The 1,153,433-nt window shown below is 43.7% G+C and overlaps 1 protein-coding gene and 1 long non-coding RNA gene across 2 annotated transcripts; both read right to left on the reverse strand.

Moving 5' to 3' along the window:
• Positions 1–10,833: 10,833 nt before the first annotated feature.
• LOC144761312 (uncharacterized) lies at positions 10,834–84,435 on the reverse strand. The gene is made up of 3 exons (XR_013595669.1): positions 84,366–84,435; positions 26,751–26,819; positions 10,834–11,097 (listed from the first exon to the last, which is right to left on the reverse strand). It is a non-coding gene; the product is annotated as an uncharacterized LOC144761312 (long non-coding RNA).
• Positions 84,436–101,255: 16,820 nt separating this feature from the next.
• Positions 101,256–727,571, reverse strand: LOC144762238 (adhesion G protein-coupled receptor F5-like). The gene is made up of 16 exons (XM_078647382.1): positions 727,434–727,571; positions 649,666–649,724; positions 596,122–596,270; positions 529,698–529,898; positions 407,335–407,541; positions 341,801–341,968; positions 306,621–306,818; positions 282,405–282,614; positions 246,697–246,840; positions 236,245–236,417; positions 176,802–176,972; positions 170,704–172,122; positions 161,315–161,356; positions 161,159–161,209; positions 103,964–103,981; positions 101,256–101,402 (listed from the first exon to the last, which is right to left on the reverse strand). Exons 1-16 carry the CDS (start codon positions 727,569–727,571, stop codon positions 101,256–101,258), a joined length of 3,495 nt encoding a protein of 1,164 aa, XP_078503508.1.
• Between the last annotated feature and the right edge of the window lie 425,862 nt (positions 727,572–1,153,433).

Here is a 1,153,433-nt window from a genome sequence, read left to right on the forward strand (position 1 = left end):
CATGAGTCCAGTGCTTACACCCAAACTACGCTTTATCTGGAGCCTGGGTAAGGAAGGAGTAGAAAATCAAGGTTATTCATGCTTTAGAAACACATTTGGAGAACTGTTAAGCTACGGACTCCAACACCAAAAGTTGGTATTTCTGTACATCATGACATTTCTGGAGAAGTAGACATAAAAGAAAGACTAATTAAACTTTCACACTATTATGATATTTTAAGAGTACATTGTTTCCAAGTAAATGGTGCTTTCTTACTCACTTACTTACTCAAAATGGTTGAGACTTCCATACATTTTTCTCCTCATAATCTTTACCTATTCTTTCAAACATATTTTAAGCTGTTTGTCTTCTTAAAATTCCAACTTGTGATTTGAATTTGTCATCCAGAACTGAAAGCGGCATCAAAGATTTAAAGAAGAAGTATTGGCAAAGGCAATGGGCCTCATTTATGTTTTTTTTTTACATAGGGCAGCGCAGCAGGCCTTGCTGCTGCGTTGCCCTATGGCAAAAGAAAAGGGCAGGAATGCTCTGTATCTATAAGATACAGCGCATTCCTGTCCTTTTCCCCTCCGCTGGCACACAATGGGCTGCTGTGTACCAATGCAGGCACCTTTGCACCATGGTGCAAGGGTGCCTGCGTTGCGGGGATGATTATTTTTGTGCAGGAAGGGAACCCTTATTACACAAAAACAATCACAAGAGGCTTTTGCAATTTTCTATGTGTGCTGCAGAATGCGTTACATGGCCTTATACATATGCCAGTGGCACAATGTGCCACCAGAAAGGAAAAAAAATAACGTTCCGGTGGTGCAATAGTGCAGGTGGAGCCTCATAAATGTCTGGCTTAAATATGCGGAAGTGTGCAAGCAGCATTTTTGCAAGCCTCTGTTGGCATATTAAAGCCAGTCTTATTGGTTTTGCCCATCAGCGTTCCAGCAGGCAAAAATCTTTAACTGTGTAAAACATGCTTAATACGTCTGCAACACAAAACAAACAAGTATTGCTATCTGTACACATTGCAAAACTGACAATGAATTAATGAGTGATGATTCTGTGTAAATTTCAGATATAAAATAGCCCCCTATGCAACATAAGCACTCCAGAGGAGGAGGATTGAGACTCCTAACAGCAGAATGAGGTGAAAAGAAAATGCTCCTCTGGGCGCAGGCAAAACGCACTCAATATGTATTTTACAAACAAATGGTAAGCATAGATCTTGCTGACAGTTGTGTTGTCAAGCCAGAGCAAAATGAGCTGAATTTTGTTTTAAAGACCATATATATGTTTTGTGTGTGTGTGTATATATAATATATATATATATATATATATATATATATATATATATATATATATATATATATATATATATATATTCTTTTCTCCTTTAGCCCGGGTTCAGGTTATGTTAGGCGCTCTTCGACGGTGCAAACGAGCCACGGCAGGGCCCCGCCGTCAAAATGCATTCCTGTTTCCTCCGTAGAGAAGTTTGCTCTTGCACTCCGGAATCGTTTTTCCAACACAGTAATTACTCCCAATTCGGTGGTTTTAAGTTTATTTGATCATTACAGCTCAGCCAGCAGCAACTCTACGCGTTTCAGTCTTAACCAAGACCTTGCTCACGAGGTCTTGGTTAAGACTGAAACGCGTAGAGTTGCTGCTGGCTGAGCTGTAATGATCAAATAAACTTAAAACCACCGAATTGGGAGTAATTACTGTGTTGGAAAAACGATTCCGGAGTGCAAGAGCAAACTTCTCTACGGAGGAAACAGGAATGCATATATATATATATATATATACGTATATATATATATAGATGCACCTGACTATCTCGCCCTGTATCCTCCTATGATTTATAGAACTGACTAACAATAATACCCTTACACCTTCATACCTATATACATATACGCTTAATTAGCAGTGTCCAGTGACCTAGCAGTGATTCTGACTAGCGTACACTCCAAGTTACATATATACCTCTTAATCCTACCTCACAAAACCATAAACTTTATATATGCCGATTCTGCACCCTTTCAGACCTGCCTTACATGTCTATTACTTCGTTTCCATCTGTCACATACATGTACCTACTAATCACATACACAACCCCTTACGCATGCAATACTGATGTTCCCGCCCACCTACACATTTTTTCTTCTTCCTCCATTCTCTAACTGTATTAAAGGCAATATATTTGAGAATCACCACATTGTGGATGTGTCTCAATTACTGATAACCTTTGAGGCTGTTTTATATCCTAATGAAAGTAGAGTTAGTCAGGGGATGACAAAGTAACAATTATGCTAGTACTTTCTACTCGTGCCTCTATGGTGGGAGAGCTAGCAGAAGACCCTGTCACAGTGACACGTCCGTTTAAAGATATATTCATTCAGAATGAATACATACTTCAACGTCATGATAAAAGACAATTCACATTTCCTCTTAGCCTGCCTAAGGTTTTCAAGACATATATGGGAGCTTCCCCTTATGCTCATATTAATGTCCTCATCCCTTCTTCACACAGTGAAAGAGACTCTGTTAGTCTCCTCAGGGCGACCCATTGATGACCAGCGGCAACTCAAAACCTACATGCAAAAAAGTTTTGCAAAAGCTGTAGGATCAATTTTACGTTTTTAAATTCCATCGGGCGCACTTTAATTTGAATCTTAGATCAAGTAGCCCCGCCTCTTTGAAATTAATGTCAATACGAGCATGATCGGATACATATAGAGAGGGAAAAAATAAAGAAGAGAGGGAGATTTTCTATATAAGCCTAATTAAATATTTAAAATCTATCAGTAAACTAAAAGCATCTAAAACTGGCTTCATAAGGCCCTCGTTGTCAAAGCTGCCTGCAGGACATGAAGGCATGATTTAAATAGCTCTGGTCTGCAAAAAAAGCCTGAGCTGCAGGTGGTTTAGCATCCAAGAAAGTCGAAAAACTATCCTTCTTACGTTCCAGGGAGATGTTCCCCTAAAGACTCCTGCCAAAGTTAAACCCGGAATGGACATCTTCTCAGACTACCTGCTGTCCCTAGGCTTTGTTTACTCATCAAACATAAACATCCACACCATGTGTCACTGCCTGTACAAGATGTTAAGTGCAGCCCATCAACTAAGGCCCTCATTAAGGGTTGGCCAGGGCAGCATCTACAAGGGAGGTGTGTGTGTGGGTTGCGGGGGACGACCATTGATTCGGGTGTTGCACCGCTCCTTGCAACTACAATTTTTCAGGAGTCTCCGGGTCCAGATTTAGAGGTCCCTCCAACTCCAGATTTGATATTTATAGGCCGGGAGACACCGGACTGAGAGCCACCTGTGGGGCTGTGTCACCACCACATCCCCCTCCCCTTCCCCTAATACCACCTGCCTGCATCCTTCAGCATGGAGATGAAGCTCCCCCTCAAAGATAAAAACTGCTTTCCCGCTGCCCCCAAAACTCCCATTTTCTCCTCTGTCACCCCCCCAGGGGCATAAGAAAAACAAAAATCGGCATAGCCAGCAGGTCTCACCTTTGGGACCTTATAAGTGTTTAGCCATGCAACAGTTTATGTTGTTGCACCAATGATATTATGCTGCATAACCAAATACTTATAAGGTCCCAAAAGCGAGACCTATTGGCTATGCCAATGCTTGTTCTTTGTAGCAATTATTACTGTAATTCTAAGCGCTCATATTTTGGTGCGTAAGGAGGGAACCGAGGCACCGACAGATAAATTGGATGGCCCAGGATCAGACAACAGTCCTAGAAACGTTGTATAATCTCCTTGGCTGGCTCCACAGTTGGCTAATTGCCAAGTAGCCCACACTGCCTCCCACACTTTTGCCGCCAACCCCACTGCACACAGGTCCAGGAGGGGCAATAATGTACACCCTGCACCACGTCTAGCCAACTGGTCCGGGTGAACAGAGCCCGCGGTGCCACACACACTCAAAGACAGATCAGGCAATGCAGAGATATGCAGGCACACTCTATCACCAATTAGGGTTTCAATCCGTCTGGGGTTTGTTCTAATTGCTTGTGGCTGGCATTCCTGGAGTGCAGTGAGTCGGACAGCAAGAGGTGAACAGAGTGAATATGTCTCAGCAAACACAGAGCCTAGCAGGGCGGTGCCAGTTCAGGAGAGTCACCCTAGACTCTGCATAACCATTTTGCATCTTGAGTGTGTATGCGTGTGTGCCTGGGCTTCTATCTGTGTGTCTAATGGCCTCTCTAGGTACACATCCCAGTGGGTGTTATAAATAGGCCAGTGTGCATCTGTGGGAGTTTGTTGTTGTCTGTGGGTAACTGTGTGGTGAAACGTATTTGTGTGTCCTTGTGCTGCTTTCACAAACAACAAAGTGAATGGAGGGATACTTTAAGCCTAATTGCAATCCATCGTTTTTTGCTGCACTCTTGACAGAGACCGGCCACGTGCAAACCTGCCTTGGGCCTGCGTTTATGTGTGTCTTTGGCAATCAGTGTTGTGTGTGTGTGTCTACGTGGGTTGAGAAACAAAGGGGGTGTGAGTATATGTCTGTAAATGTGAGGCTTTGCGAGTCTGAGTTGCTGCACGTGTCATGCGCAACCATGTACCCGATTCTTTAGAGTGCATTTGGTGTTGTGTCGTTTATGTGCCTGCGTGGCTGTGCGAGCACGTGATGACACGTTGCGCTGTCTCAAGCATTCCTATCCTTTCTCTTTGTTGTATCAATGATTATAATAACGCGTGTGCGCGCGCACACTTGGTGTTGGTGAATGCAGCAGAGTGGCGTAGCGGGGGGGCGGTGTAGTGTCGTGATGCAGTCTAGTGGTTAGGGTGGAGCTAAGGGGAGGAACAGGAACAGGAGGAGCGAGGGGGACGAGTTGAGGGCAGTTAGAGTAGGGACAGGGTCGAAGCAGGATGTAAGAATAAAGGCTCCATATAAAATACATCCTGTGTCTGTTATACTTTAGTAGTGAGATACTACAGCTGGTGACGAGGATGGGATCCGGTACTCTGTGCACTTGGAATTGATCCCGTGACACTGTATGACCCTGTTCCCCGGTGGTGCAGAGGAGGAGCATGCCTTTGCACCCACCGCGATTAAGAAGAGCGCCGCGGCGAAGGTTGAGCCGCCCAAAATACCGCCTGCCTGTCCCGAAGCTCCGTGGCTGTGGAGGCTGCGTGGAGCGTGGCCTGCTGTGAGCGAGCGCCGGCAGGAAGCGGCGAGCGCGATTCGCACGCGCCAAGAGAACCGGAAGCTCACCCCTGAAGTGTGAGGTCCAGGACGGGTGACGCGACGTGTCCCCGCTGCTCCGTGACCTGCTGGTCACGTGGAGCCCAAGTGGAAGAGCGCTGGTAAAGCGCCAGAGATGCCCGTCTAGGAAGCGCGCGTGAGCGCTCGACTGGGTGCTCACCCCGGATGCGGGAGAAAGAGTGGAGTGCAGCGGTGACGTAAAGGTCGGGATCCCACTCCGATCCTACCTGCTGGTCTGGCGAGTTTGTGGCCTGGTGACCTGGGAAGGTGCCATCGTTGGAGAAACCGGCTGTCGGTGAGTGCCGGTTGTGGCAGTGTAAGCCGGAAGTGTGGAAAAGCCTGAATCTCGTGGGAAACGAGATTCCCATATCGGCGGCCATCTTAAGGTTAGGCAGTGAGACACAGCCCCATCAAAAGCATAGAGCGTCCATTTTAGAGTCAGGCGGCAGAGCATTGAGCAGCAAGCACATGCCAAGGCAAGAAGCAGAGCAAGAACAAGCCTAAGCCAAGACAAATACAAAAGAAAAGCATATGCTAATGCAAGAGTGAAATACCAAACAACTACGAGCAAACGTAAAGCTGAAGTGATAAATAAGCACGAGCAAGGGCAGCAGCAAATATAAACAAGCACAAGTAAATGCAAGAGACAGATGAAAGCAACAAGTGGACACCAACAAGCACGAGCAAATGCAAGAGGCGAAACAAACACAAGCAAATGCAAGAGAACAGGATAAGCAAACACGAGCGAATGCAAAAGAGAAACAAGAAAGCAAGCGCAAGCTGATGTCAGAGGTGAAACAAGTAACCAAACACAAGCAAATAGAGGAGTTACCAAGATCAAGCAAATGCGAGTGGTGCAAGAAAACAAGCACAAGCAAATACAAGACTGAAACAAAGACAACAGCAAATGACGACACGCAAGCGAGAAGGAAACACAACAAACACAAGACAGCGCAAACTGAGAAAATAATTGATCAAGAAACGCGACTAAACAAATGTCAAGGAAGCGGTCTATCATCAACTAATAATAATAATAATAATAATAATAATCCACATTTGTATAGCGCACAATCACCCGTTAGGGTCTCTAGGCGCTGGGGGCCGTCGGGAAGATTAAGCAAGCTATTGCCCAGAGTCGCATGGTGCTGGGCTAACCTCCCGCCGGAGCCGGGGATCGAACCCTGATCCCCAGATTCCAGCGTCAGTCACCCTGGCCGCGGCGCCACACCTCTCCCACCTAAGGCAGTGGATAATCTGCACATCATCGCGGAAGAGCCCGAAACCACTTTCAGCCAGCACACAACACTGAAGAGAGTGGGAAGTTGCTAAGCCACGAGTCATGCATGGTGTAGCTGAGTGGTGGCCATCCTGAACTTAAGAAATCCAAGCTTAGATCACTGAAGCATACCGAGATAACGATCAGAATCTTCCTCCCTCATGGCAGTGGGAAAAGCAACTCAACGGTCTAATCCCTGCATTGAGGTGCCGCCTCCAGTGACACAGACTGACACTCGGAGTTTGGGTCTCGAATGGAACCGGTGGCTGGAATCACTGGACGATTTTCTTGAAGCTATTGGGGAGCGAAGAGATAGAAAATGTCTGATGCTACTACTCCAGCTAGTAGGTCATGAGGGCCGACGTTTGATTAGAACATTTCCTGAAAAGGACACAGAGACCTATGTAAGACTCCAAGAGAAGCTACGTGCCCATTTCCATGCTCGCATCGCATTCACTACAGCACGGCAGGAACCAGAAGAACTATTGCCAAATTTTATCACCCGGTTGCAAAGTTTGGTACCATGCTGCTACTTCAATACATTTACAAATGAAGAAGCAGTTCGGCTCCGGATCATCGAAGGCTGTTCAAATGCTGACACGAAGCGCAAGATTCTTCAGGGGCAGTGGTCCCTAAAGAGAATCATCAGAGGGGCCGAGGTTGGAGTGCAGATCAAAGCAAGAAACATATCAAAAGACGTGCACTCGAATGCAAGACACAAAGATGTCTGGAAAGAGACATCCCTCATGTCTGGGGGCAAGGCCCAGGAACCAAACATAACCAGAAAAAGGGAGGGTGAAGGCAGATCAGAGCCAAGACAAAACAAGAGACAAAGTGTCATGAAATACTTCGAGTCAACAACACAAAAGACCAGGATGAGTCAGGATTGTGATAGCGGCACTGATACAACCTCTAAGAGTTATTCAACCTCAAGGAGTCAGTCAACAGATGGTGCAAACGGTTCTGAAGCAGATGAAGTGTCAAGTGGGACAGATCGCATCAATGAACCAGATGACAGTCTGTCTAACAAACGCGCAAGAAAGGCAAAATATAGAAGACTGGACCAGTCAAGTCAACCCTGGAAATCGGTACACGACCACACACAAGCACCTCACTGTTTGCCAAATTCGAAAGACGAGTCCGAGGAGACATCAAACAGGAGAACACACCACACCGGTAACACAGATGTCAGTACATCAAACAAGTGTGAAGAGGAAGGGAACTGCATAAGATGGACTGATTCACCCAGACAACGAAAGGGGGAAGACAAACGCATTCATGACATCCAAAATAATGAAGAAACAGAGAGGAGGTCATTACCATCAGGCGAGAGAGGCAGAAATGAAATACCTTGGGATCAAACCCAAGACATAAGTACGTGGTTATCGAACAACCTCTCCAGTGAATTGACAACGAAGACACCTCGAGAATCAGGCGAGAGAGGCAGAAATTAAATACCTTGGGATCAAACCCAAGACATAAGTACGTGGTTATCGAACAACCTCTCCAGTGAATTGACAACGAAGACACCTCGAGAAAGATACCCAGAAAAACGCCTCAAAGACAACTCTGACGTGGAAAGCAGCTCGTCACGGACTACCCATTTCAGAAGTCCACCCGTTAAGACATTCTCAAAGGAACGTTCTCAAAGGAAATTGAAAGAGAACTCCTCTGATTCAGAAAGCATGTCGGTCCGATCTTTCGAGTCGACAGAGTCGTGGTCCCGACTACGGCCATGGCGTCAATCACCCGAGCACACCAGAGAACCAAGGGACATTCCTCCCGTCAAGAGCAACACGTCTCACACCAATGTCCATGAACACTCAATCACTCCACCAGACGACCTGTCATGTCAGTCACAGGTGTATCAAGACATAACTACTACACCGTCACCCCGGATGGGGGCAGCGAGGCTGACTCAAAGGTTCTACAAAAGGAAAACAGATATAGTGGCCATTATTAATCAGATGGAAACGGACCAGCCAGTCGATCTGCAAGGGAAGCCAGACGCGTCAATAGAGACAGGTCATCATCGGATGAGAAAAAAACATACAAATACCCAGCCGGTCCCAGGGTTCACCAGTCACAAACGTGAGCGGGAGTGGATGAGACAACCAGAGACAGCAAATCAGTCCCCAAGCCATACCAAGATGATCTCCTCTGATATTACTCTACCGTCTGGTATCCAGGACTCTGAACAGGAAGACAGCGTTGCTTTCGACCAGACAAGACAAAAGGAAGTAAAAATACATGCGGGCGCTCGGAAGAGAACCAGAACAACATCCCCTCAGAAAAGAGGTCGAGCGTCACTTAAACAAGAGTCACAAAGGAGGACAGACTGCCTATATCAAGCGGAGTCTTTCACAGACACCTCAGACACTGAAAGTGAGTGGATCACCCAGAAGTTGAGTGAAAACCACCATGAATCTGAGCATACGCACCTCACACGAGAATTCGTGCAAATACAAAGATGCACTCTTGTAATGAAGGATGCTCTCGTCAAGGCGACAGAAAGCCACACAACGCAAACTGAGATACGTCTCCATAGCTCAAACGAACAGCCCGCGGACTCGTGTGGCTGATCCAGGAACTCTAAATATGTTGGACTCTAATTTCATTTCGTTAACAAGGGGGGGAGATGTAGTGTCGTGATGCAGTCTAGTGGTTAGGGTGGAGCTAAGGGGAGGAACAGGAACAGGAGGAGCGAGGGTGACGAGTTGAGGGCAGTTAGAGTAGGGACAGGGTCGAAGCAGGATGTATGAATATTGGCTCCATATAAAATACATCCTGTGTCTGTTATACTTTAGTAGTGAGATACTACAGGCGGTAGCCACCCTTGGGTCCATTTTAGAGGCTGGACTGTTGCCTCCCCTCCCTCACATGCGGCTGGGACGGCAAACCCCCATCCGACACGGGCGGCAATAGTAGCTATGCCACTGATGCAGCATCAGCACAAACGGGCTGGGGCCATCTCCATGACAGCTACGAAGCCCCCTCCCCAGCAGCAGTGAAAAAGAGCCTGCAGCAGCACTTTCCTCTGATGGAGTTGTGGCTCCCCTCCCCCATCCACCTCTGTACAACCCGCAGGCAGATTACCTTCTTTGCACGGTAAAATATTGCGGCCTTTTAATGACTAGCCGCCCCTCCCCAAGGGCGCACACAGTAAGCACAGTGGACACCTTTCAAACTTCATCCCATCTGTTTTTCTCAGCATAGGAGGAGGTCAGCTTTTCAGTGAAACTACAAAATGCACGCAGAGCGATTCAAAGCCAATCAATCTCAGGCGGCAACCGCGCAGCGGTCACACATTGGCCCGAAGAAGTGAAAGCCGTTAAGCAACGATTCGGCGTCCAAACGCGGCCATTTAGGGCTCAGAGAACAGCACCTTTAGCAGCTCAGAGCCAGCCAGCAAGTACAAATCACTCAGTGCTCGAACAACGTGAGCGGTGTGCTCCGCAGCTTTCAGATACCGGTCACTTTTGATGTGAAATGTCACTGGCTTGTGTATTGATGTATGACATTTATTGTATAATTACTGTCTTTACAGAGGTTAAAGCATAGCACAAATGATAATTTAAAAATTGTGAGAATATAAAACAAGCGCTGAAACACAAACACGGCCCAGCGGTTGCAAAAGTGAAACAGTACTCCGGGTTAACAAGTGGGAGGGTGAGGGGAGTGCGGCCGAGAGAACACACAGCGATTCCCTTGCGGGAGCGAGCCTTGGGCACCATCTGTTTGGAAGTTAATTGCAAACAGATGTTGCCAAAGCTCGCTCCCACAAGGGAATCGCCAAACGTGCACTCGTTGCCATTGAATGCAATGCAACGCGTGCATGTTTTTGGGGACAACAGAGGATCGATTCCAGGAGGTCCCCCCATGCAACGCATGCGCGCTGCGTAGGCAAGATCTAATAATCTGTAACATTTACAATCTGCTCCAAACAGGTGCTGACTGTCCTGGGGGCTCCAAGCAGGTGGGAAAGGGTGTGGGCTGGGACTCATTAATGCTCCCAAAAGGGGGGAGTGCATGCGGAACAGGACCCCAACAGGCCCGCATGTAATTCCTAACGGCGTTAGAAAAAATCATATATTTCGTGTTAACTAACAGGAAGACGCTGTGCGAATAGATAAACGAATAATTAAGACCCTGGAATGTCCCTGCTGGGTTAATGGGGAAAAATGATGAGGGCCTCAGCATCCGAAGTTCCATTGAAGAAGCCCAAGAAATATTAACTTGGTAGGGTCCCTTTTATTCTCAATAGCTTGGTTTGTCAAAATGAAACTCTTCTTTCATAGGAATACCTGGAACTGATGTTCCAATGGACAGAGCCTTTTAACTTCACAGTTGCAGCCTGATCACAGTGGTATCAGTGCCCAAGTGTTTATTACTTGTTTAAATATATGAGCCATTTGTATGCCTACGTACAAACGATTTTCATGATACAATGTAGTGTGGAGTCCAGAACACGCATTATTCGAAGTAGCTTCTTCATCTCTCAATAGAAATATCAGCGCATCTTATTGTCACTCATTTGTTGAATGCAGTTGTGATCCGCTTTCACTTCAATAGGACTGGAATGAAGAAGAATGACTATAGAAACCTGTATACAAGTAAAACAAAAACAAAAAGTTATGTTGGTACCATGTGGCTTCAAGCTACATTTCTGACTGCACAGTTATTTGTGTTATGGTTATTATAGAAGTTTTCCATCAAAAAATAATTTTCTAAAAATGTAAAACTCTGATGTATAGTAGATGTTAATCAGCAGTCAACATTTGAAGCCGCAAGTGGTCAGCTGCCTTTAATAAATCTGCACCGTCTCGGGTGGCTATTGTTTTAAATAGAAACCAACAAAACTCCTATTTGAGAAAAAGTATATGCTGAATAAAATGAAAAACGAAATCTTAAAAACTATTATTGCAATTGTAACTGCAAATACATTCAATTTGCTAAAGGCACTCTGCATGCATGCATTGTAGCGTGAAACGTGAACCACCAAGCTATTGCTAAATGTGTAATGGTGTTCCTTTCGTGTGCTGCAAATGTATCAGAAAAATATTCACACATTAGAAATTAAGCTGTCTAGCCTTGATAAGCCGTGCAATAGTATAGTCTATATCATTTTTAATCAGCCCCCCACGTTAGATGGCGTTGAGTGATAGATGAGAGAAGACTGAGGGACTTAGCCAAAAAGAAAAACTTAAACATACTGGCAGAGATGTACCTGTCTTTCTGAATGTGTTTTAAAGCTTATTTTTTACATATTCGCAAACTTTCCAAATAATGATGCACATGCATCAAAATAGGCATTTGCGATTCTTTAATTGCGATTTTTGAAGAATCGCAATTGTCTATGCATGTAGGAATCGCAAAAAATGTTGCGATTCCGAAACAATCCCTAATTGCGACTTGCAAATTGTGAGTCATAATGAAGGAATTGCTACCCATTCATTCCTAATGGAAATTGCATGCGCAATTTGTGAGTACCAAATAGTACTACTCGCAAATTTCACATGCAATTTCAAGGGTGCAAGAGTGCCAAATGGACACCCTGATGCACCCCTGAAATTGCCATGTAACCACATGTTGCACACACACATGCGCCAAGGGCATGTGTGTGTGTAACATGTTATTTTGAAAAATCCACTTTAGTGCATTTTTAAAAGTTTTCGCTAATTACCGTCCAGTTTCATTTGACGGTAATTTGCAACCCCTAGTAATGAAATCGCTATTTCAATTTGCATCATGCATTACATTAAAGGAATCGCAATTTGCAATTCCTTAAATGCAACTGCAATTTAAGTAATCGCAAATGCGGAGATTACTTAAATTATGATGTTTGCATTTGGGATGATGCATCCCAAATGCAAACAATATCAGTCGCAAAGGGGCAGATTCTGAGAATTTGCCTGTTTGTGACTGGTTTTTTTCGTTGATGCATGGGGCCCAATATGTCTGAAAAGCGACACCTGGCTCGGAAAATGTGGAAGAAACCGTCCACACTTTTTCCATCGCGATAGCAGTCTTGACTTTGATGAACAAGGGGCTGATTTAAAGTTTGGCAGAGAGGGTTCTTTGTTGCAATGGCAACAGAGTACGTTCTCTGTCAAACTCACGGTCCGCCCACCCAATTTACAGGTGGGCAGCCTACTTCATCTCCGATCTCTACATACTCATTTGACGGCCCGTTGGAGTACCGGCCATGGGGTTAGCCATCCAAAAGTTCTGAAAATTGGGAGTGGGTAGTCAGATGTCCAAAGGACCAGCAGACATCTCTAAATTTGTAAGAGGGTAAGTCTGCCAGACTTATATTACTTTGACCTCCAAACTCTAAATCAGGCCCCAAGGTAATTACCAGCTGTAACTCTCTTTCCGTTGGATACTCTATCTAACCATAGATTCCTCACCTTTGGAATGTCCCCAAGTGCCAGACTGTATCTGGCGAACTTCAACAGCAGTGCTCCTGCGCCAGCAGGTGGAGTCGCACAGCACTGCATTGGCTACGTACCACCCTGGAAGCAAGGGAGCCAGCCAGATTTAACACTTCATGTGAGCACTGATGTCAGTTTTATTATCTCTTGCCTTATCCACACCCTCAAACACAGAGTGTAGAACAATTATTCGTGATAGTGTGAATATTACTTATTCAGGGCTTTTTCACAGAAAACAGAGGTAGGAGTGCAGTAGGTAATCTGTGGGTATATTGAATAGCTGCTATAAACAGCATTACAGAAGATAATTAACTTGTTCTTCTTAAGTATACTTCCAACCATAGACTCCTTAGAATAGATACCAAAGCAAAACCTTCCAAAGGTGGAGGGTCTGGGAGTGGGCGCAGACCAAAACATCCTACAGTGGTCTTCTCATCGGACCTGGCAGCCAAGGAAGTAGTGCTTAGGGAACACCCACGTTGCAGTCTGGTAGATGTCAAAAACAGGTATCCCTTGTGTCAACACAGCCCTGGTGAAACTTGCTCTGAGATTTTCAGGGGGCTATTTCCCTGTCATCGTGTTTCAGATCTGTTGCTCTATCTTTCTTTACTCCTGAAAACTGACGAATGTCTCATCATCCACCTGGTGGTCTGTCATGCAATCCGTACAAAGGCTTAATGCCCTCTTTGAATCAAGTCGATGGAGCCTCTCCTCCTCTATCGAGGGGTGAGGTGGATCAAAAAAGTAGACAGAGTGATTGATTGCCCTTCATGGAATGGTGTTAAAACAGCTGTTCTATTTCTTAGCACCAATTTGCCCGAAAAGAAGGTGGTGTCAGGGAGGGGTAGGAGAAACAATGCCTGCAGTTCACTCACGCTGTGTGCTGATGTAATGGTGATAAGGAACACTGTTTACAACATCAAGAGCGTCAAGTAAAATTGTGCATAGCTTGAAAGGGTGTGCACATCAAGAAGCTGCCTTGTATATTCTTGCAGGAGGTGTCTCCCCTACTGCCATTGCCTGAAGACCTCCTCCCATCTCACGAAGACTCCGACCAGCCATGACTGGCCAGGGCAACAACATCTCAATACATTTCCCAGCAGCCCTAGAGGAGGGACCAGATAGGACTATCTCTTTTACACCTATGGTGCAGGATATAGGGTGCCTGCAGCTCCAGCATCGTGGGAAACTGCCTTGTGTATTCTTGCAGGAGGTGCCTGCCCTCCTGCCATCGCCAACAGATATGGGAGACCCGCCCGCTCCAGCTCAAAAGGAAAAAAATCTGGGCGTCATCATAGATAGCCAACTCTCTTTCAAACCCCAAGTTATGGCGTTGACCTCGTCCATATTTTGGCTCTTGAAAACCATTAGGAAAGTGCTCCCCTTTTTACCTGAGGGAAGCAAAAAGACGGTAGTGACGGCACTCGCGCCTCGACTATTGTAATAGTCTTTTTCTTGAGGCCCAACAGGGAGTCTTGAACAAGCTGCAAGTCCTTCAAAACGCGGCAGCCCGCCTTATTGGAGGTCTGCCCAAATTTGCCTCAGCTACCAAAGAACTGGAGAAATTGCATTGGCTCCCGATGCGAAAGAGGATTATGTTTAAAGCCCTTTGCATTGTCTTTAAGGCACTGCACGGATTGGGCCCAGTGTCTCTTCAGGATCAATTCCAATGGTATAGACCAGAGAGACAGCTGAGGTCTGCCAGTATGGGACTGATAAAAATAGCTAGGATCAGGAAGGCACGCTGGGGGGGCAGGAGTTTTGTCCAAGGAGCAGCAAAGGCTTGGAACTCTCTCCCCCTGACCCTTAAATCAATCACCAATCTGTTAGCGTTCAGAAAACATCTCAAAACATGGCTTTTTACCCTTTAGCCGGGGAATCTTAATCTCAGGGAGTTACCACTTCAGCGCCAGGACACCGGTTGGTATTAGTGCGCTTTATAAGTGTTAAAATAAATAAATAAATAAATAAATAAGACCCCCTCCCTCCATCCGAAGCTGCCCACCAGCCATGACCGGACCGGGCGACCACAGCACACTACATTTCCCAGCAGCCCCGGAGATGGGGCCAGCTGGGCATACCTCTTTCACTCCTCCATTGCAGGATATAGGGCGCCTGAAGCTCCTGTTTTGCAAACGATGTGCAGGCGGTGCCCATGCAATGCCCGGACGGGCCCATGAGTGCCCTGGAGTGCCGGCCACACCCTCTTTTGCCTGACCCTAACTGGAGGTACGGTACTCTGTTGTCCCTGAGCTTCCCACTACCCCTGTTCCTGCACTGCCTCATGTCCCTGTGCTGCCTGCTGTCCCTGCGCTGCCCGCTGTCCCTGTCCCTCCTATCCCTGTGCTGTCTCCAGTACCTGTGCTGCCTGCTGTCCCAACCTCGGTGTTGCCTGCACCAGAACCATCCCCAGGATCACAAATGAAGGCTCTAGCACAACCACGCAACAGATGCGTGCTGAGGGAGCGTGCATCACCCATGGTGCAATGTCCAGTGGCAGGACCCCGTCACCCGATGGTACATTGCCAAGGAACTCCTGGACCCCAGATGTCAAAACAGCTGTATTTCCTCCTCCCAACGATCCACCAAAGGACCATTTACCTGCCAACACTCCACTTCTCGTGTGACACAACCTACGAAAGAACCTGCACCCCTCTGGGCCACAAGACCAAGACCACCCGTTGACCGCTCCACTGTTACTGGCTCAACACCCGCTCACTCTGCAAACAAGCCACTGAAATCTGGGACACCCTTACCACCCTCTCCACAGACGTAGCCTTTATCATCGAAACATGGCTCAACTCCTCCTCAAACTCAGACATCACCACCGCCAACCCTGAATGCTACAAGATGATACACTGTGATGGCGCCAACAAACAAGTTGGAGGCATTGCCATCATCTTCTTCAAGGAAACCATCAGATGCAACATCACCAATGACTACCTCACATCTTGCATGGAATACCTCAACTTCCTACTACAAACTAATACAAAGACCATGATAAGAGGCACCTTTGCCTACAGATCCCCAGGATGACAAGCAATATTCTACGATGCCACCTCCAACCTCATCAACCCCTAGCAATCGACTCACACCACTACCTCCTACTTGGCAACATCAACTTCCACATCAATGACCCCTACAATGCCAACTCCATCACCCTCCTGAAGAACCTGAACAACTTCGGCCTCACCCAACTGGCTACTGAACCCCAGCTCAAAGCTGGACACACTCAACCCCATCTACACCTCCAACAACAGAATCAAATTCAGTCACAGCACAGAACTCGCTTGGGCTGACAACAGCATTGTACACTTCACCATTACCAACGCCCAGCACACCATCACCAGGCAGCCGATCTCCCACCGCAGCTGGAGCAAGGTTACTGAATCTCATTGGTCGCAACCCTCACCACCTCCCAACCCGATGCCTCAACAGACCTCAACCAGGCCGTCCAGAACTACGCTGCCTGGATCATCGACTGCGCCGACAGAGTCACCCCACTGAAACCTACAAAATCCAACAAGTTCCCCAAACATGCCAGCTGGTACACCCCAGAACTCAGGACCACCAAGTGCAATTGCCAGAAACTGGAGAAACAATGGTGTGCCACCAAGAACCCCGCTGACAGAACTGCTCACAAAACTGCCCTCAGCAACTACCACTGGCTCATCAAAGAAGCCCAGAAAGCTGCTATCACCACCTGCATGGACTATGCCACCCACTACACACACAAACTTTTCAAAATAGTCAAAGAATTCTCAACCCGACAGGCATAAAAAACACCATCCACCCTTACCAAGAATTCTGCAACACCTTCTCAGACTACTTCCACAGCAAGATCATCAACATCTACAACAATTTCAACATCCAACCCACTACTATCAACGCCAGCGAGCTCAACCAACCCAGCAAACACCAGCCAAGCCATTACCATCTAGTCATCGTTCACCACTCAGACCACCTCAGCCATCATGTCTTCCATCCAATCCAGGACACCCACCGACCCCTGCCCCCACCACCTCTACAAACAAACCCCGTCAGCACACAACTTACAAGCATCCTCAACACCTCGATCTCCACAGCAACCTTCCTGGACAGATGGAAACAAGCAGACGTCAGCCCCTTCATGAAGAAAGCCTCCACTGACCCCTACAATCTAAAACATGATCGTTGAATCTCCCTGCTCCCCTACCTGGCCAAAGTTCTCAAGAAAGCCATCAACAGGCATTGCCATCACCTTCAAGGAAACCATCAATGATGATCTTGCATGGAACAGCTCAACTTCCTACTACAAACTGATGCAAAGACCACAATAAGGGGCACCTTAGCCTACAGATACCAAGGATCCCAAGCAATATTCTGCAATACCACACCCAATCTCATCGCTCCCCTAGCAAATGACTCACACCACTACCTCCAACTTGGAAACATCAACTTCCACATCAATGACCCCTACAATGCCAACTCCATCACCCTCCTGAAGAACCTGAACAACTTTGGCCTAACCCAACTGGCTACTGAACCCCAGCTCAAAGCCAGACACACTCAACCCCATCTACACCTCCAGCAACAGAATCAAATTCAGTCACAGCACAGAACTCGCTTGGGCTGACAACAGCATTGTACACTTCACCATTACCAACGCCAAGCACACCATCACCAGGCAGCCGATCTCCCACCGCAGCTGGAGCAAGGTCACTGAATCTCAGTGGTCGCAACCCTCACCACCTCCCAACCCGATGCCTCAACAGACCTCAACCAGGCCGCCCATAATTACGCTGCCTGGATCACCGACTGCGCCGACAGAGTCGCCCCGCTGAAACCTACAAAAACCAACAAGAGCCCCAAACATGCCAGCTGGTACACCCCAGAGCTCAGGACCACCAAGTGCAATAGCCACAAACTGGAGAAACAATGGTGTGCCACCAAGAACCCCGCTGACAGAACTGCTCACAAAACTGCCCTCAGCAACTACCACTGGCACATCAAAGAAAGCACAGAAATCTGCTATTACCACCTGCATAGACTCCGCTACCCACTACACAAATAAACTTTTCAAAATAGTCAAAGAATTCTCAGCCCAACAGCCATAGAAAACATCATCCACCCTTACCAATAATTCTGCAACACCTTCTCAGACTACTTTCTCAGCAAGATCACCAACATCTAAAGCAATTTCAACATCCAACCCACCTATGTCAATGCGGGCGAGCTCAACCAACCAGCAAACACCAGCCAAGCCATTACCATCTAGTCACTGCTCACCACCCCGAAAACTTCAGCCATCATGTCTTCCATCTACTCCGGGACACCCACGGACCCCTGCTCCCACCATCTCTACAAACTAACTCCAATAGCACACAACTTATCAGCATCCTTAACACCTCCATCCCCACAGCAACCTTCCCGGACAGATGGAACATGCAGACATCGGCGCCTTCCTGAAGAAAGCCTCCACTGACCCCAATGATCTAAAAAATTATTGTCCTTTCTCACTGCTCCCCTATCTGGCCAAACTTCTCAAGTAAGCCATCAACAAGCAGCTCACCGAATTCCTGGAACAAAACCACCTACTGGACGCCTCCCAATCAGGATTTTGTGCCAACCACAGCAATGAGACCATGCTGATTGCCGCCACATACGGCATCAGAACACTCCTCGACCATGTAGAAATGGTGGCTCTGAACCTTTTTAACCTCTTTGTGGCATTCCACACAGTCGCCCACAACACCCTCATAAACAGACTCTACAACATTGGCATGCACCAAGAAGCCCTCAGGTGGATTTCCTCCTTCCTTATAGGACATACACAGAGCATCAGGCTGCCCCCTTCATGTCTGGTCCCAAAGACTTCATATGTGGCATTCCATAAGGAAAATTCCCTCAGCCCCACCCTGCTAAACACCTACATGACTCCCCTCACAGACGTCATCAGATCCCACAGACTCAAAATAATCTCCTATGCAGACAACACTCAACTGAGCCTCTCGCTCACCAAAGACCCTATTTATTTATTTATTTATTTATTTATTTAGTGTGTTTTGGTATCGCGCACAGCTACCCCAACGGGGTGTCCCGGCACTCCTGTATAACTACATGCAAACCGTTGATGGTTAATTGAGGCAGAAGTAACTCAGCAGAACAGGTGAGTTTTGAGTGCTCGCCGGAAAGGTTGTTCGTCTTTGATCAGCCGGATGGCATTAGGGAGTTTATTCCATAAGGCCGCTGTCAACACTGGGAAAGTTTTCCCACCTGAGCGGGATTTCCTGAATCTAGGAACCGACAGGAGGTTTTTTGACGAGGAACGTAGAGTCCTGAAGTTATTATAAGGGATCAAACAGGAAGACAGATATGCGGAGCCTTTACCCTGCATTGCCCGATGAGCTAGTACCAAAGCTTTAAATTCGGCCCTCTTTTGCAGTGGTAGCCAGTGGAGGTTGCGGCGGTGAGGGGTGATGTGCTCACGTAGGGGGAGACCGGTAACCAATCGCACCGCCGCATTCTGTACTGTCTGAAGGCGATGACTGAGCCCTGCAGACAGGCCAGAGTAGAGGCCATTGGCGTAGTCCAGGTGTGAAGTAATCAACGCCTGGACTACAATCTTCCTGGTGTTACTCGGCAGAAAGTGAATGAACTTTTTTCTCATTCTAATCTTGGCTAGACAGGCAGTGGAGACTGTATGCACTTGATGATGAAAAGTGAGGTTGGAGTCCCATCTCACTCCAAGATTCTTCACAGAGTCTTTTGGGAGGGGGGGAGTACTTAAGTCGGTAGGCCACCAAATATTAGGGTCCAGTGGAGAAGGCTGGTGAAAAAATAGAACCTCCGTTTTCCCAGCATTCAATCTAAGAAAATTATTGTCCATCCAGTGAGCAATTGTACGAAGACAATTTTTTAATGGATCAAAAGTTGAGGGAGAGATGTTATTGAAAGAAAACATAAGCTGGATATCATCAGCATAGGAGGTGACCTTTATACCAGTTTGGGCGATGATATCAAAAAGTGGGGAAAAATAAACATTAAATAAGAGGGGGCTCAGCGAGGAGCCCTGAGGGACTCCCCACCGAAGCGGACGACTTTCAGAAATGAATGGGGGGGTAAACACTGCCTGCGTCCGGCTAGACAAGAAGGATGAAATCCATCCTAAGGCCGTGCCCTGAATACCTTTTGAATGCAGGCGATCAAGGAGGAGGGGGTGGGAGACGGTGTCGAATGCTGCCGACAAGTCCAGCAGCACCAACACCGCTCTTGATCCCTCGTCCAGCCTCCATCTTACTGCGTCTGACATCTCGATGAGAGCCGACTCAGTGCTGTATCCTGGTCTAAAGCCGTGCTGAGAATCGTGAAAGGCACCTGATGTTTCGAGAAAGCTAGCTAGTTGTTGTTGAGCAAGTCTTTCTAGTACTTTAGCAGGGGCAGGCAGTAGAGAAATGGGCCTGTAGTTGGCAGGATCACAGGGATCGGCGCTGGCCTTCTTAATTATCGGAACCAGGCGTGCTTGTTTCCAGGTGTCGGGGAAAACTCCCAGCTGTAATGAATCATTCCATATTCTGTTCAGAAAGGGATTAAGGATGGGAGCTAAGGATTTGTAATGTTTAGCCGGCCATGGGTCCAGCGGAGAGCCAGATTTAATTTTAAGAAGTTCTGCAAGAGATTGTTCCAGAGAAATCTCTGCAAAATCAACGAACAGGAACTCAGAGCCAGATAGAGAGACGGGTATAGGACTTTTATATACTGAGGTGTTGGTAGGGAAAGAGTCATGAATGGTGGCTATTTTATTCTCGAAAAAGACAGAGAGATTATCACAGAGAGTCTGTGATACCACTGGAGGTCGTTTCAATGCCAGGGGATCTGTGAAGGACCCTACCAGCGCCAAACCTAGCTGAGAGACTTCCATCGGCACCCAATCCAGAAAAGATGCCAGTTTAAGATCCTCATGCATGCCTACAAAGCCTTCCATGACTTAGGACCTGTCTACCTCATCCAGTGACTGAACTTCCACCAACCTGCTAGACACCTACGCTCCTCTTCACTCACACTTGCACACACCACCTGCATCCGCCACACCTGCAGCTGCAGCAGCTCCTTCTCCTACATCGCAGCAAAGGCCTAGAACGACCTCCCGCCCCAGCTCCGTTCGCACGCTCGTGGGCACACTTCAGAGACGCAAGACCTGGCTCTTCAATGGAGACACAGTGCCCAGATACCCCGAGAAATGAAAGAGTTGCACTTTAAAAATGTGGATTGATTGATTGAAGATGTCAAAACAAGTTTCAGGTCCTAGTGAGGCATCATGTATGGCTTGAAAGGAAATGTGTCAAACATTTAGTGAAATGCATTACAGCTGGTGATTTAAACAAAGTTTCTTTGGGGCATATTTAATCAGATTTCACTCAACACTGCTCAGCAGGCGAAGTTGCTGTGCTTGGTTTCATGAAAGGGAGAGAGCTGTACAGCTCCATATTTCCAAAGATATGGCACAGTTCAACTCAATCATAGCACCGGGGCACTTGTGGCTTCATAGTGCCATTGCAGGCACCTTTGTGCCATGGCATAAGGGTGTCTGCTTTATGAGCAGAAATGTTTCTGTGGAGGAAGGTCTACCTTTCAGCACAAACACAATCCTTACAGATATATTTCTCTTTTTGGGAAAAAGTGTGCAGGGGCTCAACTGTCTATAAATTGCACTAGCACTTTTTCCTCAAGGAGTCAGTACTCATTGAAAGGCAATTCATTAAACATGCTGGCACATCACTTGAACATCAGGTGGAACTAATTCATGCATGCCATCTAAGCATGTTGCCAATCTCCCTGTCAGTTACTTTGATAGTATCCATGGATGCACGGATAAAATACGTCAATGCAGCATGATTATCTTGTAACATCTGAACCAGAGAAGCACTGTGGTTCTCTGGGAGCACTGGCGCGGGCTTGCTGTCCATGTCCCAGGGAGGATGAGTATACCCCAGTAAACAGCATTCACTATTGGATACAGGGGCACAGCTTGAAGAAGAAATCATGCTTTGCCAAATGTGTTGAGACGTTTTGATTCCATATCAGGAGAGTTGGCTGGGAAGTAGTTAGCATTGACCTTGGTAGTAGAAGCCTGCTCAATGAGTCTTTCAGGCATAGGGTACTTTGTTAGGAAGTCTGAATCACTGGATGGAGGTATATTTCAATGGGATACTGAATAGCTGGTGGGCAAGATCAAGGCTTGGACCATGATGCCATCAAAGCATCAGTAACAGCAATCTTAATTAAATAGTAGCAAGGGCACAGGTGACATTGTTAATTTTTCTCTAATTGAAGGCCAACTGCACATCTAGCACCTCAGCATCCTTCTGGACTACCAGTGCAGATGAGGGACTTTCTTCTGTTGGTGGACCATGTGGCTATTCAAGCATTGTGTAAATCCAAGTATAGTGCATCATCAGTATGGGGGGGGAATAAGTCATGCCCACCACTTCATCATCAGTATCAGGAGGTCCCCTGTGTGCTTCTTGTAAAGGGTTAGAAACAGAACCAAAAAGAAAGTGGGCCTCTGTAGATGGTTGTGTCGCAGAAGAGGCAGCGGATTAGAGTCCAGCAGGATAACAACCAGTTGTATTTTCGTGATTTCGTAGCATGACATCAGTCAAGCCTGAGCCAATGCCTTTTTGAGATCTGGCATGGGTGTCACAACCGGGTCTGCTACCAGTGCCAGTGAACTCAGCATTAGCGTTGGTGCAGAAGAAACTGGCATGGGTCTTGTGAGTGAAATGCAAGTCAGTACCAGAATTGAGATGGGCCTGGGAAAGGGCTGAAAGTTTCAGGCCCTGCAATGATCTTCAACTATTTCAGCCCATGCTTCCTGTAAGCCTTTTTCATCATCCTTCATGTCTGTGCACACCATCTACCATCATGTTTGGCCCCCAGAGAACCAAGGTTTCCCCCGGTGCCCTCCAAAAAAGACCCCCATTTAACAGTAACCATTCTCAACGCGTAGGGTAATTTAAGTTTTTACATTTCACCCAAATGTAAATGTAAATGTATGTGTCTTGTAAAGCGCACTGCTGCCCTGAGGTGTCATGGCGCTGTAGACCGCTGGGGAACCCGTCCTGGCTATCCCTGTGAGATGGTCCCTACTGGGTATCTCCAAGGTGAAACCAGGCATCCCCGGCGAATGTGGGGGGCCGTTGTAGAGATGAGGCAAGCTAATGCCCAGAGTTGCCGAGTGTGATCCCTGGTTAGAGTAGGCACCGAGGCGAGAATTATTGAGTCCGCTGACCCTGGTCCACGACCCTGCCGCGTCGGGAATTGAACCCTGGTCCCAGGCCGTTCTCTGCTTCCAGGTCTGCCGCCTCTAACCAGTGAGCCACACCACTCCACTTGTCAAAGTCAATGCCATTCAAAGATTCCTTGTTTCCCTTTAAATTAGACTTTTGTACAACCTGTCACTCCAGTGGTCCCCCTCCATTCAGTGATAAAGAGGGAGTGTGGTTTATATCAGGTCCAGTATAGGACCACTTTGTCATGAACACCAGAATCAGCGCCATAAATACAAAATGCAAAGTGTCAAAATGGAACAGAGTAAAGAAATATCACCAATGGAGTCATGAACTACCTTTCTTGAAGACTTTCCAGGAATTATTGTTTAAGTCCGGTGGAGGATATGGAGAAAGAAATTCAGAGATAGAGGCCACCATAAGTTGTAACTGAGGTCAGCGGTCTAGACTAAAATCAAGCACAAGCTGACCAAGGTATCATTGAGCTTTCATGAAGAGTGTGTCATGTACTTTAACAGTTTTTCTGACAAAATAAGTAGTAGTATAGTTGGTGCACCTGCTCCTTGAGAGAAACATTAAACAAAATCCCCATTTTCCAGTTATCTCCACCCCTTTATTGAGGAGTGCTTACCAAGGGTATTCCTAATTTTTTCAGTGGAGTAAGTCTTATGAAATTCGTTTGTGTTTATATTTTGGATATTGGAAAAGACATCAATGTTTTGAAGAGAGCAGTACATTGAAATAGTCTGCAAACCACATATGTAGAGACTGAAATGTAAAATTGCTTAAGCGGAGTAATCTAGAGCACATTTAAAGAGGCAACAGAATGCCACATTCATTATTTTCCATTTGTTCAAAATGTCAAGATTGAGTAATCAAATGACCTTAAAATTCTAATGAATATGTTCGTTGTTATGCCTGATTGTAGATGCTGAACAATACCTAGTTGCCCTCCCCTCCAGAAAGTTCAATCAAGAATGAGGTGCAGATATAGAGCCTTACTATGACAGCATCGCAGACTACTGAGTGATATATTTCCTCTATTTTGGGTCAATAGAGCCATAAAAGGTAGAATGTAAAACATTTAGAATTGAGATATTATAAAACATATAAATTCATTAAAAAAATGTCTTAGGAAATACAAAATCATGTGGGAAATTACAGACCGACAATACAAGTCTCATCACATTTTAAAATCCCTAATAACAAATGAAAATTAGTAGAGTATATTAAAAAAAAATACCACAGCAAATAATGTCAATTCAGTACCTGCAAATAAATTTTGGTAAGACATCAATAAAAAGGATTTGAAACTAATCATGAATACATTTGAGACAAGATATTAGGTGTGAAAGATAAGCTTTATCCTTATGTGCCATATTTCAGAGAGGTATCTTGTGATTGAATACAGCATACGGTCTCTGATGTTGGTTTTATATTCTCTAGGGGCTGTGTGGTGGTCCCTAAAACTGAGAAGTTTACAAAGAGTAATAATCCAATGTAATTGTTGTTTAGCACAGCCCTTACAGAAAAATAACAAGTGTTCAGTACTCTCTGGTACTTAACAACCCATCTGGCACAGATTCAATATAATTCAATTTTTCGTCCTGGAGTGGGTAAACGCGGTCAACGGTAAGATGCCCAATTTAAATTTCATATAAAGTGCACGTGCAGCAGGGTCAATAACCATATTCCGGTATTACTCATACTCCGGTACACATTTAAACATCAAGAAGGAGTCTGCCAGGGTACCAGGGGATGCAGCAGAAAGTTTGGCTCCTAATTCAAATATGGAAACAAAAATCTTACAGACCAAACTTAAATAACCAATTTTTAATATGAACAAGCCATGGAGGTCTCCTAACATGGTGGTCATCTAATACAACTCAAATACAATCCCTGTAGGGACCTAAATCCTCATTGTTCCAGACACTTTCCAATATTGGATAGGTTGCAGCATAGCAATGTCTGAAATGAATCGTAGGTTTAGGTCAAGTCTAATTAGCAGCGTCTGCGCACTGGTGGGGAATATCAAAAGGGTCTTTATAAATGGATTTTCAGCTTTTTCGAGTGTGTTAAGGTACCAGTCATAATACAATACATCTACCCCATACATAGCTCTACCTCAAGCTTGAATCTTATATATCTCCAAGGGATGGGTGGTAGAAAAAATGGGTGATATATTGGCAAATCTTATGACAGACCATGCTCTTGGTTTTAAAGTCATAACACTTTGCGTCCTAAGAGTCAACCCTGTACCCTGTCCAATGCCTCCCCCTAAGAAACCTTACTCTAGGAAGTTTTCCTCCTGGCACCAAAGACCATGTACTTAGTTTTGTTACTATTAATTTCCAGGGAATGCTCTAAACAAAAAGTGTTAGATTTGTCCAAGAGAATTTATAGACGAGGAGTCTTTGATAATAAAAAAGTATTATCTACAAAAAGGAGGGATAGTATTTGGTAATCCTTTACCTTTGGGGAGCATTTTCACAATTTAAAAGATACAGGTTGCAGCATTTATATACAAAAGAAAGAGTGTAGGGGCCAAAGTACACCCTTGTCTTACTCCTCTCCTGATTGGAATGTTTTCTGTCAATTTCCCTCTGGGCCCCTCCAAACCCTCATAAAACATTCCGTATTTAAAGCCTGTATTAGGGACAATAATCCATGCAAAACCCCTATCTTATGCAAAGCAGCCACCCAAAGTATTGCCCTTGGTGCAAGATCAAACGCAGCTCGCAGATGCAGAAAGGCAACATACAGCAATCCCCTATCAATGTCTACTATCTTCCACTTAATAGACAGGAATCTCACAATCTGATCAATGGTACAAGTATTGTATCTGAATCCAGTCTGTAAGTGGGATAACAATTTAGCTTGGGAGATCCAATCCCATAGTCTAGATACAATTTGCATACTGTAGACTTTCTGGATATTGTCAAGCATACTTATGGGTCTGTAGTTTCCCAGTGTAGATTTGTCACCCTTTTTATGATTAGGGATTATTTCCACTCCTTTCCAGGACCTTGGGATGTTGCCCCCAGCCATCAATGCATGAGGCAGGCAATTTATAGAGAGTCCCCTGATCTGAGGCTCATTGTGTAATAAGTCAGCAGGGATTCTATTCAAGCCAGGGGCTTTGCCACATTTCTGGGTCTGGATAGCATTTAAAGTTTCTTTTAGCGTAAATGACTTGAACTCCTCAGTCTCTCTTGTTTATCTCAATCCCCTATCCCATCTATGAGTGCATTGCAGCTAATTTTAACTATTCAGCTGCATGTGATCATGGAGGGCATTTTAATTCAGATTTTGACCCTGTAAAACCACCGGGCACAATGTCAGTCTGTAACACCTGCTGCAGATCCTCTCCTGCCCTCAGTGTCCTGTCTCTAGAGAGATTTCTCAACAATGATCTCTTTCAAGTTCCCTCAAGAACTCAGCTCCCCAAATCTTGGAGCCCATTTTGGGCAAGATACTATAAATACTGAGCCCTACATTCCAACTGTTGCTTGGCTTTAAATGCCCCAATAAGATACCATAGGAAGAGGATTCACCTGACCCTGATGTGGAGCTATTGTTGGTGGCGATGACATCAGGGAGTGTCCTACAATCATTGATAAACTCTGAAACAAAAGAAAGAACAATACAGTAAAGCAAAGACTCCACCTGTGAAGATTCAAGACAGGTTAGTGCACTACATTGTTTTGAAAGATGGGGTGAATGGTGAATTAGTGAGCTTTGTGAAAAAAAGTCAGGAGAGGAAGCAAGAAACTTTTGAAAATCCATCACAGAACATTTATAAGACAGTGAGACAAGAGTGGACTATTGTTTTGTCACTGACATTTTCACACACTACAAATTTGTTTAAAAAGAAATGGACTAGACAGAGGTTATTGAACAGCATCTTATGATCACTATGTTTCTAGACTCGTGGAAATCCTTGCATTGTTATTTTGAATGCTAAGCTAAGAAATTAAAGATAGCTGTGAGTCTGTTTTTTGGAGGACACAGTTCTGGGCAGAAGATCAACACGAGGAATTTGATATGGAATAGGTCCAAGAGAACACAGCATTAGGAAGAAGCTGTAGCTTCTAGAAACAAGTGAATACCTGTGCTGTTTCTTTATTCGCTCCCTATACCCCATACCCCTATTGAACTGCAGCCATGGTGTTGTTGTTATTCCTAATACCCTGAATACAGCTCACTTGGGAGTGGATATACAAGTGTTGCTCCTACAGGACTGCTGGGTTTCACTCTGGATATTAAGATCATTTATTGTTGCCAATATGTAAATGTTTACACATGTGAGCACACCTGGGGAGCTGTGTCAGTCACAGAAATACTCACTGAATTAGTTTACGAATTTCAAGAAAGTAATACATTTATTTCATGCCTAGGAGTTATCAACCAGAAGGATATTATTGACTTTCTTTGAGAATTATATAACTCCAATGTTGGAAAGGTGATGCACACTAATAAAAGGTGATACTCTAAGAAATACCTTTCCAGAATTTAATGATTGGTCAAAGGACCTGGTAATGTGCCCATGTGATGATACCTCCCACCAATGTAATATTCACTGTATTTTGTTCTGCAAATACTATCTGATTCAGAGGAAAGGTTTCTGAAAACTATATTAAAAAACTGGGGGATAAGGAGCTGTAGAGTGGCACTCTTTAAACTAAAACAACTAGTGCCCGAATATGTAATTAAGGCAGCATCTTCGTTTTAAAGATACTCATCAGCTTCCGGAACACCATATGATGTATGTGCATGTCTTTCTCCTTTAACTGGAATGTTACTTGAATGAATGTATATAGTGTATATTTAATCTGTAACACTCTGAATTGAATATGTATATACCATACTTCTTCGTCCTTACCTTGACACTGGCCAAATGAAATTAACTGTTTTGTGCAGTGATTTTCACAATCCATGGGCTTTGTATGAATTGTATATTAGTATTTTAATACTGTCATGTTTTTTACCTTTGTATAGATCTTTTAATATTGTTTTAACATGTGCTTTCATGATTTTTCAATTTAAAATCGAATAAAGCTTTTTTGACTTGATTTGATTTGACGTACTAACAATAAGTAGAGATAGAAAAACTAACGTACACCCGACATAAACAGATTGAAAATTGTTTTTGTGCATGCATTAACTAACAAAATAATACACGAAAGAGTTAAACAGTAATAACATTTGTGATTTGAAAGAAAGAAGAAATGCTGCATGACTAGGCCGCATGTGCATCAGTAATTTGCATGTTGCATCCTGCTTTGGAATAAGAAATAGTGCCACTTTTGCACAAAGCTTATGCTAGGTAACATTAATGTGAATAGTGCTAGGTGGGTGGTAAACAGTGAAGGTTTCATTATCATATAATTGATAAATGTCCATTTTCATTTAATTTAGTGTGCTGGATAAAACAGCCATCTTCCTAAAGTTGGCTAAAGTGGGAGGGGGTGATTCGAGGAGTGAGTCTGCTCTGTCAGAGGCAAGACAGATGTGCTGTGCACCGCAGATGACATGAGAAAGTTGAAGGCCAGAGTGTTGAACAACTGCCAAGTGAAGTGCCCAGTCGTGGGACCGGAGATTCATTCTGCAGATGATGTTAAATCATGAATAGAGAATGTTTTAAATTCTATCATATGTAATAAAGTGAGAACGAGCTAAGACCTAAACCCTGGGAACAAATGAAGAACAATAACTTAGTTGAATTAGAAGTGAAGTCACAGTGGTGTCACAACGCCACCTCCCAAGTCCTCTAATCCCCTTGCGAGTTTTATGGAGGTTTGCAACAAATGTGAGACGGACATGTTAGTTTTAGGGTATGAATGGGGTGCCTTTAGGGGAGTGGTTTAAGCTTAGGCTGACAGGAGAGAAAGAGGGGAGAATCGTCGCTGTCCGTCGGTTTGCAGAGAGGTCTAGCTGTTCCTGACTTGTCCTATTCCTATCCTTTTACCCTTTGTTCCCTGATTCTATTTCGGGAAACACCCACCATCTCCTAGGCCAAGGAGGTGGTTTTTCTACAGACCAATAGGTATGTATTTAGCCTAACTAGTTCTCAGAATTTTACTCATAGATGTATTTTGTCTCTGAAACTTTTGTCTCTTTACCTATCCACTCTGTCAATTATATATTGATATGCATTATTTAGATGAAACTATTGTCTCTTCATCTAGCCCCGCCGTTAGGTATATTCAGTTTCACATATCATTTTTGCTGAAACATTTGTCTCTTACTCTATCCACTCCTTCATTGCATAAAGTCATTGCTTGTCTGGATGAGTTTGTATTCATTTAAGTTTGCACATGTAATTTCTCCTTTTGTGAGATTCAGTGTTTGTATTTTGTGACCAAATGCAGTTGAGCATAATCCTTAACCCCCTGGCTGCGGCTGGAATTCCGCGCCGGTGCTGGACATTCTGATCACGGGCGTGGTCATGATGGCTCCCGGTCGTCATCAGCACACGTCCACCGTAACTCATGAAGGCCGGGAGCCGTCATCAGCGCCGAAGGGGTTAATATTAGAGATACATTCATTTTTACCTTACTGAGAGTCTGTGATCATTAAATTGTCTAAATTGTTGGTAATTTAGTAGTTATCATTGCCATCAACGATTTAACTAATTGGTCATTCGACCAAGTGGAAGGAAAGTTGATGTAAAAGTTAGTTATGACGTCTCATTTAAATCGATGAAAAGGAAAGAATTGAATGCACATATAAATTGACTCCAGCGCATCAGGGATTCTGGGTGAATGTGTATGGGCCATTATAATATGATGTTCTTGAGTTTTGATCCCATTTCAATTATTGGGGTCGCGCTGGATCATGTGTACAACACAAATAAGACTGTGAAAAGGAATAGATTAATGTAGGTTTAATACACACTTTCTGTCATGAGACCTTTCTTGCACAGACTTTCACAAAATACAACCTTCACTAAAGTATTTAAAAATGTTTAAGTGAAGATTCTCCAAATTTAACAGGAAATAATATAATTCAAATTTGAAATCACTAATTCGGTCTTTGAACTCAGGAGTCAATTATATTATGACATGGAGAATTGGATAAAGATAGCGAAAACACAAATTCCAAGTCCTTTAATCTGAATTCCCTCATCACTCATAATGGTGATCTCTGTTTTTATTGTTCCTACACTGATATTTACCTCAATTTTTTATTTGTTTGTCAGACTACCCTCAATGGCTTGCAGCCTTTTTCATTTTCTTTTTATGCTTCCTGAATTTCATTTACAAATCTTTTGGTTCCAGTTCGATTCTAAGTACTTAATGGAAGTCACATTCCATATTCATTTTTACTGAGAGTTTTCCATAGTAGGCCGGGATAGACGTACAAAATGATTTTGCAGTTGCACACCGTGTGTTATGCAATATTAGATGGTTTACATCTGCAAAATCAGGAGGAGGAAACATTTTCCTGTCCATTGTCATAAGCACACACAAACAGCTAAGAGGCCTTTGCTTCCACTCCACCATTTCTAAATTATATTTCCAGTAAACAATGATTTTGCAATCTTCTAAACCTCATTTTGCAAATCAGAAATCTTACTAAATGGCAAAAAGGATTTACTGACTCATTCCAAATCATTATTATGATAGACCATGAAAGGGGCTTGTTCTCCGAATTGCAAATCACAAAGAGATGTATTATTGTTTTGTGGCTTAAATTTAATTCGCAAAACCAGTGATAAGTTAGCGACCACTCAAAGGAGGTGGTAATCCATTTTCAAAGGGGAATCTATCTTTATTAGACAGCTTCCTTTCTGGGGAATGTGTTGGGTGGCCTTGGGGGTAGCAGACAGTGTTACCAATTCCAGAGCAACACTGCCTGCTATGTCGCCAGGTACATGGAGACACTCAAATAGCAAACACAAGGAGATGATGGATGGAGCGCTGAAAATTTTCAGACACTCAGCCCCAGTCACAGATCTGGGTTGAATGCATCATCGTTCTTTAGCTCACTTCACCACGTCAGTTCAGATCCAGATATATGCAAATCAGTCTTGACCCTGTGCCTTCTTGAGCGCATCATATGGGTTTCAATGTTTACTGAACTGATTCCTATATACTATGATGGCTCACAGTTGTAATGTACTGGTTATATATATTTGATCAACTCTGTAGCATATTGGTTTGAAAGCTTTACGTAGTGGTTTGCATTCATAATGTACTGGTATACTTGCATAACTGTAGGGTTTGTTTACATATTGCATTGGCTCACTTTTGCCATATTCTGGTTTCTACATATCATATATGGGTTGTGGTGTACAGTCTATTGGTTTCAAAGCACTATGTCTGGTTTGCATGAATACTATGTTGATTTGTATTTGTATTATACTGGATGATCCACATATTTCTTTACATTATATATTGGTTCATTCTTGTAATGTGAGTGGACAGTGGCAGTGTCCCTGACGGCTTAGACGGCGCGAGTACTGCGCGTGTGCTGATGCTGTTATAAAGCGGAACCATTGTTATTTTAACAAGCTGCTTTTAAAAGCGGGGCATTAGGAGGAGAGCGCTCAGGCTTCCTTTGTATGCTGTCATCTTATGGTGACTTTTAACCTTTTTTGGGGGCACTGTGCACTGCACTGCTGAGGTCTCTTACCTGAAGGCAGTTGCAGTGTCAGGATCATCGTGCAGGAGGGCTTGGCTCGTTTCCTCCTTCCCGCCTCGTTCTGACGCCGGTGACTAGCACCGTTCGAGCAGAGGGCGGGGAAGGTCCGAGCAAGCCACTTCCGGTGCGCAGGGGAGGACGGGCAGCGCTCTAGTGTTGCTGACGCTGTGGGGGGATAAAAGGAGGATGCCTGCCCGGCAGCGCAGCGGACATGCGCAGCGGGCGCGCCGAAGGCGCGCCGAAGTTGCGCCTAAGTTAAGCCCATCTGCGGCCGTCCGCGGCCGGGCACGGTCCAGGGCCATAACCCCTGGTCCCTCGGAAAGCCACTTGCACTGGAGCAGGGCCCAGCGAAACAACTAGCCCCTGCTTACATAGCATGAGGGTGGACGAGAATGAGGGATGCAGACATTGTCAGTTTGCCTACAATCTAGGAAAGGAGACTGATAGTGAGTACACCGAGCTGTCTTTTGGTCTGCTCAATGTCCGCTCTTTGCGTGGGCACAAACTGGATGTATATGATCTGATCACTGAGCGGCAGTGGGATTTACTGTTTCTCACTGAAACTTGGTTGGATGGGGATTCTGCACCTGATGTAATTGAGGCTTTACCTGAAGGATACACGATGGTCAGGCAAGATAGACCTATCGGCAGAGGTGGGGGCATATCTATTGTAGTTAAGCAGTGGCTGTGCTGCCATTTAGAGCAAACAGCAATAAAGGATAGCGAGGCAGGTGCTTTTACCATCAAGGTGAATGGAGGGTACACATTGAAAGGCTTTCTCATTTATAGACCGCCTGGCTCCTATGCCAAGTTCGGGGATAGCCTGGTAGAAGGTATTACAGAGGCGGCTCTGCGCAGAGATAAGTTCCTGGTACTAGGGGATCTAAATCTGCATCTGGAGGATCATATGGATACAGCAGCCATGGATCTCTGTCAAGAGCTGCATGCCCTTCAGTTGGATCAAAAAGTGAAAGATCCTACCCACCAGCGAGGCCACCTATTGGACCCCTTATTTGCCAACTGGGGGGAGTGGATGCTCTAACTCCAGTCCCAGTCCCCTGGTCGGATCATCACTTAGTGCCTTTTCTGGTGCGGATTCCAGGCGTTAGGCGACCGGAACGGGCACCACTTAACTACCCTAGTCGGAAATGGGCCACCTTTTCTCAAGCAAACTTTAGTGAAGCGCTTATTAGAGGGGGCGACCCAGGGGGGGCTGATGTGGATACAGCTAACATGAACCTGGACAAGCGGATTGCTGAGGCTCTAGATTGCACCGCCCCACTCTCCCGGACAAGAGCTTGCCGTCGCACACAGAGAACGGCCCCGTGGTATAGAGATGTACGCCGGGCAGCAAAGGCAGATTGTAAACGCTCAGAAAGGCAGTGGCGGGTGACCTTCAGCATTCAGGCTAAACAGGCATATGTTGTAAGGAGACGGTCTTACCATGGACTAATTAGGAAGGCTAAGGCAGCTTACTACGCCAACAGGATCAGGGAGGCGGAGAACTCCTCAAAGGAATTGTTTTCTAGCTACAAAACTCTTTCGGTTGGGAAGTCCTCTGCGGTACCAGCTGACTGCTTGGTGCACTCCTGCAATCGCATTGCGGACTTCTTTGCCGAAAAAGTAGAAAATATCTACGCTTCCTTCCCAAGCCAACTGTGGTATCTTCCACCAAACACCAACCTATAATGGGGCCGGTGTTTGTGGAGAATCTGAGGGGAAGGGGGGAGCAACATATGCTGACTAATTTTGTCATCCCACCCCCTGAGGAGCTCATAAAGATCTGTGGCTCAGTAAAATCAGGCTCTCCCAAGGATCCTACATCGACCTAAACGGCTATTTGGTAGTCTGGCGGCTCTGGAACCCTACATTAGGCATGTTCTGGAAGTTTCCTTTAGGACCAATACAGTACCAAGAGAAACAGGCGGTGGTTCTCCCTCTCCAAAAGAAGCCAAACATCAGCTTCGAGAAATTAGAGAACCTCCTGCCCATCTCCTTGTTACCATATATGGCTAAGGTGGCAGAGAAAACCGTGAACATCCAGCTGAGGGATTTCGTGGAGGAGGCCAGCCTCCTACACGACTCCCAGTTTGGATTCTGGCCACGCCACTCTACCGAGTCGGCGCTACTCATGGCAGTTGAGACCATCCGCCAGGGAGTGGACGAGGGCCAGACCATGGCCCTGATCCTTCTGGACCTTAGCGCAGCATTCGACACTGTAGCTCATACCACCTTGCTACAGTGTCTGAATGACGGTGGGATCTCAGGGGCTGCGCTAAAATGGATCCAGTCCTTTCTAACAGGCAGAGGCTTTCAGGTCAGACAAGGAGACTGCTACTCAAGGGAGATCAGTCTGACTCAGGGCGTATCACAGCGCTCGTCCTTGAGCCCAACTTTTTTCAATCTGTACGTCTCCCCGGTGGCAGCCATTGTCCAAAGCTATGGGCTGCACATAGTGTCTTATGCCGATGACACGCAGCTTGTCATCTCCCTCTCGCACGCGCCTGGTCTTGCTGCGGACAACTTCAGAGCCTGCATGCAGGAGTTGGCTACCTGGACGTCTTCCAACTACCTGAGGTTGAACGGCAGCAAGACGGAGGTGCTCGTGGTGGGGGGGGGCGCGTCGCTGTGGTCATCGGCATGGTGGTCATCCTGCCTGGGGGAAACTCCCACTCCCTGCCTGGAAGCTAGAAACCTTGGGGTATGGCTGGATGCGGACCTGTCATTTGGACCTCAGATAGGCCGGGTGGTGGGGACATGTTTCGGTGTCCTGAAAAGCCTTCGGAAAGTTCTCGATCTACTTCCCACGGCAGCTCGGAAGACGCTGGTACATGCCTTCGTAACATCACGTCTAGATTATGGCAACCTGCTCTATCTGGGGGCAACGGGCAAGGTCATCAGCCGTCTTCAAGTGCTGCAAAATGCAGCGACCCATTTGGTTTTGAGGCTTCCGAAGAGATCGTCCTCAAAGACAGCTCTCCAAGCACTCCACTGGCTTCCAGAAAAAAGCAGGGTTGACTTTAAGGCTCTTTGCACATGCCACCGCATTCTGTGCGGGAAGGCACCTGCACCGCTACAGGACCTGGTTACTCGGTACGAGCCTGCGCGCTCCCTGCGCTCTTTTGGATCAGGGCCACTGAAGGTCCCCAAAGTAAAAAAGCGCGCATGGGGGGGGTAGGTCCTTCAGGTACTTGGTTGCCAAGAGCTGGAATGCTCTGCCAAAGGCACTGCACCTGGAGCTCTCTGAGCCCAGATTCAGGCAGAAACTTAAAACACATCTGTACACCCGGTAGGAAGTGACCACTGCCGGGTGAGGCAATCCTGCCATTACCACTTACCATAGCGCGGGGACACGCCGGTGCGCGTAACCAGGCGCTTTATAAAATTCCCTTATTATTATTATTATTATTATAATGTTCTGGTTTCTATGTGTAATGTTAAAATGTTCATTCACTGGTTTTAAAATGTTACATGCTGATTTGCATGCATGATGTACTGGCTCTCAATTTAACCTTTGTATGTTTACCATGTTGGTTTGCATGCATAAAGTACTGTTTGGTGTGCATCATTCCATGGTCCACATGAATACAGACTAGTAAATTATCAATATAATATTTTCTGAACACTGTATACTGATTGGAGTACACAATATAAATAAACATATTTTTGGCATGTCTTCTTCACACCATTTGTTTTTATTTGCCAATCACACTGGTTAATGAACAGCAAACACCCTGCTTTGAAAGGGTTTTGCAATTAAACCTGGACTTCATGTATTGGTTTGTTTGCATTCTACTATTTATTTAATTTATAAAGTTTTATATAGCGCAAACATGACCCACGGGGGTATCAGAGCGCTTTACAATACACAGGTTATTACATCTTAGGTGGTTGAGGTAGTATGCATACATTCAATATTCGTCATTCAATACAAAAGAGGTAGACCGTGGTATAAAGGTAGCATAGGATACTGGTAGTCATCATAGAATTACAGTCTTAGGATGTGAATTCGTTCATTAGGAGCAGTTTTACTCATTTTTTAAGGAGGTAAAGGAAGTTATTCTGCGAACCACTGGAGGTAGGGAGTTCCAAATCTTCGGAGCGATCCCTGAGATCGCTGAGTCAAACTATGGTTTGACTCAGCAGGTGTGAATGAGTGGAGCCAATGACAGGGGCCACAAGGGGTCTGGAAGCCGGAGGCTCAGTTTTCTCAAGCCCTGGGGGAAGCCATTTCCTGTGAAGCACTTGCTGGCAGCCCAAGCAGCTAAACACGTTGTGGTCGTTTTCTCATGATACCTGTTCACAACTGCAAAGTCATACTAAAACTAATTTTACATTTTAAACTGCTTTGGATTTTCAATGTAAAGTTTTATTGAGCACATTATAAATTAATATTTGAACATGATTTAAGCAGTGTGTGCACATTTCTGCCTTGTTTTAGGTTTTCTCATGTGTGACATGATCATGTTACTAGTGTCTTGGTATGTGCGATTAACATTTTTTGATCCTTTATCATTAGTGGAGCTAAGTAGTTGTGTCGTTTTCTGAAACAATCACTTATTCTGAAACGTAACGTGTCGAAAAAAACCTTAAAATGCTCCTCTAGCATGGCGCAGCGTGCATGATAAAGAATATATATATACACATCAGAACTTCAGTCTGCCATGAAATAGACCCAGGTACCCACAGGGAGGCAGAGTATGCACAAACTGAAATCTGCAGCCTTTCCTGCCATATTCAGTCTATCAAACATCAGTCACAGGGAAAGTACAAAGAGGCATTACAGAGCAGCAGGCCTCTGCAGTCAATGTTTGACACTTAGATCCACAGGGAGTATTTCCAGGGGTGTAGCTCCCACCGGTGCATCGGATGCAGTGGCACCAGGGCATAAAGGGCTGAAGAGCCTGCTGAACCCTGATTTTTGTTGTATTTTACAGTTCAGTTAGTGGTCAAGCAGCCAATTTTCCTCCTTGCACTTGAGCCTACGACATACAGGCTGCACCACTGAGTATTTTCCCCATGATACTAGCCCTTTGGTGAAATAAATTAAACCAGTGGATTCACTTCATGGATTCACTTCAAGATGTAGGCCTCCCTCGAGGTATCAGAGGATACTCCATAACCAACATGTCTATCAATGGTATGCCACAAGGAAACTAGGGTAGTATCTGTGAGGCACTAGCCATTCTTAATATATTATACATTAGGAATCTCCTACCACTATCTTGACCTCTCACCTTTCTTTGTCCTTCACTATTCCCTTTCTATTCCTCATCTGCATTTTTTTCCATCATACATTCCCATTCTCTGCCCCACCCTCTTCTCTTACACCCTGTACCAATTGTTCCACTTCCTAACTACTCACTTTGACTACCCTTCTTTTTTCCTCCACCCACTCCACTGTTTCATCCCTCTCCCGTTTCTTTCTTTTTTCTCCCTCATGCCTCTGCTTCTCTGAATGTCTCAAACTCCTCTTTTTCTCCTTCCCATTTGCTTACTCACACTTCCTCCTCTTTTTGTCTCATTATTTACTCCTTTCCAATCTCTTTCATTTTTGTGTCCTACTCTCCTTCCGTTGTATACCTTTCCTTCATTTTTCTCTTTCTCTCCTACATATTACTGGGGAATCTTGTAAATATTTTGTGCTCCGATGTCTTCCAACATGAACGTGTATAGCTTCCATGAGGCTCTTTACTTTGTAACACATTCTGTTATGGCCTTTTACACAATACCACATAGCATTTTGAGAATAGTCGTCTCACTCTTTGGATTATCAGTTTAAATGCCCAAAGTAACATGATTCTGACCAAAAAGCTGTGCTTATGGCTGACAAATGGTCTTAAACTTGATACTACCTAGGTGGCACTGTAATTGAAGCAACTCACCAGTACCGGGGAAGAGATCAGAGTTCCTTGCAGGTGGGGACAGGTCAATGAATTGTTGCTTGATAAAGTAGTTCAGTAGGCTGAACACCTGATCATCGCCTTGCAAGACAGCATGTGAATTTCATAAATAATCAGCATAAGTAGAGAAACTATGGCTTCCATAATTTCCCCAGAATATATGTCAGCCATTACCCTACGTGTGCATATTCTCAATCAATCAATCAATCAATCAATCAATCATAACACTTGTATAGCGCCCTACTCACCCGGAAGGGTCTCAAGGCGCTTGGGGGAGGGGGTCCGTTACTGCTCGAACAGCCAGGTCTTGAGTTGTCTCCTGAAGGCGAGATGGTCCTGGGTCAGCCGAAGGTGGATGGGGAGGGAGTTCCATGTCTTGGCCGCCAGGTAGGAGAAGGATCTACCTCCGGCGATGGCTCTTCGGATGCGTGGCACGGCGGCGAGGGCGAGGCTAGTAGATCGTAGCTGGCGGGTGGGCGTGTAGAAGGTCTGGCGGTCGTTGAGGTACTTGGGGCCCAGGTCGTGGAGCGGCTTGTGTGCGTGGGTGAGGAGCCTGAACGTGATCCTCTTGTTTACGGGGAGCCAGTGCAGGTCCCTCAGGTGGCCGGAGATGTGGCTGCGTTGGGGGATGTCCAGGATGAGTCGGGCGGAGGCGTTCTGGATGCGTTGGAGTCTTTTCTGCAGCTTGGCTGTGGTTCCGGCGTAGAGGGTGTTTCTGTAGTCCAGTCGGCTGGTGACGAGTGCCTGGGTGACCGTCTTCCTTGTTTCGGTCGGGATCCATCGGAAGATCTTGCGGAGCATGCGAAGGGTGTGAAAGCATGATGAGGAGACGGCGTAGACTTGTCTGGTCATCGAGAGGGAGGAGTCCAGGATGAAGCCCAGGTTGCGTGCGTGGTCTGTTGGCTTGGGAGTGGTGCCCAGGGCGGGGGGCCACCAGGAGTCGTCCCAGGCGGAGGGCGATGGTCCCAGGATGAGGACTTCCGTCTTGTCCGAGTTCAGTTTCAGGCGGCTGTTCTTCATCCACTCGGCGACGTCTTTCATCCCTTCGTGTAGGCTGGTTCTGGCGGTGTCGGGGTATCTGGTGGGGGAGAGGATCAGCTGAGTGTCGTCGGCGTAGGTGATGATGTTGAGGTTGTATTGGCGTGCGATGGCTGCAAGAGGTCTCATGTAGACGTTGAAGAGGGTGGGGCTGAGCGATGATCCTTGCGGGACGCCGCAGATGACTTCGGTGGCCTCTAATCGAAACGGGAGGAGGCAGACTCTCTGTGTTCTTCCGGCGAGGAACGAGATGATCCACTCCAGTGCCTTCTCTTGGATGCCGATGTTGCTGAGGCGTTGAACTAGGGTGCGGTGGCAGACATTGTCGAACGCTGCAGAGAGGTCCAGGAGGATGAGTGCCGCTGTTTCCCCGTTGTCGAGCAGGGCTCGGATGTCGTCGGTGGCTGCGATGAGGGCGGTCTCGGTGCTGTGGTTGGCTCTGAAACCGGACTGTGAGGGGTCGAGGGATCCGTTTGTCTCCTTCTCCACATAGCACATATTCCACAGGAACTGAGTTACTGCAAATGTGTAAGTATACTTTTTTTCTCTGACATAAAAATGCATGTTTGCATAAAATCACTTCCACTTTGGTACATATTGCTTAATTCACAACATCACACTTGCCTACATGACATAGGTGTAAGTTTAGAAGTTCGAAGCGTGCACTACCAGCGTTAGATAATACTTTCACATTTGTGTGTGCTCAGTATACTTGTATGATACTTACATGTGACCAGCTATACTAATGTAGGAAGAAACAATAGTAATGTCAGGCATATGTGAAATGTCTATTATGCTGGAGCAATCTAGCGAATTTCACTGTTACTCAAAATTCACCAAATTTAGACATTATACTATGAGGGGAAATTACTACTTGGTGCAGAACACGAACAACCAAGAGTCTGTTTGTGGCATTTGTGTTTTATGCCCTTTTTTATGAGAAGTTGCTTAAGGTAAATAGGGGGAATCAGCACACAGGAACCCAGGCTTCAGCCATTCTTGAATGCCTCTCAGTCATAGTTTCCAGATTTGACCCACCACCGGCAGCTGCCAATCAGTTCTGGAAAGCACATGTGCAGCCTGACCTTCAAAATGTTATTTATTGCTACAGTACTATCATATTGGCAGTAGTTCTGAACAGGCAGGCCATTCTTAAGTATGTGAGTGCATTTCATCATGAAACAGAGCAAATGCATTGTAGTGTAATTCCTATATTCCCAATAGGCTCTGCGCATTGGAATAATATATCCTATAGTTTAGACGTAGGACTGAGGTCGACTAGGTCTCTATCGAATATATTAGACTTAATTGTGTGTGCCAGCTAGCTCAGAGGTCACTAGAAACTTTCTCGAATAAACAAGAAGGGATTAGTTTCTGACAACCGCATAAACATGACAACTTTTTTTTCCAAGAATAAGAAATCAGTCTCTAGAGTCGTGGAAACAATAGATAATTATTTCACTCAGTCAATCGTGCATGCGTCGTTTCACCAGAGGTGCTGAGAAATAGAGAGACGGGCGTTTTCAATAAAAGTATTTATTGAACAGACTTCTTTCTCGAGCATAAGAAATGAACTGCCACAATCGTAATACTGGTTATAAAGTACAAGGCATATAATACGAAAAGTATTGTAAAGTAGTACTGTAAAAGCATGGTATTGGTTCTAAGCCATATAAAATAACATATAATACATACAGTAATAAATAATGACTAAAAGTACTCAACTGGTGCTTCTAAAATATGCCTACACCGGTGTACCTAACCTAGGTCTAGTACGAGGGAAGAAGTAAGTGAGGTGTAGCTTAAGTTTATTATTTCTCTGCCAAGAATTTATCCAAGAATTCTCTAAGGGTCTAATCAGCTCCGTACCTTGGTTTTAGAATGAAGGAGGTCTTGTAACTCTCTCTCAGGACTCGATTTCCCAGCAACCCGAAAGGGTAGCCTGGAAACACTGGAGCTGGATTTCTCAGCAGGAGAAAAGACAGAGTCTCTCAGTGCGTCTGCTGGAGGGTCGGCTTCCCTCAGCACTTGCTGCTGCAGCTGCGTCGGGCAAGTAGATAGTCAAACTGCTCCAAACCCCCGTGTGTTTGTCTGGGCAAATATAGGCATATTTATACCTTGAAGGTGCAGAGTTTGACGTATGATTGGACATAATAACGTCATCAAAGACTCAGTTCTTTGAAAACTCCATGATTTCCTAGATAAATTAGTATTCAGGCAAGGGGAAGTCCTTGCCTGAATACTAGCTGCAGAAGGGGGTTTTTTCTAAGAAAAGTAGCCATGCCGTATTTAGGCTGCATAGGCTCCGTCTAAATATGGGTATGATTTCTATACCTATATAAGGATCGGGTAAATTATACCTATATATGGGCATGAATCGGGAAAATTACACTAGGGTCCTAGATTCGTACATAACAGCATTGTTGTGGTGGATATGTTTGGATTCCAGTCTGCTAATTTAGCTGATAAAGTAACATTGAGGTTTATATGGCTTTAGAATCGCAGAGTGTACAAAATGATTGGCGTTGTAGCCCTGTAAGCAAGAGGTTACTATAGTGTGCTGTGGGCCTTAGGCTTAAGGTGGGGCATGAATGAATGAATGAATGAATTTGGGATTTGTATAGCACGACTTAACCCGGAGGCATCAAGGCGCATCTGATGGAAACAGCTGAGTGGTCGGAAGCTCCCGAGAGAGGCGAATTACAGGTAGGACTCTGTGAAAAGCCAGGTTTTTAGATTTTTTCGAAAAAGGGCAAGAGACGGCTGGCCCTTAAGGTCAGCTGGAAGCGTATTCCACAGTTTAGGGGCAAGGGAGAAAAAGGCCCTCCCTCCCCACCTGGCCTTGACGGTTCGGGGGATAATCAGAAGGTTTTTGTGGGCCGATTGCAGGGCCGTGCCCCGGGTGTAGAATGACACGAGAGACCCGATGTCCTCAGCACCCAGGCCGTGTAAGGCACGGTAGGTGAGGTCAAGAACCTTAAAATTAATCCTGGCCTGCACAGGCAGCCAGTGGAGGTTTTTTCTGATCCCCGAGACGGAAACACGTCTGGGGGCATCCACTACAAACCTGGCTGCAGCGTTTTGGACAACTTGGAGGCGATGGATAAGCTTTTTGCTTAAGCCAAGATAGAGGGCATTGCAGTAGTCCAGGCGAGGAGAAATGAGGGCCACTGAAACCTGTTTCCGGGCGTCAGGGGAGAGGTAGTGTACAAGTTTCCTAAGGATCCTCAGTACCCCACAGCAGGTGGAAACAGTCTTATTGACTTGTTTGTCAAAAGCAAGTGTGGTGTCAATAGTGACCCCCAGATTCCGGGCAACAAGGGACGGCTTGGGGCATGTTCCGAGGGCAGGCGGCCACCATTCCTCTGACCAGAGATCTTGTTTACCACCAAAGACGAGGACCTCAGTTTTTTCCCCATTAAGTTTGAGGAAATTCGAGGTCACCCAACCTGCCACAGCTTCCATGCAGTTCTTAAAATTTAAGGTCGTGGACTCCACAGAATGAGATAGGGAGACCATTATCTGAGTGTCGTCAGTGTACGACAGGACTTCCAGTCCATAAGATCTAACAAGTCTTGCAAGTGGGGCCACATATATGTTGAAAAGTGTGGGGCTCAGGGATCCTTGGGAATATACACTCTACTTTCTGCATGTACTGACGGTATGCTGCCACCAGAGGGAGTAACCTCTAAACTTTTGGTTTTAAACTCCAACTCCCTCAAAACTTGTTCATGCTCAAACTGTAATTTCTTTTCCTCAATGTCTAATCTTCTATTTTCTATTTCCAGTTGCCTAATCACCGTGAACTTGGTCATCTCCATTTCATGCCTTCTGGATTTCTCTCTGTCCTCCAACTCCTCTGGAGACAGACTTTTGTTAGAACCAATGCTACCTGCAGGGGAAAGTACTTTCCTTCCTCTTGAGCCCAATGGCTCTTCCTGTTGCACATCTGCCTGGTTATCTTCTTCCTCAATCTCAGGAGTTCTCCTTGCTTTTACCCAGGCCCTCAGTGTCTTGTAGAATTCCTCCTTTACTTTGAATCCCGAAGTGGAAACCTTGAATTTCTAGCAAAAGTTCTTCAGCTGCTTTAGTTTGTAGCTTTCTAGCCTCTCTTCTTCCCATTCACAATCCATGGCGGCCACAGATTCTGTATCTCCCATGATAACTGATTCAGACATCTTCAAAAATAGAAAATCTCAAAAAGGTAACTACCAAAAAGTATGTGTTAGCATTATGGTCTGCACTCACTAAGTAGTGTTCACCAATCACTGTACATGAGTCACAAATGCTAGTCCAGAATCCTCACAGCTGACCACCAATGTTAGATTTGGGGGTCTCTAGTTGGCACAGGTAGGTACTTGTGACAAATAGGGACCCGTGCCTCTATGTCACGATAAGGGGATTACACTCCTAAAATAACCCTGTTCACCCCCTTGGTAGCTTGGAAAGAGCAGACAGGCTTATCTCAGAGGCAGTGTGTAAAGCATTTGTGACCACATACAGTAACCCAGTGACAACACTACAGATGGACACCACACAAGGTTTTATATCAAAAATAAGTATACTTTATATAGATTTACCACAAGACCATAAACAACAAAAATACACAATACTGTTACTTTAAGATGGTAGATTTAAGCTTAGTTCAGTTCTTAGATGCGACACTTTGCGTCAATGTACCTTATGTTGCGTTGCGATTCCACGACAAACAATGTCGCAGCGAGGAAAATGCAGCAAAGTTCAGGTGCAAAGAAATAAAGACGTGAAAATCTTCCAGAAGCGGCACGCTTCTCGGGGATGTGAGAAGTTCTCGGTTCGATGCGTGGACTGCAGCGGCGACACCCTTGTTCCGCGATGCGACGGCAGCAGCTCCAGCGGCAACACTCTTCTCCCACGATGTGTGAAGCTTCTGCACGATGCGATAACTACAGCGGCGACATCCACGATGCGACGGCAGCAGCTTCAACGGTGGCACGGTTCTCAGGGATGCGAGGTGCTCTTCTTCGATGCGGTGCAGTGCGAGAGTTCCAGCGGCGACACTCTCCTTCGGAGTTGCAACGGCAGGCACAGCGACGGCGACACGCTCCGACCTTGTTGTGAGATTCTTCTCTTGATGTGGTGCAATGCAACAGGTACAGCAGCGACACCCTCCTTTGGAGTTGCGTCGACAGCAGCAGCAACGGCGACATGCTTCCTCTTCATTGCGGCATGCTTCTCTCCGATGCAGTGCAATGCGACAGTTCCAGCGGCGACACCCTCCTTCGGAGTTGCGACGGCAACACACTTCTTCTCGTTGAGTCGCGCTTTCAACTCCTTGCGACACGCAGTCCCTCAGAAGGCCCAAAATAGCATCAGGCACTTCCAAAGAACTCTGGGGAGCTGGGGGTTGAAGTCTGTTGTCCCTGAGACTTCGGCAGGAGGCAAGCTCTTTTCCAAGCCCTTGGAGATCCTTCACAAGTTGAAAGCAAAGTACACAAAGTACACAAAGTTCCTTTCTCCTTCCTTTGGCAGTAAGGCAACCACTGCAGGCCAATCCCCCAAGCAGCACTTCAGCTTGGGAATAGTCTCTCCTCAGTTTCTTCAGGTTCCTCTCCTCAGTAAAGGTTTCTTCTTGTGGTCCAAAAGTGATCAAATTTTTTGGGATCAGGGTCCCAATATTTATACCCCAAAATCCTTTGTTCTCTGAGGGGAGAGGGGCCTGTGCCCAGTCCAAACCAGTTCCTGAGCACTCTGTTTACCAGACTTCTCCTTCCCTTTCACAGTGCAGGGCAGAAACATCAAACACCCCACTGGAGGTGGAGCCGGCATTGTGGAAGGCAGGCACAGCCCTATTCAAAGTTTAGGTGCAACTCCTCCCTCCCATCTAGATGCAGATCTCTCTATTAACCACTGGGCTGACTCATCCTGTCTCTTAGAATCCCCCAGCCCTGTCACTCACAAAACCAGACAAAGGAATCCACAACCCAGCAGAGGCAGGCTTGAAAGGTTAGGCAAGCAAATACCTACTTTCTAAAAGTGGTATTTGCAAAGACAGAATATTAAAACCAACTTCACTAAAGTTCAAGCATACTAAACTCGAATGTCTACCAAACAGATCAAATTGGCACAAAGGGGAGCAGACTATCCGGTGCTGAGCATTGAAAAACTGGAATGATTGCCATTTACAGTCGCTGAATAGCCAGCTACTGAATAAATTATACATGGAACAATCACTCTGCTTGTTATAATTTTCCATGTTCAGTATTGCCTAAAACACATACCAGCAGGCGCATATGAAAGGTTGGGTAAAGAATACATGAAGACATCCTGGGAATTGCCATACTCTAACAGATGTTGGAGTGGGGGTCGTGAAGTGTTTCTTAGCGGGAAAAACTGTGTGAACGCATTAAGCGGTTCCCTCCTTTGTCAGGGTATTAACTTACACGGGGCCTGCGATGGTTCCTCTAACAACTTATCCTGCCACCTGCAAGGTTCAGCAGCCACGGTGATTGATCCAATTTTTGGACAACTCTCGAATGAGAGTTACCTTATGTTTAATGATCACAGCTGCTGTGGCATGTTGCCAGGAATACCATATCTAGTAACTGTGTCAGCCAGGGTCACTTGCTGTATGCAAGTATTGTTTCCTAAAACCAAGACACACCGGGACTCGCCACTTTGGGCTTCACTGAACATCTCTTCTATACAAATTGATACTCTGAGCAGAATGAAAGCCATTCTTTTGCAAAAAACGGTGCCACTGACCTCGGCCAAAGAAACCTATGATCTGCAAGTCGCAAGGACTTCTGCAGAGATACATGCCCTCTTAACTACAAATTGCCCTATACATTTCTCAGAATTGTTAAGTTGCACCCAGTTGGAAAAGTATACAAAAGAAATTAATGAACGCAAACTACGCAAATTTAAACGGGACACCGTAGATTATAAATTAGGGGAGGTGTACAACTGGGCTGAGATATATACAGCCAGACGACAACAAAGAACACAACAAAATAAATCTACAGAAGGTGACACATCCTCTTCAGATGACTCCACCCGCTTCCGACAACCAAGACCTCCACCTCGTCAAACCCCACATCAACAAGGAGGCGCCTCGGCGACCTTTCAACCAGACCTTTCAACCACAAAGCGTGGCATCCACCAGTCAAATCACTATCCAAAGCACTGGACCGGTGCCTTTTTTAGGGGTAGGCACAGATGCAACCGGAGATCCCGGAGAACGCAATATAACAGAACAGCAACGTCCTATTGCACAGTCGACGAGGAGCCACAGAACCTAATTATAAACATTTCAAGCACGACCATTTCAACCACTCAAAATAGAGTTTTACAGAAGGGGATATCGTTTGTCCCGACCTACAACTTGAATGACCTTGAAATTCAGACCAGCCTGTTCAAATTCATGCGAAAATTGCGGCTAAGACATTTCTTTTCTAACATTTGTCCTACTCCATCTAATACGGAGGAACATACATCCTTGGACCTACGTCCCAAAAGCAACTTCATGGCTCCAGTGAGCCATAAAACATTGGACTTGTTCGAAACTTTGGTACAAAAGGATCTTAATAAAATTGGTAAATTGCCCATAAGACACAAGCAAAATCTGAATAACCAAGAGAAAATGGCTTTAAAGCAATTAGCTACCAATGAGAACATCACTATCTGCTCCCCAGATAAAGGCGGATCCTCGGTCATTATGGACAGTCAATTTTACTTGGACAGCGTACAAAAACATCTTTCAGAGACCAACATCTACACAGAAATTTCATCAGACCCTACTAAAGAATATGCTGCTATTCTTCAGACAATCGTTGAAAAAACCGTGTCCTCAGGAACCATTACCACCAGAGACCGCAACTATCTTATCAAGAGTCATCCCAGTGTTCCATACTTATACATGATTCCTAAAATTCATAAGCATCCGACAAAACCACCATTCAGACCAATTGTTAGCACCATAAACTCAATCCATGAACCAATTGGAACCTACATTGACCGTCATCTACAACCATCAGTCAAGTCCATGACCAGTTTTTTACAAGATACCACAGATTTCCTAGCCAAACTCAGTCAAGTCATCATTGACCCTCAAATACCCATTCTGTTGTGTACAATCGATGTAAACTCTCTTTACACTTCGATTCCCCATAATCTAGGAATACAGGCAGTAGAAGCGGCATTGTTGAAAACTGACAAACCACAAACTTTGCAAATTTTTCTAATGGAACTGATCGAATTCACTTTAATGCATAGCTATTTTAGATACAACAACAAATTCTACAGTCAACTATCCGGAGTAGCCATGGGCAACTGTGCCGCTCCGGCATATGCCAATCTGTTTATGCAGGATTTCGAAAATGAACACATCCTCTCAGTACCACATTGGAAGAATCACCTGCAAACTTACCATCGTTACATTGACGACATTTTTCTAATTTGGACAGGTACAGAAGAACAACTCATTTTCGCCATCACTGATCTGAATAACATTGATGAAAGAATTCAATTCACTCACCAATACAACAGTTCCAACATCACTTTCCTGGATGTTAACATTACCAAGACAAATCACAAACTGGAAACATCCATGCACATCAAATCAACCGACCGCAACAATTATTTACATTATTCCAGCTTCCATCAATCCAGTCTCAAAATCCATTTACCCTACTCCCAACTTCTCAGAGCAAAAAGAATAGCTTCCACCAATGAATCATTTGAACGAGACAGTACCAACATCATGAAAAAATTCACGAAGAGAGGGTACCCACAAAGGATTATAAACAACGCTTACCAACGTGTTAATTCCATTGCTCGTTCCACACTACTACAACCCAAAGAGAAAACAAGTGTGGATACACAACCTAACGTATTTGTCTCTAAATTCTCCACCAAAAGTCATCTGATTAAAAAATCCATCAAAACTCACTGGCAGATGTTACAATCAGAACCAGACTTCAATGATATTTTCAAAGACATGCCTATATTTGCATATCAAAGATCTAGAAATTTACGATCATTCATCAAACCACAGAAGAAGGAACCTACAGTATTCAAAGGAACCATCCCATGCCATAACTGTCAAAATTGTCATACCATCAACCCAGGGACAAATATTAACCATCCCAGTTCTGGTAAACTTATCTCATTGAAAACCAATGCCACCTGTGATTCCACCAACGTGGTATATCTTTTAAAGTGTCCTTGTGGATTACCATATGTAGGAAAGACAGAACGCAAGATAAAAACACGCCTCAATGAACACAGAAGCAACATTAGGAATAAAAATGTGAAATCTTGCGTGTCTGCCCATTTCACCCAACTAAACCACACGAACAGCCAAATTCATTTTTTGATTCTTGAAAATGTCAACAAACCGGAGGGCTTGGACCCCAAAAAATATCTTCTACAAAGAGAACTATTTTGGATCTTTAAATTGGGAACGACCATGCCCTATGGTCTCAACGAACGCCTGGAATTTAGCAGCTTTATATGACTTTGTGCATAACAGTTTGAAGTTTTTATAGCCCGCTGGTTGATCAATTTTTTTGCGCATGGGTTCACCTGTATTGTACCATAGATGCCTCCCAGTTTATTCTTGGTTTTCCTTCTTTATTTTCATTCATCTCGTTCATGTTTATTTCATCTCCTCATTTCTGCTTTCTTCCTCAATTTATTGTTTCATATTTCACACACATGTCCTTTTTTAATTTTTATTTTTTCGCCCTTCAGTCACACACGTCTTTTAGCCCCTTGGTGTGTTTACGTTAGTCTTTTGTTCATGTCAATCTGTTTTTACCCTCGCGTTCAGTCCTTTTTTCATTGCTACCTTCCAAATTCTTTAAACGCCACCGCGGTTCACTAATCAGTTTCACTCGCGTTTACTGGCGTCCTGATCACTGGTTTTCCTGCGGAGACTTGTCTTTCTGCACACTAATTCTCGGTAAGCATATTTGAAAACTAATGTTATTGCGCACAATTTGCAGGTTACACGGGGCAGTGTATTTCATTAATCGCATTTCTCTTGGTGACGGGTGTTTACCTTTTCACGCAGTCAGTTAAAATCTCAAGGACAACAGAGTTCACCGATCTTCCAATTCTTCCACCTCTTTTTGTTTTCACCCACGAATCTCACTTTACTTTATCTATGCGTGCAGCATGTGTACCGTCACCCGATGCATCTGGTTTTAGAGTTCTGAAGCACTGCATGCTAGCAGTTTATTATCGAATCGTTTGCCTGTTAGTTTCCACCCATTTCCGGTTCATATACTGATTCTACTCCCTTTCTACTTGATTTTCAGCTGATACCCCCTGACGAAGAGCCTCCGGGCTCGAAATGCATTGGGGTGAGGAAATGTGTATATATGATGTCACCGCATTGAATGGAACCATTTTGGATAAGCTCCATCTTATAAACAGAAACGTGTTTATCATTTGACAATGATTTGAAAAATAGCCTGTGAGCTACATTTTGAACACATTCAACTCAAAAAAAGAAAAAAAGTGAATAAAACTTTTTGGAACAATACTTTTGGATTACAGTGGCTCATTATAGCAGACAGGTGTGCTCAGGTCCAACCACCCTGTGCCTACAGGGTTCTCTCACATTGTTTAAGTTGTATCTTAAACATGTCTGATACGAGCGGTATTGTACGTGTCTTTCTGGACTGTTAGCACCTTTTAAAGCAGTCCTAGGAATATTTCCAAACTTCGTGCACTCTGTGTATGGCGGATTGCCTCTCATTTGGGACCCGCTGCAGGGATACTATTGTTGCTCCTACTGCTGCGATATGGCAAGTCATTTCACAAACGAAACCCAGTTCTCCATGGAGACAACTCTACTGGCGATGAAGTGTTGTGAGCGCATCGTCCAAATTTTGGGACTACCTCGTCTGAGAGAATTAAATACCACATGGTTTCTATCATTCAGACCAATTTGGCAAGATTGCATCTTACCTGTTCTATGCTGCCTGCTATGCGGAGAAGAATGTGTGCTAGACACATGTCTCACACTCCCACCAGCCATGCCAACGGATGATGATACTTTGCTTGAACCAGTAACGGCCCACGCACTGTGTTGTCCCCAGCGGCTACCAATTCTGATGACGGCATTCATTGAGATCTCACAGACGCAAAATGCTACTACTGAGGTACGAGAAACGACAGGCACACAGGTCCCTTCTGATTCGAACATTGCTAGTGCGACCAATGCTGATGGTGATGCTTCACATCTATGTGCATTTGATCTTCTAAACGAGGTAATCCAACTTTCACCTACAATGGTATATGACTTTTTTACAGACTTAGAAGATTTGATGTTTTCTCCAAACATCAACACTGACTTTTGAATTGGCACACAGTGTTCTGAGAGACTCTGAATTCGACCTTCATTTTTTCAAAACAAAGTTCTAACTTTGAAACTCCTTTTTCTATGATTATCAATTTTTCCAAATTAGTATTTTTCGTTTTTGGGACAGATCATTCTGCTTAAAGTAGAATTATTCATAGAGAACTAGAATTTTTTGAAAAAACTTCCAGAGACAATATTTGACCTTGTCCTCATACCAAAAGTTATATGTAATCTGACATGAAATGGTTTCGGCACCTTTCTCTTCTGTATTTACGAGCCATTTCATATATGTATTTTTCATGATTCATTTGTGTAGCATTTCCAAATGTCAACTATATGCTTTGAATGAAACATTTGCTTTGAATGCGTACAGCACCTATTCTCGTTTGTGTACAACCAGTACGAATGCATTTTTTATGTATTTTGGGTGGGTTTTAAACACTTGTTGCATATATAGGGTCTCATTAGGATGGCGGGCGGACTTTGCCCGCCCGCCATCACGTGGTAAATGGGACCACCTGCCATAAGGGTGGGGGTCCCGTGGGGGACATTAGGATGTGCCTGCCACAGTGGTGGGCACATCCTGTATTTTTAGTATTGTGGCTGGCGGTGCTCTCTGCACCGCCCGCCACAATACTAAAAATGCTTTGCAGCACTTACATAAACAAAGCGGCAGGCACCGTGCGGTGCCTGCCGCTTTGTTTATGTAAATGTCGGGGGGTACCACAAGTACCCCCCATGTTCATGTCCCCACTCTGCGTCACTCTGGGGGCCCGCAGGGGGCCCCCAGAGTGAACACCGCCTGCCTTTCCGTGGTGGCATTGCCGCCGTGGAAAAGCATGACACAGCCCATGTTAATATGGCTGGCGGTGTCTAATAGACACCGCCACCATATTAATCATTTTCCGCCCCGGCCGCAAGGCGACCGGGCGGAAAACAGGCGGGCGGTGTTTTCTCCCGCTGCGGTCCCCTCCGCCATTGTAATATGGCGGGGGAATTCAGGGAAGGATGTATGGCGGATTGCCTCCGCCAGACATCCTAATGACCCCCTTAGTATTTAGTAGCAGTCATACATAAGAAAGTGGAGTGGGTGTTGTATGGAGTTTTAGATTCCGTATGAATTTTCCCAATTCATGCCCTTATATAGGTACAATTCTTGTTGCCCTTATATAGGAATAGAAATCAAGCCCTTATTTAGACATAGCCCATGCTACCCAAATACAGGCATGGCTACTTCCATCCGTTCACCTTCGTCACAACGATTTCTTGGAAAACCAGACTCTTAAGCCATTAGAGACTAACACCTTCAAGGTATAAATATACCTTCACTTGCTATGGCAAAGCACGGTGTGGTTCGGTGCAGTTCAACAACCTAATTGCCCTACGCAGCTCGCTACAGCAAATGCCAAAGGAAGCCGACTCTCCAGCTGACGCACTGATCAGGAAGCTGTCCTCATCTGCGGAGATTCCAGTTCCAGTGTTTCTGACTCCCCTTGCGGGGTGTTGGGAAATCGAGTCTGAGATAGAGATACCAGATCTCCTTCATTCTATGGTATGGAGCTGATTAGAACCTAGAGAAACCTTGGGAAAATTCTTGGCAAAACTAAACGTATGCTAAAGACCATACTTACTTCTTCCCTCGTACTAGACAGGTTAGGTACATTTGGTTAGGCGTATTTTAGAAGCACCAGTTGAGTATTTTATCCTGTCTTATTTATGTATGTATCTTTATATGGCTTAGAAACCATACAATGCTATTACAGTATTATTTTATATTACTGTTCACGCTGTACGCATTATACTTTGCATTCTGTCGAACTTTTATTGAAACTCCCGTCTCTCTATTTTCTCTGCAACTCTGTAGAAACGAAGCATGTTCGATTGACTGAATAAAATAGTTATCTATTGTTTCCACGACTCTGAAGATAGTTATTCCAGTCCTAGGGAAACAAAGTTGTCATGTTTATGCGGTTGTCAGAAACTAATCCCTTCTTGTGAATTCTAGAAAGTTTCTAGTGACCTCTGAGCTAGCTGGCACTCACAATTAAGTTTAGAATTTTCGATAGAGACTTAGTCGTTCTCAGTCCTACGTCATAGCAATAGGATAAACTATTCCATTGCGCAGAGCCTTTTGGGATTATAGGAACTACACTAGATGGCGCCCAATGTTTGGTAAGGCACTAATTTAATGGTAGATACTAAAGTAACTCAGTCGTGCATTTCTCAGAGACCCCTTTTCCATAAATACTCCAATAGACGTCTGGCGAGGGTAAAAGGATCAAATATCCACCATAGCTGAGTAGGAAGAAAGTCCTATGTATTAGTTTTTGGTTTGTTCAACGTTGAAGGATACAGTGTTCCAAAATATTGTGAACCTTATCTTTGTTTCCTTGAAACTTGCTCTGCAAACTTTCAGTCAACACAATGTCCCTCGATAATAATACCGAGGCTGGTGGAACTACAGGCAATAATGCCGTAACAGCTTTTGATGTAACAGGCTTTAATGAAGCCGAAGAGGATGCTATAAGCATTCCAGAAAATTTAAGGAAAGCCATCACTATAAAACTTATAAAAAATGGCCTATCATCAAGAGGTGGTAGGGTAATTTTTGTGATAGAGGCACATAAATATCATCAGACCGAGGTATTCTCTTCATGGATTATCTTCCCTGAAGCAAATCCAGTAACACATGTATTTCACTACTACAAAGAAGATGGTCCACCAACGCAATACATTCCTTTCGAGGAGCACGCGCTCTGGTTTAAAGGCGCCCTAAAACATTTAAATCACATTACCAGGCTCGGTCCACTAGGTAGACCAAGAGCAACATGGCTAGCTTTAGCTAACTACAGACCGTATCCGGACATTGAAGCAATGTAGGACGATGAATTACTAAGTAATATACAAAGATTAGTAGAATTACACAGCTAAAGGTCTTTATTAAAAGCACTCCTACTCCTCCTAAAAAGAAGTGTGAAAACACTAAACAAACTTCTAAAGAGAAGCGTTCTCAATGCAGAGATAGGTCTCCTCAAAAGGAGCCCTCTGAAAGGAGGTATAACCTCAGGAATAGGGATAATTTGAGAAAACCTGATAGATATCAAGATACTGATACACGTTCCTCTCGTACATTTTAGACTTCGTCACAGAAATCCAAAAGAAGAGGGCGATCAGAACACAAGGAAGAATGCGTGAAGTCCAAAGACGATCAACACGTTCAGAAAAATAAGAAAACTCAATTCACCAAAAAGAAGGTAGCAGGTCTAAAGATCAGACATGCCGAGGATCTTGAGGACACAACTCAAGAACGGGGAATGGGCTCAAACGATGTTGGACAGCGCAGCAGAAGCCACCATAGCTCGCAAGAACTTGAAGGATCATCTGGAGACAGTGGACTTAAATGAGTACATCCAAGTTGAAACTGCAGATACCAGGGTTAGTGTCCCACATAAGTTATATGAAGTAACACTCCGGATGGAGGGGGACATATGAAGAAAACTAAGAGCACTCTTTGGGAGAAGCTCTCTCAGGGTTATGACATTCTTCTAGCTGAACAAGACTGGCCACCTGAATTTGTCAGGGAGTGCCCACATGGCAAAGACATCATTATGCCAGCCTTCCCTAACCATATTCCAATTCATTTAAAATATAATTATGCCAGAAAATGGGCAGTAGCCCAGGCTCCAGCATTATACAAAAATCATGTAGGATGGGATGAGGATTTTCCTCGCCATAAAATCCAATTGAAAACTCAACCTACTGCACAAAGGCAGTATCCAGTTAAGCAAGAAGCTAAAAAACAGGTCAGGGAGATCTTAGGTCAACTTGAATACCAAGGGGTGATTGAAACATGCACCTTGTCAATAAACAAGCCTTTGTTTCCTGTCTCCTAACCAGACAATACATATCGTCTAGTATTAGACTACAGGCATTTAAACTCTTGTTGCAAAACCTTTGCATTACAGAATGCACACAGTGCAGCACTAATGAATAACATTGTGCGTAAAAAATATAAAACCACATTAGATATTTCTAACGGTTTCTTCTGTCAAAACATTGCACATGAAAGCATGTTTTTGACCGCTTTCTCAATTATGGGGACACAGCGTGACTTCTGTCGTCTCCCTCAGGAATTCAGGAACAGTCCAGGATTATTTTCAGCCAGAGTAACAGAGTTACTACAAACCTATGATGATGAAGCATCATCATATGTGGATGACATCTATCTAACAGACGCCGACTTGGATCAGCACTTGAACAGAGTGAACACCATTATACTGGGTTACGCCTCTGAAGGGTATAAATTCAATTTTAAGAAATCGAGGATTGCCCACCTCAACATCCTATTTCTAGGATTTGAGTTATGAAGTGAAGGCAAAAGTCTGGTAGAAACTTTTTAGAAAAAAGTGCGCTGCTCCAACCTCCAAAAACGCTGAAAAACTTACAGTCAATTCTAGGTTTCCTGAATTTTGGAAGAACTTACATTCTAAATTACGCAGAAAGGGTTAAACCTCTCTACGAATTAATCAAACCTGATTTCAAAACAGTTAATTGGACTCAAAAAGACACTGAAATTTTGCGTTCAGTCCAAACAGACATGTTAGCGGCAAAACATTTACAAACACGCCTAAACGTACGCAACTTAGTGATCCGAATCATTCCAGGAAGACGCAGATTCAAGTACTTAACCTTCATCGAAGGAGAAAAAGTACCAATAGCGTACAAATCACACTTGTACACACAAGCAGAAATGAAATTCACTTCTACAGAAAAAATTTGGTTCAAACTGCAGTAGCAAAAGAGAGATCCCTCGCACAGGGAAAACACATTATGGTCGCTACACCTGAACCAGCCTTAGAGGCAGTGACAAAACCGAGCATTTCAAATGCCAAAGCATTATATCCGAGATGGATACAATGGGTTAATTATCTCGCTGCAACAGACGTTGAATATGTTTTTGACCCATTTTTAAAAACACAAGAATTTCTACAATATGAACAAGAATGTCCTCTGCCAACTGAGATTATGCCTCTAGAAAAGTATGAATGTATCATTTATACTGACGGATCAGCACAACCCGCAATTGGGGATAAACAAGCTTATAGTGCTGCGTGCGCGATCGTTAAAGGTAACTGGCGAGATGCCAAATTCGAACCTAGGGTCACTAAAACTCAATCTCTAGGAGATTGTACAGCTCAGCTAGCTGAACTACAAGCATTCAAGATAGCACTTGAAAATACTGATCGCAAATTCCCCACACTCATAGTGTGCGTTCGTATTACTGTGTTCAATCTTACAATGAATACTTGCAGAACTGGAGTCAAAACGGTTTCAAAGATGCAAAAGGTGGCACAATCAAGCATAATTTGCTTTGGGAACAGATAGTTCAGTTATGAAAGGAACTACAAAACACTCACATGATACATACACTGAGTCATCAGCGAGATGGTGTTCACGTTGCAGGGAATTCATTGGCTGATGAAGCCGCGAAGGCAGCTGTGCAAACGGCTTCCGTAGCTGCAATCACTTGTTCAAAAACAAAAATAGACCGCGAAATAATGCTAGCTGTCAATCCTTCATGCAAAGGCAGCGGTGCAGCATTACCTAATACATTTCCACTCACATACTCATACATAATTGATGCAAACTCCGTTCCTTTTGCTCGTATCCCTGATGTGGGGGATAGAGTAATTCTAAACAGGAAACGTAGAGTAGCTTTGATACACAAAGCACATTTGGGAGAGGGTCTGATACATCAGGGGATCTCTAAAACTATATTAGAGTTAAAAGAGTTGTACTGGTGGCCAGGAATGAATGCACACATTCACATATTTGTAATGAACTGCAAAGACTGCAATAGAGATCGCAGCACAGAACGCCGCCAGATACCTGACTATAGCATAGCCAGCCCAGTACAGACACCATTGTTAGACAGCATTAAACTTTCTTCACGCAGACGTCCATGTGGACAAATGCAATCCCACAAATATTAAGGCAATATTCATTTGGATGTGGCCTCAGCCCTCGGCTGACGCTCGAACTGTTATAAAAGATTTGTGAGTCTTTATCGGCTCATACGCAGTTGGCATGCTACATTCTGAACAGGGTCCTGTGTTTAGCTCTCAAGCTTACAAAGAGGCCATGGCCAATCTGGCCGTTGCATTGCGGTACTCTAGTCCATTCTATCCTGAGGGAAATTCGGTAGTGGAAAGACAAAAATGGGACATAAAGCAATCTATAACAGCTAGGGTATTAGGCTCGGGTGACGGGTGGGTCAAACATCTAATAAGTGTCCAACATAGTCTTAATAATCTGCCAGATAGTTCTCTAGGGGGCATCACTCCATATGAAATCCTTTTTGGTACCAGAATTATTGTGTCGGACCTCGATTGTCACACTTCAGTGGTACAACAAAAACCCTTTGATATCAAAGATCGTTTGGCTGTTTTGCAGGACTTAAATGAAATACGATCCAAACAGAGTAACGTGATCCTGAAGCCAACAACCACTGAAGAGAAACCGACCGTCCCAGCAAGGCCTGTCTGGATTCCAAAGATAGGGGATCTAGCCAGAGAAAAGACCGCGGACAAGAAGGAACTTGGTCCTTCTTACAGACAACCAGTACCTGTCATAGCCATCCACGGATCAAGAAGTTTTACTGCCGCCCCTTTGCTGGTAAAAAGGAGAACAGGTTTGTGTCCATCGACCTGGTCAAACCACATCATGTGGCCGATCATAAATAGTAGGCCAAGTGGACTCCAAAGATGTAGCAGACGCCCTAATCTGGCTACTATCCAAGAGGTTCAAACTGGGAGACTCATCACCTTTGAAGAATCTACAGTGCCGAAAGAAGGACTATGCAACAAAGCCGTGGAACTTGTACCTCTTGAAACCCAAATAACAGTTCATCAAGAAACACCTGTCTACAATGAAAAAGCATCTGGCTATACAAATGTAACAAGTGATCAAGTAGTTCAAGGGATTTCAACGAATCCTGATGCAATCCCTCCAATTGACAGAACTGCCTCTGGCTATTTCATTAACTTTTATACATTTTCCGAGAATCCCAGCGAACCTGAAACGACGCCAGCAAAAAGAACTTTTAAAGAACAAGCAACAGAACTGTTCCATCACCTAGAAAAGACTTATCTGGTTTCACCATGAATTGAACTTTGGAATGTGTTGGGTGTACTTTTTCTTCTACTTTGGGAATGCTTTAAATGGAAGATATGTTAAAAAGGAAACAGCAAGTAAGAACATCAACTTACTACTCAAGCCACACAAATCATCTCATCGTGAACAAGAGACTTGTCATCAGTGAACATCACTGCCGTTCCTATAACTGGTGGTATAGCATGGGACAGAACTGATTATGACATTTTTGACCAGTCAGAGCTGTTGAAGATTCAACACCAGTTCTAGATTCCCTTGAGTGACTTTGTTTCATCTAGTACCTTTTCTTATGATTGGGACTTCGAGACTATTAATAATATGATGTTAGACTTAGTAGGTTCATCAGATTATGAACAAATGTATTGTTTTATAATTACTGTGGTCATCATTTCTTGCATAAATATGCAAACCCTAGAAATGTATCAACTTATCACTAATGGGAACATTGTCCTACGCCACCAAAGGGTAACTCAAGAACATTTTATGGCAAATTTACGTACTTTTCAGCTTTTAATGTTTCAAATCCAGATTCATTTTACTTTAAACATGTTAATACGACAGGAATGAAAAGTATGTTGACAAATACCAAGCAAATTTATTCTGCTGCCTTTTATGCTCAGCTGTCTTCTTTAGGTTTTGACTTTTGGAACGACAACATTGAGACAAAAACTGTCCGGGGCACAATAGATTGGCAAGTGCAGGGGATAGAAGCTTGATTTAGAGCCTGTATCATCCCAGAGCAAATAATGTTTTTGAATGGCACTGTCCAACAGACATCTTGTCTTGGGTTAGCCAAGATAAAAGATTTAAACAAACCGTCCATACCTAAAACTACACCTGATAGTAATAACACTTCAGAGGGGGAGGTCGACGTACATACTATTTTGCATCACAACAGAACAGATCCAGATTGAAAAAAATTGTTAATCTGGACCACAGGCACAAACACATGTCAAGATAGATTACTGAAAAAGACACAAGGGTTCACATTCACTAGGCCAGATCAAAGATATGTTCAAAGATAGAATCCAGGGATAGTAATATCATACTGTGTAGGGAAACTGTGCCTTGAGTGGCTACACAAATCTACACTAAAGGAAGTAAAACAACACTTTTCTTTACTTAAAGATGGCGCTGACCTGTGTGACTTCTTGCAAGGACCTGCTAAACCGCATCATAAACATTTTATATACGCCGGTATCTATGGCATGTATAATAAAGCATGGCAGATTACGCAAGCAGAGACTGCAGAACGAATACGAGAAATTGATCGTATTAATTTAGAGAGATCTCTCTCTGTAGTTGACAATGGGTTAACAACTCTGTCATCCAGGAAATTTTCTTTGGACAGCATAGTATCCTTTATAACAATGTCAAACGCACACAACATGCACCAGTTAATCGATTTAGTTTCGTAATCAGTCAAAGCAAGTATAAGATCCGACTCCAATGTTCATAACCTCTTGGGTGTTTATTCATCCAGTATGAGTCTTTGTTTTACAACAAAACCAGCAGACACGTGTTTCGTCAATATCGGGGTGAACCCGTGACTCTTCAGGGCTGGGGAAATAAAGTAGAGGATGAAACAATACTGTTTGGGGGGGGTTGACCAGTGAGAGGAATCTTAGGACGGGGAGGTGGGTGGCCACGTAAGTGGATGATCGTTGAGTGCGTGGAGGATTGGCTGAAAGCCTATCCAAGAGAATGTGGAAACCTCGAAAGGGTGTTGGGGCAGTGGACCGGGTGTGATAAGGAGGTTGTAAATAACACCCTAGTGAAACATGGAATACAAAGTGAGTGTGTGTATGTGGTGGTGAAGTGCAGTGTTATAACATTAAAATGCAGACACGCAAGTGGTGGACCACATGGTGAGTGTCATGTGGGGAAAGGTATTGTGACAAGCTGAGAATCACTGATAAGTAGAATTGCAAAAAAACTTTTTAGTAATATCCTGAGGAGAAAAAAGAAAAAAAGCATAACAAATATATATATATATATATATATGCAGAGACGAAGTTTGTGAGCATAGCTAAGGTATGGGTGTATGTGGCATGCAGTGTCGCTTCAAAATTTGTGACCAGCTATTTATCATAAGCAGTATAGGTATGCCTAGTACAGTTAAAATATCCTGTGTAATCAAATTTTGTACCCCGCTGTCAATTGCCTTCAAAACACAGTATGTACAGTATCATTAGGATTCAGACACAACATCAATGATCTACATTGCATGAAATGAAAGTAGTATGGGATAACTGCTAAACATAACAGGGTGTAAGGTAATTTGTGACCCGCTATATATCATAAGTAGTATAGGTATGTCTGGTACCGGTAAAATATAATGTGTGATCAAATTTTATACCCAGCTGTCAATTGCCATCAAACATAGTATGTACAGTAAAATTCGGATTCAGAAATAACATCAATGCTCTACATCGCATGAAATGAAAGTGGTATGGGGTAACTGCTATAAATGATAGGTAATTGGGTAAGTGCGGTAAAGTCGATTTATCCTGTGGAGTGAGAAAAAGTCAATAGTGACGATGCAAATTGTAAGGATAATATGGAACTGTGTCCTCTCTATATCACAGGGTATCAAAAATTATTCGGACTCTGTGGTATGTGCCTGCGACTAAGTGGGTTATAAATCTGAGAAAAGGTGATCGTTAAATTTTTCAAGGAGTCGTGATAGAGTTTAACATTTGCGGAGAGAAAATGAAAAAAGGATAAAGAATGTGCCGTTGTAATACGTTAAAATATAACTAGACACTTGCGATTATAAATATCTGAATGCATTTACCATGGCCAGGTGTGACCATTCCGTTGTGATGAAGGCGTTAGCATGACAAGTGTGTGGTAATATATGCGCGGGTAGTTGGAAACCTTAAAGGTGGTAGGTGTGGCAGAGTTAGCGTAAAAATAGATTCGTAGTGCCGTATTATAAATAAAAACGACATACCTGAGGAGTAATAGGATGAGGCCTGTGTCTATATAGATACAGAAAAAGGGAAATAAAATGGGCGCACGGATGTTAATGGTATCTAGGTACTGTCACGCTAATAACTAAACACAGTGGGTAGTTGGAAAGTTAATAATCGAATTAGGACTTACAGTCGGACCGGTGATAATTCCAACCCGGTCCTAATCGGGTGAAGAAATGAAAGACGCTCGAAGTGGTTGCTTCTTATGCGTCTCAGTGGCGAGGGTTGGTTGGAAAAGTCCGCCGCCGGGTGCGCGGTCGGAAAAAGTAGGGAAGCAAATCCGCTAACCCTAGCTCTGAACCTGTGGTCAAAATTAGAGAGTAGATGGGCAGTGATCAAAGGTTCAGAATCAGTGAGGGTCTCTATGAGAGGTGTGGGAAGCAAGGCATCCCGAATAACCTCAAAGTGTATGTACGCAGAATGGCTTACCTTCAGTTTGTACTATGAATATGGTAGGAAGTCCGTGCTCGCTCGGGTATCTTAGATGCCGAGTACGATTCAGTGTAAGCCTAAATAGGCGGAGGTTGATGACGTATAGTGCGCGCCAAAAAAGGCTGTAGCACTAGAACGTCACTGGAACTTCTCAAAGTAAGGGAACTTGAGAAAAATAGAGAAAGGACTGGCCGGAGTGCGGCTGTGTGATATGTCGATATATGTCAACATTTGCAGCGCTGGGGTTATTTTAAAAGAGTGTGGTTCTCCTCTTCTGCTCAGGATGAGATAGGCGTCAATGTGATAGGTACGGCGCGTAAGAAGTGTTGGAATATAGGTGGGGGTGGATGGACATTGTAAAGAACGGGGAAGGGGAAGGGGGGTGGGGGGAAGGGGATAGGGAGGAGAAAAACACCCGCCTGTGTGAGGCAAGTGGCTCTAGGATGGGTGGAATGCGCACGAGTCTGAGAATAAAAGGTGAAGTAGCGGATCATAGAGCTGAAAATAAGCGAGATGAGAAAATACGAGAGTAAGGGTGCCAAGCCATGCACGTTCTAAAAGACAACATAGGCTGTTGGTAAAGGTATTGAAAATCAGGCGGGAGCCTAAGTAAAGGGCCAGGTAGTTAGTTAAGTAAAGGACAACGGCAGTGCAAGGGCCTGAAAATGGGGATAACGTGGCAATTAGAAGCCTGAGTAAAGGGCCAGGTAGTTAGTTCAGTAAAAGACAACGGCAGTGCAAATATGAAGGGCCTGAAAATGGGGATAACGTGGCAATTAGAAGTTATCACCCAGAAGGAGAAGGATGTGGTATGCCTCCAGTAGATGTGGAGACGATCAGGGGTAATGTGTTGTCGTGTTTTGCGTAGTTTTTATGTCAGAATATAAATATGAAAACGATGCTAAAAGGTTACACTCATTGACAACAATATTCATAGGCAGTACCGTATTTAAAGGAAATAATGAAGTTCATCCTCCGTATTTTGGCCATGCTTAAGGCTATGGGTTCGCATGATCCAGATTGCTTCTTGGCGTCTAAGTCTTAGTTCTCTATTTCCGCCTCTGGCCTGGGCTTCAATCATGTCTATGCTGTAGAAGGTGAATTTTTTGTTCTGTCCTTGTGAGGGGCATGTAGACATGTGAATCGCCATGGGGTAACGTGCATATTGTGTTTGGATTGCACGATCATGTTCTCTGATTCTTTCTCTCAAGGGTCTAATAGAGCTACCTATGTATTGGCTCTGGCAGAGACATTCAATGATGTAAACTGTGTATCTTGTGTCGCAGGTTATATTTGATTCATGTTTAAGGTGTCCTTTGAATGTTCTGGTGCCATGTTTTGCCCAACGGAACATGCTGCAGCAACCACATCTGTAAAAACCTTTTGATTTCACTGTGAGCCATGAGGGTTTTGCTGTGCGTGGCATAGTGGGGCATAGCCTGGTCCTAAGGTTTTTTCCTTTGTGGTAAGTGATTTGAGGTCTGTTGGTGATTGTATCTTTTAAGGCTCTGTCAGCCAGCAGTATCCCCCAGTGTTTGTTGAGGCTTTTCTTGACTGTCAGGTTGATGTCGTTGTAGTCCATGATTAGTCTCACTGGTTGTTTGTTCTCTTTACGCTTGTTCTTGTTTAGCAATGTCACTGATCTTTCAATTTGTTGTATTTTTCTCTTTGCTACTTTTAGAGTGTCTTGTTTATAGCCTCTTCTTGAGAAACGTTGGGTCATCTCTTCAAGACAATGTTCGAATTCTGTGTCCTCGCTACAGTTTCTTCTTGCTCGTACGAATTCACCATATGGGATTGTGTTGATTTGGTGAGCAGGATGAGAGCTTTCGGCATGCAGTACTGCATTGCAGGCTGTTTCTTTACGGAAAAGACGGCTATGCAGAACGTTGTCCTTGATGTATAGTTCTATGTCTAAAAAAGTCACATTTGTTTTACTGATATTACTGGTGAATTTCATGTCCATTTGATTTTGGTTGAGGTATTCACAAAATTCCACAAGAGAGACCTGAGAGCCTGACCAGATGAGTAAGCAATCGTCTATATATCTTCCCCAGTAGATTATATTGTCAATCAATGGTTTGCCCTTGTTACCCCAGATATATTCCGCCTCCAGTGCACCCATGTAAAGGTTTGCAAAGGAGGGAGAGAATCTGGAGCCCATGGCCACACCTCTTATTTGTCTGTACCACGTTCGGTCATATAGGAAAAAATTGTTCATCAAAATGATATGCATCATTGTAGAAAGCATTTTGGTATGTTCAAAAAAAGTGATAGATCTGTTGTTCAGACAATTGTTGATTGCTGATAGACCCATTTCTGGGTTTATGGAAGTATAAAGTGAGACCACGTCCAAAGTTGCCATGATTAGATCTGGTTGCCATTCGATGTCATTTAAGATGCTCAGAATGTGCTTTGTATCTTGGATGAAGGAGGGAAGATTTTTAACCATTGGATTCAGGAAGATGTCAACATACTGGGCTAGTTTTTCAGTTGGTCCGTCAATACCGGATACAATAGGTCTACCCGGGGGAAAGGCCTCTGTTTTGTGAATCTTTGGTAGGGTGTATAGGTAAGGATATGTTGGTCTTGTCACCCTCATGTACAATGATTCTTCTTCGCTGATCAGGCCTTGTTCCCTCCAGTTATTAAGGTGTCTATTAATCAGGATGGTAAGGGGTCCTATAGGGTTGTACTCTAAAGGCACATAGCAAGACATGTCTGCGAGTTGTGTCATGATTTCATTGTGGTAGTCCTTCCTATTCATGATCACCACATTACCACCTTTGTCCGCATCCTTGTTCGTTAGCTCCTGGTCTTCAGTAAGTGCTTTCAAAGCAAGCCTCTCATCTCTGGTGAGATTGTCAAAGTGTTTTCTTCTTTTATTGAGAAGTTTCACCTCCTCTTTATCAATGTCAGAAAGTACTAGATTGTAAAAAGTATCAACCGGGTTGCCGCCTGGTAGGGTGGGGGTCCATTTTGATTTGTTCTTCAGTCCGCTGTCTTGACTTTGATTTGTATCAAGTTCTAGATCATTCAAAAGATTCTCAAAGAAGTTAGGAGGGTCGTCAAAATCGGTGAGGGACAGAAGAAGGTGCGTGGCTTGTACATCTTTAATGCTCAAGCTGTTGGGCAATGTTTCTATTTGACTTTGTGGTGTGGTGTTCACAGGAACATCTCTGCAAGCAAAGTGTCTTTTAAGTTTTAATTTACGGACAAATTTGAATAGATCTATTCTAGCTCTACAGGGATCCCCTTTATCATGAGGATTGAAACTGAGGCCCTTTCTCAGGAGTGAGATGGTATTGGTGTCGAGTTGTTTGTTAGAGAGATTGACAACTTGGACCGCATTGTCATTAGGTCCTCCTACTTCTTGTTCCCTGACCCTAATTTCTCTTTGTACCCTCGTTGTACCGTTACCTATAATTTATAGCAGTTACCCCATACCACTTTCATTTCATGCGATGTAGAGCATTGATGTTATTTCTGAATCCGAATTTTACTGTACATACTATGTTTGAAGGCAATTGACAGCGGGGTACAAAATTTGATTACACAGGATATTTTAACTGTACTAGGCATACCTATACTGCTTATGATAAATAGCTGGTCACAAATTTTGAAGCGACACTGCATGCCACATACCACCCATACCTTAGCTATGCTCACAAACTTCGTCTCTGCATATATATATATATATTTGTTATGCTTTTTTTCTTTTTTCTCCTCAGGATATTACTAAAAGGTTTTTTTGCAATTCTACTTATCAGTGATTCTCAGCTTGTCACAATACCTTTCCCCACAAGACACTCACCATGTGGTCCGCCACTTGCGTGTCTGCATTTTAATGTTATAACACTGCACTTCACCACCACATACACACACTCACTTTGTATTCCATGTTTCACTAGGGTGTTATTTAGCGCCAAGAAACCGCTGGTGTATGCACGTTTTTACAAATAATTTTAAACTCAAACTCAAACTCAAACAACCTCCTAATCACACCCGGTCCACTGCCCCAACACCCTTTCGAGGTTTCCACATTCTCTTGGATAGGCTTTCAGCCAATCCTCCACGCACTCGACAATCATCCACTTACGTGGCCACCCACCTCCCCGTCCTAAGATTCCTCTCACTGGTCAACCCCCCCCAAACAGTATTGTTTCATCCTCTACTTTATTTCCCCAGCCCTGAAGAGTCACGGGTTCACCCCGATATTGACAAAACACGTGTCGGCTGGTTTTGTTGTAAAACAAAGACTCATACTGGATGAATAAACACCCAAGAGGTTATGAACATTGGAGTCGGATCTTATACTTGCTTTGACTGATTACGAAACTAAATCGATTAACTGGTGCATGTTGTGTGCATTTGACATTGTTGTAATGTATACAGAAGGTTGAGAACCTCTCTCCTTCCTTTCTCTGAGACAAGGGTTAGCTCAGATCAAACAGCACCAACCACTGATATTCCACGAATTACCCCCCTACCACTACCTGTAGAGCGCCATTGTATTTCTGAACTGCTCTATAACCCTTCGCTGAACTTTTGAGCATAGTATCCTTTGCCATAGACATATTGGAACTTGGTCATGCTGCAACATGGTCAGTCGCAATTACGTTCTATGATGGTATTAGGCTGGACGTTACAAAACGTACGTTCAGGCTATGTGCCTTGGCGTCTAATCAATACCACGTCACTGTTTTCAGAATTTAATCTCACTGATAAACTGATCAAACTGGTGCAGAGGGGAGCAGACTATACAGTGCTGAGCATTGAAAAACTGGAAAGATTGCCTTTAACTGTCGCTGAAAGACCAGCAACAGAATGGATAATACACGGAACAATCACTCTGCCTGTTAGAATTTTCCATTTTCAATATTGCTTAAAACATATACCATTAGGCATATATGAAAGGTTGGGCAAATAATACATAAAGACATCCTGGGAATTACCTTACACACTCAGATGTCGGAGTGGGGGGAAAGAAGTGTTTCTTAGTGGTAAAAATTGTGAAAACACACTAAAAGGTTCTCTTCTTTGTCAGGCTATTAACTTACACGGAGCCTGTGATGGTTCCTCCCACAACTTATCCTGCCACCTGTAAGGTTCACGAGCTACAGTGATTGATCCAATTTTTGGACAACTTTCAAATAGAAGTTACCTCATGATGAACGACCACAGCTGTTGTGGCATGTTGCCAGGTTTACCCTATCTCGTAACGGTGTCAGCCAGGGTCATTTGCTGTATGCAAGTATTGTTTCCTAAACCCAAGACAGACCGGGAGTCGCCATTATGGCCCTCACTGAACATCTCTTCTATACGAATTGATACTTTAAGCACAATGAAAGCCATTCTTTTGCAAAAAACGGTGCCATTGACCTCGGCCAAAGAGACGTATAATCTGCAAGTTGCAAGGACTTCTGCAGAGATACATGCCCTTTTAACAACAAATTGTCCTATACATTTCTCGGAAATGTTAAGTCGTATCTTAAACATGTCTGATACGAGTGGTATTGTACATGTATTTGAGACAGTTTTTCGGGACTGTTAGCACCTTTTGAAGCAGTCCTAGGCATATTTCCAAACTTCGTGCACTCTGTGTTTGGCGGACTGCCTCTAGTTTTGTGACTTGCAGCAGGGATACTATTTGTGCTCCTATTGCTGCCAGCCAAATCACCAGCGATACACAGTTCACGGTGGAGACACCTCCACTGGCGTAGTCCAAATTTTGGGATTAACTCGTTTGAGAGAATTAAATACCACATGGTTTATGTCATTTAGACCAATATGGCAAGATTGCATTTTACCTGTTCAACGATGCCTGCTATGCGGAGAAGAATGCATGTTAGATATTTGTCTTACACTACCATCAGTCCTGCCAATGAATGTTGATACTTTGGTTGGACCAGTAACGGCTCATGCACTGTGTTGTCCCCAACCACTACCAATCCTGATGACGGCATTCATTGAGATCTCACAGACGCAACATGCTACTGTTGAGGTACGAGAGGAACACGGCACACAGGTTCCTTCCAATTCGAACATTGCTAATGCGACCAACTCTGATGGCGATGCTTCACATCTATGTGCAATTGATCGTCTTGACGAGGTAATCCAACTTTCACCTGCAATGGTAGACAAATTCTTTACAAACTTAGAAGACTTGATGTTTTCCCCAAACAATAACACTGACTTTTGATTTGGCATGTAGTCTTCTGAGAGACTCTGAATTCGACCTTCATTTTTCCAAAACAGAGGGGCATATTATCAAGAAAGGCAATAAAATTATCGCCGCATTAGCGGCAGTAAACTGCAGCTAAAGCGGCGATAATGGCTTGATAATATGCTCTATGGAATTCCAATTGAAGCTCATGTTAGATGTCCTTCAAATCTAACATAGGCTTCAATTGGAATTCCATAGAGCATATTATCAAGCCCATTATTGCCGCTTTAGCGGCCGTTTTCTGCCGCTAAAGCGGCGATAATTTTATCCCGTCTTGATAATATGCCCCAAAGTTTTCTAACTTTGGAACTCTTTTTTCTATGATTACCTTTTTCTTTATATGCTTCGAATGAAACATTGCTTTAAATGCGTACAGCACAAATACTCTATTCGTGTACAACCAGTACCATTGCATTTTTATGTATTTTTTGGTGGGTTTTTAACACATCATGTTTAGATATGTTTTTAGGTGTCTAGAACTTAGTAATGTCGTACATAAGGAAGTGGATTGGGTGTTGTGTGGCGTTTTAGGCTGTGAGTGAATATTCCAGATTCATGCTCTTATATAGGTAAAATTCACATTGCTCTAATATAGGCATAGAAATCAAACCTTTATCTAGGCATAGCCCATGCTACCCAAATACAGGCATTGCTACTTCCATCCGTACCAAACGTCACAACGATTTCTTGGAAAACCAGCTTAAGCAGTCAGGGACTTCCCCTTGTTTGAATATTGATTTCTCCAAGAACTCAGTAACTTTACAATGAACAACTATTCCCAAGGGGTTCATTATGATGTTCATATGCCCGACTTTACGTCAAACTATGGCATTCCTAAACACCTTCAAGGTATAAATATACCTTCACTTGCTATAGCAAACTACGGTGGTTCGGAGCAGTTCGACTATCTACTTGCCCGACGTAGCTCGCTACAACAAGTGCCGAAGGAAGCCGACTCTCCAGCTGATGCACTGATCAGGAAGCTATGGTAAAGAAAACTAAAACCTATGCTACACAATACTTACTTCTTCCCGCGTACTAGAATTAGGTTAGGTACATTGGGGTAGGCGTATTTTAGAAGCACCAGTTGCATGTTTTAGTCTATGTTATTTATGTATGTATTTTTATGTGGCTTAGAAACCATACAATGCTCTTACAGTATTATTTCATATTACTGTTTACGCTGTACAAATTATACTTTGCAGTTTGCCAAACGATTGTAGCAGTTCACTTCTCTTGCATGAGAAAGAAGCCTGTTCAATAAACCTTTTTATTGAAAACGCGCTTCTCTCTATTTCTCTGCAACTCCGTAGAAACGAAGCATGCACGATTGACTGAGTGAAATACCTATCTATTGCTTCCGCGACTCTGAGAGATATATTCTTATTCTTGGGAAACAAAGTTGTCATGTTTATGCGGTTGTCAGAAACTAATTCCTTCTTGTCAATTCCAGAAAGTTTCTAGTGACCTCTGAGCTAGCTGGCACTCACAATTAAGTTTAGTACATTCGATAGAGACTTAGTCGACCTCAGTCCTACGCCGTATCTATAGGATATACTATTCCAATGCGCAGAGCCTATTGGGAATATAGGAACTACACTACAATGCTTTCATGCACAGTTTTTTTTCTTCCTCTCCGTATAATGGCCTTTTTCTTTTTGTTCATATTTCTTGTATCTGATCTGTATTGTTCTTGTAATTGTGTCAACATGTCTGGTATCACCTCTTTGAACTCCTCTTGGATGTGGAACTTTAGTCTTGATCTGCTTCTTCTGATTTCTTATGCGTTCTCTTTTCTTTGTTTTATCTTTTTTCTTCTTCTCGCTTTGTTCTCTGTTGGTGCTTCAATGACATATGTTTTCACTTTTTACCAATGTTTCTGTCCCGTGTTTTACTTAAAAACTGTTGTCATTGTGTCACCATTCCCATTTTTTGCCGCTTATCCCCCATCTCTACTGTTATCCGATGTTTGGAAAACTTGTAATCCTGATAAATTAGATTTTTTTTTCTAATGTATATCATACTATGTCCAGAATTGTTTATATTTTACTCACTAAATAAATGCTCCCAACTATACAATTCTCTGAAATAGGCTCCCATTTTATAACTGATGATGCCCCAGTTATTTCCTCTTTTGATTTTTTCAATTTTGACTGACAGATAGAGTTCAATAGCTTCTTATTTTAATAAAAACAATTCATACCTGAAGCTACTACTTGTTTACAAGGATGTTGTCACTTTAATAACTCCAATGATGCCTCTATTTCCAATCATTGGGATGCCTTTAAGGCCGCCTTTCGAGTTTTCACTATAGTTTACTCTGCCAGAAGGAAAAAAGGCTTAAAATCTCAATATCTCTTCCTCCTCCAATGCATAGAGACACTTGAACATGGTTACTTTACCCCTAGATCTTCATTTATGAAGCATGACTTGATGAAAGCTAAATCTGATCTTAACAAACTTGCCATTGTTGATGCCTGTAATATTTTACTTATAGGCAAATCTGATTTAAATCCGAGTCAGAATAAAACTGGTAAAATGCTGGCTAACTATTTAAAGATAAATAAAGAGCATAAGACTTTAGGTCCCATTACTAATGAGCTTGATAATTCCACACCGATCTCCGATCCAAATATATCTACCGCCTTTTAATCCTTTCATAATACACTATATACAAAGGATGTCACCCCTTCTACACTCAGTATACGCTCTTCTTTGATGACATCCTATACCACCATCTCTTGCAGACACATTTTCTGAGTTGGATGCTGACATTACAATTCAGGAGGTTTTGGCAGCAATTAAATCTCTGAAAAGAGCTAAGGCACCTGGTCCGGGTTCTCTATTTAACTTATTTTGTCTCTCCCCTTATTTTTGCAGCTAAATATTAGTAATTTTCTCCCTGATTCCAAAGTTAGTGGCTCCTTTTTAAAAGCCCTGATAGTCCTAATCCCCACTCAAAACAAAGATCCAAAACTCTGTAAAAATTATAGGCCCATTTACCTGATCAACTACGATTGTAAGCTCTTTGCCAAAATGTTAGCATCCTGCCAAGAAGCCATTTAACTTCTTCTTGTTAAATCTAACCAATCTAGCTTTTTAAGAATAGCCTATGTGCAGACAATGCCAGAATCTTTTCACATTCTAACCTTCACTGGTTTGGTTTTTGCCCGACATTTATTTAGTTTATAAAATTACTGTATTCCAAACCTCGTCCTAGTAGTTTCGATAATGGATATTTTTCTCCTTACTTTAATCTACACAGACATACTAGACAAGGGTGACCTGTTTCCTCTTTGTTATTTGTCCTTTGTTTAGAGCCATTCTTGGAAAACATAAGATGTAATTTACTTATATCTGGCTTCAAACAAGGCTCTCTGGAGGTTAAATTGTTTGCATATGTGGATGACATTCTAATTTATATGCCTAATCCTTTCACTTCTCTGGATCCCTTTTTACAAGAGATATAATTATATTCTAGCATCTCAATCTGGTGTTATAAACGTCATTTGACTAAAACAATACTTTACCATTGAATTCTCTTTACTGTCAATACAAGTATGTCAGCTTTACATGATGTCCCTCAAAGATACCTTGGCAATTGATTTTCTCCCACCAAATCAGACACACTTTGCAAAAACTTCACCGTGCTAAAATACAAATTGCAAGCATTACTCCTAACCTGGTCTCCGTTACATCTATTATGATGGGGGAGACTTGATACCATTACAATGATGATTGTTCCACACGTTCACACGTTCTTTATACCATCTTTATGTTACCTTTTAAAATCACTAGCTACTATTTCAAGTAAATTGGCTCAATTTGTATGAAATTCCTATGGAGCAACTAGCATCCACGTATTGCTCTCTCTAAATTCAAATGCCCGAGATGTGAAAGGGGCATTCAATTCCAAGATGTGGGGCTTTACCATTCCTTTTTTTTATGCACCAATTTGATGTTATAATTAACAACTGTCAAGCTCAATCTATTCCAATGTGGATTACTTTTGAATGTTCTTTACAGAATGGCTTTTCCTTTAAAGATGTCATTCATTTGTCAAACTTTACTTTTATCTCCAATACCCCATCTTAATATATCCCACCATTTACTTCACAAACTATTTGTTACTAAGATTAATTTCCAATAGTGCTTTTTGTCCTCCTCTATTTTACTTTATACGTTGAATGAAGAAGGGTATTATCTTTGTTTACCAATTGTGACAGATAATTATATTGTATCATTTGACTAATTACAGCTACACAATCAATTACCTTAATCCTTCTAAAAGGAATTTAAGCGGATGTCCTATTCTCTCCAGTGTTGCTTTACAAAAACCCAAATGATTTCCGACTTAACGACATATGTACCTGTTACATTTCTAGATACCGTTTTACACAACAATAGTCCCAAAGCTGCCTCATATACAAGGTATTAATGTCCTCTATTTCCATCAGAACTAAAAGACTTCTTGAATTGGCATTGGAAACTGATGTATCTCTTTCGCTGTCTCTACAATTCTGGGACAATATTTGGCTTACACTATTCAATATCTCTAAAACTGTTCGCATTATGCAGTCGCTCTCTTTTATCTACAATAAAGCAGCTCTCACTACAGAATCAGACGCACAATTAGACTCATCTTCTTCTTCTTTATGCTGTTCACGTTCTAAATATATTGGGGCCCGATGTAGGTAATTTAATTTTACCACTTCTTAAATACCGAATCATACCGATTCGGTATTTAAGAAGTGGTAAAATGTAGGGGGGGTGTAGGTATTTCAGAATCGGTAAATACCGAATCGTTGAGATTCGGTATTTATCGATTCTGTAAATACCGAATCGGTAATGCCCATTGATTCCTTTGGGCATTAAAGCCCATAGGAATCAATGGGAATTACCGAATCGGTATTTACCGATTCAGTAAATACCGATTGCAGCAAGGGTGCAGGGGGTGTCACTTTGACACCCTCTTGCACCCCAAATACAGGCATGTGTGCCATGTGGCACACATGTGGTATCGGGTTCTATCAGGTCTACATACTTGCAGAAACACTCGGACACCATAAAACAGAAGTTGGCACGGAAACTGAAAATGCAAAGAGACAAGTTTATTAGGACTCCATGGGGTGGTGGTACATTCCTACAGCACCCTTCGGCATTGCAAGAAGTATCACCCCGAACATCGGTGCGCGACCTCTTTTATACAGTTTAACAGCAATAAAAAGGTAGGTGGTATACTTTAGAACAGTTTTAGGTACATATAAGGGCATTTTTGGAACACAGCCAACATGTGGGAGGGGTTTAATACCACTGGTCAGTTGGGAGGAACATTCCTAAGGAGTGACCACTCTCTAGTCCAAAGATCAGATGTACGCATGCGCGAGACTGACCATTGCTAAAAATAGCCTGTTGCTGGGTAGGGTAAAAGGTTCATTGGCATGAAGGAAGGACGAAAGGGCATGCTGACCACGAGGCCGCATGTTCATACAAAATTGAAGCCACCGAATACAAAATGGCCCCCGCACGTTTAGTCAAGTTAACAGAAATATTCGTGTAGCTGAGCTTAACGCTAAATCAGGTACTGCCAAATTACGACAGACGACCCTTTTAGCGTTTAACTGAAGCTACCTCATAATGGAAGTAATCCGAATGTTCATCATTAATATCGATCAGCATAATTTGCTTGACTTCAGCATTACTCATCTGTACATTTTTAGCAATAGCTCGTTTGGATGGGATACAGGCTGTAATACATACAGTACATAAAGTAGGACCACATTGAATACATAGGCAACAGAAGAAAAATATCCCAATAATCACACATAGAACAGTTAGCAGTTTCCAACCCCAGGTACTAAGCAAAGCCCAAAACCAGCTAGAAAAAGTCCAAGTACCATTGTCAGTGTGAATTTCAGAGGCAATTTTTTGCAACCTAGAGATAGCATCATACACAGATGGTGAATTATCTGGCACATAAACACAACAACTACTTCCGATGATGCGGCATGCACCCCCACGATCAGCTAACACTACGTCCAGAACCATCCGGTTCTGAAGCGTAACGATTCTTGTAATCTGAAGCTCTTCAGTTATATTCCCTAAAGCGGAAGCAGTTTCATTAGCAACTGCCTCCACAACACGTGTTAACCGTCTAATTTTCCTGCTGTTTAGGGCAGCACCTACAAAAGAGAACAACCCTAAATTAAAATCCACATATTGTTGTAGTGAGGTGTCGGTTTGGTCGACATCATCAATACCCAATGTTCTCTTAACTCTATTCAATATAAAATCGTGATACAATACAAAATCATTATGGTACATAGGTGGGGCAATAAACACAGGGGGTAATACAAAAGATATATAACATGTACCTAACCATCCAAGAGGAAGACGATGATAACCTTTATTACCGCAAATAAAGTAAGTGTTTCGTGAGGCCACAAATGAAACACCATTGGGTGTATCAAAGGCAAGAGTAACATTGCATTCACTTCTCCCCACCGGAATTGTTCCCTTATTCCTAATACAAAGGTCTGCTTTTGTATCAATAACTGTAATTACATGTAAACTGGTCATATTTGTAAGTCTCTGATTGGTGAAGATACGAGGCGTAGATACATTGTCCGGTCGATATTCTTCCCACTCGAATTTAGTTCCTTCTGCTTGTGGATAGCCATCTCGATCGTTATAGCAAACCTTGTTCAATCGAAAAAGTAGTCCACCTTTTGTTGGCCATCTCAATGTAAAGAGAAGTGTGTACCAAGCATTACATGAACCATTGTGGGAAAATGGAAGAGGAATAAGAGTTGTTCCTCCTTTCTTTTGATGTCCCGGTAACATCCCACAAACCCAACAGTTGGATGTATTTGTCATATTGTGTGTGTGATGTAGAATTTGAATGAAACTGTTATTCAAGTAAGTCTGTCTATGTCTCTCCTCATGATAGGGCAAAGTAAAATGGAAATGTTCAGATGGAATTGGAGTGGTAGGCAGTAAATAGTCCCGTGCAGGAAACAGTCTTTCTATAGTCCAAGCTATTACTGCTATTACCACCATAGTCGTAGCAAAAAGAACTGCACCCAAAATTTTTCTATTTCTCAATGTCATAGGTGCCATAGTACAAAGAACGAAAGTTTCAAAAACCAAACTAAAAATAAGAATATGGTGCTGAGAACCGAGGCTGCCGCTGGTGTCTTCTCCGGGATTCAAGACGGGTGTCGCTACACTGGACAGAACTGATCCCCCCCCCCTTGATATTCCCGGCTTCCGTTTTCACAAACCTCGGAACGGTTACCAACCAGTCACAAAAATACAAAAATGTATTATTTCCTTGGCCGTAGATTGTACTTCACTCTGCCAGAAACAGCGTGGTCCGGGAAGGCTCCCTCCGACTCGTTGGGCATAACAGCTGGGCTTTTCTCCGCATTCAAGATGTCTCTGTAATCGGACAGCACTTCAGGGTTCACCAGATCCGGAGAGACACGTCGGCAGTGCGTTCAATGGATCCACCGCTTCTTATTCGTGACTCGCACAGCCGTTGCCGGCAGCACTTGTTCAGGGCCACGCCATCTCAGCTCCAAACTGCTGGATCTCTCAAACACCCGGATCATGACATGGTCGCCAGGACGAAGATTGTGAGCCTCTCCAATGGAATTGTCGGGGAGCGCTTCTCGAACCTGTTGATGAATAGAAAGTAAATCATTTGTTAATCGTGCCAAATAATCGTTCATCATTATACAAGGCACATCATGTATCAAACGAGGCTTTGGAACTCCCCAGATATTCATGGGCCTTCCAAACACCACCTCATAGAGTGTGAGGCCAGTTCGAGAGTGTGGCACTGATCTAATAGACAATAACGCCAATGGCAAAGCATCCGGCCATTTCAAAGACGTGGATGCCACGAAATTTGCTAGCTTCAGCTTCAGAGTCGCATTATACCTTTCTACTAGACCTGCTGACTGCGGGTGGAATACAGCGTGGAATTTTTGTCTAATTCCCAATCCTTTCAGGACATGCTCCACTATCTTCCCAACAAAATGAGGACCATTATCATTCCACAAGAATTTACAAACACCATAACATGGGAAGTACTCTTTGAGTAATATCTTAGCTGCTGTTAAGGCTGTATTGTCCTTTGTGGGGTAGGCTTCAACCCATTTACTAAAAGCACACACCACCACTAAGACATACTTGAGGTTATTACAGCGCTCCAGTTGGATATAGTCCATTTGGATATAGTCCATTTGCAGTACTTCGAATGGTGCAGTAGGTGGAACAAACCCTCCTTTAGGAGTAGAGGTCCCTTTAGCAGGATTGTACTGTAGGCATATCAGACAGGTCTGCACTACTCTCCTAGCCGTGCTGGCAATCTCAGGATGCTCCCAAACTCGTGTAAGCAATTTCGTAATTGCAAGAGCTCCAATATGTGCCAGCCCATGCGTCATTTGAACCATTGCTTGCAAGTAAGCAGCAGGTAATTTCCATTTCTCCATGTCTTTGCTTCTCCAACAACCCTCATCATCCAATACTCCCTCTGTTGCCCATGTTGCAAGTTCTACTTTAGATGCTGACTTTTGTATGTCTAGAATTTCTTCTCTAGCATCATGCCATCGCTCGGCTTGCGATCTCACCACATACATAGGGGAGTCATTTTGCAACATGGCAGTCTCTCTCGCTATGCGGTCTGCAAAAGCATTTCCTTGCCCTATTTTGTCTGTCACTTTCTATGTGCACTACATTTTATTATCGCCACCTTCTTTGGACATAATAGTGCATTCAGGAGGTCGCATACCAACTCTCCGTACATGATGTGTGTTCCGTGTGAGGTCATAAACCCTCGTTCCCTCCAGAGTAGGCCAAAATCGTGCACTACTCCAAAGGCGTAACGACTATCAGTATAGATATTCACACATAGACCAGCGCTTAACTCACATGCTTTTGTTAAGGCTATCAATTCAGCCGCTTGAGCAGATTTTTGTGGTATTCGTGCTGTTTCTACCACTGTCTTAAGTGTCATGATCGCATAGGCTGCGGAAGCCGTACCATCTGGCAATCTCACACACGATCCATCAACCCACAGTTCCCCATCTACATCAGGAAGTGGCGTGTCCTGTAAATCGACACGACCCTTTGTTTGTTCGTCAGTCAGAAAAACACAATCATGTTGTTCTTCCTCCTGGGTCTCAGTAACAGGATATGGCAATAAAGTAGCGGGATTCAAAGTGGCGCACCTCTTCAATGTAATGTGTGGCGCCAACAGTGTTAATTCGTATCCCGTTAAACGGGCACTGGTTAGATGCTGCGTTTTCGTTTGGTTCAGCAAAGCATCTACTGCATGGGGAACTAACACCAACAATTTGTGTGACAAAACTATTCCCTCACTCTGCCGTATAGCTACTGCTGTTGCTGCAACTGCTCGAAGGCATCCAGGCAGTCCTCGAGCCACAGGATCGAGTACCGCTGAAAAGTATGCGCAAGGCCTCTGTTTATCTCCGTGTAACTGTACCAAGACTGACAATGCGCACCCATCCTTCTCATGTACATACAATGTAAAGAGCTTCGTATAATCTGGTGTACCTAACACTGGCGCAGAACAAAGAGCTTGTCTCAATTGTTCAAAAGCATTTTGACATTCGTCCGTCCATTCGAGGGGGAGTGGTGCAGTTTTGGACAGCAACGCTAACAAAGGTTTTACAATGTACGAAAATCCTAGTATCCATTGCCTACACAAGGACGTCAAACCTATGAAAGCACGAACATCCTTCTGCGTGCAAGGAAATGGTGTATCTAAGATTGCTTGAATTCGGTCTGATGTTATTGCACGTCCCTCCTTAGACAAAAGATGACCAATATATGTCACTTTTGGTCTACAATATTGTAGCTTCTTCCGCGAAACCTTGTGATTGTGTTCCGCAAGGAAAGAAAGCAGGGAGAGTGTACTCTCCTCGCCATGCTCCTGTGTGTCTGCTGCAAGCAGAATGTCATCAACATATTGGATTAGTGCCACCACAGACTGCAAATCAAATGAATCAAGTTGTCTTTTCAAAGCCTGACTGTAAATGCTAGGACTTTCTGTGTAACCTTGAGGAACTCGACAAAATCTATAAGATGTATTATTTAATGTAAAGCCGAACAAATATCGGCTATCAGGATGAATAGGGATTGAAAAGAAAGCGTTTTTCAAATCAATCACTGTAAATGTAGTAGCCGTGGGTGGAACCAAAGTAAGTCAGGTGGTAATGTCAGATACTACTGGATACTGCGGTACAACTATCTTATTAATTTCCCTCAAATCAATAATAAAACGATAGATCTTAGTATCTGTGTCTTTCTTTAGGATCGGAAGAATTGGACTGTTGCAAACATTATAGGGAACTTCCTCCACCACCCCTGCCGTTATCAAGTCATTCACAATATGTATCAACGCTATTTCGCCTTCTCTAGAGATCTTGTACTGAGGAACACGAGGTAAAACCGCTCCCTCCTTCACAGTAATGCGCACAGGAGGAATAATCATTTGACCCACATCAGTATCGGAAGTAGCCCATAACGTACTTGGAAGGGAAGCTAATGCGTCGGCCTCTTGCATGAGGTACGATCTCTCAATTTCTGGGTAGTTTTCATTCAAAATGACCCGCACCCCTTCAGGGGCACAGCGTATTGTTGCACGAAAATGCTCTAGCATATCAAGTCCCATAATATTATCTGGTGTATTTGGAGATAATAAAAACGGACATGGGGCAGTGAATTTATCAACATGAAATGTAAGGGGTTGAGACAATGGGCTTAGTGAAGGTGTTCCATCGAACCCTATTGCTGTAATCGTTTCGCCAGACAGGGGAGCCCTTGGAACCAAGTGTTTAGACAGAGCACTACGAGTAGCTCCTGTGTCGACCAGAAACTGATCAGTAGAACCCAAAACATGTGCTGATATATATGGACCCCTTTGATCGACTGGTACTTCAACCGATTCCACACCCCATCCTACGCAATCCTATGCATATCTATTATCCTGTGATTCAGTATCTTCTCCTCCAGCTAACTGGTATTGATTCCGCCGATCAAAAGTATTATGTTCAACCTGACCACGACCCCTCTCTTCAAACCTACCACGATCATTCGCTCCACCTCTTGATCCTGAATAACTATTCCGTGACCTTCCACTTCCTCGACCCCTCTGAATACGCTGTTCACGAAGTACCGGACAATCTGCGAGCCAATGTCCAAACTGCTTACAGTATGTACACTGATCCTCAGAAATGTCGGAACGAGGGGGAGACGTAACGTACGATCCTCGTCTACCCCTATTGTTCCCTCTCGATTGCGTAGCACAAACCTGTGCCAACATCACTTTCGTCTTTAGGTCCTTCGCTTTCTTATCACTACTTTCTTTAGCCTCTAGTTCCTGACGTTCATAATACTGAGCCATAGTTAATAAGGAGGCAGGCGTTGCCGTGGTCCATGAACTTTCACTAGCCTTTAATCGCTTTGCAATCTCCGGTAGGATATTAGCCACATACTTATCTACGAATAAGTGCCTGCCCGTGTCCTCTGTTAATGATTGACCACTGTAATCATGGAATGCTTCCTCAAAACGTGAAAAGAAATCAGAAACCGATTCGTCTGACTTCTGCTTACAAGACGCTAACACTGTCCAATCTATTTTCTTAGGGGGGACAAGCGTTTTTAATTTATTCAAGATAGCTGTTGGTAATTCTAAAATCAACTGACACGGTTTACATGCAGGTTCCCTATCTGAATCAGCTCTCACTATGTCCTTCCAATCTGCACCTAATATCGTTCGATCGTCAAACTTACGAATCACCCTCCACATATCAGGAGGCAATATCAGCCCAAAGAAAAGATCGATATCAACTAACGTCATAATACACGAAGAAATAGCACCCTCCACACCTTCATAGAAAGCTGCTGGATTTTTACGGGGGTCAGGCAAAGCGTTCTTAAGTGCCATAACATCTGCTCTATTCCATGGCGTATAAACCCAATTATATATAAAATAGCCCCTTGAATCCTTAGATGTCTTATCCTCATCCGTACCATCCCCTTTTGGAGGGACATACAAAGGTGCAGCTTCCCGCATAGGCAAAACATTAATCGCAACACTCTTATCTGATCCATAGATAGGGCACACTCGGGAATTTTCCGTCGATCCAGATGCTGATTGCTCTGATGCCTTGTTCGCCGCTCGCAATCGTGTCGCCTCATCTCGTAACTGAACCAACCGTCGGAAGAATTCGTCCGCATCTGAAAGAGCAAAAATACCTTTACGAAGATTCTCACGACCAACTGATATATCTTTAGGTTCCAACTCAGGAGAGTGTTTTCTAAACCGCTCAACAACTTCATTCGTAAAATGATTTAAAAAATTACAACCGTTCCTTGTCAGACCACTGACTCATAAGATCATTAACCCCTGACACAGTTATAGTATCACTGTTAAGTTTACGAGCAACCGAACGTAATTCCGTCATACGCTCGGTATGTAACCTGGTACGCTGTTTATCCTGGTTATCCTCGTCCGAGTCCTCATCCGGAGCCGTAGGCTGAACATACGGAGGCGGGCAACGATCTAACAATGAAAAATCATCTAATTCATTAGTAAAGACAGGATAAAGAGGACGTCTAATAGGAAACTGACCATTGACCTGCAAGTTACGTTCTCGACTCTCTTTCTCTTTCTGTTCCTGCAATTCCTTCTCCTGTAGCTGCAAAGCTTTATCCCGAGCAGCCTTTCGCTGCTCTTTGTCCGCCAAGGCTTCTGCACGCTTCATTCGTTCACGCACCGCTTTCTCCCACATACGCACACAATCAAACATATCCTGTCTAGACCTGCGCTGAAACAAACACTGTTCTACATACTGGACTTTTCGCAAGTCGAATGACCCATGTAGTGGCCATTGCAATTCACGATCAGGTTTAGTGTATTTGTGCCATAACGTGCTATACATTATGGGAGGAAGGCCAAATTTAATGTACATTTCGCGATTAGGAGTCCCCTCTGGGGGAGCCGGCTGAGATTCATTTAATCGATAAGTGGCACTATTTCCAAAGCAGCACATTCCTCGGAGTGTGCTGAGAACAGGCATGTTCCAAATATCACGGAAAAACGTGATATTACATAAAATGGCACTTAAGGGTACTTACGCACGATGTGCCGTTCAAACAAATTCAAAAGCAGAGAAATATCCCTACATGCCTGCCTATGTGAGGTGCACTCCACATATAATTCAAATCATAGGTCCAAACGTTAGCTAACTCATACAAATTCAAATTCAAATTCAAAAAGCCACAGTAAGTGTCAATAGACTACCTTACCAAACATAAGCTTACCAAATATCTTCAAAAATGTCCAGATTCCAACTGCCAAGTTCCGTAGCCGAATCAGCCAAAACAGGCACTACACGACAAGCCAAACGATCAGAATCTCAGTCGAGGACCGGCGCCACCTGGAAGGTCAGATCAGAAGGAAAGGAAAAACACCGTGGGTACCAAGACTCGGGTCACTCAGTGGCAGTGTACGCGTCCATAGCGAGTTTCCAATCCTTCGTCGTGACCTCTCCTTCGGGCATCCGAGTCGTCGATGAGTCCCTTCGTGGTCGGCAATTGTGGTATCGGGTTCTATCAGGTCTACATACTTGCAGAAACACTCGGACACCATAAAACAGAAGTTGGCACGGAAACTGAAAATGCAAAGAGACAAGTTTATTAGGACCCCATGGGGTGGTGGTACATTCCTACAGCACCCTTCGGCAATGCAAGAAGTATCACCCCGAACATCGGTGCGCGACCTCTTTTATACAGTTTAACAGCAATAAAAAGGTAGGTGGTATACTTTAGAACAGTTTTAGGTACATATAAGGGCATTTTTGGAACACAGCCAACATGTGGGAGGGGTTTAATACCACTGGTCAGTTGGGAGGAACATTCCTAAGGAGTGACCACTCTCTAGTCCAAAGATCAGATGTACGCATGCGCGAGACTGACCATTGCTAAAAATAGCCTGTTGCTGGGTAGGGTAAAAGGTTCATTGGCATGAAGGAAGGACGAAAGGGCACGCTGACCACGAGGCCGCATGTTGATACAAAATGGAAGCCACCGAATACAAAATGGCCCCCGCACGTTTAGTCAAGTTAACAGAAATATTCGTGTAGCTGAGCTTAACGCTAACTCAGGTACTGCCAAATTACGACACACAGACATGCCCTAAGGGCATGTCTGTCTGTCACATGGCACAGGTATACATGCACAGATGTGCATGTACACCTGTATTCGGTATTTTATCACCCAATAGGATTGGGTGGTAAAATACCGAATTCTGAAGGCCTGTAGCACTGTAAACAGTGCTACCTACATCTGGAATTTACCGAATCGGTAAAATTACCGATTCGGTATTTTACAGAATCGGTAATTTTACCGATTCGGTAAATTTACAGATTGTGCAAAATATTGCCTCCTACATCTCAATCACCAAATACCGGTCGGTAACAGCCGAATTCGGCCGTTACCGACCGGTATTTGGTGACCTACATCGGGCCCTTGGTTCTTCAATCCATATTAGTTATACAACTGTTTTCTTGTTGCAACTTTTTGAACATGCGTTTAGTCTAAATGTTTAAAGATTTTCAATGAAATGTACCACTCACATTACATAATGTTGTTTTAGGTTTTTTACGGCCACATTTTGATCATTTACCTCCCAAACCTCTATTGTTTGATCTTTCATCACACTAAGGGGCCCATTAGGATGGCGGGCGGATTGCCCCCGCCAGGTTGGCAGTAGCCACCGCCGGCCTGGCGGGGGCAATCCGCCCGCCATCCTTGCCCTGAAGTTCCCCCGCCATATTAGGATGGCGGGGGTGGCCGCGGCGGACGTAGACCGGGGTGGAAAAGTCCTAACATGGTGGCGGTGTCTATTAGACACTGCCAGCCATATTAGGATGGTGCAGAATGGATGCCTTTCCGTGGCGGCAGTGCCGCCATGGAAAGGCATGCGGTCTTCACTTCGGGGGCCCCCTGTGGGTCCCCGAAGTGAAGTAGAGGTGGAGGTTGCACACAGGGGGTACCTGTGGTATCCCCCAGCCTTTGCATTGACAAAGCGGCAGGCACCGCGCGGTGCCTGCCTCTTTGTCAATGCAAATGCAACAATGCATTTTTAGCATTGTGGCAGACGGTGCTGAGAGCACCGCCCACCACAATGCTAAACATGCATGATGCGCCCACCACTGTGGCGGGCGCATCCTAATCCCCCCCGGGACCCCCGCCCTTATGGTGGGCGGTCCCTAAGACCGATAGGATGGTGGGCGGGCTAAGTCCGCCCACCATCCTAATGACCCCCTATGTGTTGGAAAGACTTTTCTAAACTGTACTCACATGGTGGAATTTTGTATGTGATTAACACAGAATACATCCTGTATCTTCTTTAACTTGACATCAAAAGATTAATTCTGATCTATTTTGGTTCCCCTTTTATACTTTGCTCTCTCTGCACTTATCAATCTCTTAACTTATTCTTCTCTTCATCTCTTCTTACTCCATATCTTCTTTTTCTATTTTGTTTATTTTTCTTGCTCCTAAATCCTTTCTTCTTTTTCATTTTCTTTACAAAAACAAAAAATATATTTCTCAATACATATGTTTTTCTTTCATGCCTACAATGTTCTTAATTTACAGCTATTTATTCAAATGTTATTTATATTATGATTGCTGCCTGTTTCCACAATAAAAAATATTTAACAAAATAAAATACTTTATTGATGTTATGTTACACTGGTGTAAAACATTTTATAATCATAAGCCAAGTCATATCTGCATTTAAGTTAAACTTGTTGTAGAAATTATGTTCACAAATTGTTTCTTGTTTGCACCCAAATATAAATTAGGAGGGTATAAATCTTTGTGAACACCTTCAGAGTAGACAGAGCATTGTGCTAAAATAAACATTCTCTAATTATGAATAGTTTAGCTTAATTATGTGTATTTCTAAGCAAGTGTGAAGAATACAGCAATGCTGTAGTATTCAAATATCAAGAATTGTACAGATGATCACTATCAGTTTGAAAACAAATGTGTAAGAACATACATAAAAAGCAAACCCTATTAAGAAGTACATTTGTCACCATGAGGGTAGAATTAGATCCAGAACAGAGATTATGAATATTACTTTTGATCCAGTCTTTTTTCAGCAGCATTCCTGAAAATACAATTATTCTTTTGGCCAAAAATATAAATAAACTCCACATACTTAACTTAAACAAAGGCCCCCAATCCAATATTTTGAGTCACCAAGGGTTGTGACAGCTAATCAGTCCCCTGGAAACAATACAACCTACTTTGTTAGACATAGATTTATCACTCCAACCATAGATGGTATATTATTCTGTATCTACAATTTTTGAAGTAACAAAATCTTATATTAATTAAGTGTCTACTATGCCAAAGAGAGCCATACTCTCAGTTACAGAGTCTAAAAAGCTTTGCATTGGGATTTCTTGTGCCATGTGATGAAAATATAGTCAAAATATGTTAATGTCTTAGGCCCCATTTTGACTGGTCTCTTAATGCTGTTGAGGCCAGTAACAGCAGTTACCCCATTAGAAGTGTAACATAGTGTTGAGAAAGTCTGTAAGAAAATGTGGAATAACTGGGGGATTGTGTCCAGAATTATTGATTCCCTGATAATTTCTAATTTTTAAGGGGAATCTCATTGTCCATATCCTTTTGAACTGATTTTCTCCACTCGGGAATTTACGATACCCCCGGCATTGGTAGTTGCATCTGGGTCACCTGTAATGAAGGCCATGAGTCTGATAACTGTAATGGTTCTTGGGTAGTATAGGATTAACAAGACAACTTCGGATGCCTAGACTGTTATTTCAGAAATGTAACCCCCTATACTTCTAACAGTCAGTATAGTCATTTGATTTCTGCCTGAAAGCTAGCTTGTTTTATTATTTGCTTTATTCTCTGTTTCTAACCCTTTAATAATTTATACTCAATAATTCCAAATTTTAATGGTGACATTTGTAGCATTCATCTAATGGGAAGTGCATTTCTTTATTATTGTGGTCTAGTATCAAGATGCATCTAAGAGTTGTACTGCACTGAGGAAAATAAAATGTAGACAAAAGTAATATTTCAGGTTTGGTAACATTGATACAGGGGTTAGGTGGATAGCACTGGTCACAGGGGGGACGTGAGGGGACAAGAGGGGCTATACAATTAGAGTGCATCAGTTGAATGGAGGCCTAATGTATTCAAATAAAGGTGGCACATATAATACAGATTACTGTCACAGCCAGAAAATAATTCTCCTCTATAAATCCTGAACAAGGTTATTTTGCAAGCATGAAGATGTTTTGTGATGCATAATAAAGACAAGTGGGACATAATTCACATACCTCCTCTGCCAATGACATGTGCTTTTGGTTTGGTCACAGTTGGTTCTGTTTCATTACTGCGGGTGCACAACTGAAAAATAAAAACAAGAAAGTAAAGCTCTTCATAACAAAGGTGTGAAAGGGAACTGTATTAGAAAAATAAGAATTGTATTTTTGAAATACCATATTTATTGCTTGTGAAACACAGAAAACATTTAGAAACATATAGTAAATATGTAATGCATTTGTTTAACATTCGGGTTAACAAGCATGTGCCAGAACTATTATTAGATTGCCTACAGACAAGTTTCAGTTGTGTGGTAGGAATTCATGTCATAATACACAGTGTACGCCCACATGTACACACAGATACATAAAGGGCTTTTGTATAGGTCTGGATGTAATTCAAATTAGCTGGTGACATGATTCACTAAGTTGGGACACCCAAACGTGTCCATTGCTATGTTCTGTTCTGTTGCTTTGTACAATGCACAAATCCACTGAGCGAGTACCCAGGCATTTGAGTAGGTGTGCATGTATGTGGTTCCCAAGGTACTTATACAAAGAGGCAATTCTTGGGCTCCCTGCAGATCTTAAGTGAGGAGGAGGCTCTAATGTGTTGAGGGAGGTCATTCCATGTCTTGGGTACAATGTAGGAGAATGGGCGACCTCCAATTTTGCTTGTATGGATGCAGGGAGTGTGTGTAAGTGAGAGTGAAGCTGGGTGTATGTGTCTTGTGGGTTAGTGAAAGTCAATGCGGTTGTTCAGGTATTCTGGTCCTGGGATGGATAGGCCTTGGTATTTCTGCATGATAAGTTTGAAATGTCTGCGCTTGTGATTGGGGAGCCAGTAAAGCTTCCTGAGGTGCACTGTGATGTGGGTGTGGCATAGAAGGTCAGGTATGTGTCTTGCGGTGGTGTTCTAGATGGTCTGGAGCTGTGTAGTTCTTGTTTTGAGGGTTTGACGTAGGGAGTGTTGCCATAGTCCAGCCTGCTGGGGATGAGTACTTAAGTGACAGTCCGTCTGGTGTTTTGAGGCAACCATTTGAAGATCTTTCACAGCATGCATATGATGTGGAAGCAGGAGTTGCACACTGCATTGTCTTGAGCTGTCATGTTGGGCTTGTCATTTAGGATGATACCTAGATTTCTTGCATTGTCTGTGGGGTGGCTGTTGGCCATCAGTCTGACAGCCACCAGGTGGAATCCCATAGGGAGATCGTGTTGCCAAAGACAGTGATTTCCTTCTTGTTGTGGTTGAGCTTCAGGAAGTTGGCTTGAATACAGTCTGCTACCATGGTCATGCAGTTGGTGAAGCTGGTTGTTGTGGTGGTGTCTTGTCAGTCAGTGATAGCATGAGTTGGTGTTATCGGCATAGGAGATGATGTGATGTCTTTTGATCGGATGATGTTGGTGAGTGATGCGATATATATGATTAAAAGGGTGGGCTGAGATAAATCCCTGTGGGACTCTGCATATCAGTTTCCTGGTCTCCGATGTGAGTCTTGCAGTCTGACCCTTTGGGTTCTTTTTGTGAGGAAGGAACAGATCTATTTGAGAGCGGATCTTTGTATTCTAATCTATCTTGTAGAGTTTTCTGATGAGGGTGCAGTGTACGACAGTGTCAACGGTCGCAGAGAGGTCGAGCAGTATGTTTCTCCTCAGTCCAGGAAGATTCAAATCTCATTGGTGGTTGCGATGACTGCTGTTTCAGTGTCCTGGTTATTCCTGAATCCTAATAGAGTGTTCTCTAGAAAGTGGTGAAGGTCTAGGTGGATTATGATTTGCTTTTGATGGCCTTCTCAATCACTTTGGCAGTAAAGGGGAACAGAGAGATAGGTCGGAAGTTGCTACTTTGATTCCAGTTTCAATTCACCCAGGAAAATGGCGGATGTGATGGAGGTGTTGATGATGTGGGTCAGGGTGGTGCTGATTGGTGATGTTTCTAAGTTGCATATGTGGTGGGGGCATGGGCCCCAGAGAAAATGGCCCTTATGATTACTGCTGTGTTGTAATTAGTGAGCGTGGTCCATTTGGTCTAGTGGCCATCTTGGTTGGTGGTAGGTAGGTTAGCAATGAGTTCTCTGAGGTTAGGTTGCTTTATAAAGTTACTGTTGATATTTGTAATTTAGCTGTCGAATAAGTTAGATGGGTTGTCGCAGAGTTGTTGGAAAACAGAAATGTTGTTGACAGTGGATGAGGGTGAGGTGAAATCTCTGACAATTGAGAAGATCTCCTTGCAGCTGTTGGAGCTTCAATTGATGTGGTCCACTAGTGCTTTTTTCTTGAGGTCTCTTATTTGCTGGTGATAGCATTGAGGGCAGCCATGTAGGGAGTTCTGTTGATGGTGTCACGGCTGGCTCTATATTTCCTTTCTAGTGGTTTACTGCGTTGTTTGCTGTCTTTCATGTACCAGCTAGCTTAGATGTTAGATCTCCTGTGTTTGGCCAGTTTGATGGGTACGAGGGAGTCGATGCAGCTCTTGATCTAGTTGGTAAAGTTGTTAATATCCTTGTCGAGGTTGCCTGTAGGGCTAGGTTGATCCATGCTGAAGGCGCTGAGACAGTGTGCTTTTGTGATTTTGCCTCAGCTACAACTTGGAATACTGGACCTCGCGGGGGTGTTGAGTTGAAGTGTGTTGATTTGGAAGTGGTTTGTGGAGTGGTCTGTCCATATGAGCAATGCCGCAGAGTTGTATTTTATGTGGTCACTTGTGGTGAAGATGGAGCCCTGCGTGTGCCCTGCTGTGTATGTTGGTTCTGAGATGAGCTACGCGAGTCCAAAGTTGCCCAAGCTTTCTAGGAGTGTTGTTGAGGAGGGTTTGTTTCAGTCTTTGATGGTGAGTGGAGTGAGGAAGTCGTCGATGAGGTTGATATAGGTGGCTCACAGTCCAGGTGGTAGGTAAAGGAGGGTTCCATTCAGAGAACAGTTTTTGGGAATTTGCAGCTTGATCTGCAGGTGTTCCATGAATGAGGGTGGCGTCCTCGGCTGATGTGGTGTACTGAAGGACGGAAATTCGGTTTCTCTCCCTTTCTGTAGTATTAGACCCAGTTATATAGTTGTTAGCATGATGTACATATATAGTCCCTGATATATGCTATATACGTGTATTGTTTTATATACCTTCCCTTGATCAAATACGAGTGTTTTTGGTGTAAGTGAACTAGGCCGAAAATCTATATAGACGCCATTTTGCTGGCCCTGTTCTGTGTTGAGCTGAAGTCACGTGTCCTCTTCCTTGTACCGATAGAACACTTTCTTCTTGAGTAATAGAGGAGCAGCTGAAGGTGGATTGCCTTTCCCTCTGTCTGAAGGCCCAAGGTTACATCTGGTTTTGAATGCGATAAGCACATTCCGGAAGACTCTGTGCCAGTACTCCCGAGGGCCGGGGCGAGGGGAGTCAACCTCTCTGACCTTACTATAATGAATAGAGTTATTCTGAGCCAATTCTGTGTGCCTAATATGGTCTTTCCTTGAGGCCCCTAGAAGCATCTTGTAATTTTCCATATATGGTGACCGCATGTGTGTTCGAAAAATATATATGACCTGTCTTGATTGTAAGCCAGCAGTCTTCACTGCGAACCTCGGAGTAGTTTGTATAATAAACGATTGAATTTCTTCACTGCCAACTGACTGATTATTTGGTAATTACTCATCGGGTGAGCTAGTGGTAAGTATAGCTCCATAGGTGATTTATTTGCAATATGTCAGTTGGAGACTCTGTTGGGGTCGTCCACCTGTACCAGGGTGAAAAGGACAAAGAAAGGGGTATTTTTGTTCGAGGGGGTGGACCGACCAGAGATTTGGATTTACTCTGCTCTCACGATCAGAGAGCCTCTGCTGCTAGTGGCCCCTCACCGGAGTCCTACGGGCATAACCCAGGAGCTGACCGTGTTGGTCTACGAGAGCTGGTAGAGGAGAAACCGCAATCAAACCTGTGCGCACTAGGTGAGTGAATCGTCTTGTTGGTAGGGTCAGTGATTTTTTGGAACAGTTAACTGTTTTGGATTTGGTGGTCAGTGGACCATGGAGAACTTTTCGGAGGTCTGACTGGGCAGCATTGCGGCTGCACGGGTAGATGCTCCACAGGCTTGCTTGGTGAATAATAGAGATATCGACCGGACGCCTTGGTGTGGCTTGCGAGGTGCACACCCGGCCGGGCTGCTCTCGGAAATGCCTGTAGTTACGCCTGGGTAGCCCTTGGACACATCTGGAGCAACGTTAAGACAGCGGGCTTAGTCAGAATAGTCCAAAGGGTGAACCGGGGGGGCTGCAGGATGGTCCGTAGGTCGGTCTGTGGTTAATCCCTGTGCGGTGATCTCTTGGTAGTTTCTGGACTGCCTGACTTTGGTATCTGTTGGCCTGGAATCGGAGTTGATTAAAGTTCTCTATGAACGGGAGTGAACGGGCTCCGTTCTTTTGGTTTGGAAAAGACATGTCTGTTATTTGTGTCTGTTTATATTGTCTTGTATTGTCTTGTCTGTACCTTTGAATGAAATAGACTGAAAGTGTGAACATGGTAATGTTTGAGGGATTGTTTTTCTAAATGAAATTTGATGGTGAGTGAGTACGACAAAAATGCTGTGTTTTAGAAAATTGTGCTTTGGATGTGGTTGCCGAAAAGGCACACGATTGGATGAAAGTCTGCCTGCCCTCCGGTAGGAAGTCCGAGTCATGATATGTATTGTAAGCATGGTATTACACCCCTTTTGTTTAATACATTATGGTACAAGTATACAAAGGATAATGTGGAATAACAATGGCCCTTAACAGGGTCTTTCGATGAGAAAAAGATGCAGTATTTACAGGATCGGTTGTTTTCTAAACATAGCCGGCAGGCAATGTTCGATACCCTAAACATGTGGCAGAAGGAAGCAAAGCGTAGATGCATTAGAGAAGAAAAATTATGTAAAGCGAAAGCAGGACAGACAATTACACAGAAAGCTATTGCATATGATAAAAGTCAGACTGAGCAGAATATTGATTACATGAACATACAGTTTAGGCTACAGGTAGATAAAAGCTACGTAACTCGGAAGGAGCAAGAGGATGAATTAGAGGATTTGCTCGATATTAGGCCCCCTCGTCTGTATGCCCCTCAGCAGGTGTATCCTGCTGTCCCTTTAATTTCGGATGCAGTTCAGTTGGCCCAAGCCTCTGCAGTAACCCTTCCCGCCGCCCCTACAGGAACTTCTCTCGTTCCATCTACCTCAGTGGGGGGAACGGCTACTCTGATGCATTATCTCCCTCTATCAGGTCCTCTGTTGTCCTATCCCTCCGACTCCAGTCTTGACTTCTCAGTCGGAGGTTATTAACACGGGCATCAGTAGGGTTGTGAATCAAGCGTCCCAGTGGATGCGGAATCCTATATATACAGTCACTGACATATGGAGCACCATGAGAGATTATGAGCAAGTGATGCAGCAATATGCATTGGAACATATGGCTAATCGACTTATTTCTAAATGGGAACAGTGTTTCCCAGATGGAAGAGCCCCTCAAGAGATATATGATATTTTGGATCGAGCCCATAAGTTTGAACTGAGTCCAGAGGATGTGTATAAGAATGTTGAAACTTTAGTGAAATACCGAGAGCAACTGTTTTTGAAATGTGCAAATTGGGATTCCCAGCATCCTATGCGGGAAGTGCATCCCATTTGTCATCCCGAAATACCCGAAATACGAAATGATCAGAATGTGGTTACTAGGGCGCGTGTGGAAGCACGATTCCAGGAACAATGGGTCTACACTCCTTGGAAAAGAAGTGAGGTCCTTTCTCTAAAATCACAGCTTCCTGATCCCCGAAAAAACCCTACGGCTTACTATAAAGAACTGACAGAGGCTGCTTCTTCAGCCGTCATGACTTTAGCTGATGTAGAGTTGTTCTTTGGCCTCTTGGTTTCGATAGATGTGTGGCACCAGGTGCATGACCAGGATCATGCCGCTGAGTTGGGAGAAACTTGGGAACAGTTTAAAAGACTGGGACAAGGATCAGAAACCAGGTGATAAACCCTGAGCTGAAATAACGGATCTACCGGCTAAAATAATTACTTACATGCATTCTCTAATTCCGCCCCGAAAACTAGATTGGGATAAGCAGAAAAAGGAGGAGAGTGTTTCGGATTTCTTCACTAGATTTGAAGGTGTATTTATCGATTTTAGTGGTGAGGATCTATCAACGAAAGGCGGCATTTGATTGTTTGTTAATAGGTTTGTAACTAACTTATTGCCTGAGGTCCCCGCCCAATTGCAAGCTGACAAAAGCACTTGGACTACCTCTACGCCTTCGGTAATACTGAGCATAGCTCAGTATTACAGCTTAGGGAAAATGAGATTAAGGACAAAATGGAAAAGAAAGCTAAAGATCTAAAAACCCGAGTATTGATGCAGCAAATCGTTAGAGGACGAGGGAGGGAGAGAGGCGGTAGAGGATTCACCTCGAAGGGGGTGGGAAGTGGACGAGGCGGAGGTCCGGCTGTTACTTTAGGAATAAACCAATGCGCTTATTGTAAACAGGAAGGGCATTGGTGAGCTCAGTGTCCACTGTTGTTGGCTCAGAATGGGGCTGTGAGAGGGAGAGGGAGAGGTCGAGGCGGTACCGATCAGAGCGACATGCGAAGGGAAGAAGTGACCCGTAGTGATTCTGAGAAAAACTGTTTTGACAATCAAAAAGGTAGGCAGTATTACAACGAAGACTGCATGTTCGGGGGAACAGATGGGTATACATATGCATAGGACAGCCATGAACAGAGTGGGGGGCAGTGTCCGTACCCATCGATCAGCATGGACCTTATGTGAGAGGGCATGTGATGGGAACTTCTGAAAAAGTCTTGATTTACACGGGTGCGATGAATAGTTCCATTGCTCGTTCGCTGGTCCCAGGGGCTGCTCTGTCCGGGCAAAATAATGTTTCAGTAGGATTCTCTGGAGTTCCGGTGGTGAGCCCATCTCGAAACCTCTCCCGTGTACTATCGACCCTATGACAGTGGACTCTCCATTTCTGCTAACTTCACATTGCGGGGAGAATCTACTAGGATTGGACCTGTTGAAAAGGTTGAATGCTAAGATCCATTGTTCTCCCGATGGTGTCTATTTAACTATACACTCTCCTGACAAACAGAGTCGACAGTGTTTTGCTAAAAATGAACCAATCCCTCCGGAGCTGGCCGCTGTCCCTTCTACGTTGTGGGCAACCGGGGACGCGGATGTTGGTCTTTAGAACATTCCGCCTGTTTCCATTACTTTGAAACGGCATGCAAAGTTGCCCCGGATACCACAGTATAAAGTTTCACCGGCTGGTGAACAAGCTTTGCTTTCCATCATACAGGATTTGATTGACAAGGGCGTAGTAGAAGAAACTGCTGCCAATATTTGTAATAGCCCGATTTTACCGATCTTAAAAAAGACTCCTGCTGAAGACGATTCTGGTCATATCGATAAATATCGTTTTGTAATTTATTTGCGGGAAGTTAAAAAAATCGTAGTGCCTCAGTACCCTGTAGTTTCAGAAATTACCACCATACTCACTATGATTCCTCCGACTACTAAATATTTCTCGGTTATTGATCTGAAGAATGCTTTCTTTAGCATTCCTATTCATCCGGATATCCGACAAATCTTCTGCTTCTCATGATCTGGTCGCAGCTTCAGATTTTGCCGCGCTCCTCAGGGGTACACAGAGAGCCCCAGCATATACAGTCAAGCTCTGAAAGCTGTATTAGATGAATTGATGTTGCCCCCAGGAAACGTGCTCTTACAGTACGTTTATGATCTTCTGGTAGCCTCCGATACAGAGGAGGGTTGCAAAGAAGCCACAGTCAAATTGTTACGCCATCTGGCAGCTAATGGCAATTAAGTATCCCTCTCCAAATTTCAATATTGTCGACAGGAGGTGACGTATCTTGGTCATCTACTGTCGAAAGTGGGGAGGAGATTAACCCCTGAGCATGTTACTACCATTTCTAACATGTCTGTACCTCGTACTCAACGTGATGTTCGTGCTTTTCTTGGCATAACTTCTTACTGTCGCCAATGGATTCCTAATTTCTCTCTTCCTGCTAAGCCTCTGCTGCATTTAACTACTAAAGATGTGCATGAACCTCTCCCTTGGACTGATGAATGTCAGCAAGCTTTTGACTCTTTGAAATCTGCGCTTTGTTCTGCACCCGTCTTGGGTACTCCTGACTACTGAAAACCTTTTGTTCTCTATGTACACGAGGTGGACGGTTGCTCGCTTTCTGTGTTAACACAATTATTTGGAGGTAAGCAGAGACCTTGTGCTTATTTTTCAGCAGTATTCAATAATGTTGCACGAGCACTTCCTAGCTGTCTGAGGGCCACGGCTGCGGTAGCGGTGGCCATCCGACAATCAGAAGGGCTGGTTCTAAATTCTGACCTCACAGTGATGGTACCGCACGCTGTAGATATATTATTAAATAAAACGAAGACCCAGCACCTTACGAGTGCACGTCTCACTGGATATGAATTGACTTTGTTTGTACCCCATATTACAATTAAACGTTGTGCCACTCTGAACCCTGCCACGTTACTACCCCTCCCTTCTGACGAAGAAAATAATGACGTGCATGATTGCATATTTTGGACTGAAGAAGAGACCAAGGGACTGGTGGACATTACAGACATTCCTCTATCTGACCCCCAAGGGGAATTGTATGTGGATAGCTCTTGTTTCAAGTTAGCAGATGGCACAACGACAGCTGCATAAGCCATTACAACCCTTTGCACTGTAGTTGAGACTTCCCGAGTGCCCTATCAATCAGCCCAAGCTGCTGAGTTAGTGGCACTATTATGGGCCTGTGAATTGAGTCAAGTATTGAGGGTAAACATTTACACAGACAGCCAATACGCCTTTGGCGTGGCTCATAGTTTTGGGCTGCTGTGGGCAGAAAGGGGTTTCCTCACTCCCCATGGTCAACGATTGCGATTGCTGACCGCATTAACTGTACCTAAGATGGTGGCAGTGGTGAAATGTAGTGCTCATAAAGCAGTGGTAGATGAAGTTGGTGATGGTAATGCTTTTGCCGATCAAATAGCTAAGGAAACAGCTCAGTCCAAAATGACCCAGATGTTTGTGATTACATCTGCTAGGTGGGTGGTGGACTCAGAAATGTTTGATAACACCGTGGAAAGTGTCCGGGAAATACAAAAAGAAGCTACTCTGGCCGAACTGGCCTATTGGAAAAAAAGAAGTGAGAAGGTTGGATGAGAAAAACTGTTGGGTTGATTTGACTGACAAACAAAGATGGCTATTACCCAATGCATTAGTGAATGCTGTAGTGACTATGGCACATGGCCCAGCGCACATTGGTGCGAAGGGAATCTGTGCACTATTAGATCCTGTGTGGAATAACCCAAATATAGCAAAGACAGCTGCACATTTAGTTTGTATTGCATGATTTGTTTACAACATAATCCGGGAGGCAGGGAACCTGTCCTTAGCAGAAACTTTGCACCACCTACCTTGCCTTTTGAAGTACTCCAAATGGATTACATACATATGGAGGGTGTTAATAATCTGAAGTATGTTTTGGTTGTGGTATGTGCTTTTAGTAAATGGGTGGAGGCCTATGCGACCAAGGAAAACACTGCTTTGGCAACAGCAGAAACCCTGATTAAGGAGTTTTCCTCCCGCTATGGATTGCCTCGGGTGATCTGGACAGATAACGAGGGACATTTTAATGCAGAACTCGTAAAGCATGTTTGTAATGGGCTACAGATTAAACAGAAATTCCATGCAGCTCGACATCCACAATCTGAAGGGTTAGTGGAAAAGTACAATGGAATACTGAAATTGAAAATGGCTAAAATACAGGAAACTACGGAACTAAAATGGCCTGACACTTTACCATTAGCTTTGATGTCAGTAAGAGTTACCCCTCATTCCCGATCAGGACTGTCACCTTATGAGGTTGTCTTTGGACGACCAGCGAATGTCTGGGGGGTGCCAAGACCTAGGTCATTTAGAGACATTGAGTATCCTATGTTGACAGACAACTTGTATGCGTTGACTAAAGATCTTCGTTATATTCATCAGCAGGTATCAGCAGTACTGCGGCCCCTGCCGGAGGGTCCAGGACATCGTTTGGAACCTGGCCAGTGGGTACTGGTCAAGAACTATCAGCGAGACTCCAACCTGGCTCCCAGATGGTCTAAGCTGCACCAAGTTCTTCTGGTCACGCGAACAGCGGTGAAAGTGGATGGAAAGAGACATTGGATCGATGTCTCTCATGTAAAACGGATACCGCTGCCGCTTCCTTGTGATCGATAAACAACAAAAATGCTGACCCTTAAAATAATTTATCTCTCTGATTTGTGAGAATACAAACAAAGAAAAAATCTTCAGTTTGTTTGGGGTTCATTTATTTCAACCCATTCAAGTTTTTTTAGATCATTTTTAAAATTTTTCATGAACGAGAAAAACACTTTACACAAAAACATTTACAATATTTACAACTATCACACAACTGACATATATACAAATAAATTCACATTTATATACAACCTTCCTTTTCAGTGAAAACAATAGAAATAACAATTCCACAATTAGTTATTTTTTGTGAAAAAATGACACCATTGTAGTGCCCAACAAGGTAAAGATAAACAAGCAAGGCAACAAGCAATTCAATTTAAACACTTTCAAAGTAGTTGAAAGAAATGAAAATTAATTCAAGCCACTAATAAGTTGTGCTGCCTATTTGCCGTCTGCCGACGCGTTTCGAATCTGGAGACAATTCACAGATTCTCCTCAGGGCTCTGTCATTGTAGTTATCTAGAAAGGTAAAGGAGGTTCGTTTTAATTACTAAAATATAAGAGTATACAATCCCCTATGTACAACTGAAGCTAGCTGATTTGAGTTACCTTCACTCGTGTGTGGCGCGATGCCGCCGTTCGTTAATTTCAGGTAAGGACGGGGGCCTTGGGCTTATGGAGTTTGGTTGAGAAATCTGTGTTTAAAAAAATGCGTAGTATTTACAAGGCCATCCATTGCAGGACAGTTGGGTTATCTCTAGGAGACTAAGGCGCATGTTTCCTACCTTTGCTTTTAGTAATTAAAATGAACCTCCTTTACCTGTGTGTGGAGAGAATGCTTATACATGGCTCCCACGTGGATGGTCAGGACGCTGTTATCTGTCCTTCTTGTATCCACCAGTATATATAGCCACCTCCAACTATCACAAAGATCATCATCTAGATGATCTGAGCCTGTCACTCACTAGAAATCGGAGACAGATAGATACTTCTGATATAGATCAGACTGATACTCCTCTGCAACTGTTTACTGATATTGTAAAGGGTATATTGCCTATATGGGGTCTAATAATAACAAGTAGAGAAGTGCGACAGTTATCTAGAGTAGTTGAGCGAGTTATTAATATTACTGCGGATATTTTCACTAATCTGACAGTGGAGCTTCAGGCGACGAGACTTGTCTTGCTTCAAAATCGAATGGTTTTAGACGTTATCTTGACTGATCGAGGAGGAGCATGCCGCGTGATCGGCAGCTCCTGCTGCGTGTATATCCCTGACTCGGCCCCCACTGTTCATTTGGCTATCCAGAAATTACATCGTTTATGGCACGTGGCCCCTCTCTGGGTGGTTCTGGGGATTATTGTCCACTTGGGGTTGGAAACTATTAATGATCCTTGTAGGCATAGCTGGGGTTATATTTACCTGCTGCCTTTGCATACCATGTGGGCCAGCATGCTGTTCCTATTGTGCCACTAGACTTTCTTCCGCAATAGTTCCTTCTCTCTCAGCTGTGAAGAAGCAGATGGTTCAGCAAGAAATAAACGAAATAATGAAGATTGATGAAGGTATTTTTAAAGACTGAGTTCCAGTTAGTTAGCTACATCATGCTAAAAGGGTGGATCTGAAGGACGGAAATTCGGTTTCTCTCCCTTTCTGTAGTATTAGACCCAGTTATATAGTTGTTAGCATGAAGTACCTATATACTCTCTGATATATGCTATATACTGTTGTAAACGTATCTAGGACCCTATTTAAATATTCCCGATTCATGCCCTTATGTGGTTATAACAAATAATATCCTTATAAAGGCATAAGAATCATATCCATATTTAGTCATAGCCAATGCAGTCCAAATACAGCAAGGCTACTCCCATAGACTCCTAGAAAGTACAACGCGTTCTTTAATCAAACCAAGCCTCCAGCAGCCCGGGAATTCCCCCTGCTTTTATTTTGATTTGTGCAAGAACTCCTGGAGCCAAGAAAGAACTGTAAGTTCTTCGTGACGTCTTATGTCCAACCTTACGTCAAACCCGGCACCTTTCAGGTATAAATATACCAGCATTTGCCTTAAGCATACACACAGTGGTTTGGATCAGAGCGGCTATCTACTTGCCCAACGCCCAGCTGATGCGAGTGCTGAAGGAAGCCGACCCTCCCATTTGACAAACTGAGAGAGGCGCTGTCTTTTCTCCTGCCGAGAAATCCAGCTCCAGTGTTTCCAGTCACCCTTGCGGGTTGCTGAGAGATCGAGTCCTGAGAAAGAGATACAAGACCTCCTTCATTCTATAAACAAGGTACGGAGCTGATTAGATCCTTAAGAGAATTCTTGATGCAGATTCTTGGCGAAACTATCTTAATTTACTTACTCCTTCCCACGTATTAGGCTTAGGTCAGGTACACCGGGGTAGTCTTATTTTAGAAACACCAGTTGAGTACGTTTAGTCAACCTTTTATCATTGTATGTATTTTATGTATTTTATCCGTTTTAAGTATCATATGGCTCAGAAACCATATCAATGCTTTTACAGTATTATTTCATAATATTCCTTTTATTGTACACACTTTACTTTATGACAAGTATTGCAATTGTGGCAATTCACTTCTCTTGCACGAGAAAGAGGACTGCTCAATAAATAACAACTTTTATTGAAAACGCCCGTCTCTCTATTTCTCTGCACTCTGGTGAAACTAAGCATGCACGATTGACTGAGTGAAATAGCTGTCTTTTGTTTTCACACGACTCTGGAGATATACTCCTTTTTCTGGAGGGAGAAAAGTTGTCATGTTTATGCGGTTGTCAGAAACTAATCCCTTCTTGTCTATTCAGGAAAGTTAACTCCTTCCTGTTCACTCGAGAAAGTTTCTAGTGACCTCTGAGCTAGCTGGCATTCATAATTAAGTCAGTAGAGACCTAGTCAACCTCAGTCCTACGTCTAAACTATTGTTTATGTTATTCCAATGCGCAGAGCCTATTGGGAATATAGGAACTACACTACAATGCGTGTATCGTTTTATACACCTTCCCTTGATCAAATACAAGTGTTTTTGGTGTTTTCCTTATGTAAGTGAACTAGGCCAAAAATCTATATAGACGCCATTTTGCTGGCCCTGTTCTGTGTTGAGCTGCAGTCACGTGTCCTCTTCCTTTTACCGATAGAACTCTTTCTTCTTGAGTTATAGAGGAACAGCTGAAGGTGGATTGCCGTTCCCTCTGTCTGAAGGCCCAAGGTTACATCTGGTTTTGAATGCGATAAGCACATTCCGGAAGACTCTGTGCCTGTACTCCCGAGTGCCGGGGCGAGGGGAATCAACCTCTCTGACCTTACTATAATGAATAGAGTTATTGTGATCCAATTCTGTGTGCCTAATATGGTCTTTCCTTGAGGCCCCTAGAAGCATCTTGTACTTTTCCATCTATGGTGACCGCATGTGTGTTCGAAAAGTATATATGACCTGTCTTGATTGTAAGCCTGCAGTCTTCTCTGCATACCTCGGAAGATGAGGTCGAGAGAGGCTGCTCTATAGAGTTTTTTGAATAATAAACGATTGAACTTTCTTCACTGCCAACTGACTGATTATTTGGTAATCACGCATTGGGTGAGCTAGTGGTAAGTATAGCTCCATAGGTGATTTATATGCAATACGTCAGTACTTGATGGCTTCCTTGAAGATGACATGAGAATGAAATTTCACTAGTGACATTGTGGCCAACAGAAAGCTGACAAGCAAACTGGTGGACTTCATAAAACCTGCCAAATCCTTTTGCCGAGGTGCCAACCTGCCTCAGGCAGTTCCCTCTGGCTCACACTGCCGGCCTTCAGGAACCAAGCTTTCTGGGGTGAGCCATGGCTGTGCCCCTCTCTCATAGGGGATTATGGGAGCTGTTCAGCATGCAGGACCCCAGACTCCTCCTCTGTCTGACAATAACCTGTGTAGGTAAGGTGAACATGCCTTGTGTGGGGACTGACCCTCCCAGGCATAAGCCATGGCATAGCATGACTCCTATTGAGGATTACTGGAATTGTTTAGCTTTATAACCCCCAGACACCTCCTTGGATCGACGCAACTCTGCCCTGGGATATGCCTGTTAGATGGGCCTTCATGAGGGTCCAGTTTCAGCTCCACCCCCCATCTGCAGCCACCATGTTCTGGGTAGTGACTATAACCCTAGTCCATCAATTATGGTTGCCCCAGCTCGCTGCCTTCCACTTTCCTTGGTAACCCCAGCTTGCGGAGCTAAGAAGTGTAAAGCCTCCAGACAATCCCGCTCTCCCCATGGGCCTACCTGGGGAGTCATTTTCCTCAACAATTAAGCCCTCCACAAAGTAGGGGCTTACAGAACCTTTGGAAAAACCAAAGTCAGAGTTAGTTGTGCCCACCGACCCATCGGTCATCTTGTTGGCCACTAATCAACAGGGTATTTGGTCAGCCAGCCACTGACTGTTCATCTAATTATCCATCCCGGTGACCCGATGGCTTATGCCAACCTGTCAACCAGAGTGCCCAGGTAGAAGCTGACAATGAAGTTATCACTCAGGACGCTCATTCCTAAAGATATCCACCAGATTCTTGTCTCCTGGCGACTCCGCTGGATCCCACTGAAGCCATGAGGCCATGCTGCTGACCTGAGAGTTATTGTACCCATATCCCTGCACCTGATAGACTAGGGTGGGGGGGGATATGCTCTTGTGCAATCCTGCAAGTTGGGGGGAGTCAGCCTCCTCAGGGCCCGGACCTCGTCCCTCCCATGGGTATGGTAGCATGCTTGGATTCGGCACTGGGCTCTCCACACTTTACTTGCTGTTACTGAGGGAATCCTTCTTTGTTTACTTTCTTGTGCCTAGTAGGATACTTAAATTCAGCTGGTCACCACTTCTGACCTGAGTTTGTAGTTGAATGCCAAAGTGTGGGGAAGCCCTACGGATTCCCTGGGCTGCAGAAGCAGGTAGACCGTCTTTCGCACAAGGCAGTCATAATAGAACATCATTCAGATCAGAGACTCAAGCCAAGGGGCCATCACAGACACTAGCACCCATGGACAGGTATGGTCCTTTCCAGCCACAGAAATTGTGTTTTCTTCCCATGTAGGCATAATGGCCTCTAATTATAATTTCACATAGCCTCTCTTTCGAGGCGCTCATTTCAGCTATTGATACCGTTGTTCAGTTGGGGTTTGCCATTTGCTAACATAGTGGTCCATCAGCATTGGTATCAGTCCACAGAATTTCAATGATATGAATATTTAAACCGTATTTTGTACAATCATCAACTTTAAATCTTTAGATTTATATCATGTTAGAACTAACCCATAGCCTGATAGTTGCCTTTTTCTAGAATTGTAACAGAACTCTGCAGATTTTCCTTTTCCCTGTCATGTGCATGTCATATACATTAATAATGTTATCATTAATTTTACAGGTGCATTTTGTAGCTGTGTACTCTTAAAGGGTGTTCAATGTTTCCCTAACAGTGAACAAGTGAACAGTGAACAAGCTCTAGCTGCATGTATTTCTTAGTGAAATAAGATTTTGTCAACAACTCCCTGGGGACCAAAGGTAACTTTTCTGGTACATTGGAAAATGCCTCTTTCTGCATAATCACAATGATTCCTTTGGACTGGATGCTGCTGGCTTTTTGACTCTATACAGTGGGACTCGGCTAACTAGGTTTCTGTGCGTGTGCATGTGCTCTGACCCCTAAAACATGTCAAAATTGGATTTTTCTCCTAACTGACAAATTCAGTTTACATGAAAGTCCCAAGTATATCGTACCAAGTGAATCCAGGGCCTGTAAGTTGAAAGTCACTAGTGGAATGCAGCACTAATTGTGCCACCGACTGACGTGACAGTGTAACATGACCGCCAATCTACCACTATAGCCTCACTGTGCAGTTATATAACTGCAAATTCCACCTGTCAAAATATCCCTTTTGGTAAGCTTAAACCTTCCTTGGAAATATTAATAAGCCACTCCTCCGTAGGCGTTACTTCCTATAAGGCAAGGTGCATTTTTTCTAAAAGTTTAATGTTAAATATGTTCTTACAGAGAAAAGGTCCCAAAAGCTATTTCCACTGTAGGCACGCTAGGTGTTCCATAGGAACTCATTGGGATACAATGTTCAATTTAATAATGTTATCTCCTGTTTGGAAATACCTATATCTTTAACTCTGGGACATTTTAAAATATTCATATCAATGTTAATTCACAGGTAAAGTTGGATTTGTAATAAATATTTTGGAAAAGGAACTTTTAGAGGTTATCTTTTCTTTGTCAAAGTCTCAGTAGGCCCATTTGCATTAACTCTGTCACCCTGGAGCTGAATAGACCCCTTGATAAGGTGTAGATTTGCACCCTGAGGTCTTGCATGTGGGTAGGTGTACTTTTCCTCTAGAAGGATGACCATTAGGGCTGTATCCAGGAAACTGATTACCTTCAAAGAGACTTACCCTGGCATAGGCAAATTTTAGCTGATATGTTACAATGTGTGCAGTTCCAAAACATGGTTCATGCTATCCATTGTGATAGACTGAACATGGGCAGGTCATCAAAGGCTTATTACGAAACATGAGCCCTCTCGGACCAACGGGTGACACAGTACCCGATGGGATACTCCATGGGACACTTTGCCTGATTTTCTTTCACTAATCAGAGTCCAGAATGCTTGATTTGATAGCTGTACAAGGTAGATTGGCCACACGAATGAAGAAAACAGGCGGTACATTAACTAAGGAGTCCCTTGCAGACTTTTTAATCACAGGAGTCTTTGACAATACTAAAACAGTGGGCACCTTGTAGGAAATTGTTTTATGAGTTTAAACTTTGGTCAACATATTTCTTGCCTTTTAGTGTATGTAACAAGAACAGTAGGAATTTATCAGGACATCTACAATAAAAGCTCTGCCTGAACTGAGTGGGGTCTCTACACCTAGGGGCATATTTACAAGCCCCTTGCAACACCCATGGATTTTGACACTTCTCCAGATTTACAAGAGTATATGAACCTGGGGAAGTGCCAAAAACATAGACCTCCTGAGGTGAGGCGTAACAAGGAGAAATAGCTATTTATCCTCATGTTTTTCTTCTTTCTATGTGTTCTGCATTCTGCAGCAAACATAGAAAAAGGAAACACGTCTTAGTAGTGTTTCTGTGCAGTAAGGTGCCCCTTTCTGCACAAACAAAACCCTGCCAACAACACTGACATCCTTGCACCTTGGTGCAAGGGTACCTGCATTGGTGCTAGGCTGCCAAAAATGCGCCAGCGCAGGGGCAAAGGACAGAAATGCAGCACAGTAAGCTGACTTGCTGTGCTGCCCTACAACAAATCCCCATAAACGAGGGCCCTAGTTTGTTGCTGAAATAAACCCCATCCCAAGTTCATGTTAGCTGGCTTCAGGGAACCCAAATCTGTGGCGCCAAATGATCTGAAACTTATGTTGAGTCAAGCCCCTTGGGTCTCCATGGAGGAGAAACGTACCTACGAAATATTTGTTCTTTGCTAAGTTCCTGCCATTAGCCTACCTGCCTCATATTCCGGACAATGTTAGTTGATCCCTGGGGAGGGCCCTTCTTTCTTACCGAACCAGGCAGGCATTATTCACAAAGGGCGAGGAGTTTACTGCAGAATGGGTTTGAAGAGATCACAGAGGAGTGGTTGCTCATTTCTCTGGGCACACCTCTGGGATGGGCATACTGGCTGTGCACAAGAGGAGAAGAGTTTCCCCATCTTCAATTTGGGCAGAGCGAAGCGCTGTTTTATTGTTTGCAGTAGGTCACACAGGAGCTACTGCAAATGTGGGCGGGGTTACCCATGTGAAAGGTTTCCCTCTTGGGTAGGGAGGGGCCAGGAGACCCACCACAGGCTCATGCCAGACATAAATGTGACACCAGTGGACATCCTCTTCAGAATACTACTGGACCTGTTGAAGACAGAAGAAGGAATGAACCTGCTGTTGAGGTCTGTGCAGAGACCTGAGAGGAACCTGGGCCGGTTCCCACTTGTACCCAGAACAAAGAAGTCGACTCCAAGGATCTGTTGGCTGACCTCTTGTTAAGCTACAAGGACATAAGAAGCTGCAAGAAGCTCCTTTTCCTGAAGAGCGAGCTGACCAATTCCAACTGGATATGACTTGGACCCCAATGGTGGCTTCTGCTGGAGTGAATCTTGACCCGCAAGTGCTGTTCCTGATGTCCTGGAAACATTGGCTGTGTCAAAGTGTACTCCCCTAGCATTATGAAACACCTGGGCCTTAAAACCATTTTGACTGCAAAGACTTCCAAAGGACTAAGACAAACCTACCAAGTCAATCCGACAAAGGTGTAATGTTGCTGGGCAAAAGATTCAGGCTGCTCCTACTCTGAGCTTTTTCTCATTCTGAGCTTTTCTGCTGCAGCAAATTTGTTTCAGCAAAATGTAAGATTTCTGGCTTGTGGAGCTCTGTTTAGTTTAAGTTTAAATCCTTGCCCCACAAGATACATCTGAGCTCCAAAAATGTGACTAAGTCTGAACATAGAAATGTTCCCTGGGCAAAAGGCAGCAAAGGTATCTGGCCAGATGGGAAGTTCGCGACACAAGAGGAGGCACAGGAAACCTTTAATTTAGGGTTGGGTCAATTTCTACAGTATGGGAAAAAATCCAGGGTTCCCAGAGGTGCGTCTCACAACTAACAGGCACATGCATCAAGCGTTTAGGAAGTCGGTAAAATTGCGAATCGCAAAAATATGGCATTTGCGATCGCAATTTGAAGTGTTAATATGCATGAACCTTAATTTAGCGAAAATCTGTAAATTTTCGCTAAATTAAGGAATCGCAAAACATTTCAATGATGCATGTACCTGAATGATTCTAGAAGTAATGTTAAACATGGAAACAAGAAAAAAAGTCCCAAAAGTATTTGGCCAGCAGGGGACCTTCTAATTCAAAGGTAGGATACTCTCTGCTATGAATAGAGAATCAAGGGGACGATGAAATAAACTGTATCCTTCGACCTCATTCAGAGGTTGGAAGAGGAAAAAAACTCAGTTTTATTTACAAACCTCACTCACTCTAGTAGTTGCATGCTTCATCAAGAGGGTCACCCTGACTCCTACAGGTCAGAGTGGGCTCGACCATATTCCAGGGAGGACTTCGAACACACTATGGTTTTATTATATGGGGTTTACATTTAAATTACAAATCCCTCGCTTACCCCAGGTATCCCTATATATATAAGCAGGGTGAGTGGGGAAGTTAAAAGCTACGGGAAGGGGCAATGAGGATGATGCGTCACCTTGTCATTGTTATCAAAGCGAACGTGTGGTGCCAGAGATTTTCCGTGGCAAACAAATAAACACAACATTTAAAAGTACTTACTGTGTTTGTGAGTTTTCCCTGTAGAAAAAAGCACAACAGAGACAATAAAATGATTAATTTCACTCTGTTAATCTTGATCTTACTTGTAACATACATTAAAAGTGCATAACTTTTGGCATATATTTTTGTTTTATCATCTTGTCAAAATGTTTTTGTGATTATTTTGTGTTTATAAACATATGCACTGGTGACCCTTTTTTTCTCCGGATTTTCCTCGGGCCAGTGCCTAGACAATATTAAAATGTTTTCAATGTCATAGACTAATACATGACTAATACAGACATGATACCAAAGGTAGTTGTGCATAAAAGGGAGATTGTGCATAAAAAGGGAGCATAAAAAGCTCGTTATGAGTTGCAGCGCGGCATATGCTTTTTAATGTTGTCGTTTAAATTTGGGCATTTCAACAGCAGAGGGTGTATTCAGGTGCATTCTCTCGGTTTCACTCACCCCATCTATGATCAAAAATTACTTGTCAGGGGGCAGTGGGGGCAGGCCCTGTAGTCACACTCTAGTCTTCAAATGGAGATAAAAGGTTTTTAAAGGACGTACCGTTAATGTTTGTTCCACTCGTATTGACAGGAAGGACAAGGGGAGAGCCATACTCACTAGTCCAAGGGTCCCAGCCCGCCGGTGAACCAATACAACCAGAACGCTCCCTAGGCTGGTGGTGTGTAGGTGAAAGAATTACGAAATTCTTCTGCTCTGAGCTTTCCCTCTAAAAATTGACAGCTTCACCAGGACACCATCCAATGGCTCTCTGTCCTCTTGAAGCCCTTCTCTGCCACAGCCTGGTGCCTTGCCCCACTGAGCATTTCAGAGATTAAGGGGCCAATTTATATGTTGACTGAAAGGGAACTCAGTTGCAGTAGCGATGACATAGCGATGCGCCTACCAAATTTAATTTCGGGTGGGTCATCAGTGTGTCCATGGTGGAGACTACTCTGTCTCCACCTTGGCCAAACTTGTCTGATGGCCCTGGGGAGTGAGGTCAGTCAGAAAAACGGCTACTTGACCACCTGCCCAATTTAAATGGGTGTATATGTTGTCCAATTTTACTGTTTCTCATCACCATCAAAAACCTGGCCGATCTCGATAGAGCATGGGTCGGATACAATTAGCTGTAGGGCCCGGTCAAGTTTTTACCTTCTAACTTAGTCACTATTTTGGAGATTTTTTCTCAATGTTGAGTAACGTTCCTCATCATGCCAACTTTGGGTTCAACAACAGCGGATAGGCTCAGCACGATGCCTCAGTCAACTCCTAGAAGTCTTGTCAATGACGAAAAGCTATAGAGCTTCAGCTGGTCAAACCTGAATCTCAAGCCAAGTTGCGATTCAACATTTCCGGCTTGACTCTCGACGATGAGTCAGTCAACTTCTGGAGCTTTTGACAAAGAAACTCCAAATCTTCTCAAACTTCTGGATGTTCATCCAGAAGGACTTTTTTAGAGGTTTCAAAGTGCCCACAACACCAATCCAAAGTTCAAGAAACTCTGAGTTGCAGCTTGGGATGTTGGGACTACGTCTCCCACAATGCACCTTTCCCAAATCCTTTTCAGTCCAGCTCAGGGTGGTCAGCTTGTTTCTTCTAGCTGGAGATGATGCAGATGGAGCTCGGTTCACTCCTTCACTTTTCAAAGCAAGGCAAAGTCTTTAGGGTTGTAGTTCCAAAGTGTGCTGCAGGTTCAGTCATTCAGAGTGCAATCACATCACAGTTATAGTTTGTATCTTTTAATAGCGTGACTATAGATGCTCAGTCACTCCTTTGTTGCTATTATATAGATGCTTACAGTCATCCCACAAGATCCTTTTGTTGTTCCCCTGAAGAAAGGATCATAGCGATCGCGAAATGCTTTGGGAGTCTCAACGAAATCTATTTAAAACATATTTGTAATGTATGCTTTGTATATTTGTACATTGAATTGAATATTGATTTCTCATCAAATACTGTACTCATGAAGAATTGAATGAGCACAAAGACTTGCAACAATAAATTTGGTTGAAATTGAATTTATAAAATGTTTTTGTGTTAAAGTTTTGTAAAATTATGCGTTTAACAATTATCCAATAGCAGGATTAGGTGCCCCCAAAAAGTCAGCAAACCAAGTGTTGGCAATAGCAGTGCAGGAAGGGTCAGGTGGTCAATTGTCACTTGTTTCCTATACATGTTACAAGGAGGGTAGCTACCTCCTCCCAGCCTAGCATGCCCTGTCCATAACATTTATCAAAAATTGAAACGGTACAATAAAAACCCTGTAAAAATATATTGTGCAGAGTACAACCTCACTGTTTATCCATTTGGGAACTGTGCCAAAGAAAGAGGCTGAGGGTTACAAGATGACACATCCCCCATTGTTTCTGGAATGGGAGTTAGTGAATGACTACACTGCAAAAGAATACTGTCCAGGGAACTATACCGTAATTGACCAGGAGGTGGTGAAAGAGGTAGCGATGGAAAGTACAGACATTTTGTTGGGATTCCGACTGAAACTGTGCAACTAGCTGATTTTCTCCTACTAGGGTTACAAATTAATGCTTAACTACATTATGGGCATGACCATGCCCATTGAGTGTTCAGTGGCCTATGCAGCATTTAAATGCCTTAGCACCTTTTGTGAATGGGCAACACAGAACAGGTGATTCATCACTATAATAACTTCTTTTTTTTGTGGTACGATCAGGAGATATAATGAAGTGTGAGAGGTTAATGACGGCAATTCAGCAAGTGTTCCAAGAATTGGAAGTGTGATTGGAAAAAGGGAAAAAAGTGCAATATCATTATTATTAACTTGGGTGGGCAGTTGCACACCTCAATGAATAATGACACTAACTTGTCAGGGTAAACCCTAAAGTCACTATATTAACCTGAACTCAACCCTATGGTAGATATTTCACAGAACTGACAGTCTTAACATAAGCAATATGTAAAGTATTTATGCAGTACCAAGACAATATTAAAGTCAAAACACCTAAAAATGTTAATCTCAAATGATCGGATACACAAATCAAAATTTTGTCAAAGATTTTACCTTCTTACCTAGTCTTTTCAATGGAGATTAAAATCATCGAGCAGGGCAAGTCTGAAGCTGTATCTGATTAAGTGGATTTTAAAAAGTAGACATTGAGCTATGATGCAAATGTAGAGTACAAAGAATACAAAAAGGGAGTAGCTTTAAAGATGGTGCTAATGCTTGAGAACCAGATCAAGAGGACGGGCAATACACGTGTAAGGTAAGGAGCCGGCAATCCTCTAGGGGGGACCACCAGAACTACAAGGGAAGGGTAAATAGAGGTTGCTATCACCCGCATTATAGATAAGTCACAAAATATAAGGGGTAGATAAATTAACAGATACCATTGAACATCCTCATAAAGTTAATGAAAAATGTACCCTACATGCCCGGAGCTGTAGATGGCGGGCATTGTAGAGAGAAATTGGTTGAAAATGATGGGCAGTTTGGGTATATATAGGCAACCAGGCTAAAATGTGGGATTTCTCCATTATCCTGCTCAGAGAGCAGGATGAACATATAACAAGTCCCCTACTGATCACACAAAAGTCAATGAAGGTGGAGAAAAAAGTAATTATGGCCCCCTTCTTAAAAGAGAGCTTCAGAGGGGAAACCAAAGGGAGTTCGTCCAATTTATAGTGCACTATAAAAGTTTAAAGATGGGGTAAGTCAACCCAGAGAAATGAATATAATAGTAGAACGTTGTTCCGAAAAATAGGAGTCAAAAATACAAATTGAATTGTTTCTGCAATCTCCCTACAGAATAAGGACATGACGATAGGTGGGCCAGTAAAAGTGAAAAGGTACCGCTTTTCTAATAATAATCGGAATGCCAACCCTACATGCAAATAGTAAGTTATATTATAGAACAAATTGTCAAATGATTCATAGTTTTATTCTCTTAACAATTAAGATATACCATAATGTATTCCTCTAGAGAAAGTGATATCTCTGAAGTGAACCCAAGAGTGAAACATAGCAAGGAAACAGGCCATGCAAGAAAATCAAGAGCTTTGATCTTAAGACATGTGGTGCAATTTTTGAGTGTACTGAATGGGTAGGCTCAAGGAGAAGTGTGTGGTAAATATATCTCCCAGGAACTTAGAAGATCATGAGTGTGAGGTATTTCAATATACCATAATTGAGATGCAGGAAAGTGCTAAATTAAAAAGTATTGTTACTCTTAAACTAAAAAAGCATGTGACAAAAGTTGTGTGTATAACATAATGGGCATAAGGAATGATCTACACTATCACACCACACCGAGCTAATTTTTGTAAATTTGTCTAAATATGTAGGTCCTAGACCGGGTCATTGAATCAGATTTTTTGGACTTTTAGAGACTATATTTGACCCATAATATTATGTCCTAAAGAAGGTGGGGTTAACCAGTATAAATACAAATATTGACGGTATTTGGTTAATTTGGGGTTATTGTGAAAGGATGTATATCTAGAATTGTTGTCATTATTGAAAGGGTTTTAAACAAACATTGATGAATATTACATGTGGTCTGATAAAGTGTTTGTAAGGCTTTATGATAAATATTGAATGATTTCTACAAGTGTGATAATGATGAAATTAATTGTACGTAATGAATTTTATGGAATGTTAATATTTGATTATGTTTAATAAAATTAGACATTTTTAAATAAAACAGTGTGTATTGATAATACAATGATTTTAATATTTTTGTGGTGGTGCATCTTGAATCCTCCTAACCGCTATATGGATGAATGTGATGAGTAAGTGTTGCAAAAGGGCCTCCTCCTTTTTATATTATGTTGATTTGAAATTGGAAACGTTTGCCACGAGGTCCTATTAACTGCTCTGGAGGTTTTGGAAGTCCAAAAATGTTAAGGTGCTAACTTTCAGGGGTTTCTGGAACAACTGCTCAACAGCACTTCCAAGGCTGTTCCACACTGAAAGATTGATAATGAAAAACAATTCACCTTCTAGGCAAATCACCTTTACTTAGGAAGATATGCCCTCACTCACAAGCATCATCATGGCGGGCATCTTGTGATGGAGCATCTTAATTTTATTTGAATCTCCATTCCATGATGACTGCAATGCATGTGTGTCAATGCATCCTGCATCTCTGCATCAAAAAGAAAATTGGCAAAAGTAAGAAGTTGGCAACTGGTAGCAAATGCAAGACCTACTGGTTTTGGCAATGCTTGTGCATACTATAATTGGAAACATTTGTAAGAACTTTGTGTTAGATGAAATCAGTAACAGTAAATAATGCAGAAAATGCTTGTTCTGAGTAACATAGCATGTCTCTGATCAGAGTGAGGTAAGTGCACTTGCTCTGGTTAGGACAGTTCTGCAAAATGTTGTCCTCTGATTAAGGCAAGTCAACCATAATGATTGAGGCAAGTCTATTGTGCCTTTCCGATGTGTCCTCATATGTTCCAATTACTTGCTTGCCTTTGGAGCCACTGACTCTGGGTGCTCCTCCTACATTTTAGCACAAAGACTTAGACCACATAGGCCCCTGGCGGTGCAATAGGCAGGTGGAAATTGAAATATATGTAAATAACCTGGGCATTGTAAATAACAACAGCCCCCACATACATCATGTCCAACTGTGGAAAAGGTACATAGATGATGTACTACTGATCTGGGAGGGCACTGAGATAGAAGCAACTAACTTTAAGGTTTGGCTGAACCAACAAGACCCCTATCTACAATTCACCTACACAATGAGCAGATCACACCTTGTCTTCCTTGATCTCAATATACTGGCATGACAAGGAGCGTTAGCTACCACCACTCATTTTAAGCCTACCGCCAGAAACTGCCTTCTCATTTATGACAGCTTCCATCCTAAACACCTAAAAGACAACCTCCAATTCGGGCAATTTTTGCGCCTAAGGAGGAACAGCACCGACAAACAGGTATTTTGAATATACACCATTCCAACACACGTCCCCTAAGCTGGGATAGAAATTTTCAAAGCAGTCATGAGAAAATCTAAACACCGTCTAGCCAGCCTCGTGGCAATAACATCTAGGAAACGGAAAACACCAAGATCAACAAACTTGATCCTGTCGAGTTTCACTGTACCTAACAGTTTCAGAAGGCGAGCTCACCTCTATAATACAGTAGTACATGATAAAACATTCCCTCAAACAAACTATCTTTGTAAACACCTGGTTTTCTATCTTTATCTAAACCACTACATGGCAACAATATCTGTGCTGCACAATAATGGATCTGCCAATCATGTGACACCATTTGCTCTGTTCATTACTTGAGCGAGTGCTCCTCTCCACAATACTGAGCCCTGCAGAGCACCTGCTTACATGATAAGACCCCTCCTACAAAACAGAATACATTTAAAATTACCCGTTTTTTGTAACTATCTGTTTAATTAAATTTTTTAATTTTGTAAATTTCTCATCCTAACTACGTAAAATCAACATGATTTTCTGGGACTTTATCCATCTGAAAAACTTGGAGAACACTGTGCATTACAGAAGGATACCACGGAGCCCACTCGCATATCCTTCAATCATGGCCGCCACCTTTGCCATTTGTGACGGCCATTTTGTGATACTCCACCCGCGGTTAGTCTCCTAGACCACAACGTGGACAAAGCAGGAAGTATTTATTGAGTCCGCCGCCGAAGACAGGCTAAGATGCGGTCTGACGGGGAGACAAGTTGGTGTCCAGACGCGAGGCTTCTCATAATGAAGTAAGTGCCTTTTCCCTCCGCAGGAACGGGACGACAGGACAGGAGTCCGTTTCATTTACGGGGGGGGTTCAACCAGCACTAACGATTACCTACCCGTTTTTTCTCAATTTACAGATAACACTTTCAGGGAAACCCCGCCCCCACGTGTCCATGAAGCACAGTTTTACTCGTAAATAAGTATGTGTTAAAAGCCTGGTGTAACCATTCTTTCCCTGTGTTTTTGTGTGTGTTGGGTGTTTTTAATGTATAACCAACCACTATGCAGCACGTTTAGCCAGCATGTTTATACCTATCTAGGTTACAACCATGCTCTGAGCCTGGACGACTGCTCGCATCACTAAGGGGCATCTCACTATCATGGAAGTACATTGAAATGTGTACCCACCTACTCTACAAAAGAGAGGGGGTTGTCTCCTAACCATGTCTCTTTCTATTGTTGCAGCCATACTTCGTGACATCGTGATCGTATGTATAACCACACATGCTTTATTATTTTTTTGACTTAATTCTTTATTTCCACATTTAGGTTTATTAGGAGTGGCATACACAGGGCTGGTCCCTGTGTGGTCCTGACAAAGAGCTAGGGGTAGGCTTGAAACATGTTGATCTTACACTGAACTTCTAACCCATTATAGTTAGTTTTCTCACTGTATCACCCCCTTTTAGACATACCAACCTAGGAGCGATAATAAAGTATTTTAGCCCACTAGCAAGGTATTTTTTATCATTTTAACCCACTCCACCACACTATGCACTACACATAGTCTTCCACTTAAGGTGCTCCTGCGTAGTTTCCGCAAGTCGCAGCATGCCCCAGTTCGTAGAGAACTGGGATGGCCCCAATGATGAAGCATGTCACCATGGGGAAACCCTCGTGAGTGAGGGGACTCAAGAAAGAATTTTTTTTTCCTGAAGGCAATCCCTGATCGCACTGATCTGATTCCGTATCCTTACCCCATGACTAGGTCCTCGAACCCGGGATCTCGGGTTTCATTTAAAGCATTGTAAATGACAAACACCTGTGTAACATCCCTTGCCGTCAGCGACTGATGGTGGGGATGTTTGCCTCAGCTGTCCTGGGGAACATCTGACTTTGAAACCTGACCAAATACAACCCCTTCAGCCATTGACTCTCAAGGGCACTGATGGTGATCAGTTGCAGGCTCCTCAGAAAGGTAGTGTGGGAATGTGTCAAGCTCAAAACTGAACAATAACCCAGTAGTGCTATAACAGGTTGTCCCACCCAGTGTTTTTGTTGTTCAAATAATTACTTTAATGCACACAGAACATTCAACCCTATACACAACAGGTAACAAATGCTTCACTGCCACTGGTCAATTGCGCTCAAGCCAGTATTCCCCCTTCCCTCCAATTTGCTCTCTCTCCGTTTCTCACAAATTCGTGTTCTATCTTGTCAAGTGTGAAGCACAGGTGCGGTTTACCCTTTTTTTTTTGTGTGCTCAGTAACTCTTTTGTCCCCACATATTCTTTTCTCACCACAGTAGAGTCTGTCCATTACTCTGGCATGGCTGACTGGAAGCTGATGCACACTTCTACTGTCTGAGAAAACAACTTCACCTTCATCGTGTGCATATGAACAGGCCAGGGCTTACAAATGGAACCTGGAGACCTCCATTACTCTGGCTCACTCATACACGGAATGCATGCCCTGTATATACTACATGCACACACAGATATAACACACCATCAGTGATAGGATCTGGGTTAGATTGTAGAAGCTGAAATTTCCACATGTGGGCCAGTAGGTCTCCTCTCCAGTACCACAGAAAAAAAGGTCTGGTCACACCTCCTGATTCATACAATATGGTGCCACCATCCTCTCTATATCTTAAACCCATAACAGGGATGGTAATCCATTGCCAGTTAAAGGATGCAGAGTTTATGCATCCTTCTAGGTTAAGACCCCACTCATGATATAGATCTGAAATATGTTTTAATGCTCACTCTAGTTTAGCATGAGGCTAGGTCAAACATCAAAAAACAGAATACCTTATACTGGACAAGGGGCAAGGGTTCTAGATGGTGGGCTTCGGAGACCGGTGTGTGCCTTAACGGACCGTTCAGTTTCAGTGGCTGGCAGTGGCCTTGTTTTGAATTTCTGGGTCTGCCTCTGCAAGTGGCTATTGGTTGCAGCATGACTGGTGGGGTCGCCTGGGTGGTCATCAGGGGCGTGGTAGGGCAGGTTATATAATGGGCAAGGTTGCCTTCTCTTGCATCGCTGCCCGGTTGCCCCTGATGACTGCTGACCTGGCCACTGCCCCCCTTTCAATCATAAAAGTGCTTCTCTCTGCAGAGTTCTGCTTTTGGAATCTTGGCGCTGGCTGACTATGCCAGCCTCACCACCTGTTTTGATCACTCTGTCGGACTGCTGAGGGGCCACCTCTGAGGGGCTCCGGCAGCGGGCACAGTTGAACAGCCTTCCTCCTTCATATTCAGAGGCCTCACCAGTTGCCGCCGTGTGGACCTTGTGTGGATGCGGCCAGCGTCGGATTGGTAACTCGGGCACCCGGGCAATGCCCGAGGGGCTAGTGTGCAGTTCCAGCTGTGGGCTGCTTTTTGAGCAGTCTGGGGGGCCAATTTGGGTGGTGTCGCTGTTGTTCGGGTACAGCCAGCGGCCCAAGGGGTGTCTGAATGGCCTTTCTGGAAGCAGATGTCCATTCTCTCCCTTTTATCAACGGCAGAGGTGTCATTCCATTCCTCTCGCTGGGCCGGCCCATTTATGTATGTATACGGAGCAGGGCAGGGGGCCTGAGCAGAAGTGGCCTCGCTTGTTTCAGGTGTGTTTCACCAGTGTGAACTAATCTCTGCAATTTTTTTTACCCCCTCCCCCATTTTTTAAATGCAATTTCGCCGAAGGCAGTATGCAAATGTGGGCCACTTTTTTTAACGTGCTCGGGCCGATTTTTAATCCCAATCCAACCCCGGATGCGACCAGTGCAGACGGAGAGGTGAGGTGGGGATGGTCGGGACTGGGGGCACGTGAGCTCTGCAGCTGACTGAGGCAAAGCGATGCTCTCTTGTTTGGCCAGTACTTTTGTCATGTTTTGTTCGGTGCTGTATTGCAGTTTGATCGCAATTGCGGAAAAAGGGCAGTTACAGCCAGATTCATCAAACCAAAATCGGCTCGCAAAGGGCCAGATTCTGAGAATCTGGCCCTTTGCGAGCGCTATTTTTGCATTTGGGATGCGTCATCCCAAATGCAAAAATCGCTAAATAAGAATTCGTTAAATTGCGATTCTTTGCATTTAAGGAATCTCAAATTGAGATTCCTTAAATGCAATGCATGAAAGTGAAAAAATTAGCGAATTCGCTATTAGGGCACGCAAATTACCATGAAGTTCAACTTCGTGGTAATTTGCAAAAACTTTGAAAAATGCACTAAAGTGCATTTTTCAAAGTTTCATTTTGCGCACACACATGCCCTAAGGGCATGTGTGTGCGCAACATATGTGCAAACATCAATTTCAGGGGTGCAACAGGGTGTCCTTTGGACACCCCTACACCCTTGAAATCGCAATCTCAATTTGCGAATCGCTAATTGCGATTAGCAAATTGAGATTGTCTTCCCATTCATTCCTATGGTTCTCTAGGCCCATAGGAATGAATGGGGAGATATTCCTTAATTGCGACTCGCAATTTGCGAGTCGCAATTAAGGAATTATTAGAAATCGCTATTTTTTTTGTGATTTCTTGATGAATAGCATTTTGCTATTCCTTAATAGCGATTCGGTATTTTTTGCTATTGGACTCATGGACTGACCTGCCTGCTAACGAGGATTGCTGTTCAACTCGGGCGTTTGTTGCACGTTAGCCCTGCTTGCTCCCTGAGGCTCCCTGAGGCATCCCAGCTGGTGTGAGCGCGTTCCGCAGTCGGCGGAAAATCAACTCGCTCCTAGTCTGGTACCGCCCAGGTTGAGGACTTTGCCGTGTGTATAGCGAGAGGAACCTACCGGGGGACTGCGAGGCCCAGCATTCTCCATTCTGCACAGCTGGTGCCTCTTCCCCCGGCGGCCACGCCCCTTGTCTCCAGCCCTGATAACCTTTAGCGACACCCGCTTTGCGGGTGCCGCTCATGGACTGACCTGCCTGCTAACGAGGATTGCTGTTCAACTCGGGCCTTTGTTGCACGTTATCCCTGCTTGCTCCCTGAGGCGTCCCAGCTGGTGTGAGCGCGTTCCGCAGTCGGCGGAAAATCAACTCGCTCCCAGTCTGGTACCGCCCAGGTTGAGGACTTTGCCGTGTGTATAGCGAGAGGAACCTACCGGGGGACTGCGAGGCCCAGCATTCTCCATTCTGCACAGCTGGTGCCTCTTCCCCCGGCGGCCACGCCCCTTGTCTCCAGCCCTGATAACCTTTCGCGACACCCGCTTCGCGGGTGCCGCTCATGGACTGACCTGCCTGCTAGCGAGGATTGCTGTTCAACTCGGGCGTTTGTTGCACGTTATCCCTGCTTGCTCCCTGAGGCGTCCCAGCTGGTGTGAGCGCGTTCCGCAGTCGGCGGAAAATCAACTCGCTCCCAGTCTGGTACCGCCCAGGTTGAGGACTTTGCTGTGTGTATAGCGAGAGGAACCTACCGGGGGACTGCGAGGCCCAGCATTCTCCATTCTGCACAGCTGGTGCCTCTTTCCCCGGCGGCCTCGCCCCCTGCCTGCCTTCACGTTTTTTATCGGCGTAGCTCTACCGCGACGCGGGACGGAGCTCGGGGCGAAGACCGGGCAAAGAGCGGGCCGTTTGAGGCCGTTCGAGGACCGGAGAGCCCGGACCGGGCTAACCCACTAACTTTTTCACCTGACCAATTTAACTTGGAAATCATTGTCTTATTATTGGCCTCCACAACTATATCTGCGGAGTGACTTATCTCGAACAATGGTATCAACCAGGGGAAATAAGGGTAAAAACAAGACTAAAGGGTGTGGGGACAAACTGCTAGGCCCAATGGATGACTTCATCACCAAGGCTAACCTGTTTATTGACCAATGTATTACTCTGATAGAAGGTAGGGTGTCACTAGACTTGGAACATGCTAGGAGATCCTCTATGGGTCACTTAGCGAAGGCAAGATCTCCCGAAATAGATGATAACCCAGGAGAAGGGAGCCGCTATGAGGGTAGACCTAGCCTAACAAACACTGTCGACCTCTCGGTCTCCCAGCTTTCAGACGCCCAGATATCAGTAGACCAATCTATTCTAGACCTGGAAAGGACCCCAGACCTCCCTGTTCAAACCACCCCTGATGAAATAAGACTAGTTAGAGGGAGGAGGGAGGGTGCAGTAAGTAAGAGAAAAACTGTCCAAAAACTGGCGAAAAATCCACTAATACTACTGAGATTGCTGATACCCCCATTGGAGATACACCTACTAGAGTTCATCCCGCATCTCCCAGGCCAGAAAGCATATTAGTTACGGCAATAGTAAATCAACCAGTGCATGACTCATTTAGTCTAATCTCCTCAGAACCCCCAGTTCTCATACCACGTAGTAACGATACAATGCCTAGTAATAATGCACAGTTCTTAGATACCATCAAAGACATGGTGAAATCTTTATTCACCCCAGTAGAGGTTAGACTAGCGAGGATAGAGAATCAGATAGCTCACCTAGTACAGCTTGTAAAACCGGCACAAGTCCCGGCGGAACAAAAAAAGGGGGTAAACAAGAACAGTAAGCAGTTATTGCCCAACCAAATAAATATGCAAGACAATCGCCCTATATTGCCAAATACAACAACTAAACCAGGCCCTGAAAAGATAAATAAAACCAGACCAAAACTACCTACTAATACCACAATAACCACTACACAAAGTAATCCCTTGCCGTCACCAGTAGTAATTCCCAAAACACCGGTTTCGAAGACACCAGCCCCTAAAAAATCTGCACCAAAAACAATGGCATCTAAATCACCAGTAGCCAAAACTCCGGTTCCCAAACCATACCAACAAAAGAATCCGACTACAATAGTAAATAGAACCGGACGTAGAGGACTGCCCGAAGGGAGACTTCCCGTTGAGATGCCCCCAGAAGCTTCTCCTTTCGTGGTGGTAATGACTGGAGTTCTAGAATTAGCGGACCACAATCTGGAACCCACATGGTCATTACAAAATAAAGCTCAGCATTGGCTAAACAATAATTGTCCAATCCCACCATCCTGGCCATCAAGGATTTTAGCGGTTCGTAGATCGACCTAGGTGGAAAACGGTAGAAAGACTATCCCGGGAGATTGTATTATCATTACATTCGAGGGCCCCAGAGTCGTAGATTATATTTGCTCATGGGAGCCCTCGGGTGGAAATGCGGGTATAAGCACCAAACCACTCTCCTTCTTTTATCCAGTAAGACAACAAAATGACCTCTATAACAATTATGAAACGCCCTGGGAACTCACAACTTCACGCCACTTTGATTATGGCAATATAAGACAACCAGTGATCCCGCGTTGCCAGAACTATGAGAACCCCTGGCAAACAGTAGGACCACGCTATAGGCGAAGGGGGTGGGATGATCAAGGTCCATACCCGCAAAGAATAACCTACAACGAACAACCACGCTGGGACACTTGGTATAATATCCCAACAAGGAATAGATTTAGTGGCCTTGAAATGGTCGATTGACTACTAGAGGCGACTGGACAAATTATTCCTACCTCACCTAAAGCAGTAAACTTATCATCCTCCCCAGAACTAGGCTCAGTAGTAGAAAATTTAGATACACCTCCTCTTTCCACTTTCTTTTGGAATGTAGCGGGTCTCCGCTCTAAAATTGAAGATGGGACGGCCCTGCACTTCCTGGAGCATGGGAAAATAATCTGTCTACAGGAGACGTGGTCCACAGTGGAACTTCATCTCCCAGGTTATAAAACTTATTTTATCCCAGCCCTTACTTGTAATGCGGGCAGACCAAAAGGGGGGATTACCACATATGTAGCTAACATCCTGAATCTCAAAGTAACATCAGTTGATTCTAACCCAAATTACCAAATACTATGCCTAACCTTTAAGAACGAGGATTCAATCCTTCTAATAAATCTCTACAATAATTTGGAAGATGGACAATTTTTGGCCCTCCTAACAAATATACATGAGAAAATAACCCAGTTCTACCAAACTAGGTTAGGCAAAGGGGTAATCCATCTTCTTTGGGGAGGGGATTTTAACATACACCCATGCCCAAGAGGAAAGACTATTCAATGTGGTATAACAGATGACCTAGACTCCCCTTTGATTCATTTTGAACACACCAAAATAGGGGATGCCATGAACAATATACTATCAGAGCTAGATCTAGAAATTGCTAACACCATAAGTGCAGATACAGACTGTCTGCAGCCAACTTACGTTGGCAGAGGATTCCAAACAACAGTTGATTATATCCTCATTTCTCCCGGATTGGCATGCAGACTTAAAACTTTCGAGGTCAGACATAATACACTAAGTGATCATTCCGCCTTAAAAACTGACTACCAGATAAATCAGGTCAAAACGATAACCACAATTATAGAAAAAACGCTTGCCCAAAACCGGTTGGAGCTGGGAAAACAAAACGGTTATACACTAAAATGGGAAAAGGTAAATCCAACAGAAATCACCGGTAAGCTGGTAAAAATGGCATATTCGAATATAGTTAAATGCTTAGACTTACAAGAAACAGATGAGACCGTTCTAAGTAATTTTATTCAAATACTGGAGAAAAGAAAGTGTCTCCTTACCTCTAACCTTAAAACCCAAAATACGACTGTTAGAGGATGGTTTAATCCTAGCTGTACAGCGGCCCTTACAAACTTAAAACTAGCCCTAAAAACTATCCCCAGAGATCAGACCCAGATCCAACTTTATAGAAAGCAATACAATAGGGCACGTAAATCAAGAATAGAAGAACTTAAGCAAAAACTCTGGAATGATCTCCATATCAGTGCTCTTTCTAGAAATAGCGAGAAATGTTGGCGTACCCTTAGATCACCCTACCTTGCAGACGATAAAAGTCCAAAAATAGAAGTGGCCATTGAGGAAAATATCTGGGTGGCTCACTTTTCAAAAATTTTTAAAAATCCAATAACATCAGGTAGGACTGAAAACATATTGACGAAGGTTGAATACCCAATTTCCCTACAGTTTGATATCTCTGAGCTAATAGTTGCATTGGGTGCTAGCAAGAATGGGAAGGCACCGGGCCCAGATGGGGTTCCGGTGGACCTCTTCAAACATAATTTAGATCTGTGGGCCCCTATCCTCACCAGAGTATGTAGTGCAGCAGCAAAAGTGGGCCTGATAGAATCCTGGTCGAGGTCTATCATGGTCCCAATTTTTAAGAAAGGGGACCGCCAGGACCCTACATGCTATCGCCCCATCTCACTGCTGGACTCTCTGGGCAAAGTTGCTGGTAGGGTAATCCTCCAGAGACTCCAGCAGTGGGCTGAGGCGAAAGGCATTATTTCCGATCTCTAGTTTGGATTTCGAGAAGGCTTCGGCACAGTGGAGCAAGCTCTTAATCTTAGCCTCTTAATTAGCAAATACACCCAAGCAAAAAAGGGCAAGGTCTTCATGGTTTATGTGGACCTGTCCGCAGCATTTGACTGCGTCTCTCACGCAAAACTCTGGATAACCTTGAGGGAAATGGGAGTGGATGCCATTCTCCTAGATTTTCTGAGAGAACTATATTCAGCAGCGACCGCGAGAGTGCGTTTTGGCCTAAAGGGGGAGCTGACGGAGCCGTTTGGGGTGGAGCGCGGAGTCAGCCATGGTTGTGTCCTGGCCCCCTTCTTATTTTCTCTGTACACCAACGGTCTCGAGGAGGAGATGTTGAGGGGGGCACAGGACCTCCCACAGGTAAAAAAGCGTCTGATTCCTGCTCTGCTCTACGCAGACGACGCCGTCATCGTGGCACGCACCCCGCGTGAACTGCAGAAGTCCCTGAATAGATATACGGACTACATGACCAAACTGGATTTGCACGTGAACATTAAAAAAACCTTCGTCATGATAGCAGGGAGTAAGAAAAAACAATTTAGGATTATCCACCTAAATAACCAAAAACTTGACATAGCTGATATATATCCGTATTTGGGCATTATGATCGATAGTAAACAGAAGTGGCGGGCAGCTGTGGACGCAAGGTGTCACCAATTTAAAAGAGCCACAGCGGCATTGATCAGTTTCTCACAGAGATTAGGGAAAAGGGCTCCAGTAGAGTTATTAAAAATTTACAGCGCTAAGTGTCTGTCAATTGCATTATATGGGGCCAGCCTCTGGGGCCATGCTGACACAGCTACTTTGCAGGTTGTAGAAAACTCTTTCTTTAGGTTCCTCCTAGCAATACCAAGTTCAACTTCCATATACGCAATCCATGTGGAACTTGGCGTCTCTTATATAGAGGACCTTATAAAGATTCAGGCGCTATTGTTGTGGAGGCGTATTTGGACCTCCGAAAAAAACCTACTAACACAGTCAATTGTAGCAGAGCTGATGACACTTGATAGAGTAGATAACATTCCATGGCTCCGGTATGTCAGAAACTTTCTTAAAGATCTAGGAAAGGAGAATTATTATCTACAACCTGAAAACATTATCGACATATCGAAGAAAACACTGAAACAACTGCCATTAAGCCACCTAGAGTCACTAAGGTTGGCCGCTGAGTTCCAAAAACCCTCGGTCCTCCATGCTAACATGGTTCAGGCTTCAGAAAGCATTCAGCCTTATCTAACACTAGAAATTAGTTCTTACGAGAAAATGCTGCTGACCAGATTTAGGCTAGACCTCTTCTTCAGGCTTGTAGCCTTTTATGCAGGAAACAGGTGAGAAAAAACTCTTCCTGTTTGTCCGTGTGATGAGAATTCAAAACAGACCAATTTACATACTACATTGTTTTGTAAATTTTACACCCCACATCGGAAAATATGGTTATTGCCACTGTTGAGGCAATGGGGTTTGAGACAATGCCGTCCCGCAATGTTCCGCCTACAAATGTTGGAATCTGAGTCTGCCTGTTACCATGTTGTGAACTTTCTGAAATGTGTCATAGGGCATAGAAAAAACCTGTAAATATCACAGCTTGATTCTGGCCCTAGAAACCATAACGAACTAATCTTTTCTAGTTTTTAAAATGAAAAAAACCTAAAATGCATTGACTTACTCTGCATCAAATATTTGTATGAATGTGTAGATTTTATATATTTTTTTTAGACTGTATTTTAAAAAAAAATGTGCTTTTATGGTATGCCAACATGTTAAACCGAATAAAGGAATTTATATATTAAGGATTAGCAAAATGTATTCTTGATGAATCTGGGGGTAAGTGATGCTGTATCTATTTCTGGTAAAACTTTCTGGATAAAAGCAGTTTGCGTGCATGTATCCTACAGCAGCTTGAAAAGTTTTTGTCTTGTGACACGCTGAGATTGGCTCCTTTTGTTTGATTGAAATTCGACAGAGGCTCGGTCGGGCATTGGAAATCCTAAAGCATTGTTTTTCTCTTATTTCCTGGTGAACTGATCTTCACTATAGTTTGAATGTTTTCCGTGCACTGGGAAGTTGTTGTTCTCCAGTGAAGTTCAAGGCGTGGCCAGTCTGATCCGGCCCGTGCTCGTCTCTGGGGCTTGCCCTCCTTGGCCCCTTGTCCAGGAGTAAAACAGTGTACCAGAGTACAGGGGGGTCCCAGGATTGGGCCAATCCCATGTAATTGTGACAGGGATCCCACCATTGATGCTTATTATTTGTTAGAACTCTCGGAGGAGAGGATTTGGTTTAACGACTAAACCTGTTGACTTTGAATGTGGGGATCCGGGTTCAAGCTTGGGGAAAGGCTTAACAACAGCCTAATATTCTGTGCAAATCACTTAATATCAATCTCTGTGCCTAAATATAAATGTCTTCATCTGTAATGTGACTGGAGCTCGTGTAAAGCGCTCCGATTCCTTTGGGTCTTGTTCTCGCTATATAAAAACTTCTAAAAAATGGCCCAATAGGAGAATGACAATATGAGCAGATCAAAAACCAAAACATCCAGTACTCGTAGAAAGCACCTCGAATATGGCCAAATGATATGTTTTGCACAATTGAGCAAACCACAGAACAACTGTAGGGCACGTTTACCCTGATGTGCAGTGCATACTGGCATCACAGCAGAGAATATGCATCCATCTCCCACAACGCATCTTCCTAGGCTTCCTTGATGAACATCTTACGCAGCGGCTGTCGTGATATACAGATAGGTTCACCAGGCACTTACATTTAATTGGTATAACTGATTCCAGTGGTGGAGTACGTTTTTGTGTTTGCACAGTGATTACAGTTAGCACGTTCCAGTGCTTAACCTGCATGCTCAGTTTCCAGTCTCAGGGGCCCCAACTAGGTTTTTTATCCTTCTGATCTACAAAATTAACATCTATCAATTATTTTCCAATCTATGTGCCTCCACAGACAGGTGAGACCAATTGAGAAACTCATGTTTTTAAGACATGGGGGATGCAGTGTCCTGAGATAAGCCTGTACTGCATAATACTTCTGTAGCACAGCTTTCTACATATCCTGAACTTAGAGAAGGATCGGCAAGTCTTAGAATTCAGTGGTGGTGAATAGCACTTGTTACAAGGCATGCGTTTACAACGCATTTCATTAGAAAGCAAGTCATTACAACAACACGTTGTTACTTCGCATGCCATTGCAACGCAAGTCGTTACAATGACTTGCTGTGGGGGGGGGCACTTAAGTTTGGAATAGTGTAATTTACTATTCCAACTCCAATGTGTGCAACAGTAGGGAAGGTGTAAAATCCAACACCTTCTGCCCCCTACAGCAAGACCAACACCTTCTGCCCCCTACAACATGCGATGTAATAACGTGTCATTGTAACGTCTTGCGTTGGTATGGCATGCGTTGCAAGCGTTGTTTACCGTGGTGGCAAGCTTAGAGTCATGCTTTCACTTATCCCTTTAGTAGTCGCACAATAAGTGCAGAAGTCCACAACTGACTTTTAAAGTTCAGGCGCTGGGTAGACTGAGTGACATATACCAGGGATAGGGGGTTTATAAATAAATTAAATATGCCAGTCAGGGATTCTCCAATTCAACATGTTTTTAGGAGTCATGGCACATTCACTGGGTGCTGGATGCAGCACCGCTGGGTTCAAAACATCCATACACTTGCAAGATCAGTCTAAAAATAGGGGTGTAAACATGCAAAATGTGAACTTTCCTTACATGCTCCTCCAGATGAAAGGAAGGGCGCAAGATAACCATTCCCTTAGAAATTCTCATGATTGAAGGGGAAGTTGACATTCTCTGTGTCCCTGGTCCCATGTCTGTGTTCCACTGTAAAGACCACACCCTGTAGGGAAGTGAACCATCCAACAGTTTGGGGGTTCCCCTCACATTTCCACTAGTCTTCTAAGAGGCATTTGGTCAGTGTGACCTTTGAAGTAAGCCCCACAAAGGTAGTGTCTCCGCTTCCTTATGGACTAAACTACAACAAAGGCTGTTCTCTCAATGGCATTGCAAAACTGCTCTTTGGGGAGGACTTGCGTACTAATAAAGGCAACTGGTTGATCTTGGCCTCATTATTTAACTGTGAAAAAACAGCCCCAATCCCACCTTCAGAAGCATCCATCTGGACATTAAACTATCTGTTGAAGTTGCATGCTATGAGTACAGGTGGTGAGCACATTGCCTTTTTCAGGATGTCGAAGGCCTTCTGGCGATCTATAGAACCTTCTTGGGTTATTTTTTGGATGTGAGTTCTGTCAGGGCGGCTACAATACCCCTTCAAAAATCTCCTGCCATACACTGTCATGCCCAGGATGGCCCTGGCCTGGGCTTGGGCTTTTGGGAGGCTTGATGGTTAGGTTCTTAGCTTGAGCGTAAACTACAAGGTGGCCCAGGTACACAATAGACCCTACCCTTGGCAGGGTATGGCGAAACATGGGTCCCTTGCTCACTTTGCCACTGGATTCAAGCTAGCCTGGCTGATGAGGGGTGTTAGTCCAAAACCGGTCCCAGGATACTTTTTTCCGGTTTAGGGAAGACCTGGCTTGGCAGTTCTGGCTGAACTGTTCCCATGAGGCACAGGGTCAAGACTAATTTGCATATAGCTGGGTCTGAGCTGAGGTGGCAAAGTGAGCTAAAGAACGATGATGGATTCACCATGATGGAGCAGTGGAGAGACAAACATTTTTGCATATCCCCTGTAAAGTCATTCTCTCATAACTGTTATAATATTAATTTTGTGAAGCATGGAGACTAATCAACCAAGTGCACCTAGAATCGACACAACACGCGGGAAAACTAATTGCTGTTTTGCTCAAAATCAATATACTAATAAAAACGTGTCATACTCATATAGAGCTGTGGTATTTTAGATTTAACTGAATAAACATGTGTATTTGTGCCTGTGTTAAAAGTTTGTGTGGCAAAAAAAATGCAGATGGTAAGACAATGACACATATTTATGTGCTTTTGCTAGGTAACTATTAACAGGGAAAATTAGAATGGGTGGGAGGTAAACAGAAGGGCTAAAATTCTATATTTAATTTCTGTTGTGTTTGTTTTCATAATAGTTCCCATTGAGGCCTGCGTGGCCTAGTTTGAAAGTGACTGTTTAAACAAGACAATTAAAGCTGACTCCGGGAAAAATGGCCCCCACACATGTGTGGAATAAAGATGAGAGATGAGTGAACAGCCTAAGCTCGGAGCGAGAGATGTCAAGGCTAGCTTGGCCTATGAACGGGAAATATGCCAAAGGAAGCCTGCATTTGAAATCCTGGGAAAGGAAGAAGATGTAATTTTATTATGAATGAAAGATACAAGAAGTGAATGACAAGTACAAATGTGAACGTTAGGATATGAGACAGCCTTGGGAATGACAGGGCAAATTTGTGAACTGGTTTGAACTAGGAGGACATGAGGTTATCATCACCACCCTTTTAATGGACCAGTAGGAAATGAGTGCAGACCCTAAAAGTTTCAATTTTGGGTTAGAGAGTTAGTGAAAAGGGTATAAAAGAGCTTGCACGAATGAGGGAAAAGGTTGGTACCGTGGATTTTATTTTGCACCACGACATGCTGTCGGTTTGAACAATTTTATGGTGCAAAAGACTTTGAAATATTTTTGGACTTTAAATTTTGATGGGACAAAGAGATCGATCACGGAGGTCTATGTCGGGAGGGAGACATCGAGGAGGTTAGAAAGACAGTCAGCTTGGGAACCTGTTCTATGCAGTTCTGTCATCTTCCTATGGCAGATTGGTAATATGCTTTCTAAATTTTCATTTCTTGATTGTGTTTAATAAATACTTAAAATTGTGCTTGTCTAAAGAAAATGCTATTTTCGTTTTCCTAATGAATTTAGATAAACTTCTGTAAAATATAAACTCAAGTCTGTTTTTATTAGAAAAAAAAGTCATGACAAATTTAAATGCTAAAAGTTATGGGAATATTGTGATTGAGCTGGTCTTAATCGCCATCAACTGACTTCTGCTAGCTGTCCATCTACCAAATAGCAGAGTATCTTGATGTTTTATTTCTTATGACTGTTGAATAATTTTAAATGTATAAAATGTATAAAAGATAGAATTTAGGTTAATGAGGTACCCCGCTATCCAGCACCTCGCCTTCTCCTTCACTGATTCAGGGGAAGTGTGGTGTGTGAATGTGTGACTAGCGGTGTTATGGGCCCCGCCGATGAGTAAAATAGGTTGCTCCTGGGTTAAGTGAGATGAGTTTGAGGGTTGTTTAGGAGCCGTGCTGCATCAACTACAGATCTGTGACTAGGGGTGAGTGTCTGAAAAGTTTCAGCACTCTGTCCATCATCTCCTTGTGTTTGCTTTGTTCGCCCTAAGTTGGCAAGGTATGCCCAGACATGGGTTCCTTGCTCACTTTGCCACTGGATTCAACCTAGCCTGGCTGATAAGGGGTGTGTGGCATTCTATGCCTGTGCTGCCTATTATGTCATACTGTCATGACAACCTGGGAACATGCTTTGTGGTTGGTATCTGTTGTAAAGGAGGATAAAAAGTAAAGCTGTATAGTTGAGTAATCCTTTATTGTAGCTTGATTCTGGGATAGGTGAGTAGGAAAAGATAGAAGGTATAGATGCAGCCCCACCAGGAGCAGGCTCCTAGCGTCTCAGCCTGGGTTGACCAACTGACACCCAAGCCACAGAGAGGAACTCAGGCATTCTATGATGTCATCATACGTTGTAACCAAGCTGTGCAGTGGAAAGAGCTAAGAAGTAGTTTACTACAGTATCCCAAGTGAAAGAATGTTTTTATTGGAAACCTAAAAGAGAGCTGTTTGCTGTTCTGGCTGGGACCTGGATGGGTTTCTTCTAACCTAGAAATAAACCTGAAGCTAAACTACAATACCTGCCTTTTTGAGTGATCCTTTCCACGTATTCCAAGGATCTTACACTGGCGTAGTCGGCAGCTTCAGTTTAAAAGTTTATTCAATGGGAAGAACAACCCAACAGCCTCAACAATATTGATCTGTCTCTTCAACAGGTAGCTTGCAACTATCTTCTACTTCAGGTACTGTGTTCTTTTCATCATTGTTCTTTGGGATTATTCTATAATTGGTGGAGGAATTGTCTCAACAACTTGAAGAGATACTGAGATGAAAGAACCATTAACTGTCTCCTTCTCTTTATAAGACATTTATTCAAAGAAGAAGTTGTTTGTATTGCCACCGGATAGGAATTGAAACTGGATGTGCAAGCTTTCTTTTGTGTACCTCGCAGCATAAAACTATCATTAATCTTATGCACTTTTAAATGCTGCCTGGATTCAGTGATTGCTGTTATTTGTGAGAAATGTATCTAATTTCAGTTGGATTTTAATTAAAATTAAAGGCTGTATGAGGTTCTGAAAAAGGGTGTACTTTGTGTCTGAAGCCACGTCTGAAGTGCAAAGCCACGTTTGATTTGTGCTAGAGGAGAGCAGTGTTTTCAAACGAGATTAACGTGCAGTTGTATTTTTGAACATAACGCGTAAGGTCAAGTGCGAGGCGCATTGCAAGAAAGCTGTCTTTCAAAAATACACAAAGCCAAGTGCGCATCTAGCGTGTGTAGTCAAGGGTGAGGCACGTTCATGGAAAGCTCTGCATTTCATCTTCAGTGGCATTTTCTTTCATTACACTGCCTTTTGCCAAACTGTTACAGAGATCTTACTGTTTTCTACTATTTAAAAAAAAAGGCATTCTTTACTACTGCGAGGTTTCTGTTCCAAGTTTTTCCGAACTCTGCCTCTGTAGTCTCTCCTCTCAGCGTTCTCCAATATCGACATTACGCATTTGAGAGAGTCTACATTGTTTATTCATTCATTTTTATGCTGCCTGCTATCTCTGGGACACACACACATTTGGGAGAGTGTACACATTTGTTTCATTCATCTGACTCTGCGTGTCTCTTCTGTGACGCGCACACATTTACACATTGAGGAACTTGGTGTTTCTTCTCTCCTTTATTTTCCAATGTTGTGACATTTATATTTTTATAAATCATATTTGTTTCACAGTTGTAACATTATTTTGTTCGGCTGTCAATCCAAGGATAGGGAGGATTGTTTGTATCGAATATGCAGAATGTAACTGCCCCTCCGTTTTTCCTTATGTCACCTGGGGATCCTCCCATTAAATGGCAGAAATAGAAAAGAGTGTTTGAACATTATGCTAATGTTTGTGTGGTACGTTTAAGTGCTGAGCATAGAACCTCGCTCCTTCTTCACTGCTTAGATTCTGAAGGGCAAGATGTCTTTGATCATCTTCCTGAACTTACTGATACAGAAGCAAGGACTCTAAGTGAGTTTGAAATATGAGTAAAAAACTCAATAAACATTATCTACCCAAGATTAGCACCATTTTTAGAAGGGTACCAATTTGCTAGGAAGTTGCAAAATTAAGGTGAGACTGTGGAGAGTTATATCTCACATTTAAGGAAGCTTGCTGCAACCTGTAAGTTTGCAGAGTTGGTGGATGAAAGAATTAGGGATCAATTCATGTTGGGATGCAACATAGAAATAATCCATGAGGAGCTATGGTTGAGGGATGAATCCTCCTTGGATGAAGTCATGCAAGTAGCAAAAAGGGTTGAGCACTCTTTAAAATGTGTAGCTACCATTAAAAGAGATAAACAAGTTGCGGTTCAGGTTGTTAAAGAGGAATCTAAAACTATGTCTAAAGCTGAAAGTGTGGTTAAAAACACAAGTAAATCTTTCACTCTTAAGTGTTTCAGATATGACAAACATGGACACTTTGTGAGTGATAACAAATGTCCTGCACGCCTTGCTGTGTGCTCTAAGTGCAAAAAGGAAGGTCATGTTGCCTCACTGTGTAAAAACAAAATTTATCACACCTAATATCAAATGTATTGAAACAGAGATTTCTAATGAAGATTTTGTTTGTGGTCAGATTGTGGTTCAGGTAGATTCTGATGTTTCTAAGAAAACTTGCCCTATTGATACCATTTTGGTGGAGGGAGAATCTACCAAAGTTCTCTTTGATTCAGGTGCCAAAATAACTATTATCTCTAGGCTTTTCTTCCAGAGTAAATTGGTTCACAAGGTATCTCTACTCAAACCAGACATTCGTCCTTTAGCGTATGGTGGGGAACCCATACCCCTGTGAGGGTATTCTATGGGTCTCATTGAATATAAAGGACGCTATACTTTAGGCAAGATCTATGTGTCAGAGAAGGGGGACAGTATCATCAGTTGGTTGCACTAAGGGGATTTGGGCATTATGCTAGACCCAAGCAGCTCTTTTCCCATTAAGTTAAAAGCGAATGTCAATTCTGTTCGAGAAGACTCTCCCACTTATATTGAAGATCAGATCAAACAAAAATTTTCAAATATACTTAGGAATTAACTTCGCTGTCTCAAACATTTTAAATTGGAGATATGCCTACTTCCTGATTCTCAACCATCCAGCTGCAAGGTGAGAAGTGTTCCCTTAGCTGTTAGGAATGAGATGAAGAGAGAATTGGAGAATCTTCAGCAGGGTGGGATCATTGAGGAAGTTGAGGGAACAGATTGGTTGGCTCCTGTGGTTGCAGCTCTTAAGGGCAATGGATCCCTTCGCCTATGTGTGGACTTGAGACAATCAAACAGATGTGTCATAGTCGATCATTATCCCCTGCCAAACATTTCTGAACTGTTGGTCTTACTTGGGGGGCGGGCAAAGTCTTCAGCACGATTGACTTAGCTTCGGGGTACCATCAAGTAGAATTGGCTGATGCTTCAAAAGATTATACAGCCTTTATAACCCAGTTTGGTGCATTTAGATTTGTGAGGATACCATTTGGCCTCAAACTCTCTTTCAGGTTTCCAATAAAAACATTCTCTCACCTGGGATACCAACCACAAAGCAGGATCCCAGCTTGTCATGACAGTATGACATAATAGGCAGCACAGGCATAGAATGCCACAGGGTGTTACCCCAAAACCAGTCACAGGATGCTTGTTTCTAGTTCAGGGAAGACCTAGCTTGGCAGTTTGGGCTGAACTGTTCTTACGAGGCACAGGGTACGAACTGAGGTGGCGAAGTGAGCTAAAGAACTTTCATGGATTCAACCCAGATCTGTGACTGGGGGTGAGTGTCTGAAAAGTTTCAGTGCTCTGTTCATCATCTCCTCGTTTTTTTTTGTTGCTATATGGTAACGAGTCACTAGTGGAATGCTAGAAGGCATATGCAATAGAGAGCATGGAGAAAGTATATGGTAGAACAGTGGGTGTATTTCCCACAATTGTTAAAGACTCAGACAAGAAGAAATCAATTGATGACAAAGATGAAAAGTAGGTGAATGAATCACTTATTAGTGATTTTGATGGAGACAATGGCCCACCTCAGTATAATTAGAGAGACGCTATGGAACCGAGACCTACTAGGAACTAGTCCTAACTCAATGGCTGTTCATCCAGGACCAAATGCTGTCATAGTGTCAGTATTGCGGTGCACCAAGTGGAACAGTGACAGTAAAAATTGATGTTTACAGACTCAAATGCAAACTTAAAGAAATGATCAATCGCAATATTCAATTGGACAGAATAGCCTCATAAAGCAAAAACCAACTGTGATATTGGAGTAAAGAAGCAGCATGGTGTGCATGTGAAGTATCTGAGGTTGACTAAGTGGCACTGCAAGCAGCTGGGAGGCAAGTGGTGAATGAGCCAAAATATTGCAAACAAAAATGTCTTCAAGTACGCCCTTGGATGCAAAGATGGAACGCCAAGCAAACAGCACTCACTGACTGCATAGACTATGGCAACAATAGCAGCTCATAAATCATCTGTATCAGCAGAAATGTGCCGCACCAGCAGCCACAACCAGCAACATACCACCCTTGCAGAATATCTGCAATGATCTCCAGCCTACTTCTGCATCAAGATCCAATCCTAATGTGACAATTTCAACCCCCAATGTAATCCTATCAACCTCACAGCTGGTCTTCCTCTTCCAGAAGTATTTACCATTAAAAAACGAAAACTGCTCAGAGGTACTACATCTTCCATATTGCTTCGAAACGCTTGACAAAAAACAGACAGGAAATGACATCAGTAATTCAAAAAGTTCTTTACTGGTTGTTTGTTAAGCATAACTAGGATTGTGTTCTAGGTCTTATGTTAAAACCAAAACACGTTGGTCAGTTGCCTTCACCCTGACCATGAGCTAAGAAAATTAAAATATTGCAAAATTCCTACATGAGTGTGACCCTCTTTCTTCCCCGTCGGGAAGGATTTCTGATGAATAGAGAGCGGTCAGACTCGACCGTGGGATCCCACACATGAATGAGCGCCACTGACTCCGACGACCAGAGACAAACTTGGATGCAATATAGATGTAGATATATATGTAGATATACATATATACATACATCAATCTTTATATACACTACCAGTCCCAGAATGCCTTGGGTGTAATCAACAGGTGGAATAATGGAAATATAAGAGGGATTATACTATTTTGGTGCTTCCTTGCCGTCATTTGCCTCACCCTGCCCATGATGAAGGGCGTTTATCGCCCGAAACGCGTTGGCCAATTGGGAAATAGTGCCTGCATACCTACCCTGTGAAATGGAGTAGTCCTGGGTGTGCCGACCAACAAAGGGGTAACTCAGCGAAAATACAATAGTGACTAGCCCTTGGTCACGGTCTGGTACCACCACCTGTGCCTCGGAGGTCCGTGTGCCCCTGGATGCATTGGACACACGGAGTGGTGATTCCAACGGAGGGTCAGTTGCGAGGAATCCCACCTTCGCAGCCTCGTGGGTCCGCCGGCTGTCTGAGCGTGCAGCTGGTGTTGAACAGGAGATGTCGGGTAATGACACCGGGAGGTTGCAGGACATGGTTTTCCCTATGATTGTTTGAGGGAGTGACTTTGTGACGGCGCCCATTTGGATTTTGATTTGAACACTACCAGTCCCAGAAGGCCTTGGGTGTAATCAACAAGTGGAATAATGGAAATAAAAGAGGGATTATACTGGTTTGGTGCTTCCTTGCCGTCATTTGCCTCACCCTGCCCATGATGAAGGGCGTTTATCATACCTACCCTGTGAAATGGAGTAGTCCTGGGTGTGCCGACCAACAAGGGGTAACTCAGCGAAAATATATATATATATGTGAACAAGCTCCCTAGTGGAGTGAAACACGTTGTCTTTAAATTGAATAAATCGTCATCCTGCAACTCACTTGAGGAGTGATTCTTCTTTGTTGAATATTCTGAATATTCGCTGCATTGAGAGGGGCTTTTGGAGGTCCAGACCTGTTGGGTTCCGCCGGTCATTGACGGAACAGGAGTGCTCTTTCATATATCTATTGGAAATAAAGCGACATCCAGCAGGTTGAGGCTCGAGTCGATTACCTCAATTGACTCGTGGGCACAGCGCTCTACAAAAACGAAGCATACTGGAATGTGACACGACCTACGAAGGTATTTAAAAGAAAGCATGATTTTAAATGAACACACAGACCTACTTAAGGAAATAATGACTATCGCCTATCGGACTTCAAGTCCCAGCAATGCCCAGTTTGATGATGTATGCAACCAACGCCTACTGGGGGACTTGATTAAATTCAGCCGGAAATGAAAGAAGGCGTTTTCTGTGTGTCATTTCAGCTGCCTCTGAAGAGGGGTCTCCGACCCTGAAACGCGTCAGGCAATTTACTGTGTGGAGCAGGAAGGCATGCAAATGAAAGGAAGGCCGGATGGTCTAGAGCCCTGTCGAGTGCTGTGACGAATGCTTAGGGCATTTTGCGTTTTGACAAATTTACACGGCGGCCCGTCCGTGGCCACAGCACCATCGCCTATTGGAAATAAAGCGACATCCAGCAGGTTGAGGCTCGAGTCGATTACCTCAATTGACTCGTGGGCACAGCGCTCTACAAAAACGAAGCATACTGGAATGTGACACGACCTACGAAGGTATTTAAAAGAAAGCATGATTTTAAATGAACACACAGACCTACTTAAGGAAATAATGACTATCGCCTTTCGGACTTCAAGTCCCAGCAATGCCCAGTTTGATGATGTATGCAACCAACGCCTACTGGGGGACTTGATTAAATTCAGCCGGAAATGAAAGAAGGCGTTTTCTGTGTGTCATTTCAGCTGCCTCTGAAGAGGGGTCTCCGACCCTGAAACGCGTCAGGCAATTTACTGTGTGGAGCAGGAAGGCATGCAAATGAAAGGAAGGCCGGATGGTCTAGAGCCCTGTCGAGTGCTGTGACGAATGCTTAGGGCATTTTGCGTTTTGACAAATTTACACGGCGGCCCGTCCGTGGCCACAGCACCATCGCCTATTGGAAATAAAGCGACATCCAGCAGGTTGAGGCTCGAGTCGATTACCTCAATTGACTCGTGGGCACAGCGCTCTACAAAAACGAAGCATACTGGAATGTGACACGACCTACGAAGGTATTTAAAAGAAAGCATGATTTTAAATGAACACACAGACCTACTTAAGGAAATAATGACTATCGCCTTTCGGACTTCAAGTCCCAGCAATGCCCAGTTTGATGATGTATGCAACCAACGCCTACTGGGGGACTTGATTAAATTCAGCCGGAAATGAAAGAAGGCGTTTTCTGTGTGTCATTTCAGCTGCCTCTGAAGAGGGGTCTCCGACCCTGAAACGCGTCAGGCAATTTACTGTGTGGAGCAGGAAGGCATGCAAATGAAAGGAAGGCCGGATGGTCTAGAGCCCTGTCGAGTGCTGTGACGAATGCTTAGGGCATTTTGCGTTTTGATATATATATATATATATATATATATATATATATATATATATATATATATATATATATATATATATATATATATATATATTCCTCCAATCCCGCCCTGGTTAAGAACGGGTCCGACACATGCTGGGGTTGCTCAACATTAATTTAATGCCACCAAGATACAGCATAAATAGCGCGATGTGCACACAGTTCTCTGTCCCTGGCAGACGCGTTTCGGCGGTTGTCTTCTTCAGTGCCGGGTGTCTGGTGTGTGCTTCAAAATGATAGTCTTTCGCGGGGCTTTTTCATAAGTCCTGCCGAGGACTGCCATTGGCTGGATGTTATAGCGATAGAAAGCGGACAGGGAAAGTTCCATCTTTCAAGTGTTTTTGCCGCTTTCTTACTCTGAAGTCCCCAGATGCTGTGACCAGATCCCGCTACCTGGAACATGCCCTTGGAGTCCAAAGCAAGGTACAGTGACCCACCCTGGCATACAATAATGTTCTCCAATATGGCGCTCCTATAACTTAGCAGGATCTGCTTGGCGGATTGCATCGTTGCCAGGCAACCCCGTCAGCAGACCATCTGCTCCCTCTCCCCGATACCTTTACCAACAGTCCAGGTCGGGGGGGCGCCACGTTGTGCAGTCCGTATATATATTCTGGAAAATCGCCACACTGCAGACTGCCGCTGCCAAATCCAAAATGACGAGGAGTCAACCCGTTAGTTGCTGGTGCATAAAAAGTGTTTTTTATTCAATAAATGCCAGCGCTGCCGCCATAATATATATATATATATATATTCACTGAAAAAAACATAGGTTTCAGACACATTATAATTGGGAATTAGCATTTCAAAAACCTTAGAAATTCACTGGAAAAAACCATAGGTTTCACACATGTTATAGTTAGCTGGACATTTCACTCATACAAAACCATTGAACTTCCCCCGTTATAGTTAGTTCAGCTAACTATTTCTCGCACGCCCGCAATGCACTGCTGATGACGTCACATATTACATCACTCATGACATGGTCAGTGACATCACTCATGACATCACTAATGACATCTCAAATGACATCTCTGATGACATCATCCAGTGAATGTGTGTCTTTCTGAAAAATAAATATTTTTTATATATGTATATCTAAAGGTCAATGGAAGAATAAATGGGTAAATAAGTGTCTAAATTGATGTTTTTTTTGTAAAATTGATTGTATAATTGACTTTTTAAGTGTAATGTTTAAATATTTAAATATCTGTATCAGTGTCTCACTTTGTGTATAAGTGGCTGCATGGGTTGGCGAGTAGCTACATGAGTGTGTATATGGGGTATTAGTTTGTTTTTGAGTATCAGTATGAGTGTCTGTATCAGTGTTCCCTCTAACCCGCGCGGCTGGGCGCCCGCGCACCTTTAAGGCACTGAGCGCGCAGTGCCTCTTGTGAAGCGCGCACACGTTCTGGCCGCCGCCCGCTTTCACAACGCGAGCGGCGAAAAACGGCAATTTACTGGTTGCCTGACTCTGAGGCCTTACAAATGCCGTCAATCAGCCCGCAGCCTCTCTCTATTCAGAAAAGACACGCATAAATTCCAAAAGCATGACGTGTGCTTTACACATCATGCTTTTGGACTTGCTGCATTTCTTTTCTAAATAGAGCGCTGCTGGGTGCTGATTGCGGGCCGTTGTGAAAATATTCCTGTTAATTGCAGCACTGTCATGTGCTGCAATTAACAGGAATATTTTCACAACGGCCCGCAATCAGCACCCAGCAGCGCTCTATTTAGAAAAGAAATGCAGCAAGTCCAAAAGCATGATGTGTAAAGCACACGTCATGCTTTTGGAATTTATGCGTGTCTTTTCTGAATAGAGAGAGGCTGCGGGCTGATTGACGGCATTTGTAAAGTATTCCTGTTATCATCGGGGAGAGAGGGGATGAGGGCCCCCCGTACCACAGCTGTGTTGAGCAGATGCATGCAGCATTAACCCTACAGCCCCCACACACATAAACACACCCTACGGCTGGACGGGCTTCAGCTGCAGCCCAAACCCCCTTCTGACCACCCACACCCTTCCAAACTCGGGGACACAGGAGCAGCCTCGCCACACCCACTGGGACAAACAGGAACAACCCCGCCCCACGGTGCCACCCGTCGTCAGAACTGGGAACTGTTTGGGATTGCATCCAGGCCCGGTTCTAGGAGGGGGGAGGGTGGGGGCGGGGGGCCAGGCCCACCCAAATATGAGCCTGGCCCAACCAAGCAGGAGCCTTGGCCCTCGCAGTGAGGGCTTGAAGGCAGGCGCGCAATGGCATTGGGTCAAAGGGCTGTCTGTGTGTCTGTGCGCCCGGCTGAGACAGCTTCCAGAGACAGTTTTTGTGATGATCGCAGCTGCACCAGAGAACTTCACAGGTCATTAAAGACCATTTACATATTAAAGAGGCATTATTTATTTTTTCACCCTTTCATCTCTTTATGGCGAAAGGCAACATCCTTTCTTTGACATGGGTAACCTTTGGTAACCTTTGTCTACTGTCCTGCTGCGTTTATATTTCTTTTCCTATGCAGCACAGGAAAAAATAAGTTTGTTTATTCCTAGTCACCTTTCCTGACCCCTTATCACATCAGGCTGTGACACAAAGTTTGACTACTGGAGTAGGTAAGAGAATGTGTTATGCATTTTTTTCATTTTTAAATCTACGCAGGCTCAGCAGGACACATACTTCATGTGTGCTCCATTTAAACAGTTTTTATCATTATCATGGCTGATGCAGGACAACAATAAGACAACACAATATGCCCAGATAACGCTGGTGATTAATGATCCTGCTGGTGAGCAATCATTTGTCTGTTAGTAGTTTTTAAATGCAGATGAACTGTATTTTGTGTGGATAGCTCAGTGGGTTACTGCCTTTGTCACAGATATCCTTGTGCTACTTGCAGTTCAGCAGTTGCAATCGTATCATAGGACAGTGACCTATGAACTGTCATCCAAGAGCTGCATACAAACATGAATGGTATAGTTAGGACTTCGCTTTTTTTGTTTTGTGATATAGTTAGAACTTCCCAGTCTTTCATTATTCTAATGTTGCTAAAAAGAGTATGTTTGGACAGATATACATTTTTATCAGTAAATCTGACCCCCATGGAATACTCTTTAAATCCTAAGGTTGTGTTTCCCGGACCAAACCCTCCTAAAATATACAGCCCACCAGTATGGATGAAATGTGATTCCCACACCTTGTAATCCTCATTGGCTAATGTGAAATTCCCTGTAGACTGGTTTACATACTTTCATGATTGATGTCTCTGTATAATGTGTGCGTGGTGTAAAGTACTGACATCCACTACACTGATATGAGTATCGCTATACAACAAATAAAATGAATATGAGAGAGGGGCTACGTAAAGATGAGGGGCGCTGGTGGAGGGTGGCAGTGAGGGAATCTGAGGAGGAGGTAGTGGGAGAGGCTGTGGAAAGATGAGGGGCACTGTTGGAAGGTGGTAGTGAGGGAAATTCAAGGAAGAGGTCATGGGGTAGAGGGAGGAGCTAGGGAGAGATGACGAGCACTGATGGAGGGTGGTAGTGGGAGAGTCCGATGAGGAGTTCAATAGGGGGGACTACGGAGAGATGAGGGGCGCTGGTGGAGGATGGTAGTGAGGGAGTCAGAAGAGGAGGTCATGAGGGGGAGGGGCTACAGAGAGATGAGGGGCATGGTGGAGGGTGGCAGTGAGGGAATCAGAGGAATAAGTCAATAGGGAGGCCATGGAGGGATGTGGAGCACTATTGGAAAGTGTTGAGAGATACTTAGGAGTATATTTATGAAGGGGTTTTGGGTCTTGTTTGCACCACACAACATGGAGAAAAGAAATGCAGCAAGTTTTTATATAGTGCGAACTCAACCGAAAAAGTATTGCAGCTCTTTACATGATTTATTATTATATATTTTTTTGTATGCATGGGGAAATTAATTGATTTGCCCAGAATCACAGGATTTAGGCTGACCTGAGACTAAAATCCCATCTCCAAAATCGACAGCTCAAGCATTAAGCCACAACCCCAACCACAAGAGCGGAAGCATTTTCATTATTATATACAACTTGATTCAAAAAACAACTATTGATAAAGCCAATTGTCTTGGCCAGGGCTCGAGTCGGGGTACTACGCGGGTGGACGGCATCCCCCCACTTATTTTAACTGGAGCAAATGGAGCCACACATTCACTCTTTGGCCTCTCTGGGGTGAGATCGGAGCCCATTCAGAACGCTGCTCACGCGCTGGCTTCTCTGATGCAATCGCATCCAAGGGGTGAGTGAGGGGAGGCAATGACAGAAGCAGCAAAATATCAGTAGGGTGGCACACTATATGATGCACTCATTTTTAGCTTAATTGCTTTGAATCCACACCCTTAATTGCATCAGTTACGCCCCTTTAAAAGATCCCTGAGTATTTTCATCCCACTCAAAGCCCTGGTCTACAAGCGTGGTCAGGTTCTTGGCGCACATAGCCTTGGCTGCAGCGCACAGAGACCTTACTCTGCCGCACACAGAGGAAAATAATTAGAGGGAACATTGGTCTGTATAGTTCGGTGGGGGATATTACTTAGCGTATAGATGCATGAATGAGTGACTCACTGTTTGTATGTGTTTTGAAGAGAGCTTGTGTACAGGACTTCATGGGTGATGAGTGTGTGTATGGGTATGTTAGTGAGTGAATGACTGTCTCAATACTGTCTTTATGAGTAACTACATATGTTTTAAACTAGTATATGTGAGTATTGATGTATATAAGGGAGTATATGTGAGAGTGAGAGTTTGGAAGCGTTCCTATATAAATAAGTATGTGTTTCTATTAGTGATTGTTTAAGAGAGTAAGTATGTGTGCGTTTCTGTAGAAGTAAGTATAGTGGTGTGTGTATAGCTGTATAAGCAAGTAAATGGATGTGTGATTATGTGTGTAAGTAACTCTAAGGATGAGTATCAGTGTGTGACAGGATGTATAGGTGTATGAGTACATATGATGAGTGAGTACATGTATGAGTGACTATATAGAACTGTTGGTGAATGAGTGGATGTGTATGTAGATGTTGGAATTACTGAATAGGTTGTTGTAACTGGTATTGGTATCTCCATTTTTTTGAACATTTTAGTTTCTATTTTTGAATGAGTGTATCAAAGGTTATATTAGGGTGAGAGGAGGTCTGCCACTCTTTCACAAGGATGGTGTCATCAGTGATGTCTTCAGTGATGTCATTTGAGAAGTCATCAGTGATGTAATGAGTGATGTCACTGACCATGTCATGAGTGATGTAATATGTGACGTCATCAGCAGTGCATTGCGGGCGCGCGAGTTATAGTTAGCTGAACTAACTATAAAAGGGGATTTTCAATAGTTTTGTATGAGTGAAATGTCCAGCTAACTATAACATGTGTGAAACCTATGGTTTTTTCAATGAATTTCTAAGGTTTTTTAAATGCTAATTTCCAACTATAACGTGGCTGAAACATATCGTTTTTTCAGTGAATTTCTAAGGTTTTTTAAATGCTAATTCCTAACTATAACGTGGCTGAAACCTATGGTTTTTTCAGTGAATTTCAAAGGTTTTGTAAATCATAATTTTTAAATGTATTAACTGTTACTTTTTTATACTGATTTACTACATTGTTTTAAAGTATTTATTTTTAGATATTTTATTTTTAAATTACATTACATATTTTTAATATAAATTGAAAAAAAAATGTTTTTAAAAAGAATGAAATTGTAATTTTTTAATTTAATTTTATATTTTTTTTATTTATTTATATTTCATATACCAGGCTATGATATCCTATGAAAAGAAATTCAAGTTACTGGTAAGTACGGTTAGAATTAATTTTCAGGCTCAGTAGTGGGCTGAAAGATGCAGCACTGAGGTCTCACCTGATAACAAGTGAGTAAATCGGAATTCGTAGTTCGGCTGATTTTTGAGGAATTTTTTTAAGTTCCAAAACTCCTCACTTAGAAGAATTTTCGAGTGAAACCAGTCAATGTTAGCCTATGGAAGGAAATTCAAGTTACTGTAAGTATGGTTAGAATTACTTTTCAAGATCAGTAGTGGGCTGAAAGATGCAGCACTGAGGTCTCTCCTGATAACAGGTGAGTAAATCGGAATTTGTAGTTCGGCTGATTTTAGAGCATATGGAAGGAAATTCAAGTTACTGTAAGTATGGTTAGAATTACTTTTCAGGGTCAGTAGATCCTCGCTGTTCTGGTCACCATTTGATTCTGCCATGCCCAGTGAGTGTCGAGGTCACTACGCCCCATAATCATGGGCTGCTACACAGAAGCGCTGACAACTCACCCTGTGAATTTTCCATTCTTCATTTATTAAAAAAACGATGCCAGTGGGCGTGTCTCACAAAGAATGCCTGAAGGCATGATGGTCGTTGTGGTCCAACAGGGGTGAGTACTATTAATTGCCTTGAGTAGGTTCAGAGCCCCTGTGTCCATTTCATGCATAATTAGATTCTTTAGTAGGGAGGGTTAACAGAGCTGCAAGCAGTTTTGTCTTTCAGAGCAGCATGCTTTTCAGAGAGAAGCCGTTTCCCTCCAAAGCCTCTCCAATTCCAGCCTTTCCAGCTTTCAGGAGATGGTGCACCTCTACCACGGTCAGGAATGCTGTGTGTACTAATTGTCCAACAAATTGCCCTTGAGCTTCGAGAGGGCACACAAACTGTTCCCACCATCCGGTCTGTAAGTCTCATAGATGCTCGCTGTTCTGGTCACCATTTGATTCTGCCATGCCCGACGCGTTTCGAAGCCACTACGCCCCGTAATCATGCTACACGGAAGCGCTGACAACTCACCCTGTGAATTTTACATTCTTCATTTATTGAAAAAACCGCCCCCGTGGGAGTGGCTCACAAAGAATGCCAAAAGGCATGATGGTCGCTGTGGTCCAACAGGGTTGAGTACTATTAATTGCCTTGAGTAGGTTCAGAGCCCCTGTGTCCATTTCATGCATAATTAGATCCTTTAGTAGGAAGGGTTAAAAGAGTTGCAAGCAGTTTTGTCTTTCAGAGAAGCATGCTTTTCAGAGAGAAGCCGTTTCCCTCCAAAGCCTCTCCAATTCCAGCCTTTCCAGCTTTCAGGAGATAGTGCACCTCTACCACGGTCAGGACTGCCGTGCATAGTAATTGTCCAACAAATTGCCCTTGAGCTTCGAGAGGACACAAAAACTGTTCCCACCATCCGCTGACCAGAACAACAAGCATCTATGAGGCTTACTGACTGGATGGTGGGATACAGGTATATAGATATATATATATATATATACAGGTATATAGATAAATATATATATCATTTGAAATGAAGTGTATTTATTTTATGAATTTGTTTATCTTATTAAGAGGGCAATCCCACATCCCCCATTTTTTAATTAGCTATACTCCCCCATAACCTTACCCAGTACTAAAGCCAAAAAACCCTAAGCCCTAAAAAAATCCATAGCACCCATACCCTTACAACCCCTGAACCCTACAAATTCCCTTATCAATCATAAGCTTACCTACGTCAAAACCATAAAAATACCCTTACCACCCTATGCCCCTACTCACACCTATAGCCTACAAATACCCTTACCACCCTATATCTCTACCCACCCTAAAATACCCTTGCCATCCTATGCTCTAACCCACTCCTACACCCTAAAAATACTTATATATATTCCAAACAACACATCTCCAAACTCCAATAAGAGAGAGAGCTGGCACTCGAAGTCAGGGGGGATGGAACCATTTAATGAATCAAAACTCCCCAGAAACAGGAACACATGAAAGACGCATTTTGGCAGTAGCACTGCCTTTGTCAATTACAACATGCGCCATATTGTTGCTCCTTTTAATTCTAAACCACAGTAAACATACATAACATGCTTCACTTTTTGACAGCATTGATTGTGCTATGTGGGGAAGCTTAACACATTTATGTATACACAAAAAAAGTTTATCTGCAACTTCTCAGCAGGGTAAACATATTTGACTCTTAAGTAAGTTAATTAAAATAACATACTGCTAGTGCAACTGAGAATTAGTCCTGGATTTGATAACATCTGCAAGTGTATCCAGAAACCTCCAATGGAGTAGTATTTAAACCCTCTGCTGCTAAAAACAAAATCAGTGTTTTTAAAAACATGTCACTTATTTAATTTTCTTTAAAACAAAGAGCACAAAAACGGCTTTTGTTATAGCTGTGCTACCCTTCTGAAATGTTTAGAAACTCTAATCAGATGACTTATTCACATCCAATACTTTGTGGGTAAACATACATCTCTCTTGCAGTCCCACTAAAATATCAGGCACTTAATCCACAGTCTTTTAATTAAGTTTCCCATTGGAATGTTCGCATGGCAACAACACAAAACTTAGCTTAGCGTCCTGCGTTGGGGAACAACAATCCTTCAATCCATGTCATAGTCCACTGACACCCACTCCGCCAGTGCCTTCAACGCGGTACCCAGCTCCTATCACAGGTGGCATTTCCAGGGTGAGGTCAAGGTATATTGTGGTGGATTTTAAGTCCCCCCCCAAAAGAGCCTCTGCCCTCAGCGCCAAACCTTCACCACCGCCACTACCACCATCTTCTCATCTCCACTCGTCTAACTCCATGTAGGAGTCAATCCTCCCTTGTATATCATTGGCATAGCCAATAGGTTTCGCCTTTGGGACCTTATAAGTATTTAGTTATGCAGCACAATATCCTTGGTGAAACAACATCAACTGTTGCTTGGCTAAACACTTATAAGGTCCCATAGGAGAGACCTATTGGCTATGTCAATGCTTGTTATTTTATCCACTGGATTAGTAAAGTCGGCCTCAAACTGCAGAATCCTTTTGGCTACTGCCAGTTAGTAGAATTTATGCATAGAAATATGCTTTCTGTCAATAATCTTTTTCGGGCCAATACAACATGTACACACGCAAACCAAGTTTACATTCATAAGCAGCTTTGAGATAACTTTTTTGACTGAGAGAAACCAGCAGGTGTAAAAATGAAAAACTGTAATTGACATAATACTCAATATGGTGACCAACTGGCATGGGTGCAAATTGAGGACGGTGAGTGTAAAAAGTCAGGACAAAGGGTCAAAATTCAGGACAAAAATTCAGAACAGGAGGTTAAAACTTCGGGACAATGTAAGTTTTACAGGCACGTCAGAGGAAGTCGCGCAATAGTATAAAAGCAAGTAAATAGACAATCACTTAAGTACAAGTCAAAAGAAGTGTATATTCGGTTGAGACAATTGTGCACTTCACAGTTTTTCAGTATGCCCGCAGCTTGCTACCTTAGACGATTCAAAACTCGCATCTCGCTCCAGCAGGTATTAGTCACCAGACAATGGTGAACCACACCTGAATAAAAGTGTGGCCGCTGTTATTGTTGATTGAAAACTACTGGATATACAAGGAACTTTGCGTGGAGAAGCGTGGCTCAGTGGTCAGAGGCGGCAGACCCGGAAGCTGAGATCGGCCGTGGACCAGGGTTCAATTCCCAGCCTCGGTTGGTCTCGGGCTCAAAATTCCACGGACTTGACAATTCTCGCTCCGGTGCCTACTCGACTCACGGGGTCACACTCTGCGACTCTGGGCAATAGCTTGCTTAATCTCCACTACAGCCCCTCGCGGCGGGATGCCTGGCTTTCACCTTGTGGATACCCTGCGGGGCTATCTCACAGGGGAATACCAGGACGGGTTCCCTAAGCAAGCGCCTTGAGACCCCTGGGTGATTCGTGCGCTATATAAATCGAAATACATTTACACATTTACAAATACATTTACTTTGCAGTGCCAGCCCCCAGTCACAAACCCCCCACCTCCTTTCCAACATCCCAGGGAAACACCCGATGCAATCCGGCCTTGCTTTCACCCTCAAATGGTGCCCCTCATCTTCACATAGACCGTTTGTCATGTGTATTTAATTTCTTTTATATTGCTACTCATCCCAAGTATGTAGTACAGGGTGTCGGAGTGCGTTACTTCACACGCACATCATATAGAGACAATGACTCATATAAACGTGAAAGTCAATGTATAGGAAATGTTACTAAAGATAATGGGAGCTACAAGGTGTAATCACTCTGTTATCTATCATTCAGTCTTTCACCATTCATTCTGTCCTTTCATCTGTGTGCCCATCTATATTCAAACATATTCAACCATCTGCAAACCTATCCACCATGTATCCTTCCATCGATCATTTCACTCATCTAACCCTCCATCCACCCTTTCACTCATCCATCCATTCTTCATCCATCCATCCGCTCACCTCATCCATCTGTACACTCATCCATCCACTCTTCCACCCATCCATCTATTCACTGATCCATCCAGCCATTTACCCTTTCACCCATCCAGACATCCTTTCACTTACTCATCCATCCACCCACTTACTTATCCTTCCACCCATTCCCTCTTTCAGTCATTCATCCTCCCTTTCTCTCTCCCCATTCCCCTTTCACTTATCCATCCATCCTTCCACCCACCCATCTATTTATCCATCCATGAATCCATCCATTGACCTTATAACTCATCCATCCTTTCACCCATCCATCCATCTGTTCTCTCATCCATCCACCCTTTCACTTCTTCACTCATCTATCCATCCTTTTGTCCATCTAACCCTCTTTCACTCACTCATCAATCCTTACATCCACCCTTTCACTCATCTATCTATTCACCCTTTCACTTATCAATTCATCAATCCATCCATCCTTTCACTCATCTATCCACTAATCCACTTGCCGATCATCTACCCTTTCACTCATCCATCCACCGGTTTACCTATCCACCGATTTACATTTTCTCACATCATCCTTCCACTCACTCACTCATTTCTCCTTCCTTTCATTATCTATCCATTCACCCTTTCATTCATCCATTCATCCTTTCACTAATCCATCCAGCCATTCACACATTCCTAAACTTATTTACTCACCCACCTTTTCACAGTATGAGCTGAGCCTTTGTCTGAAGAGTTGCAGATAGAAGAGGCCCATCAAGAACTTCACCTCCCTGTAGTTCCTAAAGCAAGGGGTGGGGGAGGGTTCACTATGCCCCTACAAATAGGCAATCTGAAAATGTAGAAGTCATGCATGATGCACAGTGCCAGTACATGAGGTGACAGTGACATGGTGTTGTTTCCAGTGCCTTAAGAGGGGTAAAAAAACGGGGGCGCCTCTTCATAGGGGATCTTGGATGTAATTAAGAGCGTGGTTTAAACACCTAGGCTAAAAATATGTGCTTAGCATAGTGTTCCCCCCCGACTGGTATTATGTTGTTTCTGTCATTGCATCCAGATATATAATACAGCATGTATCATTACACCAACAACAAGCCAAGGACTATTGGCTTTGTCAATGGTTGTTATTTGCTTAAAATAAAAAAGCAGCAACCATGGCTTTGTTGAATATAATATTGAAAATGTGTCAGTTCTAAAATGGTGAGACAGGGAAAGAACTATAAACTGTTCTTTTTAACTTGTTTCACAGGCTTCTTTATATAAACTGTTTTCTCACGTTGCAGCTTGGGTGTTTTAACTTTCATCCATCTAACAGAATGCCCTGCTCTACACCGAACAAGAGGGATAACTAGCTGACTATGTAGATATGCTGTCATCAGTTAAGCAGACTCGGTCCAAAATCCTTAATAATTTGATCCAATCATTTAATCATTGAAGTTTTCTTTTGTTTTCGATTAGCTTCAATATATTTAGTACAAAAGAAGGACAACACTTAACAAATTACACAACTTCCTTCACAAATTACAAAAAATCCACATTACCAAATTCACATTAAACACAATAATACAATACAAAGTTCACACTGAGAGACAACTTGTTAAATTATAAACATCCAGACTTTAACACATATGTGCAAATTCAAATTGCTACCAGTCAACAATAGTACATCGCAAAGGAAATCCTATAGAGCAAACTCAGGTTACTATCCAACAGGAATATTTTAGTTTTAGCAATAGAATATCATCAGATTTAGATTACACATTTTGTCACTTGCTACTTAGTTTTGTCACTTGCTATGTCTGGGCTGGTCAGGACTCAATTTGATGTGTGAGCCCTGGTGGTCCGCAGTTGAGGTTGGAGGCTGCGGACAGCGCAGGGCCACATACACATGGCGTTGATGACCCAAAGGCCATCGTCTCAGAGGCCATCCAATATTACAAAAGAAAGGGTCCCTCACTTCACCAGCACAGAGTTAGTGGCCCTGGATGCACAGCTGCCGGCACAGGCACCCAGCCACGGAACACTGGCTTGCGGTGCACTGAGGCAGGGCCACAGAGACTGTCCGAGGTTAATTTGGCTGGGGTTGTGGTGGACAGTAGAAGCTGTCCTCCAGGGCATAATGTAAAGGGCAGAAGCTGCCCGGAAGCAGCAAATGGAGGAGTGGAATGCTACAACCTCGTTTCCACCAACATTTCAGTATCAGCGACATGAGGATGAAGACAACCTCCCAGTCCATTGACTTAGACACCACCAAAGTTCAACCAGAGAGAGTCCATGAATGTCAGGGAACAGACTTATTGGCACCTGGGCTGAGAGGGGATGCAGTCTGCAATGATGCCAGTACAATGATAGGAACTCCGCCAATGCTAAATCAAGACTCAGTCCCAAATGTGTGACCTACTCGACCGCAGTGTAGGGCGGAGGCATTGGTCAGCATTGGCCCACAGCCATGTGTCATTGGCTCGCGATGCACAGAGTCAGTGACACCAGGGCTACTAAGACCTGGTGGCACCACATTGAAGGGAGTATAGTGACATAAAATCAGCCATAAATATTGTTCTCTGCCACAGTGTAATCAAGACACAGTTCCACATATGTGACCTACTAGTCCGCCGTATATGCCGGTTGAGTACGTCATCGTGAGAGGAATACTGCGGGCCTTGCTTGTGGAGGCCGTGATGGTCGTAGCAGGTTGCCAGGTTTGTGTGCCTTGGGCTTGGAGCTTGCTGGGCCCTCTTTGACGCACGCCGATGTCAGCAAGTGAGCAGTGATGCCTGGGTGCACAGGGGCGGGCAAGTCAAGTTTGGGAACCAGCAGCCTGGGGTGCTGCAGGCGCACAGGATCGTAGGCCACATCACTCACGGCGACGGCCTCATGGCGGGCTGAGAGGTGCCGCCCTTGCAGAGACGTTAGGCAATCCGGAAGAGGACCACTCCCAGAGATACGTGCTTTTTATTCACACCCCTACGCTGGCCAGGCCAGCCCACTCCGCTCACGCTTATGGGGTGGATGTAACAATCTACATTTCTGTGAGCTTCCCAGTGGCTGGGGTGACATGGGTGCATCCACTGTCCACTACACTCCATACACCAGCAGTGTATGTCGACATGAATATGTTTGTGGTCTGCATACTGCAGTCAGGCCATAACATCCACGCCACACTTGGCAAAGGGTACCTTCTCATTCATGGGTCACTTGCCTCCTTCTCACATGTCTGGTTCCCACCTCTCCCCACATTCAGCTATTGGGTGGCTGAGGTGCCATGACATTGATGGCTCATGTACATGGCTGGCCCGGTGTTGTGTTTCGATTTAGATACCGTATATAGATTTCCCGATTTATGCCTTATACAGGTACAATTCACATTGCCCTTATTTAGGCATAGAAATAAGAAATGTTTAACCTGTTGCGTGCAGCCGTTTTTCCCGCTGTGTGCGGCATTTTCATAAATACCATGTTACATGACGAGCTCACCTTGTCCTCCGCACAGGGTAGGTAATGCTGATGACGAGCTGATGTTTTTAGCACTTCGTGTGTAGTTATTTTTTAAGTATGTTTAACACCTGTAGGATTTAGTAATGTTGTTCATACGAAAGTAGAGTGGGTGTTGTGTGTCGATTTAGATACGGAATATATAGATTTCCCGACCCATGCCCTTAGATGGGTACAATTCACATTGTCCTTATTTAGGCATATAAATCCTGCCCTTATTTAGACTTTGCTCATGATTACCAAATACAGGTATGGTCAACTACATCCGTTACTCTTCATCACAACGAGTTCTTGGAAAACCAGACTCGTAAGCGTTTACCTGGATACTGATTTCTCCAAGAACTCATTTATTTTGCATGAACATCTATTCCTAAGGGGTTCATTCATGACGTTCTTATGCCCGACTTGTATGTCAATACTGGCATTCCTAAACACCTTCAAGGTATAAATATACCTTCACTTGCCATGGCAAACGACGGTGCGGTTCGGCTACCTACTTGCACAATGCGGCTTGACACAGCAAGCTCGGAAGGAAGTCAAGTCCCCAACTGATGCACTGACCAGACGCTGTCATCCTCCTCACAGAGAATCCAGCTCCAGTGTTTCTTACTCCCCTTGCGAGGTGTTAGAGATCGAGTCCCGGAAAAGAGATTCCAATCGCTCTCATTCTAAGGTATGGAGCAGACTAGAACCTATAGAAACCTTTAGAAACTCTTGGCAAAACTAAACTTAAACTAAACCAGACTATAGCTAAACAGCACCTACTTCTTCCCTTGTACTTCACTTAGGTTAGGTACATTGGGGTAGGATTATTTAAGAAGCACCAGTTGAGTATTTTAGCCTGAGTTATTTATGTATGTATTTTTATGTATGCCATTGCTACAGACCATGCTATTGCAGTATTATTTTATCTTACTGCTAACGCTGTACGTTTTATACTACACATTCTGTCTTACGATTGTAGCTGTTCATATCTCTTGCATGAGAAATAAGACTGTTCAATAAATCATTTTATTGAAATGCTTGTATCTCTGTTTCTGTGCACCTCTGTAGAAACAGAGCATGCTCAATTGACTGAGTGAAACTGTTATCTATTGTTTCCACGATTCTGAGACTGTTCCGATTCTAAAGTGAAACAAAGTTGTCATGTTTATGCGGTTGTCAGAACCTAATCCCTACTTGTTCATCCGAGAAGTTTCTATTGACCTCTGAGTTAGCTGGCACACACAAGTAATTAAATTTAATGCACTCAATAGAGACATACTGACCTCAGTCCTATGCCAACTATGGTGTATATTATTCCAATGCGCAGAGCCTATCAGGGATATAGGAACTACATTACATGGCTCCGAACAGTTTGGTAAGGCACTAATTTAACGCTAGATACTGAAGTAACTCAGTCGTGCTTTTCTCAGAGACCCTTTACTCATAATACTCCATAAGACGTCTGGAGTGGGTAAGGAATAATATCAGCCATAGCTGAGTAGGGCAAAAATTCTATGTATTAGTTTTTTTGGTTTGTTCAACGTTGAAGCATACAGTGTTCTAAAATATTGTGTGCCTTATGTTTGTTCCCTTGAAATTTACTCTGCAATTTTCATTAAACAATGTCTAATTACGACAATAACACCGAAACGGTGGAGCTGCGGCTCACCAAACTGAAGCAGCTTTTAATTTTACAGGTTTTGATGAAACCGATGAGAATGCTATAATCATTCCTATTAATTTAAGGAGAGCCATCACTCTAAAACTTATAAGACATGGTCTAACACTAAGAAGTGGTAGAGCAGTTTCTGTACTAGAGGCACATGAATCTCACCAGACAGAGGTATTCTATTCATGGATATTATTCCCAGAATCAAATCCAGTAACAAGAGTGTTTCACTTCTACAAAGAAGATGAATCACCTGAGGAATATATTCCTTTTGAGGGTATTGAAATTCCACTCACATACCAGGAGCATGAGCTCTGGTTTAAAGGCGCCCTAAAACATTTAAATCACATTACCATGCTCGGTCTACTAGGTAGACCAGGAGCAACATGGCCGGTTTTAGCAGGTTACACACCTCATCCTGAAATCGAAGACATGACAGACGTAGAATTACTTGTTCAAGACAAAGAGTTAATCAAAATCTACAGACAGTTAGTCCAATATGTCAAGCAGACTTTTACAGTCCAACCACCAATAGTTAATCAAAACAAAACTCCCACCTCTGGAATACACTAAAAATCACTCCACAGACTTTACACGCAGTCATGCGTAAATTACCCACAAAACGTGAACAAATTCCGTTCTGGATAGCTCCAAAAATTACACAAATCGAAGCAGTATTTCCTGATACTAGTCCTTACGATAAACACAGGATCTTGGTGATCTGTTTACCAATGGGGATCACACCACATCTGTAAGACTGTACCACTTGGGGCACAGTCTTTGCTGCAATCTACACTAAAACACATGGTGTTCCGGCTATGGCGGTAACACCTGATGTCCTGAAACAGATTCAAAACAAATACAGGGCAGAGCCTGCTCTGTATTTGGGTATGAAATTACTGAAAAATTTCGAACAGGTCTCAGCAATAATATTATCTAATAATAAAGGAGAAGCAGCATCAGTGGCGATCCACCAGAAATTAAGGGAATGTGATGTAACAGAACAACAGCAAGCACTAGCCAGAATAATTGAAAAATCCTACAAAGAATTTGGCAGAGACAGTTTGGGTGGGAAACCAGTTAAACCACAACTGTCTGAGCGTTCTGAAAAAGACTACTAAACACACTCCTACAGCTTCCAAAACAAAGTGGGACAATAGCAATCAACCTTCAAAAGAGAAACATTCTCAATCCCGAGGTAGGTCTTCTCAAAAGGAGCCCTCTGAAAGGAGATACAAACTCAGGAATAGGGATAATTTGAGAAAATCTGACAAGGATCAAGATACTGATACACGTACCTCTCGTACCTTTCAGATAACGTCACAGACATCCAAAAGAAGAGGACGGTCAGACCACAAGGAAGAACGCGTAAAGTCCAAAGACGATCAACACGTTCAGGAAAGCAAACCAAAACCTCAATTCACAAAAAAGAAGGTTGCAGGTCTGAAGATCAGACATTCAGAGAATATTGAGAACACAACTCAAGAACGGAGAATGGGCTCAGACAATGCTGGATAGCGCAGCAGAAGTAACAATAGCTTTCCAGAACCTGAAGGGGCTTCTGGAGACAGTGGACTTGAATGAAGACATTGAAGTTGAAACAGCAGACACCAGGGTTAGCTCTCCACATAGGTTATATGAAATAGCACTCCGGATGGAGAGAGACATACCAAGAAAAGTGAAAGCACTATTTTGGGAGCGACTTTCAAAGGGTTGTGATATACATCTAGCAGAACAAAACTGGCTACCAGAATTTGTTAGGAATTGCCCACATGACGAAGACATCATTATGCCAGCCTTCTCCAACCATGTTCTAGTACATTCAAAATATACTTATGCCAGGAAATGGGCAGTTGCCCAAGCCCCAGCATTATACAAAAATCATGTAAGATGGGATGAGGATTCACCTCACCATAAAATCCAGTTGAAAAATCAACCAACTGCACAAAGGCAGTACCCAGTAAAGCAAAAAGCTAAATAACAGTTCATGGAGATTTTAGATGAACTTGAATACCAAGGGGTGATTGAAACATGTACCTCACCTATGAACAATCCTTTGTTTCTTGTTTCCAAACCGGATAATACATATCGACTAGTTTTGGATTACAGACACCTAAACTGTTGTTCTGAAACATTTGCAGTGCAAAATGCACACAGTACAGCATTAATGAATAACATTGTGCTTAAAAAATATAAAACCACTTTGGACATTTCAAATGGTTTCTCAAAACATTGCACCTGAAAGTAGGTATTTACCGCTTCTCAATAATGGGGACACAGTTTCACTTCTGTCGTCTCCCTCAAGGATTCAAGAATCGTCCTGGGTTATTCTCAGCAAGGGTAACAGAGTCACTACAAACTTATGATGATGAGGCATTGTCATATGTCGATGATATCTATCTAGCAGACGATGACCTGGATAGGCACTTGAACAGGGTAAACACCATTATACTGGGCTTCGCCTCTGAGGGATATAAATACAATTTTAAAAAATCAAGAATTGCCCATCTCAACATCCTTTTCTAGGATATGAACTATCAAGTGAAGGCAAACGCCTAGCAGCCAACTTTTTAGAGAAGTGCTCCAACCTCCAAAAACGCTGAAAAACTTACAGTCGATTCTAGGTTTCCTGAATTTTGGAAGAACTTACATTCTAAACTACGCAGAAAGGGTTAAACATCTCTACAAATTAATCAAACCTCATTTTAAAACAATAAATTGGACACAAGTACACACAGAAATTTTATTTTCACTACAGTCTGACATGTTAGCAACTAAACACTTACAAACACGCCTAAACGTATGCAACTTAGTGATCCGAATCATTCCTGGTCAATGCGGATTCCCCAACATAATTTTTAACGAAGGTGAAAAAGTACCAATTGCATTCAAATCACATTTGTACACACAAGCAGAAATGAAATTCACTTCTACAGAAAAAATTCTGACAGCAGTTCAAACCGCTGTAGCAAAAGAAAGAGCCCTAGCACAGGAAAAACGCATTATGGTTGTGACACCTGTACCAGCCTTAGAGGAAGTTACAAAAGCGAGCATTCCGAATGCAAAAGCTTTACATCCGAGATGGATACGATGGGTTAATTCTCTTGCTTTGACTGATGTTGAATACGTTTTTGATCCTTATTTGAAAACACAAGCATCCCTGCAATATGAATGAGAATGTCCTCTGCCTACTGAAATTCTACCTCTTGAACAGTATGAATGTATAATTTATACAGATAGATCTGCACAGCCTGCTACGGAGGGGAAACAAGCTTATAGTGCAGCATGCAGGATCTTTAAAGGTCGCATGCGCAATTGCAAATTCAGACCTATGGTCACAAAAACGCAATCTCTAAAAGATTGTACAGCTCAGCGAGCTGAACTACGAGCATTAATCATGGCCCTTGAAAATACGGATCGCGAATTCCCCACACTCATAGTGTGCGATTCTTTCTATTGTGTACAATCTTACAATGAATATTTACAGAATTGGCTTAAAAATGGTTTCAAAGATGCAAAAGGTGGCACAATCAAACATAAAACACTTTGGGAACAAGAAGTTCAGTTGCAAAACAGACTACAAAACATTCACGTTTTACACACGTTGAGTCATCAACGTGACGGCATTCACGTTCAAGGGAATTCATTGGCTGATGAAGCCGCGAAGGGGGCTATGCAACCGGCTTCTGTAGCTGCAATCACTCGTTGAAAAACAAAAATAGACAGTGAAATAATACTGGATGTCAATGCTACAAGCAAATGCAACAGGGTAGCGTTACCTAAAAAGTTTGCACTCAAATACTCATATATAATTGATGCAAACAGCTTTCCGTTTGCTCGAATCCCTGGAGTGGGGGATAGGGTAATTCCAAACATGGAACGTAAGACAGTTTTGATTTACAAAGTACATCTGGGAGAGGGTCTGATACATCAGGGGATCTCTAAAACAATATTAACATTAAAAGAGATGTACTGGTGGGCAGCGATAATGCATATATTCACCATTAACTGCATAAATAGCAATAGAGGTGACAGCACAGTACGCCACCAGACACCTGACTACAGCGTAGCCAGCCCAGTACAGACACCACTGTTAGACAGCCTTAGACTATCTACGTGCAAGCATCATTCTAGACGAATGCAGTCCCACAAACACTAAATCAAGGTTCATTTTGATGTGGCCTCAGCGCTCGGCTGACGCTCGAACTGTTATAAAAGATTTGCAAGTCTTTATTGGCACATACGCAATAGGCACACTACACTCTGACCAGGGCCCTGCATTCAGCTCTCGAGCTTACAAAGAAGCCATGGCCAGTTTGGGCGTAGCATTGCGGTATTCTTCTCCATTCCATCCTGAGAGAAATTCTGTTCTGGAAAGACAAACCCGGGACATAAAGCAGTCTATAACAGCTAGAGTATTAGGTTTGGGTGATGGGTGGACCAAACATCTGTAAGGGGATCAATGTGCTTTAAGCAATTTGCCAATATATTCTCAAGGGGGTATCACTCCATATGAGGTCCTATTTGGGACAAACAATTTTATTCCGAATCTTGATTGTCATGGAACAGTGGTGGAAAATAAGAAATTTGATATCAAAGATCGTTTGGCTGTTTTTACAGGACTTAAATAAACTAAGATTGAAACAAAGCAACGTGTTCTTGAAGCCAACCACCACTGGGGGAAAAACCAGCCGTCCCAGCAAGGCCTGTCTGGATCCCAAAGCTTGGTGATCTAGTCAGGGAAAGGATCGCGGACATGAACGAATTTGGGCCTTCTTACAGACAACCAGTACCTGTCCCAGCAATCCACATATTAAGAACAGTACTACTACCGCCCCTTGCTGGTTAAAAGGAGAGAAGATTTGTGTCCATCGACCTGATCAAACCACACTATGTGGCCGATACTAAGTAGTAAGCCAAGTGGACAATGTAGCAGGCGCACTCCTCTAACTACAACCCAAGAGGTTCAAACTGAGAGACTCATCACCTTTGAGGATTCTACACTAAGAAATGAAGGACTAAGCAACAAAGCTATGGAACTCCTACCTCTTGAGACCCAAATAACAGTTCGTCCTGATACACCTGTCTACAATGAAGTAACAAGTGATCAAGTGGTTCCAGCGATTTCAACAAATCCGGATGCAATTCCAACCATTGACAGAATTGCTCTGGCTATTTCATTAACTTTGATACGTTCTCTAAAGATCCCAGCAAACCTGAAACGACGCCAGTACAAAGAACTTTCAAAGAACAAGCAACAGACTTTTATCTTCACGTGAAAAAGACTTTCCTGGTTTGACCATGGATTGAACTATGGATTGTTTTGGGAATATTCTTCTTTCTACTTTGGTTAAGTCTGGTAATAACTCTGAGAATGCTGATAAATGGAAGATATATTCAAATGGACACAGCAAGTAAAAGAGTGAACTTACTTCTCCAGCCACACAAATCATCCCATCGTGAACAAAGAGACTTGTCAGCAGAAAACATCACAGCTGTTCCTATACAAGATGGTATAGTTTGGGACAAAACAGAATATGACATTTTTGGCCCGTCTGAGCTTTTGAAGATTCCACACTTATTCAAGATTGCCTTAAGAGACCATATTACCTCTAGTACCTTTTCCGATGATTGGGACTTCGAAACTGTTAATAACATGATGTCTGATCTAGAGATGTCCGCAGTATTCACAAATCCTAAATATTTAGAAGGTTCATCAGACTATGAACAAATGTATTGTTATAACCATTATGGTCATCATTTCTTGCATAAATCTGCATTGCCTAGAAATGTATATATGTATAACCAATAGGAAGATTGTCCTACACCTGCAATGGGTACCTCAAAGGCTTTTGCAATGAAGTTTCCATATTTTTCAGGGTTCAATGTATCCAGCGCTGTATCATTTTACTTTAAAAATGAGAACAAAACAGGAATAAAAAATATGTTAACCAATACAAAACAGATTTATTCTACAGCCTTTATTGCCCAACTGTCTAGACAGGGTTTCGACTTTTGGAAAGACAACATTGAGACAAAAACTGTCTGGAGTACAAAAGATCGGCAAGTGCAGGGGGTAGAAGCTTTGTTTAGAGCCTGTATCATCCCTGAGCAAATTATGTTTTTGAAAGACACTGTCCAGCAAATGTCTTGCCTTGGGTTAGCCAAGATCAAAGACATGAACACACCAACCGTACCTATACCTGCTAGTAATAGCACTACACGGGGGAGGTCGATGTACATAATATTTTGCATCACATTAGATCAGATCCAGATTGGAACAAATGGTTGCTCTGGCCCACAAACAAAAACAACTGTCAAGATCGATTCCTGAACAAAACACAGGGTTTCACTATCAATAGGCCAAAACCAAGATATGTACAAAGACAGCATCCAGGGGTAGTTACAGCATACAGTGTAGGGAAACTATGCCTTGATTGGCTACAGAAATCTACACTTGAGGACGTAAAACAACAGTTATCTTTACTTAAAGATGGCACAGACGTTAGATAATTCTTGCTAGGACTAAGAAAACAGTGCCAAAAATGTAAAACTAAATGGCAGTATATATGCTGCATATAACGAGTTATAGAAGATTACCCAAGCAGAGACTGCAGAACGAATACAAGAAATTGATTGTATTCATTTAGAGAAATCTCTCTCATTGGACAGCATTGTGTCTTCTGCCATAGACATCATGGAACAAGACTTGGTCAGGTTGCAACATGGTCAGTCTCAATTACGTTCTATAATGTTAATAGGCTGAACGCTACAAAACTTGCGTGCAGGCTATGTGCCTTGGCGTTTAATCAACACTACAATACTGTTTTCAGAATTCAATCTCACTGATAAACAGATCAAACTAACACAAAGGGGAGCTCACTATACGGTGCAGAGCATTGAAAAACTGGAAAAATTACCATTCACAGTGGCAGAATAAACAGCTATTGAGTGGATCATACATGGTTTAATTACTCTGCCTGTTACAATTTTTCATTTTTAGTATTGCCTAAAACACATAGCAGCAGGCAAATATGAAAGGTTGGGTAAAGAATACATCAAGACATCCTGGGATTTACCACACACACACAGATGTTGGAGTGGGGGGCTTGAAGTGTTTCTTAGGTATACTAACTATGAAAACGCACTAAGTGGTTCTCTCCTTTGTCAGGGTATTAACTTATACGACGCCTGTGATGGTTCCACTACAAACCTAACCTGTCACCTGCAAGGCTCACCAGCTGCAGTGATTGATCCAATTGTTGGACAACTTTCAAATGGAAGTTACCTCATGTTGAACGATCACAGCTGCTGTGGCATGTTGCCAAGTATCCCATATCTAGTGACTGTTACATCCAAGGTCACTTGCTGTATGCAAGTATTGTTTCCACAAACCAAGACAGCCAGGGAGTCGCTTTTGTGGCCTTCACTGAACATCACTTCTATACAAATTGATACTCTAAGCAGGATAAAAGCCATTCTTTTTCAACAACCAGTGCCACTGACCTCAGCCATAGAAATGTATGATCTACAAGTCGCAAGGACTTCTGCCGAGATACATGCCCTTTTGAATACAAACTGCCCTATACATTTCGCAGAAATGTTAGGTCATATCTTAAACATGTCTGATATGAGCGGTATTGTACATGTATTTAAGAACATGTGTTCCGGACTGTTAGCACCTTTTCAAGCAGTCCTCTGAATCATTCCAAATTTTGTGCACTCTGTGTATGGCGGACTGCCGCTCCTTTTATCACTCATTGCAGGGATACTATTTTTGCTCCTACTGCTACAAAATGGCAAGTCAAATCACCAGCAACATCCAATTCACCGTGGAGAGAGCTCTACTGGAGATGAAGTGTCCTGAGTGCATCGTCCAAATTTTGGGTTTACCTCATTTACGAGAATTAAATACCACATGGTTTCTGTCATTCAGACCAATCTGGCAATATTGCATCTTACCTGTTCTACGCTGCCGGCTTTGTGGTGAAAAAGGCATGCTAGACATCTGTCTAACACTCCCATTAGTCATGCCTACGGATGTCGATACTCTGCTGGACCCTGTAACGGCCCATGCTCTGTGTTGTCCACAGGGGCTACCAATCCTGATGACGGCATTCATTAGGATCTCACAGACGCCAATTATAACTGCTGAGGTACGAGAGGAAACAACAGGCACGCAGGTAACATCCGTGCCTGTTGCGCGAATATTTCCAATGCAACAACTGTGTTGGTAATAGGCGATAGCGAGTTTAGCTACTGCTTTCAGTCGCTAACAGGTTGGGAACGCCCACTTTGCATGTCATTAGCGATAAATATCGCTGACATGCAAAGCGGGCTCCAAACCGCTCGCTATCGCCCAAAAGCTGTCGCTAACTGCTGTTAGCGACAGCTTGCTGATAGGACGATAGAATTATCGCTGCTTAGCGGCTGAAAACGGCCGCTAAGGCGGCGATAATTCCCTATCGCCACCCTTGATAATATGCCCCTGAATTCTTTTGAATACTTCCAGAGACAATATGTGACCTTGTCCACACCAATTGATTTATGTTATCTGACATGAAATGGTTTCGGCCTATTTCTTCTGTATTTACGAGCCATTTCATAATGTGTATATATACTTATGATTCATTCATGTAGCATTCGAACGTCTACATATGCTTAGAATGAAACATGCATTTTTTATGCTTGCAACCAAATCTAATTCATTTTTTAAAATGTATTTTAGACATGTTTTTAGCACTTCGTGTGTAGTTATATTTTAGATATGTTTAACACGTATAGGATTTAGTAATGTCGTTCATACGAAAGTAGAGTGGGTGTTGTGTGTCGCTTTAGATACCGTATATAGATTTCCCGATCCATGCCCTTATATGGGTACAATTCACATTGTCCTTATTTAGGCATAGAAATCCTGCCCTTATTTAGACTTTGCTCATGCTAACCACATACAGGCATGGTCAACTACATCCATTCATCCTCATCATAACGAGTTCTTGGAAAACCAGACTCTTAAGCCTTTTGGACTTCCCCTTGCCTGGATATTGATTTCTCCAAGAACTCATTTATTATGCATGAACATCTATTCCTTAGGGGTTCATTCATGACATTCTTATGCCCGACTTGTACGTCAATACTGGCCTTCCTAAACCCTTCAAGGAAAGTAGTCAAATCCCCAACTGATGCACTGACCAGACGCTGTCATCCTCCTTGCAGAGAATCCAGCTTCAGTGTTCCTGACTCCCTTTGCAGGGTGTTGGAGATCGAGTCCCGGAAAAGAGATTCCAACCTCTCTCATTCTAAGGTATGGGGCAGACTAGAACCAAGAGAAACTTTTAGCAACTCTTGGCAAAACTAAACATAAACTAAACTAGACTATAGCTAAACAGCACCTACTTCTTCCCTCATACTACACTTAGGGTAGGTACACTGCAGTAGGATTATATTAGAACCACCAGTTGAGTATTTTAGCCTGTGTTATTTATGTATGTATTTTTATATATGTCATAGCTACAGACCATGCTATTGCAGTATTACTTTATCTTACTGCTAAAGCTGTACGTATTATACGTCGCATTCTGTCTTACGATTGTAGCAGTTCATATCTCTTGAATGAGAAATACAACTGTTCAATAAACCCTTTTAATGAAATGCCCATCTCTCTATTTCTGTGCAACTCTGTAGAAACAAAGCATGCACAATTGACTGAGTGAAACTGTTATCTATTGTTCCCACGATTCTGAGACTGTTCCGATTCTAAAGGGAAACAAAGTTGTCATGTTTATGCGGTTGTCAGAAACTAATCCCTACTTGTTCATTAGAGAATTTTCTAGTGACCTCTGAGATAGCTGGCACACACAAGTAATTACGTTTAATGTACTCGATAGGCACATACTGACCTCAGTCCTATGTCAAAATTATAGTGTATATTATTCCAATGTGCAGAGCCTATCAGGGATATAGAAACTGCACTACACCAGGTTGTCACAGCAAGTTGTGCTGTCGTGTCACATGGGTGGGCATGTTGTATGTGAGTTTGTAACATGTGCATTCCCAGTGTTGTGTGTTGCATGATTGTGGAGTTGAGGTGTGTGTTGTGTTCATTTGGTACTTGCCAACGAGCAGTGCATTTCCATGGGTGCCATCCTGATAGCGCTGGTTGCTGATGGACTGTCGGGAGATGTAGGAATCATGCACACTGCCTGGGTGGGTGTCATAATGTTGACGGAGATTTTCCAGGGGACCACTATTGCCTGCACTTTGATGGGATGCGTGTGCTTTCTGTTGCAGTTATTTTGTGCAGTGTTGCCAGGGAGCACCAGTAGCACTCATGTGCAGTCAATTGCACCCACAACGTGGGAGAAGCCAGTTATGGCGTAGATGCTTTGCTTTGTCTCCAGCTGTTCCTGTGCAGTGTGGGGAAAGTATAGGTACTGGGGTGCCAAGCTGATGATGGCATCAAAGACAGGTTTGAGGAACTTTTATAGGGCTCCTCCAACTCTGGCAGTTGTTGGTTGGTAGGTACTAGAGGCCAACAGATGCAGCACGGCCATCAGCTTTGTCTGTGGTGGCATGTTGGTTGTCCCTTTGAGCCTGTGGTGTGTAATGTCATTCTGTTGGGTGTGTGAGGTTGGTGCGTTTTCAGGGGGTCGCTGTCTTAGCCTATGCTGCCTCAGTGTTGGTCTGGGGGAGTGGTGGGGGTCTGGGTGGGGTGGGTTGTGGTCCTGGGGGTGGTGGTGGTGGGTATTGTGGCCCTCTTTGGTGTCCGCGCTGCATGGTCAGTTGCTCGATGGCATCTGTTGTCTTTCAGGTGTTGCACTGGGCTGGGCTCCCTTTTGTGGTGCAGGCTGTCGGCCGACTTTACACCAGGTCGGAGCAGGTGTTAATTTCCTGCTGCTAACGTGTCTTATCACATGTTTTATGGTCTTTTTGCAGATCTGGCTTCTTATTGAGAATGTTGCGGAGTGGTGTTGCTGTGGCTTTTGGCACAGGAACGCCTACTCTGCATCTCATTAGCGATAGATGCTGGGGTCATCTGTGGCGATGTTTTTTACGGCTGATATTGTGGGTAAACTGGTGATATTGGCTGTTATCACCTGCTTTTGAATAGGGTGTTAGTTTTACCGCAACTTTGGCTGCGTTAAAATGCAGATAATGTGTCGATAGTTCCTTGAGAATATGCCCCGAAATTTTTTATTTTCAATGGGAGTGTGTTGCAGTACCAGTGGTTGGCCATGTATAGTGCTGAACTTACTACAAAAGTGTAAGTTGCACATGTAAGTAACTAAGGAAAGGTAAGTTACCATCAAAGTACTGTTTCTGAAAAGCACTTTGTAGTAAGTTATGTAGTACTACAGGAGCAGCCCAAAAAATACTACAAAGTGCTGTTTGTGAACTTAACCCATGGTTAGCGGACACTGGCCCTGATCAAATTTAGAGAGAACAGATTACTGTTTGGAATTCTGCTCTGCTTGATTCCCAGTGGGCAGTGTTCCCACACATGGTTTTCCAGGTTCAGTAACAATAGACCCCATTTTTCTGATTGGTTGTTTCCTTGGGAACAATTGCATGAGCATAATTTCCTTTTTTGGTAAGGGAAAATATACACTGTCCCCCCACCAGAAGTTACCTTTCCATACTCTCCACTACTTCCAAAACATCCTCTTCCTCTATGAGGCTAAAGCATACATTTAACATCTGCTAAGAGCAAGTTACCATTGTAATTTTCTATTCCATTGGGTTTAACTTGTAATTTAATTGCAATGAGCAGACTCCTTTTCAACACTGTATCCAGAATCATGCTACTTGTACCGAGTCAAATTGTATCCACGAGGTTTCAGAATCAGTGAGGTGTTTGCATAATACTCGCTACTGGTTGCACAGAGTGCTCTAAATTTTAAATGGATTCAGCAAGTTGTAAACTTCATATTGATGAAATAATTCGACTTTCTGGAGCCATATATTGTAATAAAAGGTGTGTATTGTCTTTGGTATGCAAAATTTTGTTATTTAAAACAATGTAAACGTTATTTGTACCCTCTTACCAGTAGTAGACAATACTATGTAGGACCAATGTGATGGATAATATTTAAAGACTATGTGGCAGATTAACAAGAAAGTGACGCATCTGTACAGATGCATCACTTTCCCTGCTCCACCAATTAGAAACCCTTGCGCCACTATGGATGCGCCGTATTTACAATACGGTGCACCATGGAGCAAGGATTAACAGATGAGTCAGAAATTCTGATGCATCTGTAGACGCAAAAGCCAAGCATTGCTGGAGTTGTGTCACAAGCACGTCACAACTCCAGCAATGCAAGGCCTATCATCATTGTACTGCGTCACTCCTTACGCCTGCTTCAAGCAGGCATAAGAATTTGACTCAGTGGTGTCCTAGAAATCTACAAGATTTCACTGAGTCACTTCTATGAGGCTTTTATGCGTTGGAGCGCCCACCCTGCATACATTATACATGATGCAGGTGTAAAGTGACGCAGGGCTTTACAACGTGACGCATCTCCCTAGAAGCCTCACGTTGTAAATGGGCTGCATTTATACGCTGCTGCTGCGTCACAAAAAGTGATGCAATAGCTGCACAAAAAATGACGCAGGGGGCTTGTAAATCTGCCCATTCAATGCAACTAGCACCTTACCGAAACAATGTCACATAAGATAGTTAAATGCAAGACAGTGTGTCTTAATCTGTAGATTACAACTGTTTTAGGCATTTGGGTTGACACTGTATAACCTTGCATTGCTAATCGTCTACTGATTGCAACCCTGGGTGGTTTTCCCACAGATCATACAACTTGTGCTTCATCATGTCACTACATTAAACATACCTTGGAGATTAAGGAGGCTGATCTTGATAGTGAGACTAGTGCTTCCCGTGTCTGTTTTAATTAATGGAAAAGCAAAATTATTCTAAATGAACACTGACTGGCTACATTACAATGACAATTGATAGATATTTGTACCAAAATCATCCACAGTCTTACCTTTGTATCCACAAGAGAGCCAAACACCAGAATGAAGAATCCCTAAAACATTAGGTAAAACATATATTAAAGGCACATAACGTGGTTCATGACATAATTACAGGACACAATGTTCCAAGTAAGTACTAATAAATTGCACTGAAATCAAATTGTGGACGAAAGATGGAGTGAATTTTATGCAGCAAGGTAAAAGGCACATATGTGGTTATTATCTACAAAAGTACTTATGAGCACCACGAACATCCATCCAGTGGATGGGGCCATCCTGGCACGGACTCATGTTGGGCGCACTGGCACAACACCCCTGCAACAAGCCCCTACCCTTGGCGATTTGATGACATCAACATGCCGACCTTATCAAATACTCCTGGGGCGCAGTGGAAGCCATTTGCTTCCATCCTGTCAGAGGAAGAAGGTAAATCCTTCTCTGAGGGGGCGGGGGAAAGAGTTTTTCCTTTCCCCCATTTCTGTTTGAGGTGGATTCCTGCTCCAATCGCGGGTTTGGCAATGATCATGGAGCAGGAATCTTACCCACTAGACACCAGAGCTTCTTTTTGGTTGGGGAGCAGCTCCTAGAGTAAGGGTTGCTGCCTGTGGGGCATAACTTTATATCAATGGCTTGGTCCCCCATTTCTCTCAATGGCTTGCCCTCCCCCGGCATAGTTCGGACATTTTTTGGAGCAGTCAGCACCCCAACGGAAAGTTGAAACCTGCTAGACACCAGGCATCATTTTTAGGACAAAATTGAGGGCAGGACACTTTGCCCAAGAAGTCACTCATGTTGGGGTCTAATTTTTATTTCCAAATAGCCCCTCCCACCCGCCAGTAAAAAGGGCAGATCGATTGTTTTTAAGGCCGATCTGCTCTCTGGGAAAGGGAGGGGGTGTAGGCCCACTAGACACCAGGCATTATGTTTGACTTTTTAAATAAGGTGACAATTTATACATTGATAACTTCTACACTAGTGTGTAGTTGTTCAAAATATTATTCAAAATGGACACTGTTACATGTGGCACAATCCACTCTAACCATAAAGGTTACCCTAATAAGCTTGTATGTAATAAACTTTAGCAGGGACAATGCATATTAACTACTAGCTGTGAAATTATCAGACAGGAGAGATGTCCACATGCTGAAAAACATTCATGATGAGAGTACTTCACCTATGCCTGTTTGGGGTCAGGCTGCTGAATTGCGCAAACCTGTCTGCATTTTAGTCTACAATAAGCCACATCGGTTTTGTAGATAGAGTTGATCAGAAGTTGAAGCCTTACAGTGCTGTTTGAAAGTTACACATTTGGTATAAGAAGTTGGCTGTCCATCTTTCTTATTTGGCAACCTTCAATGCTTTTTTTGTATTCAGGTTCAAAGATGACTTTTGTTCAATTCAATTTCAAACTGTATTTCACTTTAAAAATGCATAAAAGTACATAAAAGAAAACTCACTTCATACAAATACATTTTGGATGGTATGTCAATTGATGTATTGCCTGGGCTACCTCAAATGACAACAATAGATACAAAAGTTAAATTTTCAATTAATATTTGAAATTCAAATATTACTAAAAGAGAAGAAAAAAACATTAAAACTTTGTGCAACAAGATCGTAATCTATGAAAGCCAGGATGTCAATATTGCAAAATATACAGAACATTTTGATACTACTTATTTTGATAATCTACTAAAAGGTCTCCTAATCTGGCAAGGCACAAATCATTAGTAAGGTGCTCTATATGTGTATGCAGGTGCTGTCCATAAGGTGATTTAGCCCAAAGTTAATTTATGAAAGTGTGAACTGTATTCAAGATTGAGGGCCAGATGTAGGTAATTTTTATTTACCGACCTCTTAAATACCGAGTCATACCGACTCGGTATTTAAGAGGTCGGTAAATAAAAATACCGAGATGTAGGTAATTGCAGATGTGCAATTACCGAATCGGAGACAGTCGGTAATTTCCGATGTGGTAAATACCGACCAGTCAATGCCCATGCATTCCTATGGGCTTTGAAGCCCATAGGATTGATTGGGCATATACCGGTCGGTATTTACCACATCGGAAAATACCGTCTGTCACAAGGGTGCAGGGGGTGTCACTTTGACACCCTCTGGCACCCCCAAAAGAGGCTCGGGTGCCATGTGGCAGGCATACCTGCCCTAAGGGCAGGTCTGCCTGTCATATGGCATAGGTGTGCATGCACACATGTGCATGCACACCAGAAATGGTATTTTACCATCAAGTAGTATTTGATGGTAAAATACCGATGTTGTACTGCTTGTGGGACTCAGAAGAGTCCCACCTACATACCAATTGTCCGGAATCAGTAATGATACCGACTCGGTATTTTACATACTCGGTAAATTTACCTACCGGTAAATTTACCGAGTCTGTAAATTACAGGGACCTACATGTCAAATTGCTTTTACCGGGTGGTAACGGCCGAATTCGGCCGTTACCACCCGGTAAAAGCCTACCTACATCTGGCCCTGAGTACTTAACTTTTAGATGTGAGCAAACTTCCTCATGTTAAACTGTTAACGCAACACCCAAGAGCAGACCAACTCACTGGGCGGAGAGCAAAAGAAATTTTTAAAGACTAGTGCTGAATATGGAAAATGTGGACAGGTTCCTGCAAACAGGATATGGGGGCATTCAATTTCCCAGCACATCCTCTCAGATAGTTTCAACATTGTCATTTGTGTTTTGCACTTTCTGATCCCTTCTTGAAGGAACAATTCTTACCCTATTTCTTTCGTGTATGTCCACATTTTTCATTCTTCATCACTATATTCTTAAAAAATTTCTTTTGCGCTCTGCCCAGTGAGTTGGTCTGCTCCTGGGCGTTTGATGCAGCCCAATGATGAAGCATGACATGGAAAAGTGTGTGAGGGCAGTATTAAGAAATTAGATTTCTTTCCCTTGTCTCTTTTCCCTTCCAGACTGGATACTTAGAGAAGTCCAGAGTGATAGTATGCATTAGCATGCCTTTGGTAGATATCCAAGTTGGAGTCCAAAGCCCCTAGTTTTTCTTGTTTTCTCGGTTTGTTGTCCTTTTCTTCGCTGTGAGTAATAAACCATGTAAGTCGCCCTACCCTAGACACGCCTGGGTGTCTAGATTTCAAAACTGTGCTGGCTTAGTAGGTTTCCTTAGGTGCTGGTGGAGCTGTGGCTCAAAATCCACACCTCACATTGCAAAAAACATTGTTTTTCAGTGGAAAATGTGATCTGTCTATGTTGCATTTTGTTATGTATGGTATGTTATGTGATATGGATTTATAAAGCGCAAGTTTACCCGGAGGTGTCTTGGTGCTGTGGACAGTGGGGGTATGTACTTGCATCTAGTTCTGAAACAGCCAGGTTGTCAGGCCCTTCCTAAAGGAGGTGAGGGTAGGGGCGCTCCTAAGTTCAAGAGGTAGAGAATTCCAGAGCTTGGTGGTGTGAAAGTGAAATCTGCGGCCGCCCCATTGTAAGGTGGGGATTTTAGGCACCCGAAGAAGTTTAGTGCCGGAGGAGCGTAGATGTCTGGTAGGCTCGTACCAGGTGAACAGATTCTGTAGAAAAACCGGGCCTTTTTGGTTCAGGGCTCTATAGGCTAGGGGGAGAGCCTTGAATTTAATCCGTGCAGTTTGCGAATTTCAGCAGAAATTGAGTCGTACTTGGGGATGTTAGATAGTAGCCGTGCTGCTGATTTTTGTACACTTTGTAGTTTTTTCAAACATTGTTTCTGTACATTCCCCAGAAGTCCGTTACAATAGTCTAGTTTTGACTGGACTAGGAGGTACGGTAGGATCTTCCTTACTTTTTTTATAAGGAAGTGGCTGGCTGAAACCGTGGCGTTCGTGTGTTGGATGAAGGAGAGTTTGTGATCCAACCACACCCCCAGGTTCTTAGCTTCTAACACCGGTTTTGGAGGCTCGCTTTATTGTGATGGCCACCATAGGTTGCCCCAACTAGGTAGGAAGTTGGCAAAGATCAGAATTTCATTTAATTTGAGGCAGTGTGTGTTAATCCATTGATTGATAGAGCGCATACAATTTAGAAATTGTAGGGTGGGGGGGGGCTCATTTTTGTAAGCTGTTACTACAATCTGAGTATCGTCAGCGTAGGACGTAAGGCTGAAACCAAAACTCTGAATTAGCGGGGCCAGCCCTGAAACATACACATTGAAGAGTGAAGGGCTCAGCAAGGAGCCCTGTGACACACCACAAGGAAGGGTTTAGGTGTCTGAAAGAAATGTGTTGACCGAAACCGTAAGCCTCCTGTCTTTCAGAAAGCAGGACAGCAGGAACAATTCAGAATCTCCTACCCCTAACCTCTCGAGCGGCTCATGCAAGTGAGAGTGGTCCACCGTATCAAAGGCGGCTGACAGATCGAGGAGTATTAGCACCGCTGTGCCGCCTCGATCCATCACCGCCCTGATTTCTTCAGTGGCCTTGATAAGTGCGGTTTCGGTACTGTGTACGCGACAAAAAGCCAAACTGAGAGGCATCTAGCAAGCTGTTCTCATTAATGAATTGGGTCAGCTGGGAGTTCATGATTTTATCGATTATTTTAGCCGGTAGTGGTAGCCAAGCTATAGGCCGATAGTTATTGGGGTCTAAAGCATCCAGAGAGTTTTTTAACAAAGGTAGGATGGAGGTATCTTTCCAGATGGGGCAAAAGGAACCGGAAGTGACCATAGAATTGAAAATGTCAGTAAGACTTGGACTGATCAGGTCGGCATATTCTTTAAGAATGTTTGGTGGACAGGGGTCAGTAGGGGGCCCAGATCTAGTCTTGGATGAGTTTAGCTACTGTGTCCGAGGAGATCAGTTAAAAGGAGAGAAGTGTGTTGGCGTTGGGTTCTCTTGTGGTAGGTTTTCCTTGGGGAGGTAAAGGTGGAGTCCTGAAAGTTTTTAAAAATATTCATTACTTTTGTTTTAAAAGCGGCTGCGATGTTATCGCATAGCTTTTGGTCACTCTTGATCCCTGGGGATTTTGCAGTAGTGAGTTTATTCACCACCGCAAAGAATGCTTTGGATGAATTTTTAGCTGTTTTGATCTGATTCGTGTAAAAGTCTGTTTTTTTAAATTATAAGATGGTGTTTGTATTGTGCTAGGGATAATTTATATATTTCTTTTTCATTCGGGCAGTAATTGGCCCGCCAGAGTCTTTCTTATTGTCGGCAGAGCTGTTTTTCCTTCCGAAGATCTTCGGAGAACCAGGGTGCTGAGGGGTTATGCCTGTTACTAAGTAGTTTTTTTAAAGGTACGAAGGTATTGAAGGCGTCGTTCAACCATTTAGTATATATCGGGGCTGTGATCTCGGGAGGCCGATGAGTTGCGGGCGAGAAGCCTCCAGCTGGGAATGGAGAGAGTGTCTGTCCATTAAGTCCCAGTTTCTTTCTATCGTGGCCGTGGTCTTAACTGTCTCAGTGGGACTCAGGGGGGTAATGGGTAAGGTAAATTCAATGAGCGAGTGGTCCGACCAGATTAAAGGCAGGGTTTTGGTAGGGACAAGATTGTTGACTGATGTGAAGATACCGTCAAGTGTGTGCCCTGCTTCATGAGTAGGGGTCTGAATTTTTTGTGTGAGGCCCACTGTGTCCAAGGTTTCTAACAGAGCCGCTGTCTCTCTGTTTAGCTTATCTTCGAGGTAAAAATTAAAATCACCTAAGATGGTGAAATCGTCATTTTGTAGGGTAGGCTCAAGCAGTCAGTCTAGATTAGAAGTGAAATTGCTTCTATAGCCTGGTGGCCGATATAATAGCATACCCATAAATGTCTGCTTGGTACTTAGCTCAATTACAAATAGTAGAGCCTCGTAGTACAGTGTAGAGGCCGAATAGAATCTGACTGTGAAGTGTTCATTTAAGATAATGGCTAACCCTACACCTCGTTTCAATGGCCTGTCCACCCTCAAAGCCTGGTAACCTGCCGGGGTGGCTGTCACGAAATCTGGGTCGGAAGCTGTGTCTGCCCAGGTTTCGGTTAGGCACAGTAGGTCCAGTTCATGGTCAGAAATGAGGTGTGAGATTTCATATTTATGTTTGGCTAGTGATCTGACATTTAAGAGGCCGCCCTTTAAAGCGGAGTTCTTATTGAGTAGGGGGGGTTGCTGTGTTCAGGGATTTTGGGCTGGTTGAAAGGCCAGAGTCCTCTGAGGTTCAGGGAGGGTAAAGCCACAGGGGCAGGTAAATTTATCATTGTCCGGTAGGAGTTCACAGCACTTGTCAACAAACCTGTTAAGGCGGAGAAGGTCAGTGAGGCTGTAGCGGAGTTAACCTACTTTGGGGGGAGCAGGGGTCCTGGCTCTTGGCACGGGTTTGCCAGTGTTGTGCTTTATGCTGGCCTTCGCCCTCTAGCCCAGAAGTGCACCCGCCTGGCGCTCCATCCACAGCAATCGGAAAAACCCGTGGAGGACCGGGGAGCGCGAGGCACAGAAGGGCGTCAGAGAGCGCTGGAGGAAAAATGTGCAAAGTAGCAGGTAAAAACAGTATTAAAAGTTAGTAATATTACCTGGTTAAAATAGCAGGTTTGGATGTCAGTGTAAATGCGAGCGCACTCTCACCCACTAGTCCGCAGCGCGAAGCACCCAGAGAAGAGCTTTATGCTGGCCTCCGCCCTCTAGCCCGGAAGTGCACCCGCCTGGCGCTCCCTCCACAGCAATTGGGAAAACCCGTGGTTGACCGGGGAGCACGAGGCACAGAAGGGCGTCAGAAAGCGCTGGAGGAAAAACATGCAAAGTAGCAAGTAGCAGGTAAAAACAGTATTAAAAGTTCATAATATTGCCTGGTTAAAATAGCAGCTTTGGATGTCAGTGTTTGCGCCCGTTCTTCCTGCGTGCCCTTGGCCCAACCACACAACTGAGGCAATGTTTTTCCCAGAATGCTGCGGAGAATGCAGGGTGGTAGAAAATGTGTGGGTCCCACCAGATTCTACGAGTTTTCTTCACATAAATGCAATAAAAAATAGTTTTTTAAGCAAAGTTTGAAATTTGCATGGGGTTTTGGGTATAAACACCTGGTAAAAGTCATGCAAGTCAACCCACCCTGGACCCCCACATGGGCCTAGTTTTCAAAGATGTATTAGTGGTTTCATAGGTTTCCCTAGGTGCCAGTTGAACTGGGGCCTAAACCACTGCTCCTAAACTAAAAATCTGGTGTCTATTTCAGTCTTTTTTCAGTCTTTATAATTTTCCACATGCATTGCTGCATATTTGGTACACAATGAAAAACTATTGCCTTTCGTTTTTTGGCTCTGGGTACCTTAGTTTCTTGTAAAACCTACCTAAAAACCTTACAAATTCCCACAACTGGAATGGTCTAGCGGATATAACAGTATATTGCTTTTGAAAATCTGTCATAATAAGAATGCATTACAAATGCAAATATAGGTTCACATGTCTGTTCGTTTCAACTCAATTTCAATATTTTTTAATTTCAACAGTTACTTTCTATAGGAAGCCCTTAATGGATCCACAGAAATGACCCCATGCGAAATTCAGAATGTTGCCTCGGTTTCAGAAATGTGTAGCTTTCTGTGACCTACCATGGGTTTCACACCTGTTTCCACCCCAAACTGGAAGGAGGTTAAAAGCACACAAATTTGCTATCTCCCAGTAAAATGAACAAACTGTGGTAAAAAAAATATTTTCAGAATCAAGTCTGCCATTTCCTGAAAGCTAGAAAGATGGTGATTTTATCACTGCAACCCTGTTGTTGATGCCCTTTGTAGGAAACAAAACAGCCACTTTCTGCTGAACTAAGTCACAAGGCAAAATGTAAAAAAAAAAGAAAAGGGGGCCAGAGAGAAACACACTGACCCGCTATGCCTTTTGGGAGAGACACACGGAGACCTCCCAGGGCCAAAAAAAGCTGGATGGAGTCGGGCTGGTTCCTAGACTCCCGCTGAAATAAAAAGAAAAAAAGGAAGCGGGGGCTCCTGCGCTTTGTTAAATATTGGCCCCCGGGAGGGCCAAGTTTTTATAGTAATGCGGGGGTGCCCATGCAGTACCCCCATGCCACGGGGACCGCCACCTCCTCGGGGAAAAGATATGAAAAGTGCTGCAGGGCGCCTCCATGACACCTCACTGCCCCAGGGATGGCCACCTCCCTGGGTCTATTGACTAAATGAATGTGGGGGAGGTCCTTATGTCCTCCGCTGCAGCCTTTGCGACTGCCACCAGCCCTGGGGATTGCCAACTCCCTGGGACAAGTCTTTACAATTAACTACGCGACCCCCGAAACCGGGGATCACCACCTCATAGGGGGGTAAATAATAAAGGAGGAGGGCCATGCGTCCCCCCTCGTGGAGCCCTAGATGGGGACTGCCACCACCAATGGCAGGCTTAAGCAATGTCCTAGGATGCCCTTCCCCAGGACATTGCAGTTAGCTCCTGCTAAGCCATAGCAAACACTGCTCCACATTCAGCAAGCGAGAACAGAAAACGCTCTCTCTTGCTGAAAGCGGAGCATGTCTGTTTCCGAGCCCCCTGTCAAGCGAGCAAGGAAACAGAAACATTACTTTGGTATCCAAGGCACATGTTCAGCAGCTCCCTGGGTCTCAAAGCAATGCAGGTGCCTGACGAAGGCAGGGAGCTGGCATGGACCGCAGGGGCCTTCAAGCTCCCCTCTACAACATTTCAAATGTGGGTGCCCTGGGTGGGACCAGCGCAGCTACACTACAGGACATGCCTTTGGGCCAAAATCGGCTCTCGATGGGGGCTGCGCGGCCCGCTCTCTTTAAATAAATAAGAAATATATATATTTTACAAGGGTCTGTCCCTGGGGGATGGGGTTCTCCAGGGTGAAAATGGCTCGGGGGGGCCACTGGCCCCCCTCCCTTTAAATGAAAAATAAATAAAAGTAAAGGCCAGGCACCGGGGGATAAGTCCCTAGGGCCTAAAATTGCCCAGGGAAGTGGGCTGCCCTCCCCCCACCCCCTTCCCTTATTAGAAAAAATAAAATATAATGGCCCAGGGCCAAAATCAGCCCAGGTAGGGGGCCACACTGCCCCTCCCCATTCTTAACATGCCTGGCCCCGGGGGCTGGAGTTTGTGCCGAATAAAGTACCTGCAACAGTCTGTGTCAGCATCACTGAAAACAGGATTACAGAAAGCAAAGAAAAATAACTGGGCATGATAGATTATTCACATGTAGACCTGGGAAACTTGAGAGTTCTGCAAAAAGTTCTGTTTTAGTTAAAGGGGGACTAAGGTGTTATCTGACGACATGAGTGAGAGCATGCTTGGAGCTGCAGCAGATCCCTTTCAGTAAATGATTGCCTAATAACCATTATCACAATTTCACAGAGAGTGTGACAAATTTGGAAACAACTGTTGAAGCAAACAAATTATGCTCAATGCATCACATACAATAGTAAAGACTTGGCAGTGCATCACATACTAACCTGTAGTGAATTCAGAAGAGAAAATATTACGTTGAGCACAAAGTTGTTTGTTATCAATATTCCTATTCCAAATCCCCAGGTTAGGCCTAACAATGGTGTTAAGATGGCAACACTTTTAGCAATCTTGAGTAGTGTGTTCTTCTCTTCCTTTCTTGGCTGAGCTCCAACAGAAGGTCTCAGAAGAGTAATGATGACTAGAGCAAGTATGATAAAATTTACAGCAACAATGGTTAAGGCGGGTATGACAAAGGCAAGGAATGCCCTGGTATTGAGCATGTTAAGCCAACAGCTATTGCCTTCTCTGTAATAGTTCTGTGGACTTGTAACAGCTACAGTAACAACTGCTATGATGAGGGGGCATCCATAGCCCAGGGAGAATGCTAGGGCCAGCATAAACGTGTTGGTCATATAATGCAAAACATAAACCAGACGATAAAAGAGTATAAGGCCCATGGCCAGCATCCAAAAAAACACAGCAAGGTAGAATGTGTGAGTGAAAAATGTAGCAGCATCACAGGCTTGAGTATGTTTGGTTGTTGCATTGGAGATGGTGTGATTGGATAAATGTGGTGTGAGGCTTGCTCCAACGATGAACCAAATATCAGCAATCAGAAGTGACACAGCGATGTTCACCAAGCACACATGCCGCATGTATGACGTTTTATTCTTGGTAACAGACTTCCAAGAAAGTGTCTCGATTATAAGGCAAATAACTAAGCTTCCCATGGAAATGGTCACACCAATGTAGGTGATGTACTCTAAGGTAACCTGTCTCTGTTTTTCTTCCTCCATTGTATTGCCTCCAGATGGCGAGGATCGGGGGGATGACATTAATATTGTAAATGGTGTCAAATGATCACATGTACAAAGGACTTGATCTTCTTGTTCAATGGTTGTGCAGCCAGTTGTGTCCCACTCGCCTGATCCATAGTCATTGAACTTCCAGAAGACACACGAGGCATTTGATAGCGAGCTGTTGATTTTTTCAAACATCATTGATATGTTAAAATTATCTCTTAAGTTAGCACCCTTTTGTTTACTGACCACCATTGACATAACCAACCCATTCACAGTCTCACTTTGGTTTACTGTCAGAATGTCGTTCAATGAGGAGTAAGCAATAGTGAGTAAACGGAAGTTACGAATAGTTGCTAGAGTCTCGCTAGAAATGTTCACCTTCCCTGTTGTGTTTCCAAAAGCAAAGTCCTCATAGTAGTCGTTAGTAGCGTTGTTTGCAACAATCCCATGAAAAATGATTGTGTTACTCAATTGTGTGACTGTGTCATTTATTTGAATCCCTTGTGAAAATGTCTCCATTGACCGAAGAAGCTGAGAACCACCCTCAATCCTCTGCATTTGAGTCACAGATGCCCAGGTGCCTTGCTTCTTCACAAGTACATCTGTCGTATTGAGAAAATTCTGAAATAAACAGAGAGAAAACCAGTAATAGGGCATGAAATCACTGAAAAGTCATGCAACACAAACGCAACCACTGTAGACATACCAGCAAAGTTCTCATATTACTTAAGTGTGGCATTTCCATTCTTTCATGTGTGACATTTGATTGTCTTACCTGTGGAAATTTGAGTGACACTTGTCTTGGTTAACTAAAGTCAGCTGAGAAGCTTCATCCTCACAACACTGAGAGATAAGTAAAGATCATTATTTATGGTCTGAACATAATATCTACCAAGTGGATCCTTGTCACATGTGTGGCACCACCAGACCAGGCAATACCAACTTTTAGCCTAGCTTTTCATTATGGATGTTCAAGACTGTTTATGATCTAATTAACTAGTATGAGGTTTGATGTACAAACTCACGGCTGTCTGAGTCATCATACGACTTTGTCGAAGGCTAATAAACAAGCATACTTGAGATGAGATTTCAGGTTAAAAGCTCATGGGTTCAGTAAAAGATTTTGATCATTACAGAAAGCAAAAAGTAATTAGTAAATTAGAATCTTCAAAATGTTTCAAAATAATCAAGTTATAGGTCTGAAAAAGAACTACCATGAGGTGTACCTCTGAAGAAACCTCTAGGAAAGACTAAGGGCCTTATTACATCCATTGAACCGCAGTAGTCGTGATGGAGGTTCCTGGTCCTCCAGACTGGCCATCTACCCACCATATTCCAACTATGGCGATTGGAGCGCAACAGAACCACTACTACCATCAGCCATCCTCGATCCATGGTGGTCTTGTAGTGGTGTGAGGCTGGTAATATGCTGGTGGTGCTGCTGCGGCACAGTCAATCATATTACTAGTTTCTTCATAGCCACAGTGTTCATGGAGGTGAGCCCGGCATGAAAAGTGTGGCAGTGAGGAAACTAAGGGGGCGTTACAGGCCCCCTTGTTGCCTCAGGGTCATGGCGTGCATGCAGGGGGGAGCACATGTTGCATGCACGTCAGTTCCTCCAGGGCATGGACTTGACAGTTCTTGCCCTTCAGGAACTGCCTTTGACGCTCCCATTGCAGTACCTCTTTCATAGGCACTGCAGAGGGACCACCGAAGTACCGCCCGCCAGAGACTAAAAAATTTGGAATCTGACAGGATGTTTCTCCTGACTTTGGTGGTCTTGGAGTGGGGCGGCGGTGTGGTGGCGTTGTGGCCCAACTCCAAGACCACCAAAGTCATAATAAAGGCCCTAAGTACACAGCAGTAAAAAGTCAGACGTAGGGATAGTCTATGACAGGCCTAGTAGTAGCTTGTCCACATAATACCCACCAGGCCCCACTACATCTCCCTAGTATAGTGAAACTACTAGCATTGCTAGGCACACCAGTGGATTACTAAAAGCAAGTCAGGGCCTCGTCATGGATTGGAAGCACTCTCTATATATGCAATACTGCACTGCTAGGGTGGCTTTCAAATGCTATGCGTACACTAACCCCAAAGTGTGGAGTGGACTACTCAGACTGGTTGTAGTGGGACGGGCTGCTTTTGGAGGGAAATTTATTTTTAAGTCTGACGTTATCCAAGACGATTTGACTGTATTATATTTTAGGTACAACATACTTATCTAAGGGGCTTTCAGCTACCACTCTTCATCCATTGGTTTGTTCTTGCATACAGCATGGAACAATGGGTGAGCCTACTTCAGTTACTGGCTAACTTCTCTTTGAGTGACTGCATTTAGCCCTTTCACTGGGAGTATAGTTCGGACACAAGTTAGATGTCTTTTTTGTTTTTGGTTTATTATTTCTACAGTATTGCCTTTGATTGTGGAGCCTGATGTGCGAGCAGGACCATTTCCACCATATGAGAGCACAGGGCTCATTACAACTTTATCAGTTTGTGTCTCCTGCCAATGCTATTGTAATTTACTTTTAAAGTGGCCTTTGTTTATCAGACTGCTGTTTTTTCACTCCATTCCAGTCACATGAATTCCTTCTTTCTGTCCTTCTTTCCATTTCTTTCTTTCCTTCCCCTATCTTTCTTTCTTTACTCTTTCTGTCCTTTTTTCTTTCTTTACTTCTTGCCCTTTCTTTCCTTATTTCCTCTTTTTTTCTATTTCCTTCCATCCTTAATTCCTTCTTTCCATTTTCTTACTTGCCTTCCTCTTTTTTCCCTTTACTTTTTTCTTTCTTTCTTATAAGTTATTTGCCTTCCTTCATGTTTATGAAACTGCCTGATATGCCTGGAATTTGGTCAGGTGGCAAAAATGTGGGCAAGCATGGCATCCTTTGTAAGCTACCACCACAGAATAACCAAGCGTCGCCCAACACAATGAAAGCAGCTATCCATCCCATCTTCAACCACAGTGGTAACCCATGGTCACAACACTTACATCTTGCAATTGATTCTCTCCAAATTGACCAAAGGGTGTTAAACAGACCGCATCTCTTGTGGGCCATGTTTAAATATGCCCTGACAAACAATCTAGGCATCTATCCCCAAAAAATAATGTGAACAAACATAGAAACTTGAAAGCACTGCGAGCAGTGGAGCATTAGTATTGTAGCTCAGAATTATACTGTCTCAGGCCACAGTCCTATCTGTCAAGTGCACTACATAAAGGCTGCTTAAAACAAATCCATTTTGCCAGGCTAATGGGCCTACAAATGAAGGAATTTAACCCAAGAAGGTGTACTCTCACTGCAATAGGAAACTGACGACTTTGCTGTTTTCCTGTTCTCTTTACACCATACCGCAGACTGTTAAAACCACTATTCATCCCTCATGGCACCTGAACTTGCAACGAGGCAGTAAATGTGGTCTTCAGCATGACAGAGCAGGTGGACTTAGCAAAATGTAGTAAATACATGGAGATCATGAACCTGAGATTTGACCACGCTATCCCCCAAAGAATGGGCAGGATCGTCTCGTCTGGGATACCTGCTCTGCTTATTAGGAACTGCTATTTACTTGCCATTAACTTGCAGATCCAAGTTGTTATATGCTATTACAATCTGTCATCATGTTGCTCATTTTCATTTAGTTACATTGATATGCACTTACCACTTTCTTAGATGCTGCTATTACACCTTCATCCTAGCTCCACACCCTGTACTTATTATGCTGAGCCAGTTTTCCTCTTTTAACTCACTTTTGGGGTTTTATGGATTTTATGCATAATGTTTTATCTATATTGTAAACATTTTTATTATTATTACAATAAAGATTACTTGACTAGTTGAGTCACAGCTTGTTGACCTTTTACAAGGAGAACATCAACACACATAACGGCTCACTTCAGTTCCAGGGAGTACTATGACAATGCGTGCTTGTTGAGACCAAAACAACATTTTTGCTTTTAGCCAATGTTTATGTTCAGATTGAGGGCCCTATGGCTTCCTAACAATAGAGCGTTTTGCAAAAATCATGACAAAAACATATATCACCAAATGGCTGGAAGCCAAAGGCAGACCTATTGGTTTTGCCACTGCCTGTTTAAGGATGCTGCTATGTGTTAAATGGCAGCAGAATTGGAACCTCTCCACAGCCCAGAAGTGATTAGGCAGACACTCATGAAATGTTAACCAATTATCATGGCTGGTGACAGTGAACAGGGGTTCTGCTTGTGGCAATTAAATATTTATTAAAGAGTTTACTTACCCGTGCCCTCATCCTTCCCTCCTATCAGTTTCTCTGAGTCTTAATCCTACCTTTAGGATTAGGAGCAAAGAACAATTCTGTGTGTTTTGGGATGATATTTTTGCTTTTCTTAGGAAACCAACACCAGCAATAACTTGTAACATCTGAGCCTGTAGCTGCAGGAACTCATTTCTTTAAAGCTGCATGACCTCAGGTCCGTCTCAGCATATGCAACCTTAAGTACAATAACAGTCGGTCAGGCACTGAAGAGGTAGGAAGAATGGTACACAGGAAGGCTGTTCATGTATAAACCATGGAATTTCTTAGAATCCCAGGGGAAAATAATGCAGAAATGCGAAAGTAGGATGTAGAACTTTAAAACTAGCAGGCCCTTACAGTGACTATCACTCAACGGCTAATTTCAATATAAGAAGGCTCTTAGCTGGCCCATAGAGAAACATTGAGAAGTGATATAAAATATTAAGTCTGCTAACTCTGGTTAGGGAACAGCACAAAAACAAATGATACTATGTTTTTTATATTTATAGAATGCCTACCATAATGATGAAGTCAGATATTTAATAAATATTAAGAAAAAGCAACTTTTAGAAATGTAGCTTTTCCCTTCCTGAAGCTCTGGAGGTTAATTCACATTAGCTCTCAAGCAGTGGCCTGTCAAGTTATTAGCCCTGGTGAGGTTTGAAAACTCCTCCCAGAGCAGAGACAAGGGCTTGGGTGCGGGGAGGTGTTTTCTCTTCCTCTGGCTGCAAGACCGGTGGGATTGATCAGGACTTCATTTATTTCAATGGGCCCCCTGTTATAAACGAATGTTTGGTGAAGCCAGGAAAGGCCCCATCTTTTGTCCTTTCACTCAGTCTGTCATCAAACCCTTGTGATGAAAGTATCTCCCAGTATGGGTCTGAGTGACCATAGGGGAGGGACTGCTGATTACCCTGGTCACACCTCTTGGTGGGAACACAGGCACACAGAGAGTTTTGAAAGCTGCTGTGTCTGCCATTTCCAAGGAAAGATAATTTCAAGTCTAGATGGTGGTAGCTTACTTGCATCATGGTGACATCGACACTAGTGGTAACTTCTGAAACAGTTTTCAATACACCAACTAATGCATTCATGGTTGCGAATGTATTTATGTTTTCTTCAGCTGCAGTCACATTAGAAACAAAATTCTCAAGATAAATTGGTATTTCTGATGGTGGCAGGAAGCGCAATTCCTAAAAAAGAACAGAATGTTGTTATCAATGACACTGCCCGTAGTAAATTAGAGGATAGAAAAAGATAGCTAACATTACTTAAAATGGTGACATAAAAGTACTATTGGGTATGCTGCTTATGCAATTATTCACAGTAAACAATGTTATTAAAACATATGAATACGCACATAAGTCAAATGGGAGAAATGCATTTTCATCAGACATCATTTTACAGATTAAGTGTGCTGTTAGATAAACATTTGTGTTGATCTACAAAGAGATGTCACCCCACAACATTTTTTCACAGCCACCATAAGAGTTATCCAATTATGTACTAAGACGCTTATAAAAATGTCAGTATGTTAAACTAATTACATTTTTTAATTTACCTTGTTACCTCAATGTTTACCTTCACAAAGTTCTATAAGTAAATTGTGTGTATTATTTTTCAAGCTAAAGGTACACATGTTAAGAACTGTGCTAGAATAAAAAGATGAGTCACTCCACAAGGTTCTCTATTATGATAAGCCCCCTGCTTCAAAACAGACCAAGCACATGTTTGTTATGCACATTAAGTAAAGTGAATTCACTTTAATGCAATATTTCTCTGAGTTTATGTCAGACAGCACAACTCAGAAAGAGGGAAACTTGTCTCACTGTTTCAAAGCAGTACTGTCTGAAAATGGTGCTAAGGGCCTGATTACAAGTGTGCCAGTTAATTCTGCCCCATACATACACCCCTGTTTACACACACTATTTGGACCATGTGTATAACTCTGTTTTCACGTGGGCCACAGTTATGAGTTTGGCTATATTTAACACATCCAATAACTATCAAAGGTCTTAAATATCTCAACTGTCCTTAAATTTTGGTAAGACAAGCCTGCTGAAATTTAAAAGGGGCAAATCATATGGTATGGATGGTACTATATGGATTTTGGTGCACTAAACTCCAAAATCTGCATGTTATTCCCATATAAATCATAATAAGTGTTATTTATCGCACCTGATAAACAACATACCCTGTTGTATCGGTGCTTACCAGGTATGATAAATAGCACCTAAACTCGTAATCAGGTCCGTAGTTGGAGTACCAACGAGTTAAATGAATTCACTTTACACACCGCAGGTGTATAAAAAGGGGTGGGCAGCTCTGCACTGAGCCAGTTATGCCCATCGTGATACGGGTCCAGGTATCAAGTCTGCGGACACCTTCGTGCCCACCACCCTCTTCTGTGACAGCATTGACTCACTGAAACATCTATGGCCCTAGACTGACTTCCTTAGGAAGGTATTCGTTAAGTCAAAATCTATGAACGTGGTACACATAGAACTCAAGTTGCATCATAAGTGTGCCCCAGTAGTTTCTCAATTCACTTAAGTATACCCTCAAAATGGCACACAAGCACCATAGATAGCTTCAATAGCGACTGTTTAATCTCACAGGTATTATCACAGATCACTGTAGAGAACGTTTCAGGACAGAAAAGAGGGTTGTTCGAAGGGGAGGGTGGAAAACGGATTGTGCTTGTTATAATAGAACAGATATATAGGGAGGGAAATCAGAGAGTAGTTAAAAAAATCAATTACGCATAGGAATGTCTTTAGTAAACTGGTCATGGTTTGCAGTAGCACCAGTTTTACAGTGGGGCCTGTCTCACATGAATCTGAAAGTACTTTACTGGTTCATGATGTTGTATAGAGTGTGATCATCTGTAAAGAAGCAGGGATGGAGTGACTTTTTTTTTTCAGACTTTATTTGACTTTATTTGTTTTTTCACAACCTTAAAGTATACAATAAATAACCATAAATGTAAAAACAAGATAAAATTACATAAATCACCAAAACTTTACAGTTCCTAAAACACGATCGCTTTCTAGATTCAAAATGTAATCCGTTTCAATTTTTGATAGTAAAGTCTCTACAAGAGTCATAAATTTCACTCCACGGCATATTAGAATGTTCGAAGATGCACCCAACCACCTTGTGACCGCCTTCCTACAGGTGCATATTCCTAGGGCGTTTAGAACTGATTTCAGCATAGTTCTTCTTTCGGCTTTTAGGGTCTCGCAAGTGCACAATAGATAATACAAGCTTTCTGTGTGGTACCCACAGAGGCGGCATGTCTTTTCTTGCTTTTTTACTTTCCAGGTTGGGATTAGGTCCATTGAGCAATGGTCGCCCAGTCTATATGCCATGAATTTCATTTTTAGCGATAGCCGGAAGTGAGCTTCTAGATAAAATTGTGGTTTTAGTCTTTTATATGAATTAATTACTGTCCAGGCATGTCGGCAATTAGCCAAGGTTCTTTTGTCCTCTACCAGGGATAGTGACTTTGCATTTAATTTACAAATTTTGTTGAACGATGTTCGTTCCAACTGGCTTTTCCAAACTTCCTCGATGTTTAGTTCTTCGAGGGCAGTTCGCAAATAGGTGCCCCAGGTGTTTGGTTCTTTTTCCTCGTATTGTTTCTTGATTTCTAGCCAACATAGGTTGTTTAGTGTACCTATTTCCGACGCTTTAAGTGTCCAGCACCATTTTGCAAAGATAGCTTTCTTCTGGTAGACTTGGTTTTGTAGGCCGAATTCCAAATTTCGTATTTGTGCTGGGGATGCTCCTTTGAAAAGATTAAACACAGATTTGTATACTCTTATCTGTAATTTATTTAGGATGTCGATTTCTTTCCCTTGCCATATTTCTAACCCATAAGACAAGGTAGGCACCACTTGAGCTGCCATTACTTTTAAAATGTGACCATATGAGGGGCATTGTAGTTTCTTTTGGAGCAGTTTATAGGCAAAAATGAGTGATTGGGCTTTGGCCGTGATATCCCGATTTTGATCCACCATGGACATATTTCTGCACAGTTTAATGCCCAAATATTTATATGTGGATATCTCCTCGATTTGATTATTCTTTGCGCAGACGTTTAGAATCAATAGCTTCCTCCTGCCTTCTTTTGTGAGTTGTTTATTTTCTAACTTTATAATTTGTATCCAATTTTCTCCTGAATCCATTATCTCGGACTTCCAGGTGAAGTTATTAGTTATATATGTAGACAAACCCCCCCTTGGATGTCCATATTTTGCGATTTTTTCAGCCATCACATGGTGTTCTTCATATCCTATGATTTGTCTGGGGGTAACATTCCATTTTTCTTGCAAGAATATTAAATCGAATGTTCCCAGAAAGGCAATTGTCTCTTGATCTTGTTCCATGTTTTTAAAACCATGTACGTTCCAAGAGCAGATACTTATTTTCCTTTCAGTTTTCTTACATTCATCGATGTTTCTTATTTGCTCTATGTGGCGTGGACTGATTCCATCAGGAGCAATGAGAATTCAATGCTTGTGGAATCCAAGACCAATCCTGGTCTTCCTCCGCTCAATGATTAAATTGCCCTGTTGTTGTCTTGTTAGGCACGGGTTCCCTCCTTATTTGTTAGGTGATTGTCTCATTTCTCGCTGCTCTTAAGATGGAAGATGTTTTTCCTTTTCTGTTTGTTACTAGGGGGGCCACACTGTTTAGTAGAGGGTATGGATACTTTATTGAAGTTGGGTAAACTAGTGTTATACTCCATGCTGCAAAGTCTGTTCGTGTGGAAAATATGAGGTCTGTTATCTCCTTTGATGCCCACGTTGTGCTGCTCATTTCACATTCTGTGTCCTTGTTCGTTTGAACGAACTCTACTACTAGGTCGTTTGAAGTTATTTCCCTTAATTTTGGGATCTCTCTAAATAGCCTCAGTATATTCCTCCGGTTCAGCGTGTCCATTTTTCCTTTTGTCTGGTATTCCGGCCTGAATAATATTATGCGTCCTGTTTCTTTGGCAACCATTTGGGGGTTCTGATTCTGTCCTCTCTTTGGACTAAGGGTGTCTCTTGCCCTGGATGTTCATCAGTGAATACTTCGAAAGGGCTTGGCCTTAATGTTGTCGCCACTTCTTTGTGGAACATTACTGATGATTTGACTGATCTATGGGTCGTGGTCGGCCTCTCTAAATCCATTTGTGATACTTCAAGAGGGACATTATGTAGACCTCCTTTGTTTCCAACCGTGATTATTAATTGGGAGTTCATCCTCATCGGTTGTTCTGTTTGGACTTCGTGACTAGTTTCTTTTTTGACTTGGTTAAATTGTTTTCCATCGTATTCCCCTGCGGTCAATTTTAAATGTTATTGCTTCTTAGAATCCCGTGGGCCTTCTTGTATTTGCACTTTTTCCTGAGATATTTGCTGTTTATTTCCTAATCCTCCTTGAATTTTTACTGACTCGTCCATTATTCTTTTTGTTTTATATGTTGGTTTTGTTTCTGTGCTAACTTCATTTTTTGAGTTCTGTTGAGTGATTTCCGTTGTCATTGTATACCTCGAATTTTTCAGCGGCTCAGAAATTTCTTCTGTGTTTACCTCGTGGTTTTTTAATTCTGTTGAGTCCATTTTTTCTTTTTGATCAATTAGACTCTTATTCCTCCTTTGAGTGAATATAGGATAATTTAGACTTTCATGTTTGGATTTGGCAACATTCTTCCTTGCTTTCCGAGCTTGTTTACGTTGTCTTTTGGTTTGGGTTTTGAATATGACAGATGACGCATGTGCTTTGCTTTCACCTTGTCCTCTTTCGTTTGTTTCACTTTCTTTGTCTGGAGTTATGACCATTTCTTTCTCAATAATTGAGCTTTTTCCATTTTGCTTTTCGATCGTTGCGACTTCGCCCCTCAATTCTTGGTGGAAGGCTTCTCCAAAAGTCCTTGTTGTACGTGTCACACGTAGGATTTCAATCAATCAATCAATCAAGGACATTTATAGAGCGCACTACTTACCCGGAGGGTCTCAAGGCGCTAGGGGGGGGGGTGCTGCTACTGCTCGAACAGCCAGGTCTTGAGCTTCTTCCTGAAGGAGAGGTGGTCTTGGGTCAGGCGCAGGTCGGTCGGGAGGGAGTTCCAGGTCTTGGCGGCCAGGTGGGAGAAGGACCTTCCTCCTGTTGTCGTTCTTCGGATGCGGGGGGCGGCGGCGAGGGCGTGACTGGCTGATCGGAGGTGGCGTTTGGGAGCGTAGAAGTTGATGCGGTTGTTGAGGTAGCTCGGGCCTAGATCGTGTAGGACTTTGTGTGCGTGGGTGAGGAGACGGAAGGTGATTCTCTTGTTGACGGGGAGCCAGTGCAGGTCTCTCAGATGTCCGGAGATGTGGCTGCGTCGGGGGATGTCGAGGATGAGTCTGGCTGAGGCGTTCTGGATCCGCTGGAGTCTCTTCTGGAGCTTGGCGGTGGTTCCGGCGTAGAGGGCGTTGCCGTAGTCCAGTCGGCTGGTGACGAGGGCCTGGGTGACCGTCTTCCTGGTCTCGGTGGGGATCCACCGGAAGATCTTCCGTAGCATGCGCAGGATGTTGAAGCATGACGAGGAGACGGCATTGACTTGTCTGGTCATGGAGAGGGAGGAGTCCAGGATGAAGCCCAGGTTGCGTGCGTGGTCTGTCGGTTTGGGTGCGGTGCCCAGGGCGGGGGGCCACCAGGAGTCATCCCAGGCGGAGGGCGAGGAGCCCAGGATGAGGACTTCCGTCTTGTCTGAGTTCAGTTTCAGGCGGCTGGTCGTCATCCACTCGGCTACATCTTTCATCCCTTCGTGAAGGTTGGCTCTGGAAGCGGCGGGGTCGTTGGTCAGGGAGAGGATCAGCTGGGTGTCATCGGCGTAGGAGATGATGTTCAGGTTGTGTTGGCGTGCGATGGGCGCGAGGGGGCTCATGTAGACGTTGAAGAGGGTGGGGCTCAGCGAGGATCCTTGAGGGACGCCGCAGATGACTTCGGTGGCCTCTGACTTGTACGGTGGTAGACGGACTCTCTGTGTTCTTCCGTCGAGGAAGGAGACGATCCATTCCAGTGCCTTCTCCTGAATTCCGACATTGCTGAGGCGCTGCACTAGGGTGCGGTGGCAGACAGTGTCGAATGCCGCGGAGAGGTCTAGGAGGATGAGGGCCGCTGTTTCTCCGTTGTCCATCAGGGCTCGGATGTCATCGGTGGCAGCGATGAGGGCGGTCTCGGTGCTGTGGTTGGCTCGGAAGCCAGACTGTGAGGGGTCGAGGGATCCTTTCGTCTCGAGGAAGGCGGCCAGCTGTTTGTTGACGGTCTTCTCGATGACTTTGGCTGGAAACGGGAGGAGCGAGATGGGGCGGTAGTTCTTGAGTTCGGTGGGGTCCGCTGTTGGTTTCTTTAGTAGAGCGCTGAGTTCGGCGTGCTTCCAGCTCTCCGGGAAGGTGGCGGTGTCGAAGGAGGTGTTGATGATGTCCCGCAGGTGGGGTGCGATGACAGCGTCGGCCTTGTTGAAGACGTGGTGAGGGCAGGGGTCGGTCGGAGATCCGGAGTGGATGGAGTTCATCATGCGGACGGTGTCATCGGTGCTGATCGGAGTCCAGGCGCGGAGGGTGGTGGTGGGCGGCGTTGCAGCGGTCGTTGTGTGCGATGGTTGAATGCTGAAGCTGTTGTGTATGTCCGCGATCTTGTTGTAGAAGTAGGAGGCGAGGGAATTGCAGAGGTCTTGCGATGGGGTGATGTCGTTGTTTCCGGCGTTGGGGTTGGAGAGCTCTTTCACGATTCTGACAAAATTGTTGGTAAAGAGGCCAGTTTATCTATTATCTTCCCACAGACACAGTTTGGTTCCATTGTTTTAGTCTTTGTTTGAGTTTCCTTTATTATTTCTTTTGCAATATGTTCTGAAATTGTATCCAGCTTAGTATTTATTTTATTTATTCCTGCTATATGCGTAGCGATTAGATTCATCGAGTCCACCTGAATGTCCAGTTTATCAGATTGGAAATTCAGGACATCTATTGCTTGTTGTAAACTCTTTAAAAGAGATTCACTCCAGGGAACCATCTGTGTGTTTATTGGTCGCATCGGGGCCTTTGTTATGGACTCAAAACCACTGGCGGAGGAAATTGTTATGGGTGAGTGTTTTTTAGTGTTTCCCTGTGGTAGGCAGCTTTTCTCGGTCTTGTACTCCTTCCATTGACTAGAACTGGATTTTGATTTTTTGGGGGTTGAGGTGATTTCCCGTGTATCTACCTCTTCTGTTATTTTTGCCCGGTCTGTGTCTTTTTTTACCACTTGCATATTTCCCCCTATTTCCTCTGTGTTTTGTGTGTTTACTTCTAGCATCTTCAGGAGTTCCTCTTCTTCAAAAATTGAGAATGATCTTGACCAGACTATCTTTTGTATATTCCCTTGAGATATTGTTTGACATTCAATTTGACTTTGGTCGTTTTTTAAAGTTTGAGTTTTTCCATTTTCTTCATTGTAAGTCTTGTCCGGTGTGGACATTAGTTGGCTAGTGGGAGCGTGGATCTGTGCTGTTATTTTTAGCAACCAGTTTTTTATCGTTAATTTTTCTCGTGGCAGTGTACCCATGCTGCCTCCCGGATCTTTACTTTGATTGAGTTGTGGCTGCTTTTCTCGCTGTGCCTGATCTTTTGTTTCCCCCCTTACTCAGTGTGTTCATGTTTATTGGTTTTAGAGGGCTTTGTAAACTTTGTTCTTCTTCTGTTTTCACATAGATTGCCGCCATTTGATCTTTTAGGAAATTAAATTTGTGCCTTAGGTTTTTTTCCTTGAACTTGAAAGGTTCTGGGCAGGGGACTGAAATAAGGCTCTTTTGCTCCTTACCGGCAGTCTCCTTTGTTTTGTTTTTGCTTTCTCGTTTTTAGCCACTCTTTTCTTATGTTTATATGTCGGTACTTGTCGAATTTTTCCTGACCTCATGTTCCAGAGGCTGTGGTTCGAAATGATTTCCTACCAATTGGTTGACTTTGAAATTTTTGCGTGTTATGTTAAAAACCTCCTGCCGATGTAAGTAATGTTTCGGCCGACTCTGGTGTTCTGTCGGACTGACAGTCTGGCTTAAAATGTTATTGACTTACTATGATCCTCTGGCGCTTAAGTGGATTCACTCAGCCCCTACTCTCACATCCACTCCACTACTTCTGCCAAATCTGCAACGGCAGCTCCCCAAAGGGCTCTTTCCCCTTGTCTATTTTCCCTACGCTCTGTTCCCTATGTTCTTTTCGCGTTGTTCTCTACCCCCCTACTCCGCCAACTCAACAATCACGGCGGACCCAAACACCTAGGCTTACCTCCAAGTCTGTCTGCTCTTCCAGATTCACGCCCGTCAGCCTATCACGGCTAGCTGTTGGATATAGCAATGGACCATGGCAGTGTGGAGGGGCGATGGAGTTCAAAGTTGAGCAGCTGCCGTCAGGAGGATAGCCGCTTGGGTGCTGGTAAAGGCTGTTATGGCAGATGGGAGGGTATTTATTCTTTCAACACGGCAAAAAGATCAGCCTCAGTGGCAGCCTCCGGCAATGTGGCTGGTATTTGACAAATGGCCGATCTGATGGGGCTTGAGGGATGGGCGTTCCTGGTGCAGGCCACTAGCTCCTGCCGCCTGATGATTGATGCCTGGTGCCTGATACTTGCCAATAAGTTTATCGCACTGTGGTGGCTCTTTCTCAGCAATGTCTTCTCAGCAGAACTTTTGGAGGCTCCGCGCCTCAACTCCTCTGCTCCTTTGACATGCGGTAGCTTTTCTTGCTACCCTACTTCTCCCCACTGGCTCCCTTGGCAGGGGCAGAAGTACACATGGGACACTGGGATCTTGTGCCTTACTCACTGCTCACTGCTCTCCGCGCTCCTCAGTGGTTACAGACCGCTCTGCTGTAACCTGGGCTGTGACCTCCGTTGACATCTGCTCCACCTGCTTTCATTAGCCCTCTGCCCCTCAGCCGGCTCTTCTGCAGGCTCCTCGCCTCGTGTAACTAAGGGCGAGGATGGGAGCTGTAGTGGTGGCAGCTGAGGCAGGAGCAGCTCGGTTCGCACTTCACTGCTGTTCCAGGGTTATTTTTGCTCCCCCTTGCTCACCGGTATTTCCAGCTCCGCCGCCGTGCCTCCTCCGCTCCTCCACTCCTCCACTCCTCCTCAGAGGCCCCCTCGCAGCGCTGCGGGTGGCGATGCGGATGACAACGAGAGGGGGGGGACCAGGCGGTGGGAGGAATGCTTCTGTTCTCCGGCGGCTCTCCGCGGCTACAGCAGGCTCCAGCGGCTTCCGCGGCTTCCCCGGCTGGGATGGCCGGGACAAACAACGAGCCGATAACCTGTAGCCTGCAGCCGATCAGACGCCTGGAACCGGGGTTGGAAGCTCGTTAGAGGCACGTTGGGGGCACGCTTCTACGGCTTCACCGACAACGGCAGCAGCGGCTCCGTTTTGCGTGCTGGTGCTCTGGTTCCGGCTCTAACTCTAGCGTTCTGACAATCGCAGCTCTCAGCTCACTGGCGCACTCTGGTTGGGCTCTCAGGATGGAGTGAAGTAGGTATAGGCCCACTAGGGCAAGATGTCCACGTTTCGACCCCCGCCCTACATTGCACATGATCTGTGACCCTCCCTCAAGAATGGAAACCATATGAGGAGAAATGCGTTGGTCTTATCCTGCAAATTATAAATGATCCTCTCATAGGAGACTGTTTTAAACATCTCAATGAGCCACTCTTCGCGTGATGCCACCTGTGTGGCCCGCTAGTGATTCAAAAGAGCTGAGGGGAATCCACTGCGTGATGAAGCAGAAGCAGACCTCACAGCAACAGAGTGGAGCGAGCTATATTCCCCCTCATCGTGGACCCTACTGCATCCCAGACAGTGCACGTCAGGATAGTCAGAGCATACATGTACAATGTTGCAGTGGACATGCCCACACCTCCAGCAAGAGGAGTGGCCAGCAGCCCTGCTGACTTGAACCTTGTCAGCACCGAGTGCCACTCCTGCAGGATTTTAAAGAGGCAGAGCTTCATCTGAGCCTCCCAAGCACCTTGGCTAAGGCTGTTGAGGATCCTTACCAAGTATTCCACCTTGTACTCCACATGGTGGCAGCCCTGCTACCTCTCAAGCATGCATGTCACCTGCGGCAAGATCAGTAGAGTAAACAACAAAAGGTGATGGGAGGCAACTTGCAATAAGTCTAACCACTGGCAATCGCTCGGTGTAATACTCCAACCCATCGTTCTTTTGCTCACCATGCCTCCTCATTTTGGACCCAGCTATATGTAAATAAGCCTTGACGCTGCTCCTCACGGTAACAGTCCAGTCCGAACTGCCAAGCCAGGTCATCCCTGGATCAGAACACAAGCAACCCAGGATAATTTTTGCCCTTGTTATGAGCTCATCAGCTGGGCACAACTTGGTTCCAGTGACAGAGGGAGCATGTGACCCACCTTTGGATACACCCATGCCACTTAGGGTAGTATATAAAATGCACAAAAGGTGATAGAAGGCTGCTTGCAATAAGTCGAACCACTGTCAATTGATCAGGTAGTACTGCAACACATCGTTCTTTTGCTATCCACGCCACCTCAGTTTGGACCCAGACATATGCAAATGGCATCGTGAGCTAAAGAACGATGGGAAGGAGTGCTACTCCGAGTGATTGTATGTGGTTAGACGTATTGAAAGCAGCCTCCCATCACCTTTTGTGTGAATCAGTAGATTATACATACCGGACATCACGCCCTTCAATGGCCCCTAGGCACAGAGAAAAGTAAGCACCAGAGAGGAGGAGATGTCCCAAGGCCGTGGGCCCAATCAGCGAGTCAGACAATGGCGTACTTGCTCATACCTCCTATAGTGGCTGAAGGGGGGCAAATTTGTCCCAGAGAATCGCAAAAGACTTAAGCTCTCATCTGGAGATCAGGTGATCCAGATGTGGATCCCCCACCTCACACCAGGTGGCCAATTGAGCAGTTCTCCCCCAACACGAATACTGTTGTTGCACGATATGGGTACCTTTTCATGAAGGTGAGCATTCACTTATAGGAGTCTATAGACTCGTGCCTATGTCCTAGACATGGCTTGGATTAAGGGATTTACTGTCTCATGGGGATTGGACATATACAGGGCTCGCAGCCTCGTAGGACTGCGGAGGACACTTTTCTCTACCGCAACCCAAATTGGGGGCTACCGAACATAAGAATGCATAAAGGCCAGTTGCGCCAAGGACAAGGCAATACAATAACGTTTTTTAAAGCGCTAGCTAGACCCGAAGGTGTCAGAGTTCTTTACATATAAAGTGAGATTATTAGATTGAAGTACATGCAAAAAAAAACAGATAAAGAAAATCATTCGACCGCAGCGGTAGTTACAGTATGCAGACATAGGAATCGCTTGAGCTGAAAGAAGTACAAGACATAGTGGACCGCTGAAAAACTAATTTAACCGATACAACTGGTCAAGGCAGAGTGGGTGTGACCTTTGGGACCATAGCTCAGTTAGGGTGTGTGTTAAAGTTTTTGTTGAGCAGTAGGTGTTTAAGGTCCCATTTGAAACAGGAAAGTGAGGGGTTGCAGCGCAGGTCACTAGGGAGTGAGTTCCATATTGTGGGAGTATTTCCAGAGAAAGAACGTGTCTGGGAAGATTTCTTTTTCAGTTTGGGAGGTATAGGGAAAAAGTGCATTGGAGCTTCTTAGAGATCTTGCTCTTCCAGCTTTCGGAAGTTTGTTCTCCAGATAGTTGGGGTTATTTGTGTGAATCGCTTTGTGGGTGATGCAAGTGGTCTTGTAGAAACATCTTCCTTCGATTGGGAGGCAACTGAGGCTCTTGAGGGCCGGTGTGATGTACTCAAACCGATTGCAACCTGTTATTAGCCAGCGCTCCATGTTCAGAACTGAACTTAAGGGGGCCAGGTGAGTTTTCGGAGTTCCTGTGAAGATGGCGTTACCATATTCCAGTTTTCAGAGGACTAGTGATTGCACTACCGCCGTCTTCAATTCTTCAGTGGGAATGAAAGGTTGGATTTTCTTGAGGTGTTTTATTGTGAGGAATGATCCTTTGGCTGAGTTTTTGATGTGGTCTTTCAATTACATATTTCTGTCCAGGGTGATACCTAAGGACTTAACAGTGTTAGAGAACAGTTTAGAGCGTCCACATTCTTGAGCCATACTTGGATTGGTAGCAGGTTCTTTTTCGGGGAGAAAAGTAGTGGTTCCGTTTTGTTGGGGTTCAGCTTTAAGTGGTTGATAAAAAGCCAGGTTTGTATCTTTATTAGTGTGGTATTCAGATGTAGGATATCACTGGGTGATTTAATCTTGTAATAGAGTTGGGTGTCATCAGCATATAGGTGATATTTGAACCTTGCTTGGTTCAGGATAATCGTAAGGGATTCCATGAGGAGATTGAAAAGGGCCGGAGATAGAGTTGTGCCTTGGGGTACACCATGAGGAACTAGTGTTAGTTTTGAGTAACAGTTGATTTTTATTTGTTGCGAGCGATGTTGCAGGTAAGAAGTGAACCATCTAAGGCCTGTGCCCATGATCACAGTACGGGTCTTGAGTGTCTCAAGTAAAGCAGGGTGATTTACGGTATCAAAGGCAGCTGATAGGTCAAGTAAGATTAGGAGGCATGCATCACCTTCATATTGAGCATAGCAGATTCAGTCCTACAGCCTTTTGCTGAACCCCGATTGGAAGGTGTCATGAAGGTTGAATTCTTCTATGTGTGTGTTTAGTTGTTGTAGGGCGCACTTCTCCAATGTTTTGGCTAGAAAGGGAAGGTTGGTGATAGGTCTGAGGTTATTGAAGTCATTGGGGTTGGCACATGTTTTTTTTAGTATGGCTGTGATTTGGCCTAGTTGGAGGCAGTCAGGAACACTGCCTGAGGAGAGTGATGAGTTGATGATTTTAGTCCAGAATGGGGCAATGATATGGTTGAGGGGTTGAACTATTGTGGAAGGCATAGGATCCAAAGTGTGAGATGTGGGCTTTCACTTTGCAATTATATTGAAATACTTCACTTACAGTCATAGGTTCAAAATCCATACGGTCCTTGGTTGCATCAGGAGGGGATTCTGCCATGTAGGGGAGTGAGGCAGAGGGGAAAGTTAGTAGGGAGGTCAGGTTTGTGACTTGGGTGAGGGATTGTTCAATTTGTGCAACTTTATCAGTGAAGAAGTTGGCAATTTATTCACAGCGTTCAGTGGTGGCTTTTGTTTCGTGTGGGGAGGAAAGGGTAGTTTGCTGTTTAATAAAGTCGAAGAGCTCTCTGGGTCTGTTCTTAGTGCGGTCAAGTCGGTTGCAAAAGAAAGTGTCTTTTTCTCTGAAGATAAGTTTCTTGTAGGAAAGCTGAACCGTTCTTAGGAGTAAGAGGGTCACTGTAGAGGGGTTTTGTCTCCATAACCTTCCTGACTGACTGAGTTGTCTCCTCTCGTTGTTAAGATCTGAGTTGAAACAAGATTTAGATTGCTTCGATCTAGACTGCTTGAGTGGTGCCATTTATTCCACAACAAAGATACCACTGTGTCATAGTGGGCAGTGAGTTCATCAACCATGTGAGAGGGAGGATGGTGCTGTAGTTGGGCACAGATCCTCGTCTCCAGTTCTGCCATTGATATTTGCTTTAAGTTCCTGACCCAGTGCTTGGGTCTGTCGGAGGGGGTTCTTTGGGATCTGAGGTAGATCTCCATATTAAACCGTATGAGATGGTGGTCTGACCAGTTAATGGGTGTGAAGGATTGAAGTGAGACAAGATTATTTTTTGTGATAATTGCATCTAGAGTGGCGCTTTTGATATGGGTCGGTTCGTTGCAAAGTTTGTTGGTATAGTTAATTTTACAAATGTTAGTCAGTTTGCATACAGTGGGATCTTCAGCATTGTTGCAATGAATGTTGAATTCGCCCAAGAAGACATCCTTTGAGTCAGCTAGGGAGAACCATGTCAGTAGGTCAGTTATTTCTTCCAAGAAGAGGGTGCGATCACCAGGAGGGTGGTAGATGGTGTGAAATTTGATAGGAGAGGATCCTTTGGCAGTGAGTTCTACTTCAAGGTATTCGAAAGTTGAGTATTTTGTGGTTGTTGGACTTGACCCTTTTTGGCAAGTTCACCCCTACTGGGGGTTTTAGGCCTTTGTGCTCCAGTGTAAAGTGTGTGTGCTCTCTGTTACATTTGTAAGGTTGGCCTGCCCTCCCATAGGAATGCATTGGGGATTCCCTGATAAATAAATAAATCTACATTTTGTAAAGCGCACAATCACCCATAACGGTCTCTAGGCGCTGGGGGCCGTCAAGAAGATTAAGAAATCTATTGCCCAGAGTCACATGGTGCTGGGCTAATCTGCCGCCGGTGCCGGGGATCGAACCGTGATCCCCAGATTCCGGACTCAGTCGCCCTAGCCACGGCTTTGTGTGTCAGTGGTATTTCCTGTTATGAGAGGAGCAGTGTGGTCAATTCTGGTATGTATGAAATTGTGAGAAGAAATTCTATGCAATGGTGTGCACAGATTTATTGTGGTTATTTTAGAAATGACACTTTTAGAAGTTGGCATTTCTGTGTGCTATGTGTCTGCCTGCCTGAGGTGAATTGCATGTCTGGCTGGTGTGTGTGTCTCCATTAGGGGCAGGGTGAGTTAGCGCTTGTCTGAATAGACATCTGGTCTGGGAGTAGTGGGAGGGGTAATCCCCTGACTCTGAATAGGATGGTGCCTGCCCTAGTGAATGCTGGCTCCGCCCCCTGTGGTGTGTTTGATCTCCTAGCCCCCACCTGACAAAGGGGACGAGGAGATTGCAAAACAAAGTGCTCCAATTCTCCCTGGAACCAGTTGCATCTGATTCCTCAATGCCCTGCACTAAAGACAAAGGAAATGTTGGTATAAGTAGAGGGGCTGTGACCCCATGAATCATGTGTCTCTTGTTCTGGTGTGCTGTTCCTAACTTGGGGGCCTGCTGCTGCTGGGGCCCAGGAGGAAATTTCCTGGGGGCTTGCTTACCTAGGCCCAGGTATGCCCACTGGACCTGGAAGACCTTTTTGCTTGGACCCTTGGGCTTTCATTGTCATCCACCAGGACCCAGTACGTTTGCTGCATATTTTGAATCCCTGTGAGCACTATGCTTTAATTTAATTTTCACCAAAGGGAGAGCATGAGCTTCACAGCGTGAAGCTGCAGTTCGAGGGAATCCCAATGTAGGGATTCCCCTGCATTTTGGTGCCTTGTTCAGCGGGTGACCACCCCGCTCATTTGGTTATTTAATCCGTGGGTTCCCACCCCACATGGCCGCTTATTGGTTTGTTTTGGCGGGTGCCCACCCCGCCATTATCTTTAACTGAAGCGGGAGCCCACCCTGCGTTTCGTCGTTGCGGCCTGAGCTGCCAAAGAATTCCTCACCGGGCCGCTCTCGACGTGACCCAGAAGTCAGGTGAGGAGCCTCGTGAGCTCCATTTCCACCTTCCCCCGGTAGCTGAAGAAAAGGAGAAGGCAACCCAGAAGCTACCCGATCACCTGAAGTGCGGGCCCCCATGTGGTTTTGGGAGCCCCGCGGAACGGCAAGGGGCACGGACGGTGCCTTGACTCCAGCGCGAGACAGGAAGAAATGACGGAATCTACATGCAGTAGCCCGGGGAGTGGGGCTGCATGCTGGCACTAGCGAGTGCCTGTTCCGAGCGGTCCCACTGTTACGGGCCACTCCATCATGTGGCATGTGTTGTGTCAAGAGTCTGTGTGGCTCCAACGTTGCGGACCATTTCTGTTTCCTCAGAGTCCCAGAGTGGGACTCAGTAGGCACGCGTAGGGCCCGTGACATTTTTCTCTACGATGGTGGCCAATTTATTTTTAAAAGCCCAGTGGGGCCTCGAGGGCACAGATGTGCCAGGGCCCCTTCATTTTGTTTATCCCAGCTGCCCTGTTTGTAGAGGGCAGCTGCACCAATGGGGTAACTTTATTTAGAGAGCCCAGTGGGGGCCCCGAGGGCACCGTTGTGCTAGGGCCCATTTTGCCTTCTCCCCATCAGCTGAGTACAGTGTTTGCCAGTAATTACTGGATGTTTTCTATATTTATTATATGTCTAAATGTACTATCTTTACTAAGTGATGTTTCTGACAGTGGTCCAAGTGGCCCTGTCATGTGTATATAATCCCCTGTAAATATTGCCCAGTGCCAGTTGGCACAGTGTAAATTGTGTGATTACTATTCTAATGTGCTTTATGATAATACAAAGGCTATTTTTGATATAACCGTGTGTGGCGTTCCTTTTGTGGTGTGCCTAGTATGTTGTTGCTGTGTGCGTGTTGCACAAACGCTTTCCACATTGCCTCCGGGATAAACCTGACTGCTCGTGCCAAGCTACCAAGGAGGTGAGCAGGAGTTATCTTTGGCGTGCAACTCCCATTTCTAACATCGGTGGCAGTGGTGGGATAGGACTTGCGTCTGCGCAGTACCACAGCAACAACTGGTTACACTACAAACTCTGCATTTTGATAGTCACATGTTTGGGGATTATTGTGTCTGAGTTTGTTTTAAGTATCATTTATTTTCTTTTGAAATGTGTTTTCTTGTTGCACTATGAGTTGGGGTTCCTGCCAAGGACAGAAACCAGAGAATGTGGAGGAATTTTGTATTCCCCTTGTGCAGACTGCTATTTATGGGGTTGGCCTGCAGCGCAAGCTATAGGAGTTTTGTACTTTCCCTGTACTGTCTGCTATTTCTATGGTTGGCCTACAGTGGTAACTTAATTGTCATGGAGTAACTAGCTAGGGAGGGTAGATTATCCCCTAAGTGCAGTTGTAGTTTTCTGGAATCCCCAGTAAGGGTGGGATCCAGTGGTTGCAGCAATATGTAGTCCAGTGCAGGAAGTCCCATTCCCAGTTCCCAGAGGATGGTACCTGGTTCCAGGTTAAGAGGGGGACAGGTTAAGATTCAGGGGAAGTAAGATACTGTCTCACCAGTCTTGTTGGGAGAGTGTGGCTGAATGTCGTGGTGCGCTGGACTTTGGGTGATTGGTTAGCACGGTAAATGTGTTAAAGGGCTCTTCAATTTGTTTTGTCGGAGAGAACCTGCCCCGTAATTGTTTTCCGTAGTCGCATCAACATCCGTTGGAGTGTGTAAGTTCTTTGCTTCTAGGGAGTTTGCATTGGGAGTGATACTAGAAGCATGGTGCAGTTGTCTCCCAATCCAGAGTGGTGGAAGTGGTTCAAAGTAACCCAGCTAGGTCACCTTATAGTGATGAGGTTGTAGGGACTCACATCCTGTCTCGCAGTAGAAGGAGTGAGATTGGGCTGTGTCCCGAAGTGCCCGCACCTCAGTCACCAGTACTGGATGGTTCTTAGAGGGAACACCAGGTAGGGAGCCTTATCTGTCCTGTTGGACCATTATTTGAGGGGGATCTCCCTTGTTAGGTGAGCTGTCAGTGTCTGTAATCAGGACACCATCTGGTCTCGTGCCTGGCAGTGCCGCTCCTAAGTGGAGGGTGCAGAAGTCCCTAACGTGGGGGCTGGCTGCTGCTGGGGCCCATGAGGAACTGCCCTGGGGGCGTGCCTAGTTATGCCCCCTGGACCTGGAAGACCTTTTTGCTTAGACCCTTGGGCTTTTCTTGTCATCCTCCAGGACCTAGGACCTTTGCTGCATCTTTTGCGCACTGTGAGCACTATGCTTTAATTTAATTTTCCCCAAAGGGCAGCTGATAATACAAATGCTATTTTTGACATAACCTTGTGTGGCGGTCCTTTTGTGGTGCGCTTAGTATGTTGATGGTGTGTGTGTGTGTTGCGGAAACGCTTTACACATTGCCTCAGAGATAAGCCTGACTGCTTGTGCCAAGCTATCAAGGGGGTGAGCAGGGGTTATCTTTGGCTTGTAACTCCCTTGCCCTGACTAGAGTGGTAGTCTCTGCCTGGCTTTGGTGCACGCCTTAGCCAACCAGAGATCCCATTTCTAACAGTGATCTTGAAGGTGGGAGACTGATTCCATCTTTGTGGATGATTGCTAGTCTGCCACCTTTCCTCTTTTGTCTGTCCTGTCTAATGATTGAGTTTCCAGGAGGTGCTAGCAGGTCAAGTATGGGGGTTGAGTGTTCGTTAAGCCATGACTCGGTGATGAATGTGATGTCTATTTCTTTATCAAGAATAGATTCGGCAATATTTGTGGCATAAGCCAGGTCTGGTGGCTCAGTGGACTAATGCATCCACTGCAGGGGCCTGTGTTCGACCTCATGGTTACAGGTTCAAATCCCAGCAGATCCACTCAGTCTTTCATCTATTTGAGGTTAATAAAATGAGTACCATTGAGTTGGGTAACAATATACATCTGTTATTTCAGCGCCAAGATGCCCTGTTGCTGGGGTGAACGTGCGCTTTAAAAATACACCTGTTATGTTATGGTATGTTAAGTTTAAACTGCTGATCTGCAGTTAAGGAGCATGCAGGTTAGTGAACTAGACCCATTATTAGTGGTATCAATTGTCTGAATAGCGGTATATTGAGCTGGTGGTCTGGGCGAGGTGATCATTTGAGGGATTCTATTAGGTCCCACGATAACTGGAATTGTAGACAGAAGCTTGTAGACCATTTTCTGGTTCATTGTAATGTAGGATACGCAGAGTACATCAGCTTTACTAGCTGATACGGGGCTAAAGGCTTGGTGGGGTCTCTGGGATGATCAACTCAAGGGAATAGAGGTCCAGTAGGTATGTTGGCTGACAATTGGAGAGCCTATAAGGGGAGACAACTTCTCCAGGCCCGGGGTGTGGTAATGGGTACACTCGGCCTGGATCGCGAGGTCTATCTTTACTTGCGAGAAGTCTTTAGGTATGTAATCAAGTTTTTGTTCGAGTCATTTCAGGAGCTGGGTGATTCTGTCAGTGAAGGTTTCAGTTCTTAAATTGGACTGATAAGCGTTGGGTCTTGTGTTAAAAGAAGGCGAGTGAGCTATGCTATAGGGAGGGTCAGTGCCATTGAGGTTGGAAGACAGTCAGTTTGTGTGGACTGAGTCGTGTCTGCATTAAGAGAGAGTCCAAAGGGGGCTCCGTTGTGGAAGTTCTTGAATTTGGGTTGGTGGCAACTGGCTCATGGAATGAGTAAGCGAGTTGAGTTGCTGTGTGTTCGTTGGGTAAGGTAGGTTTGATTGAAGTTATTTTAGATAAGACTTGTTGAAGGCACACATCCAGGGGCGTAGTCAGGTTGCTCATCTTGTCAGAGGGTGCAGCAGTGGTGCATAGTGAGTCAGTGGAGCCAAGGAGGCGAGAAGGATTGGGGTTGGTGTTTGGGAATGTAGGGGAAGGCGACTGTGGGCCACAAAGACATGTTTGGTAAAAGAATCTACAAGTGAGGGAAAGTGTCGGTCAAAGAAGGTGCGGTGACGGTGTGAAGCTTGAATAAGTATGTTCCCGGTCCTGAAAAAAGAGATGGAGATTTCCCTTCCAAAGGTTTGTGAGGGGGAAGCAGTGAGGTTGGTTCCATAAGGGATTTTTATATATTTAGAAATTTGTAGGTGGAGAAGGAAGGTGTTTCTCCAATTTGCAGGCTGTGTAGTGTAAAAGACGAAGTTGGTCTTCTTGCTGCCGTTGGTCCCACTTTGGAAGGTATCGACTATTAGGGTTTCTGGAAGTTGTTTGAGTAGTCTTCGTTTGAAATTCTTTTTTGCATTATTCGAGAGATTTTAAGGACAGCTTATGCTCCATGAGTTGGGGCCATATCTCTCGAGCATAGTGTCGCTGGGTTTGGTGCAAAGCATTGCAAGAGATGTTAACATACTGGATATGGTCACCGAGTCAGAAAAGGAGAGGTAGGGATGCGTTCATAACTTCCAGGCTGGTAGGGGCTGCTTCGAAGGAGTAATGATTCACTGTGAAACCATAAGTGTAAATAATTTAAAGCGCTGAGGCACTTCAATAGTGAAAGTAGCTCACTAGATTGTCAACAAGGGATAGGTAACTGTGGAGAAGATATCCGCTTGCTATTCTAGTATTTCTATATACCACCTGCTGAATGTTGATAAGCTATCACAAATTAATACAAAAAAGCATAGAGGAAGATCCAGAATGAGGGTTAAAGGCAATAAGATCCACAAGTAAAGAGTGTGGGCCGATGTTCATAATTATGCCACAAGGTAGAGCTCCAGGCTAAAGCAGGATCAGAGAATTCTCTTTCCCTGCTGTTAAAAACAAATCTAGCTGCATGTCTGTGACAGAGTGCTCGGTGTGGGCGGCATTTACACGACAACGGCCTAAATGCTTGGTTTTTTTCCCACTTAACCTAATGCGTGTTATAGTACTTTATTCGATACAAATTTATCATAAAACTAGAAACATTTTCCAAGTACAAACAACCCATAAAATTCATAAAACAAGAATACAGATCATAAATACAATAAAAAACACCGGAGGGACTAAAATACTATGGCAATAGAATTAGGTACAATTAATAAGGATTACGTTTTATTTGTCTCGCACAGATTCTTCTTTATCAGCTTTGTGCGTATCTGCCAGGCTTTTCCCGGAAATTTTACAACCCCACATACAATAGTCAGAGATGTTACATTTGTTGTGAGGATGCGCAGGGCCTTACTATGTTGTCTAAAGCCCAGATCTCATATTAACATATGTTTGGGACCCCCTCTGTGTCTACTTTGTCGGTCAGGGAAAGAGAGGAACAGCAGAAGCAAAATATAAAAAAGATTCCCTCACGACCTTTATACTAGAAGTAATAGCTACTTCTATATTTTTGCATTTGTTATTTCACACAGTATAGCAACAACTTCTTTTCATTTGTGTTTTTTTTATTTTAAATTTTTTTGAGTACAAAATCGCATTCGTCGTTTTTTCATTTATAACATATACATTTTCAATAATTCATTTGGTGAAACATATAGTGATTTGTTTAAGACAATAAAAATATTTTTTGTCACTCCGTGCAGAAAAACATATAAGAATAAACAATTTAATCAATTTCACAACACTCAAACTCTCTCATTCATACTCCATTCACTCCTTATTCTGCGTCTAAGGGATCGCAGGTTGAGACGCGATATAACTACGCGAGGTCGATGCGTTTCGGTGGTATGGAACCACCTTCCTCAGGACCTTCTGGCAGAATAGACAGGTATTCATAAACCAACAATAACCACTGCACGGTATGATATCTGTAACAATAAAAATATGTATATTTGTATCATGAACCTTACAGATTTATTCATTTTGATACATCTAAGTACCACACTTGAAGTCGCCCTGTGTTTGCAACAGAAACTAACATTTCATCTTAATAATTCTAATACTTTATATCTGGCCAAATTGAGACATATGCAGTATGCCCGTACCTGTCTTAAACATGGTAAATTCTATCATAAAGACACATAGAAAAAGTGAGAAAAGAAAGAAGAAATTCCCTAAATTTCCACAAAAGAAGACAAAGTTTTCATTTTGGGGACTCATTTATCATGTGTATGCTAGATTTTTTCAAGTGAACTGATCAGTAGCTCGAATTTCTATTGTAAAAACTAGGTTAAAAGTTGTTTACTTGTTCTTACCCACAAAAAACGTTTCTTGGGGAGAAACTTGGTTCCGTCACCCAATCATGACATAAAGATGTAAAGTTCTTTAAACGATCCTAAGTTGAATAAAAAAAACACTATGAATCAGTGCCCATTGATTATAAAGTCATGACAGTACTGCGTGACATGTGTGTATGACAACACTTACCACGCACTAAAACCAACTATTTCTCAATGGGTTCATGACATCAAAGTCTGTCTTGAGTTTTTCTTTTTTCTTTGGCCAAGCAATGTTTTCTGAAAGAAACCATCAATTTTCTAAGGAAAATATCTATAAAAGAATCTCTATAGTTTGTTGGGCTACATTACTTTCCTACTGACCTTTTCGACGCACTTGTATCTTCAAAAGGAAGGGTCTTTTCTTGCGCCTATATTGATAACGTGTCTCCCTTCTGTATTTTGTCTGCGTCTGTATTAAGTTTTTCGTTGCTGAAAACCAATAGAATGCTAATAATTAGGAGCTACTCTAGATTTTAGTGAGTGTCCTCATAAACAAAGCCTGGTATCCCCATTTAATTTGACCAAACGACGGGAAAGTTTACTTTAGCAGATATTCACCTCCCCATACGTCTGAATGCGCTACTCCACTACGATAAATCCCAGAGCAAACCCCCAGTATTTGTCAGACAGGAACCTCCCCATTCAAAGGATGCACTAATCAATAACGATAAAGCCTGGTAAAAAACTGGTAAAAAACCGCCTCGCAAAAAAATTAGACGCTGCGCTCTCTGTCCGGGAAGTGCTCACATGATTTCAAACTAATCCCTAAGTTGCACTTCCTCGTTCTTGCTCGGACTTAAACCGCTAGTTTTTATCAGACAGGACCCTCCCCATTACAAGGTTGTACTGCTCGATAACGATGAGTCTTAGTGAAAAACCACCTATCCAAAAAACTAGCCGCTACGCTCTCTGTCTGGGCATTGCTCCCACGATTTAAAAATAATAATCCCTAGGTTTTACTTACTCGTTCTGACTCGGACTTGATCGTTATCTCGGTTCCGCCGGCATTTCTTCGTTTGTGTAGCGTGGGTCAGGAATCCTACAAATCACGTCTCCTTTTAAATACCATTTATTTCGCGCCAACCGGTGCGGTCACGTGATCGCCATAATGGTCGCCATTATTAAGTGGTCCTGTTAAAAAAACTAGCTTGTATGTTCTGAACTTAATGCTATATTCTTACTATTCTGTTTTTGTTTTACGGTCATTCTTTCCTTTTATTTAGTAAAACGAGGTGAAGCATTAAAGAACTGTAATGATATTTACGTCTTTACCGTCTTGTGTACTGATGTGGTCACGTGCACACGGTATTGGCAGCCATTATTAAGTGGTGTTTTTTCTTAATGTTTTTATTACTTTCTATTTTTCATCGTGATAGTGACCAAAGGGTCAACTCGATCTTATAATTATATTCCATCGTGCCCCTTTGACAGAATGTATTCCAAATAAAATACATTCCAAGTGTATAACCTTCAGTCTCCCATTACTCCACATACGTCCTTCTTATGTATCAATACCCCCAATGTATCTATTTACTGATCACCTATGCATAGAAAAGATGTTAGACGTGTTTACTGTATTTAGTTCAAACTCTTTACTAAGAAGCTGACATAAAACGCTCTAGCGCGGGTTGTGTAGGTAGGCGCCATTATTAAGTGGTGCCTATCTTAAATTGAGAGAACTCGTTTAATACCCAAAACATGCATTAGCAACAGTGTTGGTCATCATGGTTACACAGGGAATTACCCTGCTGGGACTCTGAATATGATGCCAAGATACCAACGGTGACTCAACCTGTGAATAAAGATAGGGGGGGATTTTTTCTCCAACCTATTTATCTTACCTAGTCCTATCTCTAAGCATGATATAAAGATATCCAATTAATACAAGTTTATATCTGGGATGTCAAATCTAGTTCTTGATTAAGTCCCTAAATTTATTCTCTATATTCTACCCCTTATGACATTTTCCTGGTCTATGTCATAAAAATGAGTGCCAGCCATACTTTCTTATTCTGAATTATTCTGTCACATACCAAGATATATTTTCGTTAAGACCTCTTTTAACACTATCAAAGAAGAAAATCCAGTAGCATTCTCGTTTTTTTCGGGTTCTCTCTGCTTGTTCCCCTTTTCTGCATTGAATTCTTTCTAGGATGCACCACCTTAAATCTGTTTCTCTATGATTTAGATCAATGCAGTGTTGGGTCAAGGGTGCTGTAATCTTGTTAGTTCTAACTGACGATTTGTGTTCACTGAAACGTTGTCTAAATTCTCGTCCTGTCTCGCCTATATATGCGAGGCCACATGGGCAGACAATGTAATAGACGATGTTCTTACTGCGACAGTTGGTGAATGATCTTAATGCAATGGTCATGTTATTGTGTTGGAGATTGTTCCCTACAATCGCGGAATCACACGCGTGGCAATTGCCACATCTGTGATTACCACGAATGGTATCTCCATTCATTAGGGTAGTTTGCTTTTCAATTGAATCGTTCCTAGGTCTGGTATGGACCAACCGGTCTCTGAGATTCTGATTGCGCCTGTATGTCACCAATGGTTTCTCTAAAATGGTTTCATTATCAACCTCAAGAATCCGCCAGTTTTTGTTGATTATATTCTTGATTTTATAGTTGAGTGTTGAATGGTTTATGACACAAACAATCTTCTCCTGAGTCTTACTTCTTTTGTTTTTAAGTAGTGCGTCTCTATCATAAAACCTCGCCCTCTTAAACGCTTGGCGGACTAAACGATGGGGGTAACCTCTATCGATTAGTCGTTCTCGTAACGATGTGCTATGTTTATCATAGTCAGCCAGAGATGTACAGTTACGTCTGGTGCGAAGGAATTCCCCGAAGGGGATAGAGTCCTTCTGACAGTGAGGGTGAAAACTCTCAAACTGCAGGATGGTGTTTTTCGCAGTGGGCTTTCGGTAGAGACTTACTTTCAGCTCACCATCCTTACCTTCAATTACAATGTCTAGATATTCAACTCTTTCGTCGCTGTGGTTCGAAGTGAATTTAAGATTTTTATCACTGGCATTTAGCCACGAGATATATTCTTCTAGTTGTGTGGTATTACCATGCCAGATAAAAAAAATATCGTCAATAAAACGCCTCCATTGGGAGACGTTCTCAAAGAAAGGGGCATCTGTGTTATAAATATTCTTCCTTTCCCATTCACCCATATAGGTGTTGGCCACGCTTGGGGCACATGAAGTGCCCATGCTCGTGCCCTTTATCTGTTTAAAGAGGTTACCCTCAAACTCAAAAAAATTATTTAGGAGCACAATTTCCAAACACTGGATAATGAATTCATCTGGTCTGTTATTTGGATATCTCTGTAGCAAAGCCGTTACTGCCTGTAACGCTTGACATTGAGGGATGTTGGTGTATAACGCCTCAATGTCAAGCGTTACTAAGATGTCTGTCACAGGGTTGAAGGCCAAACCTTCTATTTTGTTTATCATATCACCTGTGTCTTTTACAAATGACTCATACTTCTGAGTTAAAGGACATATAAAGGTATCTACATATTTAGATAATGGTTCGGTGTTCGAACCAATGGTGGAGATGATAGGGCGTAGTGGAGGATCGATTTCATTCTTGTGGGTCTTGGGAAGACCATACATAGCTGGAGTAATGGGACAGATCTCATTTAGAAATTGCAATTCTTTGTCACATATATAACCGTTAGAGAAGGCTTCTTCAGTTATTTCCTTAATGTGACCATTAAGTCTATGCATTTCTCTAACACTGGCGGGTCTATAATGTTCTGTGTTAGATAACATCTCTCTCATTCTGGTGTCATAGTCTGATTTGTCAAACACCAAAATCCCCCCACCCTTATCACAAGGTTTTATCACTATGTCGGTGTTGTTTGCAAGATTTTTAAGGGCTGAGTTCTCCTGTTTAGTAAGGTTATATTTATACTTTTCAGGTCTTACTAAAAGTCTATTAATCTCTGTCAGAACTTGTTTTTCAAAGATCTGAACTTCAGGGCCAACCATGTCTAAGGTAGGGGAAAAAATAGACGGAGGTTTACCCCTATTTAAATCCAAGTTATTTCCAAGCTAATAACCCTAATGAATATCCACCAAACTTTACCTATAAGAAAAATTACACTAATTTCTCTGACACCGGCTCATCGGGGTCTGACAGCGACAATTTTTCTCACCCTGGCCCAAGCAGAGGGGGATACAACCCTGGGCCGTTTAGAGGACGACAAGGACAGAGAAACTACCACAATAGGGGCTTTTTATCGAGGGGTCCGTACAGGGGCAAACAAGTTCATTGGCAACAACACAATGGGGGCCCCAACACCTCGAGTCCCCAACCACAGCAACGGTATGTGAAGACCAGGAATCAGCAGTACTGGTGGTAGAGGAAACGCAAAAACAGAATAGGGTTAGTGACATTCTTCCAATTTACAACTTATCTTCTAACATCTTAAAGGAAGAAGAATCCTCAGTTCTGAGTAAGGGCCTCTCCTTTGTCCCTTTTTCAACATTAGACAAATTTAAACTACATGTCGACCTCCATGCCTTTTTTCGAAAGGTAAGACTAAAAAAATATTTTGAAGGGAGAGACATGATTGATGAGGAAGAGAATCTTTCCCGATGTAAACCTCCGTCTATTTTTTCCCCTACCTTAGACATGGTTGGCCCTGAAGTTCAGATCTTTGAAAAACAAGTTCTGACAGAGATTAATAGACTTTTAGTAAGACCTGAAAAGTATAAATATAACCTTACTAAACAGGAGAACTCAGCCCTTAAAAATCTTGCAAACAACACCGACATAGTGATAAAACCTTGTGATAAGGGTGGGGGGATTTTGGTGTTTGACAAATCAGACTATGACACCAGAATGAGAGAGATGTTATCTAACACAGAACATTATAGACCCGCCAGTGTTAGAGAAATGCATAGACTTAGTGGTCACATTAAGGAAATAACTGAAGAAGCCTTCTCTAACGGTTATATATGTGACAAAGAATTGCAATTTCTAAATAAGATCTGTCCCATTTCTCCAGCTATGTATGGTCTTCCCAAGACCCAGAAGAATGAAATCGATCCTCCACTACGCCCTATCATCTCCACCATTGGTTCGAACACCGAACCATTATCTAAATATGTAGATACCTTTATTTGTCCTTTAACTCAGAAGTATGAGTCATTTGTAAAAGACACAGGTGATATGATAAACAAAATAGAAGGTTTGGCCTTCAACTCTGTGACAGACATCTTAGTAACGCTTGACATTGAGGCATTATACACCAACATCCCTCAATGTCAAGCGTTACAGGCAGTAACGGCTTTGCTACAGAGATATCCAAATAACAGACCAGATGAATTCATTATCCAGTGTTTTGAAATTGTGCTCCTAAATAATTTTTTTGAGTTTGAGGGTAACCTCTTTAACCCCTTCCACGCTCATGACGAGCTGGGCTCGTCATGGTGTAGCCTCCTCGCACGCTCATGACGAGCCCAGCTCGTCATGAATAATGGAAAATGGAGGATCCCAGCACCGGGGGGGAAAACGCATAGCAGCCAAGTGGTTAAACAGATAAAGGGCACGAGCATGGGCGCTTCATGTGCCCCAAGCGTGGCCAACACCTATATGGGTGAATGGGAAAGGAAGAATATTTATAACACAGATGCCCCTTTCTTTGAGAACGTCTCCCAATGGAGGCGTTTTATTGACAATATTTTTTTTATCTGGCATGGTAATACCACACAACTAGAAGAATATATCTCGTGGCTAAATGCCAGCGATAAAAATCTTAAATTCACTTCGAACCACAGCGACGAAAGAGTTGAATATCTAGACATTGTAATTGAAGGTAAGGATGGTGAGCTGAAAGTAAGTCTCTACCGAAAGCCCACTGCGAAAAACACCATCCTGCAGTTTGAGAGTTTTCACCCTCACTGTCAGAAGGACTCTATCCCCTTCGGGGAATTCCTTCGCACCAGACGTAACTGTACATCTCTGGCTGACTATGATAAACATAGCACATCGTTACGAGAACGACTAATCGATAGAGGTTACCCCCATCGTTTAGTCCGCCAAGCGTTTAAGAGGGCGAGGTTTTATGATAGAGACGCACTACTTAAAAACAAAAGAAGTAAGACTCAGGAGAAGATTGTTTGTGTCATAAACCATTCAACACTCAATTATAAAATCAAGAATATAATCAACAAAAACTGGCGGATTCTTGAGGTTGATAATGAAACCATTTTAGAGAAACCATTGGTGACATACAGGCGCAATCAGAATCTCAGAGACCGGTTGGTCCATACCAGACCTAAGAACGATTCAATTGAAAAGCAAACTACCCTAATGAATGGAGATACCATTCGTGGTAATCACAGACGTGGCAATTGCCACGCGTGTGATTCCGCGATTGTAGGGAACAATCTCCAACACAATAACATGACCATTGCATTAAGATCATTCACCAACTGTCGCAGTAAGAACATCGTCTATTACATTGTCTGCCCATGTGGCCTCGCATATATAGGCGAGACAGGACGAGAATTTAGACAACGTTTCAGTGAACACAAATCGTCAGTTAGAACTAACAAGATGACAGCACCCTTGACCCAACACTGCATTGATCTAAATCATAGAGAAACAGATTTAAGGTGGTGCATCCTAGAAAGAATTCAATGCAGAAAAGGGGAACAAGCAGAGAGAACCCGAAAAAAACGAGAATGCTACTGGATTTTCTTCTTTGATAGTGTTAAAAGAGGTCTTAACGAAAATATATCTTGGTATGTGACAGAATAATTCAGAATAAGAAAGTATGGCTGGCACTCATTTTTATGACATAGACCAGGAAAATGTCATAAGGGGTAGAATATAGAGAATACATTTAGGGACTTAATCAAGAACTAGATTTGACATCCCAGATATAAACTTGTATTAATTGGATATCTTTATATCATGCTTAGAGATAGGACTAGGTAAGATAAATAGGTTGGAGAAAAAATCCCCCCCTATCTTTATTCACAGGTTGAGTCACCGTTGGTATCTTGGCATCATATTCAGAGTCCCAGCAGGGTAATTCCCTGTGTAACCATGATGACCAACACTGTTGCTAATGCATGTTTTGGGTATTAAACGAGTTCTCTCAATTTAAGATAGGCACCACTTAATAATGGCGCCTACCTACACAACCCGCGCTAGAGCGTTTTATGTCAGCTTCTTAGTAAAGAGTTTGAACTAAATACAGTAAACACGTCTAACATCTTTTCTATGCATAGGTGATCAGTAAATAGATACATTGGGGGTATTGATACATAAGAAGGACGTATGTGGAGTAATGGGAGACTGAAGGTTATACACTTGGAATGTATTTTATTTGGAATACATTCTGTCAAAAGGGCACGATGGAATATAATTATAAGATCGAGTTGACCCTTTGGTCACTATCACGATGAAAAATAGAAAGTAATAAAAACATTAAGAAAAAACACCACTTAATAATGGCTGCCAATACCGTGTGCACGTGACCACATCAGTACACAAGACGGTAAAGACGTAAATATCATTACAGTTCTTTAATGCTTCACCTCGTTTTACTAAATAAAAGGAAAGAATGACCGTAAAACAAAAACAGAATAGTAAGAATATAGCATTAAGTTCAGAACATACAAGCTAGTTTTTTTAACAGGACCACTTAATAATGGCGACCATTATGGCGATCACGTGACCGCACCGGTTGGCGCGAAATAAATGGTATTTAAAAGGAGACGTGATTTGTAGGATTCCTGACCCACGCTACACAAACGAAGAAATGCCGGCGGAACTGAGATAACGATCAAGTCCGAGTCAGAACGAGTAAGTAAAACCTAGGGATTATTATTTTTAAATCGTGGGAGCAATGCCCAGACAGAGAGCGTAGCGGCTAGTTTTTTGGATAGGTGGTTTTTCACTAAGACTCATCGTTATCGAGCAGTACAACCTTGTAATGGGGAGGGTCCTGTCTGATAAAAACTAGCGGTTTAAGTCCGAGCAAGAACGAGGAAGTGCAACTTAGGGATTAGTTTGAAATCATGTGAGCACTTCCCGGACAGAGAGCGCAGCGTCTAATTTTTTTGCGAGGCGGTTTTTTACCAGTTTTTTACCAGGCTTTATCGTTATTGATTAGTGCATCCTTTGAATGGGGAGGTTCCTGTCTGACAAATACTGGGGGTTTGCACTGGGATTTATCGTAGTGGAGTAGCGCATTCAGACGTATGGGGAGGTGAATATCTGCTAAAGTAAACTTTCCCGTCGTTTGGTCAAATTAAATTGGGATACCAGGCTTTGTTTATGAGGACACTCACTAAAATCTAGAGTAGCTCCTAATTATTAGCATTCTATTGGTTTTCAGCAACGAAAAACTTAATACAGACACAGACAAAATACAGAAGGGAGACACGTTATCAATATAGGCGCAAGAAAAGACCCTTCCTTTTGAAGATACAAGTGCGTCGAAAAGGTCAGTAGGAAAGTAATGTAGCCCAACATACTATAGAGATGTTTTTATAGATATTTTCCTTAGAAAATTGATGGTTTCTTTCAGAAAACATTGCTTGGCCAAAGAAAAAAGAAAAACTCAAGACAGACTTTGATGTCATGAACCCATTGAGAAATAGTTGGTTTTAGTGCGTGGTAAGTGTTGTCATACACACATGTCACGCAGTACTGTCATGACTTTATAATCAATGGGCACTGATTCATAGTGTTTTTTTTATTCAACTTAGGATCGTTTAAAGAACTTTACATCTTTATGTCATGATTGGGTGACGGAACCAAGTTTCTCCCCAAGAAATGTTTTTTGTGGGTAAGAACAAGTAAACAACTTTTAACCTAGTTTTTACAATAGAAATTCGAGCTACTGATCAGTTCACTTGAAAAAATCTAGCATACACATGATAAATGAGTCCCCAAAATGAAAACTTTGTCTTCTTTTGTGGAAATTTAGGGAATTTCTTCTTTCTTTTCTCACTTTTTCTATGTGTCTTTATGATAGAATTTACCATGTTTAAGACAGGTACGGGCATACTGCATATGTCTCAATTTGGCCAGATATAAAGTATTAGAATTATTAAGATGAAATGTTAGTTTCTGTTGCAAACACAGGGCGACTTCAAGTGTGGTACTTAGATGTATCAAAATGAATAAATCTGTAAGGTTCATGATACAAATATACATATTTTTATTGTTACAGATATCATACCGTGCAGTGGTTATTGTTGGTTTATGAAAACCTGTCTATTCTGCCAGAAGGTCCTGAGGAAGGTGGTTCCATACCACCGAAACGCGTCGACCTCGCGTAGTTATATCGCGTCTCAACCTGCGATCCCTCAGACGCAGAATAAGGAGTGAATGGAGTATGAATGAGAGAGTTTGAGTGTTGTGAAATTGATTAAATTGTTTATTCTTATATGTTTTTCTGCACGGAGTGACAAAAAATATTTTTATTGTCTTAAACAAATCACTATATGTTTTACCAAATGAATTATTGAAAATGCATATGTTATAAATGAAAAAACGACGAATGCGATTTTGTACTCAAAAAAATTTAAAATAAAAAAAACACAAATGAAAAGAAGTTGTTGCTATACTGTGTGAAATAACAAATGCAAAAATATAGAAGTAGCTATTACTTCTAGTATAAAGGTCGTGAGGGAATCTTGTTTATATTAAAGCCCAGATCTCTACATATCGGCTTCAGCCATCTACTTCTGGCCCCCTTACAGGCTTTACAAGCAAACAAAAAGTGGGATAGAGACTCTTTAGGGCATGGACAGCATGGGCAGGTAGCCTGATGGTGCCGTGAAGTTTTCCAATTCTCAGTAAATGAGTTTATTCGTAATGTTCCGTGTCTAAACTTTAAAAAAAGAGCTCTATCTCTGGGGGTTTGGATAACGTTATAACAACTACTCGTAGGGGAGGGTCCGAGGGAAATTATTTAACGACAAACCAGGTAAATACCCCCAGTGTAACCGCATAAACAACAAGAAACCTGTAAGTCGAATAACTCTGAGAAAGTTAAACTAACACTGGATATGTTGCACAGAAAAAAGATTAAACTGGCTATCAACAAATGCTGTTAAAGTCCTATCAGACCACCCAAGTGGCGGAGCCTCATCATGTAGGACACCCGGACCTTGGTTTGTGTGCAAATGCCCAGATGTATTTTGGCATTGCGTCACTTGGCCATGGTCTGGTCACCGCAATTGTTCATATGGGTGGTGAGACTGATATGTGCAGTGCAAAAAATGAAGTGAAGTGTATAAAATGGCTGAACAAGCAAACAGGAAACTTTAATGGCGTTTGCCTGAACGTCAGATTAAAAAATAGTGAGGTGACAGTGTGACAAAATCACTGTCTAGCTTGCTTGGTAGAGATCAAAAATTAGGGCCAACATGTTTCTGCCATATTGTGAAAGTTCACTGGCATTCTTCAGGGCCAAGCTCTTGGATGCTACTGCAATTACACTATTGAATGTGCTCTAATAAAGGCGTGTAAAAAGAATAATTCATAACAAAATCAAATCAGAGTGGTCATACAAGACCATCCTACCGCATCTTCTTATTAAGTCCAATAGATGCAGTTGGTCTTCCCTGAAAAAAATATAAAAGGAGAAACCATATAGAAAATATAGACAGATAATGTTTGTTGAGACATGAATATTACTGTAAATCTAGTGTGCACTTATTGAAAAAGTGCTAGTACTGTGCAAAAACCAGTGCCAGTTAAACAAACACTGAGACAGGTCCATCTCAACTTAGCGATGGCCACATTAAAGGTGCGCCACCTAGCGTCACCAACAGATAATCTGTGTATCATTTATCATTAGTTTGAACACTTACCCATCAGTTTTTGGGAAGTAAGCCTCACCTCACCCGGCAACTGCTCGGAATGATAAGGCCCCGCTCTAAGCATGTAAATAAAGACAGTTCCCATGTTAGATATCTGTCCCTAAGATGTTACTTCTGCATACTGTTTAAAACCCAGTCATTTTCTGTTCTGTCTAAAGGAGGTCCCCCCCAAGGGCAGAACTGGTGGAAACATAAGGCGACTGACGCAGACAACCCTGTAGGACATATGGTCAGTTGTGATGTATATTGGTATTAATATTGAACAATAATGCTGTTCTGACACAGACCACCCTTTTGTACGTGTGGTCAGTTCATGCTGGATATTGATAATAGCATTGATCAATAATTCTGTTATTATCTGTAGTGGCCAACTGGGTGATATTAATAGTGAACAAACATAAAGAACAAACATAGAAAAAGGGGTTTCCCTTTACTACCATCTGCCCTTGAGTTCACAAGCCAACTGTGTATAACCAGCCAACCAACAACCCAATGGTCAACCCACCTACCCAGGACTCAGCAAAGGCACCCTGCTCCTGTCTTACCTGTCCGTCGGTACCTCACGGCGGGAACACGAGCCGAAGGGGAGGCACCGACGGGCAGGTTGAGCGCGCCTTTATACACCAGTGGATTGTCCAATTAGGCTCAGCTGTTCTATCGATGGAGCCGCCGCGCATGTGTAGCTCACCAACACTATACGCGACGCATGCGCAGTCAATGGAGCCGCCGCGCATGTGTAGCTCACCAGCACTATGCGCGACGCATGCGCAGTCACTGATGCGGATGCACATTGGAGTAACACTCCGTAAGTGCAGTCGCGCATGCGCGGTCAGGCAGACGCGCCATACAGCACCGTGCATGCGCATAAAGCGTGTTTGGCTAGCGTATAGCTGTGCGCATGCGCAAGCGCCAAACACACATCATTGTCGAACTAGCATGGTTTAAAACAGCCCATGCCATTATTCACACATTAGCAGAATCCTGCAACACAGAAACAAAACCTGTTGTTCAGTGCGCCGCCTGCCCACGCTCTAATCAACGTACTTTGTAGAATTCGGCGATTAGTGCCGGCCCATATGCGAACAGCAGGGTCTAGATTAAATCTTCTTGATCAAGACGATCTGATTAAGCAAAATCAGTATCATCCGGTATTATATATTGTGATGGACGATATTAACCCGATGGGTGTCACTAGATGCCATACGCCCACCCATAGTTTAGACATAACCAGAAATGGGGAATATACCACCCATTCATAGCAAAAACATATCAACAAGATCGCAATGCCATTGGGTAGATCTCGTGCAGGTATAACTATAGAACTAAGTCACACCAAAACCATACTAGCTGGAGTACGGTAGCAATAGATTGACTTCGAGCAGGTGTCACTGTAGAGTCAAATGAAAGAATAGTGCGGTCACCCCATTACGAAAAGTGCCAGGTTTGAGGGTGATGTGTGACCTGGTTGTGGACGAAAGCGTCAGATCCCACTAATGATAAAGCAATTGTATTCATCTGTGGAAATAGAAATAAAAAAGCCCTCCAGATCAAACCAGAAATTATCTATAAAGGATCATATGGAGGCCTCCTTACATATAGATGTAAAGCAACGGGGGGGTACCAGATGGCAAATGTAGCACTCAGATCGATATCCACGAAATGTTATCATTTAACCCCTTGATGTCAGACTTCAGCTTGAAGATCCATCGTTGTTCTCTGACAAACAGAAAATGCGAAACATCCGAAATATGTGGCGGGATGTGAGGCTGTTCTAGGACCACCCACATTAATTCCTCTGCTTTGTGTTTTGCTTCAAGGAAATGGTTTGTTAGGCCTGTCGCCTGTTTCTTGCAACGGATCGTGCTTTTATGTTCGCTGATGCGGGACTTGATCATTCTCGTTGTGTGGCCCACATACTGCTTCTTGCAGGGACAAGTGATTAAATAAATCAATTTCTCTGAATTACAATTGGTGTGTCTCATGAGCCTCCAGGGTCTATTGGTACCAATGTCAATTGTTAGGGTCTTGCGTGTCTGTGGACATGCTGCACAATTGCCACATGGGTAGTGGCCCTGTACAGGGTTGGTGTTCCAGAGGGTATTCGTGGCTTGTCTGATCTCACTTCGTGGTCTAGTATGGACCAAGCTGTCCCGAATAGATGGTCCTTTCTTTGTAGGCGAACAGGGGGCGAGGTATTGTACCTGCACCGACGTTCAGAATCTTCCAGTGTTTGAGTATGATCTTCTTCATTTTTGATAACGTCCAAGAACGGTTCAAGTTTTCTAACAGACTTGTGATCCAGAAAATGGTCGGTTAGAGACCCCCACTTTGGCCCCTGTAATTCCTCCTTCTGTACCCAATCCCAGTACATTTTCTTGACAGTCTGTTTGGGTGGGGGGGATTGGGACAGCCAAGACTCACCCAACCCCATATGTATGACCAACTGCCTCAACTTGCTCAGCCACCGGATCTTGTTGCAGCTGTTCAAGTTGATAAGTTTGTCAAGCACCACTGCATAGTTAGCCAGTTCTGGTGACCTTCTTAGGCGCACCCAGAACAGTAATGGACGAATGCAAACTATGTCCTTGATTGAGCGTCTACCCATATCAAACAGAAGGGGCTTTAAAGGGGTTGAGACTGGAAAGGGAGACTAGATCTCTCATGAACTTATTCTCTGCTCTGACCAGGTCTGTGATGTTCTCGAACCCCACAGTTCCGAACCATAGACTGCTGAGGCCAGTGCCTTCCCTTCATATACCGCGAGGGCCGGGGCTATAGGTCTACTGATGGAGCCTCGCTGGTCTCCTAGAATGGCTCCCGAAACTCTCTTGTGGTTTAAAAGCATTTTCGCAACATGGGAATTCCAATTCATTTTGCTGTTAACTCTTATTCCCAGGTAATCGAATGCCTCAACCACCTCCAAGGGAGACCCATTGAGGGAAATATTAGGCCTTTTTAATTTTTTAGATGAAGACAATGCCATCAGCTTTGTTTTGGAGGTATTGATAGTTAATCCACGCTCTTCACAAAACAAGCTAAACCTGTCCAGAAGTTTCTGGAGACCTATAGGTGTTTTAGACATCAGGAGGGTATCATCTGCGAAGAGTAGGGTTGGTGTTTTCTCCCCGGCGAGGACTGGGACGTCGGCCGAGTCCTCCCTCAAATGGTCCACCACCCCAGAATAACCTTCTTTTTCCCCAAACCGACAGAAGGTATAAACGGTGTTCATTTAGAACCCAAGAAGCGGTGTCCTTATTTCACATGGTAAGAACTGTGCACAGGGTGCTGTTTCTGACTCCTCTTGTGACATTCATCATCATGTGCAGTCTTACCCTGCCATGAAGCCATCAGCAACGCTGTCTACTGTCCACATCCAACAAACGCTCTTTGTTCCGCTGTCACTTTCGCGCAAGTCTCTCTCCAGCTCAAAGCGTCTTCCCTGTCGGGGTGGCTCCCCTCCCTCTGCTCAGTGTCTGGACTCTGAGAGTCCTTGGCCTCCCACCTTCGCGCCATGTGTGCTGTGAAGAAAGCGCCTCAGGCTACAAGCCGTCTGCAGCCACAAAGCATTATTCATTGGTAGGTAATCTTATGTAAACATTGTTCCCAATGTTCACTTTTCACATAGTTTTACAGTCTGCCTTTATCCAACTCTTTTATCTACTGAATAAGATTTTCACAGCTTAGCCCCAGTGCTTTAAATGGGGAAAAATAAGTGCAGGTACTCATTTAAATAGAGTGTGGAAAGTGTGCGGGTCAATGGCACAATTTGATCATACATAATTACTACTGTACCAGTTGCAGCACATATTAAAAGACATGAGAAGTGTGTTTCTGTGAAAAAACGAAAAACAGATTAACTCCTTACACAAGATAAAAGTCATGATGACACTTTCACCCGAATGGTTGCTCGAACCTGATTCACAGTGCAGCGTCTGTCTAGAGACCCTGACCTGTTAATCAATCAATCATAGCATTTGTATAGCGCGCTACTCACCCGGAGGGGTCTCAAGGCGCTTGGGGGGGGGGGGGTCTGCTACTGCTCGAAGAGCCAGGTCTTGAGTTGCTTCCTGAAGGAAAGGTGGTCCTGGGTCAGTCCGAGGTGGATGGGGAGGGAGTTACATGTCTTGGCTGCCAGGTAGGAGAAGGATCTTCCTCCCGTGGTGCCTCTGCGGATGCGTGGAACGGCGGCGAGGGCAAGGCTGGTGGAACGTAGTTGGCGGGTGGGAGTGTAGAAGGTCAGGCGGTTTTTGAGGTACCTGGGGCCCAGGTCGTGGAGAGCCTTGTGTGCGTGGGTGAGGAGTCTGAACGTGATCCTCTTGCTGACGGGGAGCCAGTGCAGGTCTCTCAGGTGTCCGGAGATGTGGCTGTGTCGGGGGATGTCCAGGATGAGTCGTGCGGAGGAATTCTGGATGCCTTGGAGTCTTTTCTGAAGTTTGGCTGTGGTTCCGGCGTAGAGGGTGTTCCCGTAGTCCAGTCGGCTGGTGACGAGTGCCTGGGTGACTGTCTTCCTGGTTTCGGTGGGGATCCACCAGAAGATCTTTCGGAGCATACGCAGGGTGTTGAAGCATGACGACGAGATGGCGTTGACTTGTCTGGTCATCGTGAGGGAGGAGTCCAGGATGAAGCCCAGGTTACGTGCGTGGTCCGTTGGCTTGGGAGCGGTGCCCAGGGCAGGGGGCCACCAGGAGTCGTCCCAGGCGGAGGGCGATGTTCCCAGGATGAGGACTTCCGTCTTGTCTGAGTTCAGTTTCAGGCGGCTGTTCTTCATTCATTCGGCGACGTCTTTCATCCCTTCGTGTAGGTTGGTTCTGGCGGTGGCGGGGTCGTTTGTGAGGGAGAGGATCAGCTGGGTGTCGTCGGCGTAGGAGATGATGTTGAGGTTGTGTTGGCGTGCGATGGCTGCGAGGGGGCTCATGTAAACTTGAAGAGGGTGGGGCTGAGTGATGATCCTTGAGGTACGCCGCAGATGACTTCGTTGGCCTCGGATCTGAACGGGGGCAGGCGGACCCTCTGGGTTCTTCCGGTGAGGAACGAGATGATCCATTCCAGTGCCTTCTCTTGGATTCCGATGTTGTTGAGGCGCTGCACTAGGGTGCGGTGGCAGACCGTGTCGAATGCTGCGAAGAGGTCCTGGAGGATGAGGGCCGCTGTTTCCCCGTTGTCGAGCAGGGATCTGATGTCGTCTGTGGCTGCGATGAGGGCGGTCTCGGTGCTGTGGTTGGCACGGAAGCCGGACTGCGAGTGGTCGAGGGATCCGTTCATCTCGAGGAAGGCGGCCAGCTGACTGTTGACAGTCTTCTCGATGACCTTGGCAGGAAAAGGGAGGAGCGAGATGGGACGGTAGTTCTTGAGGTCAGTGGGGTCCGCTGTTGGTTTCTTCAGGAGGGCGCTGAGCTCGGCGTGCATCCAGCTCTCCGGGAAGGTGGGGGTGTTGAAGGAGGTGTTGATGATGTCCCGGAGTTGGGGTGCGATGATGGAGTCGGCTTTGTTGAAGATGTGGTGGGGGCAAGGGTCGGTTGGTGATCCAGAGTGGATGGTGTTCATCATGCGGGTGGTGTCTTCGGTGCTGACCGGAGTCCAGGCGCAGAGGGTGGTTGTGGGGGGCGTTGGCTCGGTGGTAGGGTGCGTGGTCTGTGCGTCGAAGCTGTTGTGTATGTCAGTGATCTTGCTGTGGAAGAACGAGGGAGGGAGTCGCAGAGGTCTTGCGAAGGAGTGATGTCGTTGTTTCCGGCGCTGGGGTTGGAGAGCTCTTTGACGATGTTGAAGAGTTCCTTGCTGTTGTGGGCGTTGTTGTCCAGTCATTCCTTGAATGCTGTCTTCTTGGTGGTGCGGATCAGCTGGTGGTGTTTGCGGGTGGCGTGCTTGAGGGCAGTCATGTTGTCCGTGGTCTGGTTGTTGCTCCAGGCTTTCTCGAGGGTGCGGCAGTTCTTCTTAGAGTTCTTGAGTTCATCGGTGAACCAGGAGGCTTTCTTGCTGCCGTGTCTGCTGGGATGGGTCTTCAGTGGTGCGAGGTAGTCTGTGCAGATGGTGATCCACTGCGTGAGGTTGCTGGCAGCTTCGTTGGGGTCCGTTGTGCTGGCGGGAGGGTTCTGGCTGAGGCAGGTGGTGAGGTGGTCGTCGGTGATCTTGTTCCAGCTCCTGCTGGGAGCCTGTTGCGGGTGGTGGTGGGTCGTGGTTCTTCTGAAGCTGAAGTGGACGCAGCTGTGGTCCGTCCAACTAAGTCCGGTGGAGTGGTTGAAGGAGATGTGCTTGCTGGAGGAGAAGATGGGGTCAAGCGTGTGGCCGGCATAGTGGGTGGGGGTGCTTGAGTCCGAGGTTGGCGAGGTTGTCCAGCAGGGTGGTGGTGTTGGTGTCGTTGTTGTTCTCTAGGTGGAAGTGTGACACAAGCCATCTCTACCCCCTGCAGTTTGGCCCATTCAAATGGGCGCTGCTGGAATCTTCGCCAGCAAATCTGCAAAAGGCTGCTTCATCCGAATTAATTGCTAGCTCCTCGGAAGCAGAGCGGCCTCTGCCCTGCTGGAAGAGAAACCTAACCTGAGCCTGCCGTGCTGTCGATCACGGTACCGGTACTATCCATGGCTCCAGAGAAGTGCCGGTACTGATGGCAAAAAAATTCGGAAGTGCCGGTACTCAGTACCGGCGAGTACCGGCCCATTTAAAGCACTGCTTAGCCCGATATTTTTTTACTGTAATGAAACCTGGCCATGTATGAAAACCTATGCAGAATTTGCATCTACAAAGCCGAGCTTTTCCAGATACAATGGTATTGCGTGGGAGAATTGTCCACCATTATTTCTGTGAAGAGGCTATCATAGAGGAGGCTATGGGCCCGAGCAGCCTCTGTTCCCTCCCCGCCCCCTCACTACTGTTAGCCACATCACCACCCCCATCTTCAGTGTCAAGAACGGCACCCGCACGTTAGATTACGATTTACCAGTTGTTAATGTTTAAAACTGGTCGTGGCTTCGCGTGCACAGTGGAGATTGCATTGGTGCTTCCCTAGGTGGAGTTTCTTCACCCTTTGCTCCGCATCTCCACAGTTCAATCACTCGCCCATAAAAATCATTACTAGTGCAACAGATGAAACTGCACCTGGCTCCATGCGTGCAAGGGGCCACCTGTACCGCAGTGTAGCTATATTTTACTAACTAAGCGGGTGTCAGAGAAGCTATTTCCTTGCCTGCATTAGTCCCATGGCACCTTTGCACATGGTGTTTCTCTTTTGACTTCGGTTATGGTATTTCAGCCTGCTACATAAAAGACGTGGGCGTTTGAAATACCGTAGTACAGTGGCTTGTTGGAAGACTTTGCATAGTAAATTACTTTATAAAAGTTTTAGCATCCACAATACCATATGTGGGCAAAAGAGGTACCCGCAACATGCAACATATGGTACTGCACCAGCAACATGGCTAGGTAAACAACCATCTGCAATGCAATAGGTATTGCATTTGTTCGTTAAAGCTGTTGGTGTTAAAAAATGACAATGTTTTTCACTTTTGCTTTTTCATACCAATAGCAATGGCGCTATGCAAATATAATTACTCAACTGCACATATAAAAAAAACAAAAGTAAAAAACATTGTCATTTTCAACGATAACAGCTCTAAATTTAACAAATGCGAGACCTATTGCATTGCAAATGCTTGTTCTTTTTGTAAAGCATCTCGTTTTCCTTTAAGGAAAACGGGCTGCATTACAAAAAAGAGATTGCTTTATTTAAAAGCAATCATGGACATGGTCGTCTGCTGATCACAGCAGGCCACGATCCCCATGATTTTTGCGATTCCTAGGGGGTCGCATATTGCAACCTACCTCAATATTCATGACTTAGGTCATCTGCTACCCCCTAGGAATCACAAAAGGTGTACTATACACCTTTATACATTGATTTAGCGATTCCCTAATTGCGAATCCTTGTGATTCTAAATTAGTGAAAGGCAAAATGCTATATTCATACATCTGGCCCTATGTTTATTTATAAGTGACAATAATTTTGTTTCCAATATTTTTGTTTGTGATATATGTTAGTTTAGATATTTTGTTGTTGTTGATATTACTGGCATTTTTTTAATTAAGTATATGGTCACAATATTTTTGTTAACAATATTTAGGTCTCGGTAATACTATATCTCGATATTTGTGGTCTCAATATTATGTCAGTGAACCGTTTGTTTTTGTAACAAACACATTTTTTAACATTGCTTGGCTATGTAGCTGCGGGAAAGAAAGTGACAGGATCTTCTCGTTTTGTGTGTATCCTAATTGTAGCTGACTGTTTTTACCTACCTATACATAAAGACCAATTTGATCCTCTAATGTGTTATTTAGTTTTTCATGCAGTATCGGAGTCTCAAACCTAGCACCACCTCAGAGAGTAATACTTGATGGCTCTTCCGGAATACTGCTCGAGAGTAAAGTGCCCAAGGCGGTTACTAGTTTATCCAGTTGGACTGCACCAGTGGTAAAGGTCAATACTTATAAATAGTGTGCTGCAAGTATGGACTGTCCAAGCACACAAAGAAAAGGCCTTATAAAGTTTGTACTTGTTAGTGTGTCTGTTGATCATTCTTTGGGTGTGTGGAAACACTGGGGCAGATTTATGAGGCCCTTGCGCCTCTTTGCGCCGCAATTGTGTCATTTTATTTGACGCAACGGCGGCGCAAACAATGCGCCCTATTTACAACATGACGCATCTAGGAGATGCGTCACGTTGTAAAGCCATGCGCCATAAGGAGGCGTTCCTGCGCAGGGGGGGGGCGTTCCTGCGCAGGAAGGCCTCCTAAAAGTGGCTGAGTGAAATCTATAAGTCACTTTCAGGCCAATGCTGCGTCAAAACCCTGCGCCTGCTTGAAGCAGGTGTAGGTCTTGATGCAGCATTGTGAAGATGGGGCACCCCCGAGCCTTGCTGGAGCTGCATCGCGCTTGCGACGCAACTCCAGCAATGCGCCATCTTTACGGCACAGATGCGTCATGCATCTGTGCCGTTTTTGCCCCATGGTGCGCCGCATTGTAAATGCGGCGCACCATGGGTGGCGGAGCTGTGGCGCACTGTGGCACACATTAACTGGCGCATCCCTGGGGATGCGCCAGTTAACATAAATCTGCCCCACTAATTTTACCTTCAGAAGCAGAAAATGAAATATTGATTAAAATGCCAATTCCCATCCTCTATTAAACACAAAATAATTATATTTCTGTGAATATCATAATTAAATAGGATGTATTGAATGTTAACCATTTTTTATCAATTTTAAACCATGTCTATGTGTTAAAAATAGGGTGAAGTGTAGGTTCAGCCGTCTAATGCAAAGTTGTACAAAGTAGAGACATTTCCTTCTCCAGACAGGTGGGTGAAGATTCCCAACTTTGCTCAAAGTTGCAGATGCTAAGATTAACTTCCATGCAGCTTGCTTATTGGACTGTTTGTCCTGCCTTTGGCCCACGCAATGTTTTGTGCCATTTGGCATACCAAGGTATGGAACGGGGTGGTACAAGGGGTGGGGGGAATGAGGAGGATCCAGCTCTGGGGTTGCGCCAGGGAGCTAAGAGAAAGCTAGCTTATCAAGGAGGGAGTTAGGGCTCATGGAGCTGTGGACTGTGTAGGATATGGGTCAGAGTATGTGAAGATCTATTGGGCTCTAAGGAAAAACAGATGCCAACTTCACAAGCCCACAGATTTAAATTCACAGTAGCAGAATTTGTTGCTTTATACTGTGAACGTTGATGAAGATTCCTTATTGTTTTAGATTAACACTTTGCAAACCTTTTTAAGCTTTAAACAAAAATACAGTTTTTAAGATTCACTGGAATTTGCAGCATTACACACACCTTATTAAAATTTCAGGTAGATTAGATAATACAACACATGCCGTGTAATTTGCCTTTTTTCATTTAAAATGACTCACCCTGACATGTAATTTAGTAAAGCTGCCTCCAAATTGCGCATTCCTTTTCCGCTTATTTCTAGTAGCTACGGTCACAATGCCTGATATTCATCAATATTAATATTAATATCTTGCATTGATTGCTTTAACATATGATGCTTGCCTTCAACTATTAGTAGTTTGCAATACATATCATTTAATAGTAAAAATAAAACATCAAAAGTATTAAAGGTGTGCAACATTTCCATAATTTGTTTTTGCATAGTTACACGATATTGCACTAAAATTACATGCAATTACACAAAATGCAAATATGCCATTTTGTGCTCTATTTTGGGGAAAAATGCATATTTACATCAATTTTTGCTGCAGGGATGCATTTTATCAAGAGCACTGTGTACAACTGCTGCTCATGTTCTGCAATTCCTGTGCATTAGCAGAAAATGCCATTCGCAGTACATTTGTACCACAAATGGTGCATAATACATGAAGTGCTATAATGGTGTAACTTTAGGAATTTCACATAGCAAGCATAATGTAACATTCAGGAAAGTAAACAGCATAATGTACATTTTACCAATAATAATAATAACCAATGACTAACGTCGCATCATTTTCTGAAGTGGATGTTATGCTTATTTGCAGATAACTGAAACATCATGTAATCTAAATGGAGTTAACTGTGTAGTGATCAGCAAATAATTTCAAAACCATTAAACAATCCACATGTTAAACAACAAATAGAGCACAAATGGCGGATAGGCTCTTTAAGTATTCAGCAAATCATCGTTGAATCACAAGGAATTATTGAAAATTGTTGATGGTTGTGAAGTAATCAAAAGCTCATTTTCTAGTCATCCACAGCTCACCAGGAACAATGGTAACTTGTCAAGAAAACATATAGGGCCAGATGTAGGTAGCCAAATACCGGTCGGTAACGGCCGATTTCGGCCGTTACCGACCGGTATTTGGCTTTTGAGATGTAGGTGGGTTGGAATTTACAGACTCGGTATATTTACCGATTCGGTAAATTTACCACTTCCGTATTTTACCGAATCGGTAAACATACCGATTCTGTAAATCCATATGTAGCTGACACTCCTAAGAGTGCCACAGGCCCTTAAGAGTCGGTATTTTACCATCCAGTCCTATTGGGTGGTAAAATACCGAATTCAGGTGTGCATGCACATCTGTGCATGCACACCTGTGCAATGTGACACACAGACATGCCCTTAGGGCATGTATGTGTGCCACATGTCACACAAGCCTGTACTTGGGGTGCTAGAGGGTGTCAAAGTGACACCCCCTGCACCCTTGCAGGATTCGGTATTTACCGATTCTGTAAATACCGAATCTGTATTTCCCATTGATTCCTATGGGCGTCAAGGCCCATAGGAATCAATGGGAAATACCGAATCGGTATTTACAGAATCGGTAAATACCGACTCTTACAGAATCGGTAATTTCTTACCTACATCTGCCTCCTTCCAATTTACCGACTCTTAAATACCGATTCGGTATGAGTCGGTAAATCGGAATTACCTACATCTGGCCCATAGTCATCCCTGGATCATCTGGATCAATCATATCTTGTGAAGTCATCAGATACTCATTTTTAAGTCATCTTCAAATCATTAGGCTCAAGTTTCTACACTCTGCTAATGAGTTTAAGACATTGTTGATAGTGGATGATGTAAAAATTACTTCTAAGGTTGTTGGACGATCATTCAAGGACTCTGGGATGGTTTCTAACGTAATGCTGTTTCACCTAGGCTGACCTAGGCTGCTACAAACTGTATGTGTCAGTTCCGTGTTTTAGCGCAGACCCAAAACAAAAGTATTGGGTTGGTCTTTACAATCCAATGCAAATCACGATTTTTGCCATAAAAAAGTGTTAAAAGGTGTAGTACTTTTCACTCTGTATAGCATAATATATTACTCACATGGACACAGCAGATATTTGGGATCACATAGTTAATGTGATTTTAGCATTGTAGAGCACCAACCATAATGTCTTTGGCAAAAAGAAACCCACCATTTTATTCATTGACTGCAGTGTTTACAGCTTTGATTCTGTCAAGATGATGTTCAGCTGTGCCACATTTTTGTCATAAATACAGAATGTTAAAGCTCTAGTTGTTCATTAGAACACTGTGATGAAGATTCCTAACAACAATGAGGAAACAATTGCTGCTGCTGTTACAAGTGCATATCTAACTCAGGATATCAGACTTTGTGGCTGAGTAGTATAGTATTAACCAATTGAACATGTGCTCTCATTTTAGCTTCTGGAACATCTTCCATAATCTCCATGGGAAAATCATAAAATTACTATGAGAGTTAGCAGTATGGGTACTTTAAGGGGGATACCTTCTGCATGTGCAGGAAGCAGCCCTCTACTGTAGGATGCCGCTGGGAATGGCTAGTGTAGTGTTTGGGGAGGAGGTTGGCCCGATTAGTGTTGGAAGGGTTGGATGTTACTCTAGTTTTCCTGTGTGACAAGGAGATGGTGCCCAAGGCTCACATGTCTAACAATACAAAAAATGAAAGGCAATGGGTCACCATCAGTGGGCAGTGATGGAGGTTCTGAGAAGCACAGGAACCAGTATGACTACAGTTAGATGTCATCTGATGTCCTCAGAGGAGGTAGTGCCTAATACAGCCCAGCAGGTTGTCACTGCAGACAACCAGGTAAGCCATGATCCAGCTCCTCTAGCTGTGAGTTAGGACATGCTTGTTGACTGTTTGTTAGGGAATGACCTATCTCTGACCTATCTCCTGAGGCGGAAAGCCGGGAGTGTATCTTGCACTTTAAAAAAAAATATTGATTGTCACGAATAACTGTGTTTTTTAATCTCACCTGCTAGGGAGTCTATCACAGGGCACTTGCTTGTCCCTGTCCGGCCCGCACAGCGGATCTTAGCGCTGCCGCGAAGCCACCCAACACACCCTCTGACGCCATTTCGGCGAGGACAGAGGCCACGCCCCCTTTTTAGGCCACGCCCACCGTCGCAGGTATAAAGACGCTGATCAAAAGCGCCGCATTCACTCTGACCTATCTCCTGAGGCGGAAAGCCGGGAGTGTATCTTGCACTTTAAAAAAAAATATTGATTGTGACGAATAACTGTGTTTTTTAATCTCACCTGCTAGGGAGTCTATCACAGGGCACTTGCTCGTCCCTGTCCGGCCCGCACAGCGGATCTTAGCGCTGCCGCGAAGCCGCCCAACACACCTTCTGACGCCATTTCGGCGAGGACAGAGGCCACGCCCCCTTTTTAGGCCACGCCCACTGTCGCAGGTATAAAGACGCTGATCAAAAGCGCCGCATTCACTCTGACCTATCTCCTGAGGCGGAAAGCCGGGAGTGTATCTTGCACTTTTTAAAAAAATATTGATTGTCACGAATAACTGTGTTTTTTAATCTCACCTGCTAGGGAGTCTATCACAGGGCACTTGCTCGTCCCTGTCCGGCCCGCACAGCGGATCTTAGCGCTGCCGCGAAGCCGCCCAACACACCCTCTGACGCCATTTCGGCGAGGACAGAGGCCACGCCCCCTTTTTAGGCCACGCCCACCGTCGCAGGTATAAAGACGCTGATCAAAAGCGCCGCATTCACTCTGACCTATCTCCTGAGGCGGAAAGCCGGGAGTGTATCTTGCACTTTTTAAAAAAATATTGATTGTCACGAATAACTGTGTTTTTTAATCTCACCTGCTAGGGAGTCTATCACAAGGCACTTGCTCGTCCCTGTCCGGCCCGCACAGCGGATCTTAGCGCTGCCGCGAAGCCGCCCAACACACCCTCTGACGCCATTTCGGCGAGGAAAGAGGCCACGCCCCCTTTTTAGGCCACGCCCACCATCGCAGGTATAAAGACGCTGATCAAAAGCGCCGCATTCACTCTGACCTATCTCCTGAGGCGGAAAGCCGGGAGTGTATCTTGCACTTTTAAAAAAAATATTGATTGTCACGAATAACTGTGTTTTTTAATCTCACCTGCTAGGGAGTCTATCACAGGGCACTTGCTCGTCCCTGTCCGGCCCGCACAGCGGATCTTAGCGCTGCCGCGAAGCCGCCCAACACAGCCTCTGACGCCATTTCGGCGAAGACAGAGGCCACGCCCCCTTTTTAGGCCACGTCCACCGTCGCAGGTATAAAGACGCTGATCAAAAGCGCCGCATTCACTCTGACCTATCTCCTGAGGCGGAAAGCCGGGAGTGTATCTTGCACTTTTTAAAAAAATATTGATTGTCACGAATAACTGTGTTTTTTAATCTCACCTGCTAGGGAGTCTATCACAGGGCACTTGCTCGTCCCTGTCCGGCCCGCACAGCGGATCTTAGCGCTGCCGCGAAGCCGCCCAACACACCCTCTGACGCCATTTCGGTGAGGACAGAGGCCACGCCCCCTTTTTAGGCCACGCCCCTCCCTCCCCTCCATAAATCATGTGCCTCGGCCGGAAGCGCAGCGGACGAGCGCAGCGGGAGCGCCTAAGGGAAGCCCGTCTGCGCCCGTCCGCGCCAGACCGAGCCCGAGGCCCAGGTCCCCTGCCCCATCCGACTCGTTACCAATTAGATATACTCGGGAAACCCTCCTTAATCTCAGGAACGCAGAGTCGAAGCCCTGTCACAACATCATCTCTGTAAAAGACGGATCTCCCCGCTGCCCACACTGCCCATTCAGACTAACACCTCGTCTCCCCCAGAAAGCGCGATCAATCGGGATGGCGCTGCTTAATTGCAGATCCCTCCCGAAACATCAAGTTGAGATCAACACAATTCTACAAGACTCGGCGATTGAGATCCTTTTCCTAACAGAAACATGGATCAATTCCTATTTAAAGACCCGGACATAGTCCAAACTCTTCCACCGGGCTATCTTATCAAGCACCAGGATAGTCCCTCCGGGACGGGAGGTGGAATAGCAATCATTTACAGAGATTACCTGGTATGTCACTTCAAGTACAGCCCTATTCAGGACTGTGAAAATGTCCTGTTCTCCATCCACCTACCCCCAGCCACCACTCTCTCAGGGATTCTAGTGTACCGCCCCCCAGGGCAGCAGCGTTCTTTCTGCAACTCTCTTGTGGAAACCACCTCCTCCCTTTCCTGCCTGTCCCCGAACTTCACGGTCTTAGGAGATCTAGTTCTCCATTTCGACAACCTTGCAAACAACACCGCCGAAGACCTAAAAAAAGACCTAGCCTCCCTCAACCTCCACTTGAAAGGCAACCAACCCACCCACTCAAAGGGCCACTTGTTGGATCCCATCTTTACAAACCTCATTAACCTAGTAGTGAGCAACCCCCTTCCCCTCCCTTGGTCAGACCATTTTCTTATCCCGTTTAAACTCCAACTGTTATCTGAAACCCCGGCGAGAGTCCTCCCTCTAGCACCTTCCCGCCCGTGGCAGAAACTGAACACAGCCGTATGGGCCCAAACCCTCACCGCCTCCACACCGGTGCTCGATCCGGACCCATCTAGAGGGGACATGCAACTCCATGGCTGGATTGATCAATCCCTTGACGCCATTCTCCCGGCCATTCCCCTCGCCAGCAAAAAGAGAACTCTCAAGTCTCCCTGGTACACTCAGGAACTACGGGAACTGAGAAAAAAATGCAAAAAGCTAGAACGCGTGTGGAGAAAGGACTGGGCCACAGAAAATAAAAACGAATACAGGGCGGCCATAAAGCAATACAAAACCTGCACAAAAAACACTCAGGCAATCTTTTACGAACAAAAAATTCAAGCCGCAGCCAACTCAGCTAAAGAAACATACCGTATCATACGGCTCCTCACCAAAGCCCCTGAGCCTCTGCCCTCACCAGACCCTTCGGGCACCAGATGCAACAAACTAGCGGAGTTTTTTTCATCCAAAATCCAAAACATTCTCAATGCCCTTCCCCCCCCTTCCACCCCACCTCCCTCTGTCATCACGCCAACCTGCACGGAAGCTCCATGCCTCCAAACTTACTCTCAGGTGACTACGGACCTATTCCTTACCACTCTACAATCAGTGAAGAGCGGGGCTCCATCGGACCCAGCGCCGATGAGCAAACTACAATTGGTTGCCACCACGTTGGCTCCCCCCTTCACCAACCTCATCAATGCCTCCTTGACAACGGGCACCGTTCCAACAAATTGGAAAAAGGTCACAGTCCGGGCACTCCTCAAAAAACCCCACCTCGACCCCACGGACTTGGCCAATTTCCGACCCATTTCCCTCCTCCCGGCAATTAGCAAAGTGGCCGAGCGAATAGTGAACCACCAACTCTCGCTCTTCCTGTAAACAAATAAACTTTTACGCCGTTCCCAGACCGGGTTCAGACCAGGACAGGGCACAGATACTGCATTACTTGCCGTGGTCGAAGAGGCAAGGTCCATCATAGACATAGGAGGATCAGTGGCAGTGATCCTCCTTGATCTAAGTGCCGCCTTCGACACGGTAGATCACGCTATCCTCATCCATCGGCTCAGTGGGGCAGGAATATCTGGCACTGCCCTGTCCTGGATTGAATCCTTCTTGGAAGGGAGAACCTTCCAGGTAACCGATGGCTCAAGCACGTCCAAAGCCCTCCCATTACAGTGTGGGGTACCCCAGGGCTCCTCCCTGAGTCCCACACTGTTTAATGTCTATATGTCCCCCCTAGAAGACATTACATCACCGTTCGGCATAAAAACAGTTATGTATGCCGACGACACACAACTGGTGGTGTCCATTAGCCAATCAAAGAATAACCTAGACAACTTGGCAGTCTGTCTCGAGAACATCTGCAAATGGATGAACGATTCTCGGCTTAAACTAAATGGCGAGAAGTCTGAAATTCTTCTCCTGGGTAATCCTCGCAAACTCCCTCCATCCCTGATATGGCCGAGTTGTATGGGCCCACCCCCCACTCCCAAAACAGAAGTCAAGAACCTCGGCATCTGGCTAGACCGAGAGCTTAATTTCAAAACTCAGGCCAGAAAAACCACCGGCACTTGCCTAGGCCTCATCAAAACAGCACGGAAGGTCCTCCATTTAGTCCCTTTCCAATCCAGGAAACTGCTCATGCAGGGTTTGGTGAACGCCAGACTGGACTATGGAAATGCCCTATATCTAGGGGCACCCGCCTTGGTCATCCACAGACTTCAGTGTGCTCAAAATGCCGCAGCAAGACTTTTAACAGGGACCCAACCCAGATGCTCAGCCAAACCAGCGCTCAAAAGCCTACATTGGCAACCAGTCAAAGAGAGGATCTATTTTAAGACTCTATGCATCTCACATAAAATAATGCATGAGAAAGGTCCGCCGATCCTGAACGCCCTGATCAAACCCCATCAGTCGAACAGGCAGCTCAGATCGGATTCCCTCTTATTGGCCAGCATCCCCAGAATTCAAAAGGCCCGTTCTGGAGGGCGCTTGTTTTCCTAGAATGCCCCAAAGCTGTGGAATTCCCTCCCCATTTTCATACGAAAAGAACACAACCTTCTGGCCTTCCGAAGACAACTAAAGACATGGCTCTTCCCATAAGATCTTTCCCCCCTAGGAACATAGGTCCACTGTTAGTGCTGGGACGCCTCAGGGTAGCTACTCGCTCTAGAAATCCAATCCAAATCCAAATCCAATGACCTGGGCCTCGCCACCCGGAAAGAGGTAGAGATTAGGTCCAACCTGGAGATGGTGGGGTTTGCCTGAGTGGGTGTACCTGACCACAGGGTCCATGGCAACCTGTCAGTGGAGTCAAAAGGACATGATGCCTGCAAAAATGGCCCAAATACCTGCCAATAAGTGGAAGGACTTTGTCTGCCCCTCAACTAATACACAATTTCTTACCACCCTTTACAAGTTAATGACATGCTTGGGTCAAGCCCAACAGGTCCCCAGCCAGGAACACCATCAAGAGCTTAGGAATATGGCTAGACAGCACACTATCCTTCGACACCAGGCAACCAAATTATCTGCCACCTGCATGGGCATTATAGGACTCATCCGAAAAATCCTACCGCTTCTCCCCTACAATGCCAGACAGATCATGGTCCAGGGCCTAATCCTCTCCCGGCTGGATTTCGGAAACGCCCTTTATCTAGGCGCCCCTGAATCTACCTTGAAAAAACTCCAGGTGATTCAAAACTGCGCTGCCCGTACACTTCTGCGCATTCCTCGCCGCCTATCAGTGAAATCCGAACTAAAATCCCTCCACTGGCTGCCAGTAAAAGACAGGATCAATTTTAAAAGCATGTGCATTACCCACGTGCCTACTGGAGGAAAGGAGCAATCCACAACCACACCTTGATTACCCCCTACCACCCCAACAGACAGCTCAGGTCGACTCATAACTTTCAAGTCTTCAGACCTAGGTTCAAAAGAGAAAGGAGTGGAGGAAGAATGTTCTCAACAAACGCGGCAAGACTCTGGAACTCCCTCCCAATCTCTATTCGCTCAGAACCCAACCTTCTGCACTTTCGGAAAAAATTAAAAACCGTTCTCTTCAGCAGATAAAATTACCTGCCCCACACACCTGTATTTGGCTAAGCGCTAGGATGCCTGCAGGTAGCTATCGCGCTATACAAAAACCATATCCAATCCAATCCAAGGGCATGAAAATCACTTCCCTACACCTAGGCCATTTTCTCTGCTCTGTGAGCAATGTCCATACCTCATTAATGTCAAGCACTGCTAGACAGCTAATGCAAATATGACTCCAGGAGCTTCAGAATGGTGAAATGTAACTTTCCAAAAGCCACCTTTTCTAAACATTTATTAAAAATCCAATACCACCATTGAATTGGGCTTTTAACAATTATTAAATATATTAGTTCGAACTGGTCCCAAACCCAAGATTGAAGAATGAATATTTTAATCTATACTCTAGGTTACTCATATGAGAGCCAAGGCCTTCCACATTGAAAATAGCTTTTGGCGCCTTATCACTTTAGGTACATAGCAACATTAAATTCTAATATGTCCCACTTTTAGGTAACATGCCCCATGCTTTCTGGTCTACAAGGCCTATGATGGGGTGATTTGTTATTACCTAAAAAGGAGGGATTTTGTGTGCAAAAGGTTTTCTTGACAGGTGAGGCTACAGGCTTGAACGGCAACAGTCAACTACAATAGAAGTCTTAAAGCCTTGCTTGGCTGTGTCACACTAGTGAATGGCACAGTAAGTGATGCAGTCCACAAGTGACAATTAACTTTCCATACTATGAGTGTTGTTTCTATACCATATACTATGTCCTTGCAGGCGAGTTAAATATGAGAATCGAAGATTTGCCATTTTCTACAAGTTTTAGGTCATAGCACGTGCACTTGGCACTTGACAGCAGTCCCCCAATGTGCCGAGTGCAATAACCAGCAAAAAATTCAGCAAAAAATGTAGGAGCTCATTAAGCATGGACTATGAAAAAGTGATAGGGTCAAAATAGTGATTTGCCATCTTAATTCCCGTAGTAAAGTGTGCTCTCTTATACAGGAAAAAACAGCTGCATGGAATTACACCAAATTTTTACTAAACATTGGAACCTATTTGGTGTAGATATGATCAGTGCTTTTTGAGAAACACAGTGTTTAAGAAGGTTGACAGGATGGGAATGACGGTGTTAACGCAGGTAAAATGTTGGAGATACCTGGACCATTGGTGTCTAAATTTCCTCTGCTTCGCCCATTCAAGGTGAATGTCGATTGACTAGCCACAACATAGAGACAATGTTGTGGCAGTATTTGCAGAACTCGGAGACTCAGACCCTGAGACCTGGAAAAAGTGCAAAGGCACATAAGGTGGCAGGGTGGCCCTAATGCAAGTTCCAGGGCCATGTAGGTTCTCCCAGAGTGACTCCCTCTTAAGACAAAATTTTAAAAAGATATATTTTGGGTTGCTGTACCGAGAGCAACATTCAGTGTGGTAACGCAGTACTGGTATTGTTCAGTGCCCAACACCCCCCTAACATTGCACACAGCTGAAGGTAGCACACAGTGGGGCTTTGGACACCCACAGGCACAAGGGCTGTCAGGAGAATGGGTGTGAGCACTGGGTTAGGTGCCCACATAGGGGGGTAGCCCTGGGGAATGGCCAGAGGCCAGGCCAATCAGCCAATTGCCGATTGTAGACAGCCTAAGGAGGGATTGGCTGCAGATTCCCCAGTCAGGTTGGGTGGGAGAACAGCCATAACAACGCAGGGATTACCCCGCACTGCCATTACAACGGGGGGATTACAACGAAAGTCGTTACAAGGACTTTCGCTGGAGGGCGCTGTTGGATAGGGAATAGTTTAATTTTCTATCCAACACCTTCCCCACTGTCAACGTGGGCTGGAGTTGGAAAAGAAAATTAAACTATTCCACTATCCAGCGCCCTCCAGCGAAAGTCGTTGTAACGACTTTCATTGTAATGCCTGCGTTGTAATGGCATGCGGGGTAAAAGCCTGCGTTATATTGACATACAACCGGGTGTATGCTTAATTTTGAATATTATCAAAAATCAAGAAAATTCATTGCAAACAACAAAGGTTAAAATGAAGTTATTCTTAGAAATAGTGTGGCCCTTTCTGCAGGGTTATCCCAAACATTTTGCTTTCCTCCTCCTCTTTTCCTGACCTGCTTTTTGTTGGCTTAGGAGTCTGGGCACTTTACAACTGCTGACCAGACCAGTGCTAAAGTGTATATGCTCTGTGCTCTAAACATGGTATTATTGGTTTACACTTGTTTGGTGTATTAGAAATACTTGTAAAGTGATATACCTTATAAACAGGGCCTGTAAATGAAATGCTTCTAGTGGGCCTGCAGGACTGATTGTGCCACCAACAGAAGTAGCCTTTCAAACCTGTCTCATGTCTGCCACTGCAGGGGCTGGGTGTGCAGTTTACTGCCACTTTGACGTGGCATTTAAAACTACTTGCCAAGCTGGAAACTCCCCTTTTCTTACACACAGTTCAAGCCTAAGGTAGAATGTGGATAGCCCTAACGGCATGGTGCTGTGTAAGTAAAAAGTAGGACATGTACTTTAAAATTGTACATGTTCTGTTCAACAGCATATTCCATTTTTCATTACTGTGAGGCCTACTCCTCTCATAGGTCAGCACTGGGAATTCCTTAATATGCTTTAAAGGTGTCATTCTTGCTCAGAGAGGAGTAGCATTTCATGTTTGACATGTTTCCTTACTGGGGAAGTAGGATTTAACATTATTGTTTTAGAAACACCACTTTTAGAAAGTGGACATTTCTCTGTGCTTATAACTCTGTGTGCCCTGCAGCCTGTCTCTAATACCTATCTGGGCTGGGTGACAGTTACACTTTGTGCATTTTCTCTAGATAGCCACAAACACAGAACGGGCTGGGTGTGACAGAGGACTCATCTGCATTTATCTCCATTCTGATAGCCTTCCTGGACAGGCAGGGGAAGAGGTAGCTCACATTTATATCTTAATAGGCTGTGTTCTTTACTCACACAAAGGGCTGATTACCCCCACAGATAGCCTGGGAGACAGGACTAGTTTGAAAGGGGTCCTTGTGCACTATGGAGGGTTCCTTTGAAGTCATTCCCTACGTGAAAGGCACTTTTGGGAATCTGAACTGGGGGCTCTGACCCTACCAAATCAGTACACTACTAGACCTGGGAAGAACTCTGCTGGAGTAAAGACTGGCTGTGATGTACGAAATGCCAGTTTGCCTTGACTGATTGTTCTGAGGAACTGCTTCTCTGCTTTGCTGTGCTGATCTCTGTCCTGCTGGGGACAAGGAATGGACGCATCTCACTTGAACCCAGAGTGACTCCAAGGGCTTGCCTCCTGTTTTCTGAATTCTCAGGGCCATAAAAGACGTCTTGCAACTCTGCTGGTGCTGCCGGACACTGTTATCTGTGAGGCTTACACTTGCCTGAGGTACCCCTCCAGTCCTGGGTCTCAGAAGTGTTTTTTTGCAGCTTTTCTTACATCGACATCAGCAGTCACTTTGCATAGATAGGAACCAATGCATCACCTTCAACAACGATGCAGCTCAGCTCGACGGCATTGTTTCTACAGCCGGTGCAGCTCGACTCAGACAGACTTCGTGACTCGACATTGCTGTAGGGTCTGCATCGTAAAGGGGTTCAGCATCGAACCTTCAATCTACGTCCCGGATCGTGCCGACGCTCGCCTCCATCCACAGATTGACAACGATGCAGCGCATCCTCAACTCCCCGAGTCTACGATGACAATGCTTTGCTCCATCCAAGTACTTTGTTAGCGTGAAATGTCTGAGTCATGTAGCCGGCTTGGCTCCATCGCAGTCTGCCTTAACTTTTGATTTGCACCAGTCCCTCGCGGCATCAACTAACCTTTTGACCCCCAGTGACTTCTAAGCACTGTTTTCACATTTCATCTTTAAAAATTCATATTTCAAGTTCTACCTATTGGATGTTTGTTATTTTGGTTTAATCAGATAAAGATTCTCAATTTTTTCCAACTGTGCTAGAGTCTTTATGTGGTGCTTTCACTGCGTTACGGTAATTAAAGTGTGCACAAATACTTTGCACATTGCTTCTCAAGGTAAGCCTGACTGCTCTGTGCCAGGCCGTCAAAGGTTGAGCACAGCTTAGTTTAGGTTGTGTATCTGACTTACCCTGACTAGGATTGTGACTCCTGCTTGGACTAGCTGTATACTCTACCAACCAGAAACCTCAATTATAAACACATACTAATAAGATCTTAGCTTAAGAGAAAGATGGAGCTTCAACGAAAAAAGCAACGGTTGAAGTGATTTTGTAGTTTGGTGTTGAAATGAGATAAGAACTAATATTTAAAAAACAAAAACACTGAAAATCACCTGTTAGAGTTTAGTGAACTAACTAAATTGCACCTCATCATACACTGCTTATGACTTTGCATATTACATCACTCATGAAATATTACATTTCGTTGTTGATAACATCACATAGGACATGTCAAATGATATCATCAATGACATTATCCAGTCATTGTGACAGAATCCTATAGGCTGGTAGATTTAAAATAGCCAATTTTGTATTACAATACATACACTGCATTAGTAAGTGGAAGGATACACTAAACAGTCAAAAGCATTTATTTAGAAAGAAATGTGGCAACCCGCTTGCACTTTTAAAGGGTCATTGAGATGCCCTTGCAGACGGGTGCAGTCAGTGACTGCACCTGCCTGCAAGGGGATGTCTGGGAGTCCATGAGACCCCCTTTAACCCTTGCAGAGGGCTGTTTTCAGGAGGCACACTGGGGGCTTCTTTGCCTATGCATCCACCTAAGTAATACACGTCGGTAATACAGCGCGGGCACAGAGGCAAAGGGATTCCCTCATTTGCATGGAGCACACCCCTGTGCAAATGAGAGAACGCCCCTTTGACGATAGCGCTGGTGCTTTATGTGCGGCAGCGCTATTGGCATTACAGAAAGGGCTACAGAAGGGGATACACAAGCGTCTACAGCCCCATCTGTAATACCAAAGTGCTCCGGGCGCGCATGCAGGCACTTTATTCAATACGACCTCAAGTAGTGAAAAACTCTTAAATTTATTTTTTGTGATTGGTTCATGTTCAGTGTCTCTGGAATTATAATTTAAAACACCAACTTATTGTGAAAACGGATTTTAAATTACAATCCTGAAAATGCCACTTCTTGAAGGTTTGCATTTTCTTATCTCATCCATATTATGTCTGCAGTCAGTCTATGGTCACATGACTAGTTGTACTTAGCAGTTAGGATTTGTGTATTCCTCCTAGAGAGCCACACACAATGGGAGTTTAGGTGTGACTTGATGGGCCATCTCGGCTGGATGGCAGGGAGGAGCTGCCCAATACATGAATAGGCCGTTCCCTGTCTCCACACAAATAGCTGCATATCCCCTGTAGTTAATCTGGAGCTAGGGCTGGCAGGGCAGGGCATTTTTGCACCTCAAAGGCATGCGTCTAGAAGCACCTACCCACTTCAAAGGCACAGATGTGTATACAGAAGGACCTTGGACACCACAACTTCATTACACCTCTGGGTCTGTGGATTCTCTGCCAGGAAGAAGGATTGTTGTGCTGCTAAAAGGACTGCCACTCTGCTGGACTGCCACTCTGAAGGAACTGCTGCTGCCTTGCTGCTCTGGCCAGCTGCCTGCTGCCCCCTTGCCTGGGGAGGAGGAGCTGGACCTGGAATCCATCTCGAACCCAGGTTACCGGAGGCAACCCAGCACCTGAATACCCTCACGAACAATTAGCCGTGCTATACATATCTAAGAGCGCTCAAAGGGCTAATCTGCTGGCCTCCTGATCCAGCTTTAGGTACATAACAGGCTCCCCACAGTTCCTGGTCCAGTCTTCAATGAGCTCTTGACCACCAAGTGGTGATTCTCAGTTCCCTGGGCCCTTGGAGTGGTTCTTTAGCTCTTAAAGTCAAGCTTTTGTACTCTACGCAAATGGGCCAATTCTCTCTAGAAACCATGCTTCTCGCAAAGAGAATCAACGTGAGCTGCAGCAAGTTTGTCTCTTCGCACAGCAATTATTGTCACCGTGAGGCTTCAGCCCGCCCATCGATGATGCCCGGACTACTCTTTAAGCCATTCAATACTCTATCATCGGGAGGTTGCGGATGGCCACTACTGCTTGCGTAGAAACACATTCCGTTCATGTTGAAGAAGCTACCGCTCGTATTGAAGATCTGTTCAAGCAGCTGAAAGAAGCTGCGCCCTCTTGCTCTGCTCATAGTGCAGCTTGCACTGATTTTCCAGCATGGGACAAACACCAAGTGCTAAAAATCGATGCGATGGGCATGACCTAATGCACTCTGCCACTTGCGGATCTCCGCGTAGCATAATTTTTTGGCTACTTTGTGGAGTTCCACATAGCGGAACTCTGGGTACTGCCCCCAGGACTGTTTTTCTGGTTTTTGTATAAAGTGAAAGTCCTCTGCTCAAAATTCTCAGGTGAACAAGTCAAGACGCCAAAGTTAAAGACATCTTCATATCAGCCATAAGGCACTTCCACCCTCAGATACGGCACACCAAGTTCACAACTCTTTCTGATCCCAGTGACACCATCATCTGTGTGTCTTTTGCTTACTCGCCTTAAGTGCACTGGGTATGCCACTGGATTCAACCTAGCCTGGATGATATGGGGTGATGCCCCAAAACCGGTCCCTGGAATCTTGTTCAGATTCCCGGGAGTACCTGGCTTGGCAGTTTGGTCTGGAGTGTTCTAATGAGACACAGGGTCAAGACTGATTTACACATGGCTGGGTCTAAACTGGGGTGGCATGTTGAGCAAAAGAACGATGTCTATTGACGGGCGGAGAATGTTTGATTTGCTCTGCATTCCGTCCATCATCTTTGTGTCTTTTGCTTTCTCCTTCCAGTGACACCAGCACTAAAAGCAGCAAGGAAATATTTGCCATCAACAAAGGTTTCACTGTGCCTCCTGCTACCTTCAGCAACATCAACCCTCACAAGACTTTTGCAATAAACTCTCGGAATTCTTCTGTAACAAAATCACATCCATATACAACAACTTTGACCCCAAACTGAACCCCATCTCCATCATAATTCTACTTCCCATCAGGACTGCAGGATTTCATCAACACTAAAATATCTTGCTACCATGAAGACCATCCACTTAAGGGTCCCATCACGCCTTCACCCAATGACTCCTACCAATCAGAGTAACACTAACACTCATCCTTGCCATCTCCATTAAGTCAGCCATATTCCCGGACACCTAGAATCATGCCACCTTCATGCCGATGCTCAAGAAAGCATGTGCTGACCCAGCCACACTTTCCAACTACAGAACAATCTCTCTCCTACAATACCTGGCACAGGTCTTAGAGAAAATACTTAACTGACACCTCATCAAGCACCTGGCTACCACCAGCTCCTCCATGCCCTGCAGTCTGGATTCAGGCTCAACCGCAGTACAGAAACAACACTAATTTCCACCACAGACAAAATCAACATGATCTTTGACAGAAGAGACATGGCAGCCCTCATTATTCTGGACCCCTTTGCAGCATTTGACATGCTCTCACAACCCCATCCTCATCAGACACCCGCACAAGATTGACATCCAAGGACCTGCTCTCCACTCGATCTGCTCCTTCTTAACGGATAGAGCATAGGCTGTCAGCCTGGCACCTTACTTCTCTAAAGCCCGCAAAGTCATCTAAGGTGTGCCTCAAGGTTCATCACTCAGCCCCATCCCTTTGGCCAATGTTTTGCAACGTGTACTCTCCCCCTTGGACAAGACCCCCCACACCAGAAACAAGTCACCACGTGCATGACTGAAGTAACTAATTGGTTAATAGCCAACAGTCTCAAGCTCAACACCAACAAGACAGAAGTTGTGATCCTGGCAAGAACACCTAACTATGGTACTCCAACGGGCAGCCAGCCGAACTTGGACCCACACCCAGCACCCATGCCAGGAACCTCACAGTAATCACCAACAACAAACTGAACATGACTGCACAAGTCAACGCTGTCATTGCATCCAGCATTTACACCTTTAAGATGGTAAAGAAGATCTTCAAATGGCTCTCACGCTGTTGTCACCAGCAAGTTGGACTATGGGAAAATCCTCTACACTGAGATCACTAATCAACTCACTAAAAGACTGCAAATAATCTAGAACTCAGAATCCAGACTCATACTCAACCACCCACACAGAAATGACATCACACCACACATCTCAGGTAGCTCCCCTGCCTCCCGCTACACATATGTGCTCATTTCAAACTCCTCACACACTCTTTCAATGCACCACACAAGTTAGGCCTCACTTGCATGAGCAGTTTCATATTCTTGCAACAACTAGCCATACACCTCTTCTAAGCAGGACTCCTACTCACACACTTACCAAGCATACACAGAACCCGATCAGGAGGAAGGATGTTCTCATACATTGCCTGTAAAGCACAGAACAGCTTCCCTCCAAATCAGAGCCTCCTCTTGAATTCCACAAGAAGCGGAATAACTGGCTTCTCTATTAACTGTCATACTATAGTCAGGGCTAGCTGTACATACCTCAGCACCAGTATAATCTTGTGAGTGATTCTGTGCTTCACAAATACATATATTATAACAGTTAAAGGAGACAATCTAATTGAATCTGCCCCTTTTTCACTTTTATTACTGATTATTCTTTCAGGTGCTTAGTATGCTAGCTTAATTTCCTTTTGAATCACTGTAAATGTATAAAGCGGGCTAAGATATACCTTTCATTAATACGTACCTTACTTTCTGCCACCAGTTGACTGAGCTTTTGAGGGATGCAGGAATTGGTCGGATTGCCCCAAACAGAACTGTTGCAGGTGTATGTGATTGTCCCAGCAAAATCAACTGAGCATGGAATAATTATGGTATCGCCTTCCTGCCCTATTCCAAATCCATTACATGTAGCTTTACCTGAAATTTTGATTGACAAAACAATTAGAATAAACATGCACCTATAGCAACCATATAACAGGTGACTATCTAGAAACATATTTCTAGCTTCTTTATAAACAGCATAATCTGTATCATGAAGGTCTTCTACGCCTATTAAAAAGCACTGAACTGAACTATGGTAATGTTTTTCAAGAATAAGTGCAGCCAGCAGTGCATGTGCTCTCTCGGTAATTCAAGAGTTATTGCATGAGCAGCAGACAACACAACTTTGAAGCTGGCGTGGTGATTGCCTCCTTGTGCTTCTGAACTATGGTAGCTGCAGCCTTCAGCTTGTGCTGAAACATGTAGGGTTACTAAATGTATGCGATGTATAATTTGCAATTTTATGCATATCCAGCTCTGTCAAAGGCAGTGGCTTTATAATAGACTAAGAGGCAGATTTATGTCAGACTTGAGCCACGTTTACGCCGCCATTGCGTCATGCAACGGCGGCGTAAACGTAGCGCATCCCTGCAACCAATTTACAAGGTGACGCATCTAGGCAGATGCATTATGTTGTAAAGCCCTGCGCCACATGTGGGCGTTCCGGCGCAGGGTGGGCGTTCCGTGGCAGGTGCGCCTCACAAAAGTGCCTGCGTGAAATCTAGAAGATTTCACGCAGGCACTTGTGCGACGCTGCTATGTCAATTCCTTACGCCTGCTTGAAGCAGGCGTAAGGACTGACGCAGCGCGTTAAGTATAGGGCACACCCGAGCATTGCTGGAGTCGCCTCCAGCGATGCGCCGCCCTTACGTCACTAGATGCGTCACGCATCTGCCTACCCTTGCGCCACGGCATGCCGCATTGTAAATGCGGTGCATCCGCCGTGACGCAAGGCTAGTTTTACGTGACGCATTTGTTCTAGCGCATCCCTGCTGAACTTATAAATATACCCTCCATTGTTTTCCGCCAGGAGATTTGGCCTGCTGAAAGTAGATCAAATGGCAGGGCATAACACAGGGGAAAATTTGAAAATACTTGGGGAATTTGGTATGGTATTACTGATTCCATGATCATACTTAATTTCTTAGGGAACCATAAGGGTTCAAATTGTAATCCTCGCATTAACATTGTCTCTTCGCAGTTTCTCCTGGGATCAGTAACTCTGGATGGGAGGTGTTAAGGGTGACTCCAAGAAGGTCCTACGCAGGGTAAAGGTGATAAAAACAAGTTTATTGTACAGAAGATACTACAGCCAAAGTCTCTGCAAGGTAACTCCATAAAACTGCTTATCACAGCCTCAGCATTAACAATAAATATTCTACTCAAAACTTGTCATGGAAACAGCAGTATCTGATGGAAAACACAAGAACATAGTTAAAACATTACACATAGCTAACTACACATTACCACATACCATCCCCCTTTAACAAATCATAACTGTAAAAATTACACACAAACTATTTGTCATTTACTACAATTATCATAATGACATTTTTAGATACAGCAATCATCCATTTTGGCTACCCCTCGGAATACCTTTGTCACATTGTATGATCTGCTGAACTGTGAGATACCTCCGATTCTCTCAGGCGTCGTTCTTTTAATTACATCTCTAACTTTTATAAGCATTGGCTTAACTGCCTTGCGACAGTCATACCTCTCATTTCTCTCTGCCTGCAGATGTGATTCTCTTGCTTTAGATTCCTCCATCACATCTTCAAGACTCATGGTATTTATGTTGTACCTCTCCACACAGAGAGAAACCAGCACTGTATAACGTTTATGTTTCTTGAACAGGAGAAAAGGACTCACCTCCGCAGTAGATTGAGGAGTGAATCTATGCCTCTCCACATGCCTCTGGACAGCTTGAACCCAATCACATACATAATTCCTTGCAATCTGAATGGGTTCTTTTAGTGTCCTATTAAACCCTTCCACCTTTTTTATGAGCAATGCCCCTACCATCCAAAAATGTTTCTACTTCCTTCAAGGTTAATTGCAACCCATTGTCCATTAGTATAATTCTGGGATTGTAATCCCTTGCAAATGTCTCGGTCAAGAATTTTATGACCACAACAGTGTTGATTTCATTGGTTACTCCCGCCTCTGGCCACCTGGACTGCATATCAATGCACACAAACAAATACTTTGTAGTGCTTCCCACATTGATGGGCCCAACTATGTCTAATCCAATCTCCTCCCAAACCTCAAATGGAATTTCCTGACAAACCATGGGAGACGGTCTAACTTTCATATTTTTACTGCTCATCTTGCACTCACCACATTCTTTTACCAATCTCGCAAACATGGTGTGCATCTCTAGCTACCAATATACACATCTAAGCCTCTCTTTAGTTTTAGAAATGCCTTGATGCCTCTGATGTGCCAGTTGTATCAGACATTTTCTGACTCCCTGTGGTGGAACCAATTTACTCTCTCTTATTAGGATGTCATTAATTACCGATAACTCATCAAATATTTTCACATATCCAGCAAATGTCCATTTTTTTCCAACTGTTGTCTACATACAGAACAAGCTGTCGTGTTTCAAAATCTCATCTTCCATCTTTTTCCCCCATTCATTCTCTGACACACAACCTATCGTGACACTGCAAACTTTGACTGTATGTTCTTTCCACCAGTTTTCTTCAACCACTTTAGTTCCCAAATCTACCTTCAACCTAGACAGGCAGTCTGCAACTTTGTTTTCAATACGCTGCAGATAAGAGATGACAAACTGAAAATCCTGAAGTGCCACCAGCCACTTGCAAATCCTAGATGAAATACAGTTAAGTCTCTTCTTCCCAAAGTCTGTCTTCAAAGGCTTGTGGTCCATCTGCACTTGGAACTTCATAAACCACACAAACTGTTGGAACTTTCTTATTGCCCTGTATACTGCTAGGGCTTCCTTTTGAATACTGAATTTCAGCCCCCCCCCCTTTAACGGCCCAGAGGCAAAGCCTATGGTAACCTCATCTCTGCCTTGCTTCTGCTTCAAACCAGCACCTAGCCCTTCTTTACTAGCATGTGTAAGAACGATGAAAGGCATACCTGGGACAAGCTTCTTTAGAAAATTCTGCTGATTACAGACATTTTTAGATTATCATACTCCTTATGACAATCTTCTGTCCATGCAAATTGGACACCGTTTCTGAGGGAACTCCTAATGTCCACATTGTGACTCTCAACATTGGGCACAAATCTGGAACACAATTCTGTCATCCATTTGTACCTCTTCTTTCTTGGAGGGTTAGGGTAGTTCAGATATTGTGGTGATGAGATCAGTCTTGGGTTTAGCTCCACCACCAGATATTACTTGTTCCAAATGTTATCTCAAATTGCCCAAATTTACACTTGCTAATCTTGAGTGTTATTCCTTTCTGTAAAAATATATGCAAAACTTCCTTGACCCTGTTTACAAGATCATGTACCTTGAAACTGAAAATTAGTCTGTCATCTTGAAAGAATTTCACCCCAACAGTCCCCTTCAACAAACTGGTCATGAGTTTCTGAAAGACAGACGCAGAGGAATAGAGTCCAAATGGCATCCTATTGAAACAGAACACCCCCCAAGGTGTAATAAAGACCGTTAAATTTTTTGAATCTTCACCTAATCATGGGGTCTTCAAACGGTGGGGCGCGACCCCCAGGGGGACCGTGGAGCGATGCAAAGGGGGTCGCGCCTTCACAGTCATACTTCTTCCCAGGACCAAGGGCTTCAGCCCCCCTCCTCCCTCATGGTGTCTCTCAGCCTGGATGCTGGTGCAGTGTAACTTGACCTGCTTTAGGCTCGCTGGGCAGTGTCTGGAGTCATCTCCAGCACACCGACTTTTTCACAGGTCTTTAAAGACCATTTGCATATTTACATGCCTTTGTAAACTGATTACAGAGCTTTAGTTTTTTTCCTGGTTTCAGTACCCCCTGGGCCCCCACTGGGCCTGTTCCTTACATTTGTACTTTGCAATTACTGCTGTAGTGTGAGAATGCATTTAATGAAAAGGAATATAAAGTAGGGTTGCCAAAAGAAATATGCCTGCCTGTTTTGTTTAAAGAGCCTGCAAAGACCTCTCCTTGACACTAAATAGACTTTTAAATACAAAAGTATCTATGCATTAGTTATGTGACTTTTCTGTCTTTTTTTTCTCTTTGTCGGTCAGTGATCATTGAGGCAGCCCTAGAACACAATTAAAAGTGCTTTTCATTTATATTTGTTGTTCGAAGTATGCACAGATAAGTGCTTAAAATACAGTTTTAGGTGTCTGCTTATTTTTATACCGATTGGGCCATCAAAATAATCTGCGTGCAACCCTAACCATAGGACTGTACGGTTGTTGCAGGATCAGCACATTATTTATTTCCTCCACCCTCGATCCCCGATTAATGCCGCAGTAGTTTAACTTAGATCTTAAACCCTACGCTGCTGTCAAGAACATGCTGAGTTACTTCAAGTGTATGGAAATGCATCCTGCATTCAGACAACTCGCTCCTCATTCTCGCCCTTCCCTTTCACGCTCACCCTGCACTCACAATGATCACCATGCACTCACACCATTCACCCTGCACTCACAGTAATCACAATGCACTCACACTGATTACCATGCATTCACACCATTCACCTGCTCACCCTGCACTCACAGTGATCACTCTGCACTCACAATGCACTTGCGCTGTTCACCCTTAACCTCACCCTGCAGTCACACGAGTACACTACTCATCCTGCACTCATGTGACACTTCACTCACCTGACCCCCTCACTGCTCAATAAACAACTCACTCAAACAAGCCCATCAGTATTCATACATTCATTCGTCCCATTCTGAACTTGCATCCGCACCCAAATTCATACACCACCTCACTCACCCTGCAGTCACTCCTCTTACCCGGTTGTATGGCTTACAACGCATACTTTTACAACGGATTCCATTACAACGCATGCCATTACAACGAATTGTCTAAAACGACCTTTACAACGCATTCCATTACAACACATACTACCTTTACAACGCATACCATTACAACGCATGCCATTACATTGCATGTATGGTAAGTATTGGATAGTATGGGGGTAAAAATTACTATTCTAACTCCAGGGGGTGCAAAAGTACAGTAAGTGTTGGATAGTGTAGGGATAAAATTTACTATTCTAACTCCAGGGGGTGCAACAGTAGGGTAAGTGTTGGATAGTGTAGGGGAAAAAAATACTATTCTAACTCCAGTGGGTGCAACAGTAGGGTACGTTTTGGATAGTGTAAGGGTACTAAGCATTGTAATGGTATGCGTTGTAATGACTGTGTTGTAATGACATGCGTTGTAATGGTGTGCGTTGTAGTGTCATGCGATGTAATGGTTGCGTTGTAATGGCATGCGATGTAAGGGATGTTGCGATGTAATGACTGTGTTATAATGGTAGTGCGTTGTAAAAGTTGCGTTGTAAAGGTTGTTTCCCGCAGAGGGTTAATGTGCCTGCTACAAAGAACGTGTACCATGCAGATCACAGAACTGAGTGTGAGTAAACTATGAGTAGCGCTATAAAAAAATGAAATGTTTGCCAGAAAGTGCTATAGAGAGATGAGGTGCATTGTTAAAGTGAGAGGTTGAATGGGGAGAGTTCAGATGTTGTAAAAAGGGGTGAAAGAAAATGGCCTGCAAAGTGAGAGAAGGATCCGGGGTTAGGAGAGGAGAGAGGGATGGAAGGGAGGGGGAGAGGAAAGCTGCATGGGTAAACTGCTTAACTCTGCACAAAACCGCCAGGTTATTAAGGGACCCCTTCCTCTCCTGGCCAGGGCCAGGTAAGCTTCTGATGTGGCAGCACGTATTCCTGCGGAGTGAAAGGCCCTTCTAAAAGGTTGACTAGAAATCTTTTTGATAATTGCTGTATTTTGGTCATAAACGTGTACTGATGGGGTGAAATCTTTCCTCAGTGTTTCTGTGTGTAAAAAATGTCAAAATAATGAAGCAATGCTATCCAAAAATACGCGGCATCACATAACATCACTTACATTTTCTTCCCACACAATTTAGTCAAGTCTGTCGTGTAATTTGGTCCTCACTTGCCTCATAATTCTAGTAGCCCTGCCTACAGGTTTAGAAATTTTTGTCAGGAGGGGGTCCTTGCGCCTCAAAATGTTGACGGGGGGTCTCTGCATCCAAAAGTTTGAAGACCTCTGACTTAATCGGACCTGGTGAAAGGCAGACATCAAGTCAAGTGTAGTGAAAAACTCTTGGTTGCCCATCAGGGTCACCATCTCCATTATGTTCGGTAGGGGAAATATGTCTTAAACTACCTCCATTGTTGAGATGCTTGAGGCCAACACAAAGATGAATCTCCCCAGAAGTCTTGGCAGCTACCACTACTGGTGCCACATATTGTGAAGCCTCCACTGCTTCAATTATGCCTTCCTTCTTAAGCCTGTTAAGTTCAGATTCTACTGCCCCATACAGGTTCAAGGAGATATTTCTAACCCTACACACAACAGGCTTGGCTCCCTCATTAAGCCTGATATGATGGATATAACCTTTTACACATCCAACCCCAACCGTTTCAGAGAATACTTGTGAAAAATCATGTAGCTTTTGTATCAACTGTCCTGACCTGCATTTGTGGATTTAATTTGGGATCCAGAAAAATCCCTAAGAGTTTCTGGTGCGGCCAAATAAAAATAGCATCACCTTTGACAGGGACATACACCTGCCCAGAAACATAATTTCCTTGGAATTCAAAATCTGCCTCAAAGTATCGAACCAAATCGATTGGTTTTCCCTCATAGCTGTAAGGTGTCACATCAGGGGTATGTAGTATAACCTTCCCATTAAAATCACTTTCATAGTCGTTATCTGAGATTAAGGACAACATAGCACCTTAGTCCATATTCATGACTACACCAACTCCATTCAACCGGACTACATCAGAGGGATATGTACAGTTTACATTTGATACACCACTAACATCATCGTAAATGTTTAATATATTTAATTGATGTGTAGTACAATAATAATGACCAAGACTGAATAATTGGCCAAGTGATTATAAACATTTTCAAGGACCTTTACCTAATCAACAGTCGTAAGCATTATGATTAGACATATCAGTCTGGGTATTATACAGAATTGTAAATGAGGCATTGAGTCACGACCAAAATTCTGCATTTTTATTGTTTCTTAGCCAATTGACATCTACCCATGACATGTATTATTTGAGCGAAGTTCCTTTACAGGTTCAGTCAGCATGTCTGTACACCTTCTTCCCTAGCAAATGCCATTTGCATGTAGTAATGTATAAGCTAAAAACACATAGACAGATAAATATTTTTATGGAAAAAAATATATATTTTGACTCTGTTTTATCATTTCCCTACAGTTAACCCTCAATACAATTATTTAGAAGGCTGTGTACATTCATGCAGAGAGATTCAACCACTCACCAACGATAGTGGGAGAAGCAAATAGAAAAATAAACAACGCAATTTACAAAGGTAACTTGCACCTGTGAGTTAGATAGACATATCAGTTTAATCTTACACATTTGATTAACATTACTACTTTTGGCTATTCACCATGTGAACATTTAAATACACTCAAAGGTGTAGACGTTCATGTCTCTGAGCCAAATTTATGAGGATCATTTACTACAGGCAAAAGGAACAGTGGTAACTCCAGCACCATACATGGCCAACCACTGATACTGCAAAACCTCCCATAGGAAGTGATGTAGACATGTACTTAAAATAGAACCTCAATGGAAGTAATGTAAATGAAATTAAGGTATTTCATTGTTTAAAATATATCAGCATTGAATTTATTTAAAAAATGTATATATATTTAGAACAATTGAAACATTATTTCATAATAAAATATTTTGCAAACCTTTTCTTTTTTGAAAATAAATGTTACTGTAATTTGTAAAAAAATAAAAATAAATGAATTCCATAACTAACTTTAAAAAAAATATAATAGATAATAAATAAATAGAAACTTTTTCCTTTAGGCAGGATTTATAATTTGATAAATCTTAAGAAAACATTTTTGTTAGTTTAATATACGGTAAATAATTACATGTTACATTTAAATTAAGTGCTGTAGTGGTTTCCTATTTTGTTCTACATTTAGAAATAAATAAATAAAATTAATTTACATTAGGTTTTGGCATAAAATATTTGCACTCATTTATTTGTTTATTAAATGTTCCCCCTCAAAATGATTTGTGCAACCTTCCACCACAGTAGTACCATGAAAACACCAAACATGCCATGGAAATATGGGAAATACTGCACAACCATACTCTGAACCTTTCAACAGAAGCCCGGTGGTGGAGTCACCATCATATTCAAAGATACCATCAGCTCCATTGCCTAAATAGCCACCCTCACCAGTGATATTGAACACCTCACATTCAAGATATGTGTCAAAGCCAACTTCTCCCTAGAACCTTTGTATAAAGACCACTAGTACCCTGCACCAATTTCGCCAGTGACATTACAAACTTCATTGCACCCCTCATTATCAATGCCCCTTCATGGTCCTCAGAGACCTTAACTTTAACCTAGAAGACTACACTGATCCAACCTCTATGGCCCTTCTAGAAAACCTTAACAACCTTAGCATCAACTAGCATGTTACTGAACACACCCATACCTCTGTCTCGCAAACTTGCCATCACGCAAGCAAGATTCAGGGCTAACTACAGTACAGAGACAGCACTTTTTGCCACCACAGACAACATCCACATGATCCTTAACAAAAGAGACATGGCAGCACTCATTCTCCTAGACATCTCTGAAGGGCCTGACACATACCCCATCCTCATCAAGCATCTGCTCAAGATTGACATCCATGAAACTACTTTTTGCTATATCTGCGCCTTCTTAATGGATAGGACACAAGTTGTCAGCCTGGAACTTTACTCCTCAAAAGCCGCAAGCTCACCTGTGAAGTGCCTCAAGGTTCATCACCCACCCTCTTCCACGCATACTTGATTCTTCTGGCCAAACTAATCTGCACAGAAATCAACATCCTCTTCTATGTTGACAATTCATGCTCTGCCTGTTGGACAAGACCCCCCCAACAAAGGAAACAAGTCCACTGACTGGATGACAAAGTCACTAACTGGATTAAAGCTAACTGTCTCAAGCTCCAAAGTTACAAGACTGAAGTAGTGACCTTTGGTATCTCAACATGGGATCCCAACTAGTAGCCAGCCACACTCGGACCCACAACCACACCAAACACTCAAGGCAGGATTCTTGGAATAATTATCAATGGCAAAATGGACATGACCGTACAAGTTAATGCCATCGCTGCAATTCGCTGCCACACCCTAAAGATCCTGATGAAAATTTTCAAATGGTTCCCAAGCAATACTGGTAAAAGATCTAGTCGCCAGCAAGTTGGACTACAGGAAGACCCTTTTTCCTGGGAAAACCAAACACATCTCTAGAAGACTACAAATCATCCAGAACTTGGCAGCCAGACTCATCCTCAACATTACACTATGAATTCACATCACATCTCAGGGATCTCTGCTGGCTCACAATACACAAACATGCTCATTTCAAACTCCTCACACACATACACATTCAAGGCAGTACGCAACTTAGACCCACCTACCTGAACAACAATTCCTCTCACCAACTAACCAGATACTGCCATGCCCCAGGACTTCTACTCACACACATCCCATGCATACATAGAACCAGATCAGGAGGATGAGTGTTCTACATTGCTTTTAAAGCATGAATGGCCTCCCACTATACATCAGAGAGTACTCCTTTCTTCTTGAATTCTGCAAGAAGCTGAAGAACTGGCTTTTCAATTAATTAACCTGCACAGGCAGGTCTGGGAACATACAGCTGCTCATCTCAAGGATACCCATGCGGTTAGCAAGCTTTATAAATATGCATAACATATGAAAAACACTCCATCTATCAAACAATTGTGTTACTTGCATGTCAAACAATAAAGGTCTAATTTACAATAGTGATATTATCCAAGAGGCTTTTTGCGGGCTTTCCCAAGTAATTATTGACCGGGGTGAAGTAAGACACGGCGCTTTGCCTCAGGCTCTCTTATTCCACACTTGTCAGTAAGTACCCGGGAGTGCTCTCCCCTTGAATAATGCTTAAGTATTTAACCATAACTAAGTCCTTACCTGGATCGAGGTCACTTCAAGCAGTTGTTTCTCAGTACCTGACTTGCCTTTATGGTCAGTTGGCATATAATATTACCGAAAGTCTCAAACTTGTAGAACATCTACATATATCAACATATAATCATAATATCAATCTGCATCCAATGCATTTACAAGTTTAAAATTTCCTACCTTTTAGAGGTCTCACAATCATACTTTTTGTGGTGGATTTCAGAGTATTATTCACAATGCAATCAATTACAGTTCTGTCCATGTCACAGCTTGTATAATTGTACGTAGTTTCAAAACACTGTGTTTCTGAAGAAAATTCATTTACTGTAAAAAAACAGACACATATTGTACTTTTTTAACTTTCAGCTTTTTATTGAAAAATATTTTTATAAATTACATACTGGGCCTTCTAACTTTAAATAATGATCTGGTCACTGCAGCTGTGAAAAAGAGCACTGACACTAAAATATCCTTCCCATGAAGGACTTAAGCAGAGAGTCTTTAGAAGCACTACAGTCCCAAATCACTAGACATTGTTTACTGAAAACAATACAATTGTGTATAATACACATGCTATTAAAATAGACAGCAAGCTTTATTCTATGAAAAGAAAGAAAAACATCTATGGCTTGCTTCAGTGGTCGTTCCACAATTGTTATATAATTTTAGTATACCTATGTTGTAAATGTAAAAAGATTCATTTCCAAGGGGATAAACATCACAAGATGGAAGTTGTAAATCTGATGGCCATCACATACTGGGCGATTTCAGGGTAAATATTGGGGTAAGTGCTTCAATCCATTATTTCACAAAATGTGTGTAGTAAATGATGTCGTGGACAAGGATTATGTTTTTCTAGAGCCGAATAAGAAAATGATTGAAAATAAAATTGCTCTTTTCTAACCGAGTGGATGTTAACTTTCTGCAGTGCAGAAATTACACTAGTATGTTGACGCAGTATGTGGAGGATTCCTACACACTTCTGCAATAGGCTTTCACACGTAACCCCTCTTTTACTGCTCCATATACTTCCCCGACCATTTATCAAAGGTACAACAGGGGCTGCTCCTTCGTTATGCCGCAGGAGCGTCGCCCCCCGCTAAAAGCCAACAGAGGCAAGGGACATTAATAAAATGATAATACAAATTTGCAAGACTGCAGGCCAAGCGAGGGAGGGGCGGAGACATCCCTTGTGATGTGACACTTCAGAAAGCACCAGGGAGGAGTGGGGAGTTGTGGGAACTGCTAAGTGGGAAAGACAGTTTGTCCGGCCCCAAACAGCTGACCAAATCATCATGTGCACTTAGCTTTTCTCCAACCCAAGTTGCGTTGCACAAGAGGGTGGACATGCTGGTGGACATGCTCCCAGTATCTTTCTGAGCGCCAAACCATGGCACTCAGACCAATCCCAGCGCTGAACAGTATTCCTAACATGAGAGCAGCGCTGGGCTTTACTGCAGGGACTCTGCACAGTGTGCATCAGCTCATGGAAGGAGCCGAGGATCACCTGAAAGATGGCAGCCGTCGGAGCAGGCAAGTGCCATTTTATGTGTTCATAATTGTCTTTTTTTGTGTTCCCCCTCCTGTGCCCCACCACATGTGTACCCCAGCACGAGCGGCTGTGACTGGGGTACGCATGAACAATCCATCTATAAAGTGGCCTGAGTGGCAGATTAAACTATAATCTTTCATACATTTAGGTAATTTAACCCAAAAAACTGGATTTGAAAACAGAATCATCCCCTTTTATCACTGAGATATGAAAAATATGGTTTATTGTACCATTTTCCGTTATCGTATATGAATGCAAGGCCCACCTGGGCTGGCAAGGACCTTGCAATGAACATTTTAGCCCTGCCTATCTTAAAATGCTTTCTACAGAAAGGCCAGTTGATTATCGGAACAGAATTCTTACTTATTCTTAGTACACCTTTTTATTCCACCTTGTTTATTAGTAAATGTGGGTAATCTTAGAAGAGCATGTGAGAAACTCGAGAGCTGCGAAACGTAGACGCCAAAAACGCCGAAACACCACAGTGAACTGCCACACCACGCCATGGGCTCCGTGTAGGCGAGTAACCATAAGGAGCCATAAGGAGCCACAAGGAGCGGAAAAGCTACGGCGGTCGGCATCTGATTTTTAGCAGTAGCAGATGCTGGGGTGAGAACTTTGAGAGCTTTGAGCAGGAGCAGAGCGGCAGAACCGGCGGAAGCGTAGAGCCGGTACGGAAGGGGCCCGATGAAGAGAAGAGGTGAGAGGTGGCCCTGAGGCGTTACGGGAATTATGGGGGATAGCTGACAAGGGGGAAAGCTGACAAGCATACAAACTGCGATACCGCTGCAATACCGATAGCAGTGGAAGCAGTGATCCTGGCAGAGCTGAGCACTGCACTGCACTGAGCACCGAGGGAGAAAATAAACTGCATAAACCGTGTGCGGGTGCACGGGTGCTCTGCAGGGACTGCAGGGACTGCTTGAACTGTGATTACTGCAAGTACTGTATCGTGAGAGCCCCGGTTCCTGTAGCGTGTAGCGTGTTGCTACAAGAGTCTTAATCACCATTCAGCTGTATCCCTGAATCCCTGCTTTGGAGTCGGGATGTCGTTTTGTTCTCCAGACCTGGAACCCTAATGAACTCTAATGAACTCCAACTAATAAATAAATAAATAAATAGACTTCACACCACAACTAAAACACCTATATAACCACACCCAAAGAAGATGTGCCATCATTACTGAGAAGCCGAAAGTTGCTGTGAGACCAGTTTAGACGCGGGAATGCGGAGCAACCGCACTTTCCGTACTTTCCACACTTTCCACACTTTCCACACTTTTGGGTTATTGATTTGCTGCCTTGATTTGCTGCCTTACTGACTAACCTACTGCTAGTACCACTCCCTATCCCCGATGGCTGCTGCTCCTGGTTGCCTGTCAGTACTTGCCTACTGCCATTACGTCGCTCCGCCAAGCTGTCTTGTGCTGTGAGGTAGTTAATCCCCCTAAGGCTTGGTGGTTTGTTTCTGGCGGTTGAGGGCGGGGTGCACGGGCAGTGAGCAGACAGGCTGGGGAGGTAGAGAGGTCTGTAGTTGGTATACGGGATTGCGAGACCCGGAGGGACGCTGAGCCTATGCGTGACTCACTGTTTTTTTCAAACAACCAGGCTGAAGAGGCAGGTTTGAAGTACCCAGTGTTTAGTAAGAGGGGAAGCAGCCATGGTATTCGCTGGTTGTGGTGACTGAGAGTACGAGAACAGGAAGCAAGAGAGCAGGAAGCAGGAGACTAGTACTATCCTTCACGGGTACACCGTCCGCACGCAGTAAGCACAGCAAAACATCTCTACAACACAGCACTCACCGATTCACATTGAATAAAAAGCAATAGCAGAATACAACTCCTATAAAAAGGAAAAACTAAGTGAGGTATCAATCAGAAATGCGATCAGGAAAAGAAAGATCATTGGGTAGTCCAAAGAAACGCACCTGGAAAAATCATGCTCCCAAGACACTAAAGAAATCTGGAGCTAAGGCAGATATGAGGGGGACGACTCAGACGCTAATTTCACCTATAACGAGGATGTTTGAAAGGTCTACTAAAATCCCGCAGAAATTTGACTTTATGAAAGATCCAGCTATGGCACTTATATCAATGCAATTAGAACCAGAACTAAAAACATTACAGTCCCCAATCAAACCAATAAATATATCGAAAGAGAACTTGGACCTATCTGACGAAGTTGGGGTCAGTGACCGCACTTTAAACCAACAAGTAACCTTTGGGAATGGGCAAAGTGAAGGACAATTCTCTATATTTATTGAATACACAGATGAAAGACCAAACGATCTCAATGAACTTGATACCATCAAGAACACATTTAACGAAGGAGCGCCAATCCCAATAGAGGCTAAAGTGGTCTTTAGACAAAAACAGGATAACATATCGGATGATTATCTACAAGCTTCACCAGCAGGGCACTGAGAGATCTGCGAGAAGGAAAAAATTGAGTATGTACGAGGTAAACAACAAGCTAACATTGGATTATTCAAACTGGAACATGGCCTAACCTCGCAAACAAAAGCTGGCAGAGAAAGCATCACAGTACAAAGCCATGGAACTAAAGAACAATTACAACAGACGAATTTTAACCAATTACAGACACCACTTAACACTAACGACACAATAGGAAGTAATGATCTCATAGCATCTACAGATGATTTTGCAACTATATCTAAAAGTCCTAATAATAAAATCAGGGTCCAAGTGTCAAAATATGTATCACCAATCGAAGACAAAGAACTTCTAGAGAGCGAAAATAATCAGGAAGATACCCATAAGACGTTGGATCTCAATGAAATAAATGGGAATAAAAAAACAAAAGAACAAGAAAAACTGGACGCAGGAACTATATGGGACATACACTACCAAACCTCAGTATTAACTCTTGAGGCACTAACAGCACAATCAAACAAAATGGACTTTCAAATAGATATTCTGGGATTTATGGCCAACGCAGTTGCCGGAATTGAGAATAAACTAGCTGAATTAAATAATCTAATAACAAAAGTACAAAGCACAACAGCACCAAGTTACATCGAGTGCTCATGTGCCCCAATAATCAATAAACTGGTATATATACCGGAGGTCATGAAGACAATCTTGGAGGATGTCAAAGAAAGTGTCTGCATAAGAAAAAACGACACAAGTAAGGAGGATGGTCAACAAACTAACCTTAGTGAAATTAAACCAGTAGAAAAACAAGAGCAAGAACAACTAAAAATGGGTACTGTTAACACATCAAATGGGATCGTAAAACCGAACACAAACCAAGAAATAAATACCATTGAAGATGACAGAATACTGTTGAGCTCACAATACGAAACGATTAGAGTAGGAGTAAAGGAAGAGGACATGTTAGCCTTTGAACCAACGAAAAGACAGAGAAAAAAGCTCCGTAAAGCAAGAAACAAGGCAATAAAGGAAAACACTTCACAATTTTATACTGAAATGGCCACATTTAACAAAGAAAGAGGAACATCAATAGACACGAAGTCTGACTCATTGCCCATTAGGAATGAAGTAGGAAAAAAACATATACAAATAAAATCAAGAGATGGTACCACAAATGAAATGAATAAAACAAAAGGTAACACCAATGGGAAGAACTAAACAAAAGGTTCAAAAACTAGCGAAGGAGATGATAAATACTACGAGATCTTTTCAAAACCAATAGCTTCCAGTAGTAAACAAAAAATGGTTCAAGTTAACATCAGTACACTAAATGAAAATTCCCGTGAAACCAAACAAAGCAAAGCTCAGAAAGAAGGAGTAAAGCAAAAAATAATGGAAACGGTTGCATAATAAAAGAGCCTATCGATTCCGATATTCGAAGTGACCAAACTAAATGTATGACCAAAGAAAAGGTGTCTGGGACTATATCGGAACCCGGAACAACATTACCTAACGAGAATGACCGACAAAATCACGTAAGTCCATCGATGCCAACAAAACAAGATAAAAAACCTTTGCTTGGCATCCTTAGGAATTGTAACCAAAAAGACCATTTGGTGGCAATGGACGAAACAGGGATTAAGAGTATAAAGTTAAAATCTTGGAATGAAAAAGAATCAACAGATGATTTGATATATTCAAAAATCCAAAATAACCTAGTAATCGAAAGAAGAGGTCAGAACAGGCAGATCATTTGGAGTAGTGTGGCTCACTGGTTAGAGGCGGCAGACCCGGGAGCAGAAGTCGGCCCGGGACCAGGGTTCAATTCCCGACGCGGCAGGGTCGTGGACTTGGGTCAGCGGACTCAATAATTCTCGCTTCGGTGCTTACTCTAATCAGGGGTTCCACTCGGCAACTCTGGGCATTAGCTTGCCTAATCTCCACAACGGCCCCATCAATTCCGGGGATGCCTGGCTCCACCTTGGGGACTCCCAGCAGGGACCATCCCACAGGGAAAGCCAGGACGGGTTCCCCAGAGTTATACAGCACCAGGAAACCTATGGACAGGTAGCAGTGCGCTTTACAAGCTCAAATACATTTACATATATACGGAATACAGAAGAAATGGAGACACCAATGGTGATAACAGTCACCTAAAAAATAGGTCCACACAACTTGTCCTTAAACCACTTTACGAATCAAAAGGACCACATGATGTCCTAAACAGAGGAAATATCCTCCGATTGTTGAAATCAAAAACAACGCTTGAAATTATAACTTCAAAAGACATTATATGTGTGGGCTTTCAGCCTAACCCCAAAGGAACCCTACAATCAACGTTACTAACAGTGGCCACGGGACCATTGGCGGACTTAATCCTGAAAGAGCATGGTACCTTTCTTGAATGGGGTATACTGAGCAGCCAGCCACTTCCAAAGGTCTATCCAACTCTACTTCTACACACAGAAATTCAAACAAAAGAATCTTTCTATCCTAAAAACCCTCTTGGCAAAACAATCATTGAAGATAAAAAAAGTCCCAATAACCTAAAAAAAGGAGACAGCAATGAGGTAAACGAAAAATGGATTATGGCAGCATTGCATGGTAATAAGGAAAATTGACAACACTCCTCACAAGTACTACTACAAGAGCAGAGTACTGCCACCTTTATAACAAAGATATGCTCATGGAACATTAAGGGGATTTGTAGCAAGTTAAGTGATGCCCAAATAGAAGACCACACGGATCAAAACCAACTAATATTCCTGCAGGAAACATGGGCAATTGACCCACCTATGTTAAAAAAACTACAAGGGATATTTTGTACCAGCAATCAAATACAACAAATTTGTCCGCCCCTGCGGAGGTCTAGCAATATATGTTCCGTTGGTATTAGACGTGAAACATGAGCAATTACAGACGAACAATCCAAATCTACTCGTAGTAAAATTACGATATAAAATGCTCAGAAGTGGGCCATATAAAATTTTAATTTTAGTCAATATATACATACCTCTGAAACAGAATTCAAAGAACGAGATGACTACTGCCATAAATAATTTGCTTCTTGAGCTAATTTTGGAAGAGCCGTTAGCGGACTACATCGTAACAGGTGACTTTAATTTAAACTTGTTGACATCCTTTGTACGGGATGACTTTGTCCAATCTCAAAATCAACAATGGGAAATTCCAGATCCAATAATGGAACCTAGAAAACTTAATAAACAAGATAGAATAGGGAGAAACTTGGTAAAGGACATGGAAGCACTAGGTCTCAGGATATTAAATGATAGATTCACAACGGACTGTCCACCGGCTTGTTCTTTTTATTCAACCAATGGTAACTCACGTATTGATTACACACTTACATCATTGTGTACTTTCAACAGAGTGACATCCTACTGTCTGGAAAACGTTTTGAACAGTGATCACAGTCAGCAAATTATTGGGATAAAGCTATTCTGCCCAAAATCTGAAAAGTACTTGACAGTTCAAGGTGAGACTGGCACCATCAACTGTAAGAAACTTACATGGAAGCCCGTAAATACGGAAGAGATTACAGCAATGACAAAAAATCTAGTTAAAGAATGCTTTGATAAACAAATAAAGTTTACTGCCCTCGACCAGTGGGTTGAATTTACACAGAAAGTAGTGACCTACAATACAAAAATAATAGGTGAACAAAGGAAAAAGAAGAAATACAAGGCATCCAGAGAAACTAACATCTTTCTTCCATATGCTATAAGGAAAACTAGAAGTATGAGAAACAGGCTTAGGAAATAGCTAACCAAGTCCCCACTCAACGAGGAAATATTGGCATCATTAAAAAATACAAATTGCGCTTTAAGGAAATTAATTTGGAATGAAAAAAGTAAAGCCAAACAAGAGCTCTCGACAAAAATCTTCCATGCAAGCACTTTAACAAACTCTCGGGAGTTCTGGAGACTAATTAATGGCCTAGCTAGACCAAATAAAGCTTCTATAGGATCTAGCTTATCGGAAGAAGAATGGTTGATGTTCCTTAAAAATCATCTAAATTCGGAACCCAAAGCACACAAACAATCGGGTAACAATCCGAAGTATACAAAAGCTGACCAAGAAGGCGATTGTGAAATCTTAATATCCAAAACTCAAGTGGCCGGACTAATTAAGAGACAAAGGGATGGGGTCCCTGGCCCAAATGGCATCCCATTTGCATTATACAAGGAAGCACCTGATTTCTGGTCTACTTATCTTACAGTTGTTTTTAGAGAAGTCGTTGAAAGTGGCCAAATCCCTAAATCATGGAAAGGATCGCTGATAACACCTATGCTGAAGAAAGGAAATTGGCAACTACTGGAAAACAGCGCCTAATTACAATGCAGGATACGGACGCAAAGTTGTTTGCTGGAATCCTACTGAAGAATTTAACGGACTGGGCAAAGGAGAAACAGGTACTGCCCTCGAACCAAACAGGCTTTATCAAAGGCCTTGGTACATCCACAAACATCCTAATACTATCAATACTAACAGACAAAGCAATTACAATTAAAGAACTACTATACTTGCGTTTCGTAGACTTTAAGTCTACGTTTGACTGTGTCGACAGAGAACTTTTATGGGAAAAACTTAACAACCAAGGAATTCCGCATAACCTGTTAAAGATGATCCAGCTCCTGTACTCGGAAACTTGGGTAAGGGTGAGGTTAGGTGAGGGAAAAACATTAACCAATATAATCCCAACATCAAGTGGTTTGAAACAAGTGTGCGTTCTGGCCCCCTTACTTTTTAATTTATTTTTAGCTGATCTTTCTACAGAGCTAAACGAAATGAATGCACACCCTCCAAGGTTAGCTCACAAACTAGTATCTAACCTATTATATGCAAGTGACGTTGTACTTTTAAGTCAAACTAAAGTTGGCATGCAACGATTAATTGATGGAGTTTTTAGGTATTCACAGGAAAATGGCATGCAAATAAATGAAGCTAAGACCAAGGTAATGGTCATTTAAAAAAATGTGCATCTTAAATTCAAACATAAATGGTTTTTGGACGGCAAAACATTGGAGCAAGTAACTGAATATAAAAACTTGGGAGTTACTTTTAATGACAACGGCAACTTTCAGACACAAAAAACAGATAATACAAAGAAAGCAAACTCCTTTGTAGGTGCATTTAAAATAATTCAGAAATCGACAGGAGATTTGTCTTATCACCCTTTATTAAAAATAATTGCTGCAAAATTATTGCCTACCTTAACTTACGGTAGTGAGGCACTCAATGGTAAAGATGCTGAGATTATTATTATCGCCGTGGCCAAAATGTATAGATCTTTATTCTCTCTCCCGAAGAATGCCTCAGAAGCCCAGGTGAGATTGGAGTTTGGGCTAAACAATCAATACTACGCAAGGAAAGGGCACATACTAAAAGTATGTACCAGAATAAAAAACGATCAGGATAATGAAATGTCCCTTTATTGTGGCAAGAAGTAAATAATAAAACGAATACAATTGTCAGCTCCTACCTAAATAGCGCAATTGAAGAATTTGGTATGACACCTATCTGGAAACCCACAATTACGTCAGAGAGCTTTAAAAAAACAATAAAAAAACTCACTAACTACCTCTCACTGATTAAGGATAAATATATTTTGGTTAAACGCAGCCATGCATGGTCAATAGTCTCTGGATTTAAGAATAAAAAGGTTCAAACTTACCTGGAAACACCATGGTCTAAGAAAAATAAACACATTTTTATTAATGCTAGATTTGGCTCCTTTCCAGGCACATGTCACTTAGCTCCATGGAAAAGATTACAAGAAAATAACTTATGCAGGCTTTGTAAACTAGGAGAAGAAAACATTTTACATCTATTGTGTCTTTGTCCGGAACTGGAAATCGAAAGGATAACTCTGCTTAAAAGAATGTTTAACATGCGTGGTGTATGGACATGTAGACAGGCATTGATAGCAAGTCTAAATCCAGAAGATCTGCCAATGAGTTCTGCACTTGTCAAATTACTTTGTGCTGTACAGAAAAAACTAGAGGCTTCCGTTTGACCAAACAACAGTCTATGTGAATATGGATTTTATAAAACAGTTTTAGAAACGATCTTAAAGGACCGACTTATTACATAATTAAATGTGTATGATATATATTTAATTCCTTGGAAATTAATTGAAAAAACTGATTGTTTTATAATTTTAAAAATTGGTGAAGTTTTAGCTACTTTTTTGTAAGATTTTAATTAATCAAACAAATACAAATAAACTTAAAACTTGAATGTGAAAAACTCCATTGTTTCTGGGGGCTGAGGTCATACTGGTTGGCTACACATGCAGCCACAAGCTATGGGAAGAAGTGGTCAAAAGGAGTCAGCTCCTTCCCCAAAGTCCATTGGTACACCACACCATCTTATTTTCATTTTAATTTGATGTCAATGCAACAAACTAAAATATTTTCCGGGGATTGAAACACATTTTTTTGACTCTGGAAGTCACAGATGCTGGATCCTTCACCAATGCCCCTAAGTTCCCCAAACTCCCTTTGTTTTGGGCTTTCCGTGACATGGATCAATCAGTACATGGCCTAAGCTACCAGCTATTTTCATTACCATTATAAAAAGGAGTTTACTGTAGAGATTGCAAGTACGGAAAACTCCCATAAAAAATGTATAAACAGCTCCACCTTCCAACTTACTAAGTGAACCTCCAATTTCCATGCTAATTCCTTGCTCAGGTCAAAAAATCTTTCCCACTGATTAAGATTGGAGCACTAACCAAAAACATTTCTAAAACATTATCAACTTACAGCATTTAATGTTCTGTCAATTATGAAAGGGATGATGAAGGTTTAAAAAATGTATTTTCCTATTAAGAAATCAGTCTGTATTTTTGTCTTTTATTCAAGTTAGTCAGATAAGTCTGTTTACAGACATATCATGAAAAAACGTGGCCAGAAACAGCACACAAAATAACCGTGAGTTCCATAAAGGAAATAGTCCCTATCTGAATTTAAAAAGATCTAACCTAACCTATCATGAAACCCATAAAGAGTTCCTTTTGGAAAGGAGCAAGGATTCGGGGCATCAAGCTAATAATTGGAAGCAAGCAAACTCCTCATTAAGAGCAGTTCTGTATACTGAGCTGAGTTCCCCAGCAGTTGCAGTAGCAGCTGGGAATCCAGTTAAAAGGAAATTAATCACAGAAGTAGCTATGGTGGAGCATAAAGATTGAAAGTCTCCTCAAAAAGGGTAAGGAAAATAAGCAAATCACTGTTAGTAGTAGCTTACAGTAATTTGGACTAGCACAACAAAGTGACATGTCAGGGTAGGAGTGCATAGAATGCATCTCTCTAGCTAGGAACCCAGACTATATAGCAAAGTAAAAAACATGCAGCAAACTCTGAATGTTATTAGAAGCAAATAGGAAAGGATCTTCCAATGGTCCGTCGTTTTCTCTCTCAATTCCCACAGTAAACGTCCATGTTGACATGATGTTGTTTGAATGTGGCCGAGGAGCATTAAAAAACATACAGCTAGGAAGGCTCTCATGAGAACCTTTGCAAACCTACTCTGTTAGCTGTTCAGTGTCCCATTGTGTAACAATGGATTGCTCTATGAAATGAAACATTACATCTAGAAAGCCCTGGTTAGATCATGAAATTCAAATCTATAGCTAGCATTTTCTTTCTTCAATATACATGTTGCTTATAAGCATGCGGCCAAGGAAACTTTCTAAAATACAATGAAGTTATATGGTGTGAGTAAATAAATACATTTTGCAGAAAACAGACAATTTTACGAAGATGTCAAGTTCTGCAGTTCAATTATAATGTTGAATCAGCATTTACAAAAATCTTTTATTTTATTAAAGGGATAAGAAAGAATAAAGAGAGATATTGAGGCCCAGCAGTGAAAGAACAATAGAAATCGAGCTTTCTGCAGAAATAAGAAGCATTTTTCTCTTTTTGCAAGTTTAATGAAAAGGCACATTTTCTCTAACCATTATACTGCCATGTATTTTCTTTGTGAACATTAAGGTACATTTCTACATTGTTGAGAGGTAAATTTAGGTACACATGTTCAACTACACAAGATGATCAAATAAACATGACATTGGATACTTGTATGTTATCAAAACCACATCCCATATGCTTTAAAAAGAACACCAGCAGTATATTCTAACATGTAGGGACGCACCTCGAAAAATTGTCTCTCGCAGATTACCCCTTTTGAGGTTTTAGGGGCATGTTTCAATTTAACGAGAAAGCTGCCTAGTGATCTATATCGTTGTCTTGTAGAAGTAAGCTCAGCAACTGACAGAAGACCTTATTATTGCAGACGTCGGGGATCGATATTCCCTGTAAAAGACACTCTCGAAGTAGCACTGCTTATGAGGCCTAGATCTACATGTACTGAACATGTGGGACTTTCTGGGTTTCTAATAAATGTGCGGTATGTTCTGTGTTCCTATTTGTGTAACAAAAATAACTTTTTTTATGTCAAAATTCCTTAATAAGTTTTGATTAGAAATTTGGAGGACTACCGCAATTTTGAGCGCATTCTCTTCAATGACCTAAAATATCAGAGGCATTTCTATTGAACACCCTTACCTCTGATTTTGAATGTTGATTGGATTTCCAAACCCTAGAGTTGTTTACGTTCATTTGAAAGGTTTCTATGTTTTGCCTTTTTTGAGTCATATTAGATGATGGGTCTTCCTATGTTTCTTCTTCTGTTACTTGCAGCCCTCTCTCTGTTCACATGTGACTCATGTTTTGTCTGCCTTCCTCTTCCAGCATATTGAGCCTTCCCCTAGTCAGGTATATTCGCTCCTGCTTCTTTGCCCTGTCACCTTCTTTCTGTTCTTTTGTCTGCTTTCCTCTTATGGTCTAGTTTCACTTCTTAATCAGTGGCATGCAAGGGCATGTCTTTCTGTTCTTTGTCTACTTTCCTCTTTGGCCCTACTTTGTCTGCTTGATCTCTGGCATGTAAGGGTGCCATGGTCCTACTGCTCCTTTTTGGCTGTAGTTTGTTTTCTAGATCAGTAGCACGTTCTTTGTCTACTATCCTCTTTTGGCCTAGTTTGTCTTCTTGATCAGTGGCATGCAAGAGTGCCATGGCCCTAACACAATAAAGGGAAATGCCCCACTCCCTAAATTTGTAGTATACATTAGCTATAACTGAGGTGCAGTGGCACCTTCAGACCCCTGAGTCCTGCTGGCACTGCAACTGTTGCATTATTGATAGCTACAGCCTTGATCCTGCTAAACCCATGTGCACTCTACCTCTTTAACCTGCTCTCCTTTTTACTTTTCTTTGCTTCATTTTCCTGCGCAAAGTTGGATTTTGGGCTGATGAACTAATGAATAATGGGAGAAGACTGAACTCTATTCAGGCTTTTAGTCCAACAGTTTATTGTCTCCTGGTATAAAGTTGGCCCTGTGGTGCTCAGCAGGATGATTTAAACTATTAGAAATTACAGGTTGAACACAGGACACAGGAGTCAGCGCAGATGATCATTATGGAGCTCTTTCTTTAGATAATATTTCGGCTTGCAGACCCAATCAGAGTGATTAGATCAATAATATTGGTGTGAATTTTCATTGATCTCCTAAACAGCACACGAGACCCTAAACCAAGTCCAGAATATTATAATTATTGATGGTCAGGGGATCAACTTCACCACTGAGGCCCTCAACTATTTTATTAGATAAAGTACCAAGGCTGTGATGGCACCGAGCCTGGTGCGTGAGCATTCCAAACCTTTTTGAAGAGGGTGGCAACTATTTGCCTCTCTACATCATAGTTAATTATGCTGAGGCTGGGCAGCTTCAAATATCAATAACCTACTCAGTAACTTCTCGATATGTGTACAAATAAAGTATCAGCTCAAAACGAAAGCCTCTGAGTTACAGCAGAAGAACTTTCAGGATGACAACACAGAATGTCATTGAAGTGCTAGTTGTATCAGAATTCACATATTTATTCATTCATCCACCTATACATTCCTGCAGCATTCACTGCAGATATCTGTCTATAACTGGCATGCCACGCATGCCTAAACTGTCCACGTGTAGTCCTTTATGAAGGTTTGGTCCCCTCTTGAGGGTCACACCCAAAGTTTTTGTCCATTTACCTCCAATGTTTGCTTACATCAGTTTTTGTTAGCCTTAGGACTCTATACACTTTAGCCCTGCTAACCAGTGCTAAAGTGCTCATGCTCACACCCCTAAACATGGTTTGACTGGCACACATTGAAGCATCGGAGAAGAACCCATAGTTTATTTCCTTATAGGCAACTGGGCTGTCATATTCTGGGAGTTGCCTTGCTCCCATCCTTGCATGGGGACATATTGGAGGGGTGAAATCCTTCGTTTTAGTCATTTTATGTTTTGTGCTTTCCCACTGTTCTTTTAATTTGGTTTTAATTTACTGGTAGCTTTCAGTCTGCAGGAGAGCCTGCAACTGAATTCAAAGGATGCTGGACCCTGGTTCCATTTTACGTTGCCCACTCGATTATTTTGCTTGATGCTCTGCCAATAGCACCCTCCACACCCCCTGCCATGCCCCCTGGCATGGTGGGCTATTCCAAGGACTTCAACGCATGTCTGCACAGCTTTGAAGCTTTGGAGTAACACCCACAGTTTATTTGCTTGTAGGCAGCTGGGCTGCCATATTCTGGGAGGTGCCTGGCTCCAGTCCTTGCATGAGGCTATATTGGAAGGATGAAACGCATCATTTTATGTTCTGTGCTTTCTCACTATTCTTATTTATTTATTTTGGTTTTAATTCACCAGTAGCTTTCAGTCTGCTGGCGAGCCTAACACTCAATTCAAGGGATGCTGGCCCTGGTTCCAGTTTACATTGCCCACTCAATTTATTTGCTTGACGCCCTGCTGATTGTACAAGCCACACACACCTCCACCCCTCCCCCCCTGCCTGGTGGGCTTTTACAAGGACTAACAATTGCATTTACTGTTTATTTAGATCGTTTAGCTACAAAAATGAAACCGTTACTAATCAATTCTGAGAATTTTAAACCCCCTTAAAGCATATACTCTCTGTTGTACTTATATCTCATTGTATTTATCTTTTGCTGATGTTTATTATCTCTCTTGGTTTCTTCCAATGTTTATTGAGATAACATACAGTTTTTGCAGATTGCCTTTATTCCCTTTACCTCTTTTATTGCCTCTGATTTTCTTTTTCTTTCTTTCTCCACTTTGCTTTCTCCTCCTTTCTCTCTTTCTTCCCCCAATCTTTCCCTTTAAAATTACATAAAATGCTTTCTTGTGCTCTAATTTTGACATTAGGAATATAATGCTTTTTACTTTCCCATATATTTTGTATCTCCCTTCCTTTTGTCAGTTGTTACCTTTGATTATATTAATAAAGCTCTTCAAACATAAAAAAAATTGCATGCATGGAGTGGACGCGTGTAGAGGGAGTACCAAAGGTGCGCCAAAGGCAAGCCCTTCTGTGCCCGTCCACGTCCAGCCTGCACCTCGTGCCTGCCATATCGGCTATTTTGGACCGATTTATAGCTTCAATCTTACACACAGGATGAGCTGCTCTCGTTTGACTCAGGTAAGAACACTGGCTGCCATAAACCTGACTGCTGTCTCACTATTGACAATGCATTGAACACCTGTCAACGTTGTGGAGCTCTTGTACCTCCGGCTGTGCCCCAGGCTTTAACAGTACAAACTTCTACCTTTGCAGTGCCCTTACACCCTTTCAGCCACCACACCAAAGCTATCTTGCGTAAAAACATGTTGCTCTGCATTTCAACCAACGCTAGATCCCTCGTTGAATACAGCTCTGATTTCTCCTGTTTATTGACACCTACAATCTGGCCCTGGCTTTCGTTATGGAAACATAGGCCAATCCATCCTGTAATCCGGACCTGCTGGCAGCCTTACAAACACAGGATTTGCCATTGTTGGACAAGATAGGCCACTTAAGCGTGGAGGAAGCACAGTGATTGCTTATAGAGCGAACCTACCCCCAGATTCATCAAGAACACATTTTGCTAATCCTTAATAGCGAAAAATACTGAATCGCTATTAAGGAATAGCAAAATGCTATTCATCAAGAAATCACTAAAAAAATTGCGATTTTCTAATAATTCCTTAATTGCGACTCGCAATTTGCGAGTCGCAATTAAGGAATATCTCCCCATTCATTCCTATGGGCCTAGAGGCCATAGGCATGAATGGGAAGACAATCTCAATTTGCTAATCTCAATTAGCGATTCGCAAATTGAGATTGCGATTTCAAGGGTGCATGGGTGTCCAAAGGACACCCTGTTGCACCCCTGAAATTGATGTGTGCACATATGTTGCGCACACACATGCCCTCGGGGCATGTGTGTGCGCAACATGAAACTTTGAAAAATGCACTTTAGTGTATTTATCAAAGTTTTTGCAAATTACCACGAAGATGAACTTCATGGTAATTTGCGTGCCCTAACAGCGAATTCGCTATTTTTTTCACTTTCATGCATTGCATTTAAGGAATTTCAATTTGAGATTCCTTAATTGCAAAGAATCGCAATTTAGCGAATTCTTAATTAGCGATTTTTGCATGTGGGATGATGCATCCCAAATGCCAAAATAGCCCTCGCAAAGGGCCAGATTCTCAGAATCTGGCCCTTTGCGAGCCGATTTTGGTTTGATGAATCTGGCTGCTAGTGTTCTGTTGCAATTCTGTCCCCTCACAGCATTGTGAAGTGGTTTCCTTCAGTATTGAAATAACCAAAACTCAGACTTTCAAAGGCATGGTCATATATCGCCCACTTAATCCCAGACAAGATTTTTCTCAGGAGATTGGCAGTTTCCTTGAGGGATATATCCTGTCCACCGATTAAAAGGTCTTAGGTGACTTAAACTTTCACCTAGAGGCACACCAACACACCCACCTGTCAGCTCTTCTTCAGACCCTGTCCGGGCTAGGCCTGTCTCAAATCATAGCAGGTTCCACACACCAGGCAGGATACACAATAGATGGGATCTTTACCAACAACACGTCACAAGGCAAAACCAGTACTCTTCCTTTAGTCTGGTCAGACCACAGTGCTGTCCTCTTTGACCTAAATGTCTGTCATCCCAGTACCAGTATCAACGCTCAACTAACTATCTCCACCTCTCGGGGCAGGTACAATATCCAACCGGATCTCTTCTTTAAAACACTAAATGACTCATCACTTGCACTCTCAGACAACATGGACGCAGCTGTCTTTCAATACACTCAATGGTTCAACAACGCTGCCAGCCTTCTGGCTAAAACCAAAATGGTTACAATTAAATGTAACAACACCTCAGCCACTGGGTTCACTGCTGATCAAAGGCGCATTAGCAAAGCTGTAGAAGACAGGAGAAGAAATGGAGGACCGATTATAATGAGGTGGAGAAAGCCAAATACATGCTGTGTTTAGCCGCTTACAAGATTCTAATTACAAAGGAAAAGGCTTCTTATTTCATCAGACTGATAGAAGAAGCTAAAAACTCAATTAAATAATTGTTCCAAATGGTCATTTAGTTAACTACGGACACTGAAAAATACACTACCCTTTTTGCCAAACTTTCTGTAACACCCTGGTCAACATTTTTCTACAAAAAGTGGAAGCAGTGCATAGTATGTTCACCTTTTTGCCTCCCCTACTTTTAGCGAAAGGTCCTCTGCCACCTTATTTTAGGAGCAGATAATGCTTAATGAGTTTGCCACATCCTCCTTAGAGGAAGTCACCAATCCTGATCCACATCCTCAGGCTGCCCCAGGATCTTTGCCCTCGGCTAAGCTAGCAGCAGAGACTATCACCTCTAAGCTCACAACTATTTTCATCTCATGCTTAAGTCTAGTCTATTTCCACCAATTTGGAAGAAAGCCCCTGATCTTCAGCTCCTACAAAAAGCTGCCTTGGATGCCGGGAACCAGCTACGTCACCATTTCCTGTTTACTTTGTCAGCGAGGAACACAGAAAAAATCATGACACCCAACTAGTTGAGCACAATCAATCAAACAATATTTTGGGTGCAACTCAATTTGGCTTCCACAGCCGCCATAGCACGGAAACTGCACTGATCAAGGCTATGAGGAGATCAGGCAGGTGCTAGATCAGGGTGGGGGACAGACCTCTTCCTGCTTGATCTCTTAGCAGCCTTTAACACTGTCAATCATGGGCTGCTGCTGGATCGACTAGCAAAGATCGAGACCACTGGTTCAGCCTGGGATCTACTGTCATCCTCCCTCTTTGGTCGAGAGCAGTCGGTTCAGCTGGGTAAATTCACTTCACAGCCTTTCGCTCTCCCTTGTGCGGTCCCTCAGGAGTCCTCGCTTACTCCGACACTTTTTAATGTCCATGTCACCCCCCTGGCTGGCATAATAAAATCCTTTGGCTTTTCCCTGACCTCTTACTCAGACGCCATCATAATTGTGGTCTCTCTGGCCAATGATGATAAAGGCACAGGATACAGATTCTGTGACTGCATGCAGGTAGTTAACATTTAGATGCACATGAATTGTTTAAAACTAAACTCAGGAAAGAAGGAAATGGGCCCTTTACCGGCACCTGTAAGAAAACCCTAAAACTTGGAAAATGAATTGATGACAAACTGAGCTACGCGGACCAAATTAATGCGATAACCTCCTCTGCTTTTCTCACGCTCAGGGGAATAAAAAAGATACTACCACACATACCAGCGTACCTTCAGAAAACAATTGTCACATCACTTGCAATGGCAAAACTAGACTACTGCAATGGATTACTTCTTATTGTTCACCAATACTGTTAATCCTTAACATGCCTAGCCCAGCCAGAAGTTTTTGTTGGACCCAGGCAAAAACTAGTTTCAGATCCCTGACCTTTAGACATTAGTTTAAGTAACAGTATTCCAGCTGGACCAAACTATGTACTCTGGCAAATTACTTGTCTTCCACCTGAAACTTTTTCCAAGATCATTACATTTATGAGCATCTTGACATAAATCAATTCAGGAAATGCACTGTAGATCAACCTCTATTGTATATAGTTTCATAGAACATACTGTTGCTCCATCTATAACAGCAATAAAGGCCTTGTATAGAAGGAACAGGACAACTGACTTGCCTCAAATCAATACAATTGTCATCAGGAAAGGAGGGGAAAGGAATGTGATACCAAGCTTGACTAAATAGTGTCACCCACAGCAATACAAAAATGTCACTAGGCATCCTTTTCTGTGATCATCGCATTTGAGAGCACCCTGAAACAATTCAGTTCTGGGCGCACACTGTTCAAGAATCTGTCTTGTGTATAGAATAATGGACCATAATGTTGCTTTGTTTACAAAAATGAAAGCTTTTTCTGGCGAAACAAGAGAACTGACTTACCTCATGCATAATAAATAAAATTGTGACAGCATAAAGAGTGTGATTCACTACTTCTAATAAAAACCAATCAGTGCTGTGATATAATCTAAGCTGCTAAAGTGAAACAATACAAAATACAATTTCTTAATGTAAACGGTTGCACCTTGGCTATAAAAAAGGGACAGTCAGTGATACTTGCAGCAGGAGGTCTAGGCTGACTTAAAGCTGTTGTCTTCAGCCTCCATGGCACTGCTTTTCTGGACAGAACGCAACACAGATGAAGCTGTGGAGAATTATAGGGCACAGCTGTCACTGCCCTTGCTGCACTGCCCTATTGGTACTGGTAGCAAAGGTAGGGTCTATTGCTAAGCCCTCCTGTGTTTAACGTTGTGGTAGAGAGGCACCAGTAAAAAACATTCTTAGATCACGCACATACAATTTTATTATAGGTCTGACAATTTAACAAAGGGAGAACATAAATATAGACATAAGGAACATAGTCTCACCTAAGCTAGAGAACCCACAACCAAGAGACTGTAAACACAGTGAACAGGACTATTCTCAAATGCCTCCCACGGCAAGATATGGAATCCATTGAGGAAGCATTCCACACTAGTTAGGTGAGGGTTCCTCAATCTATATGAGTAAGAGGTCCTATAAAAAATATTGGAATTGCATGAGAGGCTTGGCTATTTCTTCCAGGAGTTTATGCCTGCTTACTAAAAACAGTCCTTTACCACCTCTCTCTCTCTCTTTATTGAGTTAGCTACTTGCATTGTACTTGTCCTGTATGTGCCTGAGAATCACATGATGTTCCTTCTGCAGCTTCCACCTGCCTTTTACTTGTTATTTCTCTTAAGGAAGCTTGGGTTGCGGTGAACAAGGGGCAAGATGGCGTCCACCGCGCGGACGTTTGTGTGAGGAGCTCCTGTGTGCGGATACTTGGCTCACCTTCTGCGTGCTGATAGCTCGTTTTGACTGGGCTGAGGGGGCGCGCGACGCTGTCTCGAGTCGGCCAGCACCTTTACCGATCAATTAGGTTGCTTGCGGACTGTGCTGTGCTGTTTTCATTCGGCCGACAGACTCCGGTACTGTCAGAGCAGGTGCCGAATGTTGGAGTCGGAGCCAGTGTTGGAGGGCGAGCACCGAGTGTCGAAGCCGGAGTTCGGGGGCAGGACATCCCGCGGTCAGCCGCGCGAACATTACTAACGGCTCGACGGCTCCCGGACAACAGTGAACAATACACGGCTTTTGGAAAGCTGCTGGCGAATTCGTGTCCGCTAAAAAGGACAGAGGTGAGCGCTACAATATCGCAGTATTGGAGACTTTGTGGCAACATTGCCTGACGCGCAGCTCTCCTCTTTTTTTTACGAACTCTAACTCGCTCCACATTTTGTAATGCGAGTTGCGAATTCGATAATATTTAAATTGGGGCTAAAGAGAAGCTACAAGAATAAAAGATAAAAGGACAAAACGACAAAAAAAAATAGACAGACAGAAAAAAAAAAAAATTAAAACCAAAAAGGGGAGTGTACATAAGCTTACGCCTGCAACATAATTCGAGAAGGTTCACTATGCCTCCTAAGGTTGCCCGTGGGGGGAAAACCCGACCCGTAGGTGATAACATTGTTGGCACGCGGGCCGCTATTGCTGCAAAACAGAAAGAGCTACATAAAGAAACACAGTGTCTACAAGTGGCTGGGAGTGCTGCTCAACCCAAAGACTCTGCTGCAGGCCACCCGAAGATATCTCAAATGTTCCAAATGGCTACTGGACTATCAAAAAGTAGTACTTTAATTAATAAATCTATAGTGGCCAGCGGGGCTGACGGTATAGATAGTGCAACTGGAGGGGAGCAGGATGAGTTGTTGCAGTCACTACCAAATACTTCCATGCCACCATCTCCTGCGCCCTCTGGTTTGTTAGTGGCCCTAGAAGACGCAGAGGTTGCAATAGGGCCAAACACTGAAGAGGTAACGGAGGAGGTGGGTGGTGTAACCAGTGACCACGAAACTCAAGATCCGCTGAGCAGTAAGGATGGTGAATTTTATTCACTTTCCGAAGCCTCTGAAGGATCTGATTTGGAGGAAACTTCATTTCCAGAAGATGTGGTGGGGGAAAATACCCCAATTATGCCGGATCATACTTTCTCCACTAATACTTCAGTCCAAGCCTCTACCATTCGGAAAAAGGATAGGGCTGGTGCTTTAGACTCTACCATAACTCCAACTGAAACAACTGATTGGGATTTATCTGTAGGTACACAGGTACTTGAGCAGCTAGATCTGTCTGGCCAAGCTTGCGAGGCTGGTGAACCAGTCAATCCTAACCAAATGCCTGGGTCCGTATCTTTGAAAGAAATTTATCGATCCATTAACGGCCATCGATTAGAGGCTAGGGCGGAGCATTTAAAAACTCATACTCCCTGTAGAAAGCTCCAAAATACTGTTCGGCGCTTGGCAAAAACCTGCAACGACTTTACAGATCGTATGAGCGAGGCAGAGGCGCATATTTCAACACTTGAAGACCAGATGGTGACTCAAGTAGCCGACGTGGCCGACATTAAGGCGCATAAACAAGACATACATGACAAAATGACTGAATTAGAAAATCTTCTTTGGCGCAACAATTTGCGGCTACTAGGGATACCGGAAAGGCTTGAGGGCCAGGATGTGCGCAAATTTGTTATAGAATTATTTGAGGAAGCATTACCTGAAATCACTGAATGGACATGGAGCTATGAGATACAGCGAGCCCACAGGTTTCCTTTTCGGCAGCGATCAATGCGAAGCGGACAAGCTGGCCCACAACAACCACGGGCCATTTTAATATCCTTGAATAACTTTTTGGCAAAACAAGTTTTGTATGACAAGGCCAGGCCCGATAAAAGGAGAGCTGGGAAAGGCATTCAGTTCTTCATAAGGCCAGATTTTTGCCACTCTACAGTGGAAAAGCGATGGAAATTACGTCAGTTAATTGCTCCAATACAAGCAAAAGGGCTACAAGTTTTTCTACTGCAACCTGCAACTCTAAAAATTGTGAACAAGGGCCAGAGTCGATTCTTTATTTCTGAGGCTGCTGTCAATGCTTACATGCAAACTGTTCCTTGAAGGGCTCAACTATTGGTCTGACTGTTGTTGACTGCTTATCTTTGCCTTTTGCTCTAATTTGTATTGGCTTATTTTACATTCCACATTTCTCTTGCTATTTAGAATTTCAATCAAGGTCAAAAGAGATATATATTTAGTTTTTTTAATTTTCTTTTTGATGTGGTGAGCCGAGCTGCATGGGAACCACTCACCGAGCATCACAGGGCTATTTGCCCAATTGCCTTAGTTAAGGGGGGGCACTGTTTGAGACGGGAGGGGGTTTGGGTGGTGTTGTGTGGATCTGGGGTGGCTGGGGGTCACTGGGGGGTATGCTGGGATAGGGTGGTCGTGGTTTGTGGGGGAAAAAGGGAAAAAAATATCAGTTCATAGCAGCAGTTCTAGATTTGTTGGAGCAAGGGTACAAATATGTATGTTTATTAACGACCTGCAAGTAATTTTTACATATGGTGGCTAGGAAGCTACGCATCTGCTCCTTTAATGTGTGTGGTCTTAATAACATTATGAAAAGACAAAGGGTGAAATATTCCTTGGCCTAATCATAAGATTTTATTAGAATTGGGCTATTCAATCTTAGCGGTGTCTAAACAATCGACTATGAATCGTGGGGTAGTTATAATGGGCAGCCAAGCTGTAACTGGTATTAGTAGGACACGGGTCGACAATTTTGGACGGTGGGCTATTTGCGAGTGTATTATTGGGGCCATGAAAGCTACTATATGTACTGTGTACGGGTCTAATCTCGATGAGCCAGATATCCTAGAATTTTTCAATGTTGAACTAGCGCAATGGCCTACGCCCTTAATACTGCTGGGAGATTTCAATATCAATGGTGATATTCAAACTTGAGACTCTCGACCCCAGAGATATTATGGTCGTAAGCCAAAGGTACATAGGGCATTATACCAGTTAGTATCCCAACATGGTTTAATTGATGGATGGGCTAAGCTCAAGCCTAGTAATTCAGGATATACATTTTTCTCCTCTCCTCATTCCAGGTATGTGCGCCTGGATTATATTTTTCTACCTCAATATTTAACCATAGGTGCGAAGATTCAAATGATGCCCCGAAAAACGTCTGACCACAGCCCGATTGTCCTGGAGGTGACATGTATACATCGACTTGTTTTATACGCTCATTTACTTTCAATAAAAAATTCTTAAGTGATGAAGAGTTTGTTTCACATATTAAACTATGAGCTGCACAATTTTTAGATTATAATAGAGGCACTGCTAGCGAGCCAATGGTATGGGACTCGTTGAAAGCGGGGATTCGGGGGGAAACGTGTAGTTATGGCTGGGCCAAACAAAAAATTCAAAAAGCTAGGATTGCTGAAATGCTGGAGGACCTCAGACTAGCAGAATCTGAACTTATGACGATAATTCAGTCTAATGCTGACCCTCAAGCCCAACAAACTAAGGTCGCCCTTTGTAAAGCTAGGATTAACGGGGTGTGGAGTCAAGATATAGCCTCTCAGTATAATACTTATTAAACTGATATGGAGAGGCAATGTGGAGATGTCTGGCTCAAAGGATGCGGGGCAAACAGGCGGCTCAATGTATTGCCTTGTTGGAGAATGCTAGGGGAGAGTTGGTTGAAGCCCCAGAAGGTATTATGGAAGTTTTTCGTAGTTACTATCAAGAATTATATACACAAGACATAATTTCTCAAGATCAGATAGAAATCTATCTTAATGATTTGGATTTTTCTAAACTTAGGCCCTCCGAGAGAGAATCATTAGAGGCCCTAATCACTATACAGGAATTGGAGCTTGCCCTTGAAGACCTTGCGCAAAGGATGGCACCTGGGCCTGACAAGCTTCCTTTAGAGGTTTATCATTTATTATTCAGTGTTATCAAGGAGGACATGCTTGCTACTTTTATTATGGCTCAATGAGGTAGTCCGCCGGCATCTTGGGACGATGCCAATATTGTAGTTTAAAAAAAAAAAGATAAATCTCCTGAACTGCCTGGGTCATATCCGCCCATATCATTAATTAACGCTGACGCAAAAATGTATTCTAAAATATTAGCCACACGATTACTCCAAGTTACCCCAAAGCTAGTATCTCATCATCAACACGGGTTCCTCCCCAGGAGAAGTACAATAAACCATCTCCATGGCGTTATAGCGCCAATTGACTATGCAACTGCATTACAAAAAAATATGGGTATTATTTTTTTAGATGCGGAGAAAGCCTTCGACCGGGTTGCTTGGTCTTTTTTATGGGCAACAATGGCTAGAATGGGATTTGGTCCGTTATTTATGATGGCAGTTCAGACTATGTATAGGAATCCCCGGGCAAAAATTTGTACTATGGGACAGGAGTCATCATCTGTCCATATCACCAGGGGTACGCGACAGGGGTGCCCCTGTTCGCCTTTACTCTTTGCGATTTATATAGAGCCACTACTGCAGCGATTGGAATCTACGAATCTAATAAAATCAATGATGGTAGGTGATTATGAAGCACGCGTACTCGCGTACGCTGATGACATCGCGGTGGTACCATGAGATCCTGAGCCTGCAATATGTGAGGTTGAACTTTTGACGCAATCATTTGGACAGGTTGCTGGCTATAAACTTAATATTTCAAAAACCCAAATTGTTTGTTCAACTTGGCAGTGTATTAGTGAGCTACGAGTGACGCAAGAGGCAAAGTACTTAGGGATTAAAATCAGGATGTGCATACAGGAGATAAATGATGTTAACTGGAATGATATATTAGGAGCGGTTAAGAGCCAGCTAGAAAAGTTAGAATGTTTGTATCTGTCAAAGGTTGGGTGGCGTAACATACTTAAGATGTGCATTCTCCCTAAAGTACTATATTATGTTCGGACAGTTCCCCTGGAGTCATCTAGACCACAATTAACGAAATTGCAAGGCATTTCGGACCGGTTTATTTGGGGCTGGAAGAAACCCCGTCGTGCATCTAAATATATGACATTACCTTTGGATTGTGGAGGATGGGGTGTCCCGAATTTTCTCTTTTATTATTTAGTTTGCCTTATACAAAATTCAAGGTTTATGTTAACTGATAATGGGAGAATCGGCTCGCGAAGCCCTGTTGACATTTTTTGAGCCTAGTTATTTTAAACGTACCAGATTTAAAATCATCCTCGCGGCTTATAAGGGGTGGAAGCTACTTCGGAAAATCTTGTATATCCAGCGGGTTAATTTGTATACACCCTTAGACTCTCGGAACATATTACCATCTATATTTTGGGATGCCAAGATGCAAATTTGGAAAAGCAAAGGGATATCACATCTGGGCAATTTCTTTAAGGATGGTACGATGGTTCAATTCACGGATTTAATGGAATTGTATTCTGTGCTGAAAATTGATTTCTTTAAATACTTGCAAATACAGGATTTTATGTATAAACGCCAACCACAATCCATTGTAATTAACGAATTTATTGAAGCTCTCTCAAAAGGCTTCAAGATAGGTGTCTTATATGAAATTCTATAATCAAAACAATCGGATGATATTGAACTGCAGGATACCAAATGGCAAAACCGATTGGGATGTTCGGGCCTATTTCTGCAAGATTCTATCGACATGGCAGGGGCAATAGTTCTGTCTGCCAATTTGCGTACGCAACATTACAAAACTGTATTTAATCTGTACCATACACCTGTGAAAATGATGAAATGGGGAGTATTTATGATGGTAAATGCTTTCGATGTCAAATGGATACAGCTGATATTGTTCATATTTTTTTTATTGCAATGCACTTTCTCTGTTTTTTCTAAACATAGAGCAATTTTTATCTACTATATTGAAGGTGCAGTTTCATCTAAGTCGAGAATTGCTGCTCTTCGGGGTTGGTATTGATGATGAAACTGCACCGAACTGTTATCCCCATCGATTTTTTCTTTTTATTGCTATGGCGGTAGCTAGACTATGCATTGCTACTATGTGGCTGAAACCCGAACCACCTGCTTTTCAAATGTAGAGAGCTAAGATCTATAATGTGTTCCATTTAGAATATAATTTATATCGCATTGAATCTATGAAAAAAAACAATTGGGATTGAAGATATGGCAGCCAACGCTCCAACACTTTGAATTGTCATTTGGATAACATTTCTGCTTATTATTTGTTAAAGTACTATAGTATCGTCTTTATGTTATGGAATGTATGCTTTATTTTTCTTCTCTTTTTTTTGTCTACTATGAACTGAAATAAAAATTAAAAAAAGGAAGCTTGGGTTGCTGCTGTTGATATTATGTCTTTATTGTACTTCGAAGTTGTGTAAAAAAAAAGTTCCACTACACATAAGAAAAAATTATTAAAATTGCCAATGCTTGTTTTAATGCATTGTGTTAGTGAAATAGTGAACCATCACAAAATATGTGAGCAGAGTTTACTTTTGGTTTTGCTCATGAAAGAAGCATTTTTTTAAATGGAGTGGGTGACTTTGTAAAATAGATAACTAGTGGCTCCAGCCAATTCTGCCATTTTGGCCAACCACATTTTGCATGCTGGGGGTTTGAGCCCTTAAAAAACTGTTAAAAGCAAAAATACAAGCCCCAGAAAGCAACATTATCTTTGCTTGGAAAACATAGATGATGGTATCCTGTGTCATGCTGTCAAAGCACAAAGTTGTCAAATGCTAGATAAAATTGAGTTCCTTGAGTTATTTGACCACTTAAAGCCAGAACTGCTCATCCTTTACAATTTCTGATTAATTGGTTTGCATTTCATTCAATCAAGCAGCTAATAAGGATCTTAATTTGCCCTCCCTGGACAGCTGTCTTTTTCCAAAAGGAAAGCAAATCATTTGGATTGCACGGACAAGGAAAGCTGTGAAATGCGCGACCCCTTTTCCAGGACTCCAGGGCCCCCCTGGGGGTTGCCCCCCACAGATTGAAGACCTCTGGTCTAGACGCTGGTGCAATATAGGTGGTGCACTTAGGCCACTGTGGCGCACCCTGCGTTGAAGAAGTACTGCACATATTGCAGGTGCTGCCATGAAAGGGCCACCAGTGGCCATCCCTAAAACTACAGAGAGAGGGTGTGGATCCTTCCTACATGGTAAATCAGGAAAGATGTTGGTCTCCTTCCAAAATGGCAAAGTCACTTAAGTGAAGCATTTGGCAAAAGGGATGAAATGGCTGGCTATAATGGTAAACATGGTAACTACTTGGGGTGACCTTTATTCTGGAAAGTTATAGGTAGACTGTCACTTTTGAGCCTGATGAATGCATGGGATAAAGTACTCCCTGCTGTACATTATAAAGGAAATTGCATGTCACTGAGGAGTTTCTTAATCAGGTGGTGGAATTTCGGGGTGACTTCCAATATCCTTCCCATGTCCTGGAGGGCATGCGTTTATTCATTGGATAGATTGTCAAACCATTCTCTTGCCCACAAACCACATAAATCTTTGATGTTATGTCTTTCAATAAAAATAAAATCTCCAGTGCAAAATTAAACAATAATTGAGCTGTTAGATATTTGTTTCCAAAAGATACTAGAATCAGTTTATTACAAGTAATTTTTGACAAAATGGTGCATTCTTTCCAAATGTGTAAAAACATGGGGAATGCTCCTAACAGTTATATAATTAGCTAAGTAGTACAAAAATAAACATGTTGCTAAAAATATTTTTTTTTCTGCTTGTCACTATACAGCTAGAAAACAAGAGCAGAAAAAGGAAACGTTTTGTTTTCGTTCTTTAAACAGTTGCTCTAATTAAACTCTGTGAGCTACCTTTACCTTTGGCTACTGGGTCTGGCAGGAGGCAATTTGACATCAGAACTTAATTGTAATAAGTCATTACAGTTAAGCGCTACCTAATGTTTTTATATTAGGAAACTGGATGCATCACTATTCACCTATTACAAAGAAATTAGCGACACTTTTTTTATACAGAGATTGCAGAATCTCGTGTGTTATAAAGAAGCTAGAGAAGGGTATTTTGACAAGGATTGCAAAATCCCCTCTATTTTAATATGATTTCTACTGAATCTACTGAATCTACTAGGGGCGTGGCCTAGCAAGATGGCTGCATAGAGGTATTTGTCAGAGCTCCCCTCGAAAGCTTGTTGAATCTGCTTTTATCCTTCAACAGCCTGCTCCGGGAAAGTGTTCACACGATGTCGAAACGCAGCGACTCCCTCCCTGAGGTTTTAAGTACAGTGGAGAGTAGCCGAGCACACCAAGATCTGCCAGACGAGAGGCGGGCTCCAGGCGCTATTTTCTGCGAGGAGGAGCCAGCGGGGACGTGCAGACAGCGCAACAGGCACGATCCTACTTGAAGACTGAGGTGCTAGCCTGTATCGGGAGGGTCGGTGACACAGAGAGCCTGCAGAGAGACCCGACCGGAGCCTGGCAGATAGGAGAGAAGCAGAGCTCAGCCTACTCATGATCACGATGAGCGGCCAGCCGTCCGATATGACTTGGGCGCTGACCTGTTGTGCGGGCCCTCAATATCCTCGCTAGATCAGGCTGCAAGATAAGGTGGGCCAGTGCACTGGGATGAACGCCGCCATCTGAGAGAGGCAGAAGCGCACGGGGCCTGCAGCGTACTGACACTCTCCCAAACACATACAGGGTTTAGAAAAAATAAAGAGTTGAGGAACAGGCCTGCTCAAAATAACGCACAAGCACCTGGATTCGTATACATCCACCACCGGGACTGAAGCCACCCAGCGCAATACTTAGCTCATTCACTACTCCACTCTGATTAAAACCAGTAGTGAGTTGAGTCCAGGAGGCCCACTGCCGAAAGCAAGTAGCTGGAAAAGATTAGAGGGAGAGATCTGATCCAAACCCCAGTGCTGGCAGGTCCTGCTACCCTTCTGAGTTCTAAAAGATACTGCAGCGTCCCAAGTAATCTGGGCACCAAGAGGACGGCCCAGTATTGGTAAAAACAATTAAAAAAATTATATAAAAATAATAAGAAGGGATGCATGGGGAATGTGAAGCTTACGACAGTAAGGCAGAGGAAGAGATACAGATTTAAAGGAACATATCAATAAAAAGGACTGAAGGAAAATCTCCAGAGCAAGTATTATCTAAATACCAGGACTAGTAAATAAGCAATTCTGGTAAAGAAGATGTATAGGAAGCCCAATCAAAACTGTGCTACTCATAGAGGGACAGTGTATTGGCTGGGCCCAGGACTATTCAAAGACTTGTTGGTCAGAACTCCCACTGTACAGTTATTAAGAACAAATACCACATTAAAGGAACTGCAGAAAAGGGACCCCCTAATATTTCTAACACAGGAAGTGGTACTCCCTGTAACAATGGTGAAGGAGAAGGCGTCAAATACACAAGCTAATAAAATGTCGAACTACGCACAACTAAATATACAAGGCCTGGAAACTAAGGAAGAGGATGCTAACGGAGGGCTGGACTCACACTAACAGAGCAACAAAGTTCCCCTACACTGGCAGATGTAATCCAAGCAATCCAGTTGACAAGAGATGACATGGTGCACAGAATTGACGCAGTTGCCATAGATGTCAATCTTTTGTGCTGTGACTTATGAAAAGAGTTGGACAGATGACCACCAATGAAAACGATGTTGATGCACTTCTGAAGGAAGTGTGCAATCTTAGCACCACAGTAGTTGACCCTAAAAAAGGGGTAATACAGCTGAATGAGAGGGCAGAGGACCCCGAAGGACGATCAAGACGGAACAACCTATGATTTCTCGGTTTCCCAGAAAAGGCAGAGGGCCCCTTAACAGAACTATTTCTGGAAGACTGGATCATTAAGGTACTGGCCCCTAAGAGACTTTCTAAATTCTTCAATGTAGAGAGAGCACATAGGGCGCTAGTTCCCACGCCCAGGCAGGGTGCACCTCCACAGGCCATCATTGCCAGATTCCTAAATTATAGGGATCATGATGTCATTCTGCAGGCTACCTGCACTAGAGGACAAATTCACCATGAGGGACACCCTATCTCAATATACCTGGATTACACACAAAGAGTCCAGGAGCAGGGAATAACCTTCATAGAGATCAAAAAAGACTCCGAGATCTACACCTAAAATATAACCTCATATTCACAGCAAAGCTACGTATTGAAAATTAGGGCTGTGTTCTGTTGTTTTTTCTCAGCCGCCGATGTCAGCGACTGGTTAGATGCCAGAGGAGAAAGAGGGAACTGTTTGGTTCCACCCACGGGATCTGGCAGGACCCCAGCGCCCGGAAAACAGGTACAGGAGCCCCGGAAAATGAAACAACAGCAACAACTAGGAAGACAAGGCAGCCTGGCCCCGATCAAAGTTCTCTTCAGGCCTCCGACACGAAAACTGTGCCTGAGTCAGATTTGGCATCACAGGAACTAACTACACACCCTATAGGCTCCGGGAGGTCGGCACGAATTAACGGAACCAAGTGGGCAAACGGGCAAACACAGATAAGCGATCAATGAGCATGTTTACATCAGAGGGGTGGCTTTTAAATGAAAGGACAAAGAGACAGGGGCAACACCTACATGAGACCCAACCTAGGATGGAGTGGGGCAATCGAGGGGCAGCATCTTCTCAAACAGAGGCTGAACCTTACCTGGGGTGCTTGAGGAGTCCCCTCGCACTCCGGCGGAGACCAGTTCACTGGCACAGCTAATATATACAGGGACTCTAGCACAGAAACTAAGGTCAAATAATTGTAAAGGTACCTGACCTTGGAAATCAATGTTATGGAAGCTAAAAGTACATATACTTCGAGGGGGGAGGGTATTGGGGCGGTATGTGTTGAAACTTGCATCAGTTATAATGGCAAGAGGTGAGAATCAAATAACTGCCCGGGAGGTAAGAGGACAAGGGAAAGTTCTGTTGGGGGAAGTTCACATTGTAGTGTGCAAAAAATGGGTTCCAGTCCAAACCCAGTGTATATGGAATGGGAAAAGGGACATTCCTTAATTAGACAGGGATGAAGTAAGGTTAACAAAATTAAAAATGGTTGCACAAGCATTAAAGATTAGTAGCTGGAATGTCCGGGGTGTAGCGGGATTAGATAAAAGACGCTGAATGCATGTTTTCCTGAAACGATATAAAGTGGCAATAGCATGTCTACAGGAGACTCACATATGGGGAGGTATGAGTACCAGTGTGAGGAGGAAATGGAAGGGACAGATCTGCGCTACCTCCTACTCAGGCTGTGCATGTGGAGCTCTCATATAGGTGAAACCTGGGATTCCCTTCCTGCACTTACACCATGTTCTAGGTCCAGAGGGGAGATTCATTATACTACATGGAAAATGGGAGGGAAAGGAATTATGTATTATAAATGTCTACGCACCTAACTCAGATTGTCCCAAATTCTTTCTGACAATCATGTAGGCGGCGATGCATATATGGTTAGAGAGATAATACTCCCAGGAGATTTTAATTGTATCTTTGATGGCACAGTAGATAGAATGTCAGTATCACTACTAACAATAATGTAGGGCATGCAGCTGAGAGATGAATGGAGAGCTAGGAACCCACAGAAGAAAATATTCTCATGCCACACCCCAGCAACTAATACATTCAGTTGCATAAACCATTGCTGCCTGGCGACTAGGCTGTCAGCTGTGAAGGGGGGATAGTCTATCTGCCCCGATACCTCTCAGATCATTCAGCACTGTTACTGAGGCTGAAAAATGGAGAGGGCCGCCCGCAATCCGATTATGGAGACTACGGGCAGAAGTGCTTACTGACCCACCCTATGCTGCACAAGTATCAGGGCTATAACTAACTATTTTGAGGAAAACTGTGGTCTACGGCAAACAGCTCAACGGAATGGGAGGCTATGAAGGTGATTATAAGGGGTGTGTGTATGAGGATGAAATATGGGGTAACACACCAACTAGAAAAGGACATTAAAACACAAGAAAGGCAACTGAGGAAACTAGGAGACACTATACACAATATAACACAACACAGAACTAAGTGGAACAAAGTATTAGAAGAATTATTAGAATCATGGCATAGGTTAGAAAAATGTACATACACAACATATAGACAGTGACTGCGTATGGAAGGAGATCGAACTGGTGCATTACTGGTGAGACTTATTAGAAAGGATAGGGACACTACACCCATATTACAAATGCAAAATAAGAACGGGGACATCATCTGTACACAGAAGGCAATCTTAAGGGAGTTGGCTCTACACTTAGAGTCAGTGTGCACAAAAAATACCTACCCATCCAAACAGATAATGCAGGATTTCTTAAATAATACAGAACTACACACACTAACGAGAGAGGAAGCCGAGACCCTTGGGCCTCGATTGCAAAAGAAGAACTGTTAGTAGCCATTAAGAAACTGAAAACAGAAATATGCCAGGGAAGTGATGGACTACCGGCAGAATTCTACCAAAGATTTGCCTTGTTGATAGCTGACTAGTTACTGGAGATCTTTAATGAGGCCCTAACAAAAGGATCTCTACCAAAAACATTGCAAGAAGCAGTGGTGACTATGACCCTTAAACTAGATAAAAATCCCCTACTCCCAAAATCTTATAGACCAATATCTTTATACACTTAGATGCCAAGATATTACGCAGAATTATGGCATCCCACTTGCTGCCATACATGTCCCAGCTTGTTCATCTTGATCAGGTTGGGTTTATACCCAGGCAGAATACCTCTCAAAATGTACCTAGATTAGCACAAGTGTGGCATGCTCCACGCCTAAAGGAGAATGGTGCATTGGCGCTACTAGACATTGATCAGGTGTTCGACTCAGTCTAGTGGGAATGGAGCTGGGTCAGAAATTCATCAATGGATTAAAATAATTGACACTAAACCAACAGGCAGAGTAAAGTTACGAGGACAGGTTTCGGGATCAAATGCACTGATGAAAGGCACCCGGCAGGGCAGCCCACTGTCTCCTCTTATATTTGTCATTGTGATGGAGCCTCTGTCTAATACACTGAGAGAGACGCTTGGAAGATGAGTGATACCGTGCACGTGGTCTCGAGGTACACGGATGACATGTTAGTGTATATGTGCCAGCCAGACAAAGTAGTACCAGCTCTTCTCACAGAACTTAAGAACTTTGGAGCAATTTCTGGTCTAATTCTTCACCTCGGAAAGACAAAATTGTTCCCTATGGGGAGGCTAGCCGGGAAACCAGAAAATGACTTACCCAATGTAGAGCTGAACTAGGTAGTAAGGGAGATCAGGTATCCAGAGATGCGGTTGATGCATAACCCCACTGGCTATCTAGAAATCAACATTGGGAGAGCAATAGATGGCATTAGTCATTCGGGAGGGAGCTTCCACTTTCCCTGATGGGAAGAATAGCACTAATAAAAATGGTCCTTTTTCCTGGATGTTTATATGTTTTGCAGAATTCATTGTATAAAATCCTGTACCAATATTTTATAACACTGGAGTGTTTGCTGACAGAACTATTGTGGGGTAATGAGAGGAAGCAAGTAAAACTTGACTCTCTATAACAAAAATGGGAGGCCGGATTAATGGAGGTCCCATGCTTGGGGCTCTATTATATGGCCACGCAACTTCAGAATGCTGTACATTGGATGGATGAGCATAAAAACTGGGAGAAAGAACTATTGGCAGACACACATGGAGGGGTCCGCTTGCCTAAGCTCCTAATGATGGGGGCTGAGGTGCCCAAATCATATCCATATATTATTCAACATGTTGCCGCCGTACTGGAAATGGCAGTTAAAAAGGTAGTCCGTCACGCACCCTATGCACCGGATATGCCATTATGGGTGGGGAAACCCTTTAAAAAGATAACGGATTCTATGTCCATTAAAAGATGGATGGAAGGAGGATGTCACACAATGGTAGATCTATATGGTAATAAACAATTCATAACCAGAGAGGAAGCTGAGAATATATATGAACTAGGCAGGGGTCAATTTTTACAATATGCAAAGATTGCCCAGGAAATATGGCCTACATTTCAGCAGGAACTGCCCACTACATCGACTCCTCAAACACTGCTAGACCTGACCAGAGGACGTAGACTAGTCACACATTTATACAGAGCTCTGAGAGATGATCTCCCCATAAAACCCCTTCCAGTGCAGGCAAGATGAGACATAGATTAGATGAACCCTGACAGGTAAAGAATGGGTAAGAATACATGAGGGAGTTACCTCAAATGCAAAATGTAAATTCATCCAATATATTATTAAACATCAGACCTATCTGGCCCCATTGGTCTTAAATAGTATATATCCAGGATGCACTAGTAAATGCCCTAGATGTGGGCAAGAAAAAGCGAATTTCATTCACATGATATGGGACTGTCCCACACTGACACAATACATGGGGAACGTAATAGATAGGATACAACTTGCCACCGGATGGAAAATCTCACAAACAATCTCGGTAGTAATGTTGGTGCTGCTCTCTATGCCTAAATCTTAAAAAGCTCAGTAGAAAGTTTGTCCTACTAGGGCTAGTGCTGGCTGAGAGGAGGATAACGTTGAGGTGTCTCACCTCAGATCCCCCCACACTGGAGGGATGGCTAAAGGACATGGGTGAGTGGGCAACCGCAGAGCTGGTGGGAATGAAAAGAATTAGGAGGGATGAAAAGGTAGAAAAGGATATGCAAGCCTGGTCCCTCGTGATAGCAGACATTAAAGACCCCCGTCTCGGACGAGGAATCAGCAGGGGAGGGAGGGTAGGGTTCAGGTGCTGTGGGAATGACCAATTGAGGAAATAATACAGAACGTAATGGAGGCATGACATGACCAATGGAAAGATTGTTTCATTACTTCTTTTTCTAGAGATTTGAGACAACAATGAGGGAGGGGGTAACGTTGTATTTGTGGTTAAAATGGCGTAATAACTTTTAATATGTATGTTTAAGAATTAGCACCTTAAAGATAAAGATGTCAAGATATAGATACACAGATAACGGAAGAAGGTATATATGAAAGTAGATATAGCTATCGTATACGTGTTATATTAACTGTGAAATGCCAATACAAATTTCAACCGAAAAAATGATTTCCATCTACTACTGACTTTCTTCTCTCCCCCTTTTAACATTCATTGGATAGTTGATATGATATAGGGTTAGCTGAATACCAAAACAAACACAGGGGATTTTCATAGTATGGCAACAATGATGTTGAGCCTATTACTGCACAGATGTATTTTGCATAAAATGAGTGCATTACATAATCTAAAGCTGATGTGAAATCTGCCTTAACTATCAATCTTTTCTCACTCTCCCTTACACTGATGCATGCACCAACATAACATAACATTATCAATTATAGTTACTGTATTCAGACCTGTTGAAATACCATACCATTTGTTAGCCATATTACAATATGCTCTGAATGGATTTAGAAATTATAACATCATTTCCAAAGCCTATTAATAATGTTTATTATTAAAGTAACTAATCTAGTGCAAAACATCTCTTGCCATCACAAATGGGAAAATTAAAAGCTGAGCATTGAACCCAAATGCAATGCAACAGTGAAGTTACTTGGGCTGCATACGTGAACAAGGCTGTGCCCCATCCCATAAAGGAACATCCTATCAATAATGTGCACTTACTTGGTTTTGATGAGCCTTGGACTTTAAATTGGAAATTATATTTGTTTGAGTCTGTTGCACAACACGTTAGGTTCACAATTGATGGACACGCGTATATTCCATCCACAATATTTGTTCTCAGTTGCGATGCTGAAGGCAAAGGCAAAATCGTGATGACAGAGTTGATGCTGCTGCTTGTTATTCTTTGAAAAACTGTGCATGTATAATTGCCTGAAACAAAATATAAAGGGAAGAAATCAGATATTATATTCCAAGGGCCTCACACAAAGAAATCAATATTATTTGCAGATATTTGGCTATACATTGGAAAGAAATTATATGATTTGACCCTGAACATCTTTTTATTTAAAATATATTATTTAAATAATTTTATTTAAAAACACTTATGTGGTAAATGCACGTTTAAGAAGATACACTGGCCAGATTCAGAGTTCCATCACTGGGTATATCCTTTAGATAATCAGTATATTGTTCACCCCCTCTATACTGGTAAATGAAAATAGATCATATTTAGGCATCTCTACTAAGGCAGCAACTTAACAGTAACAGTCTGCTGAATTTTCAGAAACGGGTGCTTTGTACCAGTACATTAACAGACAGCAGACACATCTACCTGTTCAGTTTATATCAATATCCAATGATCCCAGCACAATTTTTCCACTATTTATGTGCATATACAGAACTGTACCGCCAGCGAGGAGGTGCACTATTAATACCCAGATTCACAGTCCTCTGGGTCCTGCTGTGGAAACGTTCCTACATTTCCAAAGTTCCTTCCTAGCGAGGGATTGTTTTCATTCTTTTCATAGCAGAGGTTTCCAACAGGAATTCAAACTTATTTTTGGAAATGGTGGTTATAATGGATATTTTTTGCTTGGTTCTCCCATTTTTTTTCTAAATTGATGTACTGGCATATATGCCTCTCATTACAGGGGTGCTAACAAGCATTCCCCAGTGCACGTGTTCTATCCCTTTAACTTGGTATTAAATGGTGTATTCAAGTTTCCGCACATGCCTATTAAATAAGACCACAAAAATGTGGTGCAGGAAGTGCACCTGTGGCATAAAAATAAATTGTCACATGAGGACTGCAGAGTGTATTTAGACCACTGACGAGTGACTTCTTTCTTAGACCCAGGCTGGCTCCTCTCACCGTAGGAGCGATGTGGGCAGAGAACTTGTCTGGGCAAGCAGATTCCATATTTTAATACACCATCCCGTGGATGGCTGAGAGGGCGCCATCAGTGTAAATGCAATTCTGATAGCATGTACATTTCAGAGAAAGACTTGTGTGGTTTAGTTGAGGCCAAGGGTACTGCTGAGAATGCTGCTAAGTGTCTACTGCCAGAACTTAGCAGGAATAGATTCACAATCTCCACCAACAACTGCTGTGTTGCTCATTCTTGGGCCTTTCAGGACAAAAGAAAATCCGAAAATATGTGTACTTTGAAGGAGGCAAGAACATGACTCATACTGCACCAGGAGGCTCAGCTTGCCTCCCATTACTGTCTTTTTTATGGTACCTCATAAGCGGTACTATTCAGTTTTGGAGCCTCGGGTGTGGCCAGGAGGAAGAACTTCGCAACATGAAAAGGCTGACTGAAAAAATGTCGAGAGAACCAGGGAAAAATGCAGCGGTTACCAGAGAAAGATACAACTTCATTGCACAAAGTCCATGCACCCACCTGAACTTTTTGGAAGCTGATCCACGAGCACATAAACTAGATTATTTGATACTGTAGAATGCTGCCTGCATGCAGACCTCAATCTTGCCAGGCTAGAGGATTTTGAGTAGCAAATAAAGTGAAAAAGTGGTGGATTTAGTTTTGGCAGAAGCGGAGAATTCACCAAAAATAGGTGTTTTTTCCATCACCATATGTATCTTAGCAGATGTCCTGTAAGTGACCAACTCTGTATCAGGCTCAAAGTCTGCATGTACAGTGTGATAGACTGACAAGATAGAAAAGTGATCCCAACACAGAAGTGAGGTCGGAGGCAACAGTTTTCAAGTTGGCCTATTTGTATTTGGGGTTTTCAGACAGTAGCGACACTGACCGCATACTTGGGGCCCTAGAAGTAGCTTTTTTGACCTCAAAAGGTACTTTTCTGCCCTCAGTCACTGACGTCTATAGACTTGCATCAACTTTTACCTTCTAATTGAGGTCAATGGACATTTTAGCAATTTTCTTGAAGAATTAATTCTTCTAATCCCCTTAAGCAATTCATCATTTGACCTTGTTTTACTTGTTGTACCTTATTTTTCATTAAATTGTCTTGGAAATTTTACCGTTTGGTTTTCATGTCATGTCGGTGTTACTTAAATACTTTAAATGCATTTCTCTATGTAAGGCTTATGATGTTTGAGCATTGGTTACAGAGATAAACCCAGGATTTCTCAATGAAATTGTATTAACCTAACAAGACTTTTAGGCGTTAATGCATTACCCTTTTAGTTAATAATCAAGGATCAAAAAATAGGGGTCCCTGCAAAGCTAGCGTGGTGGAATAATCGCTGATTGGCACAACTCGAAGTTGGGTATAATTCTGCTTTCATTCGAATTTACTGTGTCAACTAAATTTTGGGTATTTTTTTTATTACCACTGTTCTCTAAGTCAAGTCTATTTTATTACTGAATTGTATTTTTACTTTTCGCCTACAAAGGCAAAACTATCATATAAAATACAACATTTATTGTATATTGCACTTTTAAAATATAAGTAATTATAGTTTGAAATGAAGAGGGTAAATGTAATTAAATAAGAACAAGCATTTGAGGCTTTGCCAACCCCTTTTGGTGATCCTGTACAGCACAAGTAGGATTCAGTGCAAGAAGGATAAAATAAAAATAAAACGCAAGATGATGCGGCCACAGATTCTGCATTATTTTGTAGCCATGTGGTATGTTATGTGTATGCACATGCGTCATTACATGTGTCTACAAAATGATTCAACCCCCATTTTTTTAGTTAGTCGTACAAGATGGATCAGTGAATAGAAACAAGTATGAAAGAGAGCGTAGTGCAATTTGCTGTTTGGGCTTCCCTCAAAAAATATACCAATATACTTAAAAAAAAAAGAAGGCAGTGGGCATGAGAGGCAATGGAAAAGGGGATGAAGAAACAATAGGGAGTAGGTGAGAGAGGAATAAGCAGTTCACTTGGGAGAGCAACAGGGGCGAGGGGAGCACATGACTAAGAAACAAGGTGTTTGCAAAAAATATCAAGTTTTTTTATATTGTGATATTTTAATATTGTTGCCATTTTATTACGAAGGAAGAATTAGCATGGACAATTATATCACAGGTATGAGGTTTTGTATAGGTTTGTTTTGATATCATTGTTAAGAATATTGTTGTATTATCATGTTTGAAATATTTCAGTTTATGTTTTAAATGTGTTTTTTATACTTTTATGTATCTTAATGCGTTATATGTATTTTGTATGATTTAATCATTTTTATAATTATAAATGTTTGGACTAATTTGTTTTTAATGACATTGTATTGATGATTGCTTTAAATGCAATACGTTTACTAGTGGGGTGTTGGGTTTATTGGGGGAAAGGTTTGATTTATTAAAGGAACCGAATGCTTGGTAATGCGCTCAGCATCTTTTCAAACCCCAGTGACTTGTGTGCTTGTCTATCGCCCTCCCGGTCCTGCCCCTCACTTTTTAGTTGAGTTTGAAGAGCTACTAGCCACATTGATAGTCAATAACTCCTCTGTTTTAGTCCTCGGTGACTTCAATTTTTGGCCCTCTGCCCCTGCAGAAGACACAGCGTCTAGGAATTTCACTGACTCCCTTCTCAGTCTTAACTTCACTCCTCTTGTATCCACCCCTACACACTGTAAGGGCCACACCCTTGATCAAATTTGGTCTCTGAATACTTCAGTCTCCCCCACATTATTGCTCCTTGTTTATGATCTGATCATTTTCTAATATCGTTCACTTTAAACCTGCATCAACTTAAACGTCCAGCCCTCCCCAGGAACATCTGGACCCGCAATTGGAACAAGGCAGATATCCCTGCCTCCTGTTCCACCTTTCACAATTCCGCCCCGTCCCTGGAGAAACTTTCCCCAGCATCGCAGGTTGTCACTATCAACAAATGGCTATCTAGGTCTTGTAATCTGGTTGCTCCCCTGAAACGCGTTGCTGTGAAACGCGCCCACAGTGTAAATAAATGGTTCTCTAATGAACTTAAGGCTAAGAAGCTTGCTGCTCGCCAGGCTGAATGTGAATGTGCATGGAGGCGCTCGTACTGTCCTATACTAAAAACCCAGTATTCACTATTGCTCAACGCATACAAAAGGGCAATTCTTTCAGCCAAGACTGACTATTTCTCTGACAAAATCCTCTCAGCAGGAAACCAGTCCAGAGAAATGTTTTCCACCGTACAGGAGCTGGCTATGTCTGACAGGGGAAAGGTTTGATTTATCCATAAATTTGTGATATTTTAATTTGGGAATACAATTTGAATTAACACAATTGAAATGCGACACAATAATGTGTGTAAATATTTTCTTTCTATAAATGTTAAGTTCATTTTAAAATTTCTTTGTAATTTCTTTAAAAAACCACAAAAAATGGAATAAATATTTGAAATCATGTTACCCTGTTATTAAATAGTTAAACTGGTGATTATTAACTATATTTTGATATTATTAATGTTAAAATAAATTGCAAACAGATATAAAATGTTTATGTTCATTTTTTAGAGTTGTAAAAATGGGTTTTAATATGTTTTAATGTGAATGATGTTTTTTGTTTTGCATTATGTATTTTTATATGATTGTATGTATTAGTTTTAAGATTTATTAACATATAATTAAAGATTTGTCTGATTTGGAAAAACTTTTTTTGTTTAAAATACTTTATTTATATTTTATGTATTATAGATGTATTTATAGATTTAATGAAAAATCTATAATTCAGATACTGTTATTTATTGTTATTAATTTTTATTTGTATTTTATTGTGTTATTTTTTAACTTCTTAACTGCGCTCTTTTCTCAGGGCCTCTGTCGGCCACTGGCTGACAATGGGAAGGATTATAAAAGATGCTCTGCTGCTTTGCGCTAGAGTTTATCCATATTTCGGATTTTTGTTCAGGCTGCTCAGGAAGAGCTTACTGAGCAGCCTGAGGCTTTTTTATGTTTATAATGCCAATCAGCGAGCAGAGTGCGCTGATGTCATTACATTCCAATGTGAAAGTAAAACTAGCCAATGGCTTGTTTTACTTTCCCTGCATCAGCCCTCACACCTCCGAGAACTGACGGTCCTGGGAGAAGTATCATTCGAAAAGGAGAATCTCCCCTTTCCAATGGTATCTCTTCCCAGTGGATCCTTGTGTGCCACATGAGAGCGATCTCCAGGCAGAGCTCCACCAACTCGATAACATATAACAGGAAATTGGGGGAGCCGCTAATTAGGACTTGTGTTTCCCCCACCCCCATCCAAAATCCAAAATGTAAGTCTTTTTGCCCCCCCTTGAGAGCAGTTGAGGTGCTTACCTCCAATTTTCCCTCGGGGCAGAAAGTCCACTTGATGCCAGGGTACATGCATAAAAAATTAAAGGATAGGGCTGCCCACCAGGAGCTTAGGAATGTTCCCACCCCCAAAAATGTTCCCACCTTCGGGCTCCCCTATGGACCCCCTTCCTCATAAATTTTGGAAACTTTTCCATAGGGAACTCTTTCGCCCTCTGCACTCCATCTGTCTTCAATCCTTTGAAACCGCTATGGTTCCTGACTGTTGGAAGCTAGCAGTGGTGACCCCCCTTCTGAAGAAGCCCTCATTAGACCCCACCTGCTTAGCCAATTATAGGCCCATATCACTGCTCCCTTTTCCGGTTAAAATCATGGAAAAGATGGTTACCCAGTCTCTGTCCAGATAACTGGAAGATAACATCTACCTGGACGCGGCCCAGTTTGGGTTCCGTCCAGCGCATGGTACGGAGTCGGCACTGGTGGTCGTGTTGGATAAACTTCGCTCGCGAGTCGACATTGGTCGAGCAGCTTTTCTTGTGCTGCTCGACATGTCGGCCGCGTTCGACACGGTCAGCCACCCGACCCTTATCAGGAGACTGGAGGAGGCTGGGGTAACAGGGCTGGCACGGGACTGGTTAGTCTCGTACCTCTACAACAGGCAGCAGGTGGTGGCACTTCTGCCTTTTAGATCAGGGGTGCGGAAGGTCGGACAGGGGGTGCCCCAGGGCTCCGCCATTAGCCCAATATTATTTAACCTGTATCTCCGCCCTTTAATCCAACTGATTGGCTCCTTTGGCATCTCGGTATATAACTATGCCGACGACACCCAGCTGATCTTCTCCTTGGAAGGTAAAGATGGTGTTTCCTTAGAGACCTTCCATCGATGTATGACGGCGACAGCGGACTGGCCGTGTACCAACTCACTCCAGTTTAATAGATCAAAAACGGAGGTGCTGTACTGCTCCAACGATCGAGTCCCACGCTCTCTGCCAGAGGGTTTCTGGCCCTCTTCCTTTTCGGGAGCAGTGATGGCAGCAGAATCTGTCCGTAATTTGGGAGTCATGTTTGGCCCAAATCTTCAACTGGATGCCTTCGCCAATAAGACCGTGGCCACATGCATGTCACTGCTCCGTATGCTACGCAAAGTCCTTCCTATGCTCCCAGCTCAGGCTAGGCCTGAAGTTGTGCGGGGGATTATTTTAAGCAGGTTGGACTATCCTCCTTTAAGAGAAAATTGAAAACGCACCTTTTCCCAAGGGGTGTGTAATCGGCACGAGGGTGTTTTCAGTTATGTTTCGTTGGTCAAGCGCCAGGATACCCTTTGGGTGACAGTGTCTGCGCTATATAAAATCACAATACATACATACATACATACATACAAAAAAGAATAAAAGGTTTTATGCCCCCTGAGGGTGGTTTGGGGTGATTACTCTCACTCCGCTCCCGCCGGGGGTGCAGAAATCCCACTTAACACCAGGGAAAATAATGAAAAATGAATACAGGAGTAGGGAGGACCACCATGTGTATGACCATGCCCCCACCCTAAAAGGGCTCAACAGTCTTTCTGCCCCCCCCCCAGTGGAGCAGAATGGGGTCAGAAAGCCCAATAGACACTAAGGAAAGAGAATATAGTGGTTTGGGCTGCTCACCATAGGCATGACGATGCTCCCACCTCAGTAGTGAGGCAAGACAGTATTTCAGTTCCCCTGGGGGGTGGATATGGGTGATTAGCCCCAAATTGGGTGGAGGCTGCCCAAAATAGGCATAGCCGTGCGCACACCCCCAAAATAAAAATGTGCTGACAGTCTACAGTCTTTCTACCCCCACAGGGGGTAGATGGGAATGATTACCGCCAACCTATAAGGGTGGGGACTGCCCACCAGGGACACATACATGCCCCTGCCCCAAAACGAACAAGCCAGTCTTTTTGCTCCCCATAAGGGCAGAAAGGATGTTTCCTCAATTTACCCACTGTGGGCCTGATCGCTAACCCTATGGCAGGAATAAAAATATTGATATAAAATAATGGGGTAGGTCTGGCCCATACTAACAATTGCTCCACCTTCACCCCTAAAGCCTCAAGGGAAATCCCATCCTAATGGCAAGCATGAGAATATTTGGCTCCTTTGGGTGATGTTTTTATATATGGGCCAGGAGAGTGTGGCTAAAATGTTATCCCACTTGCAGTAGTGAATGGCTGCATGTTTTTGGCTTGGTTAGGCTGCCACAGGGGGAAAACTACCAAACCCAGATAGCTCTGAAAACAAGACACCTGAGGGAGTCCACAATGCTGTGCTTTGTGTTGATCCCACATTTTCTTACCAACAATGCCCTGTAAATCACAAACTTTGACTAGAAATATAAATGTTTCCACATATCTGTAAGGAAAACTTCTGTAATCTATGAGGAGGCACACATTTCCTACCACCCAGCATTCTCTCGAATGTCCCAGTAACAATGGTACCTCACTTGTGTGGGTGGGCCAAGAGAACTTGACACAAACGCTCCTAAAGCGCTACAGGGAGAGATCATTGATAGGGATAGCTGCGGTTTTTCAGGCCATGCTTGGCTGTCACCCATGGAAATCTTCCATCCATAGACATTTTTAAGACTGGTAGTTTGCCATGCGTGGATCTCATGGGATGTTTCTAACTTACAATGACTTGCAAATCTCAAATTATGCCTGAAATCACACATTCTCCTTAAATTTCTGTGATGGAAACTTCCAGAATTTGCAAGAATCCACAAAAATCCTACTACCCAGCATCACTGCACTGGAATTACCTAATGGGAGCCTCTCATGTCACACACCCCTATATTTCCTTTTCTTTTTAATTTGTACAGTTTTATATAGTGCAAATATGACCCCTGGGGGTATCAGAGCACTTTACAGAAGATCTGGGGAAAATAGAAGAGAACAAATAAGGAAGCAAGCAACATAATTTTACATTCACAAATTGTGACAGGTAATATCACTAGGACAAGTCCATTAGATAATGGGCAAGTTGCGAAAGTCTAGTAATAATCCTGGGTGTAGATCATGAGTCACGTTTTGAGCCCTAAGGCAGAAATTTGTTCACAAGTAGTAATGTAACTTCTTTTTTGAAGGATGCCTTTGAGGGAATCAGTCTGATTTCGGGTGGTAGTGAGTTCCAAATTGTCAGAGCAAAACCCAAGAAGGCTTGTTTGCAAGTTTTTTTTTTATAGACATTTCTGTGGGGGGTTAAGTACCAAAGTGCTTGTGCTCCTTGATGACCTGCATCCACCAGATAATTCTAGCTTTTCTGCCAAGTACCTAGGAGTGTTTTAATGAAGTGCTTCATGGGTCATGCAAGCAATTTTTTATGGAATCCTTGCTTCATGAGGGTGCCATTTTAGGGCTTTTAGATCAATGTGATAGGTTTGTTTCTTTTTGTTTCTGTGATAAGTCTGTCAGCCAACTTTGTTCTGGAAAGGCCACAAAGGGTTGCACTTCCATAGTCCAACTTGGGGATGACTAGAGCTTGGAATTTAATTTCCTTAAAAAGTTCATTTGGTAGTTTGCTCCTTTGGTGATGGGAGCCGGGAGCGAGGCGGATGTTAGATCTGCTGCTGCTATTTTGCCTATTTTGCACATGTGTTTATTGCTATTTTAAAAGTGCTATCATCGTTTTAAAAACTGTTTTACAAGGGACTAGTGGGTAAAGGGACACGCTGACTGAAAGACTCTGCGCCTTCTTTACTCACAGGTCGGGAGGTAGGGAAGAGAGAATTGTGAAAGGGACACTCGCCTGGACGGCCGCCATCTTGAAGCGGGCCAGGGCTGAGCGCTCCAGTCTTTTTTCCTTCCCGGGACCTTCAAAAGGCAGGCTGGCACGAGAGCTCGACCTGATTACTCCTGAGGCGTGAGCCGGGAGCGAGGCGGATGTTAGATCTGCTGCTGCTATTTTGCCTATTTTGCACATGTGTTTATTGCTATTTTAAAAGTGCTATCATCGTTTTAAAAACTATTTTACAAGGGACTAGTGGGTAAAGGGACAGGCTGACTGAAAGACTCTGCGCCTTCTTTACTCACAGGTCGGGAGGTAGGGAAGAGAGAATTGTGAAAGGGACGCTCGCCTGGACGGCCGCCATCTTGAAGCGGGCCAGGGCTGAGCGCTCCAGTCTTTTTTCCCTCCCGGGACCTTCAAAAGGCGGGCTGGCACGAGCGCTCGACCTGATTACTCCTGAGGCGTGAGCCGGGAGCGAGGCGGATGTTAGATCTGCTGCTGCTATTTTGCCTATTTTGCACATGTGTTTATTGCTATTTTAAAAGTGCTATCATCGTTTTAAAAACTATTTTACAAGGGACTAGTGGGTAAAGGGACAGGCTGACTGAAAGACTCTGCGCCTTCTTTACTCACAGGTCGGTAGGTAGGGAAGAGAGAATTGTGAAAGGGACGCTCGCCTGGACGGCCGCCATCTTGAAGCGGGCCAGGGCTGAGCGCTCCAGTCTTTTTTCCTTCCCGGGACCTTCAAAAGGCGGGCTAGCACGAGCGCTCGACCTGATTACTCCAGAGGAGTGAGCCGGGAGCGAGGCGGATGTTAGATCTGCTGCTGCTATTTTGCCTATTTTGCACATGTGTTTATTGCTATTTTAAAAGTGCTATCATCGTTTTAACAACTATTTTACAAGGGACTAGTGGGTAAAGGGACAGGCTGACTGAAAGACTCTGCGCCTTCTTTACTCACAGGTCGGGAGGTAGGGAAGAGAGAATTGTGAAAGGGACGCTCGCCTGGACGGCCGCCATCTTGAAGCGGGCCAGGGCTGAGCGCTCCAGTCTTTTTTCCTTCCCGGGACCTTCAAAAGGCAGGCTGGCACGAGTGCTCGACCTGATTACTCCTGAGGCGTGAGCCGGGAGCGAGGCGGATGTTAGATCTGCTGCTGCTATTTTGCCTATTTTGCACATGTGTTTATTGCTATTTTAAAAGTGCTATCATCGTTTTAAAAACTATTTTACAAGGGACTAGTGGGTAAAGGGACAGGCTGACTGAAAGACTCTGCGCCTTCTTTACTCACAGGTCGGGAGGTAGGGAAGAGAGAATTGTGAAAGGGACGCTCGCCTGGACGGCCGCCATCTTGAAGCGGGCCAGGGCTGAGCGCTCCAGTCTTTTTTCCTTCCTGGGACCTTCAAAAGGCAGGCTGGCACGAGCGCTCGACCTGATTACTCCTGAGGCGTGAGCCGGGAGCGAAGCGGATGTTAGATCTTCTGCTGCTATTTTGCCTATTTTGCACATATGTTTATTGCTATTTTAAAAGTGCTATCATCGTTTAAAAAACTATTTTACAAGGGACTAGTGGGTAAAGGGACAGGCTGACTGAAAGACTCTGCGCCTTCTTTACTTATAGGTCGGGAGGTAGGGAAGAGAGACTTGTGGAAGGGACGCTCGCCTGGACGGCCGCCATCTTGAAGCGGGCCAGGGCTGAGCGCTCCAGTGTTTTTTCCTTCCCAGGACCTTCAAAAGGCGGGCTGGCACGAGCGCTCGACCTGATTACTCCTGAGGCGGGAGCCGGGAGCGAGGCGGATGTTAGATCTGCTGCTGCTATTTTGCCTATTTTGCACATGTGTTTATTGCTATTTTAAAAGTGCTATCATCGTTTTAAAAACTATTTTAAAAGGGACTAGTGGGTAAAGGGACAGGCTGACTAAAAGACTCTGCGCCTTCTTTACTCAAAGGTCGGGAGGTAGGGAAGAGAGAATTGTGAAAGGGACGCTCGCCTGGACGGCCGCCATCTTGAAGCGGGCCAGGGCTGAGCGCTCCAGTCTTTTTTCCTTCCCGGGACCTTCAAAAGGCGGGCTGGCACGAACCCTCGACCTGATTACTCCTGAGGCGTGAGCCGGGAGCGAGGCGGATGTTAGATCTGCTGCTGCTATTTTTCCTATTTTGCACAGGTGTTTATTGCTATTTTAAAAGTGCTATCATCGTTTTAAAAACTATTTTACAAGGGACTAGTGGGTAAAGGGACAGGCTGACTGAAAGACTCTGCGCCTTCTTTACTCACAGGTCGGGAGGTAGGGAAGAGAGAATTGTGAAAGGGACGCTCGCCTGGACGGCCGCCATCTTGAAGCGGGCCAGGGCTGAGCACTCCAGTCTTTTTTCCTTCCCGGGACCTTCAAAAGGCGGGCTGGCACGATCGCCCAGCGGACGCGCGAAGCGGGCGCGCCGGCGGCGCGCCGAAGGCGTGCCTAAGGCAAGCCCGTCTGCGCCCGTCCGCGCCAGCTCCGCGCCTAGCGCCATACCCCCTGGTCGAAATACCATCGACTCGGTAGTTCACATTATATACAGTCGGGATATGCTGTGGGCGTTGGGAGCCGAAACCAGAACGCCGGGCTGCGTACATCTGGAACTTCGGAAAGATCCGCAGCAGACTCCGCTGGGCTGCCCGAGCTGTCATGCAATCCTCCCCACAATTTCCTGGACGCCTATCAATACGGCCACTAATACTAATAGTGAGATGGCGAAGGGTGAGTGTGCTGATGTCAAATGTATGCTGCTGAATGCCAGATCCCTTGTTAAACACAGTATTGAACTGGCAGACCTAATACAAGAAATTGATGTAAAAATAGCTTTTATTACTGAATCCTTGACTGATGATGCCTCGGGCCCAGACATTGTTAAAGCCACTCCACCTAACTATGGCTGTCATGTTCAGAACAGACCTAGAAAGAGAGGTGACGGCCTGGCGATCATCTACCATGACTCAGTAAAAGCCAGCTTTCAGCCAGTAACTGTTACTACAGGCGAGGCACTCGGGTTCAATTTCTTATTGTCCCATCATCAATCGCTCAGAGGCTGTCTACTTTATAGACCCCCTGGGACTAAAGCTCCATTCTTAGCAGCTCTTGGAAGCCTTTTAGAGGAAGCAGCTTGTGCCAAGATATTTACGATTTTAGGGGATTTTAATTTTCACCTGGAGTGCTGCTTAGATCCCGACACTAGGGAATTGGGAGAGCTAATGGATGGCATAGATCTAAAACAAATGGTGTTGGGCACCACCCACAGGGCAGGACACACCTTGGACGAAATCTTTTCTAACCACCCCGACCTAGATGTTACCGCCACACGCCCGGTCCCCTGGTCCGATCATGACGCCATCTGTTTTAACATCACATTAGCCACACCACCCAGACCGAGACAGGCCAAAAAACCAGCTAGAACCATCAGGAAATGGAAAAGTATAGAAAGCAAGTCATTAGACGAACTTCTGGCATCTACAATGGCGCCTCTCTTAGGAGATGTAGAGGAGGCAGCCACTACATACACTAACTGAGTGGATTCGGCCTGTAGGCAGTTAGCACCTCCTAAACTCTGCCATTCCACTCGCACGTCTCCATCGGCCCCATGGTATTCAGATGAGATTAGGGAGCATAAAATCCTATGCAAAAAACTAGAAAGGACATGGAGGAAAAACTACTGCGAGGCCGCCAAAAAAAGATACAAACTGGAATTAGCCGTCTACAAAGAGCTAATAGGGAAAGCTAAGAGGATCTTCTTCTCTAAGTGTATTATGGAAGCAAGCAACTCCCCAAAAGAACTTTATCAAACCATCCTCACTCTTGCAGCCCCTAAACTAGCAGCTGTCCCACCCAGTCAGGAACTTTGTGAAGCCCTGGCAAAAAAAATTCAAAATAAAGTGGAGACTATCTTTAACTCTTTGGATGGTCAAAAAAAGAGCAGCCCCACAGAAGACAACCCCGAACGAATAGAGAACAAGTCCCAGGAAGGTAAACTTCTGTTTTTCGCCCCTGTGGAGGAGGAGGAGGTAAGGAGGCGGATGCTGAGGCTTAAATCAGGATCACCCCATGATCCCTGCCCGCCCACCATAATAAAGCTAGCTGTTACACCTATAGCCTCTGTGCTTACGTCATTATTTAATAAAATGTTGGAAAGCGGAAAATTTCCTTCCCGCTGGAAACAGGCGTCAATCCTTCCCCTCCTAAAAAAATCAAACCTGGACATTGACGACTTAGCGAGCTATCGACCTATTGCCAGGCTGCCGCTACCGGCTAAGATCATAGAGGGAATAATGAACTCCCAGCTAAGTACATATTTGGCCACTGCCCAGGCTCTGGATCCGTCTCAACATGGATTCAGAGCGGGGCACAGTACGGAGTCGGCCCTAATCAAATCCGTAGAAGACATTAGGAAAGTGATGGACGTTGGAGGAAGAGCCGCATTGATCCTCCTAGATCTGTCTGCGGCCTTCGACACGGTCCACCATGAGATACCGGTGGACCGGTTGAGGGCTGCAGGGATTCAAGGCAAAGCACTTAAGATCCTGAAGGCCTTCCTCTCCAACAGAACTCAGGTAGTGACACTGGATGACCAAGAATCCAGCCCGTTCATTCTTCCTTGTGGGGTGCCCCAGGGCTCATCATTGAGTCCAACGCTTTTCAACGTTTATGTCTCCTCCTTGGCACCCGTGATTAGAACCTTTGGTTTTAACTTAACCTCATACGCAGACGACACACAGATTGTGGTGTCTCTGCTACCAGGAGGTGAAGAAAGCACAGCCAGTAGATTCAAAGACTGCATGCTTGCGATCAGTGATTGGATGGCAGGGAATTGCCTAAAATTGAACTCGGCTAAGACCGAGGTTCTCCTTTTTGGGGCCAAGGAAAACTTTTGGTCTCCGAAATGGTGGCCGGAAGAACTGGGCACTGCCCCCGCACCTGCCGCCAAGGTTAAAAACCTCGGGGTCATAATGGATGAAGAACTATCCTTTAGGCCTCAGGTAAATGCACTGTCTTCAACTACCTACTTTGTTCTTAAGACTCTTCGTAAGATCCTGCCTTTTCTTCCAGACGAGCACAGGAAAACGGCGGTATCGGGATTAATCCTGTCCCGACTGGATTACTGTAACGGATTACTGCTCAATGCCCAACAGGGCCTTTTAAACAAATTACAAGCGCTGCAAAATGCAGCAGCTCGCTTGATCACGGGCACCCCCAAATTCGCGTCAGTCGCCCACAAGCTGGTCAAACTGCACTGGCTGCCTGTGCGCAAACGTATTGCATTTAAGGCACTATGTTTAGTCTTTAAAGCCCTGAAAGGGCTGAGTCCGCAGTGCATGACCCAGTATTTTCAATGGTATAAACCTGTAAGATCACTGAGGTCAACCAATCAAGGGTTGATAGTAATCCCAAGAATTAAAAAAGCCCGCTGGGGAGGCAGAGCTTCTCCTTGGGAGCAGCAAAAGCCTGGAATGCCCTGCCAGCGGATATCAGACAGATACCAGACCTAATGTCCTTTCGGAAGGTTCTGAAAACATGGCTATTTAGGCAAGAAACAGGCTAACTTTCGGGAGTGGTCAACTAGCGCCAGGACACCATCTTGGTAACAGTGCGCTTTATAAATGTTGAAAATAAATAAATAAATAAATGGTACTGATGCGTTCCTGCTTTTCAGGTTTTTGTCAAGTATTATTCCCAGAGATCTTTTGGAGTCAATAATAGGCGTTGAACAGTTAAAAGTGGTTCGATGATTCATCCATAGAGCAACATTGAGCCGATGATTGAGTGGGACGATTAAGAGGAATTCCATTTTGATGACTTTAAGTTTGAGGTGGTTGTAGGTTAGCCAATTTTGGGTGTCTGATAGAGTAGTATTGAGGTCCCTATTATTTTCTGGGGAAGAGATGTTCAAGCACAGTTGGGTGTTTTCAGCATACATGTGCTAATGAATGTTAGAGGAGTTCTTGAATTCAGCTAGCGGCTCCATGAAAAGGTTGAAGAGGTTAGGTGAGAGACAGGACGCTTGTATGACTCCTACTGTGACCAGTGTGGCATTGGACAGGGACTGGTTAACCTTTATTCTTTGAGATCAGTTATGGAGAAATGAGGTGATCCAGTTTAGCACAGGCCCTGAGAGCCCCATCCTCCACTCAAGTAGGTCTTAAGATTGTCATGTTTAACCGTATTGATGGCGGATGATAAGCCTAGGAATATTGCGAGGCAAGATTCGTTTAGATCATAAATTTTTAGCAAGTCGTCCACTATGTGCATGAGAGCCAATTCAATGCTGTGGCCTTGCCAGAAGCCAGCTTGGAATTGGTGAAGCAAAAAGTTGGAAATGTTCTATAGTTTTGCAAAGTTGGACCTGATCACATTTTTCAATGTGTTTGGCTAAAGTTAGGATAATGGAAATGGGGCGAACATTGTGTAGGTCCAAGCAATCTGCAGTAGGTTTCTTCAGAATAGGGGTTAACTTTCCTACTTTTAGGCAGTAAGGGATAGTGCCTTGTTGAAGTGAGGCATTGCAATCTTGATCTACAGTGGGAGAAAAGAGGATTTGATTTGCCTGAAGATATACAATGGTAACATGTCATTAAAGTGATTTGATGGATTAAGCAATGTAAGGATGTTGTGAATTATGTTTTCGCTGAAGGTTTTGAATGTATTCCAGGAGGCATTGCTTTTAGGGGTGTGCCCAAAGAAACCAGGCAGTTCAGCTATTTGAGAAGGAGTGAGGCACACTGGCAATTTAGCCTGCATGTTTTACCAGCAGTCCTCAGGTCCTATACGATTGTGTTAGACATGGCAGCCTTGCAGTGGGTTTGCCCAATAGTTTTGCCTTTGCCTCCTGTGTTTTACTGTGTGTTGGAATCCGTTTTTGCTGTTCTAGATGCTTTGGGCACTTTGCCACTGCTGTTCAGTGCCAAAGTGCAAGTGTTCCCACTTTAAATTGTTATTATAGATTAGTGTGTCCACAATTGGCTTATTTGGTTTACTGCTAAGTTGTTAGTACAGTGCATCATGTGTGCCGAGGCACCTATAAACCACATGCCTCTAGTGGGCTTGCGGCACTAATTGTGCCACCCACACAAGCAACCTTGCAAAACGTTCTCAGGCCTGCCATTGCAGTGTCTGTGTGCAGTCTGGTACTGCCATTTTGACCCCGCAAGTGCACCCACAGCTACAAAAATCACTACCTACTTGTACTAGACACCCCACTGGCTTCATAAATACATCCCGTCCAAATCCTTGGAAAGTTGTCGGCAATGTGGATCCCCAGGTATGCTCTTAAACATCTTATGGGATTGCCCGGAACGCAAGACATACTGGTTGCAGGTGTCCACAGATATTGATACTCACTTAGACACAGAGCCGCCCAGATTTCCTGCTTACATAATTTTAGGCCTCCAGAACCCTCTCACCATTCCTCTCAAATCCCAATGGGGCAAACAGATCAGTCTAGCCTTAGAAGCGATATTACAAAACATTCTTTCCCACTGGGGTACAGGGCATATCCATACGCAGCTAGGCTGGCTACACCAAATGGAACACATCAATCTCTCCTTGTCTAATCAAGGAACGGCATTTCCTAAAATATGGAGACTATTTCTGACCCAATTGACATCAGAATTTTGGGATCTCGCATGCCCCAAACATCAGTGGCGATTGTCTGAGGGCCATTCAGCCTCCACCTAGGGGTTCACACGTTCATACTCACTTTAAAGGGGTAGTCTAGCGTCCACTTTTCTTCCTCACCTGGTCCAGGGGAGGGGGGGGGGCTTCAGTTGTTATGTCACTCTGCATGGAACCCTGTATCAACAGGCCCCAAAGGCTAATGTAAGCTTACCTCTTCTTTTTTGTTCTTTTGAAATGCCACTAAAGAAATTTAAACCATAAAATGAGTAATTACACAAGAATAATTTATAGTCCTCCCTTCTAAGGCACGTGAAACTAGATGCTTTAAGAATGCTCACCACTTTCTTTTCTGCACTCTTTGCATGACTACATTATAATGGTGCTACATCTGTGTGAACATTCACAGCTGCCAATGTGCCCATGGCAATGTCTCACTTTAAGTCAGTTCTATCCTTTCAACAGACATCATGGTGTATTCTGGAACTTGAAATGTTTCTGTTAACATTGTAACTATGAACTCATGAAACCAAGCAGTAAACAGGAGTTGGATAAAAATCCAGAATTATCTGAAGATATCACACATAAAAATGGAATGCCTTGCAGCTATGTTTGTTGATATGTGGAAAGTGTTATGTTATGTTTTCACCACAATCCCATGTGCGTGGTGACAGATTTCCTTTTATAGGTACCTGGTATTGCATCTTGCATTGAATGTTTACAGCCTGGGATTGTCTGGCAGTTGACCTGCTATCAATACTGACTTACTAGAAAAGGGGGCTTATATATCAAATATGTTTCACTATTCTGTGTTTGTGAGTAAAATGGGAAATTACATATTGGCCAAGATGCTTAGGAGTATCCAATCAAATAGGAGGGAGCAAGGATATATTTTCAAGAGGGATACCTCAGTTCCCCAAGGATGTATACATTAAATCAACAGGAGAGGAGGTCTCCCAAACAAAAGATTGGAGGGGGTATCCAATTCTTTTTTTTAATCAGACTCTCACCCACATATTTCTGTGTCGTATGCTTCATCATTGAGTCTTTTCCCAGGGTACTACACCATGTACCAGGTGAGCTCAACCCTACTTTTGAGGCGAGCACTTCAATTTTTCGAGGGGATATGTTACTGGAACCCAGCGAGAAATGAGAGAGTTGAATTACCTCTAGGTGACCCCTTTATCTTTATAAGGCAATTTTTTTAATGTGCACCCTGTGACAGATTAATAAAAAGGAATGGATGTGGGGGGAGGTTCAATGCTTCCCACATTGCGGTCAATATGTTTCAGCTAATAGTTAATGTCTAAACGGGTCAGTTAGCTTCCATTAGGACCTTCCATGTCCTCAAGACTGTACTCAAATTTCCCATGTGAGCTTCACCACGATTATACCATGTACTCACTCATACATCTACAATATCAGGTCTCTCTGTTGTTGCTGGGTGTTTACCATATTTAAAGTTTCTTAAAAAACTAAGAAAATATTTTGCTAGTTATCATGGTCCGATTGTGCCCCACCAGAGTAGCACATCATTCACGCCATACAGTGTCATTCCGCAATGAGTTTTTATCAGTGTTGTGAAATAGTGAACGTTTTTCACACCCAAACATGCATAAGAAAAATCAAAGGTATACCCATTCCGATCTCTGTATCATCATCCAAGCCATCTCAAATTATGTTTACATGCTCCGGTCCTTTTTCTGCCCCGTCTGTACCAATACGAGTGATAGAATAGTGAGAGTTGAGAGGACTTTAGGCTCCTAATTGTGCCTAATTTCGTAAGGGCTTCTAATTTGCCCCATGAGATGTTAAGGGCAGGCCAGTAGGTATGTTATACACTGAAAAATATACAATCCTCATATGTCAGAAGTAGAGCAGAATACTTGCATCAAGTTTGTCAAAATGTCCACCCATACTCACTAATGACACATGTCCTACTCACATTGTCAAGGATCCAGCATGGTGGTCAACATATATGGATTCCCGCAACTCACAAAAGTTGGAGTATGCGGGCTGGGTGCCGTCTTTTGATCCTATCAGGCCCTAGCGTGCATCGTGGATGTCAATAAAAGGCCCTCTTGTCATTAGGGGTCTCAACCAGTAGGGTGGAGAAGGCACCATTTTTTTGCCATTTCTCATAATTGTTCTTTAGCCAAACCCGCAATTGTGGGTATCCAGTTTCCCCGATGAGAGCTATGGTCACTTATTTGCTCACTAAGGGCATCAACCAAAAGGATTGAAAAGTAATGAAAAAGGCCCCATCTCTTTTGTTTCTTCACCTTTATAATCTCGTTTAATAATTATTAATATTGGATTCCTAGGCCCCGATGTAGATAAATCTCATTTACCGATTCATAAATACCGAATTATACCGATTCGGTATTTATGAATCGGTAAATTAGATGTAGATAAAAAATCGGTAATTTTTACCGATTCGGTAGGATTCGGTATTTACCGAATCGCTAAATACCGAATCGGCATTTGCCATTGATTCCTATGGGCCTTGAAGCCCATAGGAATCAATAGCAAATACCGATTCGGTAATTACCGAATCGGTAAAATTACCGAATTGACAGGGCGAACAGGGTGTCACTTTGACACCCTGTTGCACCCCTGTTTCAGGCTTGTGTGCCATGTGACACACAGACATGCCCTTAGGGCATGTCTGTGTGCCACATGGCACAGGTGTACATGCACAGATGTGCATGTACACAGGGATTCGTTATTTACCATGTAATAGTATTACATGGTAAATACCGAATCCTGAAAGCCCTGTAGCACTGTTAACAGTGCTACCTACATTTGAAAATACATATTCGGTAATTTTACCGCTCGGTAAATTTACCAAATCGGTAAAATTCACATATTCGGTAAATTTACCGATTCTGTAATTTTACCGATTCGGTAAAATTAACGATTCGGTAAAATTACCAAATATGTATGTTTTAAACACTCCTACATATCAATGTCCAAATACCGGACGGAAACGGCCAAAAAATCGGTATTTTCGGCCGTTTCCGACCGGTATTGCCCTACCTAAATCTGGCCCTTAGTCTTTTAAAAGTAGCCCATGACTCTTGGTAGTTGTTACCAACCCCCCATGTAGATAGTAAGTGGACAAAGAACTGGAGATTATGGAGGAGAGATTTAGAGCTCTCTTTTTTTTTTTACATCTAGTGTAATATATTTTCATTAACTCAGAAGGTTTTCCCGGGGTATCATGGGATTAGTTGAAGAATACACCAAAGCAGTTTTAAGATTTAACAGAGTGAGAGAAAGAGATCCAAATTAGTAAAGTCTATTTTTATGTAAATATATACCTTTCGTGTGGAATATCATCCTTTGCTGGGAATGTTGTATGAAATATAACCCATCGATCAAAGGAGAGGCAAGAAGCTATAGTGTATCCTGGTATGTTTATGGTAGACATTTCTATGTTATGCATAATCCTCAGTGTCCCAGAGGCTTTAGTATGGAGCTACCCAAGGGAATATCATCATATAGACTAACTGTATTGGTAGACAGCCTTTAGATCCATCTTTGTTATGTTTCTAAAAGGATTACGGATCCTGAAAGAATGGTGTTGGTCAGTGACACCTGTTCTATGATTGACCACTTAAAATCATCAATGATGTGTCCCTTTTTTAATGTAATGGCTGGCCATCGTTTGGTTGCTTTTATTCATATAACATTGCTTTTATGGTTCTCAATCCTCAACTTGATTTTCCTACATGTTACCCAAACATAAAGTGCCCAGAATGGAGAGGTATCATATAGATGACATGCGTGGAATTGCAATTCGTTTATTGAAACTGTACCCACCCTTTGGCTAGCCCCTTATCAAAAGATTTTTAAGTCTGTATAAGGAGGCAAGTAACACGGGAAACAACCTTTACAACGCAACTTTTACAACGCACTACCATTACAACGAAACTTTTACAACGCAAAAACCATTACACCGCATGTATTTACAACGTATGTTTTTACAACGCAGGTACCTTTACAACGCATACCATTACAACGTAAGTATTGGTAAGTATATAATTATATTTAAAATGTTATATGTTTGGTTTTTTTTAAGAGGTATTTTTAGGGTTTAGGGTCAGTTTTAGGTTTTTAGGTAAAGGGGTATTTTTAGGGTTTAGGGTCAGTTTTGGGTTTTTGGGTAAAGGGGTATTTTTAGGGTTCAGGGTAGGTTTGGGGTTTTTGGGTAAAGGGGTATTTTTAGGGTTCAGGGTAATTTTTGGGTTTTTGGGTAAAGGGATATTTTTAGGGTTCAAGGTCAGTTTTGGGTTTTTGGGTAAAGGGGTATTTTTAGGGTTTATGGTCAGTTTTGGGTTTTTGGGTAAAGGGGTATTTTTAGGGTTCAGGGTCAGTTTTGGGTTTTTGGTTAAAGGGGTATTTTTAGGGTTCAGGGTCATTTTGGGGTTTTTGGGTAAAGGGGTATTTTTAGGGTTCAGGGTCAGTTTTGGGTTTTTGGGTAAAGGGGTATTTTTTGGGTTTAGGGTCAGTTTTGGGTTTTTGGGTAAAGGGGTATTTTTAGGGTTCAAGGTCAGTTTGGGGTTTTTGGGTAAAGGGGTATTTTTAGGGTTCAGGGTCAGTTTTGGGTTTTTGGGTAAAGGGGTATTTTTAGGGCTTAGGGTCAGTTTTGGGTTTTTGGGTAAAGGGGTATTTTTAGGGTTCAGGGTCAGTTTTGGGTTTTTGGGTAAAGGGGTATTTTTAGGGTTCAGGGTCAGTTATGGGTTTTTGGGTAAAGGGGTATTTTAGGGTTCAGGGTCAGTTTTGGGTTTTTGGGTAAAGGGGTATTTTTAGGGTTTAGGGTCATTTTTGGGTTTTTGGGTAAAGGGGTATTTTTAGGGTTCAGGGTCAGTTTTGGGTTTTTGGGTAAAGGGGTATTTTTAGGGTTTAGGGTCAGTTTTGGGTTTTTGGGTAAAGGGGTATTTTTAGGGTTCAGGGTCAGTTTTGGGTTTTTGGGTAAAGGGGTATTTTTAGGGTTCAGGGTCAGTTTTGGGTTTTTGGGGTACAGGGATACAGGTTAAAATAAAATAAAATAAAATTAAATTAAATTTAAATTAAATTAATTAAATTGAATTAAATTAAATTAAATTAAATTATATTAATTTCAATTAATTTAAATAAAAAAATGTATTATATACTTACCAATACTTACGTTGTAATGGTATACGTTGTAAAGGTACCTGCGTTGTAAAAACATGCGTTGTAAATACATGCATTGTAACGTCATACATCCAAGTAACACAGTTGACAGATGGGTAATGCCCAGTGTCTGCTGGTAAACATCATAATGTTGTGATGCTAATCCTATTTTCTTTTTTTCACCCTCTTGTGAGCAAACAGGGTTTTTTAAAACTGTAAGCTTCCTGTGTTCAGAATCTGCCAGTGATTGTTTATAGACTTAGATGTGGTTCAACAGAAGGGGTTATGTGATCACCCAAACCAGTTGTTAATTAGCCTTCTTGTTTATGGCACACTATCGTCCATTACCGAAAAATTAACATCTCAGGGCATGTTTCTACACATTCTGAGCGTCAGCATTTTTTAATATGACTTACATTGAACAGATTTTCCTATATTTTTCAACTCACAAATTTTATGTGAGTTTAATTTCACACTACAAATTCCACTTTTAATCCCCATACTGTCTATTTAATTTGACGTCACAATGGACATATAAAAGACTCTGCTGTAAGCCCTGTTCCTCTATTTGGACCAAGAGCACATATTCTTATGATATACAGCTTGTATACATGCTTTAAACATATTGGTATATATGTAATACGTACACATGTATTTGCATTTGTCACACAGCATACATTTACTCTACAGCTCAGAGCATGAGGTTTTTTTTTAATTTGAAAAGAACATCAGCTGACTTCTTGTTTTTCATGAGTGTAAATGTATGAATTGTTGAAATTCACGCAGATTTTTAAGAGCTAACTTGGATACTTTAAACAGTGGCTCTTTTTCAGGAGCCAATTCTGGAAGAGAAATGTTACGTCACATGGAAAATCTACTCCACTTTATCGACCCCAATTCCTGATTGGATTCTAGTCCCATTCCCACTTTGGAAAGAGATTACTTCTACCCAAGGCAGGTGTAAATCCAGCAGTGGTTCCTCCATTATGGCGGGTGAAGCTTCGTCCCACCGCCAGCAGATAAAACAGGTTTATTATCATTTTTTTTTTCCACAGGGTGAGTCTTGGGGGCGGGCCATCATGATGACATACATGAAGCATGATGAGTGGGTACTGCTGCAAGTGCGCATGTGGATTTGGCCGGCCCTCTTAGAATGGACAAACTGGCATTGCGCACTGAGATGTCTCCAACCCGTGCTGCATTGCCGGGTTGAACACAGCAGGCAGAGGCTCCCATGCTTCCTGGGAGCACACATCCTGCCCACTCAGGCCAATCACAAGGCTTCTCTCATGCTGCCAGCAGCATGAGAGCAGTGTCTGGATTGGTCGAAGGGACGTCTGGGAGCCGCAGTCTGTGCTGCAGTGGAACCAGAGGATGAGAAGAGAGACGATATGGCTGGTGGGAGGTAAGTTATTTTGTTTTTTGTTTGTTGTTATTGTCGCCTCCCTGTGCTGACCCACTACTTTTTCCTGACACCAGCCACTTCTGAATGAACCTCTGGCGATTTCTGGCCATTTCCAGATAGTGAACAGGCCAGAAAATAGTTACATTTGTTGGGGATTCCAAAATGCCCTGGGTAAGTATTTCCTTAGCCACCAAATTACTCCTGTGTGGTGTAATATGGGCATGAATAAATTATTACATTAGTGGAAGTTTGTGAATAGACTTCACTCAAGTTTCTAGCATTGTGAATTGCATACAAATGACTTTATCAATCAGTGAATCGGTGTGCAATGCCTAGGTCAGGAGGGACTGCCGATCAAACATCTTTAACTGTTATCCTAGGATATTCAGGTCTAGGGAATCCGCAACATGTGTTTCTGTTTTTCTTTAATCAGTTTCATCGTAATTATGCAAATCTCTCTCATATATCTTATTGTGGAATTACTTCTTGTTGGTTGTGGCCCTCTGTCTTCACCTAGTACTTCTGGTTCAGAGTAGTAAGGTGCAAAACTCTGAGCTTGGTGTCTTCGTATATACCTCATGCACAGTGAGGAAAATTTCACATTAAACTTTTTTTTATATTTTGAGCCTGTTAAATTACATCAGAAGTGGATGAATATATGTTTTTATTTGGATGAAAGCAAGCTTTTGACGCCTAGTTGTGTACCATACTGAAACATGATTACGATCAGAGTCATCACAAAAATGCATATCACAATTGTAACTGTTTCTACTCACCTTCCCAATACTGGAGCACATTTGGCATATAAAGAGTTGCATTCTTGTTTAGGAGGTAAGCCTGGAGGTCAGGCGAACCTCCGTCCCTCCTCACCACTTGCCATGTCATGCTTTCATAAATTGGTACATCGCTACTACACACAAGGGTTAAATTGTCACGTTGGGATACATTTGTGACACCTCTTACTTCTACTTTGGCTGCAAAACAAATATAAGTATGCATCAGATATACTTCAAATCAGTCCAATTCATGTGATGGTTCAAGAGTTAATGTAAAAACTAAGTAGGTAATTAAGATTCTTTTTTTTTATATGAAAACAAAATGGGAGTTCAATTGTCAGAAAAAATACCAAACCCCCAAATATGTTACGTATGCAAAAGTAGGGCCCAATTTAAAACACAATATCTTGCATGTAAATTAACTTTGGAAAGAATGCAAATACTTATTTTTTCAAAACTGTCACAAGGAGCAGCAGGGTGGCCCTCTTCAAGCCTCTTCTATCGTGGGGAATATTGTTTTTAATTAGGGGTCCTATTGCAAGGGTATTTATACACAGGTGTAAAACATAAGTCAATCAGGCGTCCTGAATCAGCCTGGCGCAAATTCCCAGAACACTGGGAATTAGTGGTACCCAACCAGTTTAAGTACAAACTTAGGGGCCGATTAGGATGGCGGTGAATCCGCATCCTTCGGGCCGGCGGAAGCCACCGCCGGCCTGGAGGATGCAGATACACCGCCTAGGTTTGTGAAAACACCACCCGCCACATTACGATGGTGGTGGGATCAGCGGCGGACGGCAAGTCCGTCCGCCGCTGATCCGTGGTAGATGTACGCAGATATGGTGGCGGTGTCTGCAAGACACTGCCAGCCACATCACGATGCAGGCGGAAACATGCTTTTCCATGGCGGCTTTTCTGCCGTGGAAAAGCATGTGGTCTTTTGGTTTTGGAGGCCCGTTGCGAGTCCCCAAGGTGTTGAGGGGTGCACATGGGGGGTACCTATGGTACCCCCCTGCTTTGGCATGCACAAGGTGGCAGGCACCACGCGGTGGCTGCAAAGTTGTGCATGCCAAAGGTAAACATGCATATTTTACATTGCGGCGGGTGCTGCTTAAAGCAGCACCCGCCACTATATAAAATATACGGGATGTGACCGCCAGGGTGGCGGTCACATCCTAATTGCAACGGAGTGACCGCCGCTGCCCCTGGAGTCGGTCCCTTCACCTCGGGGGTGGCGGAGGAACACAGGTCCGTCCGCCATCCTAATCGGCACCTTAATGTGTAAACAAACTAAATCTGTGAATAATATTAACGAATATTTATCCCAATGACTTCTTTTATTCGAACAGTTGTTTGGCTGTATTGCAATGACAACACATATTGAAGAATACGCATGTGTTAATTTACTAATGTCTATGGGCCATATGTATCGAGCCAATTTTCATTTGGAAACACTGCGAATCGTAAAAAGCAGCGTTTGCAAATGAAAATTTGCTATTTCGGATGTATTAAGCAAGAGTACCTCGCAAAATGAGAATTCGCAAAAAAAGCGATTCCTTATTTTGCGAGCATCAAAAATCTGTGAAATTCCTAGCGATTTCTCATTTCGCGATTTCTTCGTGTGCGAAATCGCAAATCAAGAAATCGCAATGGAATGTATAAAAAAACTCAAATTGCGATTTCCGGAAATTCGCCATTTACAGAATCGCAATTACCACCAAGTAGGAGCAGGTGGTAACCATGTGCAAACTATTTAAGAAGTCCCAGAATACAACAGACTTTTTTCCACAATGGCTGGGCTGTACGTGACAGCCAGGAGGATGCACAAAGGAGGAGACAACAGGAGGGAATATTCCATGCGCGCATAACAAGCTTCCAGTGCACTGAGGAGTACATCTGCACACACTACAGACTGGATGAAGACAGTGTCCATGATTTAATTGAGGAACTCAAACCCTTCTTAGAACACCCCACACGCAGGACACATTCCATCCCCACTCACATCCAGGTCCTGTGCTCACTACACCTCTTGGCATCAGGTAGTTTTCAGGGGGTGATAGCCTCAGCAGGAGGAGTGTCACAAAGTGCACTATCGAGCTTTTTCCGCACGTTCCTTGATGCCATGGTACAGAGGATGAAATACCACATTTACTTCCCAAGCACCCCACAGGCACTAGACCAGACCAAGCAGGACTTTTACCAAATAGCCCAATTCCCCCACGTCATAGGATGGATAGATGGGACACATGTTTCAATATCCCCTCCCTCCCAGAATGAGTAAGTGTTCAGGAACCGCAAATGCTACCATTCACTGAACATACAGGTGGTGTGTGATGCCAAACACATCATCACAGACATTGTCGCAAAATACCCAGGCAGCACTCATGACGCTTTCATCTTCCGTCACAGTGGGATATACCATACACTCACTAGTGGGGAGTTTGGCGAGGGATATCCAATAGGTAAATGCATTTCAACAGAGGCCACATTTGTTCAGACTAGCATGTGCAATACAGTGACTAACCATAGGTGACAGTGCATATGCTGTCCGGGATTTCATACTGACGCCCTAACTGAATCCTGCCAACGCTGGGGAGCACCGATGCAACAGAGCACACATAGCAACCAGAGGCACCATTGAACGCACATTTGGGATACTGAAGAGCAGATACAGATGCCTCCACAAGAGCGAAGGGGCTCTACAATACAGCCCCCAGACCTGTTGCAAGATAGTGGTAGCATGTGCCATGCTGCACAACATCACCGCCAGGCAAGGCACATCGGTGGAGGTCAGTGAATCGGATCCCTCAGACGTGGAGGGGCCTGGCCCAGGACGTATGCCAGCTGGTGTAGCTGGTGCAGCAGCTGGGCACCAGAGGCGAGATGAGATTACACTCAACTATTTCTAGGTAAGAAAGTATGACGCAATGCCAGATCTCATGTGTGCGACTGTGTTTAATTCCTTAACTGCAGGATCAATTTTGTCACACAGCCTGAATGCCAACCAAACACACTTCATATTTCCTGCACATGTTAAAGTCACAGTGCAAGTCTGTAAACAGGAGGTAGTGTACAAGTCAAGTGGCTAGCTGCCCCCTTCCAGTGGTCACAAACTTTGCATCTCACATGCGGCGCTGGCGAGATGAAGCCCCTGTTGGTAGTTGTACAGTGTCCACCTCATTAGGCATGGTAGGCCAACTGTTTCTGCCACTACGGTGCCTCTCCATGATGGGTGATGGGGTGGTTCTGCACCGCCCTGACTGTGCGTCCTCTTCAGTGGGAGTTAGGACTCCTGACCCAGTTGTACGCATTGCCCGCAGCTCCTCTACAGCAGCAGTAAGCTGCACCAGTGCCCTAGCTCTGTCCTTGCTACCGTGTGCCACCTCGCGCTGCATGTGTATGCTGCGCCTGGAGAGGACATTGGTGGCAGAGGCCATGGCCCGTGTGTAGAGGTCCATGCGCTGCAATTCTCGGCACCTTGCAGCACGGTGTGCTCTTAGTTCTTCGCAGAATGCCTGCTGGGCACCTGTCAGTTCACCCGTCATGCCCCTGATGCCTGCCCTCACTTCTCTCTGTAAAGATTTTATGTTTTTTGCTTCCAGGCGCTGCACCTGCAACATATGCAGATCCAGGCTGGCAAAGACTGTTCCCTCCCCCGGATCTGCAGCACTGCTGGGTGTACGAAGCCTGCGCCTAGTTGTGCTTTGTGGGAGTTGGTCAGCACGTGCACGGACTTGTTGCTGTGGCTGTGTTGGCTCTGGGTGCACATTGACGTCGCTGTCCTCGTCCTTGCCCTCCAATGGGGGTAGTGGTCTGACTACATGTCTCCTGCGTTGCTTTGGTGGGATGACGGGGCTGTCCTCCCCATCTGTGTTCTCCTCATGCCCTGCATCTCCTAAGTTTGGACTTTCGGCCAGTGTCACACTGCCTGTAGGCTGTGTTCCAGATGGTGCTGTGGACGTAAATGTACACATTTATTAACTGTTCCCACAATTGTACTTGGCAATTAATACATTTCACTGTTTGGGGTTACATGTGTCATGTACTTTCCTTTCCTGACGTGCACATGCAATTGGGACTGGCTGGGTGACAAGGCACCATTTCACCGTTCATGTTACTACATCTCCCATAATGCATTGCTGTGTGTGCCTGTGTACCTGCTCTGGACTACAAATTTACACCTGCCCCAGGTCGCTGCTGAGGGGTGTTTGGGGGATGTCAGAGGTGGGATGGCATGCTTCTTACCTGGTCCTGGTACTTGTTGCTCTGAGCTGTCGAGATCAGCCACGCCCATGACACTTTCTGGTTGCAGGGTCCCCTCCACCAGTTCCTCCAGAGGTGTAGAGTCAGAGACTGTTGAGGTCCCTCCACTGGTGTTCCTAGACTGCTCCAGCCTGGCAGCCAACTTCTCCTTTGAGCGCTGGCGCAGATCATACTATCGCTTTCTCAGTTCATCAACACTCCTGTGTGTCACTGCCAATGCATTGACTTTCTGCTGGATTTCAGCCCAAATGCGCCTCTTGCGAGTCTCCGGCACCCTCAATGATTTTTTTCCAAATAGTAACTCATGGCTGAGCACCATTTCCTGAATTAATACCTCCAACTCTGACTCTGAGAATTTCTGCTTTCTCTTCCTTGCACCTTCACTCTGCTGCTGCTGACTTTCCTGGCTGGCCATGTCTCCAGTTTCAGCCATTCTGTAGAAAACTGCACAGGAGTAGGGTTCAAGGTCTCTGGAGCTTGTTATGTTCCTGTACCGCACACAGTAGGCTAGCCCGCTAGCCCTTAAAGTCACTTCTGATGGTCATGGGTTCAGGAGGATAGTCCAGTTATCCTTCAGAAAGCATGGCAGGCCTCCAACCAGCAAGGTAGACCTCTGGGGAGCAAAGCTGGCCTAGAGCGGCAGGACATTACCCTGGTAGCAGTAGGACAGTTCTCTGTAGAATAAGAACATTTTTGTGATGTCTTCCACAGGTCCAGGAGTGGAACAGACTGGTGTCAGGCTCCTTGGTGTGTGCTGGAGCCAAGCCCTTTAAAGTGCAAGTGGGGCAGCGTACAGCTCCATCCCCAGCCATCCAGCAGGCTGGCCCATCTTGTCAATACCTACTCCCTCTTGTTTCACTGTTTGGGAGGAACACAAACAGCCCAACAACAGAGCCATTCACAGCCATGTAACCCAGGCCAATGGCAACAGGCAGCAAATGGTTAGGACAAGAAACTGTCAACTTTCTAAAAGTAGAATTCTCAGAATTGTGACCTAGAATCTGACTTTACCTATAAAGAGGATTTTAAATTACAATTCATTTGAGACCACAATTGACTTTCCTAGATGCTCCTAATCAAAACTTAGCACTTATTGAATGTGTTAAGGTAAACCATTGTTTTCAGGGTGATACATTGACCTTACATGAGTGAAAAACAAATGTAGACCGTTTTCACTGCCAGGATATGTAATACTTAAGAACACACCCTTCTATTTGATGATCTACCCTATGATCATTTAGTGTCTACCTTCAGGGTGACTTATATATAAAAAAAACAAAGGTAAGAGGTACAATTTTCCAGGTCAAATAGGCAGTTTAAATCTGCACTGCAATACTGCAATGACCGGCCTGAGGCATGTTTATAGAAATAAAAAAAATTCCACCCTATTTTTTAAATATTACATATTATGTGCAATTGTTATATTTTTGTGTTTTGTTTTAAAGTTATGGTAATTATTTTTTTAATTGAATGTTTTTAAATTAAAATATTACATAACATTCTTAAGTTTCTTCCGAATTATTTAATTTGTTCAACAATTACATTGGGGTGTTATTTTAAGTGCCTGTCACCATTATCCAACCATGTGGGAGTATGTTGCAGGAACCCCTAAGTGTACTGTTAGTGTGTGGTGCTTGACTTCCAAGCCAATGCTACATTTACTACTATTTGTTCACCTTTAGATCTGTAGTAACTTTGAAAGTGCAGTTGTGAATAACAATAGTCTTATTCTTTTGAGGATGGGTTTATTATAGTAGCTTGTTTCTCCCTAACCCCCTCCTTCAATGTCCATATTCTCCTCCCTTTAAGAAGAAAGTATTCCATCATTTTCAAGTTCGATCCCTTGCCCCTGTTATATTTACTACTTAATCCTTAAACCTACGCGTGTGGAGATCTTTGCTACCACGGCCAAGATTACAGCACATGAAAGATAGGAGAGGAAGAGGTCTCCACCCATATGTTGATGAAAAGAATTTTGTAGGATGTCAAAAGTAATTCTGTAATACTACTTCACATACTGCAAAATGTGTAAATGGACAAAATAGGGAACGTGAAAAGTAAAAAATGGTAATGAGTAAAACAGCAGTGAGTATGACCAATATTGAGTGTCCTCTTCCAAGAGATTGTTGTAATGTGACCCAGAATTGGCTTTCAGAGAAAACCTAGCCAAGAGTCCACTTCATTACAGAAACAAAAAGTAATGAACACTCTGTGTGCCTGCCCTACCCTCTTCTGAGTGTACAAACATCACCCTATGCCAGAACTGTTACTCTGAACAAACATTACACATGTAGTGCACAGTCTGACATGCACTACATGTGGCATTCCACACTGCGCAGAGATGTGCTGCAGGCGCTGTTCTGGTGGCAGTCTGCTGTTAAGGCTCTCCTATGAGTTTAACACAGCGGAGAGGCTATGTGAGATCCCGCCTCCACGTAGCCTCGGTGATTGTTGCCCTGCCCCGTGCCTGGAAACGCGAGTCGACGCTCTGATGGCGGTTTGAGGTCTCGGCGTTTTTTTACTCTTGCCGAATTTGGCTGGTGCTCTCCTCTAAATGCTTGGAGCTCGGAGTGCTGGGAGCTGCGAGGTGGTGGCCGAGGTTGCGGCCATGGCTGTGCTATGCTGGAGCCTGCTGACTGTCTGAGGCTTCGTCTGATACTCTTCCAGAGTGCTGGGTAACTTGAGCAGCTGGTGCTGAACCGCGGAGTCTCAGTCCACTTCCTCACTTACTGGTGCAGTTGCTGGCGACCCTACTGTGGGCTACCGCTGTATCGCTGGGTTTCATTTGGAGGACTGAGGAAGCAGGTAATCCGGTGAAAATACAGGCAAATTGACAAAACTGACTGCACAAGGGGGAAAAAAAACTTCAGTGTCTGACATAAAACTTGACTGAAAGGGAGTGGAAGCTGTCATTTTTTTTTTACAACTCCAGAATTCCCCCCCCCAAAAAACTTTACAACGATGGGGAGACATAATAAAAATCCTGCCACCCCGTCTCAGCTAGGCTCTAACCTACCCTTGAAATCAAGAACTCGTAATACACAAATGAAAATAAACCAGGGTAATTCAAAAGCAGAGCTGGAGCGAGTTCAGAAAATCCGAAGAGGGTCTACCCCCATAGCTAATTGTTCAAGCTCTGAGGAGGAACTTACAGATCAAGGTGAAGATGAGCAAGGTGGGTCGCAGGGAAAATTAGATGTTTCCCAGATATCGACGAAATCAACTATACTACTCACGAAAGCAGCATTGTTTATACAGTTTGCGCGAGCGAGAGCCCGGTGAACCAGGACAAAAGTCTTTTAACATAAAACGAAAAGGACCCATGTATAAACGCCTCTAGTATAATGGCAGGCAAAAACAAGGAGTACTCGATTTTTCAGAAAATTAAACCCTCTCAACTCTTAACACAGTCTTTACCTTCACTGCCGCAACAGCCTCCCAAGCTGGACACTCAGAGCGTGAGGGCTCCCCAAGTTGACCAACCCCAGCCTCCCTCTCCCTTGCTAACCCATCCTTGTGCACCTGCTCTGCTCTTCCGCCCAATGGGATATTCCTCTCCTCCCGTGTTACCATCAGAGCTGCTTAAAGGTACTAATCAAGTAGTTTTGGAAACAACAGAACCCGCATCAGGACCCGTGACAGGATCAGTAATAGGGTCAACAACAGAATCTGGGTTCAGTTTCCAGTGCGATATAAAAGCATGCTTAATTTGATTCTTGAGGAGATCAGAGAAATGAAAGTTACCCAGGCAACTGAAATTGCAGCATTGCATGCACGATTATTGAAAATTGAAGAGGTGGTGGGGGCTATGCCAACTCGACTACAGGAAGCCGAGTCTCGAATTTCCCAGCTGAAAGATCAGATGACCTCAATTCATCAACAGGTCTCAGAGGATAAAAAACAAAAAAACGTTTTGGAACTGAAACTTGAATAATTGGAAAATCATGCACGTGGGACTAATCTTTGCCTGGGTGGTGTTCCGGAGGGATGTGAGGGATCCCAACCAGTTCAATGGGTGCAGGCCTTCATAAAAAAATACAGTTCTTCCTGAGTTCACTGGGGACCTTACGATCACCCGTGCTCACAGAGTTCCAGCCCAGCCCTTTCCTAACTCTAAACTTCCTAGAACTATGTTAGTGAATTTCTCAGATTATCGTATAAAAGAGCAAATTTTGACCAGGGCTATTAAAAAAAAAGCAGTTTTCATCATCTGAGGTCCCCCTTTGCCGTATTTTTTCATATATGAATGCTTCAGAGGAACTTTGCTGAAAAGAGTTTGTTACACTTCTTTATCTATTCAAGGCACAGGGGGCACAAGCAGCTATCACCCAGCAATTGAAACTGCGAGTCCTGGTTCATGGGAAGTTTCGTTTGTTCTCAAATCTGGATGAAGCTCAGGAGATGTTTCAGCGAATCATGAAGGACAAGTAATAGGAATCAAACAGCTTTCTATATTGTTATGAGCTGTTCTTCCTGTTTTTTAATGTGCCTTCTGGTTGTTTTGTGTGTTTTTTCCTTTCTAGGGCAGGGTGGGTAACATTTCATTTTAGGGTGAAATATCAGGGCACCCACTATGAAGGGCCCTCAAGTGGGGCCAGCAGTGGGTAGGGCGGGCAATTCCCCTACTGCTAAGGGACAGGTTAAGGGGGATTCAGGGGTGGGTTAGGGTGCACAGGAAGGGTTTCATTTAAAAAAAACTAAACGAGCAGAGTAGTTTAAATATGAATAGAACCTGCAATATATTTGGTATTGGAAAAGGAAATAAGTATAATTATTTGAAAGTATACATTCAAAATAAGGGTATGGTTACTGATGAGTTTTATTGGAATAATTATGTGAAATATGGATACTGATGTTCGTATTATATCGATCAATGTAAATGGTATCGTTAATAAGCAAAAGTATGGCTGCCTGATAAGATGGCTGGCAGCACTCTTCCCTCAAATCTTGTTTTTACAGGAGACCTCTTAAATCCAATCAGCCTAATTTGTTTATTGCAAATAATTTTTCAAAGGTTTATTTTGCCTCAGCTCAGGTAGCAATAAGGGGGGTTGAGATTTATTTTGGAAGAGAATTAAACTGGGAAATGATTCAGATCAATAGGGATCCATATGGTCGATGGATTTGGCTTGTTGCAAGAATAAATGGCAATCTGCTGAATTTGGTGAATTATTATGCACCTGTAATGGACGATTTTGCCACGCTTAAAAGCATCAATGAGAAAGCTAGAATAGCGCTAGGACTAGGACCAATCATTCTTGGAGGTGATTTTAATTTTATACAAGATCTACAATTAGACACCTCTAAAAAAAGCCAAACGGCAGATGAAACCTGGAACCAAGAAGCTAATATATGTTATCAAACAGGATCATCAATTGGTCGATCCCTGAAGAAGGTCTCATGGTGTAGCCAAACAGTATACTTATTATTCTAGCAAATTCAGGTCCGCTTCTCGCATCGATTTCTTTTTAGTGTCTCGTTCTCTTAGCTGTATAAATACAGAGAATATGGCCAACGCTTTCTCAGACCATTCGCTGGTTAGATTAGAAACAGATTTAAAGCTGGGGGTTAGGGAAAAATCCAGGTGGCAGATGGATAGGCTTCTCTTAACTAATCAACAATGGCTTGGGAATATGCAAGAATGAATCGGGGAATTTTTTTAGATTAATAGAGGCACTGCAAGTCTTTTCTCAGTCTGGGGGGCATTTAAAGCAGCAGTACATGGGCAAATGATAGCCTTTATGGCTGGCCAAACTAGAGAACGTAAAGCTTGAATTGAGGAACTTCAAAAATCAGTTGATATGGCTTCGATTAATACAAAGAGAAGCTCTGCTAAGAGGGGTCAGGCTGCTGCAAGGGAGCTTAACAAGGCTAAACAGCAATTGAGGGATTTCTTTATTGGAGAAGAGATATTATTATTATTATTATTAAAAAAGTTGATATAGCGCGTAGTCACCCGTGAGTATCCCAGCGCCAAGATGCATACAGCTGCAGGTCAGTGGGGCAGGGGGGGAGGTTATTATTAAGGGAAAAGGTGGGATATGCAGTACAAAAGCATATCAGCAGAGAACCTATGAAGAAAGTCAGATGGTGGGTAAATTATTGGCATGGTCAACTAGAGCCAAACAAGAGGCAGCGGTGATCGATGAACTGCTAATTCCTGAGACACAGAATTTATTTTCTGGACAAGATAATATGTCAGCAATCTTTTTGGATCATTATCGGGATCTCTACTCAATTGACTACCAGATATCGAAACAAGCCATTTAGTCCTATTTTGATGATTTAATCCTTCCTCAATTTTCTATAGGTCAAAAAGAGGCTTTAACAAAGGATATTTTGATAGAGGAAATCTCCCTGGAACCTAGCCACGATGCCCGGAGGCAAGGCTTGTGGCAATGATGGTATCCCGGCCGAATTTTCTAAAGCTTTTTCGGCACAGTTACTTCCTTTTTCATTTTGTTAGAGCAGGAGGGGAAATTCCAGCATCTTTTAATGAGTCATCAATAGTAGACTTTGTTAAAAAAGGAAAAAATCCCAGGGAAGTTGGCTCTTATAGACCAATTAGTCTCTTAAACACAGATTACAAAATCTTGATGAAAATCTGGGCAAATCGATTTACTTCTCTGGCTCAATATGCTATTCATAAGGATCAATTGGGCTTTATAGCAGGTCGGTCAATGTCGTCCAACACACCTTTTCTTATTCAAGCAATTGATTATTTCAATATCCACCAAACACCTGCTATAATATTAATGGTTGATGCCGAAAAGGCATTTGACCTAGTGAATTGGGGAGCATTGTTTTATGGTCTGGAAAAGTTTGGCTTCCCAGAGCAAATTATTAATATGCTTAAAAATCTGTATCAGGGAGCACAGGCTCAGATCAGGATTAATTCTAAATCAATAGGTCTAATTGATATACAGCGTGGGACTCAACAGGGTTGTCCCCTCTCTCCGGATTTAATCCCTTTCTTAATAGAGCCTCTAGCTGTGAGGATAAGTGATAACATAGATATAAAAATTCCAATTGGGGGGATGTCCAAATTCTAATTATTTGCTGATGACGTGATACTTTACCTCAAAGCAAAAACCAAATCTTGATTTAATATTAAAGGAGTTTGCTCAGTTTGAGGCAATTGGAGGATATAAAATCAACCATAAAAAACTGAAGTATTGGCATTAAATGTATCCTGCAATTTTCTCCCAGATATGCTAAGACAGCAAGCATATTCCTCTGAACCGATCCGTTATTTAGGAATTTATGTGTCAAATAACTATTCAGATTTATTTAGGCTAAATTACGAAGCAGCATTAAGTAAGATTAAAGATTTATTGGGAAAGTGGGGATTTTTTCCTCTTTCGTTTATAGGGCGTGTTGCCCTGATCAATATGTCGGTTCAGCGTATTTTAGAGAATTTTATAAACTTTTTCACCAGTTTATTTGGAACAAAAAAGTATCAAGAGTCAAAGTATCAATTTTGCAACAAGATACAAGCTGGGGTGGGGGCCTAGCACTACCCCATATCTGTACTTATTATGAAGATGCATTTATGGATATTTTAGTTCATCTGCTTGAGAACAGGGGGACTTTGGATGGTTTTAATGAAAAAAATGGCTGATGAAGCTGGGACTTAGCTCCTGCTTTTTCCCAAAAACATCAAAATTGCCTAAAAAAGTTAGATATAAGACATACCAAGAATTTTCTATTAGACTTCGGCACTTTTTTCACAAAAAGCAAAATCTTCGCGATTCGAATATTTGGGGCTGTCAGAACTTAAAAGTTTGGGCCTTTTTATTCACCATAACCACATTAAATTTAAGGAATCAAAATTCTTTAAAGAGCTAGGCCATTTTATAATAAGAGGGAGATGTGTCACCTGGAAGGATGTTCAGACTAGATGTGATACCCGGTGTAGGGTGCTTTTCTTTAGGTTTCTCCAGATAAGATCGTTGATAGATAAAAATGTTCTTTTAGGCAACACAGGTGCCCCTTTCCTCCTTTCGTCTGTGTTCAGAACCAAGGTGACAGGTATAGGGAATTGGCATCGACTCTTTCAAAATCCAGGGGAGCCTCCTGCTGTCACCAATGTTCTGGAAAAAATAAAACATGAACTGTCCTGCAACTTCTCAATTAGAGAATGGCAAGCAATTTCACAGCATGGTAAGCAGGCGCTTAGGGCTGCAAATTTCAAAAGGATGGCTTTTATATCCTGTTGGTCAGCTTACCATACTCCATATGCTCTTCATAAAATTTATCCTGAGATTGAAAATACCTGTTTTCGCTGTCAGCAAGCTTGTACATGCTCTAAGCTGAATCAGTTTTGAATGGAATTATGCGCTGGGCTTAGCTATACTCTGGAAAGTAATATGCCTTTAAAACCAGAGCTGGCACTGTTTGGTTTATTAAAACAAAACCCAAACCAGGTTATAACAAAAGGGGGGAATGTTTCTATCAATCTCCTTTCTGGTGGCACGCTCTCTGATTCTCCAGAACTGGAAGTCAACAAAAACTCCAACCTTTTTTGAATGGTATAAAAAAATGAAACGAGTTAGAGCATACGAAGAAGCATATGCGAAAAGGGTTTGGGCCGTTAAAAAATTTGTGTCTGTGTGGAAACTTTTTGATCAAATGGAGAGGAATCCTCAGGGATCATTTTATTATGTTTGTGGTATTGTCGGTTTAATTTTACTGCAGCGATTCTATTTTGTTGAGTCAAGATGTATGTACACCTCTTTTGAAGGAATGAATTGTAAAGTATTTGAATTTGAATTTCATTTGCACTCTAGTTAACCATATCAACTTTCTCTGTATAATTGTATTTCTCGGACCTAAATTGAATCTGCATTTGCACCTTTTTTTTGGGGAGTATGGCCCCCTTTCCAATATATGTGGTTCAGGTGACGACCCCTGCTGATGTTGAAAATAAGCTTGCTAAGTCGTTAGTAAATTATTAAATGCACTTCAATTTTGATGATTGGATCATTTACACGTATATATAAAAAAAATGCCGATTGTACGATTTTATCTATTGCACATCATTAATTGTATTCAGTTGTATATATCTGCTTATTTATGTATGCTCTAACTTCTGTTTTTTCTATTCCACAAGACTGCCACAGCTCCACCCGTCCACCCTTTATTCAACTCAGAATCCGACAGGCGGGTGCACTACAGGCTTGCCGGTCCTCCTGCCAGTGCAGTGGGGGTTGTGCTGCAGGAGGACCACCAAACTCATTATAAGGCCCTTAGAATCCAGGACCCACTCCAGCAGAGGTCACCAGAACAGTCCAGTGAGGATCCACTTGCCGGTGGCCAACTAGTCTCATCAGGAAAAAGTCTCTTGCAGCATTTGATGTCACTGTAGCCACACAGGAGGTCAGCCAAATGACCCTTGCAGTTCACTTCCAAATGGTACAAATGGGAGCATTTGGAAGCAAATCCAGCTTTCCAGGACTCCACATAGGTCATGGACAGCAAATCCAGAACTCTTCTGAGAAGCCAGGGTGCAGTGCTATTTTTGTTCAATTCACTTGCCAGTGGGTGGCAGTGACTTATGAAGACTCCCTAACTAAAGGGTAAATAGGTCCCAGGATAACTCTTCCCTCTTTATCAATGCATTCAGTTTGTGTTACTTCAAACTATCCTAAAGTGCACCATTCTCTGGGCATGTGGCACACCTAATTGTGAGACTAGGATAATGGCCAGTCCCTTTTACTTAACCGCACCGAACCGAGGGGCATCTCACCCCTCCACTGGGACTGAATCCAGGGGGGCGAAAGTTCATCTTGGGATTAAAAGCCCCTCTTCTCCAGGCCTCACAAATCACTAATCTTAAAAGAACTGCCCTCCCATGTTCCATTTCAAGTTAGTGAAGTTCCTGACCAGTCCTTATCTGCCCTTATGAGATCAAGCTCAGTCACAAATCTCACCCATGGCCTCCTGCCAAGCAATGACACTTTGAGGTTGCCCAATGCTGGAATTCAAGCCAAGCTGATTCCTGTTTACTTCCTCCGAGGGAGGGTGCCCAGTTCGCCACCAAAACAGGCTCCCTGAAGAAGCTTACCCACAGGCAATGGGGGAGTTCATTTATGTAAAGGGATTCTGGCAGATTCACCCATCCTAGCTCCACTAGGATAGGGAGCGCTAGGTAGGAGCACAAAATATAATTATATTTACATGCAACCATATAGTTTATGTAACAGCACATTGGCTGAACTATTTATATTCTTTACCATTCTTGTAATGCTGATTGTTCTGTTTCTTTCTATTGATAAATGCAGCACACGTTTTTACAGAAGATTCATTTTTGAAATGCTCATTTGAGTATTTCTTGTGTTTCCCTTAAGGCATACATGAGCTACCAAAATGAAAAGATTCTAGGTTTATTTACCCGATTTCCTTGGGGAGTCGGGGTGATCACGTTCTGGGTTTGCACATTCCACCTGGTACATTTTTGGGTTAGGGGTATAGATGGTGCACTGTGAGCTAAGCAGGACTACGCCCAACATATCTCGATGGTGTACGTGCACTCAGTATCGCACAGTTTTGACTTTTATATTGTCTGACAAATGCACAGTTTTATTGAGAAAGTAGAAACTACGATAATAGAGTCATGTATTCGAGGTCCTGTTTTTTTGCCTGAGGATAAAAACACTTCTTAAGCAGCTGCCATCTTGGAGTGTGTGTTCACTTATTTGATTAGCCTTGATTCTTCCAGTTACTAAATAATTCACCTTAACCTCTTTAAAATGATATGACTTATGATGTCCCGTAAGCTGATTTACTTGTGTGTTGATTCTGCTATAACACCCAGCCTTATGTTAATTTTTTAACTGACTCGACATTATTCTAATATTGCTTATTATCTGAGGCCATTATAATATTGAAGAACATCATGTATTCTGCGATGCACACACATGATCGTAAACTTTTTGCTTTCCTCCTATGATTTTGTATTTATCAGGGCAATACATACGCATTCTGTATGTTTTAACAGGACACTGTATGAGAAATTAAGATTCAGAGTCCAACATTGGCGACCATCTTAAACCATGTAATTAAAAAAGAAGAATTGTGCATCTACCACAGTGTTTCCAATGCATTCTGTATATGTTAGACACAGCATGCTTGGTGTAGTTTCCCCCTAACTTTTCGCCTTCAAACCTCCTGTCTTGCTGACTTAGAAAACTGGGCACTATACCACTCCTAACCAGTGCTAAAGTGCTTTTACTCTCTTCTTAAAACATGGCAAGATTGGCTTTTACCTATTTGAGGTACATGTAGGCCCCTAGTAAGGTGGCAATACCTGTGCTGAGGGGTGTAAATTAAATGTAATAGTGGATCTGCAGCACTAATTGTCCCACCCACTTAAGTAGCCCTTTAAACATGTCCCAGACCTGCTATTGCAGCCTGTGTGTGCAGTTTTAAACAACAATTTTCCCCAGGCAAAATAAACCATTTCCCATGCATAAACCTTTCTTTTTAAGACATATAAGTCACCCCTCAGGTAGGCCTAGAGGGCAATGTGCAGTGTATCTAACAAGTTGGACATGTACATTTAAGTTTTACATGTCCTGGTAGTGAAAACCTCTTAAATTCATTTTCACTACTGCAAGGCATACCTCTCCCATAGGATGACATTGGGGTTACCTTATTGCAGTTATTAAGATGTGACTTCCAACTGGGAAAAGTAACTCTTTCATGACTGGTGTCTTTGCAGTTGGAATAACAAATCCTACCTTATGGTAAAGTTTGATTTTAAATAGCAATTTTGAAAATGCCACTTTTAGAAAGTTGGCATTTTCCTGTCTTAGCCATTTGGTGCCTGCAGCCTGTCTCCGGGCCACATGACTGGATGTTGGGCTTTGTATATATTCCTAGGCAACCACACACAATATGGAGGTTAGGTGTGCCTGGATAGGCCAACACTAGCAGGATTGGAGGGAGGAGATGGGCACAGCCCCCCTTACACTTGAATAGGATGTGTTCTGCCTCCACACAAAGGGCTGCATACACCTGGTAGTTAGAATGAAGCCAGGACAAGGGAGACAGGGCACCTGTGCACTAGAAAGGCATGCCTCTAAAAGCTTCTCCCCAATTCAAAGGCACAACTTGGTAAAAATATTGGACCCCAGACATCAACTTATCATTACACTTCTGGACCTGTGGATACTCTGCCAGAAGGAAGAACCACGTGCTGCTGAAAGGACTGCCACTCAGCTTGGCTACTGCCGTGAAAGAACTGCTGCCATGTTGTACTGACCTGCTGCCTGCAGTCCTCCTGACTGGGTCAGATGGGCATCTGTTGAATGCAGGACCCCAGAGTGAGACCCCAGATTGACTCATTATGCTAGTTGGCTGGCCTCCTCACTTGAGCCTCAGGGACAGACAACTCCAATTACCTCGACCCCAGCACCTGGACTCTGCCACCTTTGAATTTGCCCTGTCAAGTGGTGTCATCTCAGTCCAGGACCCCTGCAAGTTGGCCTAAGGTGCTCTACCAGCCTCTGTTGTTCCAGCAGATCTGATGCATCTCTGATGCTGCGTGGTGAAACCTTGAGCAGAACTGACGTATTGCCCTCACTGTGTGGGTTTTTCCCACTGACAAGACCCACACTGCTTCGAAAGCCTCTTCATAACTTCCGCTACGTGACACATCCTCGAAGCAGGCCTTTGCATCCCTCATTGATGGCGGCCTTGCAGACGACGCCGGACTCCTCATCGGAGTGTAGAAGCTCCTTGGAACCAGCGCATAACCGAGACTGCGCAATACATCCTCGATACTGGTCTTCGCATTGCATGCCCTTGTCGATGGGATCATCGAGGACAACCCAGTACTTCACATAACAGCCTCACTGCATCTCCATACAGACACATTGCTTTGGCTGCGCAACGCATCTTGCAGACCCTCTCAACTCTCTGTAATCTAGTATTTCAAATATGTCTGAGTCCTTGTAGCTGTCCCATGTTGCACTGTAAACTTGTAACTTATATTTCGTGAATATATGTCATCGGGTACCAGCATAATTACCTCGACCCCAGCACCTGGACTCTGCCACCTTTAAATTTGCCCTGTCAAGTGGTGTCATCTCAGTCCAGGACCCCTGCAAGTTGGCCTAAGGTGCTCTACCAGCCTCTGTTGTTCCAGCAGAAATGACAGAAATGTCAGAGTGTCTTTTTAAAATAATTGTATGCTTTGTTCATCCTAGTGTGTTCATTCATCAACTTGAGCAGTAATCTGACACCCCTCTCTTCACTTCAGTTTAATCCTTGCTGTACTGTTAATTTATAACACATGTTGCATAAGTGATTTTCTTCCATTTATTATTCATGTCTACCCTTGCTTTTCTACAATGTAGTTTTATCCTCTACAACAGTTTTTACATAATAGAAGGAATCCGTCCATTGCTTGGAAAAGGCTGAAGGAAGAATTTCTTACATATATAGTAGAAATCGAACTAGATAAAATGTCCATTGGCACAAAAAATATATTCTGCTATGTTTCCTTGATTCAGAATGTCAAGAAATGTTTAGAACATTGCTAGAACAATCCCTGATCATGGTGAGGAGAATATAAATGAAAATAATAAGGACGTGACAGGACTTGTGGAATTAAAAAAAAATCTTATTATTTATTAATAATACTCAATCAACTGTACAAAACAGCAACAGCAATTCACAGTATTATACATCAATTGACCAAAAAGAATACAGTTCAATGTCTGCATCAATAAATGAATATCATAATCAGACATAGCTCGACAAGCAAGGAACAAGACCCCTACAACACAGATGACCCATTCACAACATACATTTATATTCATCATTATACCTTGCAGTTTATAGACCCTTTTACCCCAGCCAACACCCCTAAACCTTTCTCTATTTGCACGGTCAACCTCTACTGAGGTAAACTGTGTACTCCGCTCTCCAACACCATTCGAGGTCTGCCTCCCAGCCAGCCACACTCAGGGGGTGACAGCCCCCCACAGTTGCTCAATGTTGTGCTTAGCCACCGCCAAATCCAGTGCAATCCATATGTTTTGATATCATGGCCATGACTCTTCACCCAAGATAGGAAGGAGAAGCTATTTATCCTCCAAAGGGACCTTCTGTTCCACTACATCAGTCATTATTCGTATAATTACTTTCCAATAACCTTGTATCAATGGACAATCCCAGAAAAGATGGAAAAGGTCCCCTCCTGTCCACATCCTCGGTGACAGTGAGAGGTGTCAGTCCACGTAATTCAATGCAACAATGGTCTAGAGTATTATGTCCTGTGTAGGATCTTCAATTGGACTTACCAAATGAGGGATCTTTTAGCCACCTCCGTGGAACCCAGTGTTGCCTCAACCCAATCATCGTCTTCCAACGTGCCAAGGTCTCCCTCCCATGCCACTTTCAATGTCACCAGAGGCTCTGGTGAGTTGTTCACCAATTCTCTGTGAATGTTTGAGATAGCTTGGTCTGTCAGGGGATCCATTAAAAGACGATCTTCAAGGGGGGTCAGCTCAACCAACTGCTACCCCTCCTGAATGTGCCCATGAAACACGTGCATCACTCTGAGTCCCCCAATTCATATTCCTGACCAAGAATGTCAAAAGATACAATGCCTGTCCCCTCCTCACATTTTGTGAAGCCCTGCATTCCCACCACTTCAGAAAGGGGGTCACTGACCCAAAGTGGAGTAAATTCAGTCAGCCGACCCTCCCAGCCCAGTTATTTGGTGGCTTCTCTACACGCTCTTAACACCGACTGAGTATGGACAGGCAGGGTGTGCACCAACTTTTGTCAATATAGGGGGGGTAGCCCCTATCACTCATGGCCATTTTCTAAACTTAATATGCATGTTCTTCTTGGCCCACAAATACCAAGTAATTTACCAATACTAATTGGGCAGCCCAATGGTATTTCCTGATATCTGGCACTGCTAATCCTAAATCATACACTCCCCTTTGTAACTTATGCACTGCTATACAGGAGGTTCCACCGCTCCATTACATGTATCGTATTTCAGAATTTATCTTATGAAAGAAATCTGGCATGACTTTCAAAGACATATTCTGCAAGATGTACTGGAGGTACGGGAGGGTCATCATCTTAAATAAGGCTGCGCTGCCCATCAGTGAGAGTGGAAATGTCCACCAGTGCAGGGCATCCCTGTAGAACCATTCTAGATGCAGGAGAAGGTTCTTAGCTTAGAAGACCTTGCCTACCTTGTCATATATATATACACTCAGATACCTAAAACCATGCAATTCCACTGGACCCTTACATCTCAATGACAACCTTGGGGTCCCACCCACCAGCGGGAACAGTAGTGACTTCTCCCAATTGATCCAGTATCTCAAATAATCCCTGAATATGTGAAATCTTTGTAGAATCATATCAACCGAGAACATCAGCTTTGTGACATACAATAGAATATCATCTGCATAGAGCAAGATTCTTTCGTCCCATTCATGGTTAACTGGAATGCCCCCTATAGGGGGGTCTTGGCTTACCCGGCCCACAAAAGGCTCGAGCGCCAATGCAAAGGGCATTGAGGACAAACAACAGACCTGCCTCGTACCCTTCTGTAGTGCAAAGAAGCTAGACACCAAATTGTTGACACGGACACGTGCCAGAGAGACCAAATACACGAACCGGACACAGCTGATGAATTTAGACCCAAAACAAAGTCGTTCCAAAATTGCGAACAAATAATACCATTCCACGCTGTCAACAAATGCTATCTTTGCTTATAATGACACAGTGTCTATGGCTTGGCAAAGGAGGCCCCAGTCCCATGCAAGATCCCGTACGGTTGTCTCAGATTTAAGCGTGTCCCTCTATGTGGCATGAAGCTGAATTGAAATGGATGGACTATGGATGTAATTACAGTTTGCACTCAAAGCACAAGGGGCTTGACCAAGACCTTGGCCTCAAAGTTGAGCAACTCAATGCGCTTGTAGGACTCACATTCTTCAGTGGCTTGCCCTCCTTATTGATAACCACTATAAAAGCTCTTCTTTGGTCCTCCGGCAATGAGTCCTCTCTTTTAGCCATCTGAAACATATTAAAGAGGTGTTCCACAATCTTATCCATCATGCCTTTATGTAATTCCACTGGAAGACCTTATTGCCCTCCGAGTTCCCCGACTGCAGAGGGCCCAACAGGACAAACCTAGGGACATGCAATATGGGGGGGTGTACACTGAGCAGACATTTAGGGTGCACCTCTGCCAGCTCCGACTTACTGCTACATATCTAACCATAGGATCGGCCCATTTATCAGCAGAGATAGCACGGTGGCACCTTTCCACTTAAAATAACAAACCATCTGGAGCTGGCCGAATAGCACGCATGCACTATCAGTCTGTATACACACCTATCAAATGCCTTACAATGGTTTCTCTTAAAATGGGTCTCCTGTAACACGATCATATCTGGGGCATGTCACCGTATATATTGGCGCACCACAGTTTGTTTTATCCTACTACAGAGACCATTCGGTTTCCAAGACCAGATCTTTAGTATTTGGCGTTATGGCACTGTCATTTGGTTACACAGAGGGACACCAGTGTGACTGTATGAGCTCCTAACGAGGGCTCTGGTCTATCGGTTCTGAGGATCTATCCTGGAACATCGTCAATTGTTAGCCAGCACTGAAATTGAGCACATTCAACCCAAATAAAGCATAAACAAGGTAGGAGAACATTCCCCATCTTTCAAACAAACTCCCCCACATTGCGTCCCTGCTAGATAGGTTCCTAATTACTCACCACAAAAACCTGCAGCATGCCTGTCACCCAAACAACAGCATCTAACAACAAAAGAGGAGGTAAGCCGGCTCCGCCAAGCATAACCCATGTCTGACAATATGCTAGTATTACTATATCCCTTTCTGCAGATTATCATATGTCGACATCTCGAGGTCCAAACAGTACACTTGTCAATCAGGATGCCTCCAAAGCTAGCTCCTTGACCTGCCTACCCTGATCAGGTGTCTTGTCCAGAGTTCCCCCCTCTATCTCGCGTCGCCCCAGCCACTGCCCGACCAGCATGTGCCAACCCTCAAGCCTGTGGCACAACCTTGAGCAGAACTAACGTATTGCCATCGATGTGTGAGTCTTTTGAGCAAGACCCACATTGCTTCGCAAGCCTCTCCACAACTTCTGCTGTGAGACGCATCCTATTAGCAGGCCGGAGTCTGGCAGAAAACAGCATCATACACTTAAGGCCTTGCTCCCTCAGTTCTTTTTTCATCGCTTCAAAGCTGCACTGTTGTCACTGAACCTGCAGGGTATGAAATGGGAATAAGCAAACAATGGTGTTTTCATAATGAAGGTCTCCATGTGCCCTCTCTACCTGAAAAATCGCATCTCTATCTGGGTGATTGAAGCTCCGAGCCATGACCCCTCCGGTTACCCCACCACTCTGATGTTGATGCTCTGTGTCCTCCCTTCTTGATACTCAAGCTTTGCCGCCATTGTAGGTGCTTGCTGCGTATGAGATCGCACTTGGGTGTCCTGTCATTTTGTGGTGGATTTGAGCAGCGCAATGTGGGATTCTGCTTTTCTGAAGGTCGACCTGCATAAGACTGACATAAATGGTTACCATGTCAACCTTTGGCTCCAGCATAGCCTCCATGTCTCGATTCGCCACCATTATGGCCCCAGGGGAAGGCTCTCCATCCACTGGGTACTCTACTCCTCCCTCAGCAGCAGTCGCCGGTACTCTGGAGACCGCATAATTATCCATCTTGTAAGATTGGGGCACCCTGGGTTCTTTTGGCTTCACCATAGCGGGGTTTTGAGATTGGCCCTCAGTCCAATCCGACTGCCACCTACCCCAATACTGAGGTTTCTAGGGGGGCAAACACAGGTGTTGACCAGGCATGTGCTGTCTATCGGACCACAGCGCAGCCCAACTAGCCCAGTGCGATGGCCTAGTCATCCAGTGTCCCCCTATATCTTTAACATGCGCCGTGTCCGTGAGGTCATCGCCGCCTCCAAGACCTGATTCAGTCTCACCTCCTCTCAGGGCCCCCGCGGATATATAGGCATGCGGGGGATGAGAGGAAAAGCACAGCTGCCTCCACCAGAGCAGCAGTCTTGTTCTGTCCGCTCAGGCCCTCAGACTGGGCCCTCCAAGAGTCTGTCTGACCGCTGCAGGAACTGCCACCCCGCAGCAGGTGTCTGCAGCAGGCTACAGGCACCTTACCGGCCAAGCTCCAAACCCTCAGAGGCTCTGGGCCGCTGTCCTGCACTGCTACAGCAACGGTTCCTCTTCTCGCAAAAGGTCACCTCCTTCCGGTTCAGTGTCTCAAAACATCGGATGTCCACAGGGGACTCTACCAGCTCCTCACCATGCAATTTCACGCGGACCCAGGCCACACGTCCCTGGCTGCCTTAGAGTCAGCTGAAGGGCAGCAAACCACAATTTCAGGACCTCTGAAGGGCTTGATGCACTCTACAAGCTTCTGAATGGCTCTTGACACATCAAAATATTGTTAATCCTATAGAATCCACGGGGGGAGTAAAGGTTTTGTCAAATAAAGCGGGTGGAGGGTGCAGGATTGAACACCAGACAGTGCCCAGTAGCGTAGGAGAAGCTCAGATTGATATTACTTCCCAAAATGGGCGGGCTATTGCGGATGCAGGAATAAGTAGGAGAACTCGAACAGAACCCCGAGTGGACCTACCACCTGAAGTCAGTCCCTATCTAATCATCCTTACAGGAGTCCCAGAAATCAGCATGTCGAGTGTTGAATCATTTTCAATCCTAAAAAACAAAGTTATTTGTTGGCTTAATGCGCATAGACCTCTCCCTCCACACATGAGTACTGAAATAACTATGGTCAGAAGGGTAGGATGGGTAGGGCGCACTCCAAAAACTTCAACTGGCGACTGTGTATTGGTCAATTTTAGGAATCCACTTATTACAGATTACATATGCAACTGGAACCTAGGCAACGTTGGTACAAAGATAGAAGTTAGACCCCTTTCCCACTTTTACCCCAGCAATCAACTGAGAAATTCAGACGAGGGCTGGTCCCTCGTACCACATCATAGAGCGGCGAGAGGTGGGAAGTTTAGCGATGGCCACCAACTATCTGTTCACAATCAGATCCCATGCCATAATAGGTTTAGCGGCTTGGACCAGGTCGACTGACTCATTAGGGTCGACCAGGTTACACTTGATGATGCTCAGTCACTCACAGTGGATACTAGGGCTGGCCAAACTTCGTTGGAGAGAGACGAGGCATATGAGCTGTCTGGAGCACAAAATCCCCCAATAGGGAATCTGAGGGATGGTGAATTGTATGTTTGGAGAGGGCAGTTGAAGACCACCCACCTGTAATGCTCCTACATTCTAACGGGGCTGAAAATTTAACGGGGAGAGACAATACCACGGCGTATTGCATACTGCCTAGCATAGAGAACACAAACTCTATGTCAATTTTATCATGGAAAGTGGCAGGTCTACCAAATAAGTTGGCCTGCCCAGAGTGGGGTACTTTTGTGGACAGTAGTGATATTTGTGTATTTCAAGAAACCTGGGCCAGGGAGGACCAACATGGAGTTGGGTTAGCTGCATTTAATATTGCTGCACGATGGGGAGGCAAGGGTCGCCCATCGGGGGGCCTCACAACCTGGGTGGGTCTAAACTTGGGGTGCACGGGCGAGTCTATCCCAACGTACTCTGAGGATATCCAGTGTGTTCTCCTGTCCTGGCCAAATCATTACAAACTTGCTATTGTAAATGTTTACTCACGGCCGACAAGTGTGGCAAACGAGTCCAAAACCATTGAAGATCTATCAACTTTCCTTGGCTCTCTTAGCAGAGATATCCATTTCATGGTCGCAGGGGACCTGAACTGCCGTTATGAGCCACTCAATGTTTTAAACGAGGGAGTACTGACAGGCGAGGTTGAACACTGAGGAGTCCCGCCCTGCCAGTCCCCACACCCAAAGTCATGGTCTCCTCTGGCCATTCAGATTACGATATATATTAGCAACAAAGGAGTGACTGAGATATAAAGCAAAAATAAGAGTGATGTTTTTCCGCTTAGTGTCGCTGATGTGATCAAGACTCACACATACAAGCTGGCACCCGGCAGGAGAAAACAAGCTGTCTCCCTGTGTACGCCCGATGACTCCTATTAGAAGGAAGAAGCCAAAAGGGCCTAGAAGTCACCAAGTGCTCAGAACAAAGGATAACCTTATATATTTAGAAGGACCCTCACTCACCACTAGTTGGTGACATGCTTCATCATCGGGTCCCCGCTGGGGTGACCGAATGTCCCCCCAGCGTGCTACAACGCCTGGTTACAGCGGAGCAGGATGTGGTGAGTGCAACAGTGCCGAAATTAGGAGGTGACTAATAGTGAAGGTGTAAGTGTGTTAAAAAATGCAAGGTTGTGCCTTTACAAAAGTCTTTAATATAGACCAACCTGCATTGCATAAAAACAAAGTGGGCGGACTCCAACAGTTTCTAGATTAAGGAACCGGGATCCTAGTTAATAACAAACAATGGTCAACATGTTTCTGCTGTCAGTTGCTTTTTGCTCAGCATTCGTCAGGACCTTAACCAAAGTCCTCCGGTGGTGTGCGCGCGCTAAGGCGCACCCTCCCAGGAGGCTCGAAGTGTGAAAAAATATATTTACAGTGATAGAAATCAAGAAATTTTCCTGATTTAGTCACTACAAATTCAGTAGTGAGATGTACAAAAACCTGTAAAGGGAAAGGAGACAAACAAACAAACACACATGAAAAGAAATTAGCCAATAATTTTCTTTTATCAGAAGCACTTCTGATCACTGTAAATTACAGGTTGTGGCGTCGAAATTAATTAGTATCGCGCCAACACACGGAGTATTGCCCCAAATCATGAGGTTAATTGCACCTGAATGAGATTGGTTTCCCGTCCAGAAAATGTGACGAGCATATATCACTGGCTCGGTTACATAAATCATGGCAAGTAGTGCGTTTTACCATTAGAAAACGATGTAGTTAGAAGAATTGCAGTGTTTGAGATGGTATTTATATTTGTGAAACTCATAAGTAGAGAATATCAATCACCATGAGTAGGCAAGGTAACCCCCCTTCAAAGTAAGGAAAAATAGAAATAGACCCACCGCATTCGAGGCGGAATCATGCCCCGTCGGAAAAGACAGCGCGGGACATCTTCACGCGGTGGTAGTCTATCAAAAACCAAAGCCGCACAACGTTAAGCCGGGATCAAGCCCTGCGGGGACTTGTAGTCGGCGATAGTCATTTATGTTGGAAAGCGGAAAGGAAGAAGGAAACTTACTTTCACCTCCGTGGCTCCCCGTAAAAACACCTACTCACTCAGCTGCTGCCTTCCGGGTATGCCGTGAGGGGCGGGGGGAGTGGCTTAAAAGCAGGCCCTCGGTGGTAGGTTCAGAGGGACACGTGGGTTGGTCGGTGACGCGCCCTCCGCGTTTAAAGGGAAACTAGCCCTGGGAGTCGAATACACGGACCAGGGTTCGAATCCCGATACCGGTACGAGGGCATTTCAAAAAAGGGGGAGGAAGGCATATCAAAAGGAGGGTCCCAGGCCGAATGCGTAAAATAACAAGGCATAAAATCAACAAAGCGGCTAAACCTGGTAAAACAGATGTCATGGGTGTCTGTGAAGAACCCAGATACATAGTTATCTGTCGGTCTCTTGTGCAATGCAAAAGGAGTACTTAGTTAACACTTCGGCCATGGAGGTGCAGTGGAGCGAGATTGATTACTGAGACCGAAAACGGGGCCTTTTTATCTCTTGAGCACACTAGCCCATGGTATATCATCGTTAAGGCCGGTTTTGTTAGTGCCCAAGCGATACACCCACCGTTGTTCTTTCTCAAACAACGTGGATTATGAGACGTTGGCCAAATGCTCAAGGATTGTCCATTCCAAATCATTGGTTGTGTGATTGCAATGTACGAAATGTGCTGTCAATTTAGTTGATGATTTTTTACAACGTATATTGCTGCGATGTTCGCAGATTATGATTTTAATACGTCTGGAAGTCATTCCCACATATAGTAGACCACACCTACAGGTAATTAAATACACGACATTTGAGGTGTTGCAATTTGTGTGGCAACACTGCTCCCAGCGTGTGCCGTCTGCCAGGTCAAGAAACTTGGTGTGGGAAGTGAGGTGGCAAATGTTACAATTCCCACACGGGTGGTGACCAATGACCGGTGGTAGACCCCATGCATTGAGGACATTTGGTATTGGGTTGTTGGTTATGTTATCCCTTGGTCGCGTGTGGACAAGGGAGTCCTTGAGACTGGTAGCCCTCTTATATGAAAAAAGAGGTTTTTCCCAATGTTTTTTATTGCTGGTGATGATCCTCCAATTTTTGGAAATACACTTGCTCACTGCATTAGATAACAAGTTGTAAGTTGTTACGCATGTAAGTGGTATCTCTCCGTTCGTTAATGGGGGGTTATCTTCCAGAAGGGCATCCCTTTGTTGATGTCTGGCCCTCTTCTGGCTTTTGTTGATTATCCCCTTTGGGTACCCTCTATGTTCCAGTTTGGTGGTCAGTGCAGTGGCTTGTTGCTTATAGATGGACAAATCGCTGCAATTACGCCTTAGCCTCAAATACTGGCCATACGGAAGGTTTTCCCGCAGTGCCCGTGGGTGATAGCTGGTAAAGTGCAGCAAGTTGTTCTTTGCGGTTGGTTTGTAGAAGGTACTTGTTTCCAAACGAACACCTGCCCTCCTGATGGCAACATCCAGAAAGGTTAGTTCATCATGGGAATATTCGTGAGTGAATCTCAGGTGGTCATCGCAGGTGTTGACCCAGGAGAAGAACTCCTTGAGGGTGGTTTTATCTCCTTGCCAAATCATGAACACATCGTCTATGTAACGTTTCCATACGGCGATGTTATTGCCGTATGGATTCGTAGGGTTCAATATGTGTTTCGACTCAAAATCGAACACGTATAGCCCTGCCACCGATGGGGCAAAAGTACTGCTCATTGATGTCCCTGTTGCTTGCAGATAGATCTGGCCATCGTATTCAAAAAAGTTGTGTTTCAGGGCAAGGGTGGCGCAGTCAACAACAAATTCACGGGTAGTATTGAAACTCCAGACCTCTCGGTCCAGTGCTTCTTTAATTACCTTAATGGTCTCATCCTGCGGAATGCAGGTGTACAAACTCTCGATATCCATCGAGACAAGGAAACAAGGATCACTGGACAGGGTGACTGATCTGAGCAGATGAAGAAAATTCTTAGTGTCCTTGAGGTAGGTACTGGTCGACTGTACTATCGGTCTTAAAAAGAAATCACAATATTGGGAGAGGGGTTCCAGAAGTGAGCCCAGACCGGAGACAATTGGTCTCCCGGGTGGGGGTAACACGTTCTTATGTGTTTTAGGTAGTATATAAAAGTAAGGAACTCGCCCCTCTGACTTTCTCAGGAAATCTGCCTCCTTCTTAGTAATACAACCGTCTCTTTCTGCTGTTGACACAAGTTCAATGATTTCATCTCTCAAGTCGTCAGTAGGGTCAACCTCAAGCGGGATGTAATTGGCAGCATTGTTCAAAAGGCGTCGGCACTCGGTTACGTAATCTTTTTTATTAAGGATTACGATTCCTCCCCCTTTATCCGCACTCTTGATGATAACCTCCTTGTTCTTTTTTAAGGATTGAATGGCCCTGAATTCATCAGTGGTTAGATTCTTAAAAGGGGTGGGGTCTTGGAGCTCTTCCACTTCCTTAAAAACAGCCTGCTCAAATGCCAGGATATCTGGCGTGACAGTATGTGGAGGGGGAGTGAAAGTGGACTTGAGTTTAAAATCAGTATCACCTTCAATCCCCTTAACTCGATCTTGATCAGTAGTTTCCAAAAAGTTTTTTAACCGGAGCTTTCTAAAAAATTGGTTCAGCTCACAGTGAAGTTTGAAACGGTCGAGCCTAGGGGTAGAGATAAACCCTAGTCCTTTTTCCAATACATCTGTTTCTGATTGTGAAAGGATGTGGGAAGATAAATTGGTAACTAAGGTTTCGCGTTGCTGTGCCCTGGCCTCTGATCCGTTGTTGTGGTGGTTGAGAGGTCCCTTGTCCCTTCTTGCATGTCCCAGTGTACTTGGTTGGGGCCTTTCTGTCTCCCCCGGTTGCCCCGCCTGCCTCTGTCCTGAAAAGGATGTGGGTATCCTTGGGGATTAAAGTTGGGATATGGCATAAAATTAGGATTCCAGCCCATCATGGGCGGGAAAGGTGCCTGAAAGGGATTCGGATGGTATGGACCCATAGTTTGTTGGGGAAATGGCGCTTGCCAGTTAGACGGATGGTATTCCTGTGAAAATTGCTGTTGTCCCCGTCCTCGTCCTTTTCCTCTACCCCTCCCTCTGGGTCTTCTCCCTGTGCTGTCGGTGCTAGAGCCACTGGTGTTGGAGTCAGCTGAGGTGTCAGAATTGTAACCTGCACTCGTGGGCGGAGTAAAATCAGGAACAGAGTAAGGGTAGACTTTGGAATAGGACCATTTTTTTAAATCCTTCTGTAGTTTTTGTGATTTGGATTGACTACCACCGCGTGAAGATGTCCCGCGCTGTCTTTTCCGACGGGGCATGATTCCGCCTCGAATGCGGTGGGTCTATGTCTATTTTTCCTTACTTTGAAGGGGGGTTACCTTGTCTACTCATGGTGATTGATATTCTCTACTTATGAGTTTCACAAATATAAATACCATCCCAAGCACTGCAATTCTTCTAACTACATCGTTTTCTAATGGTAAAACGCACTACTCGCCATGATTTATGTAACCGAGCCAGTGATATATGCTCGTCACATTTTCTGGACAGGAAGCCAATCTCATTCAGGTGCAATTAACCTCATGATTTGGGGCAATACTCCGTGTGTTGGCGCGATACTAATTAATTTCGACGCCACAACCTGTAATTTACAGTGATCAGAAGTGCTTCTGATAAAAAAAAAATGATTGGCTAATTTCTTTTCATGTGTGTTTGTTTGTTTGTCTCCTTTCCCTTTACAGGTTTTTGTACATCTCACTACTGAATTTGTAGTGACTAAATCAGGAAAATGTCTTGATTTCTATCACTGTAAATATATTCCTTCACGGTAAACAGTCATAATATCGATTCCAAAATATAGAATGGACATAATATCGAAGTAAAAATATAGAATGGACAAAATATCGAATGGACACAATATAGTGGTTAAAAATATCGAATTTAAGGTAAGTAATATCGATTTTGTAAGTATAGAAGTCAAAATATCGAAGTATACAATATAGGCATTAAATATATACATTTTTTAATAATATACATTTTTTAAAGTGTTTTGTATGTTAGTATATGTGTGAAAAGTGTATATTAGTTTTTGTAATGTATGTTTAATGTATTTTAAGTAATGAATTTTATGTAATTTAATTTTTGCGTAATTTAATTCTGTAGCGGGTTGTGGGTTTATAGGGGAATAGGGTGGGAAGTAATTTAATTGTAATTAATTAAATATTTTTATTTATTTATTGGTATTCATTTTGAATTTATTGTTATTTTGTAATTGGTAATTAATGTTTATTAATTGCCAATTCATTTGTATTATTGATTAAATGTTAATTATGTTAATTTTCTAAATTTATTTTCTGTAGCGGGTTGTGGGTTTATAGGGGACTAGGGTGGGAAGTAATTTAATTGTAATTAAGTAAATAATTGTTTTCATTTATTGGTATTGATTTTAAATTTATTGTTAATTAATTTTTAATTGGTAATTAAATTCTATTAATTGGCAATTAATTTTTATTAATTGGTAATTATTTTGTATTAATTAAATATTTGATAATTATGATAATTGTATTCATGTATTTTCTGTAGTGGGATGTGGGTTTATAGGGGAATAGGGTGGGAAGTAATGTAATTGTAATTAATTACTTATTAAAAATATTTTTTGTGTATTGATAATTAATTTACTGTTAATTTTTAATTGGTATTAATTTTTATTAGTAATTAGTTTTTGTTATTGAAAATTAATTCGTTGTTAAATAATTATGAATATGTTATTAATTTTTAATAACTAATATGTAGTTGCATTTCTAATTAATTATTACATAATATTAAATTGGTTATTAATTTCAATTAATGTTTTATTGGTATTGATATTTAAAAAAAATAATAATATATTAAATCATTACTTTCCCTACTGTTAAACTCACTGGAGTGGGAATAGTAATTTTCACCCTCCCGCTATCCAACGCTTTCCCTACTGTTGCACTCTCTGGAGTGGGAATAATATTTTTTACCCCTACGCTATCCAACGCTTTCCCTACTGTTGCACTCTCTGGAGTGGGAATAGTAATTTTTACCCCTACGCTATCCAACGCTTTCCCTATTGTTGCACTCACTGGAGTGGTAATATTAAATGTTACCCTCCTGCTATCCTACGGTAAAATATTGTAGATTTTTTATTAATAACTTAAATTAATGATATCTTAATTTTAAGGTTATTTGAGTATTTTTACGAATGTTTTAGTTAATTATATTTATTATTTCATTAATTTTAAATTACTTTTAAGACATTTAAAAAAATTAGATATTTTGACTAACTATATTTTTTACAGACTATATTTTGGATTCGATATTTTTGTACTTACCTGTTTGTAGATAGGAATTCGATATTTTGTCATTCTATATTTTGGTGACTATATTTTGGTAAGTCTATATTTTGTCATTCTATATTATGTCAGTGATCCTTTTTTCACACTTCCTCCTGGGATGGTGCGCCTTAGCGCGCGCACACCACCGGAGGACTTTGGTTAAGGTCCTGACGAATGCTAAGCAAAAAGCAACTGACAGCAGAAACATGTTGACCATTGTTTGTTATTAACTAGGATCCCGGTTCCTTAATCTAGAACCTGTTGGAGTCCGCCCACTTTGTTTTTATGCAATGCAGGTTGGTCTATATTAAAGACTTTTGTAAAGGCACAACCTTGCATTTTTTAACACACTTACACCTTCACTATTAGTCACCTCCTAATTTCGGCACTGTTGCACTCACCACATCCTGCTCCGCTGTAACCAGGCGTTGTAGCACGCTGGGGGGACATTCGGTCACCCCAGCGGGGACCCAGCGGGGACCCGATGGTGAAGCATGTCACCAACTAGTGGTGAGTGAGGGTCCTTCTAAATATATAAGGTTATCCTTTGTTCTGAGCACTTGGTGACTTCTAGGCCCTTTTGGCTTCTTCCTTCTAATAGGAGCCATCGGGCGTACACAGGGAGACAGCTTGTTTTCTCCTGCCGGGTGCCAGCTTGTATGTGTGGGTCTTGATCACATCAGCGACACTAAGCGGAAAAACATCACTCTTTTTTTTGCTTTATATCTCAGTCACTCCTTTGTTGCTAATATATATTTATCTGGGGTATAGGAGTGTCCACTCATGCCCTTTCTCTCTTGTTGTTATTGACCATTCAGATTACGACCCTAACCCTGAATAACTCTCTCAGGGCTTGTAATGGTCGCATGCCCTCTGATATTCCGTCCAAATGCACATTCAATAAAAGGTGACAGGAATCAAGATTGGACTACATTATGGTGGAGGTATGTCTGTGGCCAAAAGTCATCAACTTTGAGGTACTGCCCAGGCTGGACAGTGATAATAACGCATTGAGTTTGAGGATATAGTGCCCATGCGCTAGGACAAATGTTAAGGAATCTGGCTTGGAAGTTGCGGATGGGTTGGTCATAACTAACAACAGGCGCAGAGTGAAGTGGGACAAACTGGTTGTATCACGTAATGCATTACCTAAACTATACAGTGCTGCCGTACCCGTCCTTGAGGAAGTGGCCTCCCTAATTTTACAGCCTTTGGTAGCAGATTTTAATGATAATATGCTGCGCGTCCATCAGGAGCTAGTTGCCTCCCTAGCAGAATTTCTTAACCCGCCGGGCCCAAATAGAAGGCGGAGGGTGCCTGTATCTAGATGGTACAACACCTCATGTAGGAAGGGAAAATCAGAGCTTATAGAGGCCCTCAAAGACGGGAGAGATAAAAATAATATTCGCACACTAAGATTACAATATAAAGATATAATTAACCATGCTAGGAAGGAGTGGGATATGGAGAAATGGTCTAATCTTTCTTCCTCACTGGATTCCAGAGACGCACGTAGATTTTGGGCAATAGTTAACTCAGGGTCAGGAGAGCCCATATCGGCAATTGAACCCAATATAGAGGCGGGGGTTTGGGAGCTTCATTTTAAGACTTTATATGCAGCAGTCGCAGGTGTAGAATGTTCGCTGGTAAATACACCCAGACCAGGGAAAGGTACTGAGCTAGAATTCTTGGTTGAAGAAGTCTATACTGCCATGAGCAAGTTGGCGAAGGGCAAGGCCCCTGGCCTCGATAGGCTTCCTGGTGATCTATTTGGGGATTAACCGTTGATTTGGGCCCCCTACCTTTGTGCCCTTTTCAACGCGATCTTGGGAGGCATGGAGATACCAGATACTTGGTTGGGAGCGGAGATTGTTCCAATTTTCAAGAAGGGTTCTCCTCTGCTCCCAACCAATTACATATTTACAACAAGGGGTGGTGATGGACAGAGTCTCTGAATTAAGCAGAATACTCTCACCCAGTCAAGAGATCAGGGCTAGATCCAACACCGTTTTTTAGCTCATTGCACCATCCCAGTTTCAGAACCTGGCTGTATGCAAATTAGTCTGTCCCTGGCCCAGTGCATCATGGGAACAGGGCAGACCAGACTACAAAAGCCAATTCTTACACTGGGAAGGAAACAAGCTTCCGGGATTTCCAACCAATTACAGGCCCATTAGCGTCATAGATGTCCCTCAGAAAAAATTTTCCCGACTAATTCTGGATCGCCTACAAGATTGGATTGACGATCACAACATCCTCAGTCCTTACCAAGTGGGTTTTAGGAAAAAAACATCTACCGTGGATCAGATTTTCGGTCTCCTAATGTTATTCTGGAAGACGGCAACGTTGGGGGGTGGTAGCCTCTATATGGTCTTCGTGGACCTCCGGTCCGCGTTTGACCTAGTACCTAGGGGCAAACTGTGGGCGGTGCTCCAGGATATGGGAGTCCCTAATGCAATTTTGGCCGTCCTGATGAGGCTGCATACACACAACTATGCTCAGGTCAGATGTGGTAGGGAAGGAGTGTTGTCGTCCCGGTTTCCGGTCGCTAGGGGGGTCAGGCAGGGGTGCGTCCCGGCACCAACCCAATTCTGTCTTTATGTGAACGATGTTGTATCGCACCTGGATGCGGTCCCCAACAATGACGAACCGAGATTGGCAGGTAGGAGGGTGCCAGTAATAATGTTTGCCGATGACACCCTCCTGCTTTTCATGCCCCCCATGGGGATCCAGCGAGTGTTGGATGGCTTTATCGACTTCTGTCGATGCTGGGGACTGGAAATCAATGCTGATAAGACCAAATTAATGATTTTCAGTCCCCCGGCACGCACTCGCCCAACACCGCTCCTTGGTAGGGTCAGACTGGAGAGGGTACAGACTTTTCAATACCTGGGGATGACGATCAATGAAACTTATTCTTGGAGTCCTCAACAGGTGAAAGCCCAACTTAAACTCTCCCAGTTAGCGGGTGGCATCCTTAAAATGGTAAATACATCAACTTTTAAACCAGTGAGCCCCGCAGTGGAGATCTACAAAGTCAAGGCAAGGGCATCGGCACTCTATGGTGGGAAACTCTGGGGGCACTCCTGTAACTCTGACATTGTTAAAGTGGAGAACAAGTTCATGAGGCAGTTACTTGCACTTCCTCTAAGTACTCCTCTTCTTCCACTGAGATTGGATTTAGGACTGAGTTTTAGCCAGGATGAGCTAGCTCTGAAACCTTTAAGGTTTTGGCGTAGGCTATGGATAACACCAGAACTGTCAAACTATAGGCATGAATTGAAGGATGTGTTGAGCCATGGTAGTGCATTTAAAATCCCCTGGCTTGTATTTGTGAAAAAAGAACTAGGAAAAATGGGACTACTGGACCTCTGGTACAATCCAGAACGTGCATGCAGGGGGGTTTCCACTAAAATGCATGCAAACTTGGCGTTAAGTGGTCCCTTAGATATGATTTCAAGGTTTGTACCGTGCAGTGTCACTTGCTGCGCAAGGGGCTAAAAAATATGGCCCTTAATTTGCACCCATAATTCATATTACTGCGCACAAAGCTTATCTAGGGCCGCAAATATAATTTTGAGTTCGGTCTTTTTTGATCAAGGTTTTTCCAGCCTAGACTTCACATTCTTCCAATAATGAGCAGCACACTCATATACATTACACTTGAAAGATATATTTTCGTAATACTGTATGGAGAACAGAGGGGCATATTACCAAGCAATAGCGATATTTATCGTTATTGCTTGGTTAGAGACAAAAATGTATCGCCGACCTGCGGCGATTTTTATCGCAGATAAACCTTGGTATTACCAAGGTTTATCGCAAATGTGATAAAAATCGGCCGCAATGCATGAATATCGCTGAAAAGTCAGCGATATTCAGGCATTACCGAGCTAATGCTCTTAGCCATGTTATCCACCTCCCATTGGATAAAATGGCTAAGAACTGCTCAGGGCAGGTGTTAGCTTTTGGAGATATTCGCGCTTAGTGCGAATATCTCAAAAGTTGGTAATAGGAGATAGCGATGTTAGCGACTGTTTCCAGTCGCTAACATCTTGGCACGCCCACTTTGCATGTCATTAGTGATAAATTTCTCTGACATGCAAAGTGGGGCCCAAGATGGTCGCTATCTCCTACTAGCTGTCGCTAACTGGTGTTAGCGACAGCTAGGTAATAGGGAGATAATTTTATCTCCGCTTTCTTGGCTTTTAAAGCCAAAAAAGTGGAGATAAACCCCCTTGATAATATGCCCCAGAATATTTAATTTACATAGACGAAAGATTACTCACCTTTTCTGATAAGTGTCACAGTTAATATATCTGAGATAAGTTCACGAGTTCTTCTGCAATAACATCGGTGGCTTGAGGTCTCACCCGAAGTCTCTATTCGGCAATAAGAAATGTCTGCACGCAGTAAATACCGTTTGCAATTGTCAGGAGCCACAGTTTGTATATTTCCTAGAACGAAATTAATTTGATAGTAGTTAGTTCATTTATACTCATATATTTGCATACATTTGCTTTGCGGAAAGGTCAATTACCTACAGCACTGAGCACATTACGAACTATGAACTGGCAGAATTTAAACTTCAAAAAGCTGGCAATGATAGGTCCTCAACCTATTGTGGCAGCAAATAAGTCTAATGACTCACAGATTGGACTGAAATACGTCCATAACATATAGGTGCACCCATGCAAAATACTTACTAATTAATATTCAGCCTCGGTATTGAATGTTTGGCTGTAATCGGTCCGTTTAGGACACTTCCTCTGCCGCAGATACAGGGACGAGGAAAGTAATTAATACAAATGTGCCATATAACTTCACTTTGAACAAATAATTTAGATGCATGGATTTTTTGCCCCGCTAGAAAAAACATGTGTTGGAGTCCCCAAGTCCCCTTCCCAGCTTCCCAGGCAGATCAACTTTGCCTCTGATTACCCATTGTCTGTTATCTGAAATCTGCATGATGTCGAACAATATGGAATTAAACATTAAGCTTCGCACAAAATGTGTCTACTAAGTACTCCCAAATCCTTAAAATGATACAAGGTAGACAGGGAGACAGAGTCAGGGTTAATGGTAGGCAGAGAGAGAGATAGTCTGAAGTAGTGAAACAGAGGCAAAACAGAGAAAATGTTAATGGAAAAGTTCTTAAATAGCCAGGGATGTTTGATGATTTATTCCTTCGTAAAAAAACAGCACGCTGCGATAGTAAGGGCTTTGGTTAATTTTAGCCTTATTAAAATAGCATCCTGATGTCCAGTCTTCCAACGTAGGCATTTGCTAATGGCGAAGATCACTGAAGGAAGATTTGCATCTTATGAGGGCACATTCAAGTCTTTTTACTTGCTCCACATTTTTTCATTTCAATAAATGATAGGCAGATTTAGGCTTTTCTACCCTATTTCCTGTGATAAATTATTCAACAATAAAACACTTAAGATACATTATGTTGCCTTGCTTCCTAATAACCTCTCATTCAACATTAGTTGCTGCTTATCTGGATGTCTGACTATATTCATGGGAGTGAGTGAATGGCTGAGTGCTTAGAATTATTATGGTAACAAATGGTATAAGAATCAATGGAGTCTGGGTGTCAGAATCGTCCATGGTAACCTTATACATTCACCATGTGGTCCATTGTACAGATGCACACTCCTTTCTCCCCACTCCCCTCCCCTGTACCAAGCCCTATTTTGGCCATTTGGGGTAGTTTGTGCTTAGGCTCCTGTAACTTTGACAACATAAAGTATCCTGGCACAATTTGAAAAAGGGGAAAACAGTGCTGCAGAAGAAAAGTAGACAACATCCTGAATTCAGCAAGGGGTCATTTGTGTAGATCCTTCAAGGTGTTTTTATAGAAACTAACAGCTGAATATAGGAAAAATTGAAAATGAGTTGAAAAAAACAGCCATTTGTGCCAACGTTTTCACCTGTAAATTCTTCTAAGTATAACAGAGTTTTAAAAGCAATATACCATTACATCCGCTGGACCCTTGTGGTTGTGGGGATATATATGTAGGTTCACAGAGAAACCGAGGAACCCAGAGCCAATAACTGAGCATTGTCTTGCTTTGGTTTTGTATTGTGTACCGGGTATATAGCAATTCATTTGGGAAAATAAAAACAGTGAAAAATCTGTATGAAAGACACCTATGTATTTCCGAAATGGGAACAAAATATAGAGTTTAGAAACAGTATCTATTTGCACATCTCTGAAATTGTGGGTACCCATACTAGCATGTGAATTATAGGAAATTTTTCAAAGGGACTTCTTTTTTACACATTGTCTTACATTTGGAATGTAGAAATGCATCGAAAGTCAATAGGTAATAACAGTTGCTCAACAATTCTGTTCCCCTAAGTCTCCCGACAAAAATGGTACCTTACTTGTGTGGGTAGGCCTAGTGCCCGCAACAGGAAATGGCCCAAAACGCAACATGGACACTCCACATTTCTACAGTGAAAACTGGTCCTTTTTTTGCACAGTGACGAGCTGTGGATTTTGAACCCTCGCTCTGCCAGCACCTAGGGGAACCTAGCAACCCGATAATTTTTTTTAAACTAGATGCCCAGAGGAATCCAGGATGGGGTGACTTGTCTGGCTATCACCAGGTTATGTTACCCAGAATCCCTTGCAAACCTCAAACGTGGTAAAAAATAAACAAATTTTTCTCACATGTCTGTGATGGGAAGTTCTGGAACCTGCATGGATCCACAAAATTCCACCCACTCCGCATTCCCCAAATGATACCTCACTTGTGTGGGTTGGCCTAGTGCCCGTGACAAGAAACGGTCCAATATGCAAGGTGAACACACCACATTTTTACAGTGAAAACTGACCCTTTCTCGACAAAGTGCCTAGCTGTAGATTTTGAACCCTAGCTCTGCTGGCACCTAGGGAAACCTAGCAAACCTACACATTTTTTAAAACTAGACACACAGGGAAATCCAGGATTGGGTGACTTGTGTGGCTCTCGCCAGGTTCTGTTACCCAGAATCCCTTGCAAATCTCACACTTTGCCAAAAATCCCCACATTTTCCTTGCATTTCTGAGAAGGAAAGTTCTGGAATCTGCGTGGATCCACAAAATTCCACCCCCCCCCACATTCCCCAAAGTCTTCTGATAAAAATAGAACCTCACTTGTGTGGGTAGGCCTAGTGCCAGAGTCAGGAAAAAGCCCAAAATGCAACATGGACACACCAGATTTTTACAGTGAAAACTGACCCATTTTTTCAAAGTAGCTAGATGTAGATTTTGAACCCTACTCTGCCGGCACCTAGGGAAACCTAGCAAACCTATACATTTTTGAAAACTAGACATGCAGGGGAATCCAGGATGGGGTGACTTGTATGGCTTTCACCAGGTTCTGTTACCCATAATCTCTTGCGCACTTTAAACTTTGTAAAAAAAACCATATTTTCCCCACATTTCCTTGATGGAAAGTTCTGGAATCTGTGTTGGTCCACAAACTTCTACCTACCCAGCATTCTTCAAAGTCTCCAAAAAAAATGGTATCTCACTCTTGTGGGTGGGCCAAATCCCCGTGACAGGCAAGGCCCCAAAACGTATTGTGGAGACATCAAAATGACCTATCACAAAATGACCTGGTTTTGCAAGGAGGGGGCACCTGGGTTTTTGGCCCCGGGCTCATCAGCCATCTAGGGAAACCTACCAAACCCACACATTTCTGAAAAGTAGACACCCTGGGGAGTCTAGTGTGGTATGACTTGCGTGGATCCTCCAATGTTTCCCTACCCAGAATCCCCTGCAAACCTCAAATGTAGCTGAAAGACATCACATTTATGGGATCACTGGGCTGACACAAATTTCCTACCACCTAGTGTTCCTTTAGGTCTCCCTGTAAAATTGGTACCTCAATCGTGAGGGTGGGTCAAGTACCCTTGACAGGCAAGGGTCCTAAACATATTGTGGAGACTTCAAAATTACCTATCATAAAATGACTTGGTTTTGCGGGGGGCACCTGGGTTTCTGGCCCGAGCTCAGCGGTCGTCTAGGGAAACCTGCCATACCCACACAATTCTGAAAAGTAGACACCCTGGAGGGCAGAAAGATTGTGGCTATTTTTTGGGGGGAGGTGGGGCATTGGTATGTGCTATTCAAATGGAGAAGGATCACTTGTCCTGCACAACCTTTGGTATGCAGGAAGAATGTGGGGTGTCCCAAATAAAAGACCCTCATGCATGTGATGGGTATGGTGATATCTTAAGCGGTATATCTTGGTTTTCCGCTTTGTTAGTCACGTGTGTGCATAATCATCAGGTCGATCAGGTTATGCAGCCTCCACCAGGTGGTTCTTACCCAAGGTTGATACAGTAGTGAGCCAGTGCAGGGGATATTTAAAAAGTCCCAGAAAGCCAGATGGAAATTTTATTAGTTCTGGATTCGGGTCTAGTAACCTCTGAATTAGTGCATCTTAAGGACCTGCTATGGGTAGTAGATGTACTCAGAGTGTTGGGGTCATAAATAGTGAGTTAAAAAAGTGGTCGACATGTTTCTGCCTCAATCGCCTTAGTTAGGACTTACGGGCATTCATCAGGACCCTTAGGTGAATAAAGTGAGAACGGTATAAATAAAGTGCTCTTGAAAATAGTGATAAGAAATAGGGATTGTCAACCTGTTTCTCTGTTTTCGAGGTCTCAGTGTACCTGTAACAAAATAAACACAGTTGCGTATCGACAAACAAGGGGTGGGATACATAGGGACACACACTGAGCAGAAATCTGCTTCATACGTCTATTCAATTATGGACTCCATAACGGCTAGAAAAGGGCAATACTTCATAGACCGGTAAATATATGGCAATGTCAACTCTCTCATTACCACTCCAAACTCATGCATAGGACTATCGCATGCTAGAGATTGAAAATGCATGCATGTTTTATCAGTGTATCTCCAATTCTACGAAAGTCCGGAGAATTACGCAAATACCAGTGAACATGCGTCATGTCATATGCGTAGTGTCTTACCACCGTCACTCATTCCGCAAGGTGGATGTCTCTAGGTGGTTCTGTTTTGGTGTCTAATCACGTCTATTTTATGATTAGTGAGACACGGTCTGATCTTAAACTGTAATCGGGGAAACTCTGTTACCTCGCGCGCTTTACTAACGCGCTCCAATCAGGCGGTGGAGCTCCAGGCAGACTATAGGAGGAAAGAATTTCGAATTAGGGTTTGGGCTAGCAAAATACTTGCGGTTTGGGCTTTCATGTCTCTGCCCGATCGGCACCTGCTGTGTCTTGCGAAATTCTCCCTGGAGAAAGTGCATCCTTACAGCAGCAAGGATTACAAGTCAGATGACAACGGGTCAAATAGTGCTACATCCAGCAATGGATCGGACCAAGGTGGAGACGAATTTCACAACCCCAACAAGACCCAGTATCATAACCGGAGAGGAAATCGACGAGGACGCAACTCATGGCGACCCCCGTTTTTTCAGATGGGGAATAAAGGAATTCCTTTCCAACCCTTTAACCCTCACTTTCAAGGATGGATGAATCCATATTTCCAAGGTCCGCAGATTATGAACCACCAGACACAACATCAGTCAGGCCAAAACTTCCAACAAGGCGTTCCTTTTTTAGGGAATGGCCAGACATCACAGAGAACACGGAGGAGAGGAGTAACCTGGTCCGACCAAACCAGACAAGTACAGACCAGGAGCATAACCAAAGCCAAAACAGGAACAAACACGAATCTCTCATCGTGAATCTCATGGATAAGATCCTAACAAAAGAAGAAGAGAGTGTCCTTAATAAAGGCCTAGGATATGTCCCTAACCCCAAACAAGATCTATTCAAAACCAAATGTGAACTGGCAGAATTCTGTCGGAAACTGAAATTAAGGGCTTTCTTCAAAGAAGATCAATCCCCTACCAGAGAAGGAGATACCACTTTGAAAAAGAAATCATCTTTCTGCCCACTCAACTCTCAAGTCCCCATTGAAATCCAGACCTTCGAACAAGCACTTTTCAAAGGAATTGATGAACTTGCTGAGAACCCTCAGAAACCCTTTAATAACATTACTAGACTTGAACAACAAGCATTGAATGCCCTAAAAGAAGATCGAAATATAGTCATCAAACCCGCCGACAAAGGCGGAGGGGTGGTTCTCCTCACGGCGGAAGGATACAACCAACAGTGTATGGATCTACTTTCGAACGACAAATTCTACAAAGTCTTAACAACAGACCCTACACCGAGACTACAAAGAACTATCGCCATGATGATTGAAGAAGGGGAAACTAACAACTGGATTTCGAAAAAAGAAGGGGAGTATTTAGGTACTACAAACCCGAGAACCCCCTACTTTTATTCATTACCAAAGACGCACAAAGGCCGAGTACCGCCACCTGGACGACCGATCGTTTCAGGTATTGGCTCGATCCTGGAGCCACTCTCCCAGTTTGCTGACCAATATCTCAGACCTTTGGTTCAGAAGACTCCAACGTATCTAAAGGACACCAGAGATTTCCTAAACAAATTACAGAACGTCGAATACTCTCCCATCACAATGCTCCTAGTTGGATTCGATGTGGAAAGTTTATACACCAGCCTTAAACAAAGAAAAACCATGGACACCCTTGAGAACTTACTATTCAACTCTGTGTGGACCTACAAAACCCCTAGACATTTTGTATTGGAGTGTTGCCGGATGGCACTCATGGAAAATTTCTTCCAATACAAAGACACCCTGTATCTACAATGCCAGGGGACCTCGATGGGCAGTACATTTGCCCCGAGCGTGGCAGGACTCTATGTCAGCACATTTGAGGATCAATATATTCTGAATGAGGACATTAACCCCTACCATCATCATATACTGTTCTGGAAACGGTATACCGATGATATCTTTGTAATCTGGCTAGGAGACCAAAACAGCTTACTTCAATTCCACACCTGGATGAACCAGAGAGATGAATGCCTGAGATTCACTTACTGTGCAGATAAAAAGAGCATTGACTTTTTAGATGTAACTATCTATGCCGATGCGGGCACACTCCAAGCTCGGACATTCTTTAAGCCAACTGCTAAGAACAACCTTCTCTCCTACAATAGCTTCCGCCCTCTGAGGGAAAATTTACCATACAGTCAGTTCCTCAGACTGCGGCGGAATTGCAGCAATACCATCAATACAAATCACAGGCGAATGACCTCTGCAAAAAACTGGAAGCCCGGGATTACCCAAGGAAAACGATAAACAAATGCAAAAAACGTGCCAGAAATCAGAATAGAGAGGCACTCCTCGAAACTGTCACAAAAGGACCACCAGAGGAAGTCCTGACTTGTGTAACGACGTACAGTCCAATGACAAATGGTGTCAAGAAAATTATCAACAAGAACTGGCGAATTTTGACATTGGGCAACCTCACTTGGCCAAAACCAAGGTTCACGAATAAGAGGAGTCGAAATCTAAAGGATATCCTAGTTCACACCAGACCTGCCCCAAAGAAACCCAGAGAGATGACGAATCTATGGGGGAACCCACAGGTGATAGGACACTACCCATGTGGTTCATGCTCAGTTTGCAGCTTAACGAAACCCACAAAAGAACTACAACTACGACCTGATTTCAAATGGTACCTAAGGAGTCACACAAATTGTAACACCAGCCACGTGGTCTACATGATCACCTGCCCCTGTCACCTAAGATATATCGGAATGACATGCAGGAAAATAAAGCAGAGAGTGTGCGAACATCGCAGCAACGTGAAGTGCAGAAAGAGCACTACAAAAATGGCGAACCACTACTTAGAGATGGGCCACACCACAGAAGATCTACATTGGGTCATCCTCGAGACATTAGCCAATAGAAATAGGAATGCTGAAAAGATCCTCTTCGAAAAAGAGCAGAGGTGGGTGCATAGGCTAAAAACTGACAGTGAGGGTTTGAATGATAATATCCCTTGGCTCAGCCTGGCAAGGAAATGAACATGTGACATTTAGCCACGATAATTCAACCCTACGAAGTACAGCCCCGTGATAAAAAACATGAGGACAATCTCACACAACCACAGGTGTAATCTACAGAATGGTGTATGAAACGCTCCTCCTGAATTTATTTAGCATATCACAATCCATCTACGGACAGAGCGCCGTTATATGAACGAACATTCTTCCATTTACCCTAAGGTCTTGAAATATTACACCAACCCCACACATAAGTGAAAAAGAGTCACTGCAAACTCTCAGTTTCCATAGAAACATAACGATTGACCAATGGGTTCTCTCGACGCAATCACCGCCTCTTTATCCCTACCCAGAAACTCACATGACTGTTTCCGGGTCGGCGAGAGCAGAGCACACACAGAGGCCGCCAGCGCAAGACACAGCAGGTGCCGATCGTGCAGAGACATGAAAGCCAAAACTGCAAGTATTTTGCTAGCCCAAACCCTAATTCGAAATTCTTTCCTCCTATAGTCTGCCTGGAGCTCCACCGCCTGATTGGAGCGCGTTAGTAAAGCGTGTGAGGTAACTGAGTTTCCCCGATTACAGTTTAAGATCAGACCGTGTCTCACTAATAATAAAATAGACGTGATTAGACACCAAAACAGAACAACCTAGAGACATCCACCTTGCGGAATGAGTGACGGTGGTGAGACACTACGCATATGACATGACGCATGTTCACTGGTATTTGCGTAATTCTCCGGACTTTCGTAGAATTGGAGATACACTGATAAAACATGCATGCACTTTCAATCTCTAGTATGCGATAGTCCTATGCATGAGTTTGGAGTGGTAATGAGAGAGTTGACATTGCCATATTATTACCGGTCTATGAAGTATTGCCATTTTCTAGCTGTTATGGAGTCTATCATTGAATAGACGTATGAAGCAGATTTCTGCTCAGTGTGTGTCCCTATGTACCCCACCCCTTGTTTGTCGATACGCAACTGTGTTTATTTTGTTACAGGTACACTGAGACCTCGAAAACAGAGAAACAGGTTGACAATCCCTATTTCTTATCACTATTTTCAAGAGCACTTTATTTATACCGTTCTCACTTTATTCACCTAAGGGTCCTGATGAATGCCCGTAAGTCCTAACTAAGGCCATTGAGGCAGAAACATGTCGACCACTTTTTTAACTCACTATTTATGACCCCAACACTCTGAGTACATCTACTACCCATAGCAGGTCCTAAAGATGCACTAATTCAGAGGTTACTAGACCCGAATCCAGAACTAATAAAATTTCCATCTGGCTTTCCGGGACTTTTTAAATATCCCCCGCACTGGCTCACTACTGTATCAACCTTGAGTAAGAACCTCCTGGTGGAGGCTGCATAACCTGATCGACCTGATGATTATGCACACACGTGACTAAAAAAGCGGAAAACCAAGATATACCGCTTAAGATACCACCATACCCATCACGTGCATGAGGGTCTTTTATTTGGGACACCCCACATTCTTCCTGCGTACCAAAGGTTGTGCAGGACAAGTGATCCTTCTCCATTTGATTAGCATATTTACTCAGGAAACTGAATGGATCAGTCTTTTCACCTCCCTCTTCTGATTACAGAAAAAAGGGGCATTTGTATGCCCATTCCTGGCAGCTCCCACCCCTACGTATAAAAATGCCAGCATAACTGCTGGTGCCTAGTGAGCTCTCTGCCCACCCCAGAAGGGGGGGGGGGCAGATTAGGGGCTTCTGACCCCATCTGCCTCCTTGGGGGGCAGAAAGACTTTGGCATCTTTTTTTGGGGGGGCATTGGCATACCCATTCTGGGGAGCCCTATTCCCTGCATTTAGATATTTTTTTTATCCCTGGTGCATAGTGGGCTTTATGCCCCAGAGAGGGCAGACAATGGGCTATTGCCCCCATCTCCCTCTCGGGGAGGACAGAATGACTGGGCCAATTTTTTTGGGGTGGGGGCATTGGCATGGGCATTCCGGGCAGCCCCCACCTCTGCGTATGCAAAATACAAATCCCCGGTGCCTAGTGGGCTACCTGCTATTGCCCCCATTTGCCTCCTAGGGTGGCAGAAAGACTTTTGCCTTCTTAGGGGGGTAGGGTTGGGGCATTGGAATGCCCATTCTGGGCAGCCCCACCCCAGGCCTAATAAAAGACAATCCCTGGTGTCTAGGGTGCTTCCCGCCCCCCCCCCGCCCCCGGGATGGGCCGATTGGGGGCTACTGCCCCTGTATGCCCCCCAGGGGGGCAGAAAGACTGTATGTGTCAAAATTTAATGGTGAAAGCAAAGGCCCTTGCCCCCCTCCCTGGTGGCTTGTGGGTGGATCCCTGCTTGGGGATTGCCCTCCAAGGGCGATCCCCAAGCAGAGATCCAAAAGAGAAAGATACCATTGAAAAGGGGAGATTCTTCCCTTTCCAATGATACCTCTCCCAAGTGTTCAGTGCTCGGGGGGCTGAAATAGCCCAATGAGCACCGAAACATTGAAATTGAAACTAAGTTTCAGTTTCGTTTTCAATGTAAGGACGACAGTGCGCCATGCGCTTGATCGTCATTACATTGAAAACCTAAAAAATGCCTTGGGAGGTTGGGAAGCACGTCTCCACCTCCTGAGGCCTCAAAAAAAAAGAAGGAAATCCCTCTGCTGCAAGTGCGCCTATGCAAATGACGGAATGGTTCCATCATGAGCACCGGAGCACTGGTGCTCATGACGGAACCATTCCGTCATGAGCATCGAAAGGGTTTAGCCTCTGGTAGCTTGGCACAAAAGCAGACAGGTTTAACTTAGTGGCAATGTGTAAAGAATATAAATGCACCACACACACAGTAATAAAATAAAAACACAACACAAGAAAAATCCCTCACCAATTTAGAAAAGTAGAGTGAATTTTAATAAACAATTTAGACCGAACACAACAAAATCCAATTAGCAGAACTGGAGCTAGGCAATTTCAAAGATTTAGCTGAGTGTAGCGCCCAAAAGCAAAAAAAAACCACATGCGATATCTGGTAGTAATAAACCGGGAGAAAGTCACAAGTTCAGACAGACCATGATGGAGTACAGGCAGGATTCAGGGACCAAGTTAGTCCTTCTGAAAAATGTACCTTCTCAAAGTCCGGCAAAAAGAGGGGCTGCAAGTAGCAGGGAGAGCGTCGCAGATGGTCATCCCTGTAGTGCGAAAAGCTTGCTGGGCATCGCAGATTATCATTGCTGTAGTATGAAGATCCTGTTGGGCATCAAGTACAGTGGTTGCTGGGCTTCACATTGATGGTAACCCTGGGCTGTAGATCTTGTAACACGATGTGCAGATCTTTCATTGCCGGTTGTCGCTGGTGGTTGGTGTAACCCAAAGAGTAAGCTCCACCAGAGCTTCAAGTTGGCGGGCTTAGCGGGTGGCAAGATCTCAGCATGAAAGGGCCTGCTTGTGGCTGCAAAGAAACTTCAGGATTGGTCTTTTTCTTCACTGAACGAGCTCAACTGATGCCAGCCAGGGCCCTGGACCTGGGGAGGCATTTCTTGAGTATCAGGAATTTACTCCGGCAGGAGCCATCAGGGCATAGGCAGGTCTCATTCAGCAGGTCAGCTAAGCATTTGCAGGGAGGCCTTTGAAGCTTGTTATGTCCCTGTACCTCAGAACAGGAGGTGAGCCACCTGACCCTTGAAGTCACTCTGCCTGGGATTAAGGGAGGAGGTCCAGACTTCCTTCTCGGAGAGCAGTGCAGGCCTCAAGCCACAGAGAGCTCTCTGGCAGCAGTCCTTCCATAGTCTCCACAGGTCCAGAAGAGTATTGAAGAGTTGGCCTGAGGGTCCACTATTTGTACCTGATAACAGCTTTAAAGTGGGAGAAACATCAGACGGTTCTTGAATTTCCTTCTTCCGTGCTCTGATCCCAAGATGTCTGGGGTGACAAAAGGCTAGTGTGACATTCTTTATGAGTATGCTGAGGTAGCTCCTTTGAAGTGTAAGTGTGGCTGTGCACAGCTTTGTTCCACCCATCCTGGCTGGATGACTCATTCTGCCAACATCTAGTCTCCCTTTGGTGAATTGTCTGTGAGGAATACACAAAGGAAAGCTGTCAACTATTCCAAGTAATGTGACCCAGGACACAGGATGCAGGCATCAAATGGTTAGAACAAGAAAATACCAACTTTCTAAAAGTGGCATTTTCAGAATTGTGACTTAAAATCTGACTTTACCAACAAAGAGAAAAGGCCGAAACCCGTCAGTCTGTCGGTGTTTTGTCGTGCGACGAAATACATTTTGAAAAATATTACCTCCAGTGTGCTCCTCGTTCATGACCAACGAAGTGACGGTCATCATCTGGGAATATATATATATACGTAGGAAGTACCACACATATGGCAAAAAAAGCGCATTCTGGTACACATCAGGACCATAAATAAGAATGATAAACAATATCCCATAGCCTGCCATTTTGAATCTCATAATTTTTTTGATTATATTAAACTCTCCTACTACATCATTGAACAAGTAACTCAATCAAAGGGGAGGTAATCGCACCTTAAAACTCAGACAAAAGGAATCCAGACACATCATCAGTATGTGCATAACATGGATGAAGAGATGGCCATTCACCTACAAGAAGAATAGACCCTAGCTCTCTTGTTAGGTGAGCCCCCTTCAGGTCTCACCCCACTCATTTCCATAGTTCCAAGGGTAGTCCAAGTCCTTGAGGTATTTAGTCTTACATGTACAGTACCACCTACACGGCATACGAAATGTGTACTGTGATTGCTTACAGCCCATGAACTTTACAGTTCTCTACAGTGATATATGCATATTCACGCCTTGATACAATATGCATTGTAATTACTTACAGCCCTGTACTTGGGTGTTCTTTTATAGTGATATATATATTTGCATTGATGCATGCACTTTTGTTGGACTCCTATCTACCACAAGTATTTTATTCTCTTTTCTCTCTCTCACAGGAGGAAAGGAAGCGACTTTGCCTCAGGCCTGCGGCACCTGTTCCCTAACCTTTCTTTGCAATTCTTCCATCTATTTCTCCTCACCGTGACAGGTAATATACAAGGATTTGTGTATTTATATATGTGTACAATTTTCATTGGTATTTCACATTTATTGTTTTACATCATTTGTGAGTTTCATGCACTTCAATTTGGGAGAATGAGAGGTTTCCGAAGTTGTTTGTTCCCATGCCATAGCCATACAGGACAAGACTGATGCAAACAACATATACCCACTAACCAGGGATTTAGACTCAAACTGTCATCCACAATGGCACTCATTAGACATCACCTACTAACAAGGGATGCACATTGAGCATCAGAGGCATTATTTCCATACCTCACCCGGCAGACCTGTGTCATCACCCCTGATGTGCTCTTTTACTTTAAGAGCATGACTCTTGGAGCACATTTGGTCGGCGGGTTCCCACGTCTTTATTGGGCCATTCCTGATAATAGGACACTGTGCTGTTATATCCATTTTTACGTGAATACAGAGATAGAACTGACTACAATTCCCACCAGGCACCTCTGGCCACGCGCAATCTCTGTGCACAGGATCCCGAGACTCATTCCGAGTTCCCGTCTTCGAGTCTCTACCAAGCTCGTCTTTCTCCTTGACGGGACAGTAGCACCCTGACAGTTTGTGCTCTATGCTCTCTTAAACACACTGATTACTGATATAGCCTTTAAAGACAACTGAGTGCCTCTGAGTTTGCAGCTATTTATGCCATTAGAATACTTAGCACATACCTATGTAGGAAATCTTTTGCTTATCTCCATTATTAAATGTAATTTACGTCTATGATGTCGTTTTACTTTGTGGTTTATGAACTTTACACCGTGCAAACATGGCGCTGATCATCTTGTTGTTGTTACCCAGTCCTCCTTTCCATTTCTGTTGTCTTTATTGTTTCAAGGACAAATAATGGACAAACACTTTGCAATACGTTGTGTGAACAAGCCTCTCGGGTGCGAAACGCGTCACAACACGTTTATGATCTTAATAAACCTCTTTTTGAGGGTATAATCACAGACCCTGGTGTTTATTTCTGGACTTGAGTATATGTCTGTTGAGCACATGCAGTTCACTTAAAAATCAAAAAAATAAATACCTGCAACTTGAAAACTAAGGAAGTGTCCATTTCTCCGTTCTTGCTGGAATGCTGTTGGGAGCTTAACGTGATATATATAACTATATATATATATATATATATATATATAAACAAACAACCATTCCCGGCTGTTCCTCGTCTCTTGCCACGGCGAGCCTGTGTGGGTGCCGGACACCCTTAATTTACACGAACACAATTTCTCCCGATGTGAAGAAATGCACAGGCTGCTTTTTGATGCTTTGAAGTGAATTTATTGGAGGCACGAAATCAGCAGCTCCCTGTTATTTCATCTTCAAGTTTTTTGAGGCGCCCTTCTAGTTTAGTCATGAAATCTTGAATTTTCTCCTGAGTGGTTAATTTAGCTAGATCAGATAGTACTTCATCAATTAGTTCTAGTAGTTTTGCTCTATCCTTTATAGCATATTTAAACAGGATTCGCATCATTGTCGCTGAGCAGTCCTTAGAGTTACCTGCCCATTCCTCTAGCATCTCCGGGTCAGGATTTTCAAATGTTGGAATGGTGTAAATTCTTAACCCTCTCGGTGCTCGTTGTACATCTAAATATTTCTGTAGTGATTCCGCTTCCCACCACTTGGCCACCTCTTTGCGATGCAATTTATCTAGTTTATCAAACAACTGTTGTATTTTAACTTCGTTAGTTAATAGTACATGTTCCCCCTGCTGTTGCCCTTCAGCATTAGTTCCAGTTATGGGGTCAGTAAAAAATAGCCGGTCCGATATCTCTTTCCTCTTTGCTTCAAAGCGAGCTGCCATCCTTCGTGCCTGCCTCTAATTATAGCGCTGCTCCCAGCGCGTATAGCATTCAAATGTAGATAAAAGCGTTTAAGATCCCGCTTCCAATCTACTCCGTTACCGTAAACGGGGCAAGTTCACAGCGTATCCGAACTCCTTTGTCAAAGCGCTTTCCGCGTTTCTCACAGCGGAATTGCCGAGATGGAGTTACCTTTCCGGTTGTCGTCGCCGTCTCGCTGGTACGTTTGTAGTTCAACGTTGCCCAACTCTGAACTTGCTCTACGAACTTGCTCTCCGCCGCCTCATGCAAGTCTCTTAGCCGTTTGCTACTCCTGAGGTTCTTGACGCGGAGTCCGTTTACAGGAAACAAGGAACATTTAGTATTTGTTTATGATATATATATATCACGTTAAGCTCCCAACAGCATTCCAGCAAGAACGGAAAAACTGACACTTTCTTAGTTTTCAAGTTGCAGGTATTTATTTTTTTGATTTTTAAGTGACCCGTGACCAAGGAACTTTGCATTCCGAAACGCGTTGGGCAGTGTTTGCCATGGCTTTGTGAAATTAAATAAAGCTCGCTTTATAGAAGAATTGGGGCTCGGCGCAATCTTTTGAAAAATGAAAGGATTGAGTGGTTCTGGATATATATATATATATATATATATATATATATATATATCCCGGAGTCTGCAAACACCGAGACTGTGTGGTTGGGAGTGAGGGCACAGGAACTGCTTATTGCCCTGCACAGCGCTAGGAAATTCAGTCTGTACCCCTTCAAGTCAGCTGCTTACTTCAAGCAAACAACGATTAAAGCTGACAGAGACATTCAGCACAATCCCAGCAACTAATTGTGAACCAACTGCATGCTGGGAATTGCAGTCTTAACCTTACCAAAATGGCTGAATAGACTCCAAATGAATGTGGATCAGGTGTGACCTACCTTACTTCAGGAGTAGGAAACCAACCGAAGTGAAACCAGGGAACTCGCAGCACCCGCGGCATTTGATAAAGGCTACTGCCGAAACACGTCATGCCAAGTGTCTGAATAAACAGCTCCTGAAAAGCCCCGTCGTGTCCCCGCGTCTTCTTCACTGTGAGTGGACTGTTTTGCATATTTGGCGTGTGCCATTGACACGCAGTGGGGACCCTCTCAGAATTGTTCACGGGTTCACTGGCAACTATCCGGGACTGCCACCCTCCTCGATGTAGCAAAGGCTTTGCTGCCGCATTGCAGTCCATACCAAATGGAGTGATGCCGTTACTTTAACCGTCATCCCGGAATCTGCAAACACCGAGACTGTGTGGTGGGGAGTGAGGGCACATGAACTGCTTATTGCCCTGCACAGCACTATGAAATTCAGGCTGTACCCCTTCAAGTCAGCTGCTTACTTCAAGCAAACAACGATTAAAGCTGACAGAGACATTCAGCACAATTCTAGCAACTAATTGTGAACCAACTGAATGCTGGGAATTGCAGTCTTAACCTTACCAAAATGGCTGAATGGACTCCAAATGAATGTAGAGCAGGTGTGACCTACCTTAATTCAGGAGTAGGAAACCAACGGAAGTGAAACCAGGGAACTCGCAGCACCCGCGGCATTTGATAAAGGCTTCCGCCGAAACGCGTCATGCCAAGTGTCTGAATAAACAGCTCTTGAAAAGCCCCGCCGTGTCCCCGCGTTTTCTTCACTGTGAGTGGACTGTTTTGCATATATATATATATATATATATATATGTATATATATATATATATATATATATATACATATATATATATATATATATATATATATATATATATATATATATATATATATATATATATATAAATATATTACCTACTGGCGATCGCCAGTAGGTAGTTCTAGTTAGGACCTATTTTCCATAGGAAATCCGCAACATTCTCTTTGGAATAACTTTGGCGCCGGTTGACAAGTGTTCGCAAAATTTTCAAAACTGGTGGGGCGCTCCGGTCCGCTCCTATCATTAAAGTCTCGGGGTGATTCGTCAAGGGGGGGCCGAGAAAAAAGGGGGGTCCCGAAATGTGTTTCCCCTATGCAATTTTCCATAGGAACATTTAATCACAGCTACAGCCCTAACTGCTGAACGGAATTACACCAAATTTGGCAAGGGGGTAGTCCTTGGTTCACATTCGTGCCTTTTAGTTAAATGGTGTAAATCTGTTCAGTAGTTTTTTAGATATTAAAGGAAAAAAAGACATATATATCTGGGCGGAGCCTAACGATACATCTCATCGTGAGATCTGATTGGCTGTCAGCACTTCATTCAAGAAGTGTTGGCAGCCATCTTGGGACCAATATAAATGATAGCATCTCATTAAAAAGCATTGCAGTTAATAGAAGGTTTTAAGACTTTAGTTACATTATAAATCATTTGTTGATGGTACCATACTCATTTTAGGAATTGTGGTGTGTTCTAAGGTGATTTTACCATGTGAAAAAGCCTTCTGCTGGGATATCAGGAAACACGTTTGAGAGAAAACTATTTTCTCACGCTTTTCCCACAGAGGTTTGGAAGGTGATCCTTTAAGCTAAACTGATAGCATATTTTCTGTAATTTCACATTATCTTTCTCAGTCATGTGAGAATGAGGTCTGACATTCTCAGTAAAAACATGTACATCCAACAAGGGCAGAGACTGTCAGTTGATTCCTTTATGTTCTACTGCAGCTACCCAAGTGTTCTAAAGAACAACTAGAGTGCTAACAGCCTTACGTATGACAAAAGTATAGCACACCTGAAGCCATCTTGATTGGAATAAAGTGGTAACTCTTGAAATATTTAATTTAAAAAGGAACAAAATGAGGGGGTTCATTTTGCCATAAAAAGTATGATTAGTGCTGCAGAAAGAAAAATTAAGGAACATTTTTAGTGACTTCTCAAATCCTCTTCTATTTCAATAAAACAAATTCTGACATGCAGACTGAAACATGTACTTTCAATACCAGCAGCAGACTTCCCTGGTGAGCAGTAGCTTTACCACAGTGACCTAATGAGCAACTAGAGTGCTAACATTCAGAATACATCTGAATGCCCTCTTGATGGAACCAAAGTAAAGAAGCATTGAGAAGGCAATAGGTCTCACCTTCGTTTGAGTTAAAGCAATTCTGTTTGTAATTAGGTGGCTTTTTAGCTTTGCTTTTATTTGTGTTTTTCAAACTTTCATGTACATAACATGCATATGTATGCATATATTTATATGTATATGTATGCATGCATTTATATTTGTATTTATATAGATATGCAGATTATACGACGTCCTACGACGACGTCCTACTACGACGCCGCAACACTCATCGCACTCAACACCGGCGGCATCCCGGGGTGTCACCGAGCCACCCCGAAGCACACCCACGGACCCTTCAGCTGCCACGCCTGCAAGTTCACCTGCATCCGGACCTACCCTGCACCAGCACCCGCCAAGCCGAACACCAGCAGCAACCACCTCAAGTGCATCCTGCTCAACACCCGCTCCGTCCACAGACACGCCATCGAACTCTGGAACCTCCTCGACACCACAGCCCCTGACGTCGCCTTCCTCACGGAGACCTGGATGAACGCCTCCTCAGCGCCCGACATCGCCATCGCCATCCCAGAGGGCTACAAGATCACCCGGAGGGACCGCACCGCCAACCAGATGGGAGGAGGCATCGCCATCATCCACAGAGACACCATCCGCATCACGACCAACACCGACGACACCCTAACCACCGCCGAACACCTGCACGTCCAGATCCACACGGACCCCAGAACCACCCTCAGAGGCACACTGATCTACCGACCCCCGGGACCACGCACACGATTCAGCGAGGACATCGCCGACTTCATCAGCCCGCATGCCCTCCCCTCCGCCGACTTCATCCTCCTGGGGGACCTCAACTTCCACCTGGAGAACAACAGCGACCGCAACACCATCACCCTGCTCGACAACCTCTCCAACCTCGGACTCAAGCAGCTGGTGTCCACCCCCACCCACCTCGCCGGACACACACTCGACGCCGTCTTCTCATCCAGCAAAGACATCGCCTTCAGCCATGCAACAGGACTCCACTGGACGGACCACAGCTGCGTCCACTTCACCTTCAAAAGAACGACGATCCACCACCACCAGCAACAGGTTGCCCGAAGAAGCTGGAACAAGATCACAGCCGACCAGCTCACCGCCTCCCTGAGCCAGCACCCTCCTGCCGGCTCAGCGAACCCCAGCCAGGCCGCCGACAACCTCACGAAGTGGATCAGCAACTGCGCGGACGAACTCGCCCCTCTGAGGACCCCGCCCAGCAGACCCGGCAGCAGAAAAACCCCATGGTTCACCGACGAACTCAAGAGCTCCAAGAAGAACTGCCGAGCCCTCGAGAAAGTGTGGAGAAGGGAACCAACAATGGACAACATGACCACCCTCAAGCTCGCCACCCGGAAACACCACCAACTGATCCGCGCCACCAAGAAAAATGCATACAAGGACCGGCTGGACAACAACGCACACAACTGCAAGGAACTCTTCAACATCGTAAAAGAGCTCTCCAACCCCAACGCCGAAAACAACGACATCACCCTGTCGCAAGACCTCTGCAACTGCCTCGCCTCCTTCTTCCACAACAAGATCGCAGACATACACAACAGCTTCAGCATCCAACCGACGCAAGCCACAACCACAGCAACGCCACCCACCACCACCCTCCGCGCCTGGACTCCGATCGGCACCGAAGACACCATCCGCACAATGAACTCCGTCCACTCCGGATCTCCGACCGACCCCTGCCCTCACCACGTCTTCAACAAGGCCGACGTGGTCATCGCACCCCACCTGCGGGACATTATCAACACCTCCTTCGACACCGCCACCTTCCCGGAGAGCTGGAAGCACGCAGAACTCAGCGCTCTACTCAAGAAACCTACAGCGGACCCCACCGAACTCAAGAATTACCGTCCCATCTCGCTCCTCCCGTTCCCGGCCAAAGTCATCGAAAAGACCGTCAACAAACAGCTGGCCGCCTTCCTCGAGACGAATGGATCCCTCGACCCCTCACAGTCTGGCTTCCGAGCCAACCACAGCACCGAGACCGCCCTCATCGCCGCCACCGATGACATCCGAACCCTGATGGACAACGGAGAAACAGCGGCCCTCATCCTCCTGGACCTCTCCGCGGCATTCGACACTGTCTGCCACCGCACCCTAGTGCAGCGCCTCGGCAACATCGGAATCCAGGAGAAGGCACTGGAATGGATCACCTCCTTCCTCGACGGAAGAACACAGAGAGTCCGCCTACCACCGTACAAGTCAGAGGCCACCGAAGTCATCTGCGGCGTCCCCCAAGGATCCTCGTTGAGTCCCACCCTCTTCAACGTCTACATGAGCCCCCTCGCGGCCATCGCACGCCAACACAACCTCAACATAATCTCCTACGCCGACGACACCCAGCTGATCCTCTCCCTGACCAACGACCCCGCCGCCGCCAGAACCAACCTGCACGAAGGGATGAGAGATGTAGCCGAGTGGATGACGAAACTGAACTCAGACAAGACGGAGGTCCTCATCCTGGGCTCCTCACCCTCCGCCTGGGACGACTCCTGGTGGCCCCCCGCCCTGGGCACCGCACCCAAACCAACGGACCACGCACGCAACCTGGGCTTCATCCTGGACTCCTCCCTCTCCATGACCAGACAAGTCAACGCCGTCTCCTCATCATGCTTCAACGTCCTACGCATGCTACGGAAGATCTTCTGGTGGATCCCCACCGAGACCAGGAAGACTGTCACCCAGGCCCTCGTCACCAGCCGACTGGACTACGGCAACGCCCTCTACGCCGGAACCACCGCCAAGCTCCAGAAGAGACTCCAGCGGATCCAGAACGCCTCAGCCAGACTCACCCTCGACATCCCACGAAACAGCCACATCTCCAGACATCTGAGAGACCTGCACTGGCTCCCCGTCAACAAAAGAATCACCTTCCGTCTCCTCACCCACGCACACAAAGCCCTACACGACCAAGGCCCGAGCTACCTCAACAACCGAATCAACTTCTACACTCCCAAGCGCCACCTCAGATCAACCAGCCACGCCCTCGCCGCCGTCCCACGCATCCGAAGAGCGACAACAGGAGGAAGGTCCTTCTCCTACCTGGCCGCCAAGACCTGGAACTCCCTCCCGACCGACCTGCGCCTGACCCAAGACCACCTCTCCTTCAGGAAGAAGCTCAAGACCTGGCTGTTCGAGCAGTAACGGCACCCCCCCCTCCTAGCGCCTTGAGACCCTACGGGTGAGTAGTGCGCTCTATAAATGTCTTGATTGATTGATTGATATATATGTTTATATATTTATTTATTCAAAGTTTTATATAGCGCGAACAAGATCCTTACAGATATCAGAGCGCTTCACAGAGACAGGGGTAGGAGCAGCAGGAATGAACAGAGATAATGGGAGCAATATAATAGTCACTAACATAGTAGGATAATAATAACGTACAGAAAACATATCAATATACAATCAGGTAAACAAGTAATATAAGACGGCACAAGTCATTGATCCCACTACAGAAGGGTTCAGGTAAACCTTGGATGTGTGGATGGCTTATACCAATTTCTTAGGATAGAGAAAACACTGGGTGGGGGCATCGGGAGGGTGATTCAATCAACCAACGTGTATCATATATTGGTCGGTAGTAAGAGAGTAGCGTAGTAGTGTCACCATCAGGTAGGAGTGTAGTGCCAAAGGACAGGTGAACAGTGTTACAAAGCGATGCAGAGTCTCTGATCCAGCACCTATAAAGTTCAGGAGATCTTGGCCAGAAGGATGGTTTTCACCTCTTTCTTGAAGAGTGCAGTGGAGGAGATAAGCCTGGTTTCAGGAGGGAGCGCATTCCAGATCCTGGGTGCCATTCCTGAGAAGGAGCACTTGTATGTTTTCTCTTTCGGGAATCTACGGGGTTTCAGGACTTCTATTGGATCTCGAACCTCCTGATATAGACAACTTTTGAGCGAGGTAGTTGGGTGCATTGTGGTGCACGGCCGCGTGTGTCATAACTGCAATTTTTAGCTGTATTCTGGCTTCAAAAGGCAGCCATTTTAGAGACTTTAAGTCTGGGGATATATGCGAATGTTTTCTTGAGCCAGTAATGAGTCTCGCGGCAGCGTTCAAGGAGGCTCTTAGGGGTGCTGTTGTGGATAGCGGGAGTCCGCTGAGGGCCACAATTCCGTAGTCTATTTGAGGGATGACTAAAGCTTGTACAGCAGTTTGGAAGTCTTTGGCAGGGAGGAAGGGTTTAAGTTTCCTCAGTGTATTGATTTGAAAATTAGCTCCTTTTGTGGCTTTGCTAACGTGCTGCTGCATGTTGAGCTTGGCGTCGAGTGTGATGCCAAGGGATTTCGCCGAATCCACGATGGTAGGTTGGACATTAAGTGCTGTTAGGTTATTGAGCCAGGTTTGGGTGGTGGAAATTTTCGCTGGGGGTGAGATGAGTAGGAACTCAGTTTTCAGAGCATTTAGTTTGAGGTGATTATCGGCCAGCCAAAATTGAGTGTTAATAAGTGTGGAATTCAGATGTTTGATATCTTCCGGGGATTGTAGCTTTAGGTAAAGTTGTGTGTCGTCGGCGTACATATGGAATTGAACATTGGATGCTTGGAGCAAGGTGGCGAGCGGTTCCATGACGAGGTTGAACAGTGTGGGGGAGAGGGAGGATCCTTGTGGAAGACCTAGATCTGCAGGCACAGGTGTAGATAGCACATTGTCGATCTTGAACTTCTGAGACCGGTTATGAAGGAAGGACGAAAACCATTTGAGAACAGTTCCCGATAGACCCATTCTAGTGCTTAGCAGCTCCAGCAAGTTCTCATGTTTGACCGTGTCAAATGCTGAAGAGAGGTCAAGAAGGATGAGGAGGCAAGACTCATTGCGATCAAGGATTTGGAGGACGTCATCAATTATGTGTGTCATAGCTGTTTCCGTGCTATGTTTCGCTCGGAAGCCTGATTGATGAGGGTTGAGGAGGTCAAATTGGTCAATGTGTTTTGTTAGTTGGAGTTGGACACATTTCTCCAGCAGTTTGGCCAGGGTGGGGATATTGGTGATGGGACGGTAATTGTTTAGGTCAGACGGATCAGCTGTAGGTTTCTTGAGTATAGGCGTGACTTGCCCCACCTTGAGGGAGTCTGGAATGAGACCTTGTTGAAGGGAGCTGTTGATGATTTTGGTCCAAAGAGGGAGGAGCAAGGGGATGAAGTCTTTTACAGCATTAACAGGTAGGGGGTCTATGAGGTGATTAGAGGGCTTCAAGGTGCAGAGCAGTTTTTGTATTGCTTCTTCCGAGTAGGTATCGAAGTGCAGCCATGATGCCTTGTTTTTAGGTTGAATGTTAGACATTCTGGTGTGGTTGGGGAATCGGCTTACATCCATGATGAGGTCATTTCTTATGTTGTCAGTCTTTAGCTTAAAGGAGGCAGAGAAGGCTTCACAGTGTGGGGTGTCGCTTGTTGTGCTGTTTGATTGTAAGGGTTGTGTCTTTGTTTGAGTCTTTATTAGTTCGAACAGCTTTCTTGGCCTGTTTTTTGCTTGGTCCAACTGGCGGCTAAAGAAGTCCGACTTTGTGCGCTTTATTTTCCTGAAGTAGGCATTTCTCTTGTTCTTAAGCCTTTTGAGATGCAGTTATGAAGGGTCAGATCTCCAGGTGCGCTCTGCCATTCGCATAGAACGCCTGTCGTCATTGAGTCTATCGTCATACCAGGTGTTCGAAATTTTGGTGGAGACTCTCTTCAGTTGCAATGGGGCGACTTCATTGACTATTGTATTCATAGAGTCAAGGTAGTGGTCGGTCAGTGATTGAACATCCGAGGCACCTGAAGGGGGAAGGAGGAGATTGCCGATGTGGGGAGGCAGGGTAGAGGGGTTGAGATTCTTCAAGTCCCTTTTCCATGTTTTGGATTTGGTTGGTTGAGCCGGGTTAGGTTTAACTTTTTCGTTGACAAAGAAGGTGATAATGTGGTGATCTGACCAGTCGCAGGGTTGGATCGCCTCCAGTTGGGTAGAGTTCTCTTTGGCGATGATGAGGTCGAGTATCGAGCCTTTGTCGTGTGTTGGTCTATCGCATATTTGGGTGAGGTCAAGCGCATTAAGGAAAGTTTTGAGACTATTCACCACTGTGTCTTTCTGATCGTTCCAGTGGAGATTGAAGTCACCCAGATAGACTTGGGTGGTCTGCCGACCGGCATTGGATGTGATCATGTCCATGAGTTGTTGGGTGAATATGAGGTTGTCACCAGGTGGGTGATAGATGAGATGTAAAGCACAAACTTGTTTGCCCTCGCTGGTGATGTCGAGGCAGAGGAGTTCACAGGAGGTAGGGGAGGGGGAGGTGGCTTTAGTAACGGAGAGGTTGCTCCTAAAAATGCATGCAATTCCCCCGCCTGTCTTGCCAGGCCTGTCCAGTCTAATGATGTGATAGTTGGGGGGGACAAGTATGTCCATAATCGGGGTAGAGGCTTCAGTAAGCCACGTTTCAGTCAGAATGGCTAGGTCCAGATCCATTGCTGAGACGAGATCAGCGATGTCGGAGGAGTGTCTCTGGGCCAATCTGCAATTGAGTAGGATGCATTTGAGTTTGGGAGTGAGAAGGGTGGTCGAGCCTTCTAGTGTGAGGGGGACTTTTCTGAGGTTGTTAGGGACGGAACGTCCGTTGTTAAGGGTTGGGAGCCTCAGAGGATTTGTAAGAATTGTGGGTATGGGGATGTGTGTGTTGGATATGTGTTGTATGGATGGCAATCTGAAAAGGTACATTCACTTTGAAGAGTCAAATGCTTTTGTTGTGTCTAAGAAGACTGCACTTAGTAGAGGGTCCAATTGATGCTGGAGTGCGAAAATTGTCTGGCTATTATGGGATGTGAAGCACCCTGGTAAAAATCCTGATTGGTCAGGCCAACAGTTTGGGGAGAGAAGGTAATTTTATTCTATTAGACAGGAGTTTTGCTAAGTTTTTATTGTCAATATTAAGTAGTGACAATGGGTGATAAGAATAACATTTGTCGGGTAGTTTGGCAGGTTTTGGTAGTGTGATCATTACCAATTCCCTAAGAATGGCAGGGAGAATCCCAGACTCATATGACTCTTCATACATGGTCAAGAGCTGTGGAACCAAGAACAGAACATATTCTTTGTAAAATTGGACTGTTAAGCCATCTGCCCCTTGGGTTCTACTGCTAGGCAAATTATTTGCATTCCTTTCAGGATTTCCTCAATGGTTATTGGCACATCCAGGTACTGTCAGTGTACATTGTGAGCAAGGCCCAGGAAGACCCTGTCAAAATAATAGGTAAACTGATCTTCAGTTGAATTGGATTAGAGAGATACCAATATGAGTAACATCTAGGGATTTCTCCCAGCATCTCAGGTACTTTGAAGATCTTGGACACTCCTTGAAAGCAGAATATAGTTATGTCTAAGTTGGCCAAATATAATGGACAGGGTTTTAACTGGTCTAACGCCTTTTCCGTAGGTTCCGGCTCTACCCTCCCTACCAAGATATTTAATCTCACTTTGAGCTGTCTCGCTGAATTAATCTACCTTGATTCGTACGTTTGTGAATATTCTCTCTTCCCAGTGATTATAATAAAGTCATTCTAAATCTTGGTGTTTTTCCTCAAGCTTTACCAGCTGGTTAAGAATATCCTTATAGATACCGGTCTGCTTGGCTATGCACGTACCCCGGATAACTACCTTTAAGACCCCCCCAGAGAATGCTCACACTACTGACAACTGGGAGAAATAATCTGATATCGCTTGTCTACTGTCCTTCCTAATCAAGGATTTGCAATGCCTCAGGGAAAAGTATCCAAGCACATGCTGTATGTTGAAGGGCAGGAACGTTTAGTTCTAATAGCACCAGTGAGTGATCTTAAAAGGGTTCTAGGCAGGTGTTCCATTCAGATTGCCCATGGACCCACATCTCTGGTGATGAGCCACTAGTCTAATCTACACCATGAGACCTGTGCAGATGAACAGTATGTCCCTTCCTGGCCCACTAGATGTCTAATGTGCCATATGCTGACTAGGCAATTATCCGTCATGATCTCGGCTAGCTGTCATGCAGCTAAGGGATGGGGATACAAGGTAATGCTAAAGCGGTCTTCTGTTGGGTCAACCACAACATTAAAGTCATCTCCCTCCCCTGTCCCTACCTGCCACCACCATAGCTTGTGGATTTAACTCTGCATCCAGACTGACTTCTCAGTCACACTTCTTGGAAGTAGTCTGGGCTGTTGACATTTAAACCATGCACGCAGACTATCATCTTCCTCCAGTTCCCCAGCATTACATGGAGCATAACATATTCCCCCTCTTCACCTGTATCCAACCACAGTGGATGCAGTGGAACTCATTCTGCACTATAAAGGACACATGCCAGGCGTAGGAGGCATAAAATGACATGTACTTTGTAGTCAGCTATTTGGCCTATGTCCTAGAAAAAGTACTGTGTTAGACATTGGTCTTTTGCAAAAAATGCACCTATCTTGTGTCTGTGGAAGTAGGACAGCACCTGGTGTGTTATCTTTGGGTTATATAGCCCCCTAATATTCCAGGTCATCAGTTTGATCGGACACATCTTCTACTTTGAGAATTTCTTTTTTTTTTTTATCAACCAGCAATTATTAGAAGCATGGGCCTGCACCCACAGGAGGAAGTTACATTTTGGCAGGGCTTCACAGCAAAGTCAAAAAGTTTTTATTTGATTTGGTACTCAACTGAGGACCACAAATATATAACAACAGTTTTCTTTAAAAAACAATATAATGTCAAAAGAGGTTTTAAAAATGTATAAAAATTATAACAAACAAATTCATTGGGAGGCTGTTTACATGCAAGTAGCAGTTCTGTTGCAGTAACGATTTTACAATTACGATATATAGGGTCTAGATATCTTGACCTTGCTGTTACTACACTAGCATATGGGCATACGAATAAGAGGTGCTCGATGTTCTGATTTCCCCCGTGGCAGAGAGGACATAACGGGGATCTGCCTGGAGACCACCTTGAGGTAAAAGTTGACACTGGCAAAATACCCAAACGCAACATTGTAATTGCTCTCCTTGCGCCATGAGTGAGGGAAAACCCTAGGTATGGCTGATCTTGCTTATACTCCAATGACTCGGTGTAAGGTTTGTACAGAGATAAATTACTACAATGAGAGAAATCAAGGTCGTAACTCAGTTTAGGGGTAAAACATTTTAGGAAAAGTTTGAGTTGTGAGGGTGACCAAGTCAACAAAATTTCAGAGTTAATTTTGGCTAGTTGAAATGCCACAGTCATGTTTCTAAAGAATATAGAATATGAAGCGTTTTGATCAAAAGTCTCAATCTTTAACATAAGTCGTAATGTGCCTTCTTTAGCATGAAGGAGGTTATAAGCCCACCTGATTATGTTAGCTACCGCTGTAGCAAATGCGCTAGTGATCGAGAATTCAAGTCTTGGCGCTTGCACTGGTGTTGCTGGTGAGACTTTCAAGATTTTCTTTAGTATTTTTCCTTCTTTTTGATCCATGTAGGACCACTGTTTTATGGCAATATGTTCAGTGGCATACGATAAAACAGGAGGTATCTTTGCTCTGTACACTTTTAGTAATGTGGAAAAATGCCTGTTCCCAGTGGCCGAATACAGTCTCAATAGGGCCCCAGCGTGTAATTCGGATTTCCTTTTTAGATGATTGATTTGCTTAATATTTTTTAGATTCTTTGAAAAAATCCTACCTAAATATGTGTATTCCTCGACCTCTTCTATGTGTTCTCCGCCTAATCTCCAGCAGTACTTTACACCTTTTTTCTTACCGGAAAATGAAACCACTTTTGTTTTATTTAGGTTGGGAATTAAAAAGTTATCTTTCGAGTAGTTGTGTAGAATGTCGAGAAGTCTTTGTAATCCAAAGGGCGTAAGATCCAACATTACTATATCGTCGGCATATAATAAGGCATGTATGCTTTGTGTAGCGATCTTTGGGGGCAAACTGGAGCCTTGTTGCAGGTGAAGGGGTAAGTCACTAAGGTACAGTGAGAATAAGATTGGTGCTAAAAGGCACCCTTGTTTAAGGCCGTTGGACGTGCATCTGGGCATATCTAGGTTAAACGTGCACTCTCGGGCGTGGCTAAGATGGCGGCGTGGGCAGACGTGTAGCTCTGGTGCTCCTGCAGACGGCCCGCTAAAGCACCGGCTTTTGGCCGTTTTAGCGATTGCTGGCCTAAGCATCGGGGCTGTCTCGGTCGCGGGGCTTACTGGCCACTTTCCTGGCAACGTGAAGGAGCTCCGGAGAGCGTAGTTCTAACGGCACAGGGTGAGTGGCTAAGAACGCGCCCTTCCCGCGAGGCTGTGAGGTGAGGCCCTGTGATCCTTGGCGGTGCAGAGGGCTGCCTGGACAGCAGAGAGGAGAGCCCCGGGAGCCCCGATCGGAGCAGCGGCTGGCGTTGGTGGTTCCGTGCCGCCGAGGAGACGACAGATGACCGAGCCTGAGCGGAGCATCGGCGGGGGCCCGCTGCAGAAGGGGGAGGAGACAGGCTGCTCGCGCCCGCCATCTTGAGAATGTCCCTGCAGGGCCGAGCTGCACAAGGAAACGGTTGAGGGCCCGGTGACGGAACCAGTGCCCTCCCGCTACGGCACAGCCGAGGGGGCGGCTGGTACTACTGCCCACGATGTGCTGCTCACTCCGTTTTGTGACACTTTCTCCACTTCAAACAACGGACGCAGACCCAAAATCGGTGCAATACTATTTTATTTTGAGATAACGCCCTGCACCACCGCCATGACTTGTTTTGGACAACACAGTGCCCTTCATCACATGATGCGCATGTGGAGTGCTTCCCATATTTAAAGTGACAGTGCAAGTGCAGAAATTACCACGCCATAGGCATAGACATGAAAAACATACTTATTTTCACAGTGAAAGCAGGGTCAATTCATAATCCCTTTGTAGTTATGCTACATACAATAGATATTAATGATAAATATTATCAACAATTCTATAAATAAATAGACATTTAAATATGGTAAATGCATTAAAACAACTCGTAGTGAGTTTTTAAAGTTTTTTCAAATTTAAAAAAAACCATAGCTCATAGCATCAACCATACACAATTAAATAATTGTTTTGGTTATAGTTTGGGTGCAAATTTGCAAACGGGAGATGTAAACATAAGACTCTGTATAATATTGCCAAAGTGGGCCATGATTATTGATGTTTTCATGATTTAAATGGCCTAAAAGTGCTTGTGCTAAAGAGATATGTGGTATTTAGTGGTTACAGACGTGACCTACTAATGTGTAAATGTGCAAAAGGAATAATAGGAAGATAAAAAAACATTCATTTTAGCAGGCAGCAGTTGTATATGGATTTTAAGATCTCATTAAAAATCCAATTTAAAAGCTCAATTCAAATTATAGGCATGTATAAAAATCCTCACTAGAATTCAAACCCTGAGGTATCTTGCTATCCAGTTCCAAAATGTATTGTGTCCCCAACCTATGCAATAAAGCCTCCCGGTTCCCCCCTCGTTTTTGGGGCAAGATGGTATCAATGACAAAATATTTCAAATCATCAAGCTTGCTGTCATGATACTCTTTAAAATGGCATGCAACCGGGTAAGTTACATTGTTGTTGACGATTGCTCTCAAATGCTGGAGCACTCGCTTATGTACTTGTAATTTAGTACTTCCTATGTATTGTAATTTGTATGAGCATTCCAATACATAAACTGCGTATTCAGTTTTTCAGTTGAGACTCTTATTAATTGGGACTGGATTCAGTTTGAATGGTGTAATGTAGCTTGTTTTGTCAACCCCATGTTTACATGCTTTACATATTTTACAGCGTGTAAAGCCATTCTTTGGACTTAACCAGGTTTTGGCCACCAATACCTCCGGACTACTTTTAACTAAGGAGTTGCTCATTGATTGAGTCTTCCTGAAAGTTATACATGGTGACCGGATGGATTGGTTATGCAGCACTGGGTCACTTTTTACCATAGGCGAGTTTTTGTTCATGATTTTGCGTATAGCTTTGTGTTGCAAACTGTATGTTAAAATCAATCTAGTGGAGGGTTCATCTTGTGCAACCAATGATTTTTTATGACTTATGAGCGCTTGTGTTTGATTGAAAACAGTTGTTTTCTTTATAGCGATATCAAGCATTTTTTCAGAATACCCCCTGTCCAGGAATCTATTCTTACTTTCTAGCTGTGCTATCCTGCAGTCATTGTCATCACTACATATCCTGCGTATTCGTAGCATCTCCCCATAGGGGATGCTGTTAATCAAATGGACAGGATGATGGCTTGTAGCATGCAAGATTGTGTTTCCAGCTGTTATCTTTCTGTGTAATTTAGTATTCACCTTTTTGTCTGCAATGTAAACTTTCACATCTAAAAAATTCATAGTATCCCTGCTCATTTGTGCTGTAAAACCCAAATTAAAAGAATTACAGTTAATACATTCTACAAATCTTTGAGCACTTTCTTCAGTTCTCCTCCAAATTAAAAAAAATGTCATCAATAAATCTGTACCAACATAAAACCTGACTCTTTAAAATGTCCAAATATTCTTTTCTTAGGACCTGTTCCTCCCAGTAACCCATATATAGGCACGCATAACTGGGCGAAAATCAGGCCCCCATAGCCACTCCCCTGACTTGGTTAAAAATCTGGTTGTTAAATAAAAAGAAATTATTTTCGAGACAGGTTAAAATCATTGTGGATAACATTTTGTTGTGTAAATGCATGTCCTCTGATCTTGTGTTCAAATAAAACTCCACTGCCCTGATGACATCACAATGGTTAATACTTGTATACAATGTTGTGACATCCAGAGTCATCAAGAGGTGGTCTGCTTCCCATTCTATTCCACTCAATTTCCTCAAAAAGTCACTTGTATCTTTTATATATGAGGGAAGACTTTTGACGTGGTTCTGTAGAAAGAAGTCCACATAGCGCGATGTGTTCTCCAGCAGACCACCACAGGCCAATATAATGAACCTACCGGAGGGAGTTAAACTGCATTTGTGAACTTTTGGGAAAAAATAAATTGCTGGAAGTTTTGGGTGATCGTTCTTTAAAAATGTAAATTCATCTTGAGAAAGTAAGCCTGCTGATTTCCATGCTACAAGTTTTCCATAAAACTCATTACGTGCTGTAGTGACTTGTAATTGGTTACTTCGTCTGTAGCAGTCTCTATTGTTTAATTGAGCCAATGCTTCTTTCATGTACATGTTTATTTATGTATGTATATATATATATATACATATATATATATATATATATGTGTGTGCATATGTGTGCATGTGTACAGAGGTAGAGAGAGGTAGAGAGGCTAGAGATGTAGAGGTAGAGGTGTAGAGGTAGAGAGGTAGAGGTAGAGAGGTAGAGGTAAAGAGGCAGAGAGTAGTAGAGAGAGAGGTAGAGAGAGGTAGCGAGGTAGAGAGTAGAGAGTGAGTAATAGAGTAGTAGAGAGTGTAGTAGAGAATAGTAGAGTAGAGAAAGTAGCAGAGAATGAGTGGTAGAGAGTAGTAGAGTGAGTAGTAGAGAGTGAGTAGTAGAGAGTGAGTAGTAGAGAGTAGTAAAGAGTAGTAGAGAGTGAGTAGTACAGTGAGTAGTAGAGAGTAGTAGAGAGTGATTAGTAGAGAGTGAGTAGTAGAGAGTGAGTAGTAGAGAGTAGTAGAGAGTGAGTAGTGGAGAGTGAGTAGTAGAGAGAGGGTAGTAGAGAGAGAGTTAGAGAGATAGTAGTAGAGAGTAGTAGAGAGTGAGTAGTAGAGAGTGAGTAGTAGAGTGAGTAGTAGAGAGTGAATAGTAGAGAGTAGTAGAGAGTAGCAGAGAGAGAGTAGTAGAGAGTGAGTAGTAGAGAGTGAGAAGTACAGAGTGAGTAGTAGAGAGAGAGTAATAGAGAGTGAGTAGTAGAGAGTGAGTAATAGAGAGTAGTGGAGTAGTAGAAAGTGAGTAGTAGAGAGTAGTAGAGAGTGAGTAGTAGAGTGAGAAGTAGAGAGTGAGTAGTAGAGTGAGTAGTTGAGAGTAGTAGAGAGCAAGTAGTAGAGAGAGTAGTAGAGAGTGAGTAGTAGAGAGTTGTAGAGTAGTAGAGAGTGAGTAGTAGAGTGAGTAGTAGATAGTAGTAGAGAGTGAGTAGTAGAGTGAGTAGTAGAGTGAGTAGTAGAGAGTAGTAGAGAGTGAGTAGTAGAGAGTGAGTAGCAGAGAGAGAGAGTAGTAGAGAGTGAGTAGTAGAGAGTTGCAGAGAGTGAGTAGTAGAGTGAGTAGTAGAGTGAGTATTAGAGAGTGAGTAGTAGAGAATAGTAGAGAGTAGCAGAGAGAGAGTAGTAGAGAGTGAGTAGTAGAGAGTAGTAGAGAGTGAGTAGTAGAATTGTAGAGAGTAAGTAGTAGAGAGTAGTAGAGAATGAGTAGTAGAGAGTGAGTAGTAGAGAGAGAGTAGTAGTGTAGTAGAGAGTGAGTAGTAGAGAGTGAGTAATATAGAGTAGTGGAGTAGTAGAGAGTGAGTAGTAGAGAGTAGTAGAGAGTAGTAGAGAGAGTAGCAGAGATCAAGTAGTAGAGCGTGTGTAGTAGAGAGTGAGTAGTAGAGAGTAATAAAGAATGAGTAGTAGAGAGAGTACTAGAGAGTGAGTAGTAGAGAGGGTAGTAGAGAGTAGTAGCATAGTAGAGAGTGAATAGAAGAGTGAGTAGTAGAGAGTAGTAGAGAGCTAGTAGTAGAGAGTGAGGAGTGAGAGTGTGTAGTAGAGAGTAGTAGAGAGCAAGTATTAGAGAGTGAGTAGTAGAGAGTAGTAGAGAGTGAGTAGTAGAGAAAGAGTAGTAGAGAGTGAGTAGTAAAGAGTAGTAGAGTGAGTAGTAGAGTAGGAGTAGTAGAGAGAGAGTAGTGGAGAGTAGTAGAGAGTTTTCTGTTTTCTGGGGCAGAAAAGAATTCTGCAGTTTGGCTTATCCACGGGTTAATAACTCTCCCTTTCCCTCTGTTTAAATTTGAAGCTTGCATGAAGCACTATGCCATAGGCAGATTTGAGCCCTTAGGTGGCGCTTTTCTTCATGAAGTGTGGAATCTACCCTTTACATATAGGTGCTTGAGGGAAGGTAAAGAGGTTTATTTAAAGGGTGAAGACTGTACTTCCACTCCCGATCACTCTTTAGTCTGTGGGAATCTGCAATTGCACGGTTCCTGTAACATGACAGCACCGAATTAGGCGTGTGTTTTAAAAGGCACACAGGCCCCCGCTATTACACCTACGTTCACGTTGTTAACAAACGGTAGTTATTTGTTATTAAATAAAGAAGATTGCTGTGGTATGCTTGCGGGAATTCTGTACATCGTTACTGTTTCCCAACGTGTTGTTTGCTGTAGGAATGTTCTGTTTCCTCCTCCACATGGGAGCCTCGATGTATCCATCTGACCTTCTATTCCGACCTTGAAAGCAGAGTTCAACAAAATGAGTCAAATAAGAGCTCTATTGTCCCAGAAAGAAGTTGCCCTTACATCTGCGCGTGAAACATTCGTCCTGCACATTGCTAACACTCGTACTGAGGTACATGCCTTGTTAAATACAGACCTGCCCCTGTATTTTGATGTTTTGATGCACACAGTATTCAACGCCTCTTCCACTATGGGCTTGGCACACTTTTTTAAAGTAGTAAGTTCTGGCCTTGTGACCTCATTCCAAACTATATTTGGTGTGATACCGGCATTTTTTAATTCTATTTTTTCCAGCCTGTTTGTCGGTTTCCCGTTAATTCTCGCCTTAGGAGCCGGTGTACTACTGTTGATTTTCTTGCTGAAAAATGGTTGCACATCCTGTGCCCCTCGACAACCAGCCCCGGCTGCTCCAGCTTCGTAACCGGATACTTGAATACTATGGATCGCTACCTCTCGCTACTTTGAGTGTGGCGTATGGTTTATCCGTCCGGTTTTCATATTTTACATGCGTGCAGCCAGTTTTTCACTGCCTGGATTGCAGTTTTGAATGGGCTCTGGATTTGTGTCTCTGCAATACGGTGTCTCCTAACCCGGATTATGATCTAGTAATGAGCCCCTTAGTTGCTCATGAACTAGATTGTTCTGGTATTGGGATTATGGCCTGCGCAGCAGCTCATGGAGTCCTAGGCAATTGGAATATATGGTCACCAGCACATGACTTCTTGGCACGCAGTTATCTCGAAGAACACTCAAGTTGTCCTCTGATGGTGCTGGAGGCTCCGGCTGTTGAAGAACATGTGTGTTTCTTTCCATTGCTAAACTGGATGGCTGAAATGTTCACGGATGATAACAACGACTTTTTATTGGAGGTGATTGCAAAATAGTGTTCCTATACACAGTTGGATTGAAGTGACACTTTTTTTTCTACTTCATAGACACGTACTGAACTCGTGACTTTTTAACTGAAGCATTAAAAAAATGTCAATCATTTTGAATTTGAGGTTTTCTTCATACCATGGCCACCAATGCATATTTTGCTAAGTTTCATAATTATTAATTCGGATTTCTCCTCCCAATTGACATATTTGGCAAAATGTCAGAACTCGGTTCTGTCTCATTCGAATGTGAACTCTGCGTTCTACAAATATTGCCCCTTTTATTGTGTGTTCTCTGATCAAGGGAGGGTGTAGTGTGGGCTAGGTCTAGTTTACACACATTGTTATGTTAGCATGGCTTATTAGAAGTTTAAACGCCATTTTACCTTTTGCTGCTCTTGCACATAACACTGCATATAGTTGTTTTTGTAAGTTAGGCTGCGCAAATGTCTTCACATGACAAAAGCTTGTTTTCAACATCCCTAGACTTACATCGTGACCCTAGTCTGCACAGTGAGTGCTGAAGCCGTTAAGGTTATTATAACATGGTAGCTGTTGTTCGAACTGATCGGCTAACGCTTTCAGACACAACAAATGGCAGCTGCGAGCCAACCGAAATCCTGGCGCCTTTATTATTACACTGCAGTCATGATTTCTCACATTTGGAAGATTTTCTGTTTCCAGTGATGCAGAGAACTTTTGCTGAACCTGATGTGATTCACTCATGCTGAGCTGAGAGGTAATGAGGTCCCCCAAACAAGCCTAAGAGACCTTCTTTAGTTTATAAAACATAGGGGCATATTATCAAGGGGGTTCATCTCCGCTTTTTTGGCTTTAAATGGGAGGTGGATAACATGGCTAAGAGCATTAGCTCGGTAATGCATGAATATCGCTGACTTTTCAGCGATATTCATGCATTGCGGCCGTTTTTTATCGCATTTGCGATAAACCTTGGTAATACCAAGGTTTATCTGTGGTAAAAATCGCCGCATCTTAGCGGTAAAATTTTCTCTCTAACCAAGCAATAGCGATAATTATCGCTATTGCTTGGTAATATGCCCCATAGTTCCTAGATAGGGAGGGTGTTATAACTAGGCACTATACAACCTGTTTTCACCATCATTGTAATATGATTTCTCCCTTTGTCTTTTATGGAACTGTAACAATGCTGACCATATTATTCCTATTCATATGTCTGCTTATTTCCGCAAAGATACTGCACCTGAGAGCACGCGTTAAAATAAATATTTTAACCTTAACCATGTCTCTTATTTACTCCTATTGTGGACTGGTATGAGAGTATAACGAAAGAGTGTTCTCACTTCCCACCATTCCTGAGTTTATCCTAAGTTGCACGTTCTAGATTGTCTAATCATTGGTTCCTTTGCTACAGGACGAAGAGCTAATGTGACACTGATGCTAGCTGGTTGGGGTTTTCTAGGTACTGAGGTGAGTTTCTGCTACACCACAATTCACTGATGTCCTGGGTCTCTGTGCACAGTCTGTGTAGGAGCAGGATCCTTGCAACACTGCACAAGTTGTATACACTATGCCTCTCAAAGGTGAGTGTTGTATTACTTGGAGATGTTAAATTGTGGGTGGAAAATCCTAGAGGTCTTCCGCACTGGTTTAAACAAAGTATGAGGTCCTAGTTGATATCCAGAGACCTCACTCACAAATTGGACACATCCTTTTGCCAACCCATTGATGTACCTCTTTCCTTCACAAAAATGCCCACATTGTATAAAGCAGCAACATAATACCGGGCCTGCGAAACAATCACAGTATCCGATTTGAGTGGCAGAATTCTTAATAATCTTAAGTGTAACATTATATCTGTATGGTCCGTCAGAGCCCCATAAATGCCAGAGAAATTATGACTCTAATTCCATGGCTGTTTATGCTCTTAAAGGCAATGGATAATCAGTGGTGGCTCCTCTGCTAAGGAAGAGAAGTGTCGCCCCACTGCTTTTATGCAGTGTGGAGAAAGTAAAAGTAAAATGATAATAACTTGTGGAATTATAATTTTGTTGTTTCCATCTGCTTTGCGGGTGGTTGGGCAGGCAGTTCAGGGTTCCATTATTTTTTAGGCATGGGGAGATTAAGTTATTTGTTCAGAATCAGAGGACCTTGAGGTTACTCGACCTGGCTCCTCAATTCCAAAGCAGGCAGTACTGGCCATAACCCACACATGCGAAACAGTGTGATGCTTTTGGATTATGGAAACTGGTTTAATCTGAAAACCCTATGTTATCACTAGGAGTTAGCAATGTTTCTGACCCTCACCACTTTTGAGGAGGCACAGACCGGAAGGGAGAGGTTTAGATGGCAGGAGGTAAAGAGTCGTCATCTACAGCATGAAGAGGCAACCCAGGCATGGAAGGTGCAGGGAAAGACTCCCAACAAAGTGAACAGAAATAGAGAATGTTTTCACATATAGGGGACAGAGAAATTCCACCTTCTTAGCTGTGTAGGGTAGCCAAAGTATATGGAAAAGGGTTCTGGACAGAAAAACAGTACAGAGGCCACTTGCACAGAGAACAAGAAAGCAGGGTCCTGGGCTGGCTGCACAAAATAGGTGTTTTATTAAGTAAGCAGTTTGTTCATTTACAGGTGCGTCTATGCAGTGGCGGTTGGCATGGTTTGCGGGTGCCAGGCGGGTCATGCAGGAGGGTCGTGCATATTTAAAAAATGTTTTATAAAATTAAATAAAGTTCCCGGTGCGCAAGGTCCTGCATCTACGCGCCTGCTCTTCACTGTCTTGGACGGAAGCACAGCCAGGCCCTACTGACCAATCACAATGCAGCGCAGTGATTTGTAGGCACCCAGCCTCCCCTGACTAATCACACCACTGCATGCAGCGTTGTGATTGTTTTTGAGCATCCTGGTTCGACGCTTAACCGGAGAACGGGAGCTTGGGCTTGTTCTCCATGCAGGATGTAAAGCAACCGGCATGGAGAAAAAGGAAAGTACGCGTGACTGGTTTGGGCGACCCGATAGGTCCGACCAAACAGTCATTGTTCACTTAGGAGTGGGCAAACCACACCTCCCCCACCCTGCTCCGAGAGCAGAGTAGTCCCGCTGTAGTGCTAGAGGCACTTGCATGTATTGAGACCATGTCCTAGTGCACATTCAAGTCTCCAGTGGCTATAATCATCATTGTGATGTGTGAGTGTCTTTGTGCACATTCAAGTATTCAGTGGTTGTAAACATCTGATGTATTTAGTGTATATATCTTTCCGATTTCTTGAAATTGACGTCCATCATATTTTTATATGCTGTAATTCATTTCATGTATTTTATTCCAAGCATTTAACAGTTGTATTTGCCTACTTATAAGTGTGATATTATTGCTTGTGTATATATATATATATATATATATATATATATATATATATATATATATTCACTGAAAAAACCATAGGTTATAGACCATATATAGTTAGGAATTAGCATTTAAAAAACCTTATTTTACTCACACAAAACCATTGAAATTCCATATATAGTTAGTTGCACTAAGTATATATCGCGCACCCGCAATCCACTGCTGATCATGTCACATATTACATCATTCATGACATGGTCAGTGACATCACTGATGACATCACTGATGACATCTCAAATGACATCACTGATGACATCACTGATGACATCACTGATGATAACATCCAGTGACTGTATTTTTCTGTAAAGTTAAAATATGTCTTGAGTGGATGTATAAGTGTCTGGATGAAGGATTTAGTAGGTGCATGACTGACTGTATGAGTGAGTGATTAAATGTGTCTCACTGAATGCATGGGTTAGTGACTAAACTGTCTTAATTTGTGCATCATTATGTCTGTTGTTCTGTAAACTGCTGCATGTGTTGATCATTAGCTATACGAGAGGCTATATGTGTTATTAATTGGTTGCCCAAGTATTTCTATGGGAGATTGAGTTTGTGTGGGGGTGGCTGGAAGGTGTGAGACTCTATGCATAGATGTGTGAGCAGTTTATTCACTAGGTGTATGAGTTCAAGAGTGCATGTGGAAACAGCTACATGGGCAGTTGACTGTGTGCATGAGTGTATTGATGAGTGAATGGATATCTCAATGCTACATGTCATAGTAAGTACATATGTAAAACACAGTACATGTGAGAGTTGGCATATATAAATAACTGTGCATGAGAGCCACTGAATGAGTGAGTGGTTGTATCGATCATTGTGAACTTGTATCAGGGATTGTATAAGAGAGTAAATATGTGTTAGTATATGTTTCAATAAGTAAGGTGTGTTTAACTGTATAGTTGAAGAAATGGAGGTGAGATTGTTTCTTTGCATGACTGACTGGGTGTGTGAGTAACTCCATGGATGAGTGGCAGTGTGTGAGTGTCTGTATACACTGAGTGTATCTAAGGTTATATTAGAGTCTGAAGAGGTTTATCGTATTAGCACAAGAATGATGTCAAATGAGATGTCATCAGTGATGTCATCAGTGATGTCATTTGAGATGTCATCAGTGATGTCATCAGTGATGTCACTGACCATGTCATGAATGATGTAATATGTGACATGATCAGCAGTGGATTGCGGGTGCGCGATATATACTTAGTGCAACTAACTATATATGGAATTTCAATGGTTTTGTGTGAGTAAAATAAGGTTTTTTAAATGCTAATTCCTAACTATATATGGTCTATAACCTATGGTTTTTTCAGTGAATTTTCAAGGTTTTGTAAATGCTAATTCCTAACTATATATGGTCTATAACCTATGGGTTTTTCAGTGAATTTTCAAGGTTTTGTAAATGCTAATTCCTAACTATATATGGTCCATAACCTATGGTTTTTTCTGTGAATTTCATTGGTTTTTTAACAGCTAATATCTGTAGCTGTAAAATGTATTCTTCTTTAAATCCAAAAATATATTTTATATGTTTATGAATAATTTTTTTTTTAAATATTTTTTTTTCTTCGTTCCCGCTTCGCAAATCGGGAAGCTTCCCGTTAGCTGACCTTGATGCCGCGAAATAGACCGCGAGCCGGTAAACGTTTCTTTACCGCAAGTGCCGCGTTACAAAACAACATCGTGACGCCTCCCGTCCACATGACGTTTCACGTTGTCGCGTGATACGTCATATGACGTACTACGTTAGCGAACTGGTACGCGAAGCGAGTCGCAAAGCGCAGGTTTCTGGAAGCAAACCGGGAGGCCCTGCAAAGCGCTTAACGTAAACACAGCAAGTCATGTGACTTGGTAATAACACTTTTCATTGGTTCATTTCACTTTTGGTTTCCTAATGATGTAAGACTAGGTCATATAATCTAAAATTAACACTTTTGATTGGTTGAGAACTCTTGTTTTTCCCAAATGATGAAAATCCCTCCTTCTTTCCTCACTCTGACTTTCATCATTGTGAGAGAAAGACCCTTTGTGATCACTGAGCAATGGCTTCTTTAGTAGCTTCAGCTGGTGCTTCCCCACCACCTCCACCACATCCAAGGAAGAGTGGACCACCTGCTCAAGTTATAATTCAACAAGAAGAAGAAGAAGAGGAACAGGAGGACGAGCACGAAGAGAGGCAGTTTTTGCCTGAGCAGCCCAGGACGTCTCACCGGAAAGAAAACTTCATTTGGCAATTTTTTAAAATTCCCAAAGGTCAGAAAAAAGTAAATGCAAGATACGTAACTTGCCTTATATGTCAAGATAGACTGTCCAGAGGGACCGACAAAAAATACAGTTTCGGAAACTACACAATGCATCGCCATATGACTAGGTGGCATCCTAACAACTACAGTGCTGCACAGTTTCGGAACGACCTAGATAATCTCCCTATTATGGCCAGAAGATCTGTTGTACCGGAAGTAACGGGACCAGAGGGCAGGGAGATGGTGCCAAATATACAAATGAGATTTGGTGAAGTAAAACACACCTGCGTATTTTGCGATGGATTCATTTCCTACGGAGAAAGAAGCATCACTCTGATCAACAGAGCTATTGACTATCATATGCAAGTTTGTCCGAAACGCCCAAAATAATAAATACTTCTTTTTTTTGTTTTGTTGCTCCTGTTGAGCCCTTTACAATGAATCGTTTTCATTGCCCCCTCCAAGAAAAACCCAAAAAAATATAAAACTGTTCCGAAAAATTCAAAAACAGTAAAAAAATGTTCAGAAAAATAAAAAAAAAAGTTCTTTTCAGAACTACCTCCCCGTTATTAAAAAATTGGTACAATATTTGGAACTGTGCCAACCTCTATTTCTCTTAGTTCGCTTCCTAGTTCGCTCGCCGGTACGCGAACTGGAAGCGAACCAAAAACAGTAAGTATAAGGGAGGGAAACACACACTTATGTTAAAATAAAGACAGCTATAGGGGAGTAAACTAGAGATACTATTACCCGTAATCCACTGCTGATGATGTCACATATTACATCATTCATGACATGCTCAGTGACATCATCAGCAGAGGATTGCGGGTTTTTTGACAACATGCCTTATCCACGGTTTAATAACGCTGCCTTTTGCTTTATATAAGTTTTCAAATTGTATGAAATATATACCAATAGGTCGTTATGAACCTTTAGGTAGTGCTTTTCTTCATGAGGTCTGGTCGCTTCCATACACATACAGATGTTTCAAAGATGATCAAGAAGTTTATCTGAATGGAGAGGAATGCACTGAGACGCCAGATCATTCACTAATGTGTAGGCACATACAGTTACACGGTTCATGCAACAAACACCGACCAAATATGGCTTGCGTGTTGCAAGGCACGCCAGTTCCTGCTATCATCCCCACGTTCAAGTTGTTGGAAAATGGTAGTTATTTGATGCTCAATAATGAAGATTGTTCTGAGTTAATTAAAAGTATTCCTTTTATCGTAACAGTAAGTGAACGGGTTATTTGCTGCAGAAATGTTCTATTTCTTCCCACACATGAACATAGGGAGTTTTCAATCTGGCCACAAATACCAACCTTGGGACACGTTTCAACGGCATGGCAAGAATAAGAGCTCTTTTGTCTCAGAGAGAGGTGGCCTTGAGTTCGGCCCGTGAAACTTTCGTACTTCACATAGCGAACACCCGTACAGAGGTGCACACCCTTTTCAATTAAGATTTGCCTTTCAATTTCAGCAACATGTTTCCGACTATCTTTAACGCATCCTCCACAAAGTCCCTGACACACTTTTTTAAAGTTGTTACCAGTGGTCTCGTGACTTCATTTGAGAAAATCTTTGGAGTCATCCCTGCTTCCTTTCATTGTATTTTCTGCACTCTGGTTCGTGGATTGGCATTTTTACTTGCATTACCAGCGGACGCTCTTGTGCTTTTTTACATTTTTAAATATGGATGTCCCTCCTATGCAACCTCCGACCCTGCAGCTGCTGACACTGTTCCGCAATCGCATGCTAGAATATTATGGCACAATGCCGTTGGCGATATTAAGCACGGCATATGGATTATCTTTTCGGTTCTCCTACTTCACCTGTGTCCAGCCTGTATTTCACTGCCTGACCTGTGATTTCGATTGGGCCATTGATTTGTGTCTCTGCGGACCGGTTTCTCCTGACGTCGACTTTAATCAGCTGATGACTCCTATCATTACTCACGAGTTGGTTTGTCCTGGCGAAAGGATTATGGCTGTGGCATTGATGCATGGACTACTTGGTCCCTGGAATTTACTGGCGGCAGCACAGTCTTTCTTGGAAGAGAGCTTTCTTGAAAACCCACCGAGCTGTCCTCTGATGGTGATAGAGGATCCGGTGCTGGGAGAGCACGTATGTTCTTTTCCGCTTTTAAATTGGATGGCTGAACTGTTTTCGGATGAAGACGGTGACTTCCTATTGGAGGCTGTTGCAGCTTATTTTGCATACACAGTTATGTCATAGACCTTTTTCATGTTTGATATGCTGAGTACTAGCATTTCATTGACAATTCATTGACTTATTTGTCAAGTTTTTATTATTTACCTTGCCTATTGGCTTAAGACTCGATAAAGTACTTGGCTGTTTTATTTTTCTTTAGCATTAAATTTTCCTAGTTTTTAATGCTTTACCTTGCGGACCGTCCACATATAAACTTGCAATCTGCTCTCATGAGATGGCACTTCTATTATCTTATTCAGTTCGTTTCCGGATCATGAGGAGGTGTCATCTAGGTCCTGGATATCTTTACACCGTGTTAAGTTAGCATGGGCTCATTACCGGTTTAAACGCCATTTTTCCTTTTTTGCAACTTCTGCACACGACACTTAGTTGTTGCTTTAGCTTTCCACCTAGTAGTTCATCGTGGTTTACATGAGAATAATATGTTATTGGTCTACTATCTGCTTTACTTGTTAAACTATATCTGTACAGCGAGTGCTAAAGTTTCAAGAACAACACGATACAGAATTGTTATGAGGTCTGATCTCCACGACTTCATACTCATAACATAAGTGCAACTTCTGCCAATTCTGGGCATGAGGCGGGTTTTATATTGCTTTGCCGAACACACATACACAACAGTTGATGCGGTTCACATGAAGAGAGAGCTGGTGTATGGTGATGTGATTCCTTCAAATCTAAGACACTAAAGTATGGGCACGCCCTAAACCAACACAAAGAGACCTTCTTAGCAAATAATATAATATGTGTATTAGGGAGGGTGAGATATAAGCAGCCGCGGGCCGTGGAGGGAGTTACGATGGGGCAGGGAGGCGGGGAGGGGGAGAAGCAGGGTGGAGCCCTCTCTACCTTGCCCCTCCCCCTCCCCGCCTCCCTGCCCCACCGTAACTCCCTCCACGGCCCGCGGCTGCTTATAAGTGTTGCTAACTCTTATTCATTTACAGCATGTTAACATACTGTCACCATTCGCTTTTTATGTACTAGTAACTATGCTGGTAATTTTGCTACTGATAATATGTGTACTTGTATTCTCCACCCTGCTTCTCCCCCTCCCCGCCTCCCTGCCTCACCGTAACTCCCTCCACGGCCCGCGGCTGCTTATAAGTGTTGCTAACTCTTATTCATTTACAGCATGTTAACATACTATCACCATTCACTTTTTATGTACTAGTAACTATGCTGGTAATTTTGCTACTGATAATATGTGTACTTTTATTATCTAAGGTACTACGCCTGAGAAGACGGCATTAGTAAATAAACATTTCAAATACACATCTGTTCTTCTTAACTCCATGTTCTGGTTTCTAAGAAATCTATAACGACCGACTGTTCATGAGTTCCACGTATCCTGAGGTACTATAAGTTCATATTCTGGATTGTCTAAACATTGAGAGTTTGTTATATCCAATGTGACACTGTACCTAGCTTGCTAAGGAGTTTTTGATTACTAACGTGAGTTTTGGGACACCCTAATTCGCCGAGGTTCCAATCCTCTGTCCACAGTTCTGTGTGACAACAGAAACCCTGCGACAGGGGCACCCCCGACCCTTGCTGGAGCTTCATCACACTTGTGATACAACTCCAGCAATGCATTCGCCGAGGTTCCAATCCTCTGTCCACAGTTCTGTGTGAGAACAGAAACCCTGCGACAGGGGCACCCCCGACCCTTGCTGGAGCTTCATCACACTTGCGATACAACTCCAGCAATGCGCCACCTTTACGGCACAGATACATCACGCATCTGTGCTGTTTTTGCCCCATGATGCGCCGCATTGTAAATGCAGCACACCATAGGTGACGGAACAGCGGCACAGAATGACTAACACATCCCTGGTGATGCGCCAGTCATCATAAATGTATCCCTATGCTTCTTATCTTGTTAGAGATGAACCGCCATATATATCATCAAAGTTTTTTGCATTTCCTAAATAGCGAACTTTAAGGAATAAATAGCGATTCTTTACCATTCCTAGTTTGCGATGAGCTATTTGCTAATTAGCCGAATGTAGCCCAATGAAGCCCAATGTAGCCCAATGTAGCCCAAAGATGGCCGCCAGACACACAAAAAAACAAATGTAGCCCAAATATCAGCCAGATGTGGCCCAACTATAGCCCAGTGACAGAATGACCAATCAGCTTCGCAAACCTCCGTTACGCGAAGCGGAGCGCTGTTACAGATATATATCTTTTTTTGAACGTTAATTTCTCAAAATCCACTGGAGCACATATATTGAGACCTAGCAAAGGCACATCGGGCTACCAGTCCCTAATATTTTGCCAAGTTTCGTGCAAATCCATTCAGCCGTTCAATTATTATTATTATTATTTTTTTTTGCCCCGCGGGGCCCTTTTAAAACCTCCACATCAAACCTAGGGGGTCAGCGAGGATCTACTATGCCCCCTTATAGTTATTTCCCCCTTTGTTTTGACCTCCTCTTGTCTCTCGATCCTACCGAGAGACAAGATGGCGGCCGCTACGGACTGTTTGGAATGTTGACAGACGCCGGAGAACCAATCAGCTTCGCTTCACAAAGCTCCGTTGCGCGAAAAGTCCGCGAACCAGAGCGCTGCCCGGTCCGCTGTTACAGATATATATCTTTTTTTAAACATTAATTTCTCAAAATCCACTGGAGCACATATATTGAGACCTACAAAAGGCACATCGGGCTACCAGTCCCTACAATTTTGCCAAGTTTCGTGCAAATCCATTCAGCCGTTCGGGCTAAAAGTGAGGCCAACCGCCCTATGGAAAACTCAATGTTAAAAACACGTTTTGGGACCCCCCTTTTTTCTCGGCCCCCACTGGACGAACCCCCCCCAAATTTTCAAGGGCTGCTCAGAAACAAAATGTGCCATTTTCCTGAAAATTTCAGCCAATTCCGTCCACAAACGCCAAAGTTATTAGACATAGAATTTTCAAAAAACCCATAGAGAAAAAATCCTAACTATATATACCTACTGGCGACCGCCAGTAGGTAATATATATACATATTTATATTCACTGAAAAAACCATAGGTTTCAGGCCTGATATAGTTAGGAATTAGCATTTGTTAGCTGGACATTTCACTCGTACAAAACCATTGAAAATCCTCCGATATAGTTAGTTGTATTCACTATATCTCGCGCACCCGCAATCCACTGCAGATGATGTCACATATTACATTATTCATGACATGGTCAGTGACATCACTGATGACATCACTGATGACATCATCCATGTGACAATCAGATACACCTCATCATACACTAGTATAACCTTTCATCACCCACTAGGCACCTCCAGTAAGCACCACAGAGCTACGTTGCAGAGAGGTGTAAAAAGGGGCGTGGCCTCTGAACACATGTCTGCAATGCAGCTCCCTGGCGCACACTGGAGATACCTGTTAGGCTATTTGGCCCTTAGGGACCCTCAGTATTGAAAGAGAATTAATTCCCCAACTTAAAACGCACCGGGGGCGCGTTTGCAAACTTATGAAGGAAGGGGACGTGGCCTCAGGTGACATGTCTGCCAACACGCCCTGTGGCGCGTTTTAAGTTAGAGAATTAATTCCTCCTCAATCCTGTGGGTCCCTGGGGGCCAACTAGCCCACCAGATACCTCCAGGGGGCTGCGTTGCAGAGAGGTGTTCAGAGGCCACGGCCCTTTTACAACACTCTGCAACACAGCTCCGTGGCGCTTACTGAAGGTACCTGGTGGGCTAGTTGACCCCCAGGGACCAACAGGATTGAGGAGGAATTAATTCTCTAACTTAAAACGCACCAGAGGGCGTGTTTGCAGACATGTCACCTCAGGCTACGCCCCCTTCCTTCATCAGTGTGCAAAATCGCCCCACGGTCCCTGCCGGCTCCCCGCGTCCTGCGGGAGCCTGCATTACTTTTCTACATGGGGAGCAGCTAACATGCTGCTCTCCATGTAGAAAAGCAATAGTCTTTGGTTTTTGGAAGAGAGAGCAGGTTTCCTGCTCTCTCTTCCAAAAACCATAGCAAACTACAGTGTCCCGGGGGAGCCTGCAATGCTTTTCTACATGGGGAGCAGCTAACATGCTGCTTCCCATGTAGAAAAGCAATAGTCTTTGGTTTTTGGAAGAGAGAGCAGGTTTCCTGCTCTCTCTTCCAAAAACCATAGCAAACTACAGTGTTCTGGGGTAGGCACCCCGGGACACTGCAGGAGCCGGCCCTGGGGGGTGGCAGTCCCCAGGGCCACCACAAGGCTCCTGGAGGGGGGCCGAGCGGCCACCCTCCCAACATTTAAAAATGTAGTGCCCCGGGGAGGTATCGGTCCCCAGGGCAGTGGCTAATTAGCACAAAAGCGGGCCTCGTTTCTTTTTTTTTTCACGGGATAAGCGTATACTACCCTGCCCCCTTTGCGCCTTTTGCGCACTTGATTTTCAGTTTTCTTGTGTCTTGGTTCTAGACTGATTTAAGGCCCCAGGATCCCAGCCTCCGGGGCCGGCCTTTGCTTTATATATATATTTTTTTAATGATTATTGGGGAGGGGGCCGCCTGGTCCCCCTTCCTGGCCATTTCTGGCCCCGGGAACCCCATCCCCTGGGGCCTGGCCACCTCGTTGGGGACCGTGGGGGGAGCCCCAATTCCCCCATGGTCCCTGCCGGCTCCCCGCGTCCTGCAGGAGCCGGCATTGATTTTCCACATGGGGAGCTGCTGGCATGCAGCTCCCCATGTGGAAAAGCATTGTGGTTTGGATATCGGAAGAGAGAGCAGGTTTCCTGCTCTCTCTTCCAAAAACCAATCCCCCAGTTTGCTATGACAGGGCGGGAGCCACGAGGCTCCCGCCCTGCCAAAGCAAACAGCTGTGTTCTGGGGATGGGCACCCCGGATACTGCAGGAGCCGGCCCTGGATGGTAGCAGTCCCCAGGGCCATCACAGGCTCCAGGAGGGGGGCTGCAGGGCCTCCCTCCCATTACATTGGCAAAGCTCTGGGGAGATGGTGGTCCCCGGGGTTCGGGGTCGGGGGTTTATGCGAGCACTAGTTGCTGTTACAGCGGGTCACATTCATTTTTGTTAGAATTGGGGAGATTGAGTGATTTTCCCAGAATCACAGGATGTTGAGTGTCCCTGCCGAGACTCAAACCCGGAACCCAACCATTGGAAATAGCCCTCTTTGCAGGGTTATCCCCAAACTTTTTGCTTCTTACTTCTATTTTCTCCTGACCTGTTTGTGTTGGTTTTAGGACTCCGGGCACTTTACCACTGCTGATCAGTGCAAAAGTGCATATGCATTCTGTGTAAATTGTGTTTTGGATTGGTGTTACCATGATGGAATATTTCATTTACTGGTAAGCCTGTAAATAAAATGCCAATAGTGGGCCTACAGCACTGATTGTGCAACCCACAGAAGTAGCACTGTAAATGTAACTCAGACCTGCCACTGCAGAGTCTGTGCGCAGTGTATAACTGCCATGTTGACCTGGTAAGTATACCCACTTTCCAAGCCCTAACCTTCCCTTTTCCTACATGTTAGTCACCCTTAAGATAGGCCAAGGTTCCCCTGTGGGCATGGTGCAGTGTATGTGAAAGGTAGGACCTGCCCTGGTGTGTGTGTCATGTCCTGATAGTGAAATACTGCCAATTGTGTTTTTAACTATTGCAAGGCTACCTGTTCCCATGGGATAGAATCAGGAGTTTTCTTATAACATCTTATAAACATAACTATCCCTGGGAACAAGGTAGTAAAATAAAGTTTAGTATGCCTGAGCTCAGAATGTTAAACTGCATCTTTTAGTGAAGGTGGTTTTTACATTATGTGTTTGAAAATACCACTTTTAGAAAGTAGGTATTTTCTTGCTTAACCATCCAGTGTGCCTCTGCTAGGATTTGTATTGACTGTCTGGCTTTTGGGGTGACAGGGGCTGGGGTGATGCAGTGGCTCCAGAGAGTCTGATGAGCCAGGGCTGGGCTGAACAGACCTGTTCTGCATGTAGAGTAGGAGGAGGAGATTTCCTTGCACCTGAATGGGCCTGGTCATCCCTTCCACAATGCAGTCTCCAGCTCCTGCCACGAAGCTGGGCCAGAGAGGACAGAACTGGTTTAAAGTAAGCACAGACACTCTCTGCCTGAGAGAACACATGAATTTTGGGTATATGTACCGGGGCCCAAACCCCGGGACTTTAGAACTCTTTTGGACAAAGAAGACCTCCAAGAAGAAGAGCTGGAGAAGCTGTGAGGAGGAATTACCACTTTGCTGAGTGCTTTGCTGTGTTGACCTGCAGTGTCTGCTTCTGTCTTGGGCAGTGAAAGGACTGGACTGAACTTTCTGCCATTTCTTTATTGAGTTCCTCCAAGGGCTCAAGGTAGAGCTTGCCCCCTGTACAAGAAGTCTCAGGAACAGTAAAGACTTCAAGTTCTTCTGCCATCAGCACTGGAGACTGTGTGTTTTGTGCTGCAACAGAAGAAAAAGCAACCCAACACCGTCTACAACACAGCTGCCGACTCATTGTCCTGAAGGCAACTCAGAGCTGGTCTCACCGACAACGCCACCTGACACTGCTGCTTGCACTTTGACCTGTGGGCACCACACTTCGCACTGCCTTGCTTTAAGCCGCCGCCTTGGTATCCCTGATGATGAAGCTCCACACCGATATCAATGCCAATGCTAGCCAATGCTTGCACTGAGGCACCGCCCTCATCCCACACCACAGCCTTGGCCTACCGACACCATTTACTCCAGTTAATCAGCTGACAACAGCACTTCAGCAACGATGACACCGCTGCTTGCACCGTGACCTGCCAGTACAGTGACGAGCACTTCATCACTTCACACCGCAGCCCTGGTCTCACCGACACAGCTGGATGACCGTCACCGAGCTGCTGCCTGCACTGCGGACACCACACGCCGCACTGCTGCACTTCCCACCGCAGCACCTGATGCCTGCCGATGCCAGCACAACCAAATTCAACCGTGACGAGTTTGTTCTGCAACGCGTGTGACTTCAAGGGCCCGATAACTCCTGCACCGACCTCCGGAACCAACGCCCGCCAACGCTGGCTCATCAGAGCTCAACCAGAGGTTGCCGACGCCCTACATTTCTAAAGGTACTGTTTTGTGGGTCTTTCTGACACCATAGTTGGCCCACGATGCCGCAGTCAGCCAGAACTGTTTGGATTTGTTGTTCAGAGGGAGCTATTGTCTTCATGGAACTGCATTTCAAGTCTATTTGGATTGCTGAAGGTTTCTAAGTACTGTAATAGGGATTTGTATTGTTTTGGTCTTGTTTATAGTATGTAAAATATTGGATATATTTCTAAACTGGTGTGGTGTCCCTTTGTAGCGCTTACATGTGTTACTGTTAGTTATGTGCAAATATTGTACACACTGCCTCTAGAATAAGCCTGACTGCTCGTGCCAAGCTACCAAGGGGGTGAGTATGGGTTATTTCAGGAGTTTAACTCCCTCATCCTGACTATGAAGAAGGGTCCCTACTTTGATAAAGATGCAAACCCTTGCCATCTAGAGACCCCCATTTCTAACACCAACCATCAAGGTCGATTGCGCGTGCCCTTAGGCCACATCCTCTCTCCGTTCCTTATGCCAATAGCCATGTTTATGGAGTTCTTTCTCAAGTTACACCCTAAGCACAATGTTTTAACCGTGTTATAATCTACTTTTTGAGAAAGCTATGCTGTGAACTATGTTTACATGGCATTTTCTGCATTTTATGTCAATATTAAATGTATCTTTGACAAAATGTGCTGTTGGTTATGACCTATTTTTTTATAAGGCAACAAGGGTCCTTAATTTATCATGATAAACAAGAAACACAAAATAGAAATTTTAGTCAACAATGTGTGCTATAAGCAGAGGAGTGTCCAGCCAGACACTGATTTAATCAATGTAAAACAAAGTGAACAAATTTACAGTGGGATACAGTCCTGTATCCAGTACATATGAAACATATGAGACATGAACAGAGGAATTGAGAAGGGTTAGGGGTAGTTTCAGGCAAACGGCTGGGGGGCGATGCTCATGAAGTATCTGGGGTACGCAGATGGATGTGGTCGCGGGGTCAGCGAGCACGCGGTAGGCGGGCGGAGCAGTCGCTCGAGGGGGTAATTGGACCTTGGCGGTTCCTGGATCCCGCGACCACATCCATCTCGCGTACCCCATATACTTCATGAGCATCGCCCCCCAGCCGTAAGGCTGCCCACCCTGAGTACCGGTTGGCACACCAAGCTCAGCCTTACCCGAGGCTTGCATGTTTAATACTCAGGCAATTGTAATTCTAGTCCTGATGATGATCCTTTTATTTATGTACAAAATCGAAACGCCGTCGACAGTTAATGTAGTTACAAACTAGTTCTCCATTGTGCTACCCAATTGTGTTTACTACATGAGGTCAGCTAGGCTACTCTCAATTTGTTTACCAGCGTCCCCTCTCTATAAGTTTGCCTGAAACTACCCCTAACCCTTCTCAATTCCTCTGTTCATGTCTTATATGTTTTACATGTACTGGATACAGGACTGTATCCCACTGTAAATTTGTTCACTTTAATCCTTTTGAACATTTTTTACATTGATTAAATCAGTATCCGGCTGGACACTCTTCTGCTTATAGCACACATTGTTGTCTATAATTTCTATTTTGTGTTTCTTGTTTATCATGATAAATTAAGGACCCTTGATGCCTTATAAAATCATCACTCCTGGTCCTTAATTACCTAGAGGGTTCCCTTGTCTCCTTAACACTGTTGGTACTGAGCTAGTCACTAAAGACTAACTGGAGCATTATATGTAAAATTTCATGACACTGTCCTTATTGTGCCAAATCTCTTGTGCATCCATTACGATATTGAGAAATGTGCGCTTAATAAACAATAAAATGTATAGCTTCCTTTTCTTAAGCCCTATTTAAAGAAGTGTCTATTGGTGGTAAATTCTCATTGATGGTGCTCGTTATCTGAGAAATTACCTAAAATGTGCATTGACACACACTTATTTAGCAATGTTTCATACATGCAGAGCAGCAAGCAAAGTTGCTGCACTTGTTGTATGAAGCAAAGAGAAGAAATTCACCACATCTACTAAGAATTTGTGCAATTATGCTCCCTCCTAGCTCTGGCACACTGCGTGCTGCCTAAAGCCAAAGCAGGCACCCTTGATCCAAGTTGCACGCATTACGGGCAGTATTGTTTTTGTGGAGGAAGGGACACCTTCATGCATGAAAACAATCCAAAGTGGCAATTTTCTTTTTCTAAGTGTGGTGCAGAATGTATCACACATAGAAAGAGGACATAAGAAAGAGAAAATAGGGTTTTAACCTTATTACACGGTGCTCTGGGAGGTTTACCAATTTGATGCAATCCCAGTTTTATAAACCTTTGTATATCTGGAATTGCACCACAACCATTGGTTGATGCACGGGAATGCCTGTGCGCCACAGAGCTCGAAATGAAATATAACACAGTACAAGCCCCTGCATTACATTTCTGTACAAAACAAGATGGCACTAAATTTGAATTAAGGTATTGCACTACATTGCTGCTTCACCTTGCGTGACGCAAGGACAAACCATACTCCTTGGTAAATCAGGCCCACTTTGTCACCTGGAAAGCATGTTTAGGATGGTATATCACCACCCTGAGCCCTCCCACACACAGTGGCGCATTTAGGGGGGGGGGTGGGGGCGGTCTGCCCCAGGCGGCACTATTTTGGAGGCGGCCGCACAGCACTGGAGACTTGTTGCGGCGCGCACCTCACCTGCTTGATTGTAACTGTTGCTTGTAACTGCTGCGAGACTCCTGCAGACAGGGTTGCCAATTGCCGCCGCGACGTCCCGCGTTTGTGCTTGCTTGTTGTTGGTTCTGCCCAGGGCCGTCAATCTTGTAGCGTGCAAGCGCTACCATTTTGGCCAGCCTTCGCGTCTCGCGATGAGAACGCTGCAGCCCCCCCCCCCCACAATCTTATAGACCAAGCTACGCCCCTGTCTGAATCTGTCTGTCCAGCCTTGCTGACGTAGTTTGGAGAGCACTGGACAGATTACCACTCTCGTCATGGGATCTCTGGATTACAAAATCAGGGGCTTTTGCAGAATAGTCTGGCTCAATATTACCCGATATGGCATTCAGCTTGCGAGACACTACCCAGCGTCCTGCCGCACCATTAACCCCCTCAGCTGTTTTACCGCAGCAATGTAAATCTGCACCCCAGTTACAAGCACATGAGACAAGTCTGCGGTCTCTTGCCGGGCTTCCGTGGCAGCCGCCCTCGCCAGTGGCCTGTGCGCATCCCGCCTCTCTGAACGCGTAATTCATTCCATTTATCGTTCAAAACCCCCTTATCATCCGCCTGCTAGTGCTAACGGCACTTTAACTAGTTTTAATTGTCGCAATCATAGCATCGCTGAAACTCCGAAGAAGGGGGACCACTCGGCCGCAGTGCATCCTGGTAGAGTGGCGGGGAGACTGGGGTGGGCACAGATATGCATTAACCACACACGCAGCTAAAACCGTACACGAGCCACTCCGGTAAGTCCTTGAGTTGAACAATAAGACACCCAGAATAAGGAAGTGCTCCCTGCCATACTAAAGGGAGATGGCGCTATGCAGCTGCTCAGAAATACAAGGGGGGGCCAATAGGCCCCCACGCAAGCATGGCGGGGCCCGGTCCCTCCCACACCCCGTCCCTTTCGGGGCCGTTTTCCCCGCCCCTTCGCCCCGGAAGTACTGGTGTGCTTCCGGGGCGAGGGGGCGGGGGCCGCGGCGGCGAAAGGGTTAAAAGCCTGGGGAGCGCGGGAAGCGGCCTCTTTGTGCCCGCGCTCCCAGGCTCGCTCCTCGCCCCACCGTGGGGCCGTTTAATTTTCTACTTTTGTTTTTCAGGTGTGCTTCGCGATAGGAAACTGCGACGACGCGTTGGAGTGGAGCACTAGAGTGTTTGGACCGTAAGAGTTTTGCCGCGTTCGAGGCAGTGAGCGGAGGAGCCCGACCGACCGAGGACTGCGGTGTGCGAGGAGATCCAGAGGCGCACCGCCGAGCTGAGGGATTCGGAGCGACCATTCGGGACACGAGCGGAGCGAGGTCACTCCAGGTCGACCGGGCACAGAGAAAAGGGTCGCAACGAGACACGAGGTATTGTGCGGGGCGTGGGGGGGCCTTAGCGGACGTGCGCAAGAGCCGGTCTCAAGGTATTGGGGTGAGCGCAGGCTGATCATTGTGCGTGATAAAAGTATAAGCTCAGAGAGCTTACATCGAGGTATCGTAAAGGACAGGGGGGGGCTGCAGCGGCGTATATTGGTGTAATCCTGCTTTGCATTACTGCCAGTTAAGCCAGTTTGAACTTTGTAATAGGTAGTGAAATCACGAATTTTCAGGAGCGGCCAGTCGGGTGTGAGGCTGCAGCGGTGTACAAGCCGGCGCTTGGAAAGCTAAGCAGGGACAGCTAGGGCAGGAACTGGATGGGGGACAAAAGCGGTTCACATGGAAATTGAGCACTGAGCCAGTTTGAACTTTGTAATAATAATCAAGGTGTTTCAATAATACGCATAACTTTGCCTGTGTTTGCATGTGTGGTCTCTCACTGTGATTTTTAACAAAAAACGCTTAGTTGGGATTGTGGGAGCACTTGGGGGTCAGTTACTGTGCTATATGGGTAGTGAAATCACGAATTTTATGTTTTGAACAAGGATTACTGCACGATTCATAGCGCTTTCATTCTGGGGGATACAGTTGTGTGTTATATTGGTGTAATCCTGCGAATATATGTTTAAACTGTAACACATACCATTAGATGCACATATCAGGGTGCGCTATTAACTTAATCGTGCTGAAGGGGGTTCTGATACTTTCTATATGCTGATAGTTTTGGCAAGTGCTTGCAATTCAAGTATTGACGATTAAGCAGTTAATTATCCAGTGAGGGGAAGGACCTCTAGGGCACCAAGGGAATTTGCATTACTGCCAGTTAAAGAATTTTTGTGTGTTTATTCGGATTGGTGGGTAAGCAGAGGGGAATTTGCTAATATTTTTCCCGGTACAAGGTTTCTCTAGTTCATGGTCACTAGTTGGAAAGGTAACGCTCTTTGTTTTGCAGGACTACGAGACTAGGTGTGGTCGCCATACATCAGCACAGGCGCTTGTGATCGGGTCAGGTACTACAGGTCGTGCACCACCAACTGGGTCAGGTACGGAGCACGGTGTGCTCATAAATATGTCTCAAAGAAGGGGGCGTGTCAATCCAAATGTGGGTGTAATGTTACAAAAAATGATGCGCAGAATGTCTGCAATGGATAAGAGACTGGGGAAGGTTGATAAAATGGATAAGGCTTTAGCGGACCTGGGGGCCAAAGTAGATGCCCAGGCCGGTCCATCTGGAAGACCCAAGCGGACGATAGTACCACCCAAACCAAGGGGCGTCTTTGTGACACCACCCAGGCGGGCAAGAAATAAGAGGGTGGGGGGGCAGCCACAGGGTATTACTCCCATCCTACCTCCTGCTGCACCAATTCTGCCACCACAGGTGCCCCCTGCTGCCCCACTCCTGCCACCTCAGGTCCCGGTGCCCGTTCCAGCCCCGGTGCCCCAGTTGCCAGTGGCACTACCAAATGTGCCAGTAATACCGGCAGCGGCACCAGTGCCACCCGTCGCGCCACCACAGGCTCCGGGGCCCCTAGGTGCGGGCCATACTCCCATTCCCGCGCCAGTGCCAATAGACCTGGCAGCTCAGGTGGCGGCCATTCTCCCATGGTTAGGGGGGGGTGCGTTGCCGGTCAATACTGCCCTGACAACGGAGCAACAAACATTGCTGACTCAGATATTGTTGGCTAGTGGTAGGGGCGCAACGCCGCCTGCACCGGTTTCTCCCCAAACAGGTCCAGCGAATGATGGAGGCAGTGCCAAGACCGCGGAGGCAACGTTACCCAACGACAATGGGAATGGTAAGGAGATTGCCCTTCCTTTGCTGGGCGAAGGAACATTGCCCTCTAGGGGTGAGTGCTTAGCACAGCATGTGTCACAGAGTGTAAAGGAAATGATATGGGCTGATAAGTATGTGAACATGTTTTCATTGCTGATAGATAACAGGGAATGGGAATATGCAAAATCACAGAAGGAAATGTTGTTGCCCAGTGAATGGAGAGCGAAGTTGTACAAGTTTAGGGTAGAAGAAAACCTTATCAACTGGCTGAGGGCTTTTGCAGTGTTCGGCGCAGTAATGGGCGAACGTTTTAAGGGAATGCAACCAGCCATGAACTGCTATCAAAGTAGGATAACAATGTTCCATGAGAATCATGCAGGGGATGTATGGAAGGAATATGATGTCGCTTTCAGAAAATCCAAAGAATTTGATAAAACTTTATCATGGGACAAGGTGGATTCTATCTCATGGCACAATCAATTCGAGAAGGGTCAGGGGGCAAGCACAAGCACAAATGCGGGTAGAGGTTATTTCCCCAGGCCGCAGCAGCCGTTTCAACAGCCCTTTCGATCAGCACCGGGAGGGGAGACGGCCCAAAAGCAGAGAGCAAATGGAGGGGCGAAGGGGGTATGTTGGGACTTCAATAGGCGGACATGCAACAGGGCACCAGGTACCTGTAAGTTCAGGCACGCATGCAGCGTATGTGGCCACCCTTCCCACCCCGAAACAACATGCCGAAATAAAAATAGTGGTGCAGGAAACAGGGGTAGGAGGAAACCTGAATAGTAAGATCCACCCTCTAATAGCACATTCACCCATTCAGTTGTCAGCATTGATCCCCTGGTTGAACAGGTACCCGAATCACACGTCTGCTAGGTTATTACAAGAGGGTTTCACACATGGTTTTCGAATTCCTGCTGGGGGGTATGTCGGGAGACCACAGTGTAGGAATCAGCTATCAGTCCTTGCCAATCCAACAGTGGTGTCAACAAAAATAGCTAAAGAAGTGCGTTTGGGGAGGGTAGCGGGACCATTTCACGTCATTCCCACGCGGAATTTTGTGTGCTCTCCTCTGGGGGTGGTGCCTAAGAAAGAACAAGGGGAATTTAGGCTCATCCACAACTTGTCCGCACCGAGGGGGACATCATTGAATGATGCTATTGATGATACAATTTGCTCTGTGAAGTATGCGTCCTTCGATCAGGCAGCGGACATGCTGAGGAGTTTGGGCGCGGGAACACTGATGGCTAAGTCAGACATTGAGTCAGCCTTTAGACTACTCCCGGTTCACCCAGAGGACCAGCACCTGCTGGGTTTCTCCTTTAAGGGGAAGTACTACATGGATAAGTGTATGCCCATGGGTTGCTCAATTTCATGTGCTTATTTTGAACAGTTTAGTTCCTTTTTGGAATGGGCATTAAGACAACATACGGGTCACCAGTGGGTGATGCACTACCTGGATGACTTTCTTTTTCTGGGCCCGGCGGGTTCACGGGAGTGTGCGTCAGCATTGCAGGAATTTTGCGTGCTCATGCGCTCTTTCGGGGTCCCGTTGGCACAGGGGAAGACAGTTGGACCAGTGACATGCCTGGAATTTTTAGGCATTGAACTGGACTCTGTTGAGGGTTGTTTTAGATTACCAGCAGAAAAGATCCAAAAATTCAAACAGACTCTAGGACTGTGCTTACAAGCGAAGAAGGTGAATTTAGGGCTGTTGCAGCAGACAGTGGGACAGTTGAATTTTGCGTTGCGAGTCATTCCTATGGCTCGCCCATTTTCACGCTCAATTGCACAGGCCATGAGGGGTCTTCGTGAAAAACATCACCGGACACGGCTGTCTGCTGAGGTGCGCCAGGACATGCGGATATGGATGGCATTCCTGGCGGATTTCAATGGAAGAGTGCTGTGGGGTGCACCCACGGTGTCTTCAGAGGACATCGGTTTATGGACCGATGCGGCGGGCAGTGTTGGGTTTGGTGCCATCCTTGGCAAGAAATGGGTGGCGCAGAAGTGGCCCGCCTGGTGGGAGGAGAGCGGGCTGACGGTGAACATTGGTTTCCTCGAGCTCTTCCCAATCTGGGTGGCACTGAAAGTCTGGCCCGAGGAGCTGGCCAACAGATCGGTAATATTCTGGTCAGACAATATGTCAGTGGTTGAATGCATCAACCAACAAGCTGCAAGGTGTCCACTCATTTTACGCTTGATCAAAGAGATTGTGCTGTGTTGCATGACGAGGAATGTACTTTTCAGAGCAAAACATGTCCCAGGGGTGTTAAACAATGCAGCTGATGCCCTTTCTCGCTTTAAGATGCAGGTGTTCAGGGATCACTTGCCGGAGGCAGAGACAGCGCCAGCTCAATTCCCGGCGATTCTTTGGCAAATTGGTGCCCCCAACTACATGACCTCGTGGCAGCCAGCCTAGCACCCAAGACAAGGACGGCATACGAAGGGGCGTTCAGGTCTTACTGTCACTTTCTGGGACAGGGCTGGGAGAGTAGTTGGACTATGGAGGCTAGCTTCAATGGGTATTTAGGCAGCCTACACAAGGAAGGGCGCACGGTGGCAACAGCCAACAGGCACAAGGCCGCTATCTCCTTTTTCGCACGGGCACGAGGGGGCAGGGACCCTACGCACAGCTTCCAGGCCCAGAGGGCATTAAAAGGATGGCGGCGCATGCAGCCCCCCTCCATAGATTCTAGGAAACCCATAGGTTTTGAACGTCTATCAGCTGTTCTCCTCGCGCTGCCGGACACATGTAGCTCTACATCTGAGGTGGGCCTATTTAAAGCTGCTTTCTCTTTAGCCTTCTATGGGGCATTCAGGGTAGGTGAACTCGTGGCGGCCAACAAAGGTGATAAGATAGGCGGCCTTCAGCTGCAGGATATCAGCATAAGGGGCGACACTATGTGGATCAGCATCAGGAAATCTAAAACTGATCAGGACGCTAGGGGCCAAAGTTTGGCGTTACATCGGGCAAGGAACAATCCCTGCTGCCCGGTGACACATGTGGAGGAACTGATAAGACAGCGGGCACAGGAGTGTGTGGGGTCACTGCTAATGCATGGGGATGGGACTCCTCTTACCAGATTTCAGTTCCAGAGGGTACTAGCCATGAGCATGGCAAAAGCTGGTTATAACCACAAAGAGTTTGGGACACACTCCTTCCGGATAGGGGCAGCCACAGAAGCAACAGCCAGGGGTTTGACCACAAATAGTGTGCAAAGAATTGGGAGATGGTCCTCAAGCGCTTATAAACGCTACGTGCGGTTGCACATGTTGTGAGAGCTGCCGCCATGTGGAGTATTGCTAATACCTGCTGTTTTTCTGGTTATTTACAGTTTCACGGGCCTGTGACGCAGGACGGAAACTACCCATGGATCATCAAGGCAACTCTACTACAGCAGGGAGGAACCAGGAGGACATACAGAAGACCGTAGTCATTTGGGTAGTGGGGCATTCATATGTCAAACGTGCTAACCAAAATTTTCTTGCAGGTTCAGGCAAACAAAGGGTGGAAAGTAGGGGGTGCAGGGTCTCCTTCCATGGCAGGGGGGGGGCTCCGCCTCAATCAGTTCAGGGACTATATGTCGGACCTACTAGCGCGACATACTACACCACCCTCGGCGGTAATAATTCATTTAGGGGGGAATGATCTGGCAGGTCTGGGCAGAAGGGTCCTCCTTGAAGAAATTATATCGGCAGCGGGTTGGCTAGCAAAGCGGTTACCAGGTAGTGTTGTAGTATGGTCACAACTGATACCAAGGATGCAATGGAGGGGGGGAAACTCAGTCAGCGCGTTGAACAGCTCGTTAAAGAGGGTCAACAACAAGCTGGACAGGTTATTTAGGACTCCGGTCTTACAGACCATCCCTCACGGTTGCATTTGGGGGGAACACTTCTACCTGCGGGACGGGGTTCACTTAACAGAGGAGGGGAATGCCCTTTTTATAAGAAACATCCTGGCATGGGTGGAAGTTTTTGCAGGAAGAGAATGACCTTTCTAGAGAAGGGGGGTGTTCTGGGGGGGGGCCAGATAGTCGGTTAACTACCTGGCCTGTGGCGGTAAGGTCATTAATCGGTGAGCAGCATTTTAAGGTCGTTACGGGGGGGGCGGACCCATTCACGAAAGGGGCCGCCCGCGGGAGGGGCCATTTGGTCTCTCTCAGAACTTCAGGGGCAGGATATGATCTCCATTAATTTAAAGGGTGCGGGGGAGGGAGTCTACGCTTTCCTCAGGCTGGTAGCCACCCCTCACAACACTATGACGTCACTAAGGTGCGCGAGTGTCTGGGCCCTCCTGTTATGGTTAAATGGAGTTCGGGGAGCGCACGTGGGTGTAACGTGCCCTGGGTTGCGCATGCGCATCTTCAACGTGAGAGCGCAGCTATAAAAAGGATCTGACACCGGTTGGCGACCTTGCCGTAGGACTTTATTAAAGGTATTAAAAGTATTAAAAATATTAGAATGCAGTTTAATTTTCAGGATGATTAGATTACGTTAGGAGACACGCTGTATTAGCTATTTGTTAAGGTTAGCCCATCATACCATGTCGAAACGGATGTCAATCTAATATTCTGAAAAGTGTGCATTTTAATAATTGTCAGAAATGTTTATTTGATTAACATTTTTGATTTGTTTTTATATTTTAATGAATACGGCCAGGGGGGGGGCCCCGTACCCCCCCTTGACTTCCAAAGACCCCCATGTGTTGACTGGTTGAATTGGGTCATTCAGTCGGTGTTCAAGGGGGGAGGTGGCCGGCAGTCCAAGACCATGATACAAGGGGGGGCCAATAGGCCCCCACGCAAGCATGGCGGGGCCCGGTCCCTCCCACACCCCGTCCCTTTCGGGGCCGTTTTCCCCGCCCCTTCGCCCCGGAAGTACTGGTGTGCTTCCGGGGCGAGGGGGCGGGGGCCGCGGCGGCGAAAGGGTTAAAAGCCTGGGGAGCGCGGGAAGCGGCCTCTTTGTGCCCGCGCTCCCAGGCTCGCTCCTCGCCCCACCGTGGGGCCGTTTAATTTTCCCCACCCTCCATCCCTTTTTTAGCAGACCTTGGGGGCTTGGCAAATGGTGAGTATCAGGTTGGTCAATGTGCCGGAACATAGATTAAAGGGGGGCTTGATCCAGTAGGCCTTGAATTTCCTGTTTACTGGAAGGAAGAACTGAATTTAAACTTTTGGTGCAGTGTTGTGATATTTAACTAATTCTTTCCTTAGGCCCTTTTTTCCCGCTTACAGGAGTAACTATTTATGTAGATGTTTGTGCTGTGCTGTGTGTTAACAATTTTATCCTTAGGCCTTTTTTCCTTTTAGAATAGCAATGTCGTATTTATTATGTGTGTCTGGCGGTAAGGTCATTGATCGGTGAGCAGCATTTTAAGGTCCTTACGGGGGGGGCGGACCCATTCACGAAAGGGGCCGCCCGCGGGAGGGGCCATTTGGTCTCTCTCAGAACTTCAGGGGCAGGATATGATCTCCATTAATTTAAAGGGTGCGGGGGAGGGAGTCTACGCTTTCCTCAGGCTGGTAGCCACCCCTCACAACACTATGACGTCACTAAGGTGCGCGAGTGTCTGGGCCCTCCTGTTATGGTTAAATGGAGTTCGGGGAGCGCACGTGGGTGTAACGTGCCCTGGGTTGCGCATGCGCATCTTCAACGTGAGAGCGCAGCTGTAAAAAGGATCTGACACCGGTTGGCGACCTTGCCGTAGGACTTTATTAAAGGTATTAAAAGTATTAAAAATATTAGAATGCAGTTTAATTTTCAGGATGATTAGATTACGTTAGGAGACACGCTGTATTAGCTATTTGTTAAGGTTAGCCCATCATATCATGTTGAAACGGATGTCAATCTAATATTCTGAAAAGTGTGCATTTTAATAATTGTCAGAAATGTTTATTTGATTAAAATTTTTGATTTGTTTTTATATTTTAATAAATACGGCCAGGGGGGGGGCCCCATACCCCCCCTTGACTTCCAAAGACCCCCATGTGTTGACTGGTTGAATTGGGTCATTCAGTCGGTGTTCAAGGGGGGAGGTGGCCGGCAGTCCAAGACCATGCACCCCCGGGATGGAGGATGGCCTAATCAGAATGACTCCCCTACTATCTGAGAGGTCGGAGAAGTGCAAGTTCACTACGAAGGTCACTTCTTTCAGAGAGTTTCCCAGAATAGGCTTTAAGGCGCAGCCCATGAGGACGTGGCGTCATGATGCTGCCATCAGTTATCGTGCCCCAGCCTGCTTCTTCTTACACTGCCCACCACCGACCCGCCACAGCTGCGTGGTATTAATTGTGCCATGGGCTAATGCTGTGCACCAGACTCCGCTTCACTTCTTAAACATCTCATCAGTGCAAGCTCCTTGCACTTCCAAGCAGTGCCAGTTCACTCTCGCCCTGCATGTCAGTGGAAGCTCCTCATGCTGAAAAGTGTGAGAGGGGAGGAGGAAAGGTATATTTTGGTGCTTGAAATGTTAAAGGGCAATACAGCGAATGACGTTACAGCACATCTGAACACCCCATCGGAGTCATAAACAAAGGGCATTTTAGAAAGCATATTGCAGGGTGATTGCTTCAAACTCCTATCTTGAACTCGCCACATATTACACCATAATCACATGAGTTACTGTCCTACCCCTCTATATGAAGCTCGCACACATTGCCTCGAAATCACGCGAGTTACTGCCCTATCCCTCTGTAGTGACGTTACACAGATTACACCGTAATCACACAAGTTACTGTCCGACCCCAGGTAGGACAGTAACTCACACGCTTCACCACTACTCGCTCTCGTGAGTTCTGAGGAGTCAATTCTGGCCTGGGGCAGTGGCAGTGCTGCTGGGCAATTTGCTGGCTGGCGGCTGCTGCAGCAGAAGTGAATAAACCAACCCCTGCCTGCCATAGAGACCCTGGAGTGAGGTAAGAGGAGAGCTAATTGCTCAACTTTTTCAGACGGTGTTTACAATACCTTTTTCGAAAGAGAAAAAAACCCTTCATGTTATTTATCATGACTTTGCTAGATGGTTGTACTATATATTTAAAACTAATAAACTGTGTAAATCCCTCCCACCTCCCCCCCTCCACTGGTGACCCCTTGTGTTTCTGTGGAGTGTGAGTATTAACAGTGGCCTTGTTTGTGTCTTTTAAGTGGCGTTTGAATTTTTCATTTTTTCTGATTTGGTTTATAATGCACGGACATCCAGGAACATGACCCTTGATGTACCGGGGAAGATGTTTCAGGGTTGGGGCATATATATGTATCTCATTGTTTAGTTATTCATCTTTACGTTTTCATGCCTAGTTTCTAGCCCTCGCTAGGAGCTTAGTGTACTGTTCAGTAAAGTTAGAGGTAAAAGTGCATATGTTCGAGAGGTTGGTTGTTCCACGGTTTTGAAAGCTCCAATGAGGGTGTCCCAGTCCATTGCAATTGGTTTCTTCCACAGACCTCTATATTCCTCCCTGTGGAGTACTTCGCGCCCTGCCCCTCCTGACTGAATAACATCTTCTTGCCAGGTTGAGATAATTTGAGGGATGTGAACTTCCATCGTTTCGTTATGTGACGTTTCGTGAGAAGAAGGGCCAGGTCTATAAATTTAGACTGTGCCGTGCAAGTTTTGGCACGGGGATGCAGGCCCAACAAACAATTCTCTGCTGACCATCAGATAGGGCTCCCTAGTGTCTCGCTTATAAACTCTGTTACTTGTGGCCAATAGGGTTTACACGGTAGGGCAAGACTACAGCATGTGTATTAGTTTTGTGTCTTGTGTACAGCATCTGGGCATGCTGACGACGCATCTGGATCATAAATTGTATAAGCTTGAATCTGGAGTTGCATGAGACCTTCTTTGGGAATTCTATTACATTTTTCCATTCCTTTTCCTGCAGGTCCCTCCCAATATCCTGTCCCCACTTGGCTTGTAGTTGAATCAGGGGTACTGCTAGATGGTTCCTCATGCCACAGTATAGCCACCACGTCAGGTGTTTGCTGTTACCCATTAAGTGTACTGTATATATGAATTCATGTGTGGTAGGTTTGATACTGTCTGGGGCCCAATGTAGGTTTACATACCACATTATGCTTGCATGTGTAAGAAATAGGGAGTCCGGTAGGTCGTTTGCATCTATAATATCCATGTGGTTTAACAGCGTACCATCCACAAACAATGTCCCAATTGTGGACACTCCGGCCAGTTCCCATATGTGTACGGGCTGCGATGTCAGTGAGCCTTTTGGGGTGGAGAGGCCTAAAAGTTGAATTTGTGGTGCATATGGAGTTCTCTTTGCTGTGTATTTAAGGGTCAGTTTCCTGTATATGAGGATGACTCATAATAGTATCAGTGCCCGAGTTGGGGTGCACACAGGGGGGTATAATATCGTGTGCAGTGTACAGAGTTCGAGCATATGGGGAGTGTATGCTATTTTGTGCAGGTTATGTCTGGCTAGCCAGTATGTTAGCCATTGCAGTTGGCTTGATAAACAGTAGGATTTGAAAACAAGTAATGACAGGGTGTGACCCCCGGTTGTTGCCTTTGGGCCACCAGAGTGGGCTTTGTATTCGGTCTGTGTTGGCAAGTTGGAGATGACTGACCCCTTTGTGCTGCCTTTAGTTCTAAGGGCACACAGTGAGTCATTCCCTGTGAATAATTAATTTGCAGTTTTTAAATCACTGGCTTTTGACACTGTTGAGTTGGTTTTGGGTCCCTAGAGCACATCACGTTTGTGCAGGTCCCCACTGCTTTAATGGGGGGATCATGATGTGTGGTCATTTCATGTCAGCTGTAGATGATGGACTCCTGAACAGTGTCATGTATGTGCATGTTTGCATTGTGCTGAGGGGATTACCAGGCAATTGTTCACACAGCTCCCTGATGGATGTCACATGCTGCTTTTCTGAGTCCCCAGATATATCATGCAGTCTGTGTATTCTCTTTTGTACTGCCAGTCACCTGTGTATTCAACTATGTAGTCTTGGACCGTGTCATGTATGTGCATGCAACTTGCATGATCAAGGTCACTATTGGCGGCGATACTACGTGTCTCTCGGAACTCTTTCAAGTGCTTGCCGTGCTTTTTCCCCAGCACCCCCCAGGTGCGGCAATCTGAGGGATAGCCCCGGGCAGCTAAAGCTCTAGCTACGCCTCTGCCCACACAACTGACCCTTGTAAGTAGCACAAGCTTGAATAAAGACTGCTGAGCTGGATGACACTGGGCCCACTCAACGTTATAAGACAAATAGAAGGGCACATAATACGAAGCCTGGAAACAAATTGCCCTCTATTTTCCGAGAGCAATGAGCAAAGGGGACATTAGCACATGAACCAAATCAAGTCCTCAAATGTAGCTTCAATTTCTTTTGCCAAAAATAGTGAATGCCGTGTCCATCATGTCCATGTGTACATTACACCCATGCAAGAGCACTCTACCAGACACGTGACCTCCCCTCTAGCATTAGACATCCTTTGCAACGCTGTACTGTGGTTGTCCCTTTAGTTCCTGCTTAGTTCTATGCCCTTTCCTCCATTCTTCTGTGGGTGCACAGTGTTCAGTCCCTTTTTCTGTGGAAAGCACGCCTGCCACATTTGCATGTACCTCCACTTGTCCGCACTCATTTCACTGATGCCCAAGTCAAACGGCCTTTGCGAGTATCCTGATGTCCCACAGTCACCACAGGATCCACAAACTCCAGAAATTCCACACTATGGAAGATTAACAGTCTCCATCGATTGTTATGTTATGTTATGTTAATTATTATTTGTACAGCGCACGTACGCCCATGGGCTTCATGGCGCTATTGGAAGATCAGATAAACAACATAACAAGGAAAAAGTGTTAACAACAATCTATACAGCGAAAGCCTGTGTGAAGAGCAAGGTTTTAAATGCCCGTCTGAAGGTAAGGAGATCCTTACTCTGTCTAAGAGTCAGAGGCAAGGAGTTCCATAAGGACACTGCCAAAAAGTGGAAACAGCTGCCTCCTTGTCGCTTCTTCCTAAACCGGGGCACCACCAATAGATCTTTATGGGCTGAGCGCAGACTACGCGAGGGGGCCCTTGCCTTGTAAGGCCTTAAAAATAATGCAACCGGCTTTAAATGCGGCTCTCTGGGCCACAGGTAGCCAGTGTAGTCTCTCTAGTCCTAATTTGATGGATTCCCACTTGGGTAACTTGCAAATCAGCCTGGCTGCTTGATTTTGAAGATATTGCAGTCTTTTAAGTTGACCTGCAGGCAGGCCCAAGTATAGACTGTTGGAGAAATCAATGCGGGACAGAACTAAGGCAATAACTGCTTGGATCAGGGCAGGATGGGTAAGAAGGTGAGCAATTTTCTTAATTTTTCTCAGTTGGAAGAACCCCGAGGAGACTACTCTTCCAATCTGTGTTTTCAGAGAGAGATCCTCGCTGATGGTCACTCCCAAGCTTTTTACTGAGTGAGATTTTTTAGGAGGAAGGCCCATATCCAGGGGCAAGAAATGGGGGCCCCAGCTGATCTCACTCTTCCCGGGCAAGATCAACTCGGTCTTGCCCGGGTTCAGCTTGAGATGGTTCAAGGTCATCCACCTCTGGATATGGATCATAATAGCCTGGAAGTCACCAACAGCATCGGAGGAGTTCAGGGTGAAAACGAGCTGTAAGTCATCAGCATAATTATATGCGGTGACTTTATAATCTCTCAAGGAAAACAATAGGGGCCGCATATACAAATTAAATAATAATGGGGACAAAGAGGAGCCTTGAGGGATTGTTCAATCGATGCAAGCCTCCTGATTGTCTTATCAAATTTTAACAGTTAATCTTGGTGATAATTCTTCTTGTATTACCAATGCTGCTGTTGTTTTTAAGAAAATCAATATTATCATTTTTGTATTTTGAAATACAGCGAAGGAATGTAAAAGAAATAATAGCACAGTTATTTTTTTTAGTTTTTCATTGTATTACGAAAACGCAAGAAGCCAACATCTTGTTTTAACTTACCATGGATTTTTGGCCCTCCTAAATATAAACAGTCACAATCAAGATCCAATATCTGCCCATTTGTACACCACGTGTACAGCGCGTACAGGTTTCCATCACATAGGAAGTCATTGCTGCTATTAAATGTTGTGTATATTGATGAAATATTAACAGTTCGTGATGCCACATAAATAACACTCGTATCATCTAGTGAGCAGCTGTATTCACCTGCGGAAGAAAATATGGTGTAACGTTATATTCTGTGATTACAAAATGTTACGCAACAGTTACTGGACATTTCAGACATCAACCTGTACCTAAACACAGGGACATCTTAAGGATTTCGGGGGCCCTGGGACAAACATATTTTGGGGGCCCAGTTCAAACCAGCTTTGAATTTCTGATCTAGTTTCATGAACTCTTTGCCCACTGCACAGGCTCACTGGGCCAAATTATAAATCTGTTTACATCTAACATTCATGGATAGTGAAGTGGTTTTTTTCGGTATTATAATGCAGCAACAGCTCACTAATATTATTGCAAATAATAATTGTGACCCCCTCCAAGTTCTCATTTGTAATGTCCTGTTTTGATCTAATGCAAAGCTTTTTAGGTCTCGCCTAGGCAGCGCTTGCGCTCTCTCTGACTTGCTGCATTCAGGTATGGACTTGAAGCTCCACATTTTATGCCCATCTTTTCAATTGGCTCCTGTTACTGTCCTTTCTAAATGGTAGGTTTTGATTCGTGAATAGGCTTATTAGTCTCTCCTTAGTACCGCCTTTTCTGCTTTTGTAATTTCCCATGAGCCCTGTCACTTATGCTGCTACTCTGCATGTTTCATATTAGCAGTCTGTGGGCTTTATTTTCTTAAAGGACTTTCTCCAACCAGCTGTTACAGGCAGGACACGAGCAGCGCTGGTGCTCAGCTGTCCTCGAGCAGTGCTCATGCTCAGCTAATGGCTGCCTATCCTTTCCTGGTTGGTGTGCTTGAAATATTAGTTGTTCGGACCCCCGCCGACACAGTATGGGTTTGCATGTGCACCTTTATTATAACAGCGCTGCAATTATTTTGGGCTGCCGGTGTCTGTGTTGCCTTTAACCCCTCCCATCCTTCCTCGTGTCGTTTGTTTGCACTGTGCTTATGTGCGTATCACAGTTTTGGTGCTACTTCCCTGCGCCTTTATTTATTTATTACTGGCCCACAATGATTTTGGGTGTGAAGGTGTCTTTGTTGCTAAGCCCAGCCCGTCCCTCCTCATGCCGTGCCTTTAACTTGCATTAAGTAACGGTAACAGCACTGGAGGGATTTTGGGCTCGACAGTGTCCATGTTGCTTAGCCCCGTCCTTCCCTCCTCATGCCGTACCATTCATTTGCATTTATTAACCGCACAAAAATTTATTTTGTACTTTTGAACAGCGCTCAAATTTTTACAAAATACATTTACTTTTAACCAGTAACTAATGATGACCGCGTGGGTATGCGCAGCTTGCCAACCTCTGAGTAGCTCTGTTGTGTTTTATTAACTCAGCACGATGCCCGATTAATGGGCGTCTCGCTATACCTTTTAAATATGCTCCGTTCCCACCACTCTCCCTCCCCCGCTGCGCAGATGCCTGTGAAGTGTGCGCTGTGTTAATTAAAAAAATCTGTGGACACCATCATTCCCCCTCCCCAATCTATGCCTCTTGTGCGCCTTGTTTTTTTTTTTTACCAGACATGGTGACCGCTTTATTTCGTTTGCTTTTTTTTTTCTTTGCATATTAGTGCACCCCTTACCCTTCCTTACTCCATCCCTTGCCTCTACAGCACACACGGCGCTGCCTCTCCTCCAGTAGCAACCAGTGCTCCTGCAGCTGCCTAACACCGGCCTTCACCCCTTCCAAGCTCGCAGCCAAGTCATGGATATGGAGGGAGGAGAGGAAGAGGAAGGTCCTGTGAACTTCCCTGAGGTGCGGGTCACAACGTGATTAAAGTAACAAGCATTTGCAATGCAATAGGTCTCGTATTTATGCAAGTTTAAGCTATTGACATTGATAGAGCACTTACAGCACTCTAAATTGTATGGGTGCACTATACTCGTGGTTTAAACACACTCACGTGTATTTTTATCATTTGCAGTGTTTCACGATTATTAACATGCATTTATTCAAAGTTATATTAGTATCGAAATGTAGTGTGCACAGTTAAGTAGGACTTTGTATGTATTAAAGAAACCTAAAATTCCTGCTGTGCGAGACATGCACTCCCCAGTGTCCACATGGAATGAGTATAACAAACAGTATTGGGGGTGCTCAATCTCTGGATGAGTGCCACTTTGAAATGCTTATTCAACGTTATTCTGTCGCTTGTATTTACCAGTCCCACCGTTGCACAATTGCACATTACAGTTTGAAAATGAAGTGCGTGGGAGAACCACAGCAAAGGGGCAGCTGCTGGGGCCAGGGGGATTAAAAAACATGGATAACAGGGATCAGGAAGGGGAGGGACAGAGAACCCCCAGTTAGCAATTACAAGCAGGGAGAGTGGGGTGAATAACACAAGGAAGGAAGGAGGGAGTGACACAGAGGAAGGGGCAGAGACAAATAGATAAAGAGAGGGTTTTCTTCTGGGCGCTTGTTGACCAAAAGAAGTAAAAAAGCACTATAGCAATTATTGTGGATGGGGGCTTGACAACAAGGACTTTGACTGGATTTTTCCCACCACACCAGGCTTGAAAGTAGCATGCTGGGCTCCCATTTAACCAATGGGAAGCGACAAAACAAATAGAAACGCAATGGGTGAAGTTTCAGCACTAATACTGATTACTTAATGCCTCGGGGAGGCAGCGCATTCGCTCCCTATGCGAGACCTAAAAGATACACACATGGAAGATTTTGCATGCAGATCAGGTATTTCATATCTATATTGAATACATTAACTTTTTTGCGGAAATAAATGTGGTTACTTTGAGCCTGTTTGTTAGTGCACTTTGGGCAGCCATGCGCCAACGTGCACATGCTTACACCATAGTCCAAGGATGTGTGCATTCTCTGCAGCATAGGTTTTGTACTGGTAGGGGCCCCTTTCAATAGAAAAATGATGCTTTTACTGCTTTACCCATTTTATAGCATGCTGTTCAATGCAGCAAACATGAAGTGTTGGAAAAAGAGAAGAAACGCATGTCTTGAGAAAGTTGTAAGATTTAGGTGCAAATTCCTCTGTACCAATGTTTGTAGATAGAGATTTGCGTTAAAACCCTTGGGTGGTTGCATGGGAACAGCCAATCACCACCAATGGAACTCCTACTTGACCTAAAAGAAAGGAAAGCAGTGCATAGCGTAATATTGCATATAACATTTTGCGAAGGTTTCCGTCAGCACAGTAAATAGCGAGGGTAAACCTGTACCTGAGTGTCAGTAAATATGAGTTAGCAGGAGTGAGATTAATGGTTAATGTGTTGAGTGAGTGAGAATGAATAAGAATGAGGGTAATGGGGTGTAAGAGAGTGTGAGTGTGACGTGAGAGTCGTTTGACATGCCTTCCTGGAAAAAAAACGGGGCAAATGTCAAATGATTTCATGTCCTGTGATGTAATTAAGGTCAAGGAGTATGTAATGCCACTTCCACCATTGCTGTCATTTTGGGGATTAGACATCCATGAGTACCATTGAGTTGGGTAACAACAAACATCTGTTATTCGGCGTCAAGATACCCGTAGTGGTGAACGTGCGCTTTACAAATACACGTGTTTACAAATACACGTGTGTTACATACATCACTCACACTAAACATACATTAAAGGAAAATGGTATCTAAAACATTCTGTGTAATAATTATTTGAGGTCATTAAGACCAGATCTACAGAACGGAGCTTGCTCTATCGGGCTCCTTGAAAGGTTGGGGCCCGGGGCATAGGCCCACATTGCTCATGCCATAAAACGTCTCTGAATGCACAAATAACAAATATTTACTGAAACCCATTTACCACACATTATAATTTGTGTGCAACACAGTTTTATCAGTAAAGCTATATATCTGTGCAAATCTTGCAACCATTTCAATGGAAAATATGCTAATTGTGAATTTCAATGCGCTACCACGTGATGCATTACTTAGATTAAAAAATCACTTGTCTCATGACCATTAAGTGAGTTGTGAAATTTGTCCTACTAAAAAGTGGGTCTTGGTTCTAAAACGTTTGAGAAGCATTTAAGCATATCACGATTTGTACCACAGAAACTCTCAGCTTCACTGATGTCATTCTGTCACTGAATCTAAAGACTAAAACAGACTTACCAAAACCATCAATAATCAAATCCCAAAACTCATCACCAATTCATATATTAATAACACCACGTTCAGCATGATGATTTGTTATACATTATATACTGTTTATGCACATAAAACAGGGTTTGGAGTGATAGTGTTTTGACACATGAGAAGTTAAAAGGGGGTTCTGTGGTTTGACCGGGTACACCTCCCTGTCACTTGTTATTTGGTGTTCCCCTTGATGGCAGTGTAGGATAACCATGAAGACCATGAAGAGAACAGCTCCTCAAAACTGCAAGTCATCGATCCAGCCTACTCCATTGTCCATATTCCCAAACTTGTCTTCACCACCAAATATATCTTAGAATACCAGAAACCATTGCCCCTAAATTAGTTGGATGCATGCTGATATCCTCTAAAAAAATAACCCACTGACACACTCAAGCAAGATTTCTGCCCTCTGGAGATGAATGTTTTCCAGCATCAATGACTGTCTGCAGACACAACCACTAATAATATAAACACAGACATTCAGCCACCAGTGAAATTATGCTCCTCCTAAGCAAACAGACCACCCATAAGCAGAAAACAAAGTTATGCATAACTCAGGGGATGTTAGACAAGTAGGTATTTTAAGTTATTTCTCTGAGATAATACATCTTTAGGCTAGATCTGATATCTTTCAATTGGAACCTTAAGATCTCTCTTTTCTTCAGCTGGTGCCATGAACTGGTGGTGGGTTATCTGTAAACCCACATTTAAGGTTGTCCTTGCCTCTATTCTTATGCTTTTTTCATCTTTCACAGCAATCTACCACGCCTTACTAGAATTAGGTCGTTACAGTAGAAAGAAGTGTTAGTGGATCCTCCCTTTACCCCATCCCAACTCAAAACCCTACATTTTCCCTTACCTTAGGCTAGGTTCACAACTCTCCTGACCCTTGCCATCGACGATCCCATTTGCCTTCTGCTGCCCTAGCCCCATGCTCTGGGGTTACTGTAAAAGACTGCAATATAGGTCTTCAGAGTCATCTGGAATTAGTGGCTTCTTGGTTTTAATCTGATCTTTTGATTTGGAGCAGAGTCCAATCCCAAAGATAACCAATTCCTTCTTTTTGAAGGAAACCCCTACTGTGCTATCAACCATTACAGGTCTGCCTATTATCTCCATTGGGAGACAGCCTCAAATTATTACCTTCTTAATAGTGTGCATTAGGATATTCAACTGTACCTCATTGGAACTTCGTGTGGGAAGTCCACCTGGTGTTATCTCTCTAAGCAGGTTATTTTGCCAAGGAGGATTTGGATCTGAAGATGGTGTCTCTAAAATTGACTTCTTCTAATTGCATTATTTCCACAGAGTTTAGGATATCTGTGGGGTATCACCAAGTGTGTAGAGGATCTTTAAGGCCCTTTTCCTTTCATGAATAATTCAGACCATCCAGAGAAAAGATGCTGGCTGCAATTGACTGAAAGGAGCCTTTTTAATGAGGTAATCCCTCTCATGCCATGCAGGCAGGCATCAAGTTTGTCACAAAAGCTAACGTCAGAATTGGTGGCAACTGTGTCATTAAGCAAATCACATGCCATCAGACTCCAAATGAGGTTGGAGAGCAAAGGAGAGGGGGTGAACTAAACATAAGATGTGATATGTACTAGAAGTATCATACTTTGCACCAGAGACTTTACGTGTGAATCCCTAACTTTACAAATGTAGTACACTTTTGAGCAATAATACCCATCCACATATCCATGAACAAAGCTGCTAGCTCACTATGAGGCAATCACAGAACCAAGCATAAGAGTTCTCATCCACATTGGGCATCCTCTTTACTCCTTACTTCTCTAACAATGCATGTATAGCAGTAACTGTGTGGAAAATAAGGATGAGGAGGTTGACCCATAATTTTTCCCCATTCCCAGATACCACTGGAGAAGGTATTTTGACTCAAACTGTAACTAGGCTTGAAGGAATTTTTTTCCTGCAGGCCTATACCTCTTCTGCCGGAGTCAATCTATATTTTCAGGACAGACATGTCCAGCCGGACAGGGGTCTTCCAGAGATTTTACTCAGGATTTATGTATTGAAGTCACATAAAAAATACCTTCCAACAATCAACCAGAGTGGACAACAAGCCTGTGTCCAGTACTAACAGAGCGAGTACAAGTGGTGATGTAGACAGCAGAGAAGGGCTTTGTAAGGCAAAACAGCGTTACTCTATAAACAGTACAATTGTACAGAGTATAACATACATGCACTAGACATTTCAGTAGTAATCACAATTCAGTTCAAGTGCATAAAAGGTCGACGGCGTTTCGGACCCCTATAAAGTATCAGGGACCATCATCAGGACAAATACAATGAAAAGCCTTAGATTAATTAAGCCTCTAAATGCCGAGTCGCCTCATTAGAAGGAGGCTGGCTCCTCAGGCAGACGATACACACGCGAGAGCCCAGAATCGGGTCGCGGAGGCCGCGGACAATGTGGATTCCGTCGGCTGGCCAGGATACCGGATTAGTCGGCTTGAATGATTTCCTGGCGTGGCCAGCCGACGGAATCCACATTGTCCGTGGCCTCCGCGACCCGATTCTGGGCTCTCGCGTGTGTATCGTCTGCCTGAGGAGCCAGCCTCCTTCTAATGAGGCGACTCGGCATTTAGAGGCTTAATTAATCTAAGGCTTTTCATTGTATTTGTCCTGATGATGGTCCCTGATACTTTATAGGGGTCCGAAACGCCGTCGACCTTTTATGCACTTGAACTGAATTGTGATTACTACTGAAATGTCTAGTGCATGTATGTTATACTCTGTACAATTGTACTGTTTATAGAGTAACGCTGTTTTGCCTTACAAAGCCCTTCTCTGCTGTCTACATCACCACTTGTACTCGCTCTGTTAGTACTGGACACAGGCTTGTTGTCCACTCTGGTTGATTGTTGGAAGGTATTTTTTATGTGACTTCAATACATAAATCCTGAGTAAAATCTCTGGAAGACCCCTGTCCGGCTGGACATGTCTGTCCTGAAAATATAGATTGACTCTGTCTATATTTTATTCTTTCGTTATTGCTTTTGTTTGGGACCACTGTTGTTTTTCAAAAGTATGCTCCCCATGGTCCCTGCAGACTAAATTTGGGGTCCCTTGTTGCTATTAAATATACCTCTTCTGCAACCTGCGAATAGGCACTGTTTTATAGTTTATTGTAATCGCAAACATCCCCATTCATGAAGAAAGTCCTAAACATTGAGATGAATCTTTGGACATTTCTCCACTGGAGGGGTACAATGGTGGAGGAAATTGCTCCAACAGTTCCTCTTAAGTATGAAATATAACCTCGAAATATAAAATGGTTTTCCATTATAACCAAATTCTAAGTGAGGTAATTTTTCAATTTTTTTTACTGTGTCAATCTCAAAGTGAAACATGCACATACATATACACACACCCCATGTCACTCCCTCCTTCTCCCCGTGGTTCATCTGCTGTCCAAGCCCTGCCTAAATCCTCCTGTCCCTTTTCCACCTACCTTCCTGCCATGGACAGCTTTCTCCCTGCCCTTATCGCCTGCCCTTAGTGGTCAGCTTGCTGCACTTTGCCCCTCCCACATTGCATCCATGGTCTGTTCCTGCCTTAGCACTGCCTACCTACCCTCTATTGTCCATGCTCCTGACCTCCCATTTCTTACCTGCCATCTGTAGTCAGCGTGGCTACTTGCCCCTTCTATCTGCCCTCTGAGGTCAGCATGCTGACCCTGTCTATTTTAGCTTGCCCTGCATATTCAGATTGCTGCCCCTGTCCTACCCCTCCCACCATGTGCTGCACTTACAACCATCCAGATGTCCATCCATGATCAGCTTGCTGCCCCTGCCCATTCCATCCTGCTCTCTGTGGTCAGCTTGCATTCACTGCCCCTGCTCTCCATTCTCTGAGGGTTGCCCCTGCATCAATCAATCAACCAGGGAATTGTAAGCGTGCTACTCACCCGTGAGAGTCCCAAGGCACTGGGGTGAGGGGGGGGGAGGAGGGGTTCTGCTGATCTGTTTAGCTGAAGAGTCTTGATGTTCTTCCTGGAGGTGTTTAGGGAGGGGGTGCGTCTGATGTCTGCCGGTAGCTCGTTCCAGGTCCTGGCTGCAATGTGAGAGAAGGATCTTCAGCTTGCTCTGGCTCTGTGAATGTGTGGGGTTTTGGCCAGTGCGAGGTTGGAAGATGGGAGGTTTCTTTTGGGCATGTGGAAGTTGATTCTGTCATGAGGTATTTGGGTCCGTTGTTGGGTAGGCATTTGTAGGCGTGAGGGAGGATTTTAAAAGTGACTCTTTTCTCCAAAGGGAGCCAGTGGAGACTTCGTAGGTGTTGGCTGATGTGTTTGTGTCGGGGGTTGCCGAGGACAAGTCTTGCAGCGGTGTTCTGTATTGTCCGGAGTTTGCGGAATAGGGACTTATTGATGCCAGCGTAGAGTGCGTTTCCATAGTCCAGTCTGATGTCGATGAGTGCGTGGGTGACTGTCTTCCTTGACTCAGGGGGATCCATTTGAAGGTCTTGCGGAGGATGTGGAGGGCGTTGAAGCAGTTGGAGGTGATGGTGTTGACCTGTCGGTTCATGGGTGATTGAGTCGAGTATGATGCTGAGGTTATTGGCATGGTCTGAGGGGGTAGGTGGGCTTCCGAGGTGCTGTCCATGCAGAAGGGGTGATACGAGGATGAGGACTTATGTCTTCTCGGTGTTGAGCTTCAGGCAGCTGTTTGTCATACATACTGCAACTTCTTTTATCCCTTTGCCTGCCCTCTATGGTAAGCTTGCTGCCCCTGCCCATACTGACCTACCCTCTGTAGTTACCTTGCTTGCTCTCTGCAACACACCTCCTGCCTACCCACTATTCTATGTGTGCTGCCCCTGCCCTCATTCAACCTGCCCTCTGTGGTCAGTGTGCTGCTCCTGCCCATCCCTGCTTGCCCTCCCCTGCTGCATGTCATTCATTTTCCATGTGCTGCCCCTACCCTTTCCACATGTCCTTCATAGTCTGCTTGCTTCCCCTGCCTTTGTTCTGCATGCCATTCATTCTCTATGTGCTGCCTCAGGCCTTCATGGTCAGATTGCCCCCCAGCACTTCTGCCTGATCTCCCTGGACAGCTTGTTGCACAAGCCTCTCCCACCTTGCCTGTCCTGCTGCCCCTCCTGCTTGTCTTCTATGATCAGCTTGCCTCCTGCTCCTCCTGCCTGCACTCCATGGACCATGCCCCTCCAGCTTCCCCTCTATGGACCATCTGCTGCTAAAGCCATCCCCATCTCCCCTCCCATTTGCAGTGCTGCTGTCCTTGCCCCACATACCTACACTCCATGGTTAGCTTGCCATGTGGCCCTACTGCCTGCCCTCGTTGGTCAGCTTGCTGACCTTGCCCTTCCCTGCCACCTACCATCTGTCCACTATTATCTTTATTTTGCTGCTGCCAATTCCCATCTGCATTCAGTAGTCAGCCTGCCCCTTGACTCTTCTACCTACCCTCCATGGCATACCTGCTGTCAAAACCTTACCCTTCTATCCCCCCATTGTCGAATACTGTTGCTCCTGTATTTCCTACATGCCCTTCATGGTCAGCTTGTCCCCAAGCCCCACCAGTCTACCCTTTATGGTCAGCTTGCTGTTCCTGCCCCTGTTGCTCTTCCACCTGTTCTTCTTTCACTTTGGCCTGCCTCTGCCCCCCAAATGCCCTCCAATGTGAGCATGGTCCCTGCCCCTGCTACCCAGCCTTCAGGATAGGCCTGCTGTCTAAGCCCTGCCCAACTGCCGTCTCTTGTCTGTACTTCTGCCCCTGTCCCTCCAACCTGCTTTCTGTAGTCAGCTTGCCATAAGCCCCTACAGCCTACCCTTTATGGTCTGCTGGCTGTTTCTTCCATTGCCCGCCTCCCACCTGTTATCCCTTCCCTGTGTGCTGCCTCAGTCCCCCACCCACATGCTATCTATGGTGAGCATGCCCTCTGCACCTCTTACCTAACCTTCATGATCTCTCAGCTATCCAATCCTGACACACCTACCCACCTTTGTCTGTGCTGCTTTCCCGGTCCCTCCCACCTGCCTCCATGGTCAACTTGCAATACTGTCCCCTCCAGCCTACCCTCTGTGGTGAACTTGCTATTGCTTCCCCTGCCCTACTCCAACTTGTCCTTAGTTCTCTGTGTGCTGACCTGTCCCTTTCTCCCTGCCCTCCGTGGTCAACTTCAGCAATTGCCCATTTCAGCATGCCCTCTGTTCTCCAGGTGCTGCCCTGCCCCCTTCCACCTGCCCTCTATGGTCGACCTACTGATCTTTCCCCTTCTGCCTACAATCCATGGTCTGTCTGCTGCCCACCTACAATCCCATGTCTGTGATGCTGTATCTGCCCTCCAACCCTCTGTGGCCAGCTCGCTACTGCTTTTTGCCTGCTCTCAGAGTTAAGCCTGGTACGCAGAAGTGCCTTTACTATATTTGGTGAAAATTGCTCCAGTAGAGAGTCCGCCATCTTGTGTCTCGGTAGAATCGAGACACAAGAGGTGAAAAAAAAGGGAGAAATGATTAAAAGGGGGCAGGGTAGATACCCCCTGACCCTCTAGGTTTTCTGAGGGGGGCCTAGAAGGACCCTGAAGGGCAAAAAAACTTTTTTTTTTTTTTTTGCGGGGTAAGTGCTGGGTGCGTTCCCATGTACGCTTCCCGGTACGCGTACCCTGAGCATAGCACAGGGAAAAACTGTGAAAAAAATAGTGTAAAATAAGAATTTGGAGTGTTTAGAGTTAGGGTAGCTCTAAAAAGAGCTGTTGTGTTATGTGGGTGATTTAAGTACCTACAAGTAGATACCGATGCAGAGTCTAAAATTCAACAGAAAGACTCTGTTCCCCTCATCTGAGAAATGTACACCGTCTACTCTGTAGATATCTTGCATGTAGTAACGCAAGTTATTGTGGTATATGGAACCCATACCATAGTCTCTCAGGAACGCAGAAACAGATCCTTTTGGGACCCCCTGAGAAGGCCTAGGGGGTCAGGGGCACTCTACCCTGCCCCCTTTTCACGTTCTGAACTATTACATTTCACTCTCTTCTGTAACTACACAAAATGGCGGCGATAGGGTGCATCAGAGACAGACAGTGAGAGAAAGGAGGCAGGAGATGAAGAAGAGATGTCAAATACACATTGGAGAAAATATAGTGGGAGAAGGGAAGTAAATATGAGTAAACTTAATATGTAACATAACAATGTTGCACTCTATACTATAAGTCTCACTTTATACTACAATCACTTTGCTACTACCTCATAAATTAGAAATAAAAATGAATAATATGTCAAACAATTTTTAATTTCTAAATATTAATTTATTGTTCTGAATTTTCATAATTTAAAAGAACTTGTAACATGTCCTCATCAGGAATTTCCTCTTCAATCACATAATCAGGAATCTCCTCATGAAAAGTCTGCAATGATGATTCTTGGAACTCTATGGTCTCCAAACATTCGATACATTCGCCGTCAAGAGACTGATCAAAAAAATCACTCATGTCATCTCCTCCAAGAGAACATATTTCATTATTGGTACTGTCAATATCCGGGACATTTAGAATCTCAATGAATGTAGTGGAAAATTCCAAAGAAATTTCAACGGTCTCTTCATTGTGATCCATTTTATTTTGAAATTTCTTGCTGTAAATTGCAGAAAAAAATAATCACTTTCATTTATCGTTTTTAGTAATACATAATATAAAACTAGCTTTTTCAAGTATTTAGTTCTTTAAAATTAATATTCACAAATTAAAAAAAATGAACATAACTATATCAGTAGAGTTAGGGCACTGTAGGGGTCAGGTTGACAAAGGTACTTCTGAGTTTTTAACAGTGAAGTTTTCTTTGAGCAGTGTACAGTATCAGGCAGGAACTAGAAATATAAAGCACTGCATGTGATGAAGCCTATCTCAATCCATAACTATAACAGAAGGACTGTAAATAACTAACAGAAAACATTTTTCAAATTATCTTAAAGTGTACAGCATAGTTCCCCTTACAAATTAACAACTCACCTTTTGAAAGTAGGAGAAGAGTTAGTACTGTGTAAATCTTACACCAGAAATTGAACACCAAAAATTCCTCACAAATGTACCTCAGACAGTAGTATCACAAAATGGCTGTGTTTTCCTCTCATTTTAGATATATACATAACCAATCAAACTTCATCGCACACAAATTCAAAACCAAAGTAACATTTTAATTGGTTCTAAATTTCAACACTTTCAAATGTGTTTTCCCCATGCAATTTTTCATAGGACATTTAGACACAGCTACAGCTCGAACGGCTGAACGGAATTACACCAAACTTGGCAAAATGGTAGGGACTGGTACGTAGTAGGGCCTTTTTCATATTTGTTTAAAATTGCTCCAGTGGTTTTTATGAAAAGTAACTTCAAAAACACATATATATCAATTTGCGCGCTTCAAGCGCTTACCGGTACGCGTACCGGGGAGCGCACCCGGAAGTGCGTGAGCGGAAAGCTTATTGGCTCTCGGATGTCTGTCAACATTCCAAACAGTCCGGAGAGTCCGCCATCTTGTGTCTCGGTAGAATCGAGACACAAGAGGTATAAAAAAAAGGGGGGAAATGATTAAAAGGGGGCATGGTAGACATCCCCTGACCTCCTAGGTTTTCTGAGGGGGGCCTAGAAGGACCCTGAAGGGCAAAAAAACTATTTTCTTTTTTGAAATTTTCACGAGGTAAGCGCTGGGTGCGTTCCCATGTACGCTTGCCAGTACGCGTACCCTGAGCGCACCACGGGGAAAAACAGTGTAAAAAATTAGAGTAAAAAAATAATTTAGAGTGCTTAGAGGTAGGGTAGCTCTGAAAAGAGCTGTTGTGTTATGTGGGTGTTTTTTGTACCTACAAGTAGGTACCGATGCAGAGTCTAAAATTCAAGAGGAAGACTCTATTCCCCTCATCTGTAAAATGTACACCATCTCTCCTATAGATCCCTTGCATGTTGTAACGCAAGTTGTTGTGGTATATGGAACCCATACCATAGTCTCTGAGGAAAGCAGAAACAGATTTATTCACATGTTTCCTTGCTTTCTCAATTTTAGGACAAAATTGGTTGGACCAGTTCCATTTTTGCCTTTGGCATATATTAGAATATACCAAGGCAGTTTTTGGAAAAAGTGATATCAATTGCCCAAAGATGTCATTTAAAAGCATTTCCAGACCTACCCGAGTCAAAGTGCCCAGGTCATTTCCACCACAGTGCACAATTATGAGGTCAGGGTGTGGTAGATGCTTAAAGGATTTTACCAATGGTATCAATTGTTGACATCGAAATCCTCTCTTGCCAATCCACATAATATCCACATTTGGTAAATTAAGGTTGTGAATACCTCTGTTAGCTGCATATTTTTCACTCCAGTGAACAAAGCTATGACCCACAATCCAGACTTTAGGCATCTTCAAGGTAGATGTGGTTGTATTCAGATGAGTTGTGGAAATTAAATGGCAGTTTGAAAGTAGGAGTTATCAAAAAAGTGGTTGAGATTCAGTGCACTTGAAAGAGACGAAATGATTGGTGATTTTTAAAATTCTCCACTGAAAATTAGGGTGCATGCATTTGTTTTTTGAAAGAAGTAATTCTAATGGTTCAATCAATCAAGCAATCACAGAGTTTGTATAGCACACTACTCACCCGTAAGGGTCTCAAGGCGCTGAGGGGGGAGGGGGTCGCTACTGCTCGAACAGCCAGGTCTTGAGTAGTTTCCTGAAGGAGAGGTGATCCTGGGTCAGCCGTAGGTGAGTGGGGAGGGAGTTCCATGTCTTGGCTGCCAGGTAGGAGAAGGATCTTCTTCTGATGGTGGATTTCCGAATTCTTGGGACGGAGGCGAGGGCGAGGCTGGCGGATCGGAGCTGGCAGGTGGGAGTGTACAAATTGAGGCTGCTGTTGAGGTACTTCGGGCCCAAGTTGTGGAGAGCCTTGTGTGCATGGGTGAGGAGTCTGAACGTGAACCTCTTGTTGACGGGGAGCCAGTGCAGGTCTTTCAGGTGGGCGGAGATGTGGCTGCGTTACGGGATGTCCAGGATGAGTCTTGCGGAGGCGTTCTGGATGCGCTGGAGTCTTTTCTGGAGTTTGGCTGTGGTTCCAGCATAGAGGGTGACGAGGGCCTGGGTGACCGTCTTCCTGGTTTCGGTGGGGATCCATCGGAAGATCTTTCGGAGCATGCGCAGGGTGTTGAAGCAGGATGATGAGACTGCGTTCACTTGCTTGGTCATCGTGAGGGAGGAGTCCAGGATGACGCCCAGGTTGCGTTCGTGGTCCGTTGGTTTGGGTGCGCTGCCCAGGGCAGGCGGCCACCAGGAGTCGTCCCAGGCGGAGGGCGATGATCCCAGGATGAGGACTTCCGTCTTGTCTGAGTTCAGTTTCAGGCGGCTGTTCTTCATCCACTCGGCGATGTCTTTCATCCCTTCATGCAGGCTGGTTCTGGCGGTGGCGGGGTCGTTGGTGAGGGAGAGGATCAGCTGGGTGTCGTCGGCGTAGGAGATGATGTTGAGGTTGTGTTTGCGTGCGATGGCTGCAAGAGGGCTCATGTAGACGTTGAAGACGGTTGGGCTGAGTGATGATCCTTGTGGAACGCCGCAGATGACTTCGGTGGCCTCGGATCTGAATGGGGGGAGGCGGACTCTCTGGGTTCTTCCGGCGAGGAACGAGATGATCCACTCCAGTGCCTTCTCTTGGACTCCGATGTTGCTGAGGTGCTGCACTAGGGTGCGGTGGCAGACAGTGTCGAACGCTGCAGAGAGGTCCAGGAGGATGAGGGCCGCTGTTTCCCCGTTGTCGCGCAGGGATCTGATGTCATAAGTGGCTGTGATGAGGGCAGTCTCGGTGCTGTGGTTGGCTCGGAAACTGGACTGCGAGGGGTCGAGGGATCCGTTTGTCTCGAGGAAGGCGGCAAGCTGTCTGTTGACGATCTTCTCGATGACTTTGGCAGGAAAAGGGAGGAGCGAGATGGGGCGGTAGTTCTTGAGGTCGGTGGGGTCTGCTGTTGGTTTCTTCAGGAGGGCGCTGAGCTCGGCGTGCTTCCAGATCTCCGGGAAGGTGGCGGTGTTGAAGGAGGTGTTGATGATGTCCCAGAGTTGGGGTGCGATGATGGAGTCGGCCTTGTTGAAGACGTGGTGGGGGCAGGGGTCGGTTGGTGATCCGGAGTGGATGGTGTTCATCGTGCGGGTGGTGTCTTCGGTGCTGACCGGGGTCCAGGCACAGAGGGTGGTGGGGGGCGTTGGTTTGGTGGTTGGGTGCGTGGTAGGTGCGCCAAAGCTGTTGTGTATATCGGCGATCTTGCGGTGGAAGAACGAGGCGAGTGAGTCGCAGAGGTCTTGCGAGGGGGTAATGTCGTTGTTTCCGGCGCTGGGGTTGGAGAACTCTTTGACGATGCTGAAGAGTTCCTTGTTGTTGTGGGCGTTGTTGTCCAGTCGTTTTGTGAATGCTGTCTTCTTGGTGGTGCGGATCAGCTGGTGGTGTTTGTGGGTGGCGTGCTTGAGGGCGGTCATGTTGTCTGTGGTCTGGTCGTGGCGCCAGGCTTTCTCGAGGGTGTGCCAGTTCTTCTTGGAGTTCTTGAGTTCGTCGGTGAACCAGGAGGCTTTCTTGCTGCTGGGTCTGCTCGGAGGGTTCTTCAGTGGTGTGAGGTCCAGCAGGGTGGTGGTGTTGCTGTCCTTGTTGTTCTCCAGGTGGAAGTTGAGGTCCCCTAGGAGGATGTAGTCAGCGGAGGGGAGGGCGTACGGGCTGATGAAGTCTGCGATGTCTTCGCTGAATTATGTGCGTGGTCCCGGGGGTCTGTAGATGAGGGTGCCTCTGAGGGTGGTCTTGGGGTCGGTGTGTATCTGGAAGTGTAGGTGCTCGGCGGCGGTGAGTGTGTCGTCGGAGTTGGTCGTGATGCGGATGGTGTTCTTATGGACGATGGCGATGCCTCCTCCAGTTTGGTTAACAAGGTCCCTCCGGAGGATCTTGTAGCCTTCCGGGATGGCTATGGCGATGTCGGGTGCTGAGGAGGCGCTCATCCATGTTTCAGTGAGGAAGGCGACGTCCGGAGATGTTGAGTTGAGTAGGTTCCAGAGTTCGACGGCGTGCCTGTGGACGGAGCTGGTGTTGAGCAGGATGCACTTGAGGTGGTTGTTGCTGGGGCTCGGCTTGGCGGGTGCGGTGCAGGTTTGGAGGCAGGTGAATTGGCAGGCTTGGCAGGTGAAGGGTCCGTGGGTGCGTTTCGGGGTGGCTCGGTAGCAGGCGGGTTTCCGCCCGGCGTTGAGTGCATGGAGGGTTGCGGCACCGTAGGTTCGTCGGGTGCGCTGGCATCGACGAGGACCAGGGGTTCTGGGGCTGGGCGCGGTCCAGGTGCGGACGGGCACAGACGGGCTTGCCTTTGGCACGCCTTCGGCGCACCATCGGCGCACCCGCTGCACGTGACTGCTGCGAGTATGCGCGGTCCCCTCCATAAATGGCAAAGGGGGTGGGAGGAGCAGCAGGGAGGCGGGAGCGGGGTGGCGCGGGGATGGGGATACGGAAGGAAAAATAGGGAGCGGGGCCACAGGGGAGAAGCGCCAGGGAGCGGGGAGGGGGCACTGGCGGGAAGCAGTCACGAGGGGGCAAGGAGCAAGGAACACAAACAGGGGGCAAGCAGGGGGCACAAGGAGGTAGAAAATGCGCACAGGGGACGACGGTCACAGGTCACAAGGCAAAAGACATAAACCTGTGCCACAGGGCAGTGGCGATCGAGCGAGGCAGTCAGGGAGACCGGGCGCACACAGGGGGAGCCGCGTGGCTGGTGGAGTGACCTTCACAGACCAGGGTCAGGTCACACTCACCGTCGCGCGGGCGTGCCCTAAATAGCCGGTGGGAGGGAGGAGCAGCTGGGAGGCAGGAGCGGGGAGGCGCAGGAATGGGGATACTGAAGGAAAAAAAGGGGGCGGGCCGCAGGGGAGCAGTGGCAGGAAGCGGGGAGGGGGCATTGGCGGGAAGCGGTCACGAGGGGGCAAGGAGAGAGGAACACAAACAGGGGGCAAGCAGGGGGCACAAGGAGGAAGAAAACACGCACAGGGGACGACAGTCACAGGTCACAAGGCAAAAGACAAAAACCAGTGCCACAGGGCAGTGGTGATCGAGCGAGGCAGTCAGGAAGACCGGGCGCACACAGGGGGAGCCGCGCGGCGGCTGGAGTGACCTTCACAGACCAGGGTCAGGTCAGGTCACCATAGTTGAGAAAAAGTCATTGAAAGAAACATTGCACATGATTAGCTAGTATATTGAGAGCTCAAACACCCTTGCTTGATTCATTTGCAACATAGTATGATGAACTTTTCACCTGTGTGCTGAGTTAGGTGGGAGTTACCATGATAACAGGCTGAATGAGCACTGGGGGGATGGGTGAATATTATGTGAATTTGAAAGTGTTGAAATGTAGAACCAATTAAAATGTCAGTTTGGTTTTGAAATAGTGTGGGAAGAATTTTTATTGGTTAACTCCAGGGATATATGTGAATAATTACAGGGAATCAGGGCCATTTGTGGTTGCAGTGTTTGAGGTGCATTTAAGAGATTCTGCTTAAGAAAATCTGGTGTGTGTGACTGACACTGTTCTAAATCTTCTAAAGCATTTTTAAAGGTGAGTTATGATTCATTTAATATAGATAGACTGCTGTATGCACAATGGGGAAGATTAAGAAGCATATTGGGCTTGTTTATTCTTGCATTTTGTCTCATGTTTCTATGTATTGCTGGCAAAAAAATGAATAGTGGAAATGTATTTTGGAAATGAGTCAGGTTTCTGCCTTGTAATGTAGTGATCATTTAAATGGGCTGTGCTCTGTGTGTAAAACGATTTACTATGCTACATGTTTTTGATAAAATGTAAGATGGTGATTGATGGTGAGATGGTATGAGCACAGACACACATAGTGGAGGCAGAGACAGAAATGGTAGATTACATGTTACATACTGGTCATGTGCCTAAGATCACACTGTGAGTCAAGCTTGATTTTAAATTAATCTGGGTGAATAATTTGCTTAGTTGATGTGTTTAAAAATATGGGATTACATGTATTCTTGAAGTCAGTTAGGCTTTAGGATATGTACTAGTAGAGAATCTTAGGCAGCATGTCTGTTAGGCCTCTTACTTCACAAATAGGCTCTAAGTTGTGCAATAAAGATCCAGGGTGTGCTGTTGAAAAAAAAAAGGAATGTTATGTCTTGCTTATATATATATATATGGTCTGTTTTTTGCCAGTTGAGACAGTGATATAGTATGAGCAGAGACACACATATTGCATTCAGAGACAGACATGGTAGATTACATGTAACATCCTGGTTATGTGCCTTAGATCACACTGTGAGTCAAGCTTGATTTTAAATGAATCCGGGTGAATAATTTGCTAAGTTGATGTGTTAAAAATATGGGAATACATGTATTCTTGAAGTCAGTTAGGCTTTAGGATGTGTACTAGTAGTGAATCTTAGGCAGCATGTCTGTCTGGCCTCTTAGTTCATAAACAGGCTCTAAGCTGTGCAATAAAGATGCAGGGTGTGCTGTTGAAATGAAAAAGGAATGGTATGTCTTGCTTATATATATGTGGTCTGTTTTTTGCCAGTAGAGACAGTGAAATAGTATGAGCACAAACACACATAGTGGAGGCAGACACAGACATGGTAGATTACATGTAACATCCTGGTCATGTGCCTAAGATCACACTGTGAGTCAAGCTTGATTTGAAATGATTCCGGATGAATAATTTGCTTAGTTGATGTGTTTAAAAATATGGGAATACATGTATTCTTGAAGTCAGTTAGGCTTTAGGATATGTACTAGTAGAGAATCTTAGGCAGCATGTCTGTCTGGCCTCTTAGTTCATAAATAGGCTCTCAGCTGTGCAATAAAAATGCAGGGTGTGCTGTTGAAATGAAAAAGGAATGTTATGTCTTGCTTATATATATGTGGTCTGTTTTTTGTTAGTAGAGACAGTGAAATAGCATGAGCAGAGACACACATATTGCATGCAGAGAGAGACATGGTAGATTACATGTAACATCCTGGTCATGTGCCTAAGATCACACTGTGAGTCAAGCTTGATTTTAAATGTATCCGGGTGAATAATTTGCTTAGTTGATGTGTTTAAAAAAATGGGAATACATCTATTCTTGAAGTCAGTTAGGCTTTAGGATATGTACTAGTAGAGAATCTTAGGCAGCGTGTCTGTCTGGCCTCTTAGTTCATAAATAGGCTCTAAGCTGTGCAATAAAGATCCTGGGTGTGCTGATGAAATGAAAAAGGAATATTATGTCTTGCTTATATATATGTGGTCTGTTTTTTGTCAGTAGAGACAGTGAAATAGTATGAGCAGAGACACACATATTGCATGCAGAGACAGACATGGTAGATTACATGTAACATCCTGGTCATGTGCCTAAGATCAAACTGTGAGTCAAGCTTGATTTTAAATGAATCCGGGTGAATAATTTGCTTAGTTGATGTGTTTAAAAATATGGGAATACATGTATTCTTGAAGTCAGTTAGGCTTTAGGATATGTACTAGTAGAGAATTTTAGGCAGCATGTCTGTCTGGCCTCTTAGTTCATAAATAGGCTCTCAGCTGTGCAATAAAAATGCAGGGTGTGCTGTTGAAATGAAAAAGGAATGTTATGTCTTGCTTATATATATGTGGTCTGTTTTTTGTTAGTAGAGACAGTGAAATAGTATTAGCAGAGATACACATATTGCATGCAGAGAGAGACATGGTAGATTACATGTAACATCCTGGTCATGTGCCTAAGATCACACTGTGAGTCAAGCTTGATTTTAAATGAATCCGGGTGAATAATTTGCTTAGTTGATGTGTTTAAAAATATGGGAATACATGTATTCTTGAAGTCAGTTAGGCTTTAGGATATGTACTAGTAGAGAATCTTAGGCAGCATGTCTGTCTGGCCTCTTAGTTCATAAATAGGCTCTAAGCTGTGCAATAAAGATCCTGGGTGTGCTGATGAAATGAAAAAGAAATGTTATGTCTTGCTTATATATATGTGGTCTGTTTTTTGTCAGTAGAGACAGTGAAATAGTATGAGCAGAGACACACATATTGCATGCAGAGACAGACATGGTAGATTACATGTAACATCCTGGTCATGTGCCTAAGATCAAACTGTGAGTCAAGCTTGATTTTAAATGAATCCGGGTGAATAATTTGCTTAGTTGATGTGTTTAAAAATATGGGAATACATGTATTCTTGAAGTCAGTTAGGCTTTAGGATATGTACTAGTAGAGAATCTTAGGCAGCATGTCTGTCTGGCCTCTTAGTTCATAAATAGGCTCTAAACTGTGCAATAAAGATGCAGGGTGTGCTGTTGAAATGAAAAAGGAATGTTATATCTTGCTTATATATATGTGGTCTGTCTTTTGCCAGTAGAGACAGTGAAATAGTATGAGCACAAACACACATAGTGGAGGCAGAGACAGGCATGGTAGATTACATGTAACATCCTGGTCATGTGCCTAAGATCACACTGTGAGTCAAGCTTGATTTTAAATGAATCCGGGTGAATAATTTGCTTAGTTGATGTGTTTAAAAATATGGGAATACATGTATTATTGAAGTCAGTTAGGCTTTAGGATATGTACTAGTAGAGAATCTTAGGCAGTATGTCTGCCTGGCCTCTTAGTTCATAAATAGGCTCTAAGCTGTGCAATAAAGATGCAGGGTGTGCTGTTGAAATGAAAAATGAATGTTATGTCTTGCTTATATATATGTGGTCTGTTTTTTGCCAGTAGAGACAGTGAAATAGTATGAGCAGAGACACACATATTGCATGCAGAGAGAGACATGGTAGATTACATGTAACATCCTGGTCATGTGCCTAAGATCACACTGTGAGTCAAGCTTGATTTTAAATGAATCCGGGTGAATAATTTGCTTAGTTGATGTGTTTAAAAATATGGGAATACATGTATTCTTGAAGTCAGTTAGGCTTTAGGATATGTACTAGTAGAGAATCTTAGGCAGCATGTCTGTCTGGCCTCTTAGTTCATAAATAGTCTCTAAGCTGTGCAATAAAGATCCAGGGTATGCTGTTGAAATGAAAAAGGAATGTTATGTCTTGCTTATATATATGTGGTCTGATTTTTGCCAGTAGAGACAGTGAAATAGTATGAGCAGAGACTCACATATTGCATGCAGAGACAGACATGGAAGATTACATGTAACATCCTGGTCATGTGCCTAAGATCACACTGTGAGTCAAGCTTGATTTTAAATGAATCCGGGTGAATAATTTGCTTAGTTGATGTGTTTAAAAATATGGGAATACATGTATTCTTGAAGTCAGTTAGACTTTAGGATATGTACTAGTAGAGAATCTTAGGCAGCATGTCTGTTAGGCCTCTTAGTTAATTTGCAATATGCACCATTCATTTTTTTTGCCAGCATTACATAAAAACATGAGACACAATGCAAAAAGAAACAGTACCCTTTATGCTAAGAGATGCAAACTGTGAGCAGGCACAGGTGACATTATTGAAAAATGTGAAAATATAATTCCTTATTTCACACAGACACTCAGTGTGATCCTTGTCAAAAATGTTAAAGCCATACATTTTACCATAAAACGTTTACCAGAGTGACATGAGACACACGGAAAGAGAGAAATGACACACACAAAGAGTGAGATGGTGCAGGCAGAGAATGAGATTAATAATGAAACTGTACTGCACTGTTGCTGAGACACGGTTGCTGTGCTATCATCTTACTTATGTTGTAAACTAGTGTTTTTATGGTTCACTTATTGCAATTGCTATGTAGTATGTTAGTAGTGGTCTATAATATGTTATTTTTTCTTTACCACAGATTGTAATCATCTATAGAAAGATAAAAGAATATGCCGACGAAGGAAAGAAGAAGAAAAAGTTACAAACATGGTTTATTGGCCAAGAAAACACAATTAGAAGATTCATCCAAAACACAATCTTCAGTGAAAAAAAAGAATGCTCCTGGTAAGCAAACAGAGGACTTTTTACGGAAATTAACGCAATGTAAAAAAAAATGTGATATTGTTTCCACGAAAAAAAAAACATCTAAAAATACAAAGAAAAAGCAGAGTGCCCCAAAAAATGTTAGACCTGTAGAAGGAGATGATATTGTCTATAGTAATAGAAGGAGAAATCAATTTATTGGCATACGTAGACAAATGTTTTATAACAGAATTGTTTTAAATTTATTAAAAAATGTTAAGATTTATAAAAAGAAGACTGATTTTTATAAGAAAAAGCAAAGTATAGTGAAGATTGTGGATCATGCTTTTGAAGTGATAAAAAAATATTCAGTTTAGTAATCAATAGAATTCGTACTCTAGATAAGGTAATCAATGTTTTGAAATCAAAATGTAAGTGGAAAAGATGAATTAATCGGACTAATTTTTGTGATGTTTTTTCTGGAGAATGGAAGCAAAGTTCAAGTTGTGAGCCATTTTTTAATGAAGAGAGTTACTTTCAGGATAATGATTTGGTGCATGCAGTTTACACCAGTGGTCGAGCATATGAGGTGAAGGACGGTTGTCCGGTTGAAAAAGAAAAAATTGGGCCTAGAAATGCAGAAGAGATGTTAGCTGATGAAGTTTTAGGGAGATGTCCTAAGGCTCCATTGTATACTCGGAATTGTAGTAGTATTTGTAGTGTGCGACAGGATTTAATTGATTTGTTTCTCAATTTCTTATGGACATATACTAAGAAAAGTCTAAAACAAAAGATGAAAATGTTGCAAGAGTTAGATCATTGCAGAGTGAGAGAAAAAACAGGTTTGCATGGGCATTCACTGGCTTGTCTTTCAAGAAAAGTATGTCAGAGTGTTTTTCACCATTTTAGGATATTAGCAGTGCATCATAATAAAGTGAGGAAATTAGTGAGAAGGTTGTATTATGCAAAACGTGCAGCACTTAAGCTAAAACAGTTAAACAGTGCTCTTTTGCATGGATCTGAATTAGATGTGAAGAACATTTGTGAAGAAATTGAGTTTTGTTATTTTGGTGAAAAAGAGGACAGTGCAGAAACTGATACAGTAATAGAAGGTAATGTGGAAGGGAATGTACAGATTTCAAGTACAGAAAAATTTGAACATGAAATTACAATGTTTAAGGTCAATTCAAGTGAAAGGCCTACTTTTTCTTGTGTGTGTTGTCTAAGAACTCATTATAAAAATCAGACTAGGTTAGTTGATTTATATGTAAAAAGTGAATTGGAAAATAATAATGAGTGGAAGGATTTTGCAACTTATTTGTTGGTAGAAAATTGTTTCGATTTGGGTTCTAATCAACGTATTTGTAAATATTGTTATAATAAATTAAATGAAAACAGAATGCCTGCAAGAGCTGTTCATAATAATCTGGAGTTGGTAGACATTCCTTCTGAATTGATGGATTTAAATACCTATGAGTCTATTCTGATTCAATGTGTGCATCCTTTTCAGGCTATTGTTCGCCTGGAGCCTAAGACAGGGAAATTGCCTCCTTCAGATTTACAGAGAGGATTAAAGGGAAGAGTTGTTTATTTGCCTCAATATTTTAAGAAAAATATTGATACAATTGGTGTAGAAAAAGCAGAAGAGGAACCTCTGGTTATTCTAGTTAATGGTGTTCCGACAAACAGTAAGAAAATCTTGCAAGAATTACTGGCTGTTAGGAAAGTCAAAAAGGCAACGTTATATTTGGTAAAAAACAATCACTACTACCAAAATGTATATGTTGGAGAAGAGGAAACAACTGTAGAAGAGGACAGTGATTTCTCAACTGGGCAAATTGAAAAAGTTGATGTCTCTAGAAGTGAAGAAATTTATGAACATTATAGATTTCATCCTTTGCATTCCAAAGAAATAATGGGGAATGCTATTGACTTGTTTCAAATGAAAAAAGCAAAAGGAAGTCCCATTAGTGTATGGGAAGAAAGTTTGGAAGCTCGTTGTTTTCCTCAGTTATTTACAACAGGTCAAGGTGGACGATATGATGACCGACCTGTTCAAATTCCCGCATCTGAATACCGGACTTTAAGATTATATGCAGAAGATCCAAGGTTTCGTCAATGCATTCCATATTTGTTTCATCTACTGTTTGAGAGTGACTTGTCTGGACTTTCTTATGCAGTGAACCATATACTGAAAAGCGGAGTACATCTGCAAAATGTTTCGGCAAGGGACTTTATGGATAAAGTGATACTGCACGACAGTGTTTTGGAATCTCAGCTAATTAATCTCATGGCATGTCAGCGTGGTACTAACGAGTATTGGTACCGTCGTCATAGGGAATTGAAATTTATGCTAAGAAACTTAGGAACTCCAACATCGTTCCTCACTCTTAGCTGTGCTGAGTATGCTTGGGAAGACTTACTTTAATTTCCAAGAGAGGCAAATGCAAACATTGAAAATATTGAATACAAGACACCTGGAGAACTGTGCTCTTTGAATCCAGTTAATGTATGCAGATATTTCAATCATAGGTTTGAAGCTATGATGTCTTTTATCACAAACAAAAAAAATCCTTCGCTTGGAGAGATTTTGGATTTCTTTTGGATAAAGGAGTATCAAGCAAGAGGTGCTCCTCACATACATATGCTGCTATGGATCAAAGATGCACCTAAGTTTGGAACAGATTCGGATGACTCAGTGATGAGTTTCATTGAACAGTATTCTACATGTGCTGTTCCGAAAAGTACCGAAGAAAAAATTTAAGACATCAAGTCTTACGATTTCAAAGCCATCGTTGTGGAAAATACTGTTGTCGAAAGTTCAAATCCAAGGACAAGTCCTTCACAAAATGGCGTTTTGCATTTCCACGACCAGTAATATCTAAAGGAAGAGTGAACAATTTTATGTCTTCTCTGCGACATACTGTGACAAGAAAATCACCGACAAATACATACAACTTAAAAAGAAATGAAGAGTCCAAATACATAAATGACTACAACCCAGTCATTTTGTCCATGTGGAATGCTAACATGGATAATCAATATGTTGCTAACAACTCTATTGCTGTGGCTCGACATCACAAAACCAGAAAAGACGGAACTGAAGGAAATGTGGGAGGAAATTTCACATGAAAAGAGTCTAAGTAAGAAATTGTACAGTTACAGTCTGAAGATGTTGTCGCATCGAGAAATTGGAGCATATGAATGTTCTGATCGGTTATCATCTGCAAGTCTATATGCCAAATCTAGAACTATCATTTGGGTGAGTCCAGGTCTTGCTGCAACACGAAACCGAGTTTTGAAATCTGTACAAGAAATTGAGTATTTGGCGGAGAAAGAACCAAACAGTACAGATATTTTTGAAGACAAAGATGTAAGAATTGGAAAACTAACTGAGCATGGCAAAGAAGCTTTACATGCACGATTAATTTCAAATTTGTTTCCAAATGAAAATATTCTCCCAGAGAATATTTTTAAGAAAATTCCTGAAAACAAATCTGTGATATGCTTGATGCCAACTCTGCAAGAATGTTCAATCTTCAACAACAAAATGTTAAAGTTAGACAATCAAGAGATTGTGAAAGTGGAAGCTATTGATAAAATAGAGCATGAAGGAGCAACTATTATTTTGTCACAAAAGTTGAAATCAAAATTGGATTCTTTAGAGAAGACAATATCTAAAACTGCTGGTTTGGAAAAGTCTCTGTATGCATGTTTAAATTGTCGTATAATTTTACGACGAAATTTACATGTGGAAAGAGGTTTAGTAAATGGAGCAATGGGTCATGTTGTTGATTTTGTGAATTACCGAAATAGAGATGGAATTGAATTTTTAAAAATTAAATTTTATGGAATTGAAGAACTACAACAAATCAGTCGTTGTTCTGCTCGATTTTTGCTTGTGAAAGATTTATATGTCCGCCGAAAACAGTTTCCTGTTTCTTTGGCATATGCGGTCACTATTCATAAATCTCAAGGTTTAAGTGTAGATAGTGCTTTGGTGAATATTGGAAGTTCTGTGTTTAAGGAGGGTATGGCATATGTTGCTTTATCTCGAGTCAGAACTTTATCTGGATTGTACTTGATTGATTTTGATGAGACAAAGATTAATGCAGATCTAAATTGTGTAAAAGAATATAATAGGTTAAGAAGAGAGTATGCTCCAAATTTACCTCAATATCCTCTATTTGAAAAGCATGTGGTAGGCCGAAAAAGAAGAAATGAGAACAATTGTAGTGAAGTTGTAGCAAAAAGAAAAAAAGTAGATGAACCAGTAATTCTAAGTAGAAAGGAAAAGGATTCATTTAAAGATGTTGTTGGATTTCAGTTTGAAAACAGTTCTGGTGTCAACTGCTATGCTAATGTAGTAGTTAATGTTTTTTTTTTCTTCAAACTTTACAAGAACAGATTGTTGAAAATCAGGATCAAAGATTTTGTTGTTGGTTGGATTCTGTGTTTGAAAAAGGTCGCAGTGATAGAACAAAAATAGAAAGTGTTTCTGAAATTCGAAATGTTTTAGACATATGTTCTGGTCTAAATCAATTTTCACAGAATATTCGGCAAGATTGTCAGGAATTGCTAATGTATATGCTTGTTGTATTGCAAGATGAAGGTATAGATGTAGTAAATCTTTTTGGCCTTTCTTATAAATGGCAGCATAACTGCGACAATTGTTCCTTTTCAAGTACTGCTACAATAGACACTGAAAGATTTATATATTTGACTTTACCAGACTGCAAATCAGTGTCTTTTAATAATCTAGTTAGAGAAGCAAATCAAAACATGGACTGTACTCAATGTAAATCTGCAATGCTATCAACATTATTTATACAAAGATATGGACAGTATGTAATTTTAATGTTCCAACGATGTAGACCTGATGGAACTAAATTGACAACTTTAATTAAAAATTTTGTGGCTTCTCAATTATCAATTTCAGGACGAACCTTTGCAACTGCAGCAATTATTTACCATGATGGTCCTTCAACAACATCAGGACATTACACAGCTTATTTAAAATATCAAAAAGGCTGGACTAATTGTAATGATACTCAATTGACTTTCAAACAACGTTTGCCTTCTGACTTACACAATTCTTACCTGGTGTTCTTACAGCCGAAACTTTAGGAAAGGTAATTGGCCTATGAAGATTAGAGCAGTTAATAAAACTTAGCTTGCTGTTCAAAATTACTTTGTGAGTGAGATTGATCAAGATAATAAAAACTTGTAGTTGTCATAGAGGTAGTGTAAGTGTATCACATAGTGAGTGATATCAGTATTATAGGAAATGTTGATCATGACTGAGCCACAGCTGGAAATATAACTATTGTTACTTGGTGTAAAAGATGTTGGAGCATTTCTTTCAGAAACTCGGGTAAATGGAAGTTTAACAGAACTATTGAGTAATTTCCAAAGAAAAGGACTTTCCATATACTATTTGGCCTTGTGGAAAAGTAAGTGGATCAGAAATGAGTTAAGATATGTTTTTTCTAAGTTTTACATTATTTATTTAAACATTGTATGGGTTTTTTAAATGCAATATTTTTTATTGTGTTTTTTTTGCCCGCTGTCATATGATGAGTAGTATTGAAATCACTGTTTTAAGTGAAATTCAATATATTCTGAGAACAGCAAAAATAAACCATATAACATGTTGTACAAGTTATTTTGTATTTTGTATTATGAAATATATATTATACTCCCCTCACTCTCTCACTCTTAGCCTCACTCTCTCCGTCCTCTCACTCTCTCAATCTTCTTCCGTCACGCTCTCTCTCTATAACTCACCCACACTCCCTCACTTACCTTTCTTTGCTCCCTTACTCAGTATTTTTCTCTCACTCTTTCCTTTACTACCTCTATGTCCTCACTCCCTCACTCCCCTTGTCTTACACTCACTCACCTTTATCCACCGTCTATCATCCCTCTTTCCTCAACCTCACTGCCCTTCTATCACCCTTCTTCACCCCTGTTTCCTTACTCCGGTTCCCTCACTTATCCTCATTCCTCATCCTTAACTCCCCTTCCCCTTTCTCTCCTCACGCACTTACCTTTTCCCAGTCCCTCTGCTTCACACCCTTTCCCCTTCTTTCCTTCCTTTGCTCCCTCAGTCATTCCCCTTCCCTCACTCACCTTACTCCTCTTTACTCACTCCTTCTCTCACTCCCTCTGTCCTCTCACATCCTCACTCCTCTTCCCTCACTCCCTCTCTGTTACCCTCACTCCCATTGTCCCCTCACTCTCTTACGCCCCTACACTCACTCTCACTCACCTTCCATCCCTCCTTGTCATGAATCCACCCTCACTCACTCCCCCTTCCCTGTCACTCACTCCCCTTTCCTTACTCCCCTTTCTTTCTTTAGTTTTCCTAACTCATATTCCTTTAGTATCTTACTCACCTTCACTTCATTTCTCTCTCCTTGTCTTCTCTGTCACTGAATGTATACATCTCATTATCCTCTTAGTAATTTGCTCTCCCTCTATTTCTTTTTCACTCTCTCTTTCCTTCACCATTCCTTTGTTTCCCTTTCTGTGTCAATTCAATTTCAATTTTTTATTTGAATATGATTTGGAACTCGGCTGAGATCCACATATTTAAAAAGACAAGAAACATAAAGTTACAACAAAAGTTACAAAGTATCCTATCCGTGTAATACATTCACGTAGTACAAAAAACATAAAATCATATCTATTAATATAAATCCAGGAAACATTTAAAGAAATTAAAAATTCTGTAACAGAACATTTCATTAGGCGGATTGCACATAGCGTCCAGTAGAGATTTTGCAGAAAACATGCTTAACTTTAAGCATATTGGTCTCAACCACTTTCGACGATGGGCCCTTAAAGCAGGGCATATAAAGAGGATATGGGGAATATCCTGAGTTGAAGAATCAATGCTACATAGATTACATTTATCAGAACAACCATACCATCTAGCTAATAATTTATTTAAAGGGAGAAGGTCATATCTCAAAAGAAACCAAAAACGGCGTAAGCTGTGAGAGAGGGACCAAGATGCATAGGGTTGTATCTTTTTAAATAATTAAATAATTAGGAATTAACAACCTCGGTAACACCTTTCTTTGAACAGAAAACATCTCTATCCCTCTTAAAACTTAACTCCCATGTAGCCCGTTTTAAAGACAGCTTTAGCTGATGCAGGGATAATAGAAAGAGCGATGATTCCTCCAATTCTAATAGCATAACAGCCCTTCTAAAATTCTTTATAAGTAAAGAATATTCTTTCATAGGACCCAGTAATTCTTTTTTAATTAGGCATCTTAATGTAGCCGGGTTGCCCTTGGCTAGGTGAAAAACCCAGCGTATTACTCCTGCCAGGGCCTGAACCCAGCTGCTTCGTAGGCCTAATTCAAGTCTAAGGGTTTCCACTGTACACGCATTATTGACTGACAATAAACAACGCAAGAGTCTACCCTCAATGGTGTCCAAAAAACCCCATTGTCTTAGGTCTATTAGCTCAGTGCCATAGAGCAGGGAAGCAGGAATTTTTGCTCGAAAGGCCTCCAGGAGAATGGCGAAATGTCTTCTACCGGTGGCTTTATAAAGAGCACTCAGTCCCTTTCCCTGAGTCAGGGCTTTCCAGGTGTTACCATCTATGTTTGCCTTATCACTCAAATTACCACAAACTATTTTTCCCAAAAAAACGTAAGTTTTTACAACTTCCAATTTCTCATTCCCTAAAAACCAACAGAAGTTACACAATTTTGGTTTTTTCTTCCCCGTGAAGCACATTACTTTGCTTTTAGACATGTTAATTTTCAAATGATGATCTTTAGAAAATAAATGCAAAGCATGCAGACGACTATTAAGACCCTTAGGCGTAAGGTCAAGAAGAAGTATGTCATCTGCATACATTAAACATGCTACCTGTTTGTCCCCTAAAGTGGGGGCAATTCCTTCACAAACATAAAGGGAAAATAGTAAGGGTGCTAATAAACAGCCCTGTTTAAGACCATTGGCTGTCGGAATTGCTTGGGAAAGGCCTCTCTCCCCCCCCAATAATACTCTACACCAGGTCTCAGAGTGGAGTTCCTGAACTAGATTTAATAGCCTGACTGGCATACCCAGGGCAAATAATTTCTTCCATAATAATGGACGGTCAACTTTGTCAAAGGCCGTTGAGAAGTCTATGAAGGCAGCATAGACTCCCCCACCTCTGACCTTGACAAATTTATCCGTTATTACATGGAGAGCAGTTAAATTATCCAAGGTACCATGATTTCTTCGGAATCCCGTCTGTTCTAGAGGAAGAATATTTGCCTGGACTACCCAATCATTAACTTGTTTCAGAAGGCATCTAGTGAAGACCTTTCCAATTGCATCTAACAAAGCTATTTGGCGATAATTTGGGGAGCTAATCGATCACCCTTTTTAAAAAGGGGCACTAATATGCTTCCTTTCCACGAGGGAACTATCTTTCCGCTACAGAAACAAACATTAAACACTGGACATAACAACTTGCTCTATTTTTCACTATTGTGTTTTAAAACCGAAATTGGTAGTTCGTCTGGCCCCATTGCCCCGGATGAGCGCATTTCCCTTATGGCTATTCTAATGTCATTTTCGGATAGGGGAATCAGAGGCTGATCCTTTTCATTGACACCTGCATAAGGAGACAACATTCCATTTATTGCATAAAGGGTTGTAACATAGTCCACCCATATGTGTTCATCTATGGGAATAGGAAGTGGACGTGTTCTTGATCCACACCCCTCACCTATAAGTGACCAAAACTGTCTCATATCCCCTTTAAAAGCCGCCTCTCTTAATTTAATCCAAGTTGCGTCCTCCCCTTCTTTCCGTAATTTTTCCTGCAACCTTTTCCTCCTTCTTTTTAATAGGCTTACTTTACAAGCTCCTTCTACAGATTTATGCAAGTATTGTTTCCTTACAAGCTTATTTATTTCTATATTAATAGAACGTAAGGGCCAAGAGGGAGTTGCAAAGCACCTTTTCTTGTTTGTTTTTTTAGCGAGTGAAATTACTAACGTCATAAAATCTTGGAAGCACGTTATTTCAGAACCCTGCCAATTGGCAAGATCATCAATTGCAGCATCAAGAACGCTCTCCAGATTTTGTTCAGCTTGTGGGTTCCAATGGCACCTTCCTGATTTCACTCCAAAACTTACATGATCACTATTAAGTGACCATTGATCAGGACTCTGAGGATTTATATTCATAGCAGAAAGAAGTAATTTATGGTCGCTAAAGACCGTTTCAATGACCCTGAGATCCTTTAATAGGAAAAAGGAAGAGTTCTCAACTATCACATAATCTAATATTGATTCTCCCTGATGAGATTTATGAGTAAAATTAGCAGGAGAGTCGGAGGGGAGTCTTCCGTTCGCTATAATCCCATCCATTTCAGAGAGTTCTTTAAGAAGCATCTTCCCGCGCTTATTTGTTTTAATTTTCTCGGGAAGGATAGCTTGTGGGATATGACATCATTCTTCTTTGTCTTTATCGCGAAACAGAGACATGCTTGAATTAGAAATTTTACAATTCAAATCCCCTACTAAGATTATATTGGGGGAAGAAGATTTCTCCCTTAGACTCTGAATATAGGCAAAAACTCTTCTTAAAATTACATTAAAACTAACTTCAGGGGGAATGTACGCGTTAATCAATACCAGAGGTTTCTGTGTCCTTCACTCCTACTTTATTTATTAGTACCCTTTTATGACTTTTAATCTCCTGCCTTGTCTCTTGTATTTTGAAATATATATTTTAAATATTATAACTTACTTTTTTTCTCTTCCACAGTTCTTAAATTTAGTAAAAATATTTAATTAAGTTTACATTACTTATAAGGTAAGTTTGACAAACAAAATGTACTTTCTCATTACTCTTTTCCTTAACCACACTACTCTTCTCTCACACACCCCGTTCCCTTACTGTGCTTCCCTCACTTATTCTCAATCCTAATGTTTACTCCCCTTTCCCTCACTCCCCTCCCACACTCACCTTCTTTCAGTCCCCCTGCTTTACTTCCCTTCCCCTCTCTTCCCTTCCTTCGCTCCTTCACTCTTTCCCCTTCCCTTACTCACCTTACTCCACTTCACTCACTCCTTCTCTCACTCCCTCTGTCCTCTCACTTCCTAACTCCCCTTCTCTCACTCTCTGTCTCTTAGCCTCACTCTCTCCGTCCTCTCACTGTCGCACTCCTCTTCCATCAAGCTCACTCCCTATAACTCAGCCACACTCCCTCACTTATCTTTCTTTGCTCCCTCACTCAGTCCCTTTCTGTCACTCTTTCCTTCACTCTCTCTATCCCCTCACTCCCTCACTCCCCTTGTCTTACCCTCACTCACTTTTATCCACCCTCTTTCACCCCTCTTTACTCACGCTCTCTGCCGTTCTCTCACCCTCCTTCACCCCCGTTCCCTTACTCCGGTTCCCTCACTACCCCTCATTCCCCATCCTTCTCTCCCCTTCCCTTTACTTTCATCCCCCACTCACCTTCTCTCAGTACCTGTGCTTCAGTCCTCTTCCCCTCTATTCCCTTTCTTTGTTCCCTCACTTATTCCCCTTCCCTCACTCACCTTACTCCACTTCACTCACTCCTTCTTTCACTCCCTCTGTCCTGTCACATGTTGATTCTCCTTCCCTCACTCCCTCTCTCTTAGCTTCACTACCTCCGTCCCCACACTCCCTCACTTACCTTTCTATGCACCCTCACTCAGTCCCCTTCTCTCACACTTTCCTTCACTCCCTCTGTCTCCTCACTCCCTCACTCCCTTTGTCTCACGCTCACTTGCCTTTATCCACCCTCTATCACCACTCTTTCCTCAACCTCACTGCTCTTATCTTACCCTTCCTCACCCCCGTTCCCTTACTCCGCTTTCCTCACTTAGCCTCATTCCCCATGTTCACTCCCCTTCCCCTCACTCACCTCCCACGGTCACCTTCTTTCAGTCCCCCTGCTTCACTTCCCTTCCCCTCTCTTCCCTTCCTTCGCTCCCTCACTCATTTTCCTTTCCTCTCTCACTGTACTCCACTTCACTCACTCCTTGAGAATATGTAAGGAATATAGCTCTTTTTGGAGAATTGGAGGTAGTTCTTTAATTTTTTTTCTATTTTTTTCAGAACAAAAACAAAACAAGGGAATGCCAAACTGCTCAACAGGAGCAAAAAAAAGGGGAAAAATTAGGGATGGGTGGAGCAGCGGTGTTCCTCCTTCTTTCGAACAATTAATTCAATGCTCTGCTCCCCGTAGCAGAGTAGTTCATCACACTGTTTGCATTTTATTTTTAAATCTCCAAACATCGGCTGTATGTTCGGGATTTTTTTTTTTAAATTTCTTTATTCGGCTTTACACATTGGAAAACCATAAAAGCGACAATTTCATATTAAAAAAGAATTAAAAGTGATCATATTACAGGTTAAAATTCAGACAGAGGCAAATTAATATGTTTAGGACAAAAAATCAAATTATTTCGTTGCGTCATCTAGAACTATATCCAGCATGGATTTTACAGATTTTTCCTATGCTTCATAACGCATTTTAGAAAGTTCAAGACATGAAAACAAACAGGTTCAGATTCTAGCAATTGGAGACGTAGCATTGCAGGGCGACATTGTCTAAGTCCCCATCGCCTTAATAGTGGGAGTAGCCAGATTTTCCGATGTGGATGATGGAATTTACAAAACAATGTTGTATGTAAATTCATCTGTATTGATTCCTCTTCACAGGGGCAGGCAGGGAGAGTTGAGTCCCACCTATTTCTGTCGGGGAAAGCTACTAATCTATAAAAAAAATCTAACCTGAATCTTGTCAGTAGCATTCTATCGTACGTACTAATCTGTAATGTTAAATAAGGCTGGATAAGGTATGTAACCTGGATCATGTTGGCGTGGAGGACCGAGGGTTTTGTAGACTCAGAGGTCAGCCTCAGGGACTCTAGGTGGCTCAGAGCCAGTTGTTTCAGCTCTCTCTTTGATAGATCGATGATGCCTTTGGGTTGGAGATAATACTTCTCAATGCCAAGGTCCTTGAGGAAATTTCTAATATACCGAAGCCATGGTTTTTTTAAAGTTTGATCAAGGGCCATTGAGTCTGCCACGATTGTCTGTGTCAGCACGTTTTTTTAGAGGTCCAGATGCGCCGCCAAAGCAGTAATGGTTGAATCTTTAACAAATCCTCTACATAGTGGATGCCAAGTTCCAAATGGGATGCATAGATTGAGGTGCATCTCGGTGTTGATAGGAGGAATCTGAGGAAAGAGTTTTCTGCCACCTGGAGGGGGCTAACATCTACGTGACCCCAGACTCCCGCCCCATATAGTGCAATCGCCTGACACTTTGCACTATAAATTTTTAATAGCTCCACTGGTGCCCTCCTCCCCAGTCTCTGAGAGAAGTTCATCAGGGCCACTGTAGCTCTTTTAAAAAGATGACACCTTGCCTCTACTGCTGGCCTCCAGTTCAGCCTTTCGTCAATCATAATACCCAAATACGGGTACTGGGCAGTTACCTCAAGTTTTTGATCTTTGAGATAGATATCCTGTGCTCGTTTTTTCCCACTGCCTGCTACCATGACAAATGTTTTTTTGACATTCACATGTAGGTCCAGCCCACCCAGGAAGTCCGTATACCTATTCAGAGACTTCTATAATTCAAGCGGAGTGCGTGCCAGAATGACAGCATCGTCTGCATAAAGCAGAGCGGGGATCAGGCGCTTTTTTACCCGCGGGAGATCCTGGCCTCCCCTCAACATCTCTTCCTCCAGGCCATTCGTATACAATGAGAATAGGAAGGGGGCCAGGACACATCCCTGCCTGACTCCACGCTCCACTCCAAAAGATGCTGTCAACTCCCCCCTCACTCCGAAGCGCACCCTCGCAGAGGCTTTAGAATAAAGCTCTCTCAAAAAATCTAAGAGAGGGGGATCCACTCCCATTTGTCTCAAAACTATCCAGAGTTTAGCGTGCGAGACGCAGTCAAAAGCAGCGGACAGGTCTACGTACACCATATAGACCGTGTCCTTCTTTGCTTGGGTATATTTGCCCACTATCAGGCTAAGATTAAGGGCCTGCTCCACCGTTCCAAACCCTCCCGAAATCCAAACTGAAGATCGGAGATAATGCCTTTCTCCTCAGCCCACTGCTGGAGTCGCTCAAGGATTACCTTGCCAGCGACCTTGCCCAGAGAGTCCAGCAGTGAGATGGGGCGGTAGCATGTAACGTCCTGACGGTCCCCTTTTTTAAAGATTGGGACCATGATAGAATTGGTCCAAGATTCTATCAGTCCCACTTTTGCGGCTGCGGTACATACTCTAGTGAGAATGGGGCCCAGAGATCCAGATTGTATTTAAAGAGATCCACTGGGACCCCATCTGGACCTGGAGCTTTCCCATTTTTACTTGTTTCCAGTGCAACTAGTACCTCGGAGATGTCAAAATGCAGGGATATTGGGTATTTAACTGTTAGATGTGTGTTTTCTGTCCCTACTGATGTTACTGTATTTTTAAAGATTTTGGAAAAATGGGACACCCAGGTGTCTTCCCCTATAGCCACTTCTATCTTGGGGCTGTTATCGTCTATTAAGTAGGGAGATCTAACTGTTCGCCAAAAAGCCTCACTGTTTTTGGAGACAGCACTAGTATGGAGATCGTCCCATAGTTTCTGTTTTAGTTCTTGTATTCTTAGTTTACGTGCCCTTCCGTATTGCTGTCTAAAGAGTTGGATCTGATCCGAATCTCTGGGTGTTTTTTTTAGAGCCAGCTTTAGATTAGTTAGGGCCACGGTACAACTATGGTTAAACCACCCTTTGGTGGTTGGGTTCAAGCTCCTGGGTTTTACTGTAAGAAGTCCCTTAGTTATCTCTAATATCGGGATAAAATCATTTAGGACTTCTTCGTCCGTTTCTAGTAAATCCAGACATTTAATTATATTTGGGTATGCCGCTTTTACCAATTTTCCGGTAATTTCGGCCGGATTTATCTTCCCCCATTTTAATGTGTATCCGTTTTGTTTACCTATCTCCAGTTTATTCTGGGCAAGAGTTTTCGCTATAGCTGTAGTTAGGGGTTTGGAATTAATTAAGTAAAGATCCATCCTCAGGGCAGAATGATCACTTAGTGTGTTGATCATGACCTCAAAAGATCTAGCTATACGTAACAATCGAGGCGACAGAAGGATGTAGTCAACTGTCGTTTGGCAACCCCTTCCCACATATGTTGGTTGCAGGAAGTTTGAGCCTGAGCTTAACCTATTAGCTATTACAAGATCTAAATACGATAACATATTGTTCATAGCGATCCCCACCTTAGTATGGGCAAAATGCATGAGTGGAGCGTCATGTTCATCCACTATCCCACATCGATTTTTCTCAGCATGGGGGCATGGATGCAGATTAAAATCCCCTCCCCATAGAAGATGAATCGCCCCTTTGCTTGCTTTAGATTGATGAAACTGGGTTAGTTTCTCCTGTATATTAGAGAGAAGGGTCAAACATTGGCCCTCTTCTAAGTTGTTATAAAGGTTAATTAAAAGGATAGAGTCCTTGTTCTTGAAGGAAAGGGAAAATAATTGGAAATTTGGGTTAGAATCGACTATCGACACTTTTAGGTGGTTCACAGTGTTTGCAATATACGTGGTCAGCCCTCCCTTAGGTCTTCCTACACTACTGGCCAGAGCTGGAATGAAGTATGTTTTATAACCCAGGAGGTGGAGCTCCATCGTAGACCATGTCTCCTGGAGGCAGATAATTTTACCCTGCTCCAAAAAGTACAAGGCAGTCCCATCCTCAATTTTAGGACGGAGACCCGCAACATTCCAGAAGAGTATTAAATGTGCTGATTCACTTCCAGAAGGTGTTGCTGCTCCGTTGGAGGTGCTGGCGCCATCTCTTGGGGGATTGCGTGCCAGGTCCCTGGTGCTCTCCCTTGCAAAAATATTTGTGTGCCTCCTCTGTACATGCCGGATCAAGTTGGCATTCCCAAAAATATATTTGCGGGTGGGATCCCCATGTGACAAAGTTGTGTCACATATTTTGCAGGTCCCTTTTGCTGCATTAACTTTTTTTTGCCCCTATGGGAAACTAAAGAACTTCCAAATGAAGTGCTCTTTCACTTTTCTCTGGGGGGTGTCTTCAGGTAGGAATTCTGGATCAGAGTCTGAAGAGAGCTCCCTGGAACCAGACATCTTTCCAAAAAAAGAATAATTTCAAGAAGAATGGAGAAGAGGTGTTCTCTCAGCAATTGCAAAGAGGTAGTGAGGGAAATGGGTGGAGACTTCCCATAGTTGTGTATAAAACTGTTATTAACCAATCAAAAGTGTTGCTTTAAGGCCACATGGCTTGACGCGCGCTTACGCTACGCGCTCCGGGGTGCTTCCGGGGGTGCTTATGCCGCACGTATGTAGGCGCTTACGAAGGCGCTTCCGGGGGCGCTTACGCGGCACGAATGAATGACGTTTTGCTCAATTTTCGGAAATGTGTTTAAAAGTCAAAATACGGTGATTAAAAATCAAAAATACAACTTTTGTGAGTATGCCACTAAATGTCTTGAATTATTATTTACTTTAAATACATACATATATTTTTTTTCGATTGCAGGAACAGCGCTGACGCTACGTGTACGGGTGCGTTTACCGGTACGCGCTCACTGAGTGCTCCAGGGTTTAAATATAAAAAAAAACATGAAAAAGACATTAAAAAAATTATATTATAAAAATATAGAATATTGGAATAATTAGAAAAAAATATAATAATTAATAGCTATAAAAATTAGCTATTAAAAAAAATTAATAATCCACTTAAAAAACATAGGTTTGACACTCGTTATAGTTAGGAATTAGCATTTAAAAAACCCTTGAAATTCACTGAAAAAACCATAGGTTTGACTCACGTTATAGTTAGGAAATAGCATTTGAAAAACCTTTGTAATTCACTGAAAAAACCATAGGTTTCACACCAGTTATAGTTAGCTGAACATTTTACTCATACAAAACCATTGAAATTCCCACGTTATAGTTAGTTGGACTCACTATAACTCGTGCGCCCGCAATCCAATGCTGATGATGTCACATATTACATCATTCATGACATGGTCAGTGACATCACTAATTATATCACTGATGACATCTCAAATGACATCACTGATGACATCTCAAATGACATCACTGATGACATCACTGATAACATCATCCAGTGACTGTGTGTTTCTGTAAAGTTTCAATATGTTTTACATATTGAAGAATGAGTGGATGTATAAGTGTCTGGATGAAGGATTTAGTAGGTGCGTGACTGGCTGTATGAGTGAGTAATTAAATGTGTCTTACTGAATGCATTGGTTAGTGAGTAAATTGTCTCAATGTGTGCATCATTATGTCTGTTGTTGTGTAAGCTGCTGCGTGTGTTGATCAGTAGCTATATGAGTGGCTATATGGGTTATTGATTGGTTGCCCAAGTATTTGTATGTGAGGCTGAGTGTGTGTGTTGGTGGCTGGGAGTTGTGTGACTCTGTGCATAAATGTGTGAGCAGTTGAGTTACTTGGTGTATGGGTTCAAGAGTGCATGAGAACACAACTGTATGGGCGGTTGACTGTGTGCATGGGTGTGTTGGTGTTTCAATGGATATCTCAGTGCTACATGTTCAAGTAAGTACATATGTAAAACACAGTGCATGTGAGAGTTGGCATATATAACTGACTATACATGAGAGCCTGTGATTGCGTAAGTGGCTGTATGGATCAATGTGTACTTGTATCAGTGATTGTAAAAGAGAGTAAGTATGTGTTAGTATATGTTATATATGTTATATGAATAAGTACGGTTTTGTGTGTATAACTGCATAGATGAGGAAATGGGAGTGTGTTTGATTCTTTGCATGACTGACTAGGTGTGTGAGTAACTCCATGGATGAGTGGCAGTGTGTGAGTGTCTGTATAGGTGTATGAGTGCATATGATAGTGTTGTATTGATGAGTGACTGTATGTATGAGTGATTGTATGGGTGAATGAGTGGATGTGTGTGTAGACTTAGGAATCAGTGAGTGCGTATGTAGTAACTGGTATTGGTGTGTCAATGGTTTCAAGAATGGTAGTCTGTATTTAATACTGGGTGTATCAAAGGTTAGATTAGAGTGTGAGGAGGTGCATCGTATTATCTCATGAATGATGTCATCAGTGATGTCATGTGAGATGTCATCAGTGATGTCATTTGAGATGTCATCAGTGATATCACTGACCATGTCATGAATGATGTAATATGTGACATCATCAGCAGTGGAGGGCGGGCGCGCAAATTATAGTATGTACATGTATTTATATAGATGTAAATGTACATGTATTTATATAGCGCAAATCACCGACCTGGTATCTAAGCGCTTGCTTAGGGAACCCGTCCTGGTATTTCCCTGTGAGATACCCCGGCAGGGTATCCACAAGGTGAAAGCCAGGCATCCCGCCGTGAGGGGCCGTAGTGGAGATTAAGCAAGCTATTGCCCAGAGTCGCAGAATGTGACCCCGTGAGTCGAGTAGGCACCGGAGCGAGAATTGTCGAGTCCGTGGAATTTTTTGAGCCCGAGACCCGCCGAGGCGGGGAATCGAACCCTGGTCCACGGCCGATCTCAGCTTCCGGGTCTGCCGCCTCTAACCACTGAGCCACGCTTCTCCACTGAGTCCAACTAACTATAACGTGGGAATTTCAATGGTTTTGTATGAGTAACATGTTCAGCTAACTATAACTGGTGTGAAACCTATAGTTTTTTCAGTGAATATATATATATATATATATATATATATATATATATATACATTCATTGAAAAGAACATTGAATCAGTGATGTCATTTGAGATGTCATCAGTGATGTCACTGACTATGTCATGAATGATGTAATATGTGACATCATCAGTAGTGGATCGTGGGCGCGAGAGTTACAGTTAGTACAACTAACTATAACGGAGGAATTTCAATGCTTTTGTATGAGTGAAATGTCCAGCTAACTATAACACCCCTGAAACCTATGGTTTTTTCAATGCATTTCTAAGGATTTTTAAATGATAATTCCTAACTATAACCTGCTTGAAACCTATGTTTTTTTCAGTGAATTTCAAAGGTTTTTTAAATGATAATTCCTAACTGTAACCTGCCTGAAACCTTTGGTTTTTTCAGTGAATTTCAAAGGTTTTTTTAAATGACAATTCCTAATTATAATGTTCACCACTTCCTGATTTCCAGCACCAAGTTCGACAGTATACCCGAATAACCACATACGTATATATATTAGCTGCCCATGATGTGCCAAAAACTACATCCTAAAGCTTTCATTGCCCTGTATTACTACAGCTACAACACTCTACTGAATGTACAACAAACATTCATGTTCACACAAATGCGTCATGTCCACCATCTTTGATATGTGCATCTATGGATGAATATAGGGTCAGTGATTCCCCGTACCTTCCATATTGGCCATGTTGTGGGAATTTACAGATATAATGATACATTTGCGTTTAAGACCCAGGTAACGTCAGCACCACAACACGGACACCCAAATCACTTGATTTCTCATATAGCTCACGACGGAACCACGCCCATAGCTCCGGAATCCTCATTCACAGCCTCGCGCAGAACTGGCATACTTTAGTCCAGCCCACTTCCCTTACGCTTCCAGAAAAACACAACAACGCTCCATGCCCCAGATTTCCATTGTAGTGATTTCTTAGTTCCAGTTCTAGTTGTCAGAACGGCACACACACTCTCCCTCATGGCTAGTATACACCCACACCACACCCATTAAGCACATGCGTCACAACACATTTAACCCTACCAATAAAAAAGATGGAGTGCATGTGCTCTACGCCATTTTAGAGTTGCTCCCATCGCAAGCGCTGTGATGGCCTGTCCTGGTGGTTCGGACGCCACATGTAGGCCTGAACTACCAAACAGGGGGCTCACCACCATGTGCGTGGCCTCTTTGGTCACTGAGTTAGTGGCAGCGCAAGCACTGAGCAGGTGACGAACCTGCGATGAAGATAGCTGCACGAGTATGTCTTTTGCCATAGCGATATCAAGACTCAACACCAAATGTGAGACTTCCTGGTGGCAGAGCAGGAGTGCATGATGTAGAAGGTGCTCTGTCCACAAAAAGGTGAGCAGTGAGGCCTGGGTGCACAGCAGAGGGAGTAGATGGGGTGCAGCAGACTGGATACAAAATAAACACGCAGCGATTTAGGCGTACACAGTCTTATATACCGTATCTTATTGCATTTGTATTTTTTCTTCCTATAGGAGGAACGTTTTTATACTCGGTCAAAAGTCCGTCTCTCGTGATGATTAAAACCACGTATATCACTGCGCACCACTTGTTTTCACAACCGGAGGGAAAACATTACTACTCAAATAATTCTTCATAAATCGAAGCCCATTAAACAAGTTGGAACTGTACAAATAGTTGTATTTTTAATGCAGAAGGGAAGGTGTGTGAAAGGGCATTGTTATTCTACTCCTTCCCTTCTTTTAATAAATTGATAAGATAAGTATGTAAGGAAGTATGAAAGGTAGTATGTCTGATTAGTAAGACTAACTGTTACCCATTGTCAATAGAGGGCACTCTTTGCAACATGGACAATGTTATGTACAATTGTATAAATATATCTTAAAAAAATATTGAGAAAAAAACGATAAAAATATCTAAATAAACTTATATGTTTGAAAAATAATCTAAATCTTGTTTCTATATGGCATCTGTGTTCTAAATAGTTTGGATTTACTCTATTAAAAAGAAATATAGGTTCTTAGAGGTCTTCTCCTTTTTGCTTGGTTTACTATCTCCCTCCTCTGGACCTAAAAGTATCTGGGAGAACTCTTTCTTTGCATTTTATCTCAACAGTTTTTACTGTAGAGTTCACTCTTTTTCTCAAATTAGCTCTGCTCATAGCACATCATATCCTGCTCAGCACCTCCCTCTTCTCTATTCTTCTGAACACCCATTTTCTTTGGAGTTACTTTCATTCCTAGTTTCATCTAACATATAATCCGGCAGCCTTCCTAACCATAAAACATGGACAACCTAAAAACATTTGGTTTCTCTGATGAGGCCTTTCTCACCATGATGGACCAAATCACAGGAGGGAGTAAGACCAATACCACGAGTACACCTAGCACCAATAATGAGTGGTTAAAACTGGTAAACTTAAAAAAGAAAGCGAAAAGAATGGAATCACACGCATTCTTTATGGGAGAATATCTAAAAGCAGGAGCAATCCCCATAGGACTCAGGGTCAGAAACATGCCAGCCTTATTCGTAGAAGTTCGTAGCTTCCTAGAACGCTGGTCCCTCATAGCGAATCGCTGCTCACGCGACTGGATGCTCCTCATCATAAACACAGTCAAAGATATGCTTACAGCACTACAGAAAGAAATCTATGAACTGGAAGAGAAATTAAAAGTAAATCCCTCCTTGGAAGAAGCAAAGAAAACTCTCCAAGAAATCAACGAGGAAATAGAAGAATTTGACTTATTCCTTACAAAGAAAAAAATGGACAAGTTAAGGAAAGATGTGCGCTGGTTTGCGCAAGAAAAAATCTATCCATATCTCAAAAAGGACTTCTATACCCAGCAACAAGATGACTTAGCTGAAGGAACAAGACCACACGAACAGACCTACCATAACCCTAACTTCAACAAGAGAGTCAGATTCCAGACTTTCTCCAACACCAACTCTTCAGACTCGGAACAAGAAGGGATGCTGACAGAAGAAGATTATGATTACAACTATCCCAACCATAATCAAAGAGGCCACTTCTCAGGAAGACAAAATCGAGGCCCTCGACATCCTTTTTTATCGAGAGGCAGAGGAAGAGGGAGATCTCGCTACCCAATGTCGAATCAGAACCAATACCAGCAATCACCTCAATACCAACAAGCGAACCCTCCACATCCTCAGCCATATGTCCAGACGAGACGACAACAATATTGGAAACAGTAAGAAAACAGAACAACATATCCATACCAATATTTAATCTCTCCACACATAATCTCTCATCTGAAGAAGTGAGAATCTTAAGTAAAGGTCTCTCATACGTTCCCAGCACTGGTGCAAATAGATTCCAAATTCACCAAGACATATTCTCTTTCTTCAGGAAGATCAGACTGAGAAAATATTTTGACAACCTGGACACAAGAGAAGAAGAAGAAAATATCTCAGCCTGCCACCCTCCATCTACTTTTACTCCTACGTTAGACATGCTAGGAGCAGAAGTGGCAATATTTGAGAAAACTGTGCTCAATGAATTGGAAAGAGTCCTGAAATATATCCCGATGCCCCACTCTAATCTGGAGAAAGAAGAAAGAATAGCTCTAAGAACGTTACAAAATAATCAAGACATCGTAATAAAACCTTGCGATAAAGCGGGAGGAATTGTGATCATGGATGCGAACCACTACGCAGACAAAATCAACCAAATGCTCAAGGTAGAGGAACATTACAGAAAAGCCAGCAGACGATCACTTACGAACTTAGCAGAGGAGGTTAAAACCATAGTATCCACCGCTTTTTTAGAAGGACACATCTGTCAAAAAGAGATGGATTACCTCATAAATCCCCATCCAGTGACTCCAGCTATTTATGGTGTTCCAAAAACACACAAGAACACAGTTAACCCACCTTTGAGACCCATTGTGGCCTCTATTAACTCCAGTACAGAACCTCTCTCAAAATATTTGGATACCTTCTTATGCCCTCTTACCACCACGTATGCCTCTTACATCAAGGATACTGGGCATATAATTAAAGTTCTAGAACACTCTCCATTCAACCAAGATACCCAGCTGCTCGTAACATGCGACATAGAATCCCTTTATACTAATATTCCTCAAGACAAAGCTATGGAATCTGTTGCAGCATTGCTAACAAGGACACCTGGACCCAGACCTGACAACTTCATTTTGGAATGCCTCAGAATGGTCCTTCATAACAACTATTTTGAATTCGGAAACGAAATATACCATCAAATCAAAGGTGTCAGTATGGGGGCTTCTTGTGCCCCCAGCATAGCGAACATCTATATGGGAGAATTTGAGCGCAAAAACATCTATAATGAAATCGCGCCTTTTTTTGAGAACATCTCCAGATGGCACAGATTCATAGACGACGTGTTTTTCGTCTGGTCAGGAACAGAAGATCTTTTGAAGGAATTCATAGAATGGCTTAACTTAGCTGACAAAAATCTCAAGTTCACTCACACCTTCTCCTCAGATAAAGTGGAATTTTTGGACATATGGATCCGACACACAGACGGCAAACTAACAGTTGACTTATACCGTAAACCAACAGCCAAAAACACCATCCTGGAACATGGCAGCTACCACTCCAACTGCCAAAAAAAATTCGATCCCATTTGGCGAGTTTTTACGAATCAAAAGAAACTGTACAACTATGAAGGACTACGAGACACATGCAGAACAACTAACGAAAAGGCTACTAGCAAGAGGATACCCCAAACGCCTCATACGAAGCTCAATGAAAAGAGCAAAATATTATAACAGAGATGCCCTTCTAAATCCTACTCCAAAACCTAAGGAACAAAAACTGGTATGTGTCCTGAACCACTCCACTATCAACAACAAAATAAGAAAGGTGATCCATAACAACTGGAAAATATTGAACACAAATGACCAAGATAGCAGACTAAGTAAACCCATCCTAGCTCTCAGAAGAAATCAGAATCTTCGAGACAAGCTGGTACATAGCAGGTGGAAAAACAAAGAAGAAAGAAACAAACAGAAAACTATGGATGGAAATCCACTACCAAAGGGCAACCACAGATGTGGCAACTGCCACGCATGTGACCATGTCATCACTGGGGATAAATGGACCTATGGACGAAAGCATGGAAACTTAAAAGAAATGACCAACTGCAGAACAAAAAATGTCATATACCTTATCACTTGTCCTTGTGACATAGGATATATAGGTGAAACATCTAGAGAATTCCGGACCAGATTGTCGGAACACAAATCTGCCATTAGGACGCAGAAGACCAATGCCCCCATGGTATCTCATTTTGTCCAATATGATCACAATGAAAGAGATCTGCGATGGCAAATTCTAGAACATGTACAAACACCCCCTGGAAAAGACCCCACAGTCTATCGGAAAAAACGAGAAACTTTTTGGATCCATTTTTTGGACACTGTGCGATTCGGGCATAACGAGGAAATATCATGGATAGTCACCCTCTAACGAAACTACTGCTCTAGGAACTAACACAGGTCCCATTTTTTTCAATAGCAGACCAAATCTTTATTTATGGTATTCAGCACACTTCTACACCTCTGCATGACAATTATTTTCTTTGAAAGACCTAACTCGCCAATATAGCAGCAATACGATATATCCTCCCTGCGCTCTGGACGTTATGCCATCTAAGTCCACCCAAGCCCTTTCAAATATGGCCGCCACTCTGCAGGCTCGCCATCATTGCAGTCTGTCAACTATTTTTAGTTGCCACACCAGGCAAGCAATGGAAAAGTCCGCTTTCCACCTTGACTACTCTCCATGTGAAGAATATCAACAGGGAGTATTTAAATGAAGCCGCAAGTCTGAGAAGCCCCTATGCTACGAGCACATTCCAGAACCCCCGGTCGCGGCAGCAATATATCGCACACACGGTAAGAGAATTCGGAGTAGACAGGTATTACTCCCGTGCCTTGCTGCCCTTCTCTCCCTTTATCAGCATGCTCGGAAACGAACTTGTATTATACTCTACCACGACCCATGCAGTATGTGCAGTGGCGTGACACGCGAGCCCCTTTATTTTTGTTTATTGTTGGCTCTCTTAGGCACCCCCGGGGATCTATCTGACCCAAATTCTCTGCGCATTCTCTTTCCCAGGATCCGAGTGTGACATCGAACAAACACCGGCATCCGCGCAAGTCCCAGGACTGCCGTTTACAATTCTGTAAATGGAAATAACAAGGTAAGACAAATCTACTCGTAGAATATTGTCACTCACCATATTTTTCGATAACCGGTCACAGCAAAGCCGAAACGCGATAGAGCTGCCAGCACTACCATGTTAGATGTAGATTTATGCACATGCAGTCTGAACAAAATAGTTAAACAACCTCGATAGAATTAGTTAACAACCCAGTCTATCACAATAATGTCAGTAGTAGTGTGCGATCGCTTTATGATCTACACGCATTGTTCTTTTAGGAAACAGACAGAGGTTTGAAATACTATCCCTTCTGAGCAGCACTGATACGGATAACCACAGCAGATGAGGTATACTAATCTCCATCCCACATGGTGTAACCACTAACTGACTGTGTACCTAAAATCTAAGAGGTCATATTATATTCTGTTCCAGATCTACATAGAAAGCTATTCGGGACAGACACAGAATCAAGACCACTTTTTCCCTTGACGTACTTGCAAGATAATGAGTATCAGTACTGCACCTTAAGGTAATATCAGCCCGCCTACCTGTCATTTACCTTGCCAGAATTTAAACAATTAGGCAGATATTATCAGACTTTCCTGCTTTCTCCCCAGCTCGCAATCCTGTGAAAACCATAAACACCGGTCATTTTAAATAAAATCACGCTCAGACTGCCCGTCTCATAGGTAATTATTTCTCCTTAAACGAACTTGATCTAACCTAACAGCACCGAGCAAATAAGCAAACCACCCTGATCCCTGAGCACACTAACTAACAGCAGCTTTTTCCTCAAACTGCATGAACTAGGCAAAACGCTTTTAAACACACTGGGTGTATTGAAACCCTATGGAAACTGTGAAATCCTAACTTTCTCTCTCTCCTTTTCTCTTTGCTCTCCTCTTGTAATGCACATGACTATCTAAAACATTGGGCTTCTTTCCTATTTTTCTAAATGTTGTAGCAGGATGCATAATAGACTATGAGCGCTCTTTTGTTTCTTTAAACCATAAAAGAAGTTATATACATATGATGCCGACAAGATGTCAAAAGAAATTGTGAAATTAAAAGTTTTTTGTATTTTACTGTTTTTCAGAACAATTGTCTTATGCCCTCAAAGATTTTTTAACCTGTGTTACATTATTGTGTATATATCTATCTGTCTCTGGCCCTGAGGAAGGTGACACTCACCGAAACGTACGTCGGCCCAACATCCATAGTCTTGGATACGAACTGGTTATTTCCACCTTAACTAGCTGAATGTTACCATCCACATTATTATAAGTATCCCAATAAGTACACCTCTGAGTTGCCACTTGTATTAGTCTGTTTTTTGTAAAAATTGTTTTCGTTGTAGTGTTCATTTTGTTTAATATGTTCTCTTCCCTTCTTTTAATAAATTGATAAGATAAGTATGTAAGGAAGTATGAAAGGTAGTATGTCTGATTAGTAAGACTAACTGTTACCCATTGTCAATAGAGGGCACTCTTTGCAACATGGACAATGTTATGTACAATTGTATAAATATATCTTAAAAAAATATTGAGAAAAAAACGATAAAAATATCTAAATAAACTTATATGTTTGAAAAATAATCTAAATCTTGTTTCTATATGGCATCTGTGTTCTAAATAGTTTGGATTTACTCTATTAAAAAGAAATATAGGTTCTTAGAGGTCTTCTCCTTTTTGCTTTATTCTACTCCACATTACATAGTGATAATTACCAATCATAACATCTTTCTTTTACTATCTTTTAGATGTAGAGCTTCAGGGTGTACTATGTCCCAGCACACCGGTGACATAAAGGTAAGCTCTCTCACTTCCTCTCTCCTTTGATAAACAAATGACTCACAATCTTATCTTCTGTTTTATCTAACAGGTTGTGTTTCCCCCCCAACACCTCCAAATATCAACGTTTGACGATTCTACGTTGCTGCGTGGCCATCGTAACAGCGCCTGAGAAGGTTTCTTCGACATGTGGTAGACCCTCTTTGAATCACGCCAATGGCACAAGGTGAGCAAAGAAACTTATTTCCGAAGCAACGACAAGTCACCTGTGGGTGGAGAGAGTGGATAGTATGCAGCAGCTTGACTGTCCACAGGTTGAAACAGTCTGGGTACGCAAGAAAAGGCACTCACCTCTGGACACAAGGAGTCAATGGGGTTAAACTGGCTGGATACACAGTAATAAGAACTCACCGCTTTGCAGTGGGAGTGCATGGGGTATAGTACTCTGAGAGATAAAGAGCACATAGATATCACCTTGCAGTGGAAGTTGATGTAATACAGCATCCTGAGTGTCCAAAGGCATAAAGCAGAAATATACTTGTGCAGTTGTATGTAGTCTGCTATTACTAACGCTATACTATCTTTCAGATCACTATACTTGAGGGCGCACTATGAACCGACACATGCTTGGACACACAACATAGGCAAAAAGGTGAGTTACAAAGATTTTTTCCAGTATTAACACTACCTCTCCTGATCCATCTATTACTTTCTCTCTCTAACACTTTCAGTGTCGTTTTTTCTCTCTTTCTCTCTCTCCCTCTCTCTCACATTATTTCTCTTTCTCTTTTCAAGTTATGGACGCTGCTGTCCACTCAGCAGATAAATAAATGAAGGCTGAATTTAATACAGTCTGCAGTGTAGAAACAAAGCAAAACTCAAGTTGTAAGCTCTGTTGAACATAGTGTTTACAAAAGGTAAGCAGAGCGACCTAGATACACAATGCCTCCAATTAAATGCGTTGCAAATAAATTATATTGTCCTGCTTAATGATGTGATATCTCACCTAATTCTGTCTCATCTCTGAATCATTTTAAAGACCTACTGAACCATACTGTACATCTGAAGCAGAAGGCACTTCCCTACAGATATCTCTTCAAAGCGAGCCTATGAGAGGGGTGGGATATATCAGGCACATTGCACACAAGCAAATAACCAATATTGCCAAGTGTTATGTTAATTTGTGATCTTTGATCTCATTCAGTCGCATCGATATAATTTTAAACACTTATTTTCATTTTTGTTTTGCAGGTTACCTACCCTCCTACCATTGGAGTCCATCTCACATTTTGTTAATTATATTGTTATGGTAAAGTTAAGTTTCTAGTTATTTATTTTTGTTCTAATAAAAGTTAATTAAAAAAAAGTGTATACGTCTTCTTTTTCTGACAACATTTCACTATTATTTAATGTGATAATCATATGCTTAGAGAACATTTAACAATAAAAAGTACAAATGATGTTTATAACTAAAAGTATAGTACTGAGACTAACTTTATCAGCTCTTTACCAGAGTCTGTAGATGCGATTAACGGTTCCTATGGAAAATTTTAAAAACTTCAACATAGTTACTGTTTGGATTAGCAACATTGTGTGGTGAACTTGTGACCTGTGTGCTCACTTAAGTGTTCCATGAACTGGCAGTAAGCAGTTTGGGGGTAGAGTTGAAAGGTACCGGTTGTACAGAAACCGTTATATTTACCCAGGATCCTCTACATGACAGAGGAAAGCAAACTAAGACGACAGAACACTGTGGAGCAGATTTACAAGCCCCATTGTGCCACTTTCGCGTCACTTTTTCCATGTTAAAAGTGATGCTATAGTGGCGCAAGGGACTTGTAAATCTGCCCCTATGTACATTACAAGGAAAAGAAGTACACAGCTCTTCGAATTAACCTCAAAACAGGGCTGGAGGAATAGCCACTGACATTACGAAACCCCATGTACAATTTACCTACTCTGTACTAAAGAATGAGCAATTCTTTATCGATCACAATTAGACGGATGTATGACGTTACAACGCATACTTTTACCACGCCTACCATTAGCACGCAATTTTTACAACGCAGGATCCATTACAACGAAGTACCATTACCACGCATGTATTTACAACGCATATACCTTTACAACGCATACAATTACAACGTAAGTATTGGTAAGTATATAATATTTTTTTTAATTAAATTTAATTAAAATTAATATAATGTAATTTAATTTAATTTAATGTAATTAATTTAATTTAATTTAATTTAATTTAATTTAATTTAATTTAATTAATTTAATTTAATTTAATTTAATGTAATCAATTTAATTTAATGTAATTTAAATTTAATTATATTTAATTTTTACCCTGTACCCTTTTACCCAAAAACCCAAAACTGACCCTGAACCCTAAAAATACCCCTTTACCCAAAAACCCAAAACTGACCCTGAACCCTAAAAATACCCCTTTACCCAAAAACCCAAAACTGACCCTAAACCCTAAAAATACCCCTTTACCCAAAAACCCAAAACTGACCCTGAACCCTAAAAATACCCCTTTACCCAAAAACTGAAAACTGACCCTGAACCCTAAAAATACCCCTTTACCCAAAAACTGAAAACTGACCCTAAACCCTAAAAATACCCCTTTACCCAAAAACTGAAAACTGACCCTGAACCCTAAAATACCCCTTTACCCAAAAACCCAAAACTTAGCCTGATCCCTAAAAATACCCCTTTACCCAAAAACCCAAAACTGACCCTGAACCCTAAAAATACCCCTTTACCCAAAAACCCAAAACTTACCCTGAACCCTAAAAATACCCCTTTATCCAAAAACCCAAAACTGACCCTGAACCCTAAAAATACCCCTTTACCCAAAAACGTAAACTTATAATATTTTTAATAAAATGATATACTTACCAATACTTACGTTGTAATGGTATGCGTTGTAAAGGTACCTGCGTTGTAAATACATGCGTGGTAATGGTATGCGATGTAATGGATCCTGCGTTGTAAAAAATGCGTGGTAATGGTAGGTCGTTGTAAAAGTTGCGTGGTAAAGGTTGTATACCCAATTAGACAGTGTTGCTTCATGATTCACAGTGTGCACTTCACTAAATACTTCTTGTCTATTTAAATGGGAGATGGGATTGTCGACATTACAAAACTTAGGGGCATATTTACAAGGACGGCGTTAAAATTATCGCTGCTTTAACGGCAGCAAACTACAACTAAAACAGCGATAATGGACTTCAAAATCCTTTGTTGTCTTACCGGAAGATTTTTTCTACACTGCTGTTTCCTATGGCAGGGTGAGTGCCGAGGCTCACGTCCTGCCAAAGCAAACTTGGTTTGCATTTGGAAAGACGGAACACAAAAACCTACTCTCTCTTTATGGGGATCTCTTCCATGTTATATTGTCCTAGGAACACCTACCTTGCCACTGGGAACGCCTACATTGCAACTCATTGGCGATACGAGGTGAGCCCTTTTGCAAACCGGCTGCTAACATGCGTTAATGCATCTTAGCATTGCCTAGTAAATAGTGCAATATAATTTTCACCGCATTATTGGCTTTTTAAAAAAAATTGCATCAAAATGGCACTTGTTAATATGCCCTCAAGTTTGCTATGACACAACAGGAACCTTGACTCCCTCCCTGCCATAGCAAACAGCAGTGTCCCGGGGGTAGGCACGCCAAGACACATCAGGAGCCGTTCCTGGGGGGGTGGTGTTTCCCAAGGCTTTCGACTACTCCAGAATGGAGACTACGCGGGGACCATCACCCGTCGGGGGTTTATGTATTGTGGGAGGGGGACTACGTGGCTCCCCTCCTGGAACACTCGAGGGCCCGTTACCCACCGCGGCTACTAATGGCTGGGGAGCGGGGCTGTTAGGTCTCCAAAGCCTTGGGGACCACCATTCCCCGGGGCTTTATGTATTGTGGGAGGGCCGGCTTTTACAGTGTCCCGGGGTGTCCATGCCGCCCTGATGTAGCAAGGAAATCTGTTCTCTCTTTCAAAATCAAAATCAGATTGCTTTTCCACATGGGGAGTTGTATGTTAGTAGCTCGTGATGTGGAAAAGTAATGGCGACTCCCAAACGCATAGATGTTGTGAATCAAAGGCGCTTGAGTCGTGCACCCTACAGATTATGAGTCGTGCATCCAGCGCGTTCACACCAGGGGGCCACACTGAGCACTGCGCTGGGTGCGCGACTTGTAATTTTACCGTAAAAAAATAGCCCCTTTCAGTAATTTCTAATATCCACGGGGACCCTACCCCCCGGGTCTTATAAAAAATGTTGGGGACCGTGAAGAGAGCCACAATGCCCCACGGTCCCGCCAGCTTCCCGCGTTCTTCCGAAGCCGGCATTGCTTTTCTGCAAGGGGAGATGCTAACTTGTATGTGGAAATGCAATCTGCTTTTTATTTTGAAAGTGAGAACAGATTTCACTTCTGTGTCTTTCAAAATACAAACTAAGTTTGCTATGGGAGGGCGGGAGCCGTGAGAGTCCCGCTTTGTCAAAGCAAACAGCAGTGTCCTGGGGTAGGCACCCTGGGACACTGCATGACCCGGCTGTCGGGCGTTGGGGTCTTCAGGGCTCTCGAGGGCGGTAGACATAGGGTCACGCAGTCTGTCTCTCAAAATACACAAATTTCCGGGGGTGGTGGTTCCCAGGGCTTGAGGGGGGTCGTTGTGGCCCACATACTTCTATTTTTGTAGGGGGGGCCTTGGAGGCGAAAGTGGCGCAAGGGGGTTGTAAATCTGGTATACAGTGTTTTGTTTTACTTTGCTTTCCTTTCTGTCTTGTAGAGGATCCAGGGTAAATATAACCGTTTTTGTACAGCCAATACCTTTCAACCCAACCCCTAAACGGCTTTCTGCCTGTTACTATAGTAACAGTTCATGGAACATTTAAATGAGCACAGAAGTTAGAAGTTCACCACACTATGTTGGTAATGGAAAAAAGTTACTGTGCTGGAGTTTTTAAACTTTTCCATAGGAACCGTTAGTTGTAGGTATAGAGGGCCCGATTCACAGAATGAACTTAAGACTAAATCCTAAACTTACTACTATTTGGTATTCACAGAATGCACTTACTACTTTCGGGATTCACAGAGTGAACTTACTACTTTCGGGATTCACAGAATGAACTTACTACTTTAGGTATTCACAGAATAGATTTAAGACTACTAACTTTACATCCGCACTCGGGCCGGAAAATCCAGCCCGGAGGCGGAGCTTCCGGCTTGGGGGGCGGAGCTTGAGGCCTAGAGGGGAGCTTGCGGCTTGGAGGCGGAGCTTCCGGCTCGGAGGTGGGGATTTAGCCATGGCTGAAATCTCCACCTCTGGGCCGCAAGCTCTGCCTCCGGGTCGGAAGCTCCGCCTCCAAGTAGTAAGTTCACTTTGTGAATCCTGAAAGTAGTAAGTGCATTCTGTGAATACCAAATAGTAGTAGGTTTAGGATTTAGTCTTAAGTTCATTCTGTGAATCGGGCCCAGAATCTTTTAAAGATCTGGTAAATAGTTAGCTTCAGAATTATCCTTCAAATTATAAATATCATTTCTATTGGGGACCGCTACCCCCCCACAAAAAAAAGGCGTATATACTTTTTTTTAATGAACTTTTATTAGAACAATAAATAACTGGAAACGTAACTTAAAGATAACAATACAATAAATAACTAGAAACATAACTTTAACAAAACAATATAATAAACAAAATGTTATATGGACTCCAATTGAAGTACAGTAGGCAATCTGCAAAACAAAAAAAAAGAAAATTTGTGTTTACAATTAGATTGATGTGAATAAATGAGGTGAAACATTACAAGTCAAATTAACACTTGAAGATATTTCATTATTTTTACGTGTGCAGTGTGCCTGATACATTTCACTTGTCTTATAGGCTTGCGTTCACGCAAAAGTGGCGCAAGGGGCTTTTAAATAAGCTCTTTTATTTCTAATGCATTTAATCGGAGGGATTGTATATCTAGGCCGCTCTGCTTACCTTGTGTAAACACTGTGACCAGCAGAATTCACAAATTGAACTCAGCTTTGGTTGGTCACGGCAGAGTGGACAGCAGCATCCATAACTTTAAAAGAGAAAGAGAAACGATATGAGAGAGAGAGAGAAAGAGAGAGAAAACAACATTAAAACTGTGAGAGAGAGAAAGTTATAGATGGAGCAGTTAATAGTGGAGAAAATACTCGTAGCTCACCTTTGCCTTGGCTGTGTGTCCATGCACGTGCTGGTTCATAGTGCACCCTCCACTTTAGTGATCTGAAATATAGTATATAGATTTAGTCATAGTATAGTACATACAAAAGTGGCGTAAGGGGCTTGTAGATTTGCCTCTCAGACTGTTGTAATCTATCTATTGTCACTGCTCGGAGGTAATTGTACATTCCTACGCAGTGAAGCTGCTGCACAATCAATCAATCAATCAATCAATCACAGCATTTATATAGCGCACCACTCACCCGGAGGGTCTCAAGGCGCTGGGGGGAGGGGGTCCGCTACTGCTCTAACAGCCAGGTCTTGAGCTGCTTCCTGAAGGCGAGGTGGTCTTGGGTCAGGCGGAGGTGGGTCGGGAGGGAGTTCCAAGTCTTGGCGGCCAGGTAGGAGAAGGACCTTCCTCCTGTGGTGGCTCTTCGGATGCGGGGGACGGCGGCGAGGGCGTGGCTGGTCGATCGAAGCTGGCGTTTGGGAGCGTAGAAGTTAAGGCGGCTGTTGAGGTATCCTGGGCCTTGGTTGTGTAGGGCTTTGTGTGCGTGGGAGAGGAGCCGGAAGGTGATTCTCTTGTTGACCGGGAGCCAGTGCAGGTCTCTCAGGTGTCCGGAGATGTGGCTGCGGCGGGGGATGTCCAGGATGAGTCGTGCTGAGGTGTTCTGGATCCGCTGGAGTCTCTTCTGGAGTTTGGCGGTGGTTCCGGCGTAGAGGGAGTTGCCGTAGTCCAGACGGCTGGTGACGAGGGCCTGGGTGACCGTCTTCCTGGTCTCGGTGGGGATCCATCGGAAGATCTTACGTAGCATGCGCAGGATGTTGAAGCACGACGAGGAGACGGCGTTGACTTGTCTGGTCATGGAGAGGGAGGAGTCCAGGATGAAGCCCAGGTTGCGTGCGTGGTCTGTTGGTTTGGGTGCGCTGCCTAGGGCGGGGGGCCACCAGGAGTCGTCCCAGGCGGAGGGTGAGGATCCCAGGATAAGGACTTCCGTCTTGTCCGAGTTCAGTTTCAGGCGGCTGTTCGACATCCATTTGGCTACGTCTGGCATCCCTTCGTGCAGGTTGGCTCTGGCGGTGGCGGGGTCGTTGGTGAGGGAGAGGATCAGCTGGGTGTCGTCGGCGTAGGAGATGATGTTGAGGTTGTGCTGGCGTGCGATGGCTGCGAGGGGGCTCATGTAGACGTTGAAGAGTGTTGGGCTGAGCGAGGAGCCTTGAGGAACGCCGCAGATGACTTCGGTGGCTTCAGATCTGAACGGGGGGAGGCGAACTCTCTGTGTCCTTCCGGCGAGGAAGGAGGTGATCCACTCCAGTGCCTTCTCCTGGATTCCGACGTTGCTGAGGCGCTGTACTAGAGTACGATGGCAGACAGTGTCGAAGGCCGCGGAGAGGTCCAGGAGGATGAGGGCCGCTGTTTCCCCGTTGTCGAGCAGGGCTCTGATGTCATCGGTGGCTGCGATCAGGGCGGTCTCGGTGCTGTGGTTGGCTCAGAAGCCAGACTGCGAGAGGTCGAGGGAGCCGTTCGTCTCGAGGAAGGCGGCCAGTTGCTTGTTGACGGTCTTCTCGATGACTTTTGCCGGAAACGGGAGCAGCGAGATGGGGCGGTAGTTCTTGAGGTCGGAGCGGTCGGCTGATGGTTTCTTGAGTAGAGCGCTGAGTTCGGCGTGCTTCCAGCTCTCCGGGAAGGTCGCGGTGTCGAAGGAGGTGTTGATGATGTCCCGCAGGTGGGGTGCGATGACAGCGTCGGCCTTGTTGAAAACGTGGTGAGGGCAGGGGTCTGTTGGAGATCCGGAGTGGATGGAGTTCATCGTGCGGATGGTGTCTTCGGTGCTGATCGGGGTCCAGGCGCGGAGGGTGGTGGTGGGGGCGGTGGTTCGGTCGTGGCGTGCGTCGGATGAGTGCTGAAGCTATTGTGTATGTCCGCGATCTTGTTGTGGAAGTAGGAGGCGAGGGAGTTGCAGAGGTCTTGCGAAGGGGTGATGTCGTTGTTTCCGGCGTTGGGGTTGGAGAGCTCTTTCACGATGTTGAAGAGTTCCTTGCTGTTGTGTGCGTTGTTGTCCAGTCGTTCCTTGAATGCAGTTTTCTTGGTGGTGTGGATCAGTTGGTGGTGTTTTCGGGTGGCGAGCTTGAGGGCAGTCATGTTGTGCGGTGTTGGGTCTCTGCGCCAGGTTTTCTCGAGTGCTCTGCAGTTCTTCTTGGAGCTCTTGAGTTTGTCGTTAAACCATGGGGCTTTCTTGCTGCTGGGTCTGCTCGGAGGGGTCTTCAGAGGGGCGAGGTCGTCTGCGCAGTCGCTGATCCATTTCGTGAGGTTGGTGGCCGCTTGGCTGGGGTTCGTTGTGTTGGTGGGCGGGTTCTTGCTCAGGGAGGTGGCGAGCTGGTCTGCCGTGATCTTATTCCAGCTTCTGCGGGGAGCCTGTTGCTGGTGATGGTGGAGCGTGGTCCTTCTGAAGCTGAAGTGTACGCAGCTGTGGTCCGTCCAGTGGAGTCCCGTGGCGTGGCTGAAGGCGATGTCCTTGCTGGAGGAGAAGACCGGGTCGAGTGTGTGTCCGGCGTGGTGGGTGGGGGTGGTTACAGTTGCTTGAGTCCGAGGTTGGCGAGGTTTTCCAGCAGGGCGGTGGTGTTGCGGTCGTTGTTGTTCTCCAGGTGGAAGTTGAGGTCCCCGAGGAGGATGTAGTCGGCGGAGGGGAGGGCGTGTGGGCTGATGAAGTCGGCGATGTCTTCGCTGAATCGTGTGCGTGGTCCCGGGCACACTACCCACTCTTTCCTTTCACAGATGACTTGTCGTTGTTTCGGAAACAAGCTTTTTTGCTCACCTTGTGCCATTGGCGTGATTCAAAGAGGGTGCACCACGTGTCGTAGCAGCCTTCTCAAACGTTGTTGCGATGGCCACGCATCATCGCAGAATCCTGGAAAGTTGAGTTTTAGAGGTGTTGGGGGGGGAACGCCAATTTGTGAAACACAACCTGTAATATAAAAAGGAAGTTAACAATGCATGTAATTTTTTTTATCAAAGGAGAGAGGAAGTGAGAGAGTGACTGCAAAGAAAATTCAGAGCTCAACTTTCTGTCACCAGTGTGTTTTTCACTACGTGCTGGGACATAATTCACCCTGAAGTTATTTATCTAAAAGATATTAAAAGAAAGATGTTATGATTGGTAATTGTTACTATCTTAATGTGGCGTTGAATAACATCGGCCTTTCACACACGTTCACTCTCACATTTAAAAGAACTATTGGCATAGTTTATATTCCGGACGTTTGAGCGAATATAAAAACGTTCCTGCTATTGGAAAAAAAAGGACATGTAATTTGATACACTATATAGGACTGCATTTGTTTATATCGCTGCGTCGCTTTTTTGTATCCAGTCTGCTACAGCCCTTCGACTCCCTCCGATGCGTACCCAGGCCTCACCGCTCACCTTTTCGTGGACAGGACACCTTATGCATCATGTTGTCCCGATCTGCCACTAAGAAGTTTCATTTTTTTCTCAAAGTTTTATATAGCGCGAACTACACCCGAACCGAATCAGGTATCAGAGCGCTTTACATAGCACCAGTTATGTTACATGAGGACACATATTCATTTTTAGGCACGGGGAGATTAAGTGATTTGCCCAGAATCACAGGAGGTTTTGGCGTCGTTACCGAGACTCAAACCCAGTTCTCCAGGTCTGAGGTCGAACGCCCTTGGCCTTAGGCCAACTCCTCTCCCCTATATGGTGGCGAGTCTTGATATCGGTACGGCTAATGACATACTCGTGCTCCCATCATCATCGCAGGTTCCTCACCCGCTCAGTCCTTCCGGTACCACTAACTCAGTGACCAAAGAGGCCACACACGTAGTGGTGGGCCCTTGTACTCGGTGGTTCGGACCTACATGAGGCATCCAAACCACTAGGACGGGCCATCACAGCGCTTGCGATGGGAGCAACTCTAAAATGGCGTACAGCGCGTGCGCCCCGTCTTTTTTATTAGTAGGGTCACATGTACTGATGCATGCACTGGATGGATAGGTGTAGTGTGGGTGTATACCAGCCATGAGGGAGTGTGTGTGTGCTGTTCTGACAACTAGACCTGGAACTAAGAAATCAGTAAAATGGAAATCTGGGTAATGCTGCGTTTTTGTTTTTTCCTGGCTGCGTAAGTGGAGTGGGCTGGCCTGACGTACACGAGTGCTGCGTGAGGCACTGAAACGTGATTCCGGAGGTATGGGCGTGGTCCTGTCGTGAGCTATATGAGAAATCAAATGATTCGGGTGTCCGTTTTATAGTGCTGACGTCACCTGTATCTTAAACGCAAATGTGTCATTATATCTGTAAAGTTCCACAACTTGGCCAACATGGAAGGTACAGGGTATCACTGACTCTATATTCGTTCATAGTTGCATACATAAAAGATGGTGGACATGACACATTTTTGCGATTACGAATGTTTGTTGTATATTCAGTGGAGTGTTGTAGCTGTAGTAATACAGGGCTGTGAAAGGTTTAAGTTACAGTTTTTGGCACATGAAGGGCAGCTAATATATATACTTATGTGGTCATTCAGGTAAAGTGAAGAACTTGATGCTGGAAATCAGTGTTCGAGTCTCGGAGTTGCGTCCGCATCCTGTTATTGTAGAGTAATGACGTAATGTATGTGTGCCTAAAAATGTATTGTAAATATGGTGCTCATGCAAATTGCTGATATCGTTTTGGGTTGATTTTGCGCTATATAAATATGCTTTCTTTAAAAAAAAAAGGAGGAATAGCTCACTCTGACTGTCACAGGTAAGATGGTTTCATACGCTATTTATAGTACAATAATATGTGTTAGGACCCTGGGGCTGCATTTTACAAACATAATAAATACACAGACACACATAGATAGTTGAAGTGGGTACAGGCAGGTGTGCTCGACTCCATTTTATTACGTTGTTGTTGGTAACAAATAGAATAGTAAACATGATATCATATACAGATATTTAATCATAAGGGCTTTTGTTGTACAAAGGTAGGAGCATTGTATGTGAAATAATACACAGAAGATTCTATCGTAAAGGGTTCATGAGTTGTGGCGCATTGAAGTAGGTGCGGTTTCTGTGTAGCCTGCGATGATGCATGGATCAGGCAGACCGCACTGGTAAAAATGTGCTTTGACTATTGAATTTTGCCCCAACAGGGGCACATGGAGATTATTTATGGTGTACTGAGTTAGTGGTATGTGTGGTGTTTATCGTGTGCTCACCCTGCGATGATGCGTGGTCTGAGCGGGCTGCACTCAAACCATTCCCTGTTGCATACTGGACTATATGAACTTTGAGGGAGGGGGGAAACAAGCATCGATGGTTATCAATTGCTCTGTAAACTAGGTCTACTGATTGCCCCACCATAACAAATTAAACGATTGAATTTTACATAGTGCATTCTAACTTTCTCAAAATGGGGACGTATGTTTGGTAGCGATGTTGAAGGTGATGTCCCAATGGTACTTGGTATTGCCGGTGGTGGAGGTACATTTTGGCGCAATTTTCTACATTGTTTGTTATCATAGTTCATAGAATGCAACAATTGAAGGAGCTAGCGCCTACTAGCAGTGCAACAGCATTTTTTTTCTCTGCTTTAAATAAATCGATTTACAACAAGGGGTGGTGATGGACAGAGTCTCTGAATTAAGCAGAAAACTCTCACCCAGTCAAGAGATCAGGGCTAGATCCAACACCGTTTTTTAGCTCACTGCATCATCCCAGTTTCAGAACCTGGCTGTATGCAAATTAGTCTGTTCCTGTCCCAGTGCATGATGGGAACAGGGCAAACCAAACTACAAAGCCAATTCTTACACTGGAAAGGAAACAAGCTACCGGGGACCGGTTTCTGGCATTTCAGCCTCTTCGGCCCGGCTTGCTTGAATCCTGATGGTGCAGTGAGCAAGGGACTCATGTCTGAGCATACCCTTCCACGCTTAGGGTGGACAAAATAATTTACAACAAGGGGTGGTGATGGACAGAGTCTCTGAATTAAGCAGAAAACTCTCACCCAGTCAAGAGATCAGGGCTAGATCCAACACCGTTTTTTAGCTCACTGCATCATCCCAGTTTCAGAACCTGGCTGTATGCAAATTAGTCTGTTCCTGTCCCAGTGCATGATGGGAACAGGGCAAACCAAACTACAAAGCCAATTCTTACACTGGAAAGGAAACAAGCTACCGGGGACCGGTTTCTGGCATTTCAGCCTCTTCGGCCCGGCTTGCTTGAATCCTGATGGTGCAGTGAGCAAGGGACTCATGTCTGAGCATACCCTTCCACGCTTAGGGTGGACAAAATAATTTACAACAAGGGGTGGTGATGGACAGAGTCTCTGAATTAAGCAGAAAACTCTCACCCAGTCAAGAGATCAGGGCTAGATCCAACACCGTTTTTTAGCTCACTGCATCATCCCAGTTTCAGAACCTGGCTGTATGCAAATTAGTCTGTTCCTGTCCCAGTGCATGATGGGAACAGGGCAAACCAAACTACAAAGCCAATTCTTACACTGGAAAGGAAACAAGCTACCGGGGACCGGTTTCTGGCATTTCAGCCTCTTCGGCCCGGCTTGCTTGAATCCTGATGGTGCAGTGAGCAAGGGACTCATGTCTGAGCATACCCTTCCACGCTTAGGGTGGACAAAATAATTTACAACAAGGGGTGGTGATGGACAGAGTCTCTGAATTAAGCAGAAAACTCTCACCCAGTCAAGAGATCAGGGCTAGATCCAACACCGTTTTTTAGCTCACTGCATCATCCCAGTTTCAGAACCTGGCTGTATGCAAATTAGTCTGTTCCTGTCCCAGTGCATGATGGGAACAGGGCAAACCAAACTACAAAGCCAATTCTTACACTGGAAAGGAAACAAGCTACCGGGGACCGGTTTCTGGCATTTCAGCCTCTTCGGCCCGGCTTGCTTGAATCCTGATGGTGCAGTGAGCAAGGGACTCATGTCTGAGCATACCCTTCCACGCTTAGGGTGGACAAAATAATTTACAACAAGGGGTGGTGATGGACAGAGTCTCTGAATTAAGCAGAAAACTCTCACCCAGTCAAGAGATCAGGGCTAGATCCAACACCGTTTTTTAGCTCACTGCATCATCCCAGTTTCAGAACCTGGCTGTATGCAAATTAGTCTGTTCCTGTCCCAGTGCATGATGGGAACAGGGCAAACCAAACTACAAAGCCAATTCTTACACTGGAAAGGAAACAAGCTACCGGGGACCGGTTTCTGGCATTTCAGCCTCTTCGGCCCGGCTTGCTTGAATCCTGATGGTGCAGTGAGCAAGGGACTCATGTCTGAGCATACCCTTCCACGCTTAGGGTGGACAAAATAATTTACAACAAGGGGTGGTGATGGACAGAGTCTCTGAATTAAGCAGAAAACTCTCACCCAGTCAAGAGATCAGGGCTAGATCCAACACCGTTTTTTAGCTCACTGCATCATCCCAGTTTCAGAACCTGGCTGTATGCAAATTAGTCTGTTCCTGTCCCAGTGCATGATGGGAACAGGGCAAACCAAACTACAAAGCCAATTCTTACACTGGAAAGGAAACAAGCTACCGGGGACCGGTTTCTGGCATTTCAGCCTCTTCGGCCCGGCTTGCTTGAATCCTGATGGTGCAGTGAGCAAGGGACTCATGTCTGAGCATACCCTTCCACGCTTAGGGTGGACAAAATAATTTACAACAAGGGGTGGTGATGGACAGAGTCTCTGAATTAAGCAGAGTACTCTCACCCAGTCAAGAGATCAGGGCTAGATCCAACACCGTTTTTTAGCTCATTGCACCATCCCAGTTTCAGAACCTGGCTGTATGCAAATTAGTCTGTTCCTGTCCCAGTGCATGATGGGAACAGGGCAAACCAAACTACAAAGCCAATTCTTACACTGGAAAGGAAACAAGCTACCGGGGACCGGTTTCTGGCATTTCAGCCTCTTCGGCCCGGCTTGCTTGAATCCTGATGGTGCAGTGAGCAAGGGACTCATGTCTGAGCATACCCTTCCACGCTTAGGGTGGACAAAATAATTTACAACAAGGGGTGGTGATGGACAGAGTCTCTGAATTAAGCAGAAAACTCTCACCCAGTCAAGAGATCAGGGCTAGATCCAACACCGTTTTTTAGCTCACTGCATCATCCCAGTTTCAGAACCTGGCTGTATGCAAATTAGTCTGTTCCTGTCCCAGTGCATGATGGGAACTGGGCAAACCAAACTACAAAGCCAATTCTTACACTGGAAAGGAAACAAGCTACCGGGGACCGGTTTCTGGCATTTCAGCCTCTTCGGCCCGGCTTGCTTGAATCCTGATGGTGCAGTGAGCAAGGTTTACTCAGATGTGAGTCCCTTGCTCATTGCACCATCAGAGTACTCTGCTTAATTCAGAGACTCTGTCCATCACCACCCCTTGTTGTAAATAATTTTGTCCACCCTAAGCGTGGAAGGGTATACTCAGATGTGAGTCCCTTGCTCATTGCACCATCAGGATTCAAGCAAGCCGGGCCGAAGACGCCTGAAATGGCAGAAACCGGTCCCCGGAAGCTTGTTTCCTTCCCAGTGTAAGAATTGGCTTTTGTAGTCTGGTCTGCCCTGTTCCCATGATGCACTGGGCCAGGGACAGACTAATTTGCATACAGCCAGGTTCTGAAACTGGGATGGTGCAATGAGCTAAAAAACGGTGTTGGATCTAGCCCTGATCTCTTGACTGGGTGAGAGTACTCTGCTTAATTCAGAGACTCTGTCCATCACCACCCCTTGTTGTAAATAATTTTGTCCACCCTAAGCGTGGAAGGGTATACTCAGATGTGAGTCCCTTGCTCATTGCACCATCAGGATTCAAGCAAGCCGGGCCGAAGACGCCTGAAATGGCAGAAACCGGTCCCCGGAAGCTTGTTTCCTTCCCAGTGTAAGAATTGGCTTTTGTAGTCTGGTCTGCCCTGTTCCCATGATGCACTGGGCCAGGGACAGACTAATTTGCATACAGCCAGGTTCTGAAACTGGGATGGTGCAATGAGCTAAAAAACGGTGTTGGATCTAGCCCTGATCTCTTGACTGGGTGGGAGTACTCTGCTTAATTCAGAGACTCTGTCCATCACCACCCCTTGTTGTAAATAATTTTGTCCACCCTAAGCGTGGAAGGGTATACTCAGATGTGAGTCCCTTGCTCATTGCACCATCAGGATTCAAGCAAGCCGGGCCGAAGACGCCTGAAATGGCAGAAACCGGTCCCCGGAAGCTTGTTTCCTTCCCAGTGTAAGAATTGGCTTTTGTAGTCTGGTCTGCCCTGTTCCCATGATGCACTGGGCCAGGGACAGACTAATTTGCATACAGCCAGGTTCTGAAACTGGGATGGTGCAATGAGCTAAAAAACGGTGTTGGATCTAGCCCTGATCTCTTGACTGGGTGAGAGTACTCTGCTTAATTCAGAGACTCTGTCCATCACCACCCCTTGTTGTTAAATAAATCGAGGCTGAAATTAAAGCGGTCTGTAGTGTAGATGAAAAGGTAAATTCAAGTTGTGAACCCTACTGTGCATAGTGTACATTGAAGTGGGTAGTCCGTACAGTTATAGAACAATGCTATTTTTCACTTATTTTAACAAAATATGAATACATACAGTATAATTGTCTCTGCATTAAATAAATTAAGGTTGAATTCCCTACTGTCTATAGTGTAGATGCAAAGGTGAATTCAAGTTGTAAACCCTGCTGTCCCCAGTGTAGATTTTAGGGCCAAGTGCATCAACTACAATCATAATTGAGGTGGAAGATAGAACATGTATGCAGCGTACTAGTGATATCAAATACATTTTTAAAGGAAGCATAATAAAGGGATATTGTGTAGGGTTTGATAGGCGTTATACTTAGTTTGGTTTCCACTGAGTTAGTGGTACCTGAAATAACAAGGTTCTGTGGACCCTGCAATGATGTGTGGTCTGGGCAGGCCTTACTGATAGTAATGTTTTTTGTCTTGTGATTTCTGGCTTAGTAAGGCCATGTGGCGATTTTGTGTAGGTTTGAGGGACGTTACTTTCTTTGGTACTGTAGTTTATAGATAATGAATGAAGAATCAGTTAAATTCTGCCTGAATTTGGCCATGTGACGATGAATTATGGTGCACTGAGTTAGTAGTACCTTTGAGACTGAGTGTGTACGTAACCTCCGATGATGCGTGATCCGGATAAGCCGCAGTGGGGGGTAATGTTTTTTGACTATTGAATTTTGCCTTAATAAAACCTTGGGCGATTATATATGGTGTACTGAGTTAGTGGTACGTCTGGTGTTTAGCGTGTGCTCCCCCTGCGATGATGCGTGGTCTGAATGGGCTGCACGCAAAGCATTGAATGTTGCATACGGGATTGCATGTACTTTGAGTGGGGAAAAAAACTACCATCGATGGTTATCAATTGTTCTGCAAACAAGGTCTACTGATTGCTCCCCATAACAAATTATATGATTGCACTTCATGTAGTGCATTCTAACTTTCCGAAAATGGGGATGTATGTCTGGTGGCGATGTTGCAGATTGGAAGCATTTGGTTTTCTTAACCGATTATAATCAAGTTGTAAACCCTGCTGTTCGCAATGTAGATGTTAGGGTGGACTGCATCATCTGCAATCATGGTGGAAGTAGAAGATAGAACATATATAGAATACATTATTAAAATATGTATATTTCCGGGACATTTAAAAGGGATAGTATGTCTCACCATGACATAAAACTCTTCACTCTTCTTTGCGACAATTCATATGAATTTTAACAAAATTAGAACACATACAATACAATTGTTTTTGCATTAAATAAATGAAGGTTGAATTCCTTACTGTCCATAGTATACATGCAAACTTGACTGCAAGTTGTGAACCCTGCGTGTAAATTGATGACAGTAGTGGACACAAACATCGAGCAATGCTTTTTTGTCACAGTTAACAAAATCTGAGGACACAGTACAATTGTTTCCGCCTTAAATAAATCGAGAATGAATTCAATGTTGTCTGTAGTGCTTTTGCACTTGTGTTATCAAGTGGTGAAGTCTGTTGATCGCAGTGTACATCCTTTTAACAAAATTGTCTCTGCCTCACATAAATCAAGGATAACTTGAATGTTGTTCGTAGTGTACATGAAAAGCTGAATTCAAGTTGTGAACCCTGTTGTACGCAGTGTGGATTGAAGGCAGTAATTGACACAGACATCGAGGAATGCTTTTTGCCCCTTATTTAAAAAAATTGTGAAGACACATAGTACAGTTGTCTCTGCATTAAATAAATGAAGGCTGAATTTTCTACTGTTCATAGTTTAACAAAATATGAGGGTAAGATTGAATTCAATGTTGTCTGTAGTGCTTCTGGACCACTGATATCAAGTTGTAAACTCTACTGACCGCACTGTAGATGCAAGGCAGAAGTCTTTTAGTATCCTCATTTCTCTCTTGCGAAGTCTCCGGATGTTTTGTCTGAAGATGTCTCTTCATATTTGCTGTTCCACAAGACAATTTTTTGTAGGATCACCCCTGCACAGCATCGCCTTGCAGATTTTGGAAGCATTAACTTTCTTCTGTATCGGAGGAAAAGTAAAAAACTTCCAGACAATTGATGTATACTTCTCTGGAGGGAGAAGTTGAGGTACAAATTCAAGTTGTGAGCCCTGCTGTAGATTGAAGGCAGTTGTTGACACAGACATGAACAAATGCTTTTTGTCACTTATGTAAACAAAATCTGAAGACATATAGTACAATTGTCTCTGCATTAAATAAATAAAGGCTGAATTTCCTACTCTTCAAACTTTAAGAAAATTTGAGGACATTGTACAATTGGCTGTGCTTCAAATAAATCAAGACTGAATTCAATGTTTTCTGTAGTGCTGATGCGCAACTGGTATCAAGTTGTTAACTCTACTGACCGCAGAATAGGTTGAAGGCAGTTCTCAGCACAGATACTGAAGACAAATTTAGATCCAAAGTTGAATTCAAGTTGTGAACCCTGCTGTCTGCAGTGTTGGTGGAAACACTTGTCGATACAGACATAAGTCTGCGGTGCTGTGGCGCTGAGTTCTCAATCGGCCTGTATCAAGGAAGCAAGCGGTCATGGCGGCAGCCACGTGGCAGGGTGGGGACCGTCGCTGCGGCGCAGTCTCTTCTCTTTGCAGAAGTAAACCAAGGCGTAGCCTAATTATTTATAGTCTTACATTGACGTTGTTTACGTTGGTCTAGCCCACTCCGCTTCTGTTTCAAAGGGGGGGGGTGAACACAGCTAAAGGACCGAAATATTCCCCAGTGTCTGAGATAATATGGTTGCGTCCACTATTCAGTACACTACAGGTATCAATGGTATATCTACACACAGAAACATTTTTTGTTTTGTATAGTGAATTGTGTATAGTATTTCACTAGTAGTCTTAGCGTTGTGTACATTATTGTTAATGTTCAGGTTCTTTCCCTTATACATACTTGGTTGCCACATCTCTGGACATTGAGCTAGTGTGCTGTTGAGGGGATATATTATTTTGGAAAGGTCCGTTGTACTGTTTTGCACTGCCTCTGAGGTAGTAGGGGGAAGGGTTCCGTGGGTATGGTTGTGGTGATCGTGGCGCTGGCTATTTTGATTTTGTTGGGTGTGGGAAGTTTATAATTAGAAACTGTATCACATATTGGTCTTTAAACATGGGTGATTTGAATGTAATTCACGCAGTACATATTCGATGTTCTTACAGTACTTAAATGTTGATGTTAATTTGTTAGTGGTAAGTGGAACTATTGCCTAATTTTTTACGTAGCATTGCAGATTTGGTTACTTGTTGAAAATATGGGAAAGTGGTCAACATTACAAGAAGGAATTGCCATTTAAAAAACTTTCGAAATTCATTGAAAAAAAACATAGGTTTCAAGCAGGTTATAGTTAGGAATTATCATTTAAAAAACCTTGGAAATTCATTTAAAATAACATATGTTTCAAGGGTGTTATAGTTAGCTGGACATTTCACTCATACAACACCATTGAAATTCCTCCGTTATAGTTAGTTATACTATCTGTAACTCTCATGCCCGCAATCCATTGGTGATGACGTCACATATTACATCATTCATGACATGGTCAGTGACATCACTGATGCCATCTCAAATGACATTCGGAGGGTGATGAAGCAGGACGCGGAGACGACGTTGACTTGCTTGGTCATGGAAAGGGCGGAGTCGAGGATGAACCCAAGGTTGCGTGCGTGGTCGGTGGGTTCCGGGGCTGTGCTTAGTGATGTGGGCCACCAGAAGTCATCCCAGGCTGATGGGGTGGGTCCGAGGATGAGGACCTCCGTCTTGCCTGAGTTCAGTCTGCTGTCCTTCATCCAGTCGGCGACGGCCTTCATTCCTCTGTGGAGGTTGGCTTTGGCGGTGTGGGGGTCTTCGGTGTGGGATATGATCAGCTGGGTGTCGTCGGCGTAGGAGATGATGTTGAGGTTATGTTGTCATGCGACTTGGGCGAGCGGTGCCATGTAGATATTGAACAGCGACGGGCTGAGGGAGGATCCCTGTGGGACGCCGCAGATGATCTCGGTGGTCTTGGAGCGGAAGGGTGGGAGGCGGACGCTCTGGGTTCAGCCAGAGAGGAAGGATGTGGTCCAGGCCAGGTCCTTCTCTTGGATTCCGGCGTCATGGAGGCGTGCTGATAGGGTGCGGTGGCAGACCGTATCGAAGGCTGCTGATAGGCCCAGGAGGATGAGGGCGGCTGTTTCTCCTTTGTCCATCAGGATCCTGATGTCGTCGGTGGCGGCGATGAGGGCGGTCTCGGTGCTGTGGTTGCTGTGGAAGCCGGACTGGGACGGGTCCAGGATGTTGTTGTCTTTGAGGTAGCGGGTGAGCTGTTTGTTGACAATCTTCTCTGTCACTTTTGCCGGGAATGGGAGCAGGGAGATGGGCCAGAAGTTCTTGAGGGAGGAATTTCAATGGTTTTGTAGGAGTAAAATACCCAGCTAACTATAACACCCCTGAAACCTATGTTTTTTCAATGAATATATATATATATATATCGATATATATGTATATATATATCTATATATATATATATATATATAGATATATATATATATATATATATATATATATATATATATTACCTACTGGCAGTCGCCAGTAGGTAGTTATAGTTAGGACCTAGTTTCCATAGGAAATCCGCAACATTCTATTTAGAATAACTTTGTTGCCGGTGGACGAATCTTCGCAAATTTCTCCAAGAAAATGGCCTGCTCCGCTCCGTTCCTTCCCTGGAAGTTTGGGGGTGATTCGTGAAGCAGGGGCCGAGAAAAAAGGAGATCCCAAAATGTTTTTCCTCATGCAATTTTCCATAGGACCTTTAGCCAGGGCTACAGCCCGAATGGCTGAACGGAATTACACCAAATTTGGAAAAAAGGTAGAGTTCTGTTCGCAGATCACGGTTTTTGTTAAATGGTGTAAATCTGTTCAGTAGTTCCTGTGAAAATCAAAAGTAAAATCATAGATATATCTATAGATGAAGTACTGTACGCGTACAGTACGCGTACGTGTACAGTACGCGTACGTACGCGTACCTTTCGGAGCACGAGCTGCATGCTGATTGGCTGTCAACTGTCTGTCAACACTCCAAACCAGGAAGTGTTGGCAGCCATCTTGTGCCTCGGTACAACGAGGCACAAGAAATCAGAAAAACAAACGTGTAGAATGCAAAAAGGGGGCAGGGTAGAAACACCCTGACCCCCTAGGCCTGCTCAGGTGGACCCACAAGGACCCCAAGGCCAGAATATTTTTTTTTAATCACGTGGTACGCGTACGTAAAAAATACCCGGTTTGATTTTTTTCAGGATCCTGATGTCGTCGGTGCCGGCGATGAGGGCGGTTTCGGTGCTGTGGTTGCTGCGGAAGCCGGACTGGGATGGGTCCAAGATGTTGTTGTCCTCGAGGTAGCGGGTTAGCTGTTTGTTGACAATCTTCTCTGTCACTTTTGCAGGGAACGGGAGCAGGGAGATGGGCCAGAAGTTCTTGAGGGAGGAATTTCAATGTTTTTTTATGAGTAAAATGCCCAGCTAACTATAAAAACCTATGTTTTTTCAATGAATATATATATATATATATATATTTATATATATATATATATATATATATATATACGACTAGTTAGGACCTAGTTTCCATAGGAAATCCGCAATATTCTATTTGGAATAGCTTTGTCGCCGGTGGACGAATCTTCGCGAATTTCTCAAAGAAAATGGCCTGCTCCGCTCCGCTGCTTCCCTGGAAGTTTGGGGGTGATTCGTGAAGCAGGGGCCGAGAAAAAAGGGGGGTCCCAAAGTGTGTTTTCCTCATGCAATTTTCCATAGGACCTTTAGCCAGGGCTACAGCCCGAATGGCTGAACTGAATTACACCAAACTTGGAAACAAAGGTAGAGTTCTGTTCGCAGATCACGGTTTTTGTTAAATGGTGTAAATCCGTTCAGTAGTTCCTGTGAAAATCAAAAGTAAAATCATAGATATATCTATAGACGAAGTACTGTAAGCATACAGTACGCGTACGTACGCGTACCTTTCCGAGCACGAGCTGCATGCTGATTGGCTGTCAACTGTCTGTCAACACTCCAAACCAGGAAGTGTTGGCAGCCATCTTGTGCCTCGGTAGAACGAGGCACAAGACAGCAGAAAAACAAACGTGTAGAACGCAAAAAGGGGGCAGGGTAGAAACACCCTGACCCCCTAGGCCTGCTCAGGTGGTCCCCCAAGGACCCCCAAGGCCAGATTTTTTTTTTTTAAATCGCTTGGTACGCGTACGCACGCGTACCCCGCAAAAAAACACCCAGTCTGATTTTTTCCAAATTACCCCCCGGGGGGACCAAATCCCGGGAGCATAGTGAAAAAGAAGTGTGGGGGGGCCCAATCCACCCCACACTGCCCCGGGGACCGCCACCCCCAGGGCAAAGCAACGCAGCCCCCTGGCGCATACTGGTGGCTCCTGGTGAGCTAGTTGGTCCCCAGGGACCCACCAGTATGCAATGGGAATTAGTTCCCCTTCTGCAAACATGCCCGTGGGCTGCGTTGCATAGAGGTTTTAAAAGGGACGTGACCTCATTACACCTCTCTGCAAAGCAGCCCCCTGGCGCATACTGGAGGTTCCTGGCAGGCTAGTTGCCCCCAGAGACCCCCAGTATGCAAGGGGACTTAATCCTCCAACGTAGAACACTCTACAGGGCGCGTTTGCACAGTAGTGAAGGTAGGGGGCAGGGCTTGAGGTGATGTGAGTACAAACATGCCCTGAGGCACTGACCATGTCATGAGTGATGTAATATGTGACATCATCAGCAGTGCATTGCGGGCGCGCGAGTTATAGTTAGCTGAACTAACTATACCGAGGGAATTTCAAAGGTTTTGTATGAGTGAAATGTCCAGCTAACTATAACGTGTGAAACCTATGTTTTTTTTGTGAATATATATATATATATATATATATATATATATATATATATATATATATATAAAGTCCACATTTGTAAAGCGCACAATCACCCGTAAGGGTCTCTAGGCGCTGGGGGCCGTAGGGAAGATTAAGCGAGCTATTGCCCAGAGTCACATGGTGCTGGGCTAACCTGCCGCCGGAGCCGGGGATCGAACCGTGATCCCCAGATTCCAGCGTCAGTCGCCCTGGCCGCGGCGCCACACCTCTCCCCTATATATATATATATATATATATATATTACCTACTGGCGGTCGCCAGTAGGTATATATAGTTAGGATTTTTTCTCCATGGGATTTTTGAAAATTCTATGTCTAATAACTTTGGCGTTTGTGGACGGAATTGGCTGAAATTTTCAGGAAAATGGAACATTTTGTTTCTGAGCAGCCCCTCAAAATTTGGGGGGGGTTCGTCAAGGGGGGGCCGAGAAAAAAGGGGGGTCCCAAAACACGTTTTTCCCATGTTAATTTCCATAGGGCGGTTGGCCTCACTTTTAGCCCGAACGGCTGAATGGATTTGCATGAAAATTGGCAAAATTGTAGGGACTGTTAGCCCGATGTGCCTTTGCTAGGTCTCAATATATGTGCTCCAGAGGATTTTGAGAAATTAACGTTCAAAAAAAGATATATATCTGTGACAGCGCTCCGGGCAGCGCTCCGCTTCGCGTACTTTTCGCGTTACGGAGCTTTGCGAAGCGAAGCTGATTGGCTCTCCGGCATCTGTAAACATTCCAAACAGTCCGTAGCGGCCGCCATCTTGTCTCTCGGTAGGATCGAGAGACAAGAGGAGGCCAAAGCGAAGGGGCAAATGACCATAAGGGGGCATAGTAGATCCTCCCTGACCCCCTAGGTTTGATGTGGAGGTTTTAAAAGGGCCCCGCGGGGCAAAAAAAAAAAAATCGAACGGGTGAATGGATTTGCATGAAACTTGGCAAAATTGTAGGGACCGGTAGCCCGATGTGCCTTTGCTGGGTCTCAATATATGTGCTGCAGTGGATTTTGAGAAAATAACATTCAAAAAAAGATATATATCTGTGACAGTGTCCCGGGTAGCGCTCCGTTTCGCGTACTTTTCGCGTTACGGAGCTTTGCGAAGCGAAGCTGATTGGCTCTCTGGTGTCTGTAAACATTCCAAACAGTACGGAGCGGCCGCCATCTTGTCTCTCGGTAGGATCGAGAGACAAGAGGAGGCCAAATCGAAGGGGCAAATGACCATAAGGGGGCATAGTAGATCCTTCCTGACCCCATAGGTTTGATGTGGAGGCCTTAAAAGGGCTCCGCGGGGCAAAAAAAAAAAAAAAACGTTTTTTTGGGTGGGGTGCGCCCGGTTAGTGTAACGGGAAGCGGACTGGGGAGCGTACTACAAGGAAACAAGAATGATTGACTTTTAACTTATTGTATGTTTATAGACTTTTTTCTTTTTTTTCTGCTGAGTGACGTCTCGGCCTATCTCCACGGGATGCAGTCCCTACCATCTTGGCGTTTAAGCCCAGGGGGACCGGTAGTGTGGGAGAGATAACGTCTGTTAACGTTCGATTCGAAGGAAATCAGGAAGTGTTGAAAAACATTGTCTGCCCCATCTTGACTTTTTTCAAATGCCACACTTTTGTCGTGCACGGCAGCCATTTTAGATGCCTTGACCAGACCCACTCTCTGCATGCTGTCGATCCTTAGCATGGCTCCCCACCCTCGCAAGCATCTCCCTCAGGCACTGGTCACCCCCGCTCTCTGTCTTATGCATGGGCAATAAACCTCCCCCCATTTGCGCTGCTCTTCCCTGAGAATCACACCCTGTGCCCGCCCGACACCTCCCTTTCGCCCTATTCACTACCGCACCCTCTGTCACTCCTCTTCCTCTGTGTCCGATTGTCCAGGCCCGTCCCAGGCTATCAGGTAGCCCTGCAGATGTACTTTATGGCCCCAGCTGTAAAGAATCACCCCTCTTCAAAGGAGTTATAGTAGATCAAGGCCCACACCCGATGAGATCCGTCACACCACACGCGTTCCTACTATCTGAAAACCATCCTGTATTGTGATTGGGGAGGGGACCGAGCCTGAAGCGGAAGATTCCAGGGATGCCTCTTTGTACATCAAAGTTTTTACAATTATGTGTCACATTAAAAATATATAGCACTCCAACAAAGTAGTAGGATTATAAAACTTTAATAACTTATAAATATATACAACGCAACAAAAACAGTAAAAACATTTAAACATTTTTAGGAAAAAAGAAGGAACAATGGTCAGTAGCGGTCGGTTGTGCAAATAGTCCCAAGGCAGCACAACGTCCTGAGTTCTGGATGGCACCCAGGTGCTGTTGCCTGGGTGCCGCACTGGTTTTGGGTATCCTACAATGCTGCTCCGAATAACGGCGTGGGGCATCCCGGGGGGTGGGTCGTCAGTAGCGGTCTGTTGTGCGAATAGTCCCAAGGCAGCAGAACGCGCTGAGATGTGGATGGCACCCAGGTGATGTCCAGTAAGTTGCCGCACTGGTTTTGGTATCCTACAATGCTGCTCCGAATAACGGCGTGGGGTGCCCCGGGGGGGGGGGTGAACGGGCCTCCCCAGGTGGAGGCTCGTCTGCTGTAGTGGGGCGCCCCTTTACCGTTTCAGTTGCCATTCCGTCCGCTTTTGGTACACTGTGCCAAAATCCGCCATTCAGCTGAGTTGCGCCCACTCTTGCGGTGCAGCGATAGGCGGCTGCCACAGGACTCTCAAAATGGCGGCAGGCTCTTTCCTTTTTGGGCCTGGTCCACTGAAATGGCCCTGGGACACCTTGGAAATCGGACGCTTGTCTGCTAGGTCTTGGACCCCATTCTCGAAAGCGTCCCCTCAGCCTTGAGGATTCTACAAAAGTCTTGGGGGCCCCCGACTCCTGCAGGCTTCCGGTGGGGAGCGGCTGCCATGATTGCTCGCGGAATGATCACGACGGAGCCACGAGATGGTGGTGCTCTCATGCTGACGCCAGCTTCAGTCTGAAACATCCAGAAACAAGGTGGGGCTTTCATCGTTTGGGAAAAAAAAAAAGTTTTCATCCAATGAAAAGTGTTATTTTTAGGTCATATGATCAAACCTTCCATCATTAGGAAACCAAAAGTAAAATGAACCAATGAAAAGTTTTATAAACAAGTCACATGACCTGTTATGCGGCATAGGGTATAAAAAGCGTAGAAAATCCGTTGGCACGTGAGGCGGCGTCAGTAGCGGACCGATGTGCGAATAGGCCGAAGGCAGCACAACGCGCCAAGATCCGGATGGCACCGAGGTGGTGTCTAGCAAGTTGCCGCACTGGTGTGGCCATCCTACAATGCTGAAAGTCCGCGTGGGGCGCCCCGTTTGCGCTGTGAGTTCGCGTCAGTAGCGGACCGATGTGCGAATAGGCCGAAGGCAGCAGAACGTGCCAAGATCCGGATGGCACCGAGGTGGTGTCTAGCAAGTTGCCGCACTGGTGTGGCCATCCTACAATGCTGAAAGTCGGCGTGGGGCGCCCCGTTGGCCTGTGAGGTGGCGTCAGTAGCGGACCGATGTGCGAATAGGGCCAAAGGCAGCGCAACGCGCCAAGATCCGGATGGCACCGAGGTGGTGTCTAGCAAGTTGCCGCACTGGTGTGGCCATCCTACAATGCTGCGCCGAAAGTCGGTGTGGGGCGCTCCGTTGGCCTGTGAGTTCGCGTCAGTCAGTGGGGGTTGTTTGAGGATCTGACTGCATTGGAAAGCAATGTGATGCTGTGCGTCGCCCCCAAGATGAAGGTTCCTCGGCTGCAGTGGGGCGCCCCTTGGTGTTTCACTCGCTATGCAGCTGAGTTGCGTGCGCACTTGCGGCGAATAGGTCGAAGGCAGCACAACAATATTTTCTGAATAGAAGACACCACAAGGCGCTGAGATTCGGTTGGCACCGAGGTGGTGTCTAGCAAGTTGCCGCACTGGTGTGGCCATCCTACAATCCTGCTCCGAATAACGGCGTGGGGTGGCCGAGGGGGCGGGGGGGAGGAGGCGGCGTGAACGGGCCTTCCCAGGTGGAGGCTCGTCTGCTGTAGTGGGGCGCCCCTTTACGGTTTCAGTTGGCATTCAGCTGAGTTTCGGCCGCTCTTGATGCTACAGCGACAGGCGGCTGCAACAGGACTCTCAAAATGGCGGCCTGTTCTTTGGATTTGGGCCTGGTCCACTAAAATGGCCCTGGGACACCTTAGAACTCGGACGCTCGATTTTTTTTTCCTTTCCTCTACATGCAAAAAAGGTAAATGCCCGGTACGTTACACGCCTCATCTGCCACGATGTACTCTCCAGAGGAACCGAAAAAAAATATAGTTATGGTAACTATACCATGCATCGTCATATGGAGAGGTGGCACCGATTAATTATAGTGCTGCATAAAAGAGAGATTTGGAGGAGAGCCCCCGAGCTGCCAGTACATTCACCAAAGAAGTGGCACTGACAGCATCAGAGGCAAGGGAAACGGTCCCAAATATTTAGAAGAACTTTGGAAAGATTAAAATGACATGTTTAGATTGTGGCAAATTAATTTCATGTGGACAGATGAGTGTTACTCTAATAAATACAGCATATGCACATCATCATAGTCGATGGTTGGTAGAGACATTTTGACTATATCCTGGACCTGCCCGTCCTCGCCCAAAATGGCGCCGGAATAAATGGGACTCGTAACTCCTTGTTGTGTACTGGTTGCAGAACCTTGAAATCACGAGATACATACGCAGTTTTGAAGCACATGGCGGGCGGGGACGAGAATTGATTGAATATTTCGACATCCCTATTGATATTAAGTTCTGATGTGTTATTGATTACTGTACTATTGAAAGTTCGAATTAACGTCACCCATGGTACTTGCCCGCAAATGTATATCTAGATAATTTTATTGTAACTGGCTCTGTCGCATTTTAATTATAAAATGTACGTCCACCGATTCCGCAACTGTTAGACACCTTAGTTCTTGCAACCTAATGGCCCGCCCGTTACGTTCCTCTACAGTGTAAATGTCTACTCATCATATACGATTACAGTTTGCTCCGTGGCCGGCCCACGTGGTTATAGGCCCGTATTTGTATACTGACATTTTCACAATAAAGGTTTTTAAAAGAAAACATGGTAGTAGTTTTTACATTGGTAAAGTTTTTAATAATAGTCACTGTTTTAGAATCAGTAAAAGGCAAGTGAAATAAAGCAGTCCAATTACATGAAGGGTAAAAGGTATAATACGCAGGAACGCAGTAAAGATAAATGGTCAAGGGCTGTTGTGTTTTCTACTCCTGCAACATAAAGTGATCGATAAGAATCTGATATTCAGGCGTATCGGCGACTAAGACAGCAGGCCGAGCCTCTTTTGCTCAACGGCTCCGTCATGGGACGAAGAAACGCCCTTTTTCTCGAAAAAGGAATATATTTTACTTGCAGGACAGTTGTAAATTTTCCGGGAAAGTACATTAGCCTGGAACATTATAACATATGTTTAAGAAAAAATAATGTTCGAAAGTAATAAAAAGCGTAATTTTTAGGTCATATGACCAAGTCTTTCATCATTAGAATAAGAAAAGTAAAATGAACCAATGAAAAGTTTTATTAACAAGTCACATGACCTGTTATGCTTACGTTACGCGCTGCGCGCCGCGCCCCGGATCGCTTCCGGGAAGCTGCGCTTCGCGCACCGGAGCACTTCCGGATGCGCTAACGCGGCGCGTCATATGACGCATTACGCGACAACGCAGGTCCAGAATGTAGTCAAAATGTCTCCACCAACCAGCGGTCGGAACACAACCCCTTTCAGCAGGCTAAATAGTTCTGTTAAATGACAACAGAAGGGACAGGCAACAAGAACCATCAGTCAAAGAGGGGAGGGCAAGTTCTTCTCTACCGGGTCACGTTGGGGCGCTACCGGAACTGATCGAATTGGTAGTCTACAGTGTTTCTGGATGTTTCAGACTGAAGCTGGCGTTAGCATGAGAGCACCACCATCTCGTAGCTCCGTCGTGGCCATTCCACGAGCTGAGAGCAAGGCTGAGGGGACGCTTTCGAGAATGGAGCCCAAGCTCTAGCAGACAAGCGTCCGAGTTTCAAGGTGTCGCAGGCCCATTTTAGTGGACCACGCCCAAATCTGAAGAGCCGGCCGCCATTTTGAGAGTCCTGTGGCAGCCGCCTATCGCTGCACCGCAAGAGCGGGAGCAACTCAAGTACATGGTGAGCGAGACGCTGTAGTCGAAAGAGCGGGCGGTAAACAGCTGAATAGCGGAAGAGGCACAGTGTAGCAAAAGCGGGCGGAATGGCAACTGAAACGGTAAAGGGGCGCCCCACTACAGCGTGTCTTTAGGTGAAACGGATTGTGGGACAAGGTCAAGAATGGAAGAGTCACCAAAAGGCAAAAAGTTCCGCTTGACCCCGGGAGCCGGCCACCTATGTCGGGGGCGATCTCAGGCCACACCAGGGCAACACGACTTGGGGAGGGGGCCGGAGCCAAGCGCCCCCTCCGAGTCCGCGCCATGACACCGTCCCTCGGGGGCCTCCGTCAAGCGGTTCAGGGTGGCACCGCATCACATTGTTTTCAAATGCAGTCACGTCCTCAAACAGCCCCCACTTACATTAAGAATAGTGAAGCTGAAGCAAGTGCAAATAGGCTTCAGACAGTGTTACAAGCACTCCTCAAAACTTTGAACCATCAGAGTGCCTGAGTTTCATGCTCGATCGATTGAGCTAGCCGGATCGGGCAACAAAAAGTATAAAATAGTTATGTAAATAGTTATTTAATAAAATGTTTTACCCTGTTACTTTGCTGGTGTGTTGTATATATTTGTAATATTTGCATAGAGTTTATCGTTATTTTGGGCGGGGTGGGTGGCGGAGCCGAGCGGTCTTGCATACATCATGGTGTGGAGTTCAGTTCATCTCACTAGTTTCGTATTTCTCATGAGGGGTTGTTCCTAATGTTTCTATTTTAGCGAGGTCAAAAAGAGATCCCATTAGTGGCCTACTGATTTTGCTCGATTCCTTTTGTTTTTTTACACGATTTTTCGCTATCTGCAAAGACTAAACAGAGTATTGCGACTCTGTGCTTGTTTGTAAATAGAGAATGAACCAAAGAGAATCAATTCTAAAATAGTAAATGCTTGGATAACAATCAATCAAATGGAGAGAGAAGCAGGCACGACGGATTACAACGGGGGCAAAGGCCTGCGTTAACTACCCTTCACTATCTGCAAAGAGAGAGTACTCCTAATAGAAATGAGGGGGGGGGCAGCATTCCAAGCAGATCAGTGTGCATAAACACGAAAATGTTTTTTCTTACCACGTACTTGACATTCGACAGCTTATGATATTTGCTATTAAAAAACCATTGAAATTCACTGAAAAAACCATAGGTTATAGACCATATTTAGTTAGGAATTAGCATTTACAAAACCTAGAAAATTCACTGAAAAAACCACAGGTTATAGACCATATATAGTTAGGAATTAGCATTTAAAAAACCTTTTTTGACTCACACAAAACCATTGAAATTCCATATATAGTTAGTAGTACTAACTATATATCGCGCACCCGCAATCCACTGCTGATCATGTCACATATTACATCATTCATGACATGGTCAGTGACATCACTGATGACATCACTGATGACATCTCAAATGACATCACTGATGACATCACTGATGACATCTCAAATGACATCACTGATGACATCACTGATGACATCTCATTTGACATTACTGATCACATCACTGATGACATCATTCATGTGATAATACGATGAACCTCTTCAGACTCTAATATAACCTTAGATACACTCAGTGTAAACAGACACTCACAGACTGTCACTCATCCATGGAGTTACTTACACACCTAGTCAGTCATGCAAAGAATCAATCACACCTCCATTTCCTCAACTATACAGTTAAACACACCTTACTTATTCAAACATATACTAACACATATTTACTCTCTTTTACAATCCCTGATACAAGTTCACAATCATCCATACAGCCAATCACACATTTATTTGCTCTTATACACAGTTATTTATATATGCCAACTCTCACATGTACTGTGTTTTGCATATGTACTTACTTTGACATGTAGCACTGAGATATCCATTCACTCACCAATACACTGATGCACACAGTCAACCACCCATACAGCTGTTTCCACGTGCACTTTTGAACCCATACATCTAGTGAATCAACTGCTCACACATCTATGCACAGAGTCATACACCTCCCAGCCACCCACACACACACTCAGTCTCCCATACAAATACTTGAGCAACCAATCAATAACCCATATACTTACTCATATAGCTACTGATCAACACATGCAGCAGTTTACAGAACAACAAACATAATGATGCACAAATTAACACAGTTCAGTCACTAACCCATGCACTCAGTCAATCAATCAATCAATCAAGTCATTTATAGAGCGCACTACTCACCCGTAGGGTCTCAAGGCGCTGGTGTGGGGGGGGGGGTGCCGTTACTGCTCGAACAGCCAGGTCTTGAGCTTCTTCCTGAAGGAGCGGTGATCTTGGGTCAGGCGCAGGTCGGTCGGGAGTGAGTTCCAGGTCTTGGCGGCCAGGTAGGAGAAGGATCTTCCTCCTGTAGTCGCTCTTTGGATGCGGGGGACGGCGGCGAGGGCGTGGCTGGTTGATCTGAGGAGGCGCGTGGGAGTGTAGAAGTTGATCCGGTTGTTGAGGTAGCTCGGGCCTCGGTCGTGTAGGGCTTTGTGCGCGTGGGTGAGGAGACGGAAGGTGATTCTCTTGTTGACCGGGAGCCAGTGCAGATCTCTCAGGTGTCCGGAGATGTGGTTGCGTCGGGGGATGTCGAGGATGAGCCTGGCCGAGGCGTTCTGGATCCGCTGGAGTCTCTTCTGGAGCTTGGCGGTGGTTCCGGCGTAGAGGGCGTTGCCATAGTCCAGTCGGCTGGTGACGAGGGCCTGGGTGACCGTCTTCCTCGTCTCGGTGGGGATCCACCGGAAGATCTTACGTAGCATGCGTAGGATGTTGAAGCAAGACGAGGAGACGGCGTTGACTTGTCTGGTCATGGAGAGGGAGGAGTCCAGGATGAAGCCCAGGTTGCGTGCGTGGTCCGTCGGTTTGGGTGCGGTGCCCAGGGCGGGGGGCCACCAGGAGTCGTCCCAGGCGGAGGGCGAGGAGCCCAGGATGAGGACCTCCGTCTTGTCCGAGTTCAGTTTCAGGCGGCTGGTCGTCATCCATTCGGCTACATCTCTCATCCCTTCGTGCAGGTTGGCTCTGGCGGTGGTGGGGTCGTTGGTCAGGGAGAGGATCAGCTGGGTGTCGTCGGCGTAGGAGATTATGTTGAGGTTGTGTTGGCGTGCGATGGCCGCGAGGGGGCTCATGTAGACGTTGAAGAGGGTGGGGCTCAGTGAGGATCCCTGGGGGACGCCGCAGATGACTTTGGTGGCCTCTGACTTGTACGGTGGTAGGCGGACTCTCTGTGTTCTTCCGTCGAGGAAGGAGGTGATCCATTCTAGTGCCTTGTCCTGGATTCCGATGTTGCCGAGGCGCTGTACTAGGGTGCGGTGGCAGACAGTGTCGAAAGCCGCGGAGAGGTCCAGGAGGATGAGGGCCGCTGTTTCTCCGTTGTCCATCAGAGTTCGTATGTCATCGGTGGCAGCGATGAGGGCGGTCTCGGTGCTGTGGTTCGCTCGGAAGCCAGACTGTGAGGGGTCGAGGGATCCATTCGTCTCGAGGAAGGCGGCCAGCTGTTTGTTGACGGTCTTCTCGATGACTTTGGCCGGGAACGGGAGGAGCGAGATGGGACGGTAGTTCTTGAGGTCGGTGGGGTCTGCTGTGGGTTTCTTGAGAAGGGCGCTGAGTTCGGCGTGCTTCCAGCTCTCAGGGAAGGTGGCGGTGTCGAAGGAGGTGTTGATGATGTCCCGCAGGTGGGGTGCGATGACAGCGTCGGCCTTGTTGAAGATGTGGTGAGGGCAGGGTTCAGTCGGAGATCCGGAGTGGATGGAGTTCATTGTGCGGATGGTGTCTTCGGTGCTGATCGGAGTCCAGGTGCGGAGGGTGGTGGTGGGTGGCATAGTTGCGGTTGTGGCTTGCGTTGGTTGGTTGCTGAAGCTGTTGTGTATGTCCGCGATCTTGTTGTGGAAGTAGGACGCGAGGGAGTTGCAGAGGTCTTGCGAAGGGGTGATGTCATTGTTTCCGGCGTTGGGGTTGGAGAGCTCTTTCACTATGTTGAAGAGTTCCTTGCAGTTGTGTGCGTTGTTGTCCAGCCGGTCCTTGTAAGTGTTTTTCTTGGTGGCGCGGATCAGTTGGTGGTGTTTCCGGGTGGCGCGCTTGAGGGTGGTCATGTTGTCCGTAGTTGGTTCCCTTCTCCAGACTTTCTCGAGGGCTCGACAGTTCTTCTTGGAGCTCTTGAGTTCGTCGGTGAACCATGGTGTTTTTCTGCTGCAGGGTCCGCTGGGTGGGGTTCTCAGAGGGGCAAGTTCGTCTGCGCAGTTGTTGATCCACTTCGCGAGGTTGTCGGCGGCCTTGCTGGGGTTCGCTGAGCTGGCGGGCGGGTGCTGGCTCAGGGAAGCGGTGAGCTGGTCGACTGTGATCTTGTTCCAGCTTCTTCGGGCAACCTGTTGCTGGTGGTGGTGGATCGTCGTTCTTTTGAAGGTGAAGTGGACGCAGCTGTGGTCCGTCCAGTGGAGTCCTGTTGCGTGGTTGAAGGTGACGTCTTTGCTGGATGAGAAGACGGCGTCGAGTGTGTGTCCGGCGAGGTGGGTGGGGGAGGTCACCAGTTGCTTGAGTCCGAGGTTGGCGAGGTTGTCGAGCAGGTTGATGGTGTTGCGGTCGCTGTTGTTCTCCAGGTGGAAGTTGAGGTCCCCCAGGAGGATGTAGTCGGCGGAGGGGAGGGCATGCGGGCTGACGAAGTCGGCGATGTCCTCGCTGAATCGTGTGCGTGGTCCCGGGGGTCGGTAGATCAGGGTGCCTCTGAGGGTGGTCTTCGGGTCGGTGTGGATCTGGAAGTGCAGGTGTTCAGCGGTGGTTAGGGTGTCGTTGGTGTTGGTCGTGATGCGGATGGTGTCCCTGTGGATGATGGCGATGCCTCCTCCCGTCTGGTTGGCGGTGCGGTCCCTCTGGATGATCTTGTAGCCCTCTGGGATGGCAATGGCGATGTCTGGGGCTGAGGAGGCGTTCATCCAGGTCTCGGTGAGGAAGGCAACGTCAGGGGCGGTGGTGTCGAGGAGGTTCCAGAGTTCTACGGCGTGTCTGTGGTCGGAGCGGGTGTTGAGCAGGATGCACTTGAGGTGGTTGCTGCTGATGTTCGGCTTGGCGAGTGCTGGTGCAGGGTGAGTCCAGATGCAGGTGAACTCGCAGGCGTGGCAGCTGAAGGGTCCGTGGGTGTGCTTCGGGGCGGCTTGATGACATTCTGGGATGCGGCCGGTGTTGAGTGCAATGAGATCGGCGGCGGTGTAGGTTCGTCGGGTCGGCTTCCGTCGGTGGGGGCTAGGGGTCCTGGCCCTGGGCGCGGTCCAGGCGCGGACGGGCGCAGACGGGCTTACCTTTGACGCGCCTTCGGCGCACAATCGGCGCGCCCGCTGCGCATCAACGCTGCGCGTTCGCACGGTCGCCATTTAAGGCGAAGTGCGCGGGTGGGAGGAGCAGCTGGGAGGCGGGAGCGGGGAGGGTACAGAAGAGAAAGGGGCGGGGCTGATGGCGGTGGCGGGAAGCGGGGAGGGAGCGCGGCGAGGAAGGCAGGAAAGGAGGCAGGAATCGAGGGTCAAAGCGAGCACAAAAGGAGGCGAAAGATAAAACCTGAACAAAAATGCAAGCACAAATGAGGGTCAAAACAGAAAACCTCAAAAATAAAAACAAGCACAAGTAACAGTCAAAACAGATGGAAACTGACAATAGAAACACACGGGGAGAAGCAGAGCGGCCGCGAGGCCGGCGGCGAGGCAGCTAGGCACAGCGAGGGGGCACACGCAGCAGCTGGTGGCCGTGCGGCGCGGGGGTGTCCCACAAGTGGGTCACACTCACCTGCGTCGCACGGTCGCCATTTAAGGCCAAGTGCGCGGGTGGGCGGAGCAGCTGGGAGGCGGGAGCGGGGAGGGTACAGAAAAGAAAGGGGCGGGGCTGATGGCGGTGGCGGGAAGCGGGGAGGGAGCGCGGCGAGGAAGGCGGGAAAGGAGGCAGGAATCGAGGGTCAAAGCGAGCACAAAAGGCGGCGAAAGACAAAACCTGAACAAAAATGCAAGCACAAATGACGGTCAAAACAGAAAACCTCAAAAATAAAAACAAGCACAAGTAACGGTCAAAACAGATGGAAACTGACAATAGAAACACACGGGGAGAAGCAGAGCGGCCGCGAGGCCGGCGGCGAGGCAGCTAGGCACAGCGAGGGGGCACATTTAACCACTCACTCATACAGTCAGTCATGCACCTACTAAATCCTTCATCCAGACACTTCTACATCCACTCATTCTTCAATATGTAAGACATATTTTAACTTTACAGAAATACACAGTCACTGGATGTTGTCATCAGTGATGTCATTTGAGATGTCATCAGTGATGTCATCAGTGATGTCATTTGAGATGTCATCAGTGATGTCATCAGTGATGTCATTTGAGATGTCATCAGTGATGTCATCAGTGATGTCACTGACCATGTCATGAATGATGTAATATGTGACATGATCAGCAGTCGATTGCGGGTGCGCGATATATAGTTAGTACTACTAACTATATATGGAATTTCAATGGTTTTGTGTGAGTAAAAAAAGGTTTTTTAAATGCTAATTCCTAACTATATATGGTCTATAACCTATGGTTTTTTCAGTGAATATATATATATATTTATATATATATATATATATATATATATATATAAATATATATATATATATATATTGGTCTCAAGGCCTTGGACTACTATCTTAACAAGGATCTACCTCAACCGACGGCACATAACAAAATGCTAGTTGAAATGACTAAAATGTGCCTCGAGCAAAACTTCTTTATTTTCAATGACGCAATATACCATCAGGTCAGGGGTGTGGCGATGGGGGCCTGCTTCTCACCTAGCTACGCGTGCTTGCACGTTGGGCTATGGGAGGAGCAGGTCCTAGTCAACCAACACCATGATATCATCTCCAATAACATTGCTTTATATTTGCGTTACATTGATGATGTTTTTATAATTTGGAGAGGTAACCATGATAGTGCCAGGGCTTTTGTTGATTTGATTAATTTGAACACCGTTAATCTCAATTTCACTTTAAATTTGAGTTCCGATTCCATTTGTTTTTTGGATGTTGAGATATTTGTGAAGGACTTTACTCTCAATACGAGACTCTACAGGAAACCCAGTGCGGGAAATACTATCCTGCACTCTAATAGCCAACATCCGGCTCACCTGATTCGGAGCATTACTTTTGGGGAGATGCTCCGAATCAGGAGGATTTGCAGCACGGATGCCGAGTGTGCGGCTGCACAGGAGGCATGCAAAATATGTTTCCTGGCTAGGGTTTATTCCTCGGAAAATATCATGAAAGCAATCAGGCGTTCTAATCTAGTGAGCAGGCAAGAGGCACTGATTCCCAAAACTAATAACACCAACTTGGAGGTTCCTTTGACAGGGGATGGGCAAGTTAGCTCCCCACGACTTATTTTGACATTTAATCGTCAACATGGGGCTTTACGCAAGATCGTAAATAACAACTGGAATCTGGTTCGTAGTGACCCAGTAATTGGTTACAAAATAGACACTAAGCCAGTATTGACTTTTAGAAGATCCCCCTCCATGTCCAAGGTTCTGGTCAGCAATACCCTGGAGCCCAAGACCTCTACAACCTGGGGAGCATTAAAGAAGGGCTTCAAGGTATGTCCGCAATGTAAAGCCTGCCGCTATGGTAGTAACAGGACCCATTTCCAAAGTCCCTTTCAGCAACATCCAACTGCTATCTCTAAGTGGCTCAATTGTAAAACCGATTATGCCATCTATGTGTTGGAGTGTCCGTGTGGGCTTCAATATGTGGGCAGCACTAAACTGCCCGCCCACAAACGGATACTCCAACACATACGGGCAATAACTGGGCATGATCATAATTATCCGGTTGCCAGGCACTTTCAGGATAAACATCTGGGCATTCCTGACAAGCTCCAATTTTTTCTAATCGATTGTGTCGAGGCGTCAAGGAGGGGAGGTGACCGTGAGGCCAAACTCCGTCTCCTTGAGACAAGATACATTTTGGAGCTTAATACTAAAAATCCTAATGGTCTTAATGACAGGGAGGATCTTTATACCTGTCTATAGGATTAATCAGTATGCCCATAAGACCTGTCCGGATCAATTGGATAATCTTTGTTCCTGATTTACTGTTTCCGATTTTTGTACATATAGATGAATTAATTCTTTAAAAAAACTGAAATGATATTGGTATTCGTATTTTCATAACCTTGGTACTTATTTTAACATTAGGTAATCTTTTACCAAATTGTTTGCACTTGAATGCTAAATTTGCACTATCACTTTAAGCACTTTTCCTGTTTATTAGCAATTACTGTGACTCGCCCACTTGGGCTCTATTCAGATATTTGTGTCATATAGCTTTGGACTAATGCTGCTATTTCATGTATGAGCATTTTACTCTTAGAAAACTTAAGGGCACAACACATAATAATGAGCTGGTGTTCATATTGTACATAGATAGTATTAATCATCATGTATATATTTATCTGTGTTGTTTTTTACCATTCTATGCCCTGTAAATATGCTCTTATATCTATGAAATCTGTATATATGATTTTATTGATTGTGCAATTTTCATCGAAAAAATCAAGTGCTTTATTTTTTGCACTCTCGATTAATTGCACGAATGCAGCGTTTTATTACATAGTATTTTTTCCATGTCTACGACACATCGTATCGCACTGTCACTTTAAATGCTTTGCTCACTGTGTGTAGCTTGTCATGTGATCAAGCCTCCCTGGAGGCGAAACGCGTCATGGCGGCAGCGCTGGCTTTACGAAATTAAACCACCTTGCACCAGCACTTTTGGGTCGACTCTTTGTTACTGGATACTTTGGTGAATTCCTTCTTTTGCCTAGAAGTGACAATGTTCGGAATATATATATTTTTGCTAAAAACACAAAAGTTACAGGAACATTATAGTTATGCTTACATTTCATCAATACAAAACCATGGAAATTCAGCAGTTATTGTTACCTGAGCTAACTATAATTTACACCCCCACAATGCACTGCTTATGGCCTCACATATTACATTACTCATGACATGGTCAGTAACATCAATGATGACATCACTGATGACATCTCAAATAACATCTCCGATGACATCATCCACAGAATAATTCACAATTGAATCTGGAGCATGACCCACTGACTTTCGCATGCCTACGAGGAGAAGCTAATAAAGAAAACATGTGTCAGCGAGGAAGGGATTCAGTGAGGATTACATCCTGCACTGATTGTTCTGGAGGATGTACATTTGTTCAAGACAATTGTAGTATTCAAGCACTACACATAAATATGAACTTTCATGACTGTTTTTCCATCAGGATTTTATACCAACATTAGTGCACGTAGAAAGTGAACATAAGCATAATGATAACATATGCTGAGAATTAAGGATTTCCGAATTACAATATTCAAAAAGACTTTACAATGCACTATGGAAGATGCATTTTATTCAAGTCATGGGACCCAATGGTATTTCAAGCATGCACAAACGCACTTTGCAAATTGTTTCCACATGTGACCAATGTTGATTGAATGCCGAAACGCATAAGGAGAAAGGAGGCATAACGTGTTGCTGTGGCTTTTGATTGAATGTCACGACTCCGGAATTGGGCCTCATAGTTATTTGTATCACAATGGTGAATTAATGGGCTTCTCCATGCCCACTAATTTTTTTGCCTGCCTTGTAGGGTTGGGGGATCCTGTGCTTGGAGGACGTTGTATGGATTGAATCTGGAGCAGGAACCATTTGCTTTCGCATGCCTATGAGGAGAAGCTAATAAAGCAAACATGTGTCAGCGAAAAAGGGATTCAGTGAGGATTACATCCTGCGCTGATCATTCCAGAGGATATCCATTTGTTCAAGACAATCGTAGTATTCAAGCACTACGCATATATATAAACTTTCTTGTTTGTTTTTTCATCAGGATTTTATACCAACATTAGTGCATGTAGAAAGTGAACGTAAGCATAATGATAACAAATGCTGAGAAATAAGGATTTCTGAATTACAATATTCAAAAAGACTTTGTAATGCACTATGGGAGATGGATTTTATTCAAGTCATGTGACCTAAGGGTATTTCAAGCACGCATGAACATACCTTGCAAATTGTTTCCACCTGTGACCAAGGCTGATTGAATGTCGAAAAGCATAAGGAGAAAGGAAGCATAACGTGCTGCTGTGTCTTTTGATTAAATGTCACGGCTCCGAAATTGGGCCTCATTGTTTCTTGTATCACCTGACCATTGTTGTTTGACGCTACCCTGTAGAGTGTAGGGGGCTCCTGTGCTCGGAGGACGTTGTGTGTGTGTGTGTGTATATATATATATATATAAATATATACATATATATATCTTCTCCACTCTCCCCTCACGGAAAGAAACGAACCGCACTCCTGCGATGAAGTTTTTGATCCCTTTATTTTCATGAATTTCTTTGGGCAACCTGACGCGTTTCCGTCAGAACTTTGACATTTCGAAGGTGCCGCCCTTAAGCATCTACACACCACCTTGCACATTTTATAGTTCACAAGCCTCCAGTTTGGTAAGCGCATTGCATAGTGGTACTTGTGGTGTGTTATGCAACATTGCTTTTAATCCCTCCAGTGGGTGATGCTCATAATTTCTTTGTTCAAGTTGTTTTCAGGAGTTCACCGCTGCTCACCACACCACCCTTGTCGTGTATGTGTGAGACCCACGCCGAGTCCAGTATTTCGGCAGCGCTCCGCTGAACCCTATTCGCTTTCACGAGTTTTCTTTGAGCGGTTCAATTTCGGGCAGCCTTGGCGCACTTCACGGGCGGTGCATTGTTCTCGGCAGACCAAGCCGGAATACATCTTCTCCACTCTCCCCTCACGGAAAGAAACGAACCGCACTCCTGCGATGAAGTTTTTGATCCCTTTATTTTTATGAATTTCTATGGGCAACCTGACGCGTTTCGGTCAGAACTTTGACCTTTTTCGAAGGTGCCGCCCTTAAGCATCTACACACCACCTTGCACATTTTATAGTTCACAAGCCTCCAGTTCCGGTAAGCGCATTGCATAGTGGTACTTGTGGTGTGTTATGCAACATTGCTTTTAATCCCTCCAGTGGGTGATGCTCATAATTTCTTTGTTCAAGTTGTTTTCGGGAGTTCATCGCTGCTCACCACACCACCCTTGTCGTGAATGTGTCAGACCCACGCCGAGTCCAGTCTTTCGGCAGCGCTCCGCTGAACCCTATTCGCTTTCACGAGTTTTCTTTGAGCGGTTCAATTTCGGGCAGCCTTGGCGCACTTCACGGGCGGTGCATTGTTCTCGGCAGAACCAAGCCGGAATACATCTTCTCCACTCTCCCCTCACGGAAAGAAACGAACCGCACTCCTGCGATGAAGTTTTTGATCCCTTTATTTTCATGAATTTCTTTGGGCAACCTGACGCGTTTCGGTCAGAACTTTGACCTTTTTGAAGGTGCCGCCCTTAAGCATCTACACACCACCTTGCACATTTTATAGTTCACAAGCCTCCAGTTCCGGTAAGAAAATTGCATAGTGGTACTTGTGGTGTGTTATGCAACATTGCTTTTAATCCCTCCAGTGGGTGATGCTCATCATTTCGTTGTTCAAGTTGTTTTCGGGAGTTCACCGCTGCTCACCACACCACCCTTGTCGTGTATGTGTGAGACCCACGCCGAGTCCAGTCTTTTGGCAGCGCTCCGCTGAACCCTATTCGCTTTCACGAGTTTTCTTTGAGCGGTTCAATTTCGGGCAGCCTTGGCGCACTTCATGGGCGGTGCATTGTTCTCGACAGAACCAAGCCGGAATACATCTTCTCCACTCTCCCCTCACGGAAAGAAACGAACCGCACTCTTGCGATGAAGTTTTTGATCCCTTTATTTTCATGAATTTCTTTGGGCAACCTGACGCGTTTCGGTCAAAACTTTGACCTTTTTCGTAGGTGCCGCCCTTAAGCATCTACACACCACCTTGCACATTTTATAGTTCACAAGCCTCCAGTTCCGGTAAGCGCATTGCATAGTGGTACGTGTGGTGTGTTATGCAACATTGCTTTGAATCCCTCCAGTGGGTGATGCTCATAATTTCTTTGTTCAAGTTGTTTTCGGGAGTTCACCGCTGCTCACCACACCACCCTTGTCGTGTATGTGTGAGACCCACGCCGAGTCCAGTCTTTCGGCAGTGCTCCGCTGAACCCTATTCGCTTTCACGAGTGTTCTTTGAGCGGTTCAATTTCGGGCAGCCTTGGCGCACTTCACGGGCGGTGCATTGTTCTCGGCAGAACCAAGCCGGAATACATCTTCTCCACTCTCCCCTCACGGAAAAAAACGAACCGCACTCCTGCGATGAAGTTTTTGATCCCTTTATTTTCATGAATTTCTTTGGGCAGCCTGACGCGTTTCGGTCAGAACTTTTACCTTTTTCGAAGGTGCCGCCCTTAAGCATCTACACACCACCTTGCACATTTTATAGTTCACAAGCCTCCAGTTCCGGTAAGCGCATTGCATAGTGGTACTTGTGGTGTGTTATGCAACATTGCTTTTAATCCTTCCAGTGGGTGATGCTCATAATTTCTTTGTTCAAGTTGTTTTCGGGAGTTCACCGCTGCTCACCACACCACCCTTGTCCTACTTTTAGATAACACTTTAAAAGAAACCTTGACAAAAAATCCAAGTATCACGTACCGAAAAACCTCTTCCTTAAGAGACATACTAACACAGAGCCATTTGGAATTAAGGAAAGAGAGGAATCAGAAGTGGCTAACAACACCAGGCTTCTGGAAATGCCACAAATGCAAAGCCTGTGAACATGGAATAAACATCAAGACCTATAAATTACAGAATGGCAAAATAGAAACTATCCAAGAGCACATCACATGTGATTCAAAATGTCATGAATGATGTAATATGTGACATCATCAGCTGTGGATTGCGGGTGCGCGAAATATAGTTAGTACAACTAACTATATAGGAGCAATTTCAATGGTTTTGTATGAGTGAAATGTCCAGCTAACTATAACACCCCTAAAACGTATAGTTTTTTGAGTGAATTTTAAAGGTTTTTTAAATGCTAATGCCTAACTATATAAGACCTGAAACCTATGGTTTTTTCAATGAATATATATATATATATATATATATATATATAGCTTCCACCAGGCACAACAAACCGATGTGCCCTTGCACTCCAGGTCCAGTCTTTTCAAATAACCGCTCCGAAACAAGGCGTGTATTCAAAGTGAATATTTAATCATTTCCACTCCAGCATGTTAATAAGAGTAAGGAAAACCCCAACGCGTTTCGGCGACAACTCGCCTTGGTCAGGGGTGGTTTAACAAATGAAAATACATAATTTTGAAGGTACAGCAGAAAGGATAAGGTCATGTTTTGCAAAGCCAACCACACCTGATGTTTTCATTTGCAACATTGTGTGGTGAACTTGAAAATATGGTGAACTTGTGACCTATCAGTTAAGTTGAATGTTGCTTGAGCTGTTGCTATGGAAGCTGGGATCAAGCAAAAGGGGTGAAGAAGTCAGTTAAAAAGGGTTATTATCTATGACCAATGGAAACGTGTTTTACAATTTGAAAATCTCTGGGAAGCAATGTCATTTGTTGCTTCTGTGTATTTGTATGAAAAAGAGAGGGAAACCTTGCCGTTACTGGTTTCACCTTGCAGAGTCCGGTGATTTATATTGACTGTGTGTGAAAAAAACTCATGTCTGTGTGTGTGAGATTTTTCATTCAACAGATTTATTTGCAAGGTGAGTTATATATTTTTGAGGTTTATTTAAAAAAGATTTGACATTATTCTAAAACTGTGTTGTTTGAAATATATTATTAAATGTAGAGATGTATATTGGAATTAATTTATTGTACTTGAAGTTTGTATAAAAAACAGTCTGTACAGTAATATGTATATTTTTAAGTCTGTTTAAAGGTATAGCTCAACAATGCCTCATATTTTTAGATAGTTGGTTGAACATGCACTACAAATGTGTATTTTGAAAGATGTTCATATAAGGTGTAGTTTATTAGGCATCATTTTTTTCTTCTCTCTACAAAGGTATAGTTAATGATACTGCATAATTATGGTTAGTTTGCTAAAATGCAGCACAACTGTACTGTTTGAAAGATGATCATATAAGGTGTTAATATTTAATTTTCTGTTATTAGTTTGTACAGAAGCTAAAGTTAAATTATGTCATATGTTTTAAGATAGAAAGGTGAAATAAGGTACTGTTAATTATGCTTCTTTTGTAGTGTGAGCAGAGGTATAGCTGAATGATGCCACATAATTTTAGATACGATGGTGAGGATGTATAATAAAAGTGTGGTTTTAGAAATGCTCATAAAAGGTGTTGGTAATTAGTCTTCGTTCTTAAGTCTGTTGAGAAGTATAGTTTGATGATGTTGCATATTTCTAGATTTAATGGTTAAGACGTAGCTCAAAAGAAAAAACACTGCATATTACTCTTTCTGGTATGTTGTAGATAGCATGTAATCCTGTAACCAACTATTCATTCACTCCTCCAATTCACCAGGTAGTACCGATGCAGTCCAGCAATCACACTGTCACTCCCTGTGCACTCTTCCAATACCCCAGCCACTACCATGTACTAATCCAATCACTCTGCCAAAACACAAGCACTTATAAATTCATCGTGCACTCTCCTTGCAGTACTCTAATCATCCAGTCAGTACCCATGTACTCGTGCAATTACCCAGGCACTAACTCATGCACTTCTACAATCCTTTGAGTGATACCTATACAGCTTAGTACTCCCTGTTACTACCTATGCACTTCTCCAATTACTCAGCCAGTCCCATGTCCTTATCCACTTACTCTGCAAAAATCCAAGCATTCATATAATTCACCATGCACTCTCCTTGCCACATAGTAAGTAACCCGTCGCTATCCATGTACTCATGCAATGACCCAGGGACTAACTGATACAGTGCTACAATCACATGAGCACAATCCATGCAGTCCTGTAACCACCTATTGATTCACTCCTCCAATTACCCAGGTAGTCCCCATGCAGTCCAACACTCCCTGTGCACTCCTTCAATCCCCCAGCCACTACCATGTACTAATCCAATCACTCCGCCAAAACACAAGCAGTTAGATATTCACTATGCACTCTTCTTGCAGTACTCTACTCATCCAGTCAGTACCCACGTACTCATGTAATTACCCAGGCAATAACTCATTTATTTCTACAATCCTTTAAGTGCTAGCTATACAGTTGAGTAATCTCCCTGTTACTAGTTATGCAGTCCTCCAATTACCAAGCCAGTCCCATGTCCTTATCCAATCACTCTGCCAAAACCTAAGTACTTATAATTTCATCATGCACTCTCCTTGCAGAACTCTAAGTATTTTTTCGCTATACATGTACTCATGCAATGATCCAGACACTTACACATGGAGTGCTACAATCACATGAGCACTATCCATGCAATCCTGTAACCAACTATTAATTCACTCCTCCAATTACCCAGGTAGTACCCATGCAGTCCAGCAATCACACTGTCACTCCCTGTGCACTCCTCCAATCCCCCAGCCACTACCATGTACTAATCCAATCACTACGCCAAAACACAAGTAGTTTGAAATCCACTATGCACTTTCCTTGCAGTACTCTAATCATCCAGTCAGTACCCATGTACTCATGCCATTACCCAGGCACTAACTCATGCACTTCTACAGTCCTTTAAGTGCTACCTATACAGTTTAGTAATCTCCCTGTTACTAGCTAAGTACTCCTCCAATTACCCAGCCAGTCCCATGTCCTTATCCAATCATTCTGACAAAACCTAAGTACTTATAATGTCACCATGCACTCTGCTTGCAGCACTCTAAGTATTTTTTCACTATACATGTACTCCTGCAATGACACAGACACTTACACATGGAGTGCTACAATCACATGAGCACTATCTATGCAGTCCTGTAACCAACTACTTGATTCACTCCTCCACTTACCCAGGGAGTACCTGTAGGAGAGTAGAATCTGCTTACTATGGTTACCCTCACTTTTTGCTGGTGTTTCACTGTTTTTCGACTTTAGTGTGGCTGGGGCCCTGCTATCAAGTACCCCAGCCTAGCTGCTTCCTCTCTAAAATGATTGCCTGTACTTTAGGTATACTCCAGTTTGGTTATAGGGGTACCCTTGAGAGTCCCCAGTATATTGTACACTATGAACTAAGGGCATGGGTACCCCAGAGGGCTACCAGGGGCTGCAGCATGTATTATCCACCCCTGTGAAGCCTTCCAAAATTACACCACAGAACTGCTACTGCTGCCTGGGTAAGGAGGTGCATGCACCCCTTACTAAGATATAGGTTACCTATATCTACCTTTAATCACTGACACATATAAACCTATTAGCCACTCCCATAGCAGGCCTTATCAATCCTGAAGGCAGAGTGCTTGGTTTTGTGTGAGAGGGTGCCCATGCATGAGCAGGACCCCTCTGCAGCTTTCGAAGCATATCCTCCGAGGCTGTTCTGTGATGCAGCCAGACCACATAGTCTTAAGTGCATTATAACCTTGCGGTAAATGCTAACTTTGGAATGGCTGCTTTGAAACATGTTGTGTTTCGTGTCAAACACTTTGGAATCCTACCCCCCACCCCCCCCCCCCCACCAGTCCTGGCAGCGGGGGTAGAATTCCACCCTTCTTGAGGGAGTGACATGTACACACTGGTCTACCCGGTAATAGTTTAAAAGAGCCCTGGCATCACAAAATGGTTGCTGCAGCCACAGATATGAGTCTGGCCTCCTTCTACTGGCCGACACTCTGGCAGGGGAGGCCTGGAGAATACGTTTCCTGTCACAGGGAGGTGTAACCACCACCCAGACAGACTTTAATGTATTGGGGATGGGTGGGTGCACTCTGAGAGTGCCTTGATGTGTGCACTGGGGGCACATTTGGTGTCCCTGTGCATAGTCCAGTTCAAACCTGTTGCAGGGAAACTCAGCCCCTGCTCTGGCATGAAACTGGATAAAGGAAATGGGTGTAGCCACCGCTCTTTCCAAACCCTCCCATAGGTGGGTCCCCAGAGTATGTTCAACCCCTTTCTTCAGTATAATTATGGGACCCCTGGCAAAAGGACTTTAGATTACACCTGGATGAAACTCTGAAACTGAATCCTGGAACTTCAATGCTCTACTAAAGACTAGAGGACAGAAGAATCGCACTTGGTGTCAAGGAGTGACTGCCCTGCTCAAGCAAGGGAAACAAAGTATTTGCCACTCTGCATCTATGAAGCTCCTGCTTGACTCGGAAGTATTTGCAGCCCAGGAAGAGGATTTCCAGACTTGACAAAGGCCGACCTGAGTCCCCAGCAAAGCTGAGACCCGCAGCCCTCACTGGTGACATGGAACCAGAACCCCTGGACACTGTGCACATTTGCTTGTGCATTAATTTCACAAGCTTTCCTCAAGTTGTGCTTTAGGTTACTTGTAGCCCAATCCCAGAGCACCATCTGCACCAAAGTTTGTGGGCCAAAAGTCAGTGAGTGTTCCGTGAGCCTGCTTCTTGCATTTCGGCTTAAGGCTCCTTTGCCACCCCTGGTCCGTTGACTGGTGGGTCCCCATGAAGGCCATTCTGACTTTCCTTGATCTTCCCTGGTTTCTACAGATGTGCCCTGACTCCCTACCAAGTGGTGAGTCCCTCAGACCTTGCTGGGCTGCACCGAAGCCAATCTCTACTTTCTGCGTGGGTTTCTATTACCAAGGCTTGTTGAGTTCAATCCAGAAACCAACACTGCAGCACTCAACATCCTTTGTGGGACAGTTGGAATCTGGAACCTGGTCATCGTCAACACCTCCTGGTCCTCGTGGATGAATAGTCAAGCTTCACCTTCTTTACCTGAAATCACCCGACATCGGTGGGCATCCACCTATCGTGCTCCTGGTCACTGGCTAGTGACCCAGACTATGTCCCCTCTGCTTTCAGGTTCTTCTCATCTTCAATCCAGGCGTGGACCACACGGACACTTTCCACGACGGCGGAAGCAGCACTTTGCAGCAGATCGCCATTGAAAATGACGACGAAACCCGACACCACAAGTCGCCTATGCACCCGGCTTCTCTGGGTGAGGTAACTCGAGTACTCCGGTGCTCCTGTGGGTGTTGGCTCTAGAACCCCTTAAGTCTAAAGAGGTTTGCTCAAAGTCCTCTCCTAAGTGTCCATTATCTTTAAAATTTCAGCAGCGACTTTCTCCATAGAAGTTAATGGTGATTTGTGGCTGCGTTCACACACTACACGCTTCCCCCGTGGGACCCCTGTGTCACTACCTTGGGTGGTTTCTGGTGGCCCCAGTGGTTCTAAAGGCTCTAGGCCTTGTGTCTATGCAAGTCGTGGTACTTATACCACTTTCTTAATACATGGTTTGGTACGCCCTTAGGGCTCAATGTATATTGTGCTAATTTACTGTGTGATATTAAGTTTACTGAATGTACTTTTGCCTCTAGCCTTATAAAGAGACTAGAGGGATGTGTTTAGAATAAATACATATATTTTATATATATATATTTATATATATATATATATATATATATATATATATATATATATATATATATATATATATATATATATATATTACCTACTGGCGGTCGCCAGTAGGTATATATAGTTAGGATTTTTTCTCTATGGGATTTTGGAAAATTCTATGTCTAATAACTTTGGCGTTTGTGGACGGAATTGGCTGAAATTTTCAGGAAAATGGAACATTTTGTTTCTGAGCAGCCCCTAAAAATTTGGGGGGGGTTCGTCAAGGGGGGGCCGAGAAAAAAGGGGGGTCCCTAAACATGTTTTTAACATTGAGTTTTCCATAGGGCGGTTGGCCTCACTTTTAGCCCGAACGGCTGAATGGATTTGCACGAAACTTGGCAAAATTGTAGGGACTGGTAGCCCGATGTGCCTTTGCTAGGTCTCAATATATGTGCTCCAGTGGATTTTGAGAAATTAACGTTCAAAAAAAGATATATATCTGTAACAGCGGACCGGGCAGCGCTCCAGTTCGCGTACTTTTCGCGTTACGGAGCTTTGTGAAGGGAAGCTGATTGGTTCTCCGGCGTCTGTAAACATTCCAAACAGTCCGTAGCGGCCGCCATCTTGTCTCTCGGTAGGATCGAGAGACAAGAGGAGGCCAAAGCGAAGGGGCAAATGACCATAAGGGGGCATAGTAGATCCTCCCTAACCCCCTAGGTTTGTTGTGGAGGTTTTAAAAGGGCCCCGCGGGGCAAAAAAAAAAGAATAATCATAATCGAACGGCTGAATGGATTTGCACGAAACTTGGCAAAATTGTAGGGACTGGTAGCCCGATGTGCCTTTGCTAGGTCTCAATATATGTGCTCCAGTGGATTTTGAGAAATTAACGTTCAAAAAAAGATATATATCTGTAACAGCGCTCCGCTTCGCGTACTTTTCGCGTTACGGAGCTTTGCGAAGCTGATTGGTTCTCCGGCGTCTGTAAACATTCCAAACAGTCCGTAGCGGCCGCCATCTTGTCTCTCGGTAGGATCGAGAGACAAGAGGAGGCCAAAGCGAAGGGGCAAATGACCATAAGGGGGCATAGTAGATCCTCCCTGACCTCTTAGGTTTGATGTACCATTTTGCCAAGTTTGGTGTAATTCCGTTCAGCCATTCAGGCTGTAGACGTATCTAAATGTCCTATGGAAAATTGCATGGGGAAAACACATTTGAAAGTGTTGAAATTTAGAACCAATTAAAATGTTACTTTGGTTTTGTATTTGTGTGTGATGAAAGTTAATTGGTTATGTATATATCTAAAATGAGAGGAAACCACAGCCATTTTGTGATACTACTGTCTGAGGTACATTTGTGAGGAATTTTTGGTGGTCAATTGCTGGTGTTTGATTTACACAGTACTAACACTTCTCCTACTTTTAAAAAGGTGAGTTGTTAATTTGTAAGGGGAACTATGTTGTACACTTGAAGATAATTTGAAAAATGTTTTCTGTTATTTATTTACAGTCCTTCTGTTATACTAAATACTTGATAAAGTTAGTTTTATATTATGTATTACTAAAAACGATAAATGAAAGTGATTATTTTTTTCTGCAATTTACAGCAAGCAATTTCAAAATAAAATGGCTCACAATGAAGAGACCGTGGCAATTTCTTTTGAATTATCCACTACATTTATTGAAATTGAGAGCACCAATAATGAAATATTGTCACAAGGAGGAGATGACTTGAATGATTTTTTTGATCAATCTGTTGATGGCGAATTTATCGAATGTTTGGAGACCATAGAGTTACAAGAATCATCATTGCAGACTTTTCATGAGGAGATTCCAGATGAGATGATTGAAGAGGAAATTCCTGATGAGGACATGTTACTAGTTCTTTCAAATTTTGAAAATTCAGAAGAATAAATTTATATTTAGAAATCAAAAATTGTTTGAGACATTATTCATTTTTATTTTTAATTTATGAGGTTGTAGCGAAGTGATTGTAGTATAAAATGAGACTTATAGTATAGAGTGCAACATTTTTATGTTACATGGTAAATTTACTCATATTTACTTCCCTTCTCCCACTATATTATCTCCAATGTGTATTTGACATCTCTTCTTCATCTCCGGCCTCCTTTCTCTCACTGTCTGTCTCTGATGCATCTTATCGCTGCCATTTTGTGTAATTACAGAAGAGAGTAAAAAAAAATAGTTCGGAACGCGAAAAGGGGGCAAAGTAGAGTACCCCTCACCTCCTAGGCCTTCTCAGGCGGTCCCAAAAGGATCAGTTTCTGCTTTCCTGAGAGATTATGGTATGAGTTCCATATACCACAATACCTTGCATTACAACATGCAAGATATCTATCTCCTATTACCAACTTTTGGAGATATTCGCGCTAAGCGCGAATATCTCCAAAAACTAACACCTGCCCTGAGCAGTTCTTAGCCATGTTATCCAATGGGAGGTGGATAACATGGCTAAGAGCATTAGCTCGGTAATGCATGAATATCGCTGACTTTTTCGCGATATTCATGCATTGCGGCCGTTTTTTTATCGCATTTGCGATAAACCTTGATAATAGCAAGGTTTATCTTCGATAATTTCTGACGATGCTTAGCGGTAAAAAATTCGTTGCTAAGCATCGTTAGCGATAAATATCGCTTAACTTTGGTAATATGCACCAACGTCTGTTAACGTTCGATTCGAAGGAAATGAGGAAGTGTTGAAAAACATTGTCTGCGCCATCTTGCCTTTTTTGAAATGCCACACTTTTGTCGTGCACGGCAGCCATTTTAGATGCCTTGACCAGACCCACTCTCTGCACGCTGTCGATTCGTAGCATGGCTCCCCACCCTCGCAAGCATCTTCCCCAGGCACTGGTCACCCCCGCTCTCTGTCTTATGCATGGGCAATAAACCTCCCCCCATCTGCGCTGCTCTTCCCTGAGAATCACACTCTGTGCCCGCCCGACACCTCCCTTTCGCCCTATTCACTACCGCACCCTCTGACACTCCTCTTCCTCTGTGTCCGATTGTCCAGGCTATCAGCTAGCCCTGCAGATGTAGTTTATGGCCCCAGCTGTAAAGAATCACCCCTCTTCAAAGGAGTTATAGTAGATCAAGGCCCACACCCGATGAGATCCGTCACACCACACGTGTTCCTACTATCTGAAAACCATCCTGTATTGGGATTGGGGAGGGGACCGAGCCTGAAGCGGAAGATTCCAGGGATGACTCTTTGTACATCAAAGTTTTTACAATTATGTGTCATATTAAAAATATATAGCACTCCAACAAAGTAGTAGGATTATAAAACTTTAATAACTTATAAATATATACAACAAAACAAAAACAGTAAAAACATTTAAACAACGAAGAGACCGTGGCAATTTCTTTTGAATTATCCAATACATTTATTGAAATTGACAGCACCAATAATGAAATATTCTCACAAGGAGGAGATGACTTGAATGATTTTTTTGATCAATCTCTTGATGGCGAATTTATCGAATGTTTGGAGACCATAGAGTTACAAGAATCATCATTGCAGACTTTTCATGAGGAAATTCCTGATGAGGACATGTTACTAGTTCTTTCAAATTATGAAAATTCAGAAGATGTTGCCTGGGTGCCGCACTGATTTGGGTATCCGGCGTGGGGCGTCCCGGGGGGTGGATTGTCAGTAGCGGTCTGTTGTGCGAATAGTTCCAAGGCAGCAGAAAGCGCTGAAATCTGGATGTCACGAAGGTGATGTCTAGTAAGTTGCCGCCCAGCAAATAACGGCGTGGGGCGCCGCGGGGGTGAGTGAGTCCAGTAGGCACCACAGCTATACTTACCGGCATTGCAGAATTACTGCTGGGGACAATGCCTGTGCTGTAGCAGGGTCACAGCAGAAACAAAAAGGATTCTGTTGAAGATGTTGTTGGTTTTCAATTTGAAAACAGTTCTGGTGTCAACTGCTATGCTAATGTAGTGGTTAATGTTTTGTTTTCTCTAGAAAATGTAAAAGAGGGGGAGGCAGTCCAAAGTTCCGGTAAAAGGGCAAAGGAAAGGATCGGTGGTTTGAACTATCAGTCAAAAAGGGGAGGGGGTGCAACAATTTTTCCTACCGGGTCACACTGTGCTTTCACCGGAACTGAGGTCTGCAGGATTCTAGTCATTCAAACTGAGGCTGGCGGCAGCATGGGAGCGCCGACGTCCCGCGGATACAGTTTCGTCACTCCACGGGCGATCATGGCAGTCATTCCCCATCGGGGGTGTCTGCGGGGGTCGGAGACTCCCGCGGCTCCTCTAGAATCTTCAAGGTCGTGGAGGACTACGGTGGTGGAGTCAACCAGTGACCGGGCCATTTCTTTATGCTGGGCCCGCTCTTGCCAGGTCGACCGCCATTTTGAGAGTTCGGTAGCTACTGGCGATCGCGGGGTCAAATGAGCGGACGGGCTCCACCCTGCCGGGCGAGACGTTGCAGCATTGCCACAGTGGAAGAACCCTTTTCCGGGCGCCTGGAGCGCTGAGGGTGCAGCTGGGAAGCCTCCACCTGGGGAGGCGGGAGAGGCCTGTTCGCAGCGTCTCTCCCTCCCAGTGCACCCCACGGCGTCTCGCTTGACATTTGTTATGGCCGGACCAGGCGATGAGGATGAGGGGGGGGGGTCGGAGGCATGTGCAAGACATCCCCCCCCAGTGTTGTCGCAGCCATTATAAAAGAAAGAAGAAATGTCCCGTCCGTCTTTGGGCCTCACCTCCGGTGGATGGCGGCCGGACGCCCTTTGCTCTGGCCCCATGAACGGGTTCCTTGGCTCATCGGCTGCAGCCGGATCCTTTTCCGGGCGCCTGGAGCGCTGAGGGTGCAGCTGGGAAGCCTCCACCTGGGGAGGCGGGAGAGGCCTGTTCGCACCGTCTCTCCCTCCCAGTGCACCCCACGGCGTCTCGCTTGACATTTGTTATGGCCGGACCAGGCGATGAGGACGAGGGGGGGGGGGTTGGAGGCATGTGCAAGACATCCCCCCCCAGGGTTGTTGCAGCAATTATAGAAGAAAGAAGAAATGTCCAGTCCGTCTTCGGGCCGGACCTCCGGTGGATGGCGGCCGGACGCCCTTTGCTCTGGCCTCATGAACGGGTTCCTTGGCTCATCGGCTGCAGCCGGATCCCGTCGGCCCCAGCCCCCGGCCGTTGGTGGCCGGACCGGGAGAGAGTGTGGAGGGACAACCTGCAACTCTCAAGGGCCACCGCGGCCGGACTGGGAGAGAGAGGGGAGGGTCGAGGACACGGACATTCCCCCCCCTGAAACTCTCCAGTGTTGTCAATCCCCCTGGCCGGGTCCCGCTGGCCTCGGCCTCTCCTCCGGCTACACCCTACGTGATGATCTCCTGGCCGAGGCGTGGCAGCAGGACCCGCCTTATATGTGTTGCTTCCGGCTGGGCGTAGCCGAAAACCTGTTGCCCTTTGGAAGTTTCTAGAATGGGGCGGATGTCTGCTGACTTCTATCTTTCCCAGTTTGCCGTTATTTGGCCGTGGCAGGCGGTGGGACAGACACGTTTTGGGGCAGTGAGGGGCGATGTTTTCAGGTTTCTTATTACGGGCTTACTTCTAATGTTTCTTGTTTCTAGGACAATAATAGGTTTTATCATTACGTATTGTTATCGTTTCTTTGTTTGTTATTTAATAAAAAGTTCATCAGTGGCCTACTGATTTTCGTTTTCCTATTCTTTTCTTTCCAGGTTGTTTCATGCTAAAGTTTCTGTTAACAGGATACAGTGATCACTTCGTTATTATTGCATATGTCCTTTTCACTAGGGGTGCTCTCTGGTCGGGCCAGATGACCTATCTCTAGTAAATGGTCCGGGTGAAACAGGTGCATCAATCAGTGGGGAGTAGATAGGCATGACAGATTACAACGGGGGAGAAAGGTCCGCATTACGTACCCTTTCACTACTTGCAAAGATTTTCCTACGTTTATTTGCAAACAGGGAATACCTCCAAAAAGAACTAATTTCCAAACAGTCAATGTTCGGACAATCAATCAATCAATGAGGAATGAAATAGGTACGACGTGTTAAAGGCTTGCGTTACCTACCCTTCACTATCTGCAAAGGGAGAGAGAATATTCCTATTCTTCCTCGTTTGCAGGCAGAGAAGATCCTTAAGAGAACCAACTTCGAACAATTCAATGCTCGATTCAAACAATCAACAAGGGGTACTGTGAACACAAATGAACGCCGCTTATGTACATACACATTGCTATTTTCAACAGGTTGTTCCTAATGTTTCTATTTTAGCGAGGTCAAAAAGAGATCCCATTAGTGGCCTACTGATTTTGCTCGATTCCTTTAGTTTTTTTACACGATTTTTCGCTATCTGCAAAGACTAAACAGAGTATTGCGACTCTGTGCTTGTTTGTAAATAGAGAATGAACCAAAGAGAACAATCAATCAAATGGAGAGAGAAGCAGGCACGACGGATTACAACGGGGGCAAAGGCCTGCGTTAACTACCCTTCACTATCTGCAAAGAGAGAGTACTCCTAATAGAAATGAGGGGTGGGGGGCAGCATTCAAAGCAGATCAGTGTGCATAAACACGAAAATGTTTTTACTTACCACGTACTTGACATTCGACAGTTTATGATATTTGCTATTAAAAAACCATTGAAATTCACTGAAAAAACCATAGGTTATAGACCATATATAGTTAGTAATTAGCATTTACAAAACCTTGAAAATTCACTGAAAAAACCATAGGTTATAGACCATATATAGTTAGGAATTAGCATTTAAAAAACCTTATTTTACTCACACAAAACCATTGAAATTCCATATATAGTTAGTTGCACTAACTATATATCGCGCACCCGCAATCCACTGCTGATCATGTCACATATTACATCATTCATGACATGGTCAGTGACATCACTGATGACATCACTGATGACATCTCAAATGAGATCACTGATGACATCAATGATGACATCTCATTTGACATCATTCTTGTGCTAATACGATAAACCTCTTCAGACTCTAATATAACCTTAGATACACTCAGTGTATACAGACACTCACACACTGTCACTCATCCATGGAGTTACTCACACACCTAGTCAGTCATGCAAAGAAACAATCTCACCTCCATTTCTTCAACTATACAGTTATACACACCTTACTTATTCAAACATATACTAACACATATTTACTCTCTTATACAATCCCTGATACAAGTTCACAATGATCCATACAACCACTCACACATTCAGTGGCTCTCATGCACAGTTATTTATATATGCCAACTCTCACATGTACTGTGTTTTACATATGTACTTACTATGACATGTAGCATTGAGATATCCATTCACTCATCAATACACTCATGCACACAGTCAACTGCCCATGTAGCTGTTTCCACATGCACTCTTGAACTCATACACCTAGTGAATCAACTGCTCACACATCTATGCACAGAGTCACACACCTCCCAGCCACCCCTACACAAACTCAATCTCCCATACAAATACTTGGGCAACCAATCAATAACACATATAGCCTCTCGTATAGCTAATGATCAACACATGTAGCAGTTTACATCACAACAGACATAATGATGCACAAATTAAGACAGTTTAGTCACTAACCCATGCATTCAGTGAGACACATTTAATCACTCACTCATACAGTCAGTCACGCACCTACTAAATCCTTCATCCAGACACTTATACATCCACTCATTCTTCAATATGTAAGACATATTTTAACTTTACAGAAACATACAGTCACTGGATGTTGTCATCAGTGATGTCATCAGTGATGTCATTTGAGATGTCATCAGTGATGTCATCAGTGATGTCACTGACCATGTCATGAATGATGTAATATGTGACATGATCAGCAGTGGATTGCGGGTGCGCGATATATAGTTAGTGCAACTAACTATATATGGAATTTCAATGGTTTTGTGTGAGTAAAATAAGGTTTTTTAAATGCTAATTCCTAACTATATATGGTCTATAACCTATGGTTTTTTCAGTGAATATATATATATATATATATATATTACTGCTCCAAAGTTCACCAAGGCAAACCTCGCACACTTGTGGACGGGTGCAGCTAATATGGCGGTGACCCATATGTAAATTAAAGCTCCGGTTTCAACAAAGAAGAAACGCCGCACTCACAGGTCTCCATCCGAAGTACTTTAATTAACAAGGAACGCGTTTTCGGCGTGCTGCCTTCATCAGCTTGTTAAAAGTAACACTGCACATGCTGACAAGATGTCGATTTAAACAGTTAAATCTGTTATGATTGGATGTAGCAGTTTCAACAGTGAAAGAGGACTGCATCCACGGTGATGATATCCAATCCCCGTAATGCATTCTGGGATACATAGTCCAGTAGGGCGCTCAAGGGAACCATATCCTGCCTGTATGGCTGATTTCTGTATGGGCATATCGCTTCCCTGCGCATTGAAATGAATATTCACTGTCCTCTTTCAGTACTTCCTTACGAGGTCCCTCGTCCAGCCACAGGACTTTCCTGTACATGCCGCTGGAGCTGGTCATATAGTCACAACTCCAACAGTTTGGATAACTGTCAACTCCGTCGACGGCGGTACACTTATTCCTGTATGGCGGTGCAATTGCCGATATCAATTACTGCTCCAAAGTTCACCAAGGCAATCCTCGCACACTTGTGGACGGGTGCAGCTAATATGGCGGTGACCCATATGTAAATTAAAGCTCCGGTTTCAACAAAGAAGAAACGCCGCACTCACAGGTCTCCATCCGAAGTACTTTAATTAACAAGGAACGCGTTTTCGGCGTGCTGCCTTCATCAGCTTGTTAAAAGTAACACTGCACATACTGACAAGATGTCGATTTAAACAGTTAAATCTGTTATGATTGGATGTAGCAGTTTCAACAGTGAAAGAGGACTGCATCCACGGTGATGATACAGAAATCAGCCATACAGGCAGGATATGGTTCCCTTGAGCGCCCTACTGGACTATGTATCCCAGAATGCATTACAGGGATTGGATATCATCACCGTGGATGCAGTCCTCTTTCACTGTTGAAACTGCTACATCTGGGTCACCGCCATATTAGCTGCACCCGTCCACAAGTGTGCGAGGATTGCCTTGGTGAACTTTGGAGCAGTAATTGATATCGGCAATTGCACCGCCATGCAGGAATAAGTGTACCGCCGTCGACGGAGTTGACAGTTATCCAAACTGCTGGAGTTGTGACTATATGACCAGCTCCAGAGGCATGTACAGGAAAGTCCTGTGGCTGGACGAGGGACCTCATAAGGAAGTACTGAAAGAGGACAGTGAATATTCATTTCAATGCGCAGGGAAGCAAAATGCCCATACAGAAATCAGCCATACAGGCAGGATATGGTTCCCTTGAGCGCCCTACTGGACTATGTATCCCAGAATGCATTACGGGGATTGGATATCATCAACGTGGATGCAGTCCTCTTTCACTGTTGAAACTGCTACATCCAATCATAACAGATTTAACTGTTTAAATCGACATCTTGTCAGTATGTGCAGTGTTACTTTTAACAAGCTGATGAAGGCAGCACGCCGAAAACGCGTTGCTTGTTAATTAAAGTACTTCGGATGGAGACCTGTGAGTGCGGCGTTTCTTCTTTGTTGAAACCGGAGCTCTAATTTACATATGGGTCACCGCCATATTAGCTGCACCCGTCCACAAGTGTGCGAGGATTGCCTTGGTGAACTTTGGAGCAGTAATTGATATCGGCAATTGCACCGCCATACAGGAATAAGTGTACCGCCGTCGACGGAGTTGACAGTTATCCAAACTGTTGGAGTTGTGACTATATGACCAGCTCCAGCGGCATGTACAGGAAAGTCCTGTGGCTGGACGAGGGACCTCATAAGGAAGTACTGAAAGAGGACAGTGAACATTCATTTCAATGCGCAGGGAAGCGATATGCCCATACAGAAATCAGCCATACAGGCAGGATATGGTTCCCTTGAGCGCCCTACTGGACTATGTATCCCAGAATGCATTACGGGGATTGGATATCATCACCGTGGATGCAGTCCTCTTTCACTGTTGAAACTGCTACATCCAATCATAACAGATTTAACTGTTTAAATCGACATCTTGTCAGTATGTGCAGTGTTACTTTTAACAAGCTGATGAAGGCAGCACGCCGAAAACGCGTTCCTTGTTAATTAAAGTACCGGATGGAGACCTGTGAGTGCGGCGTTTCTTCTTTGTTGAAACCGGAGCTTTAATATATATATATATATATATATATATATATATATATATATATATATATACCTGGTGTGGTTCTCGTTTCATTTGGTCATTCACGAGAATATAGACTGGTAAAACAAGCCGCTTTACATTCCTCCAAGACTTAGCCTGAAGGCTGCTCTCCACAGCTACCACTAGGATAGCTTTCTATAAAGGTTGTCTTTAACCTACCATCAATGAGGGTCTTTTGAACTGGTGCAAGGTGCACACTAGAATAGTGGACTGCATATGCCAGGCCAACTTCTCACAGAACCAATGCAGTCCAGCAATCACACAGTCACTCTCAATGCACTTCTCCAATCACCGAGCCAGTACCATGTACTAATCCAATCACTCTGCCAAAACATAAGCAGTTAGAAATTCACTATGCACACTTCTTGCAGTACTCTAATCATCCAGTCAGAACCCACATACTCATGCAATAATACAGACACTAACTCATGCTCTTCTACAATCTTTAAGTGCTACCTATACAGTTTAGTAATCTCCCTGTTACCAGCTATGCACTCCTCCAATTACCCAGCCATTCCCATGTCCTTATCCAATCACTCCGCCAAAACACAAGCAGTTAGAAATTTACCAAGCACTCTCTTTGTATTTCTCTAATCATCCAGTCAGTGCCCATGTACTCATGGAATTTCCCAGGTTCTAACTCATGCACTTCTACAATCCTTTAAGTGCTACCTATAAAGTTTAGTAATCTCCCTGTTACTAGCTATGCACTCCTCCAATTAGACAGCCAGTCCTATGTCCTTATCCAATTACTCTGCCAAAACCGAAGCACTTATAAAATCACCATGCACTCACCTTGCAGCACTCTTAGGGCCAGATGTAGGTAAATGTCATTTACCAATTTTTAAATACCGAATTTTACCGATTCGGTATTCAAAAATCGGTAAATGAGATGTAGGTAAAAAATCGGTATTTTTTACCGAATCGTTAAAAGTCGGTATCGGACTTTCTGTAATTACCGAATCGGCAAATACCGAATCGGTAATTACCGAATCGGTAATGGCCATACAAGCCTATGGGCGAAAAGGCCCATAGGAATGCATTGAAAATACCGATTCGGTAAATACCGAATCGGTAAATACCGAATCAGTAATTACCGAATCGGCAAGCAAGTAAAAGTGAAAGCAATGGAAACAGCCAATCAGGTGCCACCACCCTCCCTCACCCTATCAGGAAATGTCAACCCAGGCAGCTGCAACTCATTAGAAGGTTCTGGAGAGGCAGTCAGAGCTGAGCAGAGAGACAGAGCAGCAGGGAGAGATTTGTTTGCAGTGAAAGAGAGTAATAATGGCAAGCAGCACAGAGAGCCAGAAGGCTGAAAGAAAACGAAAATTAAAGTTCAGCAGCATGGAGCTGCAGGTACTTGTGGAGGAAGTGGTGAGGGTCCACAAACAGCTTTTTGGCAGGCTGTCCCTCACAGTACCAGAGTCAGCCAAAAGAAAACTGTGGCTTGCCATAGGGGAGAAGGTGAATGCTGTGGGTGTGACCAGCAGGAGCCAAGAGGACCTGAAGAAAAGATTTTACGACCTCAGGAGCCTCACCCAAAAAAAATGGCAGAGATCCACAAGCAGGCTGGTGTGACCAGTGGAGGCAGGAACCCAGCGCCCCCCCTGACTGACCTTGAGGAACTGGTGGCCTCAACCATCGAGCCTGACAGTGTTGTGGGAGTAGGAGATGTGGACAGCTCAGCCAGAGCTACTAGAAAAGGTAAGAGGCGTGCGCAGCATGACACCCCAAAGCAAACTGCTTCCCTTTAGCCTTTGTGTATAGGCCAACCCCAGTCCAGTACTGCTAGCACTATACATGAGCAATGCATTATGGGAAATGTAGTCAGCAAATGTAGGACCACATGTAAGTGCACAGAAAACAGCAAGGCATTGAAAGCCAATCAGAGTAATGAAAGTGAAATGTGCAATGCATTTATTGTAGTGACTGTAAGACAAAGCACTCAGTGTACATACGCTTCTTTATACCTAGGGCCAACATCAGGCAGTGGACCATCTGCATCACAAGGAACTGCACCAGCGAGGGAGGAGAGTGTTGAGGCAGGGCCAAGCACCGCAGAAGCTTCGCAGGAGGACGAAGACGCCACTGCCATCTCCCATGAGGATGACACTGTTCGTCCCCTTGTGTTTGCCCACTCCCCACACCTTACCCAATCCCCCCATTGGTGTTCTCACCTGAGAACTCCCCATCACGGTCCCTGACAACACCTGCTACCTCACCAGCCAGGAGGAGAAATGTGGCCCCACTGAGAGTCATGGCGGGAGGTGAGGGTGAGGCTCCAGCAACCATACTAGTCACTCCTACTGCACAGGTATGCACCCATCAGTCCAGCAGCACTCGCAGCCGCCAACGCACTCCCAGCAGTGCAGGTCCACCTGGAGAGGGCACTGTGTTCCGTGGCCTTGAGGGGAGCATGATGTGCATCCAGCGCATGCAGGGGAAAGTGATTCAGGCCTGCCACCGCCAATTTCGAATCCTAAATCAGCAAATGGGAGACATGGCCAAGGGCATCAGTGATTTAGTGGAAACCAACAGGGAGGTTGCAAAGACCAACAGTGACATTGCATCTGGAATGCTTCACATGACCACCGCCATCAACCAGCTGTGCGCAAAAATGGATACCCAGGAGCACCCAAGGCGCAGGGATGCGCGTGTGCACAACAGGGCTATGAACCGGCTGGCCACGGCAACATCCCAGCTATGCCGTAGGGGCGCCAACATGCAGGAGAGCCTCACGCAGAACACCGCGGAGGTAACCAGGGGCATGGGCAGGATCACCAGTGCCCTGGAGGCCATGACCATCTCCCATACATGCTGTGAATCCTGCCCTGGACGTCGCTGAGGCAGACGACAGCAGCAGCCGCAGCAGCCCGGCTAGCGCAGTTGTTGAGCCACGCCGGAGCACCAGGTGCTCAGCTGAGCCTGCAGGCCATGCTGAAGGGAGTGAGCAACACCCCAGTGGCTCTGCTCCGCAAATGACATTGACAGTGTGGGTGAGGCAACCTGGGACATTAGCAGTCCCCACGTTCCAATACTTACAACGTTCATGCACATCAGTGCATGAACGTTGTGGCAACATTAAAAATCATTTTCCACATTCACAACCTGTCTGTGTCTCTTTACTCACTCAGAAATAGTTGTCTGTAATCTCCTCTCGTCTGTATCTGCCATCACTTGGTGTTGACACTCCAGCAGGTTGGGTTTCTGGCACAGCATTGTCGTCATCATGATCCTCGTAGTCTGACAACTCCACCTCAGTGCCCTTCTTCACAGCAAGGTTGTGCAACATGGCACAGGCAGCAATTATCTTACAGCAGGTGATGGGGGGTATACTGCCTTGCACCTCCACTCTTGTGCAAGCATCTGAATCTGCTTTTCCATATGCCAAAGGTCCGTTCTACTACATTCCTTGTGCTTTTGTGGGCCCGGTTATACCTCCTCTGCCTGGGTGTTGAGGGGTTGAGGTAGGAGGTCAGTATGAATGAGCGGAGGGCATATGCACTGTCTCCTGGAATGAAAAGGGAATACATTACTCACATGCATACATGTACTTTTTACTGCAATTGGTATGATGGGTGTCTGACACTGTGTCTCACCTAGGAGGTATCCTTCACCAAATTCCCCTGCAGCCAGCCATGCATAGATGCCGCTGTTTTGAAATATGTAGGAGTCGTGGGTACTCCGAGGGTATTTTGCCACTAGGTCAGTGATGGCGCACTTTGCATTGCAAATCACCTGCACATTGATGGTGTGCGTTGACTTCCTATTCCTGTAGATGTATTCCGTGGCAGCAGGGGGACAAATGGGGATATGCGTGCCATCAATGCAGCCAATGATATGGGGAAATCTAGCCATCTGGTAGAAGTCAGATTTGGTTTGAACCCGTTCAGCATGGGTGGCAGGAAAAGAAATGTAATGCTCCATCCTCTGCAACATGGCGTCAAGGAATTTGTGAAAAACCCTTGAGAGGCTGCTCTGGGTCACCCCACCCGCCACAGCAACCACGCTCTGGTAGCTCCCAGACACAAGCAGGTGGAGGCTGCACAGCACCTGTACATGGTGTGGAATTGCATGTGCCCTTGGGGTAGTGTGCTGCAACAGTGGTTGGAGGTCCCTGATTAGTTCAAGATGGTGTCTGGATCCAACCTGTACCTCTGCAGTGTCTCTGCCTCTGTGAGCATGAACAGGGTCACCCTCTGCCTGTAGACCTGCTCCTGTCTCAGCCATTCCCTCTCTCCTTCCTCCTGTAGCCGTAGCCGAGTTGCGATGAGATAAAATGCCGCCATTGTGCAAACAGCATTGCATTTTGGGTCCATTTTTATAGGCTGCACCTGGTTACCACCTGATTTGAATCCATGGTAAATACCGACTCTTAAATACCGAATTTGAAGCAAATTCGGTATTTCAGAGCTTACCTACATCTCATTCTTCGATTTTTCCTATTTTATTTACCGAATCGGTATTTTACCGATTTGGTACTTTTACCGAATCGGTTAATTTTCCGATTCGGTAAATATTCAAAATCGGTAACGTTTCCGAATCGGTTTTTTACCGATTCGGTAAATTTTCCGATTCGGTAAATTTACCGATTTGACACAATTTCTATCACCTACATACCGATCGCTCAATACCGCTCGGTAACGGCCAAAAATACCGATTTTCGTCCGTTACCGACCGACCTACATCTGGCCCTAAGTGTCCTCTCAGTATCCATGTTTTCATGCAATGACCCAGGCACTTACACATGCTTTGCTGCAATCACATGTGCACTATCCATGCAGTCCTGTAACCACCTACACACTACTGATTCACTCCTCCAATTATCCAGGTAGTACCCATGTAGTCCAGCAATCACACTGTCACTCTCAATGCACTCCTCCAATGACCAAGCCAGTACCATGTACTAATCCAATCGCTCTACCAAAACACAAGCACTTATAAATTTACCATGCACTCTCCTTGCAGTGCTCTAATCATCCAGTCAGTACCGATGTACTCATGCAATTACCCAGGCACTAACTCAGGCACCTCTACAATCCTTTGAGTGCTACCTATACAGTTTAGTAATCTCCCTGTTACTACCTATGCACTCCTCCAATTACTTGGCCAGTCCCATGTCCTTATCCAATTACTCTGCCACAATCCAAGCATTCATAAATTCACCATGCCCTCTACTTGCAGTACTGTAAGTATCCTTTCGCGATCCATGTACTCATGCAATGACCCAGGCACTAACACATGCAGTGCTACAATCATATGGGCACTATCCATGCAGTCCTCTAACCAACTATTGATTCACTCCTCCAATTATCCAGGTAGTACCCATGGAGTCCAGCAATCAAACTGTCCTTCCCTGTGCACTCCTCCAATCTCCCAACTGCTACCATGTACAAATCCAAGCACTCCGCCAAAACACAAGCACTTATAAATTCACCATTCACTCGCCTTGCAGTACTCTAATCATCCAGTCAGTACCTGTATACTCATGCAATTACCCAGGCACTAATTCATGCACTTCTACAATCCTTTGAGTGCTACCTATACAGCTTAGTAATCTCCCTGTTACTAAATATGCACTCCGCAATTACTCAGCCACTCCCATGCCCTTTTCCAATTACTCTGCCACAATCTAAGCATTCATAAATTCACCATGCACTCTCCTTGCAGCACTGAGGTATCCTGTTGCTATTCATGTAGTCATGTAATGACCCAGATACTAACACATGCAGTGCTACAATCACATGTGCACTATCCATGCAGTCCTGTAACCAACTATTGATTTACTCTTCCATTTACCCAGGTAGTACTCATGCAGTCCAGCAATCACACTGTCACTCCCTGTGCACTCTTCCAATCACCCACCCAGTGCCATGTACTAATCCAATCACTCCACCAATTCACAAGCACTTAGGAGCAGATTTACTACTTCTGGTGCATCTCTGCTAATCAGCAGGGATGCACCAGAAGAGTTGTGATGCATCTGCCCACCCGTGTGCCACCACTGATACGCCACATTTATAATGCAGTGCACCGTGGCTCACGGATGGGCAGATGCGTGTCGCATGCCCGGCGGTAAGGCGGCGCATTGCTGGAGCCGTGTCGCAAGCACGACGCAGCTCCAGCAAGGCTCGGGGTGCCCCTATTCCCAACATACTGAGTCAATCCTTACGCCTGCTTCAAGTAGGCACAGGGTTCTGACGCAGCATGGCCGTAAAAGTGACTGAGCGAAATCTTGTAGATTTCACTCAGCCACTTTTCGGAGGCGCTCCTGCGCCGGAACATCCCCCCCTTTGCTGGAACACCCACATGTGGTGCAGGGCTTTACAACGTGACACATCTCCCTAGATGCATCACATTGTAAATACCTCGCAGCGACTTTCTGTAAGAAAATTTGTGTCATGCAAGATGGCGGTTTGTCAGTAACCGCAGTGGACACACAGTACCAGAGCTCCTGATCATAATCGGAGGATACCGGCCCTGTATCGCTTGAACCCGTGGCTTAACGCCGACCAGCCTGACGATAATGCTGAAGTAGTGTCATAGAGCATACAATCTGGACCCTAAACGCTTATCGTCTCTCTATACCGTGATCGGATGGGCCGTCCTCAAATTTTTTTTAAGCTCGCCAACCCGCTTCCATAACGAGCCTGATGAGTTTGATGCCCCCACCTACCTGTCAGAATCTACTGAAAGAATCTCGACCGCAGTAATGGCCCCGAAAATCGCCTCAGCCTCCCTGTCCGCCGCAGCTCGAGCAAGAGCTGCAAGATCGGCGCTGCGGGAGAACGCGGAACGCCAGACCCAGAGTGATGTTGGAAACATACAGACGCCCGCAGCGATGGAGAAGACACACCTGGAGACGGCGGTAGCGACCAATAACTCATCGAGGCAGAGCGCCGCATCGGTCCGAAAGAGGGATGGCAAGAAGGACGTTGCCGGCTCTTCCGCCTCTACCGTAATCGACCTTTGGCGGAGGCCCCCGGGAGCGCTTCCGGAGCGAGAGAAGAAGCGCCTGACAGCATCCTCCAGTGATGCTGCAGAGACTGCCGCTGCTCCCAAAGGAATCACACTGGGGGATGCGGCCAAAAGAACCGAGGGGACGAATGCTCAAGTTGACCCCGCCAATACTCAAACAACTCTCAAAGGGAAGCAGGACTCTTCCGCTTCTGCACAAACCGCACAATTAGCGTAATCGGCCGCTAAAAAAGTAAGTACTATGGGTACTAAAGTCAAGAATGGACATGGGAATGTTGCTAACACCAGCATACCTCTTGATGCTACCCTTGAAACTATAGAAGCTATTGATCTATTAGAAGAAGTTAATGTCTCCAATCTTGCCAATCTAACTTTGAGTGGTGCTCAGGTGCAAGAAGTACAGGAAGCACAGAAAGCCGTATTAGACTCTCAGGCACCCCAAGATAAAACCTTAGGTCTAAGTGGAGAACAGAAACTGACTAGCGCAGTTAATGAGCAGGCGCAGGACAATATTGACTGTAACTTGGATGGGGAAAAAGGCCCGAGCAATATTGATTGTAACTTGGACGGGGAAAAAGACCCGAGCGATTTCATCTCATTCTCCGACGAGGCAGAGATTGAAGGAGAATGGACGGATGACTCCATGTCGTACCATACGGACGAGAGCGGCAGTAGTGGAGATAAAGTAGAGATTAGCACCATCAAGTCTAAACCAGCTTTGAAACGTAAAAAGATGCAACATTGTGGAGGGGAACTAGCCTGGGACTACACTCCCACCAATCAACTTACTCTCCACTCATGCGGTGTCAAACCAGCACAGCAGCCTGCTTACCTCCCTGTCGGGGGGCCCTCGTTAGCAACATTAGACACCGTACTCCAAGCTATAGCTGCCCATTGCAAAGAAACGGCACAAGATGGACGCAAAGCGCAAGCAGCATTGCGCAAGGTACAAGGGGTTGTATGCAAGCTAACGAAGACATGTAGCTCTTTTGGGGACAGAATTACAGAGATTGAATCTAGGGTGCTCTCTAATGAAACCGAACTTGCCACGAACCAGGAACGAATTGAATCCCATGAATCCGAGCTGGCGGATGTTAGGTGGAAGTTAGAGGAATTCGAAAACCGCCAACGAAGGAACAATCTTCGCGTACTGGGGGTTCCTGAGGCGGCAGAGGGGATGATAACCGCTCTTTTGTGGTCAATTTATTCAAAGACTCTCTGTCTGAACTATGAAATTGGGACTGGGATGCAGAAATTCAACGAGTACATCGTATGCCCTTTAAACTCCCAGCAAAACCTGGGACCTATCCTCGTGCTATCCTGGTGTACTTTGGTAATTTTCTGCTCTGACAGGCAATTTTCGAAAAAGCTAGGCCTGAATCCAAGCGTACTAGTTAAGGTATATCCTATTTTGTCCGCCCCGACTTCTGCCACACCACAGTGGAAAGAAGGTGGAGGCTGCGCATGCTAATCAAGCCGTTTCAAGAAAAAAAGCACAAGCATACTTAAATAACCCTGCACGGCTTAAAGTCATTTATGGAGGCCAAGCTAAGTTTTTTCTCTCAGAGCTCAAAGCTAAAGAGTACTTGGACGAATTAAAATGAGCTAGCTATAATTGACTATACGCTCTTAAAATGTTTAAAGTGATGCATACCCGATTGTTATTGGTAAATTCAGTATATATGCTTGATTTTAAATGATTTGGGTTGAGTCTCTTTCTTGCTGGGGAGGGTTCACCAAGGGGTCTGGACGATATTGGTCTTTAATAGTTTTTTTTTTCCTTTTCAGCTTGCAATGACTGAAGGTCGGTATCCTCCTCTAGTCTACAATGAGAGGTTTACTGTTTAAGCTCTCTTGCTGTGTTGCATTTTCATTAACCCAGACTCTCATGGAGTCTGTATGCCTTATTTTGGGATTGAACTGGGAGGGGGGAGGGGGCTGGGGCACGGGGGGTTGGGTGAGGGGGAGAAGCATCAAAAAAAGAAAAAAACAAATCCAGGTGTAAAACAGGAGTCACCATTACCTTAACTATTTTCACATTAACTCTAGGAAGTACACTAACAAAACCTGTGGCATATTAGGGAAAACAATCAAATATCGTTAGTACAGATATATAGAGTAATAAGGAACAAGTCGTTATGGGGAGACTAACCATACGTACTTAGAATGTTGCGGGGCTTCATGACAGAGACAAGCGCCTGCATAAGATAAGACTGAATAAAATAATCTACCAAAATCCCGCAGATATAGTATGTCTCCAAGAGACTCACTTGCCTTGGGACAAAAGGGAGCTATTAAAAATCAGGGGTATAACCTACTTTCTTGCACCACACAAACATCTAACATGCGTGGGGTAGCGATACTTGCTAAAACCTTTTTAGGCCTAGCTATCCGTAAGGTTGCAGATGCTCAGGGCAGATGGGTCGTCATCGAATTGGCTCTGGCCATAACTGTCTGCTCGGTCTATGGATCCAATCAAGATGATCCCTCTAAATTTGAGAAACTTGAACTTGAGCTTGCTTCATGGCCAGGCCCACTTGTTTTTTGCGGCGATATGAACATCTCGCTTGGACCCTCATTTAACAATCAGAGGCTGCAAAAACATCTTGGCCGCAAACCGCGAGTTTTCAATGCAATTAGCTGGCTCGGAGATAGCATTGGCTTGGTCGATATATGGGGTGCAAAAAATCAGCCAGATCCGGGGTTCACATACTTCTCATGCCCTTACAATAAATACGTTAGAATCGACTATATATTTACAACAAAGGATCTCTCCAATCAAGCTACAATCATTAAACATCCCAAAATAATCTCTGACCACAATGCACTAACCCTTACAATTAACGTAATAACCTTTAGTAGACAATGTAGGAGCTGGACCTGGCTAATAAGGAGTACATCAAATACATTAACAACTGGGCTCGAGAATTTTTTGTATATAAACCGCGTTAGCGCCCCAAGGTGTGTGGTCTATGATTGCTTCAAAGCAGCTCTTAGGGGTGAAACGGTTAGCTATGTAATGTAATATAATTAGATTTGTATATAGCGCGGCTATCACTCCAAGGAGCATCTTGGCGCTGAAAGACCAGAAGAGATGAAAGTCTGGTCAAACTGCTTTCATTAGTCAGGCCAGGGTACTCATATTAAAGCTTTACAACACGTATCAGGAAGGCTAAATATCCAAGTCTTCAGTGCTCTATAACGCGTATTCAACTGTGGTGACCAATACATAGAAATGGAAAGTTACTAAATACCACTTAACAAGAGGGTCATTTGGTGCAAATATGCACTCAAATAAATATCACAATAAATACATAAATGTATAGATATAATGATAAATAATTCATATATAGTAGAAATCATGGTATTTACAAAGAGAAATGGCATCTAAAATCTATTAAAACATTTCAAAATTGGATCTGTAAAAGCTAAAAATGCCAATATTATTTTACCAAATTACATTGGATAGATCAATACCATCATTGTTATTTTATTGTATATTAAAAACATTGTATAAAACAAACATCTTGAACATAAATATTATTGCAGTCTTCAAGTTTCATCGTGTATCACTCCTTGTTGCTATAAGCGATCGAAATCAAGCCCAAGTGGCCTAAGAGAAAACGTTCTATAATTGTAGTCAGCCTGGTCTTAATTTTAAAAAGTGTAATGAATCACCCTGCTGACACACTATCAGTGCACAAAAGTGCAAAAGTGCTATTTAAATATTAAAAATAATATTGCTGTGCAAGGAGGGGTTCTGTTTATAGAATACATACATTCTCATATTATTAGTTAAGTAAGATGGAACTAATTTAACTGATAGACATGTTACCTAATATCTCTGGAAATTCTTTACAAGCATGTGTAGAAATCTTCACTGGCATTCAACCCCAACGGAGTCTTGGTATCAAGCTCAAATATATATCTTGTTTCCAAGAGGTGCAATTTAGCTTCTCGGTTTCCTCCTCTTCTTAGGGGAGGGATTGCATCAATAACAAAATATTGTAGGGTGTTCAGGGTTATTATCATGACGTTCTTCAAATGCCTGGCTACAGGGTAGGCTTGATCCTTGTATATATATTCACTGAAAAAACATAGGTTTCAGTGATGTCACTGATTATGTCATTAATGATGTAACATATGATGTCATCAGTAGTGCCTTTTGGGGGCGCGAGTTATAGTTAGCTGAACTAACTATAACGGCCACATTTCTCTGGTTTTGTACGAGTGAAATGTCCAACTAACTGTAACATCCCTGAAACCTGTGTTTTTTTAAGTGAATTTCCTAAGTTTTTTAAATGCTAATTTCTAACTATAATGTCCCTGAAACCAATGTTTTTTTCAATGAATTTCAAAGGTTTTTTAAATGCTAATTTCTAGCTATAACATCCCTGATACCTATGGTTTTTTCAATGAATCTCAAAGGTTTTTTATATGCTAATTTCTAACTATGCCTACAAAGGTAGGACATGTGAAGAAAGAGGAAGACAAGCACAGAAAGAAACAAGACAAATGCAGAAAGAGGCAACAGAAGTCCAGTAAGACGAAGAAAAGTTCAGGACACAGCAAGAGATGTGCAGAAAGAACCAACAGAGGATCAGAAAGTCCTCCTGTGCCCCCAACTTTTTGCTGATGGGTACTGGTGGTAATTGACTCTGACTAACCAGGCCTAGAGCCAGTGCTATGCTAAAAGACACTTAGAATACAGTGAAAACAGCTATATACACTAGGGAACACTATGCGTTGGGGCACCCCTGTGATTAGCATGACCTCTGTATTTGCCATGAGTTAATGCCTGGGTAATTGCATGAGTACATCAGTAGTGACTGGATGATTAGAGTGCTACAAGGAGAGTGCAAGTGATCTTATGAGTGCTTGGATTTTGGCAGAGTGATTGGAAAAGTACATGGTGCTGGCTGGGTGATTGGAGGAGTACGTGAGTAGTGACAGCACGATGGCTGGACTGCATGGGTTCTACCTGGGTGATTACAGGAGTGAATCAGTACTGTGTAGATAGTTAGAGGTCTGCATGGGTAGTGCACAGGGGATTGTAGCAGTGCAAGGGTTAGTGCCTGGGTCATTGCATAAGTACATGGGTACTGACTGGATTAAGAGAGTACTGACAGGAGAGTGCATTGTGAATTTATAAGTGCTTGGGTTTTGGCAGAGTGATTGGATAAGTACATGGTGCTGGCTTGGTGATTGGAAGACTGCATGGGCAGTGCAGAGGTGATCGTACCACTGCATGTGTTAGTGCCTGGGTCATTGCAGGAGTACATGGGTAGTGACTGGATGATTAGGGTACTGCAAGGAGAGTGCATGGTGAATTTATAAGTGCTTGGGCTTTGGCGAAGTGATTGGATAAGTACATGGTGCTGGCTGGGTGATTGGAGGAGTGCATGGGTAGTGACAAGGAGATAGCTGGACTGCACCAGTAGTGCTCAGGGGATGGTAGCAGTACATGTGTTAGTGTCTGGGGCATTGCATGAGTACATGGGTAGTGACTGGATGATTAGAGTGCTACAAGGAGAGTGCATGTTGATCTTATAAGTGCCTGGATTTTGGCAGAGTGATTGGATAAGTACATGGTGCTGGCTGGGTGATTGGAGGAGTGCATGAGTAGTGACAGCACGTTGGCTGGACAGAATGGGTTCTACTTGGGTGATTACAGGAGTGAATCAGTACTGTGTAGTCAGTTAGAGGTCTGCATGGGTAGTGCACAGGGGATTGTAGCAGTGCATGTGTTAGTGCCTGGGTCATTGCATAAGTACATGGGTACTGACTGGATAAAGAGAGTACTGCCAGGAGAGTGCATTGTGAATTTATAAGTGCTTGGGTTTTGGCGGAGTGATCGGATAAATACATGGTGCTGTCTTGGTGATTGGAAGACTGCATGGGCAGTGCACAGGTGATTGTACCACTGCATGTGTTAGTGCCTGGGTAATTGCAGGAGTACATGGGTAGTGACTGGATGATTAGAGTACTGCAAGGAGAGTGCATGGCAAATTTATAAGTGCTTGGGTTTTGGCAGAGTGATTGGATAAGGACATGGTGCTGGCTGGGTGATTGGAAGAGTGCTCAGGGAGTGACAGGGGGATTGCTGGACTGCATGGGTAGTACTCTGGATATTTTAGCACTGCATGAGTTAGTGCCTTGGCCATTACATGAGTACATGCGTAGTGACTGGATGATTAGAGTGCTGCAAGGAGACTGCATGGTGAATTTATAAGTGCTGGGGTTTTGGCAAAGCGATTAGATAAGTATATGGTGCTGGCAGAGGGATTGGAAGAGTGCACAGAGATTTCTGGACTGCATGGGAAGTGCTCTGAGGATTGTAGCACTGTATTTGTTAGTGCCTGGGCCATTGCATCAGTACATTGGTAGTGACTAGATGATTACAGTACTGTCAGGTGAGTACATGGTGAATTTATAAGTGCTTGGGTTTAGGAGGACTGATTGGAGAAGTACATTGTGCTGGTTGGGTTTTTGGAGAAGTGCATAGTTAGTGACAGGCAGATTACTGGAATGCATAGGTAGTCCTCGGGGATTGTAGCACTACATCTGTTAGTGTCTGGGTCATTGCACAAACACATGGTTAGTGACTGAATGATTATAGTGCTGCAAAGATACTACATGGTGAATTTATAAGTGTGTGGGTATTGGCACAGTGATTGGATAAGTATACGGTGCTGATAGGTTGATTAGAAGAGTGCTCAAAGAGTGACAAGGTGAATGCTGGAGTGCATAGCTACTGCTCTGGGGAGTGTAGCAGTGAATGTATTAGTGCCTAGGCCATTGCATGAAGAGTGCACAGGGAGTGACAGGGGGATTGCTGGACTACATGGGTAGTGCTCTTGGGATTGTAGCACTGCATGAGTTAGTGCCTGGGCCATTGCATGAGTACATGGGTAAACTGGATGATTAGAGTGCTGCAAGGAGAGTGCATGGTGAATTTGTAAGTGCACATGTACTCATGCAATGTTCCAGGCACTAATACATTCACTGCTACAATCGCCAGAGCAGTATCTATGCACTCCAGCTTTCCCCATGTCAGTCCGTGAGCACTCTTCCAATCACCTTGTCAGCACCTTGTTTTTATCCAATGACGGCTCCAATACCCTAGCACATACACATTTACCATGTGCTCTCTTTGCAGTACTATAATCATCCAGTCACTAACCATGTACTTATGGAATGACCCAGGCACTAATAGATGTAGTGCTGCAATCCCCTAGGACTACCTATGCACTCCAGCAATCCCCCTGTCAGTCTTTGACCTGTATAGGTGTTATAGTTGTTTGGATTAGTACCTTGTAGTGGCTGGGTGACTGGAGGAGTGCACAGGGAGTGACAGTGTGATTGCGGGACTGGATGGGTACTACCTGGGGAAATGAAGGTGCGAATAAGAAATGTGTAAGTGCTTAGAGGACTGTATGGGTAGTGCATAGGGGATTTTAGTAGTGATCAGTTAGTGCCTGGATCATTACATGAGTACATAGCTACTGACTGAAACATTAGAATACTGCAAGGAGAGTGCCTTAGTGAATTTATAAGTGCTTGCGTATTGGCAGAGTGTTGGATTAGTACATAGTAGTGGCTGAGTGACTGGAGGAGTGCACGGGGAGTGACATGGTGTTTGCTGGACTACATGGGTACTACCAGGGGAATTGAAGGAGCAAATGAGAAGTGTGTAGGCGGTTAGAGGGCTGCATGGGTAGTACACAGGGATTGTAGCAGTGCATGTGTTAGTGCCTGGATCATTGCATGACTACATGAGTAGTGACCGGATGATTAGAGTACTGCTAGGAGAGAGCATGGTGAATTTATAAGTGCTTGGGTTTTGGCACAGTGATTGGATAAGGACATAGGACTGGCTGGGTGATTGGAGGAGTTCATAGGTAGTACCAGGGAGATTACTGGACTGCATAGGTAGTCCTCAAGGGATTGCAGCGGTGCATGTGTTAGGGACTGGGCCATTGCATGAGTACATGGGTAGTGACTGGATGATTAGAGTAGTGCAAGGTGGCCTGGACCTGTAGTCCCAACAAAAAGCGGCCCATTCACTTTGTATTTGGCATCCTCTGCTAAGCTGGGGCCAGGACTTGCGTTTGGTAACTTTTTAAGAGTGTTGGTCTTCCCCCGGGTCCTATGATTGCACCAACCCTCTACTAGCCGGGGCAGGTCGGGACGACCTAGGCAAATGCAGTTAGCCGTGAGGCGCCCAGTTGTAAAGTATGACAGCTTGTTAAATCTGCAGATGTCTTTGGTGAGATGAGGACAAAAAAAGGGAAATGCTGGAGTGCATAGGTACTGCTCTGGGGATTGTAGCAGTGAATGTATTAGTGCCTAGGCCATTGCATGAAGAGTGCACAGGGAGTGACAAGGGGATTGCTGGACTGCATTGTCAGCACCGTGTACTTATCCAATCACTGCTCCAATACCCTAGCACTTATGAATTTACATTCAAAACAGGACCGGCAGGGTCGATGTCCAGAAATCCGGGTTTAGTCTGGCCGGGGGACATTTTCGGTCCTGTTTTGAATGATTGTCTCCATTATCCTAACATGGGCACCTCCGCTGCCAGTCACCCTTAAGACTGCAACCCCACCTCGCACCGGCTGCCACCATATTTGTGGACTTGAAGCCATATCGCAGCCCAGCCATTTCTGAGGCTGCCCTCACTCGAGTAACACCCTACAGCAGGCCAAGACACACTGTTTCCTGCATCCGCGTCCCCCACCCGGACTCTCTCCTTCTCTGCTTCAGTGACAGCAGAGCACTTTTCCATGAATTTGTAAACATCGTCCTGATAATGACCTTGATTTAAATAGGTCAAAATGCCGTTGACTTCACAGCGCCATTCGCGGCAACCAAAGGGTCATTTGTAAGCCATGAAATTGTACCTGTAATTGTAAATACTTTCGTTTGACCCCCAATTTATTGGTTTTTTCGCCGCCTCATGTTGCTCCTTAATCACTTGTGTCACTGCGCCGTTCACTCACTACAACACTTCCAGTGCACATTTGGTTGTTATGGTTACTGCAATACAGTTGTATTATAGTGCTTCTATATGCAAATAACAACCCTTCAACCTTTCTTGGTCTCCCTTGTACCTTTGTCTCAGTGCTATGTGATTGACACACTCTCTATGAACAGTCCCACTGGATGATATACCAGTTGAGACATTGTTCTATTGTGATAGTTCCTACACACAAAGCCATGAGCATTAACATATTACTGTGTCAGCAAAGTAAATATGTCAAAGAAAAGATACAGGATCTCAATTACAAGCTCATTGATTTGTCTCAAGTCAAACAAAAGGACTATTCCATGGCTTCATCACTAAGGCTCAATTGGAACCAGCATGGAACAATTTACCCATTGTCACAATGTCATTACTCATAGGGACACTCTATTCAAGCTATAGTAAATTTGAAAAATACATAAATGTCAATGGTTGAATTTGTCTGATTCAAAGCCCTCTATATACCTCTCAGCCTGCACTACTTCCTAATATATTTTTGAAAAATTGATAACACAGTGTCTTCAATTAATGAAAACTGAAGCCAGACCTAAACTCTGTAGTGGTATTTGATAAAACATTTTAGTCAATGTAAACCAAGTAGTTATTCATATCAAAACCATAAAGGCTTAAACCAAACAGTCTTTAATTGTGAAAGGTCCATAAATCAGAAATCAAATGATAGATTATCGGTCATCATTTGATTTTTATCAAAGATGCCTTTCCAAAGTCCAGTAAAAGATCCCTTTCAGAACAAAAAGGTGCTCTTGTCATAAACAAAATGACCTACCTGAATTTGAAGAAGTGATGTTTGAAATAACTAGAACTGATTCTGAAACACCATCCTTGATTGTGTTAGCAGCACTTATAGTGACAGGATTTCCATTGTGAGTCCAACTACCAGAAGTTGAGTTGGATCTCGTTCTGCATGTCAGCACCAATGTATCACCTTGATAAAGTATGTCTGGGGATGATGTAAAATTAGTTTGACCTACAAATGAAGGAAAGAAAAACATAATCTATTAGGACAAAGGAAATGGATATTATATCAGGACTTAATTCATAGTGCAAAAGGCTATCATTTGATGCAATGATTACATTGTTTACAGCTTTCCTAGAGAATCACTGAAATCCCAGGGCATAACTCTCATGGCGAGGGCCATTGAGTTATTTTTTAAATTTGAGGTTTTGTTTTTGAAAATAAAATAAATGTGTAACTTTGCCTTATGTCTCAGTCATTTTTGACGGAGTCGAATGGCAAAGTTGCAATACATTTGCAGGAACCATCTAGACGGCACTTACTCTCAATGTCCGACCACCGGATATTTAAAAATTTGCCAGGCGGAACATTTGCCTGAGTGATGGATTAATTTACTCTTTCGCCCTTCCAGAGGACAGCCCCACCAGATGTTTTGAATTGTACCCAAACGGTTGGCTTTTTTACATGCGTGCCTTTAAATGTGTGCAGATGACTATTTTCAGTTGTTAATTGGTGCACATAAATCCTTGTAAATCTGGTCTATTATCAGTAGCAAAATTCAAATCTATCTGGCTCCAATCCTAACAGCATCATATGATAGGAAAGCTTTTCAAAGTAGATTGTGAATGTATTTATACAGAATTCTATTACTCAAACATGGCTGAAGGGCATTTGGGTACTTTATCACATTAATACGAGGTTACAAAAAGCACAATTGCTGCCCACTCTATGACCCTCTTTTAACCACTCCTGATGTTGAGAGCGACTTCGCAGTATCATTGACGCCTAACTTGAGATGCTACAACGTACATGGTTTTTTAACTTAAACTCTCCTCTACAGGTATGAGGAGAGCGTCATTCCTGACTTTTGTTTGCCCACTCTAACACAGGGTTCCCTGAAGACTTCTACATTTCCTGTTTTCGTCTGAAACGCTGAAGCGTGCCCGAGACTTCTAACTTGAGAGTTCTGCTTGAGAGAGCTCCTAAATCGCGAAGTGTCCCCATTCTGTCGGCGGTGTGAAGCGCTGGGTGGCGCCTGACAGCATCTCCCTTCCTATCGCTGCCCGCTTTGGGGGACAACTGCCGAATACCCTGATATGGATGCGGTCCCGGCCTGGTGATTCCGTTATTGGTCTCCTGCTGCTGCCTGTCCTGTTTACCGCCAATGCCTGCGACTAGTGCCCTTTATACCTCATCACCTACTGCCTTGACCTCCCACTATGGTGCTGTGCTCGCCATCGCCGCCCACCACTTCTACCTGGAGGCCTTCAACTGTGGCATCTTGCCTCTGCTCTGTGGTTTCGGCTCCACCACAGGTGCACCCTCCGTGAGGCTGGGGATGGCGCCACCTTTGCAAGCTCACCCCTGATACCTCATCCGTTGGTCGCGCCTGCTGCTGCCTCCCTGTTGAGATCTGGCCGGGTCCCTGGGCCGGCATCCTGGGTGTTGGGCCTCCTGTGGTCGGCGGTGACATTGACCTGGTCTGCATATCCGCCCCCGCGCAGACAGCCATTGGGCCCTTATTTTTCGCCTACTACCTGACCCCGGGACACCGGCATAGTGGTGCGCCCCCCTGCAGGGGCTGGCCATGCGTGGGCTGCTTCACTGGATTGGCACATCTCCTACCTACCTGCACGGCCGCACCGCGTGACGAGGGTTGTTGCTCTGCTGGTGTGCTTGTCTTCCTGACATCTCCGTCACTGATGTGATCCTCCTGCACTTCCCCTTCCACCTTGGGCCTGGTCGTCCCCTCTTTGCCTGCTGGAGCCACGGCGATTTGCTCTGCCATGGGTAAGTCGGACCCCAGGCAGCCCAAGTTCGCCTTTGACATTCGCAGGTCTCCCCGTCAGGATGCCGCGGGCTCGGAGGGAGCGTACCCAGGATAGACAGAAGCTGCTCCAGATGGACAAAATCCTTGCTGTCATCCGCAAGAAGAATGAGGACTTCGAGGCGTGCTCCCGTCGGAGCAACCTCCGCCTTACGGGCCTTCCTGAGTCCACTAATATTTCTAAGATGGAGGACTTAATGAAAAACCTCCTCAGGGAGCTGTTTGGGGACGTCCTTTCGTCTTTCTTTGTGGTGGAGCGAGCGCACCGTTCCCTTGGCCCGCGTCCCCGTCCTGGTATGCTCCCATGCCCTATTGTGGCTAAAATTCTGAACTTTCGCGACCGAGATGCCATCCTCCGGGCCGCCAGAGACAAGGGCACCATCACACACCAGGGCAATACACTCTCATTTTATCCTTACTACACCATGACTGTTCAGGCCGCGAGGAGGGAATTTCTACCAGCCAAGCGAATCCTCCAGAAACCCGAAGTATTTTACTCCCTGGCCTATCCGGCGAAGTTGAGGGTCTGCTGGGGCGCCAAGACGCTGGTCTTCCTCGACCCGAGACAGGATCTCGCTTTCACCAAGCGCCTGGACAAGGAATCCAGAAACTCCCCCTACGGGTCCTCACATGAAGCCACCAACCATCTGAGTGACAATGATTGATTGGTCTGGCTGGGCACTATTGTGTTTCCTTTGTGAATTGGTACCGGCCATTAACTCCATGCACGCCAGGGTTTTTTTTGTTTTTTTTTTGTCTCCCGCCGTCTTTGGGGGCCTCCATTACTTTGGATTGTACAATGCGTGTCTGTGATTTTGTGCCAATCCCCAGCGTTGCCCTTTTTAATTCTTTCTCCTCGCCACAGTTGGAATTTGACCCTGCTTATTTCCAAGATTGCTGGGTAGTGTAGACACATTGTTTGTACTTTCCTCTTTTTCAGGAAGCTGCTGTTAGTTTTGAGCTTGGCCACCCTGCCTTACCGCAGGGGTGTTCGCCGCGTCCTGCCATGCCCCACCTGGGATGATTCCCGCTCCTTTGGTTTGGTTGCCCTGTCCAAGTTCTGGGTTCCCTGGGTGGGGTGGGGGGTCTCCTCAGCCTGATTGGGGGGTTGGAGTGGGTGGGGGGGTGGGACACAGAGTGGTTTTTTGTTCATTCTGTTTTGTGCGGACCTTGGTCTGCGAGCTGTGGGGTGTGGGTGGGTGGTTCTGTTCTTCTAGCGAACTGGTGGTTTTGTTGTACTGTTTTTTATTGATGCTTTGTGTCATTGCATGTTTCAACGCTAATGCTGTGCCATGTTTGAGATTCTGTATTCCTGTGCTATGCGACAAATGTGTAGTTAAGAGAGGTGGTGGGGGAGGGGTTTGTTTTCTTAGCGGGGTGGTGGCTTTGTCTTGCTGCCTATCTGTTGAATTTAATTGGCTATGTTCGCTGCTTTATAGACGCTGTGCTATGCCAGAAGCTTTGTTTTTTGGACTTTAGCGCAAGGTGCTTCACTTTATGGCTTGTCGTTTGCTCACTGCTGCGGCCATATGCCCTTCCCCTTTTGTACCGCTTTGGCCGTCCATCACCACCCCCTTTTGTACCGCTTTGGCTGCCATAAGTGTGGCAGGGTATGCTCAGGCGTGAGTCCCTTGCTCACTTTGCCACTGTATTCAAGCAAGCCGGGCAGAAGACGGCTGAAATGCCAGAAACCGGTCCTCAGAAGCTTGTTTCCGGTCCAGGGAAGGCATGGCTTGGCATTTCGGGCTGGACTGTTCCCATGAGGAACAGGGTCAGACTGATTTGCATATAGCCATGTCTGAACTGGGGTGGCAGAGTGGGCTAAAGAGCGGTGATGGATCAAACCCAGATCTTTTGACTGGGTGTGAGTGTTTGATTGGTTCAGATGCTCCGTCCATCACCACCCCCTTTTGTACTGCTTTGGTCGCCATAAGTGTGGCAGGTTATGCTCAGACGTGAGTCCTTTGCTCACTTTGCCACTGGATTCAAGCAAGCCAGGCTGAAGACGGCTGCAATGCCAAAACCGGTCCTCGGAAGCTTGTTTCCGGTCCAGGGAAGGCATGGCTTGGCAGTTCGGGCTGGACTGTTCCCATGAGGCACAGGGTCAGACTGATTTGCATATAGCCATGTCTGAACTGGTGTGGCAGAGTGGGCTAAAGAACGGTGATGGATTAAACCCAGATCTTTTGACTGGGTGTGAGTGTTTGATTGGTTCAGATGCTCCGTCCATCACCACCCCCTTTTGTACCGGTAGTATTAGTATAGTCAGGCACAACTGAAGTGGTCGACGGCAGAGTTTAGATGAGAAATTTACCCATGAGGAAAGTTCTGACCTCCTTTTTGAAGCATGCCAAAGAAGGAATTCTTCTAATGGCGGGTGGGAGAGAGTTCCAAATTCTTGGTGCGGCCCTAAAAAAAGCCCGATTGTAGGTTTTTTCTTTCATCAACTGTGTTTTTTGCAATTTTCACCCCGAGTGGGCTGGGTATGCTCAGACGTGAGTCCCAGGCTCTCCACACCACTGGAGTCAAGCTATCCAGGCTGATGAAGGCTGATAGCCAGAAACCGGTCCTTGGATGCTTGATTCCGGTCTGGGAAAGACATGGCTTGGTAGTTCGGACTGGAATGTTCCCATGAGGCACAGGGTCAGAGCTGATTTGCATACAGCCAGTGTCTAACCCAGGGTGGTGTGGAGTGATAAAAAAATGATGGATTTAGGCCCAGATCCTTGTACTGGGATGAATGTATGACATTGTTCTACATTCTGTCCATCAACTGTGTTTTTTGCAGTTTTCACCCCGAGTGGGCTGGGTATGCTCAGACGTGAGTCCCAGGCTCTCCACACCACTGGAGTCAAGCTATCCAGGCTGATGAAGGCTGATAGCCAGAAACCGGTCCTTGGATGCTTGATTCCGGTCTGGGAAAGACATGGCTTGGTAGTTCGGACTGGACTGTTCCCATGAGGCACAGGGTCAGAGCTGATTTGCATATAGCCAGTGTCTAACCCAGGGTGGTGTGGAGTGCAAAAAAACGATGGATTTAGGCCCAGATCCTTGTACTGGGATGAATGTATGACATTGTTCTACATTCTGTCCATCAACTGTGTTGTTTGCAATTTTCACCCCGAGTGGGCTGGGTTTGCTCAGACATGTGTCCCAGGCTCTCCACACCACTGGAATCAAGCTATCCAGGCTGATGAAGGCTGATAGCCAGAAACCGGTCCTTGGATGCTTGATTCCGGTCTGGGAAAGACATGGCTTGGTAGTTCGGCCTGGACTGTTCCCATGAGGCACAGGGTCAGAGCTGATTTGCATATAGCCAGTGTCTAACCCAGGGGGATGTGGAGTGCAAAAAAACGATGGATTTAGGCCCAGATCCTTGTACTGGGATGAATGTATGACATTGTTCTACATTCTGTCCATCAACTGTGTTTTTTGCTGTATACTAATACTACCGCCATTGCCGCAGGTCACCTATTTACACCCCCAAGATTCAGTGGGGTTTTTAGGGTCTCTAACTGTTAACGTAACGATCCACTTGTGTTTCCTTTACTCCACATGGGTCCAGCACCACTGCACCTCTCCAATTTATTTATTTTTTGTATACTGCTGTACAGATATGCCTCCTTGGGAACAGAGATCCCATACAAATTGCAACTCCCAGGGTGTGATATACCTGATAACCTGCCACTGTCAGAAAAAGTATGTACGGATGACAAGTAGGAGGGTGCTAACTAGGATCACTGAACATCGCAGCACGATACGGTGTGGTAAAACAAACACAAAACTTACAGCACATTTTGCAGAAACTAGACCCAGCATAGAAGATCTGAGATGGACTGTGATAGAGAGGGTCCAGCCTGGTAGACATCAAGCGGGCGACCAGAGGGTGTTACTCCAACGAGAACAAAGATGGGTGTACCGCCTCAAAAGCCATCTGGTGGGATTAAATGATGACATCCCTTGGCAGTCCCTGGGTAGACACTAGTCACATTTGCTGTAACACCACACTGATTTTTACAACTCCAATATTGATACAATGTTTCCCCTTGTAGCTCCTATAGAGCCTAGACCTCATGGTTTACATGGATTATATGAATCAAGCCCAAGTAACTATGATTCCATAACGGAGGCTCTTTGCTAGAGGGGAGGTCTGGCCACTCCAAACACATTTGAGATATGGGTCGTTTGGTGATAGTAAGAGTATTATGGCATATGACTATATAGCACGAGGTTGGAGCCACAGGGGGTTTTAAAGCTTACCTCGATGGGTTCCCCTAGTAATTCTACAAAGCAATATTTATTTCCCTCGTAAAATCCAGGATTAGATTATCCACTCGAACGGTCACATACCTTCATTGCCTGTAATTAGCCATCATTCACTGGAGGTGGGGGCGAACTCACGCACACCCGGGGGACTGTGGACGGCTGAGATAGCCGATTTGACGTAATTCCCATTTCCCTGGGGCTTTTCAATGTGCGGCGCCCGCCGTCACATATGGCTGAATACATGTGGGCTTGATGGGTAGTGTGACGCTATACACAATTAGTCTACACTTGTGACTACATATCGCACATGTCTATTGGGCGGCTCTTTATTCTTGAACTACATCCCCTAATTGAACAGAGACGCCCCGTGCGGAACGTCATGACGACACGACGTCGATCACGTGGAACTCTGTGGATGCAACAGGTCAGGGGTCACTTTTCTTTAAAATACCTTTGGGACACTATGCTAATCACCTTCACGGTGTTCCGTGACTCAGGCAGATTGGACTGGGCTGGCCCAGAGAACGGTAAGGTGCTCGGACAAAGGGTCGAGTTTCGGAACCTTTTGGATGCAAGTGGCTGCTTCTACGGGCGGTTCAGTGTATCGCGGTTGAATCTCTGATGGGAGATTTTCACATCCAGGGTACAGCGACCTCACGCATTATTCTGTTTGCAGATTGTGTTCTTAGGGAGACCCTCCTTGGTCTCACAACTACAAAGGGGTTACATGCCTTATCAGGGGCTGGTAGTAACTCGCATTTGCTTACAGAGTGTTTTGGGTGTATGGGTGTGTGGTGGTTTACGGAGGCACTCCGAGTGTGTGTGGGAGCACGCAGTGTGTTGCCTCTTTTTAAAGCAGCAGATATCGTTACCATTGGTGAACGAACGATTGTTGCTACATAATCCCGAGTGGATGAAGTCTAAATCCCGGGCATGAGCATAGCAGATACATTGTTATTGCCACAGTTGTACGAGCTATCTTTTAACTCATCATGAGTAATACTTTCAAGAGAGACGTTGTAAATACACGGGGGCTGGGAGAGTGAGTGATTGAAAGAATGTGGGTTTCCATCAAACTCTATCTGCTCCTTTTCAGTAAATGTTTTCCCGCATTACTGGGATCAGCCTCCACTCTTAAACTAGAAGACTTGGAAGAGTACGGATACTGATAACCTACTCCTCTCCGTGGGGCCTTCAACCAGATTACGGAGGGGCCAGCAGCGGTACTGATTGCGACAGTCCTGACGAAGACCGGGGTGACCTCTTTAGGCGCATTTCCAGCGGTCGAAACATGTTGACTTCAGCAGTGGTAGGAGGGGAGTCTTGAGGAACCTCACTCCCTCAATAAGACGTTTCCCATCCTTTTTCTTATTCTTAATCCTGGTAGGGGTACCTAATTGTGTTTAATAAAGTAATTCTTTCTATTGGCACCCTTAACCAGTTTTAATCACTTTCCTATACTGCACTTTTTAGTCGCACTATCAGTTCCAGTCACAGGGTGTTTTGCACACGCTTTTCACCTCATTTCGTGTTACTCGTTGTATGTGTTGATATTATTTGGTTGTACGTCTTGTAGTGTGGAATTTATTATGTTTTTTCCCCTCCCTAATGCTCCGCCCTGGATGTGGCTACACCAGGGCGTTTGTAGCAGGCCCTATGATGAAGCATGTCACATACCTCGGTATGTAAGTGAGGGCAGTTATTCAAAACTGAGACATTTTTCTTGTTTATTTCAATTGTGCACTCTATATACCCCTTTAGTGTGAACATTTGATCTGGTATAGGGGCCTGGGGTATTGGAGTTTAAACAGTAATGGCCCTTTCCCCTTCTTAGTGTTAAGTATGCCTTTTTGTATGCCTTTTTGTTTGTTCTCTTCTGTAAATCTTGTAAAGTGCTCTGATACCCTCACGGGTTAAGTTCGCGCTCTATATAACACGTAAATAAATAAATAAAACACTTAAATACAATCAGGAAAGAGCGCTGAAGTGAATAAACAAGAGAGAATAAGATATAAAACCTCATATTTACAAATATAGCTTCTCAAACAGAAGACATTGTGTAAACAAAAGTAGCGAATATAATTTGAGAAATAAAAGAAAAAACAAGGACAATTATAATGGACTGTGGGCTATAAGAGACATGACAGAAAGGAGGAGGGTGAGAATACTGAATAAGTGAAGAAATGGAACCAGTAGTTTCTTACTATAGGAAGGTGTCTCTCTATATAGTGTGCTAAAACGAACTAAACTGTGCATGGAGTCCAATGGATCCCTTAATGGGACACAGAGGCTAAAGTAGATAATATTAATGCACTTCTTGTGGTAGTGTTGATGAGCATTTAGGCTTGGCAGAGGGTACTGCTAAGCATTTGCAGTACTCCCAGAAATATACAGGAACAATGGTCCCTTACAACATAGATAAATGACTAATTAACACAGCAATATAATAAAGACCGTGTTGTAGAAATCCCAATAGGAATATAAACACTTTTATTTACAACATGAATAAAAGGGAAAACGTGGAAAGTGGGGCAGTATTCAAGAAGAACAATTCGAAAAACTCAGGCATAATCATGGTTGGCCATCGTACAATTAACAGTCAGGCCTCAGGCATATGGAGAACACCATTGCACAGTGTGCAGTAGTTATATAAACAAATCAGTGTCAAGTTACTAAGGTCGACAGTGTTTCGATCCCTAACATAGTAATGGGATCACCATCAGGACTAGGAAAACATGGCCTGAGAAGGATGCCTGTTGAAAAAAAGAAGGGAAAGGGAGGACAACAGAAGGGAAAGAAAGGGTAATTATATAGGAAATGAACAACAATGTAATATACGAATAATGGAATCCTAAATGCACACATGCTGGTAAGTGTCTATAATGAGAGAGAAAAAGAATGTAATATTAGACCAGAGGGCTGTGGTTGAAATATCGTACACTTAATTGTATTGAGCAACTTCTCTTCTTTTCATTCTTCTTTCTTCCAACAAGGCTTTTCTGCCCTACCTCTGATTTTCCCTCTTTTTCTAACCAATACTCACATTATGTTTTCTTTTAATGTGATTTAATTATCGTTGCACTGTTGATGCAAAAGTGAGCTCCTTGACACTGATGGGCATATTCTCAAGGACTTATCGCCAAGTTAGCAACACTTTATCACAGCCAAAGTGGTAATAGATTTATCACGCTATTCACAAGCTGGTGCTAACAGCCGATATCACAATTTTTCCTGTGATAGCAGTCGCAAAAAACATCGCCACAGATGACACCAGCAACTAACGCTAATGAGATGCAGAGTAGGCGTTCCGGTGCAAAAAGCAGTGACAACACCACTTCGCAACATTATCAACGACCAGACAGATCGGCAATAAGATCAATCAATCAATCAATCATGCCATTTGTATAGCGCACTACTCACCCGGGAGGGTCACAAGGTGCTTGGGGGGAGGGGTATGCTACTGCTCGAACAGCCAGGTCTTGAGTTGTTTCCTGAAGGCGAGATGGTCCTGGGTCAGCCGAAGGTGGATGGGGAGGGAGTTCCAAGTCTTGGCAGCCTGGTAAGAGAAGGATCTTCCTCCGGCGGTGGCTCTTCGGATGCGTGGTACGGCTGCGAGGGCGAGGCTGGTGGACCGTAGCTGGCGGGTGGGCGGGTAGAAGGTCAGGCGGTCGTTGAGGTACTTGGGGCCCAGGTCATGGAGAGACTTGTGTGCATGGGTGAGGAGCCGGAACGTGATCCTCTTGTCGACGGGGAGCCAGTGCAGGTTCCTCAGGTGGCTGGAGATGTGGCTGCATTGGGGGACATCCAGGATGAGTCGGGCGGAGGCGTTCTGGATGCGCTGGAGTCTTTTCTGTAGCTTGGCTGTGGTTCCGGCGTAGAGGGCGTTTCCGTAGTCCAGTCGGCTGATGACGAGTGCCTGGGTGACAGTCTTCCTGGTCTCGGTCGGGATCCAGCGGAAGATCTTGCGAAGCATACGCAGGGTGTTGAAGCACGATGAGGAGACGGCGTTGACTTGTCTCGTCATCGAGAGGGAGGGGTCCAGGATGAAGCCCAGGTTGCGTGCGTGGTCGGTTGGCTTGGGTGCAGTGCCCAGAGCTGGGGGCCACCAGGAGTCGTCCCAGGTGGAGGGCGAAGATCCCAGGATGAGGACTTCCGTCTTGTCCGAGTTCAGTTTCAGGCGGCTGTCCTTCATCCACTCGGCGACGTCTTTCATCTCTTCGTGTAGGCAGGTTCTCGCGGTGTCGGGGTCTCTGGTGAGGGAGAGGATCAGCTGGGTGTCGTCGGCGTAAGAGATGATGTTGAGGTTGTGCTGGCGTGCGATGGCTGCGAGAGGTTTCATGTAGATGTTGAAGAGGGTGGGGCTGAGTGAAGATCCTTGCGGGACGCCGCAGATGACTTCGGTGGCCTCGGAGCGAAACGGGGGGAGGCGGACTCTTTGTATTCTTCCGGCGAGGATTGAGATGATCCACTCCAGTGCCTTCTCTTGGATACCGATGTTGCTGAGGCGCTGGACTAGGGTGCGGTGGCAGACCGTGTCGAACGCAGCGGAGAGGTCCAGGAGGATGAGGTCCACTGTTTTCCCCTTGTCGAGCAGGGTCCGGATGTCGTCGGTGGCTGCGATGAGGGCGGTCTCGGTGCTGTGGTTGGCTCTGAAGCCGGACTGCGAGGGGTCGAGGGATCCGTTCGTCTCGAGGAAGGCGGTCAGCTGTCTGTTGACGATCTTCTCGATGACTTTACCAGGAAAAGGGAGGAGCGAGATGGGGCGGAAGTTTTTGAGATCGGTGGGGTCCGCTGTAGGTTTCTTCAGGAGGGCGCTGATCTCGGCGTGCTTCCAGCTCTCCGGGAAGGTGGCGGTGTTGAAGGAGGCGTTGATGATGTTCCGGAGTTGGGGTGCGATGGTGGAGTCAGCCTTGTTGAAGACGTGGTGTGGGCAGGGGTCGGTCGGTGATCCGGAGTGGATGGTGTTCATCGTGCGGGCTGTGTCTTCGGTGGTCACCGTGGTCCAGGTGCGAAGGGTGGCGGTGGGGGGCGTTGGTTCGATGGTTGGGTGCGTGGGTGGGGCGCCGAAGCTGTTGTGGATGTCGGCGATCTTGCGGTGGAAGAACGAGGCGAGGGAGTCGCAGAGGTATTGTGACGGAGTGATGTCGTTGGTGCCGGTGCTGGGGTTGGAGAACTCCTTGACGATAGTGAAGAGCTCTTTGCTGTCGTGGGCGTTGTTGTCCAGTCGTTCCTTCAGGGATTTCTTCTTGGTGGTGCGGATGAGCTGGTGGTGCTTGCGGGTAGCGTGTTTGAGGGCGGTCATGTTGTCGGTGGTCCGGTCGAGGAGCCAGGCTTTCTCGAGGGTGCGGCAGGTCTTCTTGGAGTCCTTGAGGTCGTCGGTGAACCAGGATGCCTTCTTGCTTCACAAAATATGCGATAAGGTGCGTTAGCAGCAGAGAATTAACACCTGCTCTTTCCAGGTATTAAGTTGGACAATAACCTGCATCATAAATGGGAGTCCAGCCCACAGCCACACCAGAAGAACAACAGATGCCATGGAGCTACTGGTCATGCAGCTCGGACACCCAAGAGGGCCACAACACCCACCGGCACCCCCTCCCCCGGACCCTCCCCGGGACCCTACCCTGGACAACCCCCCGGACAAAGATATTTCACATCAACTTTACGAACTCATGAACAAAACAATTCACCTGATGTTTGACAATTACAACCAATAACGTTCATGTGTGGTCACAATAAGGAGAATCATTCATTCATTCATCTTTGAATTTCCAAACAAATTATTTTATTCGAATTAAACTCAAAACAACTATTTGGAAGAGTGATGGCGGGTCTTCCCTGGACAATCTGTAAGTCACAGCCTGCAAGATAAGAAGGTGTGTCATGCGTTCATCAAAGGACGGAGAGAGAGAGAGAGAGTGGGAAAGAGAGAGAGAAAGAAAAGGAGAGAGAGAGAGAAAGAGAAAGAAAGAGAAAGAGAATAAGAGAGAGAGAAAGTGAAAGTGAAAGGAAGAGCGGGAGAGGGGAGGGAGAGAGAGTGCCGACACTGCAGACCCAGGCCTCACTGCTCAATTGCAGCCACTGGTGTGTCTCCAGCCGGTATACACTGCATTCCACCAGGTTCCTTATCTGATACAGAGTCCAGATTTATGAATGGCAGTTTATATCATTGCAAACGTCATCATCGCTTGCCCTCCATTGCGCAGACAGGTTGCTGCACCCCAGCCCCTCCCGCCGAACCAAGGCCTCACTGCTCACCTTCCCCATCGGCATGTCTCCAAGAAGTCCCACCACTTGCCGGTACAAGCTCCAAGCCCGGGGCCCACAACCTTGGCAGCCTCCACATCATGCAGCCCCACACCGCGGACCAACAGGTCCCACACATGATTCTGTGTCTTGATTTTGCAATGGCAGAGATCATATCAGTGCACACGACATCATCGCAACTAACTCTGTGAACCGCGAGGCAATGCCACGTGGCGGTAGCCTCACACTGCCCGCTGGCTCAGGCCTACACTGCGGTCCAGCAGGGCTCACACAAATCCTTACCAGTCCGGACCACCAGGACGGAGAATCATCACAGGCTGCACACCCACCCAGCACTTAAGGTGCCTCTACATCAGTGCACCGAAAGTCACTGTCCCATGGCGGTAGGTCTGTGCTGGCTGCAGTGTTTCCGGTGCCACCGACTCTGTGCAACGCAAGTCATGGACCCTTTCTGATTTAGTCTCGTGATATGCCAGGCAGATGCAGCCATGTCACCTCCGGTAGTGGGGAAGAACTGGGACACGTAGCGTTGTCGTCTCCCCCTTTATACGGAAGCCGAGTCAGCTGGCTCGGCGTATGCCAGGTCAGCGTAGGGGTATGAACGACTATCCCTGGACTCTGGGCATGGTTAATTTCTGGGCTGGACAGAAAATCAACTAATGCATATTTCTCTGTTGCAGTGTCGGCACAAAACTGCCCATAATCAACAATGTTGCAATGTTGCATGCACCCGGAAGGTGACCGCGCATAAAGGGATTGTACAAGGAGTGCAAGGCCACTCAGGCCCTTGGCTCATACATGGCAACTGTTGTGTGTATCGCTATTGGTGCACCATAAGCCTAAGGCCTAGCCTTGATTGCAGCGCGAAAGCCACATCACATTTCCAGAATGCAATCAGTAGTCAGACTAACATTAGGGATGAAAGCTCCTTTGTCTCAATACATAAGGCGGAAAGACATCTACACCTCTGACCTTGGTCTTGCATGCGACAGGCACACCCTGAGAAAGATACCAGAGCAGATGATAACGACTCCCACACTACGCACAGCGCTAATGAAAGACCAACGTATCCACACACCACACACAGAAGTCCTTACTCGAGGTACTCTTGCATGGAATGTCCTTGACACTAACGTACACAACAACCCATATGTTTAAACGTTGCACACACGTACAACTCATTGCTCCGAGCTGTGGCATATTATTCACATAACTGCCGAAGGTCAGAAAAGTGCTGGTTCTACGAGAGCCACCAACGCAATGGCAGAACATCCCGGGCACATGCACAACGCCTGTCACATGGAACTGTACCATAACCGAATGCTGCCTGTTAGTGTCTGATGCATTGGTCTGCATGTTGTGGCCCTTTTCTTGCCCATACTGACACACACATGCTAGTTAAGTCTATCCAACTTCACTAGTGTTCCACTGTGATGAGTGTTGATTAGAATGACAAATTGTGTGCCTCAATGAGCGTTTTCCATACACAGTGAGGGACTGACTGACACATTTCACTTAGGGGTGAGTCCCTATTGCTAGCTCCACCTCTGTGAGCCAGATAATGTGGTTGGGATAGTTGCTGATAGAGCTTTGCTCTTACATGTCTTCAGCAATGTGAGTATGGTGTCCAACTTCTTGCCATGTGGATCAATGTGATCCATCTCCACAGGCTGTGTCCACCCAGTTGAGTGTGAGTAGGGATGCGAAGAGATGTCTGTTGTCAAATGTGATGGAGACACTGCTTTAGGCCTGCCAACGACTTTGACATTTCATACACAGCCCTATTTCTAACATTGTGTGGGGCAAAGTTGTGAAATTGCGCAATTGTTGTTTCAGAGTAATGAGGCCACCGGTAGTGCACACATTCCCAATCATCTCACTGCCTATGTGTGCCACGGTCAAACATGGGCATTGCTTTCATTTCTCCAGGTTTACCTTTTTGTGCAATCAATGTCCTTACATTCATCCATACTTTCATACTTGGTCGATTATGGACATGACACATCTGTGTGAATTTGAATCATTTATTCACATTTGGTGGAGTGCTGGAGCTGGAGCAGTACATGGCCATGCAAACCCCACATTACATTGTAGCCCAGTGGAGGGCCAGCCAGAGTCATTTAGGGATTGACAAGTACATCGGAAGAGGAAGAGTATAGTCCGTAGTCTGATTACTGTGTCATTGGTAAGCAAACAAAATATGGCAGTCCATGTCGAGGTCCTAAGTAAGTGTCGCAGAGTGTTTCGGGGAACAGTGGGAGGTGTTGTTACAGCCATGATGCAGAGGGCAGAACCAAGCTGAAACAGGACATATGCCGGAGAAGATTGCTGCTGGCTCCTTCTTAATACAAAGGTGGAATCACCGGTATCTTCGTCCTCTATGCCATCTGTCTGACATGTGGGTGCTGATGTTTGGTCTGCAGCACTGTGTGCCACTGACACATCAGGGGCTGGAGATGTGTGTGTAGAAGTATCAGCAGCATTCATCAGTGACTGCCTTAGTGGCTGCAATGCAATGATGAGGATCTGCAGGGCATGGAAGATACCAACAACTTTTTGCTGGTGTGCATCCGTGGCAGCCATTCTTTCCACATGCATCTGCTCCATGTTCTCTATTGCCCTCAGCATCTGTGCCAACTCTTGGCTGACATTGCTGAGGCCACTCTGACTAGACAGTTGTTCTCCTCTCAGAGTCATGACTCCAGCGATGTCCGGCATGGATTGTGGACATCATGGAGTGAAATGTGGGTGTCCGTTAGGCAGTGTAAGTGGTCCCTGATGTGACTTAGACACCCACGCATATCATCTAGTTTGGCTGTCATGAGGTTGAACCCCACCTGCACCTGTTCAGCCACCTTCTTCTGGCAGTCTAACACCTGGCCTTGGAATGCAATGTGTTCTTCGGTGAGGTGCTGGAAGCCAGCCCTGGTGGTGGGTGCTTCCTGCTGTGTGGTCTGTGCAGGGGGTGGGGTCTCTTTAATGCAGCTGGGCTTGCCTGCTCCTGGAGGTGGGTTGCCCTGGCTGTCCATGAGCTGTTGTAGGGCATCGGTGTCGAAGGTGTGGAGGTCCTCTTCATCATCACTGATGAGTTGTCTGGTCTGCTCTGCAGGAGGTGTTGATTGTCCCTCCGCAATGTGAAGGGGAGATGCATTTTAACTTTGTGTTGACATGTATGTTGATGCATTGTTCAAGTGTACATATAGACTGCATGGCAATGTACATTGTGACTGTTTGGGAGGAGCTGACTATTTGATGCGGGATAGTGGACATTTGGACTACATCATGGATGTGAGGTTGTACAGGTACAATATCATCTCATAATTTCCTGTTATTGCCAGATGTGATTGACCAGTTTCTATGCACAAGCGGAACAAGTTGTGTACTCTATTCTATAGTGAAAGTGTTGCACTTTGTACCACATTGTCGTCAATGTTGATGTGCTGTTATTGCTATGTGTGTGTGCTGCATTGTAGGAGAGTCGCCCCTGCAGTTGTGATTTTTCTGCCCCTTATCCCTTTGAGGCGGTGTGCCTTTGACTTCTGTGCTTCTACAGTGCTGAGATGTTGCAGACTTTGCTAATTTTGGCTCTTGTTCAGATTTTGGACTCTTGTGCATAGTTTATCCGCAGATGTGTTGTTGACGTTAGGGGTTGTTTGTGCACAGGGATGTGTCAGAGTGTGACTTGCTACTTTCCGGATGTGTTCCACACTCAGCCACCTCAGTGTCGTGACATGCACCATGGCTTGATAATTGGACTGCAGCCATGCTATTGGTCAAGCATTGTCAGTGTGTCTCACAGACACGCAGCTTTGCTGGTTTTAACACGTGTGCATGGGTTGGTTGTGAGATTGGTGCTGTCTGAGGAGAGACCCCTTTGTGCCGATAGTGGACGGGGGCCTACTTGCTGTTTGTATGTGCGCTGCAGTGTGCCAAGGGGATCAGGGACATGATCCAGAGTCATTGTGGGTGTGCAGTATGCTCAACTTAATTGTGCATGTGTGCCATTGTGCGCATCTCCCCCTGCCCCCCCAGTCCCTGTTGGGTACTCACCCCGGTGCTGTTGTGTCAGGTCATGTCGAGCAGTGTCCGGACCCCCAACTCCTGCCACCGTCTCCCCACTGATGACTGTGGACACCATTTCCTCCATCTCATCCAGCTCACGGTGTTCCGCAGGACCTCCACCTCCAGTCTGCTTTGCTGCCTGATGGTTGTCAGCGAGTTTCTTCATGGTTTTGCGCTATTCCAGCACCTCTTGACCTCTCCAATTGTCATCCTCCTCATTCCGACTGCATTCACCTTGTACAGGATGGACCGCCATATTGCATTTTTATTTGCCAATGACACATTGGAGATGAAGAACAGTTGTTGGTGGTGTTCTATCACCTCTGAGTTGATGATCCTGTTTTCCTGCGGACTGAACCTCGTCTTCCATGTCTTCTTGCCCTTCCATGAACCCGAGGTCCCAGGCTGGTCCTTCTGGGGGCTTGTAGGGTTCTGGTCATCCTGTGTACTTGCTCCGACTTCTTCCATGGTGCTACGCAGTTTAAATTATTTTGTTTGTGTTATTCGGTGCTTTTATAGTGCATTTTCCCGCATGACGCGTGGGAATTGCAGGCCTGTTGCTGGTTATCGCTGATTTATTTATCGCGGTTGGCCACATCGCAACTTTTTCGCGTTCGCGTTTCGTGTTTTTTTTGCCATCACAGTAATTTTATTACGGTCATTTGATGTGTTAGCGTGAGACTATTGCATGGTACTGACGTGTTGAGAATACAACGTTAACACAGCGTTATTTTCCCACAATAGACTGCGATGTGCAAAGTTGCGTTAAGCTAATTTTGCGATAATTATCACACATTTTGAGAATATCCCCCTGATTTGTTTATATAACTGCTCTACGATGGGCAATGGTGCTCTCTATATGCCTGTGGCCTAACTTTTGATTGTACTATGGCCGCACATGATTATGCCTGAGTTCTTCAAATTGTTCTTCTTGAATACTGTCCCACTTGCCATGTTTTCCCTTTTATTCATGTTGCAAATAAAACTATTTATATTCCTATTGGGATTTCTACAACACAGTCTTTATTACATCACTGTGTTAATTACTATCATGTATCTATGTTGTAAAAGACCATTCTTCTTGTATAATTATTTGAGCCCCAGGTCCCTAACAGATTACTTGGGTTCCCTTGATTTTTGCAAAGTATATGTACTCACAGAGGTAATAAATGAGGCAAACACTCAAGAATAAATCTGAGACCAATTTATAAAAATATTGACTGTTATGTATTTTTTAAGACCAAAAACTTCGATCTAAAGTGATTTCTTTTAGAGTTAAAATTTTTCAGAATTCAAAAAATACATCACTAATGTGCACCATTGAAGTCAATAGAGAAAAACATAAAAATTCATATGAAATCATGCTGTACACTTTCAAAGTTCACTTCTTGAATCTCGGTAGGTAGCAAGGATAGGTCCAATTTTCCAACAGCCGAATCTCTGGAGAGGTCCGGATTCGACCGGGAGCAATGGGAGCTAAGGTCGTTGGTAGCTGGTGTGCTACGGAGAAGGGGGCCCTTGGAAAACACACTGCACAGGGGGACTTAAAGGTAAGTACAAAGTCTTCCACTTGAGGGAGCATGTCACAAGGGCCTCAGGACCATGGGAGCACATCTGGTTCGTCGTTACTGGGTCCGGTCGGGCCAGGTGCAGAGCAGGTAGGTCAGTCGGTCATCGTGCTTCATGGAGTCCTCATTGTCAGGAGCAGGGAGGTTGTAGAGGTGTTTCTGGGGCAGCTGAGCCACCCTCAAAGTGGGTCTCAGGGGCCTCGACATCCCTCAATGGGTGCTTGCTTCCTGGGTAGTTGGAGTCCAGAGAGGACTCTTCTTTTTAGTTTTTGCAGCACAGGGTCGGGTACCCTGGGTATTCGTGTTGCATGGCTTGTGTCCTCCAACTTGATGGGGGGACAGATCTGACCCATCAGAGCTGGTGTGTGTCACTTTTGGTCTCTGTGCTCAATTGAAATCTCCGGGGAGCAGCAAGTCGGGTCCCTGGTTTCTATGGTTCGGTGCCAGTTGCCACAGAAGAGTAGAGCTTCTACTCCTAGGAAGATTCTTTGGTGATTTGTTGAAGGCTGGACAGGCACCAGGGTTCTTGGAGGCCTCATAGTTCCAGGACAAGACAGCACACCACGATTCTTGAGTCCTTATGGCAGAAGGCAGGATTTTGCACACTCTCTGCAGCAGTGCTTAACTTCTCGGGTAGCTGCTCTTCTTTGTCGAGGTCTTCTTCTTGTCCATCAAATCAGGGGGGCCGATTCACAGAACTAACTTAGGAAAAAATCCTAATCTTACTACTTTTGGTATTCACAAAAGGCATTTAGTAGTCTTAAATTAGGTTTTGGCTTAAATTAGGATTTTGTCCTAATTAGGATTTTGTTTTAAGTTAGGATTTTGCCTTAAAATAGGATTTTGTCCTAAATTAGGATTTTGTATTAAGATTTTGTCCTAAATTAGGATTGTGTCTTAAGTTATGATTTTGTCTTAAGTTATGATTTTGTCCTAAATTAGGATTTTGTCCCAAATTAGGATTTGGTCTTAAATTAGGATTTTGTCTTAAAGTAGGATTTTGTCTTAAGTTAAACTTAAGACAAACTTAAGTTAAACTTAAGCTTAATTTAAACAAAATCCTAACTTAATTCTGTGAATCTGGTATGGGGCAAATCAATGAAACAGGATTTATAGAGAGTGGCTGCTACATCTGGGAGTGTCTGAGGAGCTGTGGGATCCTGCTGCGGGATTGCGCTGCTCATTCCTATTGGATGAACATCCAGGTCTTGCGGTCCTTCTCGTAGTGTTGTAGGGACAGAACTGTTCTAAGGTGTAGAGGGAGGGTATTCCAGGTCTTAGTCACCGGGTGCGCAAAGGTGCGGCCTCCGCTGTTCACCCAATGGATAAGCTGGGTAGCTGCTGGAGAGAGGAACTGGAATGGAGTTCCCTGGTAGGTTGGTGGAAGTTTTCTCCTTTGTTAAGGTACACTGGTTCTCATTATGTGGTGCCTTGTAAGCAAGGGTGAGGAGCTTGAACTGGCATCTCTTTGTGACTGGTAGACAATGTCGTTTCCTGAATTAAGGGATGATGGGCCCGATCCACAGAATGAATTTAAGACTCAATCCTAAACTTACTACTATTTTGGTATTCACAGAATGCACTTACTACTTTTGGCATTCACAGAATGAACTTAGTACTTTTGGTATTCACAGAATGAACTTACTACTTTTGGTATTCACAGAATAGACTTACGACTACTAACTTTACATCCGCTCCCGGGCTGGAATTTCCGCTTCCGGGCTGGAATTTCAGGCACTGCAGCGGATTTTCTGATTCCGGCCCACAATTTCCGGCTCTACATCGGAATTTCCGATTTTGATCCGAAATGTCCAATTCCGGGCCGGAAGATACGAATTATGGCAGCTGATCATGTTACCCCACTGGAAAATGGCCTGAAGCACACCCATTCCTTTGAAATTGTAATTAATCTTTTTCTTTGTAATCCAGTTCGGCGTGCAGCACCCATTTAATCGGCTCCGTTCCTTAAGCCTTTGTGAGTAATACTACAACGAAAAAGTGACCCACTGTTTGTGGGTCAGCACTGAGTTGCACAGCCATATACACACGTGGTATTTAATTTAATACTCTTAGTCCCAAAGTGTTTCAGAAAGTAATCCACTTTATTCAGTTATATCAGGTATGCACGTGAGTTTTTCTAAACTAACGGGGTGAATCTGCGAGGAAGGGAATACCGATTGGAGGGGTAATCTGGCATCCGATAGATAGAGGAGGGAGTTTAAACAGTGAGCGTATAATACATTTGTTTGAAATATACATGCTTGGATTATAGATAACACTGTCGAAAAAGGGTGGGCACTTGTTTGATTAATGTTGCTTTGGAAAATATTTCGCATTTAGAATGAGTCACATACTGTTTTTTGATACTGTTTTTTGATCATGTTTCACTATATAAAAAAACGGGCATATTCTTTGTTATAATGTTTTGGGGTAGGGATAGAGTTCAATTAGACGCTGATAGATATATATTTTGTTTACCACAGATACCCCTGACGAAGGTCAAGTGAACCGAAATGCATTGGGTGATGTTATTGCAACTTTGTGAAGGCTACGAAATTTGAAATGTTTTTGAATAGGCCTGGATGGGCAATTCTCAAATATGCAACATACATAAGGAAATGAATTTCGTGCTTTTGACGTGATTGATGAACTTTGATTAAAACATGGAATAAAGTGGATTACTTTCTGAAACACTTTGGGACTAAGAGTATTAAATTAAATACCACGTGTGTATATGGCTGTGCAACTCAGTGCTGACCCACAAACAGTGGGTCACTTTTTCGTTGTAGCTGATCATGTAAGCCATGGGTAAACACCTGCCCAAGTGCCTACCATCCCCCACCATGGATCAGCTGACACACTGCAGCCAATCGCAGCCAATAGCTCAATTTTCCCATGATGAATGTTGCAAGTGCCTACCATCCCCACCACTCTCCAGCTGAAGCCAATTAACACTAATTGACCAGCACCACAAAACACATAAAAGCAGCACACATTGAAGGAACAGGTTTGGCGACAGAGAGTTCGTGTTCACATCACTCACATTGCCAGAGAAAAATTGAACTAATGAGGAGAAAGAGGAACTTCACTGCAGAGGAGAACACGATGCTTGTGGAGTTCATAGTGAGGCACCACAAACACCTATATGGACTCCCACCCCACCGCACCAGTGGGACACAGAAGATAGCCCTACGGCAACAATTAGCTGCTGCGTCACAGCATTGGGGGAGGAGAGGTGCACAGTACTGGACATCAAGAAGAAGTAGCAGGATGAGGGTGAAGGAGAAGTACTCCAGAATTGAATTAAGCAGGATCCTCCCTGCTGCATACCCTGGACCCCGCATCCGTCTCACCCCACTGGAGGAGGATATCCTTACCACAATACACCCCCACTTGGTCCATGGGCTGCCTGTCAGTGAAGTCCGCTATGTGGTACCAGGTAAATGGATTGAAAAGAAAAAGTGCATGAAAGGATTGTCTGTGTTGCACTGTCATTGTGAGTAAGGAACTTGTCCAAAGTGTATCTAAAAAAATTTTCAGTCAGAGACTAATGTGTCACCCTCTGTATGTAACACCACAAGTCCCAGAATCCTTTGCATTAGAAATGGCAAATCCCTCCTTCCCCTTTTGAAAACATGGGCACAGTACTTCTGCCGTACATACACAACCCTGCTAAGTAGCAATTGACAAATATTAGCAGGGAAGCGCCAGTATCAATGTGACATGCAATTCAATCCTTGCGCAACCACAGTTGCGTTGCATTTACATTTATTTATAAAGTTTTATATAGTGCGGACTAGATCCCGAAGGATATCAGAGCGCTTTACAGTTATAGGGAAAGGTAACAATCAGTTCATGAATCAAATATGGGTAGTATAATAATCATAAAATCAAATAGTTCACACATAACAATTCAATTATAACTCCTGAGTGGACAAGGAGTGGGCTATATGATGGAGCGTAGTGATATAAGGGAAGTAAGTAAATAATCATATACAGGAATAATAGTCAATACCATAATAAAATCTGAACATGAATGAGATGGGGCTTCTAATAAGCATTGAATCAAGTGGTGAGCATCTAATAGATCATGTATAAACCTGGGTGAGCGCGGGATGGACAAAATGATGTAACAGAATGATTTAAGGAGAGCAAACACAATAATCATGTACAGGAATAATAATCAATACCAAATAGTAATCATATACAGGAATGAACCATACTATAAAATGTCCAATGCACTTCGGGCAGAAAATAAAGTACAAAAAGATATATATGTTGCCCCTCCTATTAAGGTAAGAACTTCTTCATGAGACTTTTTTTGCTTCCAATTTGAAAGCGGCCTTGGAAGAGATCCTCCAAATTTTGGGTGGAAGATAACCCTGGGCGTAGTGGGGCTCCGCGGAGCTACGCGGAGTGGGCGAGAAGCTACGCCCACTCCCGCACTCCGCGTAGCCCCACTACGCACCTCCCTCCCGCTCTCCCCTACATACATTATTGAAGCAACTACCCTGAATAAAACAATTTTAAAGCACTTACCTTGTCCGGGGCTCGTCCGGGGCTCCCTCTTTGAATAGCGTCCTTTCCTGGATACCAATGCGCATGCGCGGGCGGCCGCGCATGCGCATTTGTTTCCAGGAAAGGACGCTATTCAAAGAGGGAGCCCCGGACGAGCCCCGGACAAGGTAAGTGCTTTAAAATTGTTTTATTCAGGGTAGTTGCTTAAATAATGTATCTAGGGGAGGGCGGGAGGGAGGCGGGTGGCGGCCGACTCGGCTACGCACACGGAGTGGGCGTAGTGTTGCCGGCTACGCTGTCTACGCAAAATGCGTAGAAGGCAACACTACGCCTACTCCGTGGGCGTAGCCGAATCGGACGCCCAGGGTTAGTGGAAGAGAGTTCCAGATTTTAGGATAAGATCCAGAGAAGGCTTGTTTGCAAGTTCTTTTTTTGCGGAAGATCTGTGGTTTCAAGAGGAGGGAATTGACACTCCTTGACGATCTATCTCCTCCAGATAGTCCTAGTTTTTGCGCGAGGTAGGTGGGGGTTTTGAAGTGGAGGGCTTTGTGTGAAAGGCAGGCAACCTTCAGATGAATTCTAGCTTTGTAGGGTAGCCAATTTAGTGATTTTAAAACCGGAGAGATGTTTGCATTTCGCTTGGTGCCCGTGATCAATCTGGCTGCTGCGTTCAGTGAGGCCTTTAGGGAGGACAAAGAGTATTTAGGGAGTCCACATAGTGTGGCATTGTCGTAGTCAAGTCTCGGTAGGACAAGCGCTTGGACCACTTGCTTGAAATCTGCTTGTGATAGGAAAGGTGTAAGATTCCTGAGTGTTCTTAGAAGGTGGTTAGCTCCCTTGCACACGTTGCTAATGTGAGACTTCATATTCAGATGCTTGTCCAGAGTAAATCCTAGGGATTTAGGTGAGTTGATAATGCTGGGGAGTAGTTGAAGGCGGTTAGTTGGTTCATCCATAGGTCGAATTTAGGAGTATATTTCGGAGGAGAAATGAGGAGGAATTCTGTTTTGGAGGTGTTTAGCAGGAGGTGGTTCTTAGTTAACCAATTTTGGGTAGTCAGAAGGGTAGAGTTGAGTGAAGTGATGCCCTCCGGAGAGGAGATTTTCAGATAGAGTTGGGTATCATCTGCATACATATGAAACCGAATGTCCAAGGAATTTAGAACATTAGTTAATGGTTCCAGGAACAGATTGAAGAGAATGGGAGATAAGGAGGATCCTTGGGAACCCCCATGCTGACTGGAGATGGCTGGGAGAGTGAGTGGTTCGCTTTTACTCTTTGGGTTCTGTGTTGCAAGAAGGACGCAAACCAATGAAGCACCTGACCTGAAAGGCCCATCCTATGCTCCAGAATGAATAGGAGGTTGTCATGATTGACAGTGTCAAATGCGGAGGAAAGGTCAAGTAGGATAAGGAGGCAGGATTCATTTCGACCAAGCATTGTTAAGATGTCATCTATCACATGAGTGAGGGCCGATTCGGTGCTGTGCCCACTACGAAAGCCAGATTGATGTTGGTCCAGGAGGTGGTAATTTTCGAGGTGCGCACATAGTTGTGACTGGACGCATTTTTCCAGGAGTTTGGCAAGGGTAGGTATACTGGAGATAGGTCGGAATTTGTTAAGATCTGTACTATCGGCTGTGGGTTTTTTAATATAGGCATTACCTGAGCCTCTTTTAGGCATTCTGGGATCATGCCTTGTGACAAGGAAGCATTGACTATCTTTGTCCAGACAGGGGTGATTTTGTCCTTAACTAATTTGAAGATGTTAGGTGGTAACGGGTCATTGAAGTGATTAGAAGGTTTGATAACCCGCAGTACCTTTTTGATATCATTTTGGGAGGTAAAGGTGTCCCGGGAAGCTATGTTCTTGATACCCCAGCTAATTGGTGTTGTCTTGTCTAGAATGGCCAGTAGTGGTGCAGGTTCATTGGGTGGCAATAGTGTCTTCCTGGCTTCCAGATCAATGTCGATAAGCCTAGTTTTCTCCATAAAAAAGGCAGCCAAATCAACACATGAGGGAGGTCTGATGTCTGAAGCTGACTGGTTAGGGGGTGCTACCGATTGTTGTTTAACCAGTTCGAATAGTTTCTTGGGTCGATTTGCCGCTTGGTTAAGTTGGGTTCTGAAGTACTCCACCTTGGCTGTCTTGATTTGTTTTGTTATATGCACTTCTTGATGCTCTAAGGTTTTTTAGATGGTCAGCGGATGGGGTGGTTCTCCAGGACCGTTCTATGGCCCTTAGATTGCGACGTTCGGAGTTCGGTGCACTGTGGTGCAGGGATAGACAGATGTGTGTTGCATCTGATGGCATTAGGGGGGTGCTTTGCTGGAGTCGTGTCACAGGTGCGATGCAACTCCAACAATGGACATGGACCGCCCATACCTAACGTGCTGCGCCACTCCTTATGTCTGCTTCAAGCAGGCATAAGGTTGCGTCGCAGCGGCCTCTGAAAAGTGACTCTGGGAAATCTTGTAGATTTCACTGCATCACTTTTACGAGGCATATCCCAAAGGAATGCCAACCCTGCCTACATCAAATCTAAACAGGTTCAATGTTGCGTAGCGCCTCACAACGAGAAGCTTCACCATAGATGCGTCACGTTGCGAATAATTCAAAATGTGTCATCTGTTGTACAGCACCGCTGTGTCACAGAAGTGACGCAACAGCAGTGTAAATCTTTTTCAAGGGGCGTGTAAACCTGCCACAAATTATTCAAGAAATAAATCACCCTGTGCAAGCCTAAATCACAAAGCAGAAGGTGAGAGAATCTTCAGATCAAAATGTCATACACATATTCTGTTGTCCATTTCCCATTCTACCACGCCATTACATCCCCAACACACCACTGCTCCTACCTGCCCTGTAGGCGGCAGTACTTCACAATAGTGTTAGTATGCAGAAGATATGGGGAAATCCCCGAAAAGTTCCACAAGCACATTTCCCATTTGGTTACTTTTCTCTCTTCTCACCCATTGACGCATCTAGCCAGAGCACAGACAACTGCAGCAGCAGAGGTCCCTGCATCTACTGGGAGGAAACGGCAACGTACAGAGAAAGGCATTACAACCTCACTAACTGGTAAGTCAAACTGGCCAGGAGATGGTCAAAATGCATACATTGTCAGGAGACGACAGAGGGACATATAGTGCCCACCTATGAAAGTCAACCAGAGATGAAAAAATTGCTTCATTACAAATGGAGTTGTCAATGGACATTCACCTTTAGCATATGACATTTGTGAACAGCGAAAGACAAAATATAACATGTCTTGGCTCATCATACCTTTGTAATTGTGGAACATAACATGTTTTCCACCAACAGTCCCAGGCCTGGGAATTCAATCCTGTTATCGAGTGTCATAACTAGTCAAAAGGGTGTCCCCACTATATTGTAATAGTGTCTGTAGACCTAATCAAGAAATCCAATTTGCACAAATATGGTAATGATGAACAAGCAGTGAGATACCAGTCTCAGTGGTATTGACAATGCATCCACTGTCTAACCTCAAATCTTTCCAATATACATTAAATTGCACAGTCCACACAGCTGGTCATGTACTTCTTACATTGGATGGATTTTTGGTTGGGCATGAACAAAACACGATAGTGGACCTTACCTCTGGATTCATAGGCATGTCATTGTGATATAGGTTTGTTATATTCTACTTATTCTACTTATGGCATATTTCTATGCATGCCTTTATCCACTTCATGCTTTCTAGTGTAATGCCTTTGGAATGCCTCTACACTGTGATTCATCATAGAATGTTGGGTAGAGGTTGAAAGAAAGCCACAGTTATGATGGGGCTGAGCTGCCTGCTGGCTGCTCCTGGTGGGACTTGTTCCAGGATACTACATTTTGATGGCGACGATTTGATCTTACCCTCTACGTGCTCAACTCAAGATATCAAGCTTCAAGATATCAAGCTTCAAAAAGGCAAGTCTTTCAATATTTATCTATCTTTCAACTTCAATTAAAAATTCTGGCACCAAGCCCCACCAGTGACCATTTCACCGGTCGCCCCCAACTTCTTCATGCCAGATCCCCCTTCACGAGTCTGTCAATAAAGAGACTTTTCAACCACTGCACAAGAACAGTTTAGCTCTATGAATTATCTATTTTCAAACGCCTTTCAATATCAAAGCTATCCTTGTACTCCAACCTGCACATACCAGATCTATTTTTAATATTCATCAATTCAAGTTTGTTATCAACGTGCTCACGTTCAAGAGAAATAATCACTCTAAACTCAAAAGCACAACACCAGCCCAGGAACAATGAAAGTACTCAAGTTCTACTCAAATTCTGAAATTATTTACTCAAAACGCCGTTTAAGCTTGTTTCAACCTATGTATGCTACTTCACTACGTTTTCATAATTTCAACAAAAACTCCTCCGTTACTGGTGAAAGTATGTACTGCACAATATTTTAAGATATGCTGTGTTCTGCCAGAAAAATCATTATCTCAGCTCCGGAGTAGCGTGAGAAAGTGGCTCAGTACCGAACCAGCGTGAGCAAGATCATTAGCTCAATACCTGTGCAGCGTGAGCAAGAGTTTGTTTCAGTGCCGGAGCAGTGTTTTAAAGTATTTCAGTACAACATTATCAACCCTCATCCAGTACAAAGATATTGCCTTCACTGCCTAGTGAAGGAGTGGATTTTCTCAAGTCAATCCTTTCAATGTGCTTCTACAGCGTCCCTTCATACAAGAAGCATGGATTTTCAAGTCTTTATCTATACTGAAGAACCAACTCCTTTTACTGTTCAAATCTACACGTGTACGCAATTCAGGCTCAACACACTCATGCTCATGCAACTCTGCTTATACAATAATTTTTGTCAGCAATTTTAACCTAAGACCTTATCGTTGGTCAAAGTGTATATCTTTATTTTCATCTAAATGTACACTTTTTGTCTTCAAAACTCAGAGAACAGAGTAAAATCGACAGTTGTACACTGTTTTGAAATTCAAAAAAAAAAAAGCTCGCGGTAAACACCTTAAAGAATGCATTGCGTAGCTTTTCCTCAAACTTCTATGACGTCTGAGTCTTTCATCGTTGTTGATGCTGCGTATGTACGTATGACAGCAGGAGCGCACCATGAACCTCTCGGCGTACGTCTCCTGAGCGTCTCGCCATTTTAGATTTAGCCAGATCACCAGTAAACTGCCTAACGTTATTGCAACAATAAAGTTTTTCTTCAGTCCAAAACTGGATCCACATAAGTAGTAGAACAATATTCACACGATCGTTACCACAGATACTAATCCTTCGTTTTGAGGAAATTCTTCAATGTGACATACACTTCCAACACCGGAATCAGTTATATTATCGAAACACCTGTGGGTTTGACAACATTCAGTGACTCATTTTTAAAGGTAGCATTATTTGTGAATCCTCTTGTTTCATGGTAGCATTTCTATATTTAAAAATGTACTTTCTTGCTTTTATGTGAATTTCTGTTTTCAAAACTTTGCTGCCATCTAGTGACAAGTGACTTTTACACCACGTTTGTACAAGATACATATTCAAGAAGTTCAGGTTTGTTTACTCAATCTTTATTTTTCAATCCGTGCATGTCATGTTACCGTTTAGGTTTAACCAGCTGACACTTGCACACGTACAGTATTCTCTTTAGATATTGCACGTCAATTTATATCAATGTAAATGCATGCTTGCAATATTCCTTCTCAGAGGATGTGTATTAATTTCTAATTATCAAAATGCATGCATACCAATAGTATTCCCAGGTTGGGACTACATTGTGTTGTACTTATCGACGTACTCACGTATTTTCAAATAGTCACTTTCAATCCTTTAAATTCTCAATTTCTCAATGTGTGACTTTTAAGGTTTTCAATTTCTATTGCTACCTTTCAATATTTCAAAGTTTGACCTTCAGAGGTTGTCGACATGGAAGATTCTCCATTTCAATGTTTTGCGGATGTAATTTCTATTGACCTTTCAATGTTTTAACGTTATTCATTATTAATTTCTACAGGTTGTTTATGAGGTTCTTTTCCAAATCAGTCAATATCTATTCAACTTGTTTATTAATGGTGTTGAACAGAGTGGTATGAAAGATCTTTATTTGTTCTTTCCTCTGCTTCTGTTTTATATTTCCATCATATACTCAATGTTTCTCCTTTTCATACTCTACTTAGCTGCGGGTGTGTCTGGAGTGATTGTTGGGTTGTTCCTTTTATTCTCTCTCATTATTTTACTGTAGAGGAGAGTGAAAGCTCTTGTTTTTTGTATTCCAGTCTAGCTACCTGTCTGTTCCACATTTATATATTTGTTGGAAACAAAGGGCAGAATAGTTCTTATTTATGTCCTTCTACTTTTTTGTCTCAGTTCCTATTTCTGTCTTTCTGCTTTTCTGTCTCACTCCTCTAATTTGGGTGTTCTGTCACTTTTTGCTTTGTTTAGTGTTTACAGAATGTGAATGTATCTGATCTACTTTCATTTCATATCTTCTCTATAATTTCTATGCTTCTTGCTGTTCATTTCTTCCTGTCACATCTGTCTGGCCAGTGGGTGTGTCGGCTCGTAATGATCGATACGCTTTTTCTTTCTTTCATGTTCTATGTTCCTATGTTCTCTATTTTATTGTCGTAGAAAAGGAGGTATGTTATATTCTACTTATTCTACTTATGGCATATTTCTATGCATGCGTTATCCACTTCATGCTTTCTAGTGGAATGCCTTTGGAATAACTCTACACTGTGATTTATCATAGAATGTTGGGTGGAGTTTGAAAGAAAGACACAGTTATGATGGGGGTGAACTACCTGCTGGCTGCTCCTGGTGGGTCTTGTTCTTGACTTATTCTTGATAACTTAACATCTCAATAAATACAAATTGAAATTAGAATATAACATACCTCCTATTCTTCGACAATAAAATAGAGAACATAGGAACATAGAACATGAAAGAAAGAAAAAGCGTACCGATCAATACCCGCTGACACATCCACTGGCCAGACAGATGTGACAGGAAGAAATGAACAGCAAGAAGCATAGAAATTATAGAGAAGATATGAAACGAATAAAGATCAGAAACATTCCTTTTCTAGAAATACCTAAAATGATGAATGCATAAAGTGAAGCAATAAGACTAGAACAGTAATACCGAAAGGTACAAACACATAAATAGGTACTCTCCTTCCCTTCTCCATACACACGAAAAAGAGAATAGAAAGATTCATCCAAGAACTACTCCAGACACACCCCTTAGGAGGAAAAGTATGAAAGGAGATAGATATTGAATAAATAAGAATAGTAAACAGAGAAGCAGAGGAAAGTATAACAAAAGATCTTTCATACTACCCTGAAGACATAGTAATTAAAAGTATAATGTAGACACTTTGAATAACGGGCAATACAATTCAGCAAAAGTGTACTGAGTAATTAATAGTGAAACGCTCATATAAACACAACCTCGTAAAAGGTCACACATTGAAAACTTGAAAAATTGAGAAATTGAACGATTGAATGTGACTATTTGAAAATACGTGAGTACGTCGATAAGTACAATACGGTGTAGTCCCAACCTGGGAATACTACTGGTATGCATGCACAGTGATAAGTAGAAATTGATATACATCCCCAAAACAGGAATACTGCACGCATGCATTAGATAATTGTACATATGAATGTACATTGATAATGAACAAAAAGAGATAATTGAGTAATCGAATTTTGACATTTTTTGCCAGGCAATACTGCATAAATTGAAATTGAATAATATTGCACAAATGGAAAATGTTGAGAAAAAAGAGTAATAGAACTTTTGAAAATGTGTAACTTTGAAAATGTGCACCATGGTCAATCTCGAGCAGAAGTCACATGAGGAATGTATAACTAATGTCAAACATGTACACCATTGAGATAGATTGAAATGGCACGTATGCAAACCTGCAAAAGCTAACAATTGAGAAACTGTAACATCAAAATGTATAACAGTACCAAGCCAAATGTATATAGAGAAACAGACATAAATACAATTTGTAATACAATTTGATTTGAAGAAATAACTATGTATGAAAATCACCATAAATTTGATGCACACTTGAAGAGAAAATGGGAGTAGTCCCCATCACCATCTCCCAAGATTTTACACCATGTCCAAGTAGGCTCTGAAGGAATTTAAAACCATAAACTAACTGGTTCAGTCGATGTAGATATTGCAATGTCCAAAAGATAGCAGGCACCCCTTAAATAAAGTAAACATAATGCGATTAGTTTCGCTGCTATGCATTCGACCACCATCAGACGGATGAACTCCCTTTGGTGCTTCATTAATGTATCAGTCTCTTCGTATAAACATTTTTGACATTTTGACAGTTACTAGCAGAGTGGTAGAAGGTTTTATTATCATCAAGTAATACTTTCAAGACACTTGTTCTGACTGCTTTTGAAAAGAAATAAATATATTGAAATGGAAGCACTAAAAATACTACCAAAATCCACCAGGTGGCTCTGTTTACAAATTAATTGAGAGACTCAGTTCCAATAACACTTGAAATTGAAAGATCGACTCCAACCAGTGCATGTGGAGCAGAACGTTTACAAAAAGGAAAAACAAAATACTTGCAGTAAAACACGAGGATCTTCTGCCCCGATCCGATGTCATGGAAATAAAGGACATCTTTATACAAGCACAAAGATACCAAGATGGTTGGCAGAGAAATCTTTAAATCGAATGAAACTGCGTGTCTCCAGGGAATCAGTGCGTCTCAAACTCGAGATGGCATCACGTTCCTGACGCTGAGCCGGGTGGCTCACAGCTATCCATGTAGACGTCCGGAAGCAGCAATGAACATCGAAGAATCTGGCATGTGCAGGAAACCATAGAGACATCAGAGAACTCCACAAAACGGGTAGGGCTGCGCGTGATCTGAATGTCAGCTCGAGGCAAATTTGAAAAGGTAGGCAGCAGTTCAACTGCAATTGAAAAGTTAGAGGCAGAGGTGCAGATGTATAAAATTGGAATGTGCTGAAGAAATACATCCATAACACAGGCTTGAGTCCTCCCCATATTGAATAAAAGTACCGGAATACCAGGTGGCTTGATGGTGATTGTGTTGGGGGTAACCAGGGCCCAAATTTGTATAAAATAAACTTACCCCAGAAGTCCGCTTGTAGAGGCATAACGTTGTGGAATGAGACAATGTCTTTGAGGTCACAATAACCGCAATTGCACATGTTATCATGTTGTAGAAAAGTTCACTTGTCTCTACTCTTTTTAAGAGTTGAGAGGACACTGTTGCTCACTGCATACCCCCACTGCTAGCTTAGTCTGAAAGTAGAAGTATGTCCACTAGCCTGTGGCACTGAAAGTAGTCAAAACAGCTTGTGTGCGAGCGCACTTGGAATTACACTGAGTAGTGTGAGGCACAGACAGCAGCCGATTACCTTGGGGTTTTGTAAACGCAGGAGTTTGAATATTGAATGATGCTTGCAAGTTAGTGAATCATTTGGGTATTGAGTTACTGTTGTTGTAGTGCTGGATGTTGAAAAACTCCATTTATTGACAGTCTTGAAGAGGGATCTGGCATATAGAAGTTGGGGGCGAGTCTTTCAATATCTTTATCTATCTTTCAACTTCAATTTAATACTCTGGCACCAAGCCCCACCAGTAACCATTTCACCGGTCGCCCCCCAACTTCTATATGCCAGATCCCTCTTCAAGACTGTCAATAAATGGATTTTCCAACACTCAGCACTACAACAACAGTAACTCAACACCCAAATAATTCACTAACTTGCAAGCATCATTCAATATTCAACATCCTGCGTTTACAAAACCCCAAGGTAATCGGCTGCTGTCTGTGCCTCACACTACTCAGTGTAATTCCAAGTGCGCTCGCACACAAGCTGTTTTGACTACTTTCAGTGCCACAGGCTAGTGGACATACTTCTACTTTCAGACTAAGCTAGCAGTGGGGGTATGCAGTGAGCAACAGTGTACTCTCAACTCTTAAAAAGAGTAGAGACAAGTGAACTTTTCTACAACATGATAACATGTGCAATTGCGGTTATTGTGACCTCAAAGACATTGTCTCATTCCCCAACGTTATGCCTCTACAAGCGGACTTCTGGAGTAAGTTTATTTTATACAAATTTGGGCCCTAGTTACCCCCAACACGATCACCATCAAGCCACCTGGTGTTCCGGTACTTTTATTCAATATGGGGAGGACTCAGGCCCGTGTTATGAATGTATTTCTTCAGCACATTCCAATTTTATACATCTGCACCTCTGCCTCTAACTTTTCAATTGCAGTTGAACTGCTGCCTACCTTTTCAAATTTGCCTCGAGCTGACATTCAGAGCGCGCGCAGCCCTACCCGTTTTGTAGAGTTCTCTTATGTCTCTATGGTTTCCTGCACATGCCAGATTCTTCGATGTTCATTGCTGCTTCCGGACGTGTACATGGATAGCTGTGAGCCACCCGGCTCAGCGTCAGGAACGTGACGCCATCTCGAGTTTGAGACGCACTGATTCCCTGGAGACACGCAGTTTCTTTCGATTTAAAGATTTCTCTGCCAACCATCTTGGTATCTTTGTGTTTGTATAAAGATGTCCTTTAATTCAATGACATCGGATCGGGGCAGAAGATCCTTGTGTTTTACTGCAAGTACTTTGTTTTTCCTTTTTGTAAACATTCTGCTCCACATGCACTGGTCGGAGTCGATCTTTCAATTTCAAGTGTTATTGGAACTGAGTCTCTCAATTCATTTGTTAACAGAGCCACCTGGTGGATTTTGGTAGTATTTTTAGTGCTTCCATTTCAATATATTTATTTCTTTTCAAAAGCGCAGTCAGAACGAGTGTCTTGAAAGTATTACTTGATGATAATAAAACCTTCTACCACTCTGCTAGTAACTGTCAAAATGTCAAAAATGTTTATACAAAGAGACTGATACATTAATGAAGCACCAAAGGGAGTTCATCTGTCTGATGGTGGTCGAATGCATAGCAGCGAAACTCATCGCATTCTGTTTACTTTATTTAAGGGGTGCTTGCTATCTTTTGGACATTGCAATATCTACATCGACTGAACCAGTTAGTTTATGGTTTTAAATTCCTTCAGAGCCTACTTGGACATGTTGTACAATCTTGGGAGATGGTGATGGGGACTACTCCCATTTTCTCTTCAAGTGTGCATCAAATCTATGGTGATTTTCATACGAAGTTATTTCTTCAAATCAAATTGTATTACAAATTGTATTTATGTCTGTTTCTCTATATACATTTGGCTTGGTACTGTTATACATTTTGATGTTACAGTTTCTCAATTGTTAGCTTTTGCAGGTTTGCATACGTGCCATTTCAATCTATCTCAATGGTGTACATGTTTGACATTAGTTATACATTCCTCATGTTACTTCTGCTCGAGATTGACCAAGGTGCACATTTTCAAAGTTACACATTTTCAAAAGTTCTATTACTCTATTTTCTCAACATTTTCTATTTGTGCAATATTATTCAATTTCGATTTATGCAGTATTGCCTGGCAAAAAAAAAATTCAAAATTCGATTGCTCAATTATCTCTTTTTGTTCATTATCAATGTACATTCATATGTACAATTATCTAATGCATGCGTGCAGTATTCCTGTTTTGGGGATGTATATCAATTTCTACTTATCAATGTGCATGCATACCAGTAGTATTCCCAGGTTGGGACTTCACCGTATTGTACTTATCGACGTACTCACGTATTTTCAAATAGTCACATTCAATCGTTCAATTTCTCAATTTTTCAAGTTTTCAATGTGTGACCTTTTACGAGGTTGTGTTTATATGAGCGTTTCACTCTTAATTACTCAGTACACGTTTTGCTGAATTGTATTGCCCGTTATTCGAAGTGTCTACATTATATTTTTAATTACTATGTCTTCAGGGTAGTATGAAAGATCTTTTGTTATACTTTCCTCTGCTTCTCTGTTTACTATTCTTATTTATTCAATATCTATCTCCTTTCATACTTTTCCTCCTAAGGGGTGTGTCTGGAGTAGTTCTTGGATGAATCTTTCTATTCTCTTTTTCGTGTGTATGGAGAAGGGAAGGAGAGTACCTATTTATGTGTTTGTACCTTTCGGTATTACTCTTCTAGTCTTATTGCTTCACTTTATGTATTCTCATTTTAGGTATTTCTAGAAAAGGAATGTTTCTGATCTTTATTTGTTCTTTCCTTTTTTTTATTTTCTACGTCTCATGCTGTGCGGTGCCTTCTGCCACATCTGTCTGGCCAGTGGATGTGTCAGCGGGTATTGATCGGTACGCTTTCTCCTTCTTTTAGTTTCTATGCTCCTTTGTTCATTGTTTTGTTTTGGAAGAAAAGGAGGTATGTTATATTCTACCTATTGCATATTCCTATGCATGCCTTTACCTACTTCATACCTTCTAGTGGAATGCCTCTGCACTGTGATGCACCATGGAATGTTGGGTGCTGATTGAAGATAAGCCACAGTTATGATGGGGCTGAGCTGCCTGCTGGCTGCTTCTGGTGGGACTTGTTCCAGGATACTTAACATCTTACAATAAATCTACTTGAAATACCTCAACCAGTCTGGAGTCAATTGCTGCTCCTGGTGGGTCTTGTTCTTGACTTATTCTTGATAACTGAACATCTCAATAAATACAAATTGAAATACCTCAACTCGGCTGGACTTAGTTACTACAAGGTTGCATCTAGGTAGTGGGCCCATTCAAAGTCAAATGTGGGATCCCTCATGACATTATGTATAACACACTTCTGCAACAGTGGTGCCCACAACTGCTTGTGCTCGTCCTTTGTGCCAGAAATTGAGTGCATCACATGTGGCTGCAGAAATATAAAGTTGGAAAACTAACTTATCTTTGTAGGTACAATGTGGTCCTCCCAGAATCAAAGACACACACTGACTTCTGCTACAAGATTGGATGTGACATCTGTTCAGGGACCATACACTGTTCCAGTGCTGGGCCAAGGTAAGTTAACCCAAGAATAATTCTGACAGAATGCTCATTAATTGTGCCTTTCACCTCCACCATATGTTGTATGTGTTGTACAACCCTGTTGTCCTGCATCACAATATGCTCACATATGGCATTTGAACACATGCCAGATCAGACCCGGGTGGCAAATGAAAGGATGACACAAAATGTATGCCAAGTGAGTGCAGAATGGACATACAATAGAACAATGTGTCATATGAACTGACCAAAACACAACAGGCTTGCAATTCAATAATAGGATAAATCCCTAGCAAAATATACATGGTTAAATCATAATGAAATTGGTATGGCAGAGGTACACACTGATGCCAGTTGTGTACCTTTGAGATGGGTGTAGGGACTGCTAAGGGGAATCTTCATGCAGTTACACCTGCAAAATAACTTGGCTGAAGAGCAACACAATAATCCAGTGCAGGCGGGAAGCATCAAAGCTTCTCAGCTTATCCGCAATGTGTGATCATAACCAAATGTTGTTTTCTGCTTGCCTCCTCTTCTACCGTATTCACATGTATAGGTGAGTGTTTGACACAAGAGGTTTGGATGTCTGCTGTACAGGACACCATCCGTTGTCAGCTAAGTAGTACCATGATGTTGGAAATAGAGTATGGGAACAGAGGACACTCAAAGGATGGTCATTAGTAATCTGTGTTCTCTCATTCAAAAATGAGTTGTGTGACCTCATGGGTAGGGAAGCATAAATGAGCAACATCATGTCCCTGACTACTGCACCTCTCACACATGAACTCCATTCTGACTTGTCAACAGACAACATTACACTCATGAAAAATGTTAGTCTTAATGGTAAATGTGAAATCAGTGTAATGCAGAGGAGTCCGGGTCATTTATCCCCTTCCTTGAAATGTCAGTAACCTTCTCATACAAGTATGTCAGTTGATGTGTCATCTTATTGATGTCAGTGCTGCATGGAGGTAACAGCTAGCAAATGCTGAATGTGAGCAGGTGCCCACATGTAAAGTCCATGAGGTAAACATGCTGCACATTGTCCTGGATTATCCGCAAATGGTTATTGAGAATGACATGTTGGCTCATATCTACCATCTGTTGTACTAAAATAGGAACATGTATTTCTCATCAAAGCTGCTGACAGGATGATACCACTGCAGCAGACACCATCCCGGGGTATGCATGACATCCTAGCTGCAGCAGTGAAACCCTCGCACGCCTGTCCTTCAGGTAATTCTGGCATGAGGTGTGTCACTAGCTTAGATTACTAAGCCATGACAGAGATCAAGATACCCTTCATCATGGAATCAACAGTTGTTGTTTACAAAGTGAAATAGAAATCAGGAGTGTCACATGTGCCTGTCTGTCAATTGGTGATGCAGATCATTGAGAATGTTGTCTCTACCCTCTACAGCTATGTCTGCAACATATATGAGGAGACAGGTTCAGCAGGTTACACCAGGGGGGAATGCGAAGGGACAGAAAGTTGTGGCTGGAGCTGGTGAGTTTACTATTATTATGTCCATCTCCGTTGTAACACCTCAGTGCTATGGTGTGAGCGGTCATTTGTGGTGGTACCCTAACCAGGTCACATGATTCTCATCTGCTGATGCAAAGTACAGTTAATACAACCCTTGTATTGCACCACATGTAATACCAGGTCAATCACTAATACGGTTGTAACCTCTGTGTTCCAGATTATGCTGAGAAAGTGGATGACAGACCTACGACCAGTGCGGTCCGACGGGGAATCAGAGGGGAGAATCCCCTGATCCTCCTAGCAGTTATGTCGGCAGCAAGTCATTCTCAAAAGGAGGAGGAAGTTCCTGAGGACGCTGACTTTGTGGATGATGATGACTACTAAGTATGGGCGAAATTTGCGAATTTGCGGTACGCGTATTCGCGCGAAAGCAAATTCGCGGTCCGCGAAATCCGCGAATTAGCGGGTTTTTTTTTGCATGTTCGCGGGGGTTTTTGCGTGTTCGCGGGACTCTGCTTTTCCCCAAATAAGCTCCCCTTCCCCCTCTGGTCTCCACTTGTATCATTAGCGCGGGGATGCCTCCGGGTCACCAGGCGCTTTATAAATCGCTAAATAAATAAATAAATACATTTTGCGTGTTTGCGGGATTTTTTCAGCACGGCTACCTCGAGGTTACCCATGCGGTCATACATGGGCTAGTTGCATGCTGGAGTTGTGCAATTGCGTGTTCGGGTCCATTTTTGCGTGCTCGCGGACAAAAAGTCTGGCGACCAAGCAAAAAAATCCACAAGCTTGCGAATTGCGAAATTTTTGACAAATTCACGTGATACGCAGAACGCGAATTTGTCAAAAATTCGCAAATTCTGCGAACGGAACGGATTTTACGCCCATGCTAAATGACTACATGTCCTTCCACTCCGTGGATGACAAATCTGATGCCAATGAGAGCTATCTTGGCAGATTGCAAAAATCAGTCACAGCATCACATCCCCCACCAAGCAACGTTAGTAAACCTCCTCCCAAACCCCAGCATAGAGCAAACCAGCCACAGCTCCCACGCATCCCAACACAGACATCACTCCCCCACAGCCCTCACGTCCAGGGCCAACATGGTGGTTCCCCTACCTTCTCTTCCCTACACAGTGTATCCCTGCCATACTCTCCAACATCTGTGGGAAGTACCAGTCCTGTTGTTTTGCAGGTATCCCCTGTGCACCATTCTCCTGCCCACAGGCTTCCACCTGCCACCCCCCCTGATGTTGGACCTGCTCATTCCATTCATTGCAGACACCTGCAGAGGGGGCCTGCACCTGGCTATGGTGGCCAGTAAGAGCAGGACTTCTTTCAACAGCAAGCAGATGTGAGGCAGGACATTCGTGCCATAGGGGCTACCCTGTCAGACATGTCTTGGTCCTTGCAGGACATGGTCCAATTCCCTCAGGTGGTGGGCAGGGTGAGCCAAGCTTTGGATAGGATGCTTAGGACTTGGCAGGACATGTCCAGGAATATGAGAGACCTGATATCATCCAAAGGGAAGAGAGAGCAAGACATCATGCCTTGGCCATGAAGATGATGAAGGGCATGCTGAATGTGATCCAAAGTCTCCCATCACGGCCAACGCAGGGAGGGGAGCCATCCTATCTGCCTGCAGGACAGCACATCCACATACCTATACCACCAAATGGACTAGAAGCTGCAATGTTGCAGGGCGTAACAGATTACCCAGAAGTGGGCCGTCGACCAATCCCGGCATTGTTATACACCGACGACACGGTGATCCTCGCGCGAACCCCGATCCAGCTACAACGGGCCCTAAATAACTACTGCACCTTTATGTCAAGTCTAAACTTAAAAGTCAATATAAAAAAAACTTATGTGATGCACGCTGGTACCAAGGGAAAAAAAGTGAAGACAATTTTTGTGGATAAATTGCCCCTCGAAAGAACCAAAACTTACTCATATCTTGGCATCACTATCGACGAAGAGTTTAAATGGAAAGAAGCAACCATTTCACGCAAGCTGTCACTTATAAAAACAGTTGGCGCTTTAAAAGCATTCTCTCTCCGTCTAGGAAAAAGACCCCTGGTCGAGATGATCAAAATCTATAATGCAAAATGCATTAGCACGGCGATCTTTGGAGCAGGAGTCTGGGGAATAACAAACGTCGAACAAATACAGAAAGTCGAAAATTCCTTCTTAAAATTCCTATTAGCTGTCCCTAAGAGCACAACTACCTTTGGCTGTCATTTAGAACTTGGAGTGGATCATATCTCAGATCTCATTAAGATCCAGCCCATAATGTTGTGGCGCAGAATATGGGCTACGGAAGAATGCCAGTTCACAAGAGCAATCATCGAGGACTGTGCGAAACTAGAGTGTATGAAAAAGATAAAATGGTTATGCTACGTAAAATCTTTTTTTACAGATCTTGGTCTTTTGAGGTTTTTTGATGAACCACAGTCAATAACAGATATAACAAAAAAGGATCTAAAAAAGCTATGTCTGTCTCATCTAAATCAACTACGGATAATGACCGAAATAAGAAAGACATCAGTCCAACACTGTCTAATGATACAATCGGCTCCATCTATCCAACCTTATCTGCAGCATGACCTGACGCAATTTGAAAAACTTCTCCTCACTCGCTTTAGGTTTAATCTTTTTCATATCATGGTTTTATTCCCTTCCCAGAATGTTTGGACACATAATATGACAGCATGCCCCTGTGACTTCATTTCGCTTCAGTCCACAATTCATGTAGTTTTCTTTTGTAAATTTTATAAGCCATTCCGTAAAAGATGGATTTTACCAATTTTAAAAGTAATGAAGCTTCGAAGATGCCGCCCTGCATACCTGGCGTTGCAGTTTTTGGAAAACAGCTTAGTGTCAAAATCTGTGGCACATTACCTAAAATTGTGCCTCAGGCATCGTATGAACCTATGAAATTCATAGAGCTGCCCTAAATATGGACCTTAGTAAATGTCTTGTCCTTTTTAAGAGAGATGAATTTTTATATATCATGAATTTTATGTTTTTTTAAAATGTTTTTATTTGTATATTTGTACTTTTATGGCTTTCTCAATGAAAACCGAATAAAGTTGATTTTGATTTGATTTGATTTGATTTGAGAGACCTGATATCATCCAAAGGGAAGAGAGAGCAAGACATCATGCCTTGGCCATGAAGATGATGAAGGGCATGCTGAATGTGATCCAAAGTCTCCCATCACGGCCAACGCAGGGAGGGGAGCCATCATATCTGCCTGCAGGACAGCACATCCACATACCTATACCACCAAATGCACAGCACCACAGCAAAGGTACACAGACACACCAGCACCCTGTACAGGCACCCCCACCACCTGCAGAACTACCACCAACCCCTGTACAGTCACTCCCACCACCTGCACAACCACCACCAACCCCTGTACAGTCACTCCCACCAACTGCACAACCACCACCAAACCATGTACAGTCACTCCCACCACCTGCACAACCACCACCAACCCCTGTACAGTCACTTCCACCACCTGAACATCCACCACCAACCCCTGTACAGTCACTCCCACCACCTGCACAACCACCACCAACACCTGTACAGTCACTCCCACCACCTGCATAAACCATCCCTTGTCCAGGCACAGACACCAAATGTGCAGACACCATCTGCCCCTGCACATGTAGATCACCCTGTACAACACCCACATACACGTAGGCAACAAGCCGAACCTAACCAATCACAGCGATCATCACCTCCAAAATTGCGAAGTCGCAAGCACGATCGCCAGTCACAAGTACCCCAACACAAATTGACCACGTGAATATGTGTATAGAAAAAATAAAGATCTACAAAAGTGTTATTCTGTCGTGTATCATCTCCTGTATAACGATGTAGGTATGTGTGTGTGTGTGAGACGCAGTCACAAGAGTAACCCATCATTGCAACAAACTATTATGTGCATAGCAGATGACTCACAAAATATGTGTCCATATTCGGAAACAGAGATTCAAAATGAAGTCAAACAAGTTAACTTAAGTAGAATTCCTCAAAGATATTTATGTAGGAACAGAAAATAACCGTCCGTTTGGAAGGGAGAAAGGAAAACAAATGATGGTCTTAATGCAGAAGGAGAAGGGAACTTGGATTGTGTGGGGCAAAGGACAGGGGGAGACATTGATGGTGGTATGGGAAGGGATTTGGGAGACAACAGACGACATTGTTGTGGCCATGGAATTGACACTGGTGGTGAGGTTGTCCAGAGATCTGAGAATGTCCGCTCGCATCATGCGTATCTCTAGACACACTTGAAGCATGATGCGAGCGAACATGTCTGGTTGACCCTCAACCATCCAACTCAAGTGCCCTGGCACACCACAGGTGGAACAACACCGGGAGGGGGCTGGGGGGACAGGAGGGATGTGGTACCTCAGGTCCGGAGCAGATGTTGCATTCGGGTTGGTGGCTACAAGGAGGGGGACAGGTTGCAGGGATGTAGCTGGAGCCCCGATGGCATGGGGGACTCTGGAGGTAGGGAGGGGCTGATGACAGGCCCAAATTGAGTGTTGGCCTGCCCCGAGGACAGCTCTTCAGGACCCACTGGCGAAGAGTGTGGGGGAGAGTAGCTCTCCACCACATTATGGCCAGAGGTGTCGGGTCTTTCCCCCCACCTTCAATGTCCAGAGCCTCCACCCGGACGTAGCACCTGAGTGGTGTTCTTCCTCATTCCGGGTGAGCGCAATCCCCTTGCCTCCTCCTCCTCTTCTTCCTCGCTGTTGGAAAGAGTGTGTAGCCGCCGGCGAACTGATGACCTCCTGCTCTGGACCTGTTCCTGCAGCTCTTCTACATCACCAGCTGTGCCTGCTGAAATGTAAGCAAAATCCTGATGTGGTGGTTGTTTCATGCAGGACGAGACACATACATAGATGAGCCAAGGTCAGAATTTGTTTTCCTCTGATCACACTCTACAGTTGTCAGGGGCAGATTTACGACTTCTGGCGCATCTCTGCTAATCTGCAGAGATGTGCCAGAAGAGTTGCGACGCATCTGCCCACCCGTGCGCCACCACTGATGCGCCGCATTTACAATAAAAAAAAACACAGTTGATGGACACAATTTTCACCCAGAGTGGGCTGGGTGTGCTCAGACATGAGTCCCAGGCTCTCCACATCACTGGAGTCAAGCTATCCAGGCTGAAGAAGGCTGATAGCCAGAAACCGGTCCTTGGATGCTTGATTCCGGTCTAGGAAAGACATGGCTTGGTAGTTCGGGCTGGACTGTTCCCATGAGGCACAGGGTCAAGGCTGATTTGCATATAGCCATTGTCTGACCTAGGGTGCTGTGGAGTGCAAAAAAACGATGGATTTAGGCCCAGATCTTTGTACTGGGGTGAATGTAAGACATTGTTCTACATTCTGTCCATCAACTGTGGTTTTTGCATTTACAATGCGGCGCACCGTGGCGCTCAGATGGGCAGATGCGTGACGCATCCCCGGCGGAAATGCGGCGCATTGCTCTACTTGCGTTGCAAGCACGACGCAGCTCCAGCAAGTCTCGGGGGTGCCCTATCTCTAATATGCTGCGTCAATCCTTACGCCTGCTTCAAGCAGGCGCAGAGTTTTGACGCAGCATGGCCCTAAAAGTGACTGAGTGAAATCTTGTAGATTTCACTCAGCCACTTTTAGGAGGTGTTCCTGCACTACACTGATCGCTGACATGGGCACATGACCGAGGCACACTTCACCTTTTGACTACTGTCAGCAGCTGTGATTTACATGCAGTTAGTGTGGCTTGTAAAGTCGTCTCAGGTTGGAATTTATTGACACAGTCGTGTCTATCCAAGTTTCATCATTTACAACAAACAGCAAACCACATTTTGTCCATGACACTACAGGTTGCTCATGTGAAAAACGTGGCAACGAGTATGCCCTGACGTTGGTTATGTGAAATGGCCCGGTTTCCCAGATTCAGAGCTAGCCGAGGTTCCAGAGGTATGTGTAAGCCATGCGTTAAAGCAATGTTGTGCAAAACACAACAGGCTAATATGATCTTGCACACAACTTCTGGGGAGTACAGCAGCACACCCCCTGTATGGTCGAGACATCTGAATCACGACTTCAACAGACCATAAGTGCGCTCTATGATGGCTCGAGTCCGTATGTGTGCCCTATTGTACCTACGCTGAGGTACAGTGTTTGCACACCTGTAAGGGGTGAGGAGATGTGGGGAGAGTACATACCCAGCAGCACCTGAGGAGGGAAGAAAGGGCAGTTGTTTACATTTCCCTCTTTGACTTGCACAGGACATTATCTATACGTTAGTACATGCAGTGTCTGTTGGGCCATAATTCTTTTTGTACAATGGTTAATATTGGGGGGCTTTCAGACATTTCAATGACACATATCACTCATTTTTAGTGCTTGGTACTTACCCAGTAGCCACGTGTTGCAAAATTCTCCAGCAGCCATCCGCTGGGCAAGAGGTGACATGCAGAATATAAAGCTGTCATGGGTACTGCCTGGGAACACTGCATGCACATTAATGAACCTCCCACTGGCATCACAGACAGCTTGCACATTGATGGAATACCATTTGTGTCTGTTGCAGAAGATGTGTGCAATGTGGCGGGGGCTGAAGGGCCACATGGGTACAATCAATTGCACCCAGCACACGTGGGAATTGTGCAAGGAGACAGAAATCCCTTGCTGCCCTTTGTCTCATGGCCAGTGTATGTGGCATTTGTATGTGGTTGGGGGCTCTAGCAGTGATGCATCTCAGTATCTGATGCAGGCACCGTGACTGGCTCACCTGGGAAATGCCCACATGGTCACTGGAGACCCTTTGGAAAGACCCATTTGCAAAGTAATGGAGAGCAGAAAGGATCTTGAGATATGCTGGTATTGCATGTGAGCAGCAGGTCACAGAGTCAAGTTCCTGCTCCCACTCACATACCATATCCAAGATGACTTCTGGGGGGAAACGGTACCTGGGCCTTACATCTTGGCTGGACATTCCAAACAGGTTGATCCTCTGTCTGAAGATCCTCTCTGCTCTCCTCCTCCTCCTCAAGTAGTTTTGCCGCATGGCAAGGGGCAGTGCAACAAGCACATTCAGTGACATGTTAAAAGGGTTTGTGCATGTCTGCTCTGTATTTAAACATGTTGCAGGGCTAGGATTGGCTGCAGTGTGTCAGCTGATCCATGGTGGGGGATGGTAGGCACTTGGACAGGTGTTTACCCTTGGCTAAAAGTATCAACGGCCACAGATCGTGTATTACGGGCCGGAATCGGAAATTCCGAAGTAGAGCCGGAAATTGCGGGTCAGAATCAGAAAATCCGCCGCAGTGCCGGAAATTCCGACCTGGAAGCGGATACTCCGGCTCGGAAGCGGACGTAAAGTTAGTAGTCGTAAGTCTATTCTGTGATTACCAAAAGTAGTAAGTTCACTCTGTGAATACCAAAAGTAGTAAGTTCATTCTGTGAATGCCAAAAGTAGTAAGTGCATTCTGTGAATACCAAAATAGTAGTAAGTTTAGGATTGAGTTTCAAGTTCATTCTGTGAATCGGGCCCGATGTGAGTATGACTGGGGAGGTCAAGGAAGAGTCTGGCTGCTGCGTTTTGATGGTCTGGAGTTTCCTCAAGAGTTGCTTGGTAATTCCTATGTAGAGGGAGTTGCAGTAGTCGAGTCTGTTTGTGATGAGGGCTTATGTGACAGTTCGCTTGGTGTTGGGACGGAGACATCTGAAGATCTCCCTGAGCATTCATAGGATGAGGAAGCAGGCGGAAGAGATGGCACTGACCTGCTTCTTCATGGATAGCTGGCTTTCAAGAATGATGCTGAGGTTGTGGGCATGTTCGGTAGGTTATGAGGTAGGGCCCAGCTTGGATGGCCTCCATTTGTTGTTCCATGTGGTGTCCTTACCTTTCCCAGAACTGAGAAGTTCTTTCTTGACAGTGTTGAGTTTGAGACAGTTGTCGTTCATCCAGATGGCCACATGCGTCATGCATTTTTGGAACCTTTCTTAGATTGTCGTTGGGTCATTTGTCAAAGAGACGATGAGTTGAGTTTCATTAGCATAGGAAATGATGTTGAGTCTGTGGGTCCTGATGATGTTGGCCAGAGGTGTCATGTATATGTCGAAGAGGGTTGGGCTGAGAGATGAGCCTTACGGTACACCTCAGATGATGTTTTTAGAGGTCGGGGAGTAGAGAAAGATGATGATCTTCTGCTTCCTTCCTTTGAGGTAGGTAGCAATCCACTTGAAGGCTGCTCCTTGGATTGCGATCTGATGGAGTCTGTTGATCAGCCTGTTGTGGGATACAGTGTTAAAGGCTGCTGAGAGGTAAATGAGGATGAGGGCTGCTGTTTCTCCGAGGACTAACATGATTCTGATGTCATCCATGGCTGCGATTAGAGCTGTGATTAGAGCTGTGTTGGTGCTGTGGTTTGCTCTGAAGCCAGCTTGGGAGGCGACCAGAAGGTTATCGTTTTCAACGTCAATTGTTAGCTGGGTGTTGATAGCTTTCTAGATGATCTTGTTTGGGAAGGGGAGAATGGTCAGTAATTCTTGAGTTCTTCTGCATCCATGGAAGGTTTCTTAGCAATTACTTCACATCAGCATGTTTCCATGTCTGGGAGAAGTGGGTCATGGTGATCGAGGAGTTGAGGATCTTGGTGAGTTATTTGCCGCTGGGTTGATTGCCGAGGTTGAAAGTATGGTGCTGGTAGGGCTCTGCTGGAGCTCTGGAGTGGGTGGATCTCATGATGGAGGTTGTTTTCTTCTTGGGTAGGGTATTTCACGTGGTGAGGTGGTGTGGTTGGGGGTTAGCCAGCATAAGGAGGTTGAGGTTGTCCTCTGTGGGCGGTTGAGGTGCAAAGTCTTGGTAGAGGGTGCTGATTTTGTTGTGAAGAAAGTCCGAGAGGGTTTTGCAGAGGGCTGGCGAGGGTGTGACGGTGTTTCAGATGCCAATGGATTGGGGGACTCCTTGACTATGTTGAACGGTTTCTTGCTGATGTTGGATCTGCAATTAATGAGGGTGGCTAGCGCTGTCTTCTTAGTTTTTTTCAGAGATGGTGGTAATGGATGAGGGCGTCTTTGAATTGTTTTTGGTCCTCAAGGGTCTTGCTGGATCTGCATCTACTTTCCTTCTGTCTGCAGTCACGTTTCAGGGTTTTCAGTTCTGCCACAAACCTGTGTGTTGGGGTGTCGCATTTGTTTCTTGATGTTGGTGGGTTTCCTAGCTTTGCCTTATTTAGTGCTTGCTGTGACCCAATTTGTGAACATTTCAGCTGCTTGTTCTGGGTCTTCGGTGGTGGTGGGTATGCAGGCGTTGAGGGCATTGGTCCATTTTTGCTCTGATATCTTTGACCAGTTGCTCTGTATTTTACTGGCAGAGGAAGCAGGGGCGTTGGGGGCTTCTGAGATGACGAAATGGAAATGGATGCAGTGGATTGGTCCAGGTGAGCTCCCTGGTGTGGGTGTATGTTACTGTGTTACTGGCTGAGAAGATGGGGTCAAGCGTGGGTCCCCCTGTGTGGGTGGGTTCAGTGACAATCTGCTTGAAGTTCAAGGTTAACCATGCTTTTTAGGAGGTTAGCCGTGTTGGTTTTGTCTTGTGTTCTCCAGGTATAAATTGAGGTCTCCTATGAATATGTACAGATTTGTGTTGATGGCAAAAGGTGCGATGAAGTGAGGGATTGCGTTGTAGAAGGCAGGGCGGAGTCTTGGAGGTCTGTAGGCAAGAGTGCCTCTGATGGTGATTTTGTTGAGTAGGAAGTGAAGGTGTGCCATGAAGGGGGTGGAGTCGTCTGTGGTGGTTTAGCATTCAAGGTTCTCCTTGTAGATTATGGCGATGCTGCCACTGTTTCTGATGGATTGGTCCCGGTGTGTGAACTTGTATCCTTTAGGGGTGGCTGTGGCTATGGCCAGAGCAGATGTAGTGTTCAGCCACGTTTCTGTGATGACAACTGCATCCAGGGCATGGGCTCTGATGGTGTCCCAGATTTCCATGACGTGTTTCCTGAGTGAGCATGTGTTGATCAGGAGCAATTGATCTTTCCTGAGGTGGTGTTGTCAGCCTTGTTGCTGGGTGTGTGTGACACTGTGTGGCTGATTGGAGAGGCATGGGTGGTACATTTGGTGAGGCAGTTGAAGCAGCAGTTCTGCCAGGAGAAGGGCCTTTTGTGGTCCTGGGGGAGGCTCATGTACAGTTGTTGTCCTGGCATCTGGGGTTCAGGGATCGAGACTCGTCATAGGATTAGCGGTCGTGTTCCATGGGGGTTGGGGTCCTGGCACTGGGTGAGGCCCAGGTGCACGTGTGGTGTGCACTTTGCGATGGCCCCATGCTTGGGCGTGCTGTGGGCTCCAAGCCATAGGGAGGTGGAGGGGCAGGAGGGCAGAAGGGAGGGTGTGATGGTAGCCTCTGCAGAGGGAGATGCTCGACGAGAGGAGGAGGAGGCAGCATGCAGGGGACCTATTCCCCATGGGGTAATGGCGGGGGTGGAGGACATCAGGGCATGAGGTGGTACAAGGCAGGTAAAAGAGGTCGGCAGGACCTGGTCGGGGTAGGGGCTTGCAGGCATATGCAGAAAGGTGTAAGTGGGACATGCGGTCTTGGGCTGGAGGGAACTGGAGGTAGGCTTAGCGGAGGTGCTAGGCACGGGAACAGCAGGAAGATTGAAGCGGCGATGAAGGGACTTACCTGAAGACTGTGGCAAAGGAGGTGTGACCCAGCCAGCCTCCTCTGGGCTCCAACACACGCAGCACGGGCTTGCATTTGGCCCAAGCTTTACCCAAGCGGGTCCTGCAATTTGGAGGGAGGCACCCAATAATGTGGGCTGCAGTCAGGAAAAAAAGTGGGAGAATGGCAGTGAATGGCAGCAGTCTACTCCCAGTAGTGGAGGCTGCTGGAAATTATGGTCCTGCAATTAGGACGGTGTCAGCAGTCCGGGGGTCAGCTGGGCGTATGATCTCCCGCAATACTTTAAATTGGAAACAAGCATGAATAGCGATCCATTAAAGCATGCTTTTAAGGTCAGTTTCTTTTTTTGTATGATTCCCTAGTATTCATAGGCAGCAATATTCATTGTGTTGCAGCTAAGAATGCTATAGGACCATATCAAGCTTGTACTGGCAATAATTAGAAGGCATGAATTGAAATGACATTTACTCTTGAATGATTTGTAGGATGTGACAGAGGTGCCAAATGTGGGTTCAATGTATCTTAAGATAAAGCTAAATATAATCGTCATCATAATGTTAGAGATATATAATCCCTGCGATCTTGAAGATAACACCAGGTGGTTCATGGTAAGTAACCACTAAAGAGGATCTAGAAGCAAGAATGGCAATTGGTGGAATTCTTTGTAATAAGTTAATGGGGCTAGAAAAAGAGTTTCCAATTTTATTCTGTGACCTATTAGTAAAATATGAGGCAAACTAGTTAAGAAATACACCATCAATACCCTTCTTGTGAATATCGATAAGCATTAGATGATTCACGGTGTTGAAGTCAACCAAAAGGTGATACGGAACATGTCAGCATGGCTTTGTCAGGCTCAAATTACTACAGAGTGGACCTGTTAAAAGTCCCAACCTTCCTATAGACCCATCCAGAGTGAAGAAGGAAAATTCCTAGTATGAAGTTTGGAGAAAAGAAGGGAAGGTGTAGAGAGAGAGAGACACCTAAGCCGTCTTGGTATGTGGTACCATGCTCGACATTCCCTATTAGATGGATAGCAGGATGTAAGGCTCCACAAAATAGTCTGCGGGTAATAGTATGCTATATTTCGCGATTTTGCGGTTTGCCACTAAATCGGCACTTTTTCAAAAATGCAGCGATTTTTACAAAAGTGCTTGCAAAATCGCCACTTTTGTAAAAATCGCGGCATTTTTTCAAAAGTGCCCGCGAAATCTGCACTTTTGAAAAAATCCGCTCACAGGTCATTTTATGATAATGCTGGCTGAGCGCGCAGAAAAGAAAGCGTGGGCGGGGGAAAGGAGTCGTGCGAGGACGAGATGTTGAGCGGATTTTCATCTGCGCATGTTATTTGCAAGGAGCTGAAACATACTGAGAGAAAAATACATTTGCATTTCAAATTCAAATAAAGATTAAAACAGAATCTTTCTAGGTAAGTATTAAATAGCATGCTAGTTGAAATGATTCTTAGCATTTTTTGTAGTTTTAAAATGGAATTTCCATGTACAGTAATACAAAAGTAAATAGAGCACACAGCAACGTCGCCCCAGATGTTCGCCATAGCATGTAAGCGCCCCATCCAGCAACACTGTGAGCTGCGGGTGTCAACTCTAAATATTCACTGCACCATTCCTACCATGTGCAAGGCAAGAAGCTGGAGTCGCATATATAAGGGATCACTTGAGTAGATATGCCTTTCAACCCCTTTTTACAAAGAGCTGTAAGAGCCAGCACTTGTGCAAACTCGAAACTGTCTGTTTCACAAACCAAACTTGAGGGTGAACACTAGGGGAAGTTTTCATGAATGGGTAGCACAACGTAAATCGTACTGATAACACAAGGCTACTTGAACATCTGAATATACAATATGATTGGCAAATCCAAAACTGTATTGTGATTGGCTCCATTTGTGATTGCTTTTCTTGTGATCCCTAGAAGGGAAGGCTAAGAAGTCATACTAACAGTCCTTCTGCAGTACAGTCTTTATCCGATTAGGCATTTTGTACAGCAGGCCGACTATTGTATAAACACAGCAGATTTAAAGGGTTGTTGGCAACTAAGCAATGCAATAAATGTACAGCACTTTTCTTGTTGCTATTTTATAAAGTACAAACTTCACTCAAGAGCAACAGAGCATCTGATGCCCCCTCCTCCTACCCTGCACGTCCCACATTTTGCTTAAATGAAAAGTGGTATGACACGTGGAGCTGGGAGTTTTCCACAGGGTTTGGCCTATGGTCAACCACTGCACCCAACCTAACATGGCCACCTACCTGCTGCGTGTCCCCAATCTCAGCTACACATGGCCTTTAATCATGCACAGAGGAGGTTGTCTGCAGGGTCTGGACATAGCCCAGGGCCCACACCCAACCTGCCATGAGTGGGGTTTGGCTGCGGGGCATGGCTTCACCCAAACTGCTGCAGGCACTTAAACCAGTCTACACACAGCCGAGGAACATGCATGCGGGGAGCTGGCCAAGGACAACTGTAATGCATTAATGTTTTAGTGAAAAAGGTTTTACAAGGTTTGTGAATCCTGTGCATGGTAGGGAATCCTTATACTTGAGCAATATTTGTCTCATGGATGGTGTAGGATAAAAAAATACCATGCTAAAATCATTTTTTAATACTAAATTTAGGCCAATGGAGGGGTCTGTTGTAGCCCTCCGATGTGCTTGGTGTTGGTGTGGATTCATCTTTCCCCCTTATGCACATGGTCTCTATTGAAGACTGAAGTCTGGCAGGCGAGGGGGCTTTAGAGAGCTGGGGGGGGGAGGTAGTTCCAGGTCTTGGCAGCAACTAGAGCATGGGCGTCAATTCACTAAAATGCTAGGAGTTCGTGGAAGGGACATCACAGGAAATAACATCACATCAGGGCCTATTTCAAAGTGGAATACTCTGCTAAAACAGTTTCCATTGTTTTAAAGCTGAAAATGAATGATTATGAGTAAACTAAAGTACTGCAAAAATGCAGCTAAATTTTCATATGTGCGCCGCTAAATTTCCATATTTGTGCCGCTAAATTTCCATATTTGCGCTGCTAAATTTCCATATTTGTGCCGCTAAATTTGCTACTCCATGCCGCTATATCCTGTGGGGTCTGATGAGCTCCACAACAAACCAGGAAACCAGCATATTACCTCAAAAGGCTCAAAGGAGGAGTTAAGCAGAAAAATGCTGAAACAAGGTACAATAGCACAGACACAAGGATTGATGAGGAAATTATGTCTAAAGGAAACAAAAAAGATGCAGGGCTGAGTGCGGAACTTTATAGGATTGAAATGCCATTTACAACTCATGTTGTATTGCCTAGGAAGTAAAAGTAATGCAGTGTTGAGTGGATTGTATAAGGAGTGTAAAGGAACTTTAGATGCTTTAACAATCATTGTATTGCTGTTAAGCTTTTTCTCCCTGCTTTATCCTGAACCTGAGAACTGACAGTAGCGTGCCTCTCGAAGAATGATCCCAGTCCCCTATCCCCCCACTCCACTGATTGAATATGGTTTGTTCCTGATTTCAGAATGAATATCTTATAAAATTCTGATACCAGCTTGTGAGCATATACAAAATAGGCTGATTCTCATCATTGCTATTGAGGAGTATTAATCCTTACAAGCCAGTAAATGCTGCAGTTGACTATGTCTCATTTGATTGTCTAAAAGTACTTCCACTTAAAACTCAAGAGAACCATTTCTCTTCGTGGGAGGAAGACCACAGAGAGAGGATCCAAGGGCCTCTCCCTCTTTTTCCATTTTAAAAACATAAAACATGTGATGGATTTGTCAATAGGAGGGTCATTTCATATGTGCTGAAGAAGATCTTACTATGACTTTTACCTGGAAGGGTCCCACAAATCTAGGAGAGAATTTAGGATGTAAGCTTGATATAGTTAAGGACATGCTGATTAACTATACTTTATATCTCATTTTGTATGTCTCAGTAGGTTGATGATGTATGAGTTATTATGATTATTTCTTGGTAATTAAATCTTCCTTTGTTAAACACAAAAAAAATCACTGAAAAAATAAATGTTAAAGGGGCCTGACAATAGGTATGGCAATAAGATCTTAGCTTACGTGAAAATAAAACCCTAGAAATTCACTAGATCATACTAAAGATTAAAACTAAGAAACCACTAAAATTCACCATTTATTTTTTAACTGAAGTAACTATAACTTGTGCCCGCCATGCACTGTTTATGACCTCACATATCGTTAATGTTGTAATACTTTATTCGATATAAATATCATAAAGTAACATACATACATTTTAATAACAAGTAGAAGGTTTAGAAGTGCAATTAATAACCAGTTCTTAATAAAATGAGATTAAAAACAATAAAAAGGATATCTATGTACACGTTAAAACAGATGTTTTGGCAATCTCTCATTCAATAGCAGCAATGTCACATCACTCATGACTTGGTAAATTACATCATTCGTGATATTCATGATGACATCACTGATGATACCACAGCCATTAACAGGATGGAGTTACTGAGTGTAAATTCGTGTGTCCATATCATGAAACTAGAGTAAGCCTGGGAAGGAAGTATGATGGCGCATGTTGAAGTGTACATGGGGCACCCTTCACAAATCGCTTAAGTTTGGGGTGCACGAATTAAGGTTAAACAAGGTAAAGTGTGAGCACACCTGATGTGGGAAGCAGAGGTATTTTATGAAAGTATGCTAAGGCTCGAAGCCAAAGTACCTGATTCACAAAAAAAAGCTTACAAGTTTGTGTAAGTTTATACTTTTTCAGTATTTATACAACTGCATTTTAGTAGTCTGTCTGTGCAGAGAACTCCACACAGAATAAATGGGCTTGTCCTATTGCCACTGATGGGGGACTGGGCACAGGACCGGGTAGCACACCCCCCTCTGTGAACGACATTTGGCCATCCGCTGGGGGGGTTGGCCACATGTGAAGAGTACTGTAAAGGGCCTGGCTCGAGACCAAGCACTGTGGCCAACCCCCGCTGTGCACGGCGAAATGCCAAATTAGAAGTTCTTTCTGATGCACTCATTGTATTGACAGCTCTCAACAAACAGTTCAGTATCTAAATAATCTGTATGATGTGGGAATAAGAAAGAAATTGTGACAGTAAATATGGGGGAAAACATTGCCATCTATTAGTGAAAACAATTGTTGGCTGGAAATTACGCAACATCATTCGTATATTCTGATGACTTGTAAAAGTTTTCCCCTCAAAACAAATGCTGGTTTTTTTTGGGTTTGTGAAGAGGTTTTATGAAATTCATGAAATACAGAAAACGAATTTGGAGAAAAATATTTTGGAGCTCATCATCCTTGGTTAGTGAATAACAGAAACTATTTACTGTACTTATATTTAGCTCAAAGTTTCCATAGGAGGAATGTTTTTTGTTATGCTAATAGCTTTGGTATGATTTGAAGAATCTTCATGAAACTTTAAAAAAAAGTAGGTTTGCCCACCTCAGTTCCTTCCAGGGAAGTTTTGTACAGTTTCGTCAAGTGGGGGCCAAGAGAAAGGGGAATTCCAAAACTTTGATTTCCAATGTTAATTCCCATACGAAATTTTTGGAAGTGATTACAAAAAAACAGATGAACAGAATGATACCAATTTTGTTTAAAAGTGAAAACTTTACCAGGGGGTGTAGCCAAACAGCCACCTTGGCGGATGCGTAATAACACTGCCTCGCTCCGGCCTACTTAAACCCCATGTACAATCCTCCTGCCGGGGATCCATCCTGTCACATTGCTCCTGTGCACGTTGTGGCCCTGGGCTGCAAGAAAATGATACAATGGACTGGACTGTGTAGTCCAAATGAGCAGAGAAGCAAGTGCATGGCCCGGTCTGCTCGGCGGCCACCATTACCATTGCCCAACGAAAAGAGCACTGGTGACTTGTGGGGTCACGAGATCCTGCACAGCCCACGGAAGACTGACCAGTGCCTAGGCAGGCTCCAATGAGAGACACCCACAGAAACTACAGTGATTGGAGGAGCGGGGCTGCTGATGTGCGATCGGGTGGCTTGGTCTGGGGGAGCCACGGCCTGAACCAACTCACCTGTTTGTGCTGCCCACGGAGATTCGGGCTGCCCCGGGATGAAGTGCTGCTTGAAGATGGTTGGCTGGCCCATGAGCTGCTGGCACACGTAAGAGCGGTGAGGTGGGGGAAGTCAACACATGAAGGGATAGATACAATTTAAAAAATCAATAAATAAAACCACTTACCTTGCACTCACTGCATCGCCGACTCTGTGATGCAGCGAGCACAATGTGAATGGTTTTATTGGAATTTTCCTTTAATTTTATATATCCTGTCATCTGTCCACTTTTCCCCCGCCGCACCCCACCCCACCCCACTGTCTCACCAGTCTTAACTGGCCCCCGAGACGCACTGGCACGCCGGTGCTGATGAAGATGTCTGAAGCGATCCAAAAGGGGATGATGGACAGAGCACTTGAACAAATCAAACACTTACCACCAGTCAACGGATCTGGGTTTAATCCATCACCATTTTTTAGCTCACTCAACCACCCTAGTTCAGACATGGCCATATGCAAATAAGTCTGACACTGTGCCTCATGGGAACAGTCCAGCCCGAACTGCCAAGCCATGTCTTCCCTGGACCGGAAACAAGAATCCTGGGACCAGTTTCGGATTCATAATCCTCATCAGCCAGGCTATCTTGAAACCAGTGGTAGAGTGAGCAAGGGACCCACGTCTGGGCATACCCTGCCAACTCAGGGTGAAAAAAGCGATACCAAAGGGGATGATGGACGGAACAAATCAAACACTCACCCCCCCAGTCAACTGATATGGGTTTAATCCATCACCATTCTTTAGCTCACTCCGCCACCCCAGTTCAGGCATGGCCATATGCAAATCAGTCTGACCCTGTGCCTCAGCCCGAACTGCCAAGCCATGTCTTCCCTGGACCGGAAACAAGCATCCTGGGACCGGTTTTGGGTTCATAAGTTCGGGCTGGACTGTTCCTATGAGGCACAGGGAAACAAAGTTGTCATGTTTATGCGGTTGTCAGAAACTAATCCCTTCTTGTGAATTCAAGAAAGTTTCTAGTGACCTCTGAGTTAGCTGGCACTCACTATTAAGTTTAGTATATTTGATAGAGACCTAGTCGACCTTAGTCCTACGTCTCATCTATAGGATATACTATTCGATAGCGCAGAGCCTATGGGGAATATAGGAACTACACTACACAGTGAACCCTCTGCGTATACACAGAGGCACCCGCCACAGATGACCCCTGTCCCCACTACTGTTCACGTTAGCCCTTGATCCCCTAGCATGCAAAATACACCAAAAACATGCAAACAGTGCACTACGGTTTCGGTTGGGGCCCATTAGTATATCACTATATGCAGACTTAAACTCAGTATTACAAGAATATATTTGTTTTGAACAGTATTGTGGACTAAGTATAAACTGGTCTAAATAAGTGGTTATCCAATTGACAGTCTTGCACACAAAGATTTCCTCTGGATTTTCCCTTGCTAAGGCAGACTGATCTGGTTCAATACCTAGGGATCTGGATACACAGACACCCGTAACAGGTGGTCCGTGAGAATTATTGGAATGCTCTATCCAATCCTGTAAGTCAGGTGACAAGGTGGATCCACTTGCTGCTGTCCTTGGCAGACTGGATAGCGATTCCAAAAATTATTGTTCTGCCGCGCTTTCGGTATTTATCTCTAAACATACCCATCCCTTATCGCAACAATTCTCTCTGAAAGTGCGATCACATATGAATATACTCACATGGGTGGGCCGGCAACCAAGAATTCGGTAGAAGGAGCTTACACGCCTGTTAGAAATGGGATCTCTGGTTGGCTAAGGCTTGCGCCAAAGCCAGGCAGAGACAACCACTCTAGTCAGGGCAAGGTAGTTACATGCCAAAGATAACCCCTGCTCATCCCCTTGGTAGCTTGGCACAAGCAATCAGGCTTATCCTGGAGGCCATGTGTAAGCATTTGCATACGCACGCAGCAACAACATCCCGGGCACACCACAAAAGGAACTCCACACAAGGTTATATCAAAAATAGCCTTTGTATTCTCAAAACACTTTAGAATAGTAAACACATACTGTACATGGTGCCACCTGGCACTGGGTCATATCTACATGGGATTATTTACACATGACAGGGCCCACCAGACCACTGTCAGAACCATCACAAAGCGAGCTTAGTAAAAGCAAAACAGATCATAAACGTACAACCAGTAAACACTGGTAATCACTGCACTTAGCATCAGCCTGTAACATAAACTACCATTATGCACAGTATCACATCAGGCGCGAATTACATTCTGCGCCAACCTCACCAGCATAAACACATTATGCAATCTTCTCATAAGTCTAAACACATTAGACCCTAACCTCCTAAGCGTAACTCACATTAGGGGTATAAATCACACAGTGAAACATAATCTCACTAGCATAAACCATAAAATGCAAAACAACCTCATAATCATAGACCACAGTTAGAGGTATAACACAGGGTGCATAATCATACTACATACATTACATTTCCTAGCACCACATCACATTAGGGCCTGGCGCCCTACAATCAAAACAGCCCCCCCTGGCCAACTGATCATCTCAAACAGGGGCTCAAATGCCCTATGTCCCAAAAGCCAGGGCGCGCTGCCAAAGCAGCAGGAGTCAGGGGTGCGCAATTGCGCAAACCTTAACGTTGCAGCTGGGAATAAGTGCTGCGCAGCTGGGAATAGATGGGGGTGAAGGAGTGTGTCTCACTCCTGACCTCAGACCTGCCCCTAAAACAAAGAAAGACATAAACGGTGCAGAAGCCCACTACTTGCTGGGCAGCTGTAAATAGAAAAGTGAGGCATGGGCACAATGTTGGAGCCACATGGGGCTCTGAAACAAATACAAAGCATTGGAGACTCACGGGGCTCTGTAAACAACTATGCCCCCTTTGTTGGAGCCATCTGGCTCTGAGACAAACATGCCGCAACGGGGGCAACCACGGGGCCCTCTGGCCTTGGAAAGAAAAAGGCCTCCTGCGTTGGAGCCACGTAGGCTCTGAAATACTGAGGCCAAACGTTGGAGCCAATTAGGCTCTGAAAATAACTAATGCAAAATGTTGGAGGCACACGGGGCTCTGCAAGCAAATAACACCCCCAAGCACTGTGGCCCTAAAACAACCATGACCCCCAGACGTTGCAGCGCACGGGCTCAAAATCAAATATGCCCCCAAGATAACCTGTCCCCAAACATCGGAGTGCACTGGCTCTGATCAACTCATGGCACACGTTGGAGCAGCCCGCTGCCAGGCGGGGTCGCTCATGCTCTGTGCCTTCAACAGGCACCAACACTCAGAATCACTATGGAGCGCCACTCACCGGCTCTCCCTGGAGGCTGGACTCTCCTGGTCTCTGCTCCTTTTCACCCGGTCTCCCTCCTGGCACCCAGGACTCACTCTTCAGTGGCGGTTGGGGCAACACGCGGGGCTCTCCCTCGGCCACGAGAGCCCCGCCAGCCCTTCTTTCCTCCTGGCTTCACCCGGGCCTTATCCAGCGGCACTCGAGGAGGCAGGAAGGCTCCCGTCCTCCTCATGACACAGCCGAGCTTCCGGCCACACTTCTCCTGCTTCCGTCCGTTCGGCCCCGCCCACAACCAGGCGGGCCGCGGGCCATGGCGGCGGTCTTTTTCTCGGTGTAAATGAGGGGTACGCTCCCTCTTAGTTTAAATAGCGATAGCAGCAGGGTGGGCACCCGCATTGAAGGTCAAATAAGCGGAGTGGGCACCCGCATTTGTGATAACAGAGAAAACGGCAATGAGGGGTAGGCTCCCTCCTAATTAAAAGTAAAAAGCGGGGTGGGCACCCGCTTTGGGCGTCATCACGGGGGAATCCCTACGCTGGGAATTCCCTCTTAAAGGGGCTGCAGCGCAGTGCTGCACAGCCCCCAGGTTCTCCTCCTCTGGAGGGATTACATCAAAGCGTGCCCAGTGCGCTGAAAGGCTGCCTAAAGAGTCCTGAAGATCCTAGGAGGAAAAAGCAAAGTAGAAGGCTCCCAAAAAGTCTTTAGGGCATCCAGGGAGGCAAGCCCTCATGGCAGCCCCCCCTGGGCCCCAGCAGCAGCACGCCCCAGCAGGAGCAGCAACCAAGGACTGAACCATTTCATGGGGTCACATCGCATATATTTATACAGCATTTACCTTTGTGTAAAAGTGTAGGGCATGGGAGAACCAGATACAACTGGTTCAGGGGAGCTTTGGAGCACTTTGTTGTGCTCAGCTCCTCTCTCCTTCGTCAGGTGGGGGCTAGGTGCTCAGACGCACCATAGGGGGCGGAGCCGCCATTGTGGAGGGAAGGCACAGTCCTATTCAGGTCCCAGGTGCAACTCCTGCCTCCCATCAACATGCATATCTCCCTATTCACCACTGGGCAGACTCATCCTGGCTCCTGGAGCCACCCACATCATCCAGCACCTGTCAATCACAAGCAATTCACATCAGGCAGGCAGACACACAGTACACAGAAATGCCAACTTCTAAAAGTGGCATTTCTCCACCAGTCACCATAAATCTGCACACACCATTGTGCAGCATTTATTCTCATGATTTCGCACATACTAAACACGCCCCTGCACTCCTCTCATATCAGGAATTACCATGGACACATATATCCCCCATGCCTTCCTATGGGAGGGCAGGCCCATCTCACCACACAAACACAGAGAGCGCACGCACTTTACACTGGGCCACAGTGCTAAAGTGCGCAGAGGCCTAATATCACCAACACCAGGTTACAGAAAAAGGTTAGGCGAACGCAAAAAGTTTTGGGGTGAGCCTGCCAAAAGGGACAAGTCCAACAACGCCCATATGCCCAAGGAGTATTCAGTGGTCCAGACTTACATCTCTATTTTCTCTGCGCCTAAGCACAGTACCCACACTACTGGCTACACCCTCACAATTATCTTCCACATGCTGCTATAGAATCAGAAGAATCAGACGAAGTACACCTGACTCCATTAACCGCTCTCATACCACAAAAAAGGCAGGGTATCCCACGTTTCACGATATACCCAGTACAAAGTACTATAATGGCTTGGCGCCCTCTGGGGCATCGCGCCCCAAAACTCCTGATGTATGCTCCTGCTCTTCCATTATTACATCATTGAGAAATATCAGTAGCACATGAACAGAGAGCGCAGGGAATTCTAGGTGAAATGGGCCTGAAAACCATGGACGACATGTTTCACAACGGACATTTTATAAGTCCTTCAGATATAATACCTGACAGAGCTCACACGCCACTAATGCACTTTACATATCTAGGACTGTGATTGACGGTCAATAATCTATACCCGGCATTTTCACCGGAACCCCCCCACACTTATTGTGCTGCAAATGCTACTGACAGCACCCAGACGCCAGTGCCTCGTAAATAATCTATACAATGCGGCACAGCATGAAAACAGATACATTGAGGAGGTGCTAACAAGATGGAAGACCATGCTAAACACACCATTATCTAAGGACAACTGGGGCTTTTTCTGCACACTCATGAAAATGCTCACACCTAACTGCAATCTATGTATCTTACGTTTCAAATTTCTGCAACAAACCTATCACTCACCGGTACAATTACACAAGTATGGAGTGCGGGGAGATGACAAATGCGTACGATGTGGAACTGCACCAGCAGATTTTATACATGTTGCATGGGCCTGCCCCTTGGAATGGAGATACTAGAAGAAAGTGACACGCAAACTAATATTATCAGAACCCGTTGCTAATACCCCCAAAATTTGCTTATTAGGACTGATTAACACACAAAAATGATCCAATTGTAAATGACTGGTTATTGGTCTTTTATCGGCCAAGCAGCGCATTGCTATGAAATGGGGTAGTAAACAAGCCCAAAATCTAAAGAATTGGATAACAGATATGATATATTGTAAGAAACAATTTGAAAATTATGTAGAGGAGTTGCCGGATGCCTCGTGGCCAAGAGACTTTTGGAGTCCATTGGTACAATATCTGCAGACACATCACGAAGCACAGTTAGACGATGGTGAAGGGCAAACATAATTATAAAATAAGCGCCATAATGTGATGTGAAACTGGATTATAACACTAAGCAATTTGCTGTAAAATGTGGGAAGAACGATTAGAAAAGTACCTAGTGACATTGCGCTATTAATTATATATGGATGTATTGTATGTTGTGGCAACAAACTAAAAATAACGTATAAAAAAAAAGCACAACACAAAACTATAACGCGTGCCCTAAGGTACCTATAGCCTGTGCCCCTGTCATGCACAGTATCCTCATCAATAATTTCACTTCAAATGTTGCAGTGATAATATCAATGATGTCATAGAGGATGTCATGAGTGATCAAATAATTAGCAGTGCATGGAGAGGGAGTGAGTTATAGCTACTTTAGGGCAGCTGGGTCTGAGTTCTGGCTCTGGTGATTGTGAGCTTGTTATGGCCCTGTGACTCTGAACAGGAGGCCAGAAGACTAGCCCTTGGAATCATTTGGTTATCCGTGGTTTCAGGTGCAGGTCCAATACCTCTGACTACGGCAGGAGGGCAGCAGTGCAGCTGGGCAGCAATCCAGCAAGGCTGGAGTTCGGCAAAGTGGCAATCCTTTCAGCAGAATATAACTCCTTCTTACTGGCAGAGTCTCCACAGGTCAGTAGTGAGTTGGTGTTTGATGTGTAATATTTATACCAGGTGCCTTTGAAGCAGTAGAAGCTTCTCCAGGTTTCCATTTGAAGTGCACAGGTTGCCTGCCGTCCCTGCCCTAGCTTCAGACTAACTGCAGGAGGCATGCAGCCCTTTGTCTGGAGGAAGGACCCACCCTATTCAAGTGTAAGTAGGGCTTTGCCAAGCTCCACCCTCCCATCCTGTCAGTGAAGGCCCATCCAAGCACAACTAAGCTTCCTGTTGTATGTGGCTGTCTAAAAGGAATATACCAAGGCCAAATGTCAGCTACAGCTAGTCATGTGACCCAGAGACAGCTCTGAATAACTAAGGCAGGAATGACTAAGGCAGAAAAATGCAAATTTTCTAAAAGTGACATTTAAATATTTTTCATTTAAAATGCGACTTTACCATAAGAAAGTATTTTTCATTACATTTCCAAAGACACAGAACATGAACTGGTTACAGCTTCCCATTTGAAATACATTCTTGCTTTTTAAATGTACTAAGGTAACTCCATTGTTACCATATGGGAGAGGGAGGTCTTCCAATAGTGAAAAATCAAATTTAAGAGCTTTTTCCATACCAGAACATGCAAAACTTAAAACTACATGTCAATCTTTTTAAATACACTACATTCTGCCCTTTGGGCTGTCCTGGGCTTATAATAGGGGTGACTTATATGCATTAAAACGGAAGGTTTGTTCCTTGCAAAATGTTTATTTTTGCCAGGTAGAATGGCAGTTTAAAACTGCACACACAGGCTGCAATTGCAGGAATGACATGTTTGAAGGGCTACGCAAGTGGGTGGCACAATCAGAGATGCAGGCCAACTAGTAGCATTTGGTTTATAGACCCTGGGTACAAACAGTATTCCATTACTAGGGACTTAGAAGCAAATTATATAGGCCAATTAAATAAATAAATATACACATTTTTAGAGCACGGCTAACCAACTGTCATTGCTGAGTGAAAGGAATGCATGGATGCAGCATTAGCCTATCTCGGGGTTGCCTTATGCTCCCTCCTCACGCCTTGTTCTTCAAATTCTAAACAAGCTTTTTTTCCATAGGCATTAACTAGTGGGTGTGGCCTGCATTTGTACTGCATGACTTATAGCCTCACAATGTGTAATATTAAATGTTGAACACATATAAATACTTCCTCACCTCACATGACCATAGTCCTTCATTAATACACCACTCACCCTGCACAGAGAGCAGTCTCACCATTCTCCCTGCACTCATACACTGCTCCCACACCTCTTAAGTTATTATGAATCCCATATGCGACACCTAATGCATTTGCCAATGCTTTTTTATTTTAAGCCTTGGTCTAAATCTTTAAGTAAGCATACAGCTACTTAACTAAATTTCCAATTGCAATCTATTTGTGGTAAAACTTTGCACCCAAATTATAGCCGGGTGCAAAAATTGGTCATTATTGCGTGCAGTTATTGTTTCTGTATACATTATTACATTTTCTGCCCATGCTTTTATCCCTAATTCAGAGGTAGTGGTGACAAGTGTAAAGCTGTAGCAAAGGAAAATGTAAATCACTCTTCCCTCTAATTTGTGCTACTAATAATAAAGTCGACAAGCTCTTTTTAACTCTCCAAAAGTGCAGCATGATTCTCATAAAGAACCACAAACGGAAAAGTGTGTAATAGATGTTCCCCTCTTTGTTGTGATTCGCTGTGTAATGTGTCAATGCTTAGCAGACGCAAACCATTTTTAAGATTCTGACTATCAAAAACGTGTGGTAAACCATTTGCAAAGAAGATGCTGCCACAGTACCAGTAGCTAGATGTCCAATTTATTCTTGAAAGGAGCACCTATTCCTTTAAGAGACATAATCTGTCTGCTTTACCAAAAAAAAGTGAACATTCAATAAATGTGAATGCAGAGATGACATACATGGTCTGCACTACTTTAACCCATTGCGTGCTCATGACGGAACCACGCCGTCATGAGCCACAGAAGTGTGGCTCAATGGTTAGAGCGGCAGACCCTGATGCAGAGGTCTAGCCTGGGACCAGGGTTCAATCCCCGCCTCGGCGGGTCTTGGGCTCAAAATTCCACGGACTTGATAATTCTCGCCTCGGTGCCTATTCCAATCATGGAGTCCCACTCTGCAACTCTGGGCAATAGCTTGCTTAATCTCCACAACGGCCCCAACAGCGCTGGGATGCCTGGCCTCCACCTTGGGGGTGCCCAGGAGTGGACACCTCACTGGGAAAGCCAGGATGGGTTCCACAGCGGTATTCGTGCAAGCGCCTTGAGACCCTTGCGGGTGAGTAGTGCGCTATACAAGTATCAATTTACATTTACATTTACGGCGTGTGCTCATGACGGAGTGGTTCCGTCATGCTAGTGCCGCTCCGCCCATGCTGCACTAATTCCCTGCCTGTGCGGGTGAATTAATTAGCGGGCGGGGTCATGACGGAACAACGCCGTCATGAGCACACGCCGCCCGTGACTCATGATGGCGTGGTTCCGTCATGAGCACCGTAGCGCCGCGTTCACCCCCTAGCCCCTCCGCAACGGGGCGGAATTTGCGGCACAGAGAAGGGGTTAGAACAAAAGTCGACATGACAATGCCTTTTATTTATGTGTTTTAAAAACCTGCAAGCAGGGCGCAAACATGCATTTTGTACTTATTGTCGTTGCTTACGAGAAGCAAGGCTGGTAAAAATGCACCTTTTTTACTGCCAGCCTTGCTTGTCGTAAGTAAGGACTATAATTGCAAAATGTGTGTTTACGCACCGCTTGCAAGTTTTCGAAACATTTAAATAGAAGGCATTGTCATTTACACTGCCAATAGCTCAAACTCTTGTAAATGTGAGACCGATTGCATTGCAAATGCTTGTGTTGTGATGGCTTTTGATAACTTGAAACAATAGCAATCTTATCTATCTATCCTTCTACTTTGGTGCAGATTTCGTCCACAGACTATAATACAGTAAGCACACAGGGTTGCGGGAATACAGGGACCGAAGATTCTATTAGAAACTTACCTGAAGCTTCCTATGCAGCCATCCACCCTAGGCAGAGACATATCACTTTCATTCGAATAAAAACATAAAGCAACAGAGGTACTTCCTCTTACATAGATTCGAATAGATTGTATACACAGGAGAATAATGCGTTTTGCATAAACTGATGCAATCACGGGATAGCACTTGGTCTATACAGGGGCATAACACATGCCCCCCCTCCCCACCACCCCCTGCTGCGCAGGTGGGGCCCCAGCCCCCCGGGGGTTCCCAACCATTCAAGGTCGTGCCCCGGTGGTGAATGGGAGATCTGCATGTTGATGGCTGGGGAGGAATGCATCTGGGACCTGTGGTGTGACAGATGTCCCTAGCCTGGCCAGTGAATAGAAAGGGTGGGTGAGCACAACAAAGTGCTCCAAAACCAGCTGCAACTGGTTTTCCCCCACCCAGCACCTAAGGACAAAGGATTTCTATGTATAAAAAGGGGCTGTGTCCCCTTACAAAATGTTCTTCTTCCTGATCCTATCCTGAGGGGGGCCTGCTGCTGCTGGGTGCCAGGAGGACCACCACGGGGACTGCCTCCCTGCCTGGAGGGCCCTGTGAGCTGGCATATGGGCCCAGCCTTTGCCCCCCACCTCCTGAAGGACTTTTGCTGGACTTTGGGGGACACTAGCGCTGGGGGGCGCTTTGCCCTTACTTCTTTATTCCTGCAGCGCCTGGGAGCGCTGGATGTGTCCCCCCTAGCGCTTGGGAGCGCTTTCTGTTCATTTGTTCTGGTGCCCGGTATCTCTGGCCGTGTTTCAGTTTATTTAGCTAGCGGGAGCCTACCCCGCTTTTTATTTCAATCTAAGAGTGTGCCTACCCCTCGTTTGCCCCGAAAACTTTCACCGCCGCCGGCCCAGGGACACTCGGGCATAGTGCTGTGCCCGCCTCCGTCCCGCACTGGGATTGGTCCCCCGGCCTTGAGGATTCCCGTCGCGTCATCCCTGGGCCGCGCAGGGATTGGTCTAGCCTCGCGGGCTTCCCGGCGCGCACCCAGAAAGCAGAACGAGCCCCGGAAAAGAAGCAGGAAGCGACGGGAGCCTACCCCGCGCCCCTGCACTGCCCGAGTGAGGCCAGCGTCTCTCCACGAGGCTTCCCTAGTGAGAGGCGAGCCCAGAAGCAGAGGAGGAGAGCGGCTGAAAGTGTAGGCGGGTCTCCGGTGTAGCAGGAGATCCCTGCGCTACAAGTATTCCAGACCGGAGGAGATCCCGAGGGAGTCCAGCGGAGACTTCCTCTCACCCCAGGAGAAGCCAGTGAGTGAAGCGCCGGGTCCCCAGAGCAAGCCGCCAACGCTCCGGCCCCCCTGCCATTGTTTTCCCAGCCTACGAGGCTCCAACTCCGAGGGCATTTTTTCTTTAGAGCCCACGAGAGGCTCAGGGGGCGTGTGTTGATTCTGAGTCCCCAGAGACGGGACTCCCATGACCGGGGGCATTCTTTCTTTGAGCCCAAGAGGCTCTAAGGGGGCCACATTTGTTGTAGTGCCCACGAGGGCTCCGGGGGGCCATTTTTGACAGAGGGGGCGTCGGGGCACATTGCCAGTGCCCGCCCCCTCCTGCGGGTGATTGTCCCCTGCCATTATGCCCTAAATCATTGTTCCTCACAAGCCCAGTTGGGGCCAGGGCATATTTCTCGAGTGGCCCCAGTTGGCAGAGAGCCACTCCCCCAGTGTGGCCACAGTTGTCATAGAGCCCACAAGGCTCTCAAGTTGTTCTTGGGCACAGCTGGCCATTCTTAGTCCCAGAAGAGAGCCAGGAGGCACACTGGTGCCAGGCTCAGTTCTCCGGCTGCCCAGCACTTAGTGGGCAGCTGCTCCGTTTAGGCCTTGCGCATCTTCTTTTGCTGCCCACGCAGCCTGCCCTGATTTTGCTGGACATAGGGCGTTTCAGCCCCTAAGAGGCCAGTTGGCCTGGAGGACAGTTCTGGTGTTGTGCCCTTGCGTGGGCTACATGTTTTTGGCCCTATGTGATCTTTGCGGAAATTGTGATACCTGCCTAATGTAATTGCTGCATCATGTGTAATGTTTTATACCTCTGAATGTATTGTGGTGCTTAGGAGGTTGTTTTTCCTAGTATAAGGTTATGCTAGTGAGTTTATAATTCCCTGCATGATATTTTCCTATGGTGGCTAGGGTTGCGTAGTTGGTACTTACCTTTGACCAGTAATTACTGGTTGTGTGCTACATTTGCTATTTTGGTGCTACAGTTATTATTATTCTAGTTCTAAAAGTCCTTATTCCTGACAGTGGTCCATGTGGCCCTGTCCTGTACATATATCCCCTGTAAATTCTGCCCGTGCCTGTTGGCACATTGAAAAGTGTGTGTTTTTATCTAATGTGTTTGCTATAATACAAAGGCTACTTTTATATATAACCTTGTGTGGAGTTTCCTTTGTGGTGGGCCTTGGGTGTTGTTGCTGGGTGAGCGCGCAAACACTTAACCTACAATGCCTCCGTGATAAGCCTTACTGCTCGCGTCACGTTACCTAGAGGGTGAGCAGGGGTTATCTTTGGTGTGTAACTCCCTTGCCCTGACTAGAGTGGTGGTTTCTGCCTGACTTTGGCGCAAGCCTTATCCAACCGGAAATCCCATTTCTAACAGAAAGGGAAAAACTACAAAAAAAAGAATAAGAAACTTTTTTACAGAGCATGAACAAGTTATTTTTTTAAACGACAAGAGAAAAATCAAAAAAGTGGAACCTCTTAAGGGCACCCACCAACCTCTACGTGGGTGCCCTTATTTTAAAAGTATTTATGTTCAGGACTGGTTTTGTTAGAAAAGAAAGGATATTCTCTACTTTTTATTATTACTATATTTATAGGATCAGTGTCCTTTAGTAGTAATGTCATCTGTTTCACTTACCGGATACAACATGAACCAACGGTGGAGGTGAAGATGGAAAGGGGAAAGTTGTATTTAGATTCCTCACTATATTTGCGTTTGCAACTTCAAGGCTTGACTTGGTTGGTTCTTCAGCGATGATAACGTAATTGACATGAACACTTCCTTCCCTAGGAAAACAGTTAAAATACAATGTTAATCTCCAAGAAGATTCTCATATCATTTCGAAATGTGCTAAAAACAGTTTACTCTAAATGAAAAAGGCAATGAATATTTATAGCCAGGTCTAATATGATTTCATTAGCAAAAAGTGGTCCCACTCTAAACAAGCAACGGTTTCACCTATGTGATGAATAATACGCTGTTTTTAGCAATCACTGTCGGGTACAAAGTGACGAAGAAAAGAGCTCCTTGACAAGCACCACAGGAGTGTAGAAGAAGTGGCGCAGTGGCCAGAGCTGATGGCTCGATAGCTGGGGATCCTGGTTCGAGTCTCGGTTGCACAACATCCTGTGATTCTGCGCAAGTCACTAAGGGCTAGATGTAGGTAATTGCAAATTACCGATTCGAAAATACCGAATTTTTGCGATTCAGTATTTTCGAATCGGTAATTGCAATGTAGATAAAAATTCGGTAAAAATTACCGAATCGTTAAGATTCGGTAATTACCGAATCGGTATTTACCGATTCGGTAATTGCCATTCATTGTTTGAAGTGCTTCCTACATTTCATTTACTGAATCGGTAAATGATGATTCGATAAATACCAAATCGGTAAATACTGATTCGTTATTTACCGAATCGGTAAAATAGCCTCCTACATAGGAAAAGGCTTTCACCGGTCGGTAACGGCCGATTTCGGCCGTTACCGACCGGTAAAAGCCTACCTAAATCTGGCCCTCTCTCTGGGTGACAAGTTGTACTATATAGATGTGATGAAAGACGAAAAAGCAGAAATGGCAAAACTATATGAAAGAATAGTTCCACCAAAAAGGATGTTACCAGTATTTCAGTGAATGGAAACTAATAAGAGAAGCAGAGGAGGAGCAAGTGTCTGTAAATGAAGGAAAATATGCTACATCCAATAGAAATGGAATAAAAGCAACTGCCAAGCACAGGATCCAATGAAAAAACAGGCAAGAGAGGGGGCGGGATGTTAGCCCCCTTGAAGTGCTTATTAAAAACAATAGATTTCATAAGCGATGTGCAGGCGAAACCTAATAAAAATGCGCTTGGTATTTTTGGAACCAGATGTACTAAGATTTCATTTGCAAAAAGTGGTCACAAATATGTGCACAAACATTTTGTGAATGGAATCTGATTTTCTAATATGGTGGCAAAATGATCATTTGTAGGGGTTTGGAGATTGACTAGCATAAACAATGTTCATTTGGCAAGTCAAACTCAAATTCAAATTCAAATCATCTTTATTCGGTTTCAAGTTTTTAGAAAAACCATAAAAGAGCAAAATACAATAAACATTTAAAGAAAAACATTAAGTTCGGTCCATTACTAAAATCTTAGTTAAAAGTAAAACGTTTTGCAGAAAGAATGTATTTTACACTGCAAAATCGTTATTATTTTGTAAGTTCGAGCGATGTCTAAGACATTGTTTTAAATACTGTGCCACTGATTTTGTCATTAGATTATTTTCCAGGAGTTGTAATGCCAAATAGGCAGGGCGGCATCTACGAACTTTCAGGACTTTCAATACAGGTAGTATCCACCTCCTGCGTAGTGAGTCATAAAATTTGCAGAAAAAAAGAACATGCAGTGTGGACTGTGACGAAGTTGAGTCGCAGGGACATACTGGTACAGTGTGTGACCAGACATTCTGGGTGGGAAATAAAACCATATAGTGATAGATGTTAAACCTGAGGCGGGTGAGGCATTTGGCAAGTCAAAACTTGCTACCTCCTTTGGCTGCAAACACATGCATGTTGATTTGCAAAGGACAGCAGATCATCATTCAAGCTCTTTGTATTCCCAAATGGAAAAAGTTTTTTTTTTAAACCAATGTATACTTCTTAATGGAACCGTTCTAACTTTAAAAAAGGTTTTCCATTTTGTAAAACATCAGGGTCAGCAGCCACTGTTCCAGGCAGTGGTGCTAAGGCCTAGTCCACTTTAGGCAGACATCACAATTTTCAACAAACCCCCTTCCGTTTTGCAAATCACTTGCCACCTCCTTTGAGGAGTAACTAACTTGTCAATGGGTTGCAACCGGAATTTGGGCCACTAACTTGTGCTACACGGCATTCCAACTCGCAATCTGGAACGATTGGGATGGGTCGCAATACCTATTATAGAAAATTGTAAAACTTTTCAGAATTATAAAATGGATTCTCTATATTAGTAATAGAGACTTTGCAACCGCAAAATCACAGATTTTGTGAGTCACAAGATTTGCAATTTTAAAATCCTCCATTTTTTCTGGTGTCAAGATCCTAAATTTTGAAACTGCGAATGATACAATTTGTTAAAAACATTATCTTTTCAGACAACATTAATATTTCATTTTTCATTCATTCTATGTGCAGCAGTAAAACTAACGCTGGGACACTCTCTCTGAGGAGCTGTTGCACTTTAGAAATCGCCTGATTATTGATTTAGATCTGGAATACTTTTTAGAAATGGAGTGAAGACCTGGCTTTTTGAATTTCATTTCCTCATGTGAAAATATAAAAACTTGCAGATTCACAAGATAACATCTATGGTGCAGTGGAAATTCACTTTCTAACTTTTTGCATGTTTTCTTCTCAGAAATATTTATTTTCTGCTTGGAGAAACTCTTAAATCCCTACGAATTCAGGATAGTTTGCATTCCCCTTCCCACCACAATATTTACTAGGATAAACCTTTTCCCGGGTGAGATGGATTTTGGAAAATGGTTTGTGAGTATACACAAACATGTACATTTGGGGGGGAGGTTGCCGAAATGTTCAGGGCATTCCTGCTCTAGACATCGATTGCACACCACAAGAGTAGATTTACTAACACGACAGTGGCTGTGGGAATACATGCAGGGGCAGATTTACAAGCCTTTTGCGCCACTTTTCCTATGTTAAAAATGATGCAAAATTGGCGGAAGGCCCTTGTAAATAAGCCCCTCATTATTTTCTTGTGTAGGTTTGACTCACCTGCGCAAATAATTTTAATAAAAATGGCTAAATGATATGCCTCGTCTTGATGACTAGACTGGGCTAGAGTTGGTATCCTGCTGTTTAATGAAGTTAGTGAAAGAAATCTTTGAACTGGATGCCCACCAGAGATTCACATGGCACAGGTGCAAATTCTTAAAGCACCATTTCAGTGACCTGTATTGAGGTTTATAAACGAGTTCTGTTTAGAAGGGTGAAAATAATGTCTATCACTGAACTGGGTAAACAAAATGGATTGTGTTGTATATTACCTTAGCAGTGGAAAGATCACCTCATTGTAGAGCTGGTTACTAGCCCTCTACCATAAAAAGTAAAAAAGTGACATCTGGTTTTTGTCTATCTAGTTGTGATTAGATAAACTGTCACGATTTGGTTCTGTGTTCTGCTGCAGCAGTGACAACGATTGTTCTTTTTATGGACTAGAAACAATGTCTCCTGATTTCAGGGAAAGTTTGGTACCTTTCTAATCACTTCATTAGTAACCTTTATATTCAATCAAGAATTATACGATTTCCAGAACATTTTCCTTCAAACTGGAACCCTCCTAAGAACCTTGACAACTTTTATGTGCACTATACCGTGCGGGGTGGCACCGTGGCTATAGGGAAGATACACCACTCAATCAAAAAGGAGACACAAAGGGGACGTGGCCAAGCGGTCCAACATGGCGGACACGCATTAGCCTGGCTGCGGTAGCCCTACCATATCATTCATCATCCTGCTGAGTTGCGATACTAACTCACCCAGCTAATTAGCACCTGAGCTGTAGTGACCCCCGGAGGTGCATTACGAGGGTTTATTGGGAGCGTTTGATGGTGGAGTCGGCGGCTTGCCAAACCGGGGCGGAAGGGCCCTGTGACATAGAATTGGGCCGCAGCATGGCCACACCCTGCCTCCAGGGGATCACTTGGTGCTAATCCTGTTACCGCAACGCCCCATTGGAGCCTTGCTGGAACCTTACCTGGAGGATCTGGGCTGGTTTGTGGCCCATCCGCTGAGGCTCTGAATCAGCTCCGGGGACGCCGTCAACACGGGCTCCGCGTTTGGAGCCTCGGGTGGCCTGAGACGCTCGTTTGTGGCCGGCGGAGGTACGCTTATCTGGCGGGCCTCCGAGTGGTTTGAGTCGGGGGAGGTTGTGACCTGCGCCCCGGGAAGATCTCTGCCAGCGGTGTTGGCTGAAGTGGTGTCGCAGACTACTCCGATTGAACCCCTCATTGCCGAAAATTCAGCTCTGTACCCGTCTTGCAGGGCTCTAAGCACTCGTACACCATCCGGTACTGGAGCACCTCGTTACTTCCTGGTGCCTTGATCTACAGCCTTCTCAACTGCACCATGTCCAAGGGTCCCCAAGCCACCGCACCCATGCAACAAAGCACCATGGACACGCTTCGTGGCATTCCCGGAGGGTTGCGAGGACTCGGTCATGTGCACCTTCCTCAAGCAATGGCTCAGATCTTGGATCCTGGAGGGATGTCTATCACCCTGCTTCATACTGGAGCATGTCCATCATGCGCTGGCGGTGAGGCCTCTCCCGGGGGCGCGTCCCCAACCTGTAATCGCACGGATTTTGAATTACCACGACTGAGATGCCATCTTGAGACACGCTTGAGCCCAGAAATCCCTCACATACGAATCCCAACAAATAACAATCCTTCACTGCCACGAAGACTTGTCTCAAGGAGTTACAGATTTCATACATGTTGCTCTTCCTGGCTTCTACAAGGCTTCCCCAGCTTGGAGGGAGTCTCCCCGGTGCACAGTACTGAAATGACTGAAAAGAGATTTTGACTAAACCCAGAGAGCAACCCAAACCCTAAGTGTTCAAAGGCCTCAGACCATGCTATAACTGCAGCAATTGCAACAACTGTATCCAAGGGAACGTCACCAACCACCCCATGAAGGGTCACCCAATTAGATTGCAAGTTAATGCAACTTGCAATTCCACCAACGTCATTTACATGTTGATGTGTCCTTGTGGTAAATGTTACGTTGGTCACACTGAGAGAAAAATACGTGTGCGGCTGTTGGAACACAAAAGTAATATAAGAACGAGGAACATCAAATCGACAGTAGCTGCATATTTCCTTGAATACAACCACACAGTTGCCCAATTGAAATATTTGATATTGGAGCAAGTGAAACCAACTCACAATAATAAAAACACTTTATTGAAAAGAGAAACTTTCTGGATCCGCTTCCTGGCGACGATGCAGTCGCACGGACTCAACGACAGGATGGAATTCCTGTGTTACCTATAAACCCTGTGTTAACTGTTCATGTTTGTTTGATACCTGTGATATCGCTGCCATGCATTTACCAATTTACTATCCTGCTTTTTTTCACCTATATCATGTTCCTCCACAGCGTGTTATTGTTACAATCAGTATGCCACTGTTGAGGTCTTGTTGAATATTGTTGAGTTTCTCGTTATCATGTTATTTTGTCATTAGAATATGTTTATGGAGATACCCCCTTTCCAACATGGCGCTCATTTTTCACATTTTCTCAGTCCTTCGTTTATGTTCACCCCATACGCTGCGAGTTTACTAATCACACCAACACACTGGCGGCTGTTCTCTTTCTAGCCGGTCACGGAATGAAGGATTCCACGCAGTTGGACTAACGTAAGTACCTCTACTGAGGACTGTCTCCACACACCAGCGTTTAGTCACATTCAAGTCTTGCGGTTTACTAACGCGCGCTCATGTTATTGTAGGTTTTCATCACCCGGTCGTTATCTGGATGTGATCATCCACGTGAGTGTGGCTGACCTTGGTTTAGCGTTTGTCCCGCTAGTTGTACACTGCTTTGTTGATTTGTGAGCACATGGGTTTGGGCGGCTTCAGCTTTGTTGCATCAACGCATTTTGGCAGCGTAAAAATGTTTTATTTTCTTCAGTTAATCTCCTTTGTGCCACTAACTCACATACGCTGCTTTAGCTCGTGAATAAATCGCACATCCCTAGGTTGACGCACATGGGTGCCTGATGAGCATGATGGCACGTTTTCACCAGTATCGGTATTTTTAACTGCGCTTTATGGCTTTCTTACGAACTGTCCAGTGACAGATTGATCCTTTCTTTATTTCGTAGAGCAATTCCCCTGAAGAAGGGCTGTTTTTCAGCCCGAAATGCATTGAGATCGTTTATTTTGGATGAAGCATTTTGATACATCATTGTGAAACTACTTTTCAAATAACTATGAAGCACTCATGAAGCTAATGAGCTTGATTAAACACGTGGAACCTTCCAAGTTTAAAGACTTTACTGTGTGATGAACTGTGTATAAACTTTAAAGACTTTTTAGTCATTTCAGTGCTGTGCACCGGGGAGCCTTCCTCCAAGCTGGGGAAGCCTTGTAGTAGTCTTCTGTTATTCACGCTGGACGGCTCAGACAGCGTTTATCTCTGGGAGCACGCCACAGACCATAACGGCTGTTAACATTCGAATTTACCAAGCTGTGCAAGTCCTTCTTAACTCTTTGTCAGTTCGCTCTTCCTGGCTTGCCTTTGTTTCAGTTATAAATATGACACCCTTTTCTTAGACACCCCCAAAGATGCCTTTCAATGGATCGAGGAGAGGCGTCCGGTTAAGCCACATGCGCCTCCACCACGAGATTCAGACTCTTCAACCAGTGACTCGCGCCAAACTAAAAACAATATTTCTCCAGAAAAAAGGCGTAATTGCTCTAGGTTCTCATGGCACCTGGAGCGCGAAGTGACAAAAAGGTCAATAAAAGCAATAAATAATGCTACGCTTTAAGCAGCGGTATCCTCTGGTCTCCAGGACCTACTTGTGGGTGGGCTGAAGAACTGCCTCAAAAACATAATCCCTCAAATCGGCACCTAATGGGACTACTCTTTCGAACTAGATATCATAGCTCCCAGTGACATTCCATAGGGATGGGATCTATAGGGATTCATTGGACTGTTCAAGCCTGTAACCCCCGTTGGGGTGAAACATGTTCACATTCCGCGACAGATACTTTGTTCCTGGAAGTATTGGGGTGGGCGGCGGTGGGTGTTAGGGGGGTACGGGTGTTGTGGGTGTTAATGTTAATGGTTATAGTTGTCCTAAGGTCCCCTAAAGGCAACATTGCAGTTCGCCTTCTCTACGCTTATAGTGTAAATCATGTCTCAGCACAGCTACACACTCCTCTAAAATTGTCATGGCTGGGAATATATATCGGTGGTCACTTGGAATGTCAGAGGCCTACTTGGTAAGGTCAAACTGGGGGCGGTCCTCAGACATGCAAAACAACTGGGGACAGATGTTCTGTTCCTTCATGAAAAACATTTGCTGGAGACTAAAAACTCATGCCTGGCTCGCTTTGGATTCATTCACATATTCCACTTGGGCTTTACGAGGGGTTCTTGAGGGGTAGCCATCCTGATCCACCGCAGAGTACCATTCACGCATATCTGTACTTGGGCTGATACACTGGGTAGATATCTTTATGTCCATGGCACACCTAGCGGGGAGGATGTAATACTGGGTAGTGTCTATGCCACTCCCCTGCTGTAGGAGAGTAGGAACTGCTCTTATGGTTACCCCACTTTTTGCTGATGTTTCACTGTTTTTCGAAATTAGTTTGGCTGGGGCCCTGCTATCCAGGACCCCAGCCTAGCTGCTTCCTCTCTAAATTGATTCCAAGTACTTTAGGTAGACTCCAGTTTGGGTACTGGGGTACCCTTATGAGTCCCTAGTATATGGTACCTTAGGTACCTAGGGCATAGGTACCCCAGAGTCCTATCAGGGGCTGCAGCATGTATTATGCCACCCCTGGGAAGCCTTCCAAAGTGACACTACAGGACTGTTACTGCAGCCTGGGTAAGATGGTGCATGCACCCCTTACTTTGATATAGGTTACCTATATCTCCCTTTAATCATTACACACATAATCCTATCAGTCGCCCCCATGGCAGGACTTATCAATACTGAAGGCAGGGTGCTGAGCTTTGTGTGAGAGGGTGCCCATGCATGAGCAGGGCCCCTCTGCAGCCTTCGGAACATATTCTCTGGGGCTGTTCTGTGATGCAGCCAGACCATATACTCTTAAGTGCATTATAACCTCGCGGTAAATGTTAACTTTGGAATGGCTGCACAGAAACATGTTGTGCTTGGTGTCAAACACTTTGAAATCAGTCCTGGCAGCGGGGGTATGATCCTGGCCTTCTAGAGGGAGAGACATGTGCAAACCGGTATACACGGTAGCAGTTTAAAAGAGCACTGACATCACAAAATGGAAGCTGCAGCCACAGACATGAGTCAGGCTTCCTGCTGCTGGATGGATCTCCAGCAGGGGAGGCCTGGACAATAAGTTTCCTGTCACAGGGAAGTGTAACCACCTCCCAGACAGGCTTTAGTGTATTGGGGCTGGGTGTGTGCACTCTGAGAGTGCTTTGAAGTGTGCACGGGGGGCATATTTGGTGTCCCTGTGCATAGCCCAGTTCAAACCGGTTGCAGGGGCTACCAGCCCATGCTCTGGCGCAAAAATGCATAAAGAAAATGGGTGTAGTCACCCCTTTTTCCAAACCCTCCCATAGGTGGGTCCCCAGAGTAAGTCCAACCCCTTCCTTGAGTATAAGAAAGGAACCCCTGACTACAGGACTATAGATTACACCTGGACGAAACTCTGCTACAGATATCCTAGAACTTCAACGATCTACACGACTAGATGACTGAAGAATCTCCCTTGGAGTAAAGGAGTTACTCCACTGCTTGGCAGGCACCAAAGACGCATCTGACCGGTCTGCATCTCTGAAGCTCCCGCCGGACTCCGAAGTAATGGCAGTCCAGGAGGTGGATTTCCAGGCTTTCCCGAGGCGGACCTGAGTCCCCAGCAAAGCTGAGACCCATAGCCCTCGTGGGTAGCGTGGAACTGGAACCCCTGGACACCATGCACATTTGCAAGTGCATTAGCTTCTCGACGTTCCTTGAGGCTGTGCATTGGGTTACTTGTAGCCCAGACCCGAGCACTTTTTCCACCAAAGATTGCTGGCCTACACTGTGTTTAGATGGTCCACCCTTCTGAGGCAGAGTACACATATTTTTCTATAGTACATATGTCTTTTTCAAGACTTGATTATATCTTCATCACCAGGGAACATGTATTGTGCCTGATCAGGACAGACATTCTACCCAGGGGTCTTTCACACCATTCTCCGGTACAACTGCAGTTGACACTGGGCCCCCATCGGACGCAGTTTCATTGGTGAATGTCGTCTTGGCATCTACGTAATGTGACTTACCGCTCTCCTATACATAAAGCCCTATTAGATTACTTCATTATGAATGAGGACACAGTGGACGCTGCCACCACCCTCTGGGAGTCTATGAAACCCACTATCCATGGCTTTGACATCAGTTATTGCTCTGCAGCTAAACGAAAAAAAAAGCAGGAATTGATTCAGTTAGTAGCACTGATAATACAAAAGGAGCTTCGTGCGCTCAAGGGGGATGGGCATGCGATTCGTCATCAGCTAGCCACACTGCAGAAGCGATATCAAAGCACACAACTTGATGGAGCAAAACACATATAGCGGGCAATGCAAGGTAGTATCTACCAATGGGGATACAAATTGGGGAAACTGCTACATCGACTTTGCCAGTACTCCCTTAAACTGACACATCTCCCAACCCTTAAGTCACATACGGGGGAATTGATTACTAATCTGGAGCAGGTTGCACATTCCTTTGTCCACTACTATTAAACTCTTTATACCAAGTGCCAATCCATATCTGAGATGCAGATTGATGATTTCTTTCATGATCTGCCACCCAAGACCCTTGCTACCACTCCACAAGACTCACTCGAAACTCGAGGAGCTTCTGTCCGCCGTCTCAGATTCAGATATAGCACTTGACAAATCGCTCGGCCCCAATGGATTCCCTAGTGAATTCTTTAAACTACACTCGACAACACTGGAAACCCGGCATCTTGCGACCCTCAATGAAGCTCTCGAGAATAGGTGCCTACCTCCTGATTTGCGACACGCAGACATTTTGGTCTTTCCTAAACCTCGGTGCCCACCCAAATTATGCTCATTGTACCGGCCAATGCCTCTCCTCAACATTAAAGCAAAGATCCTCACCAAGATACTGACAAACAGATTGCTCCCTACCTTCAAGCCCTGATTCACCTTGACCAGGCTGGCTTTATGCCCCACTGTGCGACCCCGACATAACATACGCAGAGCGCCTAACGCCATTACGTCTGTAGGACTGGACAGATCTGCAGCTCTTCTACTCATTGACATGGACAAGGCGCTTGATTCAGTCAGCTGGACTTATATGTTTATATTACTTAGACACCTGAACTTGGGCACCCGATTTCTCACTATGATCCGACTATTGTACACCGTCCTAACTGCCTCAGTCCGGACCGACAGAGCCACATCTCCGCATTTTACCATACAAAGGGGTAGCAGACAAGGCTCCCCCGTCTCCCCCTTCTCTTTGCCCTTGCCATAGAGCCCCTTGCCGCTTGGGTATGTATTGATGCTCTGTACTGAGGCTTCATGTGGACCCCCCAAATCTCTGATCATATTGCTCTCTATGAGACGATCTGTTATTCCTTTTAACTTACCCTCATAGATCAGGCCCCAGAATACTGCAGATCATGTTCATCTTTGGCGAGACCTCCGGCCTATACATGAGTCCCTCATTCATTGGGGAATGAACGCTGGGCCGAGGGACCTACCTTGGTAGGCAAGAAGTGGAAACATAGATTGCGTGCTGATGTATTCCGGTTGCTCGGACCTCTGCGGCCCCTTGGCGTCCTTCTGGTGGTTTCTGGTGGTTTCTGCGGGGCAGATAGTGGACCCTGGTTGCAGTGGTGACTTCCTAGACCCGTAATTACGGCAGGCTACTCCCTTTCCAGTTCCGGGGAGTGGTGGTGAGTCACCAGACCTTGGCAGCAGCCGTTATTAATTTCCAGAGCCTGGCTGCAGCTGTGATCTCCTTAAGCAGGCTTAACAATCATAGATACACCTGGCAGCAGCAGTGAGATTTTGTAGCCCTTTCTCATTTTTTGAACATCGCAGCAGATTTTGGGATAACCTGTGACCTTCTTCCAAGACTAGAACACATATAATAATATATAATCACACCTGTCCAAGCAAGAGGAGGCCCTGTACTCACCGGCAGCACTGCTCCTGCCACTCCTGCTCTTCTTACAGCACTCCTGCAGAATCCCTGGCATTATCGCTGGAGTGGGACTCGCCCCCCAGTGCAACGCATCACAGGGCAGAAGCAGGGGCCATGCATCTGACGTCACAAAGGTGCAGGAATACTTGCTTAGCACCCGTTCGCACCTGGCCAAGGCTGGGCTGGGCCATCCCTCTTGGCTCTGGCATCTGGGACTGCAGCATGGAAAGAAATTAAATTTCCTGGCAAGGTAAGATCATGGGGAAGAGGAAGGCAGTAAAGCCAAACACCAGGGATCACCCGCTGGCTGCAACCACAACTAGTTTTTTGACTACAGCAATGGGGGCAATCAACAATACAATTGGGTGCGTGGAGGAGAGTTTGAGAGTCATCAAGAAAGCTCTGCACACTAAACCCTTGAGTGGAGATGCCGGAGATGGGGGCATAGTCCAGCCACCACGCCCCCACACTAGGCCGCTAATGATAGGGACACTGAAAACCCTTGCATTTTTTATGACAATCTCATGATTGAGTCTAGTGATGATTACAGCTCACAGCGGGAACCCAACAGCTCACCACCAGTAAAGAAGTAACAAGCATTGGCATAGCCAAAACGTCTCGCTTTTGGGACCTTATAAGTATTTAGTTATGCAGCACAATATCCTTGGTGCAACAACATCAACTGTTGCATGGCTAAACACTGGATGAACACTCAGGAGACTCACCTGCGGGCGGCAGTCCCGGGGGCAGGCCAGAAATAATTAAATTAAGTGGTGCCACTCTTCCTCAGTCGTCTCTCTGGCTCTGAGATGCCTGCCTCCTCGACCTCGCCTTACCACCAGTCACGCGCACATTTTATTGCGCGACTCAGCGAGCCCCAATGCGCATGATCACATTCACCAGGTCCACTCCAGACCCCACCCTAAGCGTGAACGTAAGACCGCTGTGGAGACATTGACTGCTTGCTGCGCGCATCATCCTGGTGCAGCCACTGCCTGCTGGATTTTTAATAATCATATGATAATAGCCTAAATGAAATCAGATCGCGAAGAGAGACGCGGAGTTCAAGTAGTCTGTCAACAGTCAGACTACTAAACTGACTCTCTGACTCATCACGGTCGGTCAGGTCAGGGTCCACATCAGCCCCAGCAACAAAACCATCCGCCTGTCACAAAACCGGCCCCCACCCCATGCAGCCTACCGGGGGATTGCCTGGTGCCCGGAATTACCAGTCCGGCCCTGACCCCCTCTGGCCCAACAGACCACGCCCACAATCTCAGCATCAGCCTGGATAGCAAGCTGTCCATTGAGAAGTAAGTCAACACAGTCTCATTCCCCTGCTTCCACACCCTTCACATGCTCCTCAAGAGCTTCAGGTTGCTCTCGGCAAACACCAGAAGGACTCATCACCAGCAGACTGTACTACAGAAACATACTCTACTTAGGAATTACTGCACGCCGCCTGAAGAGACTCCAGACAGTACAGAACTTAGCGTCAAGACTCATACTTTACCTCGTCAGAAGGACCCACAGCACACCACATCTCAAGAAACTACACTGAGTCCTGATTCACAAGAGATGCCAGTTCAAGATGCTGACCATGCCTACAAGGCCCTGCAAAATGAACCAGCATCCATCAACAAAAGTCTGACCATCCACTAACAGACTAGACACCTTGGTGACGTCTCCCTCGCAGACACCCCACGGATTCGGCGAGCATGGATGATGCTCCTTTTCGCACCTGGCAGCCAAGGCTTGGAACAGCTTCCCCCTGCACCTTAGGACTGCACCGTCACTCCACCAAATCAGAAGAGAATTAAAGACCTGGATGTTTGCATGATCAAACCTCCAAGCAGCGAACATCCCCAGCGCCTGGAGGCCCTCACGGTTGATTTGCCACACTCCATAAATGTCTGATTGATTAATGGGCCTTGTAAGCCACTTGATAGTACTAGTGTCTCCAGTTTCTATAGTTTTAGTATTCGTGGAACTGACCTATTTTTATGGCGAAAGTATGTTTTATTTTAATGACAGTACTTATCTATGAAGGTCCTAAGCATTATGATATTTAATTATTGTCTTTTTTATGCATTGTTTTAAAGATAAAATTCCGAATAAACATTTGACTGACACTGTGCTGTATATTTACCACGTGTGTGGCCTGTGATCACAGAGGCTTTCCATGTAGGGGTGTTTGCCTCATATTCAGAAATCACAGTCTCTAAGTGTGAACCAGAGGAGGTAAGGGGCAGGGGGCACTGGGAGAGATCGCCCTGACACCCAGTTACTCATTATCCCCATTAAAATCAGATTTTTTAAACACGCAGAGTGTTTCCTGTTTTTTTAATATTCACAGGTTGACAGCAAACCAATAGTAGCCCTTCCCCTGCTACCTCACTCCCAAGACCTCACTTATCACCAGCTGTCTGGCTTTCTAATGAGAATGCAGACCTGCAAATTGTGATAAAAGCATAAAACAAATATTTTTCGGGTTTGTCTTTTTGGAAACGTATTGTATAGCTATGTTCTACATAAACGTCCTTTTTTCACCTCAAAGCAAAAACGAACCATACCTTTCAGAAAAGCATACCCCAGCCACCTACAGTCTATTCAGATTGCAGTGCATCACTGTGTGAGATACTGAAATAAAATATTTTAATTTCTATTAAAAAAAAGAAAAAAAAAAAGAAATCACCTATTGAACAATCTGTGGCCCTTAATGTTAATGTCCGTTGGGTATGAAAGCGTTCAGGATTTAACATAAAATACTTCATGGTATAAAAAAAAACGCTATATTGTTTACGCCTGTCTGTCGCCTTTCACACCTTATAAGGGTGAATGACGTGCATCCTGTAATTTCCCTAAATAAATGTACAAGCAAATAAATAGGAACGGCAGGAAAAATAAATTATACTTTTCGTAGTCGCTAACCTGCGCCTCAAATGAAAATAACGTCTCTTGTGTGCAATACCACGGTGCGTTTTCTGTCGCAAATATCATCTGCGGACAGGCTCAAGACAACACATTTAACAATACATGACTTTTTGTGGGTGGTGCGTTGTATTTTCATTTTCGGGGATGGGATGAGATGATGTAATTACGATGTAATGGTCAGGGTGGGAAACCTCCCAACCTGTTGAAAGTGCGCACTTATATCCAACGAAACATAAGTTCCTTATCAGCTTCTCAAAAATAATATATCCTCGTAAAAATACATTTCAAACTTCTTTTATTTCATTTAATGTTTTTCAAAATTTCTTCATAATTTCATGATTTATACATCTGGCTCATGAATTACACCCAATGCATTTCGGGTCGCCTATGAGGACCCTTCCTCAGGGGTCTAAACAATTATAGAAAACAGGAAACTGCTTAATCTTAAATCTAAAAAACGGGTGGTTTTGGGACAACTTTTAGAAAAAAATTGGTTGCAATTTCTGACCTGCCTCGAAGATGAACTAAATCCAAAGAATATGCTAGCTGCATTCGAAGACATTTCCATAACTTTAAACAAAACTATAGAATGTAATAGAAGGCCTATAGCCCGTAAACAGTTCAGGTAGTTCAATAACGATTGCACAAGTAGCCACAACCACCTTGTTGAAGCCTTAAAACAACAACCCAGAGATCTAGCACGGGTGAGAGCTTGTAAATGCCAGTATAAAAAGACGCTAGACAATCGCAGGGAGACTGTTAGGAAGGAGGCTTGGGAAAGGCTATACAGAGCAAACATTACTAAAGATAGTAGTCTTTTCTGGAAGACCATCAATGCCCCCTTCTTTCAAGATAACCACAACAACACCACCAATGTCACACTTCCCCCAAACAAATGGGTAGATCATTTTCAGGCAATCTACAAAAATGGAGGGGACCCGACTGGCACTATAGATTGTGGCAAATACTCAAAGGGGGTTGCGGGAATATTGAATCCTCCGATAATTAAGGAAGTCACAAAGGCTTTAGACTTGACAAAGAAAAATAAGGCTGCTCTCTTCCTGGCAAAGCCTGCCCTCTGGCTCCCTATTTTAACTAACATTTTAGGCCGTGTTACAGTAACAGCCCATCCAGATTCTTGGTCATCCGCAATAATTGTCCCTATCTTCAAAAGGGGAGATAGGTCAAACCCCAAATGTTATCGCCCAATATCACTAATTGATATCACATGTAGGGAGATGAGCAGGGTTTTACTTGACCGCCTGGAAAGCTGGATAGTAGAAAAGGGGAGATTCTTGGACATTCAATATGGTTTCAGACGGGGCCTGGGCATGGTGCAGCAATGCCTTACCCTTCATTTGGTAATTGGCAAATACACCATGGCAAAAAACACCAATCTTTACTTGGGCTTCATGGATCAGCCATCGATTGTGTGATAAGAGGGAAATTATGGCAAAAGATATTAGGTATCGGTATAGAGGCTGGTCTATTTCGTAGCTCAAATGCATCAGAATGTCACAGGCAGAGTAAGATATGGGGCAGAGGGAGAACTATCAGCCCTGAATTAAATGAATCATGGTGTCTGACACGGGTGTGTGTTAGCCCCTTTCCTGTTCTGCTTATACATAAATGACTTGGAGAGTTTCCTCCAAGAAGGGGTAATCAATGTGCCCTGGGTGCAGCGAAGAAACCTCCCTGCACTATTGTACGCAGATGCGTGTGCATTCATCTCAAGAACTGGTCTGGGTCTGCAGACGATCCTCAACAGATTTAATGGTTATAAGAGTGAGTTGGGCCTGCAGATCAATACTGCTAATTGTATGTTCAACTTTATTTCGGCTGTGTAGCCATAAAAGCAGGAAGTACAAAAGAAAAACATTTACAAACAATTATATACAGTGCCCTATACCAGCAGTTTGTCACATAATCAGGTTACAATAAAATGAAAAGGGGCAATCAACAATTAATTCACATCAATAATTTTACTACATTAAGAACACGATCTTGCTTTATAAATTAGATAAAAAGATTATTTCTCATATTTTTTTAAAAGCCAGATTTAAAACCTTTAAAAACCATGTTTAAAATATAAAATCAGTACTATCTATGGTAACTTGTGCAGAGTAAGGGAGACTACGGACCCCATTATTACTTTACAGCTTGTACCCAAGCTGTTTTCCGATTAGGTACACGTTGAATAGAAACTTGCTTATACAAACCACTATCAATTGAGAGGTGTTAGACTTAATTATATGCTCTGCTTCTTTGTAGGATCTGACCCCCATGTTTTTACAGAGGGGTCTGATCCACTAGGTGACTTATTGACCGGACAAAAAAACATTAGATGGACGTCATCTTCTTTTGCCTTTTGAGAGCAGAGAGTACAAAAGCCGGTATCATTTTTACCCCCCCACCCACAGGTATTTGCATTCGTCTGGAGCACCCCATATCTTAAATTGCAAATATAACGTTTTTGCTAGTGGTGGTCTAAACTCGTCCATAAACGGTTCAAATGCAGCATTATCCTTTACATTCAGGAATTTCTGAGTCAATATGCCAATTGATGAACTATGGAGTAGCTCACCATTGACATAGGACCAGAAAGTGGACTTTAGGAGTTTTTTACATGGGGGTGTCATATTCTGAGGCTCTTCCCAATAATGGGATAACCCTAACCTAGTACACCAAAGAGAGATATGTTATAACCATGCAATTTTCTTGTACTCATCAATCTGAATAACTTCTAACAATCCACTTTTATAATTGCTCAGCTCCGGAGTAATCCAGAGCCTTACCCAATACAACAATGGCTTTAGGATAGCTTGGTGATCTGTCCGTTTAAGATCAATATCCAGGAACACTGGAACTAAGGCAGTTCTGGTTGTAATTTTTAACAGCCTACGTATGAAATGATTCTCTTCCCGTTCAAAGTAGCTTTTACAGCAATGTCGCCAAACCTCAGCACCATAAAGTGCCTCTGATTGGACCTTTGCCTTAAATACTTCAAGTGCCGGCGTGATAGCTTTGGAATGACTTGCGCCGTGCACTTTTAGTATGGGCATCGAATTTTGTTTGAAGGACAATCTACTTTTTACCAGATGCCCCTTCCATGAAAGGGTACTATCCAACATAATACCTAGGTAATTAAAGCTCTCAACATACTTCAGTTTTTGATTATTTAAGGCCAAATTCTTCCTGAAGGACTTTTGCGGGTTTATGGACATATATTTTGTTTTAGACGAATTTATTTCTAACCCCTTCTCAACACAGTAACCATAGAATTTGTTCACAAGATTTTGGAGACCCTTCGGACTCTGAGAGATGAGGATTGTATCATCGGCAAAGAGAAGTGCCGTGATTGCCTCATCTCCTAGCTTCGGGGAGTCATGATTACAATCCCTCAAATAAGTAGGTATGTCATTAACATATAGTGAGAAGAGCACAGGTGCCAGCACACAGCCTTGGCGCATGCCACGACTCACAGGGATGGGCTTTGATACTTCACCTCCCTTCCCCCATCTGACTTTGGCATAATTCGCTGTGTGTAGTCTGATAAGTTCTTGGAGTAACTCACCGGGGACCCCCATATTTCTTAGTGTGGTCCACAGGAGATTACGTGGGACGGGTCGAAAGCGGCCCTCAAGTCTATAAACGCCACATGCAGGCTGCCCTTTCTTATGTTACCATACTTCCAGCAGATGCACTTGAATCTAAATACTTGATCCACTGTGCTGGTTTTTGACCTAAACCCTGCTTGATATTTGGTCAATATCTGAGTCTCCTCTATCCATTCTAAAAGTCTATTTAAAATGTGTCTGGCAAAAACCTTTTGTAAAAGATTGTGGAATTTTAGTTCGTGAACTGAAAATCATCTGCGCCATCTTGCCCATTCCTCAGACTCACGTATGAACATACACGACAGCCATTTTAGGTACCATGGTCTCCCTGTTCACGATCGATCATCAGCGCACTTCCCTGACCCTGCAAGCATCCCCCATGCACCCTGGCTGCCCCCGCTCTCACATGCACAAGTCATGAACCCCCCCTTCCGCATGACTCTGTCTCTGGGAATCACACCCCGCGCCTGACCAACACCTCCTTTCCTTCCATGAATACCCCTCTTTTGATAAACCCTTCCTCTACGCTCGATTGTCCACACCGATCCTTCCTTTCATGAATATCTCTCCTTTGATGACCCCTTCCTCTGAGCCCGATTGTCTGCACGGACCGCTGGTCATCCCTTAGCCTGAGGATACAGTTTATTGCCCACTACTGTATGCACTCACCCCTCTTCAAAGGAGCTACTATTGATCATGACCTCCCCACCCCCTGAGATTCGATCAGGCGCACACATTCCAAAGGAATCGGCGGAACACTCAGCGTGATAGCCCCCTCCTATTGTATGGGGGGTGAGGACCTCTACTGTAACCACGTGTTGGAATGAGCCGGAACTGGGGGGGAGGGTACCGGGGATGTCTTTTTTCCATTACTTCACAATGTCTTTATTGTAATAAAGAGCGGTCACATGTCGTAAACCAGTGTATAAAAGGCCAGGCCACAGAGAGGCTGTTAGAGAGCACCTCGAGACGATACCTTGTTGTCCGATCTGATGTGTTCTGCTCCGTCGGAATAAAACTTGTTTCCTGTCTTCCTGTCTCCAGCGCCTGCCTCTTTATTTGATAAACTTCGTATGGTATTAGAGGCGTTTAACGCCGGGCAAAATTACTTAAGAAACATCGACTAAATCGCCTGACCATTTTTCTGACTTTCCTCAATTGGCGTCCCAAGCGTGGGGCCCATCAGCGACACGTGGATCCAGTGGGAGAGGTCCCGACGACAGAGTGAACGACTGCAACGATCGGGAGAGCTCCTGTCCGATAGACCCTCATCTGACAGCCGATCATCCGAACTTCACTGGTTCCGAGCAGACCTCTCCCGAGTGATCTACGGTCCTGACTGGGAACCATCAGGAGTGCCGCGGTAGCAACAGAGAGTAGAGGACGATCGGGCGCTGGAAGCGGAAGACAAGAAACTGTCCATGCGGTCCGGGTAAGGTCGTGACACACGACGAATTATGAATTGATTGATTGTTTGATTGATTGAAATACTAGTATTTGCTTTGTCGCTCTTTGAGATATTCGCTGCCTGCAAACGGGGAGGAATAGGAATATTCTATCTCCCTTTGCGGATAGTGAAGGGTAGGTAACGCGGACTTTTGTCCCCCATTGTAATCTGCCGTACCTATTTTTCTCCCCACTGATTGATTGTCCGAACATAGATTGTTTGGAGTATAGTTCTTTTGAGGTTCTCTACTTGCAAATAACGTAGAATAGCAATATTCTGTCTAGTCTTTGCAAATAATGAAAGATAGGTAGTGCGGACCTTTGTCCCCCGTTGTAATCTGTCATGCCTGTCTTCTCCCCACTGATTGGTAGTTGGTACAACCCGGACCGCTTATTAGAGATGAACCATCCAGCTCCATTGGAAGGCACCCCTAATAAGGACATGTTCACTAAGCAAGGACTAGTCGCTATAGCTTATAGTAAGTTATGGCATAAATATACAAAAAAGGACCCCGAAAGTCAGTGGCCACTGATAGGTTCCTTTGATGATCATAAAATAAAAACGTTAGAAGCAGCTGTTAGAACAAATAAGACAACGCCCACCATGCTCGATAGTATCGACATGTGGCGCAAAGAAGCAGAGCAACGAAGGAAAAGAGAAGAAGCAAAAATAGGGAAAGAGTTACGAAAGGCAGCCCACCTGGCCGCTAAGGAACTAGATGAAGAAATAAGAAGGAGAGAGGAAGTTAGACAAACGCAAGAATCAGGGTCGGCAGGCCAATGCCCTGTTAGGACCCCCTCTACGCTCTACCCGGAGATGCCCTCCAAACAACGGGCAAACGACGAGTTACTGCTAGGTCCCCCGATTATCTACATGCCCCCTCCTTATGCCCCCCGCCAGCCTCTAGCACAGCACCTACCAGTTCTGAGTGCGGGCGAGGGTGACCCTAGCGCTAGTGCCCCGGCTCTTACGACCTTCGCACCGGCCACATTGGTAACAACATCAGATGAACTCGAGACTAGCAAGCAGCCAACAGCCAGACCAAATAGGTTGAGCAAAGACGAGCGGGATGGGATTGACAAGATAGCAAAGACACTGGTAGAACGGAAGGAGAGCGAAGAATATACGATGGATATGCACAATTCACATGCCGGTAGCCACAGACGGCATTTCATTTTGCGGCTCAGCTACCACACCCTGAACGCATATGGGGATAGGTATCAAAATAGGGGTCCTGCTAAGCTGACGGCTCTATATAGAAAGGTCGATGTTGGAGATGGGACTGAGCGCGATGTGACGGACCTCTTCATGCAAACGCTTGAAGTCTTCCGCCACCTCACGGAACAGAAACCAGAGGTTAAGATCACAGTCCTTGAAACGGCTGAGTCCCCATTAGAAGTAGCCAACACTATGATGCCTATCAGAGAAGCCGCCCCCTACTGGGTTCCCCCAAGAGGTCAGGGAACAAACGACGATATCAACCACGCAGATGCAAAAGGGAGGGTTGTGTACAATTGGGTTTACCAACCATGGGATCGACAAGATATTTTAACCTTTAGGCAAACCCTGCCTGATTTAAGGAAGAACCCGACAGCATTTTACACCGAATTAGGCACAGCCTTGGGTTCAACGATAATGACTCTAGCAGACATTGATTTGTTTTTCGGGTTATGTCTGCCGGCTGACGTGTGGAAGCAAATCCGGAAAGCCGATCACACAGATCTGTTCGGACATACCTGGAATCAACTCAGTGAGCTAGATAGACGACGAGAGCCCGGAAGGAAACCGATAAAAGACATACTGGAACTTCCGGACAAAATAGTTCAGAAGCTAAAAACCTTGATCCCAGAGAAAAAGGTAGATTGGTCAATAGTCACGGCTTGCCGTCAGAAACCCCAGGAAGACGTATCAGAATACTTCTCCCGATTTGAAACGGTGTTCTCCGACTACAGTGGCCAAGACATGACCACCGCAACCGGACAACACCTATTTGTGCAAAACTACGTAAAGGGTCTGTCACAAGAGGTTTCCCAAAAGTTACAAAAGAGCGAGAGTAGTTGGGGGCCTCCAAACCCGCCGCTATCCTCCAAATGGCTCAGTACTACGAACACCAAAAGAATGAGAAAGATAGGGCAATCAAGAGAAAGAAGAAAGATTTGAAAGAAAGGGTGATGATAGCCCAGATACAAGGGGTGGCAGTCGGGAAAGAACTACACAGGGGAAGCTACCAATCAATCGCCCCTAGAAATCCACCCCCAAAGGACCGCATACCCACTCCCTACTCTGGACGTAGGGACATAGAAGATAATCAGTGTGCATTTTGCAAAGAGTTCGGGCATTGGAAGTCTCAATGTCCGGTTCTTCTGGAACTAATTAAAAATAAAGAAACGAGAGACATGACGAATGGCCCCAGGACTAGAGGGCAGGGGCGGGGGTACACAAACGACATCAACAGCGACAGACTAGGAAGATCGAACACATTTGACCGTCCCCGACAGAACCAGTACCAACTATCTGACAGTGAGAACACTCCCGACTTCGCATAGGACTGCCAGGGGCAAGGGAGGGATCCAGTCGAGCTCTGTGTTGACCAGCAAGGTACTTACGTCACTGCTAAGGTCCTGGGTACAAAGTCTCCATTCTTGGTAGACACTGGAGCGACACGTAGTGTATTATCAAAGCGACTGATTCCAAGGGCACCCTTGTCTGGCTCACATGTGACATCAATAGGTTTTGATGGAATGCCCTCCACTAATCCCCTGTCTGTACCTATCTCCTTTGACCTAGGAAACAACCCCACTGACACAACATTTCTGCTCTCCTCCAACTCCCCTGACGCCATTATGGGTATTGATTTACTAAAACATTTCCGAGCTACTATTAGGTGTTCCCCAGATGGAGTCCGAGTCATCCTGTACGACAACCCGAGCATGTCCAGATCCCGCCCCGCACGACACATGTACTCTATAACTGATGCTGACCCATCCTTGCTCGACACCCTACCCCTGTACCTATGGGCCAGAAACGACTCGGATGTAGGACGAATGATGATCGACCCTGTGCAGATAACTGTTCGACCAGACGCAATACTCCCGAAACTCCCACAGTACCGGATATCGCCCGAAGGCGAGAAGGCATTGGTAGCGATTATTCAGTCCCTGGTAGATGCAGGAGTGGTAGAGGAAGTGGTTAGTAATGTCTGCAACAGCCTATCCTACCCATTGTTAAGAAGCAAGGTGAGGGAGATGAGAAAGCGTACCGCTTCATCATCGACCTGCGAGAAGTCAACAAAGTGGTGGTGCCACAGTACCCCGTAGTCTCAAACATCACCACCATTCTGACCCTCATCCCGTCCACTGCCACCACCTTCACCGTTATTGATCTCAAGAATGCATTTTTCTCTATCCCCATCCATCCAGACAGCCGTTATCTCTTCGGCTTCACCTTAAAAAAACGTTCGTACCGATTTTGTAGAGCTCCCCAGGGCTACACTGAAAGTCCCAGCATTTACAGCCAGGCCCTCAAAAGACAGCTGGACGCCGTCCAGCTACCAGATGGAGTGGTGTTGATCCAATATGTCGATGATATCCTTTTGGCGGCCGACACCACTCCACTTGCAATCACGGCCACTATCCAACTCTTGCACTTTCTTGCAGAGAATGGCCACAAAGTCTCCAAAAAGAAACTGCAGTTCTGCCAGCCTCAAGTGACATACCTAGGCCATCTCCTGTCCAAAGAAGGGAGGGAACTTACGCCCGACCGAATCCAAACCATCCTAGACACCCCCATCCCAAAAACACAGAAGCAAGTCTGTTCATTGGTGGGCCGTACCTCTTTTTGCCGACAATGGTTACCAAATTTCAGTCTCATTATAAAGCCCCTACTTTCCCTGTTGGCCAAAGATGTTCCCTTCCCACTCCCTTGGACCCCCGAATGCCAAGCGTCCTTTAAGGAGTTGCGGGATGCCCTTTGCTCGGCACCCGTCCTAGGAACACCAGATTACTCCAAGCCCTTCTCCCTCTTCACTCACGAAAGGGAGGGATGCGCATTGTCTGTTCTAACTCAGCCCATCGGCTCCAAACAACGCCCTTGTGCCTACTTCTCTGCCACTCTTGACCCAGTCGCCAGAGCTTTACCTGCCTGCCTTCGAGCAGTAGCCGCCGCTGCTGTCTCTATCCGTCAGAGTGAGGGAATTGTACTTTCGAACTCTCTCACGGTGTTAGTACCCCACGCAGTTGACACCCTTTTGAACCAGACCAAGACTCAACACCTGACTAGTGCACGACTGACGGGGTACGAATTGACTCTACTTGCACCCCACATTACTCTGAAGAGATGCACAACTTTGAATCCTGCTACACTGTTGCCCTTGCCTGAAAATGACCCCGATGTGCCCCCTATACACGACTGTGTGACCCTCACGGATGAACAGACCAGGAGTAGAATTGACCTCCGAGACATTGCTTTTACAGACCCTGATGGAGAACTATGGGTAGACGGCTCTTGTATCAAACTCCCAGACGGCACCAATTCAGCTGCCTATGCGGTGACAGCCCGAACAGTAGTTGAAACAGCCCGCATCACGCAACGATCCGCACAGGCGGCAGAGCTAATTGCCCTCACACGAGCATGTATCATAGCAGCAGGAACCACGGCGAACATTTACACGACAGCCAGTATGCCTTCGGGGTGGTTCATGATTTTGGGCTCTTGTGGAGGGAAAGGGGATTCCTGACGTCCCACGGCACGCCCATCCTTCACGGAGATCTAGTCTCCGCCCTGATTGAAGCAGTTCTCCTCCCCAAACGATTAGCAGTGATCAAATGCCAGGCACACAAGAAGGTGACACACTTAGTTGGACAGGGAAACGCACTGGCCGACATCACTGCCCGAACCACAGCTGAGAATAGGACGCCGACACGCATATATGTGACCAGGTCACAAGCAGAAAAATGGACTGACGCTAGGGAAACGATTAGGGACATCCAGTCGGCCAGCACACCTCACGAACTGACTGAGTGGGCACGGGTGGGTCTAAAGGACGATGAAGGCTGCTGGCGGACAAAAGACACAAACAAATGGTTGCTGCCTGACTCATACTTGATTCCCATACTGACTATGGCACACTCCCCTGCACACATAGGTTCTGCCCCCATGATTGAACTCATTTCCAAAGTCTGGCACAAAAAACAAAATCCCCGACTCAGCCAAACGCCTGGTCCAGCAGTGCCTTATCTGCCTACAACACAACCCCGGGAAAGGAACTGTGGTACCCCGGGGAGGGTTTGGGATCCCCGACCACCCCTTTGAGGTCCTCCAGATGGATTACATCCAGCTGGAGAGATGCCAAGGTTTGAAGTACGTATTAGTCATTGTATGCGCCTTCAGCAAATGGGTGGAAGCCTATCCAACCCGTGATAACACTGCCATGACTACTGCCAAAGTACTACTGAAAGAGTTTTTCCCTCGCTACGGCCTTGGTCGAATTTTATGGAGCGACAATGGCCCCCACTTCATAGCTGAAGTTATCCAACTAATCTTGAAGGGGCTGGGGGTAAAGCAGAGGTTCCATGCGGTCTTCCACCCCCAATCCGCTGGCCTAGTTGAGCGACACAATGCCACACTGAAACTGAAACTGTCAAAAATAGTGGCCACCACAGGACTTAAGTGGCCAGATGCCCTCCCACTGGCATTGCTATCAATGCGCTCCACTCCCACTAAGCACCACTTGACCCCCTACGAGGTTGGGTTTGGGTGACCAATGAACCTCTGGACTGCCCCCAAACCGACCTCCATTCACGACGTCCCTGACGTCCTGCTGTCAGATTATTTGTACAAATTGACTAAAACGTTGTCTGTCATTCATCAACAGGTGCAGCAGGCCATCCCCGATGCTTCCAGGGGTCCCGGTCACGATATCCAACCGGAAGATTATGTTTTAGTCCGGAATTTTCAACGGGCAAAGAGTCTGGAACCCCGGTGGACGGGCCCCTGGCAAGTACTGATCACCACTCGGACGGCTCTTCGAGTAGAGGGAAAAAGGCACTGGCTGCACGCACACCACTGCAAGAAGGTCTCCTCGACCCTGGCCACGACAGAAAACGTCGACACCCAAGAAGAGCTCCTGAACAAAGACCGGCCATCACTGAACTGTTATCCTGATACCGAGGCACTTGAACTTGCATAATTCTCTGATCCCACTGTGCCATCCCGGGAATGGTATTTCCTGCGTCAAAAAGGAGGGAGCTTCGGCTAAGTAGACCACGGACTAAGTTAAAAATCTCAGAACGGTGGCCTAAAACAACCAAGGGTTACCCGGAGAGAAGCTAAACAAAGTCTGTGGTTCTGCCCATTACCTAGCACCTTGAAGATGATGGAAGCGCCAGATAAGAAGATGATGGAAGCGCCAGATGAGAAGATAATGGAAGCAACCGGAAATACCCACTACAGGAACCCAAAGGCTTACAATTTGCACAAATCAAAGACAATCGCCTTCTTCATTCTCTTCCTCCTTTGCCTCCTCCTCATGACTTCCTTCTGGATCTTGGAGGAAAGCACACCCGCTCATCAGATATTGCCGACCACTGCACAGCCAACCACCATGAAAGAGCATCACCTGATCTCCCTTTCGCCTCAGCTCCGAGAAAGGCGTAAGGAGTTCTGGAACAATTCCTTCGTGCAACTATTGCACCAGCACAACCTTGCTGCAAATGCCACGAACTGCTGGGTCTGCGGGTTGCTCCCGCATGCCACTGGACACTCCATCCCCTTCATCCCTTCTCCTTTCTCAGTTCACGGCTCCTGCCTCGCCTGGTTGATCCTCTTGCAGGAAAGCCACAAGGACAATGCCGCTTCTGGTCAAACAGTGTCACACTTCTACTATGGGTTCTGGCTGAACAAAACAGGAAGGACGTCTGCCCCCTTTTGTCCTGTGACCTCAGGTTCCGCCTTCCATATGAACATCCCTGCCAAAGAACGAGTTGAAATGCAAGTGCTCCACAATCCAGCTAGACCCACCTTCTCCTACCTGCGGAAGCGAACGGCTGCCACTCTGACTGTGGCCCTGTCTGTCATCAATGTCACAGGTCTCGTGTGCCTCGAAGGCCAGGGAACACAGCTGGTGGGTCACAGTTACTGCCACATCACCCGAACATTGGTCTCAGTTGATCCCACCTCCTTTGTTGCTTCTCCGAATATGTACTTTGTTTGTGGCATCAAAGCTTACACTTGGCTCCCGAAAGGTTGGAGGGGTACGTGCTACATCGCCTTCATTCTTCCCCCCACGTATGTGGCCCCAGCCTACCATCACCGGCAAAAGCGCGCCGGAGACATTGGACAAGCCGACTCCACCGGAGCACAGTTCCTGGATGCGGTGAAGGGACTTGTTCCTCTGTGGGGCCCAATGGCAAATAGCCTCGCTATCCGACACCTGACTCAGGCAGTAGAGACAACCATTAACATCACGGCTGGCATCCTCGCTAACAACACGGCTGAGCTTCAGGCAGTCCGCCTGGTGGCTCTTCAAAACTGCCTTGTTCTAGATGTGATTCTGGCCGACCGTGGAGGAGCATGCCGCATCATCGGCTCCAGCTGTTGCACCTACGTGCCAGATAACTCGCCTTCAGTCTACAAAGCAATCGAACACCTCCACAGACTATCCTCAGAGGTTCACCAGGAGCAAGAAGGATGGTCGCTTGGAAGCTGGTTTTGGGACACTTTGAAGGACTGGGGATGGAGGTTGTTTACATTTATACTGATACCAGTCGTGGTACTGTGTGGGTGTTGCTTAGGTATTCAATGTTTGCCACCTTTGTGTTCACTCATTTCTAACTGTATGTGCCCTAAGACTTTGGACTTTAGAACTGAGCACATGAGTCCCCTCTATGAGATAGAAATACGTGGTCTTATGGGGATAGATTCGAATTGACAAGCTGGCGAGACATGTTAAAAGGGAGGACTGTGGAATTTTAGTTCGTGAACTGAACATCATCTGCGCCATCTTGCCCATTCCTCAGACTCACGTATGAACATACACGACAGCCATTTTAGGTACCATGGTCTCCCTGTTCACGATCGATCATCAGCGCACTTCCCTGACCCTGCAAGCATCCCCCATGCACCCTGGCTGCCCCCGCTCTCACATGCACAAGTCATGAACCCCCCCCTTCCGCATGACTCTGTCTCTGGGAATCACACCCCGCGCCTGACCAACACCTCCTTTCCTTCCATGAATACCCCTCTTTTGATAAACCCTTCCTCTACGCTCGATTGTCCACACCGATCCTTCCTTTCATGAATATCTCTCCTTTGATGACCCCTTCCTCTGAGCCCGATTGTCTGCACGGACCGCTGGTCATCCCTTAGCCTGAGGATACAGTTTATTGCCCACTACTGTATGCACTCACCCCTCTTCAAAGGAGCTACTATTGATCATGACCTCCCCACCCCCTGAGATTCGATCAGGCGCACACATTCCAAAGGAATCGGCGGAACACTCAGCTGCGTGATAGCCCCCTCCTATTGTATGGGGGGTGAGGACCTCTACTGTAACCACGTGTTGGAATGAGCCGCAACTGACTGACAGTGGCAGTGTCGGCCGACCCCGCTTTTGATGCCAGGTAAAATCACTGCACGCTGTATCTTCTACTCTGCTGGTGATGTGGATATGATTAAGCCAAATTGACTGCAATTTTAAAACGGATTTTAAATTGATTTGCAAATTGAAATTCTTTTACATTGTATTATAGTTGAAAACGAATTGTAATACATACATTTATTGTGCTTAATACGCTCCTCCACGGCGCTGCCAGGGGCTTTAAGACTCTAAAACACTCAGTGCTCTGTGATACAGCCTGCCCGCCCCGGTCCGACTCGGTATCCAATACCGTTGAGCGGAGGGCGGGACAGGTACGAGCCTGAGAGACACACTTCCTGCTCCCTGCTGTAGACTCGAGCGGTTAGCGCTCTAGCCTTTAGGTAACAGGGGCTATTTAGGCGGCGAGGAGGCGAGGCAGATTGCGGTAAGACTGACAGTGGCAGTGTCGGCCGACCCCGCTTTTGATGCCAGGTAAAATCACTGCACGCTGCATCTTCTACTCTGCTGGTGATGTGGATATGATTAAGCCAAATTGACTGCAATTTTAAAACGGATTTTAAATTGATTTGCAAATTGAAATTCTTTTACATTGTATTATAGTTGAAAACGAATTGTAATACATACATTTATTGTGCTTAATACGCTCCTCCACGGCGCTGCCAGGGGCTTTAAGACTCTAAAACACTCAGTGCTCTGTGATACAGCCTGCCCGCCCCGTTCCGACTCGGTATCCAATACCGTTGAGCGGAGGGCGGGACAGGTACGAGCCTGAGAGACACACTTCCTGCTCCCTGCTGTAGACTCGAGCGGTTAGCGCTCTAGCCTTTAGGTAACAGGGGCTATTTAGCCACTCGTCGGATTAAGCGCGCAGCGGTTGCGCGCAGGGGGGGCGCCAACAGACGCGCCGAAGACAAGCCAAAGACCTGACCGTCTGCGCCCGTCCGCGCCAGAACGGGCCAGGGGCTTTGGCGGATCCTGCTATTCTATCGCACAACCTTATTCCAGGAAATATAACATACTCCTCCAAGGTACTGCGCAGCTTAAATAATCCACTGCCATTAGGCGCTAACTGTATTGGTCAGCTAGAGGTTGAGGGTTCCTTCTCATGCCGCCTCTGTCATACTCAATTCTCCACTAAGTTGACTACGACTTCTCATATGTACAACTCCCACTCTATGATAATCACGCCTATTCAAGTTATTGATACTCCCCCGCAGGGGAGGAAAAATATTTTATGTAATGTCAGATCCCTCTCGAAACACACCACAGAGGTCTGGGAGATTATTTCTTCTAAACAACCTGAAGTGTGTTATCTTACAGAAACGTGGCTCAAACCGCACTGCACTCCGGATATAACTCTTGCTATTCCTTGCAATTATAAAATACTGAGATTAGACCGCCCTGTGAAAACTGGTGGTGGAATTGCGGTTGTTTATAAAGAAGAATTGAGAGTCACGGTTTTAGAGGAACTTAGCTCCCCAGACATTGAAATAATGGTTTTTAAAATACAGACATCTCCTAAAGGACACCATAGAGGCGCTTTAGTTTATAGGCCACCTGGTCCTTACAGGAATTTTACTAACAACCTACTTGAACTACTCGCTCCATATATCAATAATGACAGTGAGTTTACTTTAGTTGGAGATTTTAATGTCCACAATGAGAAACCAGACTGTAATGAGGCACAATCGTTAATAACTGACCTACTTTCTTTGGGTTTAACACTGAGAAACAGTGGACCTACCCATCGAGCAGGTCATACTTTAGATCTAATCTTCTCTAATGTCCAGCCTGTATTGTGTCCGCCTGCCACTCAGGTGAGCTGGACTGACCATTTTATTGTGGAATTTACCACCCCCTTTCAGGCACCCAACCTCTCACACCCCAGCACCTTACCCTGCATCCGTAGACAGTGGCATAAAGTCACCCATTCTACTTTTAGAGAAAATTTTAATCCTCCTGTCCTACTACCTTCGGATGATATTGAAACTGCCCTTGAAAAATTTGAAGGAGAAGCAAGGAAAGTTATAGACAAAATTACCCCACTAAAGCTTTTTAAATCTAGGCCTGCTAAAAAACAAGAAGTTTGGTTCTCCGATCGTTTAAGAACTCTGAAACAAGGGGCCAGGAAATTAGAAAAAAGATGGAGAACTTCTCATCTTTTAGAGGACAAGAAGAAATATTGGTGTGCACTATCCTTTTATCATAAAGCAATACGTGGTGCTCGGAAAGCACACATTGCATCTCAAATACTAGAGGCTGGAAACTCCCCTAGAGTTCTTTTTCAAATTTTACAAACATTCGTTAAACCCCCAGCATGTGAAGCCCCTGACATGTCATCTCAACAGTTATGTGATGAAATTTCCTGCTTTTTCACTAACAAAATTGACAAAATCTATGAAAAAATAATTTGGACAAATCAGGCCTCACTGACTAACACAGCATCCTCCCTTGATCTTACAGAATGTATATCTGATGTACACTCGCTGGACGTTTTTCCTGCCATTTCGTTGCAAGAAACGTCTAACCTTTTAAAACAGATTAAAAGCGGGAGTCCAGAGGATGTAATTCCTGCCAGATTAATGCCCACACTCGACGAACATCTGTGCCCAATGATCAGTGAATTAGTAAATCTTTCACTTATTTCAGGCGCTGTCCCCAAGGAATGGAAAAGAGCTCTTGTCAGACCCATAAGGAAGAACACCGCCTTACCGTGGTCTGACCTGACGAATCTTAGGCCTATTTCCCTGTTACCATTTTTGGGGAAAATTATAGAAAAGCATGTTATCCGCCATCTATCTGGACACGTTGAACTAGTAAAGGCTCTGGATGAATCCCAATCAGGATTCCGCCCCAAATACAGTACAGAATCCACTCTACTATCTGTTACTGATGATCTCCATGCCTACCAGGACAAGGGCTTCTCAGTCATCTTGGTTCTATTAGATCTATCGGCAGCGTTCGACACCGTGTCTCATACCATCTTGACGCAACGGTTGTCGAACGCTGGCATTAAGAACAAAGCCCTTGACTGGCTAAAGAGCTTCCTAACTGACCGCACCCAGAGAGTCACCATGGGTGCATATCGCTCTGTGGAAATAGAGATTTCTAAGGGAGTGCCACAGGGCTCATGTTTGAGCCCTACTCTTTTTAATATCTATGTGGCACCCCTGGCAGGAGTACTGCGTAGATACGGCTTTATCCCCGTATCATACGCAGATGATACACAGCTCCTCTTCCCCTTTAAAACTCTCACCACGGAGGTTAGGAACTCTTTCTCGACAGGCATGAAAGAAGTGGCAAAATGGATGGCTACCAACTATCTCCAATGTAATGTCACCAAAACAGAGATCATGTTATTTGGAGAGGCTAAAATACTATGGACCCCAGAATGGTGGCCGTCAGAACTTGGAGCAGTCCCTGAACCTAAACAGGTTGTGAAGAATTTGGGAATCCGGCTTGATCACGACCTGTCATTAAAACAACATACCAGCTACCTGTCAGGGATATGCTTCCACACCATCGGTCTCCTCCGCAAGGTCTTTCCACTTCTACCTGACTCAGTAAGGAAAATCCTTGTTCAAGCGCTGATCCTTAGTCGGATTGATTATTGTAACGGTTTGTTACTATAGGCCAATGAAGGAGTGCTGGATAAACTACAAGTCATCCAGAACACGGCAGCTCGCCTTGTTCTGAATGCCCCTCCGAGAACTGCTTCCAAGCCTCTCCTGAAACAACTACATTGGCTTCCAATCCGACAAAGGGTTAAATTTAAAATATGCTGCCTGATCTACAAATGCCTGAATGGACAGGGACCGATCTATCTAGAGCGGAGATTTGTTCCTTATGTTCCAGCACGATCTCTTAGATCAAGTAACAATCTCCTTCTCGTGGTCCCTCATATCAAAAAAGTCAGACACGGAGGTAGAGCCTAATCTACCACTGGTCCTAAGCTGTGGAACAAATTACCTTTGGCCTTAAGACAATGTAAAGAGCACTTGACACTCCGTAAACATTTAAAAACCACTCTTTTTAAAAATGAAGTCTAGTTTCATCTCCACATCATGCTGCTGATTTCCGGTCAAAAAGCGCAGAGATACTCCTGCCGGAGTGATTCAAGCGCTATACAAACTCACAAATAAAATAAATAAATAAATAAACTGGGGGCGGGGGGGTACCGGGGATGTCTTTTTTCCATTACTTCACAATGTCTTTATTGTAATAAAGAGCGGTCACATGTCGTAAACCAGTGTATAAAAGGCCAGGCCACAGAGAGGCTGTTAGAGAGCACCTCGAGACAATACCTTGTTGTCCGATCTGATGTGTTCTGCTCCGTCGGAATAAAACTTGTTTCCTGTCTTCCTGTCTCCAGCGCCTGCCTCTTTATTTGATAAACTTTGTATGGTATTAGAGGCGTTTAACGCCGGGCAAAATTACTTAAGAAACATCGACTAAATCGCCTGACCTCTTTTCTGACTTTCCTCAAGATCAATTAAACTAATTGGGCGATAATTGCCCAGGTCATAATGATCCCCTTTTTTAAAAATTGTTACAATTTCTGCCCCTTTCCAGCTATCGGGAATTGGTGTTCCAGCCACTATGGAGTTGCATAAAAAGTTAATATAGGGCCTCCATACTTCCACATCGTGTTTTAATAGATCGCCGGGGATCTTATCAGGTCCTGGGGCTTTACCTGCTTTGATGGCCTGCAATGCCTGCATAGTCTCCTCTATACTAAATCGTAAAGGAGCAATACTCAATGCTAAGTTGCTCTCTTGGTCTTGGATGGACAACCCCTCTTTGCCATGTGAGTAGAGTTTAGTAAAATGGTCACACCATGTTTTTTCGTCTAGGTAAATATCCTTAGATGATCTACCCTTTCTATTCCCCTTCGATATTATGCTCCAAAAGGTACTCTGATCTCTCAATTTAGCTGCAGTTAGAAGATCATCCCATAATGCATCATCCCACGCTTTTTTCGCCTGAGTCAGGGTTTTAATATATGAATACCTACTTTCTCTTATGCACTGGGATTTCTTAGTTTTGACAGCCTGAATCAAGTGGGACTTCGCCAGACGACATACTTAGTTGTACCAAGGATTAACTAACTCTAAATGACTATCATTTGGGTTCTTATCCCTTTTACAAATTTTACTCAAAAAGGGGGTTAGAGCATCTACCAGTTGATAATGTAAATTTAACACACCCCGGGTGCCTAATAAAGGCTTCTGGCAAGATGCAATGGTGTCAGAGAAAGTATTATATATATTTAGCATCGTCGAGTCTTTAGCCAGGATGTACGGCCATCTCAGGGCACATCTATTATTTGATACCTGAAGTTCCCCAGAAGAATCATTCAATGCGACCTCTACAACTGATTTAGATATAAAGGGCTGATGGTTTAACCATAGTTGAAGTGGAAGATGGTCACTCTCTGTCCTGATATCTATTTTAAAGTCGATAATTAAGTACCATAGACTCAGAGAGACCAATATAAAATCTATATTTGACTTGCAATTACCTTTAGAAAAGGTTGGGGATGCTGGTCTATCAGACTTTAAGTGGCCATTACATGCCCTTAAGTCATGCCCCACGGTCAACTGTAGAATTTGAGTTGCTGCTACAGTACATTTAACTAACCCAGAGGAGTCCAGAATCGGGATATCATTTGCTATATCCTGTTCATCTAGTGGGTTATCGAGGCCCAACACTGGTTCATATTTACAGTTGAAGTCCCCCCCCCTACTACCACTAGTGCATTTGGTCCTTATGTATCTAAGAAGGAATTCAGTAGCTCTACTTCCTTTGATTCCTTATTAAGTGGATGTGGTCTATTATATATATTTATTTGATATACAGATTCCTTTTTTCTTGTCACCATCTTTAATCCCAATAAATCCGGGGAAGGAATGGACAGTTGGGTAACTTCTATTTCTAAATTAACTCTTACCCAAATCACCAGCCCCCCCGACGCTCTCCCTCTTACTGACGGAATTGCATCACAGTAAAAAGTTTTATACCCAAGCCTATGCGGGATATCTGAGGCCCAAGTCTCCTGGAGGAGAATGACATCATAGTCTTCAATGTAGGTACACCAGACCAGGTCCCGTAGATTTCTAGCTAACCCTGCTATATTCCATGATATTAATCTTACGGGTATATTTTCCTTGGGGCTGTGTGGAGCTACATTCAACAATGTGTCTTGTATAGATGAACTATCTAGGGGGATAGTTACAGTACTTAATCCTTGCATTGGGATATTTCCAGTGGTATTCCCCTCAGGCACAGTACTACTGGTACAGCATAATACTACATCTCCTAGGCTGACATTGCTATCCCCGGCACATTTAGGAATCTGGTCGCTCCCCACTACCATTAAAACAGGACCAAATCTAGGGCTATCATTATTAATCAAAGTGGGCACCACTATCTGTGATTGCTCAAACTCTAGATTATTTGTATATAACTTCACAACCTGAGTATTAGAAGATGCCCCCAAGCCAAGACTGCCAACTGACAAGAGTCAATCGTTCTCATCTAAACTACTCAATACTTGGTATTTGTTATGAGTTGGGATCTCAAAGTTTGGGCCTATGCTAGGATGCCCACTTCTTGTATTATGCAAAGAACCCTTAGCTAAATGGCTATAGAAGTATCCCAAGGGATGCACACCCACACTATTCTCACCCATTTTCAAAGATGCTGCTCTAAGTAGCACAGTCGCAACGTGTTGGGGGTGTCTAAAGTTGATAACAATACATTCACCCCTACAAGTTTTCCTGGCATTACCAATGCAGGGTACACGTCTTGTTGTTAATATCTGGTCTGAATAGTTTATGGGGAACCCACAGTTCTTGTTCAGCCACGAAATGGTTTTATGTTTAAGCAACTCATGGGATTCCTGACTGATATTGGGCTGTGTAGTGTCTAAGGGTGGGACATTGGAAAGTACGACAACGTATGGCTCACAATCTGGTGGAAGATTAATTGGGCGTACTTTCCTCGGTTGGGCTGGTGACCCCACTATATTCATTGGGACCACTTTAATCTATGTAGTCTGACCACCCGGTCGGCCCATCTCGCTAACTTTAGCCGTGCTTGCCCTCCCCACCATTGGCTTCTGTTCAGCGTTGTTAGGTAAAATGTCCCTTTCCCTTGTTTTCAAGCTCTCATCACTAGTTCTCTTAGTTACAAGACCTCCTAATCTAGGTACTTCAGCTGTCAAAAGGTCTATTTTTGCCATTAGAGGTTTAACAACAGTTTCTAATTTAGCCTCAAGCATTTTAGCTATTTTGTCCAGAAGGTCAGAATTCATGTTTGTGTCACTAATAATAGTCATGGTTTCCTTGTGACCAATGGTGCTCCACACAACAAAACTAACATTTTAGGCTGTGTTACGGTAACGGCCCATCCAGATTCTTGGTCATCCGCAATAATTGTCCCTATCTTCAAAAGGGGAGATAGGTCAAACCCCAAATGTTATCGCCCAATATCACTAATTGATATATCATGTAGGGAGATGAGCAGGGTTTTACTTGACCGCCTGGAAAGCTGGATAGTAGAAAAGGGGAGATTCTTGGACATTCAATATGGTTTCAGACGGGGCCTGAGCATGGTGGAACAATGCCTTACCCTTCATTTGGTAATTGGCAAATACACCATGGCAAAAAACACCAATCTTTACTTGGGCTTCATGGACCTGACATCAGCCATCGATTGTGTGATAAGAGGGAAATTATGGCAAAAGATATTAGGTATCGGTATAGAGGCTGGTCGATTTCGTAGCTCAAATGCATCAGAATGTCACAGGCAGAGTAAGATATGGGGCAGAGGGAGAACTATCAGCCCTGAATAAAATGAATCGTGGTGTCTGACAGGGGTGTGTGTTAGCCCCTTTCCTGTTCTGCTTATACATAAATGACTTGGAGAGTTTCCTCCAAGAAGGGGTAATCAATGTGCCCCGGGTGCAGCGAAGAAACCTCCCTGCACTATTGTACGCAGATGCGTGTGCATTCATCTCAAGAACTGGTCTGGGTCTACAGACGATCCTCAACAGATTTAATGGTTATAAGAGTGAGTTGGGCCTGCAGATCAATACTGCTAATTGACAGGTCATGATGTTCGGAAAGCAATCGGAAAATGAAACCCTGTTTTATCAAAAACAAAAAACTGGCTCAGGTGTCCACTTTCTGCTACCTAGGCATTCCATTTGACTAAAAGGCTCATGGGCCCACCTCTTAGAGGTCAAGAAGAGGAGTTTTGACAGAACGCTTGAGGTCCTATTCAGGTTTTCTAAGAAACTTGGTGGTAGACCAACTGAATCCCTTATTAATATCTACACCGCCCGATGCTCTTCTGTGATTCTTTATGGAGCTGGGTGTGGGTTTTCTGCATTTCGTCCACCCTACATAGAACGGAAAATGTATTTCTTAGAAGATTGCTGAGCCCCCCCCCCGACCCCCCCCCCCAGTTTGCCTCCTTTTATCTGCCACCGGGAATTAGGGTTAACTTCCCTGGCAGACCACATACAAAGTGCCCCTATAATGTTATGGCGTTTGATCTGGGTACAAAAGAAGAACTGTCCCTTAATTGGGAAATAATCCAAGACTGTCTAAACTGCGAGCATGTTTATAAAATAACATGGCTCAGCTATGTGAAAACCCAGCTGACTTGCATGGGGAGGCAGGATTTCTTTCAAACCTCAGTTATAACCTCTGTTACAAAACCCCAATCAAAAAGAGAGCTGTTACATATTTTAAGAGAAAAAGAAAAAGAAAAAGAAAGGTATCCCGAGCACTCAATTACACTAATGTTACTCAAATATAAGTTTTGGTGCCCTCGTCGTCGCACGTAGTCACACGCGTGCCTATCTGAATCACGAATGTTGAGGTTAGGTACACTACCCTCCAGGCTGGGCGCCAGATTCACCACGAAAACAACGTTTTCTATTGCAAGTTCATTTGCGTTTATTCAATGCGTTCAAAATTATCCAAATCCATTTATTAGTTTATGCGTTTGTATATCGTTATCATTGGCAACATAATATCATTCTTATGTCGCAAACATTATTCTTGATGATAATCCACTTTATCATAACACCCAATGCATTTCGGGTCGAAATACATGACCCTTCGTCAGGGGTCTGCAAATTGAAATCAAACAGGACCAAATTAGTCACCCTCAATAAAGTCAACATAATACACTGACAAAAAATTAAACGTAAAATAAATGCAATGTACTGTTTCTAAATTAACAGATCTCCCTACGTGAATGCACGTTATCTACATTACGGTAAACAATGGTATCTACCACCCCAACATTAAATCTGCTCAAAGTTGAAAAAAAGCTCTCAAGTGCTCACTTCATTTGCCACTACATGCCTCGCTTGAATGCGCGTTACACATACACATAATAAACATTTAAAACACTTACGCGAATAAAGACGCATTCGCGCCTCACAAGGTTCCAAAATGTTTGCAACATTGTAACACCAGTACTCCTCATAGGGCCGAGCTTCAATCACGTGATCGCGACCGCAGCCAACGCGGTTGCGGCTCTCCGGTCACGCGGTATGAGTGCTACGGCTTCACTACATGATGACGCTGCGACTGAATTCAAGAAACGCATTCCCCTGTGTTAGGCATGATATTTGACAAAATGACATGAAACTTTAACTGAACAGATTGTTGAGTTACGCAATGCTAAATGAATAAACATTGTGAAATGAAAATTAAAAATTATGAAGTCAAACATTGGAAATTGCACGTGATACATTACCAACATGACTGGGGTACAGTAATTTGCTGAAGCAAATGCTGAAAATCAGTCCATTATAATACCCACGCATGTTGAAATCGAATAATTCAAACCCCAAGGCTGGGTAGAGTTAAGTTTCTTGATCCAATAAAACTCTGCTCTCAGTCTTTGTTTTACAGGATCCATGTCTGGGCGCTGTTTGATCGACTCGATTACCATGAATTTCAATTGCGATATTTGGTGGTTCATCTCTTTCCAGTGGCTCGCCACAGATGATTTTAAATTCTGTAGTCTGATGTTGCTCTTATGTTCCGTGATGCGGACTTTTACCTTGCGTTCAGTTTGGCCAATGTATATTTTGCCACATGGGCACTTGATCAGATACACACAATTCGATGTGTCACAAGTACTAGAGTGCTGCAATTTGATTGAATAGCCTTTGGTCGGATGCATTAATATGTTGCCACAGATAACATTATTGCAATGAGTGCAATTGAAGCATTTTGCCATGCCTTTCCACGTTACCTTATCTTTAAGCGGAGTGTTCAACAGTTCTTTTAGATTTTTTGATCTTTGATAAGCAAAAGTAATATGCTCATTATATAATCCTTTGAGGTCTGGTTCCAACTGTATCAAATGCCAATGTTTATTAATGGATCGTTTGATTCTTGCAGAATCTGACGAGTACTTTAATACACACACAGTTTTTTGTTGTACAAGCTGTTTGTCTTTAGGTGCCAATAAGTCGATTCTCTTGATTTTATGTGCTTTCATTATGGCATGTTGTAAGACCTCATCAGGGTAACCTCTCTGTTTGTACTTTAGAGTCTGTATTGTAATGGACTTTTTTAATTCTTCTTCCGCAGATATGATTCTCTTCAATCGTATGTATTGAGACATTGGCAAATGTTTCTTCAATGGCTCAGGGTGAAAACTTTGGAATGCAAGACATGCATTTCTATCCGTTGGTTTGTGAAAAACTTTGGTGCTGATCTCTTGGTTGCTTATGGTGATTCGCACATCAAGAAATGCAATCGTTTCTTTAGAAATTGTGTGTGTGAATTTAATTCTTTCATTGTGGTTATTTAAAACCCTGATGTTGTTTACCAATGTATCTTCTGATCCGTGCCAAATCAAAAAAATATCATCAATGAATCGCTTAAACAAAATCATGCCTTCCTTCCATTCTTGATTATCCAAAATGTAATCTTTCTCAAATTTCTGCATAAAAATGTTCGCATATGAGGGGGCCCCCCCAAAACCCATTGATGTGCCATTTGATTGATTGTAGAATTGGCCATTCCACTCGAAATAACTGTGATATAATGCAAACTGCATTAATTTCAGTATCAATATCCTTTGGTATTCCTCCAAATCGCTGTGCAATAAACACCATTCTAGTGCTTCAATGCCTTCTCTGTGAGGGATGGAAGTATACAATGACACGACATCAATAGTACATAACCAATAAGTTTCTCCCTGCAATAGTTTTACTTGGTTCAACATGTTCAAAAAGGCTGTCGTGTCCTTGATATACGTCTCACTTCTTTGAACAAGAGGTTGCAAAAACTTGTCCACGAATTTACCTACTGGTTCCGTGATCGATCCGCAGGCCGAGACGATGGGTCTAAAAGGTGGTCTGATAGGGTCCTTGTGAATCTTCGGCAACATATACAGTTGCGGTCTTCTTGGGTGTGTTAAATGGAAGAAAGCGTGTGTTTTCTGGGTTATCCATTTCATTGTGAGCGCATGATCCGAGATTTGATATAAAATCTTTTGATATTCTTGAGTGGGATCCGAGCTTAGAGGAAGGTAAATATCTTGATTTTGAACATGCTCATTGACACTCGAATTATAGAATTCAGTATCCATTACGATGAGGGCACCGCCCTTATCTGCTTTCTGAAAAGTCAAGCTTTTGTCTTGATTTAAGTTTTTCAATGTATTCCATTCTTCGGGGTTCAGATTATTACTCTTAGGTTTGCCAAACGAAATTTTTTGGATGTCTACCATCACAGATCTTTCGAAAGCCTCTATGGACTTGTGTGTAATGGGAGCACAGAATGTACTTGGTGGTTTGAATTCCTGATCCCATGTGGGATTGACTGGCAATTGACTGCTGTCCTTAAAGAAGTATCTTAATTTTAAGTTTCTGAAAAACTTAAAAAGCGCGAGTTCAGTCTCGCCAGCGTTAGATCTATATGTAGGAACGAAAGTGGTGCCCTTGTTCAATACTGTCAACTGCATTTGCGACAATTGTTTTGAGGAGATATTAATAACTAAGTTATCTTCTGGACTTGACTCCGTGTCCTTTTGGCCACTTCCTCCTCTGTTTCTCTTCCTCTTTGCTCTTCTTGTCGCGGTGTTGTTGGTGGAGCGTTCGCTGCTGGACTGGTGTCTAAAAAAGACAGCTGTTGAACGGGCACTTGACTGGTAGATGAAGCGACTGGTTGTTTGCTGCTTTTGGTGATTGGTGGCCTGTTTTGGGCAATATCAGCATCTGATACCACGCTTTCTTGTGACGATGTAGCTGCAGATTGCCTTTGCTGGGGTTGTGTTTGCCATTTTCTTTGATTATAAATTTCAGCCCATGAGTACACTTCATCCGATTTATAATCTAAAGTATCACGACGATACTTCCTTATCTTCCTCTCATTAACCTCTTTGGCATAACGGTCTAATCTCAGATTTATTTCCTCTAATGTTTTATCCAAATCCGGAATTTTATTGAGCTCTTCTTTTAAGGTCTTGATCTCTTCCTCAAGTTCAGACTGGACTTTCGAGAGTTCCTCTACTATCAATAGAATCAAATCGAGGGAACATTTGTTCAATATTTGATACCATTTCTCTAAAAACTTTTTACTGTTGGCACAAAGCATTGGCTTCAGCGCTATCCTGAGACCCCTAGGAATCCTTTGGTTTTTATGATAATGTACCAATGTGGTTGCGTGCAACCTTTGGTTAATTTCTTTCTTGCTCATGTATTCGAATTGTCGGAGAATTTGAGCTGTGGTCGTTTTTTGAGGAGTGATGCGTCTGGTCTCCTGAATGAGTTCATAAATGTCTTTTGCTGCTTCAGTGGAATATACTAGAGTTTCAGCTCTATTGGTTGTGGACAGTGCAATGTCATCCATTTGCATTTTCGGTGGTGGTGCTCAAAGGATTGAGTGTGACTTAAATTGAATGAAAAAGAAAGGTATCCCGAGCACTCAATTACACTAATGTTACTCAAATATAAGTTTTGGTGCCCTCGTCGTCGCACGTAGTCACACGCGTGCCTATCTGAATCAGTAACGAATGTTGAGGTTAGGTACACTACCCTCCAGACTGGGCGCCAGATTCACCACGAAAACAACGTTTTCTATTGCAAGTTCATTTGCGTTTATTCAATGCGTTCAAAATTATCCAAATCCATTTATTAGTTTATGCGTTTGTATATCGTTATCATTGGCAACATAATATCATTCTTATGTCGCAAACATTATTCTTGATGATAATCCACTTTATCATAACACCCAATGCATTTCGGGTCGAAATACATGACCCTTCGTCAGGGGTCTGCAAATTGAAATCAAACAGGACCAAATTCAGTCGCAGCGTCATCATGTAGTGAAGCCGTAGCACTCATACCGCGTGACCGGAGAGCCGCAACCGCGTTGGCTGCGGTCGCGATCACGTGATTGAAGCTCGGCCCTATGAGGAGTACTGGTGTTACAATGTTGCAAACATTTTGGAACCTTGTGAGGCGCGAATGCGTCTTTATTCGCGTAAGTGTTTTAAATGTTTATTATGTGTATGTGTAACGCGCATTCAAGCGAGGCATGTAGTGGCAAATGAAGTGAGCACTTGAGAGCTTTTTTCAACTTTGAGCAGATTTAATGTTGGGGTGGTAGATACCATTGTTTACCGTAATGTAGATAACGTGCATTCACGTAGGGAGATCTGTTAATTTAGAAACAGTACATTGCATTTATTTTACGTTTAATTTTTTGTCAGTGTATTATGTTGACTTTATTGAGGGTGACTAATTTGGTCCTGTTTGATTTCAATTTGCAGACACCTGACGAAGGGTCATGTATTTCGACCCGAAATGCATTGGGTGTTATGATAAAGTGGATTATCATCAAGAATAATGTTTGCGACATAAGAATGATATTATGTTGCCAATGATAACGATATACAAACGCATAAACTAATAAATGGATTTGGATAATTTTGAACGCATTGAATAAACGCAAATGAACTTGCAATAGAAAACGTTGTTTTCGTGGTGAATCTGGCGCCCAGTCTGGAGGGTAGTGTACCTAACCTCAACATTCGTTACTGATTCAGATAGGCACGCGTGTGACTACGTGCGACGGCGAGGGCACCAAAACTTATATTTGAGTAACATTAGTGTAATTGAGTGCTCAGGATACCTTTCTTTTAGATTCAATTTAAGTCACACTCAATCCTTTGAGCACCACCACCGAAAATGCAAATGGATGACATTGCACTGTCCACAACCAATAGAGCTGAAACTCTAGTATATTCCACTGAAGCAGCAAAAGACATTTATGAACTCATTCAGGAGACCAGACGCATCACTCCTCAAAAAACGACCACAGCTCAAATTCTCCGACAATTCAAATACATGAGCAAGAAAGAAATTAACCAAAGGTTGCAAGCAACCACATTGGTACATTATCATAAAAACCAAAGGATTCCTAGGGGTCTCAGGATAGCGCTGAAGCCAATGCTTTGTGCCAACAGTAAAAAGTTTTTAGAGAAATGGTATCAAATATTGAACAAATGTTCCCTCGATTTGATTCTATTGATAGTAGAGGAACTCTCGAAAGTCCTGTCTGAACTTGAGGAAGAGATCAAGACCTTAAAAGAAGAGCTCAATAAAATTCCGGATTTGGATAAAACATTAGAGGAAATAAATCTGAGATTAGACCGTTATGCCAAAGAGGTTAATGAGAGGAAGATAAGGAAGTATCGTCGTGATACTTTAGATTATAAATCGGATGAAGTGTACTCATGGGCTGAAATTTATAATCAAAGAAAATGGCAAACACAACCCCAGCAAAGGCAATCTGCAGCTACATCGTCACAAGAAAGCGTGGTATCAGATGCTGATATTGCCCAAAACAGGCCACCAATCACCAAAAGCAGCAAACAACCAGTCGCTTCATCTACCAGTCAAGTGCCCGTTCAACAGCCGTCTTTTTTAGACACCAGTCCAGCAGCGAACGCTCCACCAACAACACCGCGACAAGAAGAGCAAAGAGGAAGAGAAACAGAGGAGGAAGTGGCCAAAAGGACACGGAGTCAAGTCCAGAAGATAACTTAGTTATTAATATCTCCTCAAAACAATTGTCGCAAATGCAGTTGACAGTATTGAACAAGGGCACCACTTTCGTTCCTACATATAGATCTAACGCTGGCGAGACTGAACTCGCGCTTTTTAAGTTTTTCAGAAACTTAAAATTAAGATACTTCTTTAAGGACAGCAGTCAATTGCCAGTCAATCCCACATGGGATCAGGAATTCAAACCACCAAGTACATTCTGTGCTCCCATTACACACAAGTCCATAGAGGCTTTCGAAAGATCTGTGATGGTAGACATCCAAAAAATTTCGTTTGGCAAACCTAAGAGTAATAATCTGAACCCCGAAGAATGGAATACATTGAAAAACTTAAATCAAGACAAAAGCTTGACTTTTCAGAAAGCAGATAAGGGCGGTGCCCTCATCGTAATGGATACTGAATTCTATAATTCGAGTGTCAATGAGCATGTTCAAAATCAAGATATTTACCTTCCTCTAAGCTCGGATCCCACTCAAGAATATCAAAAGATTTTATATCAAATCTCGGATCATGCGCTCACAATGAAATGGATAACCCAGAAAACACACGCTTTCTTCCATTTAACACACCCAAGAAGACCGCAACTGTATATGTTGCCGAAGATTCACAAGGACCCTATCAGACCACCTTTTAGACCCATCGTCTCGGCCTGCGGATCGATCACGGAACCAGTAGGTAAATTCGTGGACAAGTTTTTGCAACCTCTTGTTCAAAGAAGTGAGACGTATATCAAGGACACGACAGCCTTTTTGAACATGTTGAACCAAGTAAAACTATTGCAGGGAGAAACTTATTGGTTATGTACTATTGATGTCATGTCATTGTATACTTCCATCCCTCACAGAGAAGGCATTGAAGCACTAGAATGGTGTTTATTGCACAGCGATTTGGAGGAATACCAAAGGATATTGATACTGGAATGAATGCAGTTTGCATTATATCACAGTTATTTCGAGTGGAATGGCCAATTCTACAATCAATCAAACGGCACATCAATGGGTTTTGGGGGGGCCCCCTCATATGCGAACATTTTTATGCAGAAATTTGAGAAAGATTACATTTTGGATAATCAAGAATGGAAGGAAGGCATGATTTTGTTTAAGAGATTCATTGATGATTTTTTTTGATTTGGCACGGATCAGAAGATACATTGGTAAACAACATCAGGGTTTTAAATAACCACAATGAAAGAATTAAATTCACACACACAATTTCTAAAGAAACGATTGCATTTCTTGATGTGCGAATCACCATAAGCAACCAAGAGATCAGCACCAAAGTTTTTCACAAACCAACGGATAGAAATGCATGTCTTGCATTCGAAAGTTTTCACCCTGAGCCATTGAAGAAACATTTGCCAATGTCTCAATACATACGATTGAAGAGAATCATATCTGCGGAAGAAGAATTAAAAAAGTCCATTACAATACAGACTCTAAAGTACAAACAGAGAGGTTACCCTGATGAGGTCTTACAACATGCCATAATGAAAGCAGATAAAATCAAGAGAATCGACTTATTGGCACCTAAAGACAAACAGCTTGTACAACAAAAAACTGTGTGTGTATTAAAGTACTCGTCAGATTCTGCAAGAATCAAACGATCCATTAATAAACATTGGCATTTGATACAGTTGGAACCAGACCTCAAAGGATTATATAATGAGCATATTACTTTTGCTTATCAAAGATCAAAAAATCTAAAAGAACTGTTGAACACTCCGCTTAAAGATAAGGTAACGTGGAAAGGCATGGCAAAATGCTTCAATTGCACTCATTGCAATAATGTTTTCTGTGGCAACATATTAATGCATCCGACCAAAGGCTATTCAATCGAATTGCAGCACTCTAGTACTTGTGACACATCGAATTGTGTGTATCTGATCAAGTGCCCATGTGGCAAAATATACATTGGCCAAACTGAACGCAAGGTAAAAGTCCGCATCACGGAACATAAGAGCAACATCAGACTACAGAATTTAAAATCATCTGTGGCGAGCCACTGGAAAGAGATGAACCACCAAATATCGCAATTGAAATTCATGGTAATCGAGTCGATCAAACAGCGCCCAGACATGGATCCTGTAAAACAAAGACTGAGAGCAGAGTTTTATTGGATCAAGAAACTTAACTCTACCCAGCCTTGGGGTTTGAATGATCGCATTGAACATGCGTGGGTATTATAATGGACTGATTTTCAGCATTTGCTTCAGCAAATTACTGTACCCCAGTCATGTTGGTAATGTATCACGTGCAATTTCCAATGTTTGATTTCATAATTTTTAATTTTCATTTCACAATGTTTATTCATTTAGCATTGCGTAACTCAACAATCTGTTCAGTTAAAGTTTCATGTCATTTTGTCAAATATCATGCCTAACACAGGGGAATGCGTTTCTTGAATTCAGTCGCAGCGTCATCATGTAGTGAAGCCGTAGCACTCATACCGCGTGACCGGAGAGCCGCAACCGCGTTGGCTGCGGTCGCGATCACGTGATTGAAGCTCGGCCCTATGAGGAGTACTGGTGTTACAATGTTGCAAACATTTTGGAACCTTGTGAGGCGCGAATGCGTCTTTATTCGCGTAAGTGTTTTAAATGTTTATTATGTGTATGTGTAACGCGCATTCAAGCGAGGCATGTAGTGGCAAATGAAGTGAGCACTTGAGAGCTTTTTTCAACTTTGAGCAGATTTAATGTTGGGGTGGTAGATACCATTGTTTACCGTAATGTAGATAACGTGCATTCACGTAGGGAGATCTGTTAATTTAGAAACAGTACATTGCATTTATTTTACGTTTAATTTTTTGTCAGTGTATTATGTTGACTTTATTGAGGGTGACTAATTTGGTCCTGTTTGATTTCAATTTGCAGACCCCTGACGAAGGGTCATGTATTTCGACCCGAAATGCATTGGGTGTTATGATAAAGTGGATTATCATCAAGAATAATGTTTGCGACATAAGAATGATATTATGTTGCCAATGATAACGATATACAAACGCATAAACTAATAAATGGATTTGGATAATTTTGAACGCATTGAATAAACGCAAATGAACTTGCAATAGAAAACGTTGTTTTCGTGGTGAATCTGGCGCCCAGTCTGGAGGGTAGTGTACCTAACCTCAACATTCGTTACATATTTTAAGAGATCATAGAGAATATAAGAAGCGCAGCAAAAAGCAGGTAGCTGATTACCTTCCCTTGACTACCACTGAAGGAATTGAGCCATATCTTTTGTACCCCTTTAGTCATTTTAATTTTTACCTTACTAGATTCAGATTCGGCTTGGCATGCCTACTGGTCTCTTACCCGAGCCACACATTTTCAGAAGCTCCTTTGGATCCAGGTCCCTGTGATTGTAGTTCAAGCCAGAACATGCTGTACTTTCTTTTCTTCAGCAAGCTATGCAACAATGCACGCAGGGAATATATTTTCCCACTCTTGAGGGTGCTGAATATAAAAAAATTCAGGCCAGCGCTGTCTTATCTCTGACTGCTCCAATCAGAAAATATCTGCAAAATGATATTTAGTTTTATCTATGCTGCAATTCGCTTACGGAGGTTAGTTGGAAAATAGTAGGTCCCTCAAATTTGAGATTCTGTTTTATTTGTCATCCCTCTAGAATGTTGTTTAATATGATATCCTGTAACTTGTGGAGGTTTTTATATTGCATATATTAATTTTTCTGGAATTGTCGGGTAAGTAAAAGCACTATTGCACTTTAAGAATGACTGACATTAAGCCAGCATTTACTCACTTATTGAAGTGATGATTCTTAAATTACATATAGAAAGTGAATGATAACAAGAAATAGAATCATATTTGATTGAAACCTGTTTGTCTCAGCAAAGAAGATATCATGCACTTTATCTGTTTACATGCCCTGTTTACAAACTGTTGTCTAGCTAAGAACGTTTATAATAACAAAGGGTACTAAGCATTTTGAAAATCAATTGCTATTATTTTATTGTTGGGGTGTAGTGATGCAATCTAAAATAATAAAACAAAAAAGGGGGAAAACTGTTCTGATGTGGCAGAAAATGGATAATATTTTACTCATGAGTTGCACTTGGTTTAGCTGCCCATGGTTGGTTTTATGTTCCTCATGCATTTTAAATCTCTTGTATTTTTGTTTGTGTATGTGTGACTTTTATGGTTCATCGAAAAATAAAGTTTTATGATGATGATGATGATTACCTTGGTTTCTCAGGGGTTCACATATCTGGAAGTTTATATATCGGACATTCAAAACCTGTCCTGGACACGCAACCTAGAAGAAACTACAGAAAAGGTTAAAATGGAAAATAAAAATTGGTCTTCACTCCCCCTATCCCTTTAAGGACGCTTGGCTATATTTAAGATGGTCTCCCTAACCAAATTGTTGTACCACTTACAATCCCACCCATATCCCATCCCTAGGGCATGGTTTTGCCAAATTACTGCACTATTGGGACACTTCCTCTGGGGGGGTGGTCTTGCGAGAGTAGCTCTGCGCACATGTACGCAGTAAACTTACTGTGGGGGCATTACCACAGCTGACATACAGGCGTATCACGCTGCAGCACATTTGCAGGTCCTAAACGACTGGTGGTATGGCTCTAGGGATGACCCTGCATATCGTTTGGAGCAGTGGATGATGGGAGACCCTACCGCCCTTTCACTCCTATACAACAGGACAGTCCCCAAAGATCTTCCCCCGTGACACGTGTGGAAATCCTAATGTAGCGACAAGCCCTACATACACGCGGATGGTGGGGACACCTCACACAAGCGATCCCTCTCTGACAGAATCACCTACTTTGCAGGTCAATCAATCAATCAATCAGGGAATTGTAAGAGTGCTACTCACCCTTGAGGGTCTCACGGCGCTGGGGGGGTCTGCAGATATGTTTAGCCGAAGAGCCAGGTCTTGAGGGTCTTCCTGAAGGTGTTCAGGGAGGGGGGGTGTCTGATGTCTGCCAGTAGCTCGATCCAGGTCTTGGCCGCAATGTGAGAGAAGGTTCTTCCGCCTGCTCTGGCTCTGTGGATGTGCGGGGTTCTGGCCAGTGCGAGGTTGGAAGATCAGAGGTTTCTTTTGAGTACGTGGAAGTTGATTCTGTTGTTGAGGCATTTGGGTCCTTTGTTGTGTTGTTGTGCAGTCATTTGTAGGCGTGAGTGAGTATTTTGAAAGGGACTCTTTTCTCCACTGGGAGCCAGTGGAGACTTTCTAGGAGTTGGCTGATGTTTTCGTGTTGGGGGATGCTGGGGACGAGTCTGGCGGTGGTGTTCTGTATTGTCTGGAGTTTGGGGAGTAGGGACTTGTTGATGCCAGCGTAGAGTGTGTTTCCATTGTCCAGTCTGCTGGTGATGAGTGCGTGGGTGACTGTCTTCCTTGACTCAGGGGGGATCCACTTGAAGGTCTTGCAGAGGATGCGTAGGGCGTTGAAGCAGCTGGAGGTGACGGCTTTGACCTGTCGGTTCATGGTGAGTGATGAGTCGAGTGCAATGCCGATGTTCTTGGCCTGGTCTGAGGGGGTAGGTGGGCTTCCGAGGGCGGTCGGCCTCCAGGTGCTGTCCCATGCAGAAGGTGTGTTACCAAGGATGAGGACTTCTGTCTTCTCGGTGTTGAGCTTCAGTCAGTCAGCTGTTGGTCATCCAGACTGTGCATTCCTTTCTGGAAGTTGAGTTTGGCAGTGGTGGGGTCTTTGGTGATGGAGAGGATGAGCTGGGTGTCGTTGGCATAGGATACGAGGTTGAGGCTGTGTTGTCGGACGATGGCTGTAGATGTTGAAGAGGGTGGGACTCAGTCATGAACCCTGTGGGACTCCGCAGGTGATTTTCGTGGAGGCGGAGATGGAGGGTGGGAGTCTGATGCGTTGGCTTCTTACGGTGAGGAATAATCGGATCCATTCCAGGGCTGTTCCTTGAATGCCTGTGTTGTGTAGTCTGGCTTTCTAGTGTGCAGTGGGAGATGGTGTCAGTGGCCGCTGGTAGGTCGAGTAGGATGAGGGCTGTGGAGTGTCCTTGGTCCAGGAGGGTGCGGATGTAGTCTGTGGTGGCAAGTAGGGAAGTGTCTGTGCTGTGGTTGCTTCAGAATCCGGATTGGGACGGGTCGAGGACGGCGCTCTCTTCAATTAATCGTATCAGTTTCCTGCTGAATGTTTTTTCTGCAACTTTGGCTGCAAAGGGGAGGAGCGAGATGGGCCGATAGTTCTTGAGGTTGATGGGGTCAGCTGTGGGCGTCTTGAGCAGGGTTCTGAGTTCTGCCCGCTTCCAGTCATCTGGGAAGGTGCCTATTTTGAATGTGGTGTTGTTGGTGCATTGTAGTTCCGGTGCGATGGCAGCCGCAGCTCTGTGGTAGATGTGAGGGGGTCAAGGGTCGGTGGGGGCCCCCGAGTGGATGCTTTTCATGGTCAAGGCGATGTCTTCAGCCGTGATCGGTGCCCAGTTGGAAATGGTGGGCTGGCTGGTGTTTCTGGGGGGCCGGGGGCTGTCTGTGGCGCCTGATGGATGGTCGATGAAGTTGTCGTAGAAGTTTTTGACCTTGAAGTGGAAATAGGTTCCAAGCTTGTCGCAGAGGTCTTGGGATGGGGTGATGTCTGTGGCTTCGATGCATGGGTTGGTGAATTCCTGAATGACACTGAAAAGTTCTTTGGAGTTGGTGGAGTTGGCCAGATTTTTGTTGTGGATGAAGTTCCTCTTGGTATCTGTGATCTGGTTGTGGTAGTCCGTCATGGTGTCCTTGTAGACGGTGTGGTTTTCGGTTGTCTTGGTGTTTCTCCAGTTCTTCTCCAGGCGTCTACAGGTGCGTCTGGCTTCTTGGAGAGTGGTGGTGAACCAGGCGGCTTTCCTTAGGCGTTGTCTGTTAGGGTTGCATAGCGGGTGAGCTCATCTGCGCAGTTGAAGATACAGGTGTGGAGTTCTCTGGCTGCATCGTTTGTATCGGGTGCCCAGGTGTGGAGTTAAGTTGCTCATCGGTAACCTTGCTCCAGTTCCTTCGAGGTAGGCGTGGGACTGGTGTGGGTGCCTTGGGTTTGTTGATGGTGAAGCGTACGCAGTGGTGGTCGGTCCTTGGCGGCTGCGTTGTGTGGCTGAATTGGACGCTGTTTCCTGCCGTGAAGATGGGGTTGAGGGTGTGTCCTGCTCTGTGGGACGGTGTGTTGATGAGTTGTTTAAGTCCAATGCTGGCGAGGTTGTCACGAAGGATAGTGGACTTGGGGTTGCTGGAGTTGTCAAGGTGGAAGTTCAGGTCTCCAATGAGTATGTAGTTTACTGAGGCGATGACGTGGGGTGCAATGAAGTCTGTGATGGTAGTGGCAAAGGGTGTTCAGGGGTGGGGGGGTCTGTAGATTAGGGTTCCTAGGAGTGTGGCTCTGGGGATGGTCTGGATCTGGAAGTGCAGGTGCAGGTGTTCGGCGGAGGGAAAGGTTTAGTTGATGGTGGTGAGGCGAAGGGTGCTCTTGTGGGCTATGGTGAGGCCCCCCTCCTGAGTGGTTGGGGCAGTCTTTCCTCTGGATCTTGTATCCGTCTGGGATGGCGGTGCTGATGTCAGGGCGGAGGATGTGTTGGTCCAGATCTCTGTGAAGAAGGCGATTTCGGGAGAGAGAGAGTCAAAATGTACAGGATTTTAGTGGATGGGACTGCATTGGCCTGTCTACATTAGGGGATGTGATGAAAGTAACGGTCCTTAAAGCATTCAGAGACCTCAAAAAAGAATGTCATATGCCTCAGGCCCACTTCTATCAGTACCTGCAACTGCGACAAGCTCTTTATCCATACATTAAAAACTTGACTACTCTCCCAGAATTTAGCCTTCTTGAAGACAAGCTCCTCTTGTGGGATCTCGAGGAACATAAGATATTCAAGATATATCAAACCCTAGTCACAAATAGTCAAACTACCTTAGATGCTCTCAGGGTTGCCTGTGAAACTGATATGGGACCCCTAAATGAAGACTATTGGGCTGACGCCCTACGCTCACCAAGCTAGGCTGTGATATCCTCCCAACTTCGCCTCATTCAATTTAAATACTTCCATAGAGCACACTACACCCGACACAGACTGTGGACTGCGAGGCTGATTGCCTCCCCAATATGCCTCCGATGTCAGTCGGATGAAGGCATATTTCTATACACAACCTGGTCCTACCTGGCCCTAGACCGGTTCTGAAAGGGGGTTCTTGCCTGGAGGAGGTACTGGCCTGGGATATACCGAAGTCCCCGAAATGAACACTCTTACATAGTACTGAAGGAATAGGGGGCAACCGATACAAAAGGTATCTACTGTTTCTAGGTCTTACAGTTGCTAAAAGAGATATAGCCAGGCTGTGGAGGACTGAACCCCCCCCCTCAGGTATCACAATAGAAGACAGGATTAGACTTCATTATGGAGTTGGAGCTCCCAGTTTTTATTGCCCGTGGTTGTTCACAGAAATCTACTAAGATATGGGCTAGATGGGCCACTTATAGGACCATTCCCTTGTAATCACATTGTACTGCATTTGCCATTTTACACGTGCTAAATCACATGTTGACCTCGATTCCATGCAATGCTCTGATCTTCCATTTTGTTGCATCGCACTTCCATTTTGTGCTGCCTTGACCTGGAGTTACATTTCAGCAGTAACATAAACATGTTTTTCACGTAAACCAGTACAAGCAGGTGCGAGGCATCTCGTGAGGATGCCTCGTGAGGTTATGTTGTACCTTTAGAGTGTTTTCATGCATTCCATACTTATCTCTAGGACAGAGGGAGGATGGCCGTGCAAGTCTCCAAGGCCGGAGAGTGGGAAAGGAATTTCTTTTGCCTTGGCTCAGCCCAAACAGAATCTGGCCAGGTCTGTCTGGGTGGGTCTGATGCAGAGATGAGGCCAGCACCTGCGAATAGATGGGCGAGAGCGCCTGCTAGAGGCTTCTCAAACATATTGATTTAAACTATAAAAAGCGGTGTCTGTGGGGTGGAGCGCAGGAACTCAGTCTTGGAGTGGACGCACTCGCGGGACAACTTTGGTGCCCGAAGAGATTACTCCCTGAGCCCCGGTCTACGGGTTCCTGACTTGGTGTTCAGTGCTTGGCCCAGGGATGTTGAAGTCTCCGGTGCTGCAAATGAATCTGGTGAGGTGCTTTGTACATTAACTGTTTATATACCTGTATTCACAGTTTCATATTAATGTATATAGTGTGGTGTATTCATTGTCTATTGCCTTTCACTTGGTGCCTAAGAATTTATTAGCTTCAGTGACTTATTGCCTTTGCCTACAACATTAATAAAGCTCATTTGTTCCTCCAGTGGAGTGTTGGAGTTTCTATGTGAGTAAGTGGTATGCGTACGTTCCGATTACGCAAGTGGGCAAAGCAATACACACATGTGGGTGCTGTGAGTCGATTAGATGCTGAGATCAAAACATTCAAGTAGTAATGGGTGCTGTGTAAATTCAGCTATAGATATAACTGCTTTGCATGTAATCACTTCTTATGCTCAATTAGAATGCGACAGTGTTAATTTTGGAGATTGATAATGTTTTCTTTGCTATTGGCCTTGCGAAGGGGTGTGTTTTGAAGCTAAATGACCAATTTATATACTTTGACAATTCTTCGTTATGCTCTATTGCCTCATGTCACATTCGTCTTTTGTAAGGTCTTAAAATAAAATCAATAAAAAAATTGTTATAAAAAAAGGGGACACAAAGGGCCTTTTCGGTCTCCAGTCCTCAACACCGGAACTAATTTTTCCATAATAGGGAGAATTTCCATGTCACATGTCTCCTCTAACTTCAGGGAGTCGGCACTGAGCTCTGTCTGGTAGTTTGGCCTCATGGACCAGGTAGAGTTTGCTTATTTGGTCAGTTTATTTGATGTCTCTTGAATTGGCCAATAAAGGTTCTTGTGTGACAGGCCATGGGATTGTGGAGGTAAACACTCTGAATGAGATGAGATGGGGATTTGACTTTTCCACTTAATCATGGTTTGACATATAAAATAGTCCCTTCTTATCACAGATCCGGTCAAAGGTAGCTACATTTTTGTCACAATGGAGAAACGATGTTGTAATAGGTTATCAGCAAGTAATAAGTATTTGAGTGTAAATGAGCAGATGTCACTGTACTCAATGAAGTGTGAAGTATCAAAGCAAAATTTGGTCACACAAATAGATGCTGTATTACATTTAGTTATCGAAGAATTCTTTTTTGCTACCATGTGGTGAGTAGAGCTCAGTCTCATCGGTTTAGGGTTTGTATTTGTGACTTCTATCACAATGCATTGCATTCGGGAAGAGGTTGGGGAATTAGGCAGAGTTTGGGGGTTTCCTGTGTAGGCCACAACCCACCACGTTTACTTACAATGTTTAGAAATTGCAAAAGTATGGCATGAAGCTCTATGTAATCTATATAACCTTTATAAAAGCAAATTATCATTATTAAATATTGTTACAAATAAGTGAATGCGCAATGTATGGACATAGACATATACTTTAGAGTTTCATTTATATTGTTTTATTTATTTGTATTTATCATATTATACTACATTTGTGGTCTACTTCACATGTCTGCTAATTAATAAACTGATATCCTTACCTGAAACTTGTAACATTTGCGGATACAAAGCCTGGTAGTGTTCGGTACCTTTTATAAAACTAAAAAAAAACATTTAGAAAGAATAGATTAAAATATAACAATATAATGTATGTAGGAAAGGCCTAACTTGATGTAGGCAAAACACACAGTAAATACATTGCATCATATTGAGGTAGGTTGCATAAATAATTGGTCTGCTGTGCTTGAAAAGCACTGAAGTTGTACTTTTAGTCTATGACTTAAAGCTGTAATGTTATACATTGAAAATCTAGCAAATTCTGAATAAGGCCACACGTTTCAGTGAACATTAAGGACGATTACCTGAATGTTATGAAAAGCAGCATAAAGCTCTTGCATAAATTGACCATTTTGTCTAGTGAATAGGTTTCACAAATGATGCGAATTACCAATTACCAGCATTTTACCTTGCCTTCCTTAAGTCCTGGACAGAGGCTCCATCTCTCCTTCATGAAGTAATGCAGTAAGAAATTTAACAAACAGGACACTTGTAGTATATATCCTTGAGGAACTTCCAGTTGACCAGCAGCAAATGATTTCACCTTGGTCTAACTGAAGCACATCCATTTTTAGCAGTGCAGCATATCTGTCCCATTGGATATGGAAATATGGGGGCCCCAATGACAAGCTATAAGCCTTACACACACTAAATACCTTTTCAGATTTATAGAAGTTTGTGCCGCATTTTCAAAAGGATTTAATCCCACAAAGGTTTCCATGTCAGTGAAGCTCCTTTTTTGGGTGGAACATAGGCGTTTGAGGGCGGGTGAGGCCTCACATTTTGAAACATCCACAAATGCACTTGTTTGTGAGTATTTAGAAACCATTTTCTGACCCTTGGAAACCCAGGGAATTTTCTGAGAATTACTTGTGTCAAAGGGAAGGAGTACCTACCTTTTCAAAATGGAAATACGAAGGAGGCCTATCAAAATTGGTGGGGATGTAGTAGAAGAAGGTTCTCCATAGAGAAAAAAAAGAAACTGGTACGGTTCAGGTAGGGGGTTTCCAGCAGCAGAATATTTAGTTTAGCTGGGTAGTATTCTGTTCCCACTTGTGGCTTTCCTTTTGGTGTTCCATTGAGAGTGTCCGCCCTGCCACTGGTGACGCCTGGCACATGCTTTGCTCTTAAGTAGATAGGATTTCGGATGATCCAAACCCATATCTTTTGTGCGTCCTCTGACAGGACTCGGACCCCTGTTTGTCTTTGCTTGTTGATGTTGATAGCTCTATCACATTAATGTGGAGTTGCTTTTCTTTCAATGACCATGTGCCCCTGACCTCTAGTCCTTGGATATGTGCACACTAACCTTCTAGGGAAGCGTCTTTTGTCATCACAAACTAGGCCTTCTCTTGAAGGAATGCTAGACCTTTAGCTGTATTTTTGTACTGAGTTTACTATGGTAAGGTTTTGTTTCATCATTTTTGTTGTATGAGATGAAATATATTGTTTTTGTGGAGAGTCAGAGATGGTTTGCTTTGTTTGTTTATCAGTAACAACATTGTAAACAATCTTTTTAGACCACATAGATAGGACCATGGATTAAGAGAGTGGACAAGATCAAGCCTCCTTGCGATCTTGATTCAGAAAAGGGGGTGGTGATGAACAGAGTGTCTGAATTAAGCAGACCACTCTTACCCAGTCCAAAGATCAGGGCTTGATCCATCACCGTTTTTTAGCTCACTGCACCATCCCAGCTCAGAACCTGGCTACATGCAAATTAGTCTGTTCCTGTCCCAGTGCATGATGGGAACAGGGCAAACCAAACTACCAAGCCAATTCTTATACTGGGAAGGAAACAAGCTTCCGGGGACCGGTTTCTGGCATTTCAGCCGTCGTCGGCCCAGCTTGCTTGAATCCTGATGGTGCAATGAGCAAGGGACTCACATCTGAGTATATCCTTCCACGCTTATGGTGGACAAAATGATTCAGAAAAGGGAGGCTGAAATGCCAGAAACCGGTCCCCGGTAGCTTGTCTCCTTTCTGGTGAAGAATTGGCTTGGTAGTTTGGTCTGCCCTGTTCCCATGATGCACTGGGCCAGGGACAGACTAATTTGCATATAGCCAGGTTCTGAGCTGGGATGGGGCAGTGAGATAAATAACGGTGATGGATCAAGCCCTGATCTTTGGACTGGGTAAGAGTGGTCTGCTTAATTCAGACACTCTGTTCATCACCACCCCCTTTTCTGTATCGTTTTTGGCCACTATAGGTGTGGCAGGGTATACTCAGACATGAGTCCCTTTCTCACTGCTCCATCAGGATTCAAGCAAGCCGGGCCGAAGAGGCTGAAATGCCAGAAACCGGTCCCCGGTAGCTTGTCTCCTTTCTGGTGAAGAATTGGCTTGGTAGTTTGGTCTGCCCTGTTCCCATGATGCACTGGGCCAGGGACAGACTAATTTGCATATAGCCAGGTGTGGTGATGTCCATATATGACAAAGACGTCATGTAGATTAAACATAAGTATTTATTCAAGCAAGTGATGTGCCACTGCGACCTCAGCCACAGCCTCCGCTCACGCAGCTCCTGCCACAGATCCCCCGGCGCTCGCCTTGGAACGCTGGTCGCGGTGACATTCGAAGTGATGTCATCGCGAGCAGCTCCATTACACGCGGAGGCGCCGGGGGGTGATGAAGGTGGGAGATACCACACATCCCCCTCCCCTGCGGAAATAAAACATGGAACAAAGAATGAACAACAGGAACCAGGAAGGACGGTAAGGTCCTGATCGGAATGTTCAACAAAGCTGGTCGTAGTCCTGCTAGGAGGAGTAGCCCAAAAATGGCGGAGAGGCAGGGGCTACATCATAATGTACTGATCGAAGTGCCTGGGGGGTCTGGTCACTCTCCTGTTAGACCTACCACCTGGGTGGGGAACTGACAATGGCTTCTTGGTGTCGGGACCTCGGTCCTGCCTCGTATCACCCTCACCCCCCCTTTCACTCTCAGAGTCATTCCCTGGTGGGTGGAACCTCACTACTCTCCCTAAGTTCCATATTTTTCCCTCTTGGGTTTTGATTGCATTCTTGAATAGCTTAGTGATTTTGGTAGGACTACTATACCCTGACCAATTTGCTCTCCCAGTGGGGGTTCTGATCTTGATGCTGTCCCCTACTTTGAATTCTGCCTCCCGCGTGGCCTTGAGCTGGTCATAACGTTCTTTTCTTTTTCCCATGGCTTCCTCTTGCTTCTTCAAGCTTTCCGCTCTTTTGGATTGGTCTGACCACCCCTTGTGCCACTCCATCCACCCTGGGGACAGCTTAGTATTGGGTATCCTAGCACGGAGCAGTTCAAATGGGGTGACTCCCGTCGTCTGGTGCGGTGTGAACCTGTATGCTTCTAACCGCCTCCACGCCTCTTCCTTCCAGCTTATTCCACTGGCTTTGGCTAACTGGATGCTCTCCTTGAGGGTTTTGTTAAAACGCTCAACCATGCCATTAGTTTCGGGGTGGTACAAGGCGCAACGTTTGTGTTTGATGCCTCTCTCCACAAGGAAGTCCTCCATTTCTTTCGAACATAGTTGCACACCATTATCCGTGAGGATGTTGCTGGGCAGCCCTTCCCTGATGAACACTTCCTCCAGGAACCCGATGACTGTCCTGGTCGTGACTTCACTCACAAACTTCATCTCCGGCCACCTAGAATACAAATCCATAAGCACCACGATGTAAGGCGTACGCTGTTCTCCAGACATAGGGCCCACGATGTCTAACGCCAACTCTTCCCATGGTCCCGACGGTGGCGGCCTGCATACCATTGGGGGCGTCCTCTGCTTCAGGACTTTGTCACTGTTGCTGCACGGAACGCAGTCTCTGATTCTCCTTTCAGTGACCAGGTCCATGTTCGGCCACCAATAGCTCTCCCTGAGTCTTTGTTTAGTCTTGGTGATGCCGAGATGCCCTTCGTGAGCTATCTCGACCAAGTTGTTTCTCACTGATACAGGCGGTACAAGCCTTGTTCCCCTGAATAGGCATTCGTCTACTATAGACAACTAATCCTTGACAGCCCAGTATGGCCGCAGGTTTTCTTCTCGCTTGTCTTCGTTCTTCCATCTGCCTTTTATTCTTTTGCATACCTCCTCCATTGTCTTGTCCTCTTCCAACGCCTTTCTCCATGTTTCCTCTCCCAACGCTCTCTGGATGGTGCAGACGTTCTCCATCTGAAGTCCATCCTCTTCTTCATCCAACATCTTTTGCTTCTCCTTCGCTTCATTCTCACTGACGAGTCTTGACAGACAGTCTGCTGCCAAATTTCGCGTTCCTGGGACGTACTCGACGCCGAAAGTGTATTCTTGGAGGCTGACCACCCACCGCCTTATCCTGCTGGAGATGGCATCCAGACCCTTCTTGCTGAATACTTCCACCAACGGCTTGTGGTCAGTACGAAGAGTGAACTGAGTTCCCCACAGGAAGTCTCTGAACTTTCCCACCGCCCAGGATACTGCTAGGGCCTCTTTCTCGATTACCGAGTAGTTGTTCTCGGACTTCTGGAGTGACCTCGAGGCAAACGCTATAGTTTCCTCTCCTTCCTTGCCTACTTGGGTGAGAACTGCTCCTAGCCCCTTGGCACTAGCATCGGTGGTGACTACCGTTGCCCGGTTGGGTATATATGACTTCAAGCTGGGAGCCTCTGCAAGCGCCCTCCTTACGTCTTCGAATTCCCTCTGGCACTCCTGACTCCAGTTGAATTCAGTCTCTTTCTTCAGCAGCAGCCTGATGGCGTAGGTCCTTCCTGCCAGGTTTCTTATGAATTTCCCGTAGAACTCCAACATCCCCATGAATGACTTGATTTCGTCTTTGTTCGTGGGAGGTGCCAAGTTTACGATGGTGTTTTGCAGTTCGGCCTTGGGACATATTCCTTCTGTCGTCACCTTGTGCCCCAGGAAATCTAACTCTGCACATCCAAATACACACTTATCCTTCTTTACTGTAAGTCCTTGTGACTGAAACCTCCCTAGCACGCATCTCAATCTCTTATCGTGCTCTTCATGGTTCTTGGCAAATATGAGAACGTCATCCTGGTAACACATCACACCTGGGACGCCTTTCAAGATGTTGCCCATGATTCTCTGAAACACGGCGGCCGCCGAGACTAGCCCGAAAGGCATTCTTTTGAACTTGTATGTGCCCATCGGTGTCACGAATGCTGTGAGCTCCTGTGACTCTTCGTGTAGTTTTATCTGGAAATAGGCCGAGGTGAGATCGAGAGTGGAAAACACCTTAGCTCCCTCTAGCATGCTCATCATTTGGGTGATGTTTGGTAAGGGGTATCGGTCAACCACGACCTCCTTGTTCAATGCCCTAAGATCGATGCAGAGCCGGACCGACCCATCCTTCTTCTTTGCGGCCACGATGGGTGCCAACCATTCCGTCGCCTCCACTGGTTCGATGACTCCAGCCTTGCACAATTTCTCCAATTCAGATTTCACCTCTTCTTGGATGGCAATAGGGAGTTTCCTGACCTTAGCCACAACTGGTTTGGCGTTCTCTTTCAATCTTATCTTGTGACAGTAGTTTGTTAGGCATCCAAGTTCTTCTCTGAACACTCCTTTGAACTCGGTCACTATGTCAGCCTTGTGCTCTTGTATCTGCTGTATCAGGATCTGGGGATTGCTGTTGGGATTAAGATAGACTCCTAGCTCCTTCTGTGCTTGCCACCCCAAGATGTTGTCTCCTACAGTGGACACGTACACTTTGGACAGAGTTGCCCTGTTGCTGTATTCAATTTTTCCTACGAAATATCCTTTCATAGAGATGGGGCGACCAGCATACCCCCCTGGCCTCAAATCCATTTTCTTCAAGGTTATTTCTCCTTTAGACACTCGAGAGAACTCCTTTGCATTGATAATAGTTATCCTAGAACAGGAATCGAACAATGCTTCTAGTTCAACTTCCCCTACCTTTATGGAGTCTTTTGGGCTGTTGACCTGATCTTCATCAACCTGCACCACTGTTTCTTTGCACATGGGATCATTGGGACTTGAGACCTGCAACTCTTTTATTTGCACCACAAATTCATCGCACACTACATTCGTCCTGTCTCTACTCTGTCTACTGACCCCTTGCCCACTCTTGCAGTATTGCTTGAAATGGCCTTTCCTACCACACTTGTTACATGTGAATCTGAGGGCGGGGCACTCTTTATCGTTAGCTAGGTGTCCTTGCTTGCCACACCTATAGCAAGTGCCCTTGAACGTTCCCCCCGATCTGCTCTCCTTCTGTTCTTTTCCTGACACCTTCTGGCCTTTGATCACAGACACTGCCTCACCTTCTGTCACTACTTCACTGACACTAGTCTTGTCATAGTTTTTCTTTTCCCCTGCATCCTGCTTTATCTCCTTGACACACTGCAGCATGTGCTCCACCTGCTTGGCTATGATAAGAACCTCCCTCAACGGTGGGTCGTCTTTAAGCCATAACTCTTCACGCACTCGCTCCATTCTGCAAGCCAACACAAATTGGTCCCTAATTCTTTCTTCACTCGCCCCACCGAACTTGCAAGTAGCTGCTAATTTCCTCAACTCAGAAACAAAATCTTCAATAGACTCTCCTTCCTTCTGTGCTCTTTTCCCAAAGTGGTACCTCTCCATGATTGTGCTAGTCTTGGGGAGGTAGTGCAAATCTAACTTCTTTAGACTCACTTCAAACTCATTAAGCCCCCTTGCTTCCTGCGCCCCTAAGTCTGGGAGGTGATCTAAAACCTCCTCTCCTTCGGCCCCAAGGTAATAGGCTAGCAATGCAACTTTCCTTTCTAAACCAAGGTTAGGCCCACACACAGTAGCGTAATTTAAAAACACTTTTTTCCATTTTTTCCACTGGATAGTGGGATCACCTGGGTTGGTCAAGAAAAAGGGTGGAGGCGTCACACTTTGCATGGTTATTAGTCCAGAGCTATATAAGAACTTACAACCCAGATAGGAACGCACAAATCCAGCTGGACTAACTAACAGTGAGGAAAGGTACTATTCGCTTGCATGAAAAGAAGCAACACATTCACAAATTACATGCGAGTATACTTCCACTCCTAGTGTCAGTATTCTAACAACCCTCCTGCAGGAACTGTTTAGGAGTGTCTTGGTCGAACGGGCTAAGGTTTCTATGCTACAGGACAGTTAAAGCATACATTCATAGCGCAGTCCACATTTAGCCCACAGTGAAAAATGCTTAATGTAAATCCTTGGTTCAATTTTTCCCGCGCAGCCCACACTCCCCGGAGCAGACTGCACTCTTCATAAGGCTGACCGGGGAATAACACTGACACTAATCATACATAGTTGCCCCCCCCTTCAAAATGTCAACCCTGCATTCACTGGGTGCGCCACACCGTGTTCCTCTATACTTTATGCCAGCAGAGTCCAAGTTGAACTTCCACCATGGTGACAGAGAAAAAGAAAGTTCCTTCTTCAAATCCCCCTCAAAGTGTCAGTAAAAAACAACACAAGAGGATGGACGAATTCCTGTTAGAACGACTTCCACATGTTGACAATGTTCACATTCCTATGTTGCAGTGCGTGCGTTACACTCCGTTCACTCTGACTTGGGTTGCTGGCAATGTCATATGTCAAGCGCCAATGGAGTGGCAGAGGAGCTGCCTTCACTACACGCGCCTCGCTGCGATGATTCTAAGCAGCTGTGCCTTCCCCGACATCATCCGGTTGCATACTCGATAAACGGCAAAATCACTAAAAGAGGTGAATAGCACTTGCCAACCAGTACTATGCGTGCCGTTCACTTCACGCTATATAGGGTGCCCAGCACTGCGCTAGAGTCAGAGTCAGGTCAGAGGTGACTGCTCTGCGCTTCCGTGACTGCCTGTCACACGCTCGCCCTTAATTTCTTAGGTGGGTGAGGGGATAGCGCGCCTGGCTCCCGTTGTCAGGTCGAGTCGGAAGGTGCTTCACTACTCCTCTCACCAGACACCCGCCGCATCCAAACGCCTCGCACGCTCAAATGACCCCAAACGCCTGTACATACCATGAGGGTCATCAATCACGGGTCTATGTGCAGCGCGCTGGGAAGGCTGGCATGTGTCACCTCACTCTTGCTCACATAGACGGGCGGCATTACTCACTGACCCGCTGTCGCCTTTCCCTCATTCCTTCTTCCGCAGAGTCCACTTAATTGTTTACTTCGCTTCACCTCTGGACCCCGCTGCTGCTCCTCCTCCTGAAGATTTCTTAGCGACGCGGTCCGCCTCTGCTGCTTCCGGATACTTCTCACTCAGCTGTCTCCTAAACTTCGTGACAATACTTCTTGCTGCTGCGAGTCAGCTGTTCTTCTTTCAAGCGTGTTGAGGTCGCAAGTGTTGTTACCCTCGTCGCCAGTGTGGTGATGTCCATATATGACAAAGACGTCATGTAGATTAAACATAAGTATTTATTCAAGCAAGTGATGTGCCACTGCGACCTCAGCCACAGCCTCCACTCACGCAGCTCCTGCCACAGATCCCCCGGCGCTCGCCTTGGAACGCTGGTCGCGGTGACATTCGAAGTGATGTCATCGCGAGCAGCTCCATTACACGCGGAGACGCCGGGGGGTGATGAAGGTGGTAGATACCACACCAGGTTCTGAGCTGGGATGGGGCAGTGAGATAAATAACGGTGATGGATCAAGCCCTGATCTTTGGACTGGGTAAGAGTGGTCTGCTTAATTCAGACACTCTGTTCATCACCACCCCCTTTTCTGTATCGTTTTTGGCCACTATAGGTGTGGCAGGGTATACTCAGACATGAGTCCCTTTCTCACTGCTCCATCAGGATTCAAGCAAGCCGGGCCGAAGAGGCTGAAATGCCAGAAACCGGTCCCCGGTAGCTTGTCTCCTTTCTGGTGAAGAATTGGCTTGGTAGTTTGGTCTGCCCTGTTCCCATGATGCACTGGGCCAGGGACAGACTAATTTGCATATAGCCAGGTTCTGAGCTGGGATGGGGCAGTGAGATAAATAACGGTGATGGATCAAGCCCTGATCTTTGGACTGGGTAAGAGTGGTCTGCTTAATTCAGACACTCTGTTCATCACCACCCCCTTTTCTGTATCGTTTTTGGCCACTATAGGTGTGGCAGGGTATACTCAGACATGAGTCCCTTTCTCACTGCTCCATCAGGATTCAAGCAAGCCGGGCCGAAGAGGCTGAAATGCCAGAAACCGGTCCCCGGTAGCTTGTCTCCTTTCTGGTGAAGAATTGGCTTGGTAGTTTGGTCTGCCCTGTTCCCATGATGCACTGGGCCAGGGACAGACTAATTTGCATATAGCCAGGTTCTGAGCTGGGATGGGGCAGTGAGATAAATAACGGTGATGGATCAAGCCCTGATCTTTGGACTGGGTAAGAGTGGTCTGCTTAATTCAGACACTCTGTTCATCACCACCCCCTTTTCTGTATCGTTTTTGGCCACTATAGGTGTGGCAGGGTATACTCAGACATGAGTCCCTTTCTCACTGCTCAATCAGGATTCAAGCAAGCCGGGCCGAAGAGGCTGAAATGCCAGAAACCGGTCCCCGGTAGCTTGTCTCCTTTCTGGTGAAGAATTGGCTTGGTAGTTTGGTCTGCCCTGTTCCCATGATGCACTGGGCCAGGGACAGACTAATTTGCATATAGCCAGGTTCTGAGCTGGGATGGGGCAGTGAGATAAATAACGGTGATGGATCAAGCCCTGATCTTTGGACTGGGTAAGAGTGGTCTGCTTAATTCAGACACTCTGTTCATCACCACCCCCTTTTCTGTATCGTTTTTGGCCACTATAGGTGTGGCAGGGTATACTCAGACATGAGTCCCTTTCTCACTGCTCCATCAGGATTCAAGCAAGCCGGGCCGAAGAGGCTGAAATGCCAGAAACCGGTCCCCGGTAGCTTGTCTCCTTTCTGGTGAAGAATTGGCTTGGTAGTTTGGTCTGCCCTGTTCCCATGATGCACTGGGCCAGGGACAGACTAATTTGCATATAGCCAGGTTCTGAGCTGGGATGGGGCAGTGAGATAAATAACGGTGATGGATCAAGCCCTGATCTTTGGACTGGGTAAGAGTGGTCTGCTTAATTCAGACACTCTGTTCATCACCACCCCCTTTTCTGTATCGTTTTTGGCCACTATAGGTGTGGCAGGGTATACTCAGACATGAGTCCCTTTCTCACTGCTCAATCAGGATTCAAGCAAGCCGGGCCGAAGAGGCTGAAATGCCAGAAACCGGTCCCCGGTAGCTTGTCTCCTTTCTGGTGAAGAATTGGCTTGGTAGTTTGGTCTGCCCTGTTCCCATGATGCACTGGGCCAGGGACAGACTAATTTGCATATAGCCAGGTTCTGAGCTGGGATGGGGCAGTGAGATAAATAACGGTGATGGATCAAGCCCTGATCTTTGGACTGGGTAAGAGTGGTCTGCTTAATTCAGACACTCTGTTCATCACCACCCCCTTTTCTGTATCGTTTTTGGCCACTATAGGTGTGGCAGGGTATACTCAGACATGAGTCCCTTTCTCACTGCTCCATCAGGATTCAAGCAAGCTGGGCCGAAGAGGCTGAAATGCCAGAAACCGGTCCCCGGTAGCTTGTCTCCTTTCTGGTGAAGAATTGGCTTGGTAGTTTGGTCTGCCCTGTTCCCATGATGCACTGGGCCAGGGACAGACTAATTTGCATATAGCCAGGTTCTGAGCTGGGATGGGGCAGTGAGATAAATAACGGTGATGGATCAAGCCCTGATCTTTGGACTGGGTAAGAGTGGTCTGCTTAATTCAGACACTCTGTTCATCACCACCCCCTTTTCTGTATCGTTTTTGGCCACTATAGGTGTGGCAGGGTATACTCAGACATGAGTCCCTTTCTCACTGCTCCATCAGGATTCAAGCAAGCCGGGCCGAAGAGGCTGAAATGCCAGAAACCGGTCCCCGGTAGCTTGTCTCCTTTCTGGTGAAGAATTGGCTTGGTAGTTTGGTCTGCCCTGTTCCCATGATGCACTGGGCCAGGGACAGACTAATTTGCATATAGCCAGGTTCTGAGCTGGGATGGGGCAGTGAGATAAATAACGGTGATGGATCAAGCCCTGATCTTTGGACTGGGTAAGAGTGGTCTGCTTAATTCAGACACTCTGTTCATCACCACCCCCTTTTCTGTATCGTTTTTGGCCACTATAGGTGTGGCAGGGTATACTCAGACATGAGTCCCTTTCTCACTGCTCCATCAGGATTCAAGCAAGCCGGGCCGAAGAGGCTGAAATGCCAGAAACCGGTCCCCGGTAGCTTGTCTCCTTTCTGGTGAAGAATTGGCTTGGTAGTTTGGTCTGCCCTGTTCCCATGATGCACTGGGCCAGGGACAGACTAATTTGCATATAGCCAGGTTCTGAGCTGGGATGGGGCAGTGAGATAAATAACGGTGATGGATCAAGCCCTGATCTTTGGACTGGGTAAGAGTGGTCTGCTTAATTCAGACACTCTGTTCATCACCACCCCCTTTTCTGTATCGTTTTTGGCCACTATAGGTGTGGCAGGGTATACTCAGACATGAGTCCCTTTCTCACTGCTCCATCAGGATTCAAGCAAGCCGGGCCGAAGAGGCTGAAATGCCAGAAACCGGTCCCCGGTAGCTTGTCTCCTTTCTGGTGAAGAATTGGCTTGGTAGTTTGGTCTGCCCTGTTCCCATGATGCACTGGGCCAGGGACAGACTAATTTGCATATAGCCAGGTTCTGAGCTGGGATGGGGCAGTGAGATAAATAACGGTGATGGATCAAGCCCTGATCTTTGGACTGGGTAAGAGTGGTCTGCTTAATTCAGACACTCTGTTCATCACCACCCCCTTTTCTGTATCCTCCTTGCGATCTTGACACCCCCAAAGTAAAGTAGGACACTGCAAATAAGGTGTAGGTTTCCAAACCCTGCTAAAACACTGTTTCAGTGATGTACAGTATTTTGTTTGATATATGATGAACCTTGTGTTTGTATATATGTATATTGTGTTAAAATGTTGCAAATAATGAAAAATTATTATATGTAAGTTAAAAGGAATATTTGAAGTGAGATAACATAAAATGAAAAAATAATTAGATAAATACAGAGTCAATAAAGGGACATCTGTGAAAAAGAAATGTGATCTTTGGTGTCAGGGGTATTTTGGTGTGTTGTGGCTTTTAAGGCTAATCAAGGGTCATTGCAACCCAAGGCCCATTGAGGTTGGCACCGTCTTGTCTCTCCCCTCAGTTTGGGTCTCTATTTAATGCCACCAGCAGCCTTTTTATTGAGAGGTGCGGTCCAAGAGGTGTCCATTTCCTGTCTATCCCTGTATGTTTAATAGCTCCCTGGTGAGTCGTGATCCTCTTGTCCGGTACCTTCTGCATTGTTAGATTTGGGGGTCTCTGGTTGGCAGAGGTAGGTACCTTTGACCAAATAGGGACCCTTGCGTCTAGTCAGGGTAAGGGGCTACACTTCTAAAATAACACCTGCTCACAACCTTAGTAGGTTGGCACGAGCAGGCAGGTTTATCTCAGAGGCAATGTGTAAAGCATTTATGAACACATACAGTAATACAGTGAGAACTCTACAGATGGACACCACACATGTTGTATATCAAAAATAAGTATCTTTATATAGACTTAACACAAGACCACAGACGACAAAAATCCACAATGCTGTACTTTAAAATGGTAGAAATAGCTTAGTTCTCTTCAGAAGGTAAATGCAACACTTTATGCTTAATGTACCTTTGGATGCGTAACGCTATCCCATGAAAGTGTTGCAGGGAAGGTGATGAGTCGGTTCCTTACACGCAAGAAAAGTGATGCATTTGTTCCCTACTGCTGTGTAAGGGACGGTGATGCGTCGGTTTTTCTCTGCGTGGGGAGGTGATGCGTCAATTTCTTACTGCACTTCAGTGGCGATGCGACCAGCAGCACCGGGATGCGATGACAATCCGATGCAATGAAACTAAATGGTGTTTTCTTCTTGATGCGACAACGAAGAGGCGATGCGTGCCTGCCCGAAGGCCGTTCGGTGACTCGTTGAATCTTCTGAGCCGCGCAGGCCCTGCGATATGCTTCTCCAGTGATGCGACAGTGTCTGCTGCGACATCGGCTGCGGCGGTGACACTCTTCTCCAGTGATGTGAGGCGCTTCGGTGATGCGATGCGACAGTTGTGCGATGACTTCGGCTGTGGCGGAGTAGTGAGGCAAGAAAATACCTACTTTTTAAAAGTGGTATTTTCAAACGCAGAATGTTAAAACCAACTTCACTAAAAGATGTATTTGATCATTCTGAGTTCAGGCATACTAAACTCGATTTTCTACCTGAGTCAGTTAGGATTATAAGATGTTATAATCATACTTCCCATTCTGGCCTATGGGGAACAGAGGCCTTGCAATAGTGAAAAACGAAAATGGCTGTTATTCACTATCAGGACATGCCACACACACATCAGGGCATGTCCTACCTTTTACCTACAATGCACCCTGCCCTTGGGCCTTCCATAGGGGTAACCAATATGCAGAAAAGGGAAGGCAAGTGTTAATGTTAATGTTATAACAATTTGTAGTGCGCACTAATACCCGCAGGTGTCTAGGCGCTCATGGTCTACCATGCTGAGTCGGGCAATGCAAATTTCTAAAATGCCATGTCTTGAGCAGTTTCCTGAACTCAAGTAGGGAGGAAGTCTTCCTAAGGGAAAGCGGAAGGGAGTTCCATTCCTTTATTGCATTGTAGCTAAACTCCCCCCCCCCCAATTGCCCTTTTAACTCTTGGGGTGGACATCAGGTGGGCATTAGCAGAGCAAAGTAGTCTATTTGGAGAGTACCAACTAAGAAGGTCCCAAAGAAATTGTGGTCCTTTTTTGTGAAAGGTATTATGAGCAATACAAAGAGCCACTAATTTGACTCGCTGACCAACTGGTAGCCAATGTAATTCCTGAATCCCTGCTCTGATAGACTAGTGTTTGGCGATAGACAAGACAAGTCTAGCCGCGGTATTTTGTACTGCCTGCAACCTTATGAGTAAATTGGATTGTAAATTCAGATACAAACCGTTATAATAATCCAATTTGGATAAAACCAGGGAGGACAGTACAGTTTTTCTGGTATTTAAGGGGATAAAAGGTAGTATCTTGCGTAAGATTCAAATAGTAAGAAAAGAAGAGGGCACTACCTTGGAGACTTGGGACTTAAGATTTAGTTTTTCATCTATAATAACCCCCACATTGTTTGCCTTGGCTATTGGTTTGGGAGGAGGGCCTAGGGTGTCTGGCCACCAAACTGGCGACCACTGAGGTGAGAGGTTACTTAACAGCACCACCTCAGTTTTGTTTAAATTCAACTTCAGGCAATGCCTGTCCATCCAGTTGCTCACGGTGACCATACAGTCATGAAGTTTGGTCGGATAAATGATATCCTTGTCAACTGCTGAGATAACCAGCTGGGTATCGTCAGCGTAGGAAGTAGGTACTAAATTAAAACTTCTGATCAGGGGAGCCAATTTGGAGACATAAATATTAAAAAGCACTGTGGTTAGCGAGGACCCCTGTGGCACCTCACAAGGCAGTGTAAAAGGTGCTGACTTAAAATTGTCCAGATGCACCAGTGGGTGCACTTGCCAGTCAACATGGCAGTACCAGACCGCACACAGGCTCTGCAATGGCAGGCCTGAGACACACTTCACAGGCTGCTTCTGTGGGTGGCACAACCAGTGCTGCAAGCCCACCAGCCGCATTTGATTTACAAGCCCTTGGCACACGCAGTGCACTGTACTAGGGTCTGACAAGTAAACCAAACCAGCCAATCGTTGAGTCACTAATCCATACATTAATTTACCATACGGAGCACTTGCACTGTGGCACTGAATAACAGTGGCACAGAGCCCAAACCATCTATAACCAGCAAAAACATATGAGGCAACAGCAAAAAAATGGTGCCAGGTCTAACATGCATCATACTCTGTGTGTTTCATAGGTTGCTTAGCTTGTCTATATCTGTGAGCCTTGGGGTTATGGGCCCGACCATTTGCCACCCGTCCAGCCACTCCCTTGCCTCATCAGGATTCAAGAAGAACCAGGCCCCCACTTCAGCCTCAATACAAAGCCACACCGGAAAGAGCATGGAATATTTCATCCCTTTATCCCTCAATACTTTTTTCACTTCGAGGAAACTCCTCAACCTCTGGCCCTTTGCTGTAAAGTCTGGGAGGAAGGTGATCAGGCAATTTTGATATGATAATGGAGGAGCACTGTGGGCCGTTTGAAATATGACATCACACTCACGAAAATTGAATATTCAGACCATGATTAGTTGCAGAGGGGCACCTGGTTTTGGTCGTCCCACCAGGAACCGGTGTGCCCTTTTGACAGAGAAGTATCTAGAAAGCCCTCGTGGCTGCAGGTGTGTTGTGATAATGTCCTCGACTAAAAGGTCTGTTGTGGGTCCTTCCGCTCGCTCGGGTACCCCAATTATTCGGGTGTTGTTGCGGCAAAACCCTCCTTCATATTCGTCAAGCTTGACCTCCATGAATTTGCTTACGGTCTGCAGGTCACAGACTTGTTTCTTGAGGACTTCTGTGTTTGCCTGAAGATTAATTGTAATTTCTCCCACCTCCTTAACTCTGTCACCCATGTTCCGGAGGTCCGCTCTTATGAGCGCTACTTCTGTTGTGACAGAGTCTATCCGTGTTTCTAGGGATGTCCGCACTCTACTTATTGCAGCCTTGATGTCCCACAATCTAAGTTTTTCTTCCTCCTGCCCTGGTTGGGAGACAAGCCATGACTGGTTCTGGTCACTCTTAGCTGTGTCTTGGTATTTGTGCAGCGTCGATGTATCCAGTTTAGGTTGGTGAGTGCTGCACACTCATTTTCCTCCCATCATCTTAGTTGACTATTGTAAGGGAGAGGGCAGTTCAATAGGTAGTAGTGAAGTGGCAGGTGGGGGGCACTCTGCAGATCTACCGGGGTAGACTCCACCGCCTGCCTGTGGATGCTGTCAGTGTTCCACGCGGCCTGTCAGATTTCTCCCAAGTTGGCCTATGTGCCCTTCGTCCACCTGCGTCTGGTTGGGTCACCACAGGTGCCTCATGGCTCCCGGTCATCCCCACCTAGACCCCTTCTCGAGGTCCCACTGCAGAGAGAATCTCTTGCTATGTCTCAGTTGGAGCCCAATGGGCACTTCCACACAACCATCAGCGGCTCAGAGATGGTGCCAGGGTTTGTCTCCACTCTACCACCGGTTGCAAAGGCCTCTATTCAAGTCCCCCTTCATCGTAGTTCCTTTTATGGTCTAGACTTCAGTTGTGTCTTCAAGCTCGGCCAGGCTGTGTCATCAGTGAGGGCTCCGGTAGACTCTCCCCTTTCCTACTCAAGGGAGGCTTCCCCAACTGACTTAGAGGCCTGTAAATGGGCCTTGTGGCTCACAGAAGCGGGATCAGATCAATGTAGAGATCCTCCGATAGCCTGTTGCCACCACCATTCCTTATAGCTCTTCACAGGCAGCTGCCCACAAACTCCGTCTTTCTCTGTATGCACTCACCTAGTGCTCTTGCCTTGTTGTATTTTGTACAGTTGAGTCTCTTTGGCACCGCTCGGGCAGACCCCGCCAAGCCGGGCTGCTCTCCACCACTGGCCCACACGTTGCTCTCTCGGGGCAGCCCTCCGGACGGTTTCCCCAGACTCCAAGCTGCATTGTGTTGGGGGAGATAGCTGTATAGCTGTGCCCTCGCTTCGCAGGCTCACCACTTCAGGCGGGGCAGCGGCAGGCTCCACTCGCCACCACCAAAGGCCGCAGCAAGCAGGCAGATACAGAAAATCACCAAAGTCCGCCTGTCTCCTTCATTGCTGACAGGCTTCCCCACCACCGAGACTTGGCTGCGCAGTCCGCCCAGCGGTCTCTCAGCCAATTGTCGGCTCCAAGCCCAGGTCATATATTGTTGGCGGGCCTCCCACCGCTGCACACCACTCAGCCTCCGGGACAGTCCGCTCTCCGCCAGGTGCCTCAGTTTGGTTGTGGGGTAGTTTGGAGCTCTGTGGGTGGTCAGTACTTGGATGTTTCTCCGGATAGTGTAGGAATTTGGTGGTGGGTCATGGAAGCCTCTTTAGTGAGCATCCATTTGACTCGGCGGTTAGCCACGCCCCCGTTGTCAGATATTTTTGAAGATGGTGAAGAAGTAACAACAGTCACTGAGTTTTCAGGTTCAGTCTTTCTTTCACTATCTTGATCAGAAGAACGATGCCAAAAGTAAAAAGACCCTCTGATAAAAAACTTTCCAGGACACTGGGGAGCTACCAAATGTCCCTTGATGGACATAATGTGGTAAGGTGCAGCATCATGTGGAGCATCAGATTTTCACCTTCGCACCTGTCGGGCGATAACTAGATCTCCTGTCTTAAAGCCAATGTTTTTTGCATGTTGCCTCTTGTCGGCATAGGCTTTCATCTTTTCCTTATTAGCCAAGTCCTTTCTCCGAGTCCTAATTTCACTTCCCTCTCTTTTATTGGTCCATTGAGGTAACATGGTTATAATTGCTCTCCAGAACATCAAAGTCGCAGAAATTTTGCCTGTGGTCAAGTGAGGTGTTGAACGATAGGTCGTAGGGTTGGATTCAAAACTGCTTTTAAACTGAGCCTCTCGAGTTGCACGCTGTACTGCTTTCTTTAGTGCACTCTAAATATGGTGTGCCGTCTTCCACCAGGGAAGAAAAAGCATGGCCTGGCATGCCTATCCACCAGTTGCCAAACTCAAAATGATGCCCTAAATCTGGAATATCTTCCGCTGTCACTAAGGCAGTAGTGGTAAATCTATTGCCAAATAACTGGAAATTATATTTACAATACTCAAAATCTGGTCCCTAAGGTTCTAGTTATGTGGGAAACCATTGTAAGTGGGGACATCTGCCAATGTTTGCTTGATGTGATGCCTCTTTTCATGTATCTTTATTGTGTATTTTGAGAAAACGTCTGGTTTGGTAAATTTATTTTCTCAAGGCTCATCACATTTGCTTGATCAGACACTGAACATTTAGTAACGCTCAAGGAAACTGTGTTCTCTCCTCAGTACTGTCTGCAATGGAATAACTAGATGATCTTACTAAAAAGAAAGTAATAGAAACAGTAACTACCCCAGCCCAAATTGACTGAAATAACCCCGTTAGAAATTGAGTTTCTGGTTGGCAGAGATATGCACCCTGTCCAAACAGGAACCTCAATCCTAGTCAGGGTAAGTCAGATACACACCCTGAATTAACCTGTGCTTACCCTCTGGTAGATTGGCATAGAGTAGTCAGGCTTCAGAGGCAATGTGTAAAGTATTTGTGCAACAATTCAAACAGTAACACAGAGAAAACATCTCAAAAGACTCCGCATCAGTTTAGAACAATTGCTTATATTTTTATGAACAAAACAAGACAAAAATCCAATAAGTATAACCGGAGTTATACATTTTGGAAGAATAAACTGACTTGTAGTGCTTAAAAGCATAAAGCGCCAACTGGGTCGCGCTAGACCTAGGGCCTACCTTAGTGGTGCCTTTATGTAATAAAAAGGGAATTTAAGGCATGGCAAGGGGTTTTAAATGCATTGTAGATAAGACAGTGTAAACTGCACACAGGCTCTGCAGTGGCAGACCTGGGACAGTTTTAAAGGGCTACTTGAGTGGGTGGCACAATCAGTGCTGCATGCCCACTAGTAGCAGCTTATCTAGAGGCCTTGGGCACATGTAATGCACTCTACTAAGGGCTTATAGGTAAATTAAACATGCCAATGGTGGATAGGTCAACCAAACCATGTTTAGGAGAGAGAGCACATGCACTTTAGTACTGGTTAGCAGTGGTAAAGTGTTCCGAGTCCTAAGGCCAACAAAAAGAAATCAGCAAAAACTTGAGTTGTGGCAAGTAGGCAAAACATTTTGGAAGACCACCCTAAAGCTGTCAGGCTTAACAATCCCTAATAAAAAAGACCTTGATTTAAATAATCTACTGTTGAACAGGAAATGGTCTGGTTTTGTGAAATGAAACAAGTTGACTTAGTGAGTTTCCAAACAAAAAGGAACAAATCAGGGTTCATTTCACTTGCTTGCTGCAACTTCTGCTGCCGTCTCTCATTGCAACACATTTGTCATTGCATGTGGGGAACACACATCTGTATTGGTGGTGGAACTTGTCTTTTTCTTGTGGGTGATGGGTCAGTGTCTTTATAAGCTTGAATACTCAGTGGGTGAATTCAACTATCATTATCTATTTTGTCCTATAGGCTGTCAATGATAACATATATTCAGATCATTTGCTGGTAATCCGACTGACATGTTGTAGGTTTGCCAGTAGGGAGTGGGAGTCAAGAAATTGCATCCCAGTGGGACCTTGGTTACACCTTATGTGAGAAGTTGGCCTGGTATATGATGTCCACTAGTTAAAGTGGGCACCTTGCACCAGTCCTAACAACCCTTATGGTGAGTTAAGAGGTCTCAGACAACCTTAGTAAGGTATCGAAGTGGTAGCTGTGGAGAGCAGCATTCAGGGTTAGTCTTGAAGGAGTGTAAAGCAGTTTGTTTTTACCAGAATGCAGTCTTATAGCATAGATTAAATGAAAACGAGACCCACACAGTAGTTATAAAAATATGTATTTATTGTGTGACACTATTTAAATGTAAATGCCAGCATTTGAAAAGCGCACAGCTACCTCCGGAGAGGTGTCTCGGCGCTGGGGGCCGCGGGAAGATTAAGCAAGCTATTGCCCAGAGTCACATGGTGCTGGGCTAACCTACCGCCGGAGCCAGGAATCGAACCGTCAAACCTGTGGTCTGGAGTCAGGCACCTTGGCCACTGCGCCACACCTCTTCCACCCATTCTAGTATGTTTACGGTATCTTCCTCATGGAGAAAACCCCAAAGCACACAATACTTAGCAAAGAAAAGACAGTAAATAGCAATAATACACAGTGGGCCCCATGGGGGATGTCGAGAGGTTGCAGAATGGCTGGGGGCCTAAGAACCTACCCAAGGTAAGTAGCTAGGGACCCCACGGAGGACACGTGCAGTGTGAGAACAGAACTGCGGGCTCCGTGCAACTCTACGTGTAAGTCGCGGTTGGACTTTTAAGGATTTAGGACACTTCCCAGAAGACCCTGAAGAAACCCCATGGAAGACAGAAGGTTGGAGAGCCACCTCACCTGAGGATACTGTAGTACCCAAGTTACCTATCCCAGGGAAGCCGGGTACAGAGGGGTGAAGTGGTGTTGTAAACCACAGTCGAAACTAATGAATGGAGGACTACAAGAAAGTGCCGCTGCTGGAAGGAGAGAATGTGTCAGTTGGACTCCATTCATGGATTCTGGTTGAAGAGTACCTGAAAGCAGAGGGGACAGAGTCTGGGTCACTTGAGAGTGATCAGGGGCTCGGAAGACGAATGCCCACCGATGTTGGGTGCGTCAGGATAGTTGACGGTGACCTTGACTCTGCAGCTGCGGGGGCCAGACAATGCTGAGGATGACCGGGAGCCGATACAAGCTGTCCCACTATGGATCTTGAGGGCTGATGGGTCGGTGTGCAGTAGGAGCACCAATAAGCCTTGGCCTCAGCCACCCACGCAGGAGGTCAAGAATGTGTACGGTTTGTACCAGCAAGATCCAGGAGATTCACCACATGCAGGGGAGTCAGGACAGGCCTCGGGCAATTAGGGGAGCCCAAGGAAATCAAAGGTAACCCTCAAATGGACCCATAGGCCAATGGCACAGGAGTCGTGAGAGGACCTCAAGCAGCTCAACAAAAGAGGTAGGCCACGATGCCCACGATGCAGTGTGGCCAAAGATTCTGGTCACAGTAGGGGCTTGGGGTTGGGGCTATTGGGAGCCCGAAGATCTTCTTGCAAAGATGTAAACAAGCTTTTGCAACTGCAAAGGTAATGCAGTACACATGGGTTAGGTTATTGCAATCCCCACTCGAGCTGCTGGCCTACAACTTTGTCAGAGGGTAGAGCAGGCCTCACGGGCTGAGAGAAACCACCACCTGAGTTATAGAGGCAACGAAGTCCGGAGGAGCTCGAGATCTGCAGACCGGTTGCCTTCGTTGCGGGCCCTGCGAATGCATGGGAGTGATTCCTTCACTCCAAGGGAGATTATTTCGGTTGTCCTTGATGCTTCTCATGCCTTGGAAGGTTCCTGGAGGATGCATAGGCACAGACAATACAGCAGACGGTAAGGGAGACAAAGTCAGGCCCAAACGAAGTCCAGGAATTCCAAAGAGCCCAGACGGTAGAAGTGCAGTGGTTTCAATTCTGAATATTGTCCACAACAAATCTAAGGACCTAAACCCAGGTACGCCCTTAAGAACCCTAAGGAAAGGGCTGGGAAGATTGAAGGGTCCCTGCCAGGAGAGGGCCTGGTTAGAGGGTACGTTACTCCCATGTCCTTTGTCCAGTTTCCAACCAGAGCGGGAGCCAACAGGAACTGGACTATGCACAGGGACACCAATTTTGCCCCTCATGCAGACTTTCAGGCGGTGGCAATTTCACCCACCCAGTCCTAATACACGAAATCCTGTCAGGGAGATGGTCACATCTTCTTGTTACAGGATTCCTATTGTCCTGTCTTCCCCTGCTCGAGCTTGGCTCAGCAGTAGCAGGGCAGAAATTTGTCTCTGGTCGACAGCAACCATTTTGTGCTGTCCGAAGCTAGAAGGCCGGTACCGGGAACACCGATAACCCCACGGAGGGCTCTCCTGGTGGGTGGAATCATACCTTCCACGGTATGATTCCAACATGTGTGACACCAAACACAATAGGGTTCGTTGCAGCGATTTTTGAGATGGTTATCACGCGGTCACGTAATACCGCTCTATATTAGTATATGGCTACTACACTGACAACCCGGTAGAATGGACTCCATAGACTGCAGTGGTGTTCTGCTCATGCAGGGGAACCCTCTCACTTAGAACTAAGCACCCTGCCTTCAGGATAGCAAATTCCTGCTATAGGGGTGACGTATAGGTTTTAAGTGCAGTGACCCTTAGACATAGTAAAGCTATATCTTTAGCAGTGGTGCATGCACCAACTTACACAGACTGCAATGGCAGGCCTTTTGTTCCATTTTGCATGGCCTTTTATGGGTGACATAATACATGCTTCAGCCCATGGGAGGCCTCTGGGGTACCTTTGTCCTGCTTACATGGGTACCATATACTAGGGACTGTCAAGGGTACCCCAGTATCCAATCTGGAGTGTACCTAAGTACATAGCATAACAGTTTAGGGAGAAAGCAGATAGACTGGGGTCCTGATTAGCAGGCTCACAGCCAGACTAGTCAAGTCAAGTCAAAACAAGCTTTATTCGATTACATTTAAAATCATAAAAGCAACAAGACAGCATAAATTTAGAAATTAATTACAGTGTAACAAATTTCATGAAGCTAAAAGACATTCAGGGGTAAAAATCTGTAACAATGTCCACTGTACATATATATAAAAGTTCACACCAATATAATTTATACACAGTATAAAAAGGATAAATATAGTTTAAAAAAACAATAGCAGCGAATACAAGATAGTGAGGTCACCCTTCCAGTTACCTCGGGGATAGCATCCTGGTCCTCGTACGCATGGCTGCGACCAGGAAGCTAGCAACCCCGAGGGTTGTCCTGGTGCTACCTAATAACTGCAAGTAAAGTAGAGCAGGGCGTACCTGGACAAAACCTGCGTCTCTTAAAATGGGTGCCAAAAACCTCGTTCTACTCTCTTTATAGTGGCTACAAAACATGACAAAATGCATGAGGGTCTGCTCAGAAAAATTATCGCAGCTACATGGGGTAGACTCATCAGGAACACCCCACACAGGAAAATCACCCAAGGAGTATTGGATTATATTGAACCTAAATCTAATGAGCAAATGACGATGGAATGGTCTGCTCACAATTTTTAGATAAGGTTCAATTTGGGGCGTAGTCAGAAGGAGGAAGTTGGCTCTAGCTCTAGGTTTAGTTAGCTCTTTCTCCTCCCGTGTTTGGGTTGCCCTCCTCATAAAGTTTTCTTTAATCCATTTCAGGTCTTCCCTAAGTATAGTGTTTGGGTGACTAAAAAGGTCAGGCCTGCAAAGTCTGCCCATCTCCCCCTTTACGTATTCCAGCCACGGAATCTTTGAGGCATTATCCAAGGACATACAATAGTATGGTTTAATTTAATGTCCTTGTTCAGCCAGATTTTGGTCCAACATATTAGGGGCGCTAGTTGGAGCAAGTCAGTGATATATCCCAACCCTAACTCAGTGTGTATCGATAGAACTGGTGTAGATTGTGGAACGCCCAATAAAGACCTAAGAAAGTGATTTTCTACTGTCTGTAGTTTACCACAGTGGGAGTAACCCCACAGTGGGGCTCCATAGGAGGCTATAGATAAGCATTTGGTTTTGTAAACCTTCAATAATGCCTCCATCGGTCGAGACCCAAGACGCTTAACGAAACTCAAAAGTGCGGAGGTGGATCTAGTGACAGCTAGAGATTTCGCATCCACCTGTGGGGTCCACAAGCCCTTCTCTTCAAATATCACACCCAAGTAGGTAAACACTTGTACCCTCAAAATCCCCTCTTCGCAGCAGCTAAAAGATTTCAACTTTTTTGGCCTAGGTCGCTTCCCTACCAGCATGATATGTGATTTTTTGTTATTGACCAAAAGGTCTAACGAAGTCATGAAGTGGCCAAATGCGTCGAGAAGCCTCTGTAACCCCACCCCTGTACGGGCTAAGAGCACCGCATCGTCCGCGTAGAGGAGTACGGGTACTGCGGACCCCCCCACGTAGGGGATATCAGGTGTGGACCCCTCCAAGGCTTTATCTAGGGAGTTAATATAAAGTGTGAACAGAAGTGGGGCTAAGATACAGCCCTGCCTCACACCTCTTCTAGAACTAAAAGGTCTGGTGGTACTGCCTTCACGATTAGTTCTAATGGTGGCTGATAAGTCTGCATGAAGTGCGGCCAGGAAGTCTACCAGAGGGGGATCAATCCCAATGCCGGCCAATATGGCCCATAACTTGGCCCTATTGACCAGGTCGAAGGCCGAGTAGAGGTCCATAAAGGCCAGATATAAAAGGCCCTTTACTGACCAGCATGTGGAGGTTCAAACACTGCTCTATTGTACCTCGTTTCTCTCTGAAACCATATTGTAGGTCAGAGAGCACCCCCTTCTCCTTAATAATATCGCCTAGTCTGTGTAGAATGACTGTGCCAAGAATCTTGACGGCAGAATCGATTAGCGAGATCGGCCTATAACAGGCCGGATCGGATCTGGAGCCCTTCTTAAATATAGGGATAATGGTTGAGGTGGACCAGGTTTTTGGGAATCCCTCATTAACAGTTGAATTAAAAACATTGGTAAGAATGTTGGCCCATAATGGTGACTGGGAGCTGTATAGGTCTGCAGGGACACCGTCTGGTCCCGGGGCCTTATGTTTGGTCATTTCATCGATTGCCCTGATAACCTCAAATTCAGAAAAGGACAGAGGAGATGCTTCAGTCAAAGGCTGTTGAGGACGGAGTGTAGCTGGCCCATCTTCGCTATTATATATTTTGCTAAAATGATTCACCCAGGCATCCTCGGGAATCACACAGTCCAGAACTGTATTATTTGAGATGGCAAAGTAAGGGTGATTTAAAATCATCCAGAATTGGGAACTGTCTCTCAGTACACTAACCGTTGTTAAGCTGTTCCAGGCCTCACTTTTTATTGTTTTTTTACGTGTCTCGGTAGCTTGCCTATATTCTTTTCTAAGCCGGCCCACCAACTCCCTATCTCTTGGCTGCTGTTTAAGAGCCTGAAGGAGAACATTATGTTTTTTAGAGCACTCCCTGTCAAACCATCTAGGGCTAGATGAATCCACTCGTTTCTTTATGGTCGTCAGGTCATGGCTAATTTGTGTACATATAGAGGTGAAAGAACTAATGATGGTGGTGCCTTCAGATGTGCTGTCCATGCAAATTGTGATGTCAGCTTGTCTGTTCTGTGAAAGGTTGTCCATAAAGCTATCCGGGACGACCTTTGCCCAATTTAATCTGCGGCCCCGCTCCCTAGGGACGAGGGTATCACCACGGTTCCCCAGACGCTCAACCTGAGTGACAATGTTGCTACCCATGTCCAGGGTCAAGACTACAGGATTATGGTCACTGAAAGGGGAAGTACACACTTCATAGGATACCACCATATCGATTAGCCCGGGAGTAATACAAATATAATCAATAATCGTACTGGCATCCCTGCCTACCAAAGTCGGTGCCCTCTCATCTCCCCATGACCCTTCAGCCTCATATAAATTTAGATTTGCGAGTAGATCTTCCAAGTCCGCCCCCTGTGCAGTATGCTCAAAATGAGTACTGACAGCTCCCGGGGGGCCCAGTACCTCTTTGTCCAAACAACCCCAGCCACATGGGTGGACGTTAAAATCTCCCATTAACAGGATATCGAAAGAAGCATGTTGCTTTGACTTATATGAAGATAAAAACAGAAATAAGGACTTCGAGTGTGAACAGTTTATATCCCTTGTAGGGGCATTGTAATGATTAACTATCAGAGTTAGCGGAGAATTTGGCCTGGCCCACTCGATGCATAAGATGTTATCAGAGGTACAATCAATCTTACTAGTGACACCCGCCAATTGTAAAGAGAAAAGTATGTGCAGCCCTCCTTTGTGCCTGCCACCCTCCCCGGGGGTTGCCTTGACTGAAAAACTCCAGAACCCATCCAAGAAAAAGTTATCACTGGCATCCCATGTTTCCTGGAAGCCCAAAATCTCGTATTGGGACACAAAGTTTAACCATCTAGCGTCTGTGGCTTTCTTCCCTAGCCCTGCGATGTTCCAGCTTACCACTGGTATGTGGCGATACCTATGTGCAGGGATGACCTCCGTAATAGAGGGCACGGTGGATGGTTGTCAATAATTGGAATCTAGGGGAGAGTCAGTAGAAAGGGGGGAGAACCTATTACTGAGTAAGATTCCTGTCCCCTGACTGCCAATATAATGTTCTTGGGTGGGTGGAGCTACTACGGGATTTGGTCTCACCCGCAGTAGAGCCTGGTGGGTTTGGTAGGATATATGTCCCTATCCCTCCTGCTTTTCCTATCAGGTGTGGGATAGGCGGGTGGGATGATCTTGGCTGAGGGTGTGTGGGAGGGGGGTAAAAGTACACTAGTGGGAGTAGTCTAATACCAGCACCAACTAGATCAGAACCATCCCAGAGAAGAGTATCTGCCATATTACATCTGTTAAAGTTAACAATTACACAGTCTCCGGGGATGCATTTGACCTTCCTTCCCACCCAATCCACCCTTCGAGCAGCTATAATGTGTTTGCCCACATCCACACTCCCACTACTGAACTGTGAACACCAATTTCTAGTTCTATTTAGCAGCTCGGACTCAGATTCACTCTGGTGTGGTTTAAGGCACGGGATCCCGGTCAAAATAACGACTAAACGGGCGGCATCCGGTGGAAGGTCCACTGCCCAGGTCAGTCTTTTACGAGGATCGTTGGGTTGGTGCCCAGACTAGTCAAAAACAGCATCACATCAAGAAAAGTAGGGGTAACCATAAGAAACAGATCCTACTTTCCTACACCTTATCATTGAGAAATGGGTCAATTACCCTGGCAGTGCCAAACACTTGCTCCTCTGAATCCTCCCGGGCTTTCTTTACATGCACTATCTCATCAGGATAGGGGCCTTGTAAATTGTCTAGCTTGACAACAGAACTACTAGTTCGGAGGAGGCATGGAAAAGCCAGAAATGCAATAGGTAGTGGACCCTGCTGGGTCATCTCCTCCATGGCTCAAATTGCATTAAAAGTACTCCTCACTTGAAATCCTAACATTTTCTGGGATACAAACAGTGTCAGAAGCACTGAGGGCCCTGAGAAAGCGTCATTCAACATATGTAAGTAGGAGAATGTTAATATGGAAAACAATTCATACATCAATGGTAATGACATATTGTCTTTATTAACAGATTGTGAACTGTCAACCTCAACTCTCAAATATGTAGTTAGGAAGGCCCTGAGACCTAGGTCCGGGAATTGCTGATGGATAAGTCACATATGGGAGGGTGCACAGCTTGCAAGCAAACATTTGGGCAGGAAACGTTTGATCAATCTCACAGATAGGCACGGTGACATTACAATGATCAGCGGAGATTGCCTCAATAAAGCATACATGGCTGGAGGGGGCACACATGCTCCTAAAACCATCATAAAGTCAGATGCCCCATGATTTAGGAATGTATTGCCAATCAGTACATAGCACACGTAGTAATCACACGCTCCTCATGCCGAACATCTGGACACATTCACCAATGGCCACACTCTGCCCATGTGAGGTCGAGAACTATCTGTAGTAACCAGTGTCCATTAAATTATGACTCCAAAGGCAGCAGCCAACATTCCTCACCATATTTGGTAAGCCATAACATTTTTATTACCTGTTGTATTTGGTATATAAGAAGGACACAAACCAAATGTAAATTGAGACAGTCCTCAGACCTAGTGCCTGTACCTGTTCTTCTGGCCCAACTGTTTAATTAAACACATTGTTCCTGGTTTGCCAAAAGCCTCTTGTCTTCTGTTTTTTCCAAGGAATTGTAACTCAAGCAACAAGTGAATCAGCACTCTTTGTCCCTGGCTGCTCGACCTGACCTTGATCATAGCTATCATCTTTCATTACTCTATCGGGCTGATCTAGCATGCAGATTCACCTTGACTCCTTATCAGAGGACCCTCTACAACCGACCAGCAGTACTGCCTCTGAGGAGCATTTGACTAGCCCGACCACAGGAGGTTTGAATAGACCTGTGACTGCTGGCACGGTCACAACAAGTACCATAACACACAGTGATGTGGCCCTGTAGAGTACTGAGACTGCCTTTTCCTGGCAGGTGAGCACACTTGACCTCTCCGACCTAACGGGACTTTACTGTACTCGATGCCCTGAATACGAAATACAAAATTATCAATTACAAGGGAACCTGCAGCCCTGGTGGTTTCCAATGTCATGGGACTGGCCTGAGACATATTCCTAGCAGGCTGAAAAAAGAATGGACTGTGACTTGAATTATGGGTGGAGGCCGTGGAAATGGCACAGCCTGATTTTATGCCTTGTGACCTCCACAGGACACTGTAATTGGATCTTGGGTGTCTATTTTGCTCCCAGTTTAACTGAATGTAACTCTGATCTAAATTCTCACTAGCCAAGTCCACATTGAAATTTGCCCTAAATTCTCACGAGCCAAGTCTATAATAACTCACTGCACCTCAATAGCAATGCAGACTTTGCACATCTTATGGATACTCTTCACAATGGCTGGACCCCCACTCCTGATACAGAGAAACTCCTCGGGGAGAAGCAAAGCTTTACAATAGTGTGGCTCCCCTCAGGATCTCTGTGTTGCTGCAGAATGGTATGTGTTCAATCAGCCTTCCCCAACGGAGGCCATCCTTCCATCGGTGTCTAGCAGTCAGGTGCTTATTTAGCCTCCCAACTCTTGTGCCACTGCCTGCACCATCACTGATTTTCTACCTGTGCAGACATATCAAGCGCAGAGACCTCACTATGGAGGATTTGAACTGAGGCTGTATCTGAGTCGTGTTGCTATGTATAGAACTGAATTGTCCCACTGCTGATGGAGGGCTGATCTGTTCCTTATAGGCCCCTTGAAACCTCTTCTTCTGTCGACTGATCATCTATTCTAATGGTGCTTCACATCTCTACATTGAACATGGTACTGAGCAAGCAACAGAGGGAGTGGTCCCTCGCAGCGATATGGGCTATTTATTTGAGGAGGATAGGGCTGGGAGACATGAGAATCCCTCAGAGAAAAACAGAGGGTCCTATCCAATTTCAATACACAGGACTACATCGAGCACTTCCGTAGTGGAATACAGAGCAAAATCATCTCTCTTAAAACTGATTTCGAATCCTGCATTCAAGAAATGCATGAAGACATCTCAGATCTTCATTTACAGTCTTTAACAGAAACTAGGCCAATCTTTGATCCAAATTTGGATACAACTTATTGTGATTCTCTTCAAGATCAAGCAGTGACTGCATCGAGGATGGCATACAATTGGTTAAAGCAACAGAACGTTACTGTTCTTTTTTTGCTCTATTTTAAGAGCTCTCAATGACAAGCGGAGAGAATAGGTTTATTTTTTGCACTCAGCTAGAGCACAGATAGAATCTTTCTGCATGTTTCTACACATTCTAAGCTACTGCAGTTTTTTTTTTCAAACTGACTTGTATTGATTTTTTTTTTATTCTGTTTGCAACAAATATCTAACAGCTTTTTGATATGTTTAACTTTGCAATAGAGGTTTATTTTTATTCCCCAGGATGTTCTTTTATATGAAAGAGCTACGCAACAAGTTTTTTTAGTGGTTTGTAGAAAAGGTGATGGTGTGGCAATGTTTTATATGGGATAAAGAACACCTGACTCACATGATAAGGATATTGCAAGTCACCTCAGAAGTCTATAATCTTATAAAGGAACTCAGCCTTCAGCCTCATTCCTCTATATGGTTATGATACGCCTCGGTACCTTGCCATTTCCTTATAATGTACAGCAGGGAGTACTTTATTCCTTATATTTCTCTGTGGTCTCTGTAGACCATTACTCACCCTTCACAACTCCATTTGCCATTCTGCTACTTGCACTCCCATACTATTGACTATGCTTAACTAGTGATTACCAGAAGCCACTCCCATGGAAAGGGACATACTGTTTGACCAGTTTGGCTGTATGTTTATTTCTTTGTTCTTCTATCTGTTTCACCTTGCAAATCTCGAAGGCAAATGGGATAGAGGGCTTAATCTGGTCTATTATGATGGAATGTAACATGCCAACATTTTTATGAGAGGAGCTTTTATGTTGTTATAAATGAGGGACCCTAACACTCTCAAACTATTATCCCTAATTGTGTGAGGGCTCAACTCCCTTAATAAGTGCTGCCATATTTGACGATACCTACTACAGCAAAACCCTGATACCATGTTCCTACAAGAAACTCATCTACTCAGGCAAGATCACTTCCACCTGAACCACCTCAGTTATCTCCACCAGTAGTGGGACCTATTCCACTAGCAAAACTGCTGGAGTTTGCTAAACTCTGTAAATCCCACATTGGTGTTCAGCCCTTACTGGTAACAGAGATAAATATAGCTGATACCTATAACTAGCCTTCCAGAGGGGGGAGTTCTGCACCGAAAATGTTAAACTTGTATGCTCCCAATACATTGCAAGATCCCTTCCTCTTTTTAGTATCAAAGGAGCAATTATGGGACACAGGGGAGGTGATGTCAGTCTTGCCTGGATCCTAGTGTAGACAGAAATGTGAATTCCTACCAAGGGACAGCTCCTATTAAAAAGAAATTACGGAAGTTGGTCTGGTTGATGCGTGGCATTCTTTGCACTCAAGCATAAAGATTTCTCCTACTACTCTCAAGCTCATGCCTCATACTCCAGCATTTACTATCTATTATTCACTCTTGCACTCCTATGATCACTGGATTCCATTCCAATTTCTGATTTCCATATCGGATCATGCACATAGTGGGCCTCATTTTTTATGCCCTACCAGCATTATTGTGCCTCCGGAACATCACTTTTTTGACATTCCAGTGGCGCAATGTGCCACTGGCATATTTATAAGCCCACGTAAAGCCAAGTTATATAGCTTTTCACAGCCTTATAAATATGTGCCCCTTTCCCGCAGAAAACTGTGTGAAAGGGGCGTTCCCTGAGTGTTGCTGGGGGCGTTCCCAGCAACATCCATGACTTTTTGACACTCCCCCAGGTTTACGAGAAGTCATAAGTCTGAAGCAGCGCCAAAGACTTATGCCTCCCAGGGAAGGCATAAGGGAAGCACAACGAGGAGAAATATATTAGTTTCTCCTTATTTTTCCTCTTTCTATGAGTGCTGTACTCTGCAGCACTCATAGAAAGAGGAAAAAACTTGTGTGATTGATTTTGTGCAGGAAGGTTTTCCTTCCTCTACAAAAATAATCATCCCTGCAACACAGGCACCCTTGCACCATGGTGCAAAGGTGCCTGTGTTGGCGCACAGTAGCCCATTGTGCACTGGCCCAGGGGAAAAGAACAGGAATATGCCGTATCTAGTAGATATGGTGCATTCCTGACCTTTTCTTTTGCCGTAGGGCAGTGCAGCAGAAAGACCTGCTGCGTTGCTCTACGGTAAAAACCCCATTAATGAGTCCCATTGCTCTTACCTGGTGGGAGGGGTCACAGATCCACAGAGGAGCCCCACAATGACATCTGCATATAGACGTTCTCAGAGATTCAGTAGAGACATGCTATACAAGAGGGGATGCTATTTTGAACTCAATTCCCTTCCCTTCTCCTCCCCCCACACTCTCTGGGATGAAATTAAGGTCTCTAGAAGAAGCCCGTCTCTACCATTGAGATAGTTAGATCAAGAGAAGCACACCTGCTTGAGCAAAACATAGCATCTGAAATCCAAGCTTTGGAATGGTTGGATAAACAACATCTTTCGAAACGCCTCCACAGGCACATCTCTGCTGGCACTTAAACAGTGTTTCTATGGCAAAATGGGTACCTTGCTTTCTCGGAAAAATTAATCTCCATAGAGCTAAATCCCAACTTAAATCTAGATCAATTATCTTGGGGACTGGCAAAAAGGAAAAAATACACTTTCCATGCATTTTACCAATCACTCTATACCCAGGATGTTACCTCTTAGTTTAGCAGTTTAATCAATAATACAGTCGAGTGCCGAGGTGCGTGCCACAGGTTGTTATGAATTGATTGTGAGCTGGTGCGGGGAGCATGATTCTAGAGGGGATAACGGATTGGATGAGCTGATCTTAAGCTTGGCAGACGTACTTTATCGGCTATGTGAATACTTATATTAAAGCATCAATATCATACTTAATTGTGTGTGGTTTCCACTTTATAAAAGTGGCGACAAGGGAGAAACGCACCCATTTTCGGAAGAAACGCCGAATTCAAGGATTTCGGAAGAAACGCTAAATTTTAAGATTTTTTTTTTAAATTTCGATATTGACATTGGACTATGCTCAATTCAAGAAATATAATCACCCTCTAATGAAGAAGTCGTCATTGGATTCATTTCTTGGCTTGGAAATCCGTTTTGTTATTACGATTTTGAATGTATTTGTTGTTTCGTGTGGCTGACTGTGTTTAATTTATCCTATACCTTTCCCAAATACTTTCAATCGATGCATCACACCGGTCATTGGAGCAACGTTTAAAGTGTTTTTGTGTTTTGTGGCTTGCAGTCCATAAAGTGAGTAAAGAATATTCATTGACTCACCTGCATCTTTTAAACTTCGTGTTTCACCGCGCAAGCCTTTGTCGTTATGCCATGTGTACTGCAATGCATTCTGGAAGACGCAATGCGTTTTGGATGATGCAATGCATTATGGGGTGCGTTGCCTAGCAACCTTTAACAAAATCGTCGGGAGCTGGATATCTAGTGAAATCTTCATCGTTTTTAATTGGATCAACGACATTTTACTGGATGATTATTTCTTTATAAAGGAAAGAAGAACATTTTCAGCATTTTGAGGAACTACTACTAAAATAAGGGATATTTATTTTATTCTAATCAACAGTCTGACATCGGTGACTACTTTTTGTTTTGTTAATTTATTTCTTTGAAATTGTATTTTCATTATTTCATTGACTAATTTAATTATATATAACAATATATTTTTATTTTAAACATGGAGTCAAATACAGTTTTAGCTCCACCCAAGTTTTTACAAGATCCTGGGCTTCCTCCAATGGTATGGGAGGATTGGCGGAATCATTTGAAACTTACTTAGAAGCTATAGGTGGTGAAGTATTTTTACCTTCTCGCAAATTAGCTTTATTGAAACACAACCTTGGTGTAGAAGGTAGAAAGGTATTTAAGACTTTGCCAAAGCCATCTATTTCAAATAATTCTACTATATTAGTTAATAGAAGTGGTAATTGTGATTCTAGTGATGAGGATATTGTTTTTGACAGCACCTAGACTGAACAGTGCATGATTGACGAGTATTTGGAAACCTTAAATGCACTTGAAGAACATTACGGAAAGAAAACGAGTATTGTTGTGGAAAGGCATACATTTTTCTCTAGAGCACAATTATCTGGTGAAACTGTGGAACAATATATAGCTGTGTTAAGAAGATTAGCTGCTACTTGCAAATTTAAAGATGTACATGATGAAATTATTAGGGATCAGTTCATTAACAGGACATGTAATTTAAAAATTCAAGAGAAATTATTAGACTTGAAAGATCCATCTCTTCAAAAAACTGTTAGCATAGCTAGAAGAGTAGAAGATAATTCTCGTTATGTAACATAACTTGGTAAAGAATAAAGTAAAGATCATAATGAATTGTGTAACAAAGATCAAAGTGAAGTGAGTGTATTAACAAACTCAAAACCAAAATCTTACATCAACAAATACACACCACGTCACGATTTTAGCAAATCCAAAACTAGAAGTTCAGAAGGTAACAAGATTAACACAACTCAAATAAAAACCTTTACTAATAGAACACAACAAAATCCTAACAAACGTTTTTGTTTTAGATGTGGAAACCTTAAACATTCTAATGAAACTCAATGGTGTCCTGCTTTAAATGTCACTTGTTTTAAATGCAATAAGAGTGGACATTTTGCAAAAATGTGCAGATCAGGTAACCCTGGTGCATGGAAAAGCTCTGTGAATGCTATTCGGGAATTTAATGAACATAGCAGTGACAGTGAGGTTGAAGTCATGGCTATTTGGTCTAATGAGGTTGGTGAAATCTCTTGTGAAAGTCAGTAACCTAAATGCAAAGTTTCTATCAATAATTGTGAAATGATGTTATATGCTGATTCATGCTCACCATTTACCATTATTGATAAAAATATGTGGAAATCTCTTAACAAATGTGACCTTTCTCAGTCAGATGTATCACCTATTGGCTATTGTAACAAGAAATTACCTGAGATTGGATGTTTTGAAGGTAATATCAGTTTCAAAGGCAGGTGTACACAAGTTAAGTATATGTAGTTGAACAGGGTAAAGCCTTATTGGGTTGGAAAAAACAAAACAATTTGGGGATTATTTTAGACCCCAACCATCCAGACCAAGTTCTATTAACCCAGATCAACAATTCTATGTCTAAATGGCAAGAGAGATTTCCAAATTTATTTGATTCCAATTTAGGATGTTTAAAGAAATTTGAACATCGTATTATTCTTAAGTCTGATTGTGTTCCCATTGTACACAAAGTACGCAATGTACCAATTGAATTAAGACCACAATTGAGGGCGGAATTAAATAGATTATGTCAACAAAACATCATTGAACCAATCGAGGCGTCTGATTGGCTTAGTCTGGTGGTTTTGGCAGGAAAACCCAATGGAAAATTGCGCATGTGTGTAGATTTAAGAGATTTCAATAAAAATATATGGATTGATCGCCATCCCTTACCCCGTATAAATGAAATGATAGCGTCTGTTAAAGATGCAAAGTATTTTTCTTCGATTGATTTATCAAATGCTTACCATCAAATAAGATTACACCCTGAATCTCGCCATTTAACATCATTTATAACTCCAGAGGGTGCATATCAATTTTTGAGAATGCGTTTTGGGCTGGCTTCAGCGTCAGCTGTATTTCAAAGATCGATGAGCAAGATTTTGGAAGGTGTTTCAAACATGTTAGTATTCCAAGATTATATTTTGGTTTGGGGAAAATGTGAAGCAGAACATGACATGGTGTTGAATGATGTGTTATCAAAGTCACAAACAGCTGGGTTAACTGTTGCTTCTGAAAAATGCAAGTTTGCAGTGTCAGAAATTGAGTATCTGGGACATACCTTGTCCGCCGAAGGTGTCAAGCCTAAACAAAACTTAATTAATGCAAACAAAAATGCTCCATCGCCTACTGATAAAGAACAACTTCGTTCTTTTCTTGGTTTAGCTGAATATTATTCAAAGTTTGTTTCTCATTTTGCATCCAAGGAATTTTGCTTAAGGGCGTTAATGAAAAAGGGGGTAACTTTTGCTTGGGATACTGATTGGCAACTGGTTTTTGACAACATTAAGAAAGACATCGTCAATGCTGTGACTTTGAAGCCGTTTCATCCTAATAAAAAGTCAATCATAGTGGTAGATGCTAGTGCGTATGGTTTAGGTGTAGTATTAATGCAGAGAACTGGTAAGTTGGAGTGCCCGATTGCATTTGCTTCCCGCACATTAAAAGGTGCTGAACCTTCGTATTCTGTCATAGAGAAGGAGGCTTTAGCTTGTTTTTGGGGTGTTAGTTATTTTAGAACATATGTATGGGGTACTAATTTTAAATTAAGGACTGATCACAAACCCCTTGTGGACATATTTTCAACCAAGGGTGCTGGCAAAGCGACTCCTAGGATCGCAAAGTGGATATATAAGTTACAGGAATATGATTTTCAAATCACATATTTGCCTGGCATTAAGAATGTGAATGCAGATTGCTTATCTCGCCTTCCTATTGATGATTGTTGTGATGCTGATAAAATGGATGAGGATTGGTCAGTTGCCACGGTAGATGAGGCGTGCAATGGTGCCATCAGTTTAGGAGATTGGAAACAAGGTGTTTATGATGATGTAGTGCTACAACAAGTTATATTACGTTTAACCCACAACAACGATCATGGTACTTGGAGTGACAAAGAACTTTCTGAGTACAAGACTGTTTGGACAGAGTGTTCTTATGATTCCAGTCTTGGTTTAGTAAGAAGGGCTGAAAAATTAGTAGTTCCATTTTCTTTGAGTTCCAGATTATTGGAACTCATACACGATGGCCATTCAGGTATGTCAGGTATGAAAAGGAGAGCTAGAAATGATTTTTGGTGACCAGGAATGGACAAGGATATTGATAGATGTGTAAGAAGTTGTGTGGCATGCAATTGCAGTGACAAATATCATTTGTCACAAGAATCTGAGATCAATCCTGTACCATTTCATGAACAACCTTGAAAGAAGTTAGCTATGGATGTTTGTGGTCCATTCAATCTGGGCAACATTTCGGGAAAATTTGCAATTGTTTTGATGGATTATCATAGCAAATGGCCTGAAGTAGCTTTTGTTAGGGAAATTAAGTCTTCCAATATGATCTCTTTTTGCGAGGAAATTTTTCACAGAGAGGGTTATCCTGAGTCTATTACAACAGATAATGGTCCGCAATTCGTATCTGGTGAGTTTCAAAGTTATTTAAAAGCATTTGGTATAAAACATATCACCACTGCTGTTTATTGTCCTAGGGAGAATGGAATGGTGGAAAGATTCAACCGTATGTTAAAGGAATGTGTTCAATTGGCTGTTTTGGACGGTATTGATAGCAAAGTTGCTGTAAAGAATATGATTTGGAGCTATCGTAATACTCCACATTCAGCAACATTGGAAACACCATTTTCTCTTCTCAAGGGACGTTCTGCATGTAGCAAAGTAACCCCGTCATGGATGCGTAGGTCTAGTTGTAAACCAATTTCAAAACAAAGTTTGAAAAGTAGGATGAGTGCCTATCAAGAAAAATATAGGTGGAGGCATAACAGTAAAATATCAAGCAATGTTTGCAAATTTGAAGGAAAACGATTGGGTCAGAACTTCTCATATGGGATTACATAAGGACAGTTATTCCACATGGTCCAAACCAAAGAAAATACTTAAAGTATTTGGTAATTGTGTGTTGTTAGATGATGGTCACAAATGGAATTTCAACAAACTAACTTTGTGTAATGCTTTAGAACAAAAGTTATGGTTGAACAGTAACAATAGGGCAGGTGTCTCTGAAAATGGTACCAATGTTGCAAGATCTGTCCAACCAGATCCTAAAGTTGATGTTTCATCAAAAGTTCCAACCAATGTTCCAAGATCTGTCCAACAAGATCGTAAAGTTGATGTTTCATCAAAAGTTCCATCAAAGTCATCTATACCAATTTGTCCACCTACAAGAAGGTTGTCTGGACGCATTGTAATTATAAACCTGTTAAGTTAAATGATTATTTTATGTATTCTTAGATACCATGTATCTTGTATTTGTATTTTTTTTTTTTTTTTAGAATAGAGGATGTGTTACATCTTAGTTTAGCAGTTTAATCAATAATACAGTCGCGTGCCGAGGTGCGTGCCACTGGTTGTTATGAATTGATTGTGAGCTGGTGCAGGGGAGCGTGATTCTAGAGGGGATAACGGATTGGATGAGCTGATCTTAAGCTTGGCAGACGTACTTTATTGGCTATGTGAATACTTATATTAAAGCATTAAAATCATACTTAATTGTGTGTTGTTTCCACTTTATAAAACAGGGCACTGAAGAAACCTCGGACATTCATTCATGTTTTAAGGACTGCAATTGAACACCCATCTCATCCCAACCTAGCAAGCTCCTTGAATCCTATAGATCCCTTTGAAAAGTGTAAGGACCTAAAATCTATGCAACATGGGGTCAGATCTCTGTCAATAATTCAAATTTCACACGAGCAACAGCCCGACTTCGTTTCTAGAGTGAAAGCAGGGAGAACAATGTACATTGAGTAATCTCGTCAAAGAAGGAACCATCAACTCATTCAAACAATGTAAATCTGATTTCAGTGTATTTGAAAGCTCTTCAAAATCAGCTTAGACACTGGGCTCTACACCTGCCTAATGCTTTTATAGCCGCACAACCCCACAAAGTTTGAAAAGTTGATCTGCTCCTTTGAGGGCACATAAGCTTTCATATCTAAAACATACTGCACAATCCAGGAGTCCAAGCCCTCACCAAACACCTACACCAAGCACGCTGGGAAGTGGATTTAGCGGTATGTGTCCTGGAAAAGCAGTGGGTGAGTATCTATTGGCACAGCTCCTAAAATCTGCAAAAGCATCCTGCATAGGGAATCTGCCTACAAGGTTATGTACCAATAATACCTGACTGCCATTAAATTGAGCAGAATGAACCTCTTATGCTCTATATTAAGCTGTGCTCAGGCAACTCGAGACTTTATGCATATCTAGTTGTCCTGCCTGGTTATACAGACTTTTGGAAAAAGATCCTGGGACACATTTATGGGATGCTAGTATACCAGCTGATACTAGCATTCTGATACTAGAACTGCAACAAAGACAGCTAAAAGGTAAGACAAATCAGATTGGATATTAATATGCTTTATGTCTGGAGCAGGGAAGCACCTTATTGCCCTGTCCTGGCAACAGCAAATAGCATCTGCTATTTTCTTGTATTCCCATAGACTCTGGCACAAACTTGCACTTGGAACATATTATTCATAAACTCATGCTGTCTGGAAAAAGATGTACAGCTCTCTGGCAGCACCTTATAGATTACATGCCTTTAGTGCTTGATGCACTCCTATGGTTTGACACCACGTGATCACATTTGACTACCATCATTTTAATTGACTTTTGGTGTTTTACTTTACCACAGCCTGAATGTACGCCCTGCATGTGCTTTTTTCTTGAAATATTTCTCTTGTGTAATCTCGTAGATTTAGCAAAGTGGGAGCTGTCACAGAGTAGAACAGCCTTGCCAGGAACAGAACGTGTGGAAGGTTCCATGTTTATATATAGATGTAAAAAAAAAAGTATATAAAATATAGTTTACAAAAATATCGATGTACAATAATATTGAATCAAAAATATCGAAGTAAAAAATATAGATGTAAAAAATATTGACTTAAAAATATATATAACTTAAACAAAATATATTAAATAATATTAATATTTTTAACAAAATAAATTACAATTAATATATATTTTAACTAAATAGAACAAATAAACTTAATTTTAAAAAATATAAACACACAGAAATGTGTGCATGTACATATATTTACTTAAATATGTTTTATTAACTATTATCTTTATTTCATTTATACACTTTTTAAATTATATAAAAATAAAATATATACATATATCAATAATTCAAAATAAAATAAAACATCCTATAATTTATTAAAACATTAAACTATTAAAAAAAAACATACACTTTACAACACAATAATTACAATAGCAGGAAAAATGTTGGATAGCGGAGGGGTAAAAATTACTATTCCCACATCAGTGAGTGAAACAGCAGGGAAAGTGCTGGATATCGGAGGGGTAAAAATTACTATTCCAACTTCAGTGAATTCAAAAGCAGTGAAAGTGTTGGATAGCGGGGGGTAAAAATGACTATTCCCACTCCAGTGAGTGCAACAGTAGGGAAAGTGTTGGATAGCGGAAGGGTAAAAATTACTATTCCCACTCTAGTGAGTGCTACAGCAGGGAAAGTGCTACTCCAGTGAGTGCAAAAGCAGGGAAATTGTTGGATAGCGGAGGGGTAAACATTACTATTCCCACTCCAGTGAGTGCAACAGCAGGGAAAGTGTTGGATAGCGGAAGGGTATAAATTACTATTCCCACTCCAGTGAGTGCAACAGTAGGGAAATTGCTGGATAGCGGAGGGGTAAAAATTACTATTCCCACTCCAGTGAGTGCAACAGCAGGGAAAGTGTTGGGTAGCGGAAGGGTATAAATTACTATTCCCACTCCAGTGAGTGCAACAGTAGGGAAAGTGTTGGCTAGCGGAGGGGTAAAAATTACTATTCCCACTCCAGTGAGTGCAACAGTAGGGAAGGTGTTGGATAGCGGAGGGGTAAAAATTGCTATTCCCACTCCAGTGAGTGAAAAGCAGGGAAAGTGTTGGATAGCGGAGGGGTAAAAATTACTATTCACACTCCAGTGAGTGCAACAGCAGGGAAAGTGCTGGATACCACAACAATAATTAAAAAAACAAAACATTTCTATTACATTTAATTTCCATTATTAACAGAAATAATATTTAAATATAAATATAATATTATTTAAAAAGATAATAAACATTCATTAATTACACATTGTTTAACACCATAAAATCCACAACAAACACCTAAAATTAATTACACAATTGCAATTACTAATTACTAATTAATTAATACAAATTAATTAACAAATCATTAATAATTCATCAATAAAAAATAAATTACTTCCCACCCTTCGCACCATTTACACCTATAAACACCACAACACACACGTGAAATTAATTAAACAATTACCATAATTAATTAACAACTAATTATCAGACAATTATTAATAAATTAATGTACACCTGCACCGCCCGCCACAATGCTATAAATGCATTAATGCATTTGCATAAACAAAGCGGCAGGCACCGCGCGTTGCCTGCCGCCTTGTTTATGCAAATGAAGGGGGTACCACAGGTACCCCCCGTGTGCAGCCCCCACCTCTCCTTCACTCTGGGGGCCCGCAGGGGGCCCCCAGAGCGAAGATCGCATGCCTTTTCATGGCGGCATCGCCGCCGCGGAAAGGCATTTACACAAGCCCATCATAATAAACCTTTTCCGCCCCGGTCGCAAGGCGACCGGGGCGGAAAGGCGGCGGACGGTCTTTCCGTCCCCCGCGGTCCCCCCGCCATCCTAATATGGCGGGGGGTATTTAGGTGTGGATGGCGGACGGATTGCCCCCGCCAGGCTGGCGGTGGCTACCGCCAGCCTGGCGGGGGCAATCCGCCCGCCATCCTAATGGGCCCCTATATTTTTGTAAAGAATATTTAACACTTCGATATTTTTGCAATCGATATTACTTACCTAACAATCGATATTCTTGACCACAATATTTTTTCCATCAATATTTCTATCCCACGATATTTTTACCTCGATATTTCTGTTCATCGATATTCTAGCTCTGTACCCGTGTGGAATGTGCATTTGAAAGCATGAGAGAGAGAGAGGTGGTGCACAAATGTGCATTGTGTTGTACATTGGGTAGCATTATGTAGTTCTGACTATTGGCTTTGACATGCCCTCATATCAGCTTGAATTCTGACTCTGGCTTGCTTGAGTTTTTTACGCACACAGGCAGGCCCCCAGAGTGCTCACGTTGTTTGGGTATTTTAGAAGTGTACCCCACTTACCCTGACTAGGAAGAAGGGTCCCTTTTTGGACAAAGGTACCTACCTCTTCCAGCTACAGACCCTATTTCTAACACTTGTCTTCATGACATTTATTCTGTGTAGCTGATTTCCAAAGATTTTGAGGTTTGTAATAAATCCTTTTAAACCTTTGCTCGATCTAGAACTCAGTTATTGAGAGGTCTTCATGACTTATTCTGTTATTCTGCTAAACTGATGATGATAGGGTGTTCTCCTATTCAAAATCAGATTTGGATCAGAACAGATTGAGGCAAATGATAATATTGTGGGATTTGGGGTCCATTGTTAGGGGCTGAGACTGGATTATTACGGTATCAATTGCATTCTGTTCCAGATGTGGTCCTACCAAGCTTAATCCCAGGTCCTCGTGCCTGCTCCTCTGTGACAGTTTTCCTGCCCAGCTTGCCCGCAGTCTGCTACCCTCTGCTGCCTTCGGTTTGTGCCTCCTCTGCTCATTTCCTGCTCATTTTCTGCCTTTTCTGCTAGTTTTCTGCCCATTTATTGCCTTTTGCTGCTCACTTCTGAACTTTATTTTGCCTCTTTATGCACATTTTTTACTTCTATTTGGACACTTTAAGCTTGATTCTGATCCTTATTTTGCCTCTTTCTGCTAGTTTCTGACCTTTGCTTTGCATCTTTCTGCTCATTTCTGACCTCTATTTTACCTCTTTCTGCTCAGTTCTGACCTCCATTTTTACTCTTACTGCTTGTTTCTGACCTCTATTTTGCCTTTCTCTGCTCATTTCTGACCTTTATTTTGCCCCTTTTTGCTAATTGCTGACCTCGATTTTGCCTCTTTCTTCTCGTTTCTGACCTTTACTTTGCCGCTTTTTATGCTTGTGTCTCACCTTTATTTTGCCCCTTTCTGTTCATTTCTGACTTTTATTTAGACTCTTTCTGCTTATTTCTGACCTGTATTTTTCTCTTTCTGCTCGTTTCTGGTCTTTATTTTTCCTTGCTGCATGTTTATTCTCTCTCCTGCCATTTCCCTCATCCTGTCGTTTCACTCCTCCCGCCACCTACCCCCAGGACCTACTTAAGGATGGTCACAGTGCAGCCCCATTGAGCAGGTCCTTGAGTTTGCTCCCCTTGCAATGGTTCTGCTGTTCAGCTTGCCGCAGTCCACTACCTTCTGCTGCCTTCGATTTGTGCTGTGTCTCCTAATTTCTGCTTATTTTTCTGCCTTCCTTTCTGCTCTTTTTCTTCCTTTCTGCTCAATTTTGACCTTTATTGTGCCTCTTTCTGCTCGTTTCTGATCTTCATTTTGCCCATTTCTTCTTGTTTCAGACCTTTACTCTGCTGCTTTTTCTGCTTTTATCTGACCTTTATTTTGCCTCTTTTTCTGCTAGTTTCTGGCCTTTATTTTGCCTCTCTCTGCTTGTTTCTCACCTTTATTTTGCCTCTTTGTCCGATTCGAACCTTTATTTAATCTGTTCTGCTCAAATTTGACCTCTACTTTGCCTATTTCTACTAATTTCTAACCTTTATTTTGCCCCTTTCTGCTTATTTCTTCCCTCCTCCCTCCGTTTCCCTCCCCCCGCCACCCAGCGCCATGACCTCTCCCACAGGACACACTTAAAGGAGAATACAGTGCAACCCCATTGAGCAGGTCCCCCTGCCTGCTCCCCCTGCAACAGTTCTCCTATCAAGCTTGCCCACAGTCTGCTACTCTCTGCTGCCTCTGCTCATTTTTCTACCTTCTTTATGCTTGTTTCTGGTCATTTTCTGCCTTTTCTGCTCACTTCTGACCTTTACTTTGCCACTTTCCACTTGTTTCTGACCTCTATTTATCTTCTTTCCAATTGTTTCTGACCTCTATTTAACCTCTTTCTGCTAGTTTCTGATCTTTATTTTGCCTCTTCCTGCTCATTTCTGACCCCTATTTTGCCTCCTTCAACTCGATTCTTACCTTTATTTAGACTTTTCCTGCTTTATTATAATCTCTATTTTGCCTCTTTCTGCTCGTTTCTGATCTTTATTTTGCCTCTTTCTGCTCGTTTGTGACCTGTATTTTGCCTTATTGCTCAATCCTGACTCTACTTTACCTCTTTCTGCTAATTTCTGACCTTTCTTTTGCCTCTTTTGGCTTATTTCTTCCCTCCTCCCGTCTTTTCCCTCCTCTCGCCAATCAGCTCCACGGCCTTGCCCTCGCCCCAGGACCTACTTAATCGAGGCCGCAGTGCAACCCCATTGAGCAGGTCCTCTTGCCTGCCCCCGCTGTACCAGTTCTCCTGACCAACTTGCCCCCAGTTCGCTACCCTCTGCTGCCCTTGATTTGTGCTAACTTTGCTCATTTTCCTACCTTCTTTTCTGCTAATTATCTGACTGTTTTATGTCTTTTTTTCTGCTTACTTCTGATGTTTATTTTGCTCTTTCTGCTCGTTTCCGACCTGTATGTTCTCTCTTTCTGCTCCATTTGGACCTTTACTTAGCCTCTTTCTGCTTGTTTCTGACCCCTATTTTGCCTCTTTCTCCTCATTTCTGCTGTTTATTTTGCCTCTTTCTTCTTGTTTGTGACCTCTATTTTGCCTCTTTCTGCTTGTTTCTAACCTGTATTTTGCCTCTTTCTGCTAGTTTCTGACCTTTATTTTGCCTCTTTCTGCTAAATTTGGACCTTTATTTTGCCTCTTTCTGCTCATTTCTTCCCTCCTTCTGCCGTTTCCCTCCTCCCGCAGGTTTCCCTCCTGGCACCACCAGCTCCACCCCCTCCCCAGGACCTACTTAATGGAGGTTGCAATGCAACCCCATTGAGCAGGTCCACATACCTGCTCCCCCTACGACAGTTCTCCTGTCAAGCTTACCCACAGAATGCTACCCCCTGCTGCCTTTGATTTGTGCTTCGTCTGCTCATTTTGATATCTTCTTTTTTGCTCATTATCTGATTGTTTTCTGCCATTTTTTTGCTCACTTCTGACTTTTATTTTGCCTCTTGCTGCTCGGTTCTGACCTATATGTTGCCTCTTTCTTCTAAATTCTGATCTTTATTTTGCCTCTGTTTCTGCTTGTTTGTGACCTTCATTTTGTCTCTTTTTCTGCTTGTTTCTGACCTTTATTTTGCCTCTTTCTGTTCGCTCCTGACCTCTATTTTGCTGCTTTAAGATAGCTTCTAACCTTTATTTTGCCTCTTTATGCTCGTTCCTTCCCTCTTCCCACCTTTCCCTCCTTCCACTACCCAGCATTCCACTCTTCCCCCGGACAACAAAAACTCACGACTCGACTATTCGACTGAGACGTTGCATCTACAGTGCCTAGCTACGTCTAAGGGTGACAGTGCTGGGCTATACAAATGCTGATTGATTGATTGATTAATTGATTGAATGATGCCATACCATCACACAATGCACCACGCTCTCAGTTACCAATGTCCATCCGATCCTATTTCATAGTCATACGCTTTCTCCTTCCCTATCTCAAGTGCTATAGGTTAGAGTTCTTCATCAGAAAACTCACATTTTCCTTTCTCTTTGGAAAATGGTAGGGGTTGAAGGTGGGAAGGATTTACTAATTGATAGAGTTAGATGGTATAAGGCACATGTGGTTGCAGCGTATTACCTGTGAGTGTCGCCAGTCTCAAGTGAATGGAGCAGGGCATAGATGGGAACAGTCACAAAATGGAGAGAAATCTATGACAGAATTTACTAATTGGGTCAGAAATTATTTTTTTGACAGCTGAAGTTAATAGGTAATTGCCAATACGGAGCTTAGGCAAATGGTGATAGCTCATCTAGGTATTTCTAGGGCAAAATAGACAGGGAACTAAAATAGGTCTGCGGCTAGTTATCCCAATGGTATATTTCAATAATAAAACAGAGTCAGAGCCTTGTAGCTTATAAACAATCAAGAGGCAAATGGCAATTTAGTTTAGTAAACAAAAAAAGTCACATAATGGACTGACATTCTACTAATTTGTTTTAAGCAACAGTAGATGTGTCATTGTTTGAAAAAGCACCACATCTCTGAAAATGTGTTGGATTGAGACACAATATTATCGCTTGAATGCCCTGAAGTAAGCAAGTCCAGCATTGAGTCTACTACACAGTCACTTTCTCTGACCTGAACTAACGTTTTGTGGATGCACAAGTGCACTGTGCATGGTCTATAATCGGTCTGCATTTAGTACCTTGTCTAGAACACTAGGGGCCATATGTATCAAGCCAAATTGACTTCGCAAACGCTAAAATTCGCAGAATTTTGGCGTTTGCGAATGCAATTTGGACTAATGGTATGCATCAACGAAATCTGCTTGAAAAATAAGGAATCGCAAACTATGCGATTTCTTATCTTGTGATTGCATTTAAGGAATCGCAAATTTTGCGATTCCTTAAATGCAATGTAAGAAGCCAAAAAAAATAGCAAAATGTTCTTAAGGATTCGCAAATTACCACCAACTTCTAGTTGGTGGTAAGTTGCAAATTCCTTTCAAAATGCATATTTTTTTCATTTTTCAAAGTGCCATGTGACGCACATACATGCCCTTAGGGCATGTATGTGCCCCACATGTGCACCCATGCAGATTTCAGGGGTGCAACAGGGTGTCCTTTGGACACCACTGCACCCTTGAAAATATTCTCAATTTGCGAATAGCAAATTGCTAATCACACATTTCCCCTTCATTCCTATGGGCCTCCTGGCCCATAGAAATGAATGGGAAATTATTCCTTAATTGCGATTAGCAATTTGCTAATCGCAATTAAGGAATTTTAAGGAATCGCTAAAAATTAGCGATTTTCTACATACATACCATTTTGCGATTTCTAAATAGCGATTCCTTAAAAATCGCTATTTAGGAATCGCAAAACGGAATGCTGATACATATGGCCCTAGATTTGGAACAAAAGTATTTCTGATTCCCACTGGACAATGGAAAATGAAGGCTGTCTAGCACTCAAGATTTATTATTTAATTTGTTTACAGTACTATATGGCAGCAAGCCTTATGAGGCATTGGAGGAAACCTTGCAAGTAACCTTATCTGAATACAGTCAATCAATCAATCAATCAATCAATGGCTTGAATAGTACAACTACTCACCCGTCAGCATCTCAAGGCATTGGGGAGGAAGAGCTGCTGGTCCTTTGAATGCGCTTTGTTTCAGTCAAAGAGCAAGGTCGTGAGGTCCTTCATAAATTGAGGCAGTGACGGTGATTGCCTGAGCTGGAGAGGCAGAGTGTTTCAGGTCTTTGGTGTGAGATTTTCCCCCGGATGTGGTCTTACGGATATGTGGGATGATAGCTTGGGCATTTGGGCGGAGCAGAGGTCTAAGATGGGTACCCCGAATGCGAGGCCGTCATTGAGGTACCACACGTCCCATATCGTGTAGGGATTCCTAGGTGTGTGTGAGGAGCTTGAAGGGGTTTCTTTTGTTGACTGAAAGCCACTGGATATTGCTGAGGTCACTGGTGATGTGACTGTGGCAGGGGATGCTGAGAATGAATGTCTGACAAAATATCGACATTCACAATATCGACGTACAAAAATATTGGAGCAAAAATATCGAAATCAAAAATATCGGCTTCCTATACTTAACTAGATATATACACAAATATCGATTTTTTAATATCGATATACAAAAACATCGTTTACTTTTATATCGACTACATTAACATCGGAAAACAAAAATATCGCTATCTACAAAAAATAATGACATTAACTATAATATCGACATCAAAAATATCGTGCACTTAAATATTGGATTATCAGCTATATCGACTTTTTATATGCATCTGTTTGCATAATTAATTAACGTTTTATATGTTTTCACATCTAAATAAACACACAATACTTACATTAATACTATAGACACACCATTAATCGGTCAAAAATATCAAAATATCAATATCAAAAATATCCTATTGGTATAATTATATCACCTACACATATAAAAATATTCTATACTACTTTGTATAATTTTATAATTTTTTGGGGATTTTCACTTCTATTACAAAGTAATCACAACTTAAATTCAAATATACTAACTAACCAATCACAAACCAAATTTTTTAAATGAACCAATAGCAAAGTAAAATCTAAGCACAAACTACTTGCCAAAAGTCACTGAAGGAGATTCATCTCTATCCGAATTGCTGCACAACAACTAGAAGAACCAGACTATCAACCTACTATCACATCTTCTAAGTAAGTAAATAAAATAGAAACTGCATTATTTGCTACTACTACTTACTTACCTGCTAAATACCCAGTGCCCCTTTGCTATTCATACTACTTAACATGCTAAATAATTACATGAAACCATTTTTTGTAGATACAACGACTACTGAATATTCTACTCAAAATAACTGTGAACAAACCCTAGGAATACAGATTCTAATAACTATGTAAGTAATTTCACATTGTTTCATTATGTGCACATAAATCTAAACACACAGAAATAATGACTTTTGCCCCACATATTTCTTTTTTTCTGTAGATTCTACTACTGAAAACTGCACTACTAATGAACTAAGGACATCAGTACTATTTCTCCAATACATTTTACTAAGTAAGTATTATGCAACTGAAATAAATGTGCAAAAACAATACAAACATTTAGAACTGTTCTAATTATTTTCTATTATATATTTTTTATTTACAGAGCAAACACAACGAATAGATATACAGACATAATACAGAACTCCACATTCTGAATAATACAGATACTAATCACATAGTTAGTATATTAAAGAACATAATTACCAGATAATCTATTAAAAAACATACCAACATGGTGATTATTCTAACACATATGTTCCTTTTTTATTTAAGATAACACTACAAACTACTCTCCAGAAGCAGAAGAAACTACTATACTGGCAAAGACCAACCTAAAAAAATATGTAAGTATCTTCACAATGTGAATCATGAAGATACACTTTTGTAGTAGAAATGAGCTCTAACATTGCAAATGTACCGAAACATTAATTAATAATATACTACTTTCATGTTTTTCATAACAGCTACAACAACATCACAAACAATTATCCCCAACTAAAGAAGCAAGCAACTCCTAATTTTGCTGTAAATTCTACAACACGTAAGTATAAACATTCCTACTTATCACTAACATAGATTATTTATCACATTTAATTTGACATTAACTATTATATATATATTTTATAGATATACAAAGTACAAAATGACCGAAGGAGCCGAATTTGTGACCAGCCAGAAAGGAAAACTATTACTATGCTACATGGGTTACACTTATACACAAGAAAAGCAATATGGCAGGAAAGTTAATTGGAAATGTTGTAAATATTATTCTAACAAGTGCTATGGCAGAGCAACAACTAGAGAAGCTACAGTACTGTATACTAGGGAACACAATCATCCACCTAATGTTACAGAAATAGAAGTTAGAACAGCTTTGGAAAATATAAAAGAAGCTAGTACAGGTTCCCAAAAGCAAACAAATGTCATTTTAAAAGAAGCCATTCCTAAAATCCCAAAAACTGCCACAACTCAAATGCCAAATATCCTCTCCTTAAAAAGAACTATAGCACGAACTAAAAAAGCTACTACTGCAAAACACCATCTCCCAGAACATATCAGGATATAAATTTAACTGCTAACCAAATAATAACTTTAAATAAACAACCATTTATAGTTTACGACAACGAAAACAATGACAAAAGGCTTATAATTTTTGGTACCAATATGAATTTAGTTAAACTGCAGCAAAGCCAATATTGTATGATGGATGGAACATTTAACATCTGTCCCAAACCATTTTTCCAATTATACACAATACATGGCCTCTACCACAACTGCAACATACCTTTGCTATATGCACTATTACCAAACAAAAATAATTCCACATATATGGAATTAATAAATATAATTAAACAAAAAACTAATGATTTTTCTCCTGAAAGTATCATTCTTGATTTTGAGCAAGCAATGCTCTCAACTATCCTAAAAATCCACCCCCATACCTGCATTCAAGGCTGCTATTATCATTTCAACCAGTGTTTATGGAGACACCTTCAAAAAACTACCCTAAGTGTTGAATATGCTACAAACTCATCTTTTGCTTTCCAAATTAAAAAACTCATTGCACTTGCTTATGTCCCTGAAACAGACGTAGCTGAACACTACAAAATTGTTATAGACAGCCCCTTCTACAAACAAAATGAAGCTAAATTAAGTCCATTTCTCGACTACTTTGAAGACACCTGGGTAGGCAGACTCCACAGATCTGGCCACAGACGAAATCCCAAATTCCTCATACCCTGGTTTAACGTTTACAGAAGTACCCTTAACGGAGATTCAAAAACTAACAATGCAGTGGAAGGTTGGCACAATGCATTTGTACAATCAACTGGCAGAACCAAACCTACTCTAGAACATTTCATTAAATGCCTACAGAAAGAACAGAGCTACCAGGAATTTAGAATGGACCAATCTGTAACTGAACTTGTCACTAAAACATCAAAGCAAAATAAACAAATGCACAAGTACCTGGAAGAACAAGTTAAAGTTTACCCTAGTACCAAAGGCATAGAATACCTAAACATCATTGCCAAAACACTACTCTAATTAATTCCCAAAAAGGTAAACAACACTAAAAGTATCACCTAAGTATGCAAAAATATGTAACGTGAGCTTCTAAAGTATTTAATGTATGCAATATATAGAGATATTATTATAATATATGCACACATTAAAACTAATTAACAAGTAAAAAACAATTCCATAATAAAAATAACATTACCCACCCACACAAAATAAGAAAGCAAGGACTTACCAATCATGTTGTCAATCCAATAACGTCCTCCTCCCCCAAAGTAATCCAGGTAGTGCAAAATTAACCCAAAAAAAATGTAAAAATACAACTGTTCCAAAATTAAGACATCCACGTTGTCCAGAGCCATCGAATAACCATAAAAAACCCGAAAAATTGGAAAAATAGAAAGAATCGCTCCAGCAAAACCGAAAAATATAAAGAAGTGTTTGTAAAGCAGTGTTGAATTAAACAAACAAACACTTCCTTTAAAAAAAACGGAACTTCCGATGTAGCGTACACCTATGACAAAAACATAGAAAACAGACATTCCCACCCACATTAATTAGCTAGTAATTAGGTACAAACATATTAAAATTGATGATTTCACTTGTAGATATACCGTAAAAGACTAAAATTAACTCTATATATAATGAGTTAACTAACTAACACTACGTGTATATACCATAAGTAATTATCTGTTTTCGAAATCTAAAACATAACTCCCTCACATTCAACAACACAAAATATAAGGTCACTAGTCTCAAAACATCATATAAAATAAACCTTACCTGAAGCGACGTGAAGTGTCTCCCAACCGCGTTCAACCCTTCTTCCAAATAACCCAAAACGACCTAACCCGGTTACAAAATAAAGCACCCAAATGCAATAAAATAGTCCCAAGTATAAAATATAATATCTATACTTAACTAAATAGGCAAAAATAAACCTTAAGTTTCTATTATTGTAAAGAAATATTTACTTTAATCCTACAATGATTTGATTAACAAATATGTAAATGAATGTAATAAATACATATTATGAAAAGAATAATATTTATGTTAACAATGTCTAGAAATATAAGTACATTGTCACAAATTATAATAATTGAAAAATGTGTTAAAACTTTTTGTACAAAAGTATGAAAATAATAATGCTTCTGTATAGTTGCTTATCATTGTGTTTATAAAATATGTTTATAAAACCAAATGTAATAAAAAGATTTTTGTTATGAAATAATATTTTATTTGTGAAACATAAATAAAAATAATGTTTCTACAATCATGTTGAACTATTTGTATCATTATCTTACTATAATGTAACAATCTTATGAGAAAATTTGCACCGTATATTAAATGTGAGTATATGTTGGACTCTAATAATTTAATTATTACTATACCAAATCCAGCTTACATTAAATTAAAACTGACCCTGAACCCAAAAAATACCCCTTTACCCAAAAACTGAAAACTGACCCTGAACCCTAAAAATACCCCTTTACCCAAAAACCCAAAACTGACCCTGAACCCTAAAAATACCCCTTTACCCAAAAACCCAAAACTGACCCTGAACCCTAAAAATACCTCTTTACCCAAAAACTGAAAACTGACCCTGAACCCAAAAAATACCCCTTTACCCAAAAACTGAAAACTGACCCTGAACCCTAAAAATACCCCTTTACCCAAAATCCCAAAACTGACCCTGAACCCTAAAAATACCCCTTTACCCAAAAACCCAAAACTGACCCTGAACCCTAAAAATACCCCTTTACCCAAAAACCCAAAACTGACCCTGAACCCTAAAAATACCCCTTTACCCAAAAACTGAAAACTGACCCTGAACCCAAAAAATACCCCTTTACCCAAAAACTGAAAACTGACCCTGAACCCTAAAAATACCCCTTTACCCAAAAACCCAAAACTGACCCTGAACCCTAAAAATACCCCTTTACCCAAAAACTGAAAACTGACCCTGAACCCAAAAAATACCCCTTTAACCAAAAACTGAAAACTGACCCTGAACCCAAGAAATACCCCTTTACCCAAAAACTGAAAACTGACCCTGAACCCAAGAAATACCCCTTTACCCAAAAACTGAAAACTGACCCTGAACCCAAAAAATACCCCTTTACCCAAAAACTGAAAACTGACCCTGAACCCAAGAAATACACCTTTACCCAAAAACTGTAAACTGACCCTGAACCCAAGAAATACCCCTTTACCCAAAAACTGAAAACTGACCCTGAACCCAAGAAATACCCCTTTACCCAAAAACTGAAAACTGACCCTGAACCCTAAAAATACCCCTTTAACCAAGAACTGAAAACTGACCCTGAACTCTAACAATACTCCTTTACCCAAAAATAACATTTATTATGTAATTACAAATTAATTATTAATTAACAATAACAATAAATTAAATATATTAGCACATTAGCTGTAAATAAATAAATTTAATTATTAATATTATTTTTTCCAAATTAATTTACAAGTAAAAAATATATATTAAACTAAATGAAGCTAATTAATATAATTAACTAATTAATATTAATTAATTACCAATTAATTATTATTTAACATTCTGCAAAAAATTATATTAAGTAATTAACTAATTAATAATAATTAATTACCAATTAATTATTATTTAAAATTATGTACAAAATTATATTAATTAATTAACTAATTAATATTAATTAATTCGCAATTAATTATTATTATTTAATTACCAATTATTTATTATTTAAAATGATGTCCAAAATTATATTAATAAATTAATTAACTAATTAATAATAATTAATTACCAATTAATTATTATATAAATTAATGTACAAAATTATATTAATTAATTAACTAATTAATATTAATTATTTACCAATTAATTATTAATAAAAAAAATTACAAACATATATTAATTTATTAATTATTTTTAAATTACTTCCCACCCTTATCCCCTATAAACCCAATAACCCGCTCCTAAAACTTGATATCTATTATTATTTTTTAATATTATTAATTTAAATATTAATTTAAATTTTATCTTTTTTTTTATATTTTTTATTATTTTATGTATTTTTACATACATTTTAATACACTCCCCACCCTTATCCCCTATAAACCCAATTACCCGCTACTAAAACTAGATATGTTTTTTTTAAATATTTTTTTATTAAATATATTGTAATTTTTTAATATAGACCTTTTTATCAAATTTTTATGTACAATTATTATATTTTTTCCTATACTATTTATTTTTTCCATTACTACACGATATTTTGTATTGTCGATATTTCGTCATACGATATTATTATTTTCGATATTTATACTTACTTACCTATTACGATATTTTTGTATCCGATATTTTTGCTTCCCAATATTTTTTACCTTCGATATTTTAACTTCGATATTTTGTCTTTACGATATTTTATTTTCGATATTTTGTCTGTGTACCGCTGAGAATGAGTCTGGCAGAGGTGTTCTGGATGTTCTGTAGTTTTTTTAGGAGATTCTTGGTGATGCCGACATAGAGTGCATTGTCGTGGTTGATTCTGTTATGTTATGTTATGTTATGTTATGTTATGGGGATTTGTATAGCGCTCAGCTGCCCCAGCCAAGGGGCGTCCCGGCGCTGTGTGAATGACTGGAGGCAGAAGGGAAGGACACAGAAGAGGGAAAAGAGAAAGGTCATTGAAAGAGGTGAGTTTTGATGGCTTTCCTGAAGGCCAGAAGGTCCTGCATGCCACGGATGGTTTCCGGTAGGCTGTTCCAGAGTTTGGCGGCCAGCAGACTGAAGGCTTGGCCGCCCATCCTGGCTAGTTTAGTGCGGGGAATGACCGCAAGATGTTGTCCTTCTGAACGAAGTGACCTCCTGGGAATGTACTCTGTCAGAAGGGGGCATAGCATTGGGGGGGAGGCGGTTTTGAGGATTTTGAAGGCCAGACAGAGTGCCTTGAACTGAATCCTCTTGCCCACCGGGAGCCAATGTAGCTTCTTCAGGACTCCAGCCACTGAGGAGTGGCGGGGAAGGCCAACCAGAGCCCTGGCGGCAGCATTCTGCACTCTCTGAAGTCTAGTAATCTCTGCTAGGTTGGCACCAAGCAAGAGGGAACTCGCGTAATCCAGCCTAGAAAGGATAGTAGCTTGAACAATTAGCTGGCGTGTGTGGCAATCAAAAAACTTTTCAGGATGGGTCTTAAGTTGCGCAGGATGCCAAAACAGGTGGCTGCCACTATTTTGGTGTGGTGGGTGTATTTCAGTGTCGAGTCCACCCAAACTCCCAGATTTTTGACACATTCTTTGGGCTTAGGGGGTTGGCCCAAGGTTTCTGGCCACCAGCTGTCACCCCAGGATTCTGTGTTTTTACCCAGGAGCAGTATCTCTGTTTTCCCGGCATTGAGTTGGAGGAAGTTGGTCGTCATCCAGTTGGTGATCTCAGTGAGGGTCTGTTTGAAATGATGGGCCTTCAGACCATTGTTGTCATTGAGAGCTACCACCAACTGGGTGTCGTCTGCGTAGGATACTAGTGTCAGCCCATTCTTTTTGGCCACCTCTGCTAGCGGCCGAACATAAACATTGAACAGGGTGGGGCTCAGTGCTGACCCCTGGGGCACCCCCTGTCCAATATTATGTTCTTTAGAGAGGTAAGGAGGGGTGGAGACTTTAAAGGATCTGTTGGAGAGGAAGTCTCTGAACCATCCCAGGGCAGAGCCCGAGATTCCAATTTCCTCCAATCTAGTCAGAAGGACCTCGTGTGACACCGTGTCGAAGGCAGCACTGAGATCCAACAGGATCAGTGCTGCCGTTCCGCCGGTGTCAAGAATAGCACGGAGGTCCTCTGTAACACTGAGCAGAGCTGTCTCGGTGCTGTGTCCAGCTCTAAACCCGTGTTGGGAGTTGTCCAAGATGGTGTTAGTTAAAAGGAAATTGGTAAGTATGGTATTGACATGTGTCTCTATTATTTTGGCTGGCCAGGGAAGAAGTGAAATAGGCCTGAAGTTTTCAGGAAGGGTTGGGTCCAAGGTGGGCGTTTTTAAGATAGGGGATACCCATGCCTGCTTCCACTTGGAGGGTATTTTAGCTGAGGAGAGGGACAGATTAATAATGTTCCGTAGGGGTTCAGTGACCAGGTCGCTAGCGTTGCTAAAAGTTTCAGGTTTAAGGGGATCAGCCGGGGATCCAGATTTCATTTTATTGCCAATTTTTAGGAAGCTCTCACGGTCAAGTGTTGGGAAGGAAGAGAGACAGGGTCTGGTAGGGTCCATTGTAACGGAGATCTGGGGAGAGTTGGGGAATGTATCATAAATTTTCTTTATTTTGTCGGTGAAGAAATTAGCCATGTTATTGCATAGATCAGGGGAGGTGGCGGCGGTGACTGCCGTTTTTTTTGCAGTTAGTTCTTTTAAAATTTTAAAAACTGCTTTAGAGGTATTGGTACTGCTGTTAATTTCGGCAGCATAGTACGCTGCCCGGGTTCTGCAGACATGACGATGATAGGTTTTTTGGGATTGGACATATATCTGCTTAAGGTTGGTGTCGTAGTTCTTTCTCCAGCCTCTTTCCGCTTTTTTACATTCTTTTTTCAGAGTGGCTAATTCTGAATTGTACCAGGGGCTTGCAGCGTGGGCGCGGGCCTTAGTCCATTTAAGTGGGATCAGGGTGTCCAATGCTTGGGTGATCCAGTGACAGAACTGGTCGTACCCTGAGTCGGGATCACCGCTAGGAGGAGGAGGGTTAGATACCAGGAGATTGTAGAGGTCTTCTAGGCGGAGTTTCCTCCACGGACGTTTTTGGACTTGAGGGGTGGGCGCAGGAGTGGGGGTGGGGCTGCAAGGGATAGTCATGATCACCAAATGGTGGTCCGTCCATGCCATGGGGGTGGAAGTTCCTACCACTCCGTTTGTTAGGTTCGAGAAAATGGGATCTAAAAGGTGTCCCGCTCTATGGGTGGGGCCACTCACGAGTTGATTAAGCTGGAGAGCAGCGAGATCTGCTAAGAAGGCAGAAATTTTAGGCTCCGTATCCCGGTCGAGGTGTATATTTAGGTCACCTATGATCGTAAAGTTGGAGGTTTTGGTTATGTTGGTGCCCAGGTACTGTAGGAGTGAATTAATAAATGGAGTGTCGGCGCCGGGGGGTCTATAGATTAAGAGGCCTGTCACACAAAATTGGGAATTGGCTTTAATAGAGAATCGTGCGCTTTCGCTGCCCTTAATATCAACTTTAGTTAACTGGCAGGCGAGGTGTGCTTTGGCTAGAAGCGCTAGTCCGCCTCCCCTGGAATTTCTGTTCAAGGTGTATGTAGTAAATCCCATAGGGGTGGCCAGGTTGATAACCGATTCCATGTCCTCGTGGAGCCATGTCTCAGACATAAACAGGACGTCAAGAGAGTGATCAGCCAGGAGATCGTGTATGTCTAGGTGATGCTTCTGCATCGATCTGACATTAAGATGTCCCATCCTGAGGGCAGTCTGAGGGAATTGAGGTGCTATAGGCTTTAAGTTGAAACGGTTGCAGAGTTGGGAAGGGTGAGGCAGTGGATTGGAGATGTGTGCTGGGTTCCTCCTGGTGCATGTACAGTTGTGTTGTCGAAGCCTCAGCAATTCTGGCTTCGAGTAGGATATCTTACCGCTCATGGTGTGGCCACGTGTCGGCAGGGGTTCTGGCGCCTGGCGCTGCCTTAGCGCGGACGGGCGCAGACGGGCTTCTCTTAGGCGCGTCTTCGGTGCGCTCTCCGTGCGCCCGCTGCGCTCCCTCTCCCCTGCCGGTAAATATACTTCCGGCTGTCTAGGTTGGGGCGGAGCAGCTAGACTGCTCACCCAACCAAGATGGCGGTTCAGATCGGGGCAGTCAGGAAGTGAGTGAGAGGCTCTGTAAAAACGGGCTGTCCCCGGAGTCTCCCTCCACTTCGAACAGTCAGCTGACTGGCGGTGGAACGAGGAGTCTGCGGGTGCCGAGACACTCAGGGTAAGGTGTGCACAGTTTTAAAATCACTGCAGAACACAAACACAAGTATACTCAAATCTATACAAATGTTTTTTAAAAAAGTATTCACCGAGTCAGTTCATCCCCTGGGATGGATTAAAGTGCAAAGTGCAGATTAAAAGGTTAAAATACACAGCAGCAAGTCGGGCCGGAGAGCGAGAGAGTATGTCCCACTCCTCCGCCTAGTCATTCATCAATGCGCTCCCTCTCCCCTGCTGGTAAATATACTTCCAGCTGTCTAGGTTGGGGCGGAGCAGCTAGACTGCTCACCCAACCAAGATGGCGGTTCAGATCGGGGCAGTCAGGAAGTGAGTGAGAGGCTCTGTAAAAACGGGCTGTCCCCGGAGTCTCCCTCCACTTCGAACAGTCAGCTGACTGGCGGTGGAACGAGGAGTCTGCGGGTGCCGAGACACTCAGGGTAAGGTGTGCACAGTTTTAAAATCACTGCAGAACACAAACACAAGTATACTCAAATCTATACAAATGTTTTTAAAAAAAGTATTCACCGAGTCAGTTCATCCCCTGGGATGGATTAAAGTGCAAAGTGCAGATTAAAAGGTTAAAATACACAGCAGCAAGTCGGGCCGGAGAGCGAGAGAGTATGTCCCACTCCTCCGCCTAGTCATCAGGTCTTTGGTGTGAGATTTTCCCCCGGATGTGGTCTTACGGATATGTGGGATGATAGCTTGGGCATTTGGGTGGAGCAGAGGTCTAAGGTGGGTACCCCGAATGCGAGGCCGTCGTTGAGGTACCACACGTCCCATATCGTGTAGGGATTCCTAGGTGTGTGTGAGGAGCTTGAAGGGGTTTCTTTTGTTGACTGAAAGCCACTGGATATTGCTGAGGTCACTGGTGATGTGACTGTGGCAGGGGATGCTGAGAATGAGTCTGGCATAGGTGTTCTGGATGTTCTGTAGTTTTTTTAGGAGATTCTGGGTGATGCCGACATAGAGTGCATTGTCGTGGTTGATTCTGCTGCTGACGAATACGTGGATGACCATCTTTGTGGACTCGGTGGAGATCCATTTGAAGAACTTTCAGAGCAGGCGAAGTGTGTTGAAGCAGGATGATGAGATGAAATTGATCTGGCGGCTCTTGGTGAGCGAGAAGTCTAGAATGAGGTTCCGTGCTTGGTCTGTGGGTGTGGGAGAGTTTCAAGTGCTGCAGGCAACCAGAAGTCATCACAGGTGGATGGGGTGGAACCAATGAGGAGTTTGGTATTTTCTGAGTTGAGCTTCAAGCAGCTGTTTTTCATCCAGGTGGTGACTGCCTTCATTCTGTTGTGAAAGTTTTTTCTTTACGACTGTGCGTTCGTTTGTTAGGGACAGAATAAGCTGGGTGTCATTGGCGTAAAAGACAATGTTTAGTCAGGGATATCTGATGATGGTGGAGAGATGGTAGATGTTCAAAAGTGTGGTGCTCAGGGAGGAGCCTTGAGACACTCCGCAGCTGATCTCTGTGGGTTCTGAGAGGAACGGAGGTAGTCTGACTATCTGTGTTGGGCCAGTGAGGAAGGAGCAGATCCATTCCAGGGTTTTGTCACAGATGCCAGCATGGTGGAGACTTGTGCATAGGGTGTGGTAAAAGACAGTATTGAAGGTGATCGAGGTCCAGGAGGATGCGGGCTGCAGTATCGCCTAAGTCGATTAGGACACTGATGTTGTCTATGTCGGCGAGGAGGGTGGTATTGGAGCGGTGGTTGCTTTGGAAGCCAGATTGGGAGAGGTCCAGGATGTAGTTCACTTCAATGAACTTGGAAGGTTGGGAGGTGATGGCCTTCTCAATGACCTTGGCTGGGAAGGGGATGAGAGAGATGGGTCTGAAGTTCTTGAGGTCCATCAGGTCGGCAGAGGATTTCTTCAGCGAGGCGTTGATCTCTGCTCGTTTCCAGTCTTCCAGAAAGGTGGCGGAGTTGATGGAGCAGTTGCTGGTGCAGCAGAGTTCTGGGGTTTAGGTGCTGTCTGCTCTATTGAAGATGTGATATGGGCAGGGGTCCAAGGGTGCTCCAGAGTGGATGCTCTTCATAATCTTTACAGTGTCGTCCATAGTGAGGGGGGCCCAAGTGAGTAAGGTCCGTTGGGGTTCGGCAGAGTAGGGTGTGGTGGTTGCGGGTGGGGTGGGATGGTCATGGGTATCAAGGCTGTCAAAGCGGTTGTATATCTCCCTGATCTTGCAGTGGCAGTAGGTGCAGAGGTTGATGCTGAGGGCTTGGGAGGGGGGATATCTGGTGTCTTTGTGCTGGGTCTGGCAAATTCTTTGACCATGGTGAAAAGTTCCTTGCTGTTGAGTGCATTGGAGTTGATCCTTTATTGTAGGGCCACTTTTTTTGTTGTTCTGATGAGGTGGTGATGTGCGGTGACAGCAGTTTTGATGGCTGAGTGGTCTTTCCGGGTCTTGCTGCCCCTCCATCTCTTCTCAAGCCATCTACAGGTGTGATGGTACTCATGTAGGGAGGGAGAGAACCAGCAGGCTTTCTTGGAGTGTTGCTTTCTTGGGGCTTTCTTCAGGGGAGCCGAAGTGTCAGTGCAGTCGGAGATTCATCAGTGGAGTATTGGATGTCGATGTCTCTCCCAATAGCTGACAGTTGACAGGGGACAACATACCACACTGGGGATGACTCTCTGTTGAGAATGAACAATGTCCGGTCCAAGTGGTATCTTCAAGTAGTTTATTAAATAAGATGTAAGAATGAACTCCAACAGGAGCCGCCTCCTTGCTGCTCAGCCCAACACTCAACTGACACTCACCCATGCATCCAACACTCTATGACATCATCACTTATACTAACATTCTACACACATCCACTGGCTGAGCAGCAAGCTAGAAGCAGACACCACACTCTCACAGAGCCGCTGTGGGTGTGGCCCCACCTCTTCACTCATGTGTGAGCTGAGAGCCTAGCACTGAGCAGGGTGAGGGGCATAACGGCACATGGATGGTGGGAGGAACAATATTTTTTTAATTTAGGCCAGGGAAGTGGATAGTTGAAGATAGAATTGTGCAGGCTTCTGGCAGGACAACAGGTTACATTTTATTTTTATGGGGGAGGGTAAATGCATAGGATGGTGGATTGCTTAGGCCAAGTGAAAGCAAGAACAGATAATTTTTGTTGTCTATATATCACATCACTGAGAAGGTATTGGTGGCAACTATCACTATTAATCACAGTTAGCACTGTTTTCCATCTATAATTCTAACTACTACAAGCAAGTTGTGACATCAGTGGTCACCTGTAGTAAGACTGTGACGTAGCTTAATAAAGATAATAAGGAAGTACATTGGAGTTGTGACTGCAAAAGTCAACAGACAGCGTGAAAGGCAAGTCAAGGAGTAAAAAAGGAATACATTTACAGCTACTGTATAAACAACGGAAATGAAAAATAGCTTTTCAGCTCATCTGAACAGATTTCTAGTAGAAAGCACTCAATTATGTAAGCATGTTAAATTTTGCAGGACTAATGTTAATTGCATGACAGCCCGAATCTTGATGCGTTACAAAACAATATCAACCAATAACTATTTTGTAAAGTGACATATTAAACTACATGTTTTTTGCCAGAAATTATTAAGTGAATATTGGTGCATTTAATTTAATTTTCTAGATCGTGCATTGGCAGTCTAAGTGTTCAGAATAAAATTCCATCCGAAACACATTAAAAGGATATTGCAAGTAGGACGCATCGTGGTCGTGACTCACGGGTAACCTTATGGATATAGCTCAGCGGTCCTATCAGATACCGACATGGCCATCGAATTTATATAATCCTTTTCTTGATTTTGTGTCATTTTGGACTTGTATGCCATTCATGGACTATAGATAGACCTTTTTATCAGATGCAATCTGACTGAATTTGGCCAGACGAACAGAAATTATTGAATATTCTTGAAGTACAGCGGATACATCTACCAGATAATTTGAATGTCTTGTTCTCTATCAGATGACACAAGCCTCTTCGCCTTTCATGGTGCTATTCTATCAACAACTTCGTTTTCCATCCTTTCCGAAGTTGTCATTATTAACAGAAGCCCTGAAGAAGTCCCCTGTCGGGACAAAACGCGACGGCTGTATGGTGCTTCATTCGTGTTTTTGAAATAAAAGATATCAAATTGAGGAATGTCATCTTTTGTGACTTCTTGAATTTTACATACCAAATGTCAAATGTGGTGGTGCACCTTTGCTGTTGTGATTAAGATATTGCTAGTAACCTTATGGAGGAATGCATCCTCTAGCCACATTCTTGTATATGTGAATGGGTATCCTCGCTGTTTTTTGCAATATCTTTATAATGTATAAAATACCGTATTTTATCCTATTTATGTATGCAAATGTAGGCTAAGAGACTGCTTTTATTGTCTCTCCAGTCATATGAAAAAAAAATCATAAATATAAATTGTATATGTAAATATGTTCTTAAAGGGGATTTGCCCAGCCCTCTACTGCCAATAGTCTCCCAACTGACCATCCCTAAAATCTAAGTGAATTTTAATAGTCAGTCAGTTGGCAATCCTAGACCCCATTTTTGCAATTTGAGCTGAAATTAGAGTGGAAAGTATTCTCAGGTTGAAGATGAAAATACTGATGGACGTTACAGAGACAATGTTCTTCTCTTTTTGTAGAGCGTGGATGCAAATTACGGAAATACCCCACAAATTTATCTGGATCTACATCAGCCTACAATAAGAACAAACATTTGCAATGCAATAGGTCTCATACGGTTTTAGAGTTAAAGCTACTGGTGTTGTAATGAAAATGTTTCCCACGATAGGTGGGATGGTATAGCAGGTGCCGAAGATTTGCAGCAGTCTCCTGTTCCAAAAAGTGGGTAGGTAAGGGCTTTGGTGCTCAGCAACAGCAGATGCTAGGGATCTTGGTGCCTTAAAGGCAGAGGCGGGCAGGTGAGTACAGTGGGCGCCAAACCTGAAAACCCCCGCCATAAGTTAGAAAAAGCAGGAACCTCAGAGGGGTGGTGGGGGTAGGCATGCACTGTTGTGCGAGGGGTGATGTGGTGCATGGAACAGCAAAGCGAGATTAAGAGCAGCACAGCGGGAGCCAAAGCTGAATAAGCACTTGTAGTGTAGTTCCTATTATCCCAATAGGCTCTGCGCATTGGAATAATACCTTCAATAGTATAGACCTAGGACGGAGGTTAACTAGGTCTTCTACTGACGATATTAGACTTAAGGTTTTGGGTTTGCCAGCTAGCTCAGAGTTCACTAGAAACTTTCTCGAATAGGCAAGGAGGAGTTTAACGTCCCTGTATAGACAAGAAGGGATTTAGTTTCTGACAACCATAGAACATGACAACTTTGCTCTCCCCTAATCAAGAGTGTATCTCTAGAGTCGTGTGAAAACAAAAGACAACTTATTTTACTCAGTCAGTTCAGTGCATTCTTAGTTTCACCAGATTGTAGAGAAAAGGAAGAGACGGGCGTGTTCAATAAAAAGATGTTATTTATTGATCAGTCTCTTTTCTCGTACAAGAGAAATGAATCGATATTATTGCGATACTTATGGTTAAGTAAAGTGCATACAATAAAAGCAGAAGTATAAAATAATACTGCAGAAGCATTGATATGGTTTCTAAGCCATATGATATTTAAAACTGATAAAATAGATACATACATATATACATTTTGACTAATCGTACTCAACTGGTGCTTCTAACCACGCCTACCCCAGTATACCTGACCTAAGCCTAATACGTGGGCGGGAGTAGATAAGTAGCAGTTTAAGTTAAGTTTGTTTTGCCAAGTAACTGACTCAAGAATTCTCTGCAAGGGGTTATTCAGTTCTGTACCTGAGATCTAGAATGGTTGAGGGCTGGTATCTCTCGTCTCTGGTCTTGATATTCCAGCTGCCTGCGAGGGCTGCTTGGAAGCGCCGGAGCTGGATTTCTCGGCAGGAGAAAAGCAGCGTCTCGTTCTCAGCGCGTCAGGAAGGCGGGGCAGCGCCAGTGGGGTCCGCTCTGTGCTGGCCTCTTCGGCAAGTCTCGCTGCTCCGATCTCGTCACCACCGCGTGTGTTTGCTTAAGGCAATGTCGGTAATATTTATACCTGTAAGGTGCCGAGATTGACGTAAGGATGGACATGGATACGTCAATAGGGATGTCATATGAACGGGCTCGTTCGCACATTCTTTTGCTGAAGTTCTCGGTGAAATCAAAACAATGGCCGCAGGGATTTTCCCAGGTTGTCATAGGTTTGATTTGTTTTGAGAACTCCGTATGCCTTATCAGGGGCTGGAGGAATAGTGCTTGCCTAATTAGATGGCAAGCGTTATGACCTAATCAGATAACGCGTTCCTGTGCCGTGGTGTGGCTTAATCAGATAACGTTTTTTTGTACCGTGGGATGGCTGCTAGTTAATTATTAACCAGAACAGGGTCAGGAATATGGGGATCGATACAGAACCTATAGGAATACATCACACCCACTCCACGCAGACTATGTCCATATTTACAAGATCTAGGCATAGTAAATATACTAGTAGAGCACGTGTATACCGTACCACCCCAAAATACATCCATATGCATTTTGAAAACATGAAATATACGAAAAGATATATATATGCATTATATGCGCTCAAGCAGTATAACAATGCTAAATAAATTACGCATATTCATACATCATTATTAATAAAATATGAAAATTACACATGAAATGGCTCTTAAGACAGAAGAAAAAAATGCGAGACCATTGCATCACAAAATAAAATATATTTGAACATGCCAGAGGGCAGCTAATGTCTCTAAAGTTCCTAAAATAGAATTTTAGTTCTCTTAAGAATAGTTTCTACTTTAAGCAGAAGATAAGTGTCCCGAAAAATTGCAACATATTTTGGGGCCGCTGAAAAAATTATGTTCCGCTGTCCGTAAACTGGAGAAAAATTGTTCACAATACTTTATTATCAAAGTTGAAGGCCAAATTCAGGGTGTTGGGAACGCCGTGTGCTAGCTTGCTCAAAAGCCATTATTTCTGCTCTGGTGAGAACATCATATCATTTAGACTCTCGAAAAAGCTGTCAACAGCTTCCTGTGAAAGTTCCATTAACTCGGAAAAAGATGTTACCATGCATTCATGAGCATGATTGCCTTCATTGATGTTTCGATCAGCATAGCTGACAGAAGGTCGTACCTGATCGATGCTGCTTTCATCTTGAACCTCACTACCCCTCAATCGTAGTGGCGAAGTCTCCACGAATGCCGTCATCAGGATTGGTAGCCGCTGGGGACAGCACAATGCATGAGCCGTGACCGGACCCAACAAAGTTTCTGCATCCATTGGCGCATCCGATTGTAGCGTCAGACAGGTGTCCAACACGCATTCTTCTCCGCATAGCAAGCACCTTAATACAGGTAAAACACAGCTTTGCCACATTGGTCTAAATGAAAGAAACCAAGTCATGTTCAGGTCTCTAAGCCGGGACAGTCCAAGGATTTTAGATATCCGGTCCCGGTATCCAATGGCTAGGATTGTTTCTTCCCTTGTCGCAGGTGTTTTGTCTGTGACACGGTTTGCCATAGCGAAATAACAGAATCAAAAATAGGATTCCTGCCACTAGTCCCAAAAGGAGAGGAAGTCCACCAAAGATGGAATGGACAAAGTCCGGAAAAATACCCAGAATGGCTTTAAATGGTGTTAAAGCACCCCAAAAACACTGTCTTAAATACATTTGAGACTCCACTGGTATCAGAAATATTTAAGATTTCGTTCAGGATTTCTGCGAAATGTATGGGGGAATTATTTGATAACAATGAATGAATCTCTGCCGTTGTCCTTGCAACTTGGAGATCATACGTTTCTTTTGATGACGTGAGCCTGGTCGGCGTCTGAAGGAGCACTGTTTTCATTCTGCTTAAAGTATCAACTCGAATAGAAGTAATTTTCAAACTGGGCCATAACCTTGCCTCCTTGTCTTGCGTGGTGCTGGGGAACAATATCTGTTCACAGCACATGACCTTCGCAGTCGTAGTTATGAGATAAGGTATTCCGGGCACCAAACTACAACATCTGCGGTCTACAATTATAATGTAACTCCCGTTCGATAGTCTCCTAAAGAATGGTTCTATTTGTGTCGCAGGTGTGCCTAGCTGGTGACATGAAAGGTTATTCGAGGACCCTTCACAGGCTCCGTGTAAACTAATACCATTACACAGAAGTGTACCGCTTAGTGACATGGCACAATTATTGCCACTAAGAAACACTTTCCGGCCTTTATTACTGACACATGCATGTGAATAGGGCAAGTTCCATGTTGACTTAATGTACCCTTTACCCACTTTTTCGTACATGCCAGCCTGTATATATTTTTGGCAGTATTGAAACCTGAAAGTAGATATTGGAATATTAATTATCCCATGTATTATCCATTCACTGACAGGTCGTTCTGACATTGTCAATGGTAATCTCTCGAGTTTCTCAATGCTCAGGATTGTATAAACAGCACCCTTCTGTGCCATACTGATTTGTTTATCAGTGAGGTTAAAGATATTGAATAGTGACGTTGTGTTGATTAAACGCCAAGGCACATAGCCTGAACGCAGATTTTGTAACATCCAGCCAAGCTGTACAATAGAACGCAATTGGGACTGACCGTGTTGTAACAACAGTAAGTCTTGTGATATTATGTCGATTGCTGAAGACACAATGCTGTCCAAAGAGTATATTCTGGAGGACAGAGTCATTAACCCATTGTCCACTACAGAAAGTGATTATTCCAAATTAATACGGTCAATTTCCCGTATTCTCTCTGACGTTTCAATTTGAGTTATTTTCCAGGCTTCGTTATAAGCTGCATATACAGAGGCTGCTATGAAGCGTTTTTGACGCTGTTTGCGCGGTCCCATAATGAAATCACGCAAGTCAGCACCATTAGTAAGTAAAGTCAGGTGTTGCTTAATTTCTGCCAGTGTGGATGTATGTAACCATTGAAGGCAGAGCTTGCCCACACTGTACGTGGTAATTATCCCTGGGTATTGTCTTTGGGAATATCTAGGGTCTGGCCTTGTCAATTTGAACCCCTGGATTTTGTTCAGGAATTTGTCTTGGCAGTTATTAGTATCTGTGGGCCAGATCACCCACTGTTTCCAATCAGGATGTGTTCTGTTTTGGCTTAATATATGGTTTACGTCTATCTCCTCATCTAGAGATATATTACCGTTCATTGATGGCTTTGGAATAGACGGTTTGTTTAAGTCTTTGATTTTGGCTAGGCCAAGACAGGTAGTTTGTTGAACAGTGTCATTCAAAAATATAATTTGTTCTGGGATCATGCAGGCTCTAAACAATGATTCTATACCTTGTACTTGCCATTCCTTTGTACCCCAAACACTTTTTACTTCAACATTTTTGTCCCAGTAATCAAAACCAAATGTACTCATTTGCTCAAAAAATGAGTCTGAATATACCAATTTAGTGTTTGTAAGCATGGTCTTTGTACCTGTCTTATTTGATAATTTGAATTAAAATGTTTCTGCATTACTTGTGTTGAACCCTGAAAAAAATGAATATTTGTCATAAAAAGTTCTTGAGCTACCTTTTGGAGGGGTTGCACAGTGTTCCCATTGATTATAATTTAAAACATTTCTAGGTTGTGCAGATTTATGCAGATAATGATTACTATAGTGATTATAGCAGAACATTTTATCATAATTAGACGAACCCTGCAAATAATCATGTTTTGTAAATTTAGCAGACATCACTAGGTCAGACATCATATTATTAATGCTTTCAACGTCCCAATCATCAGCAACTGAGCTTGGTTTTACAAAGTCACTCAATGAGATCTTGATTTGATGTGGATACTTCAGGATTTCAACCGGACCATAGATTTCATAATCAGTATTGTCCCATGCTACCCCACCGGGTATAGGATTGGCTGTGAAGTTGACTGAAGAAAGTTCTCTTTTCTCGACGTGTGAAGACGTGTGTGGTTTGAGGACCAAGTTGATTTTCTGGCTTGCTGTGTCCATTTTAGCATATTTTCCCTCAATGAAGTGTCCCAAACATAGTACCATGATGAGCCAAAGTATGAGGATAAGTGCACCTAAGGCCACCCAGAATTCAATCCACGGAGAAATCAGATAGGTTTCTTTCAGATGTTGAAAAAGTTCCTTAGCTTTGTCTTTAAAGGTTTTTGTTGATGTTTGTTCCTTTGATTCACTCAGGTTTTCAGATGAATCATTGAAGTTAATGAAGTAACCCGATGCCGTTCTGTCTATTGTTCCTATTGTTTCAGGATTGCTGTTTGCTTTATTATTGTGTTTTGTTGCAGCAGCATAGTCATTTGTTACTTCATTGTAGATTGGTGTGTCTCTGCTAAATGTTTTTATTTGGGTTTTTAGAGGTTTAAGTTCCATAGCATTGTTGCATAGTCCTTGTTGTTGTTCTGTTGGCATTTCAAATGTGAGTAGCCTCTTAGATTGAACCTCTGTGTTTGTAGCAAACCTTGGTGTTCTACTACTTATCGGGAGTCCACTTGGCCTACTGTTCGTTATCGGCCACATGATTGTGGTTTTATCAGGTCGATTGATACAACTCTGTTATCCTTTTTACCAGCAAGGGGCGGTAGTACTACTGATCTTGTCCCGTTGATAGACAAGACAGGAACTGCTTTTCTGTAAGAAGGCCCAAATTCCTTCTTTACCGCGATCTTTTCTCTGACTAGATCCCCGACTTTTGGAATCCAGACAGTTCTTGCTGGGACAGTTGGTTTTTCTTCAGTGGTCGTTGGCTGTTGTTTCAACTTTATGTTGCTCAGGTCTTTCCTTGTTTCGTTTAAGTCCTGCAAAATAGCCAAACGATCTTTGATATCAAAGCTTTTTTCTTTAACCACTGAAGTCTGACTGTCAAGATCTAAGACCATCATTCTAGTTCCAAACAATAATTCGTACGGACTGAATCCCCTCAGAGAATTTCTTGGCAGGTTATTTAGACTACGTTGGACACTTATTAGATGTTTGACCCACCCAGCTCCCGAACCTAATACCTTTGCTGTTATAGATTGCTTTATACCTTTGGTTTTTTCTTTACACCATCCCGTTCCCTCAGGTAGGAAGTGAGAAGAGTCCCGCTATGCTATGCTCATTTGGCCATGTTTTTCATACGCTTTAGGGCAAGAAGAAAAAACATTCAGCCAAACGTAGCATGCTTCTAGCGTATATGCCATTATAGACTCGCAAATCTTTTTATAACAGTCCAGACGTCAGCCGAGTGCTGGGGTCTACATCACAAGTGGAAACTAGTCTTTATATGTTAATTGGACGCATTAATTTTTATTGTTGATCAATTCTGGAGTGAAACGCCATGCTAATATACCGTTTCTCTCGCCACTGCGATCTCTATTGCAGTCTGGGCAGTTCTTTACAAAGATGTGATGATGCAGGCTCATACCTGGCCACCAGTAATTGTAATTCTAAATTGTAATTGATTGTAATTCTTCCAGAGAATCTTTTAGTTTGAGGTATCTGAGACCCTCACCCATATGTGCGTCTGCTATTAACACGCCTCTCCTGTCCGTGTTTGGAATCACTCTATCCCCCACTCCAGGGATTCGAGCAAAAGGGACTGAGTTTGCATCGATTATGTATGTATAATTGAGTGGATAATTGATCGGTAGTGCTGAGCAGTCGCCTTTTGATGACGTTTTTACCACCAGCAAAGTTTCACCGTCAATGTGTTTTACTGTATGCTTTTTCTTGACTACGGAAGCCGATTCAGTTGCTGCCGTTGTGGCTTTCTCAGCCAATGAATTCCCTGCAACGTGAACGCCATCACGCTGATGACTCAGTGAGTGTATCACGTGAGTTTTTGGTAGTTCTTTCTGTAATAGAACTACTTGTTCCCAAAGCACTTTATGCTTGATTGTGCCTCCTTTTGCATCCTTAAAACCATTCTGAAGCCAGATCTGCAAGTATTCATTGTAAGACTGAACGCAATAATACGAATTGCACACTATGAGTGTGGAGAATTCTCGATCGGTATTTTCAAGCGCCATCTTGAATGCCAGTAGTTCAGCTCGCTGAACTGTACAATCTCCTAGAGATTGTGTTTTAGCGACCGCTGGTTTAAATTTCCCTTCGTGCCAGCGACCTTTAACAATCGCGCACGCAGCACTGTAAGCTTGTTTACCCCCTACTGCGGGTTGTGCTGATCCGTCTGTATATATTATACAGCCGTAATGCTCTAGAGGCAGAATTTCGATTGGCGGAGGACATTCAAATTCGTATTGGAGAAATTCTTGTGTTTTTAAGTTGGGATCAAATTCGTATACCACGTCTGTTGCAGCAAGAGAATTAGCCCACTGTATCCACCTTGGATGGAGTGCTTTAGCATTCGGAATGCTTGCCTTTGTTACCGCCTCCAGGGCTGGTATCGGTGTCACGATGATTATTCGTTTACCTTGTGCTAGGGCCCGCTCCTTTGCTACAGCAGTCTGCACCGCGGTCAGAATTTTTTCCGTTGGACTAAATTTCATTTCAGCCTTTGTGTACAAGTGTGATTTGTATGCAATTGGTACCTTTTCTCCCTCATTAGAGGTCAGGTATGTGAATCCGCATCTTCCTGGGATGACTCGAATCACAAGATTGCGTGTGTTGTCACGTGTTTCTAATTTTGTTTTAATTAACATGTCTGTTTGTAAAGATCTCAAAATTTCTGTGTGTTTTTGAGTCCAATTGATTCTTTTAAAATCTGGTTTTATTAGATCATAAAGGGGTTTGATCCTTTCTGCGTAATTTGCAATGTATGTTCTTCCGAAATTTAGGAAGCCTAGAATTGATTGTAAGTTTTTTAGTGTTCTAGGAGCTTGGAGTACCGCACATTTCTCTAGGAAATTGTCAGCCAGGCTTTTGCCTTCACTTGATAATTCATATCATAAAAACAGGACTGTTAGATGGGCAATTCTTGATTTTTTAAAGTTGGATTTGTAACCCTCTGCTGCGAACCCAAGTATTATGGTGTTCACTCTCTTCAAGTGAGTATCCAAGTCATCATCTGTTAGGTAAATGTCGTCGACATATGATAATGCCTCGTCATCGTATGTTTGTAGTAATTCTGTTACTCTCTTTGAGAATAATCCTGGGCTGTTCTTGTGCCCCTGGGGTAAACGGCAGAAGCTTTTTTGCGAGCCATTTACCGAGAACGTAGTCAAATATCTGCTCTCTGGTGCTATATTTTGACAAAAGAACCCATTAGAGATGTCTAATGTTGTTCAATGACTCACTTATATTGGGCTCTGTCCCTAGTTTACACAAATCAGCGGTTGTTGTCCCAATCATAAAAAAAACGGGCGCTGATCCATCTTCCCCTGCCAACTACCGCCCCATTTCCCTTCTGCCCTATCTAGCAAAAGTCCTTGAGACTCACGTCACGACCACCCTGAGTGCCCATGTAGAAGCTAATAACTGCCTCTCCTCCCGCCAAGCCGGGTTCAGACCCCTGCACTCTACGGAGAAAGTGGTGATCTCGGTGATGGACAGGCTACGGGAAGGCATTGATACCAAGACACCTCAAGCCCTGATACTTTTAGACCTATCCGCAGCTTTTGACACGGTGGATCACTCCATTCTTCTCAGCCGTGTCAGGGCGGCGGGCATTGAGGGCTTGGCCTTCTCGTGGCTTGAGTCATTCCTAGCCGGGAGAACCCAGGCGGTTCACCTAACCGGTTTTGCTGCGGCCTCCCGTAAGGTTGAGTGCGGGGTCCCCCAGGGCTCGTCACTCTCCCCCCTTTTATTTAATTTATACATCTTCCCCCTCATTTTTATGTTACAGCAGCTGGAGGTCACGGTGTTCAATTACGCCGATGACCTCCAACTAATTTTTAACCTCTCTCATTCCCCCTCATCTGCCCAGAACGTCCAGTCAGTGATGAGATTCATCCAGGACTGGATGAACTGCAATCACCTCAAACTCAATCCAGACAAAACTGAGTTGGTTTTGACTGGAGGTGGTTGCAGTCCATGGTCCCCTTCCTTTTGGCCCCCCTCACTTGGTGTCCCCCCTTCTCCTGTACCTAAAGTCAAAACCCTTGGGATCTTTCTGGACTCACAACTTTCTATTCATTCACACATCAGTTCAGTGGTCTCCTCTTGTTTTTTTTCTTTGAGAATAATTAGGAAAGTTTCCCGCTTCTTTTCTCTTCCCGCCTTAAAAATTATTGTGCTAGCCCTGGTATTGTCCCGTATTGATTACGGCAACGTAATTTACAACGGGGCTCCCGCTTACGCGATCCACCGCCTGCAGCTGGTGCAGAACCAGGCTGCGCGCCTGATCCACGGCCTTCCCAAATACCACCGGGCCAGCCCACTACTAAAAGCTCTGCACTGGCTGCCGGTGCGGGAGCGTGCCCTCTTCAAACTCGGCTGCCTTACTTTCCAGGCCAGATCAGGGACTGCCCCTAAATTTCTATGCTCTGCCGTTACCCCTTATCTCCCTGGCAGAGAGCTTCGCTCCTCCCATGCGGCCCTCTTAGCCATCCCCCGATTTAAGAAACAGAGGGCTGGTGGTGCGAGGTTCGCTGCCCTGGCCCCAACTTTCTGGAACTCCCTTCCCGTTGCCCTCCGCACCTCGCCCTCCTATACCCAGTTCCGGAAGGATCTTAAAACCTTCCTGTTCACTAAAGCCTACTCTGTCTAACCCCCCCCTACTGCTGCTACCCTCCGTAACGCAATAGCGCCATGAAACCGCTAGGTAGAAGTGCGCTGCACAAATGCTTTTAAATTCAAATTAAATTCAAATTCAAATTTTGTATTTTTTGCGCACTATGTTATTCATTAGTGCAGCACTATGCGAGTTTTGCACTGCAAAGGTTTTGCAACATGAGTTAAGGTGTCTGTAATCCAAAACTAGACGATATGAGTTGTCTGGTTTGGAGACAGGAAACAAAGGATTGTTCATTTGTGAGGTGCAAGTTTCAATCACCCCCTGGTATTCAAGTTGATCTAGGATCTCTTTTACCTGTTTTTTAGCTTCTTGCTTAATTGGGTACTGCCTCTGTGCAGTAGGTTGTGATTTTAACTGGATTTTGTGGGGAGGAGAGTCCTCATCCCATCCTACATGATTTTTATATAAAGCAGGAGCTTGAGCTACTGCCCACTTTCTAGCAAGTGTATATTTTTTATGAATTGGAATGTGATTTGAGAAGGCAGGCATAATTATTTCTTCGCCATGAGGACACTCCCTGACAAACTCTGGTGGCCAGTCTCGTTCAGCTAGAAGGATGTCATAGCCCTTGGACAGATTATCCCAAAATAGTCCCCTTATTTTTCTAGTCTTATCCCCCTCTATACGCAATGTAATTTCATATATTTTATGAGGTTTGCTAACTCTGGTGTCTGCAGTTTCCACCTGAATGTATTCATTCGTGTCCACTGTCTCCAGATGATTCATAAGGACTTTGCGAGCTATGCTCACTTCTGCTGCGCTGTCTAGCATTGTCTGAGCCCATTCTCCGTTTTTCAGCTGTGTTCTCAGGATTCTCGGCATCTTTGATTACTTTATTACTGGCTACCTTCTTTTTTGGAAATTGTAACTTTTTATTTGGATGAGCAGGTTCCTTGTCTTTGGACTTGACGTGCTCTTCCCTGTGTTCTGATCGTCCTCTTCTTTCCGATTTCTGCGAGGAAGTCTGAAAAGATTGAGAGGGACGTGTATCAATATCTTGATATCTATCAGGTTTCTTTATATTATCCCTATTTCTCAGGTTGTATTTTTTCCCAGAGGGCTCACTTTGGGGAGACCTGCGTCCTTGGTTCGGAGATCTTTCTCTCTGCCGAGGAGACCTTCCTCTGGACTGGATTCTTTTTTCTTTAGGATTGGATTGTTTGTTTCCATCCCAGCTCTTTTTTTGAGTGTTTAAATTATTTTTAATAAATATCTTTTCAGAACTTTCAATCAGTTGAGGTTTTACCGGTATTCCACCCAGACTATCTCTTCCTAGTTCTTCATAGGATTTCTCTATGATTCTGGCAATTTCAGTTGGTTGGTCTGCTATATCTGTCTCTTTTAACCTTTGGCGGATCACCACGTTTGCTGCTTCTCCCTTTATGTTGGCTAATAATATAGCCGAGACCTGCTTGAAGTCCTTCAGTAATTTCATACCGAGAGTTAAAGCGGGTTCTGGACCGTATTCATCTTGAATTTGTTTTAGCACATCTGGTATTACTGACATGGATGGTACACCATGTGTTTTTGTGTATATGGAAGCAAAGACTGTACCCCAAGTGTCACAGTCTTCCACGTGTGGTGCGATTCCCATTGGAAGACAGATAGTCAGAATCCTGTGTTTTTCTACCGGGGTGGTGTCTGGAAACACCGCCTCTATTTGAGTGATTTTTTGTGTTAGCCAGAAGGGTATTTGTTCCCGTTTTGCGGGTACTTTACCCAGACAGGACAGTATGTTCTGTGGTGTAATTTTATTTGTGTTACCCTGATGAGGGTTCAGCTGTGGAATTTTAACTGCTGGTTGGACTGTTGAAGTCCGCATTACATATTGGACTAATTGTCTATGTATTTTGATTAGTTGTTTTAGCTGTATTAAAAGCTCTGCTGCAGGCATTTCTTCAATGTCTGGATGTGGTGTATATCCGGCTAGGACCGGCCACGTTGCTCCTGGTCTACCTAGTGGACCGAGCCTGGTGATGTGATTATTATGTTTTAGGGCGCCATGAAACAAGAGCAGGTGCTCTTGGAATTTGAGTGGTATTTCCACCTCCTCGAAAGGAGTGTAGATATCCGGTGGTTCCTCTATTTTATAATAGTGGAACTCTTTTGTTACAGCGTTTGCTGCTGGAAAGTTTATCCATGAATAGAATACCTCTGTCTGCCGATATTCGTGTGCCTCAATTACGAATATGACTGTACGACCTCTTGGTGTCAGTCCATTTTCTATAAGTTTTAAGGTTATAGATTTCCTTATGTTGACCGGGATGAGTATTGCATTTGGGTCATTTTCCAGCAGAGTATTGTCTGCTACTAGGAGTTCAGCTGCTATTCTAGCTGTCTCCCTTTCTTCATCACTGTCTATCATTTTACCGACAGGAAGGTTATTCTGTTTGTTTGCAGATCAGGTTTCTATGGAAACAAAGATTAGATGCACAATATTTTGGAACAGTGTATCCGTCAACGTTGACTAAACCAAGAACCATACATAGGAGTCTCCTCCTGCGAGGTTTGGCGGATATGACCTTTCACCCACTCCAGACGTCTTTGGAGTATTATGGGAAAAAAGGGGTTCTCTGTGAAAAAGCACGACTGAGTTACTCTAAGGTCTTGCGTTAGTTTTATCGCCTATCCAAACGTTGGGCGCCATGTAGTGTAGTTCCTATTATCCCAATAGGCTCTGCGCATTGGAATAATACCTTCAATAGTATAGACCTAGGACGGAGGTTAACTAGGTCTTCTACTGACGATATTAGACTTAAAGTTTTGGGTTTGCCAGCTAGCTCAGAGTTCACTAGAAACTTTCTCGAATAGGCAAGGAGGAGTTTAACCTCCCTGGATAGACAAGAAGGGATTTAGTTTCTGACAACCATAGAACATGACAACTTTGCTCTCCCCTAATCAAGAGTGTATCTCTAGAGTCGTGTGAAAACAAAAGACAACTTATTTTACTCAGTCAGTTCAGTGCATTCTTAGTTTCACCAGATTGTAGAGAAAAGGAAGAGATGGGCGTGTTCAATAAAAAGATGTTATTTATTGATCAGTCTCTTTTCTCGTACAAGAGAAATGAATTGATATTATTGCGATACTTATGGTTAAGTAAAGTGCATACAATAAAAGCAGAAGTATAAAATAATACTGCAGAAGCATTGATATGGTTTCTAAGCCATATGATATTTAAAACTGATAGAAATAGATACATACATATATACATTTGACTAATCGTACTCAACTGGTGCTTCTAACCACGCCTACCCCAGTGTACCTGACCTAAGCCTAATACGTGGGCGGGAGTAGATAAGTAGCAGTTTAAGTTAAGTTTGTTTTGCCAAGTGACTGACTCAAGAATTCTCTGCAAGGGGTTATTCAGTTCTGTACCTGAGATCTAGAATGGTTGAGGGCTGGTATCTCTCGTCTCTGGTCTTGATATTCCAGCTGCCTGCGAGGGCTGCTTGGAAGCGCCGGAGCTGGATTTCTCGGCAGGAGAAAAGCAGCGTCTCGTTCTCAGCGCGTCAGGAAGGCAGGGCAGCGCCAGTGGGGTCCGCTTTGTGCTGGCGTCTTCGGCAAGTCCCGCTGCTCCGATCTCGTCACCACCGCGTGTGTTTGCTTAAGGCAATGTCGGTAATATTTATACCTGTAAGGTGCCGAGATTGACGTAAGGATGGACATGGATACGTCAATAAGGATGTCATATGAACGGGCTCGTTCCCACATTCTTTTGCTGAAGTTCTCGGTGAAATCAAAACAATGGCCGCAGGGATTTTCCCAGGTTGTCATAGGTTTGATTTGTTTTGAGAACTCCGTATGCCTTCTCAGGGGCTGGAGGAATAGTGCTTGCCTAATTAGATGGCAAGCGTTATGACCTAATCAGATAACGCGTTCCTGTGCCGTGGTGTGGCTTAATCAGATAACGGTTTTTTGTACCGTGGGATGGCTGCTAGTTAATTATTAACCAGAACAGGGTCAGGAATAGGGGGATCGATACAGAACCTATAGGAATACATCACACACTGACACGAATAAGCAACAACCTCAGAGGGGTGGTGGGTCAGGCATGCACTGTTTTGGGAGGTGTGAAGCAGTGTGGGAATGGCACAGGGAGATTTAGTGATGGGCCAAGTTTTCATGGCAGGAACACCAGCACAGGCAAAGCAACACATATAACAGTGGCAGTCCTCATGGGACGATACAGAAGGCCAAAAAGAGAGAATAGTAAGCCCATCCTACTAATAGAGATCCTTGTCCTACCTCGCCGCCAAGACCTGGAACACCCTCCCTACCCACCTACATCAGACCCAAGACCTACTCGCCTTCAGAAGACTACTCAAGACCTGGCTCTTGGAGCAGTAGCGGCACCCCCTCCCCGCATCGCCTTGATACCCTCACGGGTAAATAGCGACTTTACAAGGGTTCTGATTGATTGATTGATTAAAAGCAGGCATTTACAAAGGACAGTAAGAGAAGTAATTGAAAACATGGGTGTTGTTTAAAGCTCATACTTTAGTACAACATGCCTTGCAGAGCAGAGCATGTGCTGCCCACGCTCGACCTAAAAAGGAGTGGTGACAATGAAGAATCTTCATGATATTTATATATTGTTTGCACCAACAAGCACCTCAATTCCTGAGAGACCAGCTTACTCCATATAATCCTTCCCGCTCTCTCCGCTCAGCCAACTTGAATGATTTGGTGGTCCCCCGCACCAAACTTGTCACATGGGGAGATCGTCGTTTCCTGGTTGCTGCCCCGAAATTGTGGAATACACTCCCCCAATCCATCAGAACAAGCCCAAACCTCTTGTCATTCAGAAAGCAATTGAAAGCTTGGTTATTTAACCTTTAAATAATAGTAAGCCCAGTATAGGAGAAGTCTGCAATAGTAATAGCGCCGAGACGCCTGCGGGCAATTGTTCGCGCTTTATTAAATATCAAAAAAAATAAAAAAAATAATTTCGGAGCTTCCAGTTTCCTTGTTAACAATTTCCAAAAATATACTTTCTATTTCAACTTCAGTTTATCTGAATTAAAATGGATTTATGATGTAATATAAAAAGTGGCACTGATGCCGACAGGACTTGGTGGAGAAGTGACTTGCTTCAAATCTGACCTAAAGAAGTAGTGATACAAAGCCACTGCTATTTGGCACTTGGTTCGTTAGCCTACATGAGAGTTGATGAATTCGGTTCAGCTTCCGGTGTACTTGGGACCGCTACACAGAAACATTTCCATCACATGTGAACAATATTATCAGTCTTTGATCAGAAGCCAAGAATAGAATGTGCATGAGCTGCTTACCACTTCCTTACAGAAGAGGCTCACATCCAGATATTTCATCAGTTGGCCATTACTTTCCATCCATTTGTCAAGGCGCACGTCTAGACCATTTGTTCTCCTCATGCTTTTTTTTTTATAGTTTGTTTTCAGAAGGAACATATTTATTGTGCAACCACAAGTGTATTGTAACAGTTCCATACCTGAAGAACCAGGAGCCTACTGATGAAGATATTTTGGTGTATTTGAGAATGTACTTTTCCAACACTCTTTAATGCATGTATGTAAAATTATGTAAATCAGCCCCAAAGTGTCCAACACCCTGTCAATAAAAGTGCAAAGAGGCCGTTTTCCTTTATATTTGTACTAATTGCATATGAATATTCCCTCAATATTCTCATCGTATTACTATTTTAGATTTTTTTGAGCCAATTCAAAAAAGCATGTATGTGTATGTAAAACTACTACAGTCCGCAATGCTTTTGTGAAGAAGCACCTTTCACTTAGCAGTAAACTTAAATTGCTGCTACAGGGTGATCTGCCATAACAGAACCTATGATCCTTTATAGTGACAAGTATTATCCCTGGTAATCATATTTCCTTATTCCAAAGTAAAATCCCTTTTCAGTAAACCGATTAACATTTGTTAATTTTTATCTATTTAGTTTATATGCTGCATGCTGGCAGGTGAATGCGTCAGAGCAGTGGTCACACAAAATAGAGTGTAAATGGACAATGATTATTAGGATATTACTCGACAGAGGTACAGTCTGAGCGAAGGTAGTGTACAGAAGTGCAAAACATTTTACCAGCAAAGCTTACTGGGGCAGAAGTGCATTTTGCCAATAAATTCAAGACACACTGGATTCATAAGAGGCCCGGGGGATGTTGGTGGGGATGTTTGGGAAGGCTTAATGTTAAATGGATCAACAAAGAATCCCTAGTGTACATCTGAAAATCTGCAACATGCCTTTATTTCCTGGAGTTCTTCACTCAGTAACAGTTATACACACATTCCAAGTGGAACATTTTACAAGCTTTAAGAGCTGTAAGAGCTGTAAGCTGTAAGAGCTTTAAGAGCTGTGCAAAAGTTCTTCAAAAAACACTATTGAGCATGAAAAGCATCCTCACAAAATTTTTCTAATTTCAAACCTATACCTCTGTCAGTTTGTAGTACTAATTTGCAGTTAAATCTGTCTTCTGTAGGTTGTCATGCAAGTAACTAATCATGCATGTTCTATGGCTCTTTGTGGGATTTAGTGAAGGCAATCCTTGTAAATATTGTACAATGGTCATGTTCAACTGTCCTTATATAACAATTATTTTCCAAGTTATTCCTACTCACAAAAGCACAATCAAAGCAAAAATATTCCAGTAGCTTAGATTAAAGTATGCAAATAAATGTGAAAGAACACCTACTTCCTCTTCAAATATCCTTTTGTATCTAATATATTTTTCAGACGATTGATCATTTAGATCCGCTGTAAACGTTTCTGAGATTGTAAGTTGCATGTTGATTTTGGCTGCAGATTCAAGGAAAAAGGAAGAGAGTGACATGGACGGTTAACCATCTTTTCATATTTAAATGTAAATGGAGCATCATTCTCAACATTTTGCAAAAATTCTATACAAGCATGCATAACATGACCTGTAATAATATATATATATATATATATATATATATATATATATATATATATATATATATATATATATATATTCACTGAAAAAACCATAGGTTTCACACACGTTATAGTTAAAAATTAGCATTTAAAAAAACCTTCGAAATTCACAAAAAAAGAACTATATTTCTATGCTTCTCTGTAAAAGTTTGTCAGAATGAATGAATATGAAAGTGCAAAACTATAAGGATGTGCTACAGCATAAATCTATAGGGTGTTTACCTATAGTATACTGTAGTACCTCCGAAGCACTTGAATGTAACATATGTGTATAAATATTTTACACATCTATGCTTCAATTTACACTATTGGCGAAAGTGCGTGGATGAATTTGTATGTATTAGGGCATTTTTACAACCCCCTTGTGCCTCTTTTACAAAGCCGTTGCATCACATTTGTCATGTAGCGGTGCTGCAAAAGATGTACCATGATATATGCTATTTACAATGTGACGTAATTTGAAGGTGCGTCACATTGTAAAGCTGTGCGCCAAAAGGCATTATTGCGTAGATAGGGCATGTTCTGGTGCACGAACAGCTCCTAAAAGTAACTACGTGAAATGTATAAGATTACATTCAGTCACTTTTGGGCTTATACTGCGTCAAAACCCTGCACTTATTTCAAGCAGGTGTAAGGATTGTTACAGCATTATGAGCATAGGGCCCAAACAGCATTGCTGCAGATGCATTTTGCTTTCAATGCAAATGAAACATTGCACCATCTTCACAGTACAGATACATCACATATCTGCGCCACTTTTGCCTCATAGTGCACAACATTGTAAATATAGTGCTTCCATGGTGGTGATGTCACAGTAAACAATAACTGTCATATCTTTGGGGATCTACTACTAATTACTGTTTTAATGTAGTGAATGCATTAGTACACATTTTTCAATGAGTCAATGGAAAAGTATGCAAAGAGTAACAGAGTGTTTACTGCAAGTGAAAAGATAGAAAGTGCAAAATTAAACATAAAAAGGAAAATGTACAGGTGCATACAAAAATGTATGCACAGTCTGTAGGAGTTTGTAGCACTCCATACCCTTAGGCCTACTTTGCACCATCAGTAATCCTACTTTGCACCATCAGTAATTCACTACTCACATAGGCCTCATTTATGAGATTTTGCTGTGGTAAAGTGTAGCAGGCCTTCCCGCGATACTTCCCTATGGCAAAACAAAAAAAACAGGAATGTACCATATCTATAAGATGCAGCATATTTCTATCCTTTTCCTTTGCGCTAGTGCACAATGATTTGCCTGCACCAATGAACAAAGCTTAACACAATGGAGCAAAGGTGTCTACGTTGCAAGGATGATTATTTTTGTAGAGATAGGCAAACCTTTCTCTACCAAAAAAATCTCAAGAGACTTTTCCTTTTTCTACATATGATGCAGAAAGCAGCTCACATAGAGAAAAGAAAAAAACAGGGAGAAATAAAACTATTTTTCCCCATTACACTTTCTTTATACCTCTCCTGGGGAGGCAAACGTTTTTTGCAATGCCTCAGATTTACAATTTCTTGTAAATGTAGAGCAGTCTCAAAAGGTCATGGGTGTTGCTGAAAACACCACCAGCAACACCCATTGTACACCCTTTTTACACAGAATACTACATTAAAAGGCTCATATTTAACAAGCAACAGTACACCAAAAAAAGTGCATTAGTGCAGCCTGATAAATATTACGCTGACAGTTGTGCCACAGAACATCACAAAAAGTGACTAGAAACTTTCCTCAGAAAGTAATAAGTTAAATCATACATATATCTATAGAAGCTTACCGTACTCTATACTCTACTCTGTACAGTATGTGTACAGTACGCATACCTTCCCAAGTACAAGCTGCATGCTGATTGAATGTCAACTGTCTGGTTGAATATATAGCATCTTCATTTTTACAATATAGCCTTATAGCTCACCATAGAGGGCTATACAGGCTAATAAAGACTCTCTCCAGCATTAAAGGCCCGAGTCGAAGGTGAGGACCTTTAACAAGGGAGAGGAACTTTAATAGCCAGTATAGCCCAGCTACAAAGGGCTATAAGAGTATTACAACATTCTACCATTAGAAGACAGAATGTTGTAACAAAAAAGAACAAAGCCTTCAGGAAGTGCAAGAGGATTGGATTCCCCTCAGGCTCCCTGAAGCCTTTATTCACAGCCAGAGCAGTGAACAAAGTAACATTAGAATGTTGGCGCTCCAGGCTTATACCAGTCATTATAAGCCAAGAGCTCTCCATTGTTATCAGTGGAGCTCTCAACATTCCAATGTTGTAATAGTTTATAGATAAGCACATAGTGCTGTATGGCTCAAAACAATACTGAAACAGTAGAGTGAGAGTGATTGATGAAAATGTAATAATAAAGACTTGAGAATATAGAAAACACTAGTTTGTAGATACATAGAAGACTGTAAGGATAGTCCATGGAGGTTTAAAGCAGTCCACAGACTAAGACGTACTGTCATCCATGAATATTTGGATACTGACTAGATGATTACAGTTCTGCAAGCAGACTGCCTACTGCATATTAAATGACTTCATTTTTAGCACAGTGCATACTGAAGGATATTCTGTTGAATAGCTCTGTACAATACGGAATCACCAATCAAAGAGACTTTGCTGTAAGTCAAAGGATATACACCTGGAAATAAAAATTTTAAAACACAAGTTTGCTGGTGCATGGAACAGTAAATACATAATCTATAAAGGTTTGAAGCAGTCCATGTCCTAAGACCCAGTTTGTACCATGAGAACTTAAATACTAGCTCAATGATTACAATTCTGCAAGAAGAGTCTCTCAAACCATTTTTATTTTTTAATCATAAATTTATTTTTGTAACATTTCATAATTTAATAGAGCTTCCAGCATGATTTAGTCAGAAATTTAATTTTCTTCATCATGAATTTCAAAAGTCATTTCATGAAACTCAATGTCATCTAACGCTTCAAGAAATTCCTCGTCCAAAGTTTCATCTAAAAAATTGCAGGTAATATCTCCTGCACCAATATTTTCTTCTTCATTCTCACTCTCCATGAAAGGTATATTTAACTCTTCCATCAAAGAGTTAGTCATTTCAAAACTCTGTTCCATATTCTTCTGTTCGTCTTCCATAGTGAATTTTATTATGTTGTTGTTCCTTGCAGAAAATCAAAACACTTCATTTTATCATTTTCCCTAATACGTAATACAAAATTAGCTTTATCAACTATTTTGCTGTTTAAAAAATATTATGTGAAAACCATTCTCAACAATTTTATATGATTAAATCTATAAAATGTGCTTATATGAATTTTTAGTTCTAAAATCTCCTTACATTTTCAAACCAGTCACTCTTTATCAGTATTAACAAAACTAAGGCTATTATAATAAAATGCAGTACTAAAAAAAGTAAAAAATATCTATTCAGCTTACCAGTTCCAAAGCAGATGATGTGTTGTAGTAAAATACAAAGTACACAGGTACACTCAGTACATATTTTTAAAAAAATCTTCAAATGTGTTTCAAAGATACAAACGGTCTTTACAAACTTTTGTACACCATGGACGTTCTCTTACTTCACCTCTGTAGAAGTACATTCCATCGATCATTTTTGACAGTTAGTTATACTTACCTTCAAAATAACAAATTACAAAAATAATAATTATTACAAATTTAGCATCTGTAGAAGACAAAAAAATAGAGTTACAATTTATCTTTTACAACACAAAATCATTTCTAAAGCAGTTAATTTGCCTTTTTTGCTGTTCTCAGAATTTATTGAATTTCACTACAAACAGTGAGTTCAATAGTACTCATCACATAACGGCGGGCACAAAAAAGACAATCAAGAAGATTATCTTAAAAAAAAAAAAAACAACAATCTCATTAAGAATCTAAAAAATAGAAATAAAACATATCTTAAATGTTTTTTTCTAAGACCAATTTCTTACGTAACTATGAGGTATGTCAAACAATCCTGAAATAACAAAAAACCATCATTGAAAAAAAGTTATTAATGGTTTCACAAACATTTCCTCACGGCCAAATAGTATGTGTGAAATTCTTACTTTGAAAATTGTTCAATAGTACATCTGAACATTTGCTTTACAGTGTTTTGATCTAAAACCATTGATATCATTTGCACCGTCCCCCAGTACTGATCCGTCATTCCAACCCTATTCAACATCTTCATAGTCACCCTCACATAAGTGGCCCACCATCTCAACCACAACACATTATCTCTTACGTTGACGATACCCAGCTCATCCTCTTCCTCACCAGGAAACCACATAGCATAAAAAACAACATCCAAAACGTAATTAAAGATGTTACCAGGTAGATAAGGAGTAGCTCTCTAAATCTGAACTTGCACAACATGAAGACACACATCCTCAAACCCACCTACACAGCTTCAGATTACCTCTGCTGGCCAACTACACTATAAAACAGTTCCAACACCTACTGACCATGTACACAACCTATGATTCATCCCTAACTCCTCTCTCTGCATGTGTAAGCAAGTCTACAGCATCTCCTCATATTGCTATAACACCCACCACATGCTCTGCAACATTTATAAGTGCAGTGTAACTAAAAGAATAAGAACAGTGACACAGGCCCTCATTAACAACACACTACACAGTGGCAACCCACTCTAGATAGGAATATCAAGCAAACACCTACAACGACTACCAAAAAAAAAACACATCTACCTGACTGATCTTCAATATCCTCAGCTGCAGCCACATCACTCACAACCTCATACACCTACACTGCTTCAACATCAACATGAAGATTATCCTTCAAACTCGTCATCCTCCCTTACAAAATACTCTACAACGGCAAACTAATCTACCTTAACAACAGAAAACATGATCCAAAATTTTAGCTCTTATAATTTTGGCTTTAAAAATATTAGGTAAGAATTTGGTAACTCTTTAGGCAAACGTTGCTTAAAAACTAATTGAATATCATTGCAAAGCGTCCAACCTTTCAGACATCTTAAATAAACAGTGTTGTGTTCAGATGGGTAAACAACCCTTACAACGCAACTTTTACCACGCAGTGCCTTTACAACGCAACTTTAACAACGCAAACCATTACAACGCATTGCGCTGGGGGGCCCTCTAGGATAGGGAATAGGTTTAATGTACTATCCAACACCTTCCCTACTATCCACGGGGACTGGAGTTGGAATAGTAAATTAAACAATTCACTATCCAGCGCCTAAAAGCACTATGCGTTGTAATGTTATGCGTTGTAAAAACCGCGTTGTAAAAGCATGCGATGTAAAAGCATGCATTGTAATGTCATACATCTGTCCAGATGTTGTAGAAGGTCCATCATGAAAAATAATTGCAACAGCTACACAAGTTCTTCCTGATATTGATAGTTGAGTAGCTACACAATTTTTAATTAAAGTTTCCAATTTTCTTCCATCAGCTCTACAACGTTGCAGCATTAAAATAACATACTGTCCATAACTCTGTATAAATAATGTTGATGACATTTCTGATTTACATTTGCTACACTCCATGTTTTGATTTGCTCCTCTAACTAGATTAATAAAATACACTGATTCACACTCTTGTAAAGTCAAATATATAAATCTTTCAGTGTCTATGTCAGTAATACATAAAGACAAACAATTTTGACACTCATGTTCCCATTTATGAGAAAGGCCAAAAAGGGTTTCAATATCTATACCTTCATCTTCCATTACATCAAGCATAAACATTAAAAATTCCTGACAATCTTGCTGTATATTTTGCATAAATTGAGTATAACCAATACATATGTCCAAAAGATTTTGAATATCAGAAACACTTTGTATTTTAGTTCTATCACTACTACATTTCTCATAAATAGAATACAACAATGAAGAGAATCTTTTCTCCCGATTTTCAGCAATTTGCTGTTGCAAACTTTGAAGAAGAAAAAAAACATTAACAACTACATTAGCATAGCAGATGACACCACAACTATTTTCAAACCGATATCCAACATTTTCTTTAACAGTATCCTTTTTCTTTTTGCTTGCAGGCACAACTTCGTCTTGTTTATTTCCTTCCTCTACAGTTTCACTACAGATATTCTCTAATCTTCTTTTTCTACCTACCACACGCTTTTCAAACACTGGATATTGACCTAAATTGGGTGCATATTCTCTTCGTAATCTATTATACTCTTTCACACAATTTGCATCTGCACTAACCTTTGTCTCATCAAAATCAATCAAATACAATCCAGATAAAGTTCTCACTCTGGACAAAGCAACATATGCCATACCCTCTTTAAACACGGTACTTTCAATATTCACTAAAGCACTATCTACACTTAAACCTTGAGATTTATGAATGGTCACCGTAAATGCCAAACAAATAGGAAACTGTTTTCTGCGTACATACAAATCTTTTACAAGCAAAAACCGAGATGAACAATTACTAAATTGTTGTATTTCAGCAATTTCATCAAATTTGATTTTCAAAAATTCAATCCCATCTCTATTTACATAATTAACAAAATCAACAATTTTACCCATTGCTCCATTTACTAAACCTTTTTCCACATTCAAATTACGTCCTAAATTACCCTACAGTTTTTACATACATATAAATTCTTTTCTAACCCAGCAGTTTTACTTATCGATTTCTCTAAAGAATCTAATTTGCTCTTCAATTTTTAAGTCAAAATAATAGTGAGTAGTGTGGCTCACTGGTTAGAGGCGGCAGGCCTGGGAGCAGAAGTCAGCCTGGGACCAGGGTTCAATTCCCGACGCGGCAGGGTCGTGGACCTTGGTCAGCAGACTCGACAATTCTCGCTTCGGTGCTTACTCTAATCAGGGGTTGCACTCGGCAACTCTGGGCATTAGCTTGCCTAATCTCCACAACGGCCCCACCAATTCCGGGGATGCCTGGCTCCACCTTGGGGACTCCGAGCAAGGGACCATCCCACAGGGAAAGCCAGGACGGGTTCCCCAGAGTTATACAGCGCCGGGACGCCCCGTTGCTGGGGCAGCTGTGCGCTTTACAAGTATACTACACATACACACACACACATGTTCTATTTTATCAATAGCTTCTAATTTTATAATTTCTTCATTTTCCAATTTTAACATTTCTTCATTGAATATAGAACATTCACGTATTGTTGGCATTAAACAGATTACAGAGTTGTTTTCGGAAATTTTCATATATATTTTCTCAGGAAAAATATTTTCATTTGGAAACAAATTGGGAAGTAATCGTCTCTGTAAAGCTTGTTTGCCATGTTCTGTCAGTTTTCCAATCCTTATATCTTGAAGAATTTTTCCATAATCTGCATCATTTGCCTGACGCATATTTGTAATAAGTTCCCTACATTGAAAATATGACCAAATGTTAACGTTTCCTATACTCCCCAAAGACTTTCTGGTATCTTCATGTGCCAGTGTTTTAAACACTGGTTGTCCTTTCACAGGAGTATGTTGTAGTAGATCTCCAAAAACGATGACGTGTTTTCCTACAAAAAATACGTCATACTCTGTTTTAAGAACTTGCTGCATTCTTAAATGCACAAAGGCAAGCATTAAGTTTGATACCATGCTTACCTCATCAATAATGAGAAGTTTAATTGTCTTCAAGACTCTTGAAACTTCAAAACACGCTTCTCCAGATAGCTTGTGGTATTCCAATTTGTTTTCATGCTCTACTGGTAGCATTAATAAACGATGTAGAGTAATTCCTTTAATATTGTGTGCCTCCAACCCAGTTGGTACGTAATAGACAGGGGTTCTGCCCAAATTACCCTCCCATACCTGGGCAAGGAACATCACATGGATGAAAAAGTAGAAAGAAAGGTACTGAGGGACAAATAAAGCAAATACTACTTCAAAACAGTATACAGTTTATTAACCTGTTTTCTTCAATATTTGTATCAGCAATAAATGATATGATTTTTTAAGGACAATATAATGAATCACAGAGAAAGAGGTGACCAGAATATATACAGTAATCAAAACTTATAATTGCAATATATACAGAATATATACAAATGTGTACCCTAAACAAAAAGAAAAATAGGGGGGAAAAAAACACAATTAATTATCTGTCGACGCAGTCGCGGTCGCGTTTCCGCCAGTAGTATCTTGTGGCTTCATCAGGACAAGGGTACTTAGAAATGATGTATAAGCGCCCCCCCCCCCATGAAGAGGGGACATCACCCTGAAGGATACAGCCAACCTCCTCCTATGGGACAAACAGTTCGATCTCTCCTAGATACTCCAAAAATATCAATTCAGGGTGTACAGAGCAAATTAATTCATTGGTGTGTATTTTTAGACGACCACCTAGGCGTATCACACAACCTCAGTAAAGTCAACAGGAACCACCTCTGAGACGACAGCTACCCCGATCACCAAAAGTCTAGAAAAGCACGCAGCGTTCGTCCATCGATCCGCCGTCAGAGAGTCAAACAACAAACTACTTGGAGCAGTGACAACACAAGACAAATACAAGTCAGTTCTTTTGTGTAGATAAGTTGAAATTACTTTTATTAAAAAACTTTTTCCTGTTCCAGCTTTTCCACTCACGTACAATCGGATAGGTTCAAATGATGAGCAAGAGCACTCTATCTTTTTATGAAGTAATCCATGGTTAATCTGTTCTTTCACTTGCTAATATATTTCTTTCTGCTCAACATTTAGTTGTTCTTCCAAACTTCCTAAGTTTCTTACATCTTCTAGAGCTTGATACATTGCTGTTTCCACCTCTTCCATAGCAGTTGCTCCTTCATTTTGAATAATTGATTCTCCTAATGGATCCTGACGTAATGGAGCAGAAGTTTGACTATCCTGAGAACTGTCTCTAGCATTCTCAGCTGCAATTGCAGCTTCTTGCTCAATTTCATAATTCAACATCTTCATGTAATTAGCAAAACATGATATTCTATAGTGTCTTTAGTAGCATTGAAGGAATCTTCATAGCTCTCAAAATCTCCAAGTAATTCTAATTCTGAACACCATGGCTTGAAAAGTTGCAAAAGAGCTAAATAGTAAAATTCCCTTTTGTCAGGTGTTTCGCAACTCAGTTTACGATGATTAATCAAATGTCCTTTTCTTTGTTTCACCAGACATCCTTCAGAACCAATCACGGCATATATACTTTTATTGATGTTTTCTGTAATATTCTGTTGAAAAATATAGTTTTCCAACACTTCATAGAGACAAATGTTCTCAAGATGATGACTTCTATTTGGATATTATGTATCCAACATATTTTTTTCACAATATCTGTACTTTCTGGCTCCTTTTCAGCTAAATATTCAATTTCTTGTACAGATTTAAGTACTCGGTTTCGTTTTGCAGAAAGACCAAGACTCACCCAAATGATTCTTCTAGATTTGGAGTAAAGACTTGTAGATGATAAGTGATCCAAACATTCATACGCTCCAATTTCTCGATGAGATAACATCTTCAAACTGTAAATATATATTTCCTTACTTAGACTCTTCTCGTGAGAAATCTCTTCCCACATTTCCTTCAATTCTGTCTTTTCTGATTTGGTTATGTAAGATGTTACATATCGAGCAACAGCTATCGAATTGTCCACAACGTATTGAATATCCATGTTAGCATTCCACATGGACAAAATTACTGGGTTGTAATCATTTATATATTTTGACTCTTCATTTCTTCTTAAGTTGTAGGTATTTTTTGGAGACTTTCTTCTGATACTATGTCGCAGAGATGACATAAAATTGTTCACTTTTCCTTTCGATATTACAGGACGTGGGAATCCAAAACGACAGTTGGTATAGAATTTATCCTTTGATATGTACTTTCGTCGACAGTATTTGCCACAACGATGACTTTGAAATCGTAAGACTTTTTCTCTTAAGTCCTTATCTTTTGTACTTTTCGGTATATCACATGTTGCATATTCTTCAATGAAAGACAATACAGTGTCATCTGAGTCTGTTCCAAATTTGGGAGCATCTTTAATCCATATTACCATATGTATGTGAGGAGCACCTCTTGCTTGATACTCCTTTCTCCAAAAGAAATCCAAAACCTCTCCAAGAGGTGGATTTTTTTATTGGTGATAAAAGACATCATAGCTTCAAACCAATGATTGAAATACCTGCATACATTAACTGGATTCAAAGAACACAATTCTCCAGGTGTCTTGTATTCAATATTTACTACATTTGCATTTGCCTCTCGAAGAAATTGAAGTAAATCATCCCAAGCATATTCAGCACAGCTTAGAGTAAGGAACCATGTAGGAGTTCCTAAGTTCCTTACCATACATTTAAGTTCTCCATGACGACGGTACCAGTACTCATTAGTACCACGCTGACATGCCATGAGATAAATCAGATGAGATTCCAAAACATTATCTTTCAAGTGTACTTTATCCATAAATTCCTTTGCTGAAACATTTTGCAGATGTACACCTGTTTTCAATATATGATTTACTGCATAAGAAAGTCCAGACAAGTCACTCTCAAACAAAAGATGAAACAAATATGGAATACATTGTCGAAATCTTGGATCTTCAGCATACAATCTTGATGTCCGGTATTCAGATGCAGGAATCTGCACAGGTCGGTCATCATATCGTCCACCTTTTCCTGTTGGAAACAACTGAGGAAAGCAGTGAGCTTCCAAGCTTTTTTCCCATACACTAATGGGATTTCCCTTTGCTTCTTTCATTTGGAACAACTCTTTAGTATTCCCCATCACTTCTTTCGAATGAAGTGGATTAACACTATAATGTTCGTAGACTCAACACATCCACTTTTTCAATTTGTCCAGATGGCAAGTCACTGTCTTCTTCTACAGTTATTTCTTCTTCTCTCAGAAACACATTTTCATAATATTGATTTTTTTTTATCAGATACAACGTTGCCTTTTTAACTTTCCTAACATCCACTAATTCCTGACAGATTTTCTTACTCTTAGTAGGAACACCATTAACTAAAATACCTAAAGGTTCATCTTCTACATTTTCTACACCAATTGTTTCAACATTTTCTTTAAATCTAGAGGCAAATACACAACTCTTCCCTTTAATCCTCTCTGTAAATCTGAAGGAGGCAATTTCCCTGTCTTAGGCTCCATACGAACAATAGCTTGAAATGGATGAACAGATTGAATAAGAATAGACTCATAAGTATTTAAATCCATCAATTCATATGGAATATTTACCAACTCAAGATTATTATACACAGCTCTAGCAGGTATTTTATATTTTATTCTCATCTAATTTATTATAACAATATTTACAAATACGCTGATCAGAACCCAAATCAAAACAATTCTCTACCAACAAATAAGTTACAAAATCCTTCCACTCGAAATAATTTTCTTTTTCACTTTTTACATACAGATCAACAGTCCTAGTCTGATTTTTATAATGAGTACGTCGACAACAGATACAAGGATAATTTGGCCTTTCACCAGAAATTACCTCAAACTTAGAAATTTCTTGCTCAAAATTTTCTGTACTATAATGCTGTACATTCTCTTCTACATTTCCGTCTATTAACGGATCAATTTCTGCACAGTGTTCTTGAGGACCAAAATAACTAACCTCAATTTCATCACAAACCTTAATTACATCTGATACAGATCCATGCATTAACATTTATGCTGGACTTTTTGCATAATACAACCTTCTCAATAATTTCCTCATTTGAGTATGATGAACTGCTAACATCCTGAAATGGTGAAAAACACTTCCACACCCTTTTTTAGAAAGATAAGCTAAAGAATGTCATTGCAATCCAGTAATTTCTCTCACTCTGCAAGGGTCTAATCCTTGCAACATCTTAATCTTTTGTTTCAAACTTTTGTTACTATAGTTACGTAAGAAATTGCGTAAAAAATCAATAGACTCCTGCCGTACACTACAAATACTACTGCAATTCCAAGTGTACACTGGAGCTTTAGGACATCTCCCTAAAACTTCATCAGCTAACAACTGTTCCTCATTTCTAGGAACAATTTTCTCTTTCTCAATAGGACAACCTTTTCTAACCTCATATGCACGACCACAAGTGTCAACTCTATGCAGCAAATTATTACTCTGAAGATAACTTTCTTCATTAAAAAAAGGCTCAGAACTTGAACTATGTTTCCATTCACCCTGAAAAACCTCTGAAAAATTGCTTTTGTTAATTAATCTTTTCCACTTACTTTTGGCCTTCATTAAATGGATTGTCTTATCTAATTATCGAATTCTATTGATTACTAAATTAAAAAGTCTTTTTTTCAATTCAAAAGCATTCTGAACTGCATTCTCAATATATTTCTTTTTTTGTAAAACGCTCTTTTTCTTTTACAATTCTGTACAATCTTAGTCAAATTTAATACAACTCGATTATAGTACATCTTCTTCCTTATCTCCGTGTATACATTTTTCGTCCTTGTATTACACTCATTTTTTTCAGAACATAATACTACACAGTTCTTGTCTTTTCTCTTGCTTGCAGAAACACTGTTTTTTTTCTTTGTACACACTACTCTTACTGTTTACCAATCTTCGTAGAAAACATTTAGTTTTCTTACCAGGACATTTTTGCGTCTTCTTTATACTTTTTTCTTGAGGTAAATCTTGTAGATGACTTCTCTTTAAATAACTTGCTTTCTTTCGTTGTTTTGTCTGCTTAGCCTTACTAGGCATGATGACATTTTTTAGTATTGATGAAAAAAATCTAGTATAAAAAAGAGATATCACTTTTGAAATATAAATGTATAAAACACACTATTATATTACTCTTAAGAAGAGAGCAGAGATTAAAATACACTAAAACGTTTAAGAGACAGAACTCAGCCCATGTATATGAGCACTACATTACAGTGCAGAAACCTGACTCATTTTCTAAATATATTTCCAATATGCAGCATTATTTCTTTGCCAGCATTACATCCAAAAATTAAGACACAATACAAGAAGAAAGAGGCCCAAGGTGCTTGTAAATCTGCCCAAGAATGTATGCAGCACTCTATCTATATTGAGTGGGGCATTGCTAAGAGGAGGTATGATAAAACAGAGAGAATGAAGAGGGCAGAGGGGGGAGTATAAAAAGAAAGGGGAACATTAGGGGACAGGAAAGACCATGACGACAGAGGGAGACTAAGAACACAGGATGCAGTTTGAAAAGAAACAGCACTATCCAGAAAGACAAGTGAAAATAAGGAAAGAGTGGAAATATCAGAAAAGAGAGGACAGTATAAGCAGAGAGAGGTAGGCTATGAGGAGATACAGGAGAGATTATAGAAAAAGGTGCAAGTATAATTCTTTCATTTACACAGACACTCAGTGTGATCCTGGACAAAAAATTTAATACCATAAATTTTTCCAAAACACATTTACCACACTAAAACGTTTAAGAGACAGAACACAGCCCATGTATATGAGCACTACATTACAGTGCAGAAACCTGACTCATTTTCTAAATATATTTCCAATATGCAGCATTATTTCTTTGCCAGCATTACATCCAAAAATTAAGACACAATACAAGAAGAAAGAGGCCCAAGGTGCTTGTAAATCTGCCCAAGAATGTATGCAGCACTCTATCTATATTGAGTGGGGCATTGCTAAGAGGAGGTATGATAAAACAGAGAGAATTAAGAGGGCAGAGGGGGGAGTATAAAAAGAAAGGGGAACATTAGGGGACAGGAAAGACCATGACGACAGAGGGAGACTAAGAACACAGGATGCAGTTGGAAAAGAAACAGCACTATTAAGAAAGACAAGTGAAGATAAGGAAAGAGTGGAAATATCAGAAAAGAGAGGACAGTATAGGCAGAGAGAGGTAGACTATGAGGAGAGACAGGGGAGATTATAGAAAAAGGTGCAAATATAATTCACACACAAGACTGTATGCAGCAGTCTATGTATACTGCAAATATAATTCTTTCATTTACACAGACACTCAGTGTGATCCTGGACAAAAATTTTAAAACCATACTTTTTACCAAAACACATTTACCACACTAAAACGTTTAGGAGACAGAACACAGCCCATGTATATGAGCACTACATTACAGGACAGCAACCTTTCAAAATACATTTCCAATTTGCAACATTACTTTTTGGACAGCATTACATCCAAACATGAGACACAATATCAGAAGAAAGAGGACAGTATAAGCAGAGAGAAGTAGACTGTGAGGAGAGACAGGTGAGATTGTAGAAAAAGGTGCAAATATAATTCTTTCATTTACACAAGACTGTATGCAGCAGTCTATGTATACTGACTGAGGCATTATATAAGTGACTGCACACATTCTACATTTTTTAGTATTGCACTTTATTCCACAAAGCTGACTAACTAAACACATTAACTTACCAAATGATTTTACCACAATAGTTCTCCAAAAGCAGAACAACTCAGAATATGATTCTACAAACTATACAAGGATAAACACATTACTCTAACTAAAAATAAAATGCACCACATACAATCCCTTTGAATTCAACAACTCACCTTTCAAATTGTTTGGAAGATTAAGAAGAATGCCACTCTCACAGCAAATAGTCTCACACAGAATATCTCTGCTTTAGTGCTTGCAGCAGGAACCAACAAATGGTACATTTTCCCTCTCAATTTAGACATATATATACACATTATTAACAAATCAAATTCCGTCACACAATAATTCAAAACCAAACACACATTTCTATTGGTTTAAAAATTCAAACCTTTTGAAGTCACATAACTTTCCACCCTACCCCCAACAGATAATGCAAAAGTCAACTGTCAACAGAGGTCAAAAGTTCAGCACACTATAAAGCACTGCTCCTCAAAAATTTTAGACTATGGTTAAGTATTTACTTACAAGTAGTAATAAACAGAGAAGGTTTCATTACAACCAACCAACACATAAACATATAAAATTAAAAGTTGACATCCAATCACCAGCTCGTGCTCGGCAAGGTAAGCGTACTGTCCGCGTACGGGTACGCGGACCGTAACATCTCCAATATATATCTATAATTTTACTTTTGATTTACTCAGGAACTACTGAACGGATTTACACCAAAAAACAAAAAGGCCCATCTGCGAACAGAACTCTACCTTTTTGCCAAATTTGGTGTAATTCCGTTCAGCCGTTCGGGCTGTAGCCCCGGCTAAAGGTCCTATGGGAAATTGCATGGGGAAAACATGTTTTGGGACCCCCCTTTTTTCTCGGCCCCCGCTTCACGAATCACCCCCAAACTTTCAGGGAAGAAGCGGAGCAGAGCAGGCCATCTTCTTGGAGAAATTCGCGAAGATTCGTCCACCGGCGCCAAAGTTATTCCAAATGGAATGTTGCGAATTTCCTATGGAAACTAGGTTTTAACTATAACTACCTACTGGCGACCGCCAGTAGGTAATATATATATATACTGAAACTGAGGTTGGACTCAATGTGGTTGGAGCGTTGGGGACCCGGGAGGACAATTCACATCATCAGCACTAGCCTGCCTAGCACCACAAACCCACGCTCATATTCAGCTCAGGGCCCTCATGAGGACACAGGGTTGGGAAGAAGTCACTTACCTGCTGGCCGAGAGAGGTGCATGCTGGTACTTGCAGTTTGTCGACGCAACTGTAGTACTGTTTGTGACTTCACTCCACCCACCTGGGCATCTGATGGAGCGAGATAGAAAACAAAATTTTGTTTAAACTCGCAAAGTCACATTTCCATAACATGAATAAAATTATTAATGATTTGTGATATGTCGTGCTAATACAACTTAGATTAAACTTTACACGTGGGGGGACTAACATGTGTGCTCATAAACGTGCATAAATGTTGCATCTTTTTGTTCGTGCAACATAATAAAATAATTTATTGTTTTCGTTTTTTGTCATTACTAACTGCTGCAAACTTAAAAGAAGCATGTGCTTGTTTTGCTTTTCCTTGTCTGTGTGATGTCATTTCTACTATTCTAGGTGCATATGGGTCTCATAGAAAAACGGAGACTGGTAAATATAAACGCTGCTTTATTTGTTTGCATTAGCTAGGTAACATTTTGATTAATCGGGTGGGTTAATTAATTAGTAAACCATGGGGTGGATACAGAATATACTTTATTTCTTACATTAATACTTTTCTTGTGTTTGTTTTATACTAGAAAACATAAGTTGCCTGCTTTTGGGCCTAGTTATTTGAGCCGCAGAAAAAGAGCTGATCTATAATTCTGCAGAAAGTCACGAGACGCCCATTCTGAATTAAACGTTTATTGAAGCTGCATTCACAAAGCAAAAACTGATGAGCTGACATCATTCTGTCGGACATGGCCAAGGTCGAAAGTGAACTTTTTGTCAGTCCTTAACTTGGCATCCGCGGAAGTTGTACTGAAAGACTATGGAAGCTGCGAGGATGACTTAATACAAAGTTGCAATCGCAGGAAGCTTCTGGCTTCACGTGGAAGAGACAATGGTCTTTGTAAGACATGATTTTGTGGAACTTTTTAAGAATCGGGTGACATGTCACTTGTCACTCTCAACCAATGGGACGTCGTAGATTTCTGAAAACTTTCCTTTGCTAGTTTAGTTAGCGTAGAAAGGTATAAAAAGTCATGCCCTTAGGGTTGGGCTGGCTGCTGCTTTCTGACTTTCCGATGAGGGTGATGTGCTGCTGGACTTTGCGTGGAGCACGTAAGAATCCTCAAAGATCTTTACTTTAATTTCTGTCTATTTAGCTCAGTTAGGGAAATAGGTTTTAGAAATGCTAAACTTTATATAATTTCTTTAAAATTGTTTCAATTGTTTAAATTGTATTTTTCTCATATTTCTTACCATCATGCTTGCTTTAATGCTAATAAAATTCATTTATAAAACTTTCAACTTATATACCATAACTTAGAAAATAAAATCTTACTTTTGACAAACAAGCTGGTCTTGGTTATTCAGAAGTGTAGGTTACCATTAGCTAGATCACGTCGCCTATGGTGGTCGTTTAAATGGTTGGGTTTTATTCTAATGACAATATTCTTTCTGCAAATGTATAAATATGTATATAGTTTGTAGATAATGTGTATATAGATTTATTCTGACCACCTGATTCAGTAGGCCCAAAATATATCAGGTTCATAAATGGGTCCATATTTAGTTTAGAATTTTGTATATAGGTTATGAAGTTGGGTAGCGTAGTTTATGATATATTTTCTATAGCCCGCTGGATCAATTCTCTGGTAGCAGAGGATGGTTGCTAAGAGGTAACCAAGGTAATATGTTGGTTGCTAAGGGTTACGTCATGGTATGGAAATAGGATCGATGTTTTAACACTTGTTAAGTTCGTTTTTCGTGCCTATCTGTAAGCTATACCGGTATAGATTGTGTGGCGAGAAATTAGTCACGCAAGCCATCTGTTCTGTTTGTAGTGATATCGCCGAGTATCACAAGAGGTATCGCCGTGTACCATAGTGTTGTCGCCGAGCAGCACAGTTTTAGGGCTAGGTCTGAATCTTGTATAGTGAGGGTTTTCTAAGAAATCAAAGCAGCATGAGAATAGGGACAAAGCGCCTTCCATAAAACTCACTGTGATGAGAGTATTAGTTACATCCGAGCTTGAGTGAAGGGTAAAATTAACGTCGGTACATGATTATCTATAAACAGGTTAGAGTCCTGTACGGGTACATGTTTCATATCTATAAACAGGTGAGAGCCCTGTACGGATAACGTCGTTATTTTGCTAACGGTGCATGAATTCTATAAACAGGTGAGAGTCCTGTACGGATTTCATGTGTGTTTGAATTTAGGGAATTTTCCGTGTAAAAGTGCGAGTTTGAATTGTATTTTATGTTCAAGTGGAACTCTTAGAACTTTCACTTCGCGGTGGGTTCAGAGCAAAGCGAGTTCATAATTATACGTGTTAGAAGGGTGGGGTAAGGTTACTCTACTGACAATTGAATATTATCCTTAGTGTGAATAGCGCCGTCTATTCCGAAGTGTGGATACTTGAATGTATGTAAACTATCCTAAATAGTGAAACGAACAGATGTTGTCTTTATAGTCATTGTTAAGAATTAATTTACACTGAAAAGTGTCCTTAAAATGGCGCTGTGAAAAGATTTTGTGAAGGAGGGGTAAGCGCCAGGAGTGAGAAGCGAGAAACCGCAGCTGCTGTGTACGTCACAGAGCCGCGCTGGGATTGGGTGACCTACGTCACAAGCAGTATTCTGATTGGCTCCTGAGTCTCTGACGGCCTGTGAGCTGATTGGTCCTTCGGAAATTCTCCAAATTTATTGGTCGAGCTGAAAAGTGACGCAGCTCAACTGCCATTGGCCTGTTGGTGTGTTTCGCGCACGGATTGGTTGTTTTGCGGAACATCCCGGAAATATTTTACGAACGATTTTGTGAATAAAATTTAACTCTTAAAAATGAGTTATCATTTTAAACATGTTGAGAAAAAGACAACATTATTTCAGAAATTTAAGAATTTATTTTCACCTAACAAGAAAATCGAAACGCGAGGTGGTAAACTACTTCATAAGTATAAAACACCTGCAGCGTACATGGAAGGTGAATACGGATATCATACTGTCTTATGGTTCGACAGTTGGAAACGTTATACTAAAAACGACGGTGTTTTAGCTTGGCCTGATGATGGTTCATTTAATGTAAGAGTTTTAAGAAATTTACGAGAGAAAATGAATGCTCTTATTCCAAAACCGAGACCAACTCAATTTGAAGCTTTAGTTGAGTGGGAAGACGAGATGTATCAGTTACAAAGAGAAGCTAGTGGAATTAAAAGACCTTCTAAAAATCCATCATGGAAAAGAGAAACTCATGAAGATAGATTGCGAATGTGGAGACAGGGAAACATGAGTGAAGGATTATATTTAATTCATGAAATGGTAATGGGTTCTCCTACAGGGAAATCTATGGAAAGTGAATCTGAGGATGCAGTTATGGAAGAAATATATACAACTGCTAGAAAGAAACAGCCTAATCAGCCTTTGAGACCTCCTAGATCATGGTCTACTCCGGTGGTTTCTACTGAAACTTCACCGAGTGCACCTCCAATTAGTGAAGCTCATAAACTTTATCCAAATAATAGTGAAATCACTGAAACTCCTAGAAGATCAGAATTCGAGAATGCTCGAAATGAAGGTAGACATTTTTCAATGACTCCAAGAGCAAGGGAACCTCCAAAAGATTATGCAAGAGAAACAAGAAATGTTGAGGATGTTGATTATAATGAATATTTAAGGTCTAAAGAAGAAGTAATTAAAAGAATGACAAAAGGCATGGAAGCTGTCACAGTTCCAGTAACAATAGGTCCTGTTCAGCCTGTATTTGATCAAAGAGATACAAACAAAAATGGATTAACTATTCCTTTAAATACAGAAACTCAAAGGGTTACTGAAAAATTTTATTCAGACTTAACTGAATTAAACACTTCTAGATCGAGAATGCCTGATTTAACCTTTAATGAGGATTTATCTCCAAAAACACCAATGGGTGCTATGTCAGATGTAGGAAGTCCTGAAGTTAGGGTAACCACACCAAAACTTGATGTGGCCAAATTAAAAGCTAATATTGAAGAATTAATAATTGGAACAATTGGCCCAGATAGTTTAAATTACTATCGGGATGATGAACTACTATTCATTTGCAAAAGTATTCAGTGGAAAACGAAAAATAAATATGATCAATTAGAGGATCTAGCTGCAGAACTTGAAATCGATGTAAGTAAACAAAAGAATTTTGCAAAGCATTACAGATTAGATTTTTCAGAAAGTGACATTGAGAGTTTGAACTCAATGGGAAGAATAGTTCACATTAAAGATTTGATTGTCTATATCAAAAAGCTAGGAGAACTGAACAAATGGAGAGTGAAATGGACCAAAAGGAAGGAAGATGAAAGATTGGAAAAATTGTCAAAACAATTTCCAATGAGGGAAGTTGCAGGTGGAGGATATGTTCATGTCCCATGGTCAAGACAAGACATTCTGTTATTCACAAATGACTTTCCAAAATTGAGGGAGAAACCAGTTGAGTGGTACAGGCAAGTCGATAGATTTATCAAAGTGTCAAAAGTTCTGTGGATTGATTTAGATGGATTTTTTGACATTGTAGTCCCATCTGATCTTTGGACAGAATGTAAAATATCTATTAGTTGGCCAAAAGCAGAACCTGAACGAATCAAAGAAACAGGTGCCCCAAATCCACTTGTAATGGATTTCTATGAGAAAGTAATTGTTTGGATGAAAAACAAAATTCCACCCAAAGAAGTTGATTGGGTTAAAATAGAAAGAACAGAACAGGAAACAAAAGAATCAGTTCATTCTTTTTATGAAAGACTATTGTTAATCTTTAAACAATACAGTGGTTATGAAAAATTAGATGAAAAAGACATGAGTCATTTTATCTATAGATTTGTTTATGGACTAAAACCTGAAATTGGAGAAATGATCAGAACTAGTATTGTCGGATGGCAAGCACTATCTGTAGATGATATTCTAAGAAAAGCAAAATATTGTAGCGATGAATTAGAAGTAAAACAGAAGAAGCTGAAGGAGAAAGCCATGTGGGCTCAGGTAAAAGTGGCTGAGCAACAGATTGCCAGCATGGGAAATAAGAACACTAATTTTGTTCAAACTGGAAATACAAACCAGATACAAGGAAAGTTTAAAGGTAATAATAATTTCCCAAAGAAATTTAGCCCAAAGATAGAAGAGCTGAAACAAAGATTACCTTGTTTTAATTGTGGCGAAATTGGACATTGGAGGGACGAGTGTCCTCATCCTCCTAGAAACTCAAAGAATCCCTTATTGAATCCACAGATGCAGAATGGTGTTAACCTGCAGCAACAGCTACAGATGCAACAGGGGTTAAATGAATTTAATATTCAGCGACAGTTACAACAACAGCAACAACAACAGGTGAATAATCGTCAAGACCAATTGCCACAACCACCTTTTCCGAATTGTGGGGGAGTTCAAAAATATAATCCAAACGTGGGATTTCAGGGATGTGAACAGGTAATAAAACCACAAAAACAGCAAAGGCAGCAAAAAGTTCAAATGCAAAATGCTTCACAACAATTTTTATTAACAGAAAGTCAAGACAGTGATTCTGATGATTATTGCTGACGGTGCCCGAGAGAGGAGGAAGAGTGTGTTGTTGGAGCCACTCTTGAGGTTGACCAGTCTGGTCCTTATGTAAACGGGAAAGTTAATGATGTAGACATCACTTTTCTAGTGGACACTGGTGCTACCCGTTCTACTGTTAGATCAGTGGAAATTGAAAACCTACCTCTCTCTGGGGATACCATCCAAGTTGTGGGAGTAAGTAATCAGCAAATTAAAACAGACTTAACTGATCCAGTACCAGTTGAAATTGGAAATTACAGAGACAAACACAGATTTGTGGTTTGTAACAGTAGTCCAGTAAATCTATTAGGCAGAGACATCCTATGTAAAATGAATTGCAGAATATATTGTTCTCCTGAAGGAGTTGAATTACAAACAATGGAGGAAGATGGTTTGTACAGAATGACAATGATGATGATGGAAGCAGAAGAAACAAAATTGTTTCCTGCATTTGAAGAAAAGGATTTACCTGAAGAGCTAAAAGAAACAGTGAAATCTGAAATATGGGATTTTACTGGGAATGAGATGGGTCTGATGAAAAATGTAGATCCTGTTAAAATTGCATTGAAACAGGGAATAGAATTTCCAAACACTCCACAGTATAAAATGAAAACAGAGACAATTGAAGGTATTACACCTATAATTGAAAAGTTAATCAAGCAAGGTGTATTAAAGGAAATGAAGAGTAGTTCTTGTAATTCACCAATTATGGGAGTTAAAAAGTCTAACGGAACATTTAGGATCGTACAAGATTTGAGAAAGGTTAATCAAATTGTCATTCCATGTTGTCCTGTGGTTCCAAATCCAGCAGTAATTCTATTTCAGATTCCACATGATGCTGAATGGTACACAGTTATTGACCTTTGCAATGCATTCTTTACTGTTCCCTTACACCCAGACAGTTATGAAATTTTTGCTTTCAGATTCCAAGGTAAGACCCTTGGATGGACAAGAATCCCTCAGGGCTATACAGAAAGTCCTTCAATCTTTAATGAATTGTTAAAAAGATCATTAGAAGATTTAGACTTACCAGGTAGGTCTACTCTGGTGCAGTATATTGATGATTTGTTAATAGCTGCAAAGACAAGAGAAAATTGTGTAACAGACACAATAATTCTGTTAAATCGCCTTGCAGAAGAAGGACATAAAGTGTCCCCAGCAAAACTACAGTTTTGCAAACAAGAAGTAAAATATCTTGGTCACAGAATTGCAAAAGGAAAAAGACAAGTAACAATAGAGAGAATAAAAATGATTCAAGCAATGTTACCGCCAAGAACACAAAGACAGGTCAGAATGTTCCTGGGAATGGTAGGTTACTGTCGACAATGGATAAGTGGATTTTCAGTAATTGCAAAACCACTACAAAGATTGACCAAATCAGATGTAAAAGATCCAATTATTCTCAATGATGCTGAGATGGAATCTTTTGAGAACCTGAAAAAGAGCTTATGCCAAGCTCCTGCTTTGGGTATGCCAAATTATGAGAAAGATTTTGAACTGTATTGCAGTGAGAGAGAAGGATGTGCATTATCTGTATTAATACAGAGACATGGAAATCTAAAGAAACCTATTGCATACTTCTCCGCAGTTCTTGATCCAATTGCAAAAGCATTACCAGGTTGTTTGAAAGCAGTTGCAGCTACAAGTATCAGCCTCGAACAAAGTGAAGGAATCATAATGGGATTTCCTGTAAAAGTTTTTGTGCCTCATTCAGTTGAAATATTACTGACAAGAGGTAAGACTCAACATTTAACAAGTAGCAGATTGACAAAGTATGAGAAAATAATACTAGGAGCAGATAATGTTTCGATTTCAAGATGTTTGAATCTGAATCCTTCTACATTACTGCCTGATTATGAAATTGTTGATGACATTGAAACTGAACATGAATGTTTAGATGTCATGGAATTCTGCACAAAACCAAGAAAAGACATCAAAGACAGACCTTTGTCTGAATCGGATTTTGTCTACTTTGTAGATGGCTCATGCTTAAGATCCGAAGGAGGTGTCTTGAAAGCTTCATACTCAGTTTGTACAGTTGTAGATGTTGAAGAAGCATCATGTCTTGAAGGAGTTCGTTCAGCACAAGTGGCTGAATTGATTGCTTTAATTCGTGCATGTGAAATATCAAAAGATATTAGAGTTACCATCATTACTGATAGTCAGTATGGATACGGAGTTGTACATGATTATGGACAACTCTGGTCACAGAGAGGATACATGACATCAACAGGATCACCAATTAAAAATGCAGTTTTCATTAGAAGATTAATTGAAGCAATACAATTGCCAAAAGAAATTGCCATAGTCAAGTGTGCAGCGCACACTAGAGGAACTGATTATATTTCCAAGGGAAATGCCTTCGCAGACGAAACAGCAAAGTACTGCGCAAGGAAAAATTATTCATACAATCGGGAGAGGAGTAAAGAAACTGATTCAAATTCATTAATGCTAACAACTGTTGTAGAAACATGGCATGAGATTAGAGATTTACAAAACGAAGCAGATGATGAAGAAAAAGACCTATGGTTAAGATCAGATTGTAGACCACGTGAAGAAGATGGAGTGTGGGTTTACAAAGATGGCAGAATAGTCTTACCAAATTGCTTGATTGCTGACATGGCCAGATTATATCATGGCCCTGCACATTTAGGAAGAGATTCTATGGTCAGACTTTTTAGAGAAACATGGTTCAATACCAAATTTAGAACCATTGCAGAATCTTTTTGTCAAAGGTGTTTATCATGCCAACAAATGAATCCAAACAGAAAATCAGTGGTGGGGACAGGAATAATTGGTCGAGAGGGTGGTCCCTTTACCAGGTTACAAATAGATTTCATTGAAATGCCCTTACACAACTGTTTGAAATATGTACTTGTAATTGTATGCTTATTCTCAAGATGGGTAGAGGCTTTCCCTACACGACATTGTGATTCAATTACAGTGGCAAAACTAATGCTCAGAGAAATCATCCCAAGGTACGGTTTTCCAGTCACTATTGAGAGTGATGGAGGAAGCCATTTTGATAACAAACTGTTGAAGTTAATTTGTGAAGCTTTGAGCATTGAGCAGAAAATACACTGTGCATACAGACCAGAGGCATCAGGTGTAGTTGAACAAATAAATGGAACTATCAAAAACAGAATTGGAAAAATGTGTCTAGAGACAGGTGTTAAGTGGACTGATGCTCTTCCACTTGTTTTGATGTCATTAAGAAGTACACCAGATAAAAAGACAGGTCTGAGTCCTCATGAAATTTTAATGGGAAGAGTTATGAGGCAAGCTTTTGTACCTGTAGGTAAACTGTTGAGCATAAATGACAGTGCAATTTTGGATTACTGTAAAAGGTTATCTGATATGGTAACTTCTGTGTCTAATCAGGTGGGAACTGAAGCTCAATCAAATGAAAAAGTTTTGACTCATGATCTGAGACCTGGCGATTGGGTCAGAACGAAAGTACATCGGAGGAGGAATTGTCTATCTCCTAGATGGCAGAAACCTAGGCAGGTAACCTTGATCACTACTAATGCTGTAAAGTGCAGAGGATTGAAGCGCTGGATTCATCCAAGTCATACTATTCCAGTACCAACTCCTGAGAGTTCTGATGTTGAAAGTGATACCACAGATGATTCTGATTCTGAAGCAGAAGACAGAACAGAAGGTGAAGTAATTCCAGATTCTGAAGATCGACAAGAAAGTCGACATCTGGAAACTGTGCCAGTGAATGGAAATCTGACAAGAAAAGACTTAGAAATAATTGAAATAGATTCTGAAGGTGAAGAGAATCTGTTAAAAAGAAAGATAACTGAGGATTCAGTTGTCTCTATTGAAGACAAAGAAGCTAAACCAAAAGAAGTTTCAGACCAGGAGAATACCGAAAGGCAGAGAACAAGCTCTGAAGTAAGGAACAGAAATCCGAAATCTGGGAAGCTAGAGGTAATTGAAGAAGAAGAGGAGAACGAATTACCGAGTACCAGTGATGGAAGACAAAGTGAAGTTCCTGAAAGAGTGAAATTGCCGAATAAAGAAGTTCCTGAGTCAATTGAAATTTCAGACTACGAAACTGAAGAAAGTGACGTGGAAGGTGGAAGTGAAAACGGAAAGAAAAGGACTTGGAAGTCAGAATCAAATAATTCTGAACCAAAGAAGAAGTACGTGAGAAAAGCAGACTACTGGCCTGGTGGAAGATTGAGAGTCAGATTGATCAAAAAGCCAATAGAACAAGTTGAAGAAATAAGTAGTCAAAAGAGTCCAGGAAAAGAAGTTGGAGTTGGAAGAAAAATTGAAGTGATATCGAGAAAAGGGAAGAGAATAATTAGACCAAACCAGAAATACAAGTCTCCTGAGTGGACTTACTTAGTAATTCCACCTGTTATTGACATATATGATAGTAGTGAAGAAGAAAACGAAATCCAAGAAATTAGTGACAATGATTGAAGTACAGAAATATTATATTGGCAAAAGGCTGAAGAAATCTTGTTAGTTGACACAAGGTTGAAGAAAAACTGTTTTTAGTTAAAAGAAACTTATGTATGACATAAGGTCGAAGAAATCTTGTTTAGGGTTTTAAGAGAAAGAAAAATATATTTTAAAAGGGGGGTGTAAATATAAATTTAGAAATTTTAAAATTTATTTTTATTTCTGAGGCTAAATTTAACCAAAAATGCCTTATGTTAAGGAGAACACTTCAAAATGTTCTGTTTTTAAAAGATGCTGTAAGATGACTCTGGTATGTCTGCTCATTTTGGTTCTGCTCTGGTTGGTGCTAGCTGTGATTATACCTTTAGAAATGAATAGAGAATTACACAAAGTTAACATAACAAGCAAAGCTCTGGTTAGCCAAACTAAACATAGTGCATCTGCAAAAGTAATTGATCATCAGCCTAACATTCATCAAGATAAATCAATAGGTGATTTTTCAAGCAATACATTCACAAAGCTTTTGAGTGAATATGTAAAGGTAATGGATGCAAAAGACTGTTATGTCTGTGTTAAGTTACCTGCTTCTGTTTCTGAGGGAGTAACATATAATATGCTTCCTCTCACTTATGCTGTAACATGTAGTGTATTAACTAGTTTATTTTACCAAACTGGACGTTTAGAATATTACTATTCAAATTACGATGAGATTTTTGCTAATGTTAAGATTGATAATGCTTTAAATAAGCATAAGAAAGCAAAACAATTGAGAGAATATTTCCTTGTTACTAACGAACTCACTTATGAGTATGCTTATAAGAATAATCTAACATGTAAATTAAGTGCTGAAGGAAAGAAATTTTTGAATATGGTTGAGGAGAGAAGAGCAATTTATAAGAGAAATGAATTAGTCAAACAGACTAAGTCATCCTTCTGGCAAAAAGAGGATGAGAAATTAAATGGCAAAATGCTTGAAAATATTGCAATTCACATAGACAAACCTGTTAGTGGAAAGCTTTGCATTAGAAGAGATAATACACTTTTTGATAATTATTTTGTAGGTGCAAGCAACTGTGAAGATACTTATCAGATTATGGGAGGTTGGGGATTTAAAGGTGGAAAAGATCCTATCTTCCCTGGAATTTATTTTGTTTGTGGTGACAAAGCTTACTATAACCTTCCAGACCATTGGTATGGAACTTGTTATGTGGGAATTGTTTTTCCTAAAGTGTTTCATGTTGACAGAGATTCAGAAGGATTGTTTAAAATTCATAATTATGTAAATAGAGCTAAAAGAGAAACTTTTACTGAAATTCTGGGAGATATTTTTCAAGCTGTAATACCTTTTGTTGGTATAACCCTAAATGCAGGGAGAATCAGAAAATTGTCCACTATAGTCGATAGATTATCAACTGACACTGCTGATGGGTTTCAATTAGTGAATGTTGAAGTTATTGCAATTAGATCCATGGTAATTCAAGATCGTCTTGCTTTAGACATACTCCTAGCAAAAGAGGGAGGAGTCTGTGGCATTTTACATGTTCAACATTGCTGTACATATATTCCTGATGAAAGTAAGAATATTGAAATGTATATTAAGAATATTACACAAATGCATTCAGAAATAATTCCTTTAGAAGAAGAAGATTTTACAGGGAAACTTTCAAAAAGGTTTCAAGCAATTAAAAACTGGTTTCATAATATCGGAAGTTCAATTCTTGGCAAGATTCTGGCACCTTTGATTATAATAGTATTCATTTTTATTTTGACTAAAGTAGGTTGTTTGTTACATAAAAGAAAGAAACAGTTGAAGGAAAAGAAGAGAATCTATAAACTCAGAAAAGAAGAGGAAAGGGAGATCGAGTTACAGGAGTTACATAGAGAGCGTCATGTTAATTGCAAAGATTATGCTGAAACAGATTTTTAGGTTTACTAATACAAATGAATTTGAATCGATTTCTTAAAATTTAATTTACCAAAATTTTGAGTGCTGGTGTGGTGATTTGTTAATCACCAGATGAGGGAGTTGATGGAGCGAGATAGAAAACAAAATTTTGTTTAAACTCGCAAAGTCACATTTCCATAACATGAATAAAATTATTAATGATTTGTGATATGTCGTGCTAATACAACTTAGATTAAACTTTACACGTGGGGGGACTAACATGTGTGCTCATAAACGTGCATAAATGTTGCATCTTTTTGTTCGTGCAACATAATAAAATAATTTATTGTTTTCGTTTTTTGTCATTACTAACTGCTGCAAACTTAAAAGAAGCATGTGCTTGTTTTGCTTTTCCTTGTCTGTGTGATGTCATTTCTACTATTCTAGGTGCATATGGGTCTCATAGAAAAACGGAGACTGGTAAATATAAACGCTGCTTTATTTGTTTGCATTAGCTAGGTAACATTTTGATTAATCGGGTGGGTTAATTAATTAGTAAACCATGGGGTGGATACAGAATATACTTTATTTCTTACATTAATACTTTTCTTGTGTTTGTTTTATACTAGAAAACATAAGTTGCCTGCTTTTGGGCCTAGTTATTTGAGCCGCAGAAAAAGAGCTGATCTATAATTCTGCAGAAAGTCACGAGACGCCCATTCTGAATTAAACGTTTATTGAAGCTGCATTCACAAAGCAAAAACTGATGAGCTGACATCATTCTGTCGGACATGGCCAAGGTCGAAAGTGAACTTTTTGTCAGTCCTTAACTTGGCATCCGCGGAAGTTGTACTGAAAGACTATGGAAGCTGCGAGGATGACTTAATACAAAGTTGCAATCGCAGGAAGCTTCTGGCTTCACGTGGAAGAGACAATGGTCTTTGTAAGACATGATTTTGTGGAACTTTTTAAGAATCGGGTGACATGTCACTTGTCACTCTCAACCAATGGGACGTCGTAGATTTCTGAAAACTTTCCTTTGCTAGTTTAGTTAGCGTAGAAAGGTATAAAAAGTCATGCCCTTAGGGTTGGGCTGGCTGCTGCTTTCTGACTTTCCGATGAGGGTGATGTGCTGCTGGACTTTGCGTGGAGCACGTAAGAATCCTCAAAGATCTTTACTTTAATTTCTGTCTATTTAGCTCAGTTAGGGAAATAGGTTTTAGAAATGCTAAACTTTATATAATTTCTTTAAAATTGTTTCAATTGTTTAAATTGTATTTTTCTCATATTTCTTACCATCATGCTTGCTTTAATGCTAATAAAATTCATTTATAAAACTTTCAACTTATATACCATAACTTAGAAAATAAAATCTTACTTTTGACAAACAAGCTGGTCTTGGTTATTCAGAAGTGTAGGTTACCATTAGCTAGATCACGTCGCCTATGGTGGTCGTTTAAATGGTTGGGTTTTATTCTAATGACAATATTCTTTCTGCAAATGTATAAATATGTATATAGTTTGTAGATAATGTGTATATAGATTTATTCTGACCACCTGATTCAGTAGGCCCAAAATATATCAGGTTCATAAATGGGTCCATATTTAGTTTAGAATTTTGTATATAGGTTATGAAGTTGGGTAGCGTAGTTTATGATATATTTTCTATAGCCCGCTGGATCAGCATCCACCAATGGGAGAACGATTGGGACTACTTTTGCGATGCCTGTCGGGATCTGCTGTAAAGGAGCTGGCATCTGATGAGGCACAGTCCGAAACGCATCATGCCCTTGTTCCTGTGAAAATAAATCTTCCTCCTGGCATTCCCTGTTGTGGCTCTCCGTTTCTTCTAACAAGGAAACCTCTGTGATACATTACAGCGCTAGTCCTGGGCGCTTTGGAGAGTCCCGCTTCGTTTTGGGTAGGAGCCATAAGGACTGCTGCGGCAAACAAACTTTTTTTCTCCAAGGTATTGGAAAGGCTCTTCACCCACAGCATCCGGTCTCAGCAAAGTGCCGCTGCACAACTGGCAGTTCGTGACTACACGGAGGGATTAGGATCACTGCATTCGCGGTCTCAGGCTGAAACTGAGGTTGGACTCAATGTGGTTGGAGCATTGGGGACCCGGGAGGACAATTCACATCATCAGCACTAGCCTGCCTAGCACCGCAAACCCACGCTCATATTCAGCTCAGGGCCCTCATGAGGACACAGGGTTGGGAAGAAGTCACTTACCTGCTGGCCGAGAGAGGTGCATGCTGGTACTTGCAGTTTACCGACGCAACTGTAGTACTTTTGCGACTTCACTCCACCCACCTGGGCATCCACCAATGGGAGAACGATTGGGACTACTTTTGCGATGCCTGTCGGGATCTGCTGTAAAGGAGCTGGCATCTGATGAGGCACAGTCCGAAACGCGTCATGCCCTTGTTCCTGTGAAAATAAATCTTCCTCCTGGCATTCCCCGTTGTGGCTCTCCGTTTCTTCTAACAAGGAAACCTCTGTGATACATTACAGTGCTAGTCCTGGGCGCTTTGGAGAGTCCCGCTTCGTTTTGGGTAGGAGCCATAAGGACTGCTGCGGCAAACAAACTTTTTTTCTCCAAGGTATTGGAAAGGCTCTTCACCCACCGCATCCGGTCTCAGCAAAGTGCCGCTGCACAACTGGCAGTTCGTGACTACACGGAGGGATTAGGATCACTGCATTCGCGGTCTCAGGCTGAAACTGAGGTTGGACTCAATGTGGTTGGAGCGTTGGGGACCCGGGAGGACAATTCACATCATCAGCACTAGCCTGCCTAGCACCGCAAACCCACACTCATATTCAGCTCAGGGCCCTCATGAGGACACAGGGTTGGGAAGAAGTCACTTACCTGCTGGCCGAGAGAGGTGCATGCTGGTACTTGCAGTTTGCCGACGCAACTCTAGTACTGTTTGTGACTTCACTCCACCCACCTGGGCATCCACCAATGGGAGAACGATTGGGACTACTTTTGCGATGCCTGTCGGGATCTGCTGTAAAGGAGCTGGCATCTGATGAGGCACAGTCCGAAACGCGTCATGCCCTTGTTCCTGTGAAAATAAATCTTCCTCCTGGCATTCCCCGTTGTGGCTCTCCGTTTCTTCTAACAAGGAAACCTCTGTGATACATTACAGCGCTAGTCCTGGGCGCTTTGGAGAGTCCCGCTTCGTTTTGGGTAGGAGCCATGAGGACTGCTGCGGCAAACAAACTTTTTTTCTCCAAGGTATTGGAAAGGCTCTTCACCCACCGCATCCGGTCTCAGCAAAGTGCCGCTACACAACTGGCAGTTCGTGACTACATGGAGGGATTAGGATCACTGCATTCGCGGTCTCAGGCTGAAACTGAGGTTGGACTCAATGTGGTTGGAGCGTTGGGGACCCGGGAGGACAATTCACATCATCAGCACTAGCCTGCCTAGCACCGCAAACCCACGCTCATATTCAGCTCAGGGCCCTCATGAGGACACAGGGTTGGGAAGAAGTCACTTACCTGCTGGCCGAGAGAGGTGCATGCTGGTACTTGCAGTTTGCCGACGCAACTGTAGTACTGTTTGCGACTTCACTCCACCCACCTGGGCATCCACCAATGGGAGAATGATTGGGACTACTTTTGCGATGCCTGTCGGGATCTGCTGTAAAGGAGCTGGCATCTGATGAGGCACAGTCCGAAACGCGTCATGCCCTTGTTCCTGTGAAAATAAATCTTCCTCCTGGCATTCCCCGTTGTGGCTCTCCGTTTCTTCTAACAAGGAAACCTCTGTGATATATATATATTTATATATATATATATATATATATATATATATATATATATATATATATATATATATATATATATATATATATATATAACCATATGGCTCCCTTCTCTTTCCCGATAGGCGCTGCTGCTATGGCCGCGTTACTCCTGTGGTTGAGCCCAACCACTTTAATATCCAAAACAACGATTCCTCTCACCGAGGAACCTTGGAGTCACAAAAACAAATCGCTGAGCACAATGAAGTGTTCTTATTCCTTTATTTTCAAAGCCAGGGGCATTTCAAAGCAAAACAAAGAACCAACGCGTTTCGACAGCCTCCGCTGTCTTGGTCACGGTTAGTTTGTGAAGAGTATGTTCAAGACTTATAACATCAATAACGTTTTTTTGCATGTGGTCACTCCCCAACAGGGGGTGTATCCCTAACACGTATGATTAATATGAGACACTCCCACATTGTCACGAGGATTCTGGGCGATGTAGTTTGGAAGATTTACACATCCTCAGCATAATAAACGATTGCATTTTTCAATATTTTGTCATAACATTTTAACCTTCTATTTGGTTAACATCGTGACATTACCCTCTGTTTTATTATATTGTTACCACAGGACACTCCCGCCCTCCAGTGGGCTGATTTTAACTGAGATGTCAAATTAAATCATGCAATTTCGCTCTCTGCAAAAGGGTGCAAGCCCGCCCTCTAGTGGGCATATTTTGACTAGAAACGAGGAACAAATGATCCATTTAGTTTGATGTCTAAAGAAACTTTGAAGGTGGGACCCCCAGATGGACCCCGGTGTTTTTAAGGAGGTAGGGATAGACCACTGAGTCAAGTGAACAATAGTTACCAAAAGTGAAGGTTTGGGATGTGAGGGAATTGTTACTTAAAATAATTACTAACAAATAAAATATAATTAATATGTGTAGTTGTGCATAAAATTGGGGATGATTATCCGGAAGTTCATGGTTTAAGAAATGTCCTTGCGATTGTTAAAGGTGTATGTAAAGTTCTTCAGATTGGTTCAGGCCATACGGGGTCATAGTCCTGAAATTAAGTATGTGCCTGGACTCTTTTTGCCGCAGAAGTTTCTCTTTGTGGCCTCCTCTGTCTGATAAGGTCATTGTTTCTAATCCCCAAAATCGTAACTGTTTCCAGTCTCCATTGTGGTGAACCTCCATATGTTTTGCAACAGCGTTGCTTCGATCTTTATGTTGTCGCTCGAACGTGTTCGAGGATCCGTTTCTTCAACTCACAAATGGTGCTACCAATGTACCTTAGTTTACAGGGGCATTCGATCATGTAAACTGTGTATTGGCTATTGCATGTTATGCATTGTCTGATTTGCCACATCTTCTTGTTGGGCATTGCTATTTCCGTTGTTGGTTTGGCAATGTCACATGCTTTGCAATTGTAGCATTTCACAAAACCTTTCGTTTTTCACCACAGTTTCTTTTCAGTTGTTTTTTTGAAGTGGCTATGTACCAATTGATCCTGTAGGTTATTCGCCCTTCTGTACGTAATGACCGGATGCTTGCCCATTTTTTCGCCTATGACCGGATCTAGTTGTAAAATTTTCCAATTTTTTTTGAAAATTTGGTTTATCTTTTTGGATTCTTGACTGTAACTCAAAATTAATCTGATTGGTTCTCCTTCAGTTGGCGTTTGATCCTCTTTCTTTTTCAAACAATCCGATCTTGCTGTCTGGTTTGCTCTTTCCCAGCAATATGTGTAAAATGTTTTGGTTGTATTTTCTCTTTTGGAAACGTTTGATGGTATTCTTGCTTTGTTTATGCCATTCTGTTTCCTCACTACAAATTATTCTCAAACGGAGAAATTCCCCGTAAGGTATGCTGGAAATTAGGGACTTCTGATGGAAGCTGGTAGCCTCAAGGGTCGCATTCGTAGCCGTACTTTTGCGATGAAGTGTTGTTTCTATGTGATTGTTGGTCACATATACTTCTGTATCCAAGAAGACTGCCCTGGTCTGGTTTAGAGTGTAGGTAAATTTCAAACATGGGGTGATGGTATTCAATATTGTGAAGTATTGCAGAAATTCATCCTCACTCCCCTTCCACACTATAAATAGGTCGTCTATAAACCTCTTCCAGGTTACAATGTGTTGTGTGAATTCTTGATATTTTGAGTCCCAAGCTACTGTCTCCTCCCACCAGCCCATAGCAATGCAGGCATAGCTTGGGCTGAAGGAGAAGCCCATTGCGGCCCCATTCTTTTGTCTGTACAATACATCACCAAACATGAAAATGTTGTTAGTAAGTATATTCTCAATCATTTCCATCAGCATGTCGTTATGATATTTGTAATGAATGTTCCGTTCTTTCAAAAAATATCTACATGCGTTCAGACCCAATTCATTATCAATGTTCGTGTATAATCCGATCACGTCCATAGTGATTATTTGGAAGTTAGGTTGCCAAGTCAGATCTCTTAGAGTACACAAAAAATCCGTAGTATCTTTTATGTAAGATTTTAGTTGCCGCACCACGGGATTTAGATAGAAATCAATGAAATTTGCTATGGGTTCAAACAAGGAACCATTTGCTGATACAATGGGTCTCCCTGGTGGTTTTGTGGGGTTTTTGTGTATTTTCGGCAGAAAATACAATGTTGCCGTTCTTGGGAAGTCAACCATTGATGTAATTATATATGTTTATATATATATATATATATAAATATATATATATATATAGTAGCTCCATTCGGCCCTTGTTTAGAGACGAAAACGCACTCACGGGGGTATGTTGCAAGAAGTTTTATTGCGGCTTCTGACAAAAACAAACAGACGCGTTTCAGACCTCTAGTCCTTCGTCAGTGTTAGTGTGTGCCTTGTTACCCGGCACCATATATACATTTCACTTCCTGTTAGGTGCGAAGGAAAAGGAAAAAGGACAAGTTGTGCAAATATTTACAACAGGGCAGCCATTATTAAGTGGGTAAATGCTGAACACAGTGGCATATTTACAATGTGTTATAACCCTAAGATATACTAATGCCCCTTTCATGTTATTAAATGAAATGAAAACAATCTTGCTGTGTATCAGCATGTCATGGCATTCTAACGCCCTATTAACGAATATTTACACTATATACATTGCGAACACCTTTCTGTACAGCGTGATCATCGTACAGTTGCATTATGGGTTAAGATATTATATACATGTTATATGAACATGTAAGAATAACCCAAGTCGGTGAAAGTTAATCAAATCTCGCCGTGTATCGGCGTGTCACCGACATTGACTCAAACGGCCAAAACAAGTTGCAACATCATCTTACGGGTTACAGATTGGCATACTCAGTAATTTCCGCTAATCAACTGAATAATTATTCCAATAGGGAATAATAATAGTGTATATCCCAAGCATAACATACTATGGAAAATATACTCTCCAAATAGATAACATCATATACTCAAAAATTGAGCCAGATATCGGCTTAGCTCACGGATTATGAATTCATATAAACCAATTTTTACAGTTTCAATACATATAAATCCATGTGCCACAAACCAAAGTAAACAATGAGTTGGTTAAGATTCATGTTTGATAGGGAAACAAAAACGGAGAGGGATAAGCCAATATGAAAATAAAAAGCAAAGAAACGAAAAGTAAGGAGAAGAAAAGGAAGAAACCATCTTCTCTACCAAAAGATTCTAGAGAAGAAGTCTTCAAATGAAGTTTGAAGAGGCTAAAGAGGGTTCAGAACAATTGAGAACAATTACGAGATCAGTGGTGCAAATAAGTGGAAGATAATCAATTCATACTGTACCGATGAAGCTGTTCATAATACAACAATGATCAAGATAGAGCGTCTACAAGCAATACAGTTCTTAATTCATCAAATCTGCTAGTAGCGTTCTATGTCTACCCATCTATATACACATATACACAGTCCACCCACTGTATGTTGGATATTCATTTACCCAGGTGTACACCTAGTTCCTCTCCGGTGTTGAGCCCACCCGGATGTTTTGTCTGCATATCTATGATATGTCGTGACTCTAGTCTGCGTAGGCGTGTCAACCTATCACCACCCCTAGGGTTAGCCGGTACGTGGTCCAGACCAAAGAATTGGAGTAACTCACGGTTACTCTGGTGGACTTGGGAAAAATGCCTGGCCACCGGATATGATACATCCTTGTTCATTATGGCCCGTTGATGTTCTAGAACTCGCATTTTTACCCCATTAATCGTGCTCCCTATGTATTTGTGACCACAGGGGCAGATCAAACAATATACCACATATGGTGTAGTACATGTGATGAAGTGTTTGATCTTTTTCGGTAGGGCTACACCTGGAATGGAATAGGAGAGTACTCTTCTGCTATGTTCACAAGCGCGACATTTCCCACAGGGGAAAAACCCCGCCATTTCTTTTAGGGTGCTTTGTCCAGTTGTTTTTACAGGTGTTAGGTGACTATGGACTACCATGTCCTTTATAGATCGTGATTTGCGGAATGTGATGAGCGGTCTCTCAGGAACATCGCATCCAATCACTGGATCTGTGCGTAGTATATGCCAACTTTTCGAGAGAATCCCTCTCAAAACACTGGCCCCTTCTGAGAATTTGGTAATCATTCTAAATTTGTTGGCATTCTCAGTATTTGCACTTTTTTTGGGGCTACACGCCATCAGTTCCTGTCTGGGAATTCTAGTCACTTTTTTGAGAGTTTTATCCAGAACAACTGGATCATATCCTCTCAAAAGAAACCTTTGGACACTCTCATTGGCTGCTATCCTGAAATCTTCGTCTTGTGAACAATTTCTTTTTAGTCTCAACATTTCACCGTAAGGTATGCTTTTTATTAGACTAGGTGGGTGACTGCTCTTGGCATGGAGTATGCTATTCCCTGCTGTGGGTTTTCTGTATAGGGCAGTTTGTAATTTGCCCTCCTTGACGAAAACTCTCAAATCTAGATAGTGAACCTCTTCACTACTGATATCGGCAGTAAATATCAGATTTAGGTCATTTTTGTTCAGATCCCTGACAAAGTCATTTGCGTCTGTGGAGGAGCCCCTCCACACCACGAACAGATCGTCGATATATCGACGCCACATCACAATATTTTCTGCCCATTTGATGTTTCCTCCGGCAAGGGCCACCTGCTCCTCCCACCAGCCGACGAATAAATTTGCGTAGCTGGGGGCGAAGCAGGTTCCCATCGCCGTCCCGGAGATCTGCTTAAAGAGATTATTCTGAAACAGAAAAATGTTATTTTGTAAACAAAACTGTAACATCTCCATTAGCATTAGACCATGTTCTCTGTACTTTCAAGGTCTCATATCGAGGAAGTATTTTACAGCCTTAATCCCAGCATCATGTCTAATGCAGGTATACAGACTGGTTATGTCTAAAGTAATGAGCAAAAAAGAAGAATTGTCCCATGTGATGTCTGCCATCTGTTCAATGAAATGTTTGGTCAATATATATATATATATATATATATATATATATATATATTCACTGAAAAAACCATAGGTTAGAGACCATATATAGTTAGGAATTAGCATTGATGTCACTGACCATGTCATGAATGATGTAATATGTGACATCATCAGCAGTGGATTGCGGGTGCGCGATATATAGTTAGTGCAACTAACTATATATGGAATTTCAATGGTTTTGTGTGAGTAAAATAAGGTTTTTTAAATGCTAATTCCTAACTATATATGGTCTATAACCTATGGTTTTTTCAGTGAATTTTCAAGGTTTTTTTAATGCTAATTCCTAACTATATATGGTCTCTAACCTATGGTTTTTTTCAGTGAATTTCAATGTTTTTTTAATAGCAAATATCATAAGCTGTCGAATGTCAAGTACGTGGTAAGTAAAAACATTTTCGTGTTTATGCACACTGATCTGCTTTGAATGCTGCCCCCCCTCATTTCTATTAGGAGTACTCTCTCTTTGCAGATAGTGAAGGGTAGTTAACGTAGGCCTTTGCCCCCGTTGTAATCCGTTGTGCCTGCTTCTCTCTCCATTTGATTGATTGTTATCCAAGCATTTACTGTTTTAGAATTGGTTCTCTTTGGTTCATTCTCTATTTACAAACAAGCACAGAGTCGCAATACTCTGTTTAGTCTTTGCAGATAGTGAAAAATCGTGTAAAAAAACAAAAGGGATCGAGCAAAATCAGTAGGCCACTAATGGGATCTCTTTTTGACCTCACTAAAATAGAAACATTAGGAACAACCCCTCATGAGAAATACGAAACTAGTGAGATGAACTGAACTCCACACCATGATGGCTGCAAGACAGCTCGGCTCCGCCACCCACCCCGCCCAAAATAACGATAAACTCTATGCAAATATTACAAATATATACAACACACCAGCAAAGTAACAGGGTAAAACATTTTATTAAATAACTATTTACATAACTATTTTATACTCTTTGTTGCCCGATCCGGCTAGCTCAATCGATCGAGCATGAAACTCATGCACTCTGATAGTTCAAAGTTTTGAGGAGTGCTTGTTAGACTGTCTGAAGCTTATTTGCACCTGCTACAGCTTCACTATTCTCAATGTAAGTGGGGGCTGTTTGAGGACGTGACTGCATTTGAAAACAATGTGATGCGGTGCCTCCCTGAAACGCTTGACGGAGGCCCCCGAGGGATGGTGTGATGGCGCGGACTCGGAGGGGGCGCTTGGCTCCGGCCCCCTCCCCAAGTCGTGTTGCCCTGGTGTGGCCTGAGATCGCCCCCGACATAGGTGGCCGGCTCCCGGGGTTAAGCGGAACTTTTTGCCTTTTGGTGACTCTTCCATTCTGGACCTTGTCCCACAATCCGTTTGACCTGAAGACACGCTGTAGTGGGGCGCCCCTTTACCGTTTCAGTTGCCATTCCGCCCGCTTTTGCTACACTGTGCCTCTTCCGCTATTCAGCTGTTTACCGCCCGCTCTTGCGACTACAGCGTTTCGCTCACCATGTAGTTCAGTTGCTCCCGCTCTTGCGGTGCAGCGATAGGCGGCTGCCACAGGACTCTCAAAATGGCGGCCGGCTCTTCAGATTTGGGCGTGGTCCACTAAAATGGCCCTGCGACACCTTGGAACTCGGACGCTTGTCTGCTAGGGCTTGGGCTCCATTCTCGAAAGCGTCCCCTCAGCCTTGAAGATTCTACAAAAGTCTTGGGGGCCCCCGACTCCCGCAGGCTTCTGGTGGGGAGCGGCTGCCATGATTGCTCGTGGAATGGCCACAACGGAGCTACGAGATGGTGGTGCTCTCATGCTGATGCCAGCTTCAGTCTGAAACATCCAGAAACACTGTACACTACCAATTCGATCAGTTCCGGTAGCGCCCCAACGTGACCCGGTAGAGAAGAACTTGCCCTCCCCTCTTTGACTGATGGTTCTTGTTGCCTGTCCCTTCTGTTGTCATTTAACAGAACTATTTAGCCTGCTGAAAGGGGATGTGTTCCGACCGCTGGTTGGTGGAGACATTTTGACTATATTCTGGACCTGCGTTGTCGCGTAATGCGTCATATGACGCGCCGCGTTAGCGCATCCGGAAGTGCTCCGATGCGCGAAGCGCAGCTTCCCGGAAGCGATCCGGGGCGCGGCGCGCGGCGCGCAGCGCGTAACGTAAGCATAACAGGTCATGTGACTTGTTAATAAAACTTTTCATTGGTTCATTTTACTTTTCTTATTCTAATGATGAAAGGCTTGGTCATATGACCTAAAAATTACACTTTTTATTACTTTCGAACATTATTTTTTCTTAAACATATATGTTATAATGTTCCAGGCTAATGTACTTTCCCGGAAAATTTACAACTGTCCTGCAAGTAAAATATATTCCTTTTTCGAGAAAAAGGGCGTTTCTTCGTCCCATGACGGAGCCGTTTAGCAAAAGAGGCTCGGCCTGCTGTCTTAGTCGCCGATACGCCTGAATATCAGATTCTTATCGATCACTTTATGTTGCAGGAGTAGAAAACACAACAGCCCTTGACCATTTATCTTTACTGCGTACCTGCGTATTATACCTTTTACCCTTCATGTAATTGGACTGCTTTATTTCACTTGCCTTTTACTGATTCGAAAACAGTGACTATTATTAAAAACTTTACCAATGTAAATACTACTACCATGTTTTCTTTTAAAAACCTTTATTGTGAAAATGTCAGTATACAAATACGGGCCTATAACCACGTGGGCCGGCCACGGAGCAAACTGTAATCGTATATGATGAGGAGACATTTACACTGTAGAGGAACGTAACGGGCGGGCCATTAGGTTGCAAGAACTAAGGTGTCTAACAGTTGCGGAATCGGTGGACGTACATTTTATAATTGAAAAACGACAGGGCCAGTTACAATAAAATTATCTAGATATACATTTGCGGGCAAGTACCATGGGTGACGTTAATTCCAACTTTCAATAGTACAGTAATCAATAACACATCAGAACTTAATATCAATAGGGATGTCAAAATATTCAATCAATTCTCGTCCCCGCCCGCCATGTGCTTCAAAACTGCATACGTATCTCGTGATATCAAGGTTGTGCAACCAGTACACAACAAGGAGTTACGAGTCCCATTTATTCCGGCGCCATTTTGGGCGAGGACGGGCAGGTCCAGGATATAGTCAAAATCTCTCCACCAACCATCGACTATGATGATGTTCATATGCTGTATTTATTAGAGTAACACTCATCTGTCCACATGAAATTTATTTGCCACAATTACCATAACTATATTTTTTTTCGGTTTCTCTGGAGAGTACATCGTGGCAGATGAGGCAGGTAACGTACCGGGCATTTACCTTTTTTGCATGTAGAGGAAAGGAAAAAAAATTCGAGCGTCCGAGTTCTAAGGTGTCCCAGGGCCATTTTAGTGGACCAGGCCCAAATCCAAAGAACAGGCCGCCATTTTGAGAGTCCTGTTGCAGCCGCCTGTCGCTGTAGCAGCAAGAGCGGGCTAAACTCAGCTAGACGGCGCTCCATTGAAGTAACATAGACTTGCTGAGGATCTTTCATATTTTCAACACACACCAGTGCGGCAACTTGCTAGACACCACCTCGGTGCCATCCTGATCTAGGCGCCCCACTGCAGATGAAGTGCCTCCACATGGAGGGAGAGACTCGTTTGTGCCGCCTCCCCCCCGCTTCTCAGAACTCTGAACTATGACACCACCTCGGTGCCATCCGGATCTTGGCGCCTTGTGCTGGTTCTGGCCTATTCACACATCGGTCCGCTACTGACGCCACCTCACAGGCCAACGGGGCGCCCCACGCCGACTTTCGGCGCAGCATTGTAGGATGGCCACACCAGTGCGGCAACTTGCTGGACACCACCTCGGTGCCATCCGGATCTTGGCGCGTTGTGCTGCCTTCGGCCTATTCGCACATCGGTCCGCTACTGACGCCGCCTCATCTGGGTGGCGACGCACAGCATCACATTGCTTTCCAATGCAGTCAGATCCTCAAACAGCCCCCACTGACTGACGCGAACTCACAGGCCAACGGGGCGCCCCACGCCGACTTTCGGCGCAGCATTGTAGGATGGCCACACCAGTGTGGCAACTTGCTGGACACCACCTCGGTGCCATCCGGATCTTTGCGCGTTGTGCTGCCTTCGGCCTATTCGCACATCGGTCCGCTACTGACGCCGCCTCATCTTGGGGGCGACGCACAGCATCACATTGCTTTCCAATGCAGTCAGATCCTCAAACAGCCCCCACTGACTGACGCGAACTCACAGGCCAACGGGGCGCCCCACGCCGACTTTCGGCGCAGCATTGTAGGATGGCCACACCAGTGCGGCAACTTGCTGGACACCACCTCGGTGCCATCCGGATCTTCGCGCGTTGTGCTGCCTTCGGCCTATTCACACATCGGTCCGCTACTGACGCCGCCTCATCTTGGGGGCGACGCACAGCATCACATTGCTTTCCAATGCAGTCAGATCCTCAAACAGCCCCCACTGACTGACGCGAACTCACAGGCCAACGGGGCGCCCCACGCCGACTTTCGGCGCAGCATTGTAGGATGGCCACACCAGTGCGGCAACTTGCTGGACACCACCTCGGTGCCATCCGGATCTTTGAGCGTTGTGCTGCCTTTGGCCTATTCGCACATCGGTCCGCTACTGACGCCGCCTCATCTTGGGGGCGACGCACAGCATCACATTGCTTTCCAATGCAGTCAGAACCTCAAACAGCCCCCACTGACTGACGCGAACTCACAGGCCAACGGGGCGCCCCACGCCGACTTTCGGCGCAGCATTGTAGGATGGCCACACCAGTGCGGCAACTTGCTGGACACCACCTCGGTGCCATCCGGATCTTGGCACGTTGTGCTGCCTTCGGCCTATTCGCACATCGGTCCGCTACTGATGCCGCCTTATCTTGGGGGCGACGCACAGCATCACATTGCTTTCCAATGCAGTCAGATCCTCAAACAGCCCCCACTGACTGACGCGAACTCACAGGCCAACGGGGCGCCCCACGCCGACTTTCGGCGCAGCATTGTAGGATGGCCACACCAGTGCGGCAACTTGCTGGACACCACCTCGGTGCCATCCGGATCTTGGCGCGTTGTGCTGCCTTCGGCCTATTCGCACATCGGTCCGCTACTGATGCCGCCTCACGTGCCAACGGATTTTCTACGCTTTTTATAGCCCTATGCCGCATAACAGGTCATGTGACTTGTTTATAAAACTTTTCATTGGTTCATTTTACTTTTGGTTTCCTAATGATGGAAGGCTTGATCATATGACCTAAAAATACACTTTTCATTGGATTAAAACATTTTTTTTTCCCAAACGATGAAAGCCCCACCTTGTTTCTGGATGTTTCAGACTGAAGCTGGCGTCAGCATGAAAGCACCACCATCTCGTGGCTCCGTCGTGGTCATTCCGCGAGCAATCATGGCAGCCGCTCCCCACCGGAAGCCTGCAGGAGTCGGTGGCCCCCATGACTTTTGTAGAATCTTCAAGGCTGAGGGGACGCTTTCGAGAATGGGGTCCAAGACCTAGTAGACAAGCGTCCGAGTTCCAAAGGGTCCCAGGGCCATTTCAGTGGACCAGGCCCAAAAAGGAAAGAGCCTGCCGCCATTTTGAGAGTCCAGTGGCAGCCGCCTATCGCTGCACCGCAAGAGTGGGCGCAACTCAGCTGAATGGCGGATTTTGGCACAGTGTACCAAAAGCGGGCGGAATGGCAACTGAAACGGTAAAGGGGCGCCCCACTACAGCAGACGAGCCTCCACCTGGGGAGGCCCGTTCACGCCGCCTCACCCCCCCATCCCCCGGGGCGCCCCACGCCGTTATTCGGAGCAGCATTGCAGGATACCAAAACCAGTGCGGCAACTTACTGGACATCACCTGGGTGCCATCCACATCTCAGCGCGTTCTGCTGCCTTGGGACTATTCGCACAACAGACCGCTACTGACGAGGCCTCCCCCCGCACCCCCCGGGACGCCCCACGGAATGGCAACTGAAACGGTAAAGGGGCGCCCCACTACAGCAGACGAGCCTCCACCTGGGGAGGCCCGTTCACGCCGCCTCACCCCCCCCCCCCCGGGGCGCCCCACGCCGTTATTCGGAGCAGCATTGTAGGATACCAAAACCAGTGCGGCAACTTACTGGACATCACCTGGGTGCCATCCACATCTCAGCGCGTTCTGCTGCCTTGGGACTATTCGCACAACAGACCGCTACTGACGAGGCCTCCCCCCGCACCCCCCGGGACGCCCCACGCCGTTTTTCGGAGGATACCAAAAACCAGTGCGGCACCCAGGTAACATCACCTGGGTGCCGTCCAGAACTCAGCACGTTGTGCTGCCTTGGGACTATTCGCACAAAACACAGCTACTGACCATTGTTGCTTTTTAAAAATGTTTAAATGTATTTACTGTTTTTGTTGCGTTGTATATATTTATAAGTTATTAAAGTTTTATAATCCTACTCCTTTGTTGGAGTGCTATATATTTTTAATGTGACACATAATTGTAAAAACTTTGATGTACAAAGAGGCATCCCTGGAATCTTCCGCTTCAGGCTCGGTCCCCTCCCCAATCACAATACAGGATGGTTTTCAGATAGTAGGAACGCGTGTGGTGTGACGGATCTCATCGGGTGGGGGCCTTGATCTACTGTAACTCCTTTGAAGAGGGGTGATTCTTTACAGCTGGGGCCATAAACTACATCTGCATGGCTAGGTGATAGCCTGGGACCGGCCTGGACAATCGGACACAGAGGAAGAGGAGTGTCAGAGGGTGCGGTAGTGAATAGGGCGAAAGGGAGGTGTCGGGCGGGCACAGCGTGTGATTCTCAAGGAAGAGCAGCGCAGATGGGGGGAGGTTTATTGCCCATGCATAAGACAGAGAGCGGGGGTGACCAGTGCCTGGGGGAGATGCTTGCGAGGGTGGGGACCCATGCTAAGGATCGACAGCGTGCAGAGAGTGGGTCTGGTCAAGGCATCTAAAATGGCTGCCGTGCACGACAAAAGTGTGGCATTTGAAAAAAGGCAAGATGGCGCAGACAATGTTTATCAACACTTCCTGATTTCCTTCGAATTGAACGTTAACAGACGTTATCTCTCCCACACTACCGGTCCCCCTGGGCTTAAACGCCGAGATGGTAGGGACTGCATCCCGTGGAGATAGGCCGAGACGTCACTCAGCAAAAAAAAAACAAAAAAAAAAAGTCTATAAACATACAATAAGTTAAAAGTCAATCATTCTTGTTTCCTTGTAGTACGCTCCCCAGTCCGCTTTCCGTTACGGGTACCGGGCGCACCCCACGATAAAAAACGATTTTTTTTTAAAAAAAATGTTGCCCCGCGGGGCCCTTTTAAAGCCTCCACATCAAACCTAGGGGGTCAGGGAGGATCTACTATGCCCCCTTATGGTCATTTGCCCCTTCGCTTTGGCCTCCTCTTGTCTCTCGATCCTACCGAGAGACAAGATGGCGGCCGCTACGGACTGTTTGGAATGTTTACAGACACCGGAGAGCCAATCAGCTTCGTTTCGCAAAGCTCCATAACGCGAAAAGTACGCGAACCGGATCGCTGCCCGGAGCGCTGTTACAGATATATATCTTTTTTTGAACGTTAATTTCTCAAAATCCACTGGAGCACATATATTGAGACCTAGCAAAGGCACATCGGGCTAACAGTCCCTACAATTTTGCCAAGTTTCGTGCAAATCCATTAAGCCGTTCGGGCTAAAAGTGAGGCCAACCGCCCTATGGAAATTAACATGGGAAAAACGCGTTTTGGGACCCCCATTTTTTCTCGGCCCCCCCTTGACGAACCCCCCCCAAATTGTCAGGGGCTGCTCAGAAACAAAATGTTCCATTTTCCTGAAAATTTCAGCCAATTCCGTCCACAAACACCAAAGTTATTAGACATAGAATTTTCAAAAATCCCATAGAGAAAAAATCCTAACTATATATACCTACTGGCGACCGCCAGTAGGTAATATATATATATATATATATATATATGTGTATATATATATTTATATATATATATATATATATATATATATATATGTATATATATATGTATACATAAAATATATATCAGCAATAGTGCAGGTGTTGGAAGGTGGCTTATTAGAAGGGTAAGTATGCACCTACCATTAGCAATAATGCACCGACCACAATATAAGGTCCAGACAAGGTCTCAATAAATTATTCTCTTGCTCAATCCATTGTAGCTAGCAATGAGCAGGCAGGCTTTAACGTAGGAGGCTGGTGAGTGAAGCATCAACATCCCCAATACATTAAATAAGTAGGACACAATCCACAATCCAAAACTAAAATAATCCAATGTTGGGAACTGGAGATATCTATTTTTAAAGAATAAACAATTTCTGGTGCTTAAAAACATATAGTACCAACTTAGGACATCTTGTCGTGCTTGACCAGTACAAAGTCAAAGTATAAGGCTAACTGTGATGGTGCCGTGGCCGAATACACTAAGCGGGAAGCCTTGATCAAGATTTAACCTTCCTATCTAGAAACGTTTCTGGAGGATTTTCACTCGACATTCAGTGGGCCTTTCCAGCAGGCTAGATTTACAGTGACATCGTCGGCTTGATTGGGAAGGAGCCCTATGTCAACTCCTGGAATTTTTGAGCTCCGAAGCTTTCAGCAGGACGAACCTGAAATCTATGCTGGATCGGAGTGCATGGTACTCAGCTTGAGTCAATCAATCAATCAATCACAGGCATTTATATAGCGCACTACTTACCCGGAGGGTCTCAAGGCGCTAGGGGGGGGGGTGCTGCTACTGCTCGAATAGCCAGGTCTTGAGCTTCTTCCTGAAGGAGAGGTGGTCTTGGGTCAGGCGCAGGTCGGTCTGTAGGGAGTTCCAGGTCTTGGCGGCCAGGTAGGAGAAGGACCTCCCTCCCGTTGTCGTTCTTCGGATGCGGGGGACGGCGGCGAGGGCGTGGTTGGCTGATCGGAGGTGTCATTTGGGAGCGTAGAAGTTGATGCGGTTGTTGAGGTAGCTGGGGCCTTGATCGTGTAGGGCTTTGTGTGCGTGGGTGAGGAGGCGGAAGGTGATTCTTTTGTTGACGGGGAGCCAATGCAGGTCTCTCAGATGTCCAGAGATGTGGCTGTGTCGTGGGATGTCGAGGATGAGTCTGGCTGAGGCGTTCTGGATCCGCTGCAGTCTCTTCTGGAGCTTGGCGGTGGTTCCGGCGTAGAGGGCATTGCCGTAGTCCAGTCGGCTGGTGACGAGGGCCTGGGTGACCGTCTTCCTGGTCTCGGTGGGGATCCACTGGAAGATCTTCCGTAGCATGCGCAGGATGTTGAAGCATGACGAGGAGACGGCGTTGACTTGTCTGGTCATGGTGAGGGAGGAGTCCAAGATGAAGCCCAGGTTGCGTGCGTGGTCTGTCGGTTTGGGTGCGCTGCCCAGGGCAGGGGGCCACCAGGAGTTGTCCCTGGCAGAGGGTGATGATCCAAGGATGGGGACTTCCGTCTTGTCAGAGTTCAGTTTCAGGCGGCTGCTCGACATCCACTCGGCTACGTCTTTCATCCCTTCGTGAAGGTTGGCTCTGGCGGCGGCGGGGTCGTTGGTCAGGGAGAGGATCAGCTGGGTGTCATCAGCATAGGAGATGATGTTGAGGTTGTGCTGGCGTGCGATGGCCGCAAGGGGGCTCATGTAGACGTTGAAGAGTGTTGGGCTGAGCGAGGAGCCTTGAGGGACGCCGCAGATGACTTTGGTTGCCTCTGACTTGTACGGTGGTAGACGGACTCTCTGTGTTCTTCCGTTGAGGAATGAGATGATCCAATCCAGTGCCTTCTCCTGAATTCCGATGTTGTCTGGACGTCAGGTTGGTTACCTTCTGGAGCACAATTCTGGAACTTTTTCCTGAAGCTTCTCTTGAGGGTTCAAAGTGTCCACTACACATTGTGAGAAGTTGGCCTGGTATATGCTGTCCACTTATTAAAGTGGGCACCCTGTACCAATCCAAACAACCCTTATTGATGATTAGGTTAAAGATAACCTTTATGAAACCATCCTAGTGGTAGTTATGGAGAGCAGCCTACAGGCTAAGTCTTGAAGGAATGTAAAGCAGCTTGTTTTACCAGATCAGAACCTCCTGAATAACCAAATGAAAGGAGAACCACACAAGAGATATATAAAATATATGTATTTATTACTAAACATTCTCTACTAACCTCTTTAAGAGATTAGAGCACAAGGCACACAATACTTAATCAATAGAACAACAGTAAATTGCACAATACACAGTGGGCTAAAGGGGGAGACCGAATCATATACTAAACAAATGGTATAACAACTATGGCTTCACTAGACACAGTGCCTAGAGCATGTAGAATCACTGGGACCCCAAGGAATAACCCAAAGGAGTGACACAGGGAGCCCACGGAGGACGGGTACAGTGTGTGAACACAGACACGAGTTCCGTACAACTCCATGGTAAAGTCGCAGTTGGAAAATTACAGTTTAAGGACACTTCTGAGAGATATTCAAGCAAACACTTTGGTACATAGAAGGTTCTAAGGCCAGATCCCTTGTGAGTACTGAGGTACCTGTGTTACCTATCCCAGGGGGGCAGGGTGCATAGGGGTCAAGTGGTGTTGGAAACCTTTGTCATTTTCAATGGCGTGACTCAAAGAAGTGCTGCTGTCAGGAAGATGAAAAGTGTCTGGTGGAATCCAAGCCTGGATCCTAGGTGAGAAGAATGTGAACGCAGAGGGGACAGAGTCTGGGTCACTTCAGGATGACCAGGGGCTTGGTAGACAAATGCCAACCGTTGTTGGGTGCTTCAGGTGTGAAGATTGGATGCTTGACTCTGCAACCACGGGGACCAATAGACGTCAATGATGACCAACGTCTGGTGTTGAGCTATCCCACAAAGGAGGTCAAGTGCTGAGGGGTCAGTGTCCGGATTGAACACCAACAAGCCTTGGCAAATGCAACCCACACAGGCAGGGGAAACAAGTTATGCTGAGGGCCAGCAAGATTCTGGAGACTCTCCAAGCTATGGAGCATCAGGGAACATCTGGAGCAACCAGGAAAGCTCAAGAGAAATCAACGTTACCTTCACAGGGACCCACAGGCCACCGGACCAGGGATCGCGAAGGGACCTCGAGCTGAATCACGAAGTACAGGCCCACGGAGCACTCGTGGAGTGGAGGCTGGAAATCTTCAGTGCAAAGACTGCTTGGGGTCAGGACTACAGTTTGCCCAAAGCACAGCCTCAGGGGTTTCCAAAAAGCATATGCTGCTGCAAAAGTACACAGTGCACAGGGGTTCGGGATGCACGGTCCCCATGAGGAATACTGGCCTCAGAATTGCTGAGAGAGCAGATCGACCTCAAAGATACTCAGTAGCCCACCTTCTGTGTTGCAGAAATCTTTGGAGTCCTCAGAAGCTCAGGAGATGCAAACCAGTCAGATGCTTTAAGGTGCCTGCTTCAGAAGGGGAGCTTCTTCTGTCGTCCATTGAAGTGTAGACCTTCAAAGTACTTGGTTTCTGCTTGCAGAGTTTAGTCCAGGGAAAATCTAAAGTCCTGTAGTCAGGTTTCCTAATTTATGCCCAAGGAAGTGGTTGGACAAACTCTGGGGACCCACCTATGGGATGGTCAGGACAGAGGCGTGGCTACACCCATGTCCTTTGTCCAGTTTCATGCCAGAGCAAGAGCAAATGGCTCCTGCAACCGGTTTGAGCTGGACTATGCACAGGGACACCAAATGTGCCCCCTGTGCAGACTTTCAGGCACTCTCAGAGTGCACCCACCCAGCCCCAATACACTATATCCTGTCTGGGAGGTGGTCACACCTCCCTGTGACAGGAAACCTATTGTCAGGCCTTCCCCTGCTCGAGCTCAGCTCAGCAGCAGGAGGGCAGACTCGTGTCTGTGGCTGGCAGCATCCATTTTGTGATGCCCAGGACGAGAAAGCTGGTACCGGGTGTACAGGTTTCACATAAGTCCCTCTGGAAGGGTGGAATACTACCTCACCTGTTTCCAAGGTGTTTGACACCAAACACGACATGTTTCTAAGCAGCTGTTTTAAAGTTAGCATTTACCACATGGTTATAATGTACTTAAGTATATATGAATTGGCTGCATCTCACACAACCCAGGAGAATAGATTCCCAAGGCTGCAGAGGGGCTCTGCTCATGCATGGGCACAGTCTCACACAAAACCCAGCACCCTGCCTTCAGGATTGATAAGGCCTGCCATAGGGGTGACTGGTAGGTTTATATGTGCAGTGAGTTTGAATAGATATAGGTAACCTATATCTAAGTAAGAGGTGCATGCACCACCTTACACAGGCTGCAGTAACAGACCTGTGGTGCCATTTTGAATGGTCTCTCAGGGGTGGCATATTACATGTTGCAGCCCCTATGAGGCCTCTGTGATGGATGTATGACGTTACAATGCATGCTTTTACCACGCATGCTGTTACAACGCAGTTTTTACAACGCAAACCTTTACAACGCATAGCGCTTTGGGGTGCTGGATAGTGAATAGTTGAATTTACTATTCCAACTCCAGTCCCCTTGGACACTAGGGAAGGTGTTGGATAGTACATTAAATCTATTCCCTATCCTAGAGCGCCCCCCAGCGCAATGAGTTGTAATGGTTTTGTTGTAAAACCTGCGTTGTAAAAGCACTGCGTTGTAAAAGTTTCATTGTAAAGGATGTTTACCCTCTGTGATACCTATGCCCTGCGTACATGGTGTACCATATACTAGGGGATGATAAGGATACCCCAGTATCCTATCTGGTGTGTACCTAAAGTGCATGCAGTCAATTTATAGGAAAAAACATGATAGACTGGGGTCTCGGATAGCAGAATCCCAGTCAGTCTAAGTTGAAAACAGTGATACATCAGCAAAAATTGGGGGTAATCATAAGAAGCAGATCCTACTCTCCTACACACAAATCCAAGGTTCCAGAGTCTCTGAGTTGCTCCTCAGAAGTTAGGACTACAGTATCTAATATGCACCTGGCAAATCCTTAAAAGTTCACTGAATGCACTCCAGGTTGGGGACTTCTTAAGGAATATACTGCAGGGAAGCTCTGTTAATCTGCTGCTTTCAGGGAGTCCACTCATTAATCCGTTTTGAAGCAAGGTAAAGTCCTCAGGGCTGTAGTGCCAAGTGTGCAGCAGGTGTAGTCCTTCAAAGTGCAACCCATTGCCAGCAGGACAATCCTTCTTCTCCTTGTAGTTTCAAGCAGCAAATCTCAATGGCTATGCAGCTCTCACATATTTATTCAGTGTTCTGGGGTGACAATCAGGAGGGCACCCCTGAACAATGTGGTACAGGGTGCCACCCGGATGCATGAGAGCTTCCCCCAAAGTGTGATATATTTTTTTCCCACAAAGCATTGTACTTTAAAATTCCCTTCACAGGCCTCCTGCAAATTCTACTCTTGGGGCTGCCATGTGGCTGGGGTAACAGTAATACGGGGTAGGTCTGGCTGGCACGTCCTCCTGTCCTGCTCTCTTTGAAGTCCAGTTTGATTTACCCAGCCCCCGTCCTCCTGTCCGCAGCTTCATAGGTCCCCCAATTAGACAACCTCTGTCTCTGTGCAGGCCACATATCACCTCATCCACGCAGTTTCGCTAAGCCTGTTAAGTCTGTCAAATCAAGGGAGATTGCCTATATTGCGCATCATGTAAGTTATTTATTGCTGCCCCCTCTTCATGATTTCCGCCACTTTGGACATATGCTCTTGCAACATGTGCCTCAATGCTTCTACTGAGCTGTTCCATGTGTTTATTACCTGACTCCATGTCTCCATTTCTTTCCACTGCATTTTACTCTATGTGTGCTTAACAAGACTACCGAAGTTTCTTGCTACGCTCCAACTGCTTCTCAGTTCTGCTCAAAATGGTGTTGAAGTAATCGTTTGCTGATGGAACTTTTTTAATTCATGCTCTTTACACAGGAAATTGGAATTTATTTTACCTAGAGCGTTCAGAGTTTTCTGGATGCTGGTCTTTTGCTTCAGCGCCTTTTGTTATATGACTTACATTGATTTCTACAGCTATTGATTACTTATGGAAGGTTTCGCAAGCCGAATTTTGTTTTTATTTCCTCAAAAAGTACATCCTCAACAACCTCTTCACCTTAATCTGTATCAGTATTGAACTACCCTCCAATTTGAGGTCAAATGGCTGGGGTATCCTCTCAACGTGCCTCGACTTCGCAATCTATTCCAAGCAAATCTTCTCCGCCTATCTCCTCAACTGAACTTCTGAAACAGGATCCTCCATCTCCTGACAAAGCACCGCTCACCATCTCTATGGAGCTTCTTTTAGAAGAAATACATGCCTTGCAGCCGTTTGTGCAGGAAACAAACAGTAAAATGCAATTTCTTGAGGAAAAGTGGACTACTATAGATAATAGAATGACTGCACTGGAACAACAATCTTCAGAAATTCTGGTTAATTCCCAGAAAATCTCGTCTTTGGAAAAGACGGTTCTCACCCTCCAACAAGACACAGAGGATTTAGAAAACAGAAATAGGAGGAATAACCTGCGTATATACGGCTTCTCAGAATCTTTGAAAGGTGATGATCCTGTGTTGTTCTTCTCCTCTTTCCTCCCGAAACTTCATGAGATGCCATCGTCTACTGTTCTCAGCATTCAAAGAGTTCATATACTGGGTCCTAGACTTTCCTCTTCTACTACTCCACCTAAACCTTGTGGTGTCATTATTCTTTTTTTGAAATTCACGGATCTTCTTTCAGTCCTATCTGCAGCTAGATCCACGCGTCAAATTTCCGGGCTTGGTCAGAGAGTATTTCCTTAACCTTCGTGCCCCTCTTCGATCTCCTGTTGCCAGATACGGTTTATTCCATCCATGTGTTTTCAAAGTGACATACCAAAATAAGACATGGACCTTTCAAGATCCAGTGGAGCTCAAGAACTTTATTCGTATTCACACTTCCAGTGGCATGGACACTACTATCTCTCCTAATGGCTGATTATTTAACTTTTCCTTTTTCCTTACAGGTTTCTTGGTGATGTTTTGCATTCTTTTCTTTTTTTCTATTCCACAGTGATTCACCTTTGTTGACTGTTTATAGATTGTTACCATTGTTCCACTTCTATTTCTAGAATACCTTTTTTCGTAGTCACTAGTTTTAAAGTATTTCCATGTCTCTCAGATTTCATCCAATTTTTATCTCATGGTATTTCAGTTTCAGTTTCATACGTCTTTATTTCGGTAAAATTAACCATAAAAGACATCACAGAAAATACAATTAAAACTTTAAAAGACAACATAATACATAGTTTGTATAATACAAAAGTAACATCTTAAAAATCTGATTACATTTTTGTCAAAAAGACGTACAAATAGCCTCACTCATAGGTTTATTCAGGAATAAACTATCACTGTGGATTTCTAACTCTAATGATCCAAGACCAACCTAAAAATTTTGCAACTGATATGGCCACTGGGAGTGATGTTACCGTCCCTAGCAACCTTAGGGCCTCATTGGCCCCTCTAGTATTAAGGTTTTGACAGATTGGTTTCAGCCATTTTTTCCGTGGGGCGGCATAAGCAGGACAAACAAAAAAGAGGTGACCCACAGTTTCCTCCTGTTCTTCACACCATGGACACGAATTCCCTGTCCCTTCCTTCCATTTATGTGTGAACGATCTCAAGGGTAGCGTTCCTATTCTAAATTGGTGAAAAAGTTTTCTATCAATACTCTTTGTTATGGCGTCCCAGTAACTTTCCAGGACTGGGTCCACCTTGTGATTCAAAAACCTACCAGAAAGGGTTAGCGAGCTATGTTCCATAATCAACTTGTTTCTATATACAGCCCAAAACTGATCCTTGAGGTCTTTTTTTGATGGAAACACACTAGTCCTAGGGTCGGACCATAGCTGAATAAGGCCCATATCTGACAAAATAGATTTTAAAGCTTTAAACCAAGGAAGATTACCACAGCCCACTATACGTCTAAGATCTTCTAGTCCCGCAGCAAATGTGGCCAATTCAGGGGTTACCCAGATTCTCCTCCAAAGTGAAATAATTCTCAGTTTCGCCAATTCCTTAATTGGTTTGCAGCCCAGGTCCAACAATAAGGGAAGCATAGGGGTCAATTGTGGAAGACCCACCAAGTTTCGTAAAAATTTGTTTTGGATTTTCTCAAGTTGGGACAAATCAACATAGCCCCAGATATCTGCTCCATATACAATGGCCGATCTAATCTTGGTGTTATAAATTTTGAACGCTGGGCTTATTCTCTTGGTTAGGGAAGATCGCTGTTCCTTAACCAATGTCCCACTCAGCTGAGAGAATTTTAATGATAATACAGCCATCTGGGCAGTCCATCTTAATCTATAATATAGTACTACCCCTAGGTAGGTCATCTCGTTTACCTGTTCCAAATTAATGCCATTAAGACTTACCTGGCCTGATCTTGGTCTGTTTTTAGTAAAAAACCATAAACTTGGTTTTGCTTGTGTTGACCTGCAGGTCATTGGCATCACAGAATTCTACAAATTTGCTGAGAGCCAGTTGAAGCCCCTTTTGTAATTTTGAGAGTATGAGCGTGTCATCCGCAAAGATGAGAAGAGGAAACTTCATACCACCCAAACTAGGCGCATCAGTAGGAGTATCCAAAAAATATGCAACCACTCTATTAATGAATAAAATAAAAAGGGTTGGAGCAAGGACACATCCTTGACGGACTCCTCGTGTCACCGGAAACTTTTTGGTAACTTGGCCCTGCATACCCCATCGGACCTGGGCATAGTTCTTATCATGAAGTCTTATAATTATGTCCAGCAGGTCCTTCGGAAGTCCCATTTGTATCAGAGCTTCCCACAATTTGGGTCTTGGAACCAAATCGAAAGCGGACTTCAAGTCCACGAAGGCCGCATAGATCACCCCTCCACTTAAGACCACCACCTTCCAGTATATTAGAATAAATCTTAAGATCTGATCTATAGTGCTTACACAGGGCCTGAAGCCGGCCTGCATGGGTGACAGTATTGACATTTTGTCCATCCAAGCTGAGATCTTAAACAGCACCATCCGAGAGATGATCTTTTGGATGGCGTCAATGAGGCTGATTGGACGATAGTTAGCTGCCTGGGAGCGATCACCCTTTTTGAATATAGGAAGGATTTCCGCCCCCTGCCATGAGTCAGGTATCGGGGCTCCATCTGCCACCGCGTTAGCAACTTTCAATATATAGGGGACCCATGCTGCTTGATCAAATTTAAAAAGATCTGAGGGAATACAGTCTATGACGGGAGCTTTCCCCCCTTTGGTCATGCTTAAGGCCAGCTCTACATCTAAACGATCAAAGAGGGGAACTAAGCCCGGAGTTCTTAGCGGGGCCGCACACATACTTACTACACACATACTTGCTACAGGGGCAACTTGGGGACCAGAGTTGCTGAACTGTGCCCCAAAATGTGCAACCCATCCTTCTTCCCCTACATAGTTGGAGGGGAGTTGAGACTCATATGAATTCCCCCACTTAAGAACATGCCAGAACCTCGATTGGTTGGGGGATAAACTTGCTTCATAAAGATCCTGCCAATGTTTGTCGTCCCAGGCTGATTTAGCCTCCTTTTGGCACTTTTTATAATCCTGCCTACTCTTCCGTATTGCTGCACTATCACGTGACTTAAGTGCTGCTAGTAGGTCTATATGGGCTTGGCGACACAGTCGATTGTACCACTTTCCCCCACCCAATGGTATTTGGGTTTTTTTCCGGGTTTTTTAGGAGTGAGAAAGAGAGATTTCAAAAATTTAAAAAGGTTATCATGTAACCCACAAATGTCAACAGGGTCAGTTGTATTCTCCATAGCGAGCGTTACCTCCACGTCTTTCCCTGAGATTATTTTTAGGGTGGCGGACTCCTCCACAACCCTACACCACTGTACCCTTCTTCTATCGTTCTCCAGAAACACATCTGCCGTGGCACATTTGTGCGGTGCTCCCTTCCGATGGTTACTATCAAGTGCGAGTCTGAGTGCTAGTGGATTATGATCACTCTCGGGGCGATCCACCACTGCCATATCTACCAGAGAGGACCAGCACTCAGCCCTAATAAGGATGTAATCAATCCTACTCGTCCTATGGCCATTGTCAAATGTATGCTTCCCGTGTTTGTCTGAAGGGGTACGCCCGTTCGCGGCTCTCAGTCCCCATTCTAGGCAGAACCCCATCCAGTGGAAAGCTGCTTCTGTCCCTTTCTTAATAGATGCTAGTTCTAGGGATGGAATCTTCCAAAGTTTGTCCTCTTCTACCAGGAAGTCCATCTCATTTCCAAGGTATGGCTCAAAAGTGCAATCTAAGTCACCTGCCAAAATGATAAAGGGTTCCCTTCCAACTTGGTTAAGGATGAGCTCTAAATCATTAAACATACCAATTGGGCTACGTCCCCCCGGGATTCCCCGTACATAAACATTTATAACAACTATTGCTTGGGAGCCAGGTCTTGGAAGCTTGATCACAAGGATATCAGGATTTGTGGTGGGCACCTCAGTAATATAATAGTCCAATGACTGACACATAGACCCCCTGACGGTCTACCCACTCCTGTCCTACGAGCTGGTTTGTAAAAATGTAAATACCCATGGTGGAATATAGGGTCAATCGCCCAGGTCTCTTGAAAGATTAAGATATCCTGGTTATTCACTAACTCCAGCCATTCCTCAATTTGTAGTTTACTACGTAGGCCAGCTAGGTTCCATGAAATAGCTTTCAATGATGTTGGATGGTTGGCCAATTCCACCCGACCGGAGGCATTTGTGCTAGGTGGTAAAGGGTCACCCTCTCTCTGGCTTAAAATAGCCTCTATTAGTACATCGTCCCTCCTAAGGTGGGGACGGATATTATTGATTTCACCATCCCCACAGACAGCCATCCCAAATGCCATGCTTCTGCCTTGATTCCCTCTAGATATATCAAACTCCCCATTTCCAACCTGGGATGCTGTTACATCCTGGACCACAGCCTTATCTGTTACCAAGCTTATGTCATGATTACCTCTATATAAATCTGGCTCCACATTTCCAAGCTGACATGCCATTTCTTTCTGTGCCTCAACATTAGTTGGTACATTGTCTAATGTGACCAAGACACCAAAGGGATCTTGAGTGTCCTCCGTATCAGAAGGTGGCAGGTCAAGTCAATCGTTTGATTCCAATCCCGAAAGGGGTTCATATAGGTTATACAACAGAATGTTCCAATACTCGTTAGGATTAGAAGGGTTAAAAAAGTTATTAGATGGAGGGAGATATCTGGGGGGGCGTTGACATAAGGGAGCAGGGAAAAGGTTATTTGGGTTTTTGGCAGGACATGAGAAATGTGGTAGACAATTAGCTAAATTCGAGGGATTAACATTTCTGCGAGTTACGAGGTGATTAGGAGGAATAAACAAAGCCTCGGGATAAAAGTAACTCAAGTTACGAGTTGAAACTCCCCCCTCACTTCTTCCTGGGAACCAGTCGCTAATATGTGTGACCACTCTATGGTCCTTAAAGTTTACGATCACAACATCCCCCTCAATGTCTTTGGGTCTAGGACCTACCCATTGACATCGTCTTACGGAGATTATATCTCCGTTTAGGTGAGGGGGGAGGGGTCTGTTGTTACGCAACCAGAAAATAACTTTGTTTTTAATATTATCATTATATTCAGTATGTCCCTTGGAAATAATTGGGACACCTGTTAGAAGGATCACATAATTAGCTGACTCAGGGGGTAAATCCACTATATTCCTACGATTTGAATAAACTCTTTGTGGTTTAACTGTCCCCGGGATCATACTTGGAACTTTAGTGGATAGAGGCGGTTTTTTAGTGGCTGTCACGTGCTTCTCTTTTGGTGGGTCATGTACATCCTTTGGATTAGTAGTGTTTGGGGGAACAGTTTTACTATTGGATATTGGCTTATCCTTCTCTTTATGAGATCTAATTATGTTTGGAGTTTTAGAGCTTGGCTGGCATTTTAACTGGGGCGGATCTTTGGGTTTCTCGGGTCAGGATTTACACTTGGGCAAAAGGCTGCCAGGATGCAGTCCATTTTTTCCCCTAAGGTTCTGACTCTCTCTATAAGAGGGAGCATATAGGATTTTAGGAGCCGTTCAAACGTCTCCATTGTCTCTTTGGTGATTGGTGTTGATTCTCCATGGATGGATGGTGTTTGGGTACCTATGAAGACATCCCTCTCTAGAAGGCCAGGTGGTTTGTCTTTGGGGCCTACCAGAGAAGGGATTAAGTTTGAAAAATGTTCCCCTTTTTATTCCCCGCCTTTTCTCCTTCTTTTCTTTGGTGGAGAGTAATGTACCCTCCGGGGATTCTTAGAGTTGTCTTTGGTCTTGCTAACAGTAACTGATGGAAGTGACTCTGTAGGTGCATCAATGTCGATTGGTTGGGAGGAAAAGGTTGACTGGAGTTGCGAAGCAGGATCCAAGCCAACAGGGGAGTTTAGATCTATAAGACAATTGGAAATAATAGAAGGGCAATTTAGGTTACCATCATTGGTGATATCAAATTGTGCAGGGGTTATGCTATGGACTTGAAAAATAAGAGGAATATGGTCGGTGCTAAATAGCTCAGCATCAGTTTCCAACCTACATGTATTACCTGACTCTAGAGTGATGGGTGACCTTTGAGAAGTAATCAGTGGTTTCTTTTTAAGAAGTTCTATTGAGAAACGGCGATCTGCACGTTTCTCCGCTAGCAAAAGTTCTTTATCTATTTCTTTGGTTGCCCTTGCAAAATATTTGTCTAAGGAGCCAAGTATAGACACCCCAACGCTAGAGGGTAGAGAGTTAGACATTTCTGTGGGCATCCTAAACACTTGGCGCACCCCAGATTACATCAAACTATATGCAACAGTGGAAGATAGCCCCAAAGAATAGATGTTAGGGAGTGGGCCCAGCCCAGCCTCCTGCAGCCCCTGACGGCCACAGACAGTCCCGCCATTGTCCCGAGCTTCTCCCGGGACGCTCCCGCGCAGCGGAAAGCTGAAGCAGTTATGAAGGGTAGATCGAGGGCGGGGGGCATGGCAAGCAGGGAGAGCGGCCCAGGTGTTTCAGGTCAGGCTGTCAGGGGCTCCTGGGAGATGGAGTCCCTGACCGCACCGCTCGCAGCCCTGCTCCTCCAGCCACACAGCCCAAAGCAGCAATGTACGGAGACTCAGCCCCTCCTCCTTAGTCACAGCTCACGGAGGGTGCCGCGAGCCGGGACCCGCAAAGCGGGTCCTGCAAGATGTAGGTTCCTTCACAGGCAGCACCCGGGCCGAAGCGGCAAACCAGACCTCCGTTGACCAGCAGGCTGACAAAGTAAGATTCCCAGGAAGCACTTGGAGGGGAAGGTTTTTGAAGGTGGATATGCGGGGGCGTGGCAAGCAGGGAGAGCGGCCCAGGTGTTTCAGGTCAGGCTGTCAGGGGCTCCTGGGAGATGGAGTCCCTGACCACACCTCTCGCAGCCCTGCTCCTCCAGCCACACAGCCCAAAGGAGCAATGTACGGAGACTCAGCCCCTCCTCCTTAGTCACAGCTCACGGAGGGTGCGCTAAGCGGGACCCGCGAAGCGGGTCCGTCAAGATGTAGGTTCCTTCACAGGCAGCACCTGGGCAGAAGCGGCAAACCAGACCTCTGTTGACCAGCAGGCAGACAAAGTAAGATTCCCAGGAAGCACTTGGAGGGGAAGGTTTTTGAAGGTGGATATGCGGGGGCGTGGCAAGCAGGGAGAGCGGCCCAGGTGTTTCAGGTCAGGCTGTCAGGGGCTCCTGGGAGATGGAGTCCCTGACCACACCGCTCGCAGCCCTGCTCCTCCAGCCACACAGCCCAAAGCAGCAATGTACGGAGACTCAGCCCCTCCTCCTTAGTCACAGCTCACGGAGGGTGTCGCGAAGCGGGACCCGCGAAGCGGGTCCGGCAAGATGTAGGTTCCTTCACAGGCAGCACCCGGGCAGGAGCGGCAAACCAGACCTCCGTTGACCAGCAGGCAGACAAAGTAATATTCTCATGGTATTTAGTCATCCTTTCTCGTGCTATTGTCCTTATGTTAATTAATTATTTTCTTTATGCTTCTCTTTTAGAGTTGATTATGTCCCTTTCACTCACGTGATATTCCTTGTCTCATATTCCCCCCGTCCTGATGTAGTCCGGAATCCTATTGTGGTTGGTTCGTCTTGTCGTGTGTCGCCATTGCCTCGTTGTCCTTCTTTTTGTCCCCTTCAGGTATGGTAATTTTAGTCGTCCTTTTTGGATATGTACTGTCTCTTCTCTCAGTTCTCATCTTTCCTCCTTTCCTTCTTATTCTTCTCCTTCTCTCTTCCTTCTCCATTATTTCCCTGATTCTATCTCATTAGTAAGTATGGGTGAATTTTGCGGATCAGTGGTCCACGAATTCGCGTGAAATCGCAAAAATGTCAGCGAATTTGCGGATTTTCCCGCAAAATCATGGATTTTTTTGTGTTTTCCATCTACTTAACTGGAGTACTTTCTACTGGCTAATCAGTAAGTGCTACCTCGTTGGGTAAATGTATAGTGCTTTTCCTACACTGCAGCTTCGTAAAGGGCCAGAAGATTTGTCTCCACTGACCATGTGAGGGTGGGAAGGCATTTGATACCGCTAGTGTGTGGTGCGGGGCTTCTATGCGTGTCAATATGCCTCTTGTGTATAAAGGGTCAGAGAGCGAGCAGGGCAGCAGGTGAGGAGAAAGCAGCCTCCTGGTCACAGGAACTACACGGGGATTGCGCTTGAGAAACTCATGGATTCAAAGACCTCCGTCGAGTATTACAGCTAATTTTGGCCAGCAGATATGGGGTTAAAGCACACTTGCCCAGCCTTGACCGTGCTCACTAATGTTTTGGGCTGATTAAAACGTTACTGAATTTGAGCTTCAACTCGGGCACCTGCTTTATTTATATCTGTAAGTGCTTCCTGTTGAGGTATAATTTTTGTGACAGGAGCCTCGTGCCAGAATGAATCCTGCCCTGCATAGTTATCCACGAAGATGCCACCGTTTTGTGCAATACCTCTACTCAACTGGAGTACTTTCTACTGGCTAATCAGTAAGTGCTACCTCGTTAGGTAAACAATAGTGCTTTTCCTACACTGCAGCTGCGTAAAGGGCCAGAAGATTTGTCTCCACTGACGATGTGTGCCTGTAACTTGCCACCGCGCCAAAATGCGCCGAGGTCCCTTGAGTGAGCTGTTCATCATAGTTGGAATTGGGAAAGGGCGGGAAGACGTTTGATACCGCTAGTGTGTGGTGCGGGGCTTCTATGCGTGTCAACATGCCTCTTGTGTATAAAGGGTCAAAGAGCGAGCAGGGCAGCAGGTGAGGAGAAAGCAGCCTCCTGGTCACAGGAACGGGGATTGCGCTCGAGAAACTCAGGGATGCAAAGACCTCCCTCGGGTATTACAGCTAATTTTCGACAGCAGATATGGGGTTAAAGCACACTTGCCCAGCCTCAACCGTGCTCACTAATGCTTTTGGGCTGATTAAAACGTTACTGAATTTGAGTTTCAACTCAGGCACCTGCTTTATTTATATCTGTAAGTGCTTCCTGTTGAGGTTTAATTTTTGTGACAGGAGTCTCGTGCCAGAATGAATCCTGCCCTGCATAGTTATCCACGAAGATGCCACCGCTTTCTGCAATACCTCTACTCAACTGGAGTACTTTCTACTGGCTAATCCAGTAAGTGCTACCTCGTTGGGTAAATGCTAGTGCTTTTCCTACACTGCAGCTGCGTAGGGCCAGAAGATTTGTCTCCACTGACCATGTGTGCCTGTAACTTTGCCACAGCGCCAAAAGGCATCGAGGTCCCTTGAGTGAGCTGTCCATCATAGTTGGGAAAGGGCGGGAAGACGTTTGATACCGCTAGTGTGTGGTGCGGGGCTTCTATGCTTGTTCACATGCCTCTTGTGTATAAAGTGTCAGAGAGCGAGCAGGGCAGCAGGTGAGGAGAAAGCAGCCTCCTGGTCACAGGAACGGGGATTGCGTTTGAGAAACTCAGGGATGCAAAGACCTCCCTCGGGTATTACAGCTAATTTTCAACGGCAGATATGGGGTTCAAGCACACTTGCCCAGCCTCGACCATGCTCACTAAGGCTTTTGGGATGATTAAAACGTTACTGAATTTGAGCTTCAACTCAGGCACCTGCTTTATTTATATCTGTAAGTGCTTCCTGTTGAAGTTTAATTTTTGTGACAGGAGCCTCGTGCCAGAATGAATCCTGCCCTGCATAGTTATCCACGAAGATGCCACCGTTTTGTGCAATACCTCTACTCAACTGGAGTACTTTCTACTGGCTAATCCAGTAAGTGCTACCTCGTTGGGTAAATGCTAGTGCTTTTCCTACACTGCAGCTGCGTAGGGCCAGAAGATTTGCCTCCACTGACCATGTGTGCCTGTAACTTTGCCACAGTGCCAAAAGGCGCAGAGGTCCCTTGAGTGAGCTGTCTATCATAGTTGGGAAAGGGCAGGAAGACGTTTGATACCGCTATTGTGTGGTGCGGGGCTTCTATGCGTGTCAACATGCCTCGCGTATAAAGGGTCAGAGAGCGAGCAGGGCAGCAGGTGAGGAGAAAGCAGCCTCCTGGTCACAGGAACGGGGATTGCGCTCAAGAGACTCAGGGATGCAAAGACCTCCCTCGGGTATTACAGAAAAATTTCGACTGCAGATATTGGGTTAAAGCACACTTGTCCAGCCTCGACCGTGCTCACTAATGTTTTGGGCTGATTAAAACGTTACTGAATTTGAGCTTCAACTCGGGAACCTGCTTTATTTATATCTGTAAGTGCTTCCTGTTGAGGTTTAATTTTTGGTCCACAGGAAGCGCTTACAGAGTTAAGGCAGGTGCCCGAGTTGAAGCTAACTTTGTCACCATTTTAGAATGGCACCAGCAAGCACTCTGGTAGCTTGCTGGCGCCATTCTAAAATGGTTACATTCATTTTTCGGTAACTTCGCAAGATTCGCGGATCGCGAAATTGCAGAAAATTCGCAAATTTCGCGAGCGGAGCGGATTTTGCGCCCATACTTAGTATACATGCTTCCCCTGTACTCTTTAGGCCATGTATTGTCTTTCCTTGTTCTTCGTTTTTCTCATCAGTCTTACCTTATCTTTTCCTTATCTCTCTTCTGCTTTTTCGCATTGGCTTTTTCTTTTCCTCCACATATACTCATATATTTTGTTCTGTATATGTCTTTTCTATTTTTAATGTGTTTACATTCAGAGTTATTTCCTGGAATCTAAAGGGTTTTATTAATCCCATTAAAAGACAGAGAATCCTTTCCCACCTAGCTTCGTATACTCCAGATATAGTTTTCTTACAGGAAACACACTTAACAGAATCGGAATCACTTAAATTAAAAAGAAGCTGGGTGGGTACGGTGTTATTCTCCCCATCTACCAATAAAAAGAATGGTGTTTTCATCCTGCATCATAAGAAGTTGAAATGTAAAATTGTATCACAAGAGAATGACTCGGATGGTAGATGGATCCTAGCAAAGTTATTAATTAATTATGTTCCTTTAACTGTTTTCAATGTCTATGGTCCTATGCAACCTGAATATACTTTTTGACCTTTGATCACGGAAAAGTGTATTCAATTTCGAGATGATATTTTCATTCTAGGTGGTGACTGCAAACAAATTGTTGATCCCTTTCTTGACCGCAAATCCACAGTCCGCTTTACCCCTCATGAGTCTCACAAACAGTTCCTTGACACCATTTCTCAGACAAATCTCATGGATTCTTGGAGACTTTCTCATCCCGACACTCTTGATTACTCTTTCTTCTCTCCTCCTCATGCTTCCCTTTCTCGCCTACACTACATTTTTCTCTCCCAATCTTCATGTCAAAATGTATTATCTTCGTCTATTGAGCCTATTGTCATTTCTGACCATGCTCCAATTGTTACGGATCTTGATTTACTTCCTCCCCGTCCAAAATCTTCTCGTTGGCGCTTTAATAATTCCCTACTTAGTGACCCTCTTTTTATCTCTTCCTTTCACTCTTTTACTAAGGAATTCTTCAAGCTTAATTCCGACCCTAATTCCTCCCCACACATCTTATGGGGTTCCTTAAAGGCTACAGCTAGAGGTTTTATCATAGATTTTGTCTAAAAAAAAAGGCGTTGTTTCCTTCAGAAACAGAAGTCTATTTTAGCGCATATTACACATTTGGAGCATAACTTCTATACCTCCCCAGGTTCTTCTGTTTCATCTGAACTGATACAAGCTAAGATTGAATTCAACAAGTCTACCACCAACAATGCTTCATCAATACTCCTCCGTAGTAGCGCCTGTTACTATGGAGGTAGTAATAAAGCAGGTAAACTCTTGGCAAATTATCTTAAATCCCGTAAAGAACGCACTCTTATTGATTCTATTTATTCCTCTGATAACTCCCTTCTGTATAAAGACCAGGAAATTCTTGACGAATTTAAATTGTTTTATCAAAGTCTTTATACACCAGAATCGCCTCCTTCCTCTGCTCTCATTCAAAATTATCTTGACAAGCTCCCCTCTCCTTCTAATTCACATCTCAATCTCTTTGATCTTGAAAAAGTTCTTTCCTTTAAGAGCTCTCTACTGCTTTAAGCACTCTCACTAAAGGGAAATCGCCCGGTCCTGATGGTTTTTCTGTTGAATTTTATTTGCATTTTTCTGATTTATTGCTCCCCAAGCTCTTAATCCTCCTTCTCTCATTTTTCTCAAATGGCAAAATGGAGGGAACCTTTAAGGATGCCACTATCGGCCTTATCCCCAAGGGTGGTCGTGATCCTCAATTCTGTAAAAACTACTTCCCAATTTCCCTTGTTAACGTGTATTACAAACTATTTGCTAAGATGCTTGCACTGCGGTTAGACCCCTCATGCCCCATCTTATTGGTAAAGCGCAATGTGGTTTTGTTAAAGGGAGGCTGTCTGACAACTCCCGTTTTTTTCTTAATGTCTTAAACAAATCCTCCTCTCTTTCCTCTTCTCTAGCTGCTATTTCAGTTGATGCAGAAAAAGCCTTCGATAGAGTTGATTGGTCTTTTTTGTTTGCATCGCTTCACTGGCATGGTTTTGGCCTTAAATTCATATCGCTTGTCTCATTAAGACAGACTTAAGTTAGGATTTTGCCTTAAGTCTGTCTTATGTCTGTCTTAGGTTTGTCTTAAGTTTGTCTTAGGTTTGTCTTAAGTCTGTCTTAAATCTGTCTTAAGTCTGTCTTAAGTTTGTCTTAAGTTTGTCTTAAGTCAAACTTAAGACAAAATCCTAACTTTACTACTACTAAATGCCTTCTGTGAATAGCAAATGTAGTTTAGTTTAGGATTTTGTCTTAAGCTAGTTCTGTGAATCGGCCCCAGACATTTTTATTAAGGCAAATAAATCAATAAAGCAATCATGCAACTGAGCAGATAGAAATTTCTCAAACTTTATTTTAAATAGACACACTAATTAAAAAATTAAAAAGAACAAGGATGACTTGTTTGGAGCACACACACATTGTAAATTGTTTAACTGTTGCAAAGCCAAGGCCAACCATGCATAGCAAATTAACAATGCCTAAAGATGTGCAGTCTTCCACAATTGGCCTTATGGACTACAATTTCTCCAAATTGCGACTTCGGTAGTCGCAGATGAAGGGAAGATGCAAAGGAAGGTTCTTCATCCTTGCAATGTGCATTCAATCACACAGATGGTTTGTGACTACTTTTGTTATTGTAAATCAGTAAATAGTTGCCAACTGTCATGTAACCTGTTCTTTTTTTTATACTGTGCAGGCTGCAGGTATCTGGAAGAGCAGACAATGGTCCTATGGACCACTGCATACTCTCCCAAATGTCGTTTCTGAATCCTGTCCTTTATGATGAGGGGCTGCATTGCTGGCATTTTGCCATGTGAATGTTGTAATGGAGGTTTCCTCGTCCATGGTGGACGGTGTCCCAACATTACATACATTTTGTATAACGGTGCAAACCTTATTCTTGTCCCCTTAATGTGATTGAAACAAACTTTTCACACTTCATTGTGATCACTACTTTTGTATAACGAGGGATTTGAGAATCCCTTGCACTGCTGAGGATGCTTCTAGTGCAGTGCAAAGAATTAAGTTATAGGCAGCCTCATTTAGCATCAGCCCTGCTATGCATCATAAGGCACCTCTCTACTATAACAAATCATCCATTGCATGCACCCAATTTACTTCCTCATCCCTTACAAAACTTCTTGCTCAAAGTTATGATTAGGATACATATGGCTTCTTGGCATTCCTTTGCCAAATACAGGAATAAAGTATGTGAATATGAATACCCAAATCTTTGTCAGAAAATGATGCAAATGAATTAGTGTTAGACCTGACATCATTGGCGTGGGTCCCCCTTCTTTTTTTCTCTTCCTCTATGTTATGTTGGCTGGATTTAGATGCTCTGGGTGCCGCGCAACTGCTAATCAGTGCCACAGCGCAAATGCTCCCTGTATAAAGATGACTGTATGAATTAGAATAACCATAATGCATAGATCTGTGTAGCAGGTTCTAATAGTGAGTTACCCTCCATTTCACTGTCACTACTGTGAAATGATCCGTTCTCATAGGCCAGAATGGGACGGTTGAGGATTACCTTCTATCATCCTATCTGACCCCAGGAACATAATAGGAACTTCGAGTTTGATATTTTTATGCTCAGGAAATTGAGAGACACTTTTTAGTAAGGACCATTTTTATATCCCATGTTGGGAAAGGCCTCTTCTGAAAACACGGTAGTTTCTTGCCTAAACATTACTGTAGGCTTTGCGAGTATGTGTATTGGCCGTCTGGTTTTGGAGCTGGAAAGAGAGATCGGTATTCAGGGCATGGGGAGGGGTGACTCTTTGATCCGAGCAGGGCAGTGCCTGGCATGGTGAATGATGGCTCCACCTCCCACTGGGTGTCTGATAGCAGACCCCCTCATTCTGAAAGGGCAGGATGTTGCCTCATAAACCAAGCGCTCCCGACCCCACCAAACTGGTTCTGACTGGAGTCAGTGATTTGTGGCCTTAGAGAACAAATACTTTTTAGGTATAAAACGCTGTGCTGGAACTTTGTCCAAGTGTTTTCCTTCTGGATATAAAGACAAAACTCTGTCCAAGTGAACAGAGGAAAGGACTTTGAAAATTTCACCAAGCTTGCCAAAGAAACTACCCGAGGGCCTGACTCAAGAGCGCCTCCTGCAGAAATCTCAGGGACATTAGACTTCACCCTGTCAGCCATCGGAATTTCTGTGCGAGGGACTCTGCTTGCAGGTGAGGCCTCCATCGCGTAATCCGGAGCCTCTAGTTCTACTGCGAGAACTGCGGACTGAACCTTTGAATCTTTCGCTGAACCTGTGTTGGACGCTGCAGCTAAGAGAGAGCTGCCGCCGCTGAGAACCCGCCTGAATGTGAACCTTTGAAACTTTTGCTAAATCTGTGTGGGCCGCTGCAGCTAAGAGAAAGCTGCCGTCGCTGAAAGCCCTCCTGAATTTGAACCTTCTACACTTCCGCTGAACCTGTGTGGGCTGCTGCAGCTGAGAGAGAGCTGCCGCCGCTGAGAGCCTGCCTGAGTGTGAACCTTTGGACCCTTTGCTGAATCTGTGTGGGCCGTTGCCGCTAAGAGAGAGCTGCCGCCGCTGAGTGCCCGCACCTTGCCAACTTTGCATCACCCTTCGTCCTGTGGACCGCCGCAGCTAAAAGAGAGCTTCTGCCACTGAGTGCCAGCAACCTTGGCCAACTGTGCATCACCCTTCGCCCTGTGGGCTGCCGCAGCTAAGAGAGAGCTGCTGCCGCTGAGTGCCCGTACCTTTGCCAACTTTGCATCATCTTGTTTTCGTCCTGTAGGTCGCCGCAGCTAAAAGAGAGCTGCTGCCGCTCAGTGCCCAGACCTTGGCCAACTTTGCATCATCGTGATTTGTCCTGTGGGCCATCGCAGCTAAGAGAGAGCTGCTGCGCTGAGTGCCCCCACCTTTGCTAACTTTGCATCATTGGGATTTGTCCTGTGGGCCGCCACAGCTAAGAGAGAGCTGCTGGCGCTGAGTGCCCGCATCTTTGGTCACTTTGCCTCATTGGGATTTGTCCTGTGGGCCGCCGCAGCTAAGAGAAAGCTGTTGTCGCTGATCGCCCGCACCTTGTTCTCCCTTGTCGAGGATTGTCGTTATAGTCTCATGGGCCAATGCAGGTAAGAGGGAGCTGTTGCCGCTGTGAGCCCACCATGGAGCTGCAAGACGAGAGTCATCGCCACCACCAGCCCGGGCCACCGCAGCCGCATGCTACTGCAGCTGAGAGCCCGCCTGTCCCCGAGTGCCCAAATCATTGTGGGTGCATGCTGAGGACCTCTGCAGCCCAGTCTTGTGGCCACTGGGAGTCCGCCAGTCATCGCCTTCGCTTCTTCGAGAAGCTGTGTGCTGAGTCCCCTTTCAACGGCAGGTATCTGGTGCGCAACGGGTCACATAGGCCCCGGCCTTGAACTCAGTCATTGTGACGTTCTGGTGAATACGTTAATGCCCTTTTTGAATCCCTACTAGTTTACGTGCATTGTAGCTTGTTGAAATGCTTTGAGAGTTTTGAGTTAAACTGTTAGATAAAGATATTATTTTTCTATACCTACCTGAGTTGTGTCCTTTTGTGGTGTTTTTACTGCCTTGTTGTACATGGTCATAAATGGTTTACACGCTGCCTCATAGATAGGCCTAACTGCTCGTGCTACGTTACCACAGGGTTGAGCAGGGGTTGTCAAAAGGGGTAGCCCACTTGCCCTGACTTAGTAAGAAGGGTCCCTATTTTGACATTGGGGCCAGCCATTGCCAACTAGAGACCCCCATTTCTAACAATTAGCTTCCTATTCCCCTACACATCACACTACATGCTAAATTAGACTGGTAGCTATGTTGACATTCTTCTCCATATAGTTTATTAACAAATTCACATTGGATGCTCATGAAGAGGTTTTAACAAGACGAGGGACAGGAGATCTTCGTCAAATCAAAACAGCCAATCGTCATGCAAGCCTACGGAAAAAGGTCTAGCATGGGTCTATCCTTTCTAATTGGCCTAGTTCACACCAGCAAAGCAAAAACCTTTTAGTGACAAGGGCTTTGCTCTGGAAGCCGGTACCTTCAATTTCTTCATCTTGAAAATTCTTCTGTAACACAGTTTAATGAAACATTTAACTCCCTAGCCACGCTTGACCCACATTTTCTTTCTGCGCGCACTATTTTCCTGAATGAGTGTAGCTGTTGTCTTCATGAATCACTTCCTTCACCTGTAATGTCAAAGTCCCCTTCCATGATATAAAGTCAGAAAAAAAATTGCTAAGTGGGTCAACTCTCAATAACACCCGTTTTTGACTGCTTACCCTTATCTATACCAGTCATAGATAGGCCAGATAGATTAGGCCTTCATGCCACTTTATGTATTATAGGCCATCATAGTGAAAATTTACTGCTAAATGTGTCATTCATGCTAAAGCATGGGAGCAACTGAATGTGAACCGGGCTTTTGTTGAACTGCATCCTTGCAGCAAAAACTAAAGGTAGGATGCATTTGGCGCTAAAATATAGCACAAAATGATGAATTTACAATTTTGCGATACTATGCGCAGCTTTGCACAATTTCACAAAAGCAAATTATGTGAATTTTACACACAACTAGTAATAGAGTATGTACACATGATTTGCTCTAACGGGAATTGGAGTCTTTTCACAAGTTCGGTTGCCAGCACTTTTCCCACGCATTACTGTGGGCATTTAGGAAAATAAGATCAGTGGCCTTCAAGATTGGTGCAAGGACTCTTAATTTAATGATCAGACATTTCTGGGGAAATACATTTCTAGAAAAGTGGTAAATCCATTTGATTGGTTCAGTAACAGAACATAAAAATGTACGCTCGTTAATACCAGTAAAACGCTGCCCAGAACCCCGAACATAATGCGTCGAAACCATGCAAGACCTCTGCTTTTTGTTATTTGCTATCTTTTTTTATGTAATCTAGAGGTAAAGACCAGTGGTACTCAAAATTGCAATGTCATTTTTTTAAAATTCTGGCAGTGTTAGGAATATCAAGATTTTACTACATGTCTTGAAAAGATCAAGGATGGTGTAACTTAGCAATGTCGTGTTCTCTATATGGTCCGTGTTTCCTATGTTAGCCTAACTGTGCCTGACACAGGTCATATTCGTTTTTTATATAAACACTTTTGCTTTTGTGCCATATTATATTTTCGCACAGAACCTTCAGTTGTATTCTCGTTCTGTTCTTTCCTGGGATTTTGTCTGAACAGCAGACAAGGTCAAACAACAATGTTAATGTTAATGTTAACTGGTATTTTTATAGCGCCTAATCACCGACAGGTCTCTTAGCGCTTGAAGGAGAGTGGCCAGAAGCTACTAAACGGTGTCATAGACAGTGCATAGACAGTGCATGGATATGGAGCTAGACCGTATTCAGAACCTCTCTGAACAGAAATATTTTCAGCTTCTTCCTGAACAAGAGGAGAGTGGGTTCCTTTATGAGATGTTCAGTTAGCTGGTTCCATAGCTGTGGAACCAGGAAGGAGAAGGCTATGCCCCCTTTTGATGTGGTGTTGTACCGTGGGAGAGAAAGGCGACAGGCCTCGGAAGACCGCAACGTACGCCTTGGAACATCGGTGTCAAGGCATTCTTTAATGTAGGTAGGGGTTTTTCCATAGATTGCTTTGTGGGCAATACAAAGGCCCTTGAATTTGCTCTCTGCCTAACGGGGAGCCAGTGCAACTTGCACCACAGCGGTGTGGCGTGAGACCTTCTTGGGAGCCTGAAAATCAGCCTAGCCGCATCATTCAGTACCACCTGTAATCTATTAATACGTTTCTGCGGAAGGCCAATATATAAGGCATTACCATAATGCAACCTTGAGATAATGGTGGCTGAGACTATCATCCGTAGTGAGTTAGTAGAAAGAAGGGGGACAAGTTTTCGTAACTGCCGCATCAGGCCTGTTCAGGTACCAACCAGAAGTGACCTGGTTGGCCATGGAGAGCTCGGAGTCAACTTTTATACCAAGGCTTTTCACGACTGGCACAGGTAGGGGTTGTCTCTTGATATGTTGTTCTGGTCAAGCACTTGCCCTGAGAAACAACACAGAAATGCAGCTGTTGTTTATGAACATGTAAACCATGTCATATAGGTATGGAAAGTAATGTAACACACAGAAAGAGACAGAGATTTCCTGAGAGAAGATTAGAGCTGTATCTGAGATGTAGAACGTCCATCTGTGTATGCTAAGGTACTGGCTCTGCTACTAAGCCCTGAGATCTTTGCTGTATTATCAGTTTGCTTCTATAGAAAGGGAGTGGGATTAGGCTATTCTGTCTTATAATATTACAGGGCGTTTCATAGTACACGGTGTATTGACAATACTGATGGTTTATTTGCTAGGCAGTTGTTTTCTGAATGTGGCACGTTTACTGCATTCTAGAGCACAAAAGTTTAAACTTTCTTTATGGCTCTGTCATATCTTATTGTGGACGAGAGTGTGAGTAAAAGGAGGTTTCCTGTCACCGTGATCCTGAGAGGGTCTGGAGTGTTGTGTTCTGGGGTGTCAATTCACTTGTCTCTCTGGATATGAGTAGGAGAGCAAGTGAGACACTATAGCTAGTCACATTTGGGCTCATGGCCCTGAGGTGGTATGGTGACTTAGTCCCTGTCTATTAATGTTCTATGGTCCCAAGCATAGTTCTGTTTCTGAGCAGAATCACTGCAATAGCAATAATGTTGCAAGGCTGCTTTGTAGAAAAGACATTATTTTATAATGGTGATCATGAACCATGAGGATGGGGTTGGAGTGTGAGAACACATGTTAAAGCTGCATTACAATTGAAACAATGTTGTGGTCTTTTCTAATGACTCAGACTCTGGGGGATATTTACAAGGAAATGACGCAGTGTGCTGCACACAATTGAGCAGACCCATGCTGTCATTAAAAAAATGCAGGGATGTGCCATATTTACAAGAATATGGCGCATCCCTGTGTTTTCCCTTACTCTGGCAATAAAAAAAGCTGCCTAGCGCCAACACAGACACCCTTGTGCCATTAACAATATTTAAAGGCAATGTGCTCCTTCTATGTGTGCAGCACACATAGAAAGAGAAAAAACGAGGAGAAATAAAAGTATTTCTCCTTGTTGCACAAATCTAACACCTGATATTCAGTGGCGTTAGTTTTTGGCACTGTCTCAGATTTAGAGATCCTTGTAAATCTGGGGCAGTGTCATAAAGCAATAGGTGTTTTGGTGAAACTCTCACAGCAACAGCCATTGCACTCCCTTTTCACGCAAATACCTGTGTGAAACAGGACGATATTTACAAAGTGGCGTTAAGCCATTCAAAGTGGCTTAACACTACTTTGTAACAATGGAGCAGTGCATGTGCCACCGGAACGTCAGAAAAAGTGAGGTTTTGGAGGTGAAATGGCCTTGTAAATATGCCTTATGGGCATGCACTGCCTGTAGCTGATTTACTGTCCTACACTCGAAGGTTGGGATAGAAAATGAAGCTGAACTGCCATATGAATATAAATCAAAAGTTACTAACGCACCTAATGTGTCTTGTAAGTGATTGGCTTGTGGAAAGACATTTCTGGAACTGAAAGAAACCCCATGGTAAATTTATTGTGCATAGTTAATTAAACCAGTGCAAAACATAGTAGAAAACAGTTAAAAGAGAACTATAAAACATCATAAAAATTTGTACATTATTCTCGTCGTTAAAAGTGATGTGCAAAGGAACCCAGTCAGATTAGCCAGGAGTAATTGTCTTTATGGCAGAGCAGCGTATTCCCGTGAGTCCCGTAGGCCACCTACATATTGTCTATGTCAATGATCGAGAGATTTTTATTTTGACAGTTTTTGCACGATCATTACAAGGAACTTGACATATCTGCAATTCAGTTTCGTATTCGAAGGGTTCAGGCAGGCAAGGGCCGCTTGCCTTCTCGTGCGAGTCCCTAGCTGCTTAAACAGGGCCTTTAGGAGCTGGTGACGGGCTGGCCGTAGCGCTTCACAAAGACAGGTCAAATGAAGTAAGTCGCCCTTATCTATGTTACAAAACGGACAAACCTCGAGGCCATTGCTCCTGAGCCATGGTGGGAGATGCTCTCTGCTGGGCAGAACCCCTAGTCTGTATTTCAAGAACTTCAGTTTCAATATTTTGGGATAACCCTGGCTGAAGTAAGGTTGTGGTATCAGTGTTTTGTAAGAGTTTAATACCATCTAGGCATGGTTTCTTTTGGCGAATGTGGCCTTGTCCTCTAGTAAGGATAGAGTTTTGACCGTTTTCCAAACTAGTTTCTTGAATGGGTTGTGCCCGAGTTGCATGTCCCAGATCGCAGTTAGGTTGGTAGCCGCCAGAGCTGCCTTCAGGTAGGATCTTGCCTGAGATATGTCCCTGTCTTGAATGTCTTGTCATAGCAGCGAGTTTAGAGTGTTGGCGCGAGCCGAGCGAAGTTTGTGGCAGCAGTTGATATACGCTCCCTGTCTGGCAAGAGCTTGCTTTTGCAATCCAAATTCCAGCCTAAGTTGGGCCGGCGATGTGTAGGGCGGAAGGGAAAACATTGTTCTGTAGGCTTTTGTCTGGATTGTGTCCAGGTTCTTCGCGTCTCTCCCGCGGAGCGCCTCGCTGCCATAACAGATAGAGGGGAGTAGCTTGGCCTAGATAACTCTCGGGTAGGGGGTTAGAATTGGCCCCGTCAGTTGATTGGCTATATTTTTTAATGTAACAGCGAGGCACGCCCCTCTCCTTTTTGCTTCCTGCTTTTGCTGTGCGAAGGTGCCGTCTCTGTCGAAGAGAACTCCCAGGTATTTATAGACAAGTGCCGAATCTATTTTTTGCAAAACCATACCAAAAATTGCCTCGTCACCTACATTTAAATCCACAATTGAGGAAAGCTGAACACGCTACCAGTCGTATTCAACAAGGTATTTTTATTTTTACCGGATTGACTTTTCAATTAATCAAACAATTCAAAAAGACGGATTAAACACATATAAAGACACATTACTGCGTGACATATTCACACCATGAATATCATGTTCTTGCACTATACAAATATAGTTCTAGTTTTGCTTGAAAAAACAGTCAAGAAACAAAATAAGTATGATTCTAAAACAAACAGAACATTTCAAACATGTGCAACAAACAACAATACATTTACCAGTGTGAGAGGCGATTAAGGCACAAATGAAAAAAGAAAGAAAGATAGAAAAGAAGCAAAGTTAATTTGTAAGTTTTTTGCCGCCAGCAAAATGCTGGTATAAGGAAATGGATCACAATAAATCCTTTCTAACTGGCCGACGCGTTTCGATTCCAGGGAGTGATTTCTGGAATCTCATCAGGGCGCAAACAATTCTGTCTGTGGGAAAGAGGGAAAGGGAAGCGAATTATAGTTTTGTGAACTTTAGACTCTACTCCCAAAAAAAAAAAAAAAGTGACTCTAAAAAAGGGGGAATGAACCTACCAGATTGTAGGAGATGCGAAAATGCACGTGGTTTCTGTCTGTGCAAAGTCGAACTTCTTAGACATGTAATCAAAAACTGGGCGGGGGACCACCTAAAGGTTAAGCAATTATTGTCAGACTCGCATCTTATGTCTGGACGTAATCACAAACAGTGCAAAATTAAAATTAAATGAAGCGACATACCGTCAGGAGACGCATAAATGAAGCCTGACGACTGCTGCTCTGTCAACGTTGTGCTCTCAGATGAATGAGGGGTGAAGCATTAAAGTATTCACACTAGGGAAACGGGGACAATAGTTTAGAACAATGGACGTGGATCCGGCCAAACTGTTCTGGAAGATATGAAAAAACGGCATACCTTTCTTTGGCAACTGCGAGGCTTGGGGCTTCGTATTATTCTATTTTGGGTATTCTCGTCATATCTTCGGAATTATGGAGGCATCCGCTGTGGGGATAGCGGAATGAGTTAATCAATTATGCATACCGGGGAAATTTTTATGAAGCAATGAAAGGAACAAAGAAGCATTGCATACCTGTGTCCTCTCCTGTCCCTGTCTGCGGCGTTCTGTGCCGAATCCAAGATGGGCGCCAGGTATGTTTACCTGGATATAGCTCCCAGGTAAAGTTCTGTGCATTATGGGAAACGTAGTTCGCAGCCCAAAACGTGAATTGTGAGCGTAATGTGACGTAAAAGATTGGTGGCATTTTTAGCTTTAAAATAATATGGGTGGTGCCCCGTGGACATAAAATTTATTTGAGCATTAAAGAATGAGGAATGAGACAAGCAGAGCGGCCGGGGTGGTTGCGCATCACCGAAGCTCCGTAGTTTTACACTCTTGCAATTTCAGATAAAGTGTTAAGGCCTTTTTGTGCACTCTTGAATTTTAGGATGAGATATGCTTCTTTCTGAAGAAGCTTTTTATCCACATCCACATCTCGGTTTGTAGATAGAAGTGTATATAGCACCGTCCACTTCAGATCATTTGCATCATGTTTCTCAGTCAAAAAATGATCGACCATTGGGGCGTTAACAATTTTGTTTTTTATCCTTGACCTATGCTGGCAGATGCGGGTGTTAGCTTGTTGTGTAGTTTTCCCTATATAGATTTTTGCGCAGGGACACTGTACAAGGTAGACCACATTCTTTGTCTTACAGTTGGAAAATTCACTGTGTTTCCATCTAGTCCCATCATGTTGGAACTCATCACCTTCAATGGTATTCGGGCACACAACGCAAGTACCGCATTTGTGATGCCCTGTAATCGGTTTAAGATTCCATTGGGTTAACAGGTCACTTTTCTTTTTAGGTAAAGATACATTCGCCCTCATAATTTGTTGCCCTATACTTTGGTATTTCTTATACGCAAATAGCGGCCGTGGAAAAGGGCATTCAAGGTTGGCAAGTAAATGCCAGTTACTCAACACGGCTTTCCTCAATTTATGGGTATCTGGTCCGAAGGTTGAAACACAGACCAGTCTTTCAAGAGCAGGTTTGGGTCGAATTTGTAAAAGGGTTTCTCGAGGGGTGTAGCGCGCTCTTTTAAGAGAGTGCTTCAGTAGCTTTTTCGGATACCCTCTGTCTTTCATTTCCTTGCAGAACCTCTCTGCGTGGGATGAAAAGTCCTCCAAGTGAGAGCAGTTTCTCCTAATGCGCAATAACTGTCCATAAGGGAGATTGCATTTAAGATTGCGAGGATGGGCGCTCTTGTGATGCAGGATGGTGTTTCTATCCGTGTCCTTTTTATACAGGGATGATTTGAGTTCCCCATTGATGCATGTCATTTCTACATCGAGGAAAGTCATTTTTGAATTGCTGTGTGTAATGGAGAATTTAATATCTCCATGCCTATTGTTCAACCAATCGTGGAATGCTACCAGATCGGTCTAGCTCCCCTGCCACAGGAGCCAGACGTCATCTATGTAGCAAAACCACTGCAGGATATGATGTTTAAAAGGGTTGTTTTTATCAACAAATCTCTCCTCGTATTGTGCCATATACAATACGGCCATTTCTGGGGCATAAGGGCACCCCATCGCGGTGCCCTTGACCTGCATAAAAAATTCTCAGTTGAATGAGAAATAATTCTCTTTAGAGCGATTTCGGCCAATTTGAGAATGAAGGTGGTAGGCACTTGGTGTGGCCTTTCTCTCGCATCTAGGTATATCTCCATCACATCTAACGCTTCTTCCTGGGGGATCTGCGTATAGAGGGAGGTGACATCCATTGTGACCATTAGTTGGGTGTCTTGATCAAATTTGGTCCCCTCTACCTTGAGTAGAAAGTCCGTGGTGTCTCTCAAGTAAGATTTCACTTTAGTCAAAAATGGTTTCAGAAAGAAATCTACATACTGGGAAAGTGGTTCAAGGCAGGAGTCACATCCAGAAACGATTGGACGTCCTGGGGGATCTTGAAGACTCTTGTGAATTTTGGGCAAGAGGTAAAGTACTGGAGTTCTCGGACCTTTTTTAGACAAATATTCGTGTTCCTTTTTGCCCAAAAATCCTTCCTCGAAACCTTTTTCTAATGTCTCGGAGATAAGTCGTTGAATGTCCTTGACTGGATCTTCAGTAAGGCGTCTATACCAAATCTGGTTATTGACTTGTTTGCTGCCTTCTGCTAGATATTTATCGCGTGCCCACACAACTACTGCCCCACCCTTGTCCGCCTGTTTTATGACTATTGAGGTGTCTTCCTTCAGGGATTTACTGGCTGCACGCTGTCTTTGGCCCATGTTTTGATGAACAAAATGTCGACCTTTTTCCAAATTGTCAATAGATGACAACAGTACTTGTTCAAACGCCAAAACCTCTTTTGGGATATTTTGATTGGGAACAAAGTTGGACTTGTTTCTTAGACCCGTCACTTCTACATTGGGTGGAGGTACGTAGTTGCAAAAGAATGTTTTTAAGCGAATTTTGCGACAAAAATCAATGGCTTCCAGTTTGAGCTTCGTATAGTCAGTGTGTTTACATGGCACGAATTTTAATCCTAGATTTAAAACAGAATACTCATCTGGCGTTACCAGTCTAGCAGACAAATTGACGACCGAACAGCTGCTACCTACGATTTGTACGAGCGGTTCCTGGTCCTCATCTCCCAAGGTTGTTTGTACCGGGTTTTTGGCTGCTGGCCCTGTTCTAAAAAAGACACCTGTTTCTTTGAGGAGTTACGGTTGTCAGATCCCGATGAATCAGAAGATGAGGTTTCCGAGAACGTTGTAAACCGGTTTCTCGACCGGCCTTGGTATGTAGATAATGCTCTACGAGAATCTTGTTGGGTGTAATAGTCCTGTTTCAAAAAAGGATATACCTGCTCAATTTTAAAAGACTTGACATCCCTGTCATACTTCCAAGTTTTATCATTAATGGTGTTGTCTTTAAAGATCCTAATCTCTTTATCTATTTTTTCCAACAGTGCCTTGGCGTCCGCCACCACCCTGCTGTTCTTTATTGTCTCAATAAGATCCTCAATCTCTTTTTCTTCCTGTGAACACAGTCTCTGGGCGGTTTCAATGGTATGGACCATAAGGTCCCGACTGCACTTGGTGTTTATAAAACTGAAACCTTTTTTATATTCTACATCTTCAATAAATATTACAGGGACATTTTTTACCTGTAGGCCCCAAGGGATGGTGCCACCCTTCAGGTGCCTGAGGAGAAAATGCCCATGTAACTCTGTCCGTACATGTTTTTTCTGTAGTCTTATTAGTCTGTCTGATTCATTCTGCTGTTTAGCGGTCGTACTGAGCGTCACATTAGAAAAGGGAGAATTGTCAATTAAATTCTGAATCTGGCTTTCGCTAAAAGATAGCGTGTCTTTATCTGCCATTTTTGTGGGAAATTTAGGGGTTTCCCAGGAAGTGATTCCGTTTAGTTCAACAAGACAACAAAAAGTGTCCTTAGGCTCTCGCGGGTGAACACCCGCACTTGAATCAGGAAAACAAAAGGAGCCAGGCCCTTAGGGACAGGTGAGGAGGCTGGACCTTATTTTACACAACCATACCAAAAATTGCCTCGTCACCTACATTTAAATCCACAATTGAGAGGCGATGAAAAATGAAACAAGACAGACAGAATTGTTTGCGCCCTGATGAGATTCCAGAAATCACTCACTGGAATCGAAACGCGTCGGCCAGTTAGAAAGGATTTATTGTGATCCATTTCCTTATACCAGCATTTTGCTGGCGGCAAAAAACTTACAAATTAACTTTGCTTCTTTTCTATCTTTCTTTCTTGTTTCATTTGTGCCTTAATCGCCTCTCACAGTGGTAAATGTATTGTTGTTTGTTGCACATGTTTGAAATGTTCTGTTTGTTTTAGAATCATACTTATATTGTTTCTTGACTGTTTTTTCAAGCAAAACTAGAACTATATTTGTATAGTGCAAGAACATGATATTCATGGTGTGAATATGTCACGCAGTAATGTGTCTTTATATGTGTTTAATCCGTCTTTTTGAATTGTTTGATTAATTGAAAAGTCAATCCGGTAAAAATAAAAATACCTTGTTGAATACGACTGGTAGCGTGTTCAGCTTTCCTCAATTGTGGATTTAAATGTAGGTGATGAGGCAATTTTTGGTATGGTTGTATAAAATAAGGTCCAGCCTCCTCACCTGTCCCTAAGGGCCTGGCTCCTTTTGTTTTCCTGATTCAAGTGTGGGTGTTCACCCGCGAGAGCCTAAGGACACTTTTTGTTGTCTTGTTGAACTAAACGGAATCACTTCCTGGGAAACCCCTAAATTTCCCACAAAAATGGCAGATAAAGACACGCTATCTTTTAGCGAAAGCCACTTTCAGAATTTAATTGACAATTCTCCCTTTTCTAATGTGACGCTCAGTACGACCGCTAAACAGCAGAATGAATCAGACAGACTAATAAGACTACAGAAAAAACATGTACGGACAGAGTTACATGGGCATTTTCTCCTCAGGCACCTGAAGGGTGGCACCATCCCTTGGGGTCTACAGGTAAAAAATGTCCCTGTAATATTTATTGAAGATGTAGAATATAAAAAAGGTTTCAGTTTTATAAACACCAAGTGCAGTCGGGACCTTATGGTCCATACCATTGAAACCGCCCAGAGACTGTGTTCACAGGAAGAAAAAGAGATTGAGGATCTTATTGAGACAATAAAGAGCAGCCCGGTGGTGGCGGACGCCAAGGCACTGTTGGAAAAAATAGATGAAGAGATTAGGATCTTTAAAGACAACACCATTAATGATAAAACTTCGAAGTATGACAGGGATGTCAAGTCTTTTAAAATTGAGCAGGTATATCCTTTTTTGAAAGAGGACTTTTACACCCAACAAGATTCTCGTAGAGCATTATCTACATACCAAGGCCGGTCGAGAAACCGGTTTACAACGTTCTCGGAAACCTCATCTTCTGATTCATCGGGATCTGACAACCGTAACTCCTCAAAGAAACAGGTGTCTTTTTTAGAACAGGGCAAGCAGCCAAAAACCCGGCACAAACAACCTTGGGAGATGAGGACCAGGAACCGCTCGTACAAATCGTAGGTAGCGGCTGTTCGGTCGTCAATTTGTCTGCTAGACTGTTAACGCCAGATGAGTATTCTGTATAGGATTAAAATTCGTGCCATGTAAACACACTGACTATACGAAGCTCAAACTGGAAGCCATTGATTTTTGTCGCAAAATTCACTTAAAAACATTCTTTTGCAACTACGTACCTCCACCCAATGTAGAAGTGACGGGTCTAAGAAACAAGTCCAACTTTGTTCCCAATCAAAATATCCCAAAAGAGGTTTTGGCGTTTGAACAAGTACTGTTGTCATCTATTGACAATTTGGAAAAAGGTCGACATTTTGTTCATCAAAACATGGGCCAAAGACAACGTGCAGCCATTAAATCCCTGAAGGAAGACACCTCAATAGTCATAAAACAGGCGGACAAGGGTGGGGCAGTAGTTGTGTGGGCACGCAATAAATATCTAGCAGAAGGCAGCAAACAAGTCAATAACCAGATTTGGTATAGACGCCTTACTGAAGATCCAGTCAAGGACATTCAACGACTTATCTCCGAGACATTAGAAAAAGGTTTCGAGGAAGGATTTTTGGGCAAAAAGGAACACGAATATTTGTCTAAAAAAGGTCAGAGAACTCCAGTACTTTACCTCTTGCCCAAAATTCACAAGAGTCTTCAAGATCCCCCAGGACGTCCAATCGTTTCTGGATGTGACTCCTGCCTTGAACCACTTTCCCAGTATGTAGATTTCTTTCTCAAACCATTTTTGACTAAAGTGAAATCTTACTTGAGAGACACCACGGACTTTCTACTCAAGGTAGAGGGGACCAAATTTGATCAGGACACCCAACTAATGGTCACAATGGATGTCACCTCCCTCTATACGCAGATCCCCCAGGAAGAAGCGTTAGAGGTGATGGAGATATACCTAGATACGAGAGAAAGGCCACACCAAGTGCCTACCACCTTCATTCTCAAATTGGCCGAAATCGCTCTAAAGAAGAATTATTTCTCATTCAACGGAGAATTGTTTATGCAGGTCAAGGGCACCGCGATGGGGTGCCCTTATGCCCCAGAAATGGCTGTATTGTATATGGCACAATACGAGGAGAGATTTGTTGATAATAACAACCCTTTTAAACATCATATCCTGCAGTGGTTTCGCTACATAGATGACGTCTGGCTCCTGTGGCAGGGGAGCCAGACCGATCTGGTAGCATTCCACGATTGGTTGAACAATAGGCATGGAGATATTAAATTCTCCATTACACACAGCAATTCAAAAATGACTTTCCTCGATGTAGAAATGACATGCATCAATGGGGAACTCAAATCATCCCTGTATAAAAAGGACACGGATAGAAACACCATCCTGCATCACAAGAGCGCCCATCCTCTCAATCTTAAATCCAATCTCCCTTATGTACAGTTATTGCGCATTAGGAGAAACTGCTCTCACTTGGAGGACTTTTCATCCCACGCAGAGAGGTTCTGCAAGGAAATGAAAGACAGAGGGTATCCGAAAAAGCTACTGAAGCACTCTCTTAAAAGAGCGCGCTACACCCCTCGAGAAACGCTTTTACAAATTCGACCCAAACCTGCTCTTGAAAGACTGGTCTGTGTTTCAACCTTCGGACCAGATACCCATAAATTGAGGAAAGCCGTGTTGAGTAACTGGCATTTACTTGCCAACCTTGAATCCCCTTTTCCACGGCCGCTATTTGCGTATAAGAAAAACCAAAGTATAGGGCAACAAATTATGAGGGCGAATGTATCTTTACCTAAAAAGAAAAGTCACCTGTTAACCCAATTGAATCTTAAACTGATTACATGGCATCACAAATGCGGTACTTGCGTTGTGTGCCCGAATACCATTGAAGGTGATGAGTTCCAACATGATGGGATTAGATGGAAACACAGTGAATTTTCCAACTGTAAGACAAAGAATGTGGTCTACCTTGTACAGTGTCCCTGCGCAAAAATCTATATAGGGAAAACTACACAACAAGCTAACACCCGCATCTGCCAGCATAGGTCAAGGATAAAAAACAAAATTGTTAACGCCCCAATGGTCGATCATTTTTTGACTGAGAAACATGATGCAAATGATCTGAAGTGGACGGTGCTATATACACTTCGATCTACAAACCGAGATGTGGATGTGGATAAAAAGCTTCTTCAGAAAGAAGCATATCTCATCCTAAAATTCAAGGATGCACAAAAAGGCCTTAACACTTTATCTGAAATTGCAAGAGTGTAAAACTACGGAGCTTCGCTGATGCGCAACCACCCCGGCCGCTCTGCTTGTCTCATTCCTCATTCTTTAATGCTCAAATAAATTTTATGTCCACGGGGCACCACCCATATTATTTTAAAGCTAAAAATGCCACCAATCTTTTACGTCACATTACGCTCACAATTCGCGTTTTGGGCCGCGAACTACGTTTCCCATAATGCACAGAACTTTATCTGGGAGCTATATCCAGGTAAACATACCTGGCGCCCATCTTGGATTCGGCACAGAACGCCGCAGACAGAGACAGGAGAGGACACAGGTATGCAATGCTTCTTTGTTCCTTTCATTGCTTCATAAAAATTTCTCCGGTATGCATAATTGATTAACTCATTCCGCTATCCCCACAGCGGATGCCTCCATAATTCCGAAGATATGACGAGAATACCCAAAATAGAATAATACGAAGCCCCAAGCCTCGCAGTTGCCAAAGAAAGGTATGCCGTTTTTTCATATCTTCCAGAACAGTTTGGCCGGATCTACGTCCATTGTTCTAAACTATTGTCCCCGTTTCCCTAGTGTGAATACTTTAATGCTTTGCCCCTCATTCATCTGATAGCACAACGTTGACAGAGCAGCAGCCGTCAGGCTTCATTTATGCGTCTCCTGACGGTATGTCGCTTCATTTAATTTTAATTTTGCACTGTTTGTGATTACGTCCAGACATAAGATGCGAGTCTGACAATAATTGCTTAACCTTTAGGTGGTCCCCCGCCCAGTTTTTGATTACATGTCTAAGAAGTTCGACTTTGCACAGACAGAAACCACGTGCATTTTCGCATCTCCTACAATCTGGTAGGTTCATTCCCCCTTTTTTAGCGTCACTTTTTTTGGGAGTAGAGTCTAAAGTTCACAAAACTATAATTCGCTTCCCTTTCCCTCTTTCCCACAGACAGAATTGTTTGCGCCCTGATGAGATTCCAGAAATCACTCACTGGAATCGAAATGCGTCGGCCAGTTAGAAAGGATTTATTGTGATCCATTTCCTTATACCAGCATTTTGCTGGCGGCAAAAAACTTACAAATTAACTTTGCTTCTTTTCTATCTTTCTTTCTTTTTTCATTTGTGCCTTAATCGCCTCTCACAGTGGTAAATGTATTGTTGTTTGTTGCACATGTTTGAAATGTTCTGTTTGTTTTAGAATCATACTTATTTTGTTTCTTGACTGTTTTTTCAAGCAAAACTAGAACTATATTTGTATAGTGCAAGAACATGATATTCATGGTGTGAATATGTCACGCAGTAATGTGTCTTTATATGTGTTTAATTCGTCTTTTTGAATTGTTTGATTAATTGAAAAGTCAATCCGGTAAAAATAAAAATACCTTGTTGAATACGACTGGTAGCGTGTTCAGCTTTCCTCAATTGTGGATTTAAATGTAGGTGACGAGGAAATTTTTGGTATGGTTGTGTAAAATAAGGTCCAGCCTCCTCACCTGTCCCTAAGGGCCTGGCTCCTTTTGTTTTCCTGAATCTATTTTTTGGCCGCTTAGAGCCCAGGACTTCTGAGACTTCTTCTTGGTGTTGATCGACATGGTATTTTAAGTTTGTTTTCCGTGGCGCAGCTGTGCATTTGAGTCAAAAGGTGCTGTAGGCCGATGTATGTATGGCTAAGTAGCACAACGTCGTCCGCGTACATCAGGTTGCTCAAGGTTTCCCCCCCCAGCCTCGGGGAATGGGAGTTGCATGTATTGAGTGAGGCCGATAGATCCGACATGAACAGATTAAAAAGTATTGGGGCAAGCACACACCCTTGCGTTAGGCCTTTGGTAGTACGAACTTTAGATGACAGGTGTGTGCCGCCTCCTAGCTTCACCTGCACCCAGGTATCAGAGTGTAGGAGCTTCAGCATGCTTAGGATCGGCTGCGGTATTCCCCACTGTGCCAGTTTCCCCCACAGTCTACCTCTCTCGATGTTATCAAACGCTGTACTGAAATCGATGTAGCACATATGCAGCGGCAGTTTTTTCGTTTTTGCTACATCGATCATTAGGGAGATGGCCAGAATGTTGGTAGCTGTTCCAGAATTTTTCCGGAAACCTGTCTGGTTCAATGGTATAATCTGGTTTGAATCCGCCCATAGCGCAATTTCCTCTAGGAGAGTTCCCGCAAAATATTTTGCCTCATTATCGAGGAGGGCAACTAGTCGGTAATTATTGGGGTCCATTTTGTCGCCTTTTTTGAATATGGGGACAATTGTCGACCCTCTCCAAGATTCTGGGATTTTGTTTAAGAGTCTTACTTCCGAGAATAGCGGTTGCATGTTGGTAGCCCATTCTGTAATCTTTTCCTTAAATAGGGCTGGAGGGATGCCGTTTGGACCCGGAGCACCTTCCTTCCTGCCCTTGCGAATCTGTTTTTTTATGATTGCTATTTGCTGGCCGACTGTTGTATCGGTGATGTTTTTGGGTAGGCTTTGCTCTCTCTTGGTCAGGGCCTTCAGCGTGATTATTCTGGAGTTAGGCTCTGTGGTGTTCGTTTTTTGCGCTCCTGCGTGTTCCGGCTGGTCATTGAAGTGGCTAGAGAGGTAATTGATCCATGACTCTTCCAGTATGTGCAAGCCTAGTTCTTTGTGCTGTGATCTTAGGATCCTGTTTGCTGATTGCCAAAAGCGTGCGCTGTTGCTACTTTTGCTGTCATGTAATAGTTTTGACCATGTCTCATTTTCAGCGTCTTTCTTTATGTTCCATTTTAAGTTTTTGAGCTCAGATCTTAGTTTCTTCAGCACTGTCCGAAGCTGTGCGTTGTCGGGGGCTGATCTTAGCATTCGTAAGGTTGAGTTTACTAATCTTTTATGCTGCCTTAATTCTGCTCTCGGTCCTTTTTGTGAGTTGGTTTTGCTGCTTACATTGTGCAAGTAAATTTTTGCCGGGGTCTTGGTTGCCAGTTCTTTTAGCAAAGATCCTGTGTATTGCTCCCAGTGTGGGATGTGCCCAGCTATACTAGGTTTGTGTGTGTTATATCGTTGGAGGGCAGTATCGGCCAGAGTTGTTAGATTAGTTGGTTTGCATTTAATCCTTTTTTGATTGATGGTATAGATCGCCCCTAGCATTTCGTCTGGCCGGATTGTAGTAGGAGACTTTGGTATCAGATGGCATTCCTGGGGGCGGTGGTCACTCTCTCCCTTGTCCCCCATTCTAAATTCTGAGATGTAGGGGAAGAGTGCCAGACTGGCAAATGTGTAGTCCAAGATGGAACTGGCTGTTTGTGAGTAGAATGTTTCTACTGGAGGACGATCTGTCATGAATCTGCCGTTTAGTGCCCGGAGATTTAGATGTTCTAAGTCTTTGAGAAAGGAATTGTATGGGTACTTTCTCCTGTTTTGCGGGGAGCTTTGTGGTGGTATGGTGTAGATTTTATTCAAAGCCAGGACCTCTTCCTTTGCCGATGAGCCAAGAAGGTTTTGGTTGAAGTCCCCTGACAGGAGGAAGAGTGGCTTTTCCATCTGAGACATGTACTCCGCGAGTTGCTTAGAGATTATGTTGGAGTCTTCACCTATGTGTTTAGGGTGAACGTATGCATTGACAATGCATATGTCTTCTTCTTTATTACAGAGCTTCAGTTTTATTTTTACTGTTAAGGTTGAGGATGTGGACGAGTTCATAAGAACTGCCGATGATATTGTTGTGTTGGATATATATGTAGCCAGGCCTCCTGACTGGTGGCCAAATCTGTTGGTTCTAACTGCTGCTGTTGAATAGCCAGTGAAGCCCGTGATGTGTTGTGTGGATGTGAGCCAGGTTTCCTGCAGCATTACTATATCAAATAGAGAGATGTACTTTTGGAAGTCTGGGTCATCCGTTTTTGAGATTAGGCCATTTATATTCCAAGAACAGATGCCTATAGTTGGTACACTACCCTTTATGCCATCTCTCAATAGTTGGTGGCATCAGTCCTCTTCAGGGCGTAAGAAGATCGTTCGAGAGAGAATTTCTCTTGTTAGCGCTCGGTTTTGATGTCGCGCCCCCGTTGTGCTCGCTTCTGTCCATCCCCGAGGGCTGCGTGTATTTTTGGTTGGCGGACTTCTTCTCACGGGCTTGCTCATAATGGAAGTGCGGTTCTGATGATACTTTTGCACTGGGCTTCTCCCGCTTGATGTGAGTGCTGGTTCAGTACCCACTGCCGCCCTCGACCTATCTTCCGGACGCTGCCAGGGTATGTTCTCTCTTTTTTTGGGCGAGCTTCCCAGGGCACCTTTAAGGACGCTAAGAGTGTTTGCCTGTCTTGCCTCCCATTTTGAGGGTTGTCTCTTCGATTGCGGTTGTGGAATGAATGGTTGGCTCTGCGGCGATTCTGGATGCTTCGCTGTTGGTGTCTCCTGTTACAGGGTTTGTTGTGCCCATTTCTTTGATTGTATATCCTCTGTGTAGAGTCTTCATGCCTCCTATTAGGTACGTTAGCATTGATGGCAGTGAGGCTACTTTGTCTAGTGCCTGACTGTAATTACAGCTCACATAGGTGTTTGATTGTGCTCTCAAAATTAGATTGTTTAGATTACCTAGCTTGTCGTCAATGCCAGCTGTGAAGACTGCCAGTGTATTGAGAAGATTAGGTTGAAGCTCCATTTTCTCTGATTGATATTGCAGGGTATCTACCGCTAGTTGGATTGTGTTTAGCAGTGCGTTCCACGTTCCGGTGTTTTGTTCCTTTCTCCGCTCATTCTCTTTAAAATCGTTGCCAGGCGTGTTTAGGTTTTTGACTGCCAAAGGTGGGTCAGGGGCAGTAATCTCTTTGGGATCAAGTGTGTGTGGGACTAACATTTCTTCCCATTCTTGTGTGTTGAAATGGGACGCTGGTGCCCTTGCTTGGGCTTTGCTACTGGAGTCGTGAGAGCTTGCAGCCTCCCTGCCAGGGGCGCTTCTTGCTGAGTTGTGGGTTTCCTGATCATAGGTTGGTAGAGCGCATTCAGCCGTTTGGTGAGACTTGATAGGTGTGCTGTGGTTGTGGCTCTTGGATTGCAAGTCCAGCTCCGGGCTTGGTGCAGTTTCTTTTGTTGGAGCCAGTGCTGATGTCTGTAGGCCTGCCCCGGGATCCCTTTCAGTGGGGCAGCTATCTAGTTTGTCAGCTGGTATTTGGACTAAAGTAAGTTTCTCATTCAGGTTGACTTTAATACCATCTGGTGTGGATGGTAAGATGTTATCCCGGCTGCAAGGGACCGAGCCAGCTGGATGTGCGTGCAGAATCTTCTGGTTGTGGACAACGGGGTTGGAAGACTTCCCTCTTTCGTACGAGGTCTCCAGAGGAGTGCTAACGTTCCCGTGGCCCGAAGTGCTGCCCTGCGTAGGATCCGTCCAAGAGCCCCCTTGTGACGGCGGGCCTTCGGGTACAAGCGGTGTTGGTGAAGAGTGTGCTAATCCCAAGACAGTGGGAAGCAGTGGTGTTTGCAGTCCGGACAGGTGCCTGTTGCTCGAGTAAATAGCTGCGCCCACGTCCTTTAGGAATTCAGTTTGTGTTGCGCTTACTACGGTCTCTGGTATCAGCACCGTAAGGGATCCTTGCTCTGTTGTGTTGTTGCTCAGCCCCAGCGCCAGCTCTGATGTGGAGAGGTTCAGCTCCGTGCTGGTGGTCGAGTTTACGCTCATTTTCCTTTTCTTGTTCTTGTGCCCTTTCCCATTTCCCCGTTTTTTGTTCGCTTTTGCTGTGGGCTTTGGTTTGACTTCCAAGGCCCCCCTGGCCTTGCCTGATCTCATGTAGTTGGTAGCAGTGATAGTTGGCTCGCTAGTTTTTTGTCCGTAGGTTGACAAGTTATAAGCTGGATGTGTTTTAAGCGGAGCGGGGCGGGGCGGAGCACGCAAAGGCGCCGTAGGTCAGTCAGACCTGGTCGGACTGCCTGTCAAAGCCCCCTGTCAGACTCCCTGGCTCTTACTTAGTTAGCTAGCAGCCACGCTCGCACTCTGGCTTGCTTTTGTAGGCTCGCCTCCCCCGGGGGACCAAGTAGTATGGTAAGTAGAGAGGGTTCCAGATGTGCAGCCTCGCTTTCTACCCCCGCTTCACCTCTTCTCTTCCTCTCTTCTCCTCCTCAGTCCTGGGCAGATGAGCAGAGTGAATACAGCAAAGCAGCCGCTGCCCCCGCACACCTCCCTGCTCCTTGCTCCTCCGAACTCACTCTTCGCTTGCTCCTTGCTCCTTGCTCCTTACTCGCTCGCTTGGTCTCTCTTGGTCTCCCGATTCTCTCAGCCTTATTTACAGCCATTTTTTGCCCCTGGCTTCAGGAAAAGACAGGCTGGGAACCAGAGGGAACCAGAGGACTGAGCTTGGATTGAACAGCCCTGTAGCCCCTGCGCCTGAAGCATCTGGCTGTCCTCGGCGCTGAAGTCGCTTTCCACTTTTCTATGGTGGGCGGGCCGGGATCAGGACGGGCAGAGGTGGCTGGAGGTGACTGGAGCGGCGTAATTAGCCAGCGGTCGCCGCTCAGACCCGCGTCTGGCCGACAGCCCCGACTGAGAGATTAAGATAGAGAGACTGTCATACTGATAAAAATACTGGCAGGTCACACCAACCTAAAGACTATTCAAGGACTGTAATCAGGGGTTTAATTTAGACTGTTCAAAAGCTGCTCCAAATGTCATTAAAAAGGTAGAGCATGACAAGAGTCACAAGAGTCACGTGTGTCTCACAAATCACTGCGCCAGGGTCCAGGGGGCCAGAAGCTGAAGAATAGTGACCGCTGTGGACCCACAGAGATGTCCTGGTACTGTACTGGTACTGTACGGTGCAGTACGGTCGGAGGAGGGAGCGCAGCACAACGACAGGCGACAGGCAAGCAGGCGATAGACAAGGGGCGAGATCACGAACAGCTCCTTTCTAACCGCTCACCTCACTCTCATGCCTTCGGAGACCTTCACACCGCTACACCCACCGCCGCTGCAGTCGCCACCACCGCCTCTCACCGCTTACCTCTCACTTCTTCACTTAACTCCACTCCAGCGTTTCAGGCTCCATGGACCGTCTCCGACTCTGTCCTCGGGGGGTCCTCCTGTTGCCTTGTCTTGGCTTGTCTCGTCACGCTGCTCCCCCTCCTCGCTGATGGGTTGTGGGCTTGCCGTGGGCTGCGTCTCTGCTCCACGGGAATGCTGCACTGCCCACTTGCCCACTATGATGTGCAGTCCTCCCGCCGTGATCCGCCGTCACCCGCAGCTCCTTTACCACAGAACCTCCACGAGCTCCGTGACCTTCCGCGATCTTCCGTTCTTCCGATCTTCCGATCTTCAGCTCAGCTCAGCTGCTCAGCCATGGAGCCGAGCACAGCACAGCACGATACAGATGAAAAAAGACCAGGCAGGCAAAGAGCTTCCATGTGGTTCCGCAGCAAGGGCAAGGGCAAGGGCAAGGGCACGGGCAAGGGCCAGGGCAGACTCGGCTGGGTCAGTGAGCGTTAACTTTTCGTGGCAGCAGCCCTTTGGAAATGGCGATTCTGGCGTTCTGGCGATTCTCGCAGCTCTCTGGCTCACTCTAGTGGCAAGATCTGGAAAAACAATGGCAAACCCCATGGAGTAGGCAGATAACAGTGGTGGTGATTCCATCAACAGCCAGACAGCCAAAATTGTCATCTGTCACTGTTATTATTAAACCAAAAAACAGAATAAATATGCTTTGAATAAAATGACCACAGGCTGATGCTGTCCAAACATCAAGTACAGAAAGGAGGTGCTTCAGGTGATGGACACACACCTCAGATGAGTTATAGATGGATATCACTGGCAAATCAATGAAGGAATATGTTGCAGTCAGAGGTTAACTCCAGCAGCAAAGCCACAAAGAGATTGAAAGACGGACGATATATCACTAAGGACCACATATACAGGGAAACTAAAAGATCCAGACTGTACACGCCTCGATCAGACCAATCTCAGCCATCCACAAGCCCCAGTGATCACAAACTACACAACAACTCTTAAAGTTATGTAAAACACTGCTGTGATGCAGAAACACAAACAAACATTCAAGCACAGAATATGTATGCTGCAAATCAGCATCCATCACCTTGATGGAAGCAGTCATGAATGGCCATTAGTGGTACCCAGAGATACCAGCTCCTGCCAATGACACTGGTATACTTGTCATTACCCTCACTACCCCTAGTCTCCGCGGTCATGAAAGCAGCTGCAGAAAGAGAACGTAAACAGATTTCACAAACCTCCAATCACTTTCTGCAGATTGCACCCCTTGTCCAACCGCTTCCCTTCATTTGCACAACCAAAGGGGCAAGAGTTCAACTCAGTGAAGTCATTCATAGCCAGTGCCTGCACAATGTTACTTCCACTCTCCCTGACATGTTAGTTACTCAGTGGTGATTGTCATATCCACAGAACCCTATGAATGAGAAAATCGAGCACTATGATGTTATAAGTGTCCTGCAAACGATCTTTGAGACACTGAACAAAAATGGCATTATCAGGATAAAAGAGTAGATGAATTTCAAGCGTTTAATTAGTACATTATGGGTAGGCTTTCCTGTTTTCAGTTTCTATTTTTGGTAAATTCTGGTAGGATTTTTTTCAGTGTTTTCAAGGGATTTCAATACCTTGAAAAAACAGTGGTTATCAGTGGTTACACATTTTTCGCACCATTTAAAACAACAGAAACAGTGTTTTTCAGGTGTTTATGGAAAGTGTTGTTTTTATTATTGCTTGCTTTCTGCACTGATTGTGCATGGTATATAGAAAGTGTACGTACCGTGTATATGAGGTCCAAATACAGTTTTTTTCAAATCAAACTTATTGCAGTACACCATACAATACTTCTTCAGGGAGTCTTTGTTCATGTGTGCTCGCTCTTTTCTTCCCATGTAAAACCTTTTCTGTGAAAACGCTCTCTCAACATTGGCCCTTGAGATGGGCAATGCCAAAACAGCCAGTACACAATTTGCTAAATCTGCCCACTGACATAGCCTTCCATGCTAATACTGGTGCACTTGAAGATTGCGATTCTCTGGGAAGGTTCTGCAACATTATGTTAAACTGGGTGCTTATGCCCTCAGAGTTATTGAAGCGGTCAAAGATGAAGCAGCACTTTTGAAGCTACAGAGTAAATTCCCCTTTATGGATCAACAAATAGCGATATTTATCGCTATGTAGGCTTAGCGGCAATTTTTTTACCGCTGCGCATCACTGGATTTTATCGCTGAGATAACGTGCTATTAGCGACGTTTATCTCAAAAGCGATAAACTTCCAGGCGATAGCGGCAAAATGCGTGAAAATCGCTGAGAATACAGCGATATTCACACATTATCGCTTACAGGGTCTTAGCCATTATATCCACCTCCCATTGGATATAATGGCTAAGAACTGGTCTGAGCAGGTGTTAGTTTTTGGAGATATTCGTGCTTATCGCGAATATTTCCAACGCAACACTTGTGTTGGTAATAGGCGATAGCGAGGTTAGCGACAGCTTTCAGTCGCTAACAGGTTGGGAACGCCCACTTTGCATGTCATTAGCGATAAATATCGCTGACATGCAAAGCGGGCCCCAAACCGCTCGCTATCACCTACAAGCTGTTGCTAACTGCTGTTAGCGACAGCTTGTTAATAGGGCGATAGAATAATTGCCGCGTAGTGGACGAAAACGGATGCTAAAGCGGCGATAATTCCCTATCGCCACCCTTGATAATATGCCCCGGAGTTCTCTATGAAAGAGTGAAAGGTCTTGAGCAAAACAAGCCACTTGCTATTTGGCCAAGATGCTATAACTTTTCTAATTTTAAGACCTATGTAATTTTTATGTAATACATGAGAAAACCATTGGACATTCCAAAATCAATGGCATAGGAATATGTAAATTATTAATTTAAGAGTTGCTTCCGAACGTTGACAAATACACTATCTTTGTTATTCCCACCATTTGTTTATTTTGTTCCTGAAAGTTTCTATCTGCTTGCTTTTTGGTATCAGTTTCCGGGGTTCCTGACCTCATTTCAATACCTAGAAAGGGGAACTCTGAAGGGACATGCACAGCCTGTAGTCCCAAGTGGACTCATGTGCATGCCATAATTGTTCACTTTAAGGTGCACGGATACCTCTCTTTATGGCAGGGCAATATAAAGCTATTTATTAAAATATAAATAAGTAAATAAACACATACATATTATATGTGAATGAACAGGCTGAATGCTTCAATGAAATTAAGGAAATTCATCCAAAAACCCTTCATTTTAGAGTAAAATTATACAGGAGATGAATGGCATACATGAGCTTGGCAGTGACTTTTAAATTATTGGAATACTTTCAAAAGGGGGGACGCAGGTACTCCCAAGGTCTTGCAGTCAACAGAATTGTTCAAGAAAATGCTGTAATCCTTTGAAAAGCTCTGGAGTACAACAGTCTCATTATCTATATGCACAGGAAGTCACACCACTGCATTTCCCCATTTCCATCTACCCAGGAAGTGACCCTGCATTTGCCATCATTTATCTGCATATGATGTGAAATCACTAGATTTCCCATCATCCATCTGCACAGGAACAGACATCACTGGCATCCTGAAATTAACATTATAGTATTTCCCCATCTATCTGCACAGGAATAGACATAACTGGGTTCAAACAAAAGCCATCTTTAACAAAATGGAGCCAAGGAAGAGGACTTCATTTCTCATCATTCATCCACACAGGAAGTGAGACCATTGCAATTCCAATCATTTCTCTGCCCAGGAAGTAACATTACTGGATTTCCCATCATGCATCTGTACAGGAAGGTACATCACTGTTTTCCTGCCAAAACTGTCTTTAAAACAAGAAGCAAAGCAAGAGGACTCAATCTCCCATCATCCATCAACACAGGAAGTGACACAACTGCATTTCCCATTATCCATGTGCATAGGAAGTGACATCACATCATGCTGTCTCCCTACTTCAATAAACTCTTCACGGCATTCCGTCACCCAGGTATCCCCAGCAAAGAGCAGGCAAGGGTATCGCCTGTTTTGGCCTTCCTGAACCTGACCCTTACCCACTGAAACCTACAATGTAAGATATAATCATGAGCCTCACTAGCGACTCCATATTGCCAGTCTCCACAATCCCACCCAGATGTTGACAAAACAGTCCCTCAGCTAGCATTCACACAACACATAGACCCAACCATGTACACCATGTACACAGCCCACTAACTACCACACATCATCAACCTACAGGACATGAAATCCAACTCATGCTCATCAAAGCTCCCTCTGCCGTGCTCCACACACCAGACATCATCACCTAGCACACATGTGACACCTTCATCCTTACTGAAACCTGGTCTTCCAGATCTTTGCACATCCTAGATGTCCTTCTGCCCACAGACTATAGCATCCATCATGTAGACCGCTCACATAACATGGGAGGAAGTCTCACTATCATCCATAGGTCCTCCTGGTCGAACACCGCAGGCAAGTAGGTAATACTCAATTCCATGGATTGCTGACATGCCATTGCCCAATCTCTGTAATTCAGTCATTTCATCTACAAGCCTCCCAAGCAGAAAAAAACATTCATTAATGAATTCTCAGAAATCCTCACCACCTTGTCCATTTTCCAAGCCACACCACCCTCTTATGTGATTTTAACCTCCCAGATAACACAAGCTCAAAAAAATAAGAGGCACCCTCTTAAACCTCATCAATATACTCAAAGTCGTATAGAATGTCACAAACCCAACACATCCAGAGGCCACATCCTTTACCTTGTCTTCTCAACATTCTCAACATCACCAACAAGGCAATGAAAATCAACCAAACCCCTGCGCCTGGACCGACCACTTTGACATCCCTATCTCCATGCTTAGTGTTCTACCAACAAAGCAAGGTCAACCGAAAAGAGAAGACCAAACCTTCAGATCCTTCAAAGACATCTCTATAGAAACCTAGTGCTTCAACTCATCTCACGCCCTATCAACTCATTGTCCAGCATCAAAACCCTTCTAAACAACTTCAAACATTTTTGGGAAACTATGTGAACATCCAAGTTCTAATTAGACATCAAACGCAAGTTAAAGTCAAAGCCTTCAGCACTCTGGTACTCTAAAGACCTTGTGAACAATAAACGATCCATCTGCAAACACTAAAGAAAATAAATGAATAACAGAACTCCAGAGGACCTATTGATACTGAAGTCCCGCATCTCAATATGCAAAGAGGTTATCACATCAGCTTAAGCAAATTACTTTGCCATCACCAACAATAAGGCCGTCAAGACAAGCAGAACACTGATAACGTCTATCGAATACTGCATCAAACTGCTGCCAGATCCACCTTTTCCACACTCCACAGAAAAGCGCAATGCCACAAACCTCTTCTTCTATGAAAAAATACAGATGATCCAACAGCAAATTGAAAACACCAAGTTTTCTTCAATTCTTACACCCACCTCTTCCCCTTGAATACTGCAATAGTCAGCCTTCAAACCTCTATCTCTACCAAGATCTTTTTGATATACACAACTCTCTCAAAAAGCACTTCTACAGAAGATGATGTACTACCAAAGTCCTTCATCAAAGCTCTCACTGGATATGTTCTCTTGCTCGCTACTTACCATTGTCAATGCCTCCCTCATTCAAGGTCACTTCCCAGAAGTTCTCAAGACAGACTAGATACTTTCACTTATAAAGAAACCCACTGTAGACCTGATTACCTCACCAACAACCTCCCCTTCACTCACCTACAATTAATTGGCATGGCCATTGAAAAAGCAGTCTATGTTCAACTGCAAAACCACATCAATGCTAACCATCTCCAGCATGCCCACTAGTCTGGCTTCAGAATATGCCACACCACATGTAAACAATGATTTCTTGGCCACAGATGACATTTCTAGACCTGTTGCCTGCCTTTGACAGAGTCAACCATCCCGATACACACCCTTGAGTCTCAAATGGAATTCAGCAGCAATGTCCAGGTCACAACATATTCGTATCACCTGTGGAGTACATTAGGACTCCACACTGCCTCTTGTCATCTTCTGACTATTAATGGAGCTGTCTGGTGCTCTACCCACAGGTAACAGCATAATAAACAAGAACACATGCATCACTTAGCTTAAGGCTGTGCTTGATAGTCCATTTCATATTAATGAGACAAGTGTAAAATTGCAGTCACTCGGGTTGTGAATTTGTAGTTTACATTTTGAAAGCATGTGTGATTCACATATTCGTATTAATGGACAAACTCATGATAACAATAGTACTTTCTAATACTAGTATGAAAACATGTAATATATGTGTAATATATTCTACAATTTTAGCAAACTTCAAGCATACAATATGGACATATACTGCCAGAATTACCTTCAAACAACATTTCTTTTCAGGCCATGACACATATTTAACAAATGTATCAAGCAGCTGCTGTGGTATATGTCCTTTACGATTACTTATCTAAAGTGTCTACTGGTCACCTGACCTTTTCACTTTCCCCTGCCTGCACCTTTACGGATAGCCCTATATGGCCAGTTTGCATTACCTGATGTTGATCAGAATAGTTCCAAACTGTGACAGCAGCAAAATGGTGAGTGATAAAAATGTGTGAGGAAGGTTTTATTTTTTTAATGACAGGGGCAAAAGTTTAATTTAAATAGTTCCTTTTAGTAGAGAGTGACTTTCATACAATGACATTGTTGCTCCTATCCCATCCTTGGAACAGATATTTCCATTCCCCCCTGTATATTCCAGATACCTCCTCTATTGTAACGTACTCTGACACTTACGAGTTAAGCTAGTATTAAATAAAACTGCATGGTAAATAAAATAAGGTGTTTCATTAACTTTGCAATGCACAGAATAACAGAAAAGGACTCTTCAATGCAACCTCTCTTTTTTTTGCAAAATATGCTTTCCAACTGTTTTCTAAACATATCACAATTAACAAGGTCCTAACAATTGCTTTCCATACCTTTTCCATACTTTGTAGTTGTTCCTGCCCGAAATGGGACCAAAGTCTTCACTGTTGTATTTGGCGTTTTTGTCTCTGTGGTCATTACTGATGTTGTACCTGTTACTACTTGAGTGGAAGTTGTGGCTGATGTTAGTAGGGTTGACTTTCTCACTGCTGTATGAGGGGTTGTAGTTCTCACTGTTGTAACTCGAGGGATCATTGTCATTGTTGTTCCCGGGGTTGTAGAAGTTGCAGAATGGCAATACGCCCCCTCCGGAGGAAATGAGTTTGAATTAACAGAGTGACACCCACTTGGTGACGTGGAACAGTTGGGATTTGCAACACAAGCATCTAAGGACCAATAGTTTGCCTCTTTGCTTGAACACTGAGCGACGGTCGCATTTAAGGAGCACTCTAGAAAATAAAAAAGGAGTTATGCAAAATATGTGCCTTGTTTTAGACAATTCAAAATACTAGGGTGGGTTTCCCAAGTATATATCCAGTTGTTATACTTTGTTTAGAATCAAGTCTCGTCAGTTATTTGATGATATGCTCACCAATATTTGATGACATGATCAACTATATTTGATCAACTGCCCCCAAAAAGAATAGACAAGTAGTGTAATGCAAAAGTGCTGATGCTCCTATGTACTACATATTAAATGTAATGTTTAATTTAGGAATCAATTAATTTTTCATTTGAAACTAGCTTGCAATAGTCATAAGTTTTAACTTCTGTTACTGCACAAAGAAAATGATTTTGTGTGACAGCAAGACATTTGAGTATTAGTTGAGGGGAGTGAAAACCCACCCTAAATAATAATAAAAATCCTTGTCATGCTGAAGTCACTAAATAAACCTATGCTTAACTATTTGATCGTTTGACACAAAGCAGGCAGGCTTAATTTAGAGGCAATGTGTAAAGTATGTATGCAGCACCTAAACAGAAATAAGGTGGAAACACAAAAACACACAAAAATTAAAGAAATACAAGTAGAAATGATGTTTCTAAGCTTGAAACAAAATCAGCATCAATAAAACACAAACGACGGTTATTTGGACCTGTTACACTGGGTCAAATGTTAAGGCCAACTGTGATGGAGTGTGGGTTGGCTACATGGATCAGGTTCTTCCTGGTAAAACACTAACCACAGTTATCTAGTCATGTTAGACTGGGTCCAAGTCAAATGTTAAGGCTGACTGTGAAGGAGCGCAGGTTGAAGGTTGGATACAGGGAGCAGGTGTTTCCCGGTGGTTTACCCTCAGACTTAGAAATATTTAGGAAGAAAATACAAAAAATCAGGACAGAGCTATCTGGTTTATTTAAAGGCTGCATAAAATTGTTCATGCCTTTCATAAACCTTTTCACTCTCTCCTCATAAATCAGCAGCAAGAGTTTAAGAGTCTCAGTAAATCCCATGGATCGGAATGAGACTACAATACCTTACTTTGGGGTCGATTAGGATCGCGGTTTTCCCGCATCCTCCGGGCCCGCGGAAGCCACCGCCGGCCCGGAGGATGCGGGAAAACCGCTGGGGAGGCACAAAAGACCCACCGCCAATTTAGGATGGCGGTGGGTCTCAAAATCGGTCTGCAGCTTTTCCGCCGTGGACGCCTTCCGACCGCGACGGAAAAGCTCTAACATGGCTGGCGGTGTCTATCAGACACCGCCAGCCATATTAGGATGGCGAAAAACAGATGCCTTTCCGCGGCGGATTCTCCGCCGTGGAAAGGCATACCGTGAATTCTTTGGGGGCCTGTTGCGGGCCCCCTGGGTGAGTGGGGAGGTGGGGGGTGCACATGGGGGGTACCTATGGTACCCCCCTGCATTTGCGTGCACGAAGCGGCAGGCACCGCGCGGTGCCTGCCGCTTTGTGCATGCCATTGCTAAGCATGCATATTTAACCTTGCGGCGGGTGCTGCTTCAAGCAGCACCCACCGCAATGTTAAATATTGAGGATGTGACCGCCAGGCTGGCAGTCACATCCTAATTGCACTGGAGGGACTGCCGCTGCCCCTGCGGACGGTCCCTCCTCCTCTAGGGTGGCGGACGGACGCAGGTCTGTCCGCCATCCTAATGAGCCCCTAAGTCTGGGAAAACTCTTTTCTAGAGGAAAGTTGAGATCTATGAATGAGGTTAGGTTGTTTCAATAGGTACCTTGTACATATTGCTTGTGTAGTGTAGTTCCTATTATCCCAATAGGCTCTGCGCATTGGAATAATACCTCCAATAGTATAGACCTAGACCAGACGTTAACTAGGTCGTCTACTGTCGATATTAGACTTAAAGTTTTGGGTTTGCCAGCTAGCTCAGAGTTCACTAGAAACTTTCTCGAATAGGCAAGGAGGAATTGAACCTCCCTGGATAGACAAGAAGGGATTTAGTTTCTGACAACCATAGAACATGACAACTTTGCTCTCCCCTAATCAAGAGTGTATCTCTAGAGTCGTGTGAAAACAAAAGACAACTTATTTTACTCAGTCAGTACGTGCATTCTTAGTTTCACCAGATTGTAGAGAAAAGGAAGAGACGGGCGTGTTCAATAAAAGATGTTATTTATTGATCAGTCTCTTTTCTCATACAAGAGAAATGAATCGATATTATCGCAATACTTATGGTTAAGTAAAGTACATACAATAAAAGCAGAATTATGAAATAATACTGTAAAAGCATTGATATGGTTTCTAAGCCATATGCTATTTAAAATGGATAAAATATGTACATACACATATACATTCGACTAATCGTACTCAACTGGTGCTTCTAACCACGCCTACCCCGGTGTACCTGACCTAAGCCTAATACGTGGGCTGGAGTAGAATGTAGCAGTTTTGAGTTAAGTTTGTTTTGCCAAGTGACTGACTCAAGAATTCTCTGCAAGGGGTTATTCAGTTCTGTACCTGAGATCTAGGATGGTTGAGGGATGGTATCTCTCGTCTGTGGTCTCGATATTCCAAGCTGCCTGCAAGGGCTGCTCGGAAGCGCCGGAGCTGGATTTCTCGGCAGGAGAAAGGCAGCGTCTCGTTCTCAGCGCGTCAGGAAGGCGGGGCAGCGCCAGTGGGCTTCGCTCTCTGCTGGGCTTCGGCAAGTCTCGCTGCTCCGATCTCGTCACCACCGCGTGTGTTTGCTTAAGGCAATGTCGGTAATATTTATACCTGTAAGGTGCCGAGATTGACGTAAGGATGGACATAGATACGTCAATAAGGATGTCATACGAGCTGGTCGTTAGCACATTCTTTTACTGAAGTTCTTTGAGAAATCAAAACAATGGCCGCAGGGATTTTCCAAGGTTGTCATAGGTTTGATTTGTTTTGAGAACTCTGTATGCCTTATCAGGGGCTGGAGGAATATTGCTTGTCTAATTAGATGGCAAGCGTTATGACCTAATCAGATAACGCGCTCCTGTGCCGTGGTCTGGCTTAATCAGATAACGGTTTCTGCATCATGGGATGGCTGCTAGTTAATTTGTTAACCAGAATAGGGTCAGGAATAGGGAGATCTATACAGAACCTATAGGAATACATCACACCCACTCCACGCTAACTATGGCCATATTTAGGAATCTAGGCATAGTAAAACATACTGTAGAGTAGCGTGTATACCTTACCACCCCAAAATACACATAATGCATTTTGAAATTATGTAATATACGGGAAAAAAATAGTCACATGTACTATATGCACTTAAGCAGTAGAATAACGCTAAATTAATCACGCATATGTATACATTATTAGTAATTGAATATGAGAATTACACATGAAATGGCTCTTAATACAGAAGAAAGGTTCGAGACCACTTCATCACAGTTCAAAAAATATTTATGAACATACCAGCGGGCAGCTAATGTCTATGAAGTTTCTAAAAATAGAAATTAGTTCTCTAAGAATAGTTCTTACTTTAAGCAGAAGATAAGTGTCCCGAAAAATTTATAAACATTTTTTGGGGCTGCTAAAAAAATTGCTGTCCGTGAACTGGAGGAAAAAAATTTTCTTGCTACTTTATTATTAAAGTTGAAGGCCAAATTCAAGGTGTCGGGAACGCCGTGTGCTAGCTTGCTCAAGAGTCGTTATTTCTGCTCTGGTGAGAACATCATATCATTGAGACTGCTGAAAAAGCTGTCAACAGCTTCCTGTGAGAGTTCCACTAACTCGGAATAAGATGTAACCATGCATTCATGTGCATGATTGTCTCCATTGACGTTTTGAGTAGTATTGCTGACAGAAGGTCGTACCTGATCGATGCTGCTTTCATCTTGATCTTCACTACCCCTTAATCGTAGTGGTGAAGTTTCCACGAATGCCGTCATCAGGATTGGCAGCCGTTGAGGGCAGCACAATGCGTGAGCCGTTACCGGACCCAACAATATTTCTGCATCCATTGGCGCATCCGATTGTAGCGTCAGACAGGTGTCCAACACGCATTCTTCTCCGCACAGCATGCACCTTAATACAGGTAAAACACATCTTTGCCATATCGGTCGAAATGAAAGAAACCAAGTCATGTTCAGGTCTCTAAGCCGGGTTACTCCCAGGATTTTTGATATCCGGTCCCGGTATCCAATGGCTCGGATTGTTTCTTCCCTTGTCGCAGGTGTTTTGTCTGTGACATGGTTTGCCATAACGAAATATAAGGACCAAGAATAGGATTCCTGCAATTAGTCCCAAAATGAGGGGAACTCCTCCAAAAATCGAATGGACGAGGTCTGGAAAAATACCCAGTATGGCTTTGAATGGTGTTAATGCCCCTGAAAACAATGTCTTAAATACATTTGAGACTCCACTGGTATCAGAAATATTTAAGATTTCATTCAGGATTTCTGCGAAATGTATGGGGGAATTAGTTGATAACAATGAGTGAATCTCTGCAGTCGTCCTTGCGACTAGGAGATCATACGTTTCTTTTGATGACGTGAGCCTGGTCGGCGTCTGAAGAAGCACTGTTTTCATTCTGCTTAAAGTATCAATTCGAATAGAAGTAATTTTCAAGTTAGGCCGTGTCCTTGCCTCCCTGTCTGGAAAGGAGCTGGGGAACAATAAGCGTCCACAGCACATGACGTTCGCAGTCGTACTTATGAGATAAGGAACCCCGGGCTGTAGACTACAACATCTGCGATTCACAATTAGGATGTAACTCCCGTTATAGAGTCTTTTAAAGAATGGTTCTATCTCTGTTGCAGGTGTGCCTAGCTGGTGACATGAAAGGTTATTTGAGTTCCCTTCACAGGCTCCATGCAAACTAATTCCATTACACAGAAGTGTACCGCTTAGTGACATTGCACAATTATTGCCACTAAGGAACACTTTCTGTCCTTTATTACTGACACATGCATGTGAATAGGGCAAGTTCCATGTTGACTTAATGTACCCTTTTCCCAATTTTTCGTACATGCCAGCCTGTATATATTTTTGGCAGTATTGAAACCTGAAAGTAGATATCGGAATATTAATTATCCCATGTATTATCCATTCAATGACAGGTCGTTCTGACATTGTCAATGGTAATCTCTCGAGTTTCTCAATGCTCAGGATTGTATAATCAGCACCCTTTTGTGCCATACTGATTTGTTTATCAGTAAGGTTAAAGATATTGAATAGTGACGTTGTGTTGATTAAACGCCAAGGCACATAGCCTGAACGCAGATTTTGTAACGTCCATCCAAGCTGTATAATAGAACGCAATTGCGACTGGCCGTGTTGTAACAACAGTAAGTCTTGCGATATTATGTCGATTGCTGAAGACACAATGCTGTCCAATGAAAAAATTCTGGAGGACAGAGTCATTAACCCATTGTCCACTACAGAAAGCGATTTTTCCAAATTAATACGGTCAATTTCCCGTATACTTTCTGCTGTCTCAATTTGAGTTATCTTCCAGGCCTCGTTGTAAGCTGCATATATAGAGGCTGCTATGAAGCGTTTTTGACGCTGTTTGCGCGGTCCCATAAAGAAATCACGCAAGTCAGCACCATCAGTAAGTAAAGTTAGGTGTTGCTTAATTTCTGTCAGTGTGGAAGTTTGTAGCCATTGAAGGCAGAGTTTGCCCACACTGTAGGTGGTGATTATCCCTGGGTGTTGTCTTTGGGAATATCTAGGGTCTGGCCTGGTCAGTGTGAACCCCTGTGTTTTGTTCAGGAATCTGTCTTGACAGTTATTAGTATCTGTGGGCCAGATTAACCATTGTTTCCAATCAGGATTTGTTCTGTTTTGGTTTAATACATAGTTTACGTCTATCTCTTCATCTGCAGAGTTATTGCTGTTCATTGTTGGTTTTGGAATAGACGGTTTATTTAAGTCTTTGATTTTGGCTAATCCAAGACAGGTAGTTTGTTGAATAGTGTCATTCAAGAATATAATTTGTTCTGGGATCATGCAGGCTCTAAACAATGATTCTACACCCTGAACTTGCCATTCTCTTGTACCCCAAACACTTTTTACTTCCACAATTTTTGTCCCAATAATCAAAACCAAATGTATTCATTTGTTCAAAAAATGAGTCCGAATATATCAATTTCGTGTTTGTAAGCATGGTTTTTGTTCCTGTCTTATTTGACAATTTAAAATAAAATGTTTCAGCTTTACTTGTATTGAACCCTGAAAAATATGAATATTTGTCATAAAAGGTTCTTGAGCTTCCTTTTGGAGGGGTTGCACAATGTTCCCATTGATTATAATTTAAAACATTTCTAGGTTGTGCAGATTTATGTAGAAAATGGTTACCATAGTGGTTGTAGCAGTACATACTATCATAATTAGACGAACCCTGCAAATAATCATGTTTGGTAAATTTAGCAGACATCACTAGGTCAGACATCATGTCATTAATACTTTCAAAGTCCCAATCATCAGCAAATGAGTTTGGTTTTACAAAGTCACTCAACGAGATCTTGATTTGGTGTGGATATTTGAGGATTTCAACCGGACCATAAATTTCATAGTCAGTATTGTCCCATGCTACCCCACACGGTATTGGATTGGCTGTGAAGTTGACTGAAGAAAGTTCTCTTTTCTCGACGTGTGAAGACGTGTGTGGCTTGAGGATCAAGTTGATTTTCTGGCTTGCTGTGTCCATTTTTGCATATTTTCCCTCAATGAAGCGTCCCAAGCATAGTACCATGATGAGCCAAAGTATGAGGATAAATACACCAAAGGACACCCAAAATTCAATCCATGGAGAAATCAGATAGGTTTCTTTCAGTTGTTTCAAAAGTTCCTTAGCTTTGTCTTTAAGGGTTTTTGTTGATGGCTGTGTCTTTGATTCACTGAGGTCTTCAGAGGAATCATTGAAGTTTATGAAGTAGCCGGATGCTGTTCTATCAATTGTTCCAATTGCTTCAGGATTACTGTTTCTTGCATATTCATTTGTTACTTCATTGTAGGTTGGTGTGTCTCTACTAAACGTTTTTATTTGGGTTTTCAGAGGTGTGAGTTCCATTGCATTGTTGCATAGTCCTTGTTGTTGTTCTGTAGGCGTTTCGAATGTGATTAGCCTTTTAGTTAGCACCTCTGTACTTGTAGCAAACCTCGGTGTTCTACTACTTATCGGGAGTCCACTTGGCCTACTGTTTGTTATCGGCCACATGATTGTGGTTTTACCAGGTCGATGGATACAACTCGGTTCTCCTTTTTACCAGCAAGCGGCGGTAGTACAACTGATCTTGTCCCGTTGATGGACAAGACAGGAACTGCTTTTCTGTAAGAAGGCCCAAATTCCTTCTTTACCGCGATCTTTTCTCTGACTAGATCCCCGATTTTTGGAATCCAGACAGGTCTTGCTGGGACAGGCGGTGTTTCTTCAGTGGTTGTTGGCTGTTGTTTCAACTTTATGTTGCTCAGGTCTTTTCTTGTTTCGTTTAAGTCCTGCAAAATAGCCAAACGATCTTTGATATCAAAGCTTTTTTCTTTCACCACTGAAGTCTGACTGTCAAGATCTAAGACTAACATCCTAGTCCCAAACAATATTTCGTACGGACTGAATCCCTTCAGAGAATTTCTTGGCAGGTTGTTTAGACTACGTTGGACACTTATTAGATGTTTGACCCACCCAGCTCCCGAACCTAATACCTTTGCTGTTATAGATCGCTCTCTGCCTTTGGTTTTTTCTTTACACCATCCCGTATCCCTCAGGAAGGAAGTGAGAAGATTCCCGCAAATGCAATGCTCATTCTGGCCAAGCACTCCCCACAAACCCGAGAGGCAATGGAAAGATATTGGTCAGTACGTAGCATGCTTCTAGCGTATATGCCATTATAGACTTGCAAATCTTGATATAACAGTTCTGGCGTCAGCCGAAAGTTGGGGTCTACATTATAAGTGAAAACTAGTCTTTGTATGTTAATACGACGCATTTTTCATATTGGGTTTATTTTTTATTGTTGATCCTTTTCTGGTGTGAAACGCCAAGGTAATATACCGTTTCTTTCACCACTGCGATTTCTGTTACAGTTTGGGCAGTTTTTTACAAAAATGGTATGATGCAGGCCCATGCCTGGCCACCAGTACACTGATTGTAATTCTTCCAGAGAATCTTTTAGTTTGAGGTGTCTGAGACCCTCGCCCATATGTGCGTCTGCTATTAACAAGCCTCTCCTGTCCATGTTTGGAACCACTCTATCCCCCACTCTAGGGATTCGAGCAAAAGGAACGGAGTTTGCATCGATTATGTATGTATATTTGAGTGGGTAACTGATCGGTAACGCTGAGCAGTCGCCTTTTGATGACGTTTTCACTGCCAGCATTGTTTCACCGTCAATGTATTTTACTGCACGCTTTTTTCTAGCTACGGAAGCCGATTCAGTTGCTACTGCTGTGGCTTTTTCAGCCAATGAATTCCCTGCAACGTGAACGCCATCACGCTGATGACTCAGTGAGTGTATCACGTGAGTCTTTGGTAGTTCTCTTTTTAACAGAACTATTTGTTCCCAAAGCAGTTTTTGCTTTATTGTTGCACCTGTGTCATCTTTGTAACCGTTTTGAATCCATTTCTGCAAATCGCTGTTATATGATTTGACGCAGTAATATGAATCGGACACTATAAGTGTCGGGAATTCGCGATCTGCATTATCTAGCGCCATTTTCAATGTTAATATTTCAGTCTGTTGTTCTGAATTAGTTTCTACTGAGTGTGTCTTTGTTAATAGAGGTCTTAGTTTACCTCCGCGCCACACTTCTTTTGTAATCTCACATGTGGGGTTGTATGCTTGTTCTCCTCAAACGGAGGGTTGAGCATGTCCGTCTGTATAGATTACACAAGCGTACTGTCGTAATGGCAGAATGTCGATTGGCAGAGGGAATGTTCTTTCATATTCTAGATATTTTAGTTCCTTTAGTTCCGGATCAAAGTAGTATTTTACTTTGTCCATTGTAATGGAATTCACCCATTGCATCGATTCCGGATTCAATGCTGTTGTTGGTAAATTACATGGGGTTGTTAATGCCTCAAAGGCTGATTCTGCTGTTCTGACTGTGATGTGTCTACCGTCAGCTTTATCTTTTTCTCTAGCTATTGCGGTTTGAACTGCATGAACAATGTTTTCTTTAATGCTGAATTTCTTTTCAGCTTCTGTGTACAAGTGTGATTTGAATGCAATTGGTACCTTTTCTCCCTCGTTAGAGGTCAGGTAAGTGAATCCGCATCTTCCTGGGATGACTCGAATCACAAGGTTGCGTGTGTTATCACGTGTTTCTAATTTTGTTTTAATTAACATATCTGTTTGTAAGGATCTCAGAATTTCTGTGTGTATTTAAGTCCAATTGGTTTTTTTAAAATCAGGTTTTATTAGATCATAAAGGGGTTTGACCCTTTCTGCGTAATTTGCAATGTATGTTCTTCCGAAATTTAGGAAGCCTAGAATTGACTGTAGGTTTTTTAGTGTTCTAGGTGCTTGGAGTACGGCAAATTTCTCTAGGAAATTGTCAGCCAGGCTTTTGCCTTCACTTGATAATTCATATCCTAAGAATAGGACTGTTAGATGGGCAATTCTAGATTTTTTAAAGTTGAATTTGTAACCCTCTGCTGCGAACCCAAGTATTATGGTGTTCACTCTCTTCAAGTGAGTATCCAAGTCATCATCTGTTAGGTATATGTCATCGACATAAGATAATGCTTCGTCATCATATGTTTGTAGTAACTCTGTTACTCTCGCTGAGAATAATCCTGGGCTGTTCTTGTACCCCTGGGGTAACCGACAGAATTCTTTTTGAGCGCCATTTATTGAGAACGCTGACAAGTATCTGCTCTCTGGTGCTATATTTTGACAAAAGAATCCATTAGAGATGTCTAATGTTGTTTTATATTTTTTGCGCACTATGTTATTCATTAGTGCAGCACTATGCGAGTTTTGCACTGCAAAAGTTTTGCAACATGAGTTAAGGTGTCTGTAATCCAAAACTAGACGATATGAATTGTCTGGTTTGGAGACAGGAAACAAAGGGTTGTTCATTTGTGAGGTGCAAGTTTCAATCACCCCCTGGTATTCTAGTTGATCTAGAATTTCTTTTACCTGTTTTTTAGCTTCTTGCTTGATTGGATACTGCCTTTGTGCAGTAGGTTGTGATTTTAACTGGATTTTGTGTGGAGGAGATTCCCCATCCCATCCCACATGATTTTTATATAAAGCAGGAGCTTGAGCTACTGCCCACTTTCTTGCAAGTGTATATTTTTTATGAATTGGAATATGATTTGAGAAGGCAGGCATAATTATTTCTTCGCCATGTGGGCACTCCCTGACAAACTCTGGTGGCCAATCTTTTTCAGCTAGAAGGATGTCATAGCCCTTGGAAAGATTATCCCAAAAAAGGCCCCTTATTTTTCTAGTCTTATCCCCTTCTATACGTAAAGTTATTTCATATATTTTGTGAGGTTTGCTAACTCTGGTGTCTGCAGTTTCCACTTGAATGTATTCATTCGTGTCCACTGTCTCCAGATGATTCATAAGGACTTTGCGCGCTATGCTCACTTCTGCTGCGCTGTCTAGCATTGTCTGAGCCCACTCTCCGTTTTTCAGCTGTGTCCTCAGTATTCTCGGCATTTTTGAATACTTTAATACTGGCTACCTTCTTCTTTGGAAACTGTAATTTTTTATTTGGATGAGCAGGTTCCTTGTCTTTGGACTTGACGTGCCCTTCCCTGGGTTCCGATCGTCCTCTTCTTTCCGATTTCTGCGAGGAAGTCTGAAAAGATTGAGAGGGACGTGTATCAAAATCTTGATATCTATCAGGTTTCTTTATGTTATCCCTATTTCTAAGGTTGTATCTTTTCACAGAGGGCTCCCTTTGGGGAGACTTGGGTCCTTGGTCCGGAGATCTTTCTCTCCGCCGAGGAGACCTTCCTCTGGACTGGAATCTTTTTTCTTTTGGATTGGATTGTTTGTTTTCATCCCAGTTCTTCTTTTGATTGTTTAGATTATTTTTAATAAATACTTTTTCAGGACTTTCAATTAGTTGGGGCTACACTGGTATTCCACCCAAACTATCTCTACCTAGTTCTTCATAGGATTTTTCTATAATTCTGGCAATTTCAGCTGGTTGGTCTGCTATATCTGTCTCTTTTAACCTCTGACGGATTGCCACATTCGCTGCTTCTCCTTTTATGTTGGCTAGTAATATTGTCGAGACCTGCTTGAAGTCTTTTAGTAATTTCATACCGAGAGTTAAAGCGGGTTCTGGACCGTATTCGTCTTGAATTTGTTTTAGCACATCTTTTATTACTGACATGGATGGAACTCCATGTGTTTTTGTGTAAATGGAAGCAAAGACTGTACCCCAAGTGTCACAGTCCTCCACGTGTGGTGCGATTCCCATTGGAAGACAGATAGTCAGAATCCTGTGTTTTTCTACCGGGGTGGTATCTGGAAATACCGCCTCTATTTGGGTGATTTTTTGTGCTAACCAGAATGGTATTTGTTCCCGTTTAGCTGGTACTTTACCTAGGCAGGACTGTATGTTCTGTGGTGTACTTTTATTTGTGTTCCCCTGATGAGGGGTCAGCTGTGGAATTTTAATTACTGGTTGGACAGTTGAAGTCCGCATTACATATTGGACTAATTGTCTATATATTTTAATTAATTGTTTTAGTTGTACTACAAGGTCTGCTGCAGACATTCTTTCGATGTGTGGATGTGGTGTGTATCCGGCTAGGACCGGCCACGTTGCTCCTGGTCTACCTAGTGGACCGAGCCTGGTGATGTGATTATTATGTTTTAGGGCGCCATTAAACAAGAGCAGGTGCTCTTGGAATTTGAGTGGTACTTCCACTTCCTCGAAAGGAATGTACTCATCAGGAGGTTCCTCTGTTTTGTAATAGTGGAAGACCTTTGTTACAGCATTAGCTGCTGGAAAGTTTATCCATGAATAGAATACCTCTGTCTGCCGATATTCGTGTGCCTCAATTACGAATATGACTGTACCACCTCTTGGTGTCAGTCCATTTTCTATAAGTTTTAAAGTTACAGATTTTCTTATGTTGACCGGGATGAGTATTATATCCGGGTCTGCTTCTTGCATAGTATTATCAGCTTCTATTAGTTCAGTTGCTAATCTAACTCTCTCTCTTTCATCATCACTTTCTGACATTTTACTGTCAGGAAGGTTATTCTGTTTGTTTGCAGATCAGGTTTCTATGGAAACAAAGATTAGATGCACAATATTTTGGAACAGTGTATCCTTCAACGTTGATTGAACCAAAAACCATACATAGGAGTTCCCTCCTGCGAGGTTTGGCGGATTTTACCTCTCACCCACTCCAGACGTCTTTGGAGTATTATGGGAAAAAAGGGTCTGAGTGAAAGAGCACGACTGAGTTACTCTAAAGTCTTGCGTTAGTTTTATCGCCTTTCCAAACGTTGGGCGCCATGTAGTGTAGTTCTTATTATCCAATTAGGCTCTGCGCATTGGAATAATACCTCCAATAGTATAGACCTAGACCAGATGTTAACTAGGTCGTCTACTGTCGATATTAGACTTAAAGTTTTGGGTTCGCCAGCTAGCTCAGAGTTCACTAGAAACTTTCTCGAATAGGCAAGGAGGAATTGAACCTCCCTGGATAGACAAGAAGGGATTTAGTTTCTGACAACCATAGAACATGACAACTTTGCTCTCCCCTAATCAAGAGTGTATCTCTAGAGTCGTGTGAAAACAAAAGACAACTTATTTTACTCAGTCAGTACGTGCATTCTTAGTTTCACCAGATTGTAGAGAAAAGGAAGAGACGGTCGTGTTCAATAAAAGATGTTATTTATTGATCAGTCTCTTTTCTCGTACAAGAGAAATGAATCGATATTATCGCAATACTTATGGTTAAGTAAAGTGCATACAATAAAAGCAGAATTATGAAATAATACTGTAAAAGCATTGATATGGTTTCTAAGCCATATGCTATTTAAAATGGATAAAATATGTACATACACATATACATTCGACTAATCGTACTCAACTGGTGCTTCTAACCACGCCTACCCCGGTGTACCTGACCTAAGCCTAATACGTGGGCTGGAGTACAATGTAGCAGTTTTGAGTTAAGTTTGTTTTGCCAAGTGACTGACTCAAGAATTCTCTGCAAGGGGTTATTCAGTTCTGTACCTGAGATCTAGGATGGTTGAGGGATGGTATCTCTCGTCTGTGGTCTCGATATTCCAAGCTGCCTGCAAGGGCTGCTCGGAAGCGCCGGAGCTGGATTTCTCGGCAGGAGAAAGGCAGCGTCTCGTTCTCAGCGCGTCAGGAAGGCGGGGCAGCGCCAGTGGGCTTCGCTCTCTGCTGGGCTTCGGCAAGTCTCGCTGCTCCGATCTCGTCACCACCGCGTGTGTTTGCTTAAGGCAATGTCGGTAATATTTATACCTGTAAGGTGCCGAGATTGACGTAAGGATGGACATAGATACGTCAATAAGGATGTCATACGAGCTGGTCGTTAGCACATTCTTTTACTGAAGTTCTTTGAGAAATCAAAACAATGGCCGCAGGGATTTTCCCAGGTTGTCATAGGTTTGATTTGTTTTGAGAACTCCGTATGCCTTATCAGGGGCTGGAGGAATATTGCTTGTCTAATTAGATGGCAAGCGTTATAACCTAATCAGATAACGCGCTCCTGTGCCGTGGTCTGGCTTAATCAGATAACGGTTTCTGCATCATGGGATGGCTGCTAGTTAATTTGTTAACCAGAATAGGGTCAGGAATAGGGGGATCTATACAGAACCTATAGGAATACATCACACTTGGGCAGTGCTATGCTGGATTGCAAGAGTGCCTCCCTGAGGAATTATTTTTGTTCTTTCTTTCTCAGTTTTCAAATCACCACACTTATATTAATCTTACATTCTTAGAAATACCTAGGGATGTCTGTTTTCAGTTTTCAGTGTTTTCAAAACTTGAAGAAATCAGTGGTTGTTGGTGATTACATTTATGCGTGCTTGAAAAAGATAATGGGGATTTTGGACTTGATGCTTTTTGCAGGGTCACCACAAACTTTTTTCCTTCACCCTCCCTGCTTTCTGAACTCATTTTTGTTGGCCTTTGGGACTCAACGTGCTTTACCACTCCTAACCAGAGATAAAGTACTTGTGCTCTCGCCTTTGGCTAAAACCTATGTGGCACAATTAATGCACTTGTAAGTTCCTAGTAAAATAGTACTACATTGTAATAAATCGGGTTGTTGGTTGAGTGGGGTGTTACCCCTTCTCAAGCAACAGCCACAATCCCTGTCAGGGTGAACCACAAAAGTCACTAAATTAACCTGTGCTTAACTCTCTGATTGCTTGGCACAAAAGCAGTTAGGCTTAAAGTAGAGGTAACGTGTAAAGTATTTATGCAGCACACAAACAGTAACAAAATGAAAACACAGCACCAGAAAAACGATACACCAGTTTATAAAAATAGAGTTTTAATAAATTGTTTGACACCAAAATGACAAAAATTCAATTAGTAGAACTTCAGTTATGAATTTCAAAAATGTGCAGTTAAAACTAGCATCTAAAACATCAAAGCTCCAACCTCAGGCATCTAGTCGTACAAGACCGGGTCAAAGTAAAAAAAAAAGTATGTATAAATACTGTGATGAGGCGCAGTTCGGATATGAGAAGTGGATTGGGCCCCTTCAGCTCTTACCTTTGGGCTTAGAAGCAATCTCAGCAAAAAATACTTGAGAAGGTAAAGTTCAGTGGGGCAAGGCTGCAGGTGGTGTCTGAGGAGGAGGTGTGATTGTCGGGGAGCTGCGGAACGAAGTTGCGGTGAAGGTTTCCACATATGGACTTAGTCTCTCCAGTGGAAGTCCAAAATCTCAGCTGGAACGACGTTGGATGCTGTGGCCCAGGAGGGCTTCATGAGGCCAGATATCCCTTTGGTAAAGGACCGCTGAACAAGATGTGTTACTGTGGAGAAGAACGTAGCAGGAGCTGCTGCGATGTCAGCCTGACAGGCATTGCTCCTTGGGTGGTTAGACAAGCAGCTAGGCCTCCTCTCGGTTCTCAGTTAGCAAAAAATATTTAAAAGTCCTAGCTTTTGGATTTGGCCTTCGGGACACTTTAGCAGCACTTCCAATAGCCCAGGACTGTGAAGGCACCACTTGAAGGGTCAGGATTCACTAAGGATTGGTCCTGGTGCAGGTTTAAGATGGATGGAGCCTCTTCTGTCCCAGAGGCTCTGATCAGAAGGTCAGTCAACTAGCCCTTGGAGGAACTCTGGTATTCCTATGGTCAAGAGGTAGAACTGGGCCCAAGCAGCAGGACAGGCATCATAGAGTTCATGGCAGGCCTCAGACAGCAGAGCAGTTCTTCCAGGCGCACCAAAGCAGACTTCTGAAGTACACAGCAGGCCACAGCACCAGGAAGTCCTCATAAGTTCTTATGCAGGTCCAGAAAGTGAACTGAAGAGTGGATCTCAGGGTCCTATTTTTATAACTGGTGCCTTATTTGAAGAAGAAGTTTGTAGCAAATTTCTTTTGGAATGGTTGGGATTTCCTGCCTCCCCTGACCTGGCTCCAGCCTGATTGCAGGCACAATGAAGTAGTGTGAAGGCCAAACACAGCCTATTGATTTGTTAGTGTGGCTGTGCCCGAAGCCTCCCCCTCCTCCTGCCAGTGATGGTCCATTCAGACATACCTAATCATTCAATTGTCTGACTATCTGGAAGCAGTAAACAAAGTCCAACTACCAACTACACCCAGTCATGTGACTCAGGAACAGGCTGCAGGCACCCAAATAGTTAGGACAGTAAAATGCCACCTCTCTAAAAGTTGCATTTTCTAAATTTAAAATACTACTTTACCATTAAAAAGGAAGGTAAAGTGCAATTTCTGAGACACCAAACATGATATTCCTACATCCTCCTTATCAAAAGCAAGCTCTTACTAAAAGCAATAAGGTATCCCAATATTATCCTATGTAGTGAAAAACATATTTAGGAGTTTTTGACTGCTAGGACATGTAAACGTAAATGTACATGTCCAAACTTTTCATTTCATTGAACCATTCCCTACAAGCTATCTAAGGCCTACCCCAAGGAGAACTTATACGCAATAAAAGGATAGTTTATGGCTTGGCAATAGGGTTATATTGTAAAGTTGGATTGGCAGTTTCAAACTGCATACAGGCTGCAGTGGCAGGCCTGGGACATGTTCTAAGGGGCTACTTAAGTGCGTGGTACAATAAGCGATGCAGGCACACTAGTAGCATTACATTTATAGCTCATGGAAATATACCCTGGGTGGGTTTTAAACATTGAGGGACTGATCCTTCTTCCTGTTTAGAAACCACTGAAGTGCATACTGTTCAGCACCCTTACATACTCTGCTGTAGATACTGCAGTGTATGTCAGGGTGCTAAGTTCACTGCAGAGTGATATGCAGTGGGTTCCAACATTTGGAAAGAATTGCATACCACTGAGAGGCAGCACTAATACATACTCAGATGCAATCAATGCAGAGGTAAGGGCGTGGAGTGGTGTTTGTTTGCTCTATCTTTTTTGTGTAAAATGTCTCCTCAGACCATTTTTCGATGCAATGGAGCATTTTGTGCTAAAAAACTTCGTCAAATGCCCATTTCACCGGAATCTCACAGAATTTTAATGTAAATCCACAGAATTCAGTGGAATCAAACTCTGCCAATTCCACCCACCCTGAGTCTCTTCATATATTTTGTTAAAATTGTGGATCTGTGTACACATAAGCTGGATCATGAGCAGTTGTCAGCACTGCTCTGAAACACAATAATGGTTGCCTCTTTTTGTTTGAAAGCTTTCCTTTCTTCTGCTCCTATACTTACTGATTTTCCAAGCTAACATATGTGGTATAGATGTCACAATTTATACTACATAAGGCGCATGGACCCCCTGGTGAACCTTTACATCATTGCTAAAGATGTTACTGCTGTGGCCTTAGATCCTCCTGTGTCAGTGGTTACAGCCCCCTGAGGCTTGATTGTCAGACCATAATAAAGCAAAATGAAGAAAAGAAGTGTTTGGTGGAGAGGTGTTCAGAAAAGCATCCATAAGGCTTTCATATGAAGCATGATCTTTGTTGCCACAATCCTGATTCAGTAGCCTTCATAACATAAACTTCTGACCCACTCTCAGTGAAGTACACTAATGTGTCCTTTTGCTGTATATTGGAGCTGAATATTGGGGCAAGGCCCCAGATGTAGCGGGCTTAATTATTCACTTCACACCAAATGTCAAAACAGAAAAAATGTCATCTATTCTGAATATTAGTGTTCCGGTGTTGTCTGACAGTATTGAAGCAGATGCACTGGCAGTTAAATCCCGGATAATAAACATGCGGTACAAAAGGGGGTGGTGATGGACAGAGCATCTGAATCAATCAAACACTCACACCCAGTCAAAAGATCTGGGTTTAATCCATCACCGTTCTTTAGTACCGCTTTTGGCCACCATAAGTGTGGCAGGGTATGCTCAGACGTGAGTCCCTTGCTCACTTTGCCACTGGATTCAAGCAAACAAGGCTGAAGACGGCTGGAATGCCAGAAACCGGTCCTCGGAAGCTTGTTTCCGGTCCAGGGAAGGCATGGCTTGGCTGTTCGGGCTGGACTGTTCCCATGAGGCACAGGGTCAGACTGATTTACATATAGCCATGTCTGAACTGGGATGGCAGAGTGGGCTAAAGAACGGTGATGGATTAGACCCAGATCTTTTGACTGGGTGTGAGTTTTTGATTGATTCAGATGCTCCGTCCATCACCACCCCCTTTTGTACTGGATAATAAACATGGCACCCATTAGATCAGGTTCTGTGGGTCTGATATGTCCAACACCTCCATGGTTTGATGAGGAGCTTAAATCCATGTGGCAGAACTGTAAAAAGCTTGAAAGAGCTTGTTGTAAGCTTTATTTGCCAGAGGAAAAAGAACGCTATAAAAAGGAGCTGTACATCTATCACTAAGGCATAAAAAAAGCCCAAGCGAAGTACTTGGCTAAGGAAATTATTAGGCTCAACAATAAACCTAGATTTTTTTTATATTACTAAGAAGTTTGTCAACCTTACCGCTCTCTCTCAGTATGTGGAAGCCTCTCCAAAACTCTGTTCTCAACTCTCTGATGTCTTTCAGAACAAGATGAAGGGCATTGTTGAGTGCTTAAAGGCAGCGGGTACAAACAACAGTATTGACTCTTATGGGTTAGATGGCCAAAAGGTATCTACTGCTACAAATAGCAGTAGGTTCAATTGGTCTAGAGGTCAGTCCTCAATAGTTCGGCCTTTACACTTTTGCTTTTTAACAGAGTTCTCCTCCATTTCATTGGAAGATTCTAAGCAAGCCCTTAGAGCCTGTTTCCCATGCTGACCCCTGTCCCCTCAGGTGCTGGCAACTAATGCGGAGGTCATATATCCCCCCCCCCACCTGAATGCATTGCTAAACAACTCATTGAGCCGGGCCACCATTCCTAGCTGTTGGATGAATGATAGGCTGATTCTTCTGTTCAAAAACCCTTCAGCAGCCAAGACCGTCCTGGTCAACTGCATGCCAATTTCTTTGCTGCCTGCCTGTAATTTCTTAGATTTCCGAAAACATGAAACTTTCCAGTTATCTTGATGGTAATCAGTTGCTGCATCCTTTGCAATCAGGTTTTCGCCATGGATATAGGACTGAATCTGCTCGGGTAGAGGTCTCAGATGTTATTAAAATGACCCTGGACAACAGGAATAAAGTGGCCGTGCTGCTACTGGACCTCTCAGCAGCATTTGACACGGTTTTCCCTTGGTATCTAGTTGCAATGCTTGCAGAACATCTGCATAGATGGGACCATCCTGGCTTGACTGTGATCCTTTCTATCGCACAGATGTCAGCCGGTGTGGATGCCGCCTTTTCCGTCTGACTCTAAACTAATTGATTTTGGGGTTCCTCAGGGCTGTGTCCTAAGCCTGACATTGTTTAATGTTTATATGTCTCCTTTGAGAACTCTGGTAGAATCCTTTGGAGTGCAGGTCATCTCTTCTGCTGACAACACGCAGATCAGTCTAACTTGGGACGGGAACATCTCTAGTGCCCAAAGTGGATCTGAAGCATGTCTGTCAGCAGTGTTCCAGTGGATGTACAAGAGTAACCTCCAGTGCAATACAAGTAAGACTAAAGTACTGGCTTCCAGATCCCCCCACTATGTGGTGGTGAGGTTTGGCCTCGTTTTGCTCCATCTCCTCCAACCTTCACTACATTGGTTAAGAACCTCGGAGTGAAGTTTGACAACAACCTGTCTTTCAAATCACAGGTGGAGAGCATAGACTATACCTGTTTTGCCTTCTCTAATTCCTGAAGAAGCTTTTGTTCCTTCTTCCGGCCCCTTGCCAGAAGAGGGTATTCCATGACCTTATAACATCCCAGCTGGACTACGCCAATGCATTATATTGGGGCCTCCCTTTGTACCAACTTAAGAGACTTCAGTTAGTGCAGAATGCTGCAGCTCTTCTCCTGCTCAACATCCTGAAGAACATGTCTGTTCAAGTCCATCTTAAGGAGTTGCATTGACTTTCCATCCCGGAAAGAGTGAAGTTCAAGGCACTAGTGCTAGCCCATAGAGCCTTCTATGGACTTGGCCTTAAATATCTAACTAAGCGGCTTCCTCATTATCATCCATCCAGAATTCTACATTCTGTTGATGCATTGCGGCAAGTAGTGCCTAAGACGACGAGGAAGAGATGGGGAGGCACTTCCTTCTCTGCGCTAGCTGCCACTAGCTGGAATGTTCTTCCACTGAACCTAAGTTCCACTAAGGATGCATGCTCTTTTAAGCAAAGTTTGAAAAACTGGCTTTTTAATGATGTCTTTTAGATTATTTCCTCTATTGTGCGATTTGCAGTTATTGTACCTGTAGCGCTAGGACACTCTTCTGTGTCATGCTGTATAAGCCCCCATTTGAAGTATGATGTCACCATAGTAGTGATGCTTGTCTTTGGCTGAGTCCTATTTTAAAGTTCAAGTGTGAACCGGTTGAGAACTTCACAGTAAGGTGCAGAGAACAACAAGCAGTAGCTAGACACAATACTATGCTGCCAATATGACAGGAAAGATGAGTGGAGCAAGTCCTTGTGGAACAGAAACCATGGTAGGAGTGGAAAGGGCATATATTGTGGCTTTCATTGGACTTGAAGTGGAGCATAGTGGGAGTATTCATCATAGAAAAGTGTTCATCGATAGAGGCTGTACTGATACTTTTTTGATACTAGAGAGTGCCAAACAGTATATATGCAGCACAAATTTATGTTTTCAGGTTTCCACTTAAGAACAACATTTTCACTTTGTTGGGGTTTTAGCAGTATTATTATTTCATGTGAGTTGTTAGTTTTACAGATCTCAAACAACTCTATTGTGTGTTATATTTAAAAGGTCTTCTCTGTTGTCCAAAGAAGTCTCTTGAGTACTGCAAAAACATTATTCTGCTACCTAAAAGCAATTCCACTAAAAAAAAGTAAGTGGTCTATTTAACCCAAAATTTCATTCTAACCACCTCTGGATGCTGAATGGACAGAGAAGGGCATGTCCTCTATTTACCCTCAATCATAAAAATAAATTGAATCCATCATATCTGGGCAAATAGGAGGCACGGGGCCTAACCTCTCTACTTGCCTGCAGAGCAAAATCCCTAAACTTTAAACTTGATAACACTTTCTCACTCTTGCTGTGTATAAGATTAGCTCAATCTGAAAACTATCACCATCAGCCTCTAAAGAATATCAAGCATCTATTGTCGCCTTACAATCTCAAAATAGCAATCCTACCTTTAACCATTCGTCATTCGGACAATTAACAGTCTTTGTTCAATTCACAATTTTGCTCAATTCTCAATCCTTTCTTGCCACTCCAAAGAATCTTCTCTATTCAACAGCTAAACTCTTGCCCTGCCGACCTGCTTACTTTTTTTCAATAATAGCAATGTTTCAGTCATAAGAACGTCATCTATCTGGAATTTTTTAGATTCAAATCACTCAAGCACTTAATCAGACACTCATAGATACAGCAACACAACATTCAAACTGTTTGCCTTGCCATGGACGAACACAAAGCAGTCTTTGCTCCATCAGAGATCTATTTGCTTTCCTTTTCATTAATTTTGGAGCCGCTAGCATCTTTACTTGTGTATTTAATTTCTTTATGTGACAGTTCCAAAGAGTGTTCCAGCATTAATCATATTTGTGAAGAATATCAGACTGAAATGAAAGTGCTTGGGATGCACAGTAGGTGCACTGTGGAACATAGTGAGTACACTATGAGCAGAGTGAAGCTGCCATCTACATGCACACAGGTGTGCAGTCTTTTGCATGTGATGTGTTGGCTATGGTCAAAACAACAGTAGGAGACTGGGAAGCATGTCTTGGGCAACCTTTAACAACACAGCTGCTTTCACCAGTGGAACTTGAGCTCTTTGCTCGGCTCCTGCAGTTGCAATTTCACTGTAGGAAATGATCATCTTTTGCATAATGTCCTTTCAGTGTTTTCCCTTCCTGCATTGTCGTATTTAGAACTTTGTGCACTTGACCTTTGCTGCAGAGGAGATAATATGCCTGTGCTCCTCTTTTAAGCATGCTGAAATTGGCTTAAACCGGATTAACTTTCTTATAAGGTCATAGAATATGATGCAGAAATGCACTCCTGGGCTGGGATGGTAAATGCCACATGTGAACTGCAGCACCTATTGGGCCATCCATTCCAGTGGTAATGACAACATGGGATTAGGCCTTCCCTCTGTAGCTTTCAGGCAGCAGCTTGAACCCTGTTGCCCAAAACTGTCAAAATCACCCTGAAGTAGGGAAACTCGATTTTAAATGTTAAATTAGTCAGCCCTAAACACATCTTGTTGCCTACAAGGTAGGGTGCTTGCCTACAAGGTAGGATGCTTAATGTTTAAGAGTGGAACATGTGTGATAGAAATTCTATATTCCCCCAGCACCAAACGACATTGTCACTGGTCAAGCTGTAACTGGCACATAGGAAAGTAAAAGTATAGTTTATACACTGTAATCTATTCCTTTTGGCCTCTACCAGTTAAAGACTCTATTCAAAGACGTATACAAATCTAATCTAATGGTGAAGTCAGCTTTTTATGAAATATATTGACAATATATACCCCTCATCCCTCCCTCACCCCAATGGACCATGGCCGCAACCTCGGCATCATACTTGACTCCTCAATCACCACGAACCGACAGATCACGCCGTGTCCTCCACAAGCTTCAACACCCTCTGCATACTCCGCAAGACCTTCAAAAGGTCCCCCCTGACTCCAGGAAGACCGTCACCCACGCACTCATCACTAGCAGGCTGGACTAAGGAAACGCTCTCTATGCCGGAATCAACAAATCACTCCTTTGCAAACTCCAGACCATCCGGAATGCCGCAGCCAGACTCATCCTCAGCATACCACGACCACATCACCCAGCACCTCCTCGACCTCCACTTGTTCCCCGTTGAAAGAGAGTTACCTTCAAGCTGCTCACTCACGCCTACAAAGCACTCCACAACACCAGACCCCAATGTGAAACAACCTTTACAAAGCAGTCATTACATCGCACTACACTTACAACGCAGTCATTACATCGCAACATACTTTACAACGCATGTCACTACAATGCAGGCATTACAACGCATACCATTACAACGCAGGACACTAAATCGCATGTCACTACAACGCAGGTATTACACGTATACCATTACAACGCATACCATTACAACGCATAGTACCCCTACACTATCCAACACTTATCCTACTGTTGCACCCCCTGGAGTTAGAATAGTAATTTTAACCCTTACACTATCCAACATTTACCCTACTGTTGCACCCCCTGGAGTTAGAATAGTAATTTTTACCCCTACACTATCCAACACTTACCCTACAGTTGCACCCCCTGGAGTTAGAATAGTAATTTTTACCCCTATACTATCCAATACTTACCTTAATTGCAATGTAATGGTATGCGTTTTAATGGTATGCGTAGTAAAGGTAGTATGCGATGTAATGAATGTGTTGTAAAGGTAGTTTTTTAAAATGCGATGTAGTGTCATGCGATGTAATGGAATGCATTGTAGTGGATGTTGCGATGTAAAAACTACATTGTAAGTACATGCATTGTAAATGTATGCGTTGTAACGTCATACATTCGACCCCAATACCTCAAAGATAGAATCTTCTTCCACACCCCCCAGAGAAATCCCTGCTCTGCTGACCTAGCACTTGCCAAAATCCCCTGCTTCCACAGTGGCAGAACGGGGGGCAGATCCTTCTCCTACTCGGGGCCAAGACCTGGAACAAACTTCCCCTCAGCATCAAGTGAAGCCCTACACTACAAGCCTGCAGAAAAGACCTCAAGACCTGGCTCTTCGGATGACCTCCAAGCTGCCCGAAACCCCCCTCCAGCCCATTGAGACCCTTACAGGTGAGTAGTGTGCTCTATAAATCTGTGATTGATTGATTGAAAATGTAACGTTTTAGAAAGTTGCCTTTATTCTGCCTGAAGATGCTTTATGATAAGTTCCAATAGCTCTAAAGTCAATGCCCAGACTGTACTTAACCTTAATAAGGTGTGAAAGGGAGGTGAAATTTGCCAGAGCAGAGACAATGGCCTGGGTGTTTGGAACTGTTTTCGTTGTATTAGACCTGTCCGCCGTAGGGTGGTCTCCCACCTGATCATTTGCCTTCTTCCCTCCATTTCTGTTCAAATGTATTTTATTACCCGCTAACCAGGGCAAAATTATTTGTGCTCACTCCCCTAAACATTGTACAATTGCCTCACACCTCATTGGCATATTTCATTTACTTCTACGTCCATTGTATGGAGTACATCATATACACAGGGACTGTAAATTAAATGCTACTAGTGCACCTGTAGCACTTATTCTGCTACTAACGTAATTAGCCCCTAAAAACATGTCCAAGTTGTGCTGTTGCAGCTTGAAGGCAGTTTTAAACTGCCAATACGATTTGGCCATATAACCTCCTTGCCAGTACTCAAACTCCCTTTTATAGCACATATGTCACCCAGAAAGTAGGCGCTATATAGCCCATAGGACAGAGTGCATTGCATATAAAAGGTTGTACATGTATTTTTAAGTTTTACATGTCCTGGCAGTGAAAAACTCCTACATTCTTTTTTTACTGCTATGAGGCCTACCTGTCCCGTAGGATAACACTGGTTTGCTTCATTATACTTAGGTGCTACCCTTTGATTGGGAACAGGTCAGCATTTCATGTTGGTGTTTAGGAAATTGTATTTAAAATAATCCTCTTTAATGGTAAAGTTCGATTTTAAATTGCAATTTTGAAACTGTCCCTTTTTTAAAGTTTGCATTTTTCTGTCCTTTCACTATTTGGTGCCTGTAGCCTATCCTGAGTCACATGATTGGGTGTAGTTAGGAGTTGGACTTTGTGAATTCCTCTTGGACCGTCAGACAATAGAGGGATTAGGAGAGACTTAATGGCCCATCTTCTGGCAGCATCTGAGTGATGGAGCTGGGCACAGTCCCACTTACAACTGAATAGGCTATGCTCTGGATTCACATAAAGGACTAGTCATCACTGCATTGTCCTTGCAGCCAGGGTGGAGCCAGGGTAGACGAGTCAGAAAATTCCAAGCACTTCAAAGAAAAAACATCTAGACACTTCTCCTACTTCAAAGAAGATACCATGTATAAACATGGACCCACTCTTCAGTTTACTTTATGGACCTGTGGAAGGACTCTCAGAGGACTGCCTGATGCTATGGCCTTTTGAGTACTCCACAAGACTGCTTTGCCGCACCTGGAAGGATTGCTTTGATGTCTGGAGCCTTCCTTGAACCCTCAGATGCCTGGTCTGCCGCTTGAGCCCCTGCTTTATCACTGGAGCACATGACTATCAGAATGACTCCAATGGCTAGTTTGCTGGCCTCCTGTTCAGAGCCACAGGGATATAACAGGCTCCCACCCTCTTGAACCCAAAGCTGTGCGATTCCTGAACCCCCAAGTGGTGGCCCTCTAGTCCTGGACCCTTGGTTGTGATGTTAAAGGTTAACTAGCCAAATCCAAAACTTGTAACGTCACAAAGTTTGTATAAAAAATTCAGAAAACCGAGGATCAATCTGATTATCTTTCCACCCAATGTACATTTCCGTTCGGCCTGATTTTGCAGAAACACCCTCTATGTTCTCAGCAGATGCAAATTCTGTTCAGTTGTCCCTCAGCTAAGGGTATTCAGGCTCCTGGAATTCTTGTAAGCTACACCCTCTGCTTCATCTCACTGAAGATTTTCTACTACCAAAAATGGAATAAGTAATAACATAGAAATCTTCACCGGAAGTTTGTCCAGGGACTCCAGAAGGATGACGTTACCTCCTTTGACACTGCCTGAAGCCCTGATCCCAGTGAACTGTACCTCCTCAGAACATATTCTCCAGGATTTCTTCTAAGTCTGATGGTAAGTGCTGTCTAGGCCCAATCCACTTCTTGTGTCCAACCAACGCTCCTTCATGGTTGGCTATATTTTTGACCCGGTCTCGTGTGACTAGATAGCTGCAGTTAGCGCTTTGATCATTTGGACACAATTTTTTACTGCAAACTTTAAAAAAAGATCATTCTGGTTCTACTGATTTTTTTGGTCATTTTGGTGTCCAATAATTTATTAAAATATACTCTATTTTTCTAAATTGGTGTGGGATTTTTCTATTGTTGTGTTTGCATTGTATTACTGTTTGTGTGATGCATAAGTACTTTAGACATTGCCTCCAAGTTAAGCCTTACTGCATTTTGTGCCAAGCTACCCAGGGTTAAGCACAGGGTAATATTGTGACCTTTTGCGGTTCACTTTGATAGGCATTGTGGCTGTTTCTTGAACAGGGTTAACACCCAGGACAACCAGCAACCCGATGTCTCACACTTACCCTTGCAGAAAGACTAGATGACAGGATGGGTGGGGGCTGCACTATTCAAAGGGGCTTGCCTTCAACACACACAAAGAAGCTTATCACTAGTCTTTTGTCATCCCAGAGTTCTTGGAGCCTTTGCAGGCGAAGGAAGGAGGGACAAAGAATTAGATGTGGGGGTAGCCTAGAAGATTCCCCCACTTCAAAGGCTGGCACCATGTATAAATATTGAACCCCTAGAACACATCATCAGTACACTTCTACTGTAGTCAGTCCTAACAGCTCAAGTGGTCTACCTCCAGGCTTGGACCCTTGGAAACAGTGTTAGAGGTGCCATTACTGCCTAACCCTAAAAGATGTAACTTTGAAAAATGTTCACCAGAAAGTGCCAGAAGAACCGATCGAAGACCAAGACCAACCTGCCATCTGATCTGCCCAACATTTGTCATTTAGCCTGAATGAAAGTAGCTCTCACTATGTTCTTCTCCACAGCGGCTAATCCTGTTCAGTGTGACTTCTGAGTGACAGTATTCGGCTATAAATTGCCGCTTCATCCCGATGGAGGCTTTCAACTTCCAAAAGGTTGTATGAGACCAAAGGTAAAAATCTTCACTGGCTCAACAGCAACAGGCTTCCTATCGATGATAAAAACCTCCTTAGCCCAAGAATCAATCTTCTCCTGCTTGAAGCATTTTTTTTACCATCGTCAGCGACTTCACCAAGACTACGTGCTCAGCCAGAACCTAATGCCATACCCCGCCGAACTATCCATTCTCCTGGACTTTTTCCCAGAATTTTTAATGTAGTCCGAGACCCGGCCCAGTCTACCTCATATATCTGAACCGCACTCCTTTTCAGTCCGCCTTTACATTTGACTTTGCCCCCTTCTTGCTCAACCAGATACCCGTGGTTCGTAGTTAGATCTTTCAGGTGCTGTTATCTACTTAAGCTTTTAAAAATTCATAACTCCAGTTCTGCTGATTGGATTACATTTGTTTTGGTGTCATTTTATTCATTAATATGTGTGCTATTTGCCACAATTAGTTTGGGATTTTTCTTGTGTTTTCACTTTATTACTTTTTCTGTGCAACATAAATACTTAACACAGTGCCCCAAAGTTAAGTCTGACTGCTGTTGTGCCGAACTACCAGAGGGTTTAGCACAGGTCAATTTCAAGTACTTTGTCGTTGTTGCTTGCAAATGGTTTCATTCCCCTCAGCCAATAACCCATAATATTACACAAAACTATACGGTCACCCACCCTTTCCTCTGTAAGTGTCTGCTTCCTATGTCTAGAGGTATGTGTGCATGCCTCTCAGTGTTAGAGGCCTTTGTGAGCATTCACTATACAGATGTCAGCCCTTCTGACTTAAAATGGGAAAGTAAGCAGAACCTTAGTTACTGCTGCTTGGCAGCTAGAATTCAGGAAGCTAGTTGGCTCTTTGAAGGCTTTGTCAGCTCTTAAGCAATGCAAGTTTCAGCAACATTGAATGGAGTGCTGAAGATGAATACCTTTTTACTTGTTCACATCAAGACTTTCTATGCCAGGCATCCCTATGCTCAGAGATTAGCACTGAAGATGAAATGTGTCCTTTGTGTTCTCAGCTGCATTAGTTTCTTATTCAGTTCATGGTGTTTAATACAATCAACAAAATAATGAAGCCACTTAGGGGCACATTTATCACTTTTGTGGCGCATGGCAGCACAGCAAGGCACCTTGCTGTGCTGCTGTGCCTTGCTGTGCTGCCCTGTGTCACAGGGAAAGAGCAGGAATGTTCCGTATTTATTGAAAACAAAAAGAACAATTGATGAACAGACTGCAGAACAATGTCATACATCACCCCAGTACTGAGATCTGGGCCAAATCCATTGTTTTTTTGCTCTCATCCCAATCCAGTTTGAACCCAGCCATATGCAAATCAGTCTTGACCCTGCGCCTATTGGGAACAGTCCAGCCTGAACTGCCAGGCCAGGTCCTCCCTGCACTGGAAACAAGCATCCTACGACCGGTTTCGGGGTTTCACCCCTCATCAGCCAGGATAGCTTGACTCCAGTGGCATGGAGAGCACGGTACCACGTCTGGGCATACCCGTCCCACTCGGGGTGACAAATGCAAAAAGAACAATTGATCCGTCTATCATCTGTGTGTATTTATCCAATATAGCACATTCCTGTCCTTTACTCTTGCGTCTTTTTGTCAGGCTAGCACCAACAAAGGCATGATTGCACCATAGTGCAAGGTGTCCTGTGTTGTAGGCAGAATTGTTTTTGTGCAGGAAGTTACGCCTTGTGCAGGAAGAGCACCTGCCTGCCTGAGGCTTTTCCCTCTCTATATGTGTGCTGAAGAATGCAGCAGACATAGAGAGAGAAACAATTGAGGAGAAATAAAGGTATTCCTTCTCGTTACTCCACTTCTGGGGAGGTGTATCTTTTTGGCGCATTCCCATGTTTCCCTGTTCTTGTAAGTCTGGAAATGCATCAAAATCCATGGATGCTGCCAGGGAACACCCTTGCCGTACCCATGGAAACACCTCCTTGGCGCAGAGAAATGTAACAAAGCGATTTGCGTTGCATTACATTACTCGAAATTTATAAAGCCATGCTGGGCCACACAGGGTGGCATTGAGTGGCTTCATAAATCCATTTTACATTTGGGTCGCTTTTGTACCACTTCGTGTTGTGCAAGAGCGACACAAAAGGACTCATTAATATGCCCAGAGTTCGGGATTGCACTACATAGGGAAGCACTTCAGGGACCTAACCTTAGCTTTTTTTTTTTTTACAAATTAGTCACTAGGTTTAAGATCATTCCCTAGCTGAGGAAAATGTGATGAAGTTATTCTATATATTTGGAAATTAAGTGTTCTTAATTTGACAAATAATAATCAGGGATTGAATAATGTGTGATATTGGTATCCTGTATTTACTCACCTTCACGTTTCTGTCTCCATCTACCTCTGTAGGAACTGTGGATTGCTTCAGATTCAAAGTATGTCTAAAATAAAATGAATATTTCGAGTTAGTTCATTGATTCATTCAGTAGGATGATACTTTCTGAAATTTCACAGCAGCCATTTTATTATTGGTAAAAATCTCAAAAACTGCAACCATTCTGATAACACCAATATCTGATGTACTCAATCGTTTGTCACAAAATCATTCTCAGTAAATTTGTAAACAAATGAGCCAGCATTAGGAAAGCCTACAGGCCCAGCGGTAAAAGGCAGAACAATTGGCTTGACATAGCCATATTTGCATTGACATAGCTTCATGCTAAAATGTCCCCCAGTGCTCATAACTCATGCAGACGTGTGGGAAGCCACCTTTGAATGCTTGCTCTACTAAAGAAAAGCCAAATCAAGATGGCTGCTGATGCATAAGCATGTCTTGTGATGCATGCTTGCACAGGAAACCATTCGAATACGGCTGTCGATGCGTATATATGGGAGCTTCAGGAGGCAAAGGATGAGCAGAGGAGTATGAGAGTAGTAAATAGAGAGCATTTGTGTGTGCTGGCATGGCAGGAGGAACAAGCACAGGACAGAGCAGGCAAAGGACATACACTCCCCCAGAGTGCTGAAAGTTAAAGAAGAGAGGCCCTAAATATTAACTTTTTGGTGCACCGCTGCTCAGCAACCAGGTTACAGTGCTGCATTAGATTAAGGGAGTCCGTTATTACGCTCCCTCAGCGTAGGAGTACTTTAGGTTGCCATGCACCAATGCACACGCCCTTGCTCCATAGTGCATTGTGTGTGTATGCTGTCAAGTATAGGTTTTACTTCCAGCACAAAAACTACTTTGGCACTTTCCATTGAGACTCCCTTCTTTTTTGGTGTTACAAGATCATGTCTATTCTTTTGTTTTACTCTCTTTAAAGCATCAACCAAAACTGAAGTAGAGTACCCACGTCTAGCAAACCTTTGGGTCATCTCTCTTGACTATTCCTCAAAGTCTTTCTCCTCCGGGCATTTACTTTTTACTCTTAGGAATTGTCTATGTGGTACACTTCATTTTAGAGACTGTTATGCCTCCCTCCAGGAGGTGTAATATTTTGGCGCAATCCCTGTCTACACATGTTAGATGGGGATTTGCCTCAAAATCAATAGGTGGTTGCACAGGAATGCAGGAATGGTCATGTACCATCGATAGGATGCCCTCTTGATGCAAGGTAGAGCCCAGCACAATGTTGTGTTACTTTCACTTATATTTCAAAGTAAATCCCAACTCGACATTTTGTGCCAGGTTTGAAACACAGTGCAAAGTGTTACTACATTTGTCCCAGAACGTTCACTCATGTTAGCAGAGAAAGCATACACTTATCCAATCAGAAAACTTTAAGACCAAAATGCTCCTGGATGGGACAATGAAAAGTATGGTGAGGAAAGCAATGGAATTTAGATCAGAGAACCTAGATAGACAAAAAAGCCATCTCAAAGCCGACTGTAGGTACATGCTATGCATTGGAAACAATCGGTCTGCAATAAATAGCTACAGCTGTCTGTAACTGAGACATAATAAATGGAGTTAGAAGTTGGCCCTCGTACTTGCGTACTAGCGCGCCCTGCATAGCATAATGCAATGCAGGGCGCGCTACGAAATTCGTTTTATTTATTAAATTGTTTACTTACCTCCAATTATCCATATTCCGGTTTTTAGCACCTCCCACCCTGCCCCTCCCACGCCCGCCTCTCTGCCCCACCGAAACTCCCTCCATGGGCTGTGGCTGACCCACATACCACCCATGTAACACCCCCTTTACGTAAAGTAATGCATAGCAGCTTTCTGCGCTGCTTTCCGTTACACTTGGGTACTTTCCAGAGCCAAACAAGTTTTGCTATGGAAAGTGGATCAGAAAAAAAACATGTTTGTGCTGGTAAGCGTCACTTTTGTGACAAAAACTCAGCGAAAAACGAATGAGAATCTCCTCCCAAGTGTTTGTCCCAAGCCTATCACAGTCCCATTTAGAAAGCAACTGAAGTGAAGGACAATCAGAAATATGGATGCCTTAATTAATTTTGGTAGCCAACCAGCTCTGAAAATAAAAGCTTCCCTCCCTTAACATTGGAAAACAGGGAAAAAAACACCTCCTACCCAAAAAGGATGGAGGCTAATCAGGACAGTAATTCTGTTTCTTCAAACTTAACATACGTTCCTTGCAGATGAAGATGAGGGGCAAGCTTAGCTATGAGCATATGTTACATGGATAATATGCAGTAAATAAACCACACAGCTATGTTCATCTATCTGTCACTGCAAAACAGTGAATGTCTGATAAACACATAAACAAGTATTATAAATGCAACATCTCAGAACAGTCAATAATACGTTCAAAGCAATTGAACACACGCGGAGAAATACAAATGTTGGTTTAATTATTGATGCGCTACTCCCAGCCTCCAATTTTGAAACTCATCTGGTTAATATCAGTGACTGCATATGTCAAATTCACTTATTTATGGAACATTAGCGCTGTTTTACATGCAAGGATCACAGAGGTTTGGAGTCATGATAGGTTGGTATCCGTGCTCTGAAGTGGCCCCAAACTACTTGGGCACTGTACAAATTCAATAGACTAGATAATCTCAAAAATGGAAAAATGAAAAGAACAAGTCATCGCACTTATTGTAAATTAATTTCAGTTTAACACACACACACATGATAGTTGACAAATAACGTAAATGCATTTTTGAATGAAAGGAGGCTAGTTTGATTGGTATATTTGAAACGGGCCATTGGTCAAGTAGTAAAACAAATGCTTTGAGTTTAAAACGATCATGTGTTGGTGCCAATTCTTGTACAAAAAAAAATACAGATTACAGTTGCCGCATATGCATACGCCTGTCTTCTCCCAGTAGCTTTTATGTAGCACCTCATGAAAATTAACTTCAGATGGTCTTTGTTTAGAAAGCAGGCACAAGGCAATAAATCAAACAGGGGATGAAAGCCTTTTCTACTGTCTTCTACATCTGTTTGTTTTCCTCCCAGCCTCACAGTACAGGAGGAAATATGTTATGTTATGTTATCTTATGGTATGGTGTGCTGTGGAGGGGTGAGGCGTGGTGTGTTGTGTTAAGTTAGGTGAGGTTAGGCTAGATTATGTCATGTTTCTTTGTAAAGCGCACTATCACCCATGAGGGTATCCTGGTGCTGAGGCGATGTGTGTGCCTAGCTCTCCCTATGGTAATTTGGTTAATTTAAAAGCCAGGTCTTCACCTTCCTGTGGAATTCAAGAAGAGAGGAAGAGACCCTGATGTAGCATATCAGCTAATCAGCTACCACCCTTAGCATTGGGCAAGTTCAGTCAATATAAGCAATGTGAAAGCTCCTGCCCTAGGCCTAGGCTCCTAGCAAATTATTGATGAGGCTCAGACAGGACAGAGCCCACAAAAGTTGGTTTATACGGGCCTGGTGCCATCCTGCTTTTCATTTGTCTTTCTGGCAGAGCCTTAGTCCTCTCTCGCCTGCACTGGGCAATGCTCCCCTCAAGGCACTTTGAAAGTCACCCTACTTTCTGCAGAACATTCCATGAACTGATGAAGTTTGACCACATCACCCAACATTAACTGAACTTCATTGGCTAATGTCCTCCCGATGCGTCCAATTTCATCAAGGACAAGGCTAGCAGAAACGGCATCCCTGAATACCTTGGCAAAAAATCACAAGACCATCAACGGGACAACACAGCACCAGAAGCCAAGACATCACCAGATTCGAAACAAATACATCCAAAACAGATCAAATTGGAAGTGGGCTTTCTCCATTTGTGAATGGAAGAACCACTTGTGAATACATTTGTGAAATTGGGCATTGAGGAATATCACAAAACATATGTATAATCCGTGGTCTATAGTACTAGCTGCTAATCTAGATGTATGAATTTCTATAACAAAGTGCACAAAAATAATCTCAAACTGAGTGTTACCAAAGAGGATCAAGAAAGAATACAAAAAGAAGAAAAATTTGTGAAAAGAAAGACCCCATTCAGGATTATTGGAATATCATCATTCATCAACGTGACCATTGTCATCAATTGGGGTTTCCAACCAACCTCCCATCTGTCCTCACCGTTCATAGAGGAATACTGGGTGAATTGGATCCTCTATTGGGTCTGACAGAGGAAAGGAGAGAGTGTAGAATAAGGTTAGAGCTTGTATCTGGCCCTTAGGGATATTTCCAATCAGATAAGTGCAGTGCAAAAAGAAGAAAGGTGCGTAATTAAAACATGATTTGCAAGAGAAAAAGAAATGTACCTTTTTAGAGACCCCTTTTGAGGAATATCACCAGTGACTGCTTACTCACAGTAACCACTTGTTCCCATTCTCAGAACTCGGCTACCTCTCAAAGTGCATGCCGACTGTCCGGTTGCCTCTGTCCCTGTACAGTGCTTTGCTACCCTACGGGTATGTTTGCTCTAGATATATACCATACACATATTAAATACATAGATCATATGACTCATCATCAAATACTTTATATTTGATCACAAGGATCTTATAAAGTGTGAAGTGCCATACAGATTAAAAATTATAGACACAGTAAAAATTATACAGAGAGCAATATACAGCAATAGTTTATAAAAAAACTACAAAGATATAAAGATAAAAAAAGTCCAATAAAGAGGATTATAAGAGAGGAATAAAACATTTGGAACGCTTAATCCATAATGCATACCAGAATCTAGCCAGTCCAAAAACCAGCACCCTGAGTGTATCGGTGGTTAGGATTCTCTTAACCTCCAAATAATGCCCAGGTCCTACCAGTCTACACAAGGGCGCAATCCACTTGGCTTGCAGGGTTTTATAATTGGGGCAGAAATATAACAAGTGGACTATTGTCTCTGAGCAAGTGTTACATGCAAGGCAATTATCGTCAACAGAGGAATTACTACACCACTTTTTACAAAATACTTTTGTTGGCAAAGTTTTCAAACGATCGTATGATTATGTTTCAATATGCACTGTATGAAGGCTAGTTGAAAAATACAACTGCATAAAAATATCATTTAGTTTGCTTACCTCTCCAGAGAACAATGTATTTAGACTTGGTTCTGCTGCATTTGCAGGTGTATTGAAGAAAAGACAAAAAGGACAGAGTATGACTATCCAGCAAGATTTCATTTTTCTCTTCCTTGTATACCACTGCGTGGAAAAGAAAGGTGACATGTTACAAAATTTGCACATTATTTCAAACACCTCAATAACTTTTTCGGCATTTGAACAATAAAGTGCTTTATGTGACTGACTATAAGGGAGCATGGTCAACCTGGAGGAAACCTTTGGCTTGATGTACACAGTCCTTTTGAATCACAAGCCCTGCAGTTTGCAAAATCACACAGTTTGCACCTGGAAACTAGGTTTTCTGAATGAACAATAGTGTTCTTGTGAGTTAGATAATCCTTTCCAAATCATAAAAGGGCCTTTGCCATTCTCACCAAATCACAAATAGGAGATTACATGTAAGGGGCATCCCCCTCCTATTTCTGATTCAGAGCGTAATGTATCAATGGTTCATGAGAAAAGTTGCATTTGCAAGGCATAGATGAGTTGCCAATATCCCAATTGTTGGTTTTTGGAACTGGGGCCAGAATTAAGACGGACAACTGGGGGCTTTGGCATTGTGATCTTAGAGTAGAACATCTTGGACAAGTACAAGAATGTTAGATATTGGGTTGCTGGTTGTGTATGAGCCTTGGTCAAACAGCAGCCACAATCCTAGTGAGGACAATGCACATGCAAACCCCAAATTAACCTGTGCTCGTCCTCTTGTAGCTTGGCACAGAGCAGTCAGGTATAACTAGAAGGCAATGTGTATAGCATTTGTGTAACACTTCAAACAGTAAAACAGTACAAACACCACACAAAAAGATCCCATATCAGGTTTAGAAAATAGAGTAGATTCAAATAAATACAAGACCAACATAACAAAAATCGGGAAAACCAGAGATATTAAATTGTAAAGTTTTAGAGTAAAATAGCGGCAAAAAGCACTAAGTACCAACAAGGGATATCTGGTTGTGACGGCCTGGGACAAAGTCACAAGTTCAGCCCACCACAATAAAGTGCAGGTACCCAGTTAGGCCCATTGAACAAAGTACCCTAAATCATCGTTGCCGAATATTGGTGGATGTGAGGTGAAGAAGCATTGCGTAGTTGTAGCAATGCGTCGGTTCTGAGATGCGGCAAAGCTGTGGTGTGGGGTCCTGTTGCGTTGCTGTTGAGGATACCATTGACGGGGCTTGCGATGCAAGGTCCAGGTGTTGAGGATGTGGTGCCCAACTGGCAAAGCATCAGTTTCAGAGAGCAGTGACGCTGCAATGCGGGGACCGTCGTCGCTGTTGAGCTGTCGTCGACAAGAGATGCCAGGACCTGGATTGGATATGTGCCATGCCGTCGGTGGCACATCGATTCCGAAGACTTCAAGGGTGATGCAGACCTTCTGCGCCAGGCCCAATACATGCAGCTGCGGTGTTTCGGCGGTTCTGCTTTAGGATGCATTGCTTAGCCAGGGACCAGCTTACATCAACCATTGACTGAACTTCCACCTCCTCTCCAGACACCTGCGCTCCACCTCCCTCTGCCTCACCCATATCCCCCACATCCACCACAGCAAAAGTGCAGGTCGTGACTTCTCCTACCTCAAAGTCCTCAACCGACCTTCAACTTCACCTAAAAACCTTATCCTCCCTGCTGGAATTCAGAAAAGGACTCAGAACCTGACTGTTCAACCGAGCCCCCTGCAGTAGCTCCTCCAGTGCCTGAATAGCCTCTCAGGTGAATAGCGGCACTATACAAATCCAGTTTGATTGATTGATTGATGGAAATGCATTGGTTCAACCCAAAGATGCACCGCTCAGTAGAGAAACTGTGTTGGTTCGCCGTTAAGTCGTTATGCCCACTTCCAAGAGTCTAGAACCAGTTTGGCACCACTTGACAAGGTAGACTCACAGATGGCAGAGTCTAGGGGAAGATGGAAGGTGATTGGAAGCCTGTTATGTTCCTGAAACATCAGATCAGGAGGCCAGCCAACTAGCCCTTGGAGTCACTCAGGGTTCAAGTGATGCAGGTCTAGTCCTTCGCACCCAGGCAAGGAGGTCAGCAGGGCAGCAGTTCTTCAAGAGCAGCAATCTAGCAGAGTGGCAGTCCTTCAGCATCACAGGTGTTCTTCTTCCTGGCAGAGTATCTACAGGTCCAGAAGTGTACTGAAGTGGTGATGTCTGAGGTATAGTACTTATACCAAGTAGTGCTTTTAAATTTGGGCAGACTTACAAAACAATCCTTTGATGTACACTAATGCCTTGCCCAGCCAGCCCTGGCTCCAGACTAGCTACAGGGGGTAGACAGTCCTTTGAGTGGGGACAGGACACATTAAAGTGGAAGTGAGGCTGGGAACAGCTACTCCCTCCGATCCTGTCCGGATAGCCTACTCGGTCACTCCTAAGCTCCCATTGTGTGTGGCTGTCTAGGTGGAATACACAAAGCCCAACTGCACCCAGTCATGTGACCAGAGACGGGCTGCAAATACCAAAGGGCTGAGGGTTTTGAGGTATCACCCCTCATCAGCCAGGCTAGCTTGAATCCAGTGGCACAAATTCAGTCCCAGGGTGCTAGTTTCCGGTCCAGGGAGGACCTGGCTTGGCAGTTTGGGTTGGACTGTTCTTTTGGGAAGCAGGGTCAAGACTGATTTGCATATGGGTGGATCCAAACTGGAATGGTTTGGGAGCAAAGAAACAATGGATTTAACCCAGATCTGTGACTAGGGTGAATGTTTGACATTGTTCAGCATTCTGCCCATCATCTTGTTGTGTTGCTATAATTGCCCTAAGTGTGATGGGTATGCACAGACATGGGTCCATGCTCACAGTGTCACTGGATTTGGATCAAAGTTAGCCTGGCTGATGAGGGGTGATACCCGAAACTGGTCCCAGGATGTTTGTTTCTGATCCAGAGAGGACCCAGTTTGGCAATTCCTGCTGGACTCTACTCATGAGGAGCAAAGACCTAGTTTGGCAGTTTTTGCTGGACTGTTCCCATGGGAGCAGGTTCAGGACTAATTTGTATATGGCTGGGTCTGAACTGAGGTGGCATGGTGAACAAACAAACAACATATTTAACCCAGATTTGTGACTGGAGGTGGATGTTTGACAATGTTCGCTAAACACTTACCCTGCAAGCAGTTTGGACGCCAAAGTGCTTCACCGCCAAACCGCCGGAGTACCACAGATTCACCCCCGCCTCCCGCTGCACGACTCCCGCTGGTCCTGGGAGACTGCCGCCGAGCGGAGAGCGGGGACAGGGGAACTTCATCCCCCAACAAGCCCTGCGCCAGCACCACCTGCAAGGAGCCACAGGAGGCGCATAAAGCCGCGCCTACCCTGCAGAGCGGGGGAAACCTTCGCTAAACACTTACCCTGCAAGCAGTTTGGACGCCAAAGTGCTTCACCGCCAAACCGCCGGAGTACCACAGATTCACCCCCGCCTCCCGCTGCACGACTCCCGCTGGTCCTGGGAGACTGCCGCCGAGCGGAGAGCGGGGACAGGGGAACTACATCCCCCAACAAGCCCTGCGCCAGCACCACCTGCAAGGAGCCACAGGAGGCGCATAAAGCCGCGCCTACCCTGTAGAGCGGGGGAAACCTTCGCTAAACACTTACCCTGCAAGCAGTTTGGACGCCAAAGTGCTTCACCGCCAAACCGCCGGAGTACCACAGATTCACCCCCGCCTCCCGCTGCACGACTCCCGCTGGTCCTGGGAGACTGCCGCCGACGGGAGAGCGGGGACCGGGGAACTACATCCCCCAACAAGCCCTGCGCCAGCACCACCTGCAAGGAGCCACAGGAGGCGCATAAAGCCGCGCCTACCCTGCAGAGCGGGGGAAACCTTCGCTAAACACTTACCCTGCAAGCAGTTTGGACGCCAAAGTGCTTCACCGCCAAACCGCCGGAGTACCACAGATTCACCCCCGCCTCCCGCTGCACGACTCCCGCTGGTCCTGGGAGACTGCCGCCGAGCGGAGAGCGGGGACAGGGGAACTACATCCCCCAACAAGCCCTGCGCCAGCACCACCTGCAAGGAGCCACAGGAGGCGCATAAAGCCGCGCCTACCCTCCCTCGCGGGACGCGCGCGGGACGCCGGGCGAAGCCCGGGCCAAGGGCGGGCCCGTTTCAGCCCGTTCCAGACTGAACCAGGCTGGGCTGGGCCTACTCCCTTGGTTTCATCTGTCAGTTGATTCATACTCCTGCCAAAGGTACTTTCCTTTTTTTCACTTGTGATTTTGGATTCAGTCCCCGGAGCCTGTACTTCTGCTATAATGTCTGTAACAAGGGGATCTAGAAGTAAGACTGTCCTTCGAACTGCGCAGTTTACAGGTCCTATCGATAAATTTATATCCACTACTACCGAGGCCATTAATCTTAACATTTCCCTCCTAGAGCGCAGGGTATCCCAGGACCTTGCGATTGCTAGGAGATCTTCTTTGGGCCCCATAGCTGCGGCTTTAACCCCGCTTCCAACAACTGCACCTATTTCTATTCTAACTAGGCCTGGAAAGGTCACAGCGCAAGTCCACTCTATCCCTAATGCCGTTGACCTGTCGGCCACGAACCTGTCACTGGATCTAGACACTACCGGGAACCTTGAAATCACACCGGATCTTGAAAAGATCGTGGCTGAAGATTTGGCGCAAGGTATTCGGTTAGTGGGGGCGAGAGAAGGCGCTGTACCTAAGCATCCAGTACTCTTCAATAAAGGGAACAAGGCCAACAAGGCCAACCAACTTCCCAAAAACAAGAAAAAGAAAGGCTCAACAACTGCTTCTATTACCACCAGCACTAATTCTGTATCATCTGTTTTGCCTAATTTACATTGTATCACTTTGGGTAGCGTTCAGGAGGGTGTCTCTTGTCAGCCAGAGTTCGATCTTTCTCAGCTTTTTGACAGATTCAGGGACCTCCTTAAACATCATCTCCAGCCACTGGAAAAGAGTATTATGGCAATTGAAAAACAGCTTGCCACACTTCTTGATAAAACATCTAATCAGTCCAGGGCAGGAACCGACAAACCTGGGGGGGTTTCCGCAGTGTTATGTCCGGGGGTCCCACTTGCTAACATAGATAGCCCCTCTGTTACGCTTAACGCACGACCCAAAACTAAAGACGCTACAATTTCTACAGCATCTGCTCCCATCACCAGTGCAAATTGCATGAAACCCAAGCCCAAAGCCAAATCTGTACCCCAGACACCTTTATCCAGTCAGCAAACTCCCGTGGCGCAGACTCCCCAAGTTATGTTAACTGCCGCTAACCACACTATGACTAATGTGCCTGTTCAGCAATCTAACAGTAAACCCCAGGCTCCGCCTAAAAGTCACCCCTATGTAGGTAATAAGGGGCCTAGACCTAAACGCCCAATTCATCTGGCTCCCGAGGTATCTCCATTTACTGTCATCTTAACAGGAGTACCCGAACTTACAGCAGGAACAGATGAACCCCATTGGTCTCTCCGGAATAAAATCCTTCAGTGGCTCAGTATCAACAGGCCCTTGAAGTCTCCCACCACCATTTGCAGAATATCCTCAGTACGTAGGGTACCATGGGTGGGGAAGTCCCCCAAGAGTATTCAGGGGGACTGCGTCATCGTCACATGCGAGGACGCTTCTACTGTGAATCACATTTGCTCATGGCCAGACCTAGAGAAGAAAGGGGGCATCGACACCCATCGACTCTCCTTTTTCTACCCCCCCACGTTTAACTATCACTACCCAATTCCACCGCCAAACTGGGCTATGCCCCAAGAAAATCAATGGCACCATGGTAATTATGGCGACCCATGGCAAACCCAACAGATTAGGGGCAGGGAATGGGTACCTCGCCCCTGGTATCCCAGCAATAACCATTTTGCTGGTGGCGGGTGGCAAGGTATTCAGACATCCAACAGATTTGACTGCCTGGAGATGGTTGACTGACATCATGTCCCACTACCATCAAATCAACCAGTCAATAGGCAGCCAGGATCTGGTTTAAGTGTACAACCCGTCCTCACCAGTACACAAATAGACTCTATTGCGGCCCCAGCGTCTCCTAACGGACATTCGGTTTTCCAGAGGGCCTCTGTACAGGAAGGTATTGCCACTCAATCCCTTCCTCTCAGTTCCCTTTCCTCCAATGCCCAATCTCCCGTTAGGAGACCAGTAACTGGACTACCTAAAATAACTGTCCAGGCAACTAAGTCTGCTGATCTCACTCTGATTTCCTGGAATATTGCAGGTATTGCAGGAAAACTAAACACCCCTTTCTGGTCCAGGTTTATAGAAGAAGGGATTGATTTAGTCCTCCTCCAGGAGACCTGGAGCCAGGAGGATATAAATGTAGAAGGGTACTCATCCTATTGCCTTAATGCCATTAAATCCGGCCCAGGCAGGGCAAAGGGTGGACTTCTGATACTTCTTTCTAACAGACTGAGTAATTACAAAGTCAGAAGTAGCTCAAGTGTGGGAGCTCATAGCCAGGTTTTAAGGATTGAATGTGGTAACGGGAATGATTTGGTCCTTGTTAATTTTTACAATAATATTTTTGATGCCACCAGAGGGAATATTCTGTACCCTCTGGAAAAAGAAATCGCTACGGTAATGGGCATCTCAAATAAGAAGACGGACATCCTATGGGCTGGGGACTTTAATTTGCAGCCATGTCTGCCATCTAAGGGGAACCCATGTGGTTTTGGGATGGAGCTGGATAATTTTGGCGGGGGAGCGGGCAGGAGCGAGGACTTTCCTCATTTTCCACATTGCCACTATGGCTCTATTTTAAATAAATTGTTATCCAAATTAGATCTTGTCCTGTTAAACTGTAATAAGAACAATCAGAATGTCATTTGCCCTACTTTTACAGGGAGGGATGCTGGGACATTTATCAATCATATCCTGTTCTCCAGCAATGGTGACTATCTAAACCTTTATGTAAGAGAAGAAAGTCTTAGTGACCACAACAGCGTCTGTGTTACCCTCCCTGGAAGGGCTGCCTCATCAGCAACCGGGGAAATCTGTACCACCAATATAATTTCAAGCAGACCTAATGGCCCGAGGATTAAATGGACAGGGGTCAACTCTGCCGCCAAACAAAGGGAGGTCATAGTCAGCTGTAAAATCGAGATCAGTTATTGTCTAAACGATGTTATCAATCCTGATCTCTTGCTATTACAATTTATTAACATCAATATCGCTATCGAGGGTATTTTTAGCAAGAAATCAATAAACAACAAAACCATAAAATTGGGATGGTTTGATAATTCTTGTACAGTAGCTTTGCGGGATCTAAAGCTTGCCTTAGGGTCTAAACCCCGAGATGGCAACAGAATTAAACATACAAGGGCTAACTATAAAATGGCTATTTTTAACAGGAAAAAGGTCTTAAAGAGAGAAGCTTGGGATAAGTTGAACGAAACTGTTGAGACCAAAAATAGTAAACTCTATTGGGAAATAGTCAACAGCCCATTTTTAAATACAGAAGGTATTCCGGAAATTACTTCTTATGTCTCATGTGAGGAGTGGATTACCCACTTCACCAATATCTTTAACCCTGAAGGGTTGCTATTAACCTTACCCCCTGCAGACTCATCCATATGGTCACCTATACCTTTGGGGATAACCCTGGAAGAGGGACTTGAGGGCCTTGCAAACAGCAAGGGGGGGAAAGCCCCGGGACCCGATGGGGTGCCTATAGATTTATTAAAAGCTGAACCTAACCTATGGGCCCTCATCCTGGTGAGGACCTTCAATTGTGCAGCCGAAGGTAACATTCCCCCGTCCTGGGGTCAATCAGTTATTATCCCCTTATTCAAAAAAGGTAGCAAATCCAAGGCCTCCAATTATCGACCTATTTCCTTGTTGGACGCTTCAGTAAAGGTTATGAGCAGAATTCTGCTCAATAGACTAGAAACCTGGGCCGAAGATATGAACATTCTAACTAAAGCGCAATATGGCTTTAGGAAAGGCATGGGTACTTTAGAGCAATGCGTTAATCTGGATCTTTTAATTAATAAATATACAGTAGCTAAAAAGGGCAATTTATTTTTATGTTTTGCTGACCTTAGCAGCGCGTTTGATTTAGTTGATCACGGTATTCTTTGGCAGGTTTTACTGGAGCTAGGGGCACCGAAAGAAATAGTTCACTTTTTGGCAAGGCTCTACGTGAAACTTTCTTGTAAAGTCCGATACGGTACCCTAGGTGAATGTACACCGTTCTTCAAAGTGTCAAGGGGCATCCGTCAAGGATGCGTACTAGCCCCCCTTTTATTTTCCCTTTTTATTAATTGTGTTGATCGCACCTTAGCCACTATACCGGCAGATGCTCCGCTGATTGGAGGCAAACCTGTCACAATCCTATTATATGCGGATGACGCCGTTCTTCTATCCCGCAACCAAGTAGGTTTACAGCGTCTCATTGACAGTTTTATGCAGTTCATACAGAACAGGAGACTCTGTGTAAATAAATCTAAGACTTATGTCATGTCGTGTGGTCAGTCAGCCAATAAATTGAAGTCCAGTTTCTACCTAGATAGAGACAAAATGTTACAAGTTAAAACATTCTGCTACTTAGGAATCACCTATGCCAACGATGGGTCTTGGAAATCCGAGCTTGATAATATCAGGATGAAAATGATGCGAACTACTAGCAGCGTATTTCGTTTTGCCTCCAAGCTCGGATCGAGAAGCATCCGAGATATGATTCATATCTACAACATACGCTGTGTTCCCTCGGCATTGTACGGGGCGGGTGTGTGGGGTCACATAGACGGCACCCTGCTACAAAAAGATGAAAATACATTTTTAAAAAGAGTGTTATGTGTCCCCCATTCTGCTTCTGTTCAATTAATCCACGATGAGGTTGGGGTCGAGTTTATTTCCGACTTAGCAGCCGTTCGCCCACTTCTATTGTGGCGCTCTATTTGGGCAAAGTCAGAGACTCGATTTACTCAAGAAATTATTCTTGATTGTATAGGATTGGACTTTTCATCACGCATCCTATGGCTGAATTATATCCACTTCTGGAACAAAACTCTTTTCGATATTGATGTTTTTCTTAACCCTGAACTGGTGGTTGAAATCCCTAAAAAAGAAATCAAACAAACTTTTTTAATGTACAAAAAGAAAGGGCGCGATGAGGTTTATGGTAAGCTGGCCACTGTGAAGTTCTATAAGGAACTTAATTTACCATCGGGGTTTCAAGCTTACCTTTTAAAAGTTAGCCGCCCATCTCATCAATTTGTCTTAACTCGTTTCAGGTTGGGTATTGTACATCATCTTGTAGCGTTCCCAGTACAGAAACTTAAATCAGAAACCCCCTGCCCCTGTGACAACATTTCACGCCAGAGTTGCTGCCAATTTTTTACTTTTCTGCAAATTTTATCACTTTTTAAGATTAAGGTACTTAAAACCCATTTTTATTAAATACAATATAAGGTCTTTTAAGAATGCCCTTGTGTTACTATCAACTCTAGAAAATGTGGACATTTGCTTTTTTGTTGCTACTTTTATTCTGAAATGTACAGCTGCCAGGAAATGTATTGTATTGCCATGATTCTATATACTCCTGTCTGTACTCATTGTTTCTCTTATAGTATGCAACAATTAATTATGCAAAATGCCTTTTTACCGTGGGTTTAATGTACAATGTACAGCTGCCAGGATGGGCACACCGTGCGATAACTTCTTTTATCCTGTCTGTACATGTATGCTTCCCTGATTTCTAGCATTTTTAACGGTACAGCTGCCAGGAAGTGTTTAGTTCTGCTTTATTTTGACACCATCCTGTCTGTACCTATCTGTTCTTAAATTCACTTTGCAATTCATAATGTCCCATGTTTCTACTTTGGGTTTATTTTTAAATACGTACAATTGTCAGGATAAGTACTTTATGTGATAATTTATTTATGTCTGTCAGTACGTGTATGACCCTCGCACCCTCTAGTTTACTCTTACATCTTTACTTATGATTTGATGCCTAATGCTTGCTCGTATATGTTCCCTGCCCATATGAAATATTCCGGATCTCTTTTGTATTTCCCATGCATAACCTTGCATTTTACAATAATTTTAATGTTATGTAATGTTTTATAAATTTTGCTTGTATGATTTGTATTTACAAGTCGAATAAAAGCTTTGAAATTGAAAATTGACAATGTTCAGCATTCCATCCATAATCTTCTTGTGTTACCTAATTGGGTGGCACATTCAGTGCCTCATGCCCACTAGTAGCATCTAATCTACTGTCCCTGGGCACATGTAGTGCCCTCTACTAAGGACATATAGGTACATTAACTATGCCTATTAGGGGTATGCCAGTCTGCAGGAAATTGTCCCTTTTTGAAATGGTCACCCCACATTTAGCCTGGTAAATAACGTGACTTCGAATGAAAGTGCACTGGGTGCCTGCTAACCAGGTCCCCAGTGCCAGTGCTCTTTCTCAAAAGTGTGAACTTGTTTACTCAATTGGCAAAACCTTTAGCTCCCACTGTAAGTCCGTAGTAGATGAAACCCTGGTACATACGGGCTGCAGTACTCTAAGGCTATTTCTTATGCCGATGATACTCAGATTGTGGTTTCTGTGACAGGTTCACCATCTGACACGGCAGCACAGTTCCATTCATGTCTTTGTCAAGTCGGGGACTGGATGGCAGCAAACTGTCTGAAATTAAACTCCGGTAAGACCGAAGTTCTTCTCTTTGGCAGTCACTTAAACTTCTGGTCTCCTGCATTGTGGCTTTCGGAGTTGGGTGCTTTACCAAACCCATGCTTTCATTCGAGGGTCATGTGAATAAGGTTACTTCGACATCCCTCTACATTTTAAAATTACTTAGAAGGATTCTTCCCAGTTAGCCTACGGAAATTAGTGGTTTTCGCCCTTGTTTTACCTAAGGCCAACTACTGCAATGGCCTTTTTATCAATCTTCGGAAGAGATGCTTGACCAAGTTGCAGATTGTGCAGAACGCAGCAGCACATTTGCTGTTAAATATTTCAAAACACAAATCTGTTTTTATGTCCCTTAAAGAGCTACACTGGCTGCCGGTTAAAAGACAGATCAAATTTAAGGCCCTCTGCATAGCTTTTAAAGCTGTTCAAGACATAGGACCAGCCTTTTTTAAACAAAATCTGCAGCCTTGTATTCTGACTCACCATCTCTGCTAAGCCTATGCTCATTACCTGGTAGTTCCCAGGTTCAAAAAATCTTCCTGGGGCGGAAGAAGTTTCCTGGTCGGTACTACCCGACTCTGGAACTCACTTCCACTAAGGCTAAAAGAAGAGACCCATCTGTTGGACTTCAGAAAGGCATTAAAAACTTGGCTTTTTAATATTTGATGTGGTACATTCTTTCTGCTAGTTATTCGCTGAGAAGCTAGTGCCTTGACAACCTTGGGTGAATGTTCTGCCCTTTATAAATGTATTTTTAATTTTATTTCTTTCATTTTTCAGGGCTGCAGCACAAATTGTGCCACCTTCGGGGACCCTGCACCAAGCACATGTAAGGCTGCCATTGTAGTCTGCATGCCTTGGTGCAGACAAAAGTGAAACAACAACACTAAGGCAGTGTGTTCAGTACTACATGTGTGGGCATACCTGCATGAGCAGAAATACCACTGTGCTGGTCATTTCCATTACTGCCAGTGCAAGTTTCCAGGGAAACCAATTTATGACACGTGCTAAGCAATGGTGAACATGATTTCCTTAGCTACATGATGGCTTCACTGAAGATGGGGATGTTTGATATCACACATCTCATATTCATAAACCCACAGTGATTCCAGTGTTGGATTTATGAATATATGCACCCAGAGGGTACCTTAGACATACCCCCTGAAAACATACCAGCCCCTGGTGTGCTCCCTGACTGGTCTCTGCCACCCTGCCAAACACGATGCTGTTCTGACTTCCTAAAGTGAGAGCCTTTTGATCTCAAGAGGCCCAGAACAAAAACCTGGCAGGGAAGAGGGTGTACCACCCCCTCTCACCTTCTGATTAGGCTTACTTGGGCAGCAAGCTTCAAAGAGCTGCCACCTTTGGAATGCAAATCAAGCTCAACTCAAAATAGAGGATGTCACCTCCCTTTGCCCAGGACCTCCTTTCAACTGGAAAGGTGGGAAAATTAGCTAGTCAGGTAGGTGTGCCACCCCCAGGATAATACAACCCCTTAGGTTAGCTTCACCGAGGTGAACATGCATTTTCAGAAGTAGCCATCTTTGTGATGCATACTTAGGAATTCTGGGACTGGGTTATGCCCAATTACTTTTTAACAATAAAGGAGTGACTTGCGGCGCAAATCAAAAGAAGAGGGCTAATGATTGCAACCCAACTCAAATCAAAAAAGTGTGTGATAAAGTGAAGAACCCATTAAGTGTTTAAAAGAACCCTCACTCACCAACCTGGTTGGTGACATGCTTCATCATAGGGTTCCCACCGGGAAGACCGAATGCCTCCCCGGTGTGCTACGACACCTGTAATTACAGTGGAGCTGTTTTTTCAATTTTCGAAGTGAAGTAGTGATTGTGAAAGTGAGGCTAAAAGGAAGCAAAGTAGATCCCAAAATTAATTTTAATACGGGAACTATAAGCAAATGTTAAAATCATGTGAGGCGGACACCAGAGGGTTATACATTTGAACCAAATGTATCCTTAGAACAAAGAAGAAAGGGTCGACATGTTTCTGCCAGCATTTACCAATTAGGTAGAGCTTTCATCAGGACCAAAAAAACAAAAATTACCACCCTGGCGGTAATTTTACCTGGACGCTCCTGGGATTTCCAAGCGGCCTGACGTAAAAGCAAAGTCAGCTTCACTTCTTGGGCACAGCGGCAGGGGTATTTTTCTAGGCCAAATTATTTGCAAACAGCCGACTCCCGGTTCGTGACCTGATTAATGCACATCCGCTGCCCGAATCCGCTCCTCTTCGGGCAGCGGATGCGCATTAATTCAACCTTGTAAAATTTAAATTTTACTAGGCATTAACTGTCCTTTTTAATACATAGAAGGCACCCTTAAGATAGGCCCTAAACAGCCCTTAGGCAGGTTGTAGTGTATTTAAAAAGTTAGACTTGTACTTTTAACTTTTACGTATCGTGGTAGAGAAATACTTCTGGATTCGCTTTTTTTTCTACACGGCCTACTGATTCCATTGGATAACATTGGGTTACCTTATTACATTTAACATATGTAAACTTTCAAATGGGAGAATATAGTAATAGTGAGCAAAGAATCCCGCTCCGCCGGCCGAGTTTGCCGAGTTTTGTCCACTCCATGCTCACTGTGGAGTTCCAGAAAAACTCAAGCGAAATGATGCAGAGCAGAGTTTTTGTTCTTGAGCAGCTTGCCAAGGGTAAGATGACGAGCGCTTGCGAGAAAAAATACCGAGCTAGACCTCCTCCTGGATAGATTTCTCATCGCAGGCGGTGTGGCAAGTCACGACCGCTAGCGTTTGAGAAATATGCCATTCGTGTTGAGGAAGCTGCCACTAGAGTAGAATGTCTACTCAAGCGTAAGAAAGCAGCAGCACCCTCAGGTGTGACTCGTAGTGCTGTTCTTGCTGATTTTACAGTGCGAGACAAACTTTAATGTTAACGTCGGATTGTAAGTCACAATTCTGAAAATGCCACTTTTAGAAAGTTGGTATTTTCTTGTCCTAACAATTTGCTGCATGCAGTCTGTATCTTGGGTTATAATACTAGGTGTAGGTGCAATTGGTTTTTGTGTATTGCATCCAGACAGTGAGTTAAAGGGGGAATAGGGTCTGGCAGGATGGGCCATCTCTAACTTGATAGGGGGATGGAGCTGTCACCTATCACACTTACGCACAAAAAAACCTCTTCCTCAGCATACTCCCAAAATTTTTGACACTAGTCTTTTGTGACCCCAGACGAACTGTGGCCAGGACATGGAGGCAGGAAATTCAAAACACCTCTATGGGTGGAATCGTCCATTACCATCTCCCACTTCAAAGTTAGCACTAAGTATACATAATGGACCCTCAGACCCATCTCTTCAATACACCTCTGTATCTGTGGCAGACTTAGAAGGACTTCTGAGCTACAGTTAAATAAGGACTGCTAATATGTTGCCCTGCAGCCTGAGTGAGAAGGATTGTTAACATTTTGTGCCTGCAATATGTCCGTTTTTAAAGATTTGAGAAAGTATGTATTGTGAGGCCTTTGCCACCATGAATAATTACATTTTGTTTATTACTTAAATAACATATCAATGCTAAGCAAACTGCGTCACTAACTGCTCGCAGTTTATTTAACCCCTTGGATGATTATGACGAGCCCAGCTAGTCATGGGGCACAGTGGAGCTGTGCTCATGATGAGTTGGGCTCGTCTTAACGGCTGCGCCACTCCCCCGAGCGGCAAATTCCACACCTGTGCATGGAGAAGTGTGGCTCACTGGTTAGAGGAGGCAGACCTGGAAGCAGAGGTCAGCCCAGGACCAGGGTTCAATTCCCGGCTCGGCGGGGTCTTGAGTCCTAAAATGTCCATGGACTCGACAATTCTCGCTCCGGTGCCTACTCGATTCACGGGCTCACACTCTGCGACTCTGGGCAATAGCTTGCCTAATCTCCACAACGGCCCCTCGCGGCGGGATGCCTGGCTTTCACCTTGCGGATACCCTGCCGGGGTTATCTCACAGGGGAATACCAGGACGGGTTCCCTAAGCAAGCGCTTAGAAACCGCTTGGTGATTTGCGCTATATAAATTCCTGTACATTTACATTTACATTTACATTCTAAAGAGTGGGTGGAGTCATGATGAGTCCAGCTCGTCATGAGCATAGCTCCACTGTGCCTCATGACGAGCTGGGCTCGTCATTAGCACCTCGGCACCGCACGCAGCACCTCCCCCCCCGCACCAAGGGGGAATTACCCCAGTGGCGAAGGGGTTAAAAACATTTGAGAAGTGCATGAATTTGCTATTTTTTAATAAATGCGCGTGAAAATCATAGAACATTATGTTTTGTGGAAGACAACATTTGCAAAATCATATGCTTTTCCAGCTAACATTTGCCAAAGCAACTTGACAACGTTTCAGATTTCTCCACTTCGCTCTCCCAGCCAGCATAATGTAATTCCTCAGAGCTATTGTTAATATCTGTAGTCTTTAATAATGTGTTCAACTCTCCATCCCTTCCAGTCAATAAATCTTTCGTATTTTAATCCATTTCATAATGCTTTTCCTATATGGTGGTGCCGCAAACTCAGTATAGTATTATAAAGGATGTCCCAGAATATGCACATAAAAACTGACTTAGTAATTCTCTGTCTGTAGTCGCTAAGTATTTATATATTCACTGAAAAAACATAGGTTTCAGGGATGTTATAGTTAGTTGGACATTTCACTCGTACAAAACCATAGAAATTCCCCCCTTATAGTTAGTTCAGCTAACTATAAATTGGGCCCCCGCAATGCACTGCTGATGACGTCACATATTACATCATTCATGACAGAGCTGTGTTGCAGAGTGGTGTAAAAAGGGGGCGTAGCCTTGGACTACCTCTCTGCAAAGCAGCTCCCTGGCACTTACTGGAAGTACCTGATGGGCTAGTTGGCCCCCAGGGACTCTCAGGATTCAAGGAGACTTACTCCCTCAACTTAAAACGCACCACAGGGCGTGTTTGCACACTTGTCACATTAGGCCACGCCCCCTCCATGCACCACTGTGCAAACTCGCCCCCTGGAGAGTTGTAAATTGGGTGATTAAATCCCCTTGAGTCCTGAGGGTCCCTGGGGGGCCACCTAGCCCACCAGCTACCTCCAGTGAGCGCCACAGAGCTGCGTTGCAGAGAGGTGTAAAAAGGGGCATGGCCTCTCAACACCTCTCTGCAACTCATGCTATCTGGTGCATAATGAAAGTACCTGGTGGGTTAGTTCACCCCCAGGGACCCTCAGGATTGAATTGAACTTAAATCCCCAATTTGCAATATGCCAGGGGGTGGGTATGCACACTTGTTATGTAAGGCATAGCACCCTCCCTTCACCACTGTGCAAATGCGCCCCCTGATGATTTTCAAGTTGGGGAATTAATTCCCCTTGAGTTCTGATGGTCCCTGGGGGCCAACTATCCCACCAGATACCTCCAGTTAGCGCCACAGAGCTGCGTTGCAGAGAGGTGTAAAAAATGGTGTGGCCTCTGAACACCTCTCTGCAACGCAGCTCCCTGGCACATACTGGAGGTACCTGTTGGGCTAGTTGGCCCCCAGGGACCCTCAGTATTGAAGGGGACTTAATCCCTCAATTTACAATGTGCCAGGGGTTGCGTTTGCACACTTGCTATGTCAGGCCCCGCCCCCTCCCTTCACCATCACATCATCTTGGCTGGTGATTTTAATATGCAGCTCCTAGGGGGAGATTACGATGATGACACCACACAGGAGCACACAGGTGCATGGGGAATCCCAGCTCAAGGCCCCTCAAAAAAAGTCAAGCCAACACGATGCTCTAAATTTCTCATTCAGGAATTGAAACACCTAAACTTAAGAGCAGTAAATGGCCGCTATAAGGAGGACAGTCCACCAGCTCCCACATACCACTCAGCTACAAAATCTTCTAATCTGGATTTTACATTTATGTCTTTATCTCTGCTCAATAAAATAGCCACTTTCAAAATAGGCAATAACGTATCTAGTGATCTTATGCCACAGCAGCTGACACTAAAAATAAAGTCAGTCCTATAACTGGAGGCTGACAAAAACATTGTTTCAGTTGAAGCAACAAACCTTAAGCAATTAAGGTGCAACTCAACCAATATGGAAGCAGTTTAAAGTACTGCAAAAAACATTCTTACAAGAGCACAGGAAAACTCTGCTCACCCGATGGATAGTTGGGATAAATTCCTCACATCACTTGGAGACGAATTTTCAACTAGGACAGACCAGAAAAGGAGGAATAAGGCCGCCAATTTATTAAAAAGACGGCAACAATCCCTGTCTCAAAAAAATTGAAACATATCATAAATTATACTTTGAGGCAACTCCGCAAATCACCGGCAAATCAAAATTTGCAGCAATCTCTCCGCAAATTTAAGGCTCTTTTAAAGCGAATGAGATGGGACAGGAAAAGAGCTAAGAACAATGATTTGTGGGCTAAACTACTTTATGAATCAAACTTGAAAAACAGTGCCAAGTTTTGGCAATCTATTAACAGACTACAACGGTAACTCATCCTGTTATAAATTCTAATATCTCCGAAGCGGCCTGGGTCGATTTTCTTTTCAACCATTTTAAAGATGCCAATCCTACACCAACTTCTACCATTAGTCCGAGAAATAAGAGGATCAGCAGACCCCCAAAGGAGATAGTACATCAAAACCTTACCCCTCCAGATTAAAAATTTCTGGCAAGTCTCCACCCAACAACAAGGGGAAACGGACTAAAGACTAGCCCAATGTAGCTTTACAAGCACAATAGAGATGCCCACCAGCCTGGAAGCAACTTTGATCCGGAAACAAATAGCAAAGGGAAGACTGGCAGGGGCACCAGGCCCCAACAGCATTCCGCCAAAACTGTATAAACACGATCCTGAAATTTGGAGCAATGCGTTGGAACCTGTTTTTAAATAGGCATTTGAAACATCCACAATTCCAGAGTCTTGGAGAGGTTCAATTATAATCCCAATTTACAAACAAAGCAAGAGGTCCAAGCCGAAAAACTACCGCTTGATAGCCCTCATAGACATCAAGGCTAAATATTTTGCGGGGCTTATTTTAAATGACCTAACAACTTGGGCTTCAGATAACCACATAATCCCACCAACACAAACAGGGTGTCGTGTTTTGGCAGCTCCTGAGTTAGCGTTTAGCACAGCTACACGGTCTTTTCTGTTAACTTGACCAAAACGAACGGGGGCCATTTTGAATCCCTCCGACTTCCGTTTCACATGAACACGCTGCCTCGTGGTCAGTGTGCCCTTTCGTCCTTTCTCGATATCCATGGTCACTAGTCTGCTCGGCAACAGGCTATTTTTAGTACTGGTCAAGCGCACATGCGCATTACGCACCAATTGGTCACTCTTCAGGAATGTTCATACTAACTGACCAGTGCTGTTGAAGCTCCTCCCACACGTTGGCTGTGTTCCAAAAATGACCTTATATGTACCTAAAATGTGTAACTTGTAACCGCCTATCTTTTTATTACTATTAAACTGTATAAAAGAGGTCGCGCACCAATGTTCGGTGTGCTACTTCTTACATTACCGAAGGGTGCTGTGGGAATGTATCACCACCCCATGGGGTCTTAATAAACTTGTCTTTTACCTTTTCCAGTGTCCGTGCCAACTTCTATACTAAGGTGTTCGAGAGTTTAGCAGAGTATGTAGGCCTGATTTGAACCCAACACCACAATTGGCGACCACGAAGGGACTCATCGGCGACTCGGATGCCCGAAGGAGAGGTCGTGACGAAGGTTAGGAAACTCGCCATGGACGCGATCGCTGCCATTGAGTGACCCGAGTCCCGGCACCCACGGTGTGTTTTCCCTTCCTTCCGATCTGACCTTCCAGGTGGCGCCGGTCCTCGACTGAGATTCTGATCTTGGATTGTCGTGATGTGCCGTTTTGGCTGATTTGACCACAGAACTTGGCAGTTGGACTTTGGACGTTTGAAAATATTTGGTAAGCTTTTGAGTGGTGAAATAGTCTACTGACACTTACTGTGGCTTTTTGAAACTTTGAATTTGAATTTGAATTTGTTAGCTAACGTTTGAATCTTTGAATTTGAATTTGAATATGTGAAGTGCACCTCACATAGGCAGGCATGTAGGGATATTTCTCTGATTTATTTGATTTGAACAGTGCACCGTGTTAGGTGGCATTTTTTTTGTAGTATCACGTTTTCGTGGTACTTTTTGAAACATGCCTGTTTTTAGCACACTCCGTAGGATGTGCTGTTCTGAAAATGGTACCAATTATCGATTAAGTGCAAAACAGCCGGCTCCCCCAGAGGGGACTCCAAATCGTGAAATGTATGTCAAATTCGGTATTCCACCAATAATGTATAGTACATTATGGCATAAGTATACTAAAACTGATCGTGAATTACAGTGGCCACTATATGGGTCGTTTGACCTTCGAAAGGTACAGTATGTAGAGCAGTGTTTGTTTCAGCGAAGGTCTAGACAAGATATGTTTGATTGTGTGCGTATGTGGGAGAAAGAGGTGCGTGAACGAGCGAAGCGTGAGGAAGCCTTGGCGGAGAAAGTGCAGCGGAAGGCTGCACATGACAAAGCTTTACAGCTACAGGAGAAGGAATTACAGGAAAAGAAAGAGAGGGAGAGACGAGAACGAAATTTACAGGTTAATGGTCAATTCCCTATCAGGCGTCCTCTTTATCCGGTCCTTACTAATGAAATAGATGATTTTTCCTTACTAGATCGTTGTCCGCCTCCGTACGTCGTACCTACGGCTCCGAACGAGGACTCGGACGAGGATAGTGATCGAACACAGCGTACCAGGTTATATACGGAACGAGCTGCGGAATTGCGCTCAATTGCGCGAAAGCTAAATATTAATACTGTTACTGTTTCTGATGTTACTAAACAAATGGAACAGTGGTCTGATAAGGAACGACTGTATTTTTTAGATCATTTTGGAGATGAAGTTGTTGAGCGGTATAGAAAATATTCTCTCGAGTTAGAACCAAAGGAGATATCCAAGGATCGTGAGAATTTTCGTAAAGGTCTTTTTGTTCTTTCAGATGCGGACGACTTCTTCAAGCGTTTGCTTGAACTGCGTAATGAGACGACACGGCTACGGGAGTTGGAAAAGTCGAAGAATTCGTCTACGTCCGGAGTGACGGGGATATCCAAAGAATGCCCTATCTTTGAAACAGATAAGATCGCTGCGATTAATGTTAGACCTATGCGAGAAGCTGCGCCTTTATATGTCCCTCATAAAGGGGATGGCACAGATGATGATAAAGGATCCAAAGACGCGAAAGGGTATTTTGTATATAATTGGGTTTATACGCCTTGGAATAGAGCAGATGTCATGGCGCTTAAGAATGCTTTACCTGATCCCAGTAAAAACCCTGCGGCTTTTTATGAAAATGTTGAAAGTGCAATTTCTTCATGTATCATGACGTTAGTTGATATTGATCTATTTTTCGGGTTGATATTGCCCCCCGATATGTGGAGAGCGATTCGTAGGTTTGATGACCTCACGACTCTCGGGGCCACTTGGAAAGATCTTGTTCAGGCTGATTTAAATAGAGAACCAGCATGTAAGCCGTGTCAATTAATATTAGACCTTCCAGGGGCCATACTAACAAAACTAAAGACTCTTGCTCCTGCTAAAAAGATTGATTGGACTATATTAGCCTCTTGTAAGCAGAAAGCGGATGAATCAGTTTCTGATTTTTTCTCTCGCTTCGAGGAAGCGTTCCATGATTACAGTGGTCAATTATTGACAGAAGATACTGGCAGGCATTTATTCGTTGATAAGTACGTGGCTAATCTCCTACCGGAGATTGCGAAACGATTGAAAGCGAGTGAAAGTTCATGGACCACAGCAACCCCTGCTTCTTTATTGACTATGGCTCAATATTATGAAAGACAGGAATTGGAGGCGAAAGAAAGTAGTGAAAAGAAGGCGAAGGAATTGAAAACGAAGGTAATGTTAGCTCAGGTTCAGGCTACGAGAGGAAACAGTAGAGGAGGGCGAGGATCATATAGTAATGCTCCTCCCCCTCGTTCTGACATTTCTGTGAATCAATGTGCATACTGCAAACAGTTTGGGCATTGGATTGCAGACTGTCCGGTGTTTCGAGAGCAGCGTAATTTGAGGGGACGAGGAAGTGGAAGGTCTAGGAGTTATTATGGCGGGTCAAGAGGAGGTTCTGGCACGAATGATCGTGGAGGATATGGAGCAAGGGGTCGTGGTCAGTCAGATTATAATACGTTTGATAATCGCAATCAATATCAGATAAATGAGGGTGGTCCTGCTGAACTACAGGATGAGCATTACGCATAGGATTGCGTAGGATGGGGTGTGGAATCGGTTGAGGTACCAGTTGATCAAAGGGGTCCATACATAGAAGCACATGTTCTGGGTTCCACTGATCAATTTCTGGTCGATACAGGAGCTACTCGTAGCGCTTTGTCCAAACACTTGGTTCCAAGGGCTCCCCTGTCTGGCGAGGTAATTACAGCAATAGGGTTCGATGGAACACCTACTTCTAGCCCATTGTCTCAACCAGTTGCATTTCATGTTGATAAATTTGCTGCCCCATGTCCCTTTTTGTTGTCTCCAAATACACCAGATAATATTATTGGACTCGATATGTTAAAACACTTTCGAGCTACTATTCGCTGTGCCCCAGAAGGAGTGCGGGTTGTGTTGAATGAGAATTACCCGGAATTAGAGCGAGTGTGTTTTGTCCATGAATCTGAAGTTCTGGCCTCCTTACCGAAAACGTTGTGGGCCACTTCCGATACGGATGTAGGGCAGATGCTAATCCCTCCAGTACGTATTACTGTAAAGGAGGGAGTGTCTCTACCGCGTGTCCCACAATATAAGATTTCCAGAGAAGGAGAACTTGCTTTGATGAACATTGTGAACGATTTGATTTTGGCAGGAGTAGTTGAGGAAGTCCCCTACAATGTTTGCAATAGCCCCATTTTACCGATTCTTAAAAGAGATACAGATGCCAAGGTTTACCGTTTCATTATTGATTTGAGGGAAATAAACAAGATAGTAGTGCCTCAGTACCCGGTGGTGTCTGACATCACCACGTTGCTTACGTTGGTCCCATCGACGGCAACTACTTTTACAGTCATCGATTTGAAGAATGCCTTCTTTTCGATCCCTGTACATCCTGACAGTCGATATCTATTCGGCTTTACATTAAATAATAAATCGTACAGATTCTGTCGAATTCCTCAAGGCTATACTGAAAGTCCTAGCATTTATAGTCAGGCATTAAAAAGACAGCTTGATTCTTTTGACTTACAAGAGGGAGTGGTTCTCATTCAATATGTAGACGATATTTTACTAGCTGCAGACACGCCAGAACAATGTGAGAAGAGTACCTTTTCTTTGCTTTCCTTCCTGGCCAAACATAATCATAAAGTTTCGAAGAAAAAGCTACAATATTGTAGACCAAAGGTGACCTACCTCGGTCATCTTTTGTCTAAGGAGGGCCGTGCATTGACACCAGATCGAATTCAAGCAATCCTAGATACTCCAGTCCCTCGCACTCAGAAGGATGTTCGCGCCTTTATAGGTTTGACGTCTTTTTGTAGGCAATGGATACTGGGTTTTTCACATGTCGTTAAACCTTTGTTGGCATTATTGTCTAAAGATACACCGATTCGCATTGAATGGACGGATGAATGTCAGAATGCTTTTGAGCAATTGAGACAAGCTCTTTGTTCTGCACCAGTGTTGGGTACACCTGATTACACGAAGATCTTTACATTATATGTACACGAGAAGGATGGGTGCGCATTGTCAATGTTAGTGCAGACACACGGAGACAAACAGAGGCCTTGTGCATACTTCTCGGCGGTACTCGACCCTGTGGCTCGAGGATTGCCCGGATGTTTTCGAGCCGTTGCAGCAACAGCAGTTGCGATACGACAAAGTGAGGGAATAGTTTTGTCACACAAATTGTTGGTGCTAGTTCCCCATGCGGTAGATGCGTTACTGAATCAAACAAGAACGCAGCATCTAACCAGTGCCCGTTTGACAGGATATGAGTTAACATTGTTGGCGCCGCACATCACACTAAAGCGATGTGCGACACTAAATCCTGCTACTTTACTGCCGGATCCTGTTGCTGAGACCCAGAAGGAAGAACAACATGATTGTGTTTTTCTGACTGAGGAGCAGACAAAGGGTCGTATCGACTTACAGGATACGCCATTTCCAGATGTAGATGGGGAACTGTGGGTTGATGGATCGTGCGTGAGGTTACCAGATGGTACGACTTCCGCAGCTTATGCGATCACGACACTTAAGACTGTGGTAGAAGCAGCACGGATACCCCAAAAATCGGCTCAAGCGGCTGAGTTGATAGCCTTAACGAAGGCATGTGAGTTAAGTGCTGGACTGTGTGTGAACATTTACACGGATAGTCGTTACGCTTTTGGAGTAGTGCATGATTTTGGCCTACTTTGGAAGGAACGAGGATTCCTGACTTCACACGGAGTACACATCATGCATGGAGAATTGGTACGCGATCTCCTGAATGCACTGTTATGCCCAAAGAAAGTTGCAATAGTCAAGTGCAGTGCACATAAAAAGGTGACGGACAAAATAGGACAGGGCAATGCTTTTGCAGATCGCATTGCGAGAGAGACCGCTATGCTGCAAAATAATTTCCCCATGTATGTGGTAAAGTCACAAGCTGAGCGGTGGCATGATGCTAGAGAAGAAATACTCGATATACAGAAGTCAGCATCAGAGGCAGAACTTGTGAAATGGGCCACCGAGGGAGTATTGGATGATGAGGGTTGCTGGCGTAGTAAAGATATGGAGAGATGGAAACTACCCATGGCCTATTTACAAACAATGGTGCAAATGACACATGGACTGGCACACATTGGAGCTCTCGCAATTACTAAATTGCTTACACGAGTTTGGGAAAATGCTGACATTGCTAGCACGGCTAAGAGAGTAGTGCAGACCTGTCTGATATGTTTGCAGCACAATCCTGGACAAGGGACTCATACTCCTAAAGGTGGGTTTGTTCCACCTACTGCACCATTCGAAGTACTACAAATGGATTACATCCAGCTGGAGCGCTGTAATAATCTCAAGTATGTCCTAGTAGTGGTGTGTGCCTTCAGCAAATGGATTGAGGCTTACCCTACGAAAGACAATACAGCATTGACAACAGCTAAGGTGCTACTCAAGGAGTACTTCCCGCGCTATGGTGTTTGTAAACTTATGTGGAGTGATAATGGCCCTCATTTCATTGGAAAAGTAGTGGAATATGTCCTGAAAGGATTGGGAATCAAACAACGATTCCATGCTGTCTTTCATCCGCAATCAGCAGGTTTAGTGGAGAGATATAATGCAACTCTGAAGCTGAAGCTAGCAAAGATAGTGGCATCGACATCTCTGAAATGGCCGGACGCTTTGCCTCTGGCATTGCTGTCCATTCGATCAGTGCCCCATTCTCGGTCTGGCCTCTCACCCTATGAAGTAGTGTTTGGAAGGCCTATGAATATCTGGGGAGTTCCAAAACCTCGTTTGATACATGATATGCCTTGTATAATGATGAACGATTATCTGGCACGATTAACAAATGATTTGCTTTCTATTCATCAACAGGTTCGAGAGGCGCTCCCTGATAACTCCGCTGGTGAGGCTCACGATCTCCGTCCTACGCCCCAGGAAATAAGATTCCTTTTGTGTTTTTTTGAAACTGGTTGGTGACCGCTCTGAGGTTTGTGAAACGGAAGCCGGGAATATCAAGGGGGGGGGATCAGTTCTGCCCAGTGTAGCGACACCCGTCTTGAATCCCGGAGAACAAATCAACGGCAGCCTCGGTTCAGAACCATCGTTTTTATTTTTCCCGCTTAGTGTTGTTTTTAAAGAGTATTGTTTTATGAACTATGGCATCTCCTTCGACACGAAAGAGGAGAATTCTTGGTGTTGTTTTGTTTGTCTTGACCATAGTGGTGATCGCAGTATTAGCTTGGACTATAGAACTGTTGTTTCCTGTACGAGAACATTTACTGCCCACCACTCCAAGTCCGTCTGAACATTTTCATTTCACTTTGCCTTTTCACGAAGAAAGGCATAGGCAGACTTATTTGAATAACAGTTTTATTAAGATTTTGCATCATACTCATAACATGACCAATACGTCCAATTGTTGGGTATGTGGAATGTTGCCCGGACACCAGAAGAAAGGAGGAACACCACTCATTCCTCTCCCGTTTTCTCATAATGGTTCTTGTCACGCTTGGTACACTCTTCTTTTTACTCTGCGATGGCCAACGAAAGGTGGATTACTTTTTCGGTTGAATAAAATATGCTATAACGATAAAGATGGCTATCCACACGCTGAAGGAACTAAATTCGAATGGGAAGAATATCGTCCGGACAATGTTTCTACACCTCGTGTATATACGAATCAAAGACTTATAAATGTGACGAACTCGCATATAATAACCGTTATCGATACAAAAGCAGATTTGTGTATTAGAAATAAAGGTACAATCCCTGTAGGCCGCAGTGAATGTAATATTACACTTACCTTTGATACACCGACTGGAATTGCTTTTGTAGCTTCACGTAACACATATTTCATTTGTGGAAATAAGGGATACCATCGTCTACCATTGGGTTGGTTAGGAACGTGTTATGTAGCATTTGTACTACCACCTGTGTTTATTGCTCCTCCCATGTATCATAATGATTATGTTTTGTACCATGATTTCATATTGAATAGAGTGAAACGAACAATAGATCTTGATGAAATAGACCAGACTGATACCACTTTACAACAATATGTAGATTTCAATCTGGGGTTATTTTCATTCGTGGGAGCTGCATTAAATAGCAGGAAGATAAGGCGGCTTACACGTGTAGTGGAAGCCGTTGCCAATGAAACTGCCTCTGCTTTAGGGAATATTACTGAGGAATTACAAATTACCAGAATTGTGGCGCTCCAGAATCGAATGGTTCTAGATGTGATATTAGCTGATAGGGGTGGAGCATGCCGCGTCATCGGAAGTAGTTGTTGCGTGTACGTACCAGATAACTCACCTTCTGTATATGATTCGATTACAAAATTACATAAGATAGCTGCTGAGATCCACCCAGAAAATGGAACATGGACCTTTTCTGGTTGGTTCTGGACCCTGCTTAGTACTTGGGGTTGGAAATTATTAACGATTCTCTGTGTTTTTATTGGAATATTATTTTTCCTTTGTCTATGTATTCAATGTGGCCCTACATTATGTTCTGTATGTATCACAGCCTGTATTCCGTCCAAACGAGCTATTGTTAAGCAAGAGAAACTGATCAATGATGAAGTATTGAAAATAATGGCTATTAACATTGAGGATGAACATTCTGACTATGTCCACTATGAGGTAGCTTTTGCTAAACGCTAAAGGGCCGTCTGTCGTGTTTTGGCAGCTCCTGAGTTAGCGTTTAGCACAGCTACACGGTCTTTTCTGTTAACTTGACCAAAACGAACGGGGGCCATTTTGAATCCCTCCGACTTCCGTTTCACATGAACACGCTGCCTCGTGGTCAGTGTGCCCTTTCGTCCTTTCTCGATATCCATGGTCACTAGTCTGCTCGGCAACAGGCTATTTTTAGTACTGGTCAAGCGCACATGCGCATTACGCACCAATTGGTCACTCTTCAGGAATGTTCATACTAACTGACCAGTGCTGTTGAAGCTCCTCCCACACGTTGGCTGTGTTCCAAAAATGACCTTATATGTACCTAAAATGTGTAACTTGTAACCGCCTATCTTTTTATTACTATTAAACTGTATAAAAGAGGTCGCGCACCAATGTTCGGTGTGCTACTTCTTACATTACCGAAGGGTGCTGTGGGAATGTATCACCACCCCATGGGGTCTTAATAAACTTGTCTTTTACCTTTTCCAGTGTCCGTGCCAACTTCTATACTAAGGTGTTCGAGAGTTTAGCAGAGTATGTAGGCCTGATTTGAACCCAACACCACAAGGGTTCCGGCAAGGTCCAGGCACAACAACAAACATTACGGCTCTAACTTTACTTACGGATGCAGCGAAACAGGGGAAATATCCCCCGTTTTTCTGCTTCATAGATTTCACAGCCACCTTTGACCATGTGGATAGAACAAAACTTTGGCAAAAACCACACGGTTGGGGAACACCTTCCCCTCTTTTAGATCAGCTTAGGAACTTGCTTATAAACACATGGATAAGGATAAAGCTTCGGCCAGGGACACATATATCCCAAAAAATCCCTACCTCAAAAGGGCTAAAACAAGGGTGTGTCCTAGCCCCGTCGTTTTTTATTTTACCTAGCTGATCTTCCAGGGGAACTGGACAAGTGCACAAATCATGCACCGAAATTAGGAAATATAACACTATCAAACCTGTTATACACCAATGACTTAGTTCTGATAAGCCGTACCCCCGTTGGACTAAAACACCTTTGGAATGTGACTCACAGCTTTTCGCAACGGAATGCCTTGAAAATAAATTTCAGCAAAACGAAAACAATTGCAGTAAATTATCATAGGAAGAAAAGCTTCAACTGGTTCCTGGACAGTCATTGCTTAGACCAAGCAGCCAGCTACAAATATCTGGGACTAATACTAGATCAAAATAACTGATTCAAACCACAGATACAATCCTTGTGGAGGAAAGGGGTAACAACATACTTAGCAATAAAACCGTTAAAGAAGCTGCTGCCGGATCTAACACTTGACCCTCTAATAAAAGTCCTGCGAGCAAAACTTCATCCCACAATAACATAAGGGACTACATAGATGAAAGGCAAATATGCAACAGCCTTAGAGAACATAATAACCAACGCATATCGAGCCATCTTTAGGCTCCCTAAGTACGCTTCCCCGGCCCAAATACGGTTGGAGTTTGGGCTACAAAAACAGTCAATTGAAAGAAGGGGAGCATACGTAAAATGCTGGCACAAAATCAGAGAATCTGAGGAAGGATCCTTGAATAACTATCTTTGGACTGAGTTACTTTGTCCTAAAAAATCGCCAGCTAGAGAGTATTTATTTATTTATTTATTTATTTCATATTATTTATAAGGCGCACAGCTACCCACAAAGGGTTTCCCGGCGCCGAATTAATGAAACACAGGGCACAGCTAGAGAGAGAACACGTCCGAGAGTATTTATTTGTCGAACAACCAGGTCTTTACGCTTTTCCTGCAGGAATCCATCAAACACTTAGGCCTGACAGATCTTTGGAGCATTACCGTGTCATACTCTGTATTTAAAAAAGCTGTAACAAAGGTAACCCGCCAGTTGTCAGCTTGGAGGACAAAAATACGCTATCCAAACGATCTCATGGCTGGGTAGTACTAAATACGTAAAAAGCCTTAAAACCTCAATCATGCTTGAACATTGGAATAAAAACCACTACCAAGGAAAACTTCTTAAAATTCCGCTTGGGGATCAGTGCAATTAACCAGTTTCTTCCTCCTTGGAACTAATTCATGTCATCTGCACCTGTAACAACCTAAGGGATATAAGAATAACCCTGTTAAAACCTATGTTCAGTCAGTATGGAGTTAGGACCTGCATACAAGCGGCACTGCTGTGTGTCAATCCAGAGAGAGTGCAGCTAAATTGTCGACTTACAAAGTTTTTCGGCATTACAGCTGACAGACTGAAAAATTCGTCCGTAATGCCCTTGGAACAATTTACAACAGAAGTTCCGTTTGAAGGAGTAACTTACTTAAAATAGTAAGTGGTGGAAGATTTACCGACGGAGCCTATGCCTTAAAAACTCTCCTTCTTCTCTTCTCCTGAAAACAGTAGTCCGCTGCAAATAAACGTGGGCCTGCCATCAGTGCCTCCTCATTACAGTAGTACTGTTGGGGTTTATCCTGGAGGAGAGTTGCAATTTTGTTGACGTGCAATATGTTTTAAGGCAAAGACATTGAAGAATCTTTCCATGTTGTCCAAAGACCTATTCATAACAAAAACAGCTATTATCTAGAACATTTTTACAGGGTACAATGGAAAAAGGTCTAACAATTGTGTCCAACAACTTTCATCCTCTCCTTTTAAATTGTAACTGATGCTAAAAAACATGGTCTTTTAATAGTGCTTTTTAACTATACGAATTAGATACTTTTCAATTATGTTTTAACGTATGCAATGGTTTTAATTAATCAAGCATAATAAAAAATGCCTACTTTCTATTTTCCTCCCTTCACCACTGTGCAAACGCACCACCTGGCGCGTTTTAAGTTGAGGGATTAATTCCCCTTGAGTCCTATTGGTCCCTGGGGGCCAAAAAGCCCACCAGGTACCTCCAGTAAGCGCCACAGAGCTGCGTTGCAGAGATGTGTAAAAGGGGGCGTGGCCTCTCAACACCTCTTTGCAATGCAGTTCCCTGGCGCATACTGGAGCTACCTGGTGGGCTAGTTGGACCCCAGGGACCCTCAGGATTCAAGGGGATTTAATCCCCCAACATACAACGCACCACAGGGCGTGTTTGCACACTTGTCACATCAGACCACGCCCCACTTCCTGCACCACTGTGCAAAAGCACCTCCTGGTGCATTATAAATTGGGGTATTAAGTCCCCTTGAGTCCCGAGGGTCCCTGGGGGCCAACTAGCCCACCAGCTTCCTCCAGTAAGCGCCACAGAGCTGCATTGAAGAGTGGTATTAAAAGGGGGTGTGGCATTGGACCACCTCTCTGCAACGCAGCTCCAAGACGCTTACTGGAGGTACCTGGTGGGCTAGTTGGCCCCCAGGGACCATCAGGATTCAAGGGGACGTAATCCCCCAAATTTAAACGTGCCACAGGGAGCATTCGCACACTTGGCATATCAGGCCACGCCCCCCTCCCTGCACCACTGTGCAAGCACGCCCCCTGGAGCGTTGTTAATTGGGGTAATTCTTCCCCTTTGAGTCCTGAAGGTCCCCGGGGGGTAACTATCCCACCAGCTATCTCCAGTATGCGCCACAGAGCTGCGGTGCAGATAGGTGTAAAAAGGGGGGTGGCATCTCAACACCTCTCTGTAACGCAGCTCCCTGGTGCATACTGGACGTACCTTGTGGGCTAGTTCGAATTAATCCCCCAATTTACAATGTGCCGGGGGTGCGTTTGCACACTTACTATGTCAGGCCCCGCCCCCTCCCTTCACCACTGTACAAAGCACCGCCTGGCGCATTTTAAGTTGGAGGATTAATTCCCCTTGAGTCCTTATGGTCCCTGGGGGTCAATTAGCCCACCAGCTACCTCCAGTAAGCGCCACAGAGCTGCGTTTCAGGGTGGGGTAAAAAGGAGGTGTGGCCTTGGACCACCTCTCTGCAACACAGCTCCCTGGCGCTTACTGGAGGTACTTGGTGGGCTAGTTGGCCCCCCGGGACCCTCAGGATTCAAGGGGACTTAATCCCTCAACTTAAACGTGCCACATGTTTGCACACTTGTGACATCAGGCCACGCCCCTTTTCATACCTTTCTGCAATGCAGCTCTGTGGCACTTACTGGAGGTACCTGGTGGGCTAGTTGGCCCCTAGGGACCATCAGGACTCAAGTGGAATGAATCCCCCTACCTAAAATGCACCAGGAGATGCGTTTGCACAGTGGTGAAGGGAGGGGGCGGGGCCTGACATAGCAAGTGTGCAAATGCACCCTTTTGAATGTTATAAATTGGGGGATTAAATCCCCTTGAGTCCTGAGTGTCCCTGGGGGCCAATTAGCCCACCAGCTGCCTCCAGTAAGCGCCACAGAGCTGCATTGCAGAGAGGAGTAAAAAGGGGTGTGACCTCTGAACACTTCTCTGCAACGCAGCTCCCTGGCGCATACTGGAAGTACCTGGTGGGCTAGTTGGCCCCCAGGGACCCTCAGGATTAATCCCCCAACTTAAAACGTGCCACAGGGCTCGTTTGCACACTTGTAACATCAGGCCCGCCCCCTCCCTGCACCACTGTGCAAACGCACCCCCTGGTGCTTTGTAAATTGGGGGATTACATCCCCTTGAGTCCTGAGGGTCCCTGGGGGCTAACTAGTCCACCAGCTACCTCCAGTAAGTGCCACAGAGCTACGTTGCGGAGTGGTGTAAAAAGGGGGCGTGGCCTTGGACCACTTCTCTGCAACACAGCTCCCTGGCGCGTACTGGAGGTACCTGGTGGGCTAGTTGGCCCCCAGGGACCCTCAGGATTCAAGGGGACTTAATCCTTCAGCTTAAAATGTGCCACACGTTTGCACACTTGTCACATCAGGCCATACCCCCTCCCTGCACCACTGTAGAAACGCGCCCCCTGGAACGTTATAAATTGGGGGATTAAATCCTCTTAAGTCCTGAGAGTCCCTGGTGGCCAACTAGCCCACCAGCTACCTCCAGTAAGCACCACAGAGCTGCGTTACAGAGAGGTGTAAAAGGGGCATGGCCTCCCAAAACCTCTTTGCAACGCAGCTCCCTGGCACATACTCGAGGTACCTGGTGGGCCAGTTTGCCCCCAGGGACCCTCAGGATTGAAGGGTACTTAATCCCCCAATTTACAATGTGCCAGGGGGTGCATATGCACACTTGCTATGTCAGGCCCCACCCCCTCCCTTCACCACTGTGCAAACGTGTCCCCTGGCACATTTTAAGTTGGGGGATTAATTCCCCTTGAGTCCTGAGGGTCCCTGGGGGCCAACTGTCCCACCAGGTACCTCCAGTAAGGGCCACAGAGCTGCATTGCAGAGAGGTGTAAAAAGGGGCGTGGCCTCTGAACACCTCTCTGCAACGTAGCTCCCTGGCACATACTGGAGGTACCTGGTGGGCCAGTTCGCCCGCAGGAACCCCCGGGGACCCTCAGGATTGAAGGGTACTTAATCCCCTAATTTGAAGTGTGATAGGGAGTGCATTTGCACATTTGCTATGTCTGGCCCCTCCCCCTCCCTGCACCATTGTGCAAACGTGCCGCAATTTAAAAAATATATATTATCTTCAGCAGTGGGGCCCTCGCGATCTGAGCCGGACCACCCATGAATCCAAAAGACACCTGCTCCGCATTGTGGGCCCTGCTGCTGAAGGACAGGTCCACAGGCGATAATTAGAAAGCGCTTTTGGAACGTCGTTGCCAGTTGGTGGAACATTATTGAAAAGGGTGAGCACCAATGTTCTGCAAGGCAATCCACTGTGGCGAAAAAGACAGCTAATGGCGCTTGGCAGCTTCTACTAGGGAATGAACATTAAGTAGAAACTATGTTTTTCCAGAATGCAAAGCGTGCTCCAGCCCAGAGGGGCGGGTATTTAACATGGCACATGTGTGCCTTAAACTGTTGCTGCTAATCGCTCAAGCCGACGCCAGTGATCAAGGGCGAATCTATGCCCGAACATGTTTGGAACAACCGAGGCTTGCTGAAGAAATGCTTTTCAAGGACACTGTCTGCTAACCTTTTGTCTGCCAATAAATAGATGAAACTTACACGACGTGTGTGGCCCTCAATGCAGAGCAGGTGTCTTTTGGATTTATGTGTGGTCTGGCTCAGATCGCGAGGGCCCCGCTGCTGAAGTGCAGGTCCACAGGCGTTAATTAGAAAGCAATTTTGGAACATCGAGTTGCCAGTTGGTGGGACATTATTGAAAAGGGTGAGCACCAATGTTCTGCAAGGCAATCCACTGTGGCGAAAAAGACAGCTAAAGGCGCTTGGCAGCTTCTACTAGCGAATGAACATTAAGTAGAAACTATGTTTACCAGAATGCACAGCGTGCTCGAGCCCAGAGGGGCGGGTATTTAACATGGCACAGGTGTGCCTTAAACTGCTGCTGCTAATCGCTCAAGCCGACGCCAGTAATCAAGAGCGAATCTATACCCGAAACTTGTTTGGAACAATCGAGGCTTGCTGAAGAAATGCTTTTAAAGGACACTGTCTGCTAACCTTTTGTCTGCCAATAAATGGATGAAACTTATACGACGTGTGTGGCCCTCAATGCGGAGTAGGTGTCTTTTGGATATATATACGGGCTGCTAGTATATATATAGGGATTGGAGGAGAGATAGTGGCGGCGGGTCGGCCCCGCTTTACTGGCACGCCTCTTGGTCTGGTGCTCCGCATTTGCCGACGAACTTTGTGGTTTGCGTGCATAGTTTGCACATATGCGGCGCTCCCCCAGCCTGGACTTCCGTGTGGGCATTTGGGGAAAGAGCGACAGCTGGTCTGTCGAGGAGTTGCTTTCGGAGGATGTAATTCACCATGCTCCACACATTATTTGAAAAGGAACGGGACTTGCTGAGAGCTGACTGTGTCAGGGCACAACTGTGTGTCTGTGAGGGGGTCACTGTACCTGGCTCACCAATCGGACGTCTGCGGTTCCTTTAAGTGTGTGGGAGGCACACTGCGAGTCATCTTGGGCCTGGGAGGGAAAAACACTCTAAGTCCTCCCCCAATGATGTCATCTTCTGGCCCAATGATAAGACTCACCTGGCGGATTTAACCTGCCCACGAACGTCTCTGCGAACTCCATCTGTTTCAGCATATCCGGCATTGAGGAAGGCACAACGCCGAAACCGGTCTGCCTGGGGCTGAAAGGAAAGGCAGCGTGAACATTTTTGCAGTGGTGTAATTGGTGGCGAATAAATCTACCTGAAAGCAACTCCAGCATGTGTCAGACCCGTTTTTCATAAAGACGGGATTGGAGGAGATATATATATATATATATATATATTCACTGAAAAAACCATAGGTTTGACACCAGTTATAGTTAGCTGGAAATTTTACTCGCATAAAACCAATGAAATTCCCACGTTATAGTTAGTTGGACTCACTATAACTTGCGCGTGCAATGCACTGCTGATGACGTCACATATTACATCACTCATGACATGGTCAGTGACATCACTCATGGTCAGTTTTTTCAGTGGTTTTCATAGGTTTTTTAAATGCTAATTCCTAACTATAACTGATGTGAAACCTATGGTTTTTTCAGTGAATTTCATAGGTTTTTTAATAGCAAATCTCTATAGGTATGAAATGTAATATTTTTTATAATGAATTTTATATTTTATAATTATGTAATACTATTTTTTTTTATGTTTATTTTTTTATTTTTTATTTTTGTGCCCCGGAGCGCTCCCGGAGCGCGTACGGATGCGCTCACTGGTGAGCGCAATGTTACGGCACGCCCCGGGGCGCGTACTGGGGAGCGTCCCGTTAGCGCTATTGCGGCGAACGAAAACAACATCGTGACGTATCGCGTAGCCGCGTGATGCGTCATATGACGCACAGCGTAACCGCATCCGGAAACACCCGAGCGCATACGATCGCACGACGTAAACGCCGCCGGGCACGCACCGGGGCGCTTAGCGTAAGCGCGTCGGGTCATGTGATCTGAAAATAACACTTTTCATTGGTTCAGATCAGTTTTGGTTTCCAAATGATGAAAGCCCGGATCATGTGGCTTGAAAATAACACTTTTCATTGGTTCAGAACAGTTTTGTTTTCCAAATGATCAAAGCCCCCACCTTTTTTCCTCATTCTCACTTTGTTATTTGAGTGAGGAAGACCTGCTTTTTCCTTACAGAGATGGCTACAGTCATATCAGCAGCTGGAGCATCTGCCCCACCACCACCACCACCACCATCAAAAAGACCACCAGAAGATCACATTGGTGGTCAAGAAGAAGAGCAGGAGGATGATGAAGAGGAGGAACAGACAAGGCAGTTCCTGCCTGAAGATAATCCCCCATACAAACCAAAAGAGCATTTCATATGGGAGTTTTACAAAATCCCAAGGGGTTTCAAAAAAGTCAACGCTGCGAAGGTGACTTGTCTGATCTGTGGTGCTGAGCTGTCCAGGGGAAACCCTAACAAAAAATATTCCTTTGGGAATCATACTATGATTCGGCACATGATGCGTTTGCACCCTAACAACTATTCTGCAGCAGAGGTAAGGGACCTCTGCAGTAAGCTACCCCAATCAACATCCAGACCCTCAACATCCAAAGAACCCACTCCATCGGGTCCAGAGGCAAGGGAGACGGTCCCAAATATACAAACAAAGTTTGGGGATTACAAAATTGTTTGTATATATTGCAACAAAACAAATAATTATGGTCAGCAAAGCATCACACTAATCAATGTTGCTATGGATAACCACAAATGCCCGAGGAAACCATAATTTTTCCTGATTTTTTTTGTGCTCCAGTTGAGCCATTTTCAATTCCCTGTTTTTTGTTTCTCCCCAAAGAAAATACAAAAAAAATATAAAACTGTTCAGAAAAGCCAAAAAAAGTAAAAAAAAATAAAAAAACAATAAAAAAATATAAAACAACAAAAAGAATAAAAAAACAGTTCTTTTTAGAACTACCTCTAATTTATAAAAAAAATCAACATTTAAAAAAAAATCTGTCATTCTTTTTTCTCAATGGTACGCGTAACGGTACGCTCCCTGGTACGCGTACCGGGGCGCGCACCAAAAAAAAAGAATGAAGGAGTGAGCATGAGGGAAAGGGACAGAGAGAGTTATGTTAAGAGAAAGAGAGCAAGAGGGAACAACACAAAGGGACTGTGTATTAGATAGTAAAACAGTGAGGGAGGATTAGAAAAGAGAAGTGACTCTAAGTAAAGAGCGGTAAAAGAGGGTGGATAAAAGTGAATAAGGGTAAGATATGGGGAGTGACAGACAGAAAGGAGAGAGACAGTAAAGGAAGGAGTGACTGAAAGGGAGTGAGTGAAGCAGCAAACAAAGGTAAGTGAGGGAGTGTGGGTGAGTTGTAGGGAGTGAGCATTTCGAAAGAATATTGACAGATTGAGGGGAGAGAGACAGCGATGATAAGAGAGACAAAGTGAGGGAACGGAAGTGAGGAACTGTGAGGACAGACGGACTGAGAGAAGGAGTGACAGGAGTGAAGTAAATGATTAAGGCAAAGGGAATTAGTGAGGGAGCAAAGGAAGGGACAGAGGGTAAGGGAAGTAAAGCAGGGGGACTGAAAGAAGTTGAATGTGCGAGGGGAGTTAGGGAAAGGGGAGTAAACATGGAGGATAAGAATAAGTGAAGGAAGCAGAGTAAGGAAACAGGAGTGAGGTAGGGTGAGAGAATAATAGTGAGGTTAAAGGAAAGGGTGATGACGAACTACATTTTTTTAGTCACACTTACCTTATAATTAATGTAACTTTAATTACATTTTTTTACTACACTTTGTATCTGTGAAAGAGAGAAGAAAAAATAAGTTATAATTAGTAAAATATATATTTTAAAATAAAAGATGCAAATGAAGAGGTTAAAAATCATAACAGTGTATTAAGAAATAAAGTACGAGTGAAAGACACAGAAAGGGAAATAAAGTGATATAAAAGGACAAAAAGAGGGTTAAAGAAATAGAAGGAGAGCAAATTACTAAGAGTAAGGCATATAGATTCACTGACAGAGAGGAAGAGAAGAAGAGAGAAATGAAAGTGATTCGGTGATGAAAGTAAAGAGAAGAACATTGAAAGATAGGAAATGAGGGGTAGTAATGGAACCGGACTAAAAGAAATGGGGTGAAGAACGATGAGAGAGGAGCAGTGAAGTTGTTGTAAGAGAAATGATAGAAGGTAGAGAAACACAAGTGAACATAACACAAGGAGAGTGAGGGACTGAGGACATAGAGGTAGTGAACGGAAAATAGAGAGAAGAGGTAAAAAAAGGAGCAAACAAAGATAAGCGAGGGAGAGTGGGTGAGTTATAGTGATAAAGTGCAACAATACTGGTGATTGAGTAAAGAGGAATTACTAAAAGAGCAAAGGAGGAAAAGACGGAAAAGGGAAGTAAAGCAGAGAGACTGAAAGCTGAAAAGTGGTGCAAGGGAGTGAGGGGATGCAGACAGTTGAAATGGAAATGAGGGGTTGTGAAAGAAGTGCAGTAAACGAATGGGTGTGAAACAGAGTGAGAGAAACTCACTCACTAAAATTTGAGTGTCACATTGTATTTGCTGCTTTTACCTGCCCACTCCTCACCTGCTCAGGGTGCCTTCATCTTCCTAAACTTCATTGCGCAGCGGAGCCTAACGCCGACGCGGGATCTTGCCATTGACGCCATTCCCCGCCGCCCACACAGGCCACGTCCCTTTTTTCAGAGGCCACCCCCCCTGCCGCACTACTTAAGGCGCTGACTACAAGCCCCTGACGATAGTGATTTCTACTGAGGCTGAAGCGGGAGTAGGCCTGTTTGTTCGCTGTTTTTTAAAATTTGAGTGTCACATTGTATTTGCTGCTTTTACCTGCCCACTCCTCACCTGCTCAGGGTGCCCTTCAGCTTCCTAAACTTCATCGCGCAGCGGAGCCTAACGCTGACGCGGGATCTTGCCATTGACGCCATTCCCCGCCGCCCACACAGGCCATGCCCCTTTTTTCAGAGGCCACGCCCCCTGCCGCACATTTCTTTCCTCTATAAAATATGTGCTTATTCCGGTCGCGCCGCGGACGAGCGCAGCGGGCGCGATGAATGCGCGCCGAAGGCGCGCCTGAGGCAAGCCAGTCTGCGCCTGTCCGCGACCGACCGGGACACGGTGCACCACACTCTGTGCAATTTCATGCATATACCTCTGAACAACTGCGTTCTTTCAGAGCCAACTGGCGCCTGCATCCCGCCACGCTGTCCTATGCTCCAAAACTTGGCATTGCTTCCCCCTCGCCCATTGCGACAGCCCCCTCCCCCCTTCCACTTCTGCTCTTCTTCTTAATACGAGATCAGCCGTCAAGCACCAGACCGAAATATATGATCTTTTGGATTCTAACTCCCCGGACCTTTTGTTTCTAACTGAAACCTGGTACAGACCTGATTCACTGCCAAGCATCTTAGCCTCCCTCCCGGCCCACTATTCCATGCTCATGCCGATCGACCTGAGAGTAAAATAGGAGGCGGTGTAGCCTTGATTACTCGCAAGGATTTTCACTTTCAGACTCTGACCTTGCCCGCATTACCAGCAGCCGACTGCCTCGTAGTGCGATCCACTTCTTACAAGACCCCACTCACGTGTGTTCTTACCTATCGCCCACCTCAGTCATCCCCTGATTTCCTCCCTGCCTTCCAGAACTTATTGGCTACCCTGGTAATCAACAACGCTTCTGTCCTTGTTCTGGGCGATTTTAACTATTGGCCTACCGATCCTGCTGAGGATCCCATCTCCAAAGACTTTACCCAACTGCTCCTTAGTCTTAATTTTACCCAGCACGTCCAAGGCCCCACCCACATCCGAGGCCATACCTTAGATCAGATCTGGACACTTAACATTCCAATGTCAACTCCTACTATTTCGCCCTGTTCCTGGTCGGATCACTCCTTGCTCGCTTTTTCCTTGGACCTGAGCCATACCACATCTCCTCCTTGTCCCAAAATCACCTGGGCTAGGAGATGGCAAAAAGTCGATATTTCTTCTCTCTTTAACTCGCTAGCAGCCACCTCCCCAGATTTTCTGGGCTCGGACTTTCGCTCCCAGGCCGCCACTTTAGATCAGTGGCTCACTAATGCCTGCGATCCGGTGGCCCCTTTGAAGCGCTCTATCATCAATCGTACCCATAACGCCAACAAATGGTTCAGCGTCGCTCTCAAAGGAAAGAAATTGGAGTTAAGACAGGCCGAACGAGCTTGGAGAAGAGCATACTGCCCCGTCCACAGACAACATTTCATCACCATGCTCAAGGAATATAAAGCTGCCATTCTGACAGCTAAAACCGAGTACTTCTCTGGGCGCATCTTAGCGGCCGAATGCCAATCTCGCGAGATATTTTCCACCGTCCATGAACTGGCATCCTCGGACAGAACCTCACCCAAGATCCCCCCCTCTCAGGTCTTATGTGACTCGCTCAACGAGTTCTTGATTGACAAGATTGCCCTGATCAAAGCCAACATCCCCCCTCCCCCACTCACCTTCTCTCCCCCCCAATCATTCCCTTACCACTATCCCCCCACTCACGAGAGAATACCTGCTTCTACTGCTTAGGCGTGTTAAGTCGGGCTCCCCAGCCGATATCGGCCCGGCACGCATCCTCTGTCAGCTTTTCTCTGCGTGCCCTTCCCCCACCATTGCTCTTTTGAACAATTGTTTCACCTCTGGCACCATTCCAGCCCCCTTTAAGACTGCCATAATTCTCCCAATATTAAAAAAACCAGGAGCCAACCCTTCCCTTCCTGCAAACTACCGCCCCATATCCCTCCTTCCTTATCTGGGGAAAGTAGCAGAGTCCCACGTCACCCAGGTACTTAGCTCCTTTATAGAGAGCAGTAACTACCTCGCACCCTGCCAGGCGGGCTTCCGTCCCCGACATTTCACTGAGAAGGTGGTCATGTCAGTTATGGACCAACTCAGGGAGGGACTCGACACCAACATCCCCCAGGCCCTGGTCCTCCTCGACCTGTCCGCCACCTTTGACACGGTCGACCATTCCATTCTTCTGTCCCGTGTCAGGGCGGCGGGCATAGGGGACCAGGCTTTACCTGGATAGGTTCCTTCCTGGAAGGGCGCACTCAGGCGGTCCATCTTGCCGAATTTTTGGCCCCACCTAGCAGGGTGAAATGCGGGGTCCCCCAGGGCTCTTCTCTCTCCCCTCTTTTATTTAACCTTTATATCATTCCTCTTATTTTCGCACTTCAACAAATGGAGGTCACAGTTTACAACTATGCTGACGACCTCCAACTCATTTTTAATTCCCCCCCTTCACTAGGAGCCTCCCGCTTCCAGTCTACCATGCTGTTTATCCGGGCTTGGATGAATGCAAACCATCTCAAACTCAACCCGGATAAAACTGAGCTGATTCTGACTGGAGGCAGCGGCAATCCCTGGTCTCCCTCCTTCTGGCCCCCTTCCTTCGGTCCCCCCCACCCCTTCCCACTCTGTTAAGTCCCTTGGAATTATGCTCAATCACCACTTGACACTTCACACCCACATTAGTTCAGTTGTTTCTTCCTGTTTTTTTACCTTACTCATCATCAGGAAAGTATCCCGGTTCTTTTCCCCCTCAGCACTTAAACTGATTGTTATGGCCATGGTCCTATCTAAGATCGACTGCGGGAACACCATTTACAATGGTGCCCCCGCTTACGCACTTCAACGTCTCCAGACGCTGCAGAACCAGGCAGCTCGCCTGGTGCATGGCCTACCGAAATACCACCACTCCTCCCCCCTTCTCATATCCCTTCATTGGCTACCGATCAAACAAAGAGCCCTTTTCAAACTTGGCTGCCTCACTTTTCAAGCTCGGGCGGGCACCGCCCCTGCGTTCATTAATTCCGCCATCATCAACTACTGTCCTGCTAGAGACCTACGTTCCTCTTCCAAGTCTTTGCTCGTCATCCCCCGGTGCAAGAAAAAGCGATCCGGTGGCCAGAAATTTTCGGTACTCGCACCCACTTTCTGGAATTCCCTTCCCCCCCTCTAAGATCCTCCCCCTCCTACTTGGAGTTTCGTAAGGCCCTTAAGACCTTTCTGTTCCGGCAAGCTTTCAGCCCATAGTTCCCGATGCGTCCCTCGGTTCTGAAATCCTATAAGCGCCAAGAAACTGCTCAGTAAATGTGCACTCTATAAATAACTAAAACATTCAAATTCAAATTCAGTGTGAGTGAGTAAAGAGAGCTGAAAGAGAGAGGAAAAGGGAAAGTGAGTGTGAGACAATGGGAATACAATATAAATTACACAATACAAACTATAGAATAATTTATCCAACATGTTAGATAGTTTATTTTTGCTGTTCTCAGAACATATTGAATTTCACTAAAAACAGTGAGTTCAAACTATTCATCATATGACAGTGGGAAAAAAAAACACAATCAAAAAGATTGTGTTTAAAAAAAACCATATAAACTTACAAATCACATATGTACACTAATCTTATATTCACTTACTTTTCCTTTAGGCCAAATAGTACATCATGAAGGTCCTTTACGTTGGAAGGTACTCTGCTGTTCTCTAAAAATTCCATTTCATCGACTCTCTCCAAGAACATCTGAAATATGTTTCAATATTTTCATATACTCCTTCTGTTCAGTCATGACTCTTTGCTCATTTCTTCACCTATCCTTAAGGCCAAATAGTGTCAGATGTATCAGTATATTTTCAAATTAGTTAAAACAAACTCTAAAATTACCGTTTTCCCGACGTTCTGAAAGAAAGGCTCAAACAACATTTTCACAATATTTAAATATTCATAATTCCCTCTCTGGCTCTCTCATGTTGAACACTTCCTATAATACTGATATCACTTACTATGCGATTCACTTACCATACCTTTATGAGAACTATAATTTTTATATTATCTTCATCACTGTTACTCACAATATAATTTTAAACAGCAAACTAACTTTTATTAACTGCTCCCGTCTTCATAGGGCAATTACCTTTACTTAAATTTTGGTTCTAAAACACTAGGTATGAATTTTTTAAGTCAAAAGGCAAACGTTGTTTGAAAGTCAAATGAGTGTCATTACACATAGTCCAACCTTTTCAACATTTTAAATAGCATGTGTAATGCCCTGATGTTGTTGAAGGACCGTCATGATAAATAATAGCTACAGTTGCAAAAGTTCTTCCTGATATTGATAACTGAGAAGCCACAACATTTTTAATAGAAGTTGACAATTTACTTCCATCAGGTCTACATCGTTGGAACATTAAAATGACATATTTACCATATGTTTGTAAAAATAATGTGGACAGCATTGCACACTTACATTGGGTACACACCATATTGTGATCAGCTGCTTTAACTAGATTATTAAAAGACACTGATTTGCAGTCTGGTAAAGTCAAATATATAAATCGTTCAGTGTCTATTGTAGTACTACTTGATAAACTACAGTTGTCGCAGTCATGCTGCTATTGATAAGAAAGGCTAAAAAGATTTTTTATATCTACACCTTCATCTTCCAATACATCAAACATATACATTAAAAATTCCTGACAATCCTGCTGAATAGTCTGTGAAAATTGATTTTGACCAGAACATATGTCTAGAAGATTTCGAATTTCTGAAATACTTTCTATTTTTGCTCTATCACTGCTACATTTCTGAAACACAGAATTCAATAAACAGCAGAATGTTTGATCCCGATTTTCAACAATCTGTTCTTGTAAATTTTGAAGAAAAAAAAACATTAACCACTACATTAGCATAGCAGTTGACACCAGAACAGTTTTCAAACTCAAATCCAACAACATCTTCAACAGAATCCTTTTTCTTTCTGCTTACAATTACAGTTTCATCTACTTTTTGTCTTTTTGCTACTACCTCACTGCAATTATTCTCATTTCTTCTTTTTCGGCCTACCACACGTTTTTCAAACAGAGGATATTGAGGCAAATGTGGAGCATACTCTCTTCTTAACCTATTGTATTCTTTAACACAATCTAGATCTGCACAAATCTTTGTTTCATCACACTCAATCAAGTACAATCCTGATAAAGTTCTGACTCGTAATAATGCCACATATGCCATACCCTATTTAAACACAGAACTTCCAATGTTCACCAACGCACTATCTACACTTAAACCTTGAGATTTATGAATTGTCACCGCATATGCCAAACAAACAGGAAACTGTTTTCGGTGAACATATAAGTCTTTCACAAGGAAAAATCTAGCTGAACAACGACAAATTTGTTCTATTTCGTCAATGCCATCAAATTTAATTTTTAAAATTTCAATTCCATCTCTATTTTTGTAATTTACAAAATCAACAACATGACCCATTGCTTCATTTACCAGACCTCTTTCAACATTTAAATTCCTTCTCAAAATGATACGACAATTTAAACACACATTCAGAGTCTTTTCAAAACCAGCAGTTTTGGATATAGTCTTCTCTAATGAATCCAAGTTTGATTTCAAATTTTCTGACAAAATAATTGTTGCTCCCATGTGCTCTATTTTATCTTTAGCTTCCAGTTTCACAATCTCTTCATTTTCTAACTTTAACATTTTGTTGTTGAAGATGGAACATTCTTTCAGAGTTGGCATCAAACATTTGCCATATTTCTTCTCGTTAATTTTCTTAAAAATATTCTCTGGAAGAATGTTTTCATTTGGGTACAAATTTGAAATTAATCGTGCATGTAAAGCTTCTTTCCCATGCTGCCTTACTTTTCCGATTCTTACATCTTGTAGAATATTTTTATAATCTTCATCCTTTGCCTGTCACTTATTTTGGAGTAGTTCTGCATATTTGAAATGTAACCATATATTAACGTTTCCAATGCTTCCTAGGCACTTCCTGGTATCTTCATGCGTGACCATTTTAAACACTGGTTGTCCTTTCACTGGAGTCAACTGCAGTAGATCTCCAAAAACAATAATGTGTTTCCCTCCAAATAACACATCATACTCTGTTCTAAGAATTTCTTGCATTCTCAAATGCACAAAAGCAAGCATTAGATTTGAGACCATGCTTACTTCATCAATGATAAGAAGTTTCATTTTCTTCAGGACTCTGGAAACTTCGGAACACGCATCTCCAGATAGCTTGTGGTATTGCAATTTGTTATCATGCTCGACTGGTAGCATCAGTAAACGATGTAAAGTAATCCCTTTAATATTATGTGCTGCCAGCCCAGTTGGAGCGGTAACAACACAAGATAGCGGTGATTCAGTCCTTTTCTGCAGATAAGTTGCAATTGCTTTAATCAGAAAACTTTTTCCAGTTCCCGCTTCTCCACTCACGTACAGTCGGACAGGCTTAAATGATGCACATGAGCACTCTTTTTTCTCATGACTGAATCCATGTTCAGTCTGTTCTGTGACTTCGTCATATATCTGTTTCTGCTCAAGGTTTAGTTGTTTCACCAACTCTTCTAAGTTAACTACATTATTTGAGCTGGTTCCATAGCTCTTTCCACCTCATCCATGGCAGTGGCAGCTTCCTTTTGAATAATTGGTCCTCCAAGTGGATCCTGACTCAATGAAGCAGAACTCTGACTGTCTTGAGAACTGTCTCTAGCAATCTCTGCAGCAATTGTGGCTTCTTGCTCTATTTCTTCGTTCAACATTTGCAGATAATTTGGAAAAACAGGACATTCTATGGTATCCTTGGTTGCATTAAAAGAATCTTCGTAACAGAGAAAATCTCCAAGTAGTTCCTCTTCTGTACGCCATGGCTTAAAGAGTTGCAAAAGAGCTAAATAGTAAAATTCCCTTTTCTATGGAATTTCGCAACTCATTTTTCGATGATTAATCAAATGGCCTTTTCTCTGCTTCACTAGACATCCTTCACAGCCAATGACAGCATATATTCCATTATTGATATCTTCTCTGATGTTCCTCTTATAAATATAGTTTTGCAGAACTTCATACAAACAACTGTTCTCAAGATGACTACTTCTATTTGGATAGTATGTATCCAACATGTTTGTCTTCAAAATATCTGTACTGTTTGGTTCTTTCTCCGCCAAATACTCAATTTCTTGTACAGATTTCAAAACTCGGTTTCGTGTTGTAGCAAGACCTAGACTTGCCCAAATAATTGTTCTAGACTTGGCGTAGAGACTTGCTGATGATAACCGATCAGAACATTCATATGCTCCAATTTCTCGATGCGACAACATCTTCAGACTGAAACTGTATAATTTTTTACTTATACTCTTTTCATGTGAAATGTCCTCCCATATTTCCTTCAGTTCTGTCTTTTCTTTTTTTGTGATGTAAGACGTCACATATCGAGCCACAGCAATAGAGTTGTCAGCAACGAACTGAATATCCATGTTAGCATTCCACATGGACAAAATCACTGGGTTGTAGTCGTTGATGTACTTGGACTCTTCGTTTCTTTTTAAATTGTATTTATTTTTTGGTGATTTCCTCGTCACAGTATGTCGCAGAGAAGACATCAAATTATTTACTCTTCCTTTAGAAATCACTGGTCGTGGAAACCCGAAACGATATTTTGTGTAAAACTTGTCCTTGTTTCTGAATTTTCGATGACAGTACTTTCCACAACGATGGGATTGAAAGCTTAAAACTTGTTGCCTTAAACTGTTTTCTTCGGTAGTTTTCGGAACAGCACATGTTGAATACTCTTCAATGAAGCTCATCACTGTCTCATCCGAAGCTGTTCCAAATTTGGTGCATCTTTAATCCACAACAACATATGTATGTGAGGAGCACCTCTCGCTTGATACTCCTTTCTCCAAAAGAAATCCAAAACCTCTCCAAGGGGAGGATTTTTTTTGTTGGTAATAAAAGACATCATAGCTTCAAATCTATGATTGAAATATCTGCATACATTCACTGGATCCAAAGAACACAGTTCTCCAGGAATTTTGAATTCTATATTTTGTATGTTTGCATTTGCCTCTTGTAGAAATTGAAGTAAGTCGTCCCATGCATACTCAGCACAAGCCTTACCTCATCTGTGTCCTCTGGACAGGCCTCAATGTATTGGGTATAATTGATGGTAACTGGGTGCAGATGAGGTGACGCATGTCCAGGGGTGTAAATAAGCTGAGGCCTGTCTAAGGATGCAGATAAGTTGAGGTCTATTCAGGGTTGCAGATGAGGTGAGGATTGTCCAGGGGTGCAGAGGAGGTGAGGCCTGTATTGAAGAGTGTAGTGGAAGAGAGGTCTGTCCAGGGGTACAAAGGAGGTGCGGCCTGTGTCTAAGAGTGCAGTGGGGGATAGGCTTCATGAAGTCGAGTCCACTGCACTCTTAGACACAGGCCTCACCACCTATGCTCCCCAGGAAAGGACTCTCTCCCACTACAGTCTTGAACACAGGCCTCACTTACTCTGTACCTCTGGACATGCCTCACCTCATCTGCACAATCTACTTCCTAATCTGAGATAACACAGGTGACATCATTGTGAAAGGTTCAAATATATTTATTTAATCATGCAGACACTATTTATTCCTTCTCAAAAATCTAAAAGCCATTGATTTTCCTCAAAATCGTTTTTTAAATAACATTTTACAAACATAGCGCAGGTCCTATGTACAAGCATTCAATTTCACTACTGAAACCTCACTATTTCACAAAATACAAATCTTCTATCTTGCAAATGTTGATACCAAGCATTATCAAAAAACATGACACAAACCAATAGCAAAGAAGCTCAATGTGCTTCCTAGTATGAGGTAACACAGGTGACATCATTGTAAAAGGTTCAAATTTATTTCTTTAATCATGCACACACTATTTATTCCTTCTCAAAAATGTAAAAGCCATTCATTTTCCCCAAAATCGTTTCTTACATCACATTTAAGACACACAGCACAGGTCCTATGTACAAGCATTCAATTTCACTACTGAAACCTCACTATTTCACAAAATACAAATCCTCTATCTTGCAAATGTTGATACCAAGCATTATCAAAAAATATGACACAAACCAACAGCAAAGAAACTCAATGTGCTTCCTAATCTGAGGTAACACAGGTGACATCATTGTGAAAGGTTCAAATATACTTATTTAATCATGCAGACACTATTTATTCCTTCTCAAAAATCTAAAAGCCATTGATTTGCCCCAAAATTGTTTTTTAAATAACATTTTAGAAACAGAGCGCAGGTCCTATGTACAAGCATTCCATTTCTCCACTGAAACCTCACTATTTCACAGAATACAAATCCTCTATCTTGCAAATGTTGATACCAAGCATTATCAAAAAACATGAGACAAACCAACAGCAAAGAAAATCAATGTGCTTCCTAATCTGAGGTAACACAGGTGACATCATTGTGAAAGGTTCAAATATATTTATTTAATCATGCAGACACTATTTATTCCTTCTCAAAAATCTAAAAGCCATTGATTTGCCCCCAAATCGTTTTTAAAATAACATTTTAGAAACAGAGCGCAGGTCCTATGTACAAGCATTCAATTTCACTACTGAAACCTCACTATTTCACAAAATACAAATCCTCTATCTTGCAAATGTTGATACCAAGCATTATCAAAAAACATGACACAAACCAACAGCAAAGAAGCTCAATGTGCTTCCTAGTATGAGGTAACACAGGTGACATCATTGTAAAAGGTTCAAATTTATTTCTTTAATCATGCACACGTTATTTATTTCTTCTAAAAAATGTGAAAGCCATTCATTTTCCCCAAAATCGTTTCTTACATTACATTTAAGAAACACAGCACAGGTCCTATGTACAAGCATTCAATTTCACTACTGAAACCTCACTATTTCACAAAATACAAATCCTCTATCTTGCAAATGTTGATACCAAGCATTATAAAAAAATATGACACAAACCAACAGCAAAGAAACTCAATGTGCTTCCTAATCTGAGGTAACACAGGTGACATCATTGTGAAAGGTTAAAATATATTTATTTAATCATGCAGACACTATTTATTCCTTCTCAAAAATCTAAAAGCCATTGATTTGCCCCAAAATCGTTTTTTAAATAACATTTTAGAAACAGAGCACAGGTCCTATGTACAAGCATTCAATTTCACTACTGAAACCTCACTATTTCACAAAATACAAATCCTCTATCTTGCAAATGTTGATACCAAGCATAATCAAAAAACATGACACAAACCAACAGCAAAGAAACTCAATGTGCTTCCTAATCTGAGGTAACACAGGGGACATCATTGTGAAAGGTTCAAATGTATTTATTTAATCATGCAGACACTATTTATTCCTTCTCAAAAATCTAAATCCATTGATTTGCCCCAAAATCGTTTTTAAAATAACATTTTAGAAACAGAGCGCAGGTCCTATGTACAAGCATTCAATTTCACTACTGAAACCTCACTATTTCACAAAATACAAATCCTCTATCTTGCAAATGTTGATACCAAGCATTATCAAAAAACATGACACAAACCAACAGCAAAGAAGCTCAATGTGCTTCCTAGTATGAGGTAACACAGGTGACATCATTGTAAAAGGTTCAAATTTATTTCTTTAATCATGCACACGCTATTTATTCCTTCTCAAAAATGTAAAAGCCATTCATTTTCCCCAAAATCGTTTTTCACATCAAATGTAAGAAACACAGCACAGGGCCTATGTACAAGCATTCAATTTCACTACTGAAACCTCACTATTTCACAAAATACAAATCCTCTATCTTGCAAATGTTGATACCAAGCATTATCAAAAAATATGACACAAACCAACAGCAAAGAAACTCAATGTGCTTCCTAATCTGAGGTAACACAGGTGACATCATTGTGAAAGGTTAAAATATATTTATTTAATCATGCAGACACTATTTATTCCTTCTCAAAAATCTAAAAGCCATTGATTTGCCCCAAAATCGTTTTTTAAATAACATTTTAGAAACAGAGCGCAGGTCCTATGTACAAGCATTCAATTTTACTACTGAACCCTCACTATTTCACAAAATACAAATTCTCTATCTTGCAAATGTTGATACCAAGCATTATCAAAAAACATGACACAAACCAACAGCAAAGAAACTCAATGTGCTTCCTAATCGGAGGTAACACAGGTGACATCATTGTAAAAGGTTCAAATGTATTTCTTTAATCATGCACGCACTATTTTTTCCTTCTCAAAAATGTAAAAGCCATTCATTTTCCCCAAAATCGTTTTTCACATCACATTTAAGAAACACAGTACAGGTCCTATGTACAAACATTCAATTTCACTACTGAAACCTCACTATTTCACAAAATACAAATCCTCTATCTTGCAAATGTTGATACCAAGCATTATCAAAAAACATGACACAAACCAACAGCAAAGAAACTCAATGTGCTTCCTAATCTGAGGTAACACAGGTGACATCATTGTGAAAGGTTCAAATATATTTATTTAATCATGCAGACACTATTTATTCCTTCTCAAAAATCTAAAAGCCATTGATTTGCCTCAAAATCGTTTTTTAAATAACATTTTAGAAACAGAGCACAGGTCCTATGTACAAGCATTCCATTTCTCCACTGAAACCTCACTATTTCACAGAATACAAATCCTCTATCTTGCAAATGTTGATACCAAGCATTATCAAAAAACATGACACAAACCAACAGCAAAGAAACTCAATGTGCTTCCTAATCTGAGGTAACACAGGTGACATCATTGTGAAAGGTTCAAATATATTTATTTAATCATGCAGACACTATTTATTCCTTCTCAAAAATCTAAAAGCCATTGATTTGCCCCAAAATCGTTTTTTAAATAACATTTTAGAAACAGAGCGCAGGTCCTATGTACAAGCATTCCATTTCTCCACTGAAACCTCACTATTTCACAGAATACAAATCCTCTATCTTGCAAATGTTGATACCAACCATTATCAAAAAACATGACACAAACCAACAGCAAAGAAACTCAATGTGCTTCCTAGTCTGAGTTAACACTGGTAACATCATTGTGAAAGGGTCAAATGTATTTCTTTAAGCATGCAGACACTATTTATTCCTTCTCAAAAATGTAAAAGCCATTAATTTTCCCCAAAATCGTTTTTCACATCACATTTAAGAAACACAGCACAGGTCCTATGTACAAGCATTCCATGTCACTACTGAAACTTCACAATTTTACAAAATACAATTCTTCTATGCAGTACGAACTTTTTACCAAGCATTATCAAAAAACATGACACAAAGCAACATTAAAAAAACACAATTTGCTTCCAAATCTTCTCCATAGAGTATACAAGTCTCTATCTATATTAAATGAATCATTACTCACCTTTACAAATGCTTTAGGCGATTGAGAACAGTGTCAGACACACACACCAATATTTCTTTAGCAGAGCAAAAGGTATGTACTCCAGGCACTGCAACCATGAATGGCACAGAGAACCTCTAATTCTACACACATATTCCTCATGGTAACCAATCAAAACTCTTCCCTCTGTATTTTCAAACCAACACCCTTCCCCCCCCTCCGCCCTTTCTACCTGTTACCATAGCAACTCCCTCCTCACTGAGCTGTCAGGTTTAAAAGTTTATTCTACAATGTTGCAATTGAACTTAACAAGGATGTTTGACCTCTCAATACCCCAGCTTATCCAGTGCAATGTTTCTTTAAATGACTTTTTCTTAACCATTCAAATTACTTCTTTCACAGAACAGAACAATGCACCCTAACTTTCAGTTTTCAACTATCTGAATCCACCAATCATTGCTTGTGATTCAAGAGCAATGAAACTCCACAGTTTTTTTTTTGCAAACTCCTACTGTTCCAACTGCCATTTCATTCCCACACTTCATCTGACTGCACCAGAACCTCCTCTTACCATGTATTCTGTCTGGATTATTGGACATAGCTACATCCACTGGGCTCAAAGGTATGCAGCTACCAAAAATCTTCACAACCTTGATTTACCAAATGTGAACATCAAATGGATTGGCCAGAGAGGATTGAGATGTCATCAATTGATACCATTGGTGAAAACCTTTTTGCATCTGCCACACGCTCACCTCATAATTCTGCACTGTGGTGGAAATGACTTAGGCACTTTGACTGGGGTAGGTCTGGAAATGCTTTTAAAGGACACCTTTGAGCAATTGATGGCACTTTTTCCTCAAACTGCCTTGGTATTTTCCAATATATGCCAAAGACAGAAATGGAAGTGGTCCAACCAATTTTGTCCACAATTTGAGAAAGCACGGAAACATGTGATTAAATCTGTTTCTGCTTACATGAGAGACTATGGAATGGGTTCAATATACAACAATAACTTGCGTTACAACATGCAAGATATCTACAGAGGAGATGGTGTGCACTTCTCAGATGAGGGGAATAGAATATTCCTCCTGAATATAAGACTGTGCATTGGAACCTACTTGTAGGTACCTAAATCAGCCACAGAACCCAAAAGCGCTTTTCAGGGCTACCCTACCTCTGATCACTCAAAATGATTAATTTTTCTCTAACTTTTTTCACCAAAGTACGCTCCCCGGTACGCTCCCCGGTACGTTTCGTTTTTTTGCCTATATAGGCCTCCTAAGCCCCCCTCAGAAAACCTAGGGGCTCAGGGGGTGTCTACCGTGCCCCCTTTTACCCATTCCCAATTTTGTTTGTCCTCCATCTTGTGTCTCAAATCTACCGAAACACAAGATGGAGGACTCCCGTAGCGCTGCCGGTGCGCGTACCTGGACGCGCACCGGTAAGCGCTCCTAAAATAATTAGGAAGTTAATTTACATAAAAACCACTGGAGAGACTTTCACTAAATATAGAATAGGCCCTACTACATATCAGTCCCTACCATTTTCTCAAGTTTGGTGGAATTCCATTGAACCATTTGAGCTATAGCCCTGTCTAAATATCCTGAGGTAAATTACATGACAAAAACACATATGAAGTGTTAGGATTTACAACCAATTAAAATGTTACTTTCATTTTCTACTTTTTTTTCCTGACATTTGATTGGTTATGTACATGAATATAAATGAAAAATGAGAGGGAAACACAGCCATTTTGACTACACCTACCTGAGGTACATCTTGAAAGAATTTTCTCCATTTATCTTCATCACCATTTAATAAGGTAAGTTGTTAATTTGTAAGGGGCACTTTAAGTTAATTTGTAAAAACGTTTTCTGATAGTTATTTACTGTCCCTCTGTTATAGTTATAGATTGAGATAGGCTTCTCTGTTATAGTTATAGATTGAGTTAGGCTTCTCTGGTATAATTATGAAATTACTTAGGCTTCATCACATACAATTTTTTGATATTTCTACTTCCTGCCTGATACCATACACTGCCCAAAGATAACTTCACTGTTAAAAACTCACAAGTACCTGTCTAAACTTAAACCCAACACTGCCTTAACTCTACTGATATATTTATTTTTAATGCAATTTACAGCAAGAAAATGGAAGGAGAAGCAAACATTTCTTTCGAAATAGTTCTTGAAAACAATCCTGAGGAAGACTTTGACTTTATGGATCAGTCTCTATACAAAGAGTTAGTTAATTGTGTGGAAGAAATGTAATCATGGACTGAAAATGAGGACATTCCTGACGATATAATGTTGGAAGTGTTATTAAATTTTGAAAAATCAGAGCAATAAATTTTTATTTAATAATTAAAAATTGTTCTAGACATTATTCTTTTTTATATGTAATTCATGAAATATTACCAAAATGAATATAATATAAACTGAGACTTATAGTATACTGTGCAACTTTTTTGTGTTACATAGTAATTTTGCTCATAGTTACTTCCTTTCTCCCACTATTATCTTTATCTCCAATGTGTATTTGACATCTCTTTTTCATCTCCTGCCTCCATGTTGTTTCTGCTTTCCTGACAGACTATAGTATAGATTCTATATACCACAATTAATTATCTACAGAGGAGACGGTGTACATTGAATTTAAGACTCTGTATTGGTACCTACATGCTGGTACTTAAATCACCCACACAACACAACAACTCTATTCAAAGCTACCCTACCTCTAAGCACTTTAAATTATTATTTTACTGTTTCACTGGGTTTTCCCCTTGGTACGCTCCCTGGTACGCTCCCCGGTGCGCGTACCGGGCGCTCCCCCCGCAAAAATCGGAATTTTGTTTTTTTTTGTTTTTGCCCCGCGGGGCCCTTTTATGGCCCCCACATCAAACCTAGGGGGTCAGGGGGGGTCTACCCTGCCCCCTTATGGTCATTTCCCCCTTTGTTTTTGCCACTTCTTGTGTCTCGATCCTACCGAGACACAATATGGCGGCCACTCCGGACTGTTTGGAATGTTGACAGACACCCGAGAGCCAATCAGCTTTCCGCGCGCGAACTCGCGTTACGCGCCAGGTGCGCTCCCCGGTGCGTATACCGGGGCGCGCTTATAGATATATATATATTTTTTAACCTAAATTACTCAAAATCCACTGGAGCACATATCTTGAGACATAGCAAAGGCACATCGGGCTACCAGTCCCTACAATTTTGCCAAGTTTGGTGGAAATCCATTCAGCCGTTCGGGCTAAAAGTGAGTCCAACCGCCCTATGGAAATTAACATGGGGAAAACACGTTTTGGGACCCCCCTTTTATCTCGGCCCCCGCTTGACGAATCCCCCCCAAACTTTCGGGAACGGAGCGGAGCGCAGCGAGGCAAATTTGAGGAAAATTACAGGCAGATCCCTCAATCTGCGCCAAAGTTATTCCCAATAGAATGTTGCGGATTTCCTATGGAAAACAATCCTAACTATAACTACCTACTGACGACCGCCAGTAGGTAATACATATATATATATATATATATATGCAAATTTGCTAAAAACATGGTGATATAAACAACCCCTTTCAAGCCAGACCCAGTAAGTATCAGTAAAAGACTCAACTGTAAAACGGGTTATGCTGTATATGTGCTGGAGTGTCCTTGTGCTTTAAGATATATTGGGAGTACTAAACTCCCAGTGCATAAAAGGATACTCCAGCACATACGAGCCATCACAAATAAGGACCAAGCCTACCCTGTGGCAAAGGCATTTTGAGATGAGTCATGAAAGTAATCCATTGAATCTCAGTTATTTTGTGATAGACTCTGTACCTCCACTCAGAAGGGGTGGAAATCATGAATGCCTTCTACGTTTACTAGAAACACATTATATACACCAAGTCCCCGGCAGGGCTCAACGCAAGCGAAGATTTATATACTTGCCTATAGAAGGACATATGCAGTTACTACATGGTTTTATAATCATCTGTTCACACACTGGCTCTCAATGGAGAATTTCTTTCTAATATGAAATCTTATAATGTGTATATTTATTGTGTATTATTTCCCTTGCCTCCCATGTATTTTACCATATTTAAGGATGGTATTTATTCTTTTTGTATTTGTATGCACGGTGGCACTTTTCTTGAACCGGCTGGTTCAAGTGGGTAACATGTTACGTTTTTTCATATCTCCTTCGCTGTGGCGGCTATTCCGCCGCAGTGTTAGGGGGGCGGGGCGGCCGCGCGGCGGCCGCCTGCTGGTGACGGAACCGCTCCGTCACCAGCCTCGGTTGAGCTATGCTGATGACGGAGCGGTTCCGTCATGGCCCGCCACGCTCAATAGAACGCTCAGCGCAGGCGCGGAATCCGCGCCGTGCAGGTGTGCCGAGCGGGCCATGACGGAACCGCTCTGTCATCAGCACAGCGCCACCGCAGCTGATGACGGAGCGGTTCCGTCATCAGCATCGAAGGAGCTATACACTTGTTGTTCATTTTAGGTATGAAGTGATCATTTGCCCACTTGGGCTTTATTTCCAAGAACGTTGTTATATACATGTATATCCCTTATTATCACCAAAGAGGTACATGCATAGACCTAGCTACATTGACAGCTACTGTAAAAACAAGAGTTACATTTGGACATTATGGATCTGAATAATATTCATCTAAACTACTTTTGAATTTATCTTGGCATTTTTAGCTTTTTTACATTTTTTAATGTTTTTATAGATTTTAAATGCCACTATGAAATTTTGGGTCCCTTTGGTCCCACTAGGTACCTCCAGTAAGCGCCACAGAGCTGTGTTCCAGAGAGGTGTAAAAAGGGGCATGGCCTCTGAACACCTGTCTGCAACGCAGCTCCCAGGCGCATACTGCAGAAACCTGTTGGGCTAGTTGGCCCTCAGGGACCCTCAGTATTCAAAGAGAATTAATTCCCCAACTTTTAAAATGCGCCACGGGCGCGTTTGCACAGTGGTGAAGGAAGGGGGCGTGGCCTGAGATGACATGTCTACAAACACGCCCGGTGGCGCGGTTTCCGTTAGAGAATTAATTCCCCCTCAATCATGTGGGTCCCTGGGGGCAAACTAGCCCACCAGGTACCTCCAGTATGTACCAGGGGGCTGTGTTGCAGAGAGGTGTTCAGAGACCACGCCCCTTTTTACAACACTCTGCAACGCAGCTCCGTGGTGCGTACTGGAGGTACCTGCTGGGCTAGTTGGCCCCCAGGGACCCTCAGGATTGATGAGGAATTAATTCCCCATCTTAAACCACACCACAGGGTGTGTTTGCATTTGAACTCAGTCTCCGCCCCCTCCATTCATCACTGTGCAAACGCACCCCATGGCACGTTTTAAGTTGGGGAATTAACTCCCCTTGAATCCTGAGGGTCCCTGGGGTGCAACTAGCCCACCAGCTAACTCCACTAAGCGCCACAGAACCGTGTTGCAGAGTGGTGTAAAAAGAGGCGTGGCCTCAGAACACCTCTCTGCAACACAGCCCCCTAGTGCAGACTGGAGGTTCCTGGTGGGCAAGTTGGCCCCCAGGGAACCCCAGTATTCAAGGGGAATACGTTCCCCATCTGAAAACGCTCCAGGGGACGCATTTGTAGAGTGCTGGAAGGAGGGGGCATGGCCTCCGGTGCGATGTCGGTCTTTTTATTTTTTTAAGAAGGGGGTCTGTGTAGCCCCGCTTCTTTTTCAATTTTTTTAGCCCTGGGGACCCCATCCCCCAGGGCTTGCCCCAGATTTTTTTTGAAAAATTTAAAAATGTGGAAGGGGGCCGCGTGCTCCCCCTCTCGAGGCCTTAATGGCCCCCAGGGACCCCATCCCCCGGGGCATGGCCTTTTTCTTTTATTTTTAATTGTTGGGGAGGGGTGCCGCATGGCCCCCCTCCCGGGCCACTTATGGCCCCAGGGACCCTATCCCCGGGGCCGGCGTTTCTATTTTTCTAACATGCTGCTTCCCATGTGGAAAAGCAATCCTGCTTTGCTTCATTGAAGCACAGCAGTTTGCAATGACAGGGCGGGAGCCCCGAGGCTCCCGCCTTGACATTGCAAACTACAGTGTCCCGGAGTAGGCACCCCGGAACACTGCAGGAGCCGTCCCTGAGGGTGGCGGTCCCCAGGGCCATCAATGGCTCCAGGAGGGGGCCCTCCTCCTCACATTTTCAAAGCCCAAGGGGGGTGGTAGTCCCGGGGGTTGGTGGGTCCGTCACGGACCCCCCAATCTAAATAATTAGAGCGGTCCCTGGGGCTGCGTGAGGGGGCAGTGTGCCACCTCGAAATCAAAATTAGATCGAGCAACAGGGGTGGCGGTCCCCGGGGCTGCGGGCATGCCGTGAGCCCCCGACATTATTTTCTGAAAGCCCGGGGTGGCGGTCCCTGGGGCTGGGTGGGGGGGGCAGTATGCCACCTCGCAATCAAAATTAGATCGAGCAACAGGGGTGGCGGTCCCCGGGCCTGCGGGCATGCCATGAGCCCCCGACATTATTTTCTGAAAGCCCGGGGTGGCGGTCCCTGGGGCTGGGTGGGGGGGGCAGTATGCCACCTCGCAATCAAAATCAGATCGAGCCCCGGAAGGGGGGGTCCCCGGAGCTACGGGCACGCCGTGAGCCCCCCCATACAGGGTATATTTTTTTTTAAAAGACCTGGGTGGTGGCGGTCCCAGGGGCTGCATGGGGGGGGCAGTGTGCCACCTCGCAATCAAAATTAGATCGAGCCCCGGGGGGTGGCGGTCCGCGGGGCTGTGGGTGCGCCGTGAGCCGCCCGACCTTATTTTCTGAAAGCCCGTGGTGGCGGTCCCCGGGGCTGGGGGGCCTGAGAGCTCCCCCGCAACTAATGAAAAGAAGCCCCAGGCGGCGGTCCCCGGGGCTGGGGGGGCCTGAGAGCCCCCCACTTAATTCAAAGAAGCCCCGGGGGTGGCGGTCCCCGGGGCTGGGGCTCCCATCTGGACCCCCCCTTACATAATAAGTATTACCCACAGGTTTTGCCCGCCCCAGGTTGTTAATTTACAATGAAGCGCGGGAGCCAGTGCTTCATTTTTTTAATTTATTTCGCATGCGAATCTCGCCGATTTTTTTTTTTTAATGCTTTTTTTGGCCCTGGGAGTCCTTGCGGGACCCCCTGAGCAGGCCTAGGGGACAGGGTGTTTCTATCCTGCCCCCTTTTTGCGTTCTGCACGTTTATTTTTCTGCTTTCTTGTGCCTCGGTTCTACCAAGGCACAAGATGGCTGCCAACACTTCCTGGTTTGAAGTGTTGACAGCCAATAAGCGTACAGCTCGAACTCGGCAGGGTGAGCGGATCCTCCGCGGCCATAGATATATATATGGTTTTACGTTTGATTTTCTCAGGAACTACTGAACGAATTTACACCATTTAACCAAAAGGCACGAGTTTGAACCAAGGGCTACCTCTTTGCCAAATTTGGGGAAATTTCGTTCAGCAGTTCGGGCTGTAGCTGCGATTAAAGGTTCCTATTGAAAATTGCAAGGGGAAAACATGTTTTGGGACCCCCCCTTTTTTCTCAGTCCCCGCTTGACGAATCACCCCAAGACTTTCTGGATAGGAGCGGACCGGAGCGTGCCACCAGTTTTGAAAATTTCCAAAAGGCTCGGCAACCGGCGCCAACGTTATTCCAAATAGAATGTTGTGGATTTCCTATGGATAATAGGTCCTAACTATAACTGCCTACTGGCGACCGCCAGTAGGTAATATATATATTTATATATGTATATATAGATGTATAGATGGATGGATGGCAGGATGGATAGATAGATAGATAGATAGATAGATAGATAGATAGATAGATAGATAGATAGATAGATAGATAGATAGACAGACAGACAGACAGACAGACAGACAGACAGACAGACAGACAGATAGATAGATAGATAGATAGATAGATAGATAGATAGATAGATAGATAGATAGATAGATAGATAGATAGATAGATAGATAGATAGATAGATAGATAGATAGATAGATAGATAGATAGATTTCATTTTGAAAAATAATCCCTTTTTTTCTATGGACTCGCACTGGTGGATCTTGTCAGCACAAAGATTCGGCTCCTAATTACTACTGCTGATGCACTTTCTGCTAATTTCGAAAATATATCAGACACTGTTATTTCCCCGATGCTCAAATCTGCCTTAATCTACATGAAGGTTCACACAATTTGCATCCCTCTTAACAATTTCGCCAGATGGTCTTGCAGAACGTGATTGATTTCTATAGTTTTGCTGCATTTCCAAGGAATCTTAAAGGCGCTTGTCTTCATCTTTTAACACGCATAGATAAAGCCAATAGACCTGGTCTTTGAAAGGTGGTTCAATGCATATTTTTTTCCTTTTATTGCAAGAATATGTCACAAAAATAAAAACAAAAGAAAACCTACCACAGCTTAAACATGGTGTCCATATTCTTGCAATTTAAAAAAAAACATTTTGTATGTATTTTTTTTAAAACAAATAACAACTGCATAAAATGTTAATACAACAGTAGAGATGCTACCTTCAAGGCAAATGTACATGAGAGAGGTGTAAAAACCCGTTATAGCTTTAATGTGCAGCACAGAAAAATATGAGTCTTGGTGGTACAAACAAATTATGCTATTCACTTTCAAGACATGATCTGTCCATCAATTGTTGTTTTTGCATTTGTCACCCCGAGTGGGATGGGTATGCTCAGACGTGAGTCCCATGCTCTCCACACCACTGGAGTCAAGCTATCCAGGTTGATGACGGCTGATAGCCAGAAACCGGTCCTTGGATGCTTGATTCCGGTCCAGGAAAGACATGGCTTGGCAGTTCGGGCTGGACTGTTCCCATGAGGCACAGGGTCAAGGCTGATTTGCATATGGCCATGCCTGACCTGGGGTGGTGTGGAGTGCAAAAAAACAATGGATTTAGGCCCAGATCTCTGTACTGGGGTGAATGTATGACATTGTTCTGCATTCTGTCCATCAATTGTTGTTTTTGCATTTGTCACCCCGAGTGGGATGGGTATGCTCAGACGTGAGTTCCATGCTCTCCACAACACTGGAGTCAAGCTATCCAGGCTGATGACGGCTGATAGCCAGAAACCGGTCCTTGGATGCTTGATTCCGGTCCAGGAGAGACATGGCTTGGCAGTTCGGGCTGGACTGTTCCCATTAGGCACAGGGTCAAGGCTGATTTGCATATGGCCATATCTGACCTGGGGTGGTGTGGAGTGCAAAAAAACGATGGATTTAGGCCCAGATCTCTGTACAGGGGTGAATGTATGACATTGTTCTGCATTCTGTCCATCAATTGTTGTTTTTGCATTTGTCACCCCGAGTGGGATGGGTATGCTCAGACGTGAGTTCCATGCTCTCCACACCACTGGAGTCAAGCTATCCAGGCTGATGACGGCTGATAGCCAGAAACCGGTCCTTGGATGCTTGATTCCGGTCCAGGAAAGACATGGCTTGGCAGTTCGGGCTGGACTGTTCCCATGAGGCACAGGGTCAAGGCTGATTTGCATATGGCCATATCTGACCTGGGGTGGTGTGGAGTGCAAAAAAACGATGGATTTAGGCCCAGATCTCTGTACAGGGGTGAATGTATGACATTGTTCTGCATTCTGTCCATCAATTGTTGTTTTTGCATTTGTCACCCCGAGTGGGATGGGTATGCTCAGACGTGAGTCCCATGCTCTCCACACCACTGGAGTCAAGCTATCCAGGCTGATGACGGCTGATATCCAGAAACCGGTCCTTGGATGCTTGATTCCGGTCCAGGAAAGACATGGCTTGGCAGTTCGGGCTGGACTGTTCCCATGAGGCACAGGGTCAAGGCTGATTTGCATATGGCCATATCTGACCTGGGGTGGTGTGGAGTGCAAAAAAACGATGGATTTAGGCCCAGATCTCTGTACAGGGGTGAATGTATGACATTGTTCTGCATTCTGTCCATCAATTGTTGTTTTTGCATTTGTCACCCCGAGTGGGATGGGTATGCTCAGACGTGAGTTCCATGCTCTCCACACCACTGGAGTCAAGCTATCCAGGCTGATGACGGCTGATAGCCAGAAACCGGTCCTTGGATGCTTGATTCCGGTTCAGGAAAGACATGGCTTGGCAGTTCGGGCTGGACTGTTCCCATGAGGCACAGGGTCAAGGCTGATTTGCATATGGCCATGTCTCGCCTGGGGTGGTGTGGAGTGCAAAATAACAATGGATTTAAGCCCAGATCTCTGTACTGGGGTGAATGTATGACATTGTTCTGCATTCTGTCCATCAATTGTTGTTTTTGCATTTGTCACCCCGAGTGGGATGGGTATGGCCAGACATGAGTCCCATGCTCTCCACACCACTGGAGTCAAGCTATCCAGGCTGATGAAGGCTGATAGACAGAAACCGGTCCTTGGATGCTTGATTCCGGTCCAGGAAAGACATGGCTTGGCAGTTCGGGCTGGACTGTTCCCATGAGGCACAGGGTCAAGGCTGATTTGCATATGGCCATGTCTGACCTGGGGTGGTGTGGAGTGCAAAAAAACGATGGATTTAGGCCCAGATCTCTGTACAGGGGTGAATGTATGACATTGTTCTGCATTCTGTCCATCAATTGTTGTTTCTGCATTTTTCACCCCGAGTGGGATGGGTGTGCTCAGACGTGAGTCCCATGCTCTCCACACCACTGGAGTCAAGCTATCCAGCTTGATGACGGCTGATAGCCAGAAACCGGTCCTTGGATTCTTGATTCCGGTCCAGGAAAGACATGGCTTGGCAGTTTGGGCTGGACTGTTCCCATGAGGCACAGGGTCAAGGCTGATTTGCATATGGCCATGCCTGACCTGGGGTGGTGTGGAGTGCAAAAAAAAGATGGATTTAGGCCCAGATCTCTGTACTGGGGTGAATGTATGGTATTGTTCTGTATTCTGTCCATCACTTGTTGTTTTTGCATTTGTCACCCAAAGTGGGATGGGTATGCTCAGATGTGAGTCCCATGCTCTCCACACCATTGGAGTCAAGCTATCCAGGCTGATGACGCCTGATAGCCAGAAACCGGTCCTTGGGTGCTTGATTCCGGTCCAGGAAAGACATGGCTTGGCAGTTCGGGCTGGACTGTTCCCATGAGGCACAGGGTCAAGGCTGATTTGCATATGGCCATGTCTGACCTGGGGTGGTGTGGAGTGCAAAAAAACGATGGATTTAGGCCCAGAACTCTCTACTGGGGTGAATGTATGACATTGTTCTGCACTCTGTCCATCAATTGTTGTTTTTGCATTATTCACTTTCAAGTGGCGTAAAGTGAAGACATAGCTGAACAAAAAATGATGACTAATTAACCTAAGGATAATTTATGGAAAGAAGAAATCCCTGCCAAATAAAGTAGTGTTCTACTAGCCCAGATTGTGAAGTGCATTTCATTTAGGTCACTGTGCACATGTGGTCATACAAAACACCGTCTTTCACACTGCAAGGGAGCCAGTTGCTGAAGTGGACTGACCCAACAGCCCATGCTGCAACAACACGTTATCATGAGTAAAGCAAGTGAATGCACAAAGATTAGTGACATGCACTGTCTTTATGACGAGATAAGGCATCCAAACAGTAATTAAAATGTCATTGTACCAGCAAAGTAAAAACATTAAAGGACACACAATTGGTATTATTTGCAAGCCTCAGGTCATGTTGTATCTGCAGTTCAACAAAAGGACGACCCGATCCCCACCACCAAATGGTAAGGGGAACGCAAACTGTTCTAAGTAATCATCCACAAAGTGCCTTGGCCTCGCTGGACAGGTCTTCCAGGCCACACCAAGCTATGACAAATACATGAAAGCTGATTCCTGAAGGCACTGAGCCAAAGCTCACCCGCTCTCCCTACCTCTATGAAAATTGACAACAAGAGTTCAGCTCTTTAAATAAATGCCAGTATTTGCCAATAATATTTATCCAGCACTAGAGAGAGACCGCTCTAACACAAGCTCTTCCTTTTTTGGGGTTTCATACAAAAGTAGCTCACAACCAGTGGCGTCACTAGGGGGGTGCGGACCGCACCGGGTGTCATCCCATGATTGGGTGACACCCGGTGCGGTCCGCAATCCAGCCAGTGTAACTAACCCCGCTATCTGGGTTAGTTACACAGGCTGGCTCGCTCTGCATTGCACAGTGGAGTAGTGCAGCCTGAGCCTCAGCCTCTCCCTCAACTCTGCTCTTCTGCCAGTGCTGCTTTTTATTCAGTGCAGCTGCAAGTGCACACCACGGTGCGCAGTAGCGCACCTGCTTACAAATAAAAATACTGCAACAGTCAGTGCAGTGAGTACACTGCAGCACGTCGCCACGCACGCAGGCACCGGTGGTGATGATGTGATGATGCTGGTGCGATGCGGATGCGCGGCGTACCCAGTTTGTGGGTCCCAGGGCCGTCAATCTTCAGCGCTACCAATGACGTCCCTGGGACAGCCCCCACGCGCTGTGCTCCTCTGACGCGTTGCGGCGGTCACTCGCCAGGGAGGAGACGAGATGGCAGGGCAGGGGAGTGCATGCGGTGTGCTGCTAGAATAAAGAATTAATGTCACCACCACCATCTTCTTTGATATCGCGAGCGCTGTTGTCTCCCCTTCAAATTTGGGACTGACTTCAGTTCTTAGGTCCGGAGGGCGGCAGAGGTGAGAGAGAAATATCATTTATAAAATAAATATGAATGAAGTTAGAAATGGCAGTGGCACTGGCACACAATCAGATTCAGATTGCAATCGAATCGCATTACTCACAGACAGTCCCCAAGGCCGGCCCAAGAAGACAAACAGTCACAGTGCTATAAAAAAGGAGAGCTTTAAAGAGACGTGTCAAGGAGCAATCTAATCATGATTTATTTCAGAGTTTGTGGTGTTCGCTACATTATTTATGTGTGTTGCTGTGACTGTCTTTCTACTCCTCCTGGGCGCGTGCCAGCACTGCTCCTCAGAACCCAGGTAACACATGACTGCCCCCGAGGCCAGTCCCCCCCATCCGCCCAAGGACAGTCAGAGCCAGAAACTCTCTTTATACCCGGGTCCAGTATACTCTGCCCACCCGGGGTATTTTTTAGACCCGGGGAATATCATAGGAAAGACATTGTCAGTCTACACCTCAGAATGATTTCGCCCAATGGAAAATCGCGTGCCCCAGGCCCGGGAAGCTCCCTACCTCGGTCGGCAACCAGGGCACTGGGTCCTCATTGCACTCAACCCAGTGCCGTCCTGTAGTGAGTTTGAAAAAAGTTCTATCAGTTGGTCAGAGAGGTTGGAAAGGGCTAGGCTGGCATCTCCCTTACAGTATAAGAATACCTAGCATGGAGTAAAATTAAGTAAAGTACAATTTGTAGATATATGCTGTTCACCAGGAAACACATCATACTTTGCTTGTGCCCTGAGTTAGAGCTGGAGGGTGGGCTGGTGGGTTAGATAACTCTGGGGTTTGAGAGGTGCTCTCTGTGGTTAAAGCCATGGAGGGTGCTTGTGAGAATGGGCTGTCCTGCAATAGCAGTACTGCTTAGTGGATTGCATGGTATGCGCACGGGTAAGGAGGAAAGGTAGCACCAAGGAACCCAGCCACCATGCTATCATTCCTTTCCATAATCTTTAACTTCCTCCTTGCAAGAAACATAGTGTGTTTCTGCAGCTAGGGTTGATAGTGTGTTTCGGCAGCTAGGGTTGAACTCTTCATGTAAGTCACTTGTTCGTGGGTAAGTTGTGTGATTGGGGTGGTTGAATTTGTTGCAGTTCTATCTTAATTGGCACCCTGTGGTATCAATGAGAAGGCTTAAAGTCCTGGTGAGGTGGTCATTAACAGATCCAGAGGCAAGTATTCATATCCTGTTAAGCTGGGAGTGGGTTGATCCGGGTGTTGCAGGCGCATAAATAGTGAGATGTCTGGGGTGACTACCTTGTCCCCGTGGATTTTGAGATGTGTTTTACCAGGATAACGGCTATCTGCCTTGTTGATCTAAAGATAGTTTGTACCCAGCGCTGATGTCCCGACAGCATCCAAGAAATGGGCTAAGCCTAGCAGTGCTACTCCTTCAAAGACCACTAGGTGAAAAAAACTGATTCATCAACACCAGTAAAATATTTTGTCTTTTCGCAAACACCTTTTTGTTCTTCTTCTTGAAAAAAAGCACAGAAACAGCAATGAAGACTGAGTGTTCTTGTTCTGTGATACCAGTTGTCATACATGGCTCCTTCATGGGCTGGGACTGTAATAAGAAATTATGTATGGCTTTTCAAGCTGGTTGTTTTTTTCTGCCTGTTTTCCATCATCCCTGCCAGTTATAGTGCCCTGCCCAGCAGTCTCACATATATGCCACATGGTTGGCAGCCTCACTGTTTGTCCATCTTTGTGCACCAGCCCTTCAGGCTGGAACCTCTTGGTAGTTTAGGATCTAAGCTGCTGCACCATCACCCACAACCAAAGAACAGCCCTCCATCCAGAGTAATGAATCATGTAGTGATACTATAATGCAACTTGCTTTAACCTATATGTTCCACTTAAGGATCGTGAATGAAATGCGTATTTGATTGCAACAGATGGTTTACAGTGTCTACCAACTGTTAAATAAGTGCAAATCAAGATATTGTGTATCAAGCCTATCAAGCTGCTGAGGCTGGATAGCAGGCTGAGCTGGTTTCTTACACCAATTCAAAGATCAGTTTTCACGGTTGTCCTACCTCTTTCTGGAGGTATTTTGTACACTACAGATTCAGCTAGATTTGTAGGAGTAAAGGTGCAAGTTTCCGACATGGTGCTTGCATTGATGGAACCGCAAGTGCTGTTTTTGAAGCCTGCTAGAGTATTGGTACAGTGCCCTCTCACTAATCTAAGGGAGACAGGCAGCTAGCAGGTGGCAGCTATGACTAGAGAGTGGGGCTTATTTACAAGCCCCTTGCGCGAACAGTGCATCACTTTTAATATGGGAAAAAGTGGCGCACCGGCGGCGCAAGGGGCTTGTAAATAAAATCAGCCCCAGGGTTTTTACTGGTATCCTTGGTATCTTCAGGAGAGGAGTCTATTGACATCCACTCTGAGGCTGTAAAATATGCTATAATCTCCCTTAACTAGTGATTCCCCCTTAACTAGCTTTGTTCAGTACTATGTATGTATGCTTTAATTGTATTCATCTGTGTCCAATGGCGGACTCGGAGCGGAGGAGGTCCATGCGGTAAGTCGTGAGGTGGTGACACCATGAGTTACCCGCACCGGGTGACACCAACCCTAGTGACGCCTCTGCTCACGACCATATGAGCTCAGTTACAAACAAAATGGAAAACCATGGAGACAGTAGAATAGAAGATATGACAATAGGAATCAAATGCAGACATGTAAATGCTCTCTTCCCAGAGTTGTTGTAGTCATGTATCATTTAACTCACAAAATACGACTTCTGTCATTCCCCAGTTATGGTACAAGAATATTATATCGAAACTTTCGTCTGACAGAAATGTTGTGTCCTAAGTACCATTTATACAAATACAATCATATTGGAGTTAATAAAAGACAATCTGCACCCACCTACAACCCCTGTATTTCTGCCATTCGATACTTTTGCTAATGTCATTCTGGCCTAAACCCTTTCTTCCTTGCCTTCAAAGTTGGAGAGGTTTTTTTTTCATTCTGTCCCATCAACAGTCAATTTTAATAACACAAACATTTCTGTGCCATATTTAACCTCACCCTCGAATAAAAAACATTGCCATTCTTAGGGATCGTTAAAAAGTGATCTATGACTGCCAGAAGCGCAAAGATTTTTGTATTGTCATTTCAAATACTTTTGGCACAATGATAGATCTTGGCCATTGCTCGAGTCTGCCTGGTCGTATCCATCGGCAGGGTTAGAGAAGTTGCCAGTTTGGAGAACCATTTTTGGGGGGTGGGGGGAGGGCCCGGGATAGGGGTTCACTGAATACACGACTTTATTCACCCAGAAATGGCGCTCTTTGATGGAAGCCAATCTGTTCTAATAAATGTAGAAATGTATCTCTACTATGCATCATGAACCTTTGCTTTACTCTCGACTTGGCAAAAGAATCAAGTTTGCCAGAGTCTGGGATAACTTTTATGAATGCGTTGGTAACCTGGGAAAACGTATTCTGGGAGAACCTATAATTTGCTTCGTAGTTTGTGCTTACACTTTGTCTCTTTCTCTCTTAAATAATTTCTTGATCATTATTGTCTATGGTAATTATTGCTGTTTTCTTTTAAATGTATCTATTTTAGATGTTTCGAATTGAAAAAAATGAACACATTCACATTTTTAAGTGTAAGGTTATGCTTCTACGAAAAGTAGACTAAAGTTCCTAAACATAAAACATTTCCCAGTTATTTTCTATGTGTCTGATAAGATCTGAGGGAAAGCACAGCAGAAATCTTGAAAACAAATGCTGCAGAAAGGACAACGATCTTTCCACAAGCACACACCCAAAACAAACCCACCGTACACTGCTCACCTCTTCTTGCAGGTTCTTTGCAGTGCACACAGCTTCAGGGCGTCTTGATAATACTCATGCAATATGAGCTACCTTTCGTGAGCTTCATGCATCTCTTAGTAGGACAAGGTCTTTCAGAATCCAGCCAGGTGTTGTTTAAGCCTGAAAATCGCCACCTGCTCAAACTCTGGCTTATGGGGTTTTACTCGCAAAATAAAGGTTCGTCCACTTGTAGAAATAATCCTCTGTAGTACATTGCTGGCAATATTAGTACTTACTACCAATATATTTTTTAGTACTTCTTCAGGACAGGTCTAACACATTCAGTCCAGCTGTTCATAGCCTCTGTGGCGGCGAATGGTCAGACGCTGCTCTTTCACTAGGGTACAGCTCAGAACTGGGCACGGGCACTATCATGTGCCCGTGCCCAGTCTGGTCTGTCTTCAGGTGTACTCAGCTACCAGGTTGTCAGTTTCTGGCCAGTGTACTCCGGCTAGGCATGGCAGTATGCAGAGCTCCACAGCAAAACAAGGTCTCCACTCGTTCTGCAGACATACTCAGGAGATCTCTAAACAAGGTCGCATCCCACAAGGAACTGAAGAAGGATATTTTGTTTGGTTTCATTATATTCCACTTCAGACTCGTGAGTGCTTTGGCACATGGCCCAAAATAGTGTGATTCTAGGAAAATCACTTTATCTTTCTGTGCCTCAAAAATATGTATTGCAATGCAAATCTGTCCGATGCAGTAACTATTCTGCCTAGCATTAGGCCAATTACATTTTCCTAATTGACTTCCCCATTTCTTCTTGGGGACTATAAACCAGTTTCAACAGTACACCATACACAAACACAGCAACACACAATGGTTAATGTTTAGCAACATAATTCATGTCATGATGCAAGCATTCTCTGTTAAATGCAATTCTAATCCTTGGAGATATATTTGTCATATATTTCACACCTATAAAAAAATAACAGTGAGGGCAGCTCTCTTTCTATCTTCAGTCTTCTTAAACAGACTGTAGCTGACTCTCTGCTTATTTGCACACTTTTGGAATGCAAAGTCACTTTGGGGCCATACAAAGCTTTTTTCAGCTTGCAAAAGGCCCGATTTGCAGAATTGGTCTGTTTGCGACCAGAAAAAAGGATGTTTTAAACGTACAAAGCCCTATTAGCATTTTGATAACCTATTACCAAATCACAAATTGGGTTTGAGTGTCAGTAGTAAGAAGGGGCGTGTTCAGGGTATCCATTCCTAATTCCGAATTGCAAGGGAATGTGTGAATCTTTTGTGACTGAAATGCAGTCATTCAAGTTGGTGGTAACCCTTTCGCAAATGGGGAGGGCTCACCTAGGGTTCACTTCCCCTTTGGGAATCTATGAAAATATGTTTTTGATAACAGGCAGTGGTCCCCACCCTTAAAAAATGACAATAACACTTTTTATTGTTTCTTTTTGAAAAGGCATCCCGTTTTCCTTAATAAAAAAACTGGCTGAATAAAAAAGAAAAAAGCAACGTTACTTTATTTAAAAGCAAACACAGATATAGTGGTCTGCTGTCCCCAGCAGACCACCGTCTCAATGTTTTTAGCGATTCCCAATGGGTTGTAAATTGCGATGCACCCCATGAATATTAATGAGGTAGGTCAATTACGACCCACTGATAAATGCAAACAGTGCAAAAACACAGTGTAGTACATTGCTATTTCTGATTTTCTAATAGCGAATCTCTAAAATTCGCTATTAGGGAATCGCAACCACCTCGATTTCGTATATCTGGAATACTTGTCAAAGAACAAATAAGGTCTGTGAACTCCCAGTGGCTACTTCGGGAAAACAGCAACGCCTGTTATGGTATTATAGCTTGGAGCTTGGTGTTGAGTTTTCTATTACAATATTACAATATATTAAACGTGTTACATTTCTTTGTAATTTAACCGATTCCATGCCTTCCTGACAAGTTTACCTCTTTAGCTGGTCTTTTCTAGTTAATGTGTTCTTTGAATGCAATGTTATTTTAGGCAGATTGTCCTTCATTCTTCTTTGTTCTCATGAGGCCATTCTCGGGGATCAAGCCCAGATCGCAAAGAGTGGCTGAGCTTCAGTTGTTCTTTTCTGTTTGCCCCACAGTTTATTTCTTTTGTTTCCATTGCTTGACTGACAAGATTGCGCTCCACCCATGCTGTCAGTTGGTGTGCGTCAGCAGTGGATCTGGACACCCCACTCACACGTGTAAGACACACTCAAGGTGAGCACTCAAGGAATGATTGTCTAAGCCAGTATGTGCATTGAATACTATGATCCTTTATTTGGGCCCACTCAGAGCAACTAAACTCTACTGATTGGCTTTCTATAGCCAAACATCTTATCTTTAAGTTTCTATGTATTTGTCCTGGGCTTTACATTTGATAGGCCCTATATACCTTCAAAATCAGTTTAGACAATATATTCCCACACACACTTTAAGCTCTTTCCCAAATGTGCATTCTAAAAAGTGAGCATGCTTTGGAGTTGTGTGTTAGGCAGCTAAACATATTCTAGTATGAGAAAGAGATTGAAGCTGCACACATGTGAAAGCCCTTGAAAATAAATTTCTGATAGGATGCAAAACGTGGGGGCCCTTAAGCTGTGAGAAGTCGTGAAATTTGATTTTAGAAAGTTGAGTGAAAACTCACTTTGCATTTTACCCATCCACTGAACATGAGTGTGGTATAAAAGTACTACATTGGAAGAAGAAGACACCACACTTTAACCCCAAGAAAACTATGTGGAAAGATGCATGGATAACTTGTGCAAACATTTGAAATTAAGTTTGAGAGTATCTCACACATTATAGAAAATTCATTATTGTGTAATCAGTTCTAGAGCTTTAAACTCTTGTAGTGAGTATTATTACTGGAGTAGGCGAGAAAGGACAATCCAAAGTGAAAGTGAAGTAATTCTACCCTCCTTCCACAACATCCCTATGAAAAGTGGTAATGAAACAGAGCAGAACAGTAGAGGGTGTAAGGTTGAATAGTGCGCATTATAGAAACTGAGAATGCTTTAGAGTTTGATGTAAAGCAGTACCAAGTATTCCATCTAATGACATGTTTACTTTCATTGCTTATTTAGTAACAAGGAAATTGGAGGAGAAGCCTTGTGGATCCTCTGGGAAACACATTTCAGAAACTTTTCAAAATTAGGCTGAATCCAGGCCTTCTGCAGTTGTGAGATCCACCTAAAGAAACTGCGCAGAAAACTCCCTTTGTACTGTAGTGGTCCACTGAATATGACTGGTATACAAGTTGGATAGCTAAAGATGTAACATAAATTTTAACCCTAAGAAAACTATGTGAAATATGGCATTAGTGTATAATGAAAGCAGGCCAAATGAAGCTTGAGTGTTGGGTAGGAAATTACTACAAATGATTTATGTGGAATTAACTCTAAAGCTTAAAGTTCTTCGTGTATGCATGATGACTCGAATAGGTGGCAACGAGAAATGTAAAGTGAAACAGAAGCAACCCACCCTTCCTTCCTGTCAGGGCTCTGCAAGCCTTACCTTCTGCTCATGGAGCGGTCCCGCAGAGGGGATATGAGCAACCTCCCTCATCCTTTACCTCCCTCTAGTGATAGTATCGACAGAGACCAGGGTGAAGGTTGAGGCCGGGAGAGGAAATCATAGATGATGTAGTGCATGTTCTCCTGTAGGTAGGCCTGGTTATGTACGTTCTGTGCTTATATGGGAACCCATCTAGGAACAGCGTTTCTACGCGGACATAGCATATGTTTTAGACATCCGTTTTGCTAGGACACATACACACATTCTCTCACACAGAACATACAGGAGCTCTACTTGGAGCGTAAATAATCAACTGGAAAAATGGTCGATAACAAACTCAGGCTGTTTCTCAGGAGTCTTTCTCAGGTAGCAACTTGTTGAAAAGAAATGCTTGATTTGAAGTCTCAAAAGGAACTAGAAATGAAATATGCAGGCACTCCAGCACACATGGGAAAGGCAGAGAACACAGCAAAGGAAAGAAGTGGACAAAGGAAGATAATCGCTCCTGCGCAAGCCCTTCAGAGTCCCCCAGGGTATTGAGGGTTAAAGTGTGCGTGTAAGCGCTCCTGCACTCACACCGTATTTGATGAAGGCAATGCACTCCTGTGCGTAAGGGGAATTGGCAAGGTTATACGCGTCCTGCGCTGGCACTTCTCAGGCTCCCCCAGGATATTGATGGTTATGTATCAAGGGTGCAAGTGCTCCGGCTCTGGCGCTTCTCAGGCCCCCCCAGGATGTTGAGGGTTAAGTGGCAAGGGTGCAAGTGCTCCTGCGCTGGCACTTCTCAGGCTCCCCCAGGATGTTGAGGGTTAAGTGGCAAGGGTGCAAGTGCTCCTGCGCTGGCACTTCTCAGGCTCCCCCAAGATGTTGAGGGTTAAGTGGCAAGGGTGCAAGTGCTCCTGCGCTGGCACTTCTCAGGCTCCCCCAGGATGTTGAGGGTTAAGTGGCAAGGGTGCAAGTGCTCCTGCGCTGGCACTTCTCAGGCTGCCCCAGGATGTTGAGGGTTAAGTGGCAAGGGTGCAAGTGCTCCTGCGCTGGCACTTCTCAGGCTCCCCCAGGATGTTGAGGGTTAAGTGGCAAGGGTGCAAGCACTCCTGCGCTGACACTTCAGGCTCCCTCCAGGGTACCGCTGGGCAGCACTCATCAGCGTCCTTGGAGGAGAACGTCTGGAAGCCTGATAATCCTCCGCGATCCGTGGAAATCCAAAGGTCAGAAAAGACACTCAGCTGCTGCGCGTCTCGTCCTAACTTGTGCGATACATGGCGCTCAAGTCAAGTCAAATTCCTTTATTCGGCATTTAAAAAATACCATAAATGTGCATAAAAACAATAAAACCTTCAAAGCATTACAATTCATAATATTTCATTTTTCAAGGATGACTTGATTAACAGGGATAAAAATCAGCTCCTCCCACGCGAATTCCTAATCCTGACCGCTATTCTAATAAAATTCGTAATACAAAACAGTGTATTGTCAGGATTCCGACAAGGTACTTTCGCCTGGGTAGTCTATAAAATGGACATAATAGTACAAAATGAAGGGTATTCTGCGGAGACCTATTGTCGCAGCCGCAGGTACCCTTCTGTTCAACCGTTGATGTAAAACCTGGGGGGTCCGCCAGTAAATGGTGTAAAAGGTTGAACCTAAAACCGGTCATAAAAAATCTGTCCTGTGCGTTGTAGGTCAGTAAGAGGTAGGGTTCCATTCCGCTCTCACTTTTCACTAGACTATAAGCAGCGACTGTCTGTTTGCTTTCTTCAGATATCACCCTACTTAGAGTTATCCGTTCCCCATACATCTTCTTAACTCTCAATTTGTCCTGAGATGTAATTGTTTCGGGATGGCAAAAGAGGTCCTTGCAACTGGTACCCTCTAATGTGCCCTTTACATATTTTAACCAGGGGATACATCTCCCTTTGTCCCTTTTCAGACAGCCTGTGATAATTTGTCTGCTAAGGTCAGCCTCCGGGTTAGACCAAATCTTCACCCAGGCCAAGAGTGGCCTGACCTTAATTTTGTCTCCAATGTAGGCTTCTCCAAGTTCTTCGTGTGTGATATAGGCAGGAGTACTTTCAGGATCCTTCTAAAAAATTTATTTTCCTCCACCTGTATCTGTTAGATATTAACAAAGCCCCAAACTTCTGCCCCGTAGGTTGTTTTGGCGCAGCAAATTGATCTATACAGATTCATAATCTGCTCTGGGGACCATCTGCCCAGCCTGCGACCATAGCCCATTATGGCTCCTGTTGAGGCCACCAGTTTGGAGCAGTGTTTATCCACAAGGAGTCTAAACTTTAGCAGCCCATCAAATAATAAACCTAAATAAGAAAAGGACTGAACCTGTCCTATATTGTGGGTGCCTGTCTTATATGTGAACTTCTTGTCTGGTCTAGCCACCGCCAGCATGACATAGGATTTGTCCAAATTAGCCGATAAGTGAAGCGTGTTCATGAAGGTGACAAATCCATCAATCAGCCTCTGAAGCCTCCTCGGTGTTCGGGCTAGCAGCACCGCGTCGTCTGCGTAGAGCAGGACGGGAACTGGGCACCTGCCTACTTGCGAGGAGTCTACTCCTAATTTACATAATTCACTATTTAGATTATTAATGTAAAGGGAGAATAAAAAAGGCGCTAGGATGCAGCCCTGCCGCACGCCACTATTACATGGGAATGGGGAGGTCCTGCCTCCCTCTGGATTGAGACGGACCGAGGCAGTGGTGTTCCAATGTAAGCCTTTAAGGATGTTAACTAGGTCCTGGTCCACCCCTAGGTTTATCATCAGGGCCCATAGCTTCTCTCTGTTCACGCGATCGAATGCCGCAGAGAGGTCCATGAACCCCAAGTAAACCGCCTCCTTGCTGGCTATGGTGTACTTGGCTATCAGCAAGTAGAGGTTCAGGCATTGGTCCGTGGTAGACCTTCCCTCCCTAAATCCATATTGGGTGTCCGTTATTATCTCGTGGGTATCTGCCCATTCTCTGAAGCGATTTAGGATGACACGCCCCAGCACCTTCGCCGTGACATCAATCAAGGACATCGGGCGATAGCATTGGGGGTCATCACTGTTCCCTTTTTTGTATATCGGGATTATTGTCACAGAGGACCAAGAGCACGGGAGGCCAGATTCCGCAGCAGCATTCAGAACCCTCGCAAGAATAGGAGCCCACAACTCAACTTTGCTGAGATATAAATCAGGAGGTATGCCGTCAGGGCCGGGCACTTTATTTTTGGTTAGGCCTAAAATAGCCCCTTCCACTTCTCCCAGGGTAATCTCAATCCTTGCTGTGCAACTAAGCCCATACCCCTCATCATTATTGGTTTCGCCCGTGTGGTTATATAGATTTTTAAAGTGGGAATACCATTGCTCAGGCAGAATGGTGCTAGAAATCTGTGGGATGTTTGAGTCCTGGAAACACGGTTTATTTATAATTTTCCAAAACTCAGTCGAATCCCTTCTGTCCGCTGCCTCCATTAGGTCCTCCCAGGCCTGAGTTTGAAGGCTAAGTTTTAGTTTTTTTGTGCCTTATTGTATGCCAGCCTACATTGAGCGATATGTGACTTATCTCTAGGTGTTAATTTTAGGCTAGATTTTAGCTCTTTGTGTGCCTGTGAACACTCGTTGTCAAACCATCTAGGGGTAGGGGTGAGGGTCCCGATCTTAGGGGACTGTAATAATCCTTCGATGAGATGAGCCATCTCCTCGAAAGCGATTACAACAGCGGCCCCCTCCGTAGTGAGATCGAGGCATGCATTAAGTGCATCTGCTCCTGTGGTTATTAAGGATTTGTAAAAAGTGTCCCCATCTATTTTGGCCCATCTGAGTCTCCTCCCCTGGTCTGTTGCCTTCTCTACAGAGCGACCCCTCATGGGACCATTTTGATGGTTGGGCCTGTTAGGTAAAACACAAGAGGGTTATGGTCACTATATATGCTCCATTCTATGTCTACTCGTTTAACCCATATTTTGAGTATCCTAGAGACCATGATGTAATCGATATAGGAGCGACAGCCTCTGCCCTTAAAGGTGGGATTGATTTCCCCTCCACTTCCCAATTCCACCAGATCCATGGTATGGACCAGATTGTGACCTTTCAGCACCCTATCTAGATCTATCCCTTCGGGTGAATGTGAAAAGTGCGGCCCTTTTTTCACGGTGCAGTGAGACCAGTCCTTGTTAAGTGGTCTTAGGTACGCGCACAAGTGACAATTAAAATCACCCACTAGGACAATGGACGGTGCTGCTACTGACTTCGCTGTCACCGGCTGGGTATTAAGGCGAAAGTCTAATTCCTTTAGTGAGTTTCCCTTCCCATTAACTCCCCTGGCATTATACCAGTTAATCAGGGTGATATTTACACCTTTGGTACGGAAGCCCAAGGCCTGCATATTGTGTGACGGCCAGTTAAAGTTGGACCAAACCCCTTTTATCTTAAGGTCCACATATATAATGAGCCCACCCGTAGCTCTCCCTGATGCTGATTTTTGGGCAGGGAGTGAGAAACACTTGATCCAAAGCAGTCTCGGGTTGAATTTTGCACGTTTAAATACAAGGTAACCCAGAAGTTCAACCAGCGCTGGCCTTTGGGAACTGCTTCCGGGTCACCGCACTAGAGCGCTGCCTTTACCCTGGAGAACACCACGGAGTTCTGTCTTGTTCAGCAATAAGCAGAGAATTTGTTCCTTGCTTGCATTCTGCTTGGTTGGGCCCCCAGGTATGTCCCCACATCATCGCACTTTGAACCGTGACAGTTCCTACAACATCCATTTGAAAAGTCATAATGAAACAGATCAGAGCAGCATAGGGTTTGAGGTGCAAAAGTGTCTGTTTTATAAGTATTCTGTCTACTGAGCTGATACACTCACTCACAACGGAATACACATATTTCACCCAATTCTAAAATAGGTGGATTGTCCAAGGGTTTGGCAGAAAGGGACCTCTGTCTCATTTGCAACAGAATACCCTGTTTGCTAAACTCAAAATCAGACCCTTTGTTTTCAATTAGGACACTTCATCCTTATGAGTTAGAATCTTATAATAACCATATAGTTACCTTTAAATTTGGTTATAAAAGTCATTAAAGTCCCATTCCGTTGACATAGTCCTGTGCCGTTTGCTCAGGCCTATAATGCCGAAGCAGGCCTCAAAAGGCTGCAACAGTCCACTACAGTAGGTTATAAGGTTATATTAGGATATTTTGGAGCATAATGTTCTAGTTGTCTTTGTGTTATAGGCCTTCACTTTAGCAAAGGTCTATAACATTAGAGTGAGCTATGAATGGCTGGTACAGCAGCCTGCAAATATATACACACATTCTGGACTTGCAGGACAGGATGTTCTAACAGTTTTATAGCCTGCTGTAGCTGGCTATTCTGCCAATAAAAGTGCAACTCTCTTTTCATAGGCCTTCCCCTCTCAGTTGGCCTATAACAGTGGACTGAGCCTTCAATAATCAGTAGAAACAGCATCATTTTGTTTTCTATTATTTAACCAATAAAAGGCGTTTTAAAAAGAGCCTTTGTTTTAATTTTGTTTTGCAACAGTTTTTTACTTTTTTTTGTAATTGTAAATGTTTTTGGTGTTTTAACTAAAAACACAAAAAATTTAGACTGAAAATTGCATTCAAGAAAATCCTATTTGTTGCAGGGTTTCTGTTGAGCAGTCAGCAGGCAGTCTCTTCTGTATTGTCTTACTCCATTAATTTTGCGCATTGCATGCAGTATAGCGCAATGTTTGAATAAAGCAGCATCGCATTGTCGGTCAGAGTAGAGGCTACATCAGACGGCCCAGTGTCCCCTGGCTGGACACTGTACACTGGAACATATCATGTGAAGGCACCTTCATCCTCCTAACATTTCCTATTAAATGCATTTGTTTGTATGGTATGCTAAGCACTGACATGCATTAGCATTCATGTGGTACCAAATTAATATTTTTTCAGTATCCTGGAAAACTCCTGATGGCAGAACTTTCAGCTGATTACCTTTGCATATACTTTTTTTTCTTCAGGTGAAATAGTGAAAAAAGTCCCAGACAAAACACTGTGGTGAGGTCTGCATGTCCTCCTACTTTTCCTTTACTTCCAGGATCTTGACTTTCTTTTTTTGCAAATGCCATTTTTTCTTGTAATTCAAATACCAACAAAAATTTGGCAAGTATAAAAAAAGTCAGCAGTGAGAGAAGTGGATGTGAATTCTCTGAAGTGTCACTCCCTAATAACATTAAGATGGTAGAAACATCATGAGAATACATCAAAATAACATTATTAGCCAATGAGATGTTTGTAAGTCACAGGTACCATAGGACAGTTTTTATGCAGCAGTACTGCAACAAAGGCAAAAGCATGAAAATGCAGACATGTCATAAAACATTTCAAGACTTCTTCCTTGTTTGCCCCAGTGAGGAAACCTCTAGGCTTGAAGTTCAAATAAACATACCCCTGAATACTAAACATCAACGTCAGGGTCTCACTGGAGTCCCAAGGGACGCAAAACAGGAACTTAAGGCCCAGCAGGAGTACCGCATCACTCTCTCATTGTTCTATAGGTACACCAGGAGTACTACTGTAGCTTACTGGGGGTGGGGGGGGGAAATACAAATCAAGGCAGGCATTGATTGGTCAGAAAATGGATAGTAGTTAAAACACGCCCACCGGCTATAGAAAAAAACCAGAAACAAAGTTCCTGAATACCATTTGCGATTGCTATTTGACAGAGGCATCTGGAAAAAGTTCTATCACTATATGTCATGGAATCTAGGAAAACTGAGAAGGAGCCACCGACCGGCTGAAGCACTCGGCATCACCCTAGAAGCACCTATGATCAATCCAATCCAATGAGGATGCTCAATGAGAGTAAGAAAGAGAACATCCAAGAGCCGAACACCAAGACTGAATAGCACCTTATGATGTACTAAAAGACAACAAGAAGTAAAGATTGCAATGAATGTCACTGATGTCTGTGAGGCTAAAATAACAATAGAGTACTTGCTGAAGCAATGGACTCACACATAAGAGAGCAGCATAATAGAAACATAATAGAAGATGTAAAAAACTTGTTAAAAAATGTAAAGTAAAACAATATAAAGCAGTGTTTAAAAAATATTGGAAAAATCAAATATTATGATTATTAAAAAAATGCTGAAAAACGCACAAAAACTTGCATAAACAACCTCTTTACACAGCTAATGGTGTTGTTCAGATGAGGTATTGTTACTAGCCTACGAATGATCATATGCAGTTAGAGACTGAAAGTGTGGCCCTATACACTCAATATGCATAAATGTAAGTTGTGTAATATGATAGTAGCTCACCCTACAATGTGTATAAATATATACACATGAGGCCCTATTCCCGGGGCAGTTTTGGGCCCCGGGGACCCATTCCCCAGGGCCCGAATCATCAAATATGGCAAGGGGAACATACAGCCCCCCTCCCTGAGCCTTTATAGGCCGCATGGAGCCCACCCCCAGAGCTGCATATAATAAGAGCAGGGGGCTGTGCAGCCCCCTCCCTGAGCTAAAATAGGTCTCAGAAATCCCACCATCGAGCCAAAATCCAATAAAAAGAGGGGAGGGGAGTCATTCAGCCATCCTCCACGAGCCATTATACCCCTTCACCTGGGATCGGCTCACTAGCTGTGTCCCAGGGAACCCACCCGTAACACAGCAGTTTCCTTAGCCACACCGGCATGGACAGGGAAACTTGTGTTTGCTACCGCCTGACAGGAGCAACTACTGTGTGGCTGTGGAAACCATGGAGAAAGAACATGGCCATGAAGCTCATGGCCAAACAACAGGTTTTTAAATGAAAATAACACCCGTGACCATGCTCGCAATGAAGCGTCATCACTTGCATGATCACTCGTGCTGTACAGCACATTCTAGACCCTGTTACCAACCCCCCCACTGTGCACAGCCAAAGGCTCTGTGCAGTGTGTGGTTGGCTGCCCGTGAAGAGTTGGACACAGGGACTGACTGCAAGTCACGCCTGCGGCCAACCAATGCTGCCCGGAACAAAGGCTGTGCACAGCATGGGGTTTGCTGTCTGCGGGGGTGGTTGCCTCCAGGTGAGTTGCCCAAAGGGTCTTACAATTGGCCAAGCCTTGTAGCTAACCCCCTGCTGTGCACAGCTGAAGCCGTTGTATTGTGGGGTTGCCTGCCTGTGGGGTCTCCCGCCTGTGGGGATTTGCCACTTGGTCAAGCACTGTGGCCTACCACCTGCTGTGCACTGCGGAATGCCATGTGCTGAGGGGTGTTGAATTAAGATATGGTAATACAATATTACTTTACATTAGGAAATCCTAGAAATTCACTGAAAAAACAAAGGTCAAAATAACATATTAGTTAGGTCTGATAAATAGATGTGTTTCTTTTTTTAAAAACTTAGCCATTCACTGAAAAAATAAAGGGTTAAAATAATGTTATAGTATGGTGAATATGTCAGTGATCATGTTTTCAATTTAAATAAACACTAACATTCACCTGTTATAGTTAGCACAGCTAACTATCACTCATGCCCCCGCTATGCACTGCTTATAACCTCACAAATTACATCACTCATGACATGTTCTATGACATCATTTATGACATCATTGATGAAATTTCAAATGACATCATTGATAACATCACTGATGACATCATCCAAGCTTCTTTTGTACACATTGCTCTACAAATGGGTATAGCATTAGAGCTATGAAAGTAGGTGCAAAACAGCTCAGAATAACATGAAGCATCCTTATTCCTATCATGCATACAACCTCCATAGGTAAAGCAAGCTTGTGTTACGTGCAACATTGACCTTATACTATACAGTTCATGGGTAGCTGAGTTCATGTTGACTATGAACCACAGATAAAAGGGTAAACTATCCTGCACATGGTGTTCAATCTGCATACAACAGTTCAAGGAAAACCCAGTTTCTCCAAATACTGAAGCCCTGTTAAATGACTAATGCCCTACTATGGACATTCATTACCTGTATAAAACCTCTGACAGTCACTGAACCTATATTGAGAAATTAAGTGGATATGAGTAGAAACATGCATACTGTCAACACTGTTTACTCTTTTGTGAGTGTTTGCTCTCTACCACACTGTGTGCAGATAGTGATTGATAAAAACACTACAGAGTATTAAGAATTATTTAAGAACAGTGTATTCTCTGTGTAAAACTTGTCCAAAGAGCGACTATTCACTTAAGATAACCAAGATCTGAAGGTGTTAAAGGGCATACTACCTGCAGCCTTCATATTGTGGTAAAAACATAGAGATAATCCATCTTCTGAAGCAAAACAAGCACATATACATAGGTTATCACCTGGTGCACACAGTCTTCAATGTTGTGTAGAAATTGTCATGCTGAGATGATTCTGCCTAAAGTAACTCAAGGCTGCTTACAATACTTAGGGCCGTATTTATGAAGGCCTTGCGCCGCCGGTGCGTCACTTTTTCCCATGTTAAAAATGATGCACCGGTGGCGCAAGGCCTTCATAAATCTGCCCTTTAATATATTTTATGTACAATCTTTGCCCTGTTGGAAACTTTTTCTGCAGAGCCAAAAACAAACTCATGTGGAACATGCTGAACATAAGTTGTCAACTTTCACCAGCACCAGGAGTTAGTCTTCAAAACAAAGATGTATAATGTGTTCAATACTCTACACACCTAATATACATTAGTATCACATGCATTTTGTAATAACGCCCAATAGCTTGGACACAGGCTGTATATAATTAGGGAGTAAATTAATATGGTAGTCACCCACCACTATGTATACTATAAAATAAACTAGCACACTCATTGGATGATGTAATCACTGATGTCATCAATGTCATTTCAGATGTATCATTGATGTCGTAAATGAAGTCATTGATGACTTCTGAATTATGTCATAATTTAAGTCCTAGAGCATGTCATGAAGGATGCAATATGTGAGATCATAAGCAGTGCATGGCGGGGCACAAGTTATAGTTAGCTCTTCTAACTGTCTATAAGTGGTGAATTTCTGTGTTCTCTTTTATTTCAAATCATTAATGTTATCATTGAAATATTCACGGAACTATAACTTTAACCCTTAGGTTTTTCAGTGAATATATATATATTCATTAAAAAAAACAAAGGTTACAGGACATGATATATAGGTTCAGAATTTTCACACACACAAACATAGAAATTCAGCAGTTCTAGTTAAAGTTATCTCAAGAAACTATAACTTGTGTCCTAAGGTATCTATAACTTGCGCTCCTGCTAAAAACTGTCTTCTCATCAATAATTTTACTGCTAATGTTGCTGTAATATTATTAAGGATGTCATAAAATACGTCGAAGAATATCGATTTTAAGGTAAGAATTATCATTTGCAATAATATAGTTGTTTAAAATATCGATTTTTTATTAGTGTTATCGATTTTAGTATATATTTTAAATGTATGTGATGTATTTCTTTGTCTAAGTATTGTTTATATTTTTTAATATATGTGTACATTTATAGTAGTTATCAATGTTATTTAAAATAATTTTGCGTTTTTTAGCCGAGTAGCGGGTTGTGGGTTTATAGGGGAAAGATTGGGAAGTAATTTAATTAGAATACATGAATTATTATTTTGTATTTATTAAACATTATTAAAATGTATTTACTTTAATATATTTAATTGAGATTTTATAGTGTTAATTGTGGGAAGTAATTTATTAGTAATTACTTATTAATTGGTTGTTAAAATTAATTATTTAATTGGTAATTAATTATGGTAATTGTGTAATTTGTTAAGGTGTGGGTTGTGGCATTTATACGGGTAAAGGTGCGAAATAATACATTTTAATTAATTAATAATTAGTTGTTAATTCATTTTAATTAATTAATTCAAAATTAAACATGGACATTGTGTAATTAATTTTAGGTGTGGGTTGTGGGGTTTCATAGGGGTAAAGAATGAGAAGCAATTTATGTTTAATTATTCGAAAATAAATTGATCATTAATATTAATTAATTAATTGATAATTAATTAGGGTAATAGTTTTTTTGTGGGTTTTGGTTTTATAGGGGTAAAGGGTAGGGAGTAACTTACTTTACTTAGTTTTTAAATACCATTTAATAGAAAATAATAAATTTAATTGTGTGATTAATTATTTTACAGTTTCATTTTAGCTGTGGGTTGTGAGGATTACACGGGTGAAAAGTGGTAAGTTAATTACTTTTAATGTGTTTAATTTGTGTTTTAGTATTTTTTTTTAAATGTAGATGTGTGTTGTGTTATACGGTAGGAAATATTTTTTCTAAATAATGTTTAATTAAAAATATGTATTTGTTTGAAAATAATGGTTTTAACTTATTTAATATAATTACATGTGTAGGTATTTGTCATATGTATTTAACATTATAATATATGTTTTAATATTAAATATATTTGTATTTAAATTTTTTAACATGTATATATATATATATATATATATATATATATATATATATATATATTCACTGAAAAAACCATAGGTTTTACACACGTTATAGTTAGGAAGTAGCATTTACAAAACCTATGAAATTCACTGAAAAAACCATAGGTTTGACACCAGTTGTAGTTAGGTGGAAACTTTACTGATATAAAACCAATGAAATTCCACGTTATAGTTAGTTGGACTCACTATAACTTGCGCGTGTAATGCACTGCTGATGACGTCACATATTACACATAGAACAGTACTTGGCCAAAGATATTTCCTCCTGCATGCTGCGCATCCTTAGTATCCTATTTAATTCGTTTGGCTGTCTTTTGCTGTTGGCCTCTGTTGCCAATACTTACACTTTCGTCGATTGTTCGGGAACTAACCTGGTCGGGCTAGTACTTACGGTGGAATCTTTGAATCGTTATTAGTGAATGGGTATCCAGGCTGAGGCAACGGGGGTGTCAGTCGGGGGAACAATGGGCAGTTTCGAGTTTCACGTCTATGAGGGTGTAAGTGGGAGGTGGTAAATCTTAGACATTTGATGATTTTCTTAGTCTTCCAGGAGGAGGGTACTTTGGTAAACCTTACCCTGGAATAGTCCTGAACCTTCCCCTATTTAGTTACCGTATGAACCTACTCGTAGGTGCACGTCATTCTTGGTTGCATTGTTCGTCGTGTATAGGTGCCATGCTCAGACCCCCTTTTTCCCCATTCCATCGGTCGTTCGTTCATCACTCAAGTCGTACGAAAACATCTCTCTTATCGAGTCAACGCGTGCAACGTATGTCCAGTTGGGTTACACACATCCGGTCATACACGCGTGCATTCATATCACCCATATTCATCATGTCCTAGGGGCAGTCCCCATGGTTAATGTATCATTTTTCCCCCCGGAACCCTGGCGTGTTGCTTAGGTCTTCTCCATACTTTAGTCGATGTTCTGATGTGACCTGCAGAAAGAAGGGGAAGAAGAAGGGGTGGGGGCAGCGTTTTAAAACACATCCGCGCGCATAAACCCAAAAGGCTTTTACTTACCACGTATTCGACCTATCTCCGCGGGGTGCAGTCCCTTCCATCTCGGCGTTTTAAGCCCAGAGGGACTGGTAGTGCGGGAGGCATAATCATTGATGGACTGCACATTGCATAGATTGCCCACGTGTGGTATTGCGGATCTTGTGTATGGGGGGTGTCGAAACAAAAGGGCAGTCAGTGTAAAGTGGGGTGAACTTGTGTTCTCCTTCGAGGAGGCGGGGTGGTCTACAGTGGTACCGGGTCTGGTTTAGGGGCATCTGAAACAATTTCCCTGAGATATGTGGCATACAAAGTAAACCAGAACACCGGGGCCTTTATCGATTGCCTTATGTTGCACAAAAGTAAAAAAAATACACGCAACAAACTTGGACCATTCACATTTTCAATATTTCTAGGTACTTTGCTTTTTAACCTTTCAGTAATCGACTTGCTTTATTTCGCCTGTATTTTACGTAGGTCGGAAACAATGGCTATGTATTCGAACTTACCAATCCAAGAGCTACGACTATATTTGTTTTTCACAAAATCTTTATTTAAAAAAATGTTGACGTACAAATGCAGGCCTGCAACCACGTGGGCCAGCCACGGAGCAGACTGGAACTGTACATAAGGACATATTTATCTGAGGAAAACATAACTGAGTCGGTGGTTGTTTTATTTCATCAAGGTACGATAAGTGCAAATAAAATCATATCGAGAATTCATTGTGGGCAAGTATCATCAGTGTCAAAAATTCGAACTTGCAATAATACTGTAATCAATGATGCGTCAGAACTTAATATCAATTCATTGTCCGAATGTTCAAGCAATACTCATCCCCTCCCGCCATGTGCTTCGAAAACTGCATACATATCTCATGATATCAAGTCTGAGCATCCGGAACACAACGGGGAATTGCGAGTTTTGTTTGTACCGGCGCCATTTTGGGTGGGGCCAGGCGGGTCCAAGTATAGTCAAAATGTCTCCCCCAACTCGGGGTTGGACCAGAATCTCTTTCAGCAGTCCAGAAGTTCCGCTAAGGGGCAACAGAAGGGACCGGTGACATGAACCATTAATCAAAGAAAAGGGAGGGGGCAACAATCTTTCCTACCGGGTCATACTGGTGTTCCACTGGAACTGATCAAATCAGTAGTCTGCAGGATTCTTGGTCATTCAAATCGAGGCTGGCGCCAGCATGAGGGCGCCGACGTCTTGTGGCTACGTCTTGGTCGTTCTACGGGCGATCATGGCAGTCATTTCCCATCGGGGGCGGTTGGGGGCCCGCGGAGGTCGAGGGCCCTCCGCAACTCTCGTAGAATCTTCAAAGCTGAGGAGAACGCCTCTGGACAGGGGCCCATTTTCTGGTTGACAGGCGACCAGGCCAATCTTTTCACGCCAGGCCCATTCCTGCAAAGTCGACCGCCATTTTTAGGAGTTCTGCAGCTACCGGCAGTCACTGGGTCAAATGAGCTGACGGACTCCAGCCTGCTGGGTGAGGCGTCGTAGCACCGCCACAGTGGACGAGACCCTGCTGGGTGAGTGGAGCGTCTCTATACTGCAAGAGTGGACGAACCCTTTGCCGGGTGTGTGGACCGTCCCTATACTGCAAGAGTGGACGAACCCTTTGCCGGGTGTGTGGACCGTCCCTATACTGCAAGAGTGGACGAACCCTTTGCCGGGTGTGTGGAGCGTTGGGGGTGCAGCTGAGGGGCCTCCACCTGGGGAGGCGGGAGAGGCTCGTCCGCGCCGTCTCTCCCTCCCAGTGCACCCCACGGCGTCTCGCTGACATTTGTTATGGCCGGACCAGCCGATGAAGAAGAGGGGGGGGTCGGAGGCATATGCAAGACATCCCCCCCTCCGTGGCCTGCGAGGCGCCGGGAGAAGAAGGGAATGGGAGGACCAGTACATTCCGGGTAGGGCCCATGCCTTCTCCGGCCGATGGCGGCCGGCCGCTCTTTGCCACGGCCCCAGGAACGGGTACCTTGGTTCATCCTGGGGACAGGCCTTGGCGCGTGGTGTCGCCTCCGGACTATTCGCGTAATGGTTCTCCACCCCAGGCCGCCGCCAACGGCTTTTGTAGACTTTCTGACGCCCAAAAACCTACTAGAAAGTAGCCCAAAGCAGCCCAACATTGCTACTTTGGGGAAGGAGGGACAGGAACGGCGTCAAGCAGACGGCGAAATGCATTGTGGGTTAGTTGTTGCAGCCCTTTGCCATGTAAATAGTTGTTTAATATGTTTTTGTTCAAATAAAAACGTTTTAACCTGTTACTTTGCTATAGTGTTGTATATTTCTAATATTTGCCTAGGGTTTATCGTTAATTTGGCGGGGTGATCGGTGGAGCCGAGCTGTCTCGCAGTCATCATGGCGTTGAGTTCGGCTTTCCTCACTAGTTTCATATTTCCTGAGGGGTTGTTCCTAATGCTTCCATTTCAGTGAGGTTGAAAAGAGATCTCATCAGTGGCCTACTGATTTTACTCGATTCCTTTTGTTTTTCCTAACGATTTTTATATTCTTTTATTTGCTAGCACGATACAGCGGCTAATCCGCATTTTCTTTATATATGTCCTTTTTATTAGGGGTGTCCTCCGGTGGAGATATTCGTTTGACGGAAGTCTCAATTATGCTGCTATCACTGCAACCAAAATTCAATGGCACAGATATCCAGTCCATACAGACTCATATATGTCTCTTCAGCCAATCATATTTCCTCCCGCAAAATTTTGTATTCAAATTTACATTTCAGTTGGTTGTCCCTCACAATATTTTCAATGTCACATAAAAGTCACCCATCACCCACTGCCATCTCTGGCTGTTTCCATGGTAACACCTCATTCTGCACCTGGCTGAAGGCACAGGTCAAAAGTTCATATCTCAACGTTCTACAGCATGTAGTACTCCTCCTGCTACAGCATACAGAATGCATTCTATTACCTATAAAAAAGTGAAACACCCACGCTACAATCATATAGAATACTTCCTCTAAAGAAGCCTGTGAATAACTTTAAAACATCAGCTTAACCTTTTTTTACTCTCTCATCATTGTCAAAAATTTAACACACTACTTGTCATTTTTACATAGAATAATTTTTAGTGCATTGGCAAATTTAGTATTCACAAATAGTAGGAAAGAAATGGAATGCTTCTACATTTTACCTGTGCTGTTTTATATGTGAATCTGATCTAATTTTATGAGCATATTTGACTATTTTATTAAAGACACTACACATAACCTGTTTTTGAAGTTGTGTTTAATTTTAAATGAAACGGTTTACATTTTTACTTTTTATTTCCAGTAAATTTTAAAAATAAATGTTTATAGTTCCATAGGCTCAAGCAGGTCAGCTTCCCACCCTATGTCATACAATTCTGACAAATCAGCATCCTCATCATGTTCTTCATCATCCTCAGGATTTAAATCATCTAAGGGATCTACTTCCACTGACGTTTCAATGACAAGTTCAACGATAAGATCGAGATCAACGGATTGCTCATTATCACTCATGGTTGATGTTGTCGTTATCTTTAAAGAAAGAGAACAACAATAAGATGTTGCAGAGTAAGAGACAAATCTCAGAGACTATAATAGTAAAATTGTTTAACAAGAGTAACATTTTGCAGCTATTATTTAGCCATGTCCAGCGATGCTGAGGAGGTGAGGCCTATGTCCAAGTTTTCAGTGAACAGGACTCATCTCTTTTTAACCTTGGATAAGTCTCACCAACTCTGTGTCCCCTGCTCATACTTAAATGTAAAGGGGCAGATTTATGTTAACTGGCGCATCCCCAGAGATGCACCAGATAATGTGCACCTCTGCTCTGCCACCCATGGTGTGCCGCATTTACAATGTGGATCACCATTGAGCAAAAACAGCACAGATGCGTCACGCATCTGTGCCGCAAAAGCAGCACATTGCAGGAATCACGTCGTAAGCGCGACATGTCTACTGCAATGCACAGGAGCAAGCCACACATTGCATGGTGCATCACTCCTTATGCCTGTTTCAAACAGGCGTAAGGATTTGATTCAGCAATGCTATAAAGCTGACTCAGTGAAATCTTCTAAATTTCACTGTGTTAGTTTTACAGGGCTTTCATGCAAATGAATGCCCACCCTGCAACAAAACGCCTATATGAAACCTGACGCAGGTTTCATGTGGCACAGGACTTTACAGCATGACACATCTGCCTAGATGCATCAAGTTGTAAATATGTCGCAACATAGCGCATCTTTTGCGCCGCCGCTACGTCACAAAAGTGACGCACAGCGGCACAAAAGAGGCACACGGCTATCATAAATCTGTCCCTAACATTTTAAATGATTGATTCAGGATGACGATAAGGTGTGGCCTATCCAGAGGTTTGTTTGAGGTGAGGCCTACTCAGGGTTGCAGATGAAATTTAGGCTTGTTGAAGAATACAGAGGAGATAATACATGTGCAGACCTACCAATGAAGTGAGTCATGTCCACTGCACTCTTGAACAAAGGTCAGACCTCTTCTGTGTCCGTGAACAGGCCTAAACCTCATCTGCACAGTGTGATTCGTAAAGTTATGAAACACAGGTGATGTAATTGAAAAATGTGGAATTTCTTTTCCTCATTTCACAATCACATCACCTGTGTTTCATTTGCTTAGGTATCTCATTGTGCAGATGCAGTCTAGCATATCAAAGAGTACACAGAAGTTCAGCACTGTATACAACAATTTTGACATTTACAGAAGATTCAGCTTCTCCATGCCCCCTACACATTCCTAAATGTTTACAGTTTAAACAGACGGTATGTTGTTGGAGATGAAGTGAGGCCTGTCTTGCAACATGGTGCATCTTTTGCATCACTGCTGCATTGGTTTCATGTCGCACAGGACTTTACAGCATGACACATCTGCCTAGATGCATCAAGTTGTAAATATGTTGCAACATAGCAAATCTTTTGCACCGCCGCTGCGTCACAAAAGTGACGCACAGCGGCGCAAAAGAAGCACACACCTATCATAAATCTGTCCCTAACATTTTAAATGATTGATTCAGGATGACGATAAGGTGTGCCCTATCCAGAGGTTTGTTTTAGGTGAGGCCTCCATATTAATATATATCCTTAATATAATAATCCTCTAAGGATGCATACATATTTGCGTAGCGGCCCATGGCAGGAATTTGGCGTGCTCTGGCTCTGTTCCACTTCCAAACACCTTGATCCACCCCCCCTATTCAGTGGGCTGCACGCTCCGCCCCGCCCCGCCCCGCCCAAACCCCCTGTTACAGAGCCCCCTACCTACGCTCCCTGCCCAGGGCTGCCATGACCCTATACCCGCCCCTGGAAAATGTATAAGACACAGCAACAGTAAAAATCAAAGAATAGGCAACATGCAGAAAAACTGCACAGTAGATAAAGAAACATATGTTTAAGATAACCCCATTGAAAAACATGTAGTAATTTTTTTAATCTGCCATGCATCTGGCCCTCCAGGACCGCTTTGGAAACTCCTGCTTTAAACCTTTACATTTCATTTTCACCACACGCACGTTTTGTAAAAACCCATGTAACGGACAACAACTGCATACACAGAAAATGCAGAGCTGGCCTTACGCATATGCAAGCTGTACACCTGCACTGGATCACCAAACCCCAGGGGCCACCATGCCAATATATATCCTTAATATAATAATACTCTGACAATAGATACATGTTTCTGTGATGGCCCATGCCAAGAATTACGCGTCCTCTGGCTCTGTTCCACTTCCAAACACCCTGACCCCCCCCCCTCTTCACTGGGCTCCGCACTCCGCCCCGCCCGGACCCCCTGTTACAGGGCCCCCTACCTACGCTCCCTGCCCACGGCCACCATGACCCTAGATCCACCCCTTGAAAATGTATAAGACACAGCAATAGTAAAACTCAAACAATAAGCAACATGCTGAAAAACTACACAGTAGATAATGAAACATATTTTTTAGATAACTCAATTGAAAAACATGTAGTAATTTTTTTAATCTACCATACATCTGGCCCTCCACGACCGCTTTGGAAACTCCTGCTTTAAACCTTTACATTTCATTTTTAAACCATACACACATTTTTTTTCAAAGCTGCATATTAAACGCCTAAACATGTATTTAGTCGTCCACATGCAGGCACTTTCAATTACATGACTTATTTAAGTGGAATCCCTGTAATGTTGCATATCTTTCCAAAAATACACCAGTGCCTATTATTATAACGATTTTTTTTCATTCTTCATCAGTGATATTATTTTTTACATATAATGAAAATCACTATGACTTTTTAAACGACAAAGCTTACGCGGTAAAAATCACTCTGCATTTGCTTCCCTTTAAGAATGTAGTTTATCTACCCCACGCATGTGAACCTTGATGTTTTCATCTGGCAGCGAATTCCGGCCTTGAATCACAAGACATGAACAACAGCCTTATTGTCACAAAAAGAAGTTAGCGTAGCATCTGTTCGCGAACATATCTTTCACTTAGCTAATATTCACAGACAACACCATTCCTTATAAAAGAGTGGCCTTCCTTTACAATTTACTGAGGTGACTCCCTTAATTTTAAACGCATCCTCCACTTCAAGACAGGCTATTTTTTTTATAACTACTAAGCAATGGTTTAGTGACAGGACTGCCAAAAATTATATCAAGTCATTCTGCTACTCTTCACTCCATGCTCTGCGACCTATTTCTGTGGACTTCCTGTTGAACTGCCAGTGCTGCGACGTTTGTGTTCCCCTCTCGTTTATTTCAAAATGGATGTCCCTCCTGTCTTCGCAAACAAGCCGGAACACTTACAACTATTTCGCCAGAAGATGCTTGACTACTACGGCATCTTAGCACTCTCGACTCTGAATACTTCATATCGATTATCATTTCGATATTCCTATTTCACCTGTGTACAGCCTGTATTTCATTGCCTGAGCTGTGATTTCATGTGGGCCCTGGACTTATGTCTCTGCAACTTGGTACCTCCTGAAGTGAATTACAATCATCTCATGAATCCGTTAATTGATCATGAACAGCTATGTTGCAACGGAGGGATTATGGCCTTTGCAGCGATACAAGGAGTTCTAGGTCATTGGAATATATTCGGAGCGGCGCAAGATTTCCTGACAGACAGCTACATTGAAAACCCACCGAGCTGTCCTCTGATGGTACTAGAGGCTCCGATAATAACAGATCATGAATGCTGCTTTCCTCTTTTCAATTGGATGGCTGACATGTTTTCGGATCATAACAGTGACTTCCTGTTACAAGCAGTTGCTGCCTACTTCGCCTATACAATACTTGGATGACTGTTATACAAGCCATTGACGTCCACATTTCGTTTTGCCTCCCTATCTTTTTCACGTTTTCTTGGATATTTTCTTAACATGAACAGACCTATTGGCTTTACTAACAGTGGACATTATGATTTCCTGCTGGTTAAATTTTGATCTTTTCTGTGGACTAAATTTTTTTTCTTCAGCTACTCGATTTTGAACTTTATTTTTTATAAAAGTCTAATCTCAACAATTCTATTGTATATCTTATCTTATGTTCTTTCAAACGTACTCGAAGCAAAACTCGGTAATATATGCTACATGTGCCCTAATTAATGTGTAAATATAGAATGAGTTTTTCATAACTGTAAACGCCATTTCGCATTTGAACTGCTTATTTCCGCCTCACACACCTCTTGTTCTTTCAATAATATTTCCATTGTTTTTCGTATTGTACTTCAAATGCAATACTGCAACCTTCAAAAGATATCTCAATACAGTAGTTCTTCTCAACACTGATTTGCGAACGATCCAACACATTACATACATGCACCTCTCGCCATTTTGTCGGTTTTGGCGCGTTTTTTTTCCCTTACACAATAGCATAACAGAAACGTGATAGTGCTTCGCATGCAGAGAGCTCATTGATAAAGACATATTGTCTAACCACTAGCATTTTCATGTATTGTTCCTAAACTGAAAGGCCAGAGACCTTCTTCCATTTATTAACATATAGTGAGCCTTATTTATGAAGGCCTTGCGCCGCCGGTGTGTCACTTTTTCCCATGTTAAAAGTGACGCACCGGCGGCGCAAGGCCTTCATAAATCTGCCCCAATATACTTCCTCATAAGAGTGTATAATTAATTTTGCTAAACCATATTCATTTTTCATCAACTATACCGTTTGTATTTTATGTACTAGTGGCTATACCGATTACTTTGTTTTTTGCAATGTCTGTACTCGTATTAGATAAGAAACTTGCCTTGAAAACAGTGCATTTCTGAATAAACATTTCAAATATACACGTTCTCTCTTTTAATCCATAATCTCAACTAAAATGATTGTCTATTGAAACAGTATTCATGTGTTCCACGTAACTTCAGCTGTACTAACTTAATATTTTCTTTTGTCGACCTGATTTACTCATACTAGAACCCACAGGCCTATAACAGCCCGTCAACCCTTTCTTAGTAGGTCGCGCACCATGCAGACAGTTGTACCTCTGTAAAAAAATAATTTATTACTCTTCTCAAGCACCGTCGCAGTTCCGCTTCACTCAGTGTTAATCACTGCTCCCACGCTTCTACAGACCAGACGCTATGTCGTATTTCACTCCTTATCACGCTTTAATCTCCACAATAACAAACACTTCTCCGCCAGCCACCAGAGAACAGAGTGCAGATGCAGAGGCACTAAGTAGTGAAATACAACATACCCTCTGCTCTATGGAAACAACCGAGCGGTAATTGTGAAAGAAAACATTCACTAGCGCTTCAAAAAAGCATTTCAATTATATAAATAGTTTTTTCAAAACGTTCCAACTACTTTGATGAGACTATCTGTGTGTGCCTCCACAGCAAAGTTCCTCAACCCGGACTGAAGGCAGACACAGACAGACACACACACAATAAGATAACACAGGGCAACGGAGACAGAAAACAGAAGGGAGATGAAGATGCAGTCAAACAGCAGGAGTGAGAGAGATATTTTTATACTCCGTTTGGCACCTCAATTTACGAACACATTTACTGCACAAATCTGTGTACAACCTCATGGTCAGAACTTTTCATTTTATTTTACTCGACCACCTCCCCCTCTCACCCTAGCAGTGCAAGCCGCGGCCACAAACTACAATGTAATTTTGTCGTCTGTCAGAAAGTTTAAGAATTCATTAAGCATTACCACTTTTTCAAGACAATATCACATGTAATGTACCAACTTTTCATTTTATTTTACTCGACCACCTGCCCTTCTCACCCTACGCCCACCATCGCAGGCCGCGGCCACAAACCGCACTATAATTTTGTCGTCTGACACAAACTTTAAGAATTCATTAAACATTACCACTTTTTCAACACGGTATCACATATAATCTACCAACTTTTCATTTTATTTCACTCAACCACCTGCCCCTCTCACCCTACACCCACCAATGCAGGCCGCGTCCAGAAACCGCACTCTCATTTTGTCGTGTGACAGAACGTTTACGAATTCATTAACCATTAACATTTTTTCACGACGGTATCACATGTAATTTACCATTTCTCTCTCTATCTGCATTATCTGTCTCTCTGCTAATATCATTTTTTCACTTCATAAACAACTTCTCTCATTATATATAAAGGCTTCAAAATCACACAAATAATTACTCTTTATATTAAACGTATTTTAAACTTCATATTTCACATTTAAATTAAAACTAGTTTTAGAAATACAACACATTATGACAGCCAAAAATGAGTTTAGTTTCAAACTATGAGGAAAATCAATCATTGTTTGTGAGTAAACCATATTTTACGGTACATGACAAAACAAACAGTTACAGACTTACCTTTACCAATGCTTTGTACGATGTACAACAGTGACAGTCACAAAATAGATATTCGTTTGACGGAAGTCTCAATTATGCTGCTATCACTGCAACCAAAATTCAATGGCACAGATATCCAGTCAATACAGACTCATATATGTCTCTTCAGCCAATCATATTTCCTCCTGCAAAATTTTGTATTCAAATTTACATTTCAGTTGGTTGTCCCTCACAATATTTTCAATGTCAAATAAAAGTCACCCATCACCCACTGCCATCTCTGGCTGTTTCCATGGTAACACCTCATTCTGCACCTGGCTGAAGGCACAGGTCAAAAGTTCATATCTCAACGTTCTACAGCAAACTAACAACACTGTTTTCCCTCCAGAAACACCTGCTATCCACAGCTCTGTTACATGGCATTTTTTTCACACCCAATACTACTTTTTCTTTTACATAACATTAACATGCAACGTAGTCTTCAATCTTCACGTATTAGAATCAACCAATCATTTTTCGTTTTTCAACCACACCAAGCTTCATCCATTTTTTTATCCTGACTTTCAGCTTCTAACTGCCATTCCACTTCCAGAACCCATCGGAGTACGAGTGCATCTGCCTTGAAAATGAAGGTTTGGCTTTTAGGACACAGCTATATTCACTGGAGTGGAAAATATGCAGCAAGCAGACGAATTTCCAACCTTGATTTACCAAATGTGCAGATAACGTGGATTGGGCAAAGAGGATTAAGATGTCACCAATTAATACCATTGGTGAAAACTTTTATGCATCTCCCAAAACCAGACCTTATTATTGTGCACTGTGGTGGGAACGATCTAGGCACATTGACTGGGGTAGGTCTGGAAATGCTTCTAAAAGACACCTTTCGACAATTGATGACACTTTTTCCTTGAACTGCCTTGGTATATTCCAATATATGCCAAAGACAGAAATGGAATTGGTCCAATCAACATTGTGCACAAATTGAGAAAGCAAGGAGACATGTTAATAAATCTGTTTCTGCTTTCCTCAGAGATTATAGCATGGGTTCTATTTACCACAACAACTTGCGTTACCACATGCAAGACATCTATAGGACAGATGGTGTTCATTTCACGGATGAGGGAAACAGAATCTTCCTCTGCAACATCAGACTCTGCATCGGTACTTACTTATAAATGAAGAAAAAACTCAATTAACACAAGGGCTCTTTTCAGAGCCACCTTATATCAAAGCACTCAAACTTCTGATTTATCTCCATTTTCACACTCTTGTAAATAGGTGTGCGCGCCCGAGTGCGCGCACCCAGCAACTTAAAAAAAAATATATATATATATATTTTCGCGTTTAAGGGCCTTACTGCACACCCTGAGAGAACCTACGCAGCAAAACAACCTCTACCTTCTCCCCTTTCCATGTTCCAACGCTTTGAAATGACAATATATTTACTCGCAGTGACAAAATGGCGGTCAACACTTCCTGATTTCCTTCGAATCGAACGTTAACAGACGTCACGCAGCAAAAAAAAAATTCCGCTCGCACGCAGCCGCTTGAGTGCACGCACCCGTGCGCGCTTATAGATATATAATTGACTTTAACTTTAATTTTCTCAGCAACTACTGAACAGATTTACACCATTCCAAAAAAAGCGTAATCTGCGAGCCGGACTCTACAGTTTTGCCAAATTTCTTATAAATCCATTCAGCCGTTCTACCTGTAGCCGTGTCTAAACGTCCTATGGAAAATAACATGGAGAAAACACGTTTTGGGACCCCCCCTTTTATCTCAGCCCCCACTTCACCATTCCCCCCCAAACTTTCAGGGAAGGAGCGCAGCGGGCCGAGCCATCTTCTTTGAGAAATTCTCAAAGAGTCATCCACCAGGGCCAAAGTTAATCCAAATAGAATGTTGAGGATTTCCTATGGAAACTAGGTCCTAACTATAACTACCTACTGGCGACCGCCAGTAGGTAATATATATATATATATATATATATATATATATATGTCCCAACACTTTGCTTCTGCTACAACGCTGTGACCCATAGGAAAGTGACGTACACTCCGGTGAAGCACGCCGGTAATATTAAATCCAAAGAAGATAACAGTATCTTGTACGCTCTCAGGAACCACAAACAATCCAATAGTATTAAATCTTCGGTTTATTCACACAACGCGTTTCGGCGACTTGCCTTGATCACGTGTGATGAGTTTGTGTGAGTGAATGTGCTATTTTAAATAAAGTTACACATACATAGAAATAAACGTAGGACATACAAGGACATACCATAGTATGTCGGCCATCTTGTAACGTTGATATTAATTCAAACGTGTGCTTTCCACTCTATTGACCTATTGTTCAAAATGCAAACTCCCCCCGTAGTTATAACTAGGAAAAGCAAGCCAAAGCAAATTGTTCTGGCAGAGGTACATGGCCCACCACCAAATAAGCGCAGAAGGAAGGGGAGGGGCGGGCAGGGGAAGTCTAAGATCCCCCATTCTGACTTTGGTAAAGCATATAAGTCCGTTCCCACTTCCGATAGGCTTACATCGATAGTGCATGTTGCCACCCCTGCCAAGGGTACTAATACCACTGCTTCCACCAATGACCAAGGGGTCAATCCACCTAATATATCATCTCCTGTCATTTCTCCAGGGAATTTGGAATTTCTACTTAGATCACTCCTGCTGCCCATTAGCGAGAGTCTGAAGAGAGTGGAGACCAGACTTACTATTTTGGAGGCAACTATAAGTAGCCTGAAAACCCCGTCTAGCAAACAGAGTAGCACCCTTGAGTCCAATCCGCCAATAAAATCTTCCCATAACATTCAAAACCCTTCTATCAATGCAGGATCTCCTTTGATTACAGCTGCTGCCCCCTTTTTGCAGCCACTCATGGCCAATCTAGCCCCTCTACCAGCCAGGAATTCTAATATCCCATCACTACAATCAGTAGGCACACTTTCTCTCGGCTTAGCCTCTGGTACAAGCTCTGGGGATCTACCTAAAGCTAGTATTGCTCCCCCACTCCCCGACAAGCCTGCTCCCAGACCACGGAGACCCGACCTGCCGCCAGAGGCTAATAGCCTCACGGTGGTTTTGGCGGGTGCTCCCCCTCTTGAAATGGGTGAAGGTGAGAACTTCCACTCACTCAAGAGGAAAATTATCAAATGGCTGAACTGGAACAGACCTCTCCCAGCTCACTTCAACAATGAAATTATTATGGTGAGGAGGGTTCCGTGGGTGGGGAAAACAAGAAAATCAATAATAGGGGATTGCATTTTAGTGACCTTTCGAGACCCTGGGACAGTATTGCACATATGCGCTGGGTCAAATAGATCACTTGATTCCACCATACAAACCCTACCAGTGTCTTTTTTCTTTCCCCCTACTCGTATGCACCATGACCTGTCACAAGGTAATTGGACAAGGGTTGATCGGAGATCCAGATTTAGGGGGCATGCTGCAAGACCTGTCTATCAACCTCCGGAGACACCCTTTTTTGACTTTAACCGATTCAACTGTCTGAATGGACTGGATGGGGTTGATTGACTATCCTCAAACCCGAACTTAAACCCTGTGACCTTTGATATCGGATCCAGTGATCCGTCTGATTCAAACAGACCCACTTCTAACAATGGTCTTGATGTAACAACTGGTGTAGCATTTGGCACTGGTTCCCCTCTTATTTCTACTTCTGTAATTCACCCTGTTGTTGCCTCGGCATATCTGAGACTAATCTGGTGGAATGTGGCCGGTCTAGCTAACAAGCTGGACTCACCAGATTGGGTAACTTATATTGAATCTGGGGATGTTTGTATGTTCCAGGAGACCTGGGCAAGGGAAGAATATAGGCACCAGGGCTACCAGTCATTTTCCATCCCGGCCAGGTGGGAGGGAAAGGGCCGCCCTTCGGGTGGACTCACAACTTGGGTGGCATCCCACTTAGGGTGTCAGGCTTCACGGTTACCGGTGCCTTCGGACGACATTCTAGTGGTTTTATTGGTCTGGCCGAACTCAGCGAAACTCGCCTTGATAAATATCTATTCAAGGCCAGTGGGAGTTTCACGTGAATCTTCCACCATAGATGAGCTATCAGCTTATTTATATGAAATTCCAAGGGACACCCCCTATGTAGTGGGAGGGGACTTAAACTCCCATTTTGAGCCGCTGGCCGGCCTTCTGGAGGGACTTCCTATGGAAGAAGAGTCTAGGTGGTTAGTACCTTCTGTAGTAGCACCCCCCCCCGAAGGCTTGGACACCTGTAGCACTACAGATTACAACCCTAACTTTAAAATATGGAATCAGAGCCTGCAATGGATGTACTAAATCTGATACACCAAGCAAACCCACGTATAATAAAGTGGGAAGTGAGTCCCGCTTGGACTACGCCCTTGTACAGATAGTGAACTGGTCATCTATCATGGACTTCAGGGTCACCGAAAGACTGGATAGTGACCATAATGCCTTAGAACTAGATCTCATCCACCCCGGCCTAGAACCCTCCAGATCAACCAAGGAGGAGAACAAACCTGAACTTCTACTGGGTAACAACAGGAGAAGAATCAGGTGGGAAAAATTAGTGTTGAGCCAGGTTAAACTCCCGAGGCTATACGCAGAACTAATGCCAATTTTGGAAAAAGTGGGAGATCTAGCCAAAGATGTGGGCAATAAAGATTCCCATAACAAACTATACCAGGCACATGAGGATCTCATCAAGGGAGCAGCTTTCAAACTTTTTAGTAAGGTACAGAATCCCAAGAGGGGGCAGCACCACAAATCCGCATGGTTTAATGCAGCCTGTAGAAAGGCAAAGGGAGATCTCCTCAGATGCATCAAGGAGGGAATAGGCGGAGAGAAGCTACGAGAATGTAGACGGGCATACAAAAAATTAGTTGCCCACGCTAAAATTGAATGGGAGGAGAATCAATGGGAGGAACTCACTAGTTCCCTCGCAACAAGAGATCACTGAATGTTTTGGCGAGTGGTAAACGGGGGATCAGGGAGTCTCCTTTCGGCAATAGAGCCAAATATTGCAGCAGGGGCGTGGCAGGCACACTCCCAGTCTCTTTATAGTTCTGAGCGGGGAGAAACTATAATTGACATCGGTAATGGACTGGTTGAGTATGACGGGGACCTGATAACAGTGGGGGAGGTTAAGGTAGCAATTGCAGGACTGGCATCTGGGAAGGCGCCAGGATTGGACGGTCTTCCGGGGGACCTGTTCAAGCAGGAGCCCGATGTGTGGGCCCCATACCTCGTCACTGTGTTAAATGCAGTCCTACATGGCATGGAAGTCCCGAGCACTTGGCTGGGGGCAGAGGTGGTTCCTATATTTAAGAAGGGTTCCCCCCTGCTCCCAGCCAATTACAGACCAATCAGCTTAATTGATGTGCCCCAGAAGCTGTTCGGTAGGATACTGTTGAATCGCCTGCAGGACTGGGTGGAGGAGACGGGCGCCCTCAGTCCATACCAGGCGGGCTTTAGGAAGGGAGTCTCTACAGTGGACCAGGTCTTCCGTTTGAATATTATCTTTTGGAGGACAGCGATATTCGAAGGTGGCAGCTTGTACACAATATTTGTGGACCTGAGGGCCGCCTTCGACCTGGTGCCCAGAGGGAAACTTTGGAGCGTTCTGGCTGAGATGGGGGTCCCCCCGGACATTCTGACAATTTTACAGAGACTCCATCATAACAACTACGCCCGGGTCAGATGCGGGAAGCTTGGGGAATTAACGGACAGATTCCCCGTTGACAGGGGGGTTAGGCAGGGTTGTGTATTGGCACCGACCCTGTTCTGCCTCTTTGTCAACGGGGTAATCGCCCATCTCAACGGCATTGAATACACTGATGCTCCGAAGCTGAACGGCAGCAGGGTCCCCGCAATCATGTTTGCAGATGATACCCTGCTGCTGTCCAAAACCCCCATGGGGATACAGAGGATCCTCGATTCTTTTGTGTCCTTCTGCACGGAAAGGGGGCTAGAGATTAATGCTACAAAAACAAAGTTCATGGTCCTGAACCCAACCAAAAGATCACGCCTGAACCCCATACTGGGATCATCACGATTAGAGAGAGTCTCCACCTTTGAATACCTGGGTGTAACATTGAATGAAAATATGTCCTGGGGAACACATCAGACTAGGGCTAACATTAAACTAGTGCAGACCACAGGTGGCATTGCACGCATGATGAAAAATTCCACATATCGTCCATTGGGGCCGGTCATCCAGATCTATAAGGCTCCGGCCAGGGGTGCTATCATGTATGGGGCGGAATTGTGGGGTCACACATCTTCCCACAGTTTGTCTACAACTGAGAATAATTTTATTAGACAGTTAGTTGCACTCCCGTCTAGTACACCAATTGTCCCCTTGAGGATGGACCTGGGACTGAGACCAATAGCAGATGAACTGGGTCTCAGGCCCATAGCCTTCTGGCGAAGGTTATGGAGTAGTGAAGAACTTTCTACCTACAGGGCGGAACTGAGGGAGTTTCTAATCCACCCCAAAGCTCTACAGATCCCATGGATAAAATATATAAAAAAGTCCTGTGTGAGATTAGGGTTCCCCGACCTATGGTCCGATCCAGCTAATGCTTCACTAGGGATTCCACGAAGAGTTCCGGCCAACGCTTACCACGAGCAGAAACTAGCTAGGGTCATGGAATGCCAGGGTGAGGGGTCACTAACATCTGCATTCATGCAAAGCAAGGATCTATACAGGTTGGAGAGGGTTTTGGATGGTATGACACCCGTGCTGGCCAGGAAACTATTCCTCCAATGGAGATATGGCACACTGCATCTGCGGGCCTTTACTAGCTCCTGGTCAAGACCGCCCTCTACCAAGCAATGCCCGGCGTGCATTTGTGCTGAGGAAAGTGATTTACATGTGGTCTTGTTTTGCCCTACTTACAAAGCCGCAAGGAAATACTGGCTTTTACCACTCATCAGAAACTTTGGTTGTAGGGAGTACCTCCCGATGTACAGAATTTTAAAAACTGATGTCTCGGGTCCAACAGTGTTTGCATTGGCTAAATTCCTAACAAATGTATGGCATACTCGCACCCGTATTTTAAAGTCGCAGTTGTTAACATAACTATAAGATCAAAATTTTAAACGTATGGTCTTTTATCGGTTATCACTCTAGTAGTATCTATTTCTCAAGGTGAAATGATTTTATACTGTATAACATGTGTTCCTGCATATTTGCGATGTTTTATATTGTTTGAAATGTGTTTTTTTGCCTATCTTTGATGGCCAAATCGGCCGAAATAAAGAAAGAATAATAAAAAAAAAAATGCAAACAAAAATAATTGTGGCCACAAATATATGCAGAATAATGCGACATATTTGAATAGTATACATTGTCCAATCCTTATATCGCAATAAAGATAGAAAATGAAGTCTATACATGATCACAGCACAATGTGTCATTTGTCATATTATGAAAAGTGAACGAACTGCACTATTGACAAAATGCCATATGTCATTGTTCGACAAACGATACTAGGGGATGTGTACATTGTAAAATAAATGATCGACAAGACCTGTGCTGTGTTAGGATATCAACCATCAACAACATGTTAGGCAAATGAGCGTGATGTCCTGCAATACAGTCATATTGTTTCTTAATTTCATGCATAAGGATTCTTGACCAGTATCAGAAAGTGCTGTAGACTCATCTTCCAATTTCATGTATGCTCACAGCATAAGTATAAGGACGCTAAAAGTATGTATTTGACACCCCTTTCGGTCCTGATCTTGTATCTAAACCCATCATGACATGGTCCCCGGGAAAGCTTCAATAAAGTTATAGACTTGCCAACAGTCTTGTATCTCTACTGTTAAATTCGTGTAACTTCTTTTGTGCTTAAAAGTGAAATATAAAAAGATAGCTGACCGTGACCCTATGTGCCTATGAATGGATTAACAGGATGGGGGGCCCGTGATGGTGAATCAATTCATGCTGGGAAACCCTGCCTATTCTCCTGTAAAAGAAAAATACACAAAAGACCAAATTACAATTAAATAAAATATAGTTCTAGCACAGATTTTAACATGTTCATAAAGGCATTCTTCACCTATTCATAAAGGCATAAATGACTTTCTATGGAATCAGAATGTTGCCAAAAATGGAAAGAGGGGGAGACTATGTTCGAAAACTGCACCAGATGGAATCACGCCTCATTATCCAACTCAGAACTAAGAGCCCAAGAGGCATAAACTTCGGAGAGGAACTTCATATACAATTGGAATAAATGTGCTAACTTCCTAACTGAAATGGGTACTAACCAAACACAATAACAATCCTACTAACAGGGGTACTAAACCCGAAACGTGGACAATAAATTGTAAATAACTCTGCCGACAGCAATGAACATTCGACGTTACATACTTTATGTTAAAAAGTAAAGCGCACCAGTCTTTTCTTTTTTCTTTTAATTTCATGAAATGTTCCAAACTACGTATCCTATAATGCCACTTAATGGCTAAATATGGGCCAGTATATATATGGAAACAGTAGAAGGACTTACTGACCGTGACCAAAGCCTTGTTTGGCTGAAACGCGTTGGTGGGGGTGAAACGTTGGATTAAAGGCTTCCAAAGTACCCGGTTGTGCCGCCTCCTTTGTTCTGAAAAATTAATTTGGGTCAGGATCCGACCCCTGGGCTGAGCACACGCTGTGGAGCGCTCTCATTAAGCTATTTTTGGATCACATTGCCTGAAAAAAAATAATATATATATATATATATATATATATATATATATATATATATATATACATCCACAGCAAAGTCGTCCAAATATCTTTCACAAAGACAACAAGCTGAGGCCCAAAATTGCATTCACGGTGAATATTTATTTACCAATAACACCCAACGCGTTTCGCAGCCGCAGCCGCTTGATCACGAGTGATTTCCGTGTTCAAACAATAAAGTTATATACAAAAGAAAACAAATGTCATGTGATTCTTGATAAACAGTGAAAACATACTCTCATCAACTTTTGTCGTTTTTACATTGGGGTACATTTAAGCTTTCTGTACCATTATTTGTTAAATCATCAACGGTCTGCATTCATGAATTTTAACATTGTGATCATTATTTAAACTGCATAACGTCACGCATCAATTGTACCATCCGGAACTTCAAGTCCCATCATTCATTGTCAGTTACGATTTTCATACCAAAACAGAAAATTCTGTCTTTGATTCCTATAAGAACGGGATTTTTATTATAGGGGGCATTTAGAGACCTCTCTATATCACACTTATCCCATATGCAACAAACTTTATCCAGATTACATTGTGGCCCTAGTGGGCAAAATTAAATCAGGTGAATCTACCGGGTAACATTATTAGTTAAGAAGGTTTTTTATAAATTAGGCACATTTAGAGTCTTCTCTATATAACCCATATCCCATATTCAAAAACTTTATATAGTCCATATTGCAGCCCTAGTGGGCAAAATTAAATAAGGTGATTCCACCGGGTTGCACTCGCCACCAAAATCAATTCTTTGATTTTGGTGGCGAGTGCTACCCGGTGGAATCACATGGTCAGTGACATCACTCATGACATCTCAAATGACGTCACTGATGACATCATCCAGTGAATGTGGTTTAGTTTGAAATTTAAATATGTATTATGCATATATACCAATCTGTACTGAAGATTGAGTGGATATATAACTGTCTGGATGGAGGATGTCTGAAGTGAGTAATCAAAAGTGTCTCACTTAATACATGGATTAGTAATAAAACACTGTGTGTGCATCACTGTCTCTGTTGTTGTATAACATGCTGCATTAGTTGGTCACTAACTACATGAGTGTGTATATTAGTTATTGATTAGTTGGGTGAGTATTTGTACGGGACACTGAGTTTCTGTGTGGTTGGATGGGTTGTGTGTAACTCTATGCATAGATGTGTGAATGGTTGATTGACTAGGTGTAAAGGTTTAAGAGTGCATGTGCAGGCTGGTGACCCTGTGGCAGGGGGTCCACACCTGTTGCAGAGGAAGCAGCAGAACTGACAAAACATTGACTTTGGCTATTGTCATTTTAACCGGCGCTCTGCCGAATTCAGCGCAGAGGCGCGCTTTTAAATCACGAACCTTCAACTTGTCCTACACATCATTTCTGGAGGCCGAGTACTACAGGACGCTTACCTGCTCACTCCTCCTGAGAGCACCGGCTGGCTGGGTGCGGAGCGCCTCGGCGGGATCGCAACGGCCGGGGGCGCCATCTTGGGCTGGGTTGCACAGGCGAGGCGAGGCGAGTGACCTCATCGCCACACCCCCCGAGTTCCGCCCCTACATAGGAGTGTCTAATCCATCTCTCGGCACTTGCAGGCTGGTGACCCTGTGGCAGGGGGTCCACGCCTGTTGCAGAGGAAGCAGCAGAACTGATAAAACATTGACTTTGGCTATTGTCATTTTAACCGGCGCTCTGCCGAATTCAGCGCAGAGGCGCGCTTTTAAATCACGAACCTTCAACTTGTCCTACACATCATTTCTGGAGGCCGAGTACTACAGGACGCTTACCTGCTCACTCCTCCTGAGAGCACCGGCTGGCTGGGTGCGGAGCGCCTCGGCGGGATCGCAACGGCCGGGGGCGCCATCTTGGGCTGGGTTGCACAGGGGAGACGAGGCGAGTGACCTCATCGCCACACCCCCCGAGTTCCGCCCCTACATAGGAGTGTCTAATCCATCTCTCGCCACTTGCAGGCTGGTGACCCTGTGGCAGGGGGTCCACGCCTGTTGCAGAGGAAGCAGCAGAACTGGCAAAACATTGACTTTGGCTATTGTCATTTTAACCGGCGCTCTGCCGAATTCAGCGCAGAGGCGCGCTTTTAAATCACGAACCTTCAACTTGTCCTACACATCATTTCTGGAGCCCGAGTACTACAGGACGCTTACCTGCTCACTCCTCCTGAGAGCACCGGCTGGCTGGGTGCGGAGCGCCTCGCCGGGATCGCAACGGCCGGGGGCGCCATCTTGGGCTGGGTTGCACAGGCGAGGCGAGGCGAGTGACCTCATCGCCACACCCCCCGAGTTACACCCCTACATTAACGGTCCCTCATGTGTCAGCGCAGCGGACGAGCGCAGCGGGCGCGACGAAGGTGCGCCGGAGTTGCACCTGAGTTAAGCCCGTCTGCACCCGTCCGCGGCCGACCGGGACCCGGGCCCCCTCCCCCTGGCCATTTTCTCAGGTACTCATCTGTGGAATTACTATCCTTACGTCCCCATACATCCCTTGCACCGAGCTCATATCCCTTGCCCCCGCACACATTGACACGCATTCAACAGCTTGGTCTTTCCTCCCCCTCTTTTTTTGTGGACGACGCCCAGTTTATTTCGTCTTTGAATCCTGAGCATAGGTCGGCACCTATAACAACTCACAATCTGTGTTGTTACTATCTTAACACCCGATCCCTGGTTAAAAACCAGGTCGATATTTTTTTATTCTTGAAGGAGGTAAAGCCTGACATCCTCTTATTGTCTGAAACCTGGTTAACCCCTCACTCTCTCCCTGATATTCTTGCTGCACTTCCTTCAGAATACTATATTTTGACAGCCAACCGTAATTCCGGGAAGTCGGGAGGTGGAGTAGCAGCTATCATCCTTAAATCCCTTCATTTCAGGGAATTACCCTCTCTGACTCTCCCGGATACGGAGAATTTGGTGATCAAGATAGATACTGAGAGTTGGGCCCTTATCCTGGTCTTGATATACCGTCCCCCCCAATATATGGCCAATTATCCATCTCTTCTGGCCGAGCAACTGGCTTCATATGCAGTCAGTTGCTCTAAAACCATTCTAATTGGGGATTTAAATTATTGGTTTGATAGCTTAGATACAGATACTCAAGCTGCAGAACTAAGAGACCTTTTTACAGATCTTAATTTCACCCACCATATTTATTCACCTACCCACCAAAAAGGTCACAATCTTGACCAAATCTGGACACACAACTTATCACTGTCTAACCCTGTCATCAGTCCGTGTGTTTGGTCAGACCACTTTTTAATTCAGTTCATGTTAGAAATACGAGTGAATGTTAAGGCTAGATCTTCCATGGGCAAAGAATTTTGTAAATGGAAATCCATGGACCTTCCTGGATTCATTGATGTATTAAGTAAATCCATACCTTTGCCACATGATGACCTGGATCATGGTGAAAAATTATTGGCAAACTGGCTACGACATGCAGCTGACCTTCACGCTCCCCTTGTACAGGTTCCTAGTATTAGAGGGAATGAAGCCCATAAATGGTTTACCCAAGAACTGAGATCTCTTAAATTAGGGGTACGACAAAAGGAACGGAAGTGGAGAGTAAACTACTCCCCACAAGACAGAGAAGCGTACTGCGCTGCTAGGAAGGAGTTCCAAAAAATCTTGCACAGACATAAAACCAGCTACTTCTCTCAGAGAATTTTAACTTCATCCAATAAAACTAAAGATATATTTAACATAGTTAAGGAGCTTTGTGACGATGATAGGACAGCCCCTTCAATAGTTCCTACTCAGAAGCTGTGCGATTCTCTGAATGAATATTTTAGAGAGAAAATTATCATGATAAAACGCAATATTGTGAGCTCCCCTACACCATCTCTCTTGGATGATATTTTTTATAACACTGTGACGTTAGAAGCCTTCCCGGCTATAGACTCTAAAACCTTTTTTGCACTCCTGGCACGTGTCAAGTCTGGCTCACCCGACGACATCTGTCCACCCTACATCTTTACAGAAATAGGGCAAACCATACCTCAAGGGATCCTTCCCCTACTAAATAAATCACTGGACCAGGGAAAGGTTCCTGTAGGGTTTAAACACGCTCTACTTATTCCACTGATTAAAAAACCTGGCTTGGACCCCCACGATCCATCAAATTATCGTCCAATTTCTTTGTTACCATTTCTTTAAAAAATCTTGGAGGCACATGCTTCTAGTTGTCTCTCTAGCTTTGTCGAATCCACAGGTTACTTGGAACCTAATCAAGCCGGGTTTCGACCAGGCCACTCTACTGAGTTGGTGACACTGGCGGTCCAGGATGTACTAAGATGCAATGCGGACAAGGATATCCATCAAGCACTAGTACTTCTGGATCTGTCGGCCGCGTTCGACACGGTCGACCATACCATCTTGGTCGACTGTGTCGAGCAGGCGGGCCTTAGAGGCTCGGCCTTGGGCTGGCTGAAATCATTTATTTCGGACCGCACCCAGGCAGTGAGACTGGGACCCTTTACAGCCCCTAAAATTAAAAATGAATGCGGAGTTCCTCAGGGATCGTCCTTGTCCCCACTTTTATTTAATTTGTATTTACGGCCATTGTTGTACTTACTGAGAAAATTTAAAGCTTTCATTTTTAACTATGCTGATGACCTGCAATTGATTTTCCGTCTGGATTCCCCTGGCGCGGCCAGCGAATTTCGGGAGGCCATGGTGCACATCCAGAGATGGATGAGTCTTAATCATCTAAAATTAAACCCGGGCAAAACTGAATTGATTTTGCCCGGGAAGAGTGAACTTCACTGGGGGCCACATTTTTGGCCTCCAGAGATGGGAAATCCCCCGGCCAAGTCTCATACAGTGAAAAGCCTAGGGGTCACTTTTAATGAAGATCTTTCGCTTAAAAGTCAGGTAGGGACGGTGGTATCCTCAAGTTTTTTCCAACTTTATAAGATCAGGAAAATTGCCCACCTGTTAACCTACCCTGCTCTGATCCAAGTTGTGATTGCTCTTGTGCTGTCCCGACTGGACTACTCCAATGCTTTGTATTTGGGTCTTCCAGTCGGGCAGCTCAGGAGACTACAGCTGGTTCAGAACCAAGCAGCCAGGCTGATCTGCAAGTTACCCAAGTGGCAGTCCATCAGGCCGGGTCTTGCTGGTCTCCACTGGCTACCAGTAGCGCAGAGAGTAACCTTTAAAGCCGGCTGCATTATCTTTAGGGCTCTACAAGGTAAGGGCCCTGGATTTATTAGCGGCCTGCTTGTTAGGTATACCCCTTCGCGTGCTCTTCGCTCGGGTCACAAGAGCTTGTTAGTGGTGCCTCGCATTAGGAAACAACGTCAGGGAGGCAGCTCTTTCCACTTTCTAGCTGCGTCCCTGTGGAACTCTCTGCCTCTGACACTGAGACTCCATGAAGACATTCTGGCTTTTAGACAAGCCTTCAGAACTTGGCTTTTTAGGCAAGCTTGTCCATAGTTAATTTGTCCTTTTCTTTTGTTGTGTTATGTCTCTGCAAACCTTCCAATAGCGCCATGAAGCCTACGGGCGTACGTGCGCTCAACAAATATTATTTAACATAACATAACATAACATGTGGAAACAGTTGTTTGGGTGACTGATTTTATTTGTATGTTGGTGAGCGAATATATGTTTTAGTTGTACATCTTCAACAAAGTGAGAGTTGGTGTATATAAATAAGTATATGTAAGAGTCAGTGATTGTGAGAGTAACTATATGGATGAGTGTATCATTGTAATGGTGATTTTTTAACATATTAACTATGATTTACTATCTGTTTAAATAAATGAGGAGTTGTGTGTGTAATTGTGTAAGTGAGTAAATGTAAGTGTGAATACTTTTTTTCATGAGTGAGTAGGATAATTGCGTAACCGATTAAGATGACTGCTGATGTGTCAATGTCTATATATGTGTATAAGTACATTTAATAGTGTTCTATTAATTAGTGACTGCATGTATAAGTGATTCTGTTCTTGAATGGGTAGTTGTGTGTGGATATTAAGCATGGGCGGATTTTGCGAATTGGCAATCCGCGAAATTGCGTATTTACGGATTCGCAATCCGCAAAATCTGCGAACTCTCGCGAATTTGCGGATTTTTAATTTTTTTTGTGTTCGCAAGAGTTTCTGCCAGTTCGCGAGGATTTTGTACCAGTTCGCAAACGCGAACTTACTTTTCGGGTAGCAATGGTCGCGAACATGTTGTTTCTACGTCTGGTTCATCACAGCACCCTCTGTTTCACCACTGCCACCCTCTGTTTCACCACTGCCACCCTCTGGCTCACCCATGCCACCTCTGGCTCACCCATGCCACCCTCTAGTTCATCACTGTAGATTATGGGTGGAAAAGCACACCTGCCCTGCCTCAACTGACATAAATGAATTAGGGGCTGATTAATGTGTCACTGAATTTGAACTTCCTGGCTGGCACCTGCTTCCTTATCTGTAATTGCTTTCTCTGAGCCTGCTGTGAGGGTCAGAGCAGGGTCATAGAATAGTTGCAAGTAGGCAACTGAACTCTGAAGGGGCCCCTCGGGAAGCACTACAGGGAATGGTTACTAATGATAAGATTGAACTTTTGCACCTGCTGAGTGCTTTCAGTTTTGCAAAAATCCAAATATCCAGCAGCATCCACAAAAAGTAATCCTTCCAGGTCATGATCCAAATCAAAGTGACCAGCACATGAAGAAAGCACCGAGAGGAGCCTGCTGGACAGGAACAGGAAGTTGGAGACTGTGGGGCACTTCCTTCCTCCCCCGCCCCAAATGGACTCCTTGCAAAAAAAAAGTGCAGACAAATGTCAACCTGAGGAGTTATTCTGATAAAAATCATAATTTTCAAGGTTTATGCTGCCTGCTGGTGGATTTCTTGTGCGAAATTGCAAATTTTGCAATCTCGCAATTGCGAGATTGTCGCCGCCCGCCGCATCTACGTGTTCGCAAGTGTTTACTCCCGCGAAATTGTATAGTATTCTAGTTGGCAAGTGCGACCAAGCAAAAAAATCCGCTTCGCACGGATTTACGAATTTTCGGCAAGTTCGCGAGAGTTCGCGGATTGCGAATTTGCCATAAAACCGCAAAATCCGCGAGCGGAACGGATTTTACGCTCATGCTTAGTGGATATGTAGTAACTGGTATCAAATATGGTACTCTGTATTTTACAGTGAGTGATGAAAGGTTATTCTAGGTTATGATGAGGTGTATCAGATTGTCACGTGGATGATGTCACCAGTGACGTCATCAGTGATGTCATTTGAGATGTCATCAGTGATGTCACTGACCATGTCATGAATGATGTAATAACTGACATCATCAGCAGTACATTGCGGGCGCGCGAGTTATAGTTAGCAGAACTAACTATAACAGAGGAATTTCTATGGTTTTGTACAAGTGAAATGTCCAGCTAGCTCTAACACCCCTGAAACCTATGTTTTTTTCTGTGAATTTCTAAGGTTTTTTAAATGGTAATTTCCAACTCTGACGTCTCTGAAACCTATGTTTTTTTCAGTGAATTTCAAAGCTTTTTTAAATACTAATTTCTAACTATAACGTCTCTGAAACCTATGGTTTTTTCAGTGAATTTCAAAGGTTTTTTAAATGCTAATTTTTAAGTGTAATAGTAGTTATACCTATTTTTTTGTACTGATTTTCTACAGTTTTTTAACTGTTTATTTATAAATATTTTATTCATTAAATACCATTATATAATTTTCTGAAAATTGCATGCATTTATTTTCAAATTCAAACTGAAATATAGTTTAATTTGTGTGTTTTATTTTTATATTTTAATATATTCATATTATTTTCTTTCTTTTTTTAAATGTTTCCAATTTTTTTTTGGAGTCGTGCACCCAAAGCGTACACATCACGGTGGGTGCGCAGATTGTAGCCGCCATTTTAGAAAAGTCATGAAGGATCCACGTACGGTGTGTGACGGCTGTGTGTTTTTCAGTTACATCATATACATTAAATATTACATGATGTGCGCGATTGGTATGCGACCAGTCGTGACACATTCGCATTACAGTATGCGACGCTTGCACGGTGGTGGGTCCCGCGTGATGTCATATATGTGCTGGGGCACACTGGGTGCGCGACTCCCGCAAAAAATGTTTACGTTCTAAAATGATATTTATGTGTCTTTATTATACATATTAGGGCAAAAGTTTATCTAAGATATTCATAACAATAATATATATTATTTTTAAATATATTTTCACAAAGTCGCGTCGGGTGCGTACTTTGTGAGCGCAGAGTGCGCAAATCCCATGTGACCTCAAATAAAAAGATTTAATTGGTTCATAACATTTCCCACTGTAACTATTGAAGGACCACACCCATTTTTATCATTTTTGTTGGAGCATCTTTAGAGAGATCTCTTTTCCTAGAAGAACCCTTTTTGCTTGTTTGTTTTGGTGTTTTTCAAACAAAATGGCACCTGGACAGCAGCAGCAGGAGGAAGTATCTTCTGAAGAAGAATTCTTGCAGGAGGCACCACGTCCACAGAGGCCGGAATCTGTTGTGTGGAAATTCTTCACTTTTCCACCTGAAGAGAAGAAAGTAAATGCGAGAAAGGTGACGTGCAAAATTTGTGACCGAGTCCTGTCAAGAGGCAGTGAAAAAAAATACTCTTGTGGCACTGCTTCTATATGTACAAGCATCTCTGGACCACACATCCTCTCAATCTCGCTTGGGAGGAAATGAGCTGCTTTGAACACCTCACCTGCTGTGGCAAGTACGTCCGGAGCGCCCTCAGGAACACCTGCGATGGACATTAGGCCATAATTCGCTTTTCTCGAGCAAAATTGCGTGAAGTGTAAGAAACATATGCTTTGGTGAGCAGTCGGTGGATGCAGTTTGTGCTGCCCAACGCAACAATAGTTATTAATTTTTTTTGTTTGTTTTTGGAATGATAAGTAATTCCAAAAGTTTCCTGTTTATTTTGCCCCTTTTTTTGGTGAATTTTTTGAAAAAATAGCAAAAAAATACAAAATTGCTCAAAATTTAAAAAAAAATACAAAAGAAAAAAGAAGAAAAAAATAATCTTATCAGAACTACCTCGTCTGGTTAAAGAAAGAAACGAAGAAACGTTATTGTAAGGTAATGTGTGAAAGTTTGGTTGAATATATGTATACAGCATGATTGACTGAAAGAATGCATTAGTAGTGTATGGTGAATTTATAGGTGAAGATTTATGAGGAAGTACTGCAGTGTGACACTGCAATCTCTTTAGCTGCACTGCACTGTGGCACTTCCGAAGCACAGGGATGTGACATATGTACATGAATATGTTGCAACTCTGTGGTTCCCTCTGCACTGCTGCTCAAACTGCAGCCATGCAGTGACACAGGAACCCTTACACCATGGTGCAAGGATGTCTGTGTCGTGCGGATATTGTTTTTGTGCAGGAAGGGACACCTTCCTGCACAAAAGCAATCAGTAAAGGCATTTTCCTCTTTCAGTGTATGCTGTGGAATGCGGCATGCATTGAAAGAGGAAAAAATGAGGAGACATGAAAACAATTCTCCTCGTTGCGCCTTGCTACACCAACTCTAGGATGGTGCAGCATTCACACACATATCCAGATTTACGATTTCTCATAAATCTGGAGATGTGTCTTGTTCTATGGGTGTTGTGTGGGAACACCCACAGTAACACCTATAGAACACCCCTTCCACGCAAAGTTCTGTGTATGAAGGGGTCGTATTTACAAGGAGCGGAAAAACCACGCACAGTGGCTTTTCCTCTCCTTGTAAATGTGAAGGAGTGCCTGGTGCCATCACTACGGTATTAAAAGTGTCGTACTGGTGGCGCAGGGTGCTTGTAAATCTGCCCCATAAGTGCTTAGGTATTGGCAGACTGATGCACTAAGAACATAGGGCCAGATGCATCAACCAAAATAGCGATCGCAACTTGTGCGAATCCCCAATTGCGATCGCAAAAGAAAGAAAAGCCATGCATGAAGTGAAAACCTAGCAAAATGCGAATTCGCAAATGCAAAATTGCGAATTCGCTAAAGAAATCGCAGAATCAAGGTAGAACCCCCTTTGCGAAACGCAATTAGCGAGAACCCAAGGAAATTGCGAAAGAGATAGCGAAATCGCAATATCATAATTGCGATATCGCTAAAATTTCACTAAACCAATGCATGAAAAATCGCAAATTGCGATTACATCAAAAATCGCTATTTAGCAACAGCAGTTTAAAGGGAATCACAATCAGGTGGTAAAAAAAAAAAAAATTCTACTCCCCTGCTGTACATCAGAGGTGTATTTAAACAGACCCATGAGGCCATAGTGGCCTCCCAAAATGGCAGGACTCTACATTTTTGCGAGGAGGAGGATACTTGCAGCAGGCCAGCCAAGAAGGAGAATCCAGGAGAGAATCTTCCGGCTGCACATCACATTGTTGGGACAGACTCGTGAGCAAATTTATGACAAGTACAGGATGAATGCAGAAATGATACTAGACTTAATAGATGAATTGGACCCACTATTGCAGCGCCAAACAGTAGGACCCAGGCAATCCCTACTCATGTCCAGGTGCTATGTAGCCTGCACATGCTTGCGTCAGGTAGCTTCCAGGATATAGTGGCAGAAGCTGGAGGGGTATCACAGAGCTCCCTCTCACGGTTCTTCAAATCCTTCCTGGCCGCCATGATGACTGTGATCAACAACCACATCACCTTCCCCACAACCCCACAGGAATTGAGCCAAACAAAACAAGACTTCTACCAGGTAGCACAGTTCCCACACGTGATCGGATGCATAGATTGCACCCACGTAGCCACATGTCCCCCTGCCGTAAATGAGTATATATTTCAAAACCGGAAAGCATATCACTCAATCAATGTCCAAGCAGTGTGCAATGCTGAGAACATCATCACCGACCTGGTTGCAAAATACCCTGGAAGCACTCACGATTCCTACATCTTCCGCCATAGCGGCTTGCACACACGTCTACTCAGGGGTGATTTTGGCAATGGACACCTGCTAGGTAAATATAATACAATACTCATCACTGACTTAGGTAATGGCAATTCATACCTGACACTAACATATTGTTCATAACTCTGTAGGTGACAGTGCATACGCAGTGAGGCATTACATCTTGACTCCATACCTGAACCTAGCCAGCCCACAACAACAGAGGTACAATGCAGCCCACCTCAGGACACGTAATCTAATAGAACGGACATTTGGATTGCTCAAGAGTTGCTTTCGCATCCTGCATAAAACTGGAGGAGCAATGCTGTACCAACCGGAAACATGCTGCAGGATAATTGCGGCATGTGCAATGTTGCACAACATAGCGACAAGGAGAGGTATCCCTATTGAGGAATCCAACACAGAGGGCAACCAGCCCCCAGCACAACCACGCCGGGCACATCTTGGGAGTTCTGTGGAGGGACAAAGAAAACATACAGACATCACCCTGCATCATTTCTAAGGTATGTAATAATGACACACAACCCTCATTTGCATTTGAAGGTAAACTATTTATTAGCACGTCAGGCTGTAGGGGTGTGAAATTGAACAGAGCTGGTGTCCATTGGCACATTAACTGCATGCACTGAAGGACACAAGAGACACACAAAGGACTTGTGATGCAGTCACAAAGATAGTCTTGTACATGGTTACGTCACCATGATGTATTACACCCCTCTGAATAGGTTTAGTGTCTCCTCCCTCTCACACCCAAATGTCTTTCTCCTGCATCTGCATCAGCATTCCCGGATACAGCAGGAGGTGCTTGTCTACGGCTACTGCTCCTCCTGACAGTGGTGTGTGGCGCAGTGATGCTGCTGAGGCTGGATGCCTCACTACCCTCTTCCCCTGTAACATTGCCCTGACCACCAGTGCTAGACTGCATCAGTTCAACGGCAGTTGTTATTTGGCCGAGTGCCTTGGACACATCCCCAAAACAATGGCCCATATCTATGTGCATTTCTACAGACCGACGTGACAGCTGTGCCACGCTTGCGCAGATCTTGTTGCTGGACCTGGTATAGCCGCCCATGCAGGTGAGAAACTGGTGATGCCTCCTCCTCTGTGTGGTGTGTCCCTCCTGCATCACACGCACCACCTCCAGCAGGGTGTTGTTGGATTCTCTGTGTGCCTCCACTAGTGCAGTAGTGAGCTCCCTCACACTCTCAGCCATTACAGATATGTTTGTATTCATTTTCGTCATCTGCAGGCTGATGGCTCCCATATGCCTCGCTTGCACGCGCTGCACCCGCACCATCTGTGACTCCATGCCACCCCACTCCATGGGAGTTCCTGCATCCTGTGCCCAAGTATGGGTTCTTGGCCTGCGTCTTGTTCCTGGACGGACATGTGCCTGCGGTGTTGTTGTGTGGCTCGCACTTTGACGGCTTGTACTAGGAGCGGTAACTGATTCCTGTTCTGACTCCATTGGCTGCAGTGGTGTAACTGTGGCCCTGCGTTTTGCTGGTGCCTTGGATTTGGGTGGTGGTGGTGTCACAGGTTTTGACACGGCAGCCGCTTGGTTGACCTGTGTGCTGTCTCCAATATCACTGTCATCAGTGTTTACCTCTGCTGCATCTGTGATGTGAAACAGTGCAATGTTATTTTATGTTGTTGCATTAGTTGAGCAACAGTAATAAATCAATACATTCATGTTCTCACTGTCTCTCATCAATGACTGTACTGCATTTTGGTAGCATTTGGGCTCACTATGTTGGATTCTGACAGGAAATTGGGTTCTACTGACTACAAGTCCCATGATGCATTGTTGTCCCTATGTAAAATGTGTGCTGCACTATTTCTAATGTGATTTTGCTGGGTGATTTACATTTGGGAACTATCAGTATGTACATTGTTCAGTGGATTGTCATGCATCTTACCTTGTGTGCTACTGGCCGCCCCGGATGTGTCCAGCTGCGTTACTCCCACCACTGCTTCTGGCTCAATTGTGCCCTCAACCATGTCCTCCTGGGGTGTGTTGTCTGGGTCTGTTGGGCCTTCGCCTCCTTCAGCCTTTCCGCTACCCGCTCCTTGGCACGACTGCGCAAGTCGTACCAGCGTTTCTTCAAGTCATCTATGCTGCGGTGTGTGACCCCCACAGCATTCACCTTGTCTCTGATCCGGTTCCAGATCCTTCTTTTATCTGCCTCTGGCACTTTAAGGGAGAGCTTCCCAAATAGCATCTCATGATTGTTTGCAACCTCCTCAATGAGGAGGTCAAGTTCACTCTCACTGAACTTGATTTTTCGCTTCCTCCCCACTGCACCCTCCTCTGTAGCTGTTTGGGACATGGCTGTCTCCTCCTGTGAGCAGTCTACAGTTTGTGTTCTTCTGCTCTCTCTCCCTGCACTTAGCTTCTGCCTCTGTGTTCCTCTGTGCACAGGTGGCAGCATGGGCTGATTGACTTCCTGGTTGTGATGTCATCAGCCTGCTCCCAATGCGACTCTGTAGTTTTCACGGTCCCGCTATTTGCGAAATCGCTATTTGCGATATCGCGCTAAATGCGTGATTGGAGTTTTTTAACAATAGCGATTCCGTAACATGGAATCGCTATCATAATTTGCGAATTTTTGCGATTCCTTATTCCTTCGCTATCCTCATCATGCATAGCCGACAGCGAGTCCATATTTGCGATTCCTTAATAATCGCAAATAAGGATTAGCTATTTCTTTGCATGATGCATCTGGCCCATAGTGCTGGATGGGTGATTGAAGAATTGCATGAGACTGACAGGAGGCATCCTATGCTGCATGGGTACTACTTCAGTATTTAATGGAGTGGACCATTAGTATGTATCTGCTTATAGATTTGTAGGGATTATGCACAGAATATTTTATGTGTATTTGTGTTGGTGCCTTGGTCATTTTATAAGAATACCACTAGTAACAGGAATGATGACAGTGCTGCAAACAGAGTGAACCCTTAATTTATAAGTGCTTACGTATTGGTGGAGTGATAGGATCAGTAGATAGTGGTAGATAAGTGATATAATAAGTGCATGGGACAGACTGGACGATTCCTACACTGCATGAGTACTAATTGGGTATTTAGAAGAGTGTATCAATAGTATGTAGCTAGTTAGAGGTCTGCTTGGATAGTGCACACAATATTATAGCTGTACTTGTGTTAGTAGCTAGGTCATTCCATACGTTCATAACTAGTAACTAGAATAATGACAGTATTACAAACAGAGTGTATAGTGAATTTATAAGTGATTAGGTATTGGTGGAGTAATAGGATAAGTAGATAGTGCTGGATGGGTGATTGGAGAAATGCATGGGACAGACAGGAGGATTCCTACACTGCATAGGAACTAACTGGGTATTTAGAAGAGCGTATCAATATTTTGTAGCTGGTTAGAGGTGTGCATGCATCGTGTACAAAATATTGTACCTGCACTTGTGTTAGTGACTACGCCATTCATTAAGTATACGACTAATAACTGGAGTAATTTCAGTGGTGCAAAGAAAGTGCATGTTGATTTTATAAGTGCTTAGGTATTGGTGGAGTGATAGGATATGTAGATAGTGCTGGATGGGTGAATGGAGAAGTGCATGGAACAGACAGAAGGATTCTTAGACTGCATAGGTACTAACTGGGTATTTAGAAGAGCGTATCAATAGTATGTAGCTGGTTAGAGGTCTGTGTGCATGCATAGTGTACAAAATATTGTACCTGCACTTGTGTTAGTGGCTAGGCAATTCCTTAAGTATATGACTAATAACTGAAGTAATTTCAGTGCTGCAAAGGGAGTGCATGCTAAATTTATTAGTGCTTAGGTATTGGCAGAGTGATAGGATACGTAGATAGTGCTAGATGGTGGAATGGAGAAGTGCACGGGACAGACAGAAGGATTCCTAGACTGCCAAGGTACTAACTGTGTATTTAAAAGACGGTATCAATGCTATGTGGCTGATTAGAGGTCTGCATGCATAATGCACAGAATATTGTAGCTGTACTAGTTTTACTGGCTAGGCCATTCATTAGGTACACGTCTAGTAACTAGAATAATTTCAGAGCTGCACAGAGAGTACATGTTGAATTTATAAGTGCTTAGGTATTGCAGAGTGATAGGGTACGCAGATAGTCCTGGATGGGCGATTGGAGAAGTGTATGGGACAGACAGGAAGATTCCTAGGTTGCATGGGCAGTACTTTACTAAGTAGCTGGTTAGAGGTTTATATATAGAGAGCACAGCTGAATGTAGTTGTGCATTGGTAGTGTTTGGATTACTTAATCTTACCTTGACGGTAGTACATATCAAAAAATGCTACATATTTTTTTCAGTTATTATAAGTGCTTAGGTATTGGTGGAGTATTAGGATAAGTAGCTAGCGCTGGATGGGTGATTGGAGAAATGCATGGGACAGACAGGAGGATTCCTACACTGCATAGGTACTAACTGGATATTTAGAAGAGCATATCAATAGTATGTAGCTGGTTAAAGGTCTGCATGCATTGTGTACAAAATATTGTACCTGCACTTGTATTAGGGGCTAGGCCATTCTTTAAGTATATGACTAATAACTGGAGTAATTCCAGTGCTGCAAAGAGAGTGCATGCTCAATTTATAAGTGCTTAGGTATTGGTGAAGTGATAGGATACGTAGATAGTGCTGGATGGATGAATAGAGAACTGCATGGGTTAGACAGAAGGATTCCTAGCCTGTGTAGGCACTAACTGGCTATTTAAAATACTGTATCAATGCTGTGTAGCTGATTAGAGGTCTGCATGCATAGTACACAGAATATTGTAACTGTACTAGTTTTTCTGGCTAGGCACTTCCTTAGGTGCATGACTAGTAACTAGAATAATTTCAGTGCTGCAAAGAGAGTACATGTTGAATTTATAAGTGCTTAGGTATTGGCGAAGTGATAGGATACATAGATAGTGCTGGATGGGTGATTGGAGAAATACATGGCACAGACAGAAGGATTCCAACACTGCATAGGTATTACCAGGGGAATTTAGAAGAGCGTATTCATAGGGTATTCATAGGGTATTCATAGGATGTAGCTTGTTAGAGATCTGCATGCAAAGTGTACCAATCATTGTACCTGTACTTGGGTTAGTGGCTAAGCCGTTCCTTAAGTATATGACTAATAACTGGAGTAATTTCAGTGCTGAAAAGAGAGTGCATGCTAAATTTATAAGTGCTTACGTGTTGGTGAAGTAGATAGTGCTGGATGGATGAATGGAGAACTGCATGGGACAGACAGAAGGATTCCTAGACTGTATAGGTACTAACTGGGTATTTAAAAGACTGTATCAATGCTATGTAGCTGATTAGAGGTCTGCATGGATAGTGCACAGAATATTCTAGCTGTACTAGTATTGGTGTGTCTATCGTTTCGAAAATGGTAGTCTGTATTTTAGGGTGTAGGAGGTGCATCAGATGATCACGTTAATGTTGTCATCAGTGATGTCAGTGATGTCACTGACCATGTCAGTAGTGATGTAATATGTGACGTCATCAGCAGTGCATTGCGGGGGCACGAGTTATTGTTAGCACAATTACCTATCACGGCTGAATTTCTCTTGTTTTGTACGAGTGAAATGTCCAACTAACTATGACGTCCATGTTTTTTAAATGCTAATTTCTAACTATAATGTCCCTGAAACTTGTGTTTTTTGTCAGTGAATTTTATATATATGTACTTAATCTCCTTTCACTCTTACAAGGAAGGAATCAGCACTCAGGTTGTCGTTTGGAAGTATTTAATCTGCAAAGGACGTGATCCACGCATTTCGGCTCGTCCAAACCTTGATAACTATACAAGACGTCATTGTGGCATCCTTATTTAAATGTACAAATGCCTCCAGTTGCCAATATTAACAAAGGACTACATATTACTTTAATCCAAAAAGCTGGTGGCCATATTGGCCTGGTCACGATGTGAACATTCAGGAATTGATACAATAAAGAAAAGAAAACAAGTGTTAATAAGCACACAATGTCATTTCAAACACAATAGAGCCACCCAATAATCCCATGAGGACTGGGTATTATCAATAACAAAAAGCAAACTTTGTCCCACATAGGAATTGTTTCTCAAGGATTTACACTTTTCAAAGATATCACAATCGTGATCGAAAATCAGAAAATGCAGGGAAAATATAATTCTTTACACAAATATTTAATAAGGTTGTGTACTTTTCAATGTTATAACTGCAACATTATCATTGCAACATGACAACACATATATACTACAAAAGTTCAAACCACAAATGATAATAGTATCAGAAAACACCTTTTGCTCACAGTATGGAGAACTTAAATACCATACAACACATTATTTTAATTTTCTATAGCACTCAGTTCAAGATCAAAACAAATGATGTATAAGCAAAAAACGGTGTTCAATGTCGACGTTTCGGTCCCACGTCGGTCTACACGATCCAGAGGACCATCATCAGGATGGAAAGGTGCACATACATATCTAATAAAGATTAAAATATATACAACAAATGTAAAAAACTTTTAGCTCCCTGCATGAAGTATCGTCTGCTCACCCGAAAGGAGCCCTAATAGATGCGGCACACCCACGTGTGGAAACGACTACACACCAAGGCATACAACAGTGTATGTTGAGAAACCACCACCATAACCTATCAGTTTGAAAACTCACAATTTTTCACACTTCCATCCGGAAGTACTCCTTAACTTTAGCAAATGATTAATCCATGCCTGGACAGGAAACAACAACCATAATACACAAATGTGAAATCCAGAGGTAAAAACACTCGTGATCTTGTGCTAAAGTAGGAGCATCACACCCTATACTTACAACGAGTTCTGCACCGGGCTGCATAATATTTTAATCTGAAATTAGAAACAACAGCCCTGTCATAAAGCAAAACCCAAAAATGGCCAATAGTTCCAAAGCAAATAAACAACAGCGGTGGCCAGTATTTACAAATCCTTTTCCTACCCAGACAACAAAATAGCGTGTATAAATCAAGGCATACTCACAATAGAACTTTGTCAAGAAGCACGTAAATTAACTATATGGCAAAAAAGCCTTTTTAGTCACAGTAGTGCCAAGATCCTAAAACAATCAGCACCATTATTTACGAATGGTTAATACGCTAGTCTTTTAATACACTTACTTCTGTATTCTTGTGGTACTCGCGGCGTTAGCTCCACAATCACCCGACTTCCCAAACAGACGAGTGCGGTATGTATTCGGAGCGCTCTAGACATAGAAGAGGATCGTGACGTCACACGCCAACAAGTAATGTCGGCCATCTCAGAGTGGTTAAAATGAACGTCGCGTTACTGATGTTAAAATTATACCGCACAGTTGGAACTCTAAATATTATTATCATTTTACTAACGGTATCTCCAATATATTTAAACAAAACAATAGTCACACAGTATACGTTGTACTAGATTGTATTAGTTCACCTATGCTTTATTCACGTTTATACCACATATATTCCACGATCGCGGCCATATTCAAACGGAACAACGATCGTAAAACAATATCATATTTCTCTTCACACTTGGTACAAAGCTAATGATAAATCATAAATGATGAATCGTAACCTACTGATCCAGAATAGTAAATCAGTATTAATTATATCAGAAGACCAGTACAGCATCAGAAAACATTATAGAAGGCCATTATAAAGTGGCAAGAGCATGCCACTCAATCATTGAATTCAGCCCTCTTTCCACAGTGTTACAGGCCCAAATCCATTTGTTCTCCTTTTCGGTAAGCAGCCGATCTATACTGTGATGTCTTTTTGAATTTTTAACCACCTCTAGCACGAACCATTTCATTTCAGTTGGCATATGTGATTTTTCCTGATAGTGTTCTGCCAAAGGGGCCGTAGTCTCTTTGCATCTTATCCTTGACTGATGCTGTGTTATTCGTTTTTTAACCTTCTGGGTTGTCTTCCCAATATATGCTAAGCCGCATGGTCACTCTACGCAATAAATTACATTTTTTGTCAAACAATTAGAGTGATGATATAGTTTGATTTCCTGCCCATTGATGTTATAACTCTTGACTACACTCGACTGTTAGCACTCTAGTTGTTCTTTAGAACACTCTGGGACATTCTGTCATTGGGCTATACTTGGGCTACATCTAGGTGATATTTGTCATTTGAGATGTCATCAGTGATGTCACTGACCATGTCATGAATGATCTAATATGTGACATCATCAGCAGTGGATTGCGGGTGCGCGAAATATAGTTAGTACAACTAACTATATAGGAGCAATTTCAATGGTTTTGTATGAGTAAAATGTCCAGCTAACTATAACACCACTAAAACTTATAGTTTTTTGAGTGAATTTCAAAGGTTTTTTAAAAGCTAATTCCTAACTATATAACTCCTGAAACCTATGGTTTTTTCAGTGAATTTCAAAGGTTTTTTAAATGCTAATTCCTAACTATATAAGGCCTGAAACGTATGGTTTTTTCAGTGAATTTGCAAGGTTTTTTAAATGCTAATTCCTAACTATATAAGGCCTGAAACCTATGTTTTTTCAGTGAATTTGCAAGGTTTTTTTAAATGCTAATTCCTAACTATATAAGGCCTGAAACCTATGTTTTTTTCAGTGAATTTCAAAGGTTTTTTAAATGCTAATTCCTAACTATATAAGGCCTGAAACCTATGTTTTTTTCAGTGAATTCGCAAGGTTCTTTAAATGCTAATTCCTAACTATATAAGGCCTGAAACCTATGGTTTTTTCATTGAATTCGCAAGGTTTTTTAAATGCTAATTCTATTAGCGGATAACGTTTTTATATATTAAAACGTTTTTTAAATCTCAAATGCCTGCTTTGCTAACAGAGTTTTTAAGCACAGGCTCTTTTGTCTCTGGTGGCCATCTCGGGAGACTGCATATCAGAATTTTTTTAATGAAATATAAGAGGATTTGAGAAGTCACTCAAAATGTGCCCTCATTTTTCTTTCTTCAGCACTAATCATAATTTCTATGGCAAAATGAACCCCCTCTTTTTGTTCCTTTGCAAATTAAATGTTTTAAGTGTTAACACTTTATTCCAATCAAGATGACTTCAGGTGTGCCATACTTTTGTCATAAGTAAGACTGTTAGCGCTCTAGTTGTTCTTTAGAACACTCTGGGACATTCTGTCATTGGGCAATAGTTGGGCTACATCTGGCTGATATTTGGGCTACATTTGTTTTTTTTTGTCTCTGGTGGACATCTTTGGGCTACATTGGGCTACATTGGGCTACATTTGGGCTCTAACATATATATAGCCCAATGTAGCCCAATATATATTTTTTCAAAGTTAATTTTCGTAAAAACCACTGGAGCACATATCTTGAGACATAGCAAAGGCACATCGGGCTACCAGTCCCTACAATTTTGCCAAGTTTGATGGAAAGCCGTTCGGGCTAAAAGTGAGTCCAACCGCCCTATGGAAATTAACATGGGGAAAACACGTTTTGGGACCCCCCCTTTTATCTCGACCCCCGCTTGACGAATCCCCCCCAAACTTTCAGGGAAGGACCGGAGCGCCGCGAGGCAAAGTTAAAGAAAATTTCAGGAAGATTCCTCAACCGGCGCCAAAGGTATTCCCAATAGAATGTCGCGATTTCCCTATGGAAAACAATCCTAACTATATATACCTACTGGCTATCGCCAGTAGGTAATATATATACGTATATATATATTCACTGAAAAAACCATAGGTTATAGACCATATATAGTTAGGAATTAGCATTTACAAAACCTTGAAAATTCACTGAAAAAACCATAGGTTATAGACCATATATAGTTAGGGATTAGCATTTAAAAAACCTTATTTTACTCACACAAAACCATTGAAATTCCATATATAGTTAGTTGTACTAACTATATATCACGCACCCGCAATCCACTGCTGATGATGTCACATATTACATCATTCATGACATGGTCAGTGACATCACTGATGACATCACTGATGACATCTCAAATGACATCACTGATGACATCACTGATGACATCTCAAATGACATCACTGATGACATCACTGATGACAAAATCCAGTGACTGTATTTTTCTGTAAAGTTAAAATATGTCTTACATATTTATGAATGAGTCGATGTATAAGTGTCTGGACGAAGGATTTAGTAGGTGCATGACTGAATGTATGAGTGAGTGATTAAATGTGTCTCACTGAGTGCATGGGTTAGTGACTAAACTGTCTTAATTTGTGCATCATTATGTCTGTTGTTCTGTAAACTGCTGCATGTGTTGATCAGTAGCTATATGAGTAACTATATGGGTTATTGATTGGTTGCCCAAGCATTTGTATGGGAGACTGAGTGTGTGTGTGGGTGGCTGGGAAGTGTATGACTCTGTGCATAGATGTATGGGTTCAAAAGTGCATGTTGGAAACAGCTGTATGGGCGGTTGACTGTGTGCATGACTGTATTGTTGAGTGAATAGATATCTCAGTGCTACATGTCAAATTAAGTACATATGTAAAATACAATACATGTGAGAGTTGACATATATAAATAACTGTGCATAAGAGCCAGTGAATGTGTGAGTGGCTGTATGGATCATTGTGAACTTGTATCCAGGATTGTATAAGTGAGTAAATATGTCTTAGTATATGTTTGAATAAGTAAGGTGTGTTTAACTGTATAGTTAAGGAAATGGAGGTGTGATTGATTGTTTGCATGACTGTCTAGGTGTGTGTGTAACTTCATGGATGAGTGACAATCTGTGAGTCTGTGTTTACACTGAGTGTATCTAAGGTTATATTAGAGTCTGAAGAGGTTCATCGTATTATCACATAAATGATTTTATCAGTGATGTCATCAGTAATGTCATTTGAGATGTCATCAGTGATGTCATCAGTGATGTCATTTGAGATGTCATCAGTGATGTCATCAGTGATGTCATTTGAGATGTCATCAGTGATGTCATCAGTGATGTCACTGACCATGTCATGAATGATGTAATATGTGACATCATCAGCAGTGGATTGCGGGTGCGTGATATATAGTTAGTACAACTAACTATATATGGAATTTCAATGGTTTTGTGTGAGTAAAATAAGGTTTTTTAAATGCTAATCCCTAACTATATATGGTCTATAACCTATGGTTTTTTCAGTGAATTTTCAAGGTTTTGTAAATGCTAATTCCTAACTATATATGGTCTATAACCTATGGTTTTTTCAGTGAATTTCATTGGTTTTTTAATAGCTAATATCAAAACCTTTACAATGTATTATTCTTTAAATAGAAAAATATTTTTTACATGTTTTTAATACAATTTTTTTTTTTTTTTTTTTGTTTCGCTCCCGGTACGCGTACCGGTTAGCTTCCCGTTAGCTCAATCCGGAGGCGCGACCCGGTACGCGAACCGGTAAACGTTCCTTTTGCGCACCTCTCGCGTTACAAAACAACATCGTGACGCTTCGCGTCAGCATGACGTTTCGCGTTCTCGCGTAATACGTCATATTACGTGCTACGTTCGCGTACCCGGAAGCGTAGCGGTACGCGAACCGGAAGCGATCCGCGGCGCGGCGCCGACCGCGTAACGTAAACACAGCAGGTCATGTGACTCGGTAATAACACTTTTCATTGGTTCATTTCACTTTTGGTTTCCTAATGATGTAATACTAGGTCATGTGATCTAAAATGAACACTTTTCATTGGTTTAGAACTTTTGTTTTTCCCAAATGATGAAAACCCCTCCTTCTTTCCTCACTCTGACTTTCATCTTGGTGAGAGAAAGACCCTTTATTTAGACTTTGAGATGGCTTCATTAGTAGCTTCAGCTGGTGCTAACCCACCACCTCCACCAAATCCAAGAAAGAGAGGACCACCTGCAGAAGTAATTTTGCAAGAAGAGGAAGAACAGGAAGAGGAGGAAGAGGAGGAAGAGCCTGAGTTTTTGCCAGAGGAGCCCAGGAGGTACAATCGAAAGGAGAATTACATCTGGCAATTCTATAGAATTCCAGAGGGGCAAAAAAAAGTGAATGCACGCTACGTGTTTTGCCGTATATGCGGTGATAGATTGTCAAGGGGAACTGATAAAAAATACAGTTACGGCAATCACACTATGCATCGGCATATGAGTAGGTGGCACCCAAATAATTATAGTGCTGCCCAGCTACGTGACGAACAACAAAATCCCCTCCCAATGGCAAGAAGATCGGTTGTCCCAGAGGTGTCGGGACCAGAGGCGAGGGAGATGATCGCAAACATCCAAATGTTGTTTGGACACGTAAAGCAAGTGTGCGTGGAATGTGGCGCTTTCATCTGCTACAGAGAAAGTAGCATCAGTTTGATTTTACGAGCTATTCAAAATCATGTTAATGTTTGTCCGAGACGCCCCAAAAAATAAATTCTTTTTTTTTTGTTGCTCCTGTTGAGCCCTTTACAATGGATCGTTTTTGTTTCCCCCCCCCAAAAAAAACCAAAAAAATTTTAAAAACGTTCAGAAAATACAAAAAAAGTAAAAAAATGTTCAAAAAATACTAAAAAAAATATAAAACAACAAAAACATTAAAAAAAAGTTCTTTTCAGAACTAACTCCCCATTATAAAAAAATTGGTAGAATATTTGAAACTCTGCCAACCTCTATTTCTCTTAGTTCGCTCACGGAGCGCTACCCGGTACGCGTACCGGAAGCTAACCCAAAAAAATATTTTTTAAAAAAAAGAACATTAAGTATAAGGTAAGCAAACAGACAGTTATGTGAAAAGAAAGACAGCGTTAGGGAGTAAACAAGAGATACTGTTACCTACAATCCACTGCTGATGATGTCACATATTACATCATTCATGACATGGTCAGTAACATCAACAGCAGTGGATTGTAGGTAACAGTATCCTTAGTTTACTCCCTATAGCTGTCTTTCTTTTAACATAACTGTCTGTTTCCTTCCCTTATAGTTACTGTTCTTTTTTTAAAAAATTTTTTATGATCAGTCATAAACAGTGACATTAATAGAAACAGAGAGAGTGAACAAGAGTGAAGAACTATGGTCCTCCTCAGCCACCCTCAGAAAACCAAGGGGGTCAAGATACATCTACCGTGCCCCCTTCTACCCATTCTGAACATTATTTGCCCTCCATCTTGTATCTTGATTCGACCGAAACACAAAATGGTGGACTCCCATAACGCTGCTGGTTTGCGAACCAGGCAACTTCCCGGGAAGCGGTCCAAAAAAAAAGGTGGGAAAGTAATTCACAGACACTAAGAGTAATAGAGATGGAGTGAGTGAACAAGACTGAGGAACTATGAGAACAGAGGGACTGAGAAAAAGAGTGGAAGGAGTTGAGTAAGTAGGTAATAGAGAAAGGAATGAGGAAAGTAACAAAGGCAGGAAACTGAGGATTAAAGAAGTGAAGCAGTGGATCTAATAGTAGGTGAATGTGATAGAAATGTAACGAAAAGAGTACAACTATTTACCTTGTAATTGCCGTTAAATTAATCACATTTTATTCTTATACTTTCAATCTGTGAAAGAGAGAACCAACATTTGAAAAATATTAAAACATGTATTTAAAAATTACAAAAGACAAGGGAAAATATTGAAGGACAAATAGTTTTTCAACAACTTTGACACTGACAGAAGCTTCTGCTTCTCCAGGTCCTCTACACAATCCTAAAGATATACATTTTAAACTAACAGTATCTTGATGCAGATGAAGTGAGGCCTATCTTAAAACATGGTGCATCTTTTGCATTGCTCTTGTTTCAGAAAAGTGTCGCTTCAGGATGCCAATAACATGTCTCCTATCCAGAGATTTGTTTGAGGTGAGGCCTACTCAGAGTTCAAGATGAGATTTACACTTGTTGAAGTGTACAGAGGAGATAATATCTGTGAAAGTCTACCAATGAAGTAGTGAGTCATGTCCACTGCACTCTTCAACAAAGTAGAAACCTCCTATGTTTCCCTGGACAGACCTAAACTTGATCTGCACAATGTGATTCATAATGATAGGAAACACAGGTGATGTAATTGAAATATGTGCAATTTATTTTGCTCATTTCACAATCACATCACTTGTGTTTCCTTTGCTTAGGTATCTCATTGTGCAGATGTAGTCCAGCATATGAAAGAATACGTAGAAGTGCAGCACTGCATGCAATAAATTTAACACTTACAGAAAACTCACCTTCTCCATGCCTCCTACACAGTTCTACATATACATCATAAATGCAAACAGTACAGAATTAATTATACATGTTAAATGGTTTATTTTTGCTGTTCTCAGAATGTATCAAAATTCACTAAAAACAGTGACTTGAAGGTATTCATCATGTAACAGCGGGGAAAAAAAAACACAATCAAAATGATTGTGTTTAAAAAACCCATACAACATCAGAAATTAAAATTCAGAACTCCTTAAAGTTAACTTACTTTCCATGACGTCCAAGGATGTCCTATGAACAGCTTACACTCTTTTGTGCTGTTATTACTTTCAGCCCGCCACTTTCTGAAAGAAAACCTCCATCGTTTTTAAAAACACGTTACATGCAATAAATGACTTCTTGCTCTCTACCACTATTTTCCACAAGGCCAAATCTAGTCAGAGATATTTATAACTCTTGGATTTCTTGTAAGCCAATCCCATCATTTGGCATTTCCGCAACTTTCACAATTAAAATGTTGAAGATCATTTTCACAATCCTGGAATAGTAATATCTTCCCCTTCTTGCTCAGTCATGTTCTACATTTCCTATGACACTGATACTGCTTAATATGAAGCAGACTTACACTACCTCTATGAGTACTACAATTATTTAATTCTCTACATCACTTTTAATCACAAAGCAATGTAAAACAGTAGACAGCATTGCAGACTTACATTCCCTCTACTCCATGTTTTGATTGGCTGCTTCAATTAGCTTATGAAAAGAAACAGTTTTTCTGAACTCATTAAAAGTGCACATATATCTCCATGATGTCCAGTCCTATGATTAGAAGTTATGTCTCTGAACTACACTTATCCTCAAGGCCAAATTGTGTAGGAGCCATTAGAACTTCTTGAAATTCCACAGAGCACATCCCGAGATTATTTCCCTAAAATTTTGGTTTTAAAAACACCAGGTAAGAGTTTTTAAGGTCATACGGCAATTTTTTTTTGAAAATTAAAACAGAATCATTGCAGAATGACCAGCCATTTCTAGACTTTAAATAAGCTGTGTAATGTCCTGATGTTATTGAAGGGCCGTCATGATATATAATTGCTGTAGTTACAAAAGTCCTTCCTGATATTGACAACTGCGAAGCTACAAAATTTTTTATTAAAGTTGTCAATTTTGTTCCATCAGGCCTACATCGTTGGAACATTAAAATGACGTACTGGCCATATGTTCGTATAAATAATGTGGACATCATTTCAGATTTACATTGGCTACACTCCATGTTGTGATTAGCAGCTTTTACTAGCTTATTAAAGGAGACTGATTTACTGTCTGGCAAAGTTAAATATATAAATCTTTCTGAGTCTACACTAGTAGTACTTGATACCATACAGTTCTCGCAGTCATGCTGCCATTGATAAGAAAGCCCAAACAGCTGATATACATCTACACCTTCACCATGTAATACATCAAGCATATACATTAAAAACTCCTGACAATCTTGCTGAATATTTTGAGAGAATTGTGTTTGGCCTGAACATCTATCTAACAGATTTCTAATTTCAGACACACTTTCTATGTTTCTTCTATCAGTGGTACATTTCTCTAACACAGAATTTAACAAACTGCAAAATCTTTGATCAGAATTGACCACAATCTCTTCTTTTACATTTTTTAGAGAAAACAAAACATTAATTACTACATTAGCATAGCAGTTGACACCAGAACTGTTTTCAAACTGAAAACCAACAACATCTTCAACAGAATCCTCTTTGTTTCTGCTTGTAATTTTAGGTTCATTCACTTTTTGTCTTTTTGCTACAACCTCCCCAGTATTGTTCTCATTTCTTCGTTTCCGGCCTACCAGACGTTTCTCAAACAAAGGAAACTGAGGCAAATGTGGCGCATACTCTCTTCTTAATCTATTGTATTCCTTAACACAATCTAGATCTGCACAAATGTTTCTGACATCACACTCAATCAAGTACAATCCCGATAAAGTTCTAACTCGTGACAATGCCACATATGCCATACCCTCCTTGAACACAGAACTGCCAATATTCACCAATGCACTGTCTACACTTAAACCTTGCGATTTATGGATTGTCACCGCATATGCCAAGCAAACAGGGAACTGTTTACGGCGAACATATAAGTCTTTTACAAGCAAAAATCTAGCAGAACAACGAGCAATTAGCTGTACTTCCTCAATGCCATCAAATTTAATTTTTAAAAATTCAATTCCATCTCTATTTCTGTATTTCACAAAATAAACAACATTACCCATTGATCCATTTACCAGACCTCTTTCAACATGTAAATTCCTTCTTAAAATTATACGGCAGTTCAAGCACACATTCAGAGTCTTTTCAAAACCTGCAGTTTTAGATATACTCTTCTCTAATGAATCCAATTTAGTTTTCAGATTCTCAGACAAAATAATTGTTGATCCCATATGCTCTACTCTATCAATAGCTTCCAGTTTCACAATCTCTTGCTTTTCTAAATGCAACATTTTGTTGTTAAATTTGGCACATTCTGCAAGAGTTGGCATCAAACATATTCCAGATTTCTTTTCAGTAATTTTCTGAAAAATATTCTCAGGCACAACATCTTGTTCTGGATATAAATTTGACAGTAATCGTGCATTTAAAACTTCTTTCCCATGCTCAGTCACTTTTCCAATTCTAACATCTTGTAGAATAGTCTTGTAAACTTCATCCTTCGCCTGACGCATATTTTCATGCAGTTCAGCATAATTGAAGTTTAACCATATATTGACGTTGCCAATGCTGCCTAGGCACTTCCTGGTATCTTCATGCATGAGCATTTTGAATACAGGTTGCCCTTTCACTGGTGTCAGCTGCAGAAGATCTCCGAAAACAATGATGTGTTTGCCACCAAATAACACATCATACTCTGTTTTGAGAACTTCTTGCATCCTCAAATGCACAAAGGCAAGCATGACATTGGAAACCATGCTTACTTCGTCAATGATAAGAAGTTTCATTTTCCTCAAGATTCTTGAAACTTCAAAACAAGCATCTCCAGATAGCTTGTGATATTCTAATTTGTTGTCATGCTCCACTGGCAGCATCAGTAAACGATGTAAAGTAATCCCTTTAATATTATGTGCTGCCAGTCCAGTTGGAGCAGTGACAACACAAGACAGCGATGACTCTGTCCTTTCCTGCAAATAGCATGAAATTGCTTTAATGAGGAAACTTTTTCCAGTTCCCGCTTCTCCACTCACGTACAGTCGGACAGGCTTCAACGACGTACATGAGCACTCTTTCTTATCATGACTTAATCCATGATCAATTTGCATGGTAACTTCGTCATATATTTTCCTCTGCTCAACGTTGAGTTGCCTTTCCAACTCTTCTAAGTTAACCGCATCCTCTTGAGCATGTGCCATGGCTCTTTCCACTTCATTCATAGCAGTGGCAGCTTCATTTTCAATAAGAGGTCCTCCTAGTGGATCCTGACTCAATGAAGCAGAACTCTGACTGTCCTGAGAACTGTCTCTGGCAATCTCGGCTGCAATCGTTGCTTCCTGCTCAATTTCCGCATTCAACATTTCTACATATTTGGGAAAAGCAGGACATTCTATGGTCTCCTTGGCGGCATTGAAAGAGTCTTCGTAACAGAGGAAATCTCCAAGCAGTTCCTCTTCTGCACGCCAAGGCTTGAAAAGTTGCAAAAGTGCTAAATAGAAAAACTCCTTTTTTTCAGGAGATTCGCCACTCAATTTTCGATGGTTTATCAAGTGGCATTTTCTTTGCTTGACCAGACATCCCTCACTTCCTATTACAGCATACACTCCTTTCTCAGTATCTTCTTTGATGTTCCTCTTGAATATGTAATTTTGCAGAACCTCATACAGACAAACATTCTCTAGGTGACTGCTTCGATTTGGATAATATGTATCCAACATGTTTGTCTTCAAAATGTCGGTACTGTTTGGCTCCTTTTCCGCCAAATACTCAATTTCCCGCACAGGTTTGAGAACTCGATTACGCGTTGCAGCAAGACCAAGACTCGCCCAAACGATACTCCTGGACTTGGCATAGAGACTTGCTGAAGACAACCGGTCAGAACATTCGTACGCTCCGATTTCTCGATGCGACAACATCTTCAGACTGAAACTGTACAACTTCTTGCTGAGGCTCTTTTCATGGGAAATGTCCTCCCACATATCCTTCAATTCTGTCTTCTCTTTTTTGGTGATGTAAGACGTCACATACCGAGCCACAGCCATACAGTTATCAGCCACAAACTGTATATCCATGTTAGCATTCCACATGGACAAAATCACCGGGTTGTAGTCGTTGATGTACTTGGACTCTTCATTCCTCTTCAAATTGTATGTGTTTTTAGGTGATTTCTTCATCACATTATGTCGCAGCGAAGACATCAAACTGTTTACTCTTCCTTTAGAAATCACCGGTCGTGGAAAGCCGAAACGACATTTGGTGTAGAACTTGTCTTTGTTTCGGAATTTACGACTGCAGTACTTTCCACATCGATGGCTTTGGAAACGCAGAACTTTTTCTCTTAGGCTTTTCTTCTCCTTTGCGTTTGGAACAGCACACGTAGAATACTGTTGGATGAAACTCATCACTGAGTCTTCTGGATCCGTTCCAAATTTAGGTGCATCCTTGATCCACAACAACATATGTATATGAGGAGCACCTCTTGCTTGGTACTCCTTTCTCCAGAAGAAATCCAACACCTCTCCAAGAGGTGGATTCTTCTTATTCATGATGAAAGACATCATAGCTTCAAATCTATGATTGAAGTACCTACATACATTGACTGGATCCAAAGAGCACAGTTCTCCGGGTGTCTTGAATTCGATGTTATCTACGTTAGCATTTGCCTCTCGTAGAAATTGAAGTAAGTCTTCCCAGCCATACTCGGCACAACTCAGAGTGAGGAACCATGTGGGAGTACCTAAGTTCCTCAGCATACATTTTAAATCACCATGACGACGGTACCAGTACTCATTAGTACCACGCTGACACGCCATGAGATTAATCAGGTGAGAATCCAAAATACTATCTTGGACATTCACTTTATCCATAAAATCACTTGCCGCGATGTTTTGCATGTGTATACCACTTTTCAAGATGTGGTTCACTGCATATGACAGTCCAGACAGATCGCTTTCAAACAGGAGATGAAACAAATAAGGAATGCATTGTCGAAACCTAGCATCTCCTGCATACAATCGCAAAGTCCGGTATTCAGAAGCAGGAATTTGATGAGGTCGCTCATCATATCTTCCTCCCTGACCTGTTGGAAAAAGCTGTGGGAAACACCGAGCTTCCAAACTTTCCTCCCAAACACTAATGGGACTCCCTTTGGCTTGTTTCATTTGAAACAACTCAATAGCATTCCCCATGACTTCCTTGGAATGCAAAGGATGAACACTATAATGTTCATATATTTCCTCACTAGTAGAGGGTTCTACTTTCTCAATTTGACCAGCACACAAATCGCTATCCTCTTCCTCACTTACTTCCTCTTCTGCAACATATACATTCTTATAGTATTTATTATTTTTTTTCAAATACAATGTTGCCTTTTTAACTTTCCTAACATCTACTAAATCTTGCCATATTTTCTTATTCTTTGTCGGAACCCCATTAACTAAGATAACCAGAGGTTCCTCTTCCACTTTTTCTACTCCAATTGTGTTAATGTTTTTCTTCAAATCTAGAGGCAAATAAACAACTCTTCCCTTTAATCCTCTCTGTAAATCTGATGGAGGCAATTTCCCTGTCTTTGGCTCCATTCTTACAATAGCCTGAAAGGGATGGATACTTTGAATCAAAATAGATTCATAAGTATTTAAGTCCTTCAATTCAGAAGGAATCTCAACCAATTCCAGATTATTATGAACTGCTCTAGCAGGCATCTGGTTTTGTTTTAATTTGTTACAACAATAAGTACACACACGTTGATCCAATCCCAAATCAAAACAATTTTCTACCATCAAGTATGTTGCAAAATCCTTCCATTCACTATTATTTTCCCTTTCACTTTTTGCATATAAATCCACTAACTTAGTCTGATTCTTTTAATAAGTGCGTCTACAACACACACAAGTGAAATTAGGCCTCTCACTTGATTTCATGTCAAACGTCGCAATTTCCCTCTGGAAATTATCTGTACTGGAAACATGTACACTATCTTCCAAATGACCCTCTACTTCTTGCTCAATTTCAACATTCTCCTCTTTACTTCCAAAGTAACAAAACTCAATTTCTTCACATATATTCTTCACATCTATTTCAGAACCATGCAAAAGAGCAGCGCATAATTGTTTCAGCATAATTGCTGGACTCTTAGCATAATACAACATTCTAACTAATTTCCTCACTTTGTTATGATGCACTGCTAGCATCCTGAAATGATGAAAAACACTCTGGCATACTCTCCTGGAAAGACAAGCCAGTGAATGACCATGCAAACCTGTCACTTCTCTTACTCTGCAAGGATCTAATTCTTGCAACAACCTCATTTTCTGCTTCAAACTTTTTTTGTTAAATGACCGTACAAAATCACAAAGCAAATTGATGGAATCCTGTCGCACACTGCAAATACTACTACACTTCCAGGTGTACACAGGACCCTTAGCACGTCTTCCTAAAACCTCATTACCTAACAACTCTTCTGCCTCTGTTGTCACAAGTTTTTCTTTTTCAACTGGACAACCATCTTTCACTTCATAAGCACGACCACTGATGTCAACTGCATGCACCAAATCATTATCCTGGAAATAACTCTCTTCATTAAAAAATGCCTCACAGCTTGAACTATGCATCCATTCTCCAGAAAAAACTTCACAAAAATTACTACGATTAACTATTCTCTTCCATCTACTATTTCTTTTGAAATCAAAAATTGCCTTGTTTAGCTTCCTAATTCTATTGATTATCAAAATAAATAACTTACGTTTAATTTCAAATGCCTGATCAATAACTTTCTCAACTTTTTTTTTTCTCTTATAAAAAACTAGTTTCTGTTGACCTTTCTTAATATTTTTTAACAAATTGCCAATTATCCTGTTGCGGAACATTCGTTTACGAATCTCCCTAAACTGTTGTTTCCTTCTACTATCATGCACAGATTTATCTCTTGCTCTAGCAGTAACATTTTCCATTGTCCTTTTCTTTCCATTTGATTTACTCCTCGTGTTATGGACTGAAACATTTTCTGTAGTAATATTTTTTTTATTACAAATATTTCTTATGAAATATTTAGAGCTCTTACCCGGTGCTTTCTTCGTGGCTTGAGAAATCTTTTTGTTAGAGGACTGCTGCATTTTTTTTTTCTCCTGCTGTCTTTGACGTTTTGCAGCCTTTATCTGTCTTTGTATTGTAGGCATATTAAAATCTTGAAATGATCTGCAGTTGAATCTGAGGAAAAATATAATAAATAATGTTAATAAACATTATTATCAAACAGTAAATCAGTAATAGTGATCAAAAACATAACACACTACTTGACATTTTAATTTGAAGATTTTTTAGTCATTGCCATTTTTACAATACAGAAATACCAGAAAAGAAATGACATTTATATTTATGTTACCTATGCTATTTTATATGTGAATCTGATCTAATTTTATGAGCATATTTTAATATTTTATTGAAGACACTACACATAACCTGTTTTTGAAGGTGTCTTTATTTTTAAATTAAACGGTTTACCTTTTTACTTTTTATTGATTATAAATTTTAAAAATAAATGTTTATAATTCCAAAGGCTCAAGCAGGTCAGCTTCCCATCCTATATCATATAATTCGGACAAATCTGCATCCTCATCACGCTCTTCTTCATCCTCAGGATTTAAATCATCCAAAGGATCAACATCCACTGATGTTTCAATTACGAGTTCAATGATGAGGTCAAAATCAACTGATTGCTGATTGTCGCTCATGTTGATGTTGTCTTTATCTTTAAAGAAAGATAACAACAATGAGATGTTGCAGAGTAAGAAACAAATCTCAGAGATTATAATAGTAAAATTGTTTAACAAGATTAACATTTTGCAGCTATTATTTAGCCATGTCCAGCAATGCTGAGCAGGTGAAGCCTATGTCTAATTTTTCACTGAACAGGACTCATCTCTTCTTAACCTTGGATAAGCCTCAACGACTCTGTGTCCCCTGCACATACTCAAATGTTAAAGTGCAGATTTATATTAAATGGCACATCCCCAGGCATGCACCAGTTAATGTGCACCACTGCTTTACCACCCATGGTGTGCCGCATTTACAATCAGATAGGAGAAAGCTGCGTCAAAACCCTGCGCCTGATTGAAGCTGGCATAGGTCTTGACGCAGCATTGTGGAGATGGGGCACCCCTGAGCCTTGCTGGAGCTGCATCGCACTTGCGATACAACTCCAGCAATGCACCACCTTTACGGCACAGATGCGTCACGCATCTGTGCCGTTTTTGCCCCATGCTGCGCCACATTGTAAATGCAGCACAACATGGGTGGCGGAACAGTGGCGCAGGATGACTGTCACATCCCTGGTGATGCGCCAGTCATCATAAATCTATCCCTAAGCTTCTTATCTTGTTACAGATGAACTGCCATATGTATCATCAAAATATTTTACATTTTCTAAATAGCGAATTTTAAGGAATAAATAGCGATTCTTTACCATTCCTAATTTGCGATGAGCAAATTGCTAATTGCAAGTTACCCATTCATTTCCATGGCCTAGGAGGCTAATATGAATGAAGGTTTAATTTGCGATTAGCAATTTGCTCATCACAAAGTAGGAATTTTTCCAAGGGTGCAGGGGTGTCTCAAGAACACCTGCTGCACCCCTGAAAAACAAATTTGGGGGCATATGGCACACATACATGCCCTAAGGGCATGTGTTGCCGTCATATGGCACCTTTTGTTTTTTTGAAAAAAAGCTTTTTGAAAAGAATTCACAAATTACCACTAATTTACCACAATAGTTTCCAAATCCTTAATGTCATTTTTTACATAGTTTTTGTTTGATACATTGCATTTAAGTAGTCACAAAATTTACAAATGCTTCAGTGCAATCGCAAAATAAGGAATAGCAAATTTTGCTACTCCTTATTTTGCATCAAAGTTGTTTGATACATACCATTTGTCTAATTAACATTCGCAAAGGCCGAAATTCATAGAATTTTGATCTTTGCAAATGCTAATTAGCTTGATACATATGGCCCCAAGTGAGGCCTGTCTTGCGACATGGTGCATCTTTTGCATTACTGCTGATTGGGTTTTATGTGGTACGTTTTTTTTTTACACCATGACATATCTGCCTAAATGCATCAATTTTTAATGTTGTCACCTCATAGCAAATATTTTGCACCACCGCTGCATCATAAAAGTGACGCACAGTGGCAGAAAAAAGGCATACACCTATCATAAATCTATCCCTAGCATTTTAAATGATTAATCCAGGATGACAATAAAGTGTGTCCTATCCAGAGGTTTGTTTAAGGTGAGGCCTACTCAGGATTGCAGATCAAAGTTACGCTTGATGAAGAATACAGAGGAGATTATACATATAAAGGACTACCAATGAAGTAAGTAATGTGCACTTTATTGCACCAGTCATCATAAATGTATCCTTAAGCTTCTTATCTTGTTACAGATGAACCACCATATGTACCATCAAACTATTTTCCATTTCCTAAATAGCAAATTTTAAGGAATAAATAGCAATTCTTTACTATTCCTAATTTGCAATGAGCAAATTGCTAATTGCAAATTACCCATTCATTTCCATGGGCTAGGAGGCTCATAGGAATTAAGGTTGCAATTTGTGATTAGCAATTAGCTCATCACAAAATAGGATTTTTTTCAAGCGTGCAGGGGTATCTCAAGAACACCCTGCTGCACCCCTGAAAAAGAAATTTGAGAGCACATGGCACACCTACATGCCCTAATGGCATGTATGGGCGTCATATGGGACCTTTTTTTTTTTAAAAAAAATGCTTTTTGAAAAGAATTCGCAAATTACCACAAACTAGAAGTTGGTGGTAGTTTCCAAATCCTTAATGTCATTTTTTTACATATTTTTTGTTTGATACATTGCATTTAAGGAATCGCAAATTTTGAATTATTGACATTTTAAGTAATTTCCACATGTGCAGTGTTTTCAAAATATAATTTGAAAATCGTTTTTGGGGAAAAGTAATGGTTTGCAAATTTATGACAAGGACATAATGGTGTATGCTTCTCTATAAGGCATTTCAGTGTCTCTAATGTCATTTTTCCCATATTACATTATAAGACCTTTCCCCATGAAGCACATTCCTTGTAAATATGCTCCCACCTGTGCATTGCAAATTTAGAATTTGACTGTTTCAGTCACATAGCCATGTTGAAAGTGACCCAAAAAAATTGCAAACGTTTTAAAATAACACATTCATGTGTCTTAAGGACATTTTAAGTCATTTCCCCATGGACAATGTTTTCTAAGTGGCACAAAAGAGGTATACACCTATCATAAATCTGTCCCTAGCATTTTAAATGATTAATTCAGGATGACAATAGGATGTAGCCTATCCAGAGGTTTGTTTAAGGTGAGGCCTACTCAGGATTGCAGGTTAAAGTTACGCTTGATGAAGTATACAGAGGAGATAATTCATGTAAAGGCCTACCAATGAAGTAAGTGATTTCTACTTCATTGCGCCAGTCATCATAAATGTATCCCTAAGCTTCTTATCTTGTTAGACATCAACCGCCATATGTATCATATAACTATTTTGCATTTCCAAAAAAGCGAATTTTAAGGAATAAATAGCGATTCTTTACCATTCCAAATTTGCGATGAGAAAATTGCTAATTGCAAATTACCCATTCATTTCCATGAGCTAGGAGGCTCATATAAATGAAGGTGCAATTTGCGATTAACAATTTGCTCATCACAAATTAGGAATTTATTCCAAAGGTGCAGGGGTGTCTCAAGAACACCCTGCTGCAACCCTAAAAAAGAAATTTGGGGGCATATGGCGCACATAAATTTTAACAACATTCCTTTACCTCAACAACGATTTTCAAATCATAACTTCAAAACACTACACATGGGAAAATTACTTAAATTGTCCTTAAGACACATAAAAGCGTTTTTTGATTGGCTTTCCACTTTTAACATGGCTATGTAACACAAACATTCAAAATCAAAATTTTCCATGCACAGGTGGGAGCATATTTACAAGCAATTTGCGCCACAGAGAAAGGTCTTACATTAAAATGGGAAAAATAACATCAGGGACAGTCAATTGCCTTATAAAGAACCATACACCATTATGTCCTTCTCATGAATTTAAAAACAATTCCTTTTTCCCAAAAACGATTTTCAAATCATAATTTCTAAACACTGCACATGAGAAAATGACTTGAAATGTCATTGAAACACATGAAAGCGTTTTTTGATTGGCTTTCCTGCATGGTTGGGTCACTTTTAACATGGCTATGTAACACAAACATTCAAAATGAAAATTTTCCATGCACATGTGAGAGCATATTTACACACAATTTGCGCCACAGAGAAAGGTCTTACACTAAAATGAGAAAAATAACATCAGGGACAGTCAATTGCCTTATAAAGAACCATACACCATTATATCCTTGTCATGAATTTAAAAACAATTCCTTTTCCACAAAAACGATTTTCAAATCATAATTTCTAAACACTGCACATGAGAAAATGACTTAAAATGTCATTAAAACACATGAAATCATTTTTTGATTGACTTTCCAGCATGGTTGAGTCACTTTTAACATGGCTATATAACACTAACATTCAAAATCAAATTTTTCCATGCACATGTGAGAGCATATTTACAAGCAATTTGCGCCACATAAATCATAATTTTCTCCTTAAAGCACACTATTCTCTATCTAAAATAAAGAAATATTTTCTCACCTTAGCAAATACTTTGAGTTTGAAAACAGTCTAAGAAACACACCAATTTGTCTTCAGCAGAGCAAAAGGTATGCACTCCAGAGTCTGCAGCTATCAAAAGCACAGAAATGCTGTAATTCTTCACACATATTTCTCATGTCACCCAATCAAAACTCTTCCCTCACTTTTTTTCAAATGAAAACCCTTCCCCCCTCTGCCATTTCTGGCTATTTTCCATAGCAACCACCTCTTGGAGAAACTCTGGTGTTTGCAAGTTCACACAACAATGTTGCAATTGAACTCTGAACTCTCAGTGCACCTGCATATCCAGTGCTTTCTTTCATTTAATGATTTTTTATTGACCACTCAAAATACATCTCTCAAACAACACATCTGTACACCCTAACTTTCTGTTTTCATCAATCAAAATCCACCAATCACTGTTACTGCTTCATGAACACAGAAACTCCATAGTTTTTTTCATTTCAAACTCTCATTTTTTCAACTGCCATTTCATTGCCACACTTCATCTGACTGCAGGAGAACCTTCTCTCACCATGTTTTCTGTCTGGATTGTTGGTCATAGTTATATTCACTGGGCTCAAAGGTACGTTGAAAGCAGGAATTTACCTAACCTCAATTTACAAGATGTGGAAATTAAGTGGTTTGGCCACAGAGGATTAAAATGTCACCAATTGATACCATTGGTGAAAACCTTTATGCATTTGCCAAAACCTGACCTGTTAATTGTGCACTGTGGAGGTAATGACTTGGGCACTTTGACTGGTGTAGGTCTGGAAATGCTTTTAAAGGACACCTTTGAGCAATTAATGGCACTTTTTCCTCAGACTGCCTTGGTATATTCAAATATATGCCAAAGACAGAAATGGAGGTGGTCAAACCAATTTTGTCCACAAATTGAGAAGTCGAGGAAGCATGTAAACAAATCTGTTTCAGCTTACATGAGAGACCATGGAATGGGCTCCCTGTACAACAATAACTTGCGTTACTACATGCAAGATATCTACAGAGGAGATGGAGTTCACTTCTCAGATGAGGGCAACAGAATTTTCACTCTGAATTTAAGAATGTGCATTGGTACCTACTTATAAGTACCTAAATGTACCATAAACCCAAAAGCTCTTCTCAGAGCTACCCTACATCTAATCACTCACAATTATTATTTTACTCTAACTTTTTTCACTAATTTTCAACAAAGTACACTCCCTGGGGCGCTACCCGGTACGCGTACCGGGAGCTAACCTCGCGAAATTTTTTAAAAAAATGTTTTTTTTTCGCACATATGGGCCTCCTCAGCCACCCTCACAAAACCTAGGGGGTCAAGATAAGTCTACCGTGCCCCCTTCTACCTATTCTGAACATTATTTGCCCTCCATCTTGTATCATAATTCGACCGAAACACAAAATGGTGGACTCCCGTTACGCTTAAGGTTCGCGTACCAGGGCGCTCACCGGTTCGCGTACCGGGTCGCTTCCTGGGAAGCGCACCATCAAAAAAGGTGGGAAAGTAGTTCACACAAAAGCCACTTGAGACAATTTCACCAAATATAGATTAGCTCATACTACATACCAATCCCTACCATTTTCACAAATTTGATTGGAATTCCATTTAGCCATTTAGCCTGTAGACCTCTCTAAATACCGTGAGGTAAATTACTTCACAAAACACATCTGAAGTGTTGGAATTGACAACCAATTAAAATGTTACTTTCATTTTCTACTTTTTTTACCTGACATTTGATTGGTTATGTACCCGAATATATATAAAGGAAGACAAGGAAACACAGCCATTTTGACTACTACTTCCTGGTGTACATTTCAATAGGATTTTCATTAATAACTTCAACTTCTTTTTAAAGGTAAGTTGTTATTTTTAAAACTGAAGTATATTGTGCACTTTAAGTTAATATGGCAAACTTTTTCTGTTAGTTATATACTATCCCTCTGTAGTACTTATAAATTTAGATACACTTTTTTATATTCCTACTTCCACTCTGATACTATACACTGCCCAAAGATAAATTCACTGTTAAAAACTGCCTATCTAAAATTAATCCCAACAGTGCCCTACCTCTACTAATATATATTTTTTTTATGCAAATTTCAGGGAAAATGGAAAGTGAACAAAAAATTTCATTTGAAATTGTCCTTCCAGAGTCCAACACAGAAATCATTGATCCAAATGAGATTGAATTTATGGATGAAACTTGGGACCAAGAACTACTGCAATGTGTACAAGCAGTAGATAACCTCATTGCAAATGAGGACATTTTACAACCTCAGAGACTACAATGTATATTCCATGATAATAATGAAATTTCTGACAATGAAATGTTAGAAAGTTTAATAAATTATGAAACACAATAAAAAATGCTTAAAAAAAATAAATAAATAAATAAATAATCAACAAAACCAACAATCAATTAACATACAGCATTTGAAAAGTCTATCATTCATTTTTCATTGTAGTACGCTCCCCAGAACGCTTCCCGGTTCGCGTACCGGGCGCTAACCATGAAAAAAAACACAAAAATTTTTTTATTTTTTTTTGCCCCGCGGGACCTCTTTAAAACCTCCACATTAAACCTAGGGGGTCAGCGAGGATCTACTATGCCCCCTTATAGTTATTTCCCCCTTTGTTTTGGCCTCCTCTTGTCTCTCGATCCTACCGAGAGACAAGATGGCGGCCGCTCCGGACTGTTTAGAATGTTGACAGACACCGGAGAGCCAATCAGCTTCGCTACGCGAAGTTCCGTTACGCGAAAAGTACACGTACCGGGGCGCTGCCTGGTCCGCGCTTACAGATATATATCTTTTTTTGACCGTTAATTTCTCAAAATCCACTGCAGCACATATATTAAGACCTACAAAAGGCACATCGGGCTACCAGTCCCTACAATTTTGCCAAGTTTCGTGCAAATCCATTCAGCCGTTCGGGCTAAAAGTGAGGCTAACCGCCCTATGGAAAACTCAATGTTAAAAACACGTTTTGGGACCCCCCTTTTTTCTCAGCCCCCCCCTGGACCAACTCCCCCCAAATTTCCAGGGGCTGCTCAGAAACAAAATGTTCCATTTTCCTGAAAATTTCAGCCAATTCCGTCCACAAACGCCAAAGTTATTAGACATAGAATTTTCAAAAATCCCATAGGGAAAAAATCCTAACTATATATACCTACTGGCGACCGCCAGTAGGTAATATATATATATATACAAAAACTCTTCCTCCATAACAAAAGAAGCAGGAGCCTCGAGGGGTCAGGTAAGGCGGGTTTATTCAGCATTCAGGGCAACTTGGTGGCGGCAAATGCATTTCGGCAAAAACGCCTTTCTCAATACCCTGCACCAAAGTCCTTCATGTGTGTAATGTCCGCTGCCTCTTAAATATATCTTGGCGTGGACCGCTCCTCCCCCTGCTGATTGTCAAGCCCACCTGCAGCAGTCCAGTAACATCCAAGGACTACAGCTCCCAGCAAGCCATATGTTCAGAGCAAGTCGGGCTGGTGGAGTGGGGAAGACGTGGAGTGTAGTCTCCACCGCTGCCACAGGGCAGACGGAGACCAGGCTTTTATTGTCCCAATGCCGAGCAGTCCGTCCTCCTGTCCCCTCATAACGCCACAGCCCCACGCACAGACTTCCATTCTCAGGGATCGAAAGTGCACTGCACAACGTCCAAACGAGGCAAAATACCTCACTGCTAACAGTCCCTTGTGCGCGAATATATATATATATATATATATATATATATATATATATATATATATATATATTACCTACTGGCGGTCGCCAGTAGGTATATATAGTTAGGATTTTTTCTCTATGGGTTTTTTGAAAATTCTATGTCTAATAACTTTGGCGTTTGTGGACGGAATTGGCTGAAATTTTCAGGAAAATGGCACATTTTGTTTCTGAGCAGCCCTTGAAAATTTGGGGGGGGTTCGTCCAGTGGGGGCCGAGAAAAAAGGGGGGTCCCAAAACGTGTTTTTAACATTGAGTTTTCCATAGGGCGGTTGGCCTCACTTTTAGCCCGAACGGCTGAATGGATTTGCACGAAACTTGGCAAAATTGTAGGGACTGGTAGCCCGATGTGCCTTTTGTAGGTCTCAATATATGTGCTCCAGTGGATTTTGAGAAATTAACGTTTAAAAAAAGATATATATCTGTAACAGCGGACCGGGCAGCGTCCCAGGACGCGTACTTTTCGCGCAACGGAGCTTTGTGAAGCGAAGCTGATTGGTTCTCCGGCGTCTGTCAACATTCCAAACAGTCCGTAGCGGCCGCCATCTTGTCTCTCGGTAGGATCGAGAGACAAGAGGAGGCGAAAGCGAAGGGGCAAATGACCATAAGGGGGAATAGTAGATCCTCGCTGACCCCCTAGGTTTGATGTGGAGGTTTTAAAAGGGCCCCGCGGGGCAAAAAAAAATAATAATAATAATAATCGAACGGCTGAATGGATTTGCACGAAACTTGGTAAAATATTAGGGACTGGTAGCCCGATGTGCCTTTGCTAGGTCTCAATATATGTGCTCCAGTGGATTTTGAGAAATTAACGTTCAAAAAAAGATATATATCTGTAACAGCGCTCCGCTTCGCGTACTTTTCGCGTTACGGAGCTTTGCGAAGCTGATTGGTTCTCCGGCGTCTGTCAACATTCCAAACAGTCCGTAGCGGCCGCCATCTTGTCTCTCGGTAGGATCGAGAGACAAGAGGAGGCGAAAGCGAAGGGGCAAATGACCATAAGGGGGAATAGTAGATCCTCGCTGACCCCCTAGGTTTGATGTGGAGGTTTTAAAAGGGCCCCGCGGGGCAAAAAAAAATAATAATAATAATAATCGAACGGCTGAATGGATTTGCACGAAACTTGGTAAAATATTAGGGACTGGTAGCCCGATGTGCCTTTGCTAGGTCTCAATATATGTGCTCCAGTGGATTTTGAGAAATTAACGTTCAAAAAAAGATATATATCTGTAACAGCGCTCCGCTTCGCGTACTTTTCGCGTTACGGAGCTTTGCGAAGCTGATTGGTTCTCCGGCGTCTGTCAACATTCCAAACAGTCCGTAGCGGCCGCCATCTTGTCTCTCGGTAGGATTGAGAGACAAGAGGAGGCCAAAGCGAAGGGGGAAATGACCATAAGGGGGCATAGTAGATCCTTCCTGACCTCTTAGGTTTGATGTACCATTTTGCCAAGTTTGGTGTAATTCCGTTCAGCCATTCAGGCTGTAGACGTATGTAAATGTCCTATGGAAAATTGCATGGGGAAAACACATTTGAAAGTGTTGAAATTTAGAACCAATTAAAATGTTACTTTGGTTTTGTATTTGTGTGTGATGAAAGTTAATTGGTTATGTATATATGTCAAATGAGAGGAAACCACAGCCATTTTGTGATACTACTGTCTGAGGTACATTTGTGAGGAATTTTTGGTGGTGAATTTCTGGTGTTTGATTTACACAGTACTAACACTTCTGCTACTTTTAAAAAGGTGAGTTGTTAATTTGTAAGGGGAACTATGTTGTACACTTGAAGATAATTTGAAAAATGTTTTCTGTTATTTATTTGCAGTCCTTCTGTTATACTAAATACTTGATGAAGTTAGTTTTATATTATGTATTACTAAAAACGATAAATGAAAGTGATTATTTTTTTCTGCAATTTACAGCAAGCAATTTCAAAATAAAATGGCTCACAATGAAGAGACCGTGGCAATTTCTTTTGAATTGTCCACTACATTGATTGAAATTGAGAGCACCAATAATGAAATATTGTCACAAGGAGGACATGACTTGTATGATTCCATTAGATTGATTGAAATGGACAGCACCAAGAATGAAATATTGTCACAAGGAGATGACTTGAATGATTCCACTACATTGATTGAAATTGAGAGCACCAATAATGAAATATTGTCACAAGGAGGAGATGGCTTGTATGATTCCATTAGATTGATTGAAATGGACAGCACCAATAATGAAATATTGTCACAAGGAGGAGATGACTTGAATGATTCCACTACATTGATTGAAATTGAGAGCACCAATAATGAAATATTGTCACGAGGAGATGACTTGAATGATTCCACTACATTGATTGAAATGGACAGCACCAATAATGAAATATTGTCAGAAGGAGGAGATGACTTGAATGATTTTTTTGATCAATCTCTTGATGGCGAATTTATCGAGTGTTTGGAGACCATAGAGTTACAAGAATCATCATTGCAGACTTTTAATGAGGAGATTCCAGATGAGATGATTGAAGAGGAAATTACTGATGAGGACATGTTACTAGTTGTTTCAAATTTAGAAAATTCTGAAGAATAAATTTATATTTAGAAATCAAAAATTGTTTGAGACATTATTTATTTTTATTTTTAATTTATGAGGTTGTAGCGAAGTGATTGTAGTATAAAATGAGACTTATAGTATAGAGTGCAACATTTTTATGTTACATGGTAAGTTTACTCATATTTACTTCCCTTCTGCCACTATATTATCTCCAATGTGTATTTGACATGTCTTCTTCATCTCCGGCCTCCTTTCTCTCACTGTGTGTCTCCGATGCATCTTATCGCTGGTATTTTGTGTAATTACAGAAGAGAGTAAAATAAAATAGTTCGGAACGTGAAAAGGGGGCAAAGTAGAGTACTCCTCACCCCCTAGGCCTTTTTAGGCGGTCCCAAAAGGATCAGTTTCTGCTTTCCTGAGAGATTATGGTATGAGTTCCATATACCACAATAACTTGCATTACAACATGCAAGATATCTATCTCCTATTACCAACTTTTGGAGATATTCGCGCTAAGCGCGAATATCTCCAAAAAGTAACACCTGCCCTGAGCAGTTCTTAGCCATGTTATCCAATGGGAGGTGGATAACATGGCTAAGAGTATTAGCTCGGTAATGCATGAATATCGCTGAGTTTTTAGCGATATTCATGCATTGCGGCCGTTTATTATCGCATTTGCGATAAACCTTGATAATAGTAAGGTTTATCTTCGATAATTTCTGACGATGCTTAGTGGTAAAAAATTGGTTGGTAAGCATCGTTAGCGATAAATATCGCTTAACTTTGGTAATATGCCCCAACGTCTGTTAACGTTCGATTCGAAGGAAATGAGGAAGTGTTGAAAAACATTGTCTGCGCCATCTTGCCTTTTTTGAAATGCCACACTTTTGTCGTGCACGGCAGCCATTTTAGATGTCTTGACCAGACCCACTCTCTGCACGCTGTCGATTCGTAGCATGGCTCCTCACCCTCGCAAGCATCTTCCCCAGGCACTGGTCACCCCCGCTCTCTGTCTTATGCATGGGCAATAAACCTCCCCCCATCTGCGCTGCTCTTCCCTGAGAATCACACTGTGCCCGCCCGACACCTCCCTTTCGCCCTATTCACTACCGCACCCTGTGACACTCCTCTTCCTCTGTGTCCGATTGTCCAGGCTATCAGCTAGCCCTGCAGATGTAGTTTATGGCCCCAGCTGTAAAGAATCACCCCTCTTCAAAGGAGTTATAGTAGATCAAGGCCCACACCCGATGAGATCCGTCACACCACACGTGTTCCTACTATCTGAAAACTATCCTGTATTGTGATTGGGGAGGGGACCGAGCCTGAAGCGGAAGATTCCAGGAATGACTCTTTGTACATCAAAGTTTTTACAATTATGTGTCACATAAAAAATATATAGCACTCCAACAAAGTAGTAGGAATATAAAACTTTAATAACATATAAATATATACAACAAAACAAAAACAGTAAAAACATTTAAACAACGAAGAGACCGTGGCAATTTCTTTTGAATTATCCAATAGATTTATTGAAATTGACAGCACCAATAATGAAATATTCTTGTCAGTAGCGGTCTGTTGTGCGAATAGTTCCAAGGCAGCAGAACGCGCTGAAATCTGGATGTCACGAAGGTGATGTCTAGCAAGTTGCCGCCCAGCAAATAACGGCGTGGGGCGCCGCGGGGGTGAGTGAGTCCAGTAGGCACCACAGCTATTCTTACCGGCATTGCAGAATTACTGCTGGGGACAATGCCTGTGCTGGAGCAGGGTCACAGCAGAAACAAAAAGGATTCTGTTGAAGATGTTGTTGGTTTTCAATTTGAAAACAGTTCTGGTGTCAACTGCTATGCTAATGTAGTGGTTAATGTTTTGTTTTCTCTAGAAAATGTAAAAGAGGGGGAGGCAGTCCAAAGTTCCGTTAAAAGGGCAAAGGAAAGGATCGGTGGTTTGAACTATCAGTCAAAAAGGGGAGGGGGTGCAACAATTTTTCCTACCGGGTCACACTGTGCTTTCACCGGAAGTGAGGTCTGCAGGATTCTAGTAATTCAAAGTGAGGCTGGCGCCGACGTCCCGCGGATACAGTTTCGTCACTCCACGGGTGATCATGGCAGTCATTCCCCATCGGGGGTCGGAGACTCCCGCGGCTCCTCTAGAATCTTCAAGGTCGTGGAGGACTACGGTGGTGGAGTCAACCAGTGACCGGGCCATTTCTTTATGCTGGGCCCGCTCTTGCCAGGTCGACCGCCATTTTGAGAGTTCGGTAGCTACTGGCGATCGCGGGGTCAAATGAGCGGACGGGCTCACCCTGCCGGGCGAGACGTTGCAGCATGGCCACAGTGGAAGAACTCTTTTCCGGGCGCCTGGACCGCTGAGGGTGCAGCTGGGAAGCCTCCACTGGGGAGGCGGGAGAGGCCTGTTCGCACCGTCTCTCCCTCCCAGTGCACCCCACGGCGTCTCGCTTGAGATTTGTTATGGCCGGACCAGGCGATGAGGACGAGGGGGGGGGGTCGGAGGCATGTGCAAGACATCCCCCCCCAGGGTTGTTGCAGCAATTATACAAGAAAGAAGAAGTGTCCCGTCCGTCTTCGGGCCGGGCTTCCGGTAGATGTCGGCCGGACGCCCCTGGCTCTGGCCCCATGAACGGGTTTCTTGGTTTATCGGCTGCAGCCGGATTCCGTCGGCCTCGGCCCCCCGACCGTTGGTGGCCGGACCGGAAGAGCATGTGGCGGGACTACCTGCAACTCTCAAGGGCCACCGCGGCCGGACTGGGAGAGAGAGGGGAGGGTCGAGGAGACATTCCCCCCCCCTGCAACTGTTCAGCGTTGTAAAGGCAATCCCCTGGCCGGGTCCCGTTGGTCTCGGCCTCTCCTCCGGCTACACCCTACGTTAGGATCTCCTGGCCGAGGCGTGGCAGCAGGACCTGCCTTATATGGGCTGCTCCCGGCTGGGCGTAGCCGGAACCCTGCCCCACCTTGGAAGTTTCCAGAGTGGGGGCGGATGTTCTACTGACTTGCATTTTCCCTAGTCTATCGATTTTTTTGGCGTGGCAGGCGGTGGGACAGCGAGGGGTGATTTGGTTTCTCTTACTGTTTTTCTGGTCTCTCACCACTGGCATATTTTAACGTTTTCTTGTTTCTAGGACATTAATAGGTTTTATCATTACGTTATGTTATCGTTTCTTTGTTCGTTGTTTAATAAAAGTTCATGTTCATCAGTGGCCTACTGATTTTCGTTTTCCTATTCTTTTCTTTCCAGGTTGTTTCATGCTAAAGTTTCTGTTAACAGGATACAGTGATCACTTCGTTATTATTGCATATGTCCTTTTCACTAGGGGTGCTCTCTGGTCGGGCCAGATGACGTATGTCTAGTAAATGGTCCGGGTGAAACAGGTGCATCAATCAGTGGGGAGTAGATAGGCATGACAGATTACAACGGGGGAGAAAGGTCCGCATTACGTACCCTTTCACTACTTGCAAAGATTTTCCTACGTTTATTTGCAAACAGGGAATACCTCCAAAAAGAACTAATTCCCAAACAGTCAATGTTCGGACAATCAATCAATCAATGAGGAATGAAATAGGTACGACGTGTTAAAGGCTTGCGTTACCTACCCTTCACTATCTGCAAAGGGAGAGAGAATATTCCTATTCTTCCTCGTTTGCAGGTAGAGAAGATCCTTAAGAGAATTAACATCGAACAATTCAATGCTCGATTGAAACAATCAACAAGGGGTACTGTGAACACAAATGAACGCCGCTTATGTACATACGCATTGCTATTTTCAACAGGTTGTTCCTAATGTTTCTATTTTAGCGAGGTCAAAAAGAGATCCCATTAGTGGCCTACTGATTTTGCTCGATTCCTTTTGTTTTTTTACACGATTTTTCGCTATCTGCAAAGACTAAACAGAGTATTGCGACTCTGTGCTTGTTTGTAAATAGAGAATGAACCAAAGAGAACAATCAATCAAATGGAGAGAGAAGCAGGCACGACGGATTACAAAGGGGGCAAAGGGCTGCGTTAACTACCCTTCACTATCTGCAAAGAGAGAGTACTCCTAATAGAAATGAGGGGTGGGGGGCAGCATTCAAAGCAGATCAGTGTGCATAAACACGAAAATGTTTTTACTTACCACGTACTTGACATTCGACAGCTTATGATATTTGCTATTAAAAAACCATTGAAATTCACTGAAAAAACCATAGGTTATAGACCATATATAGTTAGGAATTAGCATTTACAAAACCTTGAAAATTCACTGAAAAAACCATAGGTTATAGACCATATATAGTTAGGAATTAGCATTTAAAAAACCTTATTTTACTCACACAAAACCATTGAAATTCCATATATAGTTAGTTGCACTAACTATATATGGCGCACCCGCAATCCACTGCTGATCATGTCACATATTACATCATTCATGACATGGTCAGTGACATCACTGATGACATCACTGATGACATCTCAAATGACATCACTGATGACATCACTGATGACATCTCATTTGACATCATTCTTGTGCTAATACGATAAACCTCTTCAGACTCTAATATAACCTTAGATACACTCAGTGTATACAGACACTCACACACTGCCACTCATCCATGGAGTTACTCACACACCCAGTCAGTCATGCAAAGAAACAATCTCACCTCCATTTCTTCAACTATACAGTTAAACACACCTTACTTATTGAAACATATACTAACACATATTTACTCTCTTATACAATCCCTGATACAAGTTCACAATGATCGATACAACCACTCACTCATTCAGTGGCTCTCATGCACAGTTATTTATATATGCCAACTCTCACATGTACTGTGTTTTACATATGTACTTACTATGACATGTAGCATTGAGATATCCATTCACTCATCAATACACTCATGCACACAGTCAACTGCCCATGTAGCTGTTTCCACATGCACTCTTGAACTCATACACCTAGTGAATAAACTGCTCACACATCTATGCATAGAGTCTCACACCTTCCAGCCACCCCCACACAAACTCAATCTCCCATAGAAATACTTGGGCAACCAATTAATAACACATATAGCCTCTCGTATAGCTAATGATCAACACATGCAGCAGTTTACAGAACAACAGACATAATGATGCACAAATTAAGACAGTTTAGTCACTAACCCATGCATTCAGTGAGACACATTTAATCACTCACTCATACAGTCAGTCATGCACCTACTAAATCCTTCATCCAGACACTTATACATCCACTCAAGACATATTTTAACTTTACAGAAAAATACAGTCACTGGATGTTGTCATCAGTGATGTCATCAGTGATGTCATTTGAGATGTCATCAGTGATGTCATCAGTGATGTCACTGACCATGTCATGAATGATGTAATATGTGACATGATCAGCAGTGGATTGCGGGTGCGCCATATATAGTTAGTGCAACTAACTATATATGGAATTTCAATGGTTTTGTGTGAGTAAAATAAGGTTTTTTAAATGCTAATTCCTAACTATATATGGTCTATAACCTATGGTTTTTTCAGTGAATATATATATATATAGAGATAGATATATATAGAGATAGATAGATATATATATATATATCCAGAAAGAGTTTCGCCCAAGATGAGAGAGACCACAGGCAGCTTAGCAATCAATCCGCTTTATTAGGTGACAATATCGCAAGCCAGCAGCGCACAGGATTTTTCCTTCTTCTTTCAAAGGCCAGACGCGTTTCAGGAGAATGACGCTCCCTTCCTCAGAGGCATTTCTACTACAAACGCCGGATGATTTCCACCTCGCACTTAAGTGTCAGTAAGTCCCGCCCGAATGGGCGTAGCTAGCCTCGTGGCATCATGGTTCTTGTAGTGTAGGTAGGTGTTACTACAGTGATTATCCGTCATGAAGTGCAGTGAATTAAAATAAATAAAACCCCAGTGGGTTGAAGGTCGAAAACTGCTCGGCTGCACGGCCTATGCTTCTTTTTGCCTCCGGGAATTCTGCCTTCCCAAAGAGTCAGCTCAGCCTGGTACTCGGGCCTGCGCACTCGCAGGGGGTCTCTTCTTGCGGCTGAACAGAGCCGCTAAAATCCAGAAAGAGTTTCGCCCAAGATGAGAGAGACCACAGGCAGCTTAGCAATCAATCCGCTTTATTAGGTGACAATATCACAAGCCAGCAGCGCACAGGATTTTTCCTTCTTCTTTCAAAGGCCAGACGCGTTTCAGGAGAATGACGCTCCCTTCCTCAGTGGCATTTCTGCTACAAACGCCGGATGATTTCCACCTCGCACTTAAGTGTCAGTAAGTCCCGCCCGAATGGGCGTAGCCAGCCTCGTGGCATCATGGTTCTTGTAGTGCAGGTAGGTGTTACTACAGTGAGTATCCATCGTGAAGTGCAGTGAATTAAAACAAATAAAACCCCAGTGGGTTGAAGGTCGAAAACTGCTCGGCTGCACGGCCTCTGCTTCTTTTTGCCTCCGGGAATTCTGCCTTCCCAAAGAGTCAGCTCAACCTGGTACTCGGGCCTGCGCACTCGCAGGGGGTCTCTTCTCGCCACCGAACAGAGCCGCTAAAATCCAGAAAGAGTTTTGCCCAAGCTGAGAGAGACCACAGGCAGCTTAGCAATCAATCTGCTTTATTAGGTGACAATATCGCAAGCCAGCAGCGCACAGGATTTTTCCTTCTTCTTTCAAAGGCCAGATGCGTTTCAGGAGAATGACGCTCCCATCCTCAGTGGCATTTCTGCTACAAACGCCGGATGATTTCCACCTCGCACTTATATATATATCTATATTCACTGAAAAAAAACATAGGTTTCAGCCACGCGTTAGTTAAAAATTAGCATTTAAAAAACCTTAGAAATTCACTGAAAAAACCATAGGTTTCAGCCATGTTATAGTTAAAAATTAGCATTTAAAAAACCTTAGAAATTCACTGAAAAACCCATAGGTTTCACACATGTTATAGTTAGCTGGACATTTCACTCATACAAAACCGTTCTACATGTTTGTTTTCTGCTGTCTTGTGCCTCGGTCTACCGAGCACAAGATGGCTGCCAACACTTCCTGGTTTGGAGTGTTCACAGCCAATGAGCATGCAGCTCGTACTCGGAAAGGTATGCATACAGTACTCGTTCGGTACTCGTATGGTACTCGTACCCCGCGACTTTTGTAAAAAAAAAACTTGGGGGGCCTTGAGGGTCCTTGTAGGACCCACCGAGCAGGCCTAGGGGGTCAGGGTGTTTCTACCCCCTTTTTGCGTTCTACACGTTTGTTTTTATGCTTTCTTGTGCCTCGGTCTACCGAGCACAAGATGGCTGCCAACACTTCTTGGTTTGGAGTGTTCACAGCCAATAAGCATGCAGCTCGTACTCGGAAAGGTATGCGTACGGTACTCGTTCAGTACTCGTACGGTACTCGTACCCCGCGATTTTTGTCAAAATAAAAAATTGATGGGGCCTTGAGGGTCCTTATGGGACCCACTGAGCAGGCCTAGGGGGTCAGGGTGTTTCTACCCAGCCCCCTTTTTGCGTTCTACACATTTGTTTTTCTGCTTTCTTGTGCCTCAGTCTATCAAGGCACAAGATGGCTGCCAACACTTTCTGGTTTGGAGTGTTGACAGACGGTTGACAGCCATTAGCATTCAGCTCGTGCTCGGGAAGGTACAGAGTACAGTAAGCTTACAGAAAGCTTACCGTACTCGTAGGGTACTCGTACGGTACTTGTACCTCGCGATTTTTGTCAAAACAAATTGGGGGGGGGGCCTTGGTGGTCCTTGTGGGACCCCCTGAGCAGGCCTGGGGGTCAGGGTGTTTCTACCCTGCCCCCTTTTTGCGTTCTACACGTTTGTTTTTCTGCTTTCTTGTGCCTCAGTCTGGCGATGCACAAGATGGCTGCCAACACTTTCTGGTTTAGAGTGTTGACAGACAGTTGACAGCCAATTAGCTTTCAGCTTGTGCTTGGGAAGGTACAGAGTACAATAAGCTTACAGTAAGCTTACCGTATGCACCTCTAGATATACTTATGATTTTACTTTTGATTTTCTCAGGAACTACTGAACGGATTTACACCATTTACCAAAAAGGCCCATCTGCGAACAGAACTCTACCTTTTTGCCAAGTTTGGTGTAATTCCTTTCAGCCGTTCAGGCTGTAGCCCCGGCTAAAGGTATTATGGGAAATTGCATGGGGAAAACACATTTTGGGACCCCCCTTTTTTCTCATCCCCGGCTTCACGAATCACCTCCAAACTTTCAGGGAAGGAGTGGAGCGGAGCAGGCCATCTTCTTGGAGAACTTCGCGAAGATTCGTCCACCGGCGCCAAAGTTATTCCAAATAGAATGTTGCGGATTTCCTATGGAAACTAGGTTTTAACTATAACTACCTACTGGCGACTGCCAGTAGGTAATATATATATATATATATATATATATATATATATATATATATATTCACTGAAAAAACCATAGGTTATAGACCATATATAGTTAGGAATTAGCATTTAAAAAACCTTATTTTACTCACACAAAACCATTGAAATTCCATATATAGTTAGTTGCACTAACTATATATCGCGCACCCGCAATCCACTGCTGATCATGTCACATATTACATCATTCATGACATGGTCAGTGACATCACTGATGACATCACTGATGACATCTCAAATGACATCACTGATGACATCACTGATGACAACATCCAGTGACTGTATGTTTCTGTAAAGTTAAAATATGTCTTACATATTGAAGAATGAGTGGATGTATAAGTGTCTGGATGAAGGATTTAGTAGGTGCGTGACTGACTGTATGAGTGAGTGATTAAATGTGTCTCACTGAATGCATGGGTTAGTGACTAAACTGTCTTAATTTGTGCATCATAATGTCTGTTGTGATGTAAACTGCTGCATGTGTTGATCATTAGCTATACGAGAGGCTATATGTGTTATTGATTGGTTGCCCAAATATTTGTATGGGAGATTGAGTTTGTGTAGGGGTGGCTGGGAGGTGTGTGACTCTGTGCATAGATGTGTGAGCATATGATTCACTAGGTGTATGAGTTCAAGAGTGCATGTGGAAACAGCTACATGGGCAGTTGACTGTGTGCATGAGTGTATTGATGAGTGAATGGATATCTCAATGCTACATGTCATAGTAAGTACATATGTAAAACACAGTACATGTGAGAGTTGGCATATATAAATAACTGTGCATGAGAGCCACTGAATGTGTGAGTGGTTGTATGGATCATTGTGAACTTGTATCAGGGATTGTATAAGAGAGTAAATATGTGTTAGTATATGTTTGAATAAGTAAGGTGTGTATAACTGTATAGTTGAAGAAATGGAGGTGAGATTGTTTATTTGCATGACTGACTAGGTGTGTGAGTAACTCCATGGATGAGTGACAGTGTGTGAGTGTCTGTATACACTGAGTGTATCTAAGGTTATATTAGAGTCTGAAGAGGTTTATCGTATTAGCACAAGAATGATGTCAAATGAGATGTCATCATTGATGTCATCAGTGATGTCATTTGAGATGTCATCAGTGATGTCATCAGTGATGTCACTGACCATGTCATGAATGATGTAATATGTGACATGATCAGCAGTGGATTGCGGGTGCGCGATATATAGTTAGTGCAACTAACTATATATGGAATTTCAATGGTTTTGTGTGAGTAAAATAAGGTTTTTTTTAAATGCTAATTCCTAACTATATATGGTCTATAACCTATGGTTTTTTCAGTGAATTTTCAAGGTTTTGTAAATGCTAATTCCTAACTATATATGGTCTATAACCCATGGTTTTTTCAGTGAATATATATATATATATATTTATATTTTCAACACAGGAATCCCCCAATTCTGTGGATTTCCAATAGTAAAGAGCACTCAAAGCCAGTACAGCGTAAGTTCGCCAAGTATTTTATTTTTCAGAGTTTCTGCAGATAAGTCAGCTTACAGACGCGTTTCGGCGTTGCCGCCTTCGTCAGTGTAAGCTGGCGTTTGTGTTAGTCATTATTTAAACACACCCTTCGTAATCATGTATCACGTGTTGTCAACACAAGAATTTTTTTTTTATATACATCAACATAAAGAAAGGCACAGAATTCATCATTTCATTCATGCTTGTGTGGCGGCATCTTACAATGGTATAGAGCATAATGCTGATCTCCATCTACACTGCATTGGTACCAGTGCGTAATTTTCATGTGTGGTATTGACCATATTTACATTGTTACTCACGAATACATCAATCCAGTTAACTCATTATAATTCATAATAGCATCAATTCTATTGGCCGGTGCCTTACGCTGTGTGTTGTCATATGATGGCGCCTATATGAGTAGTGCCTTAAAAACATGAGGCTCATTAAAACTTTTTCATGAGTCCCCAAGGACAGTTCACAATTTATATGGTGCACAGGCGGTTAGTCTCTAGTGTATATTCAAATGTTATTGCGCCCTGAATGGGCATGACGATATTCATAACGTACATTTTGGAAAACATATGTTTTTTATATTTATTATATGTGAGACCGTCCTTGTGTTTCACCATTGTCAGATTCATTAATTTCACTTTAAATGATGCTTAGGGTAGAGTGGGGCAGGCATTACTAAGTATGTACAAATTTCTTATTCCAGGTTTCTAAGGAGGCATAGAACAGTAAGCACAGTGAGGAGGGATCGGGTCTCGGACGGGGTTTTCTAGATGTGGGTCCACATCTCTTCCTCATTATTCATCCCACCCGGGGTCTTGGTCTGTAACTGGATTATGAATCTTGATTCTAGAGTTCTCAGTTTTTTCACCCAGTTACCCCCTCTTTCTGTTCTGACTAGTTGGTCCAGGATAAAGTATGTCACTAGATTGCTATTGCTGTTGTGTTTCTGCTCGAAATGACGGGCTACTGGATAGTTTGGATCTTTTGAGGTGATCGCCCTCATATGTTCAAGGATCCTTAATTTAGTAGGTTTTATTGTGCTCCCTATGTATTTCTGTCCACAGGGACACATCAAGCAGTACACTGTGTAATCAGAGTTGCAATTTAGCAATTTTGTTATCCTATTCTTTGTTTTCTTGCCTGGAACTGAGTATTCTTTGACTTTTTTTGAATTTTTACAGGCCTTGCATTTCATGCAAGGAAAGAAGCCTACAACAGTGGTTTTCTTCTTTTTCGTCTTCTCATAGTGACTGTTCACTAGATGATCTCTAAAGGAATTCCCCTTTCTATACGTGATGAGTGGATAATCGGATAGGGATTTTCCAATTACAGGATCTGATTTTAGAATTTTCCAATTCTTCCGCATTATATTGAGAATTTCTGGAGATTTCTCAGAATAATCAGTGATTAATCTGATCTTTGAGTCTAGAGATCTGGGTTTGTCAATCAGCAAGTCCTTCCTCCCCACTAGTTCACTCCTCATTTCTGCTCGATCCAGAGTCCCCATCCCATATCCTCTCTGTGAAAATCTTTTTTTGGACTGTTCCTTTGCTTTCTCAAACTCCTGTGTAGTTGAGCAGTTGCGTTTTATTCGCAAAAGCTCCCCCAGGGGGATATTATTTATGACACAACGGGGATGGTAGCTGCGTGAGTGTAGTACAGTATTGCCTGCGGTGGGTTTTCTGTACACCGCGGTTTGTATTAAATCATTCTCCACATAGACCCGAAGGTCCAAGTAGAACACCTCACTTTTGCTGATATTGCTTGTGAAACTAAGGTTCAAACTGTTTCTATTTAGTTCAGCAATATATTCCTCAGCCTCACATTGTGGACCCCGCCACACCAAAAAAAGATCATCGATGTAGCGGGTCCACAGAATAATATTGTTCATCCACCTGCCATTGTCCCCCGCCCAGGCCACGTGCTTCTCCCACCAGCCCACGAAGAGATTCGCGTAGCTGGGGGCGAAGCACGTGCCCATCGCGGTCCCCTGGAGTTGTAAATACAGTTTGCCTGCAAATAAGAAAATATTGTTTCTTAAACAGAAGTCTGTCAATTCTAGCAACATGTTGTTATGGCTTCGAAATTTCATTGGTCTATTGTCCAGGAAGCTCTTCATTGCCCGTAGACCATATTCATGTCTAATGGAAGTATATAAGCTGGCAATGTCCAGTGTTATTAAGACCATATCCTCTTCCCATTTGATGTCCTGTATAATCCTTAAAAAGTCCTTCGTATCCTTAAGATACGAACTGAGATCTTTGACAAATGGGGCAATGAAGCTGTCGATATAGCTCGAGGTTTTTTCCAGTAGGCTATCTTTAGCAGACACGATAGGTCTGCCCGGAGGCCATATTTTACTCTTATGTACCTTGGGTAGGTGATAGAATGTTGCAATTTGAGGGAATTCACATTTCAAAAAAAATATATATTTATATATATATATATTCACTGAAAAAACCATAGGTTATAGACCATATATAGTTAGGAATTAGCATTTAAAAAACCTTATTTTACTCACACAAAACCATTGAAATTCCATATATAGTTAGTTGCACTAACTATATATCGCGCACCTGCAATCCACTGCTGATGATGTCACATATTACATCATTCATGACATGGTCAGTGACATCACTGATGACATCACTGATGACATCTCAAATGACATCACTGATGACATCACTGATGACATCTCATTTGACATCAATGACCACATCACTGATGATATCATTCATGTGACAATACAATGCATCTCCTCACATTTTAATATAACCTCCGTTTCACCCAGTGTTAAATACAGAATATAATTTTTGAAACCATTGACACACCAATACTAGTTACTACATACGCACTCACTGATTCCTACGTCTACACACACCTTCACTCATTCACCCATACTATCATTCATACATACAATCACTCATCTTTACAACACTATCATATGCACTCATACACCTATACAGACACTCACAGTCTGCCACTCATCCATGGAGTTACTCACACACCTAGTCAGTCCTGTAAAGAATCAATGACACTTCCATTTTCTTGTCTATACAGTTAAACATAGAGCACCTTACATTTTCAAACATATACTAACACATACTTACCTTGTTATACAATCATTGATACAAGTACACATTGATCTGCACAGAGTCACACACCTCCCAGCCAGCCACACACACACTCAGTCTCCCATACAAATACTTGGACAATCAATCAGTAACCCATATAGTTAATTATATAGCTACTGATCAAAACATGCAGCAGTTTACAGAACAACAGACATAATGATGCACAAATTAAGACACTTTAGTCACTAACCCATGCACTCAGTGAGACACATTTAATCACTCACTCATGCATTCAGTCATGCACCTACTAAATCCTTTGTCCAGACACTTATACTTCCACTCATTCTTCAATATGTAAGACACATTTTAACTTTACAGAAACATACAGTCACTGGATGTTGTCATCAGTGATGTCATCAGTGATGTCATTTGAGATGTCATCAGTGATGTCATCAGTGATGTCACTGACCATGTCATGAATGATGTAATATGTGACATCATCAGCAGTGGATTGCAGGTGCGCGATATATAGTTAGTGCAACTAACTATATATGGAATTTCAATGGTTTTGTGTGAGTAAAATAAGGTTTTTTAAATGCTAATTCCTAACTATATATGGTCTATAACCTATGGTTTTTTCAGTGAATTTTCAAGGTTTTGTAAATGCTAATTCCTAACTATATATGGTCTATAACCTATGGTTTTTTCAGTGAATTTCAATGGTTTTTTAATAGCAAATATCATAAGCTGTCGAATGTCAAGTACGTGGTAAGTGAAAACATTTTCGTGTTTATGCACACTGATCTGCTTTGAATGGTGCCCCCCCCCTCATTTCTATTAGGAGTACTCTCTCTTTGCAGATAGTGAAAGGTAGTTAACGCAGGTCTTTGCCCCCATTGTAATCCGTCGTGCCTGCTTCTCTCTCCATTTGATTCATTGTTATCCAAGTATTTACTGTTTTAGAATTAGTTCTCTTTGGTTCATTCTCTATTTACAAACAAACACAGAGTCGCAATACTCTGTTTAGTCTTTGCAGATAACGAAAAATCGTGTAAAAAAAAAGAAAAGGAATCGAGCAAAATCAGTAGGCCACTAATAGGATCTCTTTTTGACCTCGCTAAAATAGAAACATTAGGAACAACCCCTCATGACAAATACAAAACTAGTGAGATGAACTGAACTCCACACAATGATGGCTGCAAAACAGCTCGGCTCCGCCACCCACCCCGCCCAAAATAACGATAAAGAACGGCTGCCATGATTGGTTGCGGAATGACCACGACGGAGCTACGAAATGGTGCTGCTCTCATGCTAACCCCAGCTTCAGTCTGAAACATCCAGAAACACTGTAGACTACCAATTCGATCAGTTCCGGTAGCGCCCCAATGTAACCCGGTAGAGAAGAACTAGCCCTCCCCTCTTTGACTGATGGTTCTTGTTGCCTGTCCCTTCTGTTGTCATTTAACAGAACTATTTAGCCTGCTGAAAGGGGTTGTGTTCCGACCGCTGGTTGGTGGAGACATTTTGACTATATTCTGTACCTGCGTTGTCGCGTAATGCGTCATATGACGCGCCGCGTTAGCGCATCCGGAAGTCATCCGGGGCGCGCAGCGCGTAACGTAAGCATAACAAGTCATGTGACTTGTTAATAAAACTTTTCATTGGTTCATTTTACTTTTCTTATTGTAATGATGAAAGGCTTGGTCATATGACCTAAAAATTACGCTTTTCATTACTTCCGAACATTATTTTTTCTTAAATATATGTTATAATGTTCCAGGCTAATGTACTTTCCCGGAAATTTTACAACTGTCCTGCAAGTAAAATATATTCTTTTTTCGAGAAAAAGAGCGTTTCTTCGTCCCATGACGGAGCCGTTGAGCAAAAGAGGGTCGACCTGCTGTCTTAGTCGCCGATACGCCTGAATATGAGATTCTTATCGATCACTTTATGTTGCAGGAATAGAAAACACAACAGCCCTTGACCATTTATCTTTACTGCGTTCCTTCGTATTATACCTTTTACCCTTCATGTAATTGGTCTGCTTTATTTCACTTGCCTTTTAATGATTCTAAAACAGTGACTATTATTAAAAACTTTACCAATGTATATACTACTACCATGTTTTCTTTTAAAAACCTTTATTGTGAAAATTTCATTATACAAATACGAGCCTATAACCACGTGGGCCGGCCACGGAGCAAACTGTAATCGTATATGATGAATAGACATTTACACTGTAGAGGAACGTAACGGGCGGGCCATTAGGTTGCAAGAACTAAGGTGTCTAACAGTTACGGAATCGGTGGACGTACATTTTATAATTAAAATACGACAGGGCCAGTTACAATAAAATTATCTAGATATACATTTGCGGGCAAGTACCATGGGTGACGTTAATTCGAACTTTCAACAGTACAGTAATCAATAACACATCAGAACTTAATATCAATAGGGATGTCGAAATATTCAATCAATTCTCGTCCCCGCCCGCCATGTGCTTCAAAACTGCATACGTATCTCGTGATTTCAAGGTTCTGCAACCAGTACACAACAAGGAGTTACGAGTCCCATTTATTCTGGCGCCATTTTGGGCGAGGACGGGCAGGTCCAGGATATAGTCAAAATGTCTCTACCAACCATCGACTATGATGATGTTCATATGCTGTATTTATTAGAGTAACACTCATCTGTCCACATGAAATTAATTTGCCACAATCTAAACATGTCATTTTAATCTTTCCAAAGTTCTTCTAAATATTTGGGACCGTTTCCCTTGCCTCTGAAGCTCTCAGTGCCACTTCTTTGATGAATGTACTAGCAGGTCACGGGTTCTCCTCCAAATCTCTCTTTTATGCAGCACTATAATTAATTGGTGCCACCTCTCCATATGACGATGCATGGTATAGTTACCACAACTATATTTTTTTTCGGTTCCTCTGGAGAGTTCATCGTGGCAGATGAAGCGTGTAACGTACCGGGCATTTACCTTTTTTTGCATGTACAGGAAAGGAAAAAAAAATCGAGCGTCCGAGTTCTAAGGTGTCCCAGGGCCATTTTAGTGGACCAGGCCCAAATCCAAAGAACAGGCCGCCATTTTGAGAGTCCTGTTGCAGCCGCCTGTCGCTGTAGCATCAAGAGCAGCCGAAACTCAGCTGAATGGCAACTGAAACGGTAAAGGGGCGCCCCACTACAGCAGACGAGCCAGGCCCAAATCCAAAGAACAGCTATCTCACAGGCTAATGGGGCGACCCACGCCGAGTTTCAGCATTGTAGGATGACCACACAAGTACAGCAACTTGCTAGACATCACCTCGGTGCCATCCGGATCTCGGCGCCCCACTGCAGATGAAGTGCCTCTCAACTATGAAACCACCACGGTGACATCCGGATCTTGGCGCGTTGTGCTGCCTTCGGCCTATTCGCACATCGGTCCGCTACTGACGCCATCTCACAGGCTAATGGGGCGACCCACGCCGAGTTTCAGCATTGTAGGATGACCACACCAGTACAGCAACTTGCTAGACATCACCTCGGTGCCATCCGGATCTCGGCGCCCCACTGCAGATGAAGTGCCTCTCAACTATGAAACCACCACGGTGACATCCGGATCTTGGCGCGTTGTGCTGCCTTCGGCCTATTCGCACATCGGTCCGCTACTGACGCCATCTCACAGGCTAATGGGGCGACCCACGCCGAGTTTCAGCATTGTAGGATGACCACACCAGTACAGCAACTTGCTAGACATCACCTCGGTGCCATCCGGATCTCGGCGCCCCACTGCAGATGAAGTGCCTCTCAACTATGAAACCACCACGGTGACATCCGGATCTTGGCGCGTTGTGCTGCCTTCGGCCTATTCGCACATCGGTCCGCTACTGACGCCATCTCACAGGCTAATGGGGTGACCCACGCCGAGTTTCAGCATTGTAGGATGACCACACCAACTTGCTAGACATCACCTCAGTGCCATCCGAATCTTGGCATCTCAACGCCTAGTGGTATCTTCCATACAAAAAATATTGTTACGCTGCCTTTGGCCCCATTCGCACATCAGTCCGCAACTTAGACATCACCTCGGTGCCATCCGGATCTTGGCATCTCAGCGCCTTGTGGTGTCAGTCAGAAAATATTGTTGTGCTGCCTTCGGCCTATTCGCACATCGGTCCGCTACTGACGCCATCTCACAGGCCAACGGGGCGCCCCACGCCGACTTTCAGCATTGTAGGATGGCCACACCAGTGCGGCAACTTGCTACACACCACCTCGGTGCCATCCGGATCTTGGCATCTCAGCGCCTTGTGGTGTCTTCTACACCGGAAATATAGTAGAAAATATTGTTGCGCTGCCTTTGGCCCCATTCACACATCAGTCCGCTACTGACACCATCTCACAGGCCAACGGGGCGCCCCACGCCGACTTTCAACATTGTAGGATGGCCACAGAAGTGCGACAACTTACTAGACACCACCTCGGTGCCATCCGGATCTTGGCGCGTTGTGCTGCCTTCGGCCTATTCGCACATCGGTCCGCTACTGACGCAAACTCACAGGCCAACGGGGCGCCCCACGCCGACTTTCAGCATTGTAGGATGGCCACACCAGTGCGGCAACTTCCTACACACCACCTCGGTGCCATCCGGATCTTGGCGCGTAGTGAAGCTGCAGCAGCTGCAAATAAGCTTCAGACAGTGTTACAACCGCTGCTCAGAACTCTCAACTATGACACCACCTCGGTGCCATCCGGATCTTGGCGCGTTGTATTGCCTTCGGCCTATTCGCACATCGGTCCGCTACTGACGCCGCCTCACGTGCCAACGTATTTTCTCCGCATTTTATACCCTATGCCGCATAACAGGTCATGTGACTTGTTTATAAAACTTTTCATTGGTTCATTTTACTTTTGGTTTCCTAATGATGGAAGGCTTGATCATATGACCTAAAAACAACACTTTTCATTGGATGAAAACTTTTTTTTTCCCCCAAACGATGAAAGCCCCACCTTGTTTCTGGATGTTTCAGACTGAAGCTGGCGTCAGCATGAAAGCACCACCATCTCGTAGCTCAGTCGTGGTCATTCCGCGAGCAATCATGGCAGCCGCTCCCCACCAGAAGCCTGCAGGAGTCGGAGCCCCCAAAACTTTTGATGAATTCTCAAGGCGGAGGGGACGCTTTCGAGAATGGGGTCCAAGACCTAGCAGACAAGCGTCCGATTTCCAAGGTGTCCCAGGGCCATTTCAGTGGACCAGGCCCAAAAAGGAAACAGCCTGCCGCCATTTTGAGAGTCCTGTGACAGCCGCCTATCGCTGCACCGCAAGAGTGGGCGCAACTCAGCTGAATGGCGGATTTTGACACAGTGGACCAAAAGCGGACGGAATGGCAACTGAAACGGTAAAGGGGCGCCCCACTAAAACAGATGAGACTCCACCTGGAGAGGCCCGTTCACGCCGCCTCCCCCGGGGCGCTCCACGCCGTTATTCGGAGCAGCATTGTAGGATACCAAAACCAGTGCGGCAACTTACTGGACATCACCTTGGTGCCATCGTTCTGCTGCCTTGGAACTATTCGCACAACAGTTTGCTACTGATGACCCACCCCCCACGACGCCCCACGCCGTTATTTGCTGGGTGGCAACTTACTAGACATCACTTTCGTGTCATCTAGATTTCGGCGCGTTCTGCTGCCTTGGAACTATTCGCACAACAGTTTGCTACTGATCACCCACCCCCCGCGACGCCCCACGCCGGAAATCTGGACGTTGTGCTGCGTTGGGACTATTCGCACAGCCGACCGCTACTTCGTTGTTTTTCTCTAAAAATGTTTATATGTTATTACTATTTTTGTTTTCTTGTATATATTTATAAATTATTAAAGTTTTATAATCTTACTACTTTGTCGGAGTGCTATATATTTTTAATGTGACACATAATTGTAAAAACTTTGATGTACAAAGAGTCATCCCTGGAATCTTCCGCTTCACGCTCGGTCCCCTCCCCAATCACAATACAGGATGGTTTTCAGATAATAGCAACGCTTCTGCTGTGACGGATCTCATCGAGTGTGGGCCTTGATCTACTATAACTCCTTTGAAGACGGGTGATTCTTTACAGCTGTGGCCATAAACTACATCTGCAGGGCTAGCTGATAGCCTAGGACCGGCCTGGACAATCGGACACAGAGGAAAAGGAGTGTCAGAGGGTGCGGTAGTGAATAGGGCGAAAGGGAGGTGTCGGGCGGGCACAGGGTGTGATTCTCAGGGAAGAACAGCGCAGATGGGGGGAGGTTTATTACCCATGCATAAAACAGAGAGCGGGGGTGACCACTGCCTGGGGGAGATGCTTGCGAGGGTGGGGAGCCATGCTAAGGATCGACAGCGTGCACAGAGTGGATCTGGTCAAGGCATCTAAAATGGCTGCCGTGCACGACAAAAGTGTGGCATTTGAAAAAAGACAAGATGGCGCACACAATGTTTTTCAACAATTCCTGATTTCCTTCGAATCGAACGTTAACAGACGTTGGGGCATATTACCAAAGTTAAGCGATATTTATCCCTAACGATGCATTGCAAAGATTTTTTTACCGTCAGAAATTATCGCAGATAAACCTTGCTATTATCAAGGTTTATCGCAAATACGATAAAAAACGAGCGCAATGCATTAATATCGCTGAAAACTCCGCGATATTCATGCATTACCGAGCTAATGCTCTTAGCCATGTTATCCACCTCCCATTGGATAACATGGCTAAGAACTGCTCAGGGCAGCTGTTACTTTTTGGAGATATTCGCGCTTATCTCGAATATTTCCAAAAGTTGATAATAGGAGATAGCGATGTTAGCGACTGTTTCCAGTCGCTAACATCTTGGCATGCCCACTTTGCATGTCATTAGTGATAAATATCACTCACATGCAAAGTGGGACCCAAGATGGTCGCTATCTCCTACTAGCCGTCGCTAACTGGTGTTAGCAACAGCTAGGTAATACACATATAATTTTATCTCCGCGAAGCGGAGCGCTGTTACAGATATATATCTTGTTTTTGAACGTTAATTTCTCAAAATGCACTGAAGCACATATATTGAGACATAGCAAAGGCACATCGGGCTACCAGTCCCTAATATTTTACCAAGTTTCGTGCAAATCCATTCAGCCGTTCGATTATTATTATTATTTTTTTTTTTTGCCCCGCGGGGCCCTTTTAAAACCTCCACATCAAACCTAGGGGGTCAGCGAGGATCTACTATGCCCCCTTATGGTCATCAGCCGTTCGATTATTAATTTTTATTTTTTTATTTTGCCCCGCGGGGCCCTTTTAAAACCTCCACATCAAACCTAGGGGGTCAGCGAGGATCTACTATGCCCCCTTATGGTCATTTGCCCCTTCGCTTTGGCCTCCTCTTGTCTCTCGATCCTACCGAGAGACAAGATGGCGGCCGCTACGTACTGTTTGGAATGTTTACAGACACCGGAGAGCCAATCAGCTTCGCTTCGCAAAGCTCCGTAACGCGAAAAGTACGCGAAGCGGTGCGCTGTTACAGATATATATCTTTTTTTGAACGTTAATTTCTCAAAATCCACTGAAGCACATATATTGAGACCTAGCAAAGGCACATCGGGCTACCAGTCCCTACAATTTTGCCAAGTTTCGTGCAAATCCATTCAGCCGTTCGATTATTATTATTATTATTTTTTTTTGCCCCGCGGGGCCCTTTTAAAACCTCCACATCAAACCTAGGGGGTCAGCGAGGATCTACTATGCCCCCTTATAGTTATTTCCCCCTTTGTTTTGACCTCCTCTTGTCTCTCGATCCTACCGAGAGACAAGATGGCGGCCGCTACGGACTGTTTGGAATGTTGACAGACGCCGGAGAACCAATCAGCTTCGCTTCACAAAGCTCCGTTGCGCGAAAAGTCCGCGAACCAGAGCGCTAACCGGTCCGCTGTTACAGATATATATCTTTTTTTAAACGTTAATTTCTCAAAATCCACTGGAGCACATATATTGAGACCTACAAAAGGCACATCGGGCTACCAGTCCCTACAATTTTGCCAAGTTTCGTGCAAATCCATTCAGCCGTTCGGGCTAAAAGTGAGGCCAACCGCCCTATGGAAAACTCAATGTTAAAAACACGTTTTGGGACCCCCCTTTTTTCTCGGCCCCCACTGGACGAACCCCCCCCAAATTTTCAAGGGCTGCTCAGAAACAAAATGTGCCATTTTCCTGAAAATTTCAGCCGATTCCGTCCACAAACGCCAAAGTTATTAGACATAGAATTTTCAAAAAACCCATAGAGAAAAAATCCTAACTATATATACCTACTGGCGACCGCCAGTAGGTAATATATATATATATATATATATATATATATATATATATATATATATATATATATATATATATATATATATATATATATATATTACCTCGCCAGTAGGTAGTTATAGTTAGGACCTAGTTTCCATAGGAAATCCACAACATTGGAATAACTTTGGCGCCAGTGGACGAATCTTCGTGAATTTCTCCAAGAAAATGGCCTGCTCGGTTCCGCTCTTTCCCTCAAAGTTTGGGGGTGATTCGTCAAGTGGAGGTTTTCTCATGTTTGATTTTGGAACAACGGGAACGGATAAGAATTAGTGCAAAAGGTGCATTATGGAACATTTAGTCCCCGCCATTTCCGTTCCCTTTGCCTATTGGAGGATGTGTCGTTCCGGATGGACTGAAGCCCCACCAATGGAGTGCAGAGAGTGCAGAGAGTATTTAAATCCAGAAGCTGAGCAGAACATTATCAAATGGTTTTGGCACTGAAGAAGGTTTTGTTACCGAAATGCATTTGCCACATTAAAAACCACTTTTTGGAAAGATCCTGAAGTGCTCCGTGTGTTTGAGTTGCTGGCGAGGCAAGAAGGGTTCACCGACCTTAACGGAGGCACCCGCTGCTGTGTTCAGGCTACCGGTGGACTGGCGTTTTAGAATATATATATATATATATATATATATATATATATATATATATATATTACCTACTGGCGGTCGCCAGTAGGTAGTTATAGTTAGGACCTAGTTTCCATAGGAAATCCACAACATTGGAATAACTTTGGCGCCAGTGGACGAATCTTCGTGAATTTCTCCAAGAAAATGGCCTGCTCGGTTCCGCTCTTTCCCTCAAAGTGTGGGGGTGATTCGTCAAGTGGAGGTTTTCTCATGGCGCTGATGAAGGCTACTATGCCAAAATGCATTCGCCCTTAATGAGACATTCACACATTAAAGCCTCCTACCTGTACCTGCTGGGCCTCCGCCTTTTCATTCTTGGGAAGGATTTTGTGGACATTATTCACGCCTGCCAGTGGCGTCTTGGGATGCCCCTGCTCACTAAAGTGGATACCCGATTTCTGGCAAATGCTCCGGCTTCTTTGTATATCATGGTAATGATCCGGCAAACCCACCACCGCATCCAGGTTGAAAAGACGCGGTGTGGCGGGCATCGTTCCTCATGCTAGGCTAGCTGCATTGTCACATGCCCCCGCTGAAAAGATGCCTGGACAGAGTGGTTGTGCGGTCAGGGACGGAAGGCGGCTCTGTTTGTGTACAACAGGAGGACACGTGGGATTACGGGGCACATCGTCCTGTGATGTGGCTCATCCAGTTAATTATCATCGCCGTTGGACCAAGAATCGGACTGCTGCATTCTGGGTCCAGTAGTCCAATTACCCACAGTAAGGACTACAACAGGCGGAGCCCTTTGGGGTGGAGCAGCTGTCGCCAATCCAGCAGCGGTAGGACATTCAAAGGTGTGCTCATTTTCCCATCCCCTTGTTTTCTCATGGCGCTGATGAAGGCTACTATGCTGAAATGCATTCGCCCTTAATGAGACATTGACACATTAAAGCCTCCTACCTGCACCTGCTGGGCCTCCGCCTTTTCATTCTTGGGAAGTATTGTGTGTACATATATATATATATATATATATATCACTTAAAAAACCATAGGTTTCAGGCCTTATATAGTTAGGAATTATCATTTAAAAAACCATTGAAATTGCTCCTATATAGTTAGTTGTACTAACTATATTTCGCGCACCTGCAATCCACTGCTGATGATGTCACATATTACATAATTCATGACATGGTCAGTGACATCACTGATGACATCACTAATGACATCTCAAATGACATCACTGATGACATCACTGATGACATCTCATTTGACATCACTGATGACATCACTGATGACATCATCCAGTCCTTGCCCCGTTTTTATTCCCTATTTACATTAACGGTTTGGAGAATGTTTTACTGATGGACTGTATAGATATGCCTACAGCATCACAACGCCGTAACCCGGCACTTATCTATGCAGACGATGCTGTCCTGATTGCAAGAACCCCCGTGGCGATGCAAACTATGATTACATCGTTCTCCACCTTCATGACCAATTTAGATTTGAAGGTGAATTGCACTAAAACCTTTTCTATGAATTGTGGTGTTAATGTTAAGCAGAGGAAAAGAACAATGTTCATTGATAAAAAGCCACTGGATCATGTTTCTAATTTCCCTTATTTAGGAATACTGTTTGATTGCACAGGGCAATGGAAAAGTGCAATCAAAAGTAGAAATATGCTATTCGCCAAGTCTGTTATGGCCCTTAAACTGTTCAGCAAAAAGATGGGAAAGAAACCCGTTAATGAGCTCCTACGTATTTAGCTAGTTGCGTTGCAGTGGCAACCTATGGTGCGGGAATTTGGGGTAATTTTAATGTTTCTAGCCTGCAGCTGACGAAGAACAGCTTCTTGCGATATCTCCTCATTGTCCCGGTGGGCACATCGACCCATAATTGCCACACTGAACTTGGTATGCCCTATCTGGAAGATCTTATTAGGGTTCAACCGGTTCTTCTGTGGCACAGGGTCTGGACCACCAGTGAGACTTACTGGGGGACGCCCTGAAACAGGAGGGCGTTTACCGAGTGAAGTGGTTGAGATACATTAAAACTTTCTGTGATAACATCGATCACCCCGAATTTTATGATGATCCCAAGTCAATGGCAAAAACCCCTAGGAAAGAGCTAAAAAGGTTATGTATTGCTTACTTGGCGAATTTAAGAGATAAAATTGAATTGACTAGAAAAACTGTGATTGCTCATCAACTGACCTTAACTTCGCAGGGCATACAACCCTACTTAACCTTACGGATGACTGTACATAAAAGGTTTCTGCTAACATGATTTAGATTTGGGATTGTTTTTAGGTTATTAGGTTTTCCCGCCATTAATGATTGGTCTACCTGTATATGTAAATGCCCGTGTGACAATACCTCCACTCATTCAGATATTCATATTTTATTTTTTTGTAAATTTTATACTGTACCAAGACAAAGGTGGATCATGCCCATTTTAAAATATTTGAATTTTAGACAATGTCGCCCTGCCTTCCTAGCTATTCAGAAACTTGAAGACATATTTTCGGTGGCATCTGTTTCTGTATTTCTTAGAAATGTTTTTCACTCAAGACAAACAATATCTGTTTAAACACAACTCCTTTTAGCTATGAGTCATTGTACTTTTAACTATTTTATATATTGACTGACATATGCAAATTGATTCTGAACTGTGATTTTATGTACTTTTATGGTTGTCAAAGTTTTATAACCGAATAAAGTCTTATGAATGAATGACTGTGTGTTTCTGTAAAGTTTAAATATGTTTTACATATTGAAGAATGAGTGGATGTATAAGTTTCTGGATGAAGGATTTAGTAGGTGCGTGACTGACTGTATGACTACGTGATTAAATGTGTCTTACTAAATGCATGGGTTAGTGACTACACTGTCTGAATTTGTGCATCAGTATGTCTGTTGTTGTGTAAGCTGCCGCATGTGTTAATCAGTAGCTATATGAGTGGCTATATGGGTTATTGATTGGTTGCCCAAGTATTTGAATGGGAGATTGATTGTGTGTGTGGGTGGCTGGGAGGTGTGTGACTCTGTGCATAGATGTGTGAGCAGTTGATTCACTAGGTGTATGAGTTCAAGAGTGCATGTGGAAACAGCTATATGGGCGGTTGACTGTGTGCATGGGTGTGTTGGTGAGTGAATGGATATCTCAGTGCTACATGTGCAAGTAAGTACATATGTAAAACACAGTGCATGTGAGAGTTGGCATATATAAATGACTATACATGAGAGCCAGTGAATGTGCGAGTGGCTATATGGATCATTGTGTACTTGTATCAGTGATTGTATAAGAGAGTAAGTATGTGTTAGTATATGTTTGAATAAGTAAGGTGTTGTGTGTATAACTGTATAGTTGAGGAAATGGAAGTGTGATGATTCTTTGCATGACTGACTAGGTGTGTGAGTAACTCCATGGATGAGTGGCAGAGTGTGAGTGTCTGTATAGGTGTATGAGTGCATATGATAGTGTTGTATTGATGAGTGACTGTATGTATGAGTGATTCTATGGGTGAATGAGTAAATGTGTGTGTAGACCTAGGAATCAGTGAGTGCGTATGTAGTAACTGGTGTTGGTGTGTCAATGGTTTCAAGAATGGTAGTCTGTATTTAACACTGGGTGTATCAAAGGTTATATTAGAGTGTGAGGAGGTGCATCGCATTATCACATGAAAGATATCATCTGTGATGTGATCAGAGATATTTAAACTTTACAGAAACACACAGTCACTGGATGATGTCATCAGTGATGTCATCAGTGATGTCAAATGAGATGTCATCAGTGATGTCATCAGTGATGTCATCAGTGATGTCACTGACCATGTCATGAATGATGTAATATGTGACATCATCAGCAGTGGATTGCGGATGCGCGAAATATAGTTAGTACAACTAACTATATAGGAGCAATTTCAATGTTTTTTTAAATGCTAATTCCTAACTATACAAGGCCTGAATCCTATGTTTTTTTAAGTGAATTTGCAAGGTTTTTAAAATGCTGATTCCTAACTATATAAGGCCTGAAACCTATGGTTTTTTAAGTGAATTTGCAAGGTTTTTAAATGCTAATTCCTAACTATATAAGTCCTGAAACCTATGGTTTTTTAAGTGAATTTGCAAGGTTTTTTAAATGCTAATTCCTAACTATATAAGGCTTGAAACATATGTTTTTTTCAGTGAATTTGCAAGGTTTTTTAAATGCTAATTCTTAACTATATCAGGCGTGAAACCTATATTTCTTTTCAATAAATTTCAAAGGTTTTGTAAATGCTAATTCTATTAGCGGATAACGTTTATATATGTTATTATCCTTCTGGGACCACCTGAGCAGCCATCTTGTTTCTCAGGAGAAGTGAGGCACAAGAGAGCACAAAACAAGAGTGGAAAACACAAAAAGGGACAGGGTTGAGACCCCCTGACCCCCTAGCCCTTCTCAGGGGGTCCTAGAAGGACCACCAAGTGCAAAAAAAATTATCATTTTTTTTAAATCGCGGGGTACGCGCACGGTACGCGTACCCTACGTGTACGGTGCACGTACCCCGCTATTTTTTTTGTTTTTTTGTTTTTTGCGCTTGGAGTTCCTTTTGGGACCCCCTGAGAAGGGCTAGAGGGTTGGGGGGTCTCTACCCTGCCCAGTTTTCGTGTTTTCCACTCTTGTTTTGGGCTCTCTTGTGCCTCAGTTCTCCTAAAAAACAAGATGGTGGCCAACACTTCCTGGTTTGGACAGTTTGGAATGTTGACAGTCGACTGCCAGCCAATCAGAAACTTGCTCACGCATGTAAGGGTACGCGCATGTACGCGTACGGTACGCGTACCATACGCGTATGGTGCACGTACTGTGAGCGCATACAGATATATAATTTGATCAAATTAAATTTTCTCAACAACTACTGGAGGGATTTTCACCAAATATAGAAAAGGCACTACTGCATACCTGTCCCTACCATTTTGCCAAGTTTGGTGTAATTCCGTTCAGCCGTTTAGGCTGTAGCCGTGTCTAAAGGTCCCATAGAAAATGCCATTTGAAAAATTAGCATATCTCAAACAATCATAAAATAACAATACATTCTGATAAATTTTCTTACACTGTAAATAATGTTACTTACAAATAGATGCTGACAAAATACACAGCAAAACATCCTTAATGGTTTCGCACACTTTTCCGTACTGCCAAATAGTATGCATCAAGTCCTTTGTTTTGGAAGTTGTTCAATAGTAATACTGAACGTCCGCCTGCCAGCCTTCTGATCCAAAACCACCGACATCATCCACGGGTCCCCCAGGACTCATCCATCAGTACGACACTGTTGAACATCTACATGGCCACCCTAACACAAGTAGCCCACCATCACAACTTCAACAACATCTCCTACACAAAGAACACCCAGATCATCCTTTTTCTCACCAAGAAGCCACATACCACTAAAAGTAACCTCCACGACACAATGAAGGACGTCACTAACTACATAAAGAGCAGCACTGTAAACACAAACTGGCAGAAAATGAAGGTACTCATCTTCAGACCTACTCCATCAGCCTCAGACAACTCCTGCTACCTGACTACAGTGTGAAGAGTACCAACACCTACCAACCATGTGCACAACATAGGATTCAACCTCAACTGCTCCCTCTCCATGTGTAACCAAGTCTACACCGTCTCCTCGTACTGCTACAACACTTTCCACATGCTCCGCCACATTTACAAGTGGATCCTAACCAAACGAAGAAGAAGAGTGACACAGGCCCTCATCAGGAGCGGACTACACTGTGGTAAAACACTCTACACATGAATTCTAGCCAAACACATACAACAAATACAACAAATCCAAAAGACCTCTACGCGACTGATCATTAATGTCCCCGGCTGCACCCACATCACCCACCACCTGATACACCTACACTGCCTCAATATCAACAAAAGGATCACCTTCAAGCTCCTCACCCTCACTTACAAAATACTGTACAACACCAGGCTAATATACCTTAACAGCAGTAATCCTAAAGGGCAAATTTTGATCTTAAAATGTTGTCTTTAAAAATATTAGGTAAGAGTTTGGTAACTCTTTGGGCAAACATTGCTTAAACACTAATTGAGTATCATTACACTGTATCCAACCTTTCAGACATTTTACATTAACAATGTAATGGCCAGATGTGGAAGAAGGTCCATCATGAAAAATAATAGCAACAGCTATAAAAGTTCTTCCTGATATTGAACATTGACCAGCTACAACATTTTTAATTAAAGTTTTCAATTTTGTTCCATCAGTTCTACAACGTTGCAGCATTAAAATAACATACTGTCCATATCTTTGTATAAATAATGTTGATGACATTTCTGATTTACATTGGCTAAACTCTATGTTTTGAGTTGCTACTCTAATTAGATTGTTAAAAGACACTGATTCACAGTCAGGTAAAGTCAAATATATGAATCTCTCAGTGTCTATGTCAGTGCTACATGTAAACAAACAATTTCGACAGTCATGATGCCAAAGGTTTTCAACATATATACCTTCATCTTCCAGTACACCAAGCATAAAAATTAGAAATTCCTGACAATCTTGCTGAATATTCTGTGTAAATTGACTACAACCAGAACATATGTCCAAAACATTTCGAATATCAGAAACACTTTGTATTTTACTTTTATCACTAGTACATTTCTCATAAACAGAATTCAACAATGAACAGAATCTTTTGTCCTGATTTTCTACACTTTGCTGTTGGAAACTTTGAAGTAAAAAAACAACATTAACAACTACATTAGCTTAGCAGTTGACACCAGAACTATTTTCAAACCGATATCCAACTTTCTCTTCAACACTGTCCTTTGTCTTTTTGCTTGGAGGCGTAACTTCATCTTGTTTTTTTTCTTTCTCTACAGTTTCAGAACAGATATTCTCAAATCTTCTGTTTCTACCTACCACATACTTTTCAATCACTGGATATTGACCTAAATTGGGTGCATATTCTCTTCTTAACCTATTTTACTCTTTCACACAGTTTGCATCTGCAGAAACCTTTGTCTCATCAAAATCAATCAAGTACAATCCAGATAAAGTTCTGACTCGAGACAAAGCAACATATGCATCCCTTCTTTAAACACGGTACTTCCAATATTTACTAAAGCACAATCTACACTTATACCTTGAGATTTATGAATGGTCACCGCATATGCCAAACAAACAGGAAACTGTTTTCTGCAGATATACAAATCTTTTACAAGCACAAAACACGAGCTGCACAATGACTAACTTGTTGCACGTCAGCAATTTCATCGAATTTGATTTTCAAAAATTCAATGCCAGTTCTGTTTACATAATTAACAAAATCAACAATTTTACCCATTGCTCCATTTACTAAACCTTTTTGCACATTCAAATTACGTCGCAAAATTACCCTACAATTTACACATGCATACAAATTCTTTTCTAAACCAGCAGTTTTACTTATCGATTTCTCTAAACAATCCAATTTCCTCTTCAAGTTTTCACTCAAAATGATACTGATTCCTTCATGTTCTATTTTTTCAATTGCTTCCAATTTTATAATTTCCTCATTTTCCAACTTTAACATTTCTTCATTGAATATAGAACATTCACGCAGTGTTGGCATTAAGCAGATTACAGATTTGTGTTCTGCAATTCTCATGTATATTTTCTCTGGGACAATATTTGCATTTGGAAACAAATTGGAAAGTAATCGTGTCTGTAAAGCTTGTTTGCCATGTTCGGTCAATTTTCCAATTCTTATATCTTAAAGAATAGTTCCATAATCAACATCATTTGCTTGTCGCATATTTGTAGTAAGTTCCTTATACTGGAAATATGACCAAATGTTTACATTGCCAATACTCCCACAAGACTTTCTAGTATCTTCATGCACCAGTGTTTTAAACACTGGCTGGCCTTTTACAGGAGTAAGTTGTAAAAGATCTCCAAAAACTATGACGTGTTTTTCTCTGAATAATACGTTATACTCTGTTTTAAGAATTTGCTGCATTCTTAAATGCACAAAGGTAAGTATTACGTTTGAGACCATGCTTACCTCATCAATAATGAGAAGCTTCATTTTCTTCAACACTCTTGAAACTTCATAAGAAGCTTCTCCAGATAGCTTGTGGTAATGTAATTTGCTGTCATGCTCTACTGGTAGCATTAATAAATGATGTAAAGTAATTCCTTTAATATTGTGTGCCGCCAACCCAGTTGGAGCAGTGACAACACAAGACAAATGTGAGTCAGTTCTTTTCTGTAGAAAACTTGTGATTACTTTAATTAAAAAACTTTTTCCTGTTCCAGCTTGTCCACTCACATACATACGGATCTGTTCAAATGATGAGCAAGAGCAGTCTTTCTTCTCATGAAGAAATCCATGGTCAATCTGTTCTCTCACTTGCTCATATATTTCTTTCTGCTCCAGATTTAGTTGTTCTTCCAAGTTTCCTAAGTTTGTTAGATGTTCTTGACCTTGATACATTACTGTTTCCACCTCTTCCATAGCAGTTGCTGCTTCATTCAGAACAATTGGTTCTCCCAGTGGGTCCTGACTCAATGGAGCAGAAGTTTCACTGTCTTGAGAACTGTCTCTAGCAATCTCAGCTGCAACTGTAGCTTCTTGCTCAATTTCGTTATTCAGCATTTTGATATAATTAGCAAAAACAGGACATTCTATAGTATCTTTAGTTGCATTGTAGGAATCTTCATAGCTCTCAAAATTTCCAAGTAATTCCCTTTTGTCAGGTGTTTCGCAACTCAGTTGACGGTGATTAATCAAATGTCCTTTTCTTTGTTTCACCAGACATCCTTCAGAACCATTAACGGCATATATACCATTATTAATGTTTTCGGTAAGATTACGTTTAAAAATATAGTTTTGCAGCACTTCATAGAGACAAATGTTCTCAAAATGATGACTTCTATGTTGATACTATGTATCCAACATATTTGTTTTCACAATATCAGTACTTTCTGACTCTTTTTCAGCTAAATATTCAATTTCTTGTATAGCTTTAAGTACTCGGTTTCGCGTTGCAGCAAGACCTAGACTCACCCAAATGATTCTTCTAGATTTGGAGTATAGACTTGCAGATGATAAGCGATCCGAGCATTCATACGCTCCAATTTCTCGATGAGATAACATCTTCAAACTGAGGTTCCGTAAGGACCGATACGATGTTTTGGGCAAGTACGAATGTGGACGAGTTTGGTATCTACGAACCGTAAATGACGAGTTTAGTGAGTGTACGCATTTTCACTACACTACTTGGAAGGGTTCGTCTTATTTCCATGTTTTCTTTATTTGAACCCTTGGGTTCCAATTTAGATACGGCATCCATTTTGTTTCTTGCCCTCACGTAGCCAGCGAAGTGAAAATGTTCGCTTTATGACCCTGGGATTCCCAAGCTTTGCGGATGAAGCATATCCCTTTGGTGCGTCCTTTATGACACTGGAGGATGACACTGCAAAGTCAGATGGCTCCGCTCGAGGGTAATCGTGCCACGGCGGGCTATTGATTCAGCCTTGCATATGCTAAGTTTGAATCCTTTGATCCTGTGATCATGCTTCCGATATTACCCCCACATTCTTTCCTCTACTGTTGTCTGCCTTCCTTGCACCTGTTCCTGTCTCTCCCTCTCTTGTCTGTTTACAACCAGAGCGGAATGTGCCTAGCGGAGGGATAATGTGCTTTTACAGTTGGGAACCGGCAAATGTTACTGTAATTATGTTCCGGGTTTCCGACACCATGAATGAAGCCTTTTAAAGTTTACTGTGGGAACCGAGTTGTAACCTTTTGTTCGTAATGTTATTCTATGACGAAAACTTGTATAAAAGGAGCGATCCACATATGCAATTTGAAGCAGACTCTCAGAACCTACACGATGTTGTACTTCGAGTGACTTCTGTATCCCTGCAGTAATAAAACTCTGATCTTTGACGCCGAAGGAAGTCTCCCGTGTCTCTGTCAAATTGTACGCCAGAACAGGTATCCCACGAAGGTTTTAGGTGTTGTCCCCTGGCACCGCTGGGCCTTAAGTAGCCCAGTCCTTCAGTTGGCGCCCAGCGTGGGGCGACATCGGTGGTACCGGTCCAAAGCCTGACGATCGTGAGGAACTTCGTGTGAAATCTCCGAGGGAAGGTGCACCCCGCTTCATCGATCCAGTTGTCGAAATAAGTGGTCTGAAGACTTTTCCTGCGAAGATTCCCGCCTTCTGACGGCTGCGACGGACCGATGCTCTGACTGTCGACCTGTTTTGGCACCTGGCGTAGTCCTTTGTATGGCGAGACGATAGACGGGCCTTCCTGGTGATGCCATTGTGCTCTCAGTTAAGTATTCGGTGGGTCGCTCCCAGTGTCCTAAGTTGTGGTTGGTGCTAAGTTGTATGCATGGTCCATTACATTTGTGGTCCTAAGTTGTTGGTTCTAAGTTGTTATTTGACAGTTGCAATTGCCAAAAACCGAGGGTTTTGTATTTCACGAAGATTTTGTACTTCGATAACCCTTGAAGTTTGATACTGGGTTAGTGTGCACGATGCCTGGCCGTAGTAGTTTTCTTAGTTTCTTCAGATGTAACACAATGGATTCCCGGTTGGAGGACTCGTGTCCGATACCCCCAGTTGGAACTCCGATATATGAGCTCTATAGTCGACATGGTGTGGGCCCTATTATATATAACGAATACTGGATTCATTATACAAAGAATGATGGTGTGCTCAGTTGGCCACCACATGGAAGTTATGAAACAGAGATTTTAGATAATCTTGAGGCGAAATTATTTAAAAAGAAAGCTAGGCCAGCTATGTTCGATTCCTTTCGGTTATGGCGCAAAGAAGCCAGGCAGAAAGAAATCAAACAGCATAAGAAAAATAAGAAGGACAGTAGTATCGTTACGATAATGCGAGATGCAGAGCACCACCGTCAAGATAACGCAGAAAGAGATAGGGAAGTTTCGACTAGACTGCATCACATGTGGGGGGATAAATGTTATCCGGTTTTATCTTCAAATTCTGATAAAAAGGATGATGATTTAAAAGAGGATCCTTTGTTAGCGTATCTGTTGAAATCACCACCTCCTTATGCACAGGGTGCTACCGCTCCTGTAGTTCCTCCTGTTGCTTTAGCGGCTGCTGGTCAGCCTGTTGTTGGTCCTGTTATTGTTCCTCTACCTGCTCCTCTTCCTCCTGTTTCTTTGCCTGTATCTTCTCAGTCTATTGTTCTTGCTGCTACTCCAACTGTTTCTACGATTACTTCTAATGTTGTAGCTCCCGTTCTTCTTTCTTCTTCTCCTTCCGTTCGTAATCGTATTCCTAACTCTGTTGCTAACCTCTATTCTCCACTTTCTGGATCGTTATTTCCATCCGATATCTCTGACGTTTCTCAAAGACGAAGTCAAATCCCTTGTGGGAGGGAAAGAGCGACGTTGGAAAATATGGTGCGTAAATGGGTTAGACACCCCGCTAAATATACCCCGCGCATAGTTTTCGATACATTTTCTCAGTTTAATGAGCCAACACAGAGATTTGTATTTGAAGAAATGTGCAACTCCTTGAGAGAAGAGTGGGATAATGATGATTTAGATGATGTACCGTCTGATATGGCTGAACTTCAGAGTCAATTCTCGAATGGTATGATAGTAGATGGAGATGTGCGACGCGCATTAGAGCGATTATTGGCTTTTAGGTCCACAGTGCCTTCTCGAGTGTCGTTTGATGATGATTCCGATACCCCGAAAGCAAGCGCTGGTCAGTATCCTATGAGAGAGGTTCCGCCAGTTTGGATGCCAGGTGATCCGCAAGCTAATCCTGTGGTTCCGCCATACTTCCAAAGAGTTTGGATACACCTCCCATGGAAACGATCAGAAGTTTTGCAGGTGAAGCAATCCTTGCCTGATCCGCGCAAGAATCCGGCAGGTTATTATAAGGAGTTGTCCCAATTGGTGGATGCTTCTATTATGAACCTTGCTGATATCGACATGCTGTTTGGTAATGTTGTGCCACAACCAATTTGGGCGAAAATTCGCCAAGAGAATCATTTAATTGAATTAGGTGGCGACTGGGCTACAATAATTGCGGCTGATGGACGACAAGTTGGTGGGGCTAAGCCTGAGCAGTTAATTACGGATCTGCCCCAAAGAATAATCACGCTCATGAAAACACTTATGCCAGCAATGAGGGTGAATTGGGACAAACTATCGGCTTGTAAGCAAAAGAAAGACGAGAGTGTCTCGGATTTCTTTACTAGATTTGAGGAAGCATTCATCGATCATAGTGGTCAGGACATGAGCACTGAGGGAGGTCAGCGGTTATTCGTTGATAAGTTCGTGTTAAATTTGTTGCCTGAGCTATGCAACAAATTGAAAAATTCAGAAAGTGCATGGGCTGTTTCAACCACTGCTCAAATTCTAGCGACGGCTCAGTACTACGAAAATAGGGAAAAAGAAGAAAGTGATCGTTCAGATAAGAAAACGAAAGAGCTTAAAACTAAGGTTTTGTTGCAACAAGCGTATCCTCCGCGTTCGAATCAGAATGATTCGCAACATCAATATCGACCGCAGGCACAGTCCTCTAGGATACAGTCACGTTCTGACTCCTCTGACTTTAGATCTATGCTTGGGTATAATCAATGTGCATATTGTAGGGGAGAAGGCCATATTAAATTTAATTGTCCTGCTTTACGTGACCGCTATAACCATGTTTTGGCGCGAGGTGGTCGTGGTGGTTCCCAACAGACGTCTCGAGGTAGAGGTCGGGGCGCCCCTCGAAATCAAAATGAGCACACTCCTGTTTCATCGGATGTGAATAATTGTTTTGACCATCGAAACACGAGGTCCGATAGATCTGCACAGTATCATGTGGACGACTATTACGTTGAACATGAGATTGTTGCAGATGACCGATACTAGGACAGCCACTGACAAAGAGAGGGAGTAGTGTCAGTTCCGGTTGATCAGAAGGGGCCTTATGTCGCAGTTGCTACATCTGGCGTAGTTGAGACTTTTCTGTTGGACACTGGTGCAGCAAAAAGTTCCATCATGCATTCTAAACTCCCTGGGGCACCTTTGTCTGGCTTAACGAATGTTTCCATTGGATTCTCTGGCGCCCCTGTTAGCAATCCTGTCTCTAGCCCTTTGTCCCTTACGATTGGTCCACGTGAGCTAGAGGCCCCATTGATTTTATCCACTGGTTGTGGTGAGAATCTTTTGGGTTTGGATTTGTTAAAACGGTTATATGCGACTTTGTACTGATCTCCTGCGGGAGTGGAGCTTACACTAGGTCAGAGAGTAATCTCACCTATGTACGTGGCGATCGATAAGTTCCCACCGGAATTGAGTTCTCTTCCTGTGTCTCTGTGGGCCACGGGTCCCAATGATGTGGGACTGCTAAACATTCCACCTTATGTGGTCCAGTTGAAAACCAATGTGCGCTTACCACGTATACCTCAGTATCGTATTTCTCTTGATGGTGAGCGTGCGCTATTAGCGATCATTTATGATCTAATCGAGAAATATGTCATTGAAGAAACTAGGGGTAATGTGTGTAATAGTCCTGTGTTACCGATTTTGAAATGAACTGATCCATCTAAACCTCCTGTGTATCGTTTCGTGATTGATTTGCGAGAGGTGAATAAAATTGTGGTCCCACAGTTTCCTGTGGTTCCCGACATCACGGCTTTGTTGACCCTAATTCCAGCTTCTGCCTCCTGGTTTACGGTGATCGATCTAAAGAATGCTTTCTTTAGTATTCCGATCGCTGCAGAAAGCAGAGACATATTCGGATTCTCATTGGGTGGTCGCAGTTTTAGATTTAAACGCGCACCACAGGGCTACTGTGAGAGTCCTTCCATCTACAGTCAAGCCCTTAAGAGTCAACTTGATGCGTTTGAGTTACCGACGGGTGCGGCTTTGATTCAGTACGTTGACGACTTATTGGTGGCTGCTGATACCGAGGTTATTTGTAAGACTACGACAGTGTCGTTATTGCAACATTTATGTGACCTACATCACAAGGTGTCACCTTCTAAGCTGCAATATTGTTGCCAAGAAGTAACTTACTTGGGTCACTTATTGTCAAAAGAAGGGAGAAGGTTGACCCCAGAAAGAATAGCAGCAATTGCTCGAATGACTGTGCCAAAAACTCAGAGAGATGTACGTGCCTTTCTAGGTATTACGTCATACTGCAGACAATGGATTCCAAATTTTTCATTGTTGGTGAAGCCATTGTTAGCTCTCACGTGCAAGGATGTTCCTAATCCTTTGCCTTTGACTGAAGAGTGTCAAAAAAGTTTTTCGGAATTACGTGATTCGTTGTGTTTAGCTCCTGTTCTAGGTACTCCCGACTACAGTAAACCGTTCACACTTTACGTTCACGAGAGGGATGGTTGTGCGTTGAGTGTTTTGACGCAACAGTTTGGCGACAAACAACGGCCATGTGCATATTTTTCCTCGACCTTGGATCCAGTGGCTAGAGCCTTACCGAGTTGTTTAAAAGCAACAGCGGCAGCTGCGGTGTCCATTCGACAGTCCGCAGGTTTGGTCATGGATAATATGCTTACAGTGATGGTCCCGCATGCAGTAGACACTCTTTTGAATCGAACCAAAACTCAACACTTAACGAGCGCGAGGTTGTCTGGGTATGAATTGACGCTCTTGGCAAGTCATATACGGATAAAACGCTGTAATGTGTTGAACCCAGCAACGCTGTTGCCGATCAGCATGGAATTAGGTGATGTAGCACCACATGATTGTTACTTAAGAACTGAAGAAGAGACGAAGGGTCGTGTTGACCTGAAAAATATTCCATTGATAGATCCCGATGGTACTCTGTATGTTGATGGTTCGTGTTTCAAGTTGCCGAATGGTGATGTGACGACTGCGTATGCTGTAGTGACGTTGAGTACGGTTGTGGAAACTGCGAGATTGAGTCAGAATTCGGCCCAGGCGGCTGAGTTGATCGCATTGACGAGAGCATGTGTGTTGTCTAGAGGAAAGCGGGTGAATGTGTTTACCGATAGTCAGTATGCCTTTGGCGTAGCGCATAGTTTTGGACGACTGTGGAGAGAACGAGGGTTTTTCACATCGCATTGTGCGAAGATTCAGCATGGACAGCTTGTGAATGACCTTTTGGATGCACTTACATTACCTAAAGAGGTGGCAATAATTAAATGCAGTGCGCATCGGAAAGTGACGGATGATGTTGGTCGTGGTAATGCGTTTGCGGAGGAGATTGCTAAGGAGACAGCCCGAAATCTGACAAATCGAATGTATGTTGCGAGTGCAGTAAGATGGCCGGCGGAAACTAGTATGTGTGAAGACACAATAGAGAGTGTGAAGGAGATACAGAATGCGGCTACTAATATGGAAAAGACGCAGTGGAAAGAAAATACGGGGAAGTTAGACGAGAATGGATGTTGGATTGATTTGTCAGAAAAGCAGAGATGGATGTTACCAGATGCGTATGTGCTTGCTGTTGTTACTATGGCACACGGTACATCACACATTAGCACGAAAGGCATATGTAAGTTGTTGTCTCCTGTGTGGAAGAATGATGGAATTACGAAGTGTGCGGAGACAGTAGTTAAGAATTGCATGGTATGTTTGATGTATAATCCTGGCAAGGGCACCCTCACTCCACCTGGCCATTTCGCTCCTCCCACATATCCCTTTGAAATTATTCAGTTAGACTTTATCCACATGGAGAGATGTAATAATCTGAAGTATGTCCTGGTTGTAGTTTGTGCGTTCTCCAGATGGATTGAGGCTTACCCCCTTAAAGATAATACTGCCCTGTCCACAGCAAAAATTCTACTCAAAGAATATTTTCCCAGGTACGGAATGCCACGGATTGTATGGTCAGATAACGGAAGTGAATTTGTGGGTAGTGTGATGAAGAGTGTGTGTAGTGGCCTTGGCATAAGGCAAAAATTTCATAGTGCTAATCATCCTCAGTCTGCGGGTTTGGTGGAAGGATACAATGGCACCCTGAAATTAAAACTTGCCAAGATCCAGGCAACGACTGGTTTAGCATGGCCTGATGCTTTGCCTCTAGGCCTTTTATCGACCAGGGCGACTGTGCACTCTCGAGTAGGGCTTAGCCCATATGAGATTGTGTTCGTCCGTCCTGCAAACGTTTGGGGAGTTCCGAGGCCTAAAGAGTTTAACAGACTTGAATATCCAATGTTGATCGATTATCTTTATGATCTGACTGCTAAATTGAGTTTGATTCATCAACAGGTTTACGACGCACTACCGGCACAAACAGAGGGCCCTGGTCATCGGCTGCAACCGGGTGACTGGGTGGTCACCCGAAATTTTGGACGAAAGCGCAACCTTGAGCCGAGATTCATAGGACCCTACCAAGTGCTATTGGCAACGAGGACTGCGGTTCGGCTGGGAGGCAGAAAACACTGGGTGCATGCCACCCACACCAAAAAGGTTCCGCTTCCTTTGCCAGCTGATACATGGATAAAGAGGGGAGTTGGCTCATGTGAAACCGAGTCCCCCCTTTGCTATCTACCGTTTAGCGACGCTCAGCCTGTAGAGAATGATCTAATTCAATCGGACATTCCTGTTGATACACCTGTGACAGCACCTTTGTCTGCAACATTGGAGAATTTAAGTCCTGAACTGTTACCTGAACAATCGGACACTGTGTTGCCATCTGGACCGTTGTTCGAAGAGCAGACTCGACCTGGGAGCCGTCGATATTTTCTCCGCTCACATAAAAAAGACTAATAAATCAATTTTTTTTATCATCTGGGTTGACCGTAGGGCCGTGCGGGTACCTCCTTCTGTTTAGCAGGTATCTGACACTAGGTCGATTACCCTTTGTCAATTTCTGGGAACTCCTGGGAATTGATAATCGCTACTCAGAACGAAGTGCGTCAAGAACGTCACGGACGGTTTTTAGAGGATGGAGTCTTCTAAGCTGTTAGAAATGGAGAAAATGGCGGCGCAAAGTTCCAAATTGCACAAGATGTTTCGAACAAAAAGTTTTTTGTTACAGGTATTCATGTTATTCTTAACTGTTTCTATGCTACTAGTGGGTGGAGTGTACTTTGGGATTCAATTATTGTTGCCTTCCATTTCACCTACTTCTTCTACATTTGCCCTAAATTCTGTCTCCACTATTTCACCACATTCCTTTCATCCTTTGCCTCAACATGAACAGGTTAGACGTGCGGAATTTATGAACAACTCCTTTATTTAACTTCTACATCAGCATCAGTTGGTGATGAATACTACCAATTGTTGGGTGTGTGGGTTGATGCCACATACCATGGATAAGGGTATTCCATATTTAGTTCTTCCCTATAGCTCCCAAGGGTCAGCTCGAGCATTCCAAGCAGTGTTTCGTAGTGCACTAGATTCCTACCCCAGTCGGGAGCCTCGCTCCACAGACCTTGGTCCTGGCCCATATCACAAGTCTCTGGCGATGGCTATTGCTGATTTGAATAAAGATATTTTTGATTCAACAATCATTACAGAAGAAGAGTTGCGAGCTTACAAGGATCTGAGTGAGGTTGAGTATGGTATGTTAGTGAGCGATAGACAGCTTAAGAGCTTGTCTCCGATCTGGATTGTACCCCATCTTGGTAATTTCTGTCTGCAAGGTTTGGGTCGAAATCCGAGAGCTCAGCTTGGGAAGAGTGCTTGTACTGAGACGTATGTCTTACCAATGCTCTCTTCCCCCGTCTTTTTGACTGCCAAGGGTACTTATTTTGTGTGTTACGATCGTGCTTATACATGGTTGCCCCGTGATTTTTCAGGCACATGTTATATCGCGAATCTTTTACCGCCTACTTTTACAGTTGCCTCAGACTATCACAAGACTAGAGTTGTGAGAGGCGTCGTTAGCAAAGAGGACACTGCGAGTCAAGAGGCAGGAGACTTCTTTAAGGGTTTCCTACCGTTTTGGGGTCCTATGGTTAACAGTAGGAACTTGAGACAGTTGACTCGTGTGGTGGAATCGACTGCTAATATCACTGCAAGCGCCCTTGGTAACCTGACGGCAGAGCTGCAAGCGGATAGACTTATGACGCTTCAGAACCGTATGGTTCTAGATGTTATACTTGCAGATAGAGGTGGTGTGTGCAGGGTAATCCATTCGAGCTGCTGCATTTTCATACCTGATAATGCTCCAACTGTTTATCAAGCCATTTCGAAGTTGCATAAAATCTCGGAGTCCATACACGTGGACAAGGGAGATTGGACGCTTCTAGGATGGTTTTGGGGCCTAATGTCAACTTGGGGTTGGAAGATTCTGATGATTATGGGAGTTGTTGTGGCGTTTCTGTTCACGTGTTGTCTTTGTGTGCAGTGTGGTCCTGCCTTATGTGGCCTTTGCGCTACAGCGTGTATAAGAAGGCCATTTGTTACCAAAGAGACATTGATGGATAGGATGATGTTTCAGCAACACCTAAATGATCTGATGAATATCGAAATTGATTCTGATTTCGACTAGTGCTTGCCTACATGAGGGCAAAAGGAGTGTCTGAGGTTCCGTAAGGACCAATACGATGTTTTGGGCAAGTACGAATGTGGACAAGTTTGGTATCTACGAACCGTAAATGACGAGTTTAGTGAGTGTACGCATTTTCACTACACTACTTGGAAGGGTTTGTCTTATTTCCATGTTTTCTTTATTTGAACCCTTGGGTTCCAATTTAGATACGGCATCAATTTTGTTTCTTGCCCTCACGTAGCCAGCGAAGTGAAAATGTGCGCTTTATGACCCTGGGATTCCCAAGCTTTGCGGATGAAGCATATCCCTTTGGTGCGTCCTTTATGACACTGGAGGATGACACTGCAAAGGCAGATGGCTCCGCTCGAGGGTAATCGTGCCACGGCGGGCTATTGATTCAGCCTTGCATATGCTAAGTTTGAATCCTTTGATCCTGTGATCATGCTTCCGATATTACCCCCACATTCTTTCCTCTACTGTTGTCTGCCTTACTTGCACCTGTTCCTGTCTCTCCCTCTCTTGTCTGTTTACAACCAGAGCGGAATGTGCCTAGCGGAGGGATAATGTGCTTTTACAGTTGGGAACCGGCAAATGTTACTGTAATTATGTTCCAGTTTTCCGACACCATGAATGAAGCCTTTTAAAGTTTACTGTGGGAACCGAGTTGTAACCTTTTGTTCGTAATGTTATTCTATGACAAAAACTTGTATAAAAGGAGCGATCCACATATGCAATTTGAAGCAGACTCTCAGAACCTACACGATGTTGTACTTCGAGTGACTTCTGTATCCCTGCAGTAATAAAACTCTGATCTTTGACGCCGAAGGAAGTCTCCCGTGTCTCTGTCAAATTGTACGCCAGAACAGGTATCCCACGAAGGTTTTAGGTGTTGTCCCCTGGCACCGCTGGGCCTTAAGTAGCCCAGTCCTTCAAAACTGTAACTGTATAATTTCTTACTTAGACTCTTCTCATGGGATATCTCTTCCCACATTTCCTTCGTTTCCATCTTTTCTGACTTTTTTATGCACGATATCACATATCGAGCAACAGCAATGGAATTGTCTGCAACATATTGAATATCCATATTAGCATTCCACATAGACAAAATGACTGAGTTATTGTCATTTATGTATTTTGACTGTTCATTTCATTTTAAGTTGTAGGTATTTTTTGGAGACTTTCTTATTATGTTGCAAAGATGACATAAAACTGTTCACTCTTCCTTTTGATATTACAGGTCGAGGAAATGCAAAACGGCATTTGCTGTAGAATTTGTCCTTAGATTTGTACTTTCGACGATAGTATTTGCCACAACAATGGCTTTGGAATCGTAAGACTTGTTGTCTTAAGTCTTTATCTTGTGTACTTTTTGGTACCTCACATGTAGCATATTCTTCAATAAAAGACAACGCAGTATCATTTGAGTCTGATCCAAATTTAGGAGCATCTTTGATCCAGAATAGCATATGTATGTGAGGAGCACCTCTCGTTTGATACTCCTTTCTCCAAAAGAAATCCAGAACCTCTCCAAGAGGAGGATTTTTTTTATTGGTGATAAAAGACATCATAGCTTCGAATCTATGATTGAAATACCTGCACACATTAACAGGATCCAAGGAGCACAATTCTCCAGATGTCTTGTATTCGATATTTGGTATATTTGGATTTGGATTCGAAGAAATTGAAGTAAATCATCCCAAGCATCCCAAGCATATTCAGCACAGCTTAGAGTAAGGAACCATGTAGGAGTTCCTAAGTTCCTTACCATACATTTAAGTTCTCCATGACGACGGTACCAGTACTCATTAGTACCACGTTGACATGCCATCAGATTAATCAGCTGAGTTTCCAAAACATTATCTTTCTGCTGTACTTTATCCATAAATTCCTTTGCAGAAATTTTTTTCAGATGTACACCTGTTTTCGATATGTGGTTTATTGCATTAGAAAGTCCAGACAAATCACTCTCAAACAGAAGATGAAACAAATATGGAATACATTGTCAAAATCTTGCATCTTCTGCATATAATCTTGATGTCCGGTATTCAGATGCCGGAATCTGTACAGGTCGTTCATCGTATCGTCCTCCTTTTACTGTAGGGAACGACTGAGGGAAACAACGAGCTTCCAAGCTTTTTTCCCATACACTAATGGGACTTCCTTTTGCTTCTTTCATTTGAAATAACTCTATAGCATTCCCCATTATTTCTTTGGAATGCAGTGGGTGAACACTGTAATGTTGGTAGAATTCTTCAGTTCTGGACACATCTACTTTTTCAATTTGTCCAGATGGCAAGTCAGTATCTTCTTGTACAGTTATTTTTTCTTCTCCCACATACACATTTTTGTAATATTGATTATTTTTTACCAGATACAACGTTGCCTTTTTCGCTTTCCTAACATCCACTAATTCTTGCCAGATTGTCTTACTCTTAGTAGGAACGCCATTAACAAGAATAACTAAAGGTTCATCCTCTACATTTTCTACACCAATAGTTTCAATATTTTTCTTTAAATCTAGAGGCAAATATACAACTCTTCCCTTTAATCCTCTTTGTAAATCAGAAGGAGGCAATTTTCCTGTCTTAGGCTCCATACGAACAATAGCCTGAAATGGGTGCACACATTGAATAAGAATAGACTCATAGGTATTTAAATCCCTCAGTTCAGAAGGAATATTTACCAACTCAAGATTATTATGCAGAGCTCTAGCAGGCATTTTGTTCCCTTCTAATTTGTTATAACAATATTTACAAATACGCTGATCAGAACCCAAATCAAAACAATTCTCTACCAACAAATAAGTTGCAAAATCCTTCCACTCATTATTATTTTCCTTTTCTCTTTTTAAAAACAGATCAACAGTCCTGGTCTGATTTTTATAATGAATTCGTCGACAACAGATACAAGAATAATTTGGCCTTTCACCTGAAATCACCTTAAACTGTATAAATTCTTGCTCAAAATTTTCTACACTGCACTGTCCTACATTCTCTTCCACATTTTCTTCTATTAATCTCTCACTTTCTGCACTGTCTTCCTGAGGACCAAAGTAACTAATCTCAATTTCATCACAAACATTTGTTACATCTGATACAGATCCATGCAAAAGAGCACTGTTCAACTTTTTTAACATTAGTGCTGGACTTTTCGCGTAATACAATGTTCTGACTAATTTTCTCATTTCAGTATGATGAACTGCTAACATCCTGAAATGGTGGAAAACACTTCGACATACTTTTTTAGAAACACAAGGCAGAGAATGACCTTGCAAACCTGTATTTTCCAAAGCTTTCTCAACTACATTTTCTGTAGCTTTCTTCTTCTTAAAAAATACTGTTTTCTTCTTATATACCTTAATTTCTTTCATTAAATTTGAAACATTTTTATCCTAATTTCTATGAATTGCTTTTTCCTCCTTGTACTATACACAGTTTTGTCTGCACTTGATTTTCCATTATTCTTTTCTTTATTAGTAGTTTTTTTTTCGTTACTGATACACTAAAGACATTTTTCTGTTTCTGAACACTACTCCTAGGGCTAGATGTAGGTAAACTGAATTTACCGATTCATAAATACCGAATTTTACCGATTCGGTATTTATGAATCGGTAAATTTGAAGGAGGGAGATGTAGGGAGAATCGGTAATTGAATTACCGATTCTTTAAAATTCGGTATTTACCGATTCGGTAAATACCGATTTCAGCAAGGGTGCAGGGGGTGTCACTTTGACACCCTCTAGCACCCCAAAGACGGCCATGTGTGCCATGTGGCACACAGACATGCCCTAAGGGCATGCCTGTCTGTCACATGGCTAGGTGTGCATGCACACATGTGCATGCACAACTGGATTCGGTATTTTACCACCCAATTGGATTGGGTGGTAAAATACCGATTCTGTAATGCCGTTGGGACTCTGAAGAGTCCCACCTACATATGAAAGTTTCCGAATCGGTATAAATACCGATTCGGTATTTTACCGATTCGGTAAATTTACCGATTCAGTAAATTTACAGAATCAGTAAAATATGCCCCCTACATGCCAATTCTTAAATACCGGTCGGTAACAGCCGAAATCAGCTGTTACCGACCGGTATTTTGGCTCCTACATCTGGCCCTTAGTCTTTAGTATTTTCCTCAAAAAAGTGCTCCTGCTCTTACCAGGACTTTCTTTCTGTTTGTTAAGACATCTCTCTTCATGTAAATCTTCTCGGTGAGTTCTCTTCAAATACACACTTTTCTTTCGTTGATTTCTCTTTTGGTACTTTGTTGGCATGATGCAGTATTTTTAGTATCCATAAACACAAGCTATAATAAAAAAATATATATAACATTACAAACAAAAATCAAATATTCTATTATATTACTTACAAGAACAGAGGGAGGAGTATGAGGGCAAACCTCGGAGTATAAAAATAAGAGGACTTACAATAAAAGAACAAGGAATATGAAGCAAGGAAAATTTTATAAAAAAGGAGAGTATAAATAGATGGAATATAGAAAAAGGCGCGGCCCGTGGAGGGAGTTGCGATGGGGCAGGCAGGTGGGGCGGAGGATGGGCAGGGTGAGGAGTGATAAAAAACGAAATCTGGAGGCATATTACCAACAAGTAGCGATATTTATCGCTAAATAGGGTTAGCGACGATTTTATTATCGCTGCCTATCGCTGGATATGTTAGCGGACAAAACATGCTATTAGCAACGTTATTCTCCATTGTGCTAAAATATCCAGCGATAGCGGCGAAATGCGTGAATATCGCTGAGAATAGAGCGATAGTCGCGCATTAGAGACGAAATGGTCTTAGCCATGTTATCCACCTGCCATTGGATAAAATGGCTAAGAACTGGTCTGGGAAGGTGTTAGTATTTGGACGTATTCGCGGTTAGCACGAATATTTCCAAGGGTACGCCTGCCTTGCTAATAGGCGATAGCGACGTTAGCGACTGCTTTCAGTCACTAAGTGGTTGGGTTCGTCCAGTTTGCACGTCATTAACAATAAACATCGCTGACATGCAAAGCGGGTCTCAAACTGCTTGCTAGCGCCTAAAAGCTGTTGCTGACATCCGTTAGCGACAGGTTGCTAATAGGGCAATAGAATTATCGCCGCTTAGTGGCCGAAAACGGACGCTAAATCGGTGATAATTGCCTATCGTCCCCCTTGGTAATATGCCCCCTGGATCATTGCAGGTAAGTAAACAATTAAATTAATAAAATGAATTTCGGGACATATTATCAACAAAAGGCGATGGATAATGGGCCATATTATCAAAAAAGGACGATATATTATCGCCGCTTTTATCGACAGGAAACTGCCGGTAAAGCAGTGATAATGCTCTCGATAATATATCCTTATGAATTCCCATAGAAACCAGGTTATGGTGTTAACCTGGGCTTCTATGGAAATTCACAAGGATATATTATCGAGACCATTATCACTGCTTTACCGGCAGTTTCCTGTCGGTCAAAGCGGCGATAATGTATCGCCCTTTACTGATAATATGGCACTGACGGGCATATTATTAAGGAACAGTGTTAAAATTATCGACGTTTTATGGACAGGAAACTGATGATAAAACGGCGAAAATGGGCTTGATAATAGGTTCTTGTAAATTGCTATAGAAGTCCAAGTGCTAGTGTTAACCTGGGCTGGTATGGGAATTCTCAAGAGCATATTATAAAGCTCATTATCGTCGCTTTATCGGCATTTTCCTGCCGATAAAAACTACAATAATCCCTTAATGTACAGAGATACAAAATGATATTAAAGAAAAAAACATAACAGCATGCATTGTAGCAAAACACAATTACTATTATAAAACGTTTAACAACAGATGAATATAGGAGCATATTATCAATACACGCGATAACATTATCAACCAAAGAAATACTTCAGGGAACACCTAACAGGTGAAAAGTTCATCATACATTGTTGCAAATTAAAACAGCAAGTGTGCTTGACTGGAGAATATTCCAGCTTATCTTATGTAACGTTCTTTTTTTATCACTTTTTCTTAACCAATAAAAATAAGGCTTTTAAAAAACAGAAACATGGAACCTAGTTTTCTGTAAAATGTTGTCAAACAACCAATCATTTTGTTTCTTTTTTTGAAAACTGCATGTTGTCCACCATTTTAGAAAAATCTTACTTTTGAAACTAGCATTTCATTTACAGACGCCATCAGAGTGCATCCAGACCTCTCTTCAAAATGCTTACAGTGTGGATTGCTGGACACAGCTCTATTTTCTGGAGTCAGAGGTACGCACAACAGAAAAGAATTTACAAGGACCTAGGTTTACCAAATGTAGACATTACATGGATTGGACAGAGAGGATTAAAGTTGTACCAATTGATTCCATTGGTGAAATCCTTTATACATCTCAAACACCCTGACCTCATAATTGTGCACTGTGGTGGCAATGACCTAGGCACTTTGACTGGGGTAGCTCTGAAAATGCTCATGAAGGACATTTTTGCCCAATTGATGAGAATAGCATATGTATGTGAGGAGCACCTCTCGTTTGATACTCCTTTCTCCAAAAGAAATCCAGAACCTCTCCAAGAGGAGGATTTTTTTTATTGGTGATAAAAGACATCATAGCTTCGAATCTATGATTGAAATACCTGCACACATTAACAGGATCCAAAGAGCACAATTCTCCAGATGTCTTGTATTCGATATTTGGTATATTTGGATTTGGATTCGAAGAAATTGAAGTAAATCATCCCAAGCATCCCAAGCATATTCAGCACAGCTTAGAGTAAGGAACCATGTAGGAGTTCCTAAGTTCCTTACCATACATTTAAGTTCTCCATGACGACGGTACCAGTACTCATTAGTACCACGTTGACATGCCATCAGATTAATCAGCTGAGTTTCCAAAACATTATCTTTCTGCTGTACTTTATCCATAAATTCCTTTGCAGAAATTTTTTTCAGATGTACACCTGTTTTCGATATGTGGTTTATTGCATTAGAAAGTCCAGACAAATCACTCTCAAACAGAAGATGAAACAAATATGGAATACATTGTCAAAATCTTGCATCTTCTGCATATAATCTTGATGTCCGGTATTCAGATGCCGGAATCTGTACAGGTCGTTCATCGTATCGTCCTCCTTTTACTGTAGGGAACGACTGAGGGAAACAACGAGCTTCCAAGCTTTTTTCCCATACACTAATGGGACTTCCTTTTGCTTCTTTCATTTGAAATAACTCTATAGCATTCCCCATTATTTCTTTGGAATGCAGTGGGTGAACACTGTAATGTTGGTAGAATTCTTCAGTTCTGGACACATCTACTTTTTCAATTTGTCCAGATGGCAAGTCAGTATCTTCTTGTACAGTTATTTTTTCTTCTCCCACATACACATTTTTGTAATATTGATTATTTTTTACCAGATACAACGTTGCCTTTTTCGCTTTCCTAACATCCACTAATTCTTGCCAGATTGTCTTACTCTTAGTAGGAACGCCATTAACAAGAATAACTAAAGGTTCATCCTCTACATTTTCTACACCAATAGTTTCAATATTTTTCTTTAAATCTAGAGGCAAATATACAACTCTTCCCTTTAATCCTCTTTGTAAATCAGAAGGAGGCAATTTTCCTGTCTTAGGCTCCATACGAACAATAGCCTGAAATGGGTGCACACATTGAATAAGAATAGACTCATAGGTATTTAAATCCCTCAGTTCAGAAGGAATATTTACCAACTCAAGATTATTATGCAGAGCTCTAGCAGGCATTTTGTTCCCTTCTAATTTGTTATAACAATATTTACAAATACGCTGATCAGAACCCAAATCAAAACAATTCTCTACCAACAAATAAGTTGCAAAATCCTTCCACTCATTATTATTTTCCTTTTCTCTTTTTAAATACAGATCAACAGTCCTGGTCTGATTTTTATAATGAATTCGTCGACAACAGATACAAGAATAATTTGGCCTTTCACCTGAAATCACCTTAAACTGTATAATTTCTTGCTCAAAATTTTCTACACTGCACTGTCCTACATTCTCTTCCACATTTTCTTCTATTAATCTCTCACTTTCTGCACTGTCTTCCTGAGGACCAAAGTAACTAATCTCAATTTCATCACAAACATTTGTTACATCTGATACAGATCCATGCAAAAGAGCACTGTTCAACTTTTTTAACATTAGTGCTGGACTTTTCGCGTAATACAATGTTCTGACTAATTTTCTCATTTCAGTATGATGAACTGCTAACATCCTGAAATGGTGGAAAACACTTCGACATACTTTTTTAGAAACACAAGGCAGAGAATGACCTTGCAAACCTGTATTTTCCAAAGCTTTCTCAACTACATTTTCTGTAGCTTTCTTCTTCTTAAAAAATACTGTTTTCTTCTTATATACCTTAATTTCTTTCATTAAATTTGAAACATTTTTATCCTAATTTCTATGAATTGCTTTATCCTCCTTGTACTATACACAGTTTTGTCTGCACTTGATTTTCCATTATTCTTTTCTTTATTAGTAGTTTTTTTTTCGTTACTGATACACTAAAGACATTTTTCTGTTTCTGAACACTACTCCTAGGGCTAGATGTAGGTAAACTGAATTTACCGATTCATAAATACCGAATTTTACCGATTCGGTATTTATGAATCGGTAAATTTGAAGGAGGGAGATGTAGGGAGAATCGGTAATTGAATTACCGATTCTTTAAAATTCGGTATTTACCGATTCGGTAAATACCGATTTCAGCAAGGGTGCAGGGGGTGTCACTTTGACACCCTCTAGCACCCCAAAGACGGCCATGTGTGCCATGTGGCACACAGACATGCCCTAAGGGCATGCCTGTCTGTCACATGGCTAGGTGTGCATGCACACATGTGCATGCACAACTGGATTCGGTATTTTACCACCCAATTGGATTGGGTGGTAAAATACCGATTCTGTAATGCCGTTGGGACTCTGAAGAGTCCCACCTACATATGAAAGTTTCCGAATCGGTATAAATACCGATTCGGTATTTTACCGATTCGGTAAATTTACCGATTCAGTAAATTTACAGAATCAGTAAAATATGCCCCCTACATGCCAATTCTTAAATACCGGTCGGTAACAGCCGAAATCAGCTGTTACCGACCGGTATTTTGGCTCCTACATCTGGCCCTTAGTCTTTAGTATTTTCCTCAAAAAAGTGCTCCTGCTCTTACCAGGACTTTCTTTCTGTTTGTTAAGACATCTCTCTTCATGTAAATCTTCTCGGTGAGTTCTCTTCAAATACACACTTTTCTTTCGTTGATTTCTCTTTTGGTACTTTGTTGGCATGATGCAGTATTTTTAGTATCCATAAACACAAGCTATAATAAAAAAATATATATAACATTACAAACAAAAATCAAATATTCTATTATATTACTTACAAGAACAGAGGGAGGAGTATGAGGGCAAACCTCGGAGTATAAAAATAAGAGGACTTACAATAAAAGAACAAGGAGTATGAAGCAAGGAAAATTTTATAAAAAAGGAGAGTATAAATAGATGGAATATAGAAAAAGGCGCGGCCCGTGGAGGGAGTTGCGATGGGGCAGGCAGGTGGGGCGGAGGATGGGCAGGGTGAGGAGTGATAAAAAACGGAATCTGGAGGCATATTACCAACAAGTAGCGATATTTATCGCTAAATAGGGTTAGCGACGATTTTATTATCGCTGCCTATCGCTGGATATGTTAGCGGACAAAACATGCTATTAGCAACGTTATTCTCCATTGTGCTAAAATATCCAGCGATAGCGGCGAAATGCGTGAATATCGCTGAGAATAGAGCGATATTCGCGCATTAGAGACGAAATGGTCTTAGCCATGTTATCCACCTGCCATTGGATAAAATGGCTAAGAACTGGTCTGGGAAGGTGTTAGTATTTGGACGTATTCGCGGTTAGCACGAATATTTCCAAGGGTACGCCTGCCTTGCTAATAGGCGATAGCGACGTTAGCGACTGCTTTCAGTCACTAAGTGGTTGGGTTCGTCCAGTTTGCACGTCATTAACAATAAACATCGCTGACATGCAAAGCGGGTCTCAAACTGCTTGCTAGCGCCTAAAAGCTGTTGCTGACATCCGTTAGCGACAGGTTGCTAATAGGGCAATAGAATTATCGCCGCTTAGTGGCCGAAAACGGACGCTAAATCGGTGATAATTGCCTATCGTCCCCCTTGGTAATATGCCCCCTGGATCATTGCAGGTAAGTAAACAATTAAATTAATAAAAATGAATTTCTGGACATATTATCAACAAAAGGCGATGGATAATGGGCCATATTATCAAAAAAGGACGATATATTATCGCCGCTTTTATCGACAGGAAACTGCCGGTAAAGCAGTGATAATGCTCTCGATAATATATCCTTATGAATTCCCATAGAAACCAGGTTATGGTGTTAACCTGGGCTTCTATGGAAATTCACAAGGATATATTATCGAGACCATTATCACTGCTTTACCGGCAGTTTCCTGTCGGTCAAAGCGGCGATAATGTATCGCCCTTTACTGATAATATGGCACTGACGGGCATATTATTAAGGAACAGTGTTAAAATTATCGACGTTTTATGGACAGGAAACTGATGATAAAACGGCGAAAATGGGCTTGATAATAGGTTCTTGTAAATTGCTATAGAAGTCCAAGTGCTAGTGTTAACCTGGGCTGGTATGGGAATTCTCAAGAGCATATTATAAAGCTCATTATCGTCGCTTTATCGGCATTTTCCTGTCGATAAAAACTACAATAATCCCTTAATGTACAGAGATACAAAATGATATTAAAGAAAAAAACATAACAGCATGCATTGTAGCAAAACACAATTACTATTATAAAACGTTTAACAACAGATGAATATAGGAGCATATTATCAATACACGCGATAACATTATCAACCAAAGAAATACTTCAGGAAACACCTAACAGGTGAAAAGTTCATCATACATTGTTGCAAATTAAAACAGCAAGTGTGCTTGACTGGAGAATATTCCAGCTTATCTTATGTAACGTTCTTTTTTTATCACTTTTTCTTAACCAATAAAAATAAGGCTTTTAAAAAACAGAAACATGGAACCTAGTTTTCTGTAAAATGTTGTCAAACAACCAATCATTTTGTTTCTTTTTTTGAAAACTGCATGTTGTCCACCATTTTAGAAAAATCTTACTTTTGAAACTAGCATTTCATTTACAGACGCCATCAGAGTGCATCCAGACCTCTCTTCAAAATGCTTACAGTGTGGATTGCTGGACACAGCTCTATTTTCTGGAGTCAGAGGTACGCACAACAGAAAAGAATTTACAAGGACCTAGGTTTACCAAATGTAGACATTACATGGATTGGACAGAGAGGATTAAAGTTGTACCAATTGATTCCATTGGTGAAATCCTTTATACATCTCAAACACCCTGACCTCATAATTGTGCACTGTGGTGGCAATGACCTAGGCACTTTGACTGGGGTAGCTCTGAAAATGCTCATGAAGGACATCTTTGCCCAATTGATGACACTGTTCCCTCAAACTGTCTTTGTATATTCTAATATATGCCAAAGGCAGAGATGGAAGCGGTTCAACCAATATTGTCCACAGTTTGAAAAAAGCTAGGAAACATGTGAATACATTTGTTTCTGCCTTTCTCCGAGACTACCGAATGGGGTCCATTTAATCTGCGTTTCAATATTCATGGCATCCATAGGAGAGATGGTGTACATTTTACAGATGAGGGGAACAGAGTGTTCCTTATAAACTGAAGACTCTGCATCGGTACTTACTTGTGGGTACTAAAATCTCATAATAAACACAACAGGTTTTTTAGAGCCACACAATACATAAACAAATACACTTCATAAATATCTCAAATATTTTTTTGTTTTCTTGCTTACGTACGCTTACGTGACGACTTTCAACATTACAGCTGTACGTCGTCCATACGTGGTTGGTACGCGTACAATAAATCTACCACCCCCTGAGCAACACTATAGGTTCAGAATGTTTCTATCGTGCCCCCTTTCCTTATTTGTCAACTTTGTTTTACTGCTTCCTTGTGACTTGGCTGCCGTAACAAATAAGATGGCTTGCAACACTTTCTGGTTTGGAGTATTGACAGTCAATCAGCATGCAGCTCCTGCCTGTAATTGTACATATTTCTGTACGCGTACGCTGTGATTTTATTAAGAAAAAACAAAACAAATAGAGCCTAATCATGCATGTACGACCCCCTAACCACACGTGATCATCACCAGGAAGCCATTAGCGTGCATTTCGGGTCATATTATCAACAAAACAAGATGGATTATCGCCGCTTTATCTGCACTTTCCTGTACTTTCCTGCTGATAAATGCGGGGATAATGTGAGGATAATGTGTTGATATCGCGTTTTGTTGAAAATATGGTCCGAAATTCGTTTTATTAATGTAATTATTTAGTTACCTGCAATCATGCAGATTCCGTTGTTTATCGCCCCTCACCCTGCCCCTCCCCCGCCCCCCCTGCCTGCCCCATCGCAACTCCCTCCACGGGCCGCAGCTGTAAGACGCGGTTGTGATCTAGTCATTTAACACAGAGTTGTGGGGAATCCTTGGTGAGGCGCGTGCTCACTAACTAGTGCGCACTTCACCGAAGACGTTCCGGAGTTCAGACCTGTTTTCAGTTGTTCTTTAGACATTCATGAATAGAAAGTGGAAATATTTCTGTGAGAGTTAAAGGACGTTGTTTGACAAGTTAGTGAGTAAGTAAACTTACCTGACATTATAGACAATATTGAATGTACTCAGTCGATGTATTTTCTCTAACTTAAAAAGAGAAACGATAACATTTGTGTTATGCAAGGTCTTAAGGGAAAAGAACACATTGAGTTAGGAATAGTAGAAAGACTTTTGAATTAAGAAGGAACATTAATGAAAAACACAAGATATTGAAGGATTGACAGAATAGATAACAAGAAACTGCATAAAGAAAAGTTAGTAGAAGAACACAAGGAAATTAACAATATAAAAATTAGACAATAAACTGAGAGGCCTAGGTTAATGAATGTTAGGTAATTATAGGTTAAAAGCAGTGAGAAAAATAAAGAACTGTAAAGTACAAGGTTGCAGACAAATACTAGAGGAGAGGCTAGTTTGAAATTGGAAGGGGTAGGTAATTAGTAGGGTTAGACTAAGTTATAGATGAGGAATAGAGATAGAGTAAACACATGAAGTATTCAAAAAGTAGTGTGATAATGTTGTCTAAATATACACAGATACACAGTGTTGATCAGGACAATGAATATTATCTTTTCCATTATAGTAAAACACATTTACTATTTTGGAAAGGGTAAGGTGAATAGACATATTCTACATTTTTTAGTAGTGTATTTTACTATAACAGCCTGAGTCTTTTCCTATAGTGACAAGGAGTGAATGCTTTCAAAATGTAAGAAAAGCTAAGAACAGGATATCCTTATAAGTAATTATAGTTGTATATTTTTGCAAAGCACTAAAACTCTACTAATGGAATGTTATTAGATAATGGTATTTATATATTATTTTTGTAGGCCAAAATAGGTGAAAACAATAGTTTTGTATTATACATTATGAAAAGTGATAACATTAACTGTTTATATTTTTATACAAGGAGCAAGAACATAAAGGAAAAATTATGGAAAGAGGACAGCCTCATACTCAGGAGATTTTGGATATTACTTTGAGTATAATTGAAGAACTAATCGTATCTGTCAGAGGCAATGACAGTGAAGAAGGGGAAATTAGTGCTGCAGACATGAATTGCATTTTTGAAGACGAAAGCTTTGATGCAGATTTTGTTTAGGTTTTAAATTATGTTGACATTTTAGAACACATTAAATCAGAACCTGCTGACGAGGAAATTGATCTGAATGACATATCTGATGAAGTTGTATTGGAATGTCTGTTAAATTATGAGATGTTACAAGAGTAAATTTATTGTTGAAAAATAATAAAGGTTTGAGCACTATCTACTAATGTATTTATTGTACTAAAAGTGAAGCAGTTATAGATTCAGTTATAAATTCTCTAAATGTTTGTATTGATTTAAAATATGTAAAGTGGGTTTGAGGGTATCGATTGCTTAAAATCCATCTGGAGTATGCATGCAGTCTTGTATGCAGGTGCAAACTTGTGTTTTATGCCTTCAATTCCCCAGTATGTATCCTTAGACTTCCACCAAACACCCTGACACTGCTGTTTTAGTATTGTAGTGACGCATTCATCGGTATGTAGTAATCCTATCACTGTATTAAAACACTAATGGGCACATATAGAATACCTGGCATATCCCCAGGAATATGTAAGTTATTGTGCTCCATGACACCACCACCATGGATGCGCGGTATTTACAATGCGGTGTACCGTGGGACAAAAATGGCACATATATGTAATGTATCTGTGCTGTAAAGGTGGTGCATTGTTTGAGTTATGTTGGAAGTGCAACGTATCTCCAGCAATGGTCTGGGGCCACTATGCTCAGCGTCAATACTTACACCTGTTTCAAGGTAGTGCAGGGTTTTGACACAGCATGAGCACAAAAATGACAAAGTGAAATCTTGTAGATTGTAGTCAGCCACTTTTAGGAGGTGTTTCTGCGCAGGAACGCCCCCCCATGTAGGAATGTGTCTTTCGGGTACAGGGATTTACAATGTGACGTACCTCCCAGATACGTCACATTCTAAATACCACATATCGTGGTGTATCTTTTGCACCACTGCTTCATCAGAAAAGTGATGCAATGGTGGTGTAAAAGAGGCACAAGGGTGTTGTAAATCTGCCTCTAACAAACACTTACAAATTCATCGAGGCAGTTTCACTGGCAGTGCGTTCTTTTGGAATTTACTTTTGTTATTATTTTACATTAAAAATATGAAATGTAAATTTAAAAATAAAATAAATATAAGTATTTATAATGAAAATGTAGGAAATTACTATACAAAGAAAGAAACATAATAATTAGTATATTTCAAAATAATCATTTACAAAACCTTTGAAATTCACTGAAAAAACCATAGGTTTCACACACGTTATAGTTAGGAATTAGCATTTAAAAAACCTTAGAAATTCACTGAAAAAAATATAGGTTTCACCCATGTTATAGTTAGCTAGACATTTCTCTCATACAAAACCATTGAAATTCCACCGTTATAGTTAGTTCAGCTAACTATAACTCACGCGCCCACAATGCACTGCTGATGATGTCACATATTACATCACTCATCACATGGTCAATGACATCACTGATGACATCCAGAGGATACACAGAGACCCTTTAGGCGTAACCCCCAAAGCACTAAGCCAAGGAAGATTTTGGTGAACTTTCATACTTATGCTCTAAACGACCAGATCCTCAACCTAGCTTTAAGGCAAAAATCTTTAACAGAAAAAGGGTTCACTTTTCTGATATGATCTGACCTATGTAGGACCACCCTGGAAAAACAGTGGGAATTGGGGAGACGGATGGAAGCATTCCGAGGTTTGGGCGCTACAGTTCAAATGGGCTTCCCTGCAGCTTTAAAGATCATGTTTAACAACAAGATGTTTAATGTTCGTTCAGTACAGGCGGCAGATGAGTTATTGTTGTCCTTAGGGGGGAAAAAGGGGGCCTCTGGTTAGAAAAGAGGAATAACTTGAGGTTGTATTTAAATTTAACAATATAAGGTCCCATATCATTGGCCAGTTATCTGTTCTGTTTCTTCGTCCTCTTTGTTTTATTTTCTGGCTTTTCAGCCCGAGGTCCCCTAGTTCTCGGGCTCTTTCGACCACCTAGTCCTCTAACCCTCTAACTCTTTAGCGAGAATGATTATGTTAGGGTGAAATAAGGATCTAAGGAGACAGGGGGCAATTGATATAACAAAAGAAAAAAAAGAATAAGGAACCCCATTAGATAGGCCTAACTAACTAAATATAAAATGTATAAAAAAAAAATATATATAAATATATATTTGATTATAAAAACATTTTAAAAAATCACTTCTAGAATTCATTCTCCAGGGGCTCGGGTAGGGGAAGGGATACAATCAGCCGGATCTGACCCGGTTAGATAATACAAGGGTTCCTCATGGGAGGGTGGGAGGTAGGTTGGGGCACTGGAGTGCAATGGGTTGGGTAAATAAACATGATATTTCCTCATTTATGGTTCGGTTTCTGGCCCTCTCTTTCAATAAAACACGGGTAGTCAACTTAAATATGATAAGAGTTAGTGTTGACTCTCTTTTCTTAACTAGACTCAGCAGATATATGGGTAAGGCAGGACTTTTGACCTATAAGTAATCTTAAGATCCTCTCCTGGAATGTTAATGGCCTGCGCACCAAGCCAAGAGCAAATAAGATCATACAATACTTGCGAGATTCGAATGCGCAGGTCATTATACTCAAGGATACACATCTAATTGAGGGTGAGATGTTCGAATTGGTCAAGAAAAATAGCTGGATAGACATTTCTATATCCTCCTCCCAAATACTGAACATAAGGGGTGTGACTATTCTTTAAAAAAAAATAAGTATAAGAGTTATTTTGCAGAAGGTGGACTCCGGAGGGAGATTGGTAATCACTACTGTAGACATAGGTGGATATTCTTTGACCTTAGTAGGTTACTATGGGCCCAATCGGGATGATCCATCAGTTCTTGAATTATTATTTTCTCACCTTCTGGACTTCCCAGAGCCTTTTATTATAGCAGGGGATTTTAACATCGTGCTTGACCCCTTGCTTGATAAGTCTCCAAGTAGCAGGAAGCAAGCATTTTCAAAATCTAGAGCCTTTCTTCTTAACTGCATGAGTCAATATGGACTTATAGATATTTGGAGGGTAAGAGCAGGGCTGGAATCTGGTTTTTCGTTTCGAAACTTCAAATATCGACATCAATCCAGAATCGACTTTTTTTTTATTAGTCGTAACCTGTTCGACTCTGTAAAGAACATCAGTTATCTGCCCTCGCATCTGTCCGACCACTCCTCAGTATCTATGAATCTCAATGGACTAATTTAATTTCCTGCTTGATCTTGGTCTTTTGACCGTTCCCTTCTTTCGTCTCCAGATGACTTTGCGTCTATTAAATTTGAAACCCGCGGGTTTATGCATGTAAATATTGGCTCTGCGGACCCTCGCATCGTATGGGATGCTTATAAGTGCTTCCTTCGTGGTATAATTAAGAATAAGGTTGTGTTTCGAAGGAGACAGTACACTAAAGAAATAATATCCATTGAAAATGAGCTACTTGTAGCACACGCTGAATTAGACATTAGTCATAAAGCTCCTAATCACGACCTTTCATTGTTACACAAAAACCTGCTTGTCCTAAAAGAAAAACTGGCTTCTGTTCTGGACCAACGTATCATCCAGAAATGGGAGGCAAGCAGGTTGTCCCATTTCGAATATGGGGAAGGGGCTGGTAAATTATTGTCCTGGAAGTCTAAAACTGACAAGGCACGCAACATCATAGACTCAGTAACAACGAGTAAAGGCACCCTCTCCTCAGACTCAGAAATTAGAACAGCCTTTAAGGATTTTTTTTAAAACATATATCAGGAGGATAGGAACATCGCTACTGATAGCATAGATAGATGGTTAGAAGGTGTCTCACTACCATGATTGTCTTCTGAGTAAAGTGTCCTCTTGGATAGGGAGATTTCTGATGACGAGGTGGCGCTGGCTATTCAGGGCAGCAAGGAAGGTAAGGCTGCAGGCCCAGATGGCTTGCCAGCCAAGATCTATAAAAATCTGGTGGTTGGAATATCTCCCTTCCTCGCCGTCCTATTTAATCAAATACTGCAGGAGGGGGTTCTTCCACCAACATCTTGGAACAGCGCTTCTATTACACTTATTTTGAAACCAGGCAAACCTGCCACCAACTGTGGTTCGTACCGTCCCATATCAATTCTGAATGCGGACTATAAAATCTTTGCATCTATTTTAGGAAGCAGGCTGGGCCAGGTTGCCCCAGATATTTTACATCCCAATCAGAAGGGCTTTGTTAGGGGTCGCCAACTCTATGAACTCACCTACGATCTTATAGGTGCAATAGATATAGCAATTAAGGATTCCATTCCACTGGCTATCCTCACGTTGGACGCCACCAAGGCCTTCGACCGGGGCAATTGGTCATTCCTGTCGGGGGCCTTGACTAAATTCAACGTGGGTGAGGGCTTCTGTAGAGCTGTAGAGTTGTTGTAACATAGTCCAACTGCCTCTGTACTGGTAAATGGGGCTCTGTCCAAGCCCTTTGCTATTACAAGAGGAACACGACAGGGCTGCCCTCTATCCCCTCTCCTATTTGACCTCTATATAGAGCCCTTCGCGCAGAAGTTAAGAGAGGATGAAACCATCAAGCCCTTCATTTATGTAGAGTGGGAAAAGGGGTTGGCCCTCTACGCGGACGACGTCATGATAATGACATCAGAAATCAGTACCGCGTTCCATGCAGCCATAAAGTTAGCCCTGGAATTCAGAGACATGTCAGGGTATGAGGTAAATGCCTCTAAGACTGAGATCATGACATGGAACGACGATGCCAGTGGACTCAATCAACAACCAAGTGCAAGCCTGCGTTACCTAGGCTTAGACATCGTTAAAGATATCACTCAGATTGCCCCTTTAAATTTTGCAGTAATCGCAAAAGAATGTCGCAAGCTAATGAGATCTTGGCAATTCCTCCCCTGTCTCTGCTGGGTAGAGTGAACCTCGTAAAAATGTCTATTCTGCCAAAAGTCTCTTTTTTGTTCAACACAATTCCACTTTTTTTTTACCCCTCCCTTTTGGCTAAGTTACAGGGCGAAATTTCATCATTTCTGTGGAAAAATAAAAGTCCAAGGATAGCCTGGAAAAAAATCAGGTGAGCAGGGAGAAGGGGGGGTTGGCAGGCCCAGATCTGCAGATCTACGTGTGGGCATTTCAACTTTTGCACACACGCATACTACTTAAAATGCCAACAGATGAGGGTTTTGGCAGTATGTTTTTGGCTTTATTGACCTGTGAAGGTCTCGGTCAATCTGGTTTTCTGTTTAAGTTTGGCTATCCCAAATTCTTTACAAAGGTAAAATTGAAGGTGCTGCATAGCTTCGCAAGAACCTGGGCAAAGATGAGATCTACAATTAATTTGGGGTATTATTCTAGAAGATCTCCAATATGGGAGCTACCTTCGGCTCCAGGATGGGCTTGTGATATACTAGCTCTCCCGTTAAGAGAGGCCGGAAGATCAGTCTGGGGAGACCTGTTCTTTGAAGGGACCTTGCTTCCTTGGGAATATCTATTAAACAAGGTGGGGCCCAACTTGTCTAGACTGAAATACTTGCAAATATCGAGTTGTGCTCAAGGTCCTTCCACCCAAACTACACGCCGAACTAACTTGCCATTAGGGGGAGGTTGTGAACTACAATCTCTCCTGTTAGATAAACCGCCAGCAAAAAAAGAGATCTCTCTGTGGTACAATTCAATATTGGAGGAGATCGATGGCAACTTCCACCTTCCAGAGCTCCTGTGGGGAGAATCGATGCCAGGCCTGAACGTGAAAGATCTGTGGCTAATGTCCTGCAAAGTACTCTGGGACTTAGTTAAACCAGCCTGGCTTCGTAGAAACCATCTCTTCACCCTGCATAGGGCATACTATTCCCCACAGAGATTGTCCAAGTTTTCTCTGGGGGGTCCCGTGGCTTGTGCAAGGTGTGGTTTAAAAGAGGCCCCGGATACACATATGTTCTTTGATTGCCTCCATCTGGCACCTTTCTGGGACTCAATTAGCAGCAAACTTTCATCATCTTTGTGCTTTAAAGTAGTGATCGACCTTCGCATTGTCATCTTTGGAGTCGTGGACCAGACTCGTAGCCCAGCCAAAAACCTTCTGTTTTATTCTATTCTGCCGCCCGCAGAGAAATCTGCAAGCACTGGAAGGATGCATCCTCTCCCACATTTCACGATTGGTGCAACTCAATCCTTTAAATTTTGAAACTAGACCTCGCCAGGGCTGGGAAACAAGATAAAAGAGCCTTTTGGCATTTGTATGTCAGGTCACATTGAACCTGGGGTTTTTTTTTTTCCCCCAGGTCCGATGATTACGCAGCCATGTTTTATTATCTTTCAATGCCCGATTCTCTGTTGGCATTAGCTATGATAACAACTGGCTTAATGGATATCTGCCACCGTGGCACCAGGGAGTCTGTTCTGATGTTGGTCAGTCGTTGCTTTTGGGATCTGTCGTTACCATCTCCTGCTCGCTTTCCCTACCAGTCTTGACTGAGTAGCACGACTGTACTCCCTACATCATACTACCTTCTTTTGATGCCTGGCAGCTAGAAGCCATGAACGTAGATGAGGACTAAAAAAATTAAAAAGTAGATGTCTTTCTCTGTCAGGTTGAGACATAATGTTTAAACAACTACAATTCCCATAATGCAATGGGGTTGTTTTTACCAGGAAATGCTATTTAACAGATGATGATAGTAGTTTCTCCCTACCGTGACAAAGGCCACCAGGCCAAAACGCGTCGGTTGACAGCCTGGCTCTGTTGTGAAAATAAATCCTTTGAAAAAATGAGAACTGGTGTGTGCGACTAAAACTTTGCAGAAAAAAATATATATATACATATATATATATATGTATTTGTTAAATGTTCATATCATTTTAAAATGATAAAATAATTAAAAAATAGTTTAATTGTTTTAAAGTAAATATATATATATATATTAATTATTATATATGTGTTTTAACTTTTTGTAATTGTTATGTTTGTTAAAATGTATATTACATTAAAACAATATTATTTAATATATTTAATATTTAATATTTTATTTTACGTATATATAAAAACAATATTTTGTACAACTATATTTTTGACATCGATATATTTTTTTCAATATATTTGTACTTACCATTATAAATATAGGATTTTTATATTTTTGACATTGAGATTTAAAACTTGTGAGAGTGTGGATTCCCTGTAACCTTTGTTTTTTTTAATGAATTTTTAAGGATCTTAAAAAAACTATTTCCTAAATAAAACATCCTTGTAACCTTTGTTTTTTTCAGTGAATTTCTAAGAATTTGTTTATGCAGTGGGGGGGGGTTGGGAAAAGGTCCTGACCGTGCGTCAATCTCTGATATGGCCAACCCCAAGCCATGCATGGCCTTCAGCCATGTGCGGCATTGGGTTAGCTTGCGGCCAACCCCCGGCAACATACCAAGGAGTGTATGTAGTTCCTTAAAGAAAGCCCTCAGCTGTAACAGGGACAGAACTGTAAAATAGTATATTAATTGAGGCAATACTAGCAGTTTAGGAATTGCCACAAGACCCATAGTGGATAGTGGTAGGCTAGTCCAGAAAGTACGCAATTACCTTACTGTCATAAATACCTTGTCAATAGTTTCAAGAAATCGCTGTTCATTATCACAATATATCTGCATCCTCAGGTATCATAATGACTCTGCTTCCATAATAAATATTGTGTCAACCAATCCCCAACGCTCTGAAGGCATCTCCTGTTGAAGTGGTAAAATGCATGACCTGTACAAGTTAAATTTTATTCCAGAACAATTAACAACATTCATTAGTTAAAGCATCACTCCAATCAGATGGTGCAGTGAGTCTCTAAGGGCCAATAAGATGTGGCCTGCTTATATTGCAAATATATTATCCATTCCTGGAAGGCATATATACACCACTCAACTAGAAGCTCACTACCAAAGGTTCCATCACCAATGCGAACAATACCGGGTATTAGGGGTAGTTTGTGATTTTGGGATCAATTGTGCCAGGTATGTTGTAATAAACTCAAATGTGAAGCCATTGGCTAGCTGAGATATGGTTTCTTTGATTCATCAGGGGAAATCACAGCCCCTCAGAACTCTGCCTGGTCAGCAGCAATCTGCAGGAGTGGGATAGAATCCAGACATTTCAACATTCAAAGGCAGTGCATTGTACTGATTGTGTTAACACAGAGTATTTTCGCCTGAGAACCCAGTATCTCCACAGACGGGGTGACTATGGCACATAACAGCTTTCACCCTGCATTACTCCTCAACAGCCATGCCAACAAGCCAACAGATTTATCCTTCTCTCAATGATGTTAGCCAACACTGCTTGATAGCAGATGTTACCCAGGTGTGTGACCCTCATTTATGAAATAAGTACTTAGGGATAGGACATTCCCAGTATTTGGTCCTTGCTCTCTTTCTTTTTCTACAATATTGTTTTTTATCATGTGGAGGCATGCCGGAAACAGTAATGCATATTTGGGGGCATATCTACAAGGAAGTGCAGCAGTGCGGCACCACAAGCCCTTTGGCTGCGCCACGCTGTGGCACTTCCGAAGCACAGGGATGTGACATATTTACAAGAATATGTTGAATCTCTGTGCTTCCACCTCACTTCAGAAGTGTTCCTCTTTCAATGTGTGCTGTAGAATGTAGCACGCATTGAAAGAGGAAAAACCGAGGTGAAATGAAAACATTTCTCCTCATTGCGCCTCGGTACGCCACCTCTAGGGTAGCGTAGCAATCCTGACACATCGCCAGATTTAAAATTTCTCGTAAATATGGAGATGTGTCTTGTTCCATGGGTGTTGCATGGGAACACCCACAGCAACACCCATGGAACGCCCCTTCAATGCAAAGTGCTGCGTCTAAAGGGGCTGTATTTACAGGGAGAGTAAAAGTCACTCAGGGTGGCGTTTCCTCTCCTTGTAAATATGGAGGAGCTCCCTGCGCCACCAGTACGTCATGAAAAGTGACATACTGGTGGCGCATGTAGCTTGTAAATCTTCCCCAGGATGTTTAATTGTCGCAATTTTGCCTTGACCTCCAAAAGGAACTTCTGAGTTTCTGTGTCCTTAGAGTGTAGTCTGGGAGCATAAGCATTTTGTTTCTATCCACTGCCCAAGAGCCATGTTGTCAAGACACTTGTAAGATTCAATTCCTATCTCTATAAGTTAAGAGCTGATTATCATATGACGAGAGGTGCATCTGGCACAGGCCAGCACACAGGAATTCTATGTACCTTTTTAATCACAAAGAAATGAGGAGTATTGCCTTCAAAGACATTGTCAAATAGCTAATTTTCCTTAAATTGTTTTACATCCTGGGCTTCTACCTTGTCCAGAAATTCAATGTACATATATTGATCCTTTGGGACCGATTTTCTACATCTTCCTTCTGATTTTTATTTTATTTTCATGATCCAGCCTAAGAAGGCCCACATCCACTTTAACATTGTCAATCTTGGACTAGCGTGAATGCTTCAAGTCTGAGATGGCCTTTAGTGTTCTTGCAAACTGCTAGTGTGTCCTTAAAGTACTGTTTCAACCTTTTTAGGCATGGGGTCTTCCTCAATGGTACTAGGGTACTAGGTAGTGAGCCAACTGCTAAGGGCCTCCACCCAGCAGTCCTTTCAATGAGTAGGTTCAACATGTTAAAGCACTAAGCAGTTTCCCTAATATTCACCCCTCCACAACAGCACCAGAGGAAAAGAAATCTCTCAGACAGTCAGGTAACTTTTGATCACTGAATCATGCAAGAGAAAATATTTATCACAGTTACTATGTTTGTAACTAAATATGTGTGTTGCAATTTAAATACACCCAAATCAGGCCACGGGATTCTGTCTTAATAGACGTCAAATCAGTGAGACCCAAGCAGTGCCAGCCTGGTCAATGATGCAGGTTTTTATCTGTAGTAGATTGGTATGGGTTAAAAATTCAGGTGAGTCGTCCCAATATCTGTGCTGTCTCTGGAACAGAGGGGGTCGCCCAGTCCAGGCCAGGCCAGGGACCTAGCGTGAGCCCATGGGATTCTTCTTAGTTTTACCAGGTGCCCTGTCTGGTCACTTTGTCTGCTCTGCTGTAGGATCCCTAGGCAAGATTCTGGGTCTGAATGCAGCAAAAATGTCACATTTCTGGAAAAATGAGGCGGGCGTGATGCCAGTGGTGGAACTGGCAAGATTATTCTTCCCTTCAGTGACCACTTTCTTGACAGAACCCCTTCTTTAGGGCCATCTTCTTTACTTTTTATATGGGTTAGCACTGAGTACAAGCAGAAGCCCTTAGCAGAGGAGTATGGTGTTGCCGACAGCAAATTTTCAGACTTCAGTATTGTGCGTGACGTGGCATATCATTCACCTGCAGGCTATGAAAATGAAGCATGAAGTCACTATGACTTGGGCAATCTAGCCCATGTACTACAAATCATCATCCTCACAAATTAATTACACAGGAAAGGTTAACTTCGTATCCCTCCAGCATCTGTTGCTACCCAATGGGAGGTAGGTAAAAGTCACATAAATAAATTAAATTATAGCTGGTTTCCTCCCAGGGCACTCAGTGGTTACTCCATGGAAGGCTGGGTGGGGTGGCAGGGAAAAATCTAACACATTAAAAAAAAATATTTGCTAATGTCGCTCGAGGGCTCAGGGTAACACTAGAGGAAGAGGGTAAAAAGCAAATACATTAAGGAGATAGTTGCTGGGGTCCCTCCAGTGCCCCTGAGGGACCTACGTCAGGTGGGTGGCAGATACAAATCTAATAAAGTAATAAAATATTCAATGGTGTTCCTCTAGAGCCCGTGGGAACCCTATCGGAAGACTGGGGTAGGGGCAGGCAAAAATGGATTCATTGAAATAAATAGTTGGTGATATCCCTCCAGGGCCTCTAGGGACAGGATAAGAGGCAGGCAAACATCAAATAAATGAATTGGATAGTTGCTGGTGCTCTTCAGGGTCCACAGCAGGCAAAAATCAAATAAATGACTTAAATACTTGCTGATGTCCCTCCGGGTCCATGGCCATGCTACAGGAGGCAGGAAAACATAAAATAAAATAATTTAGTAATTGCTGGTGCACTCTCAGGGCTCATTGGTACCATGCGAGAGGTGGGGAAAAATTCAATGTCATGCGATTCTTTTATCAATGTTCCTAGAAACTGGCTTTCAAATGTGGAATCAATAGATTGAAACACACTGGCTGTACCAAATTGTTGTAGCTCACTCATCCACCATATGACAAGCAAAGGAGGAGGCTTAGATAACAATGACAAAATGACCTCTATAAACACACTCTCACTGGCTCGACAACGTGGCAGTCAACACATAGCCAGCAAAGAAGGAGGAATAGAGAACAAAGAGAAAATGGCCACCACACACACATGTGCACTACACAAAACGGCCATCACTACATGGCCAGAAAGGAGGCATGGAGGACATAAACAAATAGTGGCCTTTGACAAACACACACACTTGTTATACAAAATGGCCACGGCCGCATGGCCAGGAAAGAAAGAGACATGGAGAACAAAGAGCATGGTGGCTCGAGCCTGACTGGAGCATCTTTTCCCCAAACCTCTAAAAGAAAATCTTGTAGCACTGTAGAGAAAGGATTGTGCTCATATATATTATTTACCCATAATGATAATGTGTCTGGGACCATGCACGGACTTGCTCTTTACCCACCACCACTAAAATAGCAATACCAAATAAACATTTAATACACTTTGCAAGGTCCTCAATCACAGTTGAAAGAAGCTTCAATTAACCTCCAAAAATATTAATAAAATTTGTAGAAAATAAAGTAAAAACTATTATCCATCATGTGACACACAGATATTTATTAGAATCTTAACAATATAGAACATTTTGAAAGAGAATTAAAAGGTAGTTAGTTTATTGTAATGCCTTATGACATACAGAAATAAAAGGTAGGGCAAATCATTTAAAATCAATTATAGTTGTCTTGATGACAGTGTGATTGTTTAAAATCAATTACAAGTAAGCCAAAGCACACTGTGCGAAATAGATAGCCGTATGGACCATGTAAACATCACAAGCTTAGGGTATCTGAGAAAAAAATACATGTTTTAAGATCAGCAGTCTTTCCTTAAAAGATCATATAAAAATATGTTGCAGATAATCCAAGGGTGTGAATGCAGCAGACAAAAAGAGGGTGATACTTTCCCTTAGTGGCCGCTCGTAGAGGGAGTGCTGAGGCAGTGTGCGGGGAGTGGCAGGGTGGGGGGGGGGTAAGAACACTCTGGCATACAGCCAAAAGGAGTTAAGTAAATACATTTTTAAAGAAAATGAATTACATTGCACCCGCTGCAATGCCAAAATGCTAATCAGCGCACGCAATGCAATTTGTTTTATTTATATATTTACTTAACTCCGTTCGGCCTTATGCTGGAGTTTACTACCCCCCACCCTGCCCCTTCCTGCCTCACCCCACCCCCGCCAGGGGCTGTTTGGCAAGGTGGGCATTCGGGCATGGGCCTAAGGGCCGGTGCCTCAGTGCCCTCTGTGGGCCGTTTTTTTCTCCCCAGTCCCAGTCCACAGAGAGTGGACTAGGAAAGGGGAGAAAAAAAAACGGCCCACAGAGTGCACGGAGACAGACAGAGAAAATGAAAGCAGCCTCGCTGTGCGGCCGGACAGCGATTGTCAGCTATGGCCTCTGCTTCATCCCTGCTCTGCCAAGCAATCAAGCTGAGGGTGGGCTGGGGAGGGGTGATTGTTTTCAAGAATCGGCCTCCCTGGGGGCCAGGTGTTTCTCAGGCGTTTGAGCCATTTTCACCTCGGCCCCCCTGGGGCCCATGCAGTCCAGAAATGGTGTTAGTCTTAACACCTCGCCCACAGCCCTTCACATTCAGGGCATAGTGGGCGAGGAAGAATGGGTCTTGCTGTGGGGGCCAGGTGATGTTTGGAATTTTTTTATTTTATTTATTTATGCGATTTTATATAGCACGGACTTTACCCGAAGGTGTCAGAGCGCTTCACACTAGGAACAGCAATAATACGTGAGGAGAAAAATTACAAGTGGACAAATTACAAAAGCAAACGTTAAGTTACATGAATCAAAAGTGACAATAGTGAGCAACCAAAATACATGAGGTAGCAATCGGTACATTACAGAAGGAAAAAGTGATATGTGTGCAGGTTACAAAAGCGTACAAATTACAAGTAGAGGTATAATACTGCAATAAATGGCAGACACTCCAGCACAAGAACAAACGTTACGTAGGCAATGGTGGCACTTGTGCAAGTATCTAAAGCAAACAAAAGTGAGAGGTAGCATACAGTGTGATACCAGAGAAAAGTGACGTGTGAAAGTTACAAAAGGGTACCATACACAGGTACAAGGGTAATACTACAGTAAATGGTAAACACTCAAACTGCCAGAACACACTGGGAAGGCACTTCCCATGCACCAGCGTCACCTCAGCCTCCCCTTGCTACCTTGGATGACCCAGAAAGCTGTGTTTTGTGCTCCCCTGCCAGGACATTTTCCCGAGGCCTGGAGGGCTGATTAATTTGCTAATTGCAGGGACCTTACCTTTGTTAATGTGCTCCTGAGCTGAAGGTCTGGAGAGGGCTAAGTAGGTTAGTAATAGCAGGGGCTTTGCTGATTTTCAGGTGCTCCTGTGCTGGAGGGCTGGAATAATTTTGTGACAGAAAGGGGCCTTGCTATTTTTTTTAGTTGCTCAGCATGTAGGCCATTGTCACCTTGGCCCTGTGTCCTGTGCAAGAACAGTATCCTCCAACTTTCATTCCTTGTCTGTGCAAATGGTGTTTAATGAAAGGGCACGCCCCTTGAATGTGGGCCACGCCCCTTAAATATGGGCCAAGCCTCTTGAATGTGGGCCACTTTTTTCGTCAGTGCCCGGGCCGAATTGTGATCCCAATCCGACCCTGACCACCGCGCAGCACTACCTCAAGGAGCCGCCACTGCTTTCCCTCCAAAAACCAAAACCAAAATAACCAAGAGCGGAACAAAGCAGAGAGGAGCCTGCAGGATAGGACGAGGAAGTTGCATGCAGTGTGTAGAGTGGCCTCGCAGTTTCTATGGCATTTTCTTCTTGTAAAAGAAAGAAAAAATTTATATTGCACTAAAATAGGTAAAAATGGAACTTGAAAATTTATTTTAAACTTGATTTCCCAGTCACTCTTGTTAAAAGAACTGCCTCTGATGTTTGGAATTGTAGTTTTGCTCTCAAAAAATTACCCAAACAATTTGCTTGGATATAAAATCAACCTAAAATGTTTGTAGACTGCGTGTTAAAGTACTCCACTCGCATTGACCAGATGCAGCTCTTGTCATTGTGGGTTGTGCTGTTTCTGTGCTTCTTGCATTATGATATTTCCTGGAACAGGATTTTCCTTACGCAATGAGATGTAATTGTGTAATCTTGCTAATTGCATGTACATTTTGTCACACAAAATTACCCAAATCATGCCAATTACACAACGTAATTAAATTTTTCCCAAAGCTTAGTTTTTGCGATGCATTTCTGTGTTTGTTTCATTATAAACGACATTGAACTGTTATTTTTGGCAAACCCCATTCACACACCGAAATGGTACATTTTAAAACACAATATCACTAACTAAAGTGACGTTTTCTAAAGTTTTAAAGTAAAAGACCAATCCTTCTAATAACCTCTTTAGTACAAATGGGCACACTAGCTCTCCAGTGGTGGGGAGGGGATGAAAAAAAACCATCCTGAGCAAGAACTGTAAGCTTCCCCGAAACGACATACTTGTGAGGGACGTAGCAGAAGTGTTTCCACTTTAGCACCAACCCCTCCTCCACCCATCTATGACACCAGCGCCATACAGCATGCTGATGTCACAGATGAGAAAGTATAAACCACTGGGTGCCATTAGTGCTCACTAGTTTCACTTACTGATTTGTACTGGGGCATAACTCTGTTGAGTGATGATGGAGCAAGAATTCGCACGTAAAGCGTCTTGCTTGTATTCAAGAACCTCGAATAACATTAATAAAATGTAACCAACCTGTTTGTCTTACTAATTTCCCTTTTAGTCAGACATTGGGGATGTCCCAGAGAAACTTGCATATGTGTGTATTAACCTTAATACGCATGCCACTAAAATGGCCGCTGCTTGGTGGGGTTTTCTTCTGCGCATGTGTTGGTCACACTCACGTGACGTGATGCACTTGCAGTTCTGGTGGGAACTTTTCGCACTTGCGCACTCGACTTAAGATGGCTGCTTTGTGTTCTCACATGCCGAAGCATGCGCTGCCGCTTTTGCAATGTTGTTTGTTTTGCATTAATATTAATGCTATAGTTAGTATGAAGTAAGGGGAGTCATATAGGGATTCCTGGTATACAGTGTATTCATTTATTTATGTGTTCTAAATTGTTTTCGCTTACTTTTCATGTATCGAATCCTTTGGGCCTGGGAGACATTTTGAACCCCCATCTTAGAAGTCCCTACTGCGCATGTCATCCTAGCAGAGGGAAGAAAACCTTGTACCAGTGGAACTCAGCCAGCTGGCAGCCACAGTCAAGATGCTCATTGGAACTAACCTGTGACCCAGCAGGACGAAGCTGAACTGTACTGCACTTGTAACAATTGTATATTAAATTGTACTGTCCATTGTTAGGAGAAGAGCACATATCCTGGGAACCCCGAATTCCAAAGTCGGTCCCAAAAGATGCAAATTGGGTCTTGTAGAAGTTAATCCTGGTTGGTGTGATGACCTGTCCTACTTGGGGACCAATCGAAATTGGGGATTCTTACACTTGCAACATTTGGGGGGTGGTACACTGACCCGAAAACAGTATAACTAGCCTAGGTTTAGCTAGAGAAATTGTCCGACTTGTCCGAATAGCTGACCTGTCACTGACCCAACGCACTCAATAGGTGATTGATACAGAGAGCTGCGGAGCACTCTGTCCGTAATTTCCATAGACCCAGGGGAGTTTTGGGAAACCTTAAGTGCTGGCGGAGCACTTGGCTGGAGAATTCGATAACCCAATCGGGGTTCTGACTGTTAGCTGCAGAGAGGGTGGAGCACAGGCGTTGCTTCCGAACTGCGGGTGCTGGTCTTACCTTGGTGGTCCTGTCCTGATCCTAATCTGGTCATCCTGTCCTGTCCTGGGGTGTCCGTTCTGCACCTGCTGGCCTACTGGCGACTGTCCTTCCCTGGGGTTTCTCCTGTCCTTAACTGACCCGTGGCCAGGGTTGGTCTTCACACCATACTAGGTAAATATAGTGCTGGGAAACCTATTCTGCATCCTTCACTTTTCCTTCCTTTGCTTTAATAAAGACATACTCTTGCATATTGATTTTCCATGCTATCTTTCTGAAGTGATAAATGAAAAGGTCATATATTATCGTTGTTATACTAGCATGTTCCAGTTTTCCCTATCCTTTAAGCACGTTCCTGCATACAGTTAATGAAATATAGATGTTCCTTTTTTCTTTACCCTCCTTTAGCTGAATGAAACGATGGTTCTGGAATTATAGCGTGTTTCACTTTTACCTTCCCCATAGTTACATGGTATCTCAGAGTTTTCGTAATACAAACTAAAGTTCTTTTTCATACCCATATTTCAGGGGTAATTCAACTTTGACTTTCTAGTATGTACCTTATTTTTCCCCGTCCTTTAGTTACACCATATCAAGTCTAAATTCTGAAACTGCTGACTAGCATGTTCCCTGTTCTTACCTTCCTTTAGAGTCCTAAATGGTTGGTCTGATTTACTTTCTTTATGGATACGTGCTCTTTATAATCTTGGTTATTGACTGTTTACGTACTGTAAATCTTATGCTTTCTGAATTTGACGAAGTTTAGATAAAGTTTTTTTTATAAACTTCCTGAAGTCTGTGGTTATTATATGAGTGCAAAGAATATAAATGGTATTTGTATTTTGTGACTGCCTTTCTTTTACAGCTAGCTCCCTGATCCATTGTGATCATAGGTACCCGTAACAGCGGATTGGTAAGTCGGGTACACTGGAAATAAATAGGAAGGAACAGGGTTACTGGTAGTAGAGTGTAAGGTTACCCGAATAATGAATATGGTAAATTGAAATATATGGGCCCAAAACGTGTATGGTAAAATATAGTCGGGTGACCTGCGCGCTCTATCAGTAATTTTCTGGTAGCAGAGGAAATGGTTAGGGACTAGTTAAAGTTAGGTAGGACTAGTTAAGATAGGTTATTTGCTGCTAATTATGAAAATATTGCTGCTAATTTGATTGATCAACATTGTTGTTTTATTGCTTTGAAAATTATGAAATGTTTTAAATTGTTTTTCTTGCTGCTATATTGATAAATGTACTAATAATACTTGTTAGTGATTGTTATATGTTTGTCTGGAAATCCTCGGGGACAGAATAGCGGGTGGTGAGAAGAATCCACGCCGTAGTGAGGTCAGTGGCTCAAGGAAAATTGGTGCAGGTTAGGCAGAACTGGAAGCACTAATTAGAGTATTCTGAATGAATGTTTGAATAAATGATAGCAAAGAGTTCGCTGACAAAACTTCTATTGTGATATAACCTAGTAAGGGTCACACGGAAGGAGTAGCAGGTTCGTCTAAGCTTGATTGGTAGCAAAGGAGTTCGCTAGTGAAACTTTTGGCTTAGTACAGTGTTTCCCAAACTGTGGTCCGCGGACCCCCAGGGGTCCGTGACACATTCCCAGGGGGTCCGTAGGCAACAGTTTTAAAAGCACAGAAACATTTCTTGTGTAATTAGCAGTTTTCCAGCAACAATAAAAGTGTCAAGAGAATGCCAGTGATTAATGTACCTGCTGGAGAGCGAAGAGAGTTTTGTTCAGTGGCAGCTTTGATTTAACTAATGTAGCACAGAAGGTTAATGTGCCTACTCCAAAGAACGTGTAACATGCATCTTAAAAAGCAGCATTTTATGTGCCGAGGTTCGTGGTCACTGCTTTTGTCACAGAGATTCCTTTATTACTGTGCACTTCATAAGTGACAATCGTAATCTAGCAGAGGGACCTATAAACTGTCATCAAAGAGCTGCTTGCAAACTGCATGGTACCAGTTAGTAACTTATATTTTGTCCCAGTTATTCATTATCCTGATGCTGCTAAAAAGATATATTTGGGTGTAAATACATTGTTAATGTTAAATTCAATGCTAGCCACTGTGTTATGTTCTGAATCCTGAGTTTGTGCTTTTCCAGACCAAGCACTCTTTAAACATTTTATATACACACTGATTTACATGTATGATTCAATCTCTCTATATGTTTGTGATGTAAAGTGCTCTGACATCCTACAATGGTATGACAGATGCTACAATCAAATGAAATACATGTGACAGAGGGGCTATTACTTCAATATAAAATACTAAGGGCCAGATGTACGATCTGTTTTTATATGCACGAACGCAAAAAACTATTGGGCCATGTACATAGCCTATTTCGCGAGTCGCAATTTGTTTGCGACTCTCTAAATAGGTTTTGCAACTTGCTATTTGGAAGGGGCAATCCCTTCCAAATAGCGAGTCTCAAAACCATGTACAAATGTTTTGTGGTCGCAAAACAGTCACAATTACAACCCCTTCCCAAATGCATGCAAAATAATTTTTTAAGGTCAGGCAGTGGTCCCAGGGACATCTGCCTGCCCTTAGAAAATGAAACTAAAACATTTCATTTTCTCTTTTGTTTTTAAATGCATGGTAAAGAGGCTGCTTTTTTTTTTTAAAACTGCTTCATTTCAAAGCAGTCCGAGACATGGTGGCCTGCAGAGCCCAGCAGGCCACCATCGCTGGGAGGGCTGGCATTCCCAATGGGCTCGCAAATTGCGAGAGGCTCTTTAATAATAATGAACCTCGCAATTTGCGACCCCATTGGGAATCCCAAACAGTGTTAAACAAACTGTTGTACATTTCATTTAGCGACTCGCAATTTGCCACTCGCAATGTGTCGCCAATTGCGAGGCGCTAAATGAAATGGTCGTACATCTGGTCCCAAAATCCTAAGTACTTTGAGTATTTGTTTTGTGTGCACATGTGTGTATTTTTTTCAAATTACTGTTTTAACCCCTTGGCCGCGGCGGTAATTCCGCCGCGTCGTTAGGGGGCAGTGGGGGCCGCGCGGCGCGGCGCTGCCATGCTCGTGATGGAACCACTCCGTCACGAGCCGCGGTGGCGCTGTGCTTGTGACGGAATGGTCCCGTCACGACCCCGCCCGCTCAATAGAACGCGCGGTGCAGGTGCGAAAAATCAGCACCGCGCAGGCGTGGCGGCCGGGCCGTGACGGAACCATTCCGTCCAGCACAGCCCCACCGTGGCTCGAGATGGAATGGTTGCGTCACGAGCGTGCAAGGGGTTAATGTTTGAAATTGAACTCATACAAATTACTTGGGGGTCCCCGGCTTCCAGTGGGGACTCCATGGGGGTCCTCAGGAGTCAAAAGTTTGGGAACCACTGGCTTAGTATATATCCCAAAGTGAATGAGTCAAAGGAGTAACAGGTTTAATAATGCTTGTGTGAAGAGTAGGCAGAAGGGATCTACTCTCAGTATTTGAAAAGTAAATAGAAGAAGTTTACTTGCAGTGAAACAAATCTTTTCTTTCTAGACACTCGAGTACAGTGGCGAATGTGTTTACGTTGTTAATTAAACAGAGCACTTGCACTTTAAGGGTAGAAATTGAATTTTCCTTACCTTGTGAAGGAGGGAGTCAGTTGCGGAGCTGCGCTGATGTCACTCAGTGCCGCGCTGGTATTGGTCGAGACAGCGGGCGTGTAGTTGAGGCAGAATTGTGAAGGAGGGGTGAGCACAGGAGCGTGAGAACTCGTTTACGAGAAATGCCGCGCACCCATTGGTTGAATAATTTTGAAATCGCGCATTTGTTTGGTTTAGAAGTTGATTTTTGTAAACAAAGAATGATTTGCTAAAAAGTATATGTGGTGTTTGAGACATCCAGAGACCCGACCGGATCCTAGATATCAAGGATTTGTAAGGGATCAGTGGAGAGCAGAAGAAATTGCATTATGTACGGAAGCAAGAGAAAAATGACTTTTGCAAACAAAGTAAAGAATTATTTCAAGAAAGACAAGCCTATTAAAACTAGAGAAGGAGTTATCATTCCACCTCCTAATACTCCTGCATCAATTATGATGTTTGACAGAGGGTACCATGCTTGTGTATGGTTGGAAAATTGGGTGGAATATACAAAAAATGATGGAATTTTGGCATTCCCGTTAGAAGGTACATTTAATGGCAGGATTTTGTTCAATTTGAGGACCCGAATGAATGATATACATCCCAGACCCAGATTAACGCAGTATGAGGCCTTAGAAGAATGGGAAATAGAGGCTTTTGAAAGAGACAGACCCCGTAATGACAAAGGATTATTGAAATTTTACCCGAAAGTAAATAGAGGGACCCGAGAGAAACGAATGAAAGAATAGAGACAGAATATGATGGTAGAGGGATTGTACCCTGTGATAGCATTAGTAGCACCCCTGGGAGAGAAAAAGACCAAGAAAACAAAGCATTTGATGACCTGTGGGGATTCAGATGATGATTATTTGGAGGAATTAATGATGAAGAATCCACCTCCTTATAATGAAGGGCCCAGATCCTCTAGTATAGGAGATACGTGCCTGAGACCACCTTATCAGGAAGAGTCTAGATCCCTAGATGCAAGAGATACCTGCCTGCGACCTCCATATCGGGAGGAAGCGAGACCTAATAGTACAGGAAACCCGTTCCTAAAGCCTAATTATGGTGAAGGACCAAGTATGACACATCCGACTGCCCCAAGTTATACTCCAACCCTGACTCCGCAAATATTGCATGAAAACTCCATGGAAAGGGTACTGCAGGATAGAGAGCGAGAGGCTCTAGCCAAACAAAGAACAGAAATAATCCAGAAAATCTCCCAACTAAATACAAGTGCTGAAGCCTTAACAATTCCAGTAACTATTGGACCAGTTGTTCCGGTGTACGGGGATAAAAAGGGGAGTCCAAAGACTCCGATTATTATCCCAGCCATAGTGCAACCGAGGAAAGAGCCCTTGATTGTGGATGATCAGGCGAGTGAATGCAAATCTGTGATTTCCTTAAAGGATTTACCAGTGAGGGAACCAGAAGGGGGGTCACAGAAAAGGAACACTCCCTTCACCTTGAGAGAAATTCAAATGGAATCAACTTCAGGTACTAGAAATGTCACAGTAGTGACTCCTGAAGAGATTGAAAGATGGAGCCGAGAACTAGAGAAACAAAATCCTCAGCCAAAACCATTAGATATTTACAAATTATGAATAGAATTGGAAGAACTGATGGCTGGAAATGTGGGGCTAGACAGACTGAATACCTTTTCTGAGGAAGAATTGCTGTTTATTTGCAAAAGTATCACCCGTAATACCAGAGTGTTCCATGATAAGTTAATGGACACCGCGGCTAGTATGGGGATAAATATTGGAAAATCTAAAGTATTGCAAAAACCCTACAGAGCAGAATTCTCAGACAAAGACCTAGAAAACATGAATGTGTCAGGGAAAAGGTACAGATCAGAGAATTGTTAAACCTGTTACAAAAATAGGGAGAATTAGAAAAATGGAAAGCCAGGTGGGCAAAGAAAAAGGAGGAGATTAGATCAAAACAAATGGCTTCAGAGTATATCTTAAAAGACGCTGAAAAGGCAGAAAAATTGTATCCTATGCGAGAAGTACCAGGTGGAAAGTATGTACATGTTCCATAGTCCAGACAGGATATTGTGTCCTTTACCAATGACTTCCCAAAATTGCGAGAAAAACCTTTAGATTGGTACAGACAGGTCGAGAGATTTGTGAAGGTCCAGAAGTGTCTCTGGAAAGATTTGGATGGGTTCTTTGACATTGTGGTGCCTGTGGATCTGTGGACAGAATGTAAAATTGCTATTGATCGGCCTAGTGAGGAATGTCCAAGAGACCCAAACACAGGGGCTCCTTCTGCAGAAGTAATGAAAAAGTACAACCAGATAATGTTACATCTCAAGGGAAAAGTGCCTGCAAAAGAAACTGATTGGACCTGAATAGACAGAACTACCCAGAATAGAGATTAAACTGTGCATTCCTATTATGAACGACTGTTACAGGTGTTCAAAACGTACAGTGGTCTGGATAACATAGAAATGAAGGACATGACCCATTTCATTTATCGATTCGTGCTAGGGTTAAGGCCTGAGATTTCGCAGTGGATCAAAGACAATAAAATCTGTTGGCAGTCTAAACCAATTAATGAGGTCCTGAAGTATGCCAAATATTGTGAGGATGAGATGGCAGACAAACAAAAAGCGTTAAAGGAAAAGGTCAGACTCATGTGGGCACAGGTAAAGCTGGCAGAACAACAGGAACAACAGCTAAATAAATTAACCAGTAATCAGAAACAAGGCCCCGGGGTGGGGGAAAGCCCAGGATAAAAATGAGTAGAGAAGAGGCCAAAAAGAAGTTCCCCTGTCACGGGTGCGGACAGATAGGTCACTGGAGAGACGAGTGTCCACATGTACAGAATGGTAATGTCCAAATAACTGATTTAAATCCACAGACGCAGAATGAGAAACAACGGAAGACCCAGCAACAGGTAAAGCAGAATCAGTTGCCTCGTGCACCTAGACAAAATTATAGGAACAAAGCACCACAGGGTGAAGACACCGAAGAATGGGAACTAAGGGAGAATAAAAATGCAGCAACTTCACAATTTCTGTTAAATGACACATTTCTCTGTGATGACACCTACTGACGGTGCCTGAGGGGGGAGTACGAGGAGTGCGTGCTTGGCGCCTCCTTGCCGGTGGACCAGTCAGGGCCATACATTGAAGGAAAGGTTGAAGGAAATTATGTCACCTTTCTATTGGACACTGGTGCCACCGGTTCTACTGTGAGAACAGCAGACGTTCCAAACCTACCCCTCTCGGGAGAAGCGATCCAAGTAGTGGGCGTTTCTAATCAGCTAATTAGTACCCCAGTTACCAAGCCTATGGAGATTAAAATTGGAAATTTCAAAGAGTTGCATAGATTTGTCGTTTGCGACTCCAGTCCTGTAAACCTGCTAGGGAGGGATTTGCTGTGTAAAATGAACTGTACTATCTTTTGCACACCAAATGGCATTGAGATTCAAACCCCAGACGAAGATGGAATTTACAAATTAATGTTAGCAAGATCCGACTCAGAAATTAAAAGACTGACATTAAAAGACTTACCAGAAGAGCTCCAAGAGACAGGGAAACCAGAAGTATGGGGTTTTACTGGAAAAGATGTAGGATTAATGGAAAATGTTGACCCAATTAAAATAGCCATAAAAGAAAATGCAGTATACCCAAATATTAAACAGTACAAAATGAGTGCAGAAGTGAAAGCAGGGGTTGCCATTGAAATAAAAGGATTGTTAGAAGCCAAAATCATACAAGAAGTGATGAGCAGTCCATGCAATTCACCCATAATTGGAATCAAGAAACCTAGCGGTAAGTACAGGGTAGTACAGGACCTGCGAAGGGTTAACAAAATTGTAGTTCCCTGTTGCCCTGTCGTGCCAAACCCTGCAGTGATTCTATACCAAATTCCATGGAATGCTGGATGGTTCACCGTCATTGACTTATGTCATGCATTCTTTTCAATTCCATTGTATCCAGACAGCAACTTTCTTTTATCATTTGAATTCGACAGTCACGTGTTCGTCTGGAATCGCGTCCCTCAGGGGTATACAGAAAGCCCCTCAATTTTTAATCAGATTCTGAAAAAGTGCCTTGAGACCCTAATCTTGCCCGGAAAATCAGTGCTGGTGCAGTACATAGACGACCTCCTGGTGGCGTCTAAGAGTCGAAAAGACTGTGTGACTGACACCATTGCCTTGCTAAACCATTTAGGTGAAGGAGGACATAAAGTATCCCCAGCAAAGCTGCAAACTAAAATGCTTATGTGGTGTTTGAGACATCCAGAGACCCGACCGGATCCTAGATATCAAGGATTTGTAAGGGATCAGTGGAGAGCAGAAGAAATTGCATTATGTACGGAAGCAAGAGAAAAATGACTTTTGCAAACAAAGTAAAGAATTATTTCAAGAAAGACAAGCCTAATAAAACTAGAGAAGGAGTTATCATTCCACCTCCTAATACTCCTGCATCAATTATGATGTTTGACAGAGGGTACCATGCTTGTGTATGGTTGGAAAATTGGGTGGAATATACTAAAAATTATGGAATTTTGGCATTCCCGTTAGAAGGTACATTTAATGGCAGGATTTTGTTCAATTTGAGGACCCGAATGAATGATTTACATCCCAGCCCCAGATTAACGCAGTATGAGGCCTTAGAAGAATGGGAAATAGAGGCTTTTGAAAGAGACAGACCCCGTAATGACAAAGGATTATTGAAATTTTACCCGAAAGTAAATAGAGGGACCCGAGAGAAACGAATGAAAGAATAGAGACAGAATATGATGGTAGAGGGATTGTACGCTGTGATAGCATTAGAAGCACCCCTGGGAGAGAAAAAGACCAAGAAAACAAAGCATTTGATGACCTGTGGGGATTCAGATGATGATTATTTGGAGGAATTAATGATGAAGAATCCACCTCCTTATAATGAAGGGCCCAGATCCTCTAGTATAGGAGATACGCGCCTGAGACCACCTTATCAGGAAGAGTCTAGATCCCTAGATGCAAGAGATACCTGCCTGCGACCTCCATATCGGGAGGAAGCAAGACCTAATAGTACAGGAAACCCGTTCCTAAAGCCTAATTATGGTGAAGGACCAAGTATGACACATCCGACTGCCCCAAGCTATACTCCAACCCTGACTCCGCAAATATTGCATGAAAACTCCATGGAAAGGGTACTGCAGGATAGAGAGCGAGAGGCTCTAGCCAAACAAAGAACAGAAATAATCCAGAAAATTCCCAACTAAATACAAGTCCTGAAGCCTTAACAATTCCAGTAACTATTGGACCAGTTGTTCCTGTGTACGGGGATAAAAAGGGGAGTCCAAAGACTCCGATTATTATCCCAGCCATAGTGCAACCGAGGAAAGAGCCCTTGATTGTGGATGATCAGGCGAGTGAATGCAAATCTGTGATTTCCTTAATGGATTTACCAGTGAGGGAACCAGAAGGGGGGTCACAGAAAAGGAACACTCCCTTCACCTTGAGAGAAATTCAAATGGAATCAACTTCAGGTACTAGAAATGTCCCAGTAGTGACTCCTGAAGAGATTGAAAGATGGAGCCGAGAACTAGAGAAACAAAATCCTCAGCCAAAACCATTAGATATTTACAAATTATGAATAGAATTGGAAGAACTAATGGCTGGAAATGTGGGGCTAGACAGACTGAATACCTTTTCTGAGGAAGAATTGCTGTTTATTTGCAAAAGTATCACCCGTAATACCAGAGTGTTCCATGAAAAATTAATGGACACCGCGGCTAGTATGGGAATAGATATTGGAAAATCTAAAGTATTGCAAAAACCCTACAGAGCAGAATTCTCAGACAAAGACCTAGAAAACATGAATGTGTCAGGGAAAAGGTACAGATCAGAGAATTGTTAAACCTGTTACAAAAATAGGGAGAATTAGAAAAATGGAAAGCCAGGTGGGCAAAGAAAAAGGAGGAGATTAGATCAAAACAAATGGCTTCAGAGTATGTCTTAAAAGACGCTGAAAAGGCAGAAAAATTGTATCCTATGCGAGAAGTACCAGGTGGAAAGTATGTACATGTTCCATAGTCCAGACAGGATATTGTGTCCTTTACGAATGACTTCCCAAAATTGCGAGAAAAACCTGTAGATTGGTAAGGACAGGTCGAGAGATTTGTGAAGGTCCAGAAGTGTCTCTGGAAAGATTTGGATGGGTTCTTTGACATTGTGGTGCCTGTGGATCTGTGGACAGAATGTAAAATTGCTATTGATTGGCCTAGTGAGGAATGTCCAAGAGACCCAAACACAGGGGCTCCTTCTGCAGAAGTAATGAAAAAGTACAACCAGATAATGTTACATCTCAAGGGAAAAGTGCCTGCAAAAGAAACTGATTGGACCTAAATAGACAGAACTACCCAGAATAGAGATGAAACTGTGCATTCCTATTATGAACGACTGTTACAGGTGTTCAAAACGTACAGTGGTCTGGATAACATAGAAATGAAGGACATGACCCATTTCATTTATCGATTCGTGCTAGGGTTAAGGCCTGGGATTTCGCAGTGGATCAAAGACAATAAAATCTGTTGGCAGTCTAAACCAATTAATGAGGTCCTGAAGTATGCCAAATATTGTGAGGATGAGATGGCAGACAAACAAAAAGCGTTAAAGGAAAAGGTCATGTGGGCACAGGAAAAGTTGGCAGAACAACAGGAACAACAGCTAAATAAATTAACCAGTAATCAGAAACAAGGCCCCGGGGTAGGGGAAAGCCCAGGAAAAAAATGAGTAGAGAAGAGGCCAAAAAGAAGTTCCCCTGTCACGGGTGCGGACAGATAGGTCACTGAAGAGACGAGTGTCCACATGTACAGAATGGTAATGTCCAAATAACTGATTTAAATCCACATACGCAGAATGAGAAACAACGGAAGACCCAGCAACAGGTAAAGCAGAATCCGTTGCCTCGTGCACCTAGACAAAATTATAGGAGCAAAGCACCACAGGGTGAAGACACCGAAGAATGGGAAGTAAGGGAGAATAAAAATGCAGCAACTTCACAATTTCTGTTAAATGACACATTTCTCTGTGATGACACCTACTGACGGTGCCTGAGGGGGGAGGACGAGGAGTGCGTGCTTGGCGCCTCCTTGCCGGTGGACCAGTCAGGGCCATACATTGAAGGAAAGGTTGAAGGAAATGATGTCACCTTTCTATTGGACACTGGTGCCACCGGTTCTACTGTGAGAACAGCAGACGTTCCAAACCTACCCCTCTCAGGAGAAGCGATCCAAGTAGTGGGCGTTTCTAATCAGCTAATTAGTACCCCAGTTACCAAGCCTATGGAGATTAAAATTGGAAATTTCAAAGAGTTGCATAGATTTGTCGTTTGCGACTCCAGTCCTGTAAACCTGCTAGGGAGGGATTTGCTGTGTAAAATGAACTGTACTATCTTTTGCACACCAAATGGCGTTGAGATTCAAACCCCAGACGAAGATGGAATTTACAAATAATGTTAGCAAGATCCGACTCAGAAATTAAAAGACTGACATTAAAAGACTTACCAGAAGAGCTCCAAGAGACAGGGAAACCAGAAGTATGGGATTTTACTGGAAAAGATGTTGGATTAATGGAAAATGTTGACCCAATTAAAATAGCCATAAAAGAAAATGCAGTATACCCAAATATTAAACAGTACAAAATGAGTGCAGAAGTGAAAGCAGGGGTTGCCATTGAAATAAAAGGATTGTTAGAAGCCAAAATCATACAAGAAGTGATGAGCAGTCCATGCAATTCACCCATAATTGGAATCAAGAAACCTAGCGGTAAGTACAGGGTAGTACAGGACCTGCGAAGGGTTAACAAAATTGTAGTTCCCTGTTGCCCTGTCGTGCCAAACCCTGCAGTGATTCTATACCAAATTCCATGGAATGCTGGATGGTTCACCGTCATTGACTTATGTCATGCATTCTTTTCAATTCCATTGTATCCAGACAGCAACTTTCTTTTCTCATTTGAATTCGACAGTCACGTGTTCGTCTGGAATCGCGTCCCTCAGGGGTATACAGAAAGCCCCTCAATTTTTAATCAGATTCTGAAAAAGTGCCTTGAGACCCTAATCTTGCCCGGAAAATCAGTGCTGGTGCAGTACATAGACGACCTCCTGGTGGCGTCTAAGAGTCGAAAAGACTGTGTGACTGACACCATTGCCTTGCTAAACCATTTAGGTGAAGGAGGACATAAAGTATCCCCAGCAAAGCTGCAAACTAAAAAGCTTATGTGGTGTTTGAGACATCCAGAGACCCGACCGGATCCTAGATATCAAGGATTTGTAAGGGATCAGTGGAGAGCAGAAGAAATTGCATTATGTACGGAAGCAAGAGAAAAATGACTTTTGCAAACAAAGTAAAGAATTATTTCGAGAAAGACAAGCCTAATAAAACTAGAGAAGGAGTTATCATTCCACCTCCTAATACTCCCGCATCAATTATGATGTTTGACAGAGGGTACCATGCTTGTGTATGGTTGGAAAATTGGGTGGAATATACTAAAAATGATGGAATTTTGGCATTCCCGTTAGAAGGTACATTTAATGGCAGGATTTTGTTCAATTTGAGGACCCGAATGAATGATTTACATCCCAGCCCCAGATTAACGCAGTATGAGGCCTTAGAAGAATGGGAAATAGAGGCTTTTGAAAGAGACAGACCCCGTAATGGCAAAGGATTATTGAAATTTTACCCGAAAGTAAATAGAGGGACCCGAGAGAAACGAATGAAATAATAGAGACAGAATATGATGGTAGAGGGATTGTACGCTGTGATAGCATTAGAAGCACCCCTGGGAGAGAAAAAGACCAAGAAAACAAAGCATTTGATGACCTGTGGGGATTCAGATGATGATTATTTGGAGAAATTAATGATGAAGAATCCACCTCCTTATAATGAAGGGCCCAGATCCTCTAGTATAGGAGATACGCGCCTGAGACCACCTTATCAGGAAGAGTCTAGATCCCTAGATGCAAGAGATACCTGCCTGCGACCTCCATATCGGGAGGAAGCAAGACCTAATAGTACAGGAAACCCGTTCCTAAAGCCTAATTATGGTGAAGGACCAAGTATGACACATCCGACTGCCCCAAGTTATACTCCAACCCTGACTCCGCAAATATTGCATGAAAACTCCATGGAAAGGGTACTGCAGGATAGAGAGCGAGAGGCTCTAGCCAAACAAAGAACAGAAATAATCCAGAAAATCTCCCAACTAAATACAAGTCCTGAAGCCTTAACAATTCCAGTAACTATTGGACCAGTTGTTCCTGTGTACGGGGATAAAAAGGGGAGTGCAAAGACTCCGATTATTATCCCAGCCATAGTGCAACCGAGGAAAGAGCCCTTGATTGTGGATGATCAGGCGAGTGAATGCAAATCTGTGATTTCCTTAATGGATTTACCAGTGAGGGAACCAGAAGGGGGGTCACAGAAAAGGAACACTCCCTTCACCTTGAGAGAAATTCAAATGGAATCAACTTCAGGTACTTGAAATGTCACAGTAGTGACTCCTGAAGAGATTGAAAGTTGGAGCCGAGAACTAGAGAAACAAAATCCTCAGCCAAAACCATTAGATATTTACAAATTATGAATAGAATTGGAAGAACTAATGGCTGGAAATGTGGGGCTAGACAGACTGAATACCTTTTCTGAGGAAGAATTGCTGTTTATTTGCAAAAGTATCACCCGTAATACCAGAGTGTTCCATGATAAATTAATGGACACCGCGGCTAGTATGGGAATAGATATTGGAAAATCTTAAGCATTGCAAAAACCCTACAGAGCAGAATTCTCAGACAAAGACCTAGAAAACATGAATGTGTCAGGGAAAAGGTACAGATCAGAGAATTGTTAAACCTGTTACAAAAATAGGGAGAATTAGAAAAATGGAAAGCCAGGTGGGCAAAGAAAAAGGAGGAGATTAGATCAAAACAAATGGCTTCAGAGTATGTCTTAAAAGACGCTGAAAAGGCAGAAAAATTGTATCCTATGCGAGAAGTACCAGGTGGAAAGTATGTACATGTTCCATAGTCCAGACAGGATATTGTGTCCTTTACCAATGACTTCCCAAAATTGCGAGAAAAACCTGTAGATTGGTAAGGACAGGTCGAGAGATTTGTGAAGGTCCAGAAGTGTCTCTGGAAAGATTTGGATGGGTTCTTTGACATTGTGGTGCCTGTGGATCTGTGGACAGAATGTAAAATTGCTATTGATTGGCCTAGTGAGGAATGTCCAAGAGACCCAAACACAGGGGCTCCTTCTGCAGAAGTAATGAAAAAGTACAACCATATAATGTTACATCTCAAGGGAAAAGTGCCTGCAAAAGAAACTGATTGGACCTGAATAGACAGAACTACCCAGAATAGAGATGAAACTGTGCATTCCTATTATGAACGACTGTTACAGGTGTTCAAAACGTACAGTGGTCTGGATAACATAGAAATGAAGGACATGACCCATTTCATTTATCGATTCGTGCTAGGGTTAAGGCCTGAGATTTCGCAGTGGATCAAAGACAATAAAATCTGTTGGCAGTCTAAACCAATTAATGAGGTCCTGAAGTATGCCAAATATTGTGAGGATGAGATGGCAGACAAACAAAAAGCGTTAAAGGAAAAGGTCATGTGGGCACAGGTAAAGTTGGCAGAACAACAGGAACAACAGCTAAATAAATTAACCAGTAATCAGAAACAAGGCCCCGGGGTGGGGGAAAGCCCAGGATAAAAATGAGTAGAGAAGAGGCCAAAAAGAAGTTCCCCTGTCACGGGTGCGGACAGATAGGTCACTGGAGAGACGAGTGTCCACATGTACAGAATGGTAATGTCCAAATAACTGATTTAAATCCACAGACGCAGAATGAGAAACAACGGAAGACCCAGCAACAGGTAAAGCAGAATCAGTTGCCTCGTGCACCTAGACAAAATTATAAGAGCAAAGCACCACAGGGTGAAGACACCGAAGAATGGGAAGTAAGGGAGAATAAAAATGCAGCAACTTCACAATTTCTGTTAAATGACACATTTCTCTGTGATGACACCTACTGACGGTGCCTGAGGGGGGAGTACGAGGAGTGCGTGCTTGGCGCCTCCTTGCCGGTGGACCAGTCAGGGCCATACATTGAAGGAAAGGTTGAAGGAAATGATGTCACCTTTCTATTGGACACTGGTGCCACCGGTTCTACTGTGAGAACAGCAGACGTTCCAAACCTACCCCTCTCGGGAGAAGCGATCCAAGTAGTGGGCGTTTCTAATCAGCTAATTAGTACCCCAGTTACCAAGCCTATGGAGATTAAAATTGGAAATTTCAAAGAGTTGCATAGATTTGTCGTTTGCGACTCCAGTCCTGTAAACCTGCTAGGGAGGGATTTGCTGTGTAAATTGAACTGTACTATCTTTTGCACACCAAATGGCGTTGAGATTCAAACCCCAGACGAAGATGGAATTTACAAATTAATGTTAGCAAGATCCGACTCAGAAATTAAAAGACTGACATTAAAAGACTTACCAGAAGAGCTCCAAGAGACAGGGAAACCAGAAGTATGGGATTTTACTGGAAAAGATGTAGGATTAATGGAAAATGTTGACCCAATTAAAATAGCCATAAAAGAAAATGCAGTATACCCAAATATTAAACAGTACAAAATGAGTGCAGAAGTGAAAGCAGGGGTTGCCATTGAAATAAAAGGATTGTTAGAAGCAAAAATCATACAAGAAGTGATGAGCAGTCCATGCAATTCACCCATAATTGGAATCAAGAAACCTAGCGGTAAGTACAGGGTAGTACAGAACCTGCGAAGGGTTAACAAAATTGTAGTTCCCTGTTGCCCTGTCGTGCCAAACCCTGCAGTGATTCTATACCAAATTCCATGGAATGCTGGATGGTTCACCGTCATTGACTTATGTCATGCATTCTTTTCAATTCCATTGCATCCAGACAGCAACTTTCTTTTCTCATTTGAATTCGACAGTCACGTGTTCGTCTGGAATCGCGTCCCTCAGGGGTATACAGAAAGCCCCTCAATTTTTAATCAGATTCTGAAAAAGTGCCTTGAGACCCTAATCTTGCCCGGAAAATCAGTGCTGGTGCAGTACATAGACGACCTCCTGGTGGCGTCTAAGAGTCGAAAAGACTGTGTGACTGACACCATTGCCTTGCTAAACCATTTAGGTGAAGGAGGACATAAAGTATCCCCAGCAAAGCTGCAATTCTGTACCACATCAGTGAAATATCTGGGGCACCAGATAGAGGGAGGTATCAGGAAAGTCACCTCAGAAAGAATCAGGATAATTCAAAACATGGAGTTACCAAATACCCAGAAGGAAATCAGAATGTTCCTTGGAGTTGTAGGTTACTGTAGGCAGTGGATTGTGGGATTTGCAGTCCTCGCAAAACCATTGATAAAAATGACAAAGAATGGAGCTCAGGACCCAGTGGAGTGGGATGATGAAAGCATGTCAGCATTTATTAAATTACGAGATTGTCTCTGTACTGCTCCGGCCTTAGGAATGCCTGATTATTCAAAAGATTTTGCACTATTCTGTGACACACGAGACAATTGTACACTCTCAGTCCTGACTCAAATTCATGGTTTGACTCGACGTCCAGTGGCATACTTTTCTTCCACATTGGACCCAGTAGCAGCTGGATTACCTGGGTGTTTGAAAGCTGTAGCTGCAACTTGCATGAGTCTTGAACAGAGTGAGTCCATTGTGATGGGACATCCAGTAACTGTATATGTTCCACATTCCGTTGTGATTCTGTTAACACAAACCAAAACTCAGTATCTCACCCCTAGTCGGCTGACTAAATATGAGAGAATCCTTGTAGGTGCAGGAAACGTAACAATTGAACGATGTAACATTTTGAATCCAGCTACCTTACTACCTAGCTCATTTGCAGAAGAAGTGAGGGAAGAATTTGCACATGACTGCATTGACTTGACTGAATTCTGTACAAAACCACGTCCTGAAATTAAAGAAAACCCTTTGTACAGAGAAGATTATGAGCTGTTTGTAGACGGCTCACGCATGAGACATGAGGACAGTGGCCTGAGCGCTGCCTACTCAGTGTGCACTTTAGACCGTCCAGTGGAAGCATTCTATTTGTATGGAGTCAAGTCTGCACAAATAGCTGAATTAATTGCATTGACAAAAGCTTGTACATTTGGGAGAAATTTGAGAATAACCATATATACTGATAGTCAGTATGGTTATGGGGTTGTGTATGACTTTGGTCAGTTGTGGCTACAGAGGGAGTTCCTGACTTCTTCAGGCTCCCCTATCCGAAATGAAAAATATGTGCAGGATTTACTGGAATCAATCCAGTTACCAAAAGGATTGGCTGTGGTCAAGTGTGCTGCTCACAAATCTGGTGATGACAATGTGACAGCAGGTAATCAATATGCTGACCAGTTATCCAAACATTGTGCAAAATACAAAATTTCTATCAATATAAGTGTTGGGGAACTGGAAACAGCTGCCAACTTTTGATGCTAGAGGGAGTGAATACATGGGAGGAAGTGAGAGACTTACAGGAAGCAGCGAGGCCACAAGAGAATCAGAGATGGAGAAACTTTGGGTGTCGAAGGAGAAATGCAGATGGTGTCATTGTTTACCTTGATGGGATGCCTGTGTTGCCAGACTGTATGCTTGCTCCTATGGCCAGATTAATTCATGGAAACACACATGTAGGCAGAGATGCGATGATTTGCATGTTCCGCCAGACATGGTTCTATTCGAAGTTCAGAAGCGTAGCAGAGGCACTCTGCCAAAGGTGTTTGACCTGCCAACAATTTAACCTGGAAAAAAGACCATAGTGTTACCAGGGAAAATTGGAAAGGGAGACGGCCCTTTTATTAGACTACAACTTGACTTCATTCAGTTGCCCCTTGTCGAGGAATGAAATACCTACTTGTCATTGTCTGCCTGTTTTCAAAATGGGTGCAAGCTTTCCCTGCAAGTAGGAATGACAGCATCACAGTAGCAAAACTATTGCTTAGGGAACTTATACCTCGTTACGGTTTCCCGGTCTTAATTGAATCTGACAGAGGAAGTCATTTCCAGAATGAAATAATAAAAAAAATCTGTGAAGCATTCAAATTCACGCAACATCTGCACTGTGCATATCGTCCAGAGGCTTCTGGAGTGGTAGAACAGATAAATGGCACGATCAAGTCAAGATTGGGAAAGATGTGTGAATACACTCAACTGGAATGGCCAGATGCTCTGCCTCTTGTGTTGATGGGACTCAGAAGTATTCCAGATCGGAACACGGGCTTGAGTCCACATGAAATCCTGATGGGAAGAGCAATGCGGCAAGCATGGGTGCCAGGATACATAATAATAAGCATATCTGATGATTTGGTACTGGAATACTGTAAAGAGCTGACTGACAAGTATGTTCTATCTCTCACCAGGTTGGGGGAGAAGACGTCGCCAGGCCAACGACTCCAGCCCATGGCCTGAATCCAGGTGACTGGGTCGCAATAAAGAAGCACACTCGGAAAAGCTGCCTTGAACCCAGGTGGGGAAAGCCATGACAGGTGATCCTGATTACCTCCACAGCTGTAAAGTGTGCAGGTGCACCTCGTTGGATCCACGCCAGCCACACGAAGAAAGTGACTGAACCAGACCAAACTGAAGCTGAAGGTTGCCCAGCTGAAGGATCCCAAGCTATCGGTCCTGAAGTAGCTGAAGAAGAACAACCGAGCTCCAGTCAAGAAGATTGGGTCTCATTAATCAACCTGACCATCGACCCTATCCGAACCAGAAGTCAAGCCCAGCTAGATAGACAGTGGGATAGTGAGGACGAGACAGGTGAAGAAGAAGGTACTCAGATCATTGAAATCCATGTGAAATCTGATTCTGAGGAGAACCAGATAGGGGAAGAGCAGGTAATTGACACTCCACCAAGAACACCTGTACCAGAAAAGGGACAGATAGAAATGAGGGCGGAAGTTCATGCAGAAGAAAATCAAGAGTTCGAAGAGCTTGAACAGGAACAGGTAGAACTAGACAATAGTGTTCAGGAAGAAGAGATCGAAACAGACCAAAGCCCAAATCAGCATATACCTGAACAAGGCCAGTTTAGGGACCAGGCAGAAGAAACAGACGAAAGACCTGGACCTAGTCAGTTAGGGAATAATACTGAAGACTAACTTGATCCAAATGTACCACAATTGAACGAAAACAAAAGAGTGTTGGACGAAGGCCAAGACACAGTGCCAGTTAAAAGACTCAGAAAAGGTGACTCAGTACCTCGATTTGTGAAAAGGCTGAGACTGCGTCTGAAGACAATAAATGAGGAGCCTGAACAAATAAACGAGGGTTTCGAGTCAAACTGATCCAGTGCACACAATAATAAAAAGAAGTGCTCGCATCAAGTAGCTGAATAACAAGTACGTGAGTCCTGAGTGGACCTACTTTGTATTGGAGGAGTTCGAGAATCTGGAAATAAGTGACGAAAGTGATGAAAGTGATGAAGAATTGAGTGCTGAACAGATCAGTGAAGAAGCAAACCCAACCTGAAAAGTTACACGAGTAAGCAAGCTGTGCAGAGTTACAAAGAGGGGTTGAAAACTTCTTTTGAGTCAAAATGTCTGATTCCTTTGAGAGTGAGAGACCGAGACGAGGTTGTTGTAAAACATGCTGCTAAGTATGTTTATGTAGTGTAGCCATAGTACTGATACTGTGGATAGGACTAACAATAACTATTCCTTCTATGATGAGTAAAAATCCGAGTTTATACCCAAATAATAATTTACCTGACGACACTGTAGAATCACACACTAGGATTACACCACGAAGAGTAGAGACATTCGACAAACCACTTAGCCTGAAAGTGAGACAAGTAAATTTAGAAGCACCAGATGAGGAAGGACTACACTTTAACAAAATTAAGAACAAGACGCATTTAAATGTTTTCGCAAACCTGTTATTGCATTATGTAGAAACTATGGAAATAGACGACTGTTATGTCTGCATGAAGCTACCCACTTCAGTAGCTGAAGTTGTGACTTATCACCACTTGCCCTTAACCTATGGAATTTCCTGTAGTATACTAACAAGTTTATTTTACAAAAGAGGACCTTTGCAGTATTATTATTCCAACTCTAACGTGACATTCTCTGAACTTCCTGTTCGAAGAAACTTGAACCCTGTACATACGACTAGACTAGAGATGTAGCTAAATACATGAGTGATTATTTTCTAACTGTAGGAAAGATTAATATAGATGATGCACACAAAAATAACCTGACCTGTTCTTTACTTGAAAAGGAAAAAGAATTTCTGGACATGGTAGAGAAAAGAAGAGAGAGTTTCCAAAAGAAAGCCAAAGACAGGAACCAGAAGGTTCCTAAATGGGCAGAGAGTATAGGGAGCACCCCAAATGGTGGAGCTAATGCTGCGATGCTTCTGGATTTGGAAAAGAAGGGGAAACTCTGTCTTAAAAGGGAAATGACTAGTTATTATAACAATATTTTCATTGGTTCCAGTGAATGCGAACATAATTACAAGGTAATTGGAGGTTGGGGGTTCAAAGATGGGACAGAACCTGTGTTTCCGGGAATTTATTTTATCTGTGGGAACAAGGCTTATTTCAAATTGCCCGACCATTGGTACGGGAGTTGCTATTTTGGTATTGTCTTCCCAAAGATATACCATGTGGGGAAAATCACTGGAAGCACTGAACAAACTAATCAATTAGTGTGCGCTAAAAGAGAAAGCGTTGGTGAAATTGTAGGAGATATTTTTAGTGCACTGATACCGGCAGTGGGAGTGACTCTGAACACACACAGAATTTGCAAGTTGTCCACAGTAGTGGATCGGTTATCTACTGACACTGCTGGAGGTTTCTTGATGGCCAATACCGAAGTGGTTGCGATCAGATCAATGGTTTTACAAAACAGGCTTGCTCTTGATACCCTATTAGCAAAAGAGGGCGGAGTCTGCAGAATGTTGAAAGCACAACATTGTTGCACCTACATACCAGATAATAGTGTGAAAATCAAAAGGTATGTGAGGAACAGTACAAATTTGGAAAAAGAGCTCAAACCACTGGAGGTTGACAGTGCCTGGAAGAGACTTACTGATGGTCTCTCCGCTGTAGGTCATTGGTTTTCTAACTTAGGTAAAAGTTTTTTGATTAAAGTACTGATGCCAATTGCGGGAATAGTTTCAGTAATATTCATCATATTCATTTGTTGTAAATGTCGAAAGCACCAAAAGAAGTACACTGTGAATAAGAGAGGAGTAAAGAGGAATGTGGATGAACTTGAATTAGAGGAACTGAATAATCAGATTTATAAAAGGGTGAAAAATTCTCACCCTAATAAAGAGACAAAAGAGAAGCTGAATCGAATGTTTGAGGAAATTGAATTGGGCAAATTGTGAGAAAGTTGGCATCTGGTTCTATTGATTTGTGATGATATAAAATAACATCAAAGAGGGGATTGATGGACCAAGAATTTGCACGTAAAGCGTCTTGCTTGTATTCAAGAACCTCGAATAACATTAATAAAATGTAACCAACCTGTTTGTCTTACTAATTTCCCTTTTATTCAGACATTGGGGATGTCCCAGAGAAGCTTGCATATGTGTGTATTAACCTTAATACGCATGCCACTAAAATGGCCGCTGCGTGGCGGGGTTTTCTTCTGCGCATGCGTTGGTCACACTCATGTGACGGGACGCACTTGCAGTTCTGGTGGGAACTTTTCGCACTTGCGCACTCGACTTAAGATGGCTGCTTTGTGTTCTCACATGCCGAAGCTTGCGCTGCCGCTTTTGCAATGTTGTTTGTTTTGCATTAATATTAATGCTATAGTTAGTATAAAGTAAGGGGAGTGGTATACAGTGTATTCATTTATTTCTGTGTTCTAAATTGTTTTCGCTTACTTTTCATATATCGAATCCCACGCCCACCTTCATTAGGCCCCGCCCCCCGCCAAGGGCTTAAATCACTCTGATTGCGAGCGCCATTTAGAAACCAACCCTACTCCTGAGGCGGAAGCCGGGAGATGCTAGAATCATAACTTTATTTTAAAATTGGGTCAGTTGATTGTGCTTTTAACTACATACCTCACTCTCCTGGGGACTTGTATTTCTGCTCTCTTTCACTCTGGGCTTTCCCGCGCAGCAGACTACTTAGCTGCAGCAGGCTCCAACTTTCTCGCCGCCATCCTCCTGAGGCCACGCCCACCTTCATTAGGCCACACCCCCTGATGTCCTACAAATAATGTGCTTTCCCCGTACGCGCAGTGGACGGGCGCAGCGGGCGCGCCTAAGGCAAGCCCGTCTGCGCCTGTCCGCGCCCGTCCGCGACAGGCCGGGACCAGGGGCCACAACCCCTATCTCTCCTATTAAAAATATCAGGAGTTACACATCCACAGAATTACGAGCCATTAACTCACAGGTAAATCTGTCCTGCGTACATAAGTACCCCCCCAGACCTACCCACTCAGTGTAGGCATTGTAACACACACCTTATTCCTAAGCCTCACACACGCAAACAACAACTATTTAGAATGTTCCTCTTAAACTGTAGGTCATTGCCAAGACACTGCACAGAACTATCATTGCTACTCGATGAGAGAAAACCTGACGTACTTTTTCTCACCGAGACGTGGCTGACTCCTCAATCCAACCCTGAGTTGGTTCAAACCCTGGGGCAAGGTTACCAAATTGTGAGACAGGACTGCGTAAATGATAGGGGGGTGACCTTAGCAATCATTTTCAGAGACTGTTTTACCTGTCGCTGCACCCCTAACCCCTTCACGGACTGTGAAAGCATGTCTTTCTCCCTGGAATTTTCCCCCAACACCAGTTTTTCAGGGGCACTTGTATATCGCCCGCCGGGCCCAGCCAAACAGTTTTACGACTCCCTACCCCCGCTGGTCGCTGACCTTGCTTTTACGCCCTCTAACTTTACGTTATTGGGCGATCTTAACATTCACTTCGATGAACCTAACAACTCCACTGCCAATAAACTAATTGGCGATTTCTCTGCTTTACAGCTGTTTCAGCTGGTTTTATCCCCAACGCTCACCAAAGTTCATTTGCTGAATCCGGTGTTCAGCAACTGCCCTAACCTGAAGGCATGACCCCCTGTAGCACTCCCCTGGACTTACCATGCATTAATCCGGTTACTATGGAAAACTGACAAGCTCTCGTCCCTTACACCCATAGTACGAGAAATACGCAATTGGTCAAAAATCCCGTTGGCTCAGTGGACTCATGAGTTACAAAACTCAACTCCCTCAGTTGGTCAGACTCCATCACTGGCCAATGAAAAGTTTAATGAATGGATAAGCAACTCTCTAAATGCTACGCTCCCCTTGAAGAAAAGTACCTTGAAAAGATCTAGGATCTCTGCTCCCTGGTACTCGAATGAGCTACGGGAGAAAAAGTGCTACTGCAAGAGACTAGAACGCAAATGGCGATTAGGTTATTCCAAGGCAGACAAAATTATCTATAGAGAGGCTATTAGAGCATATAAAAAAGACATAAAGAGTGCCCAACCCTTATATTACTCATATAAAATCGCAGAGGCCAGCTCCAGCTCCAAGGAGATCTATAAAATTGTAAAAAGTCTTGTTAATCTCCCAACGCCCCCACTTATTCACGAAAATCCTCAGCTCCGTTGTGAAGATCTGGTCGAGTTTTTTTTTCAGAAAATAAACCTCATCTAGTCCTCTTTTCCATCCTCAGAACAGATTAGATCGAAGGAGACACCTCTATGTCCCCCACAAGAAAACAAATCCAATTGCCCCCCAGTGTTGGTGGAACTTCCCCAGATGGATGCGGACGAACTCACCTCCCTCATGCGTCAGGTGAAATCAGGCTCACCTAGGGGCCCAGCACCACCACATATTCTAGTTTCTGCCATACAGACCATCCTCCCTACACTGCTAGCAGTACTTAATGCCTCGATTTCCACCAGCACAGTCCCAGTGGCTTGGAAACAGGCCATGGTGAGGGCCCTTGTTAAAAAACCCAACCTGGACACCAAGAATCCTAACAACTTTCGCCCGATCTCCTTGCTGCCTTGGGCAGCTAAAATCTTGGAGAAATACATAAACGGTCTACTAACAACGTTTCTTGAACAAAACCAGCTGCTCGATCCATGCCAGACAGGCTTTCGGCCCAAGCATGGGACCGAGACTGCACTATTGGCTGTCACAGAGGAGTCCAGGAGGATCTTAGATCGGGGAGGATCGGTGGCAGTCATCCTCCTCGATCTGAGCGCTGCATTTGATACCGTTAACCACGACATCCTTTTGCAGCGTCTCCTGGATACCGGAATATCTGACAAAGCCTTGGAGTGGTTCAGGTCCTACCTGAATGATGGATCTTTTCAGGTATATGAGGGAAATGTCACCTCCACCAGTAAGCCTCTGGGATGTGGAGTCCCGCAGGGATCATCGCTGAGCCCGACGTTGTTTAACGTCTATATGAGGCCACTGGCTGAGATCATCCGTCCGTATGGCATCAAGATCATTACCTACGCGGACGATACTCAGCTGGTGGTCTCTCTGGCGCAGGAAGGGGGTTCCGTAGCGGGAGTGGATTTTGCAGGCTGCCTGGAGATGGTCAAGAGCTGGATGACCAAGTCTTGTCTCAAACTCAACGGAGACAAGACTGAGCTCATGCTCTTAGGTCGTCTTGCACCATCTTCTATTGACACTCTTTGGCCACCCTGCTTAGGACCTGCCCCGGCACCTAAAGATACCATTAAGAGCCTTGGCATCTGGCTGGACAGGTCCTTGTCATTTGACCAGCAGGCAATAAGACTATCTGCCATCTGTTTCGGCATCCTCAGAGTCATCAGAAAGATCCTCCCTCTACTCCCCTTCGAAGCAAGAAAGACCGTGGTTCTGGGCTTGATCCAATCACGGTTAGATTTTGGGAACGCTCTATACCTGGGAGCCCCTGACTTCACCCTGCGCAAATTGCAGTTGATAAAAAATTGCGCTGCATGGACTCTTTTACAAATCCCCCGTAGATCATCAGTAAAGTCAGGCCTAAGGAGACTGCACAGGCTCCCCGTTAGGGAAAGAGACAATTTTAAATCACTCTGTATTGCACATCAGACCTTTTGGTCTTTAGGCCCAGTAATCAATCTCCCCCTCATTACACCCTATCACCCTGCCAGACAGCTGCTCTCAACCACTGCCAACTTGGCCATTGTTCCTAAAATAAAGAAATCAAGATCGGGAGGCCGCTCTTTTTCCTATAATGTGGCCAAGCTGTGGAATGCTCTCCCCCAGCATCTAAGGTCCAACCCCGATCTCATTTCTTTCCTCAAACAGCTGAAAACGTTCCTGTTCATTAATTAGTAGTTGGGTAGATAACCTTCCCTCAAGTATTCTAAGCATCAGTTGGTAATCTCAGCGCTTGGACGCCTCAGGGCAGCTATGTGTGCTATATAAAACTCAATTCATTCAGTCATTCATTCATTCATCCTTTGGGCTTGGGAGACGTTTTGAGAACCCATCTTAGAAGTCCCTACTGCGCATGTCATCCTAGCAGAGGGAAGAAAACCTTGTACCAGTGGAACTCAGCCAGCTGGCAGCCACTGTCAAGATGCTCATGGGAACTAACCTGGGAGCAAGCAGGACGAAGCTGAACTGTACTGCACTTGTAACAATTGTATATTAAATTGTACTGTCCATTGTTAGGAGAAGAGCACATATCCTGGGAACCCCAAATTCAATAGGCGGTCCCAAAAGATGCAAATTGGGTCTTGTAGAAGTTAATCCTGGTTGGTGTGTTGACCTGTCCTACTTGGGGACCAATCGAAATTGGGGATTCTTACACTTGCAACATTTGGGGGGTGGTACACTGACCCGAAAACAGTATAACTAGCCTAGGTTTAGCTAGAGAAATTGTCCGACCTGTCCGAATAGCTGACCTGTCACTGACCCAACGCACTCAATAGGTGATTGATACAGAGAGCTGCGGAGCACTCTGTCCGTAATTTCCATAGACCCAGGGGGGTTTTGGGAAACCTTAAGTGCTGGCGGAGCACTTGGCTGGAGAATTCGATAACCCAATCGGGGTTCTGACTGTTAGCTGCAGAGAGGGTGGAGCGCAGGCGTTGCTTCCGAACTGCGGGTGCTGGTCTTACCTTGGTGGTCCTGTCCTGATCCTAATCTGGTCATCCTGGGTTACTGGTAGTAGAGTGTAAGGTTACCCGAATAATGAATATGGTAAATTGAAATATATGGGCCCAAAACGTGTATGGTAAAATTATAGTCGGGTGACCTGCGCGCTCTATCAGTGGCAGCACTGGAGCGACCCTTGACCCTTCCAGGTAGGTCGCTCCGCCTCCGCACAGCACCGCCTGTGTCTCCCTGCCCCAGCTGCCGCTGCTGAGGAAGTTCGAGGCCATCCACCACCCGCAGGCTACCACCTGCGCCTCATCCCTGGTGGCCTGTGGTCAGCCGTAGGTTTGCTCATCCTCCATTTTATTGCCTGTATTTTCTTTCATTGCTCCCATTGTAGTGCCTGGATTTTCATTGTTGTGTCTGTGACTGTTTTTGTCTGTCTCCCCCGCTGCCTGTATGTGGTCTGTGCCCGTTCTCTCCCTCTGTTCCCCTTGCTGCCCCTGTGTCTCTCTGCCCGGTTTCCCTTCTGCTCCCCTCGCTGCCCCCGTTGTCTCTCTGCCCGGTTTTTCCTTCTGCTCCCCTCGCGGCCCCCGTGTCTCTCTGCCCGTTTTTGCCTTCTGTTGCTTAGCTGCCCCTGCATTTCTGTGACCTTTTTGCCTTCTGTGCCACTCGTTTCCCCCGATTTGTGTGACCTTTTTCCCTCTCTTGTGACCTTTTGCCTTCTGTGCCACTTGTTTCCCCCCGTTTTTTGTGACCTTTCCGCCCTTTCTTGGGACCTTTTGCCTTCTGTGCCACTCGTTCCCCCCCCGATTTTTGTGACCTTTTTGCCTTCTGTGCCACTTGTTTCCCCCATGTTTGTGACCTTTCTGCCCTTTCTTGTGACCTTTTGCCTTCTGTGCCACTCTTTATCCCCATTTTCTGTGACCATTGTGCCCTTCTTGTGACTTTTTGCCTTCTGTGCCACTTGTTTCCCCCTGTATTCTCATGACCTTTTTGCCCTTTCTGTGACCTTTCTGCCCTCTGTGCTACTCCTTTCCTCCTCAATTGTTGTGCCCTTTTGCCTTCTGTTTCCTTCGTCACCCCTCACCACACCCTCCACTGTGTCCCCTGCGGCTACGCCCCCCTGACTGCCCATTCGCTGCCCCCGCCTCCCGCCTCCCAGCTGCTTCTCACTCCCACCTCCCCATATATTCCGGCCGATGCGCGGTCACGCCGTTGGCGTGCTGAAGGCGTGCCTAAGATAAGCCAGTCTGAGCCCGGCCATGCCTGGACCGCGCCCAGTGACAGACCCCCTGGCCCCCGCACCCGCCACGACTACAGCCGCCACTACGATGCCAGTACTCTGCATGCTCTCAATCCCGGACGGACCCACAACTGCTTCAAGGCCGCCCCAAAACGCGCACACACAGTTCCTTCACCTGCCAGAACTGCAGCTACACCAGCCACAGAGCCGACAAACCACATGCCAAGAAAGACTCAAAAAACCTCCGATGCATACTACTAAACACCCGCTCCGCACGCAAACACTCCATCGAGCCCTGAGACCTGCTCAACACAACCTCCCTGGACGTCGCCTTCCTGACAGAGACCTGGTTGAACAACTCCTCTGCACCCGACATCGCCATAGCCATCCCAGACGGCTACAAGATCACCCGCAGAGACCGCACCAACGGAGTCGGAGGAGGAATTGCCATCGTCCACATGAACAGCATCAGGGTCTCGTCAAGCAACGGCAACGCGCTCAACACTGCCAAACACATGCATTTCCAGATCCAAAAAGACCCCAACTCCACCCTCAGAGGCACCCTCATCTGCTGACCCCCCAGACCCTGCCCCCAGTTCAGCGACTCCATCGCCGACTCCATTAGTTCGCACGCCCTGACCTCCACCGGAAACATCCTCCTCATAGACCTGAACTTTCATCTTGAGAACAACAATGACAACAACTCCTCAACCCTGATCGATAACCTTGCCAACCTCGGACTGAGACAACTCGTCACAATGCCCACCCACTCCGCTGGCCACATGCTCGACCCCGTCTTCTCCTAAAGCCCGCACGTCTCCGCCAGCCACACCACTGAACTCCTCTGGACCGACCACCGCTGCATCCACTTCACCTTCCAGAAACCCACCACACACCACCGCACCCAACAGATCACCCGCCACCGCTGGAGCAAAATCTCCGAAGACCAACTACATGCAAACCTCGCTCTCAGCCCACCCACCGAACCCTCCAACACCGATGACGCTGCCCACAACCTCAGACGCTGGATCGAGGACTGCGCCAACACCCTCAACCCACTGAAGAAACCCTCCCACAGAGACACCAGCAAGAGGGCCAGCTGGTTTACCCTAGAACTCCTAGATTACAAGCAAGCCTGCCAGAAACTAGAGAAGAAATGGCATAGTGAACAAAATCCGGACAGCCACGCAGCACACAAGGACGCCATCCGCAACCACTACCACCTCATCACGGCTGCCAAGAAGCCATCCTTCAAAGACCGCCTCGACAACAACGCACAAGACAGCAAGGAGCTCTTCAACATCGTGAAGGAACTCTCCAACCCCAGCTCCAACACCAACAACATCCTGCCATCGCAAGCGCTGTGCGACTCCCTCGCCACCTTCTTCCACTGCAAGATAGCAGACACCCACGACAGCTTCAACACCCAGACAGCCCCAACAGTCAGCAACACAACAGGCCCTCCGCACACCATCAACCACATCCCCTTGCTAGCCTGGACCAGAGTGAGCGTAGATGACACCATCAAGACCATGAGCACAATCCACTCCGGCTCTCTGTCAGACCCACTCCTGCACTACGTCTTCAACAAAGCAAGCAGCTCCATCGCACCCCAACTACACAACGTCATCAATCTCTCCCTTGAGACCGCAACTGTTGGACCCGGCCTCATGGCGTGGTCCTACCCCTCCCGCATGGCGGGCCCAGGACGACATCGGCCCTCCACCCAGCATCAGGCAGCCCTTTTGCCCGACCCTGCACGTCCCAACATTGTTGGTCCGGTCACCATCCCGGACCCCCACTACCGGCCTGGCTCCATCATGGGTCCCTCACGACCTAAGCACGAGGCCGCACCCGACTCCATCTTGGGCCCACCACGTCACGACCACGTGGCCTCGGCCCCGGCCCAGGCCCCAGCAAAGCCCAGACATCGATGCACCAAGATCCACCCAGGTGGTCGAGTGGCCACTCGACAGATCCCGGAGAAAAGGGAGTTTTGATGGCCCTCCAGCCATCCCCGGATGCCTGGTTTCGATCGCCCTCCGGCCTCCCTGGGCGCTGGCCCCACCCCCCTGCTGGGTGTCTGGACACCATCATCCCGGCCCCTCTGACCCCCAGGCGCGAGGGTCCGGACATCAAAGGATTCCAGCCCTATATCTGGGCCAGCCCTGGATTAGGACGCCAGTTGTATCCTGGACTGGAAGCCCTGTTGACGCTGTCACGGCCGACACCAGAAGAACTCCTTGCCTGTAACCTGAAGAGACCCTGAGAGCCTGCTGCCGCTGCCGCGGCCCACCTTTGCTGCACCATCTTGAGAGCCTGCTGGCGCTGCCGCGGCTGAACCATCTTGAGAGCCTGCTGGCGCTGCCGCGGCTGAACCATCTTGAGAGCCTGCTGGCGCTGCCGCGGCTGAACCATCTTGAGAGCCTGCTGGCGCTGCCGCGGCTGAACCATCTTGAGAGCCTGCTGGCGCTGCCGCGGCTGAACCATCTTGAGAGCCTGCTGGCGCTGCCGCGGCCTCCTCTCCATTAAGACCACCTATCGAGTCCTGCTGGCGCTGCCGCGGCTCGACCTCTCGGAACCCCCGGCTCGAGGATTGAGAGCTGTGCGCAGGGTATCCCTTCTTGTATCCATACCGAGACTGTCCCGCTACCCTGTCCCTTCTGCGAGACTCTACAGATCCCTCGATCTGCCTGTATATACCACTGAGACCCAGCAACCTTTATTCTTGATAAAGCCTAAGAACTTAACCTCTTGTGTGGTGTCCATTTGTAGTGTGGTGGGTACCCTGCTGTACGATCCTAGGAGAGAACCCTCACCCAGGAGGCCTCTCGATAACGCTCGGCTACTTCTCGACGGAGGGGTGGACCTAGGGGTGGTCAGTCAGACATCTTCTGCCTCCCCCGGGATTGCCTTTCTAACATTGGTGGCAAGCGACGGGATCCGAGCCGACGCAGATCGTACAGAGGGTGATTCACTCGCTACCGAGAAAAACACACTACGACCATGACTACGCAAGAGACAAGACTGACTACGGAATTCCAGAAAGAAAAAATGGAAGATTACAGTCACAAAGAATTAAAACAATTCTGCAAAGATCTGGGCATCGCTACCACTGGGCTAAGCACCAAGGAAGACTTTAAATCAGCCCTACAAGCATGGGTGGACACCGATGATACACCACCCCGGAATGAAGACAACCCGGGCCCGAGTGGACGCCCGGAGACCGACACGACCCCAGCGAGGGAGAGACCCGCCAATCCAGGCACGAGCCCCCACGAAGACGCCCGAGAGCGAGAGAGGAACCGGCTCCACGAGTTGGAGCTCGCCCGACTCCGGCTGGATGGAGAACTACAGCTGGAGGAAAGGAAAATCGCACTCGAGCAACGACGGCTAGAAGGAGACCTGGAAGAGAAGAGAAGACAAAGAGACCTAGATGAAAAGAGACTCATGCTCGAGCATGAGCGCGGCCTAAAAGAACTAGAACTCAAGGCCAAAACGAATGATGCCAACGACTCCAGGGGCAAGACCTCGCCCCCGCCCTTGGACACAAAGGTGCACATACCCAAGGATGTCGTCAAGGAATATTACAAGAACGACGACATCCAACAGTGGTTCAAAGCCTACGAGGTCGCCATGACCGCCCATCGAGTACCCCTCAAGAACTGGGGCGCCGGCCTGTGGGGGAAGTTCGTCAATGAGGGGAGAGACACCCTGCTAGAGCTCCCCGACGCCGAGATGACCTCGTACGAGCACATGAAAACCGCTCTCCTCACTCGCTATGGACTCACCCCCGAGATGTACCGGCAGCAATTCCGAGACTGTAAAAAAATCCCCGGTACCACTTGGGTGGAATACGTGAACTTTTACAGCAGAGCCTTCGAGGGGTGGATCAAAGGCAGCAAGGTCACCACCTACCAGCAGTTGGTCAACCTCATTATATGGGAACATTTGTCCAACAACTGCTTCATCGAACTCCGGCAGCACCTCCTCGACAGCAAACTGACTGAGCCCCGAAAACTCGCTATCGAGGCGGATAGATGGGTGAGCACCCGAGTCCCCCGGAGTCCGATGGGATACTACGGCCGGGGATCCCCGGGATCCACCGACCCCGGGGCGGCGGAGGAGGCCAGAGCAGGGGACGAGACACCCCCACGGGGTCCTCCCCTACCTCCACTTCATCAGCCCTGGGCCGAAGGGGGGTTCCCCTAGCCCGCCCCGGGCCTCGCCCGAATGTGACGTGCCACAGATGCCAGCAACAGGGTCACTACGCGAATGACCCCCTCTGCCCGATGAACCAGCGGCCCGGCACCACCGGTCCTCCCAACCGCCAGATCGCGGCCGCCGCCCTGGGGGAAGAAAGAGGCGAGAAAGACGACAACGACCACGAACAGGCCGAGTGGGAGTCCGCCGCCATGATCTTGGCATGCCTGGGTGATCGAGACATGGTCCCCCGAGACCCGATTCCAGGCAACACCCAGAAATATCGCCAATGGGTCACCATCAACGGCCGCCGGGCCGAAGCCCTCCGAGACACTGGAGCCAGCGTAACAGCGGTCCGACGCCACTTGGTGACCCCAGAGCAAGTTCTCCCCAATATCATGTGCCCGGTGCGGACGGCGGACAACTCCGAGAGTTTGTGCCAGATGGCCCGCATCCCCTTCGAATGGGGAGGGGTGTCGGGTATACTGAAGGTGACCGTCCGGGACGATGCCCCCGTGGACTGACTCCTCGGGAACGACCTGGAAAGTTCCCCCTGGGCCAGCGTCGAGCGGAGAGAGCATCTGGGGATGCTAAACCTTCCAGAGTGGGTCTGTGCGACCACCCGCTCCATGTCCGCCCGAGCCTTAGCCCCACCGGAGGATGCTCCGACCGAGGAACCAGAGTGGCCCGCACCGCCACCGCCCGCCGTCCCCGAGGACGCCGACCTTGAACCTGGCCCCCAGGGGCCCAACCATGAAGACCTCACCGAGCTCGGCCACCTTCCAGAACTAGCTCAATGGCGCCAAGAAGGTGGCCCCACCCGCGACCAATTACGGCAGGAACAGAAAACCTGTCCCTCCCTCGAGGGGATCCGACAACAAGCTGCCACTCAAGCCGCTGGAGGCCCCTCGGGGTCCCACTGGGTCTATTGGGACCACGACCTTCTCTACAGCGAGCAGAAAGTTGCCGAACTAGGGGCCAGCCGAGTACTGGTCGTTCCCCTCCGTTTCAGAGACTTCCTCTTGAACTTGGCACACGACGTGCCCCTCGCCGGGCACCTGGGGCAGGATAAAACTTACAGCCGCCTGGTGACCCATTTCTACTGGCCGAAGATGCGCAACGATGTGCACAACCACTGCCGATCCTGTCTGACGTGTCAAGCCAGCGGGAAGAGCGGGGTAAAAGTCAAGGCCCCACTCCAGCCCTTTCCTGTGGTCACCACCCCCTTCGAGAGAGTGGGGATTGACATTGTGGGACCCTTGGACCCCCGCACCTCTCAGGGGCACCGCTTCATCCTCGTTCTGGTGGACCATGCCACCCGCTATCCTGAGGCCATCCCCCTCCGGACCATCACGGCCCCCGTAGTAGGCCAAGCGCTGATGGGGATCTTCTCCAGAGTCGGCTTCCCCCGAGAAGTCGTGAGTGATCGGGGTACAAACTTTATCTCCAAGCATATGCGATCCCTGTGGCAACAGTGCGGGGTCACATATAAGTTCACCACCCCGTATCACCCCCAAGGAAATGGACTTGTAGAACGGTTTAACCGAACACTGAAGGGGATGATAAAAGGCTTAGACGAGCCCCTACGACGCAGATGGGACGTCCTGCTGCCCTGCCTCCTGTTTGCGTATCGAGAGGTACCCCAGAAGTCCCTGGGGTTCAGCCCCTTCGAACTATTGTATGGGCACCCGGTCCGAGGCCCCCTCAGCCTGGTCAAAGAAGGCTGGGAGACGGCTGTTCGGGGTGCCCCACCAGATGTCTACCAGTACCTCCTGACACTCCGCAACCAGACTCGGAAGTTCCGGGAACTTGCCGAGGCCAACCTCGTGGCCAGTCAGGAGGAAATGAAACACTGGTATGACCAGAACGCCTCATCCATCGAATTCGAGCCAGGCCAGCAAGTCTGGGTCATGTCCCCGGTTGAACCTTGCGCCCTCCAGGACAAATGGACGGGGCCCTTCAAAGTGGTGGAGCGCACGAGCCCCGTCACTTACCTGGTGGACCTGGAATCCCCCCGGAACCCCCTCCGGGTTCTGCACGTTAACCGGCTCAAGCCACACTTCGCCCGCACGGAACTAAGTCTGCTGCTAGCGACCGATGACGGAGCTGAAGACGACTCCGAACCTGTACCAGATCTCATGATCATCACCGAGAAGGACGGCTCCGTCGAAGGGGTCACGCTCTCCTCTACCCTGACCCGAGAACAGCACCAAGACTGCCGGGAGCTGCTGGGGCAATTTGCAGACCTGTTTTCCCTCACCCCTGGAGTCACCCGGTGGTGTGTCCACGATGTGGACACCGGAGACAACCCGCCTGTAAGACACCGAGCTTTCCGACTGCCTGACCGAGTTCGGGCCTGCATTCAATCCGAAGTGGCCAAGATGCTAGCTCTGGGGGTAGTCGAACCCTCCGACAGTCCCTGGGCCAGTCCGGTTGTCCTGGTCCCCAAAGCCACCGTCCCTGGCACACCCCCGGAGCTCCGGTTCTGTGTTGACTACCGGGGGCTGAATGCAGTCACCCCGGCCGACGCCCATCCCATCCCCCGGGCGGATGAACTGATCGATCGCCTGGGGGCCGCCAAATATCTCAGCATCTTCGACCTCACGGCGGGGTATTGGCAGATCGGCCTCACCCCTGGAGCACAAGAGCGATCGGCCTTCTCGACCCCTGATGGCCACTACCACTTCAAAGTGATGCCCTTCGGCATGAAAAACGCCCCGGCCACCTTCCAGAGACTCGTGAACCGGGTACTGGCCGGACTAGAAGAATTCAGTGCCGCCTATCTCGACGACATTGCGGTGTACAGCCGCCACTGGGGTGAGCACCTGACCCGCCTCCGGGAGGTCCTGTCGGCCCTCCCACGGGCCGGACTAACAATAAAGGCCAGCAAGTGCCAGATCGGCCAAGGGTCCGTGACGTATCTGGGACACCAAGTGGGGAGCGGCCTGGTGGCTCCCCTCCAGCCAAAGATTGACGCCATCCGGGCCTGGGAGCCCCCGATCACCCAAACGGCCGTCCGAGCCTTCCTGGGGCTCACAGGATATTATCGGCGCTTCATAAAAGACTATGGAAGCATTGTGGGGCCCCTCACAGAACTGACCTCCAAGAGGCTACCCCAAAAGGTGCGCTGGATCCCAGAGTGCCAAACAGCCTTCGAGGCTTTAAAGACTGCCATGTGCACCGCCCCTGTGCTCCAGGCCCCCGACTACAGCCGAGAGTTTGTGATCCAAACCGACGCCTCGGAACACGGCATTGGGGCGGTCCTCTCACAAGTGAACCCTGAGGGAATCGACTTTCCCGTTGCCTTCATCAGCCGGCGGCTGCTGGTCAGAGAACAGCGCTGGAGCACCATCGAGAGGGAAGCCTTCGCCGTCGTGTGGGCACTAAAGAAGCTCCGACCCTACCTCTTCGGCACCCACTTCCGGGTCCAGACCGACCACCGGCCCCTGCGGTGGTTGATGCAGATGCGGGGAGAAAACCCGAAACTGTTGCGATGGTCCATCTCCCTGCAAGGGATGGACTTCACTGTGGAGCATCGCCCCGGCAACGACCATGCCAATGCTGACGGCCTGTCCCGATTCTTCCGCCTCGGCGAGGAGAATCCCCAAGAAGATGGGTGACTCTCCCCTGCCTTCAGCTGGGGGGGACGCGTGTTGGACCCGGCCTCATGGCGTGGTCGTACCCCTCCCGCATGGCGGGCCCAGGACGACATCGGCCCTCCACCCAGCATCGGGCAGCCCTTTTGCCCGACCCTGCACGTCCCAACATTGTTGGTCCGGTCACCATCCCGGACCCCCACTACCGGCCTGGCTCCATCATGGGCCCCTCACGACCTAAGCACGAGGCCGCGCCCGACTCCATCTTGGGCCCACCACGTCACGACCACGTGGCCTCGGCCCCGGCCCAGGCCCCGGCGAAGCCCAGACATCGATGCACCAAGATCCACCCAGGTGGTCGAGTGGCCACTCGACAGATCCCGGAGAAAAGGGAGTTTCGATGGCCCTCCAGCCGTCCCCGGACGCCTGTTTTCGATCGCCCTCCGGCATCCCTGGGCGCTGGCCCCACCCCCCTGCTGGGTGTCTGGACACCATCATCCCGGCCCCTCTGACCCCCAGGCGCGAGGGTCCGGACATCAAAGGATTCCAGCCCTATATCTGGGCCAGCCCTGGATTAGGACGCCAGTTGTATCCTGGACTGGAAGCCCTGTTGACGCTGTCACGGCCGACACCAGAAGAACTCCTTGCCTGTAACCTGAAGAGACCCTGAGAGCCTGCTGGCGCTGCAGCGGCCCACCTTTGCTGCACCATCTTGAGAGCCTGCTGGCGCTGCCGCGGCTGAACCATCTTGAGAGCCTTCTGGCGCTGCCGCGGCTGAACCATCTTGAGAGCCTGCTGGCGCTGCCGCGGCTGAACCATCTTGAGAGCCTGCTGGCGCTGCCGCGGCTGAACCATCTTGAGAGCCTGCTGGCGCTGCCGCAGCCTCCTCTCCGTTAAGACCACCTATCGAGTCCTGCTGGCGCTGCCGCGGCTCAACCTCTCGGAACCCCCGGCTCGAGGATTGAGAGCTGTGCGCAGGGTATCCCTTCTTGTATCCATACCGAGACTGTCCCGCTACCCTGTCCCTTCTACGAGACTCTACAGATCCCTCGATCTGCCTGTATATACCGCTGAGACCCAGCAACCTTTATTCTTGATAAAGTCTAAGAACTTAACCTCTTGTGTGGTGTCCGTTTGTAGTGTGGTGGGTACCCTGCTGTACGATCCTAGGAGAGGACCCTCACCCAGGAGGCCTCTCGATAACGCTCGGCTACTTCTCGACGGAGGGGTGGACCTAGGGGTGGTCAGTCAGACATCTTCTGCCTCCCCCGGGATCGCCTTTCTAACAGCAACCTTCCCAGAGAGCTGGAAACATGCCGATATCAACGCCCTACTCAAAAAACCCAAGGCAGACCCAAGAGACCTCAAGAACTTCCCACCCATCTCTCTACTCCCCTTCCTGGCCAAGGTCATTGAGAAAACTGTTAACAGAAAGCTAACCCGATACCTCGAAGAGAACAGAATCCTGGACCCTTCCCAGTCAGGGTTCTGCAGCAACCACAGCACCAAGACCGACCTCATGGCCGCCATCGACAACACCAGGACCCTGCTAGACAATGGGGAGACTGCAGCACTCATCATCCTAGACCTCTCCGCCGCCTTCGACACCGTCTGCCACCACACACTACGCGCACGCCTCCACGCCGCAGGGATCCGAGACAAGGCTCTGGAATGGACCACCTCTTTCCTCTCCGGCAGAACCCAGAGCGTCCGCCTCCCCCGCTCCGTTGCCTCCGAGATCATTTGCGGCATACCCCAAGGATCCTCCCTCAGCCGAACACTGTTCAAAATTGACATGGCCTCGCTCGCACACGTCGCCCGAGAGCACGACCTCAACATAATCTACGCCAACGACACTAAACTGATCCTCTCCCTCACCAATGACCGCCAAAGCCCACCTCCATGAAGGAATGAAGGATGTTGCCGACTGGATGAAGATCAGCCATCTGAAGCTGAACTCGGACAAGACGGAGGTCCTCATCCTCGGCTCCAACCCGTCAGCCTGGGACGACTCCTGGTGGCCAACGGCACTGAGGGCAGCCCCGACCCCCACCGACCATGCATGCAACCTGGGAATCATCCTCGACTCAACGCTCTCAAGGACCGAGCAAGTCAACACCGTCTCCTCCTCCTGCTCCAACACCCTCCGCATGCTCCACAAGATCTACAGATGGATCCCGACAGATACAAGAAAGACAGTCACCCAGGCCCTCGTCAGCAGCAGACTCGACTACGGAAACGCCCTCTATGCGGGAGCCCCAACCAAGCTCATCAATCTACTACAACGCATCCAAAATGCCTCGGCACGACTGATCCTCGATGTACCACGACACGGCCACATCACCCCCCACCTGAGAAATCTGCACTGGCTCCCCGTCAACAAGAGGATATCCTTCAAGCTCCTCAACCACGCACACAAGGCACTCCACAAGACTGGTCCAGCCTATCTCAACAGACAACTCTCCTTCTACACCCCCAACCGCCAGCTATGCTCCGCCGACCTCTCACTCGCCACCGTCCCGCGCATCCGAAGAACAACCACCAGCGGGAGATCCTTCTCCCACCTCACCGCCAAGACATGGATCACCCTCCCACTGAGCCTACGACAGACCCAAGACCTGCTGACCTTCAGGAGGATACTAAAGACCTGGCTGTTCTGTCAGTAGTGGCCCCCCCTCAGCGCCTTGAGACCCTCGCAGGTATGTGGTGTGCTTAACAAATGACTGATTGATTGATTGATTGAAAGAGGAGAATGTTCCTTTTCCAGAAGTGTCATTCCCTAGTGGATCGCTGCTTGGGAATCATCCTGTTATAACAATCTCAAGCCAGGATTCAATCACCACTATCCACCAAGGGCCGATTCACAGAACTAATCTGAGATAAAATCCTAAACGTATTACTTTTGGTATTCACAGAAGGCATTTAGTAGTAGTAAAGTTAGGACTCCTAACTTTACTACTACTAAACTGAGATAAAATCTGGGGCTAGAAAACCTTCTACTCAGGGTTTTACACAGACAAAAATAATTGAGTATGGGCTTCCCACCTTGCATCGGGCCATACCCCTCACTCATGATAACATTTCTAATGGAGGGGTCCCTAAAACTTTCATTCAATTTGCAAAAGATTTGGAAACGCATCTATGAATATAGAGGAGAAAACCCATGTTTCTATAGCCCACAGACTACCTCCATGTTGGCCTGTTTAGAAAGTAACAAACAAAGCCATAGTTGATATAAACAATGGGAAGACTGAATAAAATAACTTTCTATTTGGTACATTTGGTACTGAAGCTTTTGCTTTGTGATATATCTTTTATGTATGTGCAACTTTTTGTGTTAATTGTCCTTCATACAAGTTTTGCTTAGTTGTTCCTTTTTGTGTATGTTTAATATGTTTGACAACACTGGAAAAAACAGTTACTCACCGCAGGAGTTAACTATTTTAACTGACAAAATAAATTCACAGAAATTGCCAGGGATTAATTAGTGTAATTATTGGACGACTAACAATATACAAAATCATTCCCACATTACACCCCTTTCCATTTGTCTCAATCCTGACGTATGCATACTCTTTCTGTCTCTACGACGGGGTGAATGCAGATGGTGGGTTTTCCCCTGAATGGGTCACTAGATACCAGGGATTGCAAAATGGCATTAGAAAAATGTGGGTGACCCACCATGGCAACTGGCCACCTCCATATGGGGCAAGCGATTCATTCTGGATGTGCCCTTATTTGGGTGGGGTAGAAATTCCACTAGACACTAGAGATTTTATAGTGAGCATCCTACTATGACATAGGGTTATACCCCAAACCCCAAAAGTGGCATCACAGTCTTTCTGCCCACAGGGAGAGAAGGGGAGTTTGCCTCCAATGTACCCACTGACGGAGCAGAAAGCCCACTGGATGCCAGTGTAAATTTTAAAGACATAATAGGGTGGAGCCAGCCCATCCTAAATGTAGGTCCCACTTCAAGTCCTTATGCCCCAAATGTCTTTCTGCTCCAATGAGGACTAATGCATTCCTATTCCCATAGCAAGCATAGAAATGTCAATCCTACTATGTGTAGCTTTTATACACCCGCATTCAGAGTGGGTGTAAATGCCAATTTCAGTTTACTTGCCGTGTATGCTGAATGGTAGCACTATTCAGGTTTTGGGTCAGCCAGCAACCATAAAAACCTACACACTACAGGGTCACTGTTTTTATACGTAGATGGGTGGTAATGCTGAGTGGTTGAAATGATATGCATTCCCACAGCTTGGTAAACGTTCTCTCACAGAAAAGTGAGGACCATGCGTTTAGGGTTTTCAAGGCACTCTGGATAGGAAAAATAACATACAACTTACACCACCCCTGACTCTTGTGGGTATCTAGTTTTGAGAAATGTCTAGTGTTGGTAGGTTTCCCAGTAGGGCTGCTGCGCTAGGGCCCGAATTCTGTAGCTACACACATACTGAAAAAAACCTTGATTTTGCTGGGTGAAATATGATATCTCCAGACTGTGTTTTGGGTTGTATTGTGTGATGACTGTTCGACCCATTCACACAAGTGTCATACCTTTTAATCAGTAGACAAGTGGGAGTGCAGAATAGTGGAACATTTGTTATTATCATTTATATTTCTCTTCATTTTTGGCTTCCAAAAGTAAGCAAGTGTGCAAGAAAGAGCACATTTTGCAAAATGTCCTCTGAATCACACAATAAATAAGGCTTTAAGTTTTCCATTTGAGGTAAACAATGTGTTTCCTATCTGTATTTGTTTTTTAAAGAAGAAAAACCCCAAAATATGTGCTTCTTGTTAGTGACTCTCAATGCTGTTCCTTCATGAATTCCAAGCCAACAGCTGAGGAGATAGGCAGCATGTGGAGTTAAAAAAGCAGGGTGTCATTTTCTTAACCCCTTTTCTGCTAGGTCTTCTTCATATGTGTGGGTAGGCCTAGTCCCTGCAACAGGAAACAGCCTGAAATACATTGTGGTCACGTCACATTTTTCCAAAGCAAACTGACCCTTTTTTTGCACTATGCCTTTCAATGGATTTTGGGCCCTAGCTCAGCCGGCACCTAGAGAAGCCTAGCAACCCTGTACAGTTTTTTAAACTAGCCACCTAAGGGATTCAAAAATAGGGTGACTTTTGTGGCTCTCACCATGTTCTTTTACCCAGAACCCTTTGCAAACCTCAAAATTTGTCTAAAAAACACCTTTTCCTCATATATTTTGTGATAGAAAGCTCTGAAATCTGAGGGGAGCCACAAAATTCCTTACCCAAAGCATTCCGTCAAGTCTCCCAATAAAATTGGCACTTCACTTGTGTGATTAGGCCTAGTTTCCGTAACAGGAAATGGTCCAAAACGCAACATGGGCACAAAGTATTTTTCCATTGAAAATAAATGATCTCTGTACTTTATGCATATAAAAATATTCCTGGTGTTCTAGTGGGTTTCAGTCCCTCTGGGGGGCAGATTGGCTGAAAAACAATGCCAATCTATCCCACTTGCGGGTCAAACATGTATACAAGTATTGCCCCCTTGGGGCGTGACCCTTGTCCAAGGGGTCATTCCCCACAAACAAAAAAAATCCCTGGTGGTCCAGTGCGTAGATTCTTGCTCCACGATCATGGCTCTCACCACGATCATGGAGCAGGAATCAACTACAAACAGACACAAGGGGAACTCTTTTCCCCAGTGTCTGTTCCCCAACCCCACCAAACCCCTCGGGGGAGGAATCCCCTAAATAATGTCATCGCCCGAAGACGTGCTGGAAACAAATGGCTTCCAGTGCATTGTGACTGTATTTGATGACGTCAGCACACAATGTGAGTACCGATGTCATCAGATCGCCGAAGGGAGGCGAGGGTGGCAGCTGAAGCTTTTCTGCTGCCATCTCCAGTGGGGTCACTTAGATTGGGGGCCCTTGGCGAGAGCAACAGCGCTTTCCACTTTGGTGCGTGTGAGGATGGACATGATCCATCCTCAGCACACACCCATAGTGGTGGAGGACAGAACAGTTCCATCCCCAGCACTGAACAGGTTAAATACAGGCATATGTAGATAAATATTTGTATATAATGCTAACATTCACCTGTGGGTTCAGTGTTTTGTTATATTTGGCTTATTAATTCCCTAAAACATGACCTTCAGCAGAGTATGAGTGCATGTTTATCAGTTAAATAAAAGTGGAAATATACCATTTTAAGAATCAATTTATTTTCAAAACACAATATAAATATGGATAAATACCAATAAGATGACAAAAAATAAATATGGAGAAATACAAATGGAACAGGTAAAAAAATCCAGGAGCTTTAATGATAATATGGGTATCTCCAAATGTACAAATAACCGCTGTTCCTAAACTCAGTATGCTGGTGACATTTCAGAAATACATAGGGTTCCTTCGTTCCCATTTTTAATTCATTAAATCTTACCATTATATTTGCTGCATGATCAGTATACAATGAAAAATCATTAAAAGCTGTAGCTCAGTTGTTGGATCTGAGTATCATGTGTTTTAGGAACCTACATCTCCATGTATTTCTATGCTCAGGATGGTCTAACAGACATAATGAAATATTGATTTCCTCAATTGGCCATCATGTAAAAAAATAACAGATGAAAACATAGACATCAACTACAATGTTTTATTACTTTCTTTTTATTATCCTTTCTTTTTTTTCAACCATTTGTTTCTTTGAGAAAACCTTGAGGGATATATCTATACATGTGACCCCTTTTTGAATTCATATTTCTGCCTATGTTTCAGAAATGTGTAGCTTTCCAGGATCCCTCATGGTTTTCATACCAGTTTCCACCCCAAACTGGAAGTAGAGTGAAACCACAAACATTAGGAAAAAATATACATGTCTTAAAAAACCTACAAATAGAGTGTTAAAAACATTTTGTTCCTGAAAGCTGGGACAATGGTGATCTTAGCACAGCAAATTTTCATTTATGAAATTCTTAGAAAAAAGACATACACTTTCTTCATCTGTGTTTTTATCCATTTTTTCCCCATAACATCTAAATGTTCCTATATTTTAGCCATCCAGGGCAGAGGAATTCACAAACCCTGGATACTTTTAGAATCCCCAGAATGTTGGAAAAAAAGGAAGCAAATTATGGGGTGACACTTTATGTGAGCAAAAGGTTATGAGGCGTGTAAGAAAGTGGATTATAGGGGGAGCCTTGTAAAGAAGGTGGCTGCTGTGCTATACTATGCCACTTAGTCCTTCACAATCCTGCTAGCTGCAGCCACTGTCCAGATGAGTGACTCTGCCATGCCTGAAAACCTCTTACCAATAGCGGTTGGCTCTGGAGAAAATAGGGTGGCCTGCAGTGCTTGCAATGAGGTGCCCCAAGGGAGCTGCCCCTAAGGCCGATGCCTGAGCTTGACCGCTCAGGTGGACAAAGTGCGAGATCGGTGTTTAGGTCCCTAAGGCTTGGGTTTGGCGCAGCTGTGAGAAGGGGTGAAGTTACCCTCCAGACTCTGGCAACTGGGAGACAGATCATTGGTGGCCACTGCGTATGGTGCAGCCACAAAGAAGGCGGTACTCGCTGTGACATGGGCCTAGCCACGTGCGACTACCCCACCTGGCAGTTACACTCTAAATTGCAAAGGCTGAGGTGGAGGTCCATAAAATGCAGAGGCATATGAAGGACAATGAATGACTCTCTAGGCACAACAATATTCGACTCCTAGACTTCCCTGAATGGGCTGAGGGACAAAACATGGACCACTTCTTAAAACATTGTCTGCTGAACACTGTTCTTGTAGGCAAGGCCACGAGGTTCTTTCCATTGAAAGGGTATTCCGCATCCCGGGGTGCCCTGTGCAGCCTTGAACTGCACAGTGCCAAATCATTGCGAGGCTGCTCATTTTAAGGGACAGAGATTACATTTTGCAATTATTCATGTTCAAAGGCACATGGCAATTTTAGGAGGTGACAAGTATGGCCTATCTGGACTACACACCAGAAGTGCAAAGACTCTGTAACTCCTTTGCTGGGATTAAACAGTGACTGCACCACATAGGGCTTGAAATATGCTCTCCTTTACCCTGCCAGGCATCATGTGGTGGAAAGGGACAACACACACTTCTTTCAGACACAGGTGGAAGTGGGCTGCCTGGCTGCCGTTGAAGGGCATGGAGGTCCCAACAGTAGAGGAAACTGCTGGAGGAGGATAGAGACACTTACTATTAACTAGGTCTAGGTGAAATTTTAATCACCCCAGACTAATTTACGCAATTTCTGTAATTTTGTCTAACAAAGGTACGTGAAATTACACCAGTACTCCACATTTGGTTGATTTCAGGTGGACGTTTTAATGCCAGATGTACCATTCAGGAAATTTCATAAAGCAAACAGCATTTCAGGTAGATATTTTACTCAAGCAGTGCCTTCGATTCTGGAACTTTTTGAACATGAACAAAGAAATCAGAATACGAATGGCAGTGATTTGAATGCGAGTGGCAGTTCTTTTACCTTGGACAGTCAAAAAACATTGCTGGTAGATTTTTTTACCGAAGCGGAACGTTCTAGTAATCGATGAGCGCAAATCTAGATATTCAAATGCAAGTGAATGGAAATCAACGAGATTTCATTTTCAAGTTGATTCTTTACCTAAATGGACTATTTACGTGATTTTTTGATTGTGAGATGCATCACAAATAATTATGCAAACTTTTGCGTAATTTTGTTGTAATTTCGTGCAATTATGCTACACAAAATTATTCAAGCTACGCCCACCCCTGGTATTAACACGTGGTTTGTGAATAACAGAAAAAATGTAAACTTACACGAAAGTGTAAGTTTATCTTTATGAATCAGGCCCTTTGTATTTTATGAAAAAAAGAAGAGTTAAAAGCAAATACATTGTAATAGGAGAAGCATTGCCCCTATGAATGTTTTTTGTTGCAACAGTAATGTTCGCAAACTTGGGCACTGACAGTGTAATATGCACACATTGGATAATTTGTTGATTTCTTTCTTTATATTTCCCTGGTACAGGTATGTAAAGATAGTGAGAAGGAGGTAATGATGACAAGGGGCTAAGGGACCGTCTCAGCATAACCAGAACTGCGTTGAAATCCAGTTTCCCCACTTGATGAACTTGCATGATTCTGTGTAGCACATCACTGCCCCCTCTCTCTTCCTTTCTCCATCTGTTCTGTTAGCTCACTGGCAGCTCAGAGAGGCTTTTCGGTTCGCAGTGTGAACATTTCATATGTAATTGTACCTAAAATGAGCGTTCATTAAGCAAGGGCAATCCTTTACTTAGGCACAGTTATGTTCTTTTGAACATCACTTGTGCCAGTTCTCTTGTCTGATCGATTAAGGCTGCGACCTATTTGCAATGCGTTTGCCTTTAGCCTGCTCAGTCGGAATTACACATAGGAACAGTTCGGTGATGGCTGCTCCCACCAGCTAAGGCCTAAGCTGTAAGGATTCTGCTATTAAATAGCTCAGTCGGAACACCTCTGTGTTGTGTTTGACCCCCTGACCCGAGTCTGCACTCAAGTGATGGGACGAGTATATGCCTGCACTATGTAGAAAACCAGGTGCTCAGCTTACTGGGAGTGGTGTGAACTCTCACTGTAAAAGGCCCATTGATATGATGCTGAGGTCTTTTCCAGCAGCCGCCCCTGGAGGAAGAATCTTCCCCTCTGTAGGCGGGCGTAATTTGCATGAGGGATGCAAACGCGGCCTCTTCCTCTTTGCGTCTGGAATCAGCGTCACAGAACAAATAAACCCAGATAAAAAACACAAACCACACAGTCGATAAGATAACTGCGGTGCCAGGACGGAAATGGACTTGAAAAAGTGATATAGATACGTTTTTGTCATCCTTCTCCTGTCTCACGTTTCTGCCCTTGTAAAACATTGACAGGCCATTTCAGTGCACTATTGTTCTGCAGTTAGGACCACTGCCTCCTTCTTAGCATTCAAGAGGAGTTGGCCTAACGGCTAGGGCGGTCGACCTCGAATGTGGGGAACGGGGTTCGGGTCTCGGCAATGACACTGAACATCCTGTGATTCTGAGCAAATCACTTAATCTCCCCAGTGCCTAACAAAAACAAGCATTTGCAATGCAATAGGTCTCACATTAACACCACTTTGAGCTATTGACATTGTAAATGACAATGCCTTTTATTTGTATTTTTGTTTTGAAAACATAAATAAAAGGCATTGTCATTTATAATGCTAATAGCTTAAAATCTTGTATACTGAACATGTTGGAACTATCTAGCTGCAGTGATAGTGATCTTATACCTATATCTGCAGCGATGTTGATTTCACACCTATATCTGCAGATAGTGATCTCACACCTATATTTGCAGTGATAGTAATTTCACACTTATATGTGATGTTAGCGATCTCACACTTATATATGTTTAGTGATAGTGATTTCATACCTATATCAGCAGTAATGGTTATTTTACACCTGTATGTGCAGCAATGATTAACTCACATATATTTCTCCAGTGATAGTGACCTTACACCTACATGTGCAGTGTTGGTGACCTCACACCAATATCTACAGTGATAGAGGTCTTTCACATATCTTCAGTGAAAGTGATCTATCACTGCATATCTGCAGTCGGTGATTCTATACCAATATGTACAGTGATGGAGATCTCACACCTATAGTGCAGTTTAGAGGTGTCACACCTATATCTGAAGTGCTAGTGATGTCACACCAATATTTGCAGTGATGGTGATCTCACACCTATATCTGCAGATAATTTCTTTGACACCTATACCTGCAGTGTTGGTGATCAAGGTTGTTTCTTTCTGGTTAAGTAGACGAGTAGGCAATAAAAAGATAGCTATCTACTTGGAATAATAAAGGAGTACAACAAGTGGTGTTGTGGAAATGCGTGGAGTAAACGAGTACGACAAGTGGTGTTGCAGAAATGTGTGGAGTAAAGGAGTACGACAAGTGGTGTTGCAGAAATGTGTGGAGTAAAGGAGTACGACAAGTGGTGTTGCTGAAATGTGTGGAGATGGTGTGAAGTGTGTGGAGATGGTGTGGTGATGTCCAGCCGTATGCAAATGTGCCGCGAATGCTTTGTTGTGAGGATAAAAGGGATGTATAGGAGTAGGATGCATGAGCTATTAGAAGGTATATGTGAGTAATGTTGAACGGCATGCTATAGTAAAGTAAACATAAGCTCGTGTGTGCGCACATTGAAAAACTTACCTGAAAACAAAGTGTCTCTGCAGTGTCCAGTGGCACCTAAACAGTGCAAACAACATATGCTCATGTGTGCGCATCTGTAAAAACCTACGAGAAAACGAAGCGATGTAAAAAGTTGAGCAGTGAAAAAACATATGCTTGTGTAGGCGCTTTTAAAAGGGGAAACCTACCGGAAAAGAAATGTTTGTGGAGAGCTTTGTACTGTCCGGGGAATATATCGCCGCACACAACATATATTACATCTTTAAACATACAACCCCAATCGTATACCGCTGCAGCTGTGTTCTGAAAAACGAAGCGCCGTAAAAGCTAAGCACTGTGCAGCGGCACCTAAACAATTTCAAAAACATATGCTTGTCTCTGCACCTCAAAAAGGTAAAGCTACTGCAGAACAAAGCGCAGTAATGACCGATGCGATGCAAACGCTGTACAAATTGGGACACTTTTTATTACAAAGATTACACATAGAAATGTAAAAAACAAAAAGGAGGAGAGGAAAGTAAGTGGGGGTTTAAGTTTGAAATAAATATATCTATTGTGTCTTTATTGACACCAGCAGGCTGATTCAATGAGCGGACTCGCATGTATATAATCTTGTGCGAGGTGATCTACGTTTGTTCCTTACTTCCTCGCATTGCAATTTGTGTTTCATAAGTGTGTTTCTATGGTGTATTAAGGTGGCTGGCAACGGGGCCTTGGGCGGCGCAGTTATCAATTAGGTGCAAATATACATAAAAGGAGCTGTTGTTAAGTGTGCCCCAACTTTTAGTGCGGAAAGTAGAGAGCTTGCATCCAGCGAGCCTGCGTGTCTCTTCTGCTTGTTGTCAATAGCCAACAATGCTGGAGTAGAACTTTCTGGAGCACCGCAAAATGCCCCATTAATCCATGAGCCTGCAAAGTCACAGGAACTGCAATGGAGCAGCAAGGGCTGTGTCGTTGACCAATGGCCAATGATGCTACAGTGGAACTCCAAGTGTCCAAAGTGTGTTGTATTACCAAGCATTTTGCCTTTCCTTGCAGCATAATTTACTCAACCTTGTTGCATAATTGGCCACACCTGCCGCATAATTCCAGGGGCTCTAAGTACACCAATAAAACCGAATAACAGCAAACACCAATTGAAAGATGGCAGTTTACTTTATGAAGTGCCTTCCGCGGCGCTGTACCACTTGTAGCGCATCTTTTTATGACATTTTTCTATTCATTTGATAGAGAGGCAATTTTTTTTCTGGAAATGATAAAGCAGAAGGTGGAAAATAGCACAATCCCATTTGTGGGTGGGGGTTATATATGTGCCAAGGTAACATGAGCAGTGCCATCCCAACAATTAACACTCTCATGTGTGCATAAAAAAGGTTAACCTACCGGAGAATAAAGCGACATAAGAAAGGTACTTAATGATAAAATGGCTCCTGCCAATAAAAAGCTCAAACTCCAGCGCCGACACCAATGACATTCCACCCTCACAAGATCTGTGCGACTCACTGGCCACCTTCTTCCATCGCAAGATCGCAGATATCCATGACAGTTTCAACACCCCGTCCGCGCTGACCACGACAGACCCCACCCTGAACACCACCTGCACCAACCAGCTGACCTCCTGTGCCCACGTCAAAGACGACGAGACACGCAAGGTCATGAACTCCATCCACTCAGGATCTCAGTTTGACCCCTGCCCGCACCATGTCGTCAACAAACCAGACGCAATCATTGCACCCCAACTACGGAAGGTCATCATCTCCTTCGACACAGCAACATTCCCGGAAGACTGGAAACACGCCAAAATCAACGCCCTCCTCAAGAAGCCCAAGGCGGACCCCAAGGACCTCAAGAACTTCCGGCCCATCTCCCTGCTCCCTTTCCCGGCAATGGTCATCGAGAAAATCGGCAACATACAGCTGACCCGCCACCTCGAGGACAACAACATCTTAGACCCATCCCAGTCCGGATTCAGATGAAACCACAGCACGAGACAGCCCTCATCGCTGCCACAGACGACATCAGGAGACAACTTGACAACGGCGAAACTTCAGCCCATATCCTCCTGGACCTGTCAGCCGCCTTCGACACGGTCTGCCATCGCACTCTAAAGACACGCCTCCAAGAAGACGGAATCCAGAAGAAGGCCCTGGATTGGACCACGTCCGCCTCCCACCCTTCCGATCCAAAGCCACTGACATCATTTGCGGCATACCCCAGGGCTCATTTCTCAGCCCGACCCTGTTCAACGTCTATATGGCCCCCCTCGCACAACTGGCTAGCCAGCACAACCTGAACATCATCTTCTACGCCGATGACACCCTGCTCATCCTCTCCCTCACCAAGGACCAGTACACTGCCAAAACCAACATCCACGAGGGAATGAAGGCCATCGCCGAGTGGATGAGGAGCAGCCGCCTGAAACTGAACTCGGACAAGACGGAAGTCCTCATCCTCTGCCCCCCACCCTCTGCCTCGGACGATTCCTGGTGGCCAACCTCACTGGGAACAGCACCGACACCCACGGACCACGCACACAACCTAGGATTCATCCTCGACTCCTCCCTCTCCATGTCGAAGCAGGTCAACGCCGTCTCCTCCTCCTGCTACAACACCCTCCGCATGCTTTGCAGGATCTACAAGTGGATCCCGACTGAAACCAGAAGAACGGTGACCCAAGCCCTCGTCAGCAGCAGGCTGGACTACGGCAATGCACTCTACGCAGGAATCCCGATCAAACACCTACCACAACTGCAACGCATCCAGAATGCCTCCGCCCGCATGATCCTCAATATCCCTCGACGCAGCCGCATCACCTCCCACCTAAGAAACCTGCACTGGTTCCCCATCTACAAGAGAATCACCTTCAAGCTCCTCACCCACGCACACAAAGCACTTCACAACACCGGACCAGCCTACCTGAACAACAGACTCAACTTCTACAACTCCAGCCTCGCCCTCGCCACCGTCCAGCGCATCCAATGAACGACCTCCGGTGGCAAATCCTTTTCCTTCCTCGTCACCAAGACCTGGAATACCCTCCCCACTCACCTGCAGCAGACCCAGGACCTGCTCACTTTCAGGAAGCTCCTCAAGACCTGGCTCTTCAAGCAGTAGCAGCATCCCCTCCCCTTAGCGTCTTGTGACCCTCACGGGTAAGTAGTGCGCTTTAAAAATTCACTGATTGATTGATTGATTGAGCAGTGTCGAATGTATAAGTGTTATGTTTGATTAAGTACAATAATTGTAACAGCATTGAGAGAAGGGGGAATGGAGCAAAATTGCACTGTATTGTGTCTATAACCAATTTATGTAACACATATCGCTTCAGCTAGTACACACATTGCTTTGCTTATCCATGATACCTATGGGAGATCAAAGAAGTAAAAAAGTTTGACTGGAACATAAATACGGGAGAGAGTGGTTGCACATGGCTGTGTAAAGGAAGACGAACTATAGGAGGAGAAGTAAAAAAAACTGTGCAAAATTAAATATTCTGCATACATCAATATAATGTACTCCCCCTAACATGCCTACTTTGTGACCCTTAGTGTGTCCTTAACATTCACCAATGTGTTCGATTTTCCGTGACTGTGTGTGCTGCTCTCCCCTCAATTACACTTTATTTTCAGACGCTGCGTGACAACAAGTGTAAATGGGTTGTTATGGCAACCCTGGGAATGGCTGTGCTTGGGCAATAGCAAACAAATATATTGTTGTGCGCTTTACTAAATAAAATTACGCAACCAGAATATTAAAACCGCTGTTACCTGCATTGGATTTAGCTAGCCAGGATCCCTGCCACCATATATTTCACTTTATAAATGTATTTTTATGATCCAATGGTGGTTGGCTATAGGTCAGTAAGTAACTAGACACTGCTCCTTTCTGTTCCTCGCTCTGTTGTTTGGTGTTGTGAAACTGAAAGCGCCATGAAGTCTAACAAATCACAGCATGTGGTTACGAACAGAGCAATTAGGTTTTAACGGCTAATTCCTCACTAAGAAAGATGGTGACATAGATTACATAGATTGTGTTAGTAACTTCTGCTTTCAAATCAGCTTTGTGTTGTTGTTGCTGCTACTGCAAAGTGACGCACTCAAGTTTCAGTAATGGAGAGCTGATCTCTTCCAGCCCAAAGAGCCTGCACGGATGCCTGTTGCACGAAGCAGCCGCAAGAGATGTGGGTCGCTTGGGGGGGATGTCAGAATGTGACATAGCAGAGGACAGGAATCATGACTTGCCTTCTGCTGGGTCGATTGTCGCTGTTGGTAAGGCGCTTTTTGTGCTGATGTTGTATGAAAACGCGCTTGAGCTTAGCTTGGCTTCCTTAGTTCTGCAGTCCTCCCGCATGCTCTATTGTCTCAGATGGGGTGGAGATCCCAGGCCTGTGCAGCCGGTCTTTCCTCCTTTCTATATGTCTAGGTAACGTGAGGTAGGCATGTTGTCTTGTAGGTCGTAGTGCGGCTTACTCCGATTGTCCGTTCACGTCCGGTGAAGCACTTCTTTTCGCTGCTCCTGGGCTTTTTGTTTCCTCCATCTCCTCCACCGGTGGTCCTTGCAGGTAGCGTCTCAGGTCTCCTGGGCTTTCGAATATCGTTGTTTTCCATTTGTCCGTTACCTTGAACCTGGCCGGGCCAACGAAGCCGAAGTTGGCGCCTCTTTTGCGCAGGGTATCTCTGAGGGCTAGGAATCCCTTTCTGGTTTCGACCGTTGGCTTAGAGTAATCTTGGGTCAGCACTATCTTGCAGCCTTCCCATGTCAGGTTCTGATTTTTTCTGGCAAAAGCGAAAATGGCGTCGGTTTGGCTTATTCTCAGCGGATTGCATATTATTGGTCTTGGTCCTTTGCCTGTCATCGGTTTCCCTGCTGGCACTCTGTAGGCTTTTTGCACCTCGAACCTCCTTTCGAAGGTGATGCCTGTGAGTTTTGGGATCATCTCCTCTAGCATGGCTGCACACGAGCCTGCTCTGTCCTCCGCCCCCTCTGGCACGCCTAGGATCCTTACGTTGCCTCTTCTTGCCCTGTCGTCCTGCTCTGCTAGCTGTTTTTGTATGGCTTTCGTGGCCATCTGCCATTCTGCTATGGCCTTGGTGTTCTTAGTGGTTGTGTCCTCCACAGAGCTGATTCGACCTTCTGCCGCTTCCATTCTTATGTTGGTTTTGTGAAGGTCAGCTCTTATTGCTGCTAGCTCGAGTTGCATGTTCTCCACTTTTAGTTGCGTTTCTTTCGCCACTTCATTACCTTCGTTAATTCTTCTTAGGATGGTCTCTAGGGTGGCTGTTTCGCCCTTAGCTTTCAGTGGGGATCCCTGATTGTCTATTGTGGGCTTCTTTTGGTCTCCCACCGTTTTCCCCTCGTTGCCAGCCATAGTTCCAATGCCTCTTCTTGACAAGATGTCGCCTAGACGCCCCCCCTTCCGGTCCGCCGCAGGTGTGCTTATTAGAGTTGCCTTTGATGATGGTGCGCAATTTCCTTGAGATCTATATCTGCTGGGCTCTCTAATGTGCCTTGTTCTGGTCTTGGCTTTGGGACCTGCCAGCGTGTGCTTTGTCTCGTTCGCGGCCGTTGCGCCGCTCGTTCGCAAGGTTTGGAGGTTAGGGGCCTTGAGTTGGCTGCCTTATTCGCTCTATTTGCGGGCTTGGATTGGTTCAGAGACAGAGTCCAACTGGGCTTTCTTTTACTTTCAAGGCTCTACCAAATAAAGAACACAAACTCTACCTCAGGGATGATGCGGTGCAAAGGAACTTTGTCGTCGCACACCCACTCAGCAAGTAAGGGGGGAGGGGGGAGGGAAGGGAGGGGGGGGTGAGGGGGGCAGGGGGGGCCGGGGGGAGCGGGGAGTGCATACATGGGCTTACTTTCTATCACTTTCTCTTCCTCTACTCTATCTTTACACCTACAGCTAGGAGCAGCAAGCGCAGGCGTAGGCACAAGGACCCACACACAACACAGGGACCAGAAGGAGGGGGCCGCAGCAACACACACAGAGCAAAGCCACACAGACCGCGAAATGCAAAGCATCACAAATGACACACAATAACCAGACAAGCCTCGCGACTGACATTAAGATAGTATCCCTAAACGTCAAGGGTCTCAATAGTCCGGTGAAAAGGAGGAAAGTGCTCGAACACCTTAGGAAGCTTAAGAGCGATATATATGTACTCCAAGAAACAAGATTAGAAGCAGATGACATAAAGCGCCTAGGCGCCAACTGGGTAGGCGAAGTTATAGGGTCACCAGCACAGAACAAGAAAAATGGGGTAGTAACAATCACAAGCAAAAACTCCAAACTAACATTAGTGAACTCACAGGCAGACACCCAGGGAAGAACTCTAGTGACTAGCCTACGAAGAGCGGGAGAAACGATTCATGTCGCCAACATATATGGCCCAAACACCGACGACAAACCATTCTGGGAGGGGTTAGCAGCACAACTACACTCCCTACCACTAGGCGACCTTCTGGTCGTCGCTGGGGATATGAACCAGGTTCTTGACCCAGCGATTGACAAACACCCACACAGAACGAGCCAATCAACCAACAAATGCAACATCCTGAAGAACCTGTGCACCAAACTCAGCCTGAAGGACCCATGGCGCCTAAGTAACCCAGACGCCAGAGAATATACCTTTTACTCCAACCCACGCAACTCATACAGCCGAATAGATTACATCCTCATGTCAGAAACACACACCCACCTCATAGACCACACGGAGATTGGACCCAGGACAATATCAGATCACTCGCACATAAGCCTAACTCTATCGGGGAAACACAACGAAAAGCCAACTCGGAGATGGCGATTTGATGACAATCTGCTCTTCAACATCTCAGCGAAAGCAGAGATAGAGGGGGCAATAAAAGAGTACATGACAGTCAATGACACCCCGGAGACGAACAGGGAGCTGCTATGGGACGCCCTAAAAGCCACCATCAGGGGAACCGTTATGACAGTCAAGGGTAGGCTGAACAAAGAAAGAAACAAAAAAATTGTAGACCTAGAGGAAGAAATTAAAAACCTGGAGAACAGCCACATAGCCAACCTAGAAGATAAAAACACCCTCACAAGCCTAACTAAACGGAAGTACGAACTCAACAGAATACTGAGTGAGAGAGCAGGGACCTGGATTAATAAATACAAATCAATTAACCTGTGCACCGCAAACAAAGCGGGGAAAAACCTAGCATCCTACCTAAGGGGGAAACAGAAACAGCACACAATAGGAGCCATTAAAGACAGACATAACAAGTCCCAGACTGCAAACAAAGACATTCTGGAGGTCTTTAGAGACTTCTACGATGGACTGTATACGGAAGATGGGAGGCTAAAGGATGACGGGGGCAAAGAACTATTAGGAAGCATATCTACACCGACACTATCAGATCAGGAACGTGACATCCTCGAGCTGGCCATAACGGAGGATGAGATAGGGAGAGCCACGGCAAGCCTTAAAGACAACAAGGCACCAGGGCCAGATGGTTTCACAGCCGGTTTTTACAAGCAGTACCTACACATTCTCAAACCAACCATGAAAGAGGTCTTCACGGATTGTGTCCAGAACGGACGCATGACACAGACAATGGCAGAGGCAAATATCATAGTAATACCAAAGGAAGGGAAAGACGCAAACGAGGCAAAGAATTTTAGACCAATCTCACTCATAAATGTAGACTGTAAGATCTACGCAAAAATACTTGCAAACAGACTCAACGCATACCTACCTAAGCTTATACACAACTCCCAAGTAGGCTACCTCAAAAACCGTATGTCCCACGACAATACGAGGCTACTATGCCACATAATCAACCACTCCTCCAAAAGTAGCAACGCAGCAGTCATGATAGCCTTAGACGCTGAGAAAGCGTTCGACTGGGTGTCTTGGCCATTCCTAGATCAATGCATGGGGAAATTCGGGCTAGGACCAAACTACAGGAAGATGGTGATGGCCCTAAACAAAGACCCCAAAGCTCGGGTGGTAGTAAACGGAGGCACATCAGACATACTTAACCTAGGTCGGGGTACGAGACAAGGATGCCCATTATCACCAGCCCTATTCCTACTAGCCATAGAACCACTCCTAACCATGATCAGAACCAACGAAGACATAGCAGGAATACCTATAGGGGGAGAAACCTTTAAGTTAGCGGCATACGCGGATGATGTACTGATAGTCACAGAAGACCCAGAGAGATCCATCAAAGCACTGACTGACACGATAGAACAATATGCCCAGGTCTCGGGGTACAAACTCAACAAGGACAAATCCGAATGCAAACCACTGAACGTCCACACAACAAAAACGGTATTAGGAACGTCCGGACTAACATGGCAACAGAAACCCATAAAATATTTGGGCCTCCTCTTTGAGAGAGACCTAAGAGCAACACTGGAACATAACGAGCAAGCAACCCTCCAGAAAATTAAGGACAGAGTAGAAGGGTGGTCCCCCAAATTCACAACATGGTGGGGCAGAGTGGAGGCGATTAAAATGATGCTCACACCGATGGTTAACTACATGCTGAGCATGCTTCCACTAATAAGCACAGAAGACTTCCACAAGAGATTGGACAAAATGTTGAACAATTTCTTGTGGAGGGGGAAAAAACCCAGAATAAGCATACACAAGCTCTCAGACTCTCAAAAGATCTGGGTGGTCTTAACTTAACCAACTTCAAACGATTCCAGACAGCGTGCACAGCTAGACAGGGGCTCCACTGGCTTGACCCGAGACAGGAATACACCCCCGCATGGCTGTCACTTGAGCGAGGACTACTAAAAGGTATGAACCCCATCACCCTTCTCACTGCCACCCGACACCCAGCAATCAAGGACAACCCCGTCCTAAAGAACACAAAAACAGCGCTTCTAAGTGTTGACAAACTACTGACAATAAGCATCAGGAAAAGTCTATTCGAGTCCATCTGGCACAACCCCACAATCAAGTACAGGGATAAGGTTCTCAACATGCACTCATGGTATAGGCATGGCATCTCCACCGCCTACGACCTTCAGAAACAAGGCACGCACGCAACTTTGGACACCCTCAAGGAGGAACACAACCTACAGAACATAGAACTGTACAATTTCCTGAAAATCAAGGTCGCAGTCAGGAAGGCAAACCTTAACAGTCCAACACCATCGCTCATACAACACGCCGCTAATCTCAACACACTAGGACACCAAGTGGCACACCTGTACAAAGCCCTATGCCCCAAATCCACTAAACTGAACGAGAAAGTCACGAATTTCCGGGGAGCACTGGCGGGGAGGGTGCTAAGTGAGGACGAGAGAGCAGAGCTATGGAGATCCACCTCTAGGAAAAAGGTAACGGCAGCCCTAAACCAGACCAAATATTAGCCAGTACATAAGGCATACTGGACACTAGCCCGCCTAGCATCCATGGGGATCCGAGAGAACGACTCCTGCTGGAACTGTGGCAAGGGGAAGGGAGACCTGGAACACTTACTCCTCAGCTGTCCTAAGGTCAGGGGATTCTGGGACAAAATTGGGACACTTATTAATGACATCACAGGAGCAGCCATACACATAGATTTCCCAAGCCTGGTCCTGGGTTTCACATCTCCATCAATCACAACTGCAGAAGACCGTGACCTCATTGATCTACTGCTGACGGCTGCAGTCAAAACAGTCCTCAGCAATTGGAAAGACACATCGAAAGCTGCGCCCCAGGCATGGCTTAACTGGATCACCTTCCTAAGGGGGGCTGACAACATCACAGCGAAACACTCACCGAAAAGTCACAGGCAGTCAAACATGTGGGGTTCCCTAGACCTCTACCTATCTTCGCATAAACCCCCATAGACGGCGATTCTAGCCAATCAGCGAGGCGGTACACCCTGCCGGTCCATGTGCATACAAAAGGAAAATAACCTACAACGCTCCTTTCTTTTTCCTCTTCGATCTGTCCCTATCCTCTCTATCCTCTCCTTCCTCCGGGGCATGGGACAAAGATGCAAGACAAGCAACACGAAGAGATGGCAGACGACAACGACAAGCAGAACTTTGATGACTAGTAATCGAACTAACCGAATGAGACTGGAAGCAGACAGCCAACCCCCCCCACCCCCGGGCGTTTTTTCTTCTCTTTCCTTTCCGTTTTTTTTTTCCTTCTTTTCCTTTCTTTTTCCCTTTTCCTCCAACCATGTATATACCATGCTCCATGTAAATATATATTTTTTTTATACAATAAAAAACTACAGAAAAAAAAATAAAAAAAATAAAAGGAATCATGACTTGCCCCTTGAGCACTTAGGTGGGGGAGGGGGGCTATCTTCGGGCTTGGCTGGACGGAGAGCGCAGATGAGGTTATTCTATTGATCGAAGATATTTCAAAAAAATAATTAAACAAGCTGTCGGCTGTCAACATCTCTCGAGCCCGCTGTATTTATATAGTACGGCTCATACCAGAGATGGTGGTGTGCTTCGAGGATGAGGCCAGAGCTGTGCATAGTGATGATGTGAGGCGCTGTGAAGTGGTGTTGCGCGGCACTCTGACAGCGCTCCAGCACAGCAAAAAAAAAGACTTTGAAAGCCACGGACGTGGCGACACCAAATGCTAATGCAGGAAGATTGAGGAAACGTGTTTTTTTGTCAGAACCGAAGAAGTCCTTCGAAGAAAATAGGCACAGATTTGAGACATTAAATATGCCCGATTTTCAAGTCGCGTAGCTGACACTATGATGTTTATTTTTCGTCACAAACACATTTGGAAAAATGGAAAAAAGCTAGATAGCTCCTTTTAATTATAGAATCATTATTACTGTGAATTTCGTTAAATCGATTTCAGTGGTCAACGTTTGCACTGTCAACGTGTGTGTACGGGTTGATGTTGCATTTGCGACTTAGCTCTAATGTTTCACCAGATGGATCCAGCTGCAAGTTAAGAGGTGGAGAACAGCGGGCCAGAGGCACTGTATTCAAAACACTTCCTTATCTAATAGAAATCAACCATAAACCACCGGTGTCTCCGGGCAGATTTGACATGCCTGAGGCCGGGCGCCACAAGAATCAAAGGGGAATGGGATGGAATGGGACGGGGTGAGACGCAGGGTACAGTGTGAAAAACAGATGGCACTGAAAGAAGTTCAAGCAGAGTGAAATAACACTGTAGTTAGGCGCTGCTGTATGGGAACTACACGGTAGTTAGGAAATCACCAACAGCCAACAGAAAAGGAGATACCAACAACACTACCACAACTAAGCAGAGAGTTAAATTTAACCCAACATACAGATTACTTAAGTCTCGCCTGCGCAGCCAAACACGAGACCTAATGAACGTGTCCTCATGTAACACAACCAGTGCTATGTAAAGCGCTCTGATACCTGATTTGGGTGAAGTTCGCGCTAAATAAAACTCCGTAAAAATGAAAATTTTTGCTTCCACTGTGAGAGAGTTCAGTAGACATATGCTGCAAGCACCCCGTGTGCGGCACTCGCACTGCAGAATTCACACTGCATCCAAGTATGGAAACACATGTATTCGCCTTTGAAAAAGGGCTCAATAATTTCACAAACTGACCCCTTAGTCAAACTAATGAACAATCAGTTAAAAAATGCGAGGTGTGCAAGAGTTCCGCAGTGCAGAGAGGGTTGAGTAAAATATTTAAAATAATGTGTTACGTTTTTAACGTAAAAAGCAAACAAACTAAATCGATAAAAGACACCGAGAAAGAAAGCAGTTGTTCTTTGCTAGGGTTGAGCCATATTTGGTGTGAAAGAGTTTTTAACTCTTTCAACTTGTTCTTCATTTTCTGCCTTATCTGCAAGTCAAAGATCGAGAGAAGATGAGCCACTGTCCTTGGGATCAGAGAGTAGGGCCATTCACACAACAAATCATGTCGGAAAACAGACGCGCATATTATGAAGATTTCTTTCAATCTTCATTGAGAGGAGTAAGGGGATGGAAATAGAAGTGCCTGTAATGTAGTCAATGGACAGTGCCCAGTGACCACACTGGTCAGGCACTAGGACCAGCCCGAGGGAAGGCCGAGGGCGGGAGGAAAGGGAGGAGCTGGGGGAAGAAAGGGCAGTTCACGGCTGACCACCATGCCTGTAGGTCATGAATAAAGAAGCTCCTTACTGAAGCAGTTGTCCGTGTGGTCACTGAGTCACCAACGACTCTACAACTGGCGACGAGGGTAAACGCAGCCTGCGCGTGTGCATAGCCACTGCAGCGACAGTGCACTGCAGTGAAAGGCCCACCGAGTGCCCACCTCGGCGGCGACGGCGGACTAGAAGCGCCCACCGAGTGCCCACCTCGGCGGCGACGATGGACTAGAAGCGCCCACCGAGTGCCCACCTCGGCGGCGACGGCGGACTAGAAGCGCCCACCGAGTGCCCACCTCGGCGGCGACAGCGGACTAGAAGCGCCCACCGAGTGCCCACCTCGGCGGCGGAAGCAGACCAGAGGAGCGCCCACCGAGTGCCCACCTCGGCGGCAAAAGAGACCCTGAAGAGCGCCTGCCGAGTGCCCACCTCAGCGGCGGAAGCCTGGCAAGACCACCACCCACCGAGTGCCCACCTCGGCGGTGAAAAGGAAAGAAGACTGCCTGCTACCTGTGGCATCTCCAGCGGCGGATCCCCGGTCCCGGTGAGTGAAGACGCCGACCCAGCGAGACTCCCGGCAGCAAATTGAATGAGATCGGCCGAAATCCCGCCAAAAACGAGATTCCCGGTGGCCATCTTGAAGTTAGGCAGTCTCGACCAATCCCCTGCGAGGGATATCCGGCGGCCATTTTAAGGTCAGGCAAAGGCCCTAAAGTAACGAACAAGCACTGGCAAGTGCAGCGAAGAAAATAAACAAGCACTGGTCAGTGCACCGAAGAAAATAAACAAGCACTGGCGAGTGCGACGCAGACAATAAACAAGCACTGGCGAGTGCAACAAAGAAAATAAACAAGCACTGGCGAGTGCAGCGAAGAAAATAAACAAGCACTGGCGAGTGCACCGAAGACTATAAACAAGCACTGGCGTATGCATAGAAGAAAATAAACAAGCACTGGCGAGTGCATAGAAGAAAATAAACAAGCACTGGCAAGTGCAGCGAAGAAAATAAACAAGCACTGGCGGGTGCACAGAGGACTATAAACAAGCACTGGCGAGTGCGACGCAGATACCAAACAAGCACGGGTGAGTGCAACGAGAAATAGACAAGAGAGTGTACACGGACTGAAATAGACGTTAGGCACTACGAGCAAACAATGGCCGACACTGCCCCTGAGAGCACGTCGAGTGCATCTCTCCTGCGGCGCCCTGAACCCCTCATTATCGAATCTGGCAGGAGCATGAGCCTGCGGTGGCAAGAATGGATTGAAGACTTTGACGACTTCATAAAAGCATCCAAGATAACTGACAAGGAAGGACAACTACTTTTCCTCAGGAACCTGATTGGCAGGGACGGGGGCCGGGTCCTGAAAGAACTGCCAGAAGAATCGCTGGAGTCTTACACAAAAGCACGGGAAGCCCTGAACAGTAAATTCCTACACAAAAAGAACGTCGACTATGAGCGGTACACCCTCAACAGAGCTGTGCAAGAGAGAGGTGAACGAATGGAGGCGTTTGTGACTCGTCTGAACCGCCTAGCGAAACACTGCGAGTTTGACAAGTTTTCAAAGGAAGGCGCTCTGCGACTAAGAGTCATAGAAGGCTGCCTCTCCGAACCATTGAGACGTAAGCTACTGAAGAAAAGCTACACACTAGCACAAATCGTGGACATGACGAGAGTAGAGGAGCAAGCTGACGATTACGCAAAAAGCATGGAAAGCGGGAAAAGCGAGAGACCGGAACAAGCCTTCAGGATGCAATCTCGGCACGAACATAGGCGGTCTCCGCCACGTGATCGCTCGTCCAGGTTCAAGAAACACCACCACCAGTCCCACAAAGGGCACAAAGACACGAGATACACGAAAGGATGCTCGGACAAGCACACCAAATGTTCCCGATGCGGCTACGACTATCCACATGCAGATGCATGCCCAGCGCTGGGTGAGCAATGTCGGAAATGTGGGAGAGACAACCATTTTGAAAGTATGTGCGGGGCAGTGCCGAAGAGTGATCACAAGGGAAGCCACCGACGATACCCAGACAGTCGCCATCATGTCAGGGCTGTCGAAGCCAAACGTGACTCATCTTCTGGGTCGTCACAATCAAGCGACCGCTCCTGCAGGACATGTCAGTCTCGGCGATCATCCTCAAGAGGATCTCAATCTCCATCACCCGTTCCCCGAAAAGAATACCTCCGTCGGGTGGCAGACCTTGACCAACTAAAGGAATACCCGCGCCTGGATATCAATGTTGGCTCTCACCCCACGCAGTTTGTGCTCGTTAGTGGGGCAACGCTAAACTATCTACCAGCCGCTGAATATCACCGGATGAATCCTCCGCCCGAACTAATGGAGGCCCATGTGCAGGTGTACACGTGGAAGGCTGAAGAGCCACTGACATGCCTGGAAAAGTTCGAAACTGACCTTTCATATGAAGGTCAGACAATACCAGCGTACATCCATGTCATTGAAGGGCCCGAAGCCGACTGCCTCCTGAGCCTGGCAACTGCCGAACGGCTGAAACTGGTAGATATCCTATTCAGAGTCACTGACAAACCAGCACTCATCCGAAAATTCCCAAAGCTGTTCCAAGGCCTAGGAAAACTGAAGAACTGTCAAATAAAACTACATATAGATGAACAAGTCACGCCGGTGGCGCAACACCACCGAAAAATCCCATTTCATCTACAAGAAGCCGTGGAGAAGGAACTCGGAGACCTGCTAGAAGCAGACATCATCGAGAGAACGGAAGGGGCGACCCCGTGGGTCTCCCCGGTCGTGGTAGTCCCAAAGAAAGGAGAGACGGGCCGAGTTCGTCTGTGTGTAGACATGAGAGCGCCCAATACGGCCATCGAAAGAGAGAGACATCCTGGACCACACATCAGTGACATGATCACGTCCCTCAACGGAGCAAAGATATTTTCAAAACTGGACCTCAACAAAGGATACCATCAACTACAGTTGCATGAAAGGTCTAGATACATCACAACATTCTCGACACATCTTGGCCTATTCAGATACAAGAGACTAAGTTTCGGAGTGTCATCAGCGGCAGAGATATTCCAAGAGGCCATCAGGAGAACAATACACCACATCCCACAGGTTCTGAACTACAGTGATGACATCCTCGTATACGGAGCAACGACAGCTGAATACAACAAAGCGCTGAATCAGGTCTGTCAAGCACTGATGGACGCGAACCTCACACTTAACGAAGCTAAATGTGAACTGCACAAACCAACACTAAAGTTCTTTGGACACCTATTCTCTGGAAATGGAATGAAACCTGACCCAGAAAAGGTAGCAGCGTTAAATGACACACCAAGCCCGAAGGACGTGGGCGATATACGCTCGTTCCTAGGTATGGCCAGCTACTGCTCCAGATATATTCCCGACTACGCTACATTAAGCTACCCGCTGAGGAAGCTCACTAAACAAGGGCAATCCTTCCAGTGGTCCACCCAGTGTGAAGGAGCATTTCGGGAAATTAAGAGAACTGTTGAATCAGCAAAGAACCTAGCATACTTCCACCCCACAATGAAGACGGAGATAACGGTAGACGCCAGTCCGGTAGGACTAGGAGCCATCCTAGCACAGTATGACAGGGAAGAAGACCAAAGGCACATAGTAGCGTATGCGAGCAGAAGCCTGACGGACACAGAGAGAGCCTACTCGCAACCAGAAAAAGAAAGCCTGGCAGTTGTCTGGGCGTGTGAACACTTCCACATCTTCATCTTTGGGAAACACTTCACACTCATAACTGATCATCAGGCCCTAATCACAATCTTTGGAAACCCGAAAGCAAAAATGCCACTAAGAATAGAGCGGTGGGGCCTAAGACTGCAAGAGTACACATACACCATTATCCACAAGCCAGGCAAAGATGCAAACCCGGCCGACTACATGTCACGACACCCCATCAAAGACAACAAACCAGAACAATCAATAGCGGACGAATACATTCACTTCGTAGTGAATCAAGCGAGGCCTCCGGCTGTACCTCTGGATGCCATCTGCGATGCAACACAAACGGATGCCACCCTGCAAGAAGTGAAAAACATGATCCAAACCAACGGCTGGAGGCGCCAGTCAAGCAATGGACAAAACGACACGGACATGGCGGCATTCAAACATGTCCATGAAGACCTGTCGATCGCCGCCAATGGACTCATTCTACGAGACAAGAGAATAGTAATACCACAACAACTCAGACAAGGAGTCAGCAACTTAGCGCATGAAGGACATCGGGGTGTGGTAGCTACAAAAAGAGCACTCCGCGAAAGGGTCTGGTTCCCAACCCTAGATCAGATGCTGGAGGCGACATTGAAGTACTGCCCGCAATGTCAACTCGTAAGTCGTCCGGACCACCCTGCACCGCTACAAATGTCCCCACTACCGGAGGGCGTCTGGCAACACATTGCCATTGATTTCTTCGGGCCAATCAAATCGGGCCAATATGTCCTAGTCATCATGGACGAATACTCCAGATTCCCCATCGCCCAACTGTGCGCCTCCACGAGAGCATCAAGTACCATACCCATCCTAGATGAGGTCTTCGCCGCATGGGGAATCTCCCTAGTGGTGAAGTCGGACAATGGACCACCGTTTATTAGCCACGACTTTGCTGAGTTCGCACAACACCTCAACTTCACACACCGCAAGATCACGCCACTATGGCCACAGGCCAATGGAATGATTGAACGCTTCATGGCCACGATCAAGAGGACCCTCCAGCAAGCAGAAATCACCGGAAAGCGCCTACAGACAGCACTTGACGAGGTGCTGCGGGCCTATAGAAACACGCCCCACTCTACCACGGGCAAATGTCCCGCTACCATCATGCTAGGACGCCCAGTGCGCACCAGAATACCAATGATGAACCTGACTGCGCCAGAACTGGATACTGACTCTGATCACGAAGAGATCGCGGCAAGAGACAAAGAAAAGAAGGAAAAGATGAAAGACTATGCGGATGAGCGACGTCACGCGGCCCCCCCGCAAATAAAAGAAGGAGACTGGGTGCTGGCGAGACAAGAGCAGCACCGGAAGACAGACTGTCGATACAACGAGGTTCCCCTCAAAGTGATCCAACAAAAAGGAACCATGATCACAGCGGAGGCCGAAGGGAAGAGACTCACCAGAAATGTGACATACTTCAAAAAGTGCGGACCCACTGTCACCGAGTTACTGGCCGATCCCAAACTGGAGCCAGAAGACCTCGAGACACTGACAACCAACAGCTCAGTGCCCAGGGGGATCACTGACGAGAATGAGAGTGACAACTCTGACCCCCAAGCACGCCCCAGACGTGTGATTAAGAAACCATCGCGTCTGATTGAAGAACCTTAAAGAAACAAACTCGTGACTTGACCAGGGACAATGTCATTGTGTCATCATCCACCGGGGGGGGAGATGTAATGTAGTCAATGGACAGTGCCCAGTGACCACACTGGTCAGGCACTAGGACCAGCCCGAGGGAAGGCCGAGGGCGGGAGGAAAGGGAGGAGCTGGGGGAAGAAAGGGCAGTTCACGGCTGACCACCATGCCTGTAGGTCATGAATAAAGAAGCTCCTTACTGAAGCAGTTGTCCGCGTGGTCACTGAGTCACCAACGACTCTACAGTGCCCACCGTAAAACTCCTCAAAAACCAACCATCAAGAGATAAAATGGCTTCCTAAAGTCAGCAACACTCAATTCTCCAGGAGAAGACCAAGCATACCTGATAGGGGCCAAGCTAATAACGCTGACAATTCCAACTGTTAAGTAAAATTAAAAGTAACAAGAGTGCACCAATGACACCCCAATGAAAACCCTACTGAGGCGAACTTACAGCAATTCTAACTATAAATAAGAGGTGATGTACATATCTTTTAATGTGAAACGTTCAAATGAACACATCCAGAGGCCAGTTTCTCCTTAATAGTTTATTAGCAGCTTGGTTGCCATGGAATCGGCCAGCTGGAATGCAGTGCAAGGGATGAAGCTTGTGACACTCGTGAAGGAGTTTTGAGCGGCCATAGTCTCTGTGACACTACTTTCTTGATAAACAGAAGTCGAATACTGGACAATGGGTTGACCAGCAGGATAAAGTTCCATGTGGCCGTTTACAGCAGCACCAGACAACTAAAATACTGAAACAAATGTTGGTGCTGCTGGGTTACCACACGAGGCTAGCCATTTCCCCACTGGCTGTTCTGAGCCAGGTGAGTCTTTCTTCTTTGTTACTTAAAGGCGGGTGACAGGCCTTGATATGGCCCTCTTGTGTACCTTATGGCATCACAGCTCTCCGGTGGTTATCCCTAGGAGTCTCTGCTGTCTGGAAGGCATTGCTGATGGGGATAGCTATGAAGATTCCATCGACCTGCAGACAAGGTGTGGACATATCCGAAGATCATCCACCTGAACTCAAATGGTTAAGTGTAGCAACAGCCTTGACCCAGCCTGTCTGTCCGGCCCGGTCCCGGGCTCACTGTGCCACTGGAATCAAGCTATCGTGGTTAATGAGGGCTGAAAGCCCGAAACTGGTCCTAGGATGCTTGTTTCTGGTCCAGGGAGGACCTGGCTTGGCAGTTCGAGCTGGACTGTTCCCATGAGGCACAGAGTCAAGGTTGATTTGCATATGGCCATGTCTAAATTGGGGTGGCATGGTGAGCAAAAGAATGATGGATTTAACCCAGATATCTTGACTGGGGGTGAATGTTTTGATTTGTTCAGCATTCGGTCCATTAATTGTGTGTCTTTTGCATTCATCAAATGCCAGCATCCGCCCTGATGTTCCTTTTGCATTCATCAAATGCCAGCATCCGCCATGATGTTCCACGGTGACTAATGTAGTGATGGCCTTCAGTCTGTGGGACAAAGCCAACGTGAGCCTTAAAGCAAGCAGCAACGTGGCACAAGGGAGCCTTATCTGTTGTGACAGTGTGTCACACAGCAGCACCCAGACAGTAAGCCACAAATGCAAATTAAAAAAGATCCTTAAGCAAGAACATAATCAATATCCACATACGTGTAAACCTTTTTTTAAAGTGTCTGCCTTTTTACCAAGTGAACATTTAAATCAATGAGCCAGCCACGTACACACTTCAATGAAAGGTCCTTAAGTAAGAGCAGAAAACACATTTACAAACTATTGAATGACCTGAACCCAGACCTCCTCTTCATAATAGGAAAATTGCCTAGAAAAAAAACTTTTCTCCAGTGCTGCACGAGGCCATCCCTAAAGGCTGCCTAACTCTGCTCAGAATTATCCCAAAAGAAGTGTGATAAGCGACATCTGGTGACATCCAGAAACGCCTTTCCAACCTCTCTATGAAAGATTACTTCACCTCAGAGTCTGAGTACTTACTTGTCCATTGTTTCACTCGTAGAACCTTTTCTGCTCCTTCCTCCCAATTACCAAAAACCTGATCAGCCCCGATACAAATAAAAAAATTCCATTGATTGAAATTATCACCAAATCACATCATACATTTCTACCTCATCCTCCCCAGTGCTTGGCACTCATCAGCTGCCTCCATGGTCACTAAAGTGACTAGAAAATGGAAGAAATGCAAACTTCAAAGCCCAGTCAGAACTCTGTGAATTTCAGGGATTACTTGCAGAAATGAGACACAAGGTTGAAACAATCACAATCTTTGTCAGAGAATACCACTAAAGCCACTAACTAAACGTGAGCTCAACCCCATGATACCAATGACAGTTAGGGGAAATGCTGAACTTGGAGGAAATGTGTAAAGTATTTATGCAGTAACAAAACAATAATAAAGTTGAAATGCAAATCAATAAAAACCCTAAAACAAATTAGAAAAATCGAATAAAATTAGAATAAACAAAATTACACCAAATTGACAAACATCCGATAAGTGGACCCGGAGATATGAATTTTTAAATTTCTAAGTATTAATAGCACTAAAAGTAAAATTCGACAATATTAGTTAACGGTTGGGGTAGACCGGGATCTAGGAGTAATTTGACGTGTATGTCAGATTCACCAACCAGGTTCGTCCTGGTCATAGAGTTCTTCTAAAGCCACTGAGGACCTCAAGAGAGGCTTACAGGCTCACAGGGTGTCAGGCAGAGGAAACAGCAGGTCCAGTTGCCACTGGTGGGCAGTTGCATTAAAGGACTCTTGTATCTTCTTGTATCCGAGGAGTTTGAAGAGGCAGTCAATCCTATGACCAATAGAGTTCACTTTTTAGTCCTGGGATCACAGACAATGGGCTACTCCTCTTCTATTCTTCCAAAGGTCCAGGAGATTTTTGAGGTGGGTGTCTGGAAATGTGATATTTATGTCTGCCATGAGTTAGTGGATGGGAATGATTCCTGGGCATACCATAACCAATGGAGTATAAGTTCCCCATCCCAATTTGGGCATTTTCAAAAGGACAAAATTCTTCAGCCACACTAAACCCGGGGTCTGAGGGCTGGTGGGGGAAGTACACCATGTGATCTTCCAGACTAAAATCCAGAGGGACGGTGTGGCGCAGCAGCCAGAGCGACTGACTCTGGAGTGCGGGGCTCACAGTTCAATACCATGAATCACCCTGCTGTGCTTGGTAAATCTGGAGAAACACAAGGCAGTGCAAGTTACTGCCATTTGTTTCTCTGTACACCCTAATTTACACTGCTGCTAAATTGCATGTACATTCAACCATTTTCACACTGCATTAGCTAGACTGTACAAGATGACATGCCACTCCACTCCACTGTACAACACAACACTTCACTCTATGACAAGTCACTCCACTCTACGATGCACAACTCTACTCTGCGGTAGTCGAATCCACAATATGACATTCTACGCCATTCCACTTTATGATGCACCATTCCACTTTACTCTACACCACTCATGGTATTCTACTCTATGCCACCACACATTACGCCAATTCAATCTGTGCCACTCGTGTCTATGTCACTCCACTCTACGGTGTTCCACTGTATGCCACTCCACCGTTCCCCACTCCTCTCTACTCCACTCTACACTATGCCACTACACTCAAGGGCATTCCACTCTACCCCACTGCACTGTGAGCCACTCCACTTTAGACCACTCCACTGTATGTATCTCCACTCTACGCCACTCCACTATACACCACTCTTCTGTTCTACACTCTAGGACTGTACACCACTCTACTTTATGCTATTCCACTGTATGCCAATCTATTCAATATCAACCCCACTCGATGCTACAGCACCGTACACTATTCCAGTGCATGCCATTCCCTCTATGGCACTCCACTGTATGCCACTCCACTCTACGCTATTCCACTGTACGCGAATGCACTTCACACTACTCCACTGTATGCTACTCAACTCTATGCTATTCCACTTTGTGGCACTCTACCCTGCAGCACGCTACTTGACTCTACACCACTCCAGTCTATGCCACTGCAATCTACGCTGTTTCGCTTTACTGCACTCCACTCTACCCTACAACACAGTACTTTTTTTTTGTAGTCCTCATACATGCCACCAGATGATGAATACTCTAGATGGGATCTCTCTGTGCCTTTCACACAGACAAACTTTATTGCCGTCCTGGTGTCTATGTGCAGCAAACAGGGATCACCCAGAGGTAGGCTGTCTCCTTGTCCAACTCCCTTTTCCTTCGATGGACCGCCATGGGAACCCAGGAGGACCGGACCACAAACCTCTGTCATAATCATTGGAACACCGTTAGATCCTCGAAGAGGCCACCAGTGCAGACCACACCCTGTCGACACTCACTACATCGCAAGCCATATCTGACTTACTGACCATCGTGATATTTTTTAAGCGGTCAGCAAACCTAGGAGGGGCCGCTGACTTCCATTCCCTACATATTTCTCTCCTAGCTATGAGTATCACATAGAATAGAAATTGTGAAGCAAAGCTATTCATGTTATATTCAGATGGCAAACCCAAAAAAAACAGTCTAGGGGAACATGTAATCGAAATTGACAAAACCTCCTCCAAAAAGCCGCAAAGGGCATCCCAATATCTGGAGATCTCTGGATATTCTAAAAACATATGTCGGTTGTCTGGTGCCGGAAGCTTACATCTACGGCAGAGATACATTTCTAATGTGACCTTGGATAATTTGGCCGGAGTCCAATAAACCCTGTAAGCTGTGAACAGATGTTTTTTTCTCAGGTTTCCTGTCTTTATTATCTCTGAGACATAGAAAATGAATCTGTCCATATTTTTTTAACTTCCTCAGGACTATCATATAAAACATTACCCCAGAAGTTCGCCAATTCATACTCCAAGGTATCTTTTACCTCCACGAATGACCTGTACCAAAACGAGACCTCCCGTTTCCAAACTCCGCCCCTACAGATAGAATCTAAAATCCCCGTGTCCTCTACGATCCCTACCGGTTGCCTTGACCACCAAGCTGAAAGTTGATAGTACTTAAATCTTGTTAAAGACTTCTTGGTCAGGTTTGTCAGAGACTCCCAGCTCATAAGGCATGAGTTGACACAAAGGTCCCCTCATTTCTTAATGCCTGCAGCTTTAAGCGGCTGAGACAATTGGTCTTGGAGACATTCTGGGGTACAGGGGGAATCCCAAATTGGGGCCTGTGTATTATAATAAGGAATCGCTAAAGTTCTCCGGACATAGGCCCAATTCTTGAGTGCTGCCTGCAGAATCTTAAGGTGGACTTTTTTATAAAATGTTTGGTCGCCAAATTTAAAAAGAAAGAATTCCAAGCCCTGTGGCTGGTCATGCAACAATGCCTGAAAAAGGCGGCCCTGTGAAGAAGAATCTAATTTATTGACCAATATTCTAAAATTCTTGAAGTGAAAGGCATGGCAATAGAAAAATAAATCCGGTAGGGCCAAACCGCCTATCTTCAACCCTCTGCTTAATTTCTTCCAGGCAATCCTGGGTGATTTTGAAGCCCATATGAAGGAACCAATCTTCCCTTGTAGGCTAGTGATGTCCTTAGGGACAAAGGGTAACTGGATGGTATTAAAAAGAAAGGTTATTTTGGGAAGTATATTAATTTTTACGAGATTGACCCTCCCATATAAGTTCAGTGGCAGACTTCCCCATCTTGTTAACGTTTTGGAAATTTCCTTCACAACAATCTGCCAACTGACTTTAGGGATGTCAGTCAACTTTTGAGTAAGGTGAATTCCCAAATACTTAATCTTTTGTCTAGCCCCCTGAATAACAGATAAATTGTTCCACCCCATTATATCTGTTTTCTCCTTAATAATTTTGTACCTGGATAGCCTTCCAAATTCCTTGGCCAGTTCGAACAGCCGAGGGATTGCCTCAACATGATTTGAAGTGTATGGGAGAAGGTCATCTACGTACAGGGCAGTTTTAAGCTCCAGATCTGCTATTTTAAAGGATGAAATTATGCGGTCGGCTCTAAGTGCATAAACGAAAGGCTCAATGTAAAGATCAAACAATAGGGGGGACAGGGGACATCCCTGCCTGGTGCCTCGGGAGATATCAAACCAATCAGATAGGCCTCCATTAACCAGGACTTTTGTTCGAGGACTCTGGTGTAGAGATTTAACTCCTTCGATAAAAATCGGAGGGAACGCGAACCTCGCCATAGCAGCCCAAAGATAAGCCCAATTGACCTGATCGAATGCTTTAGCCGCGTCAATTGCCATAATGGCTAGTGGCAACCCCCTCTCTTCGGCGAAGTCAATTGCCCCGATCACCTGAAACGTTAAATCGTTTAGCTGCCTCCCTGGGATAAACCCTCTTTGTTCTGGGTGTATGATTGTTTTTATAATTCTGGCGAGTTTAGTGGCCTGTATCCCGGAAAAAAACTTCAGATCCGAATTTAGCAAAGAAATTGGTCTGTAGGACTCTATTTTTTGAGGATCTTTATTTGGCTTAGCTATCAGAGTTATAGTAGCTTCAGACCATGAAGGGGAGATGCAGATCTCTCTGGCTCAACCACGCCCTAACCTCCTCTAGTCCGATGCTAGTCTCTTCCTCATATAAGCCCTGTATGAACCCCCTAGCCTCTTCCCTGATTGACGCATCCTCTAAAATTGGTAGGGTTGAGTCACTCTGAATTACCAGCTTAATGTTATTCCTGACCCTCTCCGTCCTAGATTTCCACGCCAGGAGGGCCCCACATTTTTCACAGTACTCAAAGTTTTTTAATTTACTGACCTCCCACCTTTCCTTAAGGATCTTATCAGCTGCAGCTTTAAATGATGTTTCTAGATCTAGCAGCTCTTTCTCCAGCTTCGAGATTCTCTCCCTAGCTGACAAGGCAGCCAGCTGTAGTTCTAGATCTTTTTCTTTTATTGCTTTCAGATCGTCTATTTCTTTTTTTTAATGGTTTTCCTCTTGTGAGTCATTAATGAACTCAATAACCCACGGAGAAAAGCTTTAAACGACTCCCAGACTATTTGTTCTGTAGAGGAACCAATATTAAAAATAAAAAAATCTATAATTTTCTCTTTTACCTCTACCTTCACCCTTTCATCCAAAAAAAGCGTTCTGTCTAGTGTCCACCTAATCCCTGTATGCCTGGAACTCAACTTAAAAACTAGTTCAACCACAGAATGATCAGAGATCCCCACCGGAGTGTGGCAAACCGATACTATATCTGCAAGCAAAACAGTACTTGACTGTACGTCACACCAGTCTATGCCACTCCACTCTACACCACACTACTCCACTCCACACCACTCCACTCTACGGCACGCTACTCCACTATACACTATCCCACGAAGGTGGGAGCACACAAAAATGCTGATCTCACCAGCACAGCAGCAAAGGAACGGAGCCGGCTCTCACTGACTCAGATAATGAGTGTTGGCTTGGGAGCCGGCAGGGGCTGTGGGAACCTTGGGGCTCCCCCCCCAGCTTCCAACATAAAGCAAAGTGTGGGTTAAAAAAAATGCCTGCCTCCCGTCTTGGTGCTGGCTGGGGAGCTGGCAGGGGCTTTGGGTACCTCAAGTGAAAATAAAGTGTTGGTGTTCCCAGTGGTACCTGGTCAAATGGGTTTTTGATAGAGCATCTTGAGTCTTTTGTAGTTCCTGTAACATAGCACAGTGGTTATCAACGTCAAATGTTGCAGTAGCCGCCACAACATCTAGAGATATATCTGTAATCGTGCCTTGTGACAGTGAAGCGGTTACAATATACGTCCAGGTGGGGATGAGGACTTTCTTGTTTTCTTTGAAGACGGCCTGGGGCAGGGGGTCACTGAAATGGTTAGAAGGGTTGATATTCTGAAGAATCTTGTTGATGTCTTTTTCACTGAAAGGGGTAAAGAAAGGAGCCCCATTATGCATTGTTCTTGGTGTTCAGGCTGATAGGTTTGCTGTTTTCTAAGGGGTCAGAGGGTGGTGCTGGCCCAAAGGATGGCAGAAGCGCTTTCTTGGAGGCGAGTTCAATGTTGATAAGTCTTGATTTCTCAGTGAAGAAAGTAACCAGATCGTCACATAAGGGTGGGCTGCCTCCGGAAACCGAGTTGTTTGGAGCTACCACTGATTACTGTTTAACCAATTCGAAAAGCTTCTTGGGGCGGTTTGCAGCTTGATCAAGTTGGTGTCTGAAGTAGTCTGCTTTAGCTCTCTTGATTTGTTTGTTGTAGAAGCTCCTAACATCTCTGAGGAGTTTTAGTTGGTCCGAGGAGGGTTTAGATCTCCAGGAACATTCAGCTGCCCTAAGGTTGCGGCATTCCATGTTTAAATTGTCGTTGAACTATGGTTTGGATATTTTTGTCTAGGCATTATTTGTTGGAGTGGTGCTATGTCATCCATGATGTTGGAGATTGTCGAGTTGTATGAGTCAGTGAGTAACTGAACCTCAACTAGGTCAGTTTGGGAGGAGAGGGCAGATTTACAGTGGGCTGCTAGTTCATCTGCATTTATTGATCTGAGGTCCCTTTTCCAGATCTTTGATTTCTTTGGTTGAGCCTTCCTCCCATACACCTCCCTGTTAATATAAATGCAGATGCAGTGGTGGTTGGACCAATCGCAAGGGGTAATGGTGTCCAGTGTGATGGTCTGTCCTTTCGAGATGATGAGGTCTAGAATTTCCCCTTTATTATGAGTTAGTTGGTCACAGTGCTGAATCAATTCTTGACCTAGAGTTATCTCATAACCATATACCAAATCTAAGAACGTAAGTTGATCCTGTTTTGGGGGCGAACGAGAAAGTATGGTGTAGGGTTTTGAGCTGTTCTGTGAAATTTCCCAGATCCTTGTTTGACTGGCAGGTTCATTCACAGTGTACATTTATAAAATCTGTTACTCTCTCACATGGAGCCACCTGGTAAACCTAGAGACAAAAGTGGGGTGTATTTGTGCGTTTATGTTTTATACACAGTCCTAATTTTTCCTTTACTTAAAGGGCGGGCATGTGATCACATGAAATGACTATTAATTGTTGAATCAAATTGTGCTGTGAATAGACCAGAGGGCTGTAAAAGTGTTCAATCCTAACTGACACCTGTCCGCATGTTGTGAGGGTGCCAGCTAGTCAGTCTTTATTTGTCAGTCAACAACAGTAAGCATGTAGATCATATATTCCTTACATTGATAGAGGCCATGCAAGTCTCTGCATGCTCAGTGTAGTTGGCTGGAAAAACCAGACTGGATGAAAGCCAATCTCATTATTTTGAAAGCTGAAGATATGTGCAGCCAGGAAGGGAACTTTTGGTCCAGATGAGAAGAGGAGTTTACATCATAGCACTGCAGAGCCAGTGTGCAGGGCGAGGAAAAACTTCTCCCAGACTCATCTAACAGATAAGCAGACAACTTTATTCAAAATAAGGGTGAACATTGGAGTAAATAGTGCCTTCCTTTACAAGACAGTGGCGGCTGTTCACATTTTAAACAGACCAGCACAGAATCAGTGGCGGCCGTCACAGATCTGGGATGGCGGGGGCAAGAGGGCAAGAGGGTGTAAAAAATAAATAAATAGACTTACCTCCTCGCCGCTTGTGTCCCGCGTCGTCTCTCCCAAGTCTGCCAACCTGGAAGTGGCCAGGCTCCCCTGAGCCAATCACAATGCTGCAATCAAGGGTTGTGGTTGGTCTGAGTGTCGTAATTCGGAGCTCAGATGGGGACTGGGGGCCTGGGCATGTTTTCCCCCAGGATGTAAAGCAGCATGGGTGGAGAACATGCGGAGTGAGGACGACAGTTTGGTCGGCCCGAGACAAAGATTTCATCAATCAGTGAGTATGGCCTGCTTGTCCTGATCGTATTCATCCATGACTATGCACCGCAGCACATGATGGATTTGGTTGCAGCGTTTTAAAATATTATCATAAATAGCCTATGGCTGTGCTAGTAAGACAGTGTCTTAAATAACACGCGTGTGGCCAAAGTTCCACCTGTTTCAAACCTTGTGAGAGTGCGAGCAGTTCTGTGAAAGGATGAAATACGACGTGTCACTTGGCTGAGAGTAAACAGTGTGCCTTTCTTGTCCACACAGGCTCACACCGAGGGTTGTCATCCTGGCTCCCAGGTCAAGCAAATCTCCAGGTGTTCTTGCCGCTGTGTGAAAGGCTGTGCAATGCTTTGTTTACCTGGTGCTTCGAAAGAAAACTGACATGGAGATGACTGAAGCCCTATTAGCAGCTCTGGTATGCAAAGCTTTGAAGTAAAAAAGCAAGGACAAGCACCACCTTACCCTACTGGCTACATGTAGATCTGTGTAAACTTCCACTTAGCTATCATACACATCAAAGAAACCTACATATTTCTTATAGTCCCAACTCTGAGGCTCTGTCAACCTCTAAGCCAGCAGGGTAACACACTGAGTTCAATGCTCGCTGCTGAAACATGCAGAGATTTACAACTCAAAAGTACACAACGCTAACTAAAAATGAGCTGTTATTGTAAAGATAGTAGCTTACATTCTAGCCTAGACTGGTGAAGTCATTTCCGTTTCCTGATTTGGTTGGCAGAACACCCATCCCCACTCGTATCCATGTCTAGTGATGAAACCTACCCATAACCAGGGTCACTGGAATTGTGTGATTATTCTGGCTGTGGTGTTTTGTGCATGATTATAGATTTGCCACATAATACATCATCTGCTACATATTCTGCTGATTTTAACAAAAAAAAATATTTCTGGTTCAAAATGTATTAAAAAAAAAACAGCAACGTGTACTGTCGCACAGAGGAAAGCCATTTGCAAAGGATAAGTGGGCAGATTTCCGTTGCTCATTGCTATATTTGGGAGTTACACTGGTAATAGCAAGGTATAACCAATGCCCAGAAGTGTTACCAAGTGTAAAACAAATTAAGTACTATCCGAAAATGTGCCGCATTATGCCGTATAATTTGGCTTTTCTTGCAGATTAATTTGCTCAACCCTGCCGCTTAATTTTGCCTCTCCTGACACATAATTTGCGTGGCCCTATCCATAACACTGTGAATTTCACACACTCACTTTCAGCCTGGGAAAGCCTTTCATTATATATGTTCAGTGTCCTCAGACTTGTGTCATTTAAAGGTATCGGTGCTCTAACCATTGTTAGAATGGGGGTGATGGCTGACGACATCTACAGATTTAATTTCCTTGATTGTACCTTCCATTTTTCAGACATATAGTCTGAGATATTTTTATTTTACTTTGTAAAGAAAGCACTTTTGTATGCATGTTAGAAAACCTCTGAAATCGTGTGGCCTTCTACTTTCAGCTGTATCACAGTAAGAGTATCAGTCAGTAGATTACTAGTACAAAATATCTGAAGCATGAGTTCAGAGAAAAGGATAGTAAACACAAAACACAACTCTCCATGTGAAATAACCATTGGTTAAAGCCAATAGGTCTAGTCTATTTGAAATGTATGGACTTTGTCAAGTTGTTTAATATTTTTAGCCATGTAAAACAGCAGCACAGCTGCTGTGCAGTAAGGATAAAAGTAAAATAAGTAACTGTTAGAAATGGGATCTCTGGTTGGCTAAGGCTGGCGCCAAAGCCAGGCAGAGACCACCACTCTAGTCAGGGCTTGGGAGTTACACGCCAAAGATAACCCCTGCTTACCCCCTTGGTAGCTTGGCACGAGCAGTCAGGATTATCCCGGAGGCCATGCGTAAAGCATTGCACACGCACACAACAGCAACAACATCCCAGGCACACTACAAAAGGAACTCCTCACAAGGTTATATCACAAATAGCCTTTGTATTCTCAAAACACATTAGAATAGTAAACACATCATGTACACTGTGCCAACTGGCACGGGGCAATATTTACAAGGGATTATGTACACCTGACATGGCCACATGGACCACTGTCAGAACCATCACAAGGTGAACTTAGTAAAAGTAAATCAGATCATAAACGTACAACCAGTAAACACTGGTAATCACTGTACCTAGCATCAGCCTGTGCCATAAACTACATTATGCACAGTATCACACAAGTCTAAATACATTAGACCCTAACCTCCTAAGTATAACTCACATTAGGGGAATAAATCACAGAGAGCATAATCTCACTCGCATAAACCATGATATGCAGAACAACCTCATAATCATAAACCATATTTAGAGGTATCAAACAGGGTGCGTAAAACATACTTTACACAATACATTTCCTAGCACGAGAAGCATATTTTAGTACACAAATCACATTAGGGCCTGGCGCCCTATAAATGTAACAATCCCCCTGGCCAACCGGCCATCTCAAAAGGGGGGGGGCTCAAATGCCCTATGTCCACAAAGTCAGGGCTGCTGCCTAGGCAGCGAAGGTCAAGGGTGCGCCAACGCACAAACCTAAACGTTGCAGCTGCCCACTACTAGCTGGGCAGCTGAGAACCATAGCATGGGGGCCTAATCAATGCAGCTGGCACTAATTGCTGCACAGCTGGGGAAGGCCTGGCACCTCTGTGCCCCTTCTGTCCCTCTCAGGGACTCTCTCAAGAATTGCGCCTAAACGGTGCAACTGCCCACTACTTGCTGGGCAGCTGGAAATATCAAGATGTGGGCAGGGGCTCTCACTGGCCCTGGAAAAGACTGTGCCCAATGTTAGAGCCATCTGGCTCTAAAAGATAACCATGTCCCATGGAGCACTCTGGTTCCTAAACTAATTATGTGCCCAACATAGACGAAGAACTGGCCCCCAAACACTGGTGTTTGAAATAAATGTGCCCCTGGGAGCCACTCAGGCTCTGGAGGTAATGAGGCCCTAAATGTGGGAGCCACTCGGGCTCTAGAAATCAAATATGCCCCCACGGTGGAGCCACGGACAGGCTCTAGCAATAAACAGGCCCATAAACGTTGGAGTGCGCTAGCTCTGGGGGAGCACAGGCCCTCGGGACCTCAGGACCCCCACAGGGCTCTTGAAACAAAAGTGGCCATTGGTGGAGCCATTCAGGCTCTGAAAATAATGGCCAAAGCGTTGTAGAGGCCCGCTGCACGAACTGGGCCGCTCTGACCGGATGCCTCTGCCCCCCCTCCTTCCAGCCGTCATGCACTCACCGGCTCTCTGGGTGGGGGACTCTGGGCTTCTCCCTTGCTGGGGAGACTCCGGCGGCGATTTCTTCACTTTGACCACGGTGGGGGCCGGTACCGGCAATGTGCCTCGCGCCCTCTCTACCTTCGAGCTGCACTCGGTGGCGCCTGCGGGGCTCTCCCTCAACCATGGGAGCCCCGCACAGGCAGGTGCCATCCTTCTCCCCGGAAATTTTTTCTTCTCTCGCGGGGCGTGCGTGGGACTTCCTTTCAAAAGCGGAAGTCCCGCCCGCCGTCAGGCACTTCGGTGCCTGACTTTCTGTTTTGCCGCGGGCTGTGGCAGTGATCCCTTCTCGGCAAAAACGAGGGGTAGGCTCCCTCGAAAATAGAATATATCAGCGGGGTGGGCATCCGCAAAGAGGCTCAAAGAAGCGGGGTGGGCACCCGGGTTAAGTATAAAGTAAAAAGAAGAAGCTGGGTGGGCAGCTGCGCACAATAACAACCAAATAAGCGGGGTGGGCACCCGCAAGGCTCAAGAGACGGGGGGAATCCCTACGAGGGGGATTCCCTCAGCCCGGGCTGCAGCCCAGCGCTGCTCAGCCCCCAGGCTCTCCCTCACTGGGGGAATTTAATCAAAAGCGCGCCCAGTCTTAAAATAAAGTGCAGGAAGGCTTCTGAAAGTCTTGGCAAAGGGAAACAGAGCAATAGGTCCAAGAAGTCCTGGGCACTTCTCCACTAGTCACATTAAATCTGCGCACACCATTGCGCAGCATTTAATCTCAAGAGTTTGCACATACTAAACTCGCCCTTGCACTCCTCTCACATCAGGAACTACCAAGGACACACATATCCCCCATCCATTCCTATGGGAGCGCAGGCCACTCTCACCACATGCACTCAGATTGCGCACGCACTTTATACTGGGACACAGTGTTAAAGTGCGCAGAAGCCAAAAACAACTAACATCAGGTCACATTTAAAAGTAAAAAGTTTAGGGGTGAACCTGCCAAAAGGGCCAAGTCCAACAGTAACATTAAAAAAGAACTATGGTAGTCAATGCAGGCTGCTTCAGATAACTTTTTTTCCACTTTCAGCCATGCTCTATAGCAGCCACGCAGTTGTGCAACATGTCTTAAAAAACATTGAAAGCCAAATAGTAGCGCTATTTGGCATTGTCAATGTTGTCTTTGTCGTGTTGTACAGCTGCCTGGCTGCTGTGCAGCATGGTTGAAAAGTAAAACAGTGCTATAAAGCAGCCAGCGTGACTGCATTATAGCTCTTTACTTTTTTTTGTTTTGCCGTGCTGCACTGCTGTAAAACACGACTAAACAAACATTGACAAAGCCAATAGATCTCACAGAGGTGAGACCTATTGGCTTTGCCATTGCTTGTTAATTACATGTGGTTGACAAGATGGCTAAAGCTATCCCTGTCCAGACCTAAAAACAAAGGTCACTGATTTTATTGAAAAATACAATGTTTTTGGTTTAAATATGTATATATGTAAAGTTCTGTGTATAAGTACTATGAGACACCCTTTGCATCACAGCATTAGGCTGGCGTTCTGGCTTCTCTACTATGGTGCCCTGTAATGCAATGCATTTTTGATCAAGCTGAACTGTTGCCAATGTGAATTCAGTACCATAAACTTAACGCAAGAAATAAGGTTGGACAAACTAGAGCAATAACCAGCAAAGTGGACTATGAGCATAACAAATGCCATAAAGGGACCTGCAGAGTTGCTCAAAGCGGCCACCTTAATAAAAACCATAAACTGTGTAAACTGCACGCCTTTCTCTCTCACCTTTTCAGCCACGACACTCCAAAGCACTATATCATATACGATAACCGCACCTCTGTGGTCATCACACACAACATGGCAACACTTCTCACATAGGATCAAAAAACAAAGGCAACACCCTTCCAACCACAGATCCTACTCGGCGTTGCATGCTGCCGATTTTAGGCAAGCGTTTCAGTACAGCATATACAGATTGTAAGCGCGAAATAAATGTTGCAATATAATACAATTGATACATGTTATCTCAAGCGTATGTGCGAGAGTGCAATAGCGACTCCTTTGTGCAGGTTTTATTTGCACGTTGCAGGTTTACATACCTCGGGTTCTGTCTTCCCCTTGCATCTTAACATGTGGGTTTTGCTCTGCAATTGCCAAACCCCATGACAAAAGTTCCCAAGAGGGTCATTTCTCCTGTTTGACCCCCAAGCATTAGAATATTTGTCCTTTTTACATCCCTGCAGGCCTAAGAAATGGAACCTTCACCTCTGTAAATTCCTTTTTGCTTTCTCATCCATCCCAGCTCTAATTTCTGGCAGTAATTATCTGACCTAGCCAGTAAGGTTCAGCGCCTAGAGGCCTAAGTCTATCTGTCGTGTGTCCTGTGCAGTGTCCCCACCATGGACTAGGAAACTGAACAATGCAAACAAAGGAGAAATATAGAAAAAAAACAGAAAACAAACTTTCCCTTGATGAAAGACATTTCGCTCTATTTCTTTCGATACAAGGCCAGACATGAGTCCTTGTTTGGGAAAGAGGCCACAACGGAGAAAAAGAAAAGCAAACATTGACAAAGGCAATAGGTTTGGCTTTTGAAGGTGCATTAAAACGTAGGCACACAGCATACTGATAAGCATGCATAGTGAGAGGGAGCACAGACCAACACACTTACAGACATCCATGTACGTAAACTTCAGCAAACATGCAAGCGCCCATTCAAACAAACCAATGAAGAGAGTCAGAGAGTGCTGTGTCCCAGAAAGCACATGGTAATGTGTGCCAGCAGAGCACTAGTGATGCACCTTAGGGTAGCCCTGGGTGATGAGCGCCAGGGGTGCAACAGGTGATGCGTCTGATGGGAGCACTGACGGCATAATATCAATGGGGCACTGGGTATTATCACTTTATGTGGGCGCAGGGCAAGACTTGTTCTTGTTGGGCAGAAGCATTTTGCGTCGTGTTATTTTTTAAGTCTATCCCTATAAAGGATAGTGAAAATCAACATGCAGTCTTTCTGATAATACAATTATTTTTTGAAGTAAAACATGAATTTCCTCTTTATGACAATATAGGGCCTAATTACAATTGTAGGTTTAAAATCCGACCACCGTATTACAATGATGGCGGTCGGAGTTTAAACTGACCGGGTAATCCAACTCGGTTCATATGGGCGCCCGTCAGCCAATCGGAAAAGCCTCATAATCCCTTAAAGACAGTGTTTTCGCTGTCGGGATTATGATGGCACTTTCCGACAGGAGTTCCAGGTCGGCCTTTCCTACATGGAACAGCTGTCAGAAACTGCCTCTGTGTGCCCCTAGCAGGGCCCCCTTGCCCCCTGGTCCTCCTCTTGTGGCCCTGGGGGGCACCTATGGTACCCCTTTCACATCTCTGCACAGTGTGGCACGCACAGTGAGGTCCTGCCACACGGTGCAGGGATGTTTCAAAACTTCCATTTTTCAATGGGAGCTTGTGCTGCAGGCAGTTTGGCCCGCCGCACAAGCTCCCATTGAAAAATGGAAGTTGGAGACCGCACCATGTGCTGTCGCATCCTAATTGCAGTGTCAGAACTGGCGACCTCAGGTCGGTCAGTTCCACAGCCGCAGCAATGTTGGTCGGAAGCAACTCCGACTGACATCGTAATCAGGCCCTAAGTGTGAAGGTTTTTTTGTCAAATTGAAGATTTCTTTGCTTTTTCAGTAACCAAAGTTTGGACACAAAAGTATTTCTCACCTAGCGTTTTCAAGTACTTAATTTTATTTATTACGTTACTTTGTTTTTACTGTGGCACCACACTATGTTGAGTCCACTACGTCTGAAAGGCACTTTTCCAAGTCCACTGTACACAGTTACTAAACTGCGTAATACTGCAACGCTGAGCACTTCATCGACAAAAATCAGTAGCATAATTAAATTAGGAGCAATGAGATTTAAAAAAAAAAAGTAAATTCAATTATATTTAAGTAATTAAGTGATTTATTAGATTATAATTCAAAATAGTAATTGAGGCTGTGGGGAAATGTTTAACTCCCTGAGATATATTATTAATTAATTATTTAATTTAAAATAAGAAGTGGGGATAATGAAAGCAAGGCTCAATCATAAAAGTTAACATAATTTAAAGGGAAACTAAATAAAGTTAATATAAAATGATTTGTTTTGCATATATATCATTCTCTTCGATTTACCACGCTGGCACGTTGCTCCCTCTTTAAATACAAGGTAAGTGAGCTATCACTCTGTTCTGTCCTTGCGTATGGAATTCAATATGAGATGTTATCATTATTTTTCTTATTTTTCTATTTACTTTGTCATTACCAAAGAGGTAATTGAATCACATGTTAACAACCTATAAATTGCGGGTTAACAATATAGTATTGAGAAATACTACTTCCTCTTTGGCTTGTTTTAACTATATGAATTACAGACTGTGATTGTAGTTTGCTATACATATGAACATGTTCCAAGATGGTAGGGATAGCCAAAAGTGAAAGTCCTCTGTTCATGTCTATGCTCTTTATTGAATCCCTGGTACTCACATAACGCATAAAAGGTAATTGTTGTGAGGTGATCGACGTCACGACAAAGATGCTAGTAAGCACCGAAACGCTGTAGCGTTAAAAACTATTTGCACTATACTGGAGTGCCGAGGATTTCAGTTACAGTGCAGGAGGCGTACAAGTATATAGTGGCAGACCTCCTCTCTCCCTAATATAACCTTTGATACACACACTCAAAAATAGAAACTAACATTTTCAAAACAATGGACATTCCAATACCATTTACAACACACCTATTCAGTAATTCCAAGATCTACATACACATCCACTATTTCACCAACAGTCCTATACAGTCACTCACACATGTACTCACTCATCATATGTACTCATACAGCTATACATCCTGTTACACACCCCCAATCATCCATAGAGTTACTCAGACACATAGTCACTCATGCTAATAAAGAATCAAACATCTATTTACGTGCATATACAGTTATACACACACCACCACACTTACTTCTACAGAAACGTACTCATACTTACTCTTTAAAACAATCACTTATAGAAACACATACTTATTCTTACAGGAACTCTTCCAATCTCTCACTCTCACATATACCCACTTATATACACCAATACTTGCCGCCACTTACCCGAGGACTCCACTGACCAGAGAGCCGCGGGGCCCGCCTGGAGACCGCCCCACCCCTCCTGTCTGCACCGGGCCGATTCAAAAGCTTCTTGTGTCTCCCGCTTCGCGGGAGACGCTGCGCTGCCACACGCTTTGCTTGCCGCCACTTACCCGAAGACTCCACTGACCAGAGAGCCGCGGGGCCTGCCTGGAGACCGCTCCGCCCACCTCCTCTCTGCAACAGACCGGAAGTATTTAGTAAGGCATTCGCCTCCGCTGCGCGGACACGCGCGGTCGCGCGCCGGTCTAAGCCCGGTCCAAGGGCGGGACCGTTTGAGGCCGTTAGAGAACGTTTGAGGACGGGACGGGGCCCCCCATAATATCTCGCCTAGAGGTTATTGTGAAGCCAAATAACTGTTATTAAATATTGCTGTTGCTATTGTATTTTACAGCAAGTCAAAAGCGAGGTTGTGACTATACTTGTAAAACTAGTAATTGATACAATGGCATCATCTCCGGGGAGAGCAAGAAAATCGTTGGCTAGCGGCTCCATAGTGGGAACCTTGGACCATTTTCTTATAAGAGCGTCAACAATCCTAGAAAATGAAATTGTTCAGACAGAAAAAAGACTGTCTTTGGGCATTGCATTGGAAAAGCGCTCCTCATTGGGTCCACTGGCACAGGCACGTTCACCGGTGAATTCTCAAAACGTAAAATCTAGCCAAGCAAGAGGTGCTCATGCGGGGGAAGGAAATTGTGCTCCACAGTGCGAAGAAAGCCACCCTTGCCTTCTAGCATCTGATGAAGCAAATCTTAATTGTAGGACTGTACCGAGGCAACCCAACAGTACTAACACAGGATTAATGGCCCAGTGTATTACGACATGGTCTGTATCCAACGCCAAGCAGGCCTTGCCCAGTCAATTCATTGATCAAGATCCCAAGAATAAAAGTTACAAAAGGAAACGAGGGGGAGCTATTGCTAAAGGGAAAAATCCAAAGACCCGGAAAATCAACGCGGCAAACAGGAATGTCACACCGCCAGCGCATCTGGGATCAGATTCTGACTGTCCCACTAATGACGTAATAACTTTGTCCTCGACCCCTAATGAAGAGCTACCTTTGGAAATGGGGAGGGACTTTTGGATTAAGCTGGAATCTATCGTCCAAAAAACATGTCTCCCAATCTATGATAGGTTAGACATAATTGAGAGTAGGCTAGCATGTCTCGAATTCTCACATGCTTCGGCTCAGGCACGGACCACGTCTCAGCCTAAAGGCCCTAGTAATTGCCAGGCAATCAACAAACCTATTGATAAACTCACTGTTAAACATGTGGATATTGCAGCTGTTGTTTTTCCTCAGCACACTCCCCCCTTACCGTGTTTGGGAGCCCAGGTTGTACCTAGTCAACTCCCGCAGAATGGTGGGGGTG

Source organism: Lissotriton helveticus, chromosome 6, assembly GCF_964261635.1.
Source record: "Lissotriton helveticus chromosome 6, aLisHel1.1, whole genome shotgun sequence".
Taxonomy (NCBI): Eukaryota; Metazoa; Chordata; class Amphibia; order Caudata; family Salamandridae; genus Lissotriton; species Lissotriton helveticus.

What these genes read in the sequence shown, in the direction of transcription:
- LOC144762238 (XM_078647382.1), bottom strand. Translation starts at nt 727,571, where the DNA reads ATGTCACTCTCTTCCTTTTTCCTTGAATCTGCAGCCAAAATCAACATG. An exon ending in GTTGGTTCATGTTGTATCCG is followed by an intron (nt 529,899 to 596,121) that starts GTAAGTGAAACA and finishes CTTCATTTGTAG; the next exon opens with GTCAAACTAATTTTACATCA. An exon ending in AACTGGTGGCAGAAAGTAAG is followed by an intron (nt 176,973 to 236,244) that starts GTACGTATTAAT and finishes GTTCTTTTTTAG; the next exon opens with GAATTGCGCTTCCTGCCACC.